Below are 1,119,648 nucleotides of genomic sequence, written 5' to 3' on the forward strand. Positions count from 1 at the left end.
TAAAGAGAAATTTAAAGAAAATGGTAACATGTTCAAAGACAAAGTAAGCCCTCTTCAGAATCTGGCTTCAATAAATAATAAGAAAGAATACAGCAATCATTCCATTTTCTCACCATCTTTAGAGGAGCAGACTGCGGTGTCAGGAGCTGTGAATGATTCTATAAAGGCTATTGCTTCTATTGCTGAAAAATACTTTGGTTCAACAGGACTGGTGGGGCTGCAAGACAAAAAAGTTGGAGCTTTACCTTACCCTTCCATGTTTCCCCTCCCGTTTTTTCCAGCATTCTCTCAATCAATGTACCCATTTCCTGATAGAGACTTGCGATCATTACCTTTGAAAATGGAGCCCCAATCACCAGGCGAAGTAAAGAAACTGCAGAAGGGCAGCTCTGAGTCCCCCTTTGATCTCACCACTAAGCGAAAGGATGAGAAGCCCTTGACTCCAGTCCCCTCCAAGCCTCCAGCGACATCTGCCACAAGCCAAGACCAGCCTCTGGATCTAAGTATGGGTAGTAGGAGTAGAGCCAGTGGGACGAAGCTGACAGAGCCTCGAAAAAACCACGTGTTTGGGGAAAAGGAAGGAGGCAATGTAGAACCAAGACCGGCTTCAGATGGTTCCTTGCAGCATGCAAGACCCACTCCTTTCTTTATGGATCCTATTTACAGGTAAGGGCGGTTGGGAGATGATGAAATGTGAACAGATGGATGAAACATAGTATTTATACTATAAAGCTGTGGATTTTTAATAAATCATTTGTTAGTATTATTATAACACAGAGAGTAAAGTTGTTTAATCTAGTGAATTCATTTTTTATTCAGAAAGTTGGCTTATTAGGTTTGGACTTCTTTTTGGACGTCTCTGAAGTTGGGGGTTTGAAATAGGGCTACAGAATTATTTTCCCTTGACAATAAATTTATTTTTAAATGTTTTTTTTTTTTTTTTTGGAATGGAAAATATGGGAAAGCAGTATTTAAAGTAAATTGTCAAGTGGTGGGAGAATGAGAATCCTGAAGGATTAATGCAAATATGTGTGGGTACTTAATGGGTCAGGTTATTTGGAATAAGGTGAGACAGACGTATAACAGCAAGCGCCTACTCTTTGCTAACCTACCAACGCATCCTTAATGAGTACTGGTCACATTTGTTTTCTAAATAAATCTCTTAGGAGCTCCCAAGTAAATATTAATTACCAAAAAGTTTTTGTATATAATGTGAATGGTTGGCTTAAAAGAAAGACATGTCTCTGTTTAATGCCTTCATTATCCAGTTTCTTTTGATGTATCCAAAATTTTTTGAATGAAATATATAAGTTTAATAAAAGACCTCTTTTGCAGTATTCTGTTACACTTGACCAGTCAAAGTGATTATGTTTTCAAATACTAATTTTTAAAAATGGGTGTGAATAATAATAACTGTGGTTATTATTAATACATATTTTAAATATTACAAGCATTTTCACATTTACTTCTTCATTCAAATCTTGAACATTTTTAAGAGTCCATGGAATATGTGGATAATTTTTTATAGAATTTAAAATGGGTGTATTTTTATATTTTGCTTGATTCTCTTTTATGAAGAGAAGACTGTGTACTATTCTTTATTCAACAATATTTATTGAGTTTCTAATATTAATACTTAATAGATGCTAGAGCTGCAAATTCTTTTCACCTAAAACTTTTTTCTACCTATATTATCTATAATGTATTAACAAGAAAATATTGCCAGTATGGAACCAGTATGGCTACCCCATTTGAACATGACAAGGGGAATAAAAAAAGTCAATGCCAAAGTATCTCAGTGCATTGGTATCATGTTTGGGTACATTTTTCAATTATTGTATCTTAATTTCTGTGCTAGTCCTATTACTAGAGAAGGATAAAGAAATAAAAACAGATCTTCCATACTTTGCATGTAGATTATATTTCTGGTAACTCAGTGATATATTTCAGTTCTTCATGAAGATAATTTCTCAGACTTTCTTTCTGACACCCTTTCAATGGCAACAGGCTTCCAGTTCTTCCCCCTATCCATTGCACTTATCTTCATCACCTCCTAACCTTCCCGTTATTTACTCTAATCCCCATCTTCTCTCTGATGTTTCAGTCTAAGACCCTAGGCCTGTCATTTGAACAAACACATGAAAGACCGAAAGCCCAGTTTTAGTGTCAGGCCTGGGTTAAAATCTCAGCCTTCTCACGTCTGTGCTTATTTTTTCACCCATAAAATGGGTATAATGTCATTTACTGCCATAAATGAAATAGTATGTGCAAATCAAAACATATGTAAAATTTCAGGAAGTGGTAGTTATTTTTATTCTATTTTAAAAGTGTACTTATGCCACAGTTTTTAAAGTACAGTTGGTAAAAGTAGTTACTTTAAGTCAACTCATGATATCATTTCCCTATGTGCTTAATAGAAAATAGAATACAAATATTTCTAAAGTAGAAGGGCTATATAGGTAAGTTTCATATGTCTTTATCTTTAAAAAGTTCCTCATCCTCTTCTCACTACCCTTCTCCTGCCTGCCCTATTTATCATCAGCAGTGTCAGCAGTGACATATAAAGGGTGTGCATGTGTGTGCATATATATATATGTATATATATATTATATATAATTTTCAGTAAACCTCAAAGAGTGGCTAGCACGGTATATAGTACGGTTGGAAATTCCCTTGCTGCTATTGTCAAATATAGAAGAAATAGAATGAATATTTGGGGGATCACCTTGTTAGTCGAAAACAGCTTTAATTTTCAAATTTGCCCTGTTCTGATGATTTCAAAATCACTAAACATTCGCTTCTTCATTTGAAATGGAAAGGTACCAAATTTGTGACAAGTGCTTCTAATTTAGTGACTCCACATTTTTCATATTTCCTCATTATTATTATGAGTCATTCAATAGGATTTTTCCATTATAAATAGGACCTTCTCTCTTTAAGCACCTAGGAGTGTGGTGAATATTCTTCAAGAACTGAACAGATATCTTTGTGTTTTTATTAAGTGTGCCTCCCAGAAGCCTACCATTTGCTTTATTGTTAGCTGCCTTAAATGTGGGTGATTATGTCGTGATTGATAGATATGTGAGACTGATTCATCTCCAAAATCTAATTTTAACCTTTCAGAGTAGAGAAAAGAAAACTAACTGACCCACTTGAAGCTTTAAAAGAGAAATACTTGAGGCCTTCTCCAGGATTCTTGTTTCACCCACAAGTAAGTATTTTGCATTTGAGATTTCCAGCTTGTAAACTAACTTGTTGATCCTGAAAAGCAGGTGCAATGAAATGAAAGACATCTTGAGAACATTAGGATTTCCTATGACGCTGGTGTGGAAGAACACAGGAAATTCTAGTAGAATTAAAACCCAAGCTTTTTAAAGAAAAATTAATTAATATATGTGTAAAAATAACATGATTTTGGTGTTACATTATTGTCTGCTACTAACTATTTACTGAGCCAAAGTGCATTTTGGGGTGAGCAGAACTCAGTTAAGAAAATAAATATTAAAGGTGTCTTTGTGTTTAGAGGTTGCTGATACTAAGAAATAGATCATACTGTGACTCGTCCCAAACTCATGAAGGTCATTCTTATTCTTTTTGGGCTTAGATAAAAACAGGAAATGAGACTACCTGACAAGTTGTTACCATAGAGGGTGAAGGAATTTATCTAAAGACCACTGGGCATTCCAGTAAAGTTCTGTAATTGCACAAGAATTCACCACAATACACAGAGCTATTTGCTGAATGGAGTTGTGTCCATTTATCAAAATATATGCAGTTTCTCAGTGCGAAGAAAATGCAAAGCAGCATTATCTAATTGGGTCATTCCTATGTCCCTACACATTTGCTCATTTTCTAAAAACAAGTTCTAAAACCTGATTTACATATCAATCAACATCTGGAGAATTGTATAGAAAGAACAAATACAGTGTATTAACATCTCAAATCTGGTTTCTTAATTTATATTTTATTTTATTTTTGTTTAAAGGATACAAATTCTGGTCTTTGTAGATAGTAACATTTTTATGAAAATGCTGGAAAACAGAGCAAACTAATTTGTTCTAATGCAATATGTTCAAACCAAAAATGATGGTTCTCTAAAAAAATAAGCAGAAATCTATGTAAGCTGTCTTATGGAAAGCTGTGAGATAATAAATTAATTCATCATGGAATATGATTTTTTTTTCTTTCTATTGCCTTATCTTTACTTTTTCAAGTACTTTCCCAAAGTCCTGAACAGAGTATGAGTGTTGAAATACAATCTTCTGGGTTAGGTTGATAAATCTAATATTGCCCAAAAATGCTCACTCTATTTCAAACTGAGAAAATACATGATTTAATATTAAAAGTTTTAGCAACATTCCAGTTAGTATTAATTTTATGTAGGAAGGCTAAGGAATGATATCATTTACATAATTACTTTATGGAAAAGAAACAAGTTCTAAAACAGTATATGTTTACCTGGGACTTATCTTTTATATTTAGGCTGATCTAAACAGCACTTGTGAGATTTTATGGGCTAATAAACCTGAACATAATAGGCATTTTGTGTCAGATATTGTACAAAAAGTACATATCTCTTGATAACTTCCTTTCTAATTATAAATAAATACGTATGAGGATATAATATTCATGTACATTTAATTACAATAATCAAATTGTTATTCTATTTTGATAATCTTTAAAATCCAGTAATTAACCACTTCAGAACTGAGTGCTATGGGTACATGGTATAATGGAGAAAAAAAGAAGACTGGAATTCAGTTTCTTTGAGCAACTCAGTCTACCTGGCTCTAGTTATTTTTATCTGTAAAATGAGAGAGTTGAGTGTGCAGTCCCCATTCACTATAAAATTCAAAGATTTCTAGGCAACCAACGTAGATTTACTGGTTCATTAGATGGGCAATTTTGCCTAACAACTCCCTGTGTACACGCAGTTATTATACATATTGTAGGTACATATTTCTAAATAAAATTATAAGAGAGAAAATGTATTATATTTTAATATTCTCAAATTTTATGAAGGATCACAAAAGATGAGGCATACGTCCGGTACTTAGAGCATGGTGATGATTCCTCCAGATCGTCACAGACATGTCTGTGAGAGCACAGTGGTAGTTTCCTTCCCACACCAGAGTGTCCCCTCTTGGTGGGAGGGACGGCTTGTTGCTACGTGTTGCTATTAGAACAGGATGCAAGAGTCATAATCAAGATATTGAACACCTAGTGTGTCACCAATACTGACCAATAAAAGTGGATTCCTGCATTCTAGAGCAGGACTCTGGAGCCCCTTGTTGGACCAGCTGTTAATGTTTTACTTGCTGGAGAGTGGGACTGTCTGAGGGGTCTTTGTGGAAGAGGCCAGGGAAGCAGGGGCACATTCGGGGTGCTTAGGACATAAGCTGTTTACCAACTACTACAAAAATACTTCATTGTTTTTATAACCATCATGGCTGTTTTAGTGTGTAATGCTGTATATTGAAGGGATACAGGCTGGAATATAGGCAGGTCCTCCTCCTCCTTTTTCATCAAGCCTTACCAGAGCAACTGGAAGGGTTGGTGTTTATATACATAATGTGTTTAGCATTGCACTTGGCATATTGAAGGACTTAAGTGACGAATGGGCTCTTATTCATGCATGCGGAAGCATTTAATTGTGAATATAGAGGGATGTTATTAAAATGCCCTCCTCCCATCCTTGAGCCCAATTTCTTTGCCAGGGCTATGCCATGTATCTAGGAAGACTTGGAAAGATGCTTCCTGTATTCTTAAAATGACCTAACTGGGCAGAAGTAAGCATGGCATAGAGCAAGCAGCCAAAACGGAAGGACTTACCTTTGCTCTCAGGGCTGACCGTGATTTCATGGCTAAACAAGTGCTTGCATAAGACTGTTCATTGCTTCATCTTCCATTTAAAGTATGTTGGAGCAAATCACTTGGACCCTGTGGGTTTCTGGATCTTCATACTAATAAAGAGGAAATCACATTCTCAATGTTTTAGGGAAAACAAAGGAACAGATATGTAAATGCTTGGTGGTAGTATCCCGGGCAAATCTGATTGTACACTTTTTATATATCTTTGTATCCCACCCAGCACTTACCTCCCCAGTCCACAATCCCTAGTCAATGATAAGAAAACACTCAATAAATAAAAATTCATTGAATTTTACTAAAAGATAATTGAGCCATTATACTATCTTTTTGAATAATAATATACATTTTCAAAATTCTGTCAAAAACACCTAAAAATACATGAACACATACATCATAATTAAAAGATAAATGTGCAGGGTCTAAATTCTTCTCGTAGTTCAATTCCTGAAGAAGTGTGTTTGCTCTGTCAGGCCGCTAGAGGACTATTTACCCTTCCATTTTTCTCTTATAAATAAGTTAGTTTACTATAAGGGAGAAATATGCATTGTGGAAGCTTTTCCTGGATACGTGGTTGAAAATTATTTATGATACCTTAGTTTAGATTATAATTTTGAAAAGGAGATGATAGCCAGAAATAGATAAGATGGAGGGATGGCATTACTGTGTGGTCTCTGGAATGTCCATCTCATTGGGTTCATTTTGGATACTTTGCATTCACATTGACAGCCCATTGGAACTGCCATGAGAATCAGTGTAAAACTGGCTATTATTCCTTGGTTTGATTTTCCTATATGTTTAATATTATTTTTGGTTATTTAAACATTGTATTTCCAAATATTTGGCTTTGTATACATCAGCAATAAAGATCCTCTTTTACTTACATTTCTGTCCTTTCTTCATTCTTTTATATTTTCTTCTTTTACATTTATTTTTTAAGACAAGGTCTCACGTTGTTGCCAGGGCTTGAGTGCAGTGGTGTCATCATAGTTCACTGTAACCTCAAATTCCTGGGCTCAAGCAATATTTTTTTTGCCTCAGCCTCCTGAGTAGCTGAGACTACAGGCTTGGGTCACCACACTGGGCTAATTTTTCTATTTTTTTTTTTTCTGTAGAGACATGGTCTCCATCTTTTATCAGGCTGTTCTTGAACTGCCTAGCCTCAAGCAATCCTCCCACTTCAGCCTCCCAAAGTGTTAGGATTACAGGCTTGAGCCACTGTGCCTGGCCTATTTTCTTTCTTTTAAATTGTCTGATCACCCTGTTACAATATTCCAAGGAACTGGGGATACTGTAGTCTTTTCCCAAGTTATCTGCTTATACCTTGCTGTGAAAATTACTTAAATCTTCTGCCCTTATTCTTCTCTTTTGCTTTCAACGAGACTTTCTTATTGTTAGATTTCTTCTGCGATAAAGCTTCCATTCTTTAAAAGCTATGTATTTTCCTTACTGAAGTTACCAAAATGTCTGAAAGCAAGATATCTATCCCCTATAACAGAGCAAAATGATATTTTTAAGGATATAATCTTTGTGTCTCCTGGAAGAGCTCCTAACCACTGGAGTTTTTCTAGGTGAACCTTGTCATAAATTATCATAAATAACTAGATCTTTTTAATTTTTTAATTAATATTCTCAAGGGTTTTGACTACTGATGGTCTGATTCCCGTACTATAAAAAGTCAGGCAGTGAATTTCCAAGTACATTACCCTTTTGTTACTCAATGATTTACATTTGAGGAAATATCTTTTCTTTGTTATTAACACTGTAAAATTGCAAGAGATTTGATTTCTTCAGGAAATTGCTTAAATTTTAGTTGTTAAAGTAAAATTTAGGGATATTGTTTTGTAGTGAGTAATAAATAAGAAGGAAGCATCTACTTTACTATAAGATACAGTAGTAAGTAGCACTTAGTTTTCTTGGGTAAAAGAACATTCCTGTTTATAACCTTGATTCTAACATTTGATTTAGGTAAATAGAGGAAATTCAGCAGTGTTATAAAAATATTTAATTTTCTTTTCCAAAGCTTTTACTCAAGGTACAGTTACATGATAAGAAAAAAAATTACTAATTTAGTATAAATGTTAATTTCTCAAAGGATAGATTGCAGTAAAGATACCAACACAGAAGTAATTTTTTGTTTTTGTTTCAATTTTGCTCCCAGTTCCAACTGCCTGATCAGAGAACTTGGGTAAGTTTCCTACTTATATTTTTGACTAAAGTAATGTAGCATTAAAAAGAAAACAGCTTACATTCTAAATTGCTGTATAGACATAAAAAATTTGGGGCTCCTTTCCAGTAAATGCAAGAGAATTTCCCTGCTTTGTCAAGCTGCATACTTTCAGTTATAACTGGGCATTTAGTGAGCTATAAATTGTTTACAGAACGATTTTATTCGATAAACCTCACCCATTCCACATAATTATACCTTGATGTGGAACTCTTTCTGGACACTTGGGAGCATGTTGTTAAAAGAGCCTTCTAAATGGGTCACTAAGTGGAAACAACCATTATTGGGGGACCCTGTATCAGCATGTAAAGATGTTTTTGATAAAGCCTTTACAATGATAAAACCTGAACTTATGTGTAGATACAGGCTAGCATTGGAATTCACATCCATATATCCCAGGGCAGAAATTGGTTCTGGCTATTTGAAGAAATAAGGCTAAATGTTTAAAAATCCATATCTAACTAGCGAATGGGTCTTTTAGCATTGGATCTCACTTCCTTAACTTTCAATTGCTATTTCCAGATAAGAGTCAGTTTCAGTTAATGATACTAGGACACAGCTTTATTTTTTATTGGAGAAGATATTCAAAATACAAAGAATAGGGCTTATTTAGTTTTTACTCCCAAATAAAACTTGATCAATGGAAACAACATATAAAATTTCCTCTAAGTGTGTATGCTTTTATTTCTCTTCACTGAAAATTATGCTTATTTCTGAGGAATGGACAAAATCTTCGGGTACAGTTCAACTATCCTTTTAAAGCCACCATATAGTGATCTATAAATTAATTTGAGTTGGAGCACTTACTTTACCACTTACTTATTTCCTCTACCTCATGTTAGTTTTGCTTTACCACAAATTCCTCCATTTTATCTCTTTTGTGGACTATATGACAAAATTGAGATTTTTTTTTATTCCAATAGACTTTTAAGGCTTAAGTTCATTTATTTCAAAAAAAGTTTTTAATTTATTCATGGAGAGAGAGAGAGAGTGCAAGAGCACCACAACCTTAGGCAACGTTTTGCAGTAGATGGAATTGTGGAGCTGTTCTTTGGTTATCCTTCCCTGCATTTCCAGTGTTCCTCCTTTCCTGATAGGAGGTGTGTCCTGAGTATCATGCCTCATGGGCCTCATCCTTTCTAAGGTACAGTATGACTATGACAGTGGCTCTGTTTTTAGCTGCTTGAAGTTTAAGGTGTTACCCCCCTGCATACATGGCCAATGGTTCTACCAACTTACAAAGCCAATTCAGATTTTAAGTTAGACTGACTTTCCTTATAACAGCATAACACTTGCCATAGCAGTGCTTTGAAACACTCCCCTTCTATTAAGTCATAGATTTTTCAAATCTGTGGTTTACATCAGTATTATAAAACATGTATTAGTGGGAAATATTAAAGATACATGTTTATAATTTTAGTGGTAAAAAATTCTAAGTGATTTCATAATCATAATCACTGGATATGATACATGAAGTGAGATAACTATAAAATATGAATATTTATTTCTTCCCCCAAATGACCATGATTTTAAGATTTCTCAAGATTATCAAGTGAATAAATATAGAAAACCACCAAATCTACAAACTTTCCCATCATAAGTTATTTATGAAAAGTTAGTTATTTTATGATAAAGCCATGTGTAATCTAATTTGTAAAACATTAGGTCACATAATTCATGGTGCCATTGGACATATCATTTCATATAATCAGGTTGTCACTTTAATAGTTTTAATAAGAAACTTTTTTATGTCATCAATTATTGGCTGCAAGATAATAAATGTTAAGCTAAGTGCTTAGGACCCAGCTGATGATATCTTGCCCGCTGAAATGTTTTTAAAAATACTAACTTTATTTGACTAGAGAGATAGCTACATTTTTTGGTAGGAGCTAGGGAATTGTGTCTAAATATTAGTTTGCGTCAGTATAAAGTTAATAGCCTCTTGGGGACTGGAGGGGGCTGAAATGACTTCCTCTTCCAGACATCTGGTTGTAGATAACATCAACAACTATTATATATGTAAATAAAAATTACTGTTCCATAGAAAAAACCTGTCATTTACTGATCTTAGATTAGCCTATGACATTAATGGATCACATGGCAATACAATTTTAAAATATATGGTCTAACTTCCCCCTTTATTATCCCCATTCTCAGCAAATTTCTTATTCATAGTAGTACACATTGCCTTTTTCATCGGATTTTTCATAATTCAAAAAACATATATAGCTGAATTCTGTTCCATTTATCCCCATTTATCTTGATTTTTAAAATCCCAAGGCAGATTTTAAAATGAATGCCAAAACTTGCTAATTCTTCTGTGAAAAGTATGTTACTTCTGGAGGAACATGATATAAGTCAGACCAGCAATTCTGTACACTAGATACAGCTAGTTTCTTTTCTTTTTTTAATTTGTTTTTTTCCGAGAGAGGTTCTCACTCTTGCCTGGGCACTGGAGTGCAGTGGTGTCATCCCAGCTCACAGCAACCTCAGGCTCCTGGGCTCCAGTGCTCCTCCTGCTCAACCTCCTGAGTAGCTGGGCCTATAGGCATGTGCTACCACCTGGGGCTAATTTTTTGATATCTTGTAGAGGCAAGATCTTTTTCGTTACCCAGGCTGGTAGGTAAAGCTAATGCTTATCCGATAACTTAATCTAAGGTATAAACTCGGGTTGATACTGGTCATGGAACTGCTAAACTACGCCACCTGCCAGATGTCTAAGTCACTTCTATCTGTCCTAACATGGAAACATACTCTTTCCAGCTGAGGTCAAGTGCTATGAGAACAAATATTAGGAAGATGAAAGGAAGGATTCAGTGAAAGCTTTTACGTTGCTTTAGTGGTTGCTAGCTGAGCAGAAAAAGTGTGGTGTGTGTGTGTGTGTGTGTGTGTGTGTGTGTGTGTGTGTGTGTGTGTGTGTGGTGTTCATAGCTACCCTTGGTTCACTTCCCACTTTCTTTCCTCTCCCTTTCCCCACTCCAGTTGAATCCTCTTTTCAATTGACACCAAAAGCCGAAGGTGGGGTGCCTTATAAGACAGGCACTTGGTAACCCTTATTCTTTTTCCCGTTATTTTTAAGAATGTTGTTATTTAGCCATCAAGCCCATACTATATTTTCTTGTTTCTTGATGGTTTTCTCAAAGCGAAACAGTTTGAGGTAAAGTAATCACAGTGGTCTTTCTTCAAAGAAGCTCGCTATTAGCAGCTACTAAAGTAAGACACATTTCTCAACAGCCAATTGCTCTCAAATAACTTGAAGGACTTGTAGTTTATGTGTGCTAGAGATGAAAGCTGAGAATAATAGTCATGAGTAAGCTATTTTCCATATAAAAGGGAAAGTGTTTCTATAAGATGTATGGTTGCAGGAATCTGAGTGTGTCAGCAGGACAGACACTCAAATGATTTAAAACCCCTAGATAATGAAACTTTACTCAAATATTAACTGTACATAAATAAAACATTTATAATCATTACCCATGCACTTACTGTTCTTCCCAATAAATATGTGCAATCATTACCCTCACCCTTGCTTGTTACTGCTACTACTAATCAGCTTGAAGGCCAGAGGTCATTTTTCACTCAGACTATTTATTTTCACTCAGACTATTCATGGTAGGTGGAATATCAAAATGATTTTCTACAATGAACAATTAGAAGGAATAAATGCAAATACAATAGTATCATAAAGTATTTCTGGATTGATTTTTAATAAATAAATCCAAAGTAATCTGAAAATGCTAATGCTTGGGCTAGAAGGGAATAATGACCATATTCTGCAGAGAGAGAATTTCCTCCCAACCTCTCTGAGCAGCAGCATCATTCCATATCTCTGCCCTGTGATCAGTATGTGTCAAAATCCTTCATAGTGACAAATGTGCTGTCCACTTGCATCTGTGGAGAATGTTTTAGCAGCTGAGTGATTATGAATCAAACCCCTGAGCTTATAGCCCTTACTGCCTCCCAATGCGTTCACATTTGTCGTCTGACAAGTAAATGTATCTTGACTTTCCTCTGAGATTTTTTTGTACCGTGTTTGATGAAAGACATTTGGCAAATTGGCAGTGGTACCCTGTAGGTTGCAATTTGTAGCTAGCATTAGGAGACTGGGCATGAAATGAGAGGGCAGGCTAGAGGATAAAGAGAAAAGAAACAGAACTAACTAGAACATGAATAGTCATTTGAAGAATCAAACATACAATATTCCCTTTGTGAGAAGAGATCATATTAAGGCCATGCTATTAAGATTTTGCTCTAGTAAGAAGTTGATGGTATTCTATCCAGCTGTGTCCACAGAATATATATTTTGTTAATTTTTCTTTTGAGTGTGAAATGTTGCATTTTGTTTTTAACTTAAGCTTATAAATTAGGCCTCCATCTCTGTCTTGCTGTCTCATCAGCAAAAGAATTAGCCTCTCGAGTTGACTAGTTGCTTAAATTTGCAGTTGTTGTCATCTTGGTCCTTGTGTATCTTCTGGTCTGCTGCCCCAACCCTTTGAGAAACATACAGAATTCATGTACAGTGCAAACACCTTTTCAATAGCTTTTTGAGCTTTCTAATGGCATACTTCCCTGAGAACCAAATAAATAATGGGTGAGTTGATTTAACACGATGGCCAGAGTGTTTGCTTTTCTACTTGAAAATTTAATAGTAAGCAGCTTCCAAATAAAATGTGAGCGCTGAGGAAACTTAAAATTTGCAGAGGGTTGAAGGGAAGGGGAGAGTCCCTCAAACTGTGGACATTAAGAATCAAGCTAACTTTAAAAGTAAATGCCACCCTCTGACTGTGACTGTCAAATATGTGTGCAGGTAGACAAAAACTTGAAGATTATAAGCAGCATAAATTAGATTGTTGGGGGAAAAATTAGGCAGAATAGTTTTTCATCAAGAATATTTTGCTGAGTATAGTTACATGAACCACTCCCCTTGTCTTATAAGGTGCATGCCAATTTATCCTACATAAAATTATGTTAATATATCATGAACCATACGTTCAACTCAGTCTTGTCCAGAACAAATTAATATTTCGTTAAAATTCCTTGTATATGATCCCACTTAAAAATCTGCTATATCCAGATAATAATTCAATGTAGTCTTAGGCAATACACTTCTTACACATTAATTTTTTCTGAGTTACACACGTTTGGCTTAAGTTTCAATTTTGTAACACTTTATGTTCTTTCATGCTGTGAGTTCTTTTCATGGGACTCCATGATTCTTATGGGTTTCATTCCTAGGCAAGGCATATAGCACCTTTCTCTATAATTTTCATTATGTTGATGCCCATAACATAATACCAGTGCTGTCACTTAAGCAAATAAAAAATTAAATTGGCTTTATTATCTTCCTTATGTATATCATTGCTCAATTGTATATCAGATTATTATAAAATGGCCTGACCAAGATCTTACGAAAAAAGTTCACCCAGCATTTTATAAGCTTGGTTTTACTTTTGTTATTTCCAAAAGCAATCATTTCTCTCATTGTTTATTTAATGAGAGAACATTAAATAAACATTAATATTAGGACACTACAACCTCTTCTTACAACCCATTGCATTCAGCAGATTTGATACTTCATTTTTAATGATGTTCTTGGTTTGCCAGAGATTATTACTGAAGAAAAGATGTCAGACTCTTCATGGTCTTGTACTTTTCCCTTTCAGATGTCAGCTATTGAAAACATGGCAGAAAAGCTAGAGAGCTTCAGTGCCCTGAAACCTGAGGCCAGTGAGCTTCTACAGTCGGTGCCATCTATGTTCAACTTCAGAGCACCTCCCAACGCCCTGCCAGAGAACATCTTGCGGAAGGGGAAGGAGCGCTATACCTGCAGGTAACTGTAAAGTTAATTATGGTTGACTTTCCCAAAATCCCCCCTCTGATTTCAAAAGGCCCTGCTGTTTGTTTTGGAGATTATTCTTGATTAGATGATTAATAGCCACTATGATAGATGTCAGGCACTTCAAAGTGTTCTTTATTTAGTGAGATATAAAAATAGTGGTTTTAAAAATTATTATTAAATGAGAATTTTAACACAGGCCATTTGGTTGTGATAAATGAGGTTGGAAACAGTCCAAATGCTATCTACTTGTCTCACTTTGATATTTATGAATTTTCTTTCACAGTTAATTATTTTCATCCAAAGGTATAACACTACTGTCCTCAAGCATATACTTATAAATTGTCATGGCATTGAAGAATAAGGCCATTAATGAAAGCCGAATAAAGTCCATAAGGGAGGAAAACTAGTTAGTAAATTTCTTTTTACTCATCAGCAGTAAAGCTTGTTTTATGTTTCTGGTTTTCTGTGTGATTTTTTTCTAAATAGATTGTGCTGATAATTTCAAAATTGTCTTCAGAAATTTGTGATATCTGACTCAGGCATATCAATTTATCTACTCTTTGGAAAACATGTCACTTTCTTTCCAGAAAAGCTTTTATGGGTACATACCTTGATAGATAAAGTCTCAGGATCTTGTCTGATCTGATACCACTCTATGTATGGGGAGTCACTGTGGCTGACGTGTAAAATGAGTCGAAACATTTAAAATCTGTTTACATCAACCCAGAATCACAAACTCTCATCATTTTTTTATCCCCTTGTCTGATTCAATTTTGTGAATGTAAAGATACGGAGTTAATAAGAGAGGCATATGGGGGTCATCAAAACTAAAGTCTATTTTCATAAACTGCTTGCTTATGCATGAGCAAATTCAACCAAATCTCATAATGCAGTCTTTATTTGCAGAGTTATTTATATCTGCAGAATGACTTTGTTGCAAATTTTAAATACCAAAGACATGTGAGTTCCATGCAAGATTAATTAAATCAGGAATAAGCATGTGGCTGCTATGCGGCTTGAGTGAAATAAAGTCGACTGTGCTGACTTTCTCTTATAAACATCTCATCATAACAGATACTGTGGCAAGATTTTTCCAAGGTCTGCGAATCTAACACGGCACTTGAGAACCCACACAGGAGAGCAGCCTTACAGGTTTGACAATGAAACTTACTAAATATCTTGATAAATATTGTAATCAAGTGAATTTATGGGCACAATTTAACAGAAGGCTACTTTTGTGTTTGTCTAAGTGTCTGTTGAATGTAGAGTCAAGAAAGAATTGACTAAGTAGAATTAAAATTAGAAAAGCCCTAATTTCTTTAATCAAGGCTTCCTGCCATACAATTTAAAAGTTCTAGCACAGTACTTGGTACAGAATATGCATTTAAGAAATGCTAGCCATTTAAAACATTATTTTAATTGACAAAAATCTTAACATTGCAGCCTCCCTTTTTCAAAGCTCAAATCTCTGCTAGGGGTTAACAACCCTTATATACTTGGTTTTCCCGGCACAGCTAAGTCAGTTTCTAAAATTCCCAATAGAAGTTTAAGGAATAAATCTTAAACATGTAGGGCAGGGGGAAGAATGAAATGTGGGATGAGAAGGAGAGAACGGACTTAATGGAGGATGTTACTGCAGCGTCCCCCAATCTTTTTGGCACTAGGGACTGGTTTCATGGAAGACAATTTTTCCATGGACGGGGGTTCAGGGAGGTGGGGATGAGTGGTTTCAGGATGATTGAAGCACATTACATTTACTGTGCAGTCAAACTTTTCTGCTAATGATAATCTGTATTTGCAGCCACTCCCCAGTGCTAGCATGACCACCTCAGATGATCAGGCATTAGATTCTCATAAGGAGGGTGCAACCTAGATCCCTCGCACGTGCAGTTTACAGTAGGATTGGCGCTTCAGTGAGAATCTAATGCTGCCACTGATCTGACAGAAGGCGGAGCTTATGCAGTGATGCAGGCAATGAGGAGTGGCTGTAAATACAGATGCAGTGTAGCTCTCCTGCCTGCTCACTTCCTCCTACTATGCAGCCTGGTCCCTAACAGGCCACAGACCAGTATCAGTCTTCAGCCCAGGGATTGGAGACCACAGAATTACAGGAAAAGGGGGAATTTTATCAATAATTTCCTAGAGTATATCTTAGCTTATTCTGTTAAATGTCAAGATTAGCCATATGACATTTGGGACACATCTAATTTAAATGCTATTGTTTATAAAAGAATGGAAATAAGCAAAATTCCCCCTTCTAATTTTAAAATATAACCTACATTATTTAATGTTCAATTCCTTGCACACAGGATTAGGTACTCATAAATATATCTTTAAAGAATGAAAGTTACTTTTCTTAATCAATAGCATAATTTTATTCTCCTTTGAAATTTTTGTACATTGCATACACATAAAATTATTTTTGTCTGAATGTTACCATTTTCCATTAAAATAAGTAAGTAAATAATTTGTCAGTTTTCAAAGACTTTTTGAAAATGGAAGAATAAGAAAATGGACAATTTTATTCTACCTCATAAAATGATGTTGTTATTGTACATGTATTTAAAAATAATACAGACCAGAACTTTGGCATAGTTGGAGATTTTAAACAATTATGTGTCCATTCCTTCTAATTTATACATGAAAAAAATCAGTTTTACAGACGCTAATTGCCTTCTATAAAGTCTCATACTAATACAACCCAGTCTTGGAGCTCTCACTTCAGGGTTTTTAAAATCTCATTGGGTGATCTCAAAGAGTCCCTTGATCCCTAAATATACATTTAGTAACTAGAAAGGCGTAATAGTATACTGTTCATAATTGCATTATGTGCTCATTTTAAGAATTTCTGCAATGTAGGCTCTATATTGAGCTGTCTTTTTACCACCTACTAATTTATTGGAGTGGGATGGAATGATTTTTTATTTAGAATACTTGGTCTTCCAGCCAAGACATTAGCAGAGGAGAGATACAAAGTAACAGCTGATCATTGGTTATAACATCCTTATGGGCCAATATTATTCAGATATGAGAGGATGATGTTTACTAGATTTGGAAAATCTCCCTTGTACATAAGCAGAAAGTTAGAAGCATGTGAGAAACAAAAAATCTCTCCTCTTCATGATTTGTGTAGAAAATGTTTTGAGTGAAAATTTTTTTATAGTGTTTATTGGGAATGTAACTTTATTCTAACGTCGTTTCCTAGGCTGTTCTGCTTAGCACAACACAATTGTGCTAAATGTACCATGGTTCTCATTGCAGTGGGCCTTGGAGGTGAACGAAGTTATTGCAGAAAAGGCCATGACTTCATATGCATTTTTTTCAAAAGCACAGGCTAAAATATTACAACTACCATCCATGTGGAGTTTCACACATTTTTTTATTAATATTATAAGTGAGGAAAGTTGAGGAAACTTATGATGGCAGAACAGTTTTTTAAAAGAGAAGAATTAAATCAGTACTTGTGTTGATTTATTGTGACTATGCCAAAGTAACTAGTTCAATAGATTACTTTCCCCACTGAACTGACTAGACTTTTGGCACATAAGGACAGCCATGGAAGCCCAAGAACTTCAAGTGGAATGGGGTGATTTCTGATTTAGAGCACTTGAACCAGTGAGTCTGCTTTCAGAAGTGGGAGGTGAAGGGCTCTTCACACATGGAAGAATGAGTTAAGAATTTTCTGTCCTCTAAGTTAGAAATTTTCACTTAAAAGTTATTCGGAGATGTCAATTTTTTCTTTCAAGCAACACGCCAAAAAAAATCACACGAACAAATGATGAAATCTTTACTTTGAAATGCCAGAGGAGAATAACCCCATCAATTACAAAATCTCCTTTTCTTCTTTGCTGATAAGAGCTGAGGGGAGGAGGTCTTACACTTTTATATTTTTATTTTATGACTAAAGGAAAATTTTTAAATAATTTGTAATATTTTATCTCATGGAAGACAGAAACAGTTAACCAACCAGTAACGAGTGCTTTCCTGAAAAACTAACCTGGTTCAGAACTGATACAGACTCTTTAAAAAAAAAATAGAAATGAAAATTGGGGGAAATAGGGACGGGGGAGGTCTTCACCTTTGCTTTTATTTCAAAAAGAGAATTTAGTGACATTATCACTTGTTTTGGTAATAGTTTAAAGATCAATAGCGTAAAAGCTTTGCAGATTCCTAATCACTAAAGGTTATGAAAATCAGTTTATTTGTGATCAGACTAAACCATTTATATTGTCTCAGTTTTAAAAGTTTAGAATGTTTATTGCTGTTTTGAAGAAGACAACTTTAGGATTAGTAACCGAGAAAGTGAATTTACTAAGAAATTAGTTAATCAAATTGAAATTTTGAATTAAAAGTGATATTTTTACTTTAAAGAATATGTGAACTTATTTCATGTTTATTTACAAAGGATTTAATTGTTTTTCATAAGCAGAAAATGAAACGCTACTATTTCTTTAATGTGCTTAATTCTGTGAAGTTTATTTAAAATATTGTAACTGATTACTGTAATAAATGTGGGAGCAATCAAATCACCAATCTTTTAATATGATTTTACATAAAGTCATGAGAATCTTTAAAGCAATCAAAGTTTATTGCAATTGAAATCTTGACTGCATGAATAGTATTCTTCCCTGTGCCTTTTCTTTAAAATGTTGTTTTAAGGGTGATGATTTTTGATACCTGGTTTACTAGTCTTGAGAAATATCTTTTGATTTGCTTGCAAATATTTTCTCTGTTTTTTTTTTCAGATGCAAATACTGTGACAGATCATTTAGCATATCTTCTAACTTGCAGAGGCATGTTCGAAACATCCACAATAAGGAAAAACCATTTAAGTGTCACTTATGTGATAGGTGTTTTGGTCAACAGACCAATTTGGACAGGCACCTAAAGAAACATGAGAATGGGAACATGTCTGGTAGGTAATCATTTGTGTTATGAGGAAAAGATGACTGATTTTTCATATTTTAAAAATAACAGATAATTGTGATCTTTCTTCTTTCATTCCACTCTGACACACACACACAAAAAAAATCAGATCTAGTGTGAAAATTCATAGCAAATTTCCCTTGATATTTTAGAATTCTGTGAATGATGTGATCATTGATTGATGTATAACTCAGCAGGCTTATTTGGATTATTTTTAAATGTTTCCTGCTCAATGGGCAATCTTAAACAAAGAGAACTATGACCCAAGCTCATGGGAGACTTATGAATCAAGATTTCTTAAATTGCAGAGAATAATCTTTCCACCTGTTGGCACACAGAATGTGGTTCCTAAACACGGCAGAATTTCTAGAGTGGCAGGCCCAGAATACCATGCTTTGAATATTAATCTAGAAACCATGGCTGCTTTTACAGAACCCCTGTAGTTCAGAGAACTTCTCCGGGTAACATTTTTGAGAGTAGGGATATGAGACTAGTGACATGATCAGAGGTGATAGTAAATGATAGTAGTGCTTTGCTTTTGTTACAAATGCTGATATTAAATTAAATTAAAAGTGGCAAAAAAAAAAAAATAGCCTTCCCTTAACTTGGACCTGCCAGCACATATTTAGCAGAAGGGATTATAGGTTTTCTTGTCTTTGGCTTCTATTAATAATAGTTACATAATAAGCCATTAACTATTATTTGCCAGCTGACATGTGTGTGCAGAGCAAACCTGTGCAGCTTCAGTTTGTTTCTAGAGAATAAAGGAAATGAATTGGGAGTGAGGGAAGGGGGTGAACATGGAGTTCAGGAAAAAAGATCTTAAGAACAGAAAAAAAATTGGATTTATGCACACTAGTAATCTTTATTTAAGAAAATTATTTTATTATTAATCTTTACTATAAAAGCAGTTTATGATCCTGAATAGTTACTACTTGAAACTATACACTGCTGTTTCCCTAAATGACAAAAGTCTAGTGATCTTGGTTTTAAAACATTAGATTTTAGGCACAAAAGTCTAATCCAATGTGTAAAACTGGCCACACTCTGTGTGTACTCTTACAACACACAATTATTATTTTCTCGCTGAAGTTATTTCGGAAAGAAAAAGTCAAAAATGTAATATGTCAAGGTTGAATACTTACTTGATTACCCAGATTATGACTTCTTTAAGCCGAGGGGATGTCTTACAGACTATTGTGATAATCTATTAAATTTTAGATACTTTGTGGAAAGGATAAATAGCAGGAAGCTAATGTTGACATAAAGTTCAACCAATATATAAAATGTTTATAATTGTGTAAATTTGTGTGAACCTTACAACAATCCTATGAGACAGGCATTATGATTCTAATTTTTTGTAGGTGAGGAAGCTGAAGATCATCCTGTAATCAGCAATCCAATATTGTCCTCTTAATACTATACCACACCAGCCTCTGGGGTTAGCCCACCCAATCAGAATGCGGAATTTTCAGTTTGTCTTCAATAGTTTGTAATGTACTTTGACATAGCAGCAAAAAGCACTTATTGACTGCATCCAGGATTGAGTATGCTGTTTCATATAGCAGAATTTAAGATTTGCCTATCGTTTGCCTCTCTCTATATCTTCGTTATATGAATAAAAATGTTTCCGTGTCACAGTGAGGGCAGGGGAAAGCTAGCGAGAGGAATGACATCCTTGAGAGAACACGCTTCATAATTTCAGTGGTTCAAAATATTACCGAGAGACTCATGGGCATGCGTATTATGGTAAATTGAGGAGGCTTTGACCTCCTAAAGTTACTATTATTAATATTCAAAAGGGCTTGCTTTAAGAAACAACACAGATCAACGTCATAAGGAATGAGGTTCCAAAGAAATTGCTAGATAAATAATAATCTTTGACATAAAAGGTTTTCTGCTCCACACAGGTACTGCTACATCGTCACCTCATTCTGAACTGGAAAGTACAGGTGCGATCCTGGATGACAAAGAAGATGCTTACTTCACAGAAATTCGAAATTTTATTGGAAATAGCAACCACAGCAGCCAGTCTCCCAGGAACGTAGAGGAGAGGTAAAGCTGTTTTTTGCTTTTTAAATTCTGTGACATCTGAGATGAATATATTATCAAATACATTTGCTGTGCTCACTTTTGTGGCACTTCTGTTATACCCACTACCAATGACTGGCAGATATTTAGTGCATATGAAATACTGTATGCTCTTCTAAGCATTTTACATGTATTCATTAATTTAATTCTCATGACAACCCTATGAGATATCCACGGTAATTTTATCAGTGAACGAGTGGGGACATTGAAGGTTAAATAACTTCCTGAAGTTCACATAAGAAATAAATGCAGTTCAACCTGAGCTGTCTGGTCCCAGAGCCCATGATTTTACCACCATGCTGTTCTGCCTCTCTTGATAGCTAAATAGAATATTTTTCAAAATGCCACAAGTGGAAGGGAAAGCCAACACAGGGATTCAGTTGAGTGACTGATCAATAGCAGTTACTGTTATATATTATAATATATATTGCAGATAATATATGACTGTCTATTTCTCTCTGTATCTATCTGTATATATTTATATATGAACTACCCATTGAGTGTCACTCAAGTATCTTTTATATAGACACTGTTTGAGACCTCTTAATTAAGATTCTATCACTATTTTATGTCCTCTGAAGCAGGTGCTCATTTAATCCTGGCATGTTTCAGTAGGGATGATTACCTTGGTTTTAGTGACCTGGTGCACTGTTTTTTTTTTTTGTTTTTTTTTTGTCATCATCAACATCAAACATAAATGGCTTAATTAATAAAGAAAAACTTTTAATGCTGTTGATGATAATTAACACTTACCTAAGACCTTGCTTTGCATGTGAAGTTAATGCAACATTATTTCATCGAAACTACTGGATTTAATTTTTCTTATCTGTAAGTTATAACTAAATATCTGTTATTGAGAACTAGACTTTTCTGAATATAATTATCCAGTAGCCTATTAAATTAGGATGCTACATTGTAAATTTTAATGTAACATGAAATTAGTCAATAAAAGTCTCATTACTTTTCATCACACAAGTTTATTGTTCATCATACAAGTATTATTGGGTTAGTGTTCTCAATTTTTGATGCAATTAAAAGTCAAAGTTAATTATTATATTTTAGGTAGTTTCTCCATTAAGGCAAGCTTCAAATAAACGTTATTACCAAAATAACATAAAAACATGACTACTTCTGTTCTTCAACCTGTATAAAAGTGTATCTATGGAAAAAAGGAGAGAAAGATCCTTCCTGACCTCTAAGAAGTCTGATAATTAAGAGTGACGTTGGATTTATCTTTCCCTTTACTTGCCCATTTGTGTGTGTGTGAGAGACAGAGAGAGAGAGACAGAGAGAGAACAGATGACTAGAAGTAGAAAGTCATAAGAATAAGTAAGAAACACCATCACAATCTTAAATTTTGATAATGATATCTACATGATGCAAATAAGAAATATTGAATGAAAATCACCGTTTGGGTTCTGAAATGCTTATTCAGATTTTTCTGGCCTTTAATTGGAGATTTGTGAGCCTGTATAGCTGCAACATCTGGCTTCAACATGTCTAAACAGCACAAAAGTAAGAAGGTTGAGTCATCTAACTTTTTCCCCTGAACTCCTATCAGGCTACTTTTGATGAATAATTTATCCCCTATAAATTGCCACATTTGAAAGCATAATTAACAAATACATTTTCTTAATTATGTTGGCTTTTGTTTCTTTTGGTTTTCATCCATGCACTCTTTTGTTCTTTTACTTTTTCTTTCATTTTTAAAAATAAGAATTTCAATCCATTCATACAAGCAAGTTGGCAGTGTGTCTGGAAACTAATAATTTATGTCTGTGCAAAACATGTTTTCATCATTCTTTGATAAAAGAGGTTAAGAAATTGGTTATATAAAAAGCTTAATAATAATGATATGACTTTTTCTGGTCAAATGCATTTTTACTATGTGCATCTGTCACATCCAAGATTGGTTTATTTATTTATTTTTTAACCCTGGGAAATCTGAATATTAAGTTATACTCATTTCTGGTATGTGGTAAAGCAATGGGGGTGCGTTATTGATACCCGATCTTCTGTAATCTGAAAAGTAGTTACATTAAATGTAAAAACTGCACAAAAATAATTCATGTAACCAAAATGTTTGTATCCCCCCAATATTCTGAAATAAAAATAAAATAAAAACATGCTACAGCATCCATTCCACCTCCCCCATGTCCTTCCTGATTTCTCTCCTTAGTCTGGACCAGCAGCTCCCCATGTATTCCTTCAGTTCAATTGTCAATCTAAGATATGTGAAGCAGTGGGTTTCTTAAGAGTAATGAAAGAGGAATTTGGTCCTGCCTCCCACTACAAAATGGTTATTTATCTTCTTTTATATTTTATTTGTTTAAATATTTGGGGAGGAGATTCCTGCTATAGTAAATTTATACTCATTAAATTTTTTCAAATATGAAAAAAAGGTAAAAATAGAATAAAAACTGAACTTGACTGTTTTAACAGTCTTCACGAGTTTTCTGCATGTGTAAATACGTAAAGGAGCAAGGCAAAATGGAGAGGTTAGGAATGGCCTGAGAATCAGAACACCTGGATTCCTGTGATGATTTATTTGATCCCTAACAATCTTTCTGAACTTAGGAAAGAGCTTTAACTTCTCTGGTCATATATCTTTAAAAGGAGGAGGTTTAGAAGATATTCTTAAGTTCAAAATGTGTAGTTATTTATATGAAATTTATTTTAAACTTTTAAATTGTACATGAAACTTAAATTCAACTTACACATATTTTAGTGTTCATGTTTAAGCTGAAAAGCTTATCCTGGTTTTATAAATGCCTTCAAATGTATTACATTGGAATTCCTATGTAATTAATATCTTTTTTATAATTAAACTCTGTAATCACATTACAATCCTTGCAATCATAAAAAATGACTTTTTAAAATATTATATTATTTTGCATCATTATATTCTTACAAAGCAAACTTCAAAATATATTTGTACAATTACATTTCTAGATTATTTCCCACCTCAGTGTCTCCCTGGGATTCAAATTATCAAAACTAATTTGCAAATAGTACAAATAAGTGAGATCTCAATCACTTTCAAGTTTGGATAGTGTGTCTAAGTGGAATATACCACAAATGTCACCTAGTAACAGTAAATATTAATACCAGTTGGTCCTTTGCAGCTACCTTAACATTGTCATTGAACTCTTTGATTCTCTTTAGGAGTGTGTTATTAAAGTCATTGCCAATGTTGCTCAGGAATATAAGTTTTCCAGAAATCTATTATTTTAAATGGTGGGTACTTATAAGGTAATTAGGCACATTATGCAGAGAAAACACTTACATGCTTTTTAAAATATTATATATATAACAATACCATTTATCAGGCAAAGCCTGATAAGAAATAGGAGACTGAGATTGTTTTTCCAGTTCTGCTAGAGGCTTCATTTATAATCTGAATAATCATCCAATTATTTCTTTCTTCATCTTCTCATTTGTGAAATTACATTATTTTCCCATGGTTCCCATAAAACATAAACAATAAAAATCCTGTGTAAGTGTTTAAAATCTAAGCTGTTGTTAGAAAGACATGATAAGAAAGCTAATTGCAAGTTTAAAAATGAGACCAATAATTGAACATTTTTTTATGCTTTTGAAAGAATGAATGGCAGTCACTTTAAGGATGAAAAGGCTTTGGTGACCAGTCAAAACTCAGATTTATTGGATGATGAAGAAGTGGAAGATGAAGTGTTGTTAGATGAAGAGGATGAGGACAATGATCTGACTGGAAAAGCAGGAAAAGAACCAGTGACCAGTAATTTACATGAAGGAAACCCTGAGGATGACTATGAAGAAGCAAGCGCCCTGGAGATGAGTTGCAAGACGTCCCCAGTGCGGTGAGTATCTTTTGTGGCTTAAGAAGCTAAGCAAAAGTAGAGCCACATCCGGTTGCAATTCCTCCTGTTCTGTTTTTCCATTAGAAAAATATTTCAGTGATAAGCAATTTGTGAGTAATAAATAATAAAAATGACACTTGAATTAGCAAGGCATACTCAGTGGATTAATTTTAAATAGATGAAGGTAAGGTGGCCATCAATGCAATCCACAAGCATATATATACATCAGTGTTTGTGGAAGTCTGATTAACCTAAGTTAGAAAGGATAAATGAAAATTATGTAAGTATACAATCATTCCTTTTTAGACTCTACCTATAAAACTGAAAGAAAAATAGAGATTTCAACATTATCTAATTTATTCAATTATCTGGTGTGCTTATCAAATATTGAGATAAATTTCAATTCATTAGCTATAAGTGTAATCTATATAGATGACAAATTTTTAAACAGAAAAAATAGTTAAATTGATGGGAATATTTTATTATCATGAAGATAGTGGGTCCTGACTAGATATTATCATAACTAGCTTCACTTTAAAATGAAAATTATAAATGTATGAATTCTGTCTCCTCACGTTGCTAATAAATCATTGACTTAATTCTTTATCTCAAACATATGCTTGACTTTAGTTATTAAAAATCTAGGACAAATATATATTTTTAAATATTTATTTACTTATTTATTTATTGAGACAGAGTCTCACTCTGTTGCCCCAGCTAGAGTACAGTAGTGTCACCGTAGCTCTCTGCAACTCCTGGGCTCAAGGGATCCTCCTGCCTCAGCCTCCTGAGTAGCTGGGACTACAGGTGCACTGCCACGCATGGCTAATTTTTTTATTTTTTGTAGAGATGGGTCTTGCTCTTGCTTAGGCTGGTCTGGAAATCCTGGGCTCAAGCACTCCTCCCTCTCTGAAAGTGCTAGGATTACAGGAGTGAGCCACCACACCCATCCAATAAATATATTTTTAATATATGATATTCATAAATATTTTAAAGAACATAATAACTGATGCATGATTCTTTACACTGCAAATACAATATGAAGTTGGTCAGTTGTATAGATAAATTCAAATGAAATTGACTTAATTAGATAACAAACTGAAAAGAAAAAAAAAAAAAAACTTCTGTGCTTTTCCGTTGGTTCATTTTAGGTATAAAGAGGAAGAATATAAAACTGGACTTTCTGCTCTAGATCATATAAGGCACTTCACAGATAGCCTCAAAATGGGGAAAATGGAAGATAATCAATATTCTGAAGCTGAGCTGTCTTCTTTTAGTACTTCCCATGTGCCAGAGGAGCTTAAGCAGCCGTTACACAGAAAGTCCAAATCACAGGTACATATTTTCCTTCAGTATAGCATTGTGGTAACATTGTGCATGAGAATGTACCTTTCCTTTGATTACCAAAAAGCAAATATTTTATCTTTGAAATATTCTACAGTCCAAACAGGTTCAGATACTTTACTCAAAACACTCATATCTTTACTGTCTATGACCAAATCCAAAATAGTTAACAAAGATAGCAATTAATGTAATTAATATGGCTGCATTCTGATAGAAACTTCTATGACAAACCCTATCCACAATGATCTTTCCTTTACTTTGCAACTCCCTTGCTTCTACATAGTCCATGATGGGTTTTTTTGCAAATATTTATATATTACCTCAGAATATTTTTTTTGGTCAATATAATTTTAAGATCTTTTGGAAAGTGAATTGTATTTTTTGTCCTTTACTATGTCTAATAAATTGTTTTGTATGGTTAATTACAAGTCATCCAATTTTGGAATTTAAGGGTAAACTGAGAATCAGAAATGAAATGAGTTGCCAAAGGTCTGCACCAACTTGGTGGCACATCTGGAAATAAAACCTATCAATTTTTATTGACTGAATGAATGAGTAAATTAATGGTATTCAAATCCACTGGACTCTGTAACATTCTATTATGTAACTCAAAACAACTCCATTTAAGGACCCATAAATACCAATTAAAAGAGTCTCAGCTCTTTTATTACAAAATAAAGGGAGCCAGTACTTTTTGTCTGACATTCACACTAAATCAGATTGTATATTCAGGTTAATAAAAAAAAGAAACTCCTAAATGAAGTTTCTTCACTTTCTTCCAAAATGACCATATTTATTGGTCACTTTGGTGTAATTGTTTGAATCATTAGCCCATTTTGCAGGTGGCCTGATACATCAAACAATGTGATCAGATTGAGTCGCATTTTTAGGAATGATTTCCTATTTGGCTGAGATGTTCTCGTGTGGTCGTAACAGCAAATATTTCTTTTCTTTTTTTTTTTTTTTTTTGAGACAGAGTCTCGCTTTGTTGCCCAGGCTAGAGTGAGTGCCGTGCCGTGGCGTCAGCCTAGCTCACAGCAACCTCAAACTCCTGGGCTCAAGCAATCCTCCTGCCTCAGCCTCCTGAGTAGCTGGGACTACAGGCATGTGCTACCATGCCCAGCTAATTTTTTCTATTTATATTAGTTGGCCAATTAATTTCTTTCTATTTATAGTAGAGAGGCTGGTTTCGAACTTCTGACCTCGAGCAATCCGCCCGCCTTGGCCTCCCAGAGTGCTAGGATTACAGGCGTGAGCTACCATGCCCAGCCTAGAAATATCTCAGGGAAGGTGGGGAAAGCATTGTGTCAATGGAATAATACAGATCTTTAAATATCATTCAATTTAGTAAAGTCTAAAATATTATGTAAGGTACAAAATAAGTGGACAAAATAAGTATTCTTTCTGAATTGAAGTCAGAGCATCCAGCTTCTACATTAGAGGCTCCCAGAGCCTACCTCCATGAACTTGAGAACATCACTTAAAGACTATGGGCACCATTTCCTCACTGTAAAGGGGGATGGGTAGAGAGGATATCTAAGATACCCTTCTGCTCTATGTTTTAGTGGGGATAAAAATGAAATTTTCAGTTTTTGACATTAAAAGTAAACTAGACAGAGTGAACATCTCATTTTCACTTAGAGACATTCATAAGAGGTGCTAATATTTTTTTAAACTTTTAATTTCCCATTCTTCCTTTCTAGTTGATCAGAAATAACTGGGGATCTAGGTTTTCTCTTTTTAAATTTCTTTTACTTATTCCGCAAAATACTTTTCATTATAAGACACAATACCTAAAATCTTCAGAAATGATCAGATGTAATAGAAAGCAAAAGAGCCTGAGAACCTGGAGATAATGAACATGGAATATTTCAGTATCAGCATTTTGACTTGAAACCCCTGCCCAGCTAGGCTGACAATTACCATTACAAGAAATGTTAACATTTTGCAATCCTAGTTCATATTTTTCTTGTTATTTGATGATATCATATATTAGTTTGAAAATGGCTAGGCTTTTTAACAAATTGACTTTATTTCATGAGACCATTCATTCATTCATTCATTCAGTGGTCTGTTAACTGCCAGTTATATGATGGGCACTGATCCTTGTGTATGGAATGTTTATTTCCTTTGATTACCAAAAAGAAAATATTCTGAATTTGCCATTTTCTAGAATCTGATGGCTCAGATGCTTTACTCAAAATATTCATATATTTATTCTACCTGTGATTTTTATAGTGATTGAATCCAAAACAGTTGACCAATACAACAGTGGCTGCATTTTACATGAAATTTTCTGTGAAAAATCCTATCCTACAAGAATTATTTTCATGATAATAGGTATATTTATGTCAGGCATACTGAGCTCAGCACTTTATGTAAGTTAGTGCCTGTAAATTCCTCCACAACTCTTGGAGGCAAGTACTGTTATTACTCTATAAGGAAAGTGAAACTTCAAAGGTTAAGAAACTTGCCCAAGGTCACCCAGCTGAGTAAGTAGAGGCAAGTTAGCAGCAGCATTAAAATTCAGGATTCCAAAATTTTCTCTATATTCTCTTTCCTCTATCCAAATATTGGAATGAGTTTTGTTAAAACTATTTCAGAATATTCTTTAACTTGATCTTTAAAAGGAGGCACATAATCAAAATAATTTAAGTTCAATGATCACTTAAGTCATATTTTAAACTCTGCAGAAGATGAGGACTCTGTATTTATCCTTGATTCCCTGGGACCTAGCACAGTGCCTGGCATAGAGTAGATGCTTAAGAAATATTTGTTAAGTTGGTCGTGAGACTTTTGTAGGGGTCCAGAAGACAAATTGCATACATAAAAGTGAAATGTGTACATTTAGAGCAATGATCCAGCAAATCAAAATCAGTCTGCAAGGGCAGATTTTCTAACTGAATGCCATGATTACGGAAGAAACCACAGACTGGCCACATGTCTCAGCATGACTCCCAGAGATGAAATTCTGCCTAACAACAGAGGCATTTTGTCTTTGTTTACAGAGAGTGGAATGTCTTTGGCAGGACTTTAATGATTCCACTTCAGCAGCATTTTGACAAGCAAGTTTAGCAATGGATGAGACCAACAATAGCAAATCAACAGTGAAAAGTTCACTCACAAGTCAAGACCAAACATTTCATTTGAATATTTTACTTGGCAGTAAATGGGGGATTCTCTGAACAGTTATTTAGAATTTGACATGATAATAGGGAAGAAAGAGCATTTCCTCACAGAGCACCTCCATGCACCTTCTGTTGTGCAGACACTGAACGAACACAAATTGGTTGGAACATTGTTGGGTCTTGTGTTTTGTTTTATTTTTTGATAGGGCTGATTTAATCCACTTCAACTTTCAAGGTCTTTGGGTGTTGGCATTGAATATATCAAGCATGGAGGGGAATTAAAAGTTGGGCAAAAAAAATTTTTTTAATTGAGTGACTTTGGGCAAGTCACTTCACCTTCAGCACTTCCAGTTATAAAGTGCAGGAGTCATGTAGTGTGAGTAGTTTCCTTTACTAGGTCACAGCTCTGTCAAGGCAGGTCCGTGCCCTATTAATATTTACAGTTTCAGTCATAAGCACACAATAACATTTTTGGCAGGGGAATGACTCATGTTTCTTAATGGAATCATTATTGATAATTTAGGTAGGATAATTAATTTTTTGTTCTGTAGGATGTATCATTTTTGTGGCCTCTAGGTACTGAAGGCCAGCAGTAATCCCATGTCACTTTGACAAAAAATATGCCCCCCTTTACCAAACACACCCATAAAGGATGCTCCTACTACTCAGGGCCCCGTCCCTTCCCAACACTCTCAAACAATATTCTTTGAATTAAAAAGTGATGTTTTCCAGCACCACTTACTGAGTCTCTCCTCTTTACCCCAGGCATATGCTATGATGTTGTCATTGTCCGACAAGGAGTCCCTCCATCCTACATCCCACAGTTCTTCCAACGTGTGGCACAGTATGGCAAGGGCTGCGGCAGAATCCAGCGCCATCCAGTCCATAAGCCACGTATGACCTTCCCAAGGCTGACCAGAGTGGGACCAAGTCCAACAGCAGCATGGCTCTTTCATGTAGGACTATTTACAAGACTGCTGAGCAGAATGCCTTATAAACCTGAAGGGTCACTCATCTAAAGTCTGGTGACCTTAAACTGAATGATTAAAAAGAAAAGAAAGAAAGAAAAAGAAAGAAAAAAGAAACTATTTATTCTCGATATTTTGTTTTGCACAGCAAAGGCAGCTGCTGACTTCTGGAAGATCAATCAATGTGACTTAAAGTGACTCAATGAAAATGAAAACCTTGCTGGGCTGAAGGCATCTTCCAGTTCACCTGCCTAGGGTGCGGGTGGGTGAGAGGGGCAATGAGATGGCAGCATTGATACGAATGAACACTCCATAGAAACTGAATTCTTTTTTGTACAAGATCACCTGACATGATTGGGAACAGTTGCTTTTGATTACAGATTTAATTCTTTCCTTTGTTAAGATTTTATGTAATTTAACTCTTTGAAGACGGAAGTAGTTGGATGAAATACACAGTCAATTATAGAAACTGATAACAGGGGTACTTGTTCCCCCTTAACTTTTGCCTTCTTCAGTACATTGTTTAAAACTAGGGAGAAAGGGTATGTGTATATTGTAAACTATGGATGTCCACGCTCAAAGAGGTTAAGTCAGTGAATATCCTGTTCATCACCAGTACCGCTGTACCACTAATGGAATGTTTGCCAAATCCTTGTAATAACATCTTAATTTTAGACAATCATGTCACTGTTTTTTAATGTTTAATTTTTTTTTGTTGCGTGTATCATGTATTTATTTGTTGGCAAACTATTGTTTGTTGATTAAAATAGCACTGTTCCAGTCAGCCACTACTTTATGACGTCCAAGGCACACCTCCTTCTGATTTCAAGGACCAAGGTGATTCGACCTGTGCAGGGGAGTGCCGGATGGTGTTTGGCTTTTCTTAACATTCCTTTTTTATTGTTGTTGTTTTGTTTTCCTTCTTAATGAACTAAATACGAATAGATGCAACTTAGTTTTTGTAATACTGAAATCGATTCAATTGTATAAACGATTATAATTTCTTTCATGAAAGCATGATTCTTCTGATTAAAACCTGTACCCCATATTTTATGCTGGTCGTCTGCAAGCTTGTGCGATGTTATGTTCATGCTAACCCTATTTGTAAAATGAAGTGTTCCCGACCTTATGTTAAAAGAGAGAAGTAAATAACGGACTGTATTCAGTTATTTTTCCCTTTATTGAGGAACCAGATTTGTTTTCTTTTTGTTTGTAATCTCATTTTGAAATAATCAGCAAGTTGAGGTACTTTCTTCAAATGCTTTGTACAGTATAAACTGTTATGCCTTTCAGTGCATTACTATGGGAGGAGCAACTAAAAAATAAAGACTTACAAAAATGATTATTTTCTCCACTGTGTGGTATTTTCCCTTCTCCTGCAATTTTGCTTTCCCTTTGGGATCCAGTGATTTAAGGTATGTTGTCTGGAACCTTGATGCCCTATCAGATACCTGGAATCTAGAGCATATGTATTTTTTCTATTTTATTTATTTCTTATTTAAAAATATTACAGGAATACAAATGTTTTTAGTTACAAGCATCACTTTTATTTTGGTTGAGTCAGAGTTATAAGTGTGCTCATCACCCAGATAATGTTCGTTATATCAGTCCAGTAGGTTTTTGCCCATCCTCCCTCCTCCATTCTCCCCCGTGCTTAATTTATACTTAGTCCAGTTTAATAGCAAGTACATGTGGTGTTTGCTTTTCCATTCTTTAGATACTTCACTTAAGATAATGGTCTCCACTTCCATTTAAATTGTTGCAAAAGGCTTTAATTCATCCTTCTTCATGGCTGTGTAGCATTCCATAGTATACATATATCACATTTTGTTAATCCACTCATGAAGTGATGGGCACTTGGGTTGGCAAGTGTCTTTTTGATAAAATAACTTCTTTTCCTTTGGGTAAATACCCAGTAGTGGGATTGCTAGATCAAATGATAGGTCCACTTTTAGTTCTTTGAGGAATCTCCATACTGTTTTTCCATAGGGGTTGTGCTAATTTGCAGTCCCACCAACAGTGTATAAGCATTCATTTCTCTCTGCATCCATATCAACATCTATTGTTTTGAGACTTTTTGATAAAAGCCATTCTAAATGGGGTAAGGCGGTATCTCATTTTTGTTTTAATTTGCACTTCCCTGATGATTAGTAATGTTGAGCATTTTTTCATATGTTTATTGGCTACTTGTTTATCTTCTTTTGGAAAAATCCTGTTCATGTCTTTTGCCCACTTTTTAACGGGGTTGTTTGATTTTTTTTTGTTGTTGTTGTTGCTGATTTGTTTGAATTCTTTATAGATTCTGGTTATTAGCCCTATATCAGATGTATAGCTTGTGAATAATTTCTTCCATTCTGTAAGCCGTCTATTTGCTCTGTTGATCATTTCCTTAGCTGTGCAGAAGCTTTTTAATTTTTGAGATAACATAAAGTGATAGTCTCTGGCCAACAATGAGTGCTGCTCTTTGTTCTGAACTTTCTCCATGTGGTACAAAGTCAGGGCTCAAGTGCACCACAACCCCCTCCTGGTATCACTCCATGTCCACAGCACCCATTTTAATTAGGACAGAGAGCAACCTATAGGTTTTCTACTGGATTTTACATAGTGTATGCAAAAGGAGCTCAGTTTCTTATTTTTGTTTTTAATCATGCAGGTACTGTTATCTGATTCACAAAGGGGGAAAAACTTTTAACTTTTCTGTGTTCCTTTTAAGGTTTTTTCCACATACAAAATGTCCCTTTTCCATTGTTATAATCAGAGTATAAGCATGATTTGTATTTTCTTTCTTGTGGCCCAAACAAAGAAAAAAATCATTGCATAGTGATACAGAGCCTTCAAAACAATCATTTAGCACTTTCCTAATATTCCAAGTTTGATCTACTATACATTCCTTAACTACTTCAATTTGTTGAAAATTTATTCTTTTTTATGCTTTTCACTAGTAAAAGAGTATAAGTAATGGTATTTCAATTTTCATGCTTTTAATTTTTTCTGTGTGTTCATATATGTATATGCAGAGTTAAACTGTGAGGAGTAGTTCTTCCATATGATAAATTCTCTGGTGGGGGAGCAATGTTTAATTTTTTTGCTTCCTTAAATATAATACCAAATTGTTTTAAAATAGGGCTATTCCAATTTTGACTGATTATAGAGGTTTCAGCAAGACCTAAAGAATAAATAAATATGACATGTGAACATACATCCAGATTAATTCCTTTATTCATTATTTTTTCATTCTTAGCCACAATGTCAGATACATACAAAATCTCCTGACACCATTTCTAAATGTTGCTAGCATAGGAATTAAAATATGGGGTATGTATATTGATTTTTTAAAAAATAGAAAGTATATGAAAGAAGTATTTAGAAGACATACTTAAGTATAAATCCATAACTAAACAGAATAAGAATATAGTATTTGAGACATAAGAGCAACACATTTGATAAAGTGGAGATTTGGAATATGTGGTGAATTTTTCATTGTTTTAAAAAATATACCTACAAATTCTAAAGCAATCCAAATACTCCCAATGCTACTGACTTCTTGTTAGACTTTGAGCATGAAATTTCAGTTGTTTGCTAATACTTAGTTCCCCCTAATTCCAAAAAGACTTCCAAGCCTTACATTTCTGCTTTTTCCCCATTCATTTCACCAGTAGTCCTCCACCACGTGGCGTGGAGGACCTCCACCACAGTGAGATATGATGGGGACAATCTTGGACCTGAGGGCCTGGGTTTGAGTTCTGGCTCTATGACTTTACTGGCTTCTACGTCTTGGGAAAGTCACATATCTTCCAAAATCTCATTTGTGAAACCAGTGTAATAACCGCCTCTGTTAATTCATTGGGTTTCTGTGAATGTCAAAAATCAAAATAAGTTTCTGAAACTATTTGGTAATAGTTCTACAAATACAAAGAATTTTATAATTTTCATGGTAACAGTTAAAGGATTAGAACATATGTCTGTATATGTGCTAAGAGGAAAATTTTATAATATAACAGAAACCTATTCTAGACTTTTAAAAAGTAGATATGGAAGTTTTCCAGAATAAAGTGTTTGAGATGTTTCATTTCTCTCTTTTTTTTTAATTTCAGCATATTATAGGGGTGCAAATGTTTAGGTTACATATATTGCCTTTGCCACACCCAAGTCAGAGCTTCAAGCATGTCCATCCCCCAGACGGTGCACACTGCACCCATTAGGTGTGAATATACCCATCCCCTCCTTCCCCTCCCACCTGATCTCTCTTGACAAATATATTTAGGTTTAAAATATAAAGGAAACTCAATCCTTTGAAAACATGAAATGTCTAGTATAACTGTTATCTTCATTGACAAAAATTATATGTATTTATAGTGTACAGTATGACATTTGGATACATGTAAACATTGTGGAATGGCTAAGTCAAGGTAATTAATATATGCATTACCTCACATATTTTTTGTGTGGTGAAAACACATAATCTACTAACACTTTCAAGTATACAATATATTGTTATTAACTATAGTCACTATGAGGTAAAATAGATCTCTTGAACTTTTTTTCCAGTGTAATTTTTGAGGGCTCTCAAAAACATTTAAGAACAGTTAAGAAAACACATTAAAGAGAGGTACATTATAATTTTATTTTCAGATAATGAATACCAATCTTATTTCTGTACAGAATAAATAAAATGACTTGCTCCTTTGTAAGGGGCCTATTAGGTCAATATCATGCCAGGAATAGATATATCCATTACCTCAATTAATTTTCTAAATAGGCCTACAAGCAGGCAGCATTGTTACTATTTCACAGATGGAGAAAACTGGAGGTCAAAGAGTTTGAGAACCTCCCTCAAGGTAAACTGAGGTAAACCTCCCTCCAGGTTGGAACTGGCTAGCTGAGCATCCAAGAGGGCCTGACTCCTTATCTCAGACCTCGTGGTTCAGGTACAGCTGAAGAAAGGGCAAAAGGGAATGTTCCAAAGCAAAGGAAATGTGCCCTGCCACACACCCAGAGGAAGCTGTCAGGATGCAAATGTGCCCAGGACACATTTAGGTGTCTGAGGTTATCTCAAGTCAGAGCTAACAATAGTAGTGCTTTTGAAAGATTCTAACTACTTCCTTAATAAGAGTCTTAGTTACCTCGTTTGCAAATTCCTAGTAGGTGGCTTGAGTTTCCTCCTTAGTTACCCTTTGTGTAAAAAAAAATGAAAAAAAAATATTTATCCCAAACCTATATTTTGAATTTATTAACGTGGTATGATTGAAGCCCTTTCTAAAGTGTTTAGTAGACTCACCAGGAGAAAAAGCAAATGTGATAGCAAGAGCAGCTAAGAAGTGTGCTCATTTCATTCTCTCCAGATTAGGGAGAAGTGGGACCAGTGGAAGAAGAAACTTACCAAACAGATTGGCTCCAGGAGTCCTGATGAGAGTTTAAAGGGTTAGCCAGCTCTTCCCCAAGAAACATGGGTTAGTACTGTTCATTATATTCTGCATAACCGTTTGTGAATACCAAAGACTGTCCTCTGATACAACATATATGTTAAAAAAGAATAGAATCACCTCACACCCATTAGAATGTAGGATGGCTACTACCCCCCAAAATAAATAAATAACTGAAGGGCACACAAGTCCACAGAGGGAAGTAAAAGTCATCGGAAATCAAGTGAGGGTTGCGGGGAAGGAGAAGGGGGGGAAAACATCTAATGAGTACAATGAACACTATTTGAGCGGTGAGCACATTTATAGTCCTGACTCAATCATGTAACAAAAACATTTGTACCTTCCCTTAGTATTTTGAAATATATGTATATATATATTTTAAACAGAAAATAACAATTTGTTGGCAAGGGTGTGGAGAAATTGAAACTCTTGTGTATGTTGGTGGGAATGTAAAATGGTGCAACCAAAATAGAAAACACTATGACAGTTCCCTAAAAAATTATGATTCCACTTCTGGGTATATATGTAAAGGAATTAAAAGTAGGATCTCTAAAAGATATCTGTACACCCATGTTCACAGCAGAATTATTCACAGTAGCCAAAAGGAGGAAGCAACTGAAGTGTCCATAAATGGATGAATGGATGAACAAAATGTAGTATATACATACAAGGGGATATTATTCAGCCTTAAAGAAGGAAATTCTGACATATGGTATAACATGGAAGAATCTTGAAAATAGCATGCTAAGTGAAATAAACCAGTTGCAAAAAGACAAATAATATAAGATGAGGCACCTAGAGTAGAGGCACCTAGAGTAGATAATTCATAACACAGAAAGTAGAATGGTGGTTTCCAGTGGATGGGAGAGGTAGAGAATGGGGAGTTCTTAATGGCCTAGCATTTCAGTTTTGCAAGATGAAAAAGTTATGGAGATTGGCTGCACAGCATTGTGAATGTACCTATTGGTACTGAACTATACACTTAAAATAGTTAAAATTATAAAATTTATGCTATGTATATTTTACCACAATTAAAAAGAAATATAATCCCTCTTTATCTGTATGGTCCTTCAGGCTGAAAGAATTTAATTCTGTTTAACTCAAGTAGAGAAGCAAACTACTGGATGGCTATGGAAGATCTCAGACAATTGGAGAAAAAGCTGGAGAATCAGACCTAGGACACAACCCAGAACCCGGTGGTCTCTTCAGCCTTTGTCATCAAGAATCAAATACCATCATTTTCAGCCTTTTTTTTTTTTTTTTTTTTTTTGGTCACTGTAGGTCCAGATAAAACTTCTAGGGATAGAGCATAAAAGTGGTCCTACTTGATGAAGAACATCATTAAACTCATCTGAAAGTGTGGGGCAGGAAAGTTATAAATATTTGTAATTTTTGATGTTCCCATATAGTCAAATTGAGAGGCTTCTCTCAAATAAATGAGAATAAATTATAGTCCTAAAAAATAACAAATATTCATACCACACATGTCAGACGAAAATTAACAGATATGTAAGAGGCAATATTTTCAGGGCAGGACACAAAATTTGTTACTGTCAAGAGTAGAGAGATAATATGATAGCACATACAGAATTAGAATTGTTCCAGAAAACATAGGACCTGCTATTTGCACAGCAATAATTGTTTGAAAGAATTCTTGAAGTAACAATTGTTTGTTTTGTTTTAAATACTTCAGTTATGACTTTTATTGATGACTCTACCAAGACTGGCAATGAAATTGTAGCCAAGTGTTACCCAGAATTAAAGCAGACTGATTCATAAAAGGATTTGCAAGCTTCTTTGGGACTCATGCAAAAGACACGGTCAGTAAGAAACTAAAGCTTTTGTCTAAGTAGAAAGCATTCAGTAAGTCAGTGTCTAGAAAGGAAACCAGAAACCACTCTGAATATTTTAAGCAGAGAGAGATTGAATGCAGTGGGTTGCATACAAAAGCACTGGAAGGGCTAGAAAGGAGGAAAAAGATGTAAACCAGAGACCAGGAAATAGCTAAGGGCCACACTCACCATGGAGCTATGGAAGTGTGGCTGCTGTTGTTGCTGGAGCCGCCCAGATGCTGCTCCTACTGCTGTTGCTGGAACCCCTGATTGCTTTCAGTTGCCTGTCACTACTACTGATGGGGTCACCCTTCCTCCTGGCTTTTTAGCTCCCACAAGTGGCTTCCATTATACCTCACTGGATGAAAACCAGCTAGCAAGGGTTTGAAGAATGAGGTTTTTGAGCATCCAGGCCCCTGTGATATACAGGAATGGTGCTAGATACCAACAGACCATATCTGGTATAGAACTGCCTAAACTGGATATACCAACTATTATAGATTAGTGGAGAAAGTCTCCAGTAGCTCCCCGTTGCTCTTCAGATGGGTACCAACACATCGACATGGCCTCCAGGGCACTCCATGACCTGATTCTTACTTACCTGTTCAGTTTCTACCCACTTGTCTGTCTTAGACTTACTGAATTTCAGTCACTGAGTTCCATTCCACTTTCAAGGATTTTGCACATTGAACTCTGTGAACTTGAAGCACTCCCTCTTTTTCCCTCCCAGTCCAGAACCCCGCACCCTCCAACCATCCCTCAAATTCTTAGTTGGCTAAATTAATTTATTCTTCAGATTTTTAACTTATATGTCACTCTTTCAGAGAAACTTTCCCTGTTGTCACCACCTATTAATGTAAATCAAGTAGTCCTGTTGTAGTCTCTCAAGGAACCATTTACCACACATTCAACACCTATAACAACTTCCAATTGTGTGTGTGTGTGTGTGTGTATATATATATATTTTCATGGATTATTAAAGATCTCTATTCCTAAATTCTTAGGCTGCATGAGTGAACTACCTATGCCTATTTTGATCAATGCTGTATCCCTAGGAACTAGTACAGAATATGGCACATGTGGCTATTCTATAAATTTTATTAAATCAATGAATAAATAAATTACCTAAAAGGACATACACTAAATCTTTATTTATAGTTACCTCTAGGGAGTGAAGAGCATAATTTTTTATACTACACACTTTTGTTCATTTTAATGTTTTCAACAAGAATGAATTACTCTTGTCTTATTTTAAAAAAACACTTTTCTTTTTATTAGTATAATTCATAATGAAGAAACTCTCAGCTTAGGAATTTATCCTAAGAAACTAGTAAGCATTACACACTAGATTTGCATGCATGGATGTTTATTAAAGCATTGATATTGATCAAAAATTATGATTGACAAAGAAGTCAATGAAAGCAACTCAGTAAACTATGTTGTGTGCGCATGATCATGCTTAAGTATGGGGGCAGATAATCTCAACATATTATTAACTAAAGAATCAGGTTACAAATGTCTGGAAACTATATACTGTAACATTTTGTTGGTTGGTGAGATTATGGGTGAATTTCATTTGCTTTATTCTTGTTGCTTATCTACATTTTTATATTATCTAAAAATAAAAAGGCATTACTTGTTTTGAAATGTTTTTTTTTTTTAAGTTTTTTTTATTTCAGCATATTACGGGGTTACAAATGTTTAGGTTACATATGTTGCCTTTGCCCCACCCAAGTCAGAAAGTTTTCAAAAGAAGATAGACTAATGGCTAACAAACTTATGAAAAAATGCTCAAGATCTCTAATCATCAGAGAAATGCAAATCAAAACCACAATGAGATATCACTTATCTCCAGTGAGAATGGCATTGCTTTTTAAATAAGAAAAATATCATTATAAAAACAAACAAAAAAGTTTCTTTCGAATTAGGTAAACAAAGAACAAATTAGGTAAAGAGAACCATAAAAGGTGTCCTGTCTGCGAGAGTGACACAGACACCTTCTGTTTATCGACATTGAGGGGCAGATGAGCCCAACCTGCTCACTAAGCAGGCAACACATGAGATCTAGAAAGAGGGATGATGGTTTCGTCTAAGGTCTGAGCTCACACAGCTGATTTGGAGTCCAAACTCAAGTTTCTGCTTTCTAGGCCACAGTGGAGTATAAGCAGAGTTGGGTGAAATCCTGGCATCTGACAAAGGAGGTTGGGCCAAAGGCTTCAGTAATAAGTTCAGGGATTAAATTACCTCTAAGTGTGTCCAAATTGACTCTATGTCACAAACATTGGACCCCATTTGAAATTGTTTTTATGTGTTACTGACTGAAAGAAAACATGTCTATAAGGCAATAAACTTATTGTCCATATTATAAAAGTAGAGTGCAGTAGCTATTTCCCACATGTTGATTCATATTGATTTCATTTCTGTTTGGGGTCTAATTACTCATCAGACATGGTGAGGAGCTAATGATAATGAACAGAAATATTTAACTGAATGGTATTGAGCTCCTCCTATATGCAAGAAAGGAGTGGTCAAAAGCATCTTGTGTGAAAGCCCTGATCAATTTAGCATCTCAGAGGGTAAAGCTGACTGTCAATACTTTTTCTCCATTATGTTCCTGCAGGATAACATTTTGGCTTCTTCCAATTATCTCATCTAGGCAGCAGCATCTTGAAATCAGGTTAAATAAATTGGGAGAAAAAAGAATCAGAGGTCTCCCAAAGAAGCAAAGTTTACAAAACTAGCAGGAGGCCAGCTCATGTCATGACCTTGTCAAAAAAATCTTATCACTGCCACCATTGAAGTCATCCTGGTCTGTGATAGTCATACTCTCTTCACTTAAAATAATAATGTGTTATTCTAAAAAGGGTGACATATTAAGTGGTTTCAATCAGCATTAGTGAATCTGATTCTTTTGTCTGTAATAGTTAGGGGAGGGAACATTTTTTGAAGAGATCAGAGGAGGGTGACAATGGATGCAAGGGACCGATTTGAGGCACTCGCTGAGTGGGCAAGACTGGGATGCGTGAAGCAGGGGATGGCGGCAGCAATTGAGGGTTCCATTTTCCTGGGCTGGGAGAAGATGCCACCGGGGGAGAGAAGAGTACAGATTTTTTTTGTTTTGTTTTGCCTTGCTTTGCTTATGTCAGGTACCACTTCTTTCATCAATGTTGACTTTCTAAAGATGAAGGTAAGGACCAAGGTCTTCAGTCTGACAGAATGAAAACACAGTATCAGAAGGATAAATTGGAAGTCTCAGTAGAGAATTTTGGATAAGTGAATCTATTGGAATAGTAAGAATAATGAAATTCAGTTAGCTCTATGGTTTTGTAATCATCTTTTGAGCAAAATCAGTGACTAAAAGATAAAGTTTTGGACTGTTTTCCTCTAAATTTCTTTACAGAGAAACATGGGTCTTTACAAAAAAGCATCCTCCTGTTAGTGTCACTACTTTAGTGTCAACTGTTATTTAAATGGGTAAATTGGTGACATCTTCTTTGCTGTTCTTTCACATGCTTAAAGTTAATAGTTTGCTGTACATATTCTTCCAATAGATCCAATAATTTTGTAGAACTAATTAAAAAGTAGTTGACGGATCATTTCGCTTTTTTCTAAAATACCATATAAGGTATAAAAATTAAAGACTTATTAGAGAAATTTGAATTTCTCTCATTAATGGTAACAGTCAGAAGCGATTTAGGACTATCAAACAGGCTTAACTGGGTACCACAGTGCTCAGAAAGGCAACAGCGATTTGGCAAAGGCACAGATGCAGTATCAAACATATCTGAAATCTTATTCTTTTGCCGCAAATTAGCTGTGCGAACTCATGCAAGAATAGTGATTCCCAAATTTTAATGGTTTAGATATCACCACAACTTTTTCCCCTATCTGTATACCACCTGTATCATTACTTACTCAACATTTCTTTGTCTTGATTCCTTTTTGATAGTTTGAACATTTTATTTGAAAGGAACATGTAAACAGAAAGCTACTTGCTATGAATATGACTTAATCATAGAAATATACACAATGAAAAACTACGATAAGATTATTATATTCTAGCAAGATACAGATACTTCTTAAGTTATAGATGGAGCTGTGTCCTAATAAACCTATTGTGAGTTGAAAATACTATAAATCAAAAGTGCATTTAATACACCTAACCTACCAAACATCATAGCTTAGCCTAGCCTGCCTTTAATGTGCTCAGAACACTTACATTAGCCTACGGTTGAGCAAACTCATTAGACAATATGGCACACTGTGCAGTATGGTTGTTTACCCTCCTGATCATGATCAGATGACTGGGAGCTGCAGTTCACTCCTGCTGCCCAGCATGGCAAGAGAGTATCATACCATATATCACTAGACTGGGAAAAGATTGAAATTCAAAACTGGAAATACGTTTGTACTGAGTAGGATCACTTTCCTGCCACAGTAAAGCTGAAAAATCATAAGTAAAACCATCATAAATTGGAAATTGTCTGTACTTGTGGTGGATGTTACTACTTCTGAGCATATTGAAAAGCACACACCCATGTTAGGGAGGTCTGTGAGACTAGTTCTGTCTGCTAGATTGTTAGGTGAAGTGACACATAGCACTTCTAGGCCCAATGATTTTATTTAATTGGCAATGCACAATTCCCTCTACTGTCTTCATATGATCTGACAAAGAAAAAGCTGCAGGTTTCAGAGGATGTTGGTATAAGATGGCGAAGCCTCAGCCTTGGTCCCTGAGTGACAGTGGCACATATTTGCTTCCATCCTGAACACTAACCCATATAGGACTTAAACTGTGAATAAGAAATATACTTTCACTCATCCCAGTCCCTAAGATATTGGGTATGCTTTTTACCCACAGCAAAACCTAACTTATTAGTTTTCCTGATTCATACAACTTTGTTGCCAACCTAAGACTATGGGCTCTTGCTCTACTTCTTCTTTATTGAAAAAAGGGAATATTAGGAAGTGTTAGAGAGATGTTAAAGAAACATCAGTTGTAATTTGAGATTATTTTTCCTAGCATGCAATGAAAACTTTAGGAAAAATTAAAAGGAGAACAATATTTTTCATATACTTTAGGTATATCTTCATTCCTTAAAATACACTGAGAAAAATGAATAAACTCTTTGATCTTTAATTTCATTATCTAGAAAATGATTAAAAACAATTGGCTCTATGATGATTAGAGAAAAATATTAAGATGGCAGTTACTAAGAATACAATAAAATTTTTTATCGTATATTTTATTGTCATATTTTAAATTTACATGATGTCCTGAGCCCAGGAGTTCCAGGCTGCAGTGAACTATGAACAAGCCACTGCACTCCAGCCTGGACTACACAGCAAGACCCAGTCTCTTAAAAAAAACTTACATGATATCATGCAATGTAGCACAATAGTATTTTGAGGCAAGTATTTATTTAGCATTGTTCTAGGCTCTGGGAATATAAGAAATAATGATGATAATTTGGTTAGGGCAAGCTTCTCTGAGCAGATGACATGCATGTAGAGACTTGCATGTTGGAAAAAAGCCCTCTATGAATGACCTGGAGGAAAAGTGTAGCAGGTAGAGGGAGAAGTGTAAAAAGAACATACATGTTGTGAAAGAGTAGAATCAGGAAGACCAGGTACCCAGGGAACAAGGTATAGCAGATACGAAGAAGTCTCATTTGGAATATGTTTTGAAGGTAGAGAAAATAGAATATATTAATGGTTTGGCCTGTGGTGTGTTCAAATATACCTAAAACAATAGTTATCACTTATTGAATTCTTACCATGTATCCAGCTCTGAACTTAATGCTTTTCTTTCTTTTAACCCTCACAATACTACCCATGAGACATATAGTATTATTGCTCTCATGTTCTCATCTGGGAAACTGGAGCTAAAGAAGTTAGGAAACTTACCCAAGATTACACAGCAAGTTAATAAAAGAGCTGGGAACCCACCCAGATGTATTTGACTCCAAAGGCTGTGCACTCAATCACTTTTCCATCCTGATGACAAGGAATGCTATTTTACTTTTCCACTGATTTACCAGCAATTGCATTTTTCTATGTCAACTGTGTCCTGCTTCTTGTCTTTTGAATATTTGGAGTCTGATCATGAAGACAGCCTAAGATATATCCATGTGCTTAGGATTTTGCCTGTGTAAACAAAACACTTCGCAGTGGAATGCAAGGGTTGAGGGTTGCAACAACAGTCCAGCTATGCAGAGTAGGATGGATGCCACTTAACTTTGACCAATTACTCACATATGTCTTGAACGAGAAAACTATTCGTTGGTTTCCTACAATTATCCATGGAACAGTGCAAGGTTCTGGGTCACTTCACGGTAGGTGGTTGCTTTCCAAACAAAGTCATTTTTGTGTGTACATGAGTTTGTGTGAGTAGGAAAGGGTGAAGAGGGAATGCAAAGAGCAAGTGAAATGAAAGATGGATTAGAGTTTGCCAATGGGATGTGGCATCATCAAGTTGCCTTTAAAGAGAATCTTCGTAAACTAGAATAAACTTGTCATAGCAAGAGGAAGCACAGTGCAAAATGCACATGGTTTGAGCCAGACACACCTAGGCAAAGATTATATGTGTGTTATTAACTCACACATGTCCATAGGCAAGTCATTTTATTTTTTTGAGTCCTAGTTTCTTCAACTGTAAAATGAGAATAATAATAATTACTATACAGTTTGGGGATTACAAATGATGCAGATGAAGAATTTGGTGCATAATCCATGTTTAATAAATAGTAGCAATAAATGGTCGGTATTGAGTTTCACTGTAATCCTTGGGATATTTTTTCTTTTTAATTTTTATTAAATTATTTCATTCATCTTTTTGAATAGGTGATATCTATTCCTGGTACAAATTCAAAAGTTATAAAAAAGTATAGTAAAAAATTGTTTTCTTTGCTCGCTTGTATCCCAGCAACCTGATTCTCCTTCAAAGACGCAAATCCTGTTATAAAATTCTTGGACATCTTGTTAGAAAATATGCATATCACTCCTTTTGTTCCTTTCATAAACGGTAGCTAGCATACTATATGGTTCTGAATTTTTAAAATCACCTTAGAGATCACTGCATATAAATTCAAATAAAGTTCTCTTCTCCTTGTTCTCCTTTCCACTTTCTCCTTCTCTGTGTCTTTCATTTTTCAAGTACATTATATTTCATTATCAGAATTTGAAGGACCAGTCCCCTAACAAAGGACGTTTAGAGGTGATTCCAATATTCTGCCATTGGAAACAATGATTAATATCTTGGTAAAGAGTCAAAGGCGTATGGGCATTAGATTCATATCTAAAGAGTTGTCACAAATTCACATTCCCACCATTGGTGTATGGGAGTGCTTGTTTCCTCACACCAAATGTGGTGTATTTCTCTCATTACAAGTGAAGTGGTGTCAGTCTTTTCATGTTTTAAGATCATCAGTTTTTCTTTTTTGTACAAGATGTCTGTTTAGTTATATCTTTTTATCCTTTACATGTTTTTGTATTGAGTTATTGATTTTGTTTTCCACATAGCCCTCTACTTAAGTAAATATCCTTTTATTATTACATTAATTATAATTTTTAGCTTCCTTTTGCCATTTTTTATTTTCCCCTAGCAGAGATTGCTTATTTTTATAGTTAAATCCATCAATCTTTTCTGTCTTTTTCAACTTGTTCATTATAGACCAAGTTCTACACTCATTATTTTGAAATTATATTTTGTACCATCTAAGATTTGTTTTATTGTAAGGTATAGTTATAAGTTAGAGATTCTGTTTGGTTTCCTCAACATTATTTAATAATAACTGATCTTTTCACCACTAATTTGAAGTGTCTCTTTTTCATATATGAGATTTTTATATGAGTTTTGGTTTATTTTGGTGGCTTTCACTCTTTCATTAATCTACCTACTGATAAGCCAATAACACATTTTTATACTATATTGCTTTATAATAGGTTTTATGGTAGGGTCAGAGCTTTTCTGTGCAATTATGTAGATAGTACATAGCTCATTTTCAAGACAATTTATATATAAACCATCAGGTTAATGATACCTCCTTCTCTTTCACTCCTCAAAATTGTTCAGGGCACAGCCTACACAACTAATGGGCCAATCCCTTTTAATTATTTAACGTTTTCTTGGCCATTATTGCTTGTTCACATTTAAGTGGAAGTTTAAAACCAGCTTACATAATTTCAAAAATTCCTGCTGACTAGTGTTTTTCAACTGGGACTAATGAAATTCACAAACTAATTTAGGGAGAATTGATACCTACCTCACACCATATCAAAAAGTAGAATCAATTCCAAGTGAATTTTATACCTAAAAGGAAAAGCTAAACAAAAAAAATGAGATAACATATAGTTAAGATACTCTTATGACTTTAATGTAGAAAATCCTCCTTAAACGTGGTACAAAAGTTCTAATAATTTGTGTTCAGAATATGTAATGAGCTCCTACTAATCAGTAAGAAAGAAATAGACAATCTCATTAGAAATATAGGCAAGAGACTTAAACAGACAAAAGAGAGTCTCTGAATATTCAACTTCATTAGTAATCAAGGAATACCAATTAAAGCCTCAATGAGATACTCTTTCACATATAACCAGACTTACAAAAAATTAAAAAGGCTAGCAATACCAAGAGTTGGTAAAGTACGGGGCAATGGTCATTCTCACACATTGCTGGTGGGAGCATAAATTGGTACAACTTTGGAAAACTGTTTAAACATTATTGGAATTGAATACATGCTATGCCATATGATCCAGCTACTCAATAGAAATGTGTGCATATATGCACCACAATTCATGCACAAATGTATTCACAGCAAAATTATTCATAATAGCTCTAAACTATAAACAATCTAAGTATATAGCAACAATAGAATAGATGAATACAATGACAGTGGTATTTGTATACAGGAAGATACTATGCATCAATTTAATGACTGCAGCTACATGCAACATGAATAAATTTCATAAACATAATTTGAAGTGAAAGAATTTATATACAAAAGAATACATACTGTGTAATTCCTTTTATGTTATGTTAAAAAACAGGCAGTATTAATCTATAATAATAGTAGTGAGGATAGTGGTCACTTTTGAATAGGAGAGAAGGACTAATTATGCAGCATATAGAGGAATTTCTGGGTACTAATTATGTTCCATTTTTTAATCTGGGTGATGGTTACTTGAGTATGTTTACTCATGATATGTTCATGATGTTCATGATAATTCATTGAGCTGACACTTACAATTTGTGCCTTTTTCAAGCTGTGCTTTAAATTACACTGACATCTGTGTGTGTGTGTGTGTGTGTGTGTATACACAAGCAGATATAGGCTGATACCTTTAATCTGCTTGCTAGTCAATCATCATCAGATTTTAAAAATTCAAATTATTTTACCTATTTTACAATAAACACTTTAAAAATCCATTGTTTTCCTATTTCATTCCCTTTTCTACTTTCATATGCATATAATTTCAAGCCTTTTAGATATTTAAATACTCATCTATAAATAACATTCTTATATTGCTATTTATTCATTGATTTCAGCTTTAGATACTATCTTCAGACTCCTGTTGTGGAAAATAAGAATTTAACTGTCCTATACAATCCCTTCATACTCCTTCCTCTCATCTTCCCAATATAATTATATAATAATTACTAGATAGCTCACAATTAAGTATTTAAAATTATGATAAATATATAACTATATCAATATTATTCATAGATCATCAATACATTACATCTTGCTTTTTTATTAATTCTTGTTCTCTTGGAGGTAATAGTTAGCCTAAGAATCCCTTATATAAAGTTTTCTAATCTCCCTTAAAAGTTTTGACCACTGAAGTCAATATATGCCCTTTATATATTACTAACTTGTTTTTCATAGTTAGTAAACTCTGAATCATTCAACTGTTATCTGCTTGTTGGAGACTTCCCAAATGGTTATATCAGTGTACAAACTCAATTCATCATACTTCATAAAACTACTCTCCCTAATGTTTCCTCTGTATTTTGGTTTGCAACATCATCTAACATAGACACCTGCCTCCACCTAATCCACCACATGGAATCTTTCATGGCGGCCTGCCAGTTCTTCTTCACAAAGTTCTCTTATATCTGTTCCAGGGTTTTCATTTTCTCTTTTTTCCTCACTGGCTTTACATTGTTCTTGTCTTGGCCTCTCATCTAGCTGATCAAACAGACTTCTGCCTGGTTTCCCTCGTTCCAGCCTGTTCACACTCCCATCAGCCCTTTATACCACTAACAGATTTATTTTTTCAAATCACAAGTCTGATCATGTCATGCTCCTGGTAGTATGTTTCAAAGAATATTATAGTGCTATGCTGCAAAACAATGAGATAACATGGAAAAATCCTTATGATATTATGTTAAAATAAAATGTTGAAAATGAAACTCTATATAAGCTGCAATTAAAATTTTGTAAAAGTTAGCCTATACACTGGAAGGAAATACATCAAAATGTTAACTAGGTAGGGGACATGCTATAAGCATCTCCCCCAAAAAGGGGATGAGAAAAAGCATATTTGGAGGGAGATGCTTTATCAATCAGCTTCACCAATTGGGAAGGAAAAACATCCTTTGGAGAGAGTACTTGAGAGCTTGAAAAAAGTGAAGAAACTGACCAAGGAAGTCCCTGTAGGAGCCAGTAGGAGTTAGGATCCAGTGCACAGGAGGGACAAGAAGACAGCAGAGATGGAGGGAAGCGTGGCTACAGATCAATTTATAGGTGGAGAGGGAGTTTAACAGTGCTTATGCTTTAGGCTTTCGCTTTGTCTGTGAACTAGAACACAGTCCCTGTTGAGAGAAAGCACATAGGGTTGAGACAAATAAGGCGAGTAATGCTGACTAATGCCGTTAGTTGCATTTCTTAGGAAAATCTTCATTGCAGTGGTTGGGGGAGAAGCTCAGAGATGAACACAAGACCCCCAAGTGGCCCACAGGACTAAGCTGAGTTTGGAGTGAAAAAAATTCCTCGTTGTTACAAACTGCATGACTGTGGGATTTTTTTTGGCTGTGAAGGAAAAGGAGACATAATGTTCATTGCAAGGTAAACACAGGATCACGCTCAAAAGCAGTTTGGTGAACATTTAATGGGCAATTACATGATTATTTTTGAGATTTTTTTCCTTAATATCAAGTCACAGAAAATAGAAATGGAAAAGATCTCCTTCCTTTCCCCAAGCAAAACTGCCTGTTGTAAGGGACTCCAAGAATACACGCCTCATTTCCAAAGTCCTGGATAAGGAAGAGATCTCTACTTCCCTTAAGAATTATTTCATGGCCTAACAGTTACTGTAGCCAGGAAGCTTATTTTTTCTTCTCCTGATATTTAGTCCAAATTATATTCTTCTTGATTTCAACCTATTATTCTTAGTCATTTCCTCATGGTTAGCTTAGGAATCTCTATCCCTTCCTGGTATTTACACCTTCCAAATATTATGTCGACTTATCACCTGACCTGGCAATAACAGTTTAAAAATATACATTTTTGGTTTATATATAAAATGATGGTTTTACATCCTATAAACACACTATACTTGGATGTCTAGGGACTGGGGAAAATACACTTTTGTGTGAATGAAAATATGTAGGCCATATATACCTGATATATGTAATTACAATCTTCATAATTATTCATTTAAGATTTGCCAACTTGCACATGTGGAAATGTTCAATTTGTAATGTGATTATAACACAAAAACAAAGCATGTTTGATACCTGTGGCTTGGTCGTTTCATGGTAAGTGCAGAAAATTCAAAAAACCGTGTTACATTTCGTATTCCTGGCCAAGTCAAACTCTGAAAGTAGCTCTATAATTCTTGGGGAATCTCTTTAAGCAGACTTGTGTCAAGGTCAATTAGAATCCAAACAGCCTTTTTCTAATTGGGGTGAGGTATGCAGCTGAATAATTCTGTCATTAAGCAAACCCCTTATAAAGGTTACAACTCCAAGGCAAACCTCAGCCTCAGGGCTGAATAAACACAGGAGGATAGGACTGCAACATTCCACAACTGGCACCTTGGCCCCATAAGCCCTGGGGAGGAGGGTTTTGGATTTCTTTCTATGCTATTGCTATACACTTCTCCCTCCATCCCCCTGCCATTTCTCATACCTGGCAAAGACATAACAGAATTAAGGGGGCAAATGTAACTTTTCCATCAGCTTTTGCCTTGTCAAGAAGCCATACTATTTTTCCTTTTTGAGATGAGAATAGTGCAGAACTTTACAGAACTGGTTCAATTTAGGGGGAAATCCATGTTGGCTGTGGTATTCATGGCTTGTTCCAATTTGAATTCTTCTGTCTTTCTCAGATGTATCTCTTCCTACCTTTCCTTATGCCTTCAAGCTCCAGGAACTATTCACTACTACCCTTCATGGAATACTCAGTATAAATCATATATGTGTGTGTGTACATATACACACTTGTTCATGCCATTGCCTCTGACAGCAATACTTGGTCATAAAACTTCATAACCTTGAGGAATTGGCTGACCTTGTTTAAATCATGTCTCCACCAGTTATAGACTACATGATAATAGGTAAGGTATTTAACTTCTCTAAGTCTCAGTTTCCTCAACTGTAAAACTGTAATGGGTTTGCTCTTTTTTTGAGACAGAGTCTTGCTCTGTTGCCTGGGCTAGATACCATGGCATTGGCCTAGCTCACAGCAACCTCAAACCTCAAACTCCTGGGCTCAAGCAATCCTCCTACATCAGCCTCCTGAGCAGCTGGGACTACAAGCATATAACACATGCCTGCTAATTTTTTCTATTTTCAGTAGAGATGGGGTCTTGCTTTTGCTCAGGCTGGTCTTGAACTCCTGAGCTCAAGTGATCCTCCTGCCTCAGCCTCCCAGAGTGCTAGGGTTATAGATGTGAGCCACTGCCCCCAGCCTGGGTTTGCTTTAATATTAACCTTACAGTTTACTTTTTTGGAGGTAGAATTAAATTAACATATGCTAAGTGCCTAGTATAATCATAATCATATTTATAATTATAATAGCTAATCCTGTGGTGTAGGCAGAGATCCTTGAGAAAGAGACTTAGAAATAGAGATTTATATGCAGGACATTTATTGAGATTGCTGTTGGAATCAACACCTACGGTAGTAAAGGAAGTTGTACTGTGATGCAGTCACAACAAAGATCTCATCCTGTTTTATGGGGAGCTCTGGAGCTGCAACAGCCTTTAGAGTTGTCTCCACCTACAGCGATGGAAGTTTGGACCTTTATATCTCAGCACCAACTGGTCATTGGATAAGGACTTGTTCCAGGAGGGAGCATGGACTTTGGTAAGGAGACTGCTTTCATTTGAGGGCAATTCCTAGTAGCTGAAGGACTGATGAGTGCTGAAGTGGAGAAACATGCATAGTACATGTTAGCATTCAATAGAGACCATGCTTGGCATTGATTGGATTCACTTCTGGAGGAAGCTCCTTCACATTTCTGATGGATATCTTTTCCTAAGGAAACTTAAAAGGTGACCATTAGCAGTATAAGTATTCGCCATTGCTGTTGCAGTTGGTTTTAAGGCTGAAGCTGATACTCATCCTCTCCCACTTCCATCATTTTAAATTCTGTTGGCTGATCCAAATGCTGGTCTAGGTGACTTACCTTATGGGGATGTCCCAAAATTTCATCTCTTAGAGGTCTGGTCTTTTCGTCCTCATGCCTTTTCCAGTCTGTGGCTGCTTCATTTACCCATTTATCATCGAAATTAGCAAGGGAATATCAAGAGACACCCAGGTGGATCACATGAGCATCAAACATATTCTTCCCTGCCCTCAATCTGTGGCAGCAACTTTCCTTACTCCTGATTACCAAGGTTAATTATCCCTACTAGCATAGTGATTTCTTTCTTTGCTCTTGGTCTCTTGATATGCAGAGCCCAAGTTGATCAAGCAACAACTGCAACTTGAAGTTTATATAATGTCCTCTGCTGAAAGCACGTCCCTCTAGGTAGTAGGGCCTCTAAACTTGCAGGTATAGGAAGCACAAATTCCCCAAGTCAGTGGAAGAAATGGGAATAAGACCATTCCTAATTCCATTCCTTGGATCTTAGACCCAGGTTTTCTAAATATTGAAGACAGAGCATTGCATAAAAGTCATTGATTTAGGTGTAGATTGCATTGTGAAATATCCTCTCCTGTGCAGGATAAGGCCTCCTCTTCATAGTGTATCGTCTCCAAGCTGGCCCCTTAGATGCACTCTTTTCATCATTCTATCAGGCCAGCTGGGTGGAGGAATATAGGATAATAACCAATGGATCCCATGGCTATGTGCCCACTGCCACACTTACTTTGCTCTAGAGTGTCCCTTGGTCTAATGTGATGTTATGTGTAATCCCATGTTGGTGATCAAGTTCTGTACACCCTCAGTTAGTAGTGCTTGTTGAGGTCTTGCAAGCAAGAAAGGCAAGTTCATACATAAAATGCATGTTGGTTCTGAACAAGATGAGTTATTGCCCCTTGAAAGGTAGAAAAGGTCCAATATTGCAACTTGCCACCAAAAGTCATGTCCTTGAGATATGATGCCGTAAAGAGGACTTGGTTGGTCTCTATTCCTGGCATGTTGGACATTTGACAATGGAAATAGTTAGTTAAGCTTCAGTGAGGCCGAGCTTAGGCTCGTGGTCCCATGTAGAGCATGCATTCCTCCTATCACGCCACCCATTCCTGCATCTATGGTCCAAGTGCTGGGGCTGTTGGTGAGCAGTCTGGCTGACTTCAACTGACTGAGTCATTCTCTCTCCCCACTTTCAGCTTTATTGAGGAATAATTGACAAATAAACAATGTATCTGCAAAATGCATGATGTGATGATCTGGTATACATATACATTGTGAAATGATTACCACAATTAAGTTAATTAACACATCCATCACTTCACATAATTACTTTAAAATTTTTGTGTGTGTGAGAATGCTAGGATCTCTCTTAGCAAATTTCTGGTATACAATAGAATATTCTTAACTATCGTTGCGATGATGTACATTAGATCCTCAGAACTTATTTATCTTATCACTGAACGTTTGTGCTCTTTGACCAAAATGTCCTCATTTCCCCTACCCCTCCCAGCCTCTGGCAACCACCATTCTACTCTGTTTCTGGATTTGTGAATCATCCTTTTCATTTTGTTGTTTAGGGCCTTTTCTGTGGGAAATGTTGTCCTGTGAGTGACATTATGTAATATGAAAATCTTCACACTTCACAACCACTTGCATTAATCCATCCATATTCCTTTTTCTTAAAACCCCCTGTTCCTGACCTTCTAATCTCTCTCCTTCAGATTCCATAGTAAACAATCAAATTGGTTACAAGACCATATACATTCTCATCTGGACTATTTGTTTTTTTATACAGAGTGGATGACACATGACCACAATGATTATATTCACTGCCCAAAGCTCTTCCCATTAGGATAATTTTCTATCATTGCTCCTGTTCAGTAGTATTACCCATGAGTGAGGCTGTCATGCAGTTATAGTTCATTTTCAGTCTGCACACACAGAATGAGCCATTCATCAATGAACCTAACCCAGCATTTCTTCCTTTCTCATTTGGTTATATGGGGTCTCCCTCCTCTCACCTTGTTGTCACAGGTGTCAGCTGATGAAGAAATGCTTGTATAACAGTGTTGGGTGCTATGGGGGTCTGAGCCATAGTTTTCTTAAGGCCTCTGGACTGCTCATCACAGTCCTGGGTGTAATGTTTCCATCTTATCATGAGTTGCTGTTGGATCCACTCAAACTTCTGACTTGGTGAGTCTGGAAGAGTCTAGTTTGTAATGAGCAGTTCTAGCTACACGGTCACTTGAGATCTCATGGTTGGGTGCTTTATATCCACTATGGCCTAATAGTAAGTCAGGAGTTAGTATCCAAGAGTTATATAATTCTCATCTGCGAATGGCATGGCTTTTCCCCTGACCCTCAAGGATCCATGTTGTGATAATTGCATTGGGGCTCACCATAAAATCCATACAGCATATCTGCCCTTCACAGATGCCTCTCACACTGTAGAGTCTTCTGGCAAGTGGCCCAATGAGCAGGGCCACTTGCATTGTAACTTGTAACTTCTATGGAACCATTTTTCTGCTCTGGCAAACCTTTACTAAAGATCAACATTTTGTGTCTCCCAGTATTTGAATCAGAGTAGTATCACTAATTGTAGAATACACTGCCTCCACAACCCAAAGAGGCCTATTAGATATTTACTGTTTCTTTTTCAGTGGTGGGAGGTGTGTGATGCAGTAATTTGTTCTTTACATTGTATAGGAAGTTCTGTCAGGTCCCAGATCATTGTACCCCAAAAATCTTCACTGTTATGGCAGATTTCTGAATCTTCATTAGGTTTATCTCTAACTTTCTGGAATGCATATGTCTTAACAAGATCTCCAATATACCTCCCACTTCTTGATCTAGTTTAACTAAGATGACATAGTTGATATGGTAGACCAATGTGATTCTCTGCAGATTATACATATGGTCCAGGTCCTTTGGTCAGGGAATGGGAGAATAAACATAGCCCTGAGGACAAGGTTGTACATAAATACCACTGTCTGTCTCAAGTCAATTGAACAGTTCCTGATCTTCCTTTCTGCTAAGATTAGAAAAGAATGTGTCCACCAGATCAGTGGTCATATTGAATGTATCTGAGGTTTTATTAATCTACTCTAGCAATAGTACCATAAACCTGTCACAGCAGGTACAATTGGGACTACTACTTGGATGAGTAGTAGTAGTTCTTAATAGTCCATTATCATCCTTCAGGGTCCATATCCTGCTCAGTTTGCAGACCTGAGCTACCTCTATTCTCTTAGAAAAGGTAAAAAACAAACATTTCAATACCTATTAGATGTATTCTCAGCTGTCACCTTAATCTTGGTGCTCAATACAATAATTGCTCCTACCTTGCTTCTGTTATTATTTTGGCTCCCATTGTCCCCATTGTTACCAGGAAGCACAGTTCTATAGAAGCATCTCCTAACCACAAGCCCTGGACTATAGAAAACAGTCATTTCTAAGTTTCTTAGTAATGTTGGTTCTCTGACCTGCACATTTCTTATCATCTTGGGAAACTGCTCCCTGGCCTTCCCATGGAATAGTCATCTAGTAGGTTTTCTGATCCTATGAAATGTATGCACTGTAGCATGCCCATTTCTCTCAGTGTTCCTTTATTCTTCCTCACCTGCCAGAATATTATAGTAAATGTATTTCACTTAGCATGGACCATAACTTTAAACAAACTCCCGAGTGCTATCTTAGCTCCAGCTCCCAAGATCAGTTTCCAGGGTATTAAATCCTGTGTAATGGTTGAGTACTCCCATATTAATAAACTATTCCTTATCCAACTTTATATTCCACCCTTCTTAATCCAGAATCCTCAGGATACAATCCTGTACATATTCTCCTGCCATCTGTTCGGATATGCTGGTTGGGACCTGTCACATCCTTCTCTCCCTTAGCAGACTCCAGCCCTTCCCTGACTGGGTTACATTGAGGCTCAATTCCAGTTACAGCATTTCCCCTTCATTTGCAGTTTAATTTTCCAGAGTTTCAGTTGAATGGAAACTTCCAGAAATAAACAATTTATAAGTGTTTTCACTTGCACACTGTTTTGAGCAGCATGATGAAATCTCACATTGTCTTTCTCTGTTCTGCTCAAAACTTGAATCATGCCTTTGTCCAGCATATTCACATTATATATGTTACCCACCCAGTAGTCACTTAGTAGTCTTCTCAGTTATCAGATCAACTGCAGCAGCATTGCTGTGCTTGTTCAAATAATCCTTATTTTACTTACTAATGGCCCAAAGGGCAAGAATAGTAATGCTGGCATATTGTTATAATTGTTCTATTTTATTATTAGATATTGTTAATCTCTTACTATGCCTAATTTATAAGTTAAACTTTATCATAGGTATATATATGTATAGGAAAAGCATGGTGTATATACAGGGTTTGGTACTATCTGCAGTTTCAGGCATCCACTGGAGGTCTTGTAATGTACCCCTCTTGGTTAAGACTAGGATACCAATTAGCTTAGAAGACATAATGGGAGGTAGATCCTGGGGGCACTATTGGTTGTCCTACAAATACACCTTTGCATGATTTTCAGACAAGGAAAGAGTACTGACTTTGAACAGAGAGGGTGGGCTACTTATGCAGCTCCAAAAAGTTCAGAAGAACTTGGGGATTTAAGGTGTTTTCATACATCAACCCTGATATTCCCATTCTAAGGTCCCAGTGTCCCAGTACTTCATACCTAGGGTCCTGACCTTGACATTGCAGAATTGCCATGTTAAAAAGTTATCTCTTTTGGAGCTTTATTACTCTTACCATTAATTTCTAGGATGAATCCTCAGCTTTTTCTGCCTTCAGGGTGCAGGACCTAAGAGTCTTTCTATATCTTGCCAAGGAGGTCCACTGATTTTCACACTTAGTCTTTAAGTCATGAATAATCCTGGCAAACCTTTGATTTCCTTTCTCCAATGAGTGTATCCATTGCCCACATCAATAGCCATACAATTTAATAGTCCTTGTAGTTACTATTTCGCCAGTATTTTTTAAACAAACGCTATATCGCACATTTTAGCATATTCTTTTCTGTTGGTATCTGTACTAGTTATTTATTTTTACACCCTCCTCCCTATTTTTACACCCTAAAATTTTTACACAAATTTTACACCCTCCTCCAATTTTAGTGAATTAAAATAGAAATAGATATTTATTATCTCCCATAGTTGCCTTGGGTCAGGGATTTGGGAATGGCTTGCCTGGGTGGTTTCTAGCTTGGGGTTTGTCATGAGGTTCAGTCTTTACATCAGCTGTATCTGTAATCATGAGAAGGTTTGACTGGAGCTGAAATACTTCTATTTGGCTAGCAAATATTGTTAGCTGTTTAGTTAGGCCTCAGAGTCTCTCCACAGAGCTGCTTAAATGTCCTCATGACATAGCAGGAGGCTTTTCTCACAACAAGTGATCTGAGATAGCAAGATAGAAGTTTCCATGTGTTAATAAACTAGCCTCAGAAGTCACACACCATCACTTTGGCAATATTCTCTTAGGCACATGAAACATCCTTATTTTATGTGGGAGGGAACTGCACAAGAGCCTGAATACCAGGAGATGAGGCTCACTGAGGACCTTCTTAGAGACCACCTATCACGGCACCCCACCCAAGTTTACAATCCATGAAACTTTTAACATTCATACTCACTACTGCTCTTAATGGCATCCTCGTTGTCAATTGGCCAGCAGTGATCTACCCACAAAATTTCATTTTGGGGCCTGCATTCTTTGATGAGTCCTGGTACCAAGTGTCAGGTTTCCTGGAAGACAGACTCTGAGAAAAGGTTTACATATAAGTAGTTTATGGATGATGATGGCAAAATGAACACTTATGGGGAGGAAGGGCATGGGAAGATTTTGCAGAGGGAAAATTGAACTTTTATACAATTGTATCAAAGACTTCAACTAATACAAGAGGAGTTCTAGAACTCGGATGGCCTTTAGAGTTGTCCTGAATTAAGGCAAGGAGATGGACCTTTATAACAACCATCAACCAGTGATTAGATAGATAGATAGGATATTATAAATAATATAATATAAATAATAGTCTGTGTATAATATCTATCTATCTATCTATCTATCTATCTATCTATCTATCTATCTATTTATCTCCAGAATTTGGCTACTTTTTACCACCTCTTATTACTCTTGTCCAAGCCACCACAATACCTTATCAGGGCTCACAGTGCCCTTGTCATCTGAACTCAGCTATCTCTCCAGACTCCTCTCTGACCATGTTTCTCTCGGCTCATTCCTCTCTAGCACAAGTGTCACCTTAACACACAGGCCACATCTACACCCCCTCTCCGGCACACTCTATCTTCTGACAATACTGTATTTTCTTTCATTGCTCTTGTCACTATCTGATAATATATTACACTTATATTCATTTATTTGTTATAACATTGTCTTCCACACTAGATTGTATTTTATGTAAGGTCAGGGTTCAATTTCATTCATCCTCAGTGCCTGGAAATGTGCCTGTTATACAGTGTAGACCATATAAATATTTGGCAAATCAATGAATAATTTCATTATTGACAACTTCTTGGTATTATTAGATGTAGCATTGATGTGCTTTGTTAGAAATATTTGTGGGTTCTAATTGAACCAATGCAGGAAGCCATAGACATCTTTTTATGCTCAGAATTATCTTCTTTGAGTTAAATTTGGCTTGAATTTTGAGACAAAAGGCAGCATTCTGTTTTCTAAGTGGCCCTATTTCCTCTTGCATTGACATCCATTTCGGAGCACCTATTGTACTGTGAACTTTGCTCTTGCAGATTCTATTGTCTGGCTTTGCACCAACATAGAATCCCTTGGGATTAAAACAAAAGGGATATAGTATCACCCCATTTTCCATGGCTTCTTTTCAACTCTTGCCATTTAGATTCTCACGTATTCCCAGGACCAATCTGATCTGGGGACCATTAGGAACCTTGTGTCCTCCGTGGTCTGTCTGGCACCCACGTTTGTCATTCCTCCTCGGTTTAAACGGTGGGTGTTAGAGGAAATGAAGAGGAGCAAGATCACTAAAACTAATTCATTTCTTGTAAACCTATTTAGTGCATGATGCAGTAGACTCTTAGCCTTTCTGTTACTTTGAAATGTTTAAGTTATCAAAATTCAATTTACCTATTTAGAAAGAAATCTCAGTAGCAGCAAATCCACAAAGATGTTACATCCAGCTCTGCTCTAGCAGAGACTTTATCCAAAGTCTCATTCTTGTGTCTCTGCAACATTCAGGAGATTCTCTAAGGGATTCGTGGATAGGAGAGAAAACATCACTGTTTGGTAGGTCAAATTAGAAATATTTAGGAGTTTTACAAAATTTGGCCAAGTCTCGGTGAATACTTCAATGTTTTCATTTTTCTGCCTATTTTTGTGCCTTTGACTAACTATGCTATATTACTATAAAATAATGTAAACTCTATGAGAGCAGGGATAAGTTTCTATTTTTTTCACCCTATATCTAAAATATCGAGACCAGTTCCTGTGTATATTAGACACTTGATAAATATATTTCTTGAGAGAATTAAGATCTGGTTTTTTTTCTGCTTGTATGAATTTGACATCTCTTTATACTAATGTTTAGTTACACCAAACATAGCCCACATAAAATTTTTATTGTTTTTCTTTTTTGTGGAGAAATAATTTAACACTTAGAAAATATGCTCTTGATTTTAGAAGTTTTCATAAAGTGTCTTGCTTTCCCTAATCTTGTTTTGAGGTTTCAAGAGGTGTGAAGTTTTCATCATCTCTATGAATAAAAATATAAGATAGGTAGAATTTTATATTTTCAGTATTTTATCTACTCTTAACATTAATTCATTCTCTCTACAAATATTTATACTAGTGATGTCAAACACTATCTTTGCCTTGGAAGCAGTAGCAGTTGTCTTCATCGATCTTATACTATGATGGGAAAGATAGACATTGACTTAGCAAATTCAACTAAGGTGAATGTTGCAAAAAAGCAAAAACAGTGTGCCATGGGAGCAAACATTCAACAGGAAGAAATAATACTTAATTTGAAATCTGAAGGCAGAATTGAAGTTATCTTATCTAAGAGTTGTAGAACGAAGTGTTCCTGGTAGAAGAAGTAGCAAGTTCAAAGGTCTTGAGGAGATAGAAAATTTGGTGTATTTCCTTTTTTTAAAGTAAACTGTATGGCCTAAATTTCTGAGAACAAGGATCAAAGTGGTACGTAATGAGGCCAGAGAGACTGGCAAAACCCCAACTGTGTATATTCTTGAAGAGTATTTGATTTTAAACTTAGAGCCTGATAAGTTTTTAAACAGGGGATGGCATGATCAGAATTGGTAGAAAAAGTTGCTTTAGCTTTAGTGTAGAGGATGTGGTTAGAATGACACAACTTAGAAGACATTTGAAATATTTTGCATGGGAAACAGTGATGACTTGAACTAGGGTGGCATCAGTAGAGATAAAGAAAAGTCTATGAGATAATTGACTATTTAGGAGATAGAATTGCCAGGACTTGTTGAATGATTGGATTTGGGAAGTGAAGGAAACAGCAGATTCAAAAATGGCTCCAGATTTTTGCTAGAACCATGGGCTAAATAGTGGGCACCTACACTAAAGTGGGAAACACTTGGCTCAATAAATGGTAGTGTAGTCAGTCACCTACTTGGTGTGATCTGAGAAGTTACAAAAATTTCCCTTTAAAATCTGCTACTTATAAAATTTGTAAGATAGAAATTTAAAAGTTGGAAGTGTTTTATAGATAATTTTCCTGATGTATTTAGTCATACAAAGATGCCATAGGATGATTATTCAATCTTTGTCCAACTTTAACAGTAGAGAGTTCACCGTTATATTCTAGGGATACATAATGATTATGTCCCCATACTGCTATGACATAATGATTACGTCCCCATATTGCTAAAAGAATCTGCCCCTTTTCCAGAACTTGGCTAAAGGTCTTGACCAAATTGGTAATTGGTAGACACAACCTGCTTGGCACAGAAAATTAGAGCAAATATGGGTAAGTGAACTCAAGAGGTATTGATGAAATTCTGTTGGAAGAACTTGAACTATAGCCTTATAGTTGTATAGTATGAACTATAAGACCCAGGATGGCAGAGAGATGCTGTTGGGTGCTGGAATGCTAAGAGGAATATAGAAATGATAATAGAGCTGTTGCTATGACAAACGAGAGCCACACACAAATTAAAATTATGGCGGCACAGAAGCCGCAAATCCTATAGGGTAATTCATTCTGTAGAGAGAAGAATGTAGCAGACTCAAGGAGGAAAAGGGAGCGAAGAGGCCATGTGGTTCCCCAGAGAAAGAGCTAGGGAGAGGATATGCCTGACACTATTTTGGTTTCCATGAAGCCTGGCTGTACTGACCACAGTTAAGTTCTACAAGTATCTGTTTTATCTTCTAACAATTCACTTTAAAAAAATAATTATGCTAGAGTGGGATTTTGTTTGTTGCAACCATTTGACGTCCATATCAGATACTCTCATGAGAAAGATTCCTATTAACAGATACAGAGGATATAGTTTTCTTCTGTACATTGAGCTGCATCTTTCTTTATGCAACTTATGTGCACTGGTCCTTGGGAACCACGTTGAATAAGTCTAATTCCTCTACTGTATTACTGTCCACTGAAGATCATGGGGTGCCTCCTCTCTAAGTCTTCCTTTCTCCACACAAAACATCAGTGATTGCTTCAATTGTTCTTAACATAATTTGATTTTCAGACCTCTCCCCAATTCTTTCACATATATCCAAGTATCTTATGATTTGTCAGTGCGTTTAAAATATGGGACCCAGTATTAAATGCAGCACTTCATGTATAATTTGACAAGCTCAGAGTAACATAAGGTTATCACTATCCACTGTAACTTTGTAGTAACTAAATCTCTTTTAAGAAAATTCTTGTATTTGTGCTTTTTTAAAAAGCATAAATACATTTCTAGAAAAAAATACCATTAAAAATAAATTCTTTGGATTAAGACCCTATCACCTGGTACAATGAAAATACTCTTGTAAGGCAAGTAATGACATTAAGTTATTACCAGCTACTCAAACCTTACCTTATGGTCTTTCCAAGAAGTAAGCTAGAAGATATTTTCCTATCAAAATGAAACATAAAATATTATACATTTTGTGAGAAGAATAGGGATTCCTGAGCCAAAATATACCAAGCAATGCATGGAAGTCAGGTAGAGGCTAAGCTTCTAAATCAATGAGAATACTGTGTGGATTTGGAAGAGGAATCAATATAAATAAGGACAGTAAATGAGAGGTGAAAAGGTATAAAAAAATTCAGTTGTAGGTGGCAGTCAGTTTTCTGCCGACAATGCATTTTCCAGGGCTACTTTGAGATAGATGGCTTCTTAAGGTTAGTCCAGAAAGACAGCCTGCAATTTCTGTTTTTCTGGTTATGGGTGACTACTCATGACCAGTAAGCATGATAAGAAAGTAGCAAAAATCTTTAAAATGTCAATAATTAGCTGTAGATCTACTGGTCTCTGTAGCCAGGCTGCATGAACTGGCATACCACTGTAAATATATAAGATTAGGTGGTACTTTAATATCCTATGCCCAAAAGTCCTTATAGAGGAGAGTCAATGATTGATTATTAAATTTCTTTTTATGTTTTTTGTGTGTGGGAAACTGAGAAGTAAATGTGAAAAAGCTTTTTCCATCGTTGTATGGTCAGAGCCAGGAATAGACACCTCTTCTTCAAACATGGTTCAATTTCCAACCCTGCTGAGCCCTGCCAATTGCAAAGTGATCCGGTGTGTGCTGGCAATCTGTCCAGGCACAGTAAGTGATCATGTGCCACACCTTCTGCAATGAGGCATTAGCATTGGCATCTGGCAAAGGTTACCTCTGCCAGTAGAATGGCTGCCTGACTGTGGCTGTAGCTAAACAAGACAAAGGGTTTCACACTGCTTCTCTGGGCCAGATTTGCCTGGGGAGAAAAGTACTAAGTCAAAATAAGAAATGAAAGTAAGACATCTTCTTGTACCTTCTCAGGTCTGTATTAGAGATAGTTTCTGGAGCTGCAGGTTTCATTTAGCTTTCATAAGATCACAATGCTTAGTCTCAGTAGGGTTATCAGTTCTGTCACGTATTATAAACCCTCCAATCAAGGCAGTGGGAACCAGTGTTTCTATTTAATACCCGGAGAAATGGTGGAAGTCAGCGATTGATACCAACACAATGATGGGAAAAAGTGTCCAGAGGTGCTACTCACATAATCTCATTTTACAACATCTTGAAAATTCAATAGAAAGGACTCCACTAACAATACCATTACACACTACTGATTATTGTTCTCAAATGTTCCTAAAGCTCTAAAAGCATAACTTAACAATAAAAATGCTCTATAAATACATCCCAACAATGAACATAACTGTATTTTTTTCCTTTAAAAACAAAAGCACACCATGTTAGTCACAAGTCATATAATTTTACTTAAGCAATTTCTTAGTCAAAAATGCATTATCATTTTTAAAACATTATCTAATCTAAGTATAAATAAATGAGCTATTCCTTGACATTAGAAAGTGTTTCCAAATAATTTGGAAAAATTGAAGAATATTGCACCATGGACAAACTACCACCTATTTAATATGTGATTTTTATTGATATACATATTTTATTATCATGAGTTCTATCTCATTTGCAAAAGTATTTGGGAAAAATAAGCAAAGTTTTCTTGCAGAAAGCATATATAGCTTTAAAATTTCCTGTTATTTGTGTCTATGATTCTTAGTTTTATCTTTGGCCATTAAGACTTTTGGAATAAGCATATTTTTCAAATGAGTTAAAATTGTAGGAAGTTAGTACTACATCCTGTCCTTAAAAACAAACAAACCAACAGCTGAAAACCATATATGCAAAGTATGTGCCAGCCCTTGAAAAAAGATTTCAAGCTAGTTTAGAAAAATATATTTTGTGCTTCCTGTTTGTACTCACATCACGGGACAAGAAGAGAGTACATACCACTCTTATTTCTCCAAGAATTTTATATTGTTTTATTCTGCAAATTGAAAAAGCTAACAAATAAATAATTTTTACTTAATAAATTAATATTAAATATCTAACAGTATTAATTTTTTAGTGTTACAGTTATAAATTTTAAATTGTTTGAATACTATTGAAAATAATAAACTATAAAGGTACAAATGGTCTTAACATTATTTTCAAAGCAACTGGGAAATCCATGTGCTTTTTAAAAATTCATGGTTTTACCAAAACTCATTTTCAAAGCATTATATGGAAATTTAACATTTAATTTTAGATATTAAAATGTGTTAATATTTAAAAATGTTAGTGCAAGTTAAAATATTGACAATGAAAATTTAAAAACAAAATCTATATATTTTATTTTTAATAATGTCTTAAAATGTTGTATGTTAACGTATGCTATTGAGGAAGCTGGTATGTTATTTTTAAAATATATTCAGAATATATATCTCACAGCTGAACTATCAAGATAAATTTCTAAAACCTGTTTTTTACTAAGAATCTGAAAAACGATCAGCTTACATTTTATTTAAATATTTTGAAAATGATTATTTTAGGCTATATTCTTAGATGGTAATTTTATGTATTCAGTTAGATTTGTTTACAGTTTTTATAAACAACATTTATTGGAGAATTCAAGAATCATCAGAAGAGAAAATTTTAACTCCTTCAAACATAGTAAAATGATCAAACGTTTGGAATAGAAGCAAATTGTAAAAATGTGTCTTAACTGAGACACATTGCCCTCAGGAACCATGCCTTTTTGTTTGATGATTCTTCCATAAACCTGAGTTTATTTTAAAAAATTGACCCTTTTAATGTAAGAAAGTTGAGGGTGAAAGAATTCCACTTATGAGTTTTTCCACTAGACACTATAAAACTCCATCATAGCACCTTGCATTTTTGGCATCTGCAGTTGAACCCCACAGTTGAACGTTGCCAGATCTTATTTTGAAAAATGGGATTGTGTCTCTAGGATGCAAATCATCTGGATGAACATTCAAGTCAAATAGAAAAACCTGCTTGGTCCTTGAAGCACCATTTAAGTTGAAGATCAAAACTGTAATGGGGTATAAAATAAGTTATGAGGAGAAAAGAGAGAAAAGAAGAAAAATCAGAAGTGAAAAGAGAAAGCAAAGAGAGCTAGGTTTGTTTTGGAGAGACAGATTGCATCACATGCTTCTTAGTGCTGTTCACCCAAATAATGTTACCTTAGCCCCAAATACTGTAAAATATTATCTACAACATTTGCTCTATGGGATCATGTTTGTTGGAAATATCTGGCAATTGATTAAAATTTTCATTTTACCTTTGGATATCTAGTGATGTTTTAACACCTTTTTCTTTGCTGAAGAATTTGAGATTATCAAATATCAATAAAGAACAAATTTCTAACCAACTGTTTGGATATTTTAAAAAAGATACTAGAATAAAACTTTTGTCAACATGAAAATACAGGTGGGAAACTTTTTGGAGAGCTGGATCATCCTTGATGACTCTTAGATAAAAACTGAAGGCTTTTCTGTTCCCAAATACAATGCTTAAAATGCAAAAGTATTCTTTACTTTTCTTCATAATTGTAGATACTGTACCTACTCAAATTCCCATTTTACAGTGTTTTATATTAAAACTCTAATGAACTATGTCCTCATTTTACTGAACAACTTGGCCAATCTGAAAAGTGACAGTCTCTGTGGAGAGCTCTACATAAATATGTGGCTCACGTAGAATTCAATCTTGTGTGTGCTTTATCTTTCTAAGGACAATGGTTCAAAACCAGTGTTGTAACCAGCAGGAGCAGAAGAGTCATAAACTAGAGAATTCTAAATAATTCATGGATGTGCATGGAAATAATGTTTCAAAACTTAAGTCAGAGCAGCTGCTAGGGGAAAAAGGGTTTTTTAAAAAAGTCACAGAAACAACACTCATATTATTTCAGGTTAGCTCACACCATTGTGTACATTTACAATGCAACATTTGTATGTTTCCATTAGTTTGGGAAAGAAAATTTAGAAGACTTAAAACACACAAACAACAAATATAAAGTATCTTTCTGGTTCATGCAGACAGTGCTATGACTCAATAGTAAGAAACACTGTTGTACTTGCAGAGTCTACTCTAAAATATGATTTTTGTATGTTTAAAAGTAAATCTAAACTTTGAATTTTAGGCCAAAGAGTCCCCTATTCACAACATAAGTACAAAAATATGACAAGTTATTGCCTCTTGGGCTTTCTTCCCTTTTGTTTATTTCACAAATGCCTGTTATCCTGACATAGGCTTAGAATAAGGGTCATTGCAGATGGTTGGCAATAAATGCAAAACTAGCCATTATCCAGGTAGGTCATTCACAATTCTAAAGTTAACAAGGATATAGAAGCAAATTATTTATTACTCATAATTTCCAGGTTAGAAGTGCGAATGTAGTAATGGAAAAAGGAAAGTAATCAAAACTGTATCAAGATAAACATTAAAATAAAACAGAATATTCTTCAAGATCTTGCTTGGAAATGAGATAACTGGTAATCATATAAGTGGAACCATTTGTTCTTCAATTTATTTAAATTGGTTTTGCTCCAGCCCCCTTTTCATGGCAGCAACTGCTGTTCTCGCTCTCTGGACTGACATACACATAATACTTATAAATACATTTACCACTGGATTTAGGTATTAGCAGAATCTAAATTACCCTAACATTTCAAATAAAATAATGAATCATAGTGAACAAAATGCCTTATGGAAATAATTCAGTAATATAGATTAAATAATACATTATTGAAAGTAGCTTTTATATTAATATTTTAAGTTTATTTACATTAAATATTTTTCTTGAATAATGGTGATGTTGACCCTGTAATTAACAGGGAAAAAAACACACTACTCATCTTTAAAATTTGAGAAAAAACTAGCTTCTTGTCTCATATAACTCAGTACAAATTTCCAAATTTGTAAATCAGTCTCTCTTCCTAACAGAGTATCTGTTTGATCCTATTTAAAGCACAAAGCAATAACCTGTATATTTTGAGGGGTGTTTCTAAAGATATTGAGAAGATTGAAATAATTTATATTATTGAATGCTCAAATGAAGTCTGTTATTTTAACTATTTTTAATTATGGTTTCGATTTCTTAATGAAGATTGCTAGTTTACTCTCAAAAATTGGCCTTGTTGTAACCTGGTTCTATTTTTATTCATAAGATTGCAAATAAGCAGTATTCAAGTCAGAACTAACTTTTAAACATATACCTGAAATTGCAATTTTATTTCTTTTCTTGTAATTATCAAAGGTATTGCTTTCTGCTTTTATTTGGTATTAGTCTGATACCTAATGAAAACCAAAAATAAATAAATAAAAAGCTATGTGCAGTTAATTTCAATCAAAGCAAAACATTTCATCTGGCCTGTGACTTCCATGAATCAGCTGTTCCATAGTTACAATTTAAAGCAATGCCATAATCTCCCTGATGAATTGTAGTTCACAAACAAAAGCTATAATATACCACATGATTTAGCAGTAGAAATATAGTGGGTTGGGGGATGTGGATTTGAATCTAACTTCCCTGAGCACCTCAAATTTCCATTTTGACCATCTTGTTATTGACTTACTCTGCATTCTTTAGCCCAGATAGAGAATATGTACATGGTGTCAGTGAGCTTCCTTTCCTTTTCTTTTTTGTCTTTTGCCATGTCTGGGCCCTCTGATCTTCAGTATTTTTAAGTCCTGGAAATCCTCTCTCTTAACTCTTTCCTTTGCTGTTTATTAAGTGGGGGTAGCATGAATGAGAAGCTGTTTTGTATGCTTATTATTGTGCGAAAATAAGTCACTTCTATTTGCACATAGATCAGAAGAGCAGAGCAATTTCATCTCCTTTATCAGCTTTCATCTTTGTAATAGCCACTTGGTGAGTTTTGTGGTGAGGTCTCACCCAGGTTCTGGGAGAAAGTGTGCTGTGATCAGCTGAAGATATCTACACTTAGGTGCTGAAGTGAAAAGTTTACCATTCTAGATATAGGTGCAAAGTTCAGCAAATGACCAGCCATGCTTTGCTGAAAGTCAGAAAATAATTCTGAGTTATTTGTATGCCAATTTCTACTTATCTCTGGCTTTATCTGAGAAAAACAAATATAGTCTATAAAAATAGACTTCAATGACTTTAAAAGTCAAAAATCAGCATCGAAATGAGTCTTCATTTGGGGTTTACTTTTGCCTAGAAGTAAGCAGAAAAGAATGTATGTGAACCTTATTTCAGGACTTTTCAAAAATTGGTAGATAATTGGTGATAAGTTCAGCCTGGCTCAGCTATCTGCAGTGAGCAATGTTCTGAATTTGGGCTGCAGGTGACTATAGACAGAAGAGCAGAGACATACCAAAAAAAAAAAAAAAAAAAAGTCAAAAGAACCATTTATTGCTCACAATTTTAAAACATTTCAAGGATACATGTACACATTCTGAAAATTACTTATGATTGGACACTTTATTCTGTGAGATTGAAAACTTTTTCAACTTTAATTTTCTTTATGGTCAGGTTGAAATTGGGGAGACATACTATTGTCTAGTTTCAGAAGTAAAGACTTACCTACTTTTTCCCCCCTTGGTAAGACCTAAGAAATCATCCAAGTATTTCAATTATACTTAATGGTTAGAAACATTTTCCACTCCAGGTCTGATTGGTCTTGAACTGCTATATTGCCTTTTACTTGGAAGCATAGCTAAGGCATAGTCATTGTAGTCATTTTTTTTTTAATTTCATTCTTCTAATTATATTCATGAGGCAAAGAGAGATTCTTTTTTTTCCAGAAAAGAATATGTAAATTTTGAAGTATGTTTTTATAAATTCTCTCACATGTATACAGTCACTATTTCTCATCAATAGCATGTGTACAGATATAACAGCCCACAAATGTGTCTGATTATTGGGCCATCAATTTCACTCATACCAAATAAAGTAGTTTGACTTTATTATTTACATGGTTCTTAAAATATGCAGGCCATTGACCACACAAATAAACATGTGCTTTTGGATCAGTATAAAGCCTAGTGTTTATGAACAGGGTTCTTTGTATTTTTAACAATATCTGGCACGTTTAATCAAAACTCTTTATTGAAACGTGGAGCCTGGGTAATTGTGTGCTTCGTGATCTATGCTGGGCAGGGGCCCCAACCTCTGCTCTTCAGGCAGACAGGAGTACAAAAATCTGCTATTGCAGTTTGACATTTGCTTTGCATGATTAGGTCAGTTGGTAAATCTCCATTTCACAGTTCTTAGAAGCCCACATTTCCCGTTATAAAGCAATGTGGTTCTGATTACAGCATTATTGAAATCCAGACATAGTACCTGTGCTCTGCTAGCAGTTCTACCGCTCATTTTCCATGTTAACACGAACAACTTATTGACCCTCCCTCCCTCTTCTTTGCCTGCAATAGATGGGGGATATTGAGAATCACAGGGGTTTGGATGAGAGGAGTGAAGAGAGTATGATCCACATTTCAAGCTATGGAGTGCTCTTAAGTTGCTCTTATATTGGAAAAGAGAATCATAATGAATAGAACTAAACATGAACATGTTTTTCTAATGTAAAAGTCTGGCTCATCTGATTTGTACTTTAATTGTGACTGTCACCAGCAAGTTCAATTTGTGAGACAATGTATTAGTTTTCAGAGGAAGACTGTCAGAGACTTGCAGATGTACCAGAAAAAGCCCCAATCCTACCCAACATTGTGTGATGATTCTATTTCATGGCACCATCTTTGCTCACCTGACCTATGCAATAACTACAGAAGTCACCTCTCTTCTTTAATTCTTATTTTCCTATTGTTCATTCTTTACAGAGAGGTCTGAATTCCCTTTCAAAAATGGATGTAAATAAGTTTTTCTCTTCTGCTGGAATCCTCCAATGACTTCTCACTGCACTCTAATCAATATCCAGACTTCCTGCTGTGACATTAAAAGCCCGAGCAGGACCAGGCACAGTGGCTTAGGCCTCTAATCCCAACACTTTGGGAGGCTGAGGCAGGAGAATCACTTGAGGCAAGGGGTTTGAGCTTGCAATGAGCTATGATCATGCCACTACATTCTAGCCTAGGTGACCAAGTGGGATCTTCTCTCTAAGAACCAAAAACAAACAAACAAATAAAACCCTGACATGATCCAGACTGGGCTGTAGTATTTTTCTGACCTCAATTCTTACCACTTTTCATATTTCACATCATGTTCCATGCACAATGACCGCTTCCTGGTCTTGTTTTGAAACCTTAGGGGACTAAGCTGTTCCCTCTTCTTGAAGACTGTCTTCTTGTCTCATCACACTATTGACTTCTCATTAATCCTTTGAGTTTCAGCTGGTCTGTCATGTTAGCTCCTCAGAGAACTCTTCCTGGGTCACCTTACCTAAAGAAATCCCTGATGGATTTTCCATCATACTATCTTATTTTATTTTCTTCAGAAAATAAAATATTATCTAATTGCTTCTTGGCTCACTTGTATATATTTGTCTTTCTGTGCAAGAATGTTTGCTACCTGAAGAAATGAACTTTGTCTTACTCATGGTGAGCTATATCGTGCCTGACATAGCCACCTAAGAGGTAGATAAAAGACCAAATCATTGAGTTTATTTAAGCCCCCTCAGTCAGAAAAAAATTTCAGGACTGTTTCTGGAATCTCCGTCTACTACAACAACTGAGAGCCCATTAATTTCCATGTGCTTGTTTCCATAGTTGCCTTAATTCTTGAGAGAGCCCTACATTCCTTTAATTTCTAATAGTGCCTAGAAAGAGAACACAACACATGTTAGGTGCTTAGTCAATGTTAAATCTGACACTTTATTTTCATTAAATTGAGCAACCTCATACTTGCCATATAATTTACTAACTCTACTAAAAAAGCCAGGTTTTCATTATTAAAAGAGAAAAATTACTGATAACACTCCTCCCATTTTAATGTCAGCAAGGCACTTCTGGATTCCTGGAATGTGAAGGCTGAGCAAGCTGAGAGACAAAACTCATACCTGGAGTTTGTATTCGAACATCTTTCAAAGAGTTTTTACATATTATTGTACCATATCTGCTCACATAGAATTTAAGGAAGTGTTCTTACATCTCCTTTTCCCTACAGTTAGCTGACTCATCCAAAGCAAAGGAAGCGCCCTGTGTTTCTAATCCCCAACTCCACTCACAGCCCTGCCCTCCTCATCAGCGCCATCGTTACCTTCCTGCTTATTTGCTGTTTTAATGTCTTTGCTCTTTTCGGTTCCCTCAGGGTGTTCTTAAAGTTCAAACCTATTGCCTGTGTTTCAACATACCTTTTAAAAGTATGGACAAACAAGAGGTGTGGGAGTGGAAAGAGGGTGATGGTCAGGGAATAGGAAAGAAAGGGGAGAAGGAATGAGGGATTCTCAGTTTAAGGAAGCTTTTTACCAAAAAGGGCAAAGGCCAGTACAAGGTGAATAATTCCTTTTTAAAGTTAGCCAGAATGAAGACTGGAAATGACTAGTGCATTTACTCATCGTTCATGGCAAAACCCTCTATTGTATAACTATATCCTCCGTGTCCTGTCTCTAAGCTATCCTGTGTGAGCCACACAGTTGAGGACATTTAAATGCTCTAGCTATCAAATACCATTTCATTGGCTGCTAAAGACTATATTTTCAGATGTGATGGATAAAACAGAAGCATTTACTTCCTTTTCTGCTCTCATGTCTCCATGATGTCATTTTTTATTTTTCTGGGAAGGATAAAATACATTCTTAAGGGGGTGGAGTTGCAACGAACTAATGAGGGTAGCAAGGACACCTGTCCTAGTTGCACAAACGAGGAACCATAAAATGCAAGAAGTAAGCAATTATCTGAAGAGGATTCGGGCCATTGGTGGTAAGCTGGGGAGAGGGCTCCGAGCTGGCACATTGTACTGCCTTGCCTTGCCCCTGCCACCACAGCCCGAATCTCATTCCCACAAGTATAAGCTAGGGGCAAATTACAAAACACTGAAACTGTGCACTCCAAAGGTATCTTGTAAACATTTTCCCCCCATGGGGAAAGGTTAAGTGACAGGAGGAAAATAGGCCTGAAATGCTTGAGAGAATGCTACGGAGAGAAAAGTGTGGGGAAGAGGGCATCTTCTGTTAAAAAAAAAAAAAAAAAAAAAAAAGATGCAAGGCTATGGGGACCCTATAGTACATGGGATAACTTCCCAGTTCCAGCTACATCATTCATGGGCAAAGTACTGAGCCTCATTTTGACACCTTAAATTAGGGATAATAATTATATCTTGCAATATCATTTTGAGGTCCAATCTAGTACTAGGTTTATAGAAAATATTCAGTATAATTTCAAAAATCATAGAAGTAATTCAAACATGGCCAAAACTAAATAATTGTTAATAGCTTATATACTAAGAAATATAGTATTCTTTAACAAACCTGTAGTAATAGAAACTTTCTTATGTAATGATTTTTATCATTATATAAAAGATCTTCAGCTACATAGAACACCTATTAAATGAGGACCTCTCTGAAAGATATTTCATTATATTAATTGTAGGTTAAATATAGGCCTGAAAATCAATAAGAATATGGTCATTTAGAACATCTAGAAAAAATGAAATAGGTTGGATGTCACATCACCGGGCTGTTCATGAGTGAAAGTGGTGAGGAGAATTTTTTCTTCAAAAAAACAAAGCTTTTTACATTATGAAGCATGAAAATCCATTTGAATTTTTTTTTTAATTTCACTTAGTTATATTAGCTGCATGTAGAAACAACCTGCATATACCCTGGTAGTTGTTGATATGTATTTTTCTTTCATATTATTGTGAAAATGTAGATGCCATATATTGTGTTTTGTTAAGCCATGTTTTCATTGCAACTTACTATATGGAGATTAGATTTCAAACTTCTTACAAATTTACCAAACTAACTGTTAAAGATTGAGGATTTTTTTTTCTAACATAGAAATAGCTTTTTGTGTTTTCACTGATTTTAAAAGTAACACATGTTAATTGTTAAAGCAAAAACTAAAACCAAACTCAGACTCCACAAGAAGTTCTAAAGAAAAAAGAAAAAAGTCATCTGTAAGATCATTACCCAGACATAATTGCTGTTTCGGTATATATCATCCAGACATTTTTCAATGCAGTCATTTGCAATTTCTTCCTAAGTGGAATCATACCATATATGATGTTTTCAACCTTATTTTAAGTTAAAATGTGCCATAGACTTTCAAAGCCAATGAATATATATTTATAGTAGTTTTGATGGCTTTCATAATAACCCATTTGTTATGGCTATCCTTTATTTAACCAGTTCTCTTTTGAGACAATTTAAGTTTTTATTTTCTCAATTCTTTTTACTATTAAAACCTATACTTATATTTGTCTGATTGTTTCTGTGGAACAGATTATTAGCACAGAAATTGTTAGGTTAAAGACAATTTATATTTAAAAAGTTATTAATATGTATGTCCAAATTGTTCTTACGAAAGTTGCTCTAACATATGCCTCAGTGTTCATGAGTGGATTTTTCTCTCTTGTTAACACTAGACATTATAGTGTTTTTAAATCTGTGCTTATCTAATAATATAAAATATCCCATTTTAATTTACATTTCTTAGTTTACTCTTAAGCATGAACAAATTTTGTATATATATTGACTATCTGTGATTCTACTTCGTGAATTGCCTGTTCATACCCTTTGCCTATTTTTCTACCTGTAATTAATCTTTTTTTCAGACTGATTCCTAATAGCATCTCATATATTAATCCATTGATGGTCATTTTGCAAATTCATGATTTTTAAGTTCATTTTTAAAAGTCATGGCATCCAACATTCCAAGTAAAAAATGGTAAATGTGTGCAAAAAAAGCAGGGACACATAAAGAAAAAGGGATGGACTTTTGAGAAAGATCCAATTCCTAGATATTATTTAAAATAGTAGCTAAATTATAACATGAGAGAATAGGATTAGACATTTTTTAAAATGTCCTAATAGTTAACATGTTAAGATATTGGCCATGCTCTAGAAAGAGATGCTAGAATCTTCTTCTGTGGGACTTTTTAAATGGGTTACATACCTTTCTGTCTGGCTTGCATAATCCGCAGGGATGTGCTGTATGATCTCTCAAGATGTCCCTTTGCCCAGGGTAATCATTTTCTTCTATTTTCACACACGAACTTGAGGTTCCTAAAACCTCTGACTTTAGGTTCTTTTCAGTTAATTTAGTGATGCTACCTATATTGTCTTTCCTAAATTGCCTTTAAAAAAAAGAAAAGGAAAGAAGTTCTACACTATATTGTTAAGTTTAAGAACAAGTATAAGTAAGTTTGTCTTTCAATTCTCCCCAATAGCGAAAAGCACACATGTAAGTGTGACTATGAGTCATCCTCCTAAGCTTTAATTTCTTACTGCTCTCTTGTGGCCATTCAAATGAACTGTCCAGATGCCTTAAAAAAAGATCTTATAATATTAATAGGGAAAAATTTCCCAAGCAAAGTCATCCAATTTTGTATCTGCAGCAAATTTAGAGTCTTTGACATTTGAACATCAAGGTCATAAAATAATTCATTTTATTAGTAAGTGCTGGGACAGAGTTGCAGAATAAGAAAGGCCTGTAAGTTTCTTCTTGTTTTTTAGTAAAACCAACCACATTGTTATTCCTCTATGAAGTAATCAAAAGGCTGAAGTTTGAAATATTTCTGGCCATTCTGAAGGTAAAATAATAGAATTCCAGCTTGTTCCCTTACTGTGGTTTTGAGAATATCAGTAGAGTCAGTTTATTCATCATAATTTAAAACAGCCTCTTTTTAGAGGAAAAAAAGAATTCAAAAATACTAGCTATACATTAGAGTTTGAATAAGATATAGCTAATAAATAAAATTATTTTGTTACATTTTGGTCATGTAATAGTGCCTGTTTGTAAAGAGGACCCAGGATTTGCAGCCTCAGAAATCTTAAGAAGATGAAATGAATTAATAAGCTTTAGTCTGGGCATGGTGTTTCATTCCTGTAATCCCAGTACTTTGGGAGGCCAGAGTGAGAGGATTGCTTGAGGCCAGGAGTTCAAGACCATCCTGGGCAATTTAGTGAGACCCCATCTCTACAAAAAAAAAAAAAAAAAAGTTAGCTAGGTGTGGTGATGCACACCTATAGTCCTCAAAGAAATAAATGCAGACCTACCATTTGATCCAGTAATTCCACTGCTGGGTAACCCAAAAGAAAAGAAATAATTTTATCAAAAAGACATCTGCACTTGAATGTTTATCACAGCACAATTCACAATTGCAAAGATGTGGAACCAACCAAATTGCTATTCAATTCATTAGTGTGTGAAGAAAATGTTGAGATATATATATATATATATATATATATATATATATATATACACACACACACACACACATACATATATACATACATACATACCATGGAGTACTACACAGCCATAAGAAGGAATGAAATAATGTCATTTGCAGCAACTTGGATGAACCTGGAGACCATTATCCTAAAAAATATCTCAGGAATGGAAAATCAAACACCGTATGTTTTCACTAATAAGTGGGAGCTAATAGACAGGTACACATGGGCACAAAGTGATATAAAGGACATGAGAAACTAAGAACCAGGGGAGGAGGGTAAAGTGTGGGGAAAAAACTTACCTATTGGGTACAATGAACACTATTCTGGTGATGGGCACACCAAAGGCCCTGACTTAAGCATTATATGAGATATGCATGTAACAAAAACACTTGTACTCCCTTAATTAATATTTTGAAATAAAAAAGAGAATAAAGTAAAAGGATATTGAAGGTCTAATTTTCAGGACTCAGTGATGGATTGGATATTAGTGATGAATGTCACAGAAGTAGCCCAGATAATACCTGCTGGTTACATTTTCTAAGAGGTGAATACCTGAAGGTTACCAGTTTGGGGAGAAAGATTAAGTTTAAGTTAGATACGAGACATCCAAGTGGAGATGTCAAGAGGAAGGAAGTTTAATATGTCAATCAAGAGTTCAGAAGAAGAGTGTCTCATGAAAAGATACACTTAAATAAACTTGGTTTTCTAATGTGTGAATTTTGATGAGATTGCCAAGGGATAGAAAATTGATGAAAAGAATGAATCTTGCAAAGTAAAAAGAATGAATCTTGTAGGTGAAACTTGAAGAACTTAAACATTTATTTGTTAATTTAGAAATAAACAAACAAAAGACACACACACAGAGAAAGAGAGCACAAGTGCAAAGGAGAGTGAGAAAAGGTATTAGAGAGAATGTAGTAAAATCATGAGAACATGGTGAGACAGACATCATTAGGAGATTGGGATTGAAGTAGAAAAAGATAATTTACATCTCAAGCAGTTTAGGTAATAATAAATAACATCCACACCTGTAGCATTTAATGCATGTCGGACATTTCCTCAGAGCTTTGTATGTATTAACTCATTGGACCCTCCCACCCATACTCTGATGTAGACATTATTATCATCCCCATTCTATGCCTGAAGGAAGTGAAGCACAGAAAGTTTAGGTCCCTTCCTCAAGGTCATGCAACTAGTAAACAGAGTTAATCTTCAAACCAAGGCAGTCTGACTTCAGAGTTCCATGATTTGTTTACCACTATTCTTTTCTGCCTTTTCAGAAATAAAAGATAAAGAGGAAAAAATGTTTTTGACCTTAGTGACATGAAGGTTAACCATGACCTTACCATAAGTTATTTGAGTGAAAGGACAGGGCTAGCAGCCACACTGGAGTGATCCAGAGAGCGTAGGAGATGAGAAAACACTCATCACATTTAGATACAGCTGTGCACACAGCTTTCAAGAAGCGTGGCTCTGAGAAATGTAGCTTGAATCAGGCCCAAGATAGAGTTGTGCCAGGAGGACTCCTGTGAGGTCAGGACAACTATGGAAAACTTTAGAGATTTGGGTCGTTACTCAGTGGGTATGAGGGAGGGATTCTGAATTGCATCAAGCTCTTGGTTTTGTTTTAGAGTGAAACAAAAGCATTGCATTACTTCTATATTAATGTTTTCAGGTCAAAACCTATCTTTCTCATCTCTTTATCAGTCCTATTCCCAAGCCAACCACTTATTACAGTGCTTTATATATAGCAGAGAGAAATGTGGTGCTGGGGATAGTCACTCTGTACTGGCTATGACTTTGGACAATCCCAATCTTCTGGTTCTTCAGCTATGAAAGAGGAAAGACACCCTTCTCTCAGTGTTTTTGGTACAAGTAAGAATAAAAATACTTTTTTAACTACACAATTATATACAAATGTTAGGTATTAATATAATAAATTCTTATTGAAAGAGCAAAGGAAGGGGAGGAGGAGGGAGCGACCCTGATCTTTGAGAGTTTCACCAGACAGGAGGAAATATAGCCCACTACAATTGTGGACACATTATAGATGCTCAGTAACTACTTGTTGGTGGGTTAATTGGTTTTTCCATTGAGGAAGGGCTAGAAGCAACAGCATACAATCACCAGGGTCAGGCAGGATTCATCCTGACCTTTGTCTGAACACCAGTCACAGGAGCACATTGGCCAATGGAGGGTCGTGTCAGCAGTAGTGATAGAACAGGCATTTAACATAAATATTTGTTGATTGATTGATTGAACTGGACATGTCATCAACATTGCAGCACAAAACGTTTCGACAAGGGATCTTCTGAGATTTTAGAGGAATAGGTCTGCCAGCCCTATGGCAGGCAGACATTTCCTGAATATTCACATTGCAACTCCCCCAATGAATTGCCCACCAGTGCCAATTAAATGTAGTTGTATTTAAACCTTCAGGGTGGTAGAAAACGATCTTTAGGACAGCTTGGAATTCACTGGGGAGTAACAAGTCTACAGTGTTATAGTTTCACACATAATTTGAGAGGAGGGTGGTGGAAGATGAAAGACAGCTGATGGATGCTTTCATGGATGAGAGATTCTTCACCCAGAGCAAGTCCGAGAATGTTTAAATCTTTAGAAACATTAAGACTTGTGGCTCTTTCAGACATTACACCCTGTCTTCTGAAATTTTTCTTCAAGAGTACATAACTCGTTAGCATGCTTTTAAAAAGCACTGACTTTTCAAATGAACAAAACAAACAAGAGCAACAAGAATAATAACAAACACAGCAAACGAACCGAAGAGAAGAATAACACAATTAAGAAAGGATAGTTGTCTATGCTTGGGTCTACAGGACCTGATTATGTTAATGTGAAACATGCAAAACTATTGAGTATTTCTGCATCAAGTCTCCAGAGAAGACATCATTCTACACACTTCTGTGTCCTAGAACATCACCAGATGTCCCTGACCATCTTCCAGATGTCTCCAAGTACAAAACCAGAAGGATGCCTGTTAGGTTCAGACACTAGATCAGATTAAGGTAAAATGTGAGTCTTCTGTGCAATGCTGATAGAGATAGTGGAAAGGATTGTATGCCCTTTTTTCTTTGGGAGACACACCTGCTGTGTTGGTGGGGGCCTTGGGGATAGTTGTTTTTTTCTGTCCTAGTGTCTCTCTTCATGCAAATTCCACTTCATGATGAGACTTTCTCTCTTTGGATATAAATGAAACTGATTCATGACAGTGAAGCTTCTAATCTAAATTCCTTTGCAACAAAATCTCTGACTACATCCAATTAGCTTCATGAAGAGAGCATCCACATCCCTCCTTCTAAGTAACAGAAATTTATCTAGAATAGATATCCACTAGGGTCTGCTGGTGGAATTGCTGCTTCTCCCTGACTGGAGGAGTTAAATGCATCTCCTTTAGATACACAGATTTTTGAAAGGATGTCTCCTTTTTTCCCTTTAGCAGCACCACCCTGTCTTGCTTAGTCCTGAGACTTTCCCTTGGTCTGGTGAGTCTCCTGCTTTTCCCTATCACCTAGGGTGGCAGTATCAAAGTTTGCTCTTGTTTAATTCTCATCCAGTGATTTCATAGTCTCTGTACACAGGTGAACTTATTTAGATGAAGAGAAAACCACTCTTACTTCTATCTTTAAAATCAGATAACCAGGTATCTATCACATGCATATTTCACTGTCATTGTCAGCTCTGGCATAGACTGCATCATTTCTTTTCCACTCAAGAAAACATCAGAATGAAAAATGGTAAGAATGATGCTATTGTAGAGATGGCATTGAATCTTCTCTAATTATAAAAAGAGGTGATAAACATTGCTACTTTATCATCAATGATTATCAGTGACACACTTCACAATCAATTACCACTGTGGATGAGTACTGTTTTTTAGGCCAAGTGCCCAAAAGGGAGGTTTGACTTGGAATAGAGTCAGACCAGTTGATGGGCTAATGTCTCTATGCTCACCACACCTCTGCATAAGTTTCACCAAAGTAGGTGCCTGGAAATCAGACTGTGGGCCTAAGGCAAGAGCTCTGTACATGTGGACTGCACAATAGGATTTGAGCAAACAAGAGAGACCATACCTCCACCAGACTCTGCCATTTCCATGTCTGCCTTGACATTATTTATTTTAGGTCATTACTCTCAAAGTATTGTTGAATATATTTCTAAATAAAAATGTGCTCTAGTAAATAAATAAATTTGTTCATCCTAATTATAATTGTGTCAAGAACTCTTAATTACAACTAAATACTCTTGTAGTACTTTTATTCTCATTCCAAACTACTCAGATATCCAAATACTAAATGACTATTTGATAAATATTTACTGGGCATTTACTACATTCTAAACTCTACTTTCAGATACAACAGAGAACAAAATAGTCTCTGTCATCACAAAATTTGCATTCTTGATGAATAAACAAATAACAAAACGCAATTATAACGAAGTTTTATGAGTGTTCTTAGAGGGTAAGTACCAGATGCTAAAGGGTAAGTAGCTAAAGACACCTAATTCCACCTGTAGGTGAGGGTCCCATGACTGCCACGGAAGGCATGATCACTAAACTGCTGCCTGAGGGATGACTGGGAATTAGTCAGACAAAAGGGTCTGAGCCTCAAGAAGAGAGTTCCAGTTAAATTCAATGTCATGAGCAAAGGACTCAAGACAAGGGAGAGATGGCGCATGCAAAGACCCAGAAGAAACTATCCATGTTCGGAGTTAAAAGTTCAGGGAGAGGGGTGGCAAGTGTAAGCAAAAATCAGAATATGTAAAACTTTCAAGCCATGTTAAGAATTTGGATTTTTTTTTCCTAAGTGCAATGGGAAGCCATTGAAAAGTTACATATGTGGTAGTCTGGTAAGATTAGATTTGTATTTTAGAAAGATCACAGGCTTTGTTGTGGGAAATACAGGTATCCCTTGCTATGCACATCATTAGAAAATAAGAGCACATAGTTTCTCAACTCAAGAGGTGAGGAGACTTGGGTAAACTTGTAGATAAAGCCCCCACTCTCCAACTTCTTGCTACTCATAGTACCCAATAGATTTAGATAAATTAGTGTCCTTTGTGCATTGAACTCTTGCTGTGCAAACTAAGAAATCAAATATATTTAGGCAAAGAGGATATTTGTAAATTTCGATGGGGTAACAATGAAAGATGGAGACATAATCAAGGTAGTACTAAAGGTAGGAAGTAGCAGTGACTAAGGATTTGGGAGAGATGTAGAATAGAGCATCAATAGGCCATTGTGATAGACTGAATATGGGAAGGCAGCAAGAGAGATGGAGGCAGGCAAGTGAAGGACGAAGCACAATTGCCTCGTTTGGGGAACTCAATGGTCTTTCTGTTGCTGTGATAAGAAACAAGGGAAGTGGAATTGTTTTTGGTGGAATGGAGTATGGGAATCGTGGGATGTAGAAGATTATAAATTCTATTTGGAACTGAATTTAAGGTATAAGAGGGAGATAAAAGTGGAGCTGTCCAGTAAGTAGGTAAATGTATGAGTCTGAAGCTAAGGAAAGGAGTCTGGGATAATGGTATAGAGCTTCTAACTATTGGCTTATATATGGTGCGGTGGAGATGGCTAGCTGTCCACTAGCATTCATCCTCTTCTTCTTTCTGACCATATGCCCAACGAAAGTCCACATTTACTAGCTCTTGCAGTGGAGCTGTGTGGTAATTTGGCCATATTCTGACTAGTGGAATGAGGCCACACATGATATATGCAACTTCTGCATCATTTGTTTAAAAAATGGTTTCTACCCATGGACTTCTTGTTTATTTTCCCTTCCCTCAAGACCCCGAACTTAACAGCAAATCAGCTTTAGACTGCAGACACTGATGATGTAGATGATGCAGGGATGCCAAGAAGCAAGATAGAAAGAACTGGGTCTCTGAGTGACTGTGTGGAGCAGAGCTGTTCTGCCATCCTGCACCATATACATCTTGACTTTTGGGTGAGAGATAGATAAGTATTTAACTCAATAAAATGTTTAATTCCAAGGCAAAGCAAATTAGTTTCTTCACTCCAACCATGGCCCAGAAACTTTTCTATTTCCTCGATATCTGAGCCCTGATTAGTGAAAAAAGGATGCTGAGATATTCTGCATTGATAATAATCACCATCATTTGTTAGTTACATCATGAATTAAAGTCGTCTACCTGTGTCCATGGGGGAATACATTCCAAGACCCCCAGTGGATGCCTGAAGCTGTGAATAGTACCTAACCCTATATATAATATGTTTTGTTGATCGGATAACAAACATGGCTTCTCAGTAACTAAGGGCAGGTAGCATATACAGCTGACAAAGGGATGATTCACATCCCAGGCAGGACAGCGTGGATGGCACAAGATCCTATCATGCTGCTCAGAATGGGTATGCAATTTAAAACATATGAATTGTTTATTTCTGGAATTTTCCTTTTAATATTTCAAGACCATGGTTGACCATGAGTAACTGAAACCACAGAAAGGGAAACCACAGATAAGGGAAGGACTGCTGTATATAGATTGATTCGTGGGTCCATTCAAAACTGTTTGCTTTGGATGGCAACATTATTAAGCTTTCTTGTTTGTTTGAAATAAATAGCTAAGGGATCTAGAAAAGAGCTAAGAAAACAGAAGAAAGGATTTCTTGGAAGTATGGAGGACTCAGTTGCTGTTGTGGAGAACATGAATTTATTGTGGCATCTATCTCCACAGTTATGTGATTTCCTCTAAATTATGTTTAGTCATTGAGGTGAATATGCTGAGGGAGGTGGTTGAATTCCTCTAGATTTGAAGTTCTGCCAATAGATGGTTTCTGCCAATAGATGATGGAAGAATAATGAGCAAGGAAGTTAGTATATTAAAAACAGAATAGTTGAAATGATGGATGATGGGACTTAAGCTATGTGGAATAGGAAGATAGAGGAAGTTGATCAGGAGAATGAAGAAGAATGAAGAAGAATCAAGGGTTTTGATTGTAAACTCTATGAGAGCAGGCATCATTGCATGTTCACTCCAGGAGCTTCAATGCCTAGAATAATACAAGGACAAAGCAACACTATCCATAATGTTTTCTAAAGTAGTTAAAAAATGTAGTTTAAAGAAAAAGTATTGAAAATACTGGGCAATAGTCTGAGAATGAGAGTTTAGGGTCAAATAATTACAGAGTCTGAATTTGCAATTTAAAAGTTTGAGAAAATCCAGGTAAAGATTGAGGTTCAAGATTTACAACTTGGTGGTAGATACCTAAAGGGCACTGGACAGGAAAGTAAAGTCATTGGAGATGAGACCAAAGTGCTGAGAGGTAAGAGTTTGTTTGAGCTGAACATGCTCTTTCCAGGCACTTAGGATGATGATAGAACCTGTGGAAAAGAAGAGAGATGTAAGCCCAGGCACCAAGACAATCAGTGAGTTAGAGGAAATGATCAAGGGGTTGGAAGACAACACACTGTGAAGGATACAGGATAGCATAGCAGAATGGTATATGAGTCAAAGACTAAATTTCCAGCTAGCTTCATTCAATAATAATAGTTAATGCATTCCATTCACCTGGCTAAAGGGACTCACAATGGATGCTTTATAGCTTGGTTTACCTGTTTTCATGGTTTAAAGTAAAATATTGATTGCTCATCTGGAAAATTGTTTTATTCTGTGCCATATGACATGAATCTTTCTTTTTGGTTTTCTTTGTGTGCCAATGCTGGATGAATTTGTAAGGGCAAATTTATTTGACAATAACAATCAATCAGTGAAAAGAAAACACATTCGAGCCAGTTGGAGTTTTTGATATTTGTCTAATAATGCATTCACATATTCTTATTATTCACTATTATTTCTTAGTAAGAATTTTCTACTTATTCCTTTTTCTCTTTGCAATGGCATACATGTTTTGGACCAACGTATGTCAAATATATTAAGTTTGCCAAGGCTTTTTGTTTTTCACAGTGGTATATTGTTCACTTTGTGTAGTTTGATGTTGACTGCATTCAAATTCAAAAATAAAAGTATTTCCTTTATAAGTGATCAGTTTTTATTTTGATGATACTGTACAAAATGCTAAATATTTTATTGCATGTCTTAAAACTAAATTCTTAGTTTTTTCATAGTGTCTAGGAACAAGTAAAGGTAATTGGTTACTTTGTTTTATACCTGGAAGAGAAAATAAAAAATTAAGGCAATCATGCCAGTAATTTAAGTATAAAAATGACTTGGCTATTTCACTCAAAAGCATTTCTTCAACTGAATTACCTGAATATTTATTTACTTCTTCCAACTCTTTTCTCTCCAGGAAGAGACAGTGTCTGAAACAGAAACTATAGAAAAAGCTCCCAATTTTTTGGTTAAGGCTGGAAATGTTCTGATTTCTATGCTGTGATGTGTAGAACTTTCATAGCCAAAAATTATTAACACACAATTCTTTCCTTTGTCAATAACTAGAATTTAGGAAGAGCACCCAACCAATTGGTAGACCATTTCAGAAAGGAATGTTTTCTTGCTGAACTCTAGTCTTTGTGAGTTGAAAGTCACCAGGCACTGTTTGATAGTTTGTTCCATTATTCTCTAGTATTCTTTTATTTTCTTATTTCAACTATGCTGGTCAAATGAGTTTCCATGGCCCTGTCCTTAAAAGTTGTACAGGGCATGATGGCTTGTTTTGTTTGGCAAAATTCTCTAGAATGTGATTCATTGTCTGCAGGTGATTCATGGTTAGGAAATTAATTCTGAACTCTGCCAGTGATTGTGGTTGATTAAAGTCCAGAAGTCCCTGCCGTCTGTTCACTAGCACTCTTTGTCAACTGGAATATTTTTATAATAAAAAGAGCCGAAAGTAGATGTGCTTGATGCATGGAATTTACATGCGTGTTTGCATCTTTTGAAACAGCCACTCAAGCCTACACAATTTTAACACTTGGCATGAAAATCATTCTAAAAGTGTCTGACTGAATGAATCACATTTTACAAATAAATATCTGTCAAATGGTGCAATTACTTCAGATCCAGTCATTAAGCAATAAAATAAAGAAGTAAATAGGATACATCTGCTGCAAAGTGCCATAGATATGCAAGTTTCCTTCTCAAGTTACTTGTCCTTAATATTTTAGCCTAATTGGTAGAATGATTCACTAAAATCTTCTACCACTCAATCTAATCGTAGCACCAAAAAAAAAAAAAAAAAAAAAAAGTGGGGGCTTCCTAAGGCAGCCAATGAGAAAAGAAAAAATAATGTTCACTTGCATGAGAAAAGAAAGCAAAATACAGGGATGCACATAGAGCATTTCTTTTATGTGCCACTATGAGGAATATTGTGAGATGAAGGACCACACATCTTCTGAAAACAACACCAGCAACTCAAGGTGTCAGTTAGTTTCCTTCCATATAAAAACATTTAGTTGTGATTTAGCTGTGTACATTCAAAAATAAAGCAAATTAAAGGGGACTATTATCTTTGTAAATGAACTGGGATTTTTTTATTCTGAATGTGTGGCTTTTAGGAAACCTGTGAAAATTCAGCCTGGTGAATAACTTCTTGTTGGGATTGGATTATAAAAGTAGTATATGTTTGGCATTAAAACTTTAGAAAAAAATAAACAGAAGAAATTGAAAATTACACATAATCTTTTTTGCTAAATATGCTTAAGCCTAGATCTAAGGAGGACTCCCTGGTGTCTGCTCTCTCTGATACAACTGACATGACCACAAGAAGAACATGCTCAGACTAGCGCAGTGTCCTAAGGAGGATGAGAGACATGTGGAACCTGTGGAGCAGAGTTGTTCCAGCCAATCCACAGACCTACAGTGATGCGTGAGTGATAATAAAGGCATGAGTGGTGATAATTGATTGTTTTGGGGTGATTTGCTATGCAGCAATAGCTAACAGTAAGTATACACATACCTTATATATGTATGCGCAATATATATGATTAACTAAATCAGAAGTACGATGTTCTCTAACTTGTTTTATTCCACTTAATATATGATCACATTTATCTCCAGCATAAACAAATATTTCCATGTTTGTCTTCCTGCTAGAATGTGAGGTTGATGAAAGCAGATATCAATGTATGCCACAGCAGCCTGGCTGGAATCCAGCCCACAGTAAGAACTAGAAAAGTATGTGCAGAAAAAATTAAAATGTTCAATAATGCTATTTTAGTGGTTGTATTTTTTTCCATTGTCCATATGCATATATTATAATATATCTAATGAGTCCTTTTTTTTTACTCTATTAAAATCATCCTATAGCCTTAGAGTTAAGTCTTTGTGCACATGCATGATTATTTCCTTGGGAAAAATTCCTAGAAGTAGAATTTTGGATCCAAAGTTATAGAAAGCTGGCTATTTAAATAAAAACCTTTTTATCAGTACCTTAGCAATCACAATTTGACAAATGGTTTGGGTTTCTTCTTATTATAATTTATTTGATTCATATCATCGCTTTTGTAGATTAAGGTGGGAAAAAAAGTGGTCTCAGATTGTCTGTAGAGCAAGGGAAGTTTAATAGTGGGCATTTCCCCCTTTAAAATCTAGAAATTAAGTTATAACCACTTTCTGTTCTAGCATTTTCTCTTTCTGCTCCTTAGGCTTCCTCTCAGATCCTGTCAGTGAAGGCTTTTTGAGGTTTCACTATGTGTGGCTCACTTCTCCATAATCCCTTCTGCAAAGGGGCTGCCCTCCTCCATTTCACACTCAAGCAAGTACAAGGAGTAGTAGTATAGAAATTATAAATGCCATCGGCTGAAAATTCCAAAGACAGAACCTATCACAGCCAGAGAGAAGTGATCTCACCTGCTTTTGTACACACCCCTATTGTATGGCTTGAGGGGTCCTTTCATTGCCTTTCAGTTTGGACAGGTTTTAAAGCAAAGACCAGGAAGTTGACTAGAGGGGCAGAGGACCTATTAGCTACATAAGAAAGGGTACACACACTGATGCTGAGGAACTTATATACCCACAGCATTTTACTGAGCATAGCCTTTAAAATGGGCCCTAATTGAGTCTGAACCTCTTCCTTCCTCATCTCTAAGGATCATTCTACAATGCAGACTTCACAGAGAACAAAGACAATTGCTTTCCTGCTTTCTGTATAGTACCTGTTCCATGTATAATAGGCTTGTCAATCCATGGTAATGTTATTCTCACCTTCTGCTAAGCACTATATTTATTATAAAACATAAATGATGGTGGGCTGGCAGATTTTGTTAGTGCAGACACTAGATTTTAGCTGCACACAGTCTATTTTAATTGATGTGTATTTCTATAGTTTAAAAAACTTTTGTTGGTTGTTTTCTGAATGTGACTGATTTCTATTTTAATGCAGATATTATGTTCAATTCAGAGCTATAGCTAAGGAAATATAATCAGAAGAATTTAATTTTACCTTGAAATAGGCATATGGTTTGTAAAGATCAGGAATAAAAAGAAGGGGTGGGTTTCTTCTAGTTTCAAATAACTGTAATTTTAACCAACTCCTGATATCAGAATTGTCTCAGACTGATTTGAATATAACCCCTTTTAGCAGGGTTGAAACGTTTTCTCCAGGATCAGAATTCAATTCCGTAAGTAGAATAAAAGCCAAAAGGACTTTAAAAAATATGTTTCCAACTGTGCCCACCCCCAACACGCACCCACAAAGAAGGCCATGTCTTGTCACTGTTATACAGTTGAGCTTGTAAGCAGCTTAATTCAAGACAAAATTACAGTTGGAAGTACCATATTTCAGTAAAGATTTTCCCATTTATCCACAAACTTCAATTTAATAAAAAAAGCCACTGGATCTTGAAACAAATTAGAAGGGGAAAATGAAAAATGATACTCTCTATTTATGTTGGAAAGATTGGAGACATGATTCAAAGACTACCCCATCCCCTCCCCCACAAAAGACCAGATTTATACATATATTCAAAATGATATGAATAATTGGGGCAATTATTCAGATATTTGGTTTGAAACATTCAGACATACTAGATAAAAGTGTTTTGGTACTTTTGGGCTTGAATTATGGAGGTAATTGGGCCAATTCACCATTTCACTTTGCCTCTGCAAGTATAGCAGTACCTTAATTATAGTCTAATTTGCAGGGGTTCTTTTTCAACACAGACACTTAAAGAATACTGGATTTCAAATCAGGAGACTGGGGCTTCATTCTCTTTCACCCTTATTAGTTATATGACCTTGGACAAGCCACTTTCCCTTCTGTGATTCTGTTTCTTGATCTAGACAAACACTATAAAGCATACCCTGCATATTTCATGAAATTGAGAAAAGGCTAAATAACATAATATGAAGAACCACTACATATTGGTCACCAGCTGTTTTACATACATAAATTTACTTAACTTTCACAATAATCACAATTATATAGAAGAATTGATGTTCACAGAAATTAAAAACATTGTCAAAGTCACACGATTAGAATTACAGGAAGCCCAGACTCAAACCCCAGTCTTGTATTCTAATGTGTATGTTATATCACCTCTCTAATGAGGCAAATTTCTACACATGCATAAGGGATTATATTTCATATGATCCCAGTCAGTGCAATGAACCAGAAAACCTACAATGAATTGAGCAAACTTCCATACTGGTGGATACTTAAAATTTTCAGATTTTTTTACCTTTTCTCAGCAGTGATTTGGGGACACTTGAACAAATGGCTCTTAACTATGTCGCTGTTGAGACTGTCACCACATGTTCATGAAGGACATGTGAAACCTGTTAGCCTTGGCACCATCATCAATAATAACTTTGCCATTTCCCTCAGCTTGGGAATCAATCCCTGGAGTTGGATTTACTAACACCAGCATGAGGTCCCTTATCTAATCAGAGCTAGACCCAGCCATATTTCAGTGCATTTGACAAGGAATGATGTAATAGTCTTAGTTGAAAATGAGATATGCATTTGACATTTGAATATCACATAGTAATATGATTGTCAACTGAATTGCCAATAATAGGTTTAGCAAAAGCATAGTTTAAAATAAGGTAATGGTTTTACTCTAGAGCTTTTTCCCTTGGTCACCATGCTACTTATTCACATACATGTATTTATGTGTTAACACACATAATTACTCACTTATCAATGAAATAATAATAATATGCTTGTGAAAATAGCAAGGCCGTGTGTGTTTTAAATATAAAGAAGTCACCCTTTTCCCCATAAACTGATGAAAAAAGTTAAAAATCTTTTTGTTTGGATTCCAGCAGTGAGAACTTTCCCATCTGTTCACCATCTTTTTACACTTCAGATATTTTGAAGGCAACAAAATAGCATATTCTATTCTTTATAAATTTCCAGCAAACACACTATAAAATTGTATGCAAAATAGGCTACCTACTATTTTATAGCTTTAAAATAAGGAATATTTGCAACTAATAAAGGGAATATTGACTTTCTAGAAATAATAAATAAGGTATAATATATAGCACAACTCCATGAAATATAGAAATGCTACAAAAAGGCTAATTTCACATTAAACTATTGCTTGAAAAACTGCAAACAGAGGTCAATCTTTAACAGATCTAAAAATGCAACCATGTGGATCAAATTTTCCAGTCACAGCTTCATCTCTGTAGATTTTATTTCCTTTGTAAGAATCTTACTATTTCTGTGGAGGAACTGATTAGACTGTCCACTTTAGTGCTGAGCAATGTATTTCTGAAAATGAGTTTCAGCCAACAACAATGCAGTCTATTTACTATGTGTGTGTGCGTGTGTGTGTGTGTGTTTAATCTGCCCAAGACCAGCTTTGGTCTTACAGTTCATATTTAACATTATGCCTTTGGTGTAAACTCTCTTGTAGTGACAGCTGCTTGAATTTTCACATAAATAGTATTCCAGCTGAGAGCTGTATCCATATAGTCATGTCATTGGAACATACATTTTTAAGCCTTTTCTAATGATTAACATACATTTTCATGTATGGCTCTTACCAAATTTTGGTTTCTATCTCAGTAAAAAAAGAATAATATTACACATTTTCATTTCAACTCACAAACTTCAGAACAATTGAGCTAGAGGCCGAAACAGTTCTTGGAATATTTTATAAAAATGTCTTAGAGAAACTTGCTTTATCATGGACTCAATTTTTCCCCAGGACTTCAATCATAACTGAAAGTGTTTTGTTTTTCTAGGCCACTTAATTAGCATTTTATAATTTAATACTCTAGTAATGCTAAGACACTATGGGAAAAGGCTTTGATTATAATTTCTGTTTTTTCATATCATTAAACAATAAAATGTCCCAAATAAGTAAATATTCTAGATAATTGACATTTCTTCCATTATGTGCCTAAAGTTTTGTGTTTAAAATTTACACTTGTTTAGGTTTCCCTAAAATGCACCTCATAATAAGCCGAGAACATTTTTGCCTAATTTAACTGGAGGCCAAATGTAAGAGATACTAATTGTGGTGCCTCTCTCTAATATGCAGGTTTGTCCCTCAGGAACCATTTTTATTCTATGTGGACTCTTTTTCAAGGATGTAATTGATTGGCTCATGCTTAGACAGCTGACCCAAACTGAGTGATTAGAATCCTTATCCATGATTTTCAAATAGGGCTAAGACAAGGGCTAGTCCACCAAATTTAGACTGATGGGAGCTATAGCATATGATGCTAAGGAACTGCTGGCAGTCATATTATTCATAGCCTGAAGGAAGCTATAAATGGAGTCCTATAAAAGTTAGGTCATCTCTAGCAACCACTTCCCCCCACTTCTAATTTACCACTCCTAAATTGTCATGGGCTAGGAAAACAAATCTGAAGACATGGAATCAGAAGGCTTAGTGGTAACTTAAAGGTAAGTCAATTTTTTAAAAGTCCCTTTAAAGATTATTTATTTAAATAGTTCTTAATTAGAAATCACTTAACCATATTTGAGTGCTCCCTACAAAGGCCTCATCGTATGATTAGACAAACACTTCTCCACCCTGGAGAATGCCCAATTACTCATTCCATCCTGGGGAGCTATGAACATTAGAAAGTTCTCCTTACATTGAGATCATTGAACACTGAAACTTTTTCTACCCATCATTGCCAAATAGTTAGTGGTATGTGTATTTCTATATAATGACTATTCAAATATTTGAAGGATACTGTCTTGTCCCCAAATATTCCTTTATATAGGTTAAAAATGTCCATTCATTTTACTTCCTTAACCATCTTTTCAATATTATGTAGTTTGCCATTTCTGAACCACTGTACAGCAGGTATTATCTGAGGCCATTTAAAACAGAATCCCATTTCCCGTAGAGCAACTCAAGATTTTATGTTTGATAACTACAGAAGATAGCCATCAAACAGGATATTTGTATTTCCAATTATTAATAGACTATTATTAGTTAACTCAAGCTACAACCTAGTGTCCTCATGAATAAATTAGAAAATTTTGTTCACTGTCGATCAAAACCCAATCTACTCTTTTATAATATTTCCCATAAATATGTATCTATGAACTAATTACAAACTCCTTTATATTTTATTCTTTTTTGAAACTAGATATCTGCATTTTTCTTGAAATTTTTAAAGATTACCATTTACTTATAAATGCTTTTAATACATTGAGCTGGACTTATCTGTGACATTTGGATTAGATGTCTTGGTTTGTTTTTTGCTGCTATAACAGAATATCACAGACTAGGTAATTTATAAAGAATAGAAGTTTATTTTGCTCATGGTTTTAGAGGCTGAGAAGTCCAAGAGCATGCTACTGGCATCTGGCAAGGGCCTTCTTGCTGTATTGTAACATGGCAGAAAGATAGGGGAGCATGCCAGACAGAAAGAGGAAATCAAGTTGAACTCATTCTTTTTATGAGAAGCCCACTCCTAATATAACTACTCCATTCTCAAGATAATGGCATTAATTTATTCTTCATAAGGGTGGAGCCCTCACACCTTAAATACCCCTTCCCAATACTATTACATTGACAATTAAATTTTAACATGAGTTTTGAAGGGGACATTCAAACTGCAGCACTAGGTGTTCTTTTAGAATCATGATTGTTATTTTGATCTAACTCTAATCAATTCAATTCTTGTTCTATATTTTTCAGTCTAGAAAAATTTTTGTTTTCAGATAATTACTTCCTTTATGTCATTTACAAAAATTGCTCCAAGTGGTGGTTCAATATTTTTCTTGATTGCTTTTCTTTCAATATCATTGAAAACAAAAAAGCTCGATTTGATACATTTTCTGTTTGTGTGTGTGTGTGTGCACGTGCATGCGTGTGTGTGTGTGTGTGTGTGTGTGTGTGTGTGTGTGTGTGTGTGTGGTATGGTAAGGGTCAGCTAATTTAGGACTTTGATCCAAATAGCCAGTGTGACAGTTAAAGCCAACTGCAAAAATTTAGAGGGAAAAGTTTTTGCAAGAAACCACTCTCAAGTTTGAAAATTTGCTAGAAGGGTCACATGACTCACTGAGAGCTATTATGTTGATGGTTACATCATGGAAAGGGTTCAGATTAAATTCAGCCATGGGAGGAAGCACATGGGGTCCAGAGTACCTAACATGAAACTTCTATTGTTCTCTTCCTGTGGAATCATAGACATATTACTTTCTTGGCACTGATGTTTGACAATATACATAAAATATTGCCAACCAGAGAAATTCACCCTAGTCTTTTATGTCCAGGATTTTTATTGTGGTTCAATCTTATACTGACTGTGGGGGTGACCTGTTAGCTCCCAACTTCTTTTAGAGCTCAGATTGATACTTGTAGTCTCCAGTCTCTTTTGGAGGCAAAACTGATACTGCATGATGCCAAACTCCTATCATAAATTGCATTCTTAGGCTGTCTGGTAGCTAAAATCCCCAGGCAAAGAAAGACACTCCTATCACGCATGACATTCCAAGTGACTAATGATCACTTTCCAGTAGCTGATGGTAAAGGTTGGAAATTTCTTTGAATAAGGTTAATTATTCAGGATAAAACTGGACAATGAGCTCATCCATTTTATTTTAAACTCTTTAAAGAAAGACGTTGTGTTTTATTTATTGTTATAGACTGAATGTGTGTGCCTCTCCAAAATTTATATGTGGAAATCCTAACTCACAAAATGATGGATTTGAGAGATGGGGACTTGGGGCACGATTAGATCATAAAAGTGGAGCCCTCATGAATAAGATTACTGCCCTTATAAGAAGAGACATGAAAAAGATTTTATTCTTGGCCATGTGAGGATACAACAAGAAGATGGCCACCTGCACACCAAGAATGTACTCTCACCAGATACTAGATCTGCAGGCTTGTTGATTGATTTAAGTGTTCCTGGACTCCAGAACTCTAAGAAATAAATGTTTGTTGTTTAAACCACCCAGTCTATGCTATTCTGTTAGAGCAGCCTGAACTAAGACATCCTCATTGTTCTTCACAGAATATGAAACATAAATGTGCCTAATAAATATTTTGCAAGTAAATAAATTAATGGAAGCACAAAACTTTCTGTTTTTACTAGGTTCTCACTACTTTCTTATGTTCAATTTTGCTTATGAGCCCTTATAATTTTTTAGTGTCCTTAGAAACTCTGAGCTCTTTTTACATAAAAATCCACACTTCTAGCTTCTTTTGTGATATCAGAAGCCTAGGCAGAGTCCAGAATGGCAACAATTGCTGGAACTGAACAGTGGATGTCCCTTTCAGACAGGACAACTCCCCAAGTTCATCATAGTTGACATCCAGCCTGTTCCACAAATTGTATTTTCTGCCATTTATTCTCTTTGCATGGTCATCTCTTCCTGATAGGAAACAGTCAAATGACCACCTCATAAAACAAGTGTCCTGATCTATTTGGAGGTTTCAGAGATAGCTCACTGAAATAATAACTAATAATAATTAATTTAAAATAATAACATTAAAATATGTATTTTTAAAAAAGAAACAAAATTATACCGATGGTAAACTCAATGATATATTGAGAGTATCTATATGAATGTAAAATTGTATTAAGAAACATATAGCTTGGTTATATAGACAGATATGTCATGTTCCTGAATATAAATATTATAAAGATGTTGATGTCCCCAAATAAATGTACAAATTTAGAGCAATTCCAATAAAATGAATTCTAAGTCTCCTATAGAAGAATAAATACGTGAAAATATGTAAAAAAGTTATAAAAATAATGAGAGGAGCTTTCAAAATTAAATATAATGTTATTAAAGCTATAATGATGACTCTGGTGCGGTGCTAGTATAGAGACAGATGAATTAATGCAATGAAATAGAAAACTGAGAAAGATACCCAAGACACACTCATTATTTTTCTCAATCCAACTATTAATATTTCTAGTTAGAGTATATCACATGAGGTAAATTTGAAATTTATGCCATATTTGAATTAACAAAATATATTGTTTTACATACTCAAAAAGGCAAGAGAGATGAATAAATAACCCTTGATAACCAGAGGCTACATATGTTTATTAATATGACAAAAGACACATTTTAATTAGTATGAAAGAATGGTTTAATCAATGGGAAGGAGGATGGTATAATTGGTTAATTAATTAGAAAATATATAGCTTTCTTCTTAACTCACAATATTTATTTAAAAATTACAGATATATCAAATCTTAAAAAGGAAAAGTTTTAAAATCATAAAATAAGTAGAAGAAACTATAGATGAATATATATAATTTTGGTAGAAAAACAAATAATTAAAAATGGAAATGTTAATAAATTCAAGTATATGAAAAAAACTATTCTCACAAAACATCAAAAATAAGTAAGAATGATAACCTGGTAAAAATAATTGAAAAATAAGGTAAAAGTAAACAGCAACTTTCTTAAATGAAGATTTTTATAAATTAATAAGGAAAATTGATATAAAAAATAGCAGGCAACTCACTATACAAGTTGTGAACAATGTAAGAAAACATCTACATCACAAAGAATCAAAGAAGTGCACATTAAAGTATTAATAACAGGTCATTTTTCACATATAACATTGGCAAAAAAGGAAAAAAAAGACCATATTCAGTATTGGCAAGAGTAGTGGAAAATGAGGACAGTCATACACTATTTTTAGAAATGTAAATAATATGGCTTTTCTAGAGGGCAATATATATAATATGTAACAAAATCCTTAAAAATATTCACGCATTTGAGCCAGCAACTTTACTTGTAGGAATGTATTCTAATACTTTGAGCTATTATAAAAGATTTATGCTCAGTTTTGTTTTCTGTAACTTGTTTCTACTGCCATAAAAATATTCAGCAATAGAAGTATAGCAAAATAAATTATGGCCAACAAATAAATTCAATATAACCCTGAGAAAATGTACTGAACAAGTATAGCATAATCAATGTTTTGCAAAAATATATATTAATATATAATACATATTTACATAAATAGAAAAGTTTCTAGAAGTACATAAAATATTAACAGCAATCTGTAGAATTTAATTTTTTTCTGCTTTTACATATTTTTCAAACTTTTAAATTTCCTTTTTATTTATTTATTTTCTAATTATAATAAATGACGCATAAATACATTCTTACATCACATGCATGCACACACACACACAAATACCAAATACTGATTACCATGTCCTCAATTAATCCCATTCATTTTTCTAGAAGTAAAAATATATCTCTATAGACTTTTTAATATGTGTTATTAGCACAATCAGAGGTAAAGGCTATTTTAATGAGTGTTGATCCAAAGAGAAGAGAGTAATCTTTAACCTTCAGAGGTATAAATATTAAAAACAGTCATTACAACAAGCCCATCTTCAGGACTGAAATCACATCACAAGGGATGTCATGTTGAGTTACACTCAGATAGATCACTAACCTTGACTATTTCCATTTCATCACTCCTCAAAATAGATGTTCTTTATTTTCACTGAGCCCCATCAGAACTTAATAAAGTGCTGTGGCAGAGGTACAGAGTGCATGACATTTCCAATGATGACTATGCACTTTATTAGAGATGCATTCCTAGTCATTGGGGATTTTGCCTTGACCACACAAAAGTTTTACATAAATTGCTACTCATTTTTAAACATAAGAAATATATGAATATAAACTGAAACTATACTCTCACCTTGTGAGGAGGAACAATAGACAGAAATACAAATCAATGATGGATTATCCTGAGCTTTGTATGACACAACTACATACACTAGCTACACTTATTAACACCACATGTCCACAAGATTTTATAAATTAAAGAATGTATGAGAAATGAAGAGCTTACTATAATGAAAGGGCAACCAATGGTACTTTTAAACTGACCTTTAAATATGGCTGACTTTCCACAGGGAGTATTTGAACCATGCATGTGAAAGTTAAGCAAATGGTCCAACATGTAATTTTTAAAAACTGATTGTTTTAGACAGGGGAGAAAGAATAAGAATTTAATTGTTTAATCCTTATTAGTTGAGTGTCTCCTATGTAAAATGCACTGTGCTAGGCTCTAAGATGAAGATGATGGAAGATTTCTTGTCCTGTGGAGCTTGTGGTCTATATATAGACAGAGAATTTCCAAAAATTTCCAAAAAATTTCACTGTGGTAATTGCTATGACAGAGGTTCTGGAAGCCATGGAAACATAAGAAAATTCAAATAATGTCCAGAGGAAGGGTAAGAATGCTCACTCCAGGGTAAGACTGCAGCGTGCATAAGAAATAGGTACATTTGTGAGGTTGAGACAGAGAGCCATGTTGAATGAAGAAAGAATATTCAAGAGAAAATAAATTTCTATCAGTCTTAGAGATGGAAGGAAATATGCCACATTCTGAGAATAGAAGGCAATTTTCTGTGGCAGAGAGGCCTGAGGTATGATTGCAGAGGTGAGCAAGGCAGATGGTGAGTAGTCTTATCACCCCAAGGAGAGCCACTAGAGCTTAATTCTGCAAGCTGTGTGGTCCTGCTGGAAGAGCAAATGACTGATCACATTTGGAATTAGAGATCACAGTGATTAAGGTAAAGAAGCCACCTAGGAGGCTGTTGCAATTCTCCAAGTGGAGCTCATGTGATCTGCTGTGAGTGGACACAGTGCAGGTGGGGAGAAGCAGAGAGATTCCATAGGTAGGAAAGGCAACACTGAGCCATGGATTGCTGAGGAAGTGTGGCTTTGGTGCATGTAGTGAGATAGAAAACAAGTAAACAAACAAATTTTAAAAACCAGAATATGTTAAATTAGGTTGATTTTAAACAGTTCTGGGGCATCCAAGTACGGATGTGCAGAGGGCAATTATATATATAGTTGGAAAAAGAGATACTACAAAAAAGAATGAGGAGATAAGAAGAGGTAAGAGAGAAGACAGAAAATTATGGGTCATATAATTTTTAAAAAATCTTTCTTCTCCAATCCTTCATATGTGTTATACATAAGAGGGAATAAATAAATATTCTCTTAATTAGCTTTATTGAGGTATAATTTATATACAACAAAATTCACCAAATTTAAGTGCACAATTGGATGATCTTGCCAAATGTATACAGTTGTGTAGCCATCACCTCAGTCCCAATATAGAACATTTCTATTATTCCAAAAAGTTCCCTTGCGCTACTTCACTGTCACACCCTTCCTAATCCCAGCCTCTGACTACCACTGATCTGCTTTGTGTCCCTGTATTTTTGTCTTTTGTACAATTTCATATAAATCAAACCACACAGTGTGTAGCCTTTTGTATCAAGCTTCTTTCAATTAGTTTTTGAGGTTTGTTCATGGCGATGTATGTGTCAGAAGCTTATTTCTTTTTATTGCTGAGTAGTATTCATTTATATGGATGTACCACAATTTGCTTATCCATTCACCAGGGGATGGACATTTGGATTGTTTTAAGTATTTGACTATTATGTATAAGATTGCTATAAACATTTGAGAGTAATCCTTTATGTGAACATATGTTTTCATTTCTCTTGGATAAATATTTAAGAGTAGGTTTATTGGGTTGCCTGGTTCATATTTCATAAGAAACTGCTGAACTTTTTTCATTTGTGGATGTATATTTTGCATTCCTAACATTAATGTAAGAATACTGTCATCAATTGTTCCACATCCTTTTCAACACCTGATGTTACCAAGTTTTTAAAATTTAGCTATTCCAGTATGTGATATTTCATTATGGTTTTAATGTATATTTCCCTAATGACTTGTTATTTTAAGGAGCATTATGTGTGCTTCTTTGCCATTTGTTAAATCTTCCTTGGTAAAGTCTCTATACAAATATTTTGCTCTTTTTCTTTTTCCCTTTTTTTTATCTTCTTATTGAGTTATAAGAATTCTTTTATCAAAAAAATTCCACAATTATTTTCTCCTATTCTGTGGCTTGCCCTTTTATTTTCTTACAGTGACATTTGGAGTGTAAACATTTTAAACTTTAATGAAATCAAATTTATTAATTTTGTTAATGGTTTTTGCTTTTTGTGTTACAACCAAGAAAAGTTTACTTTGCCTGAGGTCACAAATATTTTATCTCTTGTTTTCTTTTTAATTTTTATACTTTTACCTCTACATTTAAATCTATCATCCATTTCAAGCAAAATTTTCTGTATAGAATTAAAGATCTAAGTTAATTTTTTAAATATTTATTTCCTATTCTTCTAGCACAATTTGTAGAAAAGAACTATCTTTTTTCTAACTGAGTTACCTTAGCATCTTTTTAATTGTCAAAATCAATTTTAAAAAACCACAATAATAAAGACCAGAACAGAACTAAATGAAATAAAGACTTAAAAATAACTAAACAGAGGATCAACAAAATTAAAAATGTTTTATTTTTAAAAAAGAAAATTAATAAATGGCTAGCTATCCAGAGGTCCTAAAACTTTTTAAATAGGGGGCCAGTTCACTGTCCCTCAGACCATTGGAGGGCAGGACTATAGTTTAAAATAAACTATGAACAAATTCCCATGCACACTGCACATATCTTATTTTGAAGTAAAAATCAAACAGGCAAAAACACTCACATGTGGCCTGCGGGCCACAGTTTGAGGACGCCTGAGCTATACTAATGAAGAAAAAAAGAGAAAAGTTCCAGATAAACAAGATCAGGAATGAAAAAAGAAGGATTAAACCTGATACCATAGAAGCAGACAAAAACATATACTGGGGAAGAAAAAAAGAGTCCTTATTCAATAGATGGTGCTGGGAAAATTGGATAGCCACATGTAGGAGACTGAAACAGGATCCACACCTTTCACCTCTCACAAAAATCAACTCACAGTGCATAACAGACTTAAGCCTAAGACATGAAACTATAAGAATTCTAGAAGAAAATGATGGAAAAACTCTTATAGACATTGACCTAGGCAAAGAATTTATGAGGAAGACCCCGAAGGCAATCACAGCAGCAACAAAAATAAATAAATGGGACCTGATCAGATTAAAAAGCTTCTGCAAAGCCAAGAAAACTATCACAAGAGCAAACAGACAACCTATATAATGGGAGAAAATATTTGCATGTCACAATTCCGATAAAGGGCTAATAACTAGAATCTATATAGAACTCAGGAAAATCAGCAAGAAAAAATTAAACAACCCTATCAAAAAGTGGGCAAAGGACATGAATAGAAACTTTTCAAAAGAAGACAAACTAATGGCCAACAAACACATGAAAAAATGCTCAACATCTCTAATCATCAGAAAAATGCAAATCAAAACCACAATGAGATATCATTTAACCCCAGTGAGAATGTCCTTTATCAAAAAGTCCCCAAACAATAAATGTTGGTGTGGATGCGGAGAGATAAGAACACTCCTACACTGCTGGTGGGACTGCAACTCGTACAACCTCTGTGGAGAGTAATGCAGAGATACCTCAAAGAGCTACAAGTAGATTTACCATTTGATCCAGCAATCCCATTACTGGGCACCTACCCAAAGGGAAAAAAGGACATTCTATTAAAAAGACATCTGCACTAGGATGTTCATAGAAGCATAATTCATAATAGCAAAGATGTGGAAACAACTCAAGTGCCCATCAATCCACGAGTGGATTAATAAAATGTGGTACTATATACCATGGAGTTCTACTCAACCACAAAAAACAATGGTCTGGCACCTCTTGTGTTATCCTGCATTGAGCTGGAGCCGTTCTACTAAGTGAAGTATCACAAGAATGAAAAACAAGAACCACACGTATTCACCATCAAATTAGTAGTAACTGATCAACACTTATGTGCGCATATAGTAGTAACATTCATCGGATGTTAGGCAGGTGGAAGAGGGGAGGAGGGGATGGGTGTGGTGTGCACCTAATGGGTGTGGTGTGCACCATCTTCGGGATGGACATGATTGAAGCTCTGACTTGGGTGGGGCAAAGGCAATATATGTAACCTACACATTTGTATATAAAGGCAATATATATAACCTAAACATTTTATACCAGCATCTCACGGGATTCCCGTGAGATGCTGGTATAAAAATTAAAAAAACAAAAAATCAGAAAAACCAATCAAATCCAAACAGCATTTCTACACATCAATAACAAACTAGCTAAAAAAGAAATCAATGGCTCACGCCTGTAATCCTAGCACTCTGGGAGGCCGAGGCGGGCGGATTGCTCAAGGTCAGGAGTTCAAAACCAGCCTGAGCGAGACCCCGTCTCTACCATAAAAAATAGAAAGAAATTAATTGGCCAACTAATATATATAATATAAAAATCAGCCGGGCATAGTGGCTTGTGCCTGTAGTCCCAGCTACTCGGGAGGCTGAGGCAGGAGGATCACTTGAGCCCAGGAGTTTGAGGTTGCTGTGAGCTAGGCTGATGCCACGGCACTCACTCTAGCCTAGGCAAGAAAGCGAGACTCTGTCTCAAAAAAAAAAAAAAAAAAAAAAGAAATCAAGAAGGCAATCTCATTTATAATAGCTACAAAAAATATCTAGGAATAAATTTAACAAAGTTTTTCTCTATAGGAAAAACTACAAAACACTGAGGAAAGAAATTGAAGAGGTCACAAGCAAATGGAAAGGTGTTCCATAATCATGGATTAGAAGAATTAATATTGTTAAAAATGACCATATTACTCAAAGTAATCTACAGATTCAATGTTATCCCTATCAAAATACCAAAGCCATTTTTCACAGAAATAGAGAAAAAAAATCCTATAATTTTTATGGACACAAAAAAGAGCCTGAATAAGCAAATCCATCCTGAGCTAAAAAGAATAAAACTAGCGGTATCACACTACCTAACAAGGTTATAGTAAGCAAAATAGTATGGTATTGTATAAAAACAGGCACAAAAACCAATGAAAGGGAATAGAGAACCCAGAAATAAATCCATGTATGTATAGCCAACTTATTTTTGACAAATGTGTTGAAAACATACATTGAAGGGATGAACTCATCAAAAGAATAATCAACTTCCTTTCCCTTCCCTAAACCTGGCCCAAATGATTTTAAATATAATACCTGTCTCTCCAGGTTAATTTAACTTGTAAAGGGAATCATTTACAAGTCAATTTATTTCCCCATTCATTCATCCTCCCTAGCAACCATTTATTGCCCCTAAACAGAATTACCTCTATTCTTCATCTCCCCCTGTCCTTTAAAAGGAGGGTATACAAATATCTGGATCCCACTTGGATATTGAGTAATCACTTTGGGATTCTCCCCATGTGCATGATAAATAAACCTCTTCTTATTATTAATCTGCCTTAATTGTGAGTTGCTCTTTCAGCAAACTTTTGGGGGGAAAGGAGAACTTTTCCCTCCTACCCACAATATATACAAATATTATATATCAATAAAGGAAATCAATGGACCATGTATGTATGTCTACATTTCTGAACTTTATACTATTATGTTGATCTGTATGTCTATCCTTGTGTCAATATCACATTTTCTTGATTACTGTAGTTTCTTAATAAACCTTGATATCAGGTATTATTGATAAGGAAGACCCTCATCAACCTAACCTATTACCTGGCTTCTGCAATCATGCTTGCCACCTGAGACCCCCACCCCTCAGACCACCTCCACCTAATAAAAGTGGAAGAAACCCTGTAGATGGGTTCTTCTCAGAAAGTCCCTACTTCTCTGTTTCTTTTAGGAATTCTTTCTCAGAATTTGGTGGCAAGTCCCCTCTGAGCCTGCTGGCAAATAAATCTTGATTCTCTGACTCTCCCTGTGTACCACTCGGTTTGTCCGCGAAACCACCCACTGTAACACTTGCTGTAACATTATATGTCCTCAAACATCATGGTTATTTTATTTGCTCTACATTCTTTGAATTTTGTACATATTTTAGAATCGATTTATCAACTTATGAAAACCAAGGCCGCTAGAATCTTAATTAGGATTTAAATTTTAATCTATAGTTCAACTTGGTGAGAATAGATACCTTAACAAAGTTCAGTTTTTGATCTATGAGCATGATATATATCTCTATTTCTTTAGCTCTACCTTGATTTCTCTCAGGGATGTGTTATAGATTTCAGTATACAGATTTGCATGTATTTGGATCAATTTGTCCCTACATTTTTATATTATTTGATGCTATTGAAAGTGGTATGTTTTTTAATTTCAATTTCTAAATATTCATTGTTGATAGAAATAAGGATATATTAATATAAATGAGATGGGTTTTCATATATTGACCTTGATTACAGCAACCTTGCTTTAATAGCATTTTCATAGATTACTTAGGGTTTTCTACATAGACAATTTACTTCTTCCTATCAAAACTGTATCATTTTTTTTCTTTTATTGTCTTTCTTTGCTGGTTAGAACCTACAATACAATATTGAATAACAGAGGACAGAGAGAAAAAATATTTGCCTTGATTTTATTATTTGTATAAGGATACCTATGAATTTTTTATTCATAGGTATTTTTTATATCGCTTGTCAGGTTGAGGAAGTTTTCTTTTACTTATAGCTTATAGAAAGATTTCTTAATCATCATTAATAGTTCTTGAATTTTATCTAATAAAAAATCTTTCAGCAAATGTTTTTTTCTGCATTGAGTTGATCATATGAGTTTTTTGTGTTCTGTAAATATGATGAATTGTCGCAATTGTAATTAAAAGATTAAACAAACATTGCACTCCTGAATAAAAAAAATACATGTGATCACAATGCATTTTTTTAAATCAATTGCTGGATTTTATTTGCTAAAATTTTGTTAGAATTTTTGCATTGATATTCATCAGGCTTGTGGATCTCTAGTGTTCTTATATTGTCTTTTTCTGTTTTGTTATTAGGTTGATGCTGTCCTTATGAAATGAAGTGAGAAATTATTTCCTCCTTTTCAACTGAAAGTTTTTGTAAAATTTACATTTTTAAAAATATATTTGGTAGAATTTAGCAGTAAATCCACCTGATGTTGGAAATTTGTTTTGTTTTTTGAGGGAAGGTTTTAAACCATACATTAAATTACTTTAACAAATATAGGTTTATTTGCTTATCAGTTTCTTCTTTAATAAGCTTTTATAATTTGTATGTTTAAAGAATTTGTTCATTTCTTCAAAGGTCTCAAACTTATTGCCATAAAATTATTCGTTTTTAAAATGTCAATAGAATGTCATGATGTTCTCTTCTTCAATCATGATATTGATATTTTGTGGTCTTTTTTTTTTTTCCTGATCAATCTGGCAAAATGTTTATCAATTTTGTTTCTCCTTTCAAAGATGAAAATTTTGTGTTATTGACTTGCTCTAATTTCCCTTCTGTCCTGTCATTTATTTCTGCTCTTATTTTTACCATCAATCCTTTCTGTTTCCTTTGCACTGAATTTACTCTTTTGTATTTAATTTCTTAAGGTGAAAAACTCAGATTATTGCTTATAGACTTTTCTTTATTTTTAAGGTAAGCATATGCTATAGCTTAATATTTGACCTTCCAAATCTCATATTGAAATTTAATTCCCCCATACTGGGGTTGGGGCCTAAAGGGAGATGTTCAGGTCTCAGGAGCAGATCCCATATGAATGGCTTGGTGCTATCCTCATTTAAAAAATGAATGCTTTCCTTATTAACATGTGAGAGCATACAAATTTCTCTCTTTACCAGTGCACCTTAAGCAGTTGGAAGTAACCACACAGCAACCTCAGCACTTTGCTGCTTAGAAATTTATGATACTGTCCTCACTCTATTATTTTTTACAAAAACTGATTGTTTAAAAGAGTCTGGTGCCACCCTCCCATTTTTCTTGCATTCTGTCTCTTGCCATGTAATGTTTTTACTCTCATGCTTTCATTCACTTTCCAACATGAGTGGAAGCAGGCTGAAGCCCTTCAGCAGCAGATGTTGGTGTCATGCTTCCTACACAGCATGCAGAGTTGTGAGCCAAATAAACCTCTTTTCTTTAGGAATTACCCAGCCTCAGGTTTTTCTTTGTATCAACACAAAAAATGGACTAAGACAGAAAATTGGTACCAGGATTGGGGTGTTGCTATAAATATAACTGAGAATGTGGACGCAACTTTGGAACTGGCTAATGGGCAGAAGTTGGAAGAGTTTGCAAGGCTTAGAAGAAGATAAAAAGACAAGGGAAAGTTGTCAACTTCTTAGAGATTGTTTAAGTGGTTGGGACCAAAATGCTGATAGGAATATAGATAGTAAAGGTCATGCTGATAAGGTTGCAGATAGAAATGAGAAACTTATTGGGAACTAGAGCAAAGAACTTGGCTGCATTGTGTCTCTGCTCAAGGGCTTTATGAAAGGTTGTACTTAAGAGTGATGAACTAGGGTATCTGGCAGAAGATATTTCTAAGCATCAAAGTGCTGAGGTTGCTGTGTGGTTACTTCCAACTGCTTATGGTGAACTGACAGATCACAGGGATTCATAGTGTAAAAACTTAGAAAATTCACATTATTTTCAGGTGGTAGAGGAGGAAAGAGTGTTTTCAGGCTAGGAAAGCAAAGATGTTGCAAGGCAACTGAAAGGGTGAATGACCCAAAGGGTAATCACTGCTCTGCCTATCAGCAACCACTTGCTGGAGAGATTAGTAGAGATAAAAGGGAGCCAGCTGCTAATAGTCAAGACAGTGGAAAAAGGCTCTGAAGGCATCTGAGGCAGCCTGCTGTAGGTTCAGAGTGCCCACAAAGAGATTCTACTAATGCAATGCTGAGTAAAAATGTGGGGTTGGAGCCCCCACAGAGAGTCTCCACTGGGGCAATGTCTAGTGGAGCTCTGGGAACAGGACCACAACCTTCTAGATCTCAGAATTATAGAAGCACTGGCAGCTTGCAATCTCAGCCTGGAAAAGCAGCAAGCATTGGACTCCAACCCATGACACCAGCCATATGGGCTTTGCCCATTAAAGTCAAGAGAACAGGACTACCTAAGGCTTTGGGAAGGATCCACTCTTTCCACCAGTGTGCCCAGAATGGCAAATAATGGAGTAAAAATAGATTATTTTGGAGCTTTAAGATTTAATGACTGCCCTGTTGGGTTCTAGACTTGCATAAGGCCTATTACCCCTTTATTTTGGCCAATTTCTCTCTTTTAGAATGGGAAGGTTTACATAATAACTGTGCCACAACATATCTTGGAAGTAAATAACTTTTTTTTTTTTTTTTAATTTTACAGGCTCATAGCTGGAAGGAACTTGTTTTGAATCTCAGATGAGACTTTGGACTTTGAACATTTGAGTTGAGGCTAGCATAAGGTGAGACTTTGGAGGACTATCGAGAAGGGATGATTGTATTTTGCAATGTGAGAAGGTCATGAGCTTTGGGGACCAGGGGCAGAATACTGCAGTTTTTAATATTTGACCCTCCACACCACATGATGAAATTTTATGCCCAGTGTTGGAGGTGGGGTGTAAAGGGAGGTGGTTGGGGTCATGAAGGTCCCTTGTGAATAGCCTGGTGCTGTCCTCATGGTAATAAGTAAGTTCTCATTGTATTAGTTCCCACAAGAACTAATGGTTGTAAAAGAGTCTGGTACCTCCCTCCCCATCTCTACCTATTCCTCTTTCTCACCATGTGATCTCTTCACACACCTTCTTCCATTTGCTTTCTACCATGTATGGAAGCAGTCTGAGGCCCTCGTAAGCAGCAGATGTTGGTGTCAGGCTTCTTGTACAGCTTGCAGAACCATGAGCCAAATAAACTTCGATCCTTTATATCCTCAAGTATTTCTTTATAGCAACACAAAAACAGACTAAGGTAGAATTTAAAATTGTAAATTTTTCTCTAAGCACTGTTTTTTCTGCATCCCCCCAATTTGATATATCATATTCCAAATTTTATTTAATTAAAAATATTTTCCAATTTCCCTTGTAATTTTTCTTAGACCCATGGTTTATGTGTCATTTAAGTTCCCATTATTTTGAAATTTTATAGACTTTTTTTTGTGTAATTACTATTTATTTTCTTTACAGTTGGAAAACATGATTTTAATACTTTTAAATTTATTGTTTTATGGCCCCGAATATTAACCATCTTGATAAATGTTGTGTGTATACTTAAAAAGAATTTGTATGCTGTTGTTTTTTTGGTAATGCGAATTATAAATGTAAAATGAGTCATTTTTTGTTTGATAGTGGTATTCAAGTCTATAACCCTACTAATTTTTTGTCCATTTTTTCTATTAAATACCAAGAAAAGGGTGTTAAAATCCCTAACCATGACAACAGACTTGCTATTGCTCCTTTCAAGTATGTTTCTTCAGTTTTTGCTTCATCTATGTTGAAATCTGTTATTAGGTGCATACACATTTAGAATTTATTTTTTGTCGTCTTGACAACTTGATCCCTTTAGTACTTGAAATAACTTATTTTTTTTTATCACCAGTAATCTTCCTTATTACCTTCTGAATTCTTTTTTGTATATTAGTATGGTAACTTCAGATTTTTAAAAAATTTGCATCTTCATGGTCTTTTCTCATCCTTTTACCTTTAGCTTAATTGCTATATTTATATTTGTGATGGTTAATTTTATCAGCTTGACTTGGCAATGGATGCCCATGTGTTTGGTTAAACATGAATCTGTGTGGGCTTATGAAAATATTTCTGGATGAAATTAATATTTGTATTGGTAAAGCAGATTGCCCTTTCCAACATGGGTGGGCCTCATCCAATCCATTGGTGTCCTGAACAGAACAAAAAAGGAGAAGTGAGGGAGAATTTACCTTCTACGCTGATTATTTCCAAGCTGGGACATTAGTCTTCTTTGACACTTGTATTGGAACTTCCAATCCAATCAGTTCCCCTGGGTCTCCAGCTTACAGATGGTGTTGTGGCACTCCTCAGCCTTTAAAATCATATGAGGAATTTTCTTATAAAAAAATCTCTAATTTTATGTCTACATTTATATTTGTCATTCTCTAGTTGGTTTCATTTCTCCGGAGAACCTGGGCAATGCAGTATTTAAAGTCAGTTTTCTATAGAAACAATTCAATTAGTCTTGCTTTTTGTATATTTGTGTGTGATTTAAGGAAATTTTAATAGATTTATAAAAATCATATATATAAACCATGTTAAACTAGCCGCCGTGGCTATAAAATACATTTTGTACACTTTTATCATGTATTTTAAGCTAGTACACAGTATTCATAAACTGAGACCCATCACAGCACAATGGGCCCTGCCACAGGTGGTTCCTGCGCTGCAGCGACACTTCCGTGGGAGGTGCCAGCGCCAGAGCTCCCCTTTCCTCTCAGTATTTCCGACCCTGGAGGAGCCAGGCCGTTTGTGTTGGGAATGCTCAGGTGCCACCTGAACCACGTCCCTATGGCAGGGTCCTCCAAGTTGCCTCGGCAGCCTGTGCTGCACTACGTGGGCGCTGAGCGAAAGTGCAGGAAGGATGAGTTCAGGACAGTGATGATGGACCCGGGCTGGACATGTGAACGCTGAACTTCCTGGCTACCCTTGCAGCAACAGAGAGTAACTTGCCAATCGACTGTAGTTGCTTCCAATGGAGTTAAGGAAAAAGTCCACTTTGAATATTTTAAATCAATTTGCATAACAGGTCCAAAAGTAATTCTTCAAGATTCTAGAGACTGACGGACTCGATAGAGATCTATTTAAAATGTTTCGTGCATAGGCTTGTTAAAGACTCGACAGGGCCAGGCACGGTGGCTTGCACGCGTAATCCTAGTGATTTGAGAGGCCGAGGTGAGAGGATTGCTTGAGCCTAGGAGTTCAAAACTAGCCTGGGCAATGTAGTGAGACTCTATCTTTACAAAAATTTAAAAAAATAATAAAATTAGCTGGGCATGGTGATGTGCGCCTGTAGTCCTACCTAACTGGGAGGCTGAGGTGGAAGGATGGCTTGAGCCCAGAAGTTCGAGGTTACAAAAAGCTGCGATGATGCCACTGCACTCCAGCCTGGGTGACAGAGAGAGACCCCATCTCTTAGAAAGAAAAAAAAAAAAAAGAATCTAACAGGTTGACTCATAGCAGGAAAGTGTGACAGAGCAATGGCCCAAGGTGTCTCCGGCAGACACTCACTATGCAGTGGGCAAGAGGTTCTGTCCACCCATGTGCAGGTGAATGTGGAAAATGTACCCAGGTTTGTCCAGTAGGTCTTGCTTTTTAAATTCCATATGAATATTTCTGGTTTTTAAAATTTTATTTGTTTTCTGGCATAATTTCTTTGTTTTCTTGTTTGAAAAATATTTTAGCTAGGTAACAATGTTGACAGTTTTCTTTCTATATTCCTTCCTTAATTCCAGACTTAAAAGGTTTTACCTTATTCTTTTCTAGATTGCATATTTTCTGACAAAATGTCTGCTGTAATTCTTATATTTGCTTCTTAATATAAAATAGGTTTTTTTCTAGCAACTTTAAGATTACATTATTGTTATAATCACTGTTCAGTAATTCGATTGTGATTTATCTTAGCATGTTTCTATTCATGTTCATTTTGCTTGATATTTTTTATACTAGGGGACAGATGATTTGGATAAAATTTAGAAAAAAAATTAGAATTTTTTTCAATTTTTTTTCTCTCTCTCTTCCCTCTTTCTTTGGATCCAATTACACATGTATTAGACTACTTGATATTATTGGTCACTGATGCTTTATTCATATTTTTATTTTTTTTGTGTGTGTACATTTTGGATAGTTTCAATTGGCATGTCTTCATAGTTTCTACTACAATAATTTTTTGAATAGTTTCTATTGTTATATTTTCTTCTGCAGTGACTAATATGCTGCTAATAATAATAATCTCATCCAAATAATTTTTCATTTTATAAACTGTATTTTTCATATTTAGATGTTCCATTGTGATCTTTTTTATATCTTTAACTTTTCTCTTTATCATACTCATGTTTTTGTCTACCTCCATGAATATATGGAGCATATTTATAACTGTTTCAATGTACTTTTCTGGTAATTCCCTCATCTCTGACATTTCTAGGAGTGTTTCTATTGATTGATTTTCTCCTAGTTATAAGTTATATACATTTTCCTGCTTCTTTGCATGCCTGCTAATTTTTTAATATATGCCAGACATTGTGAATTTTCTATTACCAACAGCTTGATCACACTGTATTTCTTTAAATAATGTTGAATTTGACTTTGGTATACAGTTCAGATATTTTTAATCAATTGGATCTTTTAGAAACTTGCTTTTAAGCTTTTTTAGAATGGAAACAGAGGCGCCTTGGCTTAGGGTTAATTCAGTCCCACTACCAATGCATGCCCTTCTGAAGATTCTACCCTTTTATCAATATTATAATATAACATCTTTCTACTCTGGCTGGTGGGAACACAAGCTACTCTCATACTAGTATGAGCACCAGGATTTGTTCTGCCTACTCCTTTCTGATGGCTCTTTTCTCTGAACTTAGACATTTTCTCTTAGCATGCACTGATTAGAACTCAGCTAAAAACTCTAGTGTTTACTCTGTCTCTCTCTGTCTCTCTCTCTCTCTAGGTCTCTCTGTCTCTCTCTCTCTGTAACTCCTACTTTCTGGTACTCAACCCCTAAATTCTAGTTGCTTTGGCTTCCTTGGATTGTTTTATCTGAGGTCTCCTCCATATAGTCAGAGAGACTATATGGCATTTTTTTCCTTCCTAAATTACAGCTTGAAAACTGCCTCTAGGCATTAAGCTGGTGCAATTATATAGTTCACCTTGTTTGTTCCCTTCTCCCCTAGATTATAGTCCTGTGCTGTATGTTTTTCAGTGTTTAAATTTGTTTATATATTTGCAGTTTTCCAGTTGTTTAAGATGGGAGGGTACATCTGGGTCAGTTCTTCTATTTTGGCTATAAGCATGTCAATATACATCTATTTTTCTGATGGAAAATTAAATTTTTGGAAACAGATATTTCATCCACTAAATGAATTAACTTAGGCAAGTTAATTAACTGGTTGAAGCCTTAATTTTCTTACAAATAAAATATTAATAATAATGCTTCCTGGTTTGATATTTGAGTTGTAATTAGAATCCGATGTGACAGACGAAGTTCTTTGTTAGCTGTAAAGCTCTCCAAGCATCCTCAAACTATGGCCCAAGGGCCACATGTAGGTGTTTTTGCCCCTTTGTTTTTTTTTTTTTTTTTTTTTAATCTTTCAGTTATTTAATTAGGTTCTTTGTAAAAATTTAGAATACCAATCTGTGAGGATAAATTCCATTTGTCAGGGCAAACAGAGATCGTAGATAGCCCTGGAGCTGAGGAATTGCCTTGATTTTTGGTAAAATTTGGGAGTCCACAGCTTTCTGATCCACTTTGCGCTGTTCTGTAATCTCGTATTTCTCCTTTTCTGTGTCGAAGATCTCACCCTCCTGGTGTCTGGGCTTCCGCAGCTTCTTCTTCTTGAAGTAAGCATCGGTGAGATGCTTAGGAATTTTCACATTGCTGATATCAATTTTTGTGGTGGTGGCGATGACAAATTTCTGGTGTGTCCTTCGCAGAGGAACTCGATTAAGGGTCAGAGGTCCAGTCACAAGTAACAAGCCACTGCCGAGTTGCTTCAGGAAAACCACCCTCTTGCCCCTGTGGCGTCCGGTGAGGATGATGAGGATGGTCCCGGGAGTGATGCTAGCTCGCAGTCTTCTCACGTGTTGGCTAAACGGTTTTTTGCCGTGGCTCAACAGCTTTCGAGGAACATCTTCTGTTGGATAGTACCTAGGCATTTTGCGAAGTTTAACCACCCGAGTGCCACCATTCTTGTCACCACCAACTGGTTTTGTAACAGTGGCGAGGACCTTCTCCTTCTTTTTCTTTTCAACCTTGGATTTAGCCACTGAGTATTTCCTCTTGTACATGGCCTTCCTAGAGTACATGGCAGATCGGGAATATCGGCCGATTCCTCTGACGAGAACGGGATTTCGGCTGCAGTGTGGCTTCCCCTTCTTAACCTTTTTAGCCTTGAGGTTAGCCTTTTTCACTTTGCCACCGGCATCAGCCTTCTTGGCATCAGCCTTCTTGGCTTCAGCCTTCTTGGCTTCAGGTTTCTTGGCTTCAGGTTTCTTGGCTTCAGGTTTCTTCTCTTTAGTATCCGGCTTCTTCTCAACTTTTTCACCCGCCATCTTGCAAGATGGGAAAGAGAACTCTGCCCCTTTGTTTTTTTACTTCAAAATAAGATATGTGCAGTGTGCATAGGAATTTGTTCATAGTTTTTTTTTTTTAAACTATAGTGCGGCCCTCCAACCATTTGAGGGACAGTGAACTTAACTGAGTAGCACCTAAGTGGTCACATAGGTACTACAGTAATAGGGTATTGGGCAGGGGGGAGGGGGGAGGGGGGTGGGTATATATATACATAATGAGTGAGATGTGCACCATCTGGGGGATGGTCATGCTGGAAACTCAGACTTGTGGAGGGGGGGGAAAGGGCATTTATTGAAACCTTAAAATCTGCACCCCCATAATATGCCGAAATAAAAAAAAAAAGGAAAAAAAGAAAAAACAGTTTGAGGACCCCTGCCAAATGACAATGTTGCTAGTGGTGGTTGGTGGACTTGGGGATGATGGTAACAATGGTGATTGTTTCTACTCCCATAACGATTCTTCAAATAATAAAACTATATTTTAGAAAGATTTACTTTTTTCAAAAAGTCCTGTGAAAATAATAATAGTATCACTTACTCTGAGTCTTGTGTGTGAACATCCCAATTTAAACTGATTTTTAACAAAGAGGGACTGTGTTGGCTCATTAACTGGAAAGGCCAAGTGGTAGGTCCAGCCCCGTTGAATGCAGAGGTTCAATTTTGTCAGCATTCTCCGTTTCTCTTTAAGTCTCTGGCTCTCTTGCTTCCTCTCAGACATTCTCCAGGTGGCAGCAAGATGGTTGTTGGCAACTCCAGACTTGTATTCCAACAGCTTGGCAAAATGAGTAGACAGAAGGAATCTTTCAACAATTGTTCTGGCAGAAAACTTCTGAATCTTCTTTGGGTGATTTTTCCTTTTCCAAACCAATCACCGTGACCAAGAGAAAGTGATAGTCTAATTAGCCAGGTCTTTGAAATCAAGGACAGTTTATTAGATACTGGAGATTCAAAGCTCAATAAAATATGATCTTTGATCTTTCAGAGTTAGTAAACTGTTTATACAGTACAATGAGTCACAAACAAAAATATGGTCGGTTCTATTTTTCAGTTAGTGATCAGGAAGATCACAATATGTTTTCTATGTTTTGACATTTTCCTTAGCATTCTTACTTGCTTTTATACTATAATACACTGTGCTACTTTGTTATGTGGCTTAATAGAAATATAGACAACTGGCAAGCAAGCTTTGACCAAAGAATCAATCCTTCACAGCAACATAAAAACACTAAATTGCTACACTAAATACATGAATATAAGGGAAAAATAACACTGGCATTGATTCACCTCTGTCTTCTTTTTCATACATAATTTAATTAGGTGGTGTTTTTAAATACTATCTGATGCTATTGATACTTTTGTTTGTGAATTATCTTGGAGATTAGACTTGAAAGCAAAAAAAGACTGTGCTCTTTTTTTTTTTTTTTTTTTTTTTTAGAGAAGGGTCTTGTTCTGTTGATCATAGTCTCGTCAATCTGCAGTAGAAAGATCATAGCTCATTGTAGCTTTGAACTCCTGGGCTCAAGCCATCCTCCTGCCTCAGCTTTCCAGGTTGCTAGGATTACAGCCATGACCCACTGTTCCTAGCTCCCTTTTGACCTTTGCATTGCTATAAGGCCCAGGATGTTACCTTACCCATATTAGAATCTCATGAAGTAGTTGTTGAATGTATGAATGAGCAAATGAATAACTAATTATTTTTCTGCATTATTATGTGTGAGATAACATTCTAAGTGTTTTACATATATTTATTCATGGTATCTTACAAGCAGTCCTGTGAGATAGATTCTACTTATTTCTCATTTTGAAAATAAAAAAATTAATGCACAGAGAGTTGTTACTTGTCCAAGATCTTGTAAGTAAGAACCAGTTTTCAAACTTAACCCTGATTACAGGTAGCTCTAATCTGTCTTTTTTTTATTCGTTAAACAAACTTATTGAAATATTCTATTGTAGAATAGGGGAAAAAAGGAAAATCAATAGTATACATTTAATTGTCAACAGTAATTGGCCACCCATGAAGGGAACAGGAAGATTATTATTAGGTTAGACATTGTTGTAGCACAATTCATTAACTGGATGAATCAAATGATGATGCAAGAAAAAACCTTCAATGATGAGGTAAGGCAATCACCTGAGTGGTTGTTAGTATTATCAGAGGGCTGAGAAGTGATTATCTCTTTGTTCTTAGGTAGTCATGTAGAAATAAACAGAATTAAGTGACAGGTTGTTTCAACTGTTCATGATGCAAGGAAACTACATTGTGAATTCATTAGATAGCAAATTACTTGACCTATACAAGAAAACTAAATAACCCTCTGCTGTTGTAGAAGAAACTTGAGACTTTAACAATAGTGACAACAATAGCAGTAGTGGGAGGTAACCACAAAATCACTGCTAGAGAAAGGTAGGATTCCTATTTGCAACTGTATGAGGAGGTATTTTTATTGTTTATCTCTTTAATTTGTGATTGTTGCTATTTATCTTAACTCCTACATTTCAATAGCTTAGATTAAATGGTTACTAATTATAGATGGCTTCAGAAAAAATTATAATTTGAGTAAAGTTTCTGTTTGTTGCTTCTTTACCCTCCTCATTTTTGAGTATTGTCCTAGTATTTGTTTCTAATTAACTGAAATTCAAATTTAAATTAGCTTAGACAATAATAAAATTATTTTACTTATGTGAGAGAAAGTTTAGAAGTAGAACACATTTTTGGGTTGACCAATTAGTTCACAAATTTATTACAGTTCTAGTTCATATTAACATTTGTCTCTTTGCTCTGATAGCCACTGTGTTAATTTTCCTTCTCCAATTGATTTTCCTCTTGGTCACAAGATGACTGCCAGTTGCAAATGGCATCCATTTTTCATGTATCCTTATTTGTGTAAAATGGGTGAAAGAATCTGGCTACCTGTGACAAAATCTTGAGAAATTGAAAGAACATATCTTTTAGCAATAAATTATTACAGGCCCCATGTCCTTGACAAAATAATGAATAAAATTATAGTTAAATTCATGAACAAGAAATTGCAATGCCTAATTAAAAACTTCAGTTTTAGTTTTGTTATACACATTTGTTATATACATTCATTATATATATTTGAAAAATATATATACCTGTTACCATAAAATTTAACTTATATCCATAGCTAATCTATTTATAGTCATCATAAACAAGTTTCAGCCTATTTTTGAGTAAAAAAGCAGAGTTTTCCTATGATATATAAAGATTTATTTTAATACTTTATCTTTCAACTACTATTGATTTGAATCATTGAAATATTAGTTGGAATGTTTTTCACTTTGTAGAGAATTGTGTTTGTTCTGTTAACATTGTATACACTTTATTATTAGAGGTTAAATTTGCTCACCAACCTAGTGACACATAAGTAATGACAACACTGTTCCTAATTAAAAATCAGTAGGTAAGCATTAACATTTTTTTTATTCTTCAGAAACATCAGAAATATGTCTGAACAATAAAAAAATGTTCAATGCTTACCTACTGATTTTTCATTAGGAACAGTGTTGTCATTATTTATGTGTCACTAGGTTGGTGAGCAAAATTATTTTGCTGATATTATGTTTTTGATATTATGATATTTGATATTTCAGAAATATTTCAGATATATGATATATTTCAGATATGATATTTATGATCTGAAATATAATATATATATTTCAGATATTATGATATTTCAGAAACATATTTCAAAAGTATTTCTTTTTAAAAAGAATTGCAACTAACAGTAAAAATAAGTGACTCTAACAGATTCATTTATAAATACAGTGCAAAATCTTATTGTTCTATATATAGAAGTCCAGCCTATTTCATTAGCTAGGTACACACACTATTAAACACACACAATTTTATTAGTATGAGGTAAAAACATTATTATATTTTACTAATCTGTTATATTCTTTAGCTTGTGAAATACTGGATTAAATGTGATTGCTTTTACTTCTCAGAGTTGCATTAAATGCTATAGATAATATAAGAAGCTATGATCACCACAGTCAACTACTTTGCCATCTATTTCAGAAAACAATATCCATCCGTGAGCAGTAAATAACAATGTAAACTGAGATTAGTCAGTCCCAAATTCTGTGCTGGAGATTTTAAGTGTCACAGGGAACACTCCAATAAACCATTGAGGGTCAAATATAACCTAGTGTCTCATTGTGTCTGAAACCCACCATCCAGGAGTTTCAGTAAGGCCCTACATGAAAATAGCTAATCATGTTGTATTTGGCATTATCACGTAGCCTCAAAAAAGAAGAAAGGGACTTTTAAAATTGCATGTTTAAGTTGCAAGTTATATGCTTCAAATAACATTAATATAAAATAGCAATGGTTACATTAAAACCTAAAAAGAGAGGAGATGTGTCAACTTATTCTGAGGACACATTGTATAACAGTTAATCTTGTGAATTTTATAAATTAAATATTATAAAATATATGAAATTTAAATATGAAGTATCTTACGTTCTAAATTTCCTCTCTTGAGTCTAAAAATTAATCCCATACCTAGGGGATGGAGCAAGATTAGAAGACTTTCTGTTGAGATTTCAGAGGAAATTCTTTAAAATATTTTTTACACACCTGGCTCCAGGGATCCTCAGCTCTTTTCTCTTAACCCTTGTTCCTATCCTGACCAAAGGTCACATACAATTACTTTAAACTTTTTATTAGGATTTGTGCTGTCTTTGTCATTTCTTATTTTACTTTACTTTTTAACTGTTAGTTTTATATATTTTAGAGATAGGGTCTTTGTCACCCAGACTGGAGTTGGGTTGCCTGATCATAGCTCAGTGCAGCCTCAGATCCCTGGGCTCAAATGATCCTCCTGCCTCAGCCTCCTGAGTAGCTGGGTCTACAAGTGCATGCCATACATGGCTTAGTTTTATTATTATTATTTTTTTATGGATATGGTGGTCTCACTATGTTGCCCAAGGCTGATCTCAAACTCCTGGGCCCAAGTGATCTTCCCATTTCAGGCTCCCTAAGTGCTGGAATTATGGGAGTAAGCCACTGCACCTGGCCTGTCTTTGTCATTTTTAAAAAAGGTTGCTGTGATATAGTCTTTAAAAACCTGCAAAGAATACCTCTCTCCCAAAAATTTGATTTGGTTGGTAAAGAAAAGAAAAGGAAAAAGTGAAAACAAAAGAAGCAAGCAAGCATAAACAGGGAAAGTGCTACAATAAAGGTGACAACTCTGCTTTTTTTGTTTTTGTTTTTGTTTTTGTTTTTGTTCTGTTTTCAGTTGAGGGGATGAGAAGAAAAATTAATTGCTTTTTTGCCCAGATCACATGAAGTTGTGAGCTTGTGGTAGTGGTGAAAATAAAGAATTCCTGACTCTCCATTTATGCTCTAACCACCAGACTGCCATTTCCTGCTTAGTTTTCAGAAATATATTTTATCGACCCTGAACTTGTTTGATATATAAAATGAATTTAATAAACTTAGGGTCATATAAAAATACAATATGATTTATCAGTCAAAAGAATTTCCTGACCAAGGGTACACTGCATTACCTTAGAAACCACATCATTTCTCTGATGGTGCCTTTTAAAAATTCCTGACCTCCCACCACTTCTGCCCTGATGGATTTTTTCCTCTTTTAGCAGTATACTCTTATCCCATCAAGCAGCTTCCAGCGGCATTATTTATTCAGGTAAAATCAACAGGAGTGTAGATGAGGGACTCATCAATTCCAACTTAGACAGAAAAATGATTAAAATTATCTGGTTTGGAGTTTCTTTTTCACTTCATAAAATATCCCATACATTCATCACATGTGAGCTTTCTGATTGCATTTCAACATGACCATTGTGTTTGTCACTTCTAATACCTTTTACAGCCCTGTCTCCTTGTCTGAAGCTGCTGCTGCTGATGCCTGGACTAGCTGTAGCATCGGAAGCAGGACTTTGCCACAAGTTCCTGCTCCTCTCCCTGGTTGCATTTCCCTGTTCCCTCCAGTCAGAGCCTGGTGAGAGGAACAGCTCTGAGCGGTGGGGGATGATGCCTTAGTGGTAGGTTTTGGGTAAACTGGAAATGTACTTGAAAACTGGTCTGAACACCTTAGGAGGAGGAATCTGAACAAAGCGTGCAACGAGGTAGAGTGGGGGAAATACTGGTCTGGGAACAACATTGCTGACCTGAGCAAATACTTAGCCTCAAATGCTTCCTCCTCTCCAAGCAAAAGCACCCACATAGAAACAGTAAATGTTCACCCTAGTTACAACACTGATATAGTATGGCGATCAAATTTCATCATGTAGTGGGAAATATTTTTAAACTCTTAAGCACTTCACAGATTATAGGTTTTCATTTAACATAAATTCTCTGAAAACTGTTAACTCATTTGTCCCTGTACTATTACTGCAGATTTAGCTTCCTTGAGTTGGCTATATTGCCCTCTTTCTCCATCCACTCCATTCTACACCAGCTACCTACAAAGGCGGGTAGGTAGGATATCTGTGATAAGAAGCGTGTTGTCTACTGCCCCCTACCATATTTCCTGATTAAAACAACCACTCATTTGTTAATGGTTCCCTCTTCATTCTTCACTCTGTGAAGCTTTTGTGATACTTTGATCCTGGCGGAGAAAGAGTTACCCCAAGGTGTTTCTCTCCGATGAAATGTATCAAGATGTCTGTGGATGAACGCTAATGTGGTCATTGGCAACCTCTCTTCCATTTCCTGATTGGCTCATTGTTTACCTAATTGCCAGTAATAATATTTCATTGTGTTAAGAATGTTGGCACCAGGGGCCCAGGTTCCAGTTTATGGATGGCTCAGAGTTTATGAATTGATGCCCTCAGCAGGTTGCTGCCCTGATGAATGGCAATTACTGTGGCTCCCACAGAGGCAATTGTAGCCAGAGCATTTACTCCTTTCAAATAATTGCCCCTGAGAAGCTGAACAGGTAATTGTAACATCTGAAAACCATGCCTTTGGCTCAGAATCAAAGAGTATTAATCTCCATAACAGAGGTGTTTTGGAATGACCCAAAAGAGTTGTTAAAGAATGGTCTCTGGAGTGTTTAATTTTAAGAAGAATTGGAGAAAACTTAGCAATATCCCCCCCCCCAAGCAAATTAAAATGTTGTAAAGACACACAGGTAAAAGTTAGGGGTGCCCACTTTTTTGAAGTTGTAATATCCTGTGATGATTGGTTGATTTTAGACTTTATACCTATCAGTACTGCTCCTTAAATGTTTTAAACACCCTGCTGTAACCAGTCTAATCTGCCCATTAACCCCCCAAAATGTTATGCACTCATTCTCACCCCAGAATATTTGCTCCTATTTCATGCCATTTAATCAATGGATGCTATGAAAAATTACAAAAAGAGTAGAATTATTTGAAATAAAATTTAATTTTACATTGTGATTTAGTAAAGTTTAACTAATTACTAAAGCCCCTTCAGCATAGATTGTGGTAAAATCTTAGAGTTATGCATATGCCTACTACACAATCAAAAGATTGCCAGAGTTAGACCTTCTCTGTTTATTCTTGTGCCATGAGAGAAATGGGAAATAGCCATGAAGAGTAGCTTCTTTGCTCAAATTTTACTTTTAGGAAAAATATTGGATGCGATGGGAAAAACCATAGAGAAACTAATGCATGATGGTTCTTGAAAAAAGCAAGTAAAAGAGTAAAAGGAAAGAAAGTGTGTATAAAGTCACACCTACAACTTTGTTTTTTTCCTATGGAATAAGATGAAGACATCCCTAAGGGATGACATTGAAGGAAATTAAGGAAATTTTTAAAAAGGAAAATAATTTCAAAATATATGAGGGTGTAGAAAGATCCTAAACTAATTGTAAATTCTAAAATACTTGATGTTTAGGCATTTATTTTTTTCAAATTGTTAGAAATAAGGCCAGTGTACTGAAAAGAGAACTTCCAGGTATATTCTCCTATAAAGGCCATCAAAGCATCATCATTCAAAGTGCCAGGGGTTTAAAAAGTGTTTTAATATCATCATGTTTCAGACTGATTAGCAATGCCAGGAAAAATGAGTAGAAGACTTCAGAGTAAATTATGAGTCAGTTCAGAAGCACTCAATGATTAAAACAAAAACTATGAAAAAGTGATTATGAACTTAGGTAAATATAGGACAAAATTATGAACATGAGTAAAATTAAATATGTAGTATTTCTATAAACACACACAGACACACACATGCTTGTACAGCTAGAAGTATCCAAAGGATGCCAAGATAAAGATAGAGTTATCCATGCAGCCATAGACATAAATTACCTTAATCTTGATTTATCTCAAGGTTTCAGTACTCAAGAGTCTCCTTCTTATATAATCATGGCCTTGTTCTGCTAATTAGATTATTGGAACTGAGAGGTCTATAGACTCATTGAATTGGACATGAATTTTAGAGAGCATTTGTTCCAGGCGCCTGCCTTAAGGCAGACAAATATCTGAACCAAGAATGACAAACAGGTTTTAATTTATGGGCCAATTCCGATCCATTTGTACTTGACTGCCTAGAGCAATGCTTTGAGGTAGATTCTGAGGAAAGAGGCCTGTGCCTTATTGATAATGTCTGCTGAGATGCCGTACAGGAAGCTTCTCTGGTCTAAACTGCTCAGGTCTAGGAAAGAGATCCTAGGCACATAATACGGCAGTGGAAGCTGGCTTTGAGTATCATGTATTTTTCCTTATCAATCTAAACTATTTAGGTTCAAAAAAGGTAGAACATAGACACTTAGTCAATAGATACTTTGGGGTATAATTACAAAGTACATAAGTATTTAACCTGGATTTTCTTTCACCAAAATTATCTCTGACATATTAGGGGATATATTTTATTGGCTTTTATATCTTGAGGAAATCTAAAACTTTCATGCTACAAGTTCCTTCTCCTTCATTCCCTTAGGTTTGGGAACTCTAGAAAAGTGGGAGAGGGGCAGAGAGCAAAAGTCATGGTTCTGTAAGTGAATGGCTGTCATGTCAATGGCTATTCTTACCCCATGCTCCTGTCATTTAGATGGTTACAATAGCTTAAGGCCTCTGCCTAGCTCATCATTTTTTCCATAAGTAACTTTACCAAATACTTGTTTGAGCTTTGTAACCATAATGGTAATTACAGTCATTTATCCTAATTGCAAACTATTTATACCTAATAACCATGCAGCATGTCTCTTGTTCATATTAAAGATGTGTTCAATTCACTTTGTAGTATGCTTTATATGATCACAACAATGAGCTCTGTTAATTCCAGCTTTTTTTCCACAGAGGCTCAGATTTTTGGCATGGTCTCCTGTTACAATGTGAAGCAATCAGAGGGCATTTAAATCCTCCATTGAATCCCTTGACCCCAAACCGTTCTCATTCTCTTCAAATACCTGCCCACTCCTTCCCTGTGCCCTTTCTTTGTTCTTTCCTTTCCACCTGCACTCTAATCCATTCATTCATTCATTCATTCATAATTCATCCATAATTACTTTTAAGTTAATATGTGTAGAAGTTGCTGTAGGCACTTTTTATATTTTTTATTGGTTCTTCACAGAAATCAAAAGAGTTCAAAATTACTATCCCCATATTATGGTTGAGTAAATTGAGGGTCAGGGATGTTAAGTAACTTGTTCAACATCACACAGCTAGGGAACACCTAGGTTGAGATGGGAATTTAGCAATACTCTTTCTGGTGATACTTCTTCATTTACAAATCATTTCTTAATATTGTGGCATCTATAATGACAGGACATTATCCAAATTTTTATGTAACTTGTAAATTAGAAACATATCTAATTCATTACTTAACCTTTTTCATGTCCTATATCTACTTAATCATATAGTTCTCTCTTGTCCACTATCACTACTGCCACTACCCTGGTCCTGCCTTTGCTACTTCATATTTGGGACCAAAATCTTCTTCATCAACATCCTAGACTCTGTTGTATTCTTCCTTGTACATAATCTGCATAAAGATTTTCATTTCTGCTTAAGGACCTGGAGTGCTGCTTCACCTGCTTTATAGGAAATCACATGAACGGATATAAGATAAACATATAATTAATAGTTTATTCCACATATTATTTATCAGCTTATACCATATCTATTCATTCAACAAGTAATCTTTGAATGTGTAGTCATTATTAGGCTTTGCCAGAGATATAAGGAATCAGATCTGGTCTTTTTGGCCAAAATATTCTGGGGGAAAAATGAGAACCTAAGGCCTGGCTTCTAAGAGTTATGATTCAAAGTAAAAAATGGTTCTTCCATAAGAAAGGTGCTGACAAAGAGTTTGTGAAAGAAAATAGCTGGATCAATCAGGAATCATTAAGGAAGAGGCAGAATTAGGGGTAGACCTTTCAGGAAATGAAACGAAGTTTTGTGGAAATGAAGTGAAGAGGCTGAGATTGCATTGTGAAGACACAACTGACGGAGCTACATGGGGTGTTGGAGAATGTCATGGAGAGTAGCATCCCTGGAACTCTGGGGCATGCAGCATCTTCTGCCCTGACAGCTTTGTGTTTTGCTCTGGGACAATCTTGGTGGAGGTCAGTTCTGCTCTTTGGCTTTGTAACACCGTTCACCGACTGAACTCTGCTTGCTCAGTTTCTGGGATTTCCTCAAAATGAATTTTTTAATTCACTTTTTACTATACCTAAGGCCTTTTCCCTGTCAATCAAATATTTGATTGAATTAATATTGATATTGAATCAATATTGATATTGATATTGATCAATGTTGATTCAATATTTGAATCAATCAAATATTTGATTCTATTTGGTCTAATCAAGGTTGCCACCGTATCTGTATTCCAATAGACTTCCCAGCTGGATTATAGTCTTTCCAAGGCCAGGAATGCATTCTTCCTAATTTCACATAAAACAGAGCTTAGAGCTGAGCACATAACAAGTGCACAACAAACAGTGGATGCTTTATTAGGTTTTTAGTAATATATGTGTGAAACTCTCCACAGAAAATGTAGTTGAAATGTTAAATGAGTATTTCAGATTGATCCCAAATTGTTAGATATGGGGAAAAAAGTAAACATACATTTAAGAAAAGACATCACCAGATAATTATTGGTATAGCCTTCTTCTGTTAAAGATATTTAACAGAAGCATTCAATCAAAAGCACTCGTATTGGATGACTATTGTGGTACATATCTGGCTTTGAAGACCTATCTTAGGAATTACTAGGAAAGGAAAAGATACCTTAGATAATTCAGTTTTAAAACAACATTATCAAACTTATGTTGCAATGATTCATATCTCATTAGCTTCTTAGATTGGGTCATATGCTTTTTCATCAAAATAATTTTCACAAATGTAAAGAAGTCTATTTTATTTTTCCCCATGAAATTCAGCTTTACTTATTAGTGTGGAATTATCACCAGATTAAAATTCAGAAAATAAATCTCCAAGGTAATTTTTAAAATTTCTGTTACTAGAATCTGCCTATAGGATTACCATAGCAGAATTAAACTCAACCTGGTAAAGAATAACTTATGGGATAACTGTCAGAAAAGTTGAGAACACAAATTATGTAAAGCAATGTGAACATACACTGAGTTGACATTGCAACTGATAAGATTCACAAATTCTATTATATAAAAAAATTAAGGGAAGAACCTTGCATTTTTGCTCTGATTTATACTTTGTCTAGTATTGCTGCTGCCTCCTGACCAAGAACATGAGAAATTTCCTGGGAGAATGAGTACCTCTTGCTTCTCATCCCAACAATCTGCTAAATCTTTTCTCATGTGAGAGAAAGTTTTACAAACAGCACATTTAGTTTTCGGTTTCATTCATATTTTCTGTTTTCCTAATTCAACTGTGACTCCTTATGTAGCAAAAGATGGAATCTTTCTTTGTATTCTGATTCACCCTGTCGCTATGTATATACATATTTTTTTTAAATAAACCTTTAATGATTGGAGTGTGGTTTAGGTCTTAAAGGTTGAATGGTCTAGGCTATAGGGACAGAAGTGGAAAGCTCAGTAGGCTGTCAGACTGCTGCTGGCCATAGCCACCACAGCACATGTAGCCCTCGTTTTTGTGGTAGCCATCATCCAGGTCTCAGAAGTAGAGGCTATGGGTACCCTGCTTGTGATCAAACACCCAGTTTCTTGGCCAGCTGTGGAGCCAAGTTCTGCTGGGCAGTGGGCTCAGTATGGTGCATCAACACTGTTTGCATTGGCTGGTCCAGGGAACTCCTCATTGATAATGATCTTGTTGATAATTGAGTACACAAGGGGAAGATCCAGCTCAAACATGTCAAATGGTGTCTCTATGCTGAAGAGTCATAGATGCTACAGTAGGTAAAGAGGTTGGTCCTCAGTGCTCTTTCTGGATCTTTGTAACCAGCATGGTGTTGACTTTGTCAACCTTAGGGAAAAGGTCCCACACTTTCCCATTGATCTTCTCCTTGATAAAACTGTAGCAAGTCTGCTAGTCACCTATATTTGTAACCTTGGAGGCTGTGACCACATGTTCCCTCACTGACTCGGGAGGACTGCCAGGTCTGGCATCTTGGCAGACTGTTGTCCTGGTTCTTTGGCTCAATGCTTAGAAAATTCACAAGCAGGGCCAGTGCATTGAAATGACCACAGACAGGAAGCAATCCCCCACAAATAGCTTTTATTGCAGAAAATAAGGGAGCTATACAAAGCGAGGATAGGTTACAGAGAGGACTGTGTCAGTATCCATGAGTGGAGAAAGAGTTAAGGATTCCCAGGTGGTTCCTTTTATTGGCCTGGTCCAGGGGAAGGCTTACGGGGGGTGTGGGATGTTACCAGGTAATTTATATACGTGATTGTCAAGTGTTATGTGTTTTCCTGCAGTGCCATCCCCTGATTTTCTGCCCCTAGGAACCACCCTCCTAGCCTGTATGTGCCATCTTCAGATTTGGTCCCTGCCTATCAGGACCCAGAAAGAGCTGTCACTTGCCCACCCACAGCTGGTGATAGGACTGCTTGCTGATCATGTGATGGTGGGCATCACTCTCATGGGAAGAAATGTAGGGGATCTCCAGGAGTACAGTGGACACCGGAAGATCCAGGTTGATGTGTAGATGGAAGAGGACCTCCTGGTGCCACTACACTTTCTCCTATTCCTGGTTACATTCCTGGAGGCTACACAGTAGCAGAAGCTGGCTGTCCCAGCCACTCGACTGGATGTCTGACAGGGTCTTGTGTACATCCTTGGTCAGGCCTTAGTGGAAGGCACAGATGCTCAGCTGCACTGGGGTGTGGTGGTACAGGAGCTGCACTGGAGGGTCTGCATGCTGAATGTTGCCCTATTGGTGGCTCATGAGCAAGATGCTGAAAAGAATGAGGATGAAACAGAAGGCTCTTCACATGAGGATAAGGATGAGAACAGAATTAGTGCTGCAACTTTCTTGAAGAAGAAATCAGAAGCTGATTTCTGGGGAAAGTCATAAGTTCCTCAAAAAGATGAAGGGTAAAGATGAGGACTCAGAAGATTCTGAAGATGATGAAGACTGAGTCACAGCTTTCACGTTCTTTTGATTCAGACTCAGAGGAGGAAAAAGGAAAACAAATCACATTGCGCTCAGGATTTCTTAAAAGTACCCCCACCACAGAGGAGGACAAGGCAGCCAAGAAGAAATGGGAGGACAAAGACAAGAAGCACAATAGGGAGCCAAAGCACCTGGAGGTCAATGACAGTATTTTGAAGAAAATGTGTTAGTTTTTGAAGAAGATAGTAGAGAATGAGGTATAGCAACTCAAACAATCTTATAAAATATATTTCTAATAAAAGCAACAAATTGCTGGTTGTTTACCTACAGACATAATCAAACCATTGTCCATCCAGAAACATAGCTCAGGACAAGCTCAAATTATAGTATAATGCCAGAAGTTCTGAAGTATTATTATAGTATGAGTGTCTGCTACAGAATATGCACTGTACAGTTGTTAAACATACACATCCAGCTATTGTGTTTATACCTGGTCAAAAATGCTCAATGAGTTAGAACTTTATAATTGTTGAAGAATACTGCTTTTGTTTGAATAAATTAAGTTTCATCTCCTATAAACTCTACGTAAATGCTCTAAATTTTTAGTAGACTATTGTTTCCATGATTTAACCACATGGGTCAAATGTGAAGTGTGGAACCCTTTCAAAGTTTCTCCAAACACACACTGTTAACCTAGAGCCAAAGAGATTTTTGCAGAACCATTGATTAGGCTTCTATACTTTCCTTTTGACTTTGCAATTGTGTGACAACTGCTTGCCTTCAAACTCTTTATTCTACAAGATACTATTAGTGGGAATATATTTTTTTCCTCATTCCCAATTCTGGTTATCACATTTGGTCAAAATTAATTAAATATATACAAGATTGCACTTAGTCAAAAGTGCCTTACAAAAAAGATGATACTAAACATATTTACATACAATTCATTGTCCATATCACAAAGTCAATAAAGCACCATGACAAATAAACCATATCTTTGAGAGAAATACTGTTAAGATATTCTAATAAAATAGTGTATTTTACATGTAGAATTATGAACTTAGCTCTATGTGGTGATGGTGAGGCTTCATTGAGTAGATGACATGAAAGCTGGATATTAAAGAATAAGCAAGATTTTCCCAGGGGGAAAAGAGTAAGTTAGGCAAAATGGGTGGAATTTCAGAGTGAAGGTTTAAAGCTAAAAAGGATTGTGTTGATTACATTGTACAAACTGAGGACAAAGAACTGTCAGAAAACAATGATGAATGAAAAGTCCCCCTCATCATAATATAGTGGCAAAAAAAGCTATTTAAATAACTCCATTATGAAAAATATAAATGGAATGAGTGAACATTCATGTAACAGAGCAAGTTATTGTGGGACTATAGAGAAGGGAAAGTAAATGACAATCTATATAGGGAGGTTTCTCAGATAAAATGGGATTTGAGCTAGTTCTTGAAAGATGAGCAAAATATGAGAGGTGGATTGAGGAGCAAAGGGTGTTTCTGAGAGAAGAAAGAGTGTGACTATGAATGTGAATTGAAATATGCAGAGATTATTCATAGACTGGTGCATACGCCACTGTGATAGGAAAATGGGGCTATGTTGTAAGTTTGAGAAGCAGGGAATGATGACAGTGAAACTGGAATGGTAGTTTGACAAAATTCTTTGAATCATGGATAGAGGACCTTGAACCCTGGGATGAGAAGAGGGTGTCATAATTTGATTTCTGTCTTGAATTTGGTAGGGAAGTAAAGTTTAGAGATTTTGGGAGTCATCCATAAAGAACGTTAATTGTCACTGTGACAGAGAAAACGGTTGTGTCTAATGTGAGGAGACATGGCTGAAGATGGTGTTGGGACAGTCTTTAATATTAAGAAAGGGAAGAAATAGAGAAATCTGGAAAGATTAAGAAAGGGACTTCAGGGAGATAGGGAGAATGTTCTTGTGCACCAAAACTTTCATGTTTTTCTTTGAAAACATATTCAGACACATAACCAGGGAAGTTGTTGTACTTTAGCTTGTTGGACCTCATCAAGGACCCAGCATACACGTTATGCAACTCTTTGAAGTACAGGATGGTGTAGGTCCTATCCTATAGGATACAGGACCCCTAACTCCACTCTTTTTTATTCTCTTCTTCACCATGTCATCCATCCCAAAGTTCACTTACTCTATGAGTCTATACTCTCTAAAAACTCTCCATATATAATTTTGTAACTAAAATTACAAGTGATAATTTTGTACTACAGCTGTTAAAGTCTTTCCTAACAGCATCTACTTGTCAATGTGAAGAGCAGGAAATGACTACAATGGCATTCTAAATAGTCCAAAAAAGAGTTATTTAGATCCACACAAAGTATTAATCCAAAATCTATTCTTTAGCGTATTTTAATACTAAACAAATAATTAATTTAGGACACTATTCTATAAGGTTTTTTCTAGACATTTATTCATTTATTGACATAAAATTATTCATAATATATCATTTTTAATAACTGTAGGATTGTAGTGACATCATTACCACTTTTATTCCTGATATTGATAATTAATGACCCCTTTTCTTGATCAGTGTTGCCATATTGCTATTAATTCTATTTTATTTTTAAAAATACTTAACTTTTGATTTTGTTAAATTTTTCTAATGCATTTTTAAAATTTTATTAAATTTTCTAATGCATTTTTAAAATTTTATTAAAATTTGTTGTCACATTGTGATTTCTTCTGTTTTACTTTCTTTGGGTTTCATTTCTTGTTCTCTTTTTGAACTTTTAAAGATTGTTAATTAAATAATTTTTCAACCTTTCTTCTTTTTTAATATATGCATTTGAAGGTATATCTTCCCCTCTAATCATGACGTTAGCCACTACATTTCACAAGTTTTGATATATATATTTTATAATCATTACATTAATTTTTTTCTAATTTCTATTTTGATTTCTTTGATCCACAGATTATATAAAAGTATGTTACTAGTGTTCAGACATTTTGGGACTTAAAACTATTTTTCTTATTGATTTTTGCCTTCATGCTACTGTGGACAGTGAACATATTCGATATGGTTTCAGTCTTTCAAACTGGTAAAGATTTGCTTTGTGACTTAGCATATACTCAGTTTTGTTTTTGTTTTTATTTTTAACCCCTAGACTCCCAGGGACACATGCTCAATTTTGATCTACATTTCAAGAGTATTGATAAAGACTATGATAAAGACTTCTGCAGACATTGGACATGGTGTCTTATATATGTCATTTGAGTCAAATTTGATAATCATGTTATCAGTTATTCTATATCCTTACTGAATTTTTTGTCTGTTTGCTTTTGTCAGTTTCTGAGTAAAGAATATTAAAGCAATTGCAGGTTTTAAAAATATTTCTCTAGTTCTATAAATTTTCCTTTTATTAGGTAGAAACATATTTAGAATTTTGAACATTAAAAAATTCCTGTTTTAAGTTCTAGTAATGATTTTTATATTCTAATCTACTTTGTCTAGTATTAGCTCAGTTACACTATGTTTCTTTAGATTATGGTTTGCAAGACATAAATTTTCCATCCTTTAACTTTTAAACCTTTTTGTCTTTAAAGTATGCCTCTTTTAAACAGCATATGATTTTTACTGTTGCTTTTCTTTAAAATCCAGTCTGATAACCTTTGTTTTTATAGCATATACTCCATTTAATTTATGTAATTTCTCAGATATTTGGTTTTGAATCTACCCATCTAATTATTGTTTTCTATTTGGTCCAACACTTCTATTTTTTCCCCTTTTTTCTTGCTTTAATTTCTCTTCTATTAGCTTATTAATTATGCATTTAAAAATTCTTTTAGTGGCTACCCTAGACATTAAAAATTTATTTTAATAAAATCTAATATTAATTGGTTTTTCTTCACCCTTCCTAAACAATGTGACATCTTTAGAATAATTTAACTCCATTTATCAACTTCATGCTTTTTATGTTATTATTGTCATATATTATAATTTAACATGTTTTAAATTCAACAAGACATTATCTCTAATATTTTTGTCAGTCAATGTTTACTTAGATTTAGATTCATATTAATCCTTTCCATAGTTTCCAATAAGAAATACTTATTTTTTCCCACCATTCTATACTTTCTCTGAAATCATTTTCTCTGCCTGAGGAACTCTCTCTAATATTTCCATCAGTGTGGATCTGTTGCTGATACCTTCTCTCAGGTTTTACTTATCATAGCATGTTATAACTTTGCATTTTTTATGAGATATAGAATTATCAGTTGGTAGTTTTTTTCAGCTCTTTGAAAATATTATTGCCTTGTCTTCTGACCTTCATCATTGACTATCAGTCTTATTGCTGCTAATTTGTAGGGAATGTGTCTATCTTGGTTTGGAGTTTTACTGTGATGGCCTAAGTATGGTTTTATTTATAATTGTTCTGTTTGGAGTTCACAGTGCTTTTGTCTGCTTACTGACATTTTTGTTAGGATTTAGAGAATTCTCTCTCCTTCTTTCTAGGAATCCTGTTAAAGAAAAAATATATTCAATGACACTTGATAAAGCACTGTAAAGGAGACATTATTCAGGATCATCAGGATAGGTATAGGAGCCACTGCAATGGGAACTTATGGTGGAAGAGAAAGACTGAGTTCAGTTCCAAATATGTCATGGGCAAATGGGAATTTATAGCCTAGGAAGAGGCTAGGGATCAGTGGATGAAAAATTACTAAGAGGAAGCATCACAGGTAAGAGAGAGATCGTGTGTTTACGTGTATCTATGTGCTGCCCAGTTTTTCTTATTTTTGATAGGAGAGTTCATCTGCAATAAACTAGTCTACCATTACCAGATGATGAAAATGACTAGTATAAACTCTTAAACATTTGCTGCTTAGTAAATAAAAAATTTTTCTCTGAAAACAATTTGTAAGAAATTCTGAAATGCAATAATGAACTTGAAATTGTGTTCATAGACTTTGTTGCTAAAAACAGAAATCGGAAAAGAGAGTGAGAACAGGCCGGGCGTGATGGCTCACGCCTGTAATCCTAGCTCTTGGGAGGCCGAGGCGGGTGGATTGCTCAAGGTCAGGAGTTCAAAACCAGCCTGAGCAACAGCGAGACCCCGTCTCTACTATAAATAGAAAGAAACTAATTGGCCAACTGATATATATATATATATAAAAAAAAAAAATTAGCCGGGCATGGTGGCGCATGCCTGTAGTCCCAGCTACTCGGGAGGCTGAGGCAGAAGGATCGCTCCAGCCCAGGAGTTTGAGGTTGCTGTGAGCCAGGCTGACGCCACGGCACTCACTCTAGCCTGGGCAACAAAGCGAGACTCTGTCTCAAAAAAAAAAAAAAAAAAAAAAAAAAAAGAGAGTGAGAACAAAAGAAAAGAAGATGAAGAGTTTTGCCAGAAAAATTGGAGAAAGCAAAAGAAGAGGAAGAAAAATAGTAGATAGCAATAGATCATTATGGATAGATAGGTTTCATCCTGAGCCTGCATCTCTGTTTTTTCTAATTTTTTACATCTTGTATTTGCCACTTATTGTTACTTCAACCAAACTGTCTGGGAAGTTCATAACCATCCCGGTTACTGGATGCAACCCACCATTCTTTATTTAGACTCTCGGTTGGTCTGTAGATCTAAGGCATAGATCTGCCTACACTTCTTGTATGTTCTCCAGCTGAGACTGAGACAGAACTTTCTTTTTTTTTTCTTCATCTGTGACTTTCAGCCCTTTCTTGGTGTTCCTGGCCATCTGCCTGACATTTAGATTTGCCTGTACTTTGACAAGGCAGAGTGGCTCACCTAGCTTAAGAACAGCATCAGAGGTGCCAACACAAAATAGATCAGATACACGATCCAAAATACCCCTTCAAGATTATTCCAAACTCAGGACTAAGCCAGGAGTTGTTCCAAAAATATATCACTAGATTTTGTCTTGGGTGTCACTTTCCCATTTGGCAAGTTAGGGCTGGAGGAATTGGAACAGAAATTTCCTGTTAGCCTTTCTTATATTTGCTCCTTTCAAATATACACCTTTACACATACCATCTTTAATATGTCACAGTTGCCTGAGCTTTTACAATTATTTATAGAATATCAGAATGTATTGAAAATTCTACATTTTGTCTCTTACCTTCTCCAAAAGTGTTTTAGTTAAACTGTTCTCTTCATACTAAACAAACATTTTTGTATGAATAAATAATCGACTGAATGAATATTTGTTTTATATTTCTACTATCATCTATCTGTTGTGGTTCACAGAGCTCCCTAACTATCTGTGTTTTCTCTTTTTCTTGGCCTAGAGAAATCATTCCCTTCTTTTGGGGTCCTCTCAAATGTTGAAGCCTCTGCTCACTATTGCAGCTCACTTGACATCTAATGTCAATTAATGTTACTTTTATTTTTGCTATTTACTGTAATCAAAAACTTTCTTTAACTAGTACTAAAACCATTATATGTAAAGATATTTTTCCTCCAGAAATGGATGGGAAATTTCTTTGTGCCAGGAAAAACATTCTCTCCTTGTAATACCTATGTTGACATTGTATTTATGGTTTACAAAGGATTGTTACCTATTTAGAAGTGTCTCTCTTAACCCTCAAATGCCAGAGTAAGGTAAGTTAGTATCCTTATTCTCATTTAAAGAGAATGAAGCTGAAATGAGGGGAGGATAAGTGGTTTGTTCAAAGCTGCACCCTTACGTGAAGAAGGGTTCACTTAAGGGTTCTTCACCCTTAAGTGAAGAACCCAGGATTGAACTAAATATTCTACTCTAAAGTCTCTGACCCTTCTATAGCTTACTGTTTTGTACTTTTTAAAACTCCCTTCAGCCTCCACCAAAGTCCTTCACAGGTCATAAGGGCTTACCAAAAGAATGATTGAATAGAATATATTCTATGTAAAATATAGAATGAATGAATATATGCTTTGTGCCACACTCTATTAATATATTTATTCAGAAATAGACCTAATTGGTATTTACATCAGAGTAAAAGAAGAACTCCACTGCAACTGTGAAATACATATAAAGATATGAATATTAATCAATGTAAGAAATGACTAATAACAATTAAAAGTCTCAATGTAAACTATGGATTCTGTGGTGTTATGCTAATATTTCTATGTTCTGAATCAAGCTGTTCTCAGCAGTTGGGTAAAAAGACTCATTGGCAGACAGGCCAACTTCTGATCTTATGCCTTAACTTACTCTTAACCTTATTTAGAGAAACTAATAGGTCCTGCCTTGTACATGGGCACACTTACAGACATCTGAAACACATACAGATAACACAGTCAAACTACTAGTATGATCATCTTCCCTGACCCAGCTCTCTTGGAGATGCTGTGAGGCATTGTGAGTTATTGAAGGAAAAAGAATTTTCATGCTGAGACCAGATCTTCCAGCAACTGGCTTCTCCAGTTCCTGGAACATTTTGAAAATGTTAGACTGTCTATAGATTGCCCTTCTGACTTGTCAGTAGAGATTGCAAGGTATTATCACCACCACTAATTTACTTTTGTGACCAAGAAAAGTATACTTTAAAAAATGAGAAAAGAAAGAGAAATCTTAATGATAGGTTCTTGTACGTTATCAACATTACTGTAAATTAGCTTTTGTGCTAGAACAGCCTGTTTGGTGCCAGGAACAATTCAAAACCCTTACAATACAAAAAGGTGAGGTTTTAATACAATGTAGTCTAGACAGAAATTGTGTGACAATACAATCAAATCATTACTGTAAAATTAAAAAACAAGATAAAATAAATGATGTAAAATTACTTTTATTCACTTCTTGGTGCCAGATTCTGCCCCCTAAGCTAGGGTAATTTTTACTGATAGTTCTGTCCCAGAAGGTTTTTCAACTTGCCTGGCCACAAGCAGTGATTTGAAATACAAAAGTTGTGAATTCACACCCAAGGGGTACAATGCACACTAAATGGGTGATGGACGCACTTATAATTTTGACTCAAACTGTACAAAAGAATTCATGTAACCAAGACATTTGTGCCCCTGTAATATTCTGAAATAAAAAATAAAGATAAGTAAAACTCCAAACATCTTAATCCCCCCCACCCAAATAAGTAAATGAACTACAAAAGTTGACGCTGCAGTTTTACTTTTTCCCAAATTCAGATTGGTCATCGTCTCTTTTGCACAGCTCTATTATTGCCAGCTATTCAATATACCTGTGTTGGGGAATGTGGGTCTGCGTCTCTGCCAGGACCAGGGCCGATTGTTTTGTTAAGTTGGCAGGCCTGGTGTGCTGCCACAAGTCAGGACAGTGTCCTAGCAACCAACTGACTCACCTCTTAAATTATCTCATTATTCTCTTACCCTAAGTTGGGAGAAAGCTCATAATTTCCTTCCAATATATTTTCCTGTCACAATTCAGTTTCTCTTTTAATTACACGCAGGAAAAGAGGTTTTCATTGTGGTGGTGGGTTTCTTTTCCTTACCATTTAGGGTCATTTAAATTAGAATACATTCTTCATGAATCTATATGTATATATACATATACACACACATAAAAATTAAAACTTCATCTTTTGCTTCCTTTAATCTCTATATTTTAAAAATATACATTTTTTTTCTGTTAGCTTAGGACCAGTTCCAACTTCCAATCCCCAATTTAGATTACATGCTCTGAAACTAACTCCAAACATTTACTGAGTTTGAAGGTCACAGTGCTATTGATTGATTTCTAGTTATAATGTATGTTGTCCTAACATGAGTTGTGCTTTTTTTCTATAACATTGGGTTGAGTCCAAAAATGCAAGGATCAAAGCATCTGGACTTGTTGCTTTCATGTTTGGCATATAAAGGGGCTGGCAGTCACCAATGTGGTCTTGGCTGCGCCCTACTTGTTTTCATTCGCTGATGTGAAACAGTTGGGAATCACAGACCCTCCAACAGCTAGAGTGGACTCAATAAAAATTGGCTTAATAATCTGCCAAGCATTTGGAAGTGCCAGTCTCCACAGTTTTTCAGCACTTATTGGCCATGACATGTTTCTTTCTTTTTTTCTTTTAGGAAAGAATTTGCTGTGAAATTAGTTTTGAGATCAACATTTGAAATAGGTAAACTATTCATTACAATAAACTAACTTTATCATCTTTGATCTCATTTTATTCATTTTTTTACATTTTTCATTTTTCTTATATCTTTTATCCATTTGTTTATCTGTCCTTCTTAAAAATCAAGCAGTATATATAACAAATAATGCAGAGGGTGCTAACAATTGACGAATCTATCTAAAGTTCACTAATTTAAAAAAAATTTTCTAGTTATCTTAAAGTTTCCAGTTATTTAGACATAAAATGTCCTATACAAGTAACTGTAACTCAATTCCAGTAAAAAAATACTGAACATAATTATAAAGCACTATTTTAGATGTGAATATCTATTTTCACTGGGGTAAGGACATTTCCAGATCAAGTTTATTCACATTAATCTCTAGAGAAATGTTCTTCTTTACATAGAGTTTTGTTGTAATGAATACTATTTGGAAACGTGGAACTCTTAGCTCAGGCTTATAAATATTTTCATTATTTAAGAAATTCATTGGCTTTGAATATAGGTTTTATATTTATTACCAATTTTACCTTTCTCTACTAAATGTTTGTTTTTTTGTGTGTGATAAAAGTTATATTTAGCATACATTTTCAATGGATGGTTAAGATCTGGAGAAGACTGTATGAGGTAAATTTAACACTACTAGGTGCAAGGGTAGGGAGCTAAGTTGGGAGAATATAGTAATATTTTGCAGTTAAACTAGAGCCTTAATTTGAATTTGAACTCCTACTTTACACATTGCAATTAGACAAAAGAAAACAATAATTAGCTTAAAAACTAGTGGCCAGGCACGGTGGTTCACACTTTTAATCCTAGCACTCTGGGAGGCCGAGGCCGGAGGATCACTCAAGTTCAGTAGTTTGAGACCAGCCTGAGCAAGAGTGAGACATCGTCTCTACCAAAAATAGAAAAAATTAGCCAGGCATGGTGGTACATGCCTGTAGTTCCAGCTACTTGGGAGGCTGAGGCAGAAGAATTGCTTGAGTTCAGGGGTTTGAGGTTGATGTGAGCTAGGCTGACGCCACAGCACTTTAGCATGGGCAACAGAGTGAGACTCTGTCACACACACACACACACACACACACACACACACACACACACACACAAACAAACAACAAAAACTAGAAAGAAAGAAAATTACCATTATGTGATAATGATATTGTGTTTATCCAAAAAATTCAAGAAATGAACTAAAGACTTCACAAACAATAAATGCATTTAGTAAGTTTGTTAGGGAAATGTTGATACCCCAAAATCACCTGTCATCACATAGAAAAATAATGAGAAGAAATAAAATGGAAACTCTTTGGATAATAGTGACAAAAGGTTAAAAATGAAAGAATAAATTAAGAGGAAATACATAAGAGCTTTACGAAGAAAATAATAAGATACTACTGAAGAAACAAATTAAGAATTAACTACATGGAAATGCATATTTTTTAGTAAGACACAATATTCTAAAGATTTCTTCTTAATTAATCTAGATATTTAGTATTAAATTTGTAAGAAGACGAATTTTTGGAAGTAGACATGCTGTTTCTAAAGTTCCTGCGGAAAAATAAACAAGCAAGTAGAGTAACAACAATTCCAAAGAATGAAAGTAATAAGGAGGAAGCGAGCCCAATGTTAAGCCACATTACAATCCTGCAATAATTAGAACCGTGATGCTGGCACATGACTAGATAGGTTAATTAATGTAATAGACCAAAAAGGCCATAAATAGATTAACATATACACAATCATATAGTGTATGATAAAGGTGGCATTAGAAATAGTGAGGGGAAAGGTTGTATACAACAAACTTCTTGGAATAACTGAATAAACATCTGGTAGAAAATGACACTGAATCCCTACCTCAGATGCTACACTAAAATGAATCCCAAATGAACCAAAAATTTAAATTCATAGGAGAATGTGTTTATAATCTGAGTGAGGAAGGCCTTTGCAAGTCAGATGTGAATCTAGAAGCCATTATTAAAAAAAATAAATTCAATTGTATAAACGCAATAGAATTCTGCATGTATTAAATAACTATAAAAAAGTAAAGGGTAAATGAAAAGCTAGGAACTTTATGAAGAAGACCCCAAAGGCAATCACAGCAATAACAAAAATAAATAAATGGGACCTGATCAAATTAAAAAGCTTCTGCACCACCAAGGAAACTATCACAAAAGCAAACAGACTACCTACAGAATGGGAGAAAATATTCACATGCTACACATCTGATAAAGGGCTAATAACTAGAATCTATATAGAAATCAGGAAAATCAGCAAGAAAAAAATCAAACAACCCCATTAAAAAGTGGGCAAAAGACATGAACAGAAACTTTTCAAAAGAAGACGGACTAATGGTCAACAAACATAGGAAAAAATGCTTAACATCTCCAATCATCAGGGAAATGCAAATCAAAACCACAGTGAGGCAGGGCACGGTGGCTCGCACCTGTCCTAGCATTATAGGAGGCCGAGGCAGGCAAATTGCTTGAGGTCAAAAGTTTGAGACCAACCTGAGCAAGAGTGAGACCCCATCTCTACTATAAATAGAAAGAAATTAATTGGCCAACTAATATATATAGAAAAAATTAACTGGGCATGGTGGTACATCCTGTAGTCCCAGCTACTCAGGAGGCTGAGGCAGTAGGACTGCTTGAGTCCAGGAGTTTGAGGTTGCTGTGAGCTGGGCTGATGCCACGGCACTCTAGCCTGGGCAACACAGCGAGACTCTGTCTCAAAATTAAAAAAACAAAACAAAACAAAACAAAAACCCACAATGAGATATCACTTAACTCCAATGAGAATGGCTTTTATCAAAAGTCCCAAAATAATAAATGTTGACATGGATGCAGAGAGATAGGAACACTCACACACTGCTGGTGGGACTGCAAACTAGTACAACCTCTGTGGAAAGTAATATGACGATACCTCAAAGAGGTATAAGTAGATCTATCATTTGATCTAGCAATTCCATTACTGGGCATCTATCCAAAGGAAAAAGAGACATTCTATAAAAAGGACATCTGCACTAGAATGTTTATAGCAGCACAATTCATAATAGCAAAGATGTGAAAACAGCCCAAGTGTCCATCAATACACAAGTGGATTCGTAAAATGTGGTATATGTATACCATGGAATTCTACTCAGTCACAAAAAAATAATGGTGATCTAGCACCTCTTGTATTATCTTGGGTAGAACTGGAGCCTATTCTACTAAGTGAAGTATCTCAAGAATGGAAAACAAGCACCACATGTACTCATCATCAAATTGGTACTAACTGATCAACACTAAAGTGCACATATAGTAGTAAGATTCATTGGGTGTTCGGCAGGTGGGAGAGGGCAGGAGGAGATAGATATATTCACACCTAATGGGTGTGGTGCGCACCATCTGGGGGATAGGCGTGCTGAAGCTCTGACTTGGGTGTGGCAAAGACTATATATGTAATGTAAACATTTGTACCCTGTACGATGCTGAAATTAAAAAAAAATAAAGTAAAAGAAAAATAAAGGGATAATTTTTATAATATTTGAATATTTCATTTGAATAATTAGGTAAAAGTAAATCCAATAAAATTTGAGCACAGGTGCCAAAAACTGTGGAAAAGGAGAAAAAATGGTTCTATAACAAATGAACAAATTGTTAAATTTATTTAGAATGAAAAAAATTTAAATTAAGGCTATATTGAGATATGATTTTTTTACTTTCAGTTGAGAAAACAAAATCCAAGCATTTATATATTACATTAATAAAAGCATGGAGAAACCAATTTTCATGAGTTGATGTTAATAAACTAGAGCTTTCTATGATAAGGAATTTGGCAACATCTAAACTTTTTACATGTATATATACTTTGGCCAAGCAATTTCACTTCTAGGAATTTCTTATGCAGATATGTTTGTTTATGCATAGAATAATAGAATATTTATTACAGAATTGTCTTTAATGAGAGCATGAAAACAACCTTACTTAACATTAATGGAGTCTAGAAATAAAGTATATTACATTCATAACATGAATATCATACTTTTGTTAGGAGGATGAGGCATAAATTAGGAATTCTATTTTTCCAACATAAAATCAGTTTGGTGCTACCACAGTGACATGATTATACCAACAGGGATCCAGGTTTTCTCTTCTTCTCTCAATAATTCTCACATGTGGTTTACTCCCTTTATTATTTTAAGACAGCTATTTATTTCATTTCCAACATCTTATTGATATTTCAGGCAGAGAGAGGTGGAACTGTACATTCGGTACACTTCCAAAAAAATTCCTGAAAGCCCCAACAACAAACTTTTGTTTTCCTGTCATTGGCCAGCACTGTGTTGAACAATGTCCAAACAGCAAGTTACCTTGTAACTCTTGCATTTCAGCTGCCCACATTTCTACCCTGAACAGAAAGGACTTCCATCAAAAACAAGGAGAGATTGTTGGGAAGTGGGTAAGGAAGAATAGATGTGTGTGTGTATGTGTTCAAGTATATGCTTATATGTGAAGAGGACATCTGCAAGGCAAAATAAGAAACTAATTGTCTTAAGTTTTCTCTTAAGACAAAAACCAAGGCTTATAAGTTAAAGGTGTACTTTTTACTATATAATATTATTTTTTGTGATTTTTATTGATATATCATAGATATACACATTTTGGGGGTACATGTGATATTTTGGCACATTTAAACAATGTGTAATAATCAAAGCAGAGTAATTGAGATATTCATCACTTGAAATATTTATCTTTTCTTTGTGTTCAAGATGTTATAATTCTTCTAGCTGTTTTGAAATGTACAATAAATTATTTTTAACTATAACTTCCCTGCTGTATTATTGAATACTAGAACTTATTCCTTCTAACTGTATCTTTGAACCTATTAACCAACCTCTTTTCATCCTCCACCCCCTTTCCCTTTCCAGCCTCTGGTAATCACCAATATACTCTCTACCTTCATGAGATCCACTATTTTAGCTCCCACATATGAGTGAGAACATGGAAAATGTATCTTTCTGTGCCTGGCTTATTTCACTTATTGTAATGATCTCCAGCTATGTCCACATTGCTGCAAATGACAGGGTTTTATTTTTTATGGCTGAATAATATTCCATTTGTGTATATATACCTGATTTTCTTTATCCATTTATCCATTGATGGACACTTAGGTTGATTCCATATCTTTGCTATTATCAATAGTGCTGCATTAAACATCGGAGTACAGATATCTCTTCAGTACACTGATTTCCTTTCTTTGGGATATATACCCAGCAGTGAGATTGCTGGGTCATATGATAGTTCTATTTTTAGTTTTTTTTTTTTTTTTTTTGAGGAACCTCCATACTGTTTTCCATAATGGCTGTACTACTTTACACCAACAGTATATGAATGTTCCCCTTTTTCTGCATCTTTGCTAGTATTTACCCTTTTTTGTCTTTTTGACAATATCCATTCTAACCATGGTGAGATGATACCTCATTGTGGTTGTGACTTGTGTTTCTTTGATGATTAGTAATGTTGAGCATTTTTTCATACACCTCTTGGCCGTTTATATGTCTCCTTTTGATAGCTGTCTATTTAGGTCTTTTGTCCATGTAAAAAAAAAGATTATTTGTTTTTTCTCTATTAAGTTGTTTGAGTTATTTATATATTCTGTTTACTAATCCCTTGTTAGGTTGATAGTTTGCAAATATTTTCCCCCATTCTGAGGATTGTCTCTTCACATTGTTAATTATTTCCCTTTCTGTGCAGAAAAATTTTAGCTTGATGTAATCCTATTTACCTATTTTTGCTTTTGTTGCCTGTTCTTTTGAGGTATTACCCAAAATTTTTGCCTAAATCAATGTTCTGGAGAATTTTTCCAATTTTTCGTTCTAGTGGTTTCATGGTTTCAGGTCTTACATTTAAATCTTCAATCCATTATGAGTTGATTTTTTATACAGTGAAAAATAGGGATCTAGTTTCATTCTTCTGCATATGGATGGATGTCCAGTTTTCCAGCAACATTTATTAAAGAGACTGTCCTTTCCCAAGTGTATGTCTTGGTATCTTTGCAAAAATAAGTTGGCTGTAAATATGTGGATTTATGAATATTTCTGGATTCTCAATGGGTTGATGGGTCTGTGTCTGTTTTCTGTTTTTATGCAAGTCCCATGCTGTTTTGGTTACTATAGGTTTGCAGTATAATTTGAAATTAGTCAGTGTGATGCTTCCAGCTTTGACCTTTTTGCTTAGGATTGCTTTAGCTATTCAGGGTCTTTTGTGGTTCCATACTGATAAATAAATGTAGTAAACTTGCAGGATATAAAATCAACATACAAAAATCAGTAACCTTTTCATATGCCAACAGTGATAAGCCTAAAAGAGAATTTAAGAAAGCAATCCCATTTCCAATGGCTACAAAATATACCTAGGAATAAATTTAGCCAAAGAAGTGATAGATCTCTACAAGGAAAACTATAAAATACTGATGAAAGAAATTGAAGAGAACACAAACAAAAAAGAAAACGTATCCCATGCTCATGGATTAGAAGAATTAATATTGTTAAAATGCCTATACTTTCCAGTGTGATCTATGGATTCAATGAGGTCAGTATCAAAATAAATAACATTCTTCACAGAATAGAAAAAAATTATTCTAATCTATGACTTTTAAATTTTAAACTTATGCATACATTATTTAATTCAAAAATTATTTAATTCAAAATTATATTATATGTCCTTTTAAAGTGCTTTTCAATCAAATTCTTAAAATTTCTAATTCACATAATTTTCTTAATCAAATTTTATATTATTAAAAGGGTAGTTTTTTACCTTTACTTCTGCCTGGGTAAAAAAAGAAAAGAAAAAAAGGGTAATTTTTACTATATAATCTGCACCACTATAAAAATCTATTAATTTTCTTTCATTGACAGAATTTGAGTTATAACTTCAGTTTTGTTACTCCTGGGTTATTTGGCTTAGAGAAAATTACTTCTAATTTCTCTAAGTATCAGTTTTCTCATGTTCAACATGAGGATACAATTATTTTGGAGAATAAAACTACATAATGTATGTAATGCATTTAACATAGTACCAGCCACAGAGTAGGTGTTTTATAAATGATGCCTACTATTTCTATTACTATTACAATAACTATTATTCCTGAGAACATTCATATTAGGTTGCATACTCACTAAATAGCATTAAGAATAATAAAATAATATAAATATTGCCAGTTGAGAATTTGTACAATAATAAGGAGATGTGTAGTATGGAAAAGTAGCCTACATTATGTCTTAACCATACAGTCTGAGAGCATATAGTGACTAGAAGATTATATTATGTGATATGAGCAGTTAAGTCACTAGGCTCAATTCTGTAAAATGAATATGTCTTCCAAATTGAATACTATTAAGGCTAAGTCTAGACACTTCAAACGAACAATTAGTCATGAACACTTTTCTGTCAGATTAAAAGTAAATTGAAATTCTGACTCAACTATAAATTCATATTACCATTTCATTGGCAATTTATTGTTATGACTTTCTAAACATCCAAAATGAGTCAAAATATATCAAGGTGATAATTAACTTAAGTAAGAGATATATTTGAAGAGTGATCCTGTCAGAAACCTTAGGGGGTAAAATATGTCTTCACTTTGACATTCATGGTAGACCCAAATTCTAAATAACACCATTGGTATATATACCCTATACTTCAAATGCAATATATTATAACTGAAAAAATACCAAAATAAACTAAATAATCCTTTAAAATTGTTAATGATTTTATAAACAAAAGACTAAAGCCATTTATTAAGCAATTGGCTTTCTTTGGGGTCTATTTTTCACAACAAAAAAAGATTTTCTATCTCCTATAAGGACTTTTATGCATATAAGGTGAGAGAAGAAAACCAGCTGGACCAGTAGATACTGAATGACCAGCTAAGTGCAAACACATTTTTATCACATCAGCTTCCCAGTGCACCCATCCAATTGTTCCTCAGAAAGAAAATGACGAAGTATTACATGTTCTGGTTCTTAACGGTTGCCTACAAATAGTGAAATCCTTTTAAGTTATATGTTTGAAACCCAGGGGTCTGATCTACTGTTATAGCATGTAGTAGTTTACATTTAACACAGTTCAACATTTAATATAGTTGACTACTTCAGGATCTCATTGTTTTTCTTTTTAAATTAAATATATATTGAACTTGAACAGTATCCTATATTGATTGAATACTGCCTTATATGAAGTTTTATAAATCTTTTTAAGTCAACGAGATATTCAAAATTCCCAGTTTCTTTGTAAGTTAAACATGACATTTTCAATATACAGGCAAGACAACTGAAAGAAAGAAAGAAATTTGATTTACCCCAAGGCTTTTGAAATGCTGGAGCAACAACCCTCAAAAGTAACCAAGTTGTTAGTCGGTTGTTCAAAAACATCTTTAACCCTTGGCCAGAATATGCAAGTCTTGCAGTTTTCCAAACCATTAACTATATCAGTAACACAGATACACAGAGAAGAATGTTGAAGCCAAAAGGAACTGAATGTGTTCTTTGTGCTCCCTTATCCTGTGTTCTTCACCAGCACGTCTGTGTCTTATACATTTCAGTCTTTAAGACATTCACTAAGCTTCCCCCTTCCTTCATCCCAAAGGTGCTAAGGAGGGTCTTGAGCAGGAAAAGGACTATCAACACCAGTGTGGCACCAGGCCAAAAGAAGAAAACTACTAAATAATAATCATTGCAAGCTGCATACTTGCATACTAATACTGCTGCTTCTCTAGTAAACACCTTGGCATTCATTTCAGAATATTTTATTAGGTAAAAATTTTAGGGTTGTAAGTACTTTTTTCATTATTTCTTCAAAGAGTCCACAAACTTTTAGGTTTTCACTATTTGCACGTATAATCTTAAAAACTAAGAGAGGTACCTCTATGAGGGAGCATATGTGAGACAGAGGAGGGGTCTGGGGAGAGAGGAGGAAAGAAAACAATGTTAGGTTATATAAGTCTTACATCCTTAAAGACAGCTTGGAGACATGGAAACCATATGTGAACTTTTAGCTAATAAAATAAAATGCCAAGATGTGGTGGCTAAAGCTATTGCACCCAAAATGTAATTGGACATATGCTCATTTACTTGCTTATAATCAAAACATTAAAAAACTGTTTTGAACTCAGGCTAGGTGTAAGTATTGGACTAGCTTAATTTATGTAATTATCTCACATGGAAAGAATGCATTGGTGCCATGGTGTTATTATTACATTAAGAAAAGTAAACAGTGAATAAGCTGGAATAGATAATACTTAAGCAAAACCAAAAAGTTCCTATTGCCCATGTTGAAAAAAGGAAAACAACTTATTAATTTCACACTGAAGCTATTTTATAATGAACATGTTATTTGGTTAGCATGCTTGCTGTAAATTTATCATGTTCATGCAAATGAATGTCAGTTTGTTTGTGTAATCAATGCAAATTTCATTTCTTCAATCAAAAATAACAGCTTTTACTAGGCTGCTGTACTTGCCAGCCTGTCAGACTTTAGTTGCTAAACTTGGTTTATGTGCTGCATAGATCTGGATTTCACATGTGAATTCATTCAAGAATATCAAAACAGTATTGGGTCTCTGATACCCAAAGGCTCTTTTTAATTGGTTGATCTATTTATCCTCATTTATTGATTTGTTTATTTGTTTTCTCATTGGTTGATTTACTGAATACTTAGAGAAAAAGCACAGTTATTACAGTTATAAAAATACAATTAGATTCTGAAATAGGATATATGAACCAGCATTGATTAAGGTTTAAATATAGAAGAAAGATCAAAAGTAAATCATGAGTTTTTTTTTTAATTTAAGCAATTATGAAAAACGGTAAAAAAATTTGACTTAATCTGGGGAAAAGAACTACTGATATATCTTTATTATGTCAGAAAACATTTAAGTGGGAACTTGAAAGAAAACGGGTTGCATAAATAAATGGAAAAAATTAAAAATCAATTTTCCTTACTCAAAACAAAATATCATAAAAACGTAAATAAACATAAATAAAAAATATAGAGAACATCTATAAAGCAACTTTTCAACTTATGTAAGAGAACATAAGCTAAACTGAGTGTCAATGGCAGGACTTGACAATAAATAATGACCTTGCCGTTCAAGTACCTTATGTGAAATGTAGCTACATCTGCTTAGTAAAGAATTCACAATCTATTTGAATATAATCAATATTTTATTGAAAATTTATTCTACACTTAGGATACAAAGAATTATCTTAGGTAAAGTTTATCAGCAAAGGTATTTGGGGACAAAATAAATTTGAAGGTAGATTAATGATAGTCCTCTGGTGAGAAGGAAACGTCCCAGGTGTGTGCCTGATATAAGCAGAGTCAAAAGGCTGAGAAAAAGTAAGACTGGAAAGAGGAACACTACTGAGGCTGGAGAGAGTTGATCATGTTAGGAGATAATGCTGAGAACTGAAGAACATTTTAATATGCTCAAAAGAAAAAAAAAATTAAATCGAAGTCTGAAAATAAGGATACCTTTAAATCCTTTAAATTCTGTATTGAAGTTTTGGAATTAATTAAATTAATAATATTATCATATTTTTACTTGCTTGGGGGTGGGGTATATGTGGGAGGGGGCTTATAGAAGGCATATAGAAGTCCCCTGTAGTTAGCTCTGTAGTTTTATATTCAAGATAGATTAGAGAAAGGACTTTCTGTGAAATGATTAAGACCTGGTACTGGCTTGTGTCTATGACAATGGAAGAATAGACTTTTTCTACTAATGTGTAAGCACTGAGTAAGAATTGCACCCTCACAGGACCTAGAGCATAGAAACTTAAACATGGAAAAATTAATTAACTCACTGAAAAAACTGTGAATTCAGAAAGCATTGATGAAAAAATCACAAGGTCCTATCAATTTATAGCAAAGCAAAATATGGGAGAAAACAATAAGAAATGGAATTATATATTCTTTCCCTTTAAATGAAATAAAAGCATGTCCAAAAAGAGGGGAAAAGAAAATATTCTTATCTAATATGTACACTAACTTTACAGCATCTCTTTAAGTTACCTGAGTTTATGTTTAGTATTTAGAGGGCAATAGATCTTTTTAAATGAGTGACCAGTGTAGCTATCAACTCTAACCAGCAAATTCTCAAAGCTCATTAATTTTTTTTCAGCAAATTAAAAGTTGCCAATTCTTGTTTAAAGTTCCAGAAAGGAACTTTAATCAAGGAATTAAAAAAATATATGACATACACATATATTTAAATATATTTATAATATATATTATAAATACTGTTGACCCTTGTATAACATAGGTTTCTTGCACGAGACAGGTATTTTCTTCTCCTTCTGCCACACCAAAACAGTAAGACCAACCCATCCTGCTTTCTCCTCCTCAGCTTACTTAAGATGAAGATGATGAGGATGGGGACTTTTATGATGATCCACTTCCATTTAATGAGTAGGAAATATATTTTTTCTTCCTTATGATTGTCTTAATATTTTTCTTTTTTTCTCTTTTTTTATTTCAAAATATTATGGGGGTACAAATGTTTTTGGTTATGTGGATTGCTTTTGTAATCCTGTTATACGGTTGTAAGTGTGCCCATCACCCAGATAGCATTCACTGTACCTATTAGGTAGGCTTTCATCCATTCCCTCCTCCCTCAGTCCCTCTGCTTGATTTCCACTGAATTTTATTTCCCTTTGTGCACATGTGTGCTCATCAGTTAGTTCCAGTTCAATAGTGAGTACACATGATATTTGTTTTTCCATTCTTAAAATACTCCACTTAGGATAATAGTCCCCTCTTCCATCCAAATTGTTGCAAAAGGCATTAAGTCATCCTTCTTTGTGGCTGACTAGTATTCCATAGTATACATATACCATATTTTGTCAGTCCACTCATAAATTGATGGATGCTTAGGTTGATTCTACATCTTTGCAATTGTGAATTGTGCTGCATTAAACATTCGAGTGCAGGTGTCTTCTTGATAAAATGAAGGTATTTCCCCTTGGGTAAATACCCAGTAGTGGGATTGCTGGATCAAATGGTAGGTCAACCTTTAGTTCTCTGAGGAATCTCCATACTGTTTTCCAGAGATGTTGTACAAATTTACAGTCCCACCAGCAGTGTATAAGCATTCCTTTCTGTTTGTATCTATGTCAGCATCTATTGTTTCTGGACTTTTAAATAAAAGCCATTCTAACTAGGGTAAGGTGATATCTCATTGTGGTTTTGATTTGTATTTCCCCAATTAGTGATAATTGAGCATTTTTTCATATGTTTATTGGACATTCAACTATCTTCTTTTGAAAATCTTCTGTTTATGTTTCTGCCCACTTTTAAATGTTGTTTTTTTTTCCTTATTTGCTTGAGTTATTTGTGGAGTCTGGTTATTAGCCCTTTATGGGATATATAGCTTACAAATATTTTTCTTCCATTCTGTAGGTTTTCTATTTTGTCTGTTGATTATTTCCTTAGCTTGTATCAGGCAGATTAAATTAAAAGAAGCCTTTTAATTTAATCAAGTCCCATTTGTTTATTTTTGTTATTGCTGTGATTGCCATTGGGGGATATATAAAAATATATATATTTATATATATATAAATTTTATATATAAAATTTTATATATATATTTATATATAAAATTTTATATATAAATTCTTTGCCTAGGCTGATATGTAGAAGAATTTTTTGTCTATATTTTCTTCTAGAATTGTTATGGTTTCATGCCTTACATTTAAGTTTTTTATCCATCTTGAATTCATTTTAGTGTGTCATGAGAGATATGCAACCTGTTGCATTCTTCTGCAGGTGGCTATCCAATTCTTCCAGCACCATTTATTCAATAGGGATTCTTTTCTCCAGTGTATATTGCTGTCTGTTTTGTAAAATATCTGTATATGGATGGTTTTATACCTCAGTTCTCTGTTCCGTTCCATTGGTCTATGTCTCCATTTTTGTGCCAATTCAATGCTGTTTTGGTTACTATAGCCTTGTAGTATAAAGTCTGGTAATCTTATGCCTCCAGATTAGTTCTTTTTAAAGATTATTTTGGTTATTCAGGTTCTTTTCTGGTTCCAAGCGAAGAGTAGAATTACTTTTTCTAGATTTCTGAAATATGAAAATGGTCTTTTGATGGAGATTGCATTGAATCTATAAATCACTTTGGGTAGTATGAACATTTTAACAATGTTAATTCTACTGAACCATGAGCATAATATGTTTTCCCATTTAGTTGTGTCATCTATAATTTCTTTCCTCAGTGTTTCATAGTTCTCTCTGCAGAGATCTTTCACCTCCTTGGTTAAATATATACCTAGGTATTTTATTTTCTTTAGTGTTTTATTTGACTCTCACCTTGACTGTTATTGGTGTATAGAAATGCTACTGATTTGTGTACTTTGCTTTTGTAACCTGAGACTGAATTTATTTATCAATTCCAGGAGTCTTTTGGTGGAGTCTTTGGGGTTTTCTAGATATGAGATTATATCATCAGCAGAAAGTGACAGTGTGACCTATACTTTACCAATTTAGATATCCTTTATTTCTTTCTCTTGCCTGGTTGCTCTGACTAGGATTTTCTGCACTATGCTGAATAGAAGTGGTGACAGTGGAGAACCTTTTCTTGTTTCAGTTCTTAAGGGGAGGCTTTCAGCTTTCCTTCATTCAGTCTGACATTGGCTATGGGTTTATCATATATGGCTTTTATAATTTGGTGATATGTTCATTCTATGCCTGGTTTGTTGAGGCTGTTTATCTTGAAAAAGTACCAAATTTTATCAAATGCTTTTTCTACATCTATTGACATGATCATATGTTCTTTGTTTTTGTTTTTGTTTCTGTTTATGTTGTGAATCACATTTACTGATTTACATATGTTGAAGCATTCTTGCATCCCTGGGATGAAGCCCAGTTGGTCATGGTAAAATAGTTTTTTAATGTGTGGTTGAATTTGGTTTGATAGTGTTTTATTGAGGATTTTTTCATCTATATTCATAAGGGATATTGTTTTATAGTTATCTTTTTTGTTGTGTTCTTTCCAAGCTTTGATATCAAGGTGATACTCACTTAACAGAATGAGTTGGGGAGGATCACCTCCTTCTTGATATTATGGAATAATTTCTAGAATTTGGGTACCATCTCACCTTTGTAGGTATGATAAAATTCAGCTGCGAATCCATCTGATCTGGGACTTTTTTGGGAGGAAGATTTTTATTGCTTCTTCAATCTCACTGCTAGTTATTGGTCTTTTCAGGAGTTCTATTTCTTCATGACTGAATCTTAGGAGGTTGTGTGTCTCTAGGAATTTGTCCATTTCTTCTAAAGTTTTGAGTTTATGCGTTTAGAGATTTTCATAGTATTCACAGATGATATTTTGTATTTCTGTGGTATCAGTTGTATTAACTCCTTTTTCATTTTTCATTGTGCATATTTAGGTCTTTCTCTTCTGTTCCTGGTTAATCTAGGAAAAGATCTATCACTTTTTTCTTTTCAAAAAGCCACCTTTGTGCTTCACTGATCCTTTGTATTTTTTGTTTGTTTGTTTGTTTTCCATTTCATTTACTTTTACTCTGACCTTAGTTATTTCTTTTCTTCTGCTGACTTTGGGTTTTGTTTGCTCTTCATTTTCTAGCTACTTGAGATGTGTTATTAGATTTTTAATTTATGTTCTTTCTGTCTTTTTGATGTAGGTCTTTAAGGTTATGAATTTTCCCTTTTGGACTGCTTTTGCTGAATCCCATGGATTTTGAAAGCTTGTGTTCCCATTGTATTTTAGTTTGAGGAATCTTTTGATTTGCATTTTAATTTCATTATTGACCCAATAATTCTTCAGCAGCAGGTCATTTAATTTTCATGACTTTGTGTATAATTGAGTGCTTCTCTTGAAGTTGATTTTTAGTTTTATTCCACTGTGGTCTCCAAAGATATATGATATAATTTCTAATTTTTAAAAATTTGTTTAGACATGTTTTGTGGCCTAAGATAAGATCAGTCTTGGAGACTATTGTATGTGCTAATGAGAATAACGTATATTCAGTAGTTTGGGGGTAAAAAGTTCTGCAAAGTTCTGTTAAGCCCATTTTTTCTAGAGTCCTGTTTATGTCCAGTGTTTATTTATTTTCTTCTTGCATGATCTGTCCAGTTCTGTCAGTGTGGTGTGGAAGTCCCTGGCAGTTAGGATGCTGCTGTTCATCTCTTTGCTTATATCTAGTAGAATTTGCTTTATAAATCTGGGTGCTACACTGTTAGGTGTATAAATATTTAGGATTTTTATGTCTTCTTGTTGAGTTATTACCTTTACCATTGTATAATGACCATCTTTGTCTTTCTGTACCATTATTGATTTAAAGTAAATTTTATCTGATGTGAGAATGGCCTCATCTGCTTTCCTTTGGTTTCCATTTGCATTTAATATTTTTTTCCATCCCTTCACCTTGAATCTGGATGAATCCTTGTTTGTTAGATGTTTTTCCTGGAGACAGGAGATACTTCGGTTATAGTTTTTGATCCATTGAGCCAGCCTGTGTCTCTTGAGTGGAACATTCAAACTGTTCACATTGTTTGATAGAATTGATGTCTGGGGTGCTGCTCTGCTCATACTGCTGGGTAGTACCTTATTTTTTTGTTTTTACCTCTTGTGTGATTGTTTTATATGAGCTCTAAGCTTTAGTTTTTGAGTGATTTTACACTGGTGAATGTCTATTGTGCTAATCCATGTATAATGCAGTTCTGAGTATTTCCAGCAGGGCAGGTCGGATCTTGAAAAATTCTCTCAGTATTTACTTGTCTGGAAAAGTCTTTATTTCTTCTTTATATATGAATCTTAGATTTTCAGGATACAAAATTCTAGGCTGGAAGTTGTTCTGGCTTGTAATGTCTTCATTGAGAAGTCTGCACTTAGCCTGATAGGTTTCCCTTTGTAAGTTACTTGATGCTTTTGCATCATGGCTCACAGTAGTTCCTACTCTGTGATGACTTTGGCCAGTCTGATGACTACATAGTCATAGTGTAGTATTGGTGCTTGCCTCTTTGTAATAAATCTCCCAGGTGTTCATTGAGATTCTTGTAGTTGGGTGTCCAAATCTCTAGTATAACCAGGGAAATTTTCCTCAATTATTCCATCAAATAGGTTTTCTTCTTTACCCTCATGTTGCTTATGATTCTTATATTTGGCCATTTTACATAATTCCATATTTCTTGTAGGCTTTGTTTATTGCTCTTAATTCCTTGTTCTTTATTTTTGACTGACTGTGTTAATTCAAAAGAGTTGTCTCCAAGCTCTGAGATTCTTTCTTCTGCCTGGTCTATTCTATTCTCAAAACTTTCCACTGTGTGTTATATTTCCTTAAATGAATTTTTCACTTCCTGTTGTTCTATTTCTCTTTTTTTTCTTTCTTTTTCTTCTTCTTCTTTTTTTTTTTTTTTTTTTAGTATGTCCATCTCTTTGGTAAATTTTCTATTCATTTCCTGAATTGCTTTTCAGGTTTCTTTGTGTTGCTTTTCCATTTTCTCTTGGATGTCATTGAGCTTCCTCACAATCCATATTTGGAATTCTTTATCTGTCATTTCAATGTTTTCATTTTGGTTGGTATCCATTGCTAGAGAGCTGATGTTCTCCCTTGGTGGTGTCCTTTCTTTCTCACTTTTTGATACTTCTGGTGTTCTTTCACTGCTTCCTTCTTTTCTGGAGGAGCTGTCACTTCTTATTGTTGGATTTTCTTTTTTTTTTAGATGGGGCTTGTTTCCTCAACCCCCATCACTTGTAAGGGTGTGCCTGCAGCATATGTTGGGTAAGAACCTTTGGCTTTGCTTGTGGGTGCTTCAGTGGTCATCTAGGTTCTGAATGGGTGCCTCGGTTATAGATATCTTTAGTGTGGTGGTATTCTCAGTTGCTAGTTGTTTATAGGCTGTTAGTGGTGAGCTATGTGTGGGGGAAGATTCCTTGTCTCTCATTGATAAGGGAGGATGGAAGTCCTTTCTCCATCTTTTCTCTTTCCCCATCTCTGTGGTCTTCTCAACAGTGTAAATTATATTGGCATGCCCATTTAAATCTCTGAGATAGGAGGTGGTGCTTGTGGGTAAGACTCAACCACACTCTGTATGACTGAATCTGTAAATGTTGTAAAGGACTGTGGAAATTGACCTCCCTGTTAGTATGTGGCACTTACTGGAAGGAACAAGCTACAGTGTTGTTTTGGGGACCTGTGATCAGCTCTAGTTCCTCACGAGAAGCACTCAAATGCCCCAGGTGGTGAGCAGGGCCCTGAAACTTCCAGGTGAGTCCTTATTCTCCATCACAGCAGAGGTAGGTAAGGGTGTAAGTCTGGGCAAGGCTGGGTTGGGTGACCTTATCCTCAGGCTCCACAAAAGGTAGTAAGGTAGCTGTTTCGGCAAGGGTCAAAGGTTTGATCCAGCCTTCTGGGGAAAGCTGCCACAGAGTGGCTGAAGTGGCCCCACATGGCCAGAAAGTCTGCTTGTGCAGGAGAGTCCATCTCACATTCACAATCTGGCTGTTAGGAGTGGGCTTCACTCTTCTCACCCATCTCCTGCTCTGTGGCCTCCCTCTAGCATCTGTCAGCAGGCAGGAGTTCACCACTATGGCTCTGTAGGCTGGGACCTTCCCTGTCCAGGATCCCATCCTGGGCTGACAGAGCTGCCTTCCTGTAGGGGAAGGAGTGCTCCACAAGTGTGCTTCATCTGGGACTCACACTACACTCTGTTCAGTTCTACCCACCTGGGCTCCCTTGCCTCCTGAGATTGGTTCACAAATCTCCCCTCCATGGCCCTGAGCAGCACAATCGATGCCTGAGGTACAGGATCTTGCCTGTGGGCCTGTCCTGGGGTCCCTGAAGATCAATATTTGACTATGTCAGGGAAAAGCATGCTGGTCCCAAGTTGTGTATGGGGTGCTCAAGCAGGATTGATGTCCCTCTGCTTCACAGTGTGCCCTGCTCTGATGGAGCAGCTGGCTGAGCAGCACCAGGGAGGACTGGTGAGCAGGAAGCTCACAATGTGAGCATTCCTAAGTCTTCTGCAGATCATTAAGAGGAAAGGTTTCAGCCCCACTCTCTGTGGAAGACTCAGGTGGTAGATGCACCAAGAGAGGGGGAGCAACTGGTCCTAAGAACCCCGGCTTAACATTTTTTTGGCAGCTGTGAGTGGGGCAGGGGAAGCGGAGAAAAAGAGTGTGGAAGGAGGACAGCTAACCCTCTGGTTGCCTCTGTCCCTCTCTGGACTGTCCTGGCTCTGGAGTCACACATATCTCCCAGGACCCATCCACCCCTTGTGGCTCCTGGAGTCTGAGCTGGAGTTGAGAAATGTTTGTGTGAGAATGAGCAAGACAAAAACTGAGGGCTGAAGCCCCCTGGGGAGGAAAAATGTGCATGGTAAGTGGAGAAGTAATATGGCACCTGCCATCTTGGCTCAGGTCTGTGGTGACAGGAAATGCCCCATGGGGCCTGGCTGCCTGGTGCGTTGTCCTTGAGCTCCCAGTTCACTGGTGGCAGCAGCTTTTGGGCTCATGAGTGTAGAAAGGCTCTCCAGCAGCTCAGGAGCCTGCTGACTGCCAGAGGTGTGAGGGAGGGAGAAACAAATGACTCCACCTACTCTTTTCACTGGACTTTAAGGCTCTTGGGTGTTGATCTCTTCCAATATCTTTTTTCTTCTTGTTCTAATCTGTAACTTCTTTCCATGAAATCTCTGGTAGGTTCTGGCACTTTTCCCTCAGAATTACACTTGATCTATATTTGTTTATTTGTTTGTTTTCACCTAAAACGTTTTCTTTCTTTTTTTTTTTTTTCTGCAATGATCTGGCAGCTGCTGTCTCTGATCAGCCATCTTGTCCTTCTCTGACTCTTAACATTTTCTTTTTTTCAGCTTACTCTATTGTAAGAATACAGTATATAAAATGTATAACATACAAAATATGCATTAATCAACTGTTTATGTCATCAGTAAGGCTTCCAGTCAACAATAAGATATTATGTTGTTGGGAAATCAAAAGTTATACAAGGATTTTCAACTGTGTAGGGAGTTGGCATCCCTAACTCCCACATTGTTCAAGAGTCAACTGCATATATTGAAATCTCCCATGTATTAAATGCTAACTTTATGCTAGGCAATATGTATAGTTTCTTCATCTTTATACAACACAAATACTAATATTTGCTTCATACCCCAAAGGATTGTTTTGAAAATTAAATGAGATATTACAAGTAATGTGCTTAGAATAGTGGCTAGCATATAGTAGATGCTCAGTACATGTTAATCTCTCACAATACTATAAAGATGGGAAAACTGAAGCTCAAATTTGTCTAAGGTCAATTATTCAGTTATTAGTAGAGCCAGGATTTTAATTAGGTAATTCTAGTTATTCTGTCTTCACAGTGCTTTGTTACTTACGATTACCAACTTGGACTTCTGCCTTACCTTTCAATGAGGCCTACCAGGTGCTGTTACACCAAAATGGTTTAACAGAACTCCATTTCCTTCCTGCCCAAAGACTGTCAAAATATTCCTTACTCTCCCCTGACCTCTGCATAATTCAGTGAACCTAAGCTATAGATTCAAAAACTTAACTCATTCAAAAAAGAGTTTCAATTTCTTGAGAAAAGCCAGATTGACTCTTCAGTTTGTTTGTTTGCTTAAGATCGTGTAACCCTCCAAGAAAAACATTTAAGATTTTAGAGAGTAGTTGATTTTCAATGTTGAAAAAAATGACATGATAACTGGACAGAGTTGGATCCAGAGGGGGCAACAGTATATAAAATCAAGAGACACTTCAACCATCCTGTTAAAGTTAGAAAAATCCATTACCAAGTTGTAGAAGGAAAACAACTTACGGAAATATCATCTAGGGCCGAACGTTTCCAATCAGTGGTACTCCATTCATTATATGCTTGAGTGGTTCCAGGAACAACAGAAGACCGTGCACTGTTACAATGCCAAGGACAAGAAAGGCAGCTCAGCCTGTCGGGCTGACTTCCCCTCACAGCAATCTGAACATTTCAGGCTTCGCTTCCCTTGCCCAGATAAGTTAGTCACTTGGGAAGTGAAGTCGTAGCCAAGGACTTCTTTCTCAAACAACTCTCCCTGCTCTCTTGTGGACCATCTGCGGCTTCCTCAGTCTTCAAACCCAGCACACACACACACTGTATTTGGAGGGGGCAAGAAGAGCATGTCAATTCTCATCCTACTTTGCCTTCGGTCCGTAGTTTAAGAGCTAGCATCCGCTAAACACTATCTTTTACAGTATATTTTTTATACTACCCCTGTAAGACAGTTTCATTTTCTAGATGAGGAACGGATGCTCATGATATTAAACTTAAAAAACAACATACTAGCAAGTGATAGAAATAGGGATTTTACTCAGGTCTGTCGAGCTCCAAAATCCATGACTTTTTTATGTGGTAGAGTTTAGGGTGGTTTGTAAGAATGAAAAATACAAGCAATAATGTAGAACCTCTACTAGAGTGTAGGGAAAAAGACATAAAATTTTTGTTTGAGCAAATCCAAAAATGTGGTGCCATTGGAAGAAATGAAAAATTTGGGTAAAGAAAGTGTCTGGATATGACAGAAAAATATGAGTTTGTCTAAGCACTTACTTATTTTGCCATAGAAGAATGAGTGGGGCAAGAGAAAATTAAATTTTTATCTTGCCTAGAGATTTCAGATATTAGTGCTGAACAAACATATTGTCAATAGCCAAAAAATATATAAAATATTCAGCTATACTAAAACATTATTTTAAAATTCCATTTAACATGTTTATTTATTTGCATTTTACTTGAACTTTTATACTGAAGTAGTTAAATAATTCTTCCTGAGCCTGAGCACACACATCCCAAACTTGCTTCGTAAATTTAGCTAGCAATATATTTATGGGTTTAATCTTAAACAAAATCTTCAACTTCATGAAAAATCTCTAAATATTAAGTGTAGGTATTAAGTTTTGATAACCAGGTCCTGATATTAAGGCTATATTAATTCTATATATTAAAACTATGTTTATTTAAAAATAAGGAAGCAGGTTGCTTAGTTCTGAAATGATATTCACCTATCTGATCATGTTTGCTAAAAAATGTTGGTAACCTTTGTAAAAAGAATTAGGCACTGGATTTATCCCAGAGGGATGCCTTGAGAGCTCTCCCAGGAGAGCATAGCCCAGAGATTTTCTAAGATACCTATGTTCTTATGACTGGTTCTGGATTGAACTATGGTTAATGTATCCTTTAGCCTTTCTTTTCTCCTCTGAAAAATTTGTAACACCGAATAATACAGTTGGCTCCATTGATTCACTTTCTATTTTCCATTAACTTTAGGGGTTTGTCCTAATATCTCCAGCTCAGGAAAGAATAAATTTATTCAGGGCTTGAGTTAAGGAACAGCTGGTACTGAAAATGTTTCTCTTCTTTAAACCCTCTCCCCTCCTTATCCAAACAGAGAAAAGACAGATCTGTTTTCTCCTACTCAAAAGGAGTGGAGTGAAATCCAAGTCCTCCAAAAAAAGAGATGGAATGCTGTTCTACCTCACTCTTCACTCCTACTTCAAACTCTAACTTTTGGACTGCATCATTTTTAGAATGTTAAACCATTTTTCAAAGACGTTAGCCTCCCAAGGTAGGCAAGGATTAATTCTAGTTCAAGCAACATTTAAACACAAAATTTTAAGAAGGAAAGCAAAATAAACATGCTGTTTCTGTTCCTTTTAGACAATGAAGTTATAACTTAAAAAACAACCCAGAGCATTTGCAGCATCTTTCACTGCATTCTCTTGCCCCTCCAATTCTCCAAAAAGAAGTTGAGAAGACATGGGTTGTTGAGAAGTTGCCAGTTAAGAAGTCAGTTTGGAAGCCACTTTAAACCAAAGTTGTGTAATCAGAACTGTTGGTCTTAAGTACGTGTTTGAGTAATGTATTAAATGGCATTAACATGGACAGTAAAACTCTTGCATTATTATCTTCCCTGGGGGCATATAATGCAAAACTTCATTGACTGGAGCCAGTTTGGTAAATGGGGCAGAAAATGCCTGTAGAAGTGATGTAATATTATGAAGAAAGTGGAACATAAGATGGCATATAAATTCTTAATGGCATTGTTTCCTAGATTCTCCATGTGCAGCAAAATGAATATTGTTGCTGCCTTTAAGGGAACAGCCCGATTACGATTAAAGCACCAGTGTGTTCATTTCCTGGAATACGTATGAATGTGGGGCACAGATTAGAATTTATTTCATCAAGCTTTAATTTCATTTTCAGCCCCTTAAAACGTCCATATCTCTTAAATATGTTGCCAGCAACCTGTTATCTGGTATAATGAAAAGCAGTTTAACCACTCACCAAATAAAATCCCATATAAAACCTAAACCTCAGTTTCACTTTTCAGGCACTGGTTTCATTGCTTCTTCCACCCACCCTTTCTCTCTGCCAGAGCCTGTAATGAGCAGGAACTTGGGCCAAACCCTGCCAAGTATGAGCAGGTGGGTTTAATGGGATGTAAGATGTAGCTTGCCTATAACCAGACTACTACTATTCACTGGCAAGATCACAGATCACATGGATACTAGGGGAACAGAGAAAAAATTTTAAGTAAGATACTTACAAATAAGAATGAAAATAAACCATACTGTTTAATATTACTACTTTATTTATTTGAATAATACTCATTATATGTCATAGCCCAATTGGAGAAAAACTTCTGGGAAATTTCCATTGTCTTTTGGATTTCTAGCAGGGAGCAACAAATTCCTTTCTATTTTCACAAAGTCCAGAAAATCAGAAGCTGTTTGGACTTTATAACCACTCATTCATTCATTTTTCACTCATCCATTTGTTCTTTTAAAAACCAAACCTATTAGATAGCTTTCAAAATAATTATTTTTACTTATTTCTTGGACAAATTAGTAAATACAACTATGGGGCTTTTGAAAAAGCAAGATTATTTTATTATTATTTTGATTCGATTATACAATATTTTTCTGAGAGAAAGACCTTTTGTAGTGATAGCTAATACTATGTTTGGTTTAAGTTATGCTCTTTGTATGTTACAACAAGGAAGAAATATGCTAAAGAAACTCAAGGGTGAATGTGAGAATCAAAACAGATGATGTGACATGGAAGGTATTTGAAAGTAGCGAAATATTTTACAGACTTACAAGCTTAATATTATCTTTAGAGGTAAAATGATGTAAAGAAAAGAGTAGACAAGGAGTTAGAAGTCAAGTACAAACTATGCAACTAGCTAGTTGTGTGGATCTGTGTAGGCGACTTAACCTTTTAAAGGCTTAGTTTCTGTTCAAATAGTCCCTCCAATTAACTGTCTCATTCATCCACTGTGCAGGCTTACTGTGAGAATCAAATATATTCAAAAGCACTTTTTTTGAACTGTAAAACACAATAAATAATGCTGATATCTGTAAATTGTGTTTTTTGTTATAGTTGTTATTTAGGAGGGCTACAAGTAAATTTCAAGAATAGGGAAATTTCAGATTATTTCATACAAGAGCAAGAATTCAAGTACTTTAGAAACTTTCGTTTATAAATGAGATTAATGTCAATATAAGACACTCCCATTAATACCGTCGAAGCTAGGATGCAAATACAATTCAGGAATTTCTTCATTGAGATATGATATTGATAATAACCATATTTATTATTTTTGAGATTTTAAGTTTTACATCCAGCAGTCATGAGCCTAAAAACTAGGACATAAGCAAGAATACATATATTAGTCAGTGCCCTCGTGAGAAACAGATGGAATTCTTGTAAGGGTTTAACTAAAAAGGATTAATACGTACTATATTAACAATGACTAAGAGTTTTCATAGCTTCTGTAATTATTGTATTGTCAGATTCTTAGTTTCTGTCAACTGAATGGGTATAAAATGGTGGCTATCTCATTGCATCTCAATTTGCATTTCCCTATGATTAATGAGATGGAGCTTCTTTTCATAATTTTGTTTGACAAAGTGTTTTATTTGAAACTCCTGTTCATATCTTTTGCCCAGTTTTCTATATGGCAATTGTATTAATGAGTCATAAGCTGTTGCTTTTGTTTTAATATTCAAGATAATAATCTTTTGTTGGCTACCTATTTTGCAAATATCTTCCCTGAGCTTCTGACTTGTTTATTAATTGTCTTTTGAGGCACAGTAGTTGTTAAATCAATCTTATTAATTAATCTTTTCATTTGTGTTTAATGCCTTTTATACAATACTTAAGAAAAGTCTTCTTTTGCCCTAGTTGCAGAGGGATCTAGCCTATACTTTCTTCAAAATATTTTAGTTTAAGATTTCACATAGAAATCTTAAAATCACTAGCAATTGGTTTTAGTATGGTGAGAGTAATGGGCCAATTAAATTTATTAATATAGATTGACATTTTTTTTCTAGCTGCAGTTATTACATAGTCTTTCATTTGCCCAGCCATGCACCTCTGTCTTTATCAGTTCCTTCTATGCCTGAAAATGTCATATTGGTCAGTCTGTCTATCCATGTGTGTCTATCCATGTTAATTACTGTGACTTTATTATAATTCTTAATATCTAGTAGGATAAATCATCCTTCCCATCCAAGTACTAACCAGGTCCAACCCTGTTTATCTTCTGAGATCAGATGAGATCAGGCACCTTCAAGGTGGTATGGCTGTAGACACAGGATAAACTATCTATTTTTCTCATTTGTGAGTATCTTAGCTAATCTTGTCTCTTTTCTCTTCTATGCAAATATTGAAATCTGATTTTAAAACTCTACATAAAAACTCTGAATTTTAATTGAAATAGCATTAAAGCTATAGATTAATCAGGGGACATTTGATATTTTTATAACATTGGCTATATTCACATATAAAATATCACTCCATTAATTTAAGTCTTCATTAATTATTTGGATAAAGTTTTAAAATATTAATTTGCTTTGCACATCTTTCGTTAGAGTTCCCCTAGTGTACTATAGTTTTATTGTGATTACCAGTAACATTTAAAAATTATATTTTTTCTTTGCTGATGCTCTATAAAAGTGCATCGATTATCGCATAGGAATCTAATATTCTGCCAACTTGCTATATATCCTCATATTATACTCAGATACTCATATTAGATTCTTTGATATTATTTCTTTCTTTCTAATCTTGTCTTCAATTTATTATTCTTTCCTTAGGGCACCAGTTAGTATGGTTGATGCTTGTCTTATGGCCAATTAACATGTGATCAATTTTTGCAAATATTATAAATGTACATTAGAAGAATGCATATTCTATAGTTTGGCAAGTAGAATGCTTTTAGATTAATATTGTTAAAACTTTTCTATATCTATATTAATTTTTGTCCTGCTTGTCCTACCTATCAATAAAGGTACATTAAAATTCATGGCATGTAGGTAGATATATCAATTATATTTCTATTTATTTTATTCTTTATATATTTTAAGGTTATTTTATTAACTTTATGCAAATGATATCTTCTATGTGAAATGAGCTTTCATTTTTATTTGATAACCCTTTATATACCTAATGTAGCTTTTTAAAAAAAACTTGAGATCCATATACTTTTTAAAAACATTTTAATCATTTTCAACTGTATAATTCAGTTTCATTAGTATATTCACAATCTGGGCTACCACCACTGCTGTCTTAGAAAGTTCAGGCTGCTACAATAAGATACCTCAGAATAGATGGCTTAAACAACAGAAATTTATTTCTCACAATTCTGAAGACTGGAAAGGCCAAGATTTGTTGTCTAGTGAGAGCTCTCTTCCTGGTTTGCAGATGGCTGTCTTCTCATTGCACCTTCACTTGGTGGAGAGAGAGCAAGAACTATAGTCTCTTTCTCTTCTTATAAAGACACTAACAAATGAACAGGCATAGATCAGATGTGAGTCTGAAGGAAGGGTGCCAGACACTTCAGGAGGCTCCACAGGAAGACGTTGTGGTGCAAAACAAGAAGGAACAGGGTACTGAGGAAGGTCAACTCCTAAGAGGATTGGAGTCCAGATAGAATGGTAAGTGGAGCAGTTTGCTTCCCCCTCCCCCATATCTCTTGACAGTTGATGAGATCCCAAGCTGCTGGAGAGATTTTCTCCCCATGCAAGGAGAGGCAGGAGAGGCTGTTGCCACCAGTGAGGTGGGAACTGCATGTGGACAGGGCAGTGGGCTCCAAGCACCCCCCAAGGCACTTCCTCCCACAGACCTGAGCTGGTTTGGCACGCACCATGTTGCTCTCTACCCACTGTATGCCTTTGTCTTCTCCCAGGGAGGATGAAACTCCTTAGGTTTCATCCTGCTCATTCCCACACAGACATTCCCCAACTCCAGCCCATACTGCAGGAGCCGAAGGGGTCCAGCAGGGCCAGGTGATCTGTGTGACTCCAGGGCATTGACATTCTGGGTGAGCTGCCTCCCAGACAGAGGGTTGGAGATGATCAGAGTGCTAGCATTCCTCCACCCAAAGTCATTTTCTCCCCTTTCCCTCCCCACCCATGGTTGCCAAGAGAGACAATTGAGCCATAAGACAGAGGCTTCCACAAAGTGTGGGACTCAATCCTTTCCTCTTGAGGTCCTGCATCAGATTGAGGGGTGCTCAGACTGTGAGTGCTCCCCAGCCCTCCCTGGCACTGCTTGCCTGGCAGCAACATCAGAGCAGAGCTTACCCAGTGGTGACATGGATCCTGCTAGGGCACACCATTGGAAACTCAGGACAAATGCACTTCTCCCTAACATGATCAAAGATTGACCTTCTTGGTCTAGGTGGGCAAGAGAGCCCTCATAGGCAGATCAGGGGGGCAGAGTGCAGTGGGAGTCCTAACAGTGATGTGCTCATGGGGCACCCTTTCCCCTGTGGGAGAGCCACAATCTCACCTCAGTCAGGCTGGGATTCTGGATAAAGAATCGCTCAGCCCATAGCACAGTCATGGGGAGTTTGGCTGGATTGGGCTCCTGCCTGCTGGCAGATGCCATTAACATACTGTGGAAGAGAGGTTGGGGGAGAGGAGTGAGGCCCACTGCAGACTACTATATGCAACTCAGACCAACCTGCCTCTACAAGCAGACCTTCTGGTTGGTTGGGGCCACTTCATCCACTCCCTGGAGGCTCTACCCAAAAGATGAGAGCAGAACTTTGACCCCTGTCAAAATTCCTACCTTGCCAGCTTCTATGGAGCCTGAGGGCAAGCTCACCCAACCCAGTTCCACCCAGCCTCACTTCCCCACCCACCTCTGCTTTGGTGGAAAATAAGGATTCACTTTGAAGTTTCTGGGCCCCACCTAACACCTGGGCCATTCATGTGCTTCTCCTGAAGGAGTAGAGCTGGTCACAGGACCCCAAAACAACATTGCCACTTGTTCCTTCTGGCAAGTTCCACCTACTATCAGTGAGGTCAATTTGCATACCCTTTATAGCATTTGCAGTGAGGGTCCAAGGAATGACCATGTGGAGGAACACCTACTCTTCCCTATAGAAAAACTGTGCTACTCCGTACGGGCAGAAAAATCCTAGCCTGTGGCCATATGATACCAGCATTTAGGCCTCTCTCCTGTGAACTGCTCTCCCAGTTTGGAGAGTTTGTCCTGACCCTCCTACCAGCTGTAAGGTGAAAGCAGCAGATAACTTACAAAGGAAAACCAATCAGTCTAATTGCAGACTTCTCAACTGTGACTTTAGAAGGCAGAAGGAATTGGGGTCCCATTCTCAGGCTTCTCAAGCAGAATAATGCCTATTCTAGAATCTGGTATCCTGCAAAACTAAGTTTATTACAGGAGGGATAAATAAAGACTTTTTCACACAAGCAAACACTGAGGGAATTTGTCAATACCAGACCTGCCCTGCAGGAAGTACTCAGAACTGCATTACACATAGATCAGCACAATAGATACCCACCAGTGTAAAATTACCCCAAGTCTAAACATCAGAGCCCAGATAACACAATGGCTCAAGAAGTAAAACAAAGCAATAAAGTTCTACTCAATAGAATATAAATCCACCCCGCTTATCAATTCTTCCAATAAATGTGAATAGTTTGAACTCCCCACTCAAGATACATAGGCTGGCTGAATGGATTAAAAAATACAAACCAAGTATCTGATGTCTCCAGGAAACACGTCTAACTCACAAAACTCATTTAGACTGAAGGTGAAGAGATGGAAACAATATTTCATGCAAATGGAAAACAAAAGAAAGCTGGTGTCGCCATTCTCATATCAGATAACATAGACTTCAAGTCATCAAAAGTAAAAAAATACAAAGATGGCCATTATATAATGGTGAAGGAAACAATTCAATAAGAAGACATAATAATCCTAAATATTTATGCACCTAATACAGGTGCACACACATTCATAAAACAAACACTACTTGATCTAAGCAAAATGATAAATGGCAGCATCATAATAACCAGGGACTTCAACACCCCACCAAGCGAATGGGACAGATTCTCCAAACAGAAAACAAGCAAGAAATGATGGATTTAATTGCAACTCTAGACCAAAAGAGCCTAACAGACGTTTATATAACATTCTACCCCCAAACCACTGGGGTTCTTCTCCTCAGCTCACGGAGCATTCTTTAAGATTGATCATGTCCTAGGCCATAAAACATGCCTAATAAATTTTTTAAAAATTGAAATTATACCATTTATCTTCTCAGAACACATGGGAATAAAATTAAAAATCAGTCCCACCAGAAACACTCAACTCTACACAAAGTCATGGAAATTAAACAACCTACTGCTGAGTAGGTATTAGGTAAAGGAGGAAATTAAGATGGAAATTAAAAGATTCTTTGAACTAAATCACAAAGGGAACACAAGTTATCAAAATCTGTGGAATTCAGCAAAAGTGGTCATAAGAGGAAAATTCATAGTCATAAATGCCTACATCCAAAAGATAGAAAGATCACAAATCAATAATCTAATGAAACACCTCAAGGAATGGAAAAGGAAGAGCAAACTAATGCCAAACTCAGTAGAAGAGAAGAAATAAATAAGGTCAGAGCAGAACTAAATGAAATCATTACCAGAAAACTATACAGAAGATTAATGAAACAAAAAGCTCATTCTTTGAAAAGATAAACAGAATCAACAGGCCTCTCTCTAGATTAACTAGAAACAGAAAAGAAAGGACCCTAATAAGTTCAATTGAAACAGAAAAGGAGATATTACAACTGAAACCATGGAAATACAAAATATCATCTCTGAAAACTGTAAAAATCTTTATGCACGTAAACTTGAAAATGTTGAGCAAATGGACAAATTTTTGGAAACATACAACCCTACCTAGGCTCAATTAGGAAGGAACAGAACTCCTGGACAGACCAATATCAAGTAAGGAAATTGAATTAGCTATAAAAAATCTCCTAACCAAAAAAGTCCTGGAACAGATGGTTTCACAGCCAAATTTTACCAGACCTACAAAGAACTGGTACCTATACTTCAGAAATAATTTCATAACATAGAGAAGGAAGAAATCCTCCCAACTCATTCTATGAAGCCAATATCATTCTGATACCAAAGCCAGGAAAGGATACAGCAGCAGAAGAAAACTACAGACCAATATACCTTATGAATATGTATGCAAAATTCTCAATAAAAGCCTAGCAAACTGAGTTCAGCTGCACATCAAAAAACAACAACAACAACAACAAAAAACAAAAACAAAAAAGAAAACCTACCACAATCAAGTGGGCTTCATCCCAGAGATACAAGGATGGTTCAACATACACAAATCTATAAATATGATTCACCACATAAATAGAAGCAAAAACAAAAAGCATATGGTCCTCTCAATAGATGCAGAAAAAGCATTTGACAAAATTTAGCACCCTTCTATGATAAGATCTCTTAAGAAAATAGGCATAGATGGAACATACTCCAATGTTATATAAGCCATAGTCAAAAACTGCACAGCCAACATCATATTGAACAGGGAAATATTGAAAACATTCCTGCTTTGAACTATTATCAGAGAAAGTTACCCACTGTGACCACTTCTGTTCAACATAATTCTGGAAGTCCTAGTCAGAGCAATCAGGCAAGAGAAGGAAATGAAGAGTATCCAAATAGGGAAAGAAGAGTTTAAAGTATTGCTCTTTACTGATGATATGATCCTATATCTAGAAAACCCCAAAGATTTTGCCAAGAGACTCCACAAACTCTCAGGCTACAATATCAATGTACACGAATCAGTAGCATTCCTATGTGCCAAAAACAGTCAAGCTGAGAATCATATCAAAGACACAATACCTTTCACAATAGCAACAACAACAAAAAATACCTAGAAATATATTTAATCATGGAGGTGAAAGACTTCTACAAGGAAAACTATGAAACACTGAAGAAGAAAATCATAGAGTATGTAAACAAATGGAAAAACATATGCTCCTGGATCAGCAGAATAAACATTGTTAATATATCTGTATGATCCAAAGTGATTTACAGATTCAATGCAATCCCAATTAAAATACCAAGTTTGTTTGTTTGTTTGTTTTTTTGGAGATCTAGAAAAAAATAATTCTACACTTCATATAGAACTAGAAAAGACCATGCAACCTCATGTAATAAGAACAAATGAGGAGGCATCACTCTATCAGACTTCAAGCTATACTATAAGATGACAGTAACCAAAACAGTGTGGTACTGGCAGAAGAACAGAGACCTAGACCAATGGATCAGAACAGAGAACCCAGAGATAAAACCATCATCATATTGCCATTTGATATTTGACAAAGCAGATAAAAACATACACTAGGGAATAGAATCTCTATTCAATAAATGTTGCTGTGAAAATTGGATAGCCACATGTACAAGATTAAAACAGGATCCACATCTCTCACCACTCTCAAAAATTAATTCACATTGGATAACAGACTTAAACCTAAGGCATGAAACCATAAGAATTCTAGAAGAGATCATCAAAACTCTTATAGACATCAATCTAGCCAAAAAACTTATGAAGACCCCAAAAGCAATCACAGCAACAACAAAAATAAATAACTGTGACCTGATCAAATCAAAAAGCTTCTGCACAACCAAGGAAACTATCACCACAGCAAACAGACAACCTACAGAATGGGAGAAAATATTCACATGTTACACATCTGATAAAGAACTAATAAATGGAATCTACATAGAACTCAGGAAAATCAGCAAGAAAAAATCAAACAACCCTATTGAAAAGTGGGCAAAGGACACAAGCAGAAGCTTTTCAAAATAACATAGACTAATGGACAACAAACATATGAAAAATTGCTCAATAACTCTAATCATCAGGGAAATGCAAATCAAAACCAAAATGAGATATCACTTATTTCCAGTGAGAATGGCCTTTATTAAAAAGTCCCAAAACAATAAATGTTGGCATGGATGTGGAGAAATAGGAACAAACACTCAAACACTGCTAGTGGGACTGCAAACTAGTACAACCTCTGTAGAAAGCAATATGGAGATAGCTCAAAGAGATACAAATAGAACTACCATTTGATCCAGCAATCCCATTACTGGGCATCTACCCAAAAAAGCAAAAGATATTCTATAAAAACGACATCTGCACTAGAATGTTTATAGCAACACAATTCACAATAGAAAAGATGTGGAAACAACCCAAGTGCCCATCAATACATGCGTGGATTCATAAAATGTGGTATATGTATACCATGGAGTTCTAGTCAGCCACAGAAAACAATTGTAATCTAGCACCTCTTCTATTGTCCTGGATAGAGCTGGAAACCATGCTTCTAAGTGAAGTATCCCAAGAATGGAAAAACAAGCACCACATGTACTTATTATCAAATTCATATTAACTGATCAACACTTAAGTGCACATATAGTAATAACATTCATTGGGTGTTGGGCAGATGGGATGGAGCAGGAGAGGATGGGTATAACACATCTAATGGGTGCAGTGTGCACCGTCGGGGGGATGGACACTCTTGAAGCTCTGACTTGGGTGGGGCAAGGGCAATTTACATAACCCAAACATTTGTACCCCTGTACTATGCTGAAATAAAAAAATTAAAAAATAAAATGCACATGAAAAGTCAAACGATCTAGCATTACCAAAAGGATATTATAAAAGAGGAGCAATGTTAGAGAACTTACACTACCTGACTTTAATACTTATTATAGTTTATCTTAACCCCAACAGTGTGTTATTGACATATGAATAGACAATAAGTTCATTAGAACTAAAAAGCTATTCTAGAAATATAGCCACACATATTATGGTCAACTGATATTTTACAAAAGTGCCAAAGTATTTCAATGTAGAGAAGTAAGACTTTTCAACAAATGTTGCCAGAAAACTGAATTATCCATATGGAAAAGAAAAATTAATCCCACTCTTTTATTCAGCCACAAGTAAACTTTATCTCAAAATGGGCAATGCAGTATATAAGCTAATATTATAAAAATATCCAGAAAAGGAGCATAGAAAAGTGTTTTGTGACCTTGGAGAAGACAAAGACTTTTTAGAACACAAAAAGCACAAACATAAAAAGTTGATAAATTTTCCTTTGCCAAAATTTTAAAACTTCTGTTCTTCAAAAGTCACCATGAAGAAAATGAATAGACAAGCTGTCGGCTGGCAGAAAACCTTCAGCATACATACAACTGAGAAGGGCTTATATTTTACAAGGTAGTACTAAGAAAATAAACCCAATTAAAATGGGTAAAAAATTTGGACATTTTGCCAAAGCTATATAAATAGTAATAAGTCATGAATAAATGCTTAAGCTCATTAGTTCTCATATAAACACAAATTTAAACCACATAAGATACCATTATACACCCTCCTAAGCAGCTAAAATTAAGACAATGCCAGTGGCAAAGATATAGATGTAGAGAACCTGGAAACTCATATGTTGCTGACAGGAATTTAAAATTGTATGGCCCTTTGGAAAACATTTGTACAGTTTCTTATATAATTAAATATATAGATATCATGTGACTCAGACTTCCCATTCCTAATAATTTACCTAAAAGAAAACAATGTATGTATGTCTACTCAAAGCAACTTTATTCTATAATTGGAAACAAAATGTTTAATAGGTGATTGTGGTATATCTGCACAAATAAATGCTATGTAATGGTAAAAAATAAATTCCTGATATGCAACAATGTGGCTAACTTAGAAAAACATTATGTTGAGTAAATGACATCAGAAAGACAGACTTCATGTCGTATATTCATTTTATATGAAACTCTAATGCATAGTGATAGAAATCACACTAGTGGTTGCCGACATTTGGGAATAGGTGGAGATGGACCGGGAAAAGCCCAGGGAATATTTTGGGGTAATAGATATGTTCTAAATTTTCATAGTGGTGGCAGCTACAAAGGGATGCTGTCTGGCTTCTCTATCTGTAGGTTCTGCATCCACAGATTCAACCAACTGTGGATTGAAAATATTTTTAAAAACCCCAACAAATAATAATAATACAACAGTAAAAACTAATGCAAATAAAAATCCAGTATAACAACTATTTACATAGCATTTACATGTATTATTAATAGGTAGTATAAGCAATCTCAAGATGATTTAAAGTATACAGGAAGATGTGTCTAAGCTATATACAAATGCCATGCTATTTCACATCAGGTACTTGAGGTTCTGTGGATTTTGGTATCTAAGGGAAGTCCTGGAACCAATCTCCCACAGAAAGAGGGATGACTGTACATATTTGCAGTGATAATTACATTGTCATTTTATCATTTGTAAATTATACTTCAAAAGTTGATTTTTTAAATAGCTCAGTTTAGTTAGAAAGATATATGCAACATAATAATACATTAAATGTTAATATATCACAATATGCCTCTAAAAATCGTAGGAAAGCTACTCATAAATTTCAGCATGTATGCCATTGATTCGCTGGCTTCACAATTTTTCTTTTCACAATTACTTCAAAAATTTATATTTAAAAAGCATTAGAATTTTGTTATTATTTTCTTAGACCAATTGCCCTAATAATAAGAATGTCATCTTTTTTTCTTTTTAAAAATAATTATTTCAAAATATTATGGGGGTACAAATGTTTTTGGCAGCATAGATCACCTTCATCATACTTGAGTCAGAGTTTTAAGTGTACCTATCATGCAGACAGCACTCATTGTATCTGTCAGGCTTTCACTCATCCCTTTCTCCCTCTTCCTCCGTCCAACCTCACTGATTTTCACCTCTCTCTGTACATGTGTGCTTATCTGTTAGTTCCAGTTTAATAGTGAATATATGTGCTGTTTGTTTTTCCATTCTTTAGATACTTCAATTAGAATGATGGTCTCAAGATCCATTAAAATTGTTACAAAGGCCTTAATTCATCCTTCTTCATGGCTTAGTAGTATTCCATACTATATCTATAGTGTTTCGTTAATCTACTCATGAATTGATGGGCGCCTGGGTTGATTCTACATCTTTGCAGTTGTGAATTGTGCTGCATTAAACATTCAAGTGCACATGTCATTTTGATAAAAAATGACTTATTTTCCTTTGTGCAAATAGAGGGATTGCTTGTTTAAGTACAGGGATTACTTGTGTAAGTACAGGGATTGCTGGATCAAATGGTAGGTCTACTTTTAGTTATTTGAGGAATATCCATACTGTTTTTCATAGAAGTTGTACTCATTTGCAGTTCCGCCAACAGGATATAAACATTACTTTCTGTCTGCATCCATGTCAGCATCTATTATTTTGGGACTTTTTAATAAAGGTCATTCTAACTGGGATAAGGTGATAGCTCATGTGGTTTTGATTTGCATTTCCCTGATGATTAGTGACATTGAGCATTTTTTCATATGTTTACTGGCCATTTGTCTATCTTCTTTTGAAAAGCTTCTATTCATTTATTTTGCCCACTTTTGAATGTTTTTTTTTTTTCCTTGATGATTTGCTTGAGTTCTTTGCAGATTCTGGTTATTAGCCCTTTATGGGATATATAGCTTGTGAATAATTTCTCCCATTCTGTAGGTTATTTGTTCTGTTGATTATTTCCTTGGTTGTGCAGAAGCTTTTTAATTTAATCAAGTCCAATTTATTTATTTTTGTTGTGGTAGTTGCCATTGGGGTCTTTTAAATAAAATATTTGCCTATACTACTGTCTAGAAGAGTTTTTCCCATATTTTCTTCTAGCATTCTATGGTTTCATTCTTTACATTTAAGTCTTTTTATCCATCTTGAATTAATTTTTGTGAGTGGTGAGAGATATGGATTCTGTTTCATTCTTCTGCATGTGGCTATCCAATTTCCCAGCACCATTTATTGAATAGGGCTTTTTTTCCCCAGTGTATGTAGTTGTTTGCTTTGTCAGATATCTGTATGTGGATGGTTTTATATCTGGGTTCTCTGTTCTGTTCCATTGGTCTATGTCTCTATTTTTGTACCAGTATCATGCTGTTCTGGTCACTATAGCCTGGTAGTATAGTTTGTAGTCTGGTAATGTGATGCCTCCAGATTTATTTTTTTTTGCTTAAGATTGCTTTAGCTTTGGGGGCTTTTTTCTGGTTCCAATCCAAATGTAGAATTACTTTTTCCAGATATGTTGAATATGATGTTGGTCTTTTAATGAGGATTACATTGAATCTGTATATCACTTGTGTAGTGTGGAATTTTAACAATGTTGATTCTACCAATCCATGAGCATGATATGTTTTTCCATTTATTTGTGTCAGCTGCAATTTCTTTCCTCAGTGTTTCATAGTTCTCTTTGTAGAGATCTTTCACCTCCTTGGTTGAGTATATTCCTAGGTGTTTTATTTCTTTGAGTCTTTGATTTGACTCTCAGCTTGACTGTTATCATTGTATAGCAATGCTACTAATTCGTGTACATTGATTTTGTAACCTGAGATTTTGATGAATTTATTTATAAATTCCAGGATTCTCTTGGTTGTAGTCTTTGGAGTTTTCTAGATATAAAACCATCTGGTCAGCAAAAAGTGATAGCTTTACCTTTACTATCCTGATTTGGATACACTTTATTTCTTTCTCTTGTCTGATTGCTCTGACTAGGACTTTCAGCACTATGTTAAATAGAAGTGGTGACAGTGGGCACCCTTGTTTTCTTTTATTTCTTAGTGGGAATACTTTCAACTTTTCCCTATTCTGTGTGATATTGGCCATAGGTTTGTCATGTATGGAGTTTATAATTTTGGGATATATCTGTTCTGTGTCTAGTTTGTTGAGGGTTTCTTTGTCATGAAAGGGTTCTGAATTTTATCCAATGCTTTTTCTCCATCTATTGAGATGATCATATATGATCTTTTTTTGGTTTCTGTTTATATGATGAATCACATTTATTGATATACATGTGTTGAACAATCCTTGCATCCCTGGGATGAAGCCCACTTGGTCATAGTGGATTATTATTATTATTATTTGATGTGCTGTTGAATTTGGTTTGACAGTATTTTATTGAGAATTTTTTTATCTATATTGATCTGTAATTTTCTTTTTTGTTGTTGTTGTGTCCTTTCCTGGATTTGCTATCAAGGTGTTACTGGCTTAATAGAATGAGCTGGGGAAGATTTCTTTCTTCTCAATATTTTTTTTTTTTTTTTGAGACAGAGTCTCACTTTGTTGCACAGGCTAGAGTGAGTGCCATGGCGTCAGCCTAGCTCACAACAACCTCAAACTCCTGGGCTCAAGCAATGCTTCTGCCTCAGCCTCCCAAGTAGCTGGGACTACAGGCATGCGCCACCATGCCTGGCTAATTTTATATATATATATATTAGTTGGCCAATTAATTTCTTTCTATTTATAGTAGAGACGGGGTCTTGCTCTTGCTCAGGCTGGTTTCGAACTCCTGACCTCGAGCAATCCGCCCGCCTCGGCCTCCCAGAGTGCTAGGATTACAGGCTTGAGCCACCGCGCCCGGCCAATATTTTTAAATGTATATTGGATTCTGACCTAATGTTTCACATCTGAATTAACCAAATTTTAAAAATTAGTTTTATATCAAATTAAAATAATATAGGGATATCAAAGCAGTTTGTGGAGGGTATCAAGCCTTCTTTGAAGCCATGCACTTTGCCTTGGTTATGATGAGATGAGATCCTACTTCTACCAATGTAGAAGAAGAAGGATGCTTGGTGAAGCACAGCTGTAAACAATAGCTTGCAGATCTGGAAACAGATCTTGGAAGGAAAAGGAAGACTCCACTGAATGAATTAAATTAAAAGTAAACAGGTTTGTTTAAAATAATTACAATGAGATGAGTGTTTTGAGAAGATTCATAGTGACAGAAAGTAAGAGTTTTTATACAATTGGGATCTGTCTTCCCTCTCCCATGATTCTTTAAGCATGTGAAGGGAAGATGGTAGTTAATGTCATCACAACAAGAAGCTTTTCGAACATATCAGACAGTCTTGTATCTATTCATACATTATGATAATATGCACTTCACTGAATTCTTTTAGTGGGAGACAGAATACAGAACAACAATTTTAAAAAAACCAATTAACCAGAAATCATTTGCCAATTGATTTCATTTTACAAACTGGGTTTTTTGACCATGACTTTCTCCTCTTAATATGTAGTATGGCCAGATGATATTCTTTGTTAGTGATATGGACCTTCATTTCTTATTTCTCCCATAATAGTATTGATAAGAATTCAAGGAAATAAAAAATATATACTTGCCCAAGAAAAGTCAGCAATATTATTTTAATGACTAGTACAATCAATACAATCAGACTGAAAGTATAAGAAACTGAAAAGCAAGGTGGTTATGCCAAAAGTTTGTGAATTGTACAGACAAGTTTGCTTCATAGAGTCTCCGCTTTCTCATTTTATAATCTTTTGAAGCCTACTTTTTAATATTTCAAATGAGGATTCTAATATTTACCTTATGGTGGTTTGTGAGGATTCAAAGAGATAAGGAATACAAGCACCGATTGCAGTTCATGGGACATTGTTCTATATGGAGTAACTTTGTTTATCATAGATTTTATTAGGAATTTGGATTTCTGACTTCTACTGCTCATGGACAACTTCAGTAACGGACAAATATTAATCTTTGTGTCCAAGATTTTCTGTTTCAAAATTGGGGAATAATTATCTATCTTATATGATCATTAGAGGAATCTAATGAAAAGATATTCTGACAATTGTAATGGTGAATTAATAGTGTGCCCAATGTCTTTGTGTTTGTAATTGCAATAAAGGGTAGGAATCAGGGAAAAAAGTGAACTTCAAAAATAGCCTTGTTTTTTTCACTGAGTGAGACAATATTTTGGAGAAGAGAAATTTATAATTGTATAAATTATAAAATTATAAGATTTGAGTAGGACAAGGAAGGTGAGAAACATCATTCTATTAAAATCAGAATTGAAAAATCATGAATTATCCTGAAAGTATAAACAAATGGAAAGGATGTTGGATTCTAGGAAATTATTGTTAACTGCTAGGAAGTGAAACTCAGGTTGGTTCTTTTTTAGCACACTGCAACACACACACACACAAACACACACATTCACTTAATTCTATGTGATTAAGAGCTTTGCTCTTGTCCTTTCCAACATACCACAGCTTCCCAGAACTTGGGGAGGCTTTGTGGGATAGGGATCCCTAGTTCTTAAGTGTTCCTCCTTGCATAACTCTAGTTTTTGAAGAGGTGTGCCAGAGAAGTGCACACTGTCATTTCCAGGATTTATGTGGAACCAAATGCTTGAGTCAGAAGTTGCCAAATACACATTTCATTTTGATTTAAAAGACAGTTAATATCTAAAGTTGAAGAAAACACAGATAATTATTAATAAAATAGGTAACAGGAGCTAACAAGTGAGAAGCAGGTCTTTTTATGTGTAGCAGATGACACTGATTTGCAATTAGGTAGCCAAGATAGGCTCCTGATAAAATGAAAATCTGTTTTCTGAATGATGGTATAGTATTCTGTGACTGAGGCTTTGGATCCTCTTTGATGACGAAGAGACAGATGGGACATTTTGACATGTCATTGGAAAGATCATTTTTTCTAACTGTACCATAATGTTCTGTTTATACCCCTGACTTCAATGCCACAATGACTTGGAAAGAAGCTACAATGGCTCACAAATGGATGCTTATAGAGTCATTAAATTGCCCAGGTTTAGTTGTAGCCTGGAGAAAATTAAGGGGTTGATGGTTACTGTAAATGTGGACCTTTCCACTGAATGGTGATATATAAGACTGATGACTAATAAACATACCCTACATGGGAAACATTTGAGTGATGACATCTTTTTTCTTTCACCCTTTTAACTAGCCACAATAGCTGGGATTTTACTTGAGAATTATATGGGAAACAGACTAAGCCTCAAGGCAGATCACCCTGGCAGCCGTAGAAAGAGAAGGCTACATTTTTTTCATGTATGTTATCTGCATTTTTCTATCGTTTTAACATCTGCCAGGGAGATCAGCTCAGTCCCCTGCATGCTACACATTGAATGCCCAAGTCTGCTGGACAACTGTAGCTTCTTGTCTTAAGAGAAAAAAGAAGCAGGCTGTTAGACTGTGGCCTTGAAGCCCCTGACTCTAGCCATGGCTATGCTGCTTGGCTTTTTGGATAAATATGCTCACAAAGATTCTAGGTGATCTTGGGCACAATTTATTTTTAAACCACCTCTTTCACTGTGTCCCCAACAAAGAAGATATTTGCACTTCCTTGATACTCATAGGAATAGCATGATGATAAAATGACAGTCATTGTAACTTTGCAAAGCATAAAGCATAATGTAAAACACATTATTAGCTAATGACATTTTGAAACAAGGAGTTCTTTACATCTTCTCCATGTGATTTATTATGTCCAGTTACCTAATTTTTGCCAGCAGATACACATTTCTGGGTGCAAAATTAGCCTGATCTGCCATTAGACTCATATTACTGAGCATGTTCTTATTTTTTTTTTATCCACTCTGTTTTCAACTAAGTTGCTGAGATTTTTCTATTAAAAAATAAACAATCTGGCGTGGTGGCACATGCCTTAGTCCCAGCTACTTGAGAGGCTGAGGTGAGAGGATTGCTTGAGCTAACGCATTCACATCGAGCCTATGCAACGTAGCGAGACCCCATCTCTAAAATAATAAAAAATAAAATAAAATAGAACTTGCATTTTTTCTATTCTTGAAACTTAGAGGAAGTTAAGCACACAAGTCACTCCAGTTTCTTTTTTTTTTTTTTTTTAAATATTTTCAGCATCTTGCTTTTCTTTCACTAGAATCAGTCTGCTTAGAGTAAATAAGAGCACATACCTGCGTAAGGATCTGGTCATTCATTCTAGGACCACATTATTACTGGGAGAGTCGAGGGAGGCACTCCTTTACTCAGATAACGCAGTTCTCCACATTAACATAAACTATGCCTTGATGGCCATTGTATCTCAAACTCCATGGGTCTTCTTATTTTACTTTTATTAATATTACTCAAAGAGGATTCCAGGGTCCAGCCTCTGTGCTTGAGAATTGAATGCAAGACATTGAGGTCAGCATGAACTAACATGACAAGCAAAAAAATGTGACCATTTTCAGGATGAAGTGCCAATCCTATGACCAGCTCAGAAAATAATGCTGGCCCCTCAGTCCTTTCTTTATCACATGTGTTACTAAGTCTTGTACTTACAGTCAAGGTTGCCTAAGATAATGTGGAAAAAGAAAGTATAAAGTTATTTAAAAAACTCTTCCTCCCTACTCTCCACTCCCACCATCACCCTGCCCAACTACATAAATATTAAAATGCTATCTTGCTAGACCTCATTGTGAGCCTTAGGGAAACATGTTTCTATTGGCAACCAAGTTCCTTAACATCACTGTACACTGACTAGGAAAAAGTCAGGATTGACGAAAACACAAAGGTAAGATTTGTTCTAGATGATTTATTCTGCTGTAATTTCTTCCAAAAGTCCCCTATCCCCCAAACACACACACCCTTTTTTCCCTTAAATAAATAATGAGCTTTGGAAATCCTTTAACCTGTTTTTCTTATAGACATCTTTCTAAAAGAAAATAGAGACAGTATATTCTGGAAGTTTATATAAGTTCCAAAAAAGGAGTCACTCTGGTGCAGTTTCAACCCTCACTACAGCAGGTTTCTTTATGGTGAGTATGACAAAGGGCAGGCTGTGCTGCAAAAATGCCAGCCATCTCTGTGTTCGAAAACCTTCTATCACTCTTCTTGATTTGACATGAAATATTAAACACCAGTTACCAGCAAAAAGTTATTGAACACAGATGTCCACTATCACTTTCAAATTGCTAAAGTCAATTTAGGTTTATATATTTTCTTTGCTTAAGCTTTCGCATGCAACACAAATGTTCTGTGACAGTAATGATTTCACAATACACCCTTTCAATTAGGAAAGCACATCATGTATGTGTTTTCATTTTTAAAATGCCTATTTTTTTTTATTCAAAAGCTCTGTGTCTCTCACTAAAAATAGGACCTTGGATTGAAAAATAAATAAAAAGAAAGAGCTCCACCTACTGATTCATTTTTAAAAGTTTTTTCCTTCTCTCTCTTTGAATTGAAAATGCTCTTTGGCACAACAGAGACCTTGTGAACATGTAACTCAAACTGTTCAGTTTGAGGGGGAAAAAAGGATACAGGAGTTGCCCCCATGGAATGGAATTGGTTAGAATGGAGCTCTGTCTCTGTAACTAAAAAAACTGCCCTCCCTTTCTCTGTGCCCCTCAGAAGCCCTAATTAATAAGTCTGCTTCAAGTTTAGTGCTCCCCAGGGATATGGGTTAACTGAGGCATTCCCTTTTGCTGGGTTTCACGGAATCCTGACGGGTCACACATTTTGCTCCCTTACAGTAATCGTATTCATGTCACTGGCTGCCCCTTCCTTCTGAAGGACTTGGTGGGCGCCCTTTGAAAGGATTTACAGGGCCATTTCTCCCACTGGTGAAGTCAGAGTTGTTCAGCGCCTACCATACTACTTTCCCACCCCCGCCATTGCCCAGACTCAAGTGGTTTCCTAGAGAAGTGAAGAAAAACATCCACTGGGAACCTGGGGCTAACGTAGGGAAGCAGAGAGTAATTACTTGAGGAAGACCTGCCTGGGCAGTGAGGCTTGGGAGCAGCACTGTCGCTGCAACGGTGGCCCACTGTGACCTCTCGGCGGAGCAGCTCTGTTACTGAGAAGCTGCCAGAGCCATTTTTTAATTTCTGCCTCGGAGCTTCTTATAAGAAGGTGTGTTCTCAGGAGTCTCTCATTGTGTGCCAACCCAAGCAGCGTCCTGGTGATACAGACAGATGTGACTTATTGGGGGAACATTCGGGCCTCCTGAAGGGTCACGATGTCCTGGACCTTCCAACTAAAACCGTGCCTCCGACACTATAGGATTTCTTTTAAGATGAACAAAAACTGGACTGTATTCCTGTCATACATTTGAGCTGTGGCTATAGAAAATATTACCAACAGGCAACAAGATGCTATCTGGAAGCACACAATGGAGTGATTTAGATTAAAGTCTCCTACCTTTGAACCTATCTGCTCAGTCATGCATTCTGTAGACATGATTAACTAACCATAGCACCCAGGTATTCAAAGTCTGAATAGAAAATGTTTATTCTTCCCCCAAATGAATCACACATCACCTATCACTGCAGAGTTGCCAAACTCTATGGTTTTCTTGTCACACATAAATTTAATAGCTGACCACAGCCAGGGACAGAAATTTCTTATAAATCAAGTAACTACACACATTAGAAAGAGAGGGAGGGGACCTACTGCCACATTTCAGTCAGTCAAAAATATGTGTAATGAGGGCCTACTTTGTTCAAGGTGTTGTGCTTGGTGCTATGGGGGTATTTAATGAAATATGACCTGGCGCTAACCTTCAAGGAGGAAACATCTACCTCACGTTGCTAATGTGAGGGTTATATACAACTACCTAGCACAATACCTGGCACATAATGAGTGATAGGTGAATGGCCACTGTTATCATTGATAGTAATGTAATATTTAGACAATATTTAAGACAAAAATGAGAGAGATGATAGATTACCAAATGGTCCACCCAGACACTAATTGTAATGAGATTAGAAAAAAGGGAAATTTCTGGAATCCGAAGTAAGTCAGTTCTGTGCAGATGATTTCAGTCCTAATCACAACCTAACACCCTGGGAAGCTCATTAAGTTCCAGGTGCCAGGCTGAGCTCTTGACAATTTCATCTAATTTTGACTTTTACAATCAAATTGATATAATATTATCAGCCCCATTTTACAGATGAGGAAAGGAGGCTCAGAGAGGCTTAGTCACAAAGGCCTGATGCTGATGAACAGGGTTTTTCCACTCAAACTGTCTCTGTCCTAGAACGACAGCCTATTAGAACTGGAAGGAAATGCAAAGGCCATCTTGTCCTAACCACCCACTTCACAGGTAAAAGAGCAGAGGTCCAGAGGAGAAAAGTGAGCTGCACAAGTTCACACACCTTACTAATGACATGACTGAAATTAGAAACCAAGGCTTCTGGTTCCAAGTTGGCGCTGTTCCCAATATTTTCACATATTTTTTCCAAAAAAATTTTAGTCAATAGTGCTTTTTAAATACAAATGTAAAAAGACTGTGCTGAGAAAAATTCTTGTGCACCACGTTAATTTTCTATCACCTTTTTTCTTTCCTGACTAGGTCCTAAATGATTTTCTATTTCTGAGAATCATTCTCCACCTCACATTCCACACCATTTCACCATCACCCCTACATACACTCACAATACACACACCATGTTTTTATTCAGAAGGTAAAATGCAGGCTGAATTTATATCACAGCGTATGGGGCTTCTGTTTAAGGCCAGGCTTAATTAAACCATTGCCTCCCCAAAATAACTTTCCAGCAGGATTTGAAACTTATCTGTTTACTAAGAACTCTGCAATTTAGGGCAAGTATACTAAATAATCTACTAATAGATATTAATAATTGATTATAGAATACTTTCCTCCTTTGCTCGTAAGTGGTCCCAAACTCAATCAGAACCAATCGATCAGATTGTCAAGTGAGATTAAAGCTGTTTGCCCTCCCTAATTCTTTTCTTTCATCTAAAATGATTCTACTGCTGTGTCCCCTTTTGTTTCTGTTATAGTGCACTATTAATACCAATTTCTAAAGTTGCCTCAAGCACAAAAGCAAAATATATATGTAATATGATCCTGCAGTACGCAGGATCTCTTAACAAGGGACTGTAACAAGAACTAACAGTTGACTTGCTTTATTTTATCTTTAATTTCACAAATTCAATATTTTTTCTTCTTTTTAGAGAGTGCAATTATTTGTCTGTCACAAAGCAAACACCTGTATAACTATCATCAAGATCACAAAATAAAATCCTGTCAATGCCCATGAGGGTCCTTTGCGTCTCCTCTCAATCATTGCCTCCCTCTTAAAAGTTACCATTACTTTGAATGCTAGGATAATTATGTCCCTGCTTTTGTTTCTGCCATCTAAGCCTGCATAGGTAAGTACTAAATTTTTTCCTGTTTTTGAACTCTATTTAAATTGAGTCATATAGTGTGTGTGTGTGTGTGTGTGTGTGTGTGTGTGTGCATGTATTTTTTCCTGGTTTCTTTCACTCAATATTACTTGATACTTCATTGTGGATATGCCACAGGTTATTTAACCATTCTACTATTGAAAGACATTGAGTCTTTGGCAGTTTGGATTATGGTAAATAACGCTGCTATGAACATTTTTGTGCATGTCTCCTATTATATATGTTCTGCATTATTTTTGGTAAATATTAAGGAGTAGAATTACAAAGTCATAACATACGTGTATTTTCAGCTTTAGTAGACACATTTTTTCCAAAGTGGTGTAGTAATATACAATCCATTCCCCCTAATATTTATTATAGACATTTTAAAGTTTACCCTTTTTTATAGGTGCTTTTAATTTTCATTTTCCTCATTACTAATGAGGTCGAATATCTTTTCATATATTGCATATATTTACTAGACATTTGTTTATCATTGTGTGCATGCATGTGTGTGTAGTGCCTCTTCAATTCTCTTGTCCTTTTTTCTATTGGGCTGTTTCCCTCTTTCTTATTCATATGTTCAGTTCTTTACATAATCAGGAAACAAGCTCTTTGCTAGTCATGTTTGCCAAAAAATATGTTTCTCCTTTTTGTGTTTTGCATTTTCACTCTCTTAATCATATATTTTAGTGAACAGAAATGTTCAATTTTCCTATGTAACCCATTTATCAATGTTTCCCTATGGTTAGTGCTCTTGTTTCCCATTTAAGAAGTTTTTGCCTACAATGAGATTATGAATATATTCTACTGTATTATCTCCTAGTTGCTTTATTGTTTTACCTTACACATTTAAATCTACAATATATATGGAATTGATATTTCTGTATTATGTGAAATAGGGATCAAATTTCTTTTTTTTTCCTATGCATGGCCAACTTTCCCAATACCATGCTTTCCCCACTATTATAGTAATAATATCAGCATTGTTTCGAATTGCATCTGTATATGCATCACTGTGTTTATGCACTCTTGACTGCATTAATCTAATTATTTATATCTTTATAAGCCAATACCATAGTCTTTCAATTATTGTAGCATTTCAAGTTTTGACATATAGTAGTGCGATGCCAACCACTAATAGTTATAGAGCAGATGAGTCTGCAGAAAATATAAGAAGGACAAGAAGGAACATCAGAGGAAGAATGAAAATTAGGAGATGCTGAGATACCCAGGGCTCTATTCTTGAACCATTTTTTTCCCTGCCTAGACATTCTCTAGTCATTTCATTTAGTCTCATGATTTGAAATGCCATCTACATTCTAATGGCTCTAAATTTTATATCTCCAGCCTGAACTTCTTCCTTGAACCCCAGAGTCAACTCTCCAATAATCTATATATCTGCTTGAAAATCTAATAGACATCTCAAATCTAATATGTCATAACTGACCTCCTCATATCTGCCTCTCTCGAATAAACTTTTAGCTCTTTTTGCAATCATTCCCATCTCAGTTAAATTCTTTCACAAACCTTGGTGTCATTTTTAATAACTCTTTCTTACACTCTACATCCATTGAATTGGCACACACTCTTTGCTGTGCATGAAATTATATCCAAAATTAAAAACTTCTTCCCACTCCACTGTAACACCATAGTCTAAATCACCATATTCTCTTGCATGGATTATTACAACAGCTTCTAACTGGGCTCCCTGCTTCTGCCCCTAGTCCACCTAATCTAGTCTCTACCCAGAAAACATAATTGTTTCTGTTATTGCTCCTTTTGAAAACAGTTTAATGGATTTCCGGATCACTCAGAATAAAAACAAAATACTCACTATGTAGAACCACCACCTAAATAATCTTTCTCCCTGATATCTCTATTATTTCTTCTCTTAATATTTTTTCCCTCATTCTATCTGTTCCAGCTACTTTGGCCTCAAACATTTCAGGCATGCTCCCTCCTTGGTTCTTTCACATTAGCTGTTCCCTCTGCCTGGAACATCACTGGTTGTCTCCCTGCATATAGTCTCATATCTGATGTCTTTGTTTCCTTTAGTCCTTTACTCTAAAGTTATCTTCTCAGCGAGACCATCCCTGGCCCCTGTCTAAAATTTTATAGTCTGACATCCTTTCTTATTTACTTTCGACACTTTATTTTTGTCCTTAGCACTTGTCACACTAAGGACAACTCTAATATGTATATTTTACCTATTTAAATTGCTCACAGGTCAGAAGGAAGATAGGGTAAATGTTCACTTAAGTGGGTTTATAAATCTGGTAGGTTGAGAAGTCCATAATTTACTCCACAAACTGTGGCCCTGATGACCCTACATAATATCTCCAAAAAGCTTGACTGGGCTAATCAGATTTCTTTGAACTATGTTTTGAAAAAATTTGTTATGTCTGCTCAGTTTCTGTGCTTTATGAACACATTTGATAACTTTGACTATTAAATATGGTTAAAAGTGGAGAAGATGAAAAGGAAAAAGGGGCAAGAAGAGAAGTATGCATATGCAAGTCCATATAAGTTCATCGGAGCTTAAAAATTCCTATCAATTTAAGAACTAGCTGAAAGTTAAATTTGTAGTTTTAGATATGATGGTGTCACTGCAAATGTAGTAAAACATAAAATCTGCTTGGCCCTATAAAAGGGCCAGTTAGTCAATTCCAAGGTTGTTTGCTGTAAGTATAAGTTATAGGGTTGGAAGAAAATATTAGCACTATCCAAGCTCTACCACTCTCATATGAGGTACCCAATGAGTGAGGTGACTTCCTAGATAAACAATTAGACATTAAGAAGAATTAAAAACTGTTAGGGGTTTAATTATGCCCCCTAAAGATGTCAAAAGCATAGCCTCCAGGATTTGTGACTATGACCTTATTTGGGAATAAAATCTTTGCAGATGATCAAGTTAAGATGGGGTCATTAGGATAGACCCTAATCCAATATGACTAGTGTTTTTATAAAAAGGAAATTTGGTCACAGAAACTGACATTCACACAGAGAGAATGCAATGTGATGATGAGACAGTGATCAGGATGAAGCATTTACAAGCCAAGGAATGTAAAAATTGCCAGCAAACCACCAGAAGTTAGGCAAGAAGCATAGATCAGATATTTTTTTCTCACAGCACTCAGAAAGGACCAACACTGCCAACACTTTGATCTCATACTTCTATCCTCCAGAACCGTGAGACAATACATTTCTGGTGTTTAAGTCACCCAGTTTGTGTTACTTTGTTATGGCAGCCCTAGGAAACTAATACAGTTTCTAGTCTTTTAAACGCAACTAGAGTAAATAAGATTTGACTTGTGACCATGTTCAAAAGAAAATAATTTTCAACTAGTAGGATTGCCAAGTATAGAAGAGTCATTGTTTTAAAAATAAACTTTCTATTTTAGAAAAGTTTTAGATTTCAAGAAAAATTACAAAGATATTACAGAGAGTTCCCATATACTCCCTCCCCCCACTCCAGTTTCCCTTATTATTAACACCTTACATTAGTATGGTGTACTTGCTACAACTAATGAACCAATACTGGTACATTATTATTCACACTCATGAATGGATTAGTGTTTTGTAAAAGGACTGGAGTTAAATATCTTAGGCCCTTTTTGCTCTTCTGTTCTACCATGTGAGGACACGGTGTTCCTCTCCTACAGAGAATGCAGCAACAGGCTGTCATCTTGTAAGCAGAGAGCAGCCCTCACTGGACATGCAACCTGCTGGCAGTTTTAGTCTTGGACTTTGCAGCCTTCAGAACTGTGAGAAATAAATCTCTATTGTGTATAAATTAGCCAGTCCGTGGTATTTTGCTATGACAGTACCAACAGACCGAGATATCTTGTTGCATTTAATTGTCTTGTCTTTGTTAGCTCCTCTTGACTGTAACAGTTCTCAACTTTTCTTGTTTTTGATGACCTTGACCATTTTGAGGATCAGGTATTTTGTAGAATGTCCCTCTACTGGGATTTGTCTGATGGTTTTTTCGTGATTAGACTGTGAGCATGTTTTTTGGGTAAGACCACAGAAGTAAGTTGCCATTTTCATCACATCATATCAAGAGTACATACTACCAGCATGACATCACTGTTGATGTTAAAATTTAATTTCTAACTTTATTACATTGTCATCTCAGAACATCCTCATATAAGTTTTTTTATATTGAATTTGTTAAAATGTGTTTTGTGGCACAGAATATCTTGGTGAATTTACTATGTGATCTGGAAAAGAATTTGTGTTCTGTTGCTATTAGATGAAATATTCTATCAATGTCAGTTATATCCAGTTGATTAATGACATTTGTTTGAGTCAATTATATCCTTACTTTCTGCCTGCTTGATTTTTCAGTTACTGAAAGAGGTATGGTGAAGTATCCTATTATAAGATTGGATTTGCCTATTTCTCCTTGCTGTTCTAGCAGTTTTTTCCTCATATATTTTGATACTCTGTTGTTAATGGTATACACAATAGGGATTGTTATGTCTTCCTAGAGAATTGACCCCCTTATCATTATTTAAGGGTCTTTTTAATAATTACTGACAATTTTCTTTGTTCTGAAGTCTGCTTAGTCTGAAATTAATATAGCTACTTCAGCATTCTTTTGACCTGTGTTACCATGACATATTGTTCTGTATCCCTTTACTTTTAATCAATGTGTGTTGTTACATTAATATTTAAAATGGCTTTCCTATAGAAAACTTATGGTAGTGTCTTTTATGAAAATCCACTTTATCTTATAATTGGTGTACTCAGACCATTTATATTTAAGGTGATTTCTGACACAGCTAGATTAATATCTACCATGTTGTAACTGTTTGCCATTCTTTGCACTTGTTATTTATTCCCCCGCCCCCTTACTTTATACTTTCTCTGGTTTAACTGAGAATTTCATATGGTTCCATTTTATATCCTCCCTTTTCTTGAAAAAATGTTAGAGTTTGGAGAGTTTCCAAACTCTCTAGAGTTTGGAAGCTATATTTTTAACTAATCTAAGTCCACATTCAAATAAAACTCTGTACTTCATGTGTAGTGCAGCTACCTTATAAAAGATTATTCCTATTCTTCTTCCCATTTCCAATGACATTGCTATCATTCATTTCACTTATTTACATGCTCTGCTCATCCCCCAAATTATTAGTATAATTATTTTAAATAGTTATCTTTTAGGTAAATTAAGGATAAGAAAAATGAAAGATTTTATCTTACCTGTTCTTATTTCTTCTCCAATTTTCTTCCTTTCCAAGTTTCTTTCTTGCATATTTTCCTTCTTCCTGAAGAACATTTTTAACATTTCTTGCACAGTAGGTCCCCTGGTGATGAGTTACCTTAGTTTTTGTTTGTCTGAGAAAGTGTTTATATCTCTTTCACTTTTGAAGGGCGATTTTGGTGTATATAGAAGTCAAGTGGTTTTATTCTTTCAACACTTTAAATATTTCACTCCACTCTACTCTTGTTTGCATGGTTTCTGATGAAAAGTCTACTGTACTTTTTTTTACTTGTTCCTCTACAAGTAATGTGTTTTTCCCCCTCTGGCTTCTTTCAAGATTTTCTCCTTATCTTCAGTTTTCTGTAGTTTGAATATGATATGCATCATTATATAATTATTATTATTTATCCTGCTTAGTGTGCTTCCAGCTGTGTTTGTCAATGATTTTGTGAAATTCTTAGCTATTCATACTTTATATATTTCTTTTTCTTCAGTTTCTCTTTTTTCTCCTCCTGGTATTCCAATTACATGTATGTTACACGTTTTAAAATTGTCCCATAGTTCTTAGATTTCAATTACATATATGTTACACGTTTTAAAATTGTCCTATAGTTCTTAGGTTTTCCTTTCTGATTTTTTTCCTCCATTTTTTTTCTTTGCATTTCAGTTTAAAAAGTTTCTCTGTACTGATCTTCAACTTCACTTATTCTTTAGCCACATCTGGTCTACTGATGAGTTCATCAAAGTCATTCTTCATTTCTGTTAGTGTATTTGAATTCTAGGATTTTCTTTTGATTATTGCTTAGGGTTTTATCCCTCTGCTAACTTTACCCATGTGTTTCTGAATGTTGTAGATTTTTCTATTAGAGTGCTTAGCATATTATTTGTAGTTATTTTAAATTCTCTGTCAATTACAGGTTGAGCATTCCAAATATGACAATTTGAAATTCAAAATGCTCCACAATCTGAATCTCTTTGAGCACTGACATAATACTCAAAGGAAATGCTCATTGGATCATTTCAGATTTCAAATTTTTAGATTTATGATGCTCAAGTGATAAGTATAATGCAAATATCCATAAATCCAAAAACACTTCTGATCTCAAGCATTTCAGATATGGATTTTCAACCTGTAATTAAAAAATCTGTGCCATACCTGAGTCTGTTTCTGATGCTTGCCTTGTATGTTCAGACTGTACTTTTTCTTGCCTTTTAGTATGACTTGTAATTTTGTTTTTTTTAAAAAAAGGCTGTATCATGTAATATGAAGTAAAGTAAAAAGGCCTTAGTGTGAGGCCTGGCTGGGAGTTGGGCTTTCTCTAATATTTGTTTTAGTGGTAGGGGCCAGAGGCTTAAAAATTTTATAATGTTCTTGTTTTATCTCCCCTGTTTTCTTTGGGCTTCTCAAAGAACTCCTCTTTGGATAGAGTCTTCATCTCTTGCAGTTCTGTCAGCTGTAATCCACTGTTATTAAACCCAAGTTCTATTAATGTGGTGGTAAAATATTGAAGAAGGGAAGCTTTCTATAATCTTATGATTAAATATCAGTTATTTTAGTGGGCCTGTATCCCTGGGATGTGTCCTTCAACAGTGTTCCTAACTTTTTTCATCACTTAAGTGATACAGGAAGGCTACAGGGAGGTTGTGCTGGAATTGGGGAAATACTTTTCTCCCACAGGGTCTTGGCAGAGGCTTTGGTAGACTCTTTGCACCTGGAAAGTAAATCTTTCAGAACATTCAGGGCATATTTCACGATGATTACTTTTCACCTGAAATTGCCAGAACCACAAGGGGATCTTTCTTGGCTCTTCAGCATGACTACCTGGTGGGATTCCTGGAGGTAAAAGCCACTACAATGTGGGGGTTTTGCTATAAGACTGTAACTCCCCAGGAGAGATAAGCTAGCAGTCACAGTTTAAATTTAGTTGCTCCTTGACTTATGATGGGATTAAATCCCAATAAACCTATCATAAATTGAAAATGTTCTAAGTAAAAAATGTGTTCAATACACGTAACCTACCTAACATTATAGCCAAGCCTAATCTACCTTAAATGTGCTCAGAATATTCACATTAGCTTACATTTGGGCAAAATCATCTAACACAAAGCCATTCTAGAAACATGGTTTCTACTGAATGCATAGCCCGTTTACACCTTCATAAAGTCAAAAATTGTTAAGTTGAACCACCGTAAATTGGGGACATCTGTACTCCTAGTGTCAAGGGCAATGGAAAATAGAGCTTTTTTCCCTACCAGACAAAAGTTCTGGGTTAATCTGTCCTTCAAATTACATCTCCATATCATGAAAATAATTGGCTCTTATTACATTATGTGTTATGGGTTTGGTGCACTATTCTAAAACATGTATGCTTAATTTACTGATATCCTAATGCTTACATGATTACTTGTGAAAGACAATATTTCATTCAAATTTTCACTAATTTCAATAATCAATCTATCTTTATTTGGTGGTACTTACTCTACTATCTTTGAATGCAAATAAGAACTCAATACAAATAAACACTTATTTCTTTTATTTTTCCAGGTAACGTCCTCAGTCTTTATCCCTCCTTTATCAGGTTAACTTTATTATTTCTTTTTGAAATTCTGTCTCCCTTCTTGCTGTTGATGTTTTAATACACTTTATGTTTTAGACCAGTTTTAGGTTCAAAGCAAAATTTAGTGTTACGTATAGAGAGTTCTCAAATACTCCTGCCTGCACAAATACATGGTCTTTCCTACAATCAACATCCCACATCAGAATGGTTTATTTGATGGATAATTATCACTACAAATCCACCTGTTTACATCACAGTTCACTCCTGGTATACATTCTATGTGTTTGACAAACGTATGATGACATGTATCTCTCATAATACTATTATACAGAGTAGTTACGCTAGCGCTAGCCTAAAAAGCCTCTGTGCTCCTCTAATTTATCCCTCCCTCCCCTGTGCCTTCTGTTGACTACTTAGTTTTGTGTTTTCCAGAATGTCATATAGTTGCAACCATACAGTATTTGAACTTTTCAGACAGGCTTTTTTCACTTAGTAATATATATTTAAAGTTTCTCCTTATCTCTTCTTGGCTTGATAGCTTATTTCTTTTAGTGCTCAGTGATATTCCATTATGCAGATGTACCACAGTTTATTTATCTAATCACCTACTTAAGGACATCTGGGTTGCTTCTAAGTTTTGGCAATTATGAATAAAGCTGCTATGAACACCTGTGTGCAGCTTTTTCTGTAGACATACATTTTAATCTCCTTGGGTAAATATCAAGAAACTCTATATGGTAAAATTACTATAACTTTTAAGTAAGTCTTGAAGTTGAATACTGTTAGTCTTCCAACTTTGTTCTTCAACACTGTGTTGGCAAGTCTGGGTCTTTTGCTTCTCCATAAAAACTTTAGCTTCAGTTTGTCAATATCCACAGAATGATTTACTAGAATTTTGAATGCAATTGCATTGAATTTATAGATCACATTCAGAAGAATGTATGCCTTGACAATATTAGCCTCTTATCCATGAACATGGGATATCCATTTATTTAGTTATTTTTTTATTTCTTTCAGTGGAGTGCTATAATTTTCCTCATTTAGATCTTGTACATATTTTGTTAGGTTTAACCTAAGTACAGACATACCTCCTTTTATTATGCTCTGCTGTATTGCATATCACACATATAGCATTTTTACAAATTAAATGTTTGTGGCAAGTATTGGTGCCATTTTCCCAACAGCTTGTGCTCACTTTGTGTCTCTGTCACATTTTGGTAATTCTCACAATATTTCTAACTTTTTCATTATTATTATGTCTACTATGCTGATCTGTGATCAGTGATCTTTGATGTTCTATTGTAATTGTTTTGGAGCACCACAAACCATGTCCATATGAGATGGTGAACTTAATTGATGAATGCTCTGTGTGTTCTGACTACTCCATCAACTGGCCATTCCCTGGTCTCTCTTCCTCTCCTCAAGCTTCCCTCTTCCCTGAAACACAACAATATTGAAATCAGGCCAAATAATAATAAGTGTTCAAGTGAAGGGAAGAGTCATGCATCTCTCACTTTAAATCCAAATCTAGAAAAGATTGTTTGGTAAGGAAAGCATGTCCAAAACTAGAACTTTTGCTCCAAACCATTAGCTATGTTGTAAGTGCAAAGAAAAATTCTTGAAGGAAATTAAAAGTGCTACTCCAGTGAACACATGAATGATAAGAAAGCAAAAATTCTTATTGCTGATATGGAGAAAATTTTAGTTGTCTGGATAGATCAAACCAGACATGACATTACTTTAATCCAGAGACTAATCCAAAGCAAGACCCTACCCGTCTTCCATTCTATAAATGCCGAGAGAGATAAGGTAGCTGCATAGGAAAAGTCTGAAGCTATCAGAGGTTGGCTTTAGGAAAGAAACCATCCCCATAACATAGAAGTGCAAGGGGAAGCAGCAAGTGCTAATGTGGAAAATGCAGAATGTTATCCAGAAGATCTATCTAAGATCATTGATGAAGGTTGCTTCACTAAACAACAGATTTTCAATGTAGAAAAAAGCCTCATATTGGAAGAAGGTGCCATCTATGACTTTCACAGGTAGGAAGAAGAAGTCAATGCCTGCCTTGAAAGCTTCAAAGAACAAAATGATTCCCTTGTGAGAGACTAATGCAGCTAGTGACTTTAAGTTGAAGACAATGCTCATTTACCATTGCAAAAAACGTAGGCCCTTAGGAATTCTGCTAAATTTACTCTGCCTGTGCTCTATAAATGGAATAACAAAACCTGAATCACAGCACATCTGTTTATAGCATGGTTTACTGAATTTTATAAGCTCACTGTTGAAACGTCCTGCTCAGATTCCTTACAAAATATTACTGTTCACTGATAATTCACCCAGTACCCAAGAGCTCTGATGGAGCTGTACAAGGAGATGAATGTTGTTTTCATGCCTGCTAATACAACATCCATTCTGTAGCCCATGGATCAAGGAAATTTCAGCCTTCAAGCTCATTGTTTAAGAAATAAATTTGGTATGGCTATAAGTACCATAGATAATGATTCCTTTGATGGATCTGGGCACAGTAAATTGAAAACCTCTGGAAAAGACTCACCATTCTAGATGCCATTAAGAATATTAATGATTCATGAAAAGCGGTCAAAATATTAACATTAACAGGAGTTTGGAAGAAGCTTATTTCAACCCTCATGGATGACTTTGAAGGGTTCAAGATTTTGATGGAGGAAATAACTGCAGATGTGTTGGAAGTTGCAAGAGAACTAGAATTAGAAGTGGAGCCTGAAGACATGACTAAACTTGCTGCAATCTCATGATCAAAGTTTAATGGATGAAGAGTTGCTTTTCATGGATGAGTAAAGAAAGTACTTTTTTGAGATGGATTCTACTCTTGGCGAAGATGCTGCGAACATTGTTGAAATGACCACAAAGGATTTAGAATATTACACAAATTTAGTTGATAAAGTAATGGCAGGGTTTGAGAGGATTGACTCAAATTTTGAAAGAAGTTCTACTTGTGAGTAAAGTGCTTTTAAACAGCTTCCAATGCTACAGAGAAATCTTTTGTGAAAGAAACAGTCAATCAATGTGGCAAATTTCATTGTCTTATTTTATGAAATTGCCACATCCACTCCAAACTTGAGCAGCCACTACCCTGATCAGTCAGCATCCAGAAACATTAAGCAAGATCCTCCACCAGCAGAAAGATTAGAACTTGCTGAAGACTCAGATGATTGTTAGTACTTTTTTAGCAATAAAGTATTTTTAAATTAAGGTGTGTATGTTACTTTTTTAGACATAATGCTATTGAATATTTAATAGACTATAGTATAGTGTAATCATAACTTTTATGTGCCCTGGGAAACCAAAAAATTTGTATGACTCAATTTATTGCAGTGGTCTTTACCTGAACCCACAATATCTCTAAGGTATGCCTGTATTTCATTTTGTAGGGTGCTAATATAAATGGTATTGTGTTTTAAATTTCAAATTCCACAAATTCATTGCTGCTATATAAGAAACTGATAAACTTTTGTATATTAATCTTGTATCCTGCAATCTTGCCATAATTGCTTATTAGTACCAGTAGTTTTTTTGTTGATTCTTTCAGGTTTTCTTCATACACAATTATGTTGTTTGTGAATAAAAACAATTTAATTTCTTCTTCCTCCTTGATTTGGAGACAACTTTCTTTTGTTTTTTCTCCCCTTTGTCTCCTTATTGATCTTTTCTTTTCAGCAAAATGCACTGTTTTTCTCTGAAATTCATTGTCTAAAGCATATCCAATTGATCCACGGGAATATGCCCTCTACAAAGATTTCTTTCTTATATATTCAACCTTTTAAGAAATTGACTTCCAATTTCAAAAGCCTGGAGCCCAAGTGTGGATTAAAAGAAATCTCAGACCATATTCCTTTGCTTTCATACATTTAATTTATAATGAATGTTAAAATGAATTTAACATAGCCAAAGATATTTCTGATGAAAAAATAAAATTTCAAAACTCTTTGTTAAGCATACATGTTGATTTGACATATTTCATGGCTCTGATTAGTCAATGGAACAGTCTAGGTTGTAATTATCTGGACTAACCATTTCAATACCCTGAAAATAGTGAAACTATATGCAGAGGATAATTCAAACTTTTCAGTACATAATTTCTCTTTAAAATAAAACAAAATAGTATTAGCATTTTATTTATAACAAAGCAAATGTCTTGGTCCAGGCAAACAAAAAATAATGTATATAATTAAAAAACTTTCTTTGATCATACAACCTTAAGTTTTCTCTACTACAGCATATATTCTCAGTTTTCAAGAGCACAAAATATTGGTTCTTGGTGGTGAAAAAAAAAACTTAGAGTCTTAGATGTTACAATAGTTTACAAACTTCCAAATGGCTAAATAATATGAATAAATATAGACTATGTATATATAGTATCAACATTTCTAGGAGGATCAATCAGGAAAAAGACGTCCAAAAGGGCTCAGTGGAACAACACTAAAAAAAAAGGTTGAGAAAAACTACTAGAGAACTTTCTTAGATGGAATTTGTTATAGGTTGAATTCTGTCCCCACAAAAAATAGGTATTGAAGTCCTTAACCCACAGTACCTCAAACTGTGACCTTATTGGAAATGGAATCATTGCAGATATAATGAATTAAGATGAAGTCATACTGGAGTAAGTTGGTCCCCTCATTAAATATGACTGATATCCTTATAAGAAGATAGCCATGTAAAGAGACAGAGACACAGAGTGAATGCCATGTGATGCATCTACACACTAAGGAATGCCAAAAATTATAAGCAACCCACCAAACCTAGAAAAAGGCAATGGAGGATTCTTCCCTATGGGTTTCAGAGGGAACATGGGTCTGCTAACCTCTTTGTTTTGGACTTTCAGCCTACATAACTGTGAGACAATAAATGCCTGTTTATTTATTGTCTGTTTATCTCATTTATTGTGAGACAATAAATGCCTGCTTACTTAGTTTGTGGTACTTTGTTTTGGCAACCCTAGGAAAGTAGTATGCATTCTTTCACTCATTTATTCAAATGTTAATCCACAAACATTTTGCCTCCTCCATCAACCTTCTCATCAGCTTATTCCCTTCAGGGAAGCTCTTCTTCCCTTCCCATGCAGGAGGCCTCTTCAGTGGTAGCCATCTGGAGCTCTGAGTATTTCAGGTCATATAACAGTAAAGCTGGTAGGGATTTTTGAAGTCATTTATTCTAAGTGCTACTTTTTACCTGTGGTAAAACTAAATCTTAAACAAGTTAAGGCACATGATGATTTATTTAGGACAAAAAGTTGTACTGGAACATGGGGCCCCAGACTACAAGTTTGTGTGTTGTTGTTTTTTTTTCCAGCATGCTGGTTTTACAGGCAATCTGGATTTAATGTAACTTTATTCACTTCAACAAAGGCAATTTATTATTTGTCTTACAAGTATTTATTTGGTAGCATGCCTTTATTATAAATACATTTCCAAATGTGAAAATAAATGCTTTGTCAGACTTTCTACACAGATTTTAAGGGATCAGAATAGATGAATATAACTATAATACACTTCCTTCTGGTCTTGTTAGTATGCCCTGGATAATGAATTTATCATCAAATCATTTTTGGCAGTGCTAAGAATGAAGGGGGAGTATCTTCCATGAAATCTTATTCCCAGAAGCATTTACCCTGGGTCTTCATTCATTCATTTTTAGTTGTCATAATGAATTTTCCTTCTTTATTCTCAAGAAAACAATCCTCTCAAGGGGATAAAATAATCCTTACCTATTACAAAGAAAATTTACTATGGGAACACAAGATGTTTTAACCTCTTCCATCGTTACATGAAGGGTTTCATATCCTTGCTCATTATCCAATGCTGCCCTTGGTTCATCTTTATACTCCTCCTGAAGTAGAATAGAGGTTAAAGTGAGAGGGAGAAAGCCTTGAGCTTCCCCCAAGATGATGGACTGTGTCACTAACCGTGGGCATGCCTCAAGTTTGCCTTCCAAAACATGAGATTGCACTCCTCATCTCCGTTCTCAGACAGAACTAACAAAGTGACAGTATGGAAAAGCTCATGCTTCAAGGAACCTAACACACTATGTTTAATGCATCAATTTTATTCATTCAGTAAATACTTATGGAGAACCAGCCATATGTTTGGTCCTGAGGAAACAACACTAGAAAAGTATAGATACAGTTTTTGCTTTGACACAGTTCTAAATTTGGTTGAGAAGATAGGCATTAAATAAGAATTAAGTGTGTGTTGCATCATATAAAGAAATTGAGGGTACTAGAAAGGTATAAAATGTGATCAGTGAGTCAGGTGGCAGGCTGGTTATTTTAGGACACAGAAGCAGGAGGTTTCTCTAAGAAAATTATGTTTAAATTAAAATTCACAGGATGCATAGCAGTCAGGTAAGCAGGTAGAATCAAGTTGAGAAGTTGAGTTGAGAATCAAGTTGAGAAGGATTATCATATTAAACGAAAACATCCAGTTTTGAGTGAGAGTTGTTACATTCACCTTGCTTTACAAGGTGGCGAGAAACTTTAGAAAAGGTCTTGAGTAAGCCTATCACCACAGTTTAGAATATTTTTGGAAAATCGGTTGAAAACTCTTTACCCTTGAAATTTATTATGAATGGTGAGGAAAGTTAATACTGGTATCTTCTCTTTAAAAAAACCTCATGGAGGCCAGGCGCGGTGGCTCACGCCTGTAATCCTAGCTCTTGGGAGGCCGAGGCGGGCGGATTGCTCAAGGTCAGGAGTTCAAAACCAGCCTGAGCAAGAGCGAGACCCTGTCTCTACTATAAATAGAAAGAAATTAATTGGCCAAATGATATATATAGAAAAAATTAGCCGGGCATGGTGGCGCATGCCTGTAGTCCCAGCTACTCGGGAGGCTGAGGCAGAAGGATCGCTTGAGCTCAGGAGTTTGAGGTTGCTGTGAGCTAGGCTGACGCCACAGCACTCACTCTAGCCTGGACAACAAAGCGAGACTCTGTCTCAAAAAAAAACAACAACAACAACAACAACAACAAAAAAACCTCATGGAAATGGCAACAATAAAGTACTTCTATAATAGATACAGTGGTTTGTAACAGACAGCCACTCAATGCAAATTATAAAATTGTGTAATTGTCAGGATATTTGCTACAAAGGGAAAGAAAATCTGAAGCAGCAGTTCCCCCAAATGTGGTGACAGCCTAGTCATAAAAGAACAACCTACTTCATTGTTACAAATATAGGAATCATTCTAGTAGTTTACTGTGAATATTATTTTTACCACTTACAAGAAACAGCTGCTACAACTAGATGAATGATTAGCTGCAAAGTAGATAACAATTTGGTTCTTAAGGATTGCTTTCCAAAGTACCCAAATTTCATCCTTTACTTTATTCAGTTGTATACATAATGACATAAAAGGTCATTTCCAGAATTTTCTGGGTCAGTAGGAACAAATTCTTGAGGAGGCCCATGAGATAAAGATTTTGCTTCTTTAGAATTTGAGCATTTCATTGAAATTACTCCATCTCATTTTCAAAGAATTTCACCCCTCCTCCCCTAACCCCCAGAACATATCTTCAAGGTTAATGTTTAAGTGTTAATTAAGCCTAGCCATCTTTGAAGAGATAAGTAAGTAAACAGGCTGGTCATGATAACAAGGTTTCCAAGAGTGGACATAAAGGAATGTTAATGTATCTTTCATAATGGAAACAACACACTTATAATCCTAGAGTTAAAGTAACTATGGTTACAAAGCTTTGTGCTGCCTCACCTTCACTTGGTTCCTTTCACTGGGGATCCACCTCTGTCATCAGGAGAGTCTCCTTGTGCTAATGGCACTCAGTTTGTCATCAGGGAATACAGAGATTAAACACCTTATGAATTGAGAGTGTAAATTATTTTATCTGCTTGAGAAGTGTCTTTTCAAGAGGAAAGACTTAGTCAACAAAGAAGAAATAAGTGCTCTCAAATTAAACTAACTTTTAAAATAAAAACATTGGCTTTCCATTGTACCTAAAGTGTTTTGTTATCAATGATTACCTGGCCAAGTGTTTCAAGTCTTTGTAGCTATCTTCCTGGTGTTGGCTAAGTGCTTTAAAAAGAATCTCTGCAGATAATTAGGGTGAGGAGGTCAAAAAGAAGATATTATCAGGTTAGAATTTAGAACACCGAATTTCAGATGAACTGCTGGAGTCATCTTCTCAAAAAATGTTAAGAATATAGAAAATTATTCAAACTGTAACATTCATTATAAAGCTGGACTCAAAATTATTTACATAAACTATTTTCTAAAAATGATATAAAATGTATAAAGATGAAAGGAAGAACATTAAAATGTAAATAAAGGTAATCAGGATGGGATTATGAATGACTTGCCAAAGTGAAAATACATTACTTAAACAATCAAGGAAAAATTGGTAAGTTTTATATAGTAATGTATTGTAAACCACAGCTACGGCTTTGACAATTACAGAAAGGACTTAATGTTCATCTGGAATACGTTCAGAGGAGGTTAGCAAACAATATCAGGAACTATTAAAGCACTGAGAATTTTTTCCCTAGAGAAAAAAAAAAGAATTATGAAACATGAAAGCTAGCTTAAACCATCGTCAAGTGGAAGAGTGTCAAAACTTACTTTCCAAAGATTAGAAGTTCTACAGAGACACTTGTCTTAATTTAAGAAAGACATTTCTAGCAACAAAGAAACAGATTATTATTAAAGAATTACTGCATGTTTTCCAAAAGAGGCTGGGTGGATATCAGGCATAAAAATGATTGCTTCACTTATTGAGAACTAAGACTGTGGGGTTTTTAAGATAATTTTCAACCCTTCAATTCTATTACTTTACACATTGCCAACATATTTGCCCAATACTCTAGAGCTTGAATGTCTTGCTTTTTCCTTTCTTCTCTTTTCTTTTACCCACCCAACTCCCACCTTCCTCCTGCCTTGACAAAAAGTGCTGACTTTCTGGGCGAGGAGTCACTGGGGCAAATTGCACTTGAGAACAATGCTGAAGGAGCAGCAAATTATTCGTGATAAAGTCTCTTATTTAAATAGAATCAGAAGTGACAGAAAACCATGACTTATCTAATTTACTACAATGTGTTAATCATATACTATAAGTAGTAGGTTGGGGTCATTGGCTTGGGGCTTCCAAGGGCTTGAGACAAATCAGAGAATAAGATTAGCTCAGATTTCTATATATACGCATCGGATCACACATTTAGACATGATCCATGGTATCCATTCTTTTTCCATTCCATTACTTTCCATACTATCTTACTTGGAAAGGGTCAAAGACACTCTCTGTGCAAACCTTCCCAAATATTCCAACCTCTTCATTTGAGATGTTCCTTGTGTGATGTATGTGACATCCTTATCTCTCACTGATTATGGGTAGGAAGCAAATATTCTTATAAACCATATTTTCAGGAACCAACCAAATAGTACTAGAAACTTTTGTTCCAAATACCAGTGACTATTTATCTTCTAATAAAATAATTTAATAAAGATATTTAGAATTTTAGGCATTTTAGATATTTAGAAAACCTATTCTACTCAAAAACATATAAAAACTAGAGGGGTGATTCAGCTGTTTGGATATGTTTCTTTGATAGTATTAGAAAGGTGGATTTCTTCTATTTTGTTTCCAGAAAATAAAGAAAGATACGTCATAGAAGGGAGAACTATAACATTCCAGTACTTACACCAGCTTTTTGCATGCATTGATAAAGGGGAGAAATGTATTATCTTTTCCCTTCACAAGATTTATATTTGAGATCTGTATATCAAAAGACTAATTTACAAGAGAAAAGCATAACAAATTTACTTAATCAAAGTTTTATCTGACATGGAAATCTTCAGAAATGAAGACCCAATGACACAGGAAAAATTGTGTATTTTATGGATGGTGGTGTAGAAGTATGATTGGAGGACAAAAAGTTACATGCTTTAATGGTAATAAACTGGAAAGAACATAGCAAGTCCTGTTGGTTCAGCCTCTCAGCCTCTCTAAGAAGTGTGGCATTCCTGTCCTCTGGTTATAGGGCAGAACACCTGTCACATGAGGGTTTTCAGGGGAGCAGGGTGGGAGAAGGTCAGAGAGTAACTTCTTGCTTCTGTATTTTTTTCAATTTTCTCCAGCTTAAAATACTCATTCACCACATTACCATATTTTGGGATACTGTGTTCTGAGTTATGACAGTGAAAATGCAAGGTCTGTGTGCCATTATTATTATTGTTAATGGTATTTCTATTAACAAGTGAAATGTATATTCTGTAGTTCTAATTCTACTTGTATTCATTGAATATCTATATGTTCCACATCCTGTGCTTTTCTTTTCATTCAAACCACTTTATAACTCTGAGTGAGGAACTTTGTCTCTCTCTGTCCAGATGAATAAAACGAAGTTCAAAAGATTAAGTGTTTTGCCTTGATCACACAGCTGCCCAGAGGTAGAGCTAGGGTGCAAACTAAGTTTTCTGACTCTAAGACTGAAGCAAGGAATTTTAGAAATGTCTTCACCTGCTTCATATATAATTACCCAAACAACCTGTACTGCTTAGTAATAATAATAATAATAATGTGAAAATGTCCACAGTAACCTGTAAGGTAGGTAGGACACAATTATTCCCTTCCTGAGACAGACATGTTAAACTACTGGCGGACATCACTTGATTGGTAAAAGATGAATGTGGGTTTCAAAGTTATGCTTCGGATGAGTTCTGCTCCATCCTATTGTGAAGACCAATGCTTGAAGTATAATGCCCCTCAAGGAGAACAATGGATCTTAAAAGTGACAAGCCCTAAATACCTTTGATTGTTTGCAATGTCTTAGCCTTTATGTGATGCACATCATAATTAATTTTTATCAGTATAGAGGCTCTTTCTTTGTTAACCATTTAATTCCTGAATGAATGAGTTATATTTCAAATGATCCTATTAGTAGATAAGGAAGAAAATCAATTGTCAAAATGGAGGATTTAAAATCGAGTGAGAAGATGCTGGTCAATAAGAAGAAAGAACAGGTGTTCACCTTGTTCTACACTCCTTCAGACTAGAATATGAAAGAGTGATGCTCTTGTTTTGGTGAATATGTGCTAAAGAATACAGAAAGATCCAGCTCAGTTATTCAGCGAGTCTCATGAGTATATGGAAAAATATTTACTTGTTTTGAATTAAAAATGGAATTCTAGTCTCCTTAGACTGTTAGCCAGATTTTAGAAGAAGAAGCCAGCATAAGCCTACTTGTATTATCTAATCATTCTCTCTTCTGGGAGCACTCTAATTTAGCTAAAACCGGGATTTGGATTTGGCCTACCTATAAATTAAAAGAACACTATATGGCTATACAACTCTGCTCAAGAGTTTATTTGCCCTTACATTAAAAAATAACTCAACTTACTCTCAATGGATTCATTAAAAACCTGATTTTTCCACTTTATAGCTATTTTGCCTGGCAGATGAGGTCTGGTTTTTTCCTTATGCTGCATTTTTGAACTAAGTATATATGGTGGGATAGCAGTATATGCTCCCGCCAACAAAAAAGCCACATGCATATTTCAATAAAATTGCATTATTTGGCATCTACTGATCACATATGTTCATTTGGCTATTGCTAGTCTGAGCCAATTGTAGCCACAAGGGGAGTGGGTGTTTGAAATTTAAACAAGGAGCTCTAAATTTTGTAAGAGAGAAGAGACCTCCTGACAGGTAGATCAGTCTCTAATTCATTTTTAATGCAGTTGACAATTCCATAAATCATTTTCTTCTCTCCCATTATGTGTTAGCTTCTGTGCTAATAGAAGCCTGAAAAGAAAGTTTCTTTATACTTTTGGGTAGGGCTAGGTACGACTCTTTGAATGAGACTTTAAGGGTGAATAACTTCGCCAAGAAGAAAATAAAGAGTATTTGAAGCAGAGAGAATGCACGAGGTGTGATGAGTTCAGGGGCAGGGCAAGTTCCCCTCTGCGAATGAAAGGCACATGGTGAAATGGATGTAGAAACAAAGATTGGAAGGGCATGGTAGAGAAGGCAGACTTCTTGCTATAAAAAGCCATTTTTAAAAGTTTTAAAGTGAGGAATATAAGCTCTATCCCTGTGAATACTGGGAAATGGAGTATTACAATGCCTTCTCAAAAATGTGAAGAGAAAACCTGATGTCATCTTTTCAGCACAGAATGTTTGGAGCAACATATAGGTATGGAGTTAACTGAACAGGTATATAGGGGTAAAATTTATTTGGAAATGCTGTTATGAAGCTAAGAATCAAAATATGTAATACTATTGTCAGCTTACACAGTAAATTTTTTACCATTCTGGTTTTTAAGAATCTGATTGGGGGTTGGGAGAGAACAGGAGAAAGATGGAATTACTATGAATGTTTTTTGATATAAAGTTAAGGTCACTTAAAAATACCACTTTTTAAAAATCACTGTTTATATACATAATAAAAAACCAAAAAATACACGTATTTTATTATGCACCATCAAAAAGTGGTTGAAAATGTGACTATCCATGTGCCTTGATTAGTATTTAAAGTATGAACCCACTCTAATTTGCATTTATCAAAATTTTGTTACTTTCCAAAATTTTCAGCTATAGGTTTTCATCCTCTAATGGTAGTATTTTAGTATGGCATGCTTGCTATAGTCAAGAACTTGGCCCCTGGAATAAGGCAAACCTAAGCTCTGCTCCAGTTAGGAGCCATATGACTTAAGCCAGTTATTAGATTCCTTTAAGTCTCAACTTTTCAACTGTTAAAAAGAAAAATTGGACACCTACTCCTATCTACCAGATAGTTATTATGAGGATTAAGTAAAATGTTTGAAAAATGCTTATTATGGTGTCTGGTATATACTAAAAACTTGATAAATGTCATTACTAAATTATATAATTATTATTATCACTCAAAGATAAACATGCATAATCAGTTTGAGATAAAAATCTGTAAAAACAACTTTATCTATACACTCAAGCCAATTGATTCAGTGCCTGTTCTTGATTAAATAATGATGAAAAGGGTAATAATATTAACATACACATAATAATTTAGTGTTTAAGAAATATTCTCTCATGAACAAATAATTTGGTTTTTGCAATAATCCTGTGGGTTGGAAAAGATAAAAGATTCTTATGGCTAACATAGAAGGGAGGGGGATGGGGGTGGAAGAAATCACTATAAAACATCCAAGAGAAAAATATCCATAAAATTCATGCCAGAATAGACCAAGGAGATGAAGAAGAAAGAAAAGTCTTTAAAAAAAATTAATTTTTCACAATGAATACTTTCAAATAAGCAGAGCAAAAAAAAAAGAAGAAGAAGAAGAAGAACATCATGGCAACTAGTGAATTGATATTGTAAAATCAAATGATGGGTATTTAACAAATATCAGACTTATTTAACTTTTTTTTTAAGACAGAGTCTTGCTTTATTGCCTGGGCTAGAGTACAGTGGCATCATCATAGCTCACTGTAACCGCAAATTCCTGGACTCAAGTCATCCTCCTGCCTCAGCCTCCCGAGTAGCTAGTACTACAGGTGGACATGTCCACACCTGGCTAATTTTTACGTTTTTTTTTTCCCTTTCTTTTTTTTTTAAATTTTTTTTACAGAGACAGGGTCTCACTCTTGCTCAAATTCCTGGCCTCAAGCAAACTCCTCTCAAACTCCTGGCCTCAAGCAATCTCCTCTCCTCGGCCTCCTACAGTGCGAGCTAATCATTTTCTTTATTTTTTGGTAGAGATAGCTATTGATTTCTCAGATTTAAACAATTTATCCCAAAAGTAATATTTCAGTTATAATCATAAGTCTTAATGTATAAAATTTAATATCATGAAAACATTTATTTAACATGAGAAGAATTTTTATAACACACAAGTTTATTTTTTAAAGCATATTATTTAGGTTCTCTATTTTTAAAAAATTATATGTGTATAGATTGCAACAGGGTTGCTATGTTTACCTGTTGATCATCAAGCTATAATATAGACTTCGGAGTAATTATTCTCAAACTATGCAGTGGTGTGCTGCAAACTTGGAAAATGGATTTCATTGCTTAGTTGAATATGGTAAATTTTTCTTGAAGTTCACATTTAATTAGATTTTCTTTTCTTTTTTTAGTTAAAAATAATTTATTGATAAAAAATACTAACAATCATCTGAGCCTTCAGTGAGTTGTAATCTTTTTGCTGGTGGGGGGTCTTGCCTTGATGTTGATGGCTGATGACTGATCAGGGTGATGGTTGCTGAAGGTTGGTCGGCTGTGGCAATTTCTTAAAATAAGACAATGAAGTTTGACACATCAATTGACTCTTTTTTTCATGTAAGATTTCTTTGTAGCATGTGCTATTATTTGATAGCATTTTATCCACCATAGAGCTTTCAAAATTGAAGTCAGTCCTCTCAAATCCTGCCACTGCTTTATCAACTAAGTTTGTGTTATTTAAGGTTTTCACCAGTAAAAGTTCCTTTTTAAAAAGTGATGCCTAATAATTATTGTGTCTGACAAAATGAACGTCCAAGTATTATCGAATATAGTGATGGAATTTCTCAGAAAGGCGATCATGTTTAAATGAACAGTTTATAAATTTTGTGGACATATATACTTATGTTTAAGATTTTTCTATTATACGTGTATAATAATTGTTTTAGTTTACCTGACTAATATTGATTCCATAACATATAATAAGATTAAAGCTTCAATAATTCATGTTCTACTTTGAGCAGCATGATACTCAGATGTCCTGCCTCCAGATCAAGTTTAAGAACTTGATCTACTGCTTTAGAAGTATACACACACATATCCAAATCATTTATTTCTATTTAATTATTCTAAATTTCCTTGAATATGTCTTGATTAAGTAAAATATAAGGCAATATAGTTGGTTAGTCAAATTTAGAGAGAATAGATTCATTGATACCTTCTGGGGTTCCTATCACCAGTGCTCTCACAGTGGCCAAAATAATAATAATAATAATAATAATAATAATAATGATAATAATAAAATTTACAGCAACTGTTCCTATGGCTACAAGAGAGATATTGACCTATAATACTTATCAGAGGTTTATTTGGCACTTAGGTAACGAACTAAAAGGAAGAATTCATGTTTGTGTGAATTAAACCTGGAATTGTGTTTATCATTCATTACAGAAAATAATAGCTGTGTCAAAGATATTGTTAAGATATGTTGCTGAAACAATCTTTTAAAATATAAAATATAAAGTATGAATAATATATGCCAAAGAAGATATAAAAACTATTAAAGCTTAAATGACTTATCTTGAAAGATAGTGAAACCATCCTGGCATGGACTTTTCATTGGCTTCAATTTCTTATATCTGTACTTAACTACCGCTCTCTGATAGAGTGGGGATATCTAATAAATGGTGACATGAGTTGGGAAGGTCTATAACACTAAAGCTGGAATTCAAAGGGAGTCTATAAAGTAAAGCTACTTGACCCTCTTTGCTAAAAGAATTTCTCATATGCGTCAGAAAAGAGAGCAATCAAAAGGCATAAGAGACCAGGGATAAGAGATGGGAAAGTCTTGGAGCTGTGATTTTTGTCATTATAGGGCCTAATGCTCTGAGCCTCAGTTTCCTTGCTTATAAAACAAAAGGCCTGGAGGAGGATTCATGTCTCTTCCAATTCTGCACTTCTGTGATTGCAAATATATAAGATTCTCTACTCCATAAATGTTGCTCCTTTGTATTGTTTGGTTATCTAACATATAATATAGCTAGGACAAAGTATTCCAAATTATGAGTAGAGGCTGTATTTTAGCCTGACCCTCTATGAATTGAGATTAGGTTTATTTCCTTATTTATTAATTTTTAGATTTAAATAGATGTCTATAAAAATCATGTTGAACTGCAGGTATATTTGAGTGAGAAAGAAGATTTTTCTGAATATTACAGTACATATATCTATTTGTAAGGATTTGACATTTTTAACATCATTTTAGCAGAAGATATCTTAAGTATATCTTCCTAAAGGAAACTCCCCTAAAGTTTTCACCACCAACATTAAGAAGTCCGTGTGTGTGTGTGCGTGTGTGTGTGTGTGTGTGTAGATCTGTGGGATAATTTATGATAAATATTTTATTTAATAAATAATACAAAATTCATTAGCCAAAAATACATAGAGCATAGCTCTAGCATTATTAGAATCTTTACACTTCAATCATGACCTGACAACTTATGTAATCATTAAGTGATTCTCAAAAAGGAATTACATTTATTCATGCTATTAAACATTCTCTCTTTAGAATTTTTAATGCTTTTAAATAATCCCCACAGGTTATTTCAAATATGTTATATAAAACTTCTATAAAATGCCCAGATGCTAGCAAAATTTAGGTCTTTTATTTTCTAACTCTTATTTCTGTATAACTTTTATAATATTCTATTTAAAAACAGCACAGCTTCTTTCACATCTTTCCAATTGTCCTTAATGTTACTTTGTAGAAGTTCTTAATTTCTCATATTAATCAGACAGGCAAGAGAGGCAAATCTCTTAAAAGAGCTTCATCAACATTTTGCTTTACGTTTCCAAAGATCCATTTTGAGAAATGCATACTGGTTCATAGAAGATCCATGGAAAACTATAAAGTAATGTAGGCCTTGCTTAGAATTCTCTCAAAAGGTATTTCTTGAGACACCAGTTTTCCAAAACACTTCTCAAAAGACAAATTCTCAGTTAAACAATTTGGAATGCTCTATATATTGTCTTTCTATTGGAAATTCACAAATCACAGTAGCATATTGAATTCCTAAGTATTGCAATATACCAGTTAGTTCTGATGAACCTACAATTTCCCAATTGTTGGTGTAACTAACTATGAAATCCAACCAATTCTGCCTTCTCTCCCCTCTTCTCCTTTACTAAATGTCACTGATTCATAAGTCCATCAAATACTTATCAGGAAAACATTGCCTCAGACTAGAGTGAAGTTCAGGGAACAGATATTTAGGAAAAGAGTAAAAATTCTGGAAAATCCATGAGGACTATTCAAAATAGAATCACAAGTTCAATTACTGTTTCATAGAGCACAATATTTACCATTGTTTCACACTTTTTCAGCATGTTCAGAAACATGATATAGTAATGAGCTACAACTATGATATACTTAGTAAAAATGACTTGTTCTTCCAATCCTCTGATGCCCATAAAAAATATATTATTAATATAACTCTGCTCAAATGTGAGACGTGTCTTTGTTACAGAAATGCTTAGTAAATAGACATAAATTTATAGAAAGTATGTTTTCTAATAATCAAAGTTTTCAAAGAATATGAAAAATTTCAGCAGTGCAGGCAGTACACTAGTTATGTTATTCAATTAGATCAATAACTTCAACCTGACGACTCTGCATGTTACTCAATTGTCATCAAGAAGTTCTTTCCATATTAAAAGAAATAATTTTTTGGTGATTGTAACACAACAATATGAAGGCACTTAATATCACTGAACTGCACACTTAAAAATGGTTAAGAAGGCAAATTGTGCATTATGTGTATTTCACCACAATTTAAAAAAACTAATTGTGTTTTGAGACTCCATTAAAATAGCAAGTTTTTTTTTAACTGTTTGTGAGAAAAACAGATTTTAAAAAATATCTAAAATTCCTCTTCCTCTATCACTGGGAAACATTTATCTCTACCAAAAGAGAAAGCAGTAATGGATGCTGTAAAGAATGAAACAGTTCTCAGAACAGTAGGAATATTCTCTTATTTTTCTCAACGTCTACTACCTAAATTCCCCCAACATTAGAGCTACAACAATAGCTTTGAATGTGAACTTCCCCTTTACACTGCAAAGAATAATATAGTTTTCTGTAACTGTGAAATGGTATATTTTGAGTTTTTTAAAAAATATTTTAATTCCTGTAGTGGCATTAAGAGTAAAATCTGCTATGTGAATTTAAGGTTAGGTAGAATGCATTTGATTTATTAAAGTGTGTATTAACATAGGAGAATTAACAAATTTATGAGAAATATACTTAAGAAAGGATTAATGGACATCATTAAAGTATTGATGAACTACAAAACTGAATGTACAGCTAAGAATATTTAAAAAACATTAAATTGTTGGCTAATATAGTCTCTAGTTGTAAGTTTATGAGGATGGGGAACATATCCATCTTGTTCACTACAATTTTATTCATGTCTAAAACATTATCTAGTGTAGTAGGCACTTAATAATTACTTTTTGATGACTTAGTAAATTCAAGATGAAGTTAAAATGTAGAAAATTGCTTTTTAGACAATGGTTAAAAAGCATCACTAATGAAGACATTTTTCAGTCAACAAATGATTTAAAATATCACCAATTGACCATTTAGATATTAATCAGTCACAGGTTCCTTTATTCATCAAATACATGGTAAACACTCTTTTCCAAATTCATCCAAATCTCACATATGGAATTTTATTCACTAGCCAATACTCTACATTTCAAGAGACCAATATTGTCAACACTTAAGTACAAGCACTTAATATACAGTTCTTAAAAGAATCATTTTGTCTGCGGGACTATTGTTGAACTTTTCTCATGAAGTCTGAGCAATAAAATTATATTTCATACATTTTCTTATATTCTTTTTAAGTTGAGGCATTAATATGAAATTTTCTATATATTCTTACTTTAGACAGCTGATGGAAGAAAAGTACCTAAAAATGTTAATATAGGTATTTGACTTAATTAATATTCTTCAAAATTTGAGTTATCTGCACACAAACATTAAAATGAGGAATGCTTAAATGGTGTTTTATGCAATTCTGATGTAAGATTTAGAGATGAAATAGTATGTCGATAAATGGAAGAATAAAAGAAAGGTATCTGTTACTTTGAAATATATATATTATACTATAATTATTGGTATTTGAGTTTTTTATTTAGAAAAATCTAAAATATAAACAGGAAAAGTAGAATATAGTTTCCACACCATTAGGTAAAAGAGACAAAACTTTGGAATCACTTTGAAATCTATTTTCAAAGCTCAGCTACTTTGATTTTTTTTCTATTACAGAACCATGAAAAGTTATTTCAACTGAATTGCATACATAACTCCTAGAGTGTAGACAGTTGCTATTATTTGTTCACTTCATCAAAATGCTCTTTTAAATTCTTGCTACATCTGTATTTCCCGGTCCTGGAGAAACCAAGGTGAAAGAGGCCCAGGAGAGGCCAAACCCTCTTTGCTATTTCTAACAAAGGAAATGCCATTCTTGCCACTAACTCTTGGAATGATTTCCAAGTTCTCTAAAAATAATTTAACCTGTGTCAAGTAGCTGTCTCATCTGGAAAACTCAATAAATGAATGTAGAAAGAGTTAGAAAGAGTAGGGAAAAGTTAGGTGTTATACTGAAATGGTATAGCCCAGGCATGTTGGATTGAGCCTCCAAATTAGCCAGCACACTTCCATACATCTGCTTGCTTTTCTTTAAACTTGAGCTATATTATTGCAGAAAAGCATAATAATCCCCACTCTGATCTTATATTTCAAATGAAAGAGCTTGAAACATCATAGCATAGGCACCTTTGTAAAGAGGTTAAATATTACGGGTGGAAGGATTTCTTTTGGGAGCCAGCATTTCTATATTCAAATGACAGACTATACAGGGAAGAAAAGTAGGAGGAATAACACATAAAATATTTCTATCCAATGAAAAAGATTCCAATTTTACACTGAATTGTAGCTTAAAGAACATGCCTATTGAATTATACTTCATTTAAACAATAGTTGGATTCTTTAAAATTATGTGCAAATTACTTGTTGTTAGCCAAATCATACTTCATTGTACCTGAATAGCCGTTTACATGGAAAACCTCAGGTAAATCCTTATGGGGTCTTTGTATACTGTTTTCCTCATTTGAAGCATTTTTAACATAGTAATTATTAAAAAATAAAACTTAAATTGCATTGTGTGACTGCAAGTAAATTATATATATATATATTTATTTAACTCTCTGAATGTTAAATTATTTAAGATTAATATTTATTATATGCTGGTCCACGCATAAAATATTGTGTATAATGATTTTCATACATCTACTAGTGTCCTTAAGCAGAAGAACTGGGATATTTTTAGGAGGGATGATTCTCCATTGCTTACTAACTTTTGTAGGGTACCACCTAAATCAAGATTTTTCAAGGTAATCAAAAGTACAATGGAAACATTCTGGATTTTAAACATTTTTCTATTTTTATTTTTAATATGAACAACAATGGATAAAAATTTTGTAAAGCCAAATGGCTATGGTAACTTGCATTAGTTCAGCACAACTCACAATTGCAAAGCTGTGGAAACAACCCACGTGCCCATCAATTCATGAGTGGATTAATAAAATGTGGTATATGTATACCATGGAGTACTATTCGGCTTTAAGAAACAATGGTGATATAGCACCTCTTGTATACTCCTGGATACAGCTGGAACCCATTCTACTAACTGAAGTATCTCAAGAATAGAAAAACAAGCACCACATGCACTCACCAGCAAATTGGTATTAACAGATCAACGCCTAAGTGGACATATAGGAATAACATTTATCGGGTGTCGGGAGGGTGGGAGGGGGGAGGAGGGGATGGGTATATACAACCACAATGAGTAAGATGTGCAACGTTTGGGGGATGGACACGCTTGAAGCTCTTACTCAAGGGGGGAGAGGGGCATGGGCAATATATGTAACCTTAACACTTGTACCCCCATAATACGCTAAAAAAAACTTGCATTAGTTCTTGCTGACTGGTGTAAAGATGAAAGTGAAACTCAATTTGTCTAAATGTGATAGTGCAAATATAGGTTCATGCTATAACTCTGCTTTCCCACTCTCATATTTTGTTTGTGTTTGGAGTGGAAAAGGAAATGAAAGGAGATAATATGTGGAATATATACCATTTGCCAAGAACCTTGTTTAACATTTTATGTAAGATTCTCACTTCTAAAAAGTTAAGTAATATACAACAAGAAAGAACAGCCAAAAGAAGTCCCTTATTTCTTTCCTACCAAATGTAGACTTTTCTCATCTGTCTTAATAGAGATGAAATATCTAGTAATGAATCTTCTCTTCAGAAGCCTAGCTTCTTGCTCTTTTCTCTGTTTGCAGTCATGATTTTTAAAGAGTTTTGACATGAAGGGAGCCCAAAGGAGAATGACAGCCCAAGAGAGATTGCTGTTTATTCAGTCTGAAGTTTGCCTTATTCAGTCTGAAGTTTAGATGGTGATAGTTGAGAGAAGCTTGAAAAGTAGTAGGTAAGGAAAAGGAGCAAATATTGGGTATAAAGGACAGTTTTCAGTTGCTTTATAATAATAATTAGAATATTAATTACTGATAAAAATAGTTTAAAAATGCACTGAAACGTAAAACTTTCATTCCAAATACTGGAGAAAAAAAGGTAAATTGATTGCATCTCTTTCAAGAATAAAATAAATTTATAACTAATCTCTTTGGAAGTGATCTCATTAAATATTTTATATCATTTAATACATTAAATTTAGGATGGCTGCCAATTACAGATATACTGTAGCTTTGCTAAAAAGTGCTGAGATATAGAAAGATAAAGGTTTAGTAAAGATGAGACACTGTACTGAATTGATAATACCAAGTGTTTTTCATAAATGCTTCAGTCAGTTCTATCTTAAATGAATTTTGATTTAAAAGCCATTCTAAACATTTTGTATAAATCAAATATCTAGTCATGTAATTTCAATATTCTCTATTTTTATCCTGTAATGTAACAACAATACCAATCAAGAAAGTTATTGCTCGCTAATGTGAATTAACCAGTGATCTGAAAATTTAGATGGCTTATAAACTGCTTGAGAGCAAAAATAAAATTGTATTATGTTTACTATCGTATCTTTCTTGGGCTTATCACAGAGCTCATCTCGTGCTATAAATGGCTGGACAGCTGTCCTAAATGATGAGAAATTTAAGTTAAGATTGCCAATATGCAATAACAGCGTGATTCCAATCCTAATTTATGGGACATCTGAGTCCTCCAGCATAGGCTAAGCCCTAGCCTCTATCACTTCTATCCACTTTTTTCCTGTCTTCTGGGCAGTGACAGGGAAAATGCCAGGAAGCATTTTGATGATTCACTATAAATGTGCATGTCATACTTTTACCCTGATCTTTATGTGGTGAAAATCTGAATAGTCTCCTATACCAAAATTCATGTTTGAAATACAATACATTAGCAATCTGGAGCAGAGTTAGCTAGGAGAAGAATACTAAGAAGAGATGAAATTCTAGACATTTTTAAAGAAGATCCAGCTTCTTAAGGGCCACTGAGGTCTTCAGTGAATAGGTGTGAATATTTTAGTGCAGTCCAACCTGAACTGAAAAGCAGTTCTTATTTCCAAATTTAAATACCTCCTGTGCATATATAAAAAAAAAAAGGTTCACTTATTAGTCCAAACGTTACTATGGTTGGGATCCTGAAAAAACATTCTCTCATTATTGGGTATGTTCTTCAGCAAAAGGAAGTTGGGAAGCTGAGGGTAAGAGAATGGGGCCTGTGCTTGGAAGCGATAAAGTTGAGACATCCTGTTTTTCACCTCGCAACAGGCGAAGCTGGGCTGGAGATGGTTGAGTAAGTACATTTCTCTGCCAAAGTTAAGATGATAAACCGTGGATGAAATTCAATAAAATTCTATTCACCAACAGAAAAGCTGTTAGTATTTGGTTACTAAGGGTAATCCAAACCACTTTCCTCTCAGGTTGGACCCATTCTCTTCAAAAGGCAAGTGCAGCTCCCACTGAGAGGGCTGCAGTGAGCTATGTGGATATAGGACACTTCAGAGTGCAGTTAGGTCCATGCTGGCCTGATCTGCATTCTGTGAGGGAAAAAACTAAAAATAAAGTCGATTCAAATACGCTTTTAAAACACACTGTCTTGTTACTATTACTTCTTGAAATTCAATAAGATAATGATATGCTTGTAAAAAATCCTATTTTAGTGTGTGGTGTCTTCTTACCATGCTAAGGTGTTATGCAATAAAAGTAAGAACTTCAATGGATAACAGGAGAGGAGGGTGAGAATGCAAAGGAAAGTTAGTAACAAAATTGAAAAGAGTAAAAGTCAGAGCAGCAATTTATATTTTTCAAGTGCCTTCTCAGAATTAGGTTATTCCATAGAGCTTTTTAGCAATAGCATTATGAGGGACACAGGGAAAATGAATTAGTTGCCTTGAGGTCAAAAAAAGGCAACACTCACCGGGAATGCACCATACATGAGATTTATCTTTAGGTTGAAAACATGATTATTTGTGCTTATGTTGTTGAAAATGAAATGGCTTTAAATTCAACTGTTTTGTCTCCTAAAATATGGCAAAAGGGCGGTAGGTCCCTTGTGTATCTGCTATTGTAAAATTCTGCTGTTATAAAATTTTGCTGTATGTACTAAATGACTCTATCTTTAAATTGAATTGCAGTGTGCTTGCAATCATTAGAGAAATGAAAGGAGGTAAAAAAAAAAAGTGTTAGCTTTATCAAAATAACTAAATGTTAACCAAAAGGGGCCAGCCTGGGTGTTTGCTCTTAGTCTGATATCCAGCAGAGAATTAATAAACTCTATTTCCAAAGGATTATGAGGATAAGGAGAAAGCCCAGCACAGCCCAGGGAAACAGAAAAGAGATTCATATTTCCTCTTTTGTCAGACAGGACTGGGAAGTAACTCAACTTACCAATGTTTAAGGACCAGGGAAATTTAACTGTGTAATCTTAACAATCACCCACCTTTGTATATTTTTCAAAGTGGGCTTCTAAGATGTCATCTCAGTTGGTTCCAACACCTGTGAGATGGACAAGGCAATGAGTTAAGCTTTCCCATTCTGGAGAGAAATAAACTGAAGTTTGGTGTGGTTTAATAGATTTTTTTCAATTGTTATATCACTGGGAAATTGCAGAGCCAGATTTCTGAATTCTCATCTTGTGCTCTTTCCTCATTCTGTACTACTATATGGGGAGACATAAGCTTTCAAGCATATGCAGAAGAAAGTCCAAATAAAAAAGTGGAAAATGAGAAAGTGAAAATTTTGGAAATATCAATATAAACATGAAGACAGAGTAAATTCTGAGGCTTTGGACAAAATTTTGTTAAATACTTCCTGATTCCCTGCATATCCTCTTTGCCGGTTTGGAGATTGGTTCCCCTATAAATATTCTCTTGAATTATGAAAGTAAATTAAGATGTGGTCTAGTTCTCCTGCCTTAATTAACTAATTAAATTTTAAATATAAGGTAGATAGAAACAGAAACCAATTTTGCAATTAATTATTTTTACAAGGGTTCAACATTAGCAAACAGTAACTCAATCCCTTCCTAAATGAAGAAACAACAGTTTCCTGCAGGAGGAAACTTTGGAGGCAACGCAGATACTGTTGTGTAATGAATCTTTTTGTTAAATCATCAAACTTTGTGAAAATTGCTAAAAAAATTCTATGTCATTTCAAATGTATTCCAACATGCCCACCCCTATGCGGCGTATGGGAGGATTAGTTTAGTGGTAAGACTGAATTTTCTTGTTAGAAAAAGAGCTGTGAGTCAGGATCTCTCCTGAGCAGTGCAGAATCTGATTTTAATTTATAAAAATACCACATTTTCATGTTAATAATGATGTATATTTAAGACATCTGTTTGAATGTCTGCAAATGTTAATTTACCAATGGGGGAGGAATAATCCAATAAAAGGTTGTTATATTCTTTTATGAATTAATATTATGGCTGTTTAATAGATCCTTTACCAGAGTTCAAGTTAAAATGAGGTCTTTTATCTTTATGGCGCCTGCATAGACACAGCTGTTCACAGTTAATATCACAGATGAATTGTGCCTAATTGAGAATAAAAATGCAAATAAAAGACCTTGTAGTACAGCTGTGTAGGCTGTGGGTACCCCAACAAGCTCACAACAAGAGGGACCTCAAGGTACCTATAGAGACTGCACACATTAATACATATGACCTACTGTCATGTGGCAATTTGCTTGTGAATTGTCAAAGAGACAATGTGATATAGGAATTTAGGTCACAGAGAGTAGAGTGAACCCATAATTTCCTTCCTGTTCCAGCTCTCTCAGTTTAGTGGCTAGTTTCAAGCCACTTTTGAGTGCTATTCAATAGAACTTTCTGCAATGATGGAAATGTTCTATACCACACTATTCAACATCGTAGCCGATAGCTGTATGTGGCCACCCAGTGCTTGAAATACGTTACGTGTGATGGAGGAGGTAAATTTTAAATTAAACTATGTTTAAATTAAATAGCAACATGTGATTAATGGATACCATATTGGACTATGAAAATAGACAAGCAAAATCAATCCCTATTCCTTTTATCCTCCTGCTAGCTGGAATAGTGGGGACATTAAAAGTCTATCTCTGAACTCAGACTGCCTGTTTCAAATTCCAAAACTGCCACTTACTAGCTGCTTACCCTTGGGCAAGTCACTTAACCTTTTTGTATTTCAGCTCCTTCATCTACAAAATGGGAATGGTGATGACAGTAAAAGTACCTAGTATAAATTGAAATGCCTGGTATGTAATTTGCACTCAATAAACATTAATGGTTTTCTTTTACATTCAGGTAGGACCACAAATGCTGTAAGCATTCTGTCCTTAGTGACCATTTCATTGGTGACATGTACTGAAGATATTTATTCTGATGGATTTAGTTTAGACATGACAAGGTTCAGGTACTTCTGTCTACCATGACTCATGAAGGCTAGTGAGAAGAGAAGTAAAAGTTTCTTCAACAGATATTTGCTGAAGACTATTATGTGATGGACTTTGTTCTAAGCTTTTTTGATAAAAGAAAAATAAGCATGGATGATCTAACTCTCAAGAAGTTTATAGTGCAGTATGACACCAGGGTTAGAGATTTAAATGCTGCTGCTTTGAAACATCAGTATCAATAAGGTCCTGGGTAGCAAGATCCCAAAATATTCCTAGTCAATATTCATAATACCTTGGCCATATTCTAAAAGTCTTAAAGAATAGAGGAAGGGGCAAGAAAGAATAAAACACTATCAAGGAACCACTGGAGCTTCCTTATTCAGGACTACATACAGACATTCACACACACAGTATTATCCACTAACAGAATTATACAAGGTCTGGAACCAGAAGGTCTGGGTTCAAATCTTGGTTCTACCACTTACTAACTTTTTGGGCTCCAGTTTCCTTATCTGTCGTATAGGATAAGAACAAACACAGCTTCATAGGGTTATGGTAAGGATTACACAAATACACGCAAATTATTTAGGATGATGCACAGCATTAAAAGAGAATAGCTTTTATTGCTGTTACTCAGAAGCAAGCTGGGGTGGTGGGAGGTGGTGCTGAGTGAATAGTGATCTCTTACAGCTTGGAAGGTTGCTGTGGTTATCTCAGCATTATTGAAATCCCAAGTCACAGGATCATATATTATATTAGTTCTAGAAATGATACAAGAAATACCTAGCTTCAACCTTTCTCTTTTGCAAATGAGAAAAGTAAATTCTGAGATTAAACACTACATTGGATAATATCTTCAGCAGGGTCAGTCCTTCAGGGTCTATTGTGATTTATACAAAACTTTTTCATCTAGTAAGTATCTATTAAGTATAATAGCAAGTGGTTAGTCGACAATTGACTCAGTCTACTCTCTCCTATTTTTAAGAAAGTCCCTGAAGAATTAGAAGTTTATATTCTAGGTCATTCTTCCTGTGAATGAAAAAGAAATCAAATTCCCAAAGAATGGGGCTGGGAGGTTGGGTCTCAAGAATACTACCTACAAACTAGTTCAATCTCTGTGGAAAGCAATATGGAGATACCTCAAAGCGATACAAGTAGATCTACCATTTGATCCAGCAATTCCACTACTGGGCATCTACCCAAAAGATCAAAAGTCACTTTATGAAAAAGACACCTGCACTCAAATGTTTATAGCAGCACAATTCACAATTGCAAAGCTATGGAAACAACCCAAGTGCCCATCAATTCATGAGTGGATTAATAAAATATGGTATATGTATACCATGGAGTACTACTCAGCTTTAAGAAACAATGGTGATATAGCACCTCTTGTATACTTCTGGATACAGCTGGAACCCATTCTACTAACTGAAGTATCTCAAGAATAGAAAAACAAGCACCACATGTAATCACCAGCAAATTGGTATTAATGGATCAACACCTAAGTGGACATATAGGAGTAACATTTATCGGGTGGTGGGAGGGGGTAGGAGGGAATGGGTGTATACAACCACAACGAGTAAGATGTGCAACGTTTGGGGCATGAACATGCTTGAAGCTGTTACTCGAGGGGGAGGGGGGCATGGGCAATATAAGTAACCTTAACGCTTGTACCCCCATAATATGCTAAAATAAAAAAATAAAGAATGCTACCTGGAGTGTGGAAATGTCTATAGATCTTTGTGTAACCATGGGTCAGAGGAGAATCCTAAGGTGCTTTGGCTCATACCAGCATCACCTCTGGCTCCATTTCTCCCAGGTGTGCAGAGGCATTTTCCAGTTACTGGGTGGCAGAAAATTTCTCTTTCACAGTCACAAAGTTGATGGCAATTGTCTACAGTTGTTCCAAGTGAACACTCTACCAAGGAAAGAGAAATGCCAAAAAATTATGACCTTAAGCTTTCATTAATGCAGCTTAACTAAAATTAAGATACAATTTCCTCAAGATTGAGTTCCAAACAGTAAAACAGGATGGTAAAAGGAGACTTGCTGGTTAGAAGAAAAAAAGAAAAGTTTTAGAATTCTCAGAAAGGAAGCCAATTCTATACATGATTTGACACTTGGGTAAAACTAGTTTACTCTGACATTGATGTATCTTTGAGAATGCAAGTAAACTTTGTGAGGATAGAAACTTCAGGAAGGAGACCAAGGTACTAACCAAGTGTATTATTTTTAATATTTTTCCCTAAAATGTTATTTCTTATGTATCTCTCTAGAATACTATAAGCTCCATACTTTTCATTATACTTCTAGAATTTAATGCAATAACAGATATGTAATGGTTGTTATTTCATTGAATTACTAAATAATAAATGAAAAAGTGAATGCAGGATGAGCAAGAGATAAATATGTAAAGCTTTAGTGAGATTTGAGAATGTGATAGAGGACTAATATATAGATCTTTTATAAGGCAACAGACAACAACTTTAATTCATCATGTAGTTACCATTGTCATTATATTATCCTTACCCCAATCATGGTTTTGTAGCCAAATGCACAAGAATGTATATAATATTGGACAAAATGAGACTCTGGGTTGTTTCCTGAAAACCATGTAATTTGGCATTGTTTCTAATGGGCCTGATCAGTGCCCTTTAGGGCTTTATAATATTTTATTTTAAACTGAATAGCCCAAATTCTCATCTTTACATTTTCACCCACACTCATGGTTATTATTACTTTCTTTGATAAATGCCTAATTTACATCTTTAAATATTTTCATGAATTCTTTGTATCTATTTCAATACCATTGAACTCAAGAGATAGGTCACATTTTTAAAAGCATTTTCTGAAATATTCACTCTCATTCTTAGGTAGAATCTTTGTCTGTTTAAGACTAACAGTTTTAGTGGTGTTTTGAGACATTAAACAATTTTATTCAAAGGAAAATAAAATTTTGACTTATTAGCAATAAAATCAGAAGGAATCATCATATTGGCCATTGAGTCAATTCCTGTCACTTTAATGTACAAGTCAGATATTTAAGTGATCGCTTCATATTTTGATTTGGTTTATATGTTTGGCCCCAGATGGGAAGATCTTACAGTTACACATAATCCCCACATTCATGTGCTAAAAATGCTCTTGCTGTACCTTTTTCATGTTTGCTGCCATGGAAACCTGCTGGGCAAATGTACTGTCCATTTGCTACTTCACAACTGGCTCCATTTTTGCAGTCACAGATGTGAGCACAATTCAAACCATAAAGTCCAGGACAGAACACTAGAAAATGGAAATTTCAAAATGCCGTTTTAACTTTAAAAATACAGAAAAGAAAAATTAAAAGTCATGTTTAAGTCATTTATTTTCTAAGACCAAATGAGGAGATGGGAAGGGAGCACTGGAAAGCAAGAACAAATTATCTGATGAACCATATTGACAATAGTTTGTTCATATATATAAGTGAATATATAGATGCCATTCTCTATAACTAGTCTAGAAACTTCCATAGAAAATTTAAAATTTCATTAAGTAGATGAAGTTTATTTGTTATGATGTGTTGGCCAAAGACTTCGCTAAAATCCTCCAATACCTTAAACATTTAAAAGAGCAATATCTTCAAACTTCAGATCCAGGCTAAATTTAGTAAGAATTATTTTTGAATTGAATTCTTTAAATAAATAAAAGAGTATCTGTGGAAGGCGACTCATATAGCTCTTGATATCTGAAGTTCTGTGGATGGATGACAGAGGTGGGTATAGGAGGAAACAGAGGGGAAGTGAAGGAGGGAGAAAGAGAATAAAAGACAGAAAATATGATGTATATAAAGTATATCTTACAAGAAACATCTTACAAGAAAGTTAGGTTTTAAAGTCAGTGAAATTTAATCTTGGAAACATTTCCTTAGGTGGCCACTCAAGTACATATAGAATTGTCTCTTAGTAAGTCCAACATAACCTGTTTCACCTCCAGGGTTAGAGAAAATCAATATTTCTGAGGCTGAACATCAGAAGTAATTGATTTACATTTAGAGATCATGTAGTCCAAACAAATGGATTTATTTGAAGGCTAAAATTGTCATCTGCCCAGGGAGATGCTCACTCTGAGGAGATGTGGGAGAACTAAGTGTGACTGTGGACAAAGGATTTCCATTTTCTTTCTTGAGCTTTCTCCAGGGCTGTGCTCACCATTCACCCATGTGATAAAATTTCCTCACCCTTCAATTATCCATACTTTCCCTTTCTCTCTGTTTTTCTCTCTTCTCTCTCTAATTCCCCCTCCCCCCTTCCCAGATAGAGTTGAATTTGACTAGGCTTGAAGTGGGTGATACTTCTCTAGTACACATGGAGTTACTCAGGACAGATTTATCATTAGGAAAGATATTCAGGTAGCAGGAAAAAAGGAAGATACGAAAATAGGAGACAAGGAGTGAATTATGTTATATAATATAAATTCTTTCATTTATTGATCTCATTATAATGCTTAAAAATAAATAATAAACGGAGATCCAGTGCAGCATTTCTTCTGTTTGTTCTCGTATAATCAATTTTTACAAATTTGAGAATGCATAGAAAAATCAGATCTCTTTATCTCCTTTACTTTGATTATATGTAAAGCTGAGATCATAAAGGTTGTCTTGCTTGATGTGTTTATTTCACTAAATAATACCTAATTTCTCCAAGTTCCCTGGCTTGGGATTTTAGAGCTGTCTTTGATTCCTCCATATTCCTTATCTCCACACCCACCTCCATCAGCAATACAGTGGATTACTCTTCCAAAATATTCTTCTGATCATTAATTTCCATTTTCATCTCAATTCAGATTTTTAAAATCCTAGACTATCACTATAGTTTTTCACGTGGAGACTACCGATGATTACTTTCCCTAATAATTAATAATATATCCACTTACCAGATTTATTTCACCAGAGTGATATCACTTGTTATTCACAACTTTATTTGATATCCCACTGCATGTAAGATAAAACTGATGGGTTTTGAATAAATAGTTTTCCCCCCTTATACCTCTTATTCCAATTTTGAAAGCAAAAGAAACAAACAAAACCCACAAGATATTTACTTCCATGCTTCATAATCCAGAAACCTCAGAGTGGTGGCAAGAATTCTAAACCTCCAGAGGTTTAATAAGATCTGTTGCTATGAAATATATATGTTGGAGCCTAAAAACAGTTGAACCAAATGGGAATATAGTTAATATCACTTCACAGATATTTAAAAATATTTACATTCTAAATAACTAATATTCATCAAATCATTATCATATGTCCCGGTGCCAAATGCTTACATGAATCTTATTAATTAATCTTCATGATAATCTTTTAAGGTAGATGCCCCCATTCCATAGATGTTGAAACAGGCAAACTAGGCCACATGTGACTAATTCTAGAGACTAAACTCTTACATCTTGATCTCTTAACTGCATTGTCCTTTCAGGACTTTATGATGCAAAATCATGTGACAAATTATTGTGTAATTCTCCTCTTTCTTAAGTTTAGCTGAAAATATTGAGTCCAAATGAAGAGGCGATATAAATAAATGTGTTCACAAACAACTTGAAGGTAGATCTTTCAGAGTCAAGCTTAGATCAACATGAAAGAAATAATCTACTTCCTTATCTATATTTTGCCTAAATGCAGCTAGAAGAAGGAGAATGATTTTGTTCAGAAAGACTTGCAGGTGATTCTTCTGGGTGTATCTTCTATCAGTGTCTACTCCAAATGATTATAGGACCATAGAACCATCTCACTGGACAGCAGTATCAAAAGAAATGAACAAATCTAATTATTTCATCATGGCAGTTGTCAATTTTTAAAATTTAAATTAGAGGTATGAAATTAGCTGTAATTGCAGGAATATACACTAAAATATTGTTTATCTAATTTGATGTAATTTAAATGCATTACTTTTATAATTAAAAAATATTTTTGAAGTCTTAGAACTTTTTTTTTTTTTTTTTTTTTTGAGACAGAGTCTCGCTTTGTTGCCCAGGCTGGAGTGAGTGCCGTGGCATCAGCCTAGCTCACAGCAACCTCAAACTCCTGGGCTCGAGTGATCCTTCTGCCTCAGCCTCCCAGGTAGCTGGGACTACAGGCATGCGCCACCATGCCCGGCTAATTTTTTATATATATATCAGTTGGCCAATTAATTTCTTTCTATTTATAGTAGAGACGGGGTCTCGCTCTTGCTCAGGCTGGTTTTGAACTCCTGACCTTGAGCAATCCGCCCGCCTCGGCCTCCCAAGAGCTAGGATTACAGGCATGAGCCACAGCGCCTGGCCTTGAAGTCTTAGAACTTATAAACACCATAATCTGCCCACTTATTTTCTGTTTACCATGTTCACAGCTTGGTCCATAGTAGCCTTGGGGGCATTCACAGCTTCCAGAATGCCTATTGCAAACTCCACTGTTCTGATGTCTGCAATTAAAATGGCAGCCTGGGTCATACTGACTGGGAGAACATTCTGAAAAAGGAATCAGCAGAGAATTAGTTTTAGTTAAAAACAGTTGAATTTGTAATAAGTTTGAAGACAGAAAAAACAGTAGAATTAACAAATGACAAACCATTAGGTGACCCAATTAAGATAAATGGAGAAAATGCAAATACACAAAAAAGATTTTTTTAAGGTGGAAGGAATGACCATCAAAAGAGATAAATATAAAAATTATAATACAAATAAATTTTAAAAACTGAATGAAGTGGAGAATGTGATAGAAAACTACTTGCTAAAATTGTCCTAATTTAAGACAGAAAATTAGAGAGGCCATTTATAGTAGGAAAACAATATACAAAATACTAAAATAGCTCCTACATTAAAAAAAACAAAAAAGCGCCAATCCTAGGTTTTCTTCTTGAAAACATTATTGTTAATGGTTATTTTCTATATCATAGGCTTCACTTCATTCAATGAGACTTATCCTGAGTGCTCTGTTTAAAATTTCAACCCACCCAGCACTCTCCAGTCCCATTTCATGTTCTACTTTTTCTCTTACCACGGATTTTATTCCCTCTAACATACATGTAATTCCCATATTTTGTTTATTGTCTCTTTTCTCCACTAGAAAGCAAGTTGCATGAGAACTGGTATATTGTGTATTTTATTCACATATTGTATATGCTTAAAACAGGCATTAGCATTCAATAAATATTTGTTGAACAGATAAGTGACTGAGTATATCCAGAAATATTTCCATGCCTAATAAAGCATGTGTGTGTCTCATCTTTATCTCTTAACACTTTTTTACCCAAAGGGTAACGTAGATAAACAATATAATGACTTTTGCTTTTTTTCATAAATAAAATTTCCCAAGATTTTTCCAAATTAGTACATATATACCTGCCTCATTCTTTCTTAACAGCTACGTAGGAATTTATTGCATTTCACAATATTTATTTTAGCATTCTGGATTATTTAAAATAATTTGCTGCTACAAACAATGCTGTATTGAATATCCTTATGTAAGTCTTCTCTCATATATTATAATAATGTAACACCATAAAATTATACCTGTAAAGTTCTCCAAAGATATTCTTGATAAAATATGTGCTTTTTAAATAGTGATAAATATTATCAAATTTCTCCAGAAAGAGATTTACCAATTCACTAAGAGATAATGAATTGATAGTTCATTATCAATGTGCTCATTTTTCAATCTTTAGCCAACATGGTATATTATGAAAATCTCATAGGTGAATTGGTGCATAAATGCAACTTAGATTAGGATTTGTCATATTATAAATGATACTTATGATCTTTTTGTAAGATCTATTGAGTATTGTAGATCCTTTCCTTATTGATATATAAGACTTCTTTGTTTATTATTAAAATTAGTGCTTTGTTGATCTTTCTTCTTCCAGTTTGTTTACCTTTTGATTTTTTTGTGTTTTATGTCTTGAAAATTTTTTTTATTTCCTTTAAATAAAAAAATTATGTTTCTTTTCTTCTATGGGTTGTGAGTTTTTGTCAAACTTTATATGTATATCCTTAAGAAAAAAATTTTTTTAATCCTCATATCAATTCTAGTACTCACATAGTTTTTGTCATTAGCTTAAATACTTTATACATCTGCAAATAATTTTGGTGAACAAAGCAAAGTAGAAATCCAACTTTACTTTTATCTATATTGCTGGTCATTTGTGTTAACATATTTTATTCAATAAGTCATATTTTCCATATGTTTTACTTAGCAAGTCTTCATTTCCACTTCATTTAATTTTTTTACTGTTTTTATTATTCTTTATTTTCATCACTTCTTGCTAACTTAAGTATTTTAGAAGATAAATTCAGACTTTCATCACTAATTATGATGCCATTTTTTTATAGATGCACATTATCAAATTGAGAAAAATTTCTTTATTTCTAGTTTCTTGGGAGTTATCATCAAGAATGGATGCTGAATTTTGTCAATGCTTGTTATCATCAATAGGTATGATAATTTAAAATTTCTTCTATAGTTTGTTAATATCATTGATTAAATTGATTTTCAAATAATGAAACCCTTGCATCCCTAGGATAAACTACACTTTCCTGTGGTATAAAATTTTTTTTACATTCTTGAATTCTATTTTCTAGTACTTTGTTAAGGAATTTTGCAACTATGTTCATGAAGGATATTGGTCTGTAGTTTTCTTTTCTATACTGTTTTTTTATTTTGATATCATTGTAATATTACCCTGATGTGCTGGGTTCCCCCCTCTTATATTTTATGGAAGAGATTGTATAGAATGATAATTCTTCTTTAGGCATTTGGTAGAATTCTCTAGTGAAATTATCTGGGCCTGGAAATTTATTCTTAGGGAGTATTTAAATTGAAAATTCAATTTTCTTAATATTTGTAGTACTATTCGAAGCATCTATTTTATATTGGATTATTTGTTTTTTGTGCTTTTCAAGGAACTAGTTTCATCTAAGGTGTCAAATTTGTATGTGTAGAGCTGTTTATAATATTCCTTTATTATTCTTTTCTTGCCAGCAAAGTCCACAATGATGTCCCCTGTTGTATTTCTAATACTGGTAATTTGTCTTTGGTATTTTTTCTGTCAGTCTTGCTAGAAATTTTCCATTTTTATCGATCTTTTAAAAGAACCAGTTTTTGGTACTTTGGTATTCTCTATTGTTTTCCTGTTTTCAATTTCATTAATTTCTTCCTTTACCTCTACTATTTCCCTTCTTCTTGATTTGGGTTATTTTTCTCTATTAGTTTCTTGAGGTAAGGGCTTCGATTATTGATTTGTGACTTTTAATCTTTTCCAATGTAAGCATTTAGTGATATAAATTCCCTGTCAGCACTGCTTTAGCTGCATCCCACAAATTTTAACATGTTGTATTCTCATTTTCAATCAGTTCAATGTATTTTTTAAAAAATTTCCTTGAGATCTCCTCTTTGATCCACAAATTATTTAGACATGTGCTGTTTCAAAGTATTTGGAGTTTTCTTGTTATCTTTTTGTTACTGATTCTGGTTGGGGACTATTGTTGTTAGAGAATACATTGTCAGTTTTATGTTGCTATAACAGAATATGACAGACTGGGTAATTTATAAAGAACAGTACTTAATTTTTACAGTTCTGGAGTTTGCTCAGTCTAAGGTTTAGGGCCTGTGTCTGGTGCTTTTTTTTGCTGTGTCATCTCATAGCAAAAGGCAGAAGGCTAAGAGAGTGCATATAAAAGAGAGGAAAAGGGAAGGGTGCTGAACTTGTTATATATAATGATGCCATACTGGTGACAACAGTGCTAATTTATCCTTGAGGGCAGGGCCCTCATGTCTTATCACCTTCCATTAGGCTTTACCTCCCAAGGCTTTTGTGTCGGAACTTAAGTTTCCAACACATGCTTTTGGATGGATCATAGTCAAACTATAGTAACACTATATATGATTTTAATTATTTTAAGTTTATGAAGGTTTGTTTTATAGCAAAGAATATAGTATATCTTGGGATATATTCCATGAGTGCTTGAAACGAATATGTATTCTATAGATCATGTTGGTTGAGTTTTTCTAAAGATTTGCTGAATATCTGTCTAGTTGTTGTATCCACTGTTGAGAGAGGGGTGTATATTTCTCCTTTTAGAACTTCTAGCCTTTTCTGAATATATTTGACAGCTCTGTTCGATGCATACATATATAGGATTGCTACATCTCTTAGTGAGTTGATTCTTTTATTATTATGTAATGTCCCTGTCTGGTACTGGTAATATTCTTTGCTCTGAAGTTTATTTACTATTAACATAGCTACCTCTATTTCCTTTTAGTTAATTATTTCATGGTATATGTTTTACATTATTTTATGTCCAAACAACTTTTAACAGTTTCAAGAAGGATAAAAACCTAATCTCCTTTATACCCCTTTACCTTTCTCATTTATAATATAATTGTCTTAAATATTTCTTCTATATACATTGAGAACCATATCAGGCAGTGTCATAATTTTTGCTTCATCTGTCAACTACAATTTAGAAAACTCAAGAGGAGAAGGAAGCTATATTTATTTTGTGCACCTATATTTTTACTCTTTTACTCATTTCTTTGTGCATTCTAACATTCCTGATGTTACAATATTCCTTCTTGTTCATTTTCTTTCAGTTTCCAGAACTTCCTTTAGCCATTTCTTTAGATTAAGTCTGCTGGCAACAACTTATCTTACTTTTCCTCCTCTGAGAATGTTTTTAATATCTTTTTCATTCTTGAAAGATATTTTTGCTGGATATGGGATTCTGGGTTGACATTTTCTTTTTTTACTTTCAGTACTTGGGATATGTTGCACCCTTCCATGGTTTTAATGACAAACCTACTGTAATGCTATTTGTATTTCCTCTATAACTAAGGCATTGTGTCTCTGTTTTCAATATATTTTTCTTTTTTAATTTTCAGAAGTTTGATGTTGATACATCTTTTGTAGATTCAGTTTACCCTGTTTGACATTAATGCAGCTTCTTGAATATGTAGGCTTGTTTTGTGGTTGTTGTTGTCACAATTAAAAAATGTCAGCCATTATTCCATTAAATACTTTTTCAGTCCTGCCCTCTTTCTCTCCTCTAGGACTCTGATGGCATAAATGTTAGATCTTCTGTTATAGTCCCACAGGTTCCTGAAGCTCCATGTGTGGTGTTGGTTGCTTATTTTTTCCTGTCTCTGTTATTCTGACTGGATCATTTCTATCATGCTATCTTCAAGATTACTGATTTATTTCTCTGTTCCTCTCCATTCTGCTGTTGAACCATATACTGAGGTTTTTTTATTATTATTATTTTGTACCTTTTATCTTTTATTGCATCTTCCATTTCTAAAATTTCCATTTGGCTCTTCTTTATGTCCTTTTATTTCTTTGCTGAGGCTTTTATTATTTTTGTTTTAATTATGTCCATAGTTGCTTATTAAAGCATTTTTTAAAATTTCCGACTATTATGGGGTTACACACATTTTGGTTACATAATTATTAGTCTTTGTACAGTTTGAGTCAAAGTTATAAGTGTGCACTTCACCCATATAGTGTGCATTGCACCCATTAGGTGTGAATTTACCCATTCCCTCCTTACACCTCTCACCTACTTGATTTCTGTTGAGTTTTACTTCCATATATTTACATAAGTGTTGATTGATTAGATCCAATTTAGTACTGAGTATATGTGGTGTTTGTTTTTCTATTCTTGCAATACTTCACTTAGAGAATGGTCTCCAGTTATATCCAGGTTGTTACAAAAGATACTAGATCACCTTTTTTCTTTTTTTTTTTTAACTCTGAATAGTGCTCCATGGTACACATATATCACATTTTATTAATGCATTCATGCATTAATGGACATGTTGGTTGTTTCCACATCTTTGCAATTGTGAATTGTGTTGCTACAAACATTCAAGTGCAAGTGTCTTTTTCATAAAATGTATTTTTTTCCTTTGGGTAAATGGTAATGGGATTACTGGATCAAATGGTAGGTCTACTTTTAGTTCTTTTAGCCATCTCCATACTACTTTCCATAGAGATTGTACTAGTTTTCAGTCCCACCAATAATGTACAAGTGTTCATTTCTGCATTCATCCACACCAACATCTGTTGTTTGGGGATTTTTTGATATGAACCCTTCTCACTGGAGTTAGGATATCTCATTATGGTTTTGATTTGCATTTCCCTGATGATTAGAGATGTTGAGCACTTTTTTATGTGTTTGTTGGACATTAGTCTATCTTCATTTGAAAAGATTTTGTTCATGTCTTTTGATTTTTTATTGCTGATTTGCTTGAGTTCTTTGTAGATTCTGGTTATCAGCCCCATACTGAATGTATACCATGTAAATATTTTCTCCCATTCTATATGTTGTCTATTTGCTCCATTGATTGTGTCATTGGCTGTGCAGAAACTTTTTAATTTGATTAGGTCCCATTTATTTATTTTTGCTGTTGCTGTGATTGCTTTGGGGGTCCTATTCATAAATTATTTGCCTAGGCTAATGTCTATAAGAGTTTTTCCAACATATTCTTCTAGAATTCTTATGGTTTCATGCCTTAGGTTTAAGTCCATTATCCATCGTGAATTAATTTTTGTAAGTGGTGAGAGGTGCAGATCCTACTTCAGTCCTCTACATGTGGCTATCCAATTTTCCCAGCACCACTTACTGAATAGGGATTCTCTACTCCAGTGTATGTTTTTGTCTGCTTTGTCAAAGATCAAATGGCAATATGAGCATGATTCCATATCTGGGTAAATATTATGCTTTGACACAGATCCCCCCCACCCTACAACCTTTAATGAACAAATAAAACCATTATGTTCTTTCATTCTCTCTCTTTTCAGATTATGACTTGTTAAAGTTATGTTAAAATATCTATACTGTTATAATTTATAATATTTATCTAGTGTCATGTAGCCATAATTCCCACAGTTGTTTTAAACTTAGCCCTAGTTAAAATGGATTTAATGTTTACTGATAGACTTTTTATAAATTTTCCACTTCTTATTTGGTTTCTCAGATTTATCTTGCAATAGTTTCTTCAAAATGTTTTAAGGTTACTATATTTCCAGCAACTTTTTATTTTTAAAAATCATTGTTTATTTTCTACCATTTTATATTTGAAAAACAGCTTAACTGTGTATAAAATATGTAAGTTGCATTTTTTCCCCAAGAACTGAATAGGCATTGATTAGCCATATGCTAACGTTGTGAGGTATAAAGCCAGACTAATTTTTTCCTCTCTTAAGTGATCTCATATTTTTCCTTATATACTCAACAGAGTTTCCCCTTGCCTTTGATCAATTGCAACTATTATTTCCTGGGATTCATTCAATCTGTAACATCAAATCCTCTTTTATTTCCGAGAAAAAAGTCTTTAATACTGCATTTGAACATTTTTCTCTTCCATTTATACATTTCTCTCTGTTCTTTTCCATTTCATTATTTTCAATTCCTTCATTCTCGACACATTGTCCAAGTTCCTGGCTGTGCCATCAGCAGATTCTGTCCTCCTATTATCTGCTTCCAACCTGGCCCTCATTTATATGATGTGAGGTTTAATTTTCATTTCCACTTCTTTTCTGAGCTCTGCCAGCTTACTTTTTTCATTTCCTTTTGTTGTCTTTTCATTTATTCCATGAACCCTTGTATCTGTGCATTGCACTCTCCTTTTATAGAGAACACTTTTTCATTACATCCTTAGAATTCTTGGAAGAAATTCTGGTTAATATCTTCATGTGCACCATAGCAAAACTTTTCTGCTCCTGTTTCATCTACTTTTTGTTTTTCCTGTGTCTTTTCTTCTTTTTGCTTCTCATAGAATTTGTACTAAAAAAGCAAAAAAAATCGTTCAATGTTTTAGTTTTTTGCTCCAAAATGAAGGGAGTATTGCAAGAGCTTAATTTGTTCATGCACCAGGTATTTCTAGAAGGGAAGTATAAATCTGGCGCTAGGAAATGATATCAGCTAGAAGGCCTTGACCCAGAGTAAAGATCCATGTGAAAGATGTCGTGGGATGCATGCCTATGTGTGTGTGTGTGTGTTTATATGTATTTATGTGTGTACATGTGTGTTCAGCCTCCCTTTAGCTGCAAGGCTACCAAACACCCACAGATTCCCTTCTGTCCTGCTGCAGTGTTAAAAACATGATATATCTGCATTTTTTTTATTTTCTCACATTTTTCTTCCTCTCTAAGATGTCCAACAGGATTCAAAGACACTCCTATAGCCCACCTATTCACCCAATCCCTGTTTTTCAAGAAAAAGTCATTAGTTTTGCCCATGTGTACTATGAGAAGTGGCTGCTTTTCTGGCCCCGGTCAAGTGATAGGGGCACAGCATCCTCTCTAAATGCCCCTGTTTTACTGATGTTGACAGCTTTTCTTTCATTATCATTATTATTATAATAATAAATATTACAATTTAAGATAAGAAAGTTTGACAATTTTCAACAAAGATTATGGGTTTTTTTTTTTTTCTGTTTCTCATTTTTCTTAACAGTTTTCAGTGGGCTTCTGAAGGTTGAAGAGGATATAAATTTCTTCAGTTCTTATAATCAGACATCTCCAACACACAATTTTTGCCAGTTTTACAAAAGTTAGCCAGAGTTATTTTAAAAATAGCTCTCATCAAGAGTATGCATAAATTATTCTTTGTTTTTGTTTCTAATTTTTGTTTACCTTCCAGTAGGCTATTTCCTATATAGTGCTACGGGAGCGTGTACTTTCATGTTACTTTCAAGTCTCATTTAAAGGAAGAAAGTGTTGTAAACAATGCCCATTTAATTATATTCCCTGGCACTAAATCTGCTTTCATAGTTTAGTTTAGGTAGTGCTTGGACGGACAAGGTGACCCTGCAGTCATTGTTACCCTGCTGACTCCTGGCTCCCATTTGGCCAGGTGAACACTGACACACCCCAGCCACTGGGTCACACTGTCCCGAACCACAGGAACACTGTCGAACACAGTCTTGTCCATAGTTATCTTCAGGACAAGTTGCAGGAAAGAGCAAAATAAAGCAGAACAAAACAAAACCAGATTTTCCTTATTAAACATGTTACTGGTCAAAACTTTTTAAAACTTCTAAATACACGGCCCTTTCTTTTAATCAAATAGTTTTCACTAACTTGTCTTCAGTTTGCTTTTCAACCTAAAAAGTTACTTTGAAAAATAAAAACCAAAGAAGGAATTGTTTAAATTCTTGCTTACTTAGAGCCATTTCAGTTGGAGTTAGGAATTTCCAACCAAATATCTAGTATCAAAACTTACATATAATATAAATGCCTCTTACAAATTAGGAACCCCAACTGTTCCCAATTTTGATTGTTTTGCTTTTCCACATGACTCTGTCTTAGCCAATGTGTGTGTTTATGTATACATACATATGTATGTGTGAATATATATTACATATACATTATATAATACATATGTAATATGTATTTGTAATAATCTTCAGTATGTTCTCTTAAATCCCATTCTGGAATCTTAGCTTAAACTCTTGTGCATCAGTATAAGATCCATTATGCTCACAACTTCAAATATTTATTTAAATATTTGTCTTTATTAATTTGTTTTCTTGTTTATTTTTTTGCAACATCATTCCATAAATTCACTGATATGCTTACCAAAATACAGATAATACACAAAGGTAAAATAATATCTGGAGACTCAAGTAAAGAGTAAATATGGTAACAAAATAAACAAAGAAAAATATCATAATTTTTTGAACTTGTAAGAGGTGGGTTACAAATTTGGCTCCGACCTACCTGGCTGTCAAAGCAAAGAAATGGTGCTCAGGTACAAGATCACAGTTTTCTTAAGACAAAAATACTTCCAATGTTCAGGGAATAACAGCTTTTAAAAATGTTTTGGCATGAGGAACTTTCTCCCATTGATTACCTTTGAAGAAGAAATACAATGGAGCCAGCCAGGACTTTCCTTAGGAAATGTTTATGGATTGGCTTTTACTCAAAGATAACTTGGCAGTTGGGGCCTCAGAGGCACCATCCACTAGGTGTCAGCTGTCTGCTACCTACAGTCTGGATTTTGCCTTATTTGTCTTTTATTTTCGGTATGGCGGGGCACTGAGGCAGGGAAATTAAACAGAAAAATTACCCTCGTATAAAAAAGACACAGCAACTAACTGCTCAAGAAAAGTAAACATTTTGGGTATTTTTAGCACATAACAACTTAGTACTCGGCCTAACATACACTATACTATCATGCTTCTAAATGAAGGGATCTCAAATGATGGAATTTCACAATCTGGTCATATGTATCAAGGTGTGCATAAATGAGGGTGAAGGCAGTACTTTTACCTGTAAGATCTATTGATGGTACTTTCACTCTTTTCATTGTGAAGTATAAGATTACAGAATAAAGCACAAAAACATAAAAATGTAGCTCAATGAGTAATCACAAAATGAAGCCATCGTCATTCATAGCACCCATATAAAAAATGCACTATTGGCAGGACTGACCGCCCCCCAACACACACACACCTGCCATGTGCTTTCCTACTGATCATATCCTGTATTTTCCCTGAAGATCATCACAGCCCTGGCTTTAAACACTAGGGTTTCATTCTGACCACATTACTGTCATCAGAAGGGCCAGAGAAGTAGGTCTAGAGTTATTTGAGTTAAGCATTAGCTACCTAAATATTTTAGAAATGGCAGATCTGAAAAAAACAAATGTTTTTGTTAAGCATATCCCTTGAGTGTCTAAGCCTATACATTTTTAAGGATTCTCCAATTTAGGTTTGGTGCCCTAAATTTATGTTCAATAGTTATTTTTGTGATATGTGTTAAGTCTTTGGGTTTTAGGAAACTGTTTACTTTTTGATGAGTAAGGGAACTGCTTGCTTTTAAGCTAGAAAATTGTTAAGGATAAATGAAATTATGGAACTTTAGACAATGGGTTTGACATTGTGAACACAGAAATCTTCAGTTTGCTCTGATCATGGCAACGTGTTTGCTAATTCTGGCTTGAGTCCAAAGAGATCTATTTGGCTGCTTTCACCAACTTCCCATGTACACAGTACTCTTCAACCTAGAATTTAGGTGGGTTTGTGTTTGCTGTTGCTACAGTAAATTATTAAGTAAAATAATTACAACATTTACTGTTCGAAATGCAGTTCTTAAAAACTCAGCTTTAGCAGTTTTGCTACCAGTCAGTATTGGTCCCTGGAGTGATTGGTAGATCCACTCCATAATAGCTAAGAGTAACTTCCTTTGACTGCAGTCAGCTCCGATGAAGCCAGGAGGGTAGTCACAGGTGCCAGTCGTGGTGCTGCAGCTGGCACCATTCAGGCACTTATATGTGTTTCAGCAATATGGACCATGTGTGCTTCTTGGGCATCCTGATAAAGGAGAACAAAACTGTATGTGGTACTGTGACTTTTCACTAAGGAAGTATAAGACTTAACTTTGACCTTCCTTGGAAATCTACCTACTTTAAAACATGCCTAAATAGGAAACAATTCATCAAACAAGGCTATCTCGTTTCAATCAAGATAAATTCATTGTTTTTAAAGTTTAAGTACTATAGTTTGTCTTGTCTAGAATGAGCTGAGTTTAATACATATATGAATTCAAAAAGGACCCAAGTATAGAGGGTGTCTCTTCATTTTCTGTTAGTTTTTCAATCTTCTATGTTTATGTTCATGGATGTGTGGCCCACCATGTTGATACCTGTGTAAGAGATAAATAGCCCTAAAATAGTTTGTATTCAGATTCAAATTTTTGTGATCTCTCTCTCTCTCTCTCTCTCTCTCTCTCTCTCTCTCTCTATATATATATATATATATATATATATATATATATATATATATCTCCTATCTCCAAACTTATGGTTCTCACCTGAGTCTTAGATTTGGCTTATTGTCTCAAAGAGCAAAGAGTGGCTACTTCTTTCTTCCCTTTGCATTCCAGTTTGAAAATGAAATTCTCCATGATGGAGATGGAAAGCAAAATGTTTTAAAACTGTTTATGCCAAAAGTTATTTCTGTGTTATAGCTGCTGTATTTCTTTATTGCTTTCTGTGAAAGATTATGGGCTCACTTCACATTCTCTACTTTCATTCCCTCCTTCAAGGCATGTCAGTTCTCATAGCTAATTGATTTTTTCTTGGTGCACAGCATTTTTTAGTCCTCTCAAGTAGTTCTTTTTCCCCCCTCACTTATAGAAATTCAATAGAGTGTACCTAAAAAGCAAAATTAACAATTTTTAAAAGTCTCCATCTCTTTGTTTTCTCCAATTTGCGAAGAAATAAAATTCTTCTTTTATGTCACCTGGGGCAGTCTTTTAGAATGTAAATTTTTACAGTTTTAATCAAGTTACTAATTTAGTAAAAGAAATGTGATTCTGAAAATGAATATTTGGCTACTTGATATTAGAGAAAAACACATAAGACAAGCTGAAGACATGGCAATTCAATGAATAGGGTCTGGTATGTACTGCTTGCATGTTGCTTCTGAAAAGGAAGTTAAAAATGTTGATTGGTATAGAAAACTCTAGAATCAGGTCACTGTGAAGTGAAAGACTACATGGATTTTTGTGCAAGTGAGGAAAAGAGAAACACCGTATAAAGTGAAACTTATGTTTTTAGTGAGGGGAATGTTACACTTTGCATGTAATCATGAGTATCAAATAAGCATCTTGGTTGATAGGAAAAAAGAGCTTATGCATAATATGATGAATTTAAATAACTGATGCACCTGAAGGTCTAGATGTTGAGACAGCTTTCATGTGACTCAAGGTTACTTGGGAAACATAATTTTCCTCTGACATAAACCCATTTTGCAAACTATCTTAATGATGGTTTTACATTTGATCAAATCACCCCTTGCTGTTCTTTTTTCATATATAGAAAAAAAATCACCTGACTTTTAGCCTTCAACTTAATTATATTTTTAAAATTAGGGCACTGACCCTGATGAAATTAACCTACTAATGAGTGTGCCATCTGTTGAAAGACAGTATCTGTGCTAACCTCTTAGTCCCACAACTCATTAAACTTATATCAAGAGTATGGTATACGTTTACAGATGTGCCCATAACATTTTTTTTCCAAGAGTAAATTATATTATTGACAATTTCACTTTCCCATCCAATTCTGTGCTGTGTAAAAGTTTGACTTCTGGAATCATGCACACAGCCCTTGCTCCAATGTTCACTAAGGGAAACAAGGAAACACACACTCAGGACATAAAGATTTCATTTCTATTTTCCCCTCCCTTATTTCCTAAAGTTCCATTTTGATCATTACTTGTCCTTTGCTCTATCTTTCACAATTATTTCTCCCTGGAAATTCTGTCCCTCTGGTAATGTGTGTTTAGTCATTTTCTGTTACCAGGTGACTATTTTTTCCCATCTTTGCACAATCTTGTCCTCTTGCACCCTCATACCAAGAAGCAGCTTGGGTAGGAATTTACAATTCTGATTTGTTTAAATATTAAAGGTTAAATGGCAAGTCTCTCTGCTACTGTATTCTTGCATGATGTGAATGGCATTTGGTAGTTTCATTAGAAACTTAGAACAAACAAGGTTGTGACTGTATCCTGAAACACATAGTTCCCAAGCAAATGAAAAGCATAGGACTATTTTCCACAGGCTCTGTTTTCCTAGTATTTTATCAGGTTACTCATGCATATACTAACCATTTTTTACACCATTTTACATTATTCTTGAAAAAAGATACTAAGATTTGGTCTGTCTGAATTTTTATTGCTATGAGCAATAGCATTAAACCAAGCTTCTATGAATGTTTTGGTATCTTCCTCCTTGCACTGGTGAGCTATTCTGTGGCTCATATTTCCCAAACCATTCTATGCTGAATGTGGGGGTGTTCTTATGAATACTGTTAATGGAATTGACCGTGGTTATAGAGGGCTCTAATGCCTTAAATTCTCTTAAAAAGAGTGACTATAAATAGTATGTATTGGATGCATGTTGGAGAAATAAAAGGTTTCCAGGGTCTGTGGTCACTTTAAAATCTCTCACTGGTCATAAAGTACATAGTACTATTAGTTTACATCTAACAAGGAGTTGCTTTCTTCCTACACACTATGGGAATGACCAAGCTGGGAATGACCCACCTATCCTCCGAATTGTGAACAAGTGGTGAGATTCTACTGCAAGTTTGTTTGCTTCCTCTGACCTCTGGCAAGAGAAAATTTTGATTCTCCACTCTGCACTTGAGAACATGAAAGCCTGGTTGTTCTTGGCTGCTGAAACTTTTGCTTTTGAGCCAGCTACACCTTTTATAGATATTTTCTTGAATCTTTTTTCATAGTTCTGTAATTATAGTGAATGTTGCCAAGGAACCCTTGCAGCCACGTCCAACCACGTGTTGCCTGGAACTAAGCCAATTTGACTTGTCAGGGAGCGGCTCCCTGACTTGGCCAGCATCACTTTTACAAGGTGAAGCTACTACCCTCCTTCAACTCAAGGTAGCTTGCCTTCTGAAATGAAAGTCCTGCCCACTTATATGTAACTTGATATTATTTTATCAAGATAAAATATACTTGATATCAGAAAGGAATTCTGTCTGAGATATGGGAAAAAGCAAATGTAGAAAATAACATCCTTTCTTCTGATACCAGGGTCCTTGAAATTTGCCATAACCAAAAACTAATAGAAACTGATTAACTTTATATTGTAGTTCTTCACTTTAAGTTTGAATAATGGCAATGGTTATGGACCCCAAACAAAATAGTAATTGAAATAATTTTCATACGTGCCTAATAATATTTTTAGTTGGTAATGTTTGAAATTAGGATAAAATAGGGAAGTGATATTCAAAACACATATGCAATGGCTTCTAGAAAATTAAAATCAGTATCTGGACCATGAGCCTATATTTTTTATTTTTGTTTGGGGAGAAAAATCCCCAAATCATTATGTCCTTGCAGAATTGTAAAAGGAAAGTAGAAGGAATTTGCTATAGAAACAACTAGGGAGGAAAGAGAGTAGCATTCGCCAAGATGGGGTAAAGCTGAAACTGAGGCCAAATAATTTTATTCTTAAGCCTATAAAAAGTACATTATAAATAATTACAAGCTTAAAAAATAAGTAGCTGACTGAACACTTTAACATGTTCCTTGGGACTTTTTTGCGTGTTCCTCTGTAACTATTTTGATGTTAAAGTGTCCTAACAATTCAATAGAAGGTGTTTGGTCTAGGAACTATTCTTTTTTATTACACATAATGAGCCAACTGATATTTTATCATTTAAGCTAGTCATCATTTTCATTCCATAATAACAGTCCGTTTAATTTGATTGCTCCTCAGCAGACCCTGGAACTAACTTACTTTATGAATCACTTTAAATATATTGTCATTTGTTGTATGTTGATTTATAATATAAATAATAAAGTTAATGTAAATAAGTTTATATTGCCATCTTTTTTCTTTTTTTCTTTTTATCTCTTTCTTTTCATGTTGGATATTTGTAAAGACCTTTGAGATATTTTAAACAGAAAAGGCAAAATACAAGAATGAGTTACCCAAGAAAGTATGTTTTCAACTATTCAAATAAAAATTCTCACAGAATTTGCGATGAATTAGAAGCTTGAATTAACATTTGCCCTTTAGTATTATGAGTGATGACGTACCCCGCTGGTGCCTCCTCAATAAATTACAACTGAGCACAGAACTCACTTACAGAGATGACAGTGGTTTCCATGGTAGCCAAGCAGACAGGTACATCTCTCTGTGACTGGGTGACAGCCCCCATTCTCAGCTGAACACTGACATACCTGGTTATAGTCTTTCCCATATGTGCCTGGTAGACAAACTAAGGGGAAGAGGAAATGTAAACCCAATGAATTAAATTTGTCTGTGTAAATATAGCTCTAAAAGTGAAAGCAGGGAAAAATTTATTAAATAAGACCATTGCCTACAGAAGTGTGCTGCCCTTTGGGATTTAGGTTTCATTAAATTTACTTGGGGATTACTTCACTGTTTGATTTTGTTTTGTTCAGTCAATTTGTGACCGACTGTCAAGGGCCGGCTGCAATTTTCTTGTCACTGAAAAAAAATCATAGGGTAATGTCAGGTAAAATCAACTAAAATAATAGTATAATTCATGAGGGACCACATATCTGGATAAAGGTATTTTTTTTCTGGTGCAGCCGGTTTAAACTCAGAATGTTGTTTCTTTCTGCACATTAGCATGTACTGTATTTGTGTCACTTGTCAGCCACTCTGTTGGGTTCTGCTGTTTTCTTTTTACCAACCAAGCAGTGAAAGCTTCCCTCCAATTTTGGAATAACATCATGACATTTAAAAAAAAATAAATGGTGGTTCTGTGTATTTTTCAGCTTATCAAATGGAGTCAAGTAGACACTATTGAGTTTCATGCTTGTGTTTTCAATGACAATTCAAACAAATTCAGTGAAAAAACATCAGACAACTTGGTCTTTAGGGCTTGCAGACCTAAAATTGAATATTTATAATTATTGGATCGACCTTTTTGTTTATTACTTAGGGGCTTTGACATCAGGAGTACATGAAAGAATTAAGCTGCTTTAAAAGATCTCATATTAGTGAAGTTATTGATTGTTTTGTTCACTGCATCCAAGTTTTTGTCTGCTATTCCTGGTTGCCTATAGGGTGGCCCTTGTTTTCTTAGCATCCACTATCCTTAAAGATATATTATTGCCCAGCTTTCTTTAAGTAAAATTGATGGCAATGATAGAAATTCTAACTTTATGGGACATTGGTTGCCTGATTAGTATTAAAAACAAAGACAGATAAAACATAGAGTGGATAATCCAAAAAATAAATAAATAAATAAGTTCTCAAAAGGATTTTCTTCTTCCTGTTCTTCACAGGGACAACATAAATATGACAGCATTAGGTGGAATTTGACTCAGCATCCCAACAACTATTTATATAATCTGCTATTGGTCTAAATATCTATTTATCTAAACATCAGTGACTGTTCAAATATTTATCAATAAAGCATTCATCCTGAACTTGCAGATAGACCACAAGGCCCATCTAGCTTTACTGTCTGAAAAGGTTATTAACTTGGTTGTTAAGTGGCTAAACAAGAGACCTGTTATGGCATTTCAGAGGTGGCTGGAGTGAATGCGTGTGATGTTCTTACTTTCACCTCATTGTCATTGAACACATGAGGGTACCATCTACGTTCCACTGCAACATGATGAGAGAAACTACCTAATGGGAGATTTCTAACATGAAATGTTGACAAAAAGTCAAAAAATAAAAATATGTTTCATTGGAGGCTTCTGGTAGCTTTAGAAATGAAGAGATGAAGTTATTACAAATTCTTCCTATCATTGGGAAGATCCATTTTTGCCATGGGATTGTGTGAGCATAAAGCTTAGTTTTCACACAGAAAATATGCCCACAAAACACTGTGCTCTGAGGAGATTAATTATACTGAAAAGTCAAAATGGCTGTGCTGAATACAATAGGGTTTGTATAATGAATTCCAGTATTCCAATCAATTTAGCCATTCCCCATGTTGAGGTCTGGAACCCGCTGGCATAGAGCTTTGACAGAAAGGACTTTGGCCTGATGTGCTTTGAGAGAGTCATCATACAAATTTTGCTAGTCTGTAGGTATCCATGAAGGTGGTGTGGTCAAGAGGAAATTGCATAAACTTTGGGTCAGGCAGACCCCAAAATACTTATCTCTAGTGTTAAGGAAGTTATTTAAGCTCTAAGATCTTCAATTTCCTTTTCTATATAATGATTATAGAATCTAACTTGCAGATGGTTATGAGGAGTAACACAGATCTAGTAACATATAGGAATCTCATAGTGCCTCAACAAAATTTATTTCCTTTCTGTAGAACCCTTATATTTAAAATCAGAATCAACTGTTCAACGAAGGTGCTGTATATGGGCAAACACCATAAAAATTAGCATAACTATTGTAAAAAATTATCTGATATTTAAAGACCATCTTTAAATGTATCTACTATTCAGGGAAAATTATTTCTTAAAAACAAAAATTGAAATCACCTGATATGAAGTTTCTGAAACACATAAATAAAATGTATCCATATTTTCATTATTTTTCCAATATCTTGGGGCTTTATGAAACCATTCACAAACGTTAATCATTTCTCCAACCCATGAGGAGCACAGGCACATCCTTAGCTTTGATTATTGAACTCCAGAGGAATCAAAATTGTAGAAGATACAAATAATTTACTCATGAACAATTGACCTCTTAGTGCTCTTTCAGTCAGTTCTCAAGTGGATGTTTAAACCTTATTGAAGGAATTTACCATTTGTATTGCAAAGAAATGAAATGAAAATAAAGAAATAAAATCACGAAAAAGCATTCTGAATGTCTTCCAAAAAGAATTTTTGAGAAATATTGCAGTATTTCTTGAGTTACATGGTCATCATAACAAACATCCATCAATTATGACTCAGCTAAATAATGGTGACTTTGGCTAAGACTTTAGAGGAAATGAAAACCTGATAGCCTCATGCTCTCTGCAAGAGAAGGTGGTAAGAGAAAAAAAAAACCAGTTACTCTTGTTAGTTATCATCTCATGCTTCTTGATGAACTGCTTCGTGGTGCATGATTTCAGTCTATCTTACAAGCTATGCAGAATTCTGAAATGTTGTCTGTAAGATACTGGGCTATAAGGACAATAGACACCTTCCAGCTTCTGTTTACTACTTGTTTGCTAACCGCAAGGCATTATGAGTACATTATGAGAAGCAGAAGACAAAGACAAAAAACATGGAAACCAGAGTCTCTCAGCTAGGACCCAGAACAGGTTAGATCCTATCAGGGGCAGGATAAGTAAGAATCACTGTGGGGCGATGCATGATCAGTATATAAACAACTTAGCTATGAAAGGGTCACTAGCACACAAAGGGGGGGTCCCTGCCCAAAGAAGAGGCCACTGCCCTGGCACTCTGGGGGCTCGGACCCTAGCTCGAGCTAGACAATAAAACTCCTTTTGATAATTACAGCCTTGGTAACTCTGTCTCTCTGTCCTGCGGCCCTGCGAATCTTGAATATAACATTGTCATTCAGTCAAGAAAGATTTCCTGAATACCTACTATGTGCCAGCTAAACAACCATTAGCAAAAACACACATGATTCTTGTACCTATCACATTTACAATAGTGAAAAGATAAGCACAATTAAATAATCATTCAAATAAATATCTAATTTAACATGTTATAAGTGTGTAAGGTGTCATGAGGAGAACAACATCAAAAACTCCAGTTTAGACTAGCAGGTGTGGGATGGAGTTGTGTAGTCCCAGATATTCTCTCTGAGATCACTATTTAACTGAGATCTGAAACACTGTAGAAAGAATACATGCAGTGGTGAGGGAAGGGGGAGGGGAAAAGAGTTGGGAGGAGAAAAAAATTTTCAGAGAAATAACCCTGCATACATATAAGCTACTGACAGGATTCTTAAGGAGTATATTGTCAATGGTATGTGTATATTAGACAATGGTCAAGCTTGCATTATTATGAACATTTCTGTGTATCTTATGGCTGCTGCAACAGCAATAAACAATAAAACAACACAGATTTATTATCTCACTGTATTGTAAGTCATAAATCTAAAATCAAGGTGTTGGCAAGGCTATGTTCCTTCAGGAGGCTTGAGGGGACAATCTACTTCCTTGCCTTTTCCAGTTTCTGGAAGCCACCTATAGTCATTGGTTTGTGGCACCTTCCTGCATATTCCAAGTCAGCAGCTTCATTTCTCTCTTGTCTGATCTCCTTATAAAAACTTTATGATTACATTGGGCCTACCCAGATTACCTAGCAAAATCTCTCCATTACAAGATTATTAACTTAATCACATTTGTAAGTCCCTTTTGCTGTGTAAGGTAACATATTCACACATTCTGAGAATTAGGACATAGACATCTTTGAGGGGCCATTATTCAGCCTACCACCATCTCTGCATCTCCAAATGTTTCAAGCAGTTTCTGATTTATCCCTTGTAGACTATGTTATAATATAGAGGGTCATGTTCTTTACAATAGCTTGATGCACAGCTCTACAGAAATAGATACAAATATTATATTTTTTAAAACTACATGATATGAAAAATATATGGAAAAACTATGAGAAGTTATTTTAGAAATTTTATTTAGTTAATGGATCCAAAAGAGACATTTTCATACAATGCCACATTGAGAATGACTTTAGACTCTTGGGAGGTTAGGACCCAGCAAAAACTTTAGAAGGAGCTTGTGAGTTCCAGAGACATCTAGAGGGAGACCTGGGAAGAGGAGTTGTGCAATAAAAAGAAAAATTTCCCAATAGCTAAAACTTAGAGAAATGAGGTATTAACTATAGATCACAATGGAAGTCTCTAGACCATGAATTATTGGCTCTTCTCGGGTGTTCTATATAATAACACTAGTGTTCTATATAACAACATTATTGCCTTGTTTTTCTTTAAAAAGAAAAAAAAGGACTTTAGGGGCACTCTATAGTCTATGTTGTTCTATCCATAGAACAGCTTTTGCTTTTTGTACAAGGTCTCCTTTAAGCAGTTGCTATTACATATGTAATAAGATAAGCAGGCATTAAATCACTTGCCCAGAGGATCTGGACAATAAGTGACAAAACCAGGAACATACCTGGGTATTCTCAGAATGAGCTCTGAGCTTTTCCCACTATCTCAGGGATTCTTAGGAAGTGAGATGGCCATTAATATTGTATTAATATAACCTTGAAGAGATTACAAAGGTAGATAACAGGAAAAGTTGTGGTTTAACTTACTAGTTAGGGAAATCAGCCTGGAAAGATTTACATTAAATATTTCTTATTTATCTCATTTATTATTAGCCATCCAGGCCACTGGAAGAACTAGTCAAACCAGTTTGAAGTAATGTAGTTAATGCTTCTTCGTAGTCAAAATCATTCTAGGCAACCAAATGACCATACCAACCTCTATTGGCAGTTTCTGTGTAGATTTAAACTATTTCTCCATATTAAAATACATTCTACTCTTTGAATGAATCAGTAGGCATACTCAAAAATAAATGAATAAACAGTGACCGGTTTTGATTTAGGTAGAATTTAAATCATTTTGACCAGCAAGATATAACCTGAATATAGGTAATCAACCAAAAGATTTTGTAAGGGAAAAATTTGTTGTTTTTGACTTGCTGACTTCACAGGTGTTTGACTGATTTTTATTAAAAATTGAGGAGTCAGATTCAAGTTGAGACAGAGTCAACTAGAGAGACAAGTAGATTAAGCATCATAGACACTGAACCTTACCTAGTTTTACTGAAGGGTACATTTGCCAATAGTACATTATGCTTCTGAGAATCAGGTATGATCTTTTTCAAGATGACTTTTAAAAGGTGATTATTTACCTTTTCATAAAATTTAAAGACAGGTGAGATATCAACTAGAGAATTTAAAGAATATGTTCTGATTTAATTATTTTATTTACTGATTTATCTAATTATTGTCCATGAGCATATTTCTGGATGGTAAACATTTTATGAATTAGCATACATATAAGAAAATGAAATGAACTGATTTTTTGTTTGTTCAATCATGTTTGTTTTAGCATTTGGCATGGTGTAGAGTAACTCCTTGTAGGAAGACCCTTTTCAACCAGGCAAGAAGATACATTGTGCAGTCCCAAGATCCACAGTCCTCCCCAGCTGTGGCAATTATAAACTCCATGGCCATTTGCACTAGCACAGTGTCCCTGACAAGCTAAATAAGTATATGCTGAAAGAAAAGTGTTTTGGATTGTCAAAAAAAAAAACTACCCAACACCCCGCCAGCTTAAAAAAAAAAAAAGCCTATGGCTTTCATGATGGGCAGAGAGGTATATTCAAATTTCATCTAATATTTTGCTTTTCACAAATTGGGATTGACCTTTTGTGGTTTATGACAGCATATTTTGCTCAGGTCTTTATCAAAGGCCTGGAATCACCGGGGTGATAGATCAGCTGTCATCCACCCGTTCCTCAGAATGTCTTTGTATTAAACTAATGGTCCAGCAGAGCAGCTAGCCTGACAGGCAGGTTATTTATTTGCAATCTGGTAAAAGAACTGACAACTTCATTGTTTTAATTGTTCATTTTTCATGGGTTGATGCATTAGCTCACTCGGATCTTTGTGCTTCAGTCAGAGAATAAATATGTGGGAGTCAGGACATTAGAATGACTGGGTCCCTCTTAAAGTTCAAGAAGCTGCAGATAGCCTTGGTGCCGGCTGTGATTACCATCGGTCCACAAGCATCTGGGGATTTCTTTGTCTTATCTCTGTTCTGCATCTCTTTCCTCTCTTTCAGGAAGACCTATGATGTCAGCCACTGATCTGATTGTTTCTTGAAACAATGTTCCTGGTTCTCACAGCCTATTAAAGGAGAAAGACTGGAGTGGGCTGAGAGTCTTCATGGCTCAGTTAGGGTGGGGGCCTGCCAGACTATGTCATAGAATCAAAGAGGCCCAGAGATCTCACAAATCATAATATCGTGGAGAACAGATACAGTTCAAGTCAGAGTTTCTCAGAATCACTGGCAAAAATACAAGGCCTGGCCTAAAAACAGGTGGCCTGACCTCACCCTGAGACATTCTAATTCAGTGAATCTTTGGTGGTAACTATATATACATGTATATGTGTATATAAACAGATATATATATAAAAGTAATTATATATATGTACACATATAATTATGTTTACTAATTAACCAACTGATAACAATTATGTTGATCAATCATAAATGTAATTATTTTGGGTTTTTTATATATTCAAATTCTAATATGAACTCTCAGTTGAGAACCCTCTAGAGTCTAGATCAATACCATCAATTTACAGATGAGATATCCAGTAGATTAAATAACTGAATTAAGAACATAGTCAATTTGTAGCAGAGCTAGAACTAGAACCAAGGAGTCTGGACCCTTGAGCCAATGCCCTTTATAGTCTCAATATCAGATACCATTCTCCAGGAACTATTGAGACACATTGAGGAAGTTCTACCAATAGCTTTTGCACATGCTAATTTGCAAAGGCACAATATGGAGGTCACCATTTATACTCAAGGCTCATCTCAAAATCTAGCCTTTAGAGAGCAGAGGACATCATCACAGTTCAATTACAAACATGGAATGGGTTTCTGTTAAGCTAGTGATATTCAAATTTCATTATTACTTTACTCATTTTCTTCACATTAAAATCTAGAATAGGCCAAGTGTGGTGGTTTATGCTTATAATCCCAGCATTTGGGGAGGCCAAAATGGGAAGATTTCTTGAGAACAGGCATTCAAGACCAGTCTGGGCAACATAGCAAATGCCAACTCTATAAAAAATTTAAGAATTAGCCAGGTGTGGTGGTATGTACCTGTAGTCCTAACTACTCAGGAAGCTGAGGCAAGAGGATCACTTAAGCTAAGGTATTTAAGGCTACAGTGAGCTATGATCATGCCACTGCACTCCAGTCTAAGCAATCGAGTGAGACTCTGTCTCAAAAAGTTAAATTAAATTAAATTAAATTTAAAATAACTCTAGGGGTCTAGGGGGGAGGTAATGTTTTATTATTCTTAATATGTCTGACACCTCACATAGAACCTAGACCACAGAAGGTGCCCAATAAATGTTTGGGGGAGGGAGGAAGGAAGGATAGAAGGAATTAAGGAAGGGAGGAAGGCAGGCAGGCAGGCAGGCAAGAAACTTCTATAATGCAATATACATAACTGTGTGAAAGGCTTGTCCTACGTAAAGACAGAACGCTGGGTCCCTGTATGGTGTGTTTATTTTCCATTTGATTATTAAACAGTTATTGAATATTTACTATAGATCAGGGTCCTATGCTTGGCACTGATGATATGGAATTGAATAAGATTAGCCTCTGTTTTCAAGTACTCAACAGACTGATTCAGGAAGATATGTGAAAAATTGATAGAAAACAATCTGATAAGTCCTACTAATAGAGACTTTTAGAAATGGCTAAAACACCTTAGAAAAAGAATAATTAACCTCTCAGGAGGAAATCAGGGTATCCTTACAAGGCAGCATCAGAATTAGGGCTAGAAGAGTGAGTAGAAATTCACCAGTGAGAAGGAACAGCAAGAATGTATATTTTATTAAAAGTGATAATTATATTTCTTTCATGGCTAAAGGATGGGATTTAGGGACAGGTTTGATGCTGGAGGGTTGTGTTGAGCCTTAGAAGTGAAAGAGTTTTTAATATCATGCTGAAGCCTTAATCTTATGCTCATAGGTAGCCATAGAAAGAACACAAAAATGTGCATATTGGATTAGAGAATAGCAGCCCGTCGGAGCCCTTGTAGGTATTCTAGGAAGAGACAAGAACCCGAACCAGACAGAGATCTAGAGAAGGAAGGAGACAGAAGCTGGACTAAGAGATTGTTTTGAGGTGGAATGGGAACCACTCAATGATAGCTTATATAAGAGACCAGAAGAAAGGCTCTGTTTCTTTATAAATATTTATTCTATTGCTTGTTCTTATTTGTTTGTTTTATGCCAGTGGCCCCTCTCTTCCAAAACAGTGTAAGATTCTCACATTCTAATTACAAATGGATTAAAAAATATTAAGAAAATGACTTCAGAAGGCCACAACAAATAAGCAAGTCTGAATCGGTGTGCAGATGTTCTTATGTTTTTGATAACAGGCCTTTTCAGCTTACGTTGAAAAGTAAGTTAGGTGGAGCACTGGTTAGAGAAGGCGTGAAACAGGATAGAGGTATTGTGAAAGCTTCAGGATGTAGATACACAGGGGCTGAGGACTGGCAAGCAGCACGAGCATGTGGATCAGAAAAGAGGGATGCTCCTAAGATAATGGATCTAGGATCAGTCCTGAAAACAATTGGTTCATTCCTTTTAGGCTTGCCTTCTGAGTATATAGTTATCTAGGAGATAGCCCCTGAGAAAATATTCAGAGTGTTTCAGTAGTAAATTTAAAGTTACGAGGTTTTTTTTTCCCACAATGGACACCCTATATACCACTGTTAGCATGGCAACCCACTAGGGCTGTGGTCCCCAAACCCGGGGCTACAGACTGGTACCAGTCCATGCCCTGTTGGGGACTGGGCTGCAGAGCTCTGCTGCCCCTCCACCCCCCCATTCCTCTCTCCACTCCTGTCCATGGAAAAATTGTCTTTTATGAAAGTTAGGAAAAAGGGTGAGGGGGATGCACAGGAGTAGGTGAATGGCAGGCAAGCAAGTAAAGCTTTGTCTGTATTTATATCTGCTTCCAATCACTGGCATCATCGCCTAGCTCCCAGCCACTCCCACCCTATCTGTGAAAAAATTGTCTTCCATGAGACTGGTCCCTGGTATCAAAAAGGTTGGGGACCACTGCACTGGGGCACTAATGACGGCTACTGTGCCTTTTGTAGAACTTGGCAGCTTCCATCCTCCAGATGTGCAGATAGTATTAATAAATACCTAGCAACAATTTTTGTCCCTCATTAGTGCTCCCGACAAAAAACAGTGAGTCAAAATTTTATAATTTTAACATTTTAATGTAAAGCTGATGGATTATATTAATAACCCACAGAAGATATATCCATTCTGAAAACCAAGGGTTAATTGATTCATGCATGTATTTCAATCTTCTCTCATGTTTTGTTCACCTGCTAAAAGGTGAAAATAAGTAGCATGGTTAAAATACCTGTGGTTAGAAGACTAATCTTCAGTAGATTTTCAGAAGACAGAAACTCAAGGGAGGGAGGGGTGAGACAGAAAGTAAGAATGATCTGATATCAGGTTCAAAAAATAAATGTTATGGAGACTTGAGGAAAGGATAACAATAAGAGTTGACATTTTCTGAGTACCTACTATGTGTTTAGATATTATTCTAAGCCCTCTACCTGTATTATCTCGTTTGATGACCATAACAAACACATGGGGAAACAACTATTATTATTTTCATTTTACAAAGGAAACTGAGGAAACTAATGTGAAGTTATTTTCCCAAAGTTTGCATAGCCAGATTAGCCTCCCTAACCATGATATGATAGTGTTTCTCAAAAGTTACTATGGGTACACTAACAGAAAAATATGAATATGTTGTATTGGCTTATGGGCTCTTGCAGAGGGATCTACGATCCATGTTCTCACTTCAGTTCACAGAATCAGTATTTGGAGTTACTGATTCTTGCCTGTGTTACCCTAAGAAAGTTACCTCCTTTCCGAGGGCCATATTGGAGTTTGTCATTTCCATAGTTCCATTTAGTTTTAAATTTCAAATACTTGTTTGAATGAAAATCATTAGTAAAACACCTTTAATAATGAAAATATCATACATTCCACTTCAGTATGAGTACAAAATAAGTTGGCTATGCTATGCTATATTTAAAGCCTTAGTAACTGACAAGTTAGGTTAGATTCCACAATATTCTGTTCCTCTAGAAAACAGGCATTAAGTTTAAGATGCTATGTCACCAATAACTGCTTTCCTCAAGATCTGTAGAATTTAAAGGACAGGAGCTACACACAAAAAAAGGACACCAATATCCAGCACCCTGAGTTAATGGATTATCCAATCATACTTGATGCAAGAATTGTCCTTTGAAATGACAATGAAAGCTGTCAGTAATATCTACTTAGAACTCACAGACTGGATGATGAGCAATATGGCAACTTAGACAAAGGGGGTAGGCAGTAAACCCTGAAATTCAAGATACTTATGCATTTGTGCTTCTACTCAAGTATGTTAATATACTCCCTTTTTTAAATACCCCCTTAAAAGCACATACAAAATAAAGTTTATAGAATACATGATATTAGAGCAACATAATTAATAGTGATTGTTTCCTCTTTTCAGATTTTCTACCAGAAGAGAGGCACTTGCTTTTCGACTATAATCCTAAAATGTTAATTTGGAGGATCCACGTAATAGGAATTCTTAATGATAATATTTCTTCATAAGAACACTAAGATCAAAGAAAGTCAACAATTAATAATCCAATATACTAATGAAACTTCTGTACCAGTGAGCAGCTCAAATCCTGACTTGAAAAGCATGTGTTTGTTTGGCCATCCTGAACATTATTTCCCCTTTATTACTCTAAATAAATAAGTAGCAAAAATTTAAATACAAAAGAAAAAGTGTGCTACTTTGCATGATGCAATGAAATCAAATAACTGTAGGAGAGTAAGTAGATTCTTTTCAGTTTGAATTATAGAATCATGCTTTCAGGTCATGGCTGGTGAAAACAAATGCCCACTTCTTAACACTGATATTTTAAAGACAGATATAATTATCTGTCATAAATATTCACTAAAGTTTCTCACTCAATTTGCAAATATTAATTCAATGCTTACTATGTGACAGGCACTGAGATTATTCGGGAGAAGTGCAAAGTTGACCAGATCATAGGGTTTTCTTTATCTCAGTCACCATTTTGTCTGAATTCCTTAAGAATAAGAACAACAAGATGCTTGAAGGAAACTGGCCTCTAACTTAATTGTTCATCTCAACTTCAGCTACTTTAACTGCCAACTCTCCAAAACAAACTCCAATTCAATTAGTAATAAAATATCACAACTCTCCATGAAGCTCTCTCACTTCCTGGCGCAATGGTCCAAAGTAAGAGATTGAAATGAACTACTTGCTTCATTTTATCACTCTCTCCTTAATATTGTCCTGAATAAGTCACATTCTTTCTTAATAATTTGAAAGCATTTTCATTTGTGCCCTGGGAATGACGAGAGAAGCTTTTAATATTATTAAGTCTAGATCAAATCAATCGAATGTAACTTGGGCACTGGACTAATGCTTCTTTAACCCACACCCCCTTCTTACCAATTATTCAGGACTATATTGGTGGCCTTGTTAGAAAATCCTTGACATCTATGATCGGAGGTTCTAGACACAGACCACTGTCATACATTTTGCTGACAACCTTTGAACCAAGCTGCCAAGTCAAAGTTTACCCTACAGTCTTAAAATCCAAATGGTGATTCATTATTTGCAAACAGAGAGACAGATTACCATTGTTAACTTGACCTTAGCCTCTAACTTCAAGTCAAAAATGCTTGAGGACCTGGCCATCTTAACTAGAGCAAGACGTAAATCAAACTGTCTTCAACAACACAAAGCAACGAATGGCTGGCATCTTATGAACGGTAAAGTGCAGTGGGGTTTCCTTGGAAGATGAAGTTGAGGCTGATGACAAAAGACCCCATTACTTAATTGAGTTTAGTAAAATATGAGGAACAAAGTTTGCCATGGTTTCAAATAGTTTGATGAATAAATAGTCATTCTGAGAGCTTGCTAACTGACTACTCCTTGGCAGCAAAGTTTTTCTGATTATGAGTAAGACAACAAAAAAGAAAACTGTCCAAAAACATGGATAATATTGTCTTAACTTCCTTGCTGCAACCAAATCAAATTAGTGAATTATATTCTTGTATTGGCTTTACTTGCAGGATTTGGAGCAAAATAAGAGAATGGAGAAGGCAGTAAAAAGGCTGCTAACAGGAAAAAAGAATTTGCTCTGGACAAAAACAATTTAGGTAAATGAAGAAGGCGTGGTGAGGTTGGTTAGGGGAGAGTGAAGGCCAGGCCAGGCCAGATACTATCATCGAATAAGAATTTTACGAGTATGTTAAATCTCATCATGTCATGAGTTAGATAGCAATTTTATTAAATTTTGGTTGAACTGAATTGAGGCACTGTGGATCCACAATTTCTGGAAAAGAAAGACTTGCAAGTTTCAATAATAACAGGTCATTATTGTTTTTGATATATGATACCAACTCTACTTTTTCCACTGAGTTTTAACTACAAACTAGAGGTAGAAGCTAAAATATGTGTATGATTTTTAAAAAATGTTGATAAAATGTGATTTTTAATGCTTTCATTTTTTCAATATTTAAGCTAAAGTTTATCACAATGTTTACGTTTATTGCATTCACTTCATTATTTACTCAAAGTTCTTGCTGTAGTCTTTGTCTTCAATGTGTAAGAGCATTTGCCATGCAGGGAATCGCCTGTATTCTTGTGGTAATTCAACTGGTATTTTAAGGCTCTGTTCAAAATTTGTGTAGCTCTTGATGTTACTGTAGGGTCTTTCTTTCCACGGGTATTTGCTTTATCATAGCATTCAGATGGAAGGTGCTTTGAAAACACATTCATTCTCACTCCTGACTCTTCAGAAATTACATTATGGAACCATAAAGCTACCAACTTTGGAATCAAATCCAGTTTTTAAAACCAAACTAAATCAAAATTAAATATTGAAAAATTTTTAAGGTTGATAAGGGATAACATTGATCCTAATTTTGTAAGGTTATATTTATTATTTGCTTTTCTGCTTCAGATCTGAGAGGAGGTAGAACTCTGTTATGAATCTGGAAATGTGTGACAATTCAATATTATTACTCTTGATGTCTCCATAAAAGTATTGGTTTTGTAAAACAAAACCTTTCGAAAATTGTTCTAGGAAAAAAAAAATCACTTTTCTACACAAACAGCAAATAAGCCCTTCAGAGGGTTCTTCCCAGAATTCTTTGTAATACAATGTTTCCAACAAAAGATGATACATCCCAGAAACACCGCAGACATTTCTCTTTTAATAGATTGCCAAAGTGTAAGCTGTTGTGAAATCTGAAGGATTTAAACATTGGCATAAGCTAGTTATTTAGAAACATATGAGCATTTCATTGTGCTTCTGGAGAATGCAACTTAATAGAAAGTGGCATTCACGTGCACCTGTGGATGCTAACAGCACGCACGTGCACCCAAGGATGCTAGTAGAGGGCATACACACCTGATGGCACTATATATTCATGTATCTCTTACTGTGAAATGATCAAACTTCTGTCAAAAGTGCTGGTTGAAACATAAAAATTCATTGCTTACCTGGTTATTTTGCCTACCCTAACTGGTGTGATTTTTTTTTTTCCTTTTGAATTATTGAGCTGATCAGCTGTATTCATGTTATGAAGTTGAGCCTATGTCATTTAAGAGATTGGAAATATACAGCTCCTTTCCCAAAATATTAATATAAAGATACTATTTTTAAAAGTAGATCTTTTTGCAAGTTGATGCTAAAATAAGAATGTACAAAACTTATTTGAGTATACATTCATTAACCAGAATTTTATTCATTTTAAACTGCAGGAATATATTGGACCAAAAAAGAGGGGGGACTTAAAAGCTGCAAGTGTGGGACCGCCATGTACAAGGCGTGGGGTAGAACTTCTCCGTCTACCTCCATTGTCATCTTTGGCTACAACCTAGCCAGGGAGGCACTGGGATGTCCCTGAGATGGACTGACAGTCTCATACTTGGTGACAATTCAATCCACAAAAATCTGTCTGAACAAGCTGAAAGTGGAAAATAACAACTCCTACCTTCTCTCTCTCTTTTTTCTCACCCTTCTTCCCTCCCTCCCTTTCTTTCTTTCTTTTAATGTAGGTTCTGTTTCTGTTTGCTGCTCCAGTGTCTGGTAAATGAATGAACTTTGTTACTAGGCTTCTGGACATAAACTTTTCAACCACTGGGAAACTTTTTAATTTTTTAAAATAGTTTCTCCAATCATGTTTAAAAGCATTTGACCCACTCTGTCAAATTACTCATTACTTCTCTAACATGGAACATGAAGAATTTTATGCACAATATCTGCTATGGAGAATATACAACAATTTTAATATATTCAGTCCAAAAACTATAGAAATGATAAGGAATTACTGCTACAGCTGGAACTTTTAATCCAAAATCACATTTTTCAACAAAAAATTACAGCACAAGGGAGAAATAAATTCAGTTTTATCTACACAAATCTCTTTTCTTTCTGGTTTTGTATAAATGTATTGTTATTAAATTATTATTTTTTACAACAACACTCACACTCAGGAATTCATCCTATGTACATAACTCATTTCTCACAAACAAAAACCGTATCCATATACATAACTAACTCATTTTTCCTGATTCATATATATTTTTCTCTTCTAGCAATGCCATATTTTTAAGTTCAGAAATTGGCAGTTAATAATAATACTTCTACCTCATTTCTCTTTAATTCAAATGTATTAGTTAATAACTAAAAATGGAACATACATAGGACAACTTAAAAAATTCAGTTATCTCAAAATCAGAAATCATTGAAGCACTTAAGTCACATTGATTCTCATCTGGTTGGGGGAGGGCAGGGAGAAGTGTGCCGTTTGTTTCCTCAGTTAGCACCAGACAGAGTCTAACAAAATCCCCATACTTAGAGGAGCCAGAAAGTAGATTTAATACATTTGATTCTAAAGCTTGACATATAAGTGACCAAAACAAAACAAAAAACCCACAAACAACCACATAAAAAACAAGCAATTACATTGAAAGAAATAATGATACTCCAGTACGTCTTTACTATTCTATTTTTCTACATTCAGGATTTTGCAATTACACCAAGCCAGAGATGCTCCATGTAAGCAGGCACAGAAACCACTGAAAAATTCTATGCTTAAAATTACATGTCCTGCTCACCATTCCTTAAAGGATCCCCTCAATAGAAGCTCTTCCTTGCGCCTCTAAATGTCCACTTATATGCACTCTCCATGCTTCGAAAATATATTCAACTAGCAAAGACATTCAGAATACCTCCTTCCCTGTAGAGATTACTGGGACAAAGCTAAACATAGCTATCAATAGGTGGCAGGTGAGAGGAGGAAAATGCACTCAGATGGGAACAATACCGGAGGATTGGGGGCAGTAGACATGCCTTGCCTGCTTGCAATTTTCCAAGGTGGGCTTGTCTGTTGATAGGATATTTTTGGGTCATGTGGGATATATATACCTATCACCAAAATAACCAGTTTTTCCTCAAAGGAAAATGAACAAAACTGGTACAACAAACTAGCCAACTTCTGTTGTAATTATTTTCAGTCCGCTACTTTGTGTGTATATTTAACCTAGTAATAAAAATATTTTGTTAGGAAACAAAAATACTTGACATTTCAATTCTGGGCATTTTGTTCTTTGCTGAAAACTGAGAGGAAAGGGTGGGTGTTGTAGTTTAGAATGGAAAGGAAAAAATGGGCAAATTGTGATAGTCTCTAAGGAGAAAAGGAGAAACAGGCTTAGAAGGTTAAGTAAAATTCAGATCAGAAACTCTAAGATTCCTTATTGAAGTTCTTTAAACTGATGATCCTAACAGCGATGAAATGAAAACAACATTGGCCAAAGATTCAGTCTCATTTTTATGATAGAAATAATAATGTCTAACCATCTTATTTTACAGAGGTTTTATAATAATCAAAAAAAATTCAAATGATATAAAAGTATTGTGGAAAATACTTAGCATTTACTTAGATATGCCATTGGTATTATCACCAGTTTATGGAAGCCAGGTCAGTTTGCTCAGGGATGTCTTTTCTGGTCATTCTGTTTCCATCTTCTGATAACATTTGTAAAACAAGTTTTTTTTTTTTTTTTTTTTTTGAGACAGAGTCTCGCTTTGTTGCCCAGGCTAGAGTGAGTGCCATGGCATCAGCCTAGCTCACAGCAACCTCAAACTCCTGGGCTCAAGCAATCCTACTGCCTCAGCCTCCCGAGTAGCTGGGACTACAGGCATGTGCCACCATGCCCGGCTACATTTTTTCTGTATATATTAGTTGGCCTATTAATTTCTTTCTATTTATAGTAGAGACGGGGTCTCGCTCTTGCTCAGGTTGGTTTCGAACTCCTGAACTCAAACAATCCTCCCGGCTCGGCCTCCCAGAGAGCTAGGATTACAGGCGTGAGCCACCGCGCCCGGCCTGTAAAACAAGTTTTTTATAGTTTTTTTTTTCAAAATTTTAAATTGGAATAGTTAATTAATTAATTGAAGTAAGTTATGATAGGCCTAGCAATTTTTACTGCCAAGATATTATTTTTCCCTTAACAGATTGGCACAGATTACAAGATCTAACAAACCCGGTATTTGTCACTGGTCACTGCTAAAAGGTACTTACACACCTAATTGGTGTGAGTGTAAATCAGTACAACCTTCTTTTTTGGAGAGGATAGAAACAATTTTCAATAGCTATTTTATTTTCAAATAAACAAGCCCCACAATTATGCAGCAAGGAAATTTAACATACAGAGAAATTTCCACATCTGTGCAAAGAAATAAATGCAAGAATTTTCACTGCAGCATTGTCTTTAGAGGCAAAATACTGAAAACAATCTAAATACCCACCTATAGGGGATTTATTAAACAATTCATTTTGGGGACATGCAATAAAATACTCTGAAACCATACGGAAGAAAAGGCAGGTCTCTGTAGACTGATAGAGAAAAATGCCTATAATATATATTTCAGTGAATAAACAAATAAACAAAACACAAAATAAATGTTTGGTGTAATCAAATTTGTGTAAAACAAAGTGATAAGCTTAAATGTGGGAAGAGACCCTGCCCACTCTTAGGGTGTTTTATGCTTGAGGAGTGGAAAAAGAAAACCAGCAGAGAATTTTTCACTTTACACACTTATGCATCCATTATTTTTTTAAATTATTATTATAATCATATATTTATATTATATACATGAGATTTATGAACAAAAAATTGAGGAGGAAATAATAGCATTTACCAGTTTTTGTGTGTTTTTTTGAGCTTTGGCCCAACCTCACAAAGAATGAGGGAGCTATGGCCCTCTTGTGGAGAACTTTAGTAATGCATTTCTCTTAATACCACTTAATCCCACATCCTAAAGAAGTCTCAACATCTAAATTTATATGTGGGAGAATCAATTAGAATTTTATATCAGTTAATATCACAAAATATGTAAAATTTAATGCCATTGAATTTATTTCTTACTTTAAAAATCTTAGCAACATCTTGATAAAATTTGAATTTATTATGTATTTTCTGTGCGCAACACAATGGTACCCACGTACTAAGTTGCATATCATGGGAAAGGTCTGAGTAGGTCTGTTTGCTGTGAGAGTATATTTGCTAGCATTGATGATTCAATTACAGGAATGCTGACCTCTAATAATTACAAAAGCTTGTTGCTAATTAAAAAACAGTCATTGCTTATGCCAATCTCTAAAGTAGGATCTATGTAGACAGCTGTCACCTCAAAACTGAATCACTGTATGTGAATAATGAAGGTGCTTATTTTCATGGGCTAATCTAAAACATTTCTAACAAGAGAAAATATTTCAAAACTATATATGGTTATGTCAACCGCCAAATTCCCTCGGTCCAGTTGAAGGCGTGCAGAGTTTCCTGTCAACTTGTGCTCTGAAGCAGAACAGTCTCCAACCCGACCACTGTGGCTTCATATTAACAATTGGCTACATTGGAAATGTACCGTCTCTCATTGTAAAACTCCCCAAAGGGCAATTCAAATCACATTTAGAATTTCCTATTTACATTGCAATGGCCATGGCAGAAGTTTGAATGTCACAGAACAAATCTGGTACCCAATGCTGAGTGCGTTCAGTGGATTCAGTTTCAGAATTCACTTCACATGAGCATATTTTCATCAAATTAAAGGGGGAGGGAGTGTCATGGATAGGGTCATGTTATGAACTCTGGACTTAACTCTTTATCATCTTGAACAAGTAAACTAGCGCTTTTGCCCTGGCAAAAAAAAGAGCTTACCAGACTGCTTTACATAGTACTCTTGTCTTTTATACTCTTATGCAGAAATGTCATCAAGCGAGAACAGTCCACTAATATTTCCAGTTAAATTTTGTGTCTGAGAAGGAGAAATGTTGTTAGAATAGCCTAGAAAATAGAAGCAACTTTCCTGGAGAAGTGAATATTTTTCTAGACAAGTAATGAAGGTTGCTAATTATTTTTCTTTCTCAAGTTGTGTCCATCCAAGGGGAAATGTATTAGGGTATCATTTTTATCTTCTGACTTTTTTCTTTAATATATGAATTTATAGGGGTAGATTTTTCAAAGTAAATAAGCTGATATTTTTAGCAATTTCTGTTTTGTGTGCTTTGTTTTACCTTTTCTTTTTATTCTAACAAATGCTCTGCAAAAAGAAAATGTTACTGTAACTGGACACAGTCACACACATGCATGGCATCTTAATTTTCAGATTCCTCAGTTTACCCTACTGTGGTGAACTTGACAGAGCTCATCCAGACAAAGCTGGAAGGTAAACTTGGCATTGAGCAACACTGCTTTGTGCAAATGACTGGGTGGTTGATTTCACCCTTGTCCAAGGTTCCCTACTGCAGACATGTACATTTATTTGCAGTAAATGTTGACATGCCCAGCAGTTTATTACAATCTAGCACTGAAACAATTTATTCTGACCTGTCTGTTTGAAGTTTGTTTGGAAAAAAAAAGCATGAAGGCAATATATATAATTACCATAGACTCAGCCACAGAAAAATATACTGTTATTATTTGGCCCTCAAGTGGTTATGGAAATAAATAACAGAGGCATCCCTTGGCTAAGGTTGCCTTTGAATAGTCCTGAATCTGGAAACTTATATTGTTGCTTTAATTTACAAACTGATAATACCCATTTGGGTCTTGAACTGTATATTGCCATCACATGAAGGAGAAGAATTCAAAAATACATGTGAAGAGAATAGACCTATCACCATATGGAGTATTCTCAACTCAGATAGAAGAAAGTAGGACATAGGTTGTTATTCACAATCCTTTGGGATAGAAATTTATTTTTCTTTCAAAATTTTGAATTTACTAGAACACTTGAAACTAGTCACTTATACTGGTTTTCGATACTAGATTAGTAAGTATATCTACATTAGAATTAAACTTACACTTTTCTAAAGAACCAGGATAAATCTTTTTGGAGACCCAAAATTCATGCCAAAAAATTTTTTTGCAAGTAACAAACTGAGTAAGAAAGGAGTAAAGTAGCTCTTATTACATGCCAGCTTCAAAGAAGATAGAAGCCAAATACTTCAGAGAATCATAAAAATTAAAATAATTACTATTTCTTTAAAAATATCTTCATGTGGCCTTATGTATTATTCAGTGCCATCTTGTTTAAGTATAATTATTTTAATCCTCATTGCCATCTAGTTAAAGAAATCTTATAATAGATAATAGCCCTACCACACACACAGTGGGCACCATAATATAATGAAAAAATAAGGGCCTTGGGGAGTTTTGGCTTTTATCCAATAGTTACCACGTATTGTGCTGTCAGGCACTAGAGATAATTTTAACAAGATTTGGCCCCAGGGCGGGCAAAGCATTGGCAACAATTGTAATGAGTAGATTTATTTCTGAGTAACAAGTGGGTAAGTTAAGGGACAAAGGTCAAAGGCAAGAGCCCCCAGAGCTACCAGACAGAAAAGTATAAAGATCACTGTTAGAACTCACTCTGCTTATCCAAGTCCTAAACTTTAATTGTTCATTCAAGCACAATGTTTCTGAGTGTTCGTTGACGTTCTATTACTGGATAATCAGAATTTCCAAAAGGAAGAAATGACTTAGCCAAGTGGCTCATAATGTAGAATTGATAGTATATAAGCATACTATATACTGGACCACAGGAGTGGTCGTCCATTTGTAAAAATAAGCCAGATCATTTCACTCCTCTGCTCTATGCCTTTCAATGTTCCCCCTGAATCACTCAGTTAAAGCCCAAAGCCATGAAACAGCTCCCAAGGCCTTATATAAAAACCCCTCTCCTCTACGTTTCTGACTTCATCTCTATAGCATTTCTCCTCTCTCTCTCTCCCCTCTTGACCCATCAGCCTCTTATTGTTCTTAATTTCCTCATCTGGACTCAAATTTTGCCTTCTCAATGATGCTGACTTTGACCATTCTGCTTACTACTGAAAATGGCTTTGCCTACTCTGCAATCCCAATCCCCTCCACGATAGCCTATTCTATTCTTTTTCCAGTAATGCTCATCACTTTTATCGTGTTACAAAATGTGCTTGTTTGTTTTGTTTGTTGCTTATTATATGTCTTCTCTTGCTAGAATGTAAAGTTCTAAGAAAGGTATGCTCTTTGTTTTGTTCATAGGTATCTCTAAACTGATCTCAAGATTAGCATTTGGCATATAGAAAAAGGGGCACAGCATATTAACCAGAAATACAAGGAGGAGTTCACTTGATGAGACAATATATAAAAAGTTGCAAAATCTTACAATCAGGAATCAGAGAAATGAAAATAATATTTCTTTAAAAACAAGTTAGACAACAAAGTAATACAATGGCAACTCTCACATAACTAGTTAATCTACTTTGGAGAGCAATTTGGTACTATTTAACAAAGCTCATGATGCAGTATTCTATGACCCAGAAAATCCCCTCCGAGAGCAAACCCTTAAAATAAAAACCCTGCACATGTGCAAAAGATGATAAGCAGAGAGACATTTTTTGAAAAGCTGTTGGTCATACTAAACAATTAAAAATAATCTATATGGCTTCCTACGGTAGAATGAAAAACAAGCTTCCTACGGTAGAATGAAAAACAAAGTTATAACTCATTCTTACAACAGTAGACTTTTATACACTTAAAAGAAGTGGACACAGTCAACATATATTAATACAAACTAACTTCCAAAACAATGTTGAGTGACAAAACAACTTTTACATTGAAAATTACAATATGATGTTATTTGTTAATCAACAATGAAAAGCTTACAAAACAACACTACATGTTGTAAACTGAATACATTGTTAACTCTTGAACTCTGTATAATGCTTTCTAGTTATAATTTATAAAACACTTCCACATATTCCACACACTCCATCCCTCAGCATCAAGTAGTCTCTCTTACCCAGTTTTTGACTCTGCTCCAAGTTTGGTTGAAGTTCAGTGATTCTGCCCCTGGTACAACAAATAGCAAATTGTGTCTCTGAACTCTGTTTCCACATTGGTTTCACATAAACAGACATGTTTTAGTTGACTATAGGGAGGGTTCCCTAGATCTCCGAAGTTACACACAATGTTTGCATTAAATAATAGATCATTAGAGTTCAGCCATGACTTTTGTAAAGGGCTGTTTTCATAGACTTTATCTTGTTCCATGTGACATATCTCCAGCAATAGACCATTTTATTGTTATTTGCAGATATAGCTCAATTTTGGTGGAAATAGAACCATACTATGGTTCCCAAATGCTAGATTATCAAAAAGAGACCAAGATTTTTAGATACAATCTAAATTTGTGAAGCGTTAAATATGTAAACAGTTAACTCAGACATTTTCTAGAATTCCAACAACTTCATTTATTTTAAACAGAGCAAAACAACATAGTTTCTAAATGCTCGATAAATACTTTTTTCCCCTTTTTAAAGATTCCAATTTTTTCATTAAATGCTTTATTTAAGATGGAAATTACCTAGAAGCTTCCTGGATCCCAGCATAAATTCTTCTCTTTTTAAATGTGAACATGCCTCTTTTATAGCAAACATCAATAGGATGAGATTAGGTTGGTCCCAGACAAAATCATTTAGAAGAAACTGTGTGTATTCTTCAGCTTCACCTGAAAACTTTCCTTACTATATCTTCTAGAAACAATGGTCCTTATCTAACTTTCCTAAGTCAGGTTTTAGCCGGCTTGGTTTCAAGGGCTATTAACCTGAGCCCATGAGTTAACCTTAGGGTTTTGTGATCTCTCTGTAATTATGAAAAATTCTTCCTAGGAAGAATTTCCATTGCTTTCAACAGGTCCTCTAAGATTGAGTACCAAAAGAAGTTTAAAAATAATGTTTTAAGGATTAGGCACTGCTCCCAGCAGTGGCTTTCACAGAGTGTGAAAGATGATAATTCCTTGGCTGGATCTCCAAGATTCTGATTCAGTTAATCTGAGGTAATATTGAGGAATCTGAATTTTTAAAAAAGTACCTCAATAGATCCTGATGCAACTGAATCCTAGTGCAAGATAATCTATAGAACAAAATTCAAACTTTTCAGTGTTGCCCTCAAGATCTCTGCCACTAGCCAATCTTTCTAGTTCTGTCTTATTTCTTCTACAACTCACACAGTCCTACATACACACAAATCGTTTTTTCACTCATTTATTCTTAAATTCAAATAATAGTTATTGAACACATTATAGGGGGCCTGTGCTAGGCTTCAAAAATACAATCATTAACAGATACTTTCATCATAAAAAACTACCAGCTTTTCTATGTCATCACATCTTTATCTCATCCTCTTTTACCAGGTAACTGTCTATTAGTCCTGGCAGACCCAGTTCATATATTAACTACTCTATGCAGCTATTCTAGATCCCTTGGGACAAATTTCTTATTTTGTTGTTTTTTCCCTCAGTGGACCCCAAGCATTTTTTTTCACACCTTAGTTATACTGTCATGAAATTATTTGTTTTGGTTTCTGGTTTTTGGACTCCTCCTATTCAGGAACCATGGTGAAATCTTCATTGTAACTCTCTTTCAGTTCCAATGTCAGATTCCTATTTGCTGAGTAAATGAGGAAAACATCATTTTAAAATCCTTTCCAAGAGGACAGTAGTTTTCCCTTATCTGCAGTTTTGTTTTTCATAGTTTCAGTTACCCATGGTCAACTGTGGTCTGAAAATATTAAATGCAGGCATCAGTAAAATGGCAGAGTAGAAGTAAGCTTGCTCTACCATTTCTTATAGAAAAAAGAGACAAATGTACAGCAATGACATTATTGTCAGCAATAACCTAGAACTCAAATATAAAGAGGAGACATTTCTGTGGGTCATGGAGCGTTGAAAACCCTCCATGCAGATGGTAAGAGAATTGGACTTTTATATCCATGACACACTTCCTCCAATCTGCCAGGGACCAAGCCTGTGGAAAATTTCTCCCCAATTCATAATTACTGCATTGCAGAAAGTGAGATTGAGGTGGACAACCAGCTTTCCCACCATCTTGGGTTCCCTGACGGGAGACCTATCCTTACCTCAACCCACAGGATGCATCAAGAGTTCCTGAAGGAAGAAAAATTCCACAGAATAGCCAGAGACCAAGGAGGGAAATAGGACTAGCATCCCCAGCCCAGGAAATGCTGCTCTGTATCTTGGTCAAAGGAGACACCAGATCAGAGTGGCTGTTCAGCAGCACCATGCTGTAGGAGTTATGTTTCACTCATTCCCTGGGCACACACCTTTAGCCAGCCTTCCTTCCCACATTGCTGGGGTATCCCTTTTGGGACCTCCCCCATTCAGAATAGGCAGCACTCCAAATGTTTGCTAGGACTGAGGAAAACCTGGGCTAAAGGTGCCATCTAGTGCCAAGAAGGAGGCAGTGACTTAGCAAAAAAGATATTCGAGTGATAAATTGTATGAAATCTCTAAGCAAACATATCCAGTAAAAAACAAAACAAGCAAACAGAGAAGACTAGAATAAAAAATTTTTCAATGTGAAGACAAAGATATACATCTACAGAAAACACTAGCAAATAAGGAACTATGACTTTCCCAAATGGACAAAGCAAGGAGCTGGTGACTGACCCTAATGAGATTATGACAGGCACACTCTCTGATTAAGAATTCAAAATAGCAGTTTTAAGGAAACTCAGTGATCTCCAAAATAACACAGAAAAGTAATTTTGAAATTTACCAGAGAGATTGAAATAATTTTTTTAAAAATCTAACAGAAATCATGGAACTTAGAAATATGCTTGCTGACTGAAAAATTTATTAGAGGCTTTTAATAGCAAAATGGATTAAGTTGAGAAAAGAATTAGCTCAATGAAATCCTATTTGAAAATATATAATGAGAGGAGAAAAAAGAAGAAAGAGGAATGAAGAATGTCTACAAGATATAGACAATTACTCAGAATAGCAAATCTAAGAATTTCTGGTGTTCAAGAGGGACCTGAGCAAGAGTAAGGGGTAGAAACGGTATTCAAAGAAATAATAAGAGAAAACTTTCCAAAACTTGAGAAAGATATAAATATCCAGGGACAGGAAGGTCAGAGAATACCAAACAAATTCAATCCAATAAGACTATCCCTAGACACATAATAATAAAACTCTCAAAGTTCAAGGACAAAGAGAGGATCCTAAAAGCAGCAAGAGAAAATAAATGAATAACATATAAAGGAACTCCAATTCAAATGCCAACAGACTTCTCAATGAAAACCATAAAGACCAGGAAGGAGTAGGAAGACATGTTCAAATTACTGAAAGAAAAAAAAAAAGCCAACCCTGCCAACTAAGAATGCTGTACCTAGAAAATCAATCCTTCAAATATAAAGAGTAGATAAAATCCTTCCCAGACAAACAAAAGTTAAAAGAATTCATCACCACCAGACTCATCTTACAAGAAATGCTTAAGGAAGTTTTTCAATCTGACAGAAAAAAATACTAATTTGCAAAAACAAAACACTTGAAGATATAAAATCACTGGTAAAAGCAAGTATACAAACTAAGAATATTCTTACTCTATAATTGTGATATGCAACCTACTCATAATGCTAGTATGAAAAATAAGAGAGAAATCTATCAAAAATAATAATAGTTACAGAAACCTCTTAAGAGATAAGCAATATAAAAGTACACAGATTGAGACAACAAAATGTCAAAATGTGGAGGGATAGAGTTAAAGTGCAGAGTGTTTTTTAGTACTTCCCCTGATTTTATTTTTTTCTTTGTAATCTATTTGTTTTAAACAGATGATAAGTTGTCATCTGTTTAAAAGAACTTGTTATATTCATAAAATGATTTTGGGGGCCTCATGGAGACCATAAATAAAAAACCTATAATAAATACACTAAAAATAAATGGCAACAAATTAAAGCATATTACCAGAGAAAATCACTTAGCCATAAAGGAAAATGCTAAGAAAACAAGAAAGGAAGAGAGGAGTTATGAAATAACCAGAAAACAAGCAACAAAATGGCAGCAGTAAGTCCTAACCTGTCAATAATACCATTGAATGAAAATAGACTAAATTCTCTAATTAAAAGACATAGAGTGGCTAAAAGACACTGTCACAAGAGCCAACAGACAACCTACAGAATGAGAGAAAATTTTTGCAAGCTACCCATCTGATAAAGGGCTGATAACTAGAATCTATTTAGAACTCAGGATAATCAGCAAAGAAAAATCAAACAACCCTATCAAAAAGTGAGCAAAGGACATGAACAGAAACTTTCCAAAGGAAGACAGAATAATGGACAACCAACATATGAAAAAATGCTTAAGATCTCTAATCATCAGGGAAATGCAAATCAAAACCACAATGATATATCACTTGTCACCAGTGAGAATGGCCTTTATTAAAAAGTCCCAAAACAATAAATGTTGGCATGGATGCGGAGAGATAGAAACACTCCTACATTGCTGGTGGGACTGCAAACTAGTTCAACCTCTGTGGAAAGCAATATGGAGATACCTTAAAGTGATACAAGTAGATCTAACATTTGATCCAGCAATCCCATTACTGGGCATCTACCCAAAAGAACAAAAGACACTCTATAGAAAAGACACCTGTACTTGAATGTTTATAGCAACACAATTCGCAATTGCAAAGATGTGTAAACAACCCAAGTGCCCATCAATACATGAGTGGATTAATCAAATGTGCTATATGTCTACCATGGAGTTCTATTCAGCCACAAAAAACAATGGTGACCTAGCACTTCTTGTATTATCCTGGATAGAGCTGGAGCCCATTCTATTCAGTGAAGTATCACAAGAATGGAAAAATAAGCACCACATGTACTCACCAGCAAATTGATATTAACTGATCAACACTTAAGTGGACATATAGGAATAACATTTGTTAGGCATTGGGCAGATGGGAGGGGTGAGAAGGAGATGGGTATGTACATATTTAATGAGTGTGATGCACACTGTCTGGGGGATGGATATGCTTGAAGCTCTGACTCTGAGGGGGAAGAGGAGGAAAAGGAACACATGTAACCTTAACATTTGTACCCCCATAATATGCTGAAATTTTTAAAAAAGACATAGATTGGCTAAAGAAAAGACCTAACTATATGCTGACTATGAAAAATCCACTTCACTTCTAAAGATACACATAAACTGAAAATAAAGGGATGGAGAAAGGTATTTCTTCACATTGAAAGCAGAAAAAGAGCATAGTAGCTACACTTATGTTAGATAAAATGAACTACAAGTCAAAGACTGTAGAAAGAGACAAGGAAGGTCACTATATAATAATAAAGAGGTCAATTATTAAGAGAATGTAGCAGTTATAAATATCCATGCACTCAACACAGGAACACCCAAGTATTAAAGCAAACACTAATAGGCCTAAAGAGAGAGACAGAATACAATACAATACAATAATAGGGGACTTCAAAAACCCACTCTAAGTAAGGGACAGATCAACCAGACAAAAAATGAACAAAGCAACATCAGAATTAAACAACATCTAGACCAAATAGGCCTAACTGACATTTACAGGACATTTCACCCCATTGCTACAGAAAACACATCCTTTTCATCAGACATGGAACATTCTCCAGAATATACCATATATTAGGCCATAAAACAATGCTCAAAACAAATTCAAAACAAATTCAAAAAAGTAAAAATTCTGTTAGGTATCTCTCTGATCACATTGGAATAAAACTAGAAATCAATAACAACAGGAATCTTCAAAACTACATAAAGAAACGGATATTAAACAACATGCTCCTGAATGATCAATGGGTCAATGAATAAATTAAGAAGAAAATTTAAAAACAATTGGTTGATTGATTCATTCATTCATCAAACAATTTGATTCATTCATTTTGGAATGAATCAAAATGGATATACAACACACTAAAATCTATGGGATACAGAAAAAGCTGTGCTAAGAGGGAAATTTATAGCAATAAGTGCCTACATCAAAAAAGTAGAAAGACTTTAAATAAACAACCTAATGATGCACCTCAAGAAACTAGCAAAGCAAGAGCAAATCAAACCTGAAATTAGTAGTAGGAAAGGAAAAAGGTTCATAGCAGAAATGAATGAAATTGAGACTCTACAAGATCAATGAAATGAAAAGCTGTTTTTTTGAAAAAATAAACAAAATTGGCAAACCTTTAGCTAAACTAAAAAAAGAGAGAAGACCCAAATAGTAAAATCAGAAATAAAAAGGAGACATAAAAACAGAAATACAAAGAATCATTAGAGACTATTATGAACAACTACATACAAATGGGAAAATCTAGAAAAAATGAATAAATCCCTGGATATATACAACCTACCAAGATTGAACCATAAAGAAATAAAAAATCTGAACAAAGCAATAATGACTGATGAGATCAAAGCTATGATAAACAGTTTCTCATTAAAGAAAATCCCAGAACCTGGTGGCTTCACAGCTGAATCCTACTATACATTTCAGTAAGAACTAATATAAATCTTACTCAAACTCTTTAAAAAAAAAAAAAAAAGTGAAGAGGATGGAATAGTTCCAAACCCATTCTACAAGTTCAGAATTGCCTTAGTAACAAAACCAGACAAGGATACAGCAAAAAAAAAAAAAAAAAAAAACCCCACAGGCCAATATCCCCGACAAACATAGACACAAAAAATTTTCAACAAAATACTAGCAAACTAAATTTAACAAAACATAAAAATATCATTCATCATGATCAAGTGGGATTCATCCCAGGGATACAAACATGCCAACATAGTCAAATAATAAATGTGATATATTATATTAACAGAACCAAGAACAAAAACAATAGGATCATTGCAATAGGTGTCAAAAGAGTATTTGATAAAATCCAACAATTCTTGCAATAAAAACTTTCAAAAAACTGGGTAAAGAAGAAATAGACCACAAAACAATAAAGGCCATATATGACAAATACACAGAGAACATCATACTGAATGAGGAAAATTTGAAAGCCTTTCTTCTAAGATCTGGAATAAGGCAAGGATGTTCACTTTCACCACTTTGTTCAACTTAATACTGGGGTAGGTTAGCTGGAGCAGTCAGCCAAGTGAAAGGAATAAAGCGCATCTGTATTGAAAAGGAAGAAGTCAAATTAGACTTTTTCAAAGATAACACGATATTATATTTATAAATTCCTAAAGACTCCACCAAAAAACTGTTAGAACTAATTTAAAAAAAAATCAGTAAAGTTGCCAGATACAAAATCAACATACATAAATCATGAGCATCTGTATACATCATCAGAGAACAATCTAAAAAGAAATCAAGAAAAATCTCATTTATAATAGCTAAAAATATATAAAATACATAGGAATAAATTTAACCAAAGATATGAAAAATCTCTACAAGGAAAACTATAAAACAATGATGAAAGAAAATGAAGAGGGCACACACACAAAAAAGGGAAAAATAGTCCATGCTCATGGATTGGAAGATTTAATATTGTTAAAATGTCAATACTACCCGAAGAGATCTATAGATTCAATGCAATCCCTAGCAAAATACCAATGACATTCTTCACAGAAATAGAAAAATCAATCCTATCACTTATATAGAAACATGAAAGACTCTGAGATATTGAATTGTTACAGGATTCCTGGGGGTTGAGGAGGGAACAACTGGAGGCATTACACTGCATGTCTTCAAAATATACTACAAAACTATAGTAAATAAGACAACATGGTGTTGGCATAAAAACAGACACATAGACCAATGAAACAGTATAGAGAATCAAAAAATAAATCCATGCAGTTACAGTCAACTCATTTTTGACAAAGGTACCTAGAACAGACATTGGGGAAGACAGTATCTTCAATACATTGTGGTAGGAAAACTGAATAATCATATGCAGAAGGATAAACTTATACCTTTATCTCTTGCAACATACAAAAATCAAATCAAAATGGATTAAAGACAGAAATATAAGACCTGAAACTATAAAACTCTTAGAAGATAACACTGGGGAAATACCATAGAACATTGGTCTGGACAAAGATTTTTGGGGTAAGGCATCAAAAGCACAGGCAACAAAAACAAAAATAGACAAATAGGATTACATCAAGTTAAAAAGTTTCTGCACAACAAAGGAAACAATCAACAAAATTAAGTTACAATTCAAACAATGGAAGAAAATATTTGCAAACTATCCATCTGACAAGGAATTAATAACTAGAATACATATGGAATGCTAACAACTCAATAGCCAAAAACCAAATAATCTAACTTAAAAATGGGCAAAAGATCTGAAGGCGTTTCTCAAAAGAGGACATACAAATAGTCAACAGATATATGAAAAAAATACTCAACATCACTAAAATCTGAGAAATGTAAATGAAAAACCCAATGAGATATCATCTCATTCCATTCAAAATGGCTTTTATCCAAAAGGCAGTGAAAGAAAGATGCTGGCAAGGATGTGGAGAAATGGAAATCCTCATACATTGTTTTGGGAATGTAAATTAGTATAGCCACTATGGAGAACAGTATGGAGGTTTCTTATAAAACCAAAAATAGAACTATTATATTATCCAGCAATCCCACAGCTAGGTATATATTCAAAAAGAAAGAAAGTCAGTACCTCATAGAGGTATCTGCACTCCCACGTTGACTACAGCACTATTCATAATAGCCCAAATATAGAATCAATCTAAATGCACATCAATGAATGAACTGATAAAGAAAATGTGATATATTTATACAATGGAATATTATTCAGCCATAAAAAAGAACGGAATCTTCTCATTTGCTGCAAAATGGATGGAACTGACAGTCATTATAGTAATCAAAATAAACCTGGCACAGAAAGACAAATATGACTTGTGCTCCCTCATATGTGGGAGCTTAAAAAGTGGATGCCACAAAGGTAGAGAGTAGATTGGTGGTAACCAGAGGCTGGGAAGGGCAGGGGAAAGTGGAGGATAAAACAAGGTTTATTATTGGGTGCAAAAATACAGATAGAGGAAATAAGACCTAGCATTTGCTAAATCAATAGGGTGACTACAGTAAACAATAACCTATCATGTATTTCAAAATAGTTAGTAGAAAATAATTTGAATGGTTCCCACATAAAGAAAAGATAAATGTTTACGGTGATGTATATCCCAATTACATCCAATCGTTACACATTATGTGCATGTATAAAAATATCACATGTACAGCAAAAGTATGTTACATATATTAGGTATCAATAAAAAAAATTGGGAAAAAAGGAAAATGATTTGGAAATTCTGAAGTGAAAACAATATATTAAACAGAAAATTGTAGAAATTAACAATTCATAAATTTTAAGTTGCATGCAGGTCTGAGTAGCATGATGAAATCTCACACTGTCCCTCACTGTTCTGTTTTGTCCTACCAGAACTTGAATCTTCCCTTTTCCAGCATATTCATCCTGTAGACCCTGCCCATCTGTTAGTCACTTCATAGCCATCTTGGTTATCAGATTGACTTTCATCGTGTTACAGTGCTTGTGTCCAAGCAACCCTTATTTTCCTTCATAATGGCCCCAAACCACGAAAGTAGTAATGGCAACTGGTATTGTTACAATAGTTCTATTTTATTATTAGTTATTGTTGTTGATTTCTTACTTGCCTAATTTATAAATTAAAGTTTATCATAGCTACGTATGTATAGGAAAAAATGTACAATCTATAGGGTTCTTCAGCTTTGGACATCCAATTGGGTTCTTAGGATGTATGCCCCAAGAATAAGAGGGGGACTACTGAATAGGTACTTTAATGAGATACTCTTAAAACTCAAAAATTTGTGCAGAAAAAAGGTAAAGGATCCCCATGTTCAGAATCCTAAGCATAATATAGGCTATAGGGCAAGATAGTTTGGTTAGGGACTCTTCATCAAATCTGACAATGGCTTGGAGAACTAGCTTCTGTTGTACAGAGGAATGGGAATATATCCAGGTATTGGCCCTGAGTGACCAGAATGATATTCAACTCATTGTGAATGTTGTAACCCCAGAATTATTACATAGCTTTTCTAGCAGATAATCATAAAGATGCTATCATTAATGCAACCACTAAGGTTTTACCAGATTTGGAAAGATAACACAAAGAAAAACCAAGAGTCTATCTTTACAATTGGCTGTATTCTTAAAACTTTTCCAGAAAATCTGCAAGTTGCATTGGGATATGACAGCATCTTCTGAATCTTGGACACAGTGAGGACACGAGGGTCAAACCACAGAAAGCATGCCTGGTATTGGAAATTCACTCAAAAACACCTAATCAATACTTATTCTCCTATTGATTCAGTAGCAGTTTATTAAGCATTCCTTTCATAGCCAGAGATGAAAAAATTAAAATATGATTTTTTTTGCTCCAAATGAGTGCCTAAATTTATTGCTGACTTTATATTTTTGAAGTATTCTGTATGTCCCTGAGAATAAGCTACAACTATAAGTAATTTGTATATACTCAGTATTTTTATTCTATGTATGCTGTGAAATTTGTAAGATTTTGAAAGATTTTTAAATGTTGTGAAAGCATATTTCACATTAGTAGAAATATCATACATTTTCTTCTTTAAAGCATGACACTTTAGGGATGTGCTTTTTTGAATTCAGGCACCTTTCAAATTTTTGACTTTTATTCAGTTTGAAACTACTTCATTGCTGAGTAAAATATTTGGCTTGAGTGTTGAGATGCTGGATTTCCATGCTTTGTACATGTGTATTTACACATGCAGAGATGTAAACTCATGGACACAAATCACATCAACACAAGACATGCATATGCTCATAAATGTGTGCCAAGGTTGATACTCACACTTTTCCTTAACTGTCCACCCTGGAAACCACAATCTGGAGGTCAGTTGACAGAATCAAACTGAAAAGTATATTTTCATTTTTTAATAAAGCATGCACTTAATATTGAATCCACACTTTAAAATTGAAATATTTCTTTCTGGCTTTTCATATCAGAAATATCAGAAGTCCTGGTGGCATGCGGCCAACTTTTCTGCATGGCCATGGACAATTGAGCTGGGAAACAGTTCAGTGACTGCTGGCCTTTATGACGAGACAAGGAATCTTCAATTCACACCATCCCATTCTTCCTCAACAATTCTTAGAGCCTGGGGGCTTTCAAATTATTAACTTCCTTACTTAAAATTGTATTTGTAGTGTCTCAAAAAGTCACTTTATATATAATAGACATTCATAAATGACTGTGCTCCAATAATCCCAAAGGCTGAAAGGCTCATTCCTGATTGGCTGTAGTAACCCTTTCAGGTGTAGAGGGAAGACACAGCTAATACAGAAGATGATGGGAACAGGAATTCTCACACATTATCTGCTTCTTTCTTCTCAGGGAGGACTTCTCAGTACTGGTTGACCAAACTGATAGGAAGTCCTGGTACCCTTGTTTTCCATCTCCCTGTGAAATCTTTTTTCAGGGGCCAGGAGCAGGTGGCTAAAGTTAGCACAGTCTAGGGAAATATGTGTTAATCTACCCCAGGAGAGGTATGATTGTCTATAGCAGTAGTTCTCAAATTTTAACAAGCATCAGAATCACCTGGAGGGCTTTTTAAAACACAGATTGCTGGGCCTCACTTCCAGAGCTTCTGATTCAATAGGTGGGGTGGAGCCGAATACTTTGCATTTCTAACAAGTTCCTCCAGGATTGCTGATGCTGATGCTCTGGGGACCCAGTTTGGGAACCACTTGCCTACCAATACCTATAGGATGTTTTTCAGATTCTGATGGACACTGTAAACGCTAGATTTATGCAGAAAAGCATTTCCTAGCAAAGGTCTTGATGGCATTCACCAGGAGGAAGCTGACTCTGTAATTATTAGCATGCATGGCCAACTTCTTCCTTGCAGTCCTGTCATACCACCAATAGCCCATAAACTATCTGTGGTATTGTAACAGAGAACAGAGGAACAACAAAATTAGAGAAAATACTTGGATTATCATTTTCCTTTTTCTAAGAGACCATTTCTTTGAATTATTTGTAATCGAAAAGGATTTTTAAAGCCACATGGTGGCAGTGTAATCACATGCGTGACAATCTCAGAGTGCCAGAATGGAGTTTCTGAACCCACTATAAATTAAGAGATAATTCCAAAAGCTAAGCATCTGTGATCTTGGCATAACAATTATTGGCCTGTAAAGTATAAATGACAAGTTGTAGTCAGATACCTCTACAGAAACCTCAGTCAGGGCTTTCAATATTTTTACAATGCCTCAGACAGAATACATTTTTCCCCTCTACCGTTTCACAGTGTGAAAACAACTTCACAAGAACAAGCAACAGATCATTTCATGCATGAGCTATGTAACAAATTCAATCCAAAATAACTCCTGCTTCAGTTTAGCAAATTACTGTGTGATAGCAAATTCACTCTACACTTTAATCATCTTTGAAAAGTGAACTTATTTTTTCCTCCAGTGTTGCTTAATTTTATGTATTTGCATGCCTCTATGTTTCTTACAACCAAGTAAAATTGAACTTTCCTAGATTTGTTTACTAAAGTATCTCCTTGGGCCCTTCTTTTCTATGGTGATATTTTAAGATGGCATTAAGTCTTCTGTGCATTTTAATTTGGCTGGTTGACTGTTTGTCTGTATGCTATAATCCACATGACTCCAAGATAATATAAGGGGTACAGAACTCTTAGGAGAACAGGGTGCTGTTAAAGTGAAGAACATATTTTACTATTCCAGTCCTCGTCGTATAATGAAATATTCAGTAATGTTAGCAGAAATGGCAGTTTCCTGGAAAAGAGAAGGATGATTTAATATTAAATTTTGAAAATGGTGCCTTGTTTGCATTTTGATATAGTGCTTCTGGTCACCTGAGCAATGGAAACAATCAAATAAGACCATTGCAAATGTCAACAAGGGAACAATGAACCTAGAAAATTCCCTAGCAACACAGGGTTTCTCAGTTCCATTTTGCTGGAAAAAAAAATCTACCTTTGCCAAAGATGACAGGACTTAAAAACACCACCAACCAGACTAAAAAGAGAAGAGGAACACAAAATGCCCTTACATCTTCCTGAATATGTGCATGTTTCTTGCACTACCACAGACATTTGATTTTGGTTCTGACTCCTAACCTTAAGCTTTGGATCAAAGTCTCTCTGGGTACTCTGAAACAGACAAAATACTCTCTGGGAATACACTGTGACAGAAATTTCCCCAAATACAGGGATCTGAGAGGGAAAGTGTATTAACCTAGAAAGGGAAAAGACTCAAGGTCGAAAATCATCCTCTTAAATGCAGACTAAAGAAGTAATTAAAATGTTATTTTGAGGATGTAGTGATTACTCTAATATGGGTACCATGCGTTGCACTTTACTGCACGCTTGTTAGGTGGAATGGGAGCTCAGAGAGCCTGTGAGAGCTGTAGTGCTTCTCAGTATAGCAACAGCGTCTACAGTTTCATAGGTTACAACTCCCCAGGTCCTCATTGCAATTGATGGGCTGCATACAGTGTTCAGAATTTCTTATTTGCCCCATGTCACCTGGATTTTTCACCTGCTCTCTTAACTGAGCTATTCTATATTCAGTCTGGTTGTTGCACACATGTGTCCAAATTTTGTTTTCTTCCAAATCTCAAAGTCAAAATTTTAATTGATGGATATTAACATTTAGAAAAATTACACTCTGCAAAAAATCAGTATCATGCATGCATTCAGTCATATACATAGTCAAACCTTTATGAGGCAGGTGTTATTATCCCCATTTTGGATGTGAAAAAAATGAGTCTTAAGAAAGGTCAGGTAACTTCATCCAAGATTACATAGACACTAAGTGGGAGAGCTGGGATTTCTATGCAGTAGGTCTCATAACTCTAAAGCCTGTGTTCTTAATTGCTAACAGGATTTGAAACACTTTTCAGTCGTTATACTTCCCACCTTCAAAACAATTATTCCTGCTCTTCCACATATTCCTTCCATATAAGAAAATTATTTCAATATTCAGATAATTTTTCCTAAAGAGGAACAAATAAATGATCTGTTTTTTTTGTCCAAGTTCATCTTACAGGCTGTTTATAACAAGTAGATTCTTTCTCTATGTAAATGCTACTTATTTTTAATACTGACACATATGTTAACATTTAAAGAACATTCCATGTAATATTTATATGTGTAATATGTATTAGCAATATGATGTTAGACAGTTATAATTTTATCAAAGCATAATTACTAGGATTACTATAGGAGCTATAATTCTTTTTGACAATTCAATCAGGCTTCAAAATTTCAAAAGAAGTTTAACTTGCCTCCTTGATTGATTTATTCATTATTTATACCCTGTCTATTTCAAAAAAGATTTAAAATAACTCGCACAAAAAAGAGAGACCCATAAAATAGAATCATTAAAGCAAGGATGAAAGAACAATTGGCATGCAATAAAGGGGACAAGAGAGTGTACCAAAAACCTTAGATTAAAGAAAATTACTGTGATCAGACATGCTTCAGCTGTTGACTGTCTAGATAGCAAAATAAAAACAAATGAACATATAAAAATGTAGATCTCTAACATAAAAAGAGTACTAATTTTTTTCAAAAGACACATATCTTTATACAATTAGATATAAAATGTTTTGACTTGTATGTGGTATGAGGTAGGGTCAAGATTAATTTTTTTCTTTATGAATATTCAATGAATCCAGCACAATTTATAGGCAATACCTTCCACATCCACTGTACTTTGGTATGATTTCTGTCATAAATCAACTGATCCATATAAGTAGGTCAATTTCTGGACTTTTTATTATGTTCCAGTGGTCTATTCATTTATATTTGAACCAATAACACATTATCTTAATTACTATAGATAGCATCATCCAGTAGTGAAAGTTCTCCAGCTCTGTTCTTATTCCTTAAGCTTGCCTTGGCTCTTCTAGGATTTTTTCTTTTCCACATACATTTTAAAGTAAGCTTGTTGATTCTGAAGAAACTGCAGGGATATTAATGATGATTGAGTTAGAACCATAAGTCACTTAGGATTGAATCTTCCAATTCATGGCCATGGTAGATACCTCCATTTCTTTAGCTCTTCTGTAATTGTTGTCAATAATATTTTATGGTTTTAGGTCAGAGGTACTATACATCTTGCATCTAATTTATTTTCTGATATTTGGTATTCTTTAATGTGATTGTAAATAGTATCTTTTAAAAATGTATTTTCTATTTGTTTCCAATATACAGAAATACAATTAATTTGTTTATTGATATAGTGTCCAGTGCCCTTGCTAAAATTACCTATCATTAAAATAGTATGTAGTTTCTTTTAGATTTCCTAGATCAAATAACCATGTAATCTAGAAATAATGGCAGTTGTACATCTTTTTTTCTTTTTTTCTAGTCAGTCTTCTTGACTTAATATACTGGATTGGACCCCAAGACACTGTTGAAAAGAAGTGGTAATAGCAGCATCCTTGTCTTGTTTTCCTAATCTCAGAGAGTGGTTTCACCATTTTACCACCAAGTACGATGTCTGTTGTATGTATGTTTATACATTTTTTTTAAAAAAATCATATTTAAACTCTCTTATTTCCTCATTTGATAAGGTAATATGTGTGCATATTTTGTAGGTGTGTTTTATTATAATGAGTGTTGAATTTTATCAAATACTTTTGTGCATCTATTAATATGATCATAAAATTTTGTCCTATTTTTTCTCTAATAATATGGTGTATAACACTGATTAGTTTTCAATTATAAAACCACATTTGAATTCTTGTTATAAACCCTCTTGGGCAAGGCATATTATCCTTTATATATATTGCTAGACACATTTTAGATTTAAATGTGAAAAGTAGGACAATAAAGGTTTTAGAAGACCTTGAGAAGATAAAGGATTCTCAATAGGGTTCAAAAGGATTAAAGACAAATAGAAAAGAAAAAATAGTGATAAATTAAACCATATCAAAATTAAGAAGCTCTGTTCATCAGAAGACATTATTAGTAGAGTAAAATTGTATGCCACAGTGTGGGAGAAGATATTTGTAATATATATATTTGTAATACATATTTTGTAATACATATATTTTACAAAAGACTATATTCAGTGCATAGAAAGAACTTCTCCAGACAAATAATCAAAGGCAGACAACCTACTATAAAAATAGGTACAATACCAGAATAGGGATTTCACAAAAGAGAAATTCCAAATGGCAATAAACATTAAAAAAAAGAAATAGACATTATTATCAGGAGAGTACAAATTAAAATCATAATGAGATAATATTAAATATACCCCCAGAGTGGCTAAAATAAGAAGTACACATAATATCAAGTGTTTTCAAGAATAGAGCAACTACAGTATTGCTCATAAAAAATAAATTTATGGAAGTGCCTTTGGAAAACTTATAGACTAGTATCTTACTAAAGACATCTGTATGGAATGTGATATAGGAATTCCACCATTATGTATATGCCTAACGGAAATGCATACTGTACTTACAAAATCTATATAAAGAATGTTCAAAGCAGCACTATCCATATAAGCCAAAAATTTAAAACTACTCCAGTAGACACTGTGGTAGCCAGCTCCCATGTCAGAATTAGCCCCTTGAAGACTTCTAATGGGAATTGAAACCTCCTGCCAACACCAACAGGAGAAAAGCAGATTGCCTCAGGCAAGTCTTTGGAGATTGAGCCTGGCTGGAAGTGTAAACATAATTTCATGAGACACTGAGCTAGAACCCTCCAACTAAGCCACTCTCTCATTCCTGACCCTCAGAAACAGTGTAAGGTAATGTTCACTCTTTTAAGGTGTTAATTTGTTTCAAATTTCGCATAATTTGTTATGCAGCAATCAATAACTAAGACACCCATCAACAGCAGAATGGAAAATTGTGAAATATTATAAAATAAAATAGTAAACAGCAATAGAGATGTACAAACAACAACTGCGTACAACAATAAAGATGAATCTTACAAACCTGTTTAGTAAGTAAACTAGATGCCAAAGAGCATATATATCATGTTTTTGTTACTGAAAGCTCAGCCACTTGTCCAGGAGGCCAAATCAGAAGAATGAGGACAAGTGGTTTGGGGAGGAAGGAAAGGGAGTTTACTTTTGCAAAGGAGGAAAAATGGTAGACCTTCTCATCTCAAAATCCCAAGTTTCCTGAATATAAGCAGAAATACAGAGCTTTTAAAGGGAGGGTTCTCAGCTTTAGGCAATTACTGTGGTTAACTATTCTAATCCTCCCATCTCTGCCAAAGACAAAGCCTGTGAACCCTGTCAGCCTCCCACCTGAGTGGGCTGGTACCACCTGGGAGTTTTAACAAACGACTTAATCTGCCTTGAGGATGCAGACCAGAATGCAGTTCCCAAAAAGAGTAGGAAAAGTTTTAAAGAGACAGAAAATCTTTTTTTTTCCAGACCATTCCCTGTTACACTTTCCTTTGCATAAAGATCAAAAGCTGGCAAAACTAATCTATAGTGATAAAAGTCAGAATAGTCATTACCTTTGCATGCGGCACAGAAGGGCTTTTCTAGCAGTATTAATAATGTTCTGTTCCTTGATCTGAGTGCTGGTGACACAGATGTGTTTATTCTAAAAAAAACTTTTTTATGCTTTATATACTTATGATTCATTCATTGTTTTACAAATATGTTATGATTAAGTAGTTAAGTTAGGTTAAAAAGAAATGTATCATGTGAATTTCTGAAGGTCTCTGAATAGCATAATGAGCTATTGTCTGATGATAGCCTTTTAAAAGTACAGATACACTTTACATGTTGTCATTTCTTATATTAACTCTTGATAAAAATCAAGCACAAAATAGCGAATCACTGTGCCATGAAGACAATTTTCTAGGGAATTAAATTAATGAAGTCCCAGTATGTAGTTTTCCAATAATCAAATGTAATTCTGAGATAAGCTTAGCAGCATTTCTCTAACTTTAATATGCATAAGAAATACCTAGGGGATTGGCTTAAAATGGAGATACACTTCCTCTACACCCAGAGAACCTGACTCAGCAGGACTGACAGCCAAGAATTTGTATTTTTAACAGATATTCTAGTGACAACACTTTGTAAAATGCTGAAATAAAACTGTACAGATTTTTTTTGCAAGCTTTGGTACATATTCGTGATTCTGAATTCCAAATATTGTATAATATACACATACTGCACATATAGGATATTTGGTACTTTTTAAAAACCTTCACTCAAAATAGGAGTAAACAACAAATAAAGCTTGAATATAGAAGCTCATTTTAAATATCTCTGGACAACAAAAATGACAGGAACTAAAAAGAATCACATATACTTTACTGATTCTAATATATAACTTCTATTGCAAACAGAGGGTGGTCACATCTATTAAAGATATGCACCTGCCGTATAATTAAATGTCATCCTAATGTGAACATCTCCCCTTTACACACACACACACACACACACACACACACACACTTGCAGTTCAAATAGCCAACTTTGAGTGCTCAAGTAACAATAAGCAAGTTATATGAAGAAACAAACAAAATGAACTTCAGTAAGATCATATAGGTTTTTTTAGAACTTTATCTGTTCCCATGTTGTGTCCTTCACTACAATTCACAAATCTTCCTTTGGCTGTGGAAATGACTATGGCATGGAAAACCTGACTCTGACTTGGAGGGAAGAATAAGCTATAGTTCTCAAAGAACAAATAACCAAATAGCCCGCTTTCATGCAAATGTACTCAAAACAAACAAAGCAAGGCAAAAGGAATCCTGAAGACATAAGATATGTAGGCAGCATGATTTATAAACTATATTATTCTGAAGCTGCCCAAGAGGCATCAGCAAGTGTTTAAAGGTCCCCTATGATCACTATTACAAGTACTGCTGGAAATAACATACAGCAGTAATAAACCATGGGTAGCTACAGAAACAGGCATACCATTTACTTTACCAAATGGGGTTTATTTTTCCTCTGTAGTCTCCTCTTAATAATATGAGCCCCAAAGTGAAGTCTGTATCTAGATTTATGAAGTAAGTGAAAACGGGGAGGTCCCAGCTCTTCATCCTTACCAGCAGCTATGTAATCATGCATCAACTTGCTGGGCAGAGGATGTGGCTATCTCTGTGTTCTGTACATTAGCTAGGCCTGTTGGTGCTCATTAAATTCTTAATGGAGATGATAACACTACAACTGATGGAGCATTATAAATGCAGCTACCCCAGGTGCAAAATTATGGGCCAGATTTTGAGCCCTCTGATGCTGAGCCTATGGAATTTTTATCGGAACTACCACATGAAGGGATGCATAAACATGTTTATTAACATCCTCACCTAGATTTCCCCTATATAGAATAACTGGTTGGTTCTAGTAAGTCAGCTAATATCTTCTCTTTTGGGCAGTGACATTTTGAATAATCTGTAACTTCAGAAAATAACCATAAGGTGGTACATCAGAGTACCAAAGAATAACAAGAATGCTGGCATTCTGGCAGAAGTGAAGTAGAAACCATATATTTTATATATGTGTGTATATAAATTCATACATATCCATATATACACACATATACATACATATATAAACATGTAGACATCCATAAAGGAAAAGAAGAAACACTTTCAGAGCATGCTATTTTAAAAATCAAGACTCTATTAAACAGAGAAACTATATCTGTATTAAGCCACATGTTGCAGAAATGTATTCACTAGTAAAAAATAACAATATGGAACTGTCTAGCTATTTTTCTCAAATTCTAATAGGTAACATCACTAAGGGTTAGAGATTATTCAACCCCCCACATCTCACTTTGCCCTGTGGTGCTTACTATTAGTGAGGTGGTCCAGTATGAGAGGGGCCATCAGATTATGGCCTTCGCGATCTGGGAAAGCAAATAGTGTTGATTGATTGTAAAACTAGTCCCAATTTTCCACTCAGCTTTATATCCTTTCCCTTTGCAATGTCACTTTCAGCATTTCCCTTGAAGTGGTGAAGTTTATTTCCTCACCCCTTGAATCTGGGCTGGCTGTGTGACTTGCTTTGGCCGGGAGAATCCACAGAAGTGATGGCGTGCCAGTTCTGTGACTAGCCCTGAGGAGGCCATCTTGGACCGGCCAGCCAGAGCTGACCTGCCAGTTGACCACAGACATATGGGAGAGTCTAGTTGAGTCTGGCCTAGACCAGCACAACTGCCAAGACTATTCACAGACTGTCATTGTTTTATGTCAGTAAATTTTGGAGCAATGTGTGACATAGTGATAGCTCCACAATCTTGTTTAACATTATGGTGAATAAAATACCTATCTAAGTAAAGGATATTTTTTATGTTCTTTTTTGGCCCTAAATTATAGCCATTATCATTTTTGTGATCTCATCTGAGTTGCAGTTCTTACTACTCCATGCAATCAATATAATTAATGGCTTTAGAAATCCAGATTTACCTTAATGGGAGGTCTGGTTCTAACCATGTGGACAGAAGTTTCCTGTCATTGTTCCTCTGCATTAGAAAAGGTAGCTCAAAGGAGCAGCAAGCAGCCATTACAGAAAAGCAGTGGGAAGAATAAAAGTGAACCTGGTATGGGATCCAGATGAAAAGTGAGTTGCACCAAACTCTTTAGTCACCTTTTCATCCTCAATTGGCACTTTGAACTGAAATCAACCTCAAAAGCTCAAAATGAAATGCATTCAAAAAAATGACTAGTACCTTTAAGTCCTGCAGATTTATTGCTTTGACTCAGGGGTAGCTTCCATAAAAAACACGCTTCTTGGAGAAAAAGGCAACAGGTGGGGGTGAGGGGTAGCCGCAGCTATTACTACTTTTAACTACTGTCACATGTGTTTCCATAGCCTCATCCCCAAATACCAGCATCACTAGCTGCAAAGAAACATAAAATTTAAATGAGAATGAATTTCACACTTGAGGCAACAGGCAGCTTTACATTTGGATATGACATTCAGAGCTATGTAAAAATACTACTTTGCATACAGATTATTGAATGCTTTGCCTTGGAAACCAATTCATGTTCTGTATGCCAGAACCAAGGGAAAACAGGCAATGCTGACTGGCAGACTCTTTAATTCAAGTTCCAGAATTTCAAGAAGGAACTATAATTTCCCCCCACAGATTGTTTTACAAAGAAAGGAAACTAGTAAACCTTTGGGGATAGGTTTATAAGCACCTACAAGGAGAGAAATATATTTTGAAAGAGAAAGAAACTATAATTTCCTCCAAAATTGGTAGTAAAAAATGACTATAGGAATTTGCATATCATGCTAAATAACATAGCATAGTTCACTGAGTTATCTTTTTATAAAAACTTAAAGTTATTCTTTTAAAAATTAATTGTCATAGTAATAGTTACTGGTTATTGAGGATCTAGTCTGTATTTTTATATTGTAACTCTGTTTCTCACAACAATCCATCACCATGGGTATTATTGTTTTTCTGCTTCAAAAGACAAGGAAAATGATATATAACTTATCAGAGGTCACATTTGAAACACATTAATGACTTAAATCGTTTTTATGTAAACAATTTTAATGCTTTTTCCTGCTTCCAGCTACATTTATTATTATTATTATTTTGCTGGCTCTACAAACACATCAAAGTCAGAATTATTCAAGAATCAAAACAGACACTTCTAGACCTTTCTTTTTATCCCCATCTCTCTTCTCTAATACCTCATAATTCTCAAAATTCCTCTACTCTTCATTTAAATATTTTCTTAATTTATCTTTGTGTTTTCAAACTCTTGCTCAGCCAAATTTCTGGGTTACACTCTGTGAGAACAAGATTTTAAACATTAAAGACTTCATAACCTTCATACAATTTCTGCTTGGTCCTTCAGTTATATAAAATTAAGTTACACAAGGTTAAGGCGTTAACCTGTCTTCCCTTAAGAACATTCCTCTATATCAAATTTCTTTAGGTGCGTGTACATTGCCAGCACCTTCTCATTTAATTGTTAAAGACACTTGAAGCTAATTTTTATGTGTATGTGCTTTCTGCTTTCATAAATAAGAATTTGGGGTTAGCGAGGACCTCAGAGTCTTGCACTATGTATTCTTTTCAGAGTAGGTGCAATTTAATTCAGATAACTAAAACCCATTCAAACTCTTTGACCTCAAAGCTGGCATGTAATTAATCTTTAATGAGTTATTAATATTCTTTGCAAAGTTTTAAAAGGCCTTGCCAGGGACTAATAAAATTATTAAAATTTGAAAAAATTAGTCCTGAACAGATGAGTGGGAAATTTTGCTATCTTGTCAGGTGGATAATGTACTTGAATGCTAAATTGAGGGAATGTGCCACTTTGCAAAGTGTGGCTTTTACAAACATTTGCATAGAACTCTTAAAACTATTCATCATCTAATGTATAGTCCTTTTAGGTTTTCAACCCAATTTGTCTTATTTTTAATATTAGAAAATCCAGAATAGAAGAGAAAAAATATATAAAATTCAGGACAGTGTAGTATTATGACTGCATATTACTCAGTAAAAAGAACACATAATCATATAAGTCAAGTTTGATGGCAACAATAATTTAAAAAACTAAATATAACTGGAATTGGCTTCTTTACCATTTCAACAGAACTATAACAATGAAGTGGGCATCATTGTTTTCTTAGATAATTTTCCAAGTTTGAACAAGAAAATAGATGTGAAGATGTTTTGAAAAGCATTAGTAATAACAATTTTTATCATGGTATGATTATTAAACATTTAAATCAGACTGTTGATCACATAGCTTAAATTATAGACATTATAAAATACAAACTTCTATGTATAGTCTACATGAGCATGTTAGCACTATCATTTTTCATTCTCTGAAATTTAAATTTAGCAACATACAGTTGAAATATACAATGGATATACTTCAAATTCTATTGTGTAATAAAATATAATTTCCTGGTAATATCTAAAGCACATTATCCTTGTGGGAATGTGCAAGCAATTTCAGTGATATTTGAAGATTTGAAAAATTTAAGGTTGAGCTTCCAAAACACATCAATTATGTGGATACTCTCACAAAGGTAGACATCAGGAAGTCTAAGCTCTTTGCTGCTGTGCTAAAATGAGGCACATTAAGTGGTCTACAGGTTTCCTTCCCTTTCTTCTCCATATTCAGACAATTGATTAATGATAGCACAAAAACACAGTAAGATCGACAGTATCTTAAAACAGCAGAAAAATTTGTTTCCAGTTTCTTGGGCCTGTCAGTTTTGTTACAGAAAAAAAGCAAATATGGATATCTTAGACTGAGCATCACTATTGTCTCTGAAGCCAACAAGCAGTTATTTATTCTAACTTGGAAATAACTACTATGATCAATCAGGCATTTACAATTGAGCCACTTCAAACTGTTTGAAAAGTGATTAAATATACATATTTCATCTGATTTTCCCTTCATATTCTATCTCTCTCTGGGCCCAGGAGATAGAAATTATTTTTAATGTAGTCACAGACACTTTTCTTCATGTATTCCTAGAAAATGGACTATAATAGAAAGTCACAAATATAGTTATGTAATTCCATGTTACCAGCTGTAAGTCACTCCCTAATTTCAGAGATTTTTAAATCTCAAAAAATGAGATTTAAAATATATAACATAAATATGATTGTGTGTGTGTGTGTGTGTGTGTGTGTGTGTGTGAGAGAGAGAGAGAGAGAGAGAGAGAGAGAGAGAGAGAGAGAGAGAGAGAGAGAGAGAGAGAGAAAGAATTTAAAACTTGATAATAGGAGAAAAATTCAACAAGTTAAAAAAGTTACTTCTAGACGTACCTATCAGCACAAACATTTAAGCGTATTCTTTGTAAGTTTAATGTAAAAGCAACTTTCCAGGTATTTGATTTCATTTCAACATTAATAACTCTCAACAAATTATTGTTCATGCATGTTCTACTCAGCATAAATCAAACTATACTTACCAAATAATTTTTGGTTTTGGCTCTTAGCATTACCCTGTTTCTCATAAGGCTTGAACCTTCAGTCACCTTTCATTTTCTACATCTATTCACTAAAATCCATTCTCTGTGTGTGTGTGTGTGTGAGAGAGAGAGAGAGAGAGAGAGAGAGAGAGAATGTGCATGTATGTGCATACATGTTTTGAGAGGAGTCTTTGCATAATGGTTAAGATCAGTCATAGGAATCAAACCACTTGGGTTCCAATCCTGACTTCCTCACTTACTAACCATGTGGTCTTGGGCAAGTTACTTTACTTCTCTATGACTCACTTTCCTTACCTGGAAATTGAGATAACAATAGTACCTACCTCACAAGATTATTATAAGAGTAACACAAGAGTATTGACCAGATAGCAGGATATAAAATGGAATTATTTTGTTGCCTTAGATTTGCAAAAGAGACCTAAAATCAATGTCTGCCAGACAATTTATCCTAGTTTTGTGATTCTTAGCTTTCCAGTCACTTTGAGAGTATATAAAAAATGCTTCAGGATACGCTTGAAGTTCTTACTCGAGGGGGGAAGGGGGGGCATGGGCAATATATATAACCTTAACACTTGTACCCCCATAATACACTAAAATAAATACAAATAAATTTAAAAACTGCTACAGATTTATTTTTAAAGATTGGTAGAGATTTTCATTAAGGAGAGGCTTTCTTTTTAACCTATAACTTATTGTGCTAAATGCCCTTCCAAGGGTATAGCATGTATTAACCTATTTAATCCTCATAAGAATCTGATGAGATCCTTTATTAATCTCATTTGTAGATGAAAAAACTAAGGCAAATTAAGTGCTTACCTAATGTAACAGAGAGCCTAAGTGATGAAGCCAGGATAAGAGTTCAGGCAGTCTGGTCCTTTGTTGCAGGTTTTTATTATCATGTGGGACAGCATCTTAGGAATTGTCAGGGGACTGCTGCCTTCCTCCTCCCTCTCCATGGAGTACTTTCCCCTCACCTTAAGCCAAATGTAGAGGGCTTTGAGAGAATCACTTCAAGAGCTTGATATGTGCTTCCTGGAAATTGGAAGATTCATGAGCTGGTATCTGACTTACCCTTTGAAGACGAGAGACTGCAGAATGATGCTTCCACCAACTGCGAAGCAAAGGAGCACATTTCCTACATGCTGGCCTCATAGAGGTTATCTTTAAAGGGGACCCATCCTGAAGGGTGTGGAAGATAAGAGCAAGGTGAAGATAGAGTGAAGCCCACCATCTCTTCTTCCCCACTTCTTAGCTTGAGCTAGACCTGTGCTAGGCAAAGCAACAAGCCTTAAATTTGATTAGAAATTGAAGTTTTGGTAAGATAGAGCTACAGTTTTTAATTATATTATGCATCGAAATTTGAGAGTTACTAGAAAAATCTTGGGAGTTTTCTAGATCTTTGTACAGAAGCAGAAAAGCATGACTCAACAGAAAGGCTAAACAGAGCAGAGATACTTGATGTGCTGCACAGTATGGCTGAGATTATATTCATTGACTCCTCAAAAACTTTTAGACTGTCATCATTACTTCCAAAACAAAATCAAGGTCTAAATTTGTTAATATGTCATCCAGGGCTTTTCACTATTTGACCTATATTCTCTGCCTCTGTCTCCGTCTTCTATCATGTACAAACTCACTCCAGTCATGTTCTATATGTGCATATTATTCCATACAATTAGGCCATTGCTCATGCTAGTAACCTCACCTGCAATGAACTTCATAATTTCCCACTCTTCAAATATTTACCCACCTTTTAAAGTTTAGTTGATATCCCACCTCTTGAAGAAAGCCTTTGTGTATTCCCCCTAGTGGTATTAATCATAGCCTCCTACCAAACATCTATTATCTCATCACCTTTTAAAATATAATTAAAGTTATTTACACACCTTTCCCACTCACTAAATTGTGCATGAATTCCTTGAAGGCAAGAAGATGTCTTATTTTTTTGATATCTCATATAGGACTTAGCAAATGATATATACACAAAAGTCTTAATACATGATAAGAAAATTAAAACTTAATAAGTATTACGACCTGAAACCTTTTTCACTTTCAACGCACTGTGCAAAATTCTCAGGACAATTGACACCATGTGGACCTTTTAAAATGTTTGCTTATAATGTTACAAATGTTGCTTACAAAAGAGACAATGATATTTAGACATAGTAGGATCAAAAAAAAAAAATAGAGAGATTTCTACATGTCAGATGAGGCCTTATATTCAAATATTAAGAAATTCTAATACTAGAATAAATTCATGCCAAACAAGTAAAAATAAATATTCAGTCTTAAGTAGATAAAAAATTGCAAAACACAGTGGACCATGAGCCCAACTAATAACACACAAAGGGTCTGTACCTGTTTCTATGCGAAAGGTATGTGTATTGGGGGGTAAAACTTCTAGAAGACTCACTTTGTAGAAATAAGATTTTATTTTGTGCTTTGCCAGATATTCAATTCAGGACTCTGGAAGCAAGCAGCAAGAGTAATCATGGATTACTATAGGCAGCTAGCCAGCTATATTTATCAACATACAAAGAGAATTTTAAAAACATTGAGCAGTCCTATAAAAACCAAAAGGACAGAGACCACTCAGCATCTGCAGAATGTAAAGAAAATTCTAAAGGTAATTATTTATGTTAGATGAAGAACAGGACTTATAATCAATTTCTGATTTATAGCATCTGTCATCAGTCTTGGTCCAGTTGGACAGGCAAGTATAGTAGCTGATATCAAAGTCCCACTGGGAACTATCATTAGTGGTGTGGTGGCCCAGAGAGCTTAGGCTGTGGAAATAGATTGAACATGCTATACACAGACAAAGAGCATACTCCCTCCACCATTAAATTGCACATGGGCCATTATGGCACTTGACATTTCCACAATGCTTTTGACTATGTCAGCCACTCCTTTTGCAACCTATGAAAGTGGGACCAAAAAGAGAACAAACTTAATCAAACTTCTTGACTGCTTAGGTTTTTCCATGGAATCTTAATTTTCTTTATTTTCTCTTAATTTGACAAGTAGGCAGCTACAGTATTAATATTACCAAACATTTTACAGACATGTAGTGTTGATATGTATTTTACTAATTATCTTGTTCTCGAATACTAATTACAGCACTTCAGATTAATTACTTAATTCTTCCTAGATATACACCTTGCTCATTCATGAAATTGGAGAAGTAATAGTACCAGACTCAGATTATTGTTATAAGGATTAAGTGAGAGAACTGATGGAAAACACAGCACAGCATATATTAATAATACAGTGTAGGTACTCAATTAACATGAGCTTTGAGTAATATATTATCATTATATAGCATAGGACTATACTTGCTATATAACATTATTTATTATACATTGAATTATATATTGTAGATATTATACATTATTATCTAGTTGAACCCTTTCCTTTTATATACAGACACTAAGGACCAGAGACATTCAGAATCTTTTCTAAGGTGGCTCTGTTATATTTACAAGAAAAGATTGCATACATTGGAGGTGAGTATAGAAGGAAATAAATCTAGAATTGTGAGAGGAAGCTAAGGAATCATAAAAACTTTATTATTTTCTGATATTAGTCTTCCAATCCTTTGAAAAAGCTTCTTTAGAAAAGTGCTTTCATAAATGGAGTAGAGACCAGTGGAGTGGTGGTGCTACAGCTTCTGTTCTCTCTTCTTGCCATCTAAAAGGCCTAGCAATTCAATCCATTTTATTGAGTGTAGGCTACTGGATATTTTTCAGTACCACAAACTCTTTGTTTCACAGGTTGTTTTTTTTTTTTTTTTTAACTTGATGGATTATTTCTATAAAATTTTAATTCCAAACTCTACTAAGTTGTCAAGAATGTTCTTTAATTCAATCTAGCAAATATTTATTGATCATCCCTTGTATATTAAGAGGTGGGGAGTACACAAATGCATGATAATAGTCTAAATCATGTACAGACAACTAATTATAGTACAATATGATTGGTGTTGCCATGGAAGGAAGGGATTTAGTGTTTTGGTTTGTTTGTTTACATACACTGGAAAATAAAAATGCTTGAAGAATGTTAACAGGCAATAAAAATGGAGGGAGAAAAAATTTATTAGAGGAAAGAGTAATGGGCAATGGAACCATATTTTAAATAGACATGGTGCTTTGTAGGATGACTTAAGTGCGCAGAGTATATGTATGATCAAAATGAAACTAGAGACAGGTTGATGCTGGGCCTTTAGTGCTATGGAGTTTTGACTTCACTGTGTACAGCATCAGTAGGTCAATGGGGGTTAGAAAGTAATGACAATATTAACTTTAACACTTTAACTGAAACACTATGGAAGGTGATTGAGTAAAGGAAAGAGCAACTCTTGGGCCCTCTTTAATAAGTATGTCCTTAAAAAATGACAGCTAATTTGAATATTAACTTTTAGAAAACACAGATAGGAAGATGAGTCTCCTAAAGACTATGTCTGCCACAACTCAACTTAATGGCTTTATATCAGCTGCACCACTACTTCCTTCCATTCCCACGGATGATGGGAGATGAACGCACTGGTAATGACATACCCATCAGTCCTCAACTGCATCACTATTTTAAAACTGAATTTGCACAATAGCTTTTTGAATGGCCTGTCACTGCTTCAATGTCACCTCCATCGCACATCTCTGTGGGAGCTGACATTTTGCTGATACTTCATCAGGCTGGACTGCCTGCTGAGAACCAGATTGGTAAGGGAAATGCATCTCACTGCAGGAAAGGATGGGAGATGTATTATTTAAATACAATTTATTTTACAACAACTTTAAAAATCAGATTTACAATTGCTTCAGAGAAGGAGAAGCATTTTCTTGCACTCCAGCTCTTCTGAATGTTTGTTGACTCTTAAGACTTTTAATTAATTGCTCTTCTAAGGTTTTTCTCTATTTGTTTGAAGTTTTGTCTTGTTTTACACACACCCTTTCACTTCTATCTTAGAAAACTGTCCTCTTTTTTTTATAAAGGTGTGTCATAAAGAAAATACCAGACCTGATTGTGGTGAGTGTGGTAAAGGAAGTTGGAAAAGAGCTTAATAGTTATTAAAGGGACCAAATCTTCTCTCTAGATCTAAATCAATATCCCAACTACATGAATTCTAGAGGAAAAGACTGTGGAGACTGTGTTTACACATAAAACAACCCAACGTTTTTTGCCTGTTTGTTGAATCTTGAATCCATTCACTTAAACAATTGATTTTTGACTTAAAAGTAAAATAGCAAATTTTGTGTTGGTTGGGTTGAGACTCAGAAAACAATATCCCAAAATAAAGGCCTCAGAAGTAGCTTCAGAAGCAAAAGCTTTTGTCTGAAGTTCTCCTGCCCTTCTGTCTCTCCGACGCATTCTCCTCTGAGGCTAGCCATATAAACTATTATAGGATCCCACTACCAAAAGGCAAATCATAGAAACCAGAACCCCTTTTCCCCAAAGCCAGCCATCAAATCTAAAAATAATACTGTTAACATTCACTCTGCCTGTCTAGGTAAAAATTGGCCATAAATAAATTATCTGACTTACCTTGTTTTGACCGTAGGTCAGAAGACCTCCCATTCCATAGAGGGTCCTGCCTCATACCCAAAATGATGAATTGCTCCAAGAGGCCAAGAAGACAGGCCTTGTTGAGTTTCTCCACTCAGTCTATTAGCATTAGCTCATACCCTTTTGTCCAATCATATTTCTACACAGCTGTCCATACCTTGTTAAACCTAAGCATAAAAATGGACAATTTCCCCTGTAGCCTTCACTCTGAAGGCTCCTGTGTACACATTAATAAAATTTGTATGCCTTTTATGCAGTTAATCTTCCTTTTATGAGTTGATTTTTCAGCCTTTCAGAGGGCAAAGGGAAAGTTTTCCCTTGGCCTCTACAGTTGGAACTATTGGTTAATTAGACCAAAAAGGTCACACTGGTTATCTATTCAGAAAAAGCAAAGTAAAATCAGCACCTAAAAAGTAATCATTTCTTAATATCATAAAGAAAGTAAAAGTTAAGAAATCAGTTGGTGTGTTCAGAATGCAATATTTGCCAGCCAGTGGTATACTGGAGCTATTACTACCAGCTGGGGTAAACCAACTGTTACATTTTCACAATTTTGCAAGCCATTTGAAATCACACTGGTTGCTTGAAAGCACCATGGTAGAAGTATTTTACTCAGGGAATAGGCAAACACTACAACCCAGAGTTTTTATATTTTGGAGAGCCTGTTAAACATTTACCAGCTTACCACTGAGAAAGGCTTACACCTGTTCAATATGGTTTTTATGAAGTTTGATCAAATGATATTTAAAGCATGGATGTTTTTGGAATACCTCCCAACTCAGATCTTTTTCCATTATTCCTATTAATAATTCTATCTCCTTCAGTAGTGAAGCAGCTTATTTTATAAATGCACCTGAAAAACATAAAAATTCAGAGAAGTAATAACAAAATGACTAATGGATAGAAAACAGGATTTCCAAAGAAAGGGAAATGAAGTGTTCAGAGGAAACGTTACTATATCCTTTTTGGTGTTTGTTTATTTTTTAAAGAGTTTTGGTAGTGCTGACGAGCTATGCTTAATATCCACAACAGCTGAAAAAGGAGAAAATGGCTTTGAAGTAAAGTAGCAACAAGCCCAATAAGACTGAAGGAAAAACATCTCTACTATTATGTGAACAGTAAAGGCCACCAGACAATACTTTAAGAAGAGGCAACTATCTTATGTGGATATTTAGTCAATGATGAGTCTAATGATGATACCATTTCTCCCTCTCATTACTAACAGAAAAGAAGTAAAGTAGTAACTATAGAAAAGAGAGAAATGTAAAAAGGAGAAAAATATTCACCCATGGTCGCACCATCTAGAGGTGGCCACTGTCAACAACTGCTGCCTTTTCTACTACAATTTCCCATATGCATACATGGGTACATATTCTTATAAGTTTGGATCATTCTCTGCATACAGCTTGTAATGTCAGTTTAATGTCAATTCTCCTGACATCACACATTCTTCCAAAACATGACTCTTAATGGCCTGGGAACAGTCCCCTGATGTGTTACATAATTTGTTTAATCATTCTCCTTCTGGTGGGTATATTTAGGTTGGTTCCATTCTGTACTTTTGTTATTATAAATAATTCTGGTATAAAGAAAAAGCTAGTGAAGGAGCTCAGGAAATTTCACCCCAAAATGTGACTCCTTGGTATAAAAAGATTTTGAATTAAAGGCCATTTAAGATAAAAAAAAAAAAGCATCGGAAGGGGCTTTTCCTCAAAATCTGCATAAACCAGACTGACCCAATCAAAAGATCAAAGGGAGAACTGGCTTCTCCTCCTCTCCCTGTTATCTCTACATATATTGCAGGAAAGATGATCAAAAATGTAACCAGACCTGGCCCAAATCATTTAAATATTATACCTGTCCCTCAGATTAATTTAATTTGCAAAGAGAATCATTTGCAAGTCAATCTGTTTCCCCTATCCATTTTTCTTCTCTAGCACCACTTGTCACCCCTAAACAGAATAATTACCTATAACTTGTCATTTCCCCTCCCCTCCAAAAAGACGGGTATAAAAACATCTGAAATTCATTGGAATATTGAGTAATCACTCTGTGATTCTTCCTATGTGCATGGTAAATAAACCTCTCTCTTATGTTTTTTTAAAAATGTTTTCATATGTTTCTTTTTTAAAATTTATATATTTTTATTTCAGAATATTACAGGGATACAAATGTTTAGGTTACATATACTACCTTTTCCCCATGTGAGTCAGAGCTTCAGGTGTGTCCATCCCCAGACAGTGTGCACCGCATCCATTAGTTGTGAATATACCCATTCCTTCCTCCCCCTTCCCACCTGCCTGACATCCAGTGAATGTTACTCATATATGTGCATATAGGTGTTGATCAGTTAATATCTATTTGATGGTGAGTACATGTGGTGCTTGTTTTTCCATTCTTGGAATACTTCACTTAGCAGAATAGGTTCCAGCTCTATCCAGGAAAATACAAGAGGTGCTAGATCACCACACTTTTTGTGGCTGAGTAGAACTCCATTGTATACATATACCACATTTTATTAATCCACTCATGTCTAGGCAATCAATTTATGAAGAAGCCCCTAAAGGCAATCACAGCAACAATAAAAGTAAATAAATGGGACCTGATCAAATTAAAAAGCTTTTGCAAAGCCAAGGAAACTATCATGACAGCAAATAGACAACCTACAGAAGGGGAGAAAGTATTCACATGCTACACACCCTTTCTCTTATTAATCTGCCTTAATTGTGAGTTGATCTTTCAGCAAACTTATGGGAGAAAGGGCAAGTTTCCCCTCACCCCTACACTAGGATCACTTCTCTGATTATTTGGGAAAAGGCCTGATATGTAAGGCTAATCTGCCCTGCACAGAGATGGTATATTCTTATCAACGGTGTGAGAGTGCCTGTGAATTCACCTCCACTCCATCCCTTAGCATACACACACTGTTTAGGAAGTAAAAACAAAAAACCCGATCTATCACAATCCAGAGCATTTTCTAACTCAGTGAAATAAAACATTAAAAAAAATTTCCCCAAGTATTTATATTTATAACTTCCAAACAACAGGATTTATATAAAGCCAGTGTCTTTAGAAATAGGTTTTTGGTCTCTCCTGCCTCTAAAACATTACCTTGTATAGCCTATAAGTATTTTTACAGTTCATTATGCAAAGTAACTAGATTTTAAAATTCTGTGAGCACCATAAAAGGATATTTAGAGAAATGTTATATGCTTTTCTTCAAATACAAGTCCCTTTTTAAATGCTACACACATTCTTTGTGAAGTATGTGTGAAGCATTTTTAATGAGCTCTATCATTTTGTTCCATTCATTTTCCTAAATATCTTATTATGGTGATTATATAATTTGTATTTGCGTCTGTGTAAAATCAGATAATAGCATGTAACACTAAAATTGAACTGGACTAGAAGTCAGGCAATATTTTTGCCTATTCAATTCAATACATGTATCATAATCTGCTTGCACATAAAGTTTAAATAGTATTACTTATCACTGAAAATCTCTCAGGCCTATCACAAAATGTTCTCCTAGGGTTTGAAATCCTAGAATGGAAGAACTGTAACATAACCATTAAAATCAATATTTTAAAGAAGGAGCAGTTTATCTTTTCCTTCACATGTTTTTAAATAGTCTATTTATATCACCTGACAATTGGAACAATGTAAACTTTATCACTATCCGCTTAATAATTATTCCATTAAAGTTGCGTTAGACAAGAGAAAATGTCACTTCACTGTGGAAATAGCAAGTAACTACCTCTTGAATATGTAAATTCTTACCTTTAAGCTTTTTTTTTTTTTAAAAGCAAACAAGTAGGGTAGGAAGTTGCTTCAGCAAACTTTTCTACGATTGAAATGCTTGTCAACAGTGCCAGAGAGATAGCTCTAAAATAAAAACTATCTAGTTATATGCTGAAAAATTGTAAAGATCTTGTCCTATCACTTTTGCTTTAGGGTTACCCTCAGGGGCAGTAATGTATTTCCTAAAATGATCAGATGATTAGCTAAGTGCTAAATACTATCTGGTGTTAACATTTTATATTTATGCTTTATGTTTCTGGTTTTATTTCTTTGTTAATTTATAGAAGTTCCTAAGCACTCAAAGCTAATTCAGAGCATGGTTCACACTTTATAAAATGATAGACAATCACAAACAAACATTTGCCAATATTTATTAGAAAAATTTGAAATAGTAATGGAAAAAAAATCATTATCATCCAGCCCCCAGCTTTTCTCAAGTTCTCAAGTCACTGTGTTTAACTCTCAATGAAGTACGGAATGTAATACAGTCAGGGTTATCAGAGCTTATGTAAGAATCGCTACCGGAAAAGAACATAGCTGGGTAGTAGTTCTACTGGCTCTTTGAAACCAATTCAATTTAACTAATCACTTTTTATCAATTTATAATCTGCAACCATTCTGACAAGAATGGTAATTCCAGTCTAGCAGGTTCTTAAAGTGCCTTTTAGTATAACTTTGAATAATATATTATGATAGGTTGGTTTCAGAAATGGCAGCAGCCATATCTCCCAGCTTGCAGGTTTTTTGCAATGAGATTTTGCTAAACTTCTCATAAGGAGAAGGAGTCTCATAAGGAGTCTCTTTCGTTTCCCCTGGAATCTGGCTTGCCTCATGACTCGCTTTAACCAGAAGAATATGGTGGAAGTGATAACGTGTGGGTTCTGAGGCTAGGCTTTTCGACATCGTGTGGCTTTTGCTTTAACCCTTTAGGATGTTCCTTCTTTATTCTTATCTTGAAACTGCCTTACTATGAGGAAGTCCAAGCTAATCTTGTAGAAATGGTATGTAGCGGAAAGGCTGAAGGTTCCCAGCCAAGCCCAGTCTGGTCCCAGCTGATCTGCCAGCTGAGGCAGTCACCTGAGTGACCCTAGGCAAAACCAGAAGGAGAATCACCTCCTCAACCCTCAAAATCAAGAGAAATGATAAATCATTGTTTTAAGTCACAAAGTATTAGGCTAGCTTATTACACAATAGGTAGTTAAAACATGTACCCTGACATAGCAGTATCTTATACAGCAGTGAGAAAAAAAATGTATTTATAAAGCTAACAATTTTATTGACTTTGTTGGTTATCCTTTCTAGGTTTATGACTTACATATGGTACAGGATTTTCCTGTGTAACCAGGAGCACAGTCACAGCTTCTAGTTTCTTTGTTGTACTGACCTCCATTTTCGTAGGGTGCACAGGAGAACCAGCACTCTGGTCCCCAGTGGCCATCAGGGCAGGCTTGTCAAGTAAAAAGAGAGAGAAAGAAAAGAGCTTAGTCTTGTAATAAGTCTCAGGATGGTCCCAGATTTCTACTGTTTCCTAAGCAAGTTGGAAAAGTATGTGTGTATGTGTGTGTGTGACTGAACTGCAAAGAAAGACACATTCTAGTAACCACCAAGGATTTATAGCACTTCCAAAAATATTCCCTGAAGAAATCAACATGATGCTACGTCTTGTCACTTTGAAAACACAGATACAGAGGTTGGCTTTTTGCTGAAAATGTGGTTTTTCAGACAGCAACAATGGAAGCAATTTTGATATATATCTTTGGAGGCAGTTGCACAGAACAAAACGTGAAAATGAGATGTAATTTGTACAGGAAGCTCAGGAGGCGTGGTGCTCAGGAAGCTGCCCCCAAATGCTTGCCTAAATCCTGTTCTCCAGTCTTTGCTTCTTTTGTAAACCAGAATAATCACACCAGAGGTTTTTAAATTGTGTATTTTATGAGAGTGTACAACACATAAGGTGGGAGAAATCATGTGCTGTTTTGTTGAATGCCCTTTGAGCTAGAAAAGGACAGGTGAGAAACCACTGAGGTCTCAGATGTTTCAGCGCATGTTCTACCATTGAAACCACTGGAATTAGACACCTGGTAGAAAGCATTCTTTTAACCCAGAGAAAATGGCAAAACTTTTCTGAAAATATAACAATTGTGGAAAGTTACATCAAACCAAGTAGGGCTGTGAAGTATCTTCTTGTCCTGGACAGAGTCTCTGAATAACAGAATTATTACATTTTCTGGAATGGTCATACCTGATCTGTTGATCACTTACTCTGTGCCAAGTGCTTTATATAAACTAGCTCATATTTCCATAAAAATAACCTTTAACATAAGTAACTTTATCTTCGTTTTACATGAGAAACAGAGGCTCTGAGAGGTTAAGCGACTCACTTGGTGTCATGAAGCTAATAAGTAGCAAAGTCGAGCTTTGAACCCAGAAATTCTGGTCTCTGAAACTGGTGTTCTTAGCTACTACACTCAATTTATTCTACAATGCTACGTAATCATCACCTTTAAAGACTACTAATCTGTTCTTAGAGACTCACCAGAGGTCCTCTGATGTGGAACTGCTATAACAAAAATCTGTTTTTCTTAGGATGATTCAGGGATTGTATAGTCTCAAAGGTTTCAAGAGTCTGGCTGGGTTACAGTCTTCCACATTCAGAGGTCCACCTGCAGCTGGTATTCAAAATACCAGAGGCTACAAGCTAACAACAAGGCAGACACTGGCTTCTTTAAAAAATATTGTGTTTTTTTTTTTTTTTTTGCGCTCTTTCACAGGTTAGTTGTAGAAACCAACTCTTCTGTTCTTAGAAGTCGTTGCTGATAAGCTAAGTAAAGCCTGATGCTGATTGTGAAGAGTACTGTTCATTAGTGCCATTGAAATAATTTACAGTCTTTAATTAACTATTCATCTGTAATCTAGACACAGGAGTTAACATTTTTAAAGATATGTCTGGCTCTAGGAGCACTTGGGGCTACCTCACTCTTTTTAAAAGGAGAAAGAAAAACAACAGGCCTGATTTTTCATCATGCACAACTCTTGGAGAGCTCTTTTTGCCTTGATTTCAACTGTCAATCATGGCGAGCCCATTCACCTGCTCCAGTCTGATTCATAATTTCATTTTGTGGTTAGACTAAAATATCAGAATTGGACAAAGTTATCTGATTGAAAAATAATATGTTTTCCAGAGATTATGGTGACCTCTCTGTTTTGCTGATTTACATATACTTTTAACTCATTTTCCTTCACAGTGGGAATCTCAGAAGCATTTTCCAATAAAGTATATTCAGCAGTTGCTTTAAGAAAATGTTATCAGAATAAATTAGGTTTACTCAGGTGTGTGCATATAGTATTGTGTTCTCATGCATTGACTTCCAAGGTATGACTTCTTCAGGGGAGAAATGAACAAGGGGCCAACTCTAAGCTTAAAAATCAGTTGAAGCAGGAGGAGGTTTAGAAATTGGAACAGGGCTCACTCTCATACCACAAGAAACAAACACATTAGTGTAATGTTACTGTAATTTCCCTAAGTTCTTTTCCTCATTGCCTAGAAAGTCACAATCCAGCTACCTAAATAGCCCTCTCTCCACGAAATTTAGATGGACATCGATGCTCACATACTTCAGTTCCACAGCCACAGGACAACCTGGAGCAGTCACACTCCCCTTTGTATTCAATTCCAGAAAAGCCCTGCGGACCTTTTGAAGATGGCAATGCAAGGAACCTCTGAGGATACATGAGGGTCAAAGAAAACTTTCAATTCTAGTACCTGCCTCTGTAAGTGGACCCAACAGGATGATGGCTTTCTTTCAAACCCATTATGTTTTCCTCATTTTAAACAAGACTAACCTTTGGATTACTGCAAAAGCAAAAGGTATCATAATTTGCCATTAGGTATGTATCATTTTATTTGTTATATGCTCAGTATTGCTTTGTATTAAAGAAAAAAATGCTATGATAATTTCCCCTGAATCATATAGTAATAGGTGCTTAATGCAAAATACTTGATAACATGAAAAATATGTTAAATAAAAAATGAACCATTAACATTTATGTATTGACTTAAGAAAATAGTCATTGAGCAATATCTGTATGTCAAGACTGTTTTAGAAATTTGGGAATACTTGGGTGAACCAAATTTGTAGACATCCTTCCCTCATGGGTTCATGTTCTAGCAGGAATAGGCAGGAAACAAATATTATACGTAGTAATAATTATACTATGTGGCATATTATTAGATGATGAGCACTATAGGGAAAGGAAAAAAATCAGGAAGACTTGCAAATTACAATTTTAAGCAGAGTGGTATTGATGTGATTCAGTGAAAAGGTGATATAAGACTTTTTGAAAATGTGAAAGAACTATGTAGATACCTGAGGAAGAGTATCCCATGAGTCCATAGGCCAGAGAACACCATTCCTGACATCTTGGAATACTTTTTCCAAATTTTATGTGCATCTACACACACATATATCTATATATCTATCTATATATAAGTTACTTACAATGGGAATCATACTATATGTAAACTTTTATATTTGTAGATTTATAAAAAGTTTATGTAATATCTAGAAATTTGAGAAAGGACATTGATAACTCTATTTAAAATTTCCAAAGTTTTTAACTGATTAAGTATCTTTGAATTATATTTGTTTGAATGATCAATCTTTAGATATAAAGAAAATGATTCTTTAATTCTGGAATCTAGCGCTGCCATTGGTTGATTAGTTCCTCTCAAAGAGGTGGTTGTCTAGCTTTAATCTTTTCAGAATAAGATTCTCTGCAATGTGATCTTTCTTTCCTTGCTCAGGCTAGCAAGGGGAGAGCTAGCAGCAGATCCTGAGAAGGCAGCATTAAATAACTTTATTGCCCATGTCTCAGTTTCTTCACCTGAAATAGGGAATAATAAAGTTTATCCATCTCCTGAGGACCCTGGTCGATTAACTAATTAGTAATCATATGATGCTGAACAAAGGCTGAGTATTATTATTAGTGAGGAAAGAAAATCTATCATCAGAGTGTACCTTTCTGGCATCCGTTGCCTTGGTAACCAGATTTGCAGGTGCAACTACCATTTTTGGCACTGCATTCCAGGGTGTTCTTCTCTGCACACTGACATTCTGAAGAGCAGCCAGCTCCATAGGCCCCCCTGGGACAGTCTGCAAGCAAATTGAGGCAAACTGGTCACCTGAAAGCCATGCTTTATTTTAAATTGTTAGTGCACAGACATGTAGTTCTGTGGGGTCTGATTATGGGGAAAGCAAGGAGATCATCCTGACTGCCAAAAAAATAAGGAAACAAATTCCTTTCAAATCAGGCAATTCATTTGCTTTTTGGCAACTGGACGTGAACAGTGAAGCCTGAACTACTTAAAAGGCTTTGGTGCTTCCGGGAGAGAAATTGCTTCTCAATGTGCTCCATTGGTGCCTATAGTTAATATTCTCCAAAGAATGCTAAAGCCTGCCAGGACCTATATTCAACCTAGCGCAGCATGGAGATGATGGGCAAGCATTTATGGGAAGGTTTGCCATTGTTTTCATTCCCTTTCATTATATGGTAATCAGAAATAATTTTACATCCTGCAGATAACACAAAGCTTTCATTGTGACAGCAGCATTATCTTGGCCACATCTTTGGCAAATGGTGCTTACCTTCCTTTCATTATTTTCCCCATGCCATTGAGGTTTAGGGATGGTAGTCCGTACAGGAATTCTAATATGAAAAAGTCCCACCTTTGCATTCAGGAAAGCATACCCATAGTTTTCTCTGTGAGTAGCTACTTACAGTAACTCAATTCCCTTTCCAAAATATAAGTCTGACATTTTTTTCCTTCCCTATTATAGATGTCCAAGTGACACATCAAATGAAAAACACTTAAGTGCCCTCCAGGTTCAGTGTAATTGTATTGTGTACCCATATAGGCTTTGCTGTAGACAGCTTCTGAAGGAGAATAAAACAAACCATTTTACTTTCTGGTAAAAGGAAAGAGACATTAGTAGAGATAATTCAGAGTGGTGGTTATGATGCCCCCATGTAGGGTGACACCAGGCCCACTTGCCAAGGACAGTCCAGAGTTACTTCTAATGTTAATAGGGTCCTTTTCAGATTGCTCAATTTGGATGATAAATTATATGATCCCTCAATCACCTTTTCTATGACTTCCAAGCTTTAAATCCTTTCCTAGACCAAACAAGCTTCCGGGTATCTCAGGCTATTGCCTGCCTTGATATAGGACCCTTCTTGCTCATTCCTGAAAACTCACTTTGAATTGGCTTTCATGCCCTACTCTTCTTGGTTCAGCATGTAGAACTGCAGTTCAGGGGACAATTTAAACACTATTGAATGCTTAAATGTAACAATTGATATATTAAGAACATATAACTATGGAAATATATTTGGTAGAAAGGAAAAGAAGAAGTAACCTCTATTGTTAATCCAATGCCTACTCAGGGTTTGTTATGCATTAAAACCTGTTCACCAAAAATTCATATGTTGAAGTTCTAAACTCCAATATCTTAGAGTGTGAATGTAAGTGAAAATTTAAACACTGCAGATGTATAATGCTTTCATTGGATCTCCTATTGGGGTATTTACAATTTACTCTCTCTTTTCTAGGTGCATGGCTTTTATAAGACAGATAAGAACCATGGGCATTGAATAAAAATACAATACAAAACACTAAAAGGTGTCTGTTACTAAGAGATGGTCACAGTATTAAGGAGTGCTATGTCTGAATGTCTGTGCCCCTCCAAAAACCATATGTTGAAATCCTAACCCTCAGGGTGATGATAGTAGAAGGTGGGAACTTTGGGAAATAAATAAGTCATGAAGGCAGAGCCCTCATGAATGGGATTAGTACCCTTGTCCTATCTACTAAGATAGAACACATTAAAAAGGTGCTGTCTATGAGCCAAAAAGTGAGCCCTCACCAGACACCAAATCTTCCAGCACCTTGATCTTGGACTTTCAGTCTCCAGAACTGTGAGAGACAAATATCTGTTGTTTATTAGCTACCTAGTTTATGATATTCTGTTGTAGCAGCCTGGATGGACCAAAACATGAAGTTCACCCAGGAAAGATTTTCAGAGGAGTTTCTCGAGGAAAAGACGAGGGTATATGGAATAGGTAAAGGAGCAGGGCAGAGATTGTTTCAGGCTCACAGGTACTTGAACACAGCTTCAAGGAGGGGTGGTGGGCATTCAGTGATAGCTTGTCCAGAGAAATTTTACAAGTTACTGATGGTTTCAAGCATTTATCAATGATTATGTTTTCTTGTATCATCAAAAAAATGTAATTGATAGTCAAAATGCAAAATGAAGAACCTGTGAACCTGTTTAAGAAATTTCAGGGAATGATACTGACTTCAAGTGGAATCCAGAAATAAAAGAGAGGTTTGTTCTAAGTCTTAATATTCAACTTCCATAAAGTGTCAAATGTCCATTTAAATGAACTATTAACAAACCTTCCTCAATAACTAAGATAGAAACTAACAAGGAAAACATGTAAAAAAAATTAGAAACATTTTTCTTTCATTATTCAAAATCTAGATTCTATAATTTGAAAAGGCTAAAGGATAGAATATAATTGTCATACATATATAACTATAGACAATGTGTTTTTTACTCTTGTCTTTTGTCTGATATAGTCTCTGTACTTTTTGGAGTCTTCATGCTTCACACAGAGAGCAAATTCAGTGCCTGTGACTTACTCAAGTGACAATAACTCCCATAGCGCCCTGGTTCACACATACAGGCCCTATCCATCCTGTGGCAACGGCCATTGGTAGCACAGTTACATTTCCTTTTGCAGTTCTTTCCAAAGAACCTTTCAGGGCATCCTGGAGGGTGAAAGGACAGATAAGGCAAACGTTAACCTACATGCAAAACATGCTAAAGCTGTTGTATGAAACAATGAGCTTGAGAAAGGCAAGGTGTTTTCAGTCTGGTTGAAACAAGGCTAGAGAAAGCTTCTAAAAACCACAAGTATGATTCTGTATCTTCAGCTAAAATCCTACAATAACTCGTCCTTGCTGTCAGGTCACAAACTCCACACTTAACAAGACTACCAGCCGCTGCCCCTGCTGACCCCAAGTTGCACTACCATCTGCCTGTCCGCCTCGGCTCTGCCACGCCGGCCTCTGCAGTTTACGCAGTACATCTCATGCCTCAGTCTGGAATGCGCTTCCCTCACTCTTCCTCATTCTGCAGGCTTCTGCTTAAGTGTCACTTCTCTGCAGTCTCTGCATTGTCCTCATGATCTCTCCTCCAACCACACATTAGTATTTAATTTGTAAAACCTACCAACTTTGTAACCTGTAGTTGCCCCAAGCAATATTGCAAGTTCCAGGTGGAAGGACCAGAATCTTGTTTATTTCTTTTTTGTTATCATATCATAATGCCTGGCACCATTCCCTGCAACCACTTCATGTATTTTTTAATAGATAAATGAACATTGCTCACAAAGATAAGTAACTGGAATGGCAGCAGAGACCTTCCTGCACCTCGGAAAGCAAAGTAAATGTGGTTTCCATGTCCCCAGTTTCTTCCATTGGGAGAAGCTAATAAACTCCTCGTGGTTTCTGGCAATCCCTGTGGACGTATGTCCTCATTGACTCTCTGCCGTCAGCTCTTGTGCCTGTACAAGCAGTTTCTTTTTTGTGTTTTATCAACCCATGTAGGAAATGTGGCCTCTTCACTCCTTTCCACACAGAATAAAAAAAAAGCCCATACACAGTACTCCCTGATGCTTTGTGAGATTTTTCACCCATAATTTCTTTTCCCTTTTCCTTTCTCCCTCCTCTCCTGTCCTTCTCTGATTTTCATCTCTTTCTCTCCCTGGTTTCCCCAAGGAGCTCCATTGTTTTTTATCTTATTATGCAGAGCAAATAAATTCTCCCCAGCTCTTACATCTAAACCTGCATACACAAATTCAACTGTTTGCTCAGTGGAAGGAAAAGGCTTTCTCCGTATCAGGATACGTTCTGCTTGGATCACAGTTGGAGATTTCAGTGTCACTTATTTTGTTCTGTTACACATGTCATCAGTCAAAGCAATGTAATGTATATATAGGCACAGTGTTTTACTTCTTCAGAAAAGACCACCTTGAAAAAGACAGATCCAACTTTCACTTAGTTTATTTTCTATCAGAAACTTCAAGAACTTATAGAGCTGTCTCTTTAAGACATTCCCACTGTCTTCACAAGTTTTCCCATGAGCCCCTGGGCGCCCTGGCATTGTCCAGTCAGAGGGTCACAGTGCCTCCGTTCTGACAATCACAGATGCTGCCACATTCTTTTCCATTGGTCTCTGGGGAACAAACCGTGAAGAAAATAGAAAATATGAACAAATAGTATAACATATGACCTGACGTATGCACAAGGAAAAAGTAGAAAAAATAATATAATGTAACATATTTTTGGTGATAAAAATGAAGGGGAAAAAGAAAAGCTTGTCTTTCTATTAGTATGGATCCCAAGTAATTAAAATCTCAGAGGCTTGCAGACCCAGGAAAAACTTCTGACATGTTCCTAGTTTGTACAGAATAATCATTCCTGGGGGGATTACTGATATAGCTAGTTAAAATAATGATGACTGAAGAAACTGCTAACAAGGTTCAAATGCAAAATTTACCTCGTTCTTAAACTCTAACCTTCACATTTTCAAAGCATATCTTTGTTGTACAGCTCTAATCAACCTTAATGAGAAGCAAACTGCATCTTCTTACTTTGAAACGTGGAGAAAAGGGCAGAGAAAATGTCATGTGTTTTTAACCAGGAATGAAGGCAGCTAGAGTTTTCTTGAGGGTAGTAAGGTATTCCACATTGTCGAAGATTGATAAAGTCAAGCAAACAACTGTTTTCTTTAGTTTCTGGGTATTTTTGAAAGTGTTTAGTGTTTCAGTAAAAACAAAAAATTGGTTAAAAATGTCTGTGACTTTATATTTTAACTTAAAAAATATAGCTGTTGAGATAATTTCAGTAATCATTTTAATTGACATAAGTTAAAGATTAATACTATAAAATTACATTTATATCCTCTCCTCCATTCACCCCTTCCCCCTTTCTACATGATAATATGAAACTTAGGTTCTTATGCACCTTTTTCTTTCCTTTCAAGCCATAGGCTATAATGAAATGGAAAGAAAAATGAAAAAATAAAACAAACAAAAAAAGAGATTGGCAAGGAACATTTGTTGAGGCCTACATTATTAGTTTACTTTTTGTTATTCTGAGTTTTTATAGGAACTATAGAAGGGCAATTTTTAAAAATATACCTGTAAAATGAAGTTAAGGAAGTTTAAATGGCTTGCACAGTGTCTATACTATAGCAAATCATCAGTCTAGGCAAACCAACAGTATTAGCTGGCACTACCCACAAAGTAAAATGCGATTATCATATAGTATAAGGATTTGCCAAATATTTCATTAGTATCAAACAGAGCAAAGATCCTAGGGAAGAAATATTTTAAACATGCCCAAACCATAGCTGGATGATTTAAAAGAAGTTATAAGCTTTTCTTTTCATGTTTTAGTACTTTATTTGCCATATGGAAATACACCTATCTTCTCTTTCCACTGGATAGAGTCTCATAATAATGAATGATTTCAATATGAGATCTTTCCAGAAGAAATAGGGTTCTAAAAATGTGCTATTAAAGTTAAATAATATGTGGTAATTTTTAAATTATTTCAATATAATTATTGGAGAAATCCTTAAAATATCAAAGTAGATATTTCCATTATAGTCCAATAAAGATATGGGATTAGAAGGTCTACCCAATGGGAAAACTTACTTTCCAGATCAGTACTGAATGTTCTGTTTTTTTTTTTTTTTTCTTTTGCTGCATTTGAGAAGCTGGTACTCTTAAAAACATAAACAATGATTGGTCACTTCCACTTATTGCAGTTTAAGGGCATTTTTAAGAAAATATTCCCACTCTTCCTTTTTGTTAAAAATTAATGAACACTTGTTTTTATTTCTCCTAAATGGGTTGTTATGTCTTCATTTTTGTAAAATGAATGAAAGAAAGATAGAAATGGCAAAGGAGATGTGAGCTTCTACTTTCAGGAGCAGACTCCTCTTTACAACAACACAGAAACACTTAAGAGATTCTCAAGGTTTTCCAAAGCCAAAGGAAATGCCATCTTATCTTCATTTTATCAGCAAGATAATTTTCAATATTTCTATATTAATTTTATATCAGAGATATTTTATTCAGATATGTTTGAAATAGAATTTTTAGTTTTCGTTCTCATGCCATTGGTTGGTAATCAAGCATTTGGAAGACACATATTTATCAATAAAACTTATAATATAAGGTAAATGTTTACTTCCTAATAGTCATGTGATAACAATTGTTTGATCACAATTTTGTATAATGGAACGTGTCAAGTTGTAGGTCAATATAGCTGGGAGTCTCAATACCAGGTTTGCATCCTCCATTGTAGAGGAATTTCCAATGCATAAACATGAATAAAACCTGGCCAGTAAGCTTGCAGTCTGGTAAGAAAGATAGAAAATGAACACAGTAATTTAAAAAAGAAAAAGGAAACAACGATAATCAATATAAATATTTTATTTTATCAGTTGGCAGTTTTAGCTCCTGAAAGTGTACCTTCACTTAAAATATGAAGGAAAATAACTTTGGGTAATAGATTCTTTATTACGACAAATTTGTATAAAAAATTAAACCATTGTCATTGGCTCTGTATATATATTTTTAAACAGAAAAAACAAAACAAAAACAAGCAGTAAACAGTCAAGCAAGTCCATTTAAATTGTAGTACAAATCCTTTCCTTTTTTCTTCATTGGGAATAGCTTGTCAGGGCCTAATAATTTATTTAAATGAAGGGAATATTATAGTCCTAGCGTACTAGGATCCTATATTAACTTTTACATTTCACAGATAAACAAGAGACATCACATCAAGTTTCCCAGGGAACATAAAATCTCCTCTTCACACATTCAGTTTAAAACCTCAGCACTTCATAGGCACTCTTTATGCAAAACAAATAAATTGGCTTCTTGCCCATATCAGTTGTTTACCTTATTAAAACATTTTGGGAAGAACATGTGTAAAAGAGTAGTTTGGGGTACTTGTACCAATTGTCAGGGTATCGTTTACTTTCATTACAAAGAATGAAAGTAAACACTCCTGCCCAACCTGGTGGGCAGGAGTGTTTCAGTCTTTCCTTGCTGGCATCTGTCTACATTCATGCAGTCCTCATAGCTCAAGCTGCAATCATGTCTGAGGGTGCCATCTAAACAGATGAGAAAGTCATACCATCTTAGTTGGCCCATAATTGTCTACATAACTGAAAATGGAAATGAAACCCTTAATTTCCCATAGAAAATTATGAATCTTAAACATACTTCCTAGAGCCTCAGAAAAGGACAACAGCAAAGCAAAGATATATCTTTTTGAAGTAAAGCTTATTTTCTTTTTTTTCAACCATAACATTGGAATATCCCTAAGGAAGATTTAGAATTTTTAGGAAAGTTAAAAAAATAAAAAAAGGAAAGGAAAAAAAGGAATTGCCACTGATTCAAGAATACAAAAATAATCAATACTTCTGGCATTTTGGTGCTTTTTCTTCCAGGCTTTTCTATGCATAGTTGTCTTTTTTTTCCAAATAAATCTTTTTATTGAAATTTAATACACACACAGAGAAGTACATAAATTTCAAATGTACACTTCAATATTTTTTTACAGTGTAAATAACCCATGTAAATCCTGCTCAGATCAAGATATAGAATATTACCAATTTGATGGCGAGTACATATGGTGCTTTTTTTTTCCATTCTTGCAATATATGTAACCTAAACATTTGTACCCCATAATATCCTGAAAAAAAAACTAAAATATATATAGGATATTACTAGCAACTCAAAATCTCAAAGGTGACTTGATGGTTCTCAATTATTAGACTCACAGACTAAACACTGTCCTGATCTCTATCATCATAGAGTATTTTTCCTTATTTTTGAACTTTATATAAGTGAAATTTTAAAGTGTGTACTCTTTGGTGCCAAGCTTCTTTCATGCAAATAAGGTCTGTGAGGTTGATACATATTGTGTATATAGGAGTTGATTTTTTATGGTTATATAGTATTCTATTGTATAAATGTACCATTATGTATTTATCTACCCATTCTGTTCTTGAGAAAAATTACCTTAATATGAATAAAGATGGAGAGACTTGTATACAGTTGTTTAAGTCTTGTTCCAATCTCAGATTTGCCCCTATTTTTAGGGTGGGGACTTTCGAATGTCCTATCTGAAAACTTGACATTTTTATCAAGGCCTCTCTATCTTGGCAGGCTTGAGCTCCAATGTCTGCTTCCCTGTCACCATGATACTGCTGTTAATTGTGGTTTGTTTTTCACCCTCTAAGCACCTGTCTCTAGATCTCCTGGCCCAGCATATACATCGGCACAAGGCTTGAGGAGAAAAGCAGCAGTGACCGTCCTGCTTGTCTGGTCTTCTCTTCTCTCCAGATCTTGGCTGCTCAAGTTCTGATTACCTTGTTGCAAACTATTTCTATTCTGATTTTGAGTAGCCAAAATATCAGGAGTTTAAGAAACATTAAATTATTTATATTTTTATGCAAAAGTATTTATTAATATTATTATGATGATTTGACCACAACATAAAAATATTTCTGATATTTTATTATACTGAACACATTCTAAAGCAATCATCGAGCTTTGATAGAGTTAAGATATAACAGATAGAGGGAGAACAAAAAGAACCGCTCTGTTTTACAAAGAAAAGAAGCAGCCACAGACTGCCTGCAGTTAACTTTTGCTAGAGATCATGCTAATTTATTTTGATCAGAAGTGATGCTTGAGTTCCATTGTTTCGATATTTAAGAAAAACTCACATTTTAATATTTTTGTCTTGGTCCACTTAAACATATTAAACAATTGCCTCCCTGCATTTTAAAACATAAAAGGGAACTACATTTTTAAGCTATTTAAGGTAAATTTTAACTGTATAATATGACTTCTAGTGGGTTTTAATAGAAGAATTAAAAGATCCCAATCCTTCTCCTCATTATGCTAATTTGAAGATATTTTTAGCTTCATTTCCCTGTATTATGCTTCAAGAGCACCCCTCCACCATGCACCTCCACTTCTACAAATACTTATATACATATACCTTTATTGTGCAAAAGAAAAAAAGACAAAAGATGATGGATTTGGTAGAAAGCGCTGAAGAAGTGATTTTGGCCCTACTTTTCTTGAAACCTCATGTTAAAACATTTGATGGCATTAAATATTGATAATTAAACTGCCTATAAAAATGTATGCAAATGATCTAAAAATAAAGAAGTGAGTATAATGAAGTAAATTCTTTTACTCACCAACTTTGTGCAAAGCAGCCAATTCTCCGCAAATATCTTTTTATTCCTCCTCATCTTCTTCATCTTCATAGGTGAAAGGCAGAGAGGTAGCAGCATAATGAACCAGTTGAGGTGGGCTCTTGAATAGGAGGCCTGCAAAACCTCACAACTTTTCATTCCTTTTCTTCTTCCTCTAGCTCATCATCATCTAAAGCTAAGACCATAGAGGAAAATACAGGCCTTCAACATGTTGGGTAAAAGAAAGAAAAACTGCTGCAAGGGTTGACAGAGAAATGAGAGAGTTTGAACCAGACAGCCAAGGCAGGGGGTGATGGAAAGGTAAAACGCTTTGAGATAGCCATTTCAAAAGTCTGTTGTCAATGAAGGTGAGAAGCTACAGAGCACAAAGTTAAAACTGCATCAGAGAGAACAAAAAGGAGAAGAAGGAAAGATCTCAGTCTGCAAAAAGAGAAAGGGTAAGGCAGGTTGGGTTAAGTAATATGTAGTCCCAATTCCTCCTGAAGAATAAGATAAGGGTGGAAGTAGTTTAGAAAAGATATAATAAAACTCTTCACAGTGATTTACAGATGCAAATTTTTTCTGCCACTTCCAATTCTGTAGCCTTTTTCACAAGTACAATCTTTATGTTCCCACAGAATTAGCATATGGTTGGTCACAGACTATATTGACATCTAGACACTCATCTATATCTAGGAAAATTTAAACAATATCTGCTTTTAGGCATTGAGAGATAAAATAGACATTATAGACTAACACACACATTTGTGTTCTTCTTGTGACCTTTATTAATCTATAACAACTTACTGCCATATATAGAAAGCAAGCATAACCCCCAAATTCTTTCTTAAGTATACCCTGCCAATTACTTTTCTCTCACTCATTTCCAAGTTTACTGTAGTTCATCTACATAGACAAGATCTTTCTGAGACCTTGTTCATGAAGTTTAGATGAAGAACATAAAACTTAAAATAAATTGAGTGGTCTCAGGCTATGCACCATTTTTCAGAATTTTCACTTTTGAATTATTCAACAAATATGATGGAACATTTACTCGGTGCATAATTCTGCACAAAGTTTGTAGAAAATTTTAGATATGGGAGAACCTTAGGCGTTGATCTCACGTGACTTAGTGGTTTATGACCAAGTCAGAGTCCAGACTTTGGTCAATTATGTTCATGATACTAACCATTCATATCTGAAGTTGAGCTTCTAAGATTTCCCTCAGATTGTGGACACCTTTCCCATTTGCGTGTGTGTAGGAAAGTATGTACATTCATACCATACAATCATCTCTCGGCTAACTCTGCTTAAGAGCAGATGGTACATGAAATTCAAAAAAAAAAATTTTTGGCTCTTTTAATTGGATAGAATGTGGTAAATGATAATATACTTTACTGTGTTTAGTATATATAGATATCATAGTTGTGTGTTCCTTGCTGGTATCTGCTCTGCAAGGCTGGAGGAGCTGGGCTATTTATCGTTCTTAACAGAATTCAGGAATGTGTTTCTTTGTAAACACTGTTTTCTCTGAGGCATTAAAGTCTTATGTAATTTAAGTATTCTTGGAATAGATAACAATATTCTAATCTCTGCTTTAAATTTAATAAAAATATGGTTCAAAATAATGTTAATAATGATCACAAGATGAAAATTTAAAGATTATACTTTTCTGTTGTTTTTGTTTTTATTTCAAAATATTAATTAAGGGAGTACAAGCATTTCTGTTCCATGAACACCTTGTGTAATGCTTAAGTCAGGGCTTTTGGTGTGCCCATCACCAGAATAGTGTTTGTTGTACCCAGTGGATAAGTTTTTATCCCACACCTCCCTTTCTCTCCCCTCCTTGGTTTCTCATGTCCTTTATATCACTTTGTGCCCATGTGTACCCATTGTTTAGCTCCCACTTACTAGTACCAACATATAGTATTTGGTTTCCCATTACTGAGATACTTCACTTAGGATAATTGTCTCCAGTTCCATCCAAGTTGCTGCAAATAACATTATTCCATGCTTTTTTTATGGCCTAGCAGTACCACATGGTGTGTGTGGGGGTGAGGTGGGTGGATGTGTGTGTATAACATTCTCTTTATCCACTCATAAATTGATAGCCACTTATGTTGATTCCACATTTTTGCAGTTGTGAGTTGGGCTGTAATAAATATTTGAGTACAGGTGTCCTTTTTATAAAATGACTTCATTTTTGGGGGGTAGATACTCAGCAGTAGGATTGCTGGATCAAATGGTAGGTCTACTTTTATCTCTTTGAGAAACTCCATGCTGTTTTCCATAAAGGTTGCACTAATTTGGACTTTTACCAATAGTGTATAAGTGTTCCTGTCTCTCTGTACCCATACCAGCATCTATTTTTTTTGTTTTGTTTTTGATTTTTTAATAATGGTCATTATACTAGGAGTAAGGTGGTATCACACTCTAGTTTTAATTTGCATTTTCTTGATGAGTAGTTATATTGAGCATTTTTTCATGTTTTGGTGGCCATTTGTCTATCTTCTTTTGAAAAACTTCTATTCATGTCTTTTGCCCACTTTTTGATGAGGCTATTTGGTTTTTTCTTGATGATTTGCTTGAGTGCTTTGCAGATTCTAGATATAAGCCCTTTGTTGGATGCATAGCTTTTAGGGTTTTAGGGTTTTCTAGATACAAGATCATATTATCAGCAAATGGGGATAATTTGACCTCTTCTTTCCTGATTTGGATATCCTTTATTTCTTCCTCTTGCCTGATTGCTGTGGCTAGGACTTCCAATACTATGTGGAATAGAAGCGATGATGGTGGGCATCCTTGTTTTGTTCCAGATCTTAAGGTTTTTATCTTTTCAAAGAACCAACTTTTTATTTCATTAATCCTTTTATTTTGGTTTCCATTTTGTTCAGTCCTGCTCTGAGCTTTGTTATTTCTTTTCTTCTGCTGGCTTTGAGTTTGATTTGTTCTTCTTTCTCTAGTTCCTTGATATTTGACATTAAGTTGTTAATTTTTTATTTTTCTGTCTTTTTGGTGTAGGCATTTAAAGCTATGCACTTTCCCTTTAGGACTGCTTTTGCTGTATTCCATAGATTTGAAAAGCTGTTGTCCTCTTTGTCATTCAGTTTGAGGAAAACTTTGATTTAGATTTTAATTTCAACTTTGACCCAGGGATCATTCAGCAGCAGGTTGTTCAAATTCCATCACTTGGTGTAGATTTGAGTGTCTCTCTTGGAATTGATTTCTAGTTTTATTCCACTGTGGACAAGATACATGGTATAATTTTGATTTTTTTTAAAAATTGCTGAGACTTGTTTTGTGGCCTAACATATGATCAATTTTGGAAAATGTCCCATGTGCTGATGAGAAGAGTGTATATTCAGTAGTTTTATGGTAGAATGTTCTGTAAATGTTTGTTAGGACCAATTGTTCTAGAGTATCATTTGAGTCCAGTGTTTCTTTATTGACTTTTTTGTTTCAATGACCTGTCGGTGGGGTATTGAAATCTCTGGGTATTAAGATGCTACTGTTTATTTCATTGCTTAGATCTAGAAGAATTTGCTTTATCATACTGGGAGCTCCTCTGTTACATGGATATATATTTAGGATTGTTATGTCTTCTTGTTAAATTGCTCCCTTTATCATTAAATAATGACCACATTTCTTTTTTTACCATTGTTGATTTGAAGTCAATTTTATCCAATATGAGAATGGATTACACCTTCTTTCTTTTTGTTTCCATTTGCATGGAATCCTTTTTTCCAACCTTTTACCTTGATTCTGTGTCTTTGCGGTCTAGATGTGTTTCTTGGAGACAGTGAATACTTGCAGTTTTTTAAAAATCCATTCACCCTGCATGTGTCTTTCAAGTGGGATATGTAAACTGTTCATGTTGAATGTAGGTATTGACATGTGGGATGCTGTTATGTTCACCATGTTTGGTGATAGCTTATTGCTTTTTCCCCTCTCTCTCTTGTGCTATTGTTTTATAAGACTTGTGAGCTATAAGTTTGTGGTGTTTTTACACTGGTGAGTATCTATTGTCCTTTTGCCTGTGTAATGCACTTTTGAGCATTTCATGTAGGGCAGGTCTATTAGTGACAAATTCCCTTAGTATTTTCTTGTGTGAAAAAGTCTATTTCGCCATCATTTATGAAACTTAGTTTTACAGGATATGAAATTCTTGGCTGGCAATTTTTCTGACTAAGAAGATTAAGAATCATGCCCGATCTCTTCTGGCTTGTAAGGTCTCCACTGAGAAGTTTTCTGTTAGCCTGATGGATTTTTCCTTGTAATTTAGTTATTGCTCTCATCTTACAGCTTGTAGAATCTTCTTCTTCATTTTGTCTTTGGCCTGGTTGATGGCATTGTATCTTGGAAATGTCTTGTTTGCTATGAATCTTTCTGGTGTTTGATAATTATCTTATATCTGGATATCTGAATCTCTAGTGATAATAGGGAAATTCTCAATAATTCCTTTAAATAGGTTTACCATGCCTTTTGCCTTTTTTTTCTTCCCCTTCTAAAATATCTATAATTTATATATTGGCTCATTTCTCATAGTCCCATATTTCTCTGAGTGATTGGTCATCATGCTTTATTCTTTATAATGCATCTTTGACTGGACTGGGTTAGTGAGAAAGCCTTTTTTAAAGCTCTGAAAGTCTTTCTTCTGCTAGATATAGCCTTTTGTTGAAGCTTTCTGCTGTATTTTATAATTCTTAAATGACCCTTTTGTTTCTTTAAGTTGTTATATGCTTTCTTATGCTGTTTATCTCTTTAGCAACTTTTTTCATTCATGTCCTAAAAACATCTTTTTGGTTTCTTTGTGTTGGTTTTCAACTTTATCTTCAATTCCATTTGCTTCATTTGCCATCCCTATTTTGAATTCCATCTCTGATATTTCAACAATTGCCTTTTGGTTGGGATCCATTGCTGTGGATATATTGTGATCTTTTGGGGTTGACAAACTAGCTTGTTTTTAGACATTGCCAGAATTATTTTTGCTAGTTTCTTTTCATCTGAAATCTCTTCTCTCAGGTCAGGGCTGATTAGTTTGCAGCACACTTGTTCTCCTTTGCTGGGAACTCTTTTGCTTAGTGAGAAGAGAAGTCTCTAGATAATGCTTTTGTTTCTTACTCTGGAGAAGGAGGGGTAGATGCACTGGAGAGGGAGGGGTAGATGCACTGAGAGCCTGTAACACAGGTGTTTTCCTGTGTTGTCTTGATCCTTGGTGGTTGTCATGGTCCAAGCTGATTCTGGGAGCTATAACATTCAAATTGGTGTATTGGTCCCCAAGCCACTGTTGGGAGCTTGCATAGGGGGCTGCACAAGTCCATATCCACAGAGGTGGGTGTTATGATGTTGGCCAGTGCCTAGATGAGTTGTGGCACCTTGGTTAGCACCTGGACACATCATGAAACTGCAGTCAGTGGGGGTTCAGGTTATGTTACCTTGGTAGGTGCCTGAGTGTAGGTGCATCATGGGACCTGGGCCAATGTTGGAGAAATCTCATGGAGTAGTGGATTGGTACCTAGCTGTCTGTTGGAAGCTTGAGCTAGGCACCGGGTGAGACCCTCTCCATTGAGGCAGGTGGCTGTTTGACAAGGTTATCTAGGCAGTGGCCACAGGTGTCTGGGCTCCAGGTATTTGCTCCATCTAGGTCTAGGTGTAATGGGGAATGTGATGGGGCTGGCTTGTGGCTAGTGGGTCCATGTGGAGAGCTGGACTACAGATATCACACAAGGCCAGGAGCGTTGTTCTGCTGGTCAGCAGTCAGGGCCATGAGGGCATGGCCTGCCATCTGGCACACAAAACCAATGGGAATGTCCTACCACATGGCATGCAGGTCCATGGGGACATGGACCTCCATGTGGCATGCAGGGTCATAGTGCTTGTTCCTCCAGTTGGTATGCAGGACCATGAGGGTGTAGCCTGCCACTTGGCACATGGGTCTGTTGACTTGTGGACCTCTGCTCAGCATCTGGGTCCTCAGGAGCATTGGCATCAATGTGGCAGAGCATGGGGCCATGGGGCTTGCTCCATTGGTCAGTGCACAGGATTGTGGGGCTGGGCTTCTGGGTGGCTGGGGCTCTGCCCTCACATAGGTCCTACTAAGGCAGCTACTGTGGGACCTCTCAAGCTCCATTTGAGTTCCCAGGGTGGGGGGGGTCACCTGGCTTTCAGTCATGGGCCTGTGAGAGCATCTACTCTCCCTGCTCCATCCTCAGCTTGGCAAGGGTGGTTCTGGGACAGGTACAGTAAAGCTGATCCCTGTGTAGACCAGGAGCTCCAGACCCAGGAGCTCAGAGTGGCATTAGCTACAGCAACCTGTGAACTGAGGCCACCAGGTCCCTGCTGCGCCTGCTCTCTGATGCAACTTCACCATACAGTCTCCAAGCAGTTCCCCGATCAGGAGGGATACCTGCAGTGGTGGTCAGGCCCTTCACATCTCGAGTCACAGTGTCCTTGTTGGCAGTATGGGGCTCTGGGGTTCTTTCCTTTATCACCTGCCTATGTGTAGGAGTCTCTGGCAGGTACTTTCTGATTGTGGTGAGTGGAACTCCCCATCCCCATCTCCTTCACTCTGAATATTGACTCTGTATATTCTCTGGTGATTTACAATGCTCTCTTCAAGAAGGTCTATCCATAGGTGAGCATCTACTTGTAGTTTTTGATCCTCTCCTAAATAACAGCATATGTGGACCACTTCTATTTCACCATCGTGGCCTCCTTCAGATTATACATTTAAGGTAAACTTTTTAAAGTAAATTACAGCAATGATTTACATGAGCTATTCTTAGTGGTATAAAGAAAGTTTACTCACTAAATTCAAATTCTTCTATATTAAAAATATATAAAAGCAAGAAATACCTGAAAGGTAAATGAAGTAATATTAACAATTTAGCTAGAAAATGACAAAATGACTCATCTTAAAACTTGCCTTAGCTCTGTTAATATCAGAAATGTAAGGGATTCTGAGACAGATTTGGACTGTGGTTCAGGAACTGGAAATCCTTTTGCTACTGCTCTCTAATTAAAAAACTCATTGAAAATGACTTTCAGTAACCAACTTTTTAATTCCAGTCAAGCTTGCCATGGGTGATTCCTATGGCAGTATGCCTGCCAAAATATCTCATTTGCATATATATATATTAAATTAGGAGAAAGGGATTATGAACCAATGAACATGATAATAAAAATAGCTACTTTTAGTTGAGTGATTTTTCTTTGTCAACCACTGTATGAGGCACTTTACATTTATAACTTTACTTAACTCACACACTAATCCTATATTGCCCTCATTTTACTGATGAAGAGCTAAGGTTCATAAAAGTTAGAGTTGTTCAAGGTCATATGATGGTAAATGGTAGAACCACATAACATCCAAGTCTTTTTAGTGTCAAAGCCTTCCCTTTTCCACCTTAGTGCTCTGCTTTAGATATTCTTCCTTCATTTACTGCCCCTTCACATGAGTTATTCCATGTTAGCTCTCCGGAACTTACCATCACATCCACAACCACTGGAACTGATTGGAAAGCCTTCCTGGCAACTGCATTCATAGTCTCCTGAATAGCTGATGCAGGACTGTGCACAGTAGGGTCTCCATTATCATATTCATCAAGGTCTGAAGGGACAAAAGACAACTTCTGTTATTGCAGAGACAGGAACTTAATGATGGTATGGAAGCACTGATAAGCCTCACTTCTAAATTAAAGCTGTTTTACTAATCATTTTCTATTTCTCAGGCCACATAATACAACCATTGAAGAAACTATAACACAAAAAGAATGAGACCCACTTTTGGTTTGTGTTTCTTGCATGCTTCCTCTATGCCTATTATTTATTTTAAAAGAATGTATATTGTCTCCAAATGCATTTATAAGCATAGGAAAAGAGATCTCTGTTATTTTTCCACTTTAAACTGAAATCTGACTGAATAAACAGAGAACTTGAAGAACAAAAAACAGCTTGACAAAGAAAAGCCAAAAAATTCCATTTATTGAATATTCGACAGCTGCAGATAGGAGACAATCTTAGACTCCATAATGTGCTTGTTCTTCTAGAACTTCAGATCAAAGCATGTTCCTGAGTAAAAGGAACTCACATTCACTGGTGAGAGAAGTGGTAACTGCAGTTCGAGCGAGGGTCAGAACACTTATTTTAAATATTATGTTTTAAATTATAGAATATTTTAGAGCATTTGCTTGAACATTTAGATGATTCTGTGACTGGGATGAGTGAGGTATGGGGGTTTTTGTTCCGTCTGTGACATCTTTACCATGGAATGTCCTGTCATAAAAGCAATTCTCTAAACAATGATCTTTAAGTCTCCTTCAGCACTATTATTTTAGAATTCTACAACTGTGAATTTTTCTTCTTAAGACGTAACTTCCCTGGGGAAAATAAAAATGCCCCAGTAGATGTCAAACTGAAAGTTCTTATCCAAAAGATAACCTATTTGGCCTGAGTTTTAAGGTGATCATTTCTGACCTAATTGGCCAAGAAATAGCAACAGACACTTCACCCCTGCTTGCCCTAGGCTGGACACCTGGGAATTGTTTGGAAAGAGTTTTAGGCTCTAGGTCCTTGGTTCAATGCAACTCCCTCTGTTCGTTGAGCTGTTAAGTTGGGTGGCCTGTCAATGCTGAGTTTACAAAATCCTTTTGTTCCAAAACTACATGAGCAGCCATAGATAAAAAAGGTCAGTGTCTCAATTAGCCTTGGAAAGGGTATCAACTCAAAGAAATTAAGACAAGAGAAAGGAAGGAGAGAAAATGCAATCAGTCAATCAAGGTGAAGGGTCTCTATAAAATGTCTAAATGAAGGTCATTTGGACACAAAACATTTTTCTCTGGCAAAATGTCACAGCAGTGCTACTTGCAAAATTCTAGATATTTTTTCCTTTCTTATATTAACCTTCCTTTTATTAATCTTTTCGGTTAAATAGCATGAAGTAGAGGATAAAAATCTTTTTGAAAATTTCAGTTCCATTTCATTGAAAACATTATACTTTAAGTTTTTTTTTTTTTTTAACTTCCAGGTTTTTTTAAGTTGTTTGTCTCAGACACCACTAGGACCTTCAAAGATACAGATCTCAGGATTTCCTGTTTTCAACTAGCAAGAAGCACAATTACATAACACAATTGAAAAATAAGTCCTTCATCCTATCATCTTATGATCCATTTTTGATGCTTCTATTAACATTCCTCTGGTGCTATTTCTAGCTTGTCACATGTATATCATCCTCAATCTGGAACTCATCTGAAAGCCCAATCTTCCCACATCACAAGCTTTATGTAAAATGCCCTTCTACTTCAACCTTTGCATCACCTGTTTCCTAAATTTCTTGATTTCTTTTCAGATGTTATCTAGCAAGATCTTTGCTTGTTTATTTTTCCCTTTTAAGTTTATTTCTCTCTGATGATCACATTTTGCCTAAATTGGCCGATATACCAAATATTTCACCATTGCAGAAAAGTTCATCTCTACAGAAAAATCTAGCCCTAATCAAAAGTAGAAGACCAAATGTAGCCAGGCAAAGCAATTAAATATTTGAGCTCTGACTTCAGAAAAGCATCAAAAGTAAAAAACTTGGTCTTCTGTATCTGTACCTCATACATAGTCACTGAATGAAACTCTACAGGTTAGAAATATTTTGTAATAACTGGGAAATTGTTAATTTAGTGACTTTATTGCTGATCAGACTCTTACATTTTATATAGCTGTCTTTCAAATTGTGTTAACACACCTTTAGGTTTTAGCCCTAATAAATTTTTGCCTTGAGGCAAGACTGATTGACCATTTGCAGACTGGCTATGTATTTTCACATTTCTTTGTACATTCTCTTTTTTAAGGTTTATACTAATATAAGCTAAAAAGAAAATCCGTTGATTTCCTTTATGCATGAATTTTTTTTACAAACATACATGGCTTTAATCTGTTTTTAGAGAAATAAATAAAGTATGTATCTGTACACTCCAAATGAATCATTGCCTTTACGCTAGTGAATATTTGGTCTTTAGAAATAAATTTTTTTATTGTTAGAAAACGAAATAAACTTGACCTATAAACAAAATAACATTGTCATGTTGACTGTTGCATTCTCATAAATATGCAATTGTCTATATTTTGACCCTGGCAGATGCTATTTGTTTATAGCTGTAAATAAGAACTTTACTAAATTGTACTTTTTAAAGAATAAAGAAAGACATTAAATTGTAAGCTGCAAAGAAAAGGTTCAGCAAAATTCCAGTTTCCCTTATTCAATACTCAAAAGAGAAACAAACATAGAAAGATAGAAAGGAAGAAAGGAAGAAAAAAAGAAGGAAAGAAGGGTAGAAGGAAGGAAGAAGAGGAAGAAAGAAAAAAGGAAAGCCTTTTTTTTTCCTATAAATACAAAATTTAACAAAATAGGAAAAAATATAAGCATATTTTTCATTACATAAAAGAGGTAAGAGAAACAATTGTTTTAAATAAGTTAACCACTGTAGGCTCAAAGTAATGCAGAAAGCAATGTTGGCTCAAGAAATATAAGCAATGGCTTCAACAATTTATGAAACCAGAATACAGCAAAATTTCTTGAAGTTTATTCTGTATCATAGTGCCAAAATAAAAAGTCCCAAATACTTAAACCATTGAAATTCACCTTTTTTAATACTTCAATTGTCTCTCATCATATTGAGTAGCATGAGGTATTCAGAAGATTTTTTAGTATTCATAATTTTTAAGAGAGAGAACATAAAGCATAACAAAAGAAAGTAAGCAAATATAGTATCATAATTCCTGAATGATGACAAATCACTGCTTTAGGAGCTTGGAAATATTCTCAGGACTAGAGTACATAGTAATATAGTTTGATATCTACTATCCCTATTTACAGTAGATATTCCTTTTTCTCAGAAGCTCTAGGTTAAACATTTCACTATGAAGCAAGGCTAGGGTGGAATTTATTCTTCTCATTGTCTCCAATGGTATAAATTCTAATAATAAGTTGGAAAACTTAGTAATTAAAAATGGATATGAGCCAGGTTATCCAAGGAATGATACATTTTAGAGTTTTCTTTTCAAATATAGCTACCTGCTGTATCAAAGTTGAACATGCTACCAAATCATTACCAAGTTGAAAACCAATACAAATGAGGCAGTTTCTGCTTAGGGTAGAGAAAATTAGGGTACATGATAGCACTTATTGTTGGAACTACAAATTATATTTGATGGTTAGATAGACCTTGGAGTATTTTCTTGAAATAAGCCTATTAAGTCCACATATTTTGTTAAGATGTTTTAAATCTCCTTTAACTTCAAGGTAAATATCTAAATGTAATATCTTTTGTTAAACAATCTTTCTTTAACATTTATTTAGTAGCCAGAGACTCTGTTAAATCTATTTCTCCTTGCAGTTTGAGAGATGTGGCTCACATTACAGCAGTAAGGACTAGAAATGAAAGGGCTAAATGAATCCAGAGCAACTTTTGAATGAAGATGGCCTTTATCAAGCATTACCTATGCATGCATGTTTTCTCATCTGAATCAGGCTGGTGTCCATGGTTACAGGAACAATGAGGCCCACCAATTGCATGTTCACAGTGATGAGAACAACCACCATTGTTCTTTTCACAGCTATTGACAATTTTCAATTCAATTTCTTTCCAAAACAAGCAAAAGAGGTTATTAGCATAACAACAAAGAAACCTGAATATATGTCAACAATGGGTACATTCACATTCTCTCAACTGGGAGGATGACAACCTTTATTGGAAATCTATCAACACTCTATACATATAAAAATCTAAAGCCTGATAAACATTGTAAATGTCTATACCATATTAAAATACTAATAAACCGATAAATAATGTTAACTAAGTGATGCAAAAAAATAATGACGAGTCCACCAGTGATTATTAAGCATTTTTATCTTAAAGGACACATACTTATGGGGATTCTCAGTATTTTAAGGATATAAAAAATTATGTATATTGAATCAATGATCAGAAATCAAATAGATTGTTTGACAGCTGACATTTCTGTTCTCGAGCTTATAGTGTGCTTGCTATATTATCTGTCATTATTAGGGGCTATATGAGTACATGAAAATACTGTTAAAAAATAAACATGGAACAAAAACGTAAATACAAAACCATTGAATTAGCTGATCATATCTAACTAATGTCATGTTGGTGTGCTAATCAGCTTTGATGTATATGAGAAGCATTTATTACATAAACAAACTAGTACTTTAACCCTTTGCACTCTGATGTCGAATGTGACTCGACACAGCAAAAATTGTAGAGATTAAAATTACTCTTTGAATGTATCAATAATTTGAAATATAAAAAAATCCAAATAATTAAGTTTGTATGAAAAGAAACTCCAGTTTTTTACTCTACTGCTGCACTTTGTAAAATATGGGGTATTTAAAAAATTAAATCCCGAGTAGAATAAACGAATTGAGAAAAAAGGAAGCAAGTGCAAAGGGTTAAAAACCAATTTGCCAATCCTGGTACATGCTACTAATTTGGAACATATTGGTGGTTGTCAGCCTCAAAATATGAATACCAATTGTCTTAAGCACACAGGAATTGTAATTGCCCATTTTCTAAATGAGGAAATAAGAAATAAAAAATGTTTTGAATCTGTTTAAAAAATGGAATTTAGATACTCTGAATGCTATTTTTACTGCTGGAATTCTATGGTTTTTCATTTGTGTTGCTTGAACATACCCCTTTTTACTGAAAGCATCTATATTAGTTTATTTCCTTTCAGTCTTTACTCCTGAATGAATTGTTTGGAAGAAGAAAAATGGGAGTAAAAGAGTGGAATTGGAATATTCTTAACACAAAGAAATGATAAATGCTTGAGGTGATGGATCCCAATTACTCGGATTTGATTAATACATATTGCATGCCTGTATTAAAACAACATATGTAATCTGTAAATATATACAAACGTGAAAAAAAAGGTGAGAAACAACAGGACAAGGGTATTTGGGATTGTGACACTCCTTGAAAACACATATAATCATTAGAACTGCCTGGATATATGCTACAGTTCCAGAAATCATCATTTCTAAAACCTAGCCTGTAACCTAGGGCAGGCAGCAGCCTTGCTTGCTCCCAAGCACCCAGTGCACATCCCTGTCATTGTGCTCATCCCACTGTGCCATTATCATCTTGATTACCCAGCTCATAACAGATGTTCAGAAATAGGTTCTGAATGATTGAATAAACAAAAGAAGAATTATGCTAATCAATTTATTGTTGAAAATAAGAAGCCCTTTGGGTTTAGAAACAGCTAGTTTAGGATGGAGCAAAATTAGAAAGCTAAAGGAAAGATTAAAATAATAAAGAGAACTGATACTTTTCGTATATTAACCTATATTCTTTAGGGAGACATATTTCAAATTATATCTCTGGTTGTGGAGATAGGTACATGCATATCTTTATGATACAGAATTAAGGGTTTTTTTCCCCATATCTTTTCCATGGCCATTCTCATAAGGAGGCATTTTAAAGTATTTATGAATCATATTTGGTATCTTAGAGTCTATCAAGTCAACCTCCATCACATTTTAGCGAGAAAAGTTAGGTCAATTGAGGTAGAATCACTTCTTTAATAACATTTACGGCACTGTTGATATAAAAAGCCAAGTCTTCTGGGCCAGTTTTTTCTACTATATAATGTTTACTCTCCCAGATTGCTTTCACATATTTAAAGTTCAGAAACATACTCATTTTTAAATTTCATTTTGAATAATAGTATTACAATTACATGAAATTATCATAAGTACATTTATTTGAATGCTTATACTATGCAAGATATCATATGTGCTTATTAATCTAAATATTATGAGAAGCCTTAAAAATAGCATTATGATTTTTGCTTAGCAGACTAGAAAATGAAGATAAAAGATTTGCCCAAGATAACAGAGCTAGTAAAAGGCAGAGTTTTCTAATTCAGAGTTATTTCCTTATATAATCTCATGTAGAAAGAGAAAATAATTTGACTAGCAGTAGCAGTATAATTTATTTCACTGAAAAGTAATATTTTTCTAAGAGATGCAGTGTGATATAGTAGAAACAGCACAACATTTAAAATCAGAAGACCAGACACTTCAGGGCTGTGTGATCTTCTGTAAATTATTTTATATGTCTGATCCCCAGTTTTTCCCATTGTTAACATGAGGACTGAGTTATATTAAGGTTTGAATGCAAGTTACATCAAGTCCAAAGATATATGAAAATTGATTATCAAAGTATTTTAAAAATTGAGAATTTTTTCATAAACTTCTGGATTTCCACATTTTCTTCAAAAACCAAAGGCCTCCTATTTTTAAAAAACAAAAAAGCCAATAACCCATGTTACAATCATTCTAAAACATAGTTTGGCAGTTTCTTATAAATTTATACACTTACCATATGACCTTGCAATTCCAGCCCTAGGTATTTACTGAAGAGAAATAAAACAAACATGTTCACACAAAAGCCTGAATGCAAATGTCTACAACAGCTCTCTTCATAATTGCTCAAATATGAATACAAGAATCCAAATGTCCTTCAAGGGCGAACAATAAACTAACTGTGGTATATCCACACAGTAGAGTACTAGCCATCAAAGAATAAAACTGTTTATATGAGCAAAACCTTGGCTGAATCCCAAAGGCATTATGCTGAATGAAAGGTTATACAGTGCCTGCTCCCATGTACTTATATTCTTGAGAAAACAAAGTTCCAGTGAGGGAGAACAGATCAGTAGTTGCCAAAGGTTAGGGATGGGGAATAGATGACAAGCTGAAGATAGCACAAGCGAGGTTCTGGGGTTGATGAAACTGTTCTAATCCTTATTGCAATGGTCTTTGCATAAATCTATTGCTGTGTTAAAATTGACAGAATTATACACAAAAATGTAAATTTTACTGTCTGTTAATTTAAAAAATAAATTAAGAAAAGAGATCCTACATTCTTCTCCAGTTACTGCCACATTGCCTGATTCTTAGTAGCACTTGACACCATTGGCCACTCTTTTCTTCAATCTTTTCTTATTTTGCCCTTTTGGAAATCATACTATCCAGATTTTCCACAAACCTTACTGGACACTCTTTTTCAGTCTTTCCTGTCTCTCCATCAATTCTAGATGCTGATTATTGGAGTCCCCAGTCTCAGTTCTCTGTGCTCTCCTCCAGATATCTTCACTATCTTCACTGTGCAGGTGACCCCATTTTTGCTTATGGCTTAAAGATGAGCATCTACATGTTAATGGGCTTCTCACTCCAGCCTTGACATATACATACTTCCAGACATTTATATTAATATCTAGTTAGAAAATAGAAACTACCTACATGCCATTTCTACACAACAAAAATAGAACTCGTGATTTCCAAACATACCTGCTGGTTCACCCCCAAACCTGTTTTTCCACCGTGCTCTACATTTTGGTAAAAGGCATTCTTATTAAACTTTTTCTGATGTCCCAAATCAAGAATTATTCTTGATTCCTCTTTTTTTCCCCTTAAATCTACATCAATAATTCCTCTCAGGCTTCCGTACAAAATAAATCTCAAATCTGTCTCACCATCTCCACTGTTGCCACCTTAATTCAAACCACCATCATAGCTCACCTGATGGATTCATATTTTGCCTTTACTCACACTCCCTACTGTCCATCCCCTACAGAGTAGCACCTGAGACTTTTTAAAAATGTAAATATATCACATTGCTCCTTGTTCAAAACCACCCAATACCTTCTCATCACACTTGGAATAAAATCTAAATCCCTTGCAATGGCCTACAGGTCTTATATGATCTGACTCATCCCTCCTGCTGCCTACTGCTCTGACTTCATCATCTCTCTCTTCCTCTTGTTGACTATTTTCCAGCCCACACAGTTTTCTATTTCTTGAGCACAATACAAGCTCAGCCTTACCTTAGAGCTGAGTTCTTAGTTCTTACTGCTCCCTCTTCTTGGATCTTCTTATCATTACACATTATCACTCTATGACATGATGGTACACATATCTTTGATTACTTTTCTACTTTCTGTCTCCTCTGTATGTCTTTTAGTTCCATAAAGGCAGGAACTTGGCCTGACTTGTTCACTATTGTATCTCTAGCGTTGAGAACAACGCCCAGTATGTAGTAGGTGTTCAGTGGGCATTTGTTGAATAAATCAGTGAGTTTAGCCACACTGGCATAGTGATTGCTCTGGGCGACAGTTGGATAGTTGGCTGGAATCAAGCAATGGCTGTCCTCTTAAGCCCCAGAATGCCCTCTCTGGTTCAACACAGACCCCACAATGCCCTATTTTTTTATACTTAGCCTGCTTTACACATTTATATTTAATGCCTATCTTGTGTTGATGTTAGAGTTTTGGCCCCTGGATTAGATTATATTTAAGGTACTGGAAACTGTAATAAATTTCAAATACTAACTGATTCTTTAAGGGAAGAAAAAAGCAGTAAAAGTATCCATTTGACAAATTTTCTGTATGCTTTTTTATTGCTAATTTTCTGTGATATTGCATCAATGGAGTTCTAAGAATGCTTGTGGTAATTTGATTTAAATATAAATAATATTATGGGAACCTCATTAAAAGTATATGCGACTAAAATAAGTGCAAACTCAGATCTGTAACTGTTCACTAGATGAAAGATGAGATTTTGAATACTTGATCCAGATTATAAACAATCTTTTACTATTATACTTAAAAAAATCATACTTAAAAATTTTTAAAGGATCTTCGTAGTTTCTTATAGGTAACCAATATAGTTTGCTTGATAGAAAAAAAAAGTGCATTAAATATGTATGGCCCATAAGCTAAACTATGTTATGTATTGCTTGGTAATTTGGGGGAAGTATGCTGTATCTGGAATTTACCACTTTCTAATCACAAGATAGTGATTGGTAATTCATAGTAAGCACACTGTGAGGATTTAGTGGTTAAAATTACTTAAATATAAAATGTTGTTTTCTAGGAAAAAAGGAAAAACAAGTTCCATCCTAAAATATACTTGTTAGATGATGGGCACATAAAATTCATAGCTAAACATTACCATGCTCTAAAAAGATTTACTCCACCTACAGGTGTTGAAACAGCTCAAAATACCAGTTTTCACCAAGAAAGGTTTATATGTCAGTTAGTAAATATTGAGGTCTGGTGAGGATTGCAGAAACAGCTTAGCCAAATATTCAAATAGGGAAATAAATGTAAAAATATACTTCTACCAAATGTATTCGACTCTAGAACAAATTGCTTTCTCAAGTAAATTCTACAGAAAGCCTTACTTCATAACTCATTATCAATAATGACCCCCTCTTTCATGATAACTGAGAATGCACCAATTAAGTTGCAAGAGGTTTTATTTCATACATTTGTAAAATGTACTCATCCTCTAAACCTTTGGCCATATTAAAAAGCCAAAACATTAATAAAATAGAAAAAACCCATCCACATTTTTCTTGGTCTAAAAGGACTCCTTAGGGCATTCAGAAAAAGACAGACTTCAGAAGAAATTGTGCCTTAATTAGTAGTCAATTTTTCTCTCCCATCTTATTTAGTTTGCTCTTTAAAAGGCAAATATCACTGCAGCAAATATTCAGTCTTTAAGAAACAAAAATGTACCAACAGACTTTAAGGAATATAGAATTAAAGAAACAGAATTTTATACAGGAGAGAAGAATGAATAATTTAGTGACTCTAATAATTTCTCTTCATGAGGGAGCTCATGTAAGACTGCTAAAATATTTATTCTATTTATCATTATTTTTATTCTTATTCCTGCATTAAAACTAATAAAAATATATATATTCAGATACCTGATAAAGTAGAAATGATAGTATATTTGAAGCAGAAAGACCCTCATTCAGGTCCTAGTTCTATCACTTACTAACTATATCATTGCGTTCTTAGCTTCAGGACTGAATGGGTGGTTTACTAAGATGTGAAGAACTGGAAAGAGGATCTTTGGGACTGAGACTTAAAATCAGCAGTTCTGTCCAGCTCTATCAAGTTTGTAATGCCTACCAGTCATTCAGGTAGAGATGTTGAATAGATAGTTTAGTATAATCACGTGTAGTTAAAAGAAGGAGAAAGCTTGGAAATATAAATTTTACATTGACAGAAAGGCCATAGATGGAGAAGAAAATTAGAAAACTGTAGTATTATAACATAGATGATAAGAGAAAATATTTTGAGAAAGTGTTCTCAAGAAGAGGTTACTATATTGAAAGCTACTGAGAGGTCAAGTAAGATAAAATCAGAGATGTTACCATTCAGTCTGGTAGCATGGAGGGCATGGGTGGCTAGTGAAGTAGTAGAGATGAAAACCTGATTAGTGTGGGTGGATGAGAAAATACAAGATGAAAAAGAGGAGTTATTGGCTAAAGTCATTGCAAATTTTGTAGTGAAGGGGATCAGACAATAGCTCTAATGAAATGTGGGCTCACATGAGGGTAGTTCAAAGACAGAAGATACTTGACCATATTGCTGTGCTGATAAGAATGATTCAGAAGAACTAATGCTTCAGAAAAAAGGGGGATAATTGCAAAAGCAAAGATCTCAAGATGTTAAGACAGAATGGAATCCAAAGCACAATGAAGATAACCTTTGATAGTAATAAGGCCACTTTCTTCATATTAATAGGGGTGAAGGTTTTTCCATGGGACTGTATGGGAGATTTTGGGCCAATTATTGCCTTGGATGGCAGTTTGCATCCATTTTTATGACATAAGAGACAAGGTAAAGACAAAGGCAAAAAGGGGGTGATATAAAGATTTGGAAGAGAAAGAGGTGTTAAACACTTAATTTGATGAGGGTGAAAGTAGACATATTCTGATAATACAGGTTTGCTCAGCCATGCTACTTAGTCATTTAAGATTTATGGTCTTGAATTTAAAGCTAAATTAGTTAGCATGTGTTGTGTTGTGAAGACAATTAAAATTCATCTGCTAAGGTATAGATGTGAACGGGGGAAAAGAAAAGAAGAAGTTGCTGAGAGAAATATTGGGTCTGAAGATGAAGAAGAAAAATGAACAGTTGATGTGCCAACACCAGACAAGAGGCAGACATGGAGAAATCAGCTATAAAAATAAGAAAAAAAAATGCTGTTATTTGAAAAAGGATGGAAGAAGTAGGACAGGTGAGGATGGGAAATATTAAGGTAGAAAATATGGTACTTGAGGGAATTTGTATCAGATAAATTTAAGCTTAGTAAAGTAGGAAATGTGCTCCTCTACAGATTAAGCAGTGGATCAGTGGGGAAGATGTGAGAGAAGGAAATAGCCATAATAGCAGCTACAGCTAATAACTCAGTATATTGACATTTTAATGAGGGATATGTTAAGTTGTATAACTGAGCCTAGGGAGGAAGAAACTAAGGTTAGATGACATGGATCATAATTTTTTTGAAGAGAATGGGTAGAAGGGTGAGTTGGTGGAAGAGAAGGCAAAGCAAGAAAGAGCTTTATAAAGAGGCATGATGAATGGCGATGAGAAGGGTATGCCCAAGAAGGAGATTCTTATTAGAGTATCCAATGTATCACACATGGTACCAAAACCTAGAGCTGCTGTTGGTAGCAATGGTTCCTCCACTCCTGCTAGCTTCTTTTCCTTGAGTTTTACACTGGGGTTATTAGTGTTCAATAAATATTGCATAGCAGAGCTGATAAAGTAAGGCAGATTCTTCGTTAAAAAGATCCACAAGCCTAAAACAGCCTCAAATCAGAAGACCTGAGACTTAGTCCTTGCTGACTACCCTGAATTATTATGAAAATTGTTTTCTATTGACTGTGGGCCTCTATTCCTTCATGTACAAAATGCAGGAGTCAGACTTCTAAGCCCCCACCCTTACCCCACCTCAGTGAATAACATTCTCAGGTGCCCTGCCTTGGCAAGATTTTCAGTGTTCTTTTGTTTTTTACTCTTGTTTAATACTTGTAAAATACCACACATTTCCTATTCTGCAACTGGTTGCCGCTTAGCGTAACACTGTTTTCTATCAGCTCCCTGCTCAAAGCCAGGGTGAAAGATCCCACAGAGTTCACACAGTGATGAGGGCAGTGAGCAACCCCTTCAGCATACTCTTTTATATCTGTTGAAAGAGACACAACAGCTAAGTCTCAAGAGCTCTAATTAAGACTTACTTGCAAACTATAAAAATGAACTAATGTATCTCTTCCCCACTGACCCCCAACAGTAAATACCACACAGGCTCCATGTTCTTTGTATAAAGGGAGCATTTGTACGTAAACCAACTGCTATGACATTACCTCTAGTGTTGGCCTTATGCTCTCAAACACTTCTATCTATTAGAACCTGCTAGTATCCATTAATTGGGAAAAAGAGAGAAGACAAGAAAAAATAGGCCTAATCTGTTCCTTAATAATATAGAGAAGTCATTGTAATTTGTCTTTAGGAATATATATCCCATTCTTAACCAAAATGGCATCTCCCTGGTTTAAATTAGATAGTACGTGTGGCCATGGGCAAGGCAGAGTTTGGACTTTCATATTTATCTATCCATAGTTTGTGTTATACATATGACTGTCACAAGGTAATGCCATTTAGACACCAGTATCCTCTCCCTTTGCTGACATCAATAGTCAATTCTGTTCAATGAAACTTCAGTTTTGTGGCCCAGGTGATCTCTGCTTCGTCCCTTTAATAGACAGGTCTCACTATCATTTTTTTTAAACTAGCACTTTCTCCTGTACTGTCCTGCATATTATCCCTACCAGGGTGCTCAGAGAAATACTCATTCTTCTAATGTATTTGGAAAAGGCTAGATAGGCAAAGTTTGGAGGGACAGAATTTCTAGGAATAAGGTACTAAATGTTAAAATAGAAGGTTGCAAGGGATTATATAGATATATGTACATATCCACATTTTATATGTAAATGTTTGTCAATTTTTCACAAATATTTAATAAGAGCCTATTCTGTGCTAGGTGCTGAGCTAGGCAGGTGCTACAAAAACAGATGACCAAAGCAGAAATGTTCTCTGTCAGAAAAGTATGTTAACAAAATCCACAGAAAATTTTATCTTAATTTTGACTTAAAGAAGAAAAAAGAACAACATTAATTCTTATGTCTAATTCCTTTTCAATTTCTCAAAGCACTTATCAGTCTTATAAATCAGTAAACACTCCAGAACTTTCATAATTAATCTAAATAAACTATTTTTCATTTCATGAAAACGTCATGATAAAAATGAAGGATTCTGTGATTTCTCAGAAGTTATTAAAACAAAGACTGTCCTATAGAAATGATTTTATTTATCAGTTCTCGTCATGGAAGAATTTATCACTTTCATCTTTGAATTGAAGTGTATCTGTTTTGCTATTTCTAGGAAACAGAAATGTGTAATCTTGTATTTATAGAGTTTCCTTCTTTTTTGTTTTAATTATTCCTGACTTCTGAGAATACTCGTTTGCACATGCTTGCTTTTCAAAGGTTATCCCCACCTTATGCAGCCTATAATAATAATAAAAAAAAAACTCCCTGTGTGGTTATGGAAGGTTTTGAAATATTAATTCTGAAATTCACTTCAGAATGAGAGACACAAAACAAAAAGCATTAATTCTGAAAGTACGCTAGGTCTTTTTTAAAAATTGTAACTAAGAATTTCACTGAGTTTTTATAGTATCATAAAATACCTTTCAGAATGATCAAATAGGAATTAAACGTTCCTTTCTAAGCATAAATGAAAACACCTTTTCTCCTAGCTGTTCTGACTATTCAAAACTGAATTACCACAAAATTTCAAACAATTACACAATTAAGCCATCAGCTTCAGTTTCCTACCTTCACAAGTCTTTTTGTCTTCAGACAGCTGGTACCCAGGGTGGCAGGCACACCTGGCCATGCCATTCTCACTCTGACATATGTGAGCACATCCATTCCCACCTGTGCAGGGGTCCATCTCTGAAAGCAATTAAGCAGTGATAGTTTATAATTCATTCTGTTTGGAAAGATGTACTGAGTGAAAAGGTGAATAAAGAATGGTAAAGGAGACACTGACAATTAGGTTTCTCATATAAAGACGTTAAGGAGTTCAGAAAGTCCTTTTCTATTTTCCTATGAAACTCATTGAAAACAATTTTTTTAAGTTCACATAGCTGTTATTTTTATTTCCTTTTTAATTGATATATAATAGTTGTAAATATTTGGTGGTACTTGTGATATTTTGATAACTGTATAGAATGCATAATGATCAAGTCAGAGTAATTGGAATATCCATCACCTCATACATTTATCTTTTCTTTGTGTTAGGAACATTAAAATTCTTCTCTTCTAACTACTTTAAAATATGCAATAAATAATTGTTAACTATAGTTGCCCTGCTGTACTTTCAAATGCTAGGGCTTATTCCTTTTATCTAACTATATTTTTGAATCCCTTAACCAACTTCTCTTCATTCCCCCCTGACCCCTTTCCTACCCAGTCTCTGATAACCACCATTTTACTTTTTATGTCCATGAGATTTCCCATATATGAGTGAGAATGTATGATATTCATCTTTCTGTGCCTTGCATATTTTATTTTACGTAATGACCTTGAGTTCCAAACCATGTTGCTGCAAATCACAGAATGGAAAGATATCCCATGCTCATGGATTGGAAGAATTAATATTGTGAAAATGTCTATACTACTCAAAGTTATCTACTGAGCCAATGCAATCCTTATCAAAATACCAATGATATTCTTCATGAAAATAGAAAAAATAATCTTAAAATTCATATGGAACCACAAGAGACCTCAAATAGCTAAAGCTATCCTGAACATAAAGAACAAAGCTGGGGGCATCAAACTACCTGGTTTTAGATTATACTATTACAAAGCTATAATAACCAAAATAGCATGGTACTGGCACAAAAAGACATATAGACCAAATAGAACAGAATGGAGAATGGACAGATAAATCTACACACCTGTAGGCAACTGATTTTTGACAAAGGCATCTAGAACATACATTAAGGAAAAGCCAGTCCCTTTAATAAATAGTGCTGGAAAAATTGGATATCTACATGAAGAAGAATAAAACTAGATTTACATCTTTCGCCATATAAAAAAGTCAACTCAAAACTGATTAGACTAAAATTTAAAAGCTGAAATTATGAAGCTACTAAAAAATACTAGGAAACACTACAAGCTGTTGTCGATCTGAGCAAAGATTTTTGGAGGGTAAGACCTCAAAAGCACAGGCAACAAAAGCCAAAATAGACAAATGGGATCATGTCATCCTAAAAAGTTTCTGCACAGCAAAGGAAACAACAAAGTGAAGAGACAACTTACAGGATGGGATAACATATTTGCAAACTATCCATTGGACACGGGATTAATAAAAATATATATGGAACTCAAACTATGAAAAAAGAATTAGCTTAATTTCACTCTTCCCCAAAGTGCATCTCTGGCCCTGTGCTTACCAAAGTTAAGATAAAAGTCAGCAGGAACTTTTGCAGACTCCTCTGTGCTTTTCCTTCTTCTTTCCCCACCTTTTCTCCTTTGAGCAGCAGGATCATTCTTAGATAGACCCTACTACCTTCCCTGTGTTCTCTCTGCCTTTAGACAAGCAGTGACGGTGTGTGGAGAAGGCAGGCTGGGTAGGCCTGGGAGGGTCCTAGCTACAGCTGCCATAGGGATGGTAATAAAGAAGTTCAAATATCTTTGCAATTAAGTAAGCTGGCTTCTTTCTCCTCTTACTTGCTCCCATTTTAATTTATTTTAGCCATGTTCTCTGGAAGTTTATAGTAATAGGCACCCACACAAACTTATTTGTCAGTCATTCTGGTCTCACTCTAATGAGTCCAGCTTTGTCTACCCAATAAAATTGAGTTGTCACCTTTATCAGAGGCTAATATATGTGTGCAATTATGTCAATTTCTGTACTTTCTATTCAGTTTCTTTGTCTTTCTATTTCCATCCTAATATCATATACATTTAAGTATAAATAAATGTTTTATAAAATATTTTAATACCTGTAAAAATTAACTCCCCCTAATTATTCTTCTTTGTCAGAATTATTGTGATTTTTGTTGTTTATTTTTACATATAATCTCTATAATAGGTTTCTTTAGTTTAAATTTTTTAAAAAATATTTGTTTGACGTACTTTGTGTAACATTTTCTTCTGGTAAGTACTTATTATTTGGTGGTAAATTTTGTCGTTCATTTCTATACTTTTTTTTTTTTTTTTTTTTTGAGACAGAGTCTTGCTTTGTTGCCCAGGCTAGAGTGAGTGCCATGGCGTCAGCCTAGCTCACAGCAACCTCAAACTCCTGGGCTCGAGCAATCCTTCTGTCTCAGCCTCCCGAGTAGCTGGGACTACAGGCATGCGCCACCATGCCCGGCTAATTTTTTTATATATATATATCAGTTGGCCAATTAGTTTCTTTCTATTTATAGTAGAGACGGGGTCTCGCTCTTGCTCAGGCTGGTTTTGAACTCCTGACCTTGAGCAATCCGCCCGCCTCGGCCTCCCAGAGAGCTAGGATTACAGGCGTGAGCCACCGCGCCCGGCCCCATTTCTATACTTTTATAATGAATCTCTGTCCCAGAAAATGGCTCGATATAACCCTACAGGAAGTTGTAGTCTTATCAAAAGACCCATCTGTTTATGAGACTGATTGTAACTGTCAGGTTCACTTCATGAACTGAGCATGAACTCCCACAATGCAACATTTGGTTGTAAACTTACAGCTTTTACTCTCAGCTGCAGAATGTAGGAGAACATTCAAAAGTAGCTTTTGGGACACAATTAATATCTGCAGTCAAGATTCAAATGCTTCTTTTGGATAGAAATAAAGGACAATACTTTTTACATAATAGCACTTAAATGGGGCCTGTTCAAATTTTGGTCAATGACTATGTAAGAGTAACCATGCCTGACTTACCTCCCCCATAATAAACAACTAGAAAAATTAGATAAAAATATATAAAACATCTGTTTGCAGATACTGGACAGCAGGCAGCAGGAGAGGGATCCTTGTGTGAAAAGAAAAAAGAGAAGCCAAATCATTGCTCTGAGTTTCTGCTAGAAGCAATTTCTGGATTATGGCACAAGAAGGAGAAACTAAAAGACAGCTATTTGATCTTGCTAAGTTTAGGAGACAGATCAGAGTTCGTGATGGTCAAGGCAACTAGAATTTGTGAAGTAGTGTGCTAGTAAGTGTAGAGGGAGGGTTTTTCACAGAGGAAAGCTCTAGAAATATGCATATGTATTCTCTTGAGTCTTTGACTAAATATTATTCCATAAATGCATAGGGTGAATATCCATGAGACCAGGAAACAAACATGGGGAAAGAAGGATTAGGAGATCTGTAAACCAAACAATTCCCAGAGTACACTGAGAGCCAGGAGTGAGTTCTCAGTATCCAGACTGGAGAATGTAGTTCAATATGGGCATTCAGTAAAGATTGGCCAGTAAAGAGTGAAGAGTGGTCATAGGTCAATAGCAGGGCCATTATAACCCCAGAATAAAGTCTAGTCCAGATTTGCCCAAACAAAGCTTAAAAGCAATACTTGAAATGATCAAACTGATATGCATGTGACCTAACTTGACTTCCAGAGAAAAAAAGTACAATACTTGTTAAAGGAGAATAACAAAAGCTAACACTCAACCCCTGTAAAAATGTAAAAACCCCTCTACTACCTCACAAAAATGAATAAACATTCATGTTTTAAAAAATGAGACCCAGAGATGGGATCAAAATGGCTGACTAGACACAGGTAGTAGATGCCTCCATTATAGCCAGAAACCACAGATCTATTCACATTTCAAACAAATCATCTATAAGAGAACACTATGATTCACCAAGAAAGTGATGGAAACACGAAAAGTGGATAAGAAGAGGGTTCAGGGCTACTTTCCTGGCCAGGGACTGGAAGCTCCTAGGGTCCACACTCTGAGATGAGCTTTTATAACGTTGGCTATAAGAGAATCCCCTGACCCATGCAGGGGTCAATCTACCAATAAAACACAACAATCCTAAATCCATTTGCACCAAACAACAAAACTGTAACATATGTGAGGCAATAGCTGATAGAAACGAAGGATAAATAGACAAATGCATAATTACAGTTGGGGAGTTCAACAACACTCTTTCACCAATTGAAAATAGAACTAGACAGAAAACCAGGAAGCACACAGAAAAACTCAACAACATTATCAAACAACATAATCTAGTTCAAACTTATAAAACACACTGTTCAACAATACACACCTTTGTCAAGTGCTCACAGAATATAAACTAATATAGACAACATCTTGAGCCATAAAACAAACCTCAAAAATGTGAAGACTTTGTTGAGAATTTTACACTTCCTATGGAAACAGAGAAGACCCTGTATAGCAAAAGCAATCCTAGGCAATAAAAACAAAATGGGGTATCAATTTACCAGACTTTATACTACAAAGTTATAGTAATTAAAACAGCTTGGGGTTGGCATAAGAACAGGGACATTGACCAGTGGAATAGAACAGAGAACCCAGATATAAAACCATCCTCATATAGCCATCTAATCTTTGACAAAGCAGACAAAAACACACACTGGGGAAAAGGATCCTTATTCAATAAATGGTGCTGAGAAAACTGTATAATCACATGTAGAAGACTGACTTCACCACTATGCAATTTATCCATGTAACAAAATTACACTTGTACTCCATAAATTTATACAAATTTTAAAAGCAGCTACTACAAACAACTCTATACATATAAATTTGGCAACTTAGATAAAGGGGGTTAATAAAGCTGCCATAACTCATCCCTATGAAATAGAGAATTTATCAGCCCTATAACTATAAAAAGTTAATATGTTAAACACTTTCAAAAGAGAAATCTCTAGGCCCAGATGGTTTTACTGAAGAATTCTACCAAATATTAAAAGAAAAATTAACATCAATTTCTTCCAGAAAATAGAGGAAAGGATATGTCTCAATTTATTTTATGAAGGTAATACTATCCTGATACCACAACCAGACAAAGATTAAAGGAAGAAGGGGGAAAAAAAAAAAAAAAGAAAGGAAGGAAGGAAAACAGGAAGAGAAGAAAGATGAATGGAATGGACATAGATCAATCAATATCACTCATGAATAAAGATTCCAAAATCCTTAACAAAGTATTAGCAAATAGAATTCAGCAATACACACACACACATATATATACACACACTAAAAAAGTATGCAACGATACTGAGTTGAGTTTATTGCAGCATGCAAAGCTGGTCAATATTCAAAAATTAATCAATGTAATTCTCTGTAGTGATAGGATAAAGAAGAAATTTCATATGATCATAATTGATACAGAAAAATCATTGGACATAATTCTACAGTCATTCATAATAAAAAGAAAAAAAAGAATCTAAAAAACAGGAGCAGTGGAATCTTCTAAAAGTTGATAAAGTGCATATTCAAGAAATATACAGATAATATTATAGTTGTCCCTCAGAATCCATAGAGCATTGGTCCCAGGATCCTTCCATGAATACCAAAATCTCAAGATGCTCAAGTCCCTTATATAAAATGGTGTAGTATTTGCACATAACCCACGAACGTCCTTCTGTATACTTTAAGTCAATTCTAGAGTACTTTTAACACTTAATATGATGTAAATTGCTATTACGTTGTATTACTTAGGGAATAATGACAAGGAAAAAATATGTACATGTTCAGTACAGATGCAACCATCCAGTTTTTTTCCACATATTTTTGATCTGTGATTGGTTGAATACATGGATATGAAGGGCCTTCTGTGTACTTAATGGTAAAAAATCAACTTGTTTCCCCCTATGACTGGGAGCAAGGTATGGATGTTTGCCCTCATGATTCTATTCAACACAGTGCTGGAAGTTCTAGTCAGTGCAATAAGATAAGAAAATTAAATTAAATAATTACAGAATCAGAAAGGAATAAATAAAACTGTTTCTATTTGTATATGGCATAATTATCTGAAAATCTTAAGGAATTGCCAAACCCTTAGAACTAAAATGAGCTCAATAAGTTATGAATAGCATGATAAAAGATAACCATACAGACATCAGTTGTATTTATATATATTTGTAACAAAAATATGAACAGTGAAATTAAAAGGCAATAACACTTAACATAACTAAGAAAAAACAAAAAACAAAACAAAATCAAAACACTAGGTGTAAATTTAACAAAACATTTATGGACTTTTTATGCTGAAATCTACAAAATACTGATGAACAAAATTAAAGATAGGTAAATAGAAAAATATATTATAGTCACAGGTTGGAAGACTCAGTGCAACAAAAAATGCCCATTTTCCCAAAATTGGTATATAAGAGTAGTACAATTCTTATCAAAATTCAAGAAAAATTATATATATAAGCAAGTTTTTCAAAAAAGATATGAAGGCAAAGGAAGTAGAATATATAAAGCAATTACAAAAAGAAGAAAGTAGGATAAATTGCTTCTTCTTGATTTTAAGACTAATCATGGCTTTGTGGTATTGGTGGAAAAACACATGCATAAATGAATGAAATGGAATGAAGAGCCCAGAAAGAGACCCACCCAAATATACATGCTTGATTAATTGGCAGGGTGTAAAAGTAATTCAATGAAGAAAGATAACCTTTTCAACAAATGCCTAGGCAACAAAATGACCTTTGATGTAGGCTACAGATATTATCAGGAATAAGAAAGGGCATTTCATACTAAAAAGGAATAAATTTTTCAAAAACACAAAATAATTCTAAATGTGTATGCTCCTAATAAAAGAGCTCCAAAATACATGCAGCATAAGTTGTTATAATTGACAGAAGACGTATAAAAACTCATAGATGCTGTTGGAGATTACATTTCTCTGTATCTATAATTGATAATATAAGGTGACAGAATGATAATAGACATATAGGCAAGACTTAAACAACTATCAAATAAATGAATTGACATTTATAACAATTTCAGTCAATAATTGCAGAATATACAATATTTTCAAGTGTTTATAAAACACTGAACAAGAAAGACCATATTTTGAGTCAAAAATGAAGTTCCAATAAATGTAAAATGATTGCAGGTATATAAAGTATAATTTTTACCAAAATGAATTTTGTTAGAATATAAAATCAAATTTACACCTGAAAATTCCCCAAATATGTAGAAATTTAACAACAAAATTGTAAGTTATCCATGACTCAAAGAATAAATCCTGAAGGAAATTTTTAAAAAATTTGAGCAAATGAAAACATTATCAAAATGTGTAAAGGAAAAAAAAAAGCAGTATTTTGAGAAATGTATAGCTTTAAGTGCTTGTATCAGAAAAAAGTAAAGTCTAAAGATTAGAGACTAGAAAGAGAAGATCAAGTTAATCCAAAATAAATACAGGAAAAAATATGAGTTAAAAAAAGAAAAATAAAAAGTAAGCAATGGAGACAATCAATAAAATCAAAACAATTTTAAAAGCTCAATGAAACTGAGAAACATGTAGCTAAACTGATCAAAAATAAAGATAGGGCACAAATTAATAAGAGAATATTATGAATAATTATATGCAAATACATATGAAAATTTATATGAAATGGGCATATATCTCCTATGGAGCAATTTATTATGATTTATCAAAACTGACTTAAAATGTAATGGAAAGCTTAAATATCTCTATTCCAATTTTAAAAATTGAATTCCCAAATATAAACTTTTTCCAGAAGAAAATACATGGCCAAATGTTTCACTGGTGATTTTTCTCAAATAGTTAAGCAAGAAATCATTTCAATTCTACACAAACTCTTGGAGAATATAGTTAAAGGAGAATGTTTCCTACCTCACTTTATTAAGCCAGCATTGCTTTGATACCCAAAACAGACAAATATTAAGTATTTAATAATTCTGAAAATTTTTAAGTAAGAATGAGCTAGTAATACATACATACACACACACACACATGAATGAATCTAAAAAATATTCTGCTGTGCAAAAGAAGCTAGACACAAATGATTACATACTGAATGACTCTTATTTAATGTAAGACACTCTAAAACACAATTATAATATACAGTGACAGAGGAAGATCATTGGGTACTAGGCTTGGGGTAGAAAGATTGTCTGGAAAAGGGCATGAGGGAAATTTTGGGGGTAACGGAAATATTCATATCTTTACTGTGGTGCTAGTTACATGGTATATACATTTAAGCATGTAAAATTTAAATTGTTGCATTTTATTAAATGGAAATTGAGGTGTAACTGAGGTGTAAATTGAGGTGTAATTACCTTATTTTTTAAAAAAATAAAAATTGAGGTGTAATTACCTTATTTTTTTTTAAAAAGGCACACAATAATAAAAAATTAGAACAATTTTTCTTTGATTGTATGTGGTTTACCTGAAAGACAGAGAAATTGATATAACTTTTTTTCAGATGTTCCAGTGAATTTTTGAGCTGCTTCAGAGAAAGTACCATGTCTTATTCATTCTTCTATTCTAAGCCACTCAAACATATTTGCCTAATAAGTGAATGTTAATGTTATAAAGAGCAGTGTGAATATTTGACACTCTTCCCACTTCCTTTCATAAGAAAGCTGTGTTTACAACCTCACTTATTTTCTTGTCTCCTTGCCCATATAGTCATTGTCCTGACTGTCCAATTGATTAAGATCTATTCTTTTTCCAAGACTCAATCCTAGGTACTACTTCCTTTGTAAAACCTTTCCCTGTGACATCAGTGACAGTTCTCAATTTTGAAAGAAGTCAACTTTGCTCAAATTGAGTCCCTTGCAATAGCAGTTTTGGTCACTGCTAGTAGATTTTATGTGATAAAAGTTTCCAACCTCAAATAAGCTTGAAAATGAGGCAAAACTTTTTTGTTGTATTTCTCAAAGCCTTTAATATGCTTGAATATATTATAATTATCCCCAAAATTATGGGGTATTTAAGTTTGCCATGTTCATTTGACCATGACACTTTTAAAATTGTAAACTTACTTAATAGATTCATTTTTCATTGAGTAAATATAAGAAATGGTTGATGCCATACATTTAGATCTTATACCGTACTACCTTAAACTTTAAGAGACCAATAACAGTGCTCATTCTCTATCTTTGAATAGATTAAAATTCCTTGAAGGCAGGAATCTGACTCATATATCTTGATATACCCATCTGTCTAGACTCTATATAGAAGGTAGTTGATAAACTGTGGTTTGATGGGAAAATGCTGTAGCCATGAGAAATCTGGTTTCAAAGATTAATCTTTCAGCTGCTAGAAAAATCAATTTTTATCTTGAATGACACTCAATAGATACATGCTAGACTTTAGACACATAGCAGTAAATGGGACTATCTCCTTGCCCTCATGGAACATCCATTCTGATAAGTGAGATGAGACAGTGTATGAGTAAACCAATAAAAAATCCTCACAGATTATTGTGAGTGCTATGTAAGAAATAAATAAGATGATGTGGTAGACTAGCTGAGGATGAAAGCCTGACTGGAAAAGAGAATTTGGGGCAGAGAGCTTGAGACATTGAAGTAGGAAAGCCCTAGTTTATTCAAAAAAGTATAAGAAATTCCTTTTGGCTGCACCTCTAAGACACAGTGGCCCATGATAAGGGTGCTGGAGTTTATTCTTTGTTCAATAGTAAACCATTGAAGATTTGAAATAGAGAAGTGGTATAATCTTAGGTAAAATTCTCAGGTCTCCTGATTCTTGGTTTAATAATATTTTTCTCTTTATTAGATATTATTAAAATATACATATTTTATTAAGAAAATACTTCATTTCTGAATGGTAGCCCTGAAGCCACATAGTATACAATCTTTAACTGAATTTGTATTCTTAAATCTCTGTGTATCTTGTATGCTTATGCAGAGTGAAGGCATTTCAAATTTTTAAAAAATGCTGTTTCTTTTGCACTTCTTACATAACTTGGAGAACATAAGTAAGATGGTAATTTGGATAAATGAGTTGGCAAGAATTCCACCAAATATGTTAGTTTAAAAATAGTTTAAAATAATACATTGTAATTTATCTTCAACAACTCAAACCGTGGTTGGAAATCATTTTAAGGACTAGATTATTAGTCACAATTTTGGAAGATGCTTAAGTGAAAAACACTATTTTAGTTTCTGTATTCACAATACAACCTAAAGCCTTACTCGTATTTTTAACAAATACGAGATAAGAAACAAAAGACTAAAAAACTTAGAAGTGACATCAAGGTAGCAGAATAGGATTTTTTTTAGCACTAGTTGCCTCACAGAAACATCAATTTGAATAACTATCCACACACAAAAAACATACCTTCACAAGAGCTGACAAATTCAGGTAATAGAATATAGCATGTGGGTATAGGACATAATAAGAAAAGTATTGAAGAGGGTAGGAAGAACACTTACATGTTACCTGTGTCACTCCTCCCCCAAGCCCCAGCAGCACAGTGCAGAGAGAGATACTATCCATATGGGATAAGAAAAATGAAGTAAGCATACAACTTTGCCATGAAACCCAGCAAGCATGGTCCAGTGAAATCTAGCATCAGGCTTATTCCCATAGCCTTAAGCTATAGGCCAGCACACACAGAAAAAACCTTCAAGGCCATTTGAATGTCTGACTGGACTTCATGACCCTGGGCTCCAGGCTTGTCCCCATGGCTCCACGCTTCGGGCCAGCCTAGAGCCAGGCCAGCCCTAATGATCCCAGGCCCCAGATGAGTATTCACAAACCAAGGCTCTAGGCCCATCTCCATGGCCTCAGGCTATAGTGGATACAGGGTCCATGCCCAACCCAGTAGACCTTAACACCAGGTTGGCCCCCGCAATCTCAGACTCCAGGATAACCCCATGTGAACCCAGGCTCAATTACCAATCTGGCTCCTGTGCACTTAAGCTCCAGGGCCATCCCCATAGATTTAGGCTCTGGGCTGGTCTCATAAACCCAGGTTCCAAGCTAGTCCCAGTGGACCCTACTTGCAGGCTGGCCCTCACAATCTCAGGACAAGGGTCATCCCATGGACCCAGTGGATAGTCATATCCAATGCCACACTGGACCTTATTGATTCAGAACTTAAATACTGCCCCATGTTCAGATTTGCCACTGTGGACCCAGGCTTCAGGCTGGCCCCTGTGGATGCAGGTTTCAGGCCTACTTCTGTGGATTGAACCTCTGGGATGACTGCTCCCATATACCTAGTTAACAGACTTATCCCAGTGAACCGCAGCCCAGGCTAGCTTTCAAGGACTCATGATCCAAGCTCACCCCTAAAACTCAAACTCCAGTCCTGCCTAGTGGACTAAGGCTCTGAGCGCAGCCCTGTGGACCTGGACACTAAGCCAGCCACTGTGCTGACTCACGCACAAGTTCAGCATACCTGAAAACACCAGCAGCAAGTCTACCCCAAACACTCCCAATATGGCCCTCCAATAATCTCTTAATAAACTGACTCGTGCAGACCTTGCCAAAGGGTCTTTAAAGACTGGAATAGGTGCCTACTTTTTCAAATTCACAGGCAGAACTTTACAGCCACACAGATTACAAATAATCAGAGAAACAGGATATTACCAAAGGAAAAAAATGAAGTGCCAGTAACTGACCCTAAATAAATGGTGATCTATGAACTGACTGATCATTAATTCAAAATAATCATCTTGGGCTGGATGTGGTGGCTCATGACTGTAATCTTAGCACTTTGGGAGGATTGCCTGGGCTTAGGAGTTCGAGACCAGCCTGAGCAAGAGTGAGACCCCATCTCTACTATAAATAGAAAGAAATTAGCCTAACAACTAAAAAAAAAAAAAAAAAAAAAAATAGAAAAAATTAGCCGGGCACGGTAGCATGTGCCTATAGTCCCAGCTACTCAGGAGGCCAAGGCAGGAGGATTGCTTGAACCCAGGAGTTTGAGGTTGCTGTGAGCTAGGCTGACACCACAGCACTCTAGCCCAGGAAACAGAGTGAGACTCTGTCTCAAAAACAAAAAACAAAATAATCATCTTAATGGAGCTCAGTGAGTTACAAATGAACACAGACTATTAAATGAAATTAGAAAAACAATATACAAACAAAATAAAATGTTCAGCAAATAGAAACCATAAAAAATGAACTAAACAAAAATTCTGGACATAAGAAACAATGACTGAACTGAAAAATTTCATAGAAAACCTCAACAGCAGACTTAATATAGAAGAAAGAATCAGCAAGCTCAATGAAAGGATATTTACAATCACCCAATCAGAGGGACATATAGAAAAAAGAATGAAAAAGAGGGGGAAAAACGCCCTTCTGGGAATTATGGGACAACATCAAGTGAAACAAAGTATATATCATGAGAGTTCAAAAAGGAGCAGAAGGTGCACATGAAAAAAAGGGAGAAGGAAGCTTATTTTTTTTTTATTTCGGCATATTATGGGGGTACAGATTTTAAGGTTTCAATAAATGCCCTTTCTCCTCTCCCCCCACAAGTCTGAGTCTCCAGCATGACCATCTCACAGATGGTGCACATCTCACTCATTATATATGTATATACCGGCCCCCCTCCCCCCTGCCCAATACCCTATTACTGCAGTACCTATGTGACCACTTTGGTGCTGTTCAGTTAATACCAATTTGCTGGTGAGTATATGTGGTGCTTGTTTTTCCATTCTTGAGAAACTTCACTTAATAGTATGGGTTCAAGCTCTAACCAGGAATATAAGATGTGCTATATCACCATTGTTTCTTAGAGCTGAATAGTACTCCATGGTATACATATACCACATTTTATGAATCCATTCTTGGATTGATGGGCACTTGGGCTGATTCCACAGCCTTGCAATTATGAATTGTGCTGCTATAAACATTCGAGTGCAGGTGTCTTTTTTGTAGAGTGTCACTGGATCTTTTGAGTAGATGCCCAGCAATGGGATTGCTGGATCAAATGGTAGATTCACTTGTATCGCTTTAAGGTATCTCCATATTGCCTTCCACAGAGGTTGAACTAATTTGAAGTCCCACCAGCAGTGTAGGAGTATAGAATTTTTTGATTTCCATCTTGATTTCTTCATTTATGAAGTAATCATTTAGTAGGACGTTGTTTAGTTTCCACGTTTTTGTGTAGAAATGTGAGTTTCTGTTAGGGTTGATTTCTACTTTTATTCCACTGTGATCTGAGAAGGTACATGGTATGATTTCTATTTTTTTAAATTTCTTGAGATTTTCTTTGTGTCCTAGGATATGGTCAATCTTAGAGAATGTCCCTTGAGCTGATGAGAAGAACGTATATTCAGTGGATTTTGGGTAGAATGTCCTATAGATGTCAGTCAGACACAATTGTTCCAGGGTTTTGTTTAAGTTCATAATTTCTTTATTAATTTTCTGTTTGGAGGATCTGTCTCGTGCCGTCAGAGGGGTGTTGAAATCTCCGGTGATTATGGAGTTGCTATTAATCCATTTGCTTAGATCCAGTAAGGTTTGCTTTATGAAACTGGGTGCACCTAAGTTGGGTGCATATATATTTAAAATTGTTATCTCTTCTTGTTGAAGTGTGCCCTTCACCATTATATAATGACCCTCTTTGTCTTTCACTACTTTTATTGGTTTAAAAACTAAATTGTCTGAATTTAGATCTGCCACACCAGCCTTCTTTTGGCTTCCACTTGCCTGGAATACTGATCTCCACCCTTTTACTTTTAGTCTATATGCATCCTTGCAGGTTAGATGTGTTTCCTGAAGACAGAATATACTTGGCCTGTATTTTCTTGTCCATTCAGCCAGCCTATGTCTCATGAGTGGAGAGTTTAAGCCATTCACATTTATTGAGAGAACTGATAGGTAAGGTAGATTACTGATCATTCTGTTGGGTGGGATGTTGTTGCTTTGATTTCTCTTTTGAGCCATTGTATTATCTGGCCTTTAATCTTTGGGTTTTGATTGTTTTTATATTCGTGAGTTTTTATTATGGTGTTCCGTGCGTAGCACTGTTTTGAGTACTTCTTGTAGGGCTGGTCTTGTCTTGGTGAATTCTCTGAGCCTTTGCTTGTCTGAGAATGTCTTTATTTGTCCTTCATATATGAAGCTTAGTTTTGCAGGGATTAAGATTCTAGGCTGGGCATTGTTTTGTTTCAGAAGAGTGAGAATGGGGCCCCAGTCTCTCCTTGCTTGTAAAGTCTCATTAGAGAAGTCTGGTGTTATTCGAATTGGCTTTCCCTTGTATATCACTTGCTTCTTTCGTCTTACAGCTCTTAGAAGGGCCTCTTTAGTTGATATTTTGGTCAGTCTGATGACTGCATGTCGTGACGTCTTCCTGTTTGCATTGAATCTCCCAGGGGTCCTCTGAGCTTCTTGAACTTGTATATCCAGATTTTGAGCAAGGCCTGGGAAATTTTCCTCTATTATATCTTCAAATAGCTTGTCCAATCCTTGGGTGTTGTCTTCTTCCCTTCTGTTAACCCTATGACCCTCACATTAGGTTTCTTCACATAATCCCACATCTCTTGTAGGCTTTGCTCTTTTCTCTTGTTTCTCTGCTCTATCTCTGTGATGGTTTTATTTAGGTGGAGGGTGTTATCTTCAAGCTCTGAGATTCTTTCTTCTGTTTGATCTACCCTGTTCTTGAGACTTTCCACTGTATTTTGTAGTTCCCTGAATTGATTCTTCATTTCCAGGAGTTCGGTTAAGCTTTTCTTCATTGTGTCCACTTCTTTTTCCAGATCCTGGAGGCTTTTTGTGGTTTCTTTGTGTTGGTTATTGAGTTGTTGCAGCTCAGTGAGTGTTCTTATGATCCACATACGGAATTCCTCTTCTGTCATTTTGGTTGCCTGATTTGGGTTTGTGTCCGTTTCTAGGGGGCTGGTGCTCCTCTTTGGGGGTGTGTTTTCCCTTTGGCTCTTCATATTTCCTGAGTTCCTTCGCTGATTTCTTCCCATGTCCATCAGTTGTTGTTTCTCTCCTTTAGGTTTTTGTTTGGATATTCACACGCCTTGTTTAGTTTCTGAGCCATTAGGTGGTGTCTGTGGGTGAGATTGGACCACTCCTTGTATAATGAGTCAGTGGGTGCCGTGAAAAGGCTGTGCAGGATGCCGTCCCTGTCAGTAGGTGGCGCTTGCTTGGAGGAACAGGCTATGCTGTTGTGTTTGAGTCCTGTTATCAGCTCTTGTTCTGGGCAGAGCTAGTTGGGTAAGCCTGCCCTCAGGCACCACCAATGCAATTAGCAGGGGTCAAAGTTCTGTTCTCTGCTTCCAGTAAAAGCTGTCAGGGCAGGGCTGGAATGGTCCCACTCAGCCAGAAAGTCTGCTTGTGGGGGTGGGGCTGTCTGAGACCCGCAGTCTGGAGCAGGCCTCACTTCTTTCCACCCTCCCCAACTCCGCAGCTACTCCTGGGCCTCTGCCAGCAGTCCAGACCACATGTCACCAGGCCTCCCCGGATTGTGATGCCTGCGGGGAGGTTCCCTGCACAGAAACGCTGCCTGGGCTGGGTGCACGGCCTCCCTTTGGTGGGAGGGTTGCCCTCTAGGATGCTGATCTGCCCCTGGAGGCACACACACCTCTGCAGGCTGTTCACAAATATCCCTTCTGTGCCCCGGGCAATGCTATACCTCGGTGCAAGGGATCTGGTCAGCAGGTCGACCTCTAGGTCCCAGAGTTCAAACTGTATCCTCACCAGGGAGAGGAGTTCCGGTCCCAATTCACCCACAGGGAGCCCAAGCTGTGTCTGTGTCTCTCATCCTCTGAGTCAGCACCATTCTCCTGGGAACACCGTGCCAGCAGCATCTGGGAGGGCTGGCGGGTAGGGAGCTCACAGTCTGAGTTCCCCTTAGTCAGCTGTAGGGCCCCAAAAGGGAAGGTCTCGTTTCCTGGAGGTGCCTCCGGCTGATGGCTGTATTGTCTCTCTGGGCAGCGGCAGGTAGGGTCGGCGGAGGGGAGAAGGAGGCAATATGGCACCTGCCACGTGGCTCGGGTCTGTGCACACGGAGGTGCACAGGGATTTGGGAGTCTGGTGCCGTGTCCGCTACAGGCTCACCGCTAGCTGGCGGCGGCTGTCTCTGGGCTGGTGTCCGCAGGTCTCTCCACCCACTGGGGAGCCCACTAGCAGTCTCAAATGCAGGGGAGGGTAAAGGTGATTTATCCACCGACCATTCCCGCTGGTCTCCAGGCTGCTCCGGCGGTCTCAGCTTCCAGTTCTGCTCTGAAGCCTCCTCCCGTGGAGTCTCCCGGTGTCTCAGGTACCCCTCCTTCCAGCCCTCGTCGGCTGTATGCTCGCCTTCTTGCTTCTTTTTTCTAATTTCTGCTAGAATCTGTCTTTTCTGCAGAGACACTCTGGCAGTGTTTCTCGTCCGCCATCTTGATCCTCCTGCTAGGAATCTTATTTTTTAAAAAATGACAAAAATATTCCTAGAACTGGAGAGAGAAATGAACATCCAGATCCAGGAAGCCCAAAGAACTCAAATAGATTAAATACAAAGAGAGTTTTACTGAGACATAGCATAATTAATTTCTCAAAAGTGAAACACAGAGAAGTTCAAAAGCGGCAAGGAAAAAAACAACTTATCCCATACACTGGAACTACCATAAGACTATCATCAGTTTTCTCAGCAGCAACTTTTTAGGCCCAGAGAGAGTGGAATGATATATTCATAGTGTGAGGGGAAAACAAACAAACAAACAAACAAAAAACCCATGTCAACCAAGAATACTATACCCAGCAAATCTATTATTCCGAAATAATGAGAGAGAAAGACTTTCCCATAAAAACAATATCTATGATAGAGTGTCATCACTGGACATGCATTTTGAGAAATGATAAAGTGAGGTTTTAAAGTTGAAACAAAAGAATGCCAACTAACAACATGAAAACATGTGAAAGTATAAAACTCACTATAACGGTAACAGTATAGTAAAATTTAGCGTACTCTGTTACTGTAATAGACAAAGAGAATAAAATCAAAGCACTCCACTAGGAAAATTATCAAATCACAAAGAAAGATTGTAAAAGAGGAAGAATGGAACAAAATTACAAAACAGGAAAAAATTTACAAAATAGCAATAGTTTTTACCTATCAATGATTAATTTAAATGTAAAAGGATTACATTGTGTCCAATCAAAAGACATAGACTATTTGAATGGATAAAAACAAATAATTCAACTATATACTGCCCATAAAGGATTCCCTTGTTTTAAAAATCCATGTAGACTGAAAGTGAAGGGATGGAAGACAATGTTTCATGCTATATTAAACAATAGAGAGCAGAGATGGCTATATTTACATTGGAGAAAATAGACTTTAAGACTAAAACTATAAAAACAGACAAGGAAGAGCATGAGAGTCAATACATCAAGATTATATAAAGATTGTAAACATTATGCATCAAAAAAGGAGTATATAAATATATACAGCAAATACTAACAGAAATGTGAGAAGTAGACAACAATACAATAATAAAAAGGAACTTTAATGCTTTGTTTTCAACAATGAATATCTTAATAGCATCCAGATATAAAATCAATAAGGAAATAGTGGACTTGAACAACACTATAGACCAAATGTGCATAAAAGACAAATACATAACATTCCATCCAATAGTAACAGAATACACATTCTTTTCAAGTGTACATGGAACATTGTCCAGGATATATTATGTGTTAAGCCAAAAAATGACTCTTAACCAATTTAAGAAAATTGAAATCATAACCAGAGTCTTTTTGGCCACAGTATTATGAAACTAGAAATCAAGAGCAGGAGGAAAACTAGAAAATTCCCAAGTAACTGGAAATTAAACAGCATATTTGTCTATAATCAAAAGGTCAAATAATAGATTAAAAATATCCTGAGAAAAATGAAAATACTAAAACTTATGAAATACAACATAAGCTGTTCTAAGAGGAAGGTTTACAGCAATAAAAACATATGTTGAGACAAAATAAAGATCTCAAGTAAACAACCTAGCTTTATATATCAAAGAACTATAAAAAGAAGAATCACTTAGCCTGAATTCAACAGAAGAAAGGAAATGTTAAAGACCAGAGCACCATTTATTGAATAAAGATTTTTTCCCCCAGTGTATGTTTTTTGTCTGCTTTGTCAAAGATTAGATGGCTATATGAGGATGATTTTATATCTGGATATTCAGTTCTGTTCCACTGGTCTATGTCTCTGTTCTTGTGCCAATGCCAGGCTGTTTTACTTACTATAGCCTTGCAGTATAGCTGTAAGTCTGGTAAATTGATGCTTTCCAATTTGTTCTTTTTGCTTAAGATTACTTTTGCTATACAGAGTCTTCTCTGGTTCCATACAAAGTGTAGAATTATTTTTTCTAGATCTGTGAAAAAATGATCTTAGTATTTTAATAGGGATTGCATTGAATTTGTGATCATTGTGGGTAGTATAGACATTTTAACAATGTTGATTCGGCCGACCCATGAACATCATATGGTTTTCCACCTGTTTGCATCCTCTGCTATTTCCTTCCTCAGTATTTCATAGTTCTCCCTATAGAGGTCTTTTACCTCCTTAGTTAAATATGTTCCTAGGTATTTTATTTTCTTTGTTGCTGTTATAAAGGGTATTGTGTCTTTGATTTGGTTCTCAGTTTGACTGCTGTTGGCATATAGGAATGCAACTGATTTCTGTACTTTGATTTTGTAACCTGAGACTTTGCTGAATTTGTTTATCAATTCCAGAAGTCTCATGGCAAAATCTTTGACTGAAACAGGATCCATGCCTCTCACCTCTCACAAGAATTCAACTCATAGTGGATAACAGACTTAAATATAAGGCACGAAACTATAAGAATTCTAGAAGAAAATGTCAGAAAAACTCTTATAGACATTGGCCTACACAAAGAATTTATTAAGACACTAAAAGCAATCACAGCAACAATAAAAATAAATAAATGGGACCTATTAAATTAAAAAGCTTCTGCACAGCCAAGGAAACTATCACAAGGGCAAAGAGACAACCTACAGAATGGGAGAAAATATTCACATGCTACACATCTATCTGATAAAGGGCTGATAACTAGACTCTATATAGAACTCAGGAAAATTATCAAGAAAAAATAAAACAACCCTATCAAAAAGTAGGCAAAGGACATGAACAGAAACTTTTCAAAAGAAGCCAACAAACATATGAAAAAATGCTCAATATCTCTAATCATCAGGGAAATGCAAATTAAAATCACAAGATATCACCTAACTCTAGTGAGAATGGCTTTTATCAAAAAGTCTGAAAGAACAGATACTATTGTAGATACAGAGAAAAAGACATATATGCTCACACACTCTTGGTGGGACTGCAAACAAGTACAACCTCTATAGAAAGTAGTATGGAGATACCTCAAAAAACTAAAAGTAGATCTACCGTTTGATCCAGTATTCCCACTACTTGGTATCTACTCAAAGGAAAAAAAAGACATTTTATAAAACAGACACTTGCACTTGAATATTTATGGCAGCACAATTCACAGCTGCAAAGATGTGGAAACAACCTAAGTGCCCATAAATACGTGAGTGGATTAATAAAACGTGGTGTATGTATACGATGGAGTACTCTTTAGCCATTAAAACAATGCTGAACTAATACCTCTATATTAACCTGGATGGAACTGGAGACCATTCTTCTAAGTGAAGTATCACAAGAACGGAAAAACAAACATCACATATACTCACTACTAAATTGGAACTAATTGATCAACACTCATGTGCACATATGGTAGTAAAATTCAATGGAAATCAAGCAGATGGGAGGAGGGAGTGGAGGATGGACACATAACTATCGGGGTTATGGACACACTTATAATTTTGACTCAAGCTGTACAAAAGCAATTCATAACCAAAACACTTGTGCCCCCCATAATATTTTGAAATAAAAAATAAATAAGTGAAATAAAATCAGTGGTCAAATTTCATGCTTAAGCCCAGAATTACTGTCTTCCTGAAAGATGTTATATTACATTTCCTAAGGTTTTCCAGTCACTATCCTTTTGTAAGTTAAAGATGGAAGGATTACAAATGCCATGGAAAGGAGCTAACTAATCTCTGTGTGACTACCAGACAATACACTCAAGTGACATTTCTCAAAATCATTTTCTCAAAAACATATAATCTGTTGGTAACTTCCATGCACATTCCCATAAGCCCAAGAACATTTGCTAAGCTGTTTCACTAGTCAGAGTCTCTTGATTTTAGCTCTCTCTCTAGATTCTCATTTCTGGACTGTTAAAGATTTCTAAATCACTCTAAAGCCAGTGATTTTACTCATAAAGTTGAGGTGTACATGTTTAACAAAGCAACCATTTAGTAATGAGGATATAGAGGCATTTTACCAGGGAATATGTTTTATCCCCATGAATCCTGTTCCTAAAAAGAAAATATGTAGATATATTACAAATAAAAATATCCACTCTGAAGTTCCAATAGCTCCTTAATTGTTGATATTTGAAATTTAATGGGCTTTCTACCTATGCAGTAATTCTATAATATTGGGGATGTCTGGACTTTGGCATCTCTCTTCTTGGGACTAATTCCTACTTCTCTTTTAATGCTCAACTTTAGGTGTCATCTCCTCTTAAAATCCTCCTTTGAACCCATACAGTCTGGCTCAGTGGGGTTCCTTTAATATAATATGCACATCTCTACCACTGTGCTGCTACACCCTCATTTGTGCATTTGTTCCCCCCTCCCCACCACCATGCAAGACCATGAGCTTTATGAGTGCATGGATCTTTGGTCTTTGTATCAAAGAACTCCTTAGCTTCAACCTCAGTACTTGAAACATAATAGGAGTTTGCAAATGTTCCTTGTGTGAAGAAAATGAATGACAAAGCAACATATGAGAGAACATTGAGGAAAGTAAGCAGATTTTGTATCTGGTGAAATACCAATAACTATCCTAACTTGAAGAAAGAAATTCTCAAAGCAAAAATAAAATATAACAATAATTTGGTATAAGATCTTTAAAAGGAGACAGAACCCCCTCCCTCAAACTTTAGATATTCGTTTGAAGTTTTGCTCATTACCAATATTATTCACTTCATATGCTCACTATATCTATTCACGTCCCTCAGAGTCAAGACTTATTTCTTGTACAGCATTATGGATCCCTTTCATCCAGCCCTAGATAAAATGCAAGAAACCTATTTAGTTCATGGAGGAAAGTGCAGCTGCTGTTGGACTCCTATAAGCTTAATGAACTGTGTGCTCACTTTAAAGGCTAATCCAAACCAACTAGAGTTCGGGGCACTATGAGGCATACAACAGTGTTCACACATGAAATATTCACTAAGAATCTAACTGAGATTTATAATTGACAGCGTCTCAGTTTACAGGACAGTAAGATTGTATTCATTATAGTACAGTATAAAACTTCATATCGACTGAACAGAGAAGCTAGCCACATTTTCCTATGTGGCTATAGTTCAGTCTAGCTGTCAATTTGGCAGTTCCTGGGTTGCAAATTGTGGACAGTATTGCTTAGCATTCATGTCTCGTTCGCATCCCAGCAGTGACAGTTCACCATCTACAATCATGTCTTCTAATTGCAGTCCAGCCCAGAGGCAGAGCCAATTTCCAACACAATTGCAGCCAGCTTGGACAAGAGGTCTGGTAGTCAAATGCTGCATTCTCTGAGGTATTGGGAGACTGTATGCTTTGTGAAGTGTTAATAGGTACAGTGAGAAAACTAATGGATAGGAATGAGACTTTGTTTTAAAGTGAAGGCATATTATTAAAAAAGATTCTATTCCTCAGAATTGCTATAATAATTATTATCTAGAATATTCATGTTAACATTTAATATTTTAAACTTTCAAAATGGCATAGAGAAAAGGTCAAAGAGACATAAATTTGTAACCTGATTCTCCCAAGGCCACTAACTCTGGGACCTTGGGACAATCACTTGCCTTCTTGGAACCTTATATTCCTTATCTGTAAAACAATCATAATAACAGCTATGTCATGGGATTGTATGACTACAAAGTGAAATAATGTATGTAAAGCAACTAATACAGCATCTGGAATATTATAGTCACTCAATAAATATTAGGCATTATTAATATAAATATAATAAAGAGAGAGGAATTAAAACATATACATGTTTTAATAATATGTTAGCATCAGAAAGACAGATTTCACAATTTAAGATATTTGAATAAAAGAACTGTGAATGATATAAAAATTTGGCATGTAGTCAAGCTTGTGTCCAGTTACACTTGAGTAGAGTTGAGGAAATTTGGAGAAAAAATCTTATATAAAGAGTTAAAAGAATCAAAACAAATACTAAAGTCAGCAAATCTTTACTAAAGACCTACTATGAGCAAGGAGAAAAAGATAAATAAGATATTCCAACTTCCCTCAAGGAGCTTACACCATGTAGGGAGATAAACAAATACGTGTATAAGAGAAGAGATATAGAAAGAGAAAATCAAATTTTAGAAAATCCCCAAAGAATAGGAAAGACTAGAAACCAGGAAAGAATAGAGTCTCAAGATTCAAAGAAAGACTTTCAATAAGAAAGTCCAAGGCAAACAAGGGCAAGTGCTAAGGGGTTGAAAGTCAACAAAAAGGACTAGCATTTTCTGAATGCTTCCTTGTGCTAGTGTAGTTTCAGGCACTTCACACATTTTGTTTAATACATCATTCAAGTAAGATCTGTTTATTGGACGGTAACAGAGAACAAGGAGATGAATTTAGAAGAGAGAACTCTGAACTGCATTTGGAATCCTTTAACAAATACTAATAATCATAAAAATTATGTATGATATTTATATGGTGCTTAATACATTTTAGGTACCATATACAAGTGCTTAACATGCATTCCATTCATTTAATCTTCATAACAACTAAATGAGGTAAGTAAAATTTTAATCTCTATTTTACAGATAGGGACACTGAGGCAGAAAATGTATACAAGGTCCCCAAGTTAAAGGTAGAATTTGTGGAACAGAGTACTTCAAACTTACATAGTCTGGCTTCAGAGTCTCTCTCTTAACTCCTATGCTCTATTGGCAGAGGTGAGGCCTGGGATCGCTCATGGTAGCTATGGAGATGGAATGCTTATAAAGATGAGTTATAAAGGGTGGTGTGCCTAGCTGATGAGAGCTTAGGAAGATAAGAGATGAGGGAACATAATTAAAGGGGGATGGCAATAATAAGTAAAGAGGATACAAAAGCTAAAGGGGAAATGGGGCTTTTGCTCCTGGGAGGTAGAAGAAGGGCATTGTAGTAAAGGTTTGATGTTGCACAGGATTTCATTCCTAAATCAGTCAGCAAGGAGACCCTCGAAAGGCTGTGTGGGAGAAGGTATATGAGTTTTGAGCACAGGATTTGGTGTCATGGATAAGTTTGGATTCTAATCCTGACTCTGCCGAGAAACAGCTATAAAATCTTGTAGCAGAAAGTATACTGCTCTGTATTTCAGGTTTTTAGCAATTTGTCAGGATCCAGGCAACTTACAAAGCTCTTTATATACATTATCTTATTTTAATCTTTATTCGCAACCTTATGACATATGTGTGATTATTATCCCCAAGTCACAGATGAAAAAATAAAGAATCAATGAGTTTAAATAACTGCTTAACATGACAGTGAGTGGGGGAGCTGGGACTCCCACCAGCTCTATCTGATCCCATAGCTCTTCCTACCACTAATGTCATACTGCTTTTCTAATAATCCCATGTTTATCAATAAAAAAAAAAAAAGGTTTCAGAATTTTGAATCCAGTCTCTAATTGTGTAGCGTAAATATGGGAAGGAAGGAGGTTAACAACAATAGCAGCAAGAGTAATTGGGGATCAGTATTTTGAAATTGGCTGTGTGTGTAGCAGCAACCCCAAGCACCCAGTTGGAGTGCTGCTGGCTAGGGAAAACCTGCTGCCAGTGTTATGAACATTTTTTTTTTTTTTTTTTTTTGAGAGGAGGCATGTTGGGTGGATGGTTGAAGTAAGGGATGAACAGAAGCAATTTGGAGAGATTTTGATAACATCGGTTTATGCCAAAAATGAAAAAAAAAACAATGGAACTGAATCTTTATTGCTTAGCTGTTCCTAAATGTAAAAATTATTTCACAAAAGCTGTTTTAATGGTGTAGGAGGGATGTTGGAGTACTGATTTGCAACTTAGGAACTAGATTTTTCAAGAAAAGTTCAATTTTCAAGTACATATGCCAGAACTTTTACTTTAATTTTTGGCTTGAAAAATATTAAAGTACAGAAAATTCAAATTGTTTCCAAAGTGCTACTATAGCTTAATATCTGCCATCAATAATTCCCATGTATAAAAGGCATTTCCGGACATACTAATATTAAAAACAGGCATGCTAGGAAATTCTATTAGAGCAATGGTAGATATAATTCCTTGATGTATTTGCAAAGGTACAAAAGGTCACTGAAGACCATTTGACCTTAATCCTCCAATATGTCATCTATTCAGGTTCTTGATAATCTCTGTAATTATCAAAGGATTCAGGGGAACATTTCCTTAGGTCAAATATCACAAACATAGGAAATACAGGACACTTTCCTGATCTGAATTAATCAGACATCAAACCTCTATTGAGAGTCCATTAGATATTCAAGGCATCTTTCTAGATACCAGTTTTTGCCTTAAAACATTTTTTAAAATCTGCATCTGATAGGTTTTGTCAAATTTGAATTCATATGAATCATCTTTTAGACTTCCAAAATATTTCACAGCTCTAAGGTAAGAAAAAGAAATATTAGACTTATTTCCCACAAGATACACCGAGGTGATGTAATTTGCTAGGAATCAAAAAATAATTTGAATTTGGTATTCTATTCCAGATTTTAGTCTATGTCTATTTGACTGGGCTGACTTTAGATTTAAGTTTGCATAAAAATTTGATGCCATAAATTGTGCAAATGTTAATTGTTGGACCTAAAATTTTAATTACTGGAATTTGTCTTAATAAATTAGTATGTATGGCAGCAAAGACTTATCTACAAGAATATTCATTGTAATGTTCTTTAAAATAATAAAGTACAAATTTGAGTACCCAAGATTAGGAAAATATTATGGTACAATTATAAAAATAATGGCATGCTATGTATTATGTATGCAGCCAGCTTGAAAAATCTTAGCTTCTAGAGTTACAATCCTTGAATTCAAATCCTAGTTCTGTCACTTGTACAGTATGCAATCTGGAGCCAATTATCAAACACCTACTGTGCTCCATTTCCTTTTTTTATATATAAAATGAAAATAGTAACAGTGCCAATCTTATGTGGTTGCTGTAAAATTTCAATGGTACAATATGTATATATATATATATATATATATATATATATATATGTACTTTAAGTGGTAAATGATAAAAATAAATTCTAAATAAATATAAGCTATTAGTATAATGCCATCATTAAGAGTCATGCAGTAGAAAATTAGATAATGAAATCAGATAATGTTTCAAAAATATTTTAACAAAGCAAGCTATAAAATAGAAGGTACAGAGGTATAGTATAATCCTATTTCATAAAAGGGTTTATTCATGCAAATAAAATACTTGAAAAATATACACTAATATGTTAACAATTATTATGTTTGTATGATGGGATTATGGGTGGTATTTTTTGTTTATGTTATTGTATTATCCATTTTCCCTAAGTTTCCTTTAATGAATACATATTACTTTTATAATAGAAAGTGTAAAGCCATGGAAATAAAATAAATCACATGGCATATATTGATCCATGACAAAGTTAAAAGGACCTCTGTAGAAGTTGCTGCTATCAGTATGTCAATAGTTTCTGAGGCAAGAGATGCTAATGACACTAAGAGACCATTGGGAGAGGGAGAGGTATGGAGAAGAACTCAGTGTATTCAATATAAAGTAATAGAAGTTGAAGTTGATGACATTAGGACCAAAAAGTCAATGTCTGCTGAAAACACAAAAGGTGCAATTTTAACACTAAGACCATTACCATTGAAGTAGAGAATATTTGTTTCTAATAATCTGAAAATATAGTGATTTTACCTTGAGTTAAATATGTAAGGAAAGCCCTGATTAAATTTATTATTTTTTTATGCTTTCTTCGGGGGTTATTTTTACTTTAAGTTCAATTTTAGAAGTCATTTCAGGTTCTGGGTAGGTCCATTCCCATGTTGAAAGGCAGGGAACACAATACTGGGAGCATCTCTGAGCTAACATGGTGCTGACCCAGGACAAGTTTCTTCATCACACAATTTTGCATTTATATGCCCACTTGTGTGGTGGTTATGATCAATATCTGTCTGTTCTTTTTGATTGTTTGGTATTATTTGCTGCTATAGTTTTAGTTCCTATGTCAATCCTTGCTCAAAGTCTGCACTAACTAAATATTCGATGAATGAATGAATGAGTTTAAACAAGTCATTTAGTCTTTTGGAAACTCAATTTTTTTCCTATTTGTAAATGTAGGGTTTAGGGCTAGACTACTGAGCTTCAAATCTTTTAAAGCCATAAACGATAGCTTACATGAAAGCCTCATATGCCAAAGAGTTAAAAATGGAGTCTCTCGGCTGTGCAGAGGCTTTTTAATTTGATCAGATCCCATTTGTTTATTTTTGATGCTGCGGTGATTGCCTTGAGGGTCTTCCTCAAAAATTCTTTGCCTAGGCCAATGTCTGATAGGGTTGTCCCAACATCTTCTTCTAGGATTCTTAAGGTTTCATGCCTTAGGTTTAAATCTGTTAACCATCTTGCGTGAATTTTTGTGAGAGGTGAGAGGTAGGGATCCTGATTCAATCTTCTGCATGTAGCTATGCGGTTTTCCCAGCACTATTTATTGAAGAGAGATTCTTTTCCCCAGCCAAGGAAACTATCATTAGAGCAAATAGACAACCCACAGAATGGGAGGAAATATTTGCTCTCTACACTTCTGATAAAGGTCTAATAAGAATCTATCTAGAACCCACAAGATTTAACAAGAAAAAAATCAAACAACCCCATCAAGAAACGGACAATGGAAATGAACAGAAACTTCTTCAAAGAAGACAGAATAATGGCCTGCAAACGTATTTAAAAATGCTCAACATCTCTAGTCATTAGAGAAATGCAAATCAAAACCACGATGAGATACCACCTAACCCCAGTGAGAATGGTCTGTATCAAGAAATCCCAAAACAACAAATGCTGGCGAGGATGTGGAGAGACAGGAACACTCTTACACTGCTGGTGGGACTGCAAATTAGTACAACCTTTTTGGAAAAGAATTTGGAGACATCTCAAACAGCTAGAGATAGAAATACCTTTTGACCCAGCAATAGCATTGTTAGGTATCTATCCAAAAGAGAATAAGACATTCTATAATAAAGACATCTGCACCCGAATGTTTATGGCAGCACAATTCACTATTGCAAGGACGTGGAAACAACCCAAGTGCCCATAAATTCAGGAGTGGATAATCAAAATTGGGTATATGTTCACAATGGAATATTACTCAATTTTAAAGAAACGACAGTGAGCTAGCACCGCTTATACTATTCTGGATTAAGCTTAAGCCCATTATCCAAAGTGAGGCAACACAAGATCAGGAAAATGGGCTCCACATGTACTGGCCATCAAATTGGTACTGATTGATTAAATCTATGGTCCTCAAATGGTGGTAGTGTTCACCAGGGATTCGAGGGGTGGGTAGACCCACATGTTAGAGATGTGGTGAGCATTGTGGAGGGGAAGGGCATGCCTCTAACCCTTCTCAGGGAGAGGCAAAGATATAAAATGTAACCAAAATGTCAAAAAAAAAAAACAAAACCATTTATGGGGTGTTGGGCAGGTGGGAAGGGGGAGGAGGGGATGGATGTATACTTACATAATGAGTGTGATGCACACCACCTGGAGGATGGACACATTTAAAGCTCTGACTTGGCAGGGGTGGGGGTGGCAAGGGCAATATATGTAACCTTGACTATATTTGACCCCCATAATATGATGAAAGAAAAAAAATGGAGTCTCTCTGGATAAAGTGTATGAAAACTTTGGAAAACTTCCACACTTGTTTTGAACTGAATATTTGTGTCCACCCAAATTCATAGGTTAAAACCCTAACCCTGGGGGGGAGGATCAAGATGGCAGACGAGAAAAACCGCCAGACAGAGTGTCTCGGCAGAAAAGACAGATTCTAGCAGAAATTAGAAAAAAGAAGCAAGAAGACGAGCATACAGCGGTGGACCGGAAGGAGGGGTACCTGAGACCCCAGGAGACTCCATGGGAGAAGGCTGTGGAGGAGAACTGGAGGCTGAGACCACCAGAGCAGCCCAGAGACAGCGGCAAGGGCAGGGGGATTTGCTGTTTCCGGCCCCCCTGCATTTGGGACTGCTGGTGGGCTCCCCAGCGGGTGGAGAGACCTGCGGACACCAGCCCAGAGATGGCTGCTGCCAGCCAGCGGTGAGCCTGTAGCGGACGTGGCACCAGGCTCCCAACTCCCTCCTGGCACCTCCGTGTGCACAGACCCAAGCCGCGCGGCAGTTGCCATATTGCCTCCTCCTCCCCTCCGCTGACCCTACCCGTGGCTGCCCAGAGAGACAATACAGCCACTAGCCGGAGGCACCTCCAGGGAACAGGACCTTCCCTTTTGGGACCCTACAGCTGACTCAAGGGAACTCAGACTGTGAGCTCCCTACCCGCCAGCCCTCCCAAGTGCTGCTGGCATGGGGTTCCCAGGAGAATGGTGCCGACTCAGAGGCTAAGAGACATAGACCCAGCTTGGGCTCCCTGTGGGTGAATTGAGACCCGAACTCCTCTCCCTGGTGGGGATACAGTTTGAACTCTGGGACCCAGAGGTCGGACCTGCAGACCAGATCCCGTGCACCTAGGTCTAGAATTGCCTGGGGCACAGAAGGGTTAACCATGAACAGCCTACTGAGGTGTGTGTGCCTTCAGGGGCAGATCAGCATCCTAGAGGGCAACCCTACTCCCAAAAGGAGGCCATACACCCAGCACAGGTGGTGTTCCAGCGCAGGGAACCTCCCGCCGGCATCACAGTCCGGAGAGGCCTGGTGGCTTGTGGTCTGGCCTGCTGGCAGAGACCCAGGAGTAGCTGCAGAGTTGGGGAGGGTGGAAAGAAGTGAGGCCCATTTCAGACTGCTGGTCTCAGACAGCCTCACCCCCACACCCAGACTTTCAGGCTGAGCGGGACCATTCCAGACCCACCCTGACAGCTTTTCCTGGAAGCAGAGAACAGAACTTTGACCCCTGCTAACGACATTGGTGGTGCCTGAAGGCAGGCTTACCAAACCCAGCTCCGCCCAGAACAAGAGCTGATAATAGGACACAAAATCAACAGCATAGCCTGTTCCTCCAAGCAAGCGCCACCTACTGACAGGGACGGCATCCTGCACAGCCTTTTCACGGCACCCACTGACTCAATATACAGGGAGTGGTCGAATCTCACCCACAGACACCACCTAACGGCTCAGAAACTAAACAAGATGTGTGAATACCCAAACAAAAACCTAAAGGAAAGAAACAACAACGGATCGACATGGGAAGAAATCAGCAAAAGAACTCAGGAAATATGAAGAACCAAACGGAAAACACATCCCCAAAGGGGAGCACCAGCCCCCTAGAAACGGACACCAAGCCAAATCAGGCAACCAATATGACAGAAGAAGAATTTCGTATGTGGATCATAAGAACACTCACCGACCTGCAACAACAACTCAATAATCAACACAACGAAACCACAAAAAGCCTCCAGGATATGGAACAGAGCTTCACTAAAGAGATCGACACAGTGAAGAAAACTTTAACCGAAGTCCTGGACATGAAGAATCAACTCAGGGAATTACAAAATACTGTGGAAAGTCTCAAGAACAGGGTAGATCAAACAGAAGAAATAATCTCAGAGATTGAAAATAACACCTTCCAATTAAATAAATCAGTCACAGAGATAGAGCAGAGAAACAAGAGAAAAGAGCAAAGTCTACAAGAGCTGTGGGATTATGTGAAAAAACCTAACGTGAGGGCCATAGAGTTAGCAGAAGGGGAAGAAGACAACACTCAAGGGCTGGACAAGCTTTTTGAAGATATAATAGAGGAAAATTTCCCAGGCCTTGCTCAAAATCTGGATATACAAGTTCAAGAAGCCCAGAGGACCCCTGGGAAATTCAATGCAAACAGGAAGATGTCACATCATGCAGTCATCAGACTGACCAAAATATCAACTAAAGAGGCCCTTCTAAGAGCTGTAAGAAGAAAGAAGCAAGTAACATACAAGGGAAAGCCAATACGAATAACACCAGACTTCTCTAATAAGACTTTACAAGCAAGGAGAGACTGGGGCCCCATTCTCACTCTTCTGAAACAAAACAATGCCTACCCTAGAATGTTAATCCCTGCAAAACTAAGCTTCATATATGAAGGACAAATAAAGACATTCTCAGACACGCAAAGTCTCAGAGAATTCACCAAGACAAGACCAACCCTACAAGAACTATTCAAAACAGTGTTACGCATGGAGCACCATAATAAAAACTCATGAATATAAAAACAACCAAAACCCAAAGAATAAAGGCCAGATAATACAATGGCTCAAGAGAGAAATCAAAGCAACAGCATCCCACTCAACAGAATGATCAGTAATCTACCTTACCTATCAGTTCTCTCAATAAATGTGAATGGCTTAAACTCTCCACTCATGAGACATAGGCTGGCTGAATGGACAAGATAATACAGGCCAAGTATATGCTGTCTTCAGGAAACACATCTAACCTGCAAGGGTGCATATAGACTAAAAGTAAAAGGGTGGAGATCAGTATTCCAGGCAAGTGGAAGCCAAAAGAAGGCTGGCGTGGCAGATCTAAATTCAGACGATTTAGCTTTTAAACCAATAAAAGTAGTGAAAGACAAAGAGGGTCATTACATAATGGTGAAGGGCACACTTCAATAAGAAGAGATAACAATTTTAAATATATATGCACCAACTTAGGTGCACCCCGTTTCATAAAGCAAACCTTACTGGATCTAAGCAAATGGATTAATAGCAACTCCATAATCACCGGAGATTTCAACACACCTCTGACGGCACGAGACAGATCCTCCAAACAGAAAATTAATAAAGAAATAATGAACTTAAACAAAACCCTGGAACAATTGGGTCTGACTGACATTTATAGGACATTCTATCCAAAATCCACTGAATATAGGTTCTTCTCATCAGCTCACGGGACATTCTCTAAGATTGACCATATCCTAGGACACAAAGAAAATCTCAAGAAATTTAAAAAAATAGAAATCATACCATGTACCTTCTCAGATCACAGTGGAATAAAGCTAGAAATCAACCCTAACAGAAACTCACATTTCTACACAAAAACGTGGAAATTAAACAACCTCCAACTAAATGATTACTTCGTAAATGAAGAAATCAAGACAGAAATAAAAAAATTCTATGAAGAAAACGACAATGGAGAGACAAGTTATCAACTCCTCTGGGACACAGCTAAAGCAGTTCTGAGAGGAAAGTTTATCTCCATAAATGCCTATAACCAAAAGACAAAAAAAATCACAAATAGACATTCTAATGAAATGACTCAAAGAGCTGGAAAAAGAAGAACAGAGCAACCTCAAACCCAGCAGAAGAAGTGAAATCAACAAGATCAAATCAGAACTAAACGAAATTGAAAACAGGGAAGCTATTCAGGAGATTAATAAAACAAAAAGTTGGTTCTTTGAAAAAATAAACAAAATTGACACACCAATGGCTAAGCTAACGAAAAGCAGAAAAGAAAAATCTCTAATAAGCTCCATCAGGAATAAAAAAGGAGATATCACAACTGATCCCAAAGAGATACAAGATATAATTTAAGAATACTACAAAAATCTTTATGCACACAAACTGGAAAATGTGGAGGAAATGGACAAATTTCTAGAAACACACAGCCTCCCTAGGCTCAACCAGGAAGAAATAGATTCCCTGAACAGACCAATCTCAACAGCTGAAATAGAAACAGCAATTAAAAATCTCCCTAAAAAGAAAAGTCCCGGTCCAGATGGCTTCACACCCGAATTTTACCACACTTACAAAGAAGAACTAGTACCTATCTTGCAGAAACTATTCCACAACATTGAGAAGAACGGAAACCTCCCCGACACCTTTTATGAAGCGAATATTACTCTGATACCAAAACCAGGAAAGGATGCAACAAAAATAGAAAACTACAGACCAATATCCCTAATGAATATAGATGCAAAAATTTTCAACAAAATCTTAGCTAACCGAATCCAGACACTTATCAAAAAGTTACCCACCACGACCAAGTGGGCTTCATCCCAGGGATGCAAGGATGGTTCAACATACGTAAATCTATAAATGCAATTCACCACATAAACAGAAGCAAAAACAAAGACCTCCTGATTCTTTCAATAGATGCAGAAAAAGTTTTTGACAAAATTCAACACCCTTTCATGATACGAACACTTAAGAAAATAGGCATAGAAGGGACATACCTAAAAATGATACAAGCCATATATGACAGACCCATAGCCAACATCATAGTGAATGGGGAAAAATTGAAATCATTCCCACTTAGAAATGGAACCAGACAAGGCTGCCCACTATCTCCACTTGTATTCAACATAGTGCTGGAAGTCTTGGCTACAGCAATCAGACAGGAAAATGGAATCAAAGGTATCCAAATAGAGTCAGAAGAGATCAAACTTTCACTGTTTGCTGATGATATGATATTGTATCTAGAAAACCCCAAAGATTCAACCAAGAAACTCCTGGAACTGATCAATGAATTTAGTAAAGTCTCAGGATACAAAATCAATACACAGAAATCAGAGGCATTCATATACGCCAACAACAATCTAATTGAGAACCAAATCAAAGACTCAATTCCCTTCACAATAGCAACAAAGAAATTAAAGTACCTAGGAGTATACTTAACCAAGGACGTAAAAGACCTCTACAGGGAGAACTCTGAAACACTGAGGAAGGAAATAGCAGAGGATGTAAACAGATGGAAATCCATACCATGCTCGTGGATCGGCAGACTCAACATCATCAAAGTGTCTATACTATCCAAACTGATCTACAGATTCCATGCAATACCTATTAAAATTCCATGAGCATTCTTCACAGATGTAGAAAAAATAATTTTATGCTTCGTATGGAACCAAAGATGACCCCGAATATTAAGAGCAATTCTAGGCAACAAAAACAAAATGGGAGGTATTAATATGCCAGATATCAAACTATACTACAAATCTGTAGTAATTAAAACAATCTTGTATTGGCACAAAAATAGGAATATTGACCAGTGGAACAGCTCTGAGAATCCTGATATAAAACCATCCTCATATAGCCATCTAATCTTTGACAAAGCAGACAAAAATATACGCTGGGGAAAAGAATCCCTTTTGAATAAATGGTGCTGAGGAAACTGGATAGCCACTTGTAGAAGGCTAAAGCAGGACCCACACCTTTCACCTCTCCCAAAAATCAACTCACGCTGGATAACAGACTTAAACCTAAGGTATGAAACTATTAGAATTCTAGAGGAAAAAGTTGGAAACACTCTCCTAGACATCGGTCTCAGCAAAGAGTTTATGAAGAAGTCCCCAAATGCAATCAAAGCAGCAACAAAAATAAATGAATGGGACATGATGAAACTACAAAGCTTCTGCACAGCCAAAGAAATAGTCATGAAAGTAAACAGAAAACCTACAGAATGGGAGAAAATTTTTGCATCCTACATATCCGATAAAGGGCTGATAACTAGAATATACTTAGAACTCATGAAAATAAGCAAGAAAAAATCAAATAACCCTATTAAAAAGTGGGCAAAGGACTTGAACAGAAACTTTTCTGCAGAAGACAGAAGAATGGCCAACAAACATATGAAAAAATGCTCATCATCTCTAATCATCAGGGAAATGCAAATCAAAACTACAATGAGATATCACTTAACTCCAGTGAGAATGGCCGTTATCAAAAAGTCTCCAAATAACAAATGCTGGCATGGATGTGGAGAGAGAGGAACACTCCTACACTGCTGGTGGGACTGCAAACTAGTTCAACCTCTGTGGAAAGCAATATGGAGATACCTTAAAGTGATACAAGTGAATCTACCATTTGATCCAGCAATCCCATTGCTGGGCATCTACCCAAATGATCCAATGACACTCTACAAAAAAGACACCTGCACTCGAATTATTATAGCAGCACAATTCATAATTGCAAGGCTGTGGAAACAGCCCAAGTGCCCATCAATCCAAGAATGGATTCATAAAATGTGGTATATGTATACCATGGAGTACTATTCAGCTCTAAGAAACAACGGTGATATAGCGCATCTTATATTTTCCTGGTTAGAGCTAGAACCCATACTACTAAGTGAAGTATCCCAAGAATGGAAAAACAAGCACCAGATATATTCTCCAGCAAACTGGTATTAACTGAGTAGCACCTAAGTGGACACATAGGTACTACAGTAATAGGGTATTGGGCAGGTGGGAGGGGGGAGGGGGCGGGTATATACATACATAATGAGTGAGATGTGCACCATCTGGGGGATGGTCATAATGGAGACTCAGACTTGTGGGGGGAGGGGGGAAATGGGCATTTATTGAAACCTTAAAATCTGTACCCCCATAACATGCCGAAATTAAAAAAAAAAAGTGTAAAAAAAAAAAACCCTAACCTTTAAAGTGATGGTATTTGAAAGTAGGGTCTTTGGGAGGTAAGCTAATTAGGTTTAGATGAGATCATGCGGTAGGGCCACCCATGGTGAGATTAGTGTCCTTATAAGAAGAGGAAGAAACCAGAGTGCTCTTTCTCTCTTCCCCTCCACCATATGAGAACACAGGAAGAAGGTAGTGTCTGCAAGCCAAGAAGACAGTCTTCAACCTGAATCACATCTGCTAGCACCTTAATCATAACTTCTCAGCCTTTAAAACTGTCAGAAAAAAATGTATGTTGTTTAAGGTACTATGTTTATGGCATTTTGTTATAGTAGTTCTAGATGACCAAGACCACATCCATATCCTCCCCTCCCCTCACAGGTGTATGTGCACACACATACACACACAGGTGCACACACACATGTACATACAGTATTGTCCCTGACTTACCTTCTGTAACCTCTTCAACCTCTTAAATCCAATCAAGTTCCTGAGAGCATTTAATTTGAAAACTACCAAACTAGACAATCTCTAAAGTCTTTCTGTCTATGATGCTGGGTCTCTCAACAAATGTTGTTTAGCTGTTGTTCTCCTTTCTACTCTCCAATCTCTCAACCAGTTACCATGACCTTACATTCTAATTTTTGGAGCATTATGCCCATTAACCCATTTACCTCACCCCTTGGTTTATAGTGCCAGAAATGCAAGTGTATTTCCTGATGATTTCTGGGCACAGCATGAAAATATTCCTGAGCTCTCTCCTCTGACTTGCCTGACTCTTCCTGTTTAACTTGTGATGGGCTGCCCATGTGGAAGCTCTCTCCACCTCCCTCACTCCTACCATCTCAAACTCTTCATCGGCTTCCTTGTCATTATAATGATGTTACTATCACTCCTCACTCTCAAATGGGAAACCCTTAAATTCTCTTTGTTTTAAATCTCTCACCACATCTTCTAGTTTCTTCCTCAACTCAATTATAACGTCTCCTGTAACATCTTTGATGGAACTTATGTAATCATACTGGAATCATTACAACAGATTTCTTAATCACAAAACTGGTTTTCCTAAAATGCTAACTTCACTATATATATCACTTCCAAGCTGACAACAGGTATAGACTTCGCTAATATTTTTTCTTCTACATCCATTCTAAACTCAATCTGACATTCAAGGCTTCCTAAAATTTGGTTCCTCTACTCTTCCTATCAAACCTTTACATTTACAAATTACAATTTTATAAAAGTATTTTTGTCTATATATATGCAAAGATAAACAAGAATAACAATGATCTGTGCTGGTAGATATGAAAGAACTAGCTCTATTTATATGATGGTGGAAATATAAGCTGGTTATGTTTCCTTGAGGACAGATTAGTAAATTATATCAAAAGACTAAAAATTTGTACATGTTTTATACTAAATAATTCCACATTTAGAAATTTATCCTAAGAAAATAATCTGACCAATATCAAAAGATGATGTACCAGGACATTAATTAAAGTTTTTACTAATCAGGTTGTGGTCAAATAAATAATAGCAATCTATACAATGGTATGCTACATATACATAAAATAAACTTTATACTTTTATATGTCAATAGTTGAAGTTCATGTTTAAAATTTATTACTAAAGTTTTCTACATTTTATTTAAAATTTTAAAATTCATATTTTGGGGAATATGAAATATCTTAGAGTAAAAATTCTATTCTGGAAAAAACACGAAAGAAAACACATTATACAAAAGAAAAAACTTCAAAATGGCAAGAAAAACTTTCATCAACTGTGAAAGTTTGTAAGAAATCAAATATCAAATTTGTAAAAATATTTGAATATATATTAGCATTCAAGGAGTTTATTAATATTTACAATACCTAGTAAGCACCTATCTATGAATAAAAAGATATATGTCAATAGAAAAATGGCAAAGTGGCATAAAGAGGCAATATAATACAAAATGTGTTCAAATGGCTAAGAAATATATAAACAAATTTCAACCTCATGTATAAAAAAATGAAAGGCAAATAAAAATAACAATAAGATATTTTTGGATCTATCCAACTGGTAAGTCTGAGAATAAATGGATACTCTTATATTACTGATGGAATAAAACATAGCTTCATGATTATAGTTTGGCTACATACCAAAAGCCTTATAATATTTGACATTCTAATTATATTTTTGAGAATTTTGCCTAAGAAAATAATTAAGGATATGTGCAAAAATATAGTTAAAAGAGTGTTTACTGCAGAATTGTTTTGAATAACAAAAGAATAAAAATCCTTGTCCAACTGTGAAAAAATGATTAAAGATATTTTACTATATTCATTCAATAGAATTGTATGTAGCTATTAGAAATTATGTCATAGAATGATATTAACTGACACAGAAATATGTTCAGAAGATATTAAGTGAGGGAAAAAAAGGTTAGTTTATAAAAACATACAGTGAATATGATCCTATAATTGTTAAAGCCAAAACAAACAAAAATAACACATATATTTTCCACAAGAACAAATTATATGGTAAAAGTGAAACCACTAATCACTAGTGTTGAGGTTGTGGGATTAAAGGTGAAGTTAATTTTTTTCTTTTTTCACATAATGGTAATTTATAGCTCATTTTCAATCAACATTTATTATTTGCTTAATAAAGGGAGAGGAAAAAGCAAAACAATGGTAGGAACATGGAAGGAAGTCAAAAATATCTACTATGAACTACAGTTGAATGAATGCCTGGGTAGAAGTTATTTCGAGAGTGTTTCTCGTAGGGTGGGCTGTGTGTTTGCATGTTTGTGTCTGGGAGCCAGAGGAAGCATAAGCTAAGTCATTGAAGGATTCTGTGGCAGACACTGACCATTGTCATCTTCCTTGCTATTATGTTCTGGTGGCCATGCACCAGCCCCAGGGGAATGTAAGCCAGTCATGACAATCTTGTTCTCTGTTTTATTCTTCTGACCCTAGCCTGGCCCCTTCTTCCCCATCTTCCTGTCTGCTTGGCGATCTCTGCAGTTTCTTATTTACAGTTTAACGGAAAGAACTTTAGGACAAGTTCATAAGGAGAAACTGAGGAACAGTAAAGGGCTGAATCAGTAATTAGATAATACAGAAAACGTTTGAAATCTAGAGAAAACAGAAGCAAGTGTCCTCCTTTCCTTCCTATGCTTTATTCTGAGCCTCCAGTGATGAACAAATATAATCCTTGATTCATAAAAAGCTGGAATTACTTTGCTAGTAAAGCAGTCAAGCCTCACATACAATTTCCGCTACAGCTAGCATTTTTGTGTGTGCATTGGAGACCAGCTAATGTGGCCTTTACTCTCTAGTCTTTAACTCTGCTACCAAAAGGAGGCTCAACACCTTTAGTGTTGGTTTCCTTTATTTATTTTTAACCTTGATTTTTTTCTGCATGCTTAGTATGGTGCCAGTGTTTGGTAAAAATCACTGATGCTCTCTATGTCTTCATATTTTTTTAATCAAATCTTTGTTGCTCTCTCTCCACCTCCTTGGTCAGTGATATATTGTCAGCCAAATCCCAGCCCTGTGTCTATAACCACTGCATATGTCTTTCTAACTGAAACAGTGCTTTTTGTGGGTAGTTTTAAATTAAAATTTGGGTGAATCATGATTCATCTCATCAGACTGAAAATTTATTAAAGTCAGTTCCTTTGACACAATTGCGTGATTTCAGACTCTTATTATTAAAAATAAGACAAATCAATGTGACTAAATCAAGGAATACTCAATCATTTGATTTCATAACTGGAAACAAAAGTAAATATGACCTAAATATTCCAAATAGCTCTTGATATAAAAAATATGTAATAGCAAAGTCTCAAACATTAAATTGAAATAAAATAATTAAATCTCACTGAGATGATCTAGGTCAGATGTTGGAAAACAGTCATGCTTTCCCACCCAATCTTAATGATTGAGTACTCCAGTTCTCCATGATTGACCTCTAGTCTAGAGGTGCTGTGACTGAACTGTAGTTTACAGCCAAACTAGCCTTTTAACTAAATTTATACTGAATACTTTTCTGGGGGCAGAGAAATCACTCTCATGTCCACTGCCATGCAAAAAAGAAAAATGATCCATAAATATTCGTTGAACAGATGAAGAAAAGTCTTCTTTGCCTTTGGGGCTTTTGTCAGATTGGCATTAGATGACTATAAACATAGAATCTTGTTTATATCAACACTGGACTTACTTAATCAAATTGCTAATGTCAATAAGACCTGGAAGACAGCTTTTCTTTGGGACTATTGGAGTTTCCTGCTAAGTGTACCAGAGGGAATTGACTCTGTGTCCCTGATTTCATTTTAAGTATAGCAAAACCACAGGCTTGGGATATTTGTCTACATTATACAATACATTTTCTTAGACATTCACATAATTCTACAAGCAAGAAACCAGAATGTGTTAATACCTTTCTTCTTCCAATGTCTTTCCAAAATTGCCTATTACTACTGATTCTTTGATGGCAAACTATGAACTTTGTAGGCGATGGATATTAGCCACCACAGGACTATGAACCTGAAACTTCAATTATGTAAATTCAAACCCACCTGGGATGGTATTCAGGAAAAGGGCCTCTGTTGTTTCCCATTGGTTACATTCAATGACTATAGCTGAATAATTGACAAGTCAAAACATGCATAGTTGCCCAGATAAAACATGCCAAATTTCAGTTGCAAAGGATACTGTTTTTGTCAACTGCATTAAAATAGAGTATTTTTTCTTTCAGTATATAACCAGGGTCTTTGCCTTATCTAGCACCTTGCAGTATTAAACTCAATCCCAATTGCTCTCTAGTCTTTTGCTCAGGAAAGTAAATTCTGGAGTGCATGAAAAACAGTCATTCTTTTGTATGACTTCAAGTGGCATCATAAAGATTCCTAATCAAGTAACCCTTACAATACGTAGACCATATCTTTATTAGTGAGAAGGCATGAGGAGGGAGGAGCAGGGGTAAAGAAACATGGTCCCAAGGGAGATGGGTAAAGGAGAGCTCTGTTGCTAGCTTGGAGATTCGCTGACTATCAGACTAGAAGAGGAGAAATAATTGGGAAGTTGGGAAAATGGAGAAACCCAAAAGATGTATTTGTAGAAAAAAGCTGTAACTGTCTGTGGAATAAGCTGTAGTGGTCCCAGAAATTCTATACAGAAGGAGCTTAATAAAACCATCTGTAAGGGAATACAATATTGAAGCTGTATTTTCATAGCAAGCACATTATTTACATTTATAATGTATGCTAGGGATTAATAAGCATTTCGAAATTTTAAAGGCTTGTTTTATTTACATTTTACTTAGGATTGAGAAAAATATATTGACCATACCAAAGAATATACTTATGATTTGGGGGATGCCATTAGGGAACAGGTGAAGATCATAAGAGCAAGAGCTAATGCTCCTCACCTTGACACCTCTACTGATGAGATGAGGTTGGCTTTCCAAGTCTTTTCAGAGAATTTGAATAAATTCAATAAAATAAAAATAAGAGAGAAGACATACTTTTAATCCAAAAAACACAGAATATATATAGCCTTTTTATTGCATCTACAGTAATAAAATACATAGTGGAGAATAAAAGCCCTTACCCATCCTTCTTAGTTTGTGCATTTAAGCATTTTTCCAGAAATCTTTCTTTGAGATTTATTATAAACTCAATGGGATTCTTAACATCACTATACATTCTTGAATTCTGTCACATCTCATCAAAGTGAATCATATTGCTATAGTGGGCTACCCTCCCTCAGAACAGGGTGAGCATGAACCTAGAGCCACAAATGGTGTCAGAGACAAAAAGTGACTGCTGTTTATGGAAAGCAATGCATGAAGTAAATTGTAGGGGGAAAAATATTGTTTCAAACACACAATCTTGCAAAATGGTACATAGCGCTGGAAAAAGTTTTATTGCTCTCAACATGTTGCTCCTTTGCAGCAGGTAATATGTGCTTACTGTGACTTCCTTTCACAGTGTTTGCCATCTCATTTCAGCTGGTGATGTGGAAGGCCCCAGTGCCTGTAGTGTTCATCAGTGAGCTGAATATATTCCAGCTCATAGGCCCTATTGTTAGCAGAGCAAGAGCTGACAGCTTGAATGCTGGAAGAAGCAAGAAACAAAATAAAACAGATGTCAAAAAATCCTATGCTTGTTTGGGCATAACTAGCATGCTGAGAAATCAATTGCTAAAAGCTATATATTTCTATTTCCTACCTACTTCTGAGGGTTTTTGACTAATATATTTTGATATTTTCTACCTCCTCAAAAAAATCCATCACATGTATATTAATCTCAAACTCAAGGCAAACCACATAATCATTATCTATATCATTCTCAGTCTAATAAGATGTATTTCTTCCTTAGTGACAATGCTTCTCACATTGTAGAACAGCATCCTCTCAAGAAGTCAGAGTCATGACAGAAAAATTTCCAACTGCTGATACAATCCATAGCACATACATGCCCACTACATTTATGAAAATACCCTCTACAAAGGGCTTTTCTACTGCCTTATCGGAAACAATATTTTTTAATGATAGAAATAAGTTTCTAATTTTATTTCTTTTCACCTAGTTCATGCTCGGGTGTACTGCAAACAGCTGTCATTTAATAAATTATGCTACATAATTATCCAAAGACATGGCAGTTGAAAACCAGGTTGGGGTTTGGAGATGAGTATAAAGTAATCAATTTTCTAAAACTGATTCTGAATTAGAGAAGACAATAAAGAACTATTCGAGGAAATAAATTGTCACTCTTCTGCTTTCGTCTACATTGAATCTGTGAGCTCCACAAGGGCAGTAACTATATCAGTTTCTTGCATGATGCAACACCAGTGCCCAGCTCGGTTGTATCGATTGTGTTCAGTCATGGGCCAACTTCAAGGGTGTTCAGCCCATGCAGTCACAAAAGGTCCCACACTTGGTTGAATGCTTTACTAACACCATCTTGAAATTCTTGATACTTTTGAACAAGGAACTCACCTCTTCATTTTTGAAATGAACTTGCCTCTATAAATTGTATAGCTAGTTGCTCACTCAGAACATGTGCAGAAAGAATAAAAAACAAATTAACAAAAGCAGTGCCCATCTAATTTTTTCATTCTGTGAACTCCAAAATTTCCACCTATATTTTGAGCTATTAAAAATTAAGCTTTATAATTTTTCTGGAAGTCAATCCAGTCTAAATATTGAAAGTCCCATGAATGACATCTCTTTAGAAAAAAAGAAAGGAGGCTGGGTGTGGTGGCTTATGTTTGTAATCCCAGCACTTTGGGAAGCCAACGTGAGAGGATCAGTTAAGGCCAGGAGTTTGGGACTGGCATGGGTAACATAGTGAAACCCCCATCCCTATAAAAATAAAGTAAAATTAGCAGGGCATAGTAGTGAGTGTCTATAATCCCAGCTATTCAGGAAGCTGATGAAAGAGAGGAAGACTCTGTCTCAAAAAAAAAAATGTATGTATCTATACATTATGTTAGTGTATTTCAATTTAACCTTTTTATATTTTCCTACCACTTTGTGAAGTATTCTAGAGATGGCTTGTAATGTAGAGAAATCAACACCCAAAAAGATAACACAGAAATAAAATTATGATCTTATTCACTCAACATTGTAAGTAAACCTCTTGAACAAAAATCTTAGAGTCTATTTTCTAGGAATCCAACTTATGACACCTGTCATATTGGGGAAAATGATAAAATACGATCTCCAACTTAAATGAGTTTTGGATTTTATTATATGTGAAAATAATATGCATTTGGTATGCTCCTCAACTTATGATGGGGCTACATCCAGATAAAATCATCATATACTGAAAATACTATAAATTGAAAAAGCACAGGGACTGTGAAGGCAAACTTTGGACTTACAAAGTTTTCAATTTGCAATGGGTTTATCTGGATGTAGCCACATCATAAGTTGAGGAATATCTGTAAAAGATAATGTATAGATTTTGTGTGGGCATTATGAAAAAAGCCCTGTTTTTCTAATATATTGCTTATAGAAATTTAAATTGATACTTTCTGGAGGAATATTTGTCAGTACATATTACTTTTGTTGTAGTAATTCTATGTGTACTGATTTATTCTAAGGAAATGATCTTCAAATATTCAAAAATTTAGCTATAAATGTGCTTGTGATAGTGTTCAGTATACAAAAGACAGAAAACGCATGAAGTCAAAAATAGGCAAATTATTATAGAAATGATATATCATACAATACAATATCAGTCATTAAAAATGATTTTATAAAATATATAGTGGCATGGAAGGGACATATACAGTTGGTTCTATCTGTGGGTTCTGGATTTGTGGATCCAACCAACTGCAGATGGAAAATATTAAAATATAAAACGATGCTTGTATCTGTACTGAACATATACAAACTTTTTTCCTTGTCATTATTCCCTGAACAATACAGTATAACAACTATTTGCACAGCATTTACATCATATTAGCTATTATAAGTAATCTAGAAGTGATTTAAATTACACTGGAGGATGTACTTAGATTAAATGCAAATACTAACCATTTTATATAAGGGACTTGATTGTGTACCAGTGGATGTGGTTATTCTCGGGGGATCTTGGAACCAATCCCTCACAGATCCCAAGGGATGACTGTGTTAAATTTTTTAAAGTTTCTAAAAATCATATAAAGTATGATTCCATTTCTGTTGTAAAAGTAAAGAAAGACTATGTTATCTCACACCCAAGACCTTTCAACTCTGCCATTTTTCCTCCTTGTGGGAAGCAGATGGGATTAGCAGATTTAGAACACTGTCTCCTCAAGACTTGTGTGTATCTCTTAAGAAATTGCTTTCCTAGGTTCCATAAACACAAAGGATTCTGTAATCTTAGTGATCATTTTTGAAAGCTGATAATCATGCTTGTCTAATTGTTCTCTCCAGAATTTTCTCTTTAAGATTGATGCTTTTAAGGATCCTTCAAAAATATATGTGTTTCTACATAATATCAGGGAAACGATTGCCTACTTATGTCCCAAAGTTTAAAAATATATAGAATTGATGTCACCATGGGCCCTTAATTTTTTTCTCTGAATAAAATTATATACAAGGTCAGAATTTTATCTTTATTTGAACAGTTGCTTGCTTGTCCCTGCTAGACACCTCTTTGTTTGCCAGCCCCTCTGCCAAAGATTTTCTTCTACAACAGCTGCAGGACTGTAAGAAAAATCCCAGTCAGGCACCAGCTACATCATGGGCTATGAAATGTGGCATTGTTAGGATTAGGAATATAGAGGACTGGAACCCTTTGATTAGTCTCTTTCACTTTCCATTTCATTACAATCCAGAGAATTGAGGTACAGTGTCATCCGCTGAGAGGGAGGAAAGGCAACCCTAGTTCTAAAGCTTTTAAAACAATATTGGTGATTGAATGATAGACAGATAGATAGGATTAAACAGCATCAGAAGAAGGCCATTAGCCTGAATGCTGTTTCTGTACCCAGAGCTATTACATAAACAAACCAAAACTAGACTTGGAGACAGTTCCTGTAACTGATTGAAACAAACAAAAAATAAATGAATTGAGCCTCAGCCAACCACAAACAGCCAACCATAAACAGCCAACTAGAGGATTGGTTATATAACTAGGTGCCTCCCCAACCAAATAAGGCAAGAAAACACCTACCTGTAGCTAATCAATCAACTTACTTTGCTTTCTGCCAGAGTTCCTGTATAACCGCTTTTCAGTTTGATGCTTCCTGATTTGACTTGTTCTTTGCTCAAATGAACTGTTGAGTTTTACTTTGTCTCTAGTTTTCATTTGACAATAGATATGTAGACAGATGAACTGAGAGCAAAAATGCTGGAAGGATGTGATATCTCTATAAGATTTGTCTCTAGTTCTGGTCCATGGATCTCCAGGCCTTAATATCCATATTTTTACTTAGTACAATGAAAAAACAATGATTAATTTTGGGTGGTGATGACTTTTTTACTTATACATTTTTTCTTATTATATGTTCTAAATTGTCATATATGCATATATAAACATACACAAACACATATACATACATATTGCTTTTAAAACATATTTTATTGATATATAATTGTACATATTTTGGGGATACATGTGATATTTTGATATGTATATACAATGTACAATGATCAAATCAAGGTAATTAGGATATATCCTTAAAATTTTATGTTTTAAATCACCTTAAAATTTTATGTTTTATGTGTATTGAGAACATCTCTCTATTTTGAAATATATGATGTTATTGTTAATTATAATTTCACTATTGTACTATTAACTGCTACAACTTATTCCTTCTAATTGTACTTTTATTCCTACAGCCAACTTCTTTTAATACCTTCTTTCTCCTCCCCGTGCCCCTCCCTGCCTCATAATCTCTTCTCTTCCCCGTATTCTCCTCTCCCACCATGAGATCATTTTTTTTAGCTCCCGCATGTGAGTGAGAACATGTGATATTTATCTTTCAGTGTCTGGTTTATTTCACTTAACATAATGACCTCCAGTTCCAGCCATGTTGCCACAAACAACAGGATTTCATTCTCTTTTGTGGATGATTGTATATATATGTGTGTGTGTGTGTATATATATATATATATAAATACATGTACACACAGACACAAGCACACACGCACCACATTTTTTATCCATTCATTTGTTGATTAGGTTGATTTCATATCTTTACTATTGTGAATAGTGCTGCAATAAACATGGGAGTGCAGAAATGTCTTCAATATACTGATTTCCTTTCTTTTGTATATCTACTCAACAGTGGAATTGCTGGATCACTTAGTAGTTCTATTTTTAGTTTCTTGAGGAACTTCCAAACTGTCTTCTATAGTTGTGATACTACTTCACACCCCTACTAACATTGTATGAGTTTTCCCTTTTCTCTACATCCTCACCAGCATTTTGTCTTTTTGATAATAGCCTTTCTAACTGGGGTGAGACGATATCTCATTGTGGTTTTGATTTGCATTTCCCTGATAATTAGTGTTGTCAGGCATTTTTTCCATATACCTGCTTTTTGAAGTCTTATCCAAAAGTCTTTGTCCAGACAAATGTTTGTAGCATTTCTTCAGTTTTTTTCCTAGTAGTTTCATAGTTTCAGGTCTCACACTTAACTCTTAATCCACTTGGAGTTGATTTTTATATACGGTAAAAGATGGAGATCTAGTTTCATTCTTCCATATATGACTATCCAGTATTCCCAGCACTACTTGTTAAAGAGACTGTTTTTTCTTCTATGCATGTTCTTGGTGCCTTTGTTGAAAATCAGTTGACTGTAAATACATGAATTTATTTCTGGGTTCTCTATTCTGTTCCATTGTTCTGTATGTCTGTTTTTTATGCCAGTATCATGCTGTATTGTATTAGGGGAATGCTGGTCTCATAGAATGAATTGAGAAGTATTCGTGTCTCTTTAATTTTTAAAAATAGTTTGAACAGAATTTGCATTAGTTCTTCTTTATATATTTGGTAGAATTCAGCAGAGAATCCATTAGATACTAGGTTTTTCTTTGATGAGAGATTTTTTATTACTGCTCTAATCTTGGTACTCATAATTATTCTGCTGAAGTTTTCTATTTCTTCATGGCTCAGTGTTGGCAGTTGTATGTGTCCAGGAATTTATCCATTACTTGGCATATAGCTGTTCATAAAAGGCTGTAATAATCCTTTGTATTTCTGTGATTTTCATTGTTATGTCCCTCTTCTGTTTCTGATTTTATTTATTTGCATCTTCTCTCCTTTTTACTTATGTTATCTAAAAGTTTGTTGATTTTGTTGATCTTTTCAAAATACCAACTTTTTAACTTATTGATTTTGAATCTCAATTTAATTTTTTCTGCTCTGATCTTTATTATTTCTTTTCTACTAGCAATTTGGGGGTTGGTTTTTTTCCTGCTTTTCTAATTCCTTGAGGTTCATCATTGGTTGGTTTATTTAAGTCTATTTTATTCATGTAGGCATTTATTGCTATAAACATTCCTCTTTATACTGCTCTTACTGTATTTCATAATTTCTGGCATGTATGTTTCGATTTTGATTTGTTTCAAAAAATGTTTAGATTTCTTTCCTAATTCCTTCATTGAGACATTGGTCATTCAGGAGCATGTTGTTTAATTTTCATTGATACGTGCAGTTTACAAAGTTGTTCTTGTTATTGATTTCTACTTTTATTCTACTGTGATCAGAAAACATACTTGTTATGGTTTCAATTTTTTTGAATTTGCTGACATATTTGTAGTCTAACATATGAACTATTTTGGAGAATATTGCATGTAATGATGAGAAAATGTAGCAGGTGGATAACACATTCTGTAAGTATTTGTTCTGTTTGGTCTAGAGTGTAGTTTAACTCCTGTTTCTTAGTTAATTTTCTTCCTGGATGACTATCCATTGCCAAAAGTGGGGTGTTGAAATTACCTACTACAATTGTATTGCAGTCTATCTCTCCTTCCAGATCTACTACTATTTGTTTTATGTACCTGGGAGCTCCAGCACTGTGTGCATATATATTTACTATTGTTATATCTTCTTGTTAACTTGACCCCTTTATCATTATATAATCACTTTCTTTGTTTCTTCTTAGTTCTTGACTTATAATATATTTTATCTGATATAAGTTTAACCACTCATACTCTTTTTTGGTTTTCATTTGCATGGAATATGTTTTTCCTTCCCTTGACTTTGAATCTATATTTATCTTTATAGGTGAATTGAGTTTCTTTTGAGTGGCATATAATTTGCATTCTGTTTTTGTTAATCCATTTAGCTACTCTATGTCTTTTTATTGGAGAATTTAGTGCATTTGCATTTAATATTATTATTGATAGGTGAGGACTTACTACTATCATTTTGTTAATTGTTTTTTGTTTGTTTTGTAACTCCTCCCTTCTTTCCCTTTCTTTCTTAGTGTCTTATTTTGCAGTTAAGTGATTTTCTCTGGTAGTATGCATTAATTTGTTACTTTTTATTTTTAGTGTATATATTACAGGATAAAAACATCCTGAAGTCATAAAAAGTTATTTACAATTAATACTAATTTAACTTTGATCACAAAAAAGAAACAAACAACCTTCCGCCCAAAATATGTTTACTTATTTCCCTTCTTTCCCTTTATTATGAATTTTTGTTATATTTTATATCTTCATATTGCCTATCTCTCATCAAATTGTTGTAGATCTGGTAGAGATAAATTCCTCAGCTTTTGTTTGTCTGGGAAAGTCTTTATTTCCCCTTAATTTCTAAGAATACCTTTGTTAGACACAATATTCTTTTTTTTTTTTTTTGAGACAGAGTCTCACTTTGTTGCCCAGGCTAGAGTGAGTGCCGTGGCGTCAGCCTAGCTCACAGCAACCTCAAACTCCTGGGCTCGAGTGATCCTTCTGCCTCAGCCTCCTGGGTAGCTGGGACTACAGGCATGTGTCACCATGCCCGGCTAATTTTTTTTTATATATATATATCAGTTGGCCAATTAATTTCTTTCTATTTATAGTAGAGGCGGGGTCTCGCTCTTGCTCAGGCTGGTTTTGAACTCCTGACCTTGAGCAATCCGCCCGCCTCGGCCTCCCAAGAGCTAGGATTACAGGCGTGAGCCACAGCGCCCAGCCTAGACACAATATTCTTGTTTGGCAATTTTTTTCCTTCAGTACTCTGCATGTGTCATCCCACTGTTTTCTGGTCTGTAAGTTTCCTGCTGAGAAGTTTACTGGCAGGCATGTTGGATCTCTTTTATATATTATTTGTTTCTTTTCTATTGCTGCTTTTAGGATCCTCTTCTCTTTTTTTCTTGGAACTTTGAGAGTTTGATCATAATATGTCTTGTTGTATTCTTATTTGGGTTGAATCTGATTGGTGATCTTTGAACTTCCTGTACCTGGATATTTATATCTTTCTCCAGGTTTGAAAAGTTTTCTGTCATTATTTAAATAAGCTTTCTTTCTATCCCTTTGTCTCTCTAAGTTCCTCTTTAACTCCAATAGCCCAAATATTTGCTTTCTTGAATTTATCTCACAGGTCTTGTAAGCTTGTTTCATTACTTTTTATTCTTTTTTTCCCTTTTTCTCCTCTATGTATTTTCAAACAGTCTGTCTTCAAGCTCACTGATATTTCTTCTGTTTGATCAATTCTGTTGATGCTCTCTATTGCATTTTTTTATTTTGTTCACTGTAATTTTTGCTCCAGAATTTTGCTTTAATTTTTGTTTAATTATTATTGTTATTATATCAATTTCTCTATTAAATTTCTCTGATAGATTTTTGAGTTCTCTGTGTGCTCCTGAAGTTCATTAAGCTTCATTTAAACAGCTATTTTAAATTCTTTGTCTGAGAGATCACACTTCTCCATCACTGTAGCATCAGTCTCTGACACTTTGTTGTGTCCAGTTGGTGAGGTCGTAATTCCCTTAATGTTCTTGTTGCTTGTGGATCCATGATCAGCCAACTGGGTGTTGGTCTGCACTCTCAAAACAGCCCTCTTAAGTTTTGAGTTCCACCAGGTTTTCACAAACTCCTACCTGAAACCTGAGCCTCCTGCAGAGAGACCTTCAAATGTGGATAGGTACAGAATTTTTGTTGTTGTGGGAGGATATGAGTGGGTTACCTTCTATTCTGGTATCTTGGTGACATCACTCTCCCACATTGCTTTTATACTAAAAAATTATTGTTTAACTGTAATGTGAGTACAATCAAAAATAATAAACCATGACATCATATTTGTAACACAGATGACAATGAATTATTATGCTTGTTTTATAAAGCTACATATATATAATTTTTTAAAAATAAACCTCACAATTAAAAAAAAAATTAGAGAAAGTACCTCAGCAGCAAACTCATAAAAAGGTATATAAATGCCAATATATTTTTAACATTTAAACTTAATGAAATAAGTAAAAGAATATACATTAGATTACTCATCAAAGTATTAAAGACCTAAAGGGATAAAAATATTTGATATCAATGAGGATAAGACAGGAACTTTTATATAGTGGGAAGGGATAAATAAGCATTAAAATTTTGAAAAAAAATTTTGGCAATAGGTATCAAGAAATTTTAGAAATATCCATTTTTAAACTGCATTAACTTTAATTCCTCTGATTGAAATCTTCCCTCAAACAATAAAATATCTAAACAACTTGTGTAAATAAATATTAATATAAGTATTAGAAGAGAAGAAAATTCCATGATATATATGTTTATATAAATAAATACATACTAAAAGGTATTTGCCACCATTAACATGAGTTTTACAAATAGTTTTAGCTTAATATATATTAAGATGCATGTGTGTGTGTGTAATATGTGATTTGTATTTAAATGAATATATAGTGGTAACAATAGTTGTCTCTGAATGGTGGGTTTTTGGTTGCTTTATTCTCTCCTTATTTATACTTTTATGTGATTCTGAATTTCTTTTTTTACCCTAAGGATATAATCCTTAGGAAATAAGAAATAAAATAGTAAATGAACAAACAACAATTTTTAAAAATCTGAACTTTCCACAGAACCTTTCATTAAATGTGTATTATTAAACTAAGGAAGGTATTATATTGTAATTATCCCAATGGACTATTAATCAAAATATCTGGATTTTAATACTTGCTCTGACAGTTTTTAGCAGTAGGACTTTGCTCGCACCTATTTACTGATTGCTTGATGATAGGAGATTTATTTAATTCCTCTGAGCTTCAGTTTTCACATCTTTAAAAAGATTATAATGAGTATTTCACAAGTTTGTTGGCAGGATTAAGTAACTTTAAAAGGGAAGGCACCAAGCAACGTGCCTGACACCCTCTAGGTGTTCTCCCATGTTTGTTGAAGGTAAAACAGCTGGGTGGTTCCACTGTTGGAAATCACATTTTTAAGAGTAGAAATAGCCTTACTTCACAGTTCTGGGTCACAATCTCCTACCCAGGCAAAAGAGTGTCCTAAAAATATCTGAGCCTCTGTATAGTAGCCAACTCAACAGAGCAATGGCAGTGAGAATATTACTCCTGCCTGAAACCTTTGTCCTTTTAATTTTCTTTGATTCTTTATTTGTGTTTAGCCTTTTGTTGTTGCTGTTTGCTTGATTTGGGGAATGATTCTTCAGCCTGGATGATTTCCACAGGATTTGTTTTTTTCTTTGTTTACATACTAATTAATAGTGAGCTTTAATCCATTTCACTTTTGACAGGATATCATTCTATGCATTAAATTCATACAAAAAACTTTTTTCTTCAAAAGGGAGGAACAAAAAATTTTTTAAAAGGAGGAACATCTGTATTCATTTCTGGAGAATGATAGACATTTTAGGCACGGTAGTTCCAAAAAACTGCAAAGCAGAAATTAATCCCACTGCCTGTGGAGTTCTGAGGATGAGCAGGGCAGCAGATCTCATTTAGAATCCTCCTTTGCCATCTATTAAGAAGTGAGCATGGCAGAGCTGGCCATGGGGGAGGTTTTTTGATTCTCAATTCCTCTGAACATTGTCAGTGTTTAATCAATAGCAAGTCTGGGCATCATTAAACATGTGCTCTCAGTTCAAGGTCCTCTGATCGGGATGGTTGAGGGAATTGCTCAGTTTTGCTGTAAAGTGCAAAAAAGGGGGCCTACATTCAGGTTAGCCTACTTAAAAGAGATACGGTTTTAAACTGTATTGCATTAAATAAGACCTGTTTTAATGGGTCACATGGAATATCAATTATTCTTGATCTCATAATTTTTGCTTCCAATGAAAGATGTATCCTACTGAATTTGAGATTCTGCAGTTATTAATTTGTACTTGCTAAAAGGGGAAGGGATAGAGAATATGTCAGTCACTGGAATGAAGGAAGTTTATTCTTCCACATCTTAAATTTTGTAGTTCCATGATTCTACACAAATTCCTTGTACCGTGGGCTTAGTCAACTGTATAACAAAGGTAGGCCAGTCTGTTCCAACATTTGCAGCAAGGCTGCAGAGGCCTAATATACAATTTTTCTTCTCAGTTTTAATCCATTGTTCTGATATGTACGTGATATGGCACTTAGCAAAACCCTCGCTAGACTCCTGGAAACACTAAGAGATGAAATAATGTAGTTCTTACACCATGAGGTCTCGTAAAAGTTATAATGAGAAATAAGAAAGATTAATAAATCATTTTCTTTTGGAAATAAGACCAGGTTAAAATCAGAATGTTTTCAAACATAAAGAATTTTAAAAATGTGAGTTGTAGAAACCAGGTCATTCTTCACAGAGAAAAGAAGACTAATTAATTGGCTGCATATAATATAAAAATAAATTTGCATTTTTCCCCTGAATCCAGCAGAAACATTGAAATCTTGAAAATTTTTCCACCATACAATATAGAAAATGTTAGGAACAGAAAATTAGTCAAATAATTCCATTGTAATTATTAATATTAAAAGTTTGAGCCATATACTATATTCACTTCTACAACAAAAGAATGTGGGTACTGGGATTATGATCAAGCAGAACAGGCAAAGGCACTCTTCATGCTATTCATTTATAATCTGTGAATCTCATTTGGGAGGGACCAACATGATAAAGGTTTTAGTAAATTCAAAACCATATAATATAAAACCTTCTAATCAAATTTTAAGTAACGTCAAGCAAGAATAAGTCATGAGATCCCCTTCTTTTATTATAAATCATTGGGTTATTATTAAACAATCTAGCAAAGTTTTAGAACTTGATGCAAATCTTTATGCATTTAATATGAATATTCAAATGATTATATTGACTGGTAAAGCTAATTTTAAAGCTTTGTGAAAAATCAAATTACAAAATTTTATACAGTCTATAAAATACTGTATTTTTGTAAAAATATGGCTGAGTATGCGTAGGAGAAAGACTACAGCTTCCTGGCATACAATTTCTTAACTATTATCATAGTCTTAAGTGCCAGAATCTCTAATCAGTCCAGTCTTAATGCAGTAATCTCTTCATCAGGCTCCCTGATTCTATATTTGCCTAGCTCATTTTCTACACAATACCATGACACACTGCAACATTTTAACGCAACCATTTAAATTTTAATTGGTGTCTTTTTCTTGCTTAAAAACATTTAGCAATAAAACCCAAACACCTTAATTTTCACAGACATGGTTTTTTGTTTGTTTGTTTTAGCACAACTGGATTCAATTGGTCAGCTGTGCCCAAAAGGAATGTTCAAGATCTCCCACTTACAAGCTAAGTGACCTTAGTCAAGTTGCTTAAACTTTCTAAGTCTCATTTTCTCACAACAGCAAAATAGTGACAACAATAGCAACCATCTCACAGGGTTTCATGAGGTTTAAAAGAAACAGTGGATATAATGCTCTTAACACTGTGTCCTCACAGATAACAAATACTCCATAAATATTAGCCATTGTTATTATTTAGCAACATGCCCACGTTCACACAGCCAGAAGGTGCAAAGCTAGCATTCTAACTTAGAGTTTCTTGGTGCCAAGGCTTATGATCTTTCTGCTATGCACTCTGTATATCAGATGTCTTAAGGGAGATTTAGATGGATGCTGGCTCCCATTCGGTTCACAGTCAAATCCTCTAACACGGACCTGTAGTGAAGAATTTCTATACGAGAGCTGTAAGATTTAGACACCAGACACTGGAGAGGCAAGGTTGACATTCTGTTGTGAAAGCTTAACAGTTTGACTTGTATTCCTGCCCAGACAGAAGGCCAACCTGCTGAAGCCCAGACAAAACCAGTGGGGGAGTCTACGGAATGAGCCAACTTTTTATTTTCCAAGAGGGATTATAGAGAATCTTCATAAACTCCCAAACTTGGGATAAAATAAGACTATAAATTACCATACCATATAGCCTGGAAGAGAGAATTTTAGCAAAGATTAAATGAAAGATATACTCAACTGTCTATCCATTTCCTCTTTCCTCTTCAAAAAGTATAAAACACACTTCCATATTGTGCTTATTGGTTTAAGAGCAGTAAACTGTAGTGCTGTAAACCCAAGTCTGTGATTCCAAAGATGTAATATTAACCTCTATGAATCTCAGGTTCAGTATGTTTAAAATGAGAATAACAAAATATTCCCCTTAGTTGTTGTGAGGACTAGAGATGATATTTTTAAAGTCATAGTAATTATTATTATTAGTGGACATAGCCAAAATTACCTGCAAGCTACAATTATCTTTGTTCTAAAATGCAACTTTATAGATTAATAAAAGTTGAGTCTCAAGGCAGAGTACTTGGACTATGTTTGCTTAGTTTCTTAATAACATGCCAACCCAAAGGACTGAACCTTGAGGAGACTTGTCTTTCCCAGGGAATGTTCCATATCCCAGAAGCTTTTATCCACCCACACCAGCAAGCCTGTAGGAGCAGGAGACTTATGGTCTTTATGGTCAGGTCCATGGTTGTATTCTTGCTTCATGACTACTGAAGAGACATTCCCTAAAAAGCTTTCAATGTCAAAATTCAAAATATTTTTCCTATATTCTGATATCTTTGGCTCAACTCTTAACTCCAAATTGGGTCTATATTTATCAATGCAACTCCTGCCTTGCCTTTCAAACTCTAATTCTCAGAATTTGTGTGTACTGGCTTGTAATTTGTTATTTACCCTGAACTTCTCAATGGTGGCCTCAGCCCCTTTGTTCAGCTATTGTGTTTTACTCCATGATCTTATTCTGTGATGGAAAATGACACCCTGGACTCAACCACATTGTCCTTGACTCTCATTAATGACCACACATATTCTGTTTTTATGACATGGGCTCTGAACACCAGGCTCTAGGTTCTGTGAAGTTCTATGTATTCTTCCTATTCTTATAGTAGGAGACCAGGATTTGTTCTATTGTCATGCTCTGTCTCTCTCATGCCTTGGCAATGATAGCAAGACTTGGGACTTCACAGAACCAATACCCAAGCCATCCAATGGAATAACTGTCGCACAGGGATGTGAAACTTCCCAGTAACACTCAGGGAGCTGCAAATTTTCAGTATGTCTGGGACAGGAGTATGAAGTATGGACTAGAAAACTGTCAAATGAGATGGAAGTAACCAGAAGTCAGACTCTGAAGCATTTTTTAAGCCATAGTAAGGATTGGGTTAATTCTGAGAGCCTTGTCAAAATGATCAAGATATTTAAACATAGTAAAATACTTTTTAAATTACATTTTTAAAAGATGGCTCTGGCAGTAGTTTAGATAATGGATTAAATAGGAGCAAGTATGGAGGATGATATCAGTTAAGAGGCAATTGCAATAAACCTTTTTTAAGCGATTATGAAAGCCTTAATCAAAGCAGTCATAGTCAAGATAGCTCTTTGGGGAATGTCATGGAGGTAGAGCCAATTGGTATTACTGGGGAACTAGACTTGTAGAGTCAGAGAGAAAAAAAGTCATGAGTAATTTTAGCTGTACTAGACTGGCCTGGAGAGTGGGTGGCCTGAGGTCCCGCAACTCACTAAGAAAGGGGAACACAAGAAAGAGTAAAGTTGGGATAGGTAATAAGAAGATATATTGAGTTTTAGATTCACTAAGTTTGCAATCCTGGGGGAAATATCTTCAATGAGGGGCTCAGGAAGTAGCTGAATCTATGAGTACAGAGAATGAGTACAGGAGTGTGATCTGATTTAGTAGTTTTAACTTGGACATCATTCCCTTCTAAATAATTGTAGTGTACAAAGTTTGCAAGTTAAAAAAAATCACACAAGAGGAAGAAGAGTAAGGACCAAAGTCAGAACACTGAAGATCATCAAGATTTTGGGAGTAGACAGAGGGAAAAAACTCTATAAGAGGTTACAGAGCCATCATAAAGGGAACCAAGAGAAAGTTGTGTCCCACAAACCAATGATGAATGTCAAAAAGAAAGATGATATGGTTTGAATGTTCCTGTCAAAACTCATGTTGAAGTTTAATTGCCAATGTAATGATATTGGGAGGTGGGACCTTTAAGAGGTGATTAGGTTATGAGAGCTGCACCTTCATGAATGAATTAATGCCATTATCATGGGAGTCAGCTTCTAATAAGAAGATGAGTTTGGTCCCTATTCGCTCTCTGTCTTGCTTGCTTATTTCCATCTTCCATCATGGGATGACCCTTGCCAGATATCAGTGCCATGCTCTGAACTTTCCAGCCTCCAGAGACAAGTAAACTCCTATTCTTTATGAATTTCCCAGTCTGTGGTATTTTGTTGTAGCAACAGAAAGCAGACTGAGAAAGAAGGAGACATCATTACTTTCAAGACATTAAGCAAAATAATAGAGTGAACATTTCCCTTTGAATTTGACAGTGTATAATTTATTGATAACCTTGGAAAAACTAATTTTAGAGATAAGTTCTGTTTTAAGACAGAAAAAGCTTGATGTTTGAGGAGAGAGAAGGATATAATGAAGCTGGAGTCTAAGGAGGAGGGCAGAATGGGATACCATTCAGAGATGGAAGATTAGCCTGAAATAACAGCAGAGCACTTTTTCCTCTGAGTAAAGAGCAAAGCAAGAAAAGGTTAGAGTTAATTTCAAAGTTTCTAAGAAATAAAAGTTGAGAGGACCCTTAGCTGAGCATTCCTATTTTCTCTGCAAAATAAAAGACATATATTCAGTAATAGATTATGAAATCATTTAATTCCTCCTCCCTACAAAACAAAGATGTCACTATGATCGTTATGTCAGAAAAATGCAAACTCTGAAACCATGTGACTCTTTTCTTGTCAGCAGCTAGAAGCTATACTGAGATATTGGAATTGGACTTAAGTTTTCTGCTCATATCTGGTATTTGCAAGAACTTATTCCTTCAGCTTCTTTTAGATCTAGGAGGTACTATTTTATATTTAATGTCTTTTTTGCACTTTGTACCCTGTAAAAATGCATAAGCTTCCTAAAGCTTGCTGCCTCCAGCACTTTTGGAAACAGGGAGATATAAATCTTCAACATAGTGATAAATGAGAATGGGAATATGTTAGCATATAGTCAAAATATAGTTGTGACTATTGCTCTAAAACTCCAAAAGTATTGAAAATGTTAACAAAAAGAGAAAGAGGGATTTGTTAAAGGAATCAATGAATGTATGTTTTAAAAATCTACTGTGTTAGTCCATTTGTGCTGCTATAACAAAATACCATAAACTGTGTAGCTTACAAATAACAAACATTTGTTTCTCACAGTTCTGGAGGCTGAGAAGTCCAAGATAAAGGTGCCAACAGATTTGGTGTCTAGTGAGGGCCCAGTCCTCATAGACTGTGTCTTTTCATTCTGTCTCCACAATGGTGGAAGGGACAAAAAAGCTCCCTTGGACCTCCTTCATAAGGATATTAATCCCATTCATGAGGGCTCTAATTTGATGAACTGATCACCAGCCAAAGGATTCCACCTCCTAATACCATCATCTTGGGGACTAGGTTTTCAACATATAATTTTTTGGGGGGGACACAAAATTTATATCATAGTACTTACCAACAAAGATGCCTAATGGAAGCTAGCTCATCATCAAAGCAAGTTCATATCTATAGTGTCTGATTCTCTATAATTTTACTTAGTCCTATGGCTATAGACAACAGTAGGTATGGAACTGGTATTAATAATACTAGGTAATATTTGCTAAGTGCTTACTCCGTGTCAGGCACTGCACTAAGGATTTCATCTGTACTATCGCTTTTCTGCACTGCCCACTTCACATGGAGAAACTGAATTATTGAACAGTTAAGTGATTAGCTCAAAGTCACACAGCTTGTACACAAAAATGATGTAGTACAATTAACATTGTTACTCTGAAAATGGGTCAAAATATTTTCCCAATTATACTGTTCTCATATCAGTATTATTTGTCTCATAATCTTAAATTTTGTTGTATATTTTGATAAATGAATAATTTAAAGCTAAACTCATGTATTTCCAGCTGCACACAATGAAGAATCTCCTAGTCTCAGTATCTCTGTGCATTGAATGAGTGTTCTGGGTTGTGAGAAAATAATGTAAGAGTAGATACATAATTATAATTCATGTATAATTGTAGTCATAAATTATCAATCTAAACCACCATTTATTGAGAATTCATTGTGTGCCATTTACTGATTTAATCTCTTCACATTACATTAATCCTACATGGTGGATATTCTATTATGTACTATGAAATTACTTAGGAAACACAAGAAAACAAAATTAAAATTAGTGTTGAATATTCAGGTTTTATTGATACAATAAATATTATAAAAATCTTTAAAAATATTTTACAAATGGAACTAGAAAAACATCTTAAAAATTATTCTGAAGGAAGACATATGAAGATATTTTCCACAAAGAGAGAGAGAAGAAAAGACAATTACCAAGTATGAAGACCACTGTGCAAACATTTCATTTTTTTTCTTTTGTTTTAATCTTTGATATGGAAGGTTGAGTTGATCATACTGCTCAGTTTAAGGACATTTCTTCTCACTTCCCAGTTCTTGGAAGAGCGTCTCTTACTGGTTCCCTTTTAGTCTCAGAGCATACTTTCAATCTCCCCCATTCCTCATGGGTGGCCATTCTAGTGTGTTAAATAACATTCTTCTTTATAAGATAATGTGCTCTTGTACAGGTATAATATTGTTTGTGAATTAATTTTTTCAGGGGAATTATTATCCTGGTTTTATTTAATATAATTAATAACTAATAAATATTAGACATTAATATACACCTTGAGATTTATTAATGTAGATATAGAGACAGAGACAGAGATTATAATGGACTCTGAAAATCAGAGACACTAAGTAACTGGGCCAAGATTATACAACTCTTTTGTGATGCAGTCAGAATTTAAAACTTAGTCTCCCTATCTAAAATTGTTAGTCTTACCTTCCTGAGTCTTCAAACCATAGAAAAATTGTAGAAAAAGGAAAGATTTTTAAATCCATTCCTGAAACTAAATGAGTTAGAAAAAGTTATTGAATTAGGTTACCATTCAATATAATGGATGAAAACTTGAGAAGTTCATGATTTTTCCCCAAGGCCACAGATTGAGGATGAGGAGGGCAGAGTAAAATTGTTCCTTAAATTCAACTTCTGGGAATTAAATTTATCACCTATCACACAAAGGTGCTTAATATTAAGAGGGTGATGAATTTGATAGTGACTGAGAGATGCCATCAGCCTGACAAACTAAACAACTTCTTTAACCTGACATGGCCCTGTTGAAGACATCAGCTGTCATCTGAAATGAATTCTGTTTCTAATTTGTCTTCATAAATAATGCAACTAATTGAAAGGTAGTTACAATGAAAGTCTTTAACCTCTTTCATATCCAATTTGAGGGTCTTTGCATTCCCTGGAAAGAATCTTTCACTCCTCTTATCAAATAAAACGTAGACATCACTGATCAGAACACTGAGATCAAAAACAAAAGGATCCATTGTGTGAAGACCACCACATCTAATGGTTTTCTCAATCTTTTTTTAACTTTAGCATTATTTTAAAATGTGAAACTCATAAAAATCTGATATAAGGAAATTTATTCAGGCTCAAAGTTTCACTAAGGATATATTTATTTTAATCAAGCTCTTGGTTGTACATCTACCCTCTCCTTGCAACCCAACTTTGGCTTATTTGTTATTAAAGTATAACCACTAGCATTATCATGTTACACACTTAACCACTCAGAAAAATCTTTAGATTGTAGTCTAAAGGTAAGTTTTCTTCTTCTTCTTTATTTTTCTCTCATTTATTGAGACTAAAAAGGGGTCATTGAAGAAAAACAGAGCCTATTTCAAGCAACTGGGAATGGAGTTGTTTTTTTATGCAGACATCAGATTCCGCTAGTTTATTTGTGAATGCAGATGTTAATAAACCTATGAGTAGAAGGCATGAAAGAGAGGTAAGAGGACTATGCAAGCATTAAAACTTTCAATCATTTAATTATTTCATCCCTCTGGGAAGGCCAATTTCAGCAAATACATCAGGGGAAGGACATGATTATGAATGAGGATTTGAGCTAAGCATGATTCACAGGGCTGTTATTAAAAATAGAAATTTAAGAAATATTTTTGAGACATATAAAATCATAGCCAAAACCTTACAAGTTACTTAAAATGCAAATTATACAGCTAAATACTGAAAATTTGGATAACATAAATTATTTTGTTATCTAGTCCCTAGCTGTTAAAAAACATTTTCTGGCGATAGAAGTTTAGTCTAAATTATCATTACTTTATATTTAGCTATATTTACTGAATGCCCCTCAACAATGAGAAAATCACTAGTTAAAAATAATCAAAAGATAATGTATTCTGTAATAGAGAATATTGTAAAAGTTTCAAAATCTAGAAATACTAGAACAAGTTTAGGTTTTCCCTAACAAGCAAATCCATTTGGGTGAAATCCTTATGTCTTTTAAATACTCTGTTATAATAGCTAATATTTAAGTAATATTAATACTTACAAAGTGTAATGTAATACCTTAAGCATTTTACAAGTATTTACTAATGTTTAAAAGTAGAAGAGCAAACAATAGACTTGAGAAGGGGTGAATAAAGGAGAGCGGAAGAAAGAAGAAGTACATGATGAGCCAAGTCAGAACCCTGGTAACCAGAATGAAAGCACAGAGAAGCAGCAGTTGAAGGTGGAAATTGTGCTATACTTGGAGCTGACAATTAGAAGGTCATCAGCACCTTTCATTTGGTCTGAAGCACAATTGTACATTTACAAGACTATGTATTATGATGTGTCATTAAGCCAATACACATACAATTGCATAGTATTTCAGAGAAAAGAGAATGCCTTTGGCTAGAGTAACCAGAGAAGGCTAAACAGGCCATTTAACATGGAACATGATAAGTAGAGTTTTGATAGGCAGAGGCTTCAGGATGAGATATGTTCTAGGTTAAGAGCAAAGTAAGTAAGATGCAGAAGTAGAAAAGGGCATGGCTTACTTAGAGGATTGAGAGTAGCCAGGTTTTGTTAGAGCACAGCACAGAAATGTAGGGGATAAGTAATAAGTTTGCACTTAGAAGTTGATGATATAAGGTGAGTTTCTTTCATCAATAGCTATTATGAAAATATGTTTTTTTAACCCTTAGCTCTCTTTACTAAAGTAGAATGTAAGAATTTCATTTAGTAGTGCCTTTATGATTTTTCTTTGTCTTTTTAAAAAATATTAATCAGAAATTATTTGAAGGTATTGGATCAGGAGTGAGATGAGCCAGATTTTCCTGAAAATGATGTTTTCCTTTCTCAGAATTAAATTACTTGATCTCTTTGGCTCTCAAACTTCCTATCTCTAAGATAGGAGATTGGGATAGATTATTCCTCAATTCCTTCCAGATATGATCCTATAATATAGAAAACAGTATTTTCACAAAAGTATCAAAGTATACTTTTTTCAATAAAACCTTCAAGTGCTCACTTATTTTTTTAAACTAAATCATGAAATTCTCGCACTCTGTTTTTATGCTTGGATTTTTTAAATTCTGAGTTGTTTAAACATTTTTTCAAATAAAATTAGAGTTCTATAAAATAGTTATGCATAATCCAACAGAGTTTTAAAAAATATAAGTTAACAGATGATTTGTAGTGAATTAGTAATTTTGGAAATTTTGCAAAAATTATATCACTTTAGAGATGAAGTATTTTTAAGTCCTCTTTGTCTAAATTTCTACATATTATAAATGAGGAAGCTGGGTTGTAGAGAGATCTAGTGAGTTGCTGAAAGTCACATGCCAAGGTGGATTCCACTGTGCTGCTGCCCCCATCCACATTGATGAGATTTTATGGTGTACTGATCAGAAAATAAACAGCTCTGCCTCTCTGATGATTGCTAAAAATCTAGTTTCCATCTTTTAAACTATTGTTCTCCAAATAAAGGGAAAATTTAAATTACAGGAATTATTAATATCTGCGTTAGGGGAGAACACCAAGAGCAAAGCAATTCTGACAAGAATTCTTTTGTTCGCTTCCTCATGCCATGTCTGTGCCCTTCCACCAATGAACTGTGCTACTTTCACTTGCTGCAGTGCTCCTCCCGTGTGGGACATCTCCTTGGGCTGCCTTTCCTAATGCTGCCTTTCAGGAGAGATGACAAGGGGGCCAGGAGCTGTGCTCCTCAAGACAGGCACCAAAGCCCCAGGCCTGGAATCCCATTATAAAGGAGGCTACAGGGAGAAGCATCAGACTATGTGACAGTATCATGATAAAATAATGGCATGAGATATTCCTGCTTATACATCTTTTTAAGAATTGCCATTAAAAGGACAGAGAGATCCTTGTATTTTGGGGTATCATAGACATCTTAAAGACTCTGAGAAAAATGACAAGACTTTGCCTCCAAAACAATGACATGCACTCAAAAAAAATTTTGCAGACAACTGCAGAGGTTCAAACTGATGTCCACTAAAACTAAGATCCCCAGTTTTACTGGGATCTCACTGTATCAGCAGTCCAAGCAACTTGTATGGTGAGCCAAGCAGTCCATGTGCTCATACTTCCTGCCACCTTAGCCAGCTGTTATGGGCTCCTTCTCTAACATCACTTTGTGCAGATTTATCATTCTGACTGAAGCTTTCTAGTAACTGCTGCACATACATCACCACAAGAGCATGGGCCTTAGAGAGGAAGCCCTTTTGAAATAAGTCATCTGAGTCTCTGTAAGTGTTTGGGGGTATAGGGAGTTTACTTTAATCATTTTGATTAAGAGAAAGTGCAGGCTAGGCATGGTGGCTCATGCCTCTAACATGAGGCCAGCACTTTGGGAGGCCAAGCCGAGAGGATTGCTTGAGCTCAAGAGTTTGAGACCAGCCTGAGCAAGAGCAAGACCCCATCTCTACAAAAATAGAAAAAATCTGGGTGTGGCAGTGTGTGCCTATAGTTCTGGCTACTCAGGAGGCTGAGGCAGGAGGATTGCTTGAGCCCAGAAGTTTGCGGTTGCAATGAGCTATGATGATGCCACTGTTCTCCAGCTGGGTGACAGAGCAAGACTCTGTCTCAAAAAATAAATAAATAAATAAATAAATAAATAAATAAATAAATAAATAAGAAGTTATAGAAAAGAAAGGACTAGAGGCTCTAAGTCAAAAAGTCAAAAAATGACACTAGCCTTGCTATGTGACTGATGGGCAGAAAGAAGAAAAGGAAGGAAGCAAAGGGAAGGAGGAAGGAAGAAATGGAGGCAACTAAATTCAAGTACTCCAAAATAGTGAAATCATAAAATTCCATAACTCCATCTTCTCTTCTGTGACACTACCATAGATCATGATGAATTTTCATCTAGTATAATCTCCCATTAAATACCAACCACCATTCTCAGTCTTCTTCCAGGTAAAAATCGCAAAGGGAAAGTGAGCTAATTCAATTTTTCTGTTTAAAACAAAAAAGTCTGAATTTTTCTTCTGCAAAATGTTTATAGCAGCACAATTCACTATTGCAAAGATGTGGAAATAACCCAAGTGCACATCAATACATGAATGGATTAATAAAATGTGGTATATGTATACCATGGAGTACTATTCAACTATAAGAAGCAATAGTGATATAGCATATCTGGTATTTTCCTGGATAGAGCTGGAACCCATTCTACCATTTTCCCTGAAAATAAGACAGGGTGTTATATTTATTTTTCCTCAAGAAGACATCCTAGGGCTTATTTTCAGGGGATGTGTTATTTTTTTAAAGTATGGTACAACAATCTACATTTATTCAAATATAGTTATGTCGTCTTCTTCTGGAACATTATCATAACTCTCCAAACCCCAAATTTCATCCTGAATTTCTTGCGACTCTATTTTCTTTAGAACCATTGGCCCCAATCTCTCATGTCGAGCAATAGAGCTCTCATGGGACAGATGAGAAGGGCTGCTCATCTTCTATACTGCTCCACTGACGAAATGCATGTGTTGTGCAGATAGGCTGAGTAGCCACGCCCATCACTAGGTCTTATTTTGGGGGTAGGGTTTATATTGTGCAAATGCTTAGAAATCCTGCTAGGGCTTATTTTATGGGTAGGCCTTATTTTCGGGGAAACACATTACTAAGTGAATTATCCCAAGAATGAAAAAATAAGCACCACATGTACTCACCAGCAAATTGGTATTAACTGATAAACACCTAAGTAGACATATAGGAATAACATTTATTGGTTGTTGAGAAGATGGGAGGGAGGAGGAGGGGATGGGTATATACATACATAATGAGTGCAAGGCGCACCATCTGGGGAATGGACATGCTTGAAACTCTGACTCCATGGGTGTGGGGGGAAGGAGGAGAAAGGCAACACACATAACCTAAACATTTGTACCCCCATAATATGCTGAAATAAAAAAAAATCTTCAATATAACCCAGAAAAAAGGCAAATGTAAATATCGGTTCTCTGCAGCAAAACCTTTCTTTCACAATAAATAAGCAAATAATTGTCCTCATGCTTAAATTATTTATCTTTAAATACAAAGTGTTTAAATTCTTCTTGGAATCCTTATAACAAAATTGCTATAATTGTAAACTGTGTCAACTAAGATTCTTAAGACCATCTTTTGAAACCAAAAATTCAGAATATGTATGTGGAAAAGGCATCAAAACTTTCACAAAGGTCAACTGCTGGGCTCTTGGTCCAGCACCTTCTGTAGAATGACATTGGAAGGGTTAAACACTTTAAAATAATTGTAGTTGTGAAATTCATATTTCTCATTACCTTAATTCACTCCATATATATATTTAATACACACATACACATATATATGTAAATCAACCTAATTTGTACACTATGCTAAAATTCTACCTAAGAAGATCAGCATATGGAACTGTAAATTATTACCATAGTGTCCATGTATATGTACAATAAGAATCAGATTTTAAGGAACAGAAATAGAAAAGATAAAGTGTAATATCCTTATCTAATGCCACTTTTGGCCTGATGTCCTCAAAACAAAAAATTGGAAAATTTAAGGGTAGTGATGGTAAGGAATAAGGAAAGAGCTTAATGATTTTACTTAGAAATAGCTAATAACTGCAGGATTTAGAATACTACACCTGTAAATACAATTTAGTTGGTGACTAGAGTGTTTATTTTTCCTTATTGCAAAGACCAGATACCATAGATTCATATACATAATTACTTTGCAAAATATTTTTATGTCAAACATAAAAATTCACCAGGTCAACTTTTATAAAAATTTTTATGTCAAACATAAAAATTCACCAGGTCAACATAAATATCTCATCTGTACGTATCAACAATCCCACTGCTCTTAAATATTTTGTGACTGAGAGAAGTTATAGTGGCAGTTTAAGGATGTTAACAGCTGAAGACCTTATAGGTTGGGAATGGGGTCAGGAAAGGGATTTCTGTTGCTAAAACCAGTAATCCTGCAAAGGGATGTTTCAATTTAAATATACATGTGCCGCTGTCCTACAACTTGTGGTTAATGTAGGTACAATTATTACAGTATTGAATTCCCTGGATATTGGACTTTTATTTGTACCTTTACTTGGCTTTGGAAAAGTCCTATTTTTGCTCTAAGAAGCTGTTTTCTCATATCCAAATCAGACCTATGACCAAGGCCAGCTTTACATACTTGCCTTGGCCTTCTCTCATTTCCTATAAGACATACTAAGAAAAAGGAAGAGGGAGTATATGTTATAAAAACTAGGTGAAATTGGCTGACTTCTCTTCCAAGATTCATAATTATAGAATACCTTATAAGATTCTATAATTTTGTGTAGAGTAGTTAACAGACCCTGTATAATAAAGCCAGCAATTAAAATTATGCTGTACAAGGTGCTATTTTTTCAATATAATAACTACTTTTTAAAAGAGCATGCAGGTCAGGCTCAGTGGTTCATGCCTGTAATCCTAGCACTCTGGGAGGCCGATGTGGGTGGATTGGTCAAGATTAGGAGTTCGAGACCAGCCTTGAGCAAGAGTGAGACCCTGTCTCTACTAAAAGTAGAAAGAAATTAACTGGCCAACTAAAAAATATATATATATAATTAGCTGGGCATGGTGGCGCATGCCTGTAGTCCCAGCTACTGGGGAGGCTGAGGCAGAAGGATTGCTTGAGCCCAGGAGTTTGAGGTTGCTGTGAGCCAGGCTGACGCCACAGCACTCTAGTCTGGGCAACAGTGAGACTATGTCTCAAAAAAAAAAAAAAGAGCATGCAGATGAAATTAGAATGCATCTTTTTGCCATATGAGGATCATCACTCAATGAAAATAAAACCACTTCTATGTAACTAACTTCAGTTAAAACAAGGAACATTTATAAATCATACAGAAACATAACATTTTAAAAGTTCATTCTTTTGTTTATAAAAGTACTATATGCTCATTTTAGGAAACATGCAAAATTCAGAAACATGCAAAAAATTAAAAATAATAATCCTACCCCCCAAAAATTATATTTAAGAACATTTTGATGCACAATGAATATATGGTAATCTCCGATGTAATGTGTGTAGTTTTAACTATGCTTGAGCATATAACCTTAACTTCTTGGCATATAATCTATTATAGTTTTGCTGAAGCTTGAATTTTAATCACGAATCTGATTCTGAGTCCAGTTCTAAGTCTGGTCGCAACTGAGTGAACATCATGGCCAGTAATTATAATTGGCCACAATCCTCACTTCATTGTGGTTCTGTGCTATACTTATTGTATATAAGTAATAACTAACAATTTATACTTTATTGCAAATGGCATAAATTATGTACTATGGAAATATTCACACATTTGGGAACTCATACATTTTCTTGTAAATATTAATTTCTATATCTCCTCTATTTTGTTTTTGTCTTTCAGTCTCTAATAAAAAGATTTTTTTTTTGTTTGTTTGTTTATTCTAGGACATACAATTGTACTTGAATGCCATCAGTTTCTATAGATGTTTTCATAATAGAAAAACCTTTCCTTCCTACCCCTACATGGGCAGGTCGATTTTCATTGAAAATGGCTTCAAGCTGGTTCTAATATTTACTCACTTATGCAGGCGCGTTCGTCAGCATGGAGCCTGTGTCCCGTAGCACATTCACAGTGGAAGGTGCCCAGAGTGTTAATACAGCGCTGCTGGCAGCCTCCATTCACCACCGCACATTCATCGACATCTAGAGGAGGAAGACAGATGGCCAGGATTACAATGTTATTCCAATGTCAGCTTCGGAGAAGTGGCACAATATTTCTTTGATACACAGTATGTGTTATGTTGTACAAAGGCACCATCTCTGTTGCCACAAATCTTTGCTTGTTTGATCCATTTTGCTCCACTGTGTAAACAAGAAAATGTAGATGGAAACTGTATTGAGCTTTTTAAATCTCAGCAACGATGAGCATAGGGATTGTCTCACAATTTTCTGTACTTCACATGCTAGTTAATTAGACAGATCTGAGATACAGATATTTCCTTGGGGAAGAAAAAGTGGAGGGGAGAATTACAATGAGCTACTCTATCTGGAGCAGCACACACCGGCAGACAAACACCTATTATTGGTCTGACGCTGCTGAATAAAGCCAGTAATAGAGTTAAGACCTTGAATCTCCTCGGGTGCTATGGTGGACATCAGGGCACAGATAGATAAATTAAAATAAAACTAAGATTTGGTGTTCTTAAAAATACATCAGGATATTTTTTCCATTGATTAAGCTTTTTCCTTCTCACTCCAGGTGCTATTTTCTGAAATATCATGCTTATACGAGAGGTTACTTTAATTTTAGAAAAAAATAGAAAAAGGTCAAGATTCATGACTACCCACGTCTTATGATCAGCTAAGGTTATGATAAATGAATATAATGGTCATCTTCCATTAGGAAAAAAATCAATTTATCTTTCAGAACCTACACTTCCTGTGCCCTATGTAATCAGTACTTATGTATCTAAAAATCACAAAAAGAAGATATCCAAAAACATAGGGAAGTATTTTCAGGTTATCAGTGGAGGAAAAACTTCTACATTTTCTTGATTGAGGATTTTTTATATATATAAAATAAAAATCTATGTCTTTTAGTAAGTTTAAAAATAAAAATCATCTTTTTTAGAGAGGTAGAGATTTTACATGGAGAAGTATGTGTTTCATGCATAGAATGTCCTGACTTTCCCTGCCCCAGTCCTAGATACTCTGGCAAAGATGTTGGGTGTGAATATTCTTTACTAAAATATAAGTCATCCTACTAGACAATTAACTTTACAACAAGCAGCATTAATTCCACAGGGCAAGATCCTTATCCAAGAAGACATCAAAATGGAGAAGAAATACTATTGCAATGACTAATCATAGCACCTTTTCATTGTACAAGCCTATGATCTGTAATGAATGTTTTCTACCTTAATAAAGACTAGAGGATATGATTTAAGGGAAGCAAGAGTTTTTACTTGGTATTTTTTAATGAAAAAGAAAAAATCTCTATGCAAAGAATATATTAAGTCTCACTTATACAAAAAAAAAAAAGTCCCACATTTAAAACTGCTAGTTCTATATTTTACATATTTTATATGATCTAGTATTTTCCTTTAAAAATTAGATATCCTGTAGTAATTCCTTATTTTTAAAAGAAATCTTACTTTAGAGGTAAGAATTACTGACTTTTTTGAAGTACTAGAATTTGAGTCACTGGTAATAAAACCTCTAGGTTTTTTTCATATAAACTAATGTTAAACCAGAATTCTCCATTTATATTTATGCTGGCTAAATTTTTGTCATCTTCCTTTAGGGTATTATTCTGTGAAGTTGAGATACAATTTTAAGTTTAATCTGTAAACCCTTGAATTAGATACCCTTCTCAAGGTTTTTGTCGTAGACGCATAAATAAAATTCTTAATTACTAATAGTAATATGTTTTAGATGATAAATGATTTTTCCATCATGAAGAATTATCATCATATGCCATACATGTATTTAAATGTATGAAAAATTTGATAAAGGGTGTGCACAGGTGTAGATGGCTGTGTCTGAAGAGGGAAAAAGTATCGAGATGGGTGGAGTTCCGGGTATGTGTGGGGGTGTGTTGGATAAAAAGATTTTAGCCATATCTATGATGTTCTAATATTTTACAAGAAAATAGTTATCTAGGTGTTATTTGGGTAATAAAAAGTAATTTTAAAGAAAGAAGCATAATATGACTGCCTCCCATGACTTACTCACCAAACTTCAATAGTTTTTTGACAAAAAAAGTCAGCAAAAATAAGAAAAATTATGGGGTTCATTCCAGAGATAAGAATAGTCATAGATTTTTTTCTTCTAGTACATTTTAATGTGTTCATATTGTTAATTTGCACCAGAATTATCATGAAAGTACTATGGTTTAGAAAACACACAGACACACACATGGATACAGCAAGCCAAACTTCCTTTGTACTTTGAGTCAGATAGTTTTGGAAAAAAATATCTTAGTGTTGAAATTTAGCCAGTTACCTTTTCTGTGTGTGACTCAGTTTTCTTCTTTATAAAATGGGATAATAATGATGGCTATATGTGCTATCCTGTGATGTTTTTTTCATATTTATGCACACGATTTTGGTATAAGCTAATGCTTGAAATTATATATAGAAATTAAAAGGGTTATTTTACTCCACTGAGTGATGGAGCTAACAATATAAGATCATAAAGTAAGAGTGAGCAATATAAGAATTCAGGGGAAATCCATTTGGCTCAGGGTGAGAAGGAAATGCTTGGGGGAAAAGTGAGAATTGAGCGCATGGAGAAGTGCGTGGGCAACTCAAAAGTGCAGTGCCTGTGAGGTGCACATTCTGAAATTTAGCATTTAGGTCTATCAGGCTGGAGAATAAGGTTGGCAGAAAGAAATAAAGTTGAAAAACAAGCCTAAAATCTCCTTTTAATTAATTTGGACACTAAAGCATTCCTCTTCTTGATTTGCAATACAGTGTACTTCAGGGCAAGTTGAAACATAATAGGCTGTGTTCACACAGTAGCAAAGCAAACTTATTAAGAGTTAAAAAAAAATCAATTGCTCATAGAGTGGTACCAAATACTAAGTAATTGGTTTGACTTAGTTTTGCTTTTTTGCCCTTTCAGATACATGAATTTACTGATTGGGCATTGTGGAATCGGCAATTTTCAAACCTGGCAGCACACTAGAATCACTTCGTAAGCATTTCCAAATACTGATGCCAGGGTCCTACCCTTCAAGAGTCTGATTTAATTAGTCTGGGGTAAGGCCTGGGAATCAAAACATTTTTAAAACACGTGAAGTATTTCTTATGGGTAGTCAGATTTGAGATAGCCTTGTACAGTCAGTACTTTCATTACCTTGGGATCTTGTTAAAATGCAGTTGCTGATCTTGGAGATCTGCAGCTGAGGACTGAGATTCTGCATTTCTAACTAGATCCAAGTTAATTCTTATGCAGCTGGCCTGTGGATCACATATTCTAAGTAGCGAGAGCGTAGACAGTCCTCTGTTCAACCATAAATGTCACATGGACTACAAATGTCATGGTTTGACTCAATTTCTCAGTTGTTTGACCAAATTAGACCAATTCAGACCAAATTTCTAAATCAATCCTTAGTCCAAAGCATTTAAATATATGTATGTATTAGAGCAAATGAAATCATAGATATAAATTCAAGACAGTTTTAGCATTATTTGTTATAGGAAATAATTTGCTTCCGCAAAATGTGAAGGAAATGTTACTTCTTCTCTGACGGAATACCTCCGATATAGGATAAAACCGGGTTAAATTGCCATGATATTAGACCCTCATGCTGGAGCTGTCACAAGTGATTTTCTTTTCCATCAAGATTCTGTCCAACAGAGTTAAAAACCAGAAATGTCAATATTACATTAAAATGTTATTATCAAGTATACTTCATGTGAAGAAACGATTTCTCAAAAATTCTCTGAGTTATATCTTCATGTTAGCTGCTTATGGAAAGCCCTGCCGTTAGAATTGGAACTCCAGGACACTGCTGGGAATAATGACAAAGTGATTAGAATTTTTTCAGCATTATCACTGTGATATGGACACAAGATTTCAAGACTTTATACTATAAAACACTGTCAAAAAGAATCAACTATGTCTGCTGTTTTTCCTTTTAATGCACTTTTTCTACATATTTTTCCTGTATTTATCCCAAAAACTATTTCCCCATATGGTCACAGAATATAATATCTTAAAAGAATTCATATTATTATCAACCATATTTTGCACATAAAAGCTCCCTAAGACAACAATGATCCACTTTTGTTTCCAAACAACCAAATTGTTTCATATTATTTTTCTTAGATTGTGTGACCATTTACCTGAGAACCAGAGTAAGATAAATTATTCTTCCATTGCCTTTTACTATACTATTTTCAGAAACCTGTTAATTGAAAATATGAGTTCCTGGGGTGCTTTATATTGGAGATTTCATTGTAGAAATATTAGGTTTGAAGGAAATATAGATGAGTGTGGTGAAGATTACACTAAGTTTTCTCTGCGGCCTTATTTTCACTATTTTCTACCATAATAGTAATCACTTTATATATCAAAACTGCTGACTTTTTACTCATAATTTGTAGTGCCTGACAGAATGAACTCATTAAAGTCAAAGATCTTATTGTCTAAAACATTTTCTGGCACATACACCTTATAAATGTTCCATGGATGACTGAATGGATGAGTGGTTTGAGAGCAGGCCACAGCATTCAGTCTTCTTATCCATCTATATTCACGAATGCGATTTCTCAGAATTGGGCTCTTTGCTTCACCCTTGCAGTAGATTCTTAACATTTATTTTTGACTATTCACAAGAAGCTTTATAAATCTGAGGTACAGGCCAGACATGGTGGCTCACGCCTGTAATCCTAGCACTCTGCAAAGCCGAAGAGGGCAGATCGCTGAAGGTCAGGAGTTCAAAACCAGCCAGAGCAAGAGTGAGACCCCATCTCTACTAAAAATAAAAAGAAAATTAATTGGCCAACTAAAATATATAGGAAAAATTAGCCGGGCATGGTGGTGCATATCTGTAGTCCCAGCTACTCAGGACACTGAGGCAGGAGGATCTCTTCAGCCCAGGAATTTGAGGTTGCTGTGAGCTAGGCTGATGCCATGGCACTCTAGCCCCAGGCAACATAGTGCGACTCTGTCTCAAGAAAAAGAAAAATCTGAGGTACAGAGTCATTTCTAAATTTTCTGATGAATAAATTTGAACTGTGTCTGTAGTGAATATTGACTGGTTGCCTGTTGGGATTCACCCATTTTTCTTCTTCTCTCAGGCTAAATAACCCCCAGATTTTTCTTCATGAAATTTTACCTCCTTCATTTCAGAGAAGCTATGTAGTTTATGTGGGATTGATGAACATCACCCCTCTTCCAGTTCTAGGGTGTGCTCTGCATAATTTCATCTCCACTTACCACAGGAATTGGATCTGCATTTGCATATGGCTTTCTCATGAAGAACAAACTAGTTTAGATGTGATTCAATCAGCATAAAGCTCAACATATAGGTTGGGAATCCTGGAACACAGATTCCGCCTTGCTCTGGAAATTGTAAGGCGTGGATATGAGCCATTTGCAGTAGCCACGTCAGTGATGGAAGCTACACTAAAGATAGGACAGAACTGAAGAACTCACAGAGAACTAGAGTTGGAGCCCGATTGTACTGTGCCTGTAGTTCTCCTTACAGCTGAACTTCTCAGTTAAGTGATCATAACATCTTTTGTTGTTTAAGCCTTTTGAGTTGCATGACTCTCTTGGTTGTAAGCAAAACCATCTTAACTGATGCATGTTATAAATTGGAGTGCAGGTCCAAGAAAGTCATCAAGTGCAGTTCAAACACAGCATCTACTTTTCGAAAAGATTTGTTGACCTCTTAATCCATAAAATGTTTTAATCTACATTTTACCAAGCAACCAAAAAGTCATGCTTTGTCATTATTTTTCATAGTATTTTTTGGGGAAATTATATTCTGTCAAAGTTCTAATGAATTTGGAGATTTGTGACAATCTTAGTTCATCTTTATTACCAATGTTAAAGGTTTATCAAACTGCCTGTACAAAGTCATGATACATCTGATAGTGCCAGGTATGCTAAAGTCACCTTCTTGAATGGTTTCCTCACAGTGAATGATCATTCCCTACCTTTCCCCCCAAGCTTTAGCCTCTGCTTTTTCCTTCTGTTCCTTTCTTGGCAACTACAACTAATGGTAGCTTGACACTCAGATCTAAGCTGGTAGAAAATAAATGAATCCTGGTAACATTGTGGAAATTATGGTTTTTCTTATTCCTGCCCTTGCTATAAAAAAATTAAAAAGTTACCAGTTTTCTAGTTCAGGCATTCACCAAATAATAACAAAAAACATTTGGTTCAGGAAAGAACCAATTAGGACATTTGAAGAGAATGACAATATTAAGAAAAAGCAAAGCTCAAAGGACTTTTTATCTTGTGCTAAAGATAAAAGGGTAATATGCACTCTCTTAGAAAATGCAATTAGTTTGGCCCATGTAGAGTAAGGGTTAAGTGGAAAAAGATAATGCTTAAGATGTAGTTAGAGCCTGATCATGGAGGGGCTTTTACAACATACTAAGGAATTGTGGCTTTACTTTATAAGCTGTGAGCATTAACAGGATGAATAATAGATTAGAGGGGTGGGAGATTGAAGGCAGAAAAGCCAATCAATAATCATTGCAAGAATCCAGGTAAAAGATAATGAGGACCTGACCTAAGCTAGTAGCAATGGATATAGAGAGGTGTGGGCAGATGTAAAAGAAGTTAAGGAGAAGAAAAAAAATATGACTTGATTACTAAGTGAATGTGATGGAGAAGAAAGAGTCAAGGTCAACTCCCTGGAGCAATTGGATGGATGGTAGTGATAGTCACCAAAATAGCACAAGAGGAGAAACATTGGATATTAGAAAAATAGTTCAGTTATGGACTTAAATGTTTTAATGGGCAAGTGAGATGGAAAGTTGGGAATAACTACTAAGCAATTGAGTATATGGACTAAGAAGAGGAGAAAAATATGAGCTGATGTTTCAACTACTATTTATCTATATGCACAAGCCTGAAACTCAGGAGTAACCCTTGACACTTTCCTTCACCCATATCCAATCTAATATCAAATTTCACTGTATCAAACTTACCTCCCATCACTTGTCAAATCTGTTCACTTCTCATATCCACTGTCGCACACTAATCCAGGTACACTGATGGATCCCTCCACATTCACCAGCAGGCCCTCTAATCTCTGCTGTAGGATGCACAGTGATATAACCAACAAAAATATTATCAATTCTCCCACTCTCACTCCTGCCACAGTTTTATACCATTCAATCACTTCTGATTACTTTTAGGATTAGACTGAACACCAACATGATATGCAGATCTCTGTGTGATCTGGTCTCTGCCTCCTCCTCTAACCCTATCCTGTTAGTATTTTTCTTTACTATATTTTAGCAACACTGATACTCTTTAAGTTCCTTGATGATTCTCTTTTAGTTTATTCCCCTCCCTTTTACCTAGTGAGTACCTATGCATCCTATAGATGTCCACCCAAATACTACTACCTCACAGAGGCCTATAGTTTTCCCTCAATCTAGATCAGATTTATGTCATGCCACCTTGAGACTACCTTCCTTTCAGAACTATTAACTCATCTATGCCATCTCCATATAGATAGCAATTCAATCCACAAGAGAGGTGATATTACCAAGCAAAAACATACAGATTAAGAAGAGAAAGGAGTGCAATAATAAATCCTGATGAATACTGACATTTAAGGCAGGCTTAAGTAGGAACACACATAGCTGACCTAGAGGGGATACGAACGAGTAGGAGGAAAACCAAAAGAGTTGGGGATCATTAAAGTCAAGGGAGCGGGAGTTTAAAGAGGAAAAAGTCTCCACACAGAGATGTCAAGTAGGAAATGGAAAGTACCCAGTAGATTTAGGAAGAAGGATTTCACTGCTGACATTGATGAGAAGGATGTTAATAATAACATTTCTGTGTAACAGTTAAATTAAACACTTACTATATGTCATGCCCTACTCTAATTTCTTTTTAATTTTTTGGAGACAGGTTCTTGCTCTGTTGCCCAGGCTGGAGTGCAGTGGTATTATCATACTTTACTGAAGCCTCAAATTCCTGGGTTTACATGATCCTCCTGAGTAGCTGGGACTACAGGTGCACTCCACCACTATGCCTGGCTAATTTTTAATAAAAAACAATTTTGTGGAGACAAGATCTTACTGTATTGCCCAGGGTAGTCTTGAACCCCTGGCCTCAAGCTATCCTCCTGCCTCAGCCTTCCAAAATGCTGGATTACAAATGTGAGTCACTGCACCTGCCTCTAAATTCTTTATATAAATTAGCATATTTAATACTCAAAATAGTCCTATAAAGTAAATAGTGGTATTACTCTTATTTACAGAGGGGGATGCTGAGACATAGAAAACTGTTTCAGTGGAGTGGCTGGATTGGTCCCAGATTGCAGTGGGTTGGGTTGAAGAAGAAGCAGGAGACCAAGAAAGGAAGACAGGGCATTCAGACATGCCTTGTAGTAAGTTTGACTCTATAGGAGACGGGGTTGTATTTAGACAAAAAAGTGTGGTAGTGGGAGAGGGTTTTTAAAGTGAATGCCACTTGCAGAAGCTTAAATACTCACTGAATAGGGTCAATAGAGAGTTGATTTAAAGATATAAAAGAGAGAGGGAATTTTCAAATTATTGAGAATCTCATTAGTGCATTCTAAATGAAGGCATATGTCGGGAGAGGATTTGCCACGGACGCTACACATTTTTGGCGTGTGTGGTAAGAACACAGGGCCCTGCTCACTCTTTGCCCAAGCCATTTTTCAGGGCTTTATTTCCACGGAGAAGTGAGCTAACATCTCCCCTGAGAAAAAGAGCAGCCTTGTTTCCACTAACTATAAAAGTGGTAGATCCTCTAAACTCAGTGTTTCCCTGATATAGTACAACCAATTGCAGGTACAGACATCCATGATGGGCTCTTGGTGTCACTGCTGTGGGATTTGGAGGAGCATGGCTAACTGACAAAAACAAATGAAGCTCTGGCCACTGCTTTTTCCATGAATAACAAAGTCCTTTTTTCTGACCCAAGAGTCTCATGTCTTTTGTCAGCATCCATGAAACTGTAAAAGCTTAGCTTGTTAGTGTAAAAGCAGGGTAAAATCCCAGACCTTGCACATTTCTTGACAGTGTACAGAATGGAAATCACACACATGATCATCTACTACTTGGGGTTAGAGAGAGCATATCTGTAGCTCTCTACAGATTGGAAGGACCTGAGGAGCATTGAAGGATGTTCCCGTCTTTTCCCCTATTATAATGATGCCTGTTGATTGCTTATAGCCTTGGAATTATGAGTAAAGCATGATGCTGGGTAGATCTCTGGTCTGCCTGAGCCTGCCTGATTTGACAATCTGATCCTTTGTGTTAGTTTGGAAGGGAGGAAGGAAAAGAGGTTACGCTGTTACGTCTTTTTGTGATTTTAAAGAACATAAGGACACAAATACCTAACTCAGAGGACCAACAATTTTACTATATTGTTAGCTTTCTGAGGGCAGAGATGGTATCTGTTTTGCTTAACACTGTGCTTCTAGTATCTATTCTAGTGTTTGGCCTGTAGTAGTTGCACAGTAAATATTTGTTGAAAAAAATTTTAAATGTACAGCTGAGTGATGGATAGCTAAATTGACAGAGGAAAAGAGTTAAAATGACAGCAAAGGAGAGTGAGAAAGAGATGTGAGAGAAGATGGGGGTGGCAGGATCTTGTAGAATCTTGGCATTGAAGGAGATTCTTTTTAAAAGGAAATAAACAATGGTATCAATACTGCTGAAATCAAGCAAAATGGGGACTGTAAAGAAACTGGTGGATTTGGAAATAAGGCCTTTCTGCCACAGTATAGAATGTGGATAGCAAGTTAGCTTTTTGTGGATCTCTAATTCTTTAATTTTTTCCCAGTTCCAGAATATTATATTCTTTCTTCCTTACTGAGAACAGGGCTACCAAAGTCATGATTTTATGGCTGTATTATATTGTTACCTTGCCTATAGCATGACTCAATTATCATTCCTAAAAACCACAGTGTGACAAGGCTCAGGTATATGGTGGTACAATATCGACATCATAGTGAATGTGATGTGAATGTGGGAGCAGAAAGCAACAAAAATAAAACATGTACACAGAGCCTACTAAAAACAGCCATTTAACATATATCAGATGGTCTACAAAATTGTTTCGAACTTCATAGGATTAAGCACAAATGGCAAAGGAAGGTAAGTGCACCAGTGAAACTGAACCTGAGCAAAAAATTCACATAGCTGTGTTGCTTAGCTAAATTTCTTTACTCCCAGTTTAACTCACAGTCCAAATACATTGATTCAATTCCAGTTTTCAAGGAAGAGCCAAGCCCTTGGTGGGCTATGAATTAGAGGTGTTTCCAGACGTGGATGAGGTGTTCAGCCTGGGCATTGCACTAGAGAAACAGAAACCTCAAACCAAACTCTCAGTTCACTCCCTAGGAAAAGGAATGGCATTCCCCTTAGAGATTTTAATCTTTTGGCCTGTGTTTAGTTAGTTCTGCCTCCCCACTTTCTCCCTAGGTCGAACATGACTCTAGCATTTAAGTGGTGATTAGTGGTTCTCAAGTCAGTGGTGAGTGGAGACAAGTCTGGAGAGGAAGAGGAGAAAACCAACACAGGGCTTGGAAATCTGAGGCAGGTAATAAACAATGGTTGGTTGGATACCTGCCTGAGTGAGATAACTGGATTAATCTGGGCATTATTTAAAGACCCTTCTGAAGACCTTGGAATATCTAAATCTAGGGGTCTCAAGTAAAGGAAGACACTTGGAATACTGGATATTCTAGAGGTCACTGCTTGAAAAGTGCATCTTTTCCCGGGTGTTTGGAAATGAAAGAGGGAGAGACAGACAAGTTGGGACAGCCTTAGGACCTTGTACAACTCTAGATCACTGAGCAGTTGGGGAAGCAGGATTAGGATACGCAAGCTAGAAATTAAAACTCAGAAAAGGAGCTCAGGAACCAACCACTTTCTTTCATTACTTTCAATTGACCCTATCCACCTTCTTCTGATTGACTCCATTTCAATGCCATATCCCAACCAAAATGGTCAAATTAACTGAAATGAGCTGGTTCTTTCTAAACACCCAAAATTACAGCTTATACTACAAATGGTGGTTTGATAGAAATAGTAATAATGATAAATGAATATTGACTGTGAAAAGATCTAGTAATGCTGTTATCTGCACTGAACTTTTTTCCCTTCTCTTTTTCCTGGTTATAGAGCTCCTCTCTTGTATACTGGGATGTAGTGGGGGCTGTTCCCACTCTTGTGACCCAGGACCACCACCAAACCCATAGGGGAGTACACAACCTCTTGCTCACACAACCTGAGGAATTCACCTTCCTAGCCACAGTGAGTAGATCAAGAAAGGGGATGTGACTCAAGCCAAATTAAGCAGAATCCTACCAAAGGCTTTTGCAAAAGCTATTAGGAAGGAAACATTATATTTTCTTCAGCATTCCCTCATTATAAAGACAGTGAAAACATTTAGCTTCTAGATGTCTTTTCCACCAGGAAGAGGGTCTAGTTGAAAATAAAGACAACCCACTGGAAGATACAATCAGGAGATGAAAAGAGACAGCCCTCTGAAGACAGTGTTTAAGTGCCTATATACAGTTCTGCCTAAGAGCTGGACTATACCTGGATTTTTCACTTACATATTGCAATAGCCTCCGCACCAATCAAACAATAACAACGCTAAGCTGGTGTGAGGTGGATTTCTCTCAGTTACAACCAAAAGAGTCCTAATTAATCCAGGATTATCTTAAAATGAGGCCACAATCCTGGATGACTCAAAGAATATCTTTTAAGAAATGCATCTGTTATTTCATATTCCTGACATGAAACAAGTCATTTTTTTTTTTTGTCCCTCCTAAAAACCCATGAGATAGGAATTATCTATTCTCAGGACATCTCTAACTCATTGTTCATGTTTATGTTGAACCAGTAACTCTATGCTTTGAATAATATTCTGGGGACTCTCACATGCTATGGCAATAAACATATTTCCCAGAGCAGGTAAAGATTTTTGGCTGTGACTCTGGCTTGTCTACTGTTTTGCAGCTAACAATTCTATATTCTGGGTAATCTAAGAAAAGGGAATGGCAGGAAGAAAGCTGGCCTGCCTTGGGTTTCTACCCTGTTTCAGACACTTCAACTATTTTATCCTTTTATCCTTCCTGAAACTCTAAAAGACAGGAATTATTTTGAATTTTACAGATAATAAAACTAAGACCCCAAGAAGTTAAGCAATTTGCACAGGTTTTGTTAGTGTCAGATCTGGGATTTGAATTCAGATTAAAAAATAAGATAATTTTGGATTTGTTGCCAACATACTTAAATAGCGTGCTGTTCGTGCTTATCATTGTGGCTGGTTTAAATTTTTTCCCTCCACTCAGATGAAAATAAGATGAATGGCTAGATGATAAAATGTCTGTTATAAGCTCTGTTAACAACTTCCTTTAGGAAGAACCTCTCCCCTCTCCTTTCACTTCCCCCACCACATGTCTAATTTGTTATCCAATTCTAACCACTAATTAATTAGGCGACAAATGATAAACTAGACAAGCAAAGCACCCTCCACACATAGTGAGAGACAAAGAATGACAAAGAAAGGAGGGTGAGTAGGCAGGGCTATATGATGTAATAATGGTAGACCTCCCCACAAGATTTACTCATAACTGTTTTATGAAAACATATTTTCCATATCCAAGTGCAAATAGGATAATAATATGTGCTTCTCAATTTTCATGACTGATTTCATGATGTTTCATGTTCTATCACATTTATTACATAATGTTTTCCCTTTTGAGATAGCAGACTATCATTGGTGGCAGAGAGACTATAAACTGCAAGAGAAAAGGTTGTCCTATCAGAAGCAGGCCTGAACTACTCTTTGGCATTCCATGTACACCTTTCCAACTTATGCTCACGAATTTGACTATTTAAACTTATTTTATGTTTAAAAATATTTGCTCTATTATTACTACTAGTCATATAGACTGCTCGCTCTCTCTCTCTCTCTCTCTCTCTCTCTCTCTCTCTCTCTCCATCTCTACTTCTACAGTGTTTGGTGACTTATCCAAATATAATCTTGGCTTTCTTTTCAGCAAAATGTAATTATCAATTAATTATTTTTGTCATCAGTAACAAATAAGACCTCAGTACACTGTTTATGCCTAACGACATATTATTTGGGAAAACGTGATAGACTCCTCAAATTGCCTTTTCATAATGTAAAATGTCTTGTTTTCTTGGCAAGTAAGATTACAGAATTCCTAGGAAAGTGTAGGAGATATAAAACATCTTTTTACAAAATAGCAAGAATTTTTATTAGTGTGTACAGAAATAATAATTAATCTCACACCTTCCCACCACTCTCAGATCTAAAAACATGTCAGTTACTTCAGTTTTGATTGATATTTTTCTCTTCATGATGAATCATACTTTCATGCTTCTTTGTATGGCTACTCATTTTTTATTGGATTTCAGACACTGCAAATTTTACCTTGCTGAGTGCTGGATAGTTTTGTATTCTTCTAAATATTATTGAACTTTGCTCACAAATGCAGTTAAGTTATTAGAAACAGTTTAATAATTCCAGATCTTGCTTTTAAGAGTTGTTATGTAAGAGAGGAACGGTTTCTAGTCCAGGGCTAATAATTCTCTAATACTGAGGGACCACATTGATTATCTATTCTAGTGCTTCAGGTATTATGAGGTTTTCCAATCTGGATGGTGAGAAGAGGCACTATTTCTGACCCTTATGTGAGCATTATTGAGAACTGTCTTCTGTAACACTTCTGAGTGCTCCTTTCCCTAGCTGTGCATAGCTCCCTCACATGTACGTGTTGATCAGAATTCCTCTAAATACTTGAGGAAGATTCTCTGCTAATTTTTCTATCACTATCATAGCTGCCCACAATGGCCCTGCCTTCAGGCTAAAAAGCCTTAAAAATGGATAAGTCTTCCTTTTATAATCCCCTTCTTCCAACTTGATTCCCTTCTAGAATCTTTCTACTTTTGTTCTCTTAGGTAATTGCTAAAAAAATAAATAAATAAACATGCATTGAGTTTATTGCTACCTATGAGAGGTTTGTTCTGATGGGAGCTTAAATGGCCATTTAGAAATAACTTGAGTAGTTGCCTCCAAATCATCATTCTATCATATTCCCAAACACATAGAATATAGTTACTGAGAGCATCAATAAAAGTAGTTATATACTAATCAAATTATATAAAATTATAGAAGTAGGACTAGCAATTAAAAATTAAATTCACATGATTTTTCTTCCAGTGTAAATAATCTATATGTTCTTAAATCAGTGAAAATTTCTCTGATAAATAAACAATTTGTTTATTGTTTACCCCTTATAAAATTATTTTAAAGGATTTATTTATTTTTTATTTCCAAATATTAAAGGGTACAAAAGTTTTTGTTACATGGATACACCCTATAATGCTGAAGTCATGGTTTTCAGTGTGCCTGCCAACAGGACAGTGTTCATTGTACCCAATAAGTAAGCTTTTACTCTGTATCTCCCTCCCAACATCTTCCTCCTTAGTTCCCATTGTCCTTTACATCTTTTTGTGCCCATGTGCACCCATCATTTAGCTCGCACTTAATAGTGAGAACATAGATGGGGTTGGTTTTTTTCTTCTTGATTTGTTTGAGTTCATTGTAGATTCTGGAAATTAGTTCTTTGTCAGATGTATAGTCTGTGACATCAGCTGTGACAACCTGGGAACGGAGGCCATCAGAACTCTGCTGAGACTGCTCTTCAGTGCAACTTTACTATACAATCTCTACGCGGTTCCCTGATCAGTATGGAGGCCATTCCATATGATGTCCATTCACTCTGTTAAGTATTTCTTTTGCTGTGCAGAGGCTTTTTAATTTAATTAACTCCCATTTATTTATTTTCATTGCCATGGTATTTGCCTTTGGGGTCTTAGTCATAAATTCTTTGCCTAGGCCTATATCTAGAAGAGTTTTTCCTACATTTTCTTCTAGAATTTGTATTATTTCATGCCTTTCATTTAAGTCTTTAATTCATCTTGAATTAATTTTTGTATATGGCAAGAGATATGGGTCCTGTGTCATTTTTCTACATGTAGCTATCCAATTTTCCCAGCATCATTTATTGAATAAGGCATTCTTTCCACAGTATATATTTTTTCTGCTTTGTTGAAGATTAGTTGGTCAAAGTGATCAGCTCCTGCCCCTTTTAACTTCCCTGGTGTGTGTGTAGGGGCACCTGACTTCCAGTCACAGGCATGTGAGAGTGTTTGCTCTTCCTGCTGCCTTCCTGGCCTGGCAAGGAGTGACGTGGGGGCAATTGCAGCACAGCTGATCCCTGCATAGACTGGCTGTTCTGGACCTGAGAGCTCAGAGTAGCATCAGCTGTGACAACCTGGGAACAGAGGCCAGCAGAACTCTGCTGAGACTGCTCTTCAGTGCAACTTTACTATATAATCTCTAAGCGGTCCCCTGATCAGTATGGAGGCCCATGGTGGTGGGCAGGCCCTCAAAGCTCAAGTCGTAATGTCTATGTGGGGAACATGGGCCCCTGGGGTTCTCTCCTTTATCCCTTCCCCATGTGTAGGCATCTCCCCCAGGTACCTTCTGATCTTGGCAAGCGGATCTTCTTGTCCCCATCTCCCTCCCTCTGAGTGTCTCCCATTGCTTCTCTGATGATTTACAATGCTCTCTCCAAGAGGATTTATCCATAGGTAGGCTTCTACTTGCAACTTTTGATCCTCTCCTTGAGAACAGTGTGTGTGGGGTGCTTCTAGTCTACCATCTTGGACCATAGTCTATTTTAAAGAATGTAAATATTCAAAATTCCTTTATCAAATGATCTGATTAAATGGAAAATATTCTGATTGAGGTTCTAGGAAATTTGTGGTTCCTGGCACTCTCCACTCCTTGTTTTCTTCTTTTAGCTTTTAAGTCATGCACTCACATTAGAGTGTTGAAATCTGGTGCATAGCTATCTTCTTTGCAAAGTCTAGCCAACTTCCTAGACAACAAGAGATGCTTGTTAGAAGCATCTCTCATTCCCACAATTCCCACAACTTCACAAATCACCAGCTCCTTTGATCATATTGTGGCAAGTTTTAAGCAGAACTATTTCACATTTTCAATCCTCAACCCTTTTATGCTTTTTACTCCCTGACTTATTCTTCCAACATACTCTCTCTCCCTTATTTGCCACATCTCTTATAATCACCTAGAAAACTCTAGTCTTGAGATTATCCACACTTACAATTTCTCTACTATACTTTCATTGTGCAGCTTTTCTGGAAAATATACGGCCATAAAAATATGTGACTCTACAAATGCTTGGTCTTCAACATCAGCTGGCATTCAACAGTGCCCACTAGCTTCTCCCACACACCTCACCAGTGCTTGTGAACCTTATGCATCCTCTTCAATATGCTCACAAATTCAACATCTCAAGCTCTCAGTGGCCCCTAGAGAAAAGAGAAGCTATCAGATATAAATAGCTCATTTTTTCTTTGTTGCAATCCTATTTTGCAGACTTTTTTGGACCTGTATAGATATATTTATTTCATTTTCTTCCATCTTGCTGAAAGGTCTATTTTTTCACCTTTGGTTTTATTTTTGAACACTTTATTGCGAAAAATTTCAAATTCATAAAAAGTTTAAAGAATTGTTGATGAATACCCATATTCTCTTCATATATATTCACTAATTGTTAGTATTTTATTTCTATATAAATTTTTTTGTTCAAACTTTTAAAGGTAAATTTCAGACATGATGAATAATTCAACATTTATCCCTTAATAAAAATATTTTCTTATATGGCCATATTACCATTATCAAACACAAGAAATTTAAAATTGAGCAATAATTTTATCAAGTATATAGGATGGAAGGGTATCATCTCATAATTTAAGTATAAATGATTCAGCTTATATTTTTCAATTTTATTACAATATGAAAGCAATACTCATTCTATACAAAATGTACTTTGAATACCCAAACAACCATTCTATTTTTCACTTTCAATACAGTATCCAATAAATTGCATGAGATATTAAACAATCTATTATAAAATAGGCTTTGTGTTAGATGACTTTGCTCAGCTGTTAGCTAATGTAAATGTTCTGAGCATGTTTAAAGTAGGCTAGGCTAAGCTATGATGTTTAGTAGATTAGATGCATTTTCAAGTTAGGATATTTTCAAGTTACAATGGATTTATCTGGATGTAACCTCATCATAAGTTGAGAAACATATATGTGTGTGTATATACACATACATGTATATATATTTACTTAATACTTACACACACATTTACTCAAATTTTAAAACTATGTATTTCTTATTTACATTTCTTGAAAAGGTTTTGAAACAATGAATGACTATTGAGGAACGGCGAACACAGGTGTTTTCTAAAAACCTAGTTTTTAAAATACTATTCCTCACTAAAAGGAAAAAGGGCTCCTTGGAGAAATGACTGATTCCAGAACTGGAGCAAGGGAAGTACAAGGTGAGTCTCGAACATCTTTTTGTAATGGAAAGCTGGGAAATATTCAAGACTCATAAGTCTACCTATATTTATAAATTTATACTTTTTAATTCACCATGGAGTTGACTTCAACAAATGCTCATAAGGGAATTGACTTTGGTAAGTACTGTATTTTCAATATCCCCTTCTTTAAATCCGACTCAGCTCACATTCTTGATTTCCTTAAAGAACTTCCCCATTCTCTATTTTTAGCTCCTCAATATTCATTCTCTCCTTAAAGCACTGTTTTTTGTGGGGTTTTTTGTTGTTGTTGTTGTTATTGAATCATTAATCCTCTGAAAGTGCTCTTGGGAAAGTCACCAAGAAACTTTCAGCTGAATCCAATGAATTTTTCTAGTTCTCATTTTCATCCAACTCTTCATCATTGGATATTGTTGAACATTCTTTGACTCACTCTTATCTTGGCTTCCTCCTAATTCTCCCACATTTATTCGTTTATTTATTTTGAGACAGAGTCTCACTCTATTGCCAGGGCTAGAGAGCCATGGCATCGGCCTAGCTTATAGCAACCTCAAACTCCTGGGCTCAAGAGATCCTACTGCCTCAGCCTCCCAAGTAGCTAGGACTACAGGCATGCGCCACCATGCCCAGCTAATTTTTTCTATATATTTTTAGTTGGCCAATTAATTTCTTTCTATTTTTATTTTTAGTTGGCCAATTAATTTCTTTCTATTTTTAGTAGAGACAGGATCTTGCTCTTGCTCAGGCTGGTTTGGAACTCTTGACCTTGAGCGATCCGCCCACCTTAGCCTCCCAGAGTGCTAGGATTACAGGCATGAGCCACCGTGCCTGGCCTCTCCCACACTCTGTTCTGCTTTTTCTAGGCTCACTCACAGTCTCTTCTTCCTCTCACTTTCCTGCAGCTGTCAGTGTTCTCCTGGGTTCCTCACTTTGTCTCCAGACTCCTTAACAGGGTGAGCAAGGTCTTTCATGTCTTCTCCTGCTAAATCAATTAGTCACTCATTTTGATGCATAATTAGGTAAACATTTCTTTTCAAAATCTGTCCTTTTATTTCTCACCATTCCTATATATACTCTAACCATGATGATTTAACAATATTTACTAGTAGTTCTTGAGCATTTAATAACTACTAGGCACATTTTTAAACACTTTAAATGTAACCAATTCTCATTTAATCTTTCAAATAACCTTATAAAGAAGATGACCTTATTAGGAGCTCCGACATATCCATGTTCACATATCTATTAATCACCAGTACTACATTTGCATCCAGGTGGTCTAACACAGCACTGGGTGTCTTCAACGCTACTTTTACTTGAAGTTTCTCTATGTGCTTCATTCTCTCAAATCATAGGACATGCTCTTTCCTCTGCCTGGAATACATTTCTGCCCATTCTCTTTCTGGTTAGGACATCCTTTAAAACCCAGTCCCAGTGGAAAGTTGATGTATGCTGATTTAGATGGCTTCCACTATACTGCACAGTCTCTTGAATATATCTCTATCATTGCATTTATCAAATGATACAATTATTGATTCCATGACAGTAGATGTTGCCCTTCATTTCTTCCCTAACATTAGTTGTTATGGTGTACATTTTCAATAAATATTTGTTGAATGAAAATAAACTACAGCTTACGTAAGTGGCGAAATAGATCAGTTCATTTTGACACTGAGGAGGGGATAGGTATATACACATGTAATGAGTGCCGTGTGTACCGTCTGTGTAATGGACACGCTTGAAGCTCTGACTCGGGTGAGGCAAGGATAATATATGTAACCCAAACATTTATACCCCCGTAGTATGCTGAAATAAAAAAATTAAAAACAAATAAATAAGAGCTTTCCAGACTTCAATGTGTATACAAGTTACTTAGGAATCTTGTTAAAATGAATATTCTAGTTCTGTTAAGTGTGGGATATGGCCTAATATTCTGCATTTCTAACAAACTCCAAGTGATGTCCATGCTGCTGATCATGGATTACATTTTGAGTTTTAAGGGTACAAGTAGTACTTAAACTTCAGTGCACAAGAATAATATGAAGAATTTGTTTAAAATGAAGATTCCCAGAACTCATTCTTTAGATATTCTGATCCAGCAAGATTCAGGGCCCTGGAATCTTCATTTTAGTAAGCTTTCTAGGTGATTCTGATATTGTAATCCAAAGACCACAGTTTGAGAAAAACAGATGTAAACTCTAAAATTTAGAGTAACCTAAGTATAAAAAGTTCTCAAAGAATTAAGCAAATAAGTATTTTTTCCTTTACTTAATAGCTCGCATATGTCCTAAGATTTAATGAAAAAATAAAAAAGATGCCAGAAATTGCTCTTTATTTATATTACAAAAGCTTGAATTTGCTTTATATATTTTTGAAAATAGTTAAATTGCGTGTCACCTCTAATGCCACTTCTTTTTCTGTTCTAGTAGAAATTTCTATTAATATGCTAGAAATCACTGATTTATCCAATTGTACAATTTAAAAACACCATAAAAGGTAAACTACTCCAAACTCCTACACACTATAGGAGTCCCTTCTTCATCATTTTTAACAAATGGCTTTTCAGACTCTGATTAAACACTTTCAACTACAGGCGCTTGCTATTTTATCCTTCTTATGTCTTTCCATCCCTCCTGCTGCTGCTTCTCCTCCCTTTCTCCTTTGTATTTATGTAACCTAATCACATTGCAAAGCATTTGGAAAGGAAAGAAAAACCTCCATAATTATGTTTTTTTGTCTTCAGAGAAAAAGAGTTATTTTTTTAACATAAAAAATATTATAAACAAGATAGTACTAATAAAATGCAACATTTTGCTACTTTATTTATTTAGCAAAATTGGTACTTTTCTTTAATTTGTACTTTATTACTGTTGAAAATAAATATTTTATGTTTGTTTACAAGTTATGCTTCTTTTTCAGTGAAATATCTGTTTGTGTTTTTTAACCCATTAATAAATTACATTCTCCTGTTGTTTTCCTGTACCTTTCCTTGAGTAATGTTTACCAAAACTAAAAACAGAATCAAGAATTTCTTTTTGTTTTCTTTTACCAACAGCTTTCAACCAAATCTCCAATAAAGATCAATTTAATTTAAAGTGCACCTCTAGACTATCTAGGATTTAAGCATTTAATTAGAAATCCATTAAAATAATTGTATTCCCTTTTAATGTAGTCACTTAACCTGTAGTTAAATAGACTTCTATTATTATAAAAAAACTCATATATAACTGGTGCTATTTTGCTTAAAATTATCTTAGAAACATTAGCACTTATAAATTAAGTATAAATGTGCTGAATTCAAAACCCTAAAGTTACCGTTTATAAAAACTGGTGCACTGATTATATTTTAAAGTCCCAGCTGGAATAAAACAATATTCTTTTATTTATTTTTTTTCATTAATTTCAGTCAATCCCTCTGCACTAGGACTTGTCCATCCATTGTAGGAGGGGCACCAGCATGTAGGAAGGGGACATTGACTTTCTTCAACTTTCACTCCCCAAGCTAGGGTACTGTGTCCTTGCTCATGCACACTTGAGCTGATTTGCAGGGTGAGGCTCCCAGGCGTCTATGAGTATTTCCACCCCCTCCTACCCCAAGTATCTCCATGCCCAAGGAGCACAATAGCAAATAAAAACATCTTGACAGAGGAAAATGTTAGGCCAGAATTTCACAGGACCACAGAACAGAGAGACAGACTCGCGGAGGCTGAAAACAGGAGTTTTATTAACTAGCTCGAGCTAGGGTCCAAGTCCCAGAGCACCAACACAGCGGTCTCTGTTTGGACAAGGACCCTGAGCACTGTGGGATCGAGCCCTTTATACCCTGGGTGCATGAGTTGTCCATGCGCTTGCCCTTTACATTGATTGGTTGGCCCCCTTGTGTCCACATGCTTGCCCTTTACTTTGATTGGTTGGCCCCTTGTATCCGCTTTAATGCAGCATTTTATTTCACCCTAACTCTGATTGGCTTTTCCACGTTCTGGGTGCCATATGATTGGCCCTCGAATCCGGGTTTTCTTTCTGCATTTTGTTACATCCCATAATTCACTGAGATTAGCCTGCTCAAGCCAACTTCCTAAAAGCAAGCAAATATACAGAAGCTGAAAGAAAGCGGTTAGCCTGAGGTTTCACAGAAAGGGAGAGAGAGAGCGAGAGAGCATAAAATATAAGTTTTATATTTTAGAACCTTTAACAATACTTTCTTTTTCCTGCTTTTTGAACAAGGGGCCACACGTTTTCATTTTGCATTGGTCACCATGCACACACTTCTCACTTTCCAGGAGCTACTCCCTTTTGGTTTTATTGTGAACCTTTAACTAACTAATGAAGACACTCCTAATTTCCCTCTTTCTGCCACAAAATGCCTATTTCCACTCCTTTTCTGCTTTTTCTTGTGGCTTATAAAGTAAATCCCACCCCATTATGCCCTCCATCTGATTCTGTTTATTGAGTTGCTGTATATTGTCAAATTTCAAAGTTTTCAGTGTGTCTCTAATACCTATAGGTGCGAACTCCTAACATCCAAGTCAGTTCTTCTCTAGCAATGACTCTCCTTCTGGACTTATATCCCACTACTTTACTTTATGTACTCAAGGCTTAGTCAAACTGTGTCACTCATTATTGCAAAGGCTTTTTGCTAACTCCATGCCCTGACTTATTCATAACCCTGCACCTAGAGTGATCTTTTCATTTTCCATAAGCCAAAATGCTACTATCTTTCAGGTCACAGCCAAAATTTGTCATTTTACACAAAGACTTCCCTGGTTCCTTCAATTGGAAATGATTTAGTTCCCCAGAAAACTTCTATAGCATTTTGTTCTGTCCTTCTCTCTTATGAACATGTTATCTTGTGTTATAGTTATTTGTAAACATTCCTGTATTCTTCTCCATTAAAATATAAGCTCATTAAGGGCAAGAAACATGGATAATTAATTTTCTATAGTTAGCAGTTACATTGCTCATTTATAAAATAATTTTATATTCCTTTAATTTTGTGAAGTCAGTTCAAATAATATCATCTAACACATTTGAGATATATATGGAAACTGAAGCCAAGGTAAGTTAAATAATTTAGCTAGGATCAGAGAACAACTAAATGGCAGAGGCAGGATTCAAACCCATGGTTTCTGATGATAAATCTAGTGCTCCTTTTCCTACATACTATGCTACCTACAGTCATCTTTGCATCATCTAAAAGAAAATGACCCCTTGAACTTAACATAATATCTTGGGCATAATAGATATTGAAGAGAGATATAGTAATTAAAAATAAATAAACATATACATAAATATAAACAAAAGTACTCACTTGGAATCAAGTACTCACTTGGAATCAAGATAATGTACTTAACATAAAAGAGATCTGATAAAACAATTCACTTATGAGGAGACAAATCTTCAAATCTGAAAGAGTCAGTGGTGCCAAGAATATACTTGCTAGGGTTAGAAATATTCCAACAAATGTCACAGAATGGACTAGATTTAAGTCATTCATTTTTAGAGAGTGGATCTGATTCCAAAAGGGAGAACTCTGTTAGTACCTGATGTGACAATGTAAGGAAAATACATTTCCAGGCTTATCATTTAAGAGTTTCTGACTGCAGGCAAACAAGACATAGATGAGGTTCTCAGTGAGAATTGAACAAGGAAGAGAAATTTGTAGGGGCTGAAGTGCTTTAGTAAAGAAAACATGCATCTAACCCCTGTGCTCTTTCTTCCACTACTGTTCTGAACATGATTTTGTGGATTCACAAAGGCAGCAAGAATGAAAGAGATGGAAAAGTACAGGCTAGTAACATTCAAAAGGAAGCAAAAGCTGTCTGGATTCAGGCTGATAACGCTGAATTTGTCTAGGGACGGATTCTCTTGAAATTTGCACTTGATGCTCAAGAGGCCGTACCAAGAATTATCAGCTATAAGAAGGCACTCTAATTTAGCTTATGAAGCAGTTACTGCTCTGGTTGAATGGACATTGATTAGAAGTTGGAAGAATGTGCTGTAGTAGGTCAGGTTTTTATAATATATGTCTCAAAAATGGGAAGTTTAACCCAATATATAAACTTTATTTAGAAATAGACTTTATAGAATTGAACTTATTTATGAAGAACCTGGCATTTCCTACTACATAAGGTTGAGGAGGAGCTTACATTCTGAGAAAAGAGACAAAGCACAAAAGAGGCTGCCTCAGAGAAAAGGAAAATGAAGAAGAGCAGGACACAAAAGTAATTTTAAAATATATTACAACATTCACTTTGCAATTAACATTCTAGTCTTAAAATATTTCAATAAGAATGTAATATTTAAACTTTTGCAAAATTTAAGGAACATATATGAAGAAAAAAAATATCACTCTGATCTTAGAAGGGACTAAATAAAATAATACAAAATTACCTACCAATATAATAAAATAAATGAACTGTAACAGATCAAATGTATCTTTAAAAACACTTATTTACATGTTTTAATATGGTTAAGTAAAAATGGTAAATCTACCCTATGGAATATTATACAACAGTTTTGAAAGAATAATTTCTATTTAAATGTGTTGGCATAAAAAAGTCTATGTCATACTGCTAGATTAGAGAGAGAGTATCCCTTATATTAAATGCTTGGGACCAGAAGTGTTTCAGATTTTGGATTTTAGAATATTTGCATTATACTTATTGGTTGAGCATCTCTAATCTGAAAATCCAAAATTGGAAATACTGCAATGAGCATTTCCTTTGAGAGTAAAAAGGTTTCAAATTTTGGAGCATCTCAGATTTCAGATTTTGGATTAGGGATCTTCAACCTGCATATATATATATATATATATATATATATATATATATATATATATGCATTTAAGTAAATTCATAGAATCTACACACACATATATATTTATATATGCATACATGTATGTATTTTTATACATACTTTGAAGGAGACCACTAAGGATTCCCACAGAACCGACACCAGTTGTTAAGCCTAGGTAAAGGGAAGGGTAAACACAAAAGGTATGAAGGGTTACTAAGGAGAGAATTTCACCTTCTCTTTATTATTTACCCATGTTATAATAAGAATGAATCACCTCTATATTTTAAATAACATGCATGTGTCTCCAAAACTAGTGATCTGAAATCACCGATGGCATGTGGATGTTAATCTTTATTCATCCAACAGTGAATATATTACATATATATATATAATATCATACCTACAAATATGCCTTTCCCAGAGTTTTCTTTTACTCCTTCTGTAACTTAAAATGGACTACAAGCAAGGCCTATTGCCCACATTTCAAAATCTTAACTTTAGGCAAATCATCAATATTTACTACACAGAAAAATTTACAAAATTTTGATATAATCAGGGAATGAGTACTTCTGTTTCAAGTTTTAATGTATTCTTGAGTAAATGCTATAAACACATGGTAGAGTAAGTTATATAATATATCTGATAACTATAACACCATATAGGCATACCTCACACATAATGTGGGTTTAGTTCCAGACCACATCAATAAAGCAAATATTGAAATAAAGTGAGTCACATGAAATATGGTTTCCCAGTGCATATAAAAGTTATGTTTATACTCTGCTGTAGTCTATTAACTGTGTAATAGCATTATGTCAAAAAGCAATGCACATACCTTAATTAAAAATATTTTATTGCTAAAAATTGCTAACGATCATCTGAGCCTTCAGGGAGTTGTTATCTTTTTGCTGGTGGATGGTCTTGCCTCGATGTTGATGATTCTGACTGATCAGGGTGGTGGTTGCTGAAGGTTGAGGTAGCTGTGGCAATTTCTTAAAATAAGACAACAACAAAGTTTGTCACATCAATTGACTCTTACTTTTCATAAAAGATTTGTGTGTAGCATGCAATGCTGTTTGATAGCATTTTATCCAGAGTAGAACTTCTTTCAAAATTGGAGTCCTCTCAAACCCTGATGCTGCTTTATCATATCAACTAAGTTTATGTAATATTCTAAATCCTTTGTTGTCATTTCAACAATGTTTACAGCATCTTCACCAGGAGTATATGCCATCTTCAGATATCATTTTCTTATTTATAAAAAGCAACTCCTAATCCATTAAAGTTTGATCATGAGGTTGCAGCAATTCAGTCGCCTCCACTTTTAATTCTAGTTCTCTTATTATTTCTACCACATCTGCAGTCATTTCCTATACTGAAGTCTTCCACCTCTCAAAGTCAGACATGAAGATTTGAATCAACTTCTTCTAAACTCCTGTTAAAGTTGATATTTTGACCTCCTCCCATGAATCACGAGTGTTCTTAATGGCATCTAGAATGGCAAATCATTTCTAGAAGGTTTTCACTTTATTTTGCCCAGATATATCAGAGGACTCACTATCTGTTATCTTTTATCTGTTATCTATTATCTTAAATAATAAGATTTGAAAGTTGAAATTACTCCTTGATCCATGAGCTGCAGAATGTATGTTGTATTAGCAGGCATGAAAAAATCATTAATCTCTTTGTATATCTACATCATAGCTCTTTGGTGACCAGGTGTATTGTCAAAGAGCAGTAATATTTTGGAAGGAATCTTTTCCTTGTCTGTGCAGTAAGTATCAACAGGGGATTTAAAAGTATTCAGTAAACCATGCTGTAAACAAATGTGCTGTCATACAAGCTTTGTTGTTCCATTTGTAAAACACAGGAAGAGTAGATTTAGCAAAATTCTTAGGGGCCCTAGGATTTTTGGAATGGTAAATGAACATTGGCTTCAACTTAAAGTCACGGGCTGCATTACCCCCTAACAAGAAAATCAGCCTATCCTTTGAAGCTTTGAAGCTACGCATTGCCATATTCTCTCTAGTTCTGCAAATTCCAGATAGCATCTTATTCCAGTAGAAAGCTGTTTTGTCCCTGTTGAAAATCTGTTGTTTAGTGTAGCCACCACCTTCATCAGTGATCTTAGGTAGATGTAAGATCTGGATAACTTGCTGCAGTTTCTACATCCGCACTTGATGCTTCTCCTTGCATCTTTATGTTATGAAGATGGTTTCTTCTCTTAAACTTCATGAACCAGCCTCTGATAGTTTCTACGTTTTCTTCTGCAACTTCCTCACTTCTCTGAGCCTACTTAGAATTGGAAAGAATTAGAGGCTTGCTCGACATTAGATTTTGTCTTAAGGGAATGCTGTGGCTGGTTGGATCTTCTACCAGACCACTAAAACTTTCTTCATATCAGCAATAAGGCTGTTTTGGTTTCTTATCATTCTAGTGGAGTAGCACTTTTAATTCCTTTCAAGAACTTTTCCTTTGCATTCACAAATTGACTGTTTGGCACAAGAGGCCTAGCTTTTAGCCTGTCTCGGTTTTTGACATGTCTTCCTCACTGAGCTTAATCATTTCTAGCTTTTGATTTAAAGTGAGAGACATGAGATTCTTCCTTTCACTTGAACACTTAGAGGCCATTGTAGGATTATTAATTGGTCCAATTACATGGGATAGGGAGGGATGATGAGATGGAGAGACATGAGGGAACAGCCAGTTGGTGGAGTAGTCAGAACACACAACATTTATCATTAAGTTCATGGTTTGTAGTACCCCAAAACAATTTCAATAGTTACATCAAAAATCACTTACCACAGATCACCATAACAGATATAGTAATAATTTAAAATTTTAAAATATTGCTATAATTATCAAAATGTGACAGAGACTCAAAGTGAGCTCTTTCTGCTGGAAAAGTGGCTGGACAGAGAGTTGTCACAAACTTTCAATTTGTAAAAAATACAATATCTGTGCAGTGTGATAAAGCAAAATACAATAAAACAAGGTCCAGAAAAAATTATTACATTTAATTCAAAACTGATTACTTTTACTTCAGTTTTTCTTTTACAGCTGAATCACATCTGACTGTTGGCTAGTTGAACATTATTTTAGCTATTCCACAGACAATAATTATCCTTCCTTCTATTCTAAATCTTTTATGCAAACCATATGGCACATTTAGACATTTTGCAGGCTCTAATTAAAAATGTCCATTCAAATTAAACAAGGTCACTAGAGAAACCATATTGAAATCTACCATATTTTTAGGAGAACTACATATAGACAGCAATATAACAGACCCAATGTCAGTTAAATGTATCTGCAATCTTCATGGTGATTTGTAACAAAAAAGATCAGAAAACAAATCATATCACTGGTCGGTCTTCTAAATATGCAAAGAAAACTAAAATGTCAAGGATGCAAATAGGTAGGCAAAGAAAGCAGCATCTGCTAGATTATTTTGTGTGCCAGAGCTGTGAGTGTGCTTCAGCTCAAAACAGCTTGATTTAGACTCACTGAATGTGTCAACCTCTGCTCATGGTAGACCAGTGTCATGGATGCTACCAGATCTGTCCCCTGGGTCCCCTTCAGAAATGAAGGACTTCTATCCCAGGTCCAGGAGTGCTGTCAGTCTGCAGCCTTCAGCTGTCACCCCTCCTTGGTACCTGCCTCTGCTAAAGGTAACCTCTTTATCCAAGGACATGTCCCTTCCTGGGTTGGCCCAAATCCAATGACCAGTTCATGTGAAGTCTAAAAGCCCAGCCCTGGGCCCTACGTGAGGACTACTCTGAAGGGCCATGCCAGCCTCAGAACTTCCCATGAGGTGGGCTGAAGTTTGTGTGACTGCATCATACATTCTTTTCTGCTGTTCATTCCTGTTTCTCTCCCTTCCCATCCACGGTTAGATTCTAAGGCACTCCCCCTAATAGACATTTGCTCCTTATTCTCCATCTCAGATACTTCGTGGGAACCCATCTTGTGACAATTAATTTTAAAAATCATGTTAAAACCAAATTTGAAACAGAATAATTCACAAGAAAAAAATTTCAAAAAATATAGTAATAGGTTAATGTTGGGAATAATTTGGTTTTCATATCTCTGTGAAGATATAACGTATTTCTGAACATGTGGCATTTCTTGAAACAACTTTTTAATATTAATTAATTTTTAAGAATGAGTCCATTGGGGGAAGGTATCGAAATTCCTTTCTGAGGCTCTCCTGAGGTAAGAGCAAAAAGTAAGGCAAAAGCAAAAAGAGAGAGAAAACTATGGTAAAGACTAGATATTTATTCAATGCAAGTAAAATTACTGATATTTGAAAGTAAGTGGAAAGATCATTAAGGTGGAATTCTGCATTCAGAAACCTTGACAGAGTCCTACAGGCATTGTAACCGAAAAATATAACACACAGCAAAAGTGACAAATTCTTAACCTAGAGTTACATAAAACACCTAGAAAAGATTGTTTTCAATAGAGCTTTTGATGTGTTTTTTTTAAAAAAAAAAAACAATAATTGCAGATACATTCCTGGTTAACAGAATCAATAAACAGATATTTTTTAAAAACACAGATATTTACTAGTAATATCACTGTGTGAGGTTATGTGAAAGACACAAACATACCATGTTTCCCCGAAAATAAGACAGGGTCTTATATTTATTTTTTCCTCAAGAAGACACCCTAGGGCTTATTTCCAGGAGATGTGTTATTTTCCTCACAGAACCTCAGCTGGCAGCACACACACGAGGGCCAGGACCTGACAGGGAGAGCCGAACTTGTTGGTGGGGCTGCCCCTACCTTTCTGGTCACCTCTGGGATAGCAGCTGTCCCGATGGGGCAGATGAGAAGGGCTGCTAATCTTCTTTACCGCTCTGCGACGAAATGCATGGGTTGTGCAGATATGCTGCGTAGCCACGCCCATCACTAGGTCTTATTTTCGGGGTAGGGCTTATATTGCGCAAATGCTTAGAAATCCTGCTAGGGCTTATTTTATGGGTAGGTCTTATTTTCGGGGAAACATGGTATTAACACTCAGCCTCCACCATGGGGAAACTTAAAATGTAACTTATTGAAATTTCCCTACGACAAGCCTTTTCTAGAGAGAAAATCCAAACAATTTATAAACTGTGTATGCAATTTTAACTGAGGCTGTAATTTTTTTTAACCAATTTGAAAGTCATAAGGGAAAGATACTCTTCCCCAATTTTATCTATTTTTTAATTTATGCTCCAAAGAGAAAAGTACTCTTGTTTTTTGTTAGAATCACCTTTATTTTGATTTACTACAAATGCCTGATAATTGTTTTATATATGTCACCCATTATAAAAGTTCAACAACAATTCTAATCAACTCTAAACACAATAGCCTCAAGATTCTCTGAAAAAATTTTTAAAATAAGAGTAATAACATTTAGTATAAGTATAAAAGTTACAGAATAAGAATATCAAAGATTTATTTTTTAAAGTGTATTATTTGAAGACAAGTTTCAACATTTGATGCCACTTTCTTTCCTTTATTAAAAATCTAACAGAGATTTTGAAATTTAATTGTTCAGAAATATATTTTAAGCCCAGAAATATGCTTTCTATTACTTTTAAATATTCTTACATCAAAATGTATGTCTAATGTTTTCATGAATATTTTCACAGAAATTTAATGCACATCTTTCCAATTTAAATCACACATTATCAAAATGTCATCTCAAAAGTAATTTGCTAAATCTTTCTATTACCAATCTTTGAAAACTTTTCTTACTATTAAGAGAAATTGGAGTATTAAGAAGCTACTATTTATTTTCTCACACCGAACTCACAAAGTTCAAGACATTTTGCAGACTTTTTTTCAATTAATATGAGAGGAAAGTGAGTAATCTATCAACTGGTCTTCAAACTATTTCTAAACACAAAAAGGAAGAAGCAAATGAGTTTTCAATACAGTGAATACAGTTTAGCATACTCATTAGCATCTTATCCAAACCTCTTAGAATACTTTATTTAAAACCCTGACAAGCTCCCTAGGGGATGGAAATAATGAGTCTTTTTATATACTCATCTTCTGAAATATTAAGGAGCAGCAAAAAAGGGTTAATTTACTTTCCACCTCCCCATTCCCACCTCCTCATAAAATGAAAGACAAGGGCAACTTCAGCTAATGAATTCTTGGGTGTTTCTAGCTCACTAAAGTTCTTTCTTCTGATGTTGTTGGCAACACTTACTTATTCTAAATTCTACTTACTCTTTCCGAATATTTCATGTCAATGAGTTTCACGAGAGAATAGAGAGGTGAAGAAAACCCAAGATTACAAGATGGAATCCAGGATGAATGTAAAGGAATTACTCACAAGAAATTATTGTTTGGAGGCCATTTGCTACGATCTTGTATTTGTAAGCAGCCCCTATACACGCACATTTTTGTTTAACAAAATAAAACTGAATAACCTTGTGCCATCCATGATGAAAAAACAAAAATGCGTTTAATGCATGTCATTGTATCAGCACTATTATCCCTATAACTGGTGACAAAGCATTCTATTTTCCTCTAAACAAGTGATAGATAGATAGGTAGATGTCAGGATTTTAAAAACTAGAACATATACAATCTTTTTTTTTTTTTTTTTTTTTTAATTATTTTTTTTTTTATTTTGGCATATTATGGGGGTACAGATTTTAAGGTTTCAATAAATGCCCATTTCCCCCCCCTCCCCCCAAAAGTCTGAGTCTCCATCATGACCATCCCCCAGATGGTGCACATCTCACTCACTATGTATGTATATACCCGCTCCCCTCCCCCCTCCCACCTGCCCAATACCCTATTACTGTAGCACCTATGTGTCCACTTAGGTGCTACTCAGTTAATACCAGTTTGCTGGAGAATATATCTGGTGCTTGTTTTTCCATTCTTGGGATACTTCACTTAGTAGTATGGGTTCCAGCTCTAACCAGGAAAATATAAGGTGTGCTATATCACCATTGTTTCTTAGAGCTGAATAGTACTCCATGGTGTACATATACCACATTTTATTAATCCATTCTTTGATTGATGGGCACTTGGGCTGTTTCCACAGCCTTGCAATTATGAATTGTGCTGCTATAAACATTCGAGTGCAGGTGTCTTTTTTGTAGAGTGTCACTGGATCATTTGGGTAGATGCCCAGCAATGGGATTGCTGGATCAAATGGTAGATTCACTTGTATCGCTTTAAGGTATCTCCATATTGCTTTCCACAGAGGTTGAACTAGTTTGCAGTCCCACCAGCAGTGTAGGAGTGTTCCTCTCTCTCCGCAACCACGCCAGCATTTATTGTTTGGAGATTTTTTGATAAAGGCCATTCTCACTGGGGTTAAGTGATATCTCATTGTGGTTTTGATTTGCATTTCCCTGATGATTAGAGATGTTGAGCATTTCTTCATATGTTTGTTGGCCATTCTTCTGTCTTCTTTAGAAAAATTTCTGTTCAAGTCCTTTGCCCACTTTTTAATGGGGTTATTTGATTTTTTCTTCCTAATTTTCGTGAGTTCTAAGTATATTCTAGTTATCAGTCCACAATCTTTTAAATCTAAAGAAATAGGTCCTTACTCTGTGCTTACTCAAGCTTACCTCATGCATAAACATTTTAAAATATTGTTATGATTATAAAAGTAACACATTACTGTTATTGACAAGGTGAACATTACAGGAAATAATTTTATAAAGGAAATTAAATATCCCCAAGAGCCCACTATTGGGAGAGAGTCTATGTTAGCCTTTTGGTGTATTTCTTTCTAGTCTTCACATAGCTGATCTATATCTGTAGTTCTAGCTTCACAAATTTATTTTCCAGCCTCCCTATCTTTGTCTACATCCATATCTATTTATATTTCTGCTTTATTTATTTTTCAGTCCCTCTGTATAGAGGCTATACAATACATGTATCTACCATGTATTGGTTAAACCCTAAGTCAACCTTCTATTTCCTTGTCTCTTTCTTCAAGACATCTTTGAAGAAACCTTCTCTCCCATTTTTTTTTTTTTTTTTTTTTTTTAGGAAAAGAAAAACCAAAGTCTTTATCTCATGGCAATTAACTTATGTAACTCATCCTAGTACAGCCCCATCACCAAGTAGTTAGCATTTCTCAAGTCCATTTCAATACTGTTTGTAGCTCAAATTATATCTAATATATTTTGCTTTTAGTATAGAGTTCATACCATGCTGTGTAAATCTATATTTTGCTTTTTCCCTAAATAGTGAATATCATGAACATTTCCTCATGTTTTAAATATATTTAATATTTTCAAATTTACTATCCAATATTCCAATGTGTTATTTATATTTCTAATGAACTTTATTATCTAAGAGTAAGTCCATAGCTAAATAAGAGGAGCAGATAAAAAATAGGCATATTGGTGTTTGCATAAGAAATTTCTTCTTACTAAGAAATGACACTTAGTAAGAACAAGGATAAGAGCAGACACAATACTTCTATATAGTAAAATGTCTTGTTACATTTTCTTGTAAGGATAAATATAATACATGAATGCAAGTAAAGTTCATGAATAGACAGAGTTAAATCGAATTCATATACTGCTTAAGAAACCAAAGAGGGGTGTTCCACATTTGTGATATACATTGTATTCCATGCCACCACAAGTAATAAATGCTGGTTTTTACAGATGTAATAAATACCAATTTTCCTTTTTTGCCAAACAAAATGTAATCTGCACTGATTTCCATCTGGCAGGAAATTTGATCTCCATCCTTTGGTTGGGGCAAGAGACATGTCTTTCCCACTGTGGCCCAAGTCCTGGAAACGGTGCCTGGTCTTTAATCCGTAAGTTGCACAGGTGTGCCTGGTCTTTAATCCGTAAGTTGCACAGGTTCAAAACTCTTAAGGGGCCCCCTGCAGGCTGTATCTCTGTCAAGCATGAGAATGGAATGGGCCCTTCTGTCAAGACTGGAAAACACTTCACCTAGAGGCTACTTCCCTTTGTTTCTGTCATGTTTCTGGGCATTCTGCAGCTATAGGTCATGACCCTGTTCTCATGAGACTCACCAACATGCCTATCTCCTCCATAATTCTTCAGCAGTTTCTCCCCAGTTCTTTCTCAGATTGCTTCTGCCTCTTCCTCCTTTTTGTAGTTTCCTGAATTTTACTTGAAATTCCCTACAGGTTGTTTATGTTTTCAAAACCTGCAGCATGACAACCACTTTGAGGCAAGTGGACCCAAAATCCAGGGAAGGAGATGTCTACATGTAGGTGGTGAGAGGAGACCAAAGGGTGGAAAAGCCCTTTCATGCTTTCCAGACTCCTGGGGCCATGGCAATAAGAAATGCCTTACTTCTGCAATATCCTATTCTGCTACTCATAATTTTAAGATAAAAAGGTTTCAAAAATTAAAACAATTTTGTGCATAAACATGCTTCTAGAAGGCTAATTAGTTATTCTAAAGACAAATTCCTGGAGATACCAAGATTGTCTTGGTATTGCTGTAGAATTTTTATAAATAGAGGTACATTAACTGATTGCTTTATCCAAAGATACATTTTAATCACTCAGAATAGAATTCAAAGACTACAAATAGTTCATTTGACTAATATTCCTTAAGTCACTCAGCATACTACCATTTGCATGTTCTCAAAGATTTAATGAAAAATTCATAGAGGATTTGATTACACTAATGATTTTGGTTATATTGAGCATTTCTTTATAAACTTGGATAAAATAATGTTAATAAAACTGGCCTATATTTGTACCATGCTTTACATACTTTCAAACACAGCCTATTTTGTTACAAGTTCCTGGAATGAGAATTAGCAGACAAGATTTTGGTAAATAAGGGAATTAGTATAATTCAATGCATTGATTCAGATTTGAATTTTTTGCAGCATATTAGTGTTTTGCCCCAGTGAGCACCAGCAGCTAAATGTGTACTACACAACTTTAGGACTATATACAAAGTCCCCCTCACTCCAAATTCTCCCTCTTGGAAGCACAGGCATTCTTGTCCTTTGTGTACTCTGACCTGCCTGTATAGCTCAAAAGCCTAATCCTTCCTTACTCTTCTTTTATAAACCAACTTCTCTCACTTTTTATTTTTCTTAAGATAAAGTTCTATAGTTACTGCAGAATTTATTTATTAGTAATTTAATTTGTCTTTTGAACTACAGTAGTATTTTTATTAGTATGGTCATTTTAGATAATACTCTGATTATAAAGTTGTATTTTTTTAGTGTTGTGTCCTTATGTGCAATATTGCATTACTGTGAGGTATTTATGAGCTCATATTATGGGATAGATACCTATACATTTGTTTTCTGATCTTCTTGATAAACTTAGGAGGTAGGTCGGGCCACTTCCTCCATTTTACAGATGAAGAAACAAATACTCCCAGAGCTTCAACGTTCATCAGTCAGCATGTGGCAAATAAATGGCCAAAAGGAGACTGGAGCCCTGGTCTGCTATTCTAATGCTTTTGACACAGTAACAAATTCAACATCTTAACATCCATTTGCATAAATTATTTTATTAATTACGAACTGCTTTATAATGTAGCTTGTCTTGTCACTTTAAATAGTATTTCAAAATTTGGTGCTTATTAGTTTTATGTGTTCACAACTTGTCTGCTTGACTACTCTTATTTGTGACTCCCTAGATTCCTAGAATGTGGTAGAAGCCCTTTCTCTTTCATACTCTGCTCCTATCTTGTCAAAATACGAACACAAGGCCGGGCGTGGTGGCTCACGCCTGTAATCCTAGCACTTTGGGAGGCCGAGGCGGGCGGATTGCTCAAGGTCAGGAGTTCGAAACCAGCCTGAGCGAGACCCCGTCTCTACCAAAAATAGAAATAAATTAATTGACCAACTAAAAATATATATACAAAAAATTAGCCGGGCATGGTGGCGCATGCCTGTAGTCCCAGCTACTCGGGAGGCTGAGGCAGTAGGATCGCTGAGCCCCGGAGATTGAGGTTGCTGTGAGCCAGGCTGACGCCACGGCACTCACTCTAGCCTGGGCAACAAAGTGAGACTCTGTCTCAAAAAAAAAAACAACAAAAAAAAAAAAAATACGAACACAATGATTCAGGTGCACTCCTCAGGGATTGAAGTCTTAAGGACAATATTCCAATTCACACATAAAAATCCATTCATTGCACATTGGTCCTGATGTTTCAGAAGGCTGATGTTTACTGGAACCTTCCTACCCAAGTGAAGAGAAAACACACTTGGTTAAAACGGGCATGTGAGTTATTGAATAATCTCTCAAGAGAGTTATATAAGATGATTCATTACAGATTCATCCATAATTATGACTATGCAAGGAAAATTGAACACCTCTCATGTATCAGGCATATTTTTAGGCACTGAAACACAGAAATAAACAAGACACAACCCCCTGCTCTCTAGCACAAAGCAAAACAAACAAACAACAACAACAGCAAAAAATAAAAAAATAAAAAAAACCCAAACCCCTTGTGAGAAGTTCCACCGGAAAGGCACAGTTTAAGCCAGTGATTCTCAAACTTTATGGCATCCAATTTACCCGGAGGATTTGCTAAAACCAATTGTTTCATTTAAAACAAAAACAAAAAACAGATTGCTGGTTCTCACCCTCTAAGTTTCTTATTCTTTTGGTCTAGGGTAGGGCCTGGAATTTGCATTTAAAACAACTTTCTAGTAGAATGGAAAGTATCCCAAGAATGGAAAAACAAGCACCACATGTACTCACCAGCAAATCAGTATAACTGATCAACACCTAAGTGGACATATAGGAATAACATTTATCTGGTGTCAGACAGATGAGAGTGAGGAGGAAGGGATGGGTATATACATACATAATGAGTGCGATGTGCACTGTCTGGGGGATGGTCACGCTTGAAGCTCTGACTTGAGGGGGGCGGGGGGCAAGGGCAATATACGTAACCTTAACATTTGTATCCCCATAATATGCTGAAAAATAAAATAAATAAATAAATATAAATAAAATGTAAAAAATAAATAAATAAAACAACTTTTTAGGTGATGCTGAGGCTGCTGATTATTTAACCTCACTAAGCTTTTGCCATTTGTATAAAATGAAGCTCAGTAATAGTGTCTAACCCACAGGATTGGTTTAAGGATTAAAATAATCAATAGCACAGAGCCTGGTACACAGCAAGAAGTCAATAAATGTTAGCTTTCTGTAACCATTTTTAATATTTTCATTATTATAAGGGGTTTCAGGAGGATCCTTCCAAATTCTCTCTCTCTCTCCTATATCAGAATGTCTAAAATTTCTTTAACCAAAGACAAACTAGTAAAAAATTAAATTCTCTGGGAGAGTTTACTTTCAGTAATACTAGAAATTAAGGCAGTAATATTATATCTTTCCTTTATTCTGCTTTTGATAAGGTGTAGACCACTGGGGCTCTAGGAGGAGTAGATAAAGGTGAAAGTATTATCCTGCGGAGAACACAGAAATAACAACAACGACGGAAGAGCATGAAGTAACAAGTGAACTTAAAAATCCTCTTGAGGTCTGTCCTATCCTTACTTAGAACACACAAATTCCCATTCAACAACTGGAGTTCCATCTACAATCTACTTGTCTCTATAAAATCCATTATTATTACAATAGCAGAATCATTAAAGAATAAAATACTGTACTCTTTATTTCAGTTGAAGGTCTGCTGTTTAAAAACTCAAACTGTGTGCAGTTCTGATATATGGCTGGCCTCCTGAACATTCCCTCAGCAGGGCATGACACATGTTGAAAATAAGGTTATTGAATAAGAAATACAGAAAATAATGATTGATCTCCCATGGCAAACAGCTGCTTCTTGTTAGTAGCTAAGTGAATGCCCTCTTGCTGGGTTTTGCAGAAGTCTTAATAGAGAGAAATTCCAACAAAGTCATATATAGTCCAAAAGAAATACAGAAAATGCTTTTTCTTTAATTTCTTTTATACCTGAAGTATATAAAAATCTCTAAACAAAAATTAATACTGCTACCCTAGGTGAACCTGCCCTAGATCAATAAAAAATGAAACATTTCTCACAGATGAAATCTTCACCACACATAGGACAATATAGGAAAAAAAAACTAAATAAAAAATTATTTACACATTAGATAACTAATGGAAGCAAAGTAATATAGCAACCACTTGATAAATTACTCTTTTCTTGGCTTCTTGCTAAAGATGTGATGTCTTATTCAAGTATATGAAGAATATATATTTTCATTGGATTTGTGAAGCCTAAGTTTAAATTTTTTTTTGAGCCAAATGTACATAAATGAATGTATATTTTAGTTCCTGGATGTAATTTTAACCATTATTCCTAGGCAGTTAGGTTTTTGCATGCATCCGGTATACAATTCACAAATAATAGGGATTGACTGTATATTATTCACCATTTTAAAGGTATTGCTCCATTTTTTTAGATTCTACTGTGACAAATCATATGCCATTTTAAGTAATGTCTTTCCCATCTTGTTGTTTTAGGAATTTTTTCTTTAGTCTAGGTGTTCTGAAGTTTCACTATAGGTAGTAAGAGTTTAATTTTAATTACCTTTACAACAGTTAGTATTCCCTTCCAATCTGAAAATATATATCTTTCTCTATCTAAAAAAGACATTTTTTAGCTATTCCCTCTTTAAATATTGCTTCTCTGCCACTTCTCCTCTATTTCTGCAACTCCTAATATACATATACAGAAACATTTCAATATGTCATCTATCTTAACCCATATTTTATATTTGTAATGATTTGGCTGTATACTAAATGAAATACTATCTATCTTTCAATTCACTAATTCTATGTCCATAATTTCTAGTTTTATTTTATGCCCCCTTATTTTTGATTCACATTTGCCAGTTTTTGTTTCACTATTTTCTCTTAGTATTCCTTTCTTTTTCTATTTAAGGATCTTGACCATACTTATTTATAAGCCATTTATGATTATTATATAATTTGGCTATTGATGAAATTAAATTTGTCTTCTAATGCTCCTTGGCTTTTTTCCTTAGCAATAGTTTTTTTCTATGTGCTGTAGAATTTTAGTTGGCAACTTCAATTTGTGTAAAAGCATTTTTTTCTTTCTTTGCTCTCTCTCTAAACTCAAAGAATTCAAAATAACTGTCCTGAAGAAGCTCAGTGAACTTCAACAAAACGCAGAGAAGGAATTCAGAACCCTATCAGAGAAATTTAACAAAAATATTGAAATTAAAAAAAAAAATCAAGCAGAAATTCTGGAGCTGAAAAATTTAATTGACAAACTGAGAAATGCATCAGAGTCTCTCAACAACAGATTTGTTTAGACAGAAGAAGGAATTAGTGATCTTGAATACAGGCTATTTGAAAATACACAGTTAAAAAGGAATTAAAAACTTTGAAGTATGCCTACAAGATTTAGAAAATAGCCTCAAAAGGGCAAATCAAAGAGTTATTGGTCTTAAAGTGGACATAGAAAAAGAGACTGGGGTAGAAAGTTTATTCAAAGAAATAACAACAGAGCATTTTCCAAATCTAGAGAAAGATCAAGATTCAGGTACAAGAAGGTCATAGAACACTAAGCAGATTTAATCCGAATAAGACTATTTCAAGGCATTTAACAATCAAGCTCCCAAAGGTCACAGATAAAGAAAAGGTTCTAAGGAAAGCAAGAATAAAGAAAAAAGTAGCTTATAAAGGAGTTTCAATATGTATGGCAGCAAACTCCTCAGTGGAAACTTTACAGGCCAGGAGTGAGTGGCATGACATAGACAAAGTGCTGAAGGATAAACCTTAACCTAGAATATTATATCCTACAAAAATATCCTTAAAAGATGAAGGAGAAATAAAGACTTTCCCAGACAAACAAAAGCGGGTGAATTTTATAAACACCAGACCTGTCCTATAAGAAATGTTAAAAGAAATTCTTCAATAGGAAAGAAAAGTACATTAATGAGCAATAAGAAATCATCTGAAGGTATTTAACTCACTGGTAACAATAAGTACACAAATACAGAATACTTTATTGCTATAATTGCAATGTATAAACGACTTATATCATGAGTAGGAAGACTAAAAGAAACCTATCAACAATAACTAGAACAACTTTTTGAGAAATAGTATAAAAAGGTATGGATGGAAACAACAAAAAGTTAAGAAGCAGGGAGCAGATGAAGTTAAGGGATAGAATTGCTGTTAGAGTTCTCTTTGCTGTTTTATTTGTTTGTTTATTTGTAAGCAGAGTTGTGACATGTTTAAATAATTGATTATAAAATGTTTTTTGGTCAGGTGTTGTGAGTCATGCCTATAATACTAGCACTTTGGGAGGCAGAGATGGGAGTATTGTTTGAAGCTAGGAGTTTGAGATCAGCCTGAGCAAGAGCAAGACTCTATATCTACAAAAAATTAGAAAAATTAGCCAAACATGGTGGTATGTGCCTGTAGTCCCAGCTACTTTGGAGGCTGAGGCAAGAGAATAGCCTGAGCCTAGGAGTTTGTGGTTGTAGTGAGCAACTATGATAATGCCACTGCACTCTAGCCTGAGTGACAGAGCAAGACCATGTCTCAAAAAATTAAAAAATTAAAATAAAATAAAAAGTGTTTTTCAAGCCTCATGGTAACCTCAAATAAAATAATACAAGAGGTAAACAAAAAATAAAAAGCAAGAAATTGATACACATTACCAGAGAAAATCATTTATAACAAAGAAAGACAGGAAGCAAGAAAGAGAGAACCACAAAACAACCAGAAATCAAATAACAAAAAGGCATTAGTAAATCTTATCAGTAATAACATTGAATGTGAATGGACTAAACTCTTCAATCAAAAGACATAGAGTGACAGAATGGATAAAAAAAAATCAAGACTCACTTCACCTATAAAGACACACATAGACTTAAAATAAAGGGATCTACATAAATGATAATAAAAAAGAGTAGGAATAGCTATATTTCCTTGAGATAAAATAGATTTCAAGACAAAAACTGTAAAAAGAGACAAAGATTGTCATTGCATAATGAGAAAGGGGTCAATTCACCAAGAGGATCTAGCAATTCTAAATACATATGCTCCCAACCCTGGAGCACCAGGATATATAAAACAAATATTATCAGAGTTAAAGAAAGAGATAGACCCCAATACGATAATTGTTGGAAACCGCAACCTTTCACTTTCAGCATTGGACAGATCATTGAGACAGAAAATCAACCAGGAAACATTGGACTTAATCTGCACTATAGACCCAATGGACCTAATAGATATTTACAGAGCATTTTATCCAATAGCTGCAGAATACATGTTCTTCTCCTCAGCTCATGGATCATTCTCAAGGATAGATCATATGTTGGGTCACAAAACAAGGCTTAAAACATTCAAAAAATTGAAATCATGTGAAGTATTTTCTCTGACCACAATGGAATAAAACTAAAAATCAATAACAAGATGAACACTGAAAAACATACAAACATATGGAAATGAAACAGTATGCTCCTGAGTGACTAGTGGGTCCATGAAGAGATTAAGAAGGAAATTTAAAAATTTCTCAAAACATTCTCACTGGAGATAAGTAATATCTCATTGTGATTTTGATTTGCATTTCCCTGATGATTAGAGATGTTGAGCATTTTTTCATGTTTATTGGCCTTTATTCTATCTTCTTTTGAAAAGTTTCTGTTCATGTCCTTTTTCCACTTTTTGATAGGATTATTTGATTTTTTCTTGCTGATTTTCCTGAGTTCTAAATAGATTCTAATGAAAATGAAAACACAACATATCAGAATCTATGAGCTACAGCAAAAGCAGTAATAAGACAAAAGTTTATAGCAATAAGTATCTACATCAAAAAAGTAGAAAAGCTTCAAATAAGCATCCTAATGATGCCTGTCAAAGAATTAGAAAAACAAGAGCAAACCAAGTCCAAAATTAGTAGAAGGAAAGAAGAAAGATCAGAGAAGAAATAAATGAAATTAAAACAAAAAAAATTACAAAATATCAATAAAGCAAAAAGTTGGTTTTTTGAAAAGATAAACAAAATTGACACACCTTGAGCCAGACTAAGAAAAAGATAGAAGATCCAAATAAATAAAATCAGAAATAGAAAGGAGACATTACAGTTGATACTGCAGAAATCTGAAGGATTATTAGTGACTTCTATGAGCAACTATATGCCAATAAATTAGAAAACCTAAAGGAAATGTATAAATTCCTAGACACATACAACCTATCAATATTAAACCAGAAAAAAAATACAAAACATGAATAAACCAATAAAAATTAATGAGATAGACACAGCAATAAACTATCTCCCATCAAAGAAAATCCCAGGACCCAATGGCTTCACTGCTAAATTCTACCAAGCATTCAGAGAACTAATATCAATCTTCCTTAAACTCTTCCCAAAAAATGAAGAAGAAAGGCATATTTCCAAACTCATTCTACAAGACCTGTAACACCCTGATACCTAAGCCAAACAAAGACACAATGAAAAAAGAAAACTACAGACCAATATCTCTGATGAACATTGATGCAAAAGTCCTCAATGGAATACTAGCAAATCAAATTTAACAACATATTAAAAAAATTATTCATCATGATCAAGTGGGATTCATCCCAAGGATGTAAGGATGGTTGAACATATGCAAATCAATCAATGTGATACATCATATCAACAGAATTAAGGACAAAAACCACATTATCATTTCAATTGATTCTGAAAAAGCATTTTATAAAATTCAACATCCCTTCATGATTAAAAAAAAGCTATCAAAAACTGGGTATAGAAGACACTTACCTCAGCATGGTAAAAGCCATATATGACAGACTCACAGCTATAGTCATACTGAATGGGAAAAAACTGAAAGCCTTTCCTCTAAGATCTGGAACAAGACAAAGATGGCTACCTTCACCACTGTTATTCAACATAGTACTGGAAGTTCTACCTAGAGCAATCAGACAAGGGAAAGAAATAAAGGGCATACAAATTGGAAAGGAAGAAATCAAATTATCTTTGTTTGCAGATGATATGATCTTATATCTCCAGAAACCTAAAGCCTCCACAATAAAAACTGTTAAGATAAACAAAATTCAGTACAGTTGCAAAATACAAAATCAACATACAAAAATCAGTAGCATTTCTACATGCCAACAGATATATGCAAAAATGCTCAGCATCATTAGTCATCAGAGAAATGCAAATCAAAACTACAGTGAGATATCATCTCATCCCAGTTAAAATGGCTTTTATCAAAAAGACAAGCAGTAATGAATGCTGGTGAGGCTATGAAGAAAGAGGAACCCTAGAATGTAAATTGGTGCAACCACTATGGAGAACAGTATGGAGATTCCTGAAAAATCTGAAAACTGCCATATGACCCAGCAATCCCACTGCTGGGTATATATGAAAAGAAGGGGATTCTGTATGTAAAAAAGTTATCTATACTCCCATGTTTATTAGAGCACTATTCACAATAGCCAACATTCGAAATCAACCTAAGTATCCATCAACAGATGAATGGATAAATAAATTGTGAATGGAATCTTATATCACCACACACACACAAAAAAAGAATGAAATCCTACCTTTTGCAACAACATGGATGGAACTGGAAAACATTATGTTCAGTGAAATATGCCAAGTACAGAAAGACAAATCTCAGGTGTACTTACTTGTATGTGGGAGTTAAATGTTAAAAACAATTATCTACCCAATCTTGTCTGATCTCGGAAGTTAAGCAGGGTGGAGCCTGGTTAGTACTTGGATGGGAGACTGTAGAAACAATTGATCTCATGGAGACCAAGAGTAGAATGATGGTTTCCAGAGGCTGTGGGAGTAGTGGAGAGGGGAGGATAAAGTAGGGGTGGTAAATGGATGCAAAATATTGTTAGCTAGTTATATAGAATGAATAATATTTGATAGCATAACAAAGTGATTGGAATCAACAATAAGTTAGGGTGAACTTTAAAATATCTAAAAGAGTGAAACTGGGATGTTCCTAACACAAATAAATGATAAATGCCTGAGGTGATGGACACTCCAATTACTCTGATTTGATTAATTCACATTGTATGTCTGTATCAAAATATCACATGTACCCTTTAATGATATGCAACCATATGTACCTATAATAACTAAAATTTTTTAAAAAGTACAAAAAATAAAATAAAATAAAGAACAAGCAAGCAGCTTGAGTCTCCTTTCAAAGATAGGGAAATTCTGTACTGACCCCTTGTTTCCTACAGTGAGTCTGGCCTGGTACCCTGATGTTATGGGTTGAACTGTATCTCTCACAAATTCATACATTGAAGTTCTAACCTCCAATGCCTCAGAATGTGACCCTATTTGGAAATAGGGTCATTGCTGATGTAATTAATTAGGATTAGGTTATAATGGAGTAGGTTGGGCCCCTAATCCAATGTCTGTTGTTCTTATAAAAAGAGCATCATGTGAAGAGAAAGACACTCACACAGGGAGAACATCATGTGAAGATGAAGACAGAGAATGAAGTGACTCTTCTACAAGCAGACAGTTACCATAGATTGCTAGCAAACCACCAGAGGCCACGGAGAGGCCTGTAACAGATCCTTCCAGAGTACCTTCAGGAGGTCATGGCCCTGCCAGCACTTTGATCTCAGATGTCTAGCCACAGGAACCATGAAACAATAAATTTCTGTTGTTTAAACCAAACTGTTTGTGGTATATTGTTACAGCAGACCTAGCAAATCAGTCCAGTTTATGAGTCCAATTCCAATACTTTGCCTCTTTCCAGACTCAGAGCCCCAAAAATCTATGACTTTAGCTAACTCCATACACACCCACTTACAACTTGGTGATTCTGTTTCTTTTTTGTTATATGGAAAAGTTTATCTTTTTTATCTTAATTTTTTAATTTGGCTTTTTTAAATTTTTAAAATATATTTTATTTACAAGAGGATGAAAGAATTTAATAGGGGAACTCACAATATCATCTTTCCAAAAATTTCTCTCTTCTAAATATTATATAGGAAACATATTCTTATATAGTAGTAAAGTATATTTTAAGAAAAAAAGGATATTTAATAATGTATATTCTGATCCATATTCTTAACAACATTTTACAAAGGAAAGTTAAAAATATGAAGAAAAGAGAGAAAATGAAGCAGCAAAGGAAAGAAGGTTATATTCTTCCAACTGTCTAAGTCAAGATTTCAGTATACACAGATTGCAAGGAGCAGGCAAAACTTTTTTAAAATAAAAAATCAGGCCAGGCGCAGTGTTTCACACCTGTAATCCTAGCACTCTGGGAGGCTGAGGAAGAAGGATTGCTTGAGGTCAGGAGTTGGGAAACAGCACGAGCAAGAGTGAGACCCCCGCCTCTACAAAAAACAGGAAAAATTAGCCAGATATGGTAGTGCCTGCCTGTAGTCCCAGCTATCGGGAGGCTGAGGTAAGAAGATCACCTGAGCCCAGGAGTTTGAGTTTGCAGTGAGCTATGACAACACCATTGCACTCTAGCTGGGATGACAGAGCAAGACTGTGTCTTAAAAAGAAAAAAGAATCAAAATCTATTGTCATTTCTGCTTATCTTTGATTAATATTAATATTTTCTAATCCACTGTTCTAGATATAATGATTCCCTTAATTCCTCCATTTTCTAGCTTTTACTCATATTTCTGTTTTTGAAAAATTGCAACACAAATCAGGTCCCCTAAGAAATGGGTGTGGGTAGCAACAAGCTTCCTAAGTCTTCTGGGAAACTGATGTGAAGACATAATTTGCTACATGGAGACTAACAAATATCCATATGCATTTGTGCCATTTTCTCTGATGAACAGCTTGAGAAAGACTCATTAATAAAACCTTTCAATGATTCCAGATTCAAGTGTGTCTGCAAACATCAGCCATGGCCCAGAAACAAATCAAACAGTCTAGAAAATTTTATATAGACTTGAAGTCAGCTTGGAACATGCACTTAAAAATGTCCAATAAACGTAGGATCTAGGTGATACACATAAAAATAGACAAAAATTACATAAAGCAAATGCAATGGAATTATGTCCCACAAAATTCTTATCAAATTTTTAAAAGGAATTTCTGGAATATTAGCTAACACATTAAAAAGGAATTTCTGGAATATTAGCTAACACATTTTCAATTCAAATTCCTCGTTGGAGAGATTATAAATATCTTTGCACAATATGTATATGGAGACAGGTGTTATTGTAGAAAAAGTAGTAGTATTGGAGTAAATAACAAATGCTTGTTTCATAACTTACTGATCATGCACAAATCTTAATCTCTCTCAGCCCCATTTTCCTCCTAAGTAGAAATAAGAATAATAATGCCTTTTACTTTACATGGTAGATTATGTGAATAACAAAATGTTATCCAACAGTAAGGGTTTATTTACATTATTATAAGAATTTGGGGGAAAAACAGTTGGAAAACTGAGATTAAGAATAAAATTCAGCATAGACTAATTCAGCGTCATTTTGAAAAGTAAAGACACATCATGGCATTGTTATTTCAATTTGTGAAAAGGTCTATACTCAGCTAGTCAAAATGTCCATGTGACTTAAGTGAACAGATTGGGCTCAGAGAAGCTGCCCTGATCTTTCTGCTTCATGTTCTGATTCAGCATGGCAGAGTCAAAGGTTTGAATGTGTTGGTTCACATAAAGGGCTTGATGAACCAAGCCCACACAGATTCTACTGAATTCCTATTTATGGATATATTAGTGGCTTAAAAACTTTGTCTGTTCTTTTTCACAGTGAATCACATTCCTGGGGAGCGAATCTATTCAGGAAACCAAATTATAGATGAGAAAGTAGCCTTGTCACTTTGAACAAAGAAAGTCACATGCCCTTGACAGTTACTGCCATCAAGCTGAACAAGCCCAGTGAATTGCCCTCCTCTACCATACATTATTTCTCCGTTTTAAAGCAGGATGGCCATGAAAGCAAAGTCAGAAACATTTAATTAGCCAACATTTATTTTCTATGAGCCAGCAATGTTCTGGGTGCTTGGTGATATATAGATGTATGGAAAAGGAGTTGTACTCAAGAAGTTTTGAGTCTAATAAGACAAACAGACATGAGAACCACTAACTATAATAAAGATAGGAAGTGAGTCTTGTGCAAATTTTATGAGTTTGCAGTGAGTAATGAAAAAAGAAATGGAAGGAAGCTAACACTGGGGCCCTTAGAATAGCAGGATAGTAGGCATTTTCCATACATTATCCCATTCAATTTAACCCTCCTAACAATTTCACAAAGTAGAGATATAAACCACACATTAGCTTCAGTTCCCTTGTCCTTTCAAAATCTAGAGAAGATTGGCCCTTTTGCTGTAACAGGCCAACTTTGACAGGGTCAGTAGATAACTTGGGAAGTTATAGTCTCATTCAGAGAAAACTGAGAAGTCCTGCTGTTGGGCATAGAGAGTGATATGAATGTCCTTGCTGCACTGATGTTTTCATTTATTATTATAAGTGATAAATCACAAATATTTATTTTATGGAATATAATGCTATTTTGTGTTTCAATACTTATGATTATAAAATTTTAATTATTTAAGCAATTTCTACATCTACTTTTATTCTTTAAAGTGTCCTACTTTAGGCAATAAATGTAGTAATTATTCTACTCTGTTGATCCTGCTAGTCAACTGGCCTAGTGCACCTGGGCAGCAATGTATAGAGTAATTGCTACTATCCCTGAAGTACCAAGACCTAGAATTTTCTCTATTGATATTTAAGCATAGTAGATAATTGCCTACTAGCTCACCAAACCTCAGCCAAAACAAGAACAGATTCCAGTCCTCATCCAGGCCAAGAAACTCCAGGCAGCTACCTGGGCAGGCTTAATCTGTTATCTCACTAACCTGACTGCAAAAAAGTAGGATTTTATGCCACTGATCTCCAAAATTATTTTATTGTGATTATATTGCCTACTTGCCAGAAAAAAGAAAATAAGGATCCTATTTCCTGAACCAAATTTTGAGACACATTAATCAAAAATGTCTTATTTATAAATGTATTTGCATAAAAATGTTGTCAAATCAACATATATATATATATAAACCTCCTTAATAGATTTCCCTAATTAAAAAGAGTGAGCTCATATTAAATCAGAATATTCCTAGAAAATTTGGGTAATGTCCTCACTTACATGAAAAAAAAATGAATGCCTAGGAGTATGTAGCTCCAGATTATAGATCAAGTGATGGATTCTCCTAAATGATCCTAAATTATTCTTCTCTAGCTTTAGAAAAAGAATACCAACCTAGACATGAAAATAAATCCCCAAATCATCCAATGCCTCATTAACCCAAAAGGGAGTGTTTTTGGTTCCCTTAATTTTGAAAATAGCAAACTAAAATAAGCATGACTGAGCAACAAATTTTTAAAAAAATATATTATAGTTTAATCATAGAGAATATCATCAACCTAACAAGTGGCAGTGAGCCATGCATAAAGTATAACTTGAAAAGTTCAGGTCCTACTTGGCATATAGAAATATCATATAAGCTAGTGAAATATAACAATTGTAATAACAGCCCAAGAGTAATATCCAAAAAAGCAAATAGATACATCAAAGTGAAAAACAGGTCCTGTAATTATTACCTTTATGGTGAGTCAATGGAATGCTTTTGATCTACATCAGCATGAAACCCATGCCTTCTATAAGTAAAATAAGTAATTATTTCAAGAAGACTAGATTCTCTTTGCAGGGCAGGGAAAATTGTCATTTACTGACAAGGAACCCAGGGTGTTAATTTATTTCATTTTTTCCTCCTTGTCTCATGCAGGATTTGGTAATCATTGGGGATAAAACAATAAAGACAACCAACAGAAGCAGATAGAGAAATGATTTCAAATATGATATATTTGTAACTGTAACCTACCTCTGGCCTAATGGTCTTTGGGAATTTAAAATAATTTTAGAAAACTCATAAAGAATACATAGATTCAGGAGCTAAGCGTGTGTGACATGGAACTAATAAAAATGAACAAGAATACATTATTAATGTTAATTTCAACCTTGTAATTCCAAATATTAATACCTGATCCAAAATGGCTTTAATGACCTAAGTGACATACTAAAAATGATGTTGCCAAATCTAATGCTAAAGTGGTGTCAGATGCTAAGCTGTACAAAAAAGAATGAATATTGACTAACATGCTACTAATATTCGAGTTCAGTAGAGAAGGATGACTAGTAGCAAGTATGTGAAGACCTTTTGTGTGTGTGTGTTTTTTAATCCACTATGAATGTTAGTAGTCTGATGACCATGGCCTGAGTTTTCTTTCATTGTAGCTAACAATAAAAATGTTCTTGCATGTTTTGAATTTAGCAAGGTAATATTTTACCAAATTTTTTTGTTTGGATATTTTTACTGGTTGTAAAATATGGTAAAATTTAAGGAAATTGAATAATGCCATTTTGAAAATATTTTGTTTTTATTACAAATGTATTATATGCTCAACATAAGAAATAAAAATGTAAGCAGTACAGAAAATGCATAATTGAAAATAAAATTCTCTCTTCCTTTTGACAACCATCTCATATCCTCCCAGACTCAAAGGTCATACTGTTATTAATTTATTATAAATTCATCCAGATACCTAAAAAACACACCTACAAATAAGGGCTAATATAGTGTGGACAATTTTTCACCTCAACATAAATAACATTTTATTCTTTTTGATGATTACCTTATGGTTTAATTTGCTAACATTTTTGATTAAGGCAGGAAAATCTAGTCAAGTAAACACCTTTGTAAGCAGGTCTGGGGCCCAAAGTCTATCCTGCCTAATAGAGAAGCCAATAGAAAAAGACAATTATATATATTCAAAAAATGATTTTGCTAATTGTCTTTTGTGTGAACATTAGGTAGGGCAGAGGCTCTGGCTTTCTTGTTTTATACAGTATAGTCAATTGAGCAAACACTGTCAGGCGAGGTGCTATTTGTAAAACATTTTGTGCTTTAACAAGCTGCAGAGTATTTTTGTTTTAATCAACTCTTTCTTGTCATGCAGAAGCACTTAGAAACGTTGGCATTTTCAATGAACTTTGTATTCAAGGAAATGAATACAAGTCCATACTTGGAAAATAAGAACAAAATACAATTTTGTTTGTTAAACTACTCTAAATAGCAATCTAACTTGATTTTTGAATAATTGAGCTTCCTGTCCCTTCAGCTACTGGTCTTTTAATATTAAACAGTCCCACTAACATTTTGTAGATAATCATGCCTAAAGTAGCATTTAAAGCTGGGCTGTTAATGAGAGTGCTGGCAGAGATGAGCTTCCTGAAGAATCTATTATGTATTGTTTTAGAACTTCATTAAGGGGTGTATCAGATGGGGCCATAAAATATAGGGATGTCTCCATAGAGAATGTGACTTTTATTAGTCCTCTTATGAAAAACGTCATCAGTTTGATTCTAGATGGCAATAAAATATACATAGCCTGTTCTAGGGAGCTCCATTTTCCCAGATCTTGAGAATTTATATCACATAACAGGTAAGATAATGGACAAAGTAAGATTTACTTTACCAAATATTGAAAGTCAAATCTGCACAGCCCGGCTGATATGGTATTCCTCCTATATTTCCTTTAAGTACATTCGAGGATTACATACACTCTTTTGCCATGCTCAATACTAAGAATGGCCAGCACGGTGGCTCATGCCTGTAATCCTAGCACTCTGTGAGGCTATGGTGGAAGGATTGCTTGAGCTCAGGAGTTCCAAACCAGCCTGAGCAAGAGCGAGACCCCGTTTCTACTATAAATAGAAAGAAATTAGCCAAAACAACTAAAAATAGAAAAAATTAGCCTGGCACAGTGGTGTGTGCCTGTACTCCCAGCTACTCGGGATGCTGAGGCAGGAAGATCGCTTGAGCCCAGGAGTTTGAGGTTGCTGTGAGGTAGGCTGATGCCACGGCACTCTAGCCCAGGCAAGAGAGTGAGACTTTGTCCAAAAAAAAAAAAACAAAAAACTGAGATGAACCATTTATAGATGGTTAATAGTATGTCTGCTCAAAACTACTAGAAAATGTTTTGAGAATTTCACACCATCTGTAAGACATCTAAAAAAAATGGAAGTTAATGCCATTATTATAATTTAGAATATGTTCAATACAATTATTTTTAAACTTTCTCTTTTCTTTTATAAAATAATTACAATGTTCTTTATATTATGACAAAGATTCCTATGCTTTCAGGTTGATATACTCAGCATACACTTCTGACTTTCATAAAACCTACTGCTTCATTGCATTCCAGCCCGAAATTATATTCTTTTTCCAAGGAAAATTATTGTTACCTTTTGAAGCATAATATCATAGCTGTTTTAGGTCTATTTCTAAGAAATGCATAAACTTAAACTTAGGAACTCAGACATTAGAAATTAATCATGTTTTCCATGAGTCTCCTGAAAAAATGTTTGTATCAAATCTGTGGACTAATTTTTTAAATTAAATTTTGATATAAAATTTGTATCATGTTGTATTCTGAAAATAGTTCCTTAAAATTTAAGAAGTACAATGCTTCATTAAAACCTTACCAAACTTTACCTCTGCCAATGCCTTACTCTGATCTATTTTTTACTCATTCATCTCTTCATCTGCCATTCACTGAAAATCTACTCTATGTCAGGCCCTGTGTAAGGCATCAATCGAGGCTATTAAACGATTCAGGCATGATCCTTACCTTCACGGTATTCACAGTTCTGGTGAGAGAGACGGGCAATTTAAGAAATATAATACACCATGTGAAGTTCTAATAGAGGGTTTTTCCAAAGAGCTGAGGGATCACAGAGAAACAAAGGGACTAAGTGTTCACTATATACTAGGGAAAATCAGGTCCAGGAAAGATCAGAAGGAAGACAACTGTGGGCTATATGTACTCCCCCCATTTCTATCTACTTACCTCCAAGCTCTCTTAAGCCTCTCTCCCATCATTTTATCTCTTCCCCTTTTGGTGATAATGTTATGTAATTGTTAAGGAGCTTTCCCATAGTAAATTTCTTTACTGCTTGATCACATTTTTAAATGGCAGTTGGGGAAGATGATACTTACTGATAGTTGGAAGTTATGATCAGGTTATTGATGACTTCAGAAGAAGGAGAAATTACATTTCTACCTATCCTTACCTTACAGTTTGTCCTAATATCCTGTTTTTTTCTGTAGTAAGATATATTTTGAAGATCACTATTCTGATTAAGTCTTATCCTAGTGACTAGGCTCTCGGTTCAATGGGAATTAGGAGGAGGCTATTAACATCAATCAATTATTTCATGGTATCAAAAACTTTCACATTTTCAAAGACTTTTACTATTAATATATCCTTTTCACTGAAACATTCATTTAGTTTTTTTTTTTTAAATTCCCATGAGTTTAGTAGGGCAGTTGTTATTATCCCCCTTTTAGAGATGAGAAAAAATGAAACTCTACAAGTGTAGTAGCAGAGACTGAACTAGACTCTGTGGCTGTTTTCTGTCTTTCATGATGACTTATATGCACTTCACCAAATTAAATCAGTCATAGGATGGATCATTATTACAGAAAGAGGTTTTGAAAACCCTGTCCAATATTTTTGAATATCTATAGGAAGTAATATTCCCAGTACTCAAAAGTATTAGAACTGTTTAATTTTTCTTAAACTGATAATTTATATACACATTAATATTTGACCCATGCTTTTAAATATTCAGTGATCATAGGAAGTGAATTCTTATTTCTAATTTTAATTGAAAAAACTTTTTGTTGACTATAAGATGGTTTTTCAGCTCAATAAAGGCTTAAATATATAGCCTCAGACTGCTGTGTGTGTGTGTGTGTGTGTGTGTGTGTGTGTGTGTGTGTGTGTGTGTGTTTGGCAGGTGGAGGGATAATTTGAAATTACCAAATGTGCTAATAATTATACTAGTAATGTACTAAGAGATCAATTACAATTATAATGGCTATTATAACAGCGAGTTAGAAAATGATTTTCTCTTAATAAATATATGAGTAAAAAGAAAATCTATGTGAGCATGAACTGAGGATATGTTAAGTTGTCAGAATATAATGACAGATGAAGAAGAATTTATATAACACTATTTACCAAAAACCATTTCCTCCACAGAAAGTTGTGTAGCAGTCTACCAAGTCTTGTTAAAAACTGTAGTTATCTAAAAATAAACCAGAACCCAGGATCACAAATAATTTGAGGACATTTGATAAAGACCAGATAAACTAATGTTACATAACAATCTCGACAGCAGATTATCAAAACTGGCAAAGAGAGAAGAGCTACAGCAACGTACAGAGGCCCCATACATTAAAGAAACTGTTGACAATAACCTTTCCAAGTCTAATCTTCCACCTAAGGTCTTATCAAGGTTATGATATCATCTGGACAATTCTGGCTAACTGCCTCTGTAGACTTTTCTCAGGATGAAACTACTATGATGAATTCCCTTTAATTCAAAGTGGGCCTCATCACTTCATCATATCTCCTTGCTGCAGATGAGTATGTGATATTATAGAAAATAACCTAATGGCATACACCACAGTTTGTGCAGCATGATCATGATTTGCCAAATAGAAATCAGAAAAGTTATTTGTCAAGCATGGAGATTGCGTTAGTCAGCTTTTGTTATAACAAATAACCCAAAACCTCAGAGGCATAGAACCACCAATATCTTTTCCTTGCTTAGAGGTCTTAGGTTGGCTTTGGCTCTCCTCAGCTCTGTACCTATCTGGAACAGGACTTGCTTTCCTCATGACAGAGGATAAAGATGCAAGAGGCCATGCTGAACTACACATTCATTTTTAAAACTTCTGCTCTGAACTGGTGCTAAATCACAATCACTGTTATGCTAAAGGCCCAAACAAGTCCCATGGCTAAGTTGGCCAATGGGTGGGGGAAATTCCTTTGCCTTTAGGGGAGTGCCCAAGTCTACATAACAAAAGATATGCATTAAATATTTATATTTAATACACTTTTAAGGAGCGAAGGGAGTATAGTTAGGTTCAGTTCTTGTTGGTTAATTACCTCCTAGCTTCAAATTTACTTTTTGCCTTCTCTGTGAAAATGGATCAGGACCATTTAAATAATTTTGCATTGTTAGCAGGCATGATGTTAAGTCTTGCCAGTAGAGGGCACTGGAGGGACATTGTGGGGTCATCCTTCTTGGCTCCTGCGTACTTCTCTAGGCCAGCTCCTGATACATCTTCTCTTGTGCCTGGCTCTCCTAGAACAGGCGGCTTCTCCAGTCTGGTTCTTGGAACCCTTGTACCTTTTTTTAACCCCTGGCTCAGGCAATCTAGACAACTTCTCCAGCATCTTCTCCAGCATCGGGCTGTGCCCAGCTTTCCCAGAATCTAGCCTCTGTAATGCAAGCCCTTTCTCCAGCATTACTCTCTTGAAGCATCGTTGGCTGCTGTGGTTTGTGGCTAGGTTGCTGCATTGTGCACTGCATCTCCAATGTCATCTCCAACACAGTTCAGGCAGCTTCTCTGGTTCCAGGCTCCTGAAGCACACATAGTTTCGTTAGCACCTGGCTTGTGTAGTGACTAGTGGCCTACAATATCCAACAACCAGTAATTTCCCCTGACTCTCCCTTCAGGCAATATTGTGGTAAAAAGATACCTCACCATGAACAGTTTTCTCCAGCATCCTAGAGAATAGATTTCTGGCAAGTTCCAGAGGCCAGATTTCCAAGTTCTGCTTGTGTGGTAACAGAGTGACTGCTCTGCCATTCAGTGAACCATAGCAGTTAGGTAGACAGCCAGGATTCCTGGCTCTTCTAGGGACAGGGGTGCCCTGCCATGGGGCTGCCTGAAACAATTGTCCTACCTGGGAAAAAGGATAAGGGCGGGCACTCCGGCTTGGTGCTGCCCACCCTTAATCCTATCCTGAAAAACTGCTACACCTTGGGAAGGAGGGAACGCCTTACCAATCTGGGAATTATTCCCCAGCCCAGGCATAATAGGATTCAGAAAGTGACCTAGAGTAACCTAAGGCTAATTATTATGTCATTAGCTTAAATTTACATTGTGGTTCACCTCACCCCCCCCAGCTGGGCTTTTAGAGAAGGAGCTCACTCGAATAAGCAGATTCGACCTTGAGAACAACTGTTAATCATTTGGTAACATCCCACCTCTGGAATGCCCTTCCCTGGAATAGGCCAATAAGAGGAAATAACTCAAGAATTCCCAGAGAGAGAGTCAATTAGTCAGTAAATCAGTGAGTCAGTCTGTCTCTCTCCACTGGCAGATACAGACCTGTTTTGTTTTATAATAAAAAAGCCACTCATATGAAACTGCTTCCTACTTGTGGTCACTGGCCCTACTTGTGAATATTTTCCAAGCAAGAAGCCAAAGAACTAGGACAACAGTCCACCAAGAGGCTGGACCTGACGCTTTGGTGTGTCTGGTCATTCTTCAGACAAGAGCACACCAAGAACCGAGAGCAGCCTGCCACCCTGATGTGGCCACACTCTTTCCAACAAGGTCTGGATCTCAGCCCTAGGGAGCACCTTCTTTGGGTGAAATGGAATCAGTTCATCCCATGAAGGTGGTAACTGAAATCCTTTACTTTTTAGAGTGTCCTTTATTTCCTATTGGCCAATTCCTTATATTGTAGTTAATTCTTTATATTACATTTCCTGTGTTCAATTTACTGTGTGGTTTCCCCGTCTCTAGATTGAACCTGAACTGATATGGGAACCATATAATGAACTATCACAGAGATCTAACAAATAGAATTAGTTAAATGAAACATTTTTCGTTAAGATAAATTAGCCTCATATGTTCATTTGCGCATAGGACTGGGATTTGCAAACTCTTGATTAAGGCTTCATCTTTCCTGAGCGTGCTTAGATGGGCTCTGTTCTTCCTACATCTCTGTGTCTGACCACCCTTGATTAACTTTTTCTTAAGCTCTGTGAATAGTTTAAGGTTATGGTCAGACTCTTTAAGCCTCCCTGAGAACAGAGTTAATTTTCCTTTTTTTGCTATACTTGATTTTGTGTTGATTTTTGGAAGACATTTGATTTTCTTTCTCTCTCCAAATCCTTGAGCTTGGCCTCACTAAACCCCTCACTTAGGCCAGTATCATATACACATTAGAAAAGGCCCATGAAAAGCAACATTTTAAAAGTCACCATCCCTTTAAAGATATAATTGCTACCTTTCGTTTCTGATAAGTTTATTAATTTATGAAAACTACAAATTGAGTTGTGGGAGACTGTGTTAAGTACCTATAGAAAACACAAGGGCAATTTTTTTTATAAATGCTTCTGTTAAAATAAGAATCATACATCCCTTTATAATTTAAAATTTCTTTCCTGAGACCAGCACAGCAAATGTAAACCATTTTATTGGGTAAAAAAGAACCTAACTTATACTTTTTATTAATATGTGTATATATTTTTTTTACAGACATGTTCATTGAGACTACAGCTATTTCTCTCAATTGAAAAATGAGGAATGCAAAGAATTATTTGAGATAATAGACAATGTTTTATTTTCTTGTCTAAAATCTTCTCTGGACTGACTACTGATGTGAATAATTGATAATAATAAGCTCAACGTGAATATATAAACAAGGTAAGTGTCTAACACTAGGCTAGAGCTGTGGAAAACTAAGAAACTTATTTTGAGAGACACAGAAACAGGTTTAAATGGAAAACAGGGTTATCTTAAAGCTATGACTAAAGGGCCAGGTGGAGTCCATGGCTTCTGTAATCTCTGATAAAGTTTAATTGCTGCTTGTGCTTTGCTGTCTTCTCCCTCTAATTTGATATAATCTCATATCTTACTAGATAGCTTCTCTGGGTAGCCGTGAGGTACAGAAAAGTAGTCTTTATGCTGCCATTATAACTTCTCAATCTTTTCCTGGCCTCTTGCAAAGAATTTCAGGTTTTGGACTACATTTACAATTATAGGTTTATGCTTGTGAATTATGACATTTATAACTTGGAAGAAGCTTTTTAAGATATTCTATTCCTAATGTCTCTCTTTACAGATCAAGAAATTAAGGCCCAGAGAAAGGAGGAAATATATTCTGGGTTGTACGGTGGGTAGATCTGAAGTCATCACAGAAGTCTCCACATTCTGAGCTCATGTGGGCAAAAGGAGGGGATCTTTATTCATATCAGAGAGTTGCACTTGTGAAAATGGAGATTTGAATAGTTACAACTGAAGAAAGAAGGCCAGCCAGGGGCCTGTCTGAATGTTGTGTGCGTTATGCTGACAGTTTGTGGCTCCTGGAGATCCATAGTTCTATTCGATTTAGGAACCATTACCCATAGTTGTCGTATTCATTCTGATATAAACAAAAGCATACAATTAAAACTCTGAATTGTGAGTGTGTCTCTGTGTATTTTTTAAGTAAAAGTTTGTTCTTTTTTTAAAGCATTCTTTTTTGTTTGCCTGTTTGCTTGCTTCTTTGTATATAAAGAATCTTTTTTTTTCTTTTAAAGCAGTTGTTGCTCACTTCTCTTCGCAAACCATCTGGCAATTCCATTATCCAATGACATCCAACAAAAAGAAAACAGTAAATACTGTAACAGAAACGAAGGTAAAGACAGGTCAACTCATCAAAGAGAGAACTTATTTACAACCAGATTTGAGTATTGCTAAATATTATGCCTCAACAACATAATTAATAATAGCATTCAGGAGAAGTTTCCATCTTTAATCTTACTTCTCATTAATTTGAAACTGATTTAACTTAGGATTTAATGCATGAAAATAGGAATAAGCATAAAAAGAAAGCTTAGGTTCATAATGAAGATAATAAGCAGACTCTGCCAGATGGCAATATCAAAACCTGTGGTGGGGGCATAAACAAAAACCAAGTACTGATTTTCAAAATGAAAAATAATGAAAAACTGGTTTAGAATTTTTTATAATTGTAGAAAATTTTTTATAGATATGCTAAAAAAATTCTGGTTGGGATGCAATATCTCTGTTTAGTGTTTTTATTTTTTATTTATTATATTGTTTTTTTATTTCAAAATATTAAGCAGGTAATATTTCAAATATTACCCCCTTTTGATATATGGCTTGAGTCAGGGCTATAAATTTGCCCATCATCTGAATCGTGTTCATTGTACCTGTTAGGTAGGTTTTTACCCCTCCCCTCCTACCCCTTCCTCCCTGCTTGATTTCCAATGACTTTTATTTCCCTCTGTGCACTTGTATGCCCATTGGTTAGTTCCAATTTATTAGAGAGTACATGTGGTGTTTGTTTTTCCATTCTTGAGATACTTTGCTTAGGATAATGGTCTCCAGATCCTTCCAAATTGCTGCAAAAGACATTAATTCATCCTTTTTATGGCTGAGTGGTACTCCATGGTATACATACACCACATTTTGTTAATCCATTCATGAATTGATGACACTTGGGTGGATTCCATATCTTTATAATTGTTAATTGCACTGCAATAAACATTCAAGTGCTTGTTTAGTGTTTTTAAAGATACATGTATTCTATCATATTGCATTTGGCATTTTTGCTATCAATATGTCTTTTATTATTTTATCTAGAAAGACTTTGATATTTTCCCTTTCCTTTTGGATCCACTATGTCATAAGAATTTACTGATCCTTCTCTCCTTATATAATTCACAGATGTCAATAGCTGGGCAATTTCACTAGTCTACAAGTAGTCTCCCTGCCATTTCCATATCTATATTTGTTTTTCTACAGCATCCTATATATCATGGCCAGAACAACTTTCAGAAATTAAATTTCCATTGCATCATTGCTCTACTCTTATCTCCCACTGAATACCACACCCCTACCTATTTGCCTATAGAGTTTACGTATTGAGTCCAATCCTCTGTCTAGCACCAATAAATTATCCACTAGTTCCCTGAATATACTCTATGCCCTATCCAACAGGTCTTTTCTCTACCTCCAGCATATGCAATGAAACCATTTTGCAGAATGCATTCAACCAAATATATATTCCTTGAATTATAAATATTTCACTTTTCGAAGATTTCCAAACTTGTTGGAAAAACATGTTGGGGAAACCTGAGTTAAACAAAGTCAAATGGTTCCTCTTTTGCCTGGTTTTAAGAGCACTTTAGCATGCAATGTATCCCAAAATTATTTGACCATGGACTCTTTTCATGAAGTCAATTGCTTCTTATATATAGATATATCTATATGCATATACTTATTAATATCTATGTTTTTAAATCATATTCATCTATATTAAAAGCTCTAGGAGAATTAAATGTAGAGTTACTATGTAACTGATCAACTCCATTCCTAAGTATATACTCAAGAGAAATAAAACTTATGTATACACAAAAACTTGCACACGACTGTTTATAGCAACATTAGTCATAATGGGCAAAAGGTAGACACAACCCATATGTTCACTAACTGACAAATGGATAAACATAAAGTAGTATGTCTGTACAACAAAATATTATTTGACCATGAAAAAGAAGGAAGTACTGATATATGTTACAATGTAGATGAACCTTGAAAACACCATGCTAAGTAAAAGAAGTCAGTCACAAAAGGCCACACATAATTTGATTCTATTCATATAAAAGTCCAGAATAAGGAAATCTATAGGGACAAAAAGTAAATTTGTGGTTGCTTAAGGCTAGGGGAGTGATGGAGGGTAGGAAGTGATGCTAAAGGTACAGAGTTTCTTTCTGAGGTGATGTAAATGTTCTGAAATCAACTGTGGTAATGACTGCGTATATTTGTGAATATATTAAAAACTACTGAATTGTACACTTTAAAAGAATGAATTGTATGAGCTGTCAATTTTATCTCACTAAAGCTGTTTTTATAAAAACTCCAGAAAAGCAGAGACCATATTTCACACCGTTTTGTATCCCTTCTTTACACCTATATTATTATAAATAGCAAATGCTAAATAATTATCTGACAAATTGATTGAAAGAAAGGGCTGACAAAAGCCTTTTTCTCAGTATGGTCCATGGACCAGCATCACTGCATCCCCTGGAAGCCTGTTAGAAATGCAGGTACTCAGGCTGATCCCACATCTGTTGAATCAGAATCGGCATTTTAACAAGATCTAAGGTGATTCACATGCACATTAAAGTTTGAGAAACACTGCACTGTAGTATGTGTAGTATCTCCTGATTGTTGAGTACACTAAGCTTTTACATAGCTATTTTGCTTTTTCATGCCCTAGGGGTTTTCATAGGGATTAAATCCATTCACTTTTAATAAGGACAGCATCTAATGAATTACAATTAACCTACTTTTCTCAGTTGTGGTTCTAATGTGCTTTCCAGTGCTCAGTCAGGCCTCTAAAATGTGATGATTATTCAAAACATAAAAAATTATATAAAAATAAATAGATAACTTATTCAGGTCTTTTAGTCCCTTGAATTTTACAGAAATGTCATCTTTTATAATTGTTCATTTGAATACAGAAGCTTCCAGTTCACTTGTTTAAAGGTACATACACATAATTTTAAATCAACTTATTTTTTCACCAATGAAAAGCAATTTATAACCAATTTTTTCCTCACTATTGTCAAGAATTTTTGATGAATTAGCACAAGGGTCATCTTGGTCATGCTAGAAAAAATGTACTAAATATACATAAAGCAGAGAAAAAACATTTCGTTTGCAGCTTTCCTCTTGATGGTTTGTGCTATTGCTGGAAATGCTGTAAGATTCGAAGCATCCCACTTCTGTAAGCTTGTCAGAACTTCATAATTTAGAAACATGTGCTTAATACAGCATAAAGTATTCATATAAAATACATTCCTTTCAACGATTATTCTTGTCTCTGCTCTCTCCTGCCCTTCTTCCTGACCTCTCTTGCCCACATAGCCAGGGAAATCTGGGGCATCTTGATTCTGTTCTTCACCATCCTAACCCTGAAATGGGATTGAATAGGACCCAGTGACAAGCTGACACGAACCAAGGCTAACATCTTTCCCTTTTGTAGGTGTGCTGTGCTCCCAGCCAGCAATAACCTCTTGCAATAAGCAGTGCCCCTCAGTATTGCCAGGTAGCCCACTACTGGGTATTTTCAAAGGGTTTTATAAAACATCAGCTGCTTTTCTCAGTCTGCAAGATAGACTAAAAATAATAGTATATTTGGATGACAGTAATTAACTTATGATGAACTACTCTGAATATTTTGATAAATAATCGCAGAAGCCTATGATTTTATACAATGTCAGAAGCCCACTATCTCCCCTGTTAAAATGAGAACAACACTTCTTAGAAAAAACTCCCAGATTCCTTAAATGTATCTTTTCTATTTTTGGGAAATGTGAAATATATAGATGTTTATGTTTGTCATAATATAGAGCAACCTACATATTTACTACATTTATTATTCTTAGGAATATGCTTTTGCCAAGGAGATACTTGTACAGAATACATAGGTAAAAATACAAATAAATATGCATACTTCAGGGAACTTGGTTTTATTGCAATGCATGTGGAAGATATCCATCCAACATATTCACTGGGAGAAATCAAAGGAGTAATATCTTTTTATTTTGATATTAATTATATTCAAGGAAGTATAAGTCTGGTCTGTTAAGAAATTAATAATTAGAATTAATAATAAACACAGAAACTTAAACTTATGAACTAAAGCACATAGTTGTTTTTTTCCCCCCAGAAACAAGTAGCTTTATTTTTTTCTATAAGATCCTATGCTGAGGTTGACTGGTCTTCAAAAGGTCACTAAAAATACAGACACAAGAAAGCCGATAGCAGCAAAACAAGATGTCAATTTTAACTGATTTATTTCCTTATTAAAAAATCACACATACATATTCATAGCCTCCCTTAAAAAGTCCTTATTGAAAGAAAAAAGTCTCTATTATTTAGAAATTGATGAAGGAATTTAGAAAATTTAAAAATCAGTTATCCATGACTACTTTCATGATAGTGATAGAAAAGAACATAGATCCTACAAGGGCAGGAACCATCCTTCTACATTTCAAAAGTCTAAAAAGATCATTCTTTAGAAGACTGCTCCTTTGGTGAGTGTGATTCCACAATCAAAAAGATATCTGCAAGGTAAACACACATCTGAGGGAGTCAAGAATGAATGTTTCAGTTGGGAAATTTTTCCTGGAAAAAACCACAATAATGTAATCTTTCAAAAAGATCAGCTCATTTTTAAGACTACTGAACAGAGAAACCAAAAATGGTTGTCAATGAAACCAAAAGTTTTATTTTTCAGAATATAAAACATATATTTCCTGATATAGGGTAAAATGCAAGGACCATGAGCCAAATTTTGGAAAGGTCTCTTGCTACTCACCACACTTTGACACTCCCACACAGCCATTCACCCTGATTGGCTGCGTCTGTTCCACTGTTTTTGCAAGGCAGGGGCTGCTGAGGCAGTAGGTTTGCCTGAGGTTAATTTTTGTTCTGGTGTATTAGCAATAGGAAGCCTTTGTGAGCCTTGTCTTGCTTGTCAGGCACTGACTTCTAAGACCTCCTTTTTTCTAGTCTCCTTCTTTTGGCACTACCTGTGTAAGCTATAACTGCCGTAAATCTGCATATCTGTGATGAAATCTGGAAAGCAAGCCAGCTCATCTTGGGGAATTTGTATCAGTTATGGTCTCTTCCACCTCCCCTCACCTCTAAATCATTGTTGACTACAGTAAGTGTTAGCTGAAAGCTGAGGTGCTTAAATGATTACTCAGAATTATTAGGGGAGAAATGATGGGCTTTATTTTAAAGATTGGCTTAAAAAGAAATAAAGTGGATTTCCACTTTCATAGCAGAATTTCAGGTTTGAATTATATATTATTTTCTCTCTAGTCTAAAAAAATTTTAAGAATATCCTCAGAGTTTCTGCAAAGGATGTCTTGGGCATGGCAGTAGCAGCTTGATTGTTAACAGCTCATATGCCTTCCAGTGTCATTCTAGCAAGATGAGAGATAGAGTGAGAGCAGGACAAGTAGCACTGGGCAAAATTCCAACAAGGGATTTTATTAAGAAAATAAAAGAAATGGAAGAAGGTTGTTCAGTCCCAGGACTGAGTGATTAGTGTCTGTCTCTGTTCCTTGCACCCCATTTGAATTCAACAGTGGGTTATCTCTTTCTCTTCTTAATTCTCATAGCACTTTGCTTGTGGCTGCCTTATATTTACTCCTGCTATCTCATACTATACCTGTTTATGTATCCATCTAATCTCCTTTATTGAACTGGAAGCTCCTTGGAGAGACAAAGGTAATATTGCACATGGTTTTTTTTATCTTCAATGACAACCAGCATAGGAGGAAATAAAAAAAAAGAGAGAGAAGAGAAATAACATTTCCTAAGCATCTACTACACTTTAGGCAAATGTAAGGTGTTGTTATTTTGAGGATCCAATAACAAATGCATGTTGTCTGCCTGACTTTTGAATTGAGATCTAATTCAAAATAGGCAGATGGAGACAAAATATGACTTTTATTTTTGTTAAATTTGAAATCGGATAATAGAATTTAGGAGTGCAGCAACAATGTGATTCCTAAAAATGTGTGCACAATTAGGCAATTAGGTTGCAGCTAGAGCTAGAACACCTCAGCCTTCCCCATGTGGGGTCCCGTTCCGGTTAAACAAACACCAAAGCAGAGTAGACCGGATACACACTTTCTGCAGGCATTTGTAGGTCCCAAAGAGGAAACTGGAGTGTGGGCTAAACTCCACAGCCCAATTTCTTTCCCCAAACTCACTCGTGAGGTAATTTACTTTTCCTATCTAGCAAGAAGGGAGTGAGTGAGGGGACAGACAGATGTCAAGAATCTCATACCAATAAACAACCCTCTTCTTGTGGAAATGAAACGGAAAAGAAGGTTTTCCCACCACCAAAGTGTTTTCATACAACATTTCATTTAATCTCTCAACCTATGTCATGGTAAGTATTGATATTCTGTTTTTATAGGTGAAGAAAGGAATGTCCATAGTTATTAAGTAACTTACCCTAAATCTCACAGCTAGTAAATGTCAGAATCAATATTTGCTCCCAAGGTTTATGCTCTATGTTTGACATGGTGCATAGCATACAGGTCAGATACATGTTTGGTGAATAAATGAATGTGAAGAAAGAAAACTCTCCATACATTTATGCACTAAGTATGGTAAATCCCAGGAATTTTAAATGGTTCAAGTTTTTTTAAACATAATGAATTCTGGCTTTTAAACATAATCCCAGCATTTTAGGAGGCCTAGGTGGGAGAATGAGGCCAAGAATTCAAGACCAACCGGGGCAGCATAGTGAGACCCCAGCTCTACAAAAAAATAAAAACATTAGCCAAGTATCATGGTGCATGGCTATAGCCCCAGCTACTTAGGAGGCTGAGGCAGGAGGATTGCATGAAGCCCAGGAGTTCAGGACTGCAGTGAGCTATGATCACACCACTGCCCTCCAGCCTAGGCAACAGATCAAGACCCTGTCTCTAAATAAATACATAAAACCATAATGAATTCTATATTGTAAATCCACCATGATAAATTCACAAAGGATAACCTTTTCTTTAGTTTATAGACTATATAGAAATTTTCTTAAATTATTCTCCATTTTCGTATATTCCAATAGTCTGCCAACTCTAGGACAGGTATCTGCTACTACATTTACATGCTCCATAACACCACCAGAAGAGGTCCAAAAGGTCTTTTACAAATGACTATTAAGAGAAGCAACACACAGAAGTAAATAAACTCTTCGTAATGATTTCAAGTTATTTTTATGAACAAATATGCATATGCGTATGCATGTGTACATACATATTTTTTTTATTCAAGTGCCAATAACCTACAATATTTGGCACAATCAGTGGTTTTACTAAGTTGAGGATGTGTACAATAGTGTCCTACAAGTGTGGAAAGAACTACTGTAAAGGAGAATGCTGATTAGCTAATTCTCTCTGCACTAAAAAGAAAATAAAACAAATAGGCTTAAACTTCAGCAGGAGCTATATAGATTACACACAGGAAGGCTTTCCTGATAGCAAAGGTTATTAAGCAGACGCCCTCCCTAGGAGATCTCTAATACCAGGATAAACAACCAGCTGGTTTAGATACCATGCTGTTTGGAGGCACAGAGCTGTCCTGGGTGAACTCTCAAAGTATTATATGTAATATAATTACTTGTACTTTCCTGTAAAATATTACTCAGTAATTGTGTATTTGGAACAGTTAATAATACTGAAACCCTATGAAGGAAGAAACCATATTTGTACTATTCTAGCATTCTCAAATTACCCAACACAGTGCTGAGGATATGGTATTTACTTAGTACTTACATTTATTTAAAATAAATGTTTACTGACCAGACTGATTGATCAGTTGAGAAGAATAATAAATAGAAAAAAGGGAACTGGACTCTGTTCTTAGATCTACAAATGAATTGTCTAGGACTTGGAGAAAATAAGTCTCTCCAGGTCATAATTTCCCTCCTATGTTGACCATGGCCTCTATGAGTTGAAGGCCTCTGGGTCCCCATAGCACTGTGACCCCACAGTTCTGATTGAGCTGCTCTGTATCCGGATCACGCTGCCTATCAACTGCATCGCAGGGAAAGGATGTTGGATAACAAGCAAGAAAGCCTAGATTCTAGTGTCCCTTTGTTCGTCAACTAGCATTACGGACTTGTTCAAATCACTTAATTTCCCTAGGATTCCATCTGTAGAAGCCTTTTGTTAGCTCAGAAATGCTGTAATTCCACAACAATGGCATGCTGAGTTATATTCTCTATTCACATTATCATATCTAATGTGTTTCAAGAAAAAGAAATTGGCCCAAAATATCATTCAAATTACTTTTAAATATCTTAACAATCAATTCATTAAGCAATATACCTTTACCAATGTATAGCTATGGTCCCCAACCCCCAGGCCACACACCGATACGGGTCAGTGGCCTGTTAGAAACTGGGCCACACAGCAGAAGGTGAATAGCGGGGTGAGCAAGGGAAGCTTCATCTGTATTTACAACCACTCCTCTTCGTTGCTCACATCACTGCCTGAGCTCCGCTTCCTGTCAGTCACTGTCTCCCATCACCCCCAGATAGGACCATCTAGTTGCAGGAAAAGAAGTTCAGGGCTTCCACTGATTCTGAATTATGGTGAGCTCTATAATAATTCCATTATATATTACAACGTAATAATAATAGAAATAAAGTACACAATAAATCTAATGCACTTGAATCATCCCAAAACCATCTCCCCCAGGCCCCCCATCTGTGCAGAAATTGTCTTCCTTGAAACTGATCCCTGGTGCCAGAAAGGTTGGGGACCGCTGATGTATAGTATATATTCATTTATTTCTCTAGAATAGAAGAATTTATCTCAAGTGTCCAATCAATTATCATTATGTTTATAAGTTAACTTAGTGGAATATACTATAATACCAGAAAATTTCCTTGATTCCATCAGACTACCGTATTTGAACAGTCACACTAGTTTTGCTGCTGCACCAGTAATTTAGAAAAGCCTTACAGAGAAACTTTCCAGAAAGTTGAAGCTAAGCCAAAAATCTTCAGAAATAAAAATGTGATTTGCCTTTGCCCTTTCAAATGTAGCAGACATTTTATCAGCAAATATTTATACTGAGACCTATGATAACTAAATGGTTTAACTAGCCAAACTTTAAGTGACAATCCCTGCATGATTAGAATCTGTAGATAACAAAATGAATAAAAGTCATATTGACTATATGCTTCTATGAATTTATGTTTGAATGGATGGGTATTCATTCATTCAATAAGCATTTATGGAATTCCACTAGGTGCCAGACAACAGTGAGCTGGAGATGAAAAAAGTGATAAGATATGGCCCTTTCCCAGGAGATAGTCCCAATCTAATTGACAGTACAAATGTGTAAATAAGTCCAGGACCCTATAAGAAGCTCTAAAACAGAAGTATACACAACATGAAAGGGAAGTGAGTATGACTAATGGCCTAGAAATAGAGAACAATAGATTTAGATGTTCTGGGAAGACCAGAGATGTTGGATTCAGATATGAAAATAGAACGACTATATGTGAAATAACAAAAGAAAATATATAAGAATGAGCATACATATAGAAAGGAACCTACTGATTTGAGAAAAATGAGACCTCTAAAAATGTAAAGTTAAATTGTTAAAATGTGAAACTCAATAAACTGGTTGAGCATATTCAATAAAGAGAGAAAAGAAAAGAAAAAATAAAATAAAATAAAAAAATAAAAAAAGAGAGAGAAAAGAAAATAGAATATATTAAAGAGGCATGAGGGATAGAATGAGACAGTCTAGCATATGCATCTTCAGAATCACAGAAGAAGAGGATGTTTAGCAGCATCCTGGCCTCTACCCACCAGATGCCAGCAGCACCCATTCCCTTCAGCTGTGAAAATCAATAGTATCTTCAGACATTGCCAAATGTCTCTGAGGGAGTAAAATCATCCCAGATGAGAACCACTGTCGTGAAGAATATATGAAAAACAAAAATCATTGGTCTATTAAACTCATGGTTATGGATACAAAATCCTAAACCAAATAAGAGAAAATTGAATTTAATTGCAAATAAAATGACAAAACCAATTGGACTTTTTTTCTGAAATGCAAAGAAGTTTGTATATTTGAATATCTACAAACATCATAACTCAAACTAGCAAATTAAAGAAGAAAAATGTTACATCCTTTCAATAGGTAAACATATTTACATATACATTCAAACACATACATTTATAGATATATATGCATACATACACACTGTATATATGAATTTCCCTACAGCATCCAGTGATAAACAGTCTTTTCCCCTTATTTGCTTCTTTAATCTACACCTTATAAGAATCTATCTGCCCTGTGAGTCAGAAAATGTTCTTTAAGTTCATTGCAATGTTGGAGAGAAGGGGATACCAATGCAATTGAGTTAATCAGAAGCCTTCTTCACAAGTTTATGCTTCTTTAGAGAAAAAGTTAAAGAATGAGATTAGCTAACAAGACCATTTACAAATGTTTCAATTCCACTTTAAGTACAAAGTCTAGATTTATTTTAATACTACTACAAATGTCCACTAAAATGTTGATCTGTATTTTAAAAAGCAATTCAAATAAGTTAAGTTCAATTTATATTAATGCAAAGAAAAAGTCTTAAATGACTGTTTCATTCTATGGCTATGTAGCATTCAACACAACTATCTTTGAAACCAACCGACCTTTCCTGTAACTAGCCAGTAAATAAACATGAATGACTCATTAGTGCACTCACATGAACTGAAATGCTCATTTGCAGTGGCTTTAAAATGCACTGGATTTCAAAATGACCTCTATTATTTTTTATTTAACTATGCATATAGATAAATCTAAGATCATTATATAGTCAACAATTGAGCAAGCTGAATTTTTAGCACTACCATCTCTACCAAATAGTTAAGAAAATGAAAATATACTAAGAAGAATGTGACTAACAGAGGTGGCTCTCTGTGAGGAGAGCCACCATACCACTATTCCCAGCCAGTATCTTGATAAGTAGGAAGTCAAGTTACCTCATTGTATCAAACTCCTAATTCTCACAAATATTGACCTTCAGTTTGTACAAATGGGTCAGTTAAATGAAACCATGTAAATCATTTCTCTAAATATTTTGACATCTATGTGAGCAAACGTAACTCACTTCAAATAAAATATGAGATAAATGAACATAAATCAACTAGTGAGTATAAAGTTTAACATGCCTTATCAGCCTAATAGCAATTATAAAAAACAATAATAACAACTGTTATATCTAACAATGCCTAATTGCTGTGCCAGGTACTTCAAATATATCTACAGTAATGACAATGATGATACAGTAATAATATAATAATACTCAGCCAATGAGAGATAAATTGGTCTCTGCCTGTGAGGCAAAGGAGGGTTCATGAAAAACAATATTCTCATCATACAGACTGTACTGTCTTCATTGATCATTGTTCAACCTTTACCTTGAACACGATGGGGTTCTTGACTCTTCCTCTATGATATTGAGTCCTGACTAGGAACACCATTGCCAAACAATCACATCCTGAAATAAAGATTATTGCACTTGAATAAAAAAGAACTTGGGCAAATTTACGACTTGCCTTTGTGAATTATACCCTTGCAGGCAGAGGACCATGTATGGGATGAAGCCTGTCTCAGGAAGGTCCAGATACAGTTGTCCTTGAACAACTTCTAGCTGCCTAACTGGAGCCCTTCTTATTGCTGCCTGCACAGGTCTTGTTGGAAGGACCTGATAAAGGGACTCTGATAAATTTTCCAACCTGCTCACACCTACCACCTGTCTTGTCTTTGGTATTCCCAATCAAATCCACAGGCTTAGCCTTAGGCACCTTCAATTGGGTTGTATTTTGTTTGTTTTGTTTTTTCTTACCAATTTATTCACATATGCCCCAATCAGGAACAGACACTGTTAGGAAAAAAAAAAAAAAAGGTGCATTTTTGCATTTTTGTAAGGTCAATGGGAAACCAGAAAAAAAAATGTTTGTTTTTTTTTATTGTGATCTTAAAACAAACAAAAATGCTTGAGTACATAAAATACTCAAGCATTTTAGTAGATGAATAGATAGAAAAAATCAGAAAGGACAATCATAAAGCATAGTACAGGTGATCTTTTTCATCTAATATCTCTCCTTTTAGACATTAAGAGAAGACAGTATTCTCTGTCCTTTATTACATTACCAATATGAGCAATAGTAACTAAGTTCAGAAATGAGCATACAATTCATAGTTATCATTTGAACACCTGCTATATACCACTCTTTATGCTAAGTGTTTTAGATACAGTATCTTATTTAATTCTCACAGCAACTTTTGGTTTGGGAACTGCCATTATTCTAAATTTGATAGAGGAGGATAAAGTGTCTCAGCAAGATTAAATAACTTGCCTATGGTGACACAAATTGTAAGAGACAGAGCTAGGACTCAAACCATGTCTCTTTGAATCCATGCAATAATGCCTTAAAACTCCATTTTGTAAGGTTTGAGCTTATGTTTCAATCTTTGCCTCTAATCAGTAAGCTCCTTCAGGATAGAATTTATTTCTCATTAATTTTTATATCTCTAGAGCATGAAATAATGCCTGATACAGAGCAGGAACTCAATGGTTGTCAAATGAATGAAATGATGAATTAATAAATAAAAAATGGAAGAAATTACTTTTAAAAGGAGACAGAAAAATTAAAGTTTGTGCAAAAAGATAATTCTACACTAAGAATACTATTCCTATGGTTAGTTTTGTGCCCCTCCATTTCTATTGTAGCAACATATGAGTATTTTATGATAAGCACCATTTTTATTTTAGAATTAAATGAAATGCTTTCAAAAATATGTACTTTACCCAGGGATTTAAATGAACGCTTGAAATTCCATAATCAGAACATGACACAACCAAACCAGCGTATAATCATATGTTTCCCATAATAAGCTACTTGAAGTGTTCTTAGGGTTACAATTTTGTAATCTAGACATGAGAGGAAGATCTGTGCTCTTGACAACATTCAATACAGGCACTTCAACTGGCTCTGGATAAAAGACAAACCTTCTCTTTTGCATTACATAAATGTTCTCTCTTTCCTTATCAGTAAGCAGACAGTCCTAACTGTTACCGTCACATCCTCTGCCATCTTCTTCCAACTTCTGGCCAGCTTGACATGTGCAGTAATAACTGCCAATTGTATTACAGCATTGGTCCTGACAGCCAGCATTGTCAATGGTACATTCATTTATATCTGTGATTGAATAGTTAAACAGAAGTAGCCTCCTGTTACCAGACACACAAAAAGAAACTTCAGTGGCTTTCCTACAAATGAACCATCACAGAATGACCTCATTCTCTGACCTCAGATTAAATGAGATAAAATGATATCTCATTTTAATTAGAGCTAATGCACTGTAATTTTAATGTGAAGAAAGATACAAGTCGTAATCTTTGGTATCTGAAATATCACATTTAAACAGTGAGCTAAGAAGTTTTCTAGTCTTATGGATTTTGGAGGCTTAGGGTACAGATTCAAAAATTTCACATCCAACTCATCATTTGAGTATGTGATTGAGAACAAAGAGAGAAACCAGAGAGTCAAAACACTAGGTCACCTACTTATCTATTAAATATGTTGTTCTTGGCTTCTCAAATAAACAAACGTTAAGCACCTACCACTGCATATTTAGCATTGTACTAGACAGAGAGAGAAATGTACAAAGGCAGTTCCATGGTTTCCAATGGTTAAAATCTAGCTGGAGTTGGGGGACTACACAGAAGTGTGATTTGATTGTGTCCATGTACTGGATATGCTCACAGACCCCTTCCAAGCCTGGGTCCAAAGGTCATTTTTACAGATACGGCTCAATTTTATTTATTTCCTTCGTCCAGCTAACAGCTGATAAGTATTCCAGCCCATTTGCAGGTTTGGTAGTGGCCCATAAGGTGACTTAGTACCATAGCTCAAAAGAGGTACCTCTACACCATGTTGACTAGCTGACTTGATAGATTCTTGCCTCGTGAAGTGAGTGTGACTGGAAGCGAGAGAGGATGGAGAAGGGACAGAAGAAGAGGAGGGCAGCAATGGAGGGGAGAAGACGGAAGAGGGGGTCAGAGAGAAGGACAGGGAGAATAGGTTGGTTAGAACAACAGAAGCAGCAAAGTCAAAGCATAGACAAAAAGGAAGTGTGTCACCAAACTGTGCAACCATGAGAGCAGAAAACAACCAATACCAAAAGAACAATGAAGTAACAGGCAGAGAGCTACAGTGCATCTTGACTGGGTATAACTGATTTTGTCTGACCCCTGGCTACACAGCTGTTGAGACTGCTTTTGCTTGTTTTAACTTTTCACTGAGGTATGCCATACACACAGAAAAGTATATAATTCTTAAGTATACACTTTGGTGAAGTTTCAGAAATAGAAAATACCAAGACAACTGCAATGCTATGCCAGAACATTACTAGCACCTGAGAAGTACCATGCCTCACTGAAGGTAACAACTATCCCAGTCATTAATCAATATAGGTTAGTTTTGGCTTTTTGAACTATACATAAGTAAAATTATACTGTGTGTATTTTTTGTGTGCCTGGCATATTTCATTCAGTATTCTATTTATGAGATGATACACCCATGTTTTTGCATATACTTATACCTTATTCATTCTTATTCCTGTATGTTATCATTTTCTATGAATATACCACAATATTTATTCATTTCACAGCTAAGGAGCATTTGGATATTTTCTTATTTTTGGCTTTTGTGAAGAGTGCAGCCATAAACATTCTCAAATATGTCTTCAGTGAACTTAGGTATGTATTTCTGTTGAGCGATACAGTTGACCCATGAACAACATAGATTTGAACTGTGCAGGCCCACTTATATGCAGATTTTTTTCAATAAATAGTCAGCCCTCCACATTGACAGGTTCAGCATCTGCAACCAAACATAGAACCAAAATACAGCATTCACAGGATTCAAATACTGTGTTATTAAAATTGGCCCTCCATGTATATGGAGGGCCATGCATTCTAATTTATACTCCCATCATTGATATATTAGAGACCACATGTTACTCATTCTTGTCAACATTTGTATATTCTGTTTTGCCATTTTAGTTCTTCTGGGAGTTTATAATAGCATCACATTGAGATTTTAGTTTACATTTTCCAATGAATAATTTGTTTAAGCATATTTTCAAGTTATTAGCCATTTGGATAACATCTTGTTGAAATGATGGTTCAAATATTTTTTCCATTTGTCCAATCTTAAAATATTGGTTCTTTTACTTCTGAATCCTCAAGCAGAATGTTAAATAGAAGTGGTGGCAACAGTCGTCCTTTTCTTGCTTCAGATCCCAGAAGCAGAGTTTTTAACATTTCACAGTGAGTATGAGGTATATTGTAGAGTGTGTGTGTGTGTGCACGTATGTGTATGTTTTATCAGATTAAAAAGTTCCTTTCCACTCCTAGTTTCTCAGATATTTGTATCATGAATAGGTGTTAAGTTTTATTTGCTGCTTTTTCTGAATCTATAATTAGATATCTTTTTCTTATTAATTATGTTAATGAGATTAATAACATAATTGATCTTTGCATCCCTGAAATAAACCGGGTCATAATATACTACCCTCTTATATATGTCTGGGTTCAGCTAGCTAATATTTTGTTTAGGATTTTCGCGACTCTATTCACAGAGAGATTTGCCTGCATTTTTTCTTGTTGGTAATATTCTCGCAAGATTTTGGCACCCAGGTCATACTTGGATACAAAAAAACAAGTTGGAAATGTGTCATCTTCTTATATTCTCTGAAAAAATCTGTGCAAGATTGGAGCTATTTCTTACTTAAATGTTTGAAAGTGTTCATTTATAAATGCTATCTGGGGCATGGGATGGGGTGTGTGTGTATATGTGTGTGTGTGTGTGTGTGTGTGTGTGTGCGTGTCTGAAGGCTTTCTATTACAGATTCCATTTCTTTAATAGATATAAGAACATTCCTATTTTCATTTAAATACGTTGGATAAACTATGTGTTTCACAGAATTTTTCCATTTAAAATAAATGTTCAGATGTATTACTGTTAAGTTGTTCATAACACAATTCTCATACTATTTTTAAATGCCTGTCTAATTTGTGATGAGGTCCCCTTGCCTACTTCTGAAATTTATAATGTGTGCTTTCTGTTTTTTTCTTGATCAGCTTTGCTAGACATTTATCAGTTTTATCTACTTACCTATCTCACCTATCCATCACCTATCTACTTTAATCTTTCCCAGGAAAAAACTTTTGGGTCTATTGATTTTTCAGCATTGCACATTTTTCCATTTCATTAATTTGTGCTATGATCTTTACCATTGCCTTCATTCTGCTTTCTTTGGAATTATTTCACTATTCTGCTTCTAAGTTCTTGAGATAGAAATTTAGATCATTGATTTTTAGCCTTTTAAAAAAGTATTTCTGGTTGTCTATAAGTGTATGACAAACCACCCCAACACTAAGTGGTTTAAACAGACAACTTACTATCTTTCACATGTCTAGGGATTCTCAACTTGGGTAAAAACCAACTGGGTCAATCCTCACGTGAGATCCCACAGACGGTAGAAGTCAGCTGGTTGCTGGGGCTAACCTTGCATGGAAGCTTTTTCACTCATATTGGGATTTGGACTGAGATAGTTGGAATATGGTTGGCTGGTCAGGTGTCACTCTCTCTCTCTCTCTCCATGCAGCCTGTCCACATGCTTACCTTTGGCTTTCTCAGGGTAGAGACATTTTGCATGGTGACTCCCATCCCCCAGAGAGACCATCACAATAGATCCAAACAAAAGCCGCAAGGCTTTTAAGATGTAGCCTTGTAAGTCACATAGAATCATTTTGAAGGTATTTGTTAGTTAAAGCAGTCTCAGACCAGCTGGGATTCCAGGAGGGGGAGGAATTACTCCTCTCAATGGGAGAATTACTTGTGTGTCCTGGGAAGGAAGAAACTGACAACAGCTTTCTTAGAGCATATCACATTAACATGTTCATTTTTCTAAAAATAAAGTATTAGCTGCACACCACACATATTTTAATTATCATTCAACTCAAACTATTTCCTAATCTACATTAACATTTCTTTTTTGGGTTATTTTGAAGTATATTTTGGGGGTTTTTGAAACATCATCTTGTTATTATGAAATGCTAGATTAATTCCACAGTGAACAGAGGATATACTCTGCATGATTTCAATTCTTTAAAATTTGTTAAGGCTTGCTTTATATTCTAGCACATGATCAATTTGGTTTACTGGAAATAATGTGCATTCTGCAATTGTCAGATACTATTGTTTCTGTATATATATATATGTGCATGTATATATAATATATAATATGTATTTTATTTCAAATATGTAAAAATATATATTTGATTAGTTTGATTTGTTAATCATTTGTATATCTTTAAAATTTTTTTCATATATTTGTTCTATCAGTGACAGAGACATAGTAAAATCTGCTTATCTGATTTTACATAAGCCCTTTTATGACTGCAATTTTTGTTTTATATAATTTGAAGCTCTATTATGAGGAGCTTACAAATTTGAAAATGCCACAGGTCTCTAGCAGATTAACCCTTTGTTATTATGAAATGTTCCTGTTTAGGTCTAGCTATACTTCTTTCATTAAAGTTGACTTTTTGAAAGATTAGTATAGCTATATTAGTTTTCTTTTGGTTAGTTTGCATGACATTTCATTTTCTAAACTTTACTTTTAACTTTTTTATACCCATATATTTGAGAAATTATCTCTCTCTATATATATGTATGTGTATACATTATTTTAATATATTTCAACTATGTCTGACTTTTAATCCTGGTATTATATCATTAATTTTTTATTATAATTACTGACATATTTGAATTAAATTTACCATTTCACTATTTTTATAGTTCCCATATATTTTATATTACTTTTCACTTCTACTCTTACTTTCCTTTAAATTTATTGTTTTCAATGTTCTATTTGCCCTCCTTATTAGACTATCAGTTACACATTTCTATTCTTTTATTATTCTTTTTTATAGTGGTTATCCTAGATATTACATGTATGGTTAAAGTCTAATATAAATTAGGACTTTACTCACTTCTGAGACAGTACTAGAACATTACTTTTTAATTCCCTTTAAGCTTTTCCTACTGTTTACATTATTGATATTATGTATTTTAATTTCAGACTTAAGACTTTGTTGTTATTTTATATAGTCAATAGTAACTTAGGTTTATCCACATTTTTACCTTTTCTGGTATTCATTATTGCTTCTCGCACTTCTCTGCTTCGTCTGGAGTAATTTTACTTAGCCTGAAAACTGTATTTCTTGTCATATATATCTGCTGGCAAGAATTTTTTTTCCCATATTTTGTCAGGAAATGACATTTTTTCATCGTAATTTTTAAGGTTTTTATTTTAGAACAGTTTTAGAGAAAAACTGCAAACATAAGTAGAGTTTCCATAAACCTCATACATCTCCCATATTTCAGTTTTATGAACAGCTTATATTAGTACAATACATTTTCTATAGTTAATGAGCCAATGTTAATTCATTATTATTAACTAGTCCATACTTTATTCAGTTTGCCTTAGTTTTTGCCTATTGTCCTTCTTTTGGTCCCAGGATCTCTTTCAGAATATCATATTACGTTTAGTTGTCTTGTCTCCTTAGGTTCTTCTTAGCTATGACAGTTTCTTAGACTTTCCTGATTTTTTATGACCTTAACAGTTTTGAGGAGTACTGGCAAGGCATCTTATAAAATGTCTCTCAATTTGGATTTTTGGGGGTGCTTTTCTTATTTTAGACTGGGATTATGTGTTCTGAAGAGGAAGACCACAGAGGTAAAGTGCCATTTTCATGTCAACATGACTTAGCACTGTTGATGTTAACCTTGATCACCTAGCTGATACAATATTTGTCAGGTTTCTTCATTTTAGAGTGATAAGATTAGTCTATTTTTTCCCCTTTCCATACTCTTTAGAAAAAAGTCATTATGCACAGCTACCCTTAAAAAAGTGAAGAGTTACGGTCCTCTTCTTTGAGGGTGGAGTATCCACATAAATTATTTGGAACTCTTCTGTGCAGATTTGCCTGTCTCTCCCATTTATTACATTTGTGGTTTTGAAGAGTATTTTCAGTGGAATAGAATTCTAGGAGTTTTTTTTTAAGCATCTGAATAGTGTCATACCATCATCCTTTAAATCTCTTTTGAAAATAAGATGACTGCTTTTCTCTGTCTGCTTTTAAGATTTTCCCTTTGGTTGATCAATGGGTAAAATGTTACAGTTAGACAGGAGGAATATATTCTGGTTTATTGCTGTTGTAATAGTGCATTTTGATTTGTGGTTTGATATCTTTCGGTTTTAGAGAAATTGCTTCCATTATTATTTTTTTACATACTCCGTGTTCACTGGTTTTTCTTCCTAGTAATTCCACAGGTTTGTGAGACCTATTATTTAGACACTGGAGGAATGCTTCAAGAGGAAAGGACCTCTCACTTCGGTGCCAATGTTTTGGTTTTTCAGGCTTGTACACTGTGGCTGCCAGCAAGCTGCTTCCTAGCTGATTGATTAGCAAGCAGCTACTCTGCCAGTGGCATGAACAACCTGGTGGTGCATATACTGCAGCAAGTTCCATGAGTACTGCAGCAGGCAGCCTCCCAGATACCCTCACTGCCACTCCAGTGGGCAGATTTCTGCCCACCATCCCTGGCCAGCAGCATCTTAGCAAACTTTCCTGCCATCCAATGAGCCATGGCCACACCCTCCCCAGTGAGATGAATTTCAGTATGGCTGGAAATCTGGGGGTATGCTTCCAAGTTTGTTTCTTTCTTGGATACTCTCCTTGAGTCCTAGACACAGTAGCAATTACCTACATCTGGTATTCCTATATTCTTCAACATTTTTTCCCCCTCTTAGTACTTTATCTCTAGTTTCTAATTAATAATTCTTCATAGTTTTTTTTTTTTTTTCTCTCTAAGCAAATGCCTCTGTGGTTCTGTCTCTCACTGTACCCTGGCTGGTACACCTTCTTTCCAGTATCTTGATTTCTCAAATTTTGGCTTTCATGTTTGTTCTGAATTCCAATGTATGTGTCCTCATCCCAGTGAGACTCCTGACTGATCCATATATCGTTTCTCTCTATTAGCAGCCACTTTGTTCTCACCTTGTCAGCCTTTCCCACTGTGTCACTTAAGAATTAATCCTTTGAGGGGAAAACTCGCATCCTTGACTTTGCTGGCTGCCATGTTATTATTTGATATCTTCAGATGAGTGATTTTTTTTAATATCACATTCAATTTCTCTAGTTGTTCTCAGCAAAAGAATTGGTAGGCTACTCTTTAGCCCATCATAGTCAGAAAGAAAAGGACTATTCATACTGTTTCTTCAACCTCCTTATTTTCCCTTATGATATTCCAATGAAAAATTCATTAACTGCAACTTTATGTTGTTGTTGTTCTTCTTCTTCTTTTTCTTCTTCTTCTTTTTTTTACATCTGACTCAATCAACAAGGCAGTAATTTATAAGTAAGAAACACGAAGTAATTAACAAAGAATATAAGACTTTATAATTGAGTCCTGTGTTTTGTGCCGCAGGATATCAGAAAGATCAGTAATGATTGACTTTCTAAGAGATATTCAAGTGTAAGTTTATGTACAAGTTTGGATATTATTTTCTAAGCTCAGTTTGCTGAAAAAGAGAAGCTATGTTGGAATAGGTCAGGTATCAGGAGTCCCATGATTCAACTCTTATGAATTTATCCAAAAATATATTTTGAAGAAATTGGACTGTGTTACATGTGTGAAGGAGGGACATTTCTACATATAATATCATGCAGACCTCATAATGTACTGCTGAGATCATATGAAATTATGCTTATTCAAAAAAGTATAGTCATTAAAAAGAAGGTCATATATATTATATTAAGTAAAAACTTATGTAACAACTTAAATGTTCAATATGGAAATAATTAAGCTAATTAAAGGTATCACTTCGATGCGGTCACTGTAAGTGGTTGGGATGACTTATAAAACAACCTGGGAAATAGTTATATGGAAATGGATCACAAATTGTTTCTGTGTTTTCATTGTAACTCTAAAAGCTATACATTCTTATGGGGAGAGTTTGAAAAGATTTAAAAAATAATTTGATATATAACAGTGGTAGAGTGATATCTTTTAATGTTTTTATTTTTGTTATAATATTGTTTGTGCCATCATTATTTAAAAAAATACGTCTGAGATTTCTGACGGGTAATTAAAAAAAGAGAATAAAACAAGTTATATAATTTTTAGTGCCTATTCAAAAGAAAATATTTGTTTTCAGGAGGGACAGAATTTTGCTGCCCTTAAATTTTTAAGAAATTTCTTACATAAGTATTGAATATAAGGGTCATTGGATAAAACAAGACAAAGTCTTCAACAGTAGGTTTTCCAAAAATGCCAAAATTTTCATCAATTCTTCACTAATGTTGACTTGTATTAAAATGTAAGACTTAACATAACATATTATTAATTTAGTGGAAAGCTAGGTCAGATTGCCTCTGCCTAGATTTTCTTGAAATAAATACAAAATTTTTTATTTTGTTTTATTATTTTATTTTATTTTATTTTCAAAGTATTACCAAACACAGATAATTTTGGTTACATGAATCACTTTTTATAATGTTTGAGTCATGGTTATAAGACAGCCTTAGACGTAGATATTCTTCATTGTGACCTTTAGAAAAGATTTTTCCCATCCTCTTTTTTCTCCTCCCCCCTGGTTGATTTCTGTTGAGTTTTACTTCCCTTTATGCACAAGTGGCTCATTGGTTAGTTCCAATTTAGTAGTGAGTACATGTGTTATTGTTTTTCCATTCTTTAGATATTTCACTTAGGATAAGGGTCTCCAGTTCCATCCAAATTGCTGCCAAAGGCATTCATTGATCCTTTTTTATGGCCAAGTAGTACTCCATGGTATACATATATCATATTTTGTTAATCCACTCATGAATTGATGAGCACTTGGGTGGATACCACATCTTTGCAATTGTGAGTTGTGCTGCAATAGACACTAGAGTGCAGGTGTCTTCTTGATAAAATGACTTCTTTACCTTTGAGTAAATACTCAGTAGTGGGATTATTGGATCAAATGGTAGATCTATTTTTAGCTCTTTGAGGAATTTTCATACTATTTTCCATACAGGTTGTACTAATTTGCAGTCCCACCAACAGTATAAGCATTCCTTTCTCTCTGCACACATGCCAGCATCTATTGTTTTTGGACCTTTTAATAAAGGCCATACTGACTGGAGTAAAGTGATAGCTCATTGTGGTTTTAACTTGCATTTTCCTGATTAGTGACGTTGAGCATTTTTTCATATGTTTATTGGCCATTTTTCTATCTTTTTTTTGAAAAGCTTCTGTTCATGTCTATTGTCCACTTTTTAATGGAGTTTATTTTTTTATTTTTTTGCTGATTTGCTTGAATTCTTTGTAGATTCTGGTTATTAATTCTGTATTAGATGTATAGCATTAAATATTTTCTCTTATTCTATATGTTGTCTATTTGCTCTGTTGATTATTTCCTTGGCTATGCAGAAGCTTTTTAATTTAATCAAGTCCCATTTATTTATTTTTGTTGTTGCTGTGATTGCCATGGGGGTCTTCTTCATAAATTCTTTGCCTAGGCCAATGTCTAGAAGAGTTTTTCCCACATTTTCTTCTATAATTCTTATGGTGTCATGCCATAAACGGTGTTTATACCTGTAATCCTAACATTCTGGGAGGCAGAGGCAGAAGGATGGCTTGAGGTCAGGAGTTTGAGACCAGTCCTAAGCAAGAGCGAAATCTTGTCTCTACTAAAAAGAGAAAGAAATTAGCCTAACAACTAAAAATATATCGAAAAAATTAGCTGGGTATGGTGGCACATGCCTGTAGTCCAAGCTACTTGGGAGGCTGAGGCAGAAGTATTGCTTGAGCCCAGGGGTTTGAGGTTGCTGTGAGCTAGGCTGACACCATGGCATTCTAGCCTGGGCAACAGAGTGAGACTCTGTCTCAAAAAATAAACAAATAAATAAATCCTTTATGCATCTTGAATTAATTTTTGTGAATGATGAGAGATTAAGAGATATGGATCTTGTTTTATTCTTGTGCATGTGGCTATCCAATTTTTCAGTACCATTTATTAAATAGGGATTCTTTTCCCCAGTGTATATTGTTGTCTGCTTTGTCAAAAATCAGTTGGCTATATGTGAGTAGTTTTATATCTGGGTTTTCTGTTCTGTTCCATTGGTCTATTTCTCTATATTTGTGTCAATGCCATGCTGATTTAGTTACTATAGTCTTATAGTATAGTTTGAAGTCTGATAATGTGATCCCTCCTGATTTGTTCCTTTTGCTTAAGATTGCTTTGGCTATTTGGGCTCTTTTCTGTTTCCACACAAAGCATATAATTATTTTTTCCTAGATCTGTGAAATATGATGTTGGTATTTTGATGGGAATTGCACTGAACCTATAAATTATTTTGGGTAGTATAGACATTTTAACAATGTTGATTCTATTGATCCATGACCATGACATGTTTCTCCACTTGTTTGTATCATCTGTGATTTCTTTCCTCTGTGTTTTGTTGTGCTTTGCAGATATTTTAAAACAAAAATAATGTTTGGTTTTCATGGTTAGAAAATAACATACTTTTGGACCAAACACATGCTTTCTACATACACGAGTCTTTCCTATAACCTATTCCTTCACCTGGTCTGAAAGACTTGGCTTCATATCCTTAAGGATTCACAGAGCTGCCTCAGGGAAGGTGTGAACAGAGATGGAGAGGAGTATGAGAAGGAAGAGCACCCTAGCATATCACCTCCAACTCAATACGTGAAAAACTGCTTTAATCTGTTTTACATATTGGATGGCTCTCAACTTAAAATTTGTTTGAATAAAATAGTTAGTTCTGTTACTAAAAATATTTGAAAATCTCTTTGCTAGACTGTCAATCTGGTTATAGTGGAGTTGAATGCAAAGATTTGTACTCATAAGGAATATGAGTATCTCTGTGAGATTATATTAAATAAAACTAAGATACCCAGTTTTAATCCTGAAGTAGTCAAATAATGAATATCATGTGTAAGGGTCCCAGTCCACATGTGTCTATTTAAACCTAAAAATTATCCCCATTGTTAACAGATGCCAAACTAAATTTGATCTTTTTCAAATCAAACTTATAAGATGGGACTTATATATTGGCAGGAGTTAAGGAATAAAAGACAATTAGTGGTTTTGTTGGTCAAATTATTAATATATAAAAATGACACAAAAAAGACTTAAAATCGCTTTTGCTCAGAAAGAAATTTAGTAGCACATAAAATAGCTAAAGATATTTTACAAAAACATTTTCTATTTTTGAAACTAGAATAATATCAGGGGTAAAAAGCATAAAGGAAAATGCTGATAGATTTCCCCATATGAACTTTAAAATTTCTCATTTAGAATGACCAAAACTCAAAGACAAATAAGAAAAAAACAATATTGACACATATAAGGCAAAAGGTAAAAATCATTAATATAATATAAAGTTACTATAATCAACAAGGAAAAGGCTAATATTCCCAAGCAGAAATTTGGTCTAATGAAATAAAATTAATTGAAAAAAAGAAATGCAAATGCCCAATAAATATCAAATTTTGAATCTCAGTAAATAAAACTAAAATTAATACTACTCTTTTTCCACCTGATTTACAAACATTAAAATCAATGCTAATATGTAGGAATTGTAGAGGTATGGCAAAAAGGATATACCACACTTTGCTAGTAAAAGCACAAACTTAGAAAGACTTTCTGAAATCCAAGTGGTTACTAATATCGGAATGTGCATACACTTTTCTCTACAGCAATTCTACTTTCAAGACTATATCCTAAGGATATAATCACAATGTACATAATGACTTATGTATTTTTTTTAATACTAAAGGAGGAAAAATAGAAACTATTTACATATCAAGCAATAGAATTTTAAGTCAATTATAACACATCCAAACCAAGAAACACTGTATAGCAATTAATAATCATATTCCAGAAGAATATTTTTTTACCTCTGTGTCCTGACAAATTAAGGGTGTGCTTATTACTTACATTTACATATATAATGGTAATTCCATACATATCTACTCATCTATCAATATATGTTCTTACTAGATAAATGGAAAGACATAGTCAAATATACCAACAGTGACAAACTTTGAATAAAACGATTGTGGAGGATGGTTTTGTTTTGTCATTCTGTACTTGCCTGTTTTGTAACTTCTTTGGAATAAGCATGCTTTCAGAAAAAATAGCACAATAATTGGAAAAATGTCTTTAAAGTTAAGGCTAAAAGGTTCCTACTACCTTTCTTTTCTTTTTATATACTCCCTGTCATGGTTGCACAATTTTATCACTTTGGGTGCAAAATCTGTATTCACTTGAATTTATAATAAGTAGTGTGTTTTTTTAAAAATGAATTATCTTCATGATTTTGCTTGTTGGGTTGCCTTTTAAAGAGCTTGAAGATACTCAATAATATAGAGTGTCAGCATTCTATTTAGTCCATTTCTACAGCCAGGCCTGTATCAACCAATTTGTTGGATGCTCCTTACTTGAAAACTCAGCAATGAACATGAAGACTTGTGATCTTAGAAGAACTCTCCACAGTCAAATTATAACAGAATTCTAGAATACTCTTAGTAAAAATTATATAAAAGACCATATATTCTTCTGAAAACCTGACCTACACTTATACATAGAAGATTTAATTAAAGGAAAAGATGCCTCATTGTCTATACCAGGAATTTCCTGTCAAGGCTAAAATAGAAACCCTTTAAGGACAATTAAATTTAACAGGCAGGTAATATCCCTAGGTAGACAAAAAATTACAAATATAATGGCTCTTATTTGACTTAGGTCTTGATTTATTATACCAGGATACAAATAAGCACAGAATAAACTTTTCTATGAAATGTTTATTTCCAACTTCATAAATCTCAGTTTTGTCATCTATATAGTAAGGAAAAGAAAGTACTTTATAAGGCTATTGTGAGAATCAAATTATATAATACATTTTAAAGTTTAGCACAATTTCTAGCATTAACTCTATAAATTGTAGCTTTTATTATTATTAGCTATATATTAGCTATTATTATCATATACTTGAAAATTCAAACCTCGTTCATAGAAGGCACTCAATTGCTTTCTTATTTAATCTGTACTGAACATAAATTCAGTTTTAATATAGATAGTAGTGTAAATTCATAGTAACATCTCTTATTTCTTGCTCTAAAATACAGAAAGCTCAAAAACAATATTGTTTTTCCTGTCATAGCACTATTGTCATGTAATTCTGCTGTTTTTAAGCACAAGCTGAGATTTTTAGAAAGTTGGCTGAATAGTCCAACCAAAGGATAAACTCCATTACTATTGCTTGTTCACTGGTCAGTTACATGTTCACATTAATAATTAAAAGACATATACATGCATTTCCAATTCTGTTGTTTTCTACTTTTTAAAAAAAAAAGTAAATAAGAAAATGTGGTGCACGTTTGATGGCCTCAGGTACTCAGGAAAAAAAATGAAAATATAAAGTTGTTATCAACTGAAAATCAGTGTTCATAAGTAAAAAATTTGAAAGTCATTGGCTTTGAAGATGGTTCTGAAAACCAGGTCAATACGTAGGATTTTAAATTGCAGTTTTATTAGATACTGCATGATAGATTTTAGGCTGTTTCATGTGTCCAATGTCATTCAAGGTTGCAAATAAATTTGGCCTTTCAAAAGGAAGATGAATGACAAAAATTCCCTGACATATAGCAAGTCTTCCAGGTTAGGCATGACAAAAGTTCAATGATATCATCAAGGCTATCAATCCATCTGTAATGGCATACTGCAGTCTCTTCAAGAATTAAATATGATGTTTGTCAAAGCAGTATTGCCTTTCTGCTTGTAGGACAAAGAACTACAATAGAACTGCAAACACATAAAAGGTCTGTTAAATTAGCTACACAAATAAGCTATTAATTTCTACCTTTAAACAAAATTTGTGGGTGGGCCCCTTATATCTGATCATTTTCTTGAAACAGGTTTCTATTTTAAGTCATGCAATCCATTTAGTCTGTGGTTGTACAGCTTTAGTGTTGGCTTATTCTGCTTTCAGGAATGTGGCAAATAAACTGATCAGAGGTGGCAAAACATAAAGAAGCAAAATGAAAAGTGTTTGAATTTAATTCACATCCTTCCTCAAACCAAATATATTTGACCCAATTCAGCGTGTGTATTTTTGCTTTGTTTTTAAAAGATTGTGTGTTTGCTTTGTGAAAATTACTCAAAAATTATACATACATCTTATGTATCATAGTCATTTTCAAATCAATGAGCTTCATGAAGTGATGAGCTAAGCATCTTATTGCAATTAACTTTCACAGCACAGCAGCCAATTTCTTCTTAGGTCCCAGGCTTAGTGTAATTCTCTATAGGTTAAAGTAAGGTATGGCATTAATAAATATCTCTAGAAAATTCATACATGCCCCCAAATAATTGGGAAATGCATTTAAACAATGTTTTGGATCTTTATGACGTCATTATTAAAATTATGGAATTATACATGAAGTGTACTAAAGTCAGACTTGTTCCAAAGAATTTAGATAATGCCAATGGAATAACTTCTATACATGGTTTTAATCCTAGAATTTTCCTTAAGTTGATGTAGATGCGATTCCATTTCAAGACCTGAGTAACTTGTTCTATTCCTAGTCAGTAGGCAACAAAATAAGGATCTCAAAACAAAAACCTTGACCTTTATAAGTTTCCTAAATCCTTATCAACTTCCTTTTCTCATTATTGGGGACAGAGACAAAGAAAGGAGGAATGAACTATTGTAGCTATCAGGCAACAGAATATAGAACTTTAGACTCTGAAGACCTAGATTTGAATCCCAGTTCTACCACTTCTGTGAGATACTGTGCAACTCACTTCACATTTGTGAGCCTCTTCTTACTCATTTGGAAAATACTATGATGATACTTCATTGAAATACTGAAATGTATAAACATGATAATACCTATAAATATACCTTGTAAAGTTTGAAGCCCAACATAAGTGCAGTCTCAGGTACTAAATACAATGCTTTATTTTTTTCCCTTCGTATTTATAATAGAGGACTTTTTTAAAAAAAAGATTCAGCAGATATTCACCTATTAAAGGGAATTGTAGAAAAACAAACAAGTTACATTTTGGTAGAAAAAGACTTACATTATACTATGGCTATTTTAAATAAGTGAAACCAGAGCACTGAAAACAGACCCATTATATAATGCATCCATGTAATGCAGCCTACATTTCTAGAGATATATTTATTTTTTAAGAATTTTTCAAAAGGTGACAAAAACACTAAAACTAAAGTTATATTGACTTTAAGTTTATGTCATAGCTTGCTAACCTTGTAATAAGTCAGTAAATTAAATAACAACTGTAAAATTATCTACCTTCTTACAGTAGTCTTTATCTGTTAATAATTAGGATGTATTTAAAATATTTAGGGTGTTTAAAAAGCTGTATTTAACTGAAATTTTCAATTGAAATTAATAATCACATACTAACTATAGTGACATGGTCAAGGCTATGGGGTTTTTATTGAATATGAATCCCAGATATTTTTTTTTTTTTTTTGAGACAGAGTAGTAGAGACAGGGTCTCGCTCTTGCTCAGGCTGGTCTCAAACTCCTAAGCTTAAGTGCCTCAGCCTCCCACAGTGCTAGTATTATAGGCGTGAACCATTGTGCCTGGCCTGAATCTCAGATTTTTTATTTACTTGGATAATTCACTTATCCTTTCTATTCCCCAGTGTCATCATCTATGAAATGAAAATAATAGCAATCCTATCTGCCCCATTGGTTGTTGTGATGATTAAGGGAATTATTATGTGCAAAATCACAGTAAGGGCTAAATTAATGTAATGTATTAATACTATTATTATTTATTTCCCAAATGTTAGTTACACATAAAATTTGTTCTCTTTCTCTTCTTTTTCCTTTTTTTTTTTTTTTGTCTTATTTATAGTAAGGAAATCTTTTGAGGAAAATTGTCTTTAACTCAAATTCTCTATGCAGTTTATAAATAACTGTCATCAAATAACTGCATTGTGTGATGTGGTATAAGGTTGAAAAGTTTGAAGAATACTCAGTCTTACTGAATTCTCGGCTCTTCTCCACGAAGGCAAAAAGTCACAGGCACAAGTCTTAATACAGCTAACAGAAATCTAACGGGTAAATAAAGCGAATATGCTTCTGTGGTGTATATTTTCCTTAAATTATCGACAATACAAATTAGTCATGATTAATAAGTGTAATTATAATTATATATTGTTTCACATAATTAACATTTGCATCATATTTTCACATTCAGAGTTTCATTTGAACTTCACAAATCAGGGAGGTAGAGTAGGCCTTATTATTAATAATGGTAGAACATAACTTTTTGAATCATGGTAGCCATGGTTGAGAAACTTCTATCCCAGAAGAGTATTAAGAAATCACATGAGTGTCTGTAGCCTGAAATAAAATGAGATAGCCTAAATTTATCTTTTAGCTGAATTCTCAAATCCTCCTTCATTCATGCATCATTACAGGAGAATGTTAGAAACAGATGTCACATTAGTGCTAATAATGTTTGTTTTACACATAACATTGATCTATCCTCCAACATGTCAAGGAGATAAATTTTAAATGTAGCTATTCATTTATTTATGAACTGCAGGTCCCGTTATGACCTAGAAATTTTCCTGTTCCACAGTATGACTGTATCGATAATCTCTGGATTGCAAACTCAACTATTGACTTACATTTTAGAAATAAGAAAACAGGGGCTCTAGGAGATTGTAGTCATTTCTTCTTTTAATAAATATTTATCAAATATCTTCTTTATTCCGGGCACAGGTTATCCAAGAATCAAACCCATTATTTTTTAGAAGATAAACCCTCATTCCTGTGCTAACTAAGCTTACTGGCTAGTGTAGGAGATGTAGTTCAACAAGTCGCTGTAAACTAACCAAAGGCAAAATTGAAATTCAACCTCATTAAAATCCAATATTTCTGACTCTAAAGTAGCTTCAGTTTTCTCTACTCCAAGCTGCCTATTCAGAAATTATTGTCTCATTAAAAAAAATTTACTGTTTCTCCTCTCTATTTAAACTGCCATATTATTTTAATATGGTTGGAAGCCATTACCCAGATGATGCAACATATATCCACCCAATCATTGGACAGTCAGCTCTTACAATTGTGACAGCTGATGTGTTTATGAGCCCATTAAACATTTTCTTATTGTGCTTTCATTTAATTTTCAGCCATAAAAGAAAAAGCTCACTATGCAAAAACACTTCCTGCCCCTCAGAATATTGATTTGAAAAAGATATTTTTGCACACATTCATGTAAGATGGAGGTTTTATTTAAACCTGAAGGAATATCCATAAATCTTCTCAAAATTTGTTTTCTGGCTTAGGAGTGAGAGAACAGCTCTGGAGTCAGAACGAGTTCAAATTTTGGTTCTACCACTTATTAGCTGTGGGACTGTTCCCATTAGTGTTGTTGTGTACAAATGACCATAAAATTGGTGGCTGAAAACAATTATGTTCTGATCTTACAGTTTCTGTGGGTCAAGCCATTGGGTCAAGACATTGGCACAGGCTTGGCTGGGCTGAATTGGCTACAGATCCCCCAGCTTTGCAGTCAGGTAGTGGCTGGAGCTGGAAGGGCAGTGAGCAACTGGAGCAGCAGAAGGCTGACCAGGCATGTCTCTCTCTCTTTCTCTCTGTAATCTCAAGCTTCCTTTGACGGCCTCACATTTGGGCTACTTTGGTCTTGCTCCAAGCACAGCAGCCTTGGAGCAGTGGGATTAGCAGCACTATAGTTCCAGCACAAGTATTCCGGTGATCAAGGTGGATGCTGGGTCTTCTTTCCTAACCTTGCCTTGGAAGTCACTTTGTGCCACTTTGGCCACATCCAGCAGGCTTCGTGCCAGTTCCAAACCAAACCAATTCAAGCAGAGGAATCAAGACTCCCCCTTCTAATGTGCTAATGGCAAAGTCTGAGTAGTTAATGTAGAAAGAGAGATATTGTTACAGCCATCTTTGGAAAATAAAATCTGCCACAGTGACTTTGGTCAAGCTGCCTAACTTTTCTGTGCCTCCATTTCCTTATCTATACAATGGGTATAATATATCAAACTTCATAGGATGTTCTTGAAGTTTAAAAGAATTAACACATTTTAAGTGTTTAGAACAAGTGCCTGACACACAATGTCACTTCATAAATTTTAGCTATTATTAACATCGCCAAGTCTCAGAACAAATATCACCTTTTTCATGAAGCCTCCCCCATTATTCTCACTGATTTTTTCACCCTCGCTTCAAAGTTACCATAGATTTGAAGCTGCCTCTTTTCAAATAAGGCCTTTTCAGATTTTGTTTTAATTATGTGTTCAGATGCCTAGATCCTCCAGTGTACTGTGAACGTCTCAGGAGCAGGAACCAAAATGGTTGCTCAGTAATACGGGTTTGCTTATTTGGGAATGACTCAGTCCCCAGTACAGGCACAAACAGCAGCAATGAAAATGCAAATTGATGACTATGGTGAAAACAAGGTAGGATAATATAAAATAAAGAAGATAGGATATACATGGTACATGAATGTCTGATTTCTTCTATCAAAGCTTTAAAGGTTACAATCACCTTAATAAAAGGTAATAGGAGATGGAATATCCAGATAAGACAACAGAGCTATGAGTTGGAAAACTCTGGTCTTGAATTAACATCTAGAAAGGAGATTAAATTTGTTGTGATAGACTAGCTAAAATTTAACTAGCTCTTCTATCATTGTAATTTAGCATTTAGAAAACTGCATTTGAGAATGAACAAAAGCTTTGAACTGGTAAATGATGTTATTCTGCAGTATTTTATTCCTTTTAGAAGAGAAATCAACATTAATGTCAATCTAATGCCACAAAAATATCTGTCCTTGGTTATCATACAGAAATCTACAACATCTTTAGTAAAAGGGAGACTGTGGATTATTTTACCAACAGGAATATACCTGTAAATCATAGGGGAATCCTACAAAATTATAAGCAGGACTTGGTTTCCTGCTCCAAGAGTAATCATTTAAATTCAATAAAAAAAAAAAAGAAAATTGTAGTCCTTTAAAATTTGAAAAAGCCATTTGTGAATAATATAGCTGTAAATTTTTCATTTGTTCCTCGCTGTAAATTTTTCAATTGTTCCTCCCGGCCCCTGCCCCCCGGCCCAGAGATGTTTCAAAATGAATTTTGTAGTTGAACTCTAGGAATGTCAGATTTCAGAAACAACAGACAAAGAAACTCTAATTAGCTATAATGAACGTTGATTATAGAGCACAGATATAACAATGATTACAAAAGGGAAAAAAAGAGAGGTGATGCATTGGTCCCACATATCAAGTGTGGTTGTGTAATTAGAGAAATTTAATCACAGCAGGCAAATGTGGTATATTTGTATTTTTATCATTTTGTGGATTCACAGGCAGAACTGTCCTCAGAAAATACAAAAGGAATAAAAGCATTTCTGTTTTATATGCTTTATCTAGAAACCATTTAATTCTTGAAGGTTTTTTTTTGTTGTTGTTGTTCTTTTTTTTTTTTACCTCCTCCCCACACTCCACCAAAAACCCATTTCTTTCTCAGCACTATTGTTATAGCCTTACCAGGTCCACTGTCTGCTGCTCAAAAAAAAAGCCATACACTGAGGCAGCAGGGTTAGAGAACAGAAAGAGTTTACTATTGCAGACACCATGCAAGGAGACAGGAAGAAGTTCTTCAATCCATCTCCCTGAGAATTTGGGAGAAATGATTTTTAAACATAGTTTAATGGGCAAAGGGCTAGGCAATTGGGTCTGCTTATTGGCTGGTTTAGGGTAGAATTATAGGGGTGTAGAAATTGTCTTCTTATGCTGAGTCAATTCCAGGGTGGAGGTCACAAGACCAGTTGAGTCAGTTCTCTGGTATGGGCCGCTGGTCTGTGTGGGTCAGGCGATCCACTGGAATGCAGGACCTGGAGATATCTCAAAAACTAGCCTTTGGTTACACAATGGTGATGGTACCTGTGGGAGCGATGAAGAAAGCTAAGAATATGACCATCAGCTATATGTCTCCTGAGTAGCAATTATAGGAAAGCAAACTAGGAGAGAATGGTTATATATATATATATATATATATATATATATATATACACATATATATATATATATAATTTTATTTTTTTAACTATGCCTGTACCTTTGCAAAGTTCAGGCCCCTACCACAGTTCCCACTTTGTGGCCCTTTATTAATTTTATAAAGGGCAATTTCATTCCCCCTCCCCAGACTTCATTCCACCTCATTTCTGAGGTATGAGCTAATGACATGAAAAAGAGCAGACAACTGATCTGGCTTCTTCCTACTGACAAGGGGTGTAGTTGGTATTAAGCCAAGGATAAGAGGATAAACGGTTTTGCAGTTGTCTACAAGTATTCAGGGCAGCAAGGTTATAGACCTGAGCTTTGCATGACGAGAACATTTGTACTTTCACTTACAGTCTTAGCATGGTACTTATGTGAACAGCAGACTATAAGATAGTAGATAATGAGCCCTAGGATAAAGTATGAGAGTCCTAGATTCAGGAGCTCCTGCAGAACTGATCTCAAATGCTGAGGAATCCAAGTGAATAACTCCAAAAACCGATCAGGCAGGCCGGGCGCTGTGGCTCACGCCTGTAATCCTAGCTCTTGGGAGGCCGAGGCGGGCGGATTGCTCAAGGTCAGGAGTTCAAAACCAGCCTGAGCAAGAGCGAGACCCCGTCTCTACTATAAATAGAAAAGAAATTAATTGGCCAACTGATATATATATAAAAAAAAATTAGCCGGGCATGGTGGCGCATGCCTGTAGTCCCAGCTACCCGGGAGGCTGAGGCAGAAGGATCACTCGAGCCCAGGAGTTTGAGGTTGCTGTGAGCTAGGCTGACGCCACGGCACTCACTCTAGCCTAGGCAAGAAAGCGAGACTCTGTCTCAAAAAAAAAAAAAAAATAAAAAAAAAATAAAAACCGATCAGGCACAGGGTCACTAGTAAAGCTCTGTTGTGGCCACATAGTTTGTTAGGAAACTTTTTCTATTTGGGTCTCCATTTTTCCTGAGGTATTTATATAGATACAGCAGGTCATGTTTAACACTGTACAGATTCTCCCTTGTTTAGCCAGTAGGAAATCTAGCACTACCCAATTATCACTACCTAGGCCGTATAGCTGAAGGATGTTTGTTGAGCACTAAGGCTCTTTGCATTTTTTTTCTGTGATCAGACTTAGAATTGCAGACAGATTTTGAATCATGTCTCTGTTGGCACAGACTCTGTAGTTAGGGACTAGTATTCCCAGCTTTGCTGCCAGGTGTCCAGGTACCTTCTGGGCAACCCTCTCTTAAGTCTATGGGGCAAGGAGTCGAGAGGCTCAGTTAATCTTTTCTAGCTCAGGTAGGAAAGGACCTGATTGCATTCATGAGGATTCTCTACAGATGTAAATTTGCCCCCAACCACACATACAAAAGACAGTTTATCAGTGTTATTTCTGTGGCAGCCAACCCAAAATATAACAAAGCAATATATTTTGGAGTAAAATATTTCTAATTTCTTTCAGTTCCCACTTTGAAATTAAAAGTTTTGTTTTTTTGTTTGTTTTTTGGTGACAGAGTCTCACTCTGTTGTCCGGGCTAGAGTGCCGTGGCATCAGCCTAGCTCACAGCAACCTCAAACTCCTGGGCTCAAGCAATCCTCCTGCCTCAGCCTCCTGAGTAGCTGGGACCACAAGCATGTGCCACTATGGTTGGCTAATTTTTTCTATATATTTTTAGTTATCCTGCTAATTTCTTTCTATTTTTAGTAGAGACAGGGTCTCACTCTTGCTCAGGCTGGTCTCAAACTCCTGAGTTTAACCAATCCATCCACTGGACTCCCAGAATCCTAGGATTGCAGGAGTGAGCCACCACCTCCCCCCCACCTGAAATTGAAAGGTTTTACATATCAAAAGCCAAGCTGTTATCTTTGGACTGAAGAGTGGGAAAAAAGCAACCAGTTGGAGAAAATTTAAATACATTATCCTATATCTTTTTGGTCAGTCTCTTAGACCTGTGAACAGATTAGTTAAACAGCTGTGTTTAATCACAGGAGCTGGTATTGCAGATAAGTTTTCAAACAGAAGACAAATAAGAGTTAATATTTGAAATAGTTCATAAAGTGGTTTTCTTAAAGTTCTAGAGGGCATCCAGCTAAAGTGTCTAGATATTAAACTCAAAGTACCTTCAGTTAAGGTGGAATTAGTCAGTGGCAATCTGACAGATTTTTTTTTTCACCTGGAGTCCCAAGATGTGTTTGCAGGGTCTCAGGAAAAGATAGTGGCAATTTCATTGAGTCTCAGTCAGAAATATGGGGGGAAAATTTTGAAAATGCTATATGGAGACTTGTAACCAGGCAAGAATTCAGGATTCAGTCCAAATTGTAGGCAAATAACAAAAACGCCAAAATACTGGCAAGGCTAAAATGCAATAACAGGTGGACTATAGTTTTTTTGTTTTTGTTTTTTTTTCTGAACTATATTTTTTCTCTCTCCAGTTTTCCATATTTATTAAAGACAAATCAGAGTAGGACCAATTTACTTCCAAAAATAAACTTTAGTGTAACCTAATGGTTGTACCCCCACTTTGTAGAAAATGCAGTAAGAATAATTATTGGCCACACAGGCTTTTCTTTTTTAAAATTGGCTTTGCTGGAACTTTTTCATACGGAATCTCAGGTTAGACTTGAAAGCCTCTCAAGTCAAGCCAAGGTTTGTATTTGTGCCTTTAGATACTTGTACAAACTGGGCAAATTCACCTTTTCTTGAAGTCCCAAAGTAACGGGGTTCCTGGACCTGCCAGGAAGTGACATTTTTTACTTACCACAGATCAGGAAACAAAAAATGTTACTGATGAGGTACCTGGCCAGTTTTTCCAAAGGGCTTTTCTTTGGCCTTATAAAGTCAACCTTAATTCCTTAATGCAGTCTGGGAACCTCTGAAAATATGCCATTCTGGTCAAAGTCTTGGTAAAATAACCCATTGTCATTTACTGTGTCCTGTTATAGAAGAAAACATATTCTTACTGAACTTATGCAAATAACTGTATTGTTATAAATTAAGAATATTCACAAATAGTTTTCTAATTCTGGAGAAATCAACTAGAGACAAAAATAAATGTTTCAAATTTTGCATACAAATATATACTTTGTTGTAAGCTATAAATAGCTCCAAAAAAAAAGAAAAAAAGTTTTCTCGACTTCTGGAAAACAAAACACAAAAAGATGAGCAATGTTTCAAGCAAAAAGTCATAAAAAATTAGTTTAGTCCCGTGTAATTAATTTCTGTTTTGTTTGAGGTTGAGTTAGCAATATTCATGGATGCATCAGCTTTTTAATTAAAGTCCTGGAATTTGTATTGTTTTAGTCCAATGGTATATAATCTCTAAAGTTATGGGAAACCTATATTCCAGAGAACTTAGTCCTTTCCATGACCTTCCTTGAAGAAGTAAACTTTAGCTAGTAGCCAGTTAAAAAGAAACAAACAAAAAAACCCACTCTTGACAAGAATTAAAGTAAAATAATAAATGTCTATGGATAACAAAAGTCTTAGAATAGCTATGGGTAAAGAGACAATTGACAAATATAGTTATTTATTTTTATGGCATAAAATTTAACATAATAATAACATACACCAAGACATATCAGAATTTTAGGAATGTCAAACAGTATTGGACCATATATTGATAAAGTTAAACACCATTTCACATTGGACAGTACTTCCTGCCAGGCGCAGCAGCTCATGCCTGTAATCCTAGCACTCTGGGAGGCCAAGGCAGAAGGATCACTGGAGGTCAGGAGTTCAGACCATCCTGAGCAAGAGCGAGATCGTGTCTCTTCCTAAAAATAGAAAAATTAGCCCAGCATGGTGGTGTGTACCTGTAGTCCCAGCTTCTCAGGAGGCTGATGCAGGAGAATCACTTGGGCCCAGGTTGCTGTGAGTTAGACTGATGCCATGGTACTCTAGCCTGGTAACAGAGTGAGACTGTCTCAAAAAAAAAAAAAAAAAAAGAGACAATACTTTCTGTATGGGTTTAACACACCAAATAAGCCTAATATGGCCCTAATATTTTAAAAGTTAGTTTGAGGTCAAAAAGTCTGGATTCATAATTTTGATTTTGATATTAGAAAGTCTGTCAAGTATCAAAGGTTTAAAACATTTGCTATCAGAAAATACTTGTGATAAAGCAAGATCACAGGTTACTATAAAATTATAGTCATTCATTTAGCCAAACTGATAATGCAAAGATTTTAAAAGCAAAACCTTATTCTTCGATAGAGGAGACTCTATTTCCCCCAAAATCATAAGACCTAATATAGACAAACTAAAAGACAAGCTAATAAATAAGCAAAGTGAATCTGTCTCTCTTTCTCTCTTCTCCCTACTTTTTTTTGCAGTCTATTCAAAATGCAAACAAATATCTTTTGTTATTTCTATTAATATCACATGAAAATCTTGTTCAAAAGAGAAAACCAAATTTTAATTTTGCATTAGTGTATTATTAATGGTAAATCTAATTTTAATAAAATCTTATAAACAAAATGATCTAATTTTAAGCAACTTGATCATAAGGTAATATTTTTATAAACCTCTTATAACTTTCTGTTACTGAAAGCTCAGTCACTTGTCCACAAGGCTGAATCAGAAGAACAAGGAAAAACAGTTTGGGGAGGAAGGAAGGAGAGTTTACTTTGCTGACAAAGGAGGAAAAATGGTAGACTTCTCATCTCAAAAATCCAAATTTCCTGAACATAGGCAGAAATAAAGAGCTTTTAAAGGGAGAGTTCTCAGCTTCAGACAGTTACTGTGGTTACCCACTCTAATCATCACATCTCAACCAAAGACAAAGCCAGTGAACTCCACCAGCTGCTCACCTGTTGGGGGAGGGGCTGGTGCCACCTTGGAGTTTTAACAAAAAACTTAACCTGCCTCAGAGATGCAGGCCAGAATGCAGTTCCCAAAAAGAGTAGGGAAAGTTTTAAGAAGACAGAAAATCTCTTTGCCATTTTTTTTTTCTTCAGGCCATTCCCTCTGTTACACTTCCTCAGTTTTTTCAACTTTTCTACCCATTTAGTTTTACTTATCATTTATTTATTTAATTCAAAACAATTTTTAAATCTGTAAATTAGACAAAATTATCTTTTTTAAAAAACAAAAACTATACTTCTATGTCTTCTTATAAACTTTTTATCAAAAATGTATCTTATTTTTATATAGAATTGTTTCTCTTATATTTAGTAGTTTTAATTACATATTTTAATCATAATGCCAACTCTTAGGAAAGCCTAGGAAGATAAAGTAACTTTGAACTGTTATTGGTCCCCAATTTTTATTAGTACATCCACATCTAAGTACATTTAGTTTTCTATATCATATAACAGTAAGAAGTCAAAGTATGTAAAATGTAACTTATCCAATCCCTTCTAGAATAGCCAGCAGGCAAAGCTAAGACAGGGAAGAAGCGCCATATTGGGCTAGATTGTGCCCTGTAGTTGCTGGTCTAGGCACTGACAACATGTCCCCTGGTCTCACCATGGCCACCTATCCGGACCCCAGAATCCAGACACTCAAAACCAAAAATATAAGCTCATAGTCAAATCGAGTAAGTATTAAAAATATTAAAGAAGCAGCAGTTTTATGACTGTAAAACAACCAGATGTTAATAACAATTTTAAAACTAGTTGTAGTTACCAAAGATTACTAAAGTCATGTGAACTAAAAAGTATCTGAGTTAGTTTTTATTTTCCTGATAAAATATTTGATTTAAGCACTTACTTTTTTAAGCCAATTAATTAGAGCTCTTTTACATATTTTGGTAGTGAAATATCATATACATATGACATAGATAGGCACATAGACATACAGACACAGAGACAGAAGCAGATCTTATAGCTTTTATAAAGAATTTTCATTTGCTAGCTTTCAAATATACATATATATTTATTCAGACTATCAATCTTTTAATTGTCTATTTCAGACGTCCTCAAACTACGGCCTGCAGGCCACATGTGGGCACATTTTTCTGGCCCTCTGGGTGTTTTTGCTGCCACTGCCTGTCCTGCTTAGCAGCCTACTCATCCCGGGCCCACAGTGTGCACTCTCCAACGGGGTCTGAGGGACAGTGAACTGCCCTCTGTTTAAAAAGTTTGAGGACCCATAGTCTATTTTATTGCTCAAGGCAATTGCTAACTAGGCAACAATTTGCCTTTAAAAAAAATGAATCCTTGGTGAAACAAGGGAGAAGATTTAAATCTCAAAAGCACAGAGCTAAGATTTTATCCCTATATATTATACCATCATTTGCTCATACCAAGAAAACGGTTGTATGTAAAGCCTTAGTTAAGACAAGATGATCAGGAAAAGTGCCCTAAGCAAAGGTAAGACTTGTCATATAAATCTAGAACAATGGTAAGAGTTTCTACTGACTCAGTCCTCCCTCTCAGACACTCTTATAAACAGAAATTTCCTTTATAGATGTAAATTTGTTTTACCAAAGGGCTTCAAGATAGCTAGATAAATGCCAGAAAGGTGTGTTTTAGGTAGATGATTTTTTTTTAATTTTTTTTATTTTGGCATATTATGGGGGTACAGATTTTAAGATTTTTTAAACTTATTTATTATTATTTTTTTTTGTAGCTAAAGTTAATGAGTTCAGGGTGGAGTCCACTAAGGAATAAGGTAAATAAATAAATAAATAAATAAACAAAAACACAGATTTCTGTACCTAGACTCAGCATGAATAGATCTGAAAAAGAAGCAAATCTGTTTTACTTGAGGGCTTACATTTTGTAAACATTTTGTTATTCAGGATAACTTTATTTTTGCCTTTGGGGCAGGATAGTAGCTAAGCCAAAAGGTTAACAGATTTAATTTTTCTCAACAATTAGTCATTTAAACTTTGTATTTGCTTTTTCTAAAGAGACTTTTAAACCTTTTTACTAGATTCTGCACATCAATAATCATCCTTAAATGAGACTAATTTGAGAGCCCTCATTTTTAAAAGCACTTCTTAAAGTTGTCTATTTGGAACATTTCATTGTAATTTTAAATTGCCTTTAGTAAATATCTTGCCATTTCTGTAAGCATTTGCTTCTTCTGGGGCCTAACACTTACACATGTATAGGTAGGTGTAGCCAGAAAGTAGAGTACTAATTTCTTCAGAATTAAAGATCTCATCTTTACCTTGAATCTTGGCTTTGGCTCTCAGATCTCCATGATCAATTTAGAGAAGGACTTTTCTTTAACCCAGCATGCAGAAACAAAGGGATAGAACACTGAAATCCCTGCAAATTTCTGAAAACCAGAGTTTACACCCCCCTGTAGTATTGCCGTCTATTTAGCCAGTGTCTGCCTGACCCAGTCAGATATCTGAGGTCTCTAACTGGATCCAAGCCAGTTCATTATCAGATCCAATCTGATCTAGTCCAGTTTCTATTGTGACTTTCCAACCATTTAGGATCAAAAATTTGCTCAAGCAAAGTCAGAGAGCTCAAAACACAAATCTATGGAGAATCCAAGAGACAATTTATCCACGACCCCCAGTTGTTTCAAGAAAGCAATGGGTGCAACGGGCCTGGTGTGTACCTCGCTTGTTCACTCGGTGCTCCTGGGGGTGTCTGGGAGCTCTATTTCAGAACCTACTTTAAACAAATTAAATTTAACACAGTTTAATAGAGCAAAGAACAATTTATGAGCCAGTCAGCCCCTGAACCAAAACAGGTTCAGAGGGACTATGGTGCTGCCACGTGGTAGAAGATTTTGGTTACTGGATAGCATTTGCCTTATGTAAACAGTTTAAACAGTTGGCTGCCTTTGATTGGCCAACACTCAGTGATCAGCAAAGAAGAAGGAATAGGGTGGAGTGAAGTTAAATGGAGCCTACTTTAGGACAAACAGCTGACATTTTTGCTTTTGAACTTTTTAACTAAAGTATCCTTCTAAGTGAAACCAATAAGCCTTAACCCAGGATATAACTTAATCAAGGAAGAAAATCTTGTCTCTGAAGAGGTAGAAAACAGTTTTTACAAGCTCCAAAAAAGTCACAAAAACAGCTCAAAGAAAGGAAAGTCTTACTAGCTATAAAGTGGACATGACCCACATTTCTGTCATATTTTAGCCATATTTTCTAAGATCTCAGGGTCTCAGCTGATTATTTAAACATCTAAAACCCCCATACGTCCCCACAGAATACAAGAAATCAAAAGCTGTGCAGGAAAGGAAAAATAATCAATAAATGGCAAAAATTACACAAACACCAAATCATAACAGGTTCATTCCCTACCTGGGAATTGAACTTAGGCTACTAAGGTGAAAGCATAAAACTTTAAACATTAGGCTCCAAGGCAAAGTATGCCCTCCATTATTATTCCCATATAGTAGAGTTCAAAGGATCTTTATCTTTGTTTAAGATCAGATCTTTGCTCTTCAATTTTTCTCAAGAGAATTTTTAAAGCTAGCCACAAAATTGTTACATATTCTTCTTTTAGTTTGATATTTTCACAAACACAAATAAGGTTAGAATAAGAGATCTCTAACATCTATTTTTTTAAAAAAATTGTTAAGTCTTTTTAATTTAAAGGATCCATTTTTGGTCATCAATTTTTAATGATGTACTTATTTTAAAGTGACTTAATCTAATAGACTCTCCAGATATAATTCCAAAGATCTCCTGATTCTCTCAGAAATAGTCTAAGACAGCAACAAAGTTTGAGATGACAAAAGTCCCTTATGAAATGGATCTTTTATGACAAACACTCCCCAGAGCTTGCCATGTTTGAAACAAAAGAATCTCAAGTCCTCAACCATTTTTACACTGGCCACTGAATGCAACTGATAATTGCACCCCCCAGTGGTGGTGACCAAGAGGGAGTGCTCCCGTGTGGTCACAAGACAAGCTCTCAGGGATATAAAACAAGGCAAGAGGGAATTTTATCCGGTACCCCTATTTATGACAGAACAACACAGAAAGACAGAGCAACAAGAGAAAACACTATGTTTCATATATATCATATGTATATAATATAGATTTTTATATATTATATATATTTTATATATATTATGCGTGTGTGTGTGTGTGTGTGTGTGTGTGTGTGAAATCAAACAAGTTGAACAAAAGGCCTTCCAAAACAAGTCAAACCAAAAATTCAAGAGTATTTTTCTAGACAGACTCTCTATTCTCTGTCCAGGTGGGGAGAATACTCTCCAAGACAAGTCTCTTCCATATAATATAGGAAAAGCCAACCAAGACCCGTGAAGGAGCTGCAATGCCTCCCAGAGGCCAACCATTAGGATAAGGCAGGGGGTGCTGAGTGTGCTTTGAATACTCACCAAGGACTACATCTTCTGGTTCCAGAAACCATTTCTCCACTGTAAACAGGTGCCAGCACCATGAGTCAACAACATCCGACCAATGGGATGGTGGCAGAGATGGCCCTCAGTCCAAGAGAATTGAGTGGCCACTAAGGCACATCTCTAAGTCTGCCCCACTCATGACAGACTGCTGAACTGTGGGCAAGTGCCCACAAGGGTGATCATGGGTGAGTCCTCATTTCATTACAGCCTTACCAGATCCATTGCCTGCTGCTCAAGAGGAAGCCAATGCGCTGAGGCAGCAGGGTGACAGCAGAGAAAGAGTTTACTATTGCAGTCACCATGCAAGGAGGCAGGAGGAAGTTCTCAAACCTGTCTCCCTGAGAATTTGGGAGAAATTCTAAAGATAGTTTAGTGAGCAAAGGGCTAGGCAGTTGGGTCTACTGACTGGCTGGGTTTGGGGTAGGACCATAGGGGTGCAGAAATTGTCTTGTGCTGAGTCAGTTCCTGGGTAGGGATCACAAGACCAGTTAAGTCAGTTCATTGATATGGGCCACTGGTCTAGGTGGGTCAGCCTATCCACTGGAATGTAGGGCCTTGAAGATATCTCAGAAACTAGCCTTTAGTTTTGTAAGGCTAGTGGTGTTATCCATGAGAATAATTAAGAAAGTTAAGAATATGTATAATCATCAGCTAAGTGACCCCTGAATAGCAATTATAGGAAAGCAAACTGGGGGACAATGGGTGGTTTTATATATATGTGTGTGTGTGTGTGTGTGTGTGTGTGTGTGTGTGTGTGTGTGTGTGTGTTAACTATGCCTATACCTTTGCAGAGTTTAGGCCCCTACCACAGTTCCCATCTTGTGGCCCTTTTATTAATTTTATAAAGGGTGGTTTCACTACTACCTTATTAGAGGATTCTTTTCAAAATCTCCTAGTTCATTAGGATTAAAAGATACACATATGCTCACAGGGAAAAAATAGACACAGTTTTATCTGAAATACTTGATTTTAAAGATATGGTCCCACATTTGAGTTCTTGAAAAGGAACAGAATAGAATAGCTGTGTCTAAAGATGAAGCCATGAACAGCTCTAGTGCTCTCAAGTTCTGTGACATCAGCCAGAGCTTTGCTGGCTCATGAATCAATTCTCAAACATAAAAAGTCACTTGGTCAGCTGAACTCCCACGGAAGATTCAGTAACCTGTTATGGGGTCACAGGGTTATCTTGAACAAGAGTCTAGCTTGCAGCTTGCTCTTTTTTGATTTCTTGATGAAGTGATGGATAAAAAGAAGCGGTCACTCAGACAGTACAAAAACAAAACAAACGAAACAAAACACAAAAACCTCACAGAAACCTTAGTGGGCCCACATTAGTCCCAGGAAAAGATTTCTGCTTTGCACTGATTAGTCATAAAGCTTTTTTCCCCAAGCAATTTTTTTTTTGTTGTTTCTTTTTGTTTCTTTCTTTCTTTCTTTCTTTTTTTTTTTGCTACTGTTGTTCTATAATTAGGTGTTTGTGCTGGAATTAGGAACAAACATGAAGAAGTGGTTCTTGCAATACATTTGTAAAAGGTATCTGAGTTATCATTGGGGAAGTTGAATTAAACTATATAATTTATCATTATGACAGTGTATCTGTGTTGCTCTGGAAACTCCACTTAAGTATATAAAATAGAGAAATAACATGAATCACTAGAATGTTATACACACACACACACCTTATTCATTAGTAATTTGTTTAGTTTCTTTAATATCTATATACAATTTTTCTAGATTTATCCTGATACAGGCAAATATATTTACCCATATAAGTTTGTTTAAAATATTCAGGATTCCATCATCCTAAAATTTAAACTGTAGAATAACTTCTCTTTGATAGAAAATGAATTTGGGTGGAAAACGATTGTGTTGTGAAAATGCAAAGAAAACATACCCTATTTTCATCTAAATGTACTTAAGAACCTCTATCTAAACAGATATTCAATTCTTTTTTGTTAGTGCATTTATAAAAAAAAATTATGAATAGGTATCTCCCCGCCTCCTCCTGCCACGTACCACATCTATTTGAATAAACTTCTGTACCTGACATGGGAGTTCAAATGCCCATGAGGACAAGGCCGGCAAGAGACACGAGTGCAGCAGGCACTAGATGCAAATGACACGTCTATGCTGTGAGTGGTGGTCAAGGGTAAGATCGTCCACAAGAAGAAAGTTGGCCTTAGATTGTCAGATTTTCTGGAATGTTAAGAGAAGCTATAAATTTCATGTGAAATTTCTCAATCTTCAAATGTTGGCACAATCTATTTGGATCAAACAAAGCATTCTTTGGGCTGCTTTGGCTCACGGGCTGTCAGTTTGCAAACTGTTCTGTACGATGGTGGCTGCTTGTATTATCAAGTGGAGGGCAAACTTCACTTGCAGGCTGTGACAGCGGGAGGTGACAGAGGGTCACAGGACCAAACTAGGCCCATTAGATCCATACCCTAACTGCCCTGTGGGAACACCTGCCTTAGGTATGGGGCACTTCAAACTGAATCAAGCCAAATCATCAAGATCATGGAAATCACTGGATAGGAGGCAAAAAGTAGAAAGAGTTTAGGGTGAGAGGGAGATGCCAAGGAAAGCAGGTGGTTGCAGAGGACTTTGGTCAGCTAAGGAGGCCTAAGGAATACTTTTCACCAAAGATAATCAGATAACAGGTATTAATCACAAAAAGAGAAACAATAAAGTTCAAGAATAGCATTGAGTATGAATGAGCTCTTATATAGCTGATGACAAAGTAAAAATCTTTAAGCCACCTATCTTGGCTTCTTAAAACCACTAGGATGTCCCCACCCAAAAAAGCCTGATGGAATATATGCTACTGTGGAGAATCTAACTGTCACAGCAAATGCATAGTTTGTTAGCTGATAAATTAATATAGGGACAAACAAGGTTATTTAAAAGTTGACATGAATCACTCTGTAGGAACATGGCAATTGAAATTCATAAGAGTCTTCTCTAATAATCCACAATTACCTATTTTACTGGTATCCCTTAGATGTTTAAACATGAGCATGTAAATTAAAGCCTTCAGTTTTAACTTAATGTTTTTTTAACATTCTCACCTTTAATTACAGAAATATGCCATATATAAAAGAAAAAATGGGACAAAACCTACTCTTCCACCGTTAGAACCAAGACATTAAATGTAAAGAGCATTCTTTCGATAACTTGAGAGTTTTTCTTGAACCCAGAGTTTCACTGCTTTGACACTCTGAGAGGGCTGCAGAGGGTTGCTTGCCTAGGGAAGAACGCTCAAAAACAGGTTGAGCATGAGGTCACCAGGAGGATGGATTGGGCAGAGTTGCTGCATTCAATTTAGAAGATAAGCAAGGGCAAGAACAACATCATGGCCATCTCCAAGGTAAGAGAAAAATGAAGCTTTGTTTCCTGAAAGAATCTGTTATTTAAAGAGTGGAGGAGAAGTGGGTACCTGGATTGGAAAGCAAGGTCAGGCTAATAAAAGCAGTAAATAGAAATTGTCCTTCTGCCTAAAAAGGAGCACCTAGATTTCAAACCAAATTAAAGGCAAATTCTAGTGTCACCTTGCAAAGCCTCAACCATATAGGAAGGAAGAATAAAATTAGATTCCCTGTGGCCCTTCTCTAGCCAGCTTTAGTTCTCTTTCACAGTTCCAACATAACATGGTTTTAAGAGTTAATGGTATTCAAAGCACCATTTGCATAAGGACTCATGCTTTCCTTATCATAATCCTGGCAGACTATTATGACCTAGATGTTCCAAAAGGGAAAATGAAGCTCAGTGAAGTTATGTGCTTGTGGTCACAGAAAAGTCAGAATCAAAACCCAAATAGTCTTTAGATACTTAGTGTAATGACATTTTAAATGCACTCACATTTTTGTGCTCTGTGTGTATGCATGTGTATGTATATGTATGTGTGTATATATACACACGCATACATACACACACATATTCTTTTAATGTTCTCCCAACTGTTTGTCATGTTCTTTATCCCAGTCAGCATCAGTCTGATTCTCTGATCTGCTATCCTTGGGTAATTGTCCCCCACTCAGTATAAGGCACCTAATGAAGCATCATTCACTGACCCTGTTATTGCAGGGCAAGGTTACAATGAACTTATAAGAGATTTCCTCGCTTGCTTGCCAAAAAAATACATGGTAGAGACAAAGACGATAGGAACAATAACAACTAAAACAAATTCACAAAATGAAGAAAAGAAAAAGTGATATTGACTGCCACAGAAATAGGAATGGAGAAAAGTCAGGGGAACAAGAGCTTGGAACCTAGCACTGATGACCAGAAAAGATAAAAGTTTCTTTAAAATTTGAAAGAAACCAGTGAATTTCAGAGAAAGGGAAAAAGATATGCACGTGATAAAATTAATTTCCATTTCCTGTCTCATATGTCCCCAAAGGAACATCAGAGAGAAGAAGCAATTTAGCAAATGTATCTTTTGGGTTTAAACATCAATTTTGATTTGTGATAGATACTTATCTTTCAAATATTTGTTTTTTCCATAACTAGAAAAGATTGGGAAAATAAACTCTGAACTGTTTATAAATTAAATTCTATTTTGACAGATAAAACAGAAGAATTGCAGTAAGAGTAAAGATCTGTAAGCAAAGTAAAAATTAGACAACATCATTAGTTCATCTTCTTTAAGGACCAGGATCCTTCAAAACATAAGCAAATAGAGTTTGGGATATCATAGATCCAAATTTAGATAATCTTTCATAAAAGGGAGCAAATGAGCAAGACAAGTGTGACCTAGAAGCTACACACACACACATACACACACACAGCATTTGCACAGCAGACTAAAGACTGGAGAAAACACTTGCTTTGTTGAAATTTGGGAAGTGAGAAGTACTTCTCACCTTCCCCTTGCAACCTGATCTCCCAAATGATAGAGCAGCTATTGATCATGATGCCATGTCTGTTGCCCCAAAGCTAAAATCCAAGTAATTACTACTGATGGTTGGACAGTTCTGTTTGGGCAAATGGAAGAAGTTGGATTGAGATCATTATCCAACAATTTACAACTTGTTAAACTGCTGGTCAACTTATATGTCTTTGAAACTAAACATCTAAAACATATTAATTACAGAGAAACTATTGGTATAAAATTCAGCTTCTGGTATGTTGGCAAATTAGCTCACTTTTGCATATATACTAAGTGTCCTTCCCTTCGATCTTCTCCCCTTTCCCCTATGTCCTTCTTTCACCAGCCATTGATAATGTAAATTCCCTTCCTGCTGAGGGCAGCTAGGGCTATAAAACTTGGTTCATGAAAATATTAATGAACATTTCTATTTTCCCTTTGTGCTTTTCTTTCAGTTTCTTTATGCAAACCAAGAAATGACTGCCTCCTGCCTTTGAAAAGGGAAACCAACGGCTCTCTCCCACTTTACTTCTCTATAACCCTTGTGAAACATAGGAACTCATTCACAAAATTCATCATTGGGAAATTGAACCATTTGGATAACTCCAAAATATAAGGTATGCCTGCGCATTTAACAGTTAACCCACCGAGGTTGGGGCTACCTGATTGGGGACTTGACTTTTTAGGATCTCTGCTCTCAGCAATTTGAATTCTGCCCCCAAATCATTGTTAGCACATACTCATCTTTATTGTGTATTACTCTTGTATTGTTGCAAATTGCTCATGCCTTTTAAAAAATTAAAAACACCGTTGCTTCTTCCTTCAGCAACTTTTTTTATTTTTCTCTGTTTCCTGCCTCAGGCCCCATTCCCTATATCTATGATATCTCTTTATATCTCCAGAAATTTATTCTTCAAATTCCCCTTGAGCTGACAGCTGTTGCCATAATTTTTTTGAAAATACATTCTTAAAGTTACCAAAAGTCTTCTTATTGTGAGCCCAAAGGCCTTTTCTCCACTATAATTTGCTTTGAAGCACACCAGGTAAAAAAGAAAGTTCCTGAGTTGATGCCAGGTTCTCCACATGATACAAATGCTGTCTCTTTGTCTCCATCTTTTCAATCTGCCATGCCCATTTTATTCTTGGTTTCCAGACTAATTGTCCTTTAAAGGTATTTGCATGTTATTACTCTCCTGCTCTGATACTGTCAATAGCTCTCCCTCTGTTACTGCCTCAAATCTAAACTCCTTGGCTTGCCTTATATGGTTCTCCATCGGTTTGTCCGAAGAAGTTATTTGTTGATAGCCAAATTTAAGCAAGTTTTACCTGGAAGCTTGTATGCTGCAGCCATTTTCCATGAAGAATGAGGATACATAAGATATGAAAAGGGAAGAAAACCTCCTTGTTAGATTTCAGTTGTATTCATTTTTAATCTTAAATTTCAGGTTGTCACACATTAGAACTTCAGTCCTTATGAGAGAAAATAAATTAAAGGAGGGGGAAGGCTTGTGATAGCTGAGGAGTTCATAGTCTCATTCTGTAAAGTTATTTATTATAGTTTTCTCCAGTTGCCTTATTTTTAGGAATGCATTGACGGCCAAGAGTGATCAGATGCAATGCTCAAAACTACTCATACGTAAGTCTCCAGTTATCACATATAACATAGGGAAATGGTTACCATTATGAACTCAATTTATTTGTTAATACTTCATTAATTTCATGTTAATATTTCTTCCTTGAAGCTTAACCCACAGAGAATTTCATTACCACTACCATTCAGGTGTCAAATCTCTTTCTAAAACAAAGCTAAAGAAAATCTTTTATAAAAACGGATCTTTAGTTTTGTAGACAAAAGAGACTGTGAAAAAGAAGATTAAATCTTCATCAGTTTAACTCACAAAGCAAATGCATAGGGAAATCACATTATTCACCATTTAAATTGCCTAATTAAGCTTGGGAGTTTTTTAAGTCTGTCCAAGGTAAAGGAATTCTACACCCAGTTATGATAATGCTAAATTTCTAAATAGTAGATTTAAGTAAATCCTCCATTGGAAGAAATAAATCACTTCTGAGCTGAGGAAGCTCTATTAAGATACCATCTGAAAGATCTATCGAACCCTGAAGTGAAATACATACATTTTAAAAGAATAAACATTGGGGGAAATGTCTGTTATGCTTTATGGTGAACATATTCATCCAAATGTTCCAGAGCTCCCTGATTTATTTTCAAGTAACAACCTTGACTCTTTAAACATTGTTTATAGTGGTCAAATAAGAACATGCACAGAGTTTCGAAGCAGGCTATCAGCCTAGTAGACTTCCTTTTGAAAGTAAAACACTCTTAAAGCATCATTTACTTTCACAAATAGCATATGCTCACCATGTGGCACCATCTTGTTAACACTAACGTAGCAATTTGAGCTTAACAGCTTGGGAGCTCTGTTTATAATAATAATAATATGTGCTGTCAAGTCCTCAGGGTCTCTGATGTCAAAGGTGATCATGAACATAAATGCAAATTCCCCAAGTCTGCTCTGCCAGGAAAATGATTCTTGCCAAGGCCAAAGAAGACAGTAGACATACAAATAGTTGGTCTCCAGCTTTTAATAAGCTCAGGAATTGTCTTTCCAATTTCACTGCATCACCTTCATCTGGTTCTAATGTATACACATGTCTAGTGAATTAAATCCCCCCTGCAGGAAAATTTTGTTGTCTCGAGAGCTTGAGATTTTCAATGAAGTGTCAATGATCTGATACAAATTGCTGAAAGTTTTATATTATAACTGTTCTTTTTATATGAACTGGCTGTTTACTTTTGAGCACCTTGAAACCTTCTAGCATTTCAGAATAATGTTTAGAACATGGCATTATTAAGAAACTTTAAGATTACAGCTGTAAAAACAGACCTATGCCATTATAATCAGTGAGAAAGTCCCTTAACTGGGTTTCAGACTATAAAAGGAGCCCATGCAGAGCATTGGCAGGGTAAGAACCTAGGAGAGAAAAGAGAAAAAGAAAGAGGGGAAAAAAATCCATCAAGCAAAGAGATGGGGCGTTTCTATTCTTGATAGGCATTTGAAAAAAATAAAAGTGATTCAGTATCTGAGTAGAAAACTCTTTAAATGAGGGAGGGAAGGTGTAGTTACTTACTATATTGGTTTGCATAATCGTTTTACATATTACCTCTATTAAAGCACTTGTTCTTTTCTATTTTAGATGGTTATTAACCTATCTGTTTTTCTCATAGACTGTGAGCTCTTCAAGCACCAGAAATGCCATGGTTCTGGCACCATGTTGTGTACATCTGCCAAACCAGCACCCAGCACTAGCACATATTTAAAATTTGTAGTTGAATAAAATGATGGAGACTAGAATTAATATATAAAATATATTTTTGATAAGACTAAGATGAAGAAATAGTCAAATATTCAGGGAAAGAAAAATGATCCCATATAAGCATTGTATTAATAGAAAGAAATGTTCAATATAAGCTATGATAAGATGATCACAAAGAATTATCAAATTCTGTGACACTCATCTGGGGAATCCGCATCTCTCAGGATGGCATCTCTGATTCCTTGGGGCACTGAAGTCCCTGGATTGTAGGAACACAGGAAACAGGTGACAATATTATTCACTTGATTTGGTTTTGTAGATAAGTGTCCTGATAAGTGAGGGAAGTGAGAGACTCAAAGGTCCTCCTGGAAGAGTAGTTCAGATAAGTCCAACTTATCTGGAAAGAAATTTTGAAAAGGGGTTGATGGATTCAGGGACAGAGAAAGTGGCATCCAATTTCGCCTGGGCCCTAGGCACTGTCTTGTGTCTCTTTCACTGAGCTGGCTCACCAAACTTCCCACTCTTCTCAGAGACTGTGAGGAACCCTCATCGCTCTCCTAAAGTCTATAAATAACGCCTGCTCCTCCTACATTCTAACTCTTCCACCATGAAAAAATGCCTGCCCTTTAGTTTGTTCCCATTTTAAATACAGTTCTTTCTTTTCTTTTCCTTTCCTTTCAATCCAAACTCTTTTGAATTAAACTTCTCAACTTCCACACTCATTTTTTGCTTTTGTACTCACTGAACTCTGGCTTCCAGCTGTATCACTCTGCCACTAAGGTCACCAGTGATCTCCAAGTTATCAAATCAGTAGACACTTTTAGTACTTTTAGTCCTCATTGTAATGAATGTCTCTGTTGCATTTAATATTGTTGATCCCTCCTTCAATCATTGTATAAAAAAGATGACAATAATAGGCTAGTTATGAGCATTAATATAAGTAAAGTGATTAGCACAGCTTTTTACACATAGTGTGATTTCTAAAAAATGTTTGTTAATATTATTCATATTACTATTTTTCTCAGTTGACCTTTGATTCCTCTTTCTGTGTGCATCCTTTTAAATGCAGGTGTCCCTCACCTAGTGCCTTAATCACACTCTCACACACTCTTGCTGGGTAATCTTATCAGTTTTTTTAATATACATATAAATGTATAAATATATATTTATAAAATATATATAAAGTTATATATATATGTAACTTTCTGTTGGACATTCCCACCTCAATTGGCAAATATCTCCTGGGGGCAAAGTCACTCCTTGTTCTGAGCCACTAGTTAATTTATACATGGTTCTTTGTGTCTTTCTCCAGGTAACTGTAAACTGTAAACTTCCTGTAAGCCAACATGATGTCTTATTTATGCCTGTGTTCTCAGACACAGCATAGAAGCATACACATTGAAGCATACATCCAACTCTACAATTCTTAATTTAGAAAACCTTACTCTAATGAGAAATCTTACTTATAACTCCCCCATACAATAGTCCCTGTACATACTGTTAAATTAAGTCCTGATTTTTTTTTTTAAGGGAAGCATCTGGAATACTTCAATAATGAGAAAGATACATGTTAAGTGGCTGGTGAGTGAAATTTTGAGATAAGAGCATACTGTTAAATTTAGAATCAGATGAAACTACTTCAGAACAGGTTTGAATAATAAAATTCTCTATTAAAAGAATGACTTGCTGTTTTTAAAAATAATCCAAAGAAATAAACTTCTAAAAACTTCACAGCAGCCTAAGTCTAAGACTTGAAAAAAATAATAAAGTGCGAAGGCTGATATGTCTGAAGCCATCACATCTATGGCTATATACCATGTTATAATGGTAAATGTGCCACAGAAACAAATTTGTCTTAGGAATTTTCACAGCAATAAATATCACAGTCTGGTGGCAGTTGAGGGAGTTATGGATCACACCCTCGCAAGTCTGAGACCTAGTTTAGGGAATGTGACATGTGTAATGCACATTAGCTGGGACCTTCAAATCTTTTCATGCTTCAAAAACCAGACCAAATTGGCTAAATTGCAGAACATATTTGCTGCAACACAATAAGTTGTCCCCTTAAGCCATACCCCAGCTGATTGTGAAAGACAAATGATCTAACTGAAACTGGATCTTCAAAGCAATGTGATGCAGTGAAATGAGGATCAATACTAAAATCATTTGATTACAGAATTAAAATGTTCTCAATTGCTTGTAGGTTTGACACTACTTAAATGGAATATAATTTACTAAAAACATCATCAATTAAAAGATAAAGTATTAGAACCTCTAGTGATATATTAACCAAAAGTGATATATTATTGGACTCTTAACTTGAGAGCTTCATAATTGTGGCTCTTATCTAAAAATCTCTCGTGTTTCATTTTATTACTTCACCTACCCCCTAGAAAAAACTTGGTCATTCTGCCTTCTTTCTTTTACAAACGTTCCCCTTCTTCCTTTGAATTCTTAATTTAGCAAATATCTAGATTCTGGATAACAGACCATATATCTCAGGGGAGTTCTAAAAGAGTCAATAATAGCCTTGTCTTTAAGGAATTAATAATCTATTATTGAAAAAAAGTATGAAATTATCATAAAACCAGGTAGCTTTTGAAAGAAGCATAAAAAGGGAAAAATAAGTGCCATGAGGGGTTTCAGAATAAGAAAATGTGACCTCTGAGAGGAGGATACCAGGGAGGTGGGATATTACAAGTATAAATTAGGTTGAGATATAGTCTGGAAAACACCAAGTCAATCATTTTTTTTAACTTATGTAAAAGCATAAAGTACAGTGCTTCACTCACTGTATTGCATTCAACAATCACTCATTTTCTTTCCTCCTGTAAGGGTGTTAAAATTCATATAGTGAAGTTCTAATACCTAGTGCCTTACAATGTGACTGTATTTATGAACAGGGCCTTTAAAGAGATAATTAAAGTAAAAGATTTTATGTGTAGGTCCCAATCCAATCTGACTGGTGTCCTTATAAGAAGGGGAAATTTGGACAGAGATAGACACAGAGGGAAGACCAAATGAAGAGCCTGGCAGAAGATGACCATCTACAAACCAAAGAGAGAAGCCCTCAGAGGAAACCAATTCTGCGCGCAGTTTGATCTTGGACTTCTAATCTTCAGAACAAAACTTTGAGGAAATAAATGTCTGTTATTTAAGCCACTCAGTCTGTGTTACTTTTTTTGGCAGCTCTAGGAAACTAACTCAAGGGGTCAGTGATCACAAGACTAGGAAGGTGCCTTCGATCTTTATTGTTAAGGAGGCTGCATTTGGAAACTTGATTTATTAGTCAGCAGGAAGTCAAACAAGGTTTTTGAGCCAAGAACATCCTGATGAGCCGAGTATAAGGGAAAAGATTTATCTTTTTATTTTGGGCAGGGGAGACGAATTTGGAAGATCAGTTTGGAGAGTATTAGGTCATTGGATTGGCCTATGTACAAAATAATGGAGACTCAAAGGAGCTCATTGACAGAAAGAGACTGAAGTAAAGTGTATTTAACTTGGAAACTGATTATATAATAGAGATGCAGAGAATTAGGAAGCTCAATAGCGTGAAGTGTTTAGCATAGTGGAGACATTAACAGAAACAAGGATGTTAGTATAATTTTCAAAAAGTTAAAAAATGACTCTCTTGCAAATATAAAAATGAACACACGTTAAAGATTTTATTCAACTTATTAATTAACCAGCAAACTAGACTCTCTCTCTCTCTCTCTCTCTCTCACACACACACACACACACACACACACAGACAATTGAGAATCCTGACATTAATTTCCTAATAAACACCAAACTGGTTAATACCATGCAAAAAGCAATAAAATGATTTTAGGTCATCTTTTTTATAGTAATAAAATAATTTGGGTCATCTTTTCCATAGTGCAGAAATCAAATGTGTCTTTGTGGGATAAAATTCCTTTGCATTGCTGCGGGAAAGAATTATTTGCCAGGCTATCAGTTTTCTAAAACTTAACTTCTACACCTTCAGAGCTGTAAAGTAACCTAGTCAACTGAAAGACAATGAAAGGTGCATACTCTCATAGAATTCGATAATTCCCAGAGAGCTCCCTAGAAAATACTCAGCACTCCATTAAAAAGACAGACAACTTATAATCTCTTTTGCCCATTTCCAATCTTAGACTATTTTTTTCTCACAGTAAATATAGGAGAAGCTATATTTAATATTCTAAGGGAACAAAGAAACACTCAGAGAACAAAGGCAAGAATGCAATCAGGAATTTGAGGCTGCTCATTAGTTAAGAGACAAGTTTGTAGACATTGGTCAGCTCTGCTTGACCTTTCCACATACCTCATCAGTGAGTTCATAAAATTGAGACAAAATGATAGGTTGAAATTTGAGGCAACTGTTGAGGACTCTTTCCCTTTCCTCCTCCTTGCTTGTTTATTTTTTATTTCAGCATATTACAAGGGTACAAATGTTTAGGTTACACATATAGTCTTTGCCCCACCCAAGTCAGAGATTTAAGCGTGTCCATCCCCCAGACAGTGCGCACCACACCCATTAGGTGTGAATATACCCATCCTATCTTCCCCCTTCCCACTTGCCTGACACCCAATGAATGTTATTACCATATATGCACTTAAGTGTTTATCAGTTAATATCAATTTGACAGTAAATATATGTGGTGCTTGTTTCTCCATTCATGTCATACTTCACTTAGTAGAAGGGGTTCCAGCTCTATCCAGGATAATATAAGAGGTCCTAGATCACCGTTGTTTTTGTGGCTGAGTAGAACTCCATGGTATACATATGCCACATTTTATTAATTCATTCATGCTCCTTGCTTGTTAACAATCTACTTTACGATGATCCCTGTGTCACAGGATTTAAAATCTTGGTTTGTGTTCTTCACCTGGATTCCCTCTTTTGGCCCTTCATTCACTGGTGTTTCTGTTTTCTTTCTGGTAGCTGGATCTCAGCTTTTCTCTTTTGCTGGGCTGGCCCCTTGAGCCCAGATTTTAGCTGATACTTCAAGTAGGAAGCACTTGTACCAGTCTAGACCTAACAATAAAGAATCCAATTCCCAACTTAGTCATTTGGACAGTGCTCTAGTGAGCCCTGCCCAAAAAGAGAGGAGTTACCTACACAGAGATGACTATTTCCCACATAAAAAAAAAAAAAATGCCATGATTTCCAATTTTCTGTTTGGCATTTAATTCCTGTGGCTTACTAACACTGAATAACCTTTTGTTTATTGCCTATGGGTTAACGAAAGTTCTGTACTTGTCCTCAAGCCCACACCAGAAGAACAAGGACAAGTGGTTTGAGGAGAAGGAAAGAGGAGTTTATTAATTTGCCAGCAAATGAGGAGGTTGGCAAACTCCCCTTTCAAGGTACCAGCATCCTGCTTCTGAGCAGAAGCACAGAGATTTTAAAGGTTCTCATTAATCCTGCAGTCTGTCTTTGGCCAAGACAATCTCATGACCTCTGCCTGGATTTGTCCCATCTTCTGTGGCACAAAGAACAAAGGACACTCCCCTGCCCCTCCCAATTGCTGGCCTGAGAGAGAGATGCAGATCCTAGTTCTCCAAAAGGAGTGTGGGATGATTTAGAGAGACATAAACATTTTTGCAGTTTTTTCCAAGCCATTTTTTCTGTAATATATCCCCCCAGTCAATGTTACGCTTCCATATCCATAGGAGGAGGGGTGACTATTCTGTTATATATGTTCTGGGTACTTCCCATATGAGTTATAAATAGTTCTGGTAACCTTTACATAAAACAAAGTGTTCATTCATTCACTCATTCATTCTTTCACTCATGTATTTATTTATCAAAAATTACTAAATGCCTTGTATGAGGTAAGCACTGTACCAAGTATCAGAAGATATATCAATAAATAGAATATATCCATGCCATCCAAAAACTTAGCCTAGAAGGGCTACAAAGCAATGAGCATTTGACCTTTTCTAGTGCATTTCAGGTCTGCACATGTCCACTCAGAGGCCCTGCACATAAAGGAGTCATCTGTGAAAACAGACTAGACTGTGACCCTGAAGAGCTAGGAGGCAAAGCTGAAACTCAAGAAGTTTTTCTCAAGTCAAAACCAGCTGACACCTTCTGGATTTGGACAAAGTTGTAAAGGAATTTCTTTCTAGTAATAAATATTGTCTGAGAGTCCTACCTCAGAGATCTCAGTTTCCATAAAGAAATGAAGGTGGTGAAGTAACTGACCGGTAAGCTACTTTTTAAACTTTAAAATTATTTGCTTATATTGAGATATAAACTTAAATGTTACATTCATAGAAAAAATCAATAGCTTTTATTTATCAGAAATTTTGACTTAATTAACTGTCATCCAAAACGTTCAACTTAAATCTCTTACTTATTTAATAATTTCAAAATACCTTTAATAAGAATATATTTATTCTCCTTTTTTAAAGTTTATTTTATCACAGATGTGGCAAGTAACATATCCAAACTAATGAGAAAATTAATATAAGAGACAAAAGCATAGATAATTCTTCATTTTTGAAATAACTTCATTAAGGGAATTTCTTTTCAATAAAGATAACTGATGTATTTCAACTAATACAAAGAATCAAAAGCCAGAATTCCATAGCAAGGAGCTAGGATTCTGTGGTCAGTAAAGCTGCTTATAAGTAATTTAAAGTTTTGTAAACAAATAATAGTCTAGTTCTCTAAGTCTTCAAAGGGACTAGAGATTTTCAACAGCTGCTTCCTAGTAAACTTTTATTTCTCCCAGATTTCTCCAATTCAAATATCTTGATGACCGAATGATACTCCAGAGAACCAGGTAATAGCTGTGAAGCATCTGTGCTTCATCTGAGGCTGTGAGAGCAATGGTAGGGGCCTCTAACACTGTGGTCCCCAACCCCTGGGCTGCCGCCTGTTACCAGTCTGTGGCCTGTTTGGAAATGGACCACACATCTCCTGAGCTCTGCACCCCACCCATGACACCACACTTCCCCATCCCCAGTCTGTGGGAAAAAGTCTTCCATAAACTAGCCCTTGGTGCCAAAAGGGTTGGGGAACCACTGCTCTAGGCACACCACCACCTCCTCCCTAATAGAAGAAACAACTACAAATAACATGTGTTTGTGTATACACACATATATATACATATATAAGTATATATAATTTTGCCTTTGGTTGTTATACATTTGGGGCTAAGCCAACAAGATTTTAGAAAAAAATTACTTTCAACTCACCATGGCAAAAAAAAAAAAAAAAAGGTTAATAAGAAAATAATATCACCACTGAAACAAAAAATAAAACCTTATTTTTCAGCCACCTCTGAAAAGAAAGGTTTTGGGGTATGGACTCTAAAAAGGAAGAAAACCCAAAGGGACCATATTTATTTTGAACTATGCCCTTCTGCCTCTTTTCCTATAGGTATCCTTTAAATCTTACACAATTACTATTATAGACATAAGAGCATAAAATCATTGTGAAAAACCCACATTTTCACAAGTTTATTATTAAATTATTTCCAGGTAATAGAGTTGCATGGACATCATTCTATCCCCTTAGCATGCATGATGAACTAGTGGGTAGATTTGAAAAAATATATACATGTAATAGGGGGATGCATTTTCAAAATTTACCAAGGTCATTAATGCACCAAATGTAAATGGTCTCCCATTTATCAAATGCCCTGGGAAAATCAGGAGATAATTGAAATGATAGATGAAAAGATGAAACTCTAGGCTAATGGGCTGTATATCAATGAATCAATGTCACATTTATGAAAGCTTTCGGAAAATGATTTCTATTCTTTGCTTATTTTTAAAGTTTTAAACCCCAGGAAGGTAAGTAATAGGAGGACTAAAATCTGAATTAAAAAGAGACCCCATCGATCCATCAGAAACCTTTCTGCTATGATTTTCTCATGATAATTTGCATTTCCCTACACTAATTTTAGCAAAGTTTCTCATCTCCACTTTTTTGTATTTGTGCTGCCTTTCTTTTTCTTTTTGTGAAATCATCAGTTCATAAATTATCTCACCTGGGGATCTATTCTCGTTCTTCTTCCACCTGACAAAGTTACAGGTACTTTATGTAAGGGAAGAAAAAAATGTTTGGTTAGCATGGATAAAAAGATTTAAAAATAGGAGATTCTTCCCATTTGACTAAAAATAGTCTTTTATTGGCCAAAAAAATTATTAAGATGTATTTAGGGTGACTTAAAGTTAAACTCCGTAACAAGAAATAAGAGAAATGAAAGCTGGCTGCAGTGGCAATGTGCCTGTAGTCACAGCTACTCAGGAGGCTGAGGCAGGAGGAAGAATAAGAGAAGATTTACTTTGTAGAGCAGATTATTGAAGGTTAAAGGTTAAATCAGGCAGAGGGTCTAGAAAACAAATGATACTCAGAAACAAACTTTCTCTGCTACCAATAGTAGCAAAAAATTGAGCTAGAAATTCAAATACAAAATAATGGCAAGACGTGTTAAAATACTAATGTAAGCCAAGCCATTAATGAGTTTAAGGAATGACAAAAGTGTCTTCCCTGGGAAAGTGGGGTTTTCTGTCCATGGAAAAAAATGTGTATTTTGACACCTTTAAATGATAGTTTTAAAAGGTGCCTATGATGGGTTGTATTTCCTCCAAGTCAGGCCCAGATGTTGGGGCCCAGTGACGATTCCAGCTGCTCAGTGAGGTAAAGAGAAACAGTGATACGTGACGTGGGCACAGGCCAGCAGCTTCAGAGGAGTGGTTCTAAGGAGACCAGCAGTCCTAGGACAGGGTCACCATCCTAACGATTGTTTCCATCAGAAGCCACACAGAAAATGATCTTGCTGATAATTTCAGCAGATCAATTGAAATTGCCTCTTAGTACTTGAGCTGGGAAGCCTGAGCAACCAAGGTCAGCCAAAGGACAGCATCATTGAATTCAAAGGGACGGGGTGGTGGGAAACTCCTGGAAGAAATCTCTTAAAATTGAAAACATTTGGATTCTAAGTTCTGATTAATACTTGGGAATCTGGAATCTGAATTCTTGGGCACAACTCTCCAAATAAGTACCCTGAAAAAACTTTAGCTTCTGGTACACATTCCAGTTATTAAAATATTGATGTATTTCCATACTAGTTGGAAAATAATCTCTGTCCTGAGATCCTTGAGTACCTCCCACCCCCTAAACTGCTCTTCCCCAGGACTTCCCAGACCTCTCCCAATCCAGAAAATAAATTATTAATGCCTGGGGCAGTCGCCTCCAGGATCCTGGCAGCTCTGGCATTTACTCTGAATTTGTGGATTGTTCATGTGGTATGAGATATTTAAATACTTTTAATATCACCTTTGCACAAATCCAACACTTAAAATGAAGCACTATACATTTCATTGGTTTTCCTATTCCATCTTTACCACAGTAGCCTTCCCTTTCATACTAGTCTTCCATATACTTCACAAAAAAGTAAACTTTTCCCCCAGCCATCATCCTGACCTATAATGTTAACAAGAAAAGGTATTAATATCACCATTTGGCAATGAATTCAAGCTTCAATTATTGTTTCCTATTCTAGTCTCCTTTATGAGACTGGCACAGCATGAAATCAGGGGAATATGAAATGTGACTATAAAGTGATAAAACTGATTGTCCCATGTGGCTTGTGGGATTTCTCTGATTACTTTTCAGTCATGCCTTGTATTAGTCCACAGGCAAAAAGATTTCTTACATGCCCCAAATAAAATACACATTCTCTTCTTCACCTTAAAAAGGGCTCTTTCTGTAGGAATACATAGTGTTTCTTGAGGACTCCAGAGCCTAGTCTTTTTTTTTTTTTTTTTTTTTGCACAGTTAGCACACTCTTTTAAAATATTTCACTCTAGAGCAAGACACAGAAATTTATCTGGCATAATAGAATACTATCAATGTCTCTAATAGTCAGCAAACCCCAAATTACCAAACTAGTAAAACCACACTCCATACACAATTTTTATGAGGATAGAATTTTCAAAGGAGGTCAAACAAATGAAACTGAGTGGCTTGGTCTTGTTGCCATCAATTGATACATAACTCCTCAGACAGTAGCCATGACATACATATGAACAAGGTAAAAAAAGGCAACAAAAATGTTTTTCATGGATACTTCAAGATAACCATTCATCCAGAGATTTTAGTTTTTGGGGTGCATATTTTCCTTTTTTTCTGCTGAGTTTAGAAATTAATGATATGATGTTTTGGGTCTGTTCAAGAGGATAATGAGTGCTTCCTGGAATTTTATCACTAAATTTTATTAATGGCATAGACTAAGAAATGCTGGAGAGTAGCATTTGGTGACAGAGTATTTTCTATCTGAACAAAAATCTAGTATTCTAAGAAAGTGAAATCTGGGGTTTTATGCTGTTGATCCAACCTCCTCAAAGTAATTTCACCTAATGCCAATTGTCTATTTATAGTAAAAAATCAGAGAAAATCAAGGAAAGAACTAGTGCAGATAGCTGCTTAATTCCAGTGTGCTTATGCAGACATGTTCTATAGTCACATGAAGATAATCAGGTAATCTTCATAATGTTGTGTTGGAGATCTTTCAAGTATTTTCCCTCTGATTACAGAGCAAAGAAAATAATATTTGAGCATATAATACTCTATATGTACAGTTTTACCAATATGGGATCCAACTGTACATTCTCTTTTATGAACTATTTAATTGTTTTTAACTTAATAATATTCCATGAATATTTTCCAGGTTATGGCCATTCTACAATCAATTGTAATAATTATTAGAAAATACAATGATTTATATAGATAGCTTCATGTTTACAGAATTTAGTTTATTTTTTCAAATTATCAATAATGCTATTAACATCCTTTTAGCTAAATATTTGTGCCAAATATCCATGCTTATGATATGATTTATTAATGTTGGTGAAAATAATCCTGCACAACTGAAGCTAACCTGTCACTAGTAGGCTGCCCAAAAGTTCTGTCTGCAAGGAAACATCTTAAGTATATTCTGTCCTTGGTGCTATAATAGTGATTTCAATGCTTTTCTCCCCTCATAGAGCTATTTCAAAGAGTGTGCCATGTATACACAGAATTAGACACGAATGTCACAATATTTTGCAGTTTTAAAAATGTATTTTAAGTTTTAGATTTCAAACTTAAAGTAATTCTTTGGACCAGAAATAGTGTACAGCTCTATAAAATTCAAATCATAAATAGAGCATTATAAATCATAAGGAAATGGTAAATTATTCAATAAATCGTGTTTGAATAAATGATTAGTAAATCTTGAAGAAAAAAACATTTAGAGCCTCACCTCACATAATTTATCAAAACAGATTCGGGTGAATTATAGTAAAATACTTCTTAAAACGAACTATTGAAAAACTAGAATTGGAAATTCTTCGTCAAGTCTCTGAAGAGGAGAAGAGTTTTTACAATTACTGTAGAAGTAAGAGAAAAATCACAAAGAAAATAATCAATGACATTGTGCTCATAAATTGTTTTTTAAACTTTTCATGTTGTAAAAACAGATAAAATGAAAGAATTAACTGTAATTCTGAAAATACATCAAAATAACAGATTACCATCCTTACTGAGGGAATACAATCGTTAATAAATCACTAAATAAATAAATAAATTCTATAAAGGGACAATTCAAATTCACAAAAGTTGGCAATTCTCAACTTTAACAAACATTTTAAAAACATCATCCTTAGAAATAGAACAAAAAATTAATAAATATTGATTTAGCATATGACATTTTAAAATACAAGATAAGGTATAATGAAGCCATGTTCAGTTTTTCAGGTATTGCTGGTAGAAGTACACATAGGTATCTATTTTTGGGAAAAAGTATGTCAATATGAATTAAATGCTATAGGAAATATATATGCCTTTCATTTACTGAGAAACTACTAATACCATAGCTACATAAGTAGCCACTAACATTATATAAATTTGAGTACATTAAATGTTGAATGAAATTTGAAAAACTATGAAGCTATACACATGCATGTATACAAATATAAAATCATATTGCATGAAAACAAATCTGTTTTCTGTGGTTGTCTAGCATAGCGTGCCTAGCTTATAGAACTCATATAATAATTAGCCATTGAATGAGTAAAATACAAATATGTAACAATGTGTAGAAACCCTCCTTCAAAAAAAAAAAAAAAAGGGAGGAATCTGGAAGGAAATACACCAAAATGTCAAAGCATTTGCATTAGTATGGTGACTATTTTTCATGTTCCTAATGTCCCTATATTACTTTTTTTTTACTTAAATAGATTTTTAAAAGTAAAATTATAATTTCAATAAATATATATTTTAGATTCTGTCCCATGACAGTTTAAAAACTTCCAAGTTGTTCTATTTAACACAGTGGTTAGTTCTAATCCTGAGAATGCTCCTTAAGGAAGCATAGGAAAGGTTGCTTTACCACCTATTCCTTCTTCTTTAGTAAATGAATCCCATTTCTTATCTAGGAAGAAGGACAAAACAAGAAAAGATTTCTGGAAAGAACTCAGGGAAGAGATAATGTTTGAGAGATGGATTTCCATGACATTCTTGTATTAGTTTTATTCATATGCAATTATCTGGAATACTTAAGCATGCAAGCTTAAGAACAGTCACATCAAAGCCCAGAGATGCAAATGGATCAATGTCTGGGATCAACGACAGAGCTGCTGGAGTTTGTGCAGGACATTTGGTGGAAATCCAGGTTGAGGAGGTGCTAGTATGTGATAAGTACATGGGAATCCATTGGGAGTATTTGAGGATGGGAATTACATGAGCTCAAAGCTAGTGCGTTTGACAGTATTCTCACCTCCACTCAGAGGCTGCCTTCATGTTGCTCTCTGGTAGGTTCTCTGTCATTCCCAGCCCTTTCCTCACACTGCAGTTAAAACATAATTGATTTCTATTTTATCTAGTATTACTTTCTCTTTGCTATCTCACAGTTAAACTGATGTGTCAATAAGTTTCCCCTTTCATATAACTAGCACATTTTTACAAAGTCCTTCTGGGGATAATACCTAATTCATAAAGAACAGAGGTATTTTATGTGCCAGCTCGGCCGGATTGGATGTAGCTTCCTAAACATTGTGTTGAAACAGGATCTGATATCATTTCTAGTCTTGTCAGGTTTTAGTCTGAAAATGTTGGTGCTTGGGTGCCCAAGTCTGAAAATGTTGGTTTAGTCTGAAAATGTTGGTGCCCAGATTGGGACCTCCCTCATGTTCAGAGGTCACTATGGAACTACTTTGATCAGACAGTTGGGAGCTGCGTGACCTGAGTCTTACTGCCCATGCAGATATCCCATGAGGCTCACTGAAAGCCCATTTGCGGTGGTGGTGACTCACAGCAGCACCCACTTTCATCCTTAGGACACCCAGAATCCCCTCACTATCTACTTAACAGTCATAGTGGTAAAAATTACTGTGAATAGTAAGTTTGCTACTGGCATAGGATAGGGTCAATGATGGCACATGTATGGTGTTTGCCATCCTATCCTTAACCCAAAAAGCAAGATAATTATTTCAGACAATGGAAGAGAAATAATTATTTCAGACACAGCAAATCATAGCATGTATGTGACTGGCAGGCTGGTAACACACAACAGTTACCATACAAATATAAATGGCATATATGCTTGTAAAAGATGAGAAAAGACAAGCAAATCCCAGATATCCAAAATCCTTCACAGAAGTCCTTAAACATCCAACCCTGATCTGTGACCAAGGGTTTTCATTCATTTGCACCAAAATGAAAAAAAAAAGTAAACATTTGATTTTTGTTTTCATAAAGTTTAAATTTTCCTTATTTTTTTTTTTATTCTGAGATCATATGGTTTCATTTTTTGGTATGAAAATGACCTTCTACATAAAATCATGGTGATCATAGGTAGATTTTTCTCCCCAGTACATTTGTTAGGTAGATAATGAGGGACCTCCCTCCCGCTCTGCCTTGAGTGCTACCTTGAGCAATTGCCACACCTGGGAAAGAAGGAGAAGGGTGGTGCCCTACCTTGGTGCTCCCCCCCTTGATCTTCCCAGAGCAATTGCCATGCCTGGAGGAAGGAGGTACTCCCTGCCAATCTGTAAAAGAGTACAGGGAATTCCCTAGCCCATAAGCCATACAGCCCAGGCACAGTAGGGTCTGGAAAATGACCTAGAGTAACCTAAGGTTAATTATCATGTCATTAACTGTCCATCAAAGTGGTTCAGTGGTGATGTTTGAACCATAAGGAGAGCCCAATCCAGACAGTATATAACAGGACCCAAGACCATAATCAGGGCCTCTTGTTATGACAGGGTGATTACATCTTGCTCTTGCTCTATAAACCTGTCTTGTTTTTCCTCAATAAACTTTGCTTCCTGCTGGCCTTGTTATTGGTGTATCTGGTCATTCTTTGGCCAAGAGCACACCAAGAATTCAGAACAGACTGCCAACCTGACACATTTAAATATTTCCTCATTAAAAAATAAAAGGTGGAGACCTATAAAATCTAAAAGTCTTGAAAATTCTTCTCTAGTTAGTAAAGTTTCCCAGATAGCCCATTGGAGATTGTCTCTATACATAATGTCACATTTTCAACTATGAATACATAAAAGATAAATCTTTCTGCCATCTCCTCCTTATTAAAAAAAATGCTGAACATAATTTCCCTCTTCCTGAAAATTCAGTGGCTATTGTTATGCTCACTTATTATAATCTATTGTAACAATAAGAAACTTCTTATGTCTATTTTAAATGATCCCAGGCTACCCCATGTCTTGAATACTTCTATAAGATTATTCTTCTAATATTTCTTTCTTATCCTTTGGTTTTGGTTTACCAACTATGACTGTTCCCTATTGGGGCTGGTAGCAGTTCCTTTGTTCTGGGATGCCTCCTCTCCCTGCAACAATTCCAGTGCAAACTAGTCAACATGCTTGATGGATGAGAGGAATGGTCATAACTTTAAGTGTGTGACCATTGAAACATCTTTCGTTTGGGGGAAAAAGAATGTTTGCGATTACTTGATGGTTCTAAGTTGTGTTCTAGAGAGGTATGTGACACTTACTAGAAACAGGATCACTTGATACTCCTTTCCAGCTCCTGTGTGCTTTTTTTATTCCACAGAGACTTGGAAGCTTTCTTGAAGCTAGCAGTGGCCAGGTGACAGAGTGGCAGCTTATGGAATGTACACAGAAGTCTGCAGAGGATTTCTGGGGATATTTCCTAATGTAGGCATTGACTCATCCTATTTCCTGTGTCATCATTCATAGATATAGATGTAGCATGTGGAGGCGCAAAAGCCATTTTGAAACCATAGGTGGTAAGTATGAAATGGAAATGAACATTCTATGGATGCTGGAGTGGCCATGTTAAAAGAGTCTGGGCACTGGGAGCCACTTTGCTAGCCATCTATATCTTCCCCCAGACAGCTTGTAATAGGAGATAAATAAACTGCTAATTGTTCAAGCATCTCTTAGTTATTCGCAGTTGAATACATTCTATACCATACCTGAGTACACTCCATTTTTATGGAGGTAGGTACCATTGAATTTGTTCTATCTTTAAATATTCCCCAAGGAGATTTCAGAATTATAAAATTCAGTCAAGGTCATTTCAAAATTGCTGAAGAGAGTTTCATATGAACAGAGGGAAAATGTATATCCAGAGTACATTAATAAGTCACACCTTAATTTTCTTTTGGAAAGTCAGAAGGATCTATATGAGCAAATATTCCCAGAGTTTCAAGCCAAGAGAAAGAGAGCCTTGTGTTACTACAAAACGATTCATTCCTGTTATTTTCCTATCTCAAAACTCAAACCAATAAAGACAACTTTCTAATGTCCAATTGAATGTGGATAAATTTTAAGAACTTCTTCTTTGGTGCGTCTTTAAATAACAAGCCATGTACTATGGAAAAAAGTTGTCAATAAGTATCAGAAAGCTCAGAGGCACTTGTTCAGCAGCCAAGAGTTGAGAAATTTACCCAGTGGCAGAGAGCTTCACAATGGATTTAATAACTAACAATTTGGTGCAAATTGAAATCAAATGTGTTCCATCTACAGGATGTTTACCATTGATTTTTCCCCTTTCATTTCAATAATAAGATGTTAAAAATTCTGTGTGAAATAACTTTAGACACCGAAGAGCTCATCTGTGAGGTTTTTAAAAAAGAGCTCATGTAAATGAAATAAAGCAGAAATGTTTCTGTCAGCCTCTCTCCATTTTGCATTTTATTACCTGATCACTCATGGAAAGTACAAAAAGCAGAGTGCTGTGGTCCATGTGTTTAGACTTCACAAATATTTGAAACTTCGTACTAAAATTTCCCCATTCTACAAGAGAAAGCCTGGGAGGGAGCATCTTTGGCTATTTGGAGGCATTTCCTTATTGCTCAGAGGAGGGCTGCCTACATTGGATGAAAATGGTGAGCCTTGCCTATTATAAGCAAACTTAAAAATATGGCTCATTCAAAGGCCAAAGTTATAATACAAAAAGAAGACTTAAAAAATGTTAGAAAATGTAAGAAAAAATCCATAAACCTATCAGCCTAAAAAAAGAAAAAAACATAATTACTATTAGCCTTTTGTATATTTTCTATGGTAAAATTTTCCTTTGCTTCTTTTGTCATTTACAAATTCATTATGTGTTTACAATTTTATATTCTGCTTTTTGTTGACTTCTGAGGATTTTCATATTGTCATAGTCTTTACAATCATTATTTTAAAAGACGATTATAATTCACATTTAATATAGTAAAATTGTTTTCCTTTTTCTTGGGCATTTAAGTTGTTTTTAACACCAAATATGTTGTTTAAAATGTTATACTAAAAAAACATATCATCTAAAATAGAGATTTTTAGATTCTTTCTTTAAGATATATTTTCCAACGTGGAATTACAGGGTCAAATAGTAGAATACTTTAATGGTTCTTTATCCATAGTCAACTTGTTTTCTAAAATTATAAAAATTACACTCCCACGAGAATATGTGGAAACTATTTATTAAGAATTTATGCTAGCAGAAGGAATAAATGTGACATTTTGTATCCATGTTGGTGGGAGTTACTCAAATATCTGCTTCTACAATAGCATTTCTGTTCCACAAAGTATCCCTAGGAGTACTCACCTCTGTGGCTGTTTTCTCAAGAAGGTTTTGATGGTCAAATATCAGAAGAGCACATCAGAAGATCATGTAGTCTATTTGGGCTGCTATAATAAAAAAACATAAACTGGGTAGCTTATAACAACAGAAATTTATTTCTCACAGATCTAGAAGCTGGGAATTCCAAGATCAAGCCATGGGCAGATTTGGTGTCTGTGAAGGGTGTTTTCTGATTCATAGATGGTGCCTTCTTGCTACATCCTCTCGTGGTGGAAGGGGCAAGACAGCTCTCTGGGACCTCTTTTATCATATAAAGGCACTAAACTCATTAATGAGATCCCTAATGACCTACTTACTTCCTAAAAGGCCCCATCTCTTAATACAATCAATTTAGGGATTAGGATTTCAATATATGAACTTGGGGCAGACATACATTTAGACCATAGCACTCACTAACCTATCTCTTAGAGAGTCCCTTACAAAGTAGTATATTCAAAGTTCTGTGATATTGTTCCAGAAAGACAACTGTTTAACTTTGTTTAATCACTTTTCCCAATCATACCTCTCATTGAATGTCCCCACCTTTTTTTGCATCTGCTGTCATCTTGGCTAACAAACATGCCTTAAGAAAAGGATACTACACACATTCTACGCAGTTGTTTAATAGGCACACAAGAATCCCCCAAAATATCAGAATCTATTCTAGAAAATTCCTGCTGCAAAATGATGGCAGGACTAGCCTAAAGCAGCCTTAAAAGTGCCTAGACATTAAAAGATCTGGATTAGCCCAAACCTGGTCTATATGCCCTAAGGTTTCAGGTTCCCTCATGAATTTGGAAAAGGCTAGAAAGGACGGAAGTATACAGTTATCTCCAGTCAGCTGACTACTCACAAAGTGAATCCTTCTCTCTTTCTTCCTTCTTTCTCTCTCTGATTTGTTTAAACCATTCCTGGTTTATGTGGTTCTTTGGCAATGAAGTTGTTGTTGTATTACAAATGAGAAAAGAACCATGGAAAAAAAAGGGTAACAGCAACTTTGAAAGAATATTCCACATAAACCGCTTGGCACATGGTAGAGTAACAGAAAATGGCACCACTTGTTATTAATAGTAATGTCAACTACACTCTTTCCAGGTTAATAAAAGGATTAAGCCATTTTTTAAGTTAAATTTGCAAATTCTTAGAATTTTATTTTCATTTTATATTACCCTATTAACAACAGATAAATACTACTTTCAGGTAGCAATCTTAAATCACTTGTTAACAAAATGTCTTTAAGGTTTACAACACTAACTGACATGTGCACTTAATAAAATTTTGGCAATCAAATAAGATACAATGAATAATGATAAACAGATCAAATCTTAGACCACTAAGAGCAGAAAATTAAAAATGGCAACAGAGACAGAACTGAAGCAAAAAAAGTGAGCTCAAACATAAGAAAAATGCAGAATATAAATTGAATAAATTAAACAATTGATATCATTCATAAGGTTGGTAATTTGTTCTGTGTGAGAACCCAAAACTCTGATATGTGCAATAGCATTCAAATTTAAAGTTAAGATTTACCAGAGTATTAGATACAATCAAAAATATTATTTGGCAATGTAAATCTAAAAACTTGCTGTTAAAATTTTTCACTTTATTATGTCACCCTATAATAAGGGATCTAATTGATCAAATAATAAAAGAACACATCCCAGTTTCAACAGCAATATTAGTAGTGTAGTTAAAAGTGTGGACACAGAAGCCAGAAAGATCTGAATTCAAATCTTGATCCCACCATTTATAAACTTTTGGGCTTTGGGGAAGACACTCAGCTGCTCTAGCATTCAGTTTCTTCATATGTAAAATATTTCTTACCTCAAAGAGTTGTTAGGATTAGATGATATAACACATGTGAAATATTTAGCACAATGCCTGGGACATAGTAAATACTCTATAAATATTAACTATTATTAAAGTATTATGAATTTTATTTGGAAGTCCAGATGACAAAATCATCTAATAGGATGAATTTAGATTGAGACTCAGCTTAAGTAATAGTTGCATGAATAGAACTACTAGATTACATTTTGGGTTGAGGCCTACAGAGACTGAGTGACTTACTGAACTGGTGGAACCCAAGAATTTTAATTCCTAATCTGAGATCTCTTGATACGACTTAGTACTCCTGGCTTCTAATGACAGGAACAATTTCATCAATGTCATCTCAGAACCATACTTAAGACAGCAAGGCTGGATCACCAACATATTATAAGATCTTTAATGAAATCAGTCCTCCAGGATTAAAGTGTCATTTCCCAATTTTCTCACACCAGGCTTAAGTTAAAAAGGGACTACCACTCAATATCAAAGGAAAAGTTGGTGTAATGAGCTACTAAGGAAAGCACACCCAGAGAAATTGCAATGTCTTACTGAAAAGACTTCTGAAAGTTTCTATTTGATTACCCAAACTTGGCAGCTGCAATACAAAAATTGAAGGAGTTTTCAGTCTGTATTAGATAATTTTCCTTTGTTTAAAAAAATAAAGGAAGGAAGGAAATAAGCCCACATTGTTTGGAGCCCTAAATCATTAAACATAAGATATAGTATCAGATCTTTCCTCCATGTGAATCTCGGAATAAAGAAAGCAAGTAAAGATAAAACACCCTGTTTCAAGGGTAAAAGTCATGAGAGAGAAGGACCTGTAGAAAGTTGGCTCTACTCAACACCACCAAATTTCAGGGATGAGCCTTACAGAAAGGCTGTGACTTGTTTCCTGAGATGCCATAATCGATGTTACATTTCTACCATTAATGTTATTTCCTGGGCCCAAACTGACTGTTAATGCCATCTCTCCAAAAAAAAAAAAAAAAGAAAAAGAAAGAAAGAAAGAAAGAAAGAGAGAGAGAGAGAGAGAGAGAGAGAGAAAGAAAGAAAGAAAGAAAGAAAGAAAGAAAGAAAGAAAGAAAGAAAGAAAGAAAGAAAGAAGAGAGACAGAGAGAGAAACAGAAACAAGTGTAAAGAACTAACAGTGATACAGGAGGAGCCAATTTCATTATATTTTATTCAGCCACATCCATGCAGAATACTTAGATATCTGAAAGGAGACCTGGAGCCAGGAGTGCAGGAACATGGAACCAATGATTGGAATCTTCTCAGTCTTACTCCTTTTGCCCATAAACCAAATAAATAAATTTCTTTTAAAAATACCTGCTTTAATATCTATTAAAGCATATTTAATGGAGTCAAACCATATTTTAGGCTGGGAAAATTAGAATATACTATAAGCTTTGAAATTATCCACATAAGTCATTCTTCATCATTTTTTCACAATGGGATTTTCCAAAATGCCAATAATTAAAAATGAGTTTCATGTATGAGACTAAAAGGTGCACAGCTGGAAAGAGGAAATAAATCAGATATACAATACCCAAACAAGGGGTGTTCTTACTGAGCAAAGCATGGGGTGTTCGAATATTGAGAGAATCTCTAAAGTTAAAAGACTACAATAAGTAGCCTTGGCCTCAAATTAATAAACTTGTATATCTGTGACAAGTTGGTGGGAAACTTTTCCTGTCATCCTAGAATTGATGACAAACCCCAAAGCTGAAGCCAAATAGATATTGAGTATCCTGCGTTGTATAAAGAGCCGACAGCACCGAGGGCCAGGGCTTATTAAGAGGTTGGTACATTAGAGTTGCTACACTGATCAGCCCAGTCTTTATAATCTGAAGTCTAAGGGTAGGATGGAGTAACCTGCATTCCTACCCCTTTACAGGGGCAGTAATATGAGAGCTGAGAGATTTCTAGAAAATAGTATGCCGCCTGTCTTATCAGTGCCTCCCCCCTAATGTGGGCTGCCAGTTGAGGAGATCCTAGCCATGGGGTTCACCACTTAGCAGGAAGTAGGAAAAGTGTGGAAGACCACCAAAGTTGTCAAGCAGGAATCAAAATCCATATGAAAGAAAGATGCTGTGAGGAATTCCCACAGCAAACTTCTCAAGAACAAATACATGAGAAAGCCAGGTGAGGGGCTCCTGCCTTACAGTTCCTGCTTCTCCTCCTACTACCGATAGTTCCAATCCCAACTATGTGGCAGGAACACCAAATCTGGCCTCCTCATGGGACTCTTGTCTGCTCCCAAACATCCTGAATGTCTGTTTCAATACCAAAAGAATTACAACTTTGAAGAGGATTGAAAGAGATATTGCCTTTTTCTTTAAAGCAATTCCCCCAGATCTAGCATCAAAACTAAACAAGGGAGAGAAGAGTCAAGATGTCAAGATAAGAGTTTTAAAAGACATTGGACCAAGTGTTCAATAACAGCATGGGTGGAAAAATATGGAATCTGACTGAGATAATACCATAGCTAACGCTTACTGAGCACTTACTATGCACTGGGCATTGTTTTATTATAATCGATTTGTTATTTTTTATTTTGTTGTTATTTTTCCCTGCCCCCACTCTATAATTGATTTAAATAGAGTAATTTATTGCATCCTAATAACAGTTTTTGAGGTAAGCACTATTATCATTCCCATATCACAGGTGTGGAATGATTCACAAAAGGTTAAGTAACTGTTCTGGGGTCACACAACTATCATGTGGTGGAAGCAAGTGGTTTGGATCCTCTCTCCTAACGCTATATTTTTCTACCTCTCACAGTTAAGAGGCTATAAAGGGAGATACAAAAGTGTGGTTTAAGGAGAAGATTGAAGAAACAGAACCATTTCATATTACTGTCCCACTGATTTCAACTGGTCAATAAACTGGTTACATATCCATATGATATACATAATAGATGTTTATTCAAATGACTTAATTCTAAAGGGATGAGGAACCATTTTCCAATCATTGATTCCACGTTTCTGCACTCCTGGTTCCAGGTCTCCTTTCAGATATCTGAGTCTCCTGCATAGATATGGCTGGATAAAATATAATGAAATTGGCTCCTCCTGTATCACTGTTTGTTCTTTATACCTGTTTCTCTCTCTCTCTTTTTTTCTTTTTTTTTTTTTTTTTGGTATTTACCATTTATCATTTCAGATACCTTTCTAGATATAAAACAACATCACTAATCTTATTCTTTGCATTGTATAATATTAGTTGAAAATAATATAAATAAAATGTAAACAGACATTTTCAGTTTAGCTGAAAGTGTTATAATTATCTAAGAAGAAATTGAGTTATTTCATCTAATTTTCTTTCTTTCTTTTTTTTTTTTGAGACAGAGTCTCGCTTTGTTGCCCAGGCTAGAGTGAGTGCCGTGGCATCAGCCTAGCTCACAGCAACCTCAAACTCCTGGGCTCAAGCAATCCTCCTGCCTCAGCCTCCTAAGTAGCTGGGACTACAGGCATGCACCACCATGGCCTAAGATATATTTTCTATATATCTTAGTTGGCCAATTAATTTCTTTCTATTTATAGTAGAGACAGAGTCTCACTCTTGCTCAGGCTGGTTTCAAACTCCTGACCTCGAGCAATTCGCCCGCCTAGGCCTCCCAGAGTGCTAGGATTACAGGCGTGAGACACTGTGCCAGGCCTCATCTAATTTTCTATTGACTAACCAGCACTCATTATTAATCTATATATGATTGCTTAACTTGGGAAGAAATGGTAAACTTTCTAAGCATGAAAATACATTTAAGAGATATTATTTCCAGCATCTCCTATATTTAAAATTGGTTACAAAGACTTCATTTCCAGCAATTTTATATAGGGGTGAGGCAGCCTAAAATGCCTCTGAAGACTTTGATTTGTGGAATTTCGTCCAACACCAGTGACTATAACAATTAGCATCACAGAAAAGTGGAGCTTTCGGAAAGAGCATTCTTGTCCATCTGGTTCATCACTACGAATAATCTCTCTATTGAATTTAGCTAAAATGAGGAAAGTTTTAATTGCTTGATTTTTCCTTTAATAACTATTTCTAAGCCTCTACTTGTGGGCTGTATTCAGTCTCTTACTGTAGATTTTTTTTTTCTTGGCTATAATCTAAAAATAAATACGTACATATAAAACCTAAGGCTTCTCTGTATCACGGTATTTGTTTCCCTTCCTTATTAACTGGGGAACCTGCACTTTCTTTTTTGCCTTGCTCTTGTTTCAAAGGTGTTATGAAAGGTTTTTCCTTTCTCCTCAGTGACCTGCTCTAATTGGAACTCATTTTGTGTCTTGGCCTTTCTGACCGCCCCGCAGGCATCCGCTGTTCCCTTGCTCTCGTCCTTGCTGATCTGTCCTTGTTCTATTCAGCAGATAATTGCTTTTTGCATTTCAGATCTTAAAAACAGACTATGCTTTACAGATGGTGGACTCCTATGGTTTCCTTATCTTTCTTTTCATCAGCATGGTTATCTCTATGCTTTGCCTTTAATAGTGTCTTATTTTTTTACCTTTGAAGAAATTCCCAGAACTCTCTCGTATCACTTTTCCTCTGAGAGTCAGTGTCCACAGGATAGTCCCCTCAAATATGCTAAGCTCAATCATCTGTCTGTTTCATCCCTCTCTGAATTCTGCTTCTTTGCTCCTTCTCCTTCCTTAGTATCTGCTATTTCCCCTCCACTAGTGACTGATAAGGTGACTCGGTACTATAATTACTCTACTTGCCATGTATTGAATTACTGGTGTGCTTGTAGCCTCTTTCATCTCAGACCATTGCTGTAACTTCAAAAAAATATTATTCCCATTGTGATGAGAGCTAGAAAATAAACCTAGAGCTCTATAATCCAGAACATTCTTTTCCCAATGGCTGAATTTTCTAAAGTCCTCTTATTTTCTCACATAAATGGCCTTTTATAACAAAGAGTCTCTTTTCTTTATTCTAGCTCAGCTAATCATTTTATTTTTATTTACGTATTTATAAGGAGCTATCAGTACACATAGCACTTTCAGAGCAATAAAGAGAACTCAAACCAAACATGGTCTTTGTCCCCATTTTCATATTTCCAGTACTTTTCAGAACTGCCCTAAAATAAGTCTTTTAGGAGAAAACTTGAATACACAATAGTAATTACAATATCTGCAGAACCCAGACAACTCAGAAATAAATTAATTTTATCCCAGACACAGCTATCAGGGTTGTAAGTATGTAAATAGGTTTCGGCCTTTCACACCTGAATGAATGGATTATATCCTACGGAAACCTGCTTGGTTTGAGAGATTTAATTAAAACAAGAATGCAAGAGTTTTCTTGGAACAAACAGGATTATAGCATTTCATAGATAATATGGAAAAATTTATGAATATGTCACAGTCACCAAACTTAACATTAGTTGGTTGGATTTTCTTGCTATATGTCTGACTTTTTAATACAGCATTGAGCAGAAATTATGACAGTGATGAAATTCCTCACAAAAGGGAATGATAGCAAGCAAATCAGTAATCTTTGAACAAACAAGCAACTGGAGTCCTGGGAATGCATACTCAGTTTATTACTTGAAAGTTCACTGAAATCTTTCAGCGCTAAAAACATCTTGAAAGATGAGTGCCTATAGACATATGAGTTAAAACTAAAAGAAATAAGGACTGTAAGCTCCCTGAGGGTAGGCAATATTTTCTTTCTCCATAGGAACTATGTTTTGGTCACTGTTCAACACCTCCCCCTCTTTCTTCCAGGTGATTCTTAAATAATTCGTGACCTGTAACCTGTACCACATGCCTGACCTATGTGCTCCCAGATCTCCCTATAGCTCCCTAGTGGGAAACTCGTGCTGCCTTTCGGTACTGCAATTATATCTCTGTCTTTACCACAAGACTATGAATTCTTTGATGGTGTCTTTGATCCTTGTATCCACAGTGCATTGCACAGAGCCTAAATGATGGCTGATTGAATACATGAATTCAGGGATAGATAGAAAGATGGAATTAATTGAACTGAAATAATCACAAATGGCAATTTTATGTTCTAAGTTTAATCACTGTTCACTCTAACTCTCTCAGGAAATCTATTCAGGTTCCTTATTTCCTTTCTTCATAAATACACAGGCATCAGTTGAAAGATTTTAAAGGATGCTACACTGATTAGAAAGCCTACCTTTGCTCTCAAAATAGAAATTTTAAAAGTCCTTCTGTGTCTGCATTGCCAAATATTTTATTACACACTGTGAGCCACTTTCATATCACTCAAGATTAAAAATAAATAGATGGGCAACTTTACTATTTGATTCTGTAGTAGTTATGTTATCAGAAGCTCAGCCACTTGTCCACAAGGCCTAATAACGAAGGAAGACAGGCAGTTTGAGGAGGAAGGAAAGAGAGTGTTTACCTTGCTAGTGAAAAAGGAAATATGGCAGATCTTCTCATCTCAAAATCCCAAATTTCCTAAACATAGGCAAAAATACAGCGCTTTTAAAGGGAGGGTTCTCAGCTTCAGGTGATTACTGTGGTTAACTATTCTAATCATCCTATCTCTGCCAAAGAGAAAGCCTGTGTCCCATCTCCGCTAAAGAAAAAGCCTGTGAACTCTGCCAGCTGCCCACCTGTAGGGCTGGCAGCCACGTGGGAGTTTTAAGGAAAGACTTAACCTGCTTCAGTGATGCAGGCCAGGCTGCAAGTTCCCAAAAGGGTAGGAGGGGTTTTAAAAAGATACAAAAATCTTTCTGCCCCCTCCCCCTTTTATTTTTCAGGCCATTCCCTCGGTTACAGTTATCCTGGTGGCCTCACTGTCTTCTTTTTCTATGAACATGTCTTCTATCAAAAGAGATTCATCTTTCAAATCACTCTGAAAGTATTTCTTAAAGTATTTCAGAGGTTAAAAGAGGAATCATTTAATTCTCTTTTGCAATTAGAGAATGTGAAAAAGAGAATGTGATTTCTGTTTGTATTAATAGCAAGTTTCTTAATAGCATTTTTCTGTGTCCCCATGTCAGGTGGTACACCAGATGCATGAGATACTCCTCTCTTCCTGTACTCCCTTGCTTTCTGGTGATTGGGGTCCTGCCTGTGTATGCCACCACCTCAAGGCTACTGCTTTCTGCCACATGCCAAGTCTTGCATAAAAAAAAAATTAAGATCTCATTTGGCAATTAAATATTGAGTAACTGTTCAGGTAAAATAAAGAGTGTTAGAGGCATAAGGCAGTTTTGGATTAGTCTTTTAATGTCTTCCTGTCAAGCTACAGGGTGGGAAGCGGAGGGAATCAGGAAATAGGGCCTTGTCAGGAAGAACACACTGAAGTCAGAAATCAGAGTCAACTATTAAAAACAAATCAGAATGTTTTGTGTTACAAGGAAAGTCACTCATGCTTTGCCTTCCCTTAAAGAATAATCATAATGAAATCCCAAATTTATGCAAAGACAGAGATAGATGTGAAAAAAAGAAATGCACTCAATTTTTTCCCCTTGGGGCATACATATGCATTTCCTTGTCCAAAGTTAATGGTAATTAGAAAGTAACAAGTGAGTTTTGTTTGCAAAATTGTAATTTGAAAATGGAAGCAATTATAGTAATACAAAGGCATTTATTGGCTTATCCCCTAGATAATAGAGTCATATTTTAATTTTAAAAATATATATCCATTTTCTCACCAAGCATAACTTTCTTCTCCTTAAATATAGGGCACACCGTCATTTTGGTCATCAAATTAAAACTAACAGGCTGGATGTGGTGGCTCATGCCTGTAATCCTAGCAATCTGGTAGGCCGCGGTAGGAGGATCTCTTGAGGTCAGGAATTTGAGACCAGTCTGAGCAAGAGCCAGACCCCATCTCTACTAAAAAATAGAAAAAAAATAGGAAAAAAATCCTGGGCAACTAAAAATAGACAAAATTAGCTGGGCAGCTGGGCGTGGTGGTACATGCCTATAGTCCTAGCTACTCAGGAGGCTAAAACAGGAGGATAACTTGAGCCCAGGAGTTTCAGGTTGCTGTAAGCTAGGCTGACACCATGGCACTCTAGCCCAGGCAACACAGACAGACTTTGCCTCAGAAAAAAAAAACAATTTAAAATTAAATAAATAACAAAAACAGGAATTAAAACTTATAGATGTGTTCTTAGTGTTTTGCAAAGGCAATTCACCAAAAGTCTTTAAGAAATAAAGCAGTGACCTGGAGCAAAGTATCAGATTTTAACATAAGACCCAGTGGCCATAATAGGGAAATTTATCTTGCTTTAAACCATAGATAATCGTGGATTCATTCTCATCAAATGACATAAAACATGATCCACAACTCTCCTCAGCGCTCCTGTGGGAAATTCAGCTGAAATGAAATCAGTTACTGGCTTTGTTTTATTCAATCTCTAAAACTTCAAAAAGGTCAGATTTTGGGGGTCTGCTCTAACTTTAAAAATAGTGTATGTGAAATGTGAAAAAAAAATCTTCATTTGAAATTTCCAAACTAAAACATGAGGGGATTCATAAATTCAGTGACAGTATCACCACTTTCACCATAAGGTTCCTGGTTTGAATTCTGCCCAGGTCAATTTTAGGAACTGCTACCAACCAGTGAATGCAGGAAAATTATTTATGAAAAATAATCATTTCTTACATTGCTAAATTATTGGCTCAATGGGCAATCTGCATAGCAACAAAAGACTCAACACAGGCAAAAATAGAAATTAATCTTTCAGAAATCATTTCCTCATACAATATTCAGTGATGGTAGAATAGTAATACTATCAGAATATTGCACATCCATAATAGTTAATTAAATCTAACATTTCTATTTATAGACCATAATTCAACCAATTAAGTACAATCATTTGTCTAATTCTCATGCTGCAAAACACCTGGGAGAGGCACAATTTTAAAGGTCAATTAAACAAACAAGAAACTTGGAACATGTACCTACCCTAAAATGTGGGAAAAAATCACGACAATAAACATAAATAAACAAACAAACAAATAAATAACATTTTAAAACTCCATGTCCTAAAATTTGTATAGATTGACAAAAGGCCCCAAATATTCAGAACAATTTCTAAAGCAAAAAAGGACAAAACTGGCGGCATCACACTACCTAACTTCTAAATATACTACAAAATCACAGTAACCAAAAGACCATGGTACTGTCATGAAAACAGACGCACAGACCAATGGAACAGAATGGAGAGCCCAGAAATAAATCCATTTACATTCAACTGATTTTTGGCAAAGATACCAAGAACACACAAAGGGGAAAAGATGGCCTCTTTAATAAATGGTGCTGGGAAAACTGGATATCCACATTACATGCAGAGACTGAAATTAGACTCTTATCTACACCAATAAAAAAAATCAATTCAAAATGTATTAAAGACTAAAATGTAAGACCTGAAACTAGGAAACTAACTACTAGAAGAAAATAAAGGGAAAAGTTCTATGACATTGGTCTTGTCAATGATTTTGGATAAGATCCTGAAAGCACAGGCCACAAAAGTGAAAATGGATAAATGGGATTACATCAAACTAAAAAGCTTCTGTACAATCAAGGAAACAATCAACAGAGTAAAGGGACAACCTATGGAGTGGGAGAAAATATTTGCAAACTATGTATTTGATAAATACTTAATATTCAAAATATATAAGGAACTCAATTCAATAGCAAGAAAACACATAATCCAATTAAAATGGGCATAGGACCTGACAAGACATTTCTTAAGGGAAGACATGCAAATAGCCAATATGCATATGGAAAAACATTCAACATCTCTAATTATCAGAGAAATGCAAATCAAAACCACAATGAGATATCACCTCATCTCTGTTAGAATGACTATTGTCAAAAAGACAAAAGGTAAATTTTCTTAAGAATGTGGAGAAAAGGGAATCCTCACACATTGTTAGTGGGAATGTAAATTAGTACAGCCATTATTGAAAATTGGATGGAGGTTTCTCAAAAAATTAAAATAGAATTATAATATGATTCAGCAATTTCCTACCAGGTATATATCCAAAAGGAATGAAATCAGTATGTCAAAGAGATACCTATACTCCCATGTGTATTGCAGCATTATTCACAATAGCCAAGACATGGAATCAACCTAAGTGTCCATCAATGGATGAATGGATAAAAAAAAATGTGGTATATATACACAACAGAATATTTTTGAGCCTTAAAACAATATGGATGAACCTGTAAGATATTATGTTAAGTGAAATAAGCTAAGCACAGAAAGACGAATATCCACATGATCTCATGTAAAATCTTAAAAAAATGTTGCTCTCATAGAAGTACAGAATAAAATGGTGGTTACCAGAGACTGGGGAGGTGGACTTATAACAGGGAATGGAAAAAAAATCTCTTTAAAACTTCCCCCACTCTTTTGGGGAACTGCAGCCTGGCCTGCATCCCTGAGGCACATTAAATCTTTCCTTAGGACTCCCCCCCCCACCCAGGTGGGCAGCTGGTGGCATTTACAGGCTTTGCCTTTAGCAGAGATGGGATGATTAGAATAGTTAACCACAGTGATTGCCTGAGGCTGAGGTCCCTCCCTTTAAAAGGTCTGTATTTCTGCCTATGTTCAGGAAATTTGGATTTTTGAGATGAGAAGGTCTACCATTTTTTCTCTTTTGACAGCAAAGTAAAGTCTCTTTCCTTCCTCCCCAAACCACTTGTCCTTGTTCTTTTGATTCAGCCTCGTGGATAAACGGCTGAGTTTTTAGTAACAGACTGGGATTGGTGGGGTTGAGGAGATGTTGGTTAAAGGATACAAAATTTCAGTTAGGAGGAATAAATTCAAGAGTTCTATTGTACAATATGGTGACTATAGTTAATATAATAACAAATGATATTCTTGAAAAAACACTGAGAGTGGATGTAAAGTGTTATTGCAAACATGATAACTATGTAAGGTAATACATATGTTAATTAGCCAGATTTAGTAGTTTCACAGTGTATATATATACTTCAAAACATTATGTAGTATATAGTAATACATACAATTTTATCTGTCAATGTTAGAAAATAAAATAGAATTAATTTTTTTAAAAAAAGAAATTATGAAAGTTTGGGGTGACTTCTAGTTACAGTAACAAATTAACAAAATAAAAGTAACAAAGTAACAAAATAAAACTTCAGTAAAAAAATAAAATCTGGGTTGGGCTTTCAATAGAGTAGCACTGCACTCTTTGTGGGTTTAGGGAGAATAAAGAAGTTGTTACAGATAAAAGTAACTATATGGCTACTATGTGTTCATAAAGTAGGACAAAAAGAAATGTTTAAATTTATGCAGTCTCCTAGGGCTTCACTGTCTTTATCCTTCTTCAGCTTCTTCCTCTTCCCCCAAACTCTAAGTAGAATTTCACAAATAGGAAATGTTAACTTAATAGGTAAAAAATGGAGACAAGAGAAAGGATAGGAGATGTAAAGTCCAGGGACACTGGGAATTGAAAACTACATTTCTCAGAGGGCTTGCAAAGGGAGCTCTTGTGTAGTATGCAGGTGTGGGTAGCAGGCGTTTAGTCCCACAAGTCCCATGAGGTTTTATCTCTGTTTTAAAGAGCAGGATGCCAAAAAGTGAGTCAACTTTTTAAGGTCATGCAGCTGGTAAGCACCAGGACCCAAGCACAGGTTGAGCTTTTTCTAACCCCATGATCTTCCCTACACCAAATGCCTCTATTTGCATAAGCAGGAAAGTGTGTGGTGTGTTCTGTGGCTGGAGCGTGAGTAACAGGGAGAGCAGGAGTGTCACTGAGAAGGATTCAGTAGCAAAGGGCCCAGAACATCTTAGTAGGAGTTAAAGAAGGAAGTATTGTCAGGTATAAGTGAAGTAACTGATCTTCCTCCAGCATTCTTGCAAGAGAAGAAAATAAGGATGACCAGAATACAGCAACAGGAAACGGCATGCAAAATACTGTATGTTAAAGTCATACAATGGAGAAACCAAGGGAAGATTCCTGAGATATCAATGGCATATAAGCCTTCTGCATTTACATTGCAAAGCTGGAAATAAGCATTCTTTGGCATGCTAGCCTAGGCTCCACTTCTGCTGGTTCTCAAATGCTGACTCTGCCTTCAATGTCTGCAGAGGTCCCACGGCCATCCATTTGGGTGGGGGCTGCTTTCTCAGTTAAAACACAGGAGAACAGCACGTGTCCAGTGGTGAAGCAGACCAATCAGTGCTTAAATGTTCTTTTTCTTCTTATGTAATCAGAAGAATCAGGAAAGGAAGTTGGGGCATGGAAAAAGGGAAAACTCAAGAAGCCCATTACTGCAACTGTCTGAAGCACTTTGTAAAAGGCATAAATATGCCTCAAATATTTTTTTCTTAATCTTTATAGGGAATTTAAAAACTCATTATCTTAGGAATTAGGAGAATAGTTTTTGCAATAAAACTACCTCATTTCTACCTCAATAATTATTGTCTCTCTAAATGAAGAAAGAATAAAATATTTGGGTATGTTTTGGTTCTGTTTATTTCTTCTGTATTTACCTATCATATTCAAGCTCATCTTTTGTGACTTAATGATTTAACGTTGCTTATGGCAAATTCTCAATGTACTTTTTATTTAAGCAGAGAATTCAGTGCTTAAAAAGAGACCTAAGCAAAACATTTTACAGACTATTCCTGAGAGAGCTCGGAATTAAATTGTTAAATGTTCTACTATAATGAAATTTTGTGTAATCAGCAGGGAAGTCGCTGTTGGCCATTTATCAGTTTTTCTAGTTGCATTTTTTATGCATGGAAAGCATAATTAGAAGGCTCCACAGGTGGAAAGCCTTATATAATAATAGTGCATTTTATCAGAATGGTGCTCTTTAACTTGGAAATTTTAGAGTATTTTACAGTGATTGTCTATTAGCAATAATAGCTATCACATCTTTGTATATTTTAATATAGAACTGTATGTAGAAGAGAGAATGTACTTAAAACTCAACTAGACTTACCTAGACATTGTATACATGATCTCAATTACTTCCAAGTATGAGCAAATAGTTCAACATTTAGATTTTATGTATTATTGCAAGGTACCAGGGGCTGGAAAAATGTGAACTGGATAAAGTGTCAGGAAAAATTACGGTTGCTTTATATTTTCAAAGTGCTTTTCTGTTTTATAAAGACATTCACATATAGTCCATCTTTTGATCCTTACAGTAGCCTTCTCCCCATGTTAGAAATGAGGCAATTCAGACCAGGAAGACAAATGCTTTGTCTGAGCGTCCTGTTTGGTGACTGTTGCTCACAGCTAAAGCTCACACCCTCCTGAATCCAGGGGCTGTTCTCTTCATGCATAGTTATACATTGGGGTTTCCACATGGAATTGTTGGGTGATGCAGAAAGTTGTCTTAGTTTTGAGTCACAGTTTTCTCAACAGTAAAATGAGATAGTAGTTCTAGACAACAGCAGAAAAACACTACAAAACTGTCTACATTCCACTCTAATAAGGAGATAAAGAGCATATGTTGAACCGCAAGCAAAATCTGTTTTTATGAGAGAAAAGAATTAGGACTTTTATAAAAACAGTATTATCATCACTTTAAAGAATGCTGACATCCCTAAAGATAGATTACTGAGGTGTTCTTCTCTTCTTGCTCTTCCCCTTTCCTCCCTCTTCCTCCTTCTTCTTGTTAGTTTTTTTATTCATAAGATAGAGAAAGAAATTTGCCTCTGTCTGGCAGCATTTGGGGACATTATATTTTTATACTAGTATAGTATAATTTAAACTGGGTCATAACCTACTGTGGCTTATGAAAGTAATTAAATAGGCTGTACAAGCATTTCAAAAAAAAAGAGTATGATAGAATATAACAGAAAATATCAGAGTGTATTCTATTAAGAAAAATTAACCAGATTTGGAGGAAATAAGTAATAAAGTTGGGCAATATATCTTCCATATGGCCCATTATTGGCCCAACAAAGAATTATTCAGGGAAATTAACTTAGTTTGAATTATTACTAATGAAGAGTGAATATGTGAAATGCCACATTAAATTGTGGGTTTCCAAATAGTAGAGTTGTAAAATATTTCAGTCCAGTAAAAAATATAACCCTAATGGTTATGGTTGATTATCCTATAGCACATTAATCAATTTTGTGTCTAACCTAGTAATTTAACATGTCTTTATTAATTGGTTATATTAATAAATATTCAGCCCCCTCAAACAACCTTTTTCTCTTTTTGAGACAGAGTCTCACCTTGTCACCAAGGCTAGCGCACAGTGTTGCAAACATAGCTCACTGCAATCTCAAACTCCTGGGTTCAAGAGATGCTCTTGCCTCAGCCTTCTGAGTCCTGTGCTGGGCTAATTTTTTAAAATTTTCTGTAGAGCCAAGGTCTTGCTCTATTGCCCAGGCTATTCCTCAGTGCCTGGCCTCAAGTGATCTTCCTGCTTCATCCTCCCAAAGTGCTAGGATTACAGGCATGAGCCACCACACCTGGCTCAAATAACCTTTTATTATAATTAATCTTAACATCTTATTGGATCCCTCATTAATAACTTGAATAAAATCTTTGATATGAGTTCATTTTATTTTTATAGGATATATTAGTCAGGATATTCTAGAAAAACATGACCAGTAGTATATATAGGCATATATAAGAGGAGATTTATAGTGGGATTGACTCATGAGATTATGGAGTCTGAGAAGTCCTACAATATACCATCTGCAAGCTGGAGAATCAGGAAAGCTGGTGGTGTAATTTAGTCCAAGGCCAAAAGCTTGAGAATAGAGGAGTGCAAGGGAAAGGGTGGAGGCACTTATACAAGTGTCAGTGTCTGGAGGCATGAGAACCTGGTACTGTGCTGTCCAAGGGCAAGAGAAGATGGATATTCCACCTCAAGGAGAGAGGGAAAAAGAGAGAATCTACCTTTCCTCTGCCTTTTTTTTTTTCTATCTTTTCTCTCAATAGATTGGCCGAAGATTCCTGGCTACACTGGTGAGAGCAGTGACATTCTTGAATCTATTGAGTAGTCTACTGAATCAAATGCTACTTACTATCTTACAGAAACACCCTCACAGACATTCTGTTTTACCATCTACCTGGGCATTCCTTAACCAGGTCAAGTCAAAACATAAGATAACCATCACATGTAAGAATCATATTAATATTTTTAACTTTTTAATATGCTTTGCCAATGTTATATAATAACGGTAAGTATTGTTTTATAAAACTCTGGTTTCAATTCTAGTGTATATATGAATATAATAAATCACACTGTGAACTGTATTTCTTATTTTGTATCTTGTTCAAAAGACTTTGAAAGACACTGAATTAAAAAAAACGTGTCCAGTGACTTCTTGAAATCCCCTCTAATTCTCCAATTCAAATGTTCCTGCTTTATGGCTTCTCTTTATTTTCAAGCTTACACTTCAAACAACCAATATTTCTTCATGTTTCTCTAAGAATTACCTGCAAGAAGTCTAAATGCTGGGAGTAATTTTTAAACTAACCAGAGTGTCAGACGACTGATAGCAAATCTTTTCCTGGGGTGGACAGTCCCCTGGGGTGTGAATTGGTGGTTAGGCCTGCAGCAGCAGACTGTCAATTGCTGAAAGGAAGCTCTGCTTCATGGCCATCTGATTTGCAGGGAGAGACTGGGAAAATGTCAGAAAAAGGGTAAAAGCACAGAGATTACAAACCCAAAATAAATACAGTGTTGGCATAAGGCATTTATTGACTTAGCACAAAATATCATGTGGCATTTTACAATAACAGTCAGATAACTACATAGGAATTCAATTCATAAATAACAAGAATCCTAGTAATAAGGATAGCGAAATCAGGACACAAGTAGGCTACATTAAAGCCACAGCAAGAGGCCTGGCTCAGAATTTCCTCATTCGGACTTGGTTTCCATCTGCCTACTGGCATTGTTTTAACTTTGGCTTCTATATAAAGGCTCCGTTGTGGCTTCTCCACTGGGAACACAGTTTCTGTTTTTTGATTCTCCACCAAAATAAGGGGGATGCAAAAGATTGGTGAAAGTTTGGTTGGAAACTGTGTGGCTTTTTCAAGAATTTAAGAATCTGCAATGATAGGAATTACATTGTTCTTCTAAGGAAGAAAAAAAATGTAGTGAATTGTGACTGGTATGTATGTACTGGTATGTACATAGTGGATGCCTTAGAAGATGCTCTGGTACAAATGATAAAATAGCATTGCTTTTATATATAGTTATCTAACATTTCAATTAGAATTTGTTGTGGTGGTTAAAGAAGAAGTCCTAGTCACATCTTTTCATGTAGTAACAAAGAATGCCTGTATCTGCAACAGAGTAGATTCCAAATCTGAAAATCTGGTAGACTGATAGATATTATTTGCAAAATTTTTTAGTGACATGAATCATTCATGTCATGGGGAAATAATAAATTCCACAATTGTCAAAGAAGAAATTTTGATTTATTAGATTAAAAACCACTCTTATAATACGAACTATGTATTGTTGTTAGCATATAACAGTGATCATAGCATTTAACCACATGTGCTTTGTTTTACCACTAACTAGTTGCATGACCTTTTCGTTGGTCAAGTCAACCTCCTCACTTCAGTTTCCTCAATTCATAAATGAGACAAACAGTACTAAATTCCATAAGACAAATAATAATGAATAGTAAGTGAAATAATATGGCCATGAATTATGAGGATTATAATATGCTGAAAAATATGAAACATTTTAACCCATTGTATCTTAAAATCAGTGTCAGAATTGAATGTTTTAATTAATTTTTTTATGATTTATAATATTAACCTTCAAGATTATAAGGGATATCAATGGAAAAGTTATTAGCATAATGTGAGCTAAAAATAAAATTGTAAGCCCTCTGCTAACTAAATAGACCCCTCTCAGCCAAGAGGGCCCCAGAAACATCTTACAACTGAGTTCCTATCCATGATGGGATGGGAGAGATAAAGCACAATTATATGCATATGACTTCCCTTCATAAATATTCATGACTCCTCAAGTATGTATATTTGACTACCCCACTCATTATAAAACTCTGGTCCCTTTTGTCTCCTTTTTGAAGCACGTGTGCCTGGCTTCTGGCCAGGGCTAGGCTTCCCAACCTGTTAAAATGACCACCCAGCAGGTTGCTACCCTTTATGAGACATAAAGCTCTCCTTTTTCCAAAGTATAAACCTCATTAATTTTTTTTAAGTTAACAATAACAATTTTAGCAAAATTCTTGATCTCTCAATATTCATTAAAAATTGGACAGCTATTTAGAAATAAAAAACCTCAAAGTTAGATTTAAAAATATAAGTATCTAATCAAGTCCAAAAACCTATCAATGATTCCTTAAAATCAAACCTTCTTAAAAGAGAAGGCTGATAAATCTAGTGACAAAATGGAGTCTCCCCTGAAAAGAAATTTTTGTAGTTTTGATAGGTCAGAAAACATGAGATAACACGAGATGGTTAAAGAACATTTGTGTGCACAGAATTTAACATAATATCTCTCATTATTAAAAAAAAAAATAAAAATCACACATTATGTCTAATTTATTACCTAATGGCTTAGAGAAGAGACATGGACAGTTAGCACTCTGACAAGCTACTCCTTAACTATGAAAACAACCAATATAATGGAATTAATGCTCTCAGGTGGCAAGCAATGGCTTGGAACTTTATAACCTACAGAAACAACCAATTTTCTACTTCTCTGAAGACAGAAATTCCATTAGGTCAACAAAGCATGACTTCTACAGCTGCCCCACAACTATGCTCTGATCTGATAACATCAGCCATATACTGATTCGTGTGTAGTAGAATGTTTTAATATAAAAACAAGGTTATTCTATAGTGCCTGAAAGATATGGAATTTGGCAGAGTAACTCAGTTCCTGATTCTCAGGTTTGCTATGAATTAATCATAATTCCTAGTATAGTGAATAACCTCATTCTACCAAGTTTTAAAATGAGCAACACAGACCTATGATCATACTTCAAAAGCCAAGAAAACATTTACATTAATACATCTGCAGGTGATAGTTTGATATAGATGGCATTAAAGTGCTAAGAAAAGAAGATTTATAACAAAATCTTTAAGAAATGAATGTTGTAAATATTTCTGGGAAAATGATGGTGCTTTAAAAAATAATTTTGACATCTTTGGCCCTTTGAAAATAAATCATTGATATACTAATAATAAGCAAGTTTTGTTTCTTAAAGCAGAACAGACAGATCCTCTCTCAAGTTTTTTTTTTTAATTCTCTTCTCTGTACAGATAAGTATCAAAACCACATTCATTTTTTTAAAGGTATCCCATAATAATATTTATATAATTTCTTGTTCATAACTTCAAATAAATGGGCACTGCAGCCTTATCTATTTTACATATGTCAAAAGGAAAAATTCCAAAAGATGCAACAGGCTTCCTTATGGTCACTGAGCTTATGAATTTGGGAACCTGCATTCCAGCTCAAACTTTATTCAAATGAATAAACATCCATTTAGAAAAGACTTCTGTGTATATTAATCTGAAGAACTGAAGTTGCGCTGCATTTAACTTTTATGATATTTCAGAAATACATGGTGATGTATAACTTGTTTATTTTTAGTTATTTTTTATCCTACCTCAAAGGCAGTATATGAATGTTTCTATGGCAGAAATATTTGAAAATACCACACCAACCCCCAGTAAGACAAAGAGTTACTACAAATATACAAGAGTATGTCAGTGGCCAGATGTGCCCAAAAGAAAACCTTAATTTAATGACAATATGTTTCTTCTAGTTTATTTATCTCTGAAGAGATGAGAAAGGTCTCTCTTATTTCATCATTCTCTTCTACAATAACCAGAAAGGATATCAATTATTTTTGTTAGACAGGCTGTCACTGCCCCTGGTAAGTAAATACGTTTTTAGAAGGTTTCATCTGAAAGGAAGTAAAATGTGTGTCACTTTCCTAATCAATTGTCAGGCATCTTTTATTCTAACACGTTTTCACAGAGGAAGATAGAATTGCCATTTTAGAAAAGCAATTGAAACTTCGGTATTTTCTGAAAAAATTATCCAAGAAAACATGGTCTTCAAACATGTGGCAATTGGGACCAAGTATTTTTCCTCTCCCAAAGAAGAAGGAAGGGAAATGAAAGGACTTAAGGGAAGTGTGTAATTGTACCCTAAAATGTGGCAAATTTTGTATCATTAAGCATCTGTGATGTGGTGAATAAATAAGGGACGACCAAGGGGTCTGAATAAAGGGTTCTCATATAGTGAACAACTACCTGGGAAAACACTGTCAATTTATGGTTCTGGGTCTGAGCAAAACTTCATTCAGAAAAGGCAGGCTAGAATCAGACCATTGGGGGTCTCTTATGCACTGCTAATCTGAAGAACAAACACAGATAAAAACATAAAGTCCCCTCTGTGTCTCTTTATCAGCCCTTAAAGTTTTGCTCTATATTTACCTGTTTAAGAATGAAATATAAATGAGTTTTCAAAAGAACACAGAAACCCAGAGACCACCAAGGAAACAGAATAAACACAGAAACTCATTGAATTGTTTCTTTTGATCACCTTTCTTAACAGAGAGCCAAATGTGAGTTAACAAGAAAAATATTATGAACAAACAGTGTTTTGGGTACCTAGCACATTTGGTGTTTCCTTATATATTTAACAGAAAACTCCCAAATTTTTGGACCATTCTGTCAATTTAATGTATAGAAATAGGAGCATATGCAAAGAAGACAGGAAGGAAAAAGGTAAATATGAAGTTACAAGCAATTTTGCCATTATCTGGCTCCCATTCATATATTGTTTGCCTATAAAACAAAACTTAAAGTTTATTATTCTTGGTTTCTTTCCATTAGTGCTGTAACTTAAACTATTTTAATAGGAGAGTAAATCTTTGTATGGATCAATACTTGTGAAACTATAGAATATTTGGTCTCCCTCTGATCTGAATCCTTGAATGGCATTAAAGTGGCCGGTAAGCAGCTAGAACTTAATCCTCTCAGGAAAGTGGGCTCAGGACAAATGCAATTATATTAGTTTGACATATTTATTTCTAAAACCAGAAATATAACTTTTTTCTTTGCTATGGCAGGTTGGTTTTTCTGGATTTACCCAGTTTAATCATTTATACTGTTCTGTTCTTGACAGTCACAGCTGTCAAGAATACTCTTAAATTGTCAATCTTGGGTCAAAATGAAAATCTCTAGATTAATGAAAAAAGTTAAACTATATTTTTTAATGAAAAGAAAAAACCATTCATATTCTAAGGTCATGTTGTCAATGTATTTAAAGGACATTATATTCTTAGTGGAATCCAACAAGAAAAGGGTAATGCTAAGATATCTGACGACTAGTCTAAAAACTTTTTAAAAAATACACACTCTTTCCATGCTCTGAAGAGCTAATGCTACATATATACACTCGTACATACAAGTCCTTTAAAGCATTAAATTCAGAACAGAGATTAAAAGAAAAATTAGAATAAAATAATTTTTATTACTGAATAAAACTTGCAATAATATTAATGAAAATTCTTTTTTTTTAAAAAAAAAAAGACTGACTGTATTGACATTTTACACAGTTTGCCTTGTTAACTGATAGTAGAAATCAAATAAGAATTAAAGGAGGCGGGACTGACAATCTTATTATAGATTAAAAAAATTATATTGCTGTATTCAGGAAGCCATTGGTGTTAGTTTATTGTCCACCATAGCACATTCATACATGGTGTGTTCACAAGTGGGACATAAATAGTCAATGATGTTATGATTTCATGTTTCCAATTATGTTAGGATGCTGACAGTTCCTGAGACTTCCAATTGCATGGTTCTTCCATGAAGACAACAATGCCTTACAATCTAGCTTACTGGCTGAACACAAAAAATAGTAAGCACTAAGAGAAAGTAACACCACGATAGATTCTGTCACTAACCTTGCACATTCAAAGTGAACAAATACCTTTTTATTTTAATTAGCATGTTCAGTTGGAAAGCTAGTTTTGAGTTTCATTAGCATTTTCAAAGCTTACATCAAGTAGCACTAATGGCAAATTGATGATTCTGTGTAATGGAGACTGCCTATAATTATATTTTAATCAGTAAATAACATTTAACAGCATTTTCTAACCCAATAAACGACCTTCAGTTGGTTGAGGAAGTCTTCACAGACAAGCTCACTGAAAGAGAGCACTTAGCAACAGCAAATCAGATGCAGCCCTTCAATGAAGTTGTTAGACACACGACATCAGCAACCGCTGCCACACTGAGGGCTTGTTAAAAATCGATTCATTCTGGTGATCAAAGCTGAAAAAATCGTTCCACAGCCTGCTTCATATCAATAGACAATTTTGTGCAGTACATCATACACACAAAAATAAGGTCTAGCCAAAGTAGAAAGCATTAGAAATCTGGCTTCCAAAACAATATTTAAAATGGATTTCTGTCAGATGATAAAGGATGGGTTTAAATAGAACACAGTGTCAGATAGAAAGGCTGAGGCTTTTAACATAATAAAAACAATCAATGAAGTTTTTTCTAGTTTCAACGTGCAAAAAGCAAAAAGGTGGGGGGTCTGATTTTTCAGAATGGGGATGTGACACAGACCTTGATATAGCTTTTCTTAAAGGTCTTATCAAGGAATATTTTGCTTCTGACATCTGGGTATGTTCATGTCTGCTACAGTGTGAATGTATGTATGCTGGTATACACACACATGCACACACCTATAGTATCAATAAATTAACTAGCTTATGGCTGATATGTGTCTTTTATTTTCTTACATGAAACAAAGTTCAATTTGTTGTAACTACCTAGATATAGCCACAGAATAAAAAGACAAATTATTTTTCAAAGTGCAGTAAGGAGAAATACATTAGATGTCCAAGTCTGTCGCCTTCATTGTATAAGGTAAAAAATAGGTATCTTATACATTTATGTGGAAAATATTCCCTAGTTACTTCTGTAAAAGATTCAACTAAAATTAAACCACAGATAACTATTCCAACAAGAATTGAGCAATCAGTCATAATTACAGCCAAAATAAATGAATTGGAAAATAGCTGATTTAAAGAGGTCATACATAGTGTAAGTTTTAATTTGAAATTAATAACAGCCTGACTTGTGCCTGGTAACAATTTCTTATTAAGATTGAATAAAGGCAGTGCCTGGAAGTAAATGTTTTTTTATTTTATGGCTTTATCCTCCTGATCATTGGAAGGGATTTGAAGAAGATGGGAGACATGGTTATCTGTCCTCTGTGGTCCCTTTCCAATTATAGGATAAAGGAAATTGTACAAGTTGATAATGATATAATAAGAGGCAGAGAAATCCCACGGTTAGTAAAATTGATATGTTTTATGCAGTTATCTCTTCTTCCCAGGAGATCCTGTCTACAGATAGGTGAACTGTACAGTTACCATGATTTCAAAACCTAAACATAAGTAGTTATGATCTCTTTGGGAATACTTCGGGAGTCTACCCTTTGGAAAACATATGTTCCCCTCTAAACCAAGCAACCAAGCAGCACCTGAGTCCCCCAAACCCTGTAAGGCTGCTGTCCCCCAACCCCTGGGTCATGGACCAATACCCATCCATGGCCAGTTAGGAAAAGGGCTGCATGAGAGGCAGGCAAGCAAACAAAGCTTCATCTTTGAAACCTTCAATACTGCTTTGCCACAAGAAGATGAAACACCCTGCATTGAAAAACAAGAGTTTTTCAAAAGGCAAAAAACATGAACACAAAGAACAGAAGCAATTATTGAAGATCACCACTTCATCAAATGTGTCTGCACTGAGAGTGTCACTCTTAGTGGCTAATCATATTGCTACAGCTAAGAAGCCTTTTCCTGTTGGTGAAGAGTTGATCCTGCCTGCTGCCAAGTACATTTGCCATGAACTTTTAGGAGAGCTTGCAGTTCAAAAGGTGCACATGTTCCTCTTTCAGCGAGTAGCATAACTAGACGAATTGATGAAACAGCAAAGGATATTGAGGCACAATTGTTTAAAGAGGATTAATGAGTCACTGTGGTACCCAATCCAGGTTGATGAGTCTACCAATGTTGACAACCAGGCAACAATGCTTATTTTTGTGAGATATATTTTTTCAGGAGGATGTGCATAAGGATGTTTTGTGTACTGTTGTTGTGAATCAACACCACAGCTGCAGAACTATTCAAGTCTTTGAATGATTAGGAATTGGTCATTTTGTGTTGGTATATGTTTGGATAGAGCGGCTGCCATGACTGGATGGCTTTCTGGTTTCACAACTCGGGTTAAGGAGGTCACTTCTGAATATGAGTCTATGCACTATGTCATCCATAGAGAAATTCTGGCCAGCCGAAAAATGTCCCCTGAATTAAACAGTATTTTGCAGGACATGATTAAAATTATCAACCACATTAAAGTACATGCTCTTAACTCATGTCTGTTTATGCACCTCTGTGAGGAGATGGACACAGAATACACATGTCTTTTCCTATACACAGAAGTGAGATGGATTTCTAAAGACAGATCACTGGCCAGAGTTTTTGAGTTATGAGAGCCACTCCAGAAATTTCTTTTAGAAGAACAGTCACCACTGGCTGCACATTTCAGTGACACAGAATGGGTCACAAAACTTGCTTACTTCTGTGACATATTCAACCTGCTTGACAAACTCAATCTGTCACTTCAAGGAAGGATGGCAACTATGTTCAAGTCAGCAGATAAAGTGGCTGCATTTGAAGCCAAACTACAATTATGGAGGTGATGAGTGAACATTGAAATTTTTGACATGTTTTAAACATTAGCATTTGAAAGAGACTGAGCCAGGGCCTTCTTTCTCCCAGCTGGTGCATTATCACCTATCTCAGATTTCAGAAGAGTTTGAGCATTACTTCCAACCCCCTAACTGGGAAGGAATGGATCTGTGACCCATTTGTGAATAAGCCAGGTGAGTTGACTTTGTGCTAGAAGAGGACCAACTAACTGCTTGAGATCATAAATGATGGTGGCCTTAAACGTATGTTTGACACAACTTCAAATCTCCGTATTTTCTGGATTAAAAGTCTAGATGAGATATCCTGAGATTACCACAAAAGCACTGAAAAGTCTGCTTCCATTTCCAACATCCTATCTTTATGAAGCAGGGTTTTCTGCAGTGACAAGCAAGCAAAACGAGATTACAGAGTAGACTGGACATAAGCAACGCATTTCAAGTGTCACTGTCTCCCATCACTCGCATATGGGACCATTCTAGTTGCAGTAAAACAAGCTCACAGCTCCTGCTGATTCTGCTTTATGGTGAGATGTATAATTATTTCATTATATATTACAATGTAATAATAATAGCAATAAAGTGCCCAATAAATGTAATATGCTTCTACCATCCTGAAACCATTCCCCCCATCCATGGAAAAATTGCCTTCCATGAAACTGATACCTGGTGCCAAAAAGGTTGGGGACCACTGCTGTAATTTATCTTTACATTCAAGTTCATCCCAACATAGTGCAGTATCCATGCCTTGAGCCCATAGAGTAAGTGCATAATTATGTTTCATTGCTTCTTCTTTATTGTCTTTCCCCCCAAATAGGACTAAATCTTAACCATGATTTATTCTCCCTTCTAAAGCTCCGCATCTCATATCCCTTATGATTAGATACTCAAAACATGATTCTTTAAATTAAGTGTCTCATATTAATCTTAAGTTGGATGTGTCACATAAACTACTAATAAATATTTTTCAAACCCCCGATTAGTTTAAAAATAATTAACATGTTAATATGTCAAAATATTAATCAGAATATGTGTTGCATGATTTTCTCTTTTAGTTTGGTCAATTAGTTACTTCCAAATTATAACTTCTCTTTATAACTTACTGTGTTTTATTTCTATTCTGTTTGTTGGTTTGTTGCTTGGCTATATCTCAATGTCATGAGCAAATAGAAGATAGAAGCTATACCAAATTAGTCTTCACAGCATCAGAACTCAGGGTAAAGTTTACACATAATAGGTGCTCAGTCAGTGTCCGTTGAGCTAATAAATGACTTTACCTTCTCAATCCGATGTCACATTACCAAAAAAAAAAATAGTTTATACACTCATTCTCTGTTAGTTGGTCTTAACCTCCCCTGTCTTAGCAGTCCTCCATCAGTCTATGAGCCCCTTCTGCTTTGCACTTCCCTTGGAATATTCCAATTACATTGTCTGCCTTTCACTCACCAATTTACTAATAATCTCCACTCCCCACTTGCTTCCCCAAGGGTACAACCTAGTGTACTGCTACATGTATTCATCTCCTTTCTGTCCAGAAATAACCCTAAAATCATTGGAAAGGTATAATAATAATAATGATAATAATAATAAAATCTAACACACACAAAAAAAGAGAATGGGGATAAGGCTATTTCTGAATAAGAGTTGTCATTACAATTTTGGAAATTCTTTTGAGCAGATAGATAAAGTGTTAAAGAGAAGTGGAAGTCAAAACTTAGAGTGGTCAGTACTCCTCAGAGCTCCCGGAAAGATGGTGGATCAAAGACACCACCAGCCAGAATGTCTCTGTAATAAGAAGATATTTTAGATGAAAGAGGAAAAAAAAAAAAAAAACCCAACAGACAAACATAGATCGTAACAGTGTCTGAAGGAAGGGTGCCTGAACCTACAGGAGACTCCATGGGAAGAGGTAGCAAAGAAGAACTGGATGGAGAAAGACGTTGGTTGGCATTAAGCCCAGAGGGGCTCCAAGATCAGCGAGAAGGGTAGGTAGATCAGTAAATATCCCCCTCCCTAGCATTTCAGACTATTGATGGGCTCCCAAGATGCTGACATCAGCCCAGTGACTGCTGCCAAAGAGAGAGAGTGAGCAGAGAGCTTCTTGTAGACAGGGCACCAGGTTCCCAGTGCCCTTCCCAGGGTGCCTCCCACCTCAGACCTGAGCCAGATGGCAGGCACCATATTGCCTCTCTACTCACCAGGAGCCCTTGTTCTCCCCAGGGGGCCTCAACCCTTCAGGTTCCATCTTGCTCACCCCAACACACACATTTCCCAACTCCGACCCAGACTGCAAGAGTCACAGGGGTCCTGTGGGTCCTGCGTAACTCCAGAGCCCAGTCATTTTGGGCAGACTGCCTCCCAGGAAGAGGGTTGGAGATGACCAGAGGATGGACTTTCCTCCACCCCGACTCTTTCTCTCCCCTCCCCTTTCCCCACCCCCAGCTGCTGAGAGAGATCATTGAGCCACCACATGGAAGCTTCTATAGATAACAGGGGGCAGGCCTTTTTATTTGGGGTCCTGAAGCAGACTGAGGCGTGCTCAGATTGTGAGCTCCCTGCCTGCCAGCCCTCTCTGGTGCTGTTTGCCCAGCAACTCCAGCAGAGCAGTACACACCTTGAGGTGGAAGGACATTAAACCCGCTTAGGCAGCCCGTGAGAGACTTCGGACCAGTATCCTCCTCCCTGGCATGGTTAGGGATTGATCTCCAGGGCTCAAGGATGGGACTGAGTGGATTAACAATGTGGATTAAATGTGATGTGATATATATATATATATCATGGATTACTACTCAGTCATAAAAAAAATCATGAACTATCTATTGTATTATCCTGTATGGAGCTGGAGTCCATTCTTCTAGATGAAGTATCACAAGAATGGAAAAACAAATACCACATGTACTCACCATTAAATTGGTACTAACTGATCAACACTAATGTGAACATATGGTAAGTAACATTCACAGGGTATCAGGCAGGTGGAAGAGGAGAGGAGAGGACGGGTAAATCCATACCTAACAGATGTGGTGCGTGCTGTCTGGGGGTTGGGCACGGTTGTTAGGTGGTGCAAAGGCAATTTATGTAACAAAAACATTTGTACTCCCGTAATACTCTGAAACTAAAAAAAAAAAAAAAGCAACTTGGAGTGGTCACAGCAGGGGAAAAGGCCAGAAAGAAGCTGAGTTGCCCTACCAAAAAGGAAAAAGATTTGATACTTTGACAATTGGATAGAATGGATGATTAATGTGAGGTATAAGACTAAAAACTAAGGGATTAATTGAAACCTTAACAACTGTTAAGTTAAACTAAATCTGGCCTGAAAATCTCTCCATACTTGAGGCCTCACATAACAAACTGCAATGCAACTTAGTACTTATAAATTAACTTAAAGCCTAACGTAGGTGCATATTTTGTAACAAATAGGTGAGTTTTAGCCAATGACAGTAGCTGAGATTCAGTCAATGACAGGTGGCCAACTGATTAAATGATGTTCAAAGGAGGCAAATGCCAAGTTGCAACCAATCAAAGCTATTTCTGTACCACACTTCCATTTTCTAGCCATAAATGCTGTCTGCTCATGTTGTAGAGCAGAGCTCTCTGAATCTATTCTGGTTCTGAGAGCTGCCCAATTCATAAATTGTTCCTTGCTCAATTAAATTCTGCTAAAGTTAATTTGTCTAAAGTTTTTATTTTAGCAGTTTGGCATTAGAAGCGCCATGCAATGTAGACCTCCACCGACCCATAGGAGCACCAAGTGACCAAATGAAGGTACCTGCTGGGTTCATTGTACCTACTGATTTCTTGTAGCAACTGGGGTTATGGGTGAGTTCTGTCTTGGATTCAAGTTCCACAAACTTGTATTTTGAGCTGAGTTTATTTGAGCAATATTTAGACTATACTGGGTCCAGAATCAATTGGATCCAATAATTAACTGGATTGGACTCAGAGGCCTAAGGTGGGTCAGACAGAATTGGACAGAACTTGTCTTGGTTCAGTATGCAGTTAAGGTTATAAGAAGACAGGAATAGTGGGTTTATCTGAATCTAAGGAGTCTAGGACTATTCCATCTTGAAACCTGTGCTTTTCTAAAGGATTGGGTGAATTTTACCAAGAACTACTTAGAGTTAAGTGGATACAGAGGAAAAGATTTAACCTAAACAAAATTGCTCATCTATGCATACTTTTTGGAAAAAATAAAAAAGATCTCAAATACCTCAGAAAACAACATGATGTATCTTTGATTGGTATGCAGAGGCTTCTAAAAGACTGAATAAAAAGCTTAAGCAACTAGTTGATGAGAGAAAATTTTTATAATAACTGATGACTCTGTACCTTATCTCTATTTTCCTGTCTACTCTGAATTTACTAGCCTTTTCACTTAGTTACTCCCCTACCACAAACACCAAAAAAGTTGCTTGTAGAAGTTGGCACCTCAGATTAATGGGTTCTGCTTTTTTAATCACAGTTATGCCTCAGTCAAAACCTCAAGCTCAGAACAATAATGAAAGATATCCTAGTCCAGCATGGAAGATGTTTTGTCTGCCCTATTTATTAATTGGTTTAGCTCTGAATTTACAATCTAGTTAAAAAACACAAGCTGGGTTGAGAAGTTGTTTAGCTGTTTTGAGATTTTCTTTCTAAAAGAAATTTACATCTACCAAGGAAATCTCCAACTCTTACAGTGGAGAAGGAAAAGACTTAAGTCTACATAACAAGCCTCACCTTTGATCTTTTTGTTTTTAACTGGGCTTCCTACTTAGTGCTTTCTTAGTCTCTACAAATAATGGTGTTTAGGCCCGAACTCTAAGTTCTGTGCCTTTGAGATATAAATTTTCTACCTTGTTTTACCTAAAAGCCACCCTCTGGAAATTCAAATTTAGGATAGAAAAATTTTAGATGGTTAATAAAAATGTGATGAATAAAAAGGAATGTTAAGGGGTTAAAACAAAGGTCTTAATACAATACAAGGAAGGGTAGGTAGACCAAAGGGTTTCCTTGCAATTGTCCAGTATTATAAGGCCCCAAACTAATCTGCTCTATTTACCCTAGTTGGGAGAAATTTAAAAAGCCAAAAGTCAGAGATTACAATGAGCAACCTAGCTAACAATTACTTAGGGCAATAATCAGCCAGGGCAATTAAGAAAAGGGCAAGAGTTCCTTGCCTCAACCCTGCTGCTGGAATGGTTAAATTGGTCAGAGAGTGAAGAAAAAAGATATCCTCCGAGTAAATGATTTTTAGGAAGATGAATGACCCCTTAGAAGAACAGATGATGCCTTGTGACAAGATCTGTCTGGCTGTGGTCGAATTCCGACCTCATCTCCTGTGATAAGAGTCAATCTTCAGGGGATTAACGACAATTGAGCTCTTTTTACAGGATCTGTCTTTAGGCAGATGAGAAGAACTCAGAAACCTCTGCATTTTTTTGCTGATTTTTAAGTGCCTTCAACTGAAAGTAATTAGTATACCAAAAATATTTATACCAGTTGAGAAAAGACAAATACCTCATAGCAGTCTGAGCTATGTGAGGTATGCAAAATTTATCAGGCCTAGACAGACGTGGGTATGAAACTTTAGTCATGGCCCCAGCACCCAAGGTGTTTCCCTTTTTCAGGGTGGAGACCTAGGATTCAGTATAAAAGTGAAATTCTTGGTTTGTAAATATCTTGATGCTCTGTCTTCCAATTGTGTCTGATTTTCTCATATTTATATATTAGCTCCTAGAAGCTGCAAATATTTCCTTTGTCCTATTCATTAAAAGGCTCTACCTTGAAGTCAGTGATCTAATTGTAAAACAAGTTAAATTGAAAAGTTGGCTATTTTGAAACTCTTTGTAAAATAAATTTACATCCATAAAGTAAATCTCTACTTTGTAAGGGTATCTCCCTATAGCAGACCACTAGAAACTTTTACAAGGGGAAAAACATTGGCTTAAAGTTTACATAACAACTCTTACCTTTGTTTAAGATACTTTCCCTGGCAATCTTGTCTTGATTGGGCCTTGATTTATGTCCTTCTTTGTTTTAGCAAATAATGGTGTTCAAATTTAAGTTCTGTGCCTTTGAAATGTAAATTTTAACCAAAGAGTCGTCTTTGTAAATGCAAATTTAGGGTCGCATAGCTAACAATTGTTTAGAGCAATGAAACGGTAATAAAGAAATTGATAATCTGGGACAGGGAGAGAAGTATTTGAAATTTTTCAAATAAGAAATCTTTTAAAGCTATAACATCTGCTTCTGTCTGTGTGTTTGTTTATATGCATGACTAAATGTTTATATGTGCCATATATATTTGATATTTTACTACCAAACTATATGAAAGAGCTCTAATTAATTGGCTTAAAAAAGTGTTTAAATAAAATATTTTTTCAGAAAAATTGAAACTAACTCAAATACCTTTTTTTTCTTTTTTATTTCAGCATATTATGGGGGTACAAGTGTTTAGGTTATGTGTGTTGCCTTCCCCCTCTTCCAGAGTCAGAGCTTCAAGTGTGTACATCCCCCAGATGATGCGCATTGCACCCATTATGTAATATATACCTATACCCTCCTCCCCTCTCCCATCTGCTTGATGCCCCATAAATGTTAGTCCTATCTGTCCACTTAGGTGTTGATCAGTGAAATCAATTTGCTGGTTAGTACATGTGGTGCTTATTTTTCTATTCTTGAGATCCTTCACTTAGTAGAACGGGTTCCAGCTCTGTCCAGGAAAATACAAGAGGTGCTATATCACTATTGTGTTTTACAGTTGAATAGTACTCCATGGTATACATATACCACATTTTATTAATCTACTCGGGTATTGATGGGCACTTGGGTTGTTTCCACATCTTTGCAATTGTGAATTATGCTGCTATAAACATTTGAGTACAGATGTCGTTTTTATAGAGTGTCTTTTGTTCTTTTGGATAGATGCTCAGTAATAGGATTGCTGAATCAAATGGTAGATGTACTTATATCTCTTTAAGGTATCTACATATTGCTTTCCACAGAGGTTACACTAGTCTTCAGTCCCACCAGCACTGTAGGAGTGTTCCTCTCTCTCCACATCCATGCCAACATTTATTGTTTTGGGACTTGTTAATAAAGGCAGTTCTCACTGGAGATAAGTGATATCTCATTGTGGTTTTGATTTGCATTTCCCTGATGATTAGAGATGTTGAGTATTTTTTCATATGTTTGTTGGCCATTGTTCTGTCTTCTTTTGAAAAGTTTCTGTTCATGTCCTTAGCCCACTTTCTGATATGGTTGTTTGATTTTTTTCTTGCTGATTTTCCTGATTCTAAATAGATTGTAGTTATCAGCCCTTTATAAGATGTGTAGCTTGTGAAAATTTTCTCCCATTCTGTAGGCTGTCTGTTTGCTCTTGTAACAATTTCTTTGGCTGTGCAGAAGCTTTTTAGTTTGATCAGGTCCCATTTATTTATTTTTGTTGTTGCTGTGATTGCCTTTGGGATCTTCTTCATACATTTTTTGCCTAGACCAATGTCTAGAAGAGTATTTCCAATGTTTTCCTCTAGAATTCTAATAGTTTCACACCTTAGGTTTAAGTCTGTTACCCAGTGTGAGTTGATTTTTGTGAAAGGTGTGAATCTTGTTTCTGTCATCTACATGTGGCTATCCAGTTTTTCCAGCACCATTTATTGAATAAGGATTCTTTTCTCCAGTGTATGTTTCTGTCTGCTTTGTCAAAGATTAGATGGATATATGAGGATGGTTTTATATCTGGGATCTCTGTTCTGTTCCACTGGTCAATATCCCTGTTCTTGTGCCAGTCCAATGCTGTTTTAATTATTATACCCTTGAGTATAGTTTGAAGTCTGGTAAATTGATACCTCTCATTTCCTTTTTATTGCCTAGGATTGCTTTTGCTATACATGGTGTTCTCTGGTTCCATAAAAAGTGTAAAATTATTTTTTCTATATCTGTGAAAAATGATGATGGTATTTTCATAGAGATTGCATTGACTCTGTAGATCACTTTGGGAAGTATAGACATTTTAACAATGTTGATTCTTCTGCCCCAGGAGCATGGTATGGTTTTCCACCTGTTTACATCCTCTGCTATTTCCTTCCTCCGTGTTTCATAGTTCTCCCTGTAGAGGTCTTTTACCTTCTTAGTTAAATATATTCCTAGGTACTTTATTTTCTTTGTTGCTATTGTGAAGGGAATTGAGTCCTTGATTTGGTTCTAAGTTTGACTGTTATTGGTGTAAATGAATGCCTCTTATTTCTGTGTATTGATTTTGTATCCTGAGACTTTACTGAATTGACTTATCAATTCAAGGAGTCTCTTGGTTGAATCTCTGGGATTGCAAAGAGTGATAATTTGATCTTTTCTGCCCTCATTTGGATGCCCTTAATTCCGTTCTCTTGTCTGATTGCTATAGCAAAGTATTCCAGCACTATGTTGAATAGAAGTGTAGATAGTGGGCAACCTTGCCTTGTTCCAGTTGTAAGTGGGAATGCTTTCAATTTTTCCCCATTCAGTATGATGTTGTCTGTGTGTTTGTCATATATGGCTTTTATAATTTTTAGGTAAGTCCTGTCTATGCCTATTTTGTTAAGTGTTCTTATCATAAAAGGGTGTGGAATTTTGTCAAATGCTTTTTCTGCATCTATTGAGAGGATCATATAGTCTTTGTTTTTGCTTCTGTTTATGTGGTGAATTGCATTTATAGATTTACGTATGTTGAACCATCCCTGCATCCCTGGGATGAAGCCCACTTGGTCGTGATGGATTATTTTTTTGATAAGCGTCTGGATTCGGTTAGCTAAGATTTTGTTGAAAATTTTTGCATCTATATTCATTAGGGATATTGGTCTGTAGTTTTCTTTTTTTGTTGCATCCTTTCCTGGTTTTGGTATCAGAGTAATATTCGCTTCTTAAAAGGTGTCGGGGAGGTTTCCATTCTTCTCGATGTTGTGGAATAGTTTCTGCAAGATAGGTACTAGTTCTTCTTTGTAAGTATGGTAAAATTCAGGTGTGAAGCCATCTGGACCGGGACTTTTCTTTTTAGGGAGATTTTTAATTGCTGTTTCTATTTCAGCTGTTGAGATTGGTCTGTTCAGGGAATCTATTTCTTCCTGGTTGAGCCTAGGGAGGCTGTGTGTTTCTAGAAATTTGTCCATTTCCTCCACATTTTTCAGTTTGTGTGCATAAAGATTTTTGTAGTATTCATAAATTGTATCTTGTATCTCTTTTGGATCAGTTGTGATATCTCCTTTTTTATTCCTGATGGAGCTTATTAGAGATTTTTCTTTTCTGCTTTTCATTAGTCTAGCCAAAGGTGTGTCAATTTTGTTTATTTTTTCAAAGAACCAACTTTTTGCTTTATTAATCTTCTGTATTGTTTCTCTGTTGTCAATTTCATTTAGTTCTGATTTGATCTTATTGATTTCACTTCTTTTGCTGGGTTTTGGGTTGGTCTATTCTTCTCCCATAATAACCGGAGACTTCAACACTCTGCTAGCAGCACAGGACAGATACTCCAAACAGAAAACTAACAAAGAAATAATGGACTTCAACAGAACAATAAAACAAATGGGCCTGGCTCACATTTACAGGACATTCTACCGAAAAATCACTGAATATACGTTTTTCAAATCAGCTCATGGGACATTCTCTAAGATTGATCATATCCTAGGACACAAAACATGTCTCAAAAAATTTTAAAAATATAGAAATTATACCATGTATCTTTTCAGATCACAATGTAATAAAAGTAAAAATCAAACCTAACAGAAACTCTCATTTCTGCACAAAGTCATGGAATTGAAACAACCTTCTGCTGAACGATTACTTCATATACAGGAAATTAAGATGGAAATCAAAAGATTCTTTGAACTAAATGACAAAGGAGACACAAGTTATCAAAATCTGTAGGACACGGTTAAAGCAGTCCTGAGAGGAAAGTTTATTTCCACAAATGCCTAGATCTAAAAATCAGAAAGATCACAAATAGACAACCTAACGAATCAACTCAAAGAGCTGGAAAAAGAAGAACAGTTCAAATGCCTTTAAGTTCACATGACTTAAATAAATCTTTCATAAATAACATAGTTTGTTGATTTAATAAAAACAGTTTTGTCTTCTGACAAGTAAAATACCCACATATTTAAATTTAGGATTTTTGCTTAGGTGACAACTACCTAATATGCACAGGCTGTAGAAATGATTAACAAATAAATAGCTCAAGATGAAGGCTAGCTTCATTTAATGAACTATTCAAGCATAACTGTTACAAATGAATACATTAAATGAATGTAAATAAGATAAAAGTTTATAAACAAACTTTCCATAGTTTTGTAAGAATGGAAGTTAGGCTTAGCGTGACTAGCTGCATTTTGCTTCTGACCCCTGCAATGATATCCTTTAGGTCAAAAGCTTCTGCTTAGATTTGCACATATGCCTGCTAATTATGGAAAGAATTTAGTTTGTAGTTCAACTCTAGAAGAAAGATGGTAATCGTCCCTTTCCCAAAACTAAGTCCTGGGGAGATAAGGAAAGTACGCACACAAGTAACTATGCTATGTTAAAGATTTATAGAAACATCATGACCTGATCTATATCATCCAAAGTTAACTCATCAAGAACAAAGAAGTTTCACAATCTCCTTGGACCTTCACTGCTGCCCAGATGTCATTGGGCACCTCTTACAACCCCCCTCCTATTGCTCCTTCCCTTAACATGAAAAAGAGCCTAAAGTTCACACTAACTTAAGAAAGTTCTTTAGGACACTAATCTGCCATCGTCTCAGTTTGCTGGCTTTCCAAGTAAAAGTTGCTTTTCAACACCTTGTCTCTTGATTTATTGGCTATCGTGTGGCAATTTGTACAAGCTTAGATTCAATTATAGTTTCAAAAATCTTTTTTAGAAACTTAATCTTAAAATCATGTTAAATCAAGTAATAATCATAAAATATCTGAGACATTTATATGATATAGAAAACCTAAATATATTTAGATCTGTTAATAAATAAGAGTTGAGGAAAAAATATGAAATGTTTTTCACCTACAAATACTGGTATAAAACAGTTAAAAATTGCTGATTTCCTAGGTTTTTCACTGGAAATTAGGGTTATTAAGAGTTAAAATTGTATTATAGTTAATATGTGTAATTTAAAAACTATTAGATAAAAGAGAAACAATTCTACATATAGAGCATATAAAGAAAGTAATGTAAAGAAAGTGGAAAAGAGAGTAATTTTTTGTTTTACATGAAGGGAATTTTGTGTAGTCAAAATGTTAAGAGGGAAAGGAAAGGAAAATTTTTTCCTAAAGTAGACTACCAATATAAAAGTACACATAGGCCAAAACTAAAGGTTTAAGCAAGTAGTAGAAAGTTTGTGAAAGATTAATCTTGTGAATTATGTGTGTGATCAAGTTGGCTAAACTTAGAAAAAATTATAAGTTTTTCTAAAAATTGGGCATTAATATCAAAATGAAGCAGGGCCAGAGTCTGGGTCCCTGTGTTGAAATAATGTTTTTTTCTGAGCATTGTTATGCTCTTTAATAGAAAATTGTTAACAGGTTTTCCATAAACAAAAGGTTTATGGAAATCTTGTCTTGGGAGGTGAGAGATAATTGAGATTGGGTGGGTTTGTTTGTAACATTTTATTAAAATTAGCTTTAGTATTAATAATATTCTGATGCAAAGGTATAATTTGTCTTTTGCATAGTACTAATAAGATATAGTAAAAGGTTTTTGTTCACTTTTTGAGTAACCTGCAAAAAAAAAAAGTGGGGGAGAGTTTGCCTCATGCCATCTATATTGAGTTTTGAATTTCTGGGAAACTGTGTAAAGGTTTTTTGCTTTGTCAACAGAAAGAAGCCAAACTCTATTTAAATGATAATTTAAAGAGGTATATTCTGAGCCAAATTTGAGGACCATGGCCCTAGAGCCATAACCAAGAAGCCTTCAGCAAGTGTACTCACTGTGGTTGGGTTACAGTTTGGTTTTATATATTGTGGGGAGACAGGAATTACATGTGAAGTCATAAATCAATAAATGAAAGATGTACATTGGTTTGGCTCAAAAAGGTGGGACATCTCAAAGGGGGGCTTACAAGGTACAAGTGAGTTTAATGATTCTTTCATTTGCTATTGGTTAAAGAAATGAAGTTTTGTCTAAAGGCTTAGAATATTTTAAATTAAGGTAAGAAAGTCTGTTAATTAGATACAAGCCACTGGCAATATACCCAGACTCAAGTGATTTGTTATGTAAATTGAGGACCTGCAGGTTTGTCTTGCATAGCCTTAGGCCTATTAATGAGTTACAAAGGATATCTACAAGAAGGGAAGAGGCATGATGATGAATTTCTAACCTCATTTCTTATGACCAGTAACTCAGTTTTAGTGCAGCCCCTTGGCCAAGATGGGGTCCATTCAGTCAACTTGGGGGAAGCTTAAGATTTTCTTTTAGTTCACAGCTTTTTGAAATCTCTGAATTATCATTTTCATTAAATGATTAACTATTATTTTACAGGGACCTGTAATATTATACTATTTTGATCAAGTGTTTTAAACCTTTATTACTTAACATACTTCTCAAAATTGAATTTCAAATTCTAAAGTTAAGTCTTTCCCAAAAGGAACCCCTGGAAACCCAAGAGAGATATTTTAGGCTTGTTTAGTACCTTTAACTCATGTGGGAAGTATTGTCAAATAAGAAATGGTGTTTAACTTTCTCTGAATTATATTTATATGGATATGTTATTAATATGTCTTCCAAAATTATCTGAGATTCCTAAAATTTTGATATGCCTTGATATATATTGTCAGACATAATTATGTTAAAATGTATGCCATAGAAATCACCAAATTTCTTTATCAATTGCATTTTTAACAATAACTACAGTTAGCCTTTGTGAATACACAGCTATTATTTTACTTTGATTCTTCTCAAAAGGCAATTTATAATTGTCTACAGTATAAAATTTGATTTTTCTTCAAAGAAATTCATGGAAAATGACCATGACAAGTACTCCTGAATAGAAATTTCTGATAACTTTGGAGATCACATCACTAGATTAAATAAAAACTTCCGAATGCCAATAAAGAAAACACTTGTGCCCCCTAATGCTATTGAATGGCAATAATAATTAAAAGTATGTATTTATAAGTGAATATTGCTAACCCAACATCAAGCAGAACAAGAATTAATTACATGGGACTGAGTAAACTGATAGAGGACTGAAATGACAGTTATGACTTTTTGTTTAAAACTTTGCTGATTCCTTTCATATTTTGTTTACCAGAGTCAAGAAAACATTTTTCTTTTAAGCTATTTATAGCTTATACCAATTGGGTAAAATATATTTTGTAACAAAATTGAAATATTTGCCTTTCTCTCTACCTGATTTCTCCAAATTTGAAAACAATTCCTGAGTACTCTTATTTTATGGCAATCTAGTTATCTACATAAGTTCAATAAGAATCTGTTTCCTATAACAGAGCACAATTGAAGACACTTTATTTTACCAAGGCTTTGACTGGAATGACATATTTTCAGATATGCCAAACTGCTTTGAAACACCAAAGTTGACTTACAGAGTTGACAAAAAGTCCCTTGGGAAGGCTGGTCTGGTACCTTGTCTACAGTTCCCATTCAAGGTTTATGACCTTGCAGTAAGTAAAGAATGATACTTTTTGACAGGTCCACAAACTGCAACATATTTTGGGACCTTGAGAAGAGAGAAATTCACCACATTCATACAGATATTGTAAGCACAGTCTGGTGAATCCTGGCTTGGCTTCTTGGCCTCAAAAGGCCTTTAAAAGTTTTATATGGCCAGGTGCAGTAGGTCACATCTGTAATCCTAGCACTTTGGTAGGCCAAGGAAGAAGGATTGTTTGAGGCCAGGGATTTCAGACCAGTCTCCATAACACAGCAAGACTCTGTCTATACAAAAAATTTAAAAATTAGCTGGGCATGGTGGTGCATGACTATAGTCCTAGCTACTTGGAAGGCTGAGGCAGGAGGATCGCTTAAGCCCAGAAGTTCAAAGTTGTAGTGAGCTATGGTTATGCCTCTGCATTCCAGCCTGGCTGACAGAGCAAGACCTTGTCTCAAAAAACAATGTCTAATCTGAGATTTCTTATGAAAATGTTCCAGTAAAGCCAATATAAAAGGATCTTATTTAGCCATTCACTATTCTTGCTCCACTTCATGAAAATAATCAGGCCAAGTATAATAGGAGAAAAACTTATTTTGCCAATAAATTTGTCTTACTATAATTTGTCTTTGGTAGAAATGGGGAACTGAAGAGAGAAAAGTTATGTTTCAGAGAAAAATTATAGCCTACCTGTTATTAGATTCCAGCCTTGACCATTGTTATTAAGTTTTTATTATTTTCCTAAAATTTGGACTGAAGTTTTATTATTTTCCTAGGTTTTACTCTATATCTCTCATTGTTTTACTTCTTCTAAGAAGATCAAAAGCATGAAATTCAAAAGACTAGAGGTGATTCAACAAGTGATGGAAGTAATATAAATCAGTGATTTGACTGAGGACTATCTAGGAATTGGCCTTTCCGCACATCAGGATGAAAGACATCTATCAACTCTAACCTAAGCGGAGACTGATAATCAATGCTTCTATGGAAATATTTTTGAACAACAAATGGGAAATGAGAACAGAAAAATAGCTCTGAGCAGTCTGAACTATGTGATGTATGCAAAATTAATCAGGCCGAAGAGATACGTGTATAGGACTTTAGTCAAGCCCCTTGCATGCACACCTAGAGGTAATTGTTTAAAAACATTTTCTTTGTTACTAGCTGCCTCACTGATTATCTTTCTGCTCCTGGAATTTATGATACAAAGAATAATGTATAGCCAATCAATAGCTTATGCTATTTTAATGTAAACTCTTGGTAAATAATTCAGGAACTGTCTCTTCTTTTCTTTTTAAAATCTACTTGTAAACTGCTGCTAATCAGTTGAATTGAATCTATGCTCCCCAGCTGCAATCCTCAAGCTTGTCCCAAATAAACTGTCTACTTATATTAATTTTGCTTCAGCTTCTTCCTTTTAGGTCAAACTATCATATATATTTTGGCACTTTCTTCCAGTAGCTCTTCCAGTGGCTACTTTTGTTTAATGATCAATTCAAGCATAATTAGAACAAGTAAATTAGGTGGATGTAGATGGCATAAAAGTTTTTAAATAAGTCACAATTTGAGACTTTTTTTAGTAATTTGAAATCTTGAAGTTATTTTAAATTAAGTAATAGATATTTATAAAATATCTGAGTCAGTTCTAAGTTAAAATACTAAATTATTAATTGAATATATGTTTAAAGTACATATACTTCAGCATCTTGTTTTTATGTGGCATAGAGAAGGTAATATATTTTAGTCTATTAGTAATCATGAAAAAATTTTTCCATGAGGTATGTTTCTGGAAATTAGGAAATATATATTCATAAAATGTTGGTATGTGGCAATTTAAACTTGCTTTAGTTCCTGAGTTTTAACTAGAAATTAAAGTTACTAAGTGTTAAAAATTCTAATCAACATATGGTTATTAAAACTAGAAATAATAAGGAAAACAACTCTATATGTCAGAAAAGTAAGAGATGTTTTTGGTAGATGAAGCTATGAGATATGCAAGAAATGTTTTTGTTTAGGGCAAAAGAGAATAATTTTTGTCCTGAGGTAGAATGGCTGGTTGTTTCAATATGGAAAAGAGGAAAAGTATGGGGCAAATAACTGAAGGTAAATAAGAAGGTTATACAAGGTTTATGGAAGATTAATCTTGTGAAAAAATGTATGTGTGATCACAAGTGGCTAGGAAATTAGAAGGTGATTATTTACAGATTTTTCTAAAAATTGAAAATTAATATCAAAAGCACACTGATGCAAAATTAAAATTTGCTGTACTGTGTTAAAACAACAAAGAATTTTGGAGTAGTGATCTCGTAATAGGAAATTGTAAGAGGTTTTTCTTTACCTTTTAAGTAACTGACCTAGGAAACAAAGATTCCGTGTTTTAACAAGATGATTTCCTATGGCTTTATATTGTCTTTTTAAAGTCTTTGATTACTTAAGAAAACTGAATCTTCTCTATTAAGAATCCTCTCTAATCCTCCTCTATTAAGGACTTAACACTTTTCATAAAACTATGAAACTTTCTGCATTTGCCTTTGAAGTCTTTAATTATTAATCTGGTTAAATAAATGACTATTATTTCATAGTTTCTTATAATTCTATTTTGATCAAAATATACCTTTGACATTCTTGACAAACTTCCCCAAATTAAATTCTAAATTAATTCTTTTTCTTGATCTCAAATTAATTTTGGGGTTTTCCAGATAGGCCCTGGAAACTTTGCAAAAGGATTTTTCTCTCTCCTTATAAAAAGAAAGATATTAACTATTTGGGTTTATTTGGTATATTAAGTTATATGAGAAGCAATGCCAAATAAGTGATGCTAAACCTTCTTTGACATATATTTGTTTGGGTGTGTTATCAATGTGTTCTAGAAATTGTATGAAATTCCTAAAAAACTGATCATACCATTGGATTGAATAAGAATTCCCAGAACTCTAATGAAGAATCTGGTTTTATAAAACTGCTAACCCTACATTAAGCAGAACAAGAATTAATTGAAACTAAGGAAATGCTTTGGCAGGTTTTCATGCTAAGTCAGCTAGTACTAAAATTGTTAAGATATGCAATTTGAATTTACTCCATAAGATTGATCCAAGTGAAATTATTGTTTAAAAAATTCTAATAGGAAGGCCATTAGACTAAGACAGCCCAGTGCCTTTGGTCCTTATGTAAGCAAACCAGAGCCTAATGTAAACAGTAAAATAAAACTAGAAACTTTACCAATAAGAAACTGCCAACTAACCTCTGACTATATGGTCTTTCTTCTTTAAACTGATCAAGTACATTTTCTTTGTCTTTTCTCCATGTAATAGTTCATTGTCCATGATACTATAGTGAAGCACTCTAAATCTCTTGATTCTGAGCACTATCTGATTCATGAATCATTTGTGCTCAAACCTTATTATATTTATTTTGTCTAAAGTTTTTCTTTTAAAAATTGGATGTCATAAGTGGGACCCAAAGGAGATCTCTGGTGACTTCTAGAACACCAAGTGACCAGGTGGGGTACCCTTGGCACCCATTGTGCTCACTGCTTTCGTTTGTAACTGGAGGCCATGGTGCATTTTCTCCTTGCATTTGAGTTCACTAATAGTGTTTTGGACTCTGTGAGCTGTAGCAATTCTTAGACTAGGCAGTATCTAACATCGGATTGGATTTGATAATTAACTGGACTGGATTCAGTTACAGGCCTTAGGTACATACCTTTTGATAATGGGTTCATCTGAATTAAAGGAGTCTGGCACTCTACCATCTTGGACTTCAATAAATTTTATATTTTGGACACAGGACTTGTACTTTTTTTTTTAGAAAAATGAGTTAACTTTACCAAATATAATTTAGAATTAAAGTTTTGACTATGTGGAAGTTTTAACCCAGATAAAATTATTCATTTGTAGAGTGCATTAGAAAAGAAAGAATCCAAATCTCCTCAAAAGCAATGAGGTAACTTTTTTAACTGCTACACAGAAACATCTAAAAGATTAAATGAATCAAAAGTCACCTTCCTAAAAATTTCTTACAAAAAGCAAATGAAAACCTTAAGCAACAAACTGAGGACATTATAAGAAAAGACTGCATCTTGACTAAATTAACCCAAACTGTTCCTTTTCTTTATTCATCCTTACCAAAAAACTATGAGTTCACTAACTCTTTTGTTCAACTACTCTTTTACTCTGAAGATAATGGAATAAAGGAAGTTAGACAAATGCCTTACAAAATGAGATTCTCCGATGAGCCAGGCCTGCATTCTGTAGCCACCTTTACTGCATGTTCTAAAACGAGCTAACAGCCATTATATTGTAAAATAAATTTCCCTAACCCAAAGGAAAACTCCCAGAAATTTTCTGAGAAATTTAGAGTCTTTATTGGAGCATGTGATCCAGAACTCCCTGATCTTTATCAATTTATTTATGTGATATTAGAATCTGGTGAGACTCAAAAACAGATGGCAATAGTGGAGTGGGAAAAATAGGAGGAGAATATTAAAACGTACTCAAGAGAAGGGCTAAAAGAAGCTAGAAGAATTGCTGTAAACACATTAAATTTAATTCCTAGGGATTTCCAAGAAAAAATTTGGTCCATTATATAATCATGTAGACAAAAAAGAAAAAAAAAAGATGAACCAGTTTCAGATTACAGAGCCTACTTAGAAATACTATTTATAAAACATTCCAGGCTCAAAATACAATAAAGGGTGTTTCCCAAAGGGGTTAAAATAGCATTAACTGCTCTATTCATAAATAGACTTTGTCCTGCACTTAGCAGATAGGATTGAATTGGTGTCTCTAGTTGAACATTTTGAGGGGACTCTAGAACAAGAGAAAAATCAAAAGGTAAATAGACTTATATCTTTATAGTTACAACAGCTACAGGGACCATGACTTCCTTGTATGCATTTTAAATTAAAACCAAGAGATCCCAAACTTAAAAAACCTGTGTCTTGAGATGTCTGCCTTTAAAGTAAATAGCCTGGGCACTAGAAAAAAAGTAAGATTATAATACCAAAATTTCCAGTATTTGTAAATCCTAATAACTTCTTGTCTCATGTGTCCACAAATTCAAAATGGTTTACAGTGGTGGACATTTGCTTAGCCTTCTTTAGTACCCTAGTTGATAAAGAGAGTCAATATTTATTTGTCTTTGCTAGAAAAAGTCAACAATATACTTTGACTGTAATGCTACAGAGGTTTACTAAAGGCTTCATCTTATTTTTCTTACATACTGCATCAGGATTTGGCAAACTTATAATTCCCTAGGAATTCTTTTCTTATTCAATACGTAGATGGCCAACTGCTATGTTCTCCTACTAAAGAAGATTCAGAAATAGGTTCAACTTACATCTTACAACAATTAGTTTACAAAAGCCATAAGACTTCTATAGAAAAACTCCAACTTTCCAGAGAAAATATTCATTATTTGGCCATCATCTGACTGAGAAGGTGTTTGCCTCTCACCTATAAGATAAAAGCCATTCAAAGTTTCCCCACTCATGACTAAAATACAATTAAGAATTTTTTTTTTTTTGAACTTGCAGGTATTATAGGTCTTGGGCCCAAATCTTTCTTTGCTGGCCATCTCCCTTGTATGGACTTATAAAAACTGTCTTAGAGCCTTTACTTTGAGAGGATAATCATGGATATGCCTCCAACAACTAAAACTGGCCCTACAACAATCTGTACTCTTAGGACACCAAATTATACTAAACCTTTCAGCTCATTTGTTCATAAACATGACAGTCGACTACAGGCATTCTTACTCAAGAACATGGAGGAAAACACAGACCCATCACTTATTATAGCCTGAATTAGACCCAGTAGCCAAGTGTATATTAATTGTTTAAAGGCAGTAGCATCAGCAGCCAGATTGGTGGAGGTTTCATCTGAGCTAGTTTAGGAAATAAACTTTATTTGTAAACTCTATATGCTGCGGAAATTCTATTAAATTCCAGTTGAAATTAACATTTCTCAGCAGGTAGAATAACATCTTATTAAATTATTCTCTTGTCTCCTAATCACTATCCAAAATGCTACAATCTGGGCCGGGCGCTGTGGCTCACGCCTGTAATCCTAGCTCTTGGGAGGCCGAGGCGGGTGGATTGCTCAAGGTCAGGAGTTCAAAACCAGCCTGAGCGAGACCCCGTCTCTACTATAAATAGGGAGAAATTAATTGGCCAACTGATATATATATATAAAAATTAGCCGGGCATGGTGGCGCATGCCTGTAGTCCCAGCTACCCGGGAGGCTGAGGCAGAAGGATCACTCGAGCCCAGGAGTTTGAGGTTGCTGTGAGCTAGGCTGACGCCACGGCACTCACTCTAGCCCGGGCAACAAAGTGAGACTCTGTCTCAAAAAAAAAAAAAAAAAAAAAAAACCAAAATGCTACAATCTACTTGACTCCGCTATTTTACTATCTTTGCCTGATGTTGGTGATGACCACAATTGTGTAAATGTGGTATCACAGCTATTGACCCCTTGCATTGATTTATAAGATGCTCCATGAGATAATTTTGAGCTAATATTTTTTGTGGATGAATCCTGTGCCATTGCAGAAGGAAAATACCAAGCAAGGTATGGTGTGACAACCCAATATGAACTACCAGAAAAGGAAACTCTTCTTTAATATAAGTTAGCCCAGCTAGGAGGATTATATGCTCTAACCCAAGTCTGTCAAATATCTAAGAACAAATCAGTCAACACTGATACAGATAGTAGATATGCCTTTGGGGTGTTCTGTGATTATGGCATATTATAGAAACAAAGAAGGTTCCTTTGTTTCTAGTGGGACTCAAATCAAAAATGGACCCCAAATGAATGAACTTTTCTGTTATTTGTTGCTTTCACAAGTTGCTATTATTAAAATTGAAACTCATACTGATAAACTGACCCTGAATATCCATAAAATGCCCTATTGAACTTACATGCTAAGTCAGCTATTACTCAGAGTGTTAGGATATGCAATTTGAATGAACTTCCTAAGGCCGATTCTGATCAAATCACCTATGATAATTTATTCAGTAAACAATGCTCTGCACCTGAATTAGAAAAGCAAAATTGGCACTTAACAGAATGCAAATTTAATACTAAATGTGGACTCACTGAGGGCTTAGACAACTGCCTGATCATCCCTGAGGCCTCAAAATTACACCTATTAAAGGTTCTATATTCCACAACTCACCATATTGTAAACAAAATGGTCTAAATTATGAAAAAGTATTGTTAAGGTGCTTGTTCTAAAGTTGCAAAAATGGTTTATAATCAGTATATGATTTGTCAGATTCATAATCCTGGAAAAACCATTAAGTTTTCATGCATTACATACTTCCATCACCTACCAGGTAACATGAACACTTGCATTCAGTTGTCACCCTCAATGGACTATCAGTATGTTCCCATAATTGTGTGCCTATGCTCTGTTCTTAGAATGGAGTGAGGTCTTTCCATGCATGAAATCTGATGACACAACAGTAGCAAAAAAAAAAAAAAAATACTAGAAAATGTGTTTGCTTTATGGGATTGGATGTTCTTGGATAGATTTGGGGTGATAGAGAAACTCATTTTACTGGACAAATTATTAAACAATTAAAATATGTTTTAGTAAGAAAATAGTGTTACCATTGTCCTTGTCATCCCAGTTTTCTGCAAAGGTTGAATGGACTATTGGTATCTTAAAAGTGAAATTGGCTAACCTAATGGAATCCATTTGATTGCCCTCATTAAGAGTTTTACCATTGGCTTTAACAGAAATTATATTAATACCTGCCCCTACTGAAAAACATAAGCTGACATCTTATGAAACATTCACGGAGAGACTTATGCCCTTAAATGATAGAACCTCATATATTTCTTCTGCTTGTAATCTGTGATATAATTTATTATTGCAAGGCCTTTATGTATTATGTCAAAGCATGTTTCCAACAGGTAAAAGGAGCCTTTCATGACCCATGAATTTATGATCTTATTTTACATGACCTAGAACCTAGAAACTGGGTCTTTTGGAAATGATACCAAAGCAAGACTGCCCTCAAGCCTCATTGGAAGGGACCATAACACCACTCGCACTACAGCAAAGATTCAGGGCTTTGATTCATGCTTTTAAGCTCAGACTTTTGGAACTGTACACTAGTTGAGGATTTCAAGGTAAAGCTGACCAGGGAGATCTCTCCCCAGAAGCAGATGCCATCATGAATGGAGCCAGCTTTCCCAAGATCATGGATCAAGAACCTACTATCCTTATCATTAAGCCCTTGTTTCTTTTCCTGTCCTATTTCTTGCTCTTCTTTTTTATCTGTTCATGGCACAATAATGTCATAATTAGAATCTCATAGTCAATATCTTCTGCAGGAAATTTAACTGAAGGCTGGATTAACCATGCCAAGCCCAAATACTTGCATAACTTTAGAGATCCTTTAGTTCACATTGTGACTGAATTTGCCAGAATCCCAAATGTGACCATCTGTTCAGATTGTTCAGCTGGTATCTTCTATAAATTTAATTTCCTAGACCCATTTATTCTTACTCCTTGTTTTAATCTAACCAACCGTGGGCTGGGATAACCAGGTCCACTGACTATATTATTATAAGGAGACTATGTGGCCAAGAATACTTAAATAGAGCTATTTGCAAGAAGGCCTATCTATGTATTTTGGCAGCCTTCCAATATGTAATAACTCAGTATCAGATTCTTGGTAAGAAACTGCCAATGCCTCAATTCCAACTAATAGCTTCATAAATGAAATTACCTAAAAAAGAGCCTTATGTGCATCCCCAAGGTACATCTCTATCTGTGGAGGATTTAACTCTCAACCATATGCTTGGGCCACCCTATGTTTTGATGGATAGAGAACGAAAGGCCCATGTGAACTAGGGATTTTCATGATGCCATTATCAATCCATAATCAGTCACAAGCTAAACACTGGTCCACCCCTCTAAATTTACATCATAGATTAAAAAGAAACTTAGCAGAAAATGTTAACTATGCCACGTAGGCATCATTTGTTTGGTAGCTTTTCCTGTGGTTTGTGGCAAGTACAAACAAAATAATGACCAGGAATTTGTCTTCGACATTAACCGCTATAACTGGTTCTACATCTAAGGCTATGGCTGCCCAGCAAAAATCTCTAAGTTTTCTTTCTCAAGTAGTTTTAGATAATAGTATTGAATTGGACTATCTACTGGCTGAAAACAGAAGAGTCTGTGCAATAACTAACATCTCCTGTTGTACCTAGATAAACACCTCTGGTATTGTAGAAACTCAATGACAAAAAATTAACAAACCATCTGGCTAAAACAAGCTGAATCCTCCTCTGGTTCATTCTTCAATTTATTTGATATTAGCTGGTTTGGTTCATGGGGATCTTGACTAAGGAGCATACACCACTCTCTCAGTATCACCCTCCTAATAGTCATCATTTCCATCTCCTTTGTGCACTGTATTCTCTCAAGAGTCCTAAGTCCATATCTACAGCCATCAATGGTACATCAGATGTTATCACTGTGCTTAGAGTACAAAAATGAAATGAACAACAAAAGGAATCTTTCTTCGATGAGCCTAACATCATAACTTATGAGTTCCACACTGAGACAAAGGCAACACAGCTATGACAGTGACAGGGAGGGACGCTTATGACTAAACTTTGATCAATCGCTCATAAATGAGAAGTTGACCAAAATGAGGGAATAATTGTCTTTTAAAAATCCTAATAGGGAAGACATTAGACTGAGACATTCCAGTGCTTTAGGTTCCTACATAAACAAAGCAGAGCCCAATGTAAACAGTAAAAGGAATCTAGAGACTTTACCACAAAAACCACCAGCTAACCTCTCACTAGGATCTTGCTACTCTAAACCATCAAGCACATTTTCTTTGTCTTCCTTTCATGTAAAAGCCTGCTGCCTACATGGCTGCAGAAGATTACCTTGAATCTCAGAGCTACCCAATTTGTGAATCATTCTTTGCCCAAATGCACTCTAATACATTTATTTTGTCTAAAGTTTTTTTTTTTTTTTTTTTGGTATTGCTTATGATATGAACCTGGGGTGGAGAAACAAAACTGGTACTTAAAAGGCTATAAATTCAATGCTAAGTGGGGACTCATTAATAGAAGGCCTGGATGACTACCTGGTGTTTCCTGAGTCCTTATTGCTCCAACTTTTACAAGTTCTTCACTCTATAACTCATCATGGGGTATAAAAAATGATACAACTTATGAAAAAATATTGGTGTGGTGACTATCCTGAAATTGCTAAAATGGTTTATAATTTGTGTTTGGTTTTTCAAACCCATAATCCTGGGAAGACAATCTAAACCACCGGTGGTACATTTCTGCTACCTGACAGGCCATTTGAACATTTACAGAGGGATTTCATTTAATTGCTACCTCATTGGTATACTTATATGTTCTCTTAATAACCTATGTTCTCTAGCTGCATAGAAGTTTTCCATGCAGAAATGCCAATACTATAACAATAGTTAAAAGGTTATTTAAAAATGTTTTCTTTATGGGACATTTTTAGAGAAATCTCCAGCAATACAGGTACCCATTTCACTGGAAAAGTTATAAGGCAATTAAATAAGGTATGTGGACACAATGGCATTACCATTGTCTCTATCACCCTCAGTCTTCTGGAAAGATTGAGAGGACAAATGGCATTTTAAAACTGAAATTGATATGTTAACTGAATTGACTGGATTTACCAGGCTAAAGGTATTCCCACTGATCTTGACGGCAATCAGATCTACCCCCAGTGGGAAACATAAGTTGAATCCTTATGAAATAGTCCTTGAAAGGCCTATGCCCCAATAGTAGAATCTCATGTATCTTCTGGCCTCCTAAACGCTGATATGACTAAATGCTACAAGGCTTTAATGCGTTATGCCAAAGTATATATATTTTTGAGGTAGAGCCTTGCTCTGTAGCCCCAGGTAGAGTCCAGTTGTATCATCATAGCTCACTGCAACTTCATACTCCTGGGCTCAAATGATCCTCGCACCTCAGTCTCCTGAGTAGCTGGAACTACAGGCACATGGTTCTAGCACAGTTAATTTTCCTATTTTTAGTAGAGATAAATTCTTGCTCTTGCTCAGGCTGGTCTCAAGCAATCCTCACACCTAGCTGGAACTACAGGCACATGGTTCTAGCACAGTTAATTTTCCTATTTTTAGTAGAGATAAATTCTTGCTCTTGCTCAGGCTGGTCTCAAGCAATCCTCCCACCCCGGCCTCCCAGAGTGCTAGAATTACAGGTGTGAGCCACCACACCTGGCCTTGAGCTATTTTTAAACCCTTCTTTAAAAATGCCATTAAAATGACAATCAGGAGGCCAATGTGGCCACAAAAGAAATGCTGATAGTATAATCTTAAGAGAAAAATCAGTATATAAAATTGCATATTCTCTATAATTACAATTTTGGGTACTAGCCTAGGAGTTTCTGTAGTGCAGAAGTAAGTCTTCTTCCTTATTTTCATATGCTAGTGCCCAGTCCAAGAAATATATGTTGAATTAAATAATGTTAAGATAAATAGAAAAAAAAGAAACCAAGAGGCTGTACCTAGTAAAAGTCTGAACTAATATATAAAAATTATAGTGGCTGCCTGCTGGGTTATCACATCAGGTTATACATAAATTTTCCTTCTGTTTTAGTTTTTCACTAAATTAGTGGTATAAGAGAAGAATGTCCTTAATTTCTGACTTTCAATTCACTGAAGAGTTAAAAAAAAATAAGGTTTAATGTAATTAACTCCATATTTCCTTATAGAGAATATGTCAGTTTTCCTTAACTTCGTAATTGTGGGAGAAATTAGTCACATGTAGTGTAGAGAATATATACTTTACTAATACGCATTTTATTCCTACCCTGCATTATTGTGCATCAGCCTCTATTTCTCTTTCAAGAATCACAAGTGTCAATCAGGAAAAGATACAGTCAGCTGAGAAAAATGTTGTCCTGTAGAAAATTGAATGAAACAGTCATTAAGATGGTCACAGTGACAGAAAATGAATGTTTTTTTTTTAATTAAGGTTTCAATAAATGCCCATTTCCCCCCCTCCCCCCAAAAGTCTAAGTCTCCATCATGACCATCCCCCAGATGGTGCACATCTCACTCATTATGTATGTATATACCTGCCCCCCTCCCCCCTCCCACCTGCCCAATACCCTATTACTGTAGTACCTATGTGTCCACTTAGGTGCTACTCAGTTAATACCAGTTTGCTGGAGAATATATCTGGTGCTTGTTTTTCCATTCTTGGGATACTTCACTTAGTAGTATGGGTTCCAGCTCTAACCAGGAAAATATAAGATGTGCTATATCACCATTGTTTCTTAGAGCTGAATAGTACTCCATGGTATACATATACCACATTTTATTAATCCATTCTTGGATTGATGGGCACTTGGGCTGTTTCCACAGCCTTGCAATTATGAATTGTGCTGCTATAAACATTTGAGTGCAGGTGTCTTTTTTGTAGAGTGTCATTGGATCATTTGGGTAGATGCCCAGCAATGGGATTGCTGGATCAAATGGTAGATTCAGTTGTATCGCTTTAAGGTATCTCCATATTGCTTTCTACAGAGGTTGAACTAGTTTGCAGTCCCACCAGCAGTGTAGGAGTGTTCCTCTCTCTCTGCAACCACGCCAGCATTTATTGTTTGGAGATTTTTTGATAAAGGCCATTCTCACTGGAGTTAAGTGATATCTCATTGTGGTTTTGATTTGCATTTCCCTGATGATTAGAGATGTTGAGCATTTTTTCATATGTTTGTTTGCCATGCTTCTGTCTTCTTTAGAAAAATTTCTGTTCAAGTCCTTTGCCCACTTTTTAATGGGGTTATTTGATTTTTTCTTCCTAATTTTCGTGAGTTCTAAGTATATTCTAGTTATCAGTCCCTTATCAGATGCATAGGATGCAAAAATTTTCTCCCATTCTGTAGGTTGTCTGTTTACTTTCATGACTATTTCTTTGGCTGTGCAGAAACTTTGTAGTTTGATCATGTCCCATTTATTTATTTTTGTTGCTGCTGTAATTGCCTTTGGGGACTTCTTCATAAACTCTTTGCCCAGGCCGATGTCTAGGAGAGTGTTTCCAACTTTTTCCTCTAGAGTTCTAATAGTTTCATACCTTAGTTTAAGTCTGTTATCCAGCATGAGTTGGTTTTAGTGAGAGGTGAAAGGTGTGGGTCCTGTTTTAGCCTTCTACAGGTGGCTATCCAGTTTTCCCAGCACCAAGAAAATGAATGTTTTAACATTTCTTCACCATTTATTTTTAGAATTTTTTAAATCAAATGCAAGAAAGCAACCACAGAATGAAAGAGAGGGACAAGAAATGTAAAAACCAAGTAGAGCTCTAGCCTAGCTCACTAAGTCTGTTTCTACTAGATATATTCAGAATATACAAAACCTTTCTGTATGGAAAATCTCTTTGCATCATTGAGAAAAAGTTTCCAAAACTTGGAAATAAGGCAAAAGGGTGACAGTGGGCCCTTTCAATGTCATACTGGAGCACTAAGAGGCCTGCACAAAGGTTACTTAATTAATTCTCTAGGATAGGGTTTCTCAACTTGAGAACCACTGAGATTTGGAGGAAGATAATCCTTTCTTATGGGCATGAAGAGAGGCAGAAAATGCTATCATATGCCTTATAGGATGTTTGGATTCTACCCACTGGATGCTGGTAGCATCCACCAGGTTGCCAAGACCAAAAATGTCACCAGACTTTGCCAAATATCCTCTGGGGGGCAAAATCACCTGAATTCCCAAGAACCACTGTTCTTTCGAAACACATCATTGTTTGCTTTAATATTTACTATTGGTAAGTACCCAGAGTTGGTCAAATTACTTCTAACTTGTAGATTTTTGTCTGGTAGAGATAACAAACTGTTTCTCTCTGGTCGAAAGGATATGCTCAAAGATTATGATTTTATTGCCCTGTTGAACATTAATCAGCATTTTCTGTAACTAAGAAAATTTATTTCATCATGCTTTTCCAAACTACCCATATAAATCTCTGCTCTTCAAAGTTTCTTTAAGCCTGCCTCACAATCCTGAGGGTTCTCATTAATTTGGTAAATAAGTTATGACATATCCTCCCTTGATATTTGTGTGAGAGTCATGTTTTATAAAAAATTTTTAAACTATATTTTAACAGCATTTTTCACTTTCAAGAGAAAAATACATGTCATTCTTTCCCCTAATAAACCAATTCCATAAGCCACAGAGTTACTCGTGTGCCCCAACTACTCTACATCAACAATAAAATTTGTTTTTTTAACTTCATGAATGATAAGAATTGCATATTTGTAGACGGAGAGATAATCTACCTAAATTCCATTTAATTAACATTAGAAAGAATAAGACTATTATACATTACTTTCTCTTGTAAAGAACAACAGCAACCAGTAGTTCAAAAGAGCTCTGTTTCAATAAGAAAGCACATCAGAAAAGTTACACATTGTACAATTTGAAAAGTAACCACCACTCCCTGATCCCCATCTCCATAGATACACAAATGGATGCAGACAGGCTTGTGTGCTGGTGCAGAACTGCGAGTCCTTGGCTCACTTCTGGGCAGTCACAGAATAGCCCTATGGAGGTCAATAGGCAACATTAGTTTCAGCAATTGGACCTTGTATATCCCACAATTTTTAAACTGGAGGCAAAGGAAAGGATTGTTCTTTGTAGAAATGTGAGATTTTTGCATCTAACATTTTTCTACCACTCACTAATCTCCTTTATAAGAAAGAGAATAAGCCTCTAGCCTGGGCAGACAAAGTGTCTGGCTGGGAATTTATACCATAGTTTAGTTTTCATTTTTCAGGCATTTATTTCCTCGTTATCTTTTACTTATAATAAATGATTCTGGGTTTTCATTTTCCTTGGATGAATTTTTTACATAAAAGAAAAATTTATAAATAATAGTACAGGTGGTTGAAGGATATGGCAAAACTTATTAATGTATTAAGTGAACAAGTAAAGTTTGGGCAACACTCTGCTAGGTGAAATTGATATTTGAAATAGAACTTGGTTTGTAATTGCTTAACCCCAAGCGTTCTTTTTCATGACTTATTAAGAACAAACTCCTCCAACAGGCATCTTAAAGGGTAACTATGGAAAAGAGACCAAGAGATTGACGGTCAGGAGACCATTTGAGTACTGGACATGTCATTAGCTGTCTGAAATCTTGAATGCCTAAACCTGCCAAAATACAATTTCATAATTTCTGAAACTCCGAATAAATGATTTCTAAGGATCCTTTTGACTTTAAAGTGTAGAGATTGCCTACTATGATCCACACCGATCTCCACTTCTTCTGAACTCCTATTGCACATAATAGAGTTTGGTAGTGATTTATTATTATTTCATACTTAATAGTTTTGCTTTTCCAGCATGACTGTAAGATTGTTGATAAGAATCACCTCAAATCCTTTTTCGTAACTTAAAGAATGACTTATTTAATGCTGACCAAATAGTATTGCTCAATAACTGTGTGATCATTACTTGATAACAGGCCAGATTTTAGCTTTTAGCAAAACTCTGATGTATTTTTGCTAAAAATAAACTGGCATCCATATAAATAGTTTAAAACTTGGAAAATTGTTTTAGTTCATTCTCTACCCATTCTCTCTGTGGGCAGTTTACTGTATAAGGACGCCATGGTCTGAATGTTTGTGTTGTGCCCAAAATGCATGTGTTGACATCCTAATACGCAAGGTGATAGTATTAGAAGGTAGAGTCTTTGGGAGGCCTTTGGAGGAATTAGTGCCCTTATAAAAGAGGATGGAAGGAATTGTTTGCCCTTTTCAACATGTAAGGACACAGCAAGAAGTCACTCTCTATGGAGCAGGAATGAGTTCTCACCAAACAACAAATCTGATGCCTTAATCTTGGACTTCTTAGCCTCCAGAACTGTGAAAAATAAATATGTGTTGTTTTATAAACTATCTAGTTTATGGTATTTTGTTTGGCTTAGTAGCAGCCCAAATGGACTAAGCTAAAGGATACGGTAATGAATTAAAAGTGGCCTAAAATTTATAAACTTAAGCTACTAACCAAAACCTATCAAATTTATGAGAAGTGATAAACATGAATTTAGTGAACTTTTAACCTAGAAAAAATTGTCTAAATGACTATTCTAGAATTGTGTTGTCCAATACAGTAGCCACTACCATATGTGGCTACATAAATTTAAAAACTTAGTTCCTTAACTGCACCATCCATATCTCAAGTGCCCTATGCCACTTCCATAATTGCAGAAAAAACTATTGGACAGCACTTCTCTAGAAAGTCTAAGAGAAGTTCTCTAGTTGAGATGGCAATCAAAGAAAACTGTTTCTAAAACTCATTTTCCAATAAAGAAAAAGTCTGGGCAAAATATATGTTTTAAGTATTAGAGTCCAACAAAATGGGGATATGTCTTTTATTAATTTTGCATATTTATAAATTAAACTACTTTAAGTGGAACAAAGGAATACCATTCATAAATAGAAAATATATTACAAATATGAAAATCAATTAAGGAAATACAGAATAAATCGTCATTGGAAATGACTTTTTCATTTCTCTAAGTAAGCCTACCCAAATCCATGGCCAGGAGGTATGTAATATACACTTGGCAGAACTTGCCTTTCTAGCTTAATTTTCTATGCCAAGGATCTAGGGCTTTAGAATTCTGGTTGAAAAAATGAAAAGCAATTGTGAAATGGTTCCTCTGACCTAACAGATGACAACATATATCAACACCATTATGTCTCTGCCCCTTACTCCAGCAAAATTAAATTAAAGAGTATAGGACAAACAAGCAAACAAACAAAAAAATTAACAAATACCAGCTCAAGAAATATAATTTATAAATGAATTATCAGCCAAGATACAATGCATACAATAACATAATTAAAACTATATATTTTATTTGCCTCAGTTTCTTTACTTCATTTCATTTTACCAGATGGATTATTTGAAATAATTCCAATCTCCTACACACAAAAATGGGATTCTGGCAGATCATTAACTAGAGAGTTTTGGCCCTATAGGCAAGCATCTGTCAGTAGAACTGGGTGTGGGGACAAATGTGGTTGGAAAAGAGGTTGGTGGATACCCAAGCCTAAAGGAGGGCCCCAGCAAAATCCATACTCTCATTGTTGCATCTCTGTCTGTCCATCTCTGATAGTCACCAAGGAGCTATCCTCAGGACCATGGGAAACTGACCAACATAGCTGGAAAAGTGGAGGGAGAGGAGGCACGTTTTAAGGAATAAGAAGCTTCAGATTTGCAATGTTTTAAAATCATTAACAGAAGCAACAAATCATCAACTGTCAAGCTGGTTCAAATCATTTAGAAAATTCTAAAAGACCCCATTAGAGCAAAACTGGAATACAATCATGGCTTTTATATGTTTCTTATTTGTTTCTGTTGATAATAAAACAAAGTTGCCCCAATGCTTTTGTTCTCTAGAAGGACTGTATAGACATAAATGGTATTTCCTCTAAACTGTAGATATTCTCACAGCCTCTGAAACCAAGTATGGGTCGCCTTCCTGTTCTGCACCAGGTCTCACCCACGCTTGATTTCATGGGCCAGGAGAGCACATCTGGCAGATCTAACAGAGGTCTGAAGTCAGGAGAGTCAGCAGAAGAAGGTAAAGAAATAAAGCAAGAGCAGATATAATAAAATTGTTGGACATTTTATAAAAGAGCCAGTAAAAATGACTCAGAGGAAGACATTTCCAGTGCAATTTTCCATTCAGATTATCTGTACTGTATCCAAAATAATATGTAGTGACAGGTAAACATTCAACCTTTTTGAAATATATTTGGAATATATTTCTTTACTGTCAATTTTCTATCATCTGGAAAATTCAACTACACAGTCTCATCCAATGTACTTTACATCAATCATTCTGGACTTAAATGTCTAACTTTCTCCTCCATCAAGTCTTTTTACAAAGCATGCACAGAAATAGATTCCTTCTAATGTTAGTGTACATTTTTATGAGTTACCAAAAGAAAAAGATGTAAAAATACAATCCAAGATACACTGCCAATACATAAATCCATTGAATTCTTTCATGATACCTACAACTTCATCTGTCAAATTTGATTTTAGAAAATATAGACATTTCCCAAAAAAAGCATACTATATAATTTTAATAAATTCTGAAGATGAGTAATTTCTGTTAATTTAGGATGACATAAATCTGTGTCACAATCTTTCAATATTAAAAGGAAAACAAAAGCTAAGTAACAGACAAAATCCACGTTGACATGACAGTTACTTTTAAATTTGCAAAGTGCAATTATGGTCCACATAAAATTACCAAATAAAAATAAAGCCACAGAGTCATAGCATAGCAGAACTGAAAGGTACTTTGGAAATAAGCTCCTAGTCCAATCCCAATCATTTAGAGGTGGCAAAGCAGGACTTATTGGCCTTTATCTTAATCTGTGTTTGGAAATATGACATTAGAGGTTGCTGAAATCAGTGACCTATGTCAATCCACTTTGCCCAAGATCCACGTCTCCACATATCCTCCAGGAAGATGACAAGCTAAGGATATTTCATGACTGATCCTGATAGTGGCCCAGGAACCTCCTTGCTCCATCCTCTCCCTGCTCCTACTCAGTTCCATTTCTACCTGGCTCCTGCTCAGCTTCGTTTCATTGTCATCATCAGTTCCTGCACCAACATTTAAACTTGGTGTTTGCATTCTGTATCCTAGCTTTGCTCTATAGTGCTCTCTAAAGACTCTGCCTTATACTGTCTTTGGCTTTTACATTTCTGGCTTCCTGAGACAGAAAGGCCCACTTTGTTTGGGTCTCCCCTCTCTACTGTAACCACCACCACCACAACTCCTCCCCCCACTCCCCGCCCCGTGAACTCAGACCTTGGTGTAGAGTAGACATTGTACCTCTCAAGTATGCCAGCCTGGAGAAACAGCACCATCATTAAAAATGTCTAGTTCTTTACAAAGTCATTAGACTTAACTTCTCAAAACACTATGGTTTAATTCCCACGTGGCATTTTACCGACATAAACTTATTTGTAGAAAGTTTCATGTCAAGGTAGTCTTTGCTCAAAGGGCACGGGCTGCATAACGGGGGTCTTCCAGGGAACCATCATCACTGCATGATGTGGGGTAGAGGAGTGGAACTGGTGATACCAAAGATGAAAAGGAACTTTCCAAGTGGACAATTAAAATAGGGCATTCCAAGAAGAGAGAGAATGGTGAGCAAAGCAAGAGCTATGGGAGATTCAGAAGCTCCTATAAGTTCATTATCACCAGACAACAAGTAAGAAGGGGGGACTTGGTAAGAGATGCAGAAAATTGATGAAAGATTGGGCTTGCAGGAGTAATACTATCAAAGTCAATGAATGCAGTGAATGTAATATCAGGAAATTTGGATATTTTCCAAGTAACTGGTGAGACATTAAAGGCTAGTTAGAAAGCTGTTACAATTTTCAGGTGAAAAATGAGGAAGGCATATAACCAGATTTGGGGCAATGGAGGTAAAAAGCAGGGTACAATACCAAAGGAAACAAAGAAATCAAGGAAACAAAGCAAAAAAACGAGCATGCCAACTTTTACATAGGCCATAGGAAGTCATATCATCATACTGGAAACATTTTAAAGCTTACAAAATTTTTGTATTGTTTTATCAAAGCTCAGTTTTTAGCTGTATTTGATATTGACATAGAACATATTTACCTATTTGTTGTTGTGATTGCAAACTTTAGCCTAGCTTATTGCGATTATTTTCCACCATACAAGTGCACATTAATAAACGAAATAAATGCTACAATACAGTATTTGCATTGATTTCCATGTAGCATAATTACTTTGAGGATCTCTGCTAATCATTTACTTTACTTTACACTAAAGGCTTCATGTAAAAATTGATTTTCACATATTCACCCAAGAAGATTACTTCTTAAAATCAATTAAGGAAATAACATAAATTTGTAAAGCTCATTTATGCATACACATCATAGAAAAAGAATGTTACACCTTGTTCTTGTTTACTCACTGTCTTTACTTCAGGATATAGCACTTTGTTCATGGTAAGAATTAGGTTTCAGTGTAATCCTTGATAAATATAACAACTGAGTAGATATCTTAACTTGCCTGGGGTTCAATCTTTCCGTCTTCATTGCTATTCACCATATTGCTCAGTTTTGATGCAGATCAGTCCCATCAATTTCTGCATGATGCTTTGGACTCTTAACATTATTCCAAGAAAATTTGATACAACCCTTTTTAAAAGCAGGTGGTCACTATACAGAAAGACAGAGCTTTAATATAATCTCCCCCATCCATAAAAAGGCACTACAAGGAGCTGTCAGTATGTGAAAAGTGATCAGTCACATAATCTTTACTAAATACAGCATGTACCTCACCTCAAAGGACTGGGAATCCTTAAATAAAAAAAGGCCTGTTATTGTAGAGTACTTTAGATTTAGCCTCCGGATCAAAGGGGTCATTTTATTTAATTTCATTTTTTAATCCTAAGCCTTTACATAGAATTTTCCTTGGATGACATTTTTTTATCTCAAAACTGATTTTTCTATCCTAAAGGCTTGGGTTGAAACAAACAGTCTCAACATGCAGAGATGGTTTTATTGAACCATTTTTCTGGATCCTCTGGAATAAATCAACTTTTATAACTAACTCCAAAGATTTCTTGTCATCTTAAATCTTTTTATGGGTGAGTGTATTCTTTACTCCATCAGTAATTACTTTTTTAAGAAGAAAAAAAAAAAAGAAATATTACCTACTTGATGGTTTCGCTCAGTCTGAGACATTAATCTTTCACTTCAGGTACAGCGTCAGATTACTCTCCCACTCCATCAAGTCCTGAGTTGGGATGACAGTTCTAAGCCATCAAAACACTGTTTCTAATCAGCCACTTTTGAGGGTCCACAAATGAAGAGTTCCATTATTTCAGTCCTTTGTGTGAGTAGCTCTGATTCAAACACTTGTTCACTTTGGAGAATATCAGTGAGAGAGGAACTTTGCTATAACAAGCAAAATTGCAGTGGCATCGATATACAAGCTACATTTCTATCATTCCCAGATTACTCTAGAGCCTTGTAAATCCTCCAGTTTCAGTCGCTAATAGTTCTCTCCTACATAAAACAGTGCAACTAGGCAAATGATTTGCATACAATTTGATGTGTTTTTCTGTTCCCTGAGAGTAATGTATTTAAGAATGATTATAAGAAGGCAGCACAGTCTCTTGCTCCTTTGGAAAGCCTCATCAACTTTTAAACACTATGCTTTCAACTCTAGCTACAAGTTAGTTAAGAATAACCCCACCAGGAAAAGAGAGTACAATTACAATCTCTAGTTATACATATTGTTCATTTAACAGAGGACACAAAAATGTACTTGATGTATGAAAATTCTTTTAATATTATTTTATATCTAGTAATCCCTCTATCAGAGTTTTAATTATTTACCTTGGCTCAAAATAACGTGTCATCACTACTATTTTGCTTTCTAAAATATATTTTAAAATTAGGAGCCCCATCAAAAAATCAGGACATTTTCTTTCCTATCCAAACAAGCAAAAAGGTTAATAGTTTTTCCACCTTGAGGCATTGCCAGTTTATCAACTCTGGCTGGAGGCCCCAGTCCAAACCCAAACCTTTCTATACCATATCCGCAAAACATATTATTTCAATCCATTCCTCCAAATCTTTAACCCTTAAAGCATTGAGTGGTCCTAAATACTGGCTACACATTATACTTCCCTTGGGAAGCTTTTAAGAAATACAGACATCTAGAAATTGTGATATAATTGGGTTGGTATAGGTCTTCAGCATCAACATTTTTATAAGCTCCCCAGGTGATGTAAGGTACAGCCAGGTTGAAAACAACTACCATAAAGCTATCCCCTAGTCATCCCATCATCCATTTTCTCTGCCTGTTTAGCCCAAATGTAGATCTAACCACTCTCCTTTCACAAACACATAGAATCAGAGATCAAATCACTCTGATTTTCAATATATTTATATGAAATAATTTGAACAATCTCACAGTATTTTCTATATTCAAATAGAATAGTATTTTATACTTTCTATATTCAAATAACATATTTGAAAGAAAATGATGAAAAAACAAATGTCCCTTATATAGGCCCTCAAATTTTTAAGCATTAATATGATTTTCCCAACCAAATATCCACAATCCTTGCCCCCATGCCTGCTATTCCCCACCATTAGTCATCACCAATTTAAAAATGTAAACACTCAAAACAAAGAGGCCCAGTTTGTCTGGCTAAATATAAAAACATGGGACCATGTGCATTGGAGATGTGTGGTAGATGATTACACCAGTAACCCCTGATGAACCGCACTACCCTATATCTACATCCTTTACAATGTGACTTTACCATTCTGCCCATTGAGAAATAGACTCTATTTCTCCATTCCTCAAAAATGGGCTGGCCTTTTTTGCTTTGGTGATTTGCTTTCACCAGAGAATGTGATGGAAGTGCCATTGTGTGACTTCTCAGACTAAGCTTTAAGAGAACTCTAGTTTCTGTTTTTACCTTCCTGGAATGCTTCCACTATCATTTGAAGAAACATAGTTCAGCCTCGTGGAAAATGAGAGGGAAGTTGAGGAGAACTGGAGAGCCACAGCCAACAGCCAGTATCAACTATGAGGCATGTGAGTGAGACCATTTTGGACCACTTGGACCCAGCTGAGTTGTCAAATGTCCATCAGTAAGACCAGCAAAAGAACCTGCCAACTGAGCCCAGCTCTAACTGCAGAATCATGAGCAAATAAATAGTTGCTGTTTTAAGCTAGTAAGTGCTGGAGTGGTTTGTTATATACAAAAAGATAATTACTACAGAAGTTTATATAATATTCAAAAGAACTGATGATTGCTGTGCTTGCTTTGATATATGCATATTTTATGCAATTTATAAGTAGAAAATTTTTGAAGTCTCAGCTTCACAAAGTGTTTTGCAGTTCAATCTCTCCCCATTAAACTTCATAAAAATTACATATTTGCTTCTCATTTTCCTCCATGATTACTTGTAGGAAAAAAAATAAGTGCCATAACCATTTCTACAAAAGTCAGAAAACAAATTAGTCCAAAGTTCCTCTATAATTACTATGTTACATAATTCACCTCATTCCCCCTTAGAGAACAGGGTATAAAAAAGAAAATCCTAGGAGGGATTAAAACAAAATTGTTCTGTTGCTGAACCTAAGGATATTTCCAAGCCTGGTTACCTCTGATTACTTTTACAAACCATTCCACTAATCATTCCACCTAATGAAAAACCCCCTTAGAAATCTTTCTGCAAAAATAGTGGCAGCTGGAACATTTTGCAAATATTCCATGAGAATCTTCTTTAAGCATGAATCTAGGTTATGGTTGAGGGGAAATATGTCTTTGTGGCTTTATTTTTCTATTTGTTGGTTTTGTATTGTTTTGTAGTGATTTGGGGGTAACAATTGGCTGTATTAGTTTTCTTTGCCACCATAACAAATTGCACTTAATACAAATTTATTCTCTTATAATTTTGGAAGCCATAAGTCTAAAAATCAGTTTCACTGAACTAAAGTCCAACTGGTGGAAGGACTACACTCCCTCTGGAACTCAAGAAGAGAATCCTTCTCCCTTCCTTTTCCAGCTTCTAGAACTGCATTCCTTGTATTCCTTGGCCCATGGTCCCTTGCTTTATATTTAAAGCCAGCAGCACAGCATCTTCAAGTCTCTCTTGGCTTCCATCATCATATCACCTTCTCCTCTTCCATAGTCTTCTCTCCCTCTGTCAACCTTTTATAAAGACAGATGTAATCACATCATTGGACCCATCTGGATAATTTAGGATAATCCTCTCCTCTCCAGATCCTTAATTTAATCACAGCTGCGAAGACCTCTTTGTCATATAAGATAACACATTCACAGGGTCAGGAGATTAAGATGTAGATTTAAGGAGGCATTATTTCACCTTCCACACTGCCTTTGGTTCTTTACTGCTTGGTACTAAGGTCAGGAGTCCTCAAGTAATTTCTGTATTCAAATAGCTCAATTGAGAAAACAATGAAAACCCTTAGTTTACTCATCTTTCACAGTATAGACTAGTCTTTCTGCTTAAACCAAGCAATAATTCATCATCAACTAAGGTTAACTTAAGCCAAAATTTGGTTAAAAAATAGCAAAACTGGTCATTGAGGTGGAGCTATCTATTTTTCCAGCAATCTATTCTATTTAAGAATATGAATATCATCATTTATTTACCAAGTTCAATAAAAATTTCATCTGGAATGGTTGCTTCAAAGAATGCTGGGTACATATTATGTTTTGTTTAAATCTGAGCACAGACACAATTTAGTGGATTCCTATTTAACTTTAACTGTCATTTTTTTTTACTGTATTCTTACCTAACACAGTTTCATTTTATTAGCAGCATAAAAACAAACCTACAGCATAATTCTTCCACTGACAATGTTTTCTACTTGAAGGCATCATAAAGTTATAAACACAGATTTATAATTCATACATTATTTTAAAAGAATATACCCTTAACATATTTTATATACAAAAGAAAGTAACATATTTTAATTGACAATTATGTTTTTAAAATGATTTAAGTATGTATGCAGAAATATTTAGACCATATAACTAGAATATAATATTTACATGTATGAAATTTCATTGATTCAGACAATAAGTAATAAACTACTTCTAATCTCTGCTAAAGGGAATATTTTATAAAGTAAATCAGATAAAGAAAACAGCATTAAATGAAAACACTTGTGAGATGACAGGGAATCAGATGTACATTAAAACTTTTTATTGCAGCATAGATAAGACAAACTTAGGAACACAACCTGAAATACAACATTTAAAAGCAACAGTGTGAAAATTAACTGTTTTCATTTTATGAGTGCTCAGACTTTATTTTTCAGGTTACAAAAATAAATGATACATGGTCCTAGTGGTTTTAAAAGTTTGGGAAAGTAATGTCCAAAGGTAAAATACTGTTAACCAAAGGTCAGAACTGATAAATAAATCAGTGTACTTTACAGTACATTTTGCATTTAACAAGAAAATATTTAGCAATTTCTTCTAACTAGTGAGAAAAGAAACCCTTATAGTCTTTATTCCATTCCCACCCCAACTCTCCCTAAAATGAAAATATTCAAGTGTAAACACAGAAGTGTACAGAGGACAGGAGATGAGACAGCAGCAGACAAGAGATGGCAGCCAATTCTGGAAGGAGGGAAGCAGATGAAAGAGGGGTTACTGAGTTAGCCAAACTGAGAAACTTCATTGCCTAAGTAGGGGAAGTGGATTTACCAAGAGGATAAAAGCCAAATTCTTATGCATAATCCTGGCTAGGCTTAGAAGTTAGTTACTAGAAATCTCTGAAGTCCAGGGTGCAGGGTGAGACAGAAAACAGGAGGGTTGTTTTAAAATCCATATAAGGAAATACAGATCATTGAATGTCATGGTCCACTCAGACAGCTAATTGCTTTTTCCCCACATGAAGTTTACTTTCTGGAAAGATGGGACACCAACTAGGGTGAGGGGAAAGTATAAAGTACTGCACTGAAAATAGGGTCATCCACTGTCCATATTGAATGAGGGTGGAGAATTCTTTACTTGGGAAACTAGGTGGCCATATGGCCAAAAAAAAAAAGACCTACGGGTTTTCACCGACATTTGGATGTCCTCGCCACAAAAACAAACAAACAAACAAACAAACAAAAAATAGCTAGTCCCAGGTCATTTGCCCAAAGATGACTCTTCATGTTCACTCACACACATACACACACACAAACACTGATAGACGGACACACACACTAATTCCCATCAGCCACTTTGTGTGCTTCACTTTCAAATATAAATGGACAGTTAATGAATACATTTGAGGAATGCCTCCAATATGAAAAAAAGACTAAAAAATCAGTAAGAAAAAAATTAAAAACCTTGAAGGAAACAGTACAATTCTAGAAGAAGAAACTAAACAAGTGTATGTATATTTGTGTATGTGTATTTTCAGACTTAAAATAAGTTATTGAAGATATTACACCTATGTAATTTCATAAGGAAATTATAAACAAAAACTTTTAGAAAAGAGGAAAGAAAATTTAGAAATTAAAGTTACGGTTGTTCAAAAGTAATCCCATGAAAAGTTTGAAAAACTCTCTCTGACTATAAAAGTAAAACAAGTGGACAGAAAATAGGAGACCAAAAATATACATAGAGTAGATAATCAATACAGGAGAATGAATATTGATTAGTGAGGGTTCCAGAAAGAGAAAGAAGGGAAAGCAGAAGGCCAGAAATAGCCCAAGAAATAGTGGAGTACAGTATTCCAGTACTGAAGGAAATGCATTTCTGGATAAAAAGAGTGATCCAAATATTTAGCACAAATAAATGAAAAAGGCCCACACAAAGATACAATATTATGAAATTTTAGAAAAAGAAAAAGAAAAAATTGTAGAACCTTTCAAAACTAATGAGTCATATGCAATAGATTAAGAATCTGAAGGTTATCAGACTGCTCAAACTGGAAGTAAGACAAGAATAGGATGGAGTATTGCCTTCAACATTTTGAGGGGTAATTTTTTTCCACCTAGAATTCTATATCTGTCTATATGAAAAAACACATGTGGGAGCATAAGAAAGACTTTTTGAGATAGTCAAGTTTACAGGAAATTTGCCCCCCCCACTCTTTCTCAAGAGGCTACTGAGAGGTGTTTTACATAAGAAATAACTAGACATGAGATTCAGAAAATAGGGGACTCAGTGTGAAATAGGCAGAGGCAATTTCCAGCGTGATAATGAGAAATCTTGAGCAACAACTGTGCTGCAGACATAAGAGAAACCAACCCTACTAGAGCAGCGACTGTTGGCCCCTAAAAGACCTGTCTTTGAAGAGAAACTAGAATTGTTATATTCTTTCATGGAGTTGACCTTGTTGAAATGACTCTATAAGTTCTCTCAGAAAATTTGCACTGAATTAGTGATAGTTACAGAGGAAAATAAACAAATGAGAAAAATGAAATAATTACTGGCTGCACAAAAAAAAGTGAGAAAAGAAATGTAATCATAGAATACTAAATGGCTTATCTATGATCAATATTTATATAGTTGTAAAATACTGAATATTCATTTAATAAAAACATGATGAAAGTTTTGGAAGGGTGGGGAACAGGGAAGTTATGAACATGTATTACATTTATAAAATAAAAAGACATGTTTATGGAAAGCATATATTTAGTAAAAATATTATAATCCATTAATGGCTAACTCTTTTCAATGCTTCTATTCAAAGGAGTAATCCAAATATGTTTTGACATTGTGCACCAAATGTCACTCAACTCATTTGATTTCTAGCATTTCTATGACTGCAACTGCAATTTGCAGTGGCTTCACAATAGCTCAAAGATAATTCCAAAGCTTTTGGCATAAATTGGTCCTCTTAAACACTGTGCATAAATTTTTCTCAGGCTCAAGCTGACCAAAAGGCAATCAAAATGAAACACAAACAGGATGTTAATATTGCCCTATTACTCACTGAGCACAGGAGAAAAACAAAGCAAAATACAACCACTACTTGTACCCTTAAGAAAAACAGTTTCTTATTGGGATGATTACATGTTGTCAATGTAATAATTCAAATGAAGAAACATATGCTTATGTCTATTTTTCTCAGGCACTATGTTAAGTAAACAGAAAATATAAAGATGCATAAGCAAATATAAAGATGCACTTCATTCAAGGAGTTTATAATCAAAGAAATTAAAAAATTAGAGGCTCTCTTAACTCACCTACATGTGTTTGACTATAAACTAATCTTCACTCACTCTTCCTTTCTTTAAACACAATGACCATTATCCATGGCATGTTGAACGTTCAACCTAGTGATTACATGTCACCGTGAACTTCTTCACCAACTTGAGTTGTATGCCTACAATGAATCAGTTGTTTGTTCTCAAATCTCTTTGTCCTTTGTACTTTGTTATAATGATATACATTTAATTAAATATTATACAAATGAAAAATATTTGAGTGTTAAAAAGAATCAGTTGAAAGTTTCGGAAAGACTTGCTAATGGTGAAAAGTTGAAAAAGTGTAGTTGAATTAGGTGTGGGAAAAAATACATAAAAAACCTAGAAGGATTTTTTTCAAATAACTTTGCAAGTGTCTTTACATTCTCACCTCTTTTTCAAGAAAATGAATCTGGATTGGGGAAGATGGCTGACTAGAGACATTGCTAACCAATCTGTCCTAGAAGGAAGATTGGGTTTCAGATAAAGGAAAGGGGAGAAGAGACACAGAGCAAGTGTAGATTATAGAGAGAGGTGCCAGAGCTTGCCAGGGATCTCATGGAGGTAAATTGCAAAGCAGAGAAGGAAGAAGACAAAAGAAAAAGATATTGGTGAGGATCAAACCTAGAGAGGCTCCAAGCCCAGTGAAAGGGTAAGGGAGGATACCTCTCACCCTTCCACAAGCATTTGGTGACCTGAGGACTACCAAGTTTCTTGGAGGCTTTTCCACCCCCACTAGCCCAGGCACAGAGGCAAACATAGTATAGTGGAGAGAACTTGTGTGATCCCAGAGCTTGGACACTCTGTGTGGGGCTTCCCTCCAAAAGATTGTCACAAGAAACCAGAAAGCCAGCTTTTTTCCATTCAGACACTTCTTTCCTGCCTCTCCACCATCCACTGCAACCAGGAAAGCAGTTGGGGCCAAGAACTTGGAGAGCGGCCATACTTTCCCAGTGGGCTCATGCTGCAGGCTGAGGCTTCCATTTTGCCTGTCCTATTGGCATTTGGTAAAGTTGTACACTAGCAGGTCAGACAAGCAGACCAGACTCTGTGCCCCCCAGACTTGAGTGGGTTGTTGGGAACAGAGGGGAGAGGTTTGGGAGTTAGACTCAGATGGCAGGAAGTCCACATGGACAGATCTGACAGGAGAATACTGTAGGGTTCCCAGACATGGTGATCTGGAGAGTGCCCATTCCCCCACAGGAACACTGCCCTGTTTGATTAAAGTGGGTCCTATGGCATGGAAGACCACACCCCTACCTGCCATAGCAACCAGGCCTGGCACATTCAGGTGCTTGGACTGATTGGGATCTGTGGCCCCCTCCCATCCATGCCAACTGAGATATCAGTTTGGGCTGAGAAGTTGGCAAGCAGCTGCCTCTCCCCAACAGGGGCATGCTACAAGCTGAAGCTTCCACAGAAAATGGGACACCATGCCTTTCTCCTTTGGGTACCTGCAGTATATCCAGAGTGCCCAATTTGGGAGTTCCCTGCCCTCTGACATTTCATGAGGTCACACACCAGGGGGTAAGAAAAGCAGACTTGTCCACATGCCCGGCAGACTTGAGCGGGTTGCCAGGGGTACACAGAAGGGAGATCTGGGAGCTGAACTCAGGTGGTGAAGGAGACCACATGGTCAGAACTGATGGGAGAATTCTGTGGGGTTATAAGATGTAGCAAACTGGGAAAGAGCCCGTACCCACCTCAGGAAAGCTTTCCTGTTGGATTAGGGTAGGGCTTCTAGCAAGGAAGAATACAGCCACAGGAGCCATAGCAACTGGGGTGTAGTGCATTCAGGCACTTGGGGTGATAATGAGCTGTAGCCCATCTTTCACCCATTCTAACTGGGAGAGCAGTTTATGCTGAGAATTTGGCAAGTGACTTCCTCTCTCCAGTAGGCATGTTCTCCAGACTCAGGCCTCCACATATTGAGTGCAGGCATCTACCCCTGTGGACCTGTGATGGACCCAGTGTGCCCAATTTCAGAGCTCCCTGCTTGCTGGTGTTTCATGGATATGCATGCTATTGTGTCAGACATGCGGGTTGGGTGGAGATGTAACAAGTAGACAACAAGATTGTGAATCTCAGATGGCCCATCTCTACAGGTAGACTTTCTGGTTGGGTGGGGCCACATTAGCCCATCACTGGCAGTATTACTCATGGGCTGGGAAAAGATAATTGAACCCACTGAAATAGCTACCTTCCAGCTTTTGTGGAACCTGAGGGCAAGCTCACTCAACCCTGCCCCACTCAGCCTCACCTCCCAACTCACATCTGTGGCAGCAGAGAATAAGGACACATCTGGAAGTTCCAGGGTCCCATCCACCACCTGGGGCAATCAAGTGCTCCTTCTGAGGGAGTACAGCTAGTCACAAAAACAGTAGTACTGTAGCTTGTTCCTTCTGGCAAACACCACCTACTAACAAGAAGGTCAATCTGCACAGCCCTCTTCAACATTTACTGACTCAATCATACAGAGTGAAGTCGACTCTCACTCACATACTGACTCAGAGTTTAAGCTGGGTGTGCCAGTACAATTCACACTGCTAAGAAGACCACAGGAGTGGAGAAAGAGATAGGATTTCAAAGGCTTCCATTCTCTCTCATCAAAGAGAGACAGGGAATCTGCCCACACACATAGATCACCACAAGAAAGCCAAACTTTCTTAACCAACATATGCTATAAACAAACCTGTTTGAGTAAGGGGGGAAAGCCCCATCTAAACAAAAGAAAATCCAAAATTAAGAAGCTATAATTGCTCCAGATGAGAAGGAATCAGCAAAAGAACTCTGGAAGTATGAAAAATCAGGGTGAAAAGATACCCCCAAAAGGGAACACCGGCTTTCCTGCAATGGATTAAAATGAAAATGAAAATACTGAAATGACAGATAAAGATTTCCAAATTTGGATTATAAGGAAGCACAATGAAATCCAAGAGAAAATGGAAAACCTTCTCAAAGAAACCAGAAAAACAATTCAGGAAATGAATGATAAATTCACTGAAGAAATAAACATATTAAAGAAAAACCAAGTAGAACATCTGGAAACAAAAAATTTTACTTAAGGAAATACAAAACACAGTGGAAAGTTTTAAGAATAGACTAGACCACGCAGAAGAAAGAATCTCAGACCTTGAAAACAACTCTATTGAATTAACTCAGTCAAAAATAATGGACAGAGAATTAAGAAGAATGAACAAAGCCTCTGAGAAATATATATTATAATTATGTAAAACAGCCAAATAGAATTATAGGCATCTCTTAGTGTGAAGAAGAAAACACACAAGGGCTAGAAAACCTATATGAGGGAATAATTGAGGAAAACTTCCCTGGTCTTGCTAGAGATTTAGACATCCAGGTACTAGAAGCTCAGTGAACACCTGGGAAATTTTTTGCAAAGAGGCAATCACCAAGATACATAGTCACCGGACTATGTTGACTAAAGTCAACATGAAGGAGGAACTCCTGCCAGCTGTAAGGCAAAAACGTCAAGTAACTTCCAAAAAAAAAAAAAAAAAAAACCCATAAGGCTAACTGCAGACTTTTCAAGAGAGACCTTACAAGCCAGAATGTATCAGGGCCCCATCTTCAGTATTCTTAAACAGAACAACTACCAGCCTAGAATATTGTATCCTATGAAAATAAGTTTCATAAATGAAGGATAAATACTTTTCCAGACATGCAAACAATGAGGGAATTTGTCAAGACAAGATGCCCTGCAGGAAATATGCAAAACTGTATTGTCATCACTTCTATTCAACATAGTGGTAGAAGTCCTAGCCAGAGCAGTTAGGCAAGAGAAAGAAATTAAAGGTCTCCAAATCAGGAAAGAGTAGTTCAAACTATCGCTTTTCACCAACGACAAGACCTTATATCTAGAAAACTCCACAGATTCCACCAAGAGATTCCTGAATTGATAAATAAATTCAGCAAAGTCTCAGGTTATAAAATCAATATACAAAAATTAGTAGCATTTTGGTATACCTATAACAGTCAAGCTGAGATTTAAATCAAAGGCTCAATATCATTCGCAACTGCTATTATACAAAGAAAATAAAATACCTAGGAATATACTTAACCAAGGGGGTGAAAGATCTCAGCAAAGAGAATTATGAAACACTGAGGAAAGATATTGCAGATGATAGAAACAGATGGAAGAACATATTTTCCTTATCGATCAATAGAATTAACATTGTTTAAAATGTCCATACTACACAAAGTGATTTATAGATTCAGTGAAATCCCCATCAAAACACCAATGTCATATTTCATAGATCCAGAAAAAATAATACTATGCTTTGTGTGGAACCAGAAAAGAGCCCAAATAGCCAAAGCAATCTTAAGCAAAAGCAAGAATCTGGAGGCATCACATTACCTGATTTCAACCTATATTACAAGGCTATTGTAACCAAGACAACAATATATTGGCACAAAAATAGAGACATAGATCACCAATGGAACAGAACAGAAAACCCAGATGTAAAACCATCCACATACAGCCAATGGACCTTCAACAAAGAAGATAACATATACTGGGGAAAAAATTCCTATTCAATAAATGGTGCTGGGAAAATTGGATAGCCACATGAAGAAGAATAAAACAGGACCCATGTCTCTCATCACTCACTAAAATTAATTCAAGATGGATAAAGGACTTAAACATAAGGCATGAAACCATAAGAATTCTCAAAGAAAAGGTGGGAAAAACTCTTCTAGACATTGGCCTAGACAAAGAATTTATGAAGAAGACCCCACTGGCAATCACAGCAACAACAAAAATAAATAAATGGGACTTGATTAAATTAGAATCTTCTGTACAACCAAGGAAATAATTAACAGAGCAAACACACAACCTATATAATGCGAGAAAATGTTCACATGCTATACATCTGATAAAGGACTAATAAGAATCTACAAAGAACTATAGCAGATCAGCAAGAAAAAAAGCAAACAACCCCCTTAATAGTGGGCAAAAAACATGAACAGAAACTACTCAAAAGAAGATGGACAGATGGCCAATAAACACATGAAAAAAATGCTCAATGTCCCTCAGGATCAAAGAAATGCAAATTAAAACCACAATGAGATATCATCTTATACCAGTCAGAATGGCTTTCATTTAACAGTTCAAAAACAATAGATGCTGACATGGAAGGGGAGAGAAAGGAACACTTATACACTGTTGGAGGGACTGCAAACTAGTACGACCTCTGTAGAAAACAACATGGAGATCTTAAAGAACTAAAAGTCAACCTATCATTTGATACAGCAATTCCACTACCAGGTATTTACGCAGAGGAAAAGAAGAAGTTCTTTTACCAAAATGACACCTGTAAATTGAAAGATTATTACAACACAATTCACAATTACAAAGATGTGGAATCAACCCTAATGCCTGTCAATTCAGGAGTGGATTAACAAAATGTGGTATATATATACTGTGGAATACTACTCAGCCAAGAAGAAGGATGACTTAATGTCTTTTGCAACAATCTGGATGGAACTGGAGACCATTATTCTAAGTAAAGTACCTAAAGGATGGAAAAACAAACACCACATGTACTCATTATTAAACTAGAACTAATCAATGAGCACATGTGTGTATAAAGGGAAATAATACTCAATGGAAATCAAGCAGTGGGGAGAGGGAAGGACACAATGGGGGAAAACCTACCTAACAGGTAAAATTAACACTATGTAGGTGATGGGCACACTTACATCGAAGACTCAGACATTATAAAAGCGATCCACCTAACCAAAAGATTGTACTTCTATGATACTTTGAAATTAAAAAAAAAAAAAAGAAAATTAATCTGGATATGGGAATGATATATGATGGATATGATTTATACCAAAAATATAACACAAAACATCTAGAAGACTCATATTCAAAGAAAAGTTTCTGATTATTCATCAAAAGATGGATCATTGAATATATATTTATATGTTCTAAATTAAAATAAATATTTAATGTTGTGTGTATTAAGGACTTTGGCTTCTGTACACCAACATGTCCATTAGCCAGCCAACTATTGGTCCTGATGATATTGAATAAGAGGGCTTCCTCTGTTGCAGTAGTCACTTGGGTCTCCAGGGGATGTGTTTTATAATAGCTTTTTTTGGAGTGATGATGGATATGTTGTTCTAGTCACATTCGTGCAGTTAACATCTCCAGCTATGATCAACAAAACTAACTGAAAAGGAACATTTCCAAGGTGGGTAGCTATGCTTTTCAAGAAAAAAACTGGCCACATTTTAAATATTTCACATAAGATCTCAATCTTTTGAAAACTATTTTCTAAATTATTGAGCTATTAACATAGAAAACAGTAAATTTTATTAAAGAAAAAAATTACTGAAGATCCACAAGAAAAGAAATATAAAATAGAATAGGATACTAGAGCTTCAAGTTGGGAAGGACCTCAGATATCATATGGCCTAACCACCTATTCAATTCACTAAAAATGGAGACATACCAGAAGCTGAAGAGGAAAGAAGGCACACAGTTCCAAGCATTCATGCTAGTAGTAATTACTTCCTGACAGCAACAAAAAACATGCCATCTCAAAACCTTACCTATTAGGTCTGAGATTTCATTTCAGCCATCATGAGGAGAGGTTTGAAGCTACAATATGTTCCATGTAATAACTTGGTTTTCCTTGAATCATGCTTAAAAATGAAAATGAAAAGATAAATTATGACAGTTTATATTTTACTTTCTTTGAGTCCTTTTAATTATATTTAACTCAGAATATCATGCTTGAGATAACTCTTGTTAATTATATTTTAGGAATATCACAACCGAATTCCATAACATATAACAAAGATCCTTCAATTTTACAGAATATATCTCAGATAACTTGGTAACACTTCTTATTTTCTATGAATTTTCACTAAGATATCAAAGGTATCGTCCCACATTGGTTAAATATATAATAGATTGGCTTAAAATGTTTGATAAATTATGGGTTGAACTTGAAGTGCTATGACAATTGTCATATAAGAGTATGTTTGACATCATAAAAGCCAGAACATTGGTCTAACATGCACATGGTAGCTTTTTCCAGCATGTGAAAATCCACCTTCCTCATCAGTTATTCTTTTCTTGGAGATTCAGTCCCTTCTCCACCCACACCTTATGGGTCCAGATTTTTCTCTCCACATTTTTCCCCCAGGATTCATTAATAGAGCTAACCTCTATTACCACAATTCCCCAGTGTGGGGTATAAGTTCATAAAAATTCTGAACTTTGAGAACATGAGTTATAAAAAAAATATGTTTTTAATTCTGTAAATTTTAACTTCTGTGCATTGAATTAAAAAACAGTAGAGACAACTTAATTCTTTTCTAATGAGAGAAATTTATATTTATGTCCTGTAATCTTGATTAGCTTGTCTGGTATTTTAAAAAAAATTATATCCTTGTAAAAATTCTTTTGAAGTACAAAATAATAAATAAAATCTCAGATTATAAGGAAATTTAAAAATCATCTATTACTATTACTTATGCCTTGAACCATTTTTACAGTCCTCTCACTAAAAAGTTGTTCATTGGTATCAACATTCCCTAGAAATAAAAAATTCTTCCTTCTGATGCAGCCCTGTTCTATTTTTGAAAAACCACTGCAGAGTTTTTGTGAGTGAAAAAAATCTATCTTCCTGTTTTCTTCTTTTTATCCCTACCCAGAGACCACCTGTGGCTTAGGCAAGGCTAAAATTCCCCTAGCCATTGAATGCCATTTCTACAGCCAATCATTTGTTTACCAAATTTTGTTTTCTGTTGTCCCACGTCATTTATTGAAAGAAGCAATGAAATCTTCAGTAATGCTCCTCAAATCTTCAGTTTTCTGCCTAAGTCTTTAAAAACACCAAAGATACTTTCTTAGAGTTTTCTGATATCATTAAATGATATTAGTCCCACTACATAAAATATACATCTCAGCAAATTCTACCTCATAATATGTTACCTTTTTTCCTGTGCATGTAATTATCATGAGATAGTTTTGTTCTGCATCTACGTCTCACTCAAAAGAGAATCTCCAATTACAACCTGCTACTAGTTTTGAGAAGATGAAATAAAATGTCACAAAGACAAGCCTTTAAGTTCTGGGGTATGCCACTAATAATTTAGCAGTTGCCTTTACACCAAGACATGTGAAATCAAGCAAATAAGCACATCTCATTTTCTTTACCATATGATCAATACAGATGTTACCAGGGCAAGTGATTACTAATAAAGCTGGTTCTGCTAACAGAAAACATTTAACACAGATAGGCAATAAAAATCAAGAATTTGTTTTATAATATAATTTCTCTTATTCATCAACATAACAGTTTCGCATTAAAAAGTGTTGAAATTTCTGGGTTCAGAGTGTAAAATGTTATGATCTTACCAAATATGAACATTCCATTTTAGTAGAATCATATTTATTTAAATAAAGGCAGGCAAAGTTTTATTCCAAGGAAAAGAAAAAAATCTGTAATTTTTCTGATTTTAGAATAACAATGGTTTAGTAAATGATCTCTAAACCATAAAATACTTATCAAAATGTTTGATAATACTACTAATTTATCTCAAAATAAATCTCTTCTTACAATGTCTAGTCTATCTTACATATTTGAGTGACTTTCTTTTACATCTAGAATCAGCTTACATTTAAGTCTTCTATCCCTAGTAAAATTCAAAATGAATTTATTTATTGAAGGTTCAAGGTACAGCAACATGCTCTCCAGATTTTGTACAGGTTTTGTCATGATTAATTTGCTTGAGGTGTTTTACTTAGCTTTGTTTTGCTGATTTGGCTTCACTTTCTAATTCCTACCTCTTCAGAATGCAGTCTGTTCTGTCCTTTGTGGCTCCATCGACAGAAATGCACAACCTAGCAACTGCTCAGGTTTTCCACCTCCCATTGCACAAATTGTTGAAGCAAAACATGTATAGGTCGGAAAATTGATGAAAAAAATCTTATATTTTTTTCTCCTCTCATCCATAAAATAAGAAAAGAGATATTCAGCCAGAAGTACTTCAAAGTAAGTATATCATGTAGAGGCACAACAAATAACTCTCATTATAAGGAAAGTGGTGAAATCTATTTGATAGAGTTACTTATCACATGTTGAGCAGATGTATCAGTGGCCTAGAGAACAAGAAGCAGTGTGTACAACTATGGTCACAAAGAGGCCCAATTTATGTTAATTTATCCGTAAAGTCTTTGGTTATTCCTTAGTAACCCTATATTCTTCTACACTAAATTTTCATTCAGTGAAATTGATTATTACATCATGATAGGATACCCCATTTGGAGTTGAACATAAAATTCAAACATCATTAAGGAATTTCACATTTTTGAGAGCTGAAGAAAGTTGTCACTATCCAATAATATTCCAGCTCATTGGATTATTTATGAAATTTATTTCCTTATCTGAGTGTGGCTATGACATTTTCAGCTTTACTTTTAAGAGATGCAATTCAACAACTCTAAAACTTTTAGGAGGCTTTAAGAAAAATTAATAAGCAAATATGATTTTTCCCTCACATAAGTTGTAGGGAGGGGAATCTACTTAAAATTATATGAATAATATGCTTATGCCGTGCAGCACATAGTGAAACAATAATATTAGTCTATTGACAAATGAACCAAGCTACTAGAAATAAGTGACAAAATTCACACTACAAAAGCAGACAGCATAGCTTAGCATCCAAAGATGGCCTTTGTATTTTCATAGATCTGAATTTGAGTCCTATTTCTGCCTCATCCAGGTATGTTAAATTTAGACAAGCAACCTAACTTCCTTAAGGTTCAGTTTCCCATTATAAACTAGGAAGAACAATATATACTTCATCAAGTTATTATGAAGAATAAATTATATCATTTTATTTATTCAACTTTTATTTAATTAATTTATATTAATTGAATAAAAAGCAGACAGTATTCTATGTACTGGTGATATAGCAATAAAATAAAAATAAAATAAAAGACACAGACCACTGAGGAAATATCTGTGCTGAGACAATGAAGGATAAGAAGAAAACACTCAAGCAAAAGTCTCCTAGGAAGAGAGACAGGAAAGTGCAGTGGCCCTGTTTCAGAAGCAGTTTGAGAAAGTAGATAAATAGAAAGGAGGCTAGTGTGGTTTGCAGACAGTAGGGAGTGAAGAAGACAATTTTGGAAAGGCAGACTGGGCCAATCCTCTAGGGCTTTGTTGCTCATTTGTTTATAGTTTACTAGAACCTGCGAGTTTACTGGCACATAATAAGTTAATACATTTCAGATATAAAAATTCATATTATTTTAAAAATAACTATCAGAGCCAACCACTCTATTCAGTCCCCTCATCTTTTCTCCCTCCAGGGCTATGACTGCTTACCCTTAGCATCAATTTTACCTCAATCTGCAGGATCGACCTTGAAATTGAACGAGGGGTATGAAATGACTACAGAACATAAAATATCAAGATGGGTGACACTTTGTTGGGACTATACATTCCAACTGTGTGTGCCAGCATTCCTCCTGAATATCCAGATTGGACTACTCATACCTCAAGAGTGCCAGCCCAGGAGCAGACCCAGCCAGCCACACTATTACCAGATAAGATATCCTACTTCCACAAGAAATGAAGCCACATGTGCCCTGTTAAAGAGGAATAGGATCTGGGGGTGGTGTATGCAAAAGACTGAACATTTTCCTAAAAGCTACTGAATCATCCAAAAAAGATCATTTAAATTGAGAGTATCAGCTCTACTCTAAGTCAACAAATTTAAAGTTTGTGTCTTGGTTCAGCTACCTTATGTTCAGTAGGATAAGAGCTCACTTGTTCTTGAAAACAAAAGAATCAGAATTCTATTTATAAATTTGCTAATAATTCCTTTCTAATACATATATAAGACTTAATATCATATTCATATGTGTGCATATTATACAACAAACTGAAAATATTATATATGTGTGATTTTACAGTTCTGTGTTGAGAATTCAAAACAAAAAAGGCAAAGTATGTTAAGGCAGTACAAGCAGATAATTTGCTTTGGAAATTTTAAATCAAATTTGAATTTCAGCTGATTATTTGTAACAAAATATCCTCAAAATCACTTAGGTTTATTATCTTCCTTAGGATGCACAAAAAATCACTTTGGTTTAAAAACAACAAAAATAACTGATGACTTATTATAAATGCCTCAGACACATAAACTTAATATATTAATATAAAAAAGGGTTAAGAGATTTCTTAAAGAATGAAATATTTATTTCATTTAATTTCTCTAACCAATTCAATACATCCATTCTTATCTCATCTATTATGTTGCTATTATAATTTTTTCAGTTATTATTTTCATTTTCATAGCTCTTTCCTCTAAAATAATCCTTTTCTGGGAGAAGTAAGATAACCTAATAGATTTTTCTAACTTTAATTTTGTCAGCTCTGAGAATGCTTTAAAGAATTCTTCTTATTTAAATAAGATATTTGATAAAAAGTATTCCAGATAATCTTTCCACTAAATCTTTAACAACAAAGCCTTAAAAAAAAGTTATTACCATATGCTCTTTAATGCCTAAAGCAAAGATCTAGTATGGAATTGAGAGTCATAATGAGGTCAATCTCAATTCCATCAATGTTATGTTCTATTAAAATCAAATCTAATCACATTCTTCATTTCAACCCAGCATGGCTTGGCTTTGAGGTATGTTCAGAAATGCACTTAAATTAGAAGAGAAACATTAACATTTTATCATATGAATACCACTAATGGCTCAGAAGATTAGCACTAACACATTCTGGAGACTTCTTCTACTAAAAATGTACCCTTAATAATATTCCCACACACCTAACTGTAACCATGGGAGTTGGGGTTTCACCTAACAAAGTTCAGAAGTTCGTGGTTAAAGAAAGAAAAGACAGAAAAAAAAGAAAGAAAAGAAAGAAAAAGAAGGAAGGAAAGAAGGAAGGAAGGAAGGAAGGAAGGAAGGAAGGAAGGAAGGAAGGAAGGAAGGAAGGAAGGAAGGAAGGGAGGGAGGGAGGGAGGGAGGGAGGGAGGGAGGGAGGGAGGGAGGGAGGGAGGGAGGGAGGGAGGGAGGGAGAGGGACAACCCCACTCTAAAAAACAAAACAAACAAAAAAACCCAGCCTCACTGTCAATAAAAACCCCTTAACCAGAAATCCAGTTCCATTTGACATTTCACCAGAAAATGATTATTCATTACATCATCTACAATTAAGTAAAATAAAATGAGGCCATTCTCAGGTAGGTAATGGATTATTCTAGTTTGATTATCTCTGAGTTATAACTAATTTTCTTATTTTTAGAAAGGCTTTTATTTAGGGGGGTTGTTTTTTCTAATGCCTATTAGGAAACTGTACAAAATCATCACAATTCCACTTCTTTTCTCTACACTTTATCTGTATAGACATATAGTTCACAAGCCTCAAAACATCCAATTATGACAATCTTTCAATTTGAAATCTGAAGGAGGCTGGTCTCACTATAAACAGCTTCAGAGTTAACCCTATTACATTTACCAACAGTACATCACTGAGAGCAAGAAAATGACAGCTAGTCTTCAATTTGTGGCAGAAGTGTATTCCTTAATAATTTATTTCCTTTGAATGAGTTTAATTTCTTGAATGCCTGAATCATAGCCAGCAGTGTTCTAGATGTGTCAAATATAGAAGCCATCCTGCCTCGTGAAGATTATATTAATAATATGTAGCTATATCTAAAGATAAGAAATGCATAGAATTAAGGAACTTTTAAGCTGTAAATTCTCTCAAAGTTCATGAAGAATGAGTCTTTTTACATTTGTAGTGCCTTTACTTAAATCAGAAAGCTAATTAATATTCTGACGGGACTAGAATCCAGATGCCGGCGTCTCGGCCACTGCTCATCCTAAATATGAAACAAAGAGAAAAGCTGCGGGTGGGTAGATGCTAGTATTTAAAGTATGTATACATTTACTAAAAGACAAAGTTTGACATATTAAAATTCAAGAGTTTATTTGAGCAGATAGCAATTCATGAATTGGGCATCTCTAAACTGGAGTGGTTTGGGGCTCTGCTGAAGGGGCAGAGGGGAAAGGCTTTTATGGGCTGAATGCAGAAGCAGAGAAAAGAAATTATTTGATTTTTAAAGTTTGATTAATTGCTTTATTTGGACTATTCGCCAGGGTAGTTTGAGACAATATAACTAATGCACACATGCACACACATATACAGAAAAAGAAAGACAGAGATAGGACACACAAACAGAGAGACAAAGAGAGACAGAGAATAGACCTGTAGCCTCAGAGGCATACTCAAGTTATGCTTGGGAAAAGAGCAGCATATTAGACTCATCTCACAAGGACAAACAAAGGGCTTTGGAAAAAGCCTAGGACAAAGGGTCAACAACACTCAGTGATTCAGTCAGAACCCATCAAATGTTGGGATGGTGGCTGGAAGAGCCCTAACTGAAACAACACAGCATATTTTTTTAAAATAGTGGAAAAAGGTATTAAAACACTTACGATTGGCAAGGAATTGGTAAATGGAAATTTTTAAATATAGTACAAATGTTTTACTAATTTTATAGCCTACAAAATTGTACTGATATGATATATATTTAGCGAACTGCCTAATTACTTTATTTTAACCTTCATAAAATATTTATATAAGAGCATTCAGTGGTTTACTCCTTACCTCTATCTCGTAATTCTACTTTTCTCATTGTATCTCAAATAATTCAAACTCTAAGGTGGCTACCTCAGTTGGCTACCTTAGGCTTTTAGGAACCTAATCATTATGACAAATATATCTCATATTTTTTGCTTTATAATTTATCATTATGCCTTGGTTAAGTCATTTCTGAATCCAACCATTTTATGAAAATTTCCCTGATGCATTAAAAAATAATTATTTTTCCACCCAAATAAAAACCTTTCATGTCTCATCCTTCACTTATCACTATCTGAAATATTCATTTGTATTATTTTTACCAAGCAGACCTTTAATAATCCATGTTATTATTTCTTCAATTTCATAAATATCCTGTACATATTCTTGAAACTCCACCATATTTTTTTGCTTTATTCAGGCTAGCCTTTGTTAATCCAATCATGTTGACAATTTCTAAGTTAATGCCACAAAGCTTATGGTACTTAATGTACTTAATAGCACATTTTAATACCATTGAATAGTTTTCTAGCCATTAATATGACAAGGCTACAAATTCAATGATCTGTATTATTTCTATCCTATTGTGTTTTTAGTCTAAGACTATCAACTATAAAGACAGCTTACAAAATCTTATAAGACCAAGAATGAAATCACTTGTTAGGGACCTCGTGAGTTTCAGTGTGTCCAAAGTTTTGTGACTTGCTTTGGCCATGTCTTCTAGCCTAGATTTTTACAATCTAAAAAAAAGTGTTTATAGGATCAGATCAAGAAAGCATGCAACATTTAATAATACATTTTAAACAAACTGTACATAAGATGGACTAGGTAAGGTTTATATATGAATAAATACATCCAATTGCCAAAGAGTTAAGATTTACTAAGGCATGTAAGCAACGGACGAGAATTAAAGTAAATGAAAGTTATATACAGTCATGCATCACTTAATGACAGGAATATTTCTGAGAAATGTGTCATTAGGCAATTCTGCCATTGCACAAACATCATAGAGTATACTTATAGAAACCTAGATGGTAGAGCCTACTACACACTTATGCTATAGGATATTTTATAGCCTATTGCTCCTAGGCTACAAACCTATATAGCATATTACTGTACTGAAAACTGTAGACAATAATAACACAATGGTATTTGAGTATCTAACCATAGAAAAAGTACAGTAAAAATATAGTATTGTATTCTTATGAGATCATTGTCATATATGTGGTCCAACACTGACTGAAACATCGGTACATGGCATGTGGCACGTGACTCTAGTTGGAATTAAACAGAATGCACCTTTTCAGATTGGATTCTTTCACTTAACACTTGTGCATTTAAATTTAAATTTCCTCCATGTCTTTTCATGGCTTGGTAGTTCATTTCCTTTTAGCACTGAATAATAAATACTATATGTATTAGGCTGTATACTATATGATTTCAATAAATGACATTCTGGGAAAGGAAAAACTATGAAGACAGTAAAAAGATTAGTGGTTGCCAAAGGGTTAAAGGGGAGCAAGGGATGAATAGGTGGTGCACAGAGGATATTTAGGGCACTGAAACTACTCTTTATGGTACTATAATGGTGGATACATGTCATTATACATTTGCCTAAACCCATTGAATGTACAACACCACGAGTGAACCCTAACATAAACTATGGACTTTAGTTGATAATGGTGTGCCAATGTATGTTCTTCAGTTGTAGCAACTGTACCGCTCTGATGGGGAATGTTGATAATGCGGGAGGCTGTACACAGGTAGTGGCAGGGGATATATGAGAAATCTCTCTACATCCTGCTAAATTTTTCTGTCAATTTAAAACTGTTCTAAAAAAAACACGTAAAGTGTGTGCATGTGTGTGTGTGTGTGTGTGTGTGTGTGTGTGTGTGTGTGTGAAAGAAAAGAAAAGGAAGAAATGATACCCAGAACATATCTTCTAAATCCCCAAATGCATGTTCCACACCCAAAAATGACATAGAAATATACAGATATAGACACTCACCACACATTACACACTTCTATACTCTTTTCATATTAATTAAATGTTCCTTGAATTAATTTTATGACATAGTGTATTTGGGATGGAATGTGGAATGGAACCCTTCAATACAGTAAGCCACTGCTGAAATTTTAGGTAACACCTAACTTCAAAGAGCCAAAAAGCTTTGCAAATTTCATGGATTTCTTTGATTGATATAAATTGCAAATGAGTCTATATTGCATCATGCAACTCTCAAATGGTTCCAGCTGATTTGGCAATGAGCCACTACAGTGGTCCAAAGAACTGTAAGAAATAGATCATATCCTTAACCTCAAGTAATAGAGCTCAATCTGCCTTGTTTTAAATTAAACGCCCCCTAAGTAATTGTACTCAAGATTTGAAAAGTTTTTGCTTCCTTAAACAGCATGAACATGCACTAATAGCATTGCCTTTTATAATTCTGAGAATAAAAACCATTCTGGGGACCCAAGAAGAAAGGTAGCCTTCAAGGTGTAGACCTCAAAGCAAGGAATGAAAACATAAAAGCTGTTATGGTCTGCTTTAGACATCTTAGAATAGAGAATAATGGTCTCAGCTCCTGTCCTCATTCCTCCTGTGATCAGAGCTCCATTTGCAGTTAATGGGGACTCCTTCTATAGGAGGCCTTTTAGAGCATGTGTGGATTCTGAACAGAATCAGAGAACTGAAAACTTCCACTGAATGTAGCCTCTGGGCTTCTCACCACTCGCAGGTTCATAGACAAAGGAGAAAAGAGAAATGACACAATCAGCAGGTATTCCAAGAAGCAAGCAGTCTCCAGATGGTATCCAAGTGGCACTATGTAATACACAAAAATACAATCCTCATGTCATAAGGTTCAAATCCTGGCTACCTTATTTATTGCTATATGAACTTGAGAAAGTTTCTTAGTCTTTCTGAACCTGACATTTTTTTTAGCTGAAAAAGGTACGATGATGATAATTTCTACATGGCATGGCTATGGTGATGATTATGGGAGACAAAGTGTATATGACACCAAGGACAGCAGCAAGCACCTTGAAAGTGCTCACTAAATGGCAACTGTTAAGATGACAATGGCAGTGAAGATGATGCTCACGTGTGATGGCCACTATTATTAGGACTATTCATAGTGCAGTGTGCTATATATACTGTTTCTTGCCTTGGAGCTTTCACACACTGGGTTCTATCCTTTCCACCAAAATAACACTTCATCATTCTGAGAAATCAGCTAAATCATTAATGCCTCCAGGGAGACTGCCCTGAACCAATCTGATCCCTTTTTCTACCCTTCATATCCATCAGAGAAAAGGGGAGATGTCTAGGTAAAAGCCAACCTGAAGCAGCTGAGTTCTAACATGGATTTAAAGATTCTTGAGTTCCTACATATTCCAGACACTGTGCTAATGGATGATGATAGATAGATGAATAAATAAGACATGGTTTCAGGCCATAGAAATGCTGCCATCCTAGACAGTGCTAGAGCTGTAATAGAAGTAAGTATGAAATTCTCTGAGAATATAGGAGGGGGAAATTAAATAATGAGAAGACAGAAAAAGAAGTTTTATGGAACATTTTAGTTATGAAAGACCGTCTGAATTGGACCTTAAAGGGTGAGCACAAAAAGTCCCCTAAAAGGATCTTAAAACAAGGGCTTGTCATCATATTTACTGTACAGGCAAACCACATCTAAGGAGAAATGGGGAAACAGACAGTTCCCACTGAAATTGCAATAGATTATTCTACTTATGAACAAATAAAGGACAAGGAAGTAGAGGGAAGTAGCTTGTACTGGTCTTTCTTTTGTCTCAATAATGATTTTTAATAGAAGCAAGGCTCAGTGATGTGAGCACAGAAGGCAATTTGGGGCACTAATGCCAGCTCAGGTGGTGGTCAGGCCATATTGCTTCTCAGTGCCGGGATTGTTGGGTGGTTAAATGAATTGATGATTGCAAATTGCTTTGAAAATACACAATGCTGAATAAATGCCATGAATCACTGTTGTTCAATATACTCAGGAGACATACTTATCTCCAAATAGAAAGGTCTCTGAAAGATGGACTATGTTTAAAGACATTTAGGAGCTTTCTTTTTCACAGCAAAGATAAAAATTTTAGCTAGATTTATTCTAAAGCCATCATAATGCTTAAAGATAATCTTTTTAAAATGCCATTACAACAGACTAAATCTGAAATTGCTCATAAATGCCACTCACAGGAAACTTGAAAGGAAAAAAATGCATTAAACTAAAACAGTTTTGTCTTCTCACTTAAAAATAAATTATAAGACAAAGAAAGCCTCCCATGGGAATGGGAGTTGTGATAGCTGAGAGCAAATAAGAAGAAACAAATTAAAGCTATCTACCCATATAAACGTATAGAGAGGGTTATCTCCAAAAGATGGTGAAAGAAATTACTAGAAGAAATTCACATTTCATTCAAATAATCAATCATTCCTTACTTCAAACTGTTTTCAGCAATGTTGGTTAGTTTCCAGCAACCTTATCCAACACTTGCAGAGAATTAAATAGAAGTGAGAACAGTCATATAATAATAATGATAATGGTAATAATATAGAAGTACAATTGCTATTGTACTTCCTAGTTTATACAGTAAATTTAATTATATAATTTAATACTCAAAACACTGTGAAGTGAATAGGAGAAGTAGTTTTTTTAAAAAATAAACAAACAAGAAATTGAGGTTAAGAAAGGTTACATGACTAGAAAGATTGGAGTCCCAGTGCCAGTAGGCTTCAGAATCCAGGACACAAGTTCTTCTAATTTTTAGACTGGTGACCTACTGACATCATTTTAAAACAGTGAGACAATCATGTAAAAATCTTTATTCACATAGCAGACAAAATTTTATGAAAGATTTTAGAAAAAATGACCAAAACACAACTCTCTTTTGATATCACAATAGAATTAATATTTATAGTAGCTAATTTTCAATGAAAAAAATATTTTAAGAAAAAATATATTTACTTAATAAAACAGAGAAATAACTATGAAATAAACAGAGAAATAACTATGAATCAGAACAGCCTTTCCCAAAATGTGTTCTTTGTAACACTCATTCCATAAGATGCTGGTAAGAGGTCTGTATGAAAATGCTTACACAGTCAAATATATTTGGGAAATGCTTAGTAGGACTCACCTTATTTTTAACTCTCCATCTATACACCAAAAATCCTGAGAAGTTGTGTGACAAGAAACCTGTTTATTTAATCTTATGTATCCCCAAATTCACATATTATGCACCTGTGCTTATTAAACTGGGGTTCGCATTCACCCAAATCCAGAATAGATCGAAATGTGACAGAAATACCCAAAGCTGAAGACTAAAGTATGGTACATACCTCTGCAGTGACAATTTTAATTGGAATTTTGCTAAAAAATAAAAGACGTAGAACATTATTTTCAAAAGGCTATTACTTTAAAGTATTCTTGCTGTTGAAAGGCTGCTCAACCCCACACCCAGAAGCCTGGAAGTGAGTCTACTTCTTTCTGCCATACAGAGAACTTTAGTAGAAATTTTTGAGAAGAAATATGATTTGAAACTCTGAGAGAACTGGCATTTCCAATATTCAAAACGGGTTATACACCTTCTTAGGTTTGGATTTATCTGTCAAAAATAAAAGAGAAACAAGAGAAGACCATGCCTAAAGTAGCATACTGTGTTAAAGCTCGTTTGCTCCCTGTATTGTCCACAGAAATCATGTATTTCACTGTCACTGTGGATGCAAACTGCAATTCTAGTAATCCAGAATTAAACAAGTTCAGCTACGAATCTTTTCTATCTGTTTTAGGGTAAGCATTCAATTCTGTCAACTAGTGACTTGCCTAAAGTTTAGTATAAATTAGCAACCATATTAAAAAGAAGTTTGTTACAGTTCCTAATAAGCTGGTCAAGAATATAAATATTTAGAGCTATGGATCTTTCTTTCTTAAATAAATGAATTGATGATTTTGTGTTAGAAATTACAGGGGGGTTATAGTTTGTTTGAAGATGTCTTGCATGTCTTCAGTTTGAAAGTTTTGAGGCTGGGATTATCATGAACTAATAACATGTACAAAGAAAAGAAAATGCAATTATAATGCCCTAAACTCAGGTCCGGAGACCTATACCCTGGTTCCTGTTTTGCCATAAAATAGCTGTCATTTAATTTGCTGTGCACAGTGTCTTTTGCTGAAACATGACACTATTTGCAGACATTATCATCCAGATTATTCTTGCCCTTAAGTTTCTAATAGTGAGAGTTTTGGAGTCTAACTGGGAACAAATCCCAGACCCTCCAATCATTAGCTGCATTGTCCTCTCAAACCTGACATTTAAGCTACTTTGGGACTCATTTTTCTCTCATAGTAAAATGGAGATAATAAAAGAACCTTTTCCATAATGTTTTTGTGAGGAATTAAATGATCAAAACACAAAAAACGCTTTGCCTGGCATATACATAGCACTCAAAACATGTCAGCTATTGTCATCGTTAAGGCTTAAAAAAATCTCTGTTAATATAACATCTTCTTTTCATAATAAATGAAAGAGGCAAATTCTACAAACAAAATATACAAATATATTAATTGGCCAAAGAATTATAAAAATCTATGGTTCCCTTAGTATAAATTACTACAGCATTATAATTCCAATTTATTTGTGTTAAATGGAATAAGACTACTGGTAAGAACTTAACTAAGATATAATTTTGTTAATTAAATTCATGATCTGTCTCAAATCAATTCATTTGAGCAATTTATTCCTCAAGCTACTGTTTTAGGATTTTCTTTAGATCCAAGATTTACCAATGAAAATGAAAGACACTTTCAACTGGGTTTTGCTAATGGTCAACTTTCTTTATATCTTGTGTATTTCAATTGCTGAGATTATATTCTCATTATCAATATCTTGCTACTTACTTAGTGTGTACCATTACCTATTATAACACAGTTCTTTCAGTCTAATTTATTCTATAATATTATCTATTTCAAACCTTTATAGTGAGTTTTTGGGATGTGTGTCTAATTCCTCCAGTCATTAAATAAAGATTATATTACAGAATGCTGGGAGGTTCTGAACAGGAAAGGTCATTTCTAAAGGCTAGCAAACATACACACACACATCAACTCTAGAGACTCATTACAGAGACCTGGATTTTTCCAAAATGTGACCCTCAAAATATTAAGTGGTGTTTCAAATTTAGTGGGCACTCAATAACAAACCCATAGTTGAACAGATATGGTAAGGAAAGGGCAAATATTTTTTAAAGACTCACCAAATCAAAAGGCTAAAAAGTGGTAGCTGGCAGGCATGAAAAAGGATAATAAAAATGTAATGTAAATAGAGATTAGAAACAAAATGAATAGGGCCTGCTAATTACTGATAAGGAGACAAAAAGAACACTGAGAAATTGTGAATGTGCGGCTTGAAATTTCACACACAAACAATAGAACCTTAAGGGCTTCAATCAATCTAAAAGAGATTCTTTAATGTTAATAAATGCATAAATGTTGAATTAAAAGAAGGGAAGCAATTCTTGTTTTAAGAAATAAAAGATTTTATCAGAGGAGGAAGGCAGGGGATTTATTTTCCCACAGATTTTTTTCCCTACTGCTTGAACTTTAACTAAGTATGATAATTTGTTTTCTCTTCTTTCCTTTTTATTTCCTTCTCTTTCTTTTTCATTAGTCATTTTAAAAACTTGCTAACAGCTTTTATAAAGAAATATTTTTAGGTATTGTAGTCCTAATTGGCCAGTCTTTTTAACAAACACATTTACTTTTAATAAATCTGGAAAATTAAAAGTGGGGGGCAGTGAAGTCTGTCATGAATATTACCAAATAGAATCCATAATTAGTTTCTTTCACAAAATAACTGATATGATAGGTTAAGAGAAATTAATAACTTCAGTGCGTTATTGGGGGGGGGGGCCTTGAGCCAACTTCTTGGGAGTTTATGCCACTGAAAAGTCAGTTTGCAAGAGCACCCTCACTTCTAACACCAAATGCAAGTCTGAGGATTCCCAAAGCCATGCCTCTAATAAATAATTTGCTAGAAGTACTCACAGAACTCATGGAAAGCTATTACATTTACAGTTAGAGTTGATTACAAGGAAAGGATTTAAATCAGCCAAGGGATGAAGGGGATAGGGCAGAGGAAGTATCAAACCCAGAGCTTCCCTTGTTCTCTCTCCATGGAACCAGAACATGTTATTTTCCTGGCACTGATATCTGACAGTACACACAGAGTGCTGCCAGTCAGGGAAGCTTACCTCAGTCTCAGCATTCAGAGCTTTCATTGGGGCTCTACTATGAAGTATGATTGTTTGATTACCCACATGGCTGATTTTAGTCTCCAGGTTGACTGACTCAAAGTCCCCATCCTAAATCACCTGCCATTCTGATGACCAAAAAATTAAATAATAGATATAAAAGTTAAATGTTACAATTGCACTACAAATAAAATTTAATATTAGTCTTTTTCTATAGACTTTCTTTTAAAATAATCAAATTCTACCAAAAAAAGGCACCATGGCATAATATAATTCAATCATATCTTGAAATACAGAAATTATTTTAAACTGATTATTTATAGTAACATAACAGTTTTGCAATAAAATATTAAATTTAAATATTAACAAACAAAAATATTAATAAAATGCATCACAACATGAGGACACAAAATTTAAAAAGCTACTTTTATATCTAGTACAATATCTTTAAGGCTCCACAGCTCCTCCCAAAAATCCAACAGTGTTGTTGTATAGGACATAACAACTTCAGCATCTATCACGTCTTCTCTTCCATGTTTATCAAGAGGCTACTTTTGGCTATATATTCTCTATTTATTTGCACTGTGTGGAAACTGTTAATTTTTAGGAATGAGAAGGTTAATATTATGTGCCTGAGAAGAGGTAACATAGAAAACATGGGAGAAATTTCAATTTAAAACTTTAGCTGGGAAGAATAATAGCAGAACACGTTGTTTTGAACACATGACTAAAAAAGAACTAAAAATGTTATAACTGCAAGTTTCAAATCATGCATAAAGGTTCCCCTCCTCCCCAGTCCCAGTTAATAGCACTCTATTAGAGCTAGCAACTTTGCATTATTATTCATTCCTTTAACCGGCATAGAAATCTAATCGATGCTACAGGTTATAAAACCTTGCAATAGAATCGCTAAATGGAGAAGTGCCCTAGGATGATCTATAAATAAATGCAGGGTGGAGTAGTAGAGAGTACATGCATGTCTGCTTGGGTAAAGAAATGTAAAAGAAATATCTGTGGAATGGAATGAAAGATAGTCAGTGGGCTGGTAGTGCTATCATTGCACCTTTAGATTATGTGGTGTCTGACATAGCATACTGAAAGGAGATGGTTTTAGTGGTAGGGATTTCTGAAGTCTTTAACCACTTATTGGCCCCAGTCTTGAAAACAACAGCAATCAAGAAAGCCACCGTTCAATGTATAAAAATGACAGCGTACATCTGGAACTCAGCTCTATATTTTGAATTGTGAGCCAAACAACGCAAAGACCAGGAGGTTTGCCCATTAATAGCAATTCCACGGAAACTTAAGGCTGCCCTGGGTTCTGCTGCTTCTATGACTATGGTTTCCTCTGTTCCTTCAATTTTCTGACAGACTGGCACAACCTTACAACAGATCTAGGCAGCGTTCTCACTTTTGCTTAAGTAAGCTAGAAATGGTTTCTCATGTTTGAAATTTCAGAAGCCCTGACTGCAATAGGTTCTGCATCTGAGAATTATAGACAGCCATGGTGCTGACCTCTTTGGTCAAGGACCTATCAAGCTGACCAATGCAACTTTTTCATGTACTTAATGAGAACTTTAGTTCTGTAAAAGATCCAAAAGGTTTATGAAGACTTGGTTTCTGCCTCCAGTAAGCTTTAAATATAGCCAGGGAGACAGAAATTGCACATGGAAAATGGTTACGGAACTATGAATAACTAAATTACTAAGAAAAAAATCCAATTTTATGTGCCATAGCAGTTCTGGAAAAGGTGAGAACAAAACAGAACTTCAGAGACTTTCTGGAAGAAGAGTGGGATTGAGTATAGACTATTATCTAAATAAATAGCCCCCGTCATAAGTAAATGAATTTCAATGAATAAAAATATCAGCATATACACCTTAAACAAGGGTAATAAAATCCCACAACTAATGGCTTTGGAGGGGAATAATAAAGTAGAAAAGAGTAAGGGTCTCCATTGGCAAAATGCACATTGGTAATTCAGTGAGCAGTATTCAGAGTTGCTAAAAACATTCCGCATAAATAATCCTACCTCTGCTCATCATCAGACACACCTTGTCCAAAGGGCTCTGACCAGTCTTCAGAAAACGGATGAGCCCAAGGATAATACGGAAAGGTTACAGACAGATCCACAGGAATAGAAAAGTAGAAAAAAGGACCTACAAGAGAAGAGTGACAGTGATGGGCTTGTTAAATAAGGAAGAAGAGAGTTACAGGAGACATAACAATGGCTTAGGAAGGCAGCACTTCAAACATTTTACAAGTGGAAGAATTGCCATTAATGCAAAATACCAAGTAAGAAATAATGACAATTGAAAATAAGTAATGTTTATTTACGCCATTATGTCTTGGTTTTTGAAAGTAAGTGAAGCTCCTTAATTTGCCAAAAGTTTTTTTGTTAGTTTATTTGTTTGTTTGTTTAAAGGCTCCCTTCAGACATATTTTTCTAAAATGACAGGGATTTTATGTATAGAGCAATTGAGGGATAGGATCCTTTCCAGAGCATCAATCTACAAAGGTGAAAAACAGGACAGAAAATCTAGGGAGACTGAGAACATTTTACATAAAATTTCCTCTCAAGTTGAATACTGTACATAGTTGAGAAGACATACATTGATAAGTAGGATGACTATATAATTATCACACAACCTGTGACTCTTTTGAGAATTATAGGGGTATTATCAATAACTGTGTTAGGACAAGGCACAAGCTACATAGCCATAAAATCAACTCATTGATAAGCCTTTCAGGGAAGGCAGAGGAGTGAGATCTCCAAAAAGCATTCCCCCAAGAGTAACATAATTAGGACAAGTATTTTTTCAGTTTAGTGTTATGTAAGTCTGGGGTCAGAGCTGGATTGCCCAGGGCGATGCCAGAGAGGAAAGGTACCTGCTCTTGTAGCCAGACCCCTCCCCTACCTTCCTGCAGCCTGCCCTGTCAAAATATGTTGAACACATATTTCAAGATTATTGTTTTGAAGGGGCTCCTGAAATTATTGATCTGAATTTAAGAGATCTTAGAAAAGCAGGACACTGTTTTCTTTAAAATTTCCATTTGCATAACTAAGCCTTCCTTCTCACAATGATTTCTCCTTGAAACCCCTCCCCAACTTTGTCCTCCTTGATATTTTATCATAAGTATTATGGCCTCATTTCATTATGGCTCCTAAATTCTGAAATTGAAGAAAGCCCCTTATATGTTCACAGCTATACAAAGCAAGGCAGAGTCTCCTGGTGTCTGTGTTACATTAATAAAAAAAAAATTGGATACTTATCTGATTCAAATACAGTGAACTGGTATGCGTGTGTGTGTTGTGGGGGTGGGTTGCTGGATCATCCAGTGTGATTACATTTAGCTGCTGATACAAGGTAATTTCCAAACCACTACTGGAGTTGTTCTTCCTAGATTTAGCCAGGGACAATGAGATTGTGGAAACGTGTAATTTGCCTCCATAGACAGAGGCCCCAAGGGTCGATTTGACAGCAAAAGAAACCTCAGAGGAGGAGGTTTAAACTTTGGCTACAAAGCAGGGAAGCGATCACCTTGCGGTAAGGAGATCAACATGTGATGAGACTTGCTTTTCTCATCCCTCTCCTGTGAGGAGGGAAGCAAATGAGTAATAATGGGAGGGCGCCTGATGATTATTGGGGTGGCAGTCACCTGAGTGGTAAGCAAACAAACGTGCTCCGAGTCAGAAGAAAGCGCATGGCAAAAAGACCTCTTGTGCCAGGAAAGCCTTCGATTTCACTCGCTAATAGCTCTGTAGAAAATCCAAGGCAGGAATGGTAGAGGTCGGGTTGCTGGCTTGTGCTCTCCCTCGGTGACAGCTCTGGGCAATTTTACCATCCAGCTGTTCTGTTTTTCAAAACTAAAGTAATTGGAATTGAACTACAGAGCTTTGCTAAAACCCTGGCAATTAACAGTGCGATTTCCCAAATTGCACTGTAATGGGAAAGTGTCCATCAATCAACCCAGTGAAATAACACATTTTCTCACCAGATGTGAGATTTAATATCTTCATAACTCTCTGGATTTACCACTTATAAATTGTCAGCCTTGCCTCGAGCACTGAGAATTAATGGACTACATCCCTGCTATGTAGGGATGGTTTACAGTTGTAAAATATCTTCACCTTCATTTTAGATATATTTACCAAAATGTTTTTCTTTAAGATGTAATCAGAAAACATGCTAGATGGAAAAATTTCATTTCTATTTACTATGTTATATTATCATTGTCTAGATAAATACAATTCCCAGAGTCTCAGCACGGCACACTCTTGTAACAGGAATAACCAGTTTATCACTGGCAGGGAACAATAAATTGCAGTGCGAAGATGTAATGGCTTTAAGCTTTAAACTTTAGGATAACCTCTGTGCTTTTCTGGACAAAGACTGAAAATATCCTAAGTTTCTTAATCTGTATCTATATACAGGTTCTGCTATTCATATTGGAATGAAAAGATTATTCAAAGAATCCCACATATATTCATTTTGTCACTATGATTATCAGGTATGTCAGTTCTCTTCTTAGTTTTCACTCCAATCTCAAACATCTCACCCACGGCCAGGACGAAGTTGTCTCTTGAAAGCAGCCCAGGCATGTTACTGTAATGCTAGAACCTTAAACAACTCAGGTTTGGAAACTTATTCTTGCTTACACTCACAGAGGGGACATGTTGCAGTGAAAGTCACTCCACAGACCTCGCATAGATTTAACTCATTTAACCAAAATTTTCTCCCCCTACTGTGTTCTAAGGCCTGTGTAGTAATTTGTTCAGAGTATTAAAGGGGTAAAGAAGAGGAGCCAGGAGAGGCTGCAGGAGGTTTGGGCATGGGATTTGGGCTTTAGGGAAGGTTCCCCAGAGGAGACTGCCTCTGAGGTTGTCTTCACACACAAGGGAAATATGTTGTCAGACAATGAGGATGCCCAAATGATTAGAGTTGGTTATTTCAGGGGAAAAAAGTCAGAGAACATCCATATTATTTAAGATCAACTATTTCATTTCCTAATTTAATAGATTCATAAAATATTAAACAAAAACTGTCAATCACACTATGGTATCAGCAGATACAGCTCACTTGGCATATATCTTATACTAAATAGTCTGTCATTTATTTTCAACTAATATCATTTCATTCTCTTTGCCCATATTAGTGGGCTTTGGAACACTTTTTTGGGGGGCAGGGCAAAAAGAGAACATTAGAGGATGAAGAGATCACCTTGTCTGAATAATAAAGAAATTTGATATATCTGTATGATTTATTATAACAGAGATTAAACTCACAAAGCAATAATTACATATTAAGAAAAAGTTCAAGGCCCATAAAACCATACTGATACAATACAATTGAGATTGGTGAAATCAATTCAAATGATTATATGAATTTCTAACAATAGAGAAATAAATTACTATTTAATAAATTGTGTTGGGCCAATGTGATATCAGTATGGAAAAAATTACCTTAGAGTCATTTCTCATACCACACTGTATTGAATTTCAGATGAATCCAAGTTAAACATTTTATTGAAAACTACAGGAAAAAGAACAGTTCCTCTCTAGCTGTGGAGAAGAGACAAATTCTTGATACTGAAAAAATGGAGTATATTAGTTTCTGATCAGAGGCAAGATGGATGAGCACAGATATGTAAAACTAAAACATCTGAACTATGACATGTAAAAGAAGAAAGCAACATAATGAGGCCATGCAATAAATATATCTGATTAAAACATACTGTCATACACAGGTACATATATATGAATACATACACACATATTTTTGTTTCCTGTTCCTGTGACTTCATGCTTTTCTGGCCTAGATGTCTTAGTTTCTGAGATACAAATGCTTCCTTGGGCTCTTCATGCTTTTGAATCAACAGACAAAAAAGGAGAGAGTTGACAGGGAGGATTGATACTGACTACCAAAGGGAAATTGAACTAGTACTCCACAACAGAGGTGAGAAAGAGTTATGTCTGGAATACAGGACATCCTATAGAGCATCTCTTAGTACTATCATGCCCTGTGATTCAAGTCAATGGAAAACGATAAGAATCTCATCCAGGAAGGACTGGTAATGGTTCAGACCCTTTAGAAATGAAGGTTTGGGTCAGCCCACCAGAATGCAATACAGAATGGGCATTAGAGGAAGGTAGTTATAAATACAAGCTACAACCACTTGACCAGTTACAGAAACAAAGAATGTAATTGTCATGAGTATTCCCCCTAATTTTGCTATGAATACATTTGTGTGATATGATATATATATATATATATCTTTGTTTTCTTTCATCTCCTATTCCTTTATCATGTAACATGATTGATTGACTTTATATCATACTATTTAAGTATTGTTAATTTTATACCATAGTCTTTTAGTTACAGAATATCAAGGAGAAGAGTAAATATCACCCAAGGACTTACCTCCTTTTGTATGCAGGACAGTTGTATTATGTTAGGCCGAATTATGACCTTGTTATCATCATTTTTTGGAGGTTAAGGAGATGTGTAGGGGTGGCAAGTTGGCAAAGGGTGGACTTAGGATAAAAAATTTTATGTGTCAATTTGACATGCCAGTCAAATTTCCCAGATTAAACATTATTTCTGGGTGTGTCTGTGAGGGTGTTTCCAGATAAGATTAGCATTTGAGGCGGTGGACTCCATGAAGTAGACTGTCCTCCCCAACATGAATGGCATCATTTAATCCATCGAGAGCCTTAATAGAACAAAAGGTAGGAGGAGGATTTCACCTCTTTTTGCTTCCTGCCTGGCTGCTTGCAATGTACATCTCATATCATTGGCCTTGGGCCTGACACCATCAGGTCCCATGCTTCTTGGGCCTTTGGACTGGTACTGAATCACACCACTGGCTTTTCTGAGTCTCCAGCTTGCAGCAAGCAGATCATGGGACTTCTCAGCCTCCATAATCGCATGACCCAATTTCTCATAAGGAATCTCCTTTTATATATATCCTACTGGTTCCGTTTCTCTGGAGAATTTCTGACTAATACACACACTCTGACATGACAATTAAAATTAAAAAAAAAAAGATAAGTCCTAGCTCAATGTGGGACTTTGGGGAAGCAGAATATATACCTCAAGATCACCAACTGGAGGACTGCCCAAGGGCTGGATCAGTGTCAGTAGCATGTATATGTGCGTGTGTGTGTGTGTGTGTGTGTATGTATACACACACACACACATCCCACACAGTATTCAAAAACATTTTAAATGTCTTGCCAAAGCCTAAAAGTTGTGAGATTTCATATAAAACCTAGATTTCTAAAGTCTCCATAAAACTGGAAAGTTCTATACCCACACTGAGCCTTCATTTTCACAAAGCAACAGCCATGCAGCACTGGGTAGAAGCTCCTACCCCCTTTACATGGTACCTGTGCCCTCCAGGTTGCTGCTGCCCTCACCACCTTCTGCTGTCGAACACTGGCCAGTTATGCTCATTTACTTTACCAATTTAGAAAACTAGGAAAAGCTCACTTATTCAGAATTTGAGTTTGGGATCTATGATTTTTACATTGCTAAAGTCATTAAAAAGTTGTTTGCTCTTTCTAAAAAGCAATGTGCCAATATTTAACAAGAGTTAAAAAGCAATTAATATTCTTTGATATAATAATTCAACTTTGGGGATTTTATTTCAAAGAAAACAAACATGTTCCCCTCCACAACCGCACTACAAAAACCCCAACAAATATTTGCTCATAGTAGCAAACAGCAGAGAAATTTTAAACACCCAACAGTATATGAACACCTAGTAACCTAAGACCTACCAACAGGAGAAATTTCCATGTAGCTATAACAACTTAAAGTAGGTTAGGTGCCTAGCTTAATGAGAATATACAAAAATGGTAAATGAGAAAAGTTATCGTATAAAGTAATGCCAACTACTTAAAAATCTATGGTTTTATACTGGTAGTTGAGAAGTAAATGTGGAGTGATGGTGATTGAGTTCAATATATATGAAATATCTTTCACATAAAGGTGTTCACAGTTATAATGAAAATCTCTAAAAGGAGATACCTGTGTGCAGGTGCTTATGTTCTTTTTGGGGATTGACTCATATAATTTTAAAAGGTGCTTTTGACTCCTTGTTTCTTGAAGACACCTATTTCAGAGTCCACACAGTCCTTTTTTTAGTTCTTTCACTGTTTCCACACACTGAGGATAAAGAATTTCTTCCCTGCATCACATCAAAATCTCTTTTGAATGTGTTGAAAATGCATTTTCTCAATGTCTTTAAAATTTGAAAGAATGGAGCAACTGATCTACATTCATTAAAAGATATTACTTATTTTTGAAGCCAGTAGTCAAATTCTAATATTCCATGTCCTTAAAAGTCAGTGAGCAGGCTACATGGTTATAGGCTTTGGAACAAGATACACCTGGGTTTAAATTTTTCCTCCAAATCCAAGCTACTTAACCTTCCTGATTTTCAGCCAACCTGTCTGTTAACAAAGAGGATAATGATTTTTGTCTCATTAGCGATGTTGGAAATGAAATGAGCTAATAGGTGTGACTTCCTTAGTTTAGCATCCGGCCCATAACAAGTTATTATAGCAGTCACAATTATTTTTATTAAATCATTCAAGCTCCAACCTTGCTTTCTTATGAACATTCTGACATAAGTTTTAGTTTTCTGTCTGTAAAATTATTTTTCTCTTCTAAGGGCCCTCTTTAGCTTTTCTTCCTCCTCCTTTCAAAATGTGACTCTTTTTTTTCCCCGCTACGTGGTGGCAAAAGTTCTGCAGTATTAGCTTCCAACACAGTGTTGGCATTTCTAAAAAGTGAGGTAAAGACTCTATAACAACAGTTGTTATGATGAAAGTATGAAAGACTTTACTATAACTTTCAGTAATCTGTCGTATGGAAACCATAAACTCTCTTACTGACTCTAAAGTCTGACTCTAAAGACTGCCAAGAGAAAATCTAGATACTGGAAGCTATGTTACAACAAGAGTTCTCAGTAGGGAAACTTTATCATCACATTAACAAATCAACTGATAATTGAGCACACATACACTCCATACCTTCTGAGTCTTTTGAAAGAATATGAGTAGCTAGGAAATATAACGGGGATATAAAGATATAAATGTGGAATTGTCAATTAAATTCTATTTATTCATTTACCATCATCATTCAAAGGCTTGTTTTTAATGAATTGAGAGCCTAATATTTTCTCTAATGTTTTAATAAGTAATATATATTGCTTTGCATCTGATCTTAAAAATCATTTAATGCATCATCTTTTTTAATAAGAAAAATTAAATGATTGTTGAGACTTCAATTGATATTAACTTAAAGTGTCTAGAATATAGTTGTGATATCTCATATCAGTAATAAGAATAAGGAGACCAAAGGGTCTTTGGAGGTAAATATGCTTCTTACATCTAAATGGAAGTATCACAGAAATTTTCTTTAAAATTGAAAGACACGTCCACTTAAAATTTAAAATTATAATGATAATCATAAAAACAAAAGGGGGGCATTCTGGTTCTTTTCAGTTAGTCTTCAGTTTTATCTTTAAGAGTTTAAACTGGAGATTTTTAGAAGAACATTTTTAGAAGGTTAGTATGAGTTTTATTGGATTTGAGAGTGGGAGTGGGGGTACGTCCTCCTAAAAGTTAGTGTATTTCCTACAAACAGCCTTAAAGGAGGTAAAAATACACTCATTACTACTCAGAGTAAGAAACTTAATAGAAAATTAATTAAAAATACTTGAAAACAGCTATACTTAATACATAAACCAACAATGTTTTTGTTCATGAATGTACAAGAAAAGTGACAGCTATTTTTATCAATTAAAAAAAAAAAGAGGGGAAATGAGTGCCATCTTGTGGAGAGACCTGTACCTACCACATCCAAGTTATCTGTGCCCTAAGTTTTGCTTGCTCTCTTTTGTTTTTTCCACACAAAGCCTTTAAAAGTACAAAAATTTTTCCAGGTAGACTTTCCTTTGCCTTTACCTATATTTTTATTTTCTTAGTATAAAGAAAATGTTTTCTTTAATGGCTATTGCATTGTGAGTTGGGTCAAGGCAAAGGAATATCCCAGGAAAAATCAATACTGGGTCTGTCCATTGTAAGAAAGTATTATTCAGAGAGATATACAGACATTTTACAACCTCGTGTACAATTACTAAACGAGCAACATTCATTTGAAAAAGGACATGCTTTAAAGGTGATCAAATAACTTACGTATGTGACAATTTGGGTCCCTCAAGAATCTTGTCTGTTCTATCACATTAGAGAAATTGAGTAGCTTACCAGATTTAGCATTTTCAAATTTCATAATCATTGGTTCATCAACCAATGCCTGTAAAGTCCCATTAATTTCTCTTCTATTGGATATATTTAACCTGACACCTTTATTAGAAAGGAGTTTATTTTCAGTGTATATATAAAGAATCACTGACTAAATCACATAGGAATAATAATCATTATTTCATCATACTGGTAATAATACTAATGATAATAATAGCAATATGACTTATTGAGTACAGCAGCATGACAGGTGCTTTGGAGATGATAAGAGCCTTCTTAACAACACTGCAACATAAGTATTCATTATTTTACAGTTAAACATGTTGAGTCTCAGAGAAGTTGTTAAGGAAATTATTTAAGATCGCAGAGCCAGAAGAGGCAAAGTTGGTTGAGATTTGACTTTCATGGAAATTAATGACATTGCATCAAACCAAATTTAATTTAAGGACTAAAATTGTTGAGACTTTAGAAGTAACTTCAGTCACAAACATACCATCCTGAAAAATGAAAGCCTTCCAAAATATGGCCTTAAATCTCATTTTAATTATTCTGGCTATGTGCCATTTTCTCAACATCCCAGCCAGGACTAGAATTATGAAAATCACTGTATGCTCTACTGAAAAACAGTTTCATTAGCATAGAATTCAATCTAGTTGTTCTTCAGTAGGGGACAAAAATTACCCTCAGTTGAAAAAGCTTGTTAACTAGAGACTGCTTCTCAGTTGACTATATATTTTCAGCATTTAATAAATGGTAATTAATTATAAACCATAAAATGATTCAATATTAATCTCTACCCTCAAGCAGAATTTTCAAGGTTTCAAGTTTTGTATCTGATCATGAAACATATTTCTTTTAGACTGAAGACATTTCCTCCTTAAATTAAAAAAAAATATATTAAACTAAAATTTCAATAACAAGTTAAAAACGTACTCTATAATTCTAGGTCTTTCATCTTTGCTGGAAATATAAGTGAAGACTTGTTTTGTGGTTGTTGTCATTGTGTCTTTTTTGTGTGCAATTATCTACCTTACCAATTTTTAATAATAGATCACATATTTAGGTAATTAGCATAGGAAATTATTAAAATTACCAATATTATTTATAGCAATAGCAAATTTTCTGTTATTTCTTTACATCAAAGAAAGATAGAAGGACCTCATCTGAAAAAAAATGTGTAGATTCCAGGAAACTGGAAAATGTTCATGTGAAAACAAATACACATATTTCCACCCTTTTAGGGTTTTTCTATTTGTCTCAAGGTGTGGACATCAATAAAGACAAATTAGGTAATGCATTTTTCTTTATTCACATTCCTGTTATTTCTATTTTAAAATTTATGACCCTTTAAACAATTAATTCAGGGATTTTGGGGGGCTTCATTTTTCTTATCTTATTGGGATAGTGATCTTTAAAATTTTAGAGCAATGGTTTTCGACTGGTGAAATATTAATCATTAATATTTTTCTACCACTGTAGATATGTGGAATGACTGAAAGGAGTATAGGAATTCCTATGTGTGAATATATTTTATAGATTAGATATATGATAGGTCATACACTCTTTTACATACATTGCACATAGGGTAATATAATGAAAATTCGTTTTACAGTGTATTAGGTTTATTGTCATTATGCTGCATATTTTTTGCTGACTGAAATTAAACATTCAACTGTCACAGATGGAGTCAGGTTGGGAAACATTGTCCAGAACTGACAGAGTGTTTTTTTTTTGTTGTTTTTCTTTTCTTGGTGGTTATCAACTCAGTGTCACTGAAGAGCAAGCAGATGCCTGGAGCTGCCCAGGAACAACTTGATAAAGCAGAGAGAGAACACAAAGAAATGTCATGTATCATGAACTAGAATGGCTCTAGTTGTGACTGGCCCCTCATTGAACAAATTTCAGTGACCCGTATATAATCCTCTTCCTTAACTAACTACTTGAACTTTGAGTTGTTTCCCAGTAATGCTGGAGTTTTCTGCAAGACAAGGAGTTGAGATTCTGAAAGCCCCTGGGCAGATTTTCTGAGGCCAAGATTCACTATCCCCCACAACCTGCCCCAAGGCACATGACCCCTCCTTTGAAAGCCCATGATATCCCCCTATCAAAGACATGGATTTGAGGCAGCTTCTCTCGTTTTCTAACAAGACATCAGTCATATTAAAAATTCCTTTCTTCCTTGGCGGTCCTCGTTGCCTCGATAATTGGATCTTGGTGCGATGAGTAACTGGACCTACACTGAAACCCCCTTGCAGGTGACAACAGTGCCTGATTCTCTACTTTTCTATTTCTTCTTCTGAAACAACTCTAAAGACCATCCAGCTAAACTATCATATTATCATAATCTAACTAATCAAATGTGGTAGTCACTATGGATTAAAATACCCAACTACTAAGTAGCCCCATATTTTTTCTGGTTTTCTGTGGCCTTCACACAATAATCAAAACTAACCTTTGGAAACATTTTCAAAGGAAAAAAGAAAAACTTCTATATTACCTCCGACCTCCTTCTCCTTCACCCTTTCTTTTTGAAATCATGGACTTTCAGTTGTTTTTGCTCATTCAGGAAGTGACCAGTGAGAAAATGCAGGGAGAACCACAGCAGCTGCTTCTGTTTGGTTCTGGGCAGAAAGGCAAAGTGGTCCAGCCCTGGCTCCCTTAGCCCTGAGAGGCAGAAACCACAGTGCCTTCCTGCTACCACATGGAACTTCAAAAAGAATCATTTCAATGTAAAAGTTGAGTTGGTGGCTCCGTAGTGAAATAAATTATTTCAGCTGCTACATTTTTGAAGTTACTCTATCAGAATTTTAAATCCTTTTCCATACATTCCCTAAGGATGTGTGATGTGAGACTCCTTTCTGTTTTATGATTTCTAGGCTGATGGGAGTTCACAGCAAAAATAACTTCCAACCATCAATCAAGCCCTGTCCACCTGCTCTTTCAATGGACATCCTTCTTTTCATTTTGATAATATGCTCTTTTTAACATTTGAAACATGACATTCAATATAAATCATTTGTTAAGAGGAAGTTCATATGACATGCAAACCTTATCAAGTGTAGGAAAATTATTAGAAATCATGTAGGAAAAAATGAAGCAGCATAATATAGATTCAGTGAATTATCTTTTATTGTCCTTAAAGGGAATAAAATGCAATTCTATGATGCTTTAGTACCTTATTTTAAACGAAGTTATGTAAAGTGCCTTTAACCAGTTTGAAAGGGGGAGAGGAGCCTTATTACCAAAGAGAATCATCTGGCATGGAAATGGAATATGCTAAACCATTTCATAATCTGCTTAAAGTTTTTCTAGGTATTTCATAAAATTCCTTGATCTGACTCTGGCAGAAAGTCACAAGTGAAGTGGTTATTTCTAGAAACAAAATATTTATGAAACTGAAGGTTGCAAACTGTTAGTGGGTTGTAACATCAATTTAGCAGCATTAGTTAATAAAATGGGATAGAATAAAACAAATCAGAAAATATAGGAGGACATTGCACCTAGCAAAGGTAAATTCTGGCTTTTGTTTTCAGTTAAAAATGTATGTGTGTTAGCTGGCAATATAAAGTGTATTACTTTCTGTGTAGTAGACCAAAATGTGCTGTGAGCAACGGGGAGTGGCTGTAAATGAAGCTTCACTTGCTCGCTGCCACTCATCTCCTGCTGTGTGGCCCGGTTCATAACAGGCCACAGACCAGTACCAGTCTGTGGTCTCAGGATTGGGGACCACAGGATCAAATGCAATAGGTTTTGAAGAAGTGCCTAGATCATTCCTGGCACTTAATGAACACCAACAAACTCATAGCTCTTATTAATTAAAACAATTTAATAGCTCATTTCCCTCCAACAATGTATTAACTTCTGATATCTAATTTCAAGATTAGTCAATTATAACCTATCAAACAGTATTTTCCATACTTTTTCTTACTTCTACCTTACTGTCATTACAGTTGTCAATCCAAGTACTTCCCACAATATGATTTCCTTAATGTTTTTCTTTAAAACAACATTTTTACTTAAATAATGTTTTTACTATAAATAGGAAACTAGACATAAAAGATATGAAGATATTTTTCTATTCTAAAATAAATATGTAATCATTAAAACAAAAACCAACACTACTATGAAAGGCATAATATGTTTCAATAAGCGATGCTGCAACAACTGGATATAAGGGCATACCTTGTTTTATTGTGCTTTTGCTTTATTGCACTTTGCAGGTATTGCATGTTTTATAAGTTGAAGGTTTGTATCATTCCTGCATTGAGCAAATCTATTGGTGCTATTTATCCAAGAGCATGTGCTACCTTTTTGTCTCAGTGTCACATTTTGTTAATTCTCACAATATTTCACAAACTTTTTCGTTACTATTATATCTGTTACAGTGATTTGTGATGGGTGATCTTTGATGTAGCTATTGTAATTGTTTTGGAGCAACATGAACTGTACCCATGTAAACCAGTGAATTTAACCAGCCATTCTCCCATCTTTATCCTTCTCCTATACCATCCTTATTTCCTGATACACAACATTAAAATAATGCCAATTAACCCTACAATGGCCTTTAAATGTTCAAGTAAAAGAAATAATCACACATCTCTCACTTTAAGTCAAAAGCTAGAAACGATTAAGCTTAGTGAGGAAGGCATGTTGAATACTGAGACAGGTTGAAAGCTAGACCTCCTGTACCAGTTAGCCAAGTTGTGGATGCAAAGGAAAAGTTCTTGAAAGAAATTAAAAGTGATACTCCGGGCCGGGCGCGGTGGCTCACGCCTGTAATCCTAGCTCTCTGGGAGGCCGAGGCGGGTGGATCCTTTGAGCTCAGGAGTTCGAAACCAACCTGAGCAAGAGCAAGACCCGTCTCTACTATAAATAGAAATAAATTAATTGGCCAACTAATATATATATATAAAAGATTAGCAGGGCATGGTGGCGCATGCCTGTAGTCCCAGCTACTCGGGAGGCTGAGGCAGAAGGATCGCTTGAGCCCAGGAGTTTGAGGTTGCTGTGAGCCAGGCTGACACCACGGCACTCACTCTAGCCTGGACAACAAAGCAAGACTCTATCAAAAAAAAAAAAAAAGAAAAGAAAAAAATAAAAATAAAAATAAAAGTGATACTCCAGTGAACACATGAACGGTAAGAAAGCAAAACAGTCTCAACACTGATATGGAGAAAGTTTTAGTAGTTTAGACAGATTATCCAACCAGCCACAATATTTCCTTAAGCCAAAGCCTAATCTACAGCCAGGTTCTAACTCTCTTCAATTGTTTGAAGGCTGAGAGAAGTGAGAAAGCTGAAGAAGAAAAGTTGGAATCTAGCAGAGTTTGGTTCATAAGATTTAAGGAAAGAAGCTGTGTCCATATAACATAACAGTGCAAAGTGAAGTATCAAGTGCTGATATAGAAACTGCAGCAAGTTATCCAGAAGATCTAGCTAAGAACATTGATGAAGGTGGCTACATTAAAAAGGTATTCAGTGGAGCCAAAACAGCCTTCTATTGGAAGAAGATGCCACCTAAGACTTTCTTAGCTAGAGAGAAGTTTATTCCTCCAGCTAAGAAGCTTCGAAGCTTCAAACACATGCTAACTTATTAGGTACTAAAGCAGCTGGTGACTTTAAGTTGAAGTCAGTGCTCATCTAGCATTCTGAAAATCCTAGGACCCTTATAAATTATGCTAAATATACTCTGCCTGTGCCCTAGAAATGGAAGAAGAAAGCCTGGATGACAGCACATCTGTTTAAAGCATGGTTTGCTGAATATTTTAAGCCTAAGGTTAAGATCTATTGCTCAGAAAAAAAGATTCCTTTCAAAATATTACTGCTAACTGACAATGCACCTGGTCACCTGAAAGTTCTGATGGAGATATATGAGGAGATTAATGTTGTTTTCATGCCTGCTGACACAACATCCATTCTGTAGCACATAGACCAGGGAATAATTTCAAATTTCAAGTCCTATTCCTTAAGATATACCATTTTATAAGGGTATAGCTGCCATAGATAATGATTCCTCTGATAGATCCATGCAAAATAAATTGAAAAACTTCTGGAAAGGATTCACCACTCCAAATGCCATTATGAATATCTGTGATTCATGGGAGGAGGTCAAAATATCAACATTAATAAGAATTTTGAAGAAGCTAATTCCAATCCTTATGGACTTTGAGGGGTTAAAGACTTCAGTGCAGGAAGTAACTGCAGATGTTCTGGAAATAGCAAGACAACTGGAATTAGAAGTGGAGCTTGGGCCAGCCTAAACAATAGAGAGATCCTGTTTCTACCAAAAATAGAAAAAATTAGCGGGGCATAGTGACATGTGCCTGTTAGTCCCAGCTACTTGGGAGGCTGAAGCAGGAGGATCTTCTGAGCCCAGGAGTTTGCAGTTGCAGTGAGCTATGATAACCCCACTACACTCTACCCAGGACAACAGAGTGAAACTCTGTCTCAAAAAAAAAAAATCTGAAGCTTGAAGATGTGACTGAATTGCTGTAATCTCATGATCATACTTGAAGGGATGAGGAGTTGTTTCTTATAGATAAGCAAGAAAAGTGGTTTCTAGAGATGATATCTACTTCTGGTGAAGATACGGTGAATGTTGTTTAAATGTCAACAAAAGTTTTAGGCTATTACATAAAACTAGTTGATAAAGCAGTGGCAAGGTTTGAAAGGATTGACTCTAATTTTTAAAGAAGTTCTAGTGTGGGTAAAATGCTGTCAAACAGCATTGCATTCTATAGAGAAATCTTTTGCAAAAGGAGAAGTCAATTGATGCAGCAAACTTCACTGTTGTCTTATTTTAAGAAATTGCCACAACTACCCCAACCTTTAGCAACCCCCACTCTGATGACTCAGCAGCCATCAACATCAAGACAAGACACTCCACCAGCAAAAAGATAACTTGCTGAAGGCTCAGATGAATGTTAGCATTTTGTTTAGAAATAAAGTATCTTTAAGTAAGGAGTGTAGAATTTTTTTAGACATAATCCTATTGCATGCTTAATATACTACATTATAAACATAACTTTTATACATACTGGGAAACAAAAAAATTTGTGTGACCCACTTTTTTGTGACATTCACTTTAGTGTAGTGGTTTGGAACTGAATTCACGATATTTCCAAGATGTGCCTGCAAAAGAATTAATTTGGACCCCTACCTCACACTATAAGCAAAAATTCACCCTAAATGGATTAAAGACCTAAGTGTAAGAGAAAAAACTATGAAACTCTTAGAAGAAAATATAGGTGTACATCTTTGTGCCCTTGGATTAGGAAAGGTTCCTTAGACCTGACACCAAAAGCATAAGCCAAAGGAAAAAAAATAGATAAATTTGTCTTCTCCAAAATTAAAACCTTTGTGCATTAAAGGACACAAGTGAAAGCAAGCATTAAAGCAAGTGAAAAGACCTACTACAGAATGGGAGGAAATATTTGCAAATCATATATATAATAAGGGTCCAGTGTCCATAACATACAAAGAACATTTACAACTCAACAATAAAAAGACAAACAACCCAATAAAAAAATAGGCAAGGAATTTGAATAGATATTTCTCCAAATAAGATAAACAAATGATCAACAAACACATGAAAAGATGCACAATATCATTAGGCATTAAAAAAATGCAAATCAAAAGTACAATGAGATATCCCCTTGCATTCACTCCTATGACTATAATTTTTTAAGTGGGCAATAAGTTTTGGTGAAGATGTGGAGATTTGGGAACTTTCATACACTGCTGATGTGAGTGTAAAATAGTGTAGCTACTGTTTAAAGCAGTTTGGCAGATCCTCAAGAAGTTAAACAGAGTAATCATACAACCCAGCAATTTCACAACTGAGCATCTATCCACAATAATTAAAAACTAAAGTTCACAAAAATTCGTGTACACAAATGTCCATAGCAACATTATTCATAATAGCTAAAAAGTAAAAACAACCCAAATGTGTATCAACTAATGAATGAATACAATGTCTACCAACTGATGAATGAATAAAACAAAATGTGATATACTCATACAATGAAATATTATTTAGCTATGAGAAAGAATGAATGACATGCTGCCACGTGCTACAATAAGTATAAACCTAAACCCTGAAAACATGCTAAGTGAAAGATGCCAGGCCCAAAAGCCATATATTATATAATTCTATTTCTATGAATATTCAGAATAAGCAAATCCATAAGTCCATAGTAGATTAGAGGTTCCCTGGAGTTGGAGGCAGGTGAGAATGAGAAGCAACTGAGAATGGGTACGTGGGTTTCTTTTTGGAGGGGATAAAATATTTTCAAATTAGACAGTGGTAACTGTTGCACAATTCTGCAAATGTGCTAAAATTCACTGAATTATATACTTTTAAATGGTAAATTTTATGGACTGTAAATTATATCTTAGCTTAAAAGAAAAGTCTAGTTTGGAAAGATGGGGTGGGGCAGAAAGAAAATCTTAGAAAGGGAATGGTTGAACATGAGGCTATAGCATTCATTTATTCAGTCACCTAGCATTTATTGAGCACCTATTATGTGCCAGACATTTTGATAGTCACTGGGGATAATGAGCAGAGCTAAAGAGGCAATTATCATGAAACTTTAGTGTTGTTGTAGAGACTCTGAAATTTCAAAGAGTAATATTTACTGGATGACAAAGATAATTTAAAGGACATAATAAAAATGTTCTAGAAATGAACAATAACTCTACACTAAATTTGCTTGGGGCTAGTGAGGTCAGTAGGTAAAACTCACATAAAAAATATTAGTATGGTGGGATTAGTTTAAAAATTTTATTTTTAATAATTCATTATTATTTTCTTAAGTAATTTTTATAAGCTTTTTAAGAAATTAAAACATCACTTCCTGAATCAGTACTCGAGTGCATTCACCTCACCATGACTTGACTTGTTCCTTTCTTCATGTTGAAGGCCAATGCTCAGAGACGTATGGAATCAAGGTCTCAGAGTCCTAACCTTTCTGCTTCATTCCACACTCTTCATTGAATGGCTACTGCCTCTTAGGGCACTTAAATAGGTAACCTGAAAATGGCCAAGGTAGAAATATATTATGTGTGTATGTATTCTAACACTTAAATCTTTTTCCTCAGTTGTCAATTGTGAATGTTTGTTTGTAGCTGCCTCAAATTCCTTTCCTTCTTAATGGATATTTCTTACAGTGAATATATGTACCCTTTTGTTTACTGTTGCTTGGCTACAAGAACACTATATTATGCTATCAGCACTTAGTCACGCACAACTGATACAAAAGCGTCTGTGTTAGCTGCTCAGCAATTGCTCGTAATAACTGAGTCACAATTGTTCTACAGATAAAAGTGTGTCTTCCCCTCCCAGCCAAAAAATTCTCTTCTGAAATGCATCTGTGAAATAGTGCATAAAAAGATTGTTATGAAAAATGCTTTAATGAAATAGATTTTTAAACAACAGATTGTTCGAAAGCCACGTTCAAAGATACTCTAGTCATCATCTCATCATCATCATCTCCTTAAGGGAGCATCTATTTACCCAACTTATTCAATGTCAACTAACAATGAAAGAGACCACTGAAGTTATATATGAAGAAAAGCCAAACAGTTATGTGTTATGCTAGTAGTAAAACTACAAAGATCAGAAAAATAAACACCTTTGCTGAGACATAGGTCAAACTGTCTATGTGGTTAATACAACATTCTTGTGGTCCGTAGGCAACTAAAAAGCCAGAATAAAATTTTTTTTAAATCTATATCAGATATAAACTACTGTCATATGTGTATGACTGCTTTAATTTATAGAAATAATTTTGGTTTTTTTTCCTCATCTAGAATGCTTACTTACATGGATAAATTAGGATAAATATAATTGTACTTTTCATACTATAGTGTGGCAAAGCAAGAAGAAAATAGACTTCTACCACTCTTTCTTCCTAGGAATATAGTGTTAAATCACGAGGAGAAGAAGAGTATTAATACAATAATTTTAGGAGCAGTAGAAAGTGTAAGTCAATATAAGTGGGAAGATCTGAAGTCCATGGTCAACTCTACCACTGGCTTTGCAGTGAGAACTTAGCCTACCTCCAAGCTTCCTTTCCATCACATATAGAATATATTAAGTATAATCGTGCTCTCACAAATTTGCTAGCAAGATTTAATTAGATAAAATACATGAAAGCATGTTATAGAACAAAAAGAACAAATATTGCTAACTTGTCATAACAGGTATGCAATGAAAATAAGAGAACAATTTGTTTTCGTCTTTTATTCTATTAATTATTTGAGAAATTTATGTTAGATGAGAGTGAGGATTTCTGTCTGGTTTGTCTGGTTTCTTTGTTGCTATATCTCTCCCACCTAGAACAGTTCTTGGCAAAAATTTGCTGATCTAATGAATAAATTAATATGTAATGTGTGCAGTACTTTCCCTTTTGTCTTTTCCAAATATATATACATCTAATATAAAACTATCATACATTTTTATTTCTGCTCCTTATACAGAATAAAATATGTGTTGTTGTTTCATTTAATCAATTACCTGAAAGCAACAAAAGAGCACATTTTCAATACAGAAAAGAGAACTTCAATGTCATGCACAAATCAGTACTGACTGAACACTTAATACAAATAGGAACAGAGGATTGGAGAAATTTTCTAATGATTTCTCTTGATTTATATACTAGAGTCGACTGTGGACTTCAAAACAGCAGGCAGAGAGTGACAAAACTTAGCAATATTTAGAATCTCTAAATCTATACCTCATCCTTCAAAAAAACATGCACTGCTATTTCTGATTGCTTGTTGGAATCACACAAGGGAACTATAACCAGGGTCACTAAACTTTTTAAAAAGGCATTCTCAGGGAAGGGGACTTCTGTGAAAGAATTATAATAATAGACACCTTTCTTGAGAAAGGGAAGCATCTTTACTTAAAAACAATATTTGAGATATACTGGCATCCTCGCATGCCAATCATATTTCAAAAGAGTGTTTCATTTTTAAGTTTACCACACTTAAAAATTATATCAGGTAGACATTTCTTTCTGCTTTATGTAGGAGAGTGACTAACTTGCCCATCTCATAACTACAAAGTAATGGAGTCAGATTTGAACCCAGGATTTTGACTGTATCTCTCCTACTCCTTCCTCTGTATCCCATCTGCCTATTTATTCGTGGAGGAAGAGAACCAGAGCAAGTCACCAAGTTGCAGTCACCATGGGAATTCTCCCAGGTCCAGGCAAGTTAGGAATCTTCAATGGACACCATACATTTTATTGGCCAGTGGGAAGCCTGGCTCATTTTGGAGCCAATAGCCAACTAGAGGGAGCAAAACATGCTGTATACAAACATATTTCATCAGCTACCATTGATACAGAGAGAGAAGAGGAGGAGCAAGGAAGGCATTAATGCATGAAATTAAAAAAAGAAATCTGTAGACAGGAGCAGTGATATCTACCCAGGAAGCAAAGAACATTCTGTGAGCATCAAAAGTGACCCAGTGAGTGAGGAGAAAAGATGTGAGGAAGACTAGTGCCACCACTACTGATGATGAATTTAACCCTTGGTGTTGAGAGTAAGAAGGTGAGAGAAAAGATTAAAAAAAGGGATAGAACTTTAGCTTCCATAAGAACATTTTTGAGACCCAGAAATAGTTATCTCTTCCCCTTACAGGTGGAGGTTCCTGGACTTCCTAAGACTTAAATTTGGTAGGCAATCCTTACAAACAAATTTCCCTCCTGGTAGACAGCTCTTTGGCTCATTCCATGAGAACTTGAGCTTTCTCCACCCCCTTCAGAAAAGCTACCATCTAAAAAGGTAGAAATATTTGGCTATCACGTGAGCCACGACTGGCTAGAGTTTAGATCCAAGCTTCCACACTTGCTGCATGATCTAAGACACTTCCTTGAACACTAGAATTCTCATTGTTAAGATAGTGATAATATACATGAGGTCTCGAGTACTAGGAAGATAATGCCTGTAAAGCATTTGATACAGTATCTTCTCACACAAAGTAGATGTTCCATACATAGTAGCTACACAGTTATCTTCACCACGATTATTATTAACTATCAGTAGCTTTCAAAGTTGACTGCATTTTAGAATTAAGTAGGAGACAGGTACTAAATAATATCAATGACCTGGCACCAACCCAGAAAATTGGGATATAAATCTCCAGGGATGGAGCCCAGGTATATTTTATTTGAGAGTCCCCCAGGTGACTCTAACTTTCAGTCCTGGTTGTTATTGTTCCATCTCGATTCAACTCCTTTCCTGATTTATACAGCTCTTACTCCCTCTGGACTGACTTACCCTTAGAACTGATAGGAGCACCATCTCTGTACTCAGAGGCAGATTTACCAGTGAGCTTCTGAAATGTATACTCCAGCCCTGCTCACTTCTATGAGTCCCTTCCAAGACCCTGGACCTAATTCTGGATTCATAATTTTGCATTATTTTCATTAGAGTCTCTTGCACCGCATTAGCTTTGGGCTCCTGAAACTGGAATCCCTTAAACATTCCACTTCCCTTGAAGTAAGCAAAAACCAGCAGAGAATCTCAAATATTTAACCTGTGCCTGGATTGACTGCGATTTAAACTTGTCACACATCAGGCTATTTGTTGGTCATTTCCTTCAAATGAAGAGTCGATATTACCTTGAATTTTACCTTGAATATTAGCTCTCACTGAGTCCTTTGTCTCTTTAAATTCAGGCTTCTAGTCTTTTTATTTTTAGTTTGCCAAACAGCTGGCCCAGCTGGATAAATTGTATCAACTACCAGCTGAGAGCTAACCTAGCCACCCCATATTTGTAGATTATACCCTCCCCTCAGCAGGGGCCTGGGAGCATTTGGAGGACATTTGTAGCAAAGCGACTACCACTTCTAGGTCTTCTTTCAAAACTCAGGGTATGAATTAACATTTCCTAAAAACAATGCACTCAGTGACCTCCAATCCAACATCTTATTTTCTTATGCCCTCTAATAAAAATAGCCATAAGTCTTTGTTTTATAAGTAACTTCTTTCACTATCTACCCAAAATCAAATATAGTCCTATTTCAGTCAATATTCTGTTCTCCAGAAAGCTTAATTATCTCATTGCTATTAATGTTTCTGAGAGAAACTACTACCTCAAATTTATTATGTGAACAGTTCACCTATCTCATAAATGCCATTTTGAAAGAAGCACTGTTCTTACTATTCTTATAGAATTTGGGGTTTATCTCTGCAGAAAGTAGTATGTTTTCCAGTATGATCCTTTGAGAAGAAAAAAAAATAAAACCTCATCACCTAAATTATTCTGTTATTTCAGAGGCTGACAGTTCAATTCTCTGTAGAGAGACGTAGGGTCAAGCTGCACAAGCAAAAGTAGCAGATTTCAACATAGTGTAATTTGTGGGGACAGAAGGGAAGAGGGGCAACAAATCATTCCACTAGCTTCCATAGGAACAAACGTGTTTGTCTGCTGATGCCTTGAATTGTGTGTGTGTGCGTGTGTGTGTATGCTTTCAAGGATGCAAATATCTAATCAATGAAGGTATCATTTTACTTTGGAAGCAAAAATTAATAAGCAGAAAGTAGTGAACCTAAGGAACAGGATCCAAACAGGTAAGATTTAATAGTGGATAAAAGGTGAGCGCAGGTATGGAAGTGGGCCTTAGTACCCTAGTGAAGACAATATTGGGAAAGCAGGGGAACAGATGAGACAGTGGTTTGGAAAAGTACAACAATAAATATTTTTGTATTTTCTCTCTTTTGAGTAGAAACATATTTTGATGAAGTTGTTAAGAAATAGGCAGTAGTTTTAAAAAGTATAAAACTTAAAAAATATATATATTTTAGGTAATACCTAAAATGTTATTGTAAATGGATGTCTGGTTTTTTGTTTTTTGTTTTTTTTTACTAAATTGTCTTTCTGTGTTTAAACTATTTACACCATATTAATCCATACAGCGAATATTCCTATTATTTCTTTAAGAATTTTATGATTAAGCAACAAATAAATCAGCACTAGATCTGTGTGTAAAGTGAAAATATAAATATAAAAATGTTTACCAATTCAAATTAATATATCATCTCTCCCACCTTCTTCTTTCTCCAGAATATATATTTTTGAACAATCATTTATATCATGTTTTTAATATTTTTGTTTTATTTGATAACTTCTTTCACCTTCTTTTTGCAAATAGTATTGCTTTTTCTTTGACTTAGAAGGTTTTCGGTATCTGGGGAGCTATTAAATGTCATAGACCATATCTGATTGTATATGCCTAACAAGAATGTGGCTGCATCTTTAGAAAATGGCATTTTCACTTCTGCTGAGTCTTGCTGAAATTTGCTGAGTTATTTAATGTGCAAACAAATGTTTTCACCTACCTTGAAAAGCTTAATTGACAGAGTGCAGAATTAGCTCAGTAAAAATATGACTTTTTTGTGCAAAATTTCCTTTTGTAGCTCTTTGCTATTTATCACCAGGTGACAAAATTATGCACTTACGTGGGAAAGTAGTTTAAATATGGTGCCAGCTGTGGCATATGACTGCCTCAGGCAGTTAGAAATGTTTCCACTGATACCTTTGAGAGAGAAAATCATCACTCAATCTAACCATAAAAGCTACATAGAGACAAAAATCAATCATTCTAAAAGAGCAAAGAAAAATATCATGTATCATAAATATACACTGGCAGGTTTACTTTAATAATATGTATGGTACATATTTATCTCTTAGATTTATTAAGTATTATGTCTCCAAAGAGCATGCATATAATATGTGTACATACGATGAAGATAAGTATTAACCAATAACAAAACATTCTAATATACAAGCATAAAAATTATTAAGTAAAAAAATAAAATTTATATTTTAAACCCTCTTGTAGATGGGCTTAAACAGAGTTGGAGGCATTCAAAGTTGGTGCTTAAATGCATATCATTATAGCACACTGTATGTGAGTCTGCATTTTAATAAGATCACTGAAGACTAAGAAATGTTTTACAAATTGGCTGCAGTTCACAAATCTTTAAAATTTATGGTTATATTCATTTTACTCTATGTACGCAGGTACTGTTTCAGCTTTTTAGGTGTTTGTTCTTCTCCAGATATAGATTTTAGATTTCTACAAAGTTAGACTGGCTTAAATAGAAACTTCCATTACTCTCACCTTGTAAATCATGAATCAGCTCTCAAAAAAATATCTTTAAATTTAAGAGTACTAATTCATTCCAAATCTGTACTTTTTAGATTTCTAATTTCAACAACACCCGATCCCTCATTGTCTTTCTTGCATTGGATAAAGTAATATTTTAAATCCTCAAGCTATTTTTTTTATAATTTAAGAATGTTAAAATGCAAATAAACAAAGAATGCCCATAATCTTGAGAAAGGAAATTACACTACATAGTAAAAAGCCATTTTTAGATGACCAACACCTAGGGGAAAGGGAAATGAATGCATACATACATACACATATTTGTGGGTGGTAGAAATTTTTGGTACATAACCTTTTCCCTCCAATTATTCAAAACCCAGATTTAGTTTTCTGCCTGTCAACTATTAAGTAAACAACAACAGTGAAACAGAGCAAAGCATTATTTTCAGCCAGAATTGACCTTCCTTCCTTAGATTTACACAGAAAGGTACAATACCCATATGGCAGAAACCACAAGATGAGAATGACCTGTTTTCATGATGATAGACTATGTTGTAGAACAGGCATTTTATCAAGCATGATAAAATCTGTCCTCACAAGTACTTCCATGGGGAGGTTGTGTCCCCATTGCAACCTTCTCACAATTAACATTCTGCACAGCTGAAAGAAGAAAATGAGTTGAGGAAGCAGAGCTACAAGATCATTCTAGTTGAGTTTTATTGCCCTAAAAATAGATATTTTACAAGCTACCCTACATGGGCTCTGAAAACGGTGATCACTCCTTATTTATGAGGAGGGAAAAGGCAAATTGAAAACCCTCTCCCCTAAAGAAGAAATATTTTCTTGGTTTCAATAAACTCACATAAAAAAACTAATATTGAAAATCTTCCCACTAAATTTAGAAACTTATCTTCAAAGAAACCCATAATAGATGGATGTGTTCATAATTTTCAATGATTAAAAATAGTTACTGCTGCTTAGGAGCACAGGAGTGCATCCATCAGACTTGAGAGAATTACACTACTGTATAGTATTGCTTACTCTTTATCATCAACGTTCGGCATTCTTACAGGTTGCTATCATTCCATAGTCCTTATCTACTAAATACAGTTAATTGGTGATAACCTGACAATGTTTTCTTTAAACCTTTCCCCTAGAAGATACATAAGATTTATAGTTTTGGTATCTATCTCTCCTTTCTACCCTTCCAACACAACTGCCGCCACAAAAACCCCTCCCATTCTCAGTGCTTCATAGTTCATGGGGGAAAAAATGAATACAATAGAGTAGGAACATTTCCGTTTTCCCATTATTAAGCCTACCAGGCTCTCTGTTCCCACATTCTTTGCTTTCCTTCTGTACAAGACACATCTTGCCCCTGTTCAGATGAAAGGTTGAGCCCTTCGCCTGGGCTCCAGTTCTCTCCCCAATTCACTTCTTGGGGACACTACCACTGGAATTATCTCCTCTCCCTGCTGTGTCATCATTTTCTCCCTTTCAGCTAGAATTTTCCCATTAGCATAGAAACATGTTGTAAGGTTCCTTCTTTGGAAAACCTATTTCTAGTCCCCTCATCCTTCCTTCTTGACCTCTGCCTTTCTCTGCTCCACTTTCTCAGTAAAATCTATCAACAGAGTGTCCTATCCTGGCATTTGCATTCCGTTGCCTCCTCTTCAATCTTCTGCAACAAGCTTTTAGCAAGCCTACCAGAGACTTTCCTTTTACCACCCCTCCTGTTCAGTTGCAGCCAGTACTGCTGACCATCTTCTCTTTACTGAAACATTTTTTCTTGCTGATGCCTCTGACAGAGCACTCTTCTTATTTTCCTCCTATCTCACTGCTCAATGAAAAGCAATCCTTAGACATATCTACAACAAGGTAGGAGAGAAAACGCACATGTATTTGTGTGGACTTTGCTGAACTTTCCTCTTCTGCCAGGACTTTAGGTGTCAAGCTGCCCCCAGGCTTGGTCCTGGGCCTTGTTCTTTCTTCCTTTTATTCTCTCTCCTGAGTGATGTTTGGCGACTCCTAGATTTTTAACTTCAACTCAAAGCTTCTTTCCTTCACCACGAGACTAAGCCCAATAGCATCCTTGACATCTCCATAACAGAACATTTGGTTTCTTTCTGCAAAACTGTTTTTTCCACATACTTCCTTCTCTTATTATATTCCACCAATGTCCATCCTTCTGCTCAAGTTAAAAATTAAGGAGTGGCCTTTTATCTCCCCTCCAGATCCCAGCTATCAACTGTTCCTAACAGATTTATCTCCAGAATGTATTTCAAATCATTCCTCTTTCTGTCTCTACAACTACCATCTTAGTCCAACTGACAATCACATCACTGGCAGTGGCCAGGTCCTCCTACATAATTCCTTCTGCTTCACCCATGCTCCCTTTAAAATGAATTTCCACACCAGTCAAGGTGATCTTTTGAAAACAGAAATCAGATCATGTCACTTAGCTGCTTATATTTTTCAATGGCTTTCTAAAGCTCTTTGAATGACATATAGAATTATTTTCATGACACTTCCAGTCTATTTCTCTAATTTCATTTCTGGGTACTTGCCCTGTCACTGTGCTTCAGCCAAAACTGGTCTTCCTTCTGCTTCTTGAACATTCTAAGTTTGTTCCCACATTAAGCAATCAAATTTTCTCTTTCCTTTGCCCTGAAAGATTTCCCAGATTTTCACATAATGGCTCCTTCTTTCTGTTCAGTTGTTAGTTTGCCTGTCACCTCCATAGAGAGACCTTCTATGCCCACCTTACTGAATGTTGTACTCCCCATTGTATGTGGTACTGATCTCCATATTGCCCTTTAATTTTTTTATATATTAATCACTATCTGAAATGATTTTCTTTATCTAGTTACTGATAACTAATTTATTGTCTTTTTTTCTCTTGACTAGAGTGTAAGCTTCACAAGAAGCTCAGGGATCTTTTCAGTCATGTTCATCACTGTGTTTTTCAGTACTTTAGGACAGTTTCTGAAGGCAGCTTCATCCATCTGACCTCAGGCTGAGGGTGGAGCACAGCCCAGCTTTAAATTCCCCAAATTGTACTTTGAGCCTATGACCAAAGGGGAAAACCCTTCCCAGGCAGGTTGTGTTGGCATGAAACATGGGGAGTGCAGTTCACTTGAGACTCAATCTCACCATAGCCCATAGCACAGTTGATGTAATCCCAGAAATGTGTCAGAAAGCCTGGTTTCCCTGTCCCTCCCCAGCCAGGTAGGGACTATAGGCACATCAGCTTGAACTTGGCTTGCCAGGTGAGAGGTCGGGAGGCACAACCCAGTGTTATGCTCTCAAGATGGCATCTTGGGCTTGGTACTAGAGCAGCTAGGGCCCCACCTAGGCAAGCAGTGTGGGCAAGAAGCTGTGGAAAATACTGTCCACTCACATCTCTCAACAGCAACTCATAGTAGAGCAGTGAGGAGCATGTGGGAGTGCCTGGAATCTTCCATCCTATAGGCACAGTCACATCACCCAGTGTCTAGGATCTAAGAATGGCACCCAGCTCAAGCTGCTCTAGACTCAGATGCTCGTGGGATTTCACACGGGTCCCCATTCTGGTGCAGTGTCTCTCGACAATCTTCAGGCAGTTCCCTGTGTTCGGCCTGAGACCTGCGTGGTGAGGAGGTTCTCTTATAGCCTAGATCGTAAAAGCTTTTCTCAGAGTGTGGAGCCCTGGTTGCTGCTCTCTTTGTTTCCCCATTTCCAGGAGCTTCTCCCAGCTCTTAGCCAGTCCCTGGCCATGCAAATATCCCTGAACTCTCTCTTTACCTACTTTTGGTGCTTCCTGTCACTTCCTTGTTGAATCCTAGTGGTCTCTCTTATACTATCTGTTCAAAAAATGAGAAGGAGCTTACATTCTAGTTCCTCTCCATGGACAAGGCACATACTACCTGGTTCTAGTTGGCCATCAAACAATCCTATCCTCATTTCAATAGTATAGTGGTTATTATGTTCATCTGACACTTGATCCTATCCTCCCACATTATTTTTTCATTTTAATTTCTTAAACAGATAGAAGGAAATAAAAATACAAAGAACATCAACTGAAAATACTTAGTGTATGCCTTTTCAAATTCTAGTCACAAAGGTAATATTCTTGCTGAGCAAAGTGATTTTATTCCTGACCTTAATCCAAGTCTTAAATCTAGCCCAAAGCTACTGATGAATTGCATTTCTAAAGTTTTCCAGGTTAATTATTACCAACAGTCCATTTTAGGAGTCATCTTAAAGAATAATACAATATGAGGATAATAACTCGATTTTCCCATTCTTGGGAGAATTTCCAGATAAAGGTCATTTGGGTCCACTGTCTATTACTATCAAATAAGCACTGGATCTGTGAATAGCATCTGCCATTCAAGTGTCTCAAATGCCTTATCCTCATTAATTCTAATAAATTGAGTTATTTAGGCCTTGATCCTGAACTGGAAATATGCTTTCAACACCTGTAAGTGAATATATACGTGTGTGTATGTGTGTATAAGTGGGTTGAGTTTTGTTTTTGTATTTTTTAATAAGTCACACATACTTTGGAAGAGGAAATGGAGAAAGGGGAATTTTATCTGTTGTAATTTAAAGTAATGATGGAAATTTAAACAACCAGAATACAAACCCATAAACATGAGAAAACACCCCAACTTGAATAGAATTAGGTTTTCTTAAAGTAAAATATATATATATCATATATAATATATATGATATATGATTATGATATATATCATTATGATATATATATATCATAATGACAGGATCAAAAAAAGTAAAAAGAGTTACATTCAAAATATGAATAAAACAGACTAATTCATAATTTCTTGCTTAATAAAGCCGACTACAAAGTGACCATTAGTTTCCATTTCTTTCCTAAAAATGATATTGTTCAAGGAATCCTAGAGCACTAGTGGTCTCAATTTATTAAGTCTCTTCCCTAATCAGCAAGAAAAATAACTATTTAAAAATAATTTTTCAAAAATCCTACTAATCATTTGTTCATGAAAAAAATTTAAACATCTTAATATTCTAGAAAAATATAAACATAGAATTAAATGAAATTCTGGAATAATTATTTAATTTAATACTTACATTGATTTCTAATATTTTACTGCTGATAATGTATATTGATAAAATATTTATAATAGTTGTATGCATGCAAAACACAAAGAGGAAAAAAGTATACCCCTGCCATTAAAGAGTGTGTGTGTATGTGCGTATTCATATATAGCATGAAAATTGATCAAAAATGCTTCATAGTTGTATTCTGGAAACACATAGGTTCCCTCTAGTACATTTTAGATCCAATTGTTTATGCTATATATAGATCATAACATATATATCACAGCATCTGCAAAGAAATAAACCTGGAAGACTAGATTCTAAAATGTTAACAATCATTATTATCATAGACTTCAACTTTCTACTATATTTCTGAGAAATTTATAGTTTTTTCAATAAACAAACTTTACTTTTGCAAGCAGGAAAAAATAATAAAGAGTGGGTTTTGGATTGCTCGAGGTCAGGAGTTCAAAACCAGCCTGAGCAAGAGCGAGACCCTGACTCTACTATAAATAGAAAGAAATTAATTGACCAACTAATATATATAGAAAAAATTAGCATGGTGGTGCATGTCTGTAGTCCCAGATACTTGGGAGGCTGAGGCAGAAGGATTGCTTGAGCCCAGGAGTTTGAGGTTGCTGTGAGCTAGGCTGACGCCACGGCACTCACTCTAGCCTGGGCAACAAAGCGAGACCCTGTCTCAAAAAAAAAAAGAGTGTTTTTTTATTAAGAGGGATAATCTGAACAGTTTAGATATTTTCTGGCAAAGCAATTTGGATAAATTTATCTGTTTATTTTGGTGTAAAGTGAAAATTTACCTTCATTTTTTTCATAGAGTATTATGTGATTTTGCAGTATCTGAGTTAAAGTTTTATTAATAGCTCATTTTTATCAAGGATACATTCATCTGAAGAAAATTTCCCAACCAAAAGGAAAATCCTGAAAGACGACATTGCCAAAATCAAAGAGCACATGTGAAGTATGCATCCTCTAGCCAAGCTGAAACCAATTCTAGCTATGGTCTTTGTCATAATTATATCAAAGCAGAAAGACTGGAGATGTACAGATGTTTCCTAGTTTCTTATTTCTTCTGGTATAAAATCAGAGGTGCCCTGCTAACTCTCTCCTACATTAGTAGAGATAGCAACACAATAAAATTATAAAATTGGTAAATTTAGGGGTGACTATTATCATCCTAAGAAGAGTTGACACCTTATAAAAAGAAAATACTGTACAGTTCAAATTTCAGAGAGATAAGCATGTCCCTAAAAGGCATAATTTTGTTGACTGACTAAAAGCATAAGTAGTCACAATATAGGGACATATATTTTGCATGATGCAAAGTGTTAATTATACATGACTTTTATTTATATTAAAATTTGGAAAATATATTTCTACTTCATTTTCCCTTGATATTAGCTGTTATAAAGGAAATCATAATAAAAGCTTCCATCACCAGTAGTAGATTTGTTGTGTTGGAGAAGATAATTAAAATAAGAAAACAACTGTAAAGATAAAAAAACGTATGCTTCCATTACCAGTAGTGACTTTTTCTGTTGGAGAAGGTAATTAAAATAGGAAAGCATGTGAAATATGATTCATTTATTCATTCATTCATTTAACAAATATTAATCAAGCACCTGATTTATACTAAGCATTGTAATGAGTGATATGTACATAAAAAGAAGATCTCAGATCTACAGATATAAAGCAAGTTTCATAGACAGCTTGTCTCCAAGAATGAATAACAATTCATTAAGTAGGAAAAGAGGTCATTGTAGCAGAATTTCAATGTGTCAAAGTCAAGGAATCATGAAATATCATCCCTTATAAAAAGAACTGCATGTATTGAACCATAGGAACCATAGGAAACTGTGATTTTGTAGCTCAAAAGTGGTAGAATATCTGCAATTCCAAAAGGTTCATCTTCATAATGGAAATGGTTCAAGTAGAGTGTGCACAGGGGTTGAGCTGGAGACAGAGGTAGTGACCATTATGTTGAGCCATGGTTGACATGCTTAGGAATTTGGACTTACTCTCTACCTACAATATCATGTCTCATATGTTAAGTGCATATCTATCACCAGGGCATGTTATTAAAATGCAGATTCTGATTCAGTAGGTAGGGGGTGAGGCCTGAGTGTCTGCCTTTCTAACCAGCTACCAAACAATGCCCACTGTGCTAGTCCTAGGACTGCACTTAATGAGGCGAGGCTCTAGGGCAGTGAGTCTCAAAATTTCTTGTGAGAATCATCTGAAAAACTTGTTGAAATGCAGATCTTTAGACATTTTACTGACTCCATAGATCTAGTGTAGGTCCAAGAACCTACATTTTTCTGTGAACACTGAGTGGTATTGAAGGGGTGGTCCATTACTAGGGAGCATACTGAAAAGTGGGAACAGGAGGGTATTTCTCCTTGCATTTACAAATGCTAAAGGGATGTCAAGATGAAGGGAGGGTAAAGATTGCTGATTGTTTATTTTTTTAAAAGGCAAGAAAAATCTTAAGATCATGTGAGAGTGTATAAAGTGGCCTCTTAGGAAAAAAATGCTCATAATGATAAGTGATTAACACTTCCCTGACTGTTTTTATTAATAAGTACACTTAATTTCATGACTTTTCCTTATGGCTGAATCTTTGCCCATGAAATGAATGTGTATACTTCAAGACTGGTCTAGTGATCTATGCCAAGGATTCCACTACTAATTATAGCTCATAGTTCTTGGAAAGAAAATATAAGGTAAGTGAAAATTTACCTATGGTCAAATCAATGCACAGGTGCTTGTGTAGTTTTCATCTGGTACTGCTGCATGTGCTCTCACCAAAGACAAATGCTCCTTAGAGTTACATAAAATATCTATATATTATGTGTGCTGTATACTCATTTTATGTTGCCTAAATGAGTTTAAGTTACTTAGTGGATATTATAAACATGCTAAATAATAAGACTTTATGTTACTGTTTTCTAACTTTGGGTGAACATTCATAACTCCAAAACAATACTATTGTGCTTCAAAGAATGATCCTAAATGTCTTTCTTTGCAAAGTTCAAGAGTATTACCATACCTAGATAGGACCTTGAGGTAGCCAGGTATGGATAAATACCAGTTACTATATAATCCTGGTGGCTGGGTTGAATCAAGTTGGGAAAAGAATTAACAAGTACCTTAATTAAGGTGGTAGATATCAAGAGGTCATGCCAAGATAAGATTTGATAGAATTTGGGCTTTTCAGTATTCTTTCATTTTGAATTTACAAATATAGTATTAGAGAGTTGGACTGAATGTCCCTCCAAATCCCAGATTTTATGTTGCCTTTATTGAAATAGGCCTAAGAAGGAAAATGTAGTAGCATAAAGGGATTTTGCTACTTAATTTATCATTGCTTTCCTTTTTTTTTTTAACTCAGCAATGTACTTCTGTCATCACAAAAAAATTTAAAAAATGGACTTTTTTACAATCAGAGTTAGAATTCACAGGCTAGTAACTCTTAAAAGCCTAGTTTGTGAATTGAAAAAAATAATGGGAACAAAATACACCTTGAGCTATTTCCTTGACTTTTAAAAATTTTCTTAATATTGTAGTTCCACCTAAAATGACTTTAAAGAGTCCATAACGATTTGTCATAGATTATATTTTTCAAAGATAACTGCAACAATATTTTATATCTCATATATTTTTCTCTAATGTGATCTTGACATTCCACCAACAAGAGGTGGAACCTAATTCCTCTCCTCGTGTATTTGGGTTGGCCTTAGTGACTTGCTTGACAAATAAAATGTGACAGAAGGAATGCTTTGGAATTTCTAATGCTAGGTCACAGGAAATCTCGCAGCTTCTCCTGGACCTCCTGCAACATTTGCTCTTGGGAAATGACCTCTTGGAACACAGCTGTCAGGCTCTGGGAAGGCCAGTCCCCACGAAGAGGACATGTGTAGGGACTCCAGTTGACTGCCCACACTGTCAACAACCACTTCCCTCATTCTCCTCTCTTCCTCTGAACTATTAAAGAGCAATAATGATAAGGCACTCACCTCCTAGTCAATTAAATCAGAATCTCTGAGTGAAGAACCCATGCATAATGTTTATAAAATCATTCCCAGGTGATTGTGTCTGCAACCTGCAATAAGGGTTGAAAGCCACTGACTTACAGCACAGCATAACCCTCAGGTGACAATAATCAACTTCTTTACTCTTTCAGGGCCTTGAGACCTGAAAAGTGATATAATACTTAAACAGATATTTGTAAATTATATATCTAATTGTCCCATTATTGAATTACATAAACCAGAAAATAGGGTGTAAGTAATATTCCTTGAGTCACATATTTTTGTTTATTGTGGTTGTCCAATCAATAAGCCTATTATGTGCAGTATAGCAGCTACAAAAATATATTAGAAATTCCAAGAAAGATACCACTCCATCTACCACACTGCTCTATAGCTCATAATCTAGTGGGGAGAAGTGTTTGTAAATAAATATTTCAAACATTAAGGAAAAAATACAGTAAGTGAAGTATGTGGTTCATAATAGAATACAAAGCCATCTTTAGGGATGGCTTCATGGACATGCAAGCAGTGCAGTTGCTGGTGGGTTTAATGCTTTGCTCCGAACAACACCACTTTGAAATTCTTAATCATTTTTATCTTCGAGTTTGTGCTTTGTAAGTTGAAGACCAGTGGGCCAATGGAGTATGCACCAGAAGCTTGGAGTTCCACCCCACAACATGCCTCGCCTCCCCTGCCTGGGTTCTCCCCTCTTGCTTCCAGCCCTGCTTCCAGCCCTCTACCACTGCCAACCTGTGTCTAACATGGCAGCAGCTAGGACTAATGGAGAATGTGGGACTTGGGCGACCTAGGTGAAGGTGCAGGAAGGTTAATCGGGTATGCATCAGCACTCAGGTGAGCTGCTAGTCCCATGATGCACCCCGTAGTCAATTCTTGCCCAACCCCAAATCCAAGTATCTAGTGCCATAAATTGGAATCCCTTGGAAATCACCTGTCTACCAACTGTGGGAAGAGGAGATTGACTTTCTCACATCCAGGTGGAGGCTTACTTTTTTTTTCCCACTTGATCCCCAAAATTATGTAGATGGCCCTAGTCATCTTTGTTTCTGAAGGAGTGATGCTTACACCGAGTCTATATTCAGTAGCATTTTGTTCCATTTATGTATGTGTGATGTGTTAGTTAATAGCATAAAATTGGATTAAGCATTCAATCATATTTCTCAGCAGAGATGACAAAACAAAACTGATGTGCATTAACTGTATGGCAGACAAGTAATGAGAAAGCACCAAGCAGGCAGAAGGAAAATGAATCAAGGAATAACTTCTCCTGTTTGGAAGCTTACAATTTCTTTTCAAATGGGAGTTTGACCTTTATCTTTTTATAATCTGGATGAAAAGAAATAATCCCAGGCAAAGAATAGGTGGGAAGGTTGGGTAACCATTTTTAAAAGTCTAAAACTAAATCATAAAAAAAGAATCTTGTGATTTAAAAAGCTGTTATCAAAGTACTAGAATTTGCCAACTAATTTCTAATTTTAAAAATATCCATCTTGTAAGAAAATGACCCAGTTACATAAAAATTCCCAAGATTAGTATTTATATCAAAGGTCAATAAGAATTTTGATATCACAACTAAAGTAAGATCTATCTTTGATAGAGAGAGTGTTAAGTATTTGGAACTATGTATATAATTTACCCTAAGATGAAGTAAATTCTCTTTGGAAACATTTCAAGAGTTTTTGCAACTTAAAAATACTCATTACAAGATGGTTTTACTTGTCAGGCCAGTGTTTAATTGAGGTTTCAGCATAGTGAAATATTTCATTAACATTGCATTACAGAAATATGAATTGGATGATTATTTTTTTCCAGTTCTCTTGATAAGTTCCCATTTTTTAAATGGTTGCCATTTGTGGTATTAATTTGGAAAGGAAAAAAAGTAGGAAAAAAGTTAAGAAACATAAGTTGCATGTTTCTCAGTATCACAGCCAATAAACTGTCTCTAAAACAGACTGGCAGACATGCTGAAGTGCTACTAAAACAGGAGGCAAGGGAACATGAGAAGCCATACAAAGGATGCTAAAACACTGAGAAGGGGAGAAACCATTTATTGCTTTTCTCACTCCTCAATGTGAATGGCAAGTAAAGAAAGATAAATGCCTTCTGAGACGCACTACCTAATACAGAATAGAAAACTATCAGTCCCTAAGCAAAGAGATGGCTGCCCTTGTCTTTGATTAATTAGGTTATAATTCCTTGAAGGATAACCTGTATATTCAAGGACTGCTCAGGACGAGAGAAGACAGTATAGAAAAAGTTCAGAGAATACACGATTCTAAAAATAAAGAGAATGCAAGAGACTTGAAGTTTCTCTCCTGTATTCATAACATATTTGAGAATCAGAAGTGAAAATGGAAAGAAATTTCCAAGGTTATTCTCTCCCTGCAGTGCCACTGAGATAGCTTCCTTTAACCTGCATAATTGCACTCCCTAAAAACTGGGGCCAGATAGCAAAGGTTGTTTGAAATTCTTCATCAATATCAACTTATCCAGTGGAAAGAATGTCACAACTTCAGTAAGAACATTCTACGTCTAATGAGCGAGGGCACCTCCATCTACTTTCTAGTTTTCCTTTTTTGGAAGTATGTTTCAGGACATAGCATGTGATTTCCAGTTCGTCCTGCTACATACTAACTGGATGTCCTTGGACAAGGTACTATATTCTGTGAAATTTAAACCACCATTGAATGTAAGATACACTAGTATTTTATCTGTCACTCAGGAAAAAAAAAAATCTGCCAGTTATCTTCATAAAATGCATCAATAGTAAGATGCAGCCCAACTTTAGAGATGTTAAAAATGTACATCTCAAAATTGATGAAATATGAGTCTTAATTTTCCTAAGCCTCAACTTCCTACATACTGTGGTATGTAGATAGAAGCTAATTTACATTATTGAAGATTTAGTGAGATGAAGCAGGCTGCACAGTAGATGCATCATAACATTTCAATCAGGTTTAACTATTATTGTTGCTATAATTTTTCTTGAATCAACTTGGACCTAATGTTTTAAAGAATCTATCTAGTAGGTGAGGTAGAAGCAATCCACCCCGATCACAGTAGATGAGTAACAATCTTGTGAGAATTTCTACTAGCAATCCAGTGGGCATACATAATCTTCTCAAGAAAGGCAGGGTTGCAGAATTGCAAGAATGCAGTGTCACAAACAGAATCCCTGGATGTGCTTCTGACCACCTCTTAGCTCTCCCACAGGGTCCTCCTTGAAAAAAATGCAACCAGATGAGCCCCTCTCAGGAACTCTGAGATAATCATAGCCAAAAGTAGTATGACTGCAGGTCGTGATTAATATTGATCCTTTCTTTTTTAGGTAGTGCAATTGTTCTATGTATTCTTTGTGTGAAACTCTTCTCTTTTCACTGTGTATAGGGCGAAAAGGTAACATAGAGAGGAGTTGAAAATGCATGTGCTTTTATAAATTGTTTTTTAATTTTGACTAGCAGTCAAATTAAATCAGCTAAGTGAATCAGTACTGCAGGTACAAAGCAGAGAGCCAGTGTTATTTTCCTGTGACTGAAACACTAGAAGCCCAATGCCTTTGAAATGCACTTGTAAGATATGTGATTGGTATCAGCTGTGAGTACAGAGTGACCAATACAAAAATAATGAGAAGGAGAGGCCTGCAGGCAGAAACACCATGAAGAGTATGATGAGTATGTGCATGACTGAAGATCAATATGTTCAGACGATGATGGAATGGGTTTCAATGAGAGAAAAAAAATTGATTGAGTTAGCTTGTGTGTGTGCAGGAAGACCAAGGACTGACAATCTGACACACCTGCCAACTCTGACGTGAACGACGTGGTAGCCTCCCCCTTACACGTTGGCTGCTTTTCTGTGTAGGGTAAAGATAAAGCAAGGTGTGGGCATAAATGAATAAATGTCTGGTTCTTATTTTAAGAACAAAAATTTTGCATCTTCAAAACTATTTTCAAACACTTGAGTCAATTGTGCTAAAATTAATTCTCATGGGATGGCAAATTTGTCTCAGCTCTATAGCATGGGGTCTAATATATAATAAAACCTTGGAAAAATGGTAAAGGTTGCCATCTCTTTTATAGCTTAACAATCAAAAAAAAAAATCTGTGCTACACTTGAACTATGTCCATAGTAACATTACCACTACACTTTCTTCTTACTATCAAAGGTCTCTGGCCTTATTGTGAAGAGCCATACACCAGTTTCTTCACTTTGAGATCATCAGAGGGGTGAGTTTCACTTGTTGTAGCAATGAGCTTAGAGACCTGCTTGGAAAATCTTTTTGTTCTAAAGCTTGCAAAGCTAAAATCTAGTAGTGGAGACTAGTCATGTGCCTAACTCATTTTATAATATGCCTGTGTTCTCTCCCTGGAGACTGGTTCTTATTTTAAGAACCAGTTTATAGGATGTCTGTGTTCTCCACCTGGAGACTGGTTCTTATTTTATTTTCGCCTAACTGCACATCATACTTCTTATTAAAAATATTTTTACTAAAGCAAATCACAAATCATTAGGGACCTTCTGTTTTTTTCCTTCATCCTCCATATTTGTATTTAGAAGATATAGACCCCTAAAATAATCATGTAATAACATTTGAGATTGCTTTGGGAAGTAATTATTATTAATAGTTAAAGAAATTATCAACTTCCCAAAATAAATATCTAAATACATTTTAAACACTTCATAATTGTAGTAACAAATTAAACAACATATTTACAGTCTTTAGGCATGTTCTCATGATGTTGCGAGAATCAACTTTAAATTTCTACTTTAAACTTTAAACAGCTGTTTTAATCAAAAGAGGCTTTACTTATATTGTGCCAAATGGACAAGCATTGGTCTCCACTGGGAAGATATGAACTACAAATATACATGATCCCTGACTCCACAGAACTAAAGTCTAGAGGCTGTTACAGATAAGTATAACAACAATTTAAATACAGCATAGCAAGTGCTGTGATAGGGGATGTTCACAGCAATATGTTGGAAGGAACATATTAAAGGGGCACCTTCACTAGAGTAGTGGTATATAAAAAAAGTATACTCACTTATACTCAGTATAAGAAAATGTATACTCAGAAAAAGTATCATCTAAACAGAGTCTTGAACTAATCACAGAGTAAAGAACATGAGCCTTCCAAAGTACCACTATTGGTTTTTTGGTTTTCCAGATCATTCATTACACCAATTCTCTCCATTTTCCTATTATTTAAGGACGAGATGTCCTCAAAATGTCAGCCAGTATTCTAGATTTAACTTTTCCTAGTGTCTTATTCATTACACTTTTGATTAAAAAATGACAGAATTACTTCAACCTTATTTAAGAAAAGAAGGAAAGGTCCAGAGAAAGTAATGAGATAATCATAGAAATCTAGGGCAAGAGAAAAAACTCAGAAGGTGCTCAAAGCAGTAACAGGAAAGCCAGCAGAAATGGGGAATGTCTGCCTCTTTCTGTCCCTTCCTGTCTGTCTGCTTCCGCTTTCTTTTTGCCTCTCTCAGAACTTTCTCTCTGTCCTCCTGTCTCGTCACTGATTCTTACTGCTATGACGGACATGCACATGGTGCATTCAGAGCCTGAGTTCACATGTCTTCATTTCATGTCACCCATAGAAATAAATGACATATTTCTCAGGCTCAATAAGAAATTGCCAGAAAAAAGATTCTGATTGTCTTAGGTTGAGTCAGCTCAGCCCATCCCACTGAAAACCTGTTGGAGTCAATAGGGTAAGGTCACAGATTCAAAAGGCGGGTTCCTGGCTCAACTGAGAGTAAAATGAGTACATCTTACAGATGAGACTGTGACATGATAGACCTTCAAAGGTGTCTACTGCACCCAACTCTTCAGGAACATTGCTCCCCACTCTTCTATTTCTTTTTTTCTATCTTGCAAGCACTTCAAAGCTGAAAAACCTTGAAATTCATACTCTCAACTTACATTTAATTTATGTCTCAAATTCCAATACTAACTCTTTTGAATGAGTTTTTTTTTTTTATCTTTCTCTCTCTACATCCATATAAGCCAAGCATTTTTCACACTGCACAAACATGTACTTACTATTATAAAATCCTTTTTCTATCCTAAAACTCCGTCTTCTCTAGGGTGTTGGGTCACTGTGTTATGATGGTCCCACTCTTCCTTCCCCTTTTATTCTGTTACTATTTCCTACTACTCTAATATAGGCATCTCTTAAAACTTGGTCCTTGGCCCCAAGCTTTTTATTCTTGAACAAAAAAAATACGTTAAATTCAATGGTGTTAATTACCCAAATCTATACACCTCAGCCAGTGATTCCAATGTTTTCTTAGTCTCCCTGTTTGAAAGCTTATTAGTACCTTTATGTCATTAGCTCCTTGTAGCCAGTGACTCACTAAGGCTTGCTGATCCCTCTTCATAATGTCTTTCAGAATTGTTTCAACCTATAATGAGCACCCTAGTCTAGGTGTCTCATTATTGCACACGTGGATAACAAAACAGTCATCTTTCTATTCTTCATGCTTTCTTCTTGGTTAGGATCATTCTAAAATAACTTCCAGCACTATATCCACCTATTTCTCTGGCTCAAGAACTTAGTTTAACAATTTATTGCTTCTCAAAATAAAGCAAAACTCTAAATAAGACCTTGGAATCTGTGTGTTAACAGGTCTATTTTATCAAGTAAATTATCCTCAGTTTGGTCCCTCCTAATACACAGCAAGACCAGCCACCTCTGTCGAAATGTTCTTTCCTGTCCTCACTGCTGATAGTCTTGCTTCATCTAATCACAATGTCTTTCAATTATCTTTTAAATTCCCTTTTTTCTAGCCCTGCCAACACCTTGGTTTTAGCCCAGTGAGACCCATTTCAGACTTCTCACCTCCAGAACTATAAGATAATAAATTGGTGGTGTTTTTAACCAATAAGGTGGTGGTAATTCGTTATAGCAGCCATGAGAAACAAATACACGTGCACACATTAGGCCCCTGGGGCTGCATTGCAACAATCCCCAGGAGCTGAGTCATAGCTGCACACTTTGAAGCCCACAATTTCTAATTCATTACAGTTATCACCTCTTTCTACTGCTGACACCATAAGCATTTGACTTTATGACAACTAAAACAGCCATTCAAGAACTAGATGACCAAAAGAAATACACTATTAGGTCTACTCTTAAAGGCTATTTAAAAAAAAAAAAAAAAAGGTAATGGGAAAATGTGCTCATGATTGAATAAGAATTGTAGAGTACATATCTTCAAAATATAGCCCATAAAATTGTAGTTTAAGATCTGGCTGTAACTTAAAGTGATAATAGTGTTCCTGAATAGAAATATTTTGAAGGACGATGGCAGGATTTCAGTAAGGCTAGAGAATTTTATTAAAGCAGAATGTACAAGTATTATGTAGCATCCTAAACTTGAAACTGAAAGAAAAGTTGAGCATCAACCCGGTTATCCACAGACAATTGAGCTAATTAAGCATGTGTTCTTCATCCTGTTATTTAAGAACATCTGATCACAAGTATTCTGCAAAATGAACAACTCCATATGTCCAATGCTATCCATTTCTGTGTGCTTTACAAGTCTGAAAAATACAGATTACACAGTGTTCTTTTCCCAGACCAAATTCAAATGTTTAAAGCTTTTTACAATTATAGAATTCTTTTGTTTTTAGCCTGAGAGCTTTGGGGAACATTTTTGTCATGGCTAGTGAAATGATCACTTCAGAATTATTGTGACTTGGTAACAGGTAAAAGAAAATCTAGGCTGCAATAATTTATAAACAAAATAGATTTGAAGAAGTAAGACTGTAAACCAATAACACTCCACTTTCCTAAACTGAATGAAACCTTTGGATCCTTGTACCCAGAAGAGGCCCTCACATCCATGTCTTAGACAACCAGGATGTGGCACTAATGACATTAAGTCCAGATGCCGCCCCCATCGCCGAACTTTTGGATAAAGACCCAGGTAGCAATGACCATTCAGGCTCTTCTGAATAGTTTAAAGGTGAATTACATTTCAGAAAGAGTGTCGTTTTGTACACCACCTCAGAATGTAGTTTCATAAAGCTGTTTTAGCACTTCTTCTCCCCCACAACAGTTATTCTTTTGAAAAGAGAGCCATGATTTTTTCTTGAGTTAATGATTATGGAAGTCAAATAGATGTCATGATGACGAAATTCTAGCCTAATTTTGTATTCAGTAGTTCAGTCTTTAACTGCCACAGACTTGTTATTCTGCTTCTGAATCTCTCCCTCAGAATGGCTGCCAATCAAGTTAACCTACTAAATATGAAATACCTATGATCAAAACCCACTTGTTCTAGCTAAAAGAATCTGCATTTGTGAACTTATCAAAGTCAAATATGAACCCAAACAAATGATAGAAATTTGAAAACGCACTGTTCCACAGCCCTTTGGTACTAAATTGAATAAATTAGCCCAGGACCTGTTCATGGAGTTCTGTGAAAGAATAACTGCTTGAGTTTTTCTCCTGGCTGTGAATTCACTCTCTAAAGTGGCTAATTTTGAAGCCATTAGCCTTTTCAATAATTAAATTTGAATCACCAAGGGAGACTCCAAATTCAAATATAGAGCTAATATTCATTGAATCACTGTTATTTGGCAATCATTTTCCTGGGTACTTTAAATATGCTCTTTATTTAACAACTTTAATTGGTATTTATTATTATTTTCTCCAGTTTGCAGATTAGAAAACCAAGGTCCAAAGAGATCACACAGACCAACAAGGTAAATAGAAAGCCATTCTGACTTCCTATTCTTTCCATTACCACCATCCTAATACTCCCAGACTATCCACTGTTATATAGACAGTGCTGCAAAAAAATTTAGGCAATTCTAGTATGTGGAACTTTCAAACTCCCCCCATAAGATAAAGTGATATTTGTTTCCACAACTTTTTGTTAGTACATGAAATATTTTATATCACAAACATTTTGTATTACAAATATTCCAAAACATAGTTTTACATACAGTAATACACCTTCATTTATTACTTCCAAACAATTACTTTCTGGTCTTATTTTCAGAATGATAAGCCATCAACCAGGCATGGTAGCTCATATCTATAATCCTAGCACTTGGAGGCCAAGGTGGGAGGATTGCTTGACTCCAGGAGTTCAAGACCAGCCTGAACAACACAGCAAGATCCCATCTGTACGAAAAATACAAAAATTAGCCAGGCATGGTAGCACACACCTGTAGTTCCAGCTACTGGGGAGGCTGAAGCAGGATAGTTTGAGCTCAGGAGTTTGAGGGTGTAATGAGCTGTGATGATGATGCCATGCACTCTATCCTGGACAACAGAGCTAGACCTTGTCGAAGGAGAAGGAGAAGGAAAAGAAGAAGAAGAAGGAGAAGGTGAAGAAGGAGGAGACAAAAGAGAAGAAGAAGAAAAAAAAGACATCATGGTCTTCAATTATTTCTTAAGTCTTTACACATTGCTGAGGTCTTTATGTCTTTTTCACAACTACATACTCATGGTCACTATATGTTTCTTCTTCAATATGGTTTTATTTTTAAAGAGGATTCTAGAAGCCTCAATTCTTAGGAACAATGTAATATAGCCAGGTAATTAATTAGAAATTACTGAAATAAGCCTTTCTCACTCTCTAATTTCTTGTTGTTTACAAGTATGACTTCTTTGACATACACATACACTTTTTAAAAATTTAGTTCTTTTAGTTTTCTTATAACTTTATTATAATCTCTTATTGTTCATATTTATTAAAGATAATTAGGAGAAGACATAATAAGAAACATGAATAATACCATCACCAGAAAAAATACTACTAATGTTATTTATATGCATATTATGGTAGTCTTTTCTTTCATATAGAGAAATACTTTTTTTAAACAAAAAATATAATATAATCTTATAGTCTCCTTTTTTCACTTAATTTATTGGAGAGTATTCCATGTAATTAGATATTACTTAACATCACCATTTAAATGTCTACTTAGTTTTCCATAATTTGAATAAAGTGCAATTCAATTTCAATTAACCTGCTATTGTTGAAGATAAAGGTGTTACCAACTTTTTGCCATTATAAAATAGAATTGCTGGGTAAAAGTGTAATGACTTCATATAAAAGACTGACTCCCAGCAGCACTCATGAAAATGATTAATATATCCTACATTCTAACAAAGACTGGACATTATATTTATTTAAAATAGTTGTCAATGTGGTCATTCAAATGGTAGTTTATTTAATTCACTTGTCCCACATACTCTCCTCCTGCTGACCTATACTTGCAGCACTGACCTACACCTCGGAGCAACAAAAGTGATTTACAGTGAATCACTACCAAAATACATTTGTCAGCCCTTCCCAGTCCTCAAAGTGGAGCGATAATGGGCCTCACAGGCCTGCTGACTCAATGAGGTGGACAGATTAAAAGAAAAAGAGCACTTAGAAAAACAGATACTTTAAGGGGGAAAGGACGTACATATGGCTAAGTGCACACCATGCAGCCATCTCTCTCTCTTTTCTTTCACTGAACGGTGCTTTTACTGAATTGACAAAGAGGGCACTGGGTTCATAAATAGACTCCAACAGTACTTTCAGAGCACTTCAGTTCAATTATCATGAATTAACTTTAAAAACAGCATTAACTTTTCAGCATATACAATGTGCCCCCCCCCAAAACAACATATTTAGAAACTAGTTTTCTATCATTGACCTTTTCTCCCTTTTTACTTTAAACTGGCAAGTGAACTTCAAGAGAAAGTTTCTAGTTTCCCTGATGGGATGTCACTTGGTCTTCAAGACCGCGTGGTGTGCCCAAGACTATCTCTGGCTTGAGATGGCTGGTTGATCAGACAGCTAGGCTTTTCAAGGGAAGAGTCCAGTCTGCTTCTAAACAGAAATGTGGATTACGATGTGTGGGAGGAAAAGCAGTTCCCCGGCCACTCTACTTTGATGCTGTGAATTCTCAAATCTACAGGTTTGAATCTTAGTAGCTCACCTGAAGGTGATCAGCGATTAGTTTATAATCCACAATTACAGGGTGGCAATTTATACTTTAATATTTCTAGAAGAGCCATAAAAACTGTGCATTTCATTCACATCATAAATATATTTCAAAAAATATTGTAATTATGTTAAGCCAATTCTTTAATTAGAGGGAATCATATCTGAATCAGTTGGAAGGCTTTTTTAAAAACTATATATCCCTGTATTTACTGCTATTTCACCTAGACTTTCTAGTTTTATCCAGGAACTGCTTGCTGGCACATGCCTTATTTACATTGGAAAATATAATTTTTTTAAAAAAAATCTTATTTAAGAGTGATGCCCCTTTCTGATCAAGAAGATAGTTGCACAGTTAGGAAATGACAGGATAAGAAATAAAACCCAATCTCTCTATAATGCTCAGCCAACAATCGACAGACTAAAACTGCAGGATTTTTAAAAAGCAAGTGTATAAATTAATCAGTATGCATAATTCACTGTTTTAAAGTTTTTCACTAGTTTAACAAAAGCCAAAATTAATTTCTCAGTTATTTTATTTAATTTTGGTAATTTATCACACGCCAGACAAAGAGATTCTAAGCAATTGTATTTAGGATATTTTACCAGCCTGTATTAGATTTTTGGTTTCTGGGACAAATAAGAAGCTCTTTGCTTCTTAAAATAAAAGAATTTCCCTCAGAAGCACATCTTAATAAAGCAGAGGTTTTTACTTATAATTATTATTACTAACTACATCTCTCAGTAGTCCTGGAAAAACAACTGTCTCTACTGATAAGTAGGACGGGACTCATCTATTGTATGTACTGCCTTGTGAGTCCTTGAGCTCAATAAAATGAACATTGGAAATTTCCAAACCTTATTTCAAAAAAAAAAACAAACAAAAAAACATGGTTATAGGCAAAGTTTGCTATAATAAATTTTGATATTAATGTGCAAAGTAAAATTCTGTAAAGCAAGGAAAATATGCATATATTCTAATGAACTCAGTGATTACGGTAGCATCCTGAAAACTATTTTAAGTAACTCTTGAATTTTACTAAACTCTTTCAGAGTACACTCAACATTTTTTTCCTCCACTTGTCTGACCCCAGGTTTGCACACAGCTTCCTTCAAACTGGGCTTCCCATCTTCTACCCCTACAATAGGAAATGTTTTTTTCATTCTTTTTTTTAGTTATGATTTTTTTACTACATTTTCAAAGCATGATAATTTGGATCAGGACATTCTCCATGTAGGCTCTCTTCAATTGTGCATTAAAAGTTTGTGTGTTGAGACAAAGCACAACATACTCAACTAGGATTCTTGCATGGAGAGGAGTTCCAAGAGTCAGACATGAGGAAAATCAGATGTGAATGGTAAGAAAATGTCTGAGCAAATGTCTTGTAGCTCTGGCTTGGTTATGCAAAGGCAATATATGTAACCAAAATGTTTGCATCCCCATAATATTCTGAAATTAAAAAAAAGAACATAAATAAATTGAAAAAAAAATAATAAGAGAAAAGAAAATGTCTTCATTCCTATGTGATGATATCAAATGTTTAATATTATTAAGTATTAAATTCTTTAATCCTCTCAAGTCAAAACTCCTGCAAAACTCACTCAGAATTTTATAATTTACTTATAGCATATTTCGTACCAGACCTTGCTACTCTCAATAGGTGAAAAGTTCTCTGATGGCAGGAAGTATATTCTACTCATCCTAGAATCATAGTTCTTAATAGGTGACCTAAAATTATTAGTTTGAGTCTAACTGAATTATTATTATTATTTTGAGACAGGGTCTTGCTCTGTGTCACAGGCTAGAGTGCAGTGGCATGATCATAACTCACTACAGCCTCAAACTCTTGGGCTTAAGTGATGCCTCCATATCAGGCTCCCACGCAGCTAGGACTACAGGCATGTGCCACTACACCTGGCTAATTGTTTTATTTTTTGGTAGAGACAGGGTCGCACATATTGCCCAGGCTGTTCTTGAACTCCTGGCCCCAAGCAACCTTGTTGCCTTGGGCTCCCAAATTTCTAGGATTACAGGCATGAACCACCATGCCCAGCCTGAATTATTTTTTTCAGATATTTTCTCATAAAATTTAATAGAAAAAATTTGTGGCTTTTGCTTAATGAGCAAGCTTGTGGAAAGATAACAATGTGAACAGTTTTAATACAATCAGGAAAAATTGGGAAAGACTTTGAAAAGGACAAAAAAGATTTCTGGATGTTCTGCCTAGTGTGCCTTTCTTGGTTGCCTCTTTCATTGCTTTGAGTTATTTTATAATCTTATAAATTGTGTAAAACTGATAATAATGCAAATGACTCCTAGCTATAGAAATGCAAATGAATTGAGTCCTGAGGAATGCAACTCATTATTGCTTTGTAGATGAAGCAGTTTTGCATCTATTTCTACATTCATTTCAGCTTTCCTTATTGCTCATATATATTTTTCTTTAAATTCATCTTTGAACTAGTTATAACATTTTACTGATCATCCCATTAATTAATGAGTTAAAATCTTGAGTATATGTTCACTTAATATTTGTATAAACCATGATTTTATTTTTTAAAATTATCTTTTAACAATACATTTCTAAGTTTTCCCTAGCTAGATTATTTAAGCATTTCCAGAAACTTCATAGGTGGTCTTAGAGACTTTATTCATTTTTTCAGAGAATAGTGAACATATTTTCTGATGTAATGCTCTTAAATGGTACTAGGTTATAATAATTTAATATACACAAAGAAAGCAATTTTATAAAATAATGGAATAAAATATCATTTTAAATGCATCCTTTTAGCTACAAATGAGAACATAAAAATCAGTGTCTTTAAATCTTGACCATAAATAAGAAAAGACAAGATTGTACTCCTATTCATGCTTGCTGGAAGGACATTTTCCAGATTTATCTCTTCTAATCTATCTAAACACTAAACAGAGCTGTATATTGTTACCATCTTAATCCCCTTCTCCAAATAAAAAGGTTTTAACATTTCTATTAGAAACTGATTTTAGTGAGGAAAACTAAGATTTTTCAGTGTCCAGCACCAATGCTGTAGCATGGATATCTGCATTTTGAGAAATAATCAGCATGATAAGGAAAAAAATCTCCCGTTTAGACATTTTCTATATGACAAAGCATTAATCAGCAGACTGTCAAACTATTCTCCATACCATTACATTGATCATGATGTCCTGGCAAATTTCCAAAGGAGGAAATTAATTCTCTGCTCACTGATGTTTGGAAGATACTCTCTTTGGGACAGTTAATATTGTCTACAGAGGGGTTAGAACTAGTGTGCGTGTAAGATAGCTATTCTCTCAGGTTCTGTTTTGCCACACTGGAAATAAATCCATCATTGGGAATTGCTTAAAATTAGAACATACTTTGCAACTTTATAAAGCACCCAAAGCACAGAAAAGGTGCTGCACAAAACTTTTTCCAACTTGCTTCATTAAGCCAATAAACCATAATGGTCCTTCAGGAGATATCAAACTTTATTGGACATAGCCAACAAGACTGAAGACAAGAGGGGCTTATAAGTGTGCCTAAAGCATTGGCATAATTTCACTCTTCAAATACCTATAAAAAGTGTTCAAATTTATGTAAAGCTTCTAGCACAGACACATAAATATTGAACCATAGAATTGGCTGTTTCTATACTTTATTACTTGTTTCATCAAAAGGAGTTTTTGAAGGTCTCTTAATCTAATCCCTAGGCAATAAAATTACCACAATTAATCTTTACACTAATAAACTGTGCATATTTCAATGCATATTTGTGAATGGCCTAGGGAATCATAATTAAAAAACAAATTTGATGAACGATTATGCATTTTGGAAGTCAGACATTATAAAGCTAAATGGTAGTGTTTCCTGCTTCATTGTTTAACAAGATGTACTAGACTAAAACATGAAAAACAGTAACCCTGAAGGGGAAATGGTAGGTCATAAAATATTAGATATATAATATCATCTTTACATAGCATTTCTAAGCACAAAAAGAATGTTCTTGTTCACCATGAGGTGGGAACGGAGTCTTATTATCTCCTGGAGTCTGTTTTAGATGGACAGTCTCTCTGAACAGTTAAAGAGTCATGAGGCATTTCAAAGAGGCAGGTGACCTCATTATCTAAAACTTAGAGGAGGCAATAATGACTCAAGAGATGAATGTACTGGGCTTCATTTTCTGGGATTATCAACTTTAATTAACAGAAATTATCCAACAGAACATATAGCTGCCTTATGCATAAGAATGAACCTAGAAAAAAACCCAAGACCTTCAACCCTTTTGCTAACTATCTGGGCATAGATATTTGTAAAATGAAGATAGGGATTATAGTTTTTGGCCTACTGTATTTATTCTGTAAGAAATGGACTTGTTCCTCAGCTAATTAATATCAGTAAGTTCAATATTATATTATAAAATTATGTGAATGTTAATGGAAATAATTTCAATTTGACCTGTTTGCTGTGTGTTTGATAGGGAAAAAAAAATATGTAGTTAACCTGTTAAAGAATAATTAAAGGAAAACTCTATTCTCATTTTAAATGTTGGCCTTTGTCTAAGTTTAAAAGCTGTGTTTGCTGACCTATACTCCTTTGAGGTAGGCTTTCTTTCCTGGTTGGTAAAAAAATGGTATTAAAGAGCAGAGAAGATTTAGAGAAAGAAGAGGACATAAAATTAACTATTCCTTCTTTGATCTTATAGTTTCCTGATAATTATCAAGTAAGAGGGCACTGTTACTTTGTTCTTACAACAAAGAGAACCACTTTATAAAGGTCAGTAAAAGGATGGTTAAGTTACATGCTGAAAAAGAAAAGTGATAAAGTGAAATTAAAAAATGATTTAAAGGTTGACATTTCAACTGATGAAAGGAAGGAAGAGTCCAAGGGCAATAATGCTATGTGAATTGTTTTAAACACCTGAAATGAATCAGAAGATTATGCTGTTTCAGGCATAATTTTAATCATTGTTTTTAACATGTTTATGAAAGAATTCTTTTATTTTATAGAGAAGATATACATTTTAACTGAATCTCAATATTGAAAACAACATGGTCTATATATATTTTAAAACATAACCCAAAGAAACATTGCTTTAGTAAAAAGAAATAAAAATAAAAATAATATGTCTCCAAGAAGTTTATTTTGGTTAAGAAAAAGGGATGATAAGCACTTCTACACCAAATCTTCATTAAGAAAGGGTACTCAAAAATATATAGCAGTTTAATTAATACAATTATCTACTCTAGACTAATTAAAAGACAATAAAATCAACAGTGTTTTCAGTCCTATAAAGTATTTATCACATTACTTGGAGAATTATTTCAATTCACAGAAATCCTATAAAACTACTTAATTGACCTCCTGGCATTTCCAAGGAGAAGATTCCATTCATAAACTCAATTCAATTAATTATTTGCACTTACAATTGAATTAAAGTTTCTTTCTTAGTTTCACCACAGTCAAAGGGAATTGAGCATAAAACTAACTCAACTTGAACTCTGTTGGCATATACCATAATTGGTTCAGAAATTACAGCTGAGATGGTTACTTAAACTCAAGATAAAAAATGTTATCACAAATGATAACATAATGACATAATAATTTCATTAATGTTGAAATTTTTTGATGACCTAAAAGTCCATGTCATAGAATTATACATTGCTTTGTCTTCTGAAAACAGTTAATTAGGTAGTTTAGTAATTAACCCCACTTGGATAGAGCCCCTCTCACTGCCCCTACCCAAAATAAATAAATAAATAAAATTAAAATAAAATGAACTTTCTCTCAAGTTCCAAATAATGCAAAGTTAGTAGTGTTCTGATTTAATGGAGGGGGTGAGGTATAATCTTGTTTGTTACTTTTTAGGAGATTTGAGCTCTTCTCTTAACTGCTATAAATTCTAACTGGAATTCTTACAGACATAGTCATCATGCTACTGATAGAAGCATCTGGTTTTCTTCAGAATGAGAAATGTCCATTTAAACTAAAACTCTATCAAGTCAGTGGTGTTCAAGCCATTAATAAGCTAGCCTGACATACAACTATATTACTTATTTACAATAAATGAAGATAAATAAACTCCAACAGAGACTTCTTAAACATTATTTTATTTTTAATAATACATATTCAATATAGAAAACTTTTAAAATATAGGAAATTATTTAAAAAGTAAATCTCATTACCCAGACAGAGGTAATCACTGCTCACATATGACCAGTGAAGAGAGCAATTTATTTCACTTTGAATAACATCATTTTGGGGCTTCAAGCAGTTCCTGAATTCTAGGATGGAAAAATGAATTTCCCTTAAGGGAATTTTCCTTATGGAAAGGACCACTTTTGCAAGCCTTTTAGTTAATCAGTCATTTGGCTGGTACCTTTCCATTTTTATTGGGAAACATGGTTCAGATTGAGGTGCTGGCAGTTCTTTGCAGTGTTATAAATTGGTTCTGTTGGCAGGATTGTACCTTTGAAGAGTTAGAAAATATTTTGTCCTCTAAATACATATTTGGATTACCCTATGATAAAATTTATTTTTATTTTTTAATGCATGGTGTGCATTCATGCAAGCATTTAGTCACAAGGAAATTAGGAGATTCAATCATGGCAGGAAGGACATGTTGCCCTGATCAACCCCTTAACTTCATACTCCAGAAGCACATGACCTGGATGGGGCTGTGTTCATAGGAATGTTATTTAAGACCAAATCATCTAGACTTTGGGAAATGTAATATAAATATTGTGATTATAGAACCCATGGGAATCCATGCATTCTCCTTATGGGAAGAAGTTTCCTCTGCAGGAAATAAATGTTTCCATCATCCATCATCCTGGGACAAGACACTGAAGGGGGCTGGACTTCCAGCAGAAAAGTCTTTCTCTTCTATAGCTGCAGAGCATTTGGGCCCAAACTCTGAAGATGGACCTTTCTGGAAATCTGTTTCTGGAAGTTGAAATAGTATAGGGGGACCTTGTGAGAAGGCAAATGTGAAATTATATTTAGGCTGTAAGGACTAGGAGCCCCTGTTGATAGGAACAAATCTGTGTTCTATTTCTATTATTCCCATGCCTTTAATAAAATCCAGAATCATTGTGCTGTGGGCATTAGGGAGAGAAGGGTCCCTACTCTAAGACTAGAGCAGCAGCCTTGGCCACAATAATCAGTGAATGGCAGCCATTCCCTGAAGAGTGGAGATCTTGTAAGGTCCGTCAACAGCAAGGTCAAGACATGAAGCCCACAACAAAGGCCAGAGAAGAATCTGTCACAAAGCATGGGTAGACCCACCCCATGAGAATCTCTCAAAGATCACTGAGGGACCCTTCATGACATTGCTTTCTGGAAGGTTGGCTGATGTACAGACACCATAGAATCACATTTTAAAGTCCCAGGCAGGTGAGGCTGATGGCATATGGGAATGCATGTATAAATGTGTCATCATATTTACTTCTAGTCTTGTATTCTACTTTTGCTTTTAACTTACTACTATAAGATGAGGTTCTATATATGTAACTGAATTGTCATTGAATATATAGTCATCATAAATAGGAATATGTGAATTTCACATATGACATGTATGTCATATACAGGTTGAACATTCCTATTTCAAAAATCCAAAATGCCCCAAAATACTTTTTGAGCACTGACATGATGCCACAAGTGGAAAATTCCACACCTGACTTCATATGAGGGGTTGCAGTCAAGACTCAGGTGCACGACAATATGTCATATTTTTTACTGTTAAGTACTTACATGTTAGTAAGTATAAGAAAATAATTACTTATATGAATAAAAATTTGAAGTCACAAATGATGGTGATGCCAAACAAGCACATATTGTCCACATGGGTAGTTGAGACAGTGACACCTTTGGCTTCTGATGGTTCAATGTATACAAACTTTGTTTTATACAAAAAATTATTTAAAATACTATAAAATTACCTTCAGGCTATACGTATAGGTATATATGAAGCATAAATGAATTTTGTGTTTAGAATTGGATCCCACCCCTAAGATATCTCATTATGTATACGCAAATATTCCAAAATTCAAAAAAAATCTCAAATAAGAAACACTTCTGCTCCCAAGTACTTTGGATAAAGGATACTCAACCTGTATACAACATACAAATATATATATGAATGTATAACATGAATATATAAAGCTATAACTGTCATAAATATATCATTTCATTGGTTCTATAATATTCCTTTGTATGACTACTATGATCTGTTCATCTTTTATAATTTCTCTTTGTTGAAGATTTAAGTTATTTTTTCCTATTAAACAATTTGGATGTGTATGCTTTTGTACATAAATATTTTTCCACATCTGTAATAATTTTCTTACCTAAATTAGCACTACCATCTCTGCCTAACTAACAGGTATATTCTAAATCAACATCTAGGACAGGAAATACTGATATCCAAGGAGAAGAAACAAAATTTAGGCTGTCCACAGAAGGCTGGAAGGTAAAAAAGTCATTGAAGCAACTCCTTAGTCTCTCATAGCAGAGAATGGTATCTTACTTCTGTTCCTCACTTGCAGTTCACGGCATTCTCCTGAATTTCTCTGTAGAGCTACTTTATTTGCTTACTTGTGATTATTGCTCCTCCAAACTTAGTCTTTATGTGATTTCAGCTTCCTTGCATTAACTCAAGCCCCATATTAATATCAAGTTTCCTCTTCCTTCACCTAATAGGAATAGTTTCCATATTACTTAGTCAAAAGTTTACACTATACCATCCAGGTCGTGCGTCAGGCACAGTATTGGTGTTATTTGAGTTTACTCCTAGTCCAATCATTTGTAGGCAGAGAAAGGCATGGTCTTGTCTTTTAGAAGGCTGTTGCTACCAGTTACTGTGACTCATTCTAGTTCTGCTAAAAGGCAAAATTGAGTATCAATTGAAATTGCAATGAATATTTACAATATTTTGTATTCAGAAATGGGGCTATGGTATTTCTCCATTTGTCTAAATCTGAAAAAAATGTACAAAAATTTACTGAAATACAAGTATTACATAGTGCATCTTAGGGATTTTTTCCTGTAATTTATAATAGATTCATATTTTAATGGTTATTGGTTATTACTAGTACACAACAATTATTATAATTATTTATCTTTCATTTTGCCATTTTCTTGAACTCCTTGTTTCAAGTCTAAGAATTTTTATGTTGATTCTATGAAATTTTTTTTAGGTAAAGAATCACATTCATTTTATCATAATGATAATCTTATAACTCCTTTCCAATAATTTTATCTCCATTCTTGCCTCTGACTTGAACTCCAAAATAGATAACCAACTGGCCACTTGAATCTACACTTAAATTTTTAGTAAGTATACTGATCTTAAACCACTGTTTCTCATCCTTGCTCTCCATAAGCATTTTATTTCTTTTTAAATGATATTACCATTCATCAAATTGCTTAGATCAAAAGCACAGAAGTTACTCTTGATTTCTCTCTGATTCTTCACATCTTACTTGGAATCCATCAGTCTGACCTGTTCAGTTATGCTTCACAATATATCCCAGTTGAACCACTCTCACCCTCTCTATTCTGGCCATCTCACTCCAAACAACCATATTATTCACCTGAACTAATGTAATGACCTTCTCTCTCTCTTCTACTCTCCACGCCCCACAACCAAACAGAGCAACCAAGGTGATCTTTCTAAGATGTAAACCAGATCGAAACAAGCTCCTTCTTAACATCCTCAAATAACATCTCATTAAAATCATAATTTTCCACATGGAAGCTAAAATAAATCTACTTTCCATCAATTAGCAAAACTATGAGTTCTTAAGCACCAGAGCTGTTCTATGTAGCTATGTAGGAAACATATCTCTTGAGAATAGATCCCTCAGTCAAAGAGGAGAGGGAGAGATAGAATTCTGGTACCACTTCAATATCCTCATTCCTAATTATCCTGATGCCAGATGTACCTCTTCCTTCACACATCACATTATTTTGTTACTTAGGCTAATAAAGTCTTCACTTCTGCTCAGCTATTCTGAATTGGGTTTCTCTTACTTATAATGAAATCTCAATGACTGTAATTGATGTGTGATGTTCCAGGCTGAATTTTAAAGACAAATAAAGCCCTTTTCATCTGAGGTAAATTCTTCTTGGGTAATTTCTAACAAGTCTTAGTTTTTCTTTAAAATGCAATAAAGTAAAAGGTTTTTGGAAACACAGCAGAGTAGAAAACACCTGAAATTTCCCTTCTCACCTAGACAACAAATTGCAATGGCAGAATCTGTCTGATGGTAACTATTTTGAGACTCTGGAGTGCATTGAAGGCGTGCAACTTTCAGGGGAAGGTTGTGATCATAAATTGAGATTAATTTATGTCAATTTCATCTCTACTACAGTAGCAGCTACCCATCCATCTACTACCCATCAGTCTTCTGGCAGGCAGTTGCATATGTGTTCCAGAAGCAGCTTGCACATACCTTGAAGGAGCCAGAGTGAGCATAAAGAATCCTGTCCTCCAAATATCAGGGATTTGTACTCTGATCACTGATTGGTGCTTCTGACCACAGAGGTACAGATAAAGAGGCAGCAACATCATTGTTGCAACTACCATTGTTGCAAATCACTCCTCCTTTGGTTGAAGTGACTTTCCTCGGGGGGATTTAAAGGCCAGCACCTTTTCCACTTCTTACTTTTTCCCTTTCTATGTTTTGGGGCCCAAACATTAAAGACAAAGACATTCAGAAGCAGCCACAAATATGGGGAAATTAGAAAGTCACTGCACATGCCCAAGAGATGACTTAGGCTCAGAAAAGATCTGACAAAAGCTTAGGCCACACCTTGGGTTGATTCTCAGCCCAGAAAAAGCCTACACTAATTGAAAAAACAAAACAAAAACAAATAACAGCAACAAAAACATTAAACCATGGGACAGGGGGAGAAGCAGATATCCAGAGTAGCCATACTATTAGATTCAAATGTCCAGTTTTCTATAAAACAACAAATCACAAGATATACAAAGAAACAAGAAAGTATGGCCCATTCAAAAAATAAGCTAACAGAAACTGCCCCTGAAAAAGACTTGATGGTAGATTTACCAAAGACTCTCGAACTGTTTTGAAGATGCTCAGAGAACTAAAGGAGATGTAGAGAATGTCAAGAAAATGACATATAAATAAAATGCAAACACCTATAAAGAGATGGAAAATATAAAAAGAAACAAAAAAGTTCTGAAGCTTAAAATTATAATAACTGAGATGGGAAACTCATTAAAGGAATTTAAAAGCACATTTGAATAGGCAAAAGAAAGAATTGGTGAACTTGAGGATAAGACAATGGAAAAAATTTAGTCTGAGGAAGAGAAAGAAAAAGATTAAAGAAAAGTGAACAGAGCCTTGGGGTCTTGTGGGACACATCAAATGGACCAACATATGTGTTGTAACAGTTCCAGAATGAGGAGAGAGAGAAAAACAATAAAATAGAATATTTAAAGAAATAATGGCCAACTTCTCAAATTTGATGAAAGACATGAATATAAATATCTAAGAAGCTCAACAAACTCAAATAAAATGAACTCAAAGAGACTTTCATTGAGACACATAATCAAACTGTCTAAAGCCAGAGTCAAAAAGAGAACTTTGAAAGCAGTAAGATAAAAGCAACTAATCATATATGAATGATCCTCAATAAAATTATCAGCAGATTACTTATCAAAAACTTTGGAAGTCAGAAAGTAGTGGGCTAATATATTCAAAGTGCTAAAAGAAAAAAAAAATTCAACAAAAAATCTTACATCCATCAAGATTGTCCTTCAAAAGTGAGGTAGAAATGAAGACACGCCCAGATAAACAAAAGCTGAGGGAGTTTGTTAATATTAGACCTGCTCTACAAGAAATGCTAACAGGATCACTATAGGTTGACATGAAAGAGCACTAGTGAGAGACTAGAAGCTATATGAAGAAATAAAAAGCTCAATATAGGTCAATATGGCACTTATAAAATCTATAGATAGTGTTTTCATTTCTAGTTTTGGTTTTTATACCAAAATCAAGCCCAGTGATTGCTTTTGGTGCCTATTGATTGAATGACATAAGTGTAGCACCAGCAATGAAAGTAGCCAAGGAATGAGTACATGTGCTACAAAGTTGTTCTCAACTGGTAGCAGGGACAACTAATAATATTATGATAATGACAATGCCAGAAGTTGGGGGAGAGGAGAATACCTCTAGGAAGAAAGAAAAGCTAAAAGATTTAGAATTGAGGCAGATCACAAGAAGGATTAAAACCTGAAGCAGAAGGATCAAGAAGCTGATCAAAGGAATCGTTTTAAATTGGAGTGGATGAAAAGCATTGATTATGAATAGAATGGCTCAATGACCTTTAATTTTGATTCTTACAAAAAATTACTGAAATTATTCAGTGATAACATGTAGAATAAAGTTTTAGTGAAATTGTTTTTACAAGAATACATAACTTTTACATTAGGATTAAATTAACACATATTCTTGCTTTTCAGAATGCTATTCACAGACTTATAACTTCAGTGAATAGCAGAAAACCAAAAGGGTAACTATGTGTACATTATAAATCTTAATATGGTTTTAGACAAGTTAACAGATATTCAGGGGCATATCAAACAAATTCTATCTTTATAAATATCAGGAGTATTAAATACTAAAATTTAATCACTACTAGTAAGAGTCCCAGTTTATGAGTTTTAGAATTAGGATGGCTTGACTGATGCAAAACAGCCTGGGTTGTAATTATTGTGTCCTTTGATGTTGCTTTCACAAATTAATTCTATGAGGCTGTTCATCTGATTCTTAGGCTTAAATGACAACAAAAAGAATTCAGGCTAATGATGAAAAAATCTTTTATGACAGTTCAAGTTATTAAACACTGAAATAAGTTAAAGAGATTATTGAATCATTTTCTCTCAAAGCCTAAAAGAAAGCATAGATTCCCATCTCATTGGGATGACTTAATAATAGCATCTTTTATTGGAGGCAGACGGAGAGCTGAATAACTGCCAAATTCTTTCAAATTTGATGATTCAAATCCTATACAGTTTGAAAAGGACTTTCAATTGTGTGACAAAGTTCTTCATAGGCACCTGAAACCTACGTCTGAAAGCCACCATAGGGTATTGGTGCTCATCACCTCTGTGTTTTCATTTATAACTCAAAGCTGTGTCTGTGGTGGGAAGAAATAAGGAAGCAGAAAGGAACAAAGGAATAAAAGTAGAAATAAAAGGATATTTATTACTTGTTTTTTGTATTAACCTACTACACAGAATCAGAATTGGAAGTAGTATTTCATGAGCACAATTTACAAATATTATATAGGCCTCTACAATTCTGCCTGTGGCAAGGCTATCATTCATCACATTCTTCTACATAAAACACTATCATCATGGCACAATTTTATTTTGAACTAAATAATAAACAATATATTTGTCATTTGGGGAAGGATAGAAGGAACTCTATAAGTAAATGCCAAAAAAATTAAAATATCTGAACTTGATATTACAACATGGATACTTAATGATTTCAAGTTCAATGCCAGAAGTCTGCCTTGAGTGAAATCACCTAACTTGGACTACTCTAAAAAAATGTTTTAAGTATTTTAATAAGAGGCTGCTGTAAATGTTTACTTATATCATTTATAAGAATTCCAGCTTTCTTTTTAAAATGGAATTTGAGATAATTATTTTATTAGATTATGGAGAGTATTAGATTCTTCTAGCAATGTTTTTTCCTTAGACTCCGACATCTTTTTTTATAAACACTAAGTGCTTAGAAAATTTATTCTTAAAGACATACCACACCTATATCTGAGCTTTTGATCTTATCAATTTAGTGATTAGATGAGGGAAGATAAAATCCAAGTTTAATAATGCCTATAGAAAGAATGATTGAACATTTTGAATTGCTTTGAGACTTATATGTTAATTTGAGCCACAGAGACAATATAAATACAAAGGCAACAATTGAAAGAAAAGGGATTTCTAAGAAAAATGTTTTCAGTTCTCACGTTCTCAGTGCAGTTACCTAATGAATTACAAAAGGTATATTGCTTTTTGGAAAAAAAAGGAAGGGAGGGAGAAAGTGTGGGAAGAGAAAAGGAAGATGCTAATGCATCTTGAATTACTGAAGTTTTAGGTTAAAAATGCAATTTGTTTAGCAACTTTTATATACACTGTCATCTCAGATGGCTTCTTGGAAGCCAGCAAATAACTTGTAAATCTTAACTACACCAAGCTGCCTGTGAACATGCAATTGAAGTGACAATATATAAAGCACCACAGAGTAAATGGCGCATCACTCTGATTCAGTGCTTGCTGTCATTTTCACAAAGATACGTACACAACCAAAGGCAATGGATAAGTGATTCTAGAAGGATATTGAAGAGGCGCTGAGCAAATATACGCAGCTATATAAATCCACTCTCACCCGTAGATAATTTAGAGGCAGAAATAAACCATGTTATTATAACACAATGCAGCTACTCTTGCTACCATAAAGACAATAAACATCAAAAAGACACTTTCAATGGTTCTATGAAGTCATAATGGAAATGACTTTCATATGGAAAATGTTCAAGCACTGTTTTCAAAGATTAATTCACTTGAAATTGATTTATTTAAAACCATTTCTAACTCCTGCAACCTGACATGCTTGGTTCTTGGTCATTAAGCAATGAGCCCTTTTGATGTTAGCCCACATAATCACATTAGTAAAACTGAAATGTACAGCAAAGAATTTTATTAAAAATTATAACTGCCAAGAGAAGATGGAAATTAAAAGCATTTCTACCCAATCACTAAAAATTATACTCTCAGTAATTTCCTAAGTTAAAATGCCCCAGACGACAATATCTCTGTAACAGTATTTAAAGTAAAGCAAATAGTATTCTATTACTACTAGCTGCTAATACACACAAAAGTTTATTGTTAAGTCAGAGAAATTAGGTATTCTGAATAAAGTTGATTCAACTCTGTGGAATATTATCTCAAAATTGTAGCAGTGGCTAAGAAGGTTAGGACTGCAGGGTCAGCTCAGCATAGCTGTCTTTGTTCTGCCACTTCCTCATTGTGTGACTTCTTGAAAAAGCTACAGAAAGCTTTGTAAGTCTCAGTTTTTTCATCATTTACAATGGGAAATAATTGTGCCTACATTGATTTACTGTGGGAATTAAAGACAGTAATGTGTATGAAGCACTGATGGCCAAGCCCAGCCTAAAGAAATCACTCAACAAAAATTGAAAATATTACCAATATTATTATCAGCCAAATTTTTCTATTATGTAGGAAAAGTAACAAAATTTTATTAGTCTTTTAATATGTGAAATAGGTATAAGCACTAAAATGAAAAGTTCCAAAGAGAACTTTTGGGTTTCTTTCTTCAAGAGTTCTTCAATAGTCTAGAAGCAAAAATACCTTAGAAAAAGTGGGGAGAGGTGAAACAGGGGAAAAGAAAAAAACTGAAGTGAAGAAAGAAATATTGACCAAGCACCTGTCCCCTGTGTAATAGCCCATGGCAGGCACTCACATGTCATCTCATTTAATCTTTGGAGCAATCTGATGAGAAGTTTGTTTCATGCATAAGGAGTCTCCAAGAAGGTAAACCAGGGTTTTAATCCATGTCCCTCTATCCCATGATGCTTCCAGGAGAGAAACTGTAAATATATCATACTAGGACTATACAAGAGAATTTTTTTTGAAGTTCACAAGTCTTCCATTTAATACCAGAACAATCTATCCCCTAACATAGTCATAATTCTAATCAATATTAAAGGTCTTATCTAAATATTAACATCTTACTGTAAGATAAGATTATAAAGGAAAGCTCAATTTGTAAAAGCACTACATTCTAGTAAAAGATAATGTTTATAGCAACAAAAAAAATGTATGCTATAACAGTGTTTCATAAAGTGTGGTCCTTAGATCATATGCAAGAATTACTTGGTGTAACTGCCAGGACAGATTTGCCAAAAAGTTAGTCAAGGTTAAGTTCCTGGGATACTTATTTTGACAATGTACCTAATTTAATACTTCTGCTTTTGGTTCTTTTTATTATTGACAAATAACAATTGTACATATTTATGGAGTACAATGCAATGTTTCAATATATATAGGAATATTACATCTTGGGAATCAATGTCCTGAAGACATAAAATGAATTGCAAAATACCAAGCATTATATATTTATTCATTTCAATGCCACTCTCCATTATTCACACTTAAGCAATGTAGGTAAACCCTCAGACCCACTCTCATTGACATATCACTCTTTTTCTTGGTATTTAAATTTGAACATGATATATTGGGTTTATTTGTGCCAAATAATATATATTGATATATATATATTGGGTTTAATTGTGATATATTGGGTTTAATTGTGCCAAACAAAAAAGACATATCCACCCAGAACTCATGAATGTCACCTTATTTAGAAAAAAGATCTTTGCAGATGTAATTAAGTTAGGAGGTATAATAGGGAGTGAGAGGGGACACAGTGGTTTTTTTGGTTGGGAAAGACAGAAGAAAACATAAATATCAATTAACATTAGATGCTAAAGAAAAAACTATTTGTCTAAATATGTATTTGAAACTTTTAAGAGTAATCATTAATAATAAAGCAATGGAATTAATAAAATCCAAATCACAACAAAATTTTAAAAATTTTGATGAATTTTTTTAAAAGCAGGAATAAATAGAGGAAGCAAGTAGGAACAATGAAGATGGCAGCTAGAGAAGATAAAATAATAGAATACTATGAATCAAAAGAAAGTAAATTAACAAATCCATCCACATTGACTGTAAAAGATATAGCTGAAATAAAATGGCACAGAAAGGTTTAAATAAAAGGACAGAAAATATACATCATACTAATGTGGAAAGAATAAAAAAACATATAGAAATATGACCATCCCTTGGTATCCCATGTGGGATTAGTTCCAGGACACATAGTACTAAAATTAATGGATGCTCATGTTATTATATAAAGTGGTGTAGTATTTGCATATAACTTATGCTTATTTGCCATATACTTTAAATTATTTCAGAATACTTATAATATCTAATACAACGTGAATGCTATGAAAACCAAAGTTGTCATACTGGATTGTTTTTATTTGTGTTATATTTTATTTTGTATTGTTATTTTTATTTTATTATTTTAAAGAATATCTTCTATATTTTGAGGGCAATTTTTTAAATAATATTTTTGGTCTGCAATTGGTTGGATCCATGTATGGCTGACTGTACTAATATTAATTAAATTCAAGAACAAGAAAGGATATTTTGTGATTAAATATGTGATTCCTAAGAATATATGTAGGTAACCTTTACAAACAAAATAATATAGACTTGAAATATATAAGAACAAAACTAGAAATACAAGAAGGATTTAACAAATCCACATTAATACTGGAGGATTTCATCCCACCTGTCAGAAAGCAATAGGTCAAGTAGACAAAAAATTAGAATATGTTATAACTTAACAAATATGATTGAGCATAAACACACACACATTCTTTTGAAACAGAGGAACATAATACCACAAAATGTCTGCAAAAATTCACAATGCATTCGGCCACTAAAATATCAAATAATTTCCCAAAGTACAAAAATCTATCTAAGCTTAAACCTCAATGCAACAGCATTAGAATTAAAAAAATATATATATCCTCCAATAAGACTTTTTACTTAAAAGAAATCAATAATATGCTATCTCCAGGAGACATGTAAACCACAGGGATATACACACAGGCTCAATGTAAAAGGATGGGGAAAAATATTCCACACAAATAGAAACCCAAAGAGAGCAGGTATAGCTATTCTCATATCAGACGAAATTGACTTTAAATCAACAGTGGTAAAGAAAGCCAAAGGTAGTCATTATATAATGGAGAAGAGAACAATTCAACAAGAAGTTATAACAATCCTAAAAATACATGTACCTAACACAGAATGTCCCAGATACATAAAACAAATTCTACTAGAACTAAGCACAGAAATGAATAGTACTATCATAATTTCTGGTGCCTTCAACACCCCACTGTCACAGCTGGACAAATCATCAAAGCAGAAAATAAACACTGGAATTAAATGAAACCCTAAAACAAATGGACCTAATAGACATTTACAGAACATTCTACCCTAAAACTAATGAATATACATTCTTCTCTTTAGCACATGGGACATTCTATAAGATTGATCACATCTTAGGCCACAAAACATGTCTCAACAAATTTTACAAAATTGAAATCATATTATGTATATTCTGAGAACATAATGGAATAAAACTAGAAATTAATTCCAATTTTACACAAAGTCATGGAAATTAAACAACATGCTGCTGAATGATTATTAGGTCAGTGATGAAATTAAGATGGAAATCAAAAGATTCCTTGAACTGAACAACAAATGGGACACAGCTCTCAAGCTCTGTGGGATTCAGCAAAAACATCCCTAAGGGAGAAAATTCATAGTTTTAAATGTGCACACCAAAAAGTCAGAAAGATCACAAATTTACAATGTAATATCATATCTCAGGAAACTAGAAAAGGAACAGCAAACTAAACGAAAGACAGCAGAAGAAAACAAACAATAAAGTCAGAGCAGAAATCAATGAAATAAAAACCAAAACAAAACAAAAATACAGAAGGTCAGTGAAACAAAAAGTTGGTTCTTTGAAAAGATAGACAAAATCGATAGACCTCTTGCTAGATTAACCAGAAATAAAAGAAAAAGGACCCAAATAAGCTAAATCAGAAATGCAAAATATTACAACTGATAGCACTTAAATACAAAAAAAAATCTTCCATGAAAACTAAGATAATTTCAATATGCATAAACTAGAAAATATAGAGGAAATTGACAAATTCCTGGAAACACACAACCTTCCAAGACTCAATAAGGAAGAACTAGACCTCCTGAACAGACTAATAAGGAGCAGTGAGATTGAATCAGTAATAAAAAGTCTTCCAACACACACACAAAAATCCCCAGACCAGATCATTTCACAGCTGAATCCTACCAGACCTCCAAAGAAGAACTGGTACCCACACAGCAGAAATTATTATAAAATATTGAGAAGGAGGGAATCCTCCCCAACTCATTTTATGAAGCCAGTGTCACCTTAATACAAAAGCCAGGAAAGGACACAACAAAAAAAGAAAACTAAAGACAAATATCCCTTATGAATATAGATGCAAAAATCTTCAATAAAATACTAGCAAACTGAACTCAATAGAACATCAAAAACATAATCCACCATAAACAAGTGGGCTTGATCACAGGAATGCAATTATGGTTCAATATATGTAAATCAATAAATGTGATTCACTACATGAACAGAAGCAAAAACAAAGACAATGGGATCATTTCAATAGATGCAGAAAAAGCATTCAGCAAAATCCAGTACCCTTTCATGATTAAAGAAAAAAAAAACTCAACAAACTAGGCATAGATGGAATATATCTCAAAATTATAAAAGTCACATATGACAAACCCGCAGGCAATATCATACTGACTGGGGAAAAGTTAAAAGCATTCCTTCTGAGAACTGGAACAATACAAGGTTACCCACTGTCACCACTTCTATTCAACATAGTGCTGGAAGTCCTAGCCAGAGCACTCAGTCAAGAGAAAGAAATAAAGAGGTTAAACTATCACTTTTTGGTGATAATATGATCTTGTATCTAGAAAACTCCCAGAACTGATAAATAAATTTAGCAAATTCTCAGGTTACAAAATCAGTGTGCACAAATCAGTGGCATTTCTATATACAAATAACAGTCAAGCTGAGAGTCAAATCAAAGAATCAATACCATTCACAATAGCTACAAAGAAAAATGAAATATCTAGGAATATACTTAACCAAAGAGGTGAAAGATCTCTGCAAGAAAAACTATGAAATGCTGAGAAAAGAAATTGCAAATGACACAAATAAATGAAAAAACATATTGTGCTCATGGATCAGTAGAATAAACATTATTAAATGTCTGTACTACCCAAAGTGATTTACAGATTCAATGTAAACCATCAAAATACCAACGGCATATTTCACAGATCTAAAAAGATATTGCTTTGCTTTGTTTGGAAACAGAAAAGAACCTGAATAGCCAAAGCAATCTTAACCAAAAAGAACAAAGCTGGAGAATTGCATTACCCAACTTCAAACTATACTATAAGGCTATAGTAACGAAAATAGCATATGACTAGTACAAAAAGAGCACCATAGACCAATGGAACAGAATAGAGGAACAAGATCTAAAACCATCTACCTATGGTGATCTTTGACAAAGCAGACAATGTATACTGGGAAAAAGAAGCTCTATTCCATAAATGGTGCTGGGAAAACTGGATAGCCACATGCAGAAGAATGAAACAGGACCCCTGTCTCTTGCCACTCACAAAATTAATTCAAGATGGATAAAGACTTAAATGTAAATCATGAAAACATAAAAATTCTAGAAGACAATGTAGGGAAAACACTTCTAGATATCAGCCTAGGCCAAAAATTTATGAATAAGACCTCATGGCAATTACAGCAACAATAAAAATAAATAAATGGGACTTGATTAAATTAAAAAGCTTCTTCACAGCTAAGAAAATAATCAATAGAGCAAATAGACAACCTACAAAATGGGAGAAAACATTCATACACTGCACATCCAATAAAGGGCTAATATCCAGAATCAAGAACTCAAACAAATCAGCAAGAAAAAAACAAACCACTATATTAAAAAGTAGGCACAAGACATGAATATAAGTTTTCAAAAGAAGATAAACAAATGGTCAGCAAACATATGAAAAAATGCTCAACATCACTAATCATCAGGGAAATGCAAATTAAAACCACAATGAGATATCACCTTACTCCTCTTAGAATGGCTTTTATTAAAAAGCCCCAAATCAATAGACACTGCTATGAATGCAAAGAGAAAGGAGTATTTATCCTCAGTTGATGAAACTGCAAATTAGTACAACCCTTATGAAAAACAGTATGCAGATTTCTTAAAAAACTAAAAGTAGACCTACCATTCGATCCAGCAATCCCACTACTGGGTATCTTCCCAAAGGAAAATAAGTCATTTTATCAAAAATGACACCTGCACTTGAATGTTTATTGCAGCACAATTCACAATTCCAATGATCTGAAATAATAAATAAATAAATAATATAGAATAAATTATTGACAGCAAAAATGCCAAATGCAATATGATAGAATACATGTATCTTTAAAAACACTAAACAGCCACTCGAATGTTTATGGTAGCACAATTCACAATGCAAAGATGAGGAATCAACTCAAGTGCTTATCAATTCATGGATGGATTAACAAAATGTGGTATATGTATACCATAGAGTACTACTCAGCCATAAAAAGGATGAATTAATGCCTTTTGCAGCAATTTGAAAGGAATTGGAGACCATTATCCTAAGTGAAGTATCTCAAGAATGGAAAAACAAACACCACTTCTACTCTCTAATAAATTGGAACTAACTGATGGGCACACAAGTACACAGTGGGAAGCAGAAGTCATTGGAAATCAAATTCTCTCTCTGGGGAAAAGAAGAAAGGGAAGGGAAAAAACTCTCTGAACAGGTACAGTCAACACTTTCTGATAGGCACTTTTATTGCCCTGACTCAAGCCATTTGTATCCCATTTATATTTTGAAATAGAAATAAATAAATAATAATGAATAATTATAAAATTTTAAAAGGGAAGAGAATAAAAGGATTATGGGATGTAGCCAAAGTTTTATGCACAGGAAAATGTATAGACATAAGTGTATTTACTGGGAGAAATAGTTATAGGTCTTATGTGAATTAGGAGTTGACGTAAAAATATATCTTGAATCTCATTGAAATATTACTTTGAACTTTTATCCATTCATTCAAATATTTGCAGTAATATCTGAATGGATAAATAAATATATATTAAATAAATGACCTATCCATACTTCCCTTATATACTCATTGATAAAGAGCACTGTGCTGGGAGCCTAAAACCTTGATTCTAGATCTGACTCCTACTAATTTAGGCTGTATGACTGAACTTGTTACTTTTTCTGTATGTCAGATTCCATATCTGTAAAATAGGTGTGTCAAAATAGATGCCCTTTAAGGTTTTTTCCAAAAGTAAATTTCTATACTTTATATTGTTTTGTGCTTTATAAAATAGTTATTTAATAATAAACAAATAATCATCAATATATTATTGTTTATGCTTTATTAGACTATGCCTATTGCATGTTTTTACATTGGTATCATATAATGGAAAGTGAAACTCAAACTGTGTTTGTGCTTTTGTGTGTAAATATGTTCATTTTGACATTGGTCCATAAAGAGATTTTAAGCCTTCATTTTTTAAAAGCTAATCACAGGGTAAACTAACTAAAAATGAAAGATGTGGCATTTTTAATTCCTGTGGCTTAAAATACCACGATGATGTGAGAGTGCTCTAGACCTTAAAAATGAAAAACATTCCCTTCAGTGCCCACTTAGATAATCTAAAGCATCCCAAACTTGTTTGCTATCAATATGACAAAGCTGTCAAAAACATTTCCAATGTCAACTATATCACTCTTCCTACTTTTCAAACTGGTTAGGTAATTTGATTTTATAAGTAGTGATATCTCTCTAATCTGACTAGATCACTCATTAGTAAGCAGTTTGGACTAGCTCACCACATTTTTCTTCAGTTCACTTTAGCCACTTCTGAACACAGTCATGCTTTGTCCCAACGTGGTGCAAATGCCTCCCAGTGATTTTCAAACCTTCTAGCTGTTTCCTACACAAAGTAGCTCTGGCCAACAAGACACATCTAGCTTCAGGGCCAGAATTACCTTCCTCCTTCCTTGTGATGGCCAGGAAATCTACCTTCGTCCTGATTTCCATCTATTCTCAACCTCCACCTCAAATCCTCACCATCATCACCACCACTTTCCATCTTCTCTCTTTTTTTTTCCTTAGGAAGAGAGGAAGATGGGACCTGAAACAAAATCAAAATACTTTTTGAAAATTACTATGGTGGAAGGATGCTGAAGGGTATGAATTTTTTCAGTCACAAATAACGGAGATCACCTCTCTGTTAAAATATGGAACTCCTTTTGATCGTTTTATGGCTATAATATTTGTATTATTACCATTTAAGTTTTATATTAGGCTTAAAAAATAAGTAAAATAAATGTTAAGTTTTACTTCATTATGGCCATTCCTAATTGTTTCAAACCAAATGAGTTTATTTGTATTTAATTATATATGCCAATCAAGAGTGATTAGGTAATATTATCAAGAGTCATCAAATGCAAATGAAAATTTAATCCTGTCCAAATCAAATATCACTAAATATATTTTTAGTAAGACATATTTTAGTTGGATGTGGAGAATGTTGAATCATCATCTTTTATTTTGCTAATAATGATAAAGTAATTGCCTTATGGTTGGTAATTTAATTAGCCCTTACTGTTTTTATATCTAGCACTGGTATTCACTGACTACTTAATAATATCAAGAAAACAATAAAAGTAATGCCACAACAGCAGAAAAGCCATTAGGCTATATTAGAAAAATATTTTAAAATACATATTTTAATTTTTTAATCAAATCTAAATTAGTTTTGCAAGGATACACAAATAAAAATTAATACAGCTGGGGATAGATTATTATGGGTAGTTTATTCAAGCAAATGTCAGCTCTAAGTTTTTCTTCATGTTGAAGATAATACTTCTGGCAGTTTTTTTTTTTTACCTCATTCATTCATTTATCCAGCAAATATTTATTGAATGACTTACTGAATGTGTTAGGAATTACACTAGGTCTGTGGATTTCAAAGGCTTTTATCGTGAAACCATTATTACAGATCAATATATAAAACAAATACAATTGGAGCTACTATAATCCTAAAACCAGGAAAGCTGGACCCCAGAAGAAAATGAGTGAAATCTCTGCCTTTTTGGAAGCATCTAATGAAGAAAAATAATACTATTAATATAATCCACTAATTTATGCATTTGTTCATTCAACAATTATATTTAAATGCCTATTGTAAGTCAAGCATTATTATAGATCTGATGGTCGAGCAGTAAACAATGTCCTTGCAATCAGAGCATTTACATTGCAGCGATATGAGAGTGGCCAAAACAAGCAAAAGAATGACTAATATGTCAAGCAATGAGAAATGTGATAAAGAAAATTAAAGAACCAGAGGAAAATAAAGTGAAGGGGGATCTACTCTGGATAAGGTACCTAAATGACCTTTGAGTGACAGCTTGAATTTGGTCATTCATGGGAAGAACAATCCAGACAGAGGACATGGCAAGAGCAAAGGCTCTGAGGCAAGAGTTTAGATACCACAGTCAAAAGGAGCCAAGTCGCCAATAAGGATAGAGTGAGAGGAAAAGGAGAATGGTAAAAATCAGGTCAGAAAGATAGCCAAGGACTAGATCATGCAGCATTGTAAGGGCAATAGTAAGTACAAGCACCTCTCACTATCCAAACTCTTTCCTTCTGAAGTTGGAACTGAATATAGTTAGATAGCAAAAGACAATAATTTGAATTTTACACTAAGCATGATTGGCCCCCATTGAAATGTTGACAGCAGGAAAGTGATGAGGTCTGGTGTGCCAAACACTTTCTGTGAGTATCTCAGTTAATGTTCTTAATCATGCTAAGTAGCCCTATTTAATCCCTATTTTATAGATGAAGATAAGGGAAAGTAATGGGCCCAAAGACACAAAGCTATTGAGTTAGATGAAGGTTTCAAATCCAAATAGATGAAGGAGTCAAATCCAAACAAAGTTCAACCTCTAAACTGCTTTGATACCCAAATTAAGACAACGTATCTGTTAAAGAAGCTACACCAAATATACACGTACAATTTATTGGGAGGAATTACTTCTCAGTTGTCCCTGAGATTTCAGGTAGAAATGCTTCTTAAATTAGTTGACATTTTATGTCTGCCATAGAGGATGGGTAGGAGTTCTTCAGAAGGACAAAAAGGAAAAGAACATTTTTAGTAGAGGAGAGAGGGACAGTTAGAATAAAGTCACAGAAGTGTGAAACAGCATGATGCATCTGAGAATCAACTCACTATTCTGTGTGGTCTGACCATGAGTTCTAAGGCAGAGGCATGGAGAAAGAGGAGGCAAGAGCAGGCTCAGGAGGTCCTACCATATCTGCTATGGTGTATGGACCAAAAGGTGAGACATTGAAGCCAGTGGGGACCCTGCGGCCTCGGGGCCACATGTGGCCTTCTGGATCCTGGAGTGCAGCATTTTGACTGAATCCAAATTTCACAGAACAAATAAAAGGATTTGCTCTGTGAAGTTTGGAGTGTGACTGAGGGGTCACACTTGGGGATCTGAAGGGCCACATGTGGACTTGAGGCCACAGGTTCCTCATCCCTGGGAAATGCCAAAATGCTGTGGGACCAATGCCCAAGACAAGAACAACTAGAGGACAAATAAACTTGCCAGGGAAAGGGAGAAGATAAGTTTACTTTTAGATGTGATGAATCTGTGAAGATATTCAGTAGGTAGGATACATAGAACAGGAACTCAGGAGTGATATCTGGCCAGAGATACAGATCATGAAACAGGGACACACGAAAGTAGTGAGATGATATGCATGTGAGGAGAAAATATTGTCAAGGTGAAACCCTTCAAAATACTGTCACTGTGGTATAAACACGAGAGGCTGACAAGAAATGGTCAGAGAAGTAGGAGGAAAGCCATGAGAAAAGCATGCTCAGAAACTAAGAGTGTAGGAAGTCTCAGATAGAAAAGAGTTTCCACAATGTAAATCCCAGAGGCGGGTTAAGTACAGTGAGATCTGGTGATTAGGGGTGGAAGCATAATTTGGAGAGGTTGAAGAACAAATAGCAGCTGAGGAAGAAAAGGCAAAAGTTGTAAATGGGACATGCAATGAGGATGGAAGGGAAAGAGTGAGACAAGTCACTATCTAAAGTGAGTCATAAAGTTGAAGAAGATGTGGGAGACCTGGAGTGTGAAAGATAGTAGGGAGAGAGCCAGCAGTGACAAAGTAAAAACTGAAGGCAAGGGAGAGAAAAAAACTCTGGCACAGGCCTTAGGTCCCAGAGGAAGTGTGGGTGCAGGGATCAAGAAGAGAGATGGAAGGTGAACCTTAAAAGGGAGAAGGGATATGTTTCCTGAGACTGGGTGTAGTTTTAAAAAGTCCTACCCCCGCCCAAGATTAACCACAATGTTTTCTCTGCAGAGAAACTCTAGACACATGCTTGCTTTATTTCTTGCAATGTTGTGATAAGACACATTTATTAATATAAAGTGAGATAATGAGAGACAGAAAAAAAAAGGCTGTAGAGTCAGTTAGAAACAAAATCATACGTAGCTCTTTGCACTTGCTTGTTTTGAATCCTTAAATAGGTTACATGAGCCTCAGTTTCTTCATCTATAAAATGGAGATAATAGTACCTACCTCACAAGTATGCAATTACTCACAATATGACAATATCTAGAATAACACATGGTGAATACCAGTAAATGGTGCTTAATATTACTTTAGCCCTCACAACAACCCTATGAGGTAGTATACATGGAGAACTGAGGTGAAAAAAAGCTGAAGTGACTTGCCTGGGGTCATTCAGCTGGTAAGTGGGAGCCAGTAGGCCATCAGATCCAATAGGTCAGTGCCAGGGTCCAGTCTCTTAACCATGAGAAGAACTCCCTCCTTGACCAAATTTTAGTCAGGCTCCTCCGAGCCCTCTTCTCACTTAGCCCTAAAATATGGCCCCTGTCTCATTCTTGGCTTGCTCAGTTCAGTTTTAGCAAAGAATCCTGTTAAGTCAATTTAGAAAGAAGTATCCTATACTTGATATTGAATCAAGTTCTTCTTAGTACTTTTCATCCACTGACTCCTTCACTCTGCTCGCTGGCTACAAATCTCCAGCTGTCTTTGCTGTATTCAGAGTTGAGTTCAATCTCTCTCTCCTATCACAATAGTCTTAAATAAGGACTTCCTTGCCATTTCTAGTAAGTGTCAGGTGTATTTTTTTTTTACAATCATTGTGCTATATTGCCTGTAAAAAGTAATTAAACAGCAATTTAGTTGTAATGCCATTAAACTCAGTAGAAATACAACATAACATATCAATCAGGGGTGAGACTATAGAGCAGGACTCTCTAGCAGGGGTCCTCAAACTTTTTAAACAGGGGGTCTGTCTCTCAGACTGGTGGAGGGATGGACTATAGTATTAAAAAAAAAACTATGAACAAATTCCTATAAACAATGCACATATCTTATTTTGAAGTAAAAAAACAAACGGGCAAAAACACCCACATGTGGCCCGTGGGCCGTGGTTTGAGACGCCTGCTCTCTAGGATGTTCTGCTACTTCCCAGCAGGACCTTAGGAAAGTTGCCTATGTTCTCTGCTTTAGGTAGACTCATCTGCAAAATGAAGATTATAACAATACTATCTACTTCACAGGTATCTTTGTCAAAATTAAATGGAAGCTGCACATATCGAAGTCTTAAAAATTATTAACTAGTTTTAGCTATGATTAAGAAATATATTGTTATACATATTAAGTGAAGCAAACCCTGATCAATCTATTTAATTTTGCAAACTGTGCTCTAATCCTAGCCCCTCCAAATCCGCATTATCCTGCTGTATAGTTTTTTGTAGCACTTATCATTTAGCATGCTATATGATTTACTTATTTATTATGTTTTTTGTTTATTTTTTGCATCCTCTTTTAGAATGTCAATTCCCCAAGAGGGAGAATTTACTGTGCCTCACCTATGGAAGGTACTCAAGCAATATTTGTTGACTGGATGAATTAAACATTGGTGTCTAAGGAAAAGCAGGTGAGGGAAAGGATGGAAGAACTTAGTAGACATTCAGAAGAGTATTTGGTACTGTCAGGGCTGAAGCAACAGTTCCATTGTATGTTCAATTTTCCTTTAAACTATTGACTTTCTTTTCCTTGTACAGAGAATTCTCAGATGTAGGGTTATTTTCTGACTTGATAGTAGAATGAAAAAAATGGACCAAAAAAATAAGAGAAAGAAGGAAAAGGAAGGATTATGTGAGAAAGAGCAAGAGAGAATGGGTGGGTAAGTTTTGTGGCAGGATTAAGTTGAAGAAATAAGTTAGAAGGAAGCCAAGGAGTGGTGAAGAGCTCTTGGATGAAATAGTTCCCATTACTGCTCCCAGATCCCATGATCTGACTGACTATCATAATGCCTAAAAGACACAAAAGGGAAGAGAATAAATACAACAGGGCATATGGGCATAATTTAGTGAGTGAAAGATTTCCCTGATAACATACATCTATAAAATAAAGCAGCGCTTCTCAATTATTTTTCATTATCACCCACTAAAGAGCCTACTTGGACATTTTTCTTAATCATCCCCATCCCTGCCCCTATGAAATTCTAATTTTGCAGCTATGTTATATACCTCTTGATATTGTTGGGTAGGGTTGAACTTTGAAGGGCCATAATCCACTGTCATGTCTAAGATTTTTTTCATCCACCAAGAACCAATTCAAGCTCCCTTAAAAACAATATTGCCCTCATTAAGAAAGCATGGGTTAGAGCCACTGGTTTTTGACAAAATACCATTTGTTTTAATCATTCTACAGATTAAATCAGTGTTTCTCAACCTCAGCACTATTGATATTTTGGTCCAATAATATTTTATTGTGAGGAATCCATCCTGTGCATTGTAGAATTTTGAGCAGTACCCCTGACCACTACCTCCTAAACGCCGGTAGCACCCCCTCCAACCAGGCAACCAAAAATGTCTCCAGACATTGCCAAATTTCCCCTTTTGGGAGGGGGGGAGGAGTGAATTGTTTCTGTTGAGAACTCCTGGGTTAAAAAAATGAACATAAAAGTATTTTATTATTTTTCCAAGGACATAGCAAATAAGAAAACTACTGTAGACAGAATTTTCCTCAAGAAGAACAATAAACACTAGACCATTTATAGAGAATGCTGCAGAGAGATGATTTATCTTACCAAATTATCATTTTCTAAAGAGCTAATAATCTTCAGTTTTAAAATTCAGTACAAATGAATCATCTCGCCTTTCTCATAAATTTTATTCTTAATACCTGACCTGGTTTTTATTAAAATGTTGTATAGTAATATATATATTTAAATGTTTTTACCACAATCTCCCATCTATATTTATGCCTTTAAAGTAATCTATGTAAAACTTCCAGGATTTAAATAGACTAAATATGCTAAAATTATACATTTTACTCAGAGAAAGCAAATATGCAAAAGCAATGAGTATTTACATAGCTATAATATGTGAGAAATCTAGGAAGATAGCTAATGATTATTCTTTGCTGTGTATTGTTATATATATTTTATCATGTTTTATAATTATATATCTTTCTGCAATTAACTATCATTATCTCCATTTCACAGATGGGAAAATAGATGCTAAAATAAATTGCTTAGGGCCCGTCACACAGAAGGTAGCAAGATTTTAATTCAATTCAGCTTTATGTAGCTTCAAAATTTCTTCTTAGTCTATACCAGGCTTTTAGATTCAGTTTTCCTCTTAAATAATTTTCTTTTCTTTTTCTTCATTCTAATAAACTCCACAGGAGATGATGGAAAAGAACTTCCTCTTACCTGTAAAGGAGGTTTTGAAAAGTTGAGGCTTCCTTTCAACACCGGAAATGCCAGTTTATTGATGCTTTAGATAGATTTGTCTTATGTTAAGCCTACCAAAGCAAGCAAAAGGCAAAGACCAACCTTATCTCCATCAACAATGAATCTTCAGGGCAGTCTTTTATAACTTTCGATGTTTAATACTAAAGTAAAGCAGGGGCTATATCTTTTTCTAAGATTTATAGGTCCAGAGAAGCTTTAAAATCAGTACCACAATGAAGATTTATTTAAGCAATAAACAAATAGGCATAGAGGTGCCACTATGCATCCAGCTTTGTGACCAGTTTAAGGCCGAATCCTAGCTCTTCAACAATTAGCAGTGTGGGCCAGGTGTGGTGGTGGCTCATGCCTCTAATTCTAGCACTCTAGGAGGCCAAGGCCAAAGGATCACTTGAGGTCAAGGGTTCAAGACCAGCCTGAGCAAGAGCGAGACCCTTGTCTCAAAACACAAACAAACAAACAAACACAATTAGCAGTGTGATGTTGACCAACACCCTTCTCTTCCTGAACTGCAATGGAAAGAAATAGTTTTCAACAGACTGCCAAACTCTAAGGCCTTCAGAGGCTAGTAGGGACCTGGGAAAAATTGGAAATTCAAATTTTTTTAGAAGACTTTTTTTTTTTTCCCTTAAAGGCTCTAACCACCTGCTGTATAGAAGACATATAAATTTAATTTTTTCTTCAAACAAAATGAGGTAGAGATGAAGATTTGGGCCCTTAGCTTAGGCAAAGGAACTTTGGACTAATTATCTAGAAGTTCCCTTCCAAGTTTGCTATTCTATGATTTGAGATTTTTGCCCTTAAGAAGCTTATGTTTTAACCTTTGGGGTAAGATTAAAAATACATTATATTAGATTAAAGGTAGTATACACTTATAATACCATTAATTGCCTGGCATTAATTATATAATCTAAAGCCTTAGTACTCAGAGTATTGTGGCCCGCTGGCCATTCACTAAGGGCTTGTCAGAAATATCTCACTCCAGAAATGCTAAAACAAAATCTGTGTTGCGACAGGATCTCCAGGTGAGTCAAATACATATTAAAATTTGAGAAGCCAGATCAAATGTAGTGTTTCTCCAAGGTTGGACTGCCTACAACAAAATCATGCTTGGGAGCATTTGATAAAGATGCAGATACTGGGGCCCACTGCAGACTCACCAAACCAGAATCTCAGAATATGAAGTCAGAAATCATTGTTATTAATAGGCAGCCCAGATGATGCTTGCACACAATAAAATTTGAGAAACATCATTTAATGTAGTTCAGAGATCTGAGAGTCTTTTGGTAAGTCAGAAAGAGAAAAAGAAACAGAAAAGGCTGTGAGTTTAAAAATAGAATATTGGATACTGGAATATCACTTTCAAAGTTCAAGAAACTGGGGCAAATTAGAGCTAATTATCAACAACAAGCAATTAAGCAGAGGTTAGCTGCAGGGGAGGATGGTTAGTTAGATCAGGTGGATACAGTTTGTCCCAGAAGTTAACAAGAAGGACTCCCCTGGGAGCTATAAAAGGCAGCTTTTCAACTTGAGACCTGGGGGATGGGGTCACTGAGGAAAACCTTCCAGTGACCAGAGTTATATTTATCCTCCTGCCTAAGGCACTCACCAATTAGGTGTGCCATAAATGCAAGTTGGCCTTCCTGCTAGAAAAGACATGAGGGTCGAGGAATGCCTCTCTATGTCCTGTTTTATTAGAAAGGAACAAGTTCTTAGAAAAACTTGTGAGCAAAAGCCTACAAGCAAAGTTGGAAAGAAAAAGACTCTGGGAACATGGTATGGAATTAAAACTCCCATCAAAGTTCTGAAGAGTGGAAGAATATGACAAAGAGGAAAAAGAAAAATTCTACATGATTACTACCCCAGTGTTGTTCATGACCCACAAGCATCAGCTTCTCCTGGAGGCTTGTTAGGAATTCAGACTCTTAGGCCCCCATTCAAAGACACCCTGAAAAGGACTCCCCAGCTTAACAAGATCCCTAGGTGATTTGTATGTATTCTATGGTTTAAGGAGCTCTGCATCATATCAGTGGTTCTTGAAATTGATTATACATTAAAATCACCTGGGGAGCTTTTAAAAATTTGAATGCTTAAAATTTTGTACTCTAGAATCTCCGAGAATGGATCTCAAGCATCAGCATTTTAAAAAAGCTCTCTTTATATAGCTAATTTTGAAGACCACTGTTCTATATACTTGGAGTTCTGAATTTACATTACAGGTACAACACTTGGGACTTTTTTTCAAAGAAGGTAGCCACTGACCTTTTTGATTAAGCCATAGCATTCCGTGTGCCATAAAACCTTAAGGTACTAGTAGGTAAACAGATTTTGGGGTGATTTAGTGAATTGCTGTTAAATACAGGGAAGGCAACACATATTGACATGTGTTTGACAGTTAATAAAAAAGTTTGCTCTCTTCCTGCCCAAATGCATCAAACACCCATCAAAATACTCATCACTTTAGCTAATCCTCTGAGAATAAGTGGAAAAGCCTAAAGAAGTCAAAATGCTCCTCTAATGGCTGAAGTATTATGAGAACTAACGATATTTACATCTCTTCTTGCAGCTAAAGGTCATGACATTATACGAGAACAGAGGATTTGAGATGTGAGTGTATTTTAATAATCAGATAATCTTGAGCCTAAGATTAAAGGTCTTTGTTCAAATCTACAACACACACGTTTTAACTACTTGTACAATGAACAGACCCTGACACTTTTACATGCTGGAATATGTGAACTCTTATGGTAATTTTATTCTTTTCTTACAGCAAAAACAATTTAAAATTCAAAAATGTAAGATCATAAAGTAGACATTCAGTAAGATTTTTTAAACAGAAATGTAGAAGTGATAAAACTATACAATTTGGTGTTATGAAGGACACCACACATAGCCTGAAAAGAGTAACTTGCAGGAGGAACTTATCCATTCTCGATCCTCACTAACTTGAAATGTTGTTAGATACAATACTCAAAGCTTCAAACAGGAGAATGAAAATTTATACAATATGAATAATCAATAAAATTAGGTTGAAAAATTAATATGGTTATCAAACAAATTCTTGTTGTTTTCACATTGGTTAGAACTCATGATTCAATATAGCAGGAAAGCTACCTTACACAAAATGCTGCATGACATGTAGAAGACATAAACTGAAATCTGCAAGCCTGAGGGGAGACTGTAAAGAAAGCAAATGTGTACGAATAAAGAGAGAAACAGACAAGGTTTTAGTACATAGAAGAATGGGCAAGAATCAATCTTTTAATATTCAACATAAATTTATTGAATAACTACTTATTAGATAACTATGATATTGAGTAAGGCTACGGACAGTTGAAGGCTGGATAACTAGGAGATTGTGTATATATTGCTTTACTACCAACAAAGAGAAAATGAACTCAGAGGTGATACCCCATAGAGAAAGCCTTCAACTAGCTGGACATTCTCATCTAGCTAAAAGTAGACAATCTGATAAATGCTTTACTTGCCTACCTGACAACTTAATCTCTCAGGAGCTTGCAAACGGAATGAGAAGTGCCTCTCTTAAGATCGTTCTGATTCAGTGGAAGAAAGGGCTGAATAAGGAAATTATTGAGACCTTGGAACAAAATGACAACACCATTATACAGGATATTAAGCAGTGTATATGACATCAGGAAAGTAAAGTTCAAAGATATCAGAGAAAAAGCAAGGAAAAAATGGACAGAGAGAAATTCAAGATTTTCCAGACCATGTTTTTAGTCTTAAAATAATAGGCATATTTTTATCAAGAAATAGTAGACATGTCACAAAACTGATAAGAATGTATATAATAAGAAATTCAACAAACAGATTAAAATGCTGAAATTAGAAAACTAAAATTTGATGGAGAAAAAGGAAAAGAACTAGCAAAAAAAAATAGCCCATGGAATATTAGGGATGATAATAAATATGGGGAAAACAATAACAAACAAAAAAAATTGCTTAGGGATTCTATATTGCGATCAAACTGTCCTTAATATGCAAAGCTGGTAAATAATGTACCTGATCAAAGTTCCTAAAAGGAATGCCAAAATCCCCTCACCCCTGAAACTATGGATACTTGTATTTCTCTGAATATGTTGTGATGTCAACTCACTCTCTTAGAAAAGAGAAATTGGAGCCTATCAAACTTCACTATGAGTTGTACTTTCATCCAGAATGTTTAACAACCTTGTTTTAAGGAGAGTGTCTTTATCCATACTTTGAGTAACCTGCACAAAAGGTAACCTACTATAAGGGATTTTTTTCCTTAAGCAGTCTATTATATGCACTTTAGAAAATATTTTGGGAAATGGTTAGACCCAGAGATATAGTAAGAGATGAATGAAACCAGGCATTTTAAATTCAGGTACAATTGAAATATGAAAATAGATTGAATTTATATTAACTTCTAAAAGTAGAATAGGCAGAGTGAGTTTTTACAGCTTTCATTTGAAAAGAATAACACATTGAGTTGTCATTCCTCAAAATTATTAACTCAGCTATCTGTGGCCAGTCATAGGATTTGACAATACATATTGAGGCATCTAAATTTTAATATACTTTAAAGTGTGACACCTCATATTCAGGGTAAAATAGCCACATTTCATCCCAATTCAATAGTAAAAGATAAAAAAAATTATTATCTGCAATATGTAGAGGTCAGCTCATGTAGTAGTAAATGAAATACCAATTTTTAGATTCTACAGATCAATCCCCAAAAATGTATCATTTAGAAGTGATAATCCTCTGAAATGAAAATAATATTGTATTATGGTTTGACTTCAGTAGTGTCCAGTGCTGTTTGGAAAATGTTTTAATCTTACTTTAAACCATGCGTTCCAAAATTCCAAAAATGATTAATGTAAAATTCAAATACATTAGGCTGACCACTGTTCTTTTGAACAACAAAATTTACATTGAATTTATTTACATTAATGATTGTTTTATCTGGTAAGTAATCAACTAAATTGAACTCTTTTCCACTTATTTTCAAGATGAAAATATATATGAATTTTCCTAGTGAATGTTTTAGAGAAAATAAGATCTTCAAGAACATCTACAATAGTGAGAGAAAAAAAGCATGGCATCATGCACATAAAGTTATTTTAGATCCCACCTAGGCTGAACTACTGTAAAAAATCATGCATATTGAAGAATAATTTTTTAAACCTAAGCCGCAAGTAAAACTTTAAAAGATGTTTTAAGAAAAAATAAATTAGTCTACATGTACCTTATTCTTAGACGTAATTAGGCCAGTGGTGGATAATTTAAATGCCCTCAAAGGACAAATCAAGTAAATTTTAACACAGACTTTCTCCCCCAAAGATTAAATAGTATTAAGCAACCAGAAACATTTTTTTAACTTCCAAAATAAAGTAGCCTTCCATTCTTCCTGAAGCCTGGGAAGTCTTTTGTTTTTGTTCTTTGTTTATGTGTGTATGTGTGTGTGTGTGTGTGTTATTTTTTCGCTTTTAATAGATATGGTTACAAACACTTTCATTTTAAATGCTCTATAAGAAAAAGAGCAGTGCAAGAACAATATATATGGTCACAGGCACCTACTCAGGGAGATTAGGGGGAGTTGGTAAAGGAGAGACTTGCCATATAATTTATATAAAGGAGGTTCAGCTCTAACCAACCACTTCCTAGCAAGGATTGAGGAGCAATGTTGCCAATTCCCTGGGTTTTTTTTTAAAAGAAAACCCAATCTTTATGTGAATCCTGACTTTTAAATGTTTGCACTCTGGAAGTCCCAGGGCTCTCACTTAGGGGCACATACTGGGACAGGAGGGCCTGCCCCCTAGTGGCTGGATGGGGCCACGTGACTAGTTCTGGCCAGTGAGTTATAAATCAGATTTTAATTGTGAATGTACAACCTTCCAAAGTTCTTACCTCCCTGCTATAGAAACTAATATTCCAGAATAGTGGCTGCTTCATCAAGCCAGGTAGGTCCAAAGTGAAGACAATTCAGTGCAACTGCCCTCCCATAATATATACCATGGGTGAGAGATAAAACTTCATTATTTGTATGTGGGTGTATGTTATTGTTGTAAGCTTATCCTGGCTAATATAGCTACCAACTCAATTAAAAACACAAATGTAACACTATGTGTGCTAACATAAACCCACACATCAATGTGGATTTGAATTTACCTATGGATCATCAGTTTGCAGTCTAAATCACAATGAGTGTGCTTATTATAAGGGCTTGTGTGCTTTGTGTTCAATAAACAAAAAATAAAATCTTAAGTTGCTACATAGAACATATAGTTCTGGCATTAATTTGTGAAGGAGGTGGAAGAGGAGGGGAGAAGGAGGAGATAGAAGGGAGAAGAGGAAGAAGAGAATAACAAATGGAATAAAACAAAATGCACAAAATAAAAAATGTATTAAGGTGATCAGATCTGGTTAGTATTCAAAAACAGTCAAGTCTGTTCAGAAGCCCACGTGGATACCTATCTTACTTTCCATAATTCCCTTTTCCAAATACATCTAGAACCTTCTGAAGTGTTGGGATTCCCTCACAGACTAGGTTTTAAACCTTTCTGCCCCTCCACTAAATGTGCTAGGTCTCAGTTCCTCTCAGGGAAAGCCAGTTAGGAATTTACTAGACCTTTATATTGTTTAGAGTTAATGTATTCATGGCTATCAAGATAGTATTTCTCTTTACTATAGTATTTTTATCTCTAAAATGTCTGTATAAACTCTTCCTTTGGAGAAGAAGCCTATAGCTTAGTATAATAGTTGAGGGTACAGATTTTGGAGCCAGACTGAGTTCAGACACTTATTATTATGTGGCTTTGGGAAAGCAATGATATGCTGCTTTGCCTCCATTTTCTTATCTGCAAACTAAAGAGAAAAAGAATATCTACCCCATCAGTCTCTCTTAAACACTTGGAACAGTGCCTGGCACATGGTAAGTGCCATATAAGTGCATGTTAGTAAGTGAGCAAATAAATATATGTTGGGAATGTTAGGTTTTTGACTGCTGTGAAATATATTACTTGGGAGTTGGCAGGGAGGGTACAGCATTGGTGAAGAGGTTTGAGTAACTGTCAACACCCTTTAAGTCTCACCATATTCTACTTACATGCCTGATATTCAACTTACTCATTATTGTTAACAATAAGAGTCAGTGCTGCCTCTGCTGCTACTGCTGATGTGTTATTGTTGTTTAATCTCAGTGAATATTCCCACGTCAAGCTTACATGACTGGTGGTAAGAACTGAATGGCTGACAGCCATTTTCATTATGTGACAACAGGTGGAAAACAATATTTAACAATAACACATAAAAAGAAAGAGAAAACCTACTCAGAAGCTAAACAAGACATCTGTCTCTTGCTATTGTCAATATACTTGAAAAGCTCTAACCCAACTCTCCAAAAGCCTTCCCTCAGAGCTTAAACTCCAATGCAAAAAAAAAAAAAAAAACATGTCATTTCAGCAAGCCTTTGCTCTTAACTTAGAAAATGACTTGGCTTTTCAGTTTATCTCTTTTTATATAGTCAAGCATAAAATTTATGGGATGCATTCCATCAAAAGACTGCTTCCTCATAAAATATCTTTCCCAGTGTGTACTGTATTCACATGTAACTCTATAAAAGTACAAGTTTGGGTTGACTCCGTTTCTACACCCAGTTGTATTTATGACTTTCAGTAGACAGTCATCAACAAAAAGCAGCTGAAAAAGCTGTTTCTTGGCCCTTTGCCCTTCCCCAACCTCCTCTGGTTTCTGGTGTTCTGGTTGTTATTTGCTGCGCTGCTTGGTGTTGTTTTCATACTGTGGTAACCCATAAAGGGCAGTTTACAAGTCTGTGCAATAAACTGTGCTTTATAATCCTAACTTCTCCTGGTTCTCTCTTTTTAAAGAAAGAGAGGGTAGAGAGGTATGCAAACAGTACTTAGAGGAATGCTTGATTTTTCTAACAGATTTAGAGATGTATTTTCTTATTTTCAAAGCCTAGAATTACCTAGGTGGTAATCTCAAAAAATGTATTTACAAATAATTAAGGAAACAATTCTGAAACAACCTGTAGAAATTTTCAGAATTGAAAATTACTTGAAAAGTTCAAAAACAAAACCTCCAAAACAAATTACAAACAAGTCATCCAGCATATTAAATTCAATGCAGATGTCGTCCGCATCCATCTGTAAATCTCATTTATCTCCTGGAACAAATAATGTCTCATCATGAAAGTTACTACTTTATATATTTTGCTTTTATTTCCTCCAGACTTGACCTTATTCGCAATGTCTGAGGGGACCAATACGCTTGAAAACTATTCATACTTCTTCAAAATACTATATTTGAAACAAAAAACAATTCTGTGTGGTAACTACTTCCAATCCTTACAATACCATCATTGCCTCTCTTTGCTTTATGAAATAGATTTCCATTTTGTGTCAGGAATCTTTACAAATGTCTTTAAACCAGAAACCCCTCAGAGATCAAAAACACGGGAAATACAGCTTTTTGATGATAAACACTAAATTAGACAATCACCAGTGTAATTGCATTTTTGTCTATTCAGGATATTGTATGAAATATAAAAAAGCTAAACATTTTTTCTTAAGTTATTTTTCTATACTTCTTGTTAATCAATATCCAAATACAAAGAACTTTGAAGCTACCAATCAAAACTTAAATGACAAAAAATTGTGTTGATTAAGAGACTAGTAATAAACTTTTGGAATTAGATGTCAGCTATATTTTTATACAGCATTTCACATTTTATGTGTACAAGCAAGAGACTTTTTTGCCTAAAATGCATTCACTCTCCCACTCAACATTCAATAGGACAGCGCTATTAATTCTTCCTCCAAACTGCAAATACATTCATTTGAATGAGGGGAATTGGAAGCCCCATGGGGGTACTAAAATAAAAGCTATTTTCCTTATAACAGAAGCAGATGTTTAAAGAAGTGATTCTAAAACTATGTTTGGGAAAAGAGGTATGCAGGGGTTGAATTCCCATCTCACCCTCAAACCCTTCCTTTTATTTAAAAGTGTAACTAGTAAATTCAACTGTTTAAAAGGAGAGTGAGAAGACACTTACAGAAATCTTGTAAAACTACTTGGACTCTTTTTTGGTTGTTAAGCAATTTCTATTACAGAGGCAAATGTTTCATTTCCCTTTATATCCATTTGCAAAGCAAATCACCTGCAGGGATACATAGAATAATAAAGTCCCAGCATGAAGACTAGGCACACACAGATCCCTCACAAGCCACAGAGTGAGTTCAAGCCTCGTGGCCTTTGGAGACCAGTCTAAGCAGCCATCCTTGCCAAATCTGAGGCAAAGCAAAAAGAATAACCGTGAGAACCAGAAAGAAAAGCAAGCTAGCAGCTGGCAGGAAAACAGGTGTAAGAAAAGGCCATTGGAATAAGGGGAGCACCAGTATTGCATATCAAGTACTTAATACTGTCTCTCACTCTAGGCATGGAAGAAGTTGGGTCAGATGAAACACAGAGAATCTGAAACATAAGATCTGAGGGTTCTTGGAATATTTGCAGCGTATAGAATTCTTGCATCCATTCAACACATATTCAGTGCCTACCAATGTACAGAATGCTGAGGTGACAAAGAAAAAATATATGTAGTCCCATACCTCAAAAAACTCACAGTGACTTACGGAAGTCAGTAAAGGGACATTTAAAATATAGTCCAATAATATTTATGGTGGAAAAAATGTACAAGATGCTTAAAGAGTCCAACCATAACAGAGATTACAGAAAATTCTTACCAAAAGAGCAAGATATTTGGAAGAACTAAAAGATAATTATATTTTTATAATATATGTTTATTTGTTCATCAACAAAAAAGTATAATAGAATTTAGCCAAACCACAAAGTGGTGTGAGGACAGGAACAGTTTATGGATAGGTAACTGAGGTGAAGGCATGAAGGTGAAAATACAGCTCATCTGAGTACTTCTAATAGATTTTGTTGTATCTGGACACAGGAAGAAAACAATCAAAGAAACAGCTCAAAAGATCATGCAGATCAGATTTGTGAAAGGTTTTGTGCACCAAGCTCAGGAGTTTGCATTTTACTCTGCAGATTATTGGGAAACATTGAAAGATTTTAGGTAGGAGAGCGGTATATTTAGATTTGTGCTTCAGAGCAATCCTTCTGCCAATCCTGAGGAAGAATAGATAGAGGAAGAAGGGGATGATCTAGTGAATAAAAGGTTAAGAGGCTGTTGCACAGAGAAAATGAGAGCAGAGATGAAGGGATAGATTCATATGTTTAGGAAACTGAATCAATAGGGTTTGGTGATGGATTGTATTAAGGGAAAGAATGAACCTGATATGGCTATTGACTCTTTTATTCACCCAGTTAGAATATATAGGAAGAAAAGCATGTTGGAAAGGAGGGGAATAAAAGATTGATTTAGAAGTCCTGTAGGGTATTCAAAAAGACCTACTTGGTTACAAGCATTTAGATATAGAGATTTAAAGTCCAGAGAAGCAGTCTATGTTGCAGATATGCATTTGGTTGGTATTATAACTCTTGAATTTGTATGAAGACATAAGGAAGAATCTGCATGCAAGAAAAGTAGAGGGCCTAAGATGGAGCCAAGAGAAATAAGACCATTTAAGAGCAGATGCTTGTGTCTGGCATGGCTGGATATAGTTATATCATGAAGCAAGCTCCAAGCTCAAAATGGCATGAAAGAGTTAAACACAGAGCTACCATGTGATGGTATATATACCTAGATCTATATTCAAGAGAAAGGAAAGCACATGGTCACATAAAAATTTGCACCTGAATGTTCATATCAGCATTGTTCATAATAGCCAAAAAGTGGAAACAACCCAAATGCCCATCAACTAATGTATTGGTATAAAATGTGGTGTTTCCATACCATGGAATATTAAAGAAATGAAATACTGACACGTGCTACAATATGGATGAACTTGAAAATATGCTACATGAAAGAAGTATGCCACATACTATATGATTCCATTTATATGAAACATCTAGACTAGGCAAATCTATAGGAAGTATTTTTGTGGTTGTCTAAGGCCAAGGGGGAGGCATGGAAAAAGTAGGAGGGATGGCTAAAGGATACACAATTTCTTTTGGAGGTGATGAACACGTTCTAAAATTGATCATAGCAATGTTTTCACAACTCTATGAATATGCCAAAAGACACAAATTGCACATTTTAAATTAGTAAATTATAGGGCATGTGAATTATATCTCAATAAAGCTGTTAAGAATGGTATGCAAGGGCACTTAAAAGCATAGGTAAGATAAATACAAGTAAATATGCTTCAAAGTTATTAAAATCTCTCTGAATGTTTACCTAAAGAAAAATAATCTTTCCACTGCAATAAATGTTAGAAGACAGCACTCGTAGGTAAATATTGAGGTAGGGGAACAAAGGAGTCTAATCAGTCTAATAAAGATTCCTCATCCCTTTGGTGAAAGCAAAGTTCAAAGAGTAGGCAAGGAGGGTGTATGGAGATGTTGGGAAGTTATTTCACAGGCAAATATGAAATATTTCACAGGCCTCTGTATTTTCTCCTTACATGGAGAAAATGATCAATTTTATTTTCTCCTTACATGGAGAAAATCCATGAAAGGAGACCAATTGCTTAGCCTCTTCTCATGGTCCCTACTTCTGTTCACTACTGTAAGTGTTGCGGTAAGGAATAAAGAAAACAGGCACCAATTCCTACTCAAACAGGCCAAGTTTACATACTGATTTCTCAAATTTTCTGTAAGGAAAATTATGAAGCATGTAACAGAGTTGTCACGACCACCGCCCTTCCCCCTCTCCATGTTCTACAGTTCTTAAAGAGCCCACTAACAACATCCATCCCATCTCTTGAATTTTAAGTCCACAACAATTTCTCCCTTCTCCAATTACTATTGCACTTACAGGTAGAATCTCACAACTTGGTGTTTTCTAACTTAATGTGTATGTTTTATTTTCTTAACCAGGAAAGAAGCTGTGGCTCCACAGCAGACAGGATGTTTCTGTATGTTCTCTGCCATGCTAGCCAGGGCAGGAAAATAACTATTTCACTCTCAATCTACTTGACTCATAAATATTTCTAGGAGCATATGTTCACAATACTGGCGAAATAACATTCTCATTAAATGCCGGATGACTGCATAAAACAAAAGAATATTTAAAGAGAATGTTTAAAGAATTATTAATTTTCTCAAATTATTTCCTATATATGTTAAAAATAATTCGCAAATGTATCAGAATGTATTCTTTCTCTGCGCTTAATAAAAAGTTGCTGAACCCTTATTGTGTGCTGAGATTTTTGCCAAATTCTGTACACACGTTATCTAATTTTAGTCTCTTATAAGGTCCTATGAGGTGGTTACTCTTATTATCTTTACCCTACAGATAAAAATACTGTGTAATAATTTGTTCAAGCTTACAAGGATTTCCCCATATTAAATGAAATAAATTTGTTAGTGTATTTATTCTTCTTGCCTTCTAACGGCCAAAAGACTCCTAGTGAAATATTGAAAAACATAATGGCTCAGAGTCAGAAAGACCTGAATTTAAGTCCTAAGGCTAAGCTCTCAGAATCACAGTTTACTGAAACATACAATGGGGATAATAATACCTGACTCATAGGGGCATGAGAAATTAAAACATCTGAAAGCTCCTAGCCGGGCAAGAAAACAATATTATTTCATTCTCGGTCTACCTGAATCATAAATATTTTTAGAAGTTTACCAGCAATTCTAGAGGTGTTGAGGCATTTTCCAAGGTATGATTGCAGATATATATTTGCTATAATCTTATAATTTTAAGCTTTTCTTCAAATAGATGAAGGGCATCCCAATTATGCCATCTTGTTCTTATCAAAGGCTGACTATATATTCTACCAGTCATATTATATACCACTCCTAATTTGCTCCTAAATCAAGAGCAGTTCTCCATTTCTTCAGCAAGTAACTTAAAATGTAAACTTGAAAATGACAAAGTAAGGCAAAGTATGTAAAAGTTTTTTTGAGCATGTATGGATTTGTATGTTTGTGCCAGTGCATGCTTAGTACTAATGAGGGAAGGAAACATAGATGTTAATCTAGAACAGTTTTTCAAGGCATACCTCTTTGGCACCACATTCTTGTATAAGAAATATCATTCACTAACTAAATTCCCTACTCATTTATTCCCCTTTGGAAAAATCATAAGAACTGACCTATCAATAATGTATAAAGCATAAATAACGGTTATCTTTCAAAACATAATTAGGCTTGTAGAGCAGTGACAGTGAAATGTATTTAACTAAACGTGTAACTAGTCTCCTCCTCTTGTTGAATCTGGGCAAGAAGCTCTGGTTGAAATGTGGGCAAGAAGCCCTAGTATCTCCAAGTAAAGACCTCCAAACTGCAGCATGGCTCACAGAGGAAAATTCCCTGTACACGTGCTTGAATTGTTTTCTTAGGGTGAATTCTGCTGATAGGTTGCATAACATAATTAAGTGAGTTGTGGTTTTACTGTAGGTTTGACAAATATTTATTGATTGACCACATGACAGTACTGTGGGGATACATCAGTACATAAGAATAAAGTTGCTTTCCTCCTGAAGCTTATTGTGTAGTTGAAAAATAGATGGTAGGGTGATCGTATAATTTATCACACAAAATGGGACACTTTTGAGAGTGAACAGAGGCTCTATTAATAATTAAGCTGAGATAAAACTGTCTGGGGAAAACTAGAACATATATCCTTATACTTACCTTTTTATTCTTTTTCATGGTTTTTGTTTTGTGTTTTTAACTTTTGCTTCCCTAGTGCTGTATGAAGTTTTGGCAGGTCCCATAACTCCTCCTACCTTCTTTAGTCCCAAGAACAGTCCACTTAAGTAATTTGAATATCCTGTCCAGTACAATAATTAAAACTCCAAGCTTCATTTCCCTTGAACCAGTGGTTCTCAATTTGAGGAGGGCAGTAATGAAAGACTAGAGATATTTTGCCCTCTGGGGATATCTGGAGACATTTTTAATTGTCACAATTGGGGAGAGGGGATGCTACTGGTGTGGTGGGTAGATACCAGGGATGCTGCTAATCATCCTAGAAAGTACAGGACAGCCAGCCACAACAAAGAATTATCTGTCCCCAAATCTCCATGATGCTGAGCTTGATAAATCCTGCCTGAAGGCAACTGTTTTCTCCTAGTTGGAGAATATTTTAGAGCTAAAAATCTGCAAAGACAATGGGAAAGTAGTAAGATTCTTCTTTCTCCTTTAGCTTCATTCCTCTACCACTCCTAGCAGTAGTTTATGCCTCTCCAATTTTGACTCAGAGGAATAAGGGATTAGGAATAAAGGGCATATTCTTACAGCTGTTAGATATGACCTGGATTTTTTTCTCTTTTAGATGTAGTGGAAACACAATTGCTATAGGTGTTAGTGTCAGTAGTTGTGTTGTTTTAAACAACAACAGGGCAATAATGGTGGGTAATGTCTCTTTAGGTGTAAAGATTGGGAAGTGTTGATTAATTTTAGTAAAAGGAAAGTTATTGATAACCTGAATTAGAACTGTGTAGAGGATGTGAGTTGTGTGCAGAAATCAGATTAAAGGATGATTAGTAGATAAAACATAGGGAAAGTAATTCTACAGACTCCTTTGGCTTAAGTTGGCACAGAATAAAGAAGGGAATGCAAGGCTGGAGACGGTTCTTAAGAGGAGAGAGATGTAAACAAGTTGAAATGGAAATGGCCAAAGAAAGAGGGACTGAAGACATACGTGTGTGTGCTCACACACATGCACACACATACATGCACAGTGCTCACTGCACGTGCTGAGGCTTAGAGGGAGAGAGGGAGGAAGGGAAGAGGGGAAGAGAGGAGAGTAAGAGAGAAGGAGAATTTTGATAAAGCATGGTCCTCAAACAAATAGGAACAGGAAGGGACAGTATCCAGAAAAATGTGTATGCTGGGCTAGGGGATAGCAGGTCTCTTTCATAGATTTTTATGACCTTGAGTACAACTGGTTTGGTTGTTTTATTTATACCTTTCAGTTAGATTGTTACTTGAATTAAGTCAATAAGACAGCTGTCTACATGATAATCTGAGAGGGAAACGGCCTGAAGTATATGTCAGCAGAATCACTCCTTAGCATTTTGAGGGTTTGCCTCCTGAAGAATCTCTATTAAAATGTAAATAAGTTACCTTAAAAGTCATCATCTGAAAACCCATTATATTTGCAAGGATTAGTTTATCAATTCCTTGGCCAAGGGCTGGAACTAGGGCAAGTTCATTGTAAAGTACGTTAAGAGTTTGGGTATTTGCACACAGGTACTGGCCCAGATTTTTGTGACAGACAAAGATGTAGAACACAAAAGGAAACAAGATCTGGAACACTAAATATGGTCCCAGAGGATTGTATCAGGGGCTGTATAAAGATAACAAGAACCTGGACAGAGGGGACAAAAATGTTCCTTCAGAGGAGCTATAGTATCAAATCTAAACTCTGAACCCTTAAAAATTTTACCCCAGATACCCCTCATATTATTTACAACCCTTCATGAAAAAAGTAAAAGCCAAAGTCCTGGGATTCGCCAGATTCTATGGCATGTACACCTAGGCTCATAGTCCCTGGTAGGCAAGACTGGCTCATAGTATAGCTGGCTTCCTTCAGAAGTCATCAGAATTTCTCATACATCATCAAAACTTTCGCTGCCTTTCTGAGCAAAGACCATGCTGGTATTTGTTCCAGCACCATCAAATCCCTGATCCTACCTGGGGCCTTGGCCACTCAGACATGTAAAGATTAAGATCAAATAATTTGCATATACCACACCCCAGACTCCTGCCATCTTCGTGCTGTAACACCATCCATCCTCTCCTATATGCTCTCCAGGCTGCCTGTATGTGCCAAGGGTAGGGGTTTCCTTAGAATACAGACTCGCAAGTCACTTCATGTTCATATTCAGTAAAACTAGGTTGGAAACAAGTATCTCTGTCAGCTGTAGATGCTATAACAAATTACCAGAGTCTGAGTGGCTTAGACAACAGAAATGTATTTTTCTACAGTTTTAAAGGCCAGGAAGCCCAAGATGAGAGTTCCAGCCCATCTAGTTCCTGGTAAAGGTTCAGCTCCTGGCTTGCAGATGACACCTTCTTGCTGTGGTGTCGCTTGGCCTTAGCTAGATACATGTGTGTGGAGGGAGTGACCTCTCTCTCTTTCTCTTTTTATAAAAACACTAAACCTGTCCAATTAGGAACCCAAGCATTTTACCTAATTACCTCCTAAAGACTCTGTCTTCAAATATACTCAAATTGAGGATTAGAGCTTCAACATGTGAATAGAGAGGGGAATAAAATTCAGTCCATGGTATTCTGCCCCTGGCCTCCAAAATTCATGTTCTCATATGAAAAATACATTCATTCCATCCCAACAGACCCAAGAGTCTTAACTCATTCCAGCATTAGTTCTAAAATCTAAAATCTAAACTCATTCCAGCATTAGTTCTAAAATCTCATCTAAATATCTTCCTAGTCAGATATGGGTGGAATCGAACTGTGATTCATCCTGAGGCAAAATTCCACTCCATCATTGAACCTATGAAACCCAATAAATTGTGTGCCTCTAAATACACATAGCAGAACAGGCATAGGACATTTCCATTACAAAAGGAAGAAATCAGAAGGAAAAAGGACAACAAGACATAAGCAAGTTCAAAACCTATCAAGGTAAATCCCATTGGATCTAAAGTCTCGAGATCAATCCTCTGTGGCTTTGTGGTCTGCCTTCCAGACCCACTGAGACGGCACGTGCCACCCCTAAGACTCTGCCAGGTTGAGATACACCTCCAAGGCTGCCAGGGATCCTGCCCCCATGGCTTTGGTAGGTTAAAACCAAGCCAGTGGCTCTTGTTATCTGTGAATTATCTTCAGGTTATTCTTCCCTTTTCTTGCTGAATAGTATCCATTTACAAGTAAATAGCATTATCCTCCTGTTCTGTAGAATCTAAGAAGTCTGACAGCCTTTCTCCATGTCTTCCTATCTCCACTCCCTTTAGTTAAAACTGGAAATGTTTCTGCTCATATAGTCCCATAATCATTTTATCTAGTCATAGTCCAGCCATCCCTTAGTGTTTTCTTCTGAACATTATTTCTCATTTTTTATGTTATACAATATGGACAAGCTAGAATTTTCCAAATCTTGAAGTTTTGGTTCCTGTTTGCTTAACAATAGCTTCTTCAATTCATCTCTCTTTCTTTGCAGTTTACTATAAGCAATAAGGAGGATCCAAGCTATACTTTCAATACTTTGCTTAGAAATCTCCTCTGCTAAAAATCAGTTTCATCACTGGCAAGTTAGATCTTTTAGCCAAGTTCTTTGCCACTTTATAACAAAGGGTACTTTTCCTCTAGTTTCCAATAACCAATTCCATTTTCCACCTGATGTCTCACCAGAATAGCCCTTAAGGCCCATATTTCTACCAACATTTATTCATGATTATTTGTATATTCTCTAAGAATATGCAGACTTCCTTTCCAGCTCTCCTTTCTTTTTCTGATCTGTCACCAGAATCTCCTTTAACATCCATATTTGTAGAATGTATCTCAAAACGCTTCCAGCCTCTAACCATTACTCAGTTCCAAAGCTGCCTCCACATTTCTAGGCATTTGTTACAGCAGCACACCCACTTTTTGGTATCACAATCTGCATTAGTCAGCTCAGGCTGCCATAACAAAATGCCATATACTGGGTGGCTTAAACAACAGAAATATATTTTTGCATAGTTCTGGAGGCTAGAAGTCCAGGATTAGGGTATTGGGGTGGCTGCATGGTCAGGTTCTAAATGGGAAGGTGCTCTCCTTGGCTCACATACAGTCACATTCATGCCATATTCTCACATGGCCTTTCCTCCGTGCATGCAGATGGAGGGTGGGGGAGAGAGAGAGAAAATAAGGCCACCAATTCTATTGGATTAGGATCCCATTCTTATATCCTCATTTAACCTTAATTGTCTCCTAAAAGCCCTATCCTAAAATTAGACACACTGAGGTTAGGACTTCAATGTATGGATTGGGGGGAGAGAGGGACACAATTCAGTCCATAGCAGTAAGGAATCTGCATTTTCACCCAGCATCCAAGATGTGTCTAAGGCAGGTAGTTCAAAGACTTGACTTTGAGAGGCCCTGCTTTGGAACACATTCCCGTGAATCCTTCCTCAAATGAATGCAAATTAAATTATAACTGAATTCAATTCTAAAATACATGATATAGTATCATATAAATAACTACTACCACATGTCAGTGCTGGTAAGGAGTGGTAAGAGCACATGACTTAGTACAAAGCTCTCAGATACATGAAAAAACTGAAGCCTGTGATGTTGATTAACTGATGGATGTTTTCCTTGAGTAGGATATTTAGATAACCTTGGAGAAGCATTGAGGTGTGACAACATCTTTAAAAAGTTGCTAAATGAGACAAACATACTTCTAAATATTTACTTATAAAAAATTACAGTACATAAAATTCAGTAGAAACTGTTGCTAATTAAATGCAAATAGTTGGTTAGTATGTAGTGCAATTATCTCTTACTCAAAGAATTACATATGGAATACTACATGCTTCATTTCCTGCATAAAGGAAAACAAATTCTCTTAAATCCTCCACCAAGTTGTCCAACACAACATAAATGGCTCAAACCTTTGCCAATGAGCTAACAGCCAGCTAACAAGTTTCCACTCACCCCATACAACCATCCTCATCAGTTACTCTGTACAATGTACTTGACCATTATCACAAATGTTTGTATCACCCAATTAACAATATCATCATATGTTTTATTCTTCCCTCTGAATGTATTACAGGGCAAACAATTTAACACATGAATGACTCTTCTGTTTTTTTTTTTTTTTATTTTATTTTTTGTTTTTCTTTTCCAGAAAAGACTGAATGGTATGTTGGTTGACTTCAAAATATTGTAGGTTGGAATGCTGTTTGCAACTGAGCAGCCCAGGCAGAACTGGATGTAATGGGTGATGAAAGGTATTTCCAAGCACTTAGCTTACCTCCATAATGTGAAATCTAAGAAAACTTCTAGTAAGTAGAGTACTTTTTTGTGCAAAGGAAATGTACGTTAATATGTATTTTTTGAAATGTTCCCCTAGCTCACACTGAGCCAAAGACAGAGTCCTTGATCTGCCTTGATCTGTGGAAAAAAGTCATCTGCTTTTGTGGATTCTTAGAGAAAAAAGGAAATTGTAACTGAGGAGTGCTGAGAAAGGAGAGACAGGACCACCAAAATAAAACAATTTATCATTCATCATGAGAGCATGCTCCTCAAAGTGTTATACCTATACTATCTTTATGAGAAGTAACTGGACATGCTTTTGAAAAAATACAGATTTTAGGACCTTTACTTTCAGGATTTAGATTTCAGGACCCTTTACCAAACTCCAGAATCTCCAGGATTAGGGTCTGGACTAAACATTTTCTAACTAGCCCTCCAACTGACTTTCATGCACGTGAGAACTTTACTCAACTGAGGGGTGGGGTGTGAAAGGAGTATAAATGATCTTCATCTCCATCATATGATCCATGATTGTGCAGCCCAAAAAAACTTGAGAGAAATCAGTGTAACAAACGAATCTCAAAAATAGTAACAATATTTCATAATAACGACAACAATAATAATGATAATTGTTAGCTTAAATCCTGCATCTATCACACTTAAGATCTGAAGTCCATTTTCTTTCTGGCCCCCTGGTGGCTGGTATTCACCATGGTAGCCTTTTTTCTTGCACTATTAATATTAAAAAATTAAAATTAAAAAATTAATTTTTTATTTCAGCATATTATGGTATTATGGGGGTACAAATGTTAAGGTTATGTATATTGCCCTTGCAGGTCAGAGCTTCAAGCGTGTCCATTCCCCAGACAGTGCGCATTGCACTCATTATGTATGTATATACCCCTCCCCTCCTCCCCTGTCCTACCTGCCTGACACCCTATAAATATTATTCCTATATTCCACTTAGGTGTTGATCAGTTAATACCAATTTGCTGGTGAGTACATGTGGTGCTTATTTTACCATTCTTGGCATACTTCGCTTAATAGAATGGGTTCCAGCTCTATCCAGGAAAATACAAGAGGTGCTATATCACCGTTGTTTCTTATAGCTGAATAGTACTCCATGGTATACATATACCACATTTTATTAATCCACTTATGTATAGATGGGCTCACCATGGTAGCCTTTTAAACCACCAAATGATTCTCTAACTTAGATCCCAGCCCACTATTATGCTCTCCAAATAGGTTGAATATCAACTCAAAAAGCTTATCTTCAAAGAACAAGATGGAGCCCCCCTCCCCATAAAAGAGAATGAAGGACAGTCTGTCAATTTTCAGTTTTACTTAAGAGTAAAGGCTGGTAACTAGCAGTTTAGTGAGTTGTTAAAAATGACTAAAAATAACTGTCAAGAGAATTATCTGCCAATACATTCAGTATTTGTCTAAGTAGCCTAGTTACCTTTCGACACTCAACACCTGGCGACATTGCAAAGCTCCTACACACACAGCTGAGTTCTTCTATTCTAAGATGTACATTTTTTCCCCACATTTTAATGTCTCTGAAATCAGGGTGAATTTTACAAATGAAGGTATCTTAAAAACGTTTGTCCATTTCTGACAACTGTGGATTATGCCGTCACTACTTCCTAGGAGATTTCTTTGCACCACTGCTTGGCTCTGATATTTGCCAGAGGAGGTAGCACAACCATTACAGACTCTTCTTTGCTTTAAGTTGGTTAAAACAGAGTCAGAAAACTCACCGGGCACTCAGAGGCTTTTAAAGAGCTCTCTCAGCACATATAAAATAAAGTGATAACAAAACTTTAGCTTACTTGGTACATTTTTCCTTTTCAGTGATACCTAAAATAACAGTGTCCATTTAATGGCATATTAGATCTGATGAAATTTAGAGGACAGTGACAAACTTTAAAAATGGAAAGATGAATCAGTGGGATGGGGGGAGTAAGGGATCTTTTGGACCTCTTAAGTGGGATATGGCAAAAAAAAAAAAAGATATCTAAGATATTTAAATTGTCGTTTTATTTCTGCTGGTAAAATATCATAGTACTTGCCTAGAAGCTATTGCCACTTCTCACCTAGAGACTGACCTTGCTCTCATTTCTGGGATATTGTCTCTGTGGCCACTAATCCAATCACACCCTTCTGTATTCATTCATGCAAACTTCACAGAAAAGGGAATCACCTGTCTCTACCTGTGTAGCAGCACTTCGATCATATTCTACAAAGGCTGCCATTACTGATGCTGTTTTCTTTCCAGTTATTTTTCTTGAGAAAACTGGACGCATTTCTTCAGAGTTCAGTTGGAGGATATTTTGAGAGGCATCATCCAGAGTCACATGGAAACATCTGTCAACTCTGAAAATCAACATGCTTTTTAAGATAAAGGTCAGGTTTAATTCTTCAGAAGAAGTAGCTACAGTGGTGGAAATTATTCCACAGCACTTGAGGATTATTTCATTATACTCCAACAAAATTAAGGCTTTTCATTTACTGTAAGATGGTGCTCTGTGCAACCATAATCTGAACAAATCTGAGTTCTAATTTCAGCTCAAAAATGAGATTGGCCACCCTACCCAAGCATCTTTGACCAAAAAAATTTTTAAAAATTTAAAAAAAGCTCTTCGGGGCATACTTGGATGACCTCTATATTGTCTTGATCTATTCTATTCCAAAGATGATGGGGGGGGACTTGCAGTTTTGAAAGACACATCACCCAATAACCATATATGGACTTTAATCAAACAAACAGATTATAAAATAAATGTATGGCCCTTATGAAATGATTGTAAATTTTAATAACTACTGAATATTCTATGACATTAAAGGATTATCATTGATTTTTAAAAGATAAAATAAAGGTCAGGTATCCATTTTATCCCAGGATAAGTTCCTTGCCAAGTTTTAAAACTCCCAGGAAGAAGAATCCCACAGCGAGGAGTCAGATCCTAAGTCATTTCCATCTGTCTTCCCAAAAGACCCCTGAGGTCCACAGGCTGAGAAACCTCCTTGTCTTAGTTGATTCTGGCTCTTATAAGAGCCAGATAATACTACAAACTGGGTGATTTATAAACAACATAAATTGATTTCTCATAGTCCTGAAGGCTGCAAAGTTTAAGATCAAGATGCAGGCAGATCGGCAATCTGGTGAGGACTGGCCTCATAGATGGTGTCTTATGGCTGTGGCTGTGTTTTCACATGGCAGAAGGTGCAAGGTAGCTCTTTGGGGCCTCTTTTATAAGAGCACTAATCCCATTCATGGGGACATAAACATTCAGATTGTAGTGCTTCTTAAACAAGTATCCCAGACATAGACCCAGTGTTTTCCATACTGTATTATAGTTAGTTATTTATCTGTCTTCCCCTCTAGACTGCTAGCTCCTATAAACTATAGCTTGTTGCTACTCATTTATAAACTTCTCAACATCTAATAAAGTCCTGGTACCCAGGTGACTATCTATACTGCCTGCTGAACATATTAATGGATGATTATGGCTAGTGATTACTTACTCATAGATTATTAGAGCTAGCAGTAATATTAAAAATTATTTAGAACAAAAACTTTATATGTCAGGGAACTGTATTCTAGAAGTTAGTCTACTCTTTCATCATCACATTGTTAATAATTGGCAGAACCACAAAGACTCAGATTGGGTCCACTGATGACTATTGCTTGGTTCTTTCCACTATAAAATGTTATTGTTTGGTTCCCTATCATTTACAGTTTTAATAAGACACACCAATACACGAGAGTACTGAAGCAATATACGTATCATTCCTTCATTCTACAGTAATGATGAACCATGAGCTAAAGGACCCAAGAGTTCTCACATAAACTACCTGAAGCACATCATGAGGCTAACTCTTTACAGACCTTCTGTTTTTACATTGCTACTGTAACAAAGCAAATACATGATTTTTTAAAAAAAAGTTTTGGTTCAGGTAAGAAATGGATAGGAAAAACACAACTAAAATGAGATTTAAATTTATCTTATTAATCCCATATCTCTTAAGTAGAGACTACTACAACTAACTCCAACATTTCCAGCCGAAGGGAAACCTACAAAGAGCAAGTTGACAATATTCACTTATCACTCAGTGTTACAGATCCTTGTCAGTTTTTCAATGGGCTGTGCTGACAGTAATTCTGGAATGCTGGAGCTAAGTACCAGCTTTGCAATAAATGTTTATAGAGCCTCAGTATCAACTTCTAAATAGTATTGCCATCACTTTATTATAATTGCAAATAGTAAAAGTACGAGTAGTGATAGCCACAATTTTCAATCACTGTACAATTTAGAAAAAAGAACACTTCAATACATACAAGAATATTTTCTCCCTGAGGTTCCATTAGCAAGGAATTAAAATAAAACTGCTGACAGTTACTTATCCCATAACCAGCTGCTATTCACATAGTAGAAAACCCTCAAAATGTAACTGTATTGTCTCTGTCCTATATTCACCTAATTTTTTTCTTAGGCACCAGGTGAATTTGTCTGACAGTAAGTCCTGATTGGGGAGGAAGTGGGGGCAAGAAGGCAGAACATTATGGTGTGAACATTAAGTCCCAGTCTTCTCCCAAACTGCATCAGACACTGATTTCTTTGCAAAAACACAATGTGCAAAGGCATATCAGTCTCATTCATTTCAGCTTCCTTACTGGTAATTGATCATACTGCCCAAAGGAAATCAGTCCATTTGCTTTTCCATGGGCCAGATTGAACAGAGGTCACTATTCACATCTCTCCTTTATAATGAAGTAATTATTAAAACAATAGGCACTTAATGAAAAGCATGGCCAAGGAAACATCTTTGTCCTCATTCCTTTGAACTTTCAATTGTGTGTATAGATACAGGACTCAGATAATTTTCTCTGCTAATTCTTATTACAACAAAACTTGGGGTTTTTTTTAACCTTCATTCCAAATTTTCTTCCAAAAATTGATCAAGAAATTGTTGATCTCATTCTCTTCAATACAACAGATGCCCATGCTAAACATTAAAAGAAATATCCACCCCCTCAAAAATGTTCTAAGGGAGCTTTGCTCTAATTGGTTTTCATGTCTTGCAAAGAAAAAGCCAGCATACCTGCACAAACAGACTGACAGGTTGTCTGATTCCACTGTGGACTCTTACAAGTCCCTGTGTTCCCCAAACTTCCAGAACATCCTCCGGCAATGCTCATTAGCAAAACGCAGCTGATACCTCTCCAAAGGTAATTGGTTGGGGGTAGGGTGAGATGGAAAGGGTATATCCTTTTTCTCCCTAGATCCCAAAGTCCAAATACTATCAAATCCTATATATATACCTCAACACTAAAATACCCAGAATCATTAAAAAAAATAGAAAAAGAAAAAAAGCAGAAACTTCTTTCCACTAAGAAGTTTGGGAATCTGGTTCATACCCTTTCAGTGAAAGTTTCAGATCTCATTTCCTGCCTTGAGCCATATCAAAGATAAGAGCCAACACATATTGGCACTATTCAAGGTACTGACTACAGATATTAACCCATAGTCAATGATGACCTTTTCTGACAGATTTTAATACACTGACTTCTTACAGACTTTACACAGCCTTAATATACCTTCTCTTACCTTATCCCCAAAAGGTTGTGATTCATTTAGTTACAACCACTTTAAAATGAATCCAGTATATATTGCAATATGTTCAGAAGTGGCTTATGGCCCCAGGGATTGTATAATTATTCCCTCCCAGCTATTCAGTTTTGCTGACAGCACATAATAATTGTGTAGACCTACACCCTACATAACCCTGGAGGGCCTTTCAAAGCAACAAATTTTGAAAAAAAATTAATAAAATATTTCTGAAAATTGCGACAGCCACAACCAAGCACAGAACACTTAAAATACAATTTTGGGGGGTCAGGAGGAATATGGGGGTGGAGTAGAAAAAATAAAAATCTATGCGTATGTGTATGTGCATGTGCTGTGCATGTGTATGATTAAAAGGATAATTTTTCATATAGTGATTCACTGAATTCGTATGTTAACTTCTAAAATTTTATTTCTTTTTTAAAAACACATTCATCATAAAATTTCATCAAGCGAGAGAGTAGGTATATATATATTAGATAGCTATTTACATAGTTCTCCGTAGTTTTCTCTTTACCCTCCTACGCAGCGACTACCAAGGGTACAAACTAGCCCAGAAATGTCAAGAAGCAAGCTAGAAACCTGTCCCACAAGTCCCCAGAGGTAAGTAGTAGACCCATCATTTACAGCTGTAACTTCTCACTCTGGCTATCCTTGCTAGGAAGCTTCAATAAGCACTTCCCTCTTTTGCACTCCCGTTTCATATTTTGAAAATAAATTTTCCCTATTTTACTTTATTGAAAATAATAATCAACCAAAAAATAATCTAAACTGTGGCATAAAAATCATCAGAACAAATCAACTTAGAGTAGTGGCCTTAGAGGGAGTTATTGGGCCCTAAAACCTAAAAAAGAGGTAGAAGGAGAGGAAAAGGAAAGAAAGGGGTAGATTTCTTCTACAACTTAAAAGCTATCATAGGAATAATAAACATGAATAAAATATGACACAGAAAAAAGAATTCCGTCTGTAAAGTTCCTTTGCAATAAGACAGTTGGTACTGACAAAATCTCAATCCCTTTACTTATCATCACACTTAGCTTTATACTCACTCGTGCCACAGCAACCCCCATTATATCTGTGCCTTGGAAAGTACCACTTAATACTGCTTTCTTTTTTCTGTCACATGCCCTTTAATCACCCAGCAAGTTGGGTCAGAAGGGAAAGGCTTGGAGGCAATGCTATCATCTAAATCTGCTTAGCAGGAGTCCAGATGAGAAGTCACTAATGCAACTAAGGGAGAAGTGAAGCTGGTGGAAATACTTCATGTATTCAAGGAAAGGTGTTTTAGAGTTATGCTGACTGTTACTGGCCCAGAGAACATTAGCTTATTTTAGTATCTCTGATTTCCTTCCATTTCTCTGTATCCTTCAGGGTCTCTATAACTATTTCCTTTTTTTATTGCATGAATCTTATTCTGTTATCATGATTTTTATATTTCTGTGCTCAGGTGTCTGTTGGAATGAGGCAAGGCATAAAATTATGGAGTAATTTAAGTCATCGAGTTAAAGAATCTCATAAGCAAAATAAATAGTTGAATGTCAAATCAACCTATTCTAAGTTTACTTATAGCAAATGAGCACAACACATAGCTCTATGCTTACTAGTGGCCAATGTAAAACAGGAAATATGACAGACTACTTACCATTCATCATGTAATGCATCTATACATTATGTATGTAATAATATGAGTACCATTTCATTAGTGTTATGGACTAAATGTTTGTGTCCTCCCAAAGTTCACATGTTGAAATACTGACAATGTGATAGCATTAGGAAGTCATGATGATGGAACCCTTCTGAATGGGATTATGCCTTTATAAGAAGACACACAGGGACTTGCTCTTGCCCTCTGTCTCAGCCATGTGAGGATACAACGAGAAGGCGACCTTCCGCAAACCAGGAAGAGTGCCCTCACCAGACATATCTGCCAACACCTTGATCTTGAACTTCCTAGCCTTCAAAACTGTGAGAAATAAATTTCTATTTGTTTACAAACCACTCAGTCTATGACATTTTGTTAAAGCTGCCCAAACTGACTAGGACAATTAGGGAAAACAAACATTACCCAGTACAGTATTCTAAGGTAAGTTTATCATGTGGATATTTGTGTAAGGGTGAAAAAGAAAGAATGGCAAGGTCTTCTCATAGGCTGCTAATTAATAAAAGCTGCATTAATATATGGATATACCTTAATGTCACTCTCAGTGAAGTCAAAAGCATACTGTTAAAGCATGGAGAAAAATTATTTTCATGAGGTCTAAATATAGGGCTACGGGGTGGTCTAACTTTAACTAGGCTTGAGAATCCAGAAGAATGGAAATTTGGCATCTCGACAGTCACACCTGAGAACAGTCCAGGTGTGGTACAGACTGCCTGCAAGGGACTATCCAAGAGGGAGAGACACCAGGCCTCCCAAAGTGAGGGGAGGGTTGTCAGTAGATCTCTCTTTGGAGAAAGGTGGAGAAAGCTAAGGTCATGAGGTGGGAAGGGCAGGTATAGAAAAGTCAGGGTCAAGAAATAACTGGGAAGTGTCTGGACAAGCAAGGGTTAATACTGAGAATCAAGCAAATGCCTCGAAGCATAAATGAGAGAAGAAGAGTCCAGAGAAAGGACTGATAGCCAAAGTCCTAGGACATTCATTTTATTTAAACTTTATAGCATCATTCTAGACTGATGATTAAACATAATAAAATAACATCTAGTTTTTTTGTGTGAAAATCTGGAGAGCAGAAAATTTGATACTAAAGTCACAAGGAGTGAATGCTTGAAGCACACAGGGATTCTGCATAGAAGTAACACACCTTTTGCTAGAGACCAGATCTGAAAGTGGCCAAGATGACATTTTCTTTTGAAAATTAGAGTATGCTTTGTATTCTTATCCAGAAAGTGGGAGACGACCCAGAAGGCATTCAGAAAATTGTGGTGATATTCAAAATCAGTGTCACAAAACTTCTGCATCCATTACACAATATGACCTCCCAGAAGTTGTTTGGAGTCATGTAATGTAGTCTCCACAAGGGCTTGGTAGTGAGGATGGGTGGCAATTGAAACCTACTCATGAGTCTGTTTCAGGATGACAAGTGACCTGAGGAAGGAACACCTTTTTCTGTTGTTATAAATGCTCCATAAGGTCTGACAGAGGCTCCAGAGCTACCAAGGGAGAGCAAGCCAGAGTCCAGGCAGACGCAGGGGTTTGCAAGGAAGACAGCAAGTGATCCAGCTGGGATGGAAATGCTAAAAAGAAAACTCCCAGAAAAGCCAGAAGTAGCTGCAGAGCTGCCTAGTTCAAAGCTTAGGAAAGAAGCTGTAATGGTGAGTGATGATTTAGCTCCACTCCCACACAGAAACTGAAATTATAAGGGGAGAGGGTGTTACAAACCACTGGAGACTGAATTGTCACAATGATTGCTATATAGAAATATTGAAATTTCAATACTGATTGTTAATATTGCATGAGAAATATTGTAGCAGTGATTAACAGCAAATTATAGAAGCCACTTAACAATACCTGTTTTACTTGTAATCTACAATAGCAACTATTAACAGCAATTGTGATAACAATGAGCTCACTAAGAATGGAGAACATTCAAATCAAAAGAGACAAAGAAATGAAAAAAATCATTTATAGAGTATCTGAAAGCCTGAATAGGCACAGGTGTGACAACTGGAAGTCAATTCTGACTGAAGAAAGAATGGTTGATAGCTGCTGGGGATGTAAAGGATATTTCAGAAATGTATACAAGATTCCTCAAAAGCTCTCCTCATAAATACATTCCATCAGTACTCAGAACCTGCTGGAGGCTAGAGTGATGAAAGTGCTAATCAAGGAAGAAATTATTCAGGATGAGATATTGTCAGAGAACTGGAAAAAAACACATTAGTTTTAAAAAGTTGAATATAGAAATGTTTAGGAGGAAGGGCTTTGGAGCAGTTAGATCTTAGCTTAAATCCCGCCCCTGTCCTTAGTAACATGCCGCTTTGGGCAATCATCTCACATTCTATCATTACAATGAGTTAAAAAAACAAGCTAAAGAACATTGAATATCCTTTTACATTTTTAAAAATTATTGAGGAATCAAGGAGTTTCTGTATATGCGGGTTACAATTATTAGAAATTCATCGTATTAAAATTTAAACTGATAATTAAAAATATTTACTCATTAATTTATTTAAATATAACAATAACAAACCCATTATATGTTAACATATGTCTATGAAAAATATCTATATTCAAAAGATAATGAAAATAATGTGATGTTTTATATGTTTGCAATTCTCTTTAATGTTCTGAATTAATAGAAGACAGCTGGATTCTTATATCTGCTTCTGCATTCAATATGTTGCAATAAGTTATTTTGGTTGAAGAATATGAAGAAAATCTGGCTAAACATAGGTATGTTGTTAGGGAAGAAAGGAATATTTTAATAACTTTTTAAGATTTTGATACTACCCCAAAATTTGACAAGTGTTAGTATCTCAAAGGTTAGTTGCGATGTGGAATCTGAAACCAGATCAGTGAACCTTGTGTATACTGCTACATTAAAGTTCATTAATCTACCTTACACTAGAAATGTATCTTTTACCAAAGCAACAGATGTGCTTTTTGCAAACATTCCATTTTGCCACACAGAATATTAAAAAGTTGTATATTCAAGAGTCATGATTTAAAACAATTAGCACCTTTTATTGTTTCATCAAAGACATTCTTAAGTGAAACTGGCACTTTTTTTTACTATGAGTGGGTAGCAATGAAGAATTCAATGACTATGAGTACAATTCCAGGCCACTTCACTCATGCTAAGGTACATTTGACCTACTACTGCTTTGTATAACCGGTGCAGTTGTCACCACAGTTAAAAGGGCTAATATTAAGGCATGCTAAATAAGCATATTTAATATGCCCATTTGTGGTGTTCTTATAATTTGATATAAACAAATCTGTTTCTGCATGTTGGCTTATTTCCCTCAAGATTTGTTCTCTGAAGTAGAGTCACTGAGTGAAAGGTAAGAAGACTTCTCAGGTTCTTGTTATATTTCAAGGAAGGTTATGTCTAATAATACTAAAGTGTTAGTATTGTTATGAAAATAATTTACCCTCGCAGAAAGCCTGAAAGTATCCTGGCAACATCTAGGGATCCACAGACCACACTTTGAGAACTGCTGCTTCAGAAACACCAAAGATGGAACACATACTGAAAATGAACAAACAAACAAAGAGAAAAACCTGAGTTCTATACTATACTAAATACTATTTTTTAAAAAAAAGAGTGACATTTTTTATACTTCCAAAGAACTTATAGTGAAACTGTGCTTGGTCAAACAGACACAAAGAGATAATTTAAAGATGGTATATGGCAACTGCTATCACGCCATAGAGAGGTATAGATATAGGTAAAAAATAGAGGTAGGAGTCTCCGCTCAAAGATCAAGCATATAAAAACAGAATTTACCTTCAAAATATTTAAATAATTTATTAATGTAAAATAAAACATGTTCATTTTATAAAATTAAAAAATATTATTAAAAATACAAAGAGAGAATATAAGTAAGCCCCCAATCAGATTTATCTACAGCTAATGGTTTGATATATTTGATTCTTGTTCTTTTCTATAAATATATACAATTCTCTACTTATAGATTTGTGGTCGTTTTATGTGACATTTTATGTGAAGTTTTTAATTCAACATTATACTATAAAGATTTTCTGTATAATCTGAACAAACCTTGGACGCATGACTTTTAATTATATCATGATATGCTATCAGATAGATAAATCATAATTCACTTAACCATCCTCCTATATTGCATTTTAGGTATTATGTGGTGCTCTTATAATTTGATATAAACAAATCTGTTTCTGCATGTTGGCTCATTTCCCTCAGGATTTGTTCCCTGAAGTAGAGTCACTGAGTGAAAGATAAGAAGACTTCTCTGTAATAACAAATTTATTTCAAGGAAGGTTATGCCTATCCAGCTTAAGACACAAACCAAACACATCACTTCCTTCCCTTTCTCGAGGGTTCCCATTGAAAAGGCAGACAAGATAATTTTTTTCAAAATAAGCTATTACATTTTTTAATATGGAACAAAATGTATAAATATACTCCATATGAGAAATACAGAATTTGAAGAATTCCTGAAACATAGAAATCAGATGTAATATGATTATAGAACAAAACAAAGCAGAGAAAAACTACAGCCAAGGGAGCTCTGTAGAAGCTTAAAGTTCAAAGTCAGTGAGTACAAGGACGGCGAGGAGCCAGGATGAGTCATGTGCACAGATTAATCAAAGCACTATATCTAGACTAGATGGACTAGATAACCCCACTTCTTCCCCAGTAGATGGAGGCTAGTGACTTTTTTCCCTGAGGTTTAAGACTGGAGAACATTTCTCCTGAGAAAATGGGTCATCTCCCAGTGGAGGGTTACATGTGTGGGTGTTGAAGCCTGAGAGAAAGCAGAACAGGGTTTAAGATAATGCCGAACCTCTATAATATAAGGCAAGAAAGAATACACCATTTGACTAAGAAATGAAATTCATTAGGGTTCCCCACTCCCAAAGTAAAGTCCTTCTGACTTGGCAATGGAAAGCATCATGGGAAAGTATACTCTTGGCCGGTCAACACCACTGTGCAGTGCCTTCTGTCAACAAATTGTGCGAAATCAGAACCTCACATGTAAGGGAGGTTGGAAAACAGACCTATAATACTGTATGATAACCCCAAGCAAGCTAGCTATACTAACTAAACTAGCTCTTAATTCATAAACATAAATAGTCAAGCAAGAATCACCAGATATTGGAGGAATATTGTGTTAATAGCATGAAAACAAGGAATCAATAGAGAAATAAATTAACAAATAAATCCAAGAGAAAATAAAGTCAAATCAGGGGAAAAATAGTTCTTCAAAAATATTCTATTATACTTAGTATCTTCAGAAAGAGCCAAGAAAATTTTATATCCATAAATCAAGAAGACCCTTCTATGACAAGTGAACAATTCAAGGGCAAAAAAGAGAAGATTATGAGCTAAATCAGTGGCTTTTAAACTTTTTTGACCAATAAATATATTTAACATATGATACATTGTGTATACATTTCTATTTATGTAGAAAGTTTCACTAAATAATACTTCATCTTACAGCCATACATGCTCTATAATAATTCTACTTATTTTGTAAAATAACTCATTAAATTTATTTCATGACTCATGATAGGCTGTGATCTAGGGTTGATTCAACAGGAGAATAAAACAACTGAAAACTAAGGGAATGAGCTGTAGGATAAAAGTAAAGAGTATCACAGAATGAAAAGCAAAGTATTATAACAAAGGAATGGATGAAAAGAGTAAAAAGTGCAGTCACAAATGAAAAATCCAGGATTTCCAACACCCATGCAGTAGGAACGAAAGGAATCAATCGAGAGGAAAAAAGAATAAAAGAAAGCAGAAGAGCCAGACATAAGCCTTTACACGGGAATAGTTCAAGTAGGGCTGAGCAAAATCAATACAATTTTTTTTAAAAAAAGACATGCACTTAAAATCTTCCTGATGAAATTTCAGAATTCCAAAGATAAAGAAAAGATCCTAAAAGCTTCCAAAGAGAACAAACCATTACATACAAAGCAGCAAGGATCTGTGTGTGTACTGACATCACACTCCTCACTATCATGAGTTTGCCATTAGCAATACTGTAGGAAAGAACATAAAAAAGATTTTTTAAATCTTGAAGGAAAATGATATTGAAGTTATAATTTTATACCTTGACAAACTAGTGCCAGAGGAAAATAAAGATCTTTTTTGCAAATGCATGTAAACAGAAAGCTTTCCACTCAAACATTCCACATGAAAGAAATTACTAGATCTGATTTACCATCAAAACCAAAAAGAACTCCAATAATAATGATGACATGGGGTACAAGAAACATGGGCAGCTTAAGGAAAAATAAATAACGAAAGAGGTAGGAAAATGAGGAAAAATCAGAGAGAATCCGTGGCAACTCAAAACCTAGAAGAGTATCCATTCAGCAACGTTTTGGAGACAAAGAATGTAACTTTTCTCTGGGCCCCACTACACTCTGGTATCACAGTGATATATATGTACAAAATCACAACATTTTAAATAACATTTGTTGGTTTTTAGTGTTCAGAGTCAATCTACAGGTACAAAATAAATATAGTTACAGAATTAATTTAAATATTATAAAATCTGACAAACGTAATAATAGTTTAACAAATTTTATAAAATGGAGGATAAAAGGAGAAAAGTAATGAAGCCTAATAACGCCTCTTTTTTGAATTGTGGTAATATTATATGTATATACACACATACACATATACATGTATACACACACATATACATATATGTATAAAGAATTAAAAACATTAGAGCCTACAAATTGGCAGGAAGTTCATGTTTTAATCTCATTTTTCATAAGATAAGTTGAATAAATACTGTCTCAAGTTGACAAAGGTATGAGGATTTTATGATTCTAATATGCATCTCCAAAAAAAGCTAAAATTGTTAACAGTAGTTATCTCTAGCAAATAAAATTGGAAGGAATAAGGGTAGAGAAGCATTTTATCTTTAATTTTTACCCTTCTATATTGTTTGATTTTTTATCGTATGTAAGTATATAGTAATATATTTTTATATATTATCTCTCTCTCTCTCTACATATATATATATATATTTTTAGAGATAGGATCTCACTCTTTCACACAAGCCGAGGTACAGTGGTGTGATCATAGTTCATGTAGCCTCAAAACTTCTAGTTTCAGGCAATCCTCCCACCTCAGCCTCCCAAGTAGCTGGACTACAGGTACCACCTGCCACCACACCTCATTAATTTTTTTTATTTTTTGTACAGATAGGGTTTCCCTATGTTATCCAGGCTGGACTCTAACTCCTGGCTTCAAACAATCCTCCCACCTTGGCCTCCAAAAGTGCTGGGATTACAGGTGTACACCACTGCACCTATCCTTACATATGTGTGTGTGTGTTTTTTTAAAGAGAGTTCTTATCATTTTACCCTATCCTTTCTGAAGTTATCTAAAAAGTAATTTTGCTCACTAATATTTAAAATCTCTTTTTCATTTGAGTATTTTTAAATATCTATAATTGCCTATTAATTTTCATTTGTAAAATATCTATACTGTTGGCCCATATGGATTTTACTTTTACTGATTTATAAGAATTCTTTATACATTAAGACAATCAAACTTCTGCTTGATATTCATGGCAAACATATTCCCTGATTCCTCATTAATTTTGTAATATTATTTCTAGAGTATTTTTTACTTTAAAAAGTTCTTTTCTTTTATGTATACTCAGCCTTTGCTTTTATATGTACAACTTTCATGTACCCTGCACTTTTACACATTATGTATCGATACCCTTAAAAACCTTTACTATATTTGAATTTGCATTTTATACAGTAGGTGATTAAGGGTGCTTTTGAAGCATTTTATGGATCTGGAATAAAATTCCAGGACCTTAACAGGCCACCTAGAGTGGTAAAGCAGGACAGAGAAAGCAAGGCTCTTGTGGTGACATCGTATTTAGGCAGAATTGCCATCAAATTCAGACCCCTCTCTCTCAGGCGAATCTTGTATAAGGGCTAGGAGGTCTCTCACAGAACCTCTCAGGATGTCTGGGGTCTTTTAGCTGCTTCCTCAAGCAGGACCACAGATTATATCACAGTATTCAACTTCGTTACCCCTCTCGTGTCGTTCCTTCCTCCACTTTCATTGTGAGGAGGCACTGTGAGGTCCCATGCACTGATGAGCTGGAGCTCTCAACTGCAGGGTGTGAAGGTGCTGGAGGGGAAGCTCAAAGAACACCCAGTTTCCTCAGCCTGTGATGATAGAGGCAGAAAGCTCACCTTTCCTTCTCTCCCTGCTCCTGGCACCAAGCAGGCCCTGGCACAGAGGTTTAAAGACTGAGAGCTACCTGGCCTCTGCCTGTGGAGAGACTGAGGGGACAGACAATTAAGGGACAGGAAGAAGAGATGTGTGTCTTGATTTGCTGTATTCTAGAGGAAAGTGAGAACGACCAGTGGACATAAAGGCAGCCTCCAAAGAATCCCAGAGCTTGTAAAAGATCTTAAAAGCCCTCTAGATACCTGACCTAAGAAAGACAGTGAGTGTAGAAATCATATTAGGGATTTTAAAATTCTTTTCTAGCTTTTTAAAAAGAGGAGACAGTCCTTCTAAAATAAGTGAGCCTAATGGTCTACTTTGGGGCACTTATATTTAACATACATTTTTAAGAAGTACTATCTACTAACATGAGCAAGATTTCATCACATCCAATAGTGATTTTCCTATTAGGAACTTTTTCTTAAACCTGGGATATAAGTTAAATATTCATGTACATATTCTTCCTAGATTTTTATAAGTTTTTCATATTTATTTATGTACTTTAAATTTTTCTGTTTAATCTATGTGGAATTCATTTTGATATATTTTATGCAAACATACGGTCACTTGATTTTTCTCATATAAACCAATTTTCACAATATCATTTATTGAACAATTTATACCCTTTTTGTTCTATTGTGGTTAACCAGAATTCCAATTGATTAGTTATTTATGGGAATAATCCTTTATTAGTAATTATTATTATTACTATTAAATAATTAAATAAATTAAATTATTTAATTAAATAATTAAATATTATTTAAAAGTCATAATTACTAATAAAGGAACTACAAGGCTCTACTCATAGAACACACACATACACACACACACACACACACACACACACACACACACACACACACACAGACTCCTCTTCCCATGATCAAGGTATCTGAGAAGCCAAATAATTTATCAGAATGTGGTTAGGTAGAGATGAAATCAGAATGAAAGATGATAAATGTTCTTAAAGATATTTCATCTAGGGCTCGATAAAAGATGATAAAATAACCTCACTACAAAGCATAATAGAGCTTCATTGTAATTGGAATTATTTTGTTTTAGAGGCAATGTCTGTCTCACCTGATAGAAATGGATGCTGATTATAGCTTTTGTGTTTTGATAAATTTCCTCAATTTTAGATGTATTGGTGCTATCATCACCATATCCTATGGTGTGTGTGTATACTCTGTTAATTCCATTAAATTGGACAATATTTATTTCACCTACGATCATTTTAATGATAATTCCTAACAATTAATTTATTTTTATTGGATTTGTAGGCACATGATCACATTGTTTTAATAACAGTATTAATTTCTTTTTCAACATTTATAATTTTATTTCTATTTCAGAACATATTTCACTGATTAGAATGTTCAGAACAGGATTTAGAGCATAATATTATAATAATGAGTACCCTCAACTTGTCTCAACTACATCCAATGGAAAAAATCATCAGAATTTTATTTTTAAAATTTAGTACATTTGTTCCAAATTTACTTGCACTTCAAAATATTAGTAATGGATATTAATTTTGTAGCATCAGACTTAATGATTTATTGGTATATTAATATAATTCCTAATGTTAGACCATCTTTGCTTCTTAAAAATAACTTTTGGGTTTAAAATAACTTTATTAAAGTGTGGTAAATGATTCTTTCTGTGAACTCCTGATTTTTTTTCTTTGTCAATATTTTATTTTGGATTTTTGCCTTTGTATCAGATGAGTGCTTCCAGGTGTTAAAACAAAATAAAAATAAAATAAACTTTAACAGATACATGCAGTGTGTGTATGTGGGAGGGGATATTATTTCAGTTAACATAAAAAAAAACAAGAGGTGATTCCAAAACTGGCTAAGCAGACCAATCATGTCATCAGTAATCCAAGCTCTTTTTATCTTTCTACTCAATCATCTTTATCTACAGTCAAAGGCTTTGTTTGTTTCCCACTTACCACCTCATATTTGCAAAATGGCTGCAGCCACTCCAAACAAAAATAACAAGCCCTTCTCTTGTATCTAACCTTATATTAAGACACTAATTCAGTTCTCTCCAGTGTACCCCAGCAGAGCTCCACTTAAGTTCAATTGGCCAGAACTGAGTCAATCAGACATATCCAAGCTCTATGGAAGTTGGAAAAATGAACTGCTATTAATAAAAAAGAGGAACATAAGTATCCTTAGTTTAGAGTTGGACCAATCATGATTAATCACCTTGAGCTGGGAAGACTGCAGCCAGAACAAAGAAAATGAGAATTCTGTTAGCAAGGAAGGGAATGGGGTGGAGATGTTTCAAGGATAAAATTAATATTAATAATATGCCTGCCAATATACCTATTCTGTTTTTGTCAGATGGATAGTCTCTTTGCACTGATTTTATCATATTCAGTAATTTTAAATTTTCCATGTTCTGCAATGATATGTAGAAGTATCTCTTTTCTAAAAATCTGAAGGAAGTCAGTTAAAATCATCTGATTTTAGAAACTTTAATGAATTGAATAATCTGATTTTATTTTCTTCTATCCATTAGGATTATTGTTCTATATAATCTTTGATTTCTACTAGAGTAAATTTCGATAATTTGTATGTTTTAATTTCAGAAATGTTTAATTTCATTTATGCTTTTAAGTATAATAGCTTAGAGTTGAATATGATATTATTAAAATTTTTTAAATATTGCATTTATAATATCTGTATGCCTTCTCTAATTTTCAACATCAATTTTGTTATCTCTCTTACTCTTTTTGGTTAATTTTTTAATTTTTCAAAAGAATAAGTTCTTAAATGTTTTTTATTTTTTCTAATTTATTGATTTCTGCCTTCATCTCTATTATATTTTACTTAATTTCTTTATGTTTACATTGTTTTATTTTTCTAAATTTGTGATTTCAATCTTTAAGTATTTATATTAATTCTTGTTTAATAATGAAAAAATATAATGCTAAGAGTTTTCCTGTATCTTCTACTTCAGCTGCATCACTTAATATATAATATTAAGATCATTAAATATGAAATGTTTGATTTTGAATCAAAAGTGTAGTTTATTATATCTCAAACAAGAAGTAGTACAATTAATCAAAGTATGCACCTAAACTGTCAACAGAGTTTTGCCATCTTAACAATAACTTGTTTATACTAGCAGCGAAGAAGCCTGGAGAGCAAATGGTGGCAAAATCACAAAAGATGTTTCCCACAGCTTACTGAGAATTGAATATTTTTTTCTTGCAAGAAGTGGTCCAAAGCCTGGAAGAAGTGATAGTCAGTTGGTGCAAGGTCTGGTGAATACGGTGGATGACAGAGAGTTTCTAAGTCCAGACGCTATAGTTTGAGCAGCATTGTTTGTGCTACATGTGGTCGAGCATTGTCTTGCAAGAGGATTGGCCTGTCTCTGTTGACCAATCTGGGTTTACAATTGGTTGCAGCAGACATCCGCTGTAATCAATTGACCAGGTTTCATGAAACTAGTGGATAATACCAGCGCTGGGCCACCAAATAAAAAAAAATTCATATTTTTGATGAATATTCAGTTTGGGACTGTGTTTTGGCACTTCATCTTTATTCAACCATTATGCCAAATGCTTACAATTGTCAAAAAGAATCCATTTTTTATCACATGTAACAATACGGTATAGAAATGGTTCGCCTTTTATGTCATGACAGCAAAGAAATGCAAGCTTCAAGACAATTTCTCTTCTGACGCTCATTTAATTCATGTGGAGCCCATCTATCCAGCTTCTTATCTTGCTGATTTGTTTCAAATGGTCCAATATTATTGGAATAGTAACATGAAATCTTGCTGCTAATTCACATGTAGGTTGAAATGTATTTGCTTCCACTACAGCTTTCAGTTTATCATTATCCACCTTGGTCTCAGAATGCCCACATGGCTCATTTTCAAGATTAAAATCACCAGAATGGAACTTCTAAAACCATCAATGTACTGTACATTCATTAGCCACATCTTTCCCAAACACTTTGTTGATATTTTAAGCTGTCTGCACTGCACTGTTTTCATGACAGAACTCATTCAAAAATAATATGAATTTTAGATTTACCCACAAATAAAAATTGCTCTAAAAAAATTGAGAGATGATCACAAGCCACCATGTGCATTTGAAAGACTAAACATATACCTTCATAATAAAAATAAAACAAGAACTATCAAAGTGAAATGTCAGAGATATCAATTCTCAAACTTAGTACTTAAGGAAATTGGACATTTCATACTTGATAACCTAATCCTCTGGTTTCCATTTCCTTACTTAGGATATATATTTTTAGTATTGGAGATTTTTTTTCTCTAAAAAGACATTAATTTCTAGTCCATTTGCCTTCCTTAACATTCATTCAATGAATATTTATGTTATCAAAGAATGTGCCCTGTACAATTTCAAGTTTGAAGGAATTTTGTAAATCTGAGTTTCTCAATTCTATAAAAGAGGCTGTGGTATTTGAAAGAAACAGAGTTCAATTTTATGTATTAATATATTATTTTATCCAAGTTAATTTTTTTCTATTTGTGCTATTTTATTTTACTTAATCTTTTATTGACTAAATGGAATAGTAAATTCTTCTAAAGCATTTATTTTTATCAATTTTGCTTCTATTTCTAACAGCATTTGCCTCATTTATTTTTCTGTTATAGATTTATCAAGATTGTAACTTTCCTTTAAATCAAAGAAAAATAAAATTTTTCAGCAAAATAAGTGTTTCTAAAGTTAGTATTACTATTCCTATTCTTTTTCTTTTTGTATTTGTCTAGATGCTATCATAACTTTGTATTCTTTTATAATTCTCTATCCTTGGGTAAGTAGAAAACAGTGAGACTTTGATTCTTAACAAATGTAAAAGTCTTATATGTTAACAGGAGAGTTTATGTTAGTTGCCAGGATTATTATATTTGGTCTTCCATTGTATAGTTTTATGCAGTTTTATAATGTTTACGTTGATTTATAACTTTTCATATTTTTATATTCTCTACTAATTTGCAAGTTATGCAGAATATTTTAAATCCACTAGTGTTAATCTTTAAAATTTTAAACTATAAATATAAAATTATAAATAACCAAAAAATTATAGCCTTTTATTTCCCACCATTTAAGATAAGGAATTAAAAACACCTTTATATCTCCTTATCCACTTACAGATCTTTAGTTAATATAATCTGTGGGCTTAATCAGTTTTAAATTAAATTATTCTGCTTACATTGTCCATAGTACTTTAAGAATATTTTTCACTTTCACACTGAATTTTATCAAATATAAAACAATCATGATTATTTAGATTTAAGTCTTTGTTTAACTTCAGTTTTTCTTCCCCTCCCTTTTTTCTAAAACAAAAATTTCCTTAACATTTCAATTTTGGTCATTTCATTGGCAAAAGTTCACTTTAAAGTGATTAATGTTTTTCAAAAAACACTATTTTTATTTACTTTTTAAATTAAAAAAAATTACTACTGAATAGCTAGATACACGTATATTTTCAATCCAACTGAAAATTTTGTGAATTGCATTGAGTCCTATCCAAGTTATCCTCTTTTTGTTCACTTCACTAATTATTACAAATTGCTCCTCATGTTCTGGCAATAGATTGATTGTAAGTCTTGATATTTAATGTTATGATTTTCAGTTTTTTTCTCTATGTCTTCTTAGTGGGAATTTTAACGGGAATTCAAGGACTGCTCACAAGATGTCGTTTTACCCTAGAACTTGATTGAATATTTGCTTCTTATTTGACAATTGATTCTGTTATTGAACATTTATTTTTCTCTTGTGAAAATAAGTCTCAGAAAAGTGAAGAAAGTATATAGAAAGCAAATAAAAAATATCATGGGACTGCAAACCAGTTCAACCTCTGTGGAAACCAATATGGAGATACCTTATAGCGATGCAAGTAGATCTACCATTTGATCCAGCAATCCCATTACTGGGCATCTACCCAAAAGAACAAAAGACACTCTATAAAAAAGACACCTGCACTCGAATATTTATAGCAGCACAATTCACAATTGCAAAGATGTGAAAACAACCAAAGTGCCCATCAATACATGAGTGGATTAATAAAATGTGTTATATGTATATCATGGAGTACTATTCAGCTCTAAGAAACAATGGTGATATAGCACCTCTTGTATTTTCCTGGATAGAGCTGGAACCCATTCTACTAAGTGGAGTATCCCAAGAATGGAAAAATAAGCACCACATGTACTCACCAGCAAATTGCTATTAACTGATTAACACCTAAGTGGACATATAGGAATAACATTTATCAGGTGTCGGGCAGATGGGAAGGGGGAGGAGGGGATGGGTATATACATACATAATGAGTGTGATGTGCACCGTCTGGGGGATGGACATGCTTGAAGCTCTGATTCCGGGGGTTGGGGGAAAGGGGGAGAAAGGCAACACCGTAACCTAAACATTTGTACCCCCATAATATGCTGAAATAAAAAAATATATATATCGAATAAAAAAAGAAGCCAAAGCTTACTGAATTTGGACGGCAGTTCAACTGTTTAGAAATAAGAAGAGCAGAGTAGAGAATGTGAATGTGATGAGCAAGTGTGGTTAGGAAGGACACTGGTAAAATTAATTTGTTGGCTTGGAAAACATTTGAGCTCAGTAACTTGCGGTGGAGCAAATTAATGTTTCTAAGACAAAATAGCCCATTTTCAAATCTCACCCACTAAATTCAAATTCCAACCTCCATCTGTCAAAATTCTGTTTAGTGAGTATGATCATGAAAACATGCACAACTTGCACTATCCTCATTTCAGAAGTTAATTCAAACTCACCTGATCACTAACAGAAACTCAATGTCCTTCTTTTGTGGACATTGATAGGCTTACGCTGATAGAGTCTAAGCTTGCTGTTGCCAGAGTCTATTTAATATATTTTCCTAAGCTGTGTGGATAATGAGATAAGATATTCAGGGGAATTAAAATGTTAATTATGTGTACAGGTTGGTAAATATGCTCAGTGATTTGAACTGATTCATTATATGAGCTTAAATTATTATTACAACAGTGAATGTCAACCATTCATGATACATTACCTTAATCACAAAATATTGACAACCAAATTCAACCATGTGCTCTCCAAAAATTAATGACTACTATAAAATTATTCTCAATTTGCTCTTAAATAATTCCAGAAGAGTTCTTCTGACACAGTAAGCATTCCCCAAAATACATGTGCTTAGTTTCTCTTCTATCTAAAGAACTCAAGAGAAACTTCAGGTAATATAGAATTTGAGCTTAGTAACTTAGTATTTGCCCAATGTCATACATCTAGTAAGTGGCAAAGTTAAAATTCAAAATGAGTGTACCTGAAACCAAAAGTTATTTTCTTTCTGTTACAATTTTGACCACCTCTTATGTAAATAACAACAGCTACCATGTATTGAGTATTCATTATATTTTATCCATATCATTGGATTCACTTCTCATAACAACCCTCCTAGATAGGTTTTATTTTTCCCATTTCTCTCCCAGAGAGAAAATGAGGCTGAGAAAATTTTAAATGCATTATATTAGTACTTCATGAGAGAACAAAAAATGTAAATCACTTCAAATCACTATACCTGACGAAAGCCCAGGCAGCAAGCATGAAATCTGTCTTAAAATATCATTGAAGAATAGCATTATTGTTTGGAGAGTTTAGGAAATAAAAAAATCAAGTCAGAATTCTTATTTTGGAAGGCATAAAAGCAGAGAGACCTCTCCTAGTGACAGGAACTAAGCCAGGATGGCACAAAGAGATGCTTGTGTGGATTATTTTGGTGTGCCTGCTCGTTTGGCAGTCAGGGTAAAAGCCAGAAGCACATCAGCACTTCCTACTTATAAATACAGTAAATCATTCCTGTCTACGGCTGTCTTCTCAGCTTCCCTCAGTGTTTTGGGAAGGGGCAGGTCCCAACCAGCCAGTTATCATTTTCCTCGGGAGCTAAGTGTGAGCTCTTTATAGCCATGTCTGCTTGTCCACTGTTTTTGATGTGTGCCAACATTGCTCATGTGAAACACAAGTACTCCCATGATTCAATTAAAGAGCAGGTCCAAATAGAAGACAGGATTAAATCTATGGTACTTTGGGAAATGGTACAGTGAGAAATTGCCACATCTTTTGCTGGGTATGAGGGAAAATAACAATACTAACCTAACTATGGAGTAGAATATGTTTTGTTTTTCTAAAAGATGTATGATCTAACCTATAGCTTTGTAGTTTAATTTAAAATGCACATGTGGGATACTGATTGTCTAATCTGTACACATAAGTTTTTGAGTCCTATATTTTCTAAGCATGTTTCTGGTTAATCAGATATGAGATCAGTTTTACCCAAACATCTGTACACCTCTTGATTGTCAAGTGTGATTTTGGCTGATCTGGTTGGATAAAATAGAATCCCTTCTATTTTGGCTGATTGCACAGGAACATCATTATTCTGTCAAAATATTCTATTCTGTACGTTTACTAATTTTATGTTATATTCAATCTCATTCCTCAAGAAGTCACAAGCTCTACCAACACTGAGGTCTCATCTAAAAAGCCACACAATCCATGACATTGCTACAACCTCTGCCTACTCTAGGCAGAGGCAGCAGCTATACACCTGTCACACATATTTTATGAGCATAATCTCTGTCTTAAACCTTTTTAATGATGGGAGCACTTTAAGAGTAAGAGCAATTAATACAATATCAAGTGTCTGGGTTTATCAGTTAGTGCTTGACCCTCCTCATTTTGTGACATTGGGTTGGTATCTTAACCTCTCAATTCCTTGATAGAAATTTAAAAAATTAAATTTAAAAAATCCTTGTATACCACAGAGAGTTGTGGTGATCAAAGGACACTATATAAAGCATACCTAAAGATGTAAGCAGAATATTAGTTATAGTATATAAAAATGGAACAAACTGATATTCAATACAATGTGCATGGGCTTCTAAACGTGAATAACATGTTATAAATTATGTTTATTAAGAGACTGTCATTAGATTGAATGTGTGTTATGACATAATCTTATTTTAGAAGATACAATATTATCTAATTAAGTAAAAAAGTGTATCTTTAAAATCCTGGAAGAAGACACCATAATGTTAACAGGAGCAATCATAAGGTAGTAAAATAATTGCTGAGTTAAAAACTAATAATTTTCTTCATTTTACTTTTCTAAACTAAGTATATATATATTTAAAATGGTAACAGCATTTAAAATATGTGTAAATTATTTTTACTCTCATATACCACTAAAATTTATGCTAGTTAATATAATTATTTGAAAATAAAGGTAATATAAGAAGGTCTATTTTCTATTAATATAGCAGTTTAGCTCATTTCCAAATATAAGTTCAAGTTTCTTAACTACCTAAGATGAAACAAAATGCTGTTATTCTAATATTGCAATTTGAGATATTAAAACATTAATAGATATCAAGCATAAGGTAAGTAAAATATAAAATAAAGGTCTAGGTCACTTAATTAGCTCAAATGTTAATATAATTTCTCTGACAATATAGGAATATTCAAAATAAAAGCTACCTAAAAATAAATTTATTTATGTAAGTGTGAAGGTCAAGTTTATCTACTTAATACTATTTGTTAGAACTTTATTTTCTTAAAGAAAAATTTTACACTCCAAAGAAATCTTTATAAGTTAATAATTAGTATTTAAAATTTTAAATATGATACAAACTTACTAAAAAGTTAATAAGAACTTGAGATTATGTGATTATTGTAAATAATGTTAAATATTGGATTATAAAATATTATTTCTGTAGAATATATGTATCAAATATGTTGGTTCAACAGATGAATAATTTAAAAACTAATTGAAGCTAAGGGAATACTCAAATTTAATGTGTTTCCAATATTTGTTCAATGAGCTACTACTCATAATGAGAGTCAGAGAGCAAAAGTATAAGAGGTAATTCTTGACCTCATTTTAAAATTTTGACTTATAATACTCACATAATTACAGTCTAATCATTCTATAACAAATATTTAAAATGGTATACTTGTACTCTTAGATGGCTCTGACACTAACCCTCATGATGTCAATGCTTGTCAAATCACCAGATGTTAGGGATGGCTCACAAGCCAGGCCTGTACACCTTGGGGTAGTTTACTTGCTCCCATTGTTAGTTGCCAGACACTAAAGATTATATATGGACAGAACAAAAACCTGGACTGCCTTGGTTAAATGACAAAACCAAGCCCTATAACGTCCATCACTGGACCAAAGGCCTTTTATATCAAATATTTTGCAAGCTGTTCTGTTCCCACATCCTGGAAGGGACACATGGAAACAGGAGATGTGGAAGTGCCAATAAGGAAGAAAAGACACAGCAAACTCCAGACTGAGAGGTCACAGGTTCCAACCTGACCCTATCTGTAAATAACACTGGTATTTTTGTTGTGTGTGGTAATATAAAGTATACAAGTGCTTCCCATCTTAGATGGTCAGAACACTGTGGACTTGGTTTTCTGATACCCTCTGCTATCAGATATTCCACTTTAAATGCTAGCTAGGCCATAAACTTGGACTCTTTCATTCATAAAGTGGTGCCACACAAACCTACTCAATGTGATATTATAAAAAACCCATTTGTATGTCACAATTCTAAGTTCTTTTTGGTGCTCAGGACTCTTTGCCCAATATTTGGGACTCATGAAACCGAAAAGACAGTTTTGAATCTCTCCATGATAGTAGAACAAGAGTTCAATATCACTATACAAGCATTTAGAGCACTTCAGTTAGAAGGCAATAGCCTGGCCTCTATTGTATTTAAAAACCACCAAGTCCTGGGTGCCCTAACAGCCGAACAGGGAAGAGCTTGTGTGATTATTGGGGAAAAATTCTATTTCTATGTAAACGGCTCAGGGCAAGTAGAGACTGATCTATACTTCTTAAAAGACAAGATAAATATTCTCCATCAGTTTAATAAAGACATATTTCCAAGAATGGGTGACTGGTTTAGTGGGGTGTGGGGAAATGTGCTTAGATCTGTTCTTTTTTACTTATTTATTCTCATTCTAATCTATGTTCTTGTCTCCCTTTTAAGATCTCTTGTTATTTGACTACCAACCCAATCTCTCTATAGCCACCAACTCAACTTTTAATGTGTGAAACTTCCAGGGAAATTCCAGGCAGGAGCTCAGGAAATTTCACCCCAAAATATGACTCCTTGATATTTTGAAAGAAAGGCTATTATAGAGTAACAGGCCCTTGGAAGAGGCTTTCCCTCTATCTGCACAACCAGATGAACCTATCAAAATAAAACCTGCCTGACGGGTACAGTGAATACTATCTGGGTGACAGGCATACTTTTAAATCTGACTCAAGCATTACAAAACAATCCATGTAACCAAAAGCATTTGTACCCCCGCAATACTTTGAAATAAACAAAAGAGAACAATTGATCCTTCCCTTCAATTATCCCTTCCCTTCCCTGTTATCTCACTATATTATAGGAAAAAAAAAATAAAAAATGTAACCAGACCTAGCCCAAATCATTTTAAACATAATACCTGTGTCTCAGGTTTATTTACCAGTCAGTTTCCCCTATCCATTCATTCTCTCAAGTATCCATTCATCCTCCCTAGCAACCATTGATTGCCCCTAAACAGAATAACCTATACTCTTCATCTCCTCCTCCTCTCTAAAAAGGAATGTATAAAAATCTGGATCCCATCGGGATATTGGGTAATCACTCTGTGATTCTCCCTGTGCACACAGTAAATCAACTTCTTTCTTTCATTAATCTGCCTTAATTGTGAGTTGATCTTTCAGTGAGCTTTTGGGAGAAAGGGCAAGTTTCTCCTTACCCCCACACCTGCTATTCTGGGTTACTTCAATCCTTCGATGACTTTGCCATGGGTGAAAAACTTACTCCTCTGTAGTAAAACTTTGTGATAAATTATTTGGTCATTCTTTAAAAATAAACTGTAATTGATGTTCTCATCTTATTGATAAAACTGAATAACATGGTATGAACAACAAAATATGTCCTATTTTATTCTGTGCTAAAGAACCCATTTAAAAAAAAAGGTCCTGCAAGTTAAAAGTAAAATATGATCACTCGGATAGGACATGTATTTAGGAATGATGGGGCAAGAATATTAATGCCTTTAGCCTAGGTAAAAATCAAGGATGGCTTATTCATTAAAAGAACTTTCAGCTGAAATTATATTATTCTTTTGTCACACATTTTTACTATGATAACTTCTTAAAAATAATGTGTTTTCTTAATTCCTGTGTATGAGAAGAGTTTCAAAATACTGTACAGGTACTGTCTATTGAAATAGTTCAGACTCAGAAACTGATGTGATTGAAGATTTATCTGCGTTCTCAAAGGAATCTTCTTGTCATGGCTGTAGCCCCTGGGTACTCTGTAGATGCTCAATCCATATTTGTTGACTTCAGGATGAATGACAAAGAGAGTCACCTTCAAGGAAGGAAAAGAACACACTATACCCTGATTGCTCTATTTCTATAGAAGCATGGCTTGAATCCATCACAAAGAAACAAAAGAATTCACCCTTTCCAAGCCAGGGAAGTGCAAAGAGCAGATGAAAATCCAATCCTGGCAACTTTATCAAAACAAAGATGGGTTTTCCTATAGCATGTCTCCCACCACATCAGGCTCCAAGGCTGAATAATAAATTCTTCTATTTATTAGAAAAGACACACATTGATTGGCCTGACTGGCTAGTAGGAATCTCAGCTATAGCCACAACCTAGTTTAACTCACAGTTAGCAATGTGCTCTGGAGCCTCATTATTTAATTAAGAGTAGGAATTACAAGAGCACTAAATGCAATGAAGCAGCACAATTTGCAAGGGCTCTGAATTTATAGTTTTCATTAATTAACATAAACTAGTGTAGGCAAGTGAAATCAAGTGATCTGCTCAGCTATTAGAATTTTGAGAGTTAATTAATATAACAGCACAGATCATTGAACTTAGAAATTATGAGTAACATATAGAATTTTAAAGAGCATCATGATGTTTTATAATTACAAGATACTCATCTGCTCCTTCAAATTGTATTCTTTTGAAGCTTGGTTTCTTAACTCAATTCAAGATCAGATATGGCTAAATCCATATTAAAAAAAACAATTAGAAAATTTGTGAATTCAATTCTGCAAACACTTCTAATAAATGATTTGCTTATTTACTTAATCAGCTGTGATGATTACAGACCATTAGTGGCCATTAATAAATAAAACTATTTGCATTTCACAAGTGTGTTTGAATTTCAGACTTCTTGAATTTCTCACTAGGGGATAAAACAAAACAACTCTTCCTATGACTACAGCTTAGCACATCATTGGGCAGACTCTTATTTTTTCCTCTGGAATTGAGGGAAAACAGGAGGGGAATTGGAGGCTAAGCAAATTGCCACCACTGCCAGAATATACATTCTGCATAACCTGTCCTCCTCATTGGGCTTCTCCTTAATTTAAGAGCTCTAGAGCATTGAAGACTATTGTTCTTCTTCATCTGAGTGAAGAGCTGTGTAAACAAAAGTCAATCTTGCCATTCTCATCCAAATTCAAACTTGCTAAAAATAGACAGTGTTGTAATCAGAATAGCATTTTCTATGATATCTTTATAGATTCCTATTACATCTTAGCACATTTTAAATTACAGGGGGAAAAAAACCTTGCACTTATCATCAGGGCATCAATAATCTAAAATAAATTTTCCCTGTATGAGCAAAGATACTTATATTTATTTCACAATTGGAATAATTATCATCTAAGTGCCTAAAATGTGCCTGATCCTTTACACTAAGCTTTACATAGATTATATCATTGCTGAAAAGAATCTTAAAAGGTAGGTCTTCATTTGATAAAAATGGAAGCCGTTATGGGCAGGATTGTGTCCCCCTAAAATTCACATGTTGAAGTCATAACACCTAGTACCTTTAGGAATGTGACTTTATTTGGGGATAGGGCCTTTAAAGAGGTAATTAAGGTTCAATGACAGGATATCAGTGGGCTCTAATCCAATATGACTGGTGTTCTTGATAAGGTAAACCCTCATCTATTACTTGGCATCAGCCACCAGAGACCTCAGCACATAATGCTAACCTATTACATGGCACAGCAACTAATTTATTACCTGGCATCAACATAACACTAAACGTATTACCTGGTGCATCGGCATAATACTAACCTATTATCTGACACATCAACTAACCTACACCTGATACCCGACCCCTCAGACCACCCCAACTTAATAAAAGTGGGAAAAATCTGGTAGACAGGGCTCAGAATTTGGTGGCAAGACCCTTCTGAGCCCGCCGGCAAATAAACTTTGCTTCTCCGTGCGCTGCTAGGTTTGCTCTCAGGACCACCCGCTGTAACACTTGCTGTAACATTCTCACAAAAAGAGGAAATGAGGACACAGACGGAGGAATGACCACATGAGGACACAGTGAGAAGATGGCCATCTGCAAGTAAGTCAAGGACAGAGGCGCCAGAAAAAACCAAACCTGCAAACACTTTTATCTTGGACTTCTAGCCTCCAGAAATATAACACAATAAATTTATATTGTTTAAGTCATCCAGATTGTAGTATTCTGTTATGGCAGTCCTAGAAAACTATTTTAGGTTATTAAATAGGAAATACTCAATTTTGAGTCAAAAGTTTAGTTTATTACATCTCAAACAAGAAGCAGTATAATTAATCAAAGTATGTGCCTAAAGTATTGACACAGTTTTGCCATCTTAACAGTAGCTTGTTTATGCCGGCAGTGAAGAAGCCTGGAGAGCAAATGGCAATGAAATCATGAATTGTATTTTCCACAGCTTGCTGAGAATCGAATAATTTTCCTTGAAAGAAGTGGTCCAAAGCCTGGAAGAAATGGTAGTCAGTTGGTGTAAAGTCTGGCAAATACGGTGGATAAGAGTTTCCAAGTCCAGCCTCTGTAGTTTGAGCACAGTTGTTTGTGCAACATGTGATTGAACATTGTCTTAAAAAGGATTGGCCTGTTTCTATTAACCAATCTCGGCTGCTTAATGGCAAGCATCCTCATTATTTTGTCCAGCTGGTTGCTGTAGACATCTGCTGTAATCAATTGACCAGGTTTCACGAAGCTGTAGTGGATAAAACCAGCGCTGTACCACTAAACAGACACCATTAGCTTTTTTTGATGAATATTTGGTTTTGGACTGTGCTTTAGCACTGCATCTTTATCCAACTTTTGTGCAGAACGCTTGTGATTGTCAAAAAGAATCCATTCTTTCATTATACGTAACAATATGGTGTAGAAATGAGTCATCTTCATTGTCATGACAGCAAAGAAAGGCGGCAAGCTTCTAGACGATTTCACTTCTGATGCTTATTCAATTCATGGCCCATTCACTTCATGCGGTACCCATGTATCCAACTTCTTTACCTATTGATTTGTTTCGAATGATCCAATATTGTTGGAATAGTAACGTCAAACCTTGCTGCTAATTCACGTGGAGGTTGCGATAGATTCACTTCCACTACGGCTTTCATTTCATTATCCACCTTGGTCTCTGGTTGCCCACATGGCTCATTTTCAAGATTAAAACGACCAGAACAGACCTTCTCAAACCATCGATGTACTGTGTGTTCACTAGCCACATCCTTCCCAAACACTTCACTGATATTTCGAGCTGTCTGTGCAGCACTGGTTCTATGACAGAACTCATATTTGAAAATAACATGAATTTTTGACTTACCCATAGCTTCACAAAAATTGCTCTAAAAAAACTTTGAGAGATAATCACAAACCAAACCGTGCATTTGAAAGACTGGGGAGGTACCTTCACAATAAAAATAAAACAAGAAATGTCAGAGTGAAATGTCAGAGATATCAACTGTCAGTCAAACTTAGTACTTAAGGAAACCAGACATTTCATACTTAATAACTTAATAGTACTGAAACAATGATGGCTAGGTAGCAACTCTTAATTATTTTAGCTGAATATTTCACTTAATCTGTTTTACCAATATTACTAATGTGTAAGATATCTAAACAGTGGGTGAGAAAGATGTAAACTCACGTCTCTCTGCTCAAAGAACAAACTGTTTCCACCACTCAAATGATTTAAAATGAAAAAGAAAAAAAGTTGGCAAGAGAAAACTTACACAAAACCTGAATATTAAAACTGACTTTAAAAAGTCCTATTTTGATGAAAACTCATGTTTTCATTGCCCATTGCCCCATCTGCTGGGCTACTGACACTTGACACTGGGCACACCCGCCCTCCTCTCTCTCGGGTGGCAGCTGAGGAAGGATCCAGCTGAGAAATCACTGCAGCAGCATGTGCTGCTGCACTGAAGGAAGCTTACCTTAGTCCCAGATTTGGTCTTTCAAATATTAACAGTTTTCTTTAACAACTTATATTTTCATTCCAGCCAATAACAATGTACGTACAAACTTATCAGTATACCCAAGAACTTTCTAAACATGAGAGCTGTCCAAAGTTATAATACACTGCTGTTAAGGGGGTGAGTTTCCCGCTTAAGCACAGGCCAGATGATAGATCACCCAGCAAAGGTTGTTGTTCAATTAAAGTCTCATCCATGCTAGAGATTAAAAATGTCATTGGCAGAATTCTAGGGTGTTGCAGTGCCACTTCCAGAGATGAAAAAGTGGTCAACAGAGAGTATGGATGCTCGGTACTAAGCAACATGGGTTACGCATCTTTAAGCATTTTACTCACAGCTAAAACTGTCTGTTTGGGAGATAATCCCTAAAAGCTGGCAAGGGGCAGCAGAAAACAATTAGCATTTTAATGGCTTTATTGAGGTAAAATTGATATACAGTAAACCACACATATTTAAAATGTACAATTTGATAAGTTTTGACATGGATACATGCCCATGAAACCACCACCCAAATCAACAAAATGAACGTATTCATTACCCCAAAAAGCTTCCTGTGCCTCTTCATAATTTCTCCTTCCCTCATAATAGTGCCCTGCTCCAGCCTTCCTACCCTTGAGTACCACCAGGCAAAAACTGATCTATTTTCTGTAACTAAGCATTCATTTATATTTTCTATAATTCTATAAAATGGAATCATTCAGTATTGTTCTCTTTTTTGTCTGTCTTCTTTCATGCAACATAATTATTTTGAGATTCATCTATGTCGTAGGTATAAATAGCTCATTCCTTTTTATTGCTGAGTAGTGTTGCATTGTACGGACATATCACAGATTGTTTATGAATTCACCATAATGAACATTAGGGTTTTTCCATTTATGACTATTACAAATAAGGCTGCTATGAACATTCATGTACAATCTGTGTATGAACATATACTTTAATTTCTCTTGGGTAAATATCCATGAGAGAAATGGCAGAGTAACATAGGTGTGTGTTTCAATTTTTAAGAAACTGCCAAAGTGTTTGCAAAGTGGTTTTACCATTTTACGCTGCCACCAGCAGAGTATGAAAATTCTAGTCTCTCCACATTCTTGCCATCATGTTCAGTTTTTTTGAACTGCAGATGTTTAGTTAGATGTGTAGCTAAATTTCCTTGTTTTAATTTGCATTTCTCTAATGCCTTACAATGTTGAATGTATTTTCATGTGCTTGTTTGCCATCTATATGTCTTCTTTGGTTATGTGTCTAGTTTTTTATTGATACATAATAATTGTACATATTTATAGGGTTCATGTGATGTTTCGATACATGCATACAATGTATAATGGCCAAATCAGGGTAATTGGGATAGTTATCACCTCAAGCATTTATCATTTCTTTGTGTTAGCAATGTTCCAAATCTTCTGTTCTAATTATTTTGAAATATACAATAAATTATTAACTATAGTCCCCCTACTGTGCTATTGAACACTAGAACATATTCCGTCTAACTGTATTGTTGTACCTGTTAGCCAACCTCTCTTCCCACTCCCCACGTTACCCCACCCTTCCCAGCTTCTCATAACGACCGTTCTACTCTCTACTTCCACGAGCACCACTTTTTTAGCTCCCACATAGGAGTGAGAATATGTGATATTTGTCTTTCTGTGCTGGCTTTTTTCACTTAACATAATGTCCTCCAGGTTCATCCATGTTGCTACAAATAATAGGATTTCATTATGGTTTTTTTTTTTTTTTGCCAATTTTCAAAATTGAGTTGTTTTCTTTTTGAGTTTTGATAGTCCTTTATGCATCCAGAATGCATATCCTTCATCAGATGTATGGTTTGTAAAAGTATTCTCCCATTCTGTGGCTTATCCTTTCATTCTCTTAACAGTGTATTTCTAAGAGAAGACGTTATTCATTTTGACAAAGTCTAATTTATTGATGTCATTTTTTAAGGATTGTACTTTTGATATATCTAAGAAATCTTTGCCTAACCCAATATATAACAAAGATTTTCTCTTATGTCTCTTTTAATAAATTTTATAGACTTTGTTTTACATTTAGATCTATGATTCATTTGAATTTTTTTCTGTTCTGATCTTTTTAGTTGCATATGCATGTCTAACAATTCTAGCACTGTTTCTTGTTAGAAAAAAAGAAAACAACTATCCACTAAATTGGCACTGCAGCTTTGTAGAAAATTAACTGTTTATATGTGTATGTGTAAGCCTATTTCTGGGCTCTCCTCTTCTGTTCCATTGATATATTTGTCTATCTTTATGCCAATACCATACTGTGTTGATTATTGTAGATTTGTAAGTCTTGATATCAGGTAATGTTTGTTGTCTAACCTACTGCAAACTTGTTTTGTCTATTCTGGGTCCTTTACATTTCCATATGATTTGTAGAATAAGTTAGTCAATTTCTACCAAAAAAAAAAAAAGCCAATAGGGATTTAGAGTATGGTTATACTGAATCTATAGATCAATTTGGAGAGAAATAACTTTTAATAGTACTGCATCTCTTGACCCATGAACATGGCATATCTTCCTCATTGATTTAGGGCTTCTTTAATTTCTGTCAGCAATTTTTTGCAATTTTCAGTGTATGGTTCTTTCGCATCTTTTGTTAGGTTTATCCCAAACTGTTTCATCTTTTTTCCTTCTATTGTCAAGGGTATTGCTTTCTTAGTTTGAATATCAGATGATTTGTTGCTAGGATATAGAAATATATTTAATTTTTGAATATTTACCTTATATCCTGAAACCTTGCTAAATTTACTTATTAGTTCTAGTATCTTTTTCATAGAATTTATCACATTTTCTACATAGAAAAGCTAAGTGACCTGCAAATAAAGACAATTTTATTTTTTATTTTTCAATCAAGAAAATCTTAATTTCTTTTTCTTGCCTACTTTTACTGGCTAGAATCTCTATGCACTGTTGAATAGAAGTGGTGAAAGTGTACATTTTTCTCTTGTTTCTCACCTTCTGGGAAAACATTTAAGTTTTTCACCATTACTGATGCTGTGAGCTGTAGGTTTTTATAGATTCCCTTTATCAGGCTGAGGAGATTCTCTTCTATTCCTACTTTTGTCAGGGTTCTTACCTAAAGGAACATTGAATTTGTCAAATGGTTTTCATGCATCTGTTGAGATAATCATATATTTTCTTTTTTAGTTTGTTTATTTGTTAGTTTGTAACTATATTATATTACATTCCCGATAAACTTCACTTGGTCATTACGTATTATCTTTTGTATACATTGTTAGATTAGATTTTCTAAAATGTTTATTTAGCATTTTTACATTAACTTTAATGAAGGATCTTGCTCTATAGTTTTATATTTTTCTTATGATATTTCTGCCTGGTTTTGGTGCCAGGACAATAGTGGTCACAAAGAATGAGTTGGGAAGTATTCCCTTAGATTTTATGAAACAGTTTGTACAGAGTCGTCATTATTTCCTCCTTAAATGTTTGGTAAAATTCACCAGGAAAGGATTATTGGTCTAGAGTTTTCCTTGTTGAAGGTTTTGAAGTACTAATGCAATTTATTTCTATATAAGTATAGGGCTACTCAGAGAACTGATTTCTTTTTGAGTGAGCCTCAGTAATTTATGTCTTTCAGTGAATGTGCCCATTACATCTAAGGTATTGAATTTATTGGCATAAAGTTAATCACAATATTCCTTTACTTTTTTTTAATGAGTGTAGAATCTAAAGTGATGTCACTTTCTTGTTGTTGATTTGAGTAATTTACATCTTCACTCTTGTTTTCCTTATTAGTCTGGCTAGGGATTATATCAGTTTTATTAATCTTCTCAAAGAACCAGTTTTTGGTTTCACTGATTTTCTCTATTGTTTTTCTGTTTTCTGTTTTATTGATATATCTTCTGATTTTTTTTATTTCCTTTTTTCTACTTACTTTGTTTAATTTGTGCTTATTTTCTAGTTGCTAAGGTGGAAACTGAGTCATTGATTGGAGAATTTTCTTTATTTCCAATACAGACATTTAGTGCTAAAAATTTCCCCCTAACTACTGTCTTGGCTCACAAATTTTGAATATGTTGTATATCCATTTGCATTCAGTTCAAACTCCTTTTCATTTCTCCTTTAGCCCATGGATTATTGAGAAGTGTGTTATAATTTGTTTTCAAATATTTGGGGGATTTTGCAAATATCTTTCTGTTACTGATTTTACATTTGTTTCAATTGTGCTCAGACAATATACTTGTATGAGACTTGATTCCTTTTAAATATATTGAGATTTGTTTTATGGCTCAGCATGGTCTATCTTGACAATTGTTCTGAATCATTTGAAGAGTTGGGTTTTGTAGTTACAGTTTGATACTTTCAGATTTGCTTTTATAATTTATTAGATGAGTTCAAAGCACTGTTTACTCTAAGGCTAATTATTCTTGTAGAGGAAAGGGAAATTTTCCTCTTCGCCCTCTGAAGGTTCACAGAAAGTCAACTGACAAAAGGCAGATTAATAGGAAAAAAGGCATAAAAATTTATTTGATCACAGTTTTATGTGACATGGGAGCCTTCAGAATGAAAACACGAAGATACAAGGGAAATAGTCCATTTTTATCCTTAGGTTCAACAAAGTATGGACAGCAATGTAAAAATGTGATTGGACAGAAAGGGTATGACTTAATGCTAATACATTGAGTGGAAAACCCCAGCAAGGCCTGTCTGCCTAGATTCTTGGCTTCTTGGAGGATTTCTTCCTTCCGGGTATGGGGCAGGACCCTCTCTGGAATGGGAGGTCTTATGACCTACAGTCAAAACAAAATAGGTCAGGTAATTTCTTTATGGACAGTTTTCTATAGCTAGCTGGGGGGAAATGAGGGAGCCGAGATAAGAGGGCAGGAGAAGGTCAGAGAGAAATTTTTGCTTCTGAGAACGTCATTGGGGGTGTCATTTTCTGAGCCCAAACTTCCCACACCACTGAGTGTTCTACGCAATGACCCATTAATTATACCTTTTTCAGTCTGGCTGGTGGGAACAGACACTTTAGCCTGAGAGTGTCAGACACTGTTCCTTTTAATCCCTTCAGATGATTCTTTTTCCCAGCGTCTTTGAAGGCCAGGACTTGGGCCCTAGGGGAATCCTCTGAAGATCTCCAGCATTTTCTCACTGTGTAGTTCTTTCCTTTTTATTACTCTGTCCTGGGAACTCCAGACTGCTGAGTCTCCCCAGACTCCCAGCTCTGTCTTCTCAACTCAGGGAGTCTGACAGGCTTTGCCTGGGCTCACCTTCCCTGTATACTGGTTTGGAAATTCTCTTAAAGATATAAACTGGGGCAATCACAGGCAATACCTCATTTGTTTTCTGTCTCTCAGATTACTGACTTTCATAGCCTGATACCTTGTGTCTTGAAAACTATTGTTTTGTATATTTTATCTATATTGAGAGGATTATTTCAGGAAGTACTATAAATTCAGTTTCTGCTCCTATGTCAGGACCAGAAGTAGAAGTCTCTCTGATTAACATTTTAAAATAATTTAAAATGCATTTACCTCCCAGGAGAGTTATTTATAATACATGTATGGATAACACTGATGAGTTTTTAATTTTGATAGATAAAATCAAGTAAGAAGGGATTATTTTGAGCTTGAGGTATCACAGTGATAGAGAATGCACTAAACTGAGTGAGAACTAGCACTAAGTTTTACTAAGAGGCAATAAATGCCTTAAGCAGTTAACAGCTTAAACTCACTTTTGCCAACTGAAAAAAATAACAAGGTTAGAGATGATCTTTAAATCTGCTCCTATTAAATTAAAAAAACTTTACACTTTTGGGAAGGGCAGGAATGGGAGGGAGAGGTAGAAAATATTGGACAAGGGATGCAATATGGGTTATGGATATCTGGAGAAAAAGAAGAGGAGGTGAGAAGTGAAAAGGGTACCAAGAGAAGAAAGCAGCAGAGTACTCAGGCTACACAATTATGTCTACTGCCTCTGAGCATTGTTAAAAATTATTTCCACACTGCCTTTGCCACAGTCACAGGTTGTCAAAATCACTGTTAAAATACCAGTTGTAGTTTGGAAGTTTGCAAATATCATCTTCTAATCTCCCTGATATGTCCAGTCCATACATCATTGCTGAATCTCTTCCTCTTCAGTACAAGGTCACATCATCTCTTTGGTCAGGGAAGATAAATGAAAGAATTTTTTTAAAATAAGATATAACCCCATAACTTCATGTAGAGAAAAAAGAGGTTCTAACAGACTGATCATTTACCTTTCCATATATTTATTCTAGTCGTCTTTGTTGCTAATTACAAATACAATGCAACATTTATGGAAATTTTTACAAAATTAAGCCTTGTTTCTTTTGTCTGATATACTCTTGGATTATCAAGGTTGATATTTTTAGGAAACAGTTTATAACACCTACTGAAAAGTCATTGTTGAGGCTTCTATGTTGAAAAATACCAAATGATTGTATTTTTCAATGTTCCTTCCATGTAGGAAAACAAAATCATTTCAAAATTTAGAGCAAAGAAAAAGCACCTTTCTTATAAATGTAAATATTTCTTTTACATTAGATAATGAACATAACCCACTATGTTTAATGCTTTCCCTTTGCTGCTGGAAGCTCAGAACCAGTATAATAGTTAATGGAGGAAAATACATAGAATTTGTGCCACCCCACCTGCTCCTCTTCTAGACATCATTAATCACATATGACAGACTTTCCCAGCTGAACCTACTTGGACTCAAAATTTTTCTCAACATGATATTGCAGGTATCCACGACCAATTGAGCAGAATTTACACATGACATGAAATGGCTTTAACCAGCCTAGATGATGGCTATGTTTGCTATCCCTCCTGCAAATGATTTCTTAAATTTTTCTTGCCTATTTTATAGACATATTGACATGAGTCTTTTATTGTAAATATATACAAATTCTTTTTGGAAATTAAGAGATCCCACAGCTCTCATGACTGTCAAAGATTTTGAGAACACTTGTGAATGCACATGAAGCAGTCCCTGAGGGTAATTAGTATTTTTAGAAAACATATATGATAGCAAGTTCAAATAGAATGAAGTTCAAATTTTCACTGTAAATAGTAAAGAGAATAAAAAACTAATGATTAAAACTTTTTCTGGACAGGTAAAACTGAAATTATAAAAATAATAAAAATTTTATGCAAATAAGTTTATCTTTTAAACATATATATTTTAGTTGTAATTGCAGCTGTGCATCAGGGGTTTTTGTTTTGTTTTGTTTTTCTTTTGTTTGTTTGTTTGTTTGCTTTTTGAGACAGAGTCTCTTTCTGTTGCCTGGGTGAGAGTGCCGTGGCATCAGCCTAGCTCACAGCCACCTCAAACTCCTGGGCTCAAGCAATCCTTCTGCCTCAGCCTCCTGAGGAGCTGGGACTACAGGCATGTGCCACTATGCCCAGCTAATTTTTTCTATATATTCTTTTTAGTTGTCCAGGTAATTTCTTTCAATTTTTTTGAGTAGAGATGGGGTCTTACTCTTGCTCAGGCTGGTCTTGAACTCCTGACCTTGAGTGATACTCCCACCTCAGCCTCCCAAAGTGCTAGGATTACAGGCGTGAGCCACTGAGTCCCAGTCTGTGCATCAGTTTTTGAAGCACACAAGATTGGATCAAAAAGCACATCAGGAGTGAGAAGGTAGTATCATTTTTTTCCTATTAAAGTTGATTGTTAAAATTATACAGCCTAATTCAGGGCTATAGAAATTGTGATCTGAGGACTGGTGCCAGTACACAAACTACTTTCCCTGTCTACAACAAGATATCAAAACAAATAAGAGTAGATGTTTAGAAACTTTTGCAGCAGTTGCTATGAGATTACCATTGCATTTTACAAAAGTATCTAAAACAGTTTGAGTAAAAAGAAATAAATCTCTCCTTTACCACTGAAAGTTTGAGAAATAGTGACATTCCTTTAGATGTTCAAAGCAAGATCACAACAAAAGCCATATTTGCAATAACGTTTAAAAGATTTGCTGGGTTTTGAAAATCATCAAACTTTTCCATACCTAAGATGTCTTATTTATCCTACTGAGGTCATAATGGCATCTACCTCACAGGATCGTTATGGGAATGAAATAAATAAAAGAATCCCTAACGGGTGCAGCCTGCCAGTGGTTCCCTGGACATACGGCCACCAAGAATAAATACTACATTTCCCCACCATCATCGCAGCTAGATGTGGCCAAGTGACTAAGTATTCATCAGTGATATATGAGCAAATGTGATACACATAACTTCCAAATTTGACTCTTAAAGGGAAGAAGACTATGACTAGGAGAAATGCAAGCAAGAGAGCGAGATCTCTTGAATTATGACTTAAACATATACTGTGAGAGTGTATGAATTTGCCAAAAGAGGTATACAGTGGACAGCATTTCCTAATCCATTTTTGACAATGAACATCACCACCACCACCCACCATTTTTTTCCAGAGCATCTATGGCCAAATATGGTTTGGGAAACCTAAGACTCTCAGACTTTAGCCAATAAAATTAGAAGTGTGTGTAAAATTCAAGAACTGATTTAGTAAAATTTGGTTGGTTGGGTTTTTTGCTTCTGGACACCTTCAGTCCTTCTTGGAGTCCAACAGCTGCATCAACACAGAATGGAAGAAAAAAAGTAAAGATACATGAAGAAACAAACTGGCTGATGACAAGAGAACAGAATGCCCAGCAAGAAAAGCAAAGTTACCTTGTATACTGTCTTTAAGGGGCAAGGTAAGTCCAATGCACTCCAATGGCCTCTTGGAACACTGTGGCATTAAAACAAAGCATAAATTGTTTATACCATATGTAAAGGTTGCATTAGATTCAGAATATGTTATGTACAAAGGCAAATTAGTTTCCTATGGTTTCCAGGACAAAAGTGCCACAAACTGTGTGGCTTAAAACAACAGAAATATTACCCCACACTTCCAGAGGCTAGAAATCCAAAATCAAGGTGTCACCAGCATTGATTCCTCCTGGAGGATTTAAAGGAGAATCTTGTTTCATGCCTCTGCCCTGGCTTCTGGTGATAGCTAGCAATCCTTGGCATTCTTGGGCTTGTAGATACATCACTGCAACCTCTGTCTCTTTCTTCACATGACATTTCCTTTCTTTGTGTCTGTGTCCAAATTTCCCTGTTCTGATAAGGACACTGATCAATGGATTAGGGCCCACTCTACTCCAGTATGACCTCATGTTAACTTGACTACATCTGCAAAGACCTTATTTCCAAATAATGTCACAGGTTCTGGGTGGACGTAAGTTTTGAAGGAACAGACAGGCTCAACCTAGTACAGAAGTTAAAGTATATGTCATCCATTTAAAACTATTTCCACAAAAAAATGAGTATCTTCTGTAAAGAAAAATACTTTTTGGTTAAAGAAGGAATGATATAAAAATAAGTAAATGCACTGAGAAAGCCTAAGTATTATAATAAAGGAAGGGTTTTTATAATAATGTGGAAAAATATACCCTGAAATTGTTTTAAATGTTTTGATTCCCTCTAAAAATATTCCCAAGGGTGGCACATGTGTGATAAAAACACTCATCAAAAGAAGGATGAAAGAAAAGCTAATCTTGAAAGTAAAACATTGTTCCATCTCTATGGGTGGTGCTCCCTGGAAAAATATTGCATTTTATATTCTATGCAATCTCAGAGACTTGCACCAATAGGCTCAACAATACACAATGAAACAGAATCTGATTTCATCTCACCCATAGTAACACAGAAAATGAATGTGCCACAACCTTCTTCACCAGCTGCCACCGACATTTTATTAAGTGATTCTAATCCTGATGTTCTCATATCTCTTCATTTATTTTTCCCTTAAGTTATTAATTCTAAATGAAGAGGAAAAAAAAACAAATATGGGAAAACTAAAAAGCTGAGTTAACACATACTCACCTGCTTTAACAAAGGAGAAAGTTGAGTGACAGGTGCCTTTCATTATTCTAATTAGGCCACTATAACGGCCTTTCAGACTCAATTAACTGCTTCCACACCAAAAAACTCTGTAATTTCTCAAAAAAATCTTTTAAAAATTAAGTGAAAACTATTGGGAAGGAAATAAATCAAAACGAAATATCTGCAATTTGTAATAAGAAAAAGATCACCACATCATGAGTCAGAGGGTTAATCTCATTTAAATTAAAGACTTCAACTTCTCATTAAGAAGGAATTGTGAGTTCAGGTAAAAATACTCATTCTTACTGCTTCAAAACCATAGCAATAAGTGAAACACACACGTATATATATTTTTGTGATATAATAAATTATATTTTAAAAGACGAAACTGGACACAGAAACAAGATAAACATCTTGGAACAGAAAAACAATACACTAAGTACAATCTAACAGGCTCTTGGAATGGAAAAAAGAAATTTCAAGGTAGTATATGGGGAGAAGAATTTCAGGACCCTAAAGTGCCCCATCTGTGTCAGGAGACTGGGGCCAGACTCAGGCTGTGAAACCAGAGGTTGGTTTAGTTTTCCTGATTTACGGAAGAAACCCTGACAAAGTCGTGACTATTGCCCAGGGCAGAAACTAATAACATGTCAAGCTGCAGTCAGGGAAGTGAGGGAAAGCCAAGGCTGTTCCTCATACTGGCCCTGGGTCCAGTCACTCTTTGACTTAGCAAAAAGATTTGTAAAATACCAATAGCCCTGCAGGACCAGAGACCCAAAATGCCAGTACGTGACCTAGTTTTGATTAGAGAGGAGTCTGATACAGGTAATGACAAAACTAGTAGGCAAGGTACATAACCTCAAGAAGAAGGGGATTAAAGAGAAGGAAAAGAAAAAAAAAACAGCAGCAACATGAAGAATAACCAAAAAACTCTTATTCAAAAGGAGTTAGAAAACAAAAATTTGATATTATATGAGAACTGCTACAATAGACCACTGACATTATAAACACTTGAGAGAATCCATTTTGGGGGGATGCAAATAATAAAACTTTGAAAATTATTTAAAAATAATATGTTAATATATTTATAGACATGAAGAGAAATTACATATGACTCAAGTATATGAAATTATAGATAATAATTATAACCAAGAACATATGGTTATGATGAATATAGAATTATAAATGCTAGAAAAAAAGTAGTCACTAAAATAAAAACTATAAAAAGAGACTAATTCTGAGCTGAACACAAGTAAAGAAACAATTATTCAACTGAAAGAGATTATCAGGGAAATAAATAAATGAAAACTATGCAAGATAATTGTAATAACCTTCAGAATAGGTTTGAGAGGCCCCCTATTTTATTCAGGATAGGACAGGCTATATTGCACTAATGTACACTCCCAAATCTCAGTGGCTTCATAAAAGTTTATTTACCACTCATTCATGACACTCTTCCATAATTGCTTAAGCAGAAGACAAGACAGACTGGAGAGTTGCACAGGGGTTTTTCCCTGCTTCAACTTGGAAATAATACATATCATTTCTGCTCATGTTTTACTGGCCATAATTAGTTACATAGTTCTGCTTAACTGCAAGGAGCTAAGAGGTATAGTCACACTTATGCCCTGGAAGGAGTAAATATTCCAGCATTGGTGACCACCAGTAATGTCACTCTGCTCCCACATATTGCTAACCAGAGTTCCAGAAGTAGTAGCAAGTTGAGAGAATGGTGAAGAACCAACATTCAAAAAAAAGAAAAAAATAATCATAATGATGCCTGAGAATTTTCAAGAACTAAAGAAAAATGTATTCTCAGATAATGAAAATTGGAAGAAAGCAGGATAAATAAAAATAAATTCACATCTATATGCATCATAATAAAACTAGAACACATTAAAGATAAAGACAAAACTTTAAAAGCCTCCTAAGACAAAAGATAAATTATCTTTAGGCAAGTGATGATTAGATAGGCGGCATATATCTATCAGCTACAATAGCAGCCAGAATATTCAGAAATGCTGAGAAAAAGTAACTAGCAACCTAAAGTTACATGCCAGGCTAAACTAACCTTTAACAGTGATGATAAGAAAAAGAACTTTCCAGACATAAAAAGACAGGAGTGTTTCATTGCCAACATATACTCCCTGCAAGAATTACTAAAGGACATTCTTCAGGAAGAAGAAAGGCATAGAAAGAAGGAATGGATGTATAAAACAGTGACAAAAGTAATTATAAAATCTACTGGCAGGCCGGGCGCTGTGGCTCACGCCTGTAATCCTAGCTCTTGGGAGGCCGAGGCGGGCGGATTGCTCAAGGTCAGGAGTTCAAAACCAGCCTGAGCAAGAGCGAGACCCCGTCTCTACTATAAATAGAAAGAAATTAATTGGCCAACTGATATATATATATAAAAAATTAGCCGGGCATGGTGGCGCATGCCTGTAGTCCCAGCTACCCGGGAGGCTGAGGCAAAAGGATCACTGGAGCCCAGGAGTTTGAGGTTGCTGTGAGCTAGGCTGACGCCACGGCACTCACTCTAGCCTGGGCAACAAAGTGAGACTCTGTCTCAAAAAAAAAAAAAAAAAATCTACTGGCAATTCTAATAGAACATTAAATGTAAAAAATAAACTCAGAGGGTTTTAAGAATATAATAAGTAGAACAAAAATTTCAGACATTAGTAAGATGGTAAGAGAAAAGAAATGAGGCTAGGTCAGAGGTTGAGTTCCTTGTCTTATTCTGGAGAAAGATAGAAACACTAAGTTTATATTTTGCTAGAAAAAAAAATATGAGGTATATATGTTGAATTACAGGCTTGTATGTATTAATATCCCTTAAATCCTATTTTTTGTCACTATAACATCAATGGCAAAACAAAAACAAATGTGGCCACTGTAATAGTTTTCTTTTTGTTCAATCAATAAGAAGTGTCTAAGGACTGGTTTGGCTAGTTGAATAGAAAGTGTTCAATTCTAGGTGCTAAGATTATACCCTCAGCAACATTTGCAAAGTTAATATCACAAGGTAGTCTACAGAGTAATGAAAATAGTGCATAGTGAGTTCAAAGGAAGGAGACATAGCATTCAGTCATGGCAATAAAATAATGTATGTGGTATTTGATTTTGACTGGAAGGGCAATGAAGATGTATGGCCAGAGGCAGGGTGAGGGGAAAGAAAGTCATTTCAGATGGAAGAAAGGCACTAGGAAAGGCAGTGGCACACAGAGTGGGGCAGAGGAGGCAGCCCAGCCTGGGCACAAGCAATTATGGAATGCATTGCCTGTAGATAAACTAAAACCACGAATGTTAGCTAGCTTTTTATGATCACCATGTACCCATAATTTTAACAATTTTAGTGACAAAATATCCTGGAAACAATATTTTATTTGTCTAATTTCTAAATAATTTTATAATTATTATAAATTTAATAATTAAAATAAGTTTCAAATTGGTACATTTTTATTACTTATTCTTTTATAAAAATTGTATTCTACATAGAAGTTTGGAGAACAATTAATAAACAACTACCTTCCACTTATACAACTAATCCCTCACAGATAGGAACTAAACTACACATATTCATTTCAAGTGTAATTTTTACAATAATTCAGAACCATCTGCACTTGCTTCCAGTGCAATTTGTGTCTCCAACACATATATTACTATCTGTTTCTATATTTAATCAGTAGATTCAAAATAAACAATACTAGTATAGTCTTCGTAATGAAGAAACAGAACTTGAGTACTTTAATCCTGTCATTCTCTGTCTAGCTGGAACTTTTACTTGTGTTTAAAATTTAAATCAGTGAAATAGTACAAACTATAAGGTGTACATTTTCATTTGCTTACTACAAATTTTATGGCATTTGTAGAATATTTTACAATATACTAATAAAACCTTAAAATTATAATGTTATTTTATTTACATTGTTATTTTAAACCCAAAGAACAAATTTAAAAAAATAATATCACTGATTATCCCATAACTATTACTAAAAGTCATCTTGTTATACAGAGGAAAAGATGTTAAAAAAAAAAATCTGAGCGTCAAATATGCTAGGTACACAAGCTACAAAGAGAGGAAGTCAGAGCTGTAGGTGAAACAGCAAGTCAGTTACTTCAAATAGCTTTAAAGCCAAAGCTTTGAAGTTCAAGTTTTTATTTCATGATGTGTCTATGTAAAATGAAAATAAAATTATATGGATAAATAAAAAGTGCCACAATTACCCTTACTGTAATCTTAATAAATCTGTAAAGAAACCTAGTTTCTCAAAATAGTGGGTAAATGGAGTTACAATGAAAATTCTTTATGAGATTGGGCAGGATTCCTCTGAGGTAATGAAATAGGAAGTTATACAGAGGCAGGAGCAGTGGGCCTCACTGGGAAATAGTCAGCATTGAAGCGCTCTCCAGTCCCTGCCCTCCCACTTCCTGATTCTACTACTTCATCCTACTTCAAGCCCACATTGCACTATTATCATAACTCACCGACTGGTCTCGTCTCTTCCATTTCTTTTTTTTTTTTTTTTTTTTTTTTTGAGACAGAGTCTCACTTTATTGCCCAGGCTAGAGTGAGTGCCATGGCGTCAGCCTAGCTCACAGCAATCTCAAACTCCTGGCTCAAGCAATCCTCCTGCCTCAGCCTCCCAAGTAGCTGGGACTACAGGCATTCGCCACCATGCCCGGCTAATTTTTTGTATATATATATTAGTTGGCCAATTAATTTCTTTCTATTTATAGTAGAGACAGGGTCTCGCTCTTGCTCAGGCTGGTTTCGAACTCCTGACCTCGAGCAATCCGCCCGCCTCAGCCTCCCAGAGAGCTAGGATTACAGGCGTGAGCCACCGCGCCCGGCCTCTTCCATTTCTTGACTTCTCCTACCTATCCACAATATCAGTGTTTTCTAACACACAATGGAGTCTCTCCTACAGCCCACAGAATCAGGCTCCATGATATGATCACAAAAGAATTCTTTTGCCAGCCTAACTACAATGGCCCTGAGACCTGTTCTTCATCCACAGTGGTAGTCTGACCATTGACCAAAAGAGACACGCTTTCTCCTGCATGTAGGCTTTTGGTTCTCACCACTCCTTCGACCAACAGTGCCCTTCCCTTACTTTCTTGTGCTTAAATCTTACTTGTTCCTTAAGAACATAACTCACGCATTTCCTTCATGAAGCTTTCCCAATTTATCCAATAAATTAACTCCTCTTCCCCTTCATTTCCAGAGTCTGTTACTTACTGGGTAAATAAGCCTGGCCTCTTTGAGCCTCAGATTCCTAATCTACAAAATAGACATAACAATGATACCAATTTCACAGAATTATGGGGGTAAAAAGAAATTTGGCAGTGCTTTTAATTCTATATAATATTAATGTATCACTTTTACCTCTTAATTCTGACTTGCACAAAAGTTTATACCTGTCTCCCCTCAAGACACAGGTCAACCTCCCTTATGCCCCTATTCCCTGACACTCATCTTTTCATCACTACTACAAGTGGCCCATGGGAGGAAATCCATTTTCTAATGAGAAATAAAATGTTGTTCCTTAGACTATGTGGTTTCTCTAATTGACCAATATAACCCTTATACATTAAAAATAACTGTTCTTAGATTCAAAGCTTTATCTTAATATCTTCTATTTTTTCTCTCTCAACAAAAACTTTAGAAGCACAAAGGATAAAACTAGAAAGCAATCTTATAAAATAATAAAAAATAATTAGGAGGCTGCCAATCAAAATATCCCCAAATTTACCTATTGCAGTTGTCTGTGAGATACTGCTAACCTTTTGGTCTTTCCCAGCTTTAGTGTTCAACCACTATTGTTGCTTTATGCTTGATTCCTTCTTTAGTTCTGTGAATTCTAAGTACAGATTGAGAGCAAAATCTGTTTGTAATAACAAATCATTGATTATCATGGAAATGGAAAGTTAAATCCAGAAAGAAAACTATATGTTCCCAAAATGAAAATTAAATCGAGTCTGAAATTAACAACTTATCTCAATATGCAACTACAACAGTAAGTGCAAGCGTGTAGCACAATATGAGAGTTCCTGTTCTTTGAAGTTAAACAATCATTCAAATTTATATGTAAGCCCTAACTTGCTGTGTGACCATGAACAAGCTACTTAATTCCTCCAAATATGAATTCCTCTTTAGCAAACTGGGATAATTGGTACCTCCAAAATTGGTATAATCACTAAGTAATGCAATGTAATTCATATACTTAGAGATATATCTAACACAGATATACTCCATAAATAATTATCATTGTCATTGTTAATTCTTTTTTATTTTTTCAATTGAAAAATGATATTGAAATAAAAAATACACAAACTATCAATATACAGCTTGATAAATTTCACAACATAAACATATTGTGTAACCATTAGCTAGTTCAAGAAAGAGAACATTACTAGCATTCTAGAAGCCTCTCCTTTGCCCCACATTCAGATACTCAAGGATGACTACTACTAATTTTTTAGAATATATACAAGTTGTCTGTTTTTAACTTTATGAAAATAGAATCATACTGTACATATTTTCTGGTGTCTGGCTTCTTTTGTTCAACATTATTTCTAAGATTCATTTGTATCATGTGTTTAAAAGGATAACTTTTACTGTGACATTTTCAATTATATACTCATAAGACTAAAATATTTTAAACCATCATTCTCTGAAAATATATTTATGATTCTATATTACTTACCCATACATATTTGGGTTTACAAGCAAAAATATAGTCCAATTGAATGTTAGGTTTGTTCTGGTATTCTTTGACTTTTGCATAAAATAATTTTTAAAAACTAATATGTGGTACCATCTCTTGTTGCTTCTAATATTCAGTACCCTATACACTGGGACTAGAAGATGGAAGCTCATGAAAAAGGAGAACACCGCAAGGAAATCCATCTGAATGGTAATTACTGTTCAAGTACATCTGAACTGTCATGAACAATAAGACCTTTGGGTTTTGTTCTGCCAGGCATAACAAGTAACTCCAATGTCATCAGTTTCCAAATTTGACTCTGACATGGGACAGAGGAGACTGGTGACAGATGGGCAAAATTTAGCATGCAGCCTGGATGGTCTTTGGGATGGAAGTCTTGTTATCTCTAACTTGCTGCCAAGTCCTGCATGTAGCTTTATAACAGACACCACTGGGAAACTCTAGCGTCAGCCAAAAACACAGACTTAAACGAACCAGATTTCCTCACTGTTGGTATTTGTAGCATCTCACCCACATTGGGCTCCTCTGCAATAATGAAATAGTCACCAGTATAAATCTGAATGTGAAAAAGCATTTCGACACACCAAACTGATTCTTTTTTTACTTAGAACAGTGGTTTATTAGATATGAAATTTGCCATTTTTAAAGCAGTTCTTGTTTGGTCTACTGAAGTATTTTAAATTTTTTGTTCTTTAGAATAAATCTTGTTCCGAACACCTTATTAGAATAGGTTTTAAAGAATAATACAGATGCTTAAAGTTGAATATCTAAAATATGTTCTACAGTTATTTATCAATGTATCTAATCCAAATTAAAACAGACAAGCAAATGGTTTTTTAAAACATTGGATTACTACCTAATAATACACCAATAAATTAACCATAGTAGTACAGCCTTGGGGCCCTTTAAGTCAGTTCAGAGCAAGTGAATGTGCTACAAAATATTTCTTAATTGATATATGCAAACAAAGATATTTTAAGATTAACATTTTGGATCATATATGCTCTGTCTCCTGCCAGTTTGCCTATGTAAGAGTTGTTTACATAGCTAGAATTCTTTCCTAAATCCTGGTTAAGAAACTGTTTTTAGAAAACATAATAAATAGGCCAGCAAAATGTTTTAGCTGGTATTTTTGTTAATAATATCTACAATGATGCTAGAATAGATCCTCATTTTAGAATATAGCCTTCCGTGGATTTAATAACCAATTTCCCACTACTCTAGAGACCAGTTAATCCTCTTGAGACAGGTCAATCTACTCACTGGCTCATCCTCAGTCATACTCTTTCCTAACCTTCAAATATTCTCCTCTCTCCAAATTCTACTTATCTATTTTATTTAGTAATGTTTGCAGCTGCAAGTAACATACAATGTTATCATTATGCTTTAAGTAAAAATAAAAGTTCAGAGGTAGGCAGTCGAACTCATAGGTTGAACAATGGATCCACGAACTTTCAGTGTTTGTGCCCTGCTTCTTCTCTAGCCATGTGAACCAGGTATGGCCAATGAAGTCTAAGGGAAAGTCAATCATGCTAGGTTTTACTCTTAATCGGAGTGAGGAAGTGATACATAGTAGTGTAGCAGCCACTTTGCAACCATGATTTAGAAATGCCTTAAATAAATGAGTTTATCTCCCATAACTGGAAGTACAAGGTAGTTATACTCAGTCCAACTTCTAAATAAGGCAATGAGCAGAAAGATGAAAGCAAAGATGCCAAAAATGGCTAAGCCAAAAATGTGTGTTCCCTTTTATCATGAAATTAAAGGCTTTTCCAAGAGCTACCATGACCTACTTCCCCTTAGACCTCATTGATTAGAATGGAATCCTATTGCTGGGAAAGCATATGTGATGTCATAAAAGGCTTACATTGTTTCGGGCTAATCAACAAAGAAACAATATAGATAATGGCTAAGCAACTAACATGCTCATTGTCACAAAATCCTTCTAAATATTTTTGTCCAAGAAAACTAATGAGGCTGGGTGTGGTGGTTCACACTTATAATGCCAGCATTCACCTAGGGAGGCCAAGGCAGGAAGATCACTTGAGATCAGGAGTTCAAGACCAACCTGGGCAACACAGTGAGACCCCATTTTTACAAAAAGTACAAAAAGTAGCCAAGCATAGTGTTGCACACCTGCAGTCTTAGCTATTTGGGTGGCTGAGGCAGGAGGATTTTTGCATAGGAGTTTGAGGTTGCCATAAGCTATGGTCACACCTAGCCCAGGTGACAGGGTGAAACTCTGTCTCAAAAAAAAAAAAAAAAAAGCTAATGATTAATTCTATAATTGAACTATTTCTTTAAAACTATGCTTTCCATAATAACAATGTTCAGATTATGCAAACCCACTTAACCAATAACATAGTATCAGCCCTGTTTTGACACCAATATTTTATGTATATTTTAATGTTTCAATATATGTCAGTTGAGGATTTTACAAATATTTTTCATATATAATACAAGTGTTGGTGCACTAATGCACTAATACCAGGATAGCTCACTATAGGTCTTATGAGTATTTTATAGATAGTTCACATTTCAGAGAACCCTAGAATTACCTGCACCATCCCAGGTTATTTCTGAATCCCTAGGGCCAACTCAGATGAAGAATGAATTTTTAAAATTTCTCTTGAGCCTGATGCATTCTTATGCCCCCACCCTGAAAGTAGTTCAAAAGGTCCGTGAAGTTAACTCGGAGTTCAGTGGCAACCAGCCAGTGAAAGCTGTCGTGTGAGGCTAGTAGCTCCCAGCATCCTCTAGAGATGGCTGGACTGACATGAATCCACTACCTGCTAGAATAATCTAATTATGCCTAAAGGTTTCCACTGAAAAGGCTTTACTCCAGGTCCCTGTCACTTTCCCTGTGGGCGAAGTTAGCTATCCAGTGACTTTCAAACACTCTCTGCATGTGGCTTTGTAACACATGAAGGAGTTCCTGAAATGTCAATCCTAAGGGACAAGTGCTCGTGTCACTGAAGCAATACATCATAACCTCTGCACTTTCTGGATGTTTCAGACAAAAGCCAAAAGCTATGAAGGCCACAATGAAATTATTCTTGCCATCCAAGAGCTGATATTTCCAAAAGAAAAAAATGTATTTTAGGGGAGTTATGGGGATGAATTTGCACTATAGTAGCTCCTGCAAAGCCTGTCCTGTGAATAAAAAGCCTTCGGTTTCTAAAGCCTGAAAATCTGGTAACATTCAGAGCATATGGATTCAAATAGGGAAAAAAAAAGTTAAAGTGTGACATTTCTTTTAACCCACAATTTTACAGCTGGAAGAAATCTTTTCTACTCTTAGATGGCATAATGTGACAATCCAAGCAACCAAGCTTAAGGCCTGTAAATTCACCACTTTTCTTCTACTACCAAATTCCAAGATTTATTAAACATCTCTTCTCACACTACTCTGGGCTTTATGAGCAAACCAGATTTGACCTTTAAAATGGTAGAAGCATCTGGATTACTTCAACTGATTTTCCTATTGGCAGTTTTTTTACTTCCCTATTTTATTTCTACTTTCTATCTGACTCAACACAAAAAATATGTACAGAAATAGTCTGAAAGGTGTGTATAGTTCTAATTTTTAATCTTTAAGCATTTTTAATTAAAAATACCTGACCTATAAGTATTAGTGCATTACCAAACTAGATATCAGAATACTCCTTTACATATAGCTGCCACATTAACTTCACTAGTCCTGATTTCAATTCATATTTCTCAATCTCCATCCTTCTCAAAAATGCTCTTTTATACCCCAGCAGCTGTTGTAAGAGCACAAAACTATTCCGGCCCAAGCTCAGATCATTAAGATCAAAGATATAGAAAGGAAAGCATGACTTTGGCCCCATGTTATAACTTTTAATGATACATACTCAAGGTGTTTTTTTTTTCCCTCAAGATCTCAAAGGGAATCTTCTTAGTGGGGTTCCATAATCATAACAGATGCAAAAGGGCCCCAGGGCACTGTTGAAAGGATCAGCTTAAAGTCATAAGGCCATCACTGACTCTGAATAGATGGGATAACATTATAATTTGGGGGAGAATCATCTCCCTCTGAAACTGAATAACATTTACTGGATCTACTAAAAATTGGTCTGTAATCCCAGGCCATTTATTTTCTTTTGGTCCCTCATTTACTAAAATTAACATAGGAAAATTAATGTTAACTTCTTCAGTTAGTGCTTAGGATTCTGCTATGAATAAGTTAAAAATATGACAGTACCATGTTTTCTTAAGTCACTACAAGGGTGCATGTCTACGTATTTGTGCCACTGCAAGAAATAAGAGGATTAGAAAATTATAGAAAAATATCAACAAGTAGACAAGTCTGGATTCTGGTCTCTACTTAACCATTTACTAATGCTGTCTTGGGCAAGACTTTTTTTTTATCTGGTGTATTAATGACAGATGATCTTGTAGAATCCTTTTCATTCATGCATCCATTAGTCATTGTTTATCCATTCAGCAAACGTGGTAAAGCAGTTGTTTAGCACTGCATTGACCAGTGAGGATACTAGACGTAAGATGGTTCTACTGTGCTATAGTCCTCCACCAACAAAGAATCTCAGAGTATTGTTCTTGACAAGAACATAATTAGACAGAAAGTACTTTTATTTTAACATCATCACCAATTTCACTTACTTGTCTTGTAAAATAAGAACAGAGTGGAGCAACATGGCCAAATAAATACCTCTAGCAATCGTCCATTTGCATGAACACCAAATTCAACTATCCATACAAGGAAGCACCTTCAGACAAACCAAAAATCAGATGAGTGAGCACAGTTCCTAGTTTGAGCATTATATTGAGGAAAGAAGCACTGAAGAGGACAGAAAAGACAGTCTTGCATTGCCTACACTGGCCTTCCTCCATCCCCAGCAGTGCCAGCTTCCCACGTGGAAAGAGAATTGTGTGCCCAGGGAGGGAGAGTGAAGTGGCTTTGGGACTCTGCATTGGAACTCAGGCCTTCCCTGTCACAGGGAAAATAGCACAGGGCAGAACTCTGCAGGTACCCATGCAGGGAGCATTTAAATCAGCCTGGACAGAGGGAAATACTCTTCCCTGAAACCTGCGTTCAAGCTAGGCCACCACTAGCTGAAAAGGGGGGACTGGGGCCTAGAACAAATCTTTCAGGCACTCAGGCCACAAAAGCTGCGGTCCTTGGGCAATTCTTGTGGCTGTGCTATCTCCGTGCTGTCTCGGAGCTAGTGGTCCTAGGGTGCATGTGACCCAGTGAGACATCTGTGTTACCTTCCCACAATTCCAGATAATATACCTCAGGGAAAATCTTACTCCACTTGGGGAAAGGAAAGGGAAGAATTCAGAGGACTTTGTTTTGCAACTTGGGTACCAGCTAAGCCACAGTAAAATAAAGTACCAAGGAGACTCCTGAAGCCCCCAAATCCAGGCCTTATTCCCTGGGTGGCATTTCTAGACATACCATGGGCCAGAAGGAAACATGCTGCCCTGAAGGGAAAGCCCCAGTCCTGGCAAGATTCCCACCTGCTGATTAAAGAGCCCTTGGGCTTTAAATAAATATCAGAGGTAGCCAAGCAGAAGTCACCATGGGCTTTGCATGAGACTGGGCTGGCTTACAGGTGTGAAATGGCACCGGTGGTCACAAGGGATTACCCATGTCACTCCTCCCAAAACTCTAGCAGCTCAGCACAGAGAGTGAGGGAAGAGAGTAAGAGACTTTGCCTGGTAATCCAGGGAATTCTCCCATATCTTACCCAAATCCATCAAGGCAGAACCACCATTAGTCTATACAAATCACAGCATTATGGGCTTGGACCACCCCCTATGCTCACAAGGTTGCAGTGACCAAAGACTTAAATTACAACACTCAATTCCCACTGAGTATCTGGAAAGCCTTCTCAAGAAGGATGGGTTCAAACAAGCCCAGACAGCAAACATTAAAATAAATATCTAATCTTCAGTTACCAGACACTGACAAATATCCATAAGCCTCAAAACATCCAGGAAAACATGACCTTGCCAAATAAAGTAAATAAGGAACCAGTGACCAATCCTGGAGTGATAAAAATATGTGACATTTCAGATAAAGAATTCAAAATAGCTGTCCTGAGGAAGCTCAATGAATTTCAACACAATGAAAAGAAAGAATTCAGAAGCATATCAGAGAAATTTGACAAAGAGATTGAAATAATAAAAAAATCAAGCAAAAATTCTAGAGCTTAAGAATTCAATTTACAAACTGAGAAATGTATCAGAGTCTCTCTATAGCAGAATTGATAGAGCAGAAAAAAAAAATTAGGGAGTTTGAAGACAGGCTATTTGAAAAAAAAACAGTCAGAAGGAAATACAGAAGAAAGAATTAAAAAGAATGAAGCACACCTACAAGATCTAGCAAATAATATGAAAAGGGCAAATCTAAGTTATTGGTCTTAAAGAGGAGGTAAAGAGAGACACTGGGGTAGAAAGTTTATTCAAAGAAATAATAACACAGAATTTTTCAAACCTAGAGAAAGATATCAAAATTCAGGCACAAGAAGGTCAGAGAACACCAAGCAGATTTAACCCAAACAAGACTACATCAAAGCACTTAACAATCAAGCTCCCAAAGGTCACAGATAAAGAAAAGATACTAAGGGAAGCAAGAAATAAGAAAAAGATAACATATAAAGGAGCTCCAATATGTCTGGAAAAAGACTTCTCAGGGAAAATCTTACAGTCCAGGAGGGAATGGCATGACATATTCATAATGCTGAAGGAAAAAAACCTTAATCCTAGAATATTATGTGCTGCAAAAATATCCTTCAAACATGAAGGAGAAATAATGACTTTCCCAGACAAACAAAAGCTGAGTGATTTTATCAACACCAGATCTGTCCTACAAGAAATGTTAAAAAGAATTCTTCAATAGGAAAGAAAAGGACATTAATTAACAATAAGAAACCATCTGAATGTATGCAACCCACTGATAACAGTAAGTACACTAATATAGAATACTCTATTGCTGTAACAGTGGTAATATAAACCACTTATATCTTGAGTAGGAGATCTGGAACAAGACAAGGATGCCCACTTTCACTACTGTTATTCAACATAGTACTGATCTGATTTACCTAGAGCAATGAAATGAGAGAAAGAAAGAGCATCCAAATTGGAAAGGAAGTCAAATTATCCCTGTTTCCAAACGATATGATCTTTTATCCAGAGAAATCTAAGAACTCCACAAAAAAATGATTGCAACTGATAAATTCAGTAATTTGCAGGAAACAAAATTAACATACAAAAATCAGTAGCATTTCTTTATGCAAACAGTAAACAATCTGAAAAAGAAATCAAGAAAGTAATTCCATTTACAATAGCTACAAATAAAATAAAATACCTGGAAATAAATTTAACCAAAAAAGTCAGAGATCTTTATAATGAAAACTGTAAAATATTGATGCAAGAATTTAAGAGGACAAAAAAAAAAATGAAAAGATATCCCATGCTCATGGGTTGGAAGGATCAGTGTTGTCAAAATGTCCATACTACCAAAAGCAATCTACAGATTCAATGCATTCTCCATCAAAATACCAATGACAAAATACCAATGGTACTGGCTTAATAACATACACATAGATCAATGGAACAAAATGGAAAACCCAAAAATAAATCCACACATCTGTAGTGAAGCTATCTGTGACAAAACTGCCAAGAACATACACCGACAAAAGGATAATCTCTTTAATAAATGGTGCTGGGAAAACTGGATATCTATGTACAGAAAGATGAAACTAGACTCTTGTTGCTCACTATGTGCAAAAATCAAATCAAAATGGATTCAAAGCTTAAATCTAAGACCTGAAACCATGAAACTACTCAAACTAAACATTAGGGAAACACTTCAGGACATTGGTCTGTGTATGGACTTCTTGAGTAATTCTCCCAAAGTATAGTCAACCAAAGCAAAATTGGACAAATGGGATCACATCAAGGCAAAAATCTTCTGCACAGCAAAGGAAATAGTCAATGAAGTGAAGAGACACCCAACTTAATGGGAGAAAATATTTGCAAACTACCCATCTGACAAAGGATTAATAGCTAGAATATATTAATATAAGGAACTCCAACTACTCAATAGGAAAAGAAATCAAATAATCCAACTAAAAAAGGGCAAATGATCTGAATAGACATTACTCAAAAGGAGACATACAAATGGCCAATAGGTATAATAAAACATGCTCAACATCCTTAGTCATCAGAGAAATGCAAATCAAATCAAAACTACAGTTAGATATCCTCTCACGCCAGTAAAATGGCTTTTATCAAAAAGACAGGCAATAATGAATGCTGGCAAGGACGTGGAGAAAGAGGAATCCTTCAACACTGTGGTTGGGAATGTAAATTAGTGCGACCACTATGGAGAACATTATGGAGTTTTCTCAAAAAAACCGAAAACAGAGCTACCATCTGACCCAGCAATCCCACCGCTGGGTATATATGCAAAAGAAGGGAATTCAGTATATGAAAAAGATATATGCACTCCCATGTTTATTAGGGCACTATTTACAATAATCAAGATTTGTTATCAACCTAAGTGTCCATCAATGGATGAATGGATAAAGAAATGTAGTACATATACACAATGGAATATTACACAGTCATAAAAATAATAAAATCTTGCCATTTGCAACAACATGGACAGAAGTGGAGAATATCATGTTAAGTAAAAGAAGCCAAGCACAGAAAGACAAAACTCACATGTTCTCACCCATATGTGGGAGCTAAATATTAAAATAATTGATGTCATGGTGACAGAGATAGGAAGATAGTTACCAGAGACTGGGAGGGTGTGGGGAGATGGGGATAAGGTGAGGATGGTTAATAGGTGCAAAAATATAGTTAGATAGAATGAACATTTGGTAGCACATAAAAGTGACTATAATCAACAATTTAGGATATACTTTAAAATAACTAAAGAGTAAAATTGGTATGTTCCTAACACATAGTAATGATAAATGCCTGAGGTGATGGATACCCCAATTATGCTGTTTTGGTTAATTAACATTGCATACCTGTATCAAAATATTACATGTACCCTGTAAATATATATAGCTATTATGTACTCATAATAATTAAAACTAAAAAATTAAAAATGAAATAAAGTAAGGACAAATGCACTTTAATCCACTTGGATATATTTAGAAATATTTTTCCAGGTAGGTAAATTACCTATATATATATACTGCCTGAATAGTAATGGCTAATGGTTATTTTTAGTTTATTATATTCTGAACATACCTGTTTAAGTGCCTTGCATGCATTATCTCATTTAATCTTCATAATACTTTAAAAAGGAAGTAATATTTTTATCCCCATTTCATGGATTACTCCACAAAGATAAATTCAAAGAGATATTGTAGATTCCCCTACTGGTAAAGATTTGTACCTAGGTCTACCTGACTCTGAAGCCTAGTTTCTTAAACTCGAATATAAAAGATTTTCAAACTTGCTGCATTATCAGCAAAACCTGCTCCAATGTTTACACATATTCATGTTAGTATCCAAAGCATAGATTTAGAAGGCATAGAATTTCAGAATTCGAAGAGATTTTAGAAACCAGGTAGTCCAATCGATTCATTTGTAATTAACATACAGACCTTAAAACAAAGCTGAAAGAAATAAGGAAAAAAGCCGAATAAGAAAAAGGAAGAGAGGAATCTTGTATTATCCATTTTGTATTTCTAGTACTTAATAAGATCCTTGACAAATGATGAAAATTCAATATATGTTTGGTCAATTGAATTACATTATATGTTCCAGGTTTTTTATTTTATTTTATTTTATTTATTTATTTATTTTATTTTTTTGAGGAAAAGTCTCGCTTTGTTGCCCAGGCTAGAGTGAGTGTTGTGGCATCAGCCTAGCTCACAGCAACCTCAAACTCCTGCCTCAGCCTCCTGAGTAGCTGGGACTACAGGCATGCGCCACCATGCCCAGCTAATTTTTTCCATATATATTAGTTGGCCAATTAATTTCTTTCTATTTATAGTAGAGATGGGTCTCGATCTTGCTCAGGCTGGTTTCGAATTCCTGACCTCGAGTGATCCGCCTGCCTCGGCCTCCCAGAGTGCTAGGATTGCAGGCGTGAGCCACCGCACCCGACCTAGGTTTTTTAAACTAGAGTCTTTCAAAGGTCGAGAGAGGTAAAGGACATTTTTATCTGATTAAGGCTTATAATATATTAAAAATGAAGAAATGACAAAATTGTGATATATTTCAAATTGTCAATCCTGTTAGTTGATCTTTGTAATTATCCTATAACTTCATTTGGATGTAGGCAGGCCTAAAGTGTGGATTATAGCCAATGTGTTACAATGAAATACTATGAGATTTTATCTTGTGTAAGCCTTACAACAACTCTATGGTCTTGGTATATTATTATCCCCATTTACAAAAAAACAAAGAGTTTAGTCAGTGTCTACCATGTTCACACATTTGAAAGTGATACAACACTTTATAGTCTATCTCCTTAGACTTTTAAGAATCCAAAAGAGTGCTTATATAAGATTTTTAAACATTAACAAATATAAAAACACTAATCTCAGAGACATTAAAGTATTAAATTGTCATTATAGTAAACCAATGAAATTTGAAGTAAAAATTAAAACGAAAATTTTCACCCATAGAGTATTCTAGGCATATTTCTAGGCATATTTAGAAACAGTGTAAGTATCATTCTTTTAAAATACTCTTACTAGAAATAGCACTAAATTATGTGTGGATGCTTAGAGATTCTTCATGTGCTGATTACCAGGATGCATGTTAGATTTTTCAGGAATTAGATTTGATATTATCTCCTTATTATGCAAAACCATGGAAAATATTTAATTAAAACTTAATTAAAATCTCCATGATGTTTCAACCCCATGGAGTCCATTTTTCAACAACAAGCAGCAAAGAAAATCTCCAGGACAAATTGTTTTTGAAAACTGGCATATAGGAACTCACTTTCCTTAGTACCTTTCTAACAGATCTTATATCTTTGCAAACATTTTTTTTTTATTTGCATCAAGCTATAAAGTGACAGATTACTACTAAAACTGATGATCATCAATTATAAATAAATACATAGGTTTAGATCAATTACTGATGCTTCATTTCTTCTAGAGCTTTTACATATCATTTCAAAATATGAGAAAATTCTTATAGTGATATGCCTGCCATATAGTAGGCTTCCAATAAGTATTTATTTAATAAAATTAATAAATATTACATATGCATATATTAAAAAGTCTGAGACCATGATGCAACGTTTTTCCTAAAATATTTATAGTAAGATATAAGATATGTGAACTATTAGTTGTGATTGTGGTTAAAATAATTTTGTTTATATAGAAATACTTTATGTAATAGGATATGTTTGAGTAAGAATTGGTCTACATGGAGGAAAAATCCTCCACTGTGACTTTATTCTCCAACTTCTGTGAAGTGAGTCCATTCTTCCCACATAGTTTTAATTCACATCATAAAACAAGAGTTCATAACAAAAACATTCATACTTGGCAATAAAAAGAAATGAACTGCTGATACACGCAACATTACATATGAACCTCAAAAACCATTTGGAAGGAAAGAAGCCAGACATAATAGAGGGTATCCTTCATGATACTACTCATTTAAAATTCCAGAACAGGAAGGAGTAACCAAGGTATGGTGACAGAAATTAGAACAGTCTTTCCTGGGTGGTGTGGGGGGTGGGTGGCTACAATTCATGGAATGGTGGAACGGAACACAAGAAACCCTATGGTGATGAGGTGTTCTATGTTTTGATAGGAATATAAGTTACAAGGGTGTATGTATATTTCAAAACTATTAAACTGTATGCTTATGATCTGTGCATTTTACTGTAGATAAATAATATTTCACGTTTTAAAAAATTAATAAGCGTACGTACCAGATGTAATTCATCTTAAGATTAGTCCTCCAAATATGATGTTGCTGTTGCATAGTTTTGGGGATTGCATGCAGAGATGACAACATATTTCTTTGATATGATTTGGCATAAAATCTCCTAAAGGTGAATTAACATTTGGAAATACTCAGCATTGTTCGGGGTCAGGTGTGCACATTATAAGTGATTAAGCTCGAACATAGTACTTTAGCTTATCATGCTGGAGTAGTGACTAGTTTAATGAGACTGATTTTTCTTACAAACTGATGACTCACACACAAACATAAACACAAATGGTTTACTCACAAACTGATTGGTTTGGTAAATCTAATTTAAACATTTCAAAAACTTCTTGGTTAAATGTGTAATCCCTGAAATAAGTGTCAAAGCCACCCTATGTCCTACTTTAAAGGGAGCAACCTCAAGGGATGATAGAATATAATTGCATAGATAAGGTAATTATACCTGTTTTGTGATGCACACATGTATACACATCATTATGCTTTAAAATAAGATCCATACCAGAACAGAAATACCTCATATTTTTCTTCATATATGCCATCTATAAGACACAGATATTCTCAGATAAAATTTTAATTTGCAATTATTTAATCCCCGCTAACAGAAATACGGTCTTCTCTCTTTATTAAATTTTATTTAGTATCTAACAAGTGTAATTCAATGATCACATTTGTCTTCCTATTTAATCCTCTTCAATAAAACTGCAACAGGATACAATGAATCTTTAACTCACCAAATGGGAGAGTAGTTTCTACTATCATGCTCTTATTTTATTCTATTATTGGGGTAGATAGCAAAGCTTCTCATAATATAAAACTCATGCGAAGAAAATAGAATAAGCAATTGCCACAATGACCAGAGTGCTTCCCTTGAAAAGACTAGGGTATTTAAACTTAAACAGGTTACATATAACGATAAATCTTTAGACTAAGTAGATCTATGAAACCTGCCTTTACGGCCTTATAATAATAATTTTTTTGGCCAAAAAGGATCTCAAATTTAAAAAGTTAACTTTTGGAATAAGCAATCTATTTGAGGTTCTAGTTTTCTATCAGGTTCCCTGAAACCTAAGCTAGGATTCTAACTTCTGTGTTCTAAATATGAAAAGTTTGAATTAGATGTCCTCCAAAGCCCCTGCTAATGCTGTCGCCATGTTTTTCTATGAATCTATTTGATATAAGTGAGATAATTTGAAACCAATTAAAATTCCTATAGTTATTGCATTAAATTATTGATGCACAATGTGACCAATAAGTTAATGAAATGTAGATATAAGACTTTGAGTTCCCCCTTCACAAAATCACAGTTGACTGTGCAGATAAGTACAGAGAACAGGTAAACACATCCTGAGGATTTCAAAAGAACTTTAAAATAATTCTGTTAAATGAGATATTGCATAAGCTATTTAAAATTTATGTAGCCTTTCACAATCATTAAATACACTACTAATAGTTTCATTAAAGTTAATCAACCATGCTCCTTAAAACACATGTCAGAGATTGTGAAAGGGGTTTAAAATTATCCTTTCCTAAAAATATGAAAGTATTAAGTGAATATAAATGTAAAGATGAAAAATCTGAATTGTTGGTTTGCTTCTGTCCCATGGAAGATGAACAACTAGTAATGCAGAATTCTGTTTAGATTTACATTCCTAATTGTTCCTCTCCCAGTACCTACATAATAGCCTGTTCATATTTCAATAGAAAGCCTGCTCAGAAAGTTGAAAATTTATACTATTTTTACAACCTTTCAAGGAGAGTCCACAAACTGCCTTAATAATTCATTCTAAAATATAACCACTCTCATTTTCAAGAAATTATTTTTTATGCCAAACATAAATTATGTCACCCAACAGCCTCCTGTTGGTGGTTAAACAACCCCAGACCACTTTTCCTGTGGGTATTCTTAACTAATACCTCCTGTAGTAGCATCCTGTTTTAAACTTTGTGATTATCTTCAGGATCTTTAAAATCAGACACCATATTTTAATAATTACCTAATCCAGGGGTTGGCAAACTACAACCCACAGGCCAAATCTACCTGTTTTACTAAATAAAGTTTATTGGACCACAGCCATGATCATTCATTTATGTATTTAGATATTGCCTAAGGTGGTTTCTGTGCTTGCAACAAAGACAATATGGCCTGAAAAGCAAAACATATTTACTATCTGGCTTTTCACAGAAAAACTTGCAGACCCCTGACCCAGACAATGAAATTACTTAAAATACACGATTACTTCAGGTTCCATTTTACTTGTGAACAAGTGAGGCCTGAGCAGTTTTATCATAAAATTTCCAACCTTTTCAGACCTTCTTTCTCTATTCTAACTTGGGATCTATTAAGCCTGGTATAACACAACATCCTAAAATATTGGTGGGTGGAAAATGTGTAATAGTATCACACAAGATGTGCGATACAAGTAGGTGATCAATTTCCAGTATCAATGCCAAGCAGAGGAACCTTTTTCAGCAAAAAGTCTTCTTCCATAATCTTCCTCCATAATCAGGGTACACATAGGTACACAGACGGTCTCAGAATCCTCTCAGGATAGGCGCAACCAGGCCAGGCATTCCTACCATTATGTCACTTCCCTGTGATCCGATCTATTCTCTTTCCTTAGTTTAAGTTTATACTATGCATATGTGAGGAGACCATATGAAATGCTTCCACCACAGGAAAGTCATAGAAATGAGAGAAGCAGACTGGAAGGAGATTGCAGGGCATGGTGGGGGCTGTGGAGAACTTGAGTGCATAAAGTTGCCCAAATATATTAACATTAGCATTGATCTGTTCCAAGTGGCTGCTATGTAGTAATAATGGGCCCAGAACAGATAGTTGTATTTTTTTTTCCTCCAAGGAAAACTTAAAATCAAGATTTTAATTTCTTAATACCCTGTTAGGGCCTACACTTGTAAAGACCAAATAACTGAACCTGTGTCCACCTAAAGTTGCAAAAATATTTATGATGTGCCTGGCAATAAAGATATGTCTATGAAGGAGATTTGACTTAATTAAATCTCCTATTTTAGAAATGTAGAAACTGAGGTTTAGAAAAATTATTAGTCTAAGATTGCACTGAGCGTAGCTACTCTAGGGCTACAATTCTAGTCGAGTGCTAGAATCAACATCCCACTCCACAGATGCTTCCTAATTTAGAGGGATTCAAGGGACCCACTGAGAATATGATAAAAGCTAAGGACCCCTTTCAGAGTAAAATATACATAAGTTCAAACTCACAAAAAAAGAACTGATAATTTAAAGGATTTCATACACTCATAAATCTTATCCATATACATAACCTCCTCAGGGGTATATGAATACCAGCTTGAGTATTTTTTGATACTTCAATATGACAAATCCATAATACTACAATTACATCATATAAAAAAAATCAAAAGCCTTTGTACCATTCTACATAAGGCTTCATGTACTACTTCCATACATTTATTAGACTATTATGTCACCTCATTATACAAAAGCAAATTTGTTAGGCAGAATATGTTCTCAAACTCATAATAGCAGTTATATAACATTATTTGTTATTTAAAATGATCCATACTTTTGTTCAAATAACTTATAATCTCTTTTAGAATAAATGTCATTTAACTTCAATCATTCTAAAAGATATTTTAAAAACTCTCCTTTCTTGGACACATTGATTTGTACTTATTTTCAAAAACATCTTGCTAACTAGCTTCCTCTGGGCAAAGTGAGCACCCCTTCTTTCTCTTTGAACACCTTATACATTGCCTTTACTGCCCTGTTTGGGATTTTTGCTTATGTATCTCCCAACTAATACTGTTAGTCATTAGAAGATAATACAGTGACTTAAGCCCTGACCACAATGTCTGCCACATATTAATGTTGGATGAGTTAACATTGCTATCACAAGACATTTCACTAAGTATAGGTGAAGTTGAGGGCTCCATTTAAACAATTATATCAAGATATAATCAAGAGGCCGAGCGTGGTGGCTCATACCTGTAATCCTAGCACTCTGGGAGGCCAAGGTGGGAGTTCAAAATCAGCCTGAGCAAGAGCGAGACCCTGTCTCTACTAAAAATAGAAAGACATTAATTGACCAACTAAAAATGTATAGAAAAAATTAGCCGGGCATGGTGGCATATGCCTGTAATCCCAGCTACTTGGAAGGCTGAGGCAGAAGGATTGCTTGATCCCAGGAGTTTAAGGTTGCTGTGAGCTAGGCTGATGCCATGGCACTCTAGCCCAGGCAACAAAGTGATACTCTGTTTCAAAAAGAAAAAAAAAAAAGATATAATCAAGATAGGAGTAGTATTTTGGCATTTGATATTTTGTTTGTTTTATAACTTTTTTATTTTTTATAAAGGAGATAAGAGGTAAATAATGACTAACTTTGGAAAACATTTCTTTATATTAATAGAAAGAGTGTGGAGAATTAGCATAGAAGAAAGAAGGTTATACACCAGTTCCAAAGGCGTGTCTGACAGAACATAAGTTAATCGTGAAAGAAAATTTCTATTTGCATTCATTTTGCCTGAAGTTTCCCAACTTCCCTTAGGATGGCAAATGGATAGGAAACACAAACCAATTTGTCTGTTATTTAAGACAAGGGACCCAACTGAGAACTTACTCTAATTTTTGCAAATTATTTTACATCATATAAAATAAAGAAGATAAAAAATAAAATAAATAAATAAATAAAATAATAAATAAATGAAAATAAAAAAATTATTTTAAAAAGAAAAAAATCAAAGTTTGAACAAAATTAGAAAAATAGGAATTCTGTTCAATCCATGGTATTCTCAGCATAAAAATAATAAACCACAGTTTTGTGTATATTCCTGAATTTGCTTTTTAGAAACGTTTACTTTGAAGGCAAATTTTACAGAAGACTAAGACAAAAAAAATTGTAGAGGAAAGTAAGCATAGATTATTGGCAAATTCAATATAATTATTAAGCATCTATATTACACAAAGCAGTATTATAGGGAATACAAACACAATGTCTTCTCATCTTGAGGAGGCAAAGAAATATAAAAGTCCACAGAAGCCACCTTAAAAGGGCTACCATTGGATAAGTATGGGAAAATTTGAACATCAAAATAAATAATGAGAGTAAAGGATAAGGATACAATGAATACACATCCATTAGTACACCTCAATACAAATAAATAAACAAACAAATAAGAAACATTCTTCATTACAATAGAAATACAACTAATAAACGTAGAAGGAATAATTAAATTAGAAAAATCAGCATTTGGCAGGAATTATCAATAGACACTAAAAACAATAGTAAAAGTTTGAGAAGCAACAGATTATTTCCATTGCCTCAAAATATCTCTGCATTAGATACTTACTAATTGCAAAAAGAAAGATAGTAACTTTACATGGTGAAATTTGGCAAACACCACCTTAACCAAGGGATAAAGTTAACATCCCCAGGAATGAGACTTGACCTCATCTGCCTCCTGATACAATGCACTGAGAACAACATCATTCTTGCTATCATGCCCATATTATTGAAAAATATCCATATCTTAAAATGCAGAAAGTCCTTTCTTTCCAGATTGATGTGAGAGTATTCCATATTACAAAGACCAACAAGACATGACAATAGATTAAAACACAAGATCTGAGACTTCCTTTTTCTATAAAGGATATTTGGCCAATTGGTAAAATCTGAATAAGTTCTATAGATTACATATTGTATACATATTAATTTTCTGGCTTTGATAATTATCAATGGTAATATAAAAGAATTATTAATAATTTGTTCTTAAGAAACACCTACTGAGTCTGGGATGAGTGGCTCATGCCTATAATCCCAGCACTTTAGGAGGCCTAGGCTGGAGTAACACTTGAGGCCAGGAGTTTGAGACCAGTCCAGGCAACACAGCAAGACTCTGTCTCTACAAAAAAAAAAAATTTTAAATTAGCCAAGCATGGTGGTGCACATCTGTGCCTGTAGTCCTAGGTACTTGGGATGCTGAAGCGGGAGGATCTCTTGAGCCCAGGAGTTTGACGTTACAATGAGCTATGATTGTGCCACTGCACTCCAGCCTGGATGACTAAAGAAAGAAAAGAAAGAACAAAAAGAAATGAAAAGAACAGAAAAGAAGAGGAAAAAAAAAAAAAGACCCATTAAAGTGTTTAAGGAACATCAGGCCTGCAACTGACTCTTAGCAGTTACGAATTTTAAAGTATATAAATACATACATATGTGTGTCTCTCTGTGTGTATATATATTAATATATGCACATATATCTGCCTCAGTTTTAATGAGCAGTTCCCTTTGATCCTAACCTGATTTGAAGAAAAGCATACAAAGACTTTTTTGCTTATCCTTCCTCCTTTCTGTTAGTAATTCAGAAGTAGTAGGCAAGAAAAAAGTAGAGCAATTCAAGCACAATACAAAGCAACAATTCTGGGTCTATAATACTACAGAAAATCCTGAGTTACTATAGACAGACAGTAAATTTGGTTTGTATCAAACTTTCCTCATTTTTCATTCTAACCTACAGCTTTGTTTTCCATAGGAAAAAGAAATCTATATACTATATGGATATATATATATATATATATATATAAACATATGGATATTTTAAACCAATTTACAAAGGCAAGAACCCTTACTCCTCACCCTACCAGTCACTTTAAGAAAACAAAACAATAAAATGCCAAATGTAGGATATATTTATCATTTTGACAGTATCTAATCTCCCCTACTTCAACTTTCCTATGAAGACTGTGCTCTCCCTTTGAAAGAAATTGTCCATTTGTTATCATCTTGGCAGTAGGACCTACCTTGTATTGTTACCTGCCACTAAGAGCAGAGAGGGACAGAATTTTCCATACCCACTTTCTGGTAGCCTATCAGGCACTTGCTTCTGGCAGCTTGAATCATGAAGAAAAAAGAAGAAACTTCTAGAGGTCAGATTCCTTGCAGTAGCAATAGCCATCTGCAAATCACATTTCTGCTATTGACTATGGTTCCTGCTTTCCCCAGAGCTTTCTGGCTTCTGCAAATTTTCTATATTATACTCTCCATAAATTTGTGTGCCCCTTTTCTCCTCAACTAGCCTTCCAATGAAATCCTTTTGGGCTTAAAATAACCAGCCAATTTCTGTTGCTTGAAACCAAGAATCTCAACTGACAAAAAAGTTAATAGAATTTCTAAAATCTCAATTTAAAATAAGTTTCTTCTAACTCTACTAATAGGAACCCAATAGGGGTCTGTTTACATGTGAGCAAATCTCTCTGGGGCACTTGCAAGTGTGGAGAGAAGATTGGCTTCACATTTGGGCATGGCCTTTCTGGCTATTTAGAGATAGGCTTCCATACAGATTAATTTCTACGAGAGGCAATTAAAGCTAAATTCTTTTGATGTGCTGGAAGTTGAGATAAAGATGAAAAACTACCTGACTCTCACTAAATTTGCTAAAACATTTTAATTGAACATGTGGCTATTTCCAGAGACTATCCACCTGGTAGGGCTCTCTTTATCTGGAAAAGCACAATCACTGTTGGCAACCTACATTCTATCTCTAAAGTATCATCCTCCAACACTTCCTCCAAAAATAAAATTTCTTCCTCTAGGGGCTTTTTTTTTTCTACCACAAAGAAAAGTCTTTGTTTCCCAAAAGCAATTGGATTGCATACTAAAAATTTTAGTCAGTTTTTTTTTTATGGCTACAGATTGAAAAGTAATTGAAAACACTGCTAATTAAAAGGAAAGTTATTATTTTCCCTTTCACTGCAAATAATATGAAATTATGTTCAATGGTTAGGAAGTACAGTAATAACTAGCCTGTTGTGATGACAAAACAGGAACATCACATTGGTGGTACAAAATTCCTAAAATTGTGATAGGGTCTAACGGCATTCATTTTACAAAGGTCACACATGCCCTTGTTGTGATGTGCAGTGCTGCTTTGTCTGCAACTTGGATCCAAATTCATTTCTTACAACCTCTCCAGGGTACCGTTAATTATGCTGTGACACAAACTGTTCTCCATATCCACCTATACATTTGAAGAGTTAATAATTTTTTAAAAGAATTTACATTGAAGGGATTTTTCCTCAAAATATTTGGCATGGAAACTACCCAAGTGCCCATCAATTCATGAGTGGATAACTAAAATGTGGTATATGCTCACAATGGAATATTACTCAAGCCTAAGAAATGACAGTGGGCTAGTACCATTTATGCTATCCTGGATTAAGTTTAAACCCGTAATACAAAGCGAGATGACACAAGATCTGGAAAATGGGCTACACATCTACTCACCATCAAATTGGTACTGACTGACTAAAACTATGGTGCTCAAAAAACGGTAGTGTTCAACAGGGATTTGGCGGGGGAGACCCACATCTTAAGGAAGTGGCGAGCATTGTAGGGGGCGGAATGGATTACCTCTATACCTTTTTAGGAAGAGGTAAAGATATATATTGTAACCAAAATGTCTGAAAAAAAATCTGTAATCGGCAAGTAGGCAGGTAGAAGGGGGGAGGAGGGGAAGGGTATGTACTTACACGGTGGGTTCCATGCACACCACCTGGAGGCTGGACATGCTAGAAGCTCTGGCATAGTGGGGTGGGGGAGGGGGGGCTGGGGCAAGATATGTAACCCTAACAATATTTGTACCCCCATAATATGAAGTAATAAAAAAAATATTTGTCTGAGTGAGTTGACTATTCTGCGATTTTTTAAAGACTCATCACTTCCCTGAGTATAGATTCAGACACCTTGGTATGATATTATATATAAGATACTTCATAACCTGTCTTCTGTTAATTTTTGCATGTTGTTTTTCCACCATTTCCTTTCCTATACCCTTATATCCTTCCACTGTCAAATCTTTACCCACTGCTCTCTCATACCTCAGTCCCTTTACACGCTCTCTCCCAGCTCCCCGAATGCCTCTTGCTTCTCTCTATCTGTTCAAAGTCTACTCATGAGTCGAGACCTAAATCCTGTGTCAAATTGTCCAAGGAGCACAGAGGAGAATCAAATGAAAAGATGGAAGTGAAAATTTATTCACAGTAAGCAGTAAATTAATGAGAATTATTATTTAGACTATGATATATACTAAGCACTGTTCCAGGCTGGAAATATGACATAGACCAAAAAAGCAAAAAAATCTCTGCCTTCATAGAGCTAGCATTCTGGTATGCAATAAGAGGAAACAAATAAAATAAGTAAATTGTATCGTCTACTAGAAAGTTGTAAGTGCCAGAGAGGGGGAAAATTATACAAGGTAAGGAGAATGGAAAGGGCCAGGTAAACAGTGGTAATCTTAAGGATAGTTAAGATACCCCCAAGGCAAGGACACACTACCTGCTGAGGGAGCCCATCTTGCAGATATCCAGGAGAAGAGTAGAGCAGCCATAGAGGTTGAACAAGAGCCAGTGTGAAGGCTTCAGGAAGGAACATACTGAGTGTATGTGAGGAACAGCAAAGAGGTCAGTGTGACTAGAAGAGAGAGGGAAATGGAAAGTCGGAGGACATGAGTTTAGGGGGATCCCAGGGTAGTAGGATCACATAGATTCTTGTACTCGGTGGGTAAGTAGGGAGCCATTGCAGCAGTTACTCAAAGCAGGAACATGCTCTGCCTATGCTCTCACCAGGATCATTCTGGCCACCTTGTAAGAAGAGAAACCAGAGCAAAGGTGGGAGCAGGGAGCCAGCTAAGAGGCTCCCAACAATAAAGCAAAAGATGATGACAGGTTGGATGAAGATAGTAGCAGTGGAGGTGGTGAAAAGTGGCAGGTTCTGGACATAATCGGGACACAGAACCAAAAGGATTTTTTTTTTTAATATTGGGCATGGGGTGTAAAAGAAAGATGTCAAGTATGACATCAGGATTTTTGACGTGAGCAACTGGAAGAAAGGTGTTACCCCTAAGAAGGGGAAGTCTCTGGGGGTAGTGCATTCAGGAGGAAGATGGGGGGCTCAGCTTTAGACATGCCCAGTACTTTTTAAAAAGCCAGGGCAAAGGGGAAATGATCTTTAAAGACAAATTCAGTTCTAAATACATTTGGACCTACGAAAATGCTAAATACCACACACTCCCTGTTTTCACAGGGCTCACCACATGTATATCGTCATTCCTATCTTGTTAAAGGAGGCAAACTTTATAATGTAAAAATAATTCAAGAACAAAATTAAGGGTGCTAAATAAATAAGACACTAATTTTTGTCAAAATATATGACACAAACAAATGTTGGAGATGTGAAGAAACCAAACCTCTAACTTTTATCTAATGATATAAAGCTTTCTAGTTAGCTCTTCCACTTGTATACATGAAAAGTAGGATTTAAGATTTTAAAAATCATTGAGATGCCAATAGAAAATATGATTAAAATCTGCTCATAAAACCTTCTTTGGGTAATTCTATCATACTGTCTTTTAGTAAAGTGACACCCATGGGCAAAGAAGGGGGCCTAGAGATCTTTTCTCAGAACCCATTGTAGCTTAGGTGAGGAATATTATTAACTGAATTCAGACACAAATACCTGTACCACATATGTATATTTGTTTTCTGCCTCAGCAGGTGATTTACACCTAAAGTAAAGATGGATTTCTTTTGGACAACTTGCATCTATCTGCCTGTCAATCAACAAAGCTGACATCACCTAAAAAATCAGATCTTGCAATTACTTAAGAGGCCTTCTGTCATTTCTAAAAATGGCAAATTATCATAAATATGATATTTTCTGATTTTTAAAAAGTCTCTAAATAGATATTATGGTTAAGCATTTAAATTGAAAAATATTTACACATAAGGATTTTAGGGAATATAAATTAAAACTACATGACATCACATTCACAATGCCCTACCTTTCAGATGCTGTGAGGCCAGGCAGTCATATAGGGAGTACAGAATAGTTGACTGCACCAGTAACCAATTTGTTTTTTCTTTTTACTAAAGTTTCATCTTATACATTTTCAATAGATTTTATCATATAGATTAAATCATGGATAAACTGACTTCTACTTGACTCTCCCCAACCCATTTTACCATCAAATTTCAGAGTCCAAGACCCACTAGGAGAGTCTAGAATAGATGCATAAAAACATTCTGATTTCTACCCTCTTTAAATAGGGACACAAATATGCTGCTTCAGTTGAAATCAATTGTTGCCGCTCCTTTTCTCTCATGAACCAACACATAAACACACACATACACACACACACACACACACACACACACACACACCCCTCTGCAGTCTCCGGTTGACTGGATCTTGCCCAGGAAGCATATGGAAAAGACTTCCTATGAATCTGCTGAAACTCTACCACAGCCAATAAAAAATTAAAATATGTGTCCCCCAGGACTGAAAAGCAGAATGAGAGCTGGAAAGACATCATTATTAATGCAAGGAGTAAAGCACAAAGCCCGATTTGAGGTGGGTCCTTTTTTAATATAAAGTGACATTTCCTATAACCTCTGGACCATGAGCCTGCATGTCTGATACAGATAATTTCTTCAGAAATTGAGAACACCCAATTTGTGTGGGATGGCAGTAAATTGGGGTCGAAAAGGAAGGACAGTTTTGAGTTCCTGTTTGTCTCTGAATCAGTTCTGCAATGTTCCGATTATATTTTCATGCATTGGACCATAGTTGGGTATTAATAGGATTTTTTGACAATTATATGTAAAAGATGCAAAAGCAGCACCCATAGTCTGACTGATGAATATTGTCTTTTCAAACTCTGTCAGCTTTCCCAAGCTTGGAAACATCACAAGATTACTGTGAAGGAAAACAGATTCAGGTCAGCAACCCTGAATATAAAAGCTCCACTTGCAATATATTTGTAATAGTGAGAAAAGCAATTGCCCATGAATTCTTGGTGAACCAAAAGCAATTAGATTTACAAAAAAGGAAACTGTTAGAAATGTTGTCTATAAAAGAAAAAAATAGCACAGATACTATTCCCATTACTGAAGTTCATCAGAACTGATAGTGTTTATATCAGAATATTCCAAACTTGTTAAAAATAAACAGCATCATTTTTTTTTATTGAAGGTGACTAAAAAATAAAGTTGGTGTTTTCTACTTTGTTGATATTGCGACTGGGGCCTGCAGAAATGCATTTAACAGGTGAATTCAAAATCTGTCAGACATAGTAGGGTTTAAATCTCTCAACAAATGAAATCTAATACTGTTCCTTTAATGCAAGCTGGGAGGGGATTGTGAGTAACAGTTTAATCAACCCCCAACAGCTAAATGGATAGATGAGAGTAGACAGGAGAGGCAGAGCTGCCTAGCACAGAGAAGAGCAGGAAGGAAAAAATGAATAGTATCTTGTATTAAAGATAGTACTTTTCTTCTAGGCTCACAAACATTTCAAATGACTTCTCTAATTAATCCCTATAACATATTATGGGGGATTTGTGCATGGGGGCAGGGCACGGGGTGGGGGTGGGGGGCAATAGTTTATTCCCTATTGTATATAAGGAACTATGAAGAGTAAATCTCAACATGCTCAAGGTTGTACAGGTAAGAAAGGCAGGGACAGAACTCAGATTTCCTGGTTCTATCTTCTCCATTCAAACTGCACCAGACCTATGTATTTCTGTGTTCTCTAGGTAGGGGCTTTGGGATAAGAGGGTATTAAAAATATTACCAAAACCAAATAAAATAATCTAAATAGACCTTAAGAGGGCTTTTTCTTTTGCATCATACTTTGAAAGACAGGCAAATCTTAACTATTCTTTTACTAGTTGACACAATGCAATACAAATTCCCTTAACATTTTTGAACCTCAATTTGGTAACTCTAGGCTACATGTAAAGAGAGCAATGATTCAGTCAACTACTGTTATCACACTTGAAGAAAAAAGAATCCCACAAAATATATTTATTGAATCACCCAAAGAAATTAAGAAAATGATTACCAATTATCTTGGCGAGAATTCCTTAATTAATTGCCAGCACTAATACCATGTTATCTTCCCTATTATTAAAACAATGCGACTTCTATTAAAAAGTATTCATTAAAGATTCATTCATTTCTTATTGCATCCCGCTGTTTCATATCTTATGTAGCTAAAGGGCTGCTTCCTAGAGTATGAAGTACTGCTGTGCAGAAAAGCAACTCCAGCTATAGAATTTATGTTGAGAGATGTTATGCTTCTGAATATTCCATCTAAAATATCATAAGGATATTACTTATAAAAGCAAACAGCTAATATATAGAGGTGGGGGGGTGCCTATGTGCATGTCTGTGTGCGTACACACCCACTGAAATTCTAAGATGATAATATTCTCTGCAAGTATTCCATTCCCTTGGAAATACTAAGCACAAGATCTGCCTTTTTTATGGGACGGTAAGGTGACAACACCAAGAGCTTCTTAGAATGAGAAACTTGTACCTTCCAAAAGTAATTTGCATATTTCCTCTCACAGATTTATGGCAGCAGTGGTGTTCAATAAAGGATGATTGATCTTGCACCCCTCCAGGGGAGTTCTGGCAATATCTAGAGACATTTCTGGTCTCTACAACCAGGAGGGGGGCTACAGCATTCACTGCATAGAGGCCAAAAAACACTGCAGAACATAATACATAAGACAGCTCCCTACAACAAATAATTGTCTGGCTCAAAATCTCAATAGTTCTGCTATGTATAAACTCTGATTTAGAAGAAAAATATTGGATTTCTGCTACCGGTACCCACTGTTGCTCTTAGCAAGCTTGGTCATAGCTGTGAAAGAATTTAAGTTGGTAATGTTACTAAGATAATTAGAATCTAGGAATTCTTTTCTACATTTCTCCCCATAAATGAACTGAATAAAGAGTGGAGTAATTAGCTAAGGGTTTTTATATTGCCACTTAATGCCCCCACCCTCAACCTCTCCCCACAACCCATCCTTAAGACTAAGACTGGCTAACACTTTAAGTAGAAAAAAATCCTATGTGTCTGACATATTTGAATCGAAGCCAAGAAGACAAAACCAAACCTTAGTCTGCAACCTCCCTTGGGAAATCTTTGTTCATTTTAATACTTGTTCAGTCAGCTGTCTGACTGAATGACAAGGTTTTTATCTCTAATGTGAGTGGCTTTGAAGGCTACTTGCATTATCCATTCCTCGGCAACTGCTGCTGAAACCGCAACATTGCAAACTGATAATTAAATCCAGCTGCCTCTACTATGAATTCAATCATATCAACATTAGCAGCAATCTTAGTGGCTGTTGGTGGGTTTCTCTTTCCATTTCTAGACAACATAATTAACTTCACTAGCCTTCTTAGATTAAACAAAACTCAGAGCTAAAGAATACTAGAAATAAAACTACTATAAATACTAATAATGCAAAGGAATGCAGGTGGATCATTAGGATGCTGAATCAGTGCCAGTGCATTGCTTATTTGTTTTTAGCCATTTGACCTAATACACATTAACATTATGCCCAACATATAGGTATAGTTTCAGATTTCACTTGAAAAAGCTCATGTTAACTGACAATTTATTGCTAATGAAAAATTAACTCCAGAGCTTGTAAACAAGATATGATTCAAAATGTAAAAGCCAACTCATCAACCATTGAAATATACCCACTAAAATAATACCAAAGTGCTTTCATAGCATTTGGATGAACACTGCAAAATAAATATGTTTTAATTGATTGTAAGATAATCTTTCACCGTTGAAATATTTCAAAATTCTCTGATTTTTAAATTACTATGGCACCCACAGAGGTACTTAGCCCAAAATGAACTTTACTGTAAGCCATTTAATTAGTATTTGACATTATGAGCAAGGAAGAAAAATTTTTTGTAATAAATAACATGTTTACCTATACTAGTCCAACGACAGTTGTTTTATTTTTGTAGACCAAAAGTTTTAAAATAAATACTACAACCTCATTATAAGTATGATTTATTCAACAAGCAGTGACTATTAATATATGAATTTTATAGTATCATTTTTAACACATTAACTGCCATGTGAGTTGTATTTAACTCACACTAGTTTTGAGCCGAAGGCCTCATGAAGTACATGTAACTCATATATGTCTCTTCACTTTGAGAGCCACAAGAACTACTTTTCAAGTTGAATATAACTCATGGCCAGAAAATAATAAAAAATAACAATTTGTTCATTAAATTAGAAAATATCATTTGGTTTGCGAAGTTTTTATTCTATTTTTATAATAAAACACCGTGGCCCCATGGAAAATTATTTTTTCTAGTGTGGCAGTTAATATGTTAAAGATTCTGCAATGTGTTAAAGGGTCTTGCTAAATTGCCCAGGCTGAATTTGAACCCCTCAGCTCAAGTGATTCTCCTGCCTCAGCATCCAAGTAGCTGGGACTATAGACATGTGCCACTGTGCCCAACTATTTTACCACCCCAATTTGTGCCTACCCAGATAATCCAGGAAAATCTCCCCATCTCAAGGTCCTTAACCTTAATCACATCTGCAAACTCCCTTTTGCCATGTTAGGTAACATAGTCACAGGTTCTTGCAATTAGGACCTGGACATCTTTAGGGAACCACTATTCTGCCTACCACAGTGACTGTTTACTGAATTTTAAGTAAATATGTATTATCAAAATCAAAGATACATGTCTCTGGATATAAGAGCATTTACCTTTAATTAAGAATTTAATATTATTTTTAAATCATATATTATGAAGGGAGAAAAAGTATTTTTCAAAGGAAAAATTGGCAATGATATTTAAAGTAGTAACAGCATAACTGAAATGTATTTAATGTCATGAAGAACATGGCTGAGAGAGAAACTAATGGAGGTAAGTTTGATCTGGAATCCCACAGAATGATTGGCTTCACGTTCTTTTGCCATCACAGGTGTGAGTCCTAAGAACTTACAGTAGAAATAAGCAGTATGTCACCAACTTTAGAATGCTTGATGACAAGCTTTACGTCCATAATCATTCTCTTATCTACCTGGGGACTATCCTTTGAGTTTGTAGGCTAATTTTCATTCGTCCTCCCCAGTGAAGCAAATATGGTTTGTTATTATGTATACCTTGTCAGTAAGACAATGTTAAAATGATAATTTTTTAGGCACAATTGGTGGTGGGGGTTTTATTTGGTCTGCCTACCCTGAACTCAAGAACCTTAACTATGAATATCAAGATTTTGATCTACCAGTTAATATATTTCTCCTTAATTTCCAAAAGAACTTTGTACTGAAAATGAATAAATTTACAGTAGTCAATGGACTAGCAACAGTTTACTTAAATGGAATATACACCTACAATAAGAAACATGCAAATACAAACTGTAATGAGGCTCATTATTCAAGAAATATTCACTGAGTGCTGTCTATATGCAAGGAACTGTTCTAGTCACTGAGATATAACAGTAAACAAAACAGACAAAAATTGCTCTCCTTAAGTTCCCTTCTGCTGGGGTAAATAGTCAACAAAAAAGACATTCAGTATAAGAGATGGTGTTAAATGCTCAGGAGAAAAATGAAAAATGATGTTGCATGCAAGACAAGAAGTGTGAGCAATGGCAGAGATGGGGAGGTAAAGTTTTCGATAGGAGGATCAGGGCAAGCCGCACAGAGAGGGTAACAGTGTTCAGCTGTGCACATTAAGTATCACTTCATCAAGCAGGACTAACTCAGGAGAAAGTCTTCTGTCTAGGATCTGTTCTGATCCCTATTTACCTATTGACACTTTGGTCAGGTGTCATCTGCTGGTGATCTTCTGAATCCCATATTGTAACAAGTCCCATATTTATTTTGATTTGTTTATGTCTGGGCAATTTGTATCACTAATTTCTGAGACTTCTCCCTTTATTAGTAGCTTTAGAAAGCTTAGGCTTTAAAGTCCACTGTGTATCAATAATTTTCACTATTTCTATACCTATTTACCAGAACTTAAATACATATATGTCTAGGCATTTTAAGAAGGCAAAGCTCTCCTCCCTTGCATGTACCCATAACTTTTAAAAATTGTGTTCTTGGCAATAGGAGGGTATGTTTTAACAGCATGAGACATGACATTTAGTTACTCTAAATCATAAGAAGACTATCCACCATCTCTGAATGGCGGCACATGATATATAACTGGTATTCTGTAAATACTTGTTGAATATATTGCCTCTTATGCACTAGGTGTTTTGCATATAGCACAATCCTCATTTTAACCTTACAAGGTAAGACTTAGTCCTCATTTTACATGTGACAAAACAGGCTAAGAAAGGTTAAGTAATCTTCCTAAGGTTGCATAGCTGATAGGCATAAAGGCAGGGGGTCTGCTGAATTCTGAGTCCCCCTCCCCAGCAGGGTGCATCTGGGGCTGGTGGCTTCATCCACCCCCTCACCTCCACACCAGGAATATCACAAAACTCCTTACTCCATCCGCCACACAGTAGCTGTGGCATAAATCATGCCTTCTTGCCTTCCTGCATTCTTTTGTGATCTAACTGATTAATCTACACTATAATTGGATGTTAAAATGGTAGTGCATTAAGATAAAAGGCAAAATGGGTATTATTTGGAGTCCTTTGGGAATGAACCATCCCAAGTTAAAAATTTTTAAAAAGATTTCTAAATAGTTAAGCTCTACATTTTCATACCCTAAATATAATTTGTCCTTTTTAATAGAAATGCTTCTAAAATATTACATAAATGCCCCTTACTTCTTATTCACTACTCAGGATCATTATTGGGTCATTAATTATTCACAATGTTCAGTACATCCTTGTAGGTATAGATCCACATTAGATAGTTTGTTCTATGAGAATGCCAGGTCTAGAAAAATTCCACTTAATCTGATTCTACTCTCTAACTGACTTGTTCCATTCACATAAAGGCAAATAAAGAAAGAATGTAACTGCCTGACAGGAATTGCAGCATGACTACCTGTCTGCTGTAGTTTGATGGTGATGATGATGGTAGTGGTTTATTAAGTGCTTACTACATGTCAGGCATGTGTCAAGTAATTTATACAGATTTCTCATTTAATTATTCAATAACTCTATCAGGTAAGAAGTGTCCCTCTTTTGTTACTTTACAGATAAAGAAATTAAAGCACAAAGAGAATAAGTAACTCTGCCAAAGCCATCAACTAAAAATCTGCAGAACTCAGCCAAAACATCATAAAGTCTAGTTCCAGAACACTTTTAACCACTACATGCTATTGCCTCAAATTAAAAGATATTGCAGCTGTTATATGGGATGCTCACCTTCCAGAAAATAATTATCTTATTTACTGTTGCCAGCCCTTCACCACCATTCAGAGCAGGAGAGAACATTAGCTTATGTTGATTAGCTAATGAAGCCAATTAAGGACAAGCCCTCTGAGGCTTGTGCTCAACTGGAGAGGCATACAGTATAATGGTGAAGAGCTTGGACTACTCCTGAAGCCAGGCTGTATCTGAAGGTGAATCCACCTTAGTGGCTGTGTGACCTTGGGCAAGTTACATAACTGCTCTGTGCCTCAGCTTTAAGTTGTGGTAATAAATATCTACTTCCTAGAGACATTATAAGGATTAAATAAGCAGTTTACATGCAAAAGACTTGGAAAGGTGCATGACAAATATTAAGTGCTCCATAAATGAGCTGTTAAAGTCTCATCTTCATTAATAAGGAGGAAAACACTCAGCCATTTAAAAAACTCATATAGTAATATTATGGGGATAGTTTTCCTCATCAAATTCAGCAACTGAAAATTCTCGCAGAACAAAATGAAATCAAAGCATAGCCTTTATGGACATTCCAGGAAGCCTTGACTTAGAGTCAATCAACCTGGGATCTAGTCTCAGCTCAGTCAGTAACTAGAATGATAGCTGGCAAACAAGTGTGCCAGAAGATGCTGAGATTTTCAGTGGGTTTGCCCCAGTGGTTGGGCACATGTGCCTGTCTGAAAACTAGTAAATGACTTACAACATTGAAAAAATTAGCATGTTTCTTTTCATCAGTCTGTTCACACCGTTTTATAATAACATGCTAGTTTTCAGAATAGGTAATAAAATATACATTCAGGATCACATATTTTTGGTGCTAAAACTTTTACTTCAGCAACTTATGAAAAGTTTTCTAAAAGTAGTGACATATACCACAGACTGCGTGGCTTAAACAACAGAATTTTATTTCTCACAGTTCCAGAGAAGCCCAAGATCAAGTTGCCAGCAAGGTAGATTTCATTTTGAGGCCCCTTCTCTTGGCTTGCAGGCAGCCAACACCTTGCCTCCCAGACCTCTTCTTTGTGTGCACATGAAGACAGCAAGTGTCCTCATGAGGACACTGACCCTTTCCTATCAGGGCCCACCCTTGCCACCTCATTTAACTTTAGTTACCTCCTTATAGGACCTATCTCCAAATACATTCACCATGGAGGTTAGATCTGCAACATATAAATCTGGAGGAAAGGGACACAATTCAGTCCATAGCAGAGGATAAATAACTGACAGGAGTGAAAATACAATAGGAGTTGAGAAGACTAAAAAATAATACTGAGTTGGTAAAATCAGAAAGGATTACACAGAAAAACGGGAACTGACGTAGGCCTGAAAAGTTCATAACTTATAAACTTGAACTCATTTTCTAATCCCAAGATGCTATGTTCAGAAGGATCCTGAAGTCAAATCTGGACTCTGCAGGAAAGAATTCTATAATTTGTATTAATGTCTGTTAAGGGGAGAGGAAGCAGGCATGGAGGAGAGCCCAGCTCTCCCCTCTTTTCACCAGTTCTGCTTCCTCCTGAACTTCTATTCCGTAATCTATTTCTCCTTTGAAGCCACCATCTACTCACATTTCTTCCTTCTCTTCTTCCTCTTTCATCAGCTTTTCTCACTTTTCTTAGTTTTTCTGGCAAAATCATCAGAGCTTTCCTTTCTTTTGGTTAATAAACCAACTAAACACCATGTCCCATTCAGCCCTAAAAACTTAGCTACACTCAGATTCTGTAACAATCTGGTCCTCATACCTGTTTTTGCAGTTTAAGAGCCCAGCTGTTTATCAGTGTGGTCACCAGCACACCTGCTATGTAGTTTTACTTATGATAGGTTCTCAATGAGATGAGAAGAGCACGGAGGTTGCTGATGCTGAGAGAACAAACTGCCTGTACTAATATCTCTCTCAGACCCATAGAATACATAAAATGTGAGAGTAGAAAGAGAACTTAAAAATCAAGTTTAATTTCTTCTTGATATGAAGAAGAATGACAATGTCCTGGAAATTTAGTCACTTTCCTAGGTAAAACACAAGAATTTTATAACAGAACCAGGTCTTCAATTAGAACATCTAAACTCATGCTCTTTTTTTTTCCATGCTGTTTTGAAGGAATTGTTCTCTCCCCAACCTCTTCCTACGCAAAACACTTTTGTTTACAAGAGGATATAACATCTTGCAAGTCTGTCCAGGCTGTATTTTTTTTTGTCTTCTCCTTCATCTACTCTGCTGCTAGATAATTTCTAGGAAGCTCTTGCTTTGCAGTTGTATATTTATTAGAGTTCATTTCTTATGCTTCTAAATCTCGTAACACATTTTCCTCTAGCACTGCACATCATGTGGGCCTGCTCCTTGGTTCCTCAACACCTGGAATGAACCAGGTTGTGCTAATGCTCAAAGAATTCTTCAGTAAAATCAGTACTATCTGCTACAATGCAGTAGGGCATGTTAAATTTCTAAGGTCTATCAAACTGAGGCATTAATATTTTGTATATATTAATACATGATAGCTGGAGTTTTCATTAAATCATATTAGTACTTCAAAGTAGTATATGTTACATCTAGTTAATATTGATATTTGTCAGATACTACTGAAAATAATAATAATAGGCATCATTTATTGGGTACTTACCATCTGCCTGGCACTGAAGTGCTTGCTATCTATATATCATCTTATTTAATACTTTGAACAATACAGAAACTAGGCATTCTTACCTTCATTTTACAAATGAGAGCAAAGCAGAAGCAATTCAAGAAGCATACAATTCCTTAAAGTAATTTTATAAATGAAGTCATAGATTTCTTAAACTCATTCAAATAAATTCACATTAAAGAGATCTCTCATTGTTTATTCCATGTGCATTCTATTATGCTCAGAGTCACAGGTTGAAAAACAACAGCCCTCTCAAAGTGTACCAAAGTGTACATGATATTCAGTTCTACCCATTTAAATGCAAAAGATGTGACTGCCATGCACTTTGGGTAGATTTCCTGGGAAAAGCTTTGAAGTTTAAGTCCTCAGTCTCCTTGTGACCAAAGAAGCCCAACAAATTGCAGGGCAGCCTCAAAGATGTTTGCTGGTCCACACCATGACCATAGTTGAACCTATGACTGAGGATTTCATTAGTACTGGCTTCTAACTGCTCTAACTGTCCCAGATAAATTTACATAATTACATGACTACTGAATGTGTACTTGAAAAGCCTTCAAAGAAAATAGTTTACTCTCTATAAACATCAGTTTTCACACCTCAAAACCATTTCCTAGACCTTTTATTCCAAATAAAAACTGTCTGAAAAATGTATACAGGACTTCTAAGTGGTTCTTGTTGAGGCTTGCAATGGGAAGTTTATGCCTGTTTATAAACTTCTGCCATCAGAAATCTTGGTACCTCTGTGGTATCTCACTCAGTATCTCTCTTCCATTTTGATTAGGAGGAAAATGCAAACTACTCTTCTCTTTGCTCCACTTTTGCAAGGTTAGCTAGTATTTTGGGCCAGTAGCAATTGAAAGCTAGTAGCTAGAATGTAATTTACTTCTTTGAGTCTTACTCTTCAGAGCCAGTACAATCTGAGCACATTTTTTGCACCAAAGACATTAAAGGAGAATTCCTCTTCAAATGGTTATCCTTGAATTCATTTATTTTTGACGCACACAATGAAATCCCAATTCCTCTGCAGGCTGCAGTGCCTTTGTTTGCTATTTTGTGCACTGTCTATCTCCCTGCATCATGGAACGAACAAAAGTTTCAGAAACTTGTGAGTGCTTCTTCAAGATAGACTATTATCACTGGAACTTAACTGGCTGATGATTTTTCAATTACCATTTTGCTGTTTCTGTTTCAGAAAGAGTGAAAAATGACAGAAGAACCTCACTTGTAAACAGATTCCATAAAGCATTTGAATCTGTGGCAAATGCACTTCCAAGCAATGAAACTATTTCGGATAAATGGCACTAACTATAATTTATAATGTGAAAAAACCCTGAAACATCTCTTCAAATCTATAGAAGATATTCTTGTCATCCGGGAGTCATTTTAAAAGCCAGAGGCAAGAGAAAAGGCGAATTTGCATTGCCCAGGTAAACTAGGGTATCTCTAACAAGATGGATGACAAGAGCACAATGAGGCAGGAAACACAGCAGTTTCAACCACAAACACTAATTCACACAGCATCACACCAAAGAGGCAGGATAATGTTAATATCATGGCCTCTCCTCTTGAGTCCCATAACCCACAATACACTGGCCGTCAGCAATTTATCTAATTGCTCCTTGCCTCCATTTTCTCATCTCTAATATTTTAGAGAAGTATAAAATATAAGTATATATAAGTATAGAATAAAAAGCATAAAATACTTTTTTCATAGGGCTGCTCTAAGGAGTAAATACACTAATATCTCACTCAGTACCTCTCTTCTATTTTGATTAGGAGAAAAATGCAAACTACTGTCTTCTAAAACACTATCATATTGTGTGGCACATAGTAAACACCTGATGTATTTTAACTATTATACATGAAATTGGAGATTACCTAAAGGTTTAGATTAAAATGACCTATCACAATGGACTGGCCCTGTTATACCTGATCTTGTGCTCATGCCCACTACTCTTCCATTTCAATAGAGAAAATAATAAAGCCACCCAACACGATTAATCAATCTTCTTGAAACTGCAACCAGCCTGGAGAAATACCTTTGAAGAACCACAAACCAAACTGGCAGACTTTTTCTCTTTATATCTTTTACTAAATTTTTCAAGTAAATCTCTCAGTTCATCATTTTCATTTCAAATGTTTTACCTTCAAAATATGTCTCTTTCCCTCCTGTTTTCAAATATAAAATTATATTTGCAGTACTGGATGTCATGTTTTCCTTACACCACAGAATTTTAAAAAATACTTCAATTACAGAACTTTCGTATAAATTTAAATTGCCAACAGTAACTAGCAAATGTTTTGTACATATGCCTCTTCGAGGAGAGGCCTCCAAAAGGGGCAGAACTGAAGATAATGCATGCTGCTCGGGTGGCCAGGGCAGAAATGCTTTCCAACAGCTTATGCCTGAGGACACGCACACTCGATGCACGCAGGCATTTGTGAGCGACTGTGGTACAGGGGCATCTAGTTGACCAGGATTCCCAGACAAACCAGCACAGGAAATAAAAATGTCTCCCTAATACCAGTGTGCCAGAAGACATAATGAGAAAGAGGTACATCTAGACTATGAAACAATGACATCAAAGGCAAATTTATACTAAGAAGATTTGCATCCAACAATTTTTAGTCTGAAATAAGCCAATGTGAGAAAAGATCTCATTTTTAAATGTCCATTACAATTTCACCTAAGTACTAAGATCACCTTTGGAGGAACACAAAAGAATATGCATAAGCCATAGATGCAATATTCTTCTCTTCTTTTAACCCAATAATCTCACTCTCAAAATCGGTAAAGAGAAATTAGGCAACCAATCTGAGATTCACACACTCTCATTTATTCAATAATAAATACACATTGAGGCCCTACAATGGGGGAGGAATCATCCAGAATTGTTGTTTAGTAACCCATTAGATCTACATTTTAAAACTTATATTCTATTTAAATGTTTATAGGCAAAAGGAAACTCAGACATTTTTAAAAAAATGTTCTGGCTTTAAAACTATCTTTGACAACTGCTGTAAACCTGAAAGAATTGTTAAAATAGAGTCTTAATTCAATGCAAAGTAACTTCACAACTGGTAGGTATAACGGGTTAGGAATTAGGCAAGAGAAACAGGTCAAGTGGAGTGAGAATGCCGGCACTGGGGAGTCACACTAGAGACAGCCTCAGGAGCGCTTCTGTAATCCTCCTCCAAGTCGCTAAAGCCAACCACATGGTGTCAAAACAGGCTGTTTCTCCTCGTGAGGAAAAACAAAAGTTGCAGAATAGACAAAGAAACAAGACAACGAAATTGGAACTCTTCCGATGGCAAATTATTAATGCCTTCTCTTTGAGAAATTGCAAGCAGGCAGAAAAAGGTCTAACCTGAAGAGAAGGATCAAAGACTGATACAAAAGCTTTGATGCCCAAGTTGCTCTGTAGCCCCAAAGCACTGTGCAGCCATAAATGCAGCTGGGAAGATTATTAACTCCAAACAAATTTTGGAATAAATTGGTTACTTAATCCCTGGGAGGATACAGAAGTGGGATTAGGTAGTGATTAGTTTCCTCTGAAATTCAGCAATGGCATTTAATTTGAAACTAAATATTTATATTTCCTTAGGTTTTTTATTTTTTATTTTTTTGCTCTTGAGTTTTTATATCTTAAAAATGTGCCTATGTTAGTGATTGGTTGAAATGAATGTTTTATTTGAATGAAAAGTTGATTTCTCAAAAGATAACACTATCGATTAAGTTTTGTGTTATGATGTGAAACTAAGCTATCTATCCCTGGGAAAAACCCAGCTGAGCTGATAGGACAGCCAGAGCCCTGCATTCCTATATGTGATGAGACAATGATCCAAACCACTGACATAATGGTCCAAAGAAAAATAAAATGCCTATAAGCCCAAACTTTGCAGTCTCTGACTTCAAGCTGCACAACAATCAATAGCAAGTTAAGTAAAATTCTGATTAACCTATTAATTCACTCATTCAACACATACATTTGAAGCTTAATTTGTTTCAGGTCCCTTGCTGGGAACCAGATATAGATAGAGATGCTAAGAGTCAGTCCTGGCCTCAAAATCACCATCTAGAAATCACATAACCTTAGGCCTTGAAGAAAGGTCATTTTTTTTTTTCTGCTATTCATTCATTTACAATCTCCTTTATAACAATCCTGCCATGGTCATTCATAATCTGGTTATACATCTTCAATGAGAGGAAATCTGCTTCCCTGAGAAAAGTTCTTTTTTTGGTTAGAAAAAAAGATGCAGATAAAGTAAATAAAAAAACTGAAAAAGTAGCCACATTAATTATCTGAAATTGGATTTCATGTATTTCCTTTTGCTTAGCAAAAATGTTTGTGTAACTAGGTAAATGGTACATATACAATCACATTGTCAATGATCAGATACCAAAAGACTGTCATTAACGTAAGACTGTTGAGAATCAAAATATCAAGTCTCCGGCTGGGCGCGGTGGCTCACGCCTGTAATCCTAGCACTCTGGGAGGCTGAGGCGGGAGGATTGCTTGAGGTCGGGAGTTCTAAACCAGCCTGAGCAAGACCCCGTCTCTACTAAAAATAGAAAGAAATTAATTGACCAACTAAAAGTATATATACAAAAAATTAGCCGGGCATGGTGCCGCCTGCCTGTAGTCCCAGCTACTCGGGAGGCTGAGGCAGGAGGATCACTTGAGCCCAGGAGTTTGAGGTTGCTGTGAGCTAGGCTGACGCCATGGCACTCACTCTAGCCTGGGCAACAAAAGTGAGACTCTGTCTCAAAAAAAAAAAAAAATATATCAAGTCTCGCCTATTGATCCCCAGCTGATTCTCATGGGCAATATTTTACAATAGAGAGAAGTTAAAGCCAGAGGGACCATGATGCAGTGTAAAGCCACAAAGAAGACTATGGCTGGCTGGAAGCCTGTTTTCTGTCCAATCTAATTAGAACAGGAACTCAAGTCCCTCCAGGACTCAAGAGGGTCAATATAGCATATATTTCTATACAATAAGGTAGGGAAATATTACAATATCTTTTTAAACAGAAAGGAAAACTTTTAAATATTGTAACAATGGACTTTTGGGTATGATGGGGCCTACCTTTCCACAATTTTTGAAAGGTTAGTTATTGTTGCCTTTTTTTCCCCTTGAATTTAATCTTTATTATTCCTTTGTAGTAAAATACAATTTATCCAGAATGGTTGAAAAATGTTATTATCTGAAAAATATTATTATTTTAAGGTCACATGCACTTTAGAAGGACTTCAAAATATTTAAAAAGGCAATGAAATATTTATTACTGGCTTATGCCAAACAAAATATTGCTTAAATCTTCAAAAGGATTTTAACCATTTCTCTTAACCCTTAGGAAAATTTCTTAACCATTAAGAGCATTTCACCTTTGTGATCAAAAGATTTAGCTAAGTGCCTGGCACAATGATTTCTTGAATTAATGAATAAATTGAATGGAAGGATGAATAAATGAATAAGTATGTAACATCTTCAAAAGAATAGCAGAGTTCCGCTTTGTTCAAGTACCATCATCTCAATGACTAAACAGGCCATTTCTAGTTTGTTTTGTCTACTTCACTAAAGTTTTCATTCTTTTTCAGTACATAAATGACTTAGAATCATGTAAAATATCATCTCTAATTTTTTGTTTATTAAACTGTTAGTTTTTTTCAGCTTTAATTTTCTTGTTACATAAGTAGCTTTTCTTGTTAATTGGCTATGAAAAAGTATACTTCACCCTAAAGTACAGTATTAGCCCTAATGTAGTCTATAAAATTTTAGTTAGAGTTTTTCATGAAAACATTTTTCAAGTGACACTCATAGAAAATACCTTTTCCCTTCTTTAAGTGTGTCATAGTCATAAAGTGAGACTATCTAAAGGAGAAAGAAAAACTTAAAAAGGAGACTGAATTAAATTTTTCAAGTTATGACAAATATATCAACTTTTATATTTCTTACCTTAGTACATTTATTCTTAATTTGTATTTCCATCCATTTCTTCCAACCTAAGTCCTCTGATTTGGTTCCTTTTAATTTTAGTTTCCATCTTTTTTATTTTTATTTTTTTTTTATTTCAGCATATTAGGGGGGTACAAATGTTTAGGTTACACGTGTTGCCTTCCCCCTTCTTTCCCACTGGAGTCAGAGCTTCAAGCGTGTCCATCCCTTCCTCCTCCCTCCCATCTGCCTGATGCCCGATAAATGTTATTCCTATATGTCCACTTAGGTGTTGATCAGTGAAACCAATTTGCTGATGAGTACATGTGGTGCTTATTTTTCCATTCTTGGGATACTTCACTTAGTAGAATGGGTTCCAGCTCTATCCAGGAAAATACAAAAGGTGCTATATCACCATTGTTTCTTATAACTGAATAGTACTCCATGGTATACATATACCACATTTTATTAATTCACTAGTGTATTGATGGGCACTTGGGTTGTTTCCACCTCTTTGCAATTGTGAATTGCTCAATCCTTTCCTTGTATCTTTTGGCAACATGATTTTCTCTATAGGTGCTATCAGCATTTATCCATAATTCTCTAAATTAACAATGAAGTTGCCATTGAGCTTACCCGATGTTCAAGATCTTCTCTAACCCACTGCCAGCCAAACATTTACATAGCCAAGGTATTTGAGCTTTTCATTATATGTTTTTGTTTCTGCATATGTGGATATTATTGCAGCTGATGACTTATCTGAGTAGTCCCTCCTTTGTATATATGAGCAAACTAAGGGCTGCAATAATGTGCTTTTTCCATTCTGTATACCCACATTAGGACTAAAATGAAGAACAGTATTTCTTTACTAAACTCTAGGCAGCAGATAGAAAAGGAGCCACATCAACTTGTACACAGGTTGTAGGGAAAAAAAAATTTTATTTTTCTCTTCAGGTATTGCTGACATGCTTTTCAGCCAGCTGCAATATATTGTTGCTTAATTCACAGATTTATTTTGACCCTTCTCCAAGGTTGATGTAATATAAGCATCTCAACATTGCAGCAATTGCAGTATCCCGAAGAAGATTACTTGTGATAAATGAAAGCCAAGCAGGGGTCACTAGAATTTGCAACAGAACAAAACATATCATACTTTCTGTCAAAATGGAAAAAATAGCCTTTAGTTAAGTTACATAACTAAATCTCCAGTTGCTAAACGTTCTTTAGCATAGTTTAGTCTTAAAACCATTACAATGACTTCAACAAATGTTCACTCAAGATGCAGGCAGGCTCTTTAAACTTCAGATCTCATGTATTTTATTCTCCTATTCTCCCATACCCCCCAGTCTTCAGCATTGTTCAGCACGAACAGATTATAATAACATTATTTCTGCATTTGCCTTCTACAGTTTGCCATCTGATTCGATAAATGGGTGTGTTAAGCCATTACTTTCAACACACTGAGGCGGTCCAGACACTTTTTCTTCACCAACAATGAGAAACGTCCTCACGGAGTAAGATCTGCACCACTGGGCAGCCAGAATGCTACTTAATCTTTCTCCGCACCCTACACTCACAAGGAAGTAGAACTGACACCCAAAGCACCTTCTTTTTGAAGGAGAAGAAAAAAGAGAAGAGATTTCCCTTCTACGAGAGTTTAGGTCAAACAAGAAATTAGAGGGAACATTGCTCACAAGAGACCACCTCACTTCTGACACAAACTGCAAGATTGGAGGTTCCTAAAACCACCTTCACTTTCAATAATTTGTTAGAAGGACTCATAAAACTCACTAAAAGCTATTATATTAAAATAAGCCAAGGGAAGACATGCATAGGGCATAGTCCAGGAACTACCAAAAATGAAGCTTCCATTGTCCTCCCTGCCCCAGCTGGCCCCTGGAGATAGAAATGTGTTACTTTCCCTGTACAAGGTGTGTCAGTATGCAGAGACTACTGCCAACAAGGAACTAAAAAATACAAAAAAAAAAAAAAACCCCACTAACTAAAAAGGGTTTTTTTAAATCTTACTTTGTACCAGTTAAAATAAGAGAAACTTGATTTATAAGGCAAACAAAACAGAAACTGTTGGCTGCAAGCAACAAAAAAGAAGAAATGATTTACATCGTCCCCCTTATCCACGGTTTTGCTTTCTGAGGTTTCAGTTACTCAAAGTCAACTGAAGTTAGAAAATATTAAATGGAAAATTCAAGAAACAAACAGTATATGAATTTTAAATTGGCATGCTGTTTTGAATGGTATGATGAAATCTCACGTGGGCCCTCTCCGTCCTGCCCTGGGACGTGAGTCATCCCTTTGTCCTGCGTATCCACACTGTGTACACGATCTGCCTGTTAGTCGCTTATTAGCCATCCTGGTTATCGGATCTACTATTGTGGTATTGCAGTGCTTGTGTGCAAGTAACCTTTATTTTACTTAAAAATGGCCTCAAAGTGCAAGAGTAGTGATACTGGCAATTTGGATGTGCCAAAGAGAAGCCATAAAGTGTTTTTCCTATGTGAAAAGGTGAAAGTTCTTGACTTAAAGAAAGAAAAAAATCATATGCTGAGGTTGCTAAGATCCACAGTAGGAATGAATCTTCTATGAAATTGTGAAGAAGGAAAAAGAAATTCATGCTAGTCTTGCTGTTGCACCTCAAACTGAAAAAGTTACAGCCACAGTCATTCATCTCACTTCATCTCATCATGTAGGTATTTTATCATCTCACAGCATCACAGGAAAAAGAAGGATGAGTACAGTACAATACGATATTGAGAGAGAGAGACCACATTCACATAACTTTTATTACAGTATATGGTTATAATTATTCTATTTTATTATTAGCTACTGTTGTTAATTTCTTACTGTGCCTAATTTATAAATTAAACTTTATCATAAGCATGTATAGGGGAAAAAAGTATATAGAAGTCAGTATTATTCCTGGTTTTGGACATCCACTGGAGATCTTTGAATGTATGCCCCTTGGATAAAGGGGGAACTACTGAATATGGAAGATTTGGCCATTTCAGTGACATCATTTTATTTTCCTCAGGATTTTAGCCTCATTCCTTTGTATTATAGCTGTATCTTTAAAATATACCTTTATACATAAAATGCCCCATCTGAAAATCTTCAGGGGCATTACACATACAAGGAGTTAAGATCCAAACTGTTTAGCATGGCAATAATGTGTGGCATCGCATTAACATCTATTTGTCACAACTCTCCAAGCTCTGCTCCCTGCCATGACCTAGTTCCTGTGCCACTTTGAATGTATTTCTGAGAATGTCATTCACCACATTATAATGATTTATTTTCCTGTCTCCATAACCAGTATGCAGGCTTTTCAATAGTGGAGCTATGTATGACTTACATAGGTCCTAAATAATCATTTCACAACATGTATGTATAATGAGTAAAACTTTAAATAAAGATAATCATTCAGTTTATTCTTTTTAAGGAAATTGTTTTCTAAGCATACTGACTGGGTTTAAACACTAAAAATAAAGTATAAATCTCCCATGTCTCTTTCAGGAAAATGATATCAACTGCATTTTTCATAAACAAGGAAGTTCTTACAGGAAAATGATACCAAAAATATATGTTTCATAGACAAAAAGTTTCTTCCATTTTAAAGAAATAGCATTACACAGTGGTTGAAAACTGGAAGCCAGATTGCTTGAGTTCAGACCTTGCCTCTATCATTTACCACTTGTATGACCTCAGGTAAGTTATTTATATTCTCTTTACCTCAGTTATGTCATTTATAAAGAAGATTATTCATGGCACTTACCTTATAGGGTTGTTGTGAACATTAAATAAGCCTACACATGTAAATTACTTAGGATAGAACTTAGCATTAGAAAGCATAGTTTATGAGTTAAGTATTATTGTCATTATTATCCATATTCAACATGTTCTAGTTCATCATTAATTATACTGTGTAGAATCAAATAACCCTGGATTATGCTAGGTCCTTCTCCTCTGAGATTATTTATTTTCAGTATCAGACAACTCTCGTGCAGTCTTTTTAAAACTGTTTCTTATGGCTGATAACACTGGCCACACAAAGCATACCTAAACAGGTATGTTAGTAAAAACCTTTTAAAGCTTCTATTTTCAAATCAATGCTAAGGCAGCAAATCTTCTGCATGGATTCCAAATAGCAGTATGCTCCTTTACCAGGCACACCAGAAGATGTCAGATAGTTACTACTTTACATTCCTCAAAACAGTTCATCCATCCCTTTATTATACTTGCCCCAATTCATGTCAATCTGCCATACTTTCTGTCAAGTCATATAAAGAAGCATGTGGTTGCCTTATTATGGACTTGCTAGAATCCTGCTGGGGGCACAGGGCTCTAATGTAACACATCATTATGTGACAAAATAACATTCAATGTGACAAAATAACAATTTAACATTCTCAATTCATGCTAAGAATGAGTATTAATTTATCACCATGATACAAGTTGAGTATCCCTTATCCAAAATGCTTGGAATCAGAAGTGTTTCTGATTTCAGATTTTTTTGGATTTTGGAATATTTGCATATACATAATAAGATATCTTGGGGATGAAACTCAAGTCTAAATGCCAATTTCATTTATATTTTATACACACCGTATACATATAGACTGAAGATAATTTTATACAATATTTTAAATAATTTTGTGCATGAAACAAAGTTTGGTAAACTGAACCAACAGAAATAAAACTCAGCCACCCATGGGAACAATCTTCATTTGTTTAGCATCACCAACATTTCTGACTCTGAATTTATATGCTGCCCTAAGCAATCATTGTCTTACACTTATTCACACATACTTAACAGTAAAAAAATATGGCATATTATTAATGCAGTAAAAAATAATGTGCTCAGGGTAACTTGTGGCATCATGTCAATATTCAAAAAGTTTTGTATTTTGGAGCACTTTGTATGCCAAATTTTTCCAATTAAGGATACTTATCCTGTATAACCTACATTTCATTTCATGGTATCTTCTAGTAATGCTTGCTTAGGATTGCAGATTAATAAGCATGTTCAGTTAATGATTTTTTCATTTTTTTTCCAAATTAAATCTCCTTCTCACACTAATTTTATTATAATTCAATTAAAGTAAGCCATCAAGTTTTCTTAGCATGATTTGCTCTTTATAAACCCCCTGCCATTTTCTTGCCATTTTCATTGTTTCAATAGGCCAACTGCTGAAAGGAAGCTGTGGATAAAGAGAAAATGTTTTCTAAACTTCCTATATTCATTTGCTAGCATTGCAATAACAAATTATTACAAATTGAGTGGCTTAAGCAACAAAAATCTATTGTCTCACAGTTCTGTATGCCAGGAGTCTGAGATCAAGGAGTTAGCAGGGTTGGTTTCTTCTGAGCACCATGAGGGAAAATCTCTCCCATTCCTATCACCTAGCTTCTGGTAGCTATCTGGTATTATTTGGCACTCTTTGGCTCATAGCTGCACCATCCTAATCTCTGCCTTCATCTTCTCACGGCATCCTCCCTGTGTGTATGCCTATGAGTCCAAATTTTCCCTTTTTATAAGGACAAAGTCATATTGGATTTGGGGCTCACCCTGCTTCAGTATGACCTCATCTTGGGTAATTACATCTGCAACAACCCTATTTCCAAATAAGGTCACATTCTGAGGTACTTGGGGTTAGCACCTCCACATATGAATTTTAAGGGGACATACATAACACTCTGCCCATACATAACACTTAAGTTAAAAAATGTTCTTAGAGACATGCCATGTTAAGAAAAACCTTTGGCCCAACTTCTTGTGCCCACAGAGCAGATAGATCATGCACAGAGCACATTAAACTCTTTGACTGGAACCTGGTTTGGCTCAAAATTTTACCTGTGACCCAACACCCAAAGTTTTCTGAGATTTACCACTGGGTGAGAAGCAAAGCAGCAGCAAGAGCCTTTCTTCTCTCATTCCGTGGTCTTCTCTGATGATTCTCAGAGAATTCGCAGTCAGCAATAAGACGCAATGCTTGAACAAAGCTTTCCAGCTTATTAGCCACCTGTGTTATTGTATACAACTCTCATAAATAACAATGTGGCAGATAGAAATTTATGTCAAATATTATTATAAACGCATCCTGGATGGAAAGTTAAGCTTTCAGGCTCTGGAGCCAGAACATACAGATTTGGATCTTAGATCCCATGCTTCCTAACTGCTTGATCCTGAATAAATGTGTATGCCTATTGGGTAAAAGTGGGGCAATAATAGTATTCGCCTCATAGACTAGTTGTAAATATTAGTAATTTAATATTAGGTCATTAAATATGAAATATCTGATTTCAAATCAAAAGTGTAGTTTATTATATCTCAAACAAAAAGCAGTACGATAAAGTATGCACCTAAAAACCATCAACACAGTTTTTTCCAACTTAATGATAGCTCAATCAATTACTTAATCAAACTCAGTACTTAAGGGAATGAGACATTTCATACTTAATAACCTAATATGAGACCCCACCTCTACTAAAAATAGAAAGAAACTAATTGACCAACTAAAAATATATATACAAAAAATTAGCTGGTCATGGTGCCGCATGCCTGTAGTCCCAGCTACTTGGGAGGCTGAGGCAGTAGGATCACTTGAGCCCAGGAGTTTGAGGTTGTTGTGAGCTAGGCTGACGCCACAGCACTCACTCTAGCCTGAGCAACAAAGTGAGACTCTGTCTCAAAACAAAAACGAAAACAAAGACAAAGCATTTGGCCCAGGAACTGCTAATGCACATACAGTAAAGTAGGTAGTTCAAGAAGTTTTGCAAAGGAGATGAGAACCTTGAAGATGAGGAGTGCAGTGGCTGACCATCGAAAGTAGACAACAGCCAATTGAGAGCAATCATCAAAGCTGATTCTCTCCCAACTATGGGAGAAGTTGCCAAAGAACTTAACATTGACCATTCTATGGTTCAGCATTTGAAGCAAATTGGAAAGATGAAGAAGCTCGATAAGTAGGTGCCTCATGAGCTGACCAAAAATCAAAACAATTGTTGCTTTGAAGTATCATCTTATCTTATTGTACGCAACAACAATGAACCATTTCTCAATGGGATTGTGACATGTGACGAAAAGTGGATTTTATAGACAACCAGTGACAACGACCAGCAATGATGACCAGCTCAGTGGTTGGACCAACAAGAAGTTCCAAAGCACTTCCAAAGCCAAACTTGCACCAAAAAAAGGTCATGGGCACTGTTTGGTGGTCTGCTGCCAGTCTGATCTACTACAGTTTCTGAATTTTGGCAAAACCATTACATCTGAGAAGTATGTTCAGCAAATCTATGAGATGTACAGAAAACTACAAGGCCTGCAGTCGGCATTGGTCAACAGAAAAGAGCCCAAATCTTCTCCACTACAACACCTGATCACATGTGGCACAACTGAAACTTCAAAAGTTGAATGAATTGGGCTACAAAGTTTTGCCTCATCCACCACATTCACCTGACCTCTCACCAGCTGACTACCACTTCTTCAAGCATCTCTACAACTTTTTGCAGAGAAAATGCTTCCACAACCAGCAAGATGCAGAAAATGCTTTCTAAGAGTTCATGGAATCCCAAAGCATAGATTCTTATGCTACAGGAATAAACAAACTTATTTCTCATCGGCAAAAATGTGTTGATTGTAATGGTTCCTATTTTGATTAATAAAGTTATGTTTGAGCCTAGTTATAATGATTTAAAATTCATGGTCTGAAACTGCAACTACTTTTACACCAAACTAATATTTTACAAATGATAACATTGAAGCTAGGGATATAAAATGATGTCTCCAAGACAATGCAGGTGATCACTGGTGAGACCCAACTTCAACCCCAGAACTCCTGAGGATGTTCCATGTCACCAGATAGCATTCCACCAACACCCAATTTTTAATGTGCATAATCACCACACTTTGATTTGGGGATTCTGCCATAGGCATGAGAGTAGAGTACCAATGAATACTGTTGTATGCTCAGGACACCCCAACTGCAGGACTGCCTGCTCAGAGAGGTAGACTTACGAAAGTCCTTGCAAAATCCATCAGATACCTCTGCATAAGGTTCTGGAATATCTGGTCTGGTTGGACCAAGAAAGCCTAAGGAACTCCTGCCCTGGACCTATTTTTTTTTTTTTTTTTTTTTTGCCATGCCCCACATGCCTCTCTTATTGCAGTCAAGAGAACTACTCCTGTTATTATTATTGTTGTTGTTGTTTTTATTCCTTGAACTTGCTGTACTATTTTTTGTTTCTGGGAAATATACTAGTCTCTCTGACCAACTTCATATTATTGTTCTGTTTATCTTTAGGAATTAGTTGTATTTTGTATTTTCAAATCTTTTCAGAAACCTTCACTCACCTCCCAGTATAGCATAGATGGACCATCTCTTATTTCCTTTAAGACACAACCATTCTCCATCATAGCACTTGTGAGCTACATCATAATCACTGGTTTTCTGATCACTATTTCCCAACACACTAAGGATACCATATTGGTTTTGTATCTGCAGTACCTAGCACACAGTCTGGTGTATAAATATTTAATGACTAATAGAAAGACTTACTGGAAGATTGAATAAATGAATAAGTGAATAAAAGAAACAAGAAGACCTCAGAGTCTTAGTATCCAACCATTAGGCGATTATTTAGCTTGACTTCTGACCAGAGAAAAGAAAGATTAAATAAGTGATGAGAAGATGTATGACTTTGTGTGTGATATTAATCAGTTAATGAAGCTCCATGTTGTTCTGCCTATATCCATAAAATGAAAAAAGATAGAAAATTTCACCACCAGCTATCTAGCCTGATTTGCATGTGTTCCAATCTTCAAAGTATTTCTTTTGATTCCTTTAATCAATAGCTATTTTAGAAAGCTCTTCATTACTTCCTAATTGTCAAAATTCATTTTCTTCATTTTTCCTTATTAAAGGCAGATTTTTCAAATGAGTTAAGTAGATCAGCAATTTTAGAATTATTATTAACTTCAAGCACTTCTCTCAATTATTAGCATGTCCCTTCTCTCTCTAGGACTGGAATCTTTTCTCCCTTTTTAAAAGACCATCTGGTATATTCTAGACTTCTCTTTTTTTCATATGTTTCAAATAAATTCAACTTTACCCTATGCTAAAAGCAATCTATGTTTACAATAATCCTGATCGTAGATACTTTTATTTATCACATTCATGGATTTGGATGAAGATGTTGTGATTCCCTATTATGTTAACATGTCAAAAAATAAGTAAATAATTAGAATTCAACTAGATTTTAATCTGTCCCAGCCAAATAAACTGCTAATGCCATTATCATGGTCCACAAAACATCTTAAAAACTATTAAATGAATATTTGGATTTTTATGTACAGCATATTAAAATTTAAAATACACATATTCATTGACCCCAACAATTCCACTGCTGGAAATTTGTCCCACAAAATTAAAAAGACCTCATTATTACAGCACTGATTATTGCACCAAAAAGATGAAAACAAAATGAATGTCCATCAATAAATGAGTGATCAAAAGTTTGTGGTACATTGATATTATGGAATATTATGCATCTGTTTGTATATGATTATATGAGAGCTCAGAAATTGACACAAAAGATATTCAGCAGGTTACTACTGAGGAAAGGAGAGGAAGTTGGAACAGAAGAGGAAAGAAGGAAAGATAAGGAGGAAAAAGAACATTCATGACAAAACAGTACATGGAATATAATCTCATCTCATTTATGCAAAATTTCATGTGTGTACAAATATAATAATTATTCAAGGATGACCACCATGTATATCTAAAGGAAATAGGACTGTACCTTTTTCACTTTTTTATTGAATATACTGGGTTTTTTTATAATTTGAAACTTTTTAAATTATCATTTGAATTATTATTTATAATTTGAAACAAAATTAAAATGATACACACACACACACACAGGGAGACATACACAGAGGGGAGGAGAGAGAGAGCGATCAGACCAAGAATTATGTACTCATACATCAGAACTCAAATTCAGCCACTGATTAAGAAGTAGGTAATAGGCAGTACCAAGAGACTATAATCAACCTGCTTGATAGACTACATGTCCTAACAACTATATTCTTTTTAAAAACAGTCTTTGCTGATTTTAATTTTTAATTTTCTTTCAAGACTCAGCTAATGTCATTTCTTAATTGGGTTCCCCACTTGTTTCCCAAATGTTTGAATGATTTTCTAGGAAGTCTTCAAAGTCTTTTCATAAACCCTCTTAAATTTACATACTTTGTGGTATCTCATTTTCTAGATGAAATGCAATACCTTGTAGCAAATGTCTGAATTTCTACTTCAGGTTTCATACCCCTCAGGGCTCATCAATTTTTTTTTAATTCAACAGTTCTACGGTAAGAGTAGAAACAAATGTCAAAATCTAAGGGTAAATACATTTGGACAACGATAATGAAAAATGCAGTGCAGACTCCTGAAAGATGTTTCATATGGTTGGTCCTATCTCACAGCTTCTGCAACTTTAGGGTGTACAAACAAATTTGTGGAAAAGACACATTGATTCTACCTATATTCAAATAATCCAGCATTTTCACCAGCCCAAAATTGGAAACTAAGTTGAGTTTCAAACAGCACTTTAATTACTTTGTTATATAAAAGTTAAGAAATGGAATAATCAAAATATCCAAGTACTGGTATCGAAAATAAAGAATAAAATAAACCAGGTCTAATTTCTAGGCCATTATCATTACCAAATGTCCCTTTAATTAGCTTTCCTCTCTAGAACTTAATGTTTTACAAGATTTGCTCTACCAAACACATAAATTTATAAAGTAATAATTAATTTTTAAAAATTCTGAGTGAATCAATGACATGTGTAACTGCCCATCACAGCTACTCATCAAGATGAGGAAATCAGTGTTGCATATGTAGTTGAAATCACTTATTTAGGGCCAAACAATTTAACATGGATCAATGTACGATTTCTGTTAGCTTCTTAAAAATAATGAAAACAGTTGAAGATATACCCTACAGCTCAAAGCATCCACTGACCTCTGTTTCAGAATCAGTGTTCCCTAGTCAAAGAATAAATTGGGATCTGGCAGATGGGAGGGGGAGAAGGGGATAGGTATATCCACATTTAATGGGTGTGGTGAGCACCATCTGGGGGATGGACATACTTGAAGGCCTTACTTGGATGGGGCCAGGGCACATAACCTAAATATTTGTACCCCCATAACATACTGAAATAAAAAAAAAATTAAAGCAGCTTTATTTTAACTCACAATTTTGTTTAAAAAAAAGAGAGAGAGAGAGAGAGAGAGCAAACAACTCAGAAAAGAGTATCAGGATTAATTTAGAAGAATAGCTCTGAAGTGACCCATGAAAAACATGAGGCTTAACCTTACACCAAGAGCAGAGGAGAAAAATGGACATGAGTGATGAGCTCTCAGTAACCTTCCAATTCCACTTACAAAGATTCAAGCAATGGATATGAGAAAGCAAGCATATCAGAAGATAATGAATGCAATATTTTTGTTAGCTTTTTATACCAATTTCTTTAATGTCTATAACATAGTTTCGTTTGGTTTTCCTTGCTCTGAAAAGATAAATGCAGATGCATTCACATTCTCTGGAGAATAGAATCAGATAATTAAGTTTAAAAAATCCTTTTGAAATCATCCAATCTCATGACAGATGCAGTAAAGGATAAATCATTGGCCATTCTGAAAATTTTCCGCACAAGAAACATCTTAAATGCACATGTCCAAAATAGACAGTTGACAAAGTTCCAACCTTGGAAGCTCAGTTACCAAGTGTTGAAACTTTGAGAATCATGCAAGTTTCAGGATTGAGGGAGAGGGGTGTTTTTTGTTTTTTTAAATCAGAGGCCTAAAATTAGTAAATTTACTAATAAATATACTAATAAGTTTATTGCTAATGAATTTGTTGAATTTATTAACAACAAATTCATGTTAATCCTACTTTGTTCATTCACAGACTACTGAAATCTCCCACAAGCATACTGTACCATCAATTTCAAACTATGGTGAAAGATTTAACAGCTAAGATCAGAATGAGGTTTACTTATTACTAAGCAGCCATTTCCTGGACTGTTTTGTACTTACTGCTACCCTTTGAACTCTTTAGAATGAATAATTAAAAAGAAACTACGAAGCATATTTTGTGATGCTGATTATACTGTAGGTTATAGGTTTTTGCTTCGTGGATCATTTCAAATGCTCACCAATCTCCAGAGAGATGACCCTGCCATTAGCCTGAATCAGCAAAATTGGCTGGCCCCTAAAAGCAAAGTAGGCAGCACCAAATCATGATAAAATGGTTTTGTTGTTGACACACCATATTGACAGTGGGGTCCACGAAATTCCTCTGAACACTGACCCTGCTGGGCTTCACCATCTAAGCATTTGCTGCCTTTCAAAGGAGTCCCCATGGCAAAGATAGCTAAAAGGAGTGTGGATGAGGAGGGTGGGAGAATAGAGATGAGAGAAAGAAAGAAAATCAACATAGGCACCATGTCGCTAATATACCAACAGACATTTCCACCAGCCCCTCCATAGCAAGGTTAAACAGTGTTTTCATCACGAGTTAAGGCATTACTGTCTAAAGCCTTACAGAACTCTGGGTGAGGGAGTATCTGCATAACCTGGACACTCATAGAAATGCAGAAGCCCAGGACCACTCCAGACCTACTGAATTGGAATCCATATTTTAGCAATTTACCAGGTCATCTGTATTCACATTTAAATTTGAGAAGCACTCTAAAGAAACACCATGGATAAAATGAATGTGTAGCCAAAACAGTCTAAAAATCAAGCAAAAAATTCTAATACTTATCACAGGCAAAAGATTATGATAGGTGTCATACAACAACGTAAAGAATTCATCTCACAAGTCATTAATTTCTGGCTTATAACATAGTTAATTTAAGATGACATTGTGGGCAGATGTTTTCACTGAGCTTAAACCAGTTTAAGCTAATGACATCATGGGCAGATGTTTTCAATGAGCTTAAGCCAGCGGCCTAGCACTGTATGCAAATACACAGTGACCCTTGGTGCACCCCTCAACACTAAGCCTGCTTAACATGGGAAGCCTGCGGCAACTTCACTAAGATATTTCAAGAGCAGAAAGCACACTGGGGAAGGAAGCAGGATGCCAGCAAACTCCCTAAGGTACAGAATAGCAGGAGAGATGAATTGTTGTGCTGTGGTGCTGCATTGATTGCAACACACTGAAGCATTTTAAGTGACTTTGCAATAACCATAAACACATAATATAGGTAAAGGAGTTGCTAAACGGAACCATTTCTCCTGGCGTGAATAAACTATATAATGCCACTAGTTCTGCTGTCTGAGTGCTGTCAAACATACTCCAAAGGTTCTGAAATACTCTCACCAGAGGTTTGTAAAAGGACTGCATACCTCATCTTAAAAAGTAAACTGCCTCCAGAGTTCTGCAATTAATCATGACAAGCACAAGTTGAGAAATCCCATTTAGATTTAGTACGATGATTTCCCTCCAGACTTTTGAATCAACTGTGGGTTACAAATTTGATGATATGGTAAAGGGGCAAACAGAAAAGAGAGATGGAAGTCAAGGTGTAACCTGTCTGGTTTTAAATCAACTGTCTCTTAAATAAAGAGACAGAATATAAAGCAGCACTTTCACGGGCCCTGAGTTGTGACCTATCATTAGAAACACTTAACAGAAAGGCTTTTTGTGCATTTTTGCACATGTCATGTGTGAATTTTCAGTTCAAAGAGATGCTCTGAATCTGCAGTGATTTTAAAGATGCTGAAAACTTGACAAGTATGATTGAAGCCCAAAACAGAGCAAAACCATTCCTTCTAGTAACAGAGAGTTAGACAGGAAGAATTATAACTTACCATGTAGGCAGCCCGGTTAATCATCCCGCCGCTTCCAACCAGAGCAGCACTTGTAGACCATCTGCTGCTCCATGTTGTACACCTGTCTGCAGGTGGTGTAGTACCAGATCCTAACAAACACAAGAATCTAAATCAGGGATATACTGCTTCTTCTTAAGGCAAAGCTGCCATCTTAAACCCACTAAAAATTTCTCCTTCCAATTCCAATCATGCCATGTATATGCATGTATATAGATAGATAAATATAGATAGATATGTATATATAGATATATGTGTATAAGTGTGTGTATATGTGTATAATTTGCATATATTATACACACGCCTTATTACATGTGCAACCGAGACTCATTATAGGTATAGGTTAATGAAAGTTAAGATGGATCCTCCTGTCCTCTGTTATCAAATATCCTAAGGATCACTCAAACTATCAAGAATGAAACCCAAAATTATGAAGAGAATAATGAAATCCTGAAGGATAATAAGGTACATTCATTTCAACTTAACACTGAAGGCTCTTCCTATACTAGTTCCACTACAGCATGCATTCTCAACTGTGGTGATATCACCCACAAGGGGGCAATAATTAGTTCTTAGTGTGGGTGGAAGATGAAAAGACCTTAGTTGATACAATGGTGTGTGGCCCTACAAATGAGCACAGTACATAAATGGACATAAAGCACATGTATAGTGTGAAAATTCTACAGGGGAAGGGGCAATTACAGAAAAAAAAGTTTAAAAAGGCTCCTGAGGGAAGAAATAATGAGCTAAAGGTGGAAAACACTGCACTATTTGTGCACACTTATCAATACACCTAATATCAAACGTCTCTAAAGGGACTGATTTCCTTTCTGTCAAATCAATGTCAATGTCATATTTACTTTTTAACATTTTATTTTTCTTTTCTTTTCTTTCCTTTTTTTTTTTTTTTTTTTTGAAACAGAGTCTCACTCTGTTGCCGGGGCTAGAATGCCATGGCGTCAGCCTAGCTCACAGCAACCTCAAACTCCTGGGCTCAAGCAATCCTGCTGCCTCAGCCTCCCAAGTAGCTGGGACTACAGGCATGTGCCATGATGCCTGGCTAATGGTTTAGATATTTTAATAGAGACAGGGTCTCGCTCTTTGCTCAGGCTGGTCTCGAACTCCTGACCTCAAGCAATCCTCCCACCTCAGCCTTCCAAAGTGCTTGGATTACAGGCATGAGCCACTGTGCCTGGCCTATTATATTTACTTTGTATGCCAAAAGTATAAGCACATTCTCTCCCCTTCATATAACTCCCCCATATTCCAAGCTTAAAACCTCTTTATTATTCAAGATCAATTTCAAGTTCTACTTCCTACAACTTTTTTCCCCACCATGCTAATGTATTTTGTTCTCCCTCCTCTCTCACAAATAGGACTTATTGGCTGTAGCATTTTTTATAACCCTTAATTTCTCACTATCTTGAAGTGTAACCTAGTATTTTGTGTCTCTCCAACTGGGACATAAGTATAGGTTTGTATACTTTTATAGAAATAAAAGGCATAAGGTTTGTCAAAGATGCTAAACATCTTTGAACACTGCCTTCACTCCAAAATCATTGTCATACACAAAATGTATAAAACTATTTGAGAATAAAAATATAAAACATGTTTTACTTATTCATATTTGTTTCTCCAAATATCTACAAATCAGCGTACTTGTTTTGGTTCCATCCATTACCAACAATGATTAGACCTTGTGGGGCAAGGGGTATAGAAAATCTAAATGAAAAGCCATTTTTAAATTCAAGTACTCTAATGAAAAAAAATCACACACTATATAAATATGATCTCCACTCTAATTTCTTTTAAAATAAACTTTTTGAAAAAAATAAAATAAAATAAACTTTTTGCTACATTATACTATCTATCACATATTGAATACCTACTGTGTATCAAGCATTGTGCCACATATGTTAATATTAATATGTTGTCAGTTAATCCTCATAATATCTATGCATGGCAAGATCTTTCTAGTCTTTCTAGCTTTACAGTCTAAGGCACAGAGAAATGTAGAAACTTTGCCTAAGGCCACACTGCTAGTAAGAACCAGGTGAAGTTTTCTGATTTATACATCATTTAAAAGTCCTGAGTTTAGACCAAAAACAAAGACTATTCATCTGAAGGTTCAACACCCACACACATCCCCATACACACAATGCATAAGTAAATATCCATAATTATAAATTATTTAACCTTATAACATTTTATTTAGTCCTATATTGTCAGTTCTGATATTTTTATAGCATGGCAAACCTAGTTAATTATAAATGTCCCAAACTTTCTGTTGACAATATAAGTAAGTTCTTCATTAACCTGACACACACTTTTTTTAATGTTAAGGATCCTGAATTCAGACCCTTAAACCATCATCATCTATTTGTATTAAGGGGTTCTTAGATGTTTTGTAAAACTACTTTAAAACTTTGGGGGAAAAAAAGTCTGCATGAAGCCTTGACTCCTAGAAAGAGCATTGTGGACACTTGCCTTTTCTCTCCTCTTCCAGCCTGCCGAGTTAATCCTAATTCAAAGGCCATAATAAAGTTAAAGGAGCTCTAGGTTTCAAAGTGTTACAAGAGTACCAAGGGCAGGTCAGACATTGGTTCACAACTATGGATCCCCTGGATCCAAGTTGTGCTAAATTTAGCAAACCAACACAATATTCCTTGTTTCTGTCAGTTTTCTGATCTTCGGCTTTCAATGGTATATCATGCCATGAGGTAAAATTAGTGGCATCTAACCTAAAATACCTCGCCCATAAATGAGGCCTAAAGCAAAGTAATAATATATCCTGTCCCTGAAGAAAAATACGTAACCGAAAGTTCTTGGTGGGCATACTTTATGCTCATTTGCTTAATGAACATATAATTTATTGGATGAAATATGTAGGTGCTGTTGAGGTATTTAGTTTTGAATTTTTAATAATCAAAAGGAATAACAGGAACACCCTTACCTTCTGTCATAACCCACACACCATCTTGGGCCGGTACAGCCTTTTTTCCAGAGCTGATGATGTATGTGAATGCCCTGACATGGGCGTGGAAGGCCTGCCACAGTCAATTGCTGTTCCTCACAAACAGCTGGCCTTGAAAAAAGAAAACAATAGGAATGTCATCAAATATATGTTTTACATCTAAAGCACTTATTTCTTCATTTTCCACAAAAAGCTTGTGACAACTTTAAACATACATAAAGTAAGAAAGAAAAATAGAGGCATTACAAAATAAAATCAGGATAAGAAAAAAAATCAGAATAGATTTTAAATTCCAGGAGAAATTCAGAAGATAAAATATAAAAGTCATAAGTTCCCACATGGTTAGAAAAATTAAGCTGAAAATTAAGTTCCAAGCTCTTTGGTAGTCAAAATTTGAAAACAGAATTGCAGGATTCTCAATATACATGAAGTACAAGCAAGCCAGTTCATCAAAAGTTTAATTTTTCCTGGAAATTAGTTCTGAACAATAATTTGCATCTATATGTTTAATTGGGTTTCACACATAAAGCTTTTTTAAACACAAATATTTTTCAACCAACACTATTATATTAATATTTCCTTAGAGAAAGTTTATACAGATTTATAGGATTTTAGATAAACTCTCTTTATTTTTTAAATGTGTGAGGCTAACTAGTATTGATAGCCTGGAGTGCCAGAATTAAAATTTTAAGTAATCTTCTCACATAATATGAAGAATGCTTTACTTAATAATGAATGATTTACTAGTCCATATCAAACATTTTGCATTTGAAAACATCACTACTTATAAAGCAAGTTAGGCCAACCCCTCACACTTTTCAGGCATCCATGGTCACTTGCATACCATGCAATGTCCTCACTGAAAATATGAAAAATGATTCAGAACTCTGATGTTCCTGCCTTCGGGGAGCTCACAGTCTGACTTAGTCTCCATATTCATAGTCTGCTGAAAATAGAAACGAGCTCTGATTCTGGAGCTCCCGATAGCCCCTAAATAACTCTGTGAACTTGTCCAGTGACACAGTCAGAATACTGATAAACATCTAATAGTACTTCCCACGCTATATATCAGTTACGTCACCTCCCATTTTTGTTAGCACTTTTTCCCTGTGGCTCCAAGTCTAACCATCTGATGTCATTTACAGCCCTATTCTCACTTCCAGATATATTTCTGAAAGGTGATTTTTTGGACTGTTAACCTCACCTACATTGAATAAAGTTCAAGTTGAACTTTATATTTATGAGTTTGCATAGCACATTTTAATACTTTAGGTTAGCACAGTACTGTAATAAAACAATAAATATAAAAACCGCACACAAGGTGAACATCCATAAAATCATCAAGAATTGGGCAGTGAACCTAAATAAAACCTTAGCTTGCGCACCAACTGGGGGATGGACACGCTTGAAGCTCTGACTTGAGGGGGGAGGGGGGCAAGAGAAATATATGTAACCTTAACATTTGTACCCCCATAATATGCTGGAAAAAATAAAAATAATAATAAAAAATAAATAAATAAAGATAGTTAGGGGAAAAAAGGCCTGAATGGTTTTAGAATAAAAAAATAAAGTAAAATAAAAAATTTTTAAAAAGTCCATATTAGATTCTCTGTAAACTGCCATATCTACACCTTTATATAGGCTTACAAGTTTTTGTGTGCCAACTAACCCCAATTAGAATGAGCTCAAAGCACTTTTGTTGTTTTGTCAGTAATTTGTAACCTTACAGCCCATTCAACCTTGAACTCCACTTGGCAGCCTCTTCTTCATCTATCCATCTATCCACTCACCCATCCATCCCTCCATCCCCCCATACATACCTCCAACAAATACTTATTTTGTACCTACATGGGTAAAAACACTGTGCCAGAAGAATTCCCCCAAACAAGGATTTGGATGTAAGTAGTTTACTTAGGAGGCACAGAAAACACCAGCCAGGGAAGGAGAACTAGCCAAAAAAAGATGCATTATTGAGCCAGCCAACACTGTAGATGACTATCTTCCCCAAGAGGGTAGGGAACCTTGGAATTCATACTCCAGTTCCTGTAAGTGATTGGCTGAGGGCTACTCCCTCCCTAGTATTTCAGGCCCAAAGCACAGGCAGCCGGAGTCAGCTTCCAGAAACCAAAGTCCCTCAAGCAAAAAAATGCAATGCTAGTGGTTTGAAGTCTGGCAGGTGTGCAGTGATAAAGCGGAGGGGACGGTTTCAGCTGCAGGTGGTACAAACAAAAGCCCATAGTCTCTTTGATTTGACAATCTAAATATTAATAGAAGAGACAGTAAATAAAAATACCTAGATAGATACAAAATGAGACATGCTAAGGTGGAAGCAGGCAGGAGGCTGAAATAGAGATAAGGGACGTTTACTTAGATTCATTATTTAGGAAAGGCTTCAGTGAAGAGGTGACACTGTAACCTGAAGGATGAAGAGATGACAACCATGGAAAAGCCTGTGGATGCCATTCAGATAGAAGGAGTAGAATGAGCAGAGGCCCTAAAAGAGGAAAATGTCTGGCCTCCCCAGGATCTGAAAGAAGGCCAAAGTGACTGGAGTAATGAGATGCTTGGTAGGATATGCAGGGCCTTCCAGGGCAAGGAGTTTTCATTATTCTTATTGCACAGAAAGTCACAGAGATTTTTAGAGTTCTGACTTCAGGATACATCCCCAATAGCCAGGATCTGAGAAGGACATGGGTTGCACTCTGACCTCAACTCCAGCAAAGCTATACCAGAGTCAGCCACCACAATACCACCCCCTGCCCCCCATTCCCCTCCCTGACTCCTGAAAGTCTCCAGTCCAGGAGGGGACAAATCTTGGGCACCAGGACATTTTTAAAAGATTTTGTGTAAGCCTCTTGAGAAACTCTCATCCTTTGAAGCCCTAAATGTTTCCCTTATTAAGGAGGTATGTAAACCCTTACCCCTAGCAGTTCCATGAGCTTATCCCTGTAGGGTACTCCCACATGCATGCATAATAAACTTTTTTCTCATTAATTTGTCTGTTGTCAATTAATCCCCAGCCATTCAAACCTAAGTTGGTAGAAGGAAAGTATTTCCTTCCAGCACATAGAAGAAATGAGTATTACTGATTTCAAATCAAGTTATACAGATGTCAAAGACTATCATCTGGTTGACATCGAGTCTTCAAAATATATGAATGTAAAAATATCTAACACTTAGTATATAGAGAAATGCACGTAGCTGTATGTTTAAAACTTTTGTATACATGTGTACTTAATAATGTATACTCTTTGTTAACGGGAACATGGGTATGTGTACTTGTGTGTACTTACTAAATGTTCTCTGCTTTGTTTTGGATTCTGAGAAATGTTGAAATATATATACTACAATCTCCTACTAGGTTTTTTAGACTTTATTCTTTATGATTCTGACAGTTTTTATATATTTTAAGGCTATTTTTTAAGGATATACATGTTGGTGATTATTGTACACTTAATGAATTGCTCTGTTATCATTATGTAGTTCTTCGGCTAATCCATGATAATGTGTTTTGTATTGTTTTGTTTTATCATAAAATCTATTAATCTGATGTTAACATTTTTATGTCATTTTTCATTTGGTCAGCATTTTTTTAGTTATCTTGTTCTGTTGTTTTAAATCATGTTTCACATTTTTTTAACAGTTGATAGCTGCATTTTTTTTTTGGCATATTATGGGGGTACAAATATTAAGGTTTCAAAAAGTGCCCCTCCCCCCCACCCCCCACAAGTCTGAGCTTCCAGCAGGATAGCTGCATTTTAAAAATATCTAATTTGTTAGCTTCTATCTTTTAATAGATAAAGTAAATACAATTATATACATTTTCAATATAAGTATAACTATATTTTATCATCTCATTTTGTGGCTTCTGTTTGCTAGCAGTTTCTATTTACTCTTTTTCTTATGTCTGTTGGATGGAGAATATTTTCTATATTCTGTTTTCCACAATTTATTTGGTTTAGTTTTAAATTACATTTCTAATGTTTTAATTTTTTATACTTTATATCTAAATATATGTTTTTTTCTAATGGAAATTAAAGTTATTCATTATGATATAATAAAGAATTTGTCTGATCTATGTCTTGGGGTTCTGGCATGAGGATCCTAAACTCTTGGGATTTCCTGAGTGATGAGTTAATGAGGTGACTCACTGTTATGCTAGTGATAGCTTCAGGATGGAGGCTGTTCACCAGAAAGACCAATCATAGGATTTGAGGGTTAGAACTTTTGCTACATGACCTCTAGGGGGAGAAAGGGGCCTAGAGATTGAGTTCAATCATGTGACCAATGATTCAACCAATCTTGGCTATGTAATGAAACTCCAGTAAAAACTCAGGACACTGAGGTTGAGCAGAACTTGCTGATTAGTGAATATATTGATATGCTCAGAGGGTGACATGCCCTGACTCCACATGAAGAGGGCAGAGAAACTCTGTCTTCATTTCAGACTTTGCCCTGTGTAAATCATCATTCGGCTTTTCCTATTCATTTGTGTCCTTTAAGATAAAACTGAAATCACAAATACAGTGTATTCCTGAGTTGTATGAGTAATAACAGTAATTAATATTAATTAATAATAAATATTTATAATAGCAAATTATCAGATTTATTGAACCTGAGAAGTTCATGGAAAGCACCAAATTTGTAGCTAAGCAGTCAGAAGCATGAGTAGCCTCCAGTTGTCAATTGAAATGATGGAAACCTTGTCTAGGACTTTACCCTTAAACTATGGGTTCTGTGCTAAGGCCAGGTATTTAGTGTCAAAAATGAATTTTAGTACACATATTAGATGTCAAACATTTGAATTGAAACAGAGCATTCATCATGTTTATCCTTCAAATAAGAAAAAATATAGAGCTTTTTTTAACTACCAAATGACACACTAAAATAGACTTTTAATAGTCAATAATTAATTAAATCATTAATCTATCTTGCCAAATTCCATTCTCATCTATCTTTCTTATAATGCACACACATTTCATATTTTATATATGTGTGCTTTCATTTATTTCTTTCAGGATTAAAACTTGTTTAAATTTTTTATAACTTCAAGTTATTTTTATTTCTGCTAGAATTAATTGAAAGTCTGATCAATGATTTTGATAACTACCTTCCTTGAAATTCATTTCTTTATTTGGTTTTCAGATTTACCTTATCTAGAAAGTTTCCCTTCTCCCTTTCTGTCTTTATCCATCTAGTGCAACAGGATTTTAAGGAGATATTTTCTTGTGGTCTTAGAATTGTGGCTAAATACCACAGCTAAAAATGAAAGGCACTAAATATTTCCACATTTCAAAGAATGACACCAATAAACCGTATGACATCTCTCTTCATAATGTTCTTAAAGACTGGGAAACCAGCTTTACTACTATTGACATCCACTCCTCCTTAATTCTTTCTCCCTTTCTAATAAAACACTTGGGAAAGGAGGAAAGGGAATAAATGTGTTGACTTTGAACCTCGTGGCTGCTGGATCAACTGATCACACATGGAAACCAAGAGAATTGGGTGCTTAGACCACTGGCAGATGTCAAAAAGAGATTGGGCTGTCCCTCCCTGTGCTGATCCTCAAAGAAAGGCTAGGCTGAAGGTAAATACTTCCTTCACCCAAGAACACTGAGCACACCACCTAAAATGGAAGGCAACAACTTCAGAAAAAAAACCAGACCAAATCCATCAGGCATCATCTCTGTCACTAGCAGAAAATCAATGCCCTTAACCTCTTCTCCTTACCACCACCACCACCACCATCCCAGCCCCACCACCAACCCAGGAGGAGCCAGGGCTCTCAGAGGAAATGGGAGAAGAAGGAGATGCCTGGGAGCCAGACCACAACCAGCCTTTGCCCTTGCCCTTGCTGATTCCTTCAAGCTACCAGGGATATAGTTACAGCTTGCAATGGCAGGAAGAAGAAGCCAGAGTCTAAAAAATTTAAGTTTTCACCAAAAAATTTAAGTTTTCACCAAAAGCCAAAATAAATTAGTAAGCTAACATGACTGGAAAACTTTGGAATCAGCTAGTGATAGGTGCTAAGGATGGGGGAAAAATAAAAATAAAGACAGTCCCATGTTATATTCCAACACATTGAGCCTTCTTCCAAACCAGCAGCACGAGTTGATCTACAGTTCCCGCACCTGTCTTCCTGGGTGCCCAATCCAGAACCAGGTGTCAGCTTCCTGGAAATCAGTGTCTAAGCAGCAGTTTGGGTGAAAGGGAGATGGCCAGGAAGGCACAGTTCATACTTTCACATTGAGTTTGGTTTGGGGGCACTATTGTTCTTTTCTAGTACCTCAAGCCCCTCTACTTAAATCTAATCTACCTCTGCCTGCTTCCAGACCCAGAGTTTAGCAAGCCCACATGCTATCCCAACTCACCCATTGATGGGCATTTCTGTACATTTTCTGGTTCACCTAGAGGTTTAATTTTAAATTTTCACATGACACTGTTTATTATGTTTTTAATATAGTTTATCTATCTTTGGTAGATATTTTGAACAGTGAATCCTCAAAATACGGACTTACAATACCATATGTACCAGAAGTCCTGATTTATCTTTTTTTATAAAGTCTTAAATATGGTCTTTTTCCTCCAACAGCCTCTAAAACATTAGTGCTGCCCACCTAGTTCAGTGCCTAGCACAGAGAAGGCATTCAGTAAATAGTATCTGGATAAGTGGATGCATGACTTTGCCTGAAAAGGGCTCCAGTAATCAAGATAACACAAATAAGTTAACATATATAAAGCATGTAGAACAGTACCTGACACATAATGTCTAGGAAATATTAGCTATATTTTTTAAGCTCATAAAGAAAGTTGAAGGCTAAATTTCTCTAAGAGATATTATCTATAGGATTTATCTTCTACATCATTGCTGACGTGTACTTCAGTGAAATAAATGAAAGTAGATATTGTGTCATTTTTAAAAGATCAGAATCTAATATGACACTTCCTAATGAAAACACTAATTAGAATTAATAAAAGGCACCATACTGCGGCTGCTGCTGTCTGACCTCTATCCCCTTAGGTAGGGATAAGTTTTTTTATGACATATTTAAGAATAGGGACCACCTTTTTTCTTCCTTAAGCTATTTGTATAATATTCTGGAGTCAATAGCAAAAGTGTGGTGACCTGAAGGGTACCTTCGGGTATTGAAAATCAAAATGAGAGGTTAAAAACAAATGTACCCTTATGTCTCAAAATGTATTGCTATATGCCACTTCTATATTTGTTTTAATGTGCTAGATCCCACCACAGCTGCAAATTAATTTTTTTCTGCTCCCTAAATGAATTACACGTAACTGTTTCTAAAAATGACTACAGACATGAAAGTCATTTTCACTTAATAACTAACTATTAATCTCATATTTCTTGGTGTCACTTTAGTATGAAATGCAAACAAAAATTATGCTAAACATTGCAAATTTATGGCAAACACCAGACCTTGATTTATATTATTATAGATGGTTTATCACCAGAAGCAATCTAAACAAAACTCCATCAGATAGATGTTACAATTTGTATTTATTTCTCCTAGCACTAAATGGTTCTTCAATTTCAGAATTATCATTAATTTCTTATAAATGCAAATCTTTATTTCTTATCTTAATCTACAATGATTTCTCTAAGTCTTCAGAAGATTAGGTTTTACATAAAATATTCAAATAACAATTATAAATGATACTTTGTTTTCCCTGGGCAATCTAGTAGCTATGATGCATAAACTATTTAGAAGGAATGGGTGGTCTATATTGATCGGGAATATAATGGGCTAATAATGAACCAACCCCTCCTTCATTTTAGATGATCACCTCACAATTCCAAATCAAAAGAAAAAACCTTTTCAAAGTTTGTGAATACCTTCAAATTGCTTTGCCTGCCTCCTTAATTCACTACTTTTATTAAATTTTCTTTTAGGATCTCAGAAGAGTTAAGTCACTGCATTGATCTTAATCAAGAGGAAGCTGCAACTATTTATTCCTCACTTATTTTTTTATCATCATCTCAAAGCAGAAACACTTGCGAATCTTCACCTGACCACATATCCTCAAGAGTAAAAACAGAAAACAATCCTGACCACTCGGACCATACTTGAGGATCAGACTGCAGCAGACTATTCTGCTCCTTAGTTCTCCCTAACCTAAGCTCCCAGAGCTCTGCTGATAGCTTTCTGATTTGAGGACTTCACTAGTGAAAACTGTTCACCATTCAAACCTCCCAGCCATGTTTCCTCTAAAAATTTGAAGATAGAATAATAGTATCTACAGAATTCTGACCTACCCAGCCTTGAATCCTACTTGTCAGATCTATCCAGCTGACATTTCCTTGGCCCAAACCATTCATCGCCATTTTGTTTCTACTGTTCATCTCCTTAGCTGATGATGGGAGATTCCTTATGAATATGTTATTGATTGATTTCACATAGAAAAGCACTGGTTCATTTACATTCTATTCCATGTTTTGTTTATCTGAAAAATATTTTAATGCTCCTGTATGTTTAACCTCAAGTCGTAGATAATGATATCAAGTAGCTCAAAACTAATGGAAATTACACTGCTTTGAAGAGACTGTGATGAAGAATTCATTAATTCACTCCACAAACTTTTCTTAGGCATCTACAATGTATCAGCAATTATATCAAGGGCCTATAATATAATAAGAAATAAATTGTCCTTGAAGTTAATAAAACTTAACCTTCAGGGGCCATTGCTGGTATGGGCCACTTCTAGCCCTAAAAGCAGAGCAACAATATTTTCATATTAGGATATACTTATGTAAAATTTGCAAATATAAGATATATTTTTTACTCTTTAAAAGGACCCTCCAGATTTTATAAGACTTGGATTCCATAAAAACTGAGGTTTACTTTATCCAGGAAATGAACGTCTTATATACATACTATAAACTATAAAACACTGATGAAAGGAATTGAAGAAGACACAAATAAATGGAAAGATATCTTGTGTTCATAAATTGTAAGAATTAATATTGTCAGAATACCCATACCACCCAAAGCAATCTATAGATTTGATGTAATCCCTATCAAAATTACAATGACATTTTTTCAAAGAAATAGAAACACAATCTTCAAATTTGTATGGAACCAGAACCACAAAGAATGCTGAATAGCCAAGGCCATCTTGAGCAAAAAGAACAAAGCTGGAGTCATCACACTACCTGACTTCAAGATATACTACAAAACTATAATAATAAAAACATCATGGTCCCAGCATAAAAATAGACAGATGGAACAATGGAACAGAATAGAGAGTCCAGAAATAAATTCAAGCATTTATAGTCAATTGATTTTTGACAAAGATATCAAGAACACACAATGGGGAAAGGACGGTCTCTTGAATAAATGGTGTTGGGACACCTGGATAGCCATATGCACAAGAATGAAATCAGACCTTTATCTCACACTAACAGATAGATACAAAACCAACTCAAAATGAATTAAATACTTAAACATAAAACCTGAAAGTATAAAATTACAAGACAGAAACATAGGGGAAAGCTCCATGACATTGTCTAGGCAATGATTTTTCGGATATGACCCCAAAAAGATAGGCAACAAAAGCAAAAATTAACAAACAGAATTACATCAAACTAAAAAGCTTCTGCTCAGTCAAGAAAACAATCAATGGAATGAACAAACAACCTACAGAATGGGAGAAAATATATGCAAACCATACATCTGACAAGGATTAATACCCAAAACATATTAACACATAACAAAACATATTAGGAACACAAACAATTCAATGGTAAGAAAACAAATGACCCAATTAAAGATGGAAAAATGATCTAGATAGACATTTCTCAAAAGAAGACATACAAATGGCCAACAGGTATGTGAAAAAATTCTAAATATCACCAATTATCAGAGAAATGAAAATTAAAACTACAATGAGATATCACCTCACATCTGTTAAAATAGCTATTATCAAAAAGATGAAAGATGACAGGTGTTAGGATGTGGAGAAAAGGGAACCCTTGCACACTGTATTTGGGAATGTAATTTAGTACAGCTATTGTGGAAAACAGTATGGAGGTTTCTCAAAGAATTAAAAATAGAACCACATAGGATCCAGCAATCCTACTTCTAGGTATATATCTGAAATAATTAAAAGCAGAATTTTGAACAGATATTTGCACACCCACGTTCATTGCAGCATTATTCACAATAGCCAAGATATGGAATCAACTTATGTGTTCATCAGTAAATGAATGGATAAAGAAAGAGTGACATATATACACAATAAAATACTACGCAGTCTTAAAAAAAAGAAGGAAATCCTGTCATTTGTGACAACATAGATGAACCTAGAGGACATTATGTTAGGTGAAATTAGCCAGGCACAGAAAGACAAATACTATGTGATCTCACTCATACATGGAATCTAAAAAATTGAACTCATAGAAGTAGAGAGTAGAGTGGTAGATACCACAGGTGGGAATGGGAATGGGAAGATATTGGTCAAAAGATACAAAACTTCAGTTCAATAGAAGGGACAAATTCAAGAGATCTATTGTACAACATGGTGGCCATAGTTAATAACAATGTATTATATTCTTGAAAATTATTTAGAGGGTATATTTTAAGTGTTCTCACCACAAAAAAACGTATGTGAGGTAACAAACATATTAATTAGCTCAATTTAGCCACTCCACAATGTACAGATATTTCAAAATATGTTGTACACAATAAATATGTACAACTTTTTAATTAAAAAATAAATCCAAAAACAATTACCAAAAAAATTGGCTTTTTCTTCAGACATCATTATTCCTGATTATTCTTTAAAAAGAAGGAAATCCTGTCATTTGGAAAAGTTGCACAACTGTTCTATAGATTAGGTGTTGCATCAGCCATTAATTTACTAACTGGAATACACAATTGGAACCAAAGTGTATCCAAATAAATCTCTGACATAGAGCCTTACTTGAAAGAGGAATGCTAAATTAAAGTCACTCTGCCTGTCATGTCTGGGTCAGATAAACATATTTCCAGGAACTTAAATTTCTTTTGTTAAATCTTCCTTGTACAGGTTAAAAGAGTTCAGCCTTCTTTCATCAAAGATAATTGGCCTTACCATTCAACATCCTTTTGTTTATCAAAATTAAATTAAGGTCAGTACTAAGGTATTAAAGTAATATGTTACTTAAATTGTGGATATGAGATGGAGGAAATAGAGAAGACTAATAATTGTCTTCAATTACCATGTGATGTCACCTTTCCAAAGTCAAAAAATCTAAGCCAAAAATAAGGTAAGTTTCAGATAAAGGCTTTATAATAGATACTTTTTCTATTGAAAATCTATTTGAATAGGTTATGAGGAAAGCTATTGTCTCCCTCCTTGGAAATACTTAAACACAGAGCAGATTTTCCAATTTTCGCTAGAATTATAGCTATTCCAAATGAGAATCCATCCTCAAATAGGTTTTTATTTTTTCAAATTCAATGTTTAAAAAGGCAATAATAACTTTTACATAGTAAGAGAATCTCCTAGATCAGTGTTTCTCACAGTGTGGTTCCAGGACCAGCAGCATCAACACCACCTAGGAGCTTGTTAGAAATGAAAATTTGGGGGCCTCACCCCAATGTACACCTCAATATACTGAATCAGAAACTCTGGAGGTGTAGTCCAGCAATCTGGGTGTCAACCAGCTCTCCAGGTGTTTCTAATGCATGCTACAGTTTTAGAACTATACCCTAGAGATCCACTGAAGATCAACCAGGTCAGAAGCATACACATCCTCCTCCAGTGGTCATAAGTCTGCCACCACATCATCTTACCTGTGTGATAGCAAAATGTGGAGAAGGTGGGGAGAAGGAAGAGCATAGAGAAGAAAGAGAGGAGATATTAAGTGGAACAGAGATGATAAGAAGAAGGGAAGCAGAAAAAGGGGGAAGAGAAAACAAGGGAACTTGCTGATTTATATAAATTAAAAAAATTTTATTTTACTCTGAAATGATCAAAAGCCAGATCTAGTTTGTTTAGTGGCAGACTCACTGTTGTGCAATTTGCAATTATAAAATCTATATTTATTGCAACTGACAATCCAGAGGCAGTCTGCAATCATAGCTCAACGTTACTAGTGATTCTCAAACTGTGATAAACATCTGATCATCCGAGGAGCTTGAAAAATACATCAATACCCATACCTACCTTCTACCACAGTTGGAAAACCATCGCTCAGTGAGTCTATCTCACCTCAGAGTCTCAGGAACCATTGCTACAATCCTGAAACCTTCCTCTAAAGACCATTAGAGAAATAACAAAATTGGCACTTCTTAAGCCAATTTCCTGGTTTACTAGATTATAAATGAGATAAATGTTGAATTAAGGAAAAAGCAGGATGTCAAAAGGACTATTCGAATGAAAGCTCACTGCAAAAATGACAGAGGAAAAAAAAGTCATGTATTTGCTCAGATTTAAACATACAAGTAATAGAATGAAAAGCTCTGTATAACAAAAGTTACATGGAAAATTCAGCTTTTGATTAAAGCCTGTATTAAGTAGGTAGACATAATATATAATCATTCAACAATCATTCATTAGGACCTACTTACTATTCAAGTCCCATGACTGGACAATCAGCATGACCATACTACTGCCTCCAAGACTTATATTAATCTCTTTATAAATCGACCTCTCTGTATATTGTATTTCCTAGGGACAAGAACCATTTCTATTAGTCTTTAATACACAGTATTCTGCACAGTATCTGACAAAAGTTGGTACTTAATAAACATACACTGAATAAAGAAGTATTTGTGGTTAGTCATCCAACATAGAAGGACCTAAGTTTCCTGGACTACCATAAGCCAAGGGACATTGCATGTCATCGTGATCAGTTCAGATGATGAGAACCTTTGCTCAAACAGATCTCCAAGTGTTATACTGAACAAACAGTGCTTCTTGGGCTCTAAAGAAATAATTAGTAAGAGTACCAAGGGATGGTTGGGGAAGGGAGACTTTAATCCTCCTTCCTACAATTTCCATCAGACTCTCCAAAACCACCCCAAATAAACACATGTAAGCAGACAAAGCAGTTCTACAATAAACATCTCATCTCTCTTTCCAAACATGTTGCTACCCTCATCCTTCATACAAAGATGCTCAGGGGTACCAAGATTGGGTATAAATGCATTCATTCTAATATCCAGAGAGTTTCCGCAAGAGAGAAAAGATTGTTAAAGGCCAAAGTTGTCTGTCTACAGATGCTCTTGGATTTTTTCCTTTCCTCCTGCTTCTGTTTCTGTTCCAGTGGTCTATCACCTTCATGTCAGTCATGTCAGGTCCTAACCTGTTTCTCAGCTTGAGCAAGAATCTCAGGACACATTCCAGTTAACTCAAATTGTTTACTATTTGTGACCCTGTCCAGTCAGCCATTCAAGAACCTCTGTACCAGCCAGCTTACTGTTATGATCCTTTTTCAGATGGAGCAACTGTTTCCACAATCTGCTCCTGCAAGCAGAGAGCAGAAGCTCTCCCCAGCCAGTCTCTGCCCTTCCACACTTTGGGGTTGCAGTCCCTAACCCCCAGGGCCCAGACCAGTCTGTGGCCTATTAAGAATTGGGCTGCACAGCAGGAAGTGAGTGGCCTGTGACTGAGGGAAGTTTCATCTCTATTTACAGCCACTCCCCATCACTTGCATCATGTAAGCTCCACCTCCTGTCAGATCAGCAATGGCATCAGATTCTCATAGGAACGTGAGCCCTACTGTAAATGCCCATGTGGGGGATCTAGGTTGTGCATTTCTTATGAGAATCTAATGTCTGATGATCTGAGGGGAAGCTGAGGGGGTGATGCTAGTGCTGGGGAGCAGTTGCAAATACAGATTATCATTAGCAGAGAGGTTTGACTGCACAATAAATGTCATGCACTTGAATTATCCCGATTCCCCCAAATCCCATCCATGGAAAAATTGCCTTCCATGAAACCAGTCCCTGGTGCCAAAAAGGTTGGGGACCCCTGCTCTGGGGGACAACAGTGGAAAAGAGAGAGGCCCCATCATGGAGAGTTCAGTCATGTTCAAAAATAGGCCTTTCTTCTATGGCCACCTCAAAAATACTAGGGGAATGGGAATAATGATTAGAAACTGGGTCACACTAAGAAATATGCAACTAAATTGAAAAATATGATCCTAAGCAAACATATGATACCTACATTGAAAATAAACATTAAAAACACTATAAGAACATGGAATCAAATGCTAACAAGTTTTCTTCCACTTGTAAGTCTTTGTTTTATACTTCATTTTACAAATTTTTTATGGTGAGAGTGCATATTTATATAATTTGGAAAATTATCATTTTTAAAAAATGCATGAATGTGCTGACTCTCAGGTTTAGTCTTCAATTAAATTAGTATGAATCAGACTGGCTATAAAGATGTTTATCTGTTTTTAAATTATTAATAGCAAAAAGTTGAAAGAAATTGATATCATAGAAATATATTTCAAAAAATTACCATCCCATATACTTAACATATGTGGTTTGCTCTAGATGCATATGCATTTTTAAATACACTCGTGCTATTATCTTTCCCCTGAGAAGCTCAGAATTGCTCGGTAATAACTGACCCAATCACTGTAATATTGAGACATTGGCAGGAATTGGCCATTGAAAATCAAATTTCTTAGTCTTTTTATATTTTTTACAGCCCTTTCTCATGTGAGTTTTTCTCTCTTTTCCTTATATTGAATCATTAAAGTCCTGTGAAAAAGGTGGAGAAGTGAATTAATGCTTACAAAGCATGTAGCATGTGTTAGCACTGTGTTAGGTGCCTTAGATACATGATTATGTATCAATGTACTTAGATGCATACAGAACTCAGGTTTAATGCCTTTTAAATGGAAACATTCTAAACAGCTAGCTCCTTTACGCTTCTATTTGTCTTTTCTTCAGAGCAGAAACCTCATTTGTTTGTTTTACCAAGTGTGCCTGATTCCATGTTCAATGTCTTAGTAAGACAATCAGAAAAAAATAAATAAAGGGGAAGGAAGGAAGGAAAAGAGAGAGAGAAAGACAGGAAGGGAGAGACATCTATGCTGCCTGATTTTATATATATACATGTTTATATGTATATATGCACACACATGTATACACCAATTAAATGCATATAAATATGTCAATTAAATGCATCAGTTGTGGATGAATTTAATCATTAGTCTGTTCTTTTTTTTTTAAACAAGGGTCAGAGGTAAAGAGAGACTCCACTCAAAGGCAATTTGAAAGTACAAAAGAAGTTTCCTGGCCACTCTTCTTTTACAGGGTAACTGTTAATCCAAACAAATGCCAGTACTATGATTTATTTTCTTATGAACTCTTCTACAATTCTTACCTACAGTGATCACCCTTTTTACTTAATTCCTATTTCATTTAGGGCTTAACCTATATCACTTAACAGTCAATTACATATTATTCCTGGCTTTTCTTGCTCTTTATTATTTTCCTGTATTTTAATGTTCTCTTTCTACAATACATGGTCTTTGAGAACAGAAGCCACATCTTAGCATCTTCCGTCATGACCAGCTCCTAGACATTTACCTAGGTACCAAATCCCTAATTGTTATGTGAACCCTAACATTACAAATAATCCTCCCCTCTGTAAAGCCCTATGGAGCATTGTTTCTCCCCCCCGTCACCAAATGCGTAGCAGTGGGCTTTGTGTGTCCGCTGTTTGGGCACGAGTCGGTCTGTTCATGATGCTGCTAACACTGTAAGGGCAGAGCCAGTGCCGTATTCATCTCTGCAACCTCCTCAGGGCTTCATGGTGCAACTGGTACACCACAGTGACTCTATATATAGTAGTTAGTTGAAATTAAGAATGGAATTCTAATGTATCCCCAGGTCATCTATGTATGAGCAGGGCTTTCTAAGGACCAGTAGGAGGCCAGGAAATTCACCATTCCTTTTTCTGGGATATTTTTACATTAATACACATTTTTAAAGGCCACATACATAGATTGGTGGAAAAAGCACAAATGCCATAGACAGGTAGCCCTAGTTGAAATCAGAGCCGCCACCACTTCTCTTTATGATGCTTTTATTTTCAGACATTTACTTTAGCAGCTAATGTCCTTTCTTGATGTTTAAATTTGTAATTATCCAAGCAACACATGAATTGACGATTTGAACAAGGTGAGAAATTACTGAACAAAACTTGAAACATCTTTCTACTTTGCCCTCTTCCTGCTCATCCACATCAAAATAACCACTAGTGTGCATCTAGTGTGCTTCAGCTTTGCTTTTCTTGATCTGTTTACATATGTGTATACACATTCCTTCTCTATAATTGTTTCATAAATAGCTCCATATTATGTATACTGTTTTGTTACATTTTTTGACTTAATTTTTACCTCACTCAATATCCAATGTCAATTTATATGGTCTATCTTGTGTTTTAATAGCATTTTAATAACACTTACAAGGTATGTGACATTAAGAATAGGAATAAATGCTCTGAGCCTCAGTCTCCTCATTAATAAATTGGAGATAGTTTCAAAGAGTTGGAGTAAAGATTAAATAAAATAATGTATGCAAACCATCTAAATGGTGAATAAAATACAAGCATTGTTGTGGTGGTGGTTTGTCATTGTTGTCACGGTTAGGCCATGGAAATTAAATAAAGAAATTCCTAACTTCCTCTCCAGGCCTACCTTTGGTGGGATTTTAGGGAATCAGAAGAACAGGAACTCCAATACCCTCAATGTTATAATTCACTGTTTGCAGAAGGACTTTATTCCTCACACATAAAACACAAAAAAGTCACTGGGACTCCATGGGAACCTGGATTTGTTCACGTGCCTCGCTTCCCTAAGGGCTACAGAAGTGTAAGGGTAAGAAGAAATATCTCCCTCCTAATGGCCTTCCAAGCAATAGGCAGTGTGAGTTCAGCTTCTCACATCCCCCCAGTATTAGCCAGAGCCAAATATACAAAGACCTGTTCACGGGAGTATCCCACGTGACATTGTGACAAAAACAATGCTCGCTGGTGGCTCCAGTCTACAGCTGTTCTCCCTGCCACCTCTGCCTTCCTGCTACCAGAGGTTGTGCGCCACACGTCTGTCAATTCTGTATTTAAGACAGCATCTCAATACATACATTTTAAATCAGATCTGAAATGCTGATCAAAACTGTTTGAAGTTTTCCAGATGCAAGTACATTTATCTACAGCACTTCTAAAAAGAGGGAGAAAAGCCCAAAGCTTGTCAAAGTTAATTAGATTCATACAAAAAGCTTAACAGTCCTATGCAATGTTTTTACTCTGTTACATATAAATGTACAATAATTCTGTGAACACTGGGTTTAATTGCTCATAATATTGTAATTAAGGTTATGCTTTGTATAAATATCAACTCATCATTTACTGTGACTACAGTCCTATTTAAATGATGAAGTCAATTTGACAGCGCATTCATGAAAAGAGAGCCTTTTAAGAGTTTTGCTCTTATGTGGTCTAGAATACTAATGGAGGTTAATTGTCAAAACAAGCCTAGTACAGACTTCAGAATTATCTTCACATTTTAGTAACAGAGCAATGTAACCACATTTTTATGTGACCTGCTGACCTAGTGCCACGAGAAACATAATGGTTATTACAAGTCTGCATGTCTGTCTCCTGAAAACCAGAGAGCTCCTTTTTAATATTTATATTTTAAGGCTGCCCTTTAAACAGACACCCTTTAACTACTGTATTTGTGATTCAGATGATCAGATAATTAGATGTAAGATTAGATGCGCCAGAAGAGATGGCTGCCTCAATTAATCTTACAGTCTGTGCCTCTGCAAATCACTACTTGGTGTGTAAGAGAAAATATCAAATTAAGTTTTCAGAGGCAGGAAAATTTCAAGTCTGCAGTCATTTTAATTCCATCTGAGGCAAGGATGTAATTTATTACTGTATTCGGAATTCACGTTCTCTTTTTCCAAAACACCAATTTTAATTAGAGAACAGAGCCCCAAAAGAGAAGAAATGGGGAAAAAAATGCTTTCAAGTGTCACACAGGGATCACTATCATACTCCTATAGACGGTATCTGTTCTGAAGTCTGTCTTTGACCCGATTGAATATGGAAAGATTAGACATGGTGAGGCTTTTCCTATCAAGTGGCCCTCACCATTGGCCTTGGAAAGAGCAGTGAGACATCTCCCATCTGGCAAATACTCTGACTGATTTTCTTCCCTTTGCTACTGCTTTTCATATTCAAATCTTACAAATCACTGTATCTTCCAAAATGATCTAGTAGCTGGTCTCATAAAATACAAGAAGATGCAAAAAATCTCATATTGCCAACTATATGTACATTTTTATAAATAGAATAGAATTTATAACAGAATAGAAACATGAAATAAAAATAGACCTAGAAACTAGAAAACAGATGGCAACAAAAGATACCAGTATTTATCCTTGGGTGCTATTAAGAGGGAAGTGCAAAATAACTAGCCCATTTTGGATTCTTTTAAAATTTTTGAAAGCTATAGTCCAGGAATAAAATAAAGTCTTACAGTTTCTACTGAAGTCACAGGGCTTTTAAAGAAAGGGAGTGGATGGGGCAGTGTTTCAGCATTCTATTAATAGTTCATGATTCTCAAGTGTGAAATCTGAAGATTGACTCCTATGCTAAGACATTAACACGACAAATAACGACCCTAAAATCATTGGAAGACTTCACTTTATCCAGGCATGCTGTATTTGGAAGTTAAGTTGATTGAAAAAGTCACCCTATCCATTTGTTCAACAAATACTTATGAAATACAGGAATGCTTTCAAAAAGAAGCATCTGCAAAGTAATTCCTAGGGGTGAGGAATCTCAATAAATAACAAGAGGGCAGGAATCACTTGTCATAAACTTATTTAATATTCCTCTGATCTCTGAATATGAGGGTGACAACACATGGAGATAAGCTAACATCTTCAAGAACACTCACCCAAAAAAGAAATCTGTTATTAATGTCTAATCTGACATTAAAGTGGCCTCATGTACTACCTGACACAGAAATAAGATAGAGTATGAGTTTGAGCCCATATATTACCTGATACACAAATAAGATAGAGTATGCTTGGCATATTTGCATCTAAGATTAGCTTCTGCAACACAAAGACCTCAACCCCTCATTTTTCTCTTGTGAATCCACACAGCAGTTATATTCTCTTTAACTGTGTGCTAATGATTTCATATATATGGACAGAGCCTATCACTCAAACTAGATGATAAGCACTTACAGGGCAGGGGCATATCCTTTGTACGTTTTTATTTCCCTTTATTACTTTACATTGCACAGAGCCAGGCACAAACAGGGGCTGGGTGGGAGGGATGGAAGGAAGGATGGGAAGGCAGAAAAAAAGGAGTCAGAAGACAAACAAGCTTTGATTTTGAAGATTCCTTTCCTTCTCTCCAGTTTCTATCAGTGGCCTCAACAGTCAATCAATCATCCTACTGTCTTGGTGTTATCTCTGATTCTACACCCTCCCAGGCCTTTCTTCACAAGTTCTCTCTCAGGACTCCCTCCCTCATTTTCTAAGTGGCTTATCTAGGACAAACACTCATCACCTCTTCTCCAAGCTAATGTAGTAGCTAACTGGTCTTTTTGTCTTATCTCTTCCCCAAGGCTATCTCCTAAATCTCTGATGATGCTCCTCCTCTGTTTTCAGAAGCTTTTGTTGGCTTTGAGAAAACACCATATACATATGCATTCCAGCTTTTATGTACTACTTTCTCCATGCCTAGGGACCCCTTTTCATCTCCCTATCTCTGTCAGTCAAAAACCTCACCTCCCCTTCAAGGCTCAAATGCCCTCCCTTCAGGAAAGCCTTATATGTTCTCCCATAGTCCAGACTCATTTCTGCCTGGTCTTTGCTCATGTTGAAATACCTGTGTACCTCTCCATCAGCCCTTCTCAAATCTGTTGCCATCAAATCTTTCTGTGGATATTACAAGCTCCTTTTAAAAACTGGACCACATCTTGTTAAACTTTATATCTCATGCCTCTTTTCACAGCAGTTGCTTAGTAAACACCTATTTAATTATACCCAATATACACTTGGAATCTCACAACACATACTTAGCACCAACAAACCTCAATAACGATCAGGGAATCCTAAGAAAATAATTGATTCTTGGAGAGGATTGACTTTATCCTCCTATCTGAAGGCGTATAGATATCTCAGTTAATTAAGAGTCTATCACTATTTAATACTCTTTCAGACAGTAATTCAAAATGTTTAAATGCAACAAATATTTACATTTTACACATATTTTCCAGCCACCAAACCAAAACATTTCTACAATCACATAACTGTTTCCTATAAACATAGCAAGCTCACATTTTAATTCTTGCTTTTTTCCAGTGTGTTTTGCTTGTCTAGACAATTCTTCCCATGACTATTCCACATGTTGATGTGTATTAGCACCTCTACACTTCCATTGTCTCTGAGATAATTTTTTGTTGTTTTTGTTTTGTTTTGTTTTGTTTAGGTTTGGTTTGGTTAGATTGGATATCAGGAATAATGTTTTGGCAATATTGTTAAACTTTGGATAGGGTTACCTTGAGAGACCCTGCAGCCCTCAAACAGGCAAGAAGGAGTTGCAAGCACACCTGACCCCTGAATTATAGGCAAAGTCTTTAGAAGGCTGTTGGCAAAGGTTATGTAAAAAGCAATACACAAACCACAGCTACAAAGAATCTGAGAGACCTTGTTGTTCCTCTTACCTTCTAATAACTTCTCACACTGCAGTTATGAACATTTTCCACCTCCTCTTCTAACCTTGCAGGATATGGAGCATAGTAATTTTCCTCTATATGATTAGGGGGAAAACCTTCAAGGTGTATGTCCCAAGAAACTCTTTTGATACTATTTGTTTTTTCTCTGAGACAATATTGCCTTTTATATGATTTATCCATTAGAAAGTACATCAAATTCTGTCTCTGTCAATGACATCCTATTTATTTTATCCTGTCTGAACAGTTGTCTTTTATAAGCTGATGGCTCCTGTTTTAAAAGTCTATGAAGGATTGAAAGATGCACCTTTAAGCTTGGTAACTTGTGGTTGCTAATCCACCCTCCCACACAACATGGCAATATGGCCAACCCCCCTTAAGATATGTATGGTCCCTTAAGATGCCTACTATCCCCTTCATTAGAGAAATCCAAAAGAGCTTATTAATTTAGAGGACTTATGTGTATTAACAGCACACTTGAAGTGTCTGATTAATATTGTATTCTCATATTATATTCCAATCTAGCTCTAATAAAAAGTTCACTGACCTGAGTATACAGATTCTGCCAAGACCGTTCTGGACACCATATGAGCCTCATGAAATATGCACATAAGATGGAGAGAAGGTTAGAGGATGCACTCAGAGAAGTCCCAGAGAAATACTATGAGGGATCTATAACCAGGTCTAGAAGCCTTCTTGCCTTATGTGACTCAAACATGACATGGCTACAAAAGGTTCCTTTTAGACCTGGGTACTATTTGACTATCTTTCCTCAATTTGAGAGTCAAGGAAAAGCTATTTAGGGCTGGTAGTCTCCTCAACAGATTATTTATTTAGAGTAAAATGAGAAAAAGTAGAGTGAGAGATGACTTCCATAAATTAAGAAAGCAAACAAGTAAAGTCCTAATGGGCAGTTTAAGATCTGCTTATGCTCCTGAGCTCCATTAAAATGGAGTGCTGCACATGTTTTATTCACTTGCTGTGTCTGGATCACAGTGGCCTCTGAGGTTGAGCTCCTGTAATCATCTATTCATCTTCTCAATAAAGAACAAGGCCAGTTGCATAGACTGAAGCCCAGGAAAAATAACCTGATTTATCTTCTGCAACCAAGCAAAGGGATAACTCCTCAGCTTAAAGCTGTTCTCACACTTCAAACTGCCCACTCATCCTGTTTGGAATGTCCATGGAAGTGAAAAGTCCTGGTATTCATACCACTTCACATACTCCATCTATTTGGCACTTTCAAAAGTATCAACTGAACACTTATTTAGATGCTTAATTCCCTTTCACTTTTCAAATCACTCAGACATGTTAAAAAATTTAGCATGCTTGTATATTTTCATAACCAACCCCAGATATACTGCTTGTCATTTCATAAAAACATTAAAAGATAAAAATAAAAGATGTCATGATTTCTCCAATGTTAATAAACCAAACAGTATCTCAATGAGGCAATTATTTTCTACTTACTTGCCACATAGCAATGTAGGAGATATGTCTGGGGGAAACTGAACATACACATAGTTTTGGGTTTTTTTTCCATTTTTTTTTTCCATTTATGGCTGTTATAGATGTTATATGAGAAAAATATCAACCATTTGGGACAATCTAACACATTGCTGGTGGTATTTTAAATTGGTATACTTTTGCAGAAGGACAATTTGAATATGGATATAGATACATATATAGATACAGATAGATATATATATGCACACACAAACATATCAAAAGCCCTGAAAATTTGAGTAGGTAATTACACTTCGAGGAATTCATCCTCAAGAAATTATGAGACTTCTACTCAAAAAGTGCGGTGCAAAGATGTTCATCATATTTTATAATAATAAAAAAATTAGAAATAACTCAAAATACAAATGATAGGAATGCATTAATAAATTATAGTGCCACTATATGATAAAATACTTTGCAACCCTAAAAGAGCATATTTTCAAATAAGACTTGACATGAAAAAATGTTCATGATTAAAAGTAAAAGCAACAGTTACAAAAACAGTAAATACAATCCCAATTAAAACAAAAAACAGAAAATATCTGTTCTCTACTACACAAAAAATTCTAGATGAAAATTTACTCACCCAAGTATTAACAATAATAATCACTAGGAAGTAGGTTTATAGGTGATTTATATTTTCTTATTTATACTTTTTATATATTCTAACTGGTCAATGTGCTTCATTAATTTTAATAAACTATATTCCCATCTCCCTAATCCTGTCACATTGAGACAGGGTTGTGCCTGTTTACATGTAGACTTTGGGAGACCATACAGGAAGACAACTGCTTTCCATTTTTGCTTACTGTCCTGTTATTAACTACTTCCATGCTCAAAGGTATCCTGGTTTATATAATAATTTAATAGTGACCCTATTCCAACTGAATTTGTAAGATTAGGAATATAAAAGTTTAAGGAACAGTAAATACTCTCAAATCTATGACTGGTCTTGTTTAATCCGAAGACTTGCTAAATCTCTATATCAGTTAGAGAGGAGATATTGAAAGGAAGGCCTCATCTTTATTTATCTATATTTGCCATTTCAAAACAGATTAAAGATAGCTTTTTATCTACCCTAAATGTCCTTACCCTAATGACAGGAACAAGCTATGATCTAAGCTCCATGATATCAATACGCAGATTTAATTATTGATACTTATGCAAAGGTTGTATTTTTATATGTTGGTATACTTAGAGTTATCAAAGCAGAACAAGCGATCTCTATTGGTGTGGAGCATGGCTGTGCTATAGTGTTTTAAATTTGTCATAAAGAACTGGATGAATTGGAAGCATTCACCATTTCTATAGAATTAGAAAAATAAATATTCTTCTGTATGCTGATATACGGTTTATTTTCATTACCCTAGATTGGTCTCAATATATAAGTTGTTCTGTTACCTGGCCAAAGTCAAAAATAAAATATTAATTACTCTAAAACTAAAATCAGCATCTCTGGAAAATTTTCTTCAAAAAGCAATTGATATTTGTTTATTTCTTTGTTTGCCCATTTTCACAATTCTACAAGGAAGTACAATGTGCAACTAATTCATTTGGCTAGATCGCAAAAAAAGTTCTTGTTAAAATAAACCAATCCATGAGAGTTTATTGTGGAACAAGATCAAAATCACTATAACCATGCAATATGGTAGTAGTTTTCTAATATTTTTAAGCAAAATAACTTATTTTACTGTTTGTCATATAAGTCTTCTGTAAAACTCCAACATATGAAAAAAAGATAACACTGCACTGCTTAATTTTACCCTTCAAATTTTTATCTTTTCCCCCCACCGACCCAGCCAAGTGCTTTAAGGCACCCCTACTGAACTCAGAGCTTCGAGAAACATGGTGTGGAAACATTTCATGATTTTTCTGTTAAGAAGTCAACTTTGCTAACTTCCTAGCTAATTTCTAAAGCATACTGGTCCTGCTAAAACTCCCAACCTAGAATATTTCTATCCTTTCCCTACTCCTCTAGAACTAGATCCCATTACCCAGCTCCTCTCAAACTGTGGCTGAGAGAAGTGCATGAAATAACATTGCTGAAGGATATAGAGCCGATCCAATACTTTGCAGTTCTCTAACCTATACTTTGGATCAAGTCAGACCACATGAAGTTAACATACACAGACTACATTAGCTTATTCTTGCCTAATAGTACTTTTGCTGAACTGACACTTGATAGCCTTTAGACATTTTTCCCAAGGTTGCTTTAAAAAAGAGGATTTGCTTCAAAATATTTGTCTAAGGAATTGCTATTAAATCAGTGTTCTTCATTTAAGGTCCCATGTGATTAATCTTCTTTTAAAAAATCTACAAGGAAAAATTAACTCCTAAGTAACCAATTTGCTTTCTTCTTTCAGATAATAATAGTAATGCAACTGATCATATCTTCCTTATCTTGGCTGCAAAGAACTGCAGACCAAAATCTGAAATTAAATGATAACATATATGTTAGACCTTAGGAAGACATACTTAGGTTTTGCTGCTCTGTAGTGCCAATGTTTTCTACTTTTCTTTATACTTTATTTTTTCATTATAGATATTCTTGTAAATGTTTTCAAATTCCTACTAGAACAAAAATTATTTGTGACCCATTAACTAGCCCTATAATTGTATTAGTCCGAATCTGTAAATCCAGCTAACAATATTATAATCAAGACAATATTGTTCCATTGTGTCCACAATGATGTTATTAAGTTTTATTGGATGGCTTTTGAAAATATCATTTATTTCTTACCTGACTTCAGAAATATCTCCACAGTCCCATGAAGATAAGCAAAAGTGGTTGCATCACAACATATGCACATTACTTCTGTAATCTGTAATGTCATTAGTATATAGTCAGAAATCTCAAATTAAGGCTTTCTTACTATCTCCTGACATCCTGAGATTCAATTTCCTCTCACCTATTGTTCTACCCTTTCCACTATAAATCTAATCTAATAACAATCATTTAGTTATGACTTACTATGTACCAGGCACTGTTCTTAGTATCTCTTACACGTAACATCTCACTAAATTCTCACAATCACTGTTATCCAATTTTAGAGATGAGAATACTATGGCTAAGTGAAGTCAAATATCTTATTCAGGGTAGGAAGCAAAGTAGTAGTACTCCTACTAGTAAATGAAAAACTTACAATTTAAACCCAGGAGTTCTAGCTCCAGAGTGCATGCTCTTCATTGCTGTTCTATAATATTTTGCATCTCTTGAATAAAATATGAAATAAGCTTGAATTACGTTTTAAGAGATTAAGTAAAATACTAATAAGAAAGCCCCACTAGCATGACTTACTATATTTTAGAAGAAGAATACCAGCAAAAGTTTTGAAAATAATTTTAATGGCTTCCAAAATAGGGCAGCATTTCATTTTCTTGAGCTGTCTTAAAAGTGAGGCTGCCTGAAGATAAGAAAGAGGAAGACATTCTAAAGGTTCTTTCTTTCTCTGTCACTCTAAATTTTTACACTTTTGGATGAAAAGAGTTTTATGCAAATGATGAGCAATTCCCAAGCCTCTGTTTCTTTAATTCGGTCCTGTGTAATTGTTGAAAATAAGCAAGTATGGTTACTATAGCAGATTATAAAATATTATTACTACTCATATACCATTTTTGTGCAGGGGGCTACAGTACCAATAAAGGGTAATAAAACAGAGAAGGGACATTCTCAAGAGATAAAATTCTTTTGAACATATTTTCAGCAGCCAGGGAAAATACACCAGCACCCAAAGGAATATAAGAAACTTTACACTACATTTAAGCACAAGCACATTTTCTACTTCTTAATTTAAAAAAGGAAAGGATAGCATTAAAATGCGCATACGAATAAACAGGCCATTTATTTACTTCTACTAATTAACATCTCTTGAGATCTCCAGGGTCTCTTAACATTGCTAGGACCTCTCTCAAAGGATGTTCTCCTGGCAGGAGAACCAGCAATTCAAAAACTTGCTGAGTCCAGAGGGAAAAATGTCAGAGAAGAAAAGACACCCTAAAAACAAACATGTTAATTAAAAACATGAGATAAACACCAGCATCTTCCACCTCTACCCACTACTCCTGGGAGGACAGGGGAAATAGTCTTTCTGCTTAAAACTTTTAAAGAGCCAAATTCATATTAATCCTCCAGAAATAGTTAACATTTGCTCCACACAGTAATTATCTTCAAGAAAAACAGCTCATAAAATGAAAGCTAAAGAGCAAGAGTAGCAATGTCCAGTTGCCAAGATTTAAAATACATGAGATTCAATGAATGTCACCCCCAAAAGAGGGTCTGAAAATTCCCTTGGCTATTTCTAGTAGTCTCAATCAAAAAGGAGTAACCTAAGACAGGGAAGAAGAATCCATGAGGAAATGGTCAAGGCCGATAAGAGCACTCAGAAACAGCAGGGGATGGGGGGTGGGGGAGTTGAGGCCGTGACTCGATTATCCAGCAAAACATACTCTTACTAGAAATATCATTCTTTCTGAAAGTTGAAAGTGCAGGGAAGAAGGAAACAGAAAGAGAAGAATCAAAGAAGAAGGATTGGAAAACTGAAAATCATAAGAAAATTTAAGTTGAACAAATCAAGTCAAAGAAAAACATTTTTATGGTACCATTCTCTTAATTTTCCTTATAAAATATATTTATATTTTAAGTGCAGAAGCAATATTACAACTTTAGTATAATGTTAAAGGCATAGTCTTGGGCGGTATCTAAGGAATCGGGTACAGCCTCTGTCACTGATCAGCTGCATGGCTTTGACAAGTTACTTAACTATGCTAAACCTTGGTTTTCTCATCTGTAAAATGTTGATAACAAGAGTAATCAAATGATTACTATTTTTTCATAAATCTATCATCATATACATATTTATGACAAAAATGTTATCTATTATTTTATCTACATAAAATAATTTTTTGTCTATAATCATACAAGAGTAGTTTTCCTGTTGCTATGACTTCAAAAACATAACTTTCAATGCCCGCAAAATCTCTATCAAGTGGATCCATCATGTCCTACTTCTTCATGCAGTAATTTTCCACATATTTTAGATTATTCCTTTAGATGAGAAGAGCTTCCCTAAAAAGGAGTGCTGACTCAACAAAGGGTATATGCTATGCTCTGCTCTGCTCTTTAAACACAAGAAAATAAAGTAGAAATCTAGTTCTGCCTTTTCTAATCAAGGGTGTCCGATTAAGCCAGTATCGATATTTACCATGATCTATAACCAATGTTTTATTTTATGTCATTTTGTAATCTTTACAGAGACTCTTATGGTCTTCAGAAATTATCTTGACTGAATTCCAGATTTCAGATCAATAGTTACTTCATGAGCCATCTTAGGACTCTCAACTTGCTTCACAAACATACCTGCACATACACTATAAGGATGGAATTTCTCTGGAGAACTATTTTCAGCCCCTATCTGAAATCACTAGGCTGTCCAATCAATATGAAATGAAAAATTGCAGCCCAGTGTATTCAGCCGAAATTCAACTATGAGATGTTTATCCGTGGCAGCTTGTATATTGTTTAATGGAGACCTTTATGACAATTTTTTCCATTGCGGTTTGTAATAAATGCAATCAATCAGCAAATATACACAGATTGATCATCTAACCATTTTGAATTGTCTGAAAACTTGGTTGAAGTGCAAAGAAAAATAAGAACTATAATCAATGAAATTGGTAATGCTGGAGGGAAATCAGACTTACATGGTTTAAGTATGCAAGTGTTAAACATGACTTCCTATCTATTTTTTTACTATCCCTTTAGGCCTGCTGTATTAACCTTAAGTCAAAAGTTCACTTGATATTTTTTAAAGAAGCTGTCATTTTTCATATTAATATCTGCTACTTCATATTACTAGCATTCATCTACAAAGATTATATCTACCTTCTGTCATATATAAATCTCATACTAATAACTTCTTGGGTAAATAGCACTGGGATTGTGTTACTCTTGGTTTAACCACAAACTTTTGAAAGGTCATAATATGCAAGATAGAACAAACAAAATCATTTTCAAAATTTATAAAATTCTTGTGCCCATCTGGATTTTACATAAGACTATGCTAAACTATTTCAAGTAAGATAGAAAAGTATAATCCATTTAATAGAGGAAAGGTGAGTGAAATATCAAATGTGGCTTTATTAAAAATATATAAATGTGGTCTTCTTAAATCGTAAACCAAAGCGCTTTACAATGGGGAAAAAAGATATGCAGCAAACAATATACAAACCATCTTTGTAGATACCGTGAATGGAGAACATAAGTCACAGCTCTATATATTCTTAATGACACAAAATTTTAGTGTTCTGGAAAGAACATGGTATAGTAGAATATATCCAGGATTTGGAATCAGAAGATTTTAGGTTTGTATGTAAACTCCATAATTTAACTATGTGGCTTGGTCAAATTCAAAGTTATCCTAATTTCTCTGAAGATTCCTCATCTGTAAATTGGGATTATACCTCTCTACCTCACTGAGTTATGTGATAATTCAATAATGTTTGTAAAAGCACTTGGTAAATTATAAAGTACTCTATGGATTCTAATTATGAATTGTGTTTCTTCAACTTTCTCCGAATGCTGTCAGCATTTCTACTTTAGAAATCAATTTTTCCTACATCTTGTCACAGTCCAGCTCTGAACAAATGCTTTGCAAATATCACACAATTTTCCTTTGTTCCCCAACTCCTGAGGTATAGATGAAGATTAAGGGAGACCACAGTTTCCTTCATGTAGTAGGTGCTTCCTATAGATGTGTAGATTCAATTATAGATTCTGTCTATAGATTTGTTTCCTCAGCAAACATTTTCAGAGGCACTGGGCACAGAGAGATAATCAAGACAAAAACCTTCCGGCTTCACAGTGTTCCTATATTTGATGAAGGGGGTATCTAAATAATCATATATTTATCCAAAAATCTGATAATTAATGAATATGCAAGTGAGTACTATGCACAGGTGCACAGAGAAGAAAGCATTTAAACTCTGCCTTGGGGGAGGGAGTGGAGGTCACAGAAGTCTTCACAAAGAAGAGGACCTTGGAAGGATGAGTCCCTAATATTCCCATTCATGATGGCCTTTCGCACTCCTTCAGAGCACTTAATGATCAGAAATAATTATATGCATTTATACAACCTATTCCCTTGTTAAAGTCAAAGGCCTTTAAGCTTAAGTCTCCTTAAAGCACACATTGTCACCTGCATCTAGGACTATCAGGAAAGAAGTAAATAGGTGTTTGTACAGAGTTAAACATACCTTCCTCTCCACATAAAGGGGTAAAGTGACACCTACTATAGCACTGGCTTTAGGACTGAACTGAGCCAGTTTTAACTTTCTAAACTGAAAGGTCATATAACCTTGGGAAATTCATGTTACCTCACTGATGTTGAGTTTCCTCATCAGAAAAATGGGAGAGTAACATGAGGGACTAGCAAAGTGCCTGGCATATCATAGATGCTGGCTAACTGTGTCTCCCTTTCCCCAAAGCCATCTGAGCTAGCCTTTCCCACAGCATTTAACCAGCATGTCCTGTAACTGCCTGACACTTCCTCAAATGAAGACAGGACCTGCTCCTTATTCATTTTTGTACTCTCGTACCTAGTGTTAGGGGTGATACAGCCTTTTTTGTGATTAATGTCATCAACACTTGAATAGGCACAGAAAATAAATAGATACTATTGTGGAGAATATGCAAAGCAGTATAGCAACATTACATTCATTTATTTATTCAACAAGTATTTATTAACAACTACTACAACATGCTAGGTACTCTTCCAAATGCTGGAAATACAGTAGTGATCAAAACGGACAGAATGTCCTGTCTTCATGGAGTTTACATCCTAATGCAGGAAATGGACAATAAATAAGTAAATAAATAAGCAAAATGCATAGTAGATGAGATCTTTGTAAGTGTTATGAAAAAATAAAATAGGGAAGGGGAAAGGGAGGGTCAAGATCTTAAGGAATTAGAAACTTACAGAGATAGTGACATTTGATCAAATACCTGAAAGAGGTGAAAGATTGAGCTGCTATCTATGGGAAAAGTATTCTTAAGCAGAAAGAACAGCAAACTCCAAAGCCCTGAAGCAGAATTCCTTGCAAGGAGATGAGTGAGCCTGTAGTAGCTGAGCCTGTCAGAGTGCTCAGAGATGAGTTCAGAGAGATCAGCTGGGAATAGGGAGTGGATGCTTGACCACACTAGGCCCTAGGGCCACAGTGAAGACACTGGCTTTCACTCTGAGGGAGGTGGGAACCAATGGAGAGTTTTGAGAAGAGTGAGTGACATGATCTGACATATTTTAACAGAATTACTTCCAGGGCAGGGTGGGGAAAGGGTCAAGGGTATGGGAGGCTAGCTAGGAGGCTGTGTCAATAATCCAGGTAGGAAATGAAGATGGCTTGGAACAGGGTGACCCCAGTGCACATATCAAGGAGTAGTCAAAGTCTGGATACATTTTTAAGGCAGAGCTCACCGTCTGGAATGGAGTGTCACATCACACACTCTCAATGCATCTAACAAAGGTGTGTGTGACACTTTAATAACAATAGATGAAGAAGATTCTATTCCTTCTTTACACACACACACACACAGAATGTTTTCTCCAGGGGACCTGAAATATACTAATTTTCAAAATTTGATAATCCAGTTCCCATAGCAACCATAAATCAGTCTTTTGAAGGACACACAAGGATATTTTGACTGGAAACAATATTCTCTGACCACTGAGAAAAATGAAACTAAAGCCAAATCATAGTAACCCACGACGGCAATGTTTTAAACGTCCCAAGTTCTTTCTCTCCAATGCTAAACTATGCACGCAGTCCGGATGCTAAGGAAATGTTGAATTCGAAGGAGAGCGCTGAGCGCAGCCGGGAGCCTCCCTGCGGCGCCCGTGATTGCCTATCGATTCCGCCCCGCCCCCTCCGTCTCCGCACCGGGGTAGGTCAACAATGCATTTGCACTAGGCATTGGCCATGCTCTTTTGGGCAATCCCATTTCCTAACAACACAGCGCAGCACTTTTTCACAGCATCTTTCGTCTCTTTCAGAATCCAAACGCACATCAACAGAGTTAAATTTCCACACACTTCAACTTCAAATTATTGCAAAAATAACCCGAATCAGGGGAGATTCGAGTCTCCCCTCATTTTGCTCAGAAACAACTCTATTAAGGAATGTGAATGTCTTCCTCTATGCTACTACAGACAGAATATTGGAAACTTCAAAAAATTTTAATATTCATAAACTAGCGATAGAAATGAAATGGACTACGTTGGCTCTAAAGTTCCTAGAAAAGCCGCATCTACAATTTAGTAGGTATGCTTCGACCAGTTACAAACTGACACTTTTGAGTTCCTTGTTGTGAAGTCTGGAATTCACCCAATTAACTAACTAGATTGACAAGAGCATGCATCAAAGGAAAGTTAGAGTTAAATCTAAGATAGAGTTAAATTTAATGTTTTCAAAGACTTAATTCTAAAGTTCCTTGACACAAATTCATGGAATTATTTCTTTGTGTCTCTCTTCTTTGGCTTTCTGGCCTGCTCTATCCCCTGCTGTATTCTCTCTAAAATTTCTCTCTTTGGAAACTCAGTTCATTTTCATCATTTCATGGTGATCCCTCTCAAATGAAGCACCTTTCAGGAATTTCCAAGTAATTGTGCAGCCCAGTATCTCCTGTTCTTGGGCAAACTTGTTCCTTCTGCCAGCTCACTCCTTTCTCCATTCACAATCCAGCCCAGCAATCTCATCACCTGGCAGCTTCCCAACAGATCTCCTAGAGTCTACTTTTTCTCTTGCCCTCTCTGCACCTCTGTACCCTAGTCTACCCTACTTCTGGTCCTCACCATAATTTCCTCCATATCTTGTTTTTATCTCTACATTCTAAAAACAGCAGCCTACAAAGGCATCATGGCTGCCCACTTTTGTCCTTAAAGAGAAGGGGACAAAAGGTTAGAGTCATTGTTGCCCAGTATCACTTAACTAGCCAAAGGGACAGCACACTCTATATTCCAGCCTATTCAAAGTTATTTTAGGTCTTGAAAAATACCAATCTCTTTTATCACTGCAAGGCACCTGACTAATCTCAGCCTACCTTCTAGTTCTCAGCTTTGCCGTCACTTTCTCCCTGGAAGATGCCCTGACCTTTCTGGATGGGCCTTTCTCTATTCTCCTTGTCAGAGCATGGCTGTTTATTTAATTGCTGGTCTCTCTCACTGGATTACAAGCTCTTTGGGCAGATGCCCTACCTGTCCTGACCCCACTGTAATTCTAGCCCCATAGCACATTGTTGGGCACATAGTAGGTGCTCAAAACATATTTTTGAACAAATGAATGAATGAAACTGAAACAAATTTTTCTGTTATCTAGCTTCACATTCCTTTCAGTATACTGTTGTGCCTTTGAAACTAAAAGCATGCAAATAAAAGGTGTTGTCAGAGGCCACATAGAGAATAGCTTGGTCAGCATGACTAGAGAGCAGCCAGCCTACAGGGGGTTCCTGCAGTCAGGAAGCTCCCTGAACTGTGGTCTTACCTGCTGTAAAAGCTACTGAAATGACCTCATATACTTGAGGTCAACACCATGCTTTGCCAATCACCCAGAGATCCTACCACTCCTAAACCAATCTAATACTCTCATGAGACTATTTCAGCTGCAAGAAGGCAGGTTTCCTCTGCTATCTTTACTTCAGAGTCCGCCAGAACACAGGATGTTATGTTATGGCCATTTCTCTTCACACACAGCCTCAGAGTGTAGTTCCTTGACAGTTTACTCAGCTTATGGCCCAGCGCCAGACACAGAATATAGTGAGGAAATCTGATGCATAAATAAGGGGTTCTTTTAATCAGTGCCTGGTTGTTTTCTCTGTGCTGATTGTTCCTCACTTACCTAAAATGCCTCAGATTCACTCATACTTTCCAACAATCACAAACACTCACTCGACTAGGTGTCTCCTTTGACCCCCTACCCTAACTCCTGGACTTCAGTCACACTTCTTGAAAATGTGGTCTCTACTAGCTCAGTCTATTTTCACCTCCTGTTAATTTCTCAGACTACTGCATCAAGATCCTGGCCCCATCCCACCAGGTACACTGGCAAACTTTCATAACAAAAAAGAACACTTTTTAGCTCTTGCTAAAAATGTCTCTTCCTGAGACATTTAATACAGCTCACCTTCCATCTTGAAATTCTGCCTTGATTTTTGACTTTCCTCATACATGTTCTCCTCTACCCCTTTGACAACTTACGCTGTATTCTTCACCAGTTCTTCGTTTATTTCTCTCAATCATTTTAATAATAGAGTAAAGCTAAACTTTAATCTCTTAAACTTTTACAAAGAGCTAGTCCTATCATATACTATAGGAAATTAATTCATTTGCTTCAAACCACCCTATGGCTTAAATATGTCTCATCTCCATGTTATGGATGAGGAACTGAAGGACAGAGGGAATAACTAACTTACCCCACAACGAGGTAGAACTAGGATTTGAAGCCAGACAGCAGAGCTCATCCTTTAACTACTATTCTATTCTGATACTTAAAATGATGAGGGTCTTCAGGGTTCTCTGAATCCACAGATAATACCTGAGTGATCTTATCGCCTTCCTTGGTTTTCATAGTTGTATATCCAGTCACTGCTATTATTATATTATTATTCTAGTCACTGCTTCTGTCCACTTGAATTCCACATACCCATATGAACACATCCAAAACAAACTCATCATCTTTAAAATATTTTCTCAATCTGCTGGCTTCAGAGTTTCCTTCACTTGCAGTAGACGTCACTATGCATCTAGGCACCTAACCCAGAGATAATGATGTCATCCTTTTCCCCACCCACTCTCTTACCTCCCACATCCAACAATCAGCAAGTTCATCAGTTCAACATCTTCCTCTCTAACACTTTAGTTCATATCCTGATCATTTCTTATCACAGCTTAGGGCCTCTTCACATAGCTACCAGAGTGATTTCTCTAAACCACAGCCATTCTCTTTGGCTCCATGGACAGTATTTTCAATGACTTCTCTTTCCTTCAAGATAAAATCCCAACGCTTCAGCGTGGCACACAGATGATGCCTCTTTGATATGCCCTGACTTCTTCTCAAGGCTTGTTCCATCTCATACCCTAATCTCCATGACACTGCATGCTCATTCCTTAGCCCCCTAATCCTCTATACACGCAGCCCTTCTACCTAGATATACTGCATTACTCTCCTTAGCCAGCCACCAATTTTTTTTTCTCACTGTCACTTGCTTCTCCACTTAGGAATATCTATGGCCAAAGAGCCATTCTTACCCCTACATGTACAGCTACAGCCCCCTAAGCTCAATTCTCTATTATGTACCCACCATAATCGTAATTAAGTGTTTCTTTGGGTTTTTTGGTTTGTGTGTTTGTTTGTTTTAGTCATTAGACTGGAGGTTTTTCAGTACAGAGGGCACATCTTTATACTTCTTTGCATTAAATAAGCACCTAACACAGGATCTGCACAAAGTAGGTGCTCAACGAATCTTTGTCAAATGAAATAACAAATGAAACCACAGCTTTTGGAAGCTGGTCCTGCCCTTCCCCCTGAAGTAAGTAGGCTGATGGATACAAAACTAACTGCAATTCAAATAAAAGAAGCAGATGGTTTTAAATCACATCAGCTTCAGCCAGGGAATATACACTTTATGAACTCTTTTCCTTTCAAAACACCTTAAATTATCACTCTCATTATTGATCTTTTCTTCTTAAAAAAAAATCTTTGTTTAAAATGTTTAATCTAATTAGAACAGAATAATAAGAGCTCTATAGCACAGAAATAACTAAAATACAGTAGTACCTCATTGATGTAGCATTATTAAGAAATGAACTGATTCACATAAAATAATTTTATGGATTAATATGTATTTTTCCTCAAAGCATCAGATAACTGTATGTGTGTTTTTTAATACTTACTGGAAGAAAACCATTCTCAAATGTATTATATACTTCTCTATTTTTATAATCAAAGAATATTTTAAAATGTGCTCATGGAATAATAACTGAAAATGATTTTTTAAAAGTAAACCATAGTCCCATTTTGTTAAAACATAAACATATATATTTATATTTACATTTGTATTTATATTATGTAGTTCTTTCAAAATGTTAACAGTGGATATTTCTGGTTGTGAAATTATGAGATATTTTTATTTTGTTATTTTATGTCATTTGTATTTTCTAATCTTTCTATAACACAATGTATAAATTATGTAATAAAATTAGACATATTTTAAAATTAGGACTATAATGACTTTAATATTTTATTGACAAGATAAATCTATCATGATCAAGCTCTGTATTTATTATATTGATATAGAAGCTGATAAAGTGATGCCCTTACCTAACCAATCCAGAATACTAAGCTTTCAGAGTTCTTTGGAATATTTTCTAGTTTCTTCAGCCCCCTCACTATCACTTTACAACCATATCTTGTATTTTACTATCAATTCCTATTTCTAGAAACCTTCTTCTCCTGTTTTCAAATATGTTATTCATAAATTTGCTAAAGTCATGTGAAAAAAAGAGTGCTCCTTTCTTGGAAACTTGAAGTATAAAATCCAGCATTTTTAGAATACAGACTGTAACATCTGTTTTCACTATTGATTTACTGTAATAGTTAAGAATATGTTGGGCTTTGGAATGTGATTCGGTTCTTAGCTTCACAAGAACCAGCTATGTGACCTTGGACAAGCTACTCAACTTTTCTGAGCCTCAGTTTTCTCATCGATAAATAGGGAGAGCAGCAACCATTATATAGGTTTATGATGATTAAATGAGATAAGGTAAATACTCCTCAGAGAATTTAAAACAATAGCAAGCATCCAATAATTTGTTGTTATTTATGCTGTTGTTATTGTAAACTTCTTGATTCTCAATTGTTTTCCAGGAACACTAGTTGCTTAGTATCCCTGAGAGACTGGTTTCAGGACCCCCATGGATGCTAAATTCTGTTGATGCACAAGTCCCTCACATAGTAGTATATAGTCCCTAATGGCATAGTATTTGCATATAACCTATGCACATCCTCCCCTATACTTTAAATCATCTTTAGATTCCTTATAACACCTAATACAATATAAATGCTATTATGCAAGTAGTTGTTATACTGTAGTTTCTAATTTTTATTATTTTATTGTTGTATTATAGTTTTTTTTAATTATTTTTGATCTGCCATTGGTTATATCCATGGGATATAGAACTCACAGATACAAAGGGCCAACTGTATAGAGGCTATCAGATAACTGTGTTCTAGGTAAGCAAAATATTTTTATATGCAAGCAACTGGTTACAGCAGTAAGAGTAGCCTAAAAACTCAGGTTAATCTCACTATTGGGAATAGAAAAAAAAGATGATAAACTTGTTAAAGTATTTAGCAGTTTACAGTTCATCTGATATCCAATAAATTATATGCACATAAGGAGAAACGCAACACAAGAATAAAACTCTAAATCACTAAGTCTGAAGAAACCATGCTTATGACCCATTTGTTCTTGAATATTCTTATGTCAGTCAATTTGGAGCAAGGTTGTAAGATTGGAGCCCATGTAGTATGGACAGCTTTCCCCCCCCCCCAGCTCTGAGATACTTCAAGAACCTTTAAGTAAATAAAATTATCTTTGTTTTTTATTTGATCATCACTGGAAGATTAAATAATAGCAAGCCAGACAGAGTGCACAATGACACATTTTTACTGAAATACAAACGAACCATAAAGGTTCTTATCAAAAACAAAGTTTGGTAGCACTTGTGGCTCAAAAGCGGCCTTACAAAGTTGTCTTCAGTTGGCTCTTGTCAGTTATATATTACAGGTTAAAAAACAATTTCAGAAGCAAACAATTTTTGAAAGTATTTTTTCCTAAGGAAAAGTGATAGATGTTCATTATACAAAAGTTCGCCAAAACTGAGAACTGTAGAAGAAAGAATAAAAATAATCCACAATTCACCACCAAGAGATAAACACTATTAAAATATTTTGATGCATTCCCCTCCCTTTGTGCTTATTGTCTTTATATTTATACATTTAAATATAAAATCATGCTGTTATAGGCATTTGTATCCTGCCTCTTCTTTGACTTATTATAATATAAGCATTTTATAGGACATTAAAATTCTTTGTAAACATCATTTTTAATAGCTGCATAAATGTTCCATTGTAAGGATATACCATAATTTACCTAGCTGTTTCCTCATTCTTGGACATTTAGGTTGTTTCCAATTTTTTCTTCTTTGCTAAGACACAGAAATTTTAAAGATGGTTTTTAAGAGAAAACAAGTTTATTTCATAGGCAAATGAAGTACTCAGTGAAAGAGACAGTGATGATATGTTGGTGTAATGGATTCACCGCTAGCCGCAGGTTCAATCAGAATAGGCATTTATCTTTCCTTCAAGCAATAATTCATTTTAATTCAGACTTTCCATTCCTAGCTGCTTCCTCACAAATGTGTTTCCCATCTCACACAATTGCAAAGACTCAGCCATAAAGCTCACTTTTTTGACACGTGGCATTTAATTTGTCTGTAGGTCAAAAGCCCTACTATCTCTTGTTGCCACACTGAATGAGGCAGGAAGCCTAACTTATGATGGAACCTCCCCACATGGAACCCTCTTCCTTTGTGAGAATATTTACCTCTTCCTCAAGTTCAATTCTTGGCCAGGCTGTCAGATGCAAAAGTGCCTTCCCTGGGCTGCTGGGGTCCTTTAAAATTAACTTTTATCCCAGACCCTTAGCTCTCTTGAAGTGTCTACCTCCGTGGGGACCAGAACTCTCTATCAAAGAGCTCCACCCCATCATAAGAGGATCTCTATTTCCTTCAGAACAGACCTCTTTTCTCTACACTAGAAAGCCATGCCAGAAACATAAACGCCCCACCTATGTCTCCAGATGAAGAGCTTAAATGTTAAGATAATTGAAGTAGTCACAGCAAGAAGCAAAGCCTTGGGGAAGCTATTAATAATGCATCATGTGGTCATGCAGATTTCACATACTAAAGAGAATATTATAAGCATATTTAATATGAAATACAAGGACTACAGTAAAGTGAGTTAGGCATCTCAGTTGACTCTCCTTGGAACCTAATAGTTTACCAGAATCTTAACATCTATATCTCTATCACAAATGCAGTCTAAAGTAAAAGTACAATAATAGCTTGTTAGGGTCAAAATGGGGATTTCACAGGACAAATAGAATAAAATTCATGAAAAAATGAATAGGAAAGTTTGTGAGGCAGAGGAGAATGGAAGACTTCAAAGCCCACTTCTATTAATATTGAAACTGGTACCAGGGGTCCAGCTGATTGAACCTAACTAGATACTTCACCCTTCAAAAAATAAGCACACTCTCCGGAATAAGACATCATAAAAAGTAAGTGAGAGTGGGACCAATAAAGGCTTATACTCATGCAAAGAAAATTAAATTGGATTGAATAAAATATCTAAATTATAGCAAATGGTATTTTCTGCCTTATCCCTATCCCTAAATAATGACTTTTCAATACCAGAGGCATAGTACAATTATACAATTTTTGTTGTTCAGATTAAATAGATGCAATAATATAGGAATTCTTTGTCATGTTGCCTGGCATGGAGACCTAATAGATTTCAACTGGTTCTGTTTCTTTTATACAGAAACAATGGGCTTAATAGAATGATAACAGAACTTGTTTTCATGCATTACCTTTAATGAATCATCTAGTCTCTATTTTCTGATCATTAAGATGTAAACTTTTTTAAGTTATAGAATAATTCATTCTTTTTTAGGTTTTTGTTTCTTTTTTACTTTTGATAAGGTATGTTACAAAATGTTGGGATTTCAGATAAAGATGCTCATTAATATTATGATAAACTTATTTTGTTTTAAGGACACATAAAGCTGAATTTTCCTTGCTTTATAACAACCAATATCTAGAATTTAAACAAATAAAAATAGGTGGGTACTTCCTTGTATCATGTTCCACATTTTATAAAAGAATTCTGTTTAAATAAGTAAACTTTTAAAAGTCTAAATTACTATTTAAAAAGTAGTATATTATCAGTGCCTAGTTTTAATTCAACAATTATTGGGTTCACACTTTTCCCTCAATGAAATTAGAACCTAGCTAGAGAAATAATATGGGCAATAAAATAAAAGTTGGCAGGAAATGCTGAAAGGGACTCTAAAAGACACAAGGATTCAGATGAGGGAGAAAGGGAACAGCTTTCTGGTGGGAATGGAATTGGAATGGGGCAATGCAACACCTACCTTCAGGCAGACTTAGCCACTACAATGAATCTCTAGGTTGTTCAATGAAGCAAAAAGAAAAAAAATATCTAGAGTCTTCACAACTATCACTAGGTCATTAGCATAGACTATGAACTTTCTGGTCCTTTAAATTTTAATGACCTGAGCCCTTTAAAGGTGGCACTTAGAGCAATTTTAAATGTAAAACAATTAAAATGTTAATGGGGTTTCTACTGTAAATAGATTTATGAAAGAAGAGGAATGCTGACTGCCTTGTTTCCTGGCCCAGACTTCTTACTGTCAGTTAAATTCTAGCACGCATCTGGGGGATGGTCATGATGGAGACTCAGACTTTTGGGGGGAGGGGGGAAATGGGCATTTATTGAAACCTTAAAATCTGTACCCCCATAATATGCCGAAATAAAAAAAAAAATTCTAGCACAATTTGCTTTACAGAAGGTGTATACTTTTCAGTGGCTGATGCCTATGGTGTTTCTTATATCAAAATTAATTTTAGTATTGCATATAATATGCTTAAAGCCCAATACAATACTATTCTGTATTAAAATTGGCTAATGTGTATTGCTGTGTTTTGAGTTTCTACTTGTTTTATTTTACATGTGTTATTCCAGTACATTTAAAGAAAACCCATGTTCATTTTTGCTCATCCAAATACTGAGAAGGTTCAAAAGTTCAAAAGATAAGAAGTGGTTCTCAGCATGAGTAAACTGAGAAATGCATTGGAAAATAAATTTTTGATATCAAGATACATTTCCAGTTTATTCACGCTGAGAATTATTTTCTTATCTTGGACTTTGTAAGTTGGGATAGCCAAATTTTGTTTAAACTCCATAATAAACAAAGAAGCAATACAATTTGACTATTATTTTATTTTTATGTTCTTTTTTCACGTTTATTGAGGTATGATTCATAAATAAAATTGTATAAAATTAAAGTGTATAATAGGATGCTGTGATGTATATATTATATGGTGAAATGATTACCATAATCAAGTTAGTGGACACATTAGTCACCTCTCTAGTTACCTTTTTTCCCTGTGGTGAGAACATTTAAGATCTACTCTCTTAGCAAGTTCCAAATCTACAATACAGTATTATTAACTATAGTCATCATTCTGTACACTAGACCCCCACATATACTTTCGTTTATAAACCAAAATAAAATAAAAATATGCAGGTCCTACAACCGAATATTAGTGCTTTGAGCTTCAGAAAAAAAAACAACAAAAAACTATTCAAAATTATGTTGCTTTATCCTGGTCAGCATCCACTACACTAACCCATGAAAATCGCTTTCATAACAATTTAGAGAAATTAATCCTCAAGTCTCCTGGGATTTGCCTCTTCTCTCAAGAGTAAAACCCACTAAAGCTCAGAATTACTGTCAATTCTTAATTAACCACATCAGTGAGGGGAACATTAAACACCAGTGAAAACTGTTCACTAAGGAGTGACAGAAAACATTTTCCAGATCATGAGCTGACAAGCCACATAATTTATATACTACAAGGAGCTGATTTTACAAAGAGTTGGCAGGAAGTGCCTTTACTAATTCCAAACACATCCTCATTGTTATCACATGGTTATCACAAATAGATTTTTTTAAAAGACACTACAGATCTCCAGATACCTATATCAAACAAAAATGTCAGTTGAGATTGCTGAGACAGACAAACATGCAATTTATCCTATCTGATAGGAAGTATAGCACCTGGAAGTATTTGTGAATAGGTGACTTTTGTGCTGGGCCTGAGAGATTGGCCTGGAAGAGATGGAAGAGGCCGTCAGTTCATAACAAAGGCACCATGCAAAAATGTGCATTTGGGAACCCGAGTATCCTGATGAGAGTCGAGCAGCAAATGCATGGAGACAATGATGGCAACACCACTCACCCGCAGTGGGTATCATCCCCAGAAGACACTCTGGCCTCCAACAGCCTCCAAAGCCTTGCATGCTCCACTCTCTTCCCGTAAATGAATACTCTTTTGACCTGAATCCTATCTTGCCTTCAAATGCCATCACTTCCATGAAGCCTTCCATGATTTCCTCTCATGAATTTATTTTCTCCTTTCTTGATTACAGTACTACTTTGGTCTAACTCCTTTACTAACTCCTAACTCCTCTCCTCCTTAGGTCCTTTTTCACCTGTCCTCCTCTCACATACTATAATTTCCAGATTTACTTCTTCAGTAATCTTTTTTCCTCACTTTTTATGTATATACTTGTTTCCTACCACTTCAACATCCCAACAGAGCTCTAGGCTGGACTACCGCCATGAGCCTCAGACCCTTATGGGAAGCTTCTCTAGAATGTCTCCAACTGAGGTCTCACACACATACAGATACCCACATGGTCACTGCTGAACTCATCTTCTTCTCCTGAGGCTCCTCCTTCTCTTGTGTTTCTAATTATATCCTCCTTCTCATCCCCTTACCTTCATGCATTTATCAACTCCTCTTGATATTAATCTTTCAGATCCATTCCTTCCTTTTATCACCACCACTATTGGTTATTAGATTCACACCATTCTCCCGATGACTGATAGAACCTCCTAATAGGAACTCCTGCCTCTGGCTCCTCCCTCCCCAGACCCTCCTTTATTCAAGAACACAAATCTGATGAGGTTATTCCCCTTCCCTCAGTCACTCTCTTCTTGGTTCCATTACAAAATCCAAAGTTCTCACCTTGACATACAAGGCCCTTCCTGAGCTAGCCCTTTTCAGCTGCCCTAAACTTATCTTTTCCTATGGTCTTATACAGATTCTTAACTCCAGTCATACCATTAAGAAAACGATTTATGGTTTTCCTAAAGGGGAGACTTTGCTGCCTTCTTACACATGTTCTTCTCACCAACTGGAGAACAAAAGCACCACACAGAAAAGTGGAATGTATTTGGGGACCATCATCACCACCTTTACAACTATCTAACCTCTACTCAAAGAGTCAGCTTAAGAAAAACAAACTATTGAAAATCTATCCTGAGGTCCAGTATTCTTTCTTCCCTACAACTGGGTGATGTGTTCCATTTCTGTCAATTTTGTATTGGTAGGCTCTGGTCTGTCTGTTGGTCTCTCCTCAGGTCTATGAGTTCCTTAAAAAAATGACCATCTTACTCCCTTCTGTATCCCCAATGCCTAGCAAAGTACTTAACACTGAATAAATGTTTATTAAATGGAAGTAACAAGAAAAGAAATCAGCCACATATTGAGTAATTGAGTTAGTGATTTTATTTCAGTGACAGTGAAGAAAAGATGCATACTTGGAATTTGAATATAGCCTCTTCACCAAGCTCGCTAAACCACTGTGTTCATCTAGTTCAAACATGTTCCTATGTACTTTTAAAAAAATGGAAAAACCAAGTGCTGAGTTCAACAAAAGAGAATGAGACTAGATTTAAGCCTTAGCAAACGGATGCTGCAAAACTGGGGAAGAAAAATATTAGGGATGTAGGGGGACAGTTTTTCATGATCTCTCACATTTATCTTGTGAAGAAGACTTGACAGATTTTTTCTGGAGGGATGTTTGTATAGCAAACAGCCTTGGAGGATGGAGAGAGTGTCTTCTGCCAGGGGTGAGAGCACAGTTATTTCCTGAGCAGGATAATAAAGCTAATTCTCCCTCAAAGAACAAGGGTTGGGCAGGTTTGCTAGCAAGCCTCTCTTATAAGACTGGAGGTTCTCTAAGCTCCAGGTTCCTCACTTGTGACACAAACTCACTGTGTGCACAGTATCCATTTGGGCCACTTGTCACTGCCCCCATGGAACTTATCAGTGAGCCAGGGACAAGGAAGCTGATGCAAACATGAAGCTCATGCTGCCTGCTATGGACTAATGGACTAATAAAGTCATTTGTCTATGATCCAGGAATCTCATGTCCTCTGCCCGCAACTATGAACTATGGTAGACTAACTTATTACTTCAAAAGCAATAATCTTAGACTGCTCACAGTTCTTGACTAGGAGAAGGGGACTAAAGACAATTTTTTTTTTTTTTTTGCAATCACACAAGAGGTGGTTTATTTTCTGGCTAGCCAGGGTCCAAGCCCCAAAGCACCAACACAGTGGCCACTCTCGCAGGCAAGGACCCCGACCGGAACAACGGTATGCCTTTTATCCCCATGGTGCACAAGCTGCACAAGCTGACTACGCATGGATCATGAGTTGACCTTTAAAATGATTGGCTGCCCACTATTGCCTTTTGAAATAATTGGCGGGTTGGTTGCCCTCTATTGCCTGATGGGCCAGTCGCCCGTGCTTCAATGACCTCATCCCATAACTCCCCATACAGCGGCGTAGCAAGCAAGCATTGACCAGAAGCAAAAGTTTGTGGTTAGCTCATTGCCCCACCCAAGTAAATTCCCGACAATTGGAAGAATCCTTCTGCCCTACAAATTCCTCTGCCCTTCCTCTGCCCTACATTCCCCCCTTTCTCTAGGTAGCAGACGAGCACTCTTGCTCGTCCTCAAGGTCTCTTAGGTGCTCGAGTTCTATAGCACTTGACCGTAGCTGCTGATATTGTTGCAATACTAGTAGCTGGACAGTGTTTATCCGTTCTTTTACAAAAGCTACTAGTCTATTAATTACACATGGCGCAAAAGTAAGGACTAAGATTAGCATAATGAGTGGGCCTAGTAGGGTGGATAGTAGCGTTGTTAACCAGGGGGAACTGTTAAACCAAGACTCAAACCAACCTGCTTGCTGTTCATATTCCCGTTTGCAGTGGGCAAGCCCTTCCCTGACCTTAACAAACATTTATAAAATTGAATAATGTCAGATTGATAAGGCCTTGAATACAATGTAGTAGTTAAGTGCACAGATTCTAGAGTCAGACACCCTGGGTTCATATCCTAGCTTCACTACTTTTTAACTACATGATCACTCTTGTGAACTTCATATGCAGTCTCTCCAGAAAACCTTAACTTTCCTGGACTTCAATTTGCTCATCATAAAATATTGATACTAATATTACCTTCTGATAGGATTGTTTTGAGGATTATATGAGTTTAAAGATGTAAAGTACTTAAATTATTCCTGACACATAATAAGTGCCATTTAAGAATAACAGTATGATGCCTAAACCTTATTCTAGAGTTTTTAAGAAAGGAAATAGTCTTCCTAGGTCTTTGCTTTAGAAATCAACTTTGATAAAAATTAAATGGTACATATAATAAAAATAAAGAAGATTCAGAAGATATAAAAGAAAAGATAAACTGAGAGATAAATATAATAATCTAAGAGTAAAAATAGCATGACTAGGCTTAAGTGTTGGCATCAGGAATTTCATTGTGGTTGTTTACAGCATTTAGCAAGTGATAAGAATATAAATATTAACTTATATTTATCTAATTGCTATATCCAAAAGCCTTTTCACAATCATTTCACCTAATATAACTAAGGCTCATAATATATTTTATGTTTGTCATAATATATTATGGATTAATATATTATGACAAACATACAATTTCAAATATGACATAAGGGAAAAGGGAAGATGCACAAAGTTCCTATAGAAGGAGATAATGATGCCTAGAGATGGTCTATGGACATCTGAAATCCATGGAGATGATACATCTATAGTTGAAAATGCAAGTCTGTAGCTCCAAAGAGATTAGAGCTAGATGTACCTATCTGAGTGTCATCAGAATAATGCATAGGATGAAAGCCAGAGAAAAGAAAGAGACAAACCAGGTTACAAGTGAATAATGGAAAGAGAAATGAAGACAGAAGATGGGAGAATGCAGGGTCCAGTGGAGGAGAAGAACTACAGATGATACTAAGTGGACAAAGGAAAAGCACAAGGAAAGATGTGGAAAAGCAGAAAACAGGAATAGCTAGTAATGCCATATGCTACAGAAAAAGGAGAGTAGCCTCTGAGAACGAAGTTTAGCAGAGAAGGCTAGACTGCAGTGGCTCAAATGAATAATGATTAAAAAAAAGAAAGAAAGAAAGCAGCAACCCTGAGCTATTTTTGAGCAAGTGAAGGTGAAGGAGAGAAGAGGAAAGGTTAGGAGAGATCTGCATATAGACAAGACATATTATAGACACAGACTAGAGACAGATGTAGAAAGGGAGACTTGGATACATTTAGGAAAAGAGAGAAATACCAGCATGAAGAATTGTAAATAAAAGAAAGAAACAAAATGATGGATATTAAAAAAATTTAAAAGATGCAGTCTGGAACACACAAGGAAGGGATTACCTTGAAACAGGAGTTGAAAATTTATTTCTATGAAACGCAGAATAAAGAAGAGAATAAACATGTAAATAATGCTAAAACAGGATAGAGACACTGAGGAAATTCTTATAATAAAATGTCAAGTTCATCAACAAAGTATGGATTGGAGTTGACTGATAAAACTATTCGGCAAATGTTTGGGTCTACTTGGGGGAACAGGAAAAAGAACAGCTACTACTGAATATAAGAACAGAACCAGACCAAGTAAAAAGGTCAGGGAGGATGGTAGTTTAAGAGCATACAAAGGAGGGGTCAAGGATAAAGGGACCACCACAGAGTGTGGTGATTTGGAATAGGGCTCTGGAGCTAGACAGGATGGGTCCAAAGCCCACCCCACCACTTCTAAGTTATGAAACTTCAGGCAAGTTACCTAACCTCTCTATGCCTCACTTTCCTCAACTGAAAAATAAAAAAATAAATGATAGAATCATCTACCTCATATAATTGCTGCTAGGATTAAAGAGATTAATAAATACAAACTGCTAAAAATAGTGTTCTAACCATAGTCAGTGTACCACAGCCTTCTCTTCTCAAATTCACTTTATGCTCATTTAATGTGGCTGATTTCTAAAGAAAAAAATAAATCATTTTTAACTAATTTACATTAGTGAGTAAATGACAGACCCCAGATCATACTTATTTATAAATTGAAAAGGTGATTGTTATCAGCTCCAGATATCTCTAGGTCACTCATGCTATGATCTGAATATTTGTTTCCCCCTAAAATTCATATGCAGAAATTCTAATCTCCAAGGTCATGGTATTAGGAAGTAGGGCCTTTAGGAGGTGATTACACCATGAAAGGGGAACCCTCATGAAAGATTAGTGTAGGCCTAAGGGAAAAAATTTGCCCCTTCCACCACGTGAGCACACATCTGTGTCTATGGACAGGAAACAAGCTCTACCAGACATTGAATCTGTTAGTGCCTTGATCTTGGATTTCTCAGTCTCCAGAACTGTAAGAAAAAAATGTTGTTTAAAAGCCACCCAGTTTATGGCATTTTGTTATAGCAGCCCAAATAGACCAAGACAGCTCCATTTCAGGCTCTATCATAAGTAAAAACAAAGCAAAACAAAACAAAACACAAACTCTGGCGTTGTATGGGCAACAGACAACTCTGTCAACTGTCCTTCACTATTCCAGATTATTTTCATACCTTCTTTATTTGCTTTATTTCTAAATCCATTAGTTCTTCATAAAACCTACATCTCTGCCATTCCCACCACAGAAAGCTAAGGTGAAACATAGTTCTATGTATGTATGTTGGGGGAGAGAGGTGCACAAATAGTAACATATCAGTCATATTTTAGATTTGTATGTCAAAACTACCTGTACCAGTATCCACCTTAGGGGATGGATATGAAATATCCTACACAGTTTAGGTGACCACTGAGTCACAAAATGGCCACATGTTTTAAAAATGTCCTCCAGGTATCAGAGAAATCTAAGTTTCCCAAGTCCCAGAAGCTTAAATTATTAATACTTCTGCCATCCCCAACCGCCCCCACCACCAGACAGCAGCCTGTTAGGAACCAGGCGGGCATCATGGCCTGAGTTCTGCCACCACCCCTGAACCCCCCCTCCAACCCCCGTCCCCATGGAAAAATTGTCTTCCAGGAACCTTAGGAACTGGGCTGCACAGCAGGAGGTGAGCAGCAGGTGACCTAGCAAAGCTTCATCTGTATTTACAGCCAGCCCCCATCACTCACAACACCGTCTGAGCTCCACCTTCCCTTTTACCCCCCTCTCCCATCTGTGGAAAAATTGTCTTCCATGAAACTGGTTCCTGGTGCCAAAAAGGCTGAATCTAGATCTGCCTTTATTAATTTCTGCTAAGCATAGCATCTCCAACTCTTCTAAGTTTACTACTTTTCATCATGTTACATAAAATAATTATGCAAGTGTTTACAAGGGTACATTACAAAGGATAAATTTTAATAGAGTACATTACAGCCAGTCATTTTCTTTTGACGTCTCAAAGATCCGGAGTAGAGTTTATTTCCTCCTATTTAATCTTTTAGAAAACATTTACAGAGTACCATTAACATAAGTAAACTCTTCAATATCCCTTTATCAAAATGCCATCACCAGTTACTACTCTCCAATTTTTAATGCACTTGTCAGGATACCTTTTCCCACTCCACAAAACCCAGTTTAAGCCTACCTTATCATTTTAATATTTAAGCACACCTACAGCCATGAGAGACCAGGAGAATTTCTTATGAAGAGTCTGAGTGAAGAGGAGAGAAATCAAATAGATCTTCCTTATAAGGAACTATCCTACCCATTGCAAGACAACTAGCAACCCATTGCCCTGTATACCCAGCACCAAATACCAATAGAACCCTATAGCTATGGCAACAATCAAAAAAGGGCACACAGGTTCCTCAATACCCAGTAGGTAGAAGGTACCAGCACTACCCCCATTGAGAAAGCTTGGAAGTGATTAAAAAGAACTTTTTAAAAACAGAGGCTGGGTCTGGATGTTTGAAATGGGCCAATATGTTAATAAGTCCAGCCCTAGAATCAAACTGCCTGGGTCCAGATCCTCTGAATTCTTGGAATGTGAACTTAACCTTACTGTGTCTCTTTCTTCATCATGAAATATGTATGAAAATATTGCCTACCGCATAAGGCATTTCCAGGATTAAATGAAGTAATACATGTAAAGTAACTAGAAATTTGCCTGGCATCTAAGTAAGAATTTAAACGGATTAATTGCTACCCGTGATTTCCAATGCCTACTTACAGAGTAGATACTTAGGCACTCTTTGTGGAATACTGATTATATGAATCTGTTTAACCTTAGTTATTCAAGATTTTCTAAATGTGATAAAACAAAATCATCAGACAGATCAATTGTCATTAGAGTTGGAATATTTGAATGTCATATATTTTTTGCTTTGTTAATAAAATTTCCTTTGAAAATGAGCTTACCTACAGAGCTATGCACCATCAACACAATGCATTAAATTTAGGCTGAGCATTCATTAGCTGCACGTTCATTTCTTATTTTCAGTGGTCACCCCAGCTCCAAAATCTGCTCAAGTACAAGATCGGCTACATAAAACTTTTACCTGTGTTAATGACCTATAAGTGCCAGTCAGTAAGATGATGCATTCTCATTAGTGGTCTTCACCTCATTAGAAGCCTGTGCTCACTGATAATGGACCTCAGAGGTCAATAAAAATCTCAGCAAGAATTCTCTTTAATTTAATAGATGGACAGGTGTGTGGAAGCCAAGTGCTGTCTATACATGGTTGCATTGCATATGCCTAAAACAATTGCAAATGCATCTGCTGAAACCTAGCACTAAATCCCAACATGTTCCCTGTTGAGGAAACCATCATTAACTCTAATACCAGGGAGGACTAAATACTATTGGATTGGATTTTTCCCATCCAGATTTCAGAAACTATTAAGAGTCATCAGACTGATCACAATAACTTCCTGAAAAAAGTATCTCTATTAAACAATTAAGAGTTTATATATTTTAATATCCAATCTCCTCTCACCTGATAAATAAATAAGCTGCAGTAGCAGCCTCCTTAAGTGAAAAGATATACAATGTCATCCCTCCAGTCTTTTCAACAAAAGAGTCAATATTGAAACATGAGGTAAAACACTTAATGTTAAAAAGTGATGTAGGTATTCCTGTTATTTCTCAGTGCCTCTCCAAAGGGATTAGTCAGTCTCAGTGTGCATGGGTGATTCTGTGGCTACCTAATAAGCCAAACCAGGATCCACTTAAATAATGTGACTTGTAAAGGTAAAAGTATGGCTACTCTGCAAGCTTGCTAAAAGGCAGTTTCTAAGAAACGAAGGTTTATGCCGACACAAGTATGCAAAGTGAGATGTGTTTTCTGAGATAAGCTGAAGAGGAAAAGTCTAAATCAACCTCCACTTCAAAATAAGCAAGACACATCTTATCAATCAAGAGAAACCACATACCCAGAAACTCCTGGCATTTCTGCCAAATACATATTTACAAACTATGTATGCAAGAAGTTGTGCTATGCTACAGACACTCTGGCCATGTCTTAAGATTTATACTTAGTGACAACTGCAGTAACCAGGTAGCAAATTGAATCTCACATGAGAGGAATGAAATATAGAAATGTAAAGTGAATCTTAAAACAGAATTTTTCTTACAGGAAAAAGTAAAGCTCCAGAAATGTATAGATGGCCTGTGTACTTATCTAAGCAATTTTTATATAATAAAATATTTACATTTCAGAAAAGCAAAAATGAAGCAAAGAAGCATCAGAGTGGCAAAAATGTCTAAATGTTCAAAATACTCTGGTGTCTATTCATAACCCCTCAAGAGCAGAAATCAAAAGGCAGAATTAGATCCAGCTGCTCTCTCAGGGGTTTGATGATGATCACACTGATGCTACAGAATTCAGTGTAAACTTCTCTAGCCAGTCAAGACGGTCTAGCAATTTGTAGACTTAGACTTCCCGTGAGCTCCTGACTAAGCTTGACACACTGACCAAGAATTAATATCTCCTAGACTTCATGATTTCTAATCTGGAAACACAACCGTGCCCATCCTCAGACAATGCGTTTCAGTCACCCTCCTAACTCTTCGGTTCTCACTTCGGCAGATAAGATGGGGTTTGCCTTTCTAATCAAACCTGTGGAATAATGCACTCCTTTGAATTAGGTGATACTTCTAAAAAAAATACATATGCACGAACTCATTGGTCTCTGGAAAGAAGAAAATGTCAAGAAACTCACTATTCGACAAGATTTCATTCACAATCCTTTCACAAATTGGCTCTTGTCATTAGCCAATTACTCTTCCAAACAGAAAATTAATTGAAATACACACACACACACACACACACACGTACACACACCCGCACACACACACACCCAAACCTGGAAAGAAATATGTCAGACTGAGAAAGTATCAGTTTGGTGGAAAGCACACGGCCCGCTCGCGGTTTCTGCTCCGGGGCTGGCGCTACCCGAGGACGCGCTGGGCACCGCGTTCCCGCCGTGCTCTGCCCGGGACAGCCCGCAGACCCCTCAGGTGCCTGCCGGCACCTTAAGTCCTCTCTCTCCTCCCCGGTACGGTCTGCGGTGTCCGCAGCGGGTCCGGGGTGGGGCGGGGGCGCCGGGCGCCTGCTCTCTCCAAGCATTCCGGAGCGCGCGGGCGCCACTTACATGCCCGGCCGGAGCTGTAGGGCGCTTCCTGGCGGCCGGCCGGCAACCACCCAAGCACAGAAGCACCAGAGCCACAGTCGCGAGGTCATCTCGGCGAGGCCAAGCGGCTCCGGCAGCCGCCCCAGCTGCGCGCCGCGCGCCGTTCTGGCTCTGCGAGTCCGAACCCGGCGCAGAAGTTGGGCTCGCCGGGCAGAAGTTGGTGTGCAGGGCTCGCGGGACCTGCGAGGCGCGTCTCCCTGCGGGGGGAGAGGTGGCAGCTCTGCCCCGCCAGGCGTCTCGAGCTTCTGGGAACGCTGGAGGAGCGGCTGGGCGAGCCCCCGAGGCGTAATGACCGCCGAGCTGCGCGCCCCTGCTCCGCCGGGAGCGACTGCATCAGAGTGAGCCCAGCGGTCCCACAGCCCCCGCAGCCCCGATGCCATGGAAACGCGCTCGCCGCCCTCCCACCCCGGCCCCTCCGGAGCGCTTAAAGAGACAGCCCAGCTGCCACCGCGGGCTCCATGCGCCGCTGGGCGTCCCCCACATCCCGCGCCCTCCTCACCCCCTCCTCTCCACCCGAGCGCGCGGGGAAGCAGCAAGGCGGGGCTGGACGCTGGGGGCTGGAAAGGCAGGTGGGACGCGAGAAAAGGGAGCTTTGCTCAATACTCCGCCTAACTCTGCTCCCCATCTCTTCTCACCCACCTGCCCCCCAACACACACACCCAAATCCCCCCAAAGAGGCGAAGCAGACCTGGCTTTCCCCTCATACACCAACCTGCTCACGACCAAACCAGCTGTGCACCTGCCACACGCAGAGACCAAAAGAAGGCTGACTTTTGATTCTCTCTCTCTTTCTGCTCGCTCCCCACTCCGAGTGTGGGGAGTCGGTCAGAACGCCAGGCTGAGGGAGGTGTGTTTGAAGTGGGAACCAAATGGCAGTTGATTGAGTGAAATCTGCCAAATCGACAGTGGCAGGACACTTCGCCCTCTCTTCCAGAAACACTCGTTACTCAAATGGGATAATGTCCCTTCGTTTTATTTGGCTACCATCTCAGCCCCTGTAGACACCCGAGTTGCTAGGCGGAGCCAACCCTTTACAAACTTACTCCCTCCTTTCCTTCAAACCAGCTCCTTTCCCCAAAAAATACACGGAGGACCAGCCGGCCGCGAGCCCCCACTGTCCTTTCCGAAGGGAACAGCGGCTGCTCGAACCGGAAGCTCAGGCTGCGGTGCTGGCCAGGCTGCCCAGGACGCACAGCCAAGCCCGACGCGGTCGCTAGCAGCTCAGGCCGGAGGCTGAGCCTCTGCTCGGCGCCGGCTGCTGTCTGGAAGGCCACAAACCTCTGGAGTCCGTTTCTTGAAAATAAAAATCTATGGTGCATCGTGCCCTCCAACAAGGACAGCCCAGACTCCAAAGCCATAATCTGAAGTTTAGCCCTGAAGAAAAATGGATCAGTCTGCAGTGGACAACTTTTATCTTTGATTCCTAAACTTACCCAAAGTAGCTCTCCAATGACTCATTCATAGTCAAATATTGTACTTGAGTGGAACCATCTGATTTCCTCAGTCTTAGGAGCCCTAAAATGATCTTTCCCAAATGGTTTTTGGGCTCCCTCCTGCCCTACGTAGTTGAATTAACCATCTGGCTCTTAGTTTCAGTCTTCTGAGCCTTTGTTCCCCTTTCTTTCCAGTTTTTCTGTAACTGAAGAAGCAATTGAGCATTTACAGGAGGGACTGAGGAGCAAACTTTTGGGGTTTTTCTGAGAAGAAAAAAAAAGGCAAAGGTGGCATGAAATAGAACCATACCACTACTGAACTCATTAGCATTCTGTGACTTTGCTCTCCTTGACTTTTGGACGAATTTGAAATTCATGCTACCCTGCAGTATCTTCTATTTGTCTTAGACATAGCTACATTCTTAACTTGTTTTAATTCAAGTTTAACTTACAGTAAAGTGAAAAAAATCACATACACAACTAGATGATTTTTTCTTTTGACAAATTTCTTTACCAAACAGAATTTTAGAGCCATTTTACACAATAGAAATCATTATTTGAACCCCCTTAGTTCATAAAAGAGGGATTCATTCTTGCTTCTTCTAAATGCCAGTTATACATCAATCAGCGCTTCTCTAACCTCAGAGACAGTGGACTTGGTGGCAGTGCTGCTATCTGCTATAGAGATACATTGTAACTTGGCTAACTCTTAATTAGTTCTGATAATAACAGACCCAACACAGGCTGCTAAAACACATTGATAATTTTAAAATCTATTTTTAATTCTTATTTCTAGTCCTAAACCTCTTTGCCACCTTTGTTAACAAGTAAGAAAGTTGATTGCTTAATTTCACCACCAGTTCTTTTTTTCTCTCCCTCTTCTATTGAAGTGCTAATGAAATGACCAAATGACAGTGAAATGACCAAAGGCAGGCAAGGCACTGTGGGGGCAGAAAGAAAGGAAAGAAACTAGATAATACACAATAATAGTGGCTTCTGAACTGAGTATACTGTCTATACAAGGTGGGGCTGTTTCCCTCCACATTGGTGTGTAAGTATAGGTAAAAAGATTAATCCTCTCTATTGATTCCATGTCTACTTTGTCTTTTGGATGAAACCTAAAGACTAAATTGTTTCATTAAAGTTTGATCTTAATTGTTTTAATGAAAACATATAGCATACATAAAGATGATAGCAAAAATTGAACTGTACCCTGAAATTTCCTGAGCTTTGCTAACCTTTTCTTTGCTTCTGGACTAGTTTTAACTCTGCATGGATTTATCTTCAACTGATCTCATTTTCGTCTTAAGTGTAAAAAACTTTCTAAACATTTTCTTTCTTTATATTACAGGAAACTTTGCATAAATAATAGATCACATTTATTACAAGGCTAAATCTTATATTATTCACAGCTGAAATTCAGAACTATTTTAACAGCTAAAGAATAGCGGAAAAAATACAGGAATGTATGTTTGTTGCATGGTTGTTTGGTAAAGAACAGATTAGGTATGTGGGAAGTAAATACATACATTGAAAATCACAAATTAGAAAATTTGCCTTTTATGCACATTAGTTTGAAAGCACATTTTTATTATATATGAACATTTAAAGCACTTTGAATGTGACAGGCTCAGTGTGATTAGTGTACATTTCATAAAATGAAGTGGATTTCAAATTATTCTAGCATGGATAATAATATGAACACAATGTCATATAAGCAATTATCATTAAATGAAACATACTCTCCCAGCATTTAAAATTTTGCCTTGAACTGGAAAACACTGATTTGAATTCAGCTCCCCTTCTGAAGTATATTCATACAATTTAAAAATAATTGGTTATTTGGTTTGATTGGTTAGTTATGCTATATCTCTAAAACAGGGAAGTATTATGAAACCTATTAGTTACAGTTTTACATATTAGAAGAACAATAAAATTTGATGGTTTTACGGTGCTGTGAACACACAAGATGTAGCCAGTACAGATAAAACAACTCTGCCTTCATTTCCCAAAGTAAAAGAAATCTTAAAATTAACAAAGCAAGACAATGAGCCAGGTACACAAAGAACAAATTTTAAAAATTAAGGAAGAGAGTTTCATGCTGATGACATAACTTGCACAGGGAAATTTCACAGGGAAAACAAGGAAAGATCATGAGTTGGGTTTTATTTTTGTAAATGTTCTCTTACACCACCAGCCTATACAGGTTCTTAAAAATGGGTTTGATATTGCCGACAAATGTTCTTTTTGAGAGGAGTCCAGAAGATTTGGGGGGGACCCCGCAGTGGGAATGCCACATGCCACCCTTCTCTCCCTCTAGGCCTGCATCAAAGGAGAAATAAATCTAACCTGCTTCTTCCTTGTTAGAAGGAGATGGGGTAAGCCAATTTCATGCTTTATGTATGCTGGTTGTAAAAGGAATGCTTACCTAAAAAGAAATAGATGCCGACCAGATGTTCTCAAAACCTTCCTCAGCTGCTGCTTGAAGCTTTACAGTCACCAAATACTTTATCTTCTCGTCTATCTTCTTCTAATTGAGAAATTGTTTATCCATGCAATCCGACAAGCAGGCTGCTACAAAAACCTTCCAGCCAAAGCTTTTCAGCCCTGCTCTCCTGCACACAAAAACTCCCAGTGTTATAAGGGGACAGGAAAAGAGAGCCGGCTACTTCATTTGGCAGGTGTTATAGGTTGAAAGAAGAGGAGGTCAGGAAGCAATTCTTCAAAGGACAGCTTCTGTCACCTGAAAGTGTAATAAATTGCCAATATAGAAATGCCTACAAGCACTAATGAGCCAAGTACATTGAAATCTTGATGTAAGGCAAAACAGAATGAAATTCACCCAGGAACCAACTGGGATTGTCACATGAAGATGTGAATAATTATTCTCCCATTTCATTTCATCTGCCACTAAATTTTGTCCCCACAAACCCATAGCTTTTTCTCTCTTTTTTTAAGCATAATGACAAACTCAGTTTAAAATTCCTAAGATATCTGTCTAGTAATTTATACATAATTTCTCAGTACTACGATACTCAGTCATAAAGATTTATTAATTTTGAATTATAACAAAATTATCAGTTCTGGAATTATATATATTTATTAAAACAGAATTAGAAGATCAACCTAAATATACATTTGACTTATCCTTTTATGGGAACTATATTTTGCACAGCTAATGCTCATTTATGTATATGGTGTAAAAAAAATACGTGACAATAAATTTATAACCTTAACTATTTTTAGGTGATCAGTAGTGTTAAGTATATTTACATTGTTGTGAGACAGATCTCTAGAACTTTTAGAAACTATTCATAAACATTAACTGTCCCTCCCCTTTTTACCAGCCCTTGGCAATCAGCTTTCTACTTTCTGTTTTTATGTTAGCTGCATTAGAAGCTTCACATGAGTAGAATCATACAGTATTTTTTCCTTTGTGGCTGGCTTATTTGTTTAGCACAATATCCTTAAGGTTCATCCATGTTGTAGCATATGACACAATTTTCTTCCCTTTAAGGCTTTATAATATTCTATTGTACATATACATACAAAATTTTCCTTATCCATTCACCTGTCAATGGACATTTGAGTTGTTTCCACCCTTTGGCTATTAGAAATAATGCTTTAACAAAACTGGTGTGCAATATCTCTTTGAGATCTTGCTTTTAATTCTTTTGACTATGTACCCAGAAGTGGGATTGCTAGATTGTATAGTAGTTCTATTTTTAACTTTTTGTGGAAACTTCATACTGTTTTCCATAATGACTAGACTAATTTGCATTCCCATAACAGTGTGGAAAGGTTCTCTTTTTTACACATCCTTGCCAATACTTATTATATTTTGCCTTTTTGATAATAGCCATTCTAACAGGTATGAAGTGATATTGTGGTTTTAATTTGTATTTCTCTGATGCTTAGTGATGTTGAGCATGTTTTCATACACCTGTTGGACATTTTTATGTCTTCTTAGAAGAACGTCTATTCAGGCCCTTTGCTCATTTTTTTAAATTAAGTTATTTATTTTCTTGCTATAGAGTTGTGTGACTTCTTTATACAGGCATACCTCAAAGATATCATGGCTTTGATTCCAGACCACCACAATAATGAAAATATCTCAATAAAGTGAGTCACATGAATTTTTTGGTTTCCCAGTGCATATAAAAGTTATGTTTACACTATACCATAGTCTTTTAAGTGTGCAATGGCATTATGTCTAATAAGACAAAGTACACACCTTAGTTAAAAAATACTTTATTGCTAAGAATTGCTAACAATCATCTGAGACTTCAGCTAGTCAAAATCTAATCACCTTTGCATGTGGAGGGTCTTGCTTCAGTGTTGATGGTGACTGGCTGATCAGAGTGGTAGTTGCTCAAGGTTGAGGTAGCTATGCCAAATTCTTAAATAAGACAACAATAAAGTTTGCCTAATGTATTATCTCTTTCACAGAGGATTTCTCTGTATAGTTGAACTTCTTTCAAAATTGGAGTCAACCCTCTCAAACTCTGCTGCTGCTTCATCAACTAACTTATGTAATATTCCAAGTCTTTTGTGGTCAGTACAGCAATGTTCACAGAATCTTCACCAACAGTAGATTCCATCTCAAGAAACCACCTTATTTGCTTATCCGTAAGAGATAATTTCTCATCCATTCAAGTTTTATCATGAGATTACAGCAATTCAGTCACATCTTTAGGCTCCACTTCTAATTCTAGTTCTTTTGCTTTTTCCACCACATCTGCAGCTACTTCTGCCACTAAAGTCTTGAACCTCTCAAAGTCATCCATGAAAATTAGAATCAACTTCTTCTAAATTCCTGTTTATTGTTGATTTTTTTATTTGAGCATATTATGGGGGTACAAATGTTTAGGTTACATATATTGCCTTTGCCCCACCCAAATCAGAGCTTTAAGCATGTCTATCCACCAGACGGTGCACACTGCACCCATTAGGTGTGAATATACCCATTCCTTTCTCCCCCACTTCCACCTGCCCAACACCCGATGAATGTTACCACTATATGTGCACATAGATGTTGATCAGTTCATAACAATTTGATGGTGAGTACCTGTGTTACTTGTTTTTCCATTCTTGTGATACTTCTCTTAGTAGAATGGGCTCCAGCTCTATCCAGGATAATACAAGAGGTGCTAGATCACCATTGCTTTTTGTGGCTGAGTAGAACTCCAGGGTATACAACAATACATGAGTGGATTAATAAAATGTGGTATATGTATTGCTGATATTTTTGACCTCCTCCCATGAATCATGAATGTTCTTGATGGCATCTGGAATGGTGAATACTTTCCAAAGGCTTTCAATTTACTTCATTCAGATCCATCAGAGGAATCACTATCTATGGCAGCTAAAGCCTTATGAATGTATTTTTTCAATAAGAAAATTTGAACGTCAATATTACTCCTTGATTCATGAGCTGCAGAATGTATATTATGTTAGTAGGCATGACACCAACATTAATCTCTTTGTTACACCTTCATTGGAGCTCTTGGGTGACCAGGTACATGATCAATATGCTAGAGATCGAGCACATCCTTCAAAGGGAGGTATCACAAAGATGGAAAAACATGCACCACATGTACTCACCATCAAATTGGTACTAACTGACCAAGACTAAGGTGTTAACATGATAGTAATACTCATTGGGTGGCATTCAGGTAAAGGGTTGGGGGTTAACTCACAACTAATGGAAGCGGAACACACTGTACGTGGGAGGGACATGCTTGTAGCCCTGGCTTGGGTGGGGCAAACACATTACATGTAACCAAAATGTTTGTACCTCCATAATATCCTGAATAAAAAAAATATGCAGTGATATTTTGAACAGAATCTTCTTTCTGAGCAGTAGGTTTAAACAGTGGTCTTCAAATATTTAGTAAACCATACTTTAAACAGATGTGCTGTAATCCAGGCTTTGTTGTTCTATTTATAGAGCACAAGCAGGGTAAATTTAAGAGAATTTTTAAGGATACTAGGGTTTTCAGAATAGTAAATGAGCATTGACTTGAACTTAAAGCCCATTGTTAGCTATATTAATAGCCCCTAATGAATAAGTCAGCCTGTCCTTTGAAGCTTTAAGGCCAGGCATAGACTTCTCCTCTCTAACTATGAATGTCCTAGATGGCATCTTTTTCCAATATAATACTATTTCATCTACATCAGAAATCTGTTCTTCAGTGTAGCTGCCTTCATCAATTATCTTAGCTAGACCTTTTGGATAACTTGCTGCAGCTTCTCCATCGGCACTTGCTGTTTCACCTTGCACTTTCATGTTTTGGAGATGGCTTCTTTCCTTAACCATCTTGAAACAACTTTAGCTGGTTTTCAACTTTTCTTTTGCAGCTTCCTTACCTCTCTCAGCCTTCATAAAATTGAAGAGAAGTAGGGCCTTGCTCTGGATTAGGCTTTAGTTTAGGGGAATGTTGTAGCTGGTTTGATCTTCTATTCAGACAACTAAAACTTTCTCCATATCAGCAATAAGACTTTCACTTTCTTATAAATTTCTGTGTTCACTGCAGGAGCACTTTTAATTTTCTTCAATAATTTTTCCTTTGCATTCACAACTTGGCTAACTGGCATAGGTAGCCTACCTTTCGACCAATCTCGGCTTTTGGCATATTTTCCTCACTAAGGTTAATCTTTTCTAGCTTTCGATTCAAAGTGAGAGACATGAAACTCTTCATTTCACTTGAGCACTTAGAAGCCATTGTATGGTTATTAATAGGCCTATTTTAAATATTGTTGTGCTTTAGAGAATAGGAAGACCTAAGAAGATGGAGCAAGATGGGGAAATGGCTAGTCAATGGTGCCGTCAGAACACACACAACATTTATTGATTATTAATAAGTTTGTCATCTTATATGGGTGTGGTTCATGGTGCCCCCAAATAATTATAATAGTTAACATTAAAGATCACAGATCACTATAACAGATATAATAATAATATGAAAAGTTTGAAATATTGTGAGAATTCCCAAAATCTGACACAAAGACTTGAAGTAAGCATAAGCTTTTGGAAAAATGGCACCAATAGACTTGCTCAAACTTCAATTTGTAAAAATATCGGCAAAGCACAATAAAGAGTAAAGAGGAATCAAAGGATGTATGCTTGTGTGTTTTGGATATTAACTTTTTATCAGATTTACAGTTTGCAAATATTTTCTCCCTTTCCACAGGTTGTCTCTTCACTCTGTTGATTGTTTCCTCAACTGAGCAGAAGCTTTTTAGTTTGATGTAATTCTATTTGTCTATTTTTGCTTTTATTGCCTAAAGTTGGGGTTCACATCGAAAAATTAATTGCCAGCTTTGTCTCTATGTTTTTGTCTAGCAGTTTTACCATTTCAAACCTTATATTTAAGTCTTTAATTCATTTTGAGTTGATTTTTGTATCTGGTATGAGATAAGGGTTTAATTTCAATCTTCTGAATGTGGCTTTCCAGCTCTTTCAACACCATTCATTGAAGAAGTCTACCTTTCCCCATTGTGTATTCTTGGCATCTTTGTAAAACATCAATTGACCATAAGTAAATTTATTTCTGGGCTCTCTATTCTATTCCATTGGTCTTTGTGTCTGTTTTTATGCCAATACCATGCTGTTTTGATTACTATAGTTTTGTAGTATATCTTAAAGTCAGGTCGTATGATGCTTCCAGCTTTGTTCTTTTTGCTCAAGATTGCTTTGGTTATTTGGAGTCTTTTATGATTCCATATGAGTTTTAGGATTGCTTTTTATACTTCTGTGAAAAAATGTCATTGGAATTTTAATAGGGATTGCATTGAATCTATAGATTGCTTTGTGTTGTTTGGACAATATTAATTCTTTCAACCTATGAACACAGGATATCTTTCCATTTATTTGTGTCTTCTTCAATTACTTTTATCAATGTTTTATAGCTTTCAGTGTACAGATCTTTCATTTACTTGGTTAAATCTATTCCTAAGTATTTTTTTTTTTTTTTTTTTTGGTAGCTATTGTAAATGAGATTGTACACTTCAGTTCTTTTGGGGATGGTTTGTTCTTAGTGTAAAGAAACAGTACTGAGTTTTGTATGTCAATTTTACATGCTGCAAAATTTAGTGAATTTGTTTATTATTTCTAACAATTTTTGGTAGAGTCTTTAGAGTTTTCTGTATATACAATCATCTTGTCTGAAGACAAACAACTTAATTTCTTCCTTTCCAATTTGAAAGCCTTTTATTTCTTTCCCTGTCTAATAGCTCTGGATAGGACTTCCAGAAGTAAGGTAGATGTAGGAAGAATGGGCACCCTTGTCTTGTTCCTGATCTTAAAGGAAAAACATTCAATTTGTTCACTATTGAGTATGATGTTAGCTGTAGGTGGTAATATATAGCCATAACTGTGTTGAGGTGTATTTCTCTATTCTTAATTTATTGAGAGTTTTTATCATGAATGAATGTTGAATTTTGTCAAATGCTTTTTCTATATCTATGGAGACGATCATATGGTTTTGTCCTATTTTATGTTAATGTGGTATATCATATTTATTGGTTCACATATATTGCACCATTCTTGCACCTCAGAAATAAAATTCCACTTGGTATTGGTGAATGGTCTTTTAATGTGCTGTTGAATTCACTTTGCTGGTATTCTGCTAAGAATTTTTGCATCTGTGGGTTTTTTTATTTCAGCATATTATGGGGGTACAGATTTTAAGGTTTCAATAAATGCCATTTCCTCCCTCCCCCCACAAGTCTAAGTTTCCAGCATGACCATCCCCCAGATGGTGCACATCTCACTCATTATGTATGTATATACCCACTCCCTCCCCCCTCTCACTTGCCCAATACCCTATTACTGTAGTACCTATGTGTCCACTTAAGTGCTGCTCAGTTAATACCAGTTTGCTGGTGAGTATATGTGGTGCTAGTTTTTCCATTCTTGGGATATTTCACTTAGTAGTATGGGTTCCAGCTCTAAACAGGAAAATATAAGATGTGCTATATCACCATTCTTTCTTAGAGCTGAATAGTACTCCATGGTGTACATATACCACATTTTATTAATCCATTCTTGGATTGATGGGCACTTGGGCTATTTCCACAGCCTTGCAATTATGAATTGTGCTGCTATAAACATTCGAGTGCAGGTGTCTTTTTTGTAGACTGTCATTGGATCTTTTGGGTAGATGCGCAGTAATGGGATTGCTGGATCAAATGGCAGATTCACTTGTATCGCTTTAAGGTATCTCCATATTGCTTTCCACAGAGGTTGAACTAGTTTGCAGTCCCACCAGCAGTGTAGGAGTGTTCCTCTCTCTCTGCAACCACGCCAGCATTTATTGTTTGGAGATTTTTTGATAAAGGCCATTCTCACTGGGGTTAAGTCATATCTCATTGTGGTTTTGATTTGCATTTCCCTGATGATTAGAGATGTTGAGCATTTTTTCATATGTTTGTTGGCCATTCTTCTGTCTTCTTTAGAAAAGTTTCTGTTCAAGTCCTTTGCCCACTTTTTAATGGGGTTATTTGATTTTTTCTTGCTGATTTTCGTGAGTTCTAAGTATATTCTAGTTATCAGTCCCTTATCGGATGCAAAAATTTTCTCCCATTCTGTAGGTTGTCTGTTTACTTTCATGACTATTTCTTTGGCTGTGCAGAAGCTTTGTAGTTTGATCATGTCCCATTTATTTATTTTTGTTCCTGCTGTGATTGCCTTTGGGGACTTCTTCATAAACTCTTTGCCCAAGCCGATGTCTAGGAGAGTGTTTCCAACTTTTTCCTCTAGAGTTCTAATAGTTTCATACCTTAAGTTTAAGTCTGTTATCCAGCGTGAGTTGGTTTTTGTGAGAGGTGAAAGGTGTGGGTCCTGTTTTAGCCTTCTGCAGGTGGCTATCCAGTTTTCCCAGCACCATTTATTGAAAAGGGATTCTTTTCCCCAGCGTATGTCTTTGTCTGCTTTGTCAAAGATTAGATGGCTATATGAGGATGGTTTTATATCAGGATTCTCAGATCTGTTTCACTGGTCAATATTCCTATTTTTGTGCCAATACCATATTGTTTTAATTACTACAGCTTTGTAGTATAGTTTGATATCTGGTATATTAATACCTCCCATTTTGTTTTTGTTGCCTAGAATTACCTTTGATATTCGGGGTCTTCTTTGGTTTCATACGAAGCGTAAAATTATTTTTTCTATATCTGTGAAGAATGATGATGGGATTTTAATAGGTATTGCATTGAATCTGTAGATCAGTTTGGGTAGTATAGACATTTTGATGATATTGAGTCTGCCGATCCACGAGCATGGTATGGATTTCCATCTGTTTACAACCTCTGCTATTTCCTTTCTCAGTGTTTCATAGTTCTCCCTGTAGAGGTCTCTTACATCCTTGGTTAAGTATACTCCTAGGTACTTTAATTTCTTTGTTGCTATTGTAAAGGGAATTGAGTCTTTGATTTGGTTCTCAATTAGATTGTTGTTGGCGTATATGAATGCCTCTGATTTCTGTGTATTGATTTTGTATCCTGAGACTTTACTAAATTCATTGATCAGTTCCAGGAGTTTCTTGGTTGAACCTTTGGGGTTTTCTAAATATAATATTATATCATCAGCAAACAGTGAAAGTTTGATCTCTTCTGCCCCTATTTGGATACCTTTAATTCCACTTTCCTGTCTGATTGCTGTAGCCAGGACTTCCAGCACTATGTTGAATAGAAGTGGAGATAGTGAGCAGCCTTGTCTGGTTCCAGTTCTAAGTGGGAATGATTTCAATTTTTCCCCATTCAGTATGATGTTGGCTATGGGTCTGTCATATATGGCTTGTATCATTTTTAGGTATGTCCCTTCTATGCCTATTTTCTTAAGTGTTCGTATCATGAAAAGGTGTTGAATTTTGTCAAAAGCTTTTTCTGCATCTATTGAAAGAATCATGTGGTCTTTGTTTTTGCTTCTGTTTATGTGGTGAATTGCATTTATAGATTTACATATGTTGAACCATCCCTGCATCCCTAGGATGAAGCCCACTTGGTTGTGATGGATTATTTTTTGATAAGCATCTGGATTTGGTTAGCTAAGATTTTGTTGAAAATTTTTGCATCTATATTCATTAGGGATATTGGTCTGTAGTTTTCTTTTTTTGTTGCATCCTTTCCTGGTTTTGGTATCAGAGTAATATTTACTTCATAAAAGGTGTTGGGGAGGTTTCCGTTCTTCTTGATGTTGTGGAATAGTTTCTGCAAAATAGGTACTAGTTCTTCTTTGTAAGTGTGGTAAAATTCGGGTGTGAAGCCATCTGGACCGGGACTTTTCTTTTCAGGGAGATTTTTAATTGCTGTTTCTATTTCAGCTGTTGATATTGGTCTGTTCAGGGAATCTATTTCTTCCTGGTTGAGCCTAGGGAGGCTGTGTGTTTCTAGAAATTTGTCCACTTCCTCCACATTTTCCTGTTTGTGTGCATAAAGATTTTTGTAGTACTCATAAATTATATCTTGTATCTCTTTGGGATCAATTGTGATATCTCCTTTGTTGTTCCTGATGGAACTTTTAGAGAGATAACACCATCCAATTAAATAAATCAGTCACAGAGATAGAGCAGATAAACAAGAGAAAAGAGCAAAGCCTACAAGAGATGTGGGATTATGTGAAGAAACCTAATGTGAGGGTCATAGGGTTACCAGAAGGGGAAGAAGACAACACTCAAGGGTTGGACAAGCTATTTGAAGATATAATAGAGGAAAATTTCCCAGACCTTGCTCAAAATCTCGATATACAAGTTCAAGAAGCTCAGAGGACCCCTGGGAGATTCAATGCAAACAGGAAGACGTCACAATATGCAGTCATCAGACTGACCAAAATATCAACTAAAGAGGCCCTTCTAAGAGCTGTAACATGAAAGAAGCAAGTAGCATATAAGGGAAAGCCAATTGGAATAACACCAGACTTCTCTACTGAGACTTTACCTGGGGCCCCATTCTCACTCTTCTGAAACAAAACAATGCCCAGCCTAGAATATTATTCCCTGCAAAACTAAGCTTTGTATATGAAGGAGAAATAAAGACATTCTCAGATAAGCAAAGTCTCAGATAATTCACCAAGAAAAGACCAGCCCTACAAGAAGTACTCAAAACAATGTTACCCACGGAACACCATAATAAAAACTCATGAATATAAAAACAACCAATACCCAAAGATAAAAGGCCAGATATTACAATGGCTCAAGAGAGAAATCAAAGCAACAACATCCAACCCACAGAATGAACAGTAATCTACCTTACTTATCAGTTCTCTCAATAAACGTGAATGGCTTAAACTCTCCACTCAAGAGACATAGGCTGGCTGAATGGATAAGAAAATACAGGCCAAGTATATGCTGTCTTCAGGAAACACATCTAACCTGCAAGGATGCATATAGACTAAAAGTAAAAGGGTGGATATCAGTATTCCAAGCATCTGTGTTTATAAAGTATATTGGCCTCTAATTTTCTTTTCTTGTAATATCCTTGCCTGGCTTTGGTATCAGGGTAAATCTAGCCTCACAAAATGAGTTTGTAAGTATTCGTTTCTCTTCAATTTTTTGGAAAAGTTTGAGGAGGATTGGTGTTAGTATTTCTTTAAATATTTGGTATCATTCAGCATTGAAGCCTGGGCTTTTCTTTGGTGGGAGACTTTTTATTATTGATTCTCCTTAACTAATAGTTAAGGAGATTGAATTTCCCTAACTAATAGTCTGTTCTGACTTTCTACTTCTTCATGATTCAGTCTTGTAGGTTGCATGTTTCTAGAATTTGTCCATTTCTTCTAGATTATCCCATTTGTTAGCATATCACTGTTCACAGTATTCTCTTATGATCTTTTGTGTTGCTGTAGTTTTGGTTGTAATGTCTCCACTTTCATTTCTGATTTATTTATTTAAGTCTTTTTTTCTTAGTGTACCTAAAGCTTTGTCTATTTTAATTATCTTTTCAGTTAATTTTGTCATCTTTTTAATTTTTTTAGTCTCTATTTCACTTATTTTTGCTTTTATCTTCATTATTCCATTCCTTTTATTAACCTTGAACTTAATTTGTTCTTCATTCTCTAGTTCCTTGAGGTATAACATTGAGTGGTTCATTTGAGACCTTTTTCACTTTTATTTTAAATTTTCTATTTTTTCATATTATGGGGGTACAAATAATGTTAGGGTTACATATATTGCCCCTGCCATTCCTCCCCACGCCCTCCACCCCCAACCTTACCAAAACATCAAGCATGTTCTACTCTCAGGTGGTGCACATCACACCTATTTTGTAAGTGTAAATTCTTCCCCTCCTCCCCCCTCCCATTTGCCCACCACCTGATAAAAGTTTGTTTGTTTGTTTTTTCCCTTTTTTGATTTTTGGGTTACATTATATATCTTAGCCTTTCCCTTGGAAGGTTTAGATGTATTCCCTCTCCCCCCCCACTATGCTCACCACAACCCTAAGATGTGTATCTCCCCCTTCCCCAAACCCTAGTGGGCACTATCCCCATTTGAGCACCATAGTTTTAATCAGTAAGTACCAATTTGATGGCGAGTAGATATGGAGCCCGTTTTCTTGATCTTGTGTCACCTCACTTTGGATAACGGCTTTAAGCTTAATGCAGGATAGCATAAATGGTGCTAATTCACTGTCATTTCTTAGAATTGAATAGTATTCCATCGTGAGCATACACCAAATTTTAGTTATCCACTTGTGAATTGACGGACACTTGGGTTGTTTCCATGATCTTGCAATAGTGAATTGTGCTGCCATAAACATTCGGGTGCAGATGTCTTTATAGTAGAATGTCTTAAGCTCTTTTGGGTAGATGCCCAACAATGCTATTGCTGGGTCGAATGGTATTTCTATATCTAGCTGTTTGAGGTATCTCCATATTCTTTTCCACAGAGGTTGCACTAATTTGCAGTCCCACCAGCAGTGTAGGAGTGTTCCTGTCTCTTCACATCCTCGCCAGCATTTGTTGTTTTGGGATTTCTTGATACAAGCCATTCTCACTGGTGTTAGATGGTATCTCATTGTGGTTTTGATTTGCATTTCTCTGATGATTAGAGAAGTTGAGCATTTTTTTATATGTTTGCAGGCCATTATTCTGTCTTCTTTGGAGAAGTTTCTGTTCACTTCCATTTCCCATTTCTTGATGGGATTGTTTGATTTTTTCTTGTTTATTCTTTTAAGTTCTAGATAGATTCTTGTTATTAGGCCTTTATCAGAAGTGTAGAGAGCAAATATTTTTCACTTTTTGATGTAGGCATTTATTGCTGTATACTTCCCTCTTAGAACTGCTTTTGGTGCATCTCACAGTTTTTGGCATGTTGTGTGTTCATTTTCATTTGTCTTAAGATATTTTTTAATTTTCCTTTTAATTTCTTCTTTGACCCATTGGTTGTTCAGGAGCAGTTTGTTAATTTCCAAATATTTGTGAGTTTTCCAAAATTTCTCCTGTTATTGGTTTCTAGTTCCCTACTATTTTGGTCAGAAAAGATACTTGATTTCAATCTTAAATTTGTTAAAAGTTATTTTGTGGCCTAACATATGATCTATCCTAGAGAATGTTTCACATGTGTTTGAGAAGAATGTCTACTCTGTTTCTATTGGGTAGAATGTTCTGTATATGTCTGTAAGGTACAGTTAGTCTAAGTATAGTTGAAGTTCAATGTTTCCTTAGTGGAGTTTCTGTCTATATGATCTGTCCATTGCTGAAAGTGGGGTATTAAAGTTTCATACTGTATTTCAGGCTATAAATAAAAATGCAGCTTATATTTTGAAGTCCTATTCTTTGTGTCTGACAGCCTTGGATAACTGACCATATCCAAACAGCCACTGTCAATGCTCTATAACTAACTATGCTAAGAAAGTTGAATAGGTTTGATCATAAAGAAGCATAGAATAGAGCAACACCATCTAATGTGTGCTTGGCTTGGAAGACTCTCTGATTCAGTTATTTAGGCCATAGCTGTAATAAGTTGCTGATAATATGCAATTGGCTAACATTTTGTAAAACAAATACTCATATCCAGGAATGGCCAAAACCAAACCTTGGTAATAATATTGTCCAACTCTTTCCCAACTTAATATGGCTAAATTAGGGGAGAAGTTCAAAAGAGTGGATAAATGAATAAAATAGTGGCTATGAACTTCAGTGTGAATAAGTTAAAACATTCACTTTAAGAAAAATTATCAAACCCAATATGGTCTCAGACCTATCCATTTCAACCCCATATAAAAAGATACGAAGACTTGTCAGCCATTCTTTGGAAGGTTAAGCCCAAACAGTGGCTTGAGTCCTAACATATAAGCCCAAAGCTGGGGTACTTGAAAGTTCATTATCCTACACTTGCATACAAACATATTATACATTTGCATCTGAAATATTTCCTATAATTTTGTCTGTGTGTTTCTATAGCAGATGAAATAGGCAGTTTCAGCTTACTATATAGCTATAGAGTATAGTATCCAAAGTACAGTCAGCATATGATCAAGAAAGCAAAAAGAAAACTCACAAAATGGAATAAGACATATATCTGATAAGGGACTACTATCCAGCAGATATAAGGAATGCTTACAACTCACAATGAAAAGGAAAATGGGAAAATGACTTGACTAGATATTTCTCCAAGAAGATATATACATAGCCAATAAATTCATGAAAAGATGCTCAACACTATTTGTTATTAGGCAAATGCATTAGCCACCACAATGAGATGATACTTTACATCTACTATGATGCTATAATCAAAGAGACAATTACAAATATTGGCAATCATATGGAGAAATCAGAACCTTCATGCATTGCTGGGTAGGAATGTAAAATGGCACAGCCACTTTTAAAAATAGTTTGGCAGTTCTTCCAAACATCAAACATAGATTCCACTGCTAGGTCAAGAGAATTGAAAACATATGTCCACACAAAAACTTATATAAGAATGTTCTTAGTATCTTTACTTATAATAGTCAAAATGTGGAAACAACCTAAATGTCCTTCAATTGGTGAATAAACAAAATGTGGTATGTCTCTATAATATTATTCAGCCATAAATAAGAAGATATGAATTACTGACACATGCCACAACATGGATGGACCTTGAAACCTTATGTTAAGTGAGAGAAGCCAGAAACAAAGAGGCCACATATTGACTTATGATTCCATTTATATGAAAGGTCCAAAATAGACAAATCCACAGAGACAAAAAGTAAACTAGTGATTTTCAAGAGATGGGGCAGTAGGAAATGGGAGTGACTGTGTATGCATATGGGGTTTCTTTTTGGGGTGAGGACAATGTTCTGGAATTAGATAGTCACGATGGTTCTGGAATTAGACATCTGGAATTAGATAGAATTTTCACACAATTTTGTGAAAATACTAAAAAGCACCTTTATAGGGTGAATTTTATGGTATGTGAGTTACATTCTAATTTTGTTTTTAAAGTGCAGTCTACAGACAAGTATCAAACTGTGAAGTGTTTCACGTTGGTCCCTGATAAGATGAGAAGTTTATGCCAGAATGAAAGCAGACTACCTCAAAAGAACACTATTTAGTTAAGCTGATATATATTTTTTTCATTTCAAGATTTTTTCAATGAAGTGACCAGTCTTTTGACTTACATCATGAGGTAAGCTCCTTATCTCACCCGTAGGACTAGGTAATGAAGAGTTCACAGAACAGCCGCTTTGAGCAAAGCTTCTATAATCTACATGCCTGACATCAATAGTGCACCTGCCATCAGTTACATGACACACTAATGAATAAATGAAGACATTCACAGTTTTTGAGGGAAACCATCCCAAACTTATGTCCTATTTATTGATTGTACATGCTAATAGAACTTCGGGTCCATTCATCAGGTCTCTGTAAGTTGACGGTGAGGTAATAGGAATAAAGAAGGAGGAGCAGAAGTAAGAGGAGGAGGATAGGAAGTTGAGGAGAAAGGAAGGTGGAGAAGGAGGAGGAAGAATCTAAATAAATACTAAGACAGATGCTACGTGCTCAAAGAGTTCATGCTATTCTAGGGGAGTCAGACATGTGACTTGTCCAATGTGATTAGTATAACAAGAGAAGTAGACATAAAATGCAGAGGAGGGAGGGTCTACTTTGTGTATGGGTATGCTTTCTATATGTATATAAGTCTCCCACGTGATGTGTATGACGTAGGCCATAAAGGATGAAAAGGAGCTCAGCAGGCACATATCTCTGCCTCTATGAAAGAATAGAACCAAAGTTAATTTAAGTGAAAGGCCATTTATATAAATTGGCATTTGCCAAAGTGTGGTTTGCATTAGCATTGCCTGGGGCTTTCTTAAAAATAATTCTCAGGCCTATTCCCTAACTACTGAATCAGACAGTTTGGGAGTAGGGTATAGCAATCTGTGTTTTAGTAAACCCTTCAAGTGATCATGATGAGACTAAAGTTTGAAAACCACTGTTTTAGATAAATACAGCAACTAGTTTAAAAAATAGATGCTGAGTCTTAAAAGAAAAAAAAAACATAGAGGAGTTCCAATTTAACATAGCAAATTGACCAGACTATTTTATCTCTTCTCTTTTCTAAACCTCTCTAAATGAAGAGTAAAGAAATGTTTTAAGTTATTATCCAGCCAAGATAAATGGGAGAGGAGCCAACATGGCCAACTATTTTGAGATTAGTTTGGAAGGCGGAAGCCTGCTACAGGATTTCTAAGTGCCATGGTAGATAGAAGTCACAAAAAGTATGTGGTAAGTGCCTGCAGAAGGCATGGCCTGTGAGAAAAGAGTCAGCTCACCAGAGGGAACAACGGAGGGACTCAGTGCTTAAAGGCGCCGAGCGTCGTGGAAGGTGGGGCTGATGCGTGAGCTTACAACGAGGGATCGGGTCCTAAACTATGTAGAGCATTTGACTCCCAGATGTTCTTCTGCCCCTCAGGGTACAGAGGATGTAGTCTCTGGAGAAACTGAACTGTAGGGGTCCAGCCCTGACAGCAGTGTGTCAGAGGGCTGATCACAAGAGAACTAGGTGAAAATCTACAGGATAAACAGAAGGGCCCTCACCGATCTTCTCACTTGTGGTCCCCAGAAAACCTGTATTTGCAAGAAGTTGGAGGACTGTTCTCTGGAGGCGAAAGGTGAAAGACCAGTAACTGATAACCTTCCAGCGAAGTCTACCATTGACCACTCCCATTCACAGAAACAGCTTCCTTTCAGTAATCTTTTTAGTACCTACTCTTAAAATGTAATCAGCTGAGGATCACTAGATGTGAAGAAAGTTTCGGACCTACATGAAAAGAACAGATAAAAAGAACCTGAGAGAAGAAATGCTGCCCCCAAGTTATCTTCAGAAAGACAAGAATATATATTACATTCGCACTCACAAAAATGTTGAGCTATAAAAAAGGGACACTCAGACATTCAGAAAATGGGAAATAGGTCTTTGAAATTAAAAACAGTGTAAATGCAATGAAAAAATTCAGTAGAAGAGTTAGAGGTAAATCAAGGAATAGAAAAGGAAAGGGTGAGAGAGAAGGGGAGAGAGAAAAAAATTAGAAAAGGATATAAAATCTGTAGATTAATCCAGGAGAACCAGAGAGAGAGGAAAATAGGAAACAAAGGTAAGGAAATTATCAAAGAAATAACTCACGAACTGAAAGACATAGCTCCAGATGGAAAGGGCCCACAGAGTATCTAGGACAGCAAAGACAAACACTGATACATATCATCGTGAAATTTCAGAACAGCAGGGGCAGAGACAGTATGCATGCAAAAGTCATTATTCAGAATAGCACGGGACTTTAGAAAAAGAAACACCAAAATGATATAAAATAGGGGTGCAATAACTTGAAACGGTTAAAATTTTTTTTTCAGCCTACTATTCTATGCTCAGCTGAACTATCAATCAAGTATCAAAGTAAGGCATTTTTCAAACATACAAAAACCCAAAATATCGACCAGCCACATACCCTTCCTTAGGAAGCTACTGGAGGAAACGCCTCAGCAAAATGGGGAAGAGAGCTAAGAAAGAGGATAACATACACAGCAGAAAGTAGGGGCTCTTACATTTGAGAGGCAAAGGAAATTTCCAGAAGGTGGCAAAGGGAATTTTTACAACCCAAACTGTGAGCTAGAATTAAAAAGTATCCTATCAGCTGAGAGTAAGTAGGGAGTATAGGATGAAAATGTCTACAAGGTAAAAGCAGGGAGGTCCTTTAGTGTGGTTAGGGGTTATAGAAATAATTTCTAGGTATTAGAGCATTTTGGAGAAAAATTTACTACTGTATCTGAGAAAACAATATATAAACATTATTTACTGTAAAAAAACAAAGTTCCTATGAGAAAGAAAATATCTTAAGACATTACTTGGACCGGGCGCGGTGGCTCACGCCTGTAATCCTAGCACTCTGGAAGGCCGAGGTGGGCGGATTGCTCGAGGTCAGGCGTTCAAAACCAGCCTGAGCAAGAGCGAGACCCCATCTCTACTATAAATAGAAAGAAATTAATTGGCCAACTAATATATATAGAAAAAATTAGCCGGGCATGGTGGCGCATGCCTGTAGTCCCAGCTACTCGGGAGGCTGAGGCAGTAGGATTGCTTGAGCTTAGGAGTTTGAGGTTGCTGTGAGCTAGGCTGACTCCACAGCACTCACTCTAGCCTGGGCAACAAAGCAAGACTCTGTCTCAAAAAAAAAAAAAAAGATATTACTTGGCTTAGCAACAAACAATATCTTACATATAAAATCATGTAAATATTTATACAAATTTGTGCTATAACTATACTAAAAGCATAAATAAAAGGAATGTTGGGGAAGTGGGGATATAATAGATACAAAACATGAAGGAAGTTAATAAATATAGCTGAATGATGATAAATTAAGAAGTAGCAGACTGGGATATTCTATCAGACAATGGTAGATGTGTTGGAATAGATAAGAATATTATAGGAAATAGAAAAGAATATTATAGGAAAGAAAGAGAAAGGAGAAACAGGCTGTTTTGTAAAGTGATTAGGCCTTCTCTGAGCATATGCTTTAATTCTTAGAAGTAACCAGTCATGCCAAATCTTGGAAATGAATATTTCAGGCAGAGGTAATAGAAGATATTAAAATTTTGAGGCAGGAATAAACTTAATGTGCTTAGAGAGGACAAGAAGGAGAGTAAGCATAGACCAAAGTCAGCAATGTGGTGAACAATAAAACAGACATATCCAAATGGGAGAAAAACCATTTGAGTTAGTGGGAATGCAAATTAGTGCAACCATTATGGGGAATAGTATGGAGGTTCCTCAAAAAAACTAAAAATAGGACTACAGTATGATCCAGCAATCCCACTGCTAGGTATATTTCCAAAAGAAAGGAAATCAGTATATCAAAAAGATACCTGCACTCTCATGTTCATTGCAGCACTATTCACAATAGCCAAGATTTGGAACCAACCTAATTGTCAACCAATGGATGAATGGATAAAAAAATTGTGGTACATATACACAATGAAATATCATATAGTCATAAAAAACAGTGAAATCCTGTCATTTGCAACAACATGGATGGAACTGTAGAACATTATGTTTAGTGAAATAAGCTAAGCACAGACAGACAAATCTCACATGTTCTCATTCATGTGGGAGCTAAACATTGAAATAATTGATCTCATGGAGACAGAAGAGAATGATGGTTCCAGAAGCTGAAGGGTAGCAGGGAGGGAGAATAAAGTGAGAATGATTAATGGTGCAAAAATATAGTTAGATAGATAGAATGAACAATACTTGATAGCACAACAAAGTGATTATAATCAACAATTATAAGTTAGGATACTTTAAAATAACTAAGAATGGAATTGAAATGTTCCTAAAACAAATAAATGATAAATGCTTGAGATGATAAATATTTCAATTACTCTGATTTGATTAATTCACATTGTATGCCTGTATCAAAACATCACGTGTCCTATTGTCCTATAAATACATATAACTATTATATACCCAGAATAATTACAAATAAAAATAAAATTTTTTAAAATAAAAAAGATTAAAAACAAAAAGCATTTGAGCTTCAAGACTGAGATATATCTCAGAAGATCCCATGATTCAAAGAAAAACACAGCAATATTTTATGTTTATTTTGTTTCATGGATTTCTCCTGTCCTGCTTTATTCTATCCTACCTTTTTCACCACATTAGTTCCATCAACCATTCTCACCATGAAGCCTTATATTGTAGTAAACACTCAGAAAAGTTCTTTGGCTAATATGTATGAATCTATTGCATGTCAAGGAATTAGTCCATTACCACATAAATCATGCCTTTTCCCATTTCTATCTACTCCATTTGCGTTGCTCAATGTAATCTCCATCCTTCTGATTTCCTATCTGCATTTTAAATGGTAGTGACTTATAATATTTCACATTTTATGAAATATGAGACTCTTACATAGAAATTATAATTAGACTGACTGGGCAATGTTCTATTATTAGTAAGAATTGTGATTTTTTAGAGTTGTGGGTTAATTGCTAATAACTGTATGCAGTGTTTTCCCTCAAGATGTTTTCTATTACAGTAATTAACTGAGCAGCTGGGAGAGCAGACATTAACCATTTGTCTTCACAGTAGCCCTCACTGGGGACTCTCCCAAAACCTTTGCACATGGCTTTATTAGTTTTTTGATATGTAATATAAGAGAGAAGCATAAACGATAGAGGATGTTCACATTTTGGTGTAGATATCCAGCTTAAAACATTTTTCTATCTGCAGAAGTATCCTTTCTCACATATATGATGAATAGATTCTGAGAAACATGGAATGTCTTTTAGATAATTGGACTTCTTTGGCTAGTTTTACTGTGCATATTTCTCTTAATATCCTCATATAATGAAATTCTGTCACAGTGATTGTGTCAGAAGCCTGAGTTTACTCTGAAGACACCACTGGTTTATTTACAAATCAGATTGGAAAGCTGGTTAATGATGAAAAAATCTGTTCAGTAAAACTTTATGAGACACCTTGCCTGATAGCCCTATTCTTTTTCATGATACCAGAATTCTCATTTATTAACTCTCAGCTCTGCCTCTTGATTTCAGTATCCTGAATCTCCTTCTTGGTGCTTCTTTGTGTGAATTTCTGTCAAATATGCCTGTTATGGCCCCATTGTCAAGACTATAGGGAAAAATTGATGCTTCACTCCAGGTTCTCCTTATCAACTCTGCTGTTACATGAACTCCATCTCTGCAAAGTTCTTTTCTACAGCATTCAAAGAACAGTACCTTTTGTTAGTGGAAAGTCCCTCATTTTCTTTTGCAGGGAGAATTTTATTTAACATATATTTTTAAAAAGCAATGTCCAAACCACAAGCAGGGACTAAATACAGAAGGAAGAAAAAAAAATGAAAGTAGGCTTCTAGGAAATTGTTAGGTATATAAGAATTCTTTATCTTCTTTCCTGTTGAATAAAATAATACATTGTCTACTTGTCAGATCCCATTTTTCTCTTAACTCTGTTTTTCTAGAGACAAGAATTTTGTTTCTTCTTAAGATCACTATTTTTCTTTAAATCCAGAAAAGCTCTAGGTTCATACTGTCCTGAGTAAATACCTAAGGAGTAAGAGCCTAAGGAGAAAGAATACTATCTGATTTACTCTAATTCATGGAAGCTGCACAAACAAAAGCATGCCGGTGCCTCTGGCAAATGAGACAGGCTGCATCTTCCTTTCCTCCGCTAAAAAAGATACAGGCCCCTAAACCTCTCTGCTATGCCTGGTAGTGGCTCAGAACAACTTGTTGGGGCCACCCATTCAGTGTCAGTGGTCAAAGGGGAGATTCACCCATCAGAGTCTATGCTCCTGAGTCTAAAGTTTCCAAGTCTCAAACCCACCTCATACTTGGAAGAGAAGCATGTCCTAAAGATTTGAAGGCAAACAAGGCTGTAGCATATGTGAGGAGAACTTTCCATGCAGATTAAATACTGGAAAACTCACCAAGAGCCTGGGCCATTGGCTAGAACAACCCCAGAAACAGATTGACAGGACATCAGAGTCAGTAGTACCTGGAGTCTTAAATACATTCAAGAGGGCAAGTTTCAATGTGATTAGAAGCAAGAGGTCAGAAAAAAATGCTAAGACTGTGGTCCTTAGGGTCAGTGAGCTCTTTAAGCAAAAGTAAAGCTATACCCTGGATGCTTTCATGGAAGGGAAGTTCCTCTGACCACTTAGTTGTAGATGAGAAAACTCTGGGGCGTCTTGCTTCTTCCTCTAGAAAACATTGACTCCATGGGCTCACTCTCTTTGTATGGTATTCAGCCCTAAATGATGCTATCTGGTTAGATTTTTATAAACAGTGCTTTACAGGGAAATACTTTAATGAATCCTTTTTGATTGACTAATTTTTGAATCAATTTTAGAAAAGTCCTGCAAAGCATGAATCAAAATATAAACTGAATTTAGAAAATATCAGCGTGTATATTCCAAAAGAACATAGGCTCTTCTTAACTTGCCCTTAGAGTTTTTCCTCATCACAAACCCCTTTCTAATACACTCCTAGCAATAACTAATATTGAAAGATTAAAAATAACCCAACATTTTCTTCCCACTTAATAATAAATTTCATATGATAAAATTTCACTTGATTATCTCAAATTCATATCAAAATATTTTAATTTTACTATCCTCTTCCCTCATCCAAATTTATTTTGCACTCTTTAAAATCGAAGCATGTCAAACTCATTTATATCATTCAAAGCACCTCACTGTGTTTGGTGAGGTCATGTTGAGTGATTGAAGTGTTTTAATTAAAAATAAATTTTCTACAGGCCAACAAAAAATTATCTAAGAAAAGAGTTACTTTATACTGCCATTAATACCTTGGTTAACAGAAAAAAAAAATAAAATAATAACAATGCCTTTTTTGTTTAAAATGTAAATACAGTCCCACTTAAGAAATGAAAACCAAGGACAAGTCTTGGCATTTGGGGAGTCCTTTATAAGCCAGGAAACACATAAGGTTTTGCTGTGATTCAAGAGCCACTCTTGTCAGTGCTTTAAAACGGTAGAAATTAAGCTATATTAAAGCTTTTCTTGGCCCAATTATAGAACGAGAGCAAGGCATCTATGAAATGGTTCCAGGATAGGTTTCAAATCAGTTTGAATCCAGCTATTTGGCCCTTATTAGGACTTCAGGGGACAGCCAAGAATTACATTTAATTCATTATCTTGTTCTGAAAGTGCTACAGTGGCTGCTACACAAATTGAAAGCAGCATTTACACAAGCTAATACCTATGGTATCTTTCCAATTTATCTTTTGGGCATTATCACTTCCCAGTATACCTCCTTGAAAGTTTGACATGTGGCCTGAATTCTCATTTTGTAGGATGATAGCTATTCACCCCAAAGAGAACACTGAAGAAAATGGTCCTACATTAAAGTGCTAAGAATGCTACCTGAAATACATTTTAAAAGATTTGAAAATAGCTACAGTCTTATGGCAGAAATCGTGTTATGAACTTGCCGTTTAAGCAGTCCATTCACTCTAGATTAAAGCCTTTCTTGAGTTAATTCATTGCTATTTGACTCATGTCCAGCAATCTGGTATAAATTCACAATGGAATTATTGTCCCTCTTTCTGAAACATTCAAGACTACTGATTTTTGTTTTGTATTGTTCTTGAATAAAGAAAAAACATTTAATATATTTGCCTTTGTGATGTGAAAGTAAATATAACATTGAAATTCAAGACAGGAAAACATTCCTCTAGGAAACCAGAAGGGATGATACAGGAAGAAATGTTACCCACATACAGAGTAACTCCTAATAGTTCATTGATCTCACTGCTTAGCGTCCCCTTTTATAGTAAGCATTAACAAAAGCTCTCCCTGGATATGAAATTGGCAGCATAATCCTAGAGTTTTTATGTAACTATACACTAGCAAAGGAGAACATTGAATTGACACCCAGATTTCAGGCAATGGCACTCCAAGCAACTGATATTAACATTGTAAATTGATACATATTTTTTCTTCCAAAAAGTACAAAGCATTTTCTTAAAAGTTGCCATACTGGGTTTTGTAACAACTTGGAGATGAGACTGAGACCACAGTGCATTAAGCTGAGATAATACATTAAGTTTCCTGATTTCCAATCTAGTATTTCAAACACTTACTCATTAGTTGTCTTTTCAGTCTCCAAAAAATGCCAAAAATGATCTCTTCTACACACAACATTTGAAAAAGGTTACTTTTCAGAAAAGGTTCTTTTATAGTTTATAGACCATTAAGTAGAAGTACAAAAATCAATTGTATGAGAATCCAAATGACTTCCTTTTTCAGCTAAAGATATCAGCCTTTTTCCATCCTAAAGAAAAATAACATGAATGTTAAGGAAATATCAACAAAGTAGATATTTTCCAGTAACTAAATGAAATATTCCAAAAGTTAATCACATTCTTTACTAATTCAAAATGCTTGACTAACCTTTTTACTGTAGAAAACTTTCATCAGTCTTTAAAAAATGTAAGGATTAGCCATATTAGGAAATATTTACAATCATTTTGATAAAGCTATTAAGTGGAAGAATAGTTCTTTTTTGGGGGAGATAATTACGTCTTTCTTTTTTTCTTTTAATATTATTGTTAGTCTCTGACTTAACAACATGCAGTGCCTAAATTTAAAAATGTACTGCCAGGTGTAGTAAATGTAACAAGAAATGAACAGTATAAGATCAAAACTCTCTCTATATATATATGCAAGGTAGGGAAGGTGATCCAAAAGCAAAGTATACTAGTCAAAGCCTCGACCATTAATTTGTCTTCCTATTTTGTTGAGTTTAACATGATGAGCTAAGGCCTAAGTCACTGTATTGCCCTTCTTCATTCTTTTTAGAGCATCTCCTCCCTTAACTTCATCTTAATCACTAGGTCCTTTGAAGATATACATTATGTATCACAGAGGAGGAAAATCCTTTTCTGATGCTAGCAGCTCACAGCATCTCATTTAAATTTCACAAGGAGGAGCACTGAGCATGTGTTTTTGCCCTCAGTTTTGACAAGATGCTTGATGGCTTCACCCAACACCCACCATTACAATTCTGTTTGCTCTTTGGATTAAAACATAGCAAAAAAGGAAATGCATATATTTCATGTAGGTTTAAATGATCTCACACCAGCAAAATCATATGCAATCCTTGCCTTTTCTAGATTCTGTATACATTCCCTTCCATTTGGTGCAATAGTGTGTTTGGTTAATAACCTCACTATTTTCTGCAGTTAAGGGAACTGAAGTGCCATTAACACATATTAAAGTATCATTGATTCCATTAGTGCCGACAAGCACTAAATCCCAATTTCTTTTTAAATAAGCATTAAAACAAATGCAGATGTCCTTTATTAACAAGTAACATGCTGAGCAACCCTTATTGCAATTGTTTAATATATGAGAGATATCTTAAAGACCAAGTTAGAATCTTAAAGAGCTAGCACACTACAACTTGGGTACAATGAAGAAAAAGTGAAGAAATAAATATGAATTTCTCCACACATAGAAGCCTATTCAAAGTGTGATTTTTATCTCTCAGATTAGAATCATAATCCATTTTCACCTTCATATGCCTCTACATTCATACATTATAGCACACATAATACCACATCAGTGAAGAGACACAAATTGTCAAGTTACAATAAACCAATTTATGAATGGAGAACCTAGACCCAGGAGATGGGCATGGCTCAGATGGACGACTCTCATTCTGTGGCTTCTGCATGTGGTCCCCTGATTAGTGTTCCCACAGAACAGTAAAACACATGCCTGAGAAGCAATCCCACAGGGAAGGCAATTATGTCTGTTGGCATTGAGGCTTCTTAAAAAATGTGACTACTTTAGGGACCTTTTTCATAACAGAAGAACTTAGATTTCAATTAAGAGACATAGAGACAAATTTGTGGCAAAAACAAATGTTTCCGCTTTTTTGTAGTAGTCTCATCCCTAAGCACCATTTTCTTTACCTTTTTCCTCCTTATTTCTAAATATTTCATGTCTTCTTTACCTATCTCTGTTGTGTATTGTGCTATTTGTGTATGTTTTTAGTAATTTATTTTTAATATTTTTTCAAATAAAGCAGAAGCTATAATAAAAAGACAAAGTGGCTAGGCACGATGGCTCAGAATCTCTTGAGGCCAGGACTTTGAGATATAGCTGGGCAACATAGTGAGACTCTGTCTCTACAAAAAACTTTAAAAATTAGCTAAGTGTGGTGGTGTGTGCCTGTAGTCCTAGCTACTATGGAGGCTGAGGAGGAAGGATAACCTGAGCCTAGGTGTTCAAGGTTATAGTGAGCTATGATCACACCACTACACTTTAAGCTGAGCAAGACCCTGTTTCTAAAAATAATAATAATAATAAAATAAAAGTGAGAGATATTAGCTCGTTTTGTTTGCTACTGTGTTTACAGAATCTAGAATAATGTCTGATACATATGAGATACTCAATAAATATTTTTGAATCAATGAAAAGATGGTAGATGACAGATACGTAGGTAGATAGAGTACTGGAAGGAAGGAAATAAGGAGAATAATTTGAAAGAAAGAGAAAAGAAATGGGAAGAGACAATATAAGAAATTAGAAAAGTATTGGTATTCCCATAAGAAATAAATTAGGGAGATACTGGTATTTGTCACAGAAGGAATGAATACTCACCTACTGTAGAAGTACCCAAATATATAGGATCACTTTCAACAAGTCAACAATCCATCAGTTGTCTATCAACCATTTAGTATGTGCACAACATTGCCGAGTGCTGAGAGAATTAATAAATATATGGCTTCATCTCAGCCCACAAGATGCTCACAGTTAATTTAGGCAGATGGAAAGGTTCACAACAGTGGAGATTTTGCCCTACTTAAGTAGCTTTGACTAAGTATAGAGGAAGACTAGTAGCAATAGAACTTCAATTGCAATAACTATACAAGCTAATAAGTAGTGTTCTTCTTTAGGTCCATGGATGCTAACAAAAGACATGAGATTCTTTGTCAGAGACAAAGAATTGTATTCCTCACAGCAAAAACAGCAACTGGAGTACCAGCATACTTGTTCTGGTTCCGTAAACTCCTAAGTCCTTCCACAGTGCTATATAGAAGACTAGGTAGAACTTAAGTGTAGAGTATGTTGTGCCACAGGAGTTCCATGAGCTTAGGGAATCTTTCACTTTTTTAACAAGCAGTAAGCGAGCTGTTCTTGGTCTGGAAAGTAAATGGGTGCATTGTATAAAACCTGTGATTGATTCTTTAACTTCCTTTCTAGGATCACCACTTTTAGGATTCCCAGTCTGGGAATTTGAGTAAAAGGGGGGAAGAACATACTGGAGTATACATTTCTATAGTATGTAACTTCAGAGATCAAACTGTGTTGAACTATAATGTATGATTAAAGATAAGTTGCAATTGTGTGTGTGTGGGCTGTGGAAGCTAGCAGATATACTGAGAGGAGATTGGCCAAATAGAAGAGAGTTATCAATACATTCTTCACATAGAATAGTCTTAGACAACTTGGAGTACTACTGTCCTTGTGTTCCACTACCCCTCACCAAAGTAACTATTATGGACAGTTTGCACCTACACAGGCATGTATAGAAGTCACTGTAGTGATATTTAAGGAGTGTGACAAGAGATATTGACCTGGAGTTCCAGGGGGCAGGGGACAGTGTGGGGTAAAATTGATAGTCTCCTTCATTGAAAAACAAGTTGAAAAAGTTGAGTTCATTTTCTGGTTGTTCAAAGGAATGTTCCCATCTCAAAAGTGTTGAAGAGCAGGACTAAAGGCTTAACATCTATGTCCACAATGTAATGTTCTTTAATCAAACCTCCCAGGTGGCTTCTGCGGGCAGTTCTCTGCCACACCTATCCCCAGACTCTCACTGCAAGGTTATCAAAGTTGTCAGAATCTGCCGTCTTTCTTAAAAAACCTTTGAAAATATTTTGAGTATATTCTTTTTAGTTTAAAAAAATGTATCTCATTATATTGGTTTTTATATGTAGCGACATTCTGAAGAATTTTGTTGCTGTTGGACACCAGGAAGGTTGGAAATAGAAGGGTACTTATGAAATTTGAAAAGAGCATCTTTTTATCTCTCAGGGTTTTAGCTGTTTGGTTACATGTTTGCCTCTTGAAATTCTAACTTCCTCTTTTTGATATAGAAATCTTCATTTCAATTCTTTGCGATATCAAAAGCAAAAGAAAGACCGTGCTCTTTTGCATGAGGAATGAGCAGCAGGCTAAATAAACTCCTCTACTTCCTTGATGTTTTAATGACCTACAGTCAATAACTTGTTTTTCGTTTTGCTTTAAAAAATTATAGCTTTACACAAAAATTCAGGTGAAAGAACCACAAACACTTGGACAAATGTCCCAGATTTGTTTTTCTGCACAAGTATTTCCAGGTCCAGGATACTTTTGTGAGTGTATTTTTACTTTTGTAGACCTGCATGTGTCATTCAATACTCTGTAAGTACAAGAGGATGTCCTGAATGAGTTCTAAGTGTCTCCTCTGGACCGTATCTTCTGTTCATTGCTGTCACCAGCTTATTAGAGTTGCATGAACTAGGTGGTTGCTTTAGTTTGATTTCTAAGATAAAATAATGACAAATCTTTAAGACATTCCACAGATACAATTTGATAAATATGTCAATATTTGTTTATAAGATGTTACAGGACTTTGTTCATTTAGCTGTAAATAACTAAATCTAAGAAAAAAACATTCCAAAAACAAGCAAACAAGAAGCTAAATATCATAAATATGAAATTAGGCATCAAACTTATAAGTTAGCTTTTATTTTGAATTTTACTCAAAGAAGCTTTGAGGTATATGTATACCATGGAGTACTATTCAGCTCTAAGAAACCATGGTGATCTAGCACCTTTTGTATTTTCCTGGATAGAGCTGGAACCCATTCTACTAAGTGAAGTATCTCAAAAATGGAAAAATAAGCACCACATGTACTCACCAGCAAATTGGTTTCACTGATCAACACCTAAGTGAACATATAGGAATAACATTTATTGGGTGTCAGGCAGGTGGGAGGGGGAAGGAGAGGATGGGTATATACATACATAATGAGTGCAATGTGCACCATCTGGGGGATGGACACACTTGAAGCTCTGACTTTGGGGGCGGGGGGGGGGAAACGAGGGGGAAGGCTACACACATAACCTAAACATTTATATGCTGAAATAATATGCTGAAATTTAAAAAAAGTAAAAATAAATAAATCTCATTTTGTCATAAAAAAAAAAGCTTTGAATGTCTGAACATGGCATTCCTAATGATAATTCTAGCTAGCATTGATCTACTAATCACTTTTTAGCAGAGCCACCCACAAGGTCTTGAATTACTTTAATTTGCTTAAGTTTCAGAGCACCTTCTTTTTTGTTGTTTTCCAACTGAAACATCCTGAAGTGGAATGTCTTGTATGATAGGGTGAACACCTTCAAAAAAAATGTATAACAGAAGAAAATAATGTACAGTGCAAATATTTTTCATTTATACTTTTTTTCTAATTAATTTGTGTTAAATAACAATTCAGATGATTACTATAATAAACAATGCAAAAGTTAGCTGCATACTACCTAAGGATAAAAAATTTTCATAACAAGGAAAAAGAAAAATAAAGCCCATCTAATGTTTTCAAACACTGATCAGAGGCTAAAGTGGCAAAAATTTGTGTAGTAAAATTCTTTTTTTTTTTTTGCATAGGACAAGGAGAAGTAGATAAGCTTACCTAGATGTGAAATAGGGAGACTGAGGGACCTCGGAGGGACATTTTGACCATGTAAGATTATAGAGATTATGCATATGTATTAGAGAAGATGACTGTGAAATATTTTGTTCTTATTAATTTCACATGGTTAAGGAGATTGGTTGACATTTATGATCTAGTTCTACTCACCAGTATTTATCACCTTTGTCTGCAAGAAATGTAGTTGCTATTACAGTGACATTTTACAGCATGCCTTGGATAGTTGTTTATTTCTCTTATTTAAAATAATTTCAAGGCTTTCCACTTTTTAAAAATTATCATTATTATTATAAAGGATTCAAGATTTCTTTTTTGGAGACAAGGTCTTCCTCTGTTGCTCAGGCTTGGGTGCAATGGCACCATCATAGCTCACTGCAGCCTTGAACTCGGCTCAATGAATCCTTTTGCATCAGCCTCCTGAGTAGCTAGAACTATAGGCATGTGCCAACATGCCCAGCTAATTTAAAAAAATTTTCTTTTTGGTGGAGGCGAGGCCTTGTTATGTGTCTGAGGCTAATCTTAAACTCCTGGCCTCAAGTGATCCAGGAGATGAACCAAAGATATCTATTAAGCTTTAACTGTAAAAAATTTTAAAGAAAACTAATGTTAGCATCAGCCATCTATGATGACCAAAGCTAATAAAATTATTCTAAAGGCAAGAATTAATACTAATCATGCTCCATCAGGTGGGCAGTGTATCATGTGACCTGATGGGTATAGATAGTTTACACAGACATGCACACTAATTGATTAACTATATAAGACCCAATTTTTATGGCATAAACATCCTTATGCTAACCAAGCTGCCTGATACATGTCTCAGGCATTTATCAGCATGAAGAAAGATATTGCCAAATATATAAGGATGAGACTATAGAACCACTATAAATTCAGAGTAAAAAATTGTGAAGGCATTGAGATCTGGCATATTGCCAGCATCATATGAGGCTTCTGACTAGAGACAAGCTCTTTGCCACATTTTTTTTATTGTCCTCCCCTTTGCCCAAGTTGTCTTGTACAAAATGGGCATTCGTCTTTGATTGGTTGAATATAATGTCAAATAGAATGGAGTCCAAACTAAAAATTAATAATCTTTGGCTCCTAAACCAAAGATTTGGTTTGAGCTTAGAAAAACCATTCATTTGTCTGCCCCTTAGTCTCCTCCTCTGCATAATAAGAGGTTAGACTAAGGTCTTTTCTGGCTCTAAAATGTGATGAGTTATCCTAAGCAAGGATACCTGCTCAAGTGGGCCTTCATTGTATTTACCTTCAGTTTTCCATCCCAGTAACACTGTGTGTTTTTTCCTTCCCTCTTTCCACTAGGTGTCTTAGATGAAGCTTACTCTACCCCTGGTTCCAGAGTGGGGCATGTGGTCAGCCCTGGGCAACCAGAGCATTGAATTTTTCTGGCCACAGTCATACAGCAGCCATTGTTGTATGATCCAGCTAGAGTCAGTAAGACACAAGGATAGTTTGGGCTGCTGGGAAAATCAGTCTTAAGGATTTTATGAGACTGCTGGAGCTGCTGGGACCAACTTATAAATCCAATAAGCTGAAGGCTGAGCAAAGAGAAAGAGAGAAATCAAGTATTGACGATGTTACGTGATCCCCTGAATCAAACCTTACCCAAAGCCAAAACAAGTTAACTTTTCCATTATATAATCAAATGAGGTCTCCTTTTATGTTTATGTCTGTTTAAGTGAATTCTGGGTCAGTGAAAATGGGAAAAGTATTAACCATTAATACCTTCAGATGCCCTACAGTGTTTTAAAACCTTGTGTTACCTATAACACTTTGGCTGTAATATGGGATCACCTGCCCCATTTACCTGCTACTACAAAAACAAGGCCTCCATAAAATGGAAGAAAAGTTTGCCTTGAATGTATGCTTTATTAATTAAATGAAAGTAAATTATTAATTCCCATTCAAAATGAAAGGAGATCAAAGTCATCTGATGTACCCATATATAATAGGCTTTGTCTCCAATCACCTGATAGATTTTCAATGACCACCAAGATCAGTTAAACACTTGTTGACCTAAAGAAAAGAGTCTACTTCTCTTTGAGTATTTTTGATATCCCATGCAGTTAGTAAAATAAGTATTTGTATGTTACTGCACGTCCTTTTATGAATGCCCTTCTCCGTTGCCTCTTTCAGACACAATTTAGCAAAATCCACCTTTTTCAGCAAGATATATATATGCCAATAATTCCCAATGTGTACCCTCAGAATGCTAGTTTATGAGATAATTTATGTGCAGTTTTTTCACTGACTTAAATAGGTCTGGGAATCAGTTTAAAATCATCCTCCTCTGGGACATTTACATGAATATTGGGATATCAACTTCTTTGATTCGTCCTTTTTTACAATATTTAATGCAGGATTTCCCAAACTATTTAGATTAAAGGCATTTTATGCTCCACCCACAATACCTATGAACACATAGAAGACTAGCATTCCATAGAAACTACTTTGGGAAACATTCATTTATCTCATGTTTCAGAACACTGCAAAAATTTGCGAGCATGATTAGAATTTAGAATCAAGGGTTTAAACTTTCCCTTTAATTGGACTTACGTCTTGCCTGTCTACCTTCAGATTCTATTAGTAGGTTGAACCATATAAAATTATCTGTGTTTAATGATTTAACCCACATCCCAACTCTTGTCTTCTGTACTGGATGTTTTTTGTTTGTCCCTTCATGTCCACTCCCCTTCTCCGCCCTATTCTGTGCCCATGAGGTGGACATTTATGGTCTGCACCAGGAGAATTCCTTGCTCTCTAGCTTCAGGTTGGATTTGCCCAATGAGAGCCACTGGATAAGGCAGGTAGGGAAGAGGAAAGTCAGGAATCTCTTACCCCAACTCTTTCCCCGTATCAGGTTGCCTTGGGTTATATACAACGGCCCACACTCTCAGCAACCCTCTGTTTTCAGGACACTTTCTCTAATGCAAGGTTTCTCAACCTTGACACTATTAATCCTTTATTGTGTGCATCTGTTTAACAGCTTCCCTGGCCTATATCCACTAGATACTAATAGTATCTCCTCAGTCGTGACAATTTAATATCTTTCCAGACATAGCCAGATGCTCCCTGAGGGGCAAAATTTTCCCCTACCATTGAGAACAACTGACAGCTACTCTCTCCAGGTTTGTTAAATCCCTCCCTTTCTCCTTTATGCCTAGGGTTAGTAACATGCCTCTCATTACTAGCACTGCAGTGCTTCTCCATTTCTGTTTGGTTCCCTTTGCTTTTGTAAATAGTCCTTTACAAAAGGACTTTGGTGTGCTATATGTTTGCTATTGGGACACCCAATGATACATGCTCTATCTTTCCCCAATACCACTAAAATACTGACTGTCCATCAATTAAAAGCTTGTTCACTTTCTTTGAATTCTTACACAAGTCCTGCTTATAAAAGAAATGGACCATTAATTGAGAGCTCACCACATGTCAAGTATGCTGACTGGTACATACATATGTGGTAAATATAATATTAGTGGTTGGTTACATTGTACCCCACCACATCCCAGCACCCATTTTCTTTTTCCAAAAGGAAAAGAAACTGATTCGGGTTCAAGTATCCACCCTTTCACATACAACACAAGTCCTTTAGGCAGAGCTGATTCCACTGCTAGCTTCAGAGACTAATTGTTCTAAGGGTACTTCTGTTGTCCTTCCAAGGGACTGGTGTAGGAACGGAAGCCTGGACCATCCAGTGAAAAACACTCCTCAGGTCACAGACTTTTGCTCACAAATGGGCGTGTGTTACAATTTGGTCAAATAAGACATGAAGAGAGGTCTGATGGGAGTTCTAGGAAAGACATTTCCTTGTTTAAAAGAGATAGCCACTCACAGTGGCCTCTTTTTCTCTGAATTTTCTTTGTGCATTATAAGGTCTAAAACTCTTAAAGCCATCTCAGTACTGGTATGAGGAAGAAGTCAGCACAGGCAGGAAGGCAAACTTGAGAGAATCACAAAAAAATAGAGCCACTGATTCAACCATACTTAATCATTGCCAAGCAACTGGACTTCCTCGGTTATGTTATCCAACGTATTTCTTCATTTTGAAGAGAGTTTGAGTTAGGATTTCTGCCACTTGTAACTAAAAGCTTCCTAGCTGAGCCATTCATTTAATTGATTCAACAATTGCATATTTTATGCTTACTCCAGACTATTAATAGGCCTTGTTCTAGGCATGGGAGCTATTTTAGGCATTAGAGCTATCCCAGTGACCCAAAAAGGCCAAAACTGATAAGCAAAGTTATGTAGTTAATTCTCAAATCATCTCTAAGAGCTACATGGAAGTGTCTGATGCTGACAGAATTCTAAACTGAGAGATGTTAAGTGACTTGTTTGAGGAGACCTAACTAGAAAGTGTCAGAACTGGACTAGGTCTGTGTGATGACATAGTCTTTCTATTTCACCTCTCTCAATTTGAATCAGCCATATTAAATCATTCATCTGTCACTTAATCTAGACCAGTAACCAGACAGGAGAGACATAAATTAGGTAGGTTTTGATAAGGAGGGAGCATTAGATAATCCAGGAGTCTGAGTAGTTTCCATGAGTTTAAAGGAGAACAAAAATAGACACGGAGTGGCCCTCCCCGGGGAGGATTGAAATAATACAAATGCCTAGGCCCTACCACTAAACCAACTAAATTAGAATTACATTTTCTTCTTGAGAAGAATGAAATTACATGAAAGTAATAATAGAAGCTAAAAGTTGTTAATATGAAATTTCAATTTTTAAGGTTCTAGCTCCTCCGGAACACAGGGCCTCCAAATAGATGAATCAACTAAAGTAAAAAAAAAAACAAAAACTTACATCACTAAGCCAGTCTATAGTTGTATTTTCAGAGCAAGAGAAATAAAAAGTGATTCTATCTAGACATCATTTTATTTTTAGAGAGAGAAACAGGAAGATTTGCCAGATTTGTCCAAGGTTTCCTCTTTCTAAGACCCCCGGATTGCACCAGGACTCTCGAGGATAGTGGGGCCTCCCTCCCAGAGTTCCCCGCCCTCTGCCTCAAGCATCTCAACATCGCACCTGCTCCTCTTTCCGTTGCCCAAGTGATAGCACGACTTCAGAGAAATGTGAAGTACTTCTTGCTCACACTAAGATTGGCCTAAAACAGCAGCTTGATCAGAAGCACAGATGCCTGTGATAGAAATAGTCCTGTCTCCCTGGCTCCCAGGGCCAGAAGACAAATGGGGTGGGGGCCAGAGCCGCGAAGGAGGTGCTTTTGCAGCCAGCATCCCAGTGGAAAAGTGAATCATCACTGCCATTCAAAATGTGTCCAAAAGAAACAGAGCTTAGGGAGAAAGAAAGGGTTTTTGTTGTTGTTGTTTTGGTGGGCTTTTTTTTCTGTGACTCTACAGGGATGGTGGTGACGGCAGCTGTGCTTCCTCCCCTTATAAAGTCATTTTAGCATTAGATTGTCCCTAAGGAGGAAGCAGATGGAGAGAAACTTGACTTGCACATATGCGGCTGCTTCTGGCATTCCTGCTGCTGCTACTGACCCTGGATTTTATAGAGAAATAGGGCTTTGGAGGAGGGAGGGGATGGTTACTCAAGAGGCTCTTTTCAGACTTGCTGACTTAAAGCCCCAAGGGCACTTTAATGTTAAGGATTAACTGTGTACTCTTTGAAATTCTTCTAAAGATGGTGGCGACAGGCTATCATTTTGCATAAAGTGATGATATCTCCTGATCCCCTCGTAATTATGGCAGGCACTACAGGTGACAGGCAAGGTAGCTACACAGATGATTGGTATAGAGTTCCTGGCCATAGAGTAGTTATAGTCAAGTTCTCTAGCAGAATGATGAGTTGAATCCCAGGCTGTGTTTTGACATAATCACCAACATATTTTCCTTTTGTACACAGTGTACTTCCCACCTTCACATCACACTGCAAAGAAGCACCTGCTCCATGCTGTGTACACTACCCAGGAGAGCAATGTAATTGGGTGAAAGCAAAGAAGGAAAAAAAAAAAAAAAGAGCCTACCTTTTTTCTGTCTTCTCTTCCAAAGATTTAAGCCCTGAGGACATAGTACACTTCTATAATGGGCAAAATATTTGCTTGAAAGATCCTCTTTCTCCGAAGCAGGGAGGAGAGATGAAAGCAGGGAGAGAATGAGAGCAGAGAGTTTAATGAGGAAGGCAATAACAGGCCAGACCTATTAGAGCCATGCAAAGCAAGACAATATTCTCAGCAAATGGCAACTATGGCATCGTTTAAGCATCCAGGAGCCAAAGAGGAGCTGGATTTTCATCCTCAGACTACTGGACCAGCAGAAACATTTCATGTTCCCAAGATAATGCTAGCAGTTTCTCCCATGGGCAATTACATCTGCAGAGGGTTTCCCTTCATGAGAAGCCAGCACTTTATCAAGTGACTACCCCACAGTGAATATGTGTCCTGAGCCAGAAACTTGCCTTCCACTCTTCTTATGTACCTCACATGAACATACCTTTGCTGCATCCCGAAAAATGAGAGTGGGCACCAGCACCTAGAGAGTCCTCGCACCTACTGTTTATCAATACTTGGAAGAACAAAACAAAAACTGGCCAAGATTCTCCCTGCTAACTTAAAGCAAGCCCCACTATAGATGTTATAGAGGAAATGACATAAGCACAAATAGAGTAGAATGGGAAAGAAAAAGAATAGGTCACTTCATGTTTCTGGGAGAAGAAAAGGAATGGCTTCTTTGTAGAGGTGACAATGGACACCACTCTAGAAAGATGAGTGTGTGGAGGCCTTCCAGGTAGAGGCACAATAAGAAAAGCATAGCATCTGGAGAAGTAGAAGATCCAGAAAGTTGTTATAAGCTAAAACTCAAAGAAAAGTGGCTATAGAAATAGTGATCAATCACATCAAAAGCATCAGGAAATTCCTAAGAGCCTAATGGACATGAGAAGTACTCATTAGATTTAGACATTAGAAAAACATTGGTGACTCTGGTCGGAGCAGTCAGTGGATGGTCAGGGTGGAAGATAGCTTAGGCTATTCTGGAAGAATGAACTAGAGGAAGGAAGTGAAAAGTGTACATGAAGAACAGTGGTTCTCAAAGTGTGTTCCCTGGACCAGAAGCAGCAATATCATCTGGGAATTTGTTGAAGATGCAAATTCTCATCCCTTGCTCCCTACTCAAATGTACCGAACCAGAAAATAAGGGGTAAAGCCAGCAATCTGGGTTTCACATGCCTTCCAGATGACTCTGATGTTAGAGTTCGAGAAGCCACTGTTATAGAGTGTTTTTGTGATGCATTTGAAGTGTTTATTTAATAATACCAGTGAAGAATGTATACTAAGTATTTATTTAAGAATATTGGAGAGGAATTTATATTAAGAACTTTTTGGTAACCAGTGAAATATTTTTTTAATGACTCCTGGTAATTGTTAAGAAAACTCACCCAATTGATGAAATAAGCAATTAAACCCAGGAAATTCCTAAAAACAGGTAACTAAGGAGTTGAGAGAACAGCTCCAAATCCAGATATGATGACTCAAGGGAATTTCAAGATTGCACACTTAAAATTTCTTTGATTAAATGTAATCAATTTTGCACTCTTTCTGGAAACAAGAATTCAACAGTTTATATAAAGCCCTCTAGGTCAGGGAGAAAGGAGAAGGATAGAAAAAGAGAGAAAGAAAAGAGAGAGAGAGAGAGAGAGAGAATAAATCCAACAGACATGCATATTTTGTTTATTAGAGAGGTGATTTATTGGTAAAGTTGAAAAGCAATCAGGCCTTTTTGTAGCCGCAGAAAATATTCCCAAAGGCCTTTTACCTCCCATTTAATACCTTGCTTCCCCAAGCTATCTACCAATGATAATGTAACATCACAGACACTAATATTCAGTCCATTCGTAGAACCTGGCAACGAGCCCCTGTCCTGAAGCCTGTGCTCTAGAGCCCCTCTGGCTCTCCTCTGACCAGTTCCATCCTTACAGGATCAACCTCCTTCTAGCTAGGTACCCAGGTCTCGACAGGTCACTGCCCAATGACTGCAAGTTTGCCTCAAGCGCCTCTGCCAGCTCTTCCCTTGGCCCCACCTCCCAAAGGCAGGCAGAAGAGTGGCCAGTGGATGGCTGTTTGCTCTTAGTATGGATGGAACTTGCGCTTATGCAGCCTGGAGTGTTCACAACATGGAAGTGAGACCCTTGGCAGAGCAAGGAAGGAACCAGGGATGAGAAGTGATGGTTAGGGGGCTGAAGCATGGAGGCTGGGGGGGCATGAGGCAGGCTGCTTCTCCCAAGGAAAGCTGAGAATTCTGATTCTATCTGGCCCTCTAGATCACAACAAAGGTATATTTGTCAAGGTGGGAAGACAGAACATATTTTATTAAATAATAAATTAATGTTTGATTTGTAAACACTTAGATAGTTTGTGGGTCTTGATTTGTACTCTTGCCCCAGGCCCCACAAAAGTTACTGATGGGTCTGCTAATACTGGGGTAGTTAGTCATAAATATTTTGGTCATGATAAGAAATGTTTTACATAATAAATTATTAATAGTATATTGGCCTTCTTATTTGTAAATAAATCTCCAGTGGATTTTCTGAATGTAAACCATTTCCTTGGCGTCCAATCAACTGAATTCCCGAATCCACTCTCCTTGAGAGCTGGATCCAAACAATAGGGACACTCCAAGACAGTGGCACTCATATGCTTTGCCTGAGTGCTTGTTGACATTCTGGGTGACATCAGTATCCTGTCTATAAGAGCATAAGGGAGAAGAATAGAAAAGAGGAATAAACTGAAGAAGAGCTGAAGCTCAATAAAAAGAACTCTCATTTTTATTAATAACCCATGAAAAAGAAAAATGTCAGCCATTACTCAGCCTCATTTTAAACATTTAGAATTAATGACACAAAAGCAAAAGTCTGATGCATCAATTTGGAAAAAGCTGTTATCAAGTACCAAGTGTCCCTTAAGTAAAATTATGGAAAATTGGAACAGAAATTCAATATATTATGCAAATAGAAAATTATGTGGGAGGCATAAAAGTAACGTATTGGAATCTACCTAAGCTCTAAAAATTAGGAATATCCTACTAAAACCATTTCTTTAGTACATACTGGAGACCATTTAAAGTGACTAAAGCTGACAAGGTATGTGGGAACTGTGGTGCCTTTAAGGCCAACTAACTGCAAGGGGGGTTGCCCAGGGGCCTGAGGCAGGTGGTAATGGAGAGCAGTGGCAACTCCCACCATCAGAGGCAGGTAACCTGCACTGTTCTCCTCCCGGGACTCTCCAAACAGATACTGTTTCAATGGGAATTATTTATTACAAAAATAGATAATTTTAATACTCTGCAAAGCTGAAACGAAGAACTTAGAACTCGTGACATGTGAGAATAGTATGTTGGTCTCTGATACGCACAGCTTGAAAACAATTTTTCTATTTGTGCTAAAAATCACAAGGAATAGTTCAGACCGTGGCTCAGTTTCTTGTAGATAAATATTTGAGTACTAGTGGCTGCAGATTGAAGAAATATAGCCCATACTTATCAACTGTAATATTTAGAAAGATCCCAAATATTATCTACCCTATCTTTTTCCAATTCCATCTGAGGGAGTCAGTAGAAAGTAGGAAAGACAAAAGTAGTAAATAGGAAAGGGGAGAAGTACAGACAGTAAAGTAATATTAATATGAATATATTATAATATATTTATGATTTTATTATTACATAAAGTAATATTACTTTACTTAATTAATATATTAAAATTATAATTAAAGTAATATATTATAATAAAGTAATATTAATAATATTAAATAATATATTTAGATATAACAGTTTCCTATTTAAAGGATTTTTATATACTCTGGTATATGCTTGTTATAAGCAGCCCATGAAGTTGGTAGTATACATTCATTTTAGTGAAGGAAAAAAGCTGGGCCTATGGTTAAATGAACTGTCCAAGTTCACACAGAACAGCTGTGAAGATTGGGCCAGAATCAATGAAATAATTTTCAGTTCTGTAGTCATAACATTAATGTTCATATTGATGCTGATGATGATGATACTTAACATATTTTGACGGATTGTTATGTGTTGGGCATGTCATTAGTTAATGCTGCGAGCCAGTAAGGCAGGAATAGTTACTGTGTTGATTTCACAGGCGTGGGGATAGAAGCTAAGTGACTGAGCCAAGTCACACAGGTGGCAAGGAGTGAAGCAAGAACTGGCCAGTGCTGTCTGCCCTTGCTCTTCATCATTACAGCTCAAGCTGTGGGGCAGACAGGTAAAATCACCAGCTCATCTTTTATTTCCAACATAGTGAAGGGGAAAGCTATGATTATCTTTTTCTATTCTTTCACTTTAGCATTCTTTTATGCTCTTCTTCCTTCATTCCACATGCATCAATTTCAAATCCTTTTAAGTTTACTTTTTAAGTTTTTTTAGTGCAGTTGGGTCAAACACTAACCTCTCCACTTCCCCAAGTAGAATTTTCAACCATCCATCTTCTAGTGATCTACATTTTCCTCCAGTAGATTTTTAAACCCTAAGAAGTTAAATATTGGATCTTTTTAAGAATATATTTTCCTATTCCACTCTACGTGCGTCCTGCGAGATATCAGTGTGGGACAGTCTATCAGTTATTTAACGAAGATGTAGTCTCTCCTTCTTCAATACAAACAGAACATTGGTATTGTGACCAGCTAAAAACTGTATTTCCAAGCACTTTTAAGATAGGAGTGGCCATAGGCACAGTTCTGGCTAACAAAATGTGAACAAAAGACATCTAAGACTATCTGTGTGAGCTTTGTCTTTCCTGATGAGGATGCTATCCTTCCTCCCTATCACTCTGTTCTTCCATCTGTAATGCTCAGGGAAGGCTAGAGATCAAGCATTTTGGATTCATCTGATAACCAGGTGCATGAAAGTCAGATGCCAAAAAGAGAGAAGCAGAAAGGAAGAAAGCACCTAAAAACTCTGATGACACCAAGAGTCACTGTACAGTCGTGGGTGGCTGATCTCTAGGCTATTTTCTATAAGAACAAAATAAACCCTTATTTGAATAATCAACTGTGATCTGTTTCATGCATTGAGAAGAATTTTATATGACACAGTGTGTGAATGCTGAGATATAGTGTAACCAACCACATTGGTACAACAACAAGAGCAAATCTAATGGCAACAAAACCATAAATAATTGTATCAAAAGAGTACACACTGAGGTTTCAGAGGTGTGAGTTTATACCCCAAAAATGATAAATCAAAGCTAGTTCCTATGGGCTCTTGGAATAGAGAGACATTTATTGACAAGAGACATAATCAATAGAGAAAGCAAAGAGAAACTAAATGAAAATACAAGTGTGAAAAAGGATATAAAGTGTACAACATGTTTATTTTACTCATGTAATTATCTATACATATTTAATTCTATGAGGCACTGAAGCAAAAATCAATACGCTAAATTTTCCTGGTAGAACTCTATTTAAGGCAAAATTATAAATCTGAGAAATGCTTTCATTGATGTCCCTTATTTTTTTACTACTTCCCTACTGAATTCTAATATATTCGGCCCCTTCTAAATCCTTATGAGTTCTGATGTAGTGTCTCATGTGCATCCTTGGTCCAGCCAAAGACCACCCCCAAAACTCATTTATCCTGTTTTTTTAAACCTTTAGGGCACAGATACACTAAACCATCCTAATATGTTAACTAGGAAATATGCCCTCCTCTTTGTATAAAATACCCTTGAAAACTTAACACATGCTTCTGGTAGGCCTTTAAGGCATGGCTAATCACAGGAATTTCAGGTACCATGACACTGATGGACTTTTCACCTCCCCTTAAATGACTCTCTTTGGGGAACTGCCTATTCCTTTTGCAGAACCAGCCCTGTCTCCAGGAAGGAAGCCATCCCAGAGATGATGCTTGAACAAAATAACAGTCATCACTGACCCCGTCCCTTAAGCAAATTCTTTCAGGATACTCCAGAAGTGCCTTTCTCTGAACTTTTACTACTGAGCTCTGCACATTCTCCAGTGGGCACTGTGTAACTCCAAAACTATCTTACTTTGGTTTCATAGCATCTAATCCCAAGCTTAGAAACCCAGCAGTTTCTGTAATTCAATGCACCATTTTCCTTCACTAACTTTTGCATTGTGTTATTATACTTGTTTGTTGAGTCCCTTAGGATATATGGATTAAAATGGCTATTAGAGTAACTTTCATTTCTATTTAATTGAAAGTTACTGGTCAGACAAGTGTTCTATGTAATTGTTCACATGGGATGTTAAAAAAAAAAATCCATACTGTATTTTCCCAGACCTAAGCAGATCTGTATGATTTTCTTTTACTTTGATACGTACTTCTTTTCTGAACAAACCCTGAACTAAACGACCTCACCAATTTAGTTTAAACCTCTAACCTGGAAAAGTTTTTGCTCTTGAGATTCTTTTGTGACTCTAATCCTTTCTTTACAAATTGATTAGTAGATGAGAAATTTGAACATTCAAGTCTCTAAAATGGATGATTTTTTAAAAATCAAATAATTCTAATTCCATATAGTTCTTCTTAATAACTTTTTATAACTGTATCTATGTTTATCTATTGTTTCCTCTTGTTCCCCACTTAGAGAATGAAATTCAGCATTTACTAAAATGAAGTACCCGATGGACAATTACACTTAATGTGTGTATTTTCTCTTTTTCTGTCTCAGTGTATTGAAGTTATGGATTCAGACAGAATCTCCTTGCAAATGTGGACAGCAGACTGCACTCTGTCTTTTCATGCTGTCATATTCCTTTGTTGATATCTCTGTTTTAAGATGAGTTTGCCCCATGCATCACCAATTGTCTTTTGTTTTCACGCTGCAGGGAAGACTGGGCTAATCCATATGTCACTATGAAACTTCAGGCCTCTCTGTTTGACAGGTAGCAAGCCTGACAGCAATCTATTGAAAATGCATTTTAGGCAGCAATCTATTGAAAATGTGGTTTAGACTATCATTTTTCCAGTCTAATTTACTCTTAATAAAATGACTTTGAAGACAAGGGGTCCACTCTGTGTTGGTTTGCTTCTTTCAGATAATTGCATTTTGAGAAAGACACCCTGACAGTTTTCACAAATACAAAAATGATGAAATTCCCTTGGGAATAAAATGAGATAGCTTCACAATAAATAGCATCTTTTAGCCTAAGTGATCCCAAAGCACTTTGGAAACTGGGCATTCATATGACTCCCCAGGGGTAGGAAAGCAGACACACGTTTATCCAAGCCCTAGAGGAAGACATACTCTATACTGTGCAAGAAAAAATACCAGCACCCTTCCCCAGAACACATACACCTTTACAAAACAAGGAATATTTATGTACTATGTACATATGCTACAGTTGTTGGCAAAATATTACAAAAATGTATGCATACAAATTATTATAAAACAAAAAGAATAGCATCAAATTATTTTTTAATATGGCTTCATTTAAAAAATTCACTTCATGATGCACATTTATTCACAGATCATTTCTTCTCCCTCCAAAGGTAAAGCAAAATAATAAAAGTTTGTATCTACTGTCTCTTTTCCATATTCTGATACCCTGGCAAAGTCATTTATCAGATCTCCAAATTTGAAAGAACAAATCTCTATGGAATTGTCCTCACATGAAATTTAGAACAAATTTTCCCAGATGAATACATAATCACCCAGTAAAAAGTGTTAATTTATAAAGTGGATGATTTTTTAAAAGAAAAAACAGCTTTTGTGTTTTATTAACACAACATACAGAGAAAAACAGTTTGAGGGTTGTTTCAGTAGCTCAGAGATAGTGTCATGGACACAGAATCTGTCCATCTTTCTGTGGTGGGTGGTATTTTATAAGCCATTGCAATATTGCTAAAATTTTTTAAACCCTCAAAGTTTCTGTATCATCAGCATCATCAAATGTTAATTATGTTGAAAGTATCTGCTCTGTAGTTTAGTCATAATACAAACAAAGTATGTTTGTTTTAATAACTTAATTGGTCATTCATCTCTTTTTGCTATATCAATGATAATTAAATTTTAAAATGAAAGAAAAATGATAATTACATTTTAAAATTGGAGAAAATAGTTAATGTTACTTCTCTGTTTAGCTAGGATGCTGGATACATAAATTTGTTTTCACTTATATTAATTATCATTTTGATAAAAGAATGCTATTGTATTTCTGTTCTTGGTGAAATGGAGTAACTAACACACAGAGCCTCAGCACTGAGAAAAGGACAGTGAAGCAAACACTGAGTGAAAATGACAGGGTCCCTGGGAATATTCATGTTCGTTATTTTGCAACGTCCCTCATAGCCCTTTAGCCTGATTCTAAAAGGAAAAAAAATAATGACCTTTTCCTGAGAAAGGAGCTTTCTCCTCAATCAATTCTCTCTCTCTCTCTCTCTCTCTCTCTCTCTCTCTCTCTCTCTCTCTCTCTCTCTCTCTCTCTCTCTCTCTCTCCCGCCCCACCCCACCCCATCTGATAAAAATCCAACACCACCACATGTTCTGGGAAGCGTTTTGTTAAACTCACACCTAGGGCTGTGCTTTATAATCTCATTGTAGTGGAGGTTTGGATTTTTTCCCCTGAAAAAATGTAGTGGATTTAATACTTAGAATATAATGTTTTGGTGCCATCTGGTGTATAAGTGGCAGGTTTGCAGCTTCACTTTAGGATCCAATAAAATGTTTCTGAGAAAGGACTGAAAAAAGAGCCAGGCAGGTGTGGAGACCCTGCAGCCTTAGTGCCACATGTGGCCTTCTGGATCCTTGACTGTAGCCTTTTGATCGAATCCAAATTTCACAGAACAAAACTTTATATTCAAAGGGGTGCAGAAGAGAAACCAGTCACCTGGTTGACTGGACAACCTCTACCACCTTCGATTTCTCTTACTTCCAGTCTGGTCTCCATAGTGCAACCAGGGCTGTATTTTCAAAATGCAATCTGATCATAGTGCCACCCATGCTTAACGTGCTTCTTGCAGAATCCCCTTCCATTAAGATAAAGACTAAACTCCAACATGTACTGCAAGTTTTTGTGTGATCACCCCCTACTTTCTGGTCTCACTCTGTACGCTGCCCTCTCCTGTGCACTCAGCCTTAACCATTCTGGCTTCCTGCACAGCCCATTTTCCCTACCACAGTACCTTTGCATATGCCGCTTCTGCTCCCTGGGACCTCCTCTCTTACTCCTTCATCTAGTTAACTCTTACTCATCTTTCAGAACTTGCTTCTAGTTCACAGATTCTCCTCTCACCTTTTAAAGTCAAAGTCCCTGACCTTAAGATCTAATAGCACCAAACTCTCTTTGTTCAGGCAAAAATCACACTTGAAATTGTATTCTTAGAAATTATTTGAATGTCTATCTTCCCTGCCAGAACATAATTTCTATAAGGACAGAGACAGCATATATTTTCATTCATCATTGTCTGTTCTTGGGCTAACACAGTCCCTAGATTAATCAATACTTCTTAAAGAAAGAAGGAATGGAATGAGTAAGAAAACAAAAAAGAAGAAAATGGTAGGAAATAATAAAAATGATTACTTTGATAAAAACTAAATTTTTAAAAAAATTTGATATATACTTAAAAGTTTTCTTAAGCAGACCATCCTGAACCTTCTTCATGATCCAGTGTATATTGTGAATACTCTTCTATAATTCTAACAGCTAAGGGTAATGGTAATGGAGTGTTGGGCATTGCTCAGGCCAGACAGCCAAAGATCCAATCACAGCTTCTGTGCTCTCCAGCTGGGAGATCTCAGGAAACCACCTTCGTCTTTGTAATGCTCAATTTCCTTATGTATAAAGAAATAATAGGAGTACCCACCTCACAGAGTTGAGAAGAATAAATCAGGAAGCTCAGATGATGTACTCTGTAAATCCTCAAAGCAATACTATCTTTTACCATCTTCCATAAATGAACTCTGTTGTAACACCCTGTCACCCATGGGTGGCAACTCCAGACACATTTATTTTGCCTTTGCTTTCCCAGTCCTTCCTCCTTCTTGCCATCTGGGTGTATCACGGCAAAACCCTCTTCATCCTCAAAGACCTAATTCAAATGCTGCCTCCTCCAGGAAGTCTTCCATGCCTCCTTCATAAAAACCCACATATAGTTGGTTAAAGTATCCTCTGTTGGCCCATTCATACTTCATGAACTCATATGACACTACATAGGTGCTCACAACAAGTCCCAAATGGTCAAATCTCTATTTTTAATTTTTTTATTTTAAAAAAAACACTTGAAATATATCTGTAGTACAAGGTGTCTAATTTGGAACCAGATTAATATGCCTTTTTGTGCAATCTTCCCGATGCTATAACTTCCGACTATCATACTACTGGCACTTATTTAACACATGCCATGTGGCAGCATGGAGCTGTTTAAGACCTACCCTAGGAAACTGTAAGGGGAGGTAAGAGGACAGCAAGCGATAGAGTCTGGGTACTGTCGACCACCAGAAGAAAAAAGAACAAAACCCCAGAGACTGAGGAGGATGTGGCCAGCTGGGGGACAGCACGTCTCCCACAGGAGAGTCCCAGTGGGGGCCCGTGAAGGACACACAAAAACAGGAGACCTTAATCACCTGGCAGCCCCTCGAGCACAAAGCCATCCTGCAACACTACCAAACACGGGGGGACTTCTCTTGTACTTTCTTCCCACTGGAGGAAGATCCAGATGACAGGGAGGAGAATTTCTAACTTTAAATCACTCTTGGAGTTTTTATTGTTATATGAGATCAAACTATTTTCAGAATAGAAGTAGCATGTACAACCTTGAATATCTGAAAAATTTCTTAATATCTAAAAAGTAACAGAAAATTCATCAGTCAGCCTATATTTCCAACCAGCAGGAGGGGAAGGACTTCCCTACTGAATACATTTTAAAAGGACAATGGGCAATAAAAATAAAGATGCTTTCTGATTATATTATTAGTCCTGCTTGTTCTAGACATAGCAGACATACACATATTATTTACTTTAATTCTCATAATACTATGAGAGAAATCCTAGTATCACTAGGTATTATTTCCATTTTAAAGATGAGAAACTAATGCATTGAAAGTTTAGATAAGTTTGGATTCTAAATATAAATTCAGTGTTTGAGCCCATGTTATACTTAGCTAACTCTGCCATTGGTGCCTCAATATAATATTACATTCTGTAAGCATATTAAGCATTCTAAGTTTATTCTTTATATTCGCAATTTCCTCTCTTCCCTTAAAATGGAATTCTACGCAAAAGCTCATTTTATTGACTCAGTGACATTTTTGGCAGCTTCCAGAAAATTCTAGTACCAGGGATTCCCTCCTCACTAGAGCACCATGAAGCCAGTCCTCCCCTCTCTAATGCATGGAGGGGCTGCCGGAGGCTGCACATAAAGATCTCTATTTCTTTGGAACATGTAAAATTGTCTTCCATTCTGAACCTTAGAAAATCCCTTTTTAGTCTAAGGAAAAGTGTCTCTTCCTCTAATTCTTTTCATCTAGGCAGCATGGGACCAGAGGTTCTTTGTATTAAAAAGTTGCATTTCTAGATTCCCTTAAAAAATTGGAAATCTGGCTTCCCCAGGTTCATATTACCACAGAACAAAAGCTGGTGCAAGATAGCAGTCACCTTCTTTATCCCGGCCCCGTGCCCTCCAGCTCACCACAGACCCCTCAGCTCACCCTCCCGTCACTGTATCTGCCAGATCCATCTAATGTTTGGATTTGTGAATCTTGGCTTCAGCTTTTAGAAACAAAAGCCAGGAAGGTTTGCTGTGACTTCTTTAGAATCCTCCCCAAAAGGGATGAAGCAGAATAGGCTATCTGCTGTTCTGGATGACAGGGGAAAAAAAATTTAGGGCAAGAGGGGAGAAAAAACTCTTAAAATTTGATCCACCTGCTAACTTGCCCTAGTAAGGAAAAATTACTTACCTTCTCGTATACCTGAGAGTGTAGTATGAAGTGCACACCTGCTCCACTGAAAGTTAAAGGCTATGTTCAATATTCCACATTGTGCAAAGTAGGCCTTCCATAAATATTTACCCAAGAAAGTTGTTTTACTATTTCCAAGTAGATTAGCACAAAAATATTTAAGATCAGCATCTGTGCTTAACACACAGACAAGAATTTATTATAGAGATTTTAATTGCATCTAAACTCACATGTACTAACAAGTTTGCCAACTCCTATCCTTTGGAATTGCAAAGTACGCAAGTGAGAAAAACACATTTTTTGGTGGGTAAATAATTAGTTCTTTTGGCCCTTGAACATTATTAAAGAGGGAGTTGTTAGAAAGCTGTCACTTTATCCCAGAAGTGTCACCTATACAGATCAAATCCACACAAAGTAACGAAGGATTCAGAAGAGTTACCTGGATAAATTCAGTAACCTGGTATTTCTTCTGGGTAACAATACTCTTGACTTGTCAATAAAATAAGGGCTTATGCTTTTTGACTAAATTTCCAAAGTAATTGAATACATATATATCTGACCCAAGAAAGAGTAAATGATAACAATGAAGTGCCTAAAACAAGGAGAGCTCTATAATATGAAGGTGTTTGAAAAGACTCATTGCCCTTACAGCTAATGATAGACTGTTTCTCTAAGAGCTCTAATGCTGGGTTTTGCTATTAGTTTAGCCTAGAAGAGCAACAAACTCCCAGCTTTCCAAACCACTCTTGTTCTTCCATTTTTATTTTTTCCGTAGGATTAAATATTCAAGGCTTGAATCAGAATGAGGCCTATAAAAACAAATACTGGACCCAGTATATTTTCAGATATCATTTCCCATTTGGAAGCCCAGATCCTTTCATGGAAGTTATGCTGGCTTATCAGCTGGCTTTAGCAAACACAATGGTAGGTAATAATAACTGGCACTCATTGATTATCTATAAAGTACTAAATATTTTGCATGTGTTTTAAGTATATCTCATTCTTATAACAACCCATGTTTTATAAAGGTGGGATTAAAGCTCAAAAAGGTGAAGTGACTTGTTCCTAGTCACACAGTAACACAGTAATTGAATTATGAGTTAAAAGCATTTCATGTGCTTTTAACTCATGGTCTAAAACGCAATGTACCCCTAAACTCAAGCCTCAGCGGTATCATTAAAACACTCTAGGGAGGCCTAGAGAAGGGTCATGGCATCAGGATTTTGGATGAATGGATAGGAAGATGCTTTGTGCTCATACTTGTTAGAGAAAAGAAATATAATCTGAAGCGCAAGAGCCAGAGGATTTACCACCAGAAGGCATTTTGAGTCAGAGAAGGCAATCCCAACATCCCCCAACATCAGCCTCAACCCACACCCGTGGCTGCGGCTGTGTTATTGAGGGCTGGAAGTGCACACGAGGTACTTTCATCTAATAATTTTAAAACACTGAATTAGTATCTCCTGATTACACCTTATGGCATACACAATTCATTTGTCATTTTATCTTAACTCAGACATGAGAATTAGAGGCCTTTCTGGGAAAGAAAATAAGCAAAATAAAAGGAGGTCTAAATTTTCCTATCAAAATTTTGAAAAATAACAGCTGCAAAATGTCTCCCAGGAAAGAGTGATTTAGAATTATGTATGTGTGGGGACTGAGGAGAAAAAATGTCTCAGTTGCAATTCAAATGCAAGCATTGAAGTATTTCAAAGTTTAGGGGTAGTCCCTGGAGTAGGTATGTAAGTTGTCCTTCCACTCGTAAATCTACATTTGACGTTCATGAACTGAGGACATTCAAAGGAAAAGGAGGCTGCAGAAACGTGGAAAACCTTTTTTGAACTAGACAAACAATTGTTTCTCCCCAGACCAAAAAAAAGTAATAGAAGAGAATTTCTCAAAATAGGCATCTCTAACCACCTGTATCAGGTCAGCTGGGAGTGTTTATTAAAACTGCAGCCGTCTAAGCTTCATCCTTGATGTTCTGCAGCTGAATCTCTGGGGGAAGGGACCGTGAAACTAGGCTCTAAACCAAAACCTCCTAAGTGATTATGATGCATATTAAATTCCAACAATCTCTGGGATAGAGAGTATTTAGAATTTTTGTTGACTAGAATGGGTTATCTCAAATGATATTCTAACAGATGGCAAAAATCAGTGTCAGTGATAACTCATGATCAAATCAATTTTTAAAATATACATGTAAAAAAATACTGAACAGTTATTAGTCATTATGAACATGGCAATTTCTCTATAAGGAATAGTGTGCAACATACAAGAACATAAGGAAAGCTCATGAACAATCATGTGTAGGTGGATGTGAGGAGGGGTCCTATTTACTGATGTTAGGCACCATTTGCTAACTAACCATTGCAGTGCATCTATCTGTTTATGGTCCATTATGCATTTGAACCAGCCTCAATCCGAGCTCCTTAGTCAATTCTTCTCAACTATCCAAGACCCAAAATAATAGCCAGTATTTGTAGAGCAATGCTCATATAGCAAACACCATGCTTTATACACATGAGCTCACATAAGTTCTACAACAACCCTCTGAGGTAGATTTGAGCACTATTCCCATTTTACAGACAAAGAAACAAGGAATTAGAAAAGCTAAATCACTTGTATATGATCACACAGCCTAAGGAATCATATACCCGGAACTCAAATCCGGTTCTGCTAGATTCTTATCTAAAGATGAATTTCCTCCTGAAAATAATTTCTCTCTCTTCTATACTCCATTTCACATTCTAAGCCTTCTATCACCGCTGAAATTTCACTCTACAGAATTCTTTGTTGGGAGGGAGGAGAGATTGCTAATCAAAACATTAGAATTCTCCTTTTACATAAAAATGCTGATAGGCAGGGGATGCTAGATGTCAGTCCTTCAAACCTTAATAAGAGTCATCAGTGAGTGCTGTGCAACTTGCAGAACTAGATGAGAGGAAAGAGCCCCTACAGGGCAGAAATATGATTGGGGCGCACTGACATGCTCACATGGGCAGGGCTGGAAGGGGTGGCAGAGTAAAGTCCTCTTATTCCTGAGGGAAATTTGAGGGTCCTGAGTGCTTGAAGTCCAGGGAAATGGGACTGCTCAGAAGTGAGCATGTTAATCTGTAAATGTGATTCACCTAAAGTCGATCCTGGTTGTATTAATGTTCTACTTTCAAAAGACTTGGGCCTGAGGCCCAGCTCTGCCATATTCCAGATGGGTTAAAGTTGACCCATATATGTCTCTGTAGTTGGAACTCTTGCCCAGTGGTCAAGCTTCTTAAGGTCTGAGGCCACTGTCAACAGTCTTATGAGAGCACATGGCCCTATAATGTGTAAGACATCATTGGAGTAAACTGGCCACATCTTAAGCCTGACTCATAAAAGGAAACTTGCATAAAAAGATTGTATCTATCAGAACCCACCGATTCTTTCAGTATTATCTTTTATAGCTGCCCAATCATATTTCTCCTATATCTCTGTCAGTTGCCATATCCTATAGAATAAAATAAACATCAGTAAGAGAGGTTTCTGATATTTGCCTTTTCATAGCCTCACCATTCTGAACTCCACAGTACGTAACATTATCAAAAACTAAACAAAGCAAACCATTGCCTACAAGTAGTTCTAGATTTTTTTCAAGTTATTTAATTTTTATCTAAGGTACAGAAAACTTGGTTCCTTGAAAGGGCCACAGAACAGTACAGCTAAGGAAAATACACAATGTAGTAGTGGTGGTATTCTAAAGAATTAACAGAGAACATAGAAAAGCTCAGGTTTTAGGGTTGGATGGCCTGGGTTGGGACCTGTTTCACCATTTACTGGATGTATGACCTTGAGTAAATTAATATCTCTAAGCCTCAGTTTCCACATCTGAGTTTAATGTACCCATCACTTAGGAAGTGATGATTAAATACACTCATGTACATTCAATGTTTGTTATAAAGCCTACCACAGAGTAACGACTCAGCAAATGGTGGCTATTATTATTAAAAAATATAAGTCAAAGGACAAACAGCTATATTTCTTTCTCCTGCCCCTCCCAGAGTTAAATACCTATAATCCCTTATCGGAAAGAATTATTGAATATTCATAAGACTTTAATTTCTCTACAGTATCGTTTTATGAGATCTTCAGTAATAAAATAATTCATTTCAAATAAATGAGAGAATAGGAAGAAAATTATCCTAGCACTTAATCTTTCTCCATCTCTTCATCCATAAAAGGAGTGAGAATACCCATTAGTGTTGTGTAGATAAAATCAGTTCATATATGTAAAAATACTTCATAAATTGTATGATACAGATTAAGTTTAAGATATTTTTATTTCTTATTTAGGATAGAAGTGATTGAAGATGTAGAAAGAAATTTTAAATATGAAAAGAAAGAACACTCAATAGCTGCCTCATCAGAAAGCATCATTTCTATCTAATTTTATCCTTATTACTGAAGGTCAATCTATACTACCTTTTTAAAAAATTTATCAATGATAGTGATATATTATGAGATTAAAAATATATCAACTGTTATCATTTCAGTGTCTCATATCTTTATAATACAGTTTCCCAGGTAAGTTTTGTGAAAACGAAATTGCCTAAACTACCAAAGAAGCTTGTCTATCAGCCCCTATATTTAGCATTCTAGAATTTCAATTCTAAATGCATTTAGCATATATCATTTGCCCAGCATTCATTCTCCAAAAGAGACAATGGCACCTGAAGTATATTCTAGAATTAATATTTTAAAATAACATGGACTTTTTCTTAGTGTTTTATAACTGGATGGAGACATTTTCATGTAAGACGCATTCCCAGCACCAACTTGAAATTTTATCTATTTAATTAGGGTTTGCATATGTAGTGAAACCTGGCAAAGTGAACATATCTATAGAAAATGAATTTTTATCCTGTGTTCTTACAAAATGTATATATGTGAGTGTATGTATATATATTCCTAAACCTCGTTCCAGAAAAGCTATTTTCAGGTTTATGTAGAATTTAGGTGGTTTCCCTGAGTAAGTCTTTGGTAGGACTCACTTTGCCAAGCTGATGATACTATTATGGCCTGTGTTTAAGACTTAAAAGTTTATGTACTATAGTTTACTTATTAAAGTGAGTAAAATATTTTTAAACTCCCTTTCTTTATAAAGGGAATAGTTTCCCTTGGACAGAAAGAGTATTATAAGCATAAAAATTAGAAGGTGTAATAGCATAGTAGTTAAAAGAGCAAGGTCTAAGATCATACTGCGTAGGTCTGAAGTATGCTCTGCATGTGTAGCTGTGTAACTTTAGCCAAGTTTCTTCGCTATTCTTTGTCTCAGCTGTCTTATCTTTAAACTTTTGTTGCCTATACACAAAAACTTTTATCAAATGCTTCAGTTTAATCTTAAATTGACTGAATAAAGGTAAGGAATACCAAGGCCAATAATGTGACCCAGTAGAAGAATTTATATAGGTAGATGAACTCCTTGTGCAACCAATGTGACATGATATTTTTCCTTTCCAGTAAGAAAGGCAACAGCTTATTCTACTTTACTAAATGAAGGCTTTGCAGCTAGTATCTAACTTTAGTCCTAGAATAATTTCTTTGGAGAGTGAAGATAATGTTAATACCCACTGGTATCAAACAATTCAATAAGAAAAAACAAATAACCCCATTAAAAAGTGAGCAAAGGGCATGAACATTTTTCAAAAGAAGACATACAAATTGACAATATACATATGAAAAGATACTCAGCATCACTAATCATCAGAGAAATGCAAATTAAAACCACAATGAGATGCCATCTTACTCCTGTCAGAATGGCCATTAATAAAAAGCCAAAAAACAATAGATTTTGGCGAGGCTGTGGAGACAAGGAAATGCTTATATACTGTTGGTGGGAATACAAATTAGTACAACCTCTGTTGAAAACAGTATAGAGATTTCTCAAAGAACTAAAAATACATCTACTATTCGATCTAACAATCCAACTACTGGGTATTTACCTAAAGGAAAAGAAATCATTATATCAAAATGATACCTGTACTCAGATGTTTCTTGCAACACTAATCACAATAGCAAAGACATGGAAGCAAACTAAATGTCCATCAACCAATGATTTGATAAAAATAATGTGGTGTATATATACCATGGACTGCTACTTGGCCATAAAAAAGAATGAAATCATGTCTTTTGTAGCAATTTGGATAAAACTGGACACCATTTTCCTAAGTGAAGCAACTCAGGAACAGAAAATCAAATACCACATGTTCTCATTTATAAGTGGGAGCAAAACAATGGGTACACATGAACATACTGAGTGGAATAACAGACACTGGAGATTCCAAAAGGTGAGAGGGTAGGAAGAGGGTGAGGGATGAAAAATTACCAACTGGGTACAATGTACACTATTTGGGTAATGGGTATACTGTAAACCAAGGCTTCACAACTATGCAATATGTCCATGTAACAAAACTATACTCATATTCCCTAAATCTATAACAATTAAAATAGAATACCTACTGATGGCATGTTTAGTTTATCATTGCATTTATATATATAGTGGTATATATATATAGTGGAAACTCACTCACGGTGATTTTCCAGAAGCACATCTGAGATTATAGCTACTTCATGCCTCCATAGTCTTATTTTCTTCTTCACCTTTTTGCATCCTTTAAAAAAGGTTGTAAGTCAAAATCATTTAAATTGTTGATATTCCTTCTCAAACATCCTTTATAAAGGAATAAAGTACTTTTCTTCTCATTGACTTCAAAAACATCTACACTCAATGAAATGTAAGCGCCTATATTATTGCCTTCTGTGTCCCCTGCACTATCTGGGAATTATGTTACATTTTCCAAGTAAGCCTTCCTTTAAGGTAGTAACAGTAGTCCAAGAGTGGGCATACTCCTGGCCAGGGGCCAAATCTGGCCCACCACCTGTTTTTGTATAGCCTATAGTCTAAGAATGATCTTTATTAAATTGTTAGAAAAAAATCAAAAGAAGCATAATATTTATGACATAAAATTATATAAAATTCATATTTCAGAATCCATAAATAAAATATTATTGGAACACAGCCATGCTAATTTCTATATTTATTGTCTATTATCTAAGGCTGATTTTGTACAAGAGCAGAAAGGAGTAACAGAAATCATATGGCCCACAAAGCCTAAAATAAGAAAATGCTGCTGACCCTCCATGTAGCCTAACTATACCTCAGAAAGAATAGAAAACTTGCATTCTAACAAGCTCATAGCCCAAGTTCTACAAAGACAAGAATATAATGGTATTTATCTGATAACTGTAGAATACTCTTCCACTTCAAGACAAGATAGAAGACAAAGACCAATACTTTGCCAGCTAACAAACTCCACTTAAAGATTTCTCATTATAAGAATGTTCCCAAGCTGTCGTTTAGTACTGGTTTGACCCTAATTATGCTAAATGGAGGCTTATTTTGGTTACTGTGTTCTAAATCTTACATAGACAGCAAAACACCAAGTCCACTTCACATCCCAGGCAGTTGGTATGTTAATGTCTGTGAGGCCCACATGTCTTCTGGGAAGGTGGTGTAGGAAATTCCTCCTGCAGAACTGCCATGTTGGGTACTGGTTAGCATGTATTGACTCACCTTCTGCTCTATTCCAACCATTGCTCTCAGTTATGAGGATACAGAGTTGAGCAGAAAAGCAAAGTCTCTGCTCTCAAGGGAGGCAAAACACAATGAACAAAGCTGGGAGCAGTGGCCTATAATTCCAGCACTTTGGGAGGTCATGGCAGGAGGATGGCTTGAGGCCAAGAGTTTGAGACCTGCCTGGGCAACATAGTGAGACCCTGTCTCTACAAAAAGTTAAAAAAAAAGAAAAAAAGGAAAGAAAAAAAAACACAATGAAAGAAATCAACCATAAACAAATGAATACATGAGGAATTGCTGAAAAGTGCTATCAAAGCATGATGTATAAAATGCTGAAAGATTCCACTTATTTGTGATACCTAGAGCTGTCAAATTCTTAGACACAGAAAGAGAATGATGGTTGCCAACGACTAGGGGAAGAAAAGACTTGTTTAATGTCATAGATGATGATGTGGCTTTGAAGAATTTTGCCAAATACTTTCTTCACCAATCTCATGAGGAGAGGGAACATGCTGAGAAACTGATGAAGCTGCAGAACCAACGAGGTGGCCGAATCTTCCCTCAGGACATTCAGAAACCAGATCATGATGGCTGGGAGAGTCGGCTGTATGCAATGGAGTGTGCATTACACTTGGGGAAAAGTGTGAATCAGTCACTACTGGAACTGCACAAACTGGCCACTGACAAAAATGGCCCCCACTTGTGTAACTTCCTTGAGACCCATTACCTGAATGAGCAGGTGAAATCCATCAAAGAATTGGGTGACCATGTAACCAACCTACGCAAGATGGGAGGCCCTGAATCTGGCATGAGGAAGTATCTCCTTGACAAGCACACCCTGGGAGACAGTGATAAGAGCTAAGCCTTAGGCTAACTTCCCCATAGCCACGGGGTGACTTCCATGGTCACCCAGGCAGTACATGCATGTCGGGGTTTCCTTTACCTTTTCTGTAAGTTGTTCCAAACATCCACTTAAGTTCTTTCATTTGTACCATTCCTTCAAATAAAGAAATTGGGTACCCCCCCAAAAAAAGGTTTTTTTCAGTTTTGCAAGACAAAAATAGTACTGGAGATAGATAGTGGTGATGGTTGTACAACAATATAAATTACTTAATACCACTGAACAGTACACTTAAAAACAGTTAAGATGGATCATGAGAGGTGGCTAACGCCTATAATCCTAGCACTCTGGGAGGCCAAGGTGGGGGCTTAAGGTCTGGAGTTCAAGACCAGCCTGAGCAAGAGCGAGACCTCGTCTCCACTAAAAAATAGAAAGAAATTAGCTGGACAACTAAAAATACATAGAAAAAAATAGCTGGGTATGGTGCCGCATGCCTGTAGTCCCAGCTACTTGGGAGGCTGAGGCAGGAGGATTGCTTGAGCCCAGGAGTTTGAGGTTGCTGTGTGCTAGGCTGACACCACAGCACTCTAGCCTGGACAACAGAGCCAGACTCTGTCTCAAAAAACCCAGTTAAGATGGTAACTTTTGCCTTATGTGTATTTTACCACAATAAAAAACATTGGAAAAAATTATAGGAATAAATTATAGGGAAAAAATTATAGGGATAAAAAATTCTCTCATAAAGGGGAGGGGGGAAAAAGACAGATCACCTATTGAAACAAAGAAGAGAAAGAAAGAAAGAAAGAAAGAAAGAAAGAAAGAAAGAAAGAAAGAAAGAAAGAAAGAAAGAAAGAAAGAAAGAAAGAAAGAGAGAAAGAGAAAGACAGAAAAGAAAAGAAAAAAAAGAAAAAAAGAAAAGGAAAGAAAGAAAAAAAGAAGAAGGAAAAGAGCATTCAATTTCTTACCAGGAACACTGGGTGCTAAAAAACAATAAAGAGGTCAGGCAGTGGCTCATGCCTGTAATCCTAGCACTCTGGGAGGGTGAGGTGGAAGGATCCCTTGAGGCCAGGAGTTTGAGACCAGCCTGAGCAAGAGTGAGATTGCATCTTCACTAAAAATAGAAAAAATTAGCCAGGCATGATCATGTGCTCCTGTAGTCCCAGCTACTCGGGAGGCTGAGGCAGAAGGATTGCTTGAGCCTAGGAGTTTGAGGTTGCTATGAGCTAGGCTGATGCCATGCCACTACAGCCCAGGTGACAGAGTGAGACTCTGTCACAAAAATAAAACAAAATACAGTGAAGAAAAATATATTCAAAATTTCATGCTAAAATTATTTTCAGTTTAGATTTCTATATACAGACAAATTATTAACTTTCTACTAAGGTAGAATAAAGTTCTTTTCAGACATAAAAGAGAACACACACACATGCATACAGGTACATAAGATACAATGATGATGGCTGGCTAAATGGCTGCTATTTATGGTAATGCATTTGCAGTTTTTAAAAATATTTTGAATAGGTAATTCATTTACATGGTTCTAAAATCAGAATGTCTAAAGAGATATACAGTAAAACTCCCCCTCTTATGCTAACCTCCATGTGTGTTCTCAGTTTGTTCCCACTGTACCTTCCCAGAAGTAACTGCTATTGTTGGATTCTCAGGCATACTTCCAGAACGTTTCTATGCATACACAAGTAAATTTGAATATAATTTTCTTCTTCCTCGTCCCTTCCTTCAAATGGTTGGTTTAAATAGGGTGAGTTAGTAATGTGTCTCTAAGGCACGAGTATAAGGAAGATTCAGCCATGTGAAGATCTGGGAGAAGAACACTCCAGGCAGAGAAAAGAATGAGACCAGAGGCTCCAAGGCAGGAACTGATAGTAGTGAGTTTAAGGATCAGAAGGAAGATCAAACTGCTCAGTGTAGAGTGAATAAGGAAGGTGTCGCAGAAGAAAATGTAGAAAAGGAGAAAGAGGCCAGTGATTCACTCTGGAGTAGTAGCTGACAGATGTCCAACCCTGTCTTCATTGAGAAACTGCCCGCCATGGTAGCCATTTCTGCCTCTACCCCATAAGGACCATTATGGTAGTTTGCTCTCAAAAAAGGCATTCCATTTACCACCACTTGTTCCAGGAATCAGTCAGCTATATAAAACCCACACCCTTAATGATAAACACTCCTTCCATTTTTGTAGTGGTCCCAGACTGCTCATTTGCCCCCTGGAAACCAACCAAAGAATGCCTGAAGACCACATAGAAAGTTGCCTCCCCTTCCGAAAGTCGCACCTTAATAGAATGCCTCCCAATCAGAGACTGTGTTTCCTTTTTTACTCTGGAAAACATACTCTTTCTGTCACCTTAGAATTCCTGCCAAAAAGTGATGACAAATAAGTTCTCTTGATCTGTTTATGAGTAAACAATTTTGGCTAATTTTGTCTCTGACACAGTTTTGTCTTTGACATCATAAAACAGTTACACTTTTGGCCTAAGAATGGAGCCCCACCTCACCCTCACTCATGAGATAGAGAGGGAGGAAGAAAGGGAGAAATCAACAAATGCTATTTTATTTTATTTTATGTGTTCTCTATGCTTCCTAAACTCCATCTCCAAATACTATTTCCAAGTGCTTATTTTATTTTAGCTCCAAAATTGGCATTCAGAGGAGGTTTTTTCTCAGACTAAAGACCTCTATTTTGTCCAATTTATGCATAGAAATAAACTAATGAAACTTTCCAATGCTTTATTTAAATAGTACTTGGATGTAGTTTCCAAAAGGCAATATTATGACTCAGCATGCATATTTAGAGAAATTTTGATGATTTCTTTTAAAATTCTAATTACAGTTTAAATAACCTAATTGCTATTCAAAATCAGACACATTATTTGCCCAATTCAATATACTTTTCAAAAATATTGCCAAGGATTAAAATAAATTATAATGTATAGTGCATAATTTCACCTTAATTATGTATTTCTATGATTGGTTTCCAAATTCAGTATTTCTGTTATCTTTGTAAATCATCTTCCTCTTCCACAGTATTTCTTGCTTTATAAAGGGGTAATGCTAAAAAGATGAGACTCTTAAAATTTTTGAATGTTTTTATTATGAAAGTAATACATACTTATAAAGATGTAAAACAATATGGAAGCAGTAAACTAGATGAAATTTTTTCCTGTCCCCACCAATTTTACTCTCATAAAGCAATCAAGATACCATAATGTATGTATATACACATGCACATGTGTAAGTAAGTTTTAAAAAAGTTAGGAGTGCAGCTTTGCAAGAAGTTTAGCCAACTGCAAAAGTAAAGGGTACGCACAATCCACATAAGATTTCCCTCACTCTGACACCAAGTTTGTGGGGATCCCCAAACCATTCTCAGATTCAATAATTCTCTAGAACAGTGGTCCCCAACCTTTTTGGTACCAAGAACCGGTTTCATGGAAAACAATTTTTCTAAGGACTTAGGCTGGGGGTATTGTTTTAGGATGATTCAAGCGCATTACATTTATTATGCAATCAAACCTCTCTGCTAATGACAATCTGTATTTGCAGCCACTCCCCAGCGCTAGCATCACCACCTCAGCTCCACCTCAGATCATCAGGCATTAGTTTCTCATAAAGAGGACATAACCTATATTCCTCCCATGCACAGTTAACAGTAGGGTTTGTGCTCCAGTGAGAATCCAATGCTGCCACTGAACTGACAGGAGGCGGAGCTCAGGTGGGACGCTTGATCAGCTCCTGCTGTGCAGCCCGGTTCCTAACAGGGTACAAACTGGTACTGATCCACAGCCCGGGTGTGGGGTACCACACCTTCAGAAGGACTCACAGAACTCACTGAAATCTACTATACTCATGATTATGGTTTATTGTTGAAAAAAATACAGTTTAAAATCAGCCAAGGAACAAAACACATAGGATGGAGTCCAGGGAAGCATCAAACACGGGACTTCAATTGTCCTCTCTCCACAGATTCAGGATGCATTACTTTCTTGGCATTGATGTGCGACAATACACATAGAATGTTGCCAACCAGGAAAATTGACTCAAGCCTCACTGTTCAGAGATTTTATTGGAGCTCTATTACATAGGCATGATTGATAGATTCATTGCCCTTGTGATTCATCTCAGTCTCCAGGTTGTCTGACACAGCATGACCCAAAGCCCCTACTCTAAATATTAATATATACATTGCTGGATTTTCTGTTATGGTCAGCTGCGACCATATATCACATTATTATACTATCTAGTCAACCAATGCCCAGACAAAGAATCTCGTATCAGGCCTGACATTAGAGATTACCTCCCAGAAGCCAAGGTCAAAGGCCAGACCTCTTTTGGGGCAAAGTTAACTTCTTTACTACACAGGCTTCCAGGTGAAGTAACCATTAGAGGAGCATAATCATCCATACTGATTATTTGCAACTGATTTCAGACATTATTCCATGATGATTCTTAGAGGAGGGAAGCAGTAATTGTCTTCTTGCTGCCATACAGACTATCAGCAGGTGGTGGGGGAGAACAGATACTATTCATTTTATGCTTTTGCGGTTTATGCTTTTGTCACCATAGGTCTCTATTTCCCTTGGTTCCTTTTCTCTCTTGCTCTGCCTCCTCCTATTCACTGCTGTTAGATTTGGTTATTAAAATGTCACTCTGAGTTAGGAATCCCCGTACAAATGCCCACAGAGGTGTGTAAAGGAGTGAAGCTCCCTTTTGACCTTGGTTCAATATCGATATGCTTTATTTGCATATTAAAGTAAAGGAATATCTTTTTGTCCAGAAAGAAAATGCGTTACCTTTCTTCTGCACTGATCCCCTTTCTGTCCTGAAATGTGTGGATCTCTCACTGAATCATTTATTTTCCCACTTTTGATGGAACATACCAGAGAAACAGTTCTCTGCTAGAGTACCGTCAACAATTTGGGCAGTGAAAGTTGGCCCTGACTCCTAGGCTCAGAGTCAAGTAAACAATATAGAGTGCTAGTAGCAGTGGTACCCTAAAACACATCTTCTCATCTAAGATAGTGGTTAGTAGCCACTAAGTTCTAGCTGATGGTTATATGGTGAGAATGAGAAAGCAGTTTTCCAAGAAAGGTAGAAAGTCTTAAATCTTTCTATGCATTCATTTATTCAGGTGAAATTCACATAGCATGAAATGAATCATTTTAAAGTGAACAATTCAGTAGCATTTAGTATTACTACATTCACAGTGTTGTGCAACCACCACTTCTTTCTAATTCTAACACATTTCCATCACTCCAAAATAAAACCCTGTACTCATTAAGCAGTTACCTCCCATTCCCACCTCTGGCAACCACCCTGGAAACCACAAGTTTGCTCTCTATTTTTAAAGATTTGCCTATTCTGGATATTTTGTTGAAGTTGAATCATAAAATATGTGAGCTTCTGTCTGGCTTTTGAAATCACTCAATTTTAAATATGAACACAATGCTAAAAAAAAAAAAGTAACAACACTGGATTCAATAAATAGATAAATTTGAGGTGGATATGGCACACATGCTGGTAGTTAACAGTCTCTACCTTGATGCAAAGAGTAGTAGAAGAGGCCATGGCTTAATGGCCATAAACTTGAATAAAAGTTTAATCAAGAGGAAGGGGCCTGGCAAAGATGTTCTCTTGGAGATAAAGGAGTTGAGGTAGATCACCGTAGATTCATAAATCCAGGCAAGGACACAGAATACTTAAAGAGAACACCTTAAAATCACAATTTAGAAGGCCAAGCCAAGTCCAATATTCTAGAAAGTCCTAGGGAGTAGAGAATAGAGAAAAATACTCTGATGTGGGCAATCAAGTAAGTTCCAAATTTTAAAAGCATGGAGGAAAAAGGAAAGTTGTTGGATAAAATAGAAATGTTAAGGATGACACCAACTGGAGCTCAACTTGAAGCAGTGTTGCTTTGATACTTCACTTTTTAGTCGTAGTTTCTCCATCAGAATAATGAGTGTAACTGCCCATTGTGCTGGATTGTTATTAGAATTATAGGTATTGTTTATGTAATACCTCATACAAAGAGAAAAGTCACTAAGTAGGAATTATTATAGTGCAACCAGTATCAAGAAACGGAGTTTAAACCAGTAAACTTAGAACACATATTTGCCCCCTGAACAGCTTTTCTGTTCCCTCCTGGGTGAAGGTGGAATGTCATGCACAGGTAAGGCAGATCCTCAAAGGGTTTAGTAGATCCTGATTATGAGGACAGAGATGTACCTTGCAAAAGTATATGAAGCAGCATTACCAATAGCTTGGGGGAATGGCCATTAACCCTTACATTAAACCTAAAATATTAATAATTGACTCATTGAAAAGGATGACAGATGGACAGTGTAACCTCCATACTAATCCTTTTTAGTTGTGGAAATGGCAGTTAGTGGCGAGATTAAGCCTGCCAATGTCACATTGCCAACTGGACAGATCTCAAATTTAGGACAACTTCTGTATCAGACTAAGTAGGTCAGATTTTTGTGCCATTTCCATAAAGTCCTCTTTGCCAAGCAGAGGATAAACATTCAGGGGCATTTGTTGTTTTGACAATGCTTAAATTTAATTTTTTTCAATATTTTTGGTAATTATGTCAATTTTTAAGAGTAATAGAAAATCAAGTCAACACATCCATGATACAAACAATATTTTAGTCTACTTAAGCCTAATTATGCATCATAAAAAAAGACATTTAAAGGTATGAGAATAAGTCTTAACTTTTATATAATCTTAAATAATGTCCATATTTTTGAAATTGTATGAGCTCTGCATAATGTGAAAATAAAAGGTAAGACCATCTTTAACTCCTTAAAACTCCACTTTCTAAATAGCTTTGTGTATATTAATGATAAATCATGGTCCTTGGATCAAATCCAATCTGCCACCTGGTTTTGTAAACAAAGTTTCACTGGAACACAGTGATGTTCATTCATTTCTACATTGTCTATGGCTGCTTCTCCATTACAGTGGCAGAATTGAGTGTTACAAAAGGGACTTTATGGCCTGCAAAGCTGAAAATATTTACTATCTATCTTCACAGAAAAAGTTTGCCAACCCTTGAGTTACAACATTACAGTAACGAAGATTTTTAAAAATTCACTGATTCAGAAAAAAATATAACATTTTAAAAACTATTAAAAGCCATTGATATTGATTAAAATATTAAATATTTATAAATATTGATATATCTTTATCATTAAATGTGTATTTTAAATTTCCAGGCTAATGGATTAGTGGAGCGAGTTTACATTGTAAACTTCAGTTTGCCAAAACTCGTCTCTTACATAAATAAAATGCTATATATTCTATACCTCTCTAAAATATTAGTAAAAAAGCAGTCCTGTGTAAAAAAGGACTGCTTCTATAGGCCCAGATGTAAAACAAATTATTTAGCAGCAATCTCTTCCACAAGATTTTTAGGCACAGTCTTCTATCTTTTAATGTGCATGACATTAATCATTAATTTCAGAAGAAAAGCAATCTCTCAATAAAGGATACTTCCTTCTCCTCAGTCTTTTAGTAAAGATCAACAGAAACTGTCATATAATGGATTTAAGGCAATACACTGAAAGAAATGGATGAGAATGTCAACAAAGTTTCTTTAAAAATCTTTCTAGCTATTTGTACCTCAGAGAAGGCAGGAAAAGTACAGGGAGACAGTCCTTGTTGTGAACATGTGATGAATATCCATTCTTAGCTTTGACCCCTAGAATCTAAATTTGAAGCCCACTTTACTACCTTCCATCCTGCTTATTTAAGAGTGGACCTGGAACACGTTGGATAATCCAAGTTCTCTCTCTGGGGAGTTGGGAAGAGACGTGGGATGCTGGCACTGAGGCACATCAATGGCAGCACCCAGAGAAAGGTGCCTCGAGCTCTGCTGCTGGGTGAGACACCCCGAGACGCCTCACTGACGCCTGGGTGTCCTGACCCCCCCCTGGAGCTTGTGAAGGTCTCCATAGTTCCTAATTTCTCTTATTTGTATCAAAAGGAGCTTTAATTAACTTATTCATATAATATCTTTTAAAATACTTATGGATGGCTATCCTATCCTTTCAAATTTCCCTTTTTTTCATGAAATATACCTGCATTGTTCAATCTCTTCTCAAAATAATGTTACTGGGGAAGAAAAATCCCAGTAACATAAACAAATACTTTTTTAAAAAATGGACTTTAATCCCAAGCCGAGACCCTCAGACCTTAAAATCTTGTACCCAGAGCCTGAACACAATGCTTCAGGCATGGTTCGATCAGCACAGAATAGGACAGTACTATCATCTCCTTTATTCTGAACACTATACTTCTACTAATGCAGCCACAAGTCATATTCAGTTGGGTTTTTTTACAGAACATCATACTACTGACTTTATATTTATCTAAATCAATCATGTTTTTAGACCCAGGTATGTAAATTTATCTTTATTCCTAGCATATTTGATTTTATTAATTGATTTATGTTTTCAGTTTGCCAAGATACCTTCAGGCTAATAATCTCAGCCTGAGCAAGAGTGAGACCCCATCTCTACTAAAAATAGAAAAATTACCCAGGTATATGGTGCCTGTAGTCTGAGCTACTTGGGAGTCTGAGGCAGGAGGATCTCTTCAGCATATGAATTTGAGGTTGTAGTGAGCTATGACGATATCACTGAACTCTACCTGGGGCAACAGAGCAAGACTCTGTCTCAAAAGTGATAATAATAACAATAAATAATTACACAGCTCCTGTGTGCTAGAAAACATGTTAACTATTTCACAACAATCTAATGAGAAAGGTAACTCTTTATTTCCAGCTTCCTCCACTCCCCACTCCCTCACCCAGGGAAAACATAAATCTTTCAACTGAAGTTCATTTTTGTAGTGGAGGTGAGTAACAATCTTGTCATAATGGAATTATATACATAACTGTGTATAAAGAAAGAAAAAATGCTTCAAGAAAAATGTAGCTGTTGCACATAATAGCAATAACAAAAAAAAAAAAAAGAAAAATGTAGCTGTGTCCAATCTGTGTATAAATAGATAAGAAAAAAAAACAGGTACTGGTTGGGCGCAGTAGCTCATGCCTGTAATTCTAGCATTTTGGAAGGCAGAGGTGGGAGCATTGCTTGAGGCCAGGAGTTAGGGACCAGTCAAGACAACATAGGAGGGCCACATCTTTATAGGAAATAAAAAAAAAAAAAAAATAGCCAGGCTTGATGGTGCACACCTGTAGTCCCAGCTACTTGGGAGGCTGAAAGAAGATCACTTGGATCCAGGAGTTCAAGGCTGCAGTGAGCTATGATTGTGCCACTGCATTCCAGCCTGGGTGACAGAGCAAGACCCTGTCGAAAGAGAGAGAGACAGAGAGAGAGAGAGAGAGAGAAAGAGAGAGAAAAAGAAAGAAAGAGAGAGGAAGGAAGGAAGGGAGGGAGGGAGGGAGGGAGGGAGGGAAATAACTAAAAGAATACCAAAATGGAGAGAGGTTAGGTAACTTGGCCAAAGTTACAGAGCCAACAAGAGATGAAGCTGGTTTTTAAAACCCCATCTGACTCCAAATTCTGTGCATGCAACCACTGTGTTCTGGTGCTTCCAAAGTTAACCGAATGATTAGTTCCTAAATATCACTTTTCTTGATCATCAACTTTTCTAAGCAGATTTTCTAAATCTTCATTTATATTGTTGATTTAAAAAGAAATATCTTATAGAAGAGTGCTCAGTAGCAAGCTACTATAAACCCTTTTTAAGGATGATATTTTTATATTTATCAGAACCCTTTTTACTATGTTAAGTCTACCTTATTGACCTATTTTCCGCCCTGTATTTCTCAAACTTTTCTTTGAGAATATAAGTCTTTACCAAATCATCGTTAATATCCAGCTACAAAGCAATGAAGAGTTACCTTTCTCATTGGATTGTTGTAAAATAGTTAACATGTTTTCTAGCACATAGGAACTATATAATTATTTATTACTATTATCATTTTTGAGACAGAGTCTTGCTATGTCGCCCCAGGTAGAGTGCAGTGGTGTTGTCATAGCTCACTGCAACCTCAAACTCCTAGCTTGACTCCTGCCTTGACTCCCGAGTAGATGGGACCACAGGCACCATGATGCCTAATTTTTTCCCTGATGGATCAGCAGTCAAATTAGTCTGTCAACAACAACAACAACAAAAAGCTGTGTAATCTTTCTGGAAAACAGTTGAGAAATATATACCGAGGCTTATAAAAGTGTTCTTATTCAACCCTGTCACAAACTTTCCCTTTAAGTGCATATACCAGAGAAATAATTCAACTTTTTGCACAGAAATCTTTTTCTACATTTTAGACGTTTTATAATTCTTCTATTTCTGTGTTCTATGTTATTTAAAAAGGTAAAGATGCAAACATAGTAAAAATAGAATTACAAATATGTTATGGCACATAATGAACTATTATACTGACTTCTAAATGATGTTTTTAAAAAATGTTGACATGGGCAAAATGCTCATGATAAATCAAATGAAGAAGAGGATATAAATGCAGAGTATAATCTAATTTTATAGCAATATTTAACATGTATATGTGATATAATGTACATTATAAGCATGTGTAATAAATAACTAGACTCCTATGCTTCACTCTTCTAGACTGCCCTATTGAGCACTAAAATCTTGTACCAGAAATTTTCCTCCACTACTTTTCCATCTGACACTATTCTCAGATCTCTGATGCTCCAAAGAAAACCTACAAGTTCTCAAAAGCCCCCAAAACTAATCATTTTCTAGATACCTGTTATCATTTATTTTTTTCATGATGGTTTATTTGACTGTCTGGACCTTACAGTTCAAGCTATTGAAAGACTTAGCAAATCCCTGAGTCCCCAAAATGTTTTGAACTCTCAGACATTTGTTACGGGGCATGCCAGTGAGATTATGATCTATATTTCCTCAGGATTTGTGCTTAGCACCTGTTTGGACACTGAAAATCTCATATACTTTATGGTATTGGTCAAGGAACAATGTAGAGGTTATAACACCGAGACATTTGTTCACATACCTTCAAGATATTGCTTAATATAATTCTATCATGTACACAAATGTGCTCTTTACAATAATCCATAATACTAATCATTTTGTCCATGAACCACTGGAAGGAAGAAGAAATCATTAGTATTCTTTAAGGCATCTTGTAAATTTTGGTAGAGCTCATAGAAATAATGAATGCCATCTTAATTTTTCTTTCTTAGGCTTAGAAATATGAAATATTCTCTCATGTATAGTTGTATAGGTTGTATACTGCTAGACAGTACCACATCTAAGGGAATGTCATTTACTTCCTAGTCACCATAGATTTTTATAAAATGCTTCATTATAAATAAATTGTTACATGATAAAGTTACTATACATTGTTTTAAGAAATACAGCATCTCCAGAAAGGGGATGACTTTGCCTAATTAACAAAAAGGCATTGTGTGAACCTCCAGCAGCCCTGGGACTAAGTGTAGTTGCTTTCATGTTCAGCACTGAATGGCTCTAGCTAACACTTAGGTAAATAAAAGAGGCTGGGTTGATGTTGAATGATGCCACTAACCAAGACAAAAAAAAAAAAAGAGAGAGAGAAGATGAATTACACTTCTGAGTTGGAATTTTGAGACTGGAACTCAAGAGAAAAGTAAGGGTTGGAAGTCTAGAAAGTTGAATTCATGAGAGTGAATGAGACTGTCCAAATAGATGCTATACATGTGAGGCAAAAATATACTCAGGGGTAAGAAAATCAGTAACTCAGCCCCGAATAGGCAGAAAGGGGGAAAGAGTAGTCAGAAATACATACAAGAAATTGTCAGAGTATTAAGCGAACTAGAGGAAACAGTATCACAGAAATGAAAAGATACTCTTAATTGAAATAGGCAATCAATATTATCAAGAGTGAAGACAAGTCAAGGAGAATGAGGATTAAAAAGAAGTCATTACAACCTACAGAATGGAAGAAAATTTTTGCAAGCTACACATCCAATAAAGGGCTGATAACTAGAATCTATTTAGAACTCAGGAAAATCAGCAAGGAAAAATCAAACAAGCCTATCAAAAAGTTGGCAAAGGATATGAACAGAAACTTTCCAAAAGAAGACAGAATAATGGCCAACAAACATATGAAAAAATGCTCAACATCTCTAATCATCAGGGAAATGCATATCAAAACCATAATGAGATATCATTTATCTCCAGTGATAATGTCCTTTATTAAAAAGTCCCAAAACAATATATATTGGCGTGGATGCAGAGAAATAAGGAACACTCCTATAATGCTGGTGGGACTGCAAACTAGTACAACCTCTGTGGAAAGCAATATGGAGATACCTTAAAGCAAAACAAGTAGATCTACCATTTGATCCAGCAATCCCATTACTGGGCATCTACTCAAAAGAACAAAAGACACTCTATAAAAAAGACACCTGCACTCGAATGTTTATAGCAGCACAATTCACAATTGCAAAGAAAACAACCCAAGTGCCTATCAATACATGAGTGGATTAATAAAATGTGGTATATGTATACCATGGAGTACTATTCAGCTATAAGAAACAATGGTGATATGGCACCTCTTGTATTTTCCTGGATAGAGCTGGAACCCATTTGACTAAGTGAAGTATCCTAAGAATGAAAAATAAGCACCACATGTACTCACCAGCAAATTGGTATTAACTGATCAGCACCTAAGTGGACATATAGGAATAACATTTATCTGGAGTCGGGCAGATAGGAGGGGGGAGGAGGGGGTGGGTATATACATATATAATGAGTGCAATGTGCACCATCTGGGGGATGGACATGCTTGAAGGTCTGACTCTGGGGAGTAAGGGGGAGGAAAGTCAACACAAGTAACCTAAAAATTTGTACCCCCATAATATGCTGAAATAAGTAAAAAAGAAGTCATTAGCCTTGATAAATAGAAGGTCCTTGGTGTCTTCAGCAAGAGTAAATTCTAGGGATGGATTGGTGTGGAAATCAGATTGAAATGAGTTGAGGAGAGAAAGAAAGTTAACTAGAGGTGATAAAGGTAGACTAGACACTTAAGAAACTGATTTTGAATGAAGAAGAGAGATTATTATTTTGAATGAAAGTTCTTATAGGGAAAAATGCTACATTAAATGTTCATTTCCTAGTTTCGTCTATAGCACTTATTTGGTCCATAATGAAAGCCAGAAACTGAAGATCGATGATTAAAATCAGAGAAGAGAAATGCTGTTTCAATGCTTGTAATAAAATTAAACAAGGAAATAACAGATTTCAATAATAAATTGCTTTTTTATGTCTTGAATGCTGGCAGCTGAGGAAAATAGATTTAATTAAAGGGTGACAAGTTGGCAATCCTTTTATGTAAGGATTCTGATCTGAACTTCCAGGAATGTTTGTGGTCTTAATTTTTTTTTATTGTGTTTAAGTTCATTTCTAAACAAATGATTATGCTTTACTTTGATTCTTCTCTGTCACTGGCATTAGTGTTATAGTTTCCAGCTCTGTTTGGAATGTTTTTTAGGTATTTACAAATAAGAGAGGGAAAGACAAAAAAGAAAACATGGTTAAAATGTGTATAAAAAAGTCAGCCTCAATTTCAGTGTGAAGAGAGAAAGGCTCTGTGATTTAAAGGCATTTATTTTTTAAAGTAAACTCATACCTAAGATGATCAAACCTTGAAAGAGTCTATATTCCAATTTTTACTTAAAAGGAAAATGGTAAACAAAGCAAAATAGTGAGAAAGGCTCAAAGTTCCAAGGGAAGGGGTCAACAGCAAAAGAATGAGAAGAAAAAAGGGCAACATCCAATTGACCAATAAATTAAATTAATTTTCCAGGAAAGATGCATTTCATCTAGCACTCTGGGAGGCCAAGGCGATAGGATCGCTCAAGGTCAGGTTCGAAACCAGCCTGAGCAAGAGCGAGACCCCATCTCTACTAAAAATAGAAAGAAATTAATTGGACAACTAAAAATATATAGAAAAAATTAGCCGGGCATGGTGGCGCATGCCTGTCGTCCTAGCTACTCGGGAAGCTGAGGCAGGAGGATTGCTTGAGCCCAGGAATTTGAGGTTGCTGTGAGCTAGGCTGACGCCACAGCACTCGCCCGTGCAACAGAGGGAGACTCTGTCTCAAAAAAAAAAAAATGCATTTCATAAGATCTTATCATGCTACTGTCATAAAATGCTTCAGTTCTCATTGGGTAAAGTGAAAAATGATGAAATCTGGTTATCTACATTGTCATGAAGAGAAAAGTCAACTGTCTAGGGGGACTTCTTGTTGGTCCTTAATGGTTTCTCAGCTATAAGAAAACTGGACTTGCTTAAAGACAAAATTCAACAGGTAGTATTTGGAAGATAATATAGACACTACAAAGAAAAAAAGTGTAGTTGAAGTCCTAGGCAGGGCAAAGTTATTTTAAAGACGTTTTAAATTTCCAACTGTTCTTTGTTGGTATATAGATTATAAATTATTTCTTTATTAACTATGTATCCTTTGATACAGGGTCTTGATGCAATAGCATCAAAAATCATGAATTACATAGGGAAAGATTTAATTACAATGTGTAAGACATGTACATTGGAAATTATAAAACTTTGCTCACAGAAATTAAAGAATCCCTAAGTAAATGGGAAGATATCTCATGTTCATGGATCAAAAAACTAAATAATGTTAGTGTTAATTCCCACCAAATTGACCTGTAAATTTAACACAATTTCAAACAAAATCCTAGCAGGCTTCTTGTTGAAATTGATAATTTTATTTCATGACTAATATGGAAATGCAATGAAGAACAGAGTTGGAGGACTTTTGCTGATGAAAACATAAACATATACGTCACTGAAACAGATAGGGCCCATAAATGGAATCACTCATATGGACAATTGATTTTTGACAAAGTTATGAAGGCAATTCAATTGGGAAAGGATAAAATTTAGGTGCTTGTACAAGGAAATATTTATATCCAAAAAATAAACCTTGATGGTTACTTCACAGCACATATAAAAATTATTGTGAAATATATCATAAGCCTAAACATAAAACCTAAAACTATCAAACTTCTAGAAGAAAATGTAAGAGGAAATCTTTGTAGTATTAATTTAGGCAAAGATTCTCTATATAAGACAGAAAAAGCACAAACCAAAAAGATTTTTTAAAAACCCGATAATTTGAATTTCATAAAAATTAAAATCTTTTGCTTTTTAAAAGATACCAAAAAAAAATTCTTGTCTAGACAAAACAGCATAAACTCCTTTCTTCCTTCTCCTCTCTGGTAAATTATAAGTACAGTCCTTGAAATAACACAAGATATAACTAAAGTCAAAATATAGATGATAGAAGAGGGACTATTTAGAATCTCAGGACTGGAAAAATGACATAAGGAACAGACATATTACTCCCTGCCCCACAACAGAAGAAGGCAACCCAGACCTGGTGTTTCCCAGCCCCTAGCAACAGAAGGTAGGTCAGGCGGGACCATTCTGTTCCTTCATTGAAAAGGAGTTCCTCTGACAATGCTAGATAAGCCTGATACCATTGGCAAAGGGGTGGGTCCCAGAGCCCTATTCACAATAATCAGCCAGAAAAGAACGCTCCATCCCTTTCAGGCCTGAGATGTCCCTCTCCCATCCCACAGCCAAATATAACAGAAAGCTGTTGAACACTTAACTTTACCTCATCTTCAGGAAAAATAAATTTCAGTAAGAGAGGGATTAAGAAAAAACACCAGATTGAGCAATATAATTTGAGAATTTTTTTTTTAAATTTATTTTTATTTTAGCATATTATGGGGGTACAAGTGTTAAGGTTACTTATATTGCCCATGCCCCCCTCCCTCCTCGAGTAAGAGCTTCAAACATGTCCATCCCCCAAATGTTGCACATCTTACTCATTGTGATTGTATAGGAGAATGATTTTTGATTGGGCTTTTTCTAATTCAAATGTCTACTTATTGTGATCTAAGCAATAAAGTCAGCAATCAGTACATATTACAGTGCTTTTCATACAATTAGTACTCATTTGGTATTTGGGAAATTAAACTAAAGACATCTAAACTCCACTCTTTTTTCAAATCCAGTTGAATTTTCACCTTTTGCGTGAAAGTATTGCTAATCTCCTCCCCTTCCACCAACCAACCCCTCCTACTTTCCACAAAAAATATTTCTTGCTCTTCTAAATTCTGAGATTCTTCACTAGGCTTCACTCATTTGGTATTTAACATACACTACCAATGTGTGATCCACGCATGCATGTGTGCATGGCACATCTCTCCCGCTAGGCTGCATGCCCCAAATGCCCCATAATGTCTAACAGAATGAATGCATCTGTTTAACGTTCAAGGTGTAAACTGGTTACTCTAACCCAAGGAAACCGTCCTTTCTTTTTCTCATATTTATTTATCTTCCACTTATTTCCTTTTTAAAAAATAGATTTTACTTTTTCAAAGTTTTAGATTTACAGAAAATTTGAGACAATATACAGATAGTTCCCATATACCTGGCATCTAGTTTCCCCTATTATAAACATCTTACATTAGGATGGTATGCTTGTTATAATTAATGAACTGATATTAATATGTTACTATTAACTAAAAGTCTACATTTTTTCAGCTTTCTTTATTTTATTTTATTTTATTTTTACTTAATGTCTTTTTCCTGTTCAGTGATTCCATCTAGTATACCACACTACATTTACTAGTCATGTCTCTTTAGGCTTGTTGCTGTGACAGGTTTTCAGACTTTCCCAAGAAAATCTTCTTAGAAATTTTAATTATGAGATATTTTTTCTCTTGAGAATTATCTAGGATATGTACTTTCTTTTTAAAGCCTTTAATCTTTGCTGACTGTATCGTAATTCTAATGAGGTTAAAACTGAGGTAGGAAACTCACACGGCACATCAGACTGCAACTTATCACCGTACATAGTTATCCTCTAAAATACCTAAAGGAAAGAAACTAGTGAATAGAAATCTATTTCCAGACATGCTTTTAAGGGCACTAACTTAATCATTCCTCCCACTCTCCATTTCTACATTTAGGGTCACCACATTTGGTTGGGCAGATTGTTCACTGCACAAAGGCATCCAGCCAAGGGATGGGACAAAATCCAGACCACACTCTACTCCCCAAGATATATACCCATGGAGTGCCTCTTCCTGTAGGAACTGCTTTTGCTTAATTTGAACATAGGTGTCATTTAAGCTTGGGAAGTTGGGGTTTCCAGGGACAGCTATTAATAGTTCTACCACCCAATTGTCTCTTAAATTTATAATTCTTCTCTATGCCCAAGTAAATATAATTTTATTCCTTACCTGAATCATTGCAGTCACCTTCTAATTGCAATGCATACATACAAAATCCTTTAGCATAACACATACAATTTTTTGCTGTCTGTCCTCAGCTTACCTTATTGGCCTCATCTACCTTTGCTGTCCAACACACAGCCTGTGATCTACCCACACAGGGCTATTTAAACACAACAAGCTCTTTCGTGCCTCTAGAAAATGGGGCAAAAGAAGCCTGAGATAGATCTGGAGAATATGAGGTCAAAAGGACCTGTTACCCAGTTTCTAGATGAAGCCGAGAGAAGTACCAAACTCCAGCATAAAAAGGTATGTTCAGTGTGTTTAAGCACATAGGGCAGTACACAGCTGTATAGGAATAGCAGAATGTCTGATAAGGTAACAGAAATATACGAATGGGAGGCAGACTCAAAAAAAAAAAAAAACCTGTACTTAGAAACAAGAGTTAATTCAGCAGTGACCTGTGGGAGCCAATGTTCAAAGGGTAGACAGAACCAAAAACATCTTCGCTGAAGACTGTGTAAAGACAGCAACACAGAGGGCTACACGAACCCTCCCTTGTGCCCAACCCTCCCTTGCCACAACTCAACCTCAGAACTCAGACACATCCAGGCCAAGGGGGCAAAGGGGCACTAAAGTGACTTACATTGTTTTCAGCACCAAATGAAATGGAAGTTTAATATAGATTGTAGCTACATCATAGAAAAATAATAATGTTAGGATTCTGGAACATCTGGGTTTGCAGACTCAGCTGAAAATACTAAATAATTCCCAAGTCCTTATCAATGCATATGGTACATAGCATATCCTCAGAGAATGTTTACTGAAAAAAGTTAATAAAACTCCTAATAATTCTTTTAAGCCATCCATCCCCAAGTTCTGAAATCCTGACATCTATTTTATTTTCCCTGAAATCCTCACGTTCCCACTAGGTGGCGTCCATTCTCTGGAGTTCTTCACTTCCGTGTCCTTTAGCAGTGGTCCCAGCCTTTTTGGCACCAGGGACCGGTTCAGTGGAAGATGGTTTTTCCACGGATAGGGGATGGAGGGAGGGAAAAGAGCCCTGTGGTTTCGGGATGATTCAAGTACATTAACACTTATTGTGTACTTTATCATTATTACATTGTAATATATAACAAAATAACTATACAACTTGCCATAATGCAGAATCAGTGGGAGCCCTGAGCTTGTTTTCCTACAGTTAGACGGTCCCATCTGGGGGTGATGGAAGACAGTGATACTCGAAGTGTGTTGCTTATGTCCAGTCTACTCTAATCTCATTTTGCTTGCTGTCACTGCAGAAAACCCTGCTTCACAAAGATAGGCTGTTGGAAATGGAAACAGGCTTCTCAGTGCTTCGGTGGCAATTTCAGTATATTTTGCCTTGACTTTAATCCAGAACCTATAGAGATTTAAAGTTGTCTCAAACACACTTTGAAGGCCACCGTCATTTGCAGTCTCAAGTAGTTGATCCTCTTCTAGCACGGACAAAGTCGATTCACCTGGCTTATTCACAAATGGCTCACAAATCCATTTCTTCCCAGTTCAGGGGTCTTTTGTGGTTGGGAAGTAATGCTCAAACATTTTTGAAATCTGAGATAGGTGATCATGCACCAGCTGGGAGAAAAAAGGCCCTGGCTCAGTTTCTTTCAAAATCTCTGCTAATGTTTGAAACATGTCAAAAATCCCAACGTTCACTCGTCACCCCCATAATTCCAGTTTGGTTTTGAATGCAGCCACTTCATCTGCTGACTTGAACACAGTTGTTGTTCTTCCCTGAAGTGACAGATTAAGTTCACTGAGCAGGTTGAATGTGTCACACAAGTAAGCAAGTGTTGTGACCCATTCTGTGTCACTGAAATGCAGTGACTGTTTTTCTAAAAGAAATCTCTAGAGCAACTCTCATAACTCAAAAACTCTGGCCAGTGATCTACCTTTAGAAATCCATCTCACGTCTGTGTATAACAGAAGACGTGTGTGTGCTCTGCGTCCATCTCCTCACAAAGCTGCACAAACACACATGACTAAGGGCATGTACTTTAATGTGGTTGATAATTTTAATTATGTCCTACAAAATGTTGTTTAGTTCGGGTGACATTTTTCAGCTAGCCAGTATTTCTCTATGGATGACGTGGTGTGTAGACTCACATTGAGAAGTGACATCCTTGACCCAAGTAGTGAAACCAGAAAGCCGTCCAGTCATGGCAACACATACTGACATGAAGTGACCATTCAGTTTTCCTGATATGTAATTATTCAAAGACTTAAACAGTTCTGCAGCTGTGGTGTTGGTTGGCAACAAAAGTGCACATAATATATCCCATGCATATCCTCCTGAAAAATATATCTCACTAAAACAAGCGTTGTTGCCTTGTTGTCAACATTGGTAGACATGTCAACCTGGATTGCATACTACAGTGACTCATTAATCCTGTCTAACAATTTTGCCTCAGTATGCTCTGCTATTTTATCAATTCATCTAGTTATGGTGTTAACTGAAAGAGAAACACGAGCCACCTATTGAACTAAAAGTTCATGGCAAATGTCCTTAGCAGCAGGAAGGATCAACTCTTCACTGGTAATAAAGGGCTTCTTAGCTTTAGCAATACAATTAGCCACTAAGAATGACACTCTCAGTGCAGACACATTTGATGAAAGTGGTGCCCTTCAATAATTGCTTCTGTTCTTTGTGTTCGTGTTTTCTGCTTTTGAAAAACTCCAGATGCTTGTCTTTTAATGTAGGGTACTTGGTCTGCATGTGGTGAAGCAGTTTGAAAGTTCTCATGGATTCGTTGGCTAGCCGGTTGCCACGTATTATACAAAGTGGGCTTGGAGAATGTGAATCACCTGTAGCAATGAACCCACAATTTAAGTAGGACTCTTGGTATTTTCTTTTAAACGCAGCTTTCATTTTGTTGGCAGTCTTACAGTCTTCTGTTCTCTCATCGGTCTTTTCCCCTTTTCAAAGAAGCTCTCCAGTGACATGTTTTTTTACTCATTTTTCACTAGCGTTAGTTTGTGGGCTTATCAAAACTATACTGAGACAAGTGTGCAGCGCAAGAAAGAAGCACAGGCAGAGCTGTACATAAAAAGTGGACAAGTCTCATTCCAACTAAAATACGTGTCAGATTCGGACTTAAAACCTGCCACCAGGTGCAGCTGTACAATTGAAGTAAGATGCTCACCTGCCACTATAAACCCTCCCACCAGATGTGGCTTAATTGTCCAATTGCCACTCACTGATAGGGTTTTGATATGAGTCTGGAAACAATTGATTTATTATAGTCTCTGTGCAGGCAGACCTCTCTGCTAATGATAGTTGGTATTTGCAGCCGCTCCCAGCACTAGCGTCACCACCTCAGCTCCACCTCAGACCATCGGGCATTAGATTCTCATAGGAGCACGCAACCTAGATTCCTCACGTATGCAGTTTACAGTAGGGTTCGTGCTCCTGTGAGAATCTAATGCTGCAGCGGATCTGACAAGAGGCAAAGTTTATGCCATGACGCGCGAGGGGGAGTGGCTGTAAGTACAGATGAAGCTTCACTGGCTCGCGTGCCTGCCCGCTGCTCACCTCCTTCTGTGGAGCCTGGTTCCTAACAGGCCACCGACTGGTACCGGTCCATGACCAGGGGTTGGGGATCGCCGCTTTACGGGATTTTTCTCCCCAGTGGCCCAAGTTTTCTTAGCAGTTGGCAGAGGTCTTTTCGACTATTTCACTAGCCTCGTTTATGTTTTCTTCATATGTGAAACTTACTGGGGTTTTTCTTCTCTAGTCTTTCCCAGGCTGCCTCTGTCACTGATGGGGAAAAAGACTCCAAAGAATCCTCCTGCAGCTCATTTAAATACCAGAGGAGCCACAGTAAATACATCCATTTCCCTGTCTTAGAAATGTTCTTTGGGCATTGGTTTTGCAGGATTTTTCTCCCCTCTGCATATATTTCCCAAGCCTGTGTCCCTTTTGTGCTTCCTACCCCCATTTCTCTATAAGAAGTAGTACTTCATTTTCATTTAACAATTTTTAGTTTTCTGTTTAGAATTGTTTGAATTTTGGACGAGAATATAAGAAAGCAGCTATAAGTAATTATAAAACAACTGGAAAAACTTACTTAGAAAACACACTTCTGAAATTGTAATTTAAAAAATTCAGACATTGTCATATATTCACCCTATGAAAAACAAAACAAGGAAAACTTGTTACTTAGTGGGCCAGTGGAGCAATGGATAATGCAACTGACTACGAATCAGTAGAAAATCTGTTATTTGAAGGTAAATAATTAAGGGACTAGAAAAAATTAGTGAAAAATACTGTAAAGAGAGAAGTAAAAAAGAACAGCTTAAATGTGTTTAATTCTTCTTGCCTGGGCCCTGGGAAAATATGCAGATGGTATCACTGAATCACCGTCAATGAGCTTTGTGGAATTTTGTGGTTTCTGGGAATTCTTGTCCTCATTCTAGTTTATACACTCCGCTGAGGCATCATCCCAGACAATTGTTGTCACCCACAGATTCTGGTACCCTACGGCTATTCCCTGCTGACTCCCAGCCTATCTCCCCGCACCAGAACTCACTCCGCAGATACAGATTTGTTGAGTCAGCTACCTACTGTGCATTTCCACCTGGATCTCTCCCAGGGAACTCAAATTCAGTAGGTCCAAAAACTGCCTTCACCACCACCACCATCCCACCCAGGACAGAAATCTGGGAATTTCCCTTAAATCTTTTTTCCATTACCCAACACCTAATCTATCACCCAATCCTGTCAGTTGTATGTATTCTACCTCTCTTGCTCTTATCTCTTATGCTGTATTCCTACTACAGGTGGAGTATCCCTTATCTGAAATGCTTGGCACTAGAAGTATTTTGGATTTCAGATGTTTTGGATTTTGGAATATTTGCATACACATCATGACTTATCTTGGGGATGAGACTTAAGTCTAAACATGAAACTCATTTATTTCATATACGCTTTAAACACATAGCTAAAGGTAATTTTATAATATATATATTTGCAATTAAGATAATTTTTGAAAGTTTTATTTATTTATTTAATAAGATTGGGACATCGTGGGAAACCTACCATTGGCAGGTCAGCTCTGCATGCATGACATTTTATTACCCTCTGTGGGCATGCTTGTGTAGGGGAATCTGAGCATGAACAGAAAAGATATATTGCAAATGAAGGGAATTGGGGGGAATCTATTTTTCTTTGGAGAAGTTGAATAAACTGTGTGTTGTTCACCAGCATTTAGACTGCAACCTGTCACATCATATCAGGTACGAAATTTTTCACTTGTAGTGTCATGTTGTCACTCAAATAGTTTCCAATTTGAGGGCATTTCAGATTTTGGAGTTTCAGATTATGGATGTTCAACCTGCATCCCTCTCTTGATTTACACCCTCAGCAGCTCTCACCAAGAGTATTACTGTGGGCTCTTAACAAATTTTCCTGCCTCACCACCCTCCAGCTCATCACCCTACTACCCCAGACAGATCTTTCCCAAACACAAATGTGATCATGCAATAACTCTTCTGTTTAAACCTCTATACTAACTCTAGGATAAAAGTTCAACCTCCACCGGAAGGCCCTGAGTCAGTCCCTGCCTACTTCTCTAATATCATCCACCCCTGCTCCTGACCTGAACTGTGCATTCCAGCCTTCAAAACTACTTGCATCAAAGGGGCCCTACTCTTTCATGTTCCCGTGTCTTGATTAATGCTGGTGTTACATCCTTTCTCTGGAATGTCCTTCTCTCTCCCTCTTCTCCTACATTTATCTAGAAAATGTCTAATCATTCTTCAAGTCCCAGATCATCCTCCAAATTGATCATCCTTTCCTCCTGATGTCTTGTATATAAATCTACTGTAGTGGAATTATAATTTAATGCCAATTCTGTGAGTTCTCTGATAGCAGGGAAAGTTCCCTATTTCTGTGTTCTTTATTGATAACCACTGTGCCCAGCCCTACTCAGTACTCAGAATATCTCAAACAATGAATGAATGAATGAAGAGAGAGAATATTATCAAAATTTACCACTGTTTAAAGAGACAAGCACTGTGTTAAAACTCCATAAACATTATCTCTTTCTTACTCCCCTCAACCAGCCCAATGAGGTAAGTTCTACCATTATTCTATTTTGCAGATGATATGTTTTGGAAAGTTACTAAATATATGCAAAATTAATATATGCAAATGAGGGGCTCACACTTTTTTACCTAGTTTTCCTGATCAGAGTTCAGTTTCTTAACCTCAAATTCATACTGCACCTCCAAAGGCTGAAATACTATTGTGAGTTTCCAAAAATTTTTTTTAAATGGAACACCATGAATTCTACAAGCTAACTGCTTGTGAGCTCGATACTGATTCCATAGGCAAGGAGCAAGAATGAACCTCAAGTATGGTTTGTGAGTACTTAGCAAGGGGAGTCAAATACCACTTGGGTGTTACCAGGATGTAGGATGGTTTCTCTAAGAACAAGCAATCTCAAATTAACTTTCTTCCCTTCTGAAGCCTTGACTGGAAAACCAGGGAAATGAAGTAGGTGTGCATCGGTTTGTGACTCTCCCACACCTTCCTAGCCCTGCCGTACTGTGGAACATTTTGGATCTTGGCCCCAGCTTCAGGTGTGAGTACCATTTAGTTTAAACCAGTGTTTCTCCAAGCACATGTGTAGGACTACCATCTGTAGTGCTTCATAAAAACTGATTTTTAGTCTTCATGCTCAGAGAGTCCAAATCAGTACATCTGGGTCCCAGGAACCTGCCCCATCTGTTACAGGTAAGCCAGATACACTCCAGAAACGTGTCTACACCAATCATCAGGAGCCCTCCCTTGCCAAGAACCTTCAATTAATAACAGCGATTATCCTGGTAACAGTTACTGGTCTAGAGATAGGTGCTTGGGTAAACAACCATCCCTGTTCACTCAGAACTTTCTTGATTTTAGCACTGAAAGTCTCATATCCCAGGAAACCTCTCGCTTGCAAGCAAATCAGCATTGTTGGTCACCCTAAAGGTGATCTAGGAGGTTGTCCTAGTCAGGCTAAAAGAATATTTTCTATTTACACTTTCTCTTTTTTCCACCCACCTCTGGACACAAACAAGGAACCATGTTATTCTTGCTGCCTTTGGCAGCCATCTTTCAACCACAGAGGAAGTTGGCCTGAAGACAACACATGGGAGAAGGTAGAGCCAAATTATAAACAGCAAAACAGAGTTACAACCATGGTTGTACCGTGCTTGGAGCCCTCCCTACCTCTATGCACTAACAAGTGTCCTTATTGTTTATTCCAGGACCATTTAGCATTCCATCCTTGCAGGCAAAAACATTCTAACCAGTGCAGTCTGGCAAATAAGGATGCTAGAAAGAAATGGGACAAAGTCCCTTTTAGACCAAATGAAGACATGGGCTCAAAAAGCATGACAGTAGAGTGAATCTGCCACTTCTGATTGTGCATAAAGAATCTCTCTAGGTTCTGTATTATTGAAAGTTATGGAAAAAAGTGTGTGAGAACATGAAACAATATACAAAATATTCTCTGAAAACTGGCACACTGGCTTAAATTAATATCCATAAATGTAAAGCCTTACTTTTAGGTTCAAAACAGTTAATTAATTCACAAGTTCAAGATGGTGGAAGCATGGCTTAAGAGCAGCACGTGTGAAAGATTTAGGGATTTTGTTTAACTATAAGCTTAATACAAGCCAACAGTGTGATGTGGTTGCCAAAAATGCTAATGCGATCATAGGCTGCCTAACCATAAGTGTAACAAAGATTTCCCTCAAGCCACACCAGCCACAATAACTTTTAAAAACAGAGGTTTTCTGCTTCTGCAACCACCTGTGTTCTCCGGTTCAGCTCATGGCACTTCTGCACACCGTCCCCTGCAAGCTCACTTTCACCATCCACACCTCCAAACTATTCAGGAATCTTTCAATATCCCAGGACAGGGCTCTGTCCCCTTGCTCAATAAGCTTAACCCTTCTCCTCAAGATGTGCATACCATTTTTTCCTGTAGAAAACCGGTCTCTTTCTTTATGAAAATGTAATGTGAATGAACATAGCCCTTGACTTTATCTGCTCCCTCAGGACTTCAGTCCCACGATTTTGTGGACATTTACATGGGTTATCCACTCCAAACTGAGGGTCACTGAGATCTGTGGAGGCCAACAACCCGTCTCCAACTGGGCATCCCCTGAGCACCTCTCTGTTTTCCATGGATCCCTTTGGTTTCAAGGCCTCTGCCATTGTGGCAAGAGGAACTGAAGTGCTGGGGTCCTCTGGGTGCTAGGTAGGCTGTGATCCAACTACCTCTGTTACCTAGGGCCAGCCGGTACCTCCATATCTCCCTCAGCTTTTGTTGGTGACTTCCTTTGAGAGAGGCTGCAAGTTTACGTCTCCTCTTCTTTTCCATCCCCACCTTCACTGCCGCCACCCCCAACAAAATACTTTTTCTCCTTTATCATTTCACCAAACAAGGGAGCTTTCCAGAAGTGGATTCATATAACTGAATGCTCTGGAGTCTGTTTCTCCAATGTACGCTTTGTGCCCGGGCTCACCTGCAGCCCAGTCATGAACATGCCCCAGGCTTGAGTTGAGTCTCCTCCACCTGGAAAAACTAGAGGCCAGTGAACAGGAAGTCAAATTCTTGACTTTTCACATCTCAGCCTTCTTCCTTGCTCTCCCAGTTCAGTGGCAAGGGCTCTCTCCTCCTGTCTTTATCACTGCTCTGTGTCCGACACCTGTCATCTCTTCAGGGCTCCTTTCTCCCTAGAATCACCAGCCTTTTAATATTTTTTCTTTTTGACATGTATATATGTTAAAGTCTTCCCAATCCCTTTTAAAAAATAATAGAACATGAAATTTTATTAGTGTAAGGGTACAAATACCTTTTTTGGGTGATGGATACCCTAAAAGCCCAGACTTCACCATTAGGCAATCTATGCATGTAACAAAATTACACTTGTACCCTACAAATGTGTACCAAGAAAAAATAATGACACAAAAGTTTTGACCCAGGGCTTTAGCTAATAAAAATGTGCCTCACAATAAAATGTAAGGTGAATCCTCTTCCATAAATGTGTGCACTTCTTTCTCCTTCGAGTATTGTAAGTGGGATTGGCTAAGCAATGACACGGTTGTTTTTTTTTTTTTTTTCTTGTTGGTGGGATTTGATGTGAAGAGGACAGTGAGGTGAACAGAGATGGAGGGCAAGTATTTATTTTCCTTCCTCTGCTTCTTTTGCAGTATTGAGGCTGAATTACAAAAGAAAAGAATGTAGGGTTGGTTTCCTGCCTCAAGCGCTTTAACAGAGCCTGCCCAGGTGCTCAGGGCACTACAGCCTGTTCGGGGACTGCACCTCAAGGGGGCCTCCGAGCCAGCTGAGGTTGGACAGCCCCTCTGTCCGCTCCTGTGGGGGTGCAACACGGACACATCTTTGTTCTTTTCAGTTCTACCTCCTCGGTCTCCATAGAAGGGCCAGCCTCCACCCCACCCCCCAGCAAGCAGAATGCACACATTGGGTGCCCCAATTTCCAAATTTTCTGCCATCAGCTTAGTGTTGCCCATGTGGCCACATCATAGCTCTCACCTGCCAAGCTCTTGCCCAATTTCCCAGCGCTCCCTCCGCTCCTCTGCTCTCCTGGCAGGCAGGCACAGTGTTCCCTCCACGCCACACTGCTCTTCTGGAACAGCTCTCACCATGGTCTCCCGTGACCACCTTCTTCCTAAATTCAATTATCATTCTCCAGTCCCTTTATCACTTGGACTCTCTACAATATTCATTTCTGTTGCTGGTTTTTATTTATCTTTTCTTGAAATGTTTCTCTCTTTCTGTGAAATTACTTGCTTTAACCCCTCTTTCTACCTCACAGGCCACTTAATCTCAGTCTCCTTAGTTGTCCTCTATTATTCCCTTAAGTATTAGTGTTCCCCAAGATTCTGGTCTTTCTCTTCTACTCTTTCCACCCTTCACCCAATCCCATGGTCTCAACCACCACCTATATGCTGACAGCTTCCAAAGCTACATCTCTAATACCGATCCCTCTTCTGAGTTCCAAGCCATTTTTTCCCCCTAAATATATGTTGGATGTTCATAAGAGTCTTCCAATCCAACATATTCAAGACTGACCTCATCATCACCCTCCCTCCACCCGGTGCCAAGCCTTCCCCTCCTCTGTTAACAGCACCAAATACCCAGACCTGAGAACCAACCAGAACCTCTTCCTTTTCACCATTCACCCACATCTTTTCTTTTTCTTTTTTTTTTATTTCGGCATATTATGGGGGTACAGATTTTAAGGTTTCAATAAATGCCCTTTCGCCCCCCTCCCCCTACAAGTCTGAGTCTCCAGCATGACCATCCCTCAGATCGTGCACATCTCACTCATTATATATGTATATACCCGCCCCCTCCCCCTCCCACCTGCCCAATACCCTATTACTGTAGTACCTATGTGTCCACTTAGGTGCTACTCAGTTAAATACCAGTTTGCTGGTGAGTATATGTGGTGCTTGTTTTTCCATTCTTGGGATACTTCACTTAGTAGTATGAGTTCCAGCTCTAACCAGGAAAAGATAAGATGTGCTATATCACCATTGTTTCTTAGAGCTGAATAGTACTCCATGGTATACATATACCACATTTTATTAATCCATTCTTGAATTGATGGGCACTTGGGCTGTTTCCACAGCCTTGAAGGTTAAAACCTCATATCTTCTCTTTCACTGCTGTAGTCCAGGCTGTATCACTGTGTAGACGGTGGCAATACCATACTAAAAGATGTCCTTGTCTCTAATGCCTCACCCCTATCCACTACCCAGATAGTCTTCTCATTACTACTAAATAACTTATTCTTCTAATAATATGATAATCTTATTTCCTGCTTAAAATCATTTAGTAGTACCTTCTCACTGACTTTAAGACAAATGCCAAATCCCTTATAATCAACTGTAAGGCCATTATTATCTGCTCTTGTTTCCATTTCTAGCATGTTTATCGGCATTCTCCAAGTCAGTCCACATGCTAGAATGACTTACGGTTCTCAGACTATCCTGGTACCATGAAAGAATAAATATTTGAGTAAATGAGAGATAGCAAAGTCTTTCTTCCTTTTAAAAATGTCAATTTAACCCCAAACCTTTATGGTTCATTATGTACATAGATTTTTCTCCCATCACTAGATTGTGTAGTTCCTAAAAGCAAATAATGGATTTTTTTTCATGTGCTTATCTCTGAAGTTTAGCTTGGTGCCTGGCCTAATATATTATTTAGTAAATGGATGAAAACAAAGACAAAAAGAGTGAGGGAAAGAAAAAGAATGCAGGGGAAAGAAAGAGGAGAGAAAAAGAAAAAGAGAGAGAATAAAGAAAGAAAAGAAAGAAAAGGGGTGGAGAGACAGAGGGAAGATGAAAGAAAGAAGGAAGGGAGGGAGGAAGCGAGGGAAATTCTTAATCACACTATTTTGCACTCATTTTCAAATCCTATTCTGCTCTTAGGCTGTCTCTGTCTGTCTTATGAACACATGCAGCCCCTAAAAGCTTATGATATAATTTTTAAATCAAGTAGCCTAATAAAAGAACTTTTATTTGAAAGACGGAATATTTGCCCTAAAGCATCTAAGAATCTTGTTGGAGAGCAAGCATCTAAGCATCTGCAGACAGCTGGAGATTTTTGAAAGAAAGGGAAAAATGTTAGAAATTGAGCACAATTATTAACTTTGTATCTCATTAATATTTAACCCTAGGTATATCTTCAGCGAGAAGGAAAGAGTATATTAAAGTCTCTTATCTTCTAATTGAATATGCTAAGTATCCTAGACTCCCAGCTTAGGCAAAGTCAGGGCCTGGAGTCATACCTGCTGCAAGAATAAGCAATTTTAGAGTCCTTTCTTCCTGTTTCCTTATCTGTATGACACACCATGTGATAGCCCTTTCCTTAGTCTCAGGTGCTCCACTTTCATCTCCACTGATATGTGGGATGTAGGATATCCTGGATAATGGCCTGATCAGGCAAGGCTGGACATAGGGAAGGGATTTGAACATCCAGAACTTCCCTCCCACCAGTCAGTGCTAAAAGGACTACCATAAGATGCCACCAGCTCACATGAAGATCAGAGGCACTTCCCAGGATGAATTCCCACATGCTAAGGTGAAAAGCCTTAGAATCAAGGTGATGTGTACTCTCTCTCCCAATAGCAAGTCATATAGTTTGAGAGATCACAGGATGATGTTGGGAGGGAAAATATTACATTTTGATCTTAAAAATCCTTGGCCAGAAATGTACATTTTCATGAGGTTTGATTTGTTGCATTACCTATCTTTGGGCTATAAATAAAAAATAGAGAGATGAAAATTCAAGAATGACTCAGCAAATTGCAACCAGTATGATAGAACATAGCTGCAAACTTTACATGAGTGACTGAACTCGAGGAGGAGAAATGTTGGCAGGAGCCAGGATACCTTCACTGGAATGGTAAGGATTTTGTACATGTCTCTGTAGCCAATAAGAACCCATTCACTGAAACATTTTAAGCAAAAAAAAAAAAAAAAAAGGAACAGATCTGGTTTTAGGTAGAAGAGAGAGAATCAAGTCCAGGAGGTCAGTTAGGAAGGTTTTGTAATAATTCAGAGTAGATATGATACAATCCAAACTTAGGCAGCAGAAATGAAGAGCAGTGGTGGAAGGAGCAATGAGAGAAAGAGAGAAACTAGGAGAAATGGGATGTTGTAGTATAATTCCTTTGCCCTAGCTCATCTGAATCTAACTCCAGGATGTCTAGTTTTACCACCCACTCTGCAACCCGACAAGCACTCAGGGAAGAACATCTTTTATGCTCTTGATAAATCTGAGCATTTAAAGTAGAACATCTCACCAGTGTTGACCATTGGCAGCACCTATGGAGCCTTATAACATTAATGATTCCTGGGCGCTATGCTAGACACTCTCCTTGTTGCCAATTTTGTTGAGTATTCTTGGTTAACAAAATCACTGCTTTAAAATAAATCACATCAATAAATACATGCAACAGACATTAAAAATCAACTTTCTTGACTCTTGCATTTCAAAAAGTGTCCAAGTGCAAAACTAAGCAACATATTTGTATGCTCAAACACTTAACATGTACTTCATGTTGTATTTGAAACGTTCTATTGACTGCTTATAACACATTTTCTTATGGATATAATTGAAATAAGAAGCAGTGAATAATAATGAAAAATATAAACTTGGCAGATTAAGCAAATTATTTCAGATAAAATAACACACTTGTCCAATCATTCTCAAACCTAATGTTTATCAGAATTACATATGGTAAGTGTTAAAAATTCACCTTCTGGGATCCATCTGTAAAGATTCCTGTTCAGTGAGACTAAAAAAGAAGCAGAATCTGAATTATATTTAGATTCCTCAGGTAATTCTGATGTAGGCAATCCATGAGCTATGATTTGAGAAACATATACTCTCTTTTGTATAGTACTTAGTCCGGAGTGTGTCAGTAAATAAAATGTGTCAGACGTTTGCTTCATGTACAAAGATTTTTGCCTCTTCTCTCACTAAATACGGGTGTCATGATTAGTTTAGAAATCAGGCTCATCAAAACTGTAAAGAAAAATCTTCTGATGTTTTATTTACTGTGGGGAGAAAATGATGACATCATATATGGACTGTAGAAAGGACAGCAGACTGGTTAAATCAGGGAGTCCTGCCCTAAGACTATTCGAATGCTGACTTTCCTGACTGTGAGCTGTCTCTGATTCCAGCAGGTTGGATTTGCAGAAAGAGTACTCCATGCTCCTTGGGGTCACAGGAATGTGAAATTTATTGTCAGATTTAGTTCAAGATCCAAGCGGTAACAAATTATGAATCATGACAAGAATGGCTTTCAAGTCCAGTGCAGAAATTTGGGTCAAGAACCAGATGAAATGGTTAGAAGATACATGTAATTAAGGGAGAAAGCAGGCATAAGAGAGCTATAAAAATCTTAGTTGGGCTTTAGTTCTCCAGGTGAGTCCATGGGAAGCAATACTGAGGTCCACTTGTCTAACTAGCTCTTTCCCCTAACTAGTCACATTCATTGGTCCAGTTGCAAACAAAAAAGCTTAAATTCTAGTACCTTTGTGTAATACCAATTGATCTTTTTATCCCGCATATTATGGGGGTACAAATGTTTAGGTTACATATGTTGTCCTTGTCCCCTCCCAGTCAGAGCTTCAAGTGTGTCCATCCCCCAGACAGTCCACATCACACTTATTATGTATGTATATACCCATCCTCTCCTCCCCCCTCCCATCTGCACGATGCCCAATAAATGTTATTACTATATGTGCACTTAGGTGTTGATCAGTGAAATCAATTTGCTGGTGAGCACATGTGGTGCTTGTTTTTCCATTCTTGGGATACTTCACTTAGTAGAATGGGTGCCAACTCTATTCAGGAAAATACAAGAGGTGCTATATCACCTTTGTTTCTTATAGCTAAACAATGCTCCATGGTATACATATACCACATTTTATTAATCCACTCATGTATCGATGGGCAATCTCTTCCTTTCATAAAAGTTGAAAAGGGTTTACATGGTAGTTAAATATATATTTAAGAATAAATATTTTATAAAATTTCACTCAGCTCTAATATTGAATATAGATTGAGCTATATTTTCTCTAAATCTTAACTTCTTTAAGATCTAAAATTCTGTAATTTCTTTTTCCCTGTACCACACAAAAGTCTATATATGATGACAGATATAATATTTAGATCTGTACTTCCCAAACATTAATATGCATGCTACTCATCTGGGGATCTTATTAAAATGTAAATTATAATTTGATGGGTGTTGGGTAGGCCTGAGATTCTGCATTTTTAATAGGTTCCCAGGTCCTACTGGTGCCACCTGGTCAAGGATGATGCTTTGAGCAGCATGATTTTAAGAGATGGAGACTGATGATAGCCTTCACTGGGATCACAAGATACATTTTAAGGCAGATAAGCATGAGACTGCTTGGGTTGAGATCCTAGCCCTGACACTTCTGTAAGATGTTGGACAAGTCATCTTAACATATTGTATCTCTACTTCCCCATCTGTAACAGAGGGATAATGATAGGGCTTTTGTGTGAAATGAACAAGTTAATGCATATGCAATTCTTATAGTGGTGCTGTACATATAGTAAGCACAATATATATATAAACTCTACAGTTTCACTGCTTTTCAGACAATCTACTTGTTTTAGTAGTGATCAGTTCTATATGTTCAAAGGCACTGATTTTTTTTTTTAAATCTTGAACACTATAGACAGAAGATATTTTCATTTCTTTAGGTTGGGAAAGCAAATACAGGATCTATAAACTTAGAAACAGAATCAAAAGAGAGAAAAATACATAACTTGTCATTTGCCCAGTAACATCATTCTCTGCCTTTTCATCCCACAATTGCCCTGTGACAACATTGAAAATATGTAATGGTGTACCATCGCAGAAAAGGTAAATGTGGGGAATAAAATCCACAATAAGAAGATACGCCAGTCAAAATATATGAGTTGAAACTCAGAATAGCACTAAATGTCAGCACACATACAAAAAACACTTTTCTTTTAATAATAGGATGCTAGGCTCATTTCATGATGCTAAGATATCAGTTCTTCAGCAAGCCAATTGCTTTTTAATGACAGGTGTTAAACTCCTAAGGAGTTGCTAGAATGAAAGAAGCACAGCTCTAACCTAAAATAATTTAATAGCAAGCATATTATTCAGAAAGTTAGAAAAATAAGGATCAGAGTGTGGAAAAAAATGTGGGAGGATAAAACTCAAAACAGAAAACCTGACATTATTAGGAGTCTTGTGTAACTTTAAGAAGGAGAAAGAAAAAAGGATAAAAGATGTTGGAAGTCCCTACTATGTGCCAAGTGCTTCAGATATCTCTGAATCTTGAACATCCAGTTACGCTCTCTGTGTAAGGTGTTACAAACCTCATTTACAGATGAGGAGCATCAGAGTCAGGTTATACTCACCAAACCTAGATTTGGCAGAACTGGTATTTGACTCCTCTATTAGTGGGTACTCTATGACTCTAGTTAGTCCCATTTCCTCAAACTTTGAAAAAACCTCCAGATATGAGCCTCCAAGTTTAAATCAAAAACCTCCAAGTTTAAATCAATTTTAAAGTCATATAATAAATAACAAGCCAAGACAAATGAAGTAGAAGTGAATACATTGTGCCAAAGACACATTCCATCTTTTAATACTTTCATTGAAAGAGTAAATCCTGAGACCCAAACAAGTTTGTCAGGCATGTTACCAATCTGTCAGCTTGGTTTACATTTCCCCTGGATGCCAGACAGTTGGGATATGCTATATGTCTTCCCTTGTTTTGCTTTAAGGTAGTTTTGGAGAAGAATGTCTGCCCTGCTACTCAGTGCAAAGTGCAAAACCCACAGTAGGTTGAATTCTATCCCTGCCTTCTTGTCTTGAAACTTCTGCTGCTGGAGTTGCCAGCACTCTTTTCATTAGTATACATTCCATCGAGCCTCTGAGCCCTTGTTAAATGAAGGGTAACCCAGTGGGAAAAATGAATTTGGGGTCATGAAAGATAGTTGATTTAACATCCAGAGTTTAGTTAACCTAAAGTTCCACCCATCTACTTATTCATTTCTAAACAAAACAGAATAGAAAACCTGGCCTATTGATTTAATGTATGTCTCACTATACTATAAGATCCTTTTTATATCCCAATTTATGTAAATTTTCTAATTATATTGCCTGCTTTTAATACTTAACCTAACATGTTCCTTTTAGTTGGACCATAAATGAAAAAAATGTAGGCCTAGTTAAAATTTTCAGAGTCTATTTTTCAGACTTAGAAAAGTCAAGTTATTTCTTATTTAATGATAAGTTCCTATGTTAAAAGAAATAAGAGCTCTAAAAATAATACTGTTAAGGGGATCAAATAGCTTGGCAAGATTTCATTTTTGTGAGTTTTCCTGAACAGAAAGCTATCTAAATATTTTTTTTTATTTTACCTTTATATTTTCATAGAATATATGAATAAAAGAAAACTAAAAGTCACATCCTATAATAATTAGTCTTAGTATGTGAAGAAATTTTCAACATGTTGTAAGGAAGATTTGAAACTGCAAAAGGATTGCAAATTCTGTTGTTGTTTTTTTAACATAGCCTAGGAATAAGGTGTTCTAATAAATATCATCAATATAGTATATAGATTTAAATATTTTCAAAAATTAGCATTTCCTAGACGCTGAAGTGATTTGGAAAATATAACTTATTCTTTACTTGATAAATCAGGAGATATTTTAAAATCTTGAATGTTTTCAATGGCTATCACAATAAACACCATTCAACACAATTTATCTTGTTACTGCCAACACACAAACTTCTTTATTAAGAGAAATGCCAGGTTAACAGAGGGACCAGTAAGCAATATTTCGCTATAACTAACATATAACATTTTGAAAGATGTATACTCTTATATTTGCATTTAAAGTATATCATTCAGAAATAACTATTATAGTGGTCATGAACCTCCATACTCTACAGCTAATCAAAATGCAATTTCATATGATTTTTTGCTCCCTATATGTTTTTATTACAAAAGTGGGATTTGGCATGACAGACATATTCCTCTCTGAAATCCTCATGTAACATTAAGAGCCAAACAAGTTAAGAGCCATATTCCAAACACAGGAAAGCAAATTTAAGAGATTTAATATTTTTCAATCTGTTTCTGCAGAGGAATCTTCCCATTCAACTCACAATTATTAAGAAAGTAACCAATTTTTCTACAAAACTAGAAACAAAAAAACAGATGTTTTTAAAACTATTTGAAGTCATTATGAATCTTGAGAGAAATGTACTTTTGCAATATTACACAGGCATTCTTAAGTCTTTCATTTTGAGAGGTTGGAGGATTTATCTAGTAACTAACATTGATATATTGACTATGAAGTACAACTGTTGTATAAATAGACCTCACTAATGCAACTGGTAACATTCATTGAATGCATTAACACCAACCAAGCATTAAAACATAAATACTGACTGAAACATATGCATCCATTTTATAATTATATAAAAACCCACACATTCTTATTTTAGTCCTAGACAAATTTCTAAAATGTTAATTTCCTTTGTAATAAAAAATAATTGGTTGGGAAATTAATTTGAAGACAGGGAATAATAAGGACATTCTGCATATCAAATGCATCAAAGGGGAATAACTTAAAAAACTCACAGCTTCCTAATTATAAAACAATGATGACAAAAATCAGAACTGCCATAGAATCATGGAAGAATTTCATGAGACCAGCTATCCATGAAGTAGTTATATACCTGTGTTTCTGCAATGGCTGCATAATTGACATGTGTACTTGCTATGGTTCCATCATCCCCATTATCACATAAACCACCTATTTTTATCTTGGTTTCCTAAAGCCCATCTTCAAAATATATTGTTATTAGAATATGGTTATAATTTTTAAAATCCCCTCTTATAAGAGTGTAATTAGCTTTAAAATGTATTAACTAATATTCAAAAATTAAAAATAAATCATACTAACATTATCTTCCTTTTTATTTTCTGTCATTTATTTCCTAGGTAATTCATTCATATAGTAAAAAATTGAGAAGCTAATAATATTTTACAAATTTCTATATGTTGTTGGAAGACATGACTATGCCCTAAGCAAGTTCTAAAAATAGTAAATTCCATTAATATCATGTCTTGCTCCTCTTCCACATCTAGTTATGATATTTTAGCCCTCTAGTGTAAACTCTGTATATGCATCTTCAGTATTCTGAGGCATTGCATTAACCAATATGCATAATTTTATTATGACAGGATTTATAAACTGGAAAGCATTTGAATTTGAATCTATGGACTTATGTCATCTCTTTATTCTAATGTGTTACCCCTTCTGGCTGCCAAAATGGCTACTAAAATAAGTTGCTTCTCTATCTCATATGCAGAATAAAGGTAAAGAATGTAATATAAAATAAGGTAGGGAGGGGTTTGTCAAGAAAAATGTGATAATATTGAAAACATGCCCAGTTTTAAGATTTTTTATGACAAAAATAAGTTTGCCTTTAAAATGTTTTAAACAAAACAATACCATGAAAAACAAATTAAAGATAAATTTAGAAAGCACTAAATGTAGCATACAGTCTGAACCTACCCTATTATAGATAAGGAGATTTAGGCCCAGTGAAATTAAGCAGCTTTCTCAGATCATGTTATCTAATTAGTGAAAGATCTGAAACTAGAATACAGTGTCTGGACCTCTGATTCTAATATCATTTTGCAGCCAAAATTATTTCCATTGATGCACAGAGCCTTCGAACGTCCTGTAAAGATGGTATATTGAAATTATAAATAGGGGGTTCTCGCAGATCTTTGTGGCAATAAGTAAATAAATAAATACAGAGGTATATGAAGGAATGAAAGAAATTCATATATGATATACACACAATAATTTGAGAAATAAAGTAGGGATGTTTGCTGACTACTATAAAAACTTTCCCCCAGATATGCCCTCTTCACTCTATTGAGACTGAACTCTCTAAAGTAATGGCCACACCCAATAAATTGACCTCAAGATTGACTATCCTTCAAGGCTGACTAGCCCCACCCCCTGCCCTCTGTGGCACTGTCTTGTCTTGGCAATCTTTTTGGATTCTTTTTTTAGCCTTACTCCCTCCCTGCTTCCATAATTATAGCTTTTCCTTAAGGCCTCCTGCTACTCTCTTGAACTTCTTACTCACTGTGATTCATAAATTTTTCCTAGTTCTCTGTAGAGGCTTCCAGAATTTCCTTCTCCTCCTCTTTTGCTGACCTTCATCCTGGGTTATATTTCCATGGGGAATCTCCATTTGAATGTCCTGAGCAAGTGCCTCAAATTCAATTTATTTAATGATGAATTTCTTTTTTCCCCTAAGGAAAGATCCCTCTCCTGAATTCCATGTTTCTTTTGTGCTTCCAGTAAATCAAGATCAAAACCCTGGAGTCTTCTTTGATCTTTTAATCTGTTTCCAACACATAACCCATCCATAAACTTTATAAACTTTTTTTGTGTAATTTACTTCATGCCCCTCTTCTTTCTCCTATTTCAGTTGCCTTTCTATTGTCTGTATTACCTAATTTTGGACTGTGACAGAAGCATATGAAATCTTTCCATTTGTCTCCTGCCTCCTGGCCCCCACCTAGATTAATAGACCCATTCATATTACCTTCAGATGAATCTTGGTAAAGGGCACTTTAAATCCTTTGACAGACTCCTACTCCAGCTCTTCAAATTCTCTCGCTATATTCAAAGCCTTTTTCCTGTCATTGAAGGCCATACACAACCCACTATTGTCTCATCTTCCATGCAATCTTTGAGCTTTAAGGCCTGCCACTGCACAACTAATATCAAGTGAAAGTGAGTGAGGAGCAGTGGCTCATGCCTGTAATCCCAGCACTTTGGGGGCTGAGATGGGAGAATCACTGGAGTTCAGGATTTTGAGACCAATCTGGGCAACATAGTGAAACCCTATTTCTACAAAAAATTTAAAAATTATCTGAGCATGGTTGTGTGTGCTGTAATCCTAGCTACTCAGGAGGCTGAGGCAGGAGGATCTCTTGAGCCCAGGAGTTCAAGGCTGCAGTGAGCTATGATCGTGCCACTGCACTCCAGCCTGGGCAATAGAGTGAGACCCTGTCACTAAAGTAAATAAATAAATAGACAAATAAATAAATAAGTAAACAAAAATAAAAGTGAGCCTTGCAAAAGATTTAGTCTTGAACTACTTTCTCCAACCAATCTCACTTGATTTGTTCTGGCCTGCTTTTGCTCCTTGCAACGTTTGCCTTGCAATTAAACTTCCCTAGACCTGATGCTTCCTACCATTCCTTTGCTTCTCAGCTTTTCAATCACTTCTCTTCAAGCCTTTCTCCTTGACTGTTATGTTTAGCCATGCAAAATAAACATTCTTCTTTATTCCAGAATGTTCAAACTTGCCACAATACTGCCACACTCTCTCTCCACTATCTACTCTAAGTTTGCTCTGTTTGCTCAAAAACTCTCTAGACAGCTGCTTCTGGCCATCACCCCTCATTCCTAGACACATAAGTCTATGTAATGTCCCTTTGTATGCTAAAGCATCTGCATCTTTGATTTCAGTTAACATGGGCCTAGGATGATTTCCCCAACTTTCTTGGTTGACTACATTTCTGACTTACTTCAGGGCCCATCAAAATGACCTAAACACCAACCAAAAGAACACTTCCTCTGAAATTCAATGGCAGCATTATTAAATAGAAATATAATGTGATCCACACATGTAAGCTGGCTATCTAATTTAAAAATTTTAGTAGCCACATTATAAAAGTAAAAAGAAATAGATAAAATTAGTTTTAGGTTTTGTTTTACTCAACATATCTAAAAAATCATCATTTAAACATAAAATTAATACTAAAAATATTAATGCAATATTTTTGCATTTTTTTTCATTTTAAGTCTTCAAAATCTAGTTTGTATTTTGTGGTTATAACAAACGGAATTCTGACTAGCCACATTTCAAATGCTCAGTAGCAACATGTGGCTTGTGGCTACCATAATGGACAATATATGTCTGTCACGATTGTTAACTTGTCTGGTAGTTGGCATATTCTGGTTTGAAAAGTTAATTAATTTTTGTTAATGGATGACTACACTCCGGATTATCAGCTCCTAGCTAGTACCAGAATATAAGTATTCAACGCTGGGGCACAAACAACTTGATAGAAAACATCATCATGTAAAGAGGCTATAAATAAAACACTATGGTAACAGAAATGGAGGCACAGGGCTGGGTTGGCTCCACAGCTCCCTACACTTTCTCTCTACCTCTCAAACCTGCCTCCATTAAGTTGCACCCAAGAAAGAGAGGTACTAGCCAAATCATTTTCTTAAACTATTAATAATTATAAACATGATACATGCTTAAAAAAAAAAAAGGAATACTCAGGATCTCAGAAATTGAGGAAAACTCACTGGGTATGCAAATTAAATTTAAAATGAGACCTGAAGGGAATGTAAGACAAAAGAAAATAGGGAAAGGGAAGAGTGTTCTAAGCAAAAAGAACAGCTAGTGCAAAGCCCTGAAGTAGAAAGAAATCAAGAAAGGACCCTGAGAAGCTTCCTAGAGCCGAAAGCCTGAGCATGTTCTTGGCATAATACACAAGGCTTCATTTAAAATTTGAAGAAAGTCAAAAGCAGTGAAAATATAGTCCTATCTGCTTATTTTTACCTTGTTGACTGAGCTTTTGGTATAATACTAAAAAATCATTGCAAAGACCAATATCAAGGAGTTTTGCCCCTACGTTTTCTTCTATTAGTTTTACAATTTCAAGGCTTATGTTTATATCTTTACTTTTTTTTGAGTTTGTTTTTGTGTATGGTCTAAGATAAGGGTCCAGTTTCATTCTTTGGCATGTGGATATCCAGTTTTTTCAACAATATTTATTGAAAAGACTACTCTTTACCTATTGTGTCTTCTTGGTGGCCTCGTTGAAAATTAGTTGACTGTTTATGCTAGGGTTTATTTCTGGACTCTCTATTATGTTCCATTGACCTATGTGTCTGTTTTTATGCCATTATTGTACTGTTTTGATTACTATAGGTTTGAAATCAAAAAGTATTATGCCTCCAACTTTGTTTTTCGTTTTGAAGATGGTTTGGGATATTCAGAACCTTTTGTGGTCCTATACAAATTTTAGATTTTTTTTTCCATTACTATGAAAAATGTCATTGAAATTTTGAAAGAGATTGCATTGAATCTGCATAACGCTTTGGGTAGTATGGACATTTTAACAATATCAATTCTTCTAATCTGTGATCATGGGATAGCTTTCAATTTATTTGTGTCTTTTTCAAGCTCTTTCATCAGTGGTTTCTAGATTTCAGTGTAGAAATCTTTAACTTCCTTGATTAAATTTATTCCTCTGTATTTTAACTTTTGATGTTATTATAAATGGGATTGCTTTCTTAATTTCTTTTTTTGATAGATCATTATTAATGTAAAGAAATGCAACTAATTTCTGTATGTTGATTTTGCATCCTGCTTCTTTGCTTCATTCACTTATTAGTTTTAACAGTTTTTTGCTAGGGTTGGGTTTTCTACATATAGGATCATGTCATTTGCAAACGGGGACAGTTTTCCTTTTTGCATTCCAATTTGAATGCCTTTTATTTCTTTTTCTTGTCTTATTATTCTTTGCTAGTACTTCTAGTACTGTGTTAAATAGAAGTGGCAAGAGTGGGCATCCATACCTGGTACCTGATCTTAGAAGAAAAACTTTCAGTTTTCCCCTACTGATTATATTAGCTGTGAGCTCTTCAGAAATGGCCTTTATTATGTTGAGAAAATTTCTTTCTATATTTTTGAGAGTTTTTAACATGAATATTCATTCATGTTGAACCACATCATGTTGAACCACATCAAACTAAACAGTTTCTGCACAGTAAAGAAAATAATCAGTGAAATAAAAAGTCAACCTACAGATTAGGAGAAAATATTTGCAAACCATATATCTAATAAGGGATTAATACCCAAAATATAAAGGAACTCACACAACTCAATATTTTTAAAAAATCCAAATAACTCAATTTAAAAATGGGCAAAGTTCCTGAGTAGACACTTTCCCAAAGAAGACATAAAAATGATCAACACATGTATAAAAGGGGACTTGATATTCATCATCAGAAAAATGAGAAATGTAAGTCACAATGAGATATCACCCCGCACCTTTTAGGATAGCTATTATAAAAACAAAGAAGCTATAACAAGTATTGGTAAGGGTGTGGAGAAAAAGGGAACCTTTGTGCACTGTTGATGTGAATGTAAATTGGTATAGCCGTTATGAAAAACAGCATGAAATTTCCTCAAAAAAATTAAAAATAGAATTACATGGCCCAGCAATCCCTCTGGTGTGTATATACACAAAGGAAATGAAATCAGCATCTTGTAGAGATGTCTGCACTCCCATATCCATTATAGCATTATTCACAATAGCCAAGTTATGGAAACAACCTAAGTGTTCCTGGAAAGATGAATGGATAAAGAAATAGTGGTATATAAATACAATGGAATATTATTCAGCCTTAAAAAAGAAGGAGATTCACAACAACACAGACAAACCTGCAGGACCTTGTGCTAAGTGAAATAAGCCAGACACAGAAAGACAAATACTGCATGATCTCACTTACATGTGGAATCTAAAAATAAGTTGAATACATAGAAACAGAGAGTAGAATGTGGTTACCAGAGCAAGGAGGGGCAGGAAGTGGGGAAATAAGGAAATATGGGTCAACACAAAGTTGCAGTTATGTAGCACGACTAGTCTAGACATCTAATATACAGCAGGAGGACTGTAGTTAATGTGGTATTGTATACTGAAAGTTTGCTCTTAACCATACACATACACACACGCACACACACAAAACAACCATGGAAGGTAATGAGTGTGGTGATTTGCTTACCTACAGTAATCATTTCACTGTGTATATGGATATCAAAACATCATGTTGTACAGCTTAAATATGTATAATTAAAAAGCTGTGAAAATCTGCCTGTGCCAGTAGGGAAACTCTCGTGAGTGGACACATCAGAAATTTAGGGGCTAAAGTTTAAGAAAGCATCTGGGGCCTGTCTTAATGAGTTTTCTCCAGGTTTTATACTTTTTCCAATTCCAAAATCTTTGGGAGATATGACAGAGCTAAAACTTCTGCATTCTCTCCCCTAAAATAGAGTTATGTGAGGTAACATCTTAGAGAGAGTGAAGTCGGTCCTACTTGATTCATTTTTGAGAAATCAGAAGTGCTATAGTATCATGTCTAATCCTGAACAGTTCCTCAATTAATTCACTTGTTATGAAGCATTTTAAAAAATAATGGAAGAAGAGCTAGTCCTATATCCCAGAAACCACTACTGAATATGTACTGGAAAACTAAGAATAGATCTAAAGACAAATAAAGTGTCTATATCAAAGTCCTAACTTTTCCAAATTTCCAATTAAGTAAATGTGACAGAAAAAAGTCATGAAAATGCTGCTATAATTTATTTTTAACTTGCATCTCCTACACTCCCAAAATCAATGGAAAAATCTCAACAGCTGCACTGGTGTGATCACAAAAGAAAAAAAAAAAAAACAGTTTCTATTTTTGAGTTCCTGCTTCCTATTATTCAGACTCACTTTGGAACTTTTTCTCCACAGTTTGAATGTTGGTTGCTGCCCTGTTACTTAGCCAACATTGCATGATTTTAATTTAGTGTGGCTGTATCTAAGAGGGAAAAGACACCAAGTTTGTAAAGCAAACATTATACCAGCACGGCTCAAAGCTTGCTAGTTGTTTTCCTGTCTGATTTAAGATTTCCACAGATGTTAGAAACTGAATCATTATAGAATCAAAGTTCCATTAAAATGCTCTATTTATCACACTGAATCAATAAGATGCTCTAAGTTAATACTGGTTTCCCAACACAATGAATCAATGGAGTATTTCGAAGTTATATATTCAATTCCTTGTTCAGTTGTATTGGGAGTTTATTCAAGGATTACATAATCACTCAATTAGCCTACTATTCTGGGTCCAGAACTCCCGGGACACTTTCCAATACATTTTTCTCCTTCATCAAGATAGTTTATTACTAACACATTATATAACCTAACAGACTAAGCGATTATTGAAACAACTTTTTTCCCCATGGAATTAAAAATCCACCAAAATTTAAATAAACAAAAATTCTTTTTTTTTCTTATAAATACAATAGACCAGCACTAGCCACAATTCCAACACAGTTAACAATAACAATAGTGACCAAAAAAGACAAAAACTGAGTACTACTCAAAAGCCTTTCCTCATTCTTTGCCAACAGGACCCCAATTATTTTTATTTGATGATGAGCTTTAAAATACACCTCTTAAACTCCCTTATAGCTGAGGGTGACCATGTGTTCTAGGCAATAAAATATAGTCTGAATTTTTTAGTGAGGTTTCCAGGAAAGCTATTGTTTCCTGGCTGTTTAAAAAAAGAAAGGAAAAAGGAGAGAGAAAGAAAAGACTTTCCCTTTTTCCTGCCTGGCGCTGAGAAATGGTGGTGGTGGCTGGCTGTGAAGTGACAGTTCTGCAACATTGAAGTGAAAACTTTGCACTACAAAAGGTAAACCAGGAAACAAGATGACCTGCGTCCTTGATTCCTTTTGAGCAGCTGTGCCTCAGCTCTGGACTTCCTTCTCTCAGATGTCTTACTATTTGAGAAGAAATCCCTTTATGTTCAAGGAAGAGTGGTCAAAACTTGTGACATGAGGCTGAAAGAAATCCAAGTGATGTACAGTTGACCCTGGAACAACATGGGTTTGAACTAAAGGCTCCATTTATATGCAGATTTCCCTCTGCCTCTGCCAGCCCTGAGACAGCAAGAACAATCTCTCCTCTTCCTCCTCCTCCTCCTCAGCCTACTGCACGTGAAGACTGCAAGGATGAAGACCTTTATGATGATGCACTTCCACTTCATGAACAGTAAACATATTTCCTCTACTTCATGATTTTCTTAATAACATATTTTTTCTCTCACTTACATTATTGTAAGAATGCAGTATATCTTAATAATATATGTAACGCACAAAATATGTGTCAGTCAATCATTCATGCTATTGGTAGTTAAGTTTTCGGGGAGTCAAAATTTTACACAAATTTTGGACCCCATGGAGGGTCAATGACCCTAACCCAGCATTGCTCAAGGGTCAACCGTTGTACCTGCTCTATGTGTCCAGTGCAGTTGTACTGCACAAACCCAGGGAGAATCATCAACTTGGTGTTCTGTACAAACCAGTGGCCCTGTAGCTGCCAGACACTAAATGTGTTCTGAGGATTTAAAGATTAATGAAGTATGGATTCTGCCTTTCAGGAGCTTACAACCTAATGATTGGAGACAAATTTGTGAACAGTTACAATGTAATGCTACCTGTGAAGTCAGGGTTTCATCAAGTCATAAAGGGTGTTCCCTGGGATAGCAATTGAGTTAAAATTGTCTATCGTCTGTAAGTTTGGAAAATTTACTATATCTTAAAGGCTACGAAGAGTCCTATAGCAAAAAGGCTATTTAACTTTCTTTGACCTACTGTTTCTTAAGACTATTTAATAATGAAACCATTTTTCTCCTGGGCAGTACCTCTTAGTGTTCAAAGAAACATATTTGAAGAAATGTTGTACGAAGTGATTTAATAAAGTTATAGTCTCAGTGCTGTGGCAAAATTGTATCTGTAAAAATAATTCAGCTATGTTTTAATTATTCAAAAATGGTCCTTTTATTTTAAACTGCTGTGGGTTTAATTGTGTCCCCGCAAAAGATACGTTGAAGCCCTAACCTCTGATACCTTGAATGTGACCTTATTTGAAAATAGAATCTTGGCAGAGATAACTAAGATATAACTTAAGCTGAGGTCATACTGGATTAGGGTGGGTTCTAAATCCATACACTGGTTCCTTTATAAGAAAATCACTGGTGTCCTTGTGAGAAGAACAGAGGACACACAGACACACGGAGCGGAAGGCGATGTGATGACAGAAGCAGAGATTGAAGCGATACAGCTGCCAGGCAAGGAGCACCAGGATTGCTGACAAGCACCAGAAGCTCAGAGAGAGGCCACAGAGCAGACTCTCCCTTTGAGCCCCCCCAAAAAGAGCAAAACTGGATGACACCTTGATTAGGACTTAGGGTCTGGGGAGCTGTGAGGGACTCAGTTTCTATTGTTTTAAGCCATGTACTTCATGGTACTTCGTTATTTCAGCCCTAGGAAACTGATACAACATCATACTTCCTATTTAGTTTCTATCAATTCTATTTGTTCTTGAAATTTTTCTCGGTACTTTCCTTCCAGTATAGCAGCTGCAAGTTGGGAAAGGAAAGCTTGAAGTCCAGAGGAATTTGAGCCCTGACTTAGACTATTTTTAACTCTGAATTTAGGCAAGTTACCTAGAGGATCTGAGTCTGTTTTCTCAAAAATGATAAAAACTTTCATCCATTCGTCAATTTCATCCATTCATCTGGCAAATATTGATTGAGCTGTAACTTGTGTGAAGCACTGTGCAAAGTACATAGATAGATATTAAATAGGCAATTACTAAATCCTACAAGGAAAAAGCATGTGCTAAAAGAGGGCATAACTTGACCATATAAGCTAGCTCTGGAGGTGATTTTGAGGACTAAATGACAAATATATGAATGTACTTTATCATCTGTACCTCTAAATACAAACAAAGGTATTATTATAAATATGATTAGATGAATTAATGAAAATTGTCCTTGTCCCTCTGGTCAAACTGGCAAATAACAGGTAAAAAAAAAATTTTTTTTTGGTGAGATTTCAAAGAACTGGCAGGAAAAACTCCTGGAGGATCATAGGGATATGGTATGAGAGATTCATGAATTTATTCCTCATTCATTCAATAGATCTGCTCATGATTTAGCCAAAGCCCATCTAGCATGTATCGTAATTAAATTAGATGATTGATCATTATTGCTTTTTTCCTTCAAAGGAAGATAAAATAAATAGTCATGTTTACTCATTAAGTGGTACACATAGGAAATAATATTGGTATATCAATAAAAAGAAGGTAAATTGGCTATTGGTGTTACATAGGCAAAATATGTAATAGAACAGAAGAGAATAGTTGTCTTATATGAAATATCTTTGAAGTCATGCAGCTGAATATTTCAAAGTTCAAGTCACTGGTACCTGCATGTACATAGATGAAGGTGTAAAAAATCCTCTTTAGCAAACCTGTCAGGGGTTATCTTCTGATTCCTCTTGGAACTTCCCAGCCATGTGAAGGACCACGTCTTCGGCATTCAGAGGACTTGACTTTCCACCTCTTAAAAAGTGAGCAGCCAAAAGTTTGCCATGTGAGGATAAGTGCTGTCCTATTAAAACTTTATGAAGTGATAGCGAGCCTTATTCTTTTAGAAAGAAAGAGTCATGCAGTCATGCAGCTACTCTGTATTAAAATTCCCACACAAAGGTACGTTAGTGCTCATTCTTAAATAAAGACTGCATTGGAGTATGGAAGGAATCGTGGAGAAAGAGCTCTGGCTGTGTGCATTCAGCAGCTGGATCTACAGGCCCAACTCTGGGACTTTCTAGTTCCATGGGTCAATAAATTACCCTCCTCACTTTTTTCCCCAAAGTTTAAAATAAATGATACAAGAATAAATACTGAGATAATGATTATATGTGTTTATGTAAATAAATACACAGAGTGTTGAATTTGCTTTTTAAATACTGTTTATTATAAAAAGGCATATCTTGCTATTACAGAATTTAGTACATTAAAAGTTTTCAACATCACAACCAACGTTTTTTTCAAGATACAGATTTTATTTTTTAAAAAAACCTCAAACTGAATATCTTTTATTCATTCAAGACTCAAAGAAAAGGAATCATAGCTTCAAACCTTGCCAGCAATAATTCAAAATAAACCACCTAATCAGCAAGAGAAGACTTGGAGGGTATTTTGGCAAACAAGGCTCATCTGTTTAATCAGCATGAAAAAATTGTGAGGAAAATATAATGACATGAATAGTATTTGAGTTATATTTACATTTACATTTACTCTGAACCATCTCCTAATTATATTCATAAATTATCTTAAAACTGCCCAATCCTCTGAAGTTTTTCTGCCATGATATATCCTGAATACCAGACCCTTCTCTTTAACGCTCCCATGGTAGTTATCTTAGGGTTGAGTGGTCCAGCTGAAACCGAAGTAGGTTAATATGGTTTGAAAGATAGGATCGAACAGTAAGAGACAATTTGAGAGATGACAAATGTCTGGAAGGAAATATGAACATTTCAAGAAAACAGAGGACTCACAACAGGATCTAGAAGGATCTAGAGACTTATGTATATTCACACATACATATATATTCATCTAATAAGAGATGTAAGTATGGTACCTAATTCCTTATTTCAAATTCCTAACTTCAATTACAGAGTGTTAGTATTGAAAAAAAATGTAAGAGATCATCTAGCTCATTTTTCTCATTTCACAGGTAAGTAAATAAGGGCAGGAAAGGCAAGATTACTTATCAAGGACACACAGTGTGCATAGTTGGCTGGAGCTGGGCAGGCTGGTGATCCCACGATTAGGGTGGGAGCCTAGGCATGGCTTAGCTCAAGAAAGAGGAATCTGCCCTGGAAATAGCTTTTGGAGAAAGTCCTTCCCCCTTTCCTTTCTCCCTTCTGTGGGCCAGGTTCTCACCACCCTGTGTATCACCAGCCAGAATGGTGGGTTCGCTCCAGAATGCTCTTACTGACAATCCAAGGGTGCTCTGTTTGCTTTTTTTTACTAGGAGACGGAATGTCAACTAACAGTAAACCCCAGCAAATCTTTACTCATCTGTGTTTGTCCAGCAATTACAAAGACATGCTCCTTTCTTTTACAGTATTTGATTGCTTGACTAGAATCTAGAGTTTTTTTCTTTCTCTTTAGTTCATTTTTTTCCTCTTATACACTTAAAATACCACATTGTTCAAAAAGAAATGTGATTGAAAATGTACATGAAGCAAACTAAAGTCTTGATCTACATATCAACTTTAAAGTGTTTTTTCTTTGTCAACTGCCCATAGCTGTTTTTTTAAAAAGTGATTTTTAAATTCAGTATCATCAATATAATAAAATAAGGACACAGGCACAAGGATGGTGTGTTTTGAGGCCCCTTAGCTTGAGAGGTGTCTTGTCTTCTTACTTTTTCTCCCGAGGCTCATGCTTTGAAGAGAACAAAGTAGTTCTGGAGTTTCTCTCCCTTCCCCAGAGTCATTATTATCTGAAGAGCAAAGAAAATAAAGCAGAATGTTGCTTCACTGCAGCACTTCTCAATCTTTCATGCCTGTTTCATCTTGTGGTAGTGGTGGCAATGTTCCAGGCTATGGGGAATATAGGCTCTTACATGCAGTGCTTAAGCAAAGAGTAATTTATTAATACTAACACAGATGAGTACATAGGAACGAAAAGAAATAAACAAAAGGAAGAAGCCCTTTAGGCACGCTTGCAACAATAAAGCCACTATTCCCTTAAGAGCCACTCTTAGGAAACAGCTTCCCCTCTCAGGCCCCTTGTCCCTAAAATTGCACACCCTCTGTTGCTTTTTCTCCCAGCCCCTGTTTATTCCTAGGTGAACTGGCTCACCTAGGAATAAACTGGCTCACCAGTCAGTCACAAAAGAAGATTATAACCCGACATATATAAAATATGTTACTTACTGGACTCACATCAGATATAATTGCTTTATGGAGATTATAAAATTTGAAACAGGTTTAGCTTTTCAGGCTTGCAATACAATTCAACATAAAAGTACTTATATGATGATTTTTATTTAGCCAATCATTAAGGAGAGAAAATTTGAAGGAGCAATTTTTTTCCTCAGGTAGCAGACAATTACCCTTTTGATACAAACTTTTTTTTAACTTTAACATATTTTAAGTGGAAATCTTTCTAAAATACTTAACAGGTTTCCATGACTCTACCCATAGGGCAAACAAAACATAATTTAATTCTTTACTAGTGCCAGGATTATCAAAGGGGCTCCTGGCCTTCCATATAAAGATATTTCTTTATCACAGAGCAGCATGGCCTCTCCTAAGTGAACCGGGCCATCCGGGCAGCAGCCAGCTAGGTGGAAGGGATTCCTCTGAGTCTCTGGGCCACTGGTTATCAGATACTTGGCATGAGGACAAATGGAGGCCTGACATGATTGTTCTCAGAAGTTCTGGGAAAGAGCCCTATTTAACTCCTCCAGAGCAAAGACTTGGCTTATGATCACAGCCACACCCAGAATCACAGATGGGGCCCTCATGATTCTGTGGGAAGTTTGTTTCTTTACTTGGCTTGTGCTGCACAGTATGTCATTTACTGCCCGCAATTTGGTGAAAGAGAACATCTCTGGGCTCCTTGCTAAGTGTGTACACACAATGCCAAACCGAGTCTTCTGAGTGCCAAGTGTAATTCATAAAAGACAACGAACTAAGGTAATCTATTCCTTAAAAATACCTGAGTAATAGAACCCAAAGAGTGTGCCTTACCTCCTAGTCTATGAATATTTGAAGTAAATGTAATAATCCCTACCCTTGAATTAAATGGATAAAGTTATAAACATGGTTTAAAGGACTAAAAAATAATCCAAACTTAGTCATGGAAATAATTGCTTTATGATTTGGGACAAATGGTCCATCTTTGAAGAATATAGATAATTAAAATCTCTACAGGAGAGATACTAATTTAAATCCCTTCACATTCTTGAATATAAATAAATATGTTTTGCTGACAACATTTATAATAACATTTAAGAAAACATTATGAACAAAACAAGATTTACAAAGGTTATAATCCACATTATCAAACCTTCCTTTCCCAAATTCTGGCATTGTATACTGTTTTCTTTTTTTAATACTAGGTGCAATTTATAATACTTTAATAACTTTCAAAATCCTATCATGTCTTCTCTTTTCCTAGTAAATGAAGCCCATTTACCTCATCTTAGCATTTTTAAACTTATCCACTCAGTGGCCCCAATTTATCTTTCCAACTGAATTTCTAAGCTTCATTATGCAAAACCTCTGTTCTCATATTATTATATCTTTCATTATTTTTTGAGAAAGCTTTTCACTGTTCTCATACCATTTCTAATGTCACTTTCTACATGAAGTTTCTGTGACTCCTCCCAACAAAAGGGATTGGTCCATTATCTGAATTTCTGTAGCCCCCCCCCTGTACTTATCATGTGGCATACATCATGCATTTTCCTGTGTTATTATCTGTATGCATCTTATCTCACTTACTAGATTATAAGTAACTCAAAGGCAGATATGGTTATCTGCCTGTGTGGGTATCATTCATAGCACCTAGCACAATTCCTTGTATCTAAAAAATGCATGATAATAGAATGATATTACCTATGTATGCATCAGATCCCTTTCAGTTGCAACATAACAGAAACCCACTTCACACTGGCTTAGTTTCTAAAGGGGAAATTTATTGAATCATATAAATGGGCAGTACGGAGATGCAGCTGATCCCAAGTGTAAAAGAACTGAGGAGCTCAAAGAATGTCATTACAGTTCTTTCTGTCCATCTCTGTTCTTTCTTTATCTATTTGACTTCATTTTCCAAAGAGTTATTTTCCACCCGATGGTCAAGAAAGACACCAGCAGCCTCAGGTCACACACTCCAAGAAAGACAACCATTGGCTCTGCTTAAATTTCCTACAGTCACACCAGATATAGAATGAGAACCTAGTTTCTCATGGAACACAAAGAGAAATGATAAGAAAGCATGCTGGATAGCAGTAGACAGTTTTTGTAGTAAGAAACTACAAATTACCCTACAAATTATAAATTGAGTTAACTCTTTAAGAACCTTACAGATTAACATAAGGGTTAGCTTTACAATTTTAAATTTTAGTGAAACTTTCATATAAACATGCATATATTACATGATTTTGTATCATGTTCAAGGGATACAAATAGTATAAAAGCCAAATTTGTAACCACTGAGGAATCACAGTCTAGGTGCTTGACAAAAGGTCAGGCATGACAAATGGATGAATATAATAAATGATATTAATCAAGTGTTAAATATTGCAGTGCAGATTATCACCTTAATAATACCTCAGGAAAGAAAGAATGACTGTGGAATCGAATAGTCACTGAAGATTTCTGTGGGGGTGGTGAAACTGTTTTGATTAAAGAAAGATGAATTGTTTTTGAATTGTTGGGAGAGGGTAGGAAGGAAAGAGAATGAAGTGGTCTAGAAGTAGGCATTCTATTTGCAGAGACATAATTGTAGACCTACTTATGGAGAATTCATGCTTGAAATAAGGCTAGGTTGTTACAGTGAGGTTAGCTTAAATAAGGTTTTGAATACTGGGTTTATGAGTTTGAACTTGATCTAGTTATTACAATTTCACTATATACAGGTTTTGAGAATGGAAATGGCAATCCAACTGCATGTCATGACATAAGAAGAGGACAGAGTTGCAATATTTCTTCTGTGAAATGGGAGCCACCACTTACACTTGTGTAGGTTGTGCAGCACACAGCCTTCGTGGGCACTGATCCTGTTGCTGTGGGAATGGTGCCTCCTAAGACCGTGCAGTGCATAATCCTTCTAATGACGTACGGTTCATCTAGATGACTTTCAAGAGACACATAACACATGAATTTGACCAGGGGGGAAGATAGGTAGGTGCTAGGTAGAGGGTATAGAGAAGGTTAAAGAGAAAAATGAAATTTAGATTATACAGTACCTTGAATGTTAGGCTAAGAAATGTGGGTGCTAGCTTGTGTTTAATGGAGGGGAGAATTTGGGAAAGCCATTGAAGAATTTTGAAAAGAACAGTAAAGTTGCAATCTGTGTTTTAGGAAAATTAAATTTAGGCCACTGGGTTCAGGATAGATTCAAGGGGAATAAATAGGTAAAATAGAGAACTGCTGAAAAATTGTAGTGCATAAAAAATGGACCAAAAGGTGGAAAGCAATGGAGGGAACTGAGAGGTATTTGAAAAAACAACAAGAAAGAAAGGCAAAAGAGGAATTTTGTGATTATCTTACAAAAACAACCATATATCCTGGGACCTTTTATAATAATAGGTAGAAAATAAAGGATAAAATTACTTTAGACTATTCCCAATGACTATACTGTTGGAAATTATATAGCTCTTAATAGTTTATATAGTGCTTTCACATATATTATCCCATGTGAATCGAGATACTTTTTTAAATTATGAAATTATGCAATATCCTAAATTTATACAAAAAAGTCACATATATAAAAAATAGAAAGTACTATCACCTATAATAGAATATGATGTAATATTAGAATAGCAAACTTACCTATGTTTATTTAGACCAAAAAGAAATGAATGGGCAGTGATCTCAGCATGTCTGAAAACAGTCTTTTTGTGGGTTCTGGATTCCACTCCTTTATGATTCTTCAGAAATCTTGTTCCCTATTTTTTCTTTTCCCATCAATGATCTTGCCTTCAGCATTTTAAAAAAACATTCTTTGACTTGATTTTCGTTCTGTGTTAACTTTTCACTTTCCATCTATCCAAACTGCTGGCAGGGTAGTGTATGTTTGCTCCTCCTCTGTACTATGTCACTTTTCAATCCATTCCACCTCTGCAATTGCTCTCCCTGAAGATAACACGAGTCTCCGGCTTGCTGTATCTATTGGACACTTTTCAATATTTGCCGTATTTGACTTCTATGCAGTAGCTGATATAGTTTTCCTTTCTTTTGTCCCTGAAACTCCTGCCTTGGCTTCCTGGTCTCATCCTGCCTTAGTTATTTTGTCTCTGTGCTCTTAACTTTCTCCTGTTTTTTTTTTCATGCTAATAATTTTCTAGAGTTCCATCCTTCACCCACCACTCTTCTCATTGTACACACTTTTCTGGGGAATTTCATCCACTCTCTAAAGCTTATATACTGGTAATACTCAATTCTGTATCTTCAATCTAGATCCAAAGCCATATATTTATAATTGGATGTCTCACAAACATGCCAGGCACTGAACTTCTTACCTATGCCTCAAATCGGTTTTTCTTTTAATATTATTTTCAGAGTTTATGGAGCCAACATTGATGCAAGGAGCTAAGGTAGAAAACAAGAAGTGGGCCGGGCGCTGTGGCTCACGCCTGTAATCCTAGCTCTTGGGAGGCCGAGGCGGGCGGATTGCTCGAGGTCAGGAGTTCAAAACCAGCCTGAGCAAGAGCGAGACCCCGTCTCTACTATAAATAGAAAGAAATTAATTGGCCAACTGATATATATATAAAAAAAAATTAGCCGGGCATGGTGGCGCATGCCTGTAGTCCCAGCTACTCGGGAGGCTGAGGCAGAAGGATCACTCAAGCCCAGGAGATTGAGGTTGCTGTGAGCTAGGCTGACGCCACGGCACTCACTCTAGCCTGGACAACAAAGTGAGACTCTGTCTCAAAAAAAAAAAAAAAAAAAAAAAGAAAACAAGAAGTTGTCCTTGATTCTTTCTTTTATTTCATCCCCCACATGATGGTTAATTATACGTGTCAATTTGACTGGGCCACAGGGTGCCCAGATATTTGGTTAAACATTATTCTGGGTAAGAGTGTGCCTGGGTGAGATTAATATCTGAATCAGTAGACTGGAAAAAGCAGATTGTCAGCTGGGTGCAGTGGCTCACGCCTGTAATCCTAGCACTCTGTGAGGTGGAGGTGGGAGGATCGTTTGAACTCAGGAGTTCAAAACCAGCCTGACCAAGAGCAAGACCTCATCTCTACTAAAAAAAAAAAAAAATAGAAAGAAACTAACTGGATAACTAAAAATTATATGTATATATAAGTTAGCCGTGCATGGTGGCACATACCTATAGTCCCAGCTACTTGAAAGGCTGAGTCAGGATGATCACTTGAGCCCAGGAGTTTGAGGTTGCTGTGAGCTAGGTTGGCGCTGCGGCACTCTAGCCTGGGCAACAGAGTGAGATTCTGTCTCAAAAATAAAATAAATAAATAAAAAGATTTTATATGATCTGAAAGCTTCTACATGTGCCCTAAGGATACTCTGATGTCATAGCTCCAGGGCTGAGATTGCTGGAAATCAAACGCAGAATCCCATTCTGTAATTGGCTAAATTACAACACAAGTTGAACTTCAAGTCTTGAAGGTTGTGTGCTGCTAAAGTGAGAACACTGATTAGGAAAAACAGGAGTTCTATAAGTTAGAATAAGGATATATGAGAAGATCCCAATGAAGCTGGGGATATTGAACTCCTAAATTCTGATGAGTCTTCTTTGCCATGGAAACAGATTTTCTAGTAGAAGTGGCTTCCCCATCCTCTAGTGTGGTGGCTCCATAGCTCTGTTGTTTTTGACCTCTTCACTCCCATCTAAGGGATTAATCTTACATTGACTGATGGAACTACAATTGGCCTCCCCTGTGGCAGCTGCCATGTAAGACAATACTGATTCTCCTCATTAGCACCCCACTTTGCTTCTAGACCTATAACTAGACTAAATTTCAAGTAGGTCCCTACTAATATTGAAGTACAAAGTGTATCCCCTGAGGAAGTGTGCTATACTCAAAAAGAACTAATTTATATTTATATAGGCAGAAATCCAGGGAACGTGTGTGAGAATGGATATTGAGAGAGTGGGATATTGGTGGTAAGAACATAAAGTGGGATCAGCATGAACTTATTAATATGGATTCACCAGCTGTTATTCTCCTTTTAATGTTGTGGATCAGGGAGTTAGGAAGGGCTCTACCAGTTTGGTTGGTTGGTTATCTGAAATATGGACCAAAAATAGCCCTACATTAATGAGCTAGAAATGCCAAACTTGCCCTAACTTGATGCATTGGAGAGGATTCAAAGGCTTAGGGAGATTGGAATGTTAGAGTGGAGTTGCCATTTAATACCTACTCATCCACCCTGGAAAGGTCCAGGAAACATGCCTTTCACCACTACTGCAAGAAATAAATTTGTGAAGGGAGCCCAGGCATTCTTGAAGAGCTTTGTGATCACTTTTGTATGTAGGTCAGACCTATAGTGCATACTACAGTCACTGAATTGGGAAACCTAAGTGCAATGGGAATATTTGAATCCCAGAGTGGCAGGGGCCAAGTGGCAGTATTCAGTCACCAAAGGCAAAGTGAGTATGGTTGCTATAGTGAACAGCAGTCAAGGCAGCAATCAGAGTAGTTTAATATACACAGACCTATAACATCAGCTAGTTGATCACAGTGTTTCTAAAAAACAGAAGTCTGCTAAATTCTTGCTTGATTCATATAAGCAGAAAAGTTATAGGTCAAGTGGACAAAAGTCCAACCTAAATAATAAAAAGGGATTCCTAGACTTCCAATCAATTCCAGACTTGAGTCAGTTTATATACTCAGAGCCTTTTGAATGAAGAGGAGGCAGATTCACTTAAAGAAGGACCTCAGTACAATGCCAAACATTTAAATATACTGTTAATTTTTCTCCCAGCCTTTCCCAAAGGGGCCTATGGTCTTTTATCAGGGTAACTACATATGAAGGAAAAGAAAATAATCAGACCTTTGGGAAGTACTGGACATTGTCTATGAAATGACACTAATTCCAGGAGACCCAGAATGTCACTGTGGTCCACCAGCAAGATTAGGGGCTAGTGGATGTCAGGTGATAATAGAGTTTTAGCTCAGACACAAAATCTTATGGGGCCCTTATCTTGGACCTCCAACCTCTATAACTGTGAGAATTAAATTGTTGTTGCTTATAAGCTACCCAGTTTATGATATTTTGTTACAACAGCTTAAATGGACTAAGACAGTCCCTGACCCCATCCTGTGGTTATTTCTCTAGTGCCACAATGCACAAATGGAATAGATTGTGATGGTAGATTTGAGGTGTCAACTCGACTGAATAAAGAGATACCCAGATTGTTGGTCAAACTTTATTTATTCTTAATCATTAGATTAATTTTTCTCAATGCTTCAGTAGGCACTGAACCCATCCTTCTGATGAAAGGGAAATCCAGGTGGTTTGGAAATTGATTAGAATGATCAGGTTGTCCTAAGTGTGTATGTTAGGGTGTTTCTACAGGAGATTAGTATGTGAGCCAGTGACTGAGTGGGGAAGATCTGCACTCAGTGTGGGCAGGCACCACCCAATCAGATGTAAGCATAGATGGAACAAGAAGGCAGAGAAAGGGTGGATTCTTGCTTTCTTTCCCAGAAGTGAAATGCTCTTTTTCTCCTGCCCTTTGATGTTAGAATTCCAGGTTCTATGGACTTCAGACTCCAGGACTTTCACCAGTAGCCTTCCAGATCCTCAAGCCTTTGACCTCTGACTAAGAGTTATATCATCAGCTTCCCCAATTCTAAAGTCTTTGGACTTTGGCTGAGCCACGTTATTGGCTTCCCTACTTCTCCAGCTTGCAGATGGCCCATCATCTGCTCATTGGTTGCCTGACCTGTGGAGTGAGGGCTATTATGCTTAGAGAGGCCAAGAAGCAGTATTAGAATTACCTCTACCTATGAAAATAGTAGACCAAAAGCAATACTGTGTTCCAGGAAGGATTGCAGAGGTCAATGCCACCATCAAGGACTTGAAAGATGCAGGGATAGAGATTCCCACCACATCTCCATTCAACTGGGTTATTTGGCCTGTGCAGAAGACACATGGACTGTGGAGAGTGACAACGAATTAATGTAAGCTTAACCAGGTGGTGCCTCCAGTTGAAGCTGCTATAGCAGATGTGGTTTCATTATTTGAGGAAATTAACACATGCTCTGGTACCAGGCATGCAGCTATTTATCTGGCAAATGGTTTTTCCATCCTTGTTGAAAAGGTCCAACAAAAGCAGTTTACTTGCAGCTGGAAGGGCCAGCAATATTCATTCACTATCCTACCTCAGGGGTATATCAACTCTCTAGCCCTATGTCATAATTTAGTTCACAGGGATCTTGATAACCTTTCCCTCCCACAAGATATCACAATGGCCCATTACATTTATTATATATGATGATTGGAGCTAGTGAACAAGAAGTAACAACTCCATATGTCTATAAAATTTTTTTAAATTAGCTGAGTGTGCTGGTGTGTGCTCCTAGCTACTCAGGAGGCTGAGGCTAGAGGATTGTTTGAGCCAGGAGTTTGAGGCTGTAATGAGCTATGATCATGCCACTGCACTCCAACCTGATTAACAGAGTGAAACCTTGTCTGGGGGGTGGGGGTGGGGCGGAGAAAAAGAAGAAAAAGACATAGCAACTGCTCTAGATTTATTGGTAAGACATTTCCAGATCAGAGGAAAGGAAATAAATCTGGGCCTAAAAATTCAAGGGTCTCAGTGAAATTCTAGGAGTCCAGTGGTGTGGGGCATGTTGAGATAGCCCATGTGGGATGAAGGATAAGTTGTTGCATTTGGCTCCTCCTACAACCAAAAAAGAGGCACAATGCCTCTTTTTGGATTTTGAAGGTAACATAGTTCTCATTTGGGTGGGTTACTCCAGCCCATTTACAAAGTAACCTGAAAAAAAAAATGCTAGTTTTGTGTGGAGCCCAGAGCAGCAGAAGGCTCTGCAATAGGCCCAGGCTTTTTGCTTTGGTTTTGGACCATATGATCCAGCAGATCTAATGGTGCCTAAAGTGTAAATGGCAGATAAGGATGCTGATTGAAGTCTTTAGCTTGTCTCTATAGGTGCATCACAGTGCAGGCCCTTAGGACTTTGGCCCAAAGCCTCTCCATCCTCTGTGTATAATTATTCTTCTTCTGAGAAACAGCTTTTGGCCTGCTACTGGGCCTTAGTAAAGACTCAGTGCTTTACCATGAGCCACCAAATTACCATGCAACCCATCATGAACTGAGTGCTTTTGACACACAAAGTCATAAAGTTTGGCATGAACAGCAGTACTCCATCATCAAAGGGAAGTGGGATATACATGATAGGGCCTAAGCGGGCCCTGAAGTCACAAATAAATTACATGAATAAGTGACCCAAATGTCTCATGATCCCCATTTCTGTCACATTACCTTCTCTTGCCTACTCCACACCTATGGCCTCATGGAGAGGCCTGATCCCTATGATCAGTTGAGGAAGGAGGAGACTCAGGCCTGGTTTACAGGATGGTTCTTCACAATATGTACTCCCCAACTGGAAATGTACTGCTATAGCACTATAGTCCCTCTCTGTGACTTTCCTGAAGGACAATGGTAAAAAAGAACCCCCCCCCCCAGTGGGCATAACTTAGAACAATGTACCTAGTTGTTCACTTTGCTTGGAAGGAGAAATGGCCAAATGTGCAATTATAAACCTATTCACAGGTTGTGGCCAATGGTTTGGTTGAATGGTTAAGTATGTGGAAAAAACATGATTGGAAAATTGGTGAGAAAAAAATTGGGGGAAGAGGTGTGTGGATAGACCTCTCTGAATGGGCAGAAAAGGTGAAGATACTGTATCCCATGTGGATGCTCAGCAAAGGGTGATCTCAGTAGAGGAGGATTTTAATAATCAGGTGGATAGGATGGGCCATTCTGGGGATACCAGTCAACTTCTATCCTGAGCCATTCTGCCATTCCCCAATAGGGTCATGAACAAAATGGCTATGGTGCCTGGGTGGAGATTATAAATGGGCTCAGCAACATAGACTTTCACTCATCAAGGCTAACCTGGTTAAAGTCATCATTGAGTGGCCTAATTTTCCAGAAGCAAAGAACAACACTGAGGCCCCAGTATGGCACCATTCCCCAGGGTGATTTGTCAGTTACCTAGTGGCAGGTTGATTACAGTGAATTGCTTCTATTATGGATGGGGCAGTATTTTATTCTTATTGGAATAAACACTTAATCTGGATACAAATTTGTCTTTTGTGTACACAATGCTTCTGCGAAAATAGCCATTCATGGACTTACAGAATATCTTATCCATCATTATGGTATTCCATACAGCATTGTTTCTGATCAAGAGACTCAGTTCACAGAAAACAAAATGTGGCAATGATCCCATGCTTAGGAAATTCACTGATCTTACTGTATTCTCCACCATTCTGAAGCAGCTGGAATAGCCTTTCAAAGAATCAGTAACAGTGTCAGTTTGCTTGTGATACATTGCAGGTCTGGGAAAAGGCTCTCTAGAAGGTTGTGTATGGTCTGAATCAGCATCCATTATATAGCATTGTTTTCCCATAGCCACGACTCACAGATCCTGGAATTGAAGGGTAGAAATAGAGTAGCATCACTCATTATTACCCTCACTGACACATTAGCAAAATTTTTGCTTTCTATTCCCACCCTTATGCACTGCCGACCTAGAGGTCTTAGCTCTAAAGGGAGGAATTCTTCCACAAGGAAACAAAATAAAACAGTGATTCCGTTTACTGCTTCCCAGCCACTTTAGACCCCTCATGCAGGTCTCTGAACCAACAGACCAAGAAGGGAGTTGCTGTGACTTGCTGGGGTGATTGGTATTGATGACCAAGGGGAATTAGACTACTCCACAATGGAGGTAAAAAAGAGTATATCTAGAATACAAGAGATCCCTTAGGACATCACTTAGTATTTCCATGTGTTAGGACTAAGGTCAATGGAAAACCACAACAACCCAATCCAGTCAAGGCTACTAATGGCTCAGACCTTTCAGAAATGAAGGTTTGGGTCACTTCTCAAGATAATGACCAGCCCTGGTGTTTGCTGAAGGAAAAGGGAATATGGAATGGATAATAGAAGAAAGTTGTTATAAATACAAGCTATGACCACATGAACAGTTACAGAAGTGAGAATTATAAATTGTCCTCATGAATATTCCTCGTTATTTTGCTATGAATATGTTTATGTGTGTGAATATGTGTAATATATACATAAACATAGACATATATACATGCACATGCATTAGGCAAATATCTTTTGTTTTTCTTCCTTCTCTTATTTCTTTATCATGTAACATAAGCTGTATTAACATTATATCATATATTTATTTTTAATATTATGTCATTGTTATGTGTAATAGTTCATTAAGTTACAAACTATCAGAAGAGTAAGCATCACCGAAGGACTTTACCTCCTCTTTTGGGGAAGTGCATTGTTGGTTGCACACACAACAGTTATATCATGTTAAATGGAACTATGACCTTCTTGTTTATATTTGAAGATTAAGTTTATATTTGGATAAGTTTATATTTGGAGATTTAAGTATGTTTAAGAATATACATATGGGTTGAACTTGTGATGGTTAATTTTATGTGTCAACTTGACTGGGCCAGACAGTTCCCAGATACTTGGTTAAACATTTTTCCAGGTGTCCCTGTGAAGATGTTTCTGGATGAGGTTAATATTAGAATTGGCAAGCTGGGTAAAGCAGATTGCTCTCCCAAATGGTTGTGGGCTCATTCAAAGTGTGGAGGGCCTGAATAGAATAAAAGACCCATATGAAAGAATTCTTTCTCCCTGCCTAACTGTCTTTGAACTGAAACATGTCTGAACTGAGACATTTCTTTAAACTGAGACATTGGTCTTCTCCTGCTTTGGGGCTTGGACTCAGGCTGGAACTTACACCATTGGCTCTCTTCATTCTCAGGCCTTTGGGCTTGAACTGGAATTATACCATTATCTTTACTGTTTCCTGCTTGCCAACTCCAGATCTTGGATTTCTCAGCTTCTATAATTGCATGAGCCAATTCCTTATATTTGTTCTATTTCTGTGGAGAACCCAGACTAACACACTCCACATATAATTCCACCTGGAATTTTTCTGGAATCTAGCCACACCTCTCATCTCAATTCTCACTGCCACTGCCTTTATTATTCATTGACAGTATTAGCTCAATGCCCTTATAGTAGGTCTCTTTCTTTCTCTGTCTCTTTGCCACTCTCAAGTCTGTTATTTACATCACTCTCAGAAGGAAGTTTCTAATTAAAGATATTTGGTCCTCCCTGTTTAATTTCCTTCAATAACTTCCCAATGCCTTAAAGAAAAATATCCAAATTTAGTAGGATGACTTTCATAAACTATATATTCTTTATTATCTGTCTTCTCTCAGCATAATTGTTTTGAGACATATACATGTTATTTTGTGTATCAACAGTGCATCCATTTTATTCCTGAGTAATATTACACTGTATAGATATAGCAAACCTTGTTCATCTGATGAAGGACTTTTGGGTTATTTCAAGTTTTTGACTATTACAAATAAAGCTGCTGTAAACATTTTTGTTTGCGGCAAACCATTTTTGTTTGCAGTCTTTGTGTGGACATACACATTATTTTTTGTGTGAATACCTAGATGAAAGATGGTTGAATCACATAGTAGGTGTACTTTCTAAGAAACTGCCAAACCATTTTTCGAAGTTGTGGCATCATTTTATACACCCATGAATATTGTATGAGTTCTAGTTGCTTCACATCCTCTCTAATGCTTGGTATGGTTTTAATTTATTGAGACTCACTTATGTCCCATATTTTGTCCATCTATGTAAAGGATCTGTGTATACTTAAAAAGGATGTGCATTCTGCTGTTGTTAGGAAAAATGTTTTACAAATGTCAATTAGGTCATGTTGAGTGATAGTGTTGTCCAATTCCTTTAAATTCATACAATTTTCTGGCTGTTTGTTTTTATCAAGTATTGAGAGAAGAGTGTTTAAAGCTCCAAATATAATTGGCAATTTGTCTATTTCCCTTTATTCTGTTAATTTTTGCTTCATGCATTTAGCAGTCCTGCTACTAGATGCATAAACATTTAAGATTATTATGTTCTTTGAATAAATTGACCCCTTTATCATTATGAAATGACTCCCTTTTTTCCTGATTTTATTACTGATAATATTATTTTCTCTGAAATCTACATTGTGTGATATTAATATAGCGACTCCATCTTTCTTTTGATTAGTGTTATCATGGGTGTATTTTTTTTCATTTGGGGGGGATTTTTAAACTTTTTTTTCAGTTTTTAAAAAAATTTCCGAATATTACATGGGTACAAACATTTAGGTTACATATGTTGCCTTTGCACCACCCATCAGAGCTTCAAGCGTGCCCATCCCTCAGACAGTGTGCACCTCATCTATTAAGTGTGAATATACCCATCCCCTCCTCCCAGCTCCCAACTGCCTGACACCCGATGAATGTTACTTCCATATGTGCACATAAGTGTTGGTCAGTTAGGACCAATTTGATGGTGAGTATATGTGGTGCTTGTTTTTCCATTCTTGTGATACTTTACTTGGAAGGATGGGCTCCAACTCCATCCAGGATAATTTAAGAGGTACTAATTCACCATTGTTTTTTGTGGCTGAGTAGAACTACATGGTATACATATACCACATTTTGTTAATCCATTCATGTATTGATGGGCACTTGGGTTGTTTCCACATCTTTGCAATTTCGAATTGTGCTGCTGTAAACATTCGAGTGCAGATGTCTTTATTATAGAATGTCTTTTTTTCCTTTGGGTAGATGCCCAGTAGTGGGATTGCTGGATCAAATGGTAGTTCTACTTTAGGCTTATAGAAAAATTGCAAAAATAGTTGAGTTCTTATATACCCTTCACCCAGCTTCCCCTACTGTAAAACGTCTCTTTATTCTCCTAGCTTTGTGTTCTGCATCAGAGAGATTGCCATGCTCCACCTGGATTCCCCCTTCTCTGTGCTGCGGCCTCCTCTCCAGGCAGTATTTAGAATAATCATAAGGTTTGCCTCTTGTTTCATCTCTCTCTAGGATTACTTTTGCCTGATATCCAATGTCTGAAACCATTGTTTCATATAGTTTTTTAGTTGTTTCAGACTGTAGTATAAATGTAGTCCCCTTGCATAGTATTTTGAACCTTATTTTTGTTCTCACTTAGCATTTATCATATCATTGAATATCCTTTAAAAGCACTAACTTAGCACATAATGTGAAATATTTCACTAGTATTCACTTGAACACCTTTACTATTTTTCTGCACACAAGCTCCCAGTGTGCTTTCGTTCCTGGTAGCTGGTAACTGAATCTGTGTTAGAGGACTGCCCTCAGGGTGTTTGCACAGAAAGGGCAAGAAAATTCCTGGAAATTTACTGCCTCACTATAGCCCTTAACCAATGACTCCATGGAGCAGGAATATGAATATGCTAGCTGCCTTGTTACTAATGGGAGCAACTCTGAGTTATGATCTACATTTTCTTCAAAGCTCTTCTGAGAGATTGAGCAAATGTTACTTTCTATGGAATTTTGCTTGTTTGCCATCCTTCCCACTACCATATTGGTTTTTCATAGTTATTCTTTCTAATAACCCTCCTTCACATTTGTCCTTTATTTAGGATCTATTTCTAAGGATCCCAAGCTATAGTAACCAGTTTTAATTGCTGGTTAGTATTCTACTTTTTAAATCATAATTTATTTAACTATTCCCCAATAGTTCAACATTAATGTTTCAATTTTTTTTCTATAATAGCTAGCTTTATAATGATTATCTTTGCATGAGAAAATGTTTTTTCTGAGATGCAGATTACTTTCTACCTAGACAGGAAATCATTAAATCAAAAGGCATGAATATTTTATAGCTTGATTTGTATTGCCAACTTACATTCTAGAAAATGTGTATCAATTTGTAGTTCTCTTTGCAGCGTATCTTTTAAAACGTTTTACTATATTGAACTAATTTTAATATAAACTTTAAAAAAATCTTTGCTAATTTTATTAGTGAGAAAAGATTACTAGTATTTTCTTCATTTCTTTGGTTAATAATGAGATTGAACACTTTCTTACATATTTTCTGGTTGCTTTATCTTTATGAATTATCTATTTATGGACTTAGTAATTTTTTATTATCTTAGTGTTTTTGATAATATACATAAAGTTATATAATTCAAAGCTGTTAACTTATACAATCTAATCTATATAAATATTTTTTCTGTGAGTCTGCCTTTAGGTTTTTTAGTATTGATTGAAATGCAAGTTTTAATTTTCAGGTAGTCTGATCTATTTATTTGTTTTCCTTTGCCATTTTTTCCTAATGTTTCTCACTTAAACAGTTGTACTACATTTAAAATAAGATAAAATTTTATCCTACTTTTTCCTCTAGAACTTTTTCTTTTCTTTCTTTTCTCTCTCTCTCTCTTTGACATTTAACTTGTGAATTCCTTTGCTTTTTATTTTGACATATGGCAGGCATGGAAAACAGATTCCATCTTGTGTGCCAGGTTTACTCACTCACTCAATAAAAATGTATTCAGTGTTTACTATGTACCAGGCACAGTGCTAGACATGATTAGAGGAGGCAAAGTTGAGATGGCTATTGAAGTCACATCTGAGATCATTGATTACTGATCATGTGAGAGAAAGATGAGGGAAGCAATGTGTAGAATGGTAGCCCCAGTGCTGGGGATCTTGCCTTCCTTTTGAATGGTGTAATATCAACTCACTTCTTGTAGAAAACAGATCAAAGATATGTTTGACAATGTTAAGAACCATAAATGAGTAAAAAGTATTGAAAAGAATTGTACTGAAAAGAATAGATTTTCATGGGTTATTGAAAATACACACCTTTTTTTCTCTTCATCTCCTTGCTTAAAAATAGTAAGAAATAACAAAATAGGCTTTCTATAAATATTTTAATATTTTTGTGATCACATTGTTTATACAACTTATATATTCTACTTTTCCATTTAACATTACAAAACATTTGCATACATTATAAGCTACTTAGTAAGCATCATATCTATAAGTTACACATAAAAAGGTTTTTAGCTGACCAATTACTCTTTTCAAAGCAGAGTTAGTTTCTTTTCTTAAAATAGGTATTGTTTTACACATTCTCTATTTGGAAATTATCATATAGTCATGCCCATTTTTTGAGTGTACATATTTAATCAAAGTAAATTAATATAAGCACGTGAGATCTTAGGCCCCCAAACAAATGTCTTGTTCAATTACCCAGGCAATCTTTTTAATTTTCTTCTTTTTAGCAACTCTTAAGATAATTTATTCAATAATTTATTGAGCCTCTAATATGGAAAATGAACTACATATGATAAGGTATTTGCATAAGACATAATGGTCCATATATTTTAATGACTGAATCAAACCAAATTTGCTTCTTAAAATATATTTTTAAATGTAGCACTTCACATATTTAACCTATTACTCTCTGCTGGTCTCTTTCCAAAAGCTCTTAAGTGTATGTTGTCCAAGAAAACAAACAAACAAACAAAAAAACCAAAATCAAAACCCAAAACAAAAAAAGCAAACTTTCTCTCAACCAAGTTTCTTTGTGAAGCTACACCCAATTTTATCTCCCTTCTCAGGCAAACATATCAAAAGCAGATTCACCCATACCACTCCTCTTCCCATATTTATCTTTTAGCCATTTATCATTGCAAGTTTTTCACCCCACCCCTAATCTGTTAATTCTATGGCCTTGTTATAGGTTTTATTTTACTTGCCCTCCCTGTAGTTCTGTCAGTAACACTGCCCTCTCAAAGAATTTTCTTCCATAGACCCTTGGTTTCCTGGTTACTTCTACACACCTTTTTTTTTAAATCACCAATTCCTTGTTTACTTGCCCTTGAATGTATGACAGATGCACTTAACTCCACTTAAGCAACTCACTGGATTGGCGGTGGAGGGGCTCTCCTATTCTCTGTGAATCCGCTGTCTGAAGCCTCCCTGCCCCTCCCCCTCCACACTTCAGGGCTGAAGATTCCTGGCACATAAACTAATCTCTAATAGGCCTGTGCTGGTCTACTGAGTTGTATGCTTAGTAGAGACAAGTGGTTTGTTCTAAAAACTGGTTATGCAATTGTACTTGCTATTTTAATTATGTAATTTAATCAAATATTATGTAAGCTAAGAAATATGAGGGTAAAAAAACAGTTGTTTCTTTGAAAATTAAGATGAGTGTCTTGGAAAAGCTCCATAATGGCTGAAGGCTTAAAGAAAAATTGCAGTCAAATGAGGTGAAAAACAAGTCCAAGAAAAAAATCCTTCCAATCTACATGTATTCTACATTGAGATTACCTCACCATCCACCACTCAATGCAGCTGAAACTGGAATCTGCGAAGGAGCCTCTGTGGCTTGAAAGACAAAGATAAGCTCCAACCAGCAACAGGCCCACACACACAAAAAAGGCCTTGGCCCTACATCAAAATTCAATGAAAGTACATTTATATGTTTTAAGACATCATTGCATCATGTTTGATTCTCAGCTTTAACTGACTCTACTGATTAACCAACTACCTGTCTCAACTGCTCAAGAGGCCACCTTCTCCAGGAATATCTTGATTGCATCATGAGGCCTCTTCTCCCCCACCCCCTTGTTCTGCTCTCTCTCTCCTTGAGCAATTAAATTTCCAACTAGAGCTTCAATATAGGCTTTAAACGAACAGGTACCCAGTCTGCAAGCACTTTGCAGTGAGGGTCCCTGGTTCATTCATCACTGTACCCCCCATCTTACAATTCTGTCCCTGCACTGTGCCTTGCATTCAGTAACTACTTAAAAAAATTAAAATCTAAAGTGTACTGAAAACATTAGTCTACAAATTATAACCAAAGAATCAGAAGTCAGGCTTCAATGAAGTAGTCTATTTTCAAAAGGTATTTATTAGTGATGTTTATGATGAAGTTTCTCTCATTTTACAAATGAGAGAAATTCTCATTTCTCGAGTTTTACAAATAAGAGCTAATCATCTGTTTTCCCCTTTACACTCCTCTAATTCCTTAAATAGTTGAAAGTTACAAAAGTGACAGCAAATGTTTCTATTTCACAATTTCAATTTGGGATGAATTTAATGCCGTAATGACTTGATTCTTATTATTTTTTATTTGAAAATTTGTTCTACCTTATTTCTAAGCAAAAATATTGGTATTCCCTTTGTTTTAACTGAAAATATTCCTGGAAACTATAGTATTAATATAAAAATATCTCTTTGTTTTGAAGTTATGATTTACTCCTTCTCGACAATTAAAGAAAAGAAGCTGGGTTGATCATTATGATTGAAAATTATCATTTTAAATTGGGTAGCTGAAGCTTAATTTTTAAAAAATAGTAGTTTTTCAGAAAGGTTTGGACAATTTTAGGTGGACAACAACAAGTACCACTATAATTTCATTTTTAGTTTTAGTTTAAGTTTTATTTTCAGTTTAGTTTTCAATTTCATTTTCCATTTAGTTTTAGTTTTATCTAAAGTTTGAAGTTTTGCTGCTCTCTTGAGTATTGTGGGCTGATTTTCTCTAAAATGATTTTCTCTGAACTAGACAGGACAGACATGATTATCTTTTCCATTTTACAGATGACAGAATCAGTAGTCCTAGCAGTTACTGACTTATTCTTGACTTTACAGATAGTTTGTGACTTAAGTGGGTTTTATACGGTGACACTACATATCTTTAATCACCTTTTAAATGCTCCTAAACCCCTTTGCAATTGGGTAGGTAGGAGAATCAGGGACTAACTATTGAAAAGACAAGTCCCTCTATCGGCAATTATCACTCATTTGCTCATCAGGCTATCTAGGATTGTGCCATTAGAGGTCAGCCCTTTGATTTAACACATCGTCCCACAAAATTCTTAGGTGGATTAATGTCGCGCCCGCCTCGCCAGCAAGGAAGACGCGGCAACTGGAGTTCTTCTGACAGTGCTTTAATGGGGTTCCCTTTAGACTTGCATGATGCGGAAGACCCTGAGCACAAGCTCTCACACACTTATATACTCTAAGGAAGGGGGGAAGTGATGGGGATAGGTTAAAAGCGCTCGAGGGTTATTACTGATAGGCCAAGCTAAGATCCTTCATATGCATACTTATAGAACGGGCCAGGACTTACTCTGCGCATGCGCTGAACTTGTTTACTACAGGCGGGCCACCGGAAATCGGCGCCATCTTGTAATGGCGTTGTCACCGCGCCCCACAGATTAATAAGTTAGTCATTCACTTTTTAATATCTTCCTATTAACTAACATTTATATATCCAACTTGCTTTCCTTTAATTAAGTAGTCACTTGAAGGAAAGGAAATGACAGTACTGGGAATTTTACAGAGGGTTATTTTAGATTGGCCTACATTGTCTCTAAGAAGGGAAGCTCAAGTGAGGGGGGGGGTTGGGAGAGAAGGGCAGGGTCATAGTCCAAGATTCTAGGAAACCAAAGGGGATTACTAAAATATTGAATGCCAAGGTTTGAAGAGTTGAACCAGAGAGTAAAATGAAAATGAGCACAGTGATCCAAGACAAATGTTTCTATTTCACATTTTAATTTGGGATGAATTTAATGCCGTAATGACTTGATTCTTATTATTTTTTATTTGAAAATTTTTTCTACCTTATTTCTAAGCAAAAATATTGGTATTCCCTTTGTTTTGACTGAAAATATTCCTGGAAATTATAGTATTAATATAAAGAATGTTTATGAAGCAGATTATGATTTCCCTTAGGAATAGTTCTAAAACTAAATGGTGAATTTCCAACCCAGGACTTGGCATTGGATACCATAAATATGACCAGCCATGTCTCATGACAATTAAAAATTATTATATCATGCAACATATTAAGATTATAATACCAATTCTATAAAATGATCATGGATAAAACAAGCATATCTTTCATACAAAGAAATCTAATAAACTATACATTTTGGGGGAAAGGGGGAGACGTTAAAAATACCATGTTTTACTAGCCACTGATCTTTTCCATGGTCTTTCAGCTTATTTACTGAAGGCAGTGAGTTAGTGAAAAGCTGAAAGAGCCATTAGAAGATTTGGGAAGTTTACTTCACTTCTGAGGCTCACATATGGTCTCCTTTCATTAATTCTAACATTCTATGAAACTAAACGTTTTTATAAAACTAATATGTTAGTTCATTAGATGAACTACATAACTATGATAAACATTAAGCAACAAATTCATAATAATTTTGTGTGCTGCCTTAGAGTTTGGAAGAGTTTAGGGTATGTTAGGTGTCTTGCTTTAGAATGTTGTTAAAGGAGTTTGAAATGATAATTCCTGTTTCTTTAGCTAAAAATCTTGTGGCTAATAGGAACTCCTAAATAATTTCCTGTTATCAAAGTAGTCTATTTTCAAAAGATATTTATTAGTGATGTTTATGATGAAATTTCTCTCATTGAAAAGCATTTTACAAATAAGAGCTAATCATCTGTTTTCCCCTCTGCCCTCCTCTAATTCCTTAAATAGTTGAAAGTTACAAAGGTGACAGCTTAGTAACAGACCAATGCAAGGCACCAGGATTCCATGAGTGGGTTCAATTACTCAGTTATGTGTTTAGCCATAGGCCTATTTCATACTTTGTTAATCTGTTAACAATTACTACCAGGTCACTGACAAAATCTTGTGAAAAAGGATTCTCAAAACATCTCTTACCAAATCCTCTAAAAGACATCATACCTTGAATGTAGCTTCCTTTACCCTTCAAAATAGGTCAGGTAGAGGTGGCAAGCAGGGAAGTAAATGTGTTAATTAGATGACAGCAAATAGGTGAAATGGCAAAAAGGCAGAGATAAAGAGTGAAGGTTCTTATAGAGGATAAAGGATAGTTAATTTTTGTAATTGTTACATGAAAAGTTTAAAACTGTGGTTTATTAGTACTGAAAAGCCATTTTAAATATTATTTAATATTCATCATTTTTCTTAGGTGTTGATTTCTCTCATAAATTAAAAAATATTGAGTTCCATTTGTAGTAAAGAAATTTGAATGAAAAATTTCAGAAAAGTGGAAATTAGTTTACTCTAGGATCTTAAACATTGTTAATTTAGAATCAACTCATTTTTACAAATTATGTATCAGCCGTTTCTCTTAACTTTATATTTCTTGCCTTCTCCTATTTTGAAAATGAACAAATTTGATTAAAATGACAAATTCACTTAAGCCGGAGAGAATGCTAAGGTTCCCAAATGTTATCTTAGCCCTTCTCAAACATTGAGTCTCTTTAATTTCTTCCTGCCTTAAAAATATAATATTAAATTGGTAAAATTCCTCAGGATTTACCATTTAAAATTTTATATATATTTATATTTAAAGGCATAGGACTATAATTATATACTATTTGAAAAATAATAAACAAAAATAAAATAGAACTAAAACAGACCTTCCAAGACCAGTATAAATAGTTCACATATTACAATTGCTACCCAAAGGCAACGTTATGTAAATCCAATTTATAGGCCCTGGATAGCTTCCTCATTTTGGCTGCTCAAAAGCTCTATACTGATATTTTCAAGAAACTAGCATCATACTTCACCTTGGAAATGTAATATAAAGACACTGCCATTAGTGATTTTATGTACTTCTACATACCCTTCCTGAATTTGAAATAATGGATAAGTTCAAGTAATAATTTTTGCTCTCTTTCAAATTTTATGACTAAAATATTGAGTTGTGTTTTATGGCCTACATTTATTATATTCTGTAGAGTCAGCCAGCAGCTTTAGGCAAAGAATACCTTTGGAGTCTGGAATCAGATGCAAAGAAATCAGAGGTTTAAAATGAGTAATCATGTATTCAGGAAGCATAAGAATGTCCTAAAGATTCTAAAATACAAATAAATACTGAATACTGTGTAATATATGAGCAATAATTTTCCAACTCTCTGTATAATTTCTCTTTCTTTTGTAGCTAAGGTAATTTTCTGGGCCAGGATTGTTGCTATAAACCTCAATTTCTCCAGAGCAGTTTGAGTAGTATTTTTGGTGGAAGAGGTTTTTTTTTTTTTTTTTAGCAAATTTTACACTGACAGTGGTAAGGAGTTTCTAGTTATGAGGAATTTTAAAAGAATCCCATAATTATCCAGTCTTAATTTCTAAAAGTCAAATAGAAAGAAGAAAATTTAAACTGGTAGAGTCAATAACAAGTAAGATTACATAATAGTTACACAACAAACAAAACTCCAAAGATTCTTTAGATTGTTTTCTTTTTAAATTAGTTTCTCATTTTTAATGGACCACATACAACTTCTTAACATAACTCGTTTAAATAGAATGAGAACATTGTTTCTACAAAACAAAACAAAAAGTGATGGAGCAAGATTATGATCTGGATTCTAATCTTTCTGAGCAGCTAACTTTTAGGGCCTAAAATGTCCTAGAGCTATCATAGTACCTTTGATACACTTTGATGTCTTTATTTACTAACATGTAAGACTAATACCCCGGCTGTAGCGAGGTAGTGCATTTGTAAATGAAAGCATTTTGAACAATGTAGTGTAAATTATTATTTATTAAGAAAAAGCACATGCCAGGCACATGTATATTTTACAGTGGTATAAATGTCACAAGTTAGATTGGTTGTAAATTTGCTAAATTGTATGGCTTTAGCAACCTCTAACTTCAGAGTTCACCACAAAAAATTCTGCACCAGGGACTGTCTTTATGTTTTATTTTGCTAGACAGATTTACCCTCATTTTGAGCACTCACTCCCCATTATTGATGGTTACAACTAAGATCTAGTTAGAATACCATAAAAATTATGCAGTATGTAAATAGTTCCACCACACTATTGAGGAATTGGAGAAAAATTTATTTTTCTTAGAATTCAGGTCAAGAGTAAAAACAAAATTATCATTTATGCATAACCTCAATTTTCCCCCCTCAAGTACACAGAAAGAGTAAATGTAGTAAAGATTTCTTTGAAGAGGTTTGTGGTTGTTACATTCGCTGTGCTGCATTGGTTTTTACATAGGGAACCTTTTTTGGCCTTTAAAATATAATTTAAAAATGTAACTAATGTATTTTTGCCATCAATAAAACAAATACATATGACAAAACGAATGCATACTCATTTCAGCCTGTAAGACTGGTTTGTAAATTATTCTATTTGCAGCTGGGGGAAACAAATGTGAGATCATTTCTTTCCCCTCTGCCAATGGCAAGCTGATTTCCCCAGCCCACGTGGACAGTTGAGCAGTAAGTGTAGCGTGCTTCAAGCCTCAGGCTTGTGCTGTGCCACTGTGGGCACACATGCATCCAGGCTAGTTACACTGAACGGGGGAGACTGTGCTCTGTAGCTATCACGACTGTCTGCCGCATCTGTCCACAGGAGAGGGAAAGAAAGTGTACTCAGCAGAGCGCCCGCAGTTGCTGCCATCTATTCTTTCGTACATATGCACGTTGCAGTTCTCTCCACGTGCTTCCGAGGGCTGGATCTCTCTCTCTCTCTCTTTCACACACACGTGCGCAACAAACTTCACCCAGACGCAGACCAGGACAAGTCCCCGGCCCACCCCAAGCTCCCGGCCCCTCGCTCCTGGCCACTTCCCACCGTCTCTGACTCCACGTGGGCGCACTCCGGCGCCAGGCGGCCGCGCGGCCCACGGAGCCCCTGGTCTGCCCCCGCGCTGGGAGGGAGGGCGCGGCCCGGGGTCGGACGGACAAAGCGGGCGTCCAATCGAGCCGGGCACTGCCTCCCCGAAGGGAGGGAGCCGCAGCTCAGACCGGCCCAATGAGCAGGGAGCCCGAGTGGGACTTCCTCCCGGAATCCCGTTGGCCAGAATAGCGGGGCCGTGGGTGACACGTAAGTTGGGTGGGAGTTGGTGGCGGCCAAAGCTCGAGTAGCCCCGTCAGTGACACTGGCCCGCCGTTCCCCAAAACCAACTGGCGCCGCCAGCCCCCACCCATCCACTAACCCGGCGGGCCGCGCGCGGGGGGGACCGCCCGGAGTCCAGGTCCCTTTGTTGGGCGAGCTCTCCCCGCATTAGGTGGCAACAAAGTCGTGCAGTGGGCGCCGCCGCGAGGGGGCGGGGAGCGGCCGGGGCGGGACTCCAAGAGCGGCGGGGCACAGCCGGGCCAAATAGTGGGGAGGAGGGAAGAAGGTAGGCGGCGTCTGCGGACGGGCGCGAGGCAGCCCGCTCTGAAGTATGCGGAGGGCCCCCTCCCGGGCCCGGGCACTCGCGGGGAGCGAGCCTTGCAGAAGTTTGGCTGCCGCTGCCCGGGCGGCGTCGATGGCTGCGCGCCCCGCGGCGCGCGGCGGCTGAGCGGGAGCCACTTCCCCTCGGGCCCGGCTTTTGTGTCTCGCGTCTCCTCCTCATGCTGCGTCTGGCCACCTCCTGCGGCGGCCGCTGCTGAGGCTCTCGCTCGGGCCGTGGGGAGGAGGCGACGGCCGGGGCGGCCGCGGCGCGGAGTCCAGGCGGGACTATGGGAAACGGGATGTGCTCCCGAAAGCAGAAGCGGATTTTCCAAACGCTGCTGCTGCTGACCGTGGTGTTCGGCTTTCTCTACGGCGCGATGCTCTACTACGAGCTGCAGACGCAGCTGCGGAAAGCCGAGGCGGTGGCGCTCAAGTACCAGCAGCACCAGGAGTCCCTCTCCGCGCAGTTACAAGGTACGGTTAACCCGACGCGCGCAGCCCGTGCGCAACTTCGCCCGGCGTCTCCATCCGGGTTGGAAGAGTGGCTTTGGCGAGCCACTGGCACTGTGGGCGCTACCTCTGACCTTCGAGGACATCAGAGGTGAGCCCTGTGGGATTGCTGTTCCCCGCCTCCCCGGGTCTCCGCTCCCCACCCGGTGTCAGGGGAGATGATGACATCCCCATCCTCCTGCTTCCTCCCAGCAGTTACGTTTGAAATCAGTAGCACCAGCTCATTGTCCCGCCTGGCATTTGGTGGGCGAGTGCACACGAAGTCCTTTACCCCGAGCAGTTGTCAAAGGCCCAGCCGCAATTCGGCCCATCTCTAAGGGGCATGGTTCTGTGGCGTCTGGGTTTTTGCTTTCCAGTTGAGTTTGTCATTCTCTTAAAAAATGGGGAGTTTGGCAGAGATTTCTCAAACTGTACTGTTTTTTCAAAGAAGAATTAAGCCACGATCCAGCAGTTCAAACTAATGGCCCAATCGAATGGAACCTAAATCTGCTAGTTTCTTATTTCTTATTCTGTTAGTTTAATGGGTTGACTTTAGAGATGTTGGATGTATTGGAGAAGTCCACACTGCTTAACTGTTCACCATCCTGCAGGTATTTTATTTTATTCTATTTTTTAAAAAAGGTTTACTTCCTGAGTGGCTTTTAGTTCATCACAGAGCTATCTGTAATTTTACAATTAGCCTTGGGAAGTCAAAGAGGAGAAACACAGTTTTTCACTTTGCCAGACACAGCAAACTTGAGCAAGACTTCTAGAAGAACTTAACGCGTGTATCGTTTTATTTTACAGTCTCATATAATGTAAATTTCAGAAACATAAATGATGCATGACCGCAAAGTAAGCACCATGTAGTTTTGTTAAGGACGTAGTCATGCTGTAGATATTTTTTTTCAAAGCTTTTACTTGTACTTGTGGTTAGTTTTCAACATTTATGCAGTTCTCCCCCCAATGAAAAAATAATAATAACAGGCTGAAAGTAGTGAAATGTTGACAATCTTTGCTGATAATGCAAATAGAGCTTATTTCGTATTACTAGGCAGATACAAGCTGAAGAGATTTTTCTGCCTGTGTATGTATATACAAATGTAAAGCAGATGCCTTTGTGTTGCTCCAGCTATTCTTAGTGTATTTTAGTAAAAAACAAAAATTAAGATGAGAGAAAATGATACACAGCTGATTGCTTGCTCATATTTGCTCTTCCCAACTTAGAAGAAAGGAAAGTATTTTTAGCTTACTAAAGCTGCATAGCTGCAGGCAATGAAAATATCTGACTGGGCTTGGTTGAAAAGGAAAACCTGTTTTGATACACTCTTAGGTTCAAAAAAGTTTTCTTTAAACTTGGTGAGATTTACCCATGAGTTATTGTTGGTATAAGGGTGGATATTTACTTATTTACTTATTTATTTAGAAGATATCAGCAGCTTCCCTGTGAAGTTCAGTTTAGACCAAGACCTGTTTAGACCAAGAGAATAATTTGCTGTCTGATAGTACAGCAGGTCTGGATTTTCACAAATGTGTCTGGAAGGGGTGTTATATGAGGTTGTGTGTCTTGGTCTCCCAGTTTAGAGGTCCCATGAGGGCAGGGGCTGCTATTTTCACCATTATCTCCTCAGCCCTACACAGTGCCTGACACTCATGAAGGGAATCAATACATTCAATACATATTTACTCAGACAACAAACAGAAATCATTCTGAACCATGGTGAGAAAATTAATCCCAGGTACTTTTGTCTGCTTTCTTAGGCTATGCTTCTTTGTCCCTGCTTTTTGAAAACCAAAAAAAGCAACAACAAAATATTTTATCCAAGTAGCTCCTTTGCCTCAACTGCCTGTGCTGGAATTTGTTGACTGAGGCCCTGAATTCTGAATCATAGCCTTTATTTGCAGTATTCCATTTTGAAAATCAACCTCGATTTCTTTTCTCCTTTAATTTGTGTTCTTTTTGGTGGTGGTAATGGGGGAGAAGGGTGGTAAATGGTAACACAGGATTATTAAAATGCACAACTTTTGTTTTGCAGTGGGAAATGAAAGTGTTCTTCCTAGTTTGAATGAGTGGCTTTAAAGTCCATTAGGTTCATTTCTTAATTTACTCTTTTGACATTTCCTCTTCAACTGTGGGGCTGCAATACTTGCATGAAGAATTGTTTCATAAGCAGGCTAAAGTTTCTTTTGTTAATGGATTCACTGTTGAATTCTGTAGCATTTATTTTGTTTTATTTATTTATTTTTACTTTGTACTTTAATGGATGCAAATGTAACATTTATATTGGATATCACATCTGCAGGCCATTTAGTGAACATGTTCTGATCGTATGAGCTTTTGCTTCCCTTTTCCAGTGACAAATGACATTTTATTCAGAACCACTATGTACCACCTGCATAGATGGGTTTTAAGGCATCAGATTCTCCATTGATTAGTTAGGTGGGATCTCTTGACCTGGCTTGGATTAAGATCAGAGTTAATTATAAGTGGTCTTCTTTTAAAAATACTCTTGAAAAAATTTAAGTAGTTTGGTCCTATAATTGATGGTACACCTTTGTTAACTGAGCATGTTTAGGTCATCTTTCATTGAAGAATGGGGTATACTCCAGATACTCCTTTGAAAGTACTTGGAACCCCAAGTACATTTTGTTGTAGAAGAGCCCCATAAATAAGAGATGGTGGGGGTGACATGCAGAAAGGTCAGAGACTAGGCAACCCCTCCTCAACTAAGAACAGTGTCTGTATCTGCCTATCTATCATCTATCTTTCTATCACCTACTTATCTGTCTCCCATACTGGCACCTTAATTATACTGAGGAATGGGGCCAAGGTTACAACGGTGGCAGAGGTGATAATAACCTTTGGCCAGCACAGTGTTTATGTAACCTTTAAAAAATTTTAAACTACTTTCAAGTGAGCCATGCACTATTCTCTGTATCTATAGGCAGTGTTTCTCAGTCTAGACTGCCTATTACAATCACCCGGTAGGCACAATCTATGGAGGATGGAACTCAGGCCTCAAACAGTCTTTAAAGCTCCCTGGGTGATTCCAGTATGCAGCCAAGCTTGAGTGCCCAGCTCTATAATCTCAAATTAGCCGCCTCACACATTTACTTTACTTTACACACATTTACTTTACTTGTTTGGCCCCAAAGACATTTGAATTTTTTAAAAGCAGACTAGTTTCTAGACTGTGATGCACATTTTAGTTCTGCAACTTTTTGTGTAAACTGGGACCTCATTTTTTTTATTTATAAAATGAAGATTAGAATACCCTATTTTATAGGGATATTACGAGGATTAAATTAGATAATGCCTATAGAGCTCTTAGCACATAGTTGGCACATAGTAGGTTCTGCTCATTAAAGCTTGGCTGTTATTATCATCAGAGTCCCTGTATATTTCATCTGTCGTTCTCTTGCCAGGTTTGTCATGGGTAAAATTTAGAAACTGGCAAAATTTGATTTTTGTAGTTAACCACTTCCTTTTATAGTACCTAAATGAACATTAAGGAAAATAGATAAACTGGCATAAATCCAGTGCACTTTACTCAGGAGAAGGGGCCTTTTTCGAGAATTTAAAACTTCGAATATGGTTACTGATTAACTGGCTTCTGCATCTTATCACATTAGGAGAGGGTGTGACTGCTAAGGTAATAACTATGTGCAGTAAATTCTGGGAAAGAGATATAACTATTTACAATTTTTAAAAAGGCATTTATTGTAGAGGCAAAGAACCCCACATTCCTAAAACACTGCATTATGTTGCTTTTGGATTTCCCAATGATGACCAGAAACCATCAAGAAAAGGTTTATGTAAAGTTTTATATAATCCTATTCCAGATAAGTATAAGATAAGTATATTATAACTATTTAAAAAAGTTTTGTGCTTCTAAGGGTCACATTTGTTATTTAAGTTAGCTGTTCTTTCCTTTGGGCTCCCCTAGCACTTAGGATGGCCTAATAGCCTAAGCACAAACACAGCATACTATGATTGGTTACTTCTTGGTTTTCAGCCTCCCCTAAGTCTGCTTTAAAAGTCTCCTTCAGCTCAGGGCCAGGCTTTTTAAATTCCTTCTTCTCTATTACCTGGTGCCTGGCATATAGTAGGTACTCAATAAATAGTAGTAGGTCTATACCTATACAGTGTTTTCTCTCTGCCTATTAATATGCTTATATATGGTAGGCAGTGAAGTGTAGTGGATATGGGCTGAGGAATCAGTGCACTGGAATTTGATTTCCTCCTTTTTACTAGCTGTGTAATCTTGGGCAAATTACTTAAGTTCTCTGTGACTGTATTTCTTCATATGTGACAATTAAGATGATAGTGTTTATAATAGGTTGTCATGAGGATCAACAGTGATAGCTGGTGTACAGTGCTTAGAAGGGTGTAGCTTGTACGTTGAACTATTGAGGAAGCACATATACAATAGAGTGGTTCATAGACCACAGTAATTTAGACTGCAAATGTGGGCAATACATGGCAGGCACACTCATGTTCAAGTGCAAAGTTAGGACTTATACACATCAATTAGACATTGTGTATTACATGGACATCTTCACTGAAGTACATCTTACAATTAAAAGGAGATATATTTATCAACATATGTTTGTTTAATTCTGTTCCATTCCATAGTATATGGAAAAAAAATACTCTTTAGGTTCAGTGTTCTTGTTTGTATGTAAATTCATTCCCTGAATAAAAGATAAAAGCTTCTAGATACCTTTTAAAATTGACTCAGTGAAGCATTATTTTACATGTATGTGATTTGCACAGGATAACACAGTTGATTCCACACATTGTGCCTGCCTTAATCATCCTGGTAAAGTGGAGCATGCCAACTCTGTAATGAGAGTACTGATGTCCAGATAAATATTGGTTGACTGTGTAAGAGAATTGCTCATGATATGGGAGCCTTTAGTTTAGGTCCCAGGTAAATTGGAAGGCTTCTTTGACATTTTTTATTCTTTCTTGTCTGAAGAAGGACAGTTTCCTATAGGGCTGGAGCACAAGACTAGATTCCAGTGGATGCAGGAATAAGTGTATTAGAGTTGGAGGAATGAAGTCTGACTAAAGATGGTGTGGACTAAAAAGAAGATTATATAGAAATCAGAAAAGGGAAGAGAGAGAGAAAGGGACAGATATTCAGCTGATGACTTTTCGAGGCAGTGGGGAAGATTCTTGTTCACACCTTTATGCTCTAAAGGAAAAGCAACAGAGAACAGTGAAGGAAGAGTGGGTTTGGGCATCAGATGCAGTTTAAATGCAACTCTGGTGCTTACCAGTAGGGTGTCCTTGAGCTGTAAAGTAATCTTTCCGAACTTCAGTTTCTTCATATTTGAATTGGGGTTAGCAATGTCTGTCTTGCAAACTTGTATGGATTAGAAATATTAGGTTGGTGCAAAAGTAATTGTGGTTTCAGACAATGAATTTTAAATAATTATAACTAGGCTCAAAAATATCTTTATTAATCAAAATAGGAACCATCACAATCAACACCTTGTTGCCACCGAAAAATAAGTTTGTTTATTCCTGTAGTGTAAAAATCTGTGTGTTGGGATTCAGTGAACTCTTGGAAAGCATTTTCTGCTTCCTGCTGGTTGTGCATTTTCCCTGCAAAAAGTTGTCGAGATGCTTGAAGAAGTGGTAGTCAGTTGGCGAGAGGTCAGGTGAATATGGTGGATGAGGCAAAACTCCAGAGCCCAATTCGTTCAACTTTTGAAGAGTTGGTTGTTCAACATATGATCAGGCGTCGTCCTGGAGAAGAAGTGGGCCCTTTCTGTTGTTCAGTGCTGGTTGCAGGTGTTGCAGTTTTCAGTGCATCTCATCTATCTGCTGAGCATACCTATCAGATGTAATGGTTTCATTGGGATTCAGAAAGCTGTACTGGATTGGACCAGCAGCAGACCACCAAACAGTGACCATGACCTTTTTTTTTTGGTGCAAGTTTGGCTTTGGGAAGAGCTTTGGAGATTCTTCTTGGTCCAGCCACTGAGCTGGTAATTGCAGGTTGTCGTATAAAATCTACTTTTTGTCACACGTCACAATCCAATTGAGAACTGGTTTGTTGTTGTTGCGTACAATAAGAGATGACAACACTTCAAAACGACAATTTTTTTGATTTTCAGTCAGCTCATGAGGCACCCACTTATCAGGCTTTTTCACTATTCCCATTTCCTTCAAATGCCAAATGACTAGAATGGTCGACCTTGAGTTCTTTGGCAACTTCTCCCATAGTTATAAGAGGATCAGCTTCCACGATTGCTCTCAGTTGGTCTCAGTTGGTCATTGTCAACTTCCAATGACTGGCCACTGCACTCCTCATCTTCAAGGATCTCATCTCCTTGCAAAACTTCTTGAACCACCAATGCACTGTATGTTCCTCACCATTCCTGGGCCAAATGTGTTGTTGATTCTGCGAGTTGTTTCTGCTGCTTTATGACCTATTTTGAACTCAAATAAGAAAATCATTTGAATTTGCTTTTTGTCTAACATCATTTCCATAGTCTAAAATAAATATAAAATAAACAGCAAGTAATACATCATTAACAAAAAAAAAGTGAGAAATGTACATTAAAATGATGTATAACATAACCACATTTATTTAAGAATGTATTCCAATATAAAATGGCAAATTTCAACCATGCTAAAACCACAATTACTTTTGCACCAACCTAGTACATCTAAAGAGGCCAGCATGAGTCCTGGAGCATATTATTACTACCATTTATTAGATGACCAGGACTGCTGTTGTTTGTAGGGTGAGAGTTCTGCAGCCAGTGAAAATACTGGAGCAGGTTCCAGGGAGTTAAAGAAGAGAGGAACAGCAGCAGGTAGATGAGGCCTACTGGTACTCTTTATTGTTGGGATGACGCCGCAGCAGCGAGACTGTGGCGAGCAGTTATATATGGCTCAGAACAATAGGGCAACATGCCTCTGCGAAGGGGCGATCACATGGGTCTTACATAAGGGGTGACATCGTCATTACTTAAGCGTGCTGACTCATGTCTTACCACAAGGCTGGCGGAAGACATGCCGGCAGTCATCTTGGTTTGGCCTAAGAAACCTATTGCCTATACAAATGGATTTTCCCTTACACTGCTAGATCAGCACTGGGCTTCTTTTTATTTTGCCCACCTTTTACTGCATTGAGTAGATAATAGTGTTATTAATGGTGACCTACACATGTGGCTCTTCTCAGAGCTGTGTGCCCAACTTAGCTGAAAGTTTTATTTGATTTAAGATACTCTTACTTTGTCTTTTCTACTCTTTTGACCCTTTTGGTGGGGAGAAAAAACCCTGAAAACATTTTACAGGATAACAACTAAGAGTTGCTGTTTTTCATTTTGACAACCAAGTGTTCTTATCATTGAGGACAAAATGTTTCTCCTCCTGCCAGTAGATGGTTTGTAGGTTTTGTAGCTTTGTTAGGAGGAGAAAGTTATATATAACTTTATTATAAGAAAAATAATAAACTATATTTTCCTTTTGAGCCACCGTTATTTGGAGCAAATTTTATTTTGATAGAATTTTGAAAATTTATTTCAAGAAGTTAAATTATTTTTAACACATAGAATTTGTTGAATGCCTACCATGTTCAGGTTCTATGCTAAGGACATTACATGCATTGTTATTTAATAGTGACACTATCACCCTAATGTGAATGAGCAGTCTGAGAATTAGGGAGGTTAACTTGCCAGGGTCTAGATCTAGCCTAATGAAACTGAGCTTAGAGCTCTAATGTGACTTACTAGCCATGTTTTTTCCATGGTATACCAGTGCCCTCAAAATTGTTTTAGTGCCTCTCATGACAATATTAATGGTTTTGAGAAAGCAGGTTAGATGGATCATATGAGGATTCAGGGTAAAATTTAGAATCAGAAGTAACAGGTGTGACCATTTGATGCAGCATTTCCAGGGTGTAAGACAATTGCTGCTGTTAAGAAAGGTGATTTTGGTTGATACTGAAGTTTATTTCAGGGACCATGCAGATGTTGTCTGAAATAACATCAAATCACACAATGAAAAACATATAATTTCCTTTCAATACTTTCTTGACAAGTCAAGGAGAAACTCTCATTTTGATGCTAGAATCTCTCTCCTGCATCCTGTTGCTTATCTGTTTTTCCAAAGACAAATGACTTCATGCAGCCAGTGGTCTGATAGCTAACAGTCTAATAATTGTTTTGCTGTTTTATTGCATTTTATTTTAAAATTTAAATCCATTAATTATCATCCATTAATGCCATGTAAATAAGATTTTTTTTTTAATAAGGTAGTGGTGTAAAGTTTTCTTTTTGGAAGTTTATTTTAGGGGAAAAAGTGTATATTTGATAGTCATAGTACTTGTACAGTTTTTGTATGGCTATATTAAGAGTTCATGTGAGGGCTGGGCATGCTGGCTCATATCTGTAATCCTAGCACTTTGGGAGGCCAATGCAGGATGATCACTTGAGGCCAGGAGTTTGAGACTAGCCTGAGCAACATAGTGAGACCCTGTCTAAATATAAAAAAAAAAAGAAAAAAGAAAGAACTCATGTGAGGAGTACCTGCATGTCTGCTGAAGTGTAGGAATTGCATTACTGGTCAAATCTGATACAAACACTGATTTTTACACTTAATCAACTGAATTATAAGATAGATAAATCACTTATCATGTGTCTCAGGCTGAGTCCAAAGCCCACATATCCTGACTCCTAGTACAAGATAACATTCTTCCACTACCCTGTGCTGTCTCTGTAGTCTAGCAACAGCCTTTTCCCTCTTTCAGCAGAAATGGGCATTTCTATTTTTAAACAATGGCGTGTATTTCTGAGTGGCATATTTGTATTCTTTATTTTTATTGGCTCATGTGTGCTTATACAGAAGACATGTCAGTCATTGCCCTTCACTGATAAGCTTTACTATAATAAATAGGCTTATAGCCTGGAGGGACATGGGCATGAAATAAATTGCTCTCCATAGCAGTATGACATTTTAAAAAATATTGCTTTAACTATTTTTCATATATAAAATGTCACAATATGATAAATAGTGAATAGAAAATTAAAAAGATGTGCTGTCATTCTGAAGGATAGGCATTTTAAAACATTTGAATGATACCATTTGCTTTTCTTTGAGAGTGAATTAAAAAAATATATAATCATTTTAGGAGAGTCAAACATTCCATTTTCCAGTTCACATCTCATTTAAAATGCCTTTTTTAATTGAAATTTTTGTTGCAAAAAAATCTGCAAATCAAGATATTTAGGAGAGCTTTGACATTGCTTATGTGCTTTCTTGACAATAGCTATCAAATAAATATTATAAAAATAGATTAAAATTGAACAGTTTAATTATTTGGTTACTTAATTTGGTTTGAATAGAGCAATTTCTCACGTTTTACATGAGGGAAATTTAATATTATAAGTCTGTAATTCCTGCCCTTCTGCATCAATATGTCAGCCTTTTAACAAACAGGAATTTTTTAAAAGAACTTTATATTCTATTTAGAGGTTTAGATGCTGTAAAATAAGGTAAATTGTAGTGATGTCAAGTATCATTTTCATTAGAACATGAAAAATGAATCCTCTCTACTCTATAAGTGAGTATCAGCTCAAAAATCCAAAAGTCATCCAAATTTGATTGAGGTGTGGGTGAGGCTCCTTGAGTATATCGTTCCGTAAGTATAACTGTTCAAGTGTAGTTCCTTTTCATCTGTCAATCTATGAGACTAAAGAGTCAAATTACCTGCTCCCAACACAACCAACATACAGTGGTAGGGCAGGCATAAGATTCTTTGATATTTCTCTCCAGAAAAGGTGGAAAACATGAGGTAGGAGTCATTTGTCCATAGCAGTTCTTAAATCTAGCTAGGCAAAAGCTTTTTGATTAGGTCTTGAGTCCTAGCAGTAATTCTCCATAGCTCTTGATTCTACCCTTTGGGCTCTTGATTCCACTCTCTGAGTCATCCTTTCTTTTTTTATGAAAGGTGGCATATGTTTGCAGCTGAGTGGTTTTCTCAGTAGTTTTCTCCTGCCAGTAGAATTTTGAGGATCTGTGGCCTGTTTGATATAGTACTATCTCTGTCCCTTTTAGTCCAAACTGGCAGTGTCTCTGTTGATATAAGCTTGTTAGAAATTGTGTAGGTCTTCTGTGAAACTTCTTGGAATTTTCTCCATTAGACAACACCACAGCCACATATCTGTGAGATGAATCTTCTCTACTTTGGGCTTATGCTGAGATAGGGGAGAGACAGTGCCCTTAAGGCCTGTTGTGAGGATCTGTGAAACTCTTAGGTGGTCTTACTGTCTGATTGAGACACCACTTTTAATCTTTCCAAGGTCTTAACAAAAGGATTTGATAGCCATACCTCTGACTTTTGTTTTTATACTATGTTTTTCTGATAGTGCCCTAGAATTGATCCTTCCTTGGAAGCTATTTCTTAATTTCAGCATTATTTGTTGTCTAGAGAGGCTGAGAATTTTCAAAATAAAGTCCTGCCTCCTTTTTGTCTAGCAGTCCTTCCACCAGTTTATCTTTCTTCTCATAGTTTACTGTAAAACACTAAGAAGAAATCAGGTGACATCTTCAACACTTTGCTGGGAAATCTTCTTAACTGGGCCACTCAGTTCATTTGGCACACTTTTTTACTTCCCATATAACTCTGAGTGACTGCAGGTCACATAACTACATCTAAGTGTGGGTGTTTCTAAACTTTCTGCCACTACATAATTTCTAATTTCTAATGAACACTTTTTTCACTTTCATTTAAGCCCTTACACCAGTCTTAAAGTTCAGACTTCTATGAACAATGTGTTCAAGGCATCTTAAATTTCACTAACACTCTTCTTAAGGTCCACTAATTATACAATTCCAAAGCTGCTCCCACCTTTAGATTTTTATGGCAGCATACCACTATTAAAATCTATATTAGTTATCTTGCCACATAGCAAATTACCCCCAAACTGAATTTGCTTAGAACAATGAATATTATGTCACAGCTTCTGTGGGAAAGGAATCTGGGCTTAGCTGGGTGACTCTCTCATCACTCACAGGTTGCAGTCAAGCTGCTGACCAGGGTTGTAGTCATCTTAAAATTTGACTGAGATTGAATAAACCACTTCAGAATTCACTCATGTGACTCTTGGCAGGCCTTAGAAAATCCAATTCCAATCTCACTCATCTGGGCCCTTCCACAGGGCTACATCACAGCATCATAGCTGGGTATCCTCAGGGCAGGAGATCCAAGAGAGTGATAGTGTGACATCCAAGATGAAAGTGAAGGTATTTTAATAACCTAATCTTGGAGGTGATATCTCATCACTTCTGCCGTATTCTGTTCATTAGCTTTTAAGTTCAGTTCATGCATAAGGCAAAGGGTTTTTGAGGATCTGAATTACAGAAAGTGGAGATCATTGGGGGCCACCTTAGTAGCTATGTACTATACGATGAGAATGCTTATTTAAATATTATTATCATCGTTGGCAACATCATTACCAAAGTTGTCATAATCTACCAGTCACTGAGCATTTGCTATGTGCCAAGCACTCTTCTAAATTATTTTCTTGGATTATTTGAGTTAATACTTTTGTCAAACTGTTTACAACATATTAAACTGTGATTTACCATTTAAATTTGAAGTGTATTAGCAAGAAGTGGCATTTGAAATGAAGGTACTTCAGAGGGAAATTACCTGGTGTTTAAACCCTCTGACCTGGGAAAATTAAAATTCTATGTGACTCTCTGAAATATAAACCTAATTGGTGAGTTGTCAGGGGAAATATCAAAGAGGAAGGCATCATGTCCTTGGGGAGTTTCAAAACCCCTTGATAATATGTGAACATTTCTCACTCCTATAAGTAACTGTATTTCTTTGGCAGGTAGGTAAGAATACTGTGCAGTGTATTTGTTCATATAGTGTTTTTACCTGCTTCTGAATGTTCCTTTTGCCTTCATAGACTGCCATCCTTGGTGAAGACCTCATTATTTGATAGAAGATATATATATACAGAATTTTGCTGGTCTTAGAAAGATATCTTTGATTGAAAGAAAGAGCATTAATTGCATTCCTGGTAATTTCAAATTGTTCATTCACCCCTACTTTGAAAGTCAGGTTTAAAAAATTACAATACACATGTACTATGTAAATATATGCAACTATTATTTACCCATAATAATTTTTAAAAACTTTAAAAAGAAAACAAGTTGCAATGTATCATTTTGTGATGTTAATAAAATCAAAAGTACACATTAAAAGGATATTATGAAAAGTCATTAAATGTATTCTGAACAGTTGTAATTCCAAGTTTATATATAGTATGACTTCATTCTCCTAAACATATTTTAGTAATTTAAATACATGAGATAAATATTTCTATTTTACATTTGACTTCCATTGTACTTTCTAAAACATTTCTATAAGAGATTAGATTCAAAAGTGGATAGGTTTTGTCAAAATATGCCTGAGGCCATATTCCACTCTAGAATTTAGAGTTCTACTCATTCTACTCTCATCAGTGGGAAGTTGCCATTGAATTTCTGTAGAATCAGTGATTCACCTTCTGCCCCATTGCTATGTTTGTCAATTCCAGGTTGCTGCCATGATATTCACTGGTACTGTGGGTTGCTATAGACTTCTACTCTTGGTAATATTCACATTGATACTGTAAGTCTCTCGTGACGTCTTCTCTGTTCTCTATGCCAAAAAACAAAATGAGGAAATTTTCTACGTGTTCTGTAATGTATTGCTAATGTGTGGTGTAGTTCTTAGGGAGACTTATATAATATTTTTTTCTCGTATGGCTTTATGCTCTCTGAGTTTGGTTAGGTCTATATGGACTGAGCTAGAGGATGTTCTCTTTTGTTGAAACTGTCCAAGGAAACAGTGGCTACCAGTTAACTAGAATGATAGTATTTGTGAGTGCATGTGTGCCCTTTTTTGTGAACTCTAATAAGTCTTCATCTGAGGGTCTCATAGTAGCAATATTTTGAATAGGACTGAGCCTTTGAAGACAGTCTGCTTTGTTTTTACTGTTGGCCTCCAGCTGGTCTCATAACTGCCTCCTATCCAGCAACAATGCATTGCTTAAGACCACACTGAATGTCTTGTCTGTGGCCATCTCTTCTTTAAGGGTGGCATTTTCAATTTGGAATATGTGAGCATCCATGAATTTCCTGAAAATATATGTCAATTTTGTATGTGTACCTTTTTCTAAGATGGAAGCCATGGCTGTAATCAAATCATCAAAGCATTGGTGACCTGAAAAAGGTTAAGAACCACTGCTTTAGGGCAATTCCTCCTTCTGAGGTCCTTTCAAGCCCATCTTGGAATTTGACCTCCCCTGGGCCCACTCCATGAGCCCTCTAGACATGAATGTAAGTAGCTGAGTGATAATGGGGTAGTCAGTGCTTGATGCGATCTCCCTAAAACCCTGACCACCTAGCCCTCTCCCCAAATTAAAGAAGAATCCTGATTAGAGACTTAAATGGCATTTAATAAATTGCATTCCTGGAACTTATTAGTACTTGTTTAGTGAATAACTTCAAAAGTCTTGGAATTACATGAGAAATTTATGCTTTCAAAATTGCTTTATATTTGTGATATCATTTGATCCTGAAAACAACCCTATGTTATAGAGTAAAGCAATATATTACATTAATACCATTTTAAATTGGAGGAAACAGAAGTCACACAACAAGACAGTGATGCTCAAGTTACTTGACTGCTAACTCAGGGATCTTACTAATATAATTCTTAGTTTCTAAGGCTTTCTCACTTTGGAACTAAAAATGAGGTTTAACCACATCCCCATAATGGAGTTTCTGAATTTGCCTTCTCTGTGGGCATTTTCAGATTCTGCCAAACAGTTAAGAATATTTCTAGATGGTTACTCACCTGTACTTTTAAGAACTATTCGTCCTGGAGTCCACTTGCCACCCCTCACTCCCTTCCCATCTCTGTCCACTGTATACATGGAAGGTGGTGATGGATGCTCAAACTACCAATTGTTGCTTCACCTCTGCAGGTTTCTACTGTCAAATCATGTTTACCTTGCTTCCTCTTGGATCTCACTGCCCTGGAGGACCCACTCAGGCTCTGGAGGGACTGGGTCCCAGGGTAATAAGGTTGATAGTCACTGTGGTGACCTGGGCTTCACCACCCTTTGCTTCTATCTCTGGCACATTGTCGTTGATCTAGCATTAAGGGCTTGGGCTTTCCCTTACCTCCGTATGAATCCTTTTATGACTCCTCTGCCTCCTGGGTTGTAGACAGAACTTAAACTCATGCTTAGTTCCCATTAACATTCACCACAGGCTGCCATCTCCTTACAGCATCTTTATCTTCACCTTGACTTCACAGGGGGCTTTAAAGCTCACCACCCAATTGATTCTTCAGCTGTGTTTTTTAGATTCCAGGTGTGGAAGTCAAATTACTCCTGTAAATAAATCATAGAATGGTAGAGCAGGAAAGGAAGTTCTTAGAGCCCCGGTTGCAAATATCAGCATATGCAATATGTTTTGGCTCAGTCCATGCAGTGCTTTGAAAAATTTCATAATAATGACTGCATGGAAAAAGAAATAAATTTTATGTCAACATCTAGATTTCCAACCTTGTTGGAAAAGTTCTAAGATCCTGCGTCATTGAGCCTGCATTCCTTTGTGGTGAATGCCTGTTTGGAATGGGGGCATGTGGGCTTTAGTTGGCCAAAATTCCTAGTGTGATTGCTCTGGACATTTGCATTACTGTACTGGCTTCTATAAGCACCAAATTTGAAATTCTTTATCTTGAATTATTTTTTTATTTATCAATGAAGAAAGTGATCTTTGGAGAGATGAAATGACTCACCAGCTATGCTGCCTACTACGGCAGCCTCTGGTCATGTGTACCAGTAGCACCAGCAAAGCAGCTAGTGTGACTTAGGAATGGAATCTTAAGTTTTGCTTAATTTTAATTAATTTAAATTTAAAATTTAAAACTATTGCAATGTGAAGTATTTTTCTGTTAAACACAACTTTGTTTTGGTGGGGCTACATTTTAATTTAACTGTTGTGTCATGTAAGATATTATTGGTGTATTATAGTGCGCATATACTTCCTACTTTTTTTAAATGCAGCTACTAGAAATTTAAAAATTATAGACATTTCAGAATGTATTTCTGTTGGGCAGCACCGACCTGACAGAGGTCACACAGCTTGTTGGTGACAGCTCTGGAATTTGTTAGCAGATCTTCACAGCTCTAACTATATTTTTTCTACATTACTAAAGTGTAGCCCTTTCATTATTTATGTAAAATAAGTTTTCACATATTTAAATTGACACTGTGGATGGGTATATTCACACCTCATGGGTGTGGTACACACTCTCTGTGGGATGGACATGCCTGAAGCTCTGATTTGGGTGAGGCAAAGGCAATATATGTAACCTAAATATTTGTACCCCTGTAATATGCTGAGATAAAAAAAAATAAAATGACATTGTGTTAGATTTTGGAACAGATGTATATTAAAATACAGTATAAAATTAATTATATATTGTAGCTTTAAAACAAGACAAAAATTACTTTTCCACCTAATATATTGAGTTCTTATATTTTATACTTTAAAAAACCATTTTTTAATTTGTTGTTTTTATTTATCTAGATTCAAACACATCAGAAATAAAATATTGACCATGTGAATAGTCCAATCCAATCTAGCATTCACTTAGAAGAAATAAATTATTTTAACAGTTTATATTCAACTTTGAAATTTAACTGACATACATAAAAGTACACAAATTATAAGCAAATGGCTTGATGAGTTTTCACAAACACATGTGTATAACCAGCAACAAGATCAAAACAAATAATAATGCCAGCATCCCAGAGGATTCTTTGCAGCCCTTTCACTCACTAACTATCCCTCACCCACTAAGAATAAGCATCCTGATTAGTTTCACCTGTTTTTATATTTTAAATAAATGAAATCAAACAATATATACTTTTGTATCTGGCTGCTTTTGCTCAACATTTTGAAATTCATCCAAACTGTCATATGTATTTTGGATGTAGATTTTCCATTTCTATTAAAATGCCATTGTGTAAGTCTGTCACAATTTATCCATTCTACTATTGATGGACATTTGGATAATATCAGTTGCTGCCACTATAAATGCTCTGTAGTTCTTTTAACTTTTTGTTTTTCTTTTTAAGGGAGTAGCAGCTTCTTGATGTGCTTGATGACTTCTTTAAAGTAATGCAACTTAAGGACTATTTTGAGTGCTTTGGCAAAATTATCTTATATTTTCCCATCTACTAGTGATATTTAATAACCTTACATATCCTATCTGTAAGCACTGGTCTATTATCAATACAAATCTTAAAATATGACCAAACATAAAAAGCAATTAAAACTTAAATGTTCAAAATACAAGTATATGTGGCATTGTTCAGCCAAGGGATATACTGCCCGAGGGACTGCCTGGATATGAGCTGGCTTATCTGCTCTCTATTAATCATCATTCATGCTCACTTAGTACATGCTTTTTCCATCTGTATACTATAAAGGGGTTGTTTTAAAAATTACTTCTTTATTTTAAAAAAATAGAATTACAGCAGACTCAAGTATTACCTTTTGCTAAATTAATTTCCTGAAACAAGTTCACAAGCACCTGGTTTATAAATGCTGCTTCTCTCTTGAAGGCTTCAGAGTATAACTGAGGCTTCAAGAGGAATGTTACAGAGTTAACACAAATATATGGCAGGTGGTTAGACTTGCCCTAAGATTGCTTCTAAGTTAAAATTTTGTGGTTTTTTAAATTCTGAGGTGCTAGCTTAAGTAAACAATGATGAAAATAAGAACCTGTAGTGAGTCATGTTCATCAGTTTATCATACACATTAAGTTTTCACAGTATAGTTTTGCTTTATTATATATAAATGTTAAAAAGGGCAAAGGCATTCTTAGAATTTATCCATAGAAACCTAATTAATTTTACTTTTGCAATTTGTGATAATTTAATTTGTGTTAGGCTAAAGTTTATCGCCATATGAATTATGATAGGAACAAATTAACAAAATATTTGTGTAAACAAAAATTTATCCCACTTTAAAAGAACAGTATTCTTAATTACGAACATAAAAAAGGAAAGATCTCCTTTGATCTAAAGAATTAACAGAAGATTCTTATCTAGTACTTGAGATATGGTCTTTAAGTATTGGTATTCAAAAGTAATATACTTAGTGACATTTTTTTAATTCAAGAGTTTTACTAGTTCAGCCTGGGGCAGTGACTCAAACCTGTAATCCTAGCACTCTGGGAAGCTGAGGTGGGAGGATCCCTTGAGGTCAGGAGTTAGAGGCCAGCCGGACAAGAGGTAGGCCCCATCTTTATGTCTCTACTAAAAATAGAAAATTAGGTGGGTGTGGTGGTGTGTTCTTGTAGTGCCAGCTACTCAGGAGGCTGAGGCAAGAGGATCACTTGAGCCCAGGAGTTTGAGGTTGCTATGAGCTATGCTGATGCCATGGCAAAAAAAAAGATTTTTACTAATTCACACTGGATCCCCCTCCCAGCACTAGTTTGTTATACTTTTTCAACCTGTGAAATTTTGGAGGGAAGCTACTCAGACACTGCTTAATATAATAATAATAAAAAAATAACAATAATGATAAAAAAGAAAGGAAAGAAAAAGGAACTAAAGTACATCAGATGTTTAGGGAGGAGTGTTTCATTTCAATTTCACTTGGAGAATGGCTTGGTGAATTGTAGAAACATTTTTGTGGCTACAAAATTATACCTTGGGTTACTTTAAATAAAGTTTATTTGGTATATTATAGTTTATTTCTGGAAATTAGACTTTAGTTATAAAATGAATGTCTTTTGTGACTTTTTTAAAAAGAAATTCTTTATTTAAAAAAAATGTCATGAGTCTGTTTTCTGAAGTATAACACTGCCAAAGAAAATTATTAGTAGTTTAGGATAGGTGAATCAAAGAGGTGTGGTTTGATGAAACTAATGTTACATGAGTAGCCACCTACAGATACAGAGTCAATGTATTAGTTTTTGTTGTGTAACAATTTAAAAATCTCAGTGGCTTACAGTTACAAACCTGGAATAGCAAACCTAATCACATTCACAGGTCTGTAGTTTGACTGTGGCTTGGCCATTATGGGCAGAACTTGTCTAGATTTGACTTGCCTGGGCCTGGACAACAGTTTTGTGGTCAGTTTCAGGCTGGCCCTCCACGCTTCCATTCTACATCCTGGACTGAAAGGATTGTATCTACTTGGGGATGCTCTTCTGTTGGTAGATCACAGGAACACAAGAGGGTGGGTGCTAACACCGTGGAGGTGGCACATTGTCACTTCTGTCCACATTTCATTGGCCAGACATTAATAGGATGGGGATGAATATTCTGTCCACAGTGATAAGCACTGCAGAATGCATGTCAAGATGTGGATGTATAATTACAACAATGAGGGGTGAAGAATTTGGACCGATGACGCCCATGTACCCACAGTCAATTTCAAAATAGGTACAGTGTGCAATAAAAGAAGAAAGCTTCTTTATTGGAAGGATCATTTTACAGTGATTTGATATAGATGTTTGAAAAGATTAACATCAAATAACATAAATTTAGTTATATTTGTGTATTTCTAGGCAGGGACTATGGGTTTATAATGAACAACAAGCACCTAGCATAATCTAAACAAGAGGCAGTAAGTAAGTATGTTCTTTTATTTAAGAGACTCTCCCTGAAGCACCTACTGTCCACAGCTCTCTTGGAGGGTATAAATTTGATAATTTAAGTGCTGCCACCAAGAAATAGAATATAAATAACGTAGTCTGTTTAAGGCTTTCCCACTGGATTTTTATGACTTATTTCAGTGACATAGAATATAGAACATCTTTACCAAAGTATTTTGACATTTAATATGCTGATTTTTAGTTGCAAAAGAAGATATGATAAGCCATAGGATTTATTGTTATATACTAATTTATGTGGGTAAAAAAAAAAAAAAAACTAGAACAAGTTAGAGATGCCCTGTCTTTCTGTCTTTTTAAGAACTTATCTGATTTTAAGTATTTCTTTAAAACATACTTACTTTTCAAGTTTCATATTTATTAATTTCTTTCATTTAATGTGATCTGCATATATACATATATATGTCTATGTGATTATATATGTGTGTGTATATATGTATATGGGTGTGTGTGTGAGTGACTGGTCACTTTATTATATTGACCTTTTTAGTAAAATAATCATAATAGCAATTTGTTTATATTTTTATTTTTAAAAACTTCTATTCTTCATGTCTCAGCTTAAAAATGTCAGAAGCTGAAAACTAGTCTCTAGACTTGATTTGTAAATGGATATTTCCTATGAGTGGTCTTGACATGTTTTTTGGTACATGTAATAGAAGAAGCAGTAAGAAGAGCCAGGTTTTTTTCAACATGGTTATTAATGTAATTTTTGTGAACAGTGCCTGCTCAGAAATGTTCAGAATGGGACATGTAGATTCTTGTTAAGCTCTAATAAATGAAGATGTAAATGCTCTATAAAACCAGTGAATAGTCTGGCAATTACCAGTGTAAGTACTTGTTTTCTAACTCAGAGAAGTGCTTTTTGTCATTAGCTTTGCTCCTTTAGAAATATGTTGACATGGAAAAAAAATCTGGCTTTGTTTTTGGTCTTCCTCATCTCTGTTATATTACTTAAATTTTTTTTTCTTTTTTTTTTTTTACTTCACTAGTTGATTGCTTAAACACTTATTTTAACATCTGGTTGGCACCAATCAACAGGCACCAAAAGGAACTTTTCTACTGACTGTTTAATTCTTTTATAAAGGGATATTTCCTTCTTTCTAGCTTCCATAGCATTTCATTTATAAGAGGTTATAATTTGTAACTACCACACCTACAAATTATTTCTTGAACTTCGAGTTATATCTCACTAGATCATATCTAATTTTCCCTCTGTCTGGGTCTGGTCTGGTGTTAACTGGTTCACTCAAAAACCAGAACCTGTGGCATGATGTAGGCTACATGGATAAGTTTTCATACAGTTGTATTCGCTCTGTGTTCAAAATCCATATCATGAATCTTACTAAGCCAAAATATTATTATTTCTAACATCCTAGGCTGGGTTCCTAGAGATGATAGCTGTTATCTCTTGACTGGACCACTACAGTTGGCTTCTACTTGGTTTTCTTGCTTCCACCCTTATTTTTCACCTAGTAGCCCAGTAGTTTACAAAGATTATTCTTTATAAAATATGAAGTAGATGATATTACTTGCCATCTCTCTTTGAAGAAAATTTTAACTCTTCTCTTACTACTTTGTTGTACTTCACTAACAAGATTCCAGCCACATGGGCCTTTTAGCTGTTTCAGGAGCATCCCAAGCTCACACCTCTCTCAGGATCTTTATGTCTGTTATTTTTTCTGTCTGGAATGTTTTTCCTCAGGATATGTTCATCACCAATTTCTCTTTATTCAAGCCTCTGCTCAGATTTATTGCAGCTACTTAGGCCTTTTCCTGAAATGTTTACTAGTTATCTATTGCTGCATAGCAAATTATTTCAAAACTTAACACCTTCACTTCAAGCAACAAACATATAAACATGTATTTCACAGTTTCCTCAAAGTCATAAATCCAGGAGCAGCTTAGCTTGATGGTTCTGATTTTGGGTCTTTCATGCGGTTGTGATTAAGCTATTAATAGGGGCTGTAGTCTTCAGAGAGGATCTACTTCCAAGGTCATTCATGTGGTTGTTGCTCACTATTGGCCGGATACCTCAGTGCTCACCACATGTGCCCCTCTATAGGGTGCCTGCGTGTCCTCATGACTTGGCAGCTGGCTTCCGCCAGAGTGAGGGATCTAAGAGAGGAAGAGCCCAACATGGAAGCCATATTGTTTTATAACCTGCTCTTAACATTGATATAGCATCACCTGTGCTGTATGCTATTAGTCACACAGACCAACTCTGGTACTGTATAGGAGAGGCGTACACAAGGATCTGAGTACCAAGATCACTGAGGGCAGTTTGGAAGGCTGGTTACCACGGCATCCCTGCCATCCATAGAGATTACATGGTTGCTTTCAAGAAGTCTACACATTTTATATTTTTACTTCTGAACAACCTATAGCAGTTATAACTACATCTCTTCCTTTATGTATAAGGGAATAACCTATGTGAGCAGAAAAATGATAATAGTCTACCAAACCAAGCACTATCTACCCTATTCTCCTACATTATTATTTGCATTTGTCATTTTTTCATATGAAATGCCATTTTGTATTTCCTTGTTTATTGTGTATCTTGATTGTCTGTCTTCCCTTATGAGATTACAAGGACCTTCAAGGCAGAAGACTGGTATTTCATGTCCACTATTCTAATCCTTGAACTTGGAACAATGTTTGAAACATAGATATAGATAATCAATTATTTGATAAATGGATAAGTAGGTTTGCCTTTTCAAGCCCTGGAAGTTTTACTTTAACCATTTTATATCAAAGTGTTTCAGCATGCATCCTTGTATTCTAAAATTAATTTTAGTAAACATAAATTTTATTACCCTAGATAATATTTACTGAGTTTACCTTCTATAGAAGGCACTATGCTACATACTCTGAAGTATCCCTACCCATACCCCTGTGATCCTTACCTGTAAGGAGTCCTTTTAGTAAGGAATGGCAGACGATGGTATAGGTCATATGAAAACAAGTAAAATAGAGGGAAAAATTACAGGGCTGGGGAAAGTGTGAAACTTGGAGTAGGCTACACAATAGAATGCCCTCTTGATGTCTTAGGGTTAGTCTAATTATTGTTTTGTCTTGGAATACTGTTCCTTTTAACATCCTCAGAATGTAAGAAGGAAAGAAATTATACTTTTTGGACAAAAAATTAGGAAGTCTGGTATACATAAATAGAAATGATAAATTATTTAGCTACATATTTTTAATAATCACCTTGTTGAAGTGACTAAAAATACATGAAATTGTTTTATTCTCTATGATCATCATATATGATATGATGAACATAATGTGTCTTTAGAATTAGTTCTCTGAGTAGTGATTATAATATTTTTTGCTATTGTTAGCTTTTTACTGTAATCATTTTGTCTCCTTCTAATTTTGCTGTGGACTTGAAAGCCAGATAACCAGCCTTGGTAGGATTATGTAAAATAAGAATACATGTCTCCCCTCAAAAGTTTGCTTTTCCAGTAATTAAGTTTTAAGGGAAGTTTTATTTTAGCTATTTATGGACCACTTTTACATCTTACTTACCTATATTTTAACAACTTCTCTTAATAGAATATTATTTTACTTAATTTTCTGTTAAATCTTTTATCTCTGTTCAATATATCATATTTGATGAGGCAGAATGACTCATAGCTCTGTCATGTTTTAGTTTTACATCCTTAAGCAAGTTGAGTCTCCTAGAGCCTCTTTTAAAAAGAACTCATATCTTCCTTACAAAGTTGGTATAAAGAGTACATGGGTAAATTAAGGGCTAGACTGTTACTTGGCAGTCTGTTTCATTCCCCACCAGGTTGAACTAGCTTCACACTCCATCACTAGAGCCTAGTGACAAATGCCTTGGTAAGGAGCATCCATACATAGTACATACCACTTTGACAAGGATGTCATGGTTTGTCTTTAAGCGTGCAGCTGGACAAGAATACCAGTCCTGTAGACTCTTTTCTTCTCTTAGATCATCAGTGCAACTTGAGAAGTGATCCAAGTTGCATTTTACTGCAGAGTGGTACTAGGAATTTGGACGTATGAAAAATCTAGAGCTTAAGACTGGCTATAAAATTATATTCACTCTCTGAATATAATTTTATAGCCAGTCTTAAGCTCTAGATTTTTCATACGGTATCCTTTCAGATATTTGATAGCCAGAAGTAGATTTAACTGCCACATGGTATTTCCCTCCCTGTCTGGAGTTTGTAACAGTGGAACTCAGTCAGAGGCATTTCAGCTTTGAAAAGAATAAGGTCATGGAGGTTTCACAGGGGGGGTTATCAGTCACTGTAGATAATCAAAGTTAACAAAACATTCAGAGCAGGGAATTTTTTAATTAAAGTAAATTCTACGGCATCCATTAATTACTCACATTTTTCCACTCCCTCACATATTTTCTCAAGTTACCCACCCTTGTGACTCATTCAGTATCAAAATCAGTGCCGTCAGCATTCTCTTTTAGTAAAAAATGGGTCAACTCCTTGGCCCACTGGATCATCTGGTGTGCTACAGGGAATCTCATTGCGGTTTGGATCTCTTCCTGTTGCCACGTTGCCCTTGGGTGGGTTTCTACCTACCATCAGGAACTGGCCACCAGGCCAGCGCCTTCACTCCAAGTTGCTCTCATGGGAATGTTTCACTTCTGTTCATTCATCATCCATGCCTGGAGAGCAGAGCTAAGATTGTGTCCCTTTCTTGTTTTAAATTCAGGTGAAATTCATTGAGTACTTATTGTGTGCCTTGCGTGGAATTAGGCCTTTATACTTAACAGTATGAATTAAAAGAATGAGACTTAGAAAGGTTATGTGTCCAAAATGACAAAGATAATAAAAAATAAAAGGAATTTGAATGTAAATCTGCTGACTCCAAATTAATTTTTCTACTTTAACACAACTCCTCTTTTCTCCAAGCATACCAAGAGGTTGGGAATCACTGGTGATGTGAGCTGGAAGCCTTCATAGGTCGTGCTTGAGTCTGTGCCACTGGTATCTTTCCTCCCCAGGCTTAGGTGACTGCTGTGCTCAGTGTGCCCAGGTACCATTCTTTGGGTCCACTGTGACCCTGTAATTCCAGCCCCTGGCTTGTAGGATGGAGAAAAACTGTTGTCTTCACCATTGACTTTAAAAGGACTAGTCATGGAATAGATTTAGCAATTTAGGATAGAAAACCTCCATTCATTGAGAAGAGTTAACTAAATATTAAATGTGTAGAAGTTGAGGAATTCCCTGACTTCAGTTTTGTTAGAATATAGATTTGATCTTTAATCAGAAAGATGTTGCATTGAATAAATTTTTGCTTTCAAGTTAAAAAGCTGTATGCCACTTTCTCCTCTTAACAGGTTCACAAAAATTAATGTATTTTCCCTCTTTTTTGAAACATTTTTAATAATCTGAATTAAAATTAAGATGGTTTCCATGGATTGAAAAACATTAGCAGTTATTGTTTAATTGTACTATTATCTTCTAACAGTAAAAATAATTCACTTTGGGTTTTATAACATATTTTTTAGTTTACCTTTGAACAAATCTGTGTTTGACAAAGTAGAAGCTTAGAGACGTGATGAAGCCACAGTGTGAATACCCAATTTAGGAGGATGAAGAGGCTATGTACTTTCCCAAAATTTGGAATGAGTATAGATAGACCTGAGTTCAAATTTGGACTCTATAATTAAATACCTGGATTACCTTTAGTAAGTTACTTAGCTATGTAGGCTATTAAAGTAGGGATTATAATTAATTTCTGAAGTTATGAGTGTAATGAAAGCATCTGTACTGTGCAGAGTCTGTGGTAGAAGTTTTGAAAAAGTTAGGCAGCCCCATCTACCATTTTAATTAGTTGATAAATTACAACTTTTGGAAAAACAAGTTAAAGTACTTACCTTACTAACAGCGAGTTAGTAACATCATCTTTCTATACAAAGACTTCAGAGTTGAAAACTATATTATTGGTTTTATGTAACAATAACTTAGCAAATAAAAATAGAGGTGACATAAGTCTCTAGTCCCCCTTTTAAGATGTCCGTTAAGAAAAAGTTAAGTTAGCATATTATAAGACATGATGTTTTTAACAGGGATTTTTTTTCTCTCTCATGCAGTATATTTTGGAATACTCTGTGAGAGGCTGCCATTTCCATCGTTAATTCATTTTACTCAGAGACTCTGAACATCAAAGCAGCAAAACTCAATTAGTGGAATAGTCAGGGAATGAAATATTCTGGTGAATTTAAATGCCAATGTTAAATAGAAAACTTATTACCTTCTCCACCCATATGGTTTCTGGTCTCTTTATTTAAATCATTCCATTGAATTTGAGTTTGTATTGAAAGCTCTGTGCCAAGTTTTTCCTGGAGAAAGAAAGGGAGATCAATTAAAGAAAATCCTTTTGGTTGAAGTTATATTATGGAAAATCATTCCAAACTATTAATTGTTTTACTTCATTGGTAAGAATCGTCATCATAGGAAGCATTGATTTTCTTCCAGTATTGGTAATGTAGTTGAGTCATGAAGATTCAACTAGATGTATATTGTCCCTTGGACATAGCAATGAACTGGCCTTATAAGTTAGAATTTTGGTCTTTCCAATTCTTTTAGAAATTGAGTAAAAAAAAAAAAACACTACACTTAGTTGTGGTGAAATGAACATCAACATAATTAATTGATATGATATAAACTTTAAAAAGTTGTTTATGTAGAAATTTTTTAAATGAACATTTTTAAGAGATAAAACAAAAAATCATTCATAATTTTAATAACCAGAGGGAACCTCTATAAAATTTTCATGTTTAATCTTACCTTTATTTATAGAATCAAATATGCAGTTCTTTTTTAAAATCTAAGTTATTTTTCTTTATGTGTTCTTGTTTCCATTTAAAATTTAGAGAAATTTTAAGGAAAAATAGATGAAAAGAACAGAAATGCATCTTCCCTTTATAGTTAAAAAAAAAAATCTGTCCTTAACTTAGTCAACATTGTAATATCTTATAGAGTATACAGAAAAAAAGAACAGATTTTTTAAATTTTGTTTTATTTGAGATTATTTTATTTCAATAGATTTAGGGGCTATAAGTGTTTTTTGTTACATGGATGAATTGTATAATGCTGCAGTCAGGGCTTTTAGTGTGCCCATCACCAGAATAGTGTACATTGGACTGGATAGGTAGATTTTTGTCACTCACCCTCTCTCCTTCCCACTTCTTAGTTTCCAGTGTCCATCACACCACTTTGTGTTCATCTGTATCCATACTCCTTATGCTCCTACTTATAAATGAGAACATGTGGTATTTGTTTTTCCATTCTGGAGATACCTTACTAAGGATAATGATCTCTAGTTCCATCCAAGTTGCTACAAAAGACATTATTTTACTCCTTTTTATGGCTGAGTAGTACTCCATGGTGTGTATGTGTGTGTATGTGTATGTATGTGTGTATATCCACTCATCCACTGATGTACCCTTAAGGTTGATTCCATACCTTTGGGTAGATACCCAGTACTGGGATTGCTGGATTGAATAGTAGGTCTGTTTTAGTTCTTTGAGGAATCTCCATACTGTTTTTCATAGAAACTGTACTAGTTTATATTCAAGAACATTATTTTTAAATGTTTTTTTTTTTATCTGCAAGAAGTTGACATGTAATACAAATCACATCCTGGCTTTAGAACTCAGAAAAAAAAGTGCTTTGAAAAATGGAATCATTCGAAGCCAATTTTAAGATTTTTTTCCACTTTATTTTCTAAGAGTGTTGAATGAACGGTTTTTATCACATTAACTTTTTGTTGGTTTGCTTTGAGCTATTTTCATCACAGTAAAGATTGCAAGCCTAACAGAAAAATGCATCCATACTGTATCAATATTTGTTTTATCTTATATAAATTAATTCCTAATTATTGACTTTGTAAGGAAAATTTTATGAGTTACTTTAATTCTATAATATAGTACTATCAGATATATTTTTATGAGATATACAATGATATTGTATATTAATATTTATTTAAATTCAAAATGAGAAATTAAGCACATAGCATATTTTTATTTTTTAGTTCTGAAGTTAAGGAACCATAAAATTATTTTTTTACATTTCTAGTGAAACACCAGGCCACAAAATAATAATATACTCTTGTTTCATCTGTGTTCTTTTTAGATTCATAAAATCTCAAAGAAAAGATGCTGGAAATACTCACTTTCTGTCCCACAAAATAAATATGTATATTTTGCATATCAGTAATGTAGAATTTTCCTTTCTGCCTTATAGGAATTTTTTATGAGTCTTGGCCTTATTTTTATTTCTCAAATGTTCATTTTGTATTCTCTAATGTGTTTAGTTATGGGATGACTTGCTGAGTAATGTCATTACATTGACAACTACTTTTAAATCACAGGATTTTTGTTGGCTCTGATTTTTTTACATTGTGTATGTGTGTATATACGTATGTGTGTGTAAACATATTTGGTAGCCTCTGAGGAAAAGCTAATAACTTCTATTTTTTGTCTGCCTGCCTGTAGTACTAGTTACGTGTTTATTCAGATAACTGCTTAATGTGTATTCCTAGGTTTAATGCTTTGGATCAAGGGATAGAATTCTTAATTTATAAATCTGTGGCATTTAAGGGATGAATTACTTATAAGTATGGTAATTTTTATTCTGTCATTGAATAATTAATAAATTAGCCACAAAATAATCCTCATTAAAAGTAACACTTAAAAGTAGATCCCTTAAAATGTTAAACAAAAAATTTACCTAGTGTATTCTCGATTCTAAAATAAAGACAAAAAAACCGAGCATGAGTAGTTACTAAAACTTGTTCTACTTCTCTTACTTACTGATGTGTATTTGCGCAATTTTATTAGGGGAGGGGGGACTATGTTATATAGAGGATTTAAAGGTAAATTTGAAAATAATAGTCTCCTTTTTCTCTCACAGTTTCTTGAATGACACTCACAAAATTACCATATTAAGTGGTTTCCTTTTCTTATGAAGTAACTCTTAAGAAATTCAGAACAATGAAAGAAGACGATATTAAACCACCAAAAAAGTTTAATGCTTCTTAAGTTAATGCATTTTTAAGCACTGTACATGTATGAGCTAATGGCTAAAGAAAGGTCCTTAGATCTTTTAATGAATAGGTAGAAGTAATTCTAATTAGCACTTTAGTTGTTCACCCACAAATTAGATGTGAATTGGGTATAAAAGCTCTTTGTATATAAACTGTAAAGGACTATAAAAGCATAGTTTGTTATGATTGCTATTAAAGTGGATTTTAAAGAACATTTTTTTCTTGAATGTATGAACACTCATCTGCAAATATATTTAACTTCTTAGTGACAGGTTTACCTACAAGATAATAAAGAATAGAACCATGATCTTTAGTGGAATAACTGTTTGTTCTTCCTGAGAAATTCTAACTTACATTTTGCCAGTGGAAAAACAGCATCAAATAAAGGTAAAATGTCTAGTGTGCTAATGGGTCCTGTTTTAAAGGCTATAGTTATAATTAGTTTTACCGTTTATTGCTTGAAAATGAATATGTGGTATAATAAGGACATCAACTACTCATGTTCAAATTACTATGAATATTGAATTAGTGGAATCTGGACCTAGTGGGGTTCTTCTCAGCCTGAACTTCCTATTTACCCCTACCTCCCAATTACTTGCAGCTGTCAAAATAATTTTAATCATTTTCAGATACTTTGCAGGAAAAAAAAGGCCTTAAACTCTTTAGCCAAAAAGATATTGCCCTTCATCTTCTTGTGTTCATTTATATCCGTGCTAAGTTTCTCTGTTCTAGACAGGATAGTATTCTTTCTGAACATCACGATTCTCTAAGATCTTAAACATTTATCCAGGTCATTCACAATTCTGATTCTGTATCCTTTTCTGCTAAACAAGATCAGAGAACCAAAGAAGCAGGAAGAGGCCTTAAAAATCAGCAGATCAATTCTTTTATTTTACTGATGATGAAACATATGGCATTAAGTACTTTTCAGATTAAAAATTAAACCAAATCTGGAATTTTAGCTATTGACCTATTCCACCATGACATGTTGCTTGCAGAAACATGCACGCATGAGCAGAAACATGCACACGCATGACATGTGCAAGAGCTCTGTTTACTCCATGGAGGAACACCCAACAGTAGGATCCTCCCGCCTTTGTGTCCAGGCTGTCCACCAGATATGCTTGGTTATTTCCCAGTATGTAAAAGAGTTACTGCTGAAAGAGTAAATGGAAACTCTTATAAGACAGAGAAAACTGAGCAAGCACACTCATTAGACCCATTTGCAATTAGGGCAGCAGTTGTATTTGTATGTGCCTGCTGCTATTATTCATTCAGTGTCATGAAAGGATAATGTGTTTGTATTTTTCACAATTGTACATATAGAAAAAGAGAGCTCCACTGTAGGACACCTTAAGCATGGCTCAGGGGCTTAGTGCATGTATAATAGTTTCCAAGTTATTGAAAATCATAGGTGACAGATAAATTAGAAATAGTCTTCTTTGCCAAAAGCCTTTTGCTTAAAAAACAAAAAATCAGACCCTTATCAACATTCTGCTAAATTGAATCTTTCTTCTCTTATTTCAATTTACATCATCAAGAGTACTCAAAACCAATTTGAAATGAATTATGTATTGCTGATGCCACTACTCTCCTTTTCTATTAATATGCATATTTAGAGTCAGAATTTTAGCATTGGAAGGACCTTGGCCACTTAATTCAACTCTGTCATATTATTGCTGAAGAAGGTGAAGTTTCTTCATTATGAGCATTGAACTAGTTAGTGTCGACAGCTAGGAGCTCATAATTTTCAAGCCAGTGTTATTTTCCCCAAGCTACTTGGAAATTCTCATTAAATTATCTGTTGGCACCATCTGTTTCTGTTTCTCTCTGTTTTTTTCATTCCTTTTTTTTTCTTCTGGGGTAATCCATCTCAGTCCCATTTAAGTTATTTTCAATAGATCTAATCTGAGTTCTAACTGTAGAGTGGAGTTGAAAAGAAAAATTGGAGGTCTAATTAGAATGCTGATATATATCAAAGATTTTTTTTGTTTCTTTTAGCTTTTCCATAGATCTGGACTGTTTATTGATCTTAGTGGTTCATTAAAAAGATTCTCTTATACTTTGTTAAGTAATATACACATATTCTCTACCTTTCATGTAGAAAATTTAGAGGTTGCCAATGAAGTCATCTGCTTATATTGGTGTAAGTCAGGTGTATCAAATTTAAAGTTTCTTATAAGTGGACTCTAAAAAATCTATCTCAGTAGGCAACCAATAACACTTTTTGTATGTAAATTTGATGAAATAATTGATAGGAAGAGTACATTGTTAATATTGCTACCTTGGTTGTTTTGTCATTCATTTGTATAATTCAGTTATTTAGCAGACATTCAGTAGGTGCCCACATTGTTGCAAACTCAAGGGTAGGAGCCAATTTGCACAGATGATAGAAACCAACTTTCTAGTAAGTAATGCTGCTATGTAGTGGTGATGACAGATCTATACATAAGTTTTGCAAAAAGACTGGATAGAGATATGCCTAGGGCCCTCTGGGAGAATAGAGGAGGGACATCCAGACTACCTGGATAAGCCTTCAGGGACCATGGTGAAGGCATTGCTGATCTCATTTCTACTACCTTAAGGTGGTTTTATTTACACGATGTATGCCAGTATAGTGCAAGTATCTCAAAGCCTATCTACTCACCGGAAGAAGCTTCCACAAAATCCTCCAGATTGTCTTCATGTCACATCATCAGCAAAAGTTTCCTACTATTTATCCTAAACCTCACATTTCCTGATAAATACTGTGTCCTTTTTTAAAGGATGAAGAAAGAACAACTCAGATTTGACCTTTGAGGGGCTCACCTAGTGATCTCAGCCCTCTACTCTTAAGGGCTTTTACATGCTGTGCAGAGATAAGTGATTAAAACACGCTTCCACCACACATCAAACAGTTCTGACTGTGTCTGTGCAGAAGATATTACATTCAGAGTTACATGTGTTCTTAACAAATCATCAGGAAAATATTCATTTTTCTGCAGCAAATAGAGGAAAGGAAAGAATTATACAAGTAGTATATGAGACATCTCTGTATATCTTCCTTTCAGTTTTTCCGTGACTTAAAAGTGCTCTAAAAAACTAAAGTGTTAAAAAATTATACGTACACTCTTATCCTGAAGGAGAGCTAAAAGTATCCAAAAAGTGAAAAGAGAACGCAGGATATCACTAAGAATTCCAATCAAACTCTTGAAACAGGTTTTAGATACCTAGTATGACTCTATCCCCTCCAACCCCCATTGACTTTGTCCTCACTGTCTCTTAATAACATCATTTAAAGTTTCTTCAGTGGTAAATATAAGTAGTTAAGCAGTTTTGTGGTGGTAGAAAATAAAATGCCAGGCAGAGTAAGAGATGGCTGTGGAGGATAAGCAGGGGGTTTATTTCAGAGGGGTCCGTGTGTTAGGCCTTAGACATGGAAGTGGTGGTAAAAATGAACCCTCCCAACAGTGACTTAGCTACCAGCAACCTCAGTGTTTCTTGATTACTCTTTATGCTTCTCTGTGCTATCTTAATTTTTCTATTAAAAATGTCCCAAACAGAACACATCATGTTATCCCCCTACCCCAGCCACCTTGGACCTGGATACACATTTCATGTAGTAGCTAAGCCAGAAATATTGGCACATCCTTGGATCCGTTTTCATAGTGCACTTCGAATCAGTCACTATGGCATTTTGATTCTGTTTTCTAAATATATTTTGCTTCTGTGCATTTCTCAGCTTGTCAGTGATTACCACATATGCTTGAATGTAAGGTGAGGTTCCTTTCTCCCCACAAATTTACCCCTCAGGAAAGAGGTAGTCTCGTACTGGAGTCAGTCAAAGCATCTGCTATTACTGGGTGCCTTCCCAACTGCTTTATTTTAAAAAGCAGAGCATTTGTGAGGAAGATACATTAGCCCCAAATGACCTTGTTTAGTGTGGTTAGATATTATGGAGGGAACTTGACAATTTTTTTTTTTCAAAGGCTGTAGCAACTTTCAAAATAGTGTATGTATTTATTCTCAGAAATGTGTCCTCACAATTACAAATATAAAATGTCTTTATAAACAAGCCTTTTCACCAATAAAATAAAATAATGGCCCAGTATATTCAGAAATCAGTGACATAGAAAGTATGAATATGTACCTACGGGACAAATGGAAATGACAACCATCCTAATATTTACAAAGTCTTATCTGTGGCTTACGACAGGATTTCCAGTGATGGTACCAGACAGAGATTCCACAAATGCCTATCTCAGGTGAAGATGGGTATGACTGCCGAAAACTGTCAGAACACTACAAAACTAACTTGAGCTGACATAGACACAGATGTCAGCCATGTATGTGAAGAGTTTGAATCAAATTGTTTTGGGGACATGTGGATATAGAAAAAAGTGACATGTCTAAACATGTTTTACATTTCACTATTAATTTCATTTCTGTAACTAAAAATAACAAGTGCATGTTGTTTTATAAAGAGGTAGCTATTTCATACAATCTCTAAATTTTTGGTGAACTTTATAGAATAATATATTCACAAAAAGTACATGAATCATAAATACATAGCTCAATGAATTTTTATAAAAGTGTAACCAGCCTTAAGGGCAAGAATCAGAACATTTCCAGCACCCCAAAATGATCCCTCTTTCTCTCTTCCAGTCAATGCCTAACCATTCCCCACCACCACATGCATAGTGTAAACAGTACCCTGTCTTCTGTCACCAGAGATTAGGTTTGCTTGTTTTTGAACTTTTTATAAATAGAATCAGTAAGTAAGTACCACTTTGCTGTCTGGCTTCTTTCCTTAACATTATGTTTGTGAAATTCATCTGTGAGTCATTTAGTTTGTTCACATTGCTGCATGGAATTTTACTTTTTGAATAATTGCAACTTATCTATTCTGCTATGGTAGATATTTGGGTTTTTTTCAGTTTGGGATTATTATGAGCAGTGCTGCTATTAAAACTCTCCTATTTGACTTTTGGTGAACAAATGCCAAGTATTTGCTTGGGTACATACCTAGGAGTAGAATTTATAGGTCATTAGGTATGCCTTCATCACCTTGGTAAGCACTGTCAGACAGTTTTCAAAATTGTACCAATTTACATATCCATAAGCAAAGTTTAAGGGTTCCTTCCTCCACATTCTTGCCAACTGTTGATATTTTCTTTCTTTTTCTATATTAGCTGTTTTGATGGGAGAATAGTGGTATTGCACTATGATTATAATTTGCATCTCCCTGATGACTCAGTTAGTCACTGTTTCATATATCTAATGGCCGTTAGGATATCTTTAATTGCCCATTCACATTCTTTGCCCCACTCTTTTTCACTTCCCTACAATTTTGTGTGTTCCATTTGACAAAACAAAAACAAAACCAAAACCTCTTTTTTGTGAATGTCATATTGTCAAAATTGGAGGTCATCTTATATTTAGATAATATGGAAGTTTAACCTTCATTATAACTAATCCATTAACCTTTACTCTCTCTCAGATTTTCTACTTTATCTCCTATACATATAAAGTTATTTTTTATCATCATGCAGATGTGATCAAGTCATTTTTCACTCTATCTCACTCATTCTTCCCCTGCCCTGATTACCTGTCTTTCTCTGTCCACCCTGTGCTAAACATAATGTTTATAGAATGCCCCTATAAAAGCTCATGGGGAGTGGGTGAGGCTTACTTGGTAAATATTCAGATTGCCAGAAAATTTGGATTCAGTAGATTTGAGTTAGGCCTCAGGAATCTGTGCTATTAGCAAGCATTCCAGATTATTCTTATTTCAGCAAAGCTTAAGGAATAACACAGATAGGTTATTTTGTTTGTTTGTTTTGGCCTCAGTGCTCTCACCTGTTCCTTCTCCACTGTCTGGATTTTTCTCTGTCCTTCCTCCATTGGCATCTTTCAACACCCAACCAAATAGAACCTCTGGGGATCTATTCTAACTTTACTCCTCCAGGCTGAGTACGTCACTCTGTAACCTATAAATGCTTATTCCTGATCTTCCTCACAAACCAGTCACACCAGTGGCCTTCCCCATCTCAGCTGATAACACACAGTGCTTTGATCTTCAGTATAAATGCAGAATCCGAGCATTTCACCCGCTCCACAGCTTGTGCACCAGTCGTGTTCTGCCATTATCTCATGCCTGGATTACAGTAGAAGCTCACTACTAACTATGATGGATTCCCTGCTTGTGTCTTGTACCAATGTGGTCAGAGTGACCAATATTTTAAAACTTAAAATCAACATCATATTTCTGCTCAGAACTCTTCAATGTTTTTTCCTTTTTCTCCCAGAGTAAAAACCTAACTCCTCAGTAGGCCCTGTGAGCCCCATCACAATCTGGCCTCCTCCCCTCCTTCGCCTTTTCTGGGCTCCCTTTGCCTCAGCTACACTGGCCTACCTGCTGCTTTTAGGACATCTCAGCTGTGCTTGCACTGTAGGGCTTTTGTCCATCCTACCTATTCTTTCTCTCTTGGAAAATTCCCTCCAGATGTCTATAGAACTGCCTCCTTTGCTTTTTCAAGTCTTGACCCAAATGTCTCCACTCAAATGTCTCCTCAGTGAGGCCTACCCTCTTCATTCTATTTAAAAATGAAATCTGGCCCATCTTCCCTAGAGCTCCAATCTCTTTCAATCTCTTTTATCTTGTTTACCACCCCCACATAGTACTAATTACCTCCTAGTATACTCTTCATTCTGTTTATTCTATGTCATCTATATCCCTCTGCCAGAATATGAAGTTCCCAAAGGCATATTTTTTTAATTTTTTTATTCACAATATATTCTCAAATATTAGAACAATACCTGGCATACAGTAAATGCTGAATAAATATTTGTTCAATTTATTGAATAAAATATTCTGGATGCCATAAAGAGAAGAGACCTTAAATAGTATCTTTTTTACAAGTCAGATTTTTATGAAACCTTTTCCAATAATGTTGCATATGTTCACATTTTGAAGTGAAAACCTGAAATTGGGAGTTTGAGTGAAGGTGGGATTGCTTATGTACTGCTTCATTGGTTTGAGAGGACAAGCCAGCAGTAGCCAGGCTTATTCTGACCTAGTTGAGGGTATTCTTTGCAACATAATTAAAAACCTTCTAGGGGTTGATACTTGAATACTGGATTTTAGGTTGTTCCATCTTTGATAGCATTACTGGAAGTGCCCATAGAGGCAGATTTTCATGAAAAAAATCAGACAACTTATGAAAATTAGATGTCTTTTATGTTTGGTTCAAGCACATCAATTTTGAAAAATACATGCATAAATTTATATTTCCATTATAAAAGCAATATGCCCTTGCATAGTCAACTCACCTTAAGGGCATTCTTATACATTCTTGCATCAATTTGGGGGGCCAGAAACAACCTTCTCTCTCTCTTCTTTTTCCCCCTCCTTCCTCTCTCTTTTTCTCTCATGTATTATTTCCTGAAATGCTGTGATGCTGTCCAGCTGAAGTCTAACTGCTAGATAAGAAGAATATTGCTGTGCAGGGTCTATTTATGTACATCTGATTTTAAAATAACTTTTGCTTCTACTGTGAGTCCTTAAGTTTCCAATATGTCTATGCATATACACTTATATGTTATGTCTTTGAGAATGTAGTATTTGTTTTGTAGAGTATAGCCTTTTTGTGGGACAGGAGGATATTTTTCCTGTCAGCTCTCAAAGAGATTCTGTTTAAAAATCTGCCAGCCTAGCATGTTTATTATGTCAACCAGCCTGCCTAACCTGTGGTGATATCACAATTGTCTTCTGTTGTATGTGTCTTAACCTCTTCTCACAACCATAATTTATTGAGTATAAACTTTTTTATATGAGTAACTCCTACACTTTGATGTTTCCCAAGGTGCCTAGAACACTGCTGGGCTATGATATTACAGCATGAGGAGCTAAGAGAAGAATCCTTTCATGAGGAATGAATAGATTTCATCTGAAAACAAGAATGATTATTAGTAGCTCACCACTTGAAAGAATGCCAAAAAAGAAGCCTATTATGAATAAATATATCTTAGGTCAGCTAATATAATACTTGTTTGAAAAAGCCAAATTTCAATTTGTGCCATGAGGAAAAGCCTGGGTTATAAGTTTTATCCAAAATAGAAAAGGCAGCTAAGCACCAATTTAAATCACACTTAACATTTCCACTCAAACTACTTTACAAACTGTATGCATTAGCAAACTTAAAAATAGACACTTGTGTGAACTATTATAGGAACTTTATTGTACAGTAAAAAAATACTGCAATTGCCATGCGCTAGAATCTTATCAGACTGTTCTTTTTTTCTTTCAGTGTTCTGAAAGCATCTATATTTTAGAGGTATGATTTAACTAATGCTAATTTTATGAGCCTATACATCAACAGATAAATTTATGTTTAATTCTGTTCTATGATCTGTTTGTTCTCTGGGATATGTGAGTACTAGTGAGCCAACAGATGTGGAAATTCACTTTAAAAAATACTGGGGCATAAAGGATGGCAGGCAAAGGAGAAAAGAATGAAATGTCTTCCAAATGCCTTCATTCCATGGACAAATACTGTTGGAAACCAATAGACATTAGGAATGGGGAAATTGGGATATACAGGAGAAGGAAAAGGGAGGTAGCCAGTCCCAGCCTTCAAGGCACTTAGTTTGTTCATTCCTTCACTTATTCATTCCCCTGTTCACCCAACATCTGTTGAATGCCTACAGTTCAGTGTACCAGGAATACAATAATAAAATCAAGTCAATCAGAAAGTCTTGCTTCAGTTGAGCTTCTATTCTAGTGGGATAGTCAGGTGATAAATAAGATAAATAAGTAAAAAATATAGTAGAGAGTGATCAGTGCTAAACAGAAAAATAAAGTTGGAAAGGAGACTGGAAGTGTTGAGGGTGGGAATCGGTTGCAATTTTAGGTATGTTGTTCTGGGTGAGAAGGTTATCTTTTTAGTAAAGATCTGCCAGAAGTGAGGGCACTAGACGGTCATTCAGATATCTGGAGAAGGAGCAGTGAGGATAAAGGAAAAGGCAGTATGAGGTACTCAGGTAAAAGCACGCCTGGCATGTTCCGGCATCACACGGAGGCTGCCGGCTCATGCAGCATGAACGGCGGGGTAAGGCCATGTGAGGCTTTGGATTTCAATCCAGAGGAACAAACAGGAAGCTATCGAGAGGTTTTGCCCTAGGCCTCGGCCTTGAATATGTAGTAAAAGGTTAATTAATAATTAAATTCAGCTATAAATTGTGAATCAGACTGGAAGGGTTGAATTGTATTGAAGCCATGAAACTGGAACTGAGTGAAAAGTAAAAGCTGGACTTAACAAAGTTAAATTATGAAGATGGGTACAGAACTCTGAGGAGACTTTGTGAAAAGAGACTGGCGGAGGCACCAGAGACTGTGCCTTCGGGATGCCCTGCCCCGCTCCTGGGTGCGGTGTGAACCTCGAAACGTAGTACTGGTCCACCTCCTTTTTCCTTTACTTGTGTGTGTTCTTTCTGAGGAGATCTGTAATCTTTTTCAGATTTCTTATGAGGTAAAGTTATGGAAGAAGGAAGGAAAGATAATTGGAAAAATGTGTCTGTGGTGTTGCCTTCATGTTGAATCACCCTCTCATTGGCTGTCCCGCACCTCACTTCCTGGGATTTAGAACCACAACTGAAAACTGTTCCTAAAGACTTTAATAAATATCTTTGATTTTAGACCTTAAAAAAAAATAAAAAACCTCAAAGCCATTGTTTTCTATGAACTATATTGATTCTAATTTATTTTCCTTTTTTTTGTCATCTCTTTTACTATCCTACTTAAAACTTCAGCCACAACAATCAAAAGCACAGATTTGTTCATTTTAATTTTTATCAAATGTACAGTTATAGAGGTATTTCCACATATTATTAATATTTTCATAAGTTGTATTGTGTGAATTTCATACCAAGACCTGTTTCTTTGTTTTTTAAAGATAAAATATTATGTTATAGGCAGAACCAAAAGCAAATTTCATGGCCTGTTTTTTCTGCTAAAGAAACATTGCCCTCTTTTGGCTTAAGGTGTTAAAACACTGCAATGTTTTCTGCCTAATTTTAGAGTGTGGCTTTCTGATTCTGAATTGGAGCAGTTTGCCCTGAAATGGCATAGGTATGCATTTTGCCTAAAAGTGAACATATATATTATAATAGTTCATTTTTCTTGTGACTTGCAGATGGCAGTCAGACTTAAAATGGAAAAGTGCTGTGAGAAACTGGCGTGTTTTTAAACTCCTGAGTGCTTAAGGGGAAATAAAACCTTTTCCATTCTTGATTGCATGGAAAATATTTAACTCCTTTTAAGTAAGCATTGGAAGATATGAGTGTTATAGATTTTCATCTCGTTCTCATGAGTTCTTATGTTTCACCTATCCCTATTGCAGTGTTATTCTGCATTAAAGATCTTGAGTGCTGAGATCAAGCCATTAGTTTTATATTTATTTTTCCTTAAACTTGTTTGATGCTGTGAAGATATTCATTATATATCATTTTTGTTGCAGAGTCTAGCAACATTAGTTCATCTTGACTGATGTCCTTGACTTCAGAGTATAAATAGAAAAATAGAGATATGTGACAAGGATTGATTAGCAATCCTCTTTCTAAGTGAAACAGTAAACCTATCTAGATAAATCACTAGCTCAAAAGCCTGGAAAACGCATGGTAACAGAAATAAGGTGCGCGCGTGTGTGTATGTGTGTGTGTGTGCATGTGTGTTTAATAGTGAAATTTTCTAGAAGAGCTACAAAGACACAAAGCAGACTGGTCTGTTCTACTCTCCTTCAATTTTTATTTAAAAAAATATACTAATGGGTTGTAATAAGCTATGGAATGATTATTTTCTCTTTTAAGAAAAATTTTTTTAAGTAAAAGAAAACTGAAATCAATATTATTGCCTTTTGAAGTCAATGTGTGTGTATTTACATGTGTGTCTATATACATGTACATATATTATATATATATAAAACTCTGTTATTATTAGACTTTAATTATAGGGTTGGAAGGACTCATAAGAGATCACCAGATTCCTTCTCTGGCACTGTTAAGCCATCACATATAGGTAGGAAAATATTTTAGTATTTTAATAGTATTTACTTTGTACCAGGCAGTATTCTAAACACTTGATATATATTAACTCATTTAACTCTGACATTCATCAAAAGATACAGGTATATTATTATACCACATACCATGAAAAGAAACTGAAGTTCAAAGACGTTCATCAACTCACTTCATAAGGAAAAGAGTGGGATTTTTGAACCCTGGCACCAAAGCTCTGCTTTCAGCCATTATATTGCCATTTGCCTCTTTCCCTCATTTTCTCCTCTTTTTTCTGGAATTTTCAGTTCCAAGTGTTATTTTCACTGTCACTTCCTTTTACCTATTGTGGTTTCTCCAGCTTGTATTTTAAGGCCCCCATTCAGTTTGTTTTCCTTTTTCCTTTTCCTGAGCCTGAAGAAGAACAGCACTTCGCCTTTCCATCATTTGTTGCTGCTCCATTGTCTCACCTGCTCCTCACTGCTCTTCTCCAGCCCTCAAACCATTTCTGAATTGCTAAGTTATATTACATCAGGATGAGCTGCTGCTATAATAATGGCTTGACCAGTTCTGAGTAAGACAGTATTAATAGTACACTTACCTCATGGTTTCTACATATATCCTCTGTTCTGTTTGCCACATCTTTTTTTTTCTACTGTATTTGCAAAAACACATTCTTCTTGCCTTAGAGTTTGCTAAGAGTGATGCCATGCTATATATTCATGAATATGCCTCAGATTTCCCAAGACCTTTGAATTTTGACCATAATTCACAAACATGTTTTCCTTTGTGTGGACATTTGATAGAATTTATTCAGGTTATTTATGAAAGCTTATCACTGTGTATCCTAGGATCTACTCGCTCTTTAGACACACTGCCATTAATGTATTGAAAATGTAAATTCCCATTGAGGATAAAACTGTCAACAACAGTTGTATGATTCAGTTTGATAAATGGGTACTTGGTCCAGCTGTTGGCACATTGTTTTCCTAATGGAGTCCCAGGGAAGAGAAAGAATGGAGCACCATCTCCCGCCTTCCCATGCCCGACACCTCTCACCGTATCTCTATGCTCTACTTGGTTCAATCTTGTAGACCCTCTACTCTCTTGCTAAAGATGAAATCATGCTTGGTGAGTTCTCTGTTTCCTTTCTAAGCCAAAGATAATCATTACCAGATTACCTGGTGCCATACAACATTGAGTTTGCAAAGTGAGTTTACAGTGATTGCTGCTGCATTTTATTAAATAACAAAGAATTTCACAAGGTTATAATTTGTAAATTCAGCTTTTTCTCTCTATCCTTGACTTTCCACAATAATGTTTAATATTTAAGAGTCTGACGTGAATGGGATGGGCGGTGAGCAGTCACCCTCACACATGCCTTCTTGACTGTGCTGCTGGGATTTTTTTTTTATTATGGGTTTTACTAGGCTGGAATTGTTTTCCCCTGGTGGTCTTGACCTCCATTCAGGAGCCCCCTAGACTGGGGACCAGCTGCTGCAGCTGCAGCTCCCTCACAGTAGGATCTTGACTCCTTTGCCTGTTCCTTTCTTCAGAAGTGGCATGTGCTTGCTGAAATCCAATCTATAATCTGTCTGATTAGTGCACCCAGATTCCCATTTTACCGGCATGTTTATGTTCCTATAACCTCCTACTCAGACTATGAGAACTTTGACTTGCGGATTGGAGGTGGAGGAGTGTTTTTGTTTTTTCCAGCTGGGGTGCTTAGATGTTCTCATAGCATCCTGTTCTTGACTCTGTTGTACCATGATAGTATTGCAACTTATCTCTTTCCCTGTGTTCCCCCACCTCATTGGAATTCTCAAAGACTGTGAGTGCTCAGTTCAGGGCTTGGCTTAGTGAGGTTCTATAATGCTAATCTTAATGCTTTCCCTGCCTCATTCCAAACATCATTTAAGATGGTCCTACTAGTACGAATCCAGGTATTAAGACCAATAAATCTTGGTTTTAATAGACTTTCAGAAATTATTCAAGGGACTTATATATCATACATATGTTTGCAAAAAATGTGATTTCTCAACAATGGACTTGTCATCTAGCTTTTTGGAGCACAACTACCTTTAGTTCAGCTTCACGCTTCTGTCAGTTTACGTAGCAAGGGAGCAAGGGATGTGGTATTGTATTGAATTCCTTTGTAATAATAGTGCAGGGGGAAGGAATCATCTGGTAATAGAAAAGGAACCTCATGGGGGAAGGGAATGGGGAAGGATTATTACAATGACTGGCCGGGGTGAGAGGAAAGATGAGATTGGGGTGGACTACACATACCAGACTACACATACCCACACCTGTGTGTTCTAGGAGATATTATAGACACAGGTGTTAGCAGAGGTGAGAATAGAGGTAGGGTTTGTGATAGTGTTAGATGGAGCTCTGGGAAGGTTTGTGTGGGATGATACGATGAGAGATCCCATGTGGCGGCAAGGCACAGGACCCAGGAGATGATGGCCAAGCTGGAAGGAGGAGAGCAGTAGTTGGTAATTGGCAGCTGTAACAATGGGGAAAGAACAAGAGGAGAAACAGGGAATCCTTTCAGCAGCAAGGGGTTGTTGCAGGGATAGGGAAAGGAGCTGCTGGGACTATGACAACTTGGGTATTGAGGCTGTTGTGTGTACCATACATACACGGTCAGCCAGTGATTAATGGTGGAATTATATATAGTTATGGGGAGCTTGGGACGAGCAAAGAACAGAGTAACAGGTTTGGCTTAGCTTGCCAAGGAATGAGATCATATGTGGCCATAATGTTGAACAAATAGGATCCAAAGGGGACATCAAAAATTTAATTTATTCTTTCCTTCTCTCCCCTCATTGCCTGTTAAAACTGCTCTGTGGGACTAACTTTTCTGTTCCTAGATAAAATCTAAGACAAATTTAGTTGCTTCTCGGGCTTCTTCCAGATTAAAAAAAAAATTCAATAACTTGTGTTCATATACACAGTCTCGGTTCAGTAATTGTTATGTCTGGTCTAGTCCAGTGTAATAATACATATTTTATTCATTCGAAGGTAAGGCTCCTCTCCCTTTCCAGCGCCTGCTTGCTGCAGGTGTGGCGCCTGCAGTGGGAAAGAGAGTTGCACCAGGCTGCTTCTCCCGGGTTGTCCTTCAGCACATCTATCTTCCTCCCCTACTCACCAGGCAACTATGGCTTCTTCGAAGTAGACTGTGTGGGGAGGGAGGATAAAGAGCAGGAAGGTCTTACAGAGCTAGAATCGGTTTGTCATTGGTTTCTTCTGGCCATGGAAGAACCTGACCTGTTCTTTTATGGGCACTTTTATGAGTTCTTTGGCGAGTTCCTCCTTCCTCCATTTCTGTGTGTCTCTAGGCTGTCTTCCTTGACTTGGAGGGAGGAAGGAGATGACACCTTCTCCTCTTTTATACCAGTGATATGCTGCTGAGGTTTTCTTATGGGTTTTGGCAGCTGTAATTCAGATGCAGATCATGTTGACTTTGCAAACTTAGGGGATATTTAGTGGAAATACCCTTCTAGTGTGTAGGAGGATGGCAAGAGTTAAAAATGTAGATGTGGGGTTATGCAGGCTGTGGTTAAAGTCTTGAGTGTGGACAAGGTTGCCCAGGAAGAGACAAAAAACCTCACAGAGACAGTTGCATTTTAGAGGCAGGAAAAGGAAAAGGAGCTAGCAAAGAAGTCAGACTCATCATTCAGAGCATCGGCTCTAGAAAAGGGCAGACTGTATGGGAGTCAGTTCAGAATTATGCCTGTTAGCATGTCTTTTCTTTACCTGGAATGGGAAACTTATGTATAGATTTTTATTTTAATTGTATAAAGACCCTACACTATTTTCTTCATGTTTTAAAAAGTGATGTTAATTTCACTTTAGAATTTCTGAAGACAAATTTTAATTCTTTTTTTTTCCAGTTGTGTATGAACACAGATCAAGATTAGAGAAATCCTTGCAAAAGGAAAGACTTGAACATAAGAAAGCAAAGGAAGGTAAATAAATAATGTAATTTGTGTTCTATGCTTTTCTCACATCCTTCTTTGAAGTATTATGTACTTGGCTGTACTATTTTTTTGCTAAGATAGGTCTCAAACCAGCTCAAAGTCAGTGTTATGGGTGGATAGAGAAAGAGAAAGAAATGCCAAGCAATGTTATTCATTGTGCAATAATTTCTGCTCAAGATTAGATTTAGAATCTTTCATCCAGTCTGTGCCGTCTAGAGGTAGCTCATATATTGGTTATACATATTATTTCAGAAATAAATAACTTTTCATCTGAATATTATACAGGTGTATTACTAATACTTTGAAATTCTGTCCACAGATATTCAGGGGAAAAAAGTAGTAAAAGCATGCATTGTCCAGAATATGACACATTATATATATATACACATACATAGTTTTAACATAACAAATTGATCTCATTGTCTGGTATCTTTTAGGTTATGCACCTGTTTTTATTTCCTCAAAGTTTTTATTGGCACAGCTGATTGGTTCAGCTCAAAAACTGACATTTAGTGCAGATATTGGACAATGCTCTTAATTTTTATCAATGATTTTAAATTATCTGTATTCCTTTTCATTTATTTATTTGTTTGTTTGTTTATTTATTTATTTATTTATTTATTTATTTTGGAGGCAGTATCTTTTTCTGTTGTCCTGGCTAGAGTGCAGTGGCATTATCGTAGTTCACTGCAACCTCAAACTCCTGGGCTCAAGTAGTCCTCCTGCCTCAGCCTCCCAAGTACCTGGGAATACAGACCCAGGCCACCACTCTGGGCTAATTTTTCTATTTTTAGTAGAGATGGATCTTAAGCTCCTGAGCTGTGAAGTGATCCTCCTGCCATGACCTCCCAAAGTGCTAAGAATATAGATGTGAACCACTGTACCCAGCCTGAAGTTATCTGCATTCTGTTTATTTGTTCATGGTTTGTGATAAATCTTGAAATCGAAGACAGGTGTTCTGTCTTCTTACCCTGCTGGGGCAGAAGAAGGGAGAGCAGAGGAAGGCAGTATGGCTCAGGATGTTTTAGTGGCCCTTGCTTGGATGGAGTCTATGTGAGGAAGAGAAGTTTAACATCATTAAAATGCTTTGACAGGATTTGGATTTTTCTTGCCTTCAAATGCGGAGTGATTTTATAGAGCCATCTAGTGGATAATAAAGTTTTCAGAGCATTACTGATAGCTCGAATGGCTTGATTCCTCTTTTCAGGTCCTGAATGATTTTCGTGTGCCATCTAGTGGATAGCAATAAATCATCCTTGTCTTCAGATGGGCTTCATTTTTTTCCCCCTCAATTTCAAGGAGAGTTAATCACAGAGAAATTCTAAATGCACTTTTAATCAATTGGCTATAATATGGGTTTTGTTGATGCAGGATTTACAGGTTTAAGGTAAAGAGGAAGATTATGTTTTTTTTCAATTCTTTCTAAAGTATTGAAAGCCAAAATAAAATGTATAAATAACCAAGTAGATTGTTTTAAACCTAAAATGTTTTTGCAAGCCCAAATAAAATTTGCTTTTGTTCTTTTAGATGTTTAAAAATTCCATAATAAATTAACTTACACTCTATTTTCTCCATTTTTTGTTTTCTAGATTTTCTTGTTTATAAGTTAGAAGCACAAGAAACACTAAACAAAGGAAGGGTAAGGTTTTTTTTCTTTCTGTGTATTTTGTTTTTCCTTAATTTGTTTTCATGAAACTTGAAGGAGAGAGAAATATAGTTGAGAAGTCTCTTACTCTGTTGATCGCTAGGATTATGGAAGTGAAATACAATTTTTTTTTTTAGTTACCAAAAATTTCTAGGAGGATGACTTTTAAAATTATTCGTTTAAAACCTGCCTTAACTTATCACATTATTGATGATAGTGATAAATTGGAAATATCATTAATATTAAACAATAAAGACAGGATTATTTTATTCATTTATTTATTTATGGTCGCTCTTTTCTGTGGAATGTAAGGTTCATTTTGATTTGCCTTTAGATGTGTAACGTCTAACATAGCACCTGGCCTAGAGTTGGCATTTTAAAACATTTGTGGAGAGAATAAATGGAATGAATTATATTGGCATTTTAAAATATTTTGAAATCCAAATTAATTGGATAAAAGCAAGTCTTTGTCTTACACTAAAAAAATGTATTAGTTGAATAAAACACTGGCATTTGGGGATATTAAAACTGAGAAGAGTTTCTTCTTGATAGCCCAGGAGGGTCTCAGCTTTTAACTCTTACTTCATTTTAAAAGTCCTAACCAAAACTGTATGTACTCTGTTGTACATTTTATAATGTAATTTCCTTATAAATTAAAATAAACTAGTAAAGCAGTAAGATAAAGTGAGAAAGCAGAAATGCAATTCACTTTAGAAGTTGTAAAAATATGAAAAAGCATGAGAATGTACTTATGCTAGTGATGGGGTAAAGCAAGGAGTATGGTGCCCAGAGATAAAACAACATAGCATAGGAGAGGAGACATTTCAGGTGGTTTTTTTGCATACTGTGAAAAGTTATGGCTACCCAGGACTGTGGAAACATGTGAGGTCCACATGTGAAGATGCTGCACAGGGACACAAAGATATACTCCTGGAACAGGGAGCTCATAACATGGAGTCCAGCCATGGACTTAGGCTTCAGTTTCAGTCCTGGCTCTGTTACTTAATGTCATGTTTACTCCTGGCATGTTCCTAATCCTTTCTCAGTTTCTCACTCTGTGAAATAGAGTCTCCCTAGAGTAAAATCATGTGTGTAGAATTTCTTACCCACTGACATTCGGGAAAGGAAAGTGCCTTTTTTTGTCCATCCCCTAAGCTAAGCTTATGAGATTTGGTCCTAGTGGGGTTATCCCTTCTTTGCCCTTACCACAAGCACCCAGCACAAATGTGCTGGCCCTGTGCAGTGACTCTGTCTCAGGACAAGTTCCTCCATGAGCCTGAGCCTCAGTTCTTGTGAATATGAAAGGTGGAATGAAATCATCTCTAAGGGCCCTAGCAAGCTACTATTTTATGATTCCATGTCTTGCTTTTTCATTACTAAAATCTAGCAAATGTATGGGAATATTAAAACTTCATTTCTGCTATTAAATAAGGAGATAGCTCTAGAGATTTCCTGGTTCAAGTATAGAATGCATTTTGCCTTACACAAGTGAAATAAATGAATTTTTTTAAAGAGCTTGAAGATGTATTTAGCAAGAGAGCCATATTTGTTTTCTTTGTATTGACTTTTGTTTTTTAATTTACAGCAAGATTCCAATAGCAGATACAGTGCATTGAACGTCCAACATCAGATGTTGAAAGTGAGTAGTTTAAAGTTGTTATTCATGAATAAAAGAAATGATTAACTAATATTTGAACTGACTAATGGCCTTTAAAGTGATTTTAAAAGTTTACAGAAAGTGGTTTTCTATTGTAATATGGCATATTAAGGCCATATTACAATAAAATTATATACGATTATAATACCCCATCATATTTATCACCTGATTACAAAGAACATGTTTAATTATTGCCCATTTTCTTATAAATCAGGTCTCTGGTCACCTAATTTTTATTTTCCTCTTCTCTTTATCCATTGAGGTTTTATGTTTAATTTTTCACAGTGGTTTTCCTTAGACATTTCCTTTCATCTTACACAGACTGGAGGCGGTAGAACTATTAAAATTCTTTCTTCATGCTACTAATATTTAATAAATGTCCTTTTACTTACCACAGGAACACAATTTATTATTTAAAGATTCTCCTTCCTTGGTCCTTGGGTAAAACTCATTATTGTGTGTCAGGAAGAGAGTCATTGTTCCTGCAAAGCTAGATGAGAAGTGCAGCATGCAATTATGCCATTCTGCACAGCGTGTGGATCATACCACTGTCTCCACCCTGCCAGGCGTCCCCAGCTTCCTGTTTGGTATTGTCTTTCTCCTCAGCATCAGTAGGGCATATGATTTTTATTGACACCAGAACCTTTCTATTATCAAGAATGCAATGCTTGAATTAAAGCGGACCCATCCTTTCACATTAAGCATTTGGAAACTATAGAGTTTATCTAGATTCTGATTACAGTTTAGGATTATAATCAAAAATTAAGTAAATAAGAATCAATTCTTTTTTCTTTTTCTTTCCTTTTTTTTTTTTTTTTTTTTTTTTTGAGACAAATTTTTGCTCTGTTGCCTGGGCTAGAGTACCGTGGCATCAGCCTAGCTCACAGCAACCTCAAACTCCTGGACTCAAGTGATCCTCCTGCCTCAGCCTCCTATGTTGCTGGGACTACATGTGCATGCCACCATGCCTGGTTAATTTTTTCCTATTTTTAGTTGCCTGGCTAATTTTGTTTCTATATTTTAGTAGAGACAGGGTCTCAGGGTGTTCTTGAATACCTGAGCTCAACAATACTCCCGCCCCAGGCTCCCAGAGTGCTAGGATTACAGGCGTGAGCCACCACACTTAGCCGAGAATCAATTCCATAAAATGGTTGATTATTTACCCCAGAGGGAAAAGGGTCCCCCACCCCCTTTTAAACTAAGTTACCAGAAAGGCTGAAATACCAAAGAAGAGAAATCAAATGTGTTGCTGGGAAAACATCAGATCAAATCCATAATATCCCCAGGAAGGGATAATTTTGTCATTAGGTTTACCTTGTCTCCATAGTACTTTATCCTCTGGGAATTTTCCAGATCCCTTTTTTTCTTTTTTTTTTTTTTAAACCATCTCCCATGGTAACTTCTCATTGTTCCCATTGATGTTAAAAATTTAGAGGAAAATTTGGGGGGCTGTATTCCCTAACTATTCATTTGAAACGTAGAGGAGCTACACAAATTAAAACCAGCATGAGGAAAATGAAGCCTTCTTCTTCATTTATTCTTGCTTTCTTGCAAGAAAAAAAGCTATGCTGTCAAGAAATAGACTCACAATATAAATTAGAGAATGTATATTTCCGCTCAAGTTTTCATCTTTGCAGAGTCAACACGAGGAGCTAAAGAAACAGCACAGTGACTTGGAAGAGGAACATCGCAAACAAGGGGAAGACTTCAGTAGAACATTTAATGATCATAAGCAGAAATACTTGCAGCTTCAGCAAGAAAAAGAACAAGAACTTTCTAAGCTAAAAGGTATTTGGAAATCTAACTGGCCAGTTTATATATAAATAAATACTCATATTAATGTGTCAGTAGAACAATAGACTTTTGTTTTTGCTTGGCGATTGATTTACATTTATCATGTGGTCCTTTACCAGCCACTTGCTTCTTTGTAACATTTTACATTTGTCTTTATCTTTTTGAGTTTATTTAGGGAAGCAGAATAGAATGCTTAGTGCATTCTTTTGGATCTCAGTGGGGCACATGGCCATATTGGGTAACACAATTCTTCTTTTATGTGTGTTGCCAGGCATTTAGTATCTCTGATCCCTACCCACTAAATATTATCAATGTTCCTCAGTTATTGCCACCATGAAAAATTGCTCTAAAAATTTTTTTCTAAAAATCGTCAAGGAAGCAGAGAGTCTTGTTGTTGATCGCTAATAGTAGCTGCAGAAAGCTCAAGCTCTAGAGTCGGAATGTGTAGGTCATTCCTGGCCTTCACTAGTTACTTGACCATGGGGAAGTTATGTAATCCCCTTGGGCTTCATTGTCCTTTTCTGTAAAATTGGGATAATCATAAAAAGTATCAACCTTGTAGGTTTGGTGTGAAGATTAAATAATTTACATAAAGCACATAGAATAGTTACGTACATTAACTACCCATGAATATCAGCAAAACAGGTATTTTTGTAATATGGAACAAAATGTATCACTTCTCTGAGTGCATGTGAGTTCTGGAAAAAGAAACCAGTGCATTCTACAGTCAAATATTTATGTGTTAAATAAGTTTAAAATGAGAATTGTTTTTAAGAGTCATATGGTACGTGCAAAAACAGTGGTAAAATCTGAATAAGGTTTATAGTCTAGTTCATTTTATTGTGACAAACAATTTCCTGGTTTTGATATCACACTACATTTATATAAGATGTCATCATGGACATATAAGCTGGGTGGTACTTAGAACCAGCTTTTTGTTTGTTTGTTTGTTTTTGCAGTGTTTGTCTCTATTAAAAAAAAATAAGTTGCAACAAAAGGGCATATAGAAATTAAGTTCTCATTGAGGCAATACTACAAAGCATTAAAGTGAGCTCGATAGGGTTGGGCCAGGTATTAGCAGATGATGCCCAAAAGGTGAGGGGGTGAAGGACCTTGGCTTGCTGTGATGTGGCAGGTGGTGAGGGGTTGTGGGAGATAACAACAGAGAGAAACAAAAAAGGACTGGGAACCAAACAACTGAAGTGTCAGATGGCACTTGCCTTGCCTGAGAAAGCTACACCTTTGTGTGGAGAGGGAAGAGACATTTGGCTTATTGGATATACTGTTTAGCATTTGCTAAACTGAGGTAAGTACATTAAATTATACTCATAGTAAGTAGATTTATTAAGCAATGAGAAGTAAAATTTTCTAGGTACCTGAACTATGCCTGGCATATCTTCAGAAATTTTTTTAAAATTTCTTTTTAATTTCAGAATACTACAGGGGTACAAACACTTTCTTTACATATATTACCTTTGCACTTCCCACATTAGAGCTACAAGCATGCCCATCCCACCAGACAGTGTGCACCATACCCATTAGGTGTGAATTTACCCATCCCCTCCTTCCCCCTCCCACCTGCCCTCTTCTACCTTCTTGACAGCCAATGAATGTTATTCCATATGTGTACATAAGTGTTGATCAATTAGTACCAATTTAGTGGTGAGTACATGTGGTGCTTGTTTTTTCCATTCTTGTGATACTTACATTGAAGAATGGGCTCCAGCTCCATCCAGGATAATACAAGAGGTATTAATTCACCATTGTTTTTTATGACTGAGTAGTACTCCATGTTATACATATATCACATTTTCTTAATCCACTCATGTATCGATGGGCACTTGGGTTGTTTTCACTTCTTTGCAATTGTGAATTGGTCCTGCTATAAACATTTGAGTGCAGATGTCTTTATTATAGAATGTCTTTTTTCCTTTGGGTAAATAACCAGTAGTGAGATTGCTGCATCAAACAGTGGTTCTACTTTTAGTTCTTTGAGCTATCTCCATATTACTTTCCATAGAGGTTATATTAGTTTGCAGTCCTACCAGCAGTGTATGAGTGTTCCTATCTCTCTGCATCCATGCCAACATTCGTTGTTTGGGGACTTTTTGATAAAAGCCATTCTCACTGGAGTTAAGTGATATCTCATTGTAGTCTTTATTTGCATTTCCATGATGACTAGAGATGTTAAGGAATTTTTCATATGTTTGTTGGTCTTGAGTCTGTCTTCTTTTGAGAAGTTTCTGTTCATGTCCTTTGCCCACTTTCTAATCAGAACTTTATATAATTTAATACATTTAATTTTATCAATAGCACTGAAAGGCAGATTTTCATATGTCTACTCTATTTACTCCCTTTTTAAAAATAAGGCCCATATATGTAAAATTTTAATAACTTATACGTAGAAGTAAGAAATCAGAACCACGGAAAATAGAATACAAGTATGTGAGTTCTGAGTCTAAAGTAATTCAAGCCTTATAATCTGGTCTGAACTTCCTGGCAACCAAGATATTATACAGTAAGTTATACAGTATATTATACAGTATACATAGGGCTCTTGCCATCAGAAAGGAAATATACCAATGCCTTAGGAGAGAGAAAGGGAAAGACAGCATTTCTGGTACCAGTTTTTAGAAGAAATTTCTCAAAGAGTCCTGAAACAACAGAATGTGGACAGTGCCTTTGACACTTTTATAAGCAATTTTCACGTCAGCATTTTTGTTTGATTATTATTCTTGACAAAAGCTTAGGATAGTGTTAAACCATTTTATCATCTATGCAGGTCCATAGTGGCTAACTAAGGTATGTAGTCCAAGTAGTCTTTCACAGTTTAATGTGATAGAAGGAGAGAGATTTTATAACTCCTAGGGAGATGAGCTGGTAGCATGTAAGCTTAGATAATTACTCTTCATTATCAACATTATAATAGCTGACACTTAACAAATGCTTACTGTTTGTCAGTACCAGGTGAAACTCTTCATGTAGACTATCTCATTTAATTCTCATGACAACCTGTGTAAGGTAGGCATTATGTTTAACCTCATATTACAAATGAAACTGGGGCTTACTAAGTTAAATAACTTGCTGAAGAAACATAGCAAAGGCACAGGAGCCATTGCTATTAAGTGTATAATTTGCAATTCATTTAAAAACTTTGCAAAGTTTGGGTGTTTTGTGTGTGTGTGTGTGTGTGTGTGTGTGTGTGTGTGTGTGTGTGTGTGTGTTAGACTGTGGCCCCATCCAACCAGTGACACACTTAAAGTCCTTCTGGATTGCCAGTGGTATCTCGTTTTGACCTTTGAGAAATTATTACATGCAGGTGAACAACTCAATCACTGGCAGCCACATTTTCAACCTTGATTTTGATCTCTCCCACCAACCCAATCATGAATCCAATGTCTAGGATTCCAGTAGGGACCATAAAGGAGTAGAAATGCCCAGAAGATGAGAGAGATGGTGACAGACACTTTCCTTCACTGCCAGTTATGTCTGGAGAAGCAGGGCTTTGTCTACATGGGTGGCTGCCATTTAGGGACAGTTTGCCCAGTTCAGTATAGGTTTACACCTGCTGCCCCAGCAGGATTATTGATAGCATCCTTTCATCTTCAAAGTGTCCTCCACTGGAAAGTGAATCACATGGTCACCTTACCACCACTCAACTTCCATTGTGTATTATCACATGAGAATTGCCTAGTGTCGCCAGATTTTATTAAGCCCCCATTTTTTTCTTGGTAAATGGTGACAGCTATTTGAATGTGGAAGACACTGTATAGGCCAATAATGCAGGGGCCAAAAAAAAAAAAAAATATATATATATATACATATATACATATACATATATATATGGTGTTGTATTTGGCCCAATAGCTACCAGTTCATAATATCCCATGTCCAGATACAGGGAATGTGGGAAAATTACCAAGAGGTTAAGAGAGGTGGTTAAGAACACCCTCTACTTAATCTTTAAGTAGAGGGGGTTCTTAATGAGCAATAGGGCTTAGGATGGGGAGATTTTAGAACTTCACTCTGACTATTACAGTCTCACACTATAGCTCTGAAAAGAACTGTCCATAGCTATTGGAAGTAGAATTTGGATCAATCAAGAGCTCAATGGTAGGTGAAAGAAAACTATATTTAGAAGTTTTCAACAGATAAAAGTGGAATATCCCTCTGTCTTTCTCTTATTTCCTGAATTGCCTTTGTAATTTAAATCTATTTGGGGGATTGTGGATATCATTCATACTATGAGAAATAGAGTCTGTACTTCCTGATAACTTTATTTATATTTATGTTACTTTTTTAAAAATTAGTTTTCAATTTAACTGAAATGCTGAATCTTTGTTTTTAATTTGTGAAGAGACTGAAATCTCAGAACAGCCCTACCCATTATATTTTATTCCCAAGGGCTTGCTTCTAACAGAAATATTTTATTTTTAACTCCTGAGTAATTAAAAGATCCTTAACTTGTTTAAAAATATGTAAACTACTGAACCAAGTTGTATTGGGATGCCTGGCTATATCCATGCTGCATCCCAATATAATATAGTTTTTGTTGATTTTGAATATTATATTGTCAAAGTTCACAACAAATCCTAAACTATGTTATGTAAGGCTTTAGATATGAAAATAACGCAGTCAAAACCTTGAAAACCTCAAGGCTTTATGTGTGATTTTTCTTTTTATTAAATAGAAACTGTGTACAATTTGAGAGAAGAGAACAGACAACTAAGGAAAGCACACCAAGACATACATACTCAGCTTCAAGATGTAAAGGTAAAATAAAACTAAGCATTTGACTCTTAGTGTTTGCCTGCTTTACTTTGTGGAATGACTTTTAAAGTCATTCCCTAATTGACCTCCTTTACAAATCTGATTGTTACTGTGGGCTTTGCCTAAACTGGAGTGTACCCGATACTTTTGCCACTTTAGCCTAGTAAGCTAAAAGATGGTTTTAAAATCTACTGAAATTATTCTTTTGTTACATGGTTGCATTTTAATATCCTTTTTATTTACACATATTTACTACTAATGAAAGATTTATTCTTTTGGTTTTGATTTCATTGTAAATGATTATATTTGGTTAGCACATTTTGGATTGGGGATTACTACACAAAACATAGCTTTCTCTCTACAGTAATTTTTAAACTTCACAAGTGCTGCTACAACAACAAATAAACAAGCAAGTAATATTTGGATGGTCTTATCACTATCAGCCAAAGGAGTATTTGTCTTAGAATATTAAAGCTCAACATGTAAAATTCTTTTTTGTGTAGCAACAGCATAAGAATTTACTCTCCGAGCATGAACAACTTGTAGTGACTTTGGAAGACCACAAGAGTGCACTAGCTGCTGCACAGGTTAGAATGGTAGCAGCCTCTATCGGTTCTTTTTAAAGTCTGCTTAACGTTTCTGAATTCCTCTATGCATGTAGTCTCTCTTACAAGCCAATCTCTAGTGAGTGCCTTAGGGCAGAGCTATCCTAATCCTGAGGACCATGCATGCTTTAAGAATACAATCAAGAGAATATTAAATAAACTTTCAATTATTTTTTGCACTGGTTGTATGGTGATATGACTGTTTCTCTACCTCTACCGGTCCCTACATGTAATAGTCTAGTATTTGTTTAAATCACAGAAATTATCCCAGATATGTGGTCTTGTAAAGCTATCTGATCTGTGTTGGCTCTTAGTATAGGATCTGTAAGATTTTATGATCCTAGCTACTTACATAAATTATTGTCAGACTTTTCCCCTGTCCCTCTACCACTCCCAGCATTCCAGCCTAACATGTATTCCTTTTGGTATAAGGCTTATGTGTTTTTGGTCAAATTACAGAAAAGAAGAGTCAATAGAGAAGGTAAAACAAGAGTCATAAGCCCATTTGTTCAAAGCCTAGAACAGCCCCTGGCACAAGGCAGGCTCTCAGTATATATTTACTGAATGAACAAGGGAACAGACACAAGCATTGGAGAGATTATTAAAACAATACCATACTGTTTTACAGCTTTTTAGTAGAGAAGCAAAGCTACAGGAATTGCTAGCTTAGTCACTATTTTAAAGTAGACCTTCACTTTTCTTCTTATTAGAGGAATTATGAGAAAAAGAGCAAAGGAAACCAACTATCTGTGCTCATCAGGAGACTATGTATTTTTTTTTTGTCTTTAAGAAATTATTAAAAGGTATGACATGCTAGATCCTGACCCATTTCAGAGGCTGTAGCATATGTGTTTGTGAGACTTTTTCAAGATAGTTGTTGATTGATTGGTTGTCTCCCTGCTATAACTGGTAGCTATGTGGTAATTTTTTACATGTATATAAATTAAATTGACTTTAGAGGAGATTATTTCATTCCACATCTTCTTTATAAAATTTTCATTAAGCAATATTAGTTTATATGAAACTGTTCCTCATACATAAAATGTGACAAACTAATTTGGATACTCTATGTGCTATAATGGCCATCCATAAAAGTTAGACTAAGCAACAGTTTGAAAATCCATAGAAATATAAATAAAATATTAATAGTTCATTTGATGACTAAAACTACAATTCTGAAGTAAGCGCATTGGCAGATTTACTGAAAGGGTTTTGTAATAGAAAAAATACATATTTTTACTTAAGCTATGTGTATGTTTCTATTTTTTTAAATATCTTTTTTGAGTGGGTGCTCCAAGTTTGTCCTGCCCCCACCCCCATTTTAATGCCAGAACTAGGTACAATCTTTAATTAGAGCCATATATCTTAGTCAGTTTGGGCTGCTGCAACAAAATACCATAGACTGTGTGGCTTTTAAACAATGCAAATTTATTTCTCAACAGTTCTAGAGGCTGGAAGTCTTAGATCAGGATGCCAGTGTGATTGAGTTCTGGTGAGGGCCCTCTTACAAGTGGCAAACTGCTGACTTCTTACATCCTCACATGGCAGATAGAGATTAAGAAAGTTCTCCAGGGTCCCATTTAAAAAGGGCATTAATTTCATTTCCTCCTAAAGGCCCCACCTCCTAATACTATCACACTGGGGGTTAGGATTATAACATTTGAATTTGGGGAGGATACCTATTCAATCCATAATACCATATTAAACTTTCCCCAGATCTCCTTAGAAGAGTGCTGTTTTAGGCATCTACATTTCTTGTGTAAATCATCTTATGAGATTCTGGCTTGACAACCTGGTTTTTAAATGTAGTCGAGGATTTTATTTATTCCTCACAACCTAGGGAGTTATATAATATCATACCCATTTATGACTAAATAAACTCAGGCCAAAAGGAAAAGTTAAAGTAGCTGGCTCAAAATTGGTGACCAGAACCAAGTTTGAAGCTCATGTCATCCCAACACCAAACTCACACATAACTCATAAACTGTTTTTTTAAAGACTTTCCACATCACAGATCCCAGAGCCTTTCCCCAGAGCTATTATAATTTCTAGAGTGAGGGCACAGGAGCTTACATTTTTAACATGGTCCTTAATGCACACAGATGTTTGAGAACCACAACATTACTGCCTTCAAAGATTACATATTTAGGAGGAGGAGAAAGAAGCAAGGGTAGAATTGAGTTTTGTGTATTCTCCATATGAATACTAAAATATTAAAAGCGTCACCAAGTAGATTTCATTTTTTCTTTTGACCTCCAAAATTGGCTTTCAAATATTTTGAAAGTTTTCTGAGATAAGGGCCACTCCTAGTCATATGGTATACCTATGTACAAATTTATAAGAAGTCAGTCCCCTGGGAGGAATTTAGCAAGCAGATTTCCTCACCTTAGTGTAAATTAGAAAGAGGCAAAAAGGCACCCTTTATTGGGGTGGAAGAGCAGTGTGCCGTGGTGCATGGTAGTAGTAGCAGGAATGCTGCTGAGCTTCGACTCTGCTCCCTGCTGGGCCTTTCACACTGAGGGAGGCAGCCATGTCTGGAAAGCTTATTAAGAAAAAGATTTCTGTGTTCTTTGTATGTGTTTGTGTGGTGTGTGTGTTACACAAACAGCGTTTGTTTTCAAGATAACTGTTGGTATACATGATGAACAAAGTATACACAATGTCTGTGGATTTTGTTAGTTAAAGTAATTGTTTTTTTTCTGCCTTTCTAGCTCCTTGTTAAAAATACTATACAGACAACACACGTACACACATCCCACCATGCATATTCACAGATACACCTATATGAGCAGATTCTAATCTTACACCCACATTAGTACATTTCTCACTTTAGAAGAAAAGGGCTTTCTGAATTAAGGAATAAAAATCCAGCCTCATACCACACATATGCTACTGCTTTCCAAAAACCACAGAGCACAATATAGGAAGCATTCTTGCAAGTAAGGGACTTTATTTGAGCACAAATTAATTTGTGCAAAGGGATGGCCTAAGTAATATTTTATGTGTGTGTGTGTGTGTGTATTTTAAACCTATGATTCCTTTCCACTGAAAAACGGATCATATTAGTGAATTGTATCTGCACCTATATTTGTATGTGTGAATTTTTAATAGACTTTTCTGTTTATTTTTAATTTATTTTTATTTCAGCATATTATGGGGGTACAAATGTTTAGGTTACATATATTGCCTTTGGCCCATCCAAGTCAGAGGTTTAAGCATGTCCATGACGGTGTGAACGACACCCATTAGGTGTGAAATATGCCCATCTCCTCCTCCTCCCTCCCTTCTGCCTGACACCCTTTGAATGTTATTACTATAAGTGCATATAAGTGTTGATCAGTTAATACCAATTTGATGGTGAGTACATGTGGTGCTTGTTCTTCCATTCTTGTGATACTTCACTTTGTAGAATGGGCTCCAGCTCTATCCAGGATAATACAAGAGGTGCTAGATCACCATTGTTTTTTGTGGTTGAGTAGAACTCCATGGTATACATATATCACATTTTCTTAATCCACTCATGTATTGATGGATACTTGGGTTGTTTCTACATCTTTGCAATTGTCAACTGTGCTGCCATAAACATTCTAGTGCAGATGTCTTTTTTATAGAATGTCTTTTTTCCTTTGTGTAGATGACTAGTAATGGGATTGCTGGATCAAATAGTAGTTCTACTTGTTTGTAACTCTTTGAGGTATCTCCATATTGCTTTCCACAGAGGTTATATACTAGTTTGCAATCCCACCAGCAGTGTAGGAGTGTTCCTATTTCTCTGCTTCCATGTCCACATTTATTGTTTTGGGTCATTTTGATAAAAGCCATTCTTACTGGAGTTTAGTGATTTCTCATTGTAGTTTTGATTTATATTTTCGTGATGATTAGAGATGTTGAGCATTTTTTCATATGTTTGTTGGCCATTAGTCTGTCTTCTTTCGAAAAGTTTCTGTTCATGTCCTTTGCCCACTTTTTAATGGGGTTGTTTGATTTTTTCTTGCTGATTTTCCTGACTTCTATATAGATTCTAGTTATCAGCCCTTTATCAGATGAGTAACGTGAATATTGTCTCCCATTCTGTAGGTTATCTGTTTGCTCTTGTGATAGTTTCTTTGGTTGTATAGAAGATTTTAATTTGGTGAAGTCCTAATTATTTATTTTTGTTTGTTGCTATGGTTGTTTTTGGGGTCTTCTTCATAAATTATTTCCCTAGGCCAATGTCTGTAAGTGTTTTTTGAACATTTTCTTCTAGAATTCTTATAGTTTCATGCTTTAGGTGTAAGTCTGTTGTACACTGTGAGTTGATTTTTGTGAGAGGTGAAAGGTGTGGATCCTGTTTCAGTCTTTTACATGTCACTATCCAGTTTTCCCAGCACCATGTATGGAATAAGGATTATGTTCCCCAGTGTATTTTTTGGCTGCTTTGTCAAAGATTAAATGGCTATATAAGGATGATTTTATATCTAGGTTCTCTGTTCTGTTCCATTGGTCTATGTCATTATTCTTGTGCCAGCACCATGCTTCATTAGTACTGTTGCCCTTGTAGTATAGCTTGAAGTCTGGTAAATCGATGCCTCCCAATTTGTTCTTTCTGCTTAAGATTGCTTTTGCTATATGGGATCTTCTCTGGTTCCATATGAAATGTAGAATTATTTTTCTAGACCTGAAAAAAATGATGTTGGCATTTTAATTCATGTTGTATTCAATCTATAGATCACTTTGGGTAGTATATACATTTTAACAATATTGATTCTACTCATCCATGAGCATGGTATGGTTTTCCAACTATTTCCTTCCTCCGCTATTTCCTTCCTCAGTGTTTCAGAGTTCCCCCCGCAGAGGTCTTTTACTTCCTTAGTTAAATATATTCCTAGTTATTTTCTTTTCTTTGTTGCTATTGGAAAGGATATTGAGTCTTTGATTTGGTTCTCAGTTTGACTGTTGTTGGCATATAGGAATGCTACTGATTTCTGTGCATTGATTTTGTAAGCTGAGACTTTGCTGAATTTGTTTATCAATTCCAGTAGTCTTAATGGCAGAACCTTTGGGGTTTTCTAAATATAAGATCGTATCATCAGCAAAGAGCGATAGTTTGACCTATCTACCCCAATTTGGATGCTTTTGATTTCCTCCTCTTTTCTGATTGCTCTGGCTAGGAAATTCCAGCAGTATGTATAATAGAAGCAGTAATAGAGGGCAACCTTGTCTTGTTCCAGTTCTAAGCAGGAATGCTTTTAGTTTTTCCCCATTCAGTATGATAATGGCTGTGAGTTTGTCATATATGGCTTTTATCATTATTAGGTAAGTCCCATCTATGCCTGTTTTGCTAAGCATTGTTATCATAAAAGGGTGCTGAATTTTGTCAAATGCTTTTTCTGTGTCTATTGAGAGGATCATATGGTCTTTGTTTTTGCTTCTATTTATGTAGTGAATTACATTTATAGATTTGTGTATGTTGAACCATCCCTGCATGTCTGGTAGGAAGCCCACTTGGTTGTGATGGATTATTTTTTGATAAGCACCTGAATTCAGTTTGCTAGCATTTTGTTGAGAATTTTTGCATCTATATTCAAAGGGACATTGGTCTGTGATTTTCTTTTTTTGTTGCATCCTTTACTGGTTTTGGTATCTGGCTGAAGCTAGCTTCATAAAACATGCTGGAGAGGATTCCCTCCTTCTCAGTGTTGTGGAATAACTTCTGCAGGATTGCACCAGTTTTTCTTTGAAGGTAAAATTTGGATTTGAAGCCATCTGGTCCAGGACTTTTCTTTTTAGGAAGGTTTTTTATTGTTGCTTCAATTTTGGCACTTGATATTGGCCTGTTCAGGAACTATTTTTCTTCCTCATTGAGCCCAGGGAGGCTGTGTGTTTCTAAGAATTTGTCCATTTCCTCCACATTTTCAAGTTTATGTACATAGAGTTTTTTATAGTATTCATAGACGACATTTTTTGTTTCTGTGGTATCAGTTGTAATTTCACTTTTTTCATTCCTGATTGAGCTTGGTAGAGTCCTTTCTTTTCTACTTCTCATTAATCTAGCAAGAAGTGTATCAATTTTGTTTATTTTTTCAATGAACCAACTTTTGTTTTATTAATCTTCCATATAATTTTTTTTATCAATTTTATTTAGTTTTACTCTGATCTTTGTTATTTCTTTTCTTCTGCTGAGTTTGGGGTTGGTTTGCGCATCCTTTTCTAGTTGTTTGAGATGATTCATTGATTACTGATTTATGATCTTTCTGTCTTTTGGATGTAGGCATTGATGGATATAAATTTTCCTCTCAGGACTGCTTTAGCTGTGTCCCACAGATTTTTGATAACTTGTGTCTCCTTTATCAGTAAGTTCAAAGACTCTTTTGATTTCCACCTTAATTTCCTCCTTAACCCAATAATTGTTTAGCAGAAGGTCGTTTAGTTTCCATTATTTTGTTTAGAGATGAGAGTTTTTGTTGGAGTTGACTTCTAATTTTGTTCCATTGTGGTCTGAGAAGATGTGTGGTATAATTTCTGTATCTTAAAATTTACCGAGACATGACTTGTGGCCTTGGACATGGTCAATCTTATAGAATGTCCTATGAGCTGATGAGAAAAACGTATATTCAATGGTTTGGGGGTAAGTGTTCCATAAATGTCAATCAGGCCCATTTGTTCTAAAGTTTGGTTCTAGTTCATTGGGTTTTTTTGTTTGTTTGTTTGTTTATTTTCCATTTGGAAGATCTGTCCTCTTCTGTCAGAGGGGTGTTAAAGTCCCTGGCTCTTATGGTGCTGTTGTTTGTCATTTTGTTTAGATCAAGTAGGATTTGCTTTATGAATCTGGGTGTACCTGAGTTAGGTGAATAAATATTTAAAATTGTTATCTCTTCATGTTGAATTGTACCCTTCACAATTATATAGCGACCATCTTTGTCTTTCAGTACTTTTGTTGATTTGAAGACTAAGTTATCTGAAATCAGAACTGCCACATCAGCTTTCTTTTGGCTTCCATTTACATGGAATATTGTTTTCCATCTCTTCACCTTGAGTCTGAATGCATTCTTGTAGGTTAGATGTGTTTCTTGAAGATAGCAGATACTTGGCTTGTGTATATTTATCCATTCGGCCAGCCTGTGTCTGTTTAGTGGGTACTTCAAGCCATTCACATTTATTGAAAGAATTGATAAGTGAAGTAGATTTCTGTTTATCCTGTTGAGTTGAATTTTGTTGCTTTGTTTTCTTTCTTAAGCCATTGTGGTATCTGGCCTTTGACCTTTAGTTATTGGAGGAGTTTACACGAGTGTTCATTGTGCTGATCCGTGTGTAATGCTATTCTGAGTAGTTCCTGGAGGGCAGGTCTTGTCTTGATGAATTCCCTCAGTCTTTGTTTGTCTGAGAAGGTATTTATTTCTCCTTTCTATAAGAAACTTAGTCTTACAGGATACGAGATTCTAGGCTGGGCCTTTTTCTGTTTGAGAAGAGTGGGAATGGGGCCCCATTTTCTTCTGGCTTGTAAGGTCTCATTTGCAAAGTCTGAAGTTAGTCTGATGGGTTTTCTTTTGTAGGTTACCTGCTTCTTTCACCTTACAGCTGGTAGGAGGGCCTCTTTGGCGATTATTTTGGCCAGTCCGATAACTATGTGTTGTGGTGTCTTCCTGTTTGTAATGAATCTCCCAGGAGTCCTTTTGGTTCTTGTACTTACATATCTAGATTTCTAGCAAGGCCAGGGAAATTTTCTTCTGTTATATCCTCAAATAGTTTATCCAACCCTTGGGTACTTTCTTCTTCACCCTCAGGGGTGCCTATAATTTTCATGTTAGGTCTCTTTACATAAACCCACATTTCTTGTAGGCTTTGCTCTTTTCTCTTATTTCTCTCCTCTATCTCTGCGACTGACTTGTTTAATTGAAAGATGTTTATCTTCAATCCCTGAGATTCTTTCTTCTGTTTGATATACCCTATCCTTGAGGCTTTCCACTGTATTTTGTAATTCCTTGAATAAATTCTTCATTTCCAGAAGTTCTGTTTGATTTTTTTTTTTTAATATTTCAATTTCTTTAGTGAATTTTTCTTCCATTTCCTAGATTGTTTTTTGCAGTTTATTTGTGTTGGGTATCCATTTTCTCTTGCATAACATTGAGTTTTCTTACAGTCCATGTTTGAAATTCTTCTGTCATCTTAGCATTTTGAATTTGGTTGATATACATTGCTAGAGAGCTGATGGTCCCCTTTGGGAGTGTGCTTTCTGTTTGACTCTTCATACGTTCAGAGTACTTTTGTTGATTCCTTCCCCACTGGATCAGCTGCTGCTTCTTACTTTTGGATTTTATTTTAGATAGTGACACACCCACTTTAGTCTCTGTGCCAGTAGGGGGGCTTTGTGGGTGAGATTCAACCACACTCTGTGTGATGAGTCAGTAAATACAGTCAAAGACGTGCAAATTGACCCCGCTGTCAGTAGGTGGCACTTGCTTGGAAGAACAAGCTGTGGTGTTGTTTTTGGATCCTGTAACCAGCTTTTGTTCCTCTGGAGAGGCACTCTAGTGTCTCAGGTAGTGGGTGGTGCCCTGGGGCTTCCAGGTGTGTCCTTATTCTCTACCTCAGCAGGGGCAGGTAGTGGAGTGAGGCTGGGCAGGGCTGGCTTGGTGAGCCTTCCCTCAAGCTCCACAAATGGTGTTACCAGGAGTCAAATGTCTGTTCTTTGCTGCTGGCCAAAGCTGCCAGGGAGAGGCTGAAATGGCCTCACTCAGCCAAAAAGTTTGTGTGTAGACGTGGGGCTGTCTGAGACCTGTAGTCTGGAGCAGGCCTCACTCCTTTCCATCCTCCCCTATTCCATGGTTTTTCTTGGGAATCTGCTGGCAGGCTGGGCCTCAAGCTAGTGGAGCTCCCCTGACTGTGATTCAAGCCAGGAGGTTCCTTACCCAGGATCATGGCCTGAGCTGGGAGCATGGCCGTCCGTGAGGTGAGCATTGCCCCTCAAGCACACTGCAGCTAGGACCCACTGTGATCTGCCCCTGAAGGCACACACATTTCAGTAGACTAGTTCACAAATATCCCTTCTGTGCCCCTGGGCAATGCAATTGAGACCTGGGTATATGGGATCTGGCCTGTAAGCCTTTCCCCGAGGCCCAGGAGATCAATCCTTGATCCTGCAAGGGAAAATAATGCTGGTCTCAAGTCACTCATGGGGTCCCCAAGCTGGATCAAGGTCTCTCTTTCTTGAGGTTTGACCTGCTCTGCTGGAGTCACCAAGCAAGTGGCACCAGGGAGGGCTGGCAGGTAGGAAGCTCACAGTCTGAGTACCCCTCAATCCACTGCAAAGCCCCAAAAGGAAAGATCCCATTCCCTATGGATGCTTCTGGTTGGTGGATAAATTGTCACTGTAGGCAGCTTCGGATAGGGAGGGAAAGGGAAGAATGAAGCAATATGATGCCTGCTGATGGGTCTGGTCTGTGAGGCAGGATGTGCCCTGAGGGAGTTGGAGCCTGATGCCCTGTCCAAAAGAGGCTCACTGCTCACTGGAGGTGGCCATCTCTGGGCTAATGTTGGCAGGTCTCTCCAAGAGCTCAGGAACCACCAGCAGTCCAAGATGCAAGGGAGGGGAACGATCCTTGTCACTGGTCTCCAAGCCTCTGGGGGTTTAGAACCTGCCAATGCCTTTTTCCTTCCATTTCTGCTCCACAACCCCTTCCTGTGGAGTCTCCTGTAGCCCTCCTTCCTACCTTCATCTGATCTATGTTTGTCTGCCTGTTTTTTTTTTTTTTTTTTTTCACTTTCATCTAAAATATTTCCTTCTTGCAGGGACACTCTGGCTGGAGGTGTTTCTTGTCCACCATCTTGCGTCATATTTTCCCAGATTTTTAATGTGATAAAACATTGCATAACTGTCTTACTTTTAATAATGATATTTATATTAGAAAGTTAGAAAGTCATTTACAAAAGTTCTGATTTTGTTAATGTAGCATGAGAAACTAACATCTGCCTTTAGATATTTTTCCTGTTTTCTTTAACTCTAATTCTAATTTGCATGTGCTCAGAAATAGTTAAGCATGTCCAAGTAAGAACAGCTAACGGCATGGAAACAATCTGCATATTTTCCTAGCTTGGATCTAGGTACAATATTTTTGTATAGTCTTCCAGTGAACCCAAATGCCCACCTATGAACAATATCTTTTTCCCTCCTCAAATTGTGCAATTTACCTCCAATTGTACAATTTATATACAGACTCAAGTTGCAGAATATAAACAACTGAAAGATACTCTGAATAGGATTCCAAGCTTTCGAAAACCTGATCGAGCAGAGCAGCAAAATATTACCCAGGTGGCACATTCTCCACCAAGTTACAACACGGCAAGGGGGATACCAACCAGAGAGCCACAAGAGGTAAGAAGCATGAACTGGTAACCGATATTGGATCACTTTCCCTGTTGAGCAGCCCCAACGTAGCCTGCTCTCAATATTGCCAACTTTCTCTACAGAGCAGTGGTTCTCAAATTTTAGTTTAATATATATCAGCATCCCCAGTTGGCTTGTTAAAATGCAGATAGCTGGGCCTCAGCCCCAGAGTTTCTTATTTTGTTAATATGGATTGGGGCCTGAGGACTTGCATTTCTAACTGATTCACCTGGTCTGGGCAGCAAGCACACTTTGAGAACTACTGCTGTAGTGTTTTCTGGGAAAGCGTTCACTGGCTTTGTCTTTATTCATGTGGGTTTATTCGTCTTAAATTTGCTGTAGTGCCTGAGGCTTTCAAGGTTGGTTTGTTTGGGGGTGGGGAGCAAGTAGGGTGAGAAAGTGAAATGATCATGATGATATGTGACAATCAGCTCACGCAAATATTAACGCTGATAATGCATTTGAACTTGGTGCAGTGCTAGGTCCATGCAGAGCACACCAAAATTGATATTAAAAGACCTATAGAACACTGCCAGGGGTGTGAGTGCTAGTCTCATCATATTTTTTTCTATACCTATTCTTTGTAAAAATTAAGCCTTGCTTTAGAATATCTCATAAGTGGAACATCAAAAATAGTATCACCCTTCTTATTAGTTCTTACAAAGTTGTTTTTGCAATCAAATGTGTCATAAAAAATGGGAAAAATGATTCTCTCTCCTCCTGGCACAGTTGTTTTTAACAATAAGTGTTTCAGAAGACTAGGCTCCAAGTTACCATCTTATGGGAATAATTAAGTTAATGTGAGTGGACTTCATATATGAGCATCTTCACTCTGTTCGGGGTATTCTTCACAGACAGGTTCATAGTCCTCATGGACTCTCTTGTTCCTCTCTGGACTTCATATAGCTATGACTAGCTTAAGGAAGCATGACCAGATCACTGGCCTGGCAGTTGGTTCTATTCTCTACCCTTGTTGGACTGCTAGTTTACTGAATTAATCTTCCAATGATTCAGAGCTTCAGTTTTTCCATCTGTGAGGTGGACATAGTAGTTATCTGCTCTAACCTTCCTCACAGGGATATTATCAAGATAAATGACAGGTGTTTGAAAGCACTTAGAGAAATATTTCCAGTTAGAGAAATATTTATAGAAATATTTCCAGTAAAGCCTGGGCAGTATTATGTCAAACATACCAGACAGGTGAGGACATTGGTAAAATGTTCATCTACAGAAGTTGTCTCAGATGTCTGAGAAAGGACTTTTCTACCCAGTTTATTATTAATATTTATACAGTCCTGTTTTACAGTTTATAATTATCATGTTTGATAATTATATCTGGGATAATTAAAGAATGGGGTTCTACATTTATTTCGAGTATGAGAGAGCAGTCTAACAAAAGAAGCTATATTTTTTCTGATAAAAAAGGTTAGGAAGGGAAAAGGGATGACAGATTTTTCTATCAACATTTTGTCATCTCCTTCCCCCTATTTTCTGAGTGATGCAGTTCATATAGAGATATCTGAAACTTGCAGGGAAAAATGATTTGAGTCAACCAGTTTTAGAAGAGGAATATTCTACAAAAAGACATTTCTTTTTTCTATTCAGAGTTTTCTGTATTAACAATATAATATTTACAGAAAACTCCTTCTGGTTTACAAAGGAGTCTACTTTAATATATTAGGAATATTTTATTGTATCTTGTGTAATGGGCACTATTTTTCAATAATGTGGAAGTCCATTAGTAATGGCATTCTCTTTTTTTAAATTAGTAAACCAAACTAATAAAAAATAAACCCAACTCCTCCTCAATTCGATATATTATCCTTCTTTGTTCAAATAATTATTGAAAACAAAATTTACATAGCAGAAAAGTATGTAATCACTGATGTTTGAGATTTTTTTCTTTTTTATTCTAAGAGAAAACAGAGGTTAGATTACTTTAGAGGGAAGGATTTAATTCTGAGATGTGGTTACTTATAGGCTTTACTTTACAGGTAATTTACTGTATTTTTTCTGAGATGAAGTTTTGCTTATATTGTCTCTATTTTATAGGTGAGATTACAGAATGAGAAAAATTAAGTGACTCTGTTGGAGCCATATTTTTCAGCCAGGACTATATATATTTCTAGGCAACCATTTATGTTGTAGCCCCATAAACATGGTAATGAAGAAATTATAGCAGTACCTTTGAAATAGAAAAACGTCATTTTCAGTGATGTGCTTGGCCTAGGTGTCTCGAAATAATGCCGTGTGGCAGAAGCATGAAGCGATTCCTGGAAGAACAGAAGAAACGCAACCTTATCCTCCCACCTATAGGGAGGTAGCATTCCAGGCTCCAGCAGAGCTGAACCACCAAGAAGCAGAACCCAGAGAGCCTGAGGAGCATCAGGTGGAAGAAGAGCACCGGAAGGCCCTGGAAGAGGAGGAAATGGAGCAGGTTGGGCAAGCTGAACATCTTGAGGAGGAACATGATCCATCCCCAGAGGAACAGGATCGGGAGTGGAAAGAACATCACGAACAAAAAGAAGAAGCCAACCTTCTGGAAGGGCATGCTCATGCAGAGGTACAAGGTCACCCACTTCAAGTCTACTGGGACGGGGAAGATGGCTTTATTTTTAAATATTTTTTTAAAAACCTCACCATACATTACAACCTCTAAACATAAAAATTGAGTTATTTCACTAAATATTATATATACGTATTTAACTTTTCTATTGTAATGTTAATAGCATAGCTACTTGCATACCTCAGAAAGATGAAAGGCAACAAGAGAAAGGGCTGCTGGTATTCTTCTCTGTGTCACTAATGCATACTCAGAGAGACTCAGCTCCACATCCCTTTAACAGAGTAGAACAGGTGAGCACGAGATCGGGCACCTTCCCAATGTGTGCTCAGGGCCTGTCTTGAGCATCCCGAAGCAGAGAAAAGTCTCCGTTTCTATGATCAAGGGTCACCCCTTCATCTCAGGGAAGCAGAGTTTTAAGAATTAACTGTATCAGATTTTTTTTTAATCAGAAGATACTATCTTCTCACCCATTCTTAGTTTCTTTGAATAAAATTGGTTCTCTGCTTTTCCACTATAATCTGGAGTTTGATTTTTTTTGTTTTGGATTTCCATAGCCTGGTGTTGGTATATGTATTACTAGAGTTAATTGGCATCCCTAGGTCTCATGGAAAAAGCCTTAGCCACAGCTTCAGGTTGCAAGTTGCCCGATTAGTGTGAGGTTACCAAGTGCCTGCTTATATCAGGGCCTTGTGAATCTAAATTTAATTACAGTTTGAAACTGATTTCTTCTGTTGTGCCTTCCATTCCACTTGAGAAGGGAGCTCATTGAAAATCTGCCTCAGTGCCAACAGATCGGGAAGATCAGTTGCTAAAAGAATCTAAGAGGCAGGGGTGGTTCAGAGAAAGTTGGGGAATGGGAGGTCTTGGCTTTTATATATAATCTCAGTTCACCTGACAAATGGGTGTTAATAAACCAGCCCTGCCTCCTGAGTTTTCCACAAGAAACAAATGAAGGTGAATCCCAGAGGAGCTAGCTGACTTTCTCTTGCTCAGCACCCACTCTTTTGCCCTAGGTGTACCCTTCATCCAAGCCGGTTGCCAAATTCCAATCGCCCTATGAGGAGCAGCTGGAACAGCAGAGACTGGCAGCGCGGCGGGCCGAGGAGGCCCAGCGACTGCGGGAACACCAGGAGGCTTTGCACCAGCAGAGGCTGCAGGAACACTTGTTACGGCAGCAGCACCAGCAGCAGCAGCAGCAGCAGCTGGCGAGAGCAGTGGCCCTGCAGAGGCAGGCGATGCGTGAGGAGGGCCAGCAGTCCCACCAGGAGCATCTTCGGTAGCCTTCCCTGCCCATGAGCGTAGATAGCCCCTGCTCTGGTTTCTAAAAGCCACTTTATGTATTTGTGACCCTTGAGATTGAGGGGCTCATATTGCTTATATAACCGAGGTAGGATGACTACTTGAGAATTAAATATAAAATATTTAATTTTAAAAATAATATTTTTTTTCTGCTTAAAAGTGATAGTTTAAGTCTGCAAATAGCCTAGCAGGCTTTGTGCTAACTTTTTTTTTTTTATCACCAAATGATATTTTGCCTTTTTAAGGGATCTTTTGAAAGTGTACCTGGAACCTAACTGTACATAAAAGTTTTTAAAAATGTTTTTATGACTTTTCAAAAAATGTTGAAAATCGTGTTTATTGCTCTCTTTAAAGATAACTGACCTATGTCAAACCGTTCCTCTTAATTTCATTGAATTTATGTAATGTTTGTGTCCCTTGTAGGGAGCAGGGTCGTTATGATGCCATGGATAATGACATCGTTCAGGGAGCGGAGGACCAGGGAATCCAAGAAGAGGAAGGAGGTGGTGAGACTTCTTAGATGTTAAATGTTTTAATAAAATTACTTGGTAATATTATATAATATCGATGAGCTATGTGTGTACCTAAGTGCGAAGAAGATTTGTGAATCGTGTGTCTTTTGTTGTTGTTGCATTTTTCTTAATCCTCCTAAAGAGTGCACGCTGGTAGTGAAAATTGCTCAAGATAATCTCTTTCCTCTCTAACACTTTCCCCATAATTTAAGCTTCTTCTATATAAAATAGTTATTTCTGACAAATTATCATAGGATTATTAAGCTTTAGGAAACTTCCACATTTTCTCCTTACCTTGTAAGTCTTTAAGGCATCATTGCCTTAAATATTTTTTCAAATTAAGTCAATAGTAGCTTTTATTTATGGCAATAATCTAGCATGTAATTTATCAAATATTGCTTACCATGATAATAGAACCAAAAGATAGCTAACTGTCTTTGCTGGCACCACTAACACGTAGACGTGTATCCTTTTCTAAAAAGAGTCTAAAGGAAAGTGATTATACAAACTCCCTCAATAGCCTGTTGTGATAGTTTATAGCCTTTGGAGTCAAAAAATTGTTTTTCTTATGTCCCCTCTGTGGCACCTTAAGCTTTTTTGTTGTATTATCAGTAAGACTAGAGAATAGTTTGTTCCCTTCTTTATTTAGTAAATCTCTTTGTGCACTTGAAGTTTAATGGTAAGTTACCTGGTACCATTGCTAAATACTCTCCATATATTTAACTTTTCTTCTTATACCTTATTTTTAAAAGTGATTTGTCCTGCTCCTTGTGTGGTCTTACAATTCTCTTTATCTAATTTTTTCAAAGAGCACAAGTAAGTGTCCGTGCGAGTATATATATGTGCTGTATTTGTGCCATGACAGTCTGGTCTTCAGCATTACCATATCAGAAAACATGCAAAGGGCTGTATTTATTTTTGAGCTCCACAGATGGGGTTGTTCTTTCTTTCATTTCCTGAAACATTATCAATTTCTTCTTTTGGAACCTTGCTATTTCCTCTGATATTATGAAAAATTAGTTGATTATTTTAACAATGTCCGGTTGACTGGGCTTTCTTTTATTGAGGAAGTTTTAATTGTTGTCTTTTTACATAATAGAGGGGAAATTTGCACCCTCTGTTATAAATATTTGTTTTAGAAGGTTGGAGAGGAATCACTTGCCCGTGCCATCTCTTTAAACACACAGTCTGGGAAAAGGACATAAATTTATTCAGAAAAGCCAAGACATAAGACTTATGCTGAGTTAGTGGAGGTGGAGAAGAGATTGGGTGTTAGAGTGTCTAGGAAAGTCCACTGGTAGCTTTTCCTTGAATTGGAAAGGAAGACTCCTATTTGATTTGTTTTGGACTGATTTTAGTTCCTTTGATTTGCTAGCCTATGAAAGAGACAACCAGCACCAAGATGAAGCAGAAGGAGACCCAGGTAACAGACACGAGCCTCATGAACAAGGTCCCCAAGAAGCCGATCCGGAATCTGAGGCAGATGTAAGTGTCCTCTCTTCTGGTCCTGATGATTGGAAACTCGCGAGGTGGGCAGGAAACTTGAAAGTTTGCCTGACACCAGCCTCTGGCCCCAGATATGTCTGTTACTTCACCAGCACAGAAGGAAGGTGGCTTGCATAATTACATATGAGCAGTGTTTCTAACTGTAAACCATGGTGTATGTGTGTGATGAGACTGGGTTAAATGTTGCTCTGAGGAAAAGAATCACAGGATTTTTCCTCTGATGGCTTTTCAATTAATAAATTGAAAACCTAGAAAAGGAAAATTGAGAGGCACTGGAATATGTAGTAACTCTGGGGTTGAGGGAGGTGAAAGTCAAGTGTGGAAGTTGGAGGGGGGACCAGTAAAGGAAATTAACCTTTCCTAAGTAGGTTGGGCAGCCTGCTAGGGCTGTAGGGATGTTGTGTGACTCTGTAATCTCCCCAAAGTCCCGTAACTGTTTTAATAAATACAAGGATAAGGATGTAGGGTTTGAGATATAGAAAGAGTTGTTCAGGTATCAATTTTAGAATATAAATAGGCAGAGACTTAATAACAAGCATTGTTTTTTGTGTTTACCAAAAAAGGACAGAGCCCCCCAGTTCAGCTGTGTGGTCTGGAGCCTTGGCCCTGCCTGTAAGTGAGGCAAGCAGATGTTGAGTGAGCCTGTTGTGTGTATGTGTAGAAGGCTTGTACAAGTTACTTTAGCTGCCCATCATCTTTTGCTAGTAAATCAACCACCATGTTTATAACATTCAGTCCGTGCTATCATATGGGCCCTGTTTATGTTGATCCAGTGGATTGAAAGGAGGATCCATGTCCTTCCTTGATAATCATCGAGAGAGGTTTCCTGCTAGCTGCTTAAAGCTCCCACGAGGGAAGCGGCGTTTCCACTTAACTTGCACTGAGGTGTGGCGGAACACCTTTCCCTTCCATCCCCTGCTTCAGCATTTTGGAAAATATGCTCCAGGGAACCCTAGCCCCGAAATATTTTCAAGAAAGAGCCAGAACTTGAGAGCAGGTGTGTATGAGAGCGAGAACATGAGTGTGCAAAAGCCTGTGCGCCTGCATGAGAGGGATGGGGTAGGAAGGTGAGTATCCAGTCGCTTATTTGGGAACTTCTGTAGGCTTTGATCATTGACATATGATCCCTTACTTTCCTATCATGTTTATTTGTTCTGGGGAACACACTGGGAGACACTGGCCTTTCTACCTTGCCTTCTTTTAATTAGAAATTGTTAACCCCACTTGTCCCTCTCTTTGTCTTGTCTGATGTCTTATTTGAGTGTAACAGCCGTGCCTGTTAACCCATCCTTATTACCTGATTGGAGTTGGGCTAGTGTTTACATTTTTAAGAACTTTTACAAAAGATATTTGGTACTTTTTAAAAACAGAATGTGTTACTTTTTCCTGTATTTCCACACAAATTATTGATAATGCACCAAAGGAAATTCATATGACAAGAGATTGTGGAAAAAATAGAGTTCAGAGTGGAGGTGATGATTTGTCCCTATCTATATTCCTGAGAAAAGTATCATTTGCACTTGAATGAAGTTTATGGCCAAGGATGTGCTGACAGTAGATCAGAGGAGACTGTAGTGAGCTCTTGAACATGTTCAAGGCTCTGGAGTGAACTGAAGTAGAATCTGGTCTGGAGAATGCTGATAGAGACTAAATCCTCCTCTGTGGCTTCAGCGTCTCGTGGAAGCATTTACGACTTTAGCAAATGTCCTGTTATGACCTGGGAGAGACTGGGGAAGCTCCTAGCAAGCATCCCCATTCCTGCTCAGTTCAGGCTCTAAAATCTGAATCTGAATATTAGAACATGTATTATTTGGAAAGTGCTTAGGGAGCTTAAGTGGAAAATTGAAATAATTCTGAAGTCGATAATGTGTGAAGGGCATTTGTTGAACATAATAACTGAGAAGTATTTGGGAGGAGTGATAGGGAAGTGTTGCCAAAAATTGGGTAGCTCAGTTCTTTTTTCCTCCCATTCATGCCAGTTCAACATCTCTCCCTGTCATGGTAGTGTTTGTTAATGAAGAAATTTGATCCCCATTAGAAATTGACCATTTACTTTTGAGTTAGCCCTTTTCTCGTCTCCTTTTCAGGTCTTCTTCATGAGTCCTTTCTGTTGTGGGCCTTCTTTCCCTTCAACTACTTTTCACCTGCTTACGTGTTAAAAATTGCTTGCACAGGGAAGTTTGTATAACAATCAACGTAGCAGTGAAAGGAGTTACTATTTGCCCATCTAAATCTCACATCTAACTTAGTATTGATTTTTTTTTTTTTTTGCCTACTTGGTCCTCTGACTTTTATTAGGTATTTTTCTTGTCTATTTAGTTATGCTCACATTACTTGTGTCAGTAGAGTTTTGAGGACTTTTTTGAAATCGCTTGCAGAAAAGAAGTGTTATTTGTACTTCATTCTGACTCATCAACCTCTGACAAATAAGCAGGAGTTTTCTGTTTGACAGTGAGATGCTTGATACTTGTGAATCTTGGCAAGGATAGATCTAAACAATCCAGTGAAGGGCGATTTCATTTTCTGCCAGCGTGTGGCCTTTCAAACGAAATTAAACTTGATCCTCAGTTTTGAAGTAGTGGTTGTTTTTTATTAAACTTTTACAGAGGGCAGTTGTAGAGGATGTAAACCCAGCAGATGACCCTAATAATCAAGGTGAAGATGAATTTGAGGAAGCTGAGCAAGTGAGAGAAGAAAATTTGCCAGATGAAAATGAAGAGCAAAAACAAAGCAATCAAAAGCAAGACAATGCAGAAATGGAGGAACATTTGGTGGTAAGCAGCTGCCACTACGAAGGGTGGATTTAGCTGGGGTATTTTAATAAATGCCTGATTTATGTAAAAGGTTAATCATAATCTACACTGGCAGAAGGCTTGCCACTTTGGTCGTTTTAGGTCATTATACACAATGATATGCCTGCACTCAGAAAGAGAGAGAGGGTAACAGACAGTCCCAGCTTTGTGTTGGAAATGATTATTCATCACTTCCTGGCCACAGATGCACTCATTGAAAGTGCACTTTTCATGGTGGCATGCTTATTCTTTGTCTCAGAGTACTGCAAAAGGCATCTCCAATGTACAGTAACATGAGCCTCCCCTTTTGTTTCAACAGATGGCAGGAAATCCAGACCAGCAGGAGGATAATGTTGATGAACAATACCAGGAAGAGGGCGAAGAGGAGGTAGTAAACTGAATGCAGGAGACTGATCAAATTGCTTGGTCTGTCACAGTAACCTTAAACAAACATCAGCAGTATTGACTTTGACATGACTTCTATAGAAATGCTCAGGAAGACTTAAGCAGTATAAGAAAGGGTGATTTAAAGGGGAGATGGCCCATGGCAGTGGAGACATTTGGTTAGAAGATAACAAAAGCAGAGTAATTGAATCTATCCCTCTGGTTCTCACTAGAATTGTTTTTTGTTTTTTTGTTTTTTTTTTCTTTTCAATTGAGACAGAGTCTTGCTATGTTGCCCAAGCTGGTTTGAAACTCCCAGGCTCAAGTGATCCTCCAACCTCAGCCTCCTGAGTAGTTGGGATTACAGGCATGTGCCGCCACACCTAGCTTCACCAGACATTTTGAATTAAGAAGACATTTGGATTTTTAGGAATTGTAGACTTAGATTTATGTGATGTTTTGTAAGAGTATTTTCTCCAGACTCCCTCTGTACATTGAGGGTATCTGGACTGACCTCTGTCACCTGCTATGTGGATATCTTCCCAGTGCCCACCTCACAGGGTTACCCCACAGTGTCCATTGAAGTCCACTTAACACCCTGTAAATATCTTTGTAAATTGTACTTTCCTTCTGGCCTCTTCTCTCATAACAATTCAGTATTTTGATTAAATTTAACAATAAAGAGAAGGAAAAATATGTGAAGAGCTCAGTTGAATAAAATGCATTAGGGTGAAATTTCTTAACATTTCATTTCAGTTTGCTTTTTACTATAAACTTCTGGCATGTTATTATTAATTAGGTTTATGTAGCATCTATCATGGTGCCATGTTCCTGTTATTAATTGGTGAGTGCTGTAACCAGTTTGTCACAGCCCTATACTGTGTGGACAGCTGCAATACTTGGGAGAGTAAGATATGGATTAAGCCAAGACCCCATGCTTAGTCTCTTTGTGGACCAGAAAAAAATTCCCAAATTAGAGCCTCGTTTCAGAGCCGCTTCTCAGCCAAATGTCTTGCAAATGTGTGGCTTTGTCCATAAGGCAAACCTCATGAGAGGATGGACATATGGCAGAGTGAACAGACAGACCCCACAACTGGGGATCCTGCACAGAAAGCACGTGCTATGTGCTCACACAATGGTTCCCTAGGCTAGGTCTGCCTAGGGCTAGGTCTGCTTTCTTGTCCTTACTGCTTTTCTCGGCTTTTCAGAGCTAATGCTAACATTTTGCTTATACCAGAAAAATAGAAAAGGATGTTGCTCTTTAAGGCCACTGGCAACATCTAGTCACATGTATTGTAACTGGCTTGATCTTTTTATTCTTTCTCTTTTCTCATCCTAATCAAGACCCTGGCTATCTCATCAGAAAGAGAACATTAGAGAAACTAGCAGCCTTGAATATTAAGACATTTGGCAAGAAAAAGATAATCACCAGGGCTTCTCTTGTAACAGGATGTCTAGACTAATATTACTTTGTTTTATTATGTCAGATACTGGGAATCTTTGAAGGATTAAAAGAGAAAAGGTTCACCTTGGCTTCTTTAAAAATTTAGAAGGGTAAACATAAAATTTTAATCAGTGTTTGCTGATTCTTTTTCACTTCTATATTATGATCAGTTAAAGTAAAGGAGTGAAATCCTGAGATCCAACAGAATCAAGGATAGAAAGAAAAGAAAGACAGAAAGGCACAAGGCAAGGAGACACAGCGACAAGGCAGAGGAGGTTGTGCTGGCTCAGCACTGTCCTACACCCGGCAGCTGCCCTCACTCCGCTGCTACTCCCCTGTGAAGTCTGCTGAACTGACAGGGCTCTTTTCCTCCTGCTGCACCTAGCTCCAGATCCTGATTCTCTTTCCCTAGTTGCCTGCCCAGAATTTGTATGGCTGTGTTTGTGTCCCCATTTATTTAACTCCTTGCATAGGCTCCACGTTGCCACCCCGCCGTCTTTTAGAACTGTTGCCATGTGAGCTCCCAGTGGAAGCCCCGCATGCCTTTCTTCTTCCTGGTGTACATTTTGTCTCTGCCCCCTGAGTGTCCCTTGTTCAGGCTGTGTTGTATTTTTGTGGTCCTTTCTGATTACTTATTGCATCTTCCCACCTTTTCCATTATTCCCAGGTCTTCTTTTGAAAGGTTCCCAAATACCATTTAAGCACTAGTAATAGAGATGAATCACTGTCAGTGACTGCAGCAAAATAGGAAAACAAAAGGGAATGTAGTAGTAGGTAGAAACACATATTGTGTTGTTGATAAGTTTGTATGATAGGAGACAACATTTGTATGGAATTGTGCATTTTTTTTTAATCTCCATTAACCTCAGAGTCTTCCAGCTGCCACAGCTAAGCAGTGGGATGCAAGCCTGTTGCTGCTTTCAGTTCCCCTCCCTTCCATCCCACTCAGACTTACTTCTGTGAGCATTTGCTCCTAGGGAGGAATTGCATCTTGCCAGGGCTACACCTGTTCAGAGGTACATCACATCTGACTTAGAGACTTGACCTCTAAGAATAGAGGACCCCAAACAAGTATGATTTAGGAAATTTGCACTACCCTGTCTTCTTAAGTGTAGCAGTATTATCTAACACATAAAAATGATCATTGTTAATAAGCATTCCTTGTTTATTGTTTGGGATTATTAGAGTGAAAGGCATTCATAGCGTGATTTCTTCCTCATTTTGCTTACATTCCAGATATTTTACCACTAATGAGTAAAGAAGGTAAGTTATGACATTGCCAAAAAGTGCTGTGTATGCTTTAAAATTATTGAATTTTTCAAAAAAATATAGATTAAATGACTGCTTGGAAAATGTGAGTGCCTTAATTTCCCCAGAGTAACTGAAAACATGGATCTGAGCACTCAGGAGAGAGCAAGCTCAAGGTCTTTGTCCACTGTCAGTGGCCAACTGTGTACACACACCTTACACAGGACTGCCAGTGTGTGGATCACCATGGCAGGAAGCTTTCGAGTGGCAGAAATTCCCATATTAAGCATTACTCAGCAAGCAAGTCCATCACCATAGCTAATGTTGCTGAAGCCCTTTTGTTTGTCACATTCCATCCACCTCTTGGATCCTAGCATTCTTGACTACTAGAGGTTCAGCCTTCTGGTTCTGGCTCATCCCATAACATCTTAGATATATGAAGGAAAGGTGTTATTACCAGGGACAGGGTAGCTAGCCAAAGCCCATCGTAGACTCTGTTTTGTTTTGATCATTTATTAAAGTTTGTCTCATCACATAGGGCTCATTTCTAAAATGCCTAAAACATTAGATTTCAAAGGATAAAAATGAGTAATGAGGAACAGTATTGGGCATTCTTTGACAAAGTATTATGTCAGCAGGATACTAAAGAGGCGTTAGGTGATAGATATAATTGGTGGGCCTACATTATGAAAAAATAGCATTTAACTTCTGGTTATTAGTCTAAGCATATTTGAAAGATTAATTAGAAACTTTATATCATTTTATTCCTTTTCAGTAATGCCTTTAAGATGACTTTCAATTATTTTTGCCTGAAATGTGAATAATTTATTACTAAAACAATATATATCTAAGAGCCTATTCTTTATTTGTCTGGAAAATTTTTTAAAATTTCATTTGTGGATTCCCTAAATTAAAGAGTAATTTTAATCAGTGATTTTCAAATACGATTATATAGACAACTGGTAAGTAAGCAAAATTTTCTGCAGTAGATCCCAAGAATAGAGAAGAAACATTTGATAAAAGAGTGGTTATCTCACTAGCCAGAGACCTTCTTAACCCAGCATCCATTGCTACTCAAGGAAGTTGTTCTCAGTCTTTGCTGTGACTAAGGATCACCTTGAAGAGTCTGTGACAAATACAAATCCTTGGACCAGACCTTACACTTGGAGATTTTGATCGTACCTGTTGTGGAATCTAGGAATCAAAGTTCTTCATAAGCCCCTCCACCCCCACTAGCCCATCCCCAGCTGATGCTGATGTTTCAGGATTGCACTATTTAGAAAAATAGTCCTAGAACATATAGCTATGGATGGACTTTCAGAAGTCTGAAACTCCTACCTGTGTATCTATGCCCATTTGCTAAAGACTTGCATAGCAAAGTCTTAAAGGGCTTCCCAACCACATATGCACACAGAAAATTAAAGATCATCGACTTTTACCCAACCCTTTTATTTAACAGATAAGAAATTTGAGCTTCAGAGAGGTTAGTTAAATTTTTGAAGGTTATACAACTTGTTATTTATTGTTAGAAACATGATTAGAGCCTACCAAGGTCTAATTTAAAAGGCCATTGTAATTAATTAAGTGTACTAGGCATGGTAACTATAGTTAGAGTTTTTTTATAGAAATCAGTGAATGCATAAAGAATGATGGAACTAGAAAGCCACCATTTTTTGTAACCCCTAAGTAAAGTAATTGATTTAAGCAACAATTATCAAAGGATGATGTCACTAGATGAACAGAGGTCAAGCAACTTAACCATGGAGGGGTCAAGCTGCCTCCCTCTGAGCTCACTATCTAACTTTAGCCTTAACTGAATGTGGGACAAACAAATGCATGTGCCTGCTGATGTGATAAAAATATGAAATATACAGCATCACCTCTGAAATACCCTTGCTTTTTTAATTGAACCTGAATTCATTCAAACCTTTAAGCTAATTTCCATTTATACGAAATGTGAGGCTAGCGGAATGAGTTAAGTGATACCAGAAAGAAGTATATCCAGACTTTGGGCCATTTTACAGGACAGCAAATCCGTATCATTAAGGAAAAAAGAGGAAAGTGAAACCCATGTTATGTGTAGCCTTTCTTTAGATCATCATTAGAACAAACTGACTATAAATAGACTTTATTAAGACAATGAGAAAAATGTTAAGTATGGTCTAGACATCATATGATACATGAACTTACTAGTTTTATCAATAATAACAGTATAATGGTTATATAAGAACATGTCCATTGTTTTTAGATATGTATAAACATATGTGGGGATAAAATTACAAATATTGAAAAGGTTTTAGAATAATTCAGTGGAAAAAATAGAAAAGTTATAGATGATGCAAGTGTGGCAATATTAAGATAACTTTTGAAACTTGATGATAAGGCTATAAGGGGTTATTGAATGATTTTCTTTATTCACATATGCTTGAAGATTTTCGTAACAACAATTGACCTTATTGTTTTACAGCCAGAAAAGTTGTAAAGCCAAGATTTTAGTTCAGGTTTACCTGACTCCATAGTATTAATACATGATAGGAATTGCCAGAGTAGAGGGTGCAGTCTATTTCGTAAGTAAAGTTTTATCAGAACAGACACATACCTATTTGTTTACATATTGTCTATTGCCGTTTTTGTGCTACAGTGGTAGAGTTGTATAGTTGCGACAGAGACCTTATGGCCCAGAAAGCCTAAACATGTACTGCCTGTCCCTTCATAGAAAAAATTTGCCCACCCCTGATTTATATATTCTTTCTACCATACTGCGGAGTCTCAAGGCAATTCTTTTCCACTCTCAACTAAACCATGTTTAATGTTCATAAATAATATATTTTCATTACTAAGAATATAGAAGACATGTCTTTGTCAATTGACACACTTCAGCAATTTAATGATGTTTCAATTAGACCTTAATTATCTGAAATAAGAGCTTCATTTTTCATCCCAATGTCCTGTGGAATGTTACTGTGAGGTTCTGTGACTTTGGGTAGAAGAAATTTCATGGACCACTGATAGAGCTGTGAGGTGAAACATGGTATCTTCAGCTGACTCCACCAGGAAATGTGAATACAAAAATGCTCAATGCCTCAGTCCTCAAAATATATTTATTTGGTACCAGTGTAGTTTAGGGGCTCTGGATCCAGCTGATATTGGGCTGGTTAGAGGAGGTTCACAAAGGCTTGATTCTGTCTAGGGCATCTTTTTTTTTTTTTTTTTTTTTTTTTTTTTTTTTTTTATGGTGATTCTGGTGATGGATGTCTAGGGCATCTTTAAGGAGTCATCTTTGTAGGGTCCTGACAGGCCAAGTTCTGTAGTTCATTCTTGTCTCACCTGGGCTGGATATGTTGAAGCAGCACTCAATTTGTTTCTCCTTAATTATAGTACCTACATGCTTTCTGTCCCTTGTCCATTTCTCAGATTTTTCAACAACTGTCCCCCACACCCCAAAATAATTATGTAATTTTTGTTATTCAAGAGGATTTACTCTTATAATGTGACCCTAGAAGAGATCAGGCTTTCCTTTGGTACCAGGACACTACATTATGCTTAACTGATCAGTAGTTTTTCAACTGACTTAAACCTTTTGGCATAAGTATGGTTTTCAAAATAGTTAACAATTTAGAAAATCTTTTACCCTCTATGTCTGTGAGGTATGATCACTAAATAGAGATTACTTAGCAAAAATATTCAGATGCATTCTTTGGTTTACATTTTGAGGTAAATAATTGGGATCAATGAAAGAGTAACAATAGTGCATATAAAGAAAAACTACTGAGAATAAAGGAATCGAGAAAAAAAAAAAAAGAAAAACTACTGAAAACAAAAAAGTCATGTTAGAACCTTAAAGAGAAATAGGTATTTGAGGCAGTGTAAATAACTATTTCGTAAAGAAATTGAAATGCTTGTACTCTGTTTTCTAGATATATTAGCCAGAGAAACTTGTTCTTGTAGAATAGATACATCAATTTTCTACTATCTTGCATATAGATAGTAAGTAATGTCTATTATTTTGTGCCTTTAAAAAGGAGAATTCTTCCATTAATTTATTTATTCATTAATTCAACAATATTTATTAAGTAATTCCAATATGCTTGGTATGCATCTAGGCATTGAAGATTTTAAACTAAATAAGACAGGCATTCCTGTCTTCACAGAACTTACAATCTGTAAGATCTTTTAGATTTCTATAGTTCTCCCATTTGGAAAAGGGGAATTTTTTAAATTTTATAAGCTGAAGTTTTTCAGATGTTATACTTTAAATGTTAACCCTTAGTCAAAGGAATTAGAAGTTCAAACACAAAAGTCCTAAATTCAGAATAAATTACATTGATTTTTGTAATATGTATATTATATATTTCTTCATACCTAATAGATAAGTCAAACATTTGACTTTTATGTTTTTACAGATTTATTTTTAGTTTAATTTTGTTTCTGCTATTTTGAATAAATTTTTTGGAAATAAAAATGTGATATTGCAAGTGTTTAAATGATAAAAGTGTCATACAGTATCTATGGTTTGTTTTAGGTTCAGGAAGATTTGACTGAAGAGAAAAAAAGGGAACTAGAGCATAATGCTGAAGAGACCTATGGTGAAAATGATGAAAATGTATGTGTAGGATATATTGTATATTTCTGTTGAGCACTTGGATGTGTGTGAGTGTGTGTACACGTGTGTAGGAGACATGTATGTCTACCTGGGATAGGCACCCATGGGTAATGATACCAAGAAGGTGCTACTGAATTTAACAGGCCCACCTAGAATTAGGAAAAGTTGTGACAACATGAAGATTAAGAGGGACAGTAGCATTGTTGCCTTTAGGATAATTTTTCTTCACTTATTTTGTTTCTCCAAAAATGAGTAACTTTACAGGAAGGAATTATTTATCACTAACTCTATGCCCTATCTCTTAGTTTTTCGTTTTTCTTTTAATTTTAAGACTGATGATAAAAACAATGATAGAGAAGAGCAAGAAGCTCGAGATGACAACCGCCCCAAAGGCCAAGAAGAACACTATGAGGAGGAGGAAGAGGAGGAAGAAGACGGGGCTGCTGTTGCTGAGAAATCACACCGAAGAGCTGAAATGTAGCCGTGCCCAATTTCCAGACAGTGCTCAGCCAACAGATTCTTTTCAAGCTGCTCAAAAATAAATCTGCCTACTGAACTCTAGGATATTTAATTACAACAAATTAAGAATTTAGACTTTTTAAAAATTTTTGTATTAGAAATGCTCATACATTTATATGAATATATTTTGATAACTTAGGTTAGAGCTTCTTTTATATTCAAGCTAAACATGAACAAGAAGAAAAACAATAAAGTAAACCTTAGGCTCTGAATCTCTTTTTTTTATACATTATGTGATGTTGGAAAGAGCATTGATTTTGTATATGTTTCCACTTGTTATCTTTCTGTCTTCTAATAGTTTCCAGGGGTTCTGTTGTTTGCCTTTGATAAAATATGGGATTTAAAAACAGGGAGTACTGCAAAATGCTGTGCAAACTTCAAGGAAAATGGCCAGTTTACTAATTGCTGTCTTTCCGAAGTTCTTATGTATAGTTCTGATAGAGTTTTCACCAGTCTCTATTATGCCTGGAATGAGATCCGTGTACAGAGTGACATACAGTTGGAAAGCCATTTTGTTGCAGAGTAAAGACATTGTTTGTCAGACTTTTTGGATCAGTTAGAAAAATGTTTGGCATTACTTAAAATCACAGCTGTTCTGCTTGAGAGGAATTGAATTTAAAAAGGAGGTAGAGCTGAAACTCATGGTAGTATCGTGGACTTAATCAGATTTTTTCAGTGTTCAAACCAGGTATGGACACATGAACATATTAGCCTTTTTGAAGGACTGGTGACTTGTTCAAAAACTAATTTAATGTGTATGTGTGGTGTTTTCTATGTGAGCACCCATTCTCAACATTTTTTTTTCTGAAGTCACTGAGGGTTATAACTGTTTCAGTGTCTAGTTCCTTCCAGTACTGTATATTTCCCCTTTAAACTCTGTGCCTCAATATATAATCACTTTGACGACGAGTATGAATATGAAGGCATACCAAACTCTACAATAAAATTATTTTTCAAAACTATATGGTGAAAAATATATGGTGATACGATAGACCCTCATGATTTTTCTGTTTTCTAGGATTGGGTCTGCTTTTTTGCTTATGTGCTGGCATTTTAATGATTATGAATTATAATGAATTTCTTAAAATAAGAAAATTAAATATCAAAAATTTCTCTTGGAATAGAGACATTTCAGTTGCAAGCATAAAGATTTTTAAATATATAGGATTAGGTTATATAATTCATGTGTGTGGTTTTATAATAAAACTCTCAAATTAATAAAAAATTCATTTTTTACCATTATATGAATGTAATTTTATTTTTTAATAACCACACTCATGTATGGTTTTGATTATCTCAGTTGAGTGACTGTGTGTATGCATAGGAATGTTTTGTTCAAATGTATTTTGAATTTGCAATAATCATAAGTCAAATCTTACCCTTATGTATAAAAAAACCCTTTATGTAATGTAAAATGTATAATATTGTACATAATATTCAGAATACAATTATTTTGGTAAACTAGTTTGTATTTTTAATGTCCTAGTTGTGGTATTTAATTATTTGAACCATATTGAAACTTGGTAATAGTAAATAAAGCTATAAAAAAGCAAGTGGTAAATCTTTTAAAGTATGTGATTTCTTATTAGTTTCTGATCTTTTAACATTCTTTAGTTCTTTTTCATAAAAAGAAAAATTTTAAGAAGTACTGATGTAAATTAATGAGTTATAAAATTGCTTTCCTAACCTACTTCTATTTTCTTAATCTTTCTCTACTTGATTGACATGTGTATCCCCACCCTCCCCATTCCTAAAGAAAAAGCTAAAACTTTTTATTTGCGCTAGTTCTGGGGGAAGAAAACACACACACACAAAAGCTGTTAAATCCCCCTAGGAAAGCAGCCATTACAAACCATTATACTCTACGTGTAACACCGAGTTATAAGACCATTTTAACTCATGTTTAGAGAACTAATCAGCCTGAGCTGATCTATTAATATATTAATGAGGCAAGCAGAAATAAAATGTCACTTGTATTTATCCTGCCGATTGGTCTATGACTGGTACAACCAATAAGTGAAAGGCTTGGTACCAGTGACAGGATCAGAAGGGGAAAAAGGCACATTTTTTAGTAACGAGTACAGTGGGACACACAAAAAAAACCTAGTACAAATGTAATGACTGGTTATTTGCGAGAGTGGTTTGGAAAAGATCTAGGACTGAGAGCATAATCTTAGCCACGTGTGCCAGTGACTTACTTTTATAAAGGGAAACTATTGGCATGAACTGAATGCCTTCATAGCACAAGAAGTGTGTGAATAGGATTCCGTTAATCCCCACAGTACTCCCTTAAAGTTGATGGAATCCCCTTCTCACAATCAAAGAACTTTGTCTTCTGGAGCATTTGATGTTGTTAAACTGTTTTGAGTTCTTCATTTTGCTATTGCTTTTGTTTTTAGTTGTTTCATTGCTGTGTGGTACATCCATATTATGGCACATTGCACAGCCATTGAAAGAGTGAATTAAATCCATTTCTATTTCTGAATCCCTTTCCTGTGGCTTCTGTTGTACTGTCTTCCCCTAGCTATTTTCTTCCCATCCTGACTACTCTTTCAGTCTTTTTTGCAGGTTGCTTTTCACCTACCTGCCCCTTACATATCAGTGTTTGTTAGGTTTTGTGCTGAAGGTCTTTTCTCCATTTAACCCTCTTCCCACCCATGTGTTATATACATGTTTCAAATCCATTTTCTCAGCCTACCTTTCTACATCCCATCCTACCTCAAATTCATAATTTTCAATACTGAATGTGCTGCCTTCACCACCTAAAACTTGCTTCTTTTTCTGGGTTCTATGTCTCAATTCACTAAGTTTCCAAAAACAGAAACGTAAAATTTGTCCTTGATTTTATCTTTTCTCCCTGTGGCTGTTAGCAAAATATCTTCAGATTTGCCCACGTTTCTCCATCCCCACTATCTTGGTTCCAACTCCTGTTAACTTTCACCTAGACCAGTGGTCCCCAACCTTTTTGGCACTGGGGACCAGCTTCATTGAAGACAGTCCTTCCATGGTGAGGGCGGGGGTTGGGCGTGGGGTGTCCGGGATGACCCAAGTGCACCACATTATGCGGTCAAACCTCTCTGCTAATGACAATCTCGCAGCTGCTCCTCAGCACCAGCACCACCGTCCCAGCTCCACCCTATATCGTCAGGCACCAGACTCTCACAAGGACCAAGCAACCTTGATCCCTCTCGTGGGTCCACAGTAGGGTTGGCCTCCTGTGAGAATCCAGTGCCAGGTTGATTTGACAGGAAGCAGAGCCCATGCGGTGATGCCAACGATGGGGAGTGGTGGCAAACACAGGTGAAGCCTCCCCAGCCCGCAGCCCACCTCACCATGAGGCCCTGGGCTCCCAACAAGCTGCAGACTACACTGGCCTGCAGCCCAGGAGTTGGGGACTACAGACCTAGGCTATTATAACTCTTCCCTAACTCATTTCCACATTACACTTTCCTGCCAATCCCTAAAATCTGTACCAGTGTGATTTTTCTAGCGATAACACTGCACCACCCTATTACAAAATTGTATTTAACAAATTGCCTTTGCACATAGGAAAAACTCCAGACCTCTTAACATGACTTACATAATTCTTCATGATATGGCTCCATTTTACCTCTTCAGCCTTGTAACTTTAATATTTAGCCATTATAATGTGATTCATCTTTGTCAAGCACATTCCTCTCCTAATGTCTTGGTAGCCTGCCTTGACCATTTTTGGATGGGAAATTGACTTTAGCAGAGTCAATAATACTACCCCATCTCCTTGGAAAAAGTGCTTGATACATGATAGGTACTTGGCCCGGATACACCAATTTGATTCCTTCCTTGGGATTTTTTGTTGGAAGGCAATCCCTCCATGGTGTTTCTACACAACTTGCCACAGCTTTTATCCTTGCCTATCTTTTCAATGATATTTGCATAGGAAACAGCCTTGGGAGCTAGAGATATCTCCCTGTGGGTCAGAAGGCAGATTTGTTTACTAACTTAGGTAATAAAGAGAATGCCTTCCTTCAGGGAAAGTTCGGACAGCTTTGCTATCAGCCGCTTTGTAAGATGAAAGTGTCAAAGATCAGGGGTCCTCAGCCATGACACAGCCCACTGTGTGTGCGGCATCCACTGGACTGTTCCACATTATACCCGTGACACTTGGAAACCAAGGGGAGCAGATGTGAATGTGAAACTCATGCTGCCTCCTGTGCTGTTGGAAATGAAGTCGTTTGTCTCTGTTATAGCAGTCTAGTGCCTACCGCCAGCAGCCGTGAAACAAGCAGCCTAACTTCTAAGTTGTAAGGTGGGTCAAATCTTATACCTTGCACAATTCTTGACATGTTTTCAGGTTGGAGCACATGGAAAATAGCACTTCTCTTTTCTCTCCAATGGCAAAACAACTGTGTAATAAATTCAGGGCTTCTCATGTCCATTTACTTAGTAATGTGGAAAAATTGTCTATAAAAGTAAAGAATAAACCTAAGCCATAAAAAGAAGCAAAATCACAGGCAGAGATGAAGAGTGTGGTGGCATTTTTCCAGCCCCTATATCTTGCCACTCCTGATGCCAACCAAATCTATCCATAGGTTGGTTAATGAGCTAATAAAATATAAAATCATTTTTATTTGACCAGTTGGAAATGGATTTCTGTCACGTGCCACCTGAAGATACCTGACTAATATCTAAATAATAGTCAATTCCTTCAAGTCATCATGTTCTTGTATCTTGGTATATTTGCTACCTACTTTCCCCAGAAATGCTGGGCAACAACTCTGATTGATACTCCTTTCCTGTGCCTAGTGGATTGCTTTGAATCTCACCTTAGATACCAATTCCCCTGGGAAGGGCCCACCTCCCACTCAACCCACCCTTAAGTCTAAGTTGCATACTTTTGTATTCTCTTACAGCATCTATATTATCCATTTCATGTCACAGTATATCGAAGCAGTCTATAAGCTCGTCTATACTCTCTTTGACATACATATTCTGACAGGGTTCAGACCATATTTCTCTCATTCACTGTTGTATTCCAATCACTGACATATAGTAGATCTTCAATAAATATTTATTAAATGAATATCTTATAGACCTCATCTATAAAAGGAGAATATTGATTATTTCGAGATGATACAACAAATAAATGGCAAAGCTAGGAATTCTTCCCAGCTGAATCTGATTCAACCATTAATTCCAAATACATCCAGGATTGTTTGAATCATTGTTCAGTGTCACATTGTGAGTTTCATATAATAAAAAGGTGATATTAAATTTTTCAGAAACAAATATTAAGAGAGTCAAAAAGTAAGGGAAGGTTCAGTCATAGGATCTTGGGGAGGAACCAAGAAATTGGAATTATGTGACCTAAAAAAGAGTCAAAGGAAGCCATTACATTGTATGTTTGTCTTCTTTGAAGCATCAACTGTAGCATACAGAATAATGAATTTCTTGAGAAAAAGTGAATAGAGTTGTGAAATCTAGAGAGATCTTCAAATTAGAATACATTTAATAATTAATTATGATTCATAAGAGGCCTGCCTAAGCTGAGGAATAGATACAATATCCTCTTCGAAATTCCTTGGATCTCGTGACTGTCATAGTAGGGCCAGATGATGTGGTGGAGTAGGCTAGATGTTAGATGTTCATGTTCCGGTTTTTTTTTTTTTTTTTTGTCTGCATACCTCTATTGCTCCTCTGCGTCTCCTCCTTTGTAGCAGGCCCTGAAACCACAGGAGTGGACCAACCTGAGCTGGCCCAATCCTGGTAACCCATCTGGTAGGCCATGGTGATTGATGAAGGAAAGGGAATATGGCCCAAAGGAGCCCTTTGGCCTCTCATTTTGGGATTCCCACAGTGAGGCTGGATAAGAGAAATGTTCTCTGGCTGTTTTGGAGATGGGTGAAGTACATCAGGAGCTGCCAAGAGGTGGATGCCTCACCACATGGATAAAGCCCAGTTGTGGCAGGAAAGAATGATGCCCACACAGAAAAAGAAGCAGGAATGGAGCGGAAGAGGAGGGGGGAAGGAAGGTGGGGAAAGGAGAGAAAAAGAAAGCAAATGGTGTTCAAACTTCCAGGTACTACCTTTTTTTGTTAATTATTATTATTTTTTTTTATTTCAGAGTATTATGGGAATACAAATGCTTTGGTTACATAAATTCCCTATGCATGACCCAAAAAGTGTGCCCATATACAGGAGAGTGTGCACCACATCTCTTATGTGTGGATTTACCCATCCCCTCCTTCCCCCTCCCACCCTGGCTGACACCCAAGGAATGTTACTTCCCATATGTGCACATTAGTGTTGATAAATCAGTACCAATTTAATGGTGAGTACATGTGGTGTTTGTGGGTGAGAATCACCCACACCCTCTATGATTGAGTCAGTAAATCCTGTAACAAGCGTGCAAATTGACCTCCCTGTCAGTGGGTGATGTTTGCTGGAGGGAGCAAGTTACACTGTTGTTTTTGAATCCTGTGACCAGCTCTAGTGCCTCAGAAGACCTCTAATGGCCCAGGTGGTGGGGGTGGTGGGTGGGGCCCTGGAAGTTCCAGGTGAGTTCTTTGTTCTCCACCACAGCAGAGGTGGGTGGGGTTAGATTGGGTGAGCCTGACCTCAAGCTTCACAAATACTGGCAAGAGATATGCAGGAATCAAAGGTCTGTTCCCTACCTCTGGGCAAGGCCTCTCAGGAGGGGCTGAAGTGCACGCACTCAACCAGAAAGTCTCTGTGTAGAAGTGGGCTGTCTGAGAGCACAATCAAGCAGTCTAGAGAAGGCCTTGCTCCTTTCAACCCTCTCCTATTTCTCAGTTTCTTCTGGGCCTCTGCCTGAGGTCAGGCCCTCAAGTCAGCCAAGCTCCCCAATGACTGTGGTGTAGGTGTAGGTTCTCTGCCCAGGATCCTGGCCTGAGCTGGTGGCACGGTCCTCCCATGGGAGGATGGGTGCCCCACTAGCAAATTGTATCTAAGACCCATGCTGTGCTCTCCCCCCAGTCTGCCCCTGCAGGCACACACATTTCCTGAGACTAGTTCACAAATATCCCCTCAGTGCTATGGGCCCTACAATTGAGACCTGGGTGTGTGGGATCCAGCCTGTGGGCTTGTCCCCAGAGCCCCAGAGATTAATCCCTGGCCATTCCAGGGAGAAGGATGTTGGTCCCATGTCAGCCACAGGGTGCTCAAAGTAGTTCGATGTCCCTCTGCCTCAGGGCCTATCTTGCTCTAATGGGGCTGGCAGGCAAGCAGCAGCAGGGAGGACTGGCAGGCAAGCAGCAGCAGGGAGGACTGGCAGGCAGGGAGCTCACAGTCTGAACACCCCTCAGTCCACTGCAAGACCCCAAAAGTAAAGGCCTGAGCCTCACTGTAGGGCAGAGGAATTTGTAGGACAGAGGAAGGGCAGAGGAATTCTTCTACTTGTCGGGAATTCACTTGGGTGGGGCAATGAGCTAACGGCAAACCTTTGCTTCTGGTCATTGCTTGCTTGCTACACCGCTGTAAGGGGAATTATGGGATGAGGTCATTGAAGCACGGACAACTGGCCTATCAGGCAATAGAGGGCAACCAACCCGCCAATTATTTCAAAAGGCAGTAGTGGGCAACCAATCATTTTAAAGGTCAACGCATGATCCCATGCGTAGTCGGCTTGTGCGCAGCTTGTGCACCATGGGGATAAAAGGCATGCCGTTGTTCTGGTCGGGGTCCTTGCCTGTGGGAGTGGCCACTGCGTTGGTGCTCTGGGGCTTGGACCCTGGCTAGCCAGAAAATAAACCTCCTCTTGTGTGATTGCATCCTCGATGTCTCTGCTTTTCTGTCCGGTGGGGCTGTGGAAGGTCGGTCTCTAACACACTACCTGTGGCAACCTCTGTGTGATGGCTCAATTTTCTCTCTCTGCAGCTATGGAGGTGTAGTGGAAAGGGAGAAAAAGAGTCTGGGTGGAGGAAAGTCCACCCTCTGGTCATCACCAATTCTCTTCCTAGGAAGCATCCACCCAGAATGACCAGGCTTTGGAGTCATGCATAATACCCTGGGACGCACTGGACCCTGTGGCTCCTGCAGTCTGGGTCAGAATTGAGAAATGTCTGCATGGGAATGAGAAAGGTAGAAACTAGAGAGTTGAAGCCCCTGGGAGAGGACAAAGGCACCCAGTAGGTAGAGAAGCGATATGGTGCCTGCTGTCTGGCTCAGGTCTGTGGGATGATAAGCATGGGGGAGGGGGGCTGGGAGCCTGGTGCTCTTTTTGCATGCAGCTCCCCACTCACTGGTAGCAGCACTCTGTGGACTTGTGTGGGCAAAACTCTCCAGCTGCTCAGGAGCATGCAGATGGTGGGCTGACCCAACCTGGATGTGGGTTAAGGGCCCAGGAGGCAGGAAATAGCTGGGGCCTGGAGGGCAGGCAGGCTTGGGTTGAGCACAAGGGTCCTGCAGATGCAGGTCAGACAAGTAGAGGATGCAGCTCTCCTTGCCCCTCCCAGAGCCCAATGAAGTGGCTGCCCAAGACCTCTCAGCACAGAGCCTGCTGTGCCTGTGCCCCCCCACTAGAGCCCCTGAGCCGAGACTGGGGTGGAGCCAGAAACCGAGCTTCCAATCAGGTTCTCCAAGCAGAGGGCCCTGAAGATGGTGACTGACCAAACCTGGAAAGTGGGGCTCAAGGCCAGGCAGGCAGGAGGCTGCTAGGACCTGGAGGGCAGGCTTGGATGAGTAGGCTGCAGTGTGCTTCTTTAGGCACAGGGGTCTCAGAACCCACCAAAGTGATTGCCCAGAGCCTCCCAGATCAGCACCCACCTCTCTCTCACCAATCCTTGTGCCCTGGTCCCACAGAGCTCCTGGGGTGAAGTGTCTGGCTCCAAATTCCAGAGAACGGCTCAGGGAAGCTGCACATTAGTCCAGTCCCCTCCCTAACTCAGTGTAGTCCCAGCATGGTGCACCCAAGAGTTCAGGATGGCCCCCGCTATTGTCTCTTCTCCATAGAGCCTGTTGTCTAGTGCACCAGCTCTGCACCGACTCCAGGCGTGTCCCTGTCTGAGTGGGTAGGAGGTCTGTGGGGCGGTGGCTGTCCTCCTGCAGGTCAGATTGCACTGTGCCAGCAAGGTGAGCGTGGCTCTTCCACACTCTGTTCTCTATTGCTCTCCTCACAGTCTCCAATCTTTGTATATGTATCTCCCCATCACCATTTTTCCCCACACTGAGTGTCCTGTGTTGTTTCTCTGTGAATTCACAATGCTGCTTCCGGATGGAGCGATCCACATGTACGCGGGTTGGCAGGCCACTGCTAGTCCGCCATATTTTTCTATCCAGGTTCTACCTTCTTTGGATTTTACTTGCCAATCAATCTCCCTCCCTTTTTTTCTTAACTAGTTTGAGGATCGAAAACTAATCAAAGAAAACTGACTTACATGTTATATACTTTACTTGCATGTTATATGAGGTGGAACAATATTAACATGACAAAAGAAATATTTGTTATTAACTTTTAGTCATTTTGCCCCAAATGTAGCAAGTTTTAATAAATAATGACAAGATTTTTTGGTTTTTTTTTTTGAGACAGAGTCTTGCTCTGTTGCCCCCAGGTAGAGTGCTGTGGAATCACCTTAGCTCATAGCAACCTCAGACTCCTGGGCTTAGGTGATCATCCTGCCTCAGCCTCCAGGGTAGCTGGGACTACAGGCCCATGCCACAAGGCCCACTAATTTTTCTATTTTTAATAGAGACAGGGTCTTGCTCTTGCTCAGGCTGGTCTCCAATTCCTGAGGTCAACCAATTCTCCCACCTCAGCCTCCCAGAGTGCTAACAACCTTTTTTTTTTTTTTTAGCTAATGTTTTCCTCTTGAATGTCTTTGAGGCCCAGAGAATCTGTGACAAGAGCTTAGGGATTATTATAATGAACGTATGAATACTCTTGTATCCCCATTCTTTTGTCTACATCAAAAATTGGCAAACTTTTTCTGTAAAAGGCCAGATTGTAAATCTTTTAGTCCTTTCAGGCCATAGATTCTCTTTTCAAATTACTTAACTCTGCTGTTGTACTGTGAAAGCAGCCAGAAACAATATGCAAAGAAATGACCATGGCAATGTTCCAATAAAACTTTATTTACATAAACAGAAAGCAGGACAAATTTGTCCTGCAGACTGTAAACACCTGGTCTATATAGTACAAATACTTGTAATAACAATTATCTCAATAGCAAATATAGGATTTTGAGATCTTCAGCTATTAAGGCTTTTTGGTTCTTTGCTATAAACCCTTTTATTTTAGGTTGGCAAGCTCTCAACATTATCTTAGCTGCCACATTTGTGCACTATTTTAAGCAATTGAAAATGAAATACTTTTGTCCTTTACCATTTTGGCTGACCTTGTTCTCCCCATTCCCTGTATGTTACTAATGGAGCTTGAAATTAAATGTCATTTCTGTTTATCTGTTAATACATACACAGCATTCCCCATAAAGTACACATCTTCAAAGAACTGGTTCATTGGAAAACATGAGCTTGAACAAGACGAGATGACATCTTTTGATCTGGTGTGTCCTTCTTTTAAGTTTAAAGTATGGGTACAAATTCCAATAGCTGTGCCATTCCAATAGATGATTAATGTATTAGTGTCCAATTTGTGGGCTCAGCTCTGAGAGATTTTTGGGTTCTGTAAGTATCTGATTCCTGTTAAGTTTATGTACCCTAGTCGTATTATATTTTTTTTCATAAGGCAATGAAAACATCTTTTATATTCCTTTAACCCTGGCCTATTATCTTCTGTGATGGTTTCAAAATTTATTCACAAGATCTTCGATAGTCTTCCCTTCAAGGGGTTCCTAGTTCCCCTAGGTCCTTTTCCTTTGAGTGTGGACTGGAATTATTTACAGTTACTGGCTTCAAAATTATTATTTATAGTTACTTCTTCAAAATAGAATGAAAGTGAAGTGACCATGTGTGACTCAGAGATTAAGTCATAAAAGAGTTCAGTTTCCTCCATGCTATCTCTCTTGGATCACTCATGGAGGAAGCCAGCTACCATGTCGTGAGGCTATTCAAACAGCCTTATCATGAGACCTAAAACCATGTGTCAAGGAATTGAGGCCTCTGGCCAACAGCCACATGAGGGAGCTTGGAGCAGATCCCCCAGCCCCAGTCAAGCCTTCAGATGACTGCAATTTGATCACAACTTCATTGAAATCCCTGAGCCGGAACCACCCAGATAAGTCATCCCAGACTCCTGGCCCACACAAACTATGAGAAAATAAATGTTTATTCTTTTAGGTTTGGAGTAATTGGTTACACAGCAACAGTTCACTAATACATCTTCTAGGCAGTGTTTATGACTCAGAAGGGAGAGGCCAGTGGTAAAGATGACGTGTAGCTGCATGGTGCTACTGGGCAGCTGGCCAGTGGCTCTGCTGGAAGACAGGTTTAGATATGTTGGTGAGGGAAGATGGGATTCCACTTAATGAGCTGAATAAATTTAAGACAATTTATTTGTTCAAAATTATTAGATGACTTTTGGCTGGTATTAGTAGCCTCTTGACCTTGGCTACACACCCAGGGAGTGTTTGGAATAATGATGCCTAGGTCCCACTCCCAGAAACTCTGAATTAATTGCTCTGTGGTTCAGTCTGGGAATCAGGATTTTGAAATTTCCCTAGGTGATTTTAATGTCCAACCGAGACTGAGAACTACTGCTTTGTAAGTTAGAAGTTGGAAAGAGTAACATTCCCACCTCAACATTTCTCTACCAGATGGTAAATTACAATGAAAGCAAGTCTCGGGCCAAATCTGCAAAGCAAATATTTATAGGCAAGGATAAACAGACATTTAAACTTTTTTGAAGCCTCAATAAAGTTATAGTTCCCTATTCTTTTAGGCATTCTAGGCAGGCATGAGGTGTGAGGGATTTGCTTAGGACAAATCCTATAATATTCCAGGAACAGAATTCTGCTAACCTTCTAGTCAGTTCCCTTGTCCAATTCCTTCCTTAAGAGGCTTATGCTCTTCTGCAATGGATGCGGGACTCACCAGATGCTCATGCCTCTTTGTGAGAGCATGGAGGGGCCTGGATAATAATTCCTCCAGCTCATCCACATATTTTGAACACCATATCCCCAATGAGAGAAAGTCTTCCATACCCATAATGCTGTCTAATAAAATACTTAATGCTGCTTTGAGATGAAAGCTTGTGGTGGCAGCCTCTGGAACATGGGCTTTGATGAGACCTCTAGTTTCTTATCTCTAGCTGCATGCTAGAGTCACTGAGAAAACTGTTTCAAAAGACCCCAAGACCCACCCCATTCTAATTAAATCAGAACCTCTGTGGGCAGAGCCTGATCACTGATAATTTTTAAAAGCTTCTCAACAAATCATGATTGCCAGGGGCAAGGGTTGTTGTAAGATTGTGACTCTGAAGGGGCAGAACACACAGGGGAGTTTTTTGGCACGGTAAACTGTTCTGATCGTGGGAGTGGTTACACAAATCTATACAGGCATCAAAACTCAGTGAGCTATACAACAAAAGAAAATAAAAGGTTGATATTATAGTATGATTATTTAAAAAATAAAAGTACATTAGCAATTAAATTCTTCTTGAAAGTCTTAAGATGATCATACTGTACAGCCAGGATTGAGCCACTGGATTAGATTCTTTTAAGGGCTGATCAGCTCAACTGTGGGATGTGTATTCATAATTAGGGCCCCACTAGTACTAACTTCCTAAGTTATCTGACCTCCCCCTAAACACATGCTGATGCACTATGTATAAGCACATCACATTGTCTGTGATGGAGCATTTTTTAAAAAAAATTATGAATGCTATAAAAGTGAGATATCGCTGTCTTTCACAGACTCACACCAGGGAATTTCAGAATAAAATTGAGGCAGGGAATTGCGTGAGTCAATAGTTCTATTAATCTTTGCTCTTGGAGAAAAAACTCATAATGTAATTGTTTTGCCTCAAAACTATGTTTCTCTAACTTATAAACTGTGGCTTTTATAAAATAACAAAGAATCCCAAAAGGAGAGCAGTTTGGCACTTTAATTAGTTTCATTTCTGACTAAGACCACAGGAAGAAATAAATATATTATGAAATCACATGTATGAATACGTGTGCATATATTATATAAATGAAATAAAAGTTCTGAGGAAAAGTACTTGGGCCTTTTCTATTTCATTCTGTTTCGTGGAAGTGATGATCACTGTTATGATGCACAGATGGTAAAGCCAGTCACCGCTGACATACTCCGGAACACTAGAACCAGGCGTTTATGCTTCTTCCTGCCGTGAGAGGAGGAGACGCAGGACTTTGACCCATAACTATACCATTTGCTAGCTTTCTGAACTTAGACAAGTTTCTTGGTCTTTCTGTGCCTCCATTTGCTTACTTGTAAAATGGGAATAATCGCAGCAACTTTCAGGTTGTGGTTGAGATCACTGAATCTTCATCTGACTCACTCAATTCCTAGGTTTCTCTTTTCTTCTTCCTCATTTAAGTTAAGTCTCAGTAAGAAAGAGGCTGTACATAAAAGCCCTGAACTGTTGATTAGGTTAGAAGCCAGAGATTAAACCTAGACTTATCATCTTTTTCACTGGAATCATGTCATGTCATAGCTGGGCCTTATTACAGCTTTTAATATATAAAATATTTAAAGATCTCAAAAAGAGTATAAATTATTTAATGGCCAGTGATTTGGACACTCTGGCTGGACACAGAAGAATAAATTAAGCATTTGTTCTGGCCAAAAAATGTTAGATAATAATCCAAACTGATTTGTCCCATCTGTACATTTACTTTAACAAGCAAAGATTCACTTTTGTGAATTTGACTTACAGAAAACTAATAGTATGTTAGGGAAAATAAGATGACTATCCTAGCTAAGGGAAAAGTTGTACAAACAGTCTCTATAGAAGAGCATGGCCACATAGTCCAATATCTCTGGCCATTCACTCACTTCCAAAAGGTGCCAGGGCATCTCTGGACCTTGCAAACTAAGCAGAGTTTATTCAGATTATCACTTGGGCACTTCACAAAACTTTAGAGACATGGAAAATATGCTATACACACATGAATAAATCATGCAAAACACAGGTGAATAGCGAGAAGTAAAATCACAAGGCAAATGTAGCTACTTCATTCAGCCTCTTGTTTCTGTTATTTCAGGCAGAGGCAGAGGAGAGGATGTTGTATCACAGCCAGCCATTCCTACTATTTATGCACAGTGTGGACAGCAGTACAAATTCACAAACATGTGCTGTTTGGCCAAGTGTCTATCCAAGCCAAAACCAAAAAGTTTCTGAGACCTAGAGGATAGCATTGGGATTGTAATGCAATGTTTGTGGTTAACTTTGGGTCGTTCGATAGATTTAAAACTTCCACTCAAGTTTTTAGGTTACAAATGCTAGTGAAGGGCTGCTATATTAAGGTGGTTAAGAGTACAATATTGTCTAATAACAATGAACTAGATGGGGGGAAAAATGGCTATAACATACATTTAGAAAGGGAAGAAATGTCAGTATTTAACCTGAAAATAATAGGTTTACTCTACTTGGAGACAATGCAGGAGGAAACTACAAAATGAAATGCTGGCTTCTCACTTTGAAGATGCATTTGTATTTAATGTGCACATACACAATAAAGTTTTGACTTTTGCATAATGACATTTGGTTGGACCATAAGAGAGCCAGAGTCAGGAGCATCTTTGTCTGGGAACCTGTTCCTTATCCTCTGAACCTTACTATTGCAATATCTCACAGGGTTGTTGTAAATTTCAAGCCATAGCAAGTGCTCCCAAGTTGTTCTTTTCCCTTTTTATGTCTGTTTTTTGCTTAAAAAAAAAACCAAAAAACAAAACAAAAAAACACAAAAAACATGGCATTACTCTGCGGTCTGCTCTCAGCTCTTTCATTTAGGTGTGCGCCCTCTTGGTAGGCAAGCTTGGCTTTGGCTCCCTTTCTCCCTCTCTCTATACCATCATTCATTCTCCCTGCATTATCAGGCTAGTGAAGTCAAGAGACTGTGAGCAAGATTCAGCGTGGAGGACCAGCCAGCCAACATCCCATGGTTTCCTGATCTTATTTATGTATTTTTATAATTAAATTTGATGTCATAATGGTAACAGATAAGGCAGTCTACACTAAACCAGGGGGTGATTTCTAGAAGAAATCTTAATATTATACTTTATGTTTTTAGATAGCTTAGTAAAGCAAACATTCTAGGTCTTGATATTTCTACTAACTTTTCTATTATATCTATTATAGGGAGAACTTTCTCATTTAAAATAGAACTTTGAATAGCCATTAAAGATTGCCATAGACATTATAATGAGAACTGCATAATGTAGCATGAATTGGACATGTGGCTGAGACCCTGATATAAACACATGATCTATTTTAATGAAGAGGTAACTCAGCAGCCTCATTCATATGTAGAATTGACAAATTAAGAGGAACTACATTTACTTGTACATATTCCCCAACTCAAAATTTGAAAAGAAATCATTCAATTATTATACTATCTTTCCAAGTACCTTTTTTCTGCTTAGAAACTATAATCATACCCTTACTTATAAAAGACTAATGAACTGACATTTATATTTTGATGGCTAGAATAAAGAACTAGTCAACACCTTCATCTCACACTCTTCTCTTATTTCTTTCTCTGTAATTTCCCCAGGGATACAGTTCCAGTGTACCCTTAAGTCTGTAGGTGATGCCAACAGCAAGCAAGCTTTTCCAGTGATTCCAACGCACTTAAGTCCCAAATGTAAAATTTAGAAAAAATTCCAAATGTAAATATTACTTTTGTAGCAATTGAAAAATCACGTATTTCTCCCTGTTGCTTGGAAATACACATAGCCTCTAGGGTGGTATTTCTTTGAAAGCCAAAAAATTTCTAAAATAGAAAAAACTTGTAGCTCTAGCTTCTAATTAACATTGCTATTATTTTTATGTATACTTGGTTATATTTTCATAATTTAATGCAGTTGCCAAGTGGTATCAAAAGCAAAATATAAATATGAAAGAAAATACTTTTTTTGTTCTTCGTATTTTAAACTGAACATTCCTACAATAAAAAAGGGCTTGTGTGAGCAAACAAAGTAAATGGTTAAACTGTTTTTGTATAATTATAAAATGGCTTCATATAATCACAACTAACTTTAGCTATTTTTTCTTTTGTCACTTAATAAAATAATTGTGAAATATATTATTCAATAATTTTGCATTTAATTAATTGGTGGATTAAATGTAGCTTTGGAAATTATTACAAGGCTATTGTATTGTCTTTATGAACAGCCAAGAAAGCAAAGTCATCTATTTTAAAAAGACAATGGGAGTAGATCTGCTTTGCCCTTCACCAAGAGCTCTAGGAAATTAATTGTACAATATGAGAAGCCTAAAACATTGTCAGGTAGGAATAAAACAATCCATTATTAATGTTAATGGAGAAAACATAGTTCTAGTTTTTATCACTCTATAGCAACAAGTTAACTGGCGAAGATTAAGCATATTCAAACTAGGTGAACATGAATTTTGGGAGGAAACTCTTCAACTCTTCAAAAATTAAGTACAGTGTCTTAACTTTTGCAAAGAAAACATTGACAGTTTTAAAAAGTTTTCCAGAATATATTTTTGGCATTCATGTATTGAACTTTAGGTTAAACAATTATATTTGTGAAATGGTATGTTGTTTAATTTTTGTTGAATTTTGTCAGGCTAAAGAATTAGGAAAAATATTATTTTTAAATGTTTTTATTTTATTTTATTTTTTTTTATTTATTATGTTCTATTTTATTTTAAATGTTTGTATATTCTCCATGTACTTTAGCAAAAAGAATCAACAAATGTTTATTGAACTTTTACTATGCCCAAGGAAAATGTTCATGGAATATTGTTTTTTATTTATCTAAAATATGATTACTATTGATCATATGGATATGATACAATATGTATCATATCCATTCTTGAATGCTTGCAATATCTAAAGAAGGGTGTGAGATGTGGGAAACAGGAACACAAACAAAATACAGTGCTTTTCCTCAAAATCTTTAAAATAAAGGTATACTGCATTATAAGTAAAGAGTGTACTTGGTGAGACTTTTCCTCAAAATCTTTAAAATAAAGGCATACTGCATTATAAGTAAAGAGTGTAGTTGGTGAGAACATGACAGATGCTACTTAATAGCCAGATAATCACGGGCAGTTTAGTCAACTCCTCTGCATCTCAATTTTCTTATCTGTAAATGGGGACAGTAATATTTGTGTCTACCTCAGAAGAATGTTAGGAGGATTAAATGAGTAAATACATGAAAATTATTTAGAACGTGCCTGTATATGTGAAATTTTGCATAAGCATGAGCTATTATTACAAGGAAAATTAGTGCATGTAAATATTTAACTGTGTTGTGGGGGCAACGTTGAAAATCTTTTCGAGACTCAAATATTCTCTAGAAAATGGTTTCCAGTAAACATTAGGTAGCTTGGTAGTTATAAACAAATTATTTGAGATTCTCTTATTGATTTTCTTATTGGCAGGAATTGTTTTGTCTATTTCAGCATAATGAATGGTTTTTGCCTGGATAATATAATGATTTATTCCAGTGTTCAGTTTGCTGTTAACTGTGAATCAGATGGAGAAACTCAACATATTTGAAGAATTTTAATAGTATTGAATGTTTTTGACATATATGGGTTTGAGTGATTCTTCCTGTGACAATGGTATGATAAAAGTCTAATCTTCACCTCATAGAAAGAGATACATAGAAAGAGATGAAATAAATACCTTAAATATACCTTGGTCATAGGTTCCTATCTCCAAATAGGAATTCTATGCTGCTGTTGACCTCTCAGGCCAACCAGACTTCCTTAGATAACTGCTGCCACAGAAAAAACAACAAAAAAAACATACCATCCTGGAGCAGTTGACTTACTTTGACTTCATTATTTTCTTCCCGAATTCAGCCAAGTCTTGTGTGGGAAACGAATGGAGGCAATGGAGGTTGGTGCAACTCCACCGCTGGATACTGAACATTGTATTTTTTTTGCATTGATCAGTGATATTTAAGAGAGATAACAGGTAGTAGAAAGTAAATTTGGGTATTTAAGGTAGGGACATGCAGAAACCTGCTGCTACAAATTGTGGCTGTAATTTCTCCCGTGTACTTGCTATGGTGCAGCTGAATTGGGAAACTTGTGATAGGCCCAGTTCTGCCACTCACTTTTCCGTAGCTACAATTTAACAACATTTTCCAACTGAAAAAGGTAGGGTGCACACTGCATCCTTCTCCCCAGGCCTCAGTGAATCTTCATTTTTCTTCTATCGCATCTGCTTCCTACGAGTGGTTTTTATGGTTTGCTACCAAAAAAAGAACAAGAATAAATTCTCATAAAATTAAAATAGTATCAGATATTATCTTAAGCATTAATTAGGAAAGCTATAAACAGCATTTCCCAGGGAGGTTGATAAGTGGTATAGAATAAATAGTTTCCAAGTAAGGCTGAGAAATGTTAGGTTAATATATATTAAACTAAAATTAGTAGGGTGTCTTCATAATTTCTTGTCAAAAGTGGAATAATTGTGAGAGATAAAGGAAGCACTATTGATAATTATGCTGGGGAGGGCATAAATCAGGATCTTCCCAGGCAACTATGGAAGTATAGTCCCAATTTATTGTATGTCATATTGGAACCTTTAAGATGATAATCAGCATTTCCTTAGGAAGGAAATAGTATTATACATAGCATTTCCAAAAAATATATTTGGAACATGTTAAAGGTCTATGTAGAGCAGTGTTTGTGAAATGTTGCTTTTAAATGTATAGTTAGAAATAATGGATTCTACACCCCTACCATCATTTTAAATGTGAAAGGCAACTATATAAAAACCAAAAGAAGGCATTATCATTTCTGTATAAATTTAAATGCTTACAGATTATGTTGTTAAATTCTTTAATAAGGACCTTAATCGTGTAATATAAATCCTTGGGATCAAAGGTTTCTAAGGATAGTTGATATCCCATTAATTTTTTAATAATGTTATAATATCCCATGAGAAAATTAGGTCTGTCCCAATCATTATAACAGTCTGCCTAGTTTGCCTACATTTTCATCATGGTGATTTTTGATTCTAAAAGTCTTTAACAGTTGTATCAGGAAAATGCTATATCCTATTTATTTATAGAGATAGGATTATTAAGTGCACATTCTCCTGTTGGTGGAACTATCCCTCTTATAATTCTAGCAAATATTTCCTATTTTATAAAATGATAATGATAGTATAATGGTTCACTTCACCCTCCAAGAAAAATAGTTCCTAGCACATTAGAGATATAGACAGTTTGGTTTCACTGGAAAGACAAAAAATAAAATTGACTCTAGTTTTCAAACTTTAATCCTCTGATGGGTAATTGAATACTATTCTTAACATGTTTCAATTTGCTTTCAAGGGGCCTCAAATTCACTGATTAAAATTTAGCATGGGGAAGAAAAAAGATGAGAATCATGAATTAAAGCATGAAAAAAGTAGGACACTGTAAGTCAACAATCTTTAATAGACTTGTGGTATTTGCTATACTTAGAACACTGGCTTAAACCAGGGTAAGTAAAGGCAGGTCCTGAGGGTGGTGAGAGATGGGAGGATGGGAAAAGGTACAGGTTTCTTAGGCAGAGTAAAAGTTATAGAGAAAGCTCAGCTTGCCTTAAAATAACAGCTAGAACATTGCAAACAGGTGAACATTTGTTAAGTGAATAAATGGCTCACAGTAATCAGATCTTCCTCAGTGTTTTGTTAATGCTAACACATTAATTAGGAAATACTGTTTGAATATATAGATAAAATGATAATTTAGACCAGTTTTTCTGGTTTTTTAAAAAATCACAAAACAGAGAAGAAAAAATGTGCATACCCTTTTTTTCCCTTAAGTAAATCATCGAGGTTCAGATTCTTCCCAATTTTAGGTGATAATATTTGCTCTACCTTCTTCATTTGACTGAAGATCAAATGATATAGTTGATATGGATGTGCTATGCAAGCATATTGGATTATTATTCTTTGAGGGAATATCAACGATTTTCTTTAGAGAGCTTTGAGCTTTCTCCAGTGATCAAGTATCTACATATGGAGAAGATGCAATGCGGAGACGATGGCTGCTGCATGTGCATATGCTATTAATGGAGTAGCATGGATCAGTGATTCTGAAGTTCTCAGCATGCATTAGATTCATCTGGGCAGCTTTTACAGCACACCTGTGTCTGTGCCTTGCTCTAAGAAATTCTGATTTAATTAGTCTGGATGGGGCCCAGGCATTGATATGTTTTTAAAGCTCCCCAGATGATTTTATATGTAGGCAGCATTGATAACTACTATTACAGACCAATGTTGGGGTTGGGGAGAAAGAAAAGAAGTAAAGGGGAAGGAAGACAGAGCCTACAGTTTCTTTTTATATTATTAATTCAGCAAATATTTACTGAATATCTATTATGTGTCAGACACTCTTCTAGGCACAGGGCACATATTGGTAATAAATATGGACAAAATCCATACTTTCCTTGAGTTTACATTCTAGTTGAAAAGATAATAAATAAATACGTACTTTATTGATTTTTCAGCTTTATTAAGGTTTAAGTGACAAATAAACATTGCATATATTTATAGTGTACATGATGTTTTTATATGGGTATACATTGTGAATTGATTAAATAAAGCTAATTAATATATGTGCCAATTTTTTGTGGTGAGAACATTTAAGGTCTTAGAAATTTTCAAATATACATTATTGTCAACTATAATCATCATGCTATACAATAAATCTCCAAAACTTATTTCTCTTGTTTGAAATTTTGTAGCCTTTGACCAACATTTTCACACCACCCTCTCCCCTCTCCTCAGCTTCTAATAACTTCCATTCTACTCTTTTCTAAAATTCAGTGTTTTTAGATTCCACATCTAAATGAGATCATGCAGTATTTGTCTTAATGCGCTTAGCATAATGTCCTTCAGGTTCATTCATGTTGTCATAAGTGACAGGATTTCCTTTCTGTTTAATAGCTGAATAGTATTCCATTGTATATTCATGGGGCATTTTCTTTATCCATTCATCTGTTGATGGAAACTTACATTGATTCCATATCTTGGTTATTGTGAATTATGCAGCAATGAATGTGAGAGTGCAGATATCTCTGCAATATACTAATTTCACTTCCTTTAGATATATACCCCAAAGTGGAAATACTAGATCATATGGCAATACTATTTTTTTTAGGCACCTCCACTCTTGTTTTCCATGGCTATTTTAATTTACATTCCCACCAACAGTATATAAGTATTCTATTATCTCCACATTACCTTTTGTCTTTTGACAATTGCCATTCTAACAGGTATGAGGTGATATCTCATTGTGTTTTAATTTGCATTTCCCTGACACAAATTAAAGTGATGCTGAGCACCTTTCATATACCTATTGGCTATATATATGTCTTCTTTTATATTTAATTGATTTTAATACAAATACATTTTTCATAATTTAATATCTCTAAAATTGTTATGCAGTTTACAATGATGTGATGAGAAAGTATGGCAACATATATTTATTAGACAATTATTTTTCTTAGTGGTAAACAGAATAATGGTACTCATTATATCTATGAGAGCTAATATTCAATGAAATAAAATAATATAATATAATTTCAGGTAGAGTCAAGGAAATCAATCTCTCCATAATCAACAAAACTCCAAATCACATAATACAAAAGTTAAAAATTTCAATCAGCAAAGCAACCACTAAAAAATTACTCCCCTAGATAAACACTGTGATTTCTTCAGCAAGCTTTTTCTTCCCTGAACCAACATTGTAATTCCTCTGTATAGCCTACATATTTTCACTGAACAAATATTGTGAACCTCTAAAATGTTATCAGTTTTGGGACATAATTCTCCATGAGTCTTTCAAGTTTCTTCGCATTCTGAGAAGTGAAGCACTGACTTTCCTGTGTATCAACTATCTTTTTAATGTTTATATAACAAACAGCCTTGGAAGAGAGAGAGTGTGTTCTCCTTCATAGCAAAGGGCAGGCATGCCTATTGCCCAGTATAAAAGGTTCAGGAATCCTAAACACAAGGTTTCTTTTCTATATTTTTCCTATAACATATCCAGCTACATGCTCAGGTATCATCTGACCCTCTTCGCATTGTCCTTTGGGAATTGGGGCTTGAGGAATTAGCACAAAAATGCTAATACTCTGGTTACTGCTATTGCTATGAATAATGAAATGTCCTGTGCATCTGACCCAGAAGTCCTATGTCTTCTACAGGTGTTCATACAATTGTGGTTGGTTGACATGTAAATTTGTAAATAAGGTGTCTTGGTTCATCTTGTGCTGCTATAACAGAATATCACAGATTGGGTAATTTATAATGAACAGAAAATTTTTGGTTCACAGTTCTGAAGGCTAGGAAGTCCAATATCAAAGTGCCGACATCTTATGAGGGCCTTCTTGCTGCATCGTAATATAGTAGAAGGCATCAAGTGGTGCAAGGGCAAAGACAGGGAGAGAGAAAGAGAGTACAAGAGAGGGTGAACCCACTCCCACTATAATGGTATTAGTTCATTCATGAGGGTGGAGCCATCATAACCTAATCACTTCTTAAAGGTCCCGCCTTCTAATACCGTTACAATGGCAATTCAACATGAGTTTTTTGGGGGACAAACATTCAAACCATAGCATAAGGTAATATCTTAGACATTTCACAGGTCTTGTCAATCCATGTCCTTTTCAAATGTCCTTTTTGAATTTTGCTAACTTAGGAATACAGCGAGCTGTGGAGATGATCAATAGAACCAAGCATCTTAAGGAGCAAGAAAGACGGCAGCCAACACAGATCGTTTTCAATGTAAACAGGCAAAAGAAATTAAAGCTAGTTGGTCAGAAGATTGAGGATAATGTCTCCAATAAAAAGTTATTATCCCTTTCCTAATTTCCAGAAATGAGCCAGGTGTCAAACCCAGAGCCCACTTAAGGAAGCAGAGATTGAGTTCCCAGGAGGAGGGTACTAGAAGACACATGATAATGACTCCTCCGTCCTTCCACAGAGGGACCTACACAGCAGCAACAGAATGCCCCTGCTATAGTGGGGGTGGTGAGGGGTAGTAAATAGATTCTTGGCCTGGGTCCTGCCTCATAGTGGTCCGCAGAACCACCAGTGGCCATATTCCACTCCTGAATGAATATTGTTTAATAGACATACTCAGTAGTTGGCAAATCCTCCACATTGACCCCTTGGTCTATGGAATAAGAATTATTATAAGGAAATTAGGACAAATGGACCGCCTACCAAAATAGTAAATCACAACAATTTTATGTCCCATGGGGAATAGCAGAGATTATTATTATCTTTAAAGTCCTAAAAGATGCAAAATTGGTGGTTCCTACCATATTCTATTTAAACCAGACAAATCCTAAAGGATGAGAGTAAATGTGCCAGATGTGTTATCTTTGCCAGAGCAGAATTGCTGACCTAAGTTAGGCATGTAGTATGCTGCCAATGATCTGGCAAATTCAACCTTTTCCAGCCCTGTCAGGAAGACAGTCAGAAATAGTTCATATTTGTTTGGGATGGATGAGAGTATATATACATTTATAGTCTTGTTCCAGAGCTATCTTAACTTTTCCTTCTTCTGCCATAACATAGTTAAAGGGACCTAGATTTTTGGGATGATCTGCAGAACATCACAAGAGCCCCTTATATCAATGATACGCTAGTTGGACCAGTTGAGCAACAACTGGCAAGTACATTAAAGGCTTTGTTAAGGCACTGCATTCCAGAAAGGGGAAAAATAAACCCTATGAAAATTCAGGGGCTTGTCTTCATCAGTGTAGGTTATAGGACTCCACTGGTCTGGATCATGTTGGGATATCCTCTCAGAAATAAAGAACAAATTATGGTATGTTGTACCTCACATCATTTAGAAGAAATCACAATGCCTGGTAGGCCACTTCAGGTTTTTGAGGCAGTATATTCCAGGGTTGGAAAAATGATTCTAACTCATTTACCAGACGACACCTAAAGCTATCAGAAGCACGTGAAATGTGGCAGAAGACAGATTTCTGCGGCAAGGAACTCTGCTGCTTGAGCTATGTCACCCAGAAGCTTCCCTGGTGTTAGAGGTATCATCTGCGGGAAAATATGCATGGGTTTCTAGGGCTCTTCACTAAGGAAACATTTTTAAAAAAACAAAAAAAGAAAACTGACATGGATGAAATTGGAGGACATTATATTAAGTGAAATAAGCCAGGCACAGAAAGGCACATTCTCACTCATGTGGGAGCTAAAAAAATTAAAAATTGAACTCACACAGATAGAGACTACAATGATGGTTACCAGAGGCTGGGAAGAGTTGTGGGGGGTTGTTGGGAAGATATGATTGAGGAATTAATGAGATATGGCTCATAAGACCATTGTTTTATTGTATAACCTAATATTACTATATTAAAGACAGAAATAGGAGTTTGCATGGCTTTGGCCTGAAGGAATGTGTGGACTCAATGATTCACTTATTAGAGGCTACTATTGTGGGAGAGCTCTCAAATCTCCAGTAGGGATGTTTTCCAGGAAGGCTTCCCAGTATCTCAAAATCTGTGAGCTTCCCTGTGTCTTGAAAGACAAGACAAGGCAAATATGGCCCACAGGATGGGAGCCGGAGACAATGAGTGCACTTTGTCCAGAGATGCACCCCAGTGGTTATAAACAACCTTATATAGAGATGGGTTTCCTGCTCTCTCCTGTCTGTCTACCTTTAAGTCCACCATAACTAATCAAAGAAATATAGAGTCACCATACCTCGTTATACCTTTGTTAATTGACAACTACCTCTTAGAATTTAGAAGTTAGCCCTTTAGAAGTAAGACTTTGTACCTGTTTGTTTACCTAGACAGATTAGAAGCCCCTTGAGAGAGGACTTTTGACCCTAACCCACTACCTGTATCCCCTGGCAACTGCATTCCCTGATATGCAAATATGTTACCCTGACAACTGGTAATTGATGTCTGTGATTATAAAAACCTGTATGAATCTAATCATATTGCTGGCTTTTATGGAGATATGCCAGTCTCCTAAGTAGCCCCACTGTGTTATATCTGATCTTATTATGTATATAAAACTGTAAACTATACTTTACTCTTTGTATTCTTTTATTTCTCTCTGTTGCCTATCAATTTCCTTAACCTCTGTGGCGACCCCTATCTTAGGGAGTTGGTTCCATGGGGAGAAGTAGCTAATCTCCTGGCAGGCCTGCCTCAACTATCCCCACCACCCCCCCCCCAGGGGTCGGGGAGGGGAGAGGAAATGGTTAGTGGATACAAAAACACAGTTAGACAGAATGAATAAGGTCTAGTACTGGTACCACAATAGGATGATATAGATAACAATAATTTATTATATAGTTTAAAATAACTAAAAGAGTAGAATTGGAAAGTTCTTCACACAAAGAAATAATAAATACTTGAGGTGATGTATAACCCAATTACCCTGATTTGATTGTTATACATTGTATGCCTATATAAAAATAGCACATGTACCCCATAAATATATACAATTATTATATATCTATAATAATTAAAATAAAACAATTTGAAAAAAACAGAAGAATGAGTAGAAGGGAGGTAGGGAAAAGAACAAAAAAGAAGGAAGAGGATTTCACACTTAGTGTTTCTCACAGTATTATTTTTCTTATAAAAATTACAAACAGCTTAAATGCTAAGGAAAAGAATGGTTAAGCAAATTGCTGCATATTCAGACTTGGGAATAGCATGTAGTGGCTAACAGTGATGTTGAGGAAAAATGTTTGCATATATTGAGCACACACATGCACATACATGTGTGTAGCACACTATGTATTCAGTAGGTATGTAAATCATCATCATCGTATTCAGCAGCAAAAATATTAATCATTTACTTATTCTAATAAATAATTTATTGTGATCACAAGGCCTAGACACTAATTGTCAATGTGATATCCATGAGAGCAGAGATTTTTCTTATTCATTTCCATATTCTCAAAACCTAAAATAGTGTTTGGTATATTTTTAGGATCTCAATAAATATTGATTAAGTGTTTTCATTGAATCTTTATGAGATAGTTTTTAGTTGTCCCTAATCTTCTTTAAAATACTTTATCATAGATAATGGGATATAAATATATGTATATTAGTTTTTATTTGACATTGGTCAACAATTCTAAATTAAGTATATTCATGTCAGAGCTGATTAGTTAATATTGAAAGACATTTATCAGGAATCCAGACTTAAGAGGCATCCATATTAGTGTTGCAGATATTACTGGGTGATTTTTTTATTAAAGAGTTCATTAATTAACATAGGGATGATTAGCATTAATTTCTTATTGGTGAAATGAGTGATAATGCAAATATGTTGATTAGCTAGAAATACTTTGTAAACACCTGCATACTTGCCTGAATAGCATATTTGGATCTGGAAAGCCCAGTGGCTTAATGCCTCTGGATTAGTATCTTAGATTTCATTAATGTTCCAACTAGGATAGCTGATCCTCACCTTAGAATACTGTTAAAATCTTTGCCTCTGAATGAAACTTCCAAGAAAACTACTGTGAGGTTATGTAAAGATAGAGAACTGGCATTCCTAATTGCCATGGAACATTTGTTTTTTGGCAGAGATCAAGTTTGAGCCTTGCTCTCATTGCTATACACCTGACAGAGAGGGAGTAATGGAGGAGACATGATCACTGCAGGTCACCAGTATTCACCACAAAGAACTTGACAATTGTGAGGACACATGCACTTTGGCCCAATTACAATTGACAAACACCACTGTTATCCCCATTTTACAGGTGGGCAATCTAAGACTTGAGAAGTAAGTAATTTATCAAGATGACAAAAACTAGTTTCAGGCAGAGCTGGGATGGAAATCTGAGTATCATTCTAATATTCCTTTCCTTGCATTTAAAGCAGATGAAAAAAGAGGATACCAAATTGTATTATTTTAAATTGTATTATTTTGGTATTAAATAACACCAAACCAAAAATTATGCATGAAGAAACTAGAAATAATCATACCAAAATATTACTAATAGTCAGTGGGATTATGGGCAATTTTTTCTACTCTTCTGCATTATACATTTCTTCAACTAGCATCTATACATTTCTAAAGAGGAAAAAAATCCCTAAACTTTGATTTTTTAGAAAACATTTCTGGCTGAAGAAGGCTTTTATCTGAATGTTCCTCAAAATAGAATATGCAGAGATAAAAATACATTCAGAGGCCAAACAAAATTCTTTGTATGCCATAGCCATAAAATATATTTATGCTGTTGGTACAGAATTTTTAAAATGCAAAGAATCTCAGATGATACATTATTTTCCTATTATTAGAACATTTTAAAATCTCCTATAATTCATTTCTTTAAAACAGAATATTGATTTAATTGACCAAAATATAGTGTTATTATTATTTCAAAGCCATATCAGAAGAAATGTTGAAAAGGAATAGAAATATATCAAACTTTTATGTTCTACATTAAATTTCCTTTTGCATGGTTTATGGGAATATAATAATAAAATACATTGCAAATCTTACTAAGCATACCCTGGATGAAAGAGGAGGTTATATTTATGTTTCCTTGTTGTTGTTAATAATGGGAGAGTTCTAGTATGTTTCACTTATATGCTGTCTGGGTTCTTTAAGCTGTTGAATTGGAACACGAGAAATATGTATCTGGCTAACACTACGGATGAGGAACTCCAGTATAGTGACAGTCATTTTCCAAAATTGTTTTCCGTGGAATTATTGCTCACTGAGTTTTGTATTAAGTTACTTTTCAGTGTGTGAAATGTTTTAAAATGTTGGCTTTTGTTGGTGCTATGAAAAAAAAAGTAAGCCAATGTGATAGTAAGATTTTGTTTCAAGTAAGGGATGGTGGGATGCCAATCTCTCTGCCTCTCGGGGTTCTTCTCTCTACACTTATACATGTGTATAATTATTTATGCTTACGTATGTGTGCTTGAGTCATATTTTTGTATTGTTTTAATTTACCTCAATAAATAATGTCTACATTTTGGTACATATTCTCATCTTGGCAACAAAACAAAAACAAAAATGTTATTATACCAACTACTAGCATTACATAGACAATGTCATCCAGATTATTTCTTTTTCTTCAATACAAAAGCAAAATAATACATAGATTATGTCATTAACCTAATATATTAACAGGTGTATGATGACCTATTTTTATTTAATGATGGTGGTTATAAAATATAGAGCAGCTCATTTGAGACTCACAGAGAATTAGATAAAATTGCCTTTTAGCACTGCCAGAAAAAGAGACTGTGGCCTCAGTGGAGGCTCAACTGACTAATGAGGAGGGTAGTTCTGGCTGAAATGGGTCACTGAAGTCCCCACCAGACCTTAGACTACAAAGATTTTAAACCCACCTGTTCTTAGAACAAGAAAATGGAAGCCAGGTGAAAGGAAGTCTTTGGCTTATTGAGTCAAAAATGTCTACTGGAATGCCTAGCATGTTAAACAGCATTTTACCATTTAACTGTAGTGTCTCCTTTCGAAACTCTTCCATGTAAAGCAAACATTACCTTATGAATATTGTCATAGAACACTTTGGACCCATTAAAAGGCTGCTTAATACCTATTCAACCTAAAAAAAAAAAGTTTTATTTTATACTATATGAATTAATTTTTATAGTATGATATTTGACTAATTTAATAATTATAGAAGAAAGTCACTTGATCTTTTATGTGTAAATTTATCTCATTAGTTTTCAAACCAACAATAACAATGGACTCTGTTTTCTGTTTTATTAAAGTTGGAAGAACTTTCAAACTATAAAGTAATTTTTATCTTGAGTTTCCTTTTAGTAAAACTAAAAATAGTATTTTTGGCCGGGCGCGGTGGCTCACGCCTGTAATCCTAGCACTTTGGGAGGCCGAGGCGGGCGGATTGCTCAAGGTCAGGAGTTCGAAACCAGCCTGAGCGAGACCCCGTCTCTACCAAAAATAGAAATAAATTAATTGACCAACTAAAAATATATATACAAAAAATTAGCCGGGCATAGTGGCGCATGCCTGTAGTCCCAGCTACTCGGGAGGCTGAGGCAGTAGGATCGCTGAGCCCCGGAGATTGAGGTTGCTGTGAGCCAGGCTGACGCCACGGCACTCACTCTAGCCTGGGCAACAAAGTGAGACTCTGTCTCAAAAAAAAATAAAAAATAAAAAATAAAAATAGTATTTTTAAATATGTTATAAGTTTTGCCTTTAAGATAGCTTTTGTGTGTGTATGTATAGCATTATTTATTTTAAATGAAGATTAATATCCTATTCCCCAAATATTTCTTAAACTATATTGTATTTTTTTTGTATTTTTTATTGTATTTTAATTAGTTGTTGCATATTTCTTTCTGAATAGATTATAAATTTCCTGAAAAGAGAGATTGTTTATAAATTTTTAACCCCTATAATGCCAATGATAGGGTCTTGTACATAGCAGGACTTCAATATTATTAAATTGAATTGAATATACACATTTGAAAAGAAAGAAATGAAGAAAAAGAGAGTATGACAGAGACAGGGTGTTAATACAGATACAGAAAAGCAACCAAAATATTTAATAGGGAAGCAAAGCCCTTTTAGAAAAGATCAAAGGACCTGGATTACTGTGCTTGTTGAAGAAATAACCTTGTTATAGGCTTTACTTGTTAAAAAGAAAAAAAAATGGACTTCTATTGTAGCAGGCAAAATTGACTTGAGATAATGAAGAATTTCTTAACCAGAATTAGAATAAGAGCATAAAATAAATAAAATACCAGCATTCTCTGTGCTTTTAACATCCATTATCCTTTAGGGAAAAGATTAAACCAGATGCAAGAGTGATTACTTAGAATGTGGGGAGAGGAGGGAACAAGGGAGGCTTCATAGAGGAGGAGGCAATTAAAGTGAGACTTGAAGAATATTATGGATTTCTCCTCAAAGTAAGAGAGGAAGGAGAAGACATTGCAGGAAGAAGGTACAGCACAAGCAAAGGCACAGAGCCCTGAGGGATTGAATAGGGAGCAGCTGAGGCGGGAGAGGCAGGATTTCAAACTAGGTCTGAATTTGAATCCAGGTCTATTAGATCAATGTTAATTCTCTTCTGGAACTTCAAACTTTGCCCTTAAATGCTCATAACTCAGCCATGAGACATTTTTCTTGAGTCCTATAGAGTTGGAATATGAAAGGAAAATAGTAATTTCTTTGTATAGAATTTCTAAATGGGGGAGAGGATAGAGTAGGAAAGTTTTGTGGTAAAACCTCCCATAGTTGTAATTGTCTTTAGAGACCATCTGGTTCTCCCCTCTCTCATTAAAAGTGTGTCTGTTAAAGTTCAGAGAGATTAGACAGCATGGATAAGACATACAACTTGTTAGTGCCAGAGCTAAACCAAGACCCTGGTCACTTGCCATGTGGTCCACAGATCTTTCTTTAGAAAGTTGCAGAGTCCAGATTGTGGAAGGCAGATGAAGCTGGATTCAAACTCTGTCTCTATTACTCATTACTATGTGAACTTGGGAATTTCACTTGAGCTGTAGTCATCTATTTAAAGAGGAGATAAATTTATTTGCTTCATGGGTTTGTTTTGATGAACTACTGTAGTATATTTAAGAATATGGTAAAGTTCATAACATTCTGTGCCCTGATACCCTCACATCTAATGGGAAGATAACAGTACCTACTCATAGAATTGTTGTAAGTATTAAAGTGAATAAGCTCTCAAAAACTGTGAATCTACGGAAGTGTTTACAACAGTAAACACAGTGACACATACTTACTGCTCCATAGATATGAGTTAGAACCATCATCATGAATGGACCAGGTTCTAGCATTTGAATCCTCCTTCCATCACATCTTATCTATGTGACTTTGACAAACTTTCCTGTGTCTCAGTTTCCTTCTCTGTAAAACGCTGATAATAAAAATACCAGCTTCATAGGGTTGTTTTGATGATTAAATAAATAAACAAACAAATAAAGGAAAGGGCTTAGGATGTGTTTGATATATACTGAGCATGCTATAAAACTGCTAGCTGCTTTTCATTATCTGAGAACGAACACAATATTGCTTTGTGGTTGTCATTTTATATCCATGTGATATAATTTTATGGAATCTATAAAAACTATAGCATAACAGGTTGAGAATGAGTTAAATGTATTCATTTAAAGGAACTAAGGAGAAACACCTAATACACAAAGGTCTCACTGCAGAAGGGGATGCAAATCCCAATTATTAACTGTGTGTATAAGGATTGCATTTTTAAAAACATTAAACAGATACAATTTAATTCTATTTATCAGTAATTGCTAATTCCGGAGAACTGAGGTTGCTTTTCTTTGCCCTAAGGCTCTTCTTTCATTATAGCTGAAGCAATCATAGCTTTAGGGGGAAGATAGAAAATCTGAAGAACAAAAAAGTAATTGCTCAGTTTAGAGCAATTTTTAAAATATAATTATGTAAATTTTAAGGAAAAAATAGACTTAAAAAATTAAATATTTTTAAGATAAAAGTACATTTATAAATATTTATAGGTTTTATAGTCACATGGTACAAAATTCAAGAAGTATAAAAGAATATCTGGTAAAATTCTCCCTGCCTCTTTTGAACTTATTTACCTGCTTCTTTTCCTCAGAGGCAACCAATGTTATAAATTTTTGTGTAACCTTCTAGATATATCTTGAAGATCTTACAAATCATTACATAAAGAGCCACTTCATTATTTTTCACACCTCCATAATATTTCCTTGTATGAATTTACTACAAATTTTATTTAACCAATCTTATATTGATGGACATTTAGGTTGTGTCCAATCTTTCATTATTACAATCAATCCCACAATGAAAAACCTCATAAAAAGGTCCTTTTGTGAGAGAATGATTATGTCTGCAGTATAAATTCTTAAAGTTGGAATTGCTGATCAAGTCTATATGTATTTAAAATATGTTAAATATTCCCAAATTATTCTTCATAGAAGTGGTGCTAATTTACACTTCAACTGGAAATGTATGCGAATTCTTCAAACTAGATTTTTAAAGTCTATATCAAATTGGTTTCTACATTGGGAAAATGCTTTAGGACATTGGCCTGGGCAAGGACTTCTTGAGTAATTCTCCCAAAACACAGGCAACCAAAGCAAAATTGGATAGATGGGATCACATCAAGCCAAAAATCTCCTTCACAGCAAAGGAAACAATCCACAAAGTGAAGAGACAACCCACAGAATGGGAGAAAATATTTGCAAATTACTCATCTGACAAGGGATTAATAACTCGAATGGCTAAGGAGCTCCAACAACTCATTAGGAAAAAGATCAAATAACCCAATTAAAAATGGGCAAAGTATTTGAACAGGCATTTCTCAAAAGAAGGCATACAAATGGCCAACTGGTATATGTAAAAATGGTCAACATCATCAGTCATCAGAGAAATGCAAATCAAAACCACAATGATACATCATCTTACCGCAGTTGAAATGGCTTCTATCAAAAAGACAGGCAATAACAAATGCTAGTGAGGATGTAGAGAAAGGGAAAACCTCGTACACTGTTGGTGGGAATGTAAATTAGTGCAACCACAATGGAGAGAAATATGGAGGTTCCTCAAAGAACTAAAAATAGAACTACCATATGACCCAGCAATCCCATTGCTGGGTATGTATCCAAAGGAGAGGAATTCAGCATATCGAGACAGTATCTTCACTCCCATGTTTATTGCAGCACTATTCACAATAGCCTAGATTTGGAAGCAGTCTAAATATCCATCAACATATGAATGGATAAAGAAATTGTGGTACACAATGGAACATTAGCCACAAAAAGGAATTAAATCCTGCCATTTTGCAACAACAAAGATGAAACTGCAGAACATTATGTTTAGTGAAATAAGCCAAACACAAAAAGACAAATCTTGCGTGTTCTTACTCCTCTATGTGGGAGCTAATTATTAAAAAGAATTGCCCTCATATCATGGAGATGGAGAGTAGAATGACAGTTACCACAAGCTGGGAAGAGTAGCAGGGAGGAGAGGAAAAGTAGGGATGGTTAATGAGTTAAAAAATATAGGTAGATAATCAGAATGAACAATATTTGATAGCATAACAAAGTGACTATAATCAATAATAAGTTAGGGTAAATTTTAAAATAACTAAAAGAGTGGAATTGAAGTGTTCCTAACATGAAGAAATGATAAGTGCCTGAGGTTATGGACACTTCAATTACCCTGATTTGATTAATTCACATTGTATGCCTGTATCCGAACATCACACACACCCTATAAATATATACAACTATAATGCACCCATAATAATTAAAAATAACAAAATAATTAGTGTCTTGGCTTTGCCAACTTAGGTTGAATTTTTGGAAAGGGGAGGAGTAGGGACAATAGAATTATCACTGAAACAGATTATCAGGTCTAGTGCTCACTTGCTCAGCCATTTTCTACAGAGGTGACAAGTCTCCAGAGAGTTCCCAGTTTGACATGGCTCTGCATACAACATGGCATGGTCACAGGAGCAGGGAAAGGCTCCAGGGCTCTGGGTTTAGGGCAAATTTGAAGGGTGGAAGAAGTACTTGAGAGTTTCTGGGACTCACACAAAGCTTGGAAATGTTAGAAGGAGCAGTGGAAGAATTGAGAACTAGGTTTAGCACAAGGAGGCCACAGAGGGTAGAGACCTTGTAATCAGTAGCAGTAGCCAAGTCTGCTATTATCAGGAGTAAATGACACTTACAGTGGAACCTTACTGACTGCCATGTAGAGAGAGACAGAGGATGTAGCAGGATGAGACACCCTGGCCAGAGACCAACTAGGACCAGACATCCATCCCCTCCCTAATGACAGAATAGTATATAAACTTGCATCACACCTGGGGATAGGACACGGATTCTGTACTCTCCTGTTTCACTTCCTCCTCCTTTTAGATATTTTTCTTAATTTTCCCAGTGTCTTTACCTTGGATCTCTTATTTTACTGTTGCCTTAAGTAATGTACTCCTAGTTGCAGATCACAAAATCTATTTCAATTAATGTAAACATAAGTAAACTCATAAAACATTATAGGGAAACTCACAGGAACTCCAAGGTTGCTGGGAACTAGGCTGAGATGTAAAAACAGCAGCAATGCGGCCACCAGAAAAGCCCAGCAGAAACCATAGGCACCACGGCTCATCACTACAGTTGTGGTGTCAGGGAGGGGATGCTGGAAACTCTGCCACAGCTATTCCAGAAGAACCAGGGACCTCTGCCACCACACGTGTCTGTAAACTACTTCTTGTGAGTGGCAGCTGCCTCTTCTTGCTCACTTTCACATTCAAATCCCGCACAGACTTGTTGGAACCAGGCCACACGTGGAGTTGTAGCTGGAAGGGTGCCTGGGCAGTAACTTTGTTACGGTTCCTGGTCTGCAGTACAAGAAGACAAGGATAATATGTGCCAAAATAGCTGTTGCATGAACCAAATGAGGGTATCTGCCTCACCCCAGGTTTCAACTGTGACCTTTATATTGAAGAGTTCTACGTGTAAATGTAGTAAGTCTCAGATCTGCATTTTCAACTTCCTGCTAGACAGAGAAGACGACTTGCTCACAGTGTGGAAGCAACACCTTTTTTGAAATAACACCTTTTTTTCAGTGATTTTTTTTTTCTCCTAAAGCTATCCTTGTCCTCTATATTTAGCATCCTTGGATGAGGTCTCGGGAGACATGTTCTCACCGCCCTCTCTTCTGAGTTTTTATTTTGAACAGGTCTCCCTGAAGTGCAACCTTCCTACTGAATACCAGTGGCATACTTACTGTGCTTCAGCTGGAAATGTGTGGAAGAATGAACAATTGTGTTGTTTCCCCCTTTTATTTCATCATATTATGGGGGTACAAATATTGTTAGGGTTACATAAATTGCCCCTGCCACCCCTCCCTCCCCCCGACGTGCCAGAGATTCAAGCATGTCCAATCCCTGGGTGGTGCGCACCACACACGTTATGTAGAAAAACCACAGGAAGAATAAAAAGTCCGTGTTTAGTAGGGAGGAGAACATTAAATAATCATCTTGTGTTTAGTGTGTTAGTTCAGAATCAAAATGTTTGTCTTTAAAAAAACAATTGTTCATATCTTATGTCGCCTCACTTTGAGATGAACAATTGTTTTTTAAAGACAAAACATTTTGATTCTGAACTAACACACTAAACACAAGATGATTATTTAATGTTCTCCTCCCTACTAAACACGGATTTTTTATTCTTCCTGTGGTGTTTCTGCATAGGCAGATTTATAGCCTAAGAAGTCTCTTGATAATACTCACAGCAGTGGTTCTCATCGGGTCTGACCATGTTTCTAGAATACCCTGTTTACAGTCCTATTCTGTGGACCCTGTTTACAGTCAGTCCTATTTCATGGTTTACCATGTAACTTTCTTTTTGTCCTGTTTCTTCACTCTCTTCTCCTCTTTCATAAACATTCAAATACTTTTTCTATCCATTATTTACTGTTCTGCTATCTTATCAGGTACAAACAAGAGTATCTGCCTCGCCCAATATTTTAATTGTGAACTTTAGATTAAAGAGTTCAAAATTATATGTATCTGAGCTCTAGATTTGCATTTTTAGCTTCCTGCTTCTGAACTTGGTTCAGTGGTTCAGTTTGCTTCAGATTAATTTTTACAAACACATTTTTATGCACAGAAACGAGGAAGTGAACACACGCTGCAGTAAAAGGAATCTTGTAAGATTTCTATGTAAAAGAGAGCTTTGCCTTGAGGGCCGGATCATAGATTTCCAGAGTCAATGTGCCGAAAACATGATTATGAGAACCAGCAGAGAGGATTTTAACTTAAGCATATATGAAAGTGCCTCTGGGTGCTAGAAATGCAGCAGCTTGTTTAGCCAGTGCTATGAGTATCTTTGTCTCTTTTTTCATCATAAAGCTAACTGCAGTCTTTTAAGACACTGAATAGGGTTAAATCAGAGGCTTGGGAACACAAAGTAAAGGCTAGTGGTGATTATAAAATGTTGACTTTTCCCCTTTGCATTTCACCTTGTTTCTTTTAAAGAAAACATGTATATCTTTTCTTTGGTTTCCCACCTACATAGCTTTTGAAAAGATTATTTAAACAACTCCATTGGCATTTTGCCTGACTGAGGTCTTCATATGCAATAATACTTTATAAAATGCAGACACTCTCCCTCTCTTTTAAAAATTTTCTTTACTAAAATATGCGTCTATTTTGTCTATTTAGTAAACTTTGGGAGGCATTAATTAAGGCTTTTGGGAATTAGAAATGGTGCATTAATTATTATATTTTCATGAAACAAGCCTTTTAAAAGAATGGATCATGAGTGGTTTCCACTCATTATTTTTTAAAGCTTCTCTAGAAAAATGCTGCTTTCTCCTTGCACGTAAGGATTTGTTGTTTAAAGATACAAGGGTTAAAGATTTTATTTTCACTATGGGATTGCTCCTGCAAAAGCCAGATATTGATTCTTTCCTTAGACATATAGTAAAGTCATTTTTAAAAAACTTGTTCCTTCTTTTTCTTTAAGACGAGCATTTTAAATGCATGCTCCTACTCCTTCTGATAAATTGCTGCATACTTAAGTTCTCCACATCATTTCATCCTTTTTCCAAGTGTGGCAACAATGAGATAGAAAATGAATTTGAAGAAGTGAATATAAAAAAGATTCCTCTTGTGTCAAATGTTATACATTTTTTTCTAAGAGTTTTGAGTAAAACCATTTTGCAGAAAGCACTACTAGTGAGAATAAAGAAGTTGCAGAAGAGATTTTTTATTTGAAGAAGGCTTTTCACTGAATGAAACAATGTCATTCTGTATGTGTCCTGTATTTATTGAGGAATAATAGAAAACTATTTCTCTTAAACATAGAAAAATACTTTTTATGGACTATATGATAAAATTATTATGCATTTAATTATAAATGTTTACTTCACATACCAACATTTATGGAGGATAATTTGGCACCCTTCACCAAAATTTAAAATACACATGCCTTTAGATGTGTATTCCTAGAATTTCACTTCTAGGAATTTATTCTGCATATTCACTACTTCATGTGTGAAACAACCAATGTACAGGTTGATTGCTGAGCACTGCCCCTTTTCCAAGTTTGAAAATAATCTATATGATCATATGTTGAGCTAAATAAAAATTATGGTACATCCACATAATGGATGACCTTGCAGTCATAAAAAATTGAATGAGAAAATGCTACATGCACCAACTATAAAATGATCTAAGTGAAAAATCAAAGGACAGAACAGCATGTATAAAATGTTACCATTTGTTGCACAAACGGAGTAGTAAATGTATACTTACTATTGCTTGTATATATCTAAAATATGCTTGGGAAAATATTCCAATAACCTCAAATAATATTGTTTGCAAGTGGGGATCACAATTATGAAGTTAGGTAGTAGATGGATGAGGGAAAGATCTTTTCCTAGTGGTATTCTGATAAATGTTTAACAACTACATAGCATAGAGGGAGGCTTGATTTGTAGAATTTGCCAATGGCCACAGCTTAAATCCTACCACAATGTCCATTTTCAAGATACCCATGTGATGACTATGAAAGCAGAGTTAGAAAGAGCTGTGTACAATGGCTCTTGTAAGCCAAGGTAAGACATCTTCAGCACATTACTGTCTTTCACTATTCACCATGTCGTACTTTTGAAATCCCAAAACCAAGGCTTTATAATAGTAAGGATAAAATTAATAGACCTAAGAAAATTATGTATCATTTCACCAAACTTCAAATAAGATTATTAGTTCTACAAGAAAAAAAAAGTAAATCTCAGCATAATTTTGGAAATGTAGGTTTTCCACTGTTGTGGCTAACATAGGTCATAGCACCACCTTAGCTTTACATATAAGCTGTTGTGTCCCCCAAATATGAAGTCAGCTTGAGTGCAACTTAAATTGAGGGCACTTTTTTATTCCTGGAGCTGGACTAGGGCAGTGGTGGGTGGCAGCAGGTGTATGTTTCCTTGAATCAAGAAGTCCTTCAGAAAAGGATGTAATTTAAACAAAGACCAATTTGAGCCTAAAACTATTCCTAAATTAATAAAGGAGGAAGGTTAAGGTAAGCATTAAGGAGGAAGGTTAAGGTTAAGGTAGAGGGAATAGCATTCTATAGACTCTGAATAAGGGAAGAGCCAAGGGAGGAATATTTGAGAATCCAAAAGAAGGCCAGAGCTGTTATGAGTGGAGATGATGAGAAGTGTGAGGCAAAGCTTGTGAGACAAGCAGGTGTCAAAACACACAAAGTATGACAGCTACATTACAGAGGTGACATGAACCTATATGAATCTTGCAAAGATCACTCTAGCTGTTTTGTAAAGAATGAATTAGAGTAAAAAGAAATAGTGGTCTGAACCAGGGACTAAGTACAAATGGAAGAGATAAGTTACTAAGACTTGGCAACTCATTGGTTGTCGGGGATGAGAAAGAAGGAGGAGTAAAAGGTAAATGAAATTTGAAGCTTGAGTTGGCCACAAAAGCAGGCAGGAGCAGCAGTATAAGAGGAAAGCTGGTAAGTATATTTTGGAGCACGTGATGTTTGTGGAGCCTCTGAAACATGTAGGCAATTTGAAATGTGAGGCTGCAATTCAGAAGAGAGGATAAAGACGAAGATAGAAATTTGAGAGCCATCTCATAGATACTATCCTGTGGTAGCAATGAAGTGGGGTGAAATCTCTCAGGGAGAGTGAGGTTACAAAAAAGAGAGATTCTTGGGATTCCCTCATAAGCAATTATAAATAGGCATTTCTGTGCCTTATTGCTAATAGGAGTAACTGATAATGCCTTTTTCAGCTTTCCAATTTAAGCAGAAAGGAGAAATAATTATTTTAGGGTGCTTGCAGCTTGCAGAGTGATTAGAAATTAAACAGTATATTCATGTGATGTGAATCTTTTGTTTTGAGAAGTGCAGAAAGCAGGTCAGATAAAATAAATATTGCTATAAATAAACACATACAATAGGCAATCTCAAAGCATCCTGATTTTGTAGATTAAGCCATCAGCCATCTAATACTTTTGGCAAGAAGAGAGGAAGCTACGGCCAAATAAGAATTGTAAAGAACAGATGGCTCTCCTCAGGTGACAAATATTTAACATGAGCCATAGCAGGCATTTCTCAGCAGGTTGAAAAGATCTTAATGATAGAAAATTTATTTTAATTTTCTTTGCTTCAGTGAAAGGGAACACCAACTTCCTAGCCCCCACCCCCAGGCAGTTTATTGTGATAGCTATGCCTTTGAACACAAAATATTGATCTGAGCTATATTGACAAAGTGGAAGAGGACTGCAGGGCAGAGTTACAAAACTTTCTCCATTCACAGGGCCCTCAGTGTTTCAGTGAATTTTTTGTTTTGTTTTTTGTTTTTTCACAGCACCCATAGGCCAAAAGAAATACCTAACAGTTCAATATATTAAGTAGTTAGGTTTAAACAGCTTATAAAGTATTTATTTCCTAACAACTTAGTAGCCATTAAAAATACACATAAGCCAAAAGAAAATATTTTATATAATTATTAAATAAGCACAATTACTTTCTAATGGGCTGTGTGCACCCACGGGGCACTATACAACTTCTCAAATCTTAGAATCAACTTGGACACCACTATTCTCACTTTCTATTCCACAATTATTTTTGTGAACTCCTTGCTTTTTATCACAGCAACAGTGAAAAGTCTAGCATCTAAAAGATATGATGGTATCATCTGTGAATTAATTTGGGATTGTAATTAATTCATGGGATATCTGACAGAGGCTAAGTACCACTGTGTTTCCCTTAAAAATAAAAATATCTCACAGACCTCCCTAAGAATTTTGCATCACCTTGAGGTATGTTGGCACATAGTTGGGAAACTGCAGCTCTGCAGAATTTGAGGGTAATCAAAAATCAAAATAGAATTAAGGAACAGAAAAACATTTAAGATATCTTCTCTTTGGATGAACAACTGGATTCCTCATCATAAGAAACTAAGATTCATTGAGTTAATAACAGGCCTTGTAATTTGCTCCCAGTTATGGATCAGCATGAGTTTGCATAACTCTTTTTCTAAAGAATATGATTAGTTTTCAAGATGAAGCAATAACCTTTTATCCTAAGATACCATCAGAGTTCTTGAGTTAGAAAAAAAAAAAAAGGTCACACTATGTCACTACTTTAGTAGGCAGAATCCAGGAATCATGGAGGTCTGACAAGGTGTGATTTGTTTTCCTTCTGGAGTATATCGAACTGTTTCTTTTGCACTTTGTTAAAGGACAGTGTCAGAGCTGTTATCTATTAGAGGGGATGGGAAATGACTCTGCATGCAATCACTAGCAAGCCTAGAGATATATTATTAGATGAATGAAATATTAGGTTCCTATATCACCTTAACTGTGTTCCAAATTGGATCCCAAAATTAAATCCTTGTCTCCTGTCTCTTATTGCTTAACTTGCTTTTTTTTTTTTTTACTGCTATGACAACATATTCATTATAGGTTATAATTTATCAGCTGTCTAATATGATCATTAAGTAGAACAAAATTACTTTTAGCTCCTAGAACTATTATGAAGAAAACTTATCTTTCTTTCTTCATTTCCTCCCAAATCAACTGATTCTACAATGTGTCATTTGCGAAAAGAAGAAAAGGAAACAATTACAGTACGTATTTTCTCTAGCGTCTATTTTGTACTATGCATTTTAGCAACCTTAATGAATTTAGAACTCACAAAAACTCTTGTCAAGTAGATAGAATAGTCTCTTTTTACTGGTGAGTAAAATGTTCTTCAGAATTAGTAAGTGCTAGAGTAGGAATTCAAATGCTAACATCCATGTTTTTTTTTACTACATACTATCTCTTTCTCTCTCTAGGTGTCTTGAACAAGGCAACCAGACAATACAAAGCCCACGTCTAATCTGTGTCCCTCCATTCTAGTATCACAAACCCAGGATCAAGCCAATTTAGGGTTAGGGTTAGGGAATGCCCCACTAACTAAGGAGGAGACAAATCATTTATGTTGTACTTCCTTAGATTCTTGAGTTGAAATCACGAGGGTACAAATGCTTAGAAACATCACCAATGAATCTGAAGAAACATGATCCAGAGGAAAATTAAGTTTGGTACTGGGATAGCCTTTAGAGACTGGTTAGTTCAGATTCATGATATTATAGATAGGGAAAGAAGGATCAGAGTAGTTAAGCTACCATATCAAATTAGGAAGTAGCTGGGTTTAGAATCCAGGTCATGTGACCACAAATCTAGATTTCTCTAAATGTCGCAAAGTCTGTCTACAATGGCCTTAAAAAAAACTCCACAATCATATGTATTCATTATAAAAACTTCCGTTAAGACTTCTTTTTATGCACATATATTTATAGGCATTAAAAAATATGATTCTAATATGTATGGTGGTTAGAAATCATTTTTTAAGTTAACATTTCGTAAGTACCTTTTCATGTAAATAAATATATCTATATCATAAATTTTTTATAATAGCATATTATGTTGTACAAAAAACTTTCTTGTGGATGTTTATGCTCTTCCTAATTTGTTGCTATTATAAATAATATTTCCATAAAGATCTCATTGTGTATAAGATGCTCACACACACACACACACACACACACACATACACGAGGGCTGTCCAGAAAGTATCCAGCCAGGTAGCCATTCTTGTTATATTAACAATGGCTGGATACTTTCCGGAGAGCCCTCGTGTATCGGAGAGCGCGCGCGCGCGCGCGTGTGTGTGTGTGTGTGTGTGTGTGTGTGTGTGTATTTGCATACTGTTTGATTAATTTCTCAGGATATATTCCTGGAAGTACAGCTCCAGGAACAAAGCATGTGTATTATGTGTATTAGTCAGTGTTCTCTAGAGAAACGAATCAATGGGATATGTGTGTGTGTGTGTACACACACATGCACATGCATGAGATTTATTGATTTATTTATAATAAAAAGCTGGCTAATGTGATTATGGAAGCTGACGCGTCCAAAGATATCTATGGTGCGTTAGTAAGCTGGAGATCCAGGAGAGCCGTTGATGTAAATTCCAGTCTGAGTCTGAAGGCCTGAGAGCCAGGAGAGCCACAGTGTAGTTCCAATCTGAAGGCTGCAAGCTCAAGACCCAAGAAGAGTCAATGATTCAGTTCGAGTCCAAAGGCAGGATAAAACTGATATCAAGTTGAAGGAATTCTCTGTTTCCCAGGGGAAGATCAGCTTTTTTGTTCTATGAAGGCCTTCAGTTGATTGGGTGAGGCCCACTCACATTGGGAATGGCAATTTGCTTTACTCAGTTTAGCAGTTTAAATGTTAATCTCATCCAAAAACACTCTCATTGAAACACCCAAGTAATATTTGTGCAAATATCTAAGCTACCTGTGGCCTAGACAAATTGACACTTAAAATTAACCATCACAGTATATGTACAATTTTAAGGTTTCTGATTCATATTTCTAAGTTGGCCTCTGGAAATTCTGTACTAATTCAAAAGGCACACATTGGCAATCGGATGTGTCCCCTAGCCCCCATCCTTGCAAACACTATTCTATCTTATCTTTGTTAATATCTAGTCAATCCTCATTATTCATAAATTCTGTATTTGTCAATACAGAACACAAATACAAATGAATTTGCAACCCCAAAATGAATATTCAGTGAATACTCAAAGCACTTTCCTGGTCATTTGCCTACATGCACAGAGTGGAGAAAAATTTGAGTTGCACGTTCCCAGTTAAAATCGAACAAGGTAATGATCTACCTTCTTGTTTTAGCTTTCTTACCATAAACAAGAATGTTTTTTATGGTCAATTTAGTGTCAAAATTTTTGCATTTTTATGCTTTTGTTGGTGGTTTTGCTGTTTAAAATGGCCCCCAAGGCCAGTGCTAACATGTTGTCTAGTGTTCTTTTTTTTTATTATTTTAGCATATTATGGGGGTACAAATGTTAAGGTTACATATATTGCTAGTGTTCTTATGTGTAAGAAAGCTGTACTGAGCCTTCTGGAGAAAATATGTATGTCAGATAAGTTTTGTTCAGGCACGAGTTATAAAGCTGCGAAACATGAATTCAATGTTAATAAATCAACAATATAGTGCATCCAGAAAAAGGAAGAGAAAATTCATTGATCTCTATGTGAGGCAGCCCTCAAAAATGCCAAAGTAACATTAATAGTCTATGATGATACTATGGAAAAGATGGAAAAGCAGCTAACTTGGTGTATTTATGAGGTGACGATCAATAAAAAAAGAATAGCAGATAAACCTTGTTGTGAGAAGAAATACCAAAGAAATTTATGTTCATATTACCCCACGTTACAAAAATGTTAAACCCTTCTCAGCTAATGTTTTATTATAAAGAGATACTACATACAATTAAACAAAATTCTATATTAATCATTTTGGCAAAATATTGGGACCAAAAGCTTACAGGAGTCTTATCCTATGTTTCCTTCAGAAGCAACAGCTCAGTATTCACTAACTCAGTATCCTCAGCAACTTCACAGAACATAATCACTGTAAATAACGACAGTCAACTGTATGTGAAATGTGATTTCCTCTCATTAAGTAACATATCTTTTATTATAATTAAAATTGAACTTTTCATGTATAGTACCTGAATGCATTTCTTTTTGTCAAGCAGTATAGTGTAGTAGTTAAATGTGTGTACAGTGTCTGACACGATACCCCGGCCCCTTACTTACTTAATGTCAAATCTGTGTTCTTAAACATTTTCTGTCAGACATATGTGCTTGCTCTTACTTTCCAAGTTTTTTTTTCACATATAAAATGAGGTTATGATTATTTTAAATTCCAAGATCATTGATTTTATAATCTGTAAAATGAGGGTGCTTTTTCCCAGATCAACTCTAAATTTATTCCCACCATGTGCATTTTGGGAACCAATGACTATTACAATCTTTCCCAGAGTCAGAACATAATTGATGGGCGGCTATCCTGAGATATCTATGATCTGTGATTCTTTCTTGAAGGATTAGTGTGTCTTAAGAGTTTTGGAGTGAAAGTTTTTTTGGGAGTTTGTATGTAGATATATAAACATATATTTGAATTGTTGGGTTGGTCTGGTTTCCTGGTATTACGTTAATTCAGATTAGCAAATGAAATTGGGACTCTTATTTCATCAAGTAACTATTCTAATTTATGTTCTATATTACAGAAGGGAGTTGGACTCACTTTTCTTGTGTTCTTTGTGTCTTCATCTGTCTCCAATTGTGCATAAATGATTACTCTGGAGACAAATCAATATGTTTACCTTTTAATATAGTTGACTGCTAACAAATAATTTATGATAATTTCAGCTAAAGAAAATACAATTACCAAATTCTACTTAAGGTGCCCAATTTCCAACTGAAATCAAAATAATCTTTAGTGTGCAATGTGTAGAAGATATAAAGTTACCAGTAGGAAGCCATTCTTATTGCCATAATTCATAACTGTTTTCCGAAGATGTTTTTTATCTGATCTTCTGTACTATTCCTTATAACCAAATATTTCAGCTATTGCTCAAACTTGCTTTCTTAAAACCCAGCACAGAATCTATACTCATATCCCTTGTATAAATTGTGCTTAGATGTATCTAGCCCACCAGAACACATAATAATTTCCCAAAAGGTACCAACCCAGAAACATTTTCTTAGGATTTTTTCCAGTATTATCAATAATGCTTGTGTTTAAATGGCCAAGATATTATGGAAGAAAAATATACATTCTAGGAAAGGAATTGATTTGTCTGTGTGCATTGAACTGTGCCACTTGCAGCTGCCCAGTAGTTTTTGAACACCTCCACATTTGGATAATTCGCCACACTTTGAGTTTTGCTTTTCCAAAGTAGAATCCAGAAAATTCACTTTTATAGACTTCTTTACTTCTATGCCAAGGGCATGGAATCTAGATTCTATTGTTCACTCTTTGGGAGACTGATTTGAAAGTAAGCAAGCTGAGTGTGTAGCATCCATTATTCTGGAATGGTGGTGGCTGGGATAGCAACATTCAGTGATAGAGTTTCTTTATTGGACCAAATCTCTGTGTGTTCTTGTATGCTTAGCATCTTCCCTGTTTCCTTAGCTCATCTATACTCTTTAACAAATTCCTTCTCTACTTAGATCAGACAGAATGTACTTTGCTGTGTATAAATTAATAAAATATAAAGATTTTTAAATAAAAATAATAGACATATAGCTTTTTTTTTTTAAAATAAGGGTTAGAATACACACCAGAAACTTCTCTACTTTTCTTCCTCTAGCCCTGTTACCCATACACATTAATTTTCAACAACTTTTGTTAATTCTTCTGGTATTTCCATCTCTTCCATATCTAGATTATATGTTTATATCACTTTTTCTTGATTTATTACATTTAGATATAACTTGAAGATACGGATTTCTGTCTTACACATGTACTTTCTTTCCTTGCTCTATCTTCCCACTATCTCATAAAACATTTGATTAAGTCATTGATGAGTATATTAATTAAGCTAAGTACTTTTTTCAGCCATTTGCTACTCCTGGAATTCATAATTGCCTTGCTCCCCCTATGTTAGTTTGTTTGATTTTCAATATGCCTTTGCAAATTCTGTCAGATCACTTGAATACTTACTATCATTATTTTTTCAAATATACAAATAAGTACAATAATTTGGAAACCTAACCTTTTTGCTATAAACTGAATGTTTATGTCCTCCCTGTTGGAGATGATTAGGTCATGAGGGCAGAGAAAACCCTCCTGAATGGGATCAGTGCCTTTGTAAAAGAGATCTCAGAGAGCTTCCTCACCCTTTCCACCCAGGGAGGTCAAGTGAGCCCTCTGCGGACAATGAATTTGCTGGTACCTTAATCTTGAACTTCCCAGCCTCCAGAATGGTGAGAAATAAACCCTATTATTTACAAACTGCCCAGTCTGTGGTATTTTTGTTACAGCAGCTCAAACAAACTGAGACTCTCCTGGAGTCCTGGTTCTTCCTACTTCAGCCTGTACTGAAGGCTTTCTTCAGTATTTTCTAGGCTAAGTCATGTCTGCCCTGGTGAAATTTGACTTTGTTGCTTTCTTGTGTTTGGTCTGGTTCCCTATTTTCTAGAAACTAGTCTTCCTCTTTCTGGTTTTACTACCAAATTTTACTAAAGTGCATCTTGTAGTACAGTGGTCCCCAAACTTTTTGGCACCAGGGACCAGTTTCATGGAAGACAATTTTTCCACGAACTCGGGAGGGGTGGGATGGAGGGGAGGCGAAGCTTAATGTGTTGATGCAAATGATGGGGAATGGCTATAAATATAGATGAATCTTCCCTTGCTCATCTCCCCTCTTCACCTCCTGGTGTGCAGCTGGATTCCTAACAGGCTGATACCAGTCTGTGCCCGGGGGCTGCAGTTGTAGTCGCTTCCTAAAAATGTACATGTGGGATTTTGAGTCCCTGCACTTTTGCAAATTATCTATTCAAGTCTCACACTTGATCATTTGAGTGTAAAATTAAAGTATATTTTTTCATAGGATTTTTTTCTATGTGCAACAATTCTCTTATTTCCTAAGAAATAATCAATTTTTTCTTAAGTGTTTTTTCATTTTTATTTTATGCAAATCAATTATTAACTTGTGGTCATTAATAAAGTGAATATAACTGTTGTCTGCATTTTAGGTGGGCACTTTCACATTTAAATATACTTTGCCATCACTAAAAGGAACTAAATATTTTACAATGTCAAATTTGTGAAATATCTTATATACCATCAAAAAATGTGACTATTAGTTGATAGCCTTTTGGCTATCTTCTTCAAGACCCAAGAAAATTTAGTGAACTATAAGAACAATTGGACTCATGATTTGATACTTTGTGCCAGTTGGGAGAATTAGAACTCCATTTTGAATATTGTCATTTCTAACAAAATCTACTAGATAAATGCTGAAATTCACAGGTGTTATGATAACTTCTTTTATGCTTCTGTTTACTGCCAGAAATTCTATTATCTCTCATTAATCCAAAAACATTTTGAAATGAAAAGTCCAGCAACATGACCACTCAGGTTTAAATATGAAGATTTAAAAAACAACATAAAATGTGTTAGGTAAAATCTAACAAGTATGTAGTTTCTATGAAAATAAACTTATATTCTCTACAAAACTCTGGGTCAAGCTATATAAGCATCTCTGTGAAAAACAGCAATCCTTCAGTTTCTAATATTTTATTTTAGATACTATAGCAATTCTGTATATTCACATATCCTTATGCAGAATTGAACGTATAGAAGACAATAAATAATATGTGGAATAAATCAATTAATGATAGGTGTAGTAAATGTTTAAATAAAGTTCATAGAGTTTTTTTGGTAATGAAGTGATGTAATTATGAAAATTCTATGCAATGGTAAATTAGGAAGTTTTTTGTACATAAAGATTTCCCTCTCCTCTATTTTTTTTCTCAACACCTTACTCAGGCACTGAATTATGCATCTTGCTACCATCCTTCCAAGTCCTGAAATTCAGGACACTTGGGTCTGTGATGAATTCTTCTTTATATCTACCTCTGCAGTGACCATTTTACTTTGCACACAGGTGTTCAATCAATGTCTATGGAGTTAAGTGATTAAATGAATCTTTGGTTGACCAGATTTATCAATGTGATAGTACCTTTCCAATAAAGGAATAAGAAATAGAAGTTGTGTGAAAAAAAATATTGATGTAAACAATGGGACGATAACATACATACAGCACAGGTAAATATAGATATATATCTTTTTTTTATTTCAGCATATTATGGGGGTACAAATGTTAAGGTTACGTATATTGCCCATGCCCCCGCCCCCCTTGAGTCAAAGCTTCAAGCGTGATCATCCCCCAGACGTTGCATATCTTACTCATTATGTTTGTATATGCCCACCCCCCCCACTCGGCCAACACCTGATAAATGTTATTCGTATATGTCCACTTAGATGTTGATATGTTAATACCAGTTTGTTGGTGAGTACATGTGGTGCTTGTTTTTCCATTTTTGAGATACTTCACTTAGTAGAATGGGTTCCAGCTCTATCCAGGAAAATACAGGAGGTGCTATATCACCATTGTTTCTTAAAGCTGAGTAGTACTCCATGGTATACATATACCACATTTTATTAATCCACTCATGTATTGATGGGCACCTGGGTTGTTTCCACACCTTTTCGATTGTGAACTGTGCTGCTATAAAACATTCGAGTGCAGATGTCCCATTTGTAGAGTGTCATTTGATCTTTTGGGTAGATGCCCAGTAGTGGAATTGCTGGATCAAATGGCAGATTTACTTTATCGCTTTAAGGTATCTCTATATTGCTTTCCACAGAGGCTGAACCAGTTCGCAGTCCCACCAGCAGTGTATGAGTGTTCCTATCTCTCTGCATCCACGCCAACATTTATTGTTTGGGGACTTTTTGATAAAGGCCGTTCTTACTGGAGATAAGTGACATCTCATTGCAGTTTTGATTTGCATTTCTCTGATGATTAGAAATGTTGAGCATTTTTTCATATGTTTGCTGGCCTTTATTCTATCTTTTAAGAAATTTATCTAAAAATTTCACAATAATGTAATGCCTTTGACCTCTTTTGCAGACACTTTTAAATAATACAAGGAGGATGTTGATTTTTAACCAACAAGGGACTTGATTAGTGCCCTGTGTTTGTTGGAATTAAAACAATACCTTAACCTCAAAGAATTTTCTTTCACAAAAGCCTTTAAAAAAATATATAGGCATTTTAAAGCACTTTCATGCAAATGTTTGAGGTTGAGAAACATTAGAAAATTGGAAAGATAATTTTTTGTCATGGCTAGAAAAAAGAAATAAAAAGAATGAAGGAATTTGAATAGAACTAGATATGTTAATCTGGGGAGAAAGTTAAAAACCAGAATGCAGAAGGATGACCTAGGTCTTGGATCCAACATCAGAATGAACTATGTAGAGGAATTTAATTCATCTGGAAATCCAACCGAGATCTGACAGCTCTCATTATCATATTGTGTTTGCTCACCTAGCAAAGGTTCTGGTTCATTATAATTTCTTTTAACAACACAGATGAAGCATCATAAAATTCCTACTCAAATTGCTGTCTTTTCTTGCTTCCTTCTTTCCCTTAATCTTCCTGACTATTAGGCAAAATTCAGCTTCCTTGAGGACATGGCGTGCTTACTTTACAGAAGGCTAAAATCATGCCATGCGTACATGGCATTTAGATATTGACCAAAGTGAGACTTTTTTTCTGTTCCTTACAGATTATTTAATTTGATTACTTATAAGTTGTTATAATATATATCTGAAGTACAGTGGTTATAAAATTTTGTTAGAGGAAACTGTTTCAAACTGAATTACTTAGAAGGAGACACTGAATATTTCATTTGGATCAATTGGTTCAGTTGGAGTACAGAGTCATGGAGGATCTAGTTCCCATTACAGATTTTGGTTTGTTTTCCTCTTACAAAGGAAATTTTTGTACCCTGACAAAAACTTCACCCTAATTTCAACTAGGTGGGTTGCAAATGTGTGTGAGTTTTTCAGAACAATTTATCAGCAAGTTTGAATATGCAGCTTTGTATCATGACTCTAGATTAATAGTATAATTTTTGTAGAGGGGCAACACTTTCCCAAAGCCAATAGTCACAGTTACTGAGTAATAAGGGGAAGTTTAAAGCTGACTAAAAAATTACCAACTCCTTCTTTAGTACATTAACTGCTTTTAAATGTTCCAAATCTAGAAACTAAAATATATTTTGTGCACTCTTAAATTTTAACAATTTCTTTTCCTTCTAAACTTTAACTAAAAGGATCAATTGAAAGGCAAATACATATTATTTATTAAGAATTTGTCATTTATTGATAAATCAAAATCATTTATTGTAGAAAACATTTCTCTTCATGCTGCTTTTTGATAAGTATAAGGTAAAATTGACTTTGGAAAACTACTTAAGCTTTTCTTTCTAATTTCTCTGTTCCAGTAAGCATGTTGTGAGTTTCTTATTTGGTAGTTACTTATTGACAGACATTGAAATAATAATCTTTAAATATTAAGTACTGGAATAACTTAAATGAGTAAAAAAAATGAGTACTATAATCTGAATGATGTCAGTCTTTTTCAAGTTTAGACTATTAAATTATTTTTTTTCTAGAATGATCAAGAAAACAAAAGCTAATTTTCTTTTTATTCATGATTTCTTCAAATTAAGAAAATAAGTGGCTGGCTATAGAAAATTAGAAAAAAGAAAATTATGAAGAATAAAACTAAATGGCTTATTCACATCTTGTGATAAGAATATAACTTGGTATAAGTTTTTATTATAAATTGATGAACTATAATTATATATATGTGGTACAAAGTGATGTTATGATTTATGAATATAATGTGGACCAGAGTGGGCTTCCTGGGAAGTGTCTCAGGATGCTAAGGAAGCTGGATGTCATCTCTGGTTCTCTTCTCCCCCTGCAGCAGCCATGGGCCTAGGGAAGTCTTCTCCCCATGGGGTTGTGCCAGCTTGGAGAAGACGGAGTTGGGGGTGGCACTCTCAAAGAGACCTTCCTCTTACCTTGCTAATAATAATGTTTTCATTCAGTTCTGTGGTCCCCTTGGGTGTCTCAAGCTTTTCCCAAGTATTGGTTATTTTCAAAAAGATGTTTTTGTTTGTGAATAGCTGCTAGCTGAACTTCCTAGAAGGGCAAGTGAAACCTAAGATTTCTTATTCTGTCATCTTGTTCAAGTTTAATCTTCTTAGTATAACATTTTTGTAGAGTAAAAGTATATAAAAATGCATATGTGTATATATCTATGTTTAAATATCCAGAAATGTGTCTTTGTAAACTTAGGAAAACATCTAAAAAGACCTGTTCTAAACTGTTAACATAGTTCCCAGTGTGAGACATGGGAGGAGAAATGGGGGGAAAAGCAGACATCAATTATATATATATATATATACACACACACACACACACACACATTGGGATGGTTTTATAGGTGGTTTCTTTTACTTTCTTTTTTTTGGTATTTTTTAGTATTTTTAAAATTAAATAGGGATAATAAATATTTTTATCACAGCTCAAAATTACATTTAGCACTTTGATAGACTACTTTTCAATATTTATTTAAATCTCTGATGATGATGAAATAATCTCATGGTTGTAAGAATTTTTAGGGATACAATATCATTAACTATTAAAGTAAAGCTATGGACAATCTCACAAGAAACCTACACACACCAAACTTACAGAGATTAATTATTTGAAGCATATCTGGTGTAGAACATGCTGTTATGAACTAAAGAGATTAATTTTGTTTTTTAAAACAAAGTCTTCAACTTTTCTATTTATGTTATAAGACCATCTAAGATAATGATATTTAATGAAAAAAAATATGCAGGTCAAATTTATATTTGTTTTTCTATATTTAGAAATTATACTTTCAAATATTTACCAATGCCTAACATGTGTAACTAAATTTTGGCCAAATATATTCAAATTATTGTTAAGTCACTTTGAGTCTTTTCATGTGGAAAATCTCTGTCTCTCTCATTGTTTTTATGTATGGAGATGTGTCCATATCAACATTCAGATATCAGGATTTGACTTGATATGCCATTCTGCTCAACTAGCAATATATTTTGAATATGATGTGAATATAAATAATTAAGATACAAGTTACATATAAATAAAGTGACCTTGTAAGTTTCTTTTGATGATAAGCTAAGATGTTTTGTACAGATAATGCATAAAGTTTCCAAAAATTTGTAATGTTTCAAAGACGATTGAAGAAAGGATTTTGTTAGGATTCAAAAATATAAAAGACAATATAAAATGACTACAATAAGTTAGAATAGACTTGTATCTAAGATGAGGAGCACTGAATAAGACTTTAAATAAATTTTAAAATTAATTTCCTTAGCAAGAAATGCTGGTTGTCAAAAGTTGTTTATCATAGGCAGGTAACTGATGCTTCTTGGTTAATGATTTTCCTCAAAATTATGTCCTAAACTCTTTAAAAATAGTCACATAGCTTAATGACAGTTCTAGTTGTTAAGAAAGTTATGTTCCAATTTTATTTCTCTAGCATTTCAATTTTTGTAGCAGATCTTTGGATCTACTTTGGGAGCTATGCCGTTCTCCATTGTCTGATCATATTGGATGATACATTTCTGTTAGTCCTAGAGATTTAAAAATACTGGTATTTTTTCACGACTTGTTTTAAATTTGATAGGCAGTGAGGATCACAGAGGGGACAAAGCCTTTACTCGATAATAAGGAGAATTAATCCAGGGCAATTTTGGTAATACCATGAAACATAATGGAAATCATGGTGTGTCTGAAGTAAGCCTAGCCTCACCTAATATTATAAGAGTTAACAATTGCTCTGCTTCATCACTAAAGACAAATGCCACCTGATAATAAGTACTGTTTGTTTCACATAGGCACTTGTGCACATTTACAATCTGTCAGTTTCAGAATATGGGTATCAGCTTTGCGGGGCGTTAGCCCAGAGCCAGGATTAGATGACACAAAACTATTTAGTCCATTTTACAAGTGTGACTTTATTCTGAGTAGTTTGGTTTGTGTGTTTCATGAATATCACCTTGGCTCTGTTAGTTGGCAAGAGTATTTCAGTTTTACAGTTAATATATAAAACTTTAAATGCCATATTCAGGGGACATTCATAAGAGTGTTCCCTGCTGTCTACATCATTTTCCACCCATCATCAAAACTTGACAGGTAGCCTTGTGATGAATACTTTAAAAGACTGAGAATGTTACCTTTCACTAAGAAATGCCACCATTGGGATGAATCAGATTTTGAATAAAAGCCAAACCTTTAAGTATGGATGATATTAGGAATACTATTCATATCCTGAGTATGCCAAAATATCTTAATTGGCATATTAATGAATAAATTAAATTTATTATGGATTTACTGGAGAATATTCTTTTTGAGTTTTGCTTTACCTGATCTCAATAACAATAGCAGTAGTAATGATAATGAGAGCCAACCTAAATTAAACAGTACTATGTAAAAGATTGCTAAATGTTTTATGGTTGTCTATTTGATAAGGATATACTATCGTATGAGGTAAAGAGTGCTGTTATTCTCATTTTATATCGAGAAAACTGACACTTGGCATATTAGTTTTCTATTTCTTTGTAACAAATCACCACAAACTTCGTGTCTTAAAACAACACCCATTTATTAGCTCATAGTTCTGCAGGGCAGAAGTCCAGGTGCTGCATGGCTTGGTTCTCTGCTCAGGATCACAGTGCTAAAATTAAGGTGTCAGCTCGGCTGAATTCTCATCTAGATCCTTTGCGGAAGAATCCACTTCCAAGCTTATTCAGTTTTTGACAGAATCTAGTTCCTTGAAACTGTGAAACTGAGGTCCCAGTTTCTCTGCTGGATGCCAGCTGGAGGTCTCTCTGGGACCCCAGAAGCTGCCCATGTTCCTTACCATCTTTGAAGAATATAGTAGGAATGTCCCTTGTGTCAAATCTCTGACTTCTTTGTCTCTGATCCCTATGCTCAGATTTAAAAGGTTCATGTGGTTAGGTCAGATTCATCCTTTCTTAAAATCATCTATGCTATATGATTAGCTTTCATAGGCAACACAGCTAAAATCTGATATAATCAGGATTTGAACCTATGGCTGATTATAGAGCTTTGCCCATTTTTGCCATATAAGTCTTGCATATTGAATTTAAAGTTACAGATTAAGGAGAGAATGTCTAGTTGTTATTTTATTACTATATGGTGCTCCTTGGAGGTCTGGAGTGATCCTAAATGGGCTATGTCATATTTTGCCTCATCCTAAACCTGTATTTGTTTTGTATTTTTTATTTTTATCACCATGGTACATATATTTAGTTTAAAAAATCATTACCATGAAGTTTATTTTCACTCTTTATTCAGAAATAAATTTAACTTACAGGAAACCTGCAAAACTTAAAAGTCCCATATACCTTTCACCAGGGTGTTCAATATTAACATCGTATTACATTTAACATAGTTTCTTTCTATATGTGCATATTATTTATTAATAGCTTTGTTGAGATAGAATTTACATGTTGTAAAGTTCAACTGTTAAAAGTAAACAATTCAGGGCCGGGCGCGGTGGCTCACGCCTGTAATCCTAGCACTCTGGGAGGCCGAGGCGGGCGGATTGCTCAAGGTCAGGAGTTCAAAACCAGCCTGAGCGAGACCCCGTCTCTACCATAAAAATAGAAAGAAATTAATTGGCCAACTAATATATATAATATAAAAAATCAGCCGGGCATGGTGGCTCGTGCCTGTAGTCCCAGCTACTCGGGAGGCTGAGGCAGGAGGATTGCTTGAGCCCAGGAGTCTGAGGTTGCTGTGAGCGAGGCTGACGCCACGGCACTCACTCTAGCCTGGGCAAGAAAGCGAGACTCTGTCTCAAAAAAAAAAATAAAATAAAATAAAAAAATAAAAGTAAACAATTCAATGATTTTCAGTACATATTCACTCTAATCTAATTTTAAATCAGTTCCATCATCTCCCAAAGAAACCTTGTAACCGTTATTGGTATTCTCCTTTTTCTCCCACTTAGGTATAGCCAACTAGTCTACTTTCTGTGTCTATAGATTTGCCACTTCTGGCCATTTCCTGTAGATGGAATCATACAATATGTGGTCGTTTGTGACTGGATTCAGTCCCTAATCATAATGTTTTGAGGTTCATCCATACTGTAGCACCTATTCATACTTCATTCCTTTTCATGGCCAAATATTATTCCATTGCATAGATTTCCTACATTTTGTTTATTCATTTATCAGTTGATTGACATTTGGGTTGTATCTACTTTTTGGCTACTTTGAATATTTTATACAAATTTTGTGTGAACATGTGTTTTCATTTCTTTTGGGTAAATACCTAGAAGTGATATCTAGGTCACTAGAAGTGGTATACTGGATCATATGGTAATTCTATGTTCAACAGTTTGAGGAAACTGGTGATCTGTTTTACAAAGGAGCTGTGCCATTTTACACTTTGACCAGGCAAAGTAT

The 1,119,648-nt window shown here is 35.8% G+C and overlaps 2 protein-coding genes and 3 pseudogenes across 21 annotated transcripts in view; 2 read left to right on the forward strand and 3 right to left on the reverse strand.

Moving 5' to 3' along the window:
• The window catches only part of MECOM (MDS1 and EVI1 complex locus), a 537,691-nt gene extending 506,113 nt beyond the window's left edge, over positions 1 to 31,578 (forward strand). For 5 of the 16 annotated variants that reach the window (XM_020286230.2, XM_012779231.3, XM_012779227.3 and 2 more), the window contains exons 7-16: positions 1 to 666; positions 3,124 to 3,211; positions 8,030 to 8,056; positions 13,759 to 13,925; positions 15,009 to 15,086; positions 18,680 to 18,849; positions 20,771 to 20,915; positions 24,554 to 24,790; positions 25,942 to 26,125; positions 30,028 to 31,577. The exon at positions 1 to 666 is cut by the window's left edge and continues 691 nt beyond it. In XM_020286230.2, the coding sequence (XP_020141819.1) occupies positions 1 to 666; positions 3,124 to 3,211; positions 8,030 to 8,056; positions 13,759 to 13,925; positions 15,009 to 15,086; positions 18,680 to 18,849; positions 20,771 to 20,915; positions 24,554 to 24,790; positions 25,942 to 26,125; positions 30,028 to 30,162 (1,897 nt within the window). In that variant the 3' untranslated portion in view covers positions 30,163 to 31,577. Of the gene's footprint in view, positions 667 to 3,123; positions 3,212 to 8,029; positions 8,057 to 13,758; positions 13,926 to 15,008; positions 15,087 to 18,679; positions 18,850 to 20,770; positions 20,916 to 24,553; positions 24,791 to 25,941; positions 26,126 to 30,027 lie in introns of all 16 variants that reach the window. The other 11 variants (XM_076004057.1, XM_012779232.3, XM_076004062.1 and 8 more) reach the window with 7 other exon arrangements.
• Positions 31,579 to 108,816: 77,238 nt separating this feature from the next.
• LOC142871476 (large ribosomal subunit protein eL6 pseudogene) lies at positions 108,817 to 109,828 on the reverse strand (annotated as a pseudogene).
• An 11,950-nt stretch (positions 109,829 to 121,778) lies between these two features.
• LOC105879164 (eukaryotic translation initiation factor 3 subunit C-like) lies at positions 121,779 to 225,118 on the reverse strand (annotated as a pseudogene).
• Positions 225,119 to 301,536: 76,418 nt separating this feature from the next.
• On the reverse strand, positions 301,537 to 852,761 carry LOC105879163 (EGF-like and EMI domain-containing protein 1; annotated as a pseudogene).
• A 130,511-nt stretch (positions 852,762 to 983,272) lies between these two features.
• GOLIM4 (golgi integral membrane protein 4) lies at positions 983,273 to 1,066,152 on the forward strand. 5 transcript variants are annotated; one of them, XM_012779217.2, is made up of 16 exons: positions 983,273 to 984,102; positions 1,026,806 to 1,026,880; positions 1,028,482 to 1,028,531; positions 1,030,123 to 1,030,176; positions 1,031,832 to 1,031,982; positions 1,036,679 to 1,036,761; positions 1,037,262 to 1,037,345; positions 1,047,556 to 1,047,714; positions 1,049,957 to 1,050,289; positions 1,051,306 to 1,051,568; positions 1,052,015 to 1,052,094; positions 1,053,479 to 1,053,588; positions 1,056,216 to 1,056,383; positions 1,056,721 to 1,056,789; positions 1,064,000 to 1,064,080; positions 1,064,412 to 1,066,152. In XM_012779217.2, exons 1-16 carry the CDS (start codon positions 983,916 to 983,918, stop codon positions 1,064,559 to 1,064,561), a joined length of 2,097 nt encoding a protein of 698 aa, XP_012634671.1. In that variant the 5' UTR covers positions 983,273 to 983,915; the 3' UTR covers positions 1,064,562 to 1,066,152. The 5 variants fall into 5 exon arrangements, with proteins under 5 accessions (XP_012634671.1, XP_012634674.1, XP_012634673.1 ...); XM_012779216.3 differs by having other exon boundaries at positions 983,275 to 984,102; positions 1,052,015 to 1,052,097; XM_012779220.2 differs by lacking the exon at positions 1,037,262 to 1,037,345.
• The last annotated feature ends 53,496 nt before the right edge of the window (positions 1,066,153 to 1,119,648 follow it).

The sequence above is a fragment of the Microcebus murinus genome, chromosome 1 (genome assembly GCF_040939455.1).
Source record: "Microcebus murinus isolate Inina chromosome 1, M.murinus_Inina_mat1.0, whole genome shotgun sequence".
In the NCBI taxonomy this organism is placed as follows: Eukaryota; Metazoa; Chordata; class Mammalia; order Primates; family Cheirogaleidae; genus Microcebus; species Microcebus murinus.

Bases quoted from the DNA above. Each gene is read 5' to 3' on its own strand.
- GOLIM4 (XM_012779216.3), top strand. From the start codon at position 983,916: ATGGGAAACGGGATGTGCTCCCGAAAGCAGAAGCGGATTTTCCAAACG. The intron at 1,050,290-1,051,305 runs GTACAAGGTCAC...CTTTTGCCCTAG, and splicing joins AAGGGCATGCTCATGCAGAG to GTGTACCCTTCATCCAAGCC. The intron at 1,052,098-1,053,478 runs GTGAGACTTCTT...TTGATTTGCTAG, and splicing joins CCAAGAAGAGGAAGGAGGTG to CCTATGAAAGAGACAACCAG.